At 33.7% G+C, this 1153433-nt stretch overlaps 2 protein-coding genes and 1 long non-coding RNA gene across 6 annotated transcripts; 1 reads left to right on the forward strand and 2 right to left on the reverse strand.

The window, feature by feature from the left end:
* Window positions 1-44198: 44198 nt before the first annotated feature.
* On the forward strand, window positions 44199-877536 carry LOC118180950 (uncharacterized). 4 transcript variants are annotated; one of them, XM_085815557.1, is made up of 8 exons: window positions 44199-44337; window positions 540017-540298; window positions 670750-670819; window positions 788287-788420; window positions 815372-815503; window positions 833086-833204; window positions 865402-865530; window positions 868674-877536. In XM_085815557.1, exons 1-8 carry the CDS (start codon window positions 44295-44297, stop codon window positions 868767-868769), a joined length of 1005 nt encoding a protein of 334 aa, XP_085671683.1. In that variant the 5' UTR covers window positions 44199-44294; the 3' UTR covers window positions 868770-877536. The 4 variants fall into 4 exon arrangements, with proteins under 4 accessions (XP_085671683.1, XP_085671685.1, XP_085671684.1 ...); XM_085815559.1 differs by lacking the exon at window positions 44199-44337 and adding an exon at window positions 198804-198945; XM_085815558.1 differs by lacking the exon at window positions 44199-44337 and adding an exon at window positions 326015-326153.
* On the reverse strand, window positions 221158-236200 carry LOC118180231 (uncharacterized). The gene is made up of 2 exons (XM_085815555.1): window positions 234029-236200; window positions 221158-222553 (listed from the first exon to the last, which is right to left on the reverse strand). Exon 1 carries the CDS (start codon window positions 236181-236183, stop codon window positions 234351-234353), a length of 1833 nt encoding a protein of 610 aa, XP_085671681.1. The 5' UTR covers window positions 236184-236200; the 3' UTR covers window positions 221158-222553; window positions 234029-234350.
* LOC118187486 (uncharacterized) lies at window positions 521272-536600 on the reverse strand. Its single transcript, XR_004757956.2, has 3 exons — window positions 536443-536600; window positions 534596-534700; window positions 521272-521739 (listed from the first exon to the last, which is right to left on the reverse strand). It is a non-coding gene; the product is annotated as an uncharacterized LOC118187486 (long non-coding RNA).
* Window positions 877537-1153433: the final 275897 nt, after the last annotated feature.

Consider the following 1153433-nt stretch of genomic DNA (forward strand, 5'->3'; position numbering starts at 1 on the left):
GGTGAATGGGCAGAATACTAGCGACAGTAACTAATAGTTCTGTAGCCATGAACAAATAGAGGTTTAGAACAGATTTTCAGAATATTTGAGTACTCACAAAGAATATCTTAGAAAAAGAAGTGAGGCTAAACTCTCAACATTTTACCGTGTTCCAAACTTTCCACTTCAGTCGTAACAGACAATAAAACTGAAGCATTTTGCCTGATGGGTTTAAATGTCAAAATTTTCATTAGATAACATTCTTTAATAAATTTCTTCTAGACAACCTCTTAACCCAGACTTCGATGACAAACTTTAATACAATATCTTTCTCAACTCTACCTCTGTCCTTTCACTTTACTGACATCATTCCGATTTTGATTAGAAATTCCCTTAGATACATTATTTCTGAATTTACTTTAGTAGTGCATTTATCATATCATTCTTTCTTTTAAGATACGTTAGTGTTATTTTGAGTTTCATGTACTACTTGGCGTAATTTACTAGACGTTTTCTGCTTTGGAAAATGTTTAAACGTTTTCCTCATGTAAGTTAATTTGTTCTTCGCTCTGCCTATTTCGACCTTCGAAAAATTTCACAAATAAGCTCTACCTCAATATTGGTAAGGAAATCTATATAAAATTAGACAAAAAGTTTAAGCGACATCAAGTCTTCTTATATCCATAAAGAAGCATATTGAGATTAGCTCCAACAATATAGCTTGTAAACAAGGCTGACCATAAAAATTAGTTGATCAAAATTTCAGGTAAATTTGGGGCAGAAAGCATGCAGAAATCAGTATGCCTAGCATTGGCCTTTGGCAAAAATAGCAGCTGTTAAACGTCTTAACAATGGAGATTCGGACAGACTTTGGATGGTAGTCAAGAAAATTGCAATCTCTATAGCTTCGATTCTTTGCTACAGTTTAGATGTCGAAGTGGATGTCAAATATTTCATGCCAGTCTTTTTGCAACCCTTTATCAGAATTTTCCATGGGCGAGAGATTGAAGAACGCGACAGTAAAGTGAGAAGTCGATAACCCATGCACTAAAAAAAACACAGAATAGTTGTGCAACATTCGATCTTGTATTTTTTTATTGAAAGATGGGGTGACGGAGGCCCCGAAGGTATAGAAAAGCGACATGCGCTAAAACGTCACTAATTTAGCAATGGATGGTTAGGTGAACGGAACGTGTAGCCAGTGGCCCTCTGTAACAAGCTAAAGATGAAATCCAAAAGCTAACGATGAAAAATGCAAATTTCCAACGACCATTCCCCTTGGTGCTTCCACATACGGATATGGCCATCAACGATGTTGTAAATAAAAGTAGGATTTATGAGAAATGAAACCATTATATTATTAAAGCGTCCATAGACGTTGCCGACTGCATCATTGTAAATGTTGATTCCTTGCTGTAGTATCAAAGCAAATAGAAGCATCGGTTGTCTTGCTGACAGTTTGTGGTTTTACAAACGCCTTTACAGTATAAGTGCGATTAGTTTTTGTCGTGCCCACGTTTCACAGCCTATGACCCAAAATACGTCATTTGGCTCCATGACCACTAACGAGGCTGAGTGAGCTCATGTGGCTCAGTGACCACTGAGGACGAGAAGTGTGTCGTCTCAGGCATTAGTAAGCAGTGGGCATGGAGGTCTTACCTCTTATTCTATTTTATTCAACTGATTGATTGCAGATTCTCATAACAGTAATTGAAGTTTGACAGACTGACAGACATGAGCAGCAATTATACAATAAAATAACTCGGTAAGCTCTCTCGCCATCGAATTCTGAGACATGCTGAGGTTTTTTTCCTTAAGAGATACACTATTCCTAACACAAGAAGTAAAGCAGAAAAGTAATTTCTGAATGAAATATCGGCATTTTAATCTGCCTTTTTATTTGCTTTGAGGTACTATTACTTTTACCTGTAATGCGCGCAAGCTATGAATTGCTAATGATTTTCATATCCTAGCATATTCTACCTTTCTTAAAAATTTCAGGTTTGCTGTGCGCTCTTTTTATAATCAGCGCGGATCACCAGCGGCCACGTGGTAAAGTCGCTGAACACTGGTAGTTCGGTCCAAGGTTCGAATCCCGCGAACGGACAGGCTGCATGGGCGTTTTCATGGTTTTCCTCAAGTACATCGTGTATACGAGCTAGTTTCCCTTAAAAGTCCTCAAGAAGGCATCTCTTTCCTTAAGCAGAGAGCTCTCGAGTTCTTTTCCGTAATCAAGTAAATTAAACTAAACAAAACCTTAATGGTGCAGCAATTTCAGCGACCAGTACATAAAGTGACCTATAGAGCGTTGCCTGTTGAATAAAAATTGACTTAATTTAACTGTTTTACTTAACACGGAAATGTATGTGTTTCTTCGAAGGGAATTTAAGTATGAGAAAATACTTATTTCATATGAAGAAAGATCAGAGTCAGAATTTTCTCCTAAAATTCAATGAATCCTTTTATTTGAAATCAAAGCTAAATTTACAGCTGTAGTTTATTTTAACACTGGTATGTTTCACTTGCATTCATGAACCAAATTCTTTCTAAACTGATATTAAATCTTTAATTATAGTTAGTAATTTTTCCCAAAATACAATAGATATAAGCATAATCTATAAGCTTATATAAATACTTTTGCTTTTAAATGAATTTTGTTAACTTGCTGAGTTCATTAAACATCAAAAAAGACATGTATTGTTTGTTCTCTGCAAACAAATGCCGCGTTTTGGCAGAATAAAACGTATTTCCATCTGCGGACACTATTATGTTACAAGCCTCGCGATGCAGTGAAATAAATACGCAGTTACGCCTCAAATAATTAACACTTCTCTTTATTAAATAAATGCACAAGTTTCTCTGTAACATTAACTTAGAATGAAATATCACAGGAAAAATGTTTTGATAATTTAAAATTGCTGTTCTTAATATCTTGGTTCAAATGATGATAACTTGATTTTATATTTTATGATAGAATTTCTGAAGATTAACTCTAAAACTGGTAGACTAATCGGCGCTGTTTAGGTTAAAATTGTTTAACGTGTTAAGCTGGAAAATGCATATAAAATTTTTAAGGCAAATTTAAAAAAGATAGCTATTATGAATTAAAATATTCAGTAACGTCAGTTTTTAAAACTTAATGATTTTTCTATTGAATAAATTAAAAGATTTAAAAAAAGGTTTGAAAATTTAGCAGGAAATGTTTCAAAGTATTTGACTGTAATCAGAAAATTTCAGATTACATTTTTTTAAATTAAAATTTTTCTTTTCTTTTGAATATATTGTCTTTTAAAATCAGGATTTACGTACGTTTTGCTATTTATTCAATTACGACAGTTTTTTAAGCTATTTTATTTCATTTATAAGAACTTTTACGTTACTTGTGTATTCTTACAGTATATCGTGTTCTGGGATAATTAAGTATAGCAACAGCTGTTGTTTATTATTAAATGTGAAGAGGTCTAGACGGTGTCTGAGATTTAAAATCTCCTTTTTGATCTCTGATCGTCTTTTGTCTCAAGCACTACTTTAAATCTGTATTAAGAGTTGTTTGAGTATTATGTAAGGTGTTTTTTGAATATATGACGAAAGCTGTTGAAAGTTAGTTTTATCTTACAGGAGATTCTTAAATTTTTCTTAAATATTAACTGCCAAGGGTAATAATTAAATTTCTGGATGAGCTATTCGCGTGTGATAATTTTCAGGTATCGAAAAACTATTATGTTTGCTTCATTTATTTTATTTGCATAACAGAAGGCAAAAAAGAGGTAAAATGCATTTTATAATAATTAAGAAAAACTAAAATAAAGGTATAGAAATTATAAATAATCCAGTCATTATATCGACATTTACCTAACGTGATAGATGTACGCCTGAATACTACTACAGATAAATTTATACCTAGTTTTATACCTGATCGGAGACGGATGGGGGTTGATGTTCTACTAATTAGCGCGCGTAACTTCGGAAAGGTGCCTTCACATCGTTTGCTAAAGCGCTGTGATTCCATGGCATAACAAAAATGTGTGACACCGTTTGTGAATTCAGTGTCGCGAGGGAAGTAACTGTCATCAACGTTGCTGGGATGTGTATGTGAAAATCTTAATCCTAGCAAACAGTCGCGTACGAAGGACGTTTTCAAATTAACACTCGCTCGCCGCCAAGACAGAAGGGTGTCCAATATCAAGCCAGAAATGTGCGGGCACTGTTGTGAAGTTTTGTATCATGAAAAAGGCAGCTTTTATCAAGGCTGCCGGGACATCTATGCGAAGGTGTTAATTTTGGCGAACAATTGCTCAGTTGCATTAAATGTGTCAACATGTTCATAATATTTTATGAAATCATCCGTGTCTTGAAAATTCTTTGCTTTTATGCAATGGAATGAAGAATTAGAACAAACAGTTAGATTGAACAGTTAAGGACGACGGAGTTAAGACTTTGAATTAATATGGTTATCATTAATTAATCTTTCGAATTTTTTAGGGTGTCATTAAATCCTCAGAAAGTTTCACGAATTCGCAGTGATACCATGTGCACATGTACTTGATATTGGATTCTCTGTATGTATTTACGTTTGAAATGAAACAATATGTATGTTTATTTTATTCCAGATAAACAATATCTGTCTTGTAATCAATATAATATTCTATCTTGCACTCTATATAATACGTTGCAATAGTAATGTTAATGCATATTCGCATAAATAATTTGTTAAAAAAAAGCAAGGTGTTTAAAGCATGTCTGAGAAGGAATCATACTGAGTGCAAGAAAAGTTATTTTAGCGTTCTTTATTTTATTAGAAGTAGATTCAGCTATACATCACTATTGTCTTCTACAGTTGTTTCAAAATATTCTAAGATCTATAAATCGACATCAATCACTTTAAAATGTAACATTTAATATGTACAATATTTACAGATCATTAATCAAACATGGTGGTTCAGTTGACAAACAAATCTATGTGCTTTCGCAATCGAAATCTTCCAAAGAGGAACAGAAGTGTTCCTAATCAAATAGTGTGCGAAGCATCAAAACATCGAACTCTCTAGCTGCCGGTGGCGATTCTATTGGAAATTCAGAAGGCACGTCGCGTCGCGTTAACACGCAACGCTAGCGCCATCTGTCAATTAATCAAAATAATTTCCACACGCTCCCCACCTGAACTCTATCAAGAGTTCACATCAATCTAACAACAATCAAATTTATATCAATAAGTATTTTAACATATAATTATAAAACAATTAATAAGTATATTAGATGAATAGAAAATATATTCAAATTATAGTCACTATACTAAATTCTAAAAAAGGTATGTTATCATCAAATATAATTTGACACTACTTCAGTAAAACTAAACTATTCTTAATCTAATCATATGAAATTAAATTAGCAAAATAAACAATTGCACAAAACATATTCAATCTTATTCATATTATTAAACGATAATTTTTTTTTAAGTTCTAAAGGATACAATAATTGAACTGGTCGGTTTATTATTGTTCCATCAGCAGTTTTTAGTTCACAAGAACGAACTTTGTCATCACGACCACGGAAAACGTTTATCACTCTACTACAATTCCACAGAAGTTTGCACTTATTGTTGCCTTCAATTAATACAAGATCATCAACTTTTAGATCATCATAAACGTTAGGATTTTTTAATTGATGAGCTGTCCGAAGATCCATCAAATATTGTTTTTTCCATTTAGTCCACAACTGCCTAACCAATAAATCTTGGTGAATCTTTCTTTTGGTCAGAGAGGACTTGGTAGAGCCATCTTTAACAATGGAATTAAAGTTGATAGGTAATGTAGAATCTTTGTTTCCAAAAATAAAAAAATTGACTGGCTTCAGTGGCAACGGTTCCTTGTGCTCACTGTATACATATTTCAAAGGACGAGAATTCAAAACAGCTTCCACTTGTCCTAAAACTGTTGACAATTCTTCAAACGTTAGTAAAGCTTTACCTAGAATTTTTCTTAAGCACTCTTTCACTGATTTTACTAATATCTTGTAGAAGCCTCCCCACAAAGCCCCTCGTTCTATTATAAACTTCCAACTGATTCTTTCATTCGACAGGAAATCTTGGAATTTCTCATTCGACAATAGTTTAGAGAAATGTTCGAGTTCCTTTTTTCCCCTTTTAAAAGTTTTCGCGTTGTCCGAATAAATAACTCGACAATTGCCTCTCCTAGATGTGAATCTTTTGAATGCCATCAAGAAAGAACCTGTAGAGAGATTCGGTACAAGTTCCAGATGTATGGCTCTAGTGATAGCGCAAGTAAATAATATTATATAAGCTTTTTGACTTCCTTCAACGTTTTTCTACGTAAATCGGCCCAGCAAAATCGATGCCAGACACGTAGAATGGTGGTGTCTCATTGATTCTGTCTTCTGGAAGTTGAGAAGTGGTCTGGTCAGCAGACTTCAATGAATATCTTTTACAAATAAGACACTTGTTTATTGTTTTCTTGATAAATTGACATTTTTTTGGGATCCAAAAGCGACTTCGAATTTCAGCTAAGGTCGTTACTACTCCTCCATGCATCATTTTAACATGTGCACTTTCTACAATCAAATTCGTTAGCCAGGAGTCTCCTGAAAGAATTGCCGGATGTTTTTCATCATGTGACAAACTAGAATGTTCTAATCTTCCACCCACTCTCAGGATCCCGTTCTGGTCTAAAAATGGGTTAAAAGGATATAAAGATGATTTCTTTTCGACTTTATTCTCTCTCTTCAGAGACTCGATTTCTTTGGGATAAAAACGTTCTTTTTCAGATCGAATCCAATAATTTTCGGCATTTACTATTTCTTCAGTTGTTAATGGACCTGTAAAATGGTTAGTTTTCCTAGTTTTACCAATGAATCGCTTCATCCAACCAGTTAATCTCAACAATTTTCTTAAATTACTATATTTTAAGATGTCTATTACCCTTTCTTTAACTGCCGTGCACACAAATTCATAAATATCATTAATGTTCTTGCGGTATTCTAATACATCTTTAGTGACAGGTTTCTCTTCATTCTGTCGAGGCCACAATTCAGATGACATTCTAAGCCATTCTGGTCCTTGAAACCAGATTGGATTGTTTTTCAGCTCATGAAGTTTAGCTCTTCTCGAAGCCAAATCAGCGGGATTACATTTACCGGGGCAATAATGGCAATTTTCTGGGGATGTTAAATTTTGTATTTCCTGAATACGATTTTTAACGAAAAGCTTAAATTTCTTTGCACAGTCTTTTATCCAGAAAAGTGTGATTTTCGAATCAGTCCAGAAAAAACAAGAAAGTTGTAACTTCAAATCTTTAGTGATACTAGTGCCTAATTTGGATGACAAAAGAGCTCCCATTAGTTCCAACCTAGGTAAGGTGAGCGGTTTTAAAGGCGCTTCTCTAGTCTTTGAAGCAACAAAAACCGTAAATATTTGTTCATTGCTAGAAATTATACGTAGATACGCTACTGTACCATACGCCTTTTTGCTAGCGTCAGAAAAACAGTGCAGTTCAATCCTTTTCACATCACTATTACTGATCGCAGAAAAATAATATCATGGAATACCGATTTCGTCTAAATTAGAAACTTCTTTGCACCATGTTTTCCAAAGAGAACATAAATTTTCTGGTAGTTCATCATCCCAATCTAAAGCAAGTGTCCAAATTTGCTGCAATAAGATTTTGACTCTAAGTACAAACGGTGATAATAGACCCACAGGATCAAAAATTCGTCCTATTGCCTGTAGGACAAAATGTTTAGTATTAACTTGTTTTGATAGAAATGTTATCAAATTTTTTACATCAAAGTAAATTATGTCAATTTGATTGTCCCAAGCGACTCCTAACACTTTTAATGGAGGATTTCTATCTTCCGAAACATGACTAGATTCCTCGGATTCAGTACCTTTTTTAAGCCATAATTCGCACAGTTCTTGAGAATTGGTGTGCCATTTATGTAGAATCATACTAGCATCTCTGAAAATGCTGACGCATTCTAAACTAGTATTGAAAGCAAGTTCAACGTTTTGGTGTCCTCCAATGATATCATCTACATAAATGTGATCATTTAGATATTCGCAAGTGGCAGGGTAGGTTTTCTCATATTGTTTCAAATTGTGTTTAATGGTTGCAGCCAGTAAAAACGGACTGCTATTTACGCCAAATAACACACATGTGAACCGATAAGTTATAAAATTTTGTGGATCATCGAATGGGTTTTTAGTAAACAGAAAACGCGTTACATCTCTGTCCTTCTCATCTACTTGTATCTGAAGAAAAGCCTGCTTTATGTCACTTGTAAATGCTACAGGATGAAGCCTGAAGGCCAACAGAAGTTCAAGAATGTCAGGATACAAATTTGGACCAATATGCAAGCAGTCATTTAACGAGATTTCACCAGGTCCATGTGAAGACGCGTCGAATACGATACGTAGTTTACTAGTAGTTCGATCACTACGAACTATTTCTCTGTGAAGCAAATAAAATGTGGTTTGAGATTCACTATCAACAGTGTTTGGAACTACTTCGATGATGTTTTGTTCTAAATAATCTTGTAGAACTGTTTGGTACGAATAAAATTTTAGGGTTATTCTGAAATCGCTTTATAAGTTTCTCAAATCGTTTAAGCGCAATCGCTTTATTATCATGTAATTCATAATTTCTATTAAACTTCTATGGCAGCCTAACCTTGTAACGAGAATTTTTGTATAAAATTTCCGATTCGAATTTTTCCATTATAGTATTGTCTAATGGGTGGGATGATTTATTTTCAGGTTTTATACCTAAACTTTCAAGCTCCCAAAATTTCTTTATCTGATCAGATATTATATTTTCCTCAACTACGGTATTAAAGGCTGTGGAATTATACGTTGTACCTTTAGTGTAACCTAGCAGAGACTAAATAACGCTTCAGCAGCTACTAAATGTTTGTTTATACGCTTAAGTTTCCCAGTCACTATATCATAATAATGATTAGCTCCTATCAAAAGAGTAATTTTTTCTTTGCAATCCCAAGAGTCCGCGAGTTGTAAACCTTCTAACTGTTTGCCTAAAATGTCTCTATCAAGATTAGGAGGTGGTAAATCAGAACTTGAAATTTGTTCAGTCACGAAAGCTTCAATTTCGATTTTCAAATTCGCTGTTTCCTTGTTGTGTAATTTTATCTTAACAACGTCAAATTTTTTCTAATGGGTGTTTTATTTCCAAACGTAAATACCGAAATTAGAAAATACTAACAAATTAGAAAATTTAGTCTTACCTTTTGCTGACTTCGCACACTTGCAAAGTGCTAAATCCAATTCTTTACGGCCTTATGCACCAGCTGTTTCAAAATATTCTAAGATCTATAAATCGACATCAATCCCTTTAAAATGTAACTTTTAATATGTACAATATTTACAGATCACTAATCAAACATGGTGGTTCAGTTGACAAACAAATCTATGCTTTCGCAATCGAAATCTTCCAAAGAGGAACTGAAGTGTTCCTAATCAAATGTTGTGCGAAGCATCAAAACATCGATCTCTCTAGCTGCCGGTGGAGAGTCTATTGGAAATTCAGAAGGCACGTCGCGTCGCGTTAACACGCAACGCTAGCGCCATCTGTAAATTAATCAAAATAATTTTCACAACAGTTGCAAGTAATTAAAAGGCAAGTACTACAAACAGAAAGAAAGATCAACGGATTTTTTAAAAGCTTACTGGTTGCTGATAACGACGTTCTGTTATATGAAGGCCAAAAGAAAAATAAGAAAAAAGGCAAACAAGTGATGCCAACTAAAGATGGTAAATGGAATTAAATAAGGAACCGATCTGTTTATAGATGATCTTGGAAACGGATTAAAATTTAAATCATTGACTAAAACAGAAAGATTTTTTATAGCTATGGAAAGGCTAGAGAAAAACCAGTTCACGAATCGAGAAAAGTTTTGGATGATAATGTTTGAAGCAAATCTGAATTTGTGTTTTGGACACCAATAATACTGTGATATAGATGATTTGATTTCTTTTTTTGAAAATCTGCAAATCTTTATTAAAAACTGTAAAATACAAAAAACCTAAAACACCCCATATAGGTAAAATAGTTAAAAACTTTACAATTAAAATTAGTGTTTTTACGCCAAAACAAGCAATTCGGCCGGCGGGTAGGTAAACAAAAATTTTTGTGTACGAAATTGAAACTTAACTTTTGGTCACACTGGGCAAAAATATACTGAAGTTGGTGCACCAACTTCAGTGTCTCAATTCGCTATTCTACAACTGACTTAATTCACTATTCTACTAAGAGTTTAAAACATAAAGAAATGGCGGCCTCGTTAGGCTTAGCCATTTCAACTTTTGAATTGTTGATAATTCTACAGCTGTTGCATGCAGATCAACTAAAGGCATAAAATTCTTAACTGGAAAATAGGAATAATATAATTCAATTACATTTAAAGCAAAAAATTTGCAATTTACAAATATATAAGACTAAAAAACCCATCTCACAGAGCCGGGTAACAGAGTGGTAATATATTTATATAGGTTTGGTACAGCCTATTGCAACGAGAAAGGGAGGTGCACAGCTACATGTCATAGTAGTTTTATGCACAAAATTTCAACACTCTACGATTCCCCGTTTTTTAGTTATACGCAATAGACGTCACGAAAGAAATCTCTTCTGAATCCATTTTAAATCCATTTTACAATTGGTTTTATAAAAATGAGTCCTTTATTTTGTCGTTATGTACAGATGTTAAGAGAAAGCATCCCTCAAATAGATTCGAGGGCGGTCAAAGTGGATATTTTCGTTGAAATATGATAAAAGAAAATTTTCGCGATTACAATACTTTCTTACTTCGTACAAGAAAGTAAAAAGTGTACAATGAGGCTAACATTTGTTTAGGAGAGAGATAGGATCTGGCATCTGAAGAGAAAACTGAGAAAGAGGCGAAATACAATGTGGTACCAAAACTAGAAAGGCTTCACGTGATTAAGTAAGGAACGAGAATTTGTCGTTTTAAAGTCAAAAGGAAACTGAATGGTAGAATCTATAAATTGCAGCTGAACTGGCCTTCAGATTTGTAGCATTTACTTGTAACCCAAGAGATCTCTTGGCAAAGAGGGGTACGGAGTTATTTATTGAACTGAGTTCCATTCTTTTGGATTCCCTGAGAAGAAGTATTAGGGAGAATCTTATCAGAATTCGAGAGAAGTCATTCGAAAGAAGTCAGCTTATGTCCGAAATATCAACTAAATTGGAAGGGTAAACTCTGGGAGAATATCAGGAATGACTGGAATGAGTTCAGTCGCAGGCCACGTAGAGCGCTGTGGTTAATTTCAGACTAGGTACAGGGCACGACTCCTTAGCCGAACATCTCAGCAGAAGATATTGAATAATAGGCAGTGCCCTATTAGTAAAACAGACAGTAGGAATAAGCAGCACTTTTTCGTCTGTCCGGACCTTGGCCCTAAGTTAAAACATAGTGGTTATGTCCTCCTGCTGTACTAGATGGACAGGGATCTTATGTCCTAAGCACAAGGTTTCTTCTCCTCTAATCACTGAAGATTTTCAAGAATTTAGTTGTGAAATTACTATGTCTTAATTTTTTAAATTTTTTGGTATTATAGACTTGAATTTTAATGCTGTAATATTTAAGTGTTTTTAAGACTTTGGTGACGTAAATTTGAATTTAATGTTTTGTTTTTGACATGTGGCCTGATGTAAATGGATTGATTTGCAAATAAAGCCATAGGAAAGAATAGTATCAACTTGTAACCAAACAGGCAAAAATGTTGAATAGTTGAAAGTGCTTCTGCTAAGATAAAATCTGTGTCAATCAGTTTTGGTTTGTTTGGTATTCGCCAGTTTTATTTGGCGTGCCATTCTTTTTTTATAGCGAAGGATATTTTTTCTTGACTTTTTATCCGACAATTCAGGCGCGCAAACTTCTCACTCAGATGTCGAATCTGACTTCATATCTATTTATTGTTCTTGAAATGTTCTGTGAAATAAGAAAATTGTAGCTTATTTACAAATGAACGCTTTAACTTTGAGATTATTCATTTAACTCGTTATTAGCAATGAGGTGTTATTTTTTAAAGTAAAATCATGCCGGAAGATAAACGCTTCTGAGGTATTTTCCCGATCAAACAATAATTTTACAGAAACCTTCGAATATCTTACTGTTTGGATAGCTTAATTTTCTTAGCTTGTGGAAATGATTTAAAATATGATAAATAAAGAAAATCCGCAATTTGTTTAGCCACTGAGCGAGTAAACGGGTAATCTCATTTAAATGCTTAGAAGTTTCATTTTGATTTCATTTGCCCTGTGTATTGCAGCTGTGTACAATGATTTCTATTATTAAGCGATATTTATGAGCTTTCTGTAACTTTAATCAGCAGAGGGATAAGAAGATGATTTTGCGAAATGCTTTAATTCGTCGTAAATAGGCCTAATCAAGTACATTTGTTAATACGAATTATTAGGACTGGGGTATAATTTGTTGTTGTTAAAGTTTGGAAAGTGAACTATATTTTATTTATTGCACGATATAGAGATTTACGATTATTTATTTACAGGTATTAGGAATTTTTATTGCATTTTGTTGAATTATTTGCGTGAGTAAAAGCTTGTAAACATATTTGTAGCAGCAGATGTAATTTCTATTCTTAGCAAAGGTAAAAAAGTGATTTACTTAATTTTGTTAATGAATAAGGTAAAAGTTGCAACTCAAGATTTTTTATCAGTAAATGGGATTGTTGGTTTTTAAGAAATTGATATAAAAAAGTAAAGTAATATAACGAAATATTTGTTAAAAACATGTCAATGAAGAAGAAAGTCAAGAAGAAAAGATCGCGAAGAGAAACAAAAACGCGTATAAGTTCGAGAAATGGAAAAACGCTGGATAGTTAGAACTTTAAAGAATTAGAAGAATTGAAATTACATAGTTTCGAAGTTGTTAATAAGAATGGAACTCGTTTAAATACTGAAAATAATACAATGGTTAATATGATTTCAAAAATTAATGCATGAATTTAATTTAAATGAATGTGATATTAGCTTTTATTTCATCATGTTTTACTTATCGTTCAGAAAATGACAGTAATTTTCTTGACCATTCTTCTTCCCTACAGAGCAATAAAATTTCCTAACTTTTGCTAACTGTTTTGAAGACGTAATTTTAACATCCTTATTGCCATTTTATTCCTTACTGCCATTTTGTTTCTCTGTTCATTTGAACTTCTCCCGCTGATATTTTCCATTTAATTATTTATTTATATTACAGGTTACGGAACAAATTCAAAAGCAGTAAAAGAGAAAGAATAGTTGAAACTCAAATGATTGCCGTAGAATTAAACGTAATTTTATATTGAAAAAAATAGGGTCTTTCACTAAGCTCAGTGTTTCTCAACATCTTGGAAATTAATAAACGGATCAAAAGATGAGAGAAAATTAATGATAATATAATAATAGCAAAATATTGAATGAGTTCATAATTTTTTTTTTTTTTTGTTTTTTACATTTAAACAGAATTAAAACATTTTTAGTCCAAAGGGGCTTTGTCCCTGAAGGACTATTGTTTATTAATTTTAATTAATAGGTTTTCTGAATGTATTCAAAATAAAACGTAATTAAAAGAAAAGAAAATATTCATAAGTATATATAAAGGAAATACATAAAAAGGTAACAGCTGAGAACAATTCTTTTTAATTTCTATATAAAATGTTGTTTGTTCTTTTTCGGCTTTCTTTTTATGCACCTAAATATGCATATTTTTTAAAAAAGAAATATTAAAATGATACATTTTGTGATGTTGTAACAGATGTTTCACCAAGCGAAGGGAAGGGAGAAAGTAACTCGGTAACTACCAACCGGTTTGGAAGGCTTAGAAGCAAGCTAATTGCTCTTCGTATTATTGTGAAATTTTCGAAAAATAGGTGCTTTTCTTCATGCTGTTTCGATTGCTCCATGCCTTATACCTTTATTAGCAGCTCAAGACGTCTTTTCTCTTTATTTTATGAAAAGTAGCTTCTTAAAATGCTACTCATTTATGAATTTTTTTCAGTGTTTTATACTTATTTCAACTGAATATAATTGTTCAATGTTTCCTTTGCTTTGTTTCTATAGCATAAATTTTCTTTTTTTTTTTTTTTTCAATTTTTCATATAGTGTAGTAATACTACCGAAACTATTCGTAAATATTTGCGTTTGTTTGTAATTTAGGTTACTTATTTTTGTAGTGTTGTACTCTATTATTTTTTTTTGCCTGTTTATTTAATACATTTCGTATGGTGGTTTGCTTTGGTTTATTTGATTATAGTAAAGCACACGAGTACTATCTGTCTAGGAAGGGATGCTTTCGTGGAGGACGTTCAAAGGAAAACTTGCTTCTATCCAAGTTACGCACAGAGTCAGGAAAACGGTCATTCAGCCATTCCGTTCGTTTGGAATCTGAACTCGGCTCGAACTACAAGTATTCGTCCACTTTTACCGCTTAGCTGTTGGTGAGCCGCATTTTGTATGTTGATTTTATGTTTGTTTGCTGTGTATTTAATCTTTATTCTGTGGAGGCTTATTGTGTATTTATTTGCTTATGTGCGGTTACTTAGTGAAGCGGATTGTGCTTAGTTGAGAAAAACTGACAAGCTTAATAGCTCGATTTGTAATATGCAAATTTGAAATGTCGCCAAAGGCTTATGTGGTTTTTACTCTTTAACAATAAAGTAATTGTACTCATCAATATCTCTAAATTCTAAGTGGAGTAATTTGATAACTCATATAAGACCTATGATATGGGCAAACACCTTCTATAAAGATTTAGGTTCAAGTTAGCGATATTTAGCGCTATGGATAAACTTTGAAAATTCTTCAAAAAATACGTTTTTGAAGCAATAGCTTGGGATGTTTCCAAAATTACTTATTCTCCTCTTTGATGCAAACTATAAATTTAAGCTGCATTTGAGTCTTTTTGGTGCATTTGAGTCTTTTTGGTGCATAGTTACTTTTTTCTATTTATTTTTATTCTTCTCTTCCTCCTTTAGCTCAAAACCTTTTAGCAACATTGCATCAAAATTAAAAAAAATATGAAACGGTTTCATGTAAGAATATGAAAATTTCACCGTAGGGCAACAATTGTATGTTTACTTTTGTTTAAAATGGCATGTAATTAGGCTTCCACTTTGTAATGAAATATGGAAGATTGTTATTCTATATGCTTAATAGAAAGTTTGCGACAGCAGCTCATGGTCTGATTCCAAGCTGCTATGAGATGATGTTCACGCGACACTGAAAAAAAAAAAAAAAAAAAAAAGGAAAAAGAAAATTTTTTTTAGTATAGACATCTTTTCAGAGATTTAAAATTCATGGCTAAAATGTAATTCCAAATAACCGTCTACATAGCAGCAGAAGGAGTCCTGCCAATAAATCGTATTCAAAATTCTATTTATAACTTCCTACCTACTGTACGTATTGAGACCTCTTCTGCAAACATTTACAGTGCAATTAGAGAAAAATACTTTTTTAACCGCAGCTCATAAAACACCGAGCTTATAAGACAGCAAGACTTACAAAATATGATCATCTCAAACATTGCCAATGATTTCATTAAAAAATCTACAGTAATAGTATGCGTTCTGAAATTTGAGAAAGCATTTGACAGTCGTTGCGAAAAGGATAGATTAACGAACCGTCTACTTGTTAATCTATCCTGTTCTTTGGTTCCAGTCAACGTTATCAAACTTTTGAATTCCTGCCCAAACAGGATGATCTATCAAGATATCTGGAGATCCTCTGTCACGAAAATGTGTCATAAATGTAGGAATTCCCAAAGGTTCATTGCTGGAAGTAACACGTTTTAATATATATATTAACGATTTGCCTGTGCCTTTGTCACCTCAGGTCATGAAATATAGTGATGACACTGTAAATATAGTAAAATAATTAGTTCATAAACTTCAGCTGCGCATGAATATCGTTACACACTGATGCAAAGTAAAGAAAGTTAAACATAACATCAGGGAATATTGTATAGTTCTATACCGAAGACAGAAAAATAGTATTAAAGTCAACGGACACCGTGGTTGATAATAATATATATTATTCATGTACAGAACTCGTATAAATATCTAGGAACCGCAATCAAGTCAGCTAATTTTGAAGAATATATAACTGAAGGTATGGATAAAATCAGTGCTTCATTCATGTCCATACACCCCACCTACTGGCAGACATAAAACTCAAACTACATTCCAGAGTTAAGTGCATGCTCTATTTAATGTTAATAAGATATGTCCTACTATATGTTATTCCTGTCTGGACAAAAGCTACAAAAACTTGTTGTATAAAATTAAAAATTAGATGTATTCCTCAGTAAAGCTCTCCACACCATTGTGAATGTCCTATAGTACGAGCGAAACACACATATTAATTTAGAATTAAAAGTGATTAACTCAAATGATTACACCTTGATAACTTCAAACAGTTTTAAAAGATGAAAGGATCATCTTACCGGGCAATATGAAAATTTCTGGTTCCCAGCAGTCGAACATTTGGTCAAAAGATCAAAGATTGTTCACCACAATTGTACATAGTAATTCCTATTTCAAAAAGTACAATAATCACCTGAATTCGCTTTCTCATCAAACAAAGGGAAACATATGTTTACCTCACGAACTCATCTATTGAAATTATATTCCTTGACGTTTATCATCTGTCGTCCCTAATTTTCATCATTTTAGACCTAGTGTATAAGCATTTAAATTTCCAGTTACCGTGAATGGCTTCAGGGCAAAATTTCGAGTGATTTTAGTTAAAACTATTAAAAGCTGCATGTCAGCAGCACAGGGAAATTCCAAATTCGAGTATAGATAGAAGAAGTTGGACCGTTATATAGTATTCAGGTTCCATATGCCATAGGCTGTTATGGTAAAATTCTTGACTATAACACATAAGATGTGTATTTATGCCAAATAAAATTTATATGTTTTAACATTGAATAATTGTATGTGAAACCTGCTTAGTAAGACTCACGTAACGCTAGAGGGCGCTAAGAGCGCTTTGAGTGTGTTCAGAGAGTTGATGGAAGGTGTGATGCATTGATGATGCGAGATTTCTGAGATTGTGATAATATTCTAATTAATTAAATCAATTTATATTTTATTGATTTTTGATTTATTCATATTTGATGTGATATTAAACCACCATATATTCGAAAGTTGGATTACCACAGAATCTTCAAACCACTGATGCGCATTTGGTGCATCTCGGTCGAAAACCAGGTAAGAGAATCTTTCTTGAATTATTGAAACTGAATTATACCTGGATAGAAATTAAATACGGCTGAAAATCTGTCAAAGTTGAAGAAGAAACGCACTTCCGTGCGTTCGATGTTGACGAAATTAATTAACAAAATAGAATTCGTTATCAACAACGAAAACGAAACAGTTGATCAGTTCGAAGCATTTTTGAAGCAATTAATCGGAAAAGAAACTGACTTAAATTCTTTAAATGATGAAATTGAAAATATTTTCAGCGTCGAGACAATATATGAAGATATAAAAGTTTCAGAAGAAATCAAAGAAAAAATAATTTTTTGGAAATCGAAACTTCATTCTAAAATAAAGAAAATAAATTCTGATTCTATCCAAGTTGATACAGTTTCACAAAACATTCAGTTGATTAATAATGAAATTGAAAATATAAATATAAAATTGCCTAAATTATACATTAGTAAATATTATGGTAATTATTCTGGTTGGTTAGACTTTTACAATTTATTTGAAAGCTCTGTTCATAATAATCCTAAATTGAGCAAAGTTGATAAATTTAATTATTTGAAGTCCTATCTCGGTGGTACCGCGGCAGCATGTATTAGTGAGTTCGCTTTAAGTGACGAAAATTATGATAGAGCACTTGATTTATTGAAAGAACGGTTCCACACAGTAAAATGTAAAAAATATGAAATGTAAATGCAATTTATCGAGGAAAATAACAGAAATATATCACACGAATGAATAGATCTTTAAAAACTAACGAAACAAAACATTAAATTTATCACAAAAGTCAAAAAGTTAATGTTCCGAAGAATTCTCCTTAAGTTCTTTAAACTACTAGAAACAAAATAGTCTAAATACTACTTTAAATTACTATGTAGAGTACCTCACTTTGGAATTCTAAGTTAATGTTGGAAGTGAGGAATCTAAGAACTGATAAGCGAATAATCGCTTGCGTTCGGGACAAGAAACAACAAGATAGAAGGGTAACTAACCCTTTATTATTTCAATAAGATTTAACAAAACTCCGCCTGGGAGTGTACAGGCAAAGTCCGCACTTGGACTTGAACTTAAAAGACTAAGAATTAAACTAAAACTAAGATTAACTAAAGAAGTATAGCCGAAGCTATCAAGGTTCAATTTGAGTTGGCCCCTTAACTTATTTTACTACGAAGCTTAGCAAGGGCCTGAGTACAGCCGAGCGTAATAACAGCTTTGAGAGAGAGAGAGTGGCCAAATAGGCAGACGCGCACAAATCAGAAACTCTGATTCTCTCTGACTCAGTAAATTTTACAAATCAATATGCAGCGAGCCAGGGCTGCGGTCACTCAGACAGTTCAATTCGCAATTGATAATAAAATAGACTTTATCACAGGTCAAGAGCCATATACCCGCGATGGCGAGGCAGCAGGTTTTCCATTACAATGTAAAGTATTTCAAAGTTCCAATTACGACTATCCACCAAGAGCTTTAATAATAAGCTGTAATCCGGACTGGTCTCTAACATCTACCTCACTCGATCAAGATCATGTAGCAGTGCTCCTAGAAGTACATTCCTTCGCTGTTATCTTAGCGTCGATCTATTCTCCTCCAACAGCGGATATTGGCCCGACGACAAGATTCATCCAAATATCATACATCGATTTAAAATCCCAAATATGATATTCGCAGGCGATTACAATTCAACATAATATGGCCTGGGGATATCGAACTACAGACCCGAAAGGGAGAGAACTAGAGGACTTCATATCCTCGAGTAATCTAATAGTCCAGAATACAGCAGATGCACCGCCATCCTTCGACAGGGTCTTTGCGCAGGGATGGCCAGAACTCCCCCTGACCACTCTGCACGTAGCACCTCTTTTGCAGGACTGGAAAGTCGAAGAGGAAGAGAGCCTCAGTGATCAGAAGTTCATTACCTTCTCTATATCGCAGACCACCTCCGTGTCCAAGAATAAACGCTATAACCTTCCTGGCCGGAAATTAATAACATTTACGAAGAAAATTAAAGTGCAGCTAATGCGCCTAGAACCTTCGCTCCAACTAGCTAACACAGCAGCAGAATTAGAAGACTTCTCCGTAACATTACAAGAAACAATGCAAGCCAAATGTAATGAAATTCTCCCTCTTAGAAAACCTAAGAGACTCCAAGGCATTAACTGGTGGTCGAGTGCGCTCAGAATACAGCAACGAAAGTGCAGAGCACTACGAAGAAAACTCAAAAGCGAAAGACGGTTGGAGATAGAGTCCAACACCCTCACCATATTTGAACGGGAGCGGGCGCGGTACAAAAAGATGATTGTTCAGGCTAAGATTACTTCCTAGAAGGAATTCTTCACCCAAGCAAAAAGACGTATGGTATTCAGCACAAAATAGCTACCGGTAAAATTTTTAAACCTTCGCAGCTACAGATCCCTCTCTCAATCACCAATAGTCAGGAGTACACGGCAGACGCCCTACGTACGCTCCTAAACGCAGTTTTCTGCAAAGACGTTGTACTGCAGGACACAGTAGAACAAGCTCTTCTCAGGACTGTAACAACCACACTGGACACCCCAAAAGAACAGGATATTACAATTAATGAACTTCAAAAAGTTCTTGCAACTCTGCCGCCAAGAAAGCCCCTACGCCCGATGGGATGGACTATGCTATCACCAAAGCAATGATCAAAACTCACCATAAATTCTTTGTTGACTATTTCAACGAGCTTCTGGCAGCAGGTATATTCTCCAAACCCTACAAGATAGGGCAAGTTATTTTATTTCTGAAAAAGAACCGGAACCCAGCCGAGGCGACATCCTTTCGTCCTATCTGTCTCTTATAGGCAATGGGTAAGGTACTAGAAAAGATTATCATGAACAGGCTACGGTACCATTTACACACGCAAGGATTCTTAAGCTCGAGACAATACGGGTTTAGGACCGGCACTTCTACAGTCCACGCACTCTTCGACATTAGAGAAGCAATTTTAGAGAATCGACATAGCGGCCACCATACTGCCATGATAAGCATAGATCTCAAGAACGCTTTTGATACATTATGCTGGCCGGCTATCAAACAGGCTCTGCGGAAGGCAAAATGTCTGAGCAACCTGTATAAGATGCTAAGCAACTATCTACTGGATAGAAGACTACTAGCAGTTCACAACTCAGGCATAATAGAACAGGAGCAGACGAGAGGCTGTCCACAAAGGTCAATGCGCTGGTCCACACCTGTGGAATCTAACTTTCAACGAAGTTTTAACAGCTACATGGCCAGCGCACACCCAGATCTACGTCTACGCAAACGACGCAGCGCTAATAGTGAACCCGAAGAGAATTAGAGACTCACTGTAACGAAGTGTGTCAACAATTCTACGCCCTATGTGACAACCTTAAACTGAAATTTGCAGAGCACAAATCCAAAGTATTATTAATACCTAAAAAGGGAGGGGAAGTTCTCTTTCAAGAAGACCAACCATTAAGATCAACAATCAGAGGATACAAATAGTCAATCAACTAAAATATCTGGGCCTTACGTTCGACCACAAGATGACCTGGATACCACACATCCAGGACATCAAAATTAGAACAGTGACAATAGCGAAGCAAATGCGATTATTTCATGGCCACAAATGGGGTCTCAATCCTATATTCAGAAGGTCCTCTTCACCACAGTGGTGGAAAAGATAGTCACTTATGCAGCAGGAGTATGGGCTCACCCAATGCAAAGCAGGAAAATTAAACTCCTTTCTACCATTCAAAGACCCTTTGCATTGGGTATCACCAGAACCTACCGCAAGACCTCTTCAGACGCGATCAACGTGCTAGCTGGCCTCTTTCCCCTACACATCCGTGTCGAAGAGGAGGCAGCAAGACAAATCGTCCTGCAGCTTAAAAGACCTGTGACCTTTGACGAAGAATATTTTAATCCAGAGGACTATGAAGCTAAATGCTGCCCACATGCATCCAGCGGCCAAAAGCACCGGAATAAGCATAATTACCAATCCAACTACGGCCCACCGTCCAGCACAGATCACCATCTTCACTGACGGGTCGAAGACAGACGAAAACGTGGGAAGTGCCTATGTGGTCATGCTGCAGGATACAGTCATAGATAAATGGAAGGATCAACTAAGGCAATTTAATAGCGTTTTTCAGGGAGAAGCAGTGGCAATTGCTCAAGCAATCCGCTACCTGCAATCCCACCGCTCCCGCAACGTTACAATAAAGACAAATAGTCTTTCTTCACTATACGCAATAGGAAACCCTGACCACCCATCCGATATTATTCAGGGAATACAGGAAGATCTGCAAAAAAGTTCCCAACTCCATACAAGACTTGAATGGATCAAAGCGCATGGCGGCCACCACGGTTATGAGTTGGCTGACCATCTAGCCAAAGAAGCTGCCACATGAGCAACATCTCAACAAATCAACATTCCATGGCCAGTATTTTATCTGAAAAGAAAATTGCGCTTAAAGGCAATCGGGAAATGACAGCAGGCATGGGATAATAGCGATACCGGCCGACGGACTTATTACCCTGTCAGCTACGTGGAAACTACCAAAAATTTTGCAAACATGCAATTGGTAAGATACATTACGGGTCACGGACCATTTTCCGAGTACTTTAACAAACGCGGGATAAGTAACACTAGCCAGTGCGCCTGTGGACAGACTGGCTCTTCGGAGCATTATCCGGAGTATACCTCCTGTCCCCTTACAGAAGGGCTACACATCAACCTTTCTTCGACCAATCGACAAGCTTTCTGGAAGTTTTTGATAAAACAGAGGCACTTGGTTAGAAAAATAGTACTGTTAATGGATAAAATGGCCGACTTTGACACAAACCTGTGCCATAGTTAGCCAGCCATATAGACGAATAGTAATTCAGTGTCTAGCACCAACTACCAACACCACAAAATAACTGTGAATTATCGTAAGGAGTATCCAACACTCCTAGTAATATAGCAAGAATCAACTATTTAATCAGTTTGCATTATGCCAACCAAACGAATTATGTTTATTAGCTGTACCGCAATATGTAAATAAGGACCATCTGTACCTGTTTATAAATGTATCTTAAGTACCATCACCATGTAGTTATGTTTTATGTATATATATGTATAATGCACCCAATGATTCTATACTCAATGTAATTATGCGCCTTGTATTTGTATATATATGTTCTAGTATAAATGTTACTGTATTGATCATTAACTGTATTAATCATTGCTGCATTATTGTATTAATATTTTTAGCATCATAAAATTAATAGCACCAATTGAACCTTATTACGTACTTTCAAGTCTACGAGACTAAGGTACTATGTGCATTAAGATTGTGAGCCCAATGATTACTATGTGCCTAATACTATGTATATATATCCTCGTATGTATGATAATGTAACCATGCATCCGAATATAACATCACGCAACATGACACTTTACCGCATAGTGTTAATCTAAAGCCTTAATTCTAAAAAATCCATTGCATAACTAACTTCTATAGCATTGTTATTATATATATTATATATATATTTGTTTATATATTATGTATCGTCTGTATACGTACCATGTATATAATACTTATAAATCCAATGATTATTGCGTGCCTAATAATTGTGTATACGTGTTTTAGTATGTATATAACTGAATCCATGGCTCAGCGCATATCATACTGTAGCATGGCACTGTACCACACAGCGTTAAACTAGGATCTTACACTAAAACTAGCAGAACCAATGAATTGTTCGAGCATTGTACTAAGTATCTTATGTATTATGTACGTATATGCATATTGCATCTAATAATTATGTATCTTATGTTAATTATGCACCTAAATATTTGTATATTTTTATATATATAGTATTAACAAGTAGAAATATTACTGTATTCATGCGTCAGTATTTAACACTGTGTAACATGAAGCCGTTTCGCATAGTGTTTCGCATATTTTTAAAATTATAAAATAGAATGACATCCAGAAATTAGCTGTTGCCATTTTCTCAATAGATATTATGTCTAATAACAATTAAATAATTTACAATCGTTCTTACATTCGACCATTCTGACTTTTCAATTGTCCTCAATTGAACCAAATCTTATCATACATTAAAACGACAAATAAACAACAACAAAAATATAATAATAGGTAGAAAAAAATAAAATGAAATATAAAAAAAAAATTCTATAAGTCCTATACAAAGTCTCTATAGCGCAATGGTTTGCGCACTGTTCGCTTGGGCCTTTTAAGTACATCATCGTCTTCGTCATTATTGTTATAGTCGTCATTGTCATCATCATCATTTGCTTCTGCATTTTTCCAAGATTTTTGTTGACTTACATGAGCAGTTGATGCATAAAAGCGACCATCGCAGGCTTCTTCTAGTTGTGATATTCTATAAGTGTGGCCCGGATGTACTTCTGTCACAACCATTGGACCACGATACTTAGGTTGAGTTTTGGTTGGTTCTCCTGGTGTAGAGTTTGAATTTCTTTTAACTACTACTATTTCTCCTTGCTCAAATGATAGAAATCCCGATTTCTTCTTGTCATAATTCATTTTTTCTTGTTCTGTAACAATCTTTTCTCTAGCTTCTTTTTGTAGTTTTTCCGGTTCCTTCCAACCTTCTGCTTCTTCCTCAGCAAGTAATCTCAAAACTCCATCTTGAAATCGTGGTACATATCCATGAAGTATTTCAAATGGTGTTTTCCCAATAGTTTTATTGATTGTGTTATTCAAGTTTCTCTCAACTTCTTTAATTCTTTTATCCCAATCCTTTTGATCTTTACTTTTCATTGATGTTACTATCGTTGATAAAATTGTTCTGTTCGATCTCTCGACCATACCATTTCCTTGTGGGTGGGAGGTTGAATTTAATGTAGAAGAATTCCCTTTTCCTTACAAAAATTTTGAAATTCCTTTGAAGTAAATTAAGAACTTCGATCTGATATTATACGATCTGGTAATCCAAATTCGTTTATGAAACTCATCAATGATTTCAGTACGTTTTTCGAAGATGTGTTTTTCACAGCATACAATCGAACGAATCTGGTCATATTATCAATGACGATTAACAATTCTTTGTTTCTTTTAGAACTTGTGATGAACGGTCCAAGATGATCAATGTGTATTGTTGCTAAAGGTCTGCGGCCTGGGGGTATAAGATGCAGAAGACCCTGTCTTTTTCCACCTGGAACTTTGTTGATGAGGCATTAGAAACACATTGATATATGTCGACGAACATATCTCTTCATAGCAGGAAACAAGTACAGTTCTTTGATTTTTGACACAGTCCTATCAACAGCAAAATGTCCCATAAACTCATGAAACTTCACAGCTATGCTTTTTCTCATGCTTTTAGGTACGACGTATAATAACTTCTTCTTTTCTCCATCCTCCACAATACGGAACAGTCTATTCCTTTTCAAAATATAATTCTCCACATTTTGATTTTCGTCTTTGGTTCTTTCACTTGGGTCTTTCTTCAAAATTGTTATTTATTCTCTTAACTTTTCATCTGCATGCTGTATCATAAGAATTTGTTCGTCTAAATTTAAGGTCAGACAAACTGCTAAATTATCTTCTATCAAAGAATGCATGGTGTCTGATGAATTAATAACAGGAGCTCTACTGATTGCATCGATGTGAGACATTTTATTTCCTGGTTTGTGCCGTATTTCAAAATTATATTCTTGAATAAGGATACTCCAACGAGCAATTTGGGGATTGCTAGATTTCTTTGCATTCATGTAAACTAATGCTTGGCAGTCGGTAACTACCGTAAATTCAATTCCGAGTAAGAATTGTCGATATCTATCTAGAGTCCAGACAATTGCCATTAGCTCAAGTTTACTCGAGTGATAATTCTTTTCAGCTTCCGTTGTATTTTTACTCACGCAGTAGACAAGATGCCATTTGCCGTCACTTCCGAGTTGAAGTAACAGCAATACCCTCTGAGCATGCATCAGTATGGACTTCTGTTTGAGCTTTAGGGTTGTACAAAGCTAAAATTGGTTGATTCGTCAGTTCATTTTTCAGCACTGTAAAAGAATTCCGCTGACCTTCTTCCCATCTGAATGTTTGATTTTTCTTAGTTAGTTGAGTCAATGGTCCAGCTTTAATGGCATAATTTGGAATAAACCTTCTAAAAAAACTTGTTAAACCAAGAAATCGTCGAACTTCATGAAGGTTTTTAGGTCCTGGGAATTTTGATATTACTTCAACTTTTCTTGATCCCGGCTTTATTCCGTTTTTATTGATGATAAAGGCCTAAATATTCTATTTCTTGTTTGGCAAATTCACATTTCGGTAACTTCAGGGTTAGGTTAGCTTAGCTGCACGTAGTGCTTCGAATACTTTAATTAATTTCTGAATCATTTCTTCCCAAGTCCTTGCTGGAACAAGTATATCGTCAATGTAGCACAACACTTCCTTATTACATAATGAGGATAATGGATGTTGAAATTCGTTGAAATTCGTTGAAATTCCGCAGGAGCGTTAGTCAAGCCAAAAATCATTCTTTCAAATTGTCCACTTTCATCCGGTGTTACGAAAGCAGTTTTCAATTTTGCACTTTCATCCGGTGTTACGAAAGCAGTTTTCAATTTTTTTCACTTTCAGTTAGTGGAATCTGTAAATATCCGTGTGCTAAATCTAGCGTTGTAAACAGAATACACACATGCAATTGTTCTAATAAATCATCTATTTTAGGCAGGGGAAATTTATCCTTTATAGTTTGACTATTGAGACGTCTGTAATCAACAACTAATCTGTATTCACCGGTCTTTTTCTTTATTAGTATGACAGGACTAGCATATGGGGATCGCGTTTCTGTTATAATTCCATTTTCTTCCCATTCTTGAACTATTTCTTTGATCGCAGCTCTTTCAGAGGCTTCATAAATACTGGCTTTGAACCTTCGATTTCTTTAATGTCCATTTTTAGGAGATCTGTGCACCCTAGTTCTGAAATATTTAGTGCAAAGCAATCTCTGTATTCATTCAGAAGACACAATAACTCTTGTTGGTGATCAACGTCGAGATCCGAGCCAATTTTAACTTGGCTTAAACTTATAGGAACTTTTATGTTGTTAATATTTTACGATTTTGCTAAGTTCGAGCTCAATTCAGAAATTTCAGTATTTAAACATAGTTCAACTTCTTCTGCTCTCCCAACGCATTGATCTTTTTGGAGCCTAACACTTCTATCGCCAACGTTAATCACTGGTATACAAGTTTCGCCATTTTTAATTTCTAATAAACAGCTTATACCTTCGGAAGGATTTTCTATCATAATTAATCCATTATCTACAGAATCTGTTTGAGAACTGACAAAACTGATCGTATTTTTCTCTAATTCATTTTCCTCAAGAGCTTTAAGGCAGACTCGATTTATTTTTTCATCAATTTGGAGGTTACTAAATAGTTCATCTTCCCTATACCCGAAGTGAAATCTGTTTCCTATTCTGACATAAACGATGTGAGGAAGATCAAGCCATGTCCGTCCGATGATTAGATGAACTGGCTGTGCATTATCAGGTACAAGGTATATATTAATGCCTTGGCCTTTTACATTATCAACTTCAATATCGGCTTTAATCATTCCTATACATGACACTGCAGGCACCCTTTGATTTCCAAAACCGTACAATTCATTCATAGCAGGTTCTGTTTCACTTTAAGTTTCTGAGCAACTGAAGTCCTTAAGAGACAACAAGAACTCCCCGTATCAACTAAAGCCTGTACTTCTTCAGAATTATTCAGTTTTGCTTTCTTCAAATATGACTTGCTCTCTTTTAAATTTTCGCCAACTTGCTCAACAGAATAATTTTTATCATTTGAATGATTATTTTCAGCTTTAGTAACATAATTTTTAGCTTTATGACCTGTTTTATTACATTTTCGGCATGTTACTACTGGTTCGGGCAGCGGACAATCCCTTGAGATGTGTCCAAAATTATCACAGCTGAAGCATTTTGGTTCACCTTTTTCATTATGTGTGATACCGTAGAGTTTTTTCTTTTCGTTGAATTTAGCAACTGGACCATCTTTAAAGGAGTTTCTTTTGTCGTAAGACCCTTCTTTACGCGGTTGTTTATTGTTGAAAGTTGACTTCAAGGTATCATAATCATCTAGTTTTTCAACTAAATCAATTGGTGAAATCAACTCAGACAAGATGTCAATAAAATGATCTTTTACTTCTGGGAGACACTTTACGCTTTATCTGATCCGCTACAATAAGATCGCTAAGTTTCTCAAAAGTATCTACTTTAATTCCGCTTATCCATTCATTACAAAAATTTCTTAACTCATACGCAAAATTCTTCCATGTGTTTCCTACACTCTTATTGTGCGTTAAAAATTTTTGGCGAAATTTTTCAGGTGTCATCTTGTACCGTTTTAATAAGATCCCTTTAACTTCTTTATAATCGTTTGCAATCTCATCGGTTTCTCTGGCGATTAACGGAGCAATATCATATGGCAATAAGCCAAACAAATGAGTAACCCGTGTATTTTCTGGTATTTCAACTTGTTTAGCCAAACATTCAAACATGATTAAATATAAACTGATATCATTCTCGTCAGGTTTAAATTTTTGCATCAAACGATGAAGGTCTAACTTTAGATTCATATGCGTACCACTAGCATTTTCATTGGTGCCAGAATTTGTAGATCTACTTTCTGCTTCAATACGCAGTTTTTGCAGTTCAAATTCCATTTCATCCTTTCGTTTTCGTTCCTCATATTCTTCTTTTCGCCTACGTTCTTCAATTTCTTCTTTTTGCCTACGTTCTTCAATTTCTTCTTTCCGCCTACGTTCTTCAATTTCTTCTTTTCGCCTACGTTCTTCAATTTCTTCTTGATGTTTTCGTTCTTCAATTCCTTCTTTTCCTTTTCTTTCATTTATTATAATGTTTAACCATTCTTTGGCGTATTCTTCATCGTACTCTTTGCTAGCCAAAATTATCTTTTTCAAATCGCTCATTTTATGACTCTCATTTACATCTTCTCCCAATTCTTCAGCTAATATTCTTAAATCGCATTTCTTTGCCTTACCGAAAATAGACATTTTCGTACTCATTAAAATGCAAATTATATATATATGCTATTATTATTAACTTCCAATTAGACAACTTAGTAGAACATAGTTATTGGTATTTTATAAGTTTGTTTGACGTTCTAAATATATTTCAAAATTTAAAGAAATGAAAAAAATAAACTCTCTTTCCAAAATGATAAAAAAAAAATAACAAAATTAAATTCTATAATAAATATGTTACATCAATCAATGCACATACCTTGAAATTCAAATTCTTTTCAATTTATTTACGTATAGCAAATTCTTGTAGCTTTAGGCTTAGCTTTCAGAATAATCCCACTTCTGATTTATGTTAAATTCCTTTTGTTAAATTAATCACTTATAAAATGGTTGTAAAAGACAAACAAACATTTATTTAAAGATAAATCTTAATAACCTACACGTAACGTATTCGTAAACGTACATAACATAACAAGCGTACTTACTGCATCGTACCACTAAACATTTTTAAGCGTACATCATTTCAATGAATATTTTTTAAAATTATAAATAGAAGGACATCCAGAAATTAGCTGTTGCCATTTTCTCAATAGATATTTTGTCTAATAACAATTAAATAATTTACAATCGTTCTTACAGGAAACAGTACAAATAATTCAGTAGCAAGACACTGTACCACACAGTACTAATCTAGGGTCTAACTTTTAATTCACTGTACTAATTACTTATTCCAGCATAACATTGCGCACCTAATATTTCAGTATGTGCGTGTCTTCTGTAATCTAATGATAATGCTTCAAAGGATCATAGTGTACTCAAGATATGAGTACAAACGTTATGTATACATGCTACCGTATCCATGCTTTTGCATACACCTTGTAACATGGCAATGTATTATCCAGTGTCTAACATTAATTAGCTTTAACGCCACTGTATTAAGTACCAAATTTGTATGTATGTTTATGTCTTAGTATATTAGCACAATGAACACGTATGGTTATCTAGTAAAGGTGGACGTAGCGCTATACCGAGTAACCGTATTGGTAGAGGGGTGGTGCCCACGTCCTCCGTCGTATGTCGCATGTCTGACTCATTAAGTAAATTCGTGGTTTAAATACCACTCCTCCTCATTAAATATTCAGCAAATTCCAAAACTACGTTCTGGCCGGAAGTAGTAAGTTGAAGTTAAGAAATTTGACAGGAAAGGAACTTAAAATTTAACTGTTAATAAGATTAACATAATCCTTACAACTAAAACTACAAATATAAATGCAAAAAGCAATCAAATATCCTGTAAAAAGGAATAAAGATTAAGTGCAATAGGTAATAATGAGAATATTTACGATATTTTGAATATTACAGGTGAGTCATATGCAAATCTATTGACACCAATTTTAATTAAGTTAACTCCTTCAGAATTCGTGTTAGAATTAAATCGCATTCTATGCGACAAAGAATTTGACTTAAAAACTCTTTTGCAATTCATTAATAAAGAAATTCGAAGCCGCGAGAGATCCTTTCCAATAAATAATTATAAATCATCGAAACACCGAGTGCACTTATTTTCCTCGCAAGAGAAAATAAAAAGTAAAAATTCTACTTGCATTAGACATAACTCTTCAAGACCTCCGCATAAGAGGGAGAATTCTTTCTCTCCCCCACACACGCATGAATTCCCTGCGTCAGTCGAAAATATAATGTGTCTATTTTGTAGCAAAGGTCAGAAATCAGAATCGTGCTCTATATTTAATGCAAATGAAAAGAGAGATATATTAAAGAAACAAGCTCGCTGTTTCCTTTGCTTGACGCCAAATTATCGAGTTAAAGAATGTTTGAAAAAGGAACTGTGTCCTAACTGCAGTAAACCTCACCATGTTTCAATTTGTTTCGAAATCAAAATAATCTACACGTTATTTCTCCAAAAGGAGAAACCGATAATGTCGTATCGGCGAATGTCGTGTCGGCACAAAATAATACTATGTTACAAACATGTTCAGCCTTAATTAATAATGGAAAAGAGCAGGAAATTGTTAGAATTTTCCTGGACAATGGTTCACACCGCTCCTTTGTTTTGTCAGCTATTTCCAAAAAGATTTAACTTTCCAGTTGTTAGAAAGGAAAGCCTTTCCATTTGCCATGTAAAGAAATATCAATACTAATAGGTGCAGATTACTCTTATGATATTGTCACTGGTCGAATTACACGCTTAAACAAAACCCTCGTTGCAGATGAAACAATATTTGGGTGGTGTTTGCAAGGCCGAAACACGAACTTAAATGAAACGTTTGCAATGAGTGTTATGGTAAACGAATCCAATATTTCCTATCAACTCAAGGAATTTTGGGATTTAGAGAATTTGGGTATAGAGGCAGAAGTAACTGACATAGAAACCACTGAGAAAGATATAATGAGTGAATTTGAATTCGGAATTACATATAAAAATAGGCGATACAAAGTGAAATTGCCCTGGTAACCAAATATGAAGACATTATTAGAAAATAACGAGCAGATAGCAATGAAAAGATTTTTGAGATTGAAATCATCTTTTAAAAATAACCCTTCCTTATTTTGTGAATATAACACTGTTCTAAAGAATTATCTTTGGAAGAATATTATTGAACCTGTCCCAGTTGATGAAGTAAATTTACACCAAAATACATTTTATCTACCTCATCGAGCTGTAAGACGTACGGATAAGACTACAAGTAAATTACGCATTGCGTTTGATGCTTCGGCGCATGCGAAAGGTCAGTTATCTTTGAACAATTGCTTATACACGGGACTTAATTTTATGCCTAACCTATTTCTTCTTTTGATCAGATTTAGAACGAATCCGATAGCATTTGTTGCAGATATAAAAATGGTCTTTCTCCAGATTGAAATAGTAGATGAAAGTGAACGAAACTACACCAGATTCTTTTGGGAAGAAGATCCAGGAACTGATGATGAAAACAAGAAATTGGAAATTTTTCGGATGACAAGGGTGTTATTTGGGGTGAGATCTAGCCCGTTCCTCCTTGTAGCAACAATCAAACATCACTTGAAAAGGTACGTAGATATATTTCCTCTGACTTCTAAGCATCTTAATGAGTCATTGTACGTCGACGATTTTATTTGTGGGCAAATCACTGTTCAACAGGTTCTAAAGACTTGTAAAGAGAGTGTAGACATTCTAAAAGAGGCAAGCATGGACTTCGAAAATGGAGAACCAATTGTCCTGAGCTAAGTAAAGAATTAAAGAATTTAAACTTCAATGTAGATCAGGGTGAAAATCATCAGGGTAGAGTCTCTAGATACAAAATTGATAGCTTCAAAAGCATTGGGAATTGGTTGGGATGAACAAACTGACATTTTATTTCGATACCATATTTATATATTTCGATACCTGGAAACATTTCTTTTAAAAAGAACTAACACAAAAATACACTTACTACAAGCGGTAGATCGATTTTTCGATCCAGTAGGTTTTATAGGACCATATACTATTAGAGCTAAGCACTTGATAGAAGAAATTTGGTGTTTAGGATTAGACTGGGATGCAAAATCCAAATAGTTAGAAATTGTTTGGAATAAATGGTGCGATGAGGTCCAAGATGTAAAGGAAATAATTATTCCTCGATATTATTTTCAAAATTCTTTGCCCAGTCATGTAATCACATTTCAATTACACTGTTTTCCAGATGCATCTAAGAAAGCTTATGGTACTGTTGCGTACTTACGCATAGAATTAAAGGGTGGAAATATCATTTCTAGGTTTGTAGCATCAAAGGGCACGGTAGCTCCGTTGAAAACCCTTTCGATTCCTAGATTGGAACTCATGGGTGCACTTTTGTCTTCAAGATTGAGCAATAAAATTTTAACTGCACTAAGCTTTCCTGTTACTCAATATTTTTGGACAGATTCCTCAATAGCTTATTACTGGATCAAAGGTGATCCAAATAGACATAAGGTGTTCGTGAAGAATAGAATAAAAGAAATACAAAAATACAGCAATCCAAAAGAATGGCATCATTGTATGGGAAAGAATAATCCCGCCGATTTGATTTCTAGGAGTTTATCCTTAAGCGAGCTCAAGACTAATCAGCTCTGGTTGCATGGACTCTGTTGGATGAGAATGAATAATTCAGCCTGGCCATCCTCCTTAGAATCGATGGAGGAAACCGAAATAGATGTCGATAAGTTAGATTTTAAGAAGTCAGTTGTTATAAATGCAACTGTTGAAAATAGCCAAACTGAAAACGATTTGATCACAAGATACTCATCATTCATTAAATTAATTAGGATAACTGCTTTATGTTTAAGATTTATAAATAACTGTGAAGTGAACCCAGAGTTAAGAACAGACTTCATATGTGCTTCTGAATTAAAACATGCTACTGAAGTATTAGTACAACTCGTACAACCAACTGAATTTCGAAGGGAAATAAAGTGCTTAAAAAACGGACAATCTATTCCAAAAAATAGTAAAGTATCATCTCTCAACGTATGTCATGATTTACGACGATTTATTGCCAGAAGATCCAAACCAGCCGTAATCTGGAGTGACAACGCCACGAATTTCAAAGGTGCGAGAAATATTCGTTACTCATATAATGAAATTTTGAAATCTAACCCAATTCAAGGATTTAGTGTAGAAGAAGGAATCCAATGGAAATTTATCCCACCAGCTTCTCCACACTTTGGCGGACCGTGGGAAGCAAACATAAAATCAGTGAAACGGATTTTGTTAAGGGTAGCAAAATCAGCTATCATGAATTTTGAAGAGTTAACTACTTTAGTTACTCAGATAGAAGCAGTTCTGAATTCCCGCCCATTATCACCGCTTTCTTCCTATCCGAATGACTTATGGCCTTTAACTCCAGGACATCTTTTGACAGGAAAAGCTATGTTATCCTTTCATGAACCACATACTGCTTCGGATTCTCTTTCTTTTCATTCCAGATGGGAATTAGTCCAGAGGCTTCAAGCTAAATTTTGGAACCGGGGCATTCAGAGTATCTAAATCAACTACAGAATCGTGTTAAATAGAGCATTTCGCAGCCAAACATACAGATTGGTCAACTAGTACTGCTAAAGAACTCCAACTCCAATCCTTTGCATTGGCCATTGGGTCGCATTCAGCAAGTGTATCCTGGTCCTGATGGTCTGGTCAGAGTAGTTGAAGTTAAGACGTGTACAGGTGTTCGGCGAGCCAAAGTCATTCCTCTACCATTTAAAGAGTGAATAATATGAACTTAAAAAAACTTTTATTTTATATATTTTAATAATTTACCAATTTAATGTTTAGTTTAGTGTAATTTTATTGACTTTACACTTATCTGAATATCTGAAAATTGAAATGTAAACTCCATGGGAGTTTAAGCGGGGAGAATGGTAAGACCCGTGTAACGCTAGAGGGCGCTAAGAGCGCCTTGAGTGCGTTCAGGGAGTTGATGGAAGGTGTGACGCAGTGATGATGTAAGATTTCTGGGATTGTGATATTATTCTGTTTAATTAAATCAATTTATATTTTATTGATTTTTGATTTATTCATATTTGATGTGATATTGAACCACCATATATTCGAAAACTGGATTACCACTGAATCTTCAAACCATTGATGCCCACTGCTATTAAATCATAATTTTCATACGACATAGAATTAATGCAAAACACGTTCGTTTACTGTATTTATTTACATGCTATTAAGTAATTACATTAAAAATCTGCTTTAATGTATAATTTTCACACTAATATGAATATTGCTTGCATGCAAATAATTTTAGTGAATTGTATGTAAATTGTAGTAGCTGTTGTAAATCATAACACGGAACGCATCAAAATGCGATGTATCGCCAGGAAAATAGGGTTACAGGGGTAAGTTCATTTAACATTGAGGTAAACGGCTATCTTGCCAAATTGGCGAGATAGTACTAAGCTAGCGATGGTTTTGGCAATTTTTGATGCTAAATTTAATGAGATATTGTCACAAATCGTCAGGCTTGGCGTCAATTAGGCGACATCGTGGTCTGGTCCCTGGGTAACTGTATCCAGATCTATAACTGTAACTGTGTATGCCATCGAGCAATTTTGAGAAATCGAAGATACTGAACATTTCTTGAAGGACGGGCAAAGTTATATAAGACCGGAGAGGGCTTCAGTTTTCAGTGGAGCTTAGATTATTGAAAGCTCAGAGTATAGAAAGTTCAGGATACTGAAAGATCATCGTGTGAATTTACGCTTTCGAGGCTTTTTGTTTTCGATGTTCTTAATAGTTTGAAATGGTAATTATTGATTATGCTCTAACTATTGATTGTCATACTGAAAAGAGCTGTACATAATATTTTGATAACATGAAAGCATTATAAAGAAGAACACTTACATTTGGAAATATAATTTAGCTTTTAAGAAATTTTGTTCTATTTCTGTTTTTCAATCATGGAGCCTTTTGTGATAGTCTAACGCTGTTGCGCTTATAATAAATTTTAGTTGTAATCATTCTTTCTTACCCAGCTTAAACAAATTAAACAGTTTTAAAATATACATTTTTTAACAGTATTAATAATGGAAATTTCTTTTCCTCGTTTATCACTTTTATCGGCTTTCTTGATAAGATTTTTTTCAACCAAGAGTTAACCTGTGAAAGAGATTTTATTCTGGTGTATTTTTTGACGCCAAGCTGGTTAAGTTTGGCTTGGCCTCTTTCCTGGCAATTATTGTCTTTATAATCATTGCTTGTGCAATTAATTTTACATCCATTCATAGTTTTACTTATTTACTTTATTTACCCTATATTGAATTTCATTATTTGGGATTCGGAATATTTCACAATAACTTCTTATTATTTCGTTGATCCGGACACTAGGTGTCAAATCAGATCTGTAAAGCACTTGTAGGGTAAGTACAAAATCTCGAGACAAATTTCAAACATGTACATCCGCCAGCATTTAGACCCTTTTTTAAATTAAATTTATGGGGCACTGCATATATTTCAATAGTCGCTGCTACATTAAAGACAACTTTTAATTTTATGCCTACTATTTATAAGCATTAGTACTATACCAGACTATAATGCTATATGATTCTGTTTTCATGCAGTGTTTATTAATTAATGTCATTTTAAAATTTTATTTAGTCATTTGAAATGTAATAAATATAATTACCATTTTCTGTATTTGTTTTTATTTCATAATTCTCCTTTTACTTCAGAGAAGATTTTCAACTATAAAACTATGATGATTTTCAACCAGGATTTAACTGTGCTTCAACTATGATTTCAGATATGATTTCAACTATGATGCTGAAATTTTTATACTTAATGTTCAAACTATTTTTTATGGATTTTTCTCCATTATCTTTGATATGCGAAACAATTGCTAATCTGTGGTATAAACAGTGGTATAAACAGTGTAATCAGAATTACACTGTTTATACCACTGATTTTAGAACTCATCAGAGCGAAAAAGAATTCTTTTACTTTTAAATGAATTTTTTTCGAATCTTTAACATAATTTGCTGCTTTTAGGAGATTTTTCATAAGCTGCTTGATTTGTTTTCTACTTTGCATTTTAAACATCAAAAAATGCATTGTTAAAAAATTTCGAAATTTTCACGTTTCCTCCTGTTTTATAGAACACACTCTTCGCATTGTTTTACAAGAACAATGGCATTTTCTGATTATTCTCACCACCCTCCAAAAAATCGTCAACTTGCTGGTGACTAATTTTTCGTCACGATAATTCGCAGAAACCAAGAGTTACCTAACTAATTAGCTGACTTACAACTATTTGGTAAATGGTGGCGCAATTAAGAATTCTATAAAGAGCAGTGAACCAATAAAATTAAAAATGCAAGAAATATCTGTAAAAACATTTATTTCTTCTGAGAAATTCTTATGCAACTTTTTTTCGCTGTTTTTGCCGTCATGTACTTTGTTATTGCTCAGAGAATTACACAAATTCGGCACTGCGCACTAACTTCGATCCATAAAATTCGATCATTTTAGAAGCACAGTTTCAGGAAATTGCAAGTTTTTGTCTTCTGTACTGTTAGGCAAAACGTCATATTTGTGAAGGAAAGCACCACTTTCTTGTTCAATAGCCGGAACACTCATTATTCCTTATATATCCAAGTTTCATTATTCCTTATAAGACCAAAAAAAAAAAAAAAAAAAAAAAAAAAAAAAAAAAAAAAAAAACCACTCAAACGCAAAAATTAACATTAATCTGAAAAATAATTATTGCCGAACTTGAAGCTGGAAATCTGCGCATAAGTATATGATTTGGGTTACCACATTTACATATTTTGACGACACTGTCTGTTTTGCACAGGCACTACACTATAATACAATAAACTCATGAACAATGGATTGTATTATATCTCACTTTTATTCTCATTAATTTACATCGTTCATGGCCACTCGAAGCCAGGAATTCTCTCACACGCTCTTCGTTCACAATCTCATGTCACAAACTCCAAGAGCTCAAGGCGCATGCGCCGACGCTAGTAATGAAATGCGCGCGCAGGCGCAACATACCGCCCGCCTTGACATGATGTAATCATTCAAAATTAGATTTTACAATGAAAAATTACAAATTGACAATATGAAATACGAGTAAATAATTGTAAACATCACATAATAACATCAACAAATCAAATTACTATAATAAGAAAATATAATAATTAATTACAAACATACTTTTTGTTTAATTTGGCATAGGTAAAAGACAAATTTTATTAATTGATCTCTTAAAAATACCTCTTTTCGTTTTCACTGAAACTACTCTAACCTTATTGTCTTTACCTAAGAATATCTCTACGATTCTTCCAAGAGGCCAGTTACATACAGGAACATTATCAGGCTTTAAAATTACCATAGTTCCAACCTTAACATTGTCTTTTTCAAAGAACCATTTAGTTCTTCCTTGCATTGCACTCAAATAGTTATTTCTCCAATACTTCCAAATTGTTTGTACAATTTTAGCCAATTTTTGCCAGCTCTTTAATCGATTATCGTTAACGTTTAAAATATTAGGTTCTGCAATAGCCGTGATAGGTCTGCCTATCAGGAAGTGGCCTGGTGTCAAGATATCAAAATCCTCTGGTTCAGATGATAAAGGTTGCAAGGGCCTAGAATTCAAAATGCCTTCAATTTGAGCAATTACTGTAAGAAACACCTCATAGGTTAGTTTTAAATTGCCTACTACACGTTTCAAATGAAACTTAACAGATTTGACACCTGTCTCCCAAAGAACTCCATGATTGGGAGCTCTAGGGGGAATGAACGACCAATCAATACTCTCACTCGATAAATAATTACCTAATTCATCATCTGGTTTACTGACTAGCGTATTCAATTTCTTTAATTCTGCGTTACTACCAATAAAATTGGTTGCGTTATCTGAAAATATGCGTGCACACTTGCCTCTCCTGCTGAAAAAACGCTTTAAGGTTGCAATAAATGCTTGACTAGACAGGTCCGTTACCAACTCAAGATGGCAAGCTTTGGTAACAAAACAAACGAAAATGCACACATACACCTTGTTAAGGCGACCTTTTCTCTGATGTGGGTATTTTATAAAAAAAAAAAAAAAAAAAAATTCAAATCCAACACAATTGAATGGAAAATTCGGGTTGACACTTTCTTGAGGGAGTTGACCCATAAGTTGTTGACAGGGCACTGGTTTTGCTTTGAAACATACGACACACTCATGTACTATTTTTCTACAAGTGTTACACCCGTTTAAGGGCCAAAACCCTTGTCTAACAATAGACAGTAAGCCTTGTGGACCAATATGCATGTATTTCTTATAAAACATCACAATAATTAGATTAGTCAACTTATGATTCTTTGGTAAGATTATAGGAAATTTTCTATCAAAATTCAACTTACAATTAGCTAATCTGCCTCCAACTCGTAAAATTCCATATTGATCTAAAAATGGAAAAACACTTCTCACCTTGCTATCTGGAGGTACCTTACCCTCCTTTTCAAGGCTTGAGATTTCTTTTTTAAATTCACTATCTTGAATTAGCTTAATCAGTTTAAGTTCAGCTAATTTTAATTCTGAGCTCTGAAGAGGACCTGAAACTTTGTCCTTCCTCTTGCAGTTGTTTACAAACCTAAAAATAAAACTTAAAACACGAATTTTAGTGTAATTGTTACTTAAATTTAAGAAATCCTCAATGAAAGGGTTAGAATTCACATTAAGAAAAATATTAAAGTCACTAAGGATTTTGAGTTCGTCTGGAAAATCCTTCACAATGACTTTCACCGGAATTTCTCTATTTGGATAGTCGTCGTATCTCAGGAACAGAGGGCCTTTCCACCACATATCATTTTGTAGAAGTTTACTGGGATCCAAACCTCGGGATATAAGATCACTCGGATTTTCCTTTGATGACACATTACGCCATTGATGACCATTAGTCAACTCTTGAATTGTTGCCACTCGATTTGCAACAAATATCTTCAACTGGTAAGGCTCCATTGGTATCCATGAAAGCACGATCATGGAGTCACTCCACAGATAAACTTTGTTCACAGGAATCTCTAATGCAGATATTACTCTAACCATCTACCTTGCAAGTAGGACTGCCGCACATAGCTCCAGTCTCGGAATAGTAACTCGTTTAATAGGCGAGACTCTGGATTTACTCGTCACTAGACTTGTCTTCACTTCTCCATCTCTCGAACGGCACTTGCAATATATGGTTGCTCCGTATGCTACCTCAGAGTCATCTGCAAATCCATGAAGTTCCACATAGTCTACTTCTGCAATAAGAATAAACCTTTCAATTTCTATTTTACTTAAAACTTCCAGTTCAGTAGAGAACATCTTCCATTCATCAGCTTCCTTTTTTGGTAGTGGTTCATCCCAATTCAGCTTTAACAACCACAACCGTTGGAGGAATATTTTGGAGGAATAAACCAATCGGGTCAAACAATCTTGCAATTGTGGACAATATTTGTCGTTTGGTAACAACTATGTGATTATCGAGTTTCACTCTAAAACAGAAATAGTCTCTTCTAGACCTCCAAGACACTCCAAGTGTTGTAGATTCTGCTTCATTAGGAAAGGAATAGGAGTGATCTTCTTCCGCAAGTTCAGCATGATTAATGCACCACTTGTGCAGTGTCATTCCTGCACTCTTCAGTATTGCAGTTAACTGAGATTTAAGCTCCTTAGCTGTACTCAAAGATTCAGCTCCACTAAGCACATCAACCATATAAAAGTTTTTAAGTAAGACTGGCGCAGCTAAAGGAAATTTTGGACCTTCATCAATCGACAATTGTTTAAGAGTTCTCATAGCTAAGTATGGCGCTATACATTCTTCTAATATCCGCCGTAAATGCGAATGGGTACTTTAATATTGCTATTCTAAATCTAAGCATGATTGAAAAGAGATCATCTTGAATAACCCCTCCATTACGTTGTAAAGAATTTAGCGAAATTCCATTTGATGTTAAACATGATGCATTAAACACTGTTCTCAATTTAGTTGTTGTTTTTTGAGGTCGGTATATCCCATGATGTGGCATATAGTACACTACCCTAGGCTCATTTTGCTCATTAACCTCAGTCAAATGCCCTAGCTCTTCATACTCCTTTAAAAAATCCTGATACAGACTCAAATATTCAGGGTCTTTAACTAATCTTTTCCATAGGGAATTTAATCTCTCAAGGGCAAAATCTTTTGAATTTCCTAAGCAAATAGTTAGTGGCATTGTTACAATGTAACTCCCTTCTTCATTCCACTTATGAGTTTGCACATAATGTTCTTCACATATTGCTGTTTCTTTATTTTTTGGAATGGCTATTTCAACATTCTCTATTTCCCCAAATTTTCTCATTGTTTTTCGAAGTCATTAGATGTTTTCATTAACCCACAATGTACGCGCTCTTTTCTTCTGATGTAACGCTTCCCGACACTATAAACCCAACACGCTGTTTTGTAAAATAAGACTCGAGTTTTCATATCGAATTTGTTCAGATTTTAATATCTCAAAGAAAACCTCAGCTCCTAAAAGCATCTCTATACGTTCTGGAACATTAAAATTCTCATCAGCTAATTTTATGTTACAAAAATCCTGCATTTTAATATCAATTTTCCTTGAAGGAATCAAATCTTGCGTGATTTTTGGTACTACTAATAAGTCTAAATGTCTCATGTAACTTTTATCTTTATTGCTAATGCATGCCGAAACTCTTTTCCGAATTGTAAACAAGGAATCATTTAATCCGGAAATCGCAATGTTTACCTTCTCAGAATCAAAGTTGAATTTATTCGCCCAGTCTCTGCTTATAAACGATGAAGTACTGCCGCCATCAAGTAATGTTTTGACTGGATGTAGCTTACCCATACCATCACTAATAAAGCAAATAACCGTGCTCAGAAGAACACGTTTTCTTGGATCTGTTTACACTAGTCGCTGTAAGTAGAGTATTACCGCTGTTAGGCAGAAAGTCTGGCGCTAGGGGGGAAAGCACACTCGAACTACTCGCTGTTTCGGTTTTATTTTTTCCTTCTCTTTCGATGATTTATTTTCTACTGGAAAATGCAGTGTCACGTGGTGTCTTTTCCCTCAAATGGAACACGAAAACTTTGATTTGCAGTTTTTGACAGAATGATTTAAGGCTAGACAATTAAAGCATAATTTTTGACTTTTGATGATTTCAACCCGATCATTCACAGGTTGTTTCAAGAAATTCGGGCATTTTGCCAAAAAATGATTCTCCTCACAAAGAACACACTTTAAACCTTTTACATCGGCAAGGAATACCTTTGAAACATTTTTCGACGTTTTGTAATTGTTGCGAGATTTTTGAAAATTGTCCACACTTGCGGCAAGGAATTTTCCGCGAGATGTGAAAAATAAATCTGCTTCCTTAGCCATTTGTTGAGGCGGAAATCAACTTTCAGCTTGCCTTACAGAAATATGGGCTGACGTTTCTCGATCTAATGTCTCAAACAATTTGTCTGATACTATTAACTGCTTCAGAGTTTCAAAATCAGACACTTTTCTCAATTTTATGTAATATTCGAAATTTGTGGTTAATCGCGACACGAACTGCACATGGGACTCATTTAGGCGTTGAGTCTTTTTAAAATTTTCTAAAACAATTTAAAATGTGTAGGTTCGAATTCTTTTAGAATAATAGCTTTTACATTTTCATAGTCACTTACTTAGCTCCTCATCTCTAATATACACGATAATGTTCGAAGCCCGTTCCCCTAACAAGTTTAACAATATTTCCGCTTTAGATTTCTCAGGCACATTTTTTGCCGCGAAAGCTCTTTCTAAAGACGAGAAAAAATAACTCCAGTTTTCAGGTTTACTCGGAACCTTCAATGTTACTGTTCTTATACTTTTAATAAGAGAATCTAAGGAGAATTTTATAAGAGAAACTTTCTCTTTTAGTTTCGTTTTGATCGTTATTAACACTTTTGGTTTTAGCTCGCAATCGAGCAATTTCCAGTTCTGTTTTACATCTCTCTAATTTAATTTGTTCTAACTGTAATACTTTAGCTTCTTCAGATTTACGATGCTCTACCCAACTGTACGAATTACCCAACTCTATTACCGAATTTGGATCGGATTTAAAAGCTTTACTACTTTCAATCGCTAAATTTAAATCTGTAACAGTTATCTTTTCACTTAATTCTATATTCAGTTCTAAAGCTAATAGCTTTAAATCCTCTTTAAGTGCACCTTTTATCAACTTTGTACTCTTAATGAAATAACACAAGATAATAAGTAATTCTTCTCAATTACTTAAACACAGTAACACAGTATATAAATTTTCTCAAAACTCTTACACAGTATCTCAAAATAGCAAAATGGCACTTTATTCTTAAATCGAAACTGCTGACTTATTGTTAATAACTCATAATCCATAGATCTCTGGCCCATGACGGACCACGATGTTTTGCACAGGCACTACACTATAATTCAATAAACTCATGAACAATGGACTGTATTATATCTCACTTTTATTCTCATTAATTTACATCGTTCATGGCCACTCGAAGCCAGGAATTCTCTCACACGCTCTTCGCTCACAATCTCATGTCACAAACTCCAAGAGCTCAAGGCGCATGCGCCGACGCTAGTAATGAAATGCGCGCGCAGGCGCAACACTGTCGGTTGCCTATTTCAGCAACATAATGAGTCGTTTCGTAATTTCTTTTCGGGGGGGGGGAAGGTGAGTGCAGATAATCAGAAAGAACCCAAGTACGATAAACGAATTTTAATCAGGATATTTTCTTCGTTGGTTTTTTCGAAAAAGCAGCATTTTGGCTTCAGATAGAAAGCAAATTTCTTTTCTTCATAATCTGTTTGAGAAACCATGAGGTCTCTACTTGGCTCATGAAACTTGAATTTGGTATTCACGCGTCCAAGACGTCATATATTCACTTTCACCTTTTTCACGGACCAATAAACACGAAAGAAATGAAATTATAAGAAACGTAACTCCATTTTTATTCTGAATCCTGTTAAGTGAATGCATGTGATAGCATTCGTTTACTATAATTAATTACAACACAATACCAAGACATCAGGATTTTTTTAAATATGAGATGCATTTGTACTTCTTATGTTTTCTTAAGCCAAATTTAAATAATTTCACTAATATTTAAAACTTAACGGCTTATATGTAAAACAAAAGTATAGAAGGTCCTATAATGCTAAAAATTTCTTCAGGAAACTCTCTTCAATATTTGCGTAGCTGAATGAATTCTTGCGTTGTTAAAAATTATCCTATTATACTGTTTATGTGCTGAAAGTTTTGCAAAGTGAATTTTATTTTTGTAAATTATAATAACAGCCAGACCATGACATTTGGTAGACGATGCTGCATTTAGTGCTTTCTAAGTAAATTGCCAAGTTAGTGCTCCTGCATTTAGTGCTCTCTAAGTAAATTGCCAATGCTGACCGTGAATTACTAACTGACTATTTTTTGTACCTATTCCATTTACAGTATAGCACTTTAAAGGAAAAGTATCACCAGCCCTCAAAATGAAACCTCGCTGAGATATGTCTCTCATGCACATCACATAGATGTGACCCCCAAAGATTTCGAAACTTACATATCTATTGATGTTAAGAACCACTAGTTAGCTCCCGTAATCCGAAGAGAAGGATGGTGATTATAAATCAGGGTCGCTGATTTTTATCATCAGATTTGTGGCTTACTAAGCACAGATTACAAGCAACGTACGGGATGGCCAGTAAATAAAATTGCGGAGCCCTGGTCATTCGACAAAGGTTCGTATCTCAGCTAAAAGACTGCTTTCAAAAGGCGTTCGTATTTTCCCTTTGTGTTACGTGATAAATGATCTAGTTCTTATTAAATATCCCTCCTCGGAGGCTCTTAGGAAAACATCCTTTATGTGATTTTCTTTAATCAATTAACCAGCTAACCAGTTGTGGCATAAATATCCCTCATAAAGTAGAGCCTACAACATCATCGAAAGATTCTTTAAAAAAATATGGTTTAAAATTACTTTATGGACTGGTTAGTACTACTGTACTCATAGTTTCACCTCAGCCGAGAAACTTAGTTTTAAAATGTTCTTTCACACTTTTGGCAATGCAGTCTTTGACTACATCTCAACTCGTCACGATGATGATAGCAACGCGTGTGTGAGGAGAGAGGGAACTTAGAATTGAAAAATCTATTTCCCACCATCATTTTGCTTGGTGTTACATTTTGAATGAGCTTCAGAATGATGGGAACAGGAGTTCATCCGCCGCAGCCATTAATACATCCTTTTGATTTTCGAAGGAATGAAAGAGGAAGTAATGGTATTACGCTGTCCCAGTTATCGTGCGCACCGCACCATGCCTCCTTCTCTCTCTCCCCTTCCAATTTTTCGCTGTCATAAGCCACTACTGGGCCGATTCATGGCCAAAAAAGAAATGCTCGTGTGGGCAGAGATAGCGTAAACATCAGGGCTACTCCCTCCTACCTTCCACACGAGCGCTTCTGTCGCGCTTGTGTATCTAAATAAACACGAAAGCGAAGGTAAATGAGCGTCATTCCGCACCGAGCGACGAAATGGATTTGTACCTGTGCAGGCCCCTCTTGCTACCGGCCAATGGTAAAACAGACTTTTTTTTTGGTTTTTGTTTTTCCCACTTTAGTCATAGCTCTTCTCTGATTTTCTCGGCGTCCACCCCCACTCATGTCACTTCGCAGTTTATGACACTGAGTAACCTGTTCCGGTTGAATAAAAGTGTGCAGGATAAAAATATTAATTTTGCTGTTACCTTTTGACTATTTCTACTCAGATTTTCATGGGAATGTATATAAAGCGTTCTAAGGCTAAATATGTGCGTAAATATTGCTTTGATTGATGTTTCAGTATGCCTCTATGACGTAAAATTTATAATAAATGTAACAGACACGAAAAATTAAAAAATCATAAATTTTGAATATTTAAATCAGGTTAGGTTAAATAAGTTTGCAAACCACTAAAGACTTACCTATTTCAGTACACAGCTCTGAAGTGTTTCTCATAAATTAAATATTTAAACCAGAATATAAAGCTATTTAAAACACATTACTTTAAAAATATTATATCCGCATTGCTATTGTAAAAATTATGGGCATATTAAATATATATTAATAACTTTCGCTTTAGAAAAAATAAAAATAACTTGTTGAGCACTTCAAGGATGTAGCATTAGAAACAGGAAACTTTATGAGTCTGAAGTTTTACAAACACGTACATGTTAAATCTGGTTGCGATGTCAACTACACGAATTTCTTTGCTGTCTAAGAAGCAAAATTTAGATTGGAGCAGTTTTATATGTTTGCATAAAGATTCCAGAATGACTAAACAAATTATATTCTATGTACTTGAAAGAACCATATATTAAATTACCAGTGCTCCGCAACCTTTTCTCACCTGCGACGCACAAAAAATCTTTCTGGAATTTCGTGGCACACCAAAGAGTTCCGAGTTATCAAGAAAGTGCCGAAAAAATTCAAATGCCGACACACTTACAATCACACACACAACCACACAACAGTGAAATATATATAAACATTTAAAATAGACATTATTAAGGAAAAAAATTGTCATTGTGTATTAAATATATGATAAAAAATTGCAAAATGTCAAATACATGTATTTGATTGCGGCACACCTATATCCTACTCATGGCACACCAGTGTGCCGCGGCACACTGGTTGCGGAGCACTGGTCTAAAAGAGATGCATTATTATTTAAACTTAATTATGTTTTATAGTATACAAACATTTTGGAATGAATTCCTTACAAAAGGAATGCTTGAGAGTTCTTTTTTGATGGAACCGCTAATAAAGCAAACATTTTCCGAAATTAGTGAATTTATTTCGTGGAAAGTGATAACGAACAAAATAATTTCCGCAAAGTATCTTAACGAAAGGAATCAACAATTTCACTAAGAACAGCAGAAATTAATTTAATATTAAATGTAACAGAAAAATAATTAAATTACAACTGAAAAATGTTTTGCTGAATAATGTTTTTAAAAACATTCCAGTATTCGTTTAAACTTTTTTCCATTTTAATTCAAAACTCTGCTAAACTGAATAAGATTATATTAGAGCGTTTTAGTTTTAAGATTTTTTAAGAGATAAAGATATAATTTTATGCATGCAAATTGCCATAATTGCTTGTGAAAGAATTTTCATGTTAAATTTTTTTCCCAACCGTTGCAGAAATCGGATATTAATCGGCAAAATTCTTAACGCTCTTCCAAACTCGGATAGGACTGAACTAAATTATAATCGTAAATTATTTTAAAAAATTTTACGCTTGTAGCTGCTTTTGTGTCCGGAATTATTGAAATAGCATGGTATTTAAAATTAGGTATTCCTGGCTGAATTTTTTCAGGATTCATATTATTTGGATATTTAAGTGCTAAGTTATAAGCTGATGCCTTTAAATTACTTAAATCTAATGACATTAATTGTTCACCAGTTAGAAAATGAAAATCGGAAGAGATTTCATTTAACTTTTCGTATCGCCATTTCAATTGTGAAATTAAAACGTCGTACACGTTTTCAATTTCTATAAAAATATATTTTTCTGAAAAACTACAATTTATATCAATTGATTCCTCACAATTTGATTTATTAACTTTTCGTTTTCGTTTCCCTCCAAATTCTGATGATATATTCATTTCTAAAGCTGAAGTTTTACATTTTTCAAATAATGCATTGAGAAATACTTTCTCTCATTTCCTGTAATGAAAGACATTCCTTCTATTAAGGTGCGACTTTATGGACTGTTATGGTTTTTGACTGCAAGGCTTTATTTACTTTTTTCCATTTCTTGCAATATTAAATTCCACACAGATAACAAACATAAAAATTTAAAATTGATTTGTTTCAAAATGCTGCTATTTTCAGCCCATTGCAAAGATTTGTGATTTAATGCCATATCTTTCAGTATTATGTTATTTGTAGTTTCAGTATGTTATTTGTAGATCTAATTCTTTTACAGCATTTGCTCTTAATGACTATCGTGTATCCATAGCATTTTAAAGATCAAAACGGACATCCCATTTTTTCGTTGAAGATACAAAAATATTATAAACCCTCTGTACAATGCCAAAAAATATTAATATACTTGAATTTGTTGAAAAAAAATTCAAAAAAAAAAAAAAATCTGAAATGTTTCAGATTTTAAATTGCGTCCAAAGGGGCGTTTTTTTTAACATTTTGTCTGTTACCTATCTTTATTAAATATCACATTCTTCGCACTTAAACCATAAAATTCAGTTCAAGAGCAATATCACAAAATAATACTGAATTGAGCATATCCTTATAAGTCTCGCGCGCAGGAGATAAAAATGTTTTTTCTGTACAACATTGCTATTGCTCGCTTTGAAATCCTTGAGTTTGATCAAAAATTCGTTAACGTTTTACAAAATATGAAATCGATAATAAAACAAGTCCAACGGGATTTGAGCCCCTGAAGGACTATTACTTTCGTTTTGGCATTTTGCGTCGGAATACTATAAATGTCGGTTCACTTTCCAAACTGTTGCCACAAAATGTTAGAGTCCTGCATTATATTTGAAGAAATTAAATAATGAAAAATCTGCATAAATGTATGTATAGTATAGTTCTAGCATTGTGATAAAATAACGATATCTAGAGTCATATAATTTTGAATGATGTAATCCTACTGCAAATATCGGCATCAGAAATTCCAAGTTTGAAATTTGGAATTTGTTTTATTATTACCTTCATATTTCGTAAAATTTCAACGAATTTTTGATTAACAAACTCAACGATTTAAAAGCGAGCAATGGCAACACTCTACAGTGTCAGAAAAACCTTTTTATCTTTAGCGCGTCGAACTGTGTATCGGATATTTTAAAGATATGCTCATTTTAAAATTATTTTGCGACATTGCTATTGAACAAAATTTTATGGTTTAAGTACAAAGAACAAGATATTTAAAAAATAAAGGTAACACACAAAACGTTAAAAAACGCCGCTTTGGACGTAATTTAAAATCTGAAACATTTCAGATTTAAAAAAAAATTTAAATTTTTTAATTCAGGTTTTTTTCTTGATTTGATGCAATCTTATTTCATTCCTTTAATATCATTTAAAGACTTGCGAAAAACTGCTCTATATCTTTCGAGTTGAGTTTTGATTTACTTCTTGTACATCTCTATCTCTTCTCTACATATAATAAAAGAAAGAGTCTTTCTCTCTGTGTGTGTGTGTGTCTTTTGTTCGCGCTGCGCGTAAGCTAATAGACCCAGGACTACGAAATTTGGTACATAGGGTGTATCTAAACAAGAGCCAGTGCACCTCGAAGCGATTTTTTCGAAATTCGAATTTTTTTTAAATTTTTATTTTATGTTTTGTGACCAAATAGCGTCATTTTGAGACATAATGGGCTATAGGAAAGCGAGATTTTACTCTACACACCCCATTTTCACATCGTCATGAAACGTAGGCACTTAGCTATTTTACGAACTTAAAATAAATTTCGTGTTCCAATAAATCGATTAAATACGAATTTATTTAACAAAGGGAGCTTAACACCTTTTCAACGGGATTTTTTTCTAAAAAAATTTATTTTTAAAAATGCACAGTTTATTTTTCTTTGATTTTTGGACACGTTAAACTTTCATCCTTGCGACTGCTTTTACAAAAAGAATTTTGGAAAAATAATAATATTTTGTATTTTTAAAGAATTTTTTAAATGAAACTTTCGAGTATACTTCTCACATCTTTAAAAATGTGATTTTGGCAACAGTCTTATTGTTATTCAAAGATTTTTGATGAAATCGCATCATTTTGAATAGTTTCATTCTTTTAGAAATATGGGTTTGGCAACAATTTTTCATCGTATTTCTTATGTCACTCTTTTTAAGAGATTGGCATATTTCATTGTCATTCTTTATATATATAATACATTTTTATTGATTTTCTTTTTGATAAAGTTGTTCTGCAAAGTGAAATTCTGCGCGGCATTTTATGTTTTTTGAGTTGCTTTCATGTTATTTTTTGCTTATTTCACTGTTTGTAAGATATTGAAAAGTTTTGCATGATTTTTTTTTCTTCAACGGAAAGTTGGTTAATTTTTTTATTAGGATAATTAATATTTGTATTAAGAGATATAGCTTATTTCATTGTAATTCTTTTCTCTTGAAAATATAAGATAAAATATCATTAAATATACTTTGCTTTTCAGAAGTTTTTGTTTTTTGTATTCTTTTATGTTATTTATTGCTCATTTCACTGTTTTTAAGATATTGAAAAGTTTTGAGTGATTTTTTAAGGAAACAAAGTTCTTAACAACCTTTATACCATTTGAGTTCTTAAGATTTTGCAAAGGGAAGTTGGTTAATTTATTTATTAGGATAATTAATATTTGTATTAAGGGATATTGCTTATTTCATTGTAATTTTGTTATACGTAATAGCTTTTTTTTATGAAGTTGTTCTGCAGAGTAAAATTCTACGCAATTTTTAAATTTAACGTTCGGTGTTTCCTTCAGCCATTTTTCGGGTACATTTAAAAGCCAGACGAAGGCTGGAAGCGAAGCTGCTAGTTATAAATATGAGTCAGTTTCTTATCGAATACCTCCATGAAGACACTGATAACGTTTGCTTGCTTTGACCTAATTGATTGATTTGTGTTTTTGGATAAATTTTGCTATAACTGAAAATGGAAATATCAGTTATCATTGCGATGGTTGAGATTAATGTTTTCTTATATATTTCTCAATGAATTCTTTCATTTAATAAAAAATTTAGAACAAAATATTTTAGAGAGGGTTTTTTTTGTGGGGGGGCATATTTAAACAACGGTCAGAATAAAAATGACAATTATTGGTTCATGACATCGCTTTAAAGCTTAAACGGTGGTAAGCTTGATTCATTTTACTCATTTTTTGATTCATTTGACTCATGCTTTGTTAAAATATTAGATTTTTTCTGTAACATACACTTAAATTTTTCTTTGCTGCAACATGTTTTATCCAATTTCATGCTATCATTATTTCTGCGAAGGTTAATATTTCTATCCATTACGTTGGTTTTTGTTATCGCGTACGTGTTTCCGTGAGGTATTAACGGTCGACATCATAAAGAGAAGTTTAGTTAATAGCTTTGGCAGCATTTCAAGAAACTGATAAAGCACGTCACTTCTTGCCGTGAGTACCATAGTTTAGAAGGTAGAAAAAAACACACACATAATTCACTTATAATCACGACTTATACCTATTAGTTTTCGTAACTTCAGTTGCATGGAGTTTTATCATCGATATTTATTTTAAATTTATATTACAGTTTCTCAATTGTAGCAAAATGTTTGATGGAACTGGGGGATTTATTGTTTGAAGAAAGAAGAGATAAATCACTTAAATTTTTGAATCTTTGGGCTTCAATATGTGAGCCGTTAAGAACGGATTGAAAACTAGTCAAACTTGATATATTATTAATAAAGTTATTATTTAATGGCCACAGTATATGCATTTACGTTTGAAATATGTCTACGTTTGCATTTTTAACGAATTTCAAGGCTTGCTAAATGCGTTTTTTGCAAGCTGTATCTTACTATTTCTTTGAAAGATATGTCGTGATTTTCTTCTTATTTTAATACATGCAAATGATGTTACGTATTTTATATAAATGTGCTTTTAAATCCATACTCCCAATCTAAAGAACACACATTACATGGAAATTCAGGAAGAATCATTCGGTTTTTTTGCAGTTAAAAAATTAGCTAAATATAATGTTGGCTACTATGTAAAAATAAAAGCTCTAGTGATTATTTTTGAGAAAAATTGAAAAGGACCTCGTAGCAAGAGAAAGTACTTATAAGCCACATAAAACAGTAACTTTTATTTCGCGAATAAAAATGCCTAGAGCGATTTCGGACCTAATAGTATCGCATCAGCTAAGAATGGGATTCATGGTTGGTGGCATTTTAAACTCAAAAACGTTTCAAACCCCTAAAATGTTAAAACCCCTAAAATGTTTGAAATAGTATTGAATATAGTTTAACAAAATAAAATTATACTGATCTGATGATCGAGTAATTAATTATGTACATTAGTTTAATAAAAGAACATATTTTAATTTTTAAGCTGAAAATGTATTAATGCTATTTATTACTTTTCCGTGTTTGACCCGAATGACATACTACTGTAATTATGCATAAAATCGGTTGATATTCAAAGTTATTCGTAAATACATGAAGCTTTTTAAAAATTCATAATAAATAAATCTAAGAAATCATATCAAATTTCATTGCACTGTTTTTGAGGAAACATAATTAAGGTTTTAAAAAAATTAATTTGCACAAACGTTTAGTATGTTAATCTTCGCCAGTACGGGAGATAAGATATTTATGCATCACTATGAGGTTTATTTACACAAAACGGAAAGTTTGTCGATCCCAGCTTAATGAAAGCTGGCGGATGTCATTTGAATGAAAACTGGGTGATGCCTTAAAAATAAAAGTTGTAATATCATTTGAATGAAAGTTGGAGGATGGCATTTGAACGAAAACTGCCTGATATCCGTGGAACAGAGGTGTTTTTGCCTTCCAACATGTCAATTGTCTGACTGCCTACCACGAAGACCATTTGTGAGAGTACTTCAGTCAAAACTTTCCATAGCTATATATTTATTCGAGAGAGTATCCGAATAAACAATTTGCTCTTAAATTGGACAAAACACACATGCAAACAAGACTTGAAGATGATGCGTTAATACAGTGGTTACTTCGGATTTAATTTAGCTTATATTTTTCATGTACACTCCCCACTGATCTACAAGAACCTAGCAGGTATCGCCTATGCTGTGGTTATGATATGATGGCACGCCTCTGGGACGAAATGGCTTATCGCATGAATGGCCACTCTATAAACAAAATAGGACACACTGAATATTTGTGAAATATATAAAATTGATTTGGTGAACTCTCCTATATTTCACTATAATAACATTTGGCATTGGTTGCGTAGTATGTTTGCTATTAAATTTTAAATGGCACACAGCACTATAAATGATCATCTATTTAAAAATGTATAAAATGTGCTTAAAATATACTTCTATCAGATCGCACATTTTCATTTGTAAAATATTATGCTTTTATTAACTCCTGAAAAAAAAGTTCAATTACAAAGACCTAGTAGCTTACTCAGATTATTTGTAAATCCAGCCTTGCAATAATACTCAGAATATTTGGGCATTTCGAACTGCTCTTAATAGCAGCTGTCAGTGACCGAGTAAATGAAAATGTATTCACTTCTAGCTTCGATTCCAGGCTACCTTCCTGGGAATATTTGCGATAATCCCAAAGCGCATATCTTTCGGAAAAGCAATCTAGAATTATCTCTAGAATGTCTTCAGCGAAGATAACTGTCGCAAGGTAGATAGCCTTTCATGCTTTGCGGCAATCAAAGTAATTACCTACCTTTGCTGTAATTGCTAGGAATTACGTTTGTACTATCAGTGGTGACTTAACCATCCATAAAATGGTGTTGCGTTCCATATTAAATTATGTTTGCACTGTTTGAGCTTTTGCCAATTATATTAGATGTAAAAGCCTTAGAGTTTATATGGAAGGAAGATTGTTCAAGAGCAACGAGTTTTCATTCATTAGATATACAATTTAATTGATAACTTTCACATTTTTTAATAAACTTTAGTTTGATTCTAAATTTAAACATAATATTTCTAGTCATATGTAACTCTTCACATACTTTTACTTTTTCGGGGCTAATTCTTAAACCTTACCATAAGGTGATGACAACGTCATCACTGCAAGTTGCTGAGATCATTAGTTTCCAAAGCGGTGTTGAGTACGATGTTATCTAGTAAAAAAAATTTGAGCAGAAGAGATAGAGGAATTATGCGTTTTATACTACTGCACGATAACGCACAGCCTTATACTGCTAAAATTTCATGTAGATTCTTTGTTAAGTTCTTCATTACAGGGAAATTTGCCAAACCAAGCACCTTCAAATTATTACATGTTTCATTCATTTCAACATCATATGGTAGACACACGTTTAAAGAAGTTATAATCTAAATATAACATAATGCTATCAAAATCTTGTGGAGCTTTCTACAATTCGGCTTGAAATCATATTATATTGTAAGAACAAATGAGGTCTTCGTGTATTCCAAAGCATAAAATAACTGCTTTCATTTAGTGAAGCAGTATTTTGATTTATAAATAAGTTTCATTTAGTAAATTTAGCTTTTAATCCATTTGTGAAAAATATTTTTCTAACTGTCCCATCTGGATATTTCGAAACCATAAAATTTAATACTACACATATTTATACTTAGTCTACTTAATACTACACATATTACATATTTCTACTTAACAAATATTAACAAATGTTTTTTATATCCTTGACGTCAGTTTCATTTATTTGTCACATTTTCCTTTTCGAATTTGAATATAATCCCCATTTTTAAACAAAGGTTTATGAATAAGACTCACAGACTTTTGATTACTATTGCATTTTCAGCAATTTTCTTACAATTATACCTTTCATATTTAAGAAAGTTTGAACAACTGCAATTTTGAGAGGTTAAAGTTCTTGTTTATTTTCCGTTGAAAAATGAGGAGCAAATAATTAGCAAAACTAATCTACAAAATTTAATTTAAAATTTGCCAAAATAATAATTCCGGAAAGAAAAAATGGATAAAATTAATTTGCAGAAAAATAATCAGAGAGAAAGAAAATTAAACTATAGAAAATAGATTATTATATCCTAGAAGGCCCGCCGGTCATACGAAATGACCGCTGTTTAGATATTATAAATTGTAATTAAAATGATTTGTGCAAAGGTGTTTGCTAATTTAAACTGAATTACCCAGGGTAGGCGGCGAGGACGTCCCTTTGCTAACTGCCCCACGGGGTTTCCCCCTTCTACTTGCTTAATTGTTTAAAGTAGAGTGCAATGAAGGAAACCACTGGCGGTACATTTCTTAACAGCCACCGCTAGCTCAAAAAATAAAGGTGATTTAAATAATAAAATGTTAATTCACATAAAGATCTCTTTGTACACAACATTTCTTGTGTAGATCTTTTCATCATTTTTAAGCTTGCCTTGCAAAGGACCATAAATTATTTTTAATTTTACGTCTGTTCTTTCACGAACTCTTTAACAGGCAACATAAAGTTGGCCATGTCCAAATGCAGGCTCAGGTAAAAAAATGCCAACACGCTTAAGCGTTTGGCCCTGAGACTTATTGAGGGTCAAAGCAAAGGCAAGTTTTACAGGAAATTGTCTACGTCTCAATTGAAACGGCAAAACCTGTGCCGTGGCAACTTCACCCCATTGGCTAGTACAATTACGCAAAAACCAATAAACTATCGGCGACAAACGGACACTTAAGCCGCATATATATATAGGGTGAAGTAACATCATCTCCTCCGAAACGGCTGACTCCCGGACTTAGCGAAGCACACCGTTGGATTCCTCAGGTCGCGTCCCAAGAAGACGCGAATGGTCAAATTGGACCATTCGCGTCTTCTTGGGACTTTAATTAGCCGAAATATTAATTTAAAACTAATTTTCCCCTACGTTTTTCCTACATTTTCCATTTTCTTTCTTGGGTTTACTCTATTAGAGGGATTTGGCTACGTGCCAAATTCTTTTTTCTCGAATACCTACGGAACGGCGCCGAGTTGAAATTCGAGACGCGTATCCTCGGATTCCAAAAAGTTCTCCGAATCCATCGATACCGTTCTCATCTTCATACGACTTTAATCGGTTGAGATATTAATTAAAAACTGCCGAAACGTTAATTTCCGCGCTCATTTTTCTGAGTGGCTACAATAAACTATCGGCGACACACACTTTAGCCGCTTATATATATAAAGAAGATTAAGAATACTTGTGGTGACTTTCAAATATCATATTTAAATGCCAATTAAGAGGTTTCATTATTAGGATAATAAATATAACAAGAATGTACATTTTCAAATGGTTATTGATTAAAACTAAAATAATTTCAATAAAGTTGTTTATAAAGCAATTTTCAGCGAAACTTTTAATGTTTTTGTTTAAGTATGATAATTTGTCCACATATGGACGTGCGTGAGCTTTGTAAGAATATCAACATATGGATTTATTTTTGTCGTGGAAGTTTGTCAATGTTTTCTGAAACCCAAATAGGTATTTGCTTTATCAGTTAATGTGGATTTATTTGGAATTTATAAAATATGTAAAAAAAAGGACTTACTGAATTTACTTCTATTCTGGCATTGGTATTGGTTCCATAGTTTATTTGCTGGAAGATTTTAAAATGCTTCACGAAATTATGATTTACTATGTACTATGCCCCACAATATAGCATCTTGAACGAAACTTTATATATTGTGTACACATAACAATTAATTGATCACATTACGAATCGAACGCATAATAATTAATTAATTAATCACATTGCAATCTTTTCTAAGGAACGTCAAAGAATATTTCTTTCTTTTTTTTTGGCATGGAGAGAAACGCTCAGAAGCAAGCAGTATAGAAAGTACATACAAAAATAAACAGAAAAAAAAAAATGCAAGAAAAAAAGTATTATCGGCACCAACGAAAACGAATGAACGAAATTTTTATTTTGATAAAGACGTATTTAAAGGCGAAAAAAAGTAAGAAATTTGTAGGGAAGGAAAAGAAAGTTAAACATGTTTTTTTATTACAGTTATCTTAATTTTCTCCCATGCATTATGCTGCTTTGTACTTTAGTATAGACAGTAAGAAGACTATGAAATGAAGTTAAAATGGTATTAACTGTCACCGCTGAAATATTCTAGTAAAATGTGTTATATTAGTAAAGAAAGTACATGTAATTAAAATATCATTTTATAATATATTAAACATATCGCATGTTATTAAACGAATTTCATTTTTACATTGGAAAAAAGCGCTAAATGATGCGTAAACTAGAATGAAATGTATTAAAACAATAATTTAAATAATTCATCTTACAACTATATTCCATGGAACCTTGAATCTCCATATAGCTCCTCTAGGTGTTCCACGTAATATTAATGTATTTTCTAAAGTTTATAAAGTTCTTTAATTAAAGACAAGATAAAATTCTCTCTTTGATAGGAATGTAACTGAAGAGGTAACTTTTTTATCATTCATTTTTCTGAGGATAGTAGAAACTAAAACAATTTATGTTTTAAAGGTTTCCCAAATCATTTTAACCTCAGATATATTGCCTGATTCCAAAAAGTTAGAAGATAATTTATAACAAGAAACATCGTTTAAAATGTTTATAAGTGTACATTAAGATAGTGGTCTCAAACTCAAATTTCATGAGGAGCAAATCCACGATCTGAAAGTAGCTAACGAGCCAGATTTTTTAGTAACAAAATGAAAAATATTTAAAACAAATAAACATACATAAGCAAAAAAAATTATATTTATTTTCTATTTGAATTTTAAACTTTGGTTACTGCAAGACAGTTTTGTTGGTTGCACTGTGTAATACAAATGTGCTTACATTTGAATATTAAATTTTCAGATCACATTTATTTCGGACAATTCTAAAATGTTTAAGTAATCAACAAATAACTTGCTAAATTTTCAGTAATAAACAAATTATGAAAAGCATTACGAAAATTTTCAAAGTTTTCAGAGAAAAGTTTTCAAGCGGAACAACACTTGAGAGAGTCAATAATAACAGCCTATAGGCTCTTCCTCTTATTTATTAAAATTTTCTTTGACGCATAAATAAAAATACTTATATTTGTATATAAATAATTATAAATTTCTTTATTTCTCACTACAGCTTTACACTTCTTGGCGATTCGATTCTGATAAAGTTTGTAACATTGAAGAAAGTTACTAGAAATTATCCTCATCAATGTGGACTTTTCGTTTTAATTTCCAACTGCAAAGAAAGGCTGTTTACATATTTTTGCATGCGTATGGTTTCGTAGTGGACTGGATGCACACAGAACCGGTGATATCTTGATGAAATTTAATTTATCAAAAGAAAAACTTTAGAGTTCTGGAAAGTTACGCAAAAATACTCTTACACCTCTTCCCAATATCGCAGAGTACGATCAGTAATTATACTTCAAACTTGTATTTCCAAACAAAGGGATTACTTTCCTTTCAAACATTCGTAACTGAGTATGTTTATTTTTTGACAAGTATGACAGTTAATAAAATCCCTATCTTCAAGCATTTAAATGAGATTTATATCCCACTGTGCCTTAATTAGCTCAATACACAGACTTTTCTGTTTTCTTCTTCGTGTTCGTTTTTAATGATAACGAAAATAATGTAAACTCGGAGTTAAAAAAACTAAAATCTTTGGAATACTGTATTGTATTTCAGCAAATACATAATTGGAATATATTCGCGGGCCGTATGGAATTGCTTTGGCGTCCACATAAGGTCCGCGGGCCATGAATCTGAGACCACCTCACTAAGACACTGTTAGAATATCCTTTATTTTGCATTATTTTATTTAGGAGACAACCCCCACGAAATTCATTTTTCAAATTTATTTTATTACCTTTATAAATAATGTACTATTTCAAGTCATTTTTATAGCATTATGTAACCTGTTTTTTTATTCAAATTAGGTTTTCTTTAATACCTGCTTTCTGACATGGAGTCCACAAATAGCATAAATTCTTGCCGTTTGAAAAATACTACTTAATGCTGTTCTTTCATTTTTTCCTTATTTATTTATACTTTGAAAAATAAAATAAAAGAAATATAAAAGGGATTAGAATTGTTTCTTTCTTCTATTCTTCAGGTAGAAAAAACTTCTGCGAGAATTAGCAATAACAAGACAAATGTTGCATTTTGTAATTAGTGACGCAGCTGCCTGTTCATGAATTCTTACAGCCTATCTTGAACTTTTATCTTGACGATGAGCAGAAATCCAAATCGCTCTGCGTAAATTTGTCAAATTTAGTTTTGTGAAAAGTTTTTGATATCGCAATAAACTTAATGCGAAGATGCCTACTTATATGCAAATTGGAGCGCATATCATTTAATAAAGTATTATCGACGCCAGCGTTTTGAGTACAGCGTCTTTTATGTTTTATTTTAACATGGAATGTCATAAAAGCTTTCTTTCTTTCCCAGTCATTGCATCTAAGCATTCATTTATCTGATTTATTTACAGTATTATCGTCATTTTTCGAAATACATAGCGATTATTCACGTAAAGAGAAGGCTAAAAACTCACTAAAAAGAAAAAAAAAAAAAAAAAAAAAAAAAAACCTAATATTTCTTTAAAAAAGAATTCATTGCGAGACTCCCAAAACATTAGTTAGCTTCTTTATGTACTTAGAAGCAAATATGAAGGGTGCATTTACAGGCAGTTATTCAACAGATAGATTAAATTAGTAAGTTAGTCTTTACTTGGACGATGGTTAAAAAATATTAAAGTTTGTGAGAAAGCCGCCCAGGTGGTACAGTGATTAGGGGAGCCTGACTGCGATACCGAAGGGCTTGTATTCGAATCCCGGAGAAAGCATGGATGCAAAAAATTGTCTATCCCTTCATAGGAGGTAACGGTGGCCGCCTGTTAGATGCCTCTGCAATAAAATGGCCACCACTTGAGGCCTTAGGAGTGGCTAATGCCATTATAGGCAAGTACCTAACATTGGAAAAAAAAGTGTTTGTGGAAATTTTTGCTTCTCACATGCTACCATGTTTCCGTGACTACATTTAATATGGCATAGAAGTATTTTCTCGTTCCAAGAATTTCGCTACATAAACTCAGCAAGGTAAGACCCATAGTCATAAGGAACCGGGCTTTGATGATTTTCATTTCACCATTTAGCCGAGTGCCACAGTCTATTTAACCACTTAGCTGAATGCCACAATCTTTTTAACACTTTGGCCCACTAGTAACCGAGCGGTAAAGTCGCTGAACACTGGTATTTCGGTCCGAGGTTCAAATCCCGCGAACGGGCTGGCTGCATGGGCGTTTTCGTGGTTTTCCCCATGTGTAACGTGTATACGAGTCATTACTCTTAGAAAGTCCTCCCCGAGGCATCCTCCTCTTAGGCACATAGCCCTAGTGTGCTTTGCCATAATTAAATAAACCAAACACCAAACTTTTTAACACTTTATACATGAGCAGCTGTTGTTGGATCAACAAAATGAAATTTATGATTCATTTAAACTAAAGTTTAGGCTAACGAAAGATGTCGCAAATTAACTTTATTTTCTGCAAAGTGAGGGAATATAACACTAACTCCGTTTAAAATTTAGGCATGTAGAATTTAGAAATCCCTCTGATGATGCAGCTCTCTGTTCAGTTAAACTCGTTTATCCGGAAAATATCTTTTAATTGTGAAGAAAAAAGATATTAAAAACGCAACCTTTCTTTACAGATACATAAAAGGAAAATTTATCAAATGCATAGTAAAAGATATTAAATCAAGAAATTTTATGAGTTTTCGCGACTGTGCTTTATGTCTGTGCAAAGTGTCTATGTCTCTGTTTATATGCGACTGTGCAAAGTGTCTTTTTATTGAACTAGAAAGCGCTTTTTCGCGAAGAGATTCTAGATCGTGGAGGAAAAAAGGTAAACTAAATGTAGAGAATCTTCGTATGCAAATGAATATGTATAAATTGAATAATAACTACAGAAATTTATTTAGGCACTTCTTTTATTTAAATTAAATTGCGAGCTATCGCAGGAACGTTTTAATTATTTTACTTAATTTTGGAGAACTTTATCGTATTTAATTTATTAGACCGTGTCATTTGCATTCCAGTGAAAGAGATATTTAAGCAAATTCTCTGGAATTTATTTTGTTTTATGTTTCAGTATGTTGTGATATTTCTTATATGCTTCGAAAAACATTTCTTTTTACATAGTCAGAATTTATTTTCATACATTCTATTTAAAAATTAAAATCATGTCTTTTCATCAAAGTGTCTAATCATAACGGAAAAATTTGAAATTAATTGAATTTCCATAACCGGAATTTCGCAGTAATCTGTTTGTTGAACCATTTTCTTCATCTTTCTGTACCCTTTTTTTGGGAAGGGGGAATGTGACTAATTAAAGATAGTAATTATTCTTCGAAATATAAAGCTAAAATTAATTTTTTTATGAATAAGGAAATGTAATTGCGAAAAATGTTGCTTTGGTTTTATTTTTAAAATGCAAAAAAAAAAAAAAAGGGCTTTTTAGGATAGATTTTCTTCTCTCGCTCCTCTCTATATATGCTCTGATATTTCTTTAACATTTACTTATTCGAAAACACAATTATCTGCGTTCAGCTAAGTAAAATACATGCATTTGAAGTAATAATTAATGTTTCCAATACATAGATGAAATAGGAAAGACAAATATTTAACAAAACGGCTCATTAGAAATCTGATTTTTCTCCACCTAATTAATTTTCCTGTTTTGGTTTAATATTATTTTCTCCTTGATGCTTCTTTCAAAAATTTGTATAACTGATACTTCGAAAGCAAACCTTAAAATTAATTATTAAAAGAACAGTTTCATTGTTATCAGAATATCCATATTTCTACCTCAAATAAATGATATTTCAAAAAAGACAGATATCTCAAAAAAGTAGCGAATATCATTTTCAAATCCTTCTAAGATGCCTCATAGTTCAGACTACTATTGGAAGGCAATAAAGAAACACCACTACAACAGAGTACATATTCATTATTAATTCAGGCAACTTGCAAATAATACTATAATCTACAATTAAGGGAAAATGAAATAAAGTTCACTGTCACAAAAGGTCAATAAAAATTTCTGGTTAGAGTTATATAGAAATTCTATATATTGAACCAAAATTCAGTACTAATTTGAAAGAACTGATATGCAAAACGGCAATTTTACTGTCATCAAAATTTTAACTAAAGTCTTTTTTGACAATTGCAAACATAGGTATTGATTCTTTATTGACCAATGCTAACATAATTATTGAAATATTTATCTACAGGGTAAGTCAGAAATGTGGCTTTGTATTTGATCACAGCATATAACGACAATCTAATGGTTAAAAGAAGTGAGATGGAGTCTCTTGGAAATTCAAGTCTTCAAACTGAAGAGTGGTACACATCAGTAATAACCAGATTCAATTTGTTCCCTCAAATTTCTTGTTATTTCAAATTTGTCTCCATATATCTCATTGTAAATAATTAGTTTTTTTAATTTCCGACTGCTGATGGAAACAATGCTGCATTTAAAACCATTTTTCCATTTTTTCCGGCCTCGCGATCAGTCTAGTACTCAGTTGTCCATGTTTGCAACTGTAACTCGTTGCAGCATGTTAAGTATTATTTTAGCTGATGATGTAAGCTGAGGGATATAAATCTTACTGCGCTACCGAAAAAATGTGAAAAATTATCCTAGTAAATTGTTTTTCTAACAGTGATCAACATAGTATTTAAAAAACATTAATGTAAAAAAGGCGTTAGAAAAAAGTATTTTATTTATCTGAGTCATCAGTAAATTTTGCTTAGAAATTCAATTACTTTGGACAGAAAAATTTAGTTTCTGTTCTATAGTAACAATGTAATACTGGTAGATTAATGATAAAACAAAAGCGGAAGCCCGCAAATCAATGATAAAAGTAACGTTTTGACGTCATTATTGGCAGTCAGATAAAGCAAGATGAAAACTCCAATAATGAAAGCAAGGGGGGAAAAATGTTTTAATATCATCAATTGGCAACACGAATCGACAGCCGAACAAAGAAAGTTTTTTTTTTTTTTTTTTTTTTTTTTTAAAATTTTATTTTTTAGGTAGATTTTTTTCCCCTCAGATACCCAAATCATCAATTCTCGAAACTAAATCCAAACCCTGCTGTTAGCAGCTTCATAAATTCTTTGCAGAAAGAGTGATTTTTTTTAAACCATAAATTGCGTTGTGCAACTTTATTTCATTTTAAGTCCAAAGTTATATTTGGGAAACATTATGTACAGACGTTTAACTTCTGAACTACACTAGCATGCATTGCTATTTTCAACCATTCAGTATTTATTTATAAGAAGATAATTACACATTTCCATTATCTTATTACGGCTTATTTTTAATGGAAATCAATAGAACGAATGCATTAAACTAAGAGATAGCTTTGAATTTATTCCGTCTAAACTATATTTTGTTTAAACACACAGCACTGTTTATAACAGGAGTACATAATATATGAGATTTATTAGTCCAAAAGGACTGTATCCCTGAGGGATTATTGTTTTCGTTTTGCGATTTTGCGTCGATTCACTCTGAATGTCCGTTTCACTTTTCAAACTGCTGCCAACAAATATTATCGCCTTGTATTATATTTGAAGAAATTAAATAATGAGAATCTGCATAAATGTATGTATGTTTCTCGCATTATGATAAAACAACGGTACCTAGAGCCATCAAATTTTGCATGACGTAATCCTACTGCGAATATGGGCATCTGGAAACCCAAGTTTGAAATTTGGAATTTCGTTTACTATCGATTTCATATTTTGTATAACTTGGAACTTTATTTTTATTTGTAACTTGGGTTCGAATTTTTTATTAACAAATTCAAGGATTTCAAAGCGAGCAATGGCAACGTTGTAGAGCAAAAATAGTGAGACTGTGTATCAGACATTCTAAAGATATGCTCAATTTAAAATTATTTTGCGATATTGCTTTTGAGCTGAATTTTATGGTTTAAGTGTGAAGAACATGATGTTTAATAAATAAATGTATAAGGTATTTCTCCCGCCTTCCTAGCGTGCCTTCATGGTGTAGTGGTTCTGCACGCTGGGCCGGTATTCCGAGAGGTCATTGGTTCGATTCTCGGCGAAGGCGTTGCTAATTTTTCATCTTGCCTGCTTCCAAAAAATACCAAATGTCTCTACAGTGGCGCCCGAACTAAAAGAATGTTGAATGATGATTCTCCTCACCCAGGATTTGGCGATTGGGTCCCTTAAAAACCCCAGTCGCTCTTTAAAAGGGAGAGTATATAAGGTATTTCTTCCGCTTTTCTAGCGTGCCTTTGTGGTGTAGTGGTCAGCACACAGAGGTCCGTGGTTCGATTCCCGGCGAAGGCGGTTGCCAATTTTTTATCTCTTCGGCTTTCCCAATTAACCTAATGTTCTAAAAGGGTGTTGGATGATGATTCTCCTCACCCGAGATTTGGCGATAGGGTCCCCTAAAAAACCCCAGTCGCCCTTTAAAAGGGGAAGTACGTAAGGTATTTCTCCCACGTGCCTTCTTGGTGTAGTTGTTCTGCACCCTCGGCCCGTATTCGAGGGGTCCGTGGTTCGATTCCCGTGAGAACATTGCTCATTTTTCAAGTCTCCTGCTTCCAAAAAATACTAAAGTCTCTAAAACGTATATGGATATCATCTATATACGTTTCCCCTTTTGATGAATTATTAAGTTAAAAAGTATATGATACGGAATTTGAGAAACCATCAGAAAAAAAAGCATTTCCAAATACGGAATACCGTATTGGACATTTATCGCCAACATTTTACACTTCAGCCATAGCGTTCAGAGTAACGGTTTTAAAAACAAAAAGAAATTCTAGAAAATAGCGGTTTCAGTTTAAACCACATGCCTTCAAAGACTTGAATTTATTTATTTCTTACAGGATTATATTTACTTATGCTTACTCAGTGCAACATATTTTACTATTTGCTGGCGAAATCAAGAGGAATAAAATAACTGTAAAAGGAGATTCTTGAGATGCAGCGAAGGAAAAGATACCGAAGAGGAACGGAGTGCTATCCCTTGTGAATGCACTCTTACTCGAGTTAATGCTATAAACTTTGGTCTCGAGTGATCTTGAAATAGGATTCTATTTCCATTTACCGTTCATATTCGAGAAACTTCTTGTGTTGAAATGATCATCGACATTATGCCCTTATTTCCTCGTGATAAGAAAAAAAATAGTTATAATGTTAATATCTATATTAAAGTAGATGATTTTGCAACATGTTTTCAATTCAAGAAGAGCCGCCTATTCCAGCTGTGAAATGAACGCTGTGCAGCAGGGATTTCTGTCATAAGTAAAGGCCACTTTTCTTTGCATTAGAAACGTCATCTTTTTTATTCTGAGAATTTTCATATGCATAGCTGGAAGAAGGTGTCTAATGTATATGTAAATGTTGAAATTATTATTCAAAAACAGTAATAAATCAGTTGCTTCACATGAATGAACTTCTGTCGAATAACACTTTGAAAGAGATGTTATTAGAAGCCGAAGAAAAAAAAATGCTTGCGTTCTGAACGCAGTTAGCTGATCTGCGAAAGCAATCATCATTTTATGAATACAGTATTTATATATGGGATGTAAATTGTTTAAAGTATCCGAAGAATTCTTCGGATAACTTTAACAGGAACATATCAAAATGTTTAATTTAATTATTCTTTGTTTTGAAGACTGCCGCAGCATGGCCGGATGCCAAATTCTATTCAAGCCGAAGTACAACTGTAAATGTTTCTTAATGTTTTATTATAAACTAATTATATTAAATGCATTATCTTAAAATATCAACGTTTTAAGTTATATTAAACATTTTTGATATCTAAAAAAGTAGCACAAGAAAGTGATGGAGAAGCAAAAATTTCGCAAAATTGGCGTATACATATATTTTGGTATACATACATAAACGTATTTAGTTATACATAAATGTACATTTAGTATACATACATAAATTTTAGGCGCACATGTTTGTGAAATGTAGTAAATTTGGAAAGGAAAAAAAAAAAAAAATCTGAAATGTTTCAGATTTTAAATTACGTCCAAAGGGGCGTTTTTTAACATTTTGTGTGTTACCTTTCTTTATTAAATATCATGTTCCTCGCACTTAAACCATAAGATCCAGTGCAACAGCAATATCGCAAAATAGTTTTAAAACGAGCATATCTTTAGAATTTCCGATACAGAGACTCACGCGCTGGAGATAAAAATGTTTTTTCTGCACAACGTTGCCATTGCTCGCTTTGAAATCCTTGAGTTTGTTAATCAAAAATTCGTCAAAGTTTTAAAACATAGGAAATCGATCATAAAACAAATTTCAAATTTCAAATTTGGTCTTCCACATGCTCATATTCGTTGGAGGATTACGTTATTCAAAATTCGATGACTCTATGTACCGTTGTTTTATCACAATACGAGAAATATACATACATTTATGCAGATTTTTCATTATTTAATTTCTTCAAATATAATGCAGGACTCTAACATTTTGTGGCAACAGTTTGAAAAGTGAACCGACGTTTATGAGTCCGACGCAAAATGCCAAAACGAAACTAATAGTCCTTCGGGATTCAAATCCCTTTGGACTAAAAAAAACGCGCGATCTGGAAATACTGGCTTAAACTATTAGAATGTCTTCAACATTTCCTTTCCTTTTCATTCAGTTATGCAGTTTGTAAAAACTATTTGTGGTGATCTGCTTTTCCATATAAAAAGCAGTCATCAAAGAATGCAAATAACAAATTTCGGAGAAAAGGTTACCATAGATGTAAAAAAATGCTTATGGAGTCATTAGGTTATTTTGATTCTGGAGACTTAAAAAATGAGCAATACCTTCGGCGGGACTCGAATCTGGACCTCTCGAATACGCACCGAGTGTGCTATCGTTACACCAGAAAGGCATACAGAAAGAAGGGAGAAAATACCTTATACACTCCCCCCTTTTAAAGGATGACTGGGGATCTGGGGACCCAGTCGCCAAATCCTGGTGCTGAATAATTTCTTCCACCTTCTTAGTTCGGGCGTCACTGTAGAATCATTAGAATATTTTGAAGCAGGAGACAGGAAGAATTAGCAATGGCTGGGACACGAACCTGGACCTCTCGAATACGTTCCGAGTGTGCTAATTGTTACACCACGAAGGCACTCAGAAAAGGAACAGAAAATACCTTGTATACTGATAAAGAGGATTTACAAGTTTATCAAATGTTTGGGAACTTAGTGTACTCTATTACTCAGTATGCCTTCGCCTTCATAAAACAATTTATCAGTACGTTCTCCTGGCCATTTAATGTGACACAAATTTAATTACACATTTCCTTAGATTTAATTACTACATAGCATGCCCAGTGTTTGCTATTTTCACAGAAACTCTTCTTTAGCTTAAGAAAAAATAACATATTTACTTCCACTGGCTTACGTCAGCCCTCCAAATGACAATTTACTGGGATAATTCCATTTTGAGACTACGTCTTCTTGTTTGGATTGACAGTCTTCATGATCATTGCACATTTCTTTTGTAGAAATATTTCTTCTACAGAAATGCTGTAGGGAACGTTCTCCATATTATCTTCATATAATACAGAGAAGTAATTTTTCTTTTTTCCCCTCTTTTCTTAGCTGTGTTCTATTATTTACTTTCGATCATTTTATGATTTCTGAGTTTGTACAGCTTGATGTTTCAAAACTGTATAATTATCCAAGACAAAACGCAAGAAAAGAAGTAAACTATGCACGACTTATATAAAATATGTTTTCATCTTGTCGCTTTATATTTTTTGCTAACTCCTGTAGTAAGTAGTTTCATTTTATTTGGAAGGCTAATAGATGAAAATGCATTTAATCGAGGATCGCAGAGAATGAGAGGAATCAAGACGTCCTGAAAGTACTGGCCACATGCAATGAATTTTAATTTCATATGTATCGTAGACCCTTCTCAGTCCGCCTTCATTTGCATTACAGATCTCGTCATTTTGCTAAACAAAACTCGACTTCATTTATTCTTTTTCCGTGTTCTCAAAATTTATTTCTCCAACTGTTAATCAGGAACTCGACTATTTAAGATCGGTTGCAATTGACAGAATTTCTTACATTATTGATTAAATTTTCATCTTGTCACGAGAAAAAACATTCTTTCTTATTGAATGAGTATAAGAATTCCGTACGTGTTCAGTCCTTTCTATTTATTACTAATAAAACTTCATGTTTGTAATATAAGTTTAACTTTTTTGTCACTCCCCCTCCTTCATAATTAAATTCGCATTTCGATACATAAAGACCTCACTCCAAATACGAACTCCTGAGTTGATTGTAATATTCCTCAGTGTGGGTTAAGCACAATTCTACAGTGCATTTATTTTTCATGATATAAAATTGTAAATAAATTTTGTAAAGGTAATTATTTAATCTCTTGTTCCCATTCCTATATGATAAATTATTATTCTCTTTTTGTCTTATTAATTTTATGAGTTTTAATATTTTTATTATGATTTATCTAAAAATTTCTTGCAACTGGTGTTAACGAATTATCTTCTCTCATCTTTTTGTTTGGGTGCGATTTGTAGAGATATTTTAGATTGTTTGAAGCTAAAAAGCTGAAGCAATTCGCAATGCTTTTACCAGGATTCGAACTCTGGACCTCCCGAATATGTGTATGGCGTGTGTTCACTAATACCACGAAGGCATGAAGAGAGAAACTATGTTATAACCGCTTACAATATGACCTCCTTCTCGTGGATCACGCATTGCATTCCGAACACCTCATCCTCGACACCGAACGTAACATATCACCAGGAATGCTCAGCAAAGTCTGTGATATATTGTCGTTTAAGGTCGTCTAAATCAGGACCCCACCAAGCTAGATCTTGACTACAGATAACTCCGCAGGGAAAGTCACATGGGGTTAGATACAGGAATATTAGTGGCGGCCATGCAAGTGGAATAAAGCGACTTATGATCCTTTTTTCGGTAAGCTGATGGCACAACAGCCGCTGTAGCGATAGACAGATATAAGTGGTGCTTTTTGCATAAAAGTTATCTGATACAGCAACTGCCTATTCTGAAGATGTAAAATGACAAAACTAGTCATCATATCACGATAACTGGGATGGTGCGTGGAACGATACAGGTGTGTGGTCTTGTTACAGTGATGTTCTTAGAATGAATGGTCCCATGATGAAATTTGCTGTGATACATCACCAGACAAAGATTTTTCGTGAATGCAATGGAATTACCGGAACTGCATAGAATTCTTCGGATACCCAAATTCGAGAAATGGTAGTGTTAACAGTCCCATTTAGGTAAAAATGAGTCTCATATCACCACAGAATTCTCCACGGCCAAGCGTCTTTGACTTTCACCCTGGCAAGAAACGGCACAGCAAATACCACCTTTAGTCACAATTGCTTTGCGTTAATTTCTGTACATGGCTCACATCTTGAAGAACTTCCCGCAAGGTTTGTCATACCTTTGGAAGAGTTAAGAAACTGAATTTTCGCGCTATTCTCCAAGAATGGACCTATGGATGTCATCAATGACTGCAGTGGCGACATTAGTAACTGTGGGTTCTGACATTGGTTTCCGCCCTTTACTAAACGGAACTTCTAAGGATCCAACTCCTTCAAACTTCTGAATCATAGCTTTCAGTGTAATAATTGATGGAGGGCGGGTCTTGCAAGGATGATACTTTTATTCATAATTCTGCAAATAAATGGATCTTTACGTGCATGCATTTGATCCTGGAGGGAGAGATATACGCAAAATGAATACACTTAAGCAGCGATTCTCAGTATAGGTTTTTCCTCCCATCCTTGTAAGACCGTATTTTGTTTTACGATGTACTTGCATTTACTCAGTACACAGGGAGTTGAACTGCTGCCTTGTCGGTGCGTGGTTCCCTCACTAATTCAAATCATCTGCTCAATGCAGTGCAGAGAGGCTGCATGACAAAAACCTGTCAGTTGTTACGTCAGATGAATGAATTTTGGCAACAGATTAAAGGCGAATAATCTGCAGTACCCACCTTAGTATCCGAAATCTGCTTGACCTGCCAGAAGTGGATGCTCCAACTGATTTCTGCATGTCTTGTGCTTGAGACTTATCCGAAATTTTAATTATCATTTTTTTCTCAGTGCGATGTGTTTGTAAAATAAAAAAAAATAATTCTACAAAGAACTTGCCTTTGTGCTTCAGATATTTAATGACCAGTAGTAGTCTTTCAAACTATTAAATTGTTTTTCAAATGCGTTTTTATGTAAAAATACATGATGTAGAACTTTTAAGACATACAGTTTCGTAATGAAAATGTATTTAAAACAGCTTACACACTTTTTGTACAATAATGATACATTTAATGCTTTTAAAGTTTTGTAACACTGATTTCAGGTGACCTTGTATATATGCGCACATAAAATAAGATTATCTTGTATATATATATATATATATATGTGCACATAAAATAGTATTCTAAGGAATACATACAATAATGGTTTCCATATTATACAAAATTAAACTGTATTGTTTACATGCATAAAAATTGTTTCTAATATTCATGAAAAATAGTTGGTATAATATTGTTGGGTTACCAGTTACCATTCTACGCTTTTATTTCAGAAATATTTGAAAAGTAATAATGGCAACAGAAAATTTTGAAAATCAGAAAATTCAGAAATATTTGAAAAGGAATAATGGCTACAGTTTCTGTCGATTTTTCAAAAGCATTGGAAGACTGCAAGTTTAGCATATTTCTGCTAAGCACGCAACGCCATTCACAAAAGACTAAATAATTTCAAACACTCGTAAGGGAATTTCACACGCTTCAATGTCATCGGCGTTTTCGCTCGTTCTGAAAATTATTCGAGCATTTCTTTACTCTTTTCTGTAGCAAACACCTGGAGACAAGACTTAGATTATGCCTGCCATGGTCGTCCCATTTACGTCCTACATTTAAGACTACCAAACTCCATTCTTTGCAAGAAAAATTATGAATTTTTAATCTTTAATATACTGCCGTGAATTCTTGGATATGTTTCAAGATCCATGTACGAATACGTTTTAAAGACGTCACAAAATATTCCATGCCTCATATATACGGTCTTGCTGGTCCGAGCGTTTAAAACAACAACTCAGTACTAATTCAGAAGTCAAACAATAAAAATCTGATTTTTGTTGTTTGACTTCTGAATTAGTACTATTTGTTCGGCGTGTTATTGTGTCTTAACAACAACTCAGGTTTGAAATGCCGCGTTTCACTTAGAACGTGAATGTTTTTAATAAAAACATAAAAAAATTCGTTCTAAAGAACTTGTAAATTTGTGAAAACACTCGTACAGAAATAGCTAATGCTAGAAGTATAAAATAAAGAATGAAAAGGTTGAATGTATCATGAAAGCATAAATTTTACGCGGTCACTAATCTAGTTGATCATATTTGTAATAAAATATAGACAGATGCCATTTAGAAAACTCTCATTTGTGATATCTGACATATATATACACTGTTTCCACAAAGTCCTTGCCCGGCCTTTATTTTCGCAACCATTGATCGTAGGCAAATATTTCCAGTTATCAAATTTTTCAAATGAAGCAGAAATTCATGCTTTTGCATTTTAAGATTTTAAAGACATCAGTTTTTCGAATTATGAAATCTCAATTTTATACGTTCCTTCGAACCCTGTGCTTATATTTACAAAAACGTGTTATTCGTTATGAAAAATAATACAAAAAAATCTGATGTGTACACCACATGACTTCCTTGTACGGAATATTAAATTATACGCATTTTTTCTTGCATTTCATTTAAACTTATTGGATTGAATTAAATCTACTTCGCCGAAAGCGCATAAACCACAATAGAATAAATGCATTCTTTGAAATTCACTCTAGTATTTGTTTATCATAGCGACAATCTGGCGCTAGATTCACTTAACAGTATTAATAATTATATGACAATTAACTTATATTAATAATTATATAACGAAAACTAAATTAACTGTTACATAATCCAATAATTATATAACAGTTAACGTATATATTTCGTTCATATTATAACTCATAATGCACAAAATTTATATCATTTAAAGAATCTAATCGTTGCCACATGTTCTATTCAAATACTATAATAAAGCTAGAATGATGTATAAAAGAAATTAAGCAAACAAAACAAAAAAGAAACAGTTTTTCACAGACGATTGAGTATTTCTCATTTAATTAATTAATTTCTCACTTCGCGAGAAGGCAAAAATACATAAAAACTCAAAATATCTATATTAAAAATTACGAAGTAAATCTCAAACACTTATTTGCTCGAAAAAATTCCAGAAAGAATTAAGCATGATTTAATTGGCAATAATAAATGAATGCGTTAGCTTTGTTGTTGCGAAGCTAAGTTTCTCTAGATTGGCAACAAATCCACTAGTCTCTGTTTCAAATGTAAACATCAATGGCCGCCATATAAAAAAGGCTTAGTGGCACTTAGACAACTTTAAAATTGTTGATAATTTTCAAAATATTGCATACAGATTTACTAAAGGCATAAAACCTTAACCGGAAGATAAAAACAACATAATACAATCATTTTTAAAGCAAAAAATGTACAATTTACAAACATATAAGAGTAAAGAAACTGAGATTACTGAGCCGGGTAACAGAATGGATATATATATAAATAAATTTATATACGTTTGGTGCGGCCGATTGCAACCAAAATACGAGGTGCACATCTACATGTTATAGCAGTCCTATATACAAAATTTCAACGTTCTGAGTCTACTCGTTTTTGAGTTATGCGAGATACGTACGTTCGTACGTACGTACATACGTTTGTACAGACGCCACGAAAAATTCTCTTCTGAATTTTAAAGCAATTTTATAATTTTTTTGAAGGAAAAGAGTGTTTTATTCTGTCCTTACCTACAGATATCACGCAAAAACATCGTTAAATTGCATTCGATAGCGGTCAAAATGGATATTTTCGTTGAAATATGCTGCCTGAAACTTTTCGCGATGACAATACTTCCTTTTTATTTCGTACAAGGAAGTAAAAACGAAAGGTTAGATTAAAAATTGACCGAGATATTTAATTTTAAAATCAGCGATTTTTACGTCATTTTCAATTTGCATTAATCAAATTAAGTATTCAAATTAAATGCACATTAACGGTGGGCTGTTCCTTTTGCACACCCCTCTCAATTTAGGTAACCCTAACAACAATGTTCTCTTATTTCATTCACCCAGTTTGCTGGGCATTACTATGCTGTTCTTTGCATTTGCAAGCTGTTCACGAGATTTCGCTATCTACTTGTATTGATGAATTATATCCATTTGTAAAAATTAGTAAACACTTTTGATTTTATTTAAAAAAGACTTTTCTAAAGAATTTTTAAAGCAATTAAGAGAATATTAAGTGTTTGCTAGTCATACAAAAATTTTTTTGGTTTATTAACAAACTACTGTTAAGCTATAAAATGATTATCGGAATCTAGATGTAGGGATTATTCTGTAGGAAAGACGGTTTTATCTTGTTCTAAATAGGATTTTTGTAATTTAAGATTTTCTCAGAGAACTAGTTTCTCGCACTAAACATGAAATTATAAAAAAAGTTAATTTAATTTCAAATACTTCTTATGTTATTTATTCTAGAATGAATTGAAAATTTGTTAGAATAGCACAGCCTTAATCAACAATATTACATCTTTCCACAATAATAACTATGGAAGACAGTTACAACAGTTCTAAAAATATATAAGGGAACACGTTATAGAGTCTTTTGGAAGCATACAGCCTGAGCCCTACGTTGAAGACCAAGTAGCGAATTCTCGCTATGTCTTTAAGAATAAATACTGCAGAAGAAAGGTTTAAAGAACTTTTTTATTTAAAACTTAAATTAAAACAGATGCACGCACTTCATGCTCACAAATCACCACCACTTGTGGCTGCGTAACAGAAAAATGGAAATGTAAAAAACTTTAGTACATTAAGAATTATAATGTCTGGCTCCTTAGCTTAAACTAACGCTAAATCGGCTACACACAGCAAAGCCGAGCCGAGAAATATCAGTATAAACCGAATTAGAGAGCTAATTTTAAACTCGCAGCATAAACATCGGAACTAAGTCTGCTACTACTCTTTAGAACTCTTGAAACGCAGCTTAAATACTGCTTCTGAAACACGTTTAGAATTTGCATCTACTTCATACAAAATTTACATTCCAGCAGGAAACTGAAATGTCAGAGAACTAAAGTAATCCTTGATCAGAACTGAAATAAAAAAAAAATACATTAAGAGAAAACTAACATGATCCGATCAAAATCTAAACAAATCCTACAAATTTTTCTGCAAACATCCCCTCCTCATTTATTTCTTTGCCTATTTATTTATTTATTTTTAATCTTTCGAATTTTTAAATTACATGGAAAATAACTGTGATAGTGGAGCAAAATGTTTACTTGGAAAGCCGTACGAATGCCGTAGCCGAACTGAAATGAAGAAAACAAGATTTATATTACTGTGAAATCAAAGAATCAAAAGCAGGTCAGATTTTAAACGAATAAATTTACTTAATATTTAATAATTGTCTCCGTAACTAAACTAAAAGGGAACGTAATACTGCAAATACAAGAGAAATTTAATTATCCGAACTAATTAAATTAGGGGTATTTTGGAAAATTACAAAATTGGAATCATCCAGTTTCCAAAAAGGCTTCTGTGGCAAAAGTTACTTTACTTTTGCAATCTAATTTAAACTAATAATTAAGAATTAAACTAAGTTCAAATCATATTTTGTAGTTATAATTATAAACCCCATACAAATTAACACTCTAAGTTTAAATTAACTGCATTTTTAGAAGGCTTAAAATACGAGGTTATAAGGTATTTCTCCCGCCGTCTTAGCATGCCAAAGAATTCTCCACCACCAATATATACCTAATCCCTACTCGCCCTTTAATAAAAGGTACAGTATATAAAGTATTTATCCTGCCATCTTAGCATGCCTTAGTGGTGTAGTGGTCAGCACGCTCGACGCGTAGTCGAGAGGTCCGTGTTTCGAGTCCCGGCGAGGGTATTGCTCATTTTTCATGTCTCTTGCTCCCAAATAACCTAATAACTCTACAACGTTATAAAAGTTTGTTTGGTTGAGATTTAAGATGCAGAAGCTATCGAATACCGTAAGAATTTTGTAGAATAAGCAAATACTTTGAAATCACATCTTTGTGTTTTGCTTTCCGTAAAATGGTTATCACATTTAGCGGCGCGCTACGCTAGGAAAAACTCTTCAGAGAAAGGAGCTGCTCTTTTTCCTACCATAGGGGGTCCCTAATTGAAATACTTTCACTGGCACCGATATCCCGCCTATATACGTAGGACAGTTTGCAAGTGATATAAAAATGTTTTAAAGTTTGTCCCTCCTAGGTTTTTTTCAAACAATTGGTATCATTTAAGTCAAATTATCAATCAGGTTAAAGTTATTAGGATTTTACTGGAGCAAGAATTTGGAAAAATCAGCCTTGCCTTTACAAACATTCTGATCTAAGATCTAATAATCAGCGAGATGTGGTGATCTCTATATTTCGATACATATAATTCAAAGAGGGTCAATTAAATTAAGTGAGCAGTGACAAAGATGTAAACTACTAATCTGCATATTAACCAGACTGTCTAATAGCACATACTTTATTATAGCTCCGAACTTCAGAGCTATTGTACTGCCGTTCATTGACGCGTAACAATATTTGACTTACAAATGCGTACAAATGCATTGCATTATCTCATTTGCAGTTCGATACCTTGGATAATTGTGGCATTTCTTGTTCAAAACTTTCAACGTTAGGACACACGAGTGAGACCTTGTCTTTTTTTCGTAAGAAGTAGGTAAAGCGTAATTGCGTAAGTCGCAAAGCGGCATTTTGAAAACTGGAAACGTGTCTGCTCGATCCAGGAGTAGATCTTTCCCAAGCTACAATGCTATGAGACGACTACTATGTTTGGCTAATGACTGGTACAGATTAAAGGTGATTTAAGTTCCAAGATAACCTTAAAAATCTCTTTATTGAGTTCTTCTTTGACATCTGAGCTCATTAAGTAGGATTTTAAAGAATACCGACTGGATGATAAAATCATGGCATAGATCAGCTTCCGTGCGACGTGATTGTAAGTCGAGTTACAGAAAGGCAACATTTCGTAAAGTTTGCAACCTCAGAAATCGTGAACACGTGAAACACATTACGTATATATCTCTTATTATGCACATGTATTCATAATCAGTGGTGAGGCGATTATGTCTAATTAATTATGAGTAGTGGCAATTGTGAATGCTTAATAATTGGTGAGGTGATTATGAATGCATATTTGAAGTATGCATTCATAATCATTGGTGAGGCGAAATAAAAGTGGCAGATGGTTTATTCTAAGATGGAATAAGGACTGTCTTAAGGTTCATGATTGTTGTCATCGACTTCGGAAACTGATAACGTTAATCCCATGGGGCATGAGGATGCTCCTGATAAATTTAATGGGCTAGCAGTGCATACGTCAAATCGTATAAGAAATATTCTGCTTCGCGTGCAGCAAGAGATATTCGATGATGTTTTGAGCTGCTGTCACGAATGGTATCAAAACGCTATTAATTCCGATCAGTTGCAATTTGCAAAATGTGCAATATCGGGATGATATTTTAGCACCCACTGTTAAACCCGTTTGTGCACGAACTAACAGCACATTTGTATTTATAGGATATAAATGACACGATCATCAAGCATGTCCTATAAATACTAATATTCAACAGGGCAATGCGTATTGCACTTGTGGACTGGTCAACATATTCTCTAAATGCTACCTCTACAAAAAACGACTTGTTGAATAACCTGGGGGGTGGTATGTCTAGTAAATGCGAACCGGATTTTACTAACAGAGGCAACTTTAAATGACACAGAACGTAAAAAAGTTTGCAGCATATATGCAGTTTATGGACTCTGAATTTTCCGTTTTTTATTTTGTAATTTTTTTGAGTACTTTTCATTACAGCTTTTGTAGAATGATATAGTTGTTCTTCTATTCTTTTCATTCCCAATCATTAACTTCATGTTCAGCAAGTTAGATTTCTGGCTTTATCAGGAATAAAAAAAAATTATGTGTATATCAAAGCAGAGTTCTTTGCGTCATTAATTAGTCAAGACAGTGTACAGTAGTCTTTCCTAGGTTCTTTTGTAATAATACTGACATTAAATGTCTTTTAAATTACCTTAATATTCGTACATTTAAATAATGTTACTTCTATGCAAAAATAGCACAGTTTCAAAATGTAAAGAACCTTTGCTATGATTGAACTTAATAATTGTATAAAAAGTAATAGTAAAATTTATGCCCATTTGACTATTAAGTTAAAAGAGTTATGGGATATTAACAATTAAATTTTATGGAAATATGATTTGCAGAATTAAACATAAATAAAAAATAAACAAAAATACATTAAAAACTTTTCCTGAAACAAATTAAAGTAATGTGTTTGAAAGCATAAGCCAAAAATTAATATCACCGAATTAAAATAATAAATTTAAAGCAAAAATTCATTGAAAAAGTAAAAAAAGACTCGGTGCATGGTACAAAATCAAACAGTATAAGCTTGGTTAAATAGTACACGGCTTGATTAAATGCTTGGTTAAATAATTGTACAGCGTGGTTAAATAAACCAGTCATTAGCATTTCGCTCATTAAAAATAATTTCTTTTGATATAAAATGGTTGAATATATTTCAACTGTTCAAATGAGATAACAATTTTAAAGGAACCAAATATGTAAATAAGTTTTGTGTATTAATTAAGAAAGACATAATTCAAATATTTATTTCATTATATCAAAAGGAACATTTTACGTTTTGTAGAATGGAAGTCTTGTTTTCCTCTTCTTAAACAAAAACAAAAAAAGAAAAAAAATAACAGATTCTTGACGTCTTTTGTAAGAAATTGAGTAAATGTGGTGGTAGGATTAGTTAATTTACTATAGCAATGGGACACTTAAGTAGCTCAATCGACAAAAATGTAAGATAGAGTCTTTAACTAAGAGCTTTTCGGGTTAACCTTCCTGTCGTTGAAAATATTCCAAATTAAATTTATGAATGTGTATATTTACCTGCATACTTTATAAATCAGAGATACAAAATTTGTATCAATTTATAACAAGAATTTCGTGTAAAATTAGTTACGAGTGCGTTTTGTTTAATCATTGGTATCTGTAATAACGTAGGAATAAGTTTTATTCTTGCTATCATGGCTACGTCTTCTTCAGAAAAATTTGCAAAAGCTCGAAAATTGTTGTGAATTACAGAACTTCATCAGTTATCAGATAAATGATGTCGGTTGTTTTGAAAGAATATAAACACTAATTTACGTAGGATGTTGATCCATTAAGTCCCCAGGATATCGTAAATCATAATGGTATTGAAATGTCAAATGATCCCCTGCTTAGTTCATTTGAAAGATATGTTTGTATTAATCAATTCATCATCTGCTTATCCACCATAATTCAAAAGCGTAATAAAAAGTTGGGCATTGTCCAATTTCCAAATCATTGTGCTAGGTGATTGAAACAATGACATTTTCTTTTCACTGTAATCGAAAATAGTTGGTTATTAACATCATGGGATCGTGAGCTATCGCGTGTTCTGAAATATTAATATTACTATCATAATGTTCGTGTCATGCATTAGTATTCTGTTAACGTTTTGAAGAAGAGGGGTTTCAGTTATTGCAGGAAAAGAAATTCTGACTCGAATATTTTTATTTCCTCTTGAGTAAATTTTAGCTCTTTTTTAACAGGTCTGTTTGTTCCAAATAAAAATTTGATTTCTTTGGCTTATGATGAAAGAGTGTCTTCTAAACAGCTGCATAGGATTTTATTTCAAAATTTGAATCTGCCTTTAAAGTAGTATATTCATAAATTTTATTACTTTTTTATTTTGTTCTTATTGATGGAATTGCAGCAACTAAATTTTATTCTGGAATATATAAATATTTTTTAAGTTGGTTATTTTGATGATTTTAAAACCATATGTGTATTACATGCTGTTATCAAAATTATACTCTTTGAAAATATTTGCAAAGGTTTTGCACATAATGCTGTTTCATTCGAAAACGCTGAACAAGTAATTAGGTGATAAGTAGTACGTTTCAATGTCAGTACATAAATTTTGAAGTAATAATTTTCTACCTTTATTTTTAAAGAAATGGTTATCTCAGAATACGTACGGAAAAACTAGTATGTTTCAATCAAGCGAAATTTAAAATTCTTTTATTACCCGTTCTTCACTTTTTGGACATTAAAACGTACGTAACGAAGTCTTTCCAAACTATCTGAAGTATTACTTTCATTACGTTACCATCCATATATAATTTATTTGCCTTGCAAGTGCTATCACTGCTCAAACATGGACCTTATAAGAAATAGACTAATCCAAACGGGTTTTCTTCCTCATCTGAGGCGTTGCCGGCTGTCACCTTGATCACATCCGGAGGAGTAGCGACAACCTGCAGAAATTTAACATTGGTTGCCTATTGCAACGTGTATAATTGTCAAGAAAAGCTGGTTGTAGCGCCTCATTACACAAATTAGAATTTTTACATATTTTTATTTTTGAAATTGAGATTGATTTTTAAAAATTTAGCATATTTATCAAGCATAATTAACGTTCCAAATAATTATAAAGCTATTGCATGCTTTCAGGGCTGGAAATTTTTTTAGCTTTTCCTATGCTGTAAGGAAATTTGTAACTACTTTTAGAAAATAATATTTTAAATCTGAACTAATAGAAAATTTCAAACAAGCAATTTTCTCTTGCAATTTTTATGCTTTTTATTGGTGTAAATAAGTAAAAAGTACTAAAATATTTAAAAACGAATTTTTGAAAGTTTTCTTGAAGTTCTAAATTGTGCTGCTTTTTTAAAATTATAGATTAGTATAATAGCACAATTTCTATAAAGGAATTTTATTTCAATTATATTTCATAATACATCATAGTGATAAACACTTTTGACTCCTTAAAAATTTTTATACATTTAATTCTAATATTAAAATTGTATTTAACCGTAATAATTAATTTTTCTTGTATTTTATAGTGGTTATTTTTTAAATTTATTTTAGTTCTTCATAATTTTTTTAAATTACTGTTAATTTAATTTATTAGCCCAAAGCGGCGGTAGCCTAGAAAGGCTGTTAGTTTCGAAGCGGCATTTTGCGCTGTTTTACTATAAGTGTCCGTGTTTCCTTTCAAATTGTTGTTACCAACTATTATCGCCCTGTATTATATGTAAAGAAATTAAATAATGAAGAATCTGCATGAATACATATATGTTTCTCGTACTGTGTCAAAAGCGACAGTATCTAGAGCCACCAAATTCTGAATAATGTAATCCTCCACCCGAACATGGGCATCTGGACGGTTGAATTTCGAATTTGTTTTAATCTATTTCATATTTTGTAAAACTTTAACGAAATTTTTATTAACAAACTCAACGAGTTCAGAGCGAGCACTGTACGGAAAATAACAGCTTTATCTCCAGTGCGGAAATTCTAAAGATACGCTGTTTTCAAATGTATGTGGTTTACGGGCGAAGAATATGATATTCAATAAATATAGGTAACACACAAAACTTAAAAAAAATTTCTTTTGGGCGTGATATAAAATCTGAGTGCTTCTAGATTTTATTTTTCCTTCTTGGTTTTCCTTCATTACGCTCAGAAAATTTTATTCTCCGAATTTTATGAATTATTAAAATAACTAATCCACTTAAATGTTAATAATTTAATGATCATATTATCAAATAAATATGATAGTTTTGTAATGTTATTATAGCTTGGAAAATCACTGCCTGAAAATGTTCATTAAATAAAAAAAAAAATAAAAAAAAAAAAAATTTATCATATCTTGCTTAATTTTACCTTATTTATTTCAAAGCATCACGTACTATCAATCTGATTTAATTTTACTTTATATTTACGCAAAATTGATTTCATAAATTTTGTGCTTATAGTTTTTACCGTTTTACCAAAGTAAAGATGTTTGTACAAGAATTACGCGTGAAAAAAACGCGCGAAATGCAGTAAAAAGTGCTTTAATGAGATATATTAAATCCTATTTGGAAAAAAAACTGTGGCTTTCATAATCTCATCACTATACAACGTATCACATTTAATAATTAAAAAGAGTTATGTTATACAAACGCCATAGGTTTCAGTGTTAAAGTAAACTAGATCGTCCCTACTCATTCTTGCCGACATGTCGGTGACGCGCGCTCCGCCCACTGGGTTAGTCTATCTCTTATAAAGTCCATATGCTCAAAACGTCTCCCACATAGTGAATTGTCACAGATGTAATACATCAGAACGCTAGGTTTTTATCTGAAATTTTGGAAATCAGTTATAGATAACTGTTAGTGAAATCAAATATCACAACTTAACTAATAAAAAATAAAATTAATTTAATTTTTGTTTTATACAAATGATAAATTTGATTAACATTTGCAAAGTTAGTGTCATTCAAAGATGCTGTTTCTGAGGTCTTATATTACGTACTTGATGTGCAATAGTTTTGTTTTTTTAGTCTTCGTTAAAATGGGATTTTTTTTTTAAATTTTTCATTGAAAACAGCAATTGAATTCCGAAAAGGGATCTTTGAAACAATGCGGAAACAATATTTTTGATTAAAATATGCTTAGAAAACACATTTTGAAATTTGCTGTTTACCGAGAATTGTTTGTTGTTATTATGATTTCAAAGTATTTGTTCTTTCTATACTAATATGAATATGATAAATTTTTCTGGGAACCATTAAGGAAGCAAGAGAGTGCCAGAACAAATTTTTAATTCGCAAAATTTGCAAACTTGAGTTTCTTGATTTTTAAATCCGCTTCTTCATAAAAGACGATTAAACGAGTAGTTGGCTTAAAATGACTATTTTCGAATTTGTTCATAAGTTGCGTTCATGCGGGATGTTTTTATACCCCAATTTAGGCTTATCTGGATTCTAAAAGATTATTATAGCATATGAAGTGGTGTGATTCGGTCCATAGCTTTCCGAGTTGGAAAAAAGCTACTTTCTGAACAATGATCTCCAGTTTGCATTTAACATCAAAGTCATTTCTTTACTGAAAAGCTTTGTTTTTGATAAATAATTTCTTCTTAAAAGCAAAATACGTTGCTAAGCAAAAGTGCGTTATTTTAAATCTGGTTCTTAATTGTATATTCCATCTATTTTAATTTACTCCCTAATGCTCCTGATCTCAGAAACCTCAAAACCTTTCAAAAATCTTAATTTCAAGAATGCGAACTTGATTAAATTTTAAAGCATATTATTCAGTTGCTATTAAGATAATCAATCACATGCGATTTCTTTTTATTCATCTAATTGTATCGTCTATCCTCTGAGTACAGTCAGCACTTACACGGCACCTTGCAATCAACAGAATTTTCCCTTACTACGAGGTCAATAAATAGATTAGAGACTGCAGGGAGATAATAGAAAAGCATACACAAGTAGTTTTAAAAGATGTTATAAGGTAACAACAAAATCATACTTTAGACTTATCTAGTAACATCATTAACGCGTGAGGGCATGTCAGGGTAGTGAGAACGAAAACAAGTTGCTGCATCTTCTTGTATTTTTGTATGAATTTTACTTTTTTTTTTTTTTTTTTTTGAAGTGGCAAACGAAAAAATCTTTTGTGAACCAGCCTTTGCGATATTTGAAATTTTCGCATTACAAATTAGGAGATTATATTCATTAGTCTTAGAGACAGTAGCCGCTTTAACCAGAAAATTCTGTAATTTTTATATACTTAGACTATATGCATCCGATACATTCTATTATAGGATTTCCGACAATCTCGGACAGTTTGAATTAGTTGGTTACGCAGATTCAATTAGAACTTCCAGGAAAGAAGGAAGAAGGCGAAGTTATAAACAGAAAGCACACTGCGGACTAAGTCCGAGACTCGTGTTAAGGAGACGGTGCAGAACTGATTTCCTTTTGAGAAATAAGTTTTGAAATCTGTAAAAGAGTAGCTAACTGTCTATAGCAAGGGTTTCCAACAGTATCGGGAGCCGAAAGAGAACCAAAATAATTACCAGGGGGTCAATGAAATTTTAAAGCAAGTCATACTTATTATTATTAGTATATTATCGACAGGTCGATAGCTGAATTCGCAACGTTAATTCATAGTTATAATCAAGATCCCCACATACTGACGTAATTGATAATTAATTGTTTATTGATATAAAGCTATGTCACTTAAAAATAAAAGAAAATTAAAATATTCGCTTTCAAAGCATTGAAAACGTTAATGTGTCAATATGGCTCAGAGAACCAATGAACTGCTATTCTCTTCTTTCCGGTAATTTATCAAGAACGTAAACGTTTTGAATCAGGCATGATTAGAATGCCAAGTGAATTATGGTCGCAAACGCCAATTGAAAAAAAAAAAAAATGTTTCATCTGCCCCGGCTGCCAAGTTGCTTATCATTATGGATCGACACCTACGCCATCAGCTTATGTACAACATCCTTACATCTAGTCGACAGGATATCATCTGTCCTGGAAGTCACAGCCTGAAAGTTCAGTTCATCTGCACAGAATGAGTCCTGTCTTAAAGTGAAGTTTATCTACGAAATTCAAATGAGAGTGTGAACTACCAAGGTAAAAGCTTTGCTATGGAAACTAATTTTATTTTATTCTGCATCCAAATGAAATATTGCTCTTATCTAGAAAGGGAAAAAAATCAAAGCTTCGAAAATTAATGCAGCATTGTGTTTATATTAAAAGTGATTTAATGATGTTTCTTTTTCAGTGGAACGAAACTTTATCGATTTTAAAATTTTACAAAATTACATTGATGAATAAAGTGAGATTTTAATTTCTGTAGACACTATACCTGTATTATCATACAGAAGTGCTAACAATTAATGGTATTTGAAAATTAAAAAAACCATAATGCTGTTTTCTCATTTTTTCATTAATGAATTTTAAAAAGTGTAAGCTCTTTTATGAAAATGATTAAAATTTTATGGTATCAAAAGAATTAATATTTCATAAGTATTTAGTGAATTTAAAAATTACTGTATTAATAATTATATTTTTGAATTATTGTTTAAAAACACCTGAATTAGTTTAAGAATTTAATTATTATTTTTGGATTGATGTGAGTTTGAAAAACTAATGAAATAATTTTGAAAAATTGGCATAGAATATGGTAGTCAAATAATGTTTCGAAACAGAAAAACTGCTGCTACTTGTCTTCTTTCAGCTTCTTGCTCTTTGCAAGCTTTCAAAAATGTAAGTGTTTTGTATTAGGCACGATTACAGTTCCATGTGAAAATTGTGGCTATAAATATCATTTAAAATAAAAAGGAACATTTAATCTCGTCAGCTGCTTTTATTATTATACAACATTATTAGATCTATCTTTCTACATCTATATGTCTATCTATATATGTGATGTTGTAGTTTAGAGGTTTGCAATCCTGGCACGTTTCACTTTTTAGTCATGGTCGAAGTGGTAATAGATGCGACACAAAATGCAGACGGCGTAATAGATGTCGTGAAGTCTTAGAAAAACTATAAAATTCTAGGATAAGCACAATATATCTTTATTACTTGACGATTACGCGGTTCAAACATCATTTGAGTAGCAGAGCGATCTGCTACTCAAATGATGTTTCTTAAAATACGCACTAACAGTTTAAATACGTTACGTGTCAGTTATAGTGTTAAATACGCACTAACAGTTTTTTAAACAATATAGAAAGAACGCCAAGCGAGAGACGTGGTTTATTCAGGCCGCAGTAGGCGGGGAAAAGAGATGCATACTAACTACTGTCGTATTTACAGCCAAAAAATTTTTGTGTTAATCCTGAGCAGTGGCTGAGCTAGAAGTGCAAAGAAATTGCTCGAAAAGAGTGACGTAACATGCTGCAGAGTGACGAAAAATAGTGCAAAGCGTATCGTTGAAGTGGGATGTGTTTAACTAAAATTTACGATTTTTAAGGTCTATTGACAATTGGTACCAATTAAATTTATTAATTTTATTTCATATTTTATATTCTACATACACTGAAGAGCCAAAACATTATAAGCAACTACTCAATAACGCGTTGCGCGACCTTTGACCTGCAAAAAAGTTGCAACTCACCTTAGCATGGATGCCACGAGTTCTTGGTAGATGACTGGAGACAGGTTGTTCCAAATGTCCAAGCAGCGGTCATGTGAAATCGAGATATGATGGTGGTTGAGCTCTGAGCTGCTCCTCCATGATATCTTAAATAGGCTCTATCGGGTTAAGCTCTGGCGAGTAAGGTGGACAGGACATTAACTGGAATTCATCCTTATGCTCCTCGAACCATCCAACACAATTCGAGTCTTGTGACTATGGGGCCGTTGTTTTCTTGGAAGATTCCATTTCCAGTTATGAAGACAGACGTCATTTAAGGGTGCAACTGATCCGCAGTTATGTTCACATAGTCCGCAAACGTTCATGGTCTGTTCTACCCCAACTAAGGGTCCTGAAGCCGCTCATGAGGACGTTCCCTAAAGCATAATGTTGCCACCACCAGCCTGTGTATGATCTGTCGTACAGGGCGGAGCAACTGTTCGCCTGGAAGATGGCATACTTTCACACGACCATTAACGTGATGAGTGAGGAATCATGATTTATCCGACCAGGCAACTATCTTCCACTTATTCATGGTCCAGTCTCGATGTTTCTGGGCCCACTGTAGGTGTAGTTGGCAATGACGTTTGGTCAACAGAGGCACACGAGAGGGACATCTGCTGTATAATCCCATATCCAACAATGTCCGTTGAACTGTATGTTCCGAAACACTTGCACTTCAACCTGCATTGTATTGGGCTGTCAGTTGAGCCAATGTCTGGCGCCGATTTTGTTGTACCAAGCGGGACAGTCTTTGACATCCAGCACAAATTTTACGTATACACCAACTTATTAATTTTCAACTGCGAAAAAAAACCTGTTCTCATATAGAGATACTCCCTAACAAAGGGATTATTCTTTTTAAAAAATTTCTTAATTGAGGACATTTAATATACGTATTTTGACAATTACGAATAAAAGTTTAAAAAGTATACATCTTCAAATCTTTGAATACGATTTATATCACACTAACTAATTAGCTCCATTTATAGAGTTTCTAGTGCATTATTCACATTCGTTTTGAATGGTGATGAAAATAATGAAAATTAGATTCAAAAGCGTTAAAATCTTTAATCTTTCTTTAAAATGCAGCTATGCAACTTTTCTTGTGCACTCCTGAGAGTTTTAATCTGCAGTAAAAGGTTTGGACTAAGATGTCAGAAACGTGTGAAAGGTATTTCATTCCAGTTGTTTTTCTTATAACTGCGGTTTAAGTTTTAAAGTTTTAATGCAAGCGTACAAGATTTTTTTTTACTTGCAGCCCTTTATTGAGAATATTTTAATAACCACTTAAGTCAACAATAAATGCTATATACAATCACGTGGCCTGACAAAGCCCAACGTATTCATTCCATCTCTTTATTTGCTTCTTATTTTTAACAGTGGCCCAGTTGTCCACATAAGCTCACGCCATATCTCTGTCTCTAAAATAAGTCATGTGGCCTGACATACAAGCATGCAGTGACAAAGCCCAGTCTATTCATCTCACATCTTTTGGCCCTTCCATGGCAGTTTCGCACGTAAGCTCAGTCCATATATTTGTTTCTAAAACAATACGGATTGTATTTACAGTAAATACGTAATTCAAATGGGTATGCGTACCATGTAAAGTTGCTTCGGGGAACAGATGCCGCTCGCAGGCCCGCATTTTTAAACTATGCTTAGAACCACTCTGTAATGTAAGGATGCAGTGTTATAACCGAGGTATTTATATATACATTTCTGGATTGCATTAAGAAAAAGAAGAAATATGCTATACGTAGCAATTAGAATTGGGATCTGGAACTTGGAAAAGGAAATAGCTTAAAGAATTCCGATTTCTGTGTGAAGTTTTACATCTATATTGCTGATAGCATTAGTTTCTGTCATCCAACAAAAATATATTCACTCGAAGCGAAAATTAGAAGCATTAACTCTTAAAATTTGGTCAAATTTTTAAATTTAACTTTTATTTTTTAAATTTAGAAAAATTAATATTTAGAGTTAATACAGTTTACAGTTGTAACTCTTTTGTACATTGTCGGAGACTATCTTTTTTTTTTTTTTTTTTGGCCCAGAATTCAAACTTAAATATTTCGGAAACTACATTTTTAAGGAGAAACATTAGTCGTAATGTTTTCTTAGCATAGAGCTAGGCAATGTTGTATGAAACTACTAAAATTTAATTAAAACTTCAAACAAAAGCATCGCAAATAGTAACTTTAACGTAATCCCTCTGCTCTCCTGGGAAATTGTTGATCCAATTTCTCAGTATTCATGACCTAGAATTGTAGCTTTTTATCTCTAGCGTCACCACCTTCTTTAGACGTCACTGGTATCGATTTTGTTGTTTCGAAGCATTTCGTCCTGTTTGTCTACATTTTCTGTTCTGCTTTTAACTGTATTCTTTGTGGTGCAAGAGCTCTTCTTCCACGCTCGATCAATTCATCTATCCTAAATTCGGCCGCCGCCCCTGGGAACAAGTGGGGCTTAAGAACAGCGATCGATAGAAAGAGGACGCACTTTTCTGATAACAGGCTTCCGAAAGATTCAGATTAAACATCCGCGTCTTTCAAACTTTCTATTGTGTTGTCTGCTATTAATGCCACTTAAAGGTGCTGATGAAACGGACTATTGAAGCATAATCTTTTCCGAAAATTTCAGCGCATCAGTCATTGCAATCATTTTTCATATTAGTATGTGAAACTATTACAGAAAAGTGAAGACTTGATTAGTCTTTTGGGTTAGTTTTATAAAACATAGTAATTACAAATAAAATTATACTCCGCTCAGAGATAAAATCTGATGTCTAGAAAAATAGAAAAACAATGCTAAAGAAACGTTAACATCTAAATTTCTTGTATATGTCAGAAGAAGCATATTTAGTAATTAAAGCATTAAAAAAGAGATGAAAGCCACTGAATATTAGTACCTTTTCGGTGAAAAGGGCCTTATCCAAACCAAATGAAAGCTGCAGACAGGCTAATAGTTGATAGTTTGTCTGAGAAAGGGCATCAACTGTGTTTTCAGGAACAACCATTTCAAAAATCTGACGTAGGTATATCATCGACGGATGTATATGCAACAATTGGCCAAACATTAACTATATGTTCTTCGTTAATGACAAAGACTGGTACATATTGTCCAGGCTGACCCAGAACAACGGATAGAAGGTCAAAAGATGCATTTGAAAGTAGCACAGATTCATCAGGCATTCAAAGCCGGAACTTAATTTTAGATACTAATGATCTATTTATTTGCTACTGCTGAATGCGTTACCGAGCATTATGATTTATCTTGTGGCAAGAACATCTCGGCTTGAGTTGATGATCTTGGATGAGTTGATGAAGGAATACGAGAATAATATCTATAATATCACTATGGATTTGGCCTCCCTTTACAATCAGTTTCAAGATGGTATTATGTATGTGATACTATGGCTAATCGGGCGCAATAAGTTCAGTAGCATGCCTGCGGAGGTCTTCAAAACTACTAGAAAAGTTGCAAGAATATGCCAGATGATTACCTGCACCCTTTTATAGCCTTCAGTCATTCTGAAGGAATTGTTTATTTCAGAAATAATACAAGCATTTTCAGCACCAGCCAAGTATCGCTCAAGAAGCTTATCTCTGAATTCCAGGTCATATCAGTGGCTTCATCAAGTTGTTATGATTAAAGTTAAATCCGATCAAAATGCTATTGAAATTCTCTGAGATACTGGCGAGTTAAACATTGTGTTGGGACACCAGAATGCATGCACGAGGCTTATTGCCACACAAATAAAAGGCGGGGTTTACAATTTTTTAATAGAAGAGAAAATTCAACCAAAAATTTATTTGCTTTTGCCAGGCTATATCGTAAGTAAGGTCATTTTTTAGACAGATTTGTTATAACGTGTTCTAACACGCTTAAAAAAAACTATCACCAAGCATATCTCACCATTAGAGAGTGATGACAGCTTTATTCAGTTAAATTCGAGCATTCGGAATAATTTGTTACTTTGATAGTCCCACATGAAAGTGGTGGTTACAGAAGAAGACACCAGAAACGTTATGCTCTACGTGTACAAAAAAAAAAAAAAAAAAAAAAAAAAAAAAAAAACAGCAATTCTGTAAAAAATGTAGAGAATATGCATAGTAAAGGTGCCCTGAATATTCGCAAAAGCTAACAATGTTCTGCAAATTAATTCATCATCGGTTGTCAATCGCATATAAAGGATTTAGTTTGGGTGGCTGGTTATTTGAATATGGCAAACCACACAAGGGCTACCTGCCTATGGGAAGTGATGCCATTGTGGAGGACTTTCTAAGGGAAACTAGCACCCATACACGTTACACATAAAGAAAATGACGAAAACTAACTATAAAGCTAGCTCGCACCCGACGAAGGGCGACTATAGAGCAATTTTTAACCGTGTGGCCACTGGTAGGGCTTGAAGGGAGCTAGGAAATTTGTCTAAGGTTGGCAGGTAAATTTTACATGAATGACGCTAATGAAAAGCAACGTTTGAAGATCTGCACTATTCTTCAGTCATGGTAAATAATCCTTTTTTTAACGATCTAGTGTTTGGTGATCCTAAGCTTTCTTTGAAAGTTCTTTGAAGGGAAGAAATACTCCAGTGAGTTCTGAAGATTCATTTCAAGAATCTTCATGACATTTTCTCTAATAAATCAGCTGTTTTGTTTAGAAATGATATAAAACAACCTGTTAGAGAATTATAAAACTTAATTTTTCTTTTTCAAAGCTTATTTCAAAAAAATTATAAGCGTTACTTATAGGATGATATGTTGCATGTAAATTTTATAGAAAAAAAAAATTAACACAACTATCGACCGTTGACACACAATATTAATTTAACATAAAGTATTTAAGAAAACATAATCGTAAATGACGTTTATAAAGCTCCAATTCTGCTATAATTCACCACTGCGTACTGCAAAAATACCAGCAGGTAAATTAGATCATTGATTAACATTCAACCGATAATAACTTGCAATGCATGGCTCGGGATAGTTTAGTAGCTAAATATTTAATTTAAAGTCAAACAACAAAAATCAGCATTATATTTACAAATTTTTACAGGACGCATTTCGATGGTTTTACCGAACCATCATCCACAGCTGCCAAAGTGCAAATGGACGAAATAAGATATATTGATAAGATAAGATAAGAATACCTGGTCAGGAGTTAAGCTACTGACGTCATCTCTTGATGAAACGTACCTATTGATGTTGATTTAACAGTTAATTTCTTTAATATTATATGTTTTTAAATGAGCAAACACATTTGCAGGTTTTTTTGCAAACTGCAAAATAACTTCATTTTAACTTGTAGTCAAGCTGAGTGTCAGAATCTAAAAATTAAACAGACAGAGAGCTAAAGCTATTTTTAGAATTGATTATATATTTAATTTTTAGAATACGCAAGTTTATTTGTTCCTTGCACAGTTTCCTGACCTTTAGTGCTGGTAAAGTTTGTTGGAAGGGGATGTAAAAACAAAAATATATTTTACATGTTTCTACGTTATTCAAATTTATTTTCAAGAGATCATAATCGGTGCATTTCAATTCATTTAGCTAAGAGTTCTATTGGAAATAATTCCATGGAGTATTCTTGCATGCGTTACGTGGGTTGACGACGCCGGGATAAAACGGATTACACATAATGTACACTTAAGAGCAAGGGAATTATATGCACGGGTCTAGCTACCGACTGAATATCGGTACCATAGAAAACATATATTCAGGCAAAAGTGAAATCAACTCATTACACCTTATATTGTACCACTAACCGCAGATCCAGCCTTTTAGACGGGCAGTTTACTCCTCATAGACATTGCTGTGATTTCATAGTAGAATATAAAGTTTGGAAAATGAATGAGTACATCGATTAATGCTACTAAAGAAGGTTCCGCAGCTAAATTTTTCTGGTTTTTATTTTTAGCCAAAACCGTAAAATTTTAATTCCACAACAAAAGTCATACCTTATACAATTTGCATTTCTATGGCCAACGCTACGATACGAAATCATTATAGCCGCTCTTTATGTAACTTTTGAACAACTCTTCTTTTCCAAGCACACCAAATGATTTATACTTGCTCTTATCAAGATTTGTACCATCTTTTTTTTATCCTTTGGGGTTTCTTTTTGTTGATATTCTCTTGCATTATAACGCAGCCCCGGCTGGACTGGACTGTAAATACAGATTTACAGTTGCGAGCGCTTCAATCAGTACCGCCTGGTGGCATATCTACAAATTAATGAAGGTAGCTTTTAAACGTACCATGTCTCTTGAGTTCCGAACGACAGACATGCAACAAGTATTTAAAGATGTTAACAGGTTTGCTTTCGTTCTTTTTTTTATTATTTTTTTGGGTGCATAATTCGTTGAATAGAACGAAGTAAAGTAATATATAAGTGGAGAGGCGGTGACCCGTTGTTCACAGTTACAAGTTACACAGCAATTAATTATAGTTAATTATAATTGTTGACGGAAGAAGGATCGATAATAACAGAAGAGAGAAACAGAGACAACTTCTTACTTCGGAGGCTGGAGTAAGAATGATAAGTTATGGCTTCGCTTTATCCGAACAGACTAAGTTCCAGTTCGCGAATTTTAATGTTATGATTGGCTGAAGTGTTACGTAAGTGCCTTCGCCATAAGGGTTATTGCAGTTTTCTTATGACAAGGATTAATTTTGAAATGACACAGTTTAAAAATATTTATTAGTTGCTATTCTTTAGGATACAAAGGCGAAATTATCAAATTAAATAGGGGAGTTAAGGCGCTATTGTAAATTAAAGTTAGAATTTTATCTCCTTTCTTTTAATCTTACATGTGCATATGTTTGTATGCACGAGTGCGAACACATTATTTGAAACTGTTTTGTAGGGATAATTTGCCCAGAAGGACTATTAATTTCGTTTTGGCATTTTGCGTTGTGTTGCCACCAAATATTAGAGCCCTGTATTATATTTTACGAAATTAAATAAAGAAGAATCTGTATAAATGTATGTATGTTTCTCGCATTGTGATAAAACAACGATATCTAGAGCCACCAAATTTTGAATAACGTACGTTTCCACCCGAATATGGGCATCTAGAAGCCCAAATTTGGAATTTGTTTTATTATCTGTTTCATAGTTTGTAAAACTTCAACGAATTTTTAACTAAGAAACTCAACGATTTAAATGCGAGCAATGTCAATACTATACGAAACAAAAAACATTTTTATCTCCAGCGCGTGAGACTGTGTATCGGAAATTTTAGAGATATGCTTATTTTAAAATTATTTTGTGATATTGCTGTTGAACTGAATATTGTCGTTTAAGTGCAAAGAACACGATATTCTGTTAATAAAGGTAACACACAAAACGTTAAAAAAACGCCCCTCTGGGCGTAATGTAAACTGAAATCTGAAAGTAATCTGAAGTAATCTGAAAGCTTTCAGATTTTATAATTTAAAAAAAAAAATTTAAAAGCCAGCTGTGTAAAATAAACATCTGGCTTTATAAAATTCCTTCAAATTTATCGTTTTTTAACGTATTAAAATATCTTATTTTTGAAACACAAAGTTAGAATAATCTTATCCAAACTAAAGAAAGGCAGCATTTTTACATTACGAGTTTAAATTTACTGCTAATATTATTTAAAAAACAATTTATATTACTTAGTCGTTTGGACGGAATTAAAAAACATGTATATTTTGCTTAATTTCTTACAACATTATTGATACATTTTTGACTTAAAGCTTAAGAACACTATATAAGCCCACGCAACGTAGGCTAATATTATGAATGCCCTTAACTGAATCATTAAATAAGTACACATAATATTTAAACAATTTGTTGCAACAGATCGAGTCGATCAGTTAGGTAACCCCGTAAGCGAACGAAAATAACATTGATCATTTAGATATCATGGTACGAGCGCACAGTTTTAGTTCCATACTCAAAATGTCATTACAACCTGTGCTTTTATAATTGAGTTGAACTATTACTTCAAATAAAGCTGCTGGCTGTATTAGCAATGCGTGAATGGTAGTGATTTGATCTATTTCGAAACTTCCGGTAGAATAAGTTAATCAATTTAACACTGCTTCTCATTAAAATATCTTGTTTATTTATATATCGAGTTTCAGAAAATTTTAATTAGAAACGAAAGGGAATAGAGAGTTCCATTTTTACTTTTAGTTTCGGCTTAAGTAGTCGAAAGTGAATATAGCTTGAAAGTTACTCTGTTTTTTCTGGATGGTTATATATGTATATATGTACATGTTAACATATTAACATTTATATAAGTTAAAGTAGATAAAAATTATATTAAAGGTACAATAATGACACCCAAAAGAGATTATTGCATCTTTCTATATCTAAAGGACTAACATAAGTTTTTCCTTTAGATATAGAAAGATGTTTATACATACAATTTTGTATAGTCGTACATATCTATGAATTTGTAACTGATTATGAGATTTACGAAATACTATACCATTTTTCTATAATCTTTCATCTATGATTTTCGTTCACATTCATTTTCACTATTTTGAAAAGTCAGGTAAGATGCGAGAGCACAGTTTTCAAACTTGTATGTATATAATTAATTGATTACATTTTTGTTTTTTCTAAGTAACGTATGATTCAAGCTGTACACTCAGAAACGTCATTCATAATGGTTGGTTGTCTTGTGACCCCCCACCGATAAGACAGCATATGATTGATAATTTCTATTATCAGTGAATTTTTTTCAATAACATTTTATAGTTTTTTCACCCTTTGGCTATTTTTCAATTTACCTGATGGTTGAATTACTGCTGAGACGCGTATCTGTTTTTCCAGTGGCGTAAAAATAACTTTTTAAATTTCAAATATGTGTGTATATGAGAACATTTGGATGTTTCAGATGTATAAAGAAGTAATTGAAGTCTTGCCCAAACTAATATTTCCTTGTTTTCCTTGGCATATGCAGCCGTGAAAACTTGGCGAAAAAGGCGCGTCTGTTCTTGAAGAACTTCGAGGGTGTAACATAGATTTTTGAAAATATAAGTGAATGGTTCGGTTTGATTTATCCCATTATACAAAGCGGAAAAAAAAGCTATCTGCCTACCGGGAGGAATGCCTCCGTGGCGGACTTTCTAAGGGAAACTGGTTCGTATCCTCTTTAAACATGGAGAAAGCCATGAAAAGGGCCGTGCGAAGGGCTCTTAGGAGGAATTTGAACCCGGTTCGAACCAACGTTCCGCATCTTTAACCCACGACTGATACAGCAAATTAGCAAATGGCAGTAGCGAAGCGCTGGCAATTTCTGGCAATAACTGGCAATTTAATTAGGCCAAATATTTCCGTGAATTGAAGGGATCAAGAACCAATGCAGAGCACCAAACAACCCATTCTGATTAAGCTTTCTTGCTAATTGAATTTTGAGTGAAAAGCACTTTATGCAGTAAAATTGATAAATTACTTGGGTAATTGTCCCCCGACACCCTCGTGTTTATGCATTTTAATTCGAAACTATTTGTAAAAATTAAACATTGGAAATTGACATTATGATATAGAACTCAAAGCAATTGAAATAAACTTAAGAAAATTACGAAATATAAGAAATACAATGCAATCCTTGCAAAAACAAATCAAAAAATAAAAATTTAAATTTAAAATATATATAATAAGAAAAGGGAATGAACATGAAGATATAAAAGGTCAGGAAAACCATTAATTAACTTACGTTCTTTCTAGTGGGAAGTGATCAAAGTGTTGTTTTCGCGTCTTACTCAGAAGGGTTGTGTTTCCGAAATTCTTTATCGGCAGCGGTGGCTTTGAATTATTTCAGTCTGCGAAACTTGTGTGAAGTAATTTATGGGAGAGGGAGTGACTAGGAATGCTTGAGGGACGTATGTTGTGTTATTTGAGTGAAACCGTCTGTTAAAATTTTTTAATGTACTAGTGAATGGAAATTAATTAATTTCTGGCTAATTGTCGTGTCGTAACGAGGAAGAAATTAAGAAAAAGAAAAAAGGAATTTTCATTGTCAAAGAGCTATTGGACAGACTAAAGATTATGAAATAGGCCCATTTTTTTAGTAACAGCAAAAGTCTGAAGACAATTAGCTTTCTACATTATATACAGCTTTGTAATTACACTATGTACAAATCCTTCAACTGACAGTCATCCAACTTATACCGCCTTCTCAGGTTTAGGAACAAATTATCATATCCCTATCAGTTAAATGATTTAGAGTGAGTATTTAACGCCTGCTCTTTTAAGGCAATGGTTAATAAATTGATTAAGTATTAGATTATTTTTGAGAATTTTAATAAGGAGCAGGCCCATTAGCGGCCGAGCGGTAAAGTCACTGAACACTGGTAGTTTGGTCAGAGGTTCGAATCCCGCGAACGGGCTGGCTGCATGGGTGTTTTCGTGGTTTTCCCACGTGAAACGAGCCAGTTTCCCTTAGAAAGTCCTCCACGAAGGTATCCCTCCCCTTAGGCGAGATAGCCCTTGAGGCTTTGCCGTAATTAAATAACCTAACCTAACCTTTAATAAGGAGCAAAATTTCGCGTTGTAGATCTATCGTATCTGTGCAGATAATTTTAATACATTGTATTTGATTTATTATTGTATTGTTAATTACTTCTTTGGATATCTTGGAACTCCAATTAAATAACCTAACCTAACCTTTAATAAGGAGCAAAATTTCGCGTTGTAGATCTATCGTATCTGTGCAGATAATTTTAATACATTGTATTTGATTTATTATTGTATTGTTAATTACTTCTTTGGATATCTTGGAACTCCAATTTATTAATTTGTTAGTTTTGAAACTGAAGTTTCTTGTTTTTTCAAAAAGTAAAATTTTTTTGTAGTTAATGATTTGAAGATCGAGATAGTCTATGCTATTTTGTGAATTATTAGTTTTATTAAGTGTAAGGCAATTTGGATAAATATCGGAATATTCAATCTTATTAAAATTATGAATTGTAATAAGATCATCTATATATCTGTAAGTGTGTTTGTAGTAATTTAATTCTTCTTGTAGATTTTTTTGGAAGTTAAATTCTTTGATAAATAAAAAGATTTTACAGAGCGAGGTACTGGAATGGGACCCCATTGGAAGACCTCTGACTTGTTTAAAACGTTGATTTTGAAATTTAATGTAGTTATGTAAAGTGTGCATTTTAGGTAGGTTTTCCATTTATTAAGATTCATAATCGTGAGTATATCAGGGAAGAGTTTAGGCAGATCTAGAAGACTAGTATAAATTTTTTCTAAAGGAAGTGAGGTATATAAGTTTTCAAAGTCATAGCAGTTAATGTTGTGTATGTTAATTGTTTGAATGGCATTAATGACAGGAGTGTTATTATGGATGATCCAGCAATAGTTATGATTAGTGTTACAATCGTTGAAAATAAATTTACTGATTTTTTTAAGTTGAATTGAAAAATAATAGTCTACATTTTTCTTGTAATTATTAGTTTTATTTGCTATAAATCTGAATTTTAATGATGTTTTATGGAATTTAGGAATTGCATAGAGGTTAGTAAATCTGTTGTAGTTTGGATTTAAAGTAATATTTAGTTTTTATATGAAAAGTTTTAATTCTGTTTATAATAGATGTTTCTGTAAGGTTTGCTAATTGATAAGTAGTTGCGTTGAAAAGTTCTTTATGAATAATTTCTGCGTAGAATTGTTTTCATATAAAGCAAAGTTATTATTTGCTTTATCTATTTTTGTAATAGTAAAAAGTTTTTTAAATTTTTAATATCTGATGTAAATTGCGACTTCAATGTACTTTTAAACTTGAGGTGATTGATTTTGGTGGATATGCGTTGAAGAATTTCATCTTTCCATTTTAAAAAGGTATCTATACGTAAATTCAGTTGATAGCTTGCTTTAAAATCGTTGACGTTGTTTTCGAAAGTCTTGCAACAGTAATTTTTAGTTATGTGTCTGACTGTTCTAAATTTTGCACCATAACTCATTAGTGTTTTTAGTTGATGGTTTTGTATGATATTGAGGTTGCCAGTAATTATGTGTTGGTGAGGAGAATCTACGTAAGTACTGTAAACTGGTGACTTGCAATGTCATTCTTGCTGACTCATCTATTTCATGGTGATTCTGATATTTAAATGCAACTATAGGTATGGTGTCTGGGAAGTAAACTTTACAATCGTGGATGATTCTAGAGAATCGAATATTGTCAAACTGCGGATGCAGAAAATTGACTTTAAAATAAATTTTGCGTTGAGCCAGACAATTAGAAAGTCTGAATATACAAAAATCGAGAACTATGTCTTTAATGATTTGTATTTCGTCGTAGCTTTCATGAATGAATTTTTTTAGTTTGATAAGGAATTTATTAGTACAAGAGTGTAACCAGTTGAGAAGTTTCTTGGGGAAGTAGTCTGAGTCAAAAAAACATTTCAATTGTTTTTTTGAATGCAAGTGTATCCAAAGTGGATAAAAATCTCACATTATTTTTTATTTTTATTCCTCTTTTTCCTCTCTGCGTTTTGTTGCTGTAGAGCTTAAATTGGCTGAAAATAGACTTCTTAGAAGTATCTCTATGACTACGTATATAAGTGTTAAGTCCATATGGATAAAGTGAACGTTGTTTTAGTATATAGAGAGATTTCTGAAAAATTCGTGCTTTGTGATTGGGTATTATATCTAAGATCTGAAGTTGAATAGAGTTGAAGTCATGGTGTTTAAAGTGCTTAATTCTACTGTATTGATTTGTGATGGTGTATTTATTTTAGTGCTATTTTTTGTGCGTTGAATTTCTTAATGTGAGCTCTATGGTTATTGATTCGAAAGTTAAGATTGTTTTTAGTCTGTCATATATATTTAATATGTCAGGTTCCGCAGGTAATCATGTAAATACAGTTAAATGTTTTTCATAGAAACTGTTTTTTGGTGTTGCCTGTAGTAGGCATGGCGTTAAATTTGCAAGTTTGTTATCTAGTGAAATGACATTTAACGATTTCAATTTGAGAGATACGAGCAAGATTTAAAAGTAAGGAGGCTGCTAACCTTCAATACAGTAAAGTTTTTGTAGAAAAACTTTTCGGCGGTAGGCTTTTCGTTCTTAACAAGAAACATATCACCAACCTTCAGATCTTCCTGCAACGTGCACCACTTGGGTCTCTGCTGCAACCTAGATAAATACCCCATCTCTTCCAGAAATGTTGAAATAATCTTTGCACGTTCCTCCAACGATCACTGCAGCTGATGGTTTCTTGAATGTGGTTAGATTCTGGAATAGCGCTTAAAGCCACTCCGGTTAAAACGTGTCCTAGTGTTATCGCCTTCAGGTCACTACAATCACTTGAAGCTGGTACCAAAGGCTTAGAATTAAGACAGGATTCAATTTGGGTTATTAATGTCGAAAATTCTTCGTATGTTAAAATAAGTGTTCCTAAACATCTTTTTAAGTGATGTTTCATGGACTTAATACCCGCTTCCAAAGCCCTCCAAAATGAGGTACAGATTGAGGATTAAATAAGCATTTAATATTGTCTGAAGAAATATAACCCTGTAGCTGTTCATCAGGTTGAACAATAGAAATGTTTTTCCTTAATTCTTTATTATCTCCTATAAAGTTCGTTGCACAATCACTGTGAATTTCACACGGTTTGCCTCTACGAGCTATAAATCGCTTAAGTGTCGCAAGGAATGATTTTGTTGAAAGATCTCCAACTGATTCTAAATGTATTGCTCTTGTAGCAAAACAAATAAATAGACATATGTAACACTTAAAGATTTTAACTCCTCTACCAGGACGATATTTAACGTTAAATGGTCCTGCTAAATCAATCCTTACACGAGAAAATGCTCTACTTTGAGTAACTCTTGAAGCTGGTAAATCTGCCATTAGTTGAGTTGCAGTTTGCGCTCTAAATCTATGGCAGATAATACATTGGTTTATACACTTTCTTATAATATTTCTAGCACTGACAATCCAAAATCTATGTCGTATGACAGAAGGATGTTTCTGATTATTTGAAACTGTAGAGTTTCTTAGCCTTCCGCCTACACGCATTGTTCCTGTGGAATCCAAGAAGGGACTTAAAGACTGTAGTTTACTTGATGTCTTCAGGGGTTTACCATATTCTAAACAGAATATTTCTTCTGGAAATTCGGCTCTTTGTACAATCCTAACAATCATAGAAGTAACTTCACAAAATTCTTCAGTAGATAAATAACCCTTTATACGCTCTGTAGGTAACTTAATATAATTATTTCTGAATCTTAAACACCACGCTAACACTCGACATAACTTTAACCATGATGAAAACTTTGAAAACACACTAGGCTCTTCAAATTTGGAAACATTTTAACTGAAACTCTTTTTCAATTCCTTTAACATAACCTCATTTTCTAATTCTACACTTGAATCTTGCTGTACATGAATTAGGGATTCGTTTAACCACTGCGGCCCCTTCATCCATAACTCACATTGTAAGAATTCTGATGGAATAAAACCTCTGGTCCCACAGTCTGCAGGATTTTGTTTCACAGCAACATAATTCCATTGAATACCTGGAAGAGCTTCCTGGATCTTTGCAACTTGATTTGCCACAAAAGGTAGCCAACGGCGAGGTTCGGACGAAACCCATGCCAATGTAATCCCCGAGTCGGTCGATGCGTAAATATTGTTAATAGGCAGTTCTATGCATGATAATACTGCATGTAAGAGGTTGGTTAAAAGTAACGCAGCAAACAACTCTAGTCTCGGAAGAGATTGGGTTTTTAAGGGCGCTACTCTGGTTTTCGATGTCAGAAGGCTGACCTTGACTGACGAATCAAGGCTGATTGTTCTCAGATAGATGACTACACAATAAGCCTTTTCTGAAGCGTCGCAGAAAGCATGGATTTCTATAACTACTGCCTTCGGACTCAAGATATACCTTGGAAATTGTAAGCTTGAAAGTAAGAGCAGTTCTAGATAGAAACGCTTCCATTTTCTACTTATTCTCTTGTCAACGATTTCATCCCAATCAAGCTCTAAACTCCAATTGTAATAATATTTTCGCGTATATCATTGTTGGCGCTAACCATACCATTGGGACAAAGAGTTTGGCTACCTCTGATAAAATAGTCCTCTTGGTAAACTCTTTATCACTTATGCATTCAGAAAAATTAAATGTATCGCTAGAGGTGTTCTAATTAATTCCCAATACCTTTACTTTCTTGTCACTGGTTATTTCCAGAGAAATACTGGATTCTCGTTAGCACTCGGGAATATTCTCTAAAATAGCTGAACTGTTCGAAATCCATTTCCTTAAGCGGAATCCACCCCTTCCCATCATTTTATTTAACCTTTGAACTAAAACATTCGCTTCCTCTTCACTTTATGCCCCTGAAAGCAAATCATCAACATAAAAATCACGAAGGGCAATTTTTGATGCTAAAGGGAATCTCACTTGTTCATTTAATGCAAGTTGTTTCAATACTTTAGTAGACAAATATGTTGCACAGGCAGTCCCATATGTAACTATTACTAATTTGAATGTACTCAAGGGCTCATTAGGACTATCCCTCCAAAGCATTCGTTGACAATTCGTATCTTCTGGGTGGACACGAATTTGTCTGAACATCTTCTCTATATCGGCACATACTGCAATTTTGTAAGTTCTGAACCGTAGAAGAATTGGAAACGGCTCTTGCTGAACTCTTGGCCCAAACATGAAAATATCGTTTAATGAAAGACCAGATGTCGTTTTAGCTGAAGCATCGAAAGCAACTCTCAGTTTAGTCGTAGTACTTGATTCCTTTAACACGGCTTCATGAGGCATGTAATATATAGGGTCAATAAAAATCTCTCCCTCAGGCACTTCCTCCATATGTCTCAGCTCAAAATATTCCCTCATGAAATCCTTATATTGTTTATATACCTGAGGTCTTTTTAAAAGTGAATTTTCTAAAGATTGGAATCTACACATAGCTAATTGTCTCAAATCTCCAAGCTGAGAAGGCGGAGAATGAAACGGTAATTTCAAAGTATATACGCCACTTTCCTCACTCGTAAATGTAGATTTGAAGTAATCTTCACATGCTCTCTCCGATTTGGTAAGCATGTCAAATGTAGGTACAGCATCTAATTTCCAAAAGTCAGACAACATCTGATCAGTTTCCACTTGTATATTATTCACACAGATAGTAGGATTTCTGTTGTATTAATTTCTGTTGAATTATTCACACTACCTGAAATAATCCATCCTAGTTTAGAACGGGAGGCTACTGGTTTACCTTCTTCGCATTTAATTTACCTTCTTCGCATTGTTTGCCCCTTCAAAAGAGGTAAAGTAATATCTACGCCTAAAAGTATATCAACAGGCCCACTCTTGTAGAATGTTGGATCTGCTAACATTAAATCATTATATTCCTCAACGTACTTCTTATCTAATGTACAATGCGGCAAGGTTCCAATAATTCTATTGATGATAAATACTGGTGTTTTAAATGACACTTTCGCTGGAAAATGCGGGACGAAGTTTATTTCCGTAATTACATTAGTTTTCGTATCCAAAGACCATAAACATGAAATAAAATTTTCTTCTTGCTAACCCTAGTCTCTGTACACAATCTTCTGAAATCAGGCTTGCTTGACTGCCAGGGTCAAGGAGGGCTCTACACAATTGGTATTCACCGGAAAATCCCACACTTTAATAACAACCGTACATAATAAAACTTCACGCTGAAAAGTCTGAAACACAAAATTTAATTACTGGACTAGAACTTGTGATATTCTCCCCTGACCCAGCCGACTGAGTACGAGATTCTAGCTTGGGGAAAAATGGCTTAGCCGTCACTGATAATTCTTTAGAACTGTTCTTCACTTCTTTACGTACTTTTGGTTCATTTTGAACTCTTTCGAAATGCAGTAGTGTGTGATGATAGTGTGTGATTCTGCGCCGCTCCTCGGCACTAAGAAAGAAATACAATTTGCATAACATCGAACAGTCTGCAAAAGGAGAATTTTGGATATGTGCGAAAACAAAGATTAGGGATTTGTCGAAATCCAGTTTTGTTATCTTCATCTGTATGCCTTAATCATCCGCCATGACAGATATCGAAAGACCAATGGCGTGTACGCACTCAAAACATTAAAAAAAATAACTTGAAATAAACCTGAAATATGTTCTGAAAGCTGCAGCAATTCAGTTCTTATAAATAAATGAAACCAAAAACAAGCAAATTGGAGTACATATTCAGTTACAACAACGTTAAACAAAATCAATTGGTTGAAAAAAACGTGCAAATGTTCACAGCAAAAATTTGACCTAAGTGGGAAAATTTTAAAGTTAAATAATCCTATGATAAATTCTTAATACCAAAATCGAAACTACGGCAATTCCAAAACTTTATATAAACCGAAGCTAAGCAATATAAAACCTGAGCAGATAATCACTTGTGAAAATACAATTTTAGAAATAAGAACAAATAGATTTTACGTTTCCTGATTTAATTTCTTTAGGTCTTTCAAAAAATTTACAAGAAAATTTTCTTTCGAAATATGCGCCGAGTGTGCTGACCACTACACTACGAAGGCATGGTAAGAAGGCGGAAGAAATACTTTGTATATTCTCCCCCTTTTAAAGGGCGATTGGGGATAAGGGGATCTAGTCGCCAAATCCTTGTGGTGGAGAATCATCATCCACGATCGTTTATAGTTCGGGTGCCACTGTAGAGACATTAGGCTATTTCGAAGCAGGAGAGATGGAAAATATGTAGTGCCCTTGCCGGGAGCTTGAGCCTAGGACCTCTTGTATACGCGTCGAGAGTGCTGTCCACTACATTACGAAGGCATGCTAACAGGAGAAATACCTTAAACGGAGCAGATGAACTAAATCTGAAAATTTATAATAGATTGCCTATTAAGACTGAAATTAACTTTTACAATTTATTTCATTATATTGAGCTACGTAATTAAAAAGTCTTATTTAATTCTGTATTTTTATATTAATCTAAACATTGTTAATTTTATATTTAAACGTGATTTTTATGATTCAGTTTGCAGAGACATTAGCTACTTTTTGAAGCAGGCAAGATGAAAAATGAGCAACGCCTTCGCCGGGAATCGAACCGCGGACCTCTGGAATACGCGCCCAGCGTGCAGAATACTACACCATGAAGGCACTCTAAGAAGGTGGGAAAAATACCTTATAAATTTAAAAAGGTTCAAATCCTTGTCATTTGCTATAAATGCATTCAAAGAGACGTTAAAATTGCTTCTCTTAATATCATATATAAGTTTTATGATAAATTTCGGCATGTCAAAGATATTAAAGTTTACATCACAGGTTTTGAAGAAATTCCGAAAAAGTGAAAAACAATAAATTGTTGACCAAAATATTGTTTATTGATTATGCGAAAGAAAGTCGATACGTACTTTTTAGTTTCACGATGAATCCTACCTAGAATGAATATTTAAGGTCTATTTTTAATCTGATGTCCTCTAGAAGAAATTTGGGAAGTTATCAAATTCAACACTGAAGGTAAAAAACGAAATGGAAGAAAATGTTCTATAAACGAAGGACGGCTGCTTGATCTGATTTCTATGAATTGAAATCTAGTAGAAGTGCAATAATACTGAAGAGATAGGGAGTTTTCTAATAGAAATCGAGTGCAGATTGCATTAATTTGACACAAACACAGCTACAGACGAATTTTTGTTATAGCATAACTCAAGACTTTCTTTTAAAATAATTTGAATATTCGAAAGTCTACACCTGAGCATCGCTGTCTGTGTGATATTTCGCTACCCCTCTCTTTGAAATGCCGACTTATGTTGGAAATAATTACATAAGTTGGATGTGGAGCGAACGGAAAACACTGATCATAAAGCTTAGATGCATTTGGCATGGGTCGGCTCACATAACGTCGCGCCACCAAAGTGCCGGTACCTTTCTGGAAGTTCATCACTGTTCGAAAGACAGAAACTTTCAGAAAAGTGCACCGATGAAAAGATACTCGCACTGTCATCAAGATCTGTTTCTAACTTTAAAAAATAACCTTCATAAAGGTTGAGGCACTTTTATGCCGGGTCATCTCTTTGCAAGCATTCTGATTCGCAAAGCAAAAGCAAACTCTGCATAGCATTGGTTCGGCATAAAGGTGCTCTGTACACTTAATGAGAGCTGCTTTTTACAAATTAGAATTCGATTCTGATGAAAAGTGTGGTACTTCTATGTCGGGACACTCATATGAACGTTTCTGTCCTTTCGAATAATAATTGACTTGTATAAAAGTTTCAGATGCTTTACTAAGAAGCATTCTTATGAATGCGTTCTGTTTGGCATTGTGATTACACTCGCCATGAAGCATTAATATTTTACAATGCTGATCGGAGAAATAACAAGCAATCAGACGCTTCGAGATTGTTTACATATTTCCCAGTGGCATTCGTTAGCAAAAATAGCTAAATAATGCCTTTGGCTTGGTAGACCTATGTGTTTTGGATGTTTCAACGGATGCCGAAAGCCGAAATTTTGTCTAAGAATGTGACTTTCCTGTTGCAAAGGTAAATGCAAAAATGTGGTACAGGCAAGTTCATAAGTATTGCTTAGGGGAATTTTGAACGTTTATAAATGAGATGTAAAAGAAATATGACATAAATTCTCCTATTAAAAGTTTATGTAAAAATGATGCCTTTCTGTAACTGATTTACATTTGATGTCTCATAACTGATAATAATTGCTCGATTCTACATTTTTGAATGCCAGTGAGCGCTAATTTAATTATGCTTCACAATTACATAACTGACCATTTTACTTTGTTTTGAGTTAGGTTTGTAATACCTCTAACGTTAAGCCAGGAAGCATTTATTTTTTTCAGTGGGGCATATTCCCTTTACTACAGATCTAAACTGCACAGTCCGGAGTCGTTCATTTCAAAATTTAAAAAAATGCTAACGAATATGTCTTTGGACCCTGAATATATATATATATATATATATATATATATATATATATATAACAAATATTCTTTAATTCATATAAAGCTAATTTAAATTTTAAATTACGAAAATTCAATTGTATACAAATAAAAGATTAATTATTGCTGCGAACTAACTTGCAATATCATTCAAATTCAGAAAGCATTGCAGCAATGGCGCAAGAGAATTACTTAATTTTAATTTTATTTAATTTTACTATTTGTATATATTGCTTTAAACTATTTAATTTAAAATTTCCGTAACCTGAGGCCATCAGACATTTCGGATCTAGGAAAATGTGATGAATCAACTTTTCCTCCCTAAGACTGGAACCACAAATTTTTCACTTGTTAACTGGTTATCACAAGTATTTACATCATGAAAGTACGCACGGAGGGATACGATAATTCTGTATGTTCTCCTTCGCTAAAACGACGACTGGGAAATAACGACTAAAACGACGACTGGGTTAGTTCGCAGCAATAATTAATCTTTTATTTGTATACAATTGAATTTTCGTAATTTAAAATTTAAATTAGCTTTATATGAATTAAAGAATATTTGTTATATATATATATATATATATATATTCAGGGTCCAAAGACATATTCGTTTGCATTTTTTTTAATTTTGAAATGAACGACTCCGGACTGTGCAGTTTAGATCTGTAGTAAAGGGAATATGCCCACTGAAAAAATCAAGAATAAAGGTCGATTAATTTCATGTGGTGATTAATTATTGTCCAAAACATTTTAGTTCGGACGCTACCACAAAAATCGTTAAATACTTCGGACCCAGGAAACAATTACCCCACTGTGACCTCGCTGGGATACAAATCATGGAATTTTTGCTTGCTAACTGGACCTGCTAGCAACTTACACTACGACAGCACGCACAGGGAAATGAGATAATTTCAGAAGCTAATTCAAAAAGTAATTTCCAGTTTTTCACTGTTTTCCAGGTTATTAACTTACAAAGTAATGAAATTTCTGAGAAAAGCGCTCCAAGTAATTAAAATATCAAAACCAAAATATGCATTCAAATCAGAAGTAATAGCAAAATAATATTTTTGGGTAAATGGCTGTTTACATTTCAAATGACATCACTGCTGTGAACTTCGCAAAGTATTTATATAGACCTGATAATATTTCCCGATGCTTGAGTGTGGCGTATGAGATGGAAGGGTTTTCCTGGACATAAAGAATGATGGCTATCGCTTGAACTCACTCTCGTTAGATGAAAGAATTTCCGCGTTGACAAATATTTGGCAAAAGTCGTCTGTGAGGACTCTAGATCATCTCTTGGCGCAGTTTCTTATTTGGACCACTGCACTTATTTATAGTGCTTCTTTTTTTTTAATATTTTTTACTGCACCATATTAGTTTGATATGTTACGTTCTTGACACAGAATTTTTCTTCTTGATATTTATTTTATTTAAGATACATGAAAACATTTTTCTGCAACACGTAATTTTCTAAAAGAAATACGAAGCACTTCATCGATTTTTTTTTTAAAGCTGGACGCGTGTGTGAAGCTCTGGAATTTGTTTTTAGACGTAAATTCAGTCGCAGAGATTTTGGGGAATGCTTGGAAGAGAAGAAAAAAAGGGTTTTACTCTTGAGGGTTTTAATAGGAATGCCGATTTTGAGTGATTAATTGGTACATTTCTATCCCAGAAAAACAGATTTATTACAATTTATGTTTCTGCAGTCTTATCTATTTGCTTTCCTTCTAAATTTTGGACAGTTGCTTTTCATCTTAATTTTAGGTTTTCATCACGATGGAATGCTCCGTAACGCAGGAGTATATTATCTCATTTAGCGAAAGTTATTAATTATATAGTTAGAATAATATCAGATTTGTAAAATTAATCTAATGGGATTTTATTCTCTGAAGGAAATTCAACTTATAATTGCTTTTACTGTCTAAGGAATGGAAGTTAAACTACTAGGAGCAGCTATATGTAATTAATAAGAAGAATCCAATCTATTTTGTAAATTAAATTAAGATTTTATCTAGATTATCATTTAAACTCTATGTAGAAGTGAAAATTCTCAAATAATGATCGCACCCATGAATGCTACCGTGTGACACTTGCTGTTGTCTTCATTTAGGATATGGAAACATTAAACTTTGTAGAGAACAGCGATCGTGTAAAATAACTGAGCAAAATAGATATAACACTATAAACATCATTTTTGTTTTATGCATTCGACCTCTGTTGTATTCTTAAAAGTTAGGAGTTGAATTTGAATTCTACAAGGTTTTTGTAAAGTCTCGATATCTATTGGTGGAAAAGTAATTATTTTTAATTTTCGTACGTAACTTCTCATTCATCAAGAACGCGTTACAAAATGCCAATAATAAAGGAGAGAATATTTCTTGTTATTTCACTTTTAAGAATATTCAATAGCCACATTCCAGCATAGATTCAAAAACAACCGCATTCATAGCCATTTTGGAGAAACAATTACTCATATTGATAAATATATAAAAACAGACAGTGTATTAGATAAAGATATTCAAGAATACCAACAGCGTCTGTAGATACCATGCAAAATGTTCAGCAAAGTATCGAATGCAGCCTACGGGGCTAAATTTAACACGTAGCATGGTGTGAAAAATGCTACTTTTTACCTCAAATAAAACTTCACCACCGCGAAATGCATTAAATTCGCGGAACGCTCCATCCCATTTAATAAAATTTAATATCTACCAAAATTTTATTCTGTTTAACTAAAAATGAATCAAGACCCTTTTAGACACTCTCTACCTTTTTTTCTGATGGCTTGGACTAGGCATTCGGAGGATTCACAATAATGATGTCCTGGTCAGAGCCCAATAGGATGATCTACCACAGAAGAGGTCAACTTCTTTCCTGTAAATGATCTCAGTTCCTAGAGATAGTTCCAAATAATAGGAACAGTCACTGGAAATGATTGATTGTTTGTTGTTTATTGTTAAATATCTCCCGTAATATACGAGATAAATGCAATCGCATAGCGATTGTTACCGCAGCTATAGGAAGAATGATAGACACAGAGTACCGGCAGGTGAATTCCACGTACAAAAGATCTTCATGGTCGTATAGAAACAGTTCGAGGCTATTTGCTTCATTTCCCTGTAGTGTTGCGTGGCCCCAACTTGTCAGCAAATATGGTAGTGACTGCTATGAACTGTAAATTACACAAACTCGTAAGAAGGGTTAAAAAGCCATTTTTATTCCACTTTAGAAATAACAGCTGCTTTCACTTGACGCTCACAAACAACGCCGACCCGACGGTTTAACAAAAACAGAACTGTGAAACTAAAAAATTAATGACAGGATGAGTAAACAACTAGATCACTACCTACGAGACTCTGAAATCGTAACTAACTTAACCTCGTTCTAAAATACAGCTGAGATTCAGCGAGCTTACTGATTAAGCAGTTAAAAGATTCAACGAACTGCCGAGATAGGCACACAGGCCGAAACGCGCGGTTCTTAAATTTCTACCTAGCAACCTTCACGTTAGCGATTCAAGAAGCACACTTACAAACTCGTTTCCCTTCTATATAAACTCAACTTACTTCTGCTAAAATTTGAATATACTGCGCGTTCTACTGCAATTTACATACTCTGCCATTGGCAATTCTAGGGGAAAGTGAAGGCTTGACAGGAAAGACAGCTTAAAATAAATGTTAGTTAAAATAAATATAAACCTTACATTTGCCGCTGCCAGAATTTGGTAAACTTGGAAGCAGGTCCTAGAAACGACCTGTGGTAAAGTTTCCATATTCTGAACTAAGACTCAAGAGCTCCGTTTACAAAAAACAAACTGTTGCCTAAAGCAATTACAATCGTTTCTGTTGAAGATTTGGATACAATATCTTCTTACCGGATCCTTTCTGCTATTTGGTCTTCATCAATCAAGCCTTTTCTCTTCCTTCCAGCATCTGGAAGGAATAAGTATCAGTATATTCCAAATACATTATGATTTACACTTTCTTAACACTCGATAATGTTTTCGTTTTCGATCCTTTTCTTTGCCTTAATTAACTGCTTACATTCACATTCATTCAAATATTCAAACATTAATTTAACTTTACCCTGGTTCTCCACCATGTGTGGTGTCAAACGGGAATTTTCGTTTTTTTGTATTACAACACTTCCCCTAACCACAAAGATTTGTTAGAATTCAAACGACCAAATATGACACACCTTAATCCAACATACTGAAACTCGATTAGCTATGTTTAACATTCTTAAAATTCAAGTGTATGTGGAGAACCCTAAAAAACACATTCATGCTAAATTCCCCCTCATTCATCTTTAGACATGCAGGCTTTCGCTCTAAAGCATGATTTTAACTACTGTTTAACACTTGGGTTTTAACTCGTTTCTTTTGAGCATTTACTTTTAGCATCTAAAATTTTATGCTTCTGGACTAAATTCTACTTTTACGTAACTTTCAAGTATTTACCTATATTTACAAATTCTAATACATATGATTTTTATAATTTACCATAAAATGAATAAGAGAAAATAAAAATTTACTTCACGCTTTCTTCGCCAAACTGGCGGCACTGAAACTAAATTTTACATTAATACAAGAGTACGAAGTTATTTTACTTTCGGCCAAATTTTGGCTTTAACATAACAGAACCAGTCTTTCGACCAACTCGAACTGCTTGCTCTTAGATTTTACAGTTAAACAAAATAATGCTTTTGCCTTAGCTAAATAAAGTAAAACAAAACTTAAGTCTCAACCGAGACAAATTGACTTCCGTCAATACATAGAACTTCGTATTTACACATAACATTTCAGAACAAAAGACAAATTTATAGAAGATTTTAACTTATCTTTGAGTTTTCGATGCTTGGAACTTCGACATCCTCTTCTGGCAGAATTGATCCCAAGTTACAGAGTTCATGGAAGTTAATCTCCGCTTTTGGTTTCTTCGAATTTCCTCCATGGTGACTTTCCTTTTTCGCCCTCTGTACGCCGGCCTCTTGGGGTGGTAGTCTTCGGGTTCCTGTCTTTTCCGTTTGGCCTCTGGATGGCTGGTCTTGGCGGCCTCCGGTCTGGATTCTTGAATCCTCCGGTCTATCATTGAATTTTTTCTGCTGGTGCCAATCTTTTCTTTCCTCTTGCTATCTTTTTCTTCTCGTGAACGGCGGCCTTGTTTGCTCCTGACTATCTGGCCCTGGAAGTGGTTTTCTCGACGCAGATTTTCTACTGTGGGAAGTTGTACCTGGTCTTTTCCTGTTTACCAAAGATTCTTTACGAGGCGGCGTTGATTTCCTGCACTTCTTGAATGCTGGAGTGTGACCATTTTCCTTCCTTCTTTTCGGGACCCTAAAATGACTTGTAGAAGGGCTAGGTTCCTCTTCTGTTCTCTGCTTCTTGGGTTCTTGGGTAGTGGAGCGGGAGGCGTTAATTCTGGAATTTCCACTTCTTTTGCGCTTGAATCCTGCAAGAAACTTTTAAGGATTTCGAAATCATTCTGATTATAATATTTTTTCACCTGGTCGGGACTTGCTTTACAGGTTTCCCCTCTCTCGTTCTTAAGGTACAATACGACTCCCTTGATTTCCTGTATTACTTAGGGGCCTTCAAACTTTGGAGCCAATTTTGCAGTGAAATTATCTGGGGCACTTGATAAAGAAAATTTCCGCTTTAACACTTTATCCCATACTTTAAAATCTGCTTCACGGCGTTTTCGATCATAGTAAAGTTTCTGTCTATTTCTTGCCGTATCCGAACTTTTAACTGCCTGATGAATAAGTTTCTGTATATCTTTTTGATTAAATTCTTCTTCCCTTTGTTGCACAAAGAATAATTTATCTAGTGGCGTAATTAACTTACGTCCTAAAAATAATTCTGCTGGAGTTTTTTCCAGTAGTAACATGATTTGCTGTTCTTAAAGCATAAGCTAACTCATTTATGTAGCCATCCCAGCGCTTGTGATGTGTGCTAACATAGCTTCGAATTATTTTTACAATATTTTCATTAACTCTTTCTGCGAGGTTTGCCTGTGGCGGAACCATTTTGATATGGCGTATGCCAATTCCAGAGCAAATGTTTTCAAAACTTTGGCTAACGAATTGTTTACCGTTATCGCTAATGACTTTTATCGGCGCACCGTATTTTAAAATGTACCTATGTAAGAATGCATCTGCAACTGTTTTGGCTGACGCGCGTTTAAGTGCAACAATTTCAGTCCACTTTGAAAGATGATCTACAATTACTAAAAGAAAACGATTTTTATTTAACTCTCTCTGGGGAAAAGGACCAAGAAGATCTATGCCTAAAATTTCATTCTGAAATGTAGCGCGAATGCTATTTAAGTACCCGGCCGGGCTGTAATTAATATAATTTATTAATTGACATTGATTGCAGGACCTGACATACACAGTTACTATTTTGTATAATTGCGGGAAATATACCGCCTCGCGTACGCTTTTTATAGTCTTTCTGACCCCTAAATGACCCGATGTTGGCGCGTCGCGTAAGTCCTTCAAAATGCTCAATCGAAGAGAGGCTGGGATGACTGGTCTATACTCAAAATTTTCGTTTGTTGATTTCGTATAAAACAATAAATTATCTATTATTTCATAGTTTTCTGCTCTACTTCTTATTGCGGCGACATCTGTATGTTCAAAGATTTCGGGGTCTTTTAAATAAGCATAAATACTTCCAAATTCAGAATCAGCTTTCAATTCAGCAATAATTGTTTCTCTAGAATCTAAAATTTTAGAAGTCAACACAGCGCATTTGAGTTCATTCACTTCGTCCAGTTTTATTCGGGATAGTGCGTCAGCTACACTATTTTCTTTCCCTGCTTTATATTTAATTATTAGATTATATTCTTGAAGTTTTAAAGCCCATCTTATTAACCTGGGCGTTAGTTTTTTCCCCGAGTAAAGTCTACCAACAGCCGCATGATTCGAATTTCGCTTTGCCGAAATAAACTCGAAATTTCTGTACAGCCATTAATACGGCTAATGTTTCTCTCTCCGTAGCTGTATAATTCCCTTGCGCAGAACTTAAAATTTTACTAAAAAATGACAAAGGATGCCCATTCTGCATGAGAACCGCACCTACGGCATAGTCCGACGCGTCTGCTGCAATTTCCAGGTTTTCGTCCCCTTCCGGGAATTTCAAAACAGGGGCATTGATGAGTGCTTCTTTTAACCTTTCAAATGATGTATTTGCTTCTGCTGTCCACGTAAACCTCCTTTTATTTCTTTTAATTACTAACAACGTTTCAAAAATATTCGCGAAATCTTTTATGAACGACCGATAATAAGAACATAACCCAAGGAAAGAAGTTTCTTGGCGGTATTGGGAGGTGGGAAATTCTTGATGGCTTTAATTTTTGAATCCTGAGTTTCTATAACATTTTGGGAAAATTTTATAACCCAGATATTTAAGTTCTTTAGTCGCGAACTTGCATTTTGATGCGTTAATTATAAGACCGGCCTCTTTTAATATTTTAAAAACCTCTTCCAAGTCTTTAATATGTTGCTCGAACGTACTACTCGTTATAATTATATCATCTAGATAGATTAAAGTCGAATTTCCTAGGACAGGCTTTAGAACAATGTCCATAGCTCTCTGGAATGTTGACGGGGCCCCACACAACCCAAAGGACATGCGTAAAAATGCATAAGTGCCCGATTTTGTGATAAACGCGGTTTTATGTATATCTTCAGGTCTCATAGCTATTTGATAGTAGTCAGACGTTAAGTCTAACGTAGTCATGTATCTCGTAGACTTAATCTTTCTAATAATTTCCTCTATTTCCGGCAAAGGATAAAACGGGAACTTAGTAATACTATTAAGTTTTCTGTAATCGATAGCAAACCTCCAAGCCCTCTTATCCGAAAGAGGGAAATCGTTCTTTTTCCTACATAGTACGACTGGACTCGCGTACTCACTGTTTATGAACGTTATAATCTGGTTCTGCAGCATTTCTGAATGTGTTCCGCAATAATTTGTTCTTTCTGTTTATCATGCCGGTAGGGTTTAGTCCTACAGGGTTTATCGGCAGTTAATTGTATATCATGTGTTACAATTTGACAGCTACCAGGCCGTTCTGAAAACAAGTTTAAAAAAGTACTCACCTCTTGCTGGATGGCTTGGATTTCATGAACACTCAAATGGCTAAGGTCTAGCTGAGGTTCTTCCACTCGCTCCACCACCCTCCGATCCATTTCCAGCATGATCGAATTATCGAGAAAATTCAGCTTGGCTTTCGTAGCCTTTAAGTACTCCATGGGTAAGATGACTGGATTTTGTAAGTTTTTCACTACAAAAATTAATACTTTAAAGCTCTCATCTTTTATCTGTATTTTTAATGATAATTTCCCGATACATTGACAGATTTTTGCTTGGGCCGCTATAATTTCTGTGTTTTTATTTTTAAATAACCGTAATCTATTAAAATCCTTATTGAAAAATTTATCACTCATAAAATTACCTTCTGCCCCTGTATCAATGAGGGCTTCCACTGGTAAATTACCAACCAGGACTTGTATAATTGGTAATTGTGAATTCTTTACCACGACCGTATTTAGGTACCTTCTTGAGGGTTTTCTCGAAACTTCCCGGGTCTGGACCCTCGCTTTTATAGGCCCCTCTAATCGTTTAAAGCTTTCTTTTCAACTTCAGTCTTTTGGGTACGCGGCAGGGATAAATAGAAGGGCTAGGTCATTCCTTTGTTCGACTCCTCGCCGACGCGAGCCTAATGGATGGGGTGAACTGGAAGTAATCTGACGTGTCTGTGTTGCACCTACTCTGATTTCGCGCGTTTAAAACTGTAGTTTCATTCAGTTGCGAGACGATTTTCTGGAGGTTGTATATCCCAAATTAATTTTAATCATACATATTTGTTTTCTAATAATACAAATATTTAAAATAATTTGTGCATATATATATATATATAGTTTTAGTCAGTTTTCCTTTTAAATTCTATATTTAAACTATCCTTTATGTAATATGGTTTCTTGTGCTGTAGTAACATGCGGTAACACTTATAGAAATACGAAAGGAAGAGATATTGTATTTCATGCTTTCCCCAAGAACAATTTGCTTTTGACGAGAGAATGGATACATGAATGTCGAAGACAGGATTCTATTAATGTGAAAAACGCAAGAATTTGCAGCTAACATTTTCTGTGCAGTGATTATGAAGATGACATGAGAAATCGCTTGCTTGGATTGCCGCAAAAGAAACTGTTGAAATGCAATGCTGTGCCGAAAGTAAATTTATTGTGTGCAGTAAACGAAATAACACCAAGAAATCGGAAACATTTGAAAAGAAAACTAATGCAGAGTGCTTTTGAAAGACTACACGAATTAAACCCAAAGAAAATTTATTTTGAGGCCGAGAACGAAATGGAAGCTGACAATAATAAATCAAATGTGAATGATTTTGAAATAAAACTCACAAGTGACAATGCCTATGTGAAATTCAGAAATTAAAATCCCAAACAGCGAAATTTAGGAAAAAAACACAAATCGGAGAATTTGGAAAAACGTCTAAATCATATTTTTACAAAGACGCAGATTAACGCATTGCTAGAAAAGAAGGAAAAAATCAAGTGAACTAGTGAAGATATTTCACGTTGCAATGTCATAAGAGCTCTGTGATCTAAAAGCTATGATTTTTGGAAAGAAAAAATGGGAATTCCTTTATCTAGCACTAGCACATTAAAGAGATGGTGCGCTAAATTTTCATGTCGTCCAGGCATTCAGAGTGATGTTCTTGCTGCAATGAAGGAGAGATGCGAATATTTGAATTCTGTAGAAAAACTATGCGTTCTCAGTTTCGACGAAATGAACATAGATTCTAAACTCTGCTATGACTCTAAACTGGACCAAATTCTCGGTCCTTTTCAAAAAGTGCAGTTTGTTTTAACCGATGGTCTCGTTTCGAAGTGGAAACAACCAATGTTTTTTGATTTTAACACTCCAATGAAGAAAAACTTCTTTTTTCACTCATAAGACATATTCAGTCATCTGAAGTAGAAGTGAAAGCAATAGTGTCTGATTTAGGAGGATCTAGTACTTTGTGGAAAGAGTTACAAATTTCGATTAATAGTTCTCAGTTTCCAAATCCAGTATTGCAAACGAAAAAAATATGGGTTTTTGCAGATTTAGCGCACTGCCTCAAATTACTGAGAAACCCCTTTTTAGATAAAGGATTTGTTTTAGAAGATGGAACTGTTTTAAATGTTGATATTATTAAAGAGGTTTTAAATAAAGATTCAGGAGAAATTAAATTGCGTCACAAACTAAAACCAAATTATTTAATGGTCAAGGGAAACGAGAGACCAAAAGTCGTTCCAGTGAAATCATTATTTTCAAGAACTACCGCAAAAGGTATACTCCACCTCACAGGAAATCAAAAAGCATCCGACTTCTTTGAGTTAATCGACAATTTTGTCGATATTATGAATAGTACCAAGCCATACCCTCCTTCAGATAAAATACTTAAAGCAGCATTTGGATTAAATGAACATCATGAAAAACAAACTCAAGTTTTGGAATTAATGAAGAAAGTCATTGGTGGATTAAGAGTTTAGAGAAAAGCCAACTTACTGCCTTTCCAAAAAGACTTCAAAAAGGAATAATAATTTGAATAAATTCTCTTTTTGGCCTACACCAGGATTTGAAAGCATCGTATGATGCTAAATATATTTTAACCACTAGGTTAACTCAGGATGCACTTAAAAGTCTCTTTAGTCAGATTCTAGGGCTTGGTAGGTTTAATGACCATCCATCACCTAGTGAAGTTATACGCCGCTTAAAGCAATTAATACTCGCTAATAAACTGCCAAATTTATCTTCAAAAGTATGCATGACTAAAGAAAGCAGAAATATGGATTCATATTTAACATCAGAAATACTTGAAAGGGCTTTGAAAACTGAGGAGGAAGATGCTTTTCCATTAAATACTATTGATGATTTGGATTTGGATTTCATAGAGGAACCTTCTCCTATGGCTTGGGAATTAGAATTGAATGCCGACAGACAATTTTCGACCGCCGAAAAAGAAGCATTAACATATGTTGCAGGTTATATTGCCTATCGTGTGCGAGACAAAGACCCATCATTGGGAACAATATCTAAAAATAGTGCTGATGAACCAATATTTAATTCAGAATGGATTAAATTATTGTCCTTAGGAGGTTTGACTACACCTTCTCATTCATGGATAAATACAGTTTATGAATTCGAAAACATATTTTGTGCAGTTCATGGTACAACTTACTATAAAGTGAAGCATGTAATTCGCTCTTTAATTAATAAACTGCAAAAACATTATCCTGAAGTAAACAGAGAAGCAATTTGTTTATTTTGCAGAGTGCAAACTTTTATTAGAATACTTTTCTTAAATAGAAATGCATATGTTTTTCCCAAAGAAAAGCAACCCAAAAGGCAATAAAGTGGATTGCTTCGAATGTGGCAGCCAATAAATAATGTTTCAACAACTTGTAGTTGCATTGCGACTGTACAAGTAAGCATATATAATTTGTTTTGATTTGAAATATTTCTAGATGACATTTTAGAAGTTAATAGCGTAAAGTATATTTCAAATGAGAACAAATTCTGTTAAGTTATTGTTACAGTTATTTTTATTGCATCCTCTGTTATTACTGATTCGATTTTGTGCTAGCTTAGCATTCTAGATAAAATATATGTAAAGTATAATATTAAAGTAATTGGCATAAGAAGACCTGCCCCCTTAACCCCCACTTTTGAAAAATTAAATAATTATTTTAGGTACTGTGAGTAAAGTTGTTTTGTCTAAATTAAGATAACAATCTTACATGTATTTATTTAAATGAAATATTGATATAAGCCTAAGTTACAAAATTCTTTAAAAAAATATATGTTATTATATTGAATCGGGAGAAAAATATGCCAATGTAAAATTTACAATTAGGCTGAAACTCAAACTTACATTAGCAGAAATTTTGCCATATATAACCATACATGTTTAAAATTATTCCAATTTAAGGTTGTTTTTTGATTAATTTTAAATAGCTGTTATTATAGTTATCTTAGAGGCAGTAGTACAGTTCTCTTAGTTAACATGTTGATAAAGAAATGATTAGAAACAAACAGGCATTTAAAGAAAAAAAATCCCTGCAAATAAAAAAAAAGAACTTTATGCTAAGAGTAGCGCATTTTCTCTATTATTTTTAAATTGAGTAAGTACTATTAAATTTTTTAATGTTCAGTGTAAAATGCATACTGCAGTAACATTGTCTCTTCCAAATTATAGCTATCTTTCACACACAGCTCATTTTAAACGCTGGTTCTTCAAATTTAAAACGCTAATTTCTATGTTGTCAATTGCATCTCAGCGTTCAGTGGCATCATTGCTACGTCATCACTCCCCACTGCCTGTTTCAGGGGGAAACGCTCTATGAGCTAGCCCTTCTCTTTTAAGTCCTGGTACGCGGACGGTTTTTTTTTCAAATTTCCTTTTTGCGCCTTGACCTTCTAGCTTCGATGAGTTGGCTTGATAGCTCTTTCCCCCATAACAGCGGTTTATGTTTCCGGTCTGTTGATTTGAGAATTGCCTTCGGGGACCTTGAGAATACGATGCCCCTCTACATTTTCCCGTTATTCTTCGGTTTTGGAACTTGACCGCCAACTCGAAGAGTTCCTGCAAAGTGCTTCGATTTCGGATTTCCAAGTAATCTTGGACAGCAGATAGCAATCTTGGTAAAATTATTTCAATTATCTCTGTGTCGGGTTTCTTTCCATACAGCATGTTTGTCAGCTTAACTTTTCGCAGAATAAAGTCTGTCAAATCTTCCATATTACGTTGATAAAAACTATACAGTCCGGCTTCTAGCTTTGCTCGGACTTTCACTATGGGAAGGCCTTTAATAATGATATTTTTAAATTTTCAAAGGTATATGTTTGGCTTCCGAATTCTCCTAATAAAAATTTCCCTATACTATTCCACCATAGTGAGGCCTGTCCCCTTAGTGCAGACGTGGCCATGGAAACTTTTTGTCTTTCAGACACAGGGTATAACTGGAAGTGATTTTTGAGGCCTTCTAAGAATATCGCCACCGAATGTTTTCCGTCGAAATTGACGTTTGGCCTTGATAGATGCTCTCATCGTTTGGACCAGGTATCCAAACCCTTCTAACTGGTTCGCCATTTCTTGCTGTTAGAGTTGTACAGGAGCTTCCATCCAGTTTTAGGCCATCTAAGTTCGTAAGATGTTCGGGCGTCAATGTAGTGTTGCTTGGCCCCAACTTTTCAGCATTTATGGTAGTGACTGCTATGAACTGTAAATTACACAAACTCGTAAGAAGGGTTAAAAATCCCTTTTTATTCAACTTTAGAAATAACAGCTGCGTTCACTTGACGCTCACAAACTACGCCGACCCGGCGGTTTAACAAAAACAGAACTGTGAAACTAAAAAAATAATGACAGGATGAGTAAACAACTAGATCACTACCTACGAGACTCTGAAATCGTAACTAACTTAACCTCGTTCTAAAATACAGCTGAGATTCAGCGAGCTTACTGATTAAGCAGTTGAAAGATTCAACGAACTGCCGAGATAGGCACACTGGTCGAAACGCGCGGTTCTTAAATTTCTACCTAGCAACCTTCACGTCAGAGATTCAAGAAGCACACTTACAAACTCGTTTCCCTTCTATTTAAACTCAACTTACTTCTGCTAAAATTTGAATATACTGCGCGTTCTACTACAATTTACATACTCTGGCATTAGCAATTCTAGGGGAAAGTAAGAGCTTGACAGGAAAGGTAGCTTAAAATAAATGTTAGTTAAAATAAATATAAACCCTACAACTCAGTTGACTCACTGTTTAATTAAATGAAGCAAAGCGTATATAAACTAAAGGGAGGGAGAAGATATCTTCGGCGAAGTCTTTACAAGGAAATCTGGTTCTTTTTTACACTGCACATAGGATAAACCATGCAAACACCCATGCAATCACTGTTTAGCGGTGTTATAAACAAGGGTACTTTTCAGTCTTCCTCCTACACGTAACACTTTGTTGTCATCTAAAATTGGACACAAGCTAAGGAGGTTGCTGTTTGTAGGTAAGTCCTTTCCCAACTCCAAACATTGAATTTCTTTAAAAAAGTGAAATCGCTGTATTATTCGGACAATACAGAAAGTTGCAGCTCGAATTTCATTACTAGATAAAAAAGACGTATTTCTTTCTAGATATGCTACTTTAGAATTCGATATGAATCTTAACATCCAAGCAAATATGCGTTGTAACTTTGGAAATGAAGATATATTTGATATAATAGCAAGTTCCTGTACAGGTTCAGAAACTACAAATGAGACTGTTTTACGTGCATCTGGTAATGCCTCTTCATCTATAAGAATATTTTTAGATAAGGCAATCTCACTGCACTTTAACCAAGAAGGACCATTCCACCACAATTGCTGGGCGTGCATGGTGAGGGTGGAATGGGCCTCTGTAGTAAGGAGGAGTAATATGTCTTTGGTCAACATTTGACTTATTGACGAATTTGTTCAAACAATTGTTCAAAGTTAGATAATGGTTCAAGTTATTTTCAGACACAATTGTTGAAAGTTATTTTCACAAATGAATCGTAATTTGTCTTAGAATCGGTCAACAAGCAATTTATATCCAGAAGAACACAAGAAATGCGAATCCAGTCTTTTAACATCTTCAAGTACCATATTTTTATTAATGATAATGTAAATACCAGTTGTATTCTTAAACTTAATATGTTTCACAAATAATAATCAATCAACAAATGGACTGTATTCCTACACTTTTATTAAATTACACTTGTCAGCGATGCAAAATAATTGATACAAAATAAGCGAGCCATTCTACATGGCTGTCACAAACACAATTCTATCAATCAATTATCTTGTTGCCACACATAAAGTTCAAAACTAAAAGAAGAAAAACAAAAGGAATTTACGCTGTTTGCAACAATAAAATGAAGCAAACGATACTCACATAAACATCCTGGCCCTCGTTGAAATCCCAGGGGATTTCAACAGTTGGAGCATTTTGAAACTTCTTAGTCTGTAATAAAGATAAACATAAGAAAATATAATACAAAATATTATATGCGAAGCAGTTCATAGTTTTTAGTCTGAATAGGAAGAGGACACAATTTCACGACTGGTCATTTTATGACACCATGACCAGTTTTAATACTAGCAACTCTGACTCTTTGATCTGAGCCCGGATGAACAGCAATTATTCTCCCTAACCTCCATTTAAGAGGCGGAAGGTTGTCTTCTTTGATGAGGACTAAGTCATTGACTTCTAAATTGTTTTGACTTTTTTGCCATTTAGGTCTTTGTTGAAGCTGAGACAGGTATTCTCGACTCCATCCTTTCCAGAAGTGCTGAAAAATAAACTGTCTCACATGCCATCTGTCAGTGTGATTGAAGGAACTATAATTTAGGTCTGGTTCAGGTATGGCAGTTAAAGACGTTCCTATTAGGAAATGACCAGGTGTTAATGCAGTTAAATCATTTGGATCAGCCGATGTTGGACACAATGGCCTAGAGTTGAGACAAGCCTCAACCTGCGCTATCAAGGTCTGAAATTCCGGATAGGTCAGCACAGTATCACCAACAGTCCTTTTTAGATGTAATTTCATTGACTTTACTGCCGATTCCCATAGTCCACCAAAATGGGGAGATGATGGCGGGTTGAATATCCATTTTATTTCCTCTAAAGACAAAAATTTGTGAATTTCTTGATTTTGCTTACATTGCAAAAAACATTTTCTGATTTCTTTGTCTGCACCTTTAAAGTTAGTACCGCAGTCACTATAAATCTCAAATGGTTTCCCTCTTCTTCCAATAAATCGTTTCAATGCACTTAAAAATGCCTTTGTTGACAAATCTTCTAGCACTTCAAGATGTACTGCCTTGATTACAAAACACACAAATAAGCATACGTAATATTTAAATGATTTTTGTCCACGTCCTGCACGATGGTTAATCATGAACGGTCCAGAAAAATCTATTCCAGTTCGATGAAATGGTCGTGATTGTGTTACTCTAGATTCCGGTAGATCAGCCATTATTTGACTTGCAGTTTTAGCTCTAAGTTTGCAACACGTGATACAAGATTTTACTACTTTTCGGATAGCAGATCTAGCAGCTATGATCCAAAATTGCTGTCTAATTAAAGATAGAAGAAGTTCCGGTGCTGCATGCAGATATTTGACATGAAAGTGTCTAATTATGATTTCTGTCAGATTGTGTTTTGAAGGTAATAAGATTGGATGTTTTTCATTTTCTGATAGTTGCGCATTTTTCAGTCTTCCTCCTACACGTAACACTTTGTTGTCATCTAAAATTGGACACAAGCTAAGGAGGTCGCTGTTTGTAGGTAAGTCCTTTCCCAACTCCAAACATTGAATTTCTTTAAAAAAGTGAAATCGCTGTATTATTCGGACAATACAGAAAGTTGCAGCTCGAATTTCATTACTAGATAAAAAAGACGTATTTCTTTCTAGATATGCTACTTTAGAATTCGATATGAATCTTAACATCCAAGCAAATATGCGTTGTAACTTTGGAAATGAAGATATATTTGATATAATAGCAAGTTCCTGTACAGGTTCAGAAACTACAAATGAGACTGTTTTACGTGCATCTGGTAATGCCTCTTCATCTATAAGAATATTTTTAGATAAGGCAATCTCACTGCACTTTAACCAAGGAGGACCATTCCACCACAATTGATGAGATAATAGTTCTGCAGGAAATAATCCACGTGAAGCACAATCAGCTGGATTTTCCTTTCCATCAACATGACTCCAGTTCTCAGGTGGTAAGATGGATTGTATTTCAGAAACTCTATTGGATACGAAGACTTGCCATTTTTTAGGATCTGACCTTAGCCATGACAACACGATTTGTGAATCACTCCAAGCTTGCACTAAATCAAAATTTATAACTAATGCAGCTTTTACAGACTGAATTAAGCGTGCCAATAACACTGCTGCACATAATTCCAGTCTTGGAATCGTAATAGATTTTAATGGTGCTACACGAGTTTTAGCTGTTACGAGTTTAACATTAATGTCAGAGTTATTGTAAGTTTTGATATAAATAACTGCTGCATAACCTCTTTCGGACGCATCACAAAATCCGTGAAGTTCACATCGAAAATAATCAGGTAGCAGAATTTTCCTAGGTATATTTATAGAATTCAAAAGTTTAACTTCTCTACATAGATTTCTCCAATTTCGATCAATCTCTTCTGTTACAGGATCATCCCATGATAACTGTAATTTCCACAATTGCTGAAGGATCATTTTAGCGAGAATTACAAACGGAGCTATCCACCCCAATGGATCGAATAGTTTTGCTACGAATGACAAAATAATTCTTTTAGTCGGAACACTTTGATACTCTATTACACCGACATTACATTTGAATTCATCATTGTCCGGATGCCATTCCAATCCCAGAACTTTCAATGGTTTGTCTTCTATTACACGATGAATATTGTCACTATCTGTGTTTGTTAAGCCAGAGGTTTTTAACAATGACGGTTCACTTGTCGACCATTTGTGAAGCTCAAAGCCACCACTTTTTAGCAGATGTTGCAATTCGTCTATCAATGCAATACCTTCCGAACTATCTTTTACACCAGTTAACATATCATCAACATAAAAATCTCTTAAAACTATATTCTTTGCCTTTGGAAAGTTCAATCCTTCATCAATCGCTAACTGACTCAACACTTTGGTTGCAAGATATGGAGCAGCTGCAGTTCCATATGTAACTGTTTTCAAACGACAAACTTGTATTTGCTTATATGGGCTATCTCTCCATAATATTCTCTGAAAATCTCTATCTTTTTCATGAACCTTTATCTGTCTGTACATCATTTTAATATCAGCGGTTATTGCAATGTTATGAAGTCTAAATCTTAGTAAAATACAAATTAAGTCATCTTGTATTTTTGGGCCTATCATTAGTGTATCATTTAAAGAAACACCTGTGGTTGTTTTAGCGCTCGCATCGAAAACAACTCTCAATTTTGTTGTTAAGCTAGAGTCCTTCAACACGAAGTGATGTGGGATATAATAGTGTTTATTCTCTGATTCATAATCTGTGTCTGGCACTAATTCTACGTGTTCTAGTGAAAAGTACTCTTTCATAAACTGAATATACTGGTTGTAAATTTCTTTCATAGATAACAGCCTCTTCTCCAAGTATTGAAATCTTCTGTACGCCACTTCACGGGAGTCACCTAGAATATCTCTATTATGTTTGAATGGTAATGCAACTGAATAACCACCTGATGTGTCTCTAAAATGCGAGTTTTTAAAATGTTCTTCACAAAGTTTTTCTTCATTTGTTAAAGGTTGTACATTTGGAAACTTTTCTAACTCCCAGAAAGAATTTACTAACTCATCTGTGCTTGTATTCAAATGATTTACATATACTGGCTCAAAATTTGTAGATTCAAAATTTGTAGTACCCGAAATTATCCATCCCAACCTCGAATTTAGAGCAAATGGTAGATCAGGACCACGTTTGACAATTTCTCCCGTCATTAAATGCAGAAATACATTTACTCCAAATAAAATGTCAACTGGTTGTGACTTGTATAATAATGGATCAGCTAATTGTAAATCACTGAAGTTATCGAAGATGATTGATGGCAAAGATACATAGGGAATGTTATCTGTCACCTTGTCCAGTACAAACGCTGATGTTGATACACGAATATCACTTTTAAAATGAGAAGTGAATACTAAATCGACTTCCCCATTACTTATAGTATTAAATTCTCCTAAACATGATACAGAAATGGAATTATCTTTCACTCGTAATCCTAATTTCTTCACACAATCCCTTGAAATAAATGATCTCTGAGATCCAGTGTCACATAAACATCTACACTTCACAAACTGTTGTTCAGAATTTTGAACTTTTATTAAAGCAGTACACAATAAAATGTGACTGGTTTGATTACTTTTTGCATTCGAATCATAATGAGAGGCACAAACTGTGGCTGAAACGTCCTTAGGACTCGTTAATTCATCTCTTTGAATGATAGATTGCGTAGGCGGAGATATACTGTTTAATTGAGTTTTATTCTTTGAATTATTTACAATGTGCAAAATACTGTGATGCTTCTTAAAGCAATGTTGACATGTATTTAAACTCTTGCATTTTTTGAGCAAGTGCATATTAGATAAACAATTAAAACAGTAACGATTAGATTTTACAAAATCTATCCTTTGCTGAACCGATAAATTTAGAAATTTCGAACATTTGGCTAAACTATGATCTTCTTTACAATAACCACAACCCAAAGTAGCAACCAGAACATTATTCTTATTTTGAAACACAGATTTAGGTACTTTATTACTTGTTGATTTGCTATTTTGAAGTGTTCTTGCATAGTTTTTTAGGAATTCAATTAAAGTCGTAAGTTTTGGAATTTCATTAGATTTTAACTGACGTTCCCACCATAATTTTGTAGCAGGGTCTAATTTTTGCAAAATTAAATAAGTCATTAAAGTGTCACCAAAATTATCAATGGTTTGATTCAATACTTCTAAAGAACGAATTATTTCATTAATATTGTCAACTAAATTTAAAATAGCAAATGCTGATTCATTTTGAATAGTTGGTAAACTTAAAAAACGTTTAATATATGCAAAAATTTGTTCTCTCTTATTTGAATATCTTTCGTCTAACAGATTCCATGCTATTTCAAAATTACAATCCGAAATTTGAATGGTTTGAATAATGCGATATGCTTCACCTTTCAACGAAGCCTTCAAATACTGCAATTTTTGAGCATTAGATAAATTTGTATTATTTCTTACACAAGCACTGAAAAGATCTTTAAAAGCTATCCATTCTGTAATATTACCACCAAAAGTCGGTAATGTTAACTTGGGTAATTTAATATTGTCAAGAACCTGTTCTGAAATTACACCATTAGAATTATTTTTATTATTTTGATTTTTTAATATTTTTTCACCTTTAAATTTCCACAAATAAATTTTATCTGTGTACTCCTGAACATTATCTATTTCGTTTTCTAATTCTTTAGTATCTGTAATTAAACTTTCGATTTCAGAATCAAGCTTCCTTAACTCAGTTTCTTTTTGTTTCAATAATTCGACACATTCCTCTAGTTCTATTAAATTAATTTCATCTGCAGTTAAAATAGTTTCAATTTTCTTTACATAATTAGTAACACTCCTGCGTAAGACCGCTCTTTTTGTTTTAAAAGTTATAAGTTCACTCATAATTGATCAATTCAAAAACAGAAATTGTTCTTAAATCACTTAACACTATTATTAAAATGAAATCGAATTCTATGTTGTATTACAACATTGTTCTTAAAATTTAACAACAAATTAAACGAATTTTTGTTCAAAATCCACTTACCTCACAAAGTGGATAATTTTCACAAACCATTTGCATATTTGCGTTGTTAGAATACACTTAGAACAGTCACTATCTTCACTAGCTCTCCGGCTAGACTTTTGACCAACAGTATATGTTCTATTAAACTTAATATGTTTCACAAATAATAATCAATCAACAAATGGACTGTATTCCTACACTTTTATTAAATTACACTTGTCAGCGATGCAAAATAATTGATACAAAATAAGCGAGCCATTCTACATGGGTGTCACAAACACAATTCTATCAATCAATTATCTTGTTGCCACACATAAAGTTCAAAACTAAAAGAAGAAAAACAAAAGGAATTTACGCTGTTTGCAACAATAAAATGAAGCAAACGATACTCACATAAACACCAGTGTTAAATTTTCCTTCGTATTGCGAATTATAGGCATTTTTATAGGCGATACTGTAACACCAGACATATATCGGAATGAAATTCTTGAACACCTTATGCTGCGGTTGTCAAATTATATTTTCCTCTTAAAGAAGTTATTATAAAGCTAAGCTTCTGGAGGTGTACCGTGAATGAAAAACAGAAGTACCTGAGAGTTTGTGCAAGAGTGGCTGTCGTCTTCATGTGACCGGATTCAGGTGGAAGACCTTTGAATGCTCTCAAACGAGCTGCCTTTGCACATATACTTCCTTCGTGACACCAGAAGATGTAAATTTCCTGTTTAATTAAATAACAGACATTTCTCGCAGATGCAATGATTGAATGCATGAACTATGCATGCAAGGTTCTTAGTATTCATTCCCATTTCGACTGATTCGAGCTTCTGACAACTGTCATTCCGATTTAGCTTTTAACTACCATTTTCCTGGATGCATTAAATTGCTGTAAGCATCTGTGTATTTTAAAAGTTATAAGGTGTTTTCTAACGCTAGCACACTCAGCGCGTGTTCCAGAGATCCAGGTCCTAGTCCGGCGAGAACATTGCACATTTTTCACGTTTCCTGCTTCAAAATAATCTAATGACTCTACAAAGGTAACCTCGGGAGGGTAGTATACATGAAATATTTGTGTACACGGTTTTCAATTAATTCCCAGAACACATAATTTATAGCTGGAAGTATTTCTTATATGCAAAATGTACAACCAGTTTAATGCACTGTAAGGCTGTGTAAAATTATTGAACATACAAAATTCTTTAACAAGACGAATGGATGAACAACCAATTGAAATCCTTAAAATCCTAACTACTGGGGGTTCATATATTATGATCAAAGCAGCCGCTATCAGTAGATTCACACAAATAGAGTGAAATGTAAAATTTCTGTCTAAGAGATGACTTTCTGTATCCTGCTTATCAAAAATCAAAGTGGACAAACGGAAATAATCGTTCATAAGTGCTGCGAGTGAAAACTAAAATGAAGATCACTCGCTATTTTAAATAATATGGATCTCAATATATTTAAATAACTTTTGCTTAGTAAATGTTATATAAATTTATTTTTACCATTGACTGCCACACGTAGACCCAGTGAATTATCCGAAAGGTTTCATTTCGGGCTCATTTGTAATGCCCAACGAAGCAGCATTTAAAGGTGTCTGTTGGTTGGCACCAGGGGCATATCTTGAACTTCCATAAAAAGCATCTTGCTTAATAGCAATTAGAATTGTTTGTACTTCAAGTTGGTTGTATTATTTGCATATTGACTTGAATATTGACATGGTATACAAAATAATGAAATACACATGCTTAATTTTGAGGAATGACTTTTTTTTTTTTATAAAGCCGTAAAATTGTTTAAGACTGTGAAGCAGTTTACGTGCTTAAATAGACACAATTCGGTTTTGCTTGTTTTAAAAAGACCGCGTTATGGTATACTTCAAGTTTAATCAATTAATCATTTATATTATTTTGGCGTATCTTGATGGTGAAAAAAAGCGTTTATACGTGGTATACATTCTTGTATAAGCTAATTTTATATGAAAAGCAAATGATAAAGAACAATTAATTCGAATACTTCGTAATATGAACTAGTGTTAAGTTTATTTATTACTTGTTGAAATCCAAGTTTTCTCTAAATTTTATCAAAAACATTTCGGTAAAATTACGTTTGAAAAAGACATTTTTTCACCAATTAGAAAGCTCATGAGGTCAAATTTATGAAAAGAAGCAGACTTTTCGCATTTATGCTTTGATAATTTGTCATTTTCACAATACGTGTACCCGATTTCACGTTTTCCAATGCACATTCTATTATTTTAAAAGAAATCTTTTCACTATTGCAATCTAGTAGCTTACTATGCTTTTCGACTGAAACAAACTAAGAAATTGCTGTTTTGTTTCTGTGGTATTGATACAAATTTGTAAGTTGCAATTTGTACTATCTTGAACAACAGAAAATGTCCACGGATAATTTGCGTACTTGAGTCTCTTACTTAAATTTAGCAGTTTTATGTAATTATACCTGTTTGTGATATCAGCGGACTGATTAAATTCTCTCAAAATCTTGTTTTCGCAGAATATTTATAACTTATCATCCTATTTAAAATTCTATTACCTTTATAAAGCTTTGTATCTTTATAGAGCTTCGAAGTTATTCTCATTTGTTGACTAAACTCACTTCTAGATCTAAAAATCTCTTCTAGATCGCTCATGGCGGAATGTTCTTAATTTGTTCTAATATAATAATGAGATTTTTCGTATTTTAAAAAAGATAGTAATAGCATAAGGTAACTGCTGAATTCATCTTTTTCTAAGCACTTATTTTGTCACTATCAGGCAAATGAAAAGATCAAACTAAAAGTTTTTATTTACATCTAAAGTACTAAATGGCTATTTCTTTTGCAGTATGAAGTTTGGAAAGAGTCTTCTGCTCCTATTTTCCTTCCTTATGCAAGATAAAGGAAGCACTGCAATTGCAAAAAATTTCGGTTATCAGGTTTCAACTGTCCGTTTTGATAGTTTCCGAATCCATTTTGATTATTTTTTGCGTCATATCTGTACATACTAAAAACGGACAGACTCTTTATTGCAAAAAAGATTGTAAAATAGACTCAATAGATTTTGTAACGTTCGTAAGTGCGTATGTATCTCGAATAACTCGGAAACGTTTGGTCACAGAATATTAAAATTTTGTATATGGGACTCTCGTAACATCTAGTTGAGCACCTCCATTTTGCATTGCAATCGACAATACGGCCGTTATTTTTGCAGTCGCTGGTCGTAGTCATCTACGTTCAATTACAGAAGTATTTTAAATGAGAAAAATATTCAAATTTTGACAGTGTCAAATCAAATAAATTAGACAAATAACAAAACCTAACTTTTAATGCGTCTCCAGACTGCGGTAGTTATATTTGGGAAAGTGTTATACTCGTTATGCAAAAATAAAAAATACAAAAAGTTTGAATTCTGTACGAAAAAAATTGATCAGAATATTTAATTTCAGAATTTACAATTTTGGATATCATTTTATTTATATTTGCTTCGAGAGATCGGTTAATTAAGTTAGACTAGTTCGAGGAAATAAATTTAAATGACATTCAGCAAAAAGTGTGTATAATTTAATACGACGTACAAGGAAATCATGTGGTGTCCACATCAGATAGTTGTACTGTTAAAATATCTGATCAAGGATGGTTAGTTGCAAGTTGTGATTAGTTTTCATTCTGCAGGATGACTCTTGCGTTTTATAAATTCTTTTATAACTACACTAAATATTTACATATAGTTTAAGAATATTGGTTACCTCGCTGACATTCTCTCGACTTCCGATATTCGATTACAATCCTGCGTCCTCTATCGGCGGCTTTTATACAATGCCATCTATCGGCTGTTTACAATACTTACTGCCCCTGCAAGTCTATCATTTTTAGTATTTTTTTCCAACAAAAATTTCAGAAGCTAAATATCTGTTAAATTATGTCCTTTAAAAACATTTCCGTTTTATTTTAAGTCATGTTACAAATTTTTAGAAAGGATACTTAGTCCTATACACAGAACGCTTCCAGACGTTCAGAAGTAAGGATTAGCTAACCTTAAATTAAATGTATAATACGATATAAACCTGATCACAGAAAATCGCTTCTAGCGGATTAAGAAATAATAATAAATTGCTCTAAATTTGTCAGTAAACAATGAATAGTATTTCCTTGTAGCTGTAAACCGACCGAATATTATTCACTGATTCTCTTGCTTTATGGGAAATAAGGAGGAAAGGAAAATCATCCTAATCCATGTTTCCTATAACAAATGCGGTAGGGCCATTGGCATGCACTATTCTCTTATATAATGGGGAATGGGCAGAGAGAAACATACCCGGGTAGCGAGCGATTGGCTTCCTTTTTTAAATTTATGTCTTTTGAAACTGAAGTATATAACTGCAGATTAAAAAGAATTACTGAAGATTTTACTATATGAATAAGTTGAAAAGCAATATCCCCCCTTCCGATTTGAAATTTGCACGCATGCGTTGAGACGACGTCTTTGGCTGGCACACGCCTTCAGATAAATATATGCATAGCACGTTATAAATCCACGGTCTAAGTGTAAACAAATGCGAATATAATCACTCTTTAATTTGAACTAAGTTCTGTCGTAATAGCGTTCTCTCCGCTCAGACACCGGCTGCTCTACGAAGGAAAATATTTCACTGCTGGGAGCCAAATTTGAACCTCCCTTTTGGTCCTTTTCCGCTTAGGAAACGGGAAGTTTAATTAAAGCGCACGATTTAAAAGCCAGCAGCGAATCTTCCGGTCCGACGCGCACCGTCTATGTATTCGGCATTTTTGGAACTTTTCATCTGGAGAAATCCATTTCAGCCTACCTCTTCTTCCTGCTGAGCAAGCGACAAACGGTAAAAGCAAGTGTTACAGCTGAAAGGAGCTCGCTAATGTTTCGCTAGCTTTTGCTTTATTTTCTCACTCCCGAAGGATAATTGAAATTCGTTTACCGTCTCGTCTCAGCCACCGGGCTCGCAAATTTCGATCTACGATTCCGGTCGCAGTTTGAGAAAAGGAAGATTAATGGGAGAAGAACACTCAGCAAGACTAAGACACAATTCTTTACATATTTTAAAACAAAACTGATTCAGAAATGTTTAGCATATTCTGCTTTCTCATAAGCATTGCAGTATATTTTAACATTCGGAATTATGTTTAAGTAATTTTTTTTAATAATGTATGAATAGAAAGCACTCACACGCGGGGCACAAAAAGACAAAATATACCCCAGGAATCTGAGAAAAATTAAGTATCTGAATGCAGTTATATCGGAAAGCGGAATTTTTCTGTTAGAATTGGACATGTCATGACAATCAGCTGTTTACTGTAATAAAAAGGATACTAGGTATTTATGTTAATTGAGGTTTTCATATTTTAAGACTCTGACAACCAACTGTTCAATCTTGTATTAAGAAAGAGAAATGATAGTCTTCAGCTTTTTACAGTCGGTAAACATAATGACTGAATCACTTCTAATAATCACAAATCTAACTAATTAAATCTTAAATATACATTACTAGTTTCTGTTGCCCCAAGGAATTGAATTACACAGCAGATCTAGTGAAATTTAAGTTGCCGGTTTTTAGTCGATTAAGATTATCGATGTTGGCCGGTAGATACATCAGGATTTTTTTAAAACAGGAGGAAGTGAAAAATGAGCAACGCTTTCGCCTAAAATCGAACCGCGGACCTCTGGAATACGCGCCCAGCGTGCAGACTACCACACCACGAAGGCACGCTAAGAAGGCGGGAGAAATACCTTATAGACCTAAATAAATATGTCATATATATATATATATATATACATTTGGTGCGGCTGATTGCAACAAAAAAGGGAGGTGCAAAACTAAATGTTATAGCACTTCTATATCTAAAATTTCAACATTCTGAGACTACTCGTTTTTGAGTCATGCGAGATACATACGTACGTACTCACAGCGGCCACGAAAAAAATCTCTTCTGAATCTATTTCAAATCAGTTCTATAATTCGTTTGGAAAAAAAGAGCCCTTTATGGTGACCTTACTTACAGATGTCACGCGAAAACATCGTTAAATTGCATTCGATAGCGGTCAAAATGCATATTTTCGTTGAAATATAGTACCCGGAATTTTTCGGGATATCAATACTTCTTTTACTTCGTACAAGGAAGCAAAAAGTGATCGATTTCTTTTTCTCTAGCCAACTGTCTACTATGTTCTATCGACGTACCAGCAAAAATAAACTTTAGGCTACGCATTCATAAGACCGGCACCTTTTATGAATGGTACTATATAGAAAAAGGCCATTATAGTATATATTTCCTTTGTAAAAAACTCGTTTTTCTCATTACTTATGCAACAAAACTTGTTAAAAAGTTTAGAAATGCATTTTTATTGACGCCTAACAAACATTAAACAAACATTAAACTAAACAAAGATATGTTTTATGGCATAAAACATATCTCTGTTTAGTTATTAAAGATTGAAATTTAAAGATAGTAGTCTCAATTTATTAGCCCAGAAAGGCTCTTAATATCGAAACGGTATTTTGTGTCGAATCACTAAAACAGTTTAATAGCTTTTCAGATTGATGACACCAAATATTATCGCCCTGTATTATATTTAAAGACATTAGATAATGAAGTATCCGCATGAATGTATGTATATTTCTCGCATTGTGAAAAACGACGGTACCTAAAGCAATGAAATTTTGAATAACGTAATTCTCCACCCGCATATGGGCACATGGAAACCCGAATTTTGAATTATTTCTAATTTGTTTTATTATCTATTTCATATTCTGTAAAATTTATGAATTTATGAATAAAAACTCAACGATTTCAAAGAGAGCAGTGGCAACACTGTACGGAATAAAACATTTTTATCTCAGCGCGAGAGACTGTCTATCGGAAATTCTGAAGATATGCTGTTTTTAAATATTTTCGGCGCAGGCGTTAACCCAAATGCTCTCGAAACGTGCATGTGTACGTAAATAAAAGAAAAGTTCCCTTTCGGCGTAATATAAAATCTGGAAGCTTTCCGATTTATTTTATTTTATTTATATTTTTTCCTAATTTAACCTCAAAATTCGATACCATGAGGCACAATAATCGTTTGGTAATAATCATGCATAATTTGTCCGTAAATGTCATTGCGCGGTCTTTATTTTTGCAGTTGGTGGTCATGGACATGTATTTACAAGGATATTTAAAATGAACTGTATTCATGTTATTGCATTTTAAAATTGAACCCCCCCCAAAAAAAATCGTTTAAAGAATTACGAAGTCTTAACTTTTATCCATATAGTTATAAACGGCTTTTTTTGTTTTGTTTTGTTTTGTTTTGTTTTCCGTCAGGCATCCGTTAAACTGTTGGATAAACTGTTTAAATGGTGTGCTCATGAAAACTTTCTGTGTTCCTTCCTTTGAGTAGCTGTTCTGTTTTAGCCGTAGCCCCTTAAATGAAATGCATGTTGGAAAGTTATAATATTGTATAAGCATGCATACTGCTCAAAATTCTCACGAATTTATGCTAGTAGAACATTTTAATTACTACTCAACGACATCCTATGCTGCCTCAACTCATTATTTACTTACGTAAATTTCATTACAAAATCTATTTATTTCGATTCCTTTTTATCCTGTCAATATATATAGTATACTTTCTGAGTTGGTCTGCTTTAATTAAGAACAGTAACAATAAAAAGGACTTTTAGCCATCTTTAATCTTACGTATTAGAAAAATAAAATTGCAGGGTAGCCAGCCGTTTAAGAATTTTCTGATCTTATTGAAAACATTAAAATTCTTCGACATTAATGGAATTTTAATGAACAGTTTATAGTTTAATAGTTTCTCAATGCACATAAAAAATATTATTTGAACTATACATATTGTAGACTATGAATAAATGTTTCTTTCATTTTTTTTCCATTTGTGTGTTTGCTGAAATAACAATTTTGATTTCAACCAAGAACATTGATTTTAGAACTTCATTAACCGTTTCATTTCTGGACTTCCAATTTTTGGCTCAGCTGCTCTTCCGACACGTCTTTCTTTCTAAAATTAATATTGTTTAATTTTTAGTTTAGAATGAGAGACGTTTCATTTTCTTTTCAAATTGAAGGAATTAAGCGACTAGTAATAGCCCAAGTTTCAATATGACGTTGGTGAAAATATAAAGAAATTCAAAATTACCTTCGTAGTTTTGATTGTTTAATTGCCTATAGTAAAAACAGCAATAAAATGCAAGACAACACACACAAGTTAAAAAAAAAAAAAAGAAAGTTCCCTCTAAATTTGTACCCATAATAGACTCTAACAGGTAACTTCAAATTCTAACGCTAGGTGTCAAACTTACGGGTGGTCCAAAATAACTTGAACCTAAAGCAAGTGAATTCTACCATATCCGGTTCGGTTTATCTTAGGCCACCCAATATAAATAATATGGCCTTAATAGTTTATGTTTTCTTCACATGTTTTGGGTTCGGATTTTCTTGGGTATCCTGCACACACTGGTAAACATAAATATCGATGTACAATCAACTCTTGGTAAGGCCATGCAGGATTACGGTTAATTAAAAATCATAATCCTAAGTTAAGTAAAAAAGACAGCAAATGGACGCAACCCATATTATAATTACCATCAAGCAGTTTACTTGGTTATGCAAATTAAATCAATATTCAAAATAAAAAAGAACACACTACAAATAACGAAAACAGAGATCGTTTCAAATGAAAACGTTAAGCTTTATATAGGATTAAAGAAAGAGTATTTACAACAAAAACGGGGAAAATGTCACAGAGTTAAAACTCGCTTGAATAGGCCAATAAGAAGTTGTTGCAATGTGGCTGAGTTCATTTAGCAGATATCATCTCCTATCACTGCTGTTATCTCATCATTTTGATTTTTCCTTTTTGTGCTCACAGAGATCGAGAGGATAAAACCGCCGAAAACCTGTAGATTAAACCGAGTTCATTCTGGAGATCCCTGTGACCATGAGCTAATTTTTCTTGCAAGCCTTTTATGAAGAATTTATTATAGTAGACAGATAACCCTAGTATGCTTGGCCATAATCTAATCTTTTTTGCATTTTTCACAGATAATTTTGTTTTACGTTGATAATTTGCGATAGCAGTTTTTACATTATTTCATAATAAGCAAACGTAACTGTTTTTTTTTAAACAAGAGCTAGTTAACTTCCGTCGCCAAGAGTTGAGTATACTTATGTTGTTGATTAGAATTCGATAAATGTGAGTCAATTATTACACAACTGAGAGTTCGTTCGAAATATTAACAAAAAAACCTACAAACAAGTCAGTCCATGCATGATACAGCGCACTGGAGGTTTGTTTGCTTTAGACTGCTGAAGTGGAGAGCGGCTGCCTTTGTAAAGTGAAGAGACTAGTCAAGACTGTAGACTCGTACTGAACTCTGCCCCATCAGTGTCATACTGGTTGACACCTCTGAATATTGATCGTTCTACTTGTTTTGAGTTCTTACCCAGGTAAATAGGCTAATTTGGATGATGCCTTTTCATGGTTTTTGCCGTAAGTACCCGAATAAGAGTCAGTTTCTCTTAGAAAGCTCCCCACGATAGCATCACTACTCTTGGGCAGATAGCCTTTGCAGCTTTGCCGTATTCAAATAACCTAACGTATATTCCCACACTACCAGAAGTTCACACACTGAGGTATCTGTAAGAAATATGCAGAACCTGGAGAGGATCTATACACATTGATATGAATCTCTTTGCTCCACTTATTATGATACTGTACTATATATTTTCAAAATCTCATAGGGAATTATGCATTATCTTGTATGGAAACTATTATTGTAAAATCGACAGTCTGCGTTTATTGTATGAAATTGACATACATAGTGTAATGCTCGTATAGAAAGTGACACCCACGACAAAAGACAATTGGATAGCAGACAAAATTAAATATTTTTGAAGATTAAAAGAATAAATACAATATTATTCACTAAAATATTAGACGTGATACTGCGATTATTATGTAATCTGATTTCAATTGAACAGAGGAGGAATTTGGGGTACTGGAAGAGCTATGGAATGCAGCGTATAGACAGGAAGCGAGAAAGAATAGTTAGCAAAATTGGTCAAACAACTGAAATATCCAATATCCTGTGATTTTAGTAGTAATTATAAATATTTCAAAAGTATAAACATCATAAAACTTCAAAATCTGCAAAACGCAATAAAAAGAAACATTACCTATCATTAAAAATCAGAAATGGCTGTATTTGCACTATAAATAATAAAAACTTCTCTTAATTTTTTTATCGTTTTCGGTATGCTAGAGAGATTTATTCTCTTACATATTTGACAAGTAGCACTCCACATTCGTGGAAATAAACTGACTCGTGAAACAAAGAAGCAAATAAAAAGGTAATGTGACTGCGAAAACAAGGAAGTGAATAAAACCTAATGGACAGGAAAGGTAATAATGCACAAAATTTTAGATAAAATCTACTAGATGACAATATTTTTTATACTTATACACTGAAAGAACTCGGTTCAAAAGTAAAAGTAACGTTATTCCTTTTTTCAAATCAACTAATGAGCTTCAGCATGGAAGTGAAACTATATTTAAAGAAACTTTTGCATTTGGAAAGAAAAAAAAACGTTCTTTTTAAAAGCACAATAGATTCTTTAATATGATGAAAATAAACCTTAGGATTAAAAAGGATAATTTCTTACAAGAAAAAAAAGAAGGATCAGTAGTAGAGGTCTCAAAGTAATGCTCTGAGACAAACGGGAAAAATGGAATTATGAAAATAAAAGGAAATCATTTGCGTAACGTTTTGGAAAAAAAAGTTAAGCATAAAATAAAATATTTAAAATGCATTTTAGTCTTTTCTTTAGAATAAATGGGAATTTTATTAGGAGAAAAGAGCTTTTTCATGATAGCTGTTACAGCTCTGAAAAGCAACATTATTTTTACTACGGTTTCGGTGTTACGTAACAATGGGTTGTAATCGGGGACGAGTGACTGCATTCTTATTTCGATCCCTAAGAAGAAGAATGAAAGATTCTAAGATTTATACAAATAATTGTCTTCGCGATAGTTATGTGAATATTTAAATATTTAATTATGAATCGTATATCTCACATGTGGCAAGTGGCAGGGTCAGATAATTACTGAATACATATCAAGTATCATTTGTTTACTAAGTTTTAACACTTTTATAAAAATAAGATTAATACAGTGCGATAAATTTCTGAAATCATATTAAGAGATTTTGAAAATACTGAAGATTTAAGATATAAACGTTATATAGCTGCAATATGAATTAACCCTTCGTTAAAATTATGAACATTAACAACTATTTAGAACAGGGATCGCCAATCCAAAACCCGTGAGCACCGTTGCTCTCGTCAACAGTTTTACATGTGCCCGCTGCTGTGCAAACCACGATAAAAAATATTTAAGTTTTCAATAAAATGTTTTGTAAATTTTTTTATAGTTAGTAATTCATTAGAGAAGTTTAATAAGCGTATTTGTTGAAAAACTATCATATGTTTATAATTTTAAATGGGTCGTCAAACGTCCCGGTTTACTCGGGAATGTCCCACTTTGAAGGAATGGTTCCAAAGTCCCGGCCAGGTTGTCATTTTGACCAGTGTATTTTTTAAAAATTAAACAATGCCAGATATCATTGTTTTCAGCAATGAATATCAAAAATCAAAGAACAGATCTCATAATGAAGCAATGAACTACAAAATTCAATGCCAAATATGACAAACGTCTGTACGTACTATTTATAAACTATTTATTTTACATAAGAATACAATCAATAATTTTTACAGCTTGAAATTATAATTTTGGAATGATATTTTTGTATAATGTATGTATATTTTAACTAAGTCAACCTATAAATTTACCTTGAAAAAATAAGTGTGTCCTCCTCCCCGCCGGTATTATAGAATGTGCTCTAAGATACAAAACGGTTGGGGATCCATGACTAGTGTGTAATTAGATATTCCTTTTAAGACCGTTTAATGTTGATTATAACACAGTATTAAACTAGTAATAAAATCAACATAGTGTCATATTGTTATGCGTTTTTTTATCAAGTAAGTCTTAAAAAACTATTTGATAACTATATAACAACTCACACAAAATAAACAACTGTAAATAGTTTAAGGAGAAGACTAGAGATTAGGCAAATTCTCTTTCACACTCGAGGAATACTGCAGTACTCGCACAAAATCTAAAGCTCAGTTCCAGTAACAGATTGGATCAAATGCAGCTGCATATATAGAGTTGTTGAGCACTTCTAGCAGATTTGGAAAAAATAACTTCTCCTGAAATGTATGTGTCAAAAATCTTTAAAATGTCACGATGTTTACGAGAAATCACCATATGTCTCCAGTGTGGCGACATTAATTATCGTCAAGGCCCTTCAGTTGAGTTTTTGCCCGCAGAATAACTTCTGATAGTCTTCACAATTTAGATGCCAATCCATTCATAATTTACAAGATCTGCAGCGTAATGCATGAAATAAATACTTACAATCAAAATAAATGTCAGAAATCTGATTTTAAAATTCAAAATGGGATATTTACGTAAAATGAACAAAATAAACAAACGAATAAATAAAAACTAACTATAACAGTATATCCAAAGTACATCCAAAAAGCACAATTATTTACATAAATTTATAACAGTATTAATAGGAAAATTCCCTGTCAATAGCATTAAAAGTGAAGAATGAAGACAAAGGGGAGCATCATTTTATGGTTCTTGAACTCATCATTCCCCAAACTACCGTTTTAGCAGCATTAATTATTTGTAAACAAAGTTTCCGGTACAACTTCTCCCACTTGGATCGTTTGGGAAAAATTTGAACGAAATACATATTTGGTGTTTGAATCACCTTCGTGGTGGAGAATATATCTGGCAACTCATTAATACGGAAACGTTCCTCATGTTACTTTCAGCTCTTCTTCAGCGTTATTAGTGTCATTTCTGAACGTTAATTTTGTTGCAGATTTCAGTAAGTTTCATTGGTACATTTTGGTTAGTTCTTAAGTGTTTCAGAGTTACTTTTCATTTCTGGTCTACAAGAAGTATGGAAGAAAAGAACAAGAAATGATTTCCAGCTTCACTGAGAGGGAACTTTACGAAAAGTTAAAGCGTTAAATCGTTTATTATGCTCAGAGTGGAAGCGACGCGGGTATTGATGACACTTTCAAATCTAAAAAAAAATTACCAATAGAAGCAAAATTTAGCAAAGAAGCAAGGGACAACGTTAAATATTTTTTAGAAACTTTCCAGCAAACTAATTTTAATATAATATGTTAACGTTTAAAGTAAAAGCTGTTCTTGATTTACAATGTATTATTTATTTAGAACTCAAAATAAGTTTAATTGTTTTCGCATATTCGTTGCTTTATTCCGCCATCTTACTGAAAAGTGATATATCCACGTTCCACTGTGCCAGATTTTCATAATTTTTGTCATTACCTTTTGTGCAGTCTTGTCACCGATATTTATTTGCTTTATTTGAACGGGACTGCTGTGTAGCTGTCTGCTGTGGTATAACTTCAAATAAAAGTAATAAATTTATAACATTAAAAAAATAAACAAACCGTATTATTGAATGACGTAAATCTGAATGGCATGTAAGATTTTATCCTATTTTGCCCCACAAATTAAGATTTTTAAGAGTAACTATTTGTTTCATAATATATATGTAAGGTAAAAAATATGAAAGCAAACTTCTAATTTTAATTGGCTATAACCTCTTTTAGTTTTATTTAATTTGGGAACTTCATCTCTCTGTCTAAAAATAGCTCTCTAAGTCTAAACTGTGTCATTCAAATTAATCCTGCGAACCTATCAGGTTGCCCTGAAAATAATGCAGGTTTTTGAAATTGTTAATCTTTCCTATACATTTTTATCAGCAAAGATATTTTGAATTACATTGGTTTATATATCATTTTGAAGCTCTATTTTCGCTCTATATTTTCTATAATAATCATTTTGTTCCAAAATTATTTTCAAAAATATTTACTAGGTGCTTTCGTTTAGATGTCAGCACAAACGGCTCGAAATGTCAACGAAGTATGGGGTGAGAAAAGTGTTAATGAATCTACATTTCAACGGTGATAACAAAAGTTTCGTCGTGGAGAATTTGACCTGGAAACACAAGAGCATTGTGGACGCTCTTCAGCTGTTGATGACGATGTTTTGAAGACTTTAGTTGAAACAAACCCGTGTATAACTGTTCGAGAGCTTGGCGTAAGCAAAATAACGATTTCTGATCGCTTGAATCGTATAGGAAAGTCAAAGAAGCTCGACAAGTGGGTGCCTCACGAATTGAGCGAAAATAAAAAAATCGCCGTTTTGAAGTGTCGTCTTCTCTTCTCTCCGCAACAAAAACGACCTTTTTCTTGATCGAATTGTCACGTGCGATGAAAAGTGGATTCTCTCCAACAACTGGCGACATTCAGCTCAGTGGTTGGGCCGCGGTCAGGCACTACAACACTTTCCATGACCTCGTCATGGAGAAGAACCAATTTCTGTAAGGTCAGTTGCACACTCTCCCTCTTCCCCCATATTCGCCTGACTTCTCGCCGACCGATTACCACTTTTTCAAACATCTCGATAACATTCTGCAGAAGAAATGCTTCAGAAACAAAGACGAGGTCAAACACGCCTTTCACAACTTTACGCATCCAGAGCTCCAGAATTTTATTCTACCGGTATAAATAAACTTTGTCTCATCGGCAAAAATATATTGATTCGGTGGTGCTTTGATTTTGATTAATAACATTGTTTTTGAGTTGAGTTATGATACTTTAAAGATATAGGTTAAAAACCTGCATTATTTTTCGGACAACCTAATAGGTAACGCATAATGCAGATACCTCTTGCCCAATCATATAACCGTTAACCAAAACCTAAAACTGAAACTTTTGACTCCTACCTTCTCCCTCTGAAATGATGGATCTTTCTTCACTTCAGCTTCTCTCCGTGCATTGCTTGTACGTAATTTCGCTGTACTTGTTTCCTATCACAGCAGTTATCAAAACTGTAAATGCTCTTTAATAGGCGCGAGTAATGCGCCAAGTGAATTGTGGCCACAAATATGAATCTAAATAAAAAAATGGAATTAAAAACCGCCTGGACTGCAAAGTTCTTAGTTTTTACAAATTCTACGTTTTAAGTGTCAAGTATCTACGCCATCAGTATTTCTACACATCTACGTTTCATTTCTCAGTGTTTTACATCAGTGCTTTCAAAATTGTGCTTTTATTACATACATATCAGCATGAAATAAATGACAAAGTAGTGGGTGAAGTTAGACTAAAAGTTGAACTTTGAAGAGATTAATTTGGAAAACTTGGGAAAATCTTTGTGGCATTGAACTGATCGCTTCTGCTGTTAATATGTTCTGCCAATGCAGTGTTATGGTGTTTCAGTGCTATCGTATAACTAGAGGTTGAACTATTTACACTGGAGAATGAACTGTCTAATTTGAAGTTAATGATCACTAAACGGTCACTCAGCCGATTAAACCAAAATTCCCCCAATTAAAATTACCCATGTAAAATATCAGAAATAATTTTTTTAAAATTCAAAATAGTTTAAAGAATGTGAAAGGGTTCGGATTTAATACACTCATTCAAAAAAAGGCTCTTTTAAAATATAATATGGCTTATTAGTAGAGATTATCAATAGAGATGGTCCAAGTGGAATAGAAAAATTTTTCTAGTATACTAGATGAATATACATTCAGATAAACTTGTTGTTAAGTTTAATCATTCATGATTAACTCTTGTTTTGAATGAGTGTATTAAATCCGAACCCTTTTACATTCTTTAACTATTTCGAATTTAAAAAAAAATTATTTCTGATATTTTACATGGGTAATTTTAATTGGGGGAATTTTGGTTTAATCGGCTGAGTGACCATTTAGTGATCATGGGTACGTAATATCTTTTGCATATTTGAAAAGTAAAAAAAAAAGTAAATAAATAAATTTATAATTAAATAAATAAAGTGTAATTCTGAATAATATTAAATGTTTTAATTTGATATATCATGAATGTATTTTTATACAAATTACTAGGATTAAAATGTAAAAGTATTAAGAACTGTATCTATTGATTTTAAATAGATCAGTTTATTAATCAATAACAGAGGATTAAATTTGCAAGATAAACACAGTAGTACCTACTTATACGTCACTGATTCGTTCCAGATCCTTTGGTACTAGACGTATATCAAACAAACATTTACAGAATAAAGAAAGCATAATTAATCCATTCGTAATAAGAAAATCCTACCGTTTTGTTATAACACTGTTTAATACTAGTACAAATGCACTGGGTGAAATATATATTGTACGTAAGTGTATCAGGTTCAGTGTTCCTCCTTACTTGCTTTGGGAACATTAAATGACCTGACTCGGAACAGGGAGCTAGCTTACTAAAGCTATGTTCAGTAAATGTGGGAAGTAGACAATACACACAAGAAGGGTATACGAAACCCTTTATTTTTCTATCTTTACAGCGATTTCCGGAACTTCGGAATACAGAGACCAACCACTTGTGGTCTGAACGTAAGAATATAAAAATATTAACTAAAACTCTAGCTAAACTAACTTTGGATTAATATACAAGTGCCTACTTTAAGATTGGCCGTTAATTAACAAAAAGCCGTATGTAGTACAGAGAGCTGCTAAAACTACGATACGTTTAAAATTATCAAGAGGATTAAACCTCTAGCCTTGAAGGCAACCAGCAAACGAGTAAAACTACTATGGCAAGCGGCCTGCTTCTAATAACTCCTTCCTCTCTCTTACTTGGCAAAAAGCCACAACTTAAGTACTTGGCGTTAGCAAGACAAATTTGCATAAACAAGTAAAAGCTTTTAATTCTGGCCGGAAGTAGAAAATAAGAAGTGATAGTAAAGATTTAAAATAAAATAAACGTTAGTAAAACTTAGTATCCTTACAACGTTAATAATAACATAACAAGGTTCAACGTTATTATTGAAATTCCTAGCTGCTGTAGAATACATGGAAATGATGTAACGAATTATTTAACCGGAGCTGTCTTTTTATCTACTCAAACAGTTGTCCCTCTTCATTTTCGAAGTGCGAAAATCAGGGATTAATTTCTAAATTCGAAATGCCATACCCCTATATAAAGCTGCATAAAGGTGAACAAAAATAAATAAATTAATTAATTAATTACTAAAATTAAACAAAATGCAAAGAGATAAATAAAAAGATGGTACTTCCTTATTATAGCGGTCCTCACGATTGAATCGCTAAGCAACAGAGATATCTCGCCGAAATCTCGCCACGTGTTGTTATACCTCGCTACATGTTTGATTTCGGTTGATAGCGATTACATTTTGGGGCCGCTATAATAAGGAAGTACCCAAAAGATTGACAAATTAAATTAAAAGAATGGCAAATATTTAAATAGTAGGTGAATATCGTATATGTACAGCTCATCTTGTTTGGGATTATTTTTTCAATTGAAACTGACAATTTCCAGGGCTAGGCTCAGGGAAGCTCTGGCTGAACTTGTGCCCTGATCAAAATACTAATAAAAACTATATCATTTGGGGGAAATAAAATAATCGTTCCTTAGAGATTTTTGAATGAATATATTGTCCTAACGTCTGAACAGTTATAAGAGATTTTTCTGTGAGTTACCAAGACACAAATGTGTTGCCTACAACATTGAGAACGGTATGATGAATCTGGAACGGATCTGAATCCCTCTGATTTGACCAACATTTCGATTTGTCGACTTCGAAGAAACAAGACTGAACTGCATCTTGCTGATTGTTTTGAATTCAGCGATGCTGAATTTCTATCCTTTTTAACCCAAAAAGGACTATTAGCCCGGAAAAGGGATTTTGCGTGGAATCACTATAAATGCGTTGTTTCTCTTTTCATTCGAATCTGTTGCCATTTGGTAAAGATATTTTTCTTTCAAACTGGCTTTTGTGGATTAAAGCTGCATTTACACCAACGCAGTGACGCATTCGCGCGTAATGCGTTAACCAATCAGAAACGAGTTCAGAGGTGGCATTTGCCGGATGGCTGGAGACTGCGTGAGTTGCCTTAACTTCAACTTTTTGACGCTTGACGCGTCAGTTTCAGGCATCTCGTTTCAAACGTCCAGTTTAAACCACGGTTTTTAAATGATTGCACTTTAAAAAATTCTTCTTGAAAAAAAAAGTCAAATGGGCTAATCTTAATAAAAATTTCAGATAATAATAAACAAATGCACATGCTAATAGAATAAATAGCTTTATAAGTTATTTAAAGGAAAATTCTCAAGTTTATTAGCAGTAATAAACCTTAATAATCAACCATAAATGATATTTGTTTCATAATTTTTACAGAACAATCTAAAGCAATAGATTGTTGCGAGAAAATAGTGATGGATTTCGAAATTCCAGATTTTGAATTTTTCTTAAAATATATCTACATCAATTTAAGGTTGCTCTTGTTGCCTAGTGAATAAAACGTTGGCTTCTTGAGTTAAAGATTTTGGATTTAAGCGTCACCAGGAGTGGTGTTGTAATGGAGTTGGCATTTAAAAAAAAATATTTACTGAAAATATTATCGCTAGTTTCAGAGTAGCCCAGATACTTCTTCAGTTTCCTCAAGGTGAAATGTGAAAACGATGCCTACCCGTAAGATACCTTAGCCGCGGAGGTAACACGCTCTGTTAGTAAATTCAGCTTTTACACTAGGGACTTGTATTGCGGGTTCTTGTTTTTTCTCCCTTTGACGATGGTACGAATACATCTTTTTTTTTTTTTTTTTTTAAATCTACAGCGATTCTTTTTTTTTTGGGGGGGGGGACACATGAAGATACATTTATTTTTTATTTCATTTATTCTTCTTATCATTCTTTTGACAACAAGCCTTTGGAATAATTCAGAGGAAGATCTGACTACTATGATTTGATTCTGTTTCGGCTGACACGAGACTAGAAAAAGCGATACTGGTATTAGTATAAAGTTGCTGTTTCATCTAAATTAAAAAAAAATAGTGAGTTTTGAATTTTAAACGAGTGGTGATGTGTAAATCATTTGTTTAAAAAAATTAAGAGAACTATATAATACAGAAAAGAAGCTCGCTAGTATGTAGCTGATTTTAGGGAATACTACGCATTTTAATGGCTTCATGATGTCTTTCTTGGCATGCATGACCACTTTTCGACAGGTTTAATTTTGATGATAATTTTTCATTAATTTAAAGAACTTTTGCATGAGCATCAGCAAATTTGCTAATTGTGGAATTCAATTTTTAACGGAAAAAAGAAGTATTATGTAAAATGCAGTTACTTTAATGAGTTTTAGATTTATAAAATAAAAATTTAGATAGTGGCTGTTCATTAATATATGATCATTAATAAATGACTAATTGAAGTAATTACTGTTACATTTAAGGTAAAAAATATGTACATAAGGCAGAAACTAAAATATTTTTTTAAAAAATTGCTGTTGTTTATAAACTTAAAAATAACTGCTTTTTTAAGTGTGATATTTAATTTAGTAATGCTGTAAATCCTACATATATTTAAACAAAATATACTTTTTTATTGCCTTATTTAAACCAATTTTAAGGGAAGTTTATTAAAGGAAGCATTTAGGGCAAGTTCATACATCATGCAAAAACATTTATCCTATTCTACCCCATGAAAAATTTACTCTCCAAAATAGAATCATGCAGTTAGGATTTTTTAATTATCATTCAACAAAATTCATAAATAAATTAAATTAGATATATACAGCGTTTGATATATACAACGATCCTTTTCTGGGATTTCCTATTCCTATCGTCCAAACGATTTTTTTCTGAGATATTCTGACAAAAATTTGTGTTCTGATTTTGAATAAATAGTTCAAGAAATTCATCAAATTTATAAGGAATCATGCCAAAGTTTTTTAAACCAATTTCGTTTTGTTCAAGCGCATTTCTTCAATTAAATTATTTGCATATCCTTGCTGCAATTATTTCTCACATATTGATATAAACAACTGCATTCTGCTTCGCTGACACAAAGTAAGAAGTACAATAAGTTTTAATCGAGCAAAAGTTAAATCCATTTTAATTAAAAAATGTAATCGTAAAAAGTCAAAATACCAGATTAAAATTTCGCGTTTTTCCTCAAGTTTCCGATATGAAGAGCCATCTAGTGCGAACATAATGAGAACTTTTAAAGCGAAAGTTGCCGCGCACTGGAGTGAACTGACGTATGCGAAAAGCGTTTTTTCCCCCGTGGACGTTTTTGGCCCCAACGGACCAGTGTGAACGCAGCTTGACAAACCAAGCTGTTTAAAAGCAATAGATGCAGTTCGTAACAATATTTGTTTTTTTACTTTTGAATCGGATTAATTTAAATAATAAAAACGCATTTAATTCATGATCTATCTAATTAAAATTTTTCAATATTTCCATAGAATGACGTTATATATTGCTTTACTATTTATTTCAGATTTATAAAACTTTAACTAGTTTTTGATTAATCAACTCATCTGAAAGCGAGCAATGGCAACGTCGTACAGAAAAAAATATTTTTATCTTTAGCGCGCGAGACTCTGTATCGGAAATTCTAAAGATATGCTCAATTTAAAACTATTTTGAAATATTGTTCTTGAACTGAATTTTTTGGTTTAAGTGCAAAAAACGTGATATTTAATAAATAAAAGTAACAGGCGCAATGTTAAAAGAACGCCCCTTTGGACGTAATTTAAAATCTGAAACCTTTCAGATTTTTTTAAAATTTTATTATATTTATTTATTTATTGTGTTTTGTTTTTCGATAGATTTCCAGACACAACATATTTGAAAGGCAGCAATGGACGTAAACTTAACAAACTAATTACCTTTATGAATGGATGAAGAATAAAGAAAACGCGGAAATGAGGGATGACATAGAGAAATGTGAAGGTTTCTTATACTAGAGAAAAAGTGCTATAAGGAGTACCAACATCTTAATATCTCAAGAAAAATAATGAAACTCTTTACAAGTGAATCACGGGAAGGGGAAAAAACGAACCCAAATTTTTATAAGTGATATGCTGAAAAATCAATCTGGGTTCAAATTACATTTTACATCACAATAATTTTATATTGATGGCTTTTAGTGATATAAACTGAACATTCCATTCGCAAAGGATTTAACATTCCATTTCAGGGAAAGACATTTAGCAATGATTCTTTCTGAGGAATATGCATCTGAAGAATTTCCCGTCTTTCTTATTCTTTCCGCATTCCTGTGTACAGTACTCGCTTTAACGTGGGATTCGGAAACGAACTTCCGACGATACATAGGATTCCCTCTCTTTTGCTTGCAACCCGCATCACACTTCCGCGATTTCAATCGCCTTTGACTGAAGAATCGTATGCTGGCAGAATAGTTAAATACGCACGGTTCGTTACGAATTCCACATAACTCATTCCAACCGCGTCTTTCTACGCACTCGACTCTATTCTCTTTGCAGCGATGACACTGGATGAGATTGTTCTAGAATACTGAAGGCGGGGGTAGGTCCCATTGTTGAGAATATTTTGAAGAGCAATGTAGGAATCGATGCAAATTAGGTCCTCTCTTGAGTGATAAATATATCAAAATTTCTTTCCATAATAAGATCTCAGAAATCGGCGCCAAGAATCTGAAATGGTGTGTTTAAATATTTTTATTTCCTGGATACGAAACTTGACATAATAACATACAGACAGACTTTCGAAATTTTAGATAAAAGAAAATTTTGTCGAATAGAAATTTTTATTATGTTTTTTATTAGTTTAATAATATATTAACTATCATAAAATAATGCAATTGAAAATTTAAATAGCTTTTATAAATACAGAAACATGGTATTCTTTTCATAAAATTTATGTGAAATAAATGTATAAAACAGAAATATTAAAATTTCTTTCAGGAAATATACATTAAAAATAACATTATTGTTAAAATAATATTAAAATAATTTAGTTATTTATTATTGCATGAAAACAAGTTTGACCATGGGGTTATCACGAGGATGGTTGTTCAAATATCACACAAGTTAGTATTACTATTATCTTTGAGTATATATGATATTATTATTTTATATGAAATTCTGCTGAGGCAAACTTTAAGACAAAATCATAACTTATATGAAAACGAAAGTTAAACTAAATTTATAAACATAGGCTATAAAACATACAATTATTGTGTTTATATAAAACCAGTCTTCTAAAAATATTTATTGAATGCTTGAAATTTTTGTTTTACTATAAAACGACATTCACAGAGACCATATCTACATATTAAGTCATCACTTTGAGCCAAGAAGACTGAATATTCGAATTCAATCTACTATCAAGCAAACAAAAAAATTATTATTTTTTAGAACACTACGTATTTAAATATGTTTTCCTTACTTTTTTGTAGAACGTAAAGGAAGTATTGTAACTGTGAAATATTTCGGGTATTACATTTCAATAGAAATATGTGTTTTGACCGTTCCGAATCCATTTGGACGATTTTTTGCGGGACGTCTATACGTGGGGACAGAATAAAGAATTTATTTTCCCCCAAACCGATTTCAAATGGATTCAAAGGAGAATTTTCTTTCGTGACATATGTATGTATGTGTGTACTTCGCATAACTCAAACACGTAGCCGTAGAATATTGAAATTTTGCATATGGGACTGCTATAACATATAGTTGTGCATTTCCCTTTTTAATTGCAATCCACAATACCATTGTGCATATATATGTATACCTACCCTATTATCCGGCTTAAATGTTCCTTATCCAGCTTTTATTTTTGCAGTCGTTAGTCGTAGTCATATGTTTCCAATTACAGAAGTATTTTAAGTGACGAAAGTAATCTGTTTTGGTAATGTCAAATTAAAAAAATCATTTTTCGAAAAATAGGGAAATCTATTTTTTAATGTGATCTCCTGGTTCCAATACTTATATTTGGGAAAGTTACATACTCATTATGAAAAAAAAAAATGCAAAATGTTTGAATCCCATACGACAAAAATTAATACTGATATTTAATTAAAAAATTTGAAAATTTTGATGTCATTTTCAACTTGCCTTGAGGGATCGGTTAAATAAACTCGGAAAGTTAGAATAACTCGAGGCAATAAATTTAAATGAAGTGCAGCAAAAAATGTATATAAATTAATAGGCTGTGCAAGGAAGTCATATAGTTTCCAAATTCGATATTTTTCTATTGTAGTAAAATTTATTTATCTTAGATGGACCATAAATAAGTACTCGATTCCATTATTAAGGTTACAGTTAATTTGCTTATCATTCATATATACCGGCAGTAATACTTTACGTTTATTCGAGCTGTAGTTGAATAAATCTAGTTCATATAAATTATTACTTTAAATAATAATAAATAACCTAATAATTCAATCAAGTGCTTGCGGAAAGCAATTAATGCATATATCAAGACAATAGCTTTTCGAACTCGCTGTCTTACTGATCTAACCATGAGAAGGGCAATTAATCGATTAAATATGTTTATACTTCATTTTCTAGGCCACAGAATATAATTATATTTAATTTGTACATTAAATAACGAAGCAGAGTCTTCATACTTATTAGTTCGACGGTTTTAATAGTAAAGTTAAATATTTATTTGTTGCAAGTACTTTATTCATCGATTGTATTTGCTTTTATGTAAATCAAAGGAGAAAGAGAAAAGGTAACGTTATAAAGGTAAAATTGCATATTCTGATATATATTATGACTCGAAAGAACATTCGGTTCTTCCATCGAGCAGTTTACCCAACTAAATAATTTATTACGAGTTTTTAAATGTTATTTCAAATATTACGTATTCTGAAGATCTTTCAAGATTTAATAAAATAGTATAAAGGTAATGGAGATAATACATGAAATAACATGCGTAAATGAAGGGAGGAAGAAAAAAGAAAAGTCGGAAAGTATTAAGATTTCAACCCTCCACCAGACGGTTTGTTAAGTTCTTTTTTGCTCCCGCTGAGTTTGCCAATACAACTTTTTTTCCTTTATTAAAAAAGTACTTAAACACAGCTTCTACCCATTTACGCTGCATAAAAGTCAACAACAAACTCGCACAGTTTTCTAAAACAGCATACGCTTAGAATTCCCATTGCTGCGTTTATTACCATAAACTATTTTCAGGGTTTTCATAGTTCATCATATTGATGTTAAATTTTCTTAGTAGGATGACTTACACCACTTTTTGTTGTCTTTTTATTATTAACTTTTGCTTTTCTGCCTTATCAATTTCTTCACACTTATATCATAATGTTCAAGAGCAAAATAACGAAGTAGTTAAAATCAGTATATAAGGTTCTCCCGCCTTCTTTGCCTGCCTTCGCGGCGATTGGGTCAACACGCTGGACGCATATTCGAGATGCCTGTGGTTCAAGTCCCGGTGAGGGCATTACTAATTTTTCATCTCTTCTGCTTCCAAACATATCCTAATGTTTCTATAGTGATGCCCGAATTAAAAAGAAAAGGTTGGTGGATGATGATTCTCCACCACCAGAATTTGGCTATTGGGTCCCCTAATCCCCATTCTCCCTTTACAAGGGGGAGTGTATAAGGTATTTCTCCCGCCTTCTTAGCACGCCTTCGTGGTGTAGTGGTCAGCACGCTCGACGCGACTTCGAGAGGTCCGTAGTTGGAGTCACGGCGAGGGCATTGCTCATCAAAAATGGCTAGCAGCGATCTGAACATACAATGGTAAAACGAAATTACAAATTCCTAAACATAATTTCTGTTGCCAGATTGCTATAGTTGAATAAATAAAGACTCAAGAATAGCATTTCTAAAAATGATGTTATAGATCTGTCACTTAAAATTACATATGAGTTCTTATCCAAACATATGTAACCTAATTTAAAATTGTGAAAAGAAAATGGCACTTGTAATTGTCCATCACTTATAGTTAGAGATTATTCTTGTTTGAGATGTTTATTCCTTAGCAATTTTCTTTTCGCTGTTAGTTTAAACTAAAAAGGTTCAGTGTATTCTGTACTGAATTGTAAAAGTTAAAATAAATGTCGAGTATAGATGATAAATACTTGGTTTAAATTTTCCGTTCATTAAACGATAATGTATTTATATCTGCGGGTAACATTTCGGTATCATTTCCTAAACAAACAATATCAGTCGCAGAAGACTTCCGTTTAACCGGACTTTCTTAAAAAATGTTAAATTCCCTTTAAAGTTTGCTGGAATTATGGAAAAAGTACTATCACAAATAACCTGTGAAACATAATATTTGTTAACGAAAATTAAAAAATAATAATAATACTTATAATAAAAAAGCTGAGAGCTTTCAGATTTTATATTATACCCAAACGGACCATTTTCTTTTCATTTAGAGACATATGTACGTTTCAGGAGCATTTGGGCTAACGCCATATTGGGCTAAAAATATTTAAAAACGGCTTATCTTTAGAATTTCTGATAGAAAGTCTCGCGCTGGAGATAAAAATATTTTATTTCTTACATTGTTGCCACTGCTCGCTTTGAAATTGTTGAGTTTTTTTAATAAAATATTCGTTAAAGTTTTACAAAATATGAAATAGACAATAAACAAATTTTAAATTCAAAATTCGGGCTTCCAGGTGTCCCTGTTTGGGTGGAAGACTATGTTATTCGAAATTTGATGTTTCTGGGTACTGTTATTTTTTTCATATTGCGAAAACACATACATACATTCATGTAGATCCTTCATTATTTATACTTCATTATTTCTTAGAACTTGTGTTAGTTTAACCAATTATAAAAACCTTCACGCTTTATAAATAACTTTTATCAACCACTAGCCATTTTTTACATTAGAATATCATTTATTCGAGATGATGTCGACCACTGCTATCTTGTATAACTGAAAATTTTGTTTGAACGGAAGACCACAGATATTTTGAATTGAATATGGTGTACATGAAAACAAAGACAATTTTTGTGCTATGGCGTCACTGTTAACTCTATTTTCATATTTTAGTGAATTTAATGTTAGCGTCAACCAGATTTATTTTCAACAAAACTTATGACTGTCCCAATAAAATAGCATTAATTTTGTTTCAGATTTAAGTTTACTTATTTCAACTAAACGAATGATTATTTAGGATGTTAAAGACTATATTAAGAAGGATTTTTTTGCTTAAATTTTAACTAATTCTTAATTTTTGGAACAAAATAGTATTCTCGTATTTTGCTTTGTTATAAATAAACCACAATAATATATCATTAGATTGTATGATATTAAAGATAATTTTCTAAATATGAATTTCTTCTTTTGTGGAAAATCACCTTGATAAAAAAAGACAATATTTTATCTAAACATGTCCCCCAAAAAATCATTTAGCTATTGAAAATAAAATTAAAAACGTATTTTTATAAAAAAAAAGTAAAAATTTTCAATATACAGTGTAAGCTATAAATAAAAGAGAAAATTTTTTTTATCATTAACCCTGTAAGGATCTTAAGTTTTACTAAAGTTTATTTTATTTTAAATCTTTACTATCACTTCTTATTTCCTACTTCCGGCCAGAATTAAAAGCGTTAACTTATTTATGCAAAATTTGTCTGGCGAACGCCAAGTATTTAAGTTGTGGCTTTTTGCCAAGCGAGAGAGAGGAAGGAGTTAGTCGAAGCAGGCCGCTTGCCTTAGAAGTTTTATTCAGTTGCTGTTTGCCTTCCAGGCCAGAGGTTTAATCCTCGTGATAATTTTAAACGTATTGTAGTGTTAACAGTTCTCTGTACTACATACGGCTTCCTGTTAATATCCGGCCAATCTTACACGTCGACCCTTGTTTATTTATCCAAAGTTAAGTTAGAGTTTAGTTATATTTTTTATATTCTTACTTTCAGACTACAAGTAGCTGGTCTCTGTATTCTGTCTGGTAAGTACGGAAATTATTGTAAAGAGTGAAAAATAAAGGGTTTTGTATACCCTTCCTGTGTATCTTCTCTACTTCCCACAGTTATTGAACATAGCTTTAGTAAGCTCCCTGTTCCGAGTCAGGTCTGTGCATGTTCCCAAAGAAAGTAAGACGGAACATTGAACCTGATAACCCCTTCCCCAAAAATTATTGATCAGCACTTTTCAACGCATCCTTCATTGATAAGGTCTGTGAAAAAATTATTATCTTCGTCTGTTTCTCAGTACCAAAGAATTCTTATCACAGTACAAACAGAAATATTCAGACAAAAAATAACCACAATTATTTCAAAATGTACTTTACAAACGAAATAATTAAAAGCCTGAAAGCTTCATCAAACAATTTCAGAACTTTATTCTTTAAGTTTTATTTACCGACCTTTATTAGTTGATGTGGTTCAATATCCCTTTTCGTAAAATAATTGAATGCATGGCTTCGGAAATTTCCTTGATTTTTAACATCTTTCCATAAATACAATCATTATTCCAGTTAAAATCTATTTATATTGTTTTTCCTGTGAAAATCACCTCCTTAGTTCAAGGAAGAAGATGTATTTAGTTTCCTCTTTCTTTGTTTTAGCCCAAACTTAAGAATCTCCAGAGCTGGTTTCATTCAGAAAATAAAAATATATTTTCAATATCTATCAAAATGTCTTTAACGAAACAAATAGAGTTTCTGTAGAGAAAATATCTTTATATCAGTTCTATGTGACTCAGTGGTACAAGCTTTTCGTTTCTTTAATTACATTATTAATCTGTTCGCAGACTATTTTCATTTAGTAACTGCTGAGCTTTCCAAAATAATATTTAAAATCTTATAAAGAACGGGTACTACTAATAAAAAGGATAAATAAACCTTTCTTTTTTAGTGTCACGTGTTTTAAAGTTTTGTATGTTCAAAATGACCGCTATTGGCACCTGTATATCATCTTCAAGGCTCTATAAGTAATCGACAAAAAGCGGATTATGATATCAACCTGACGAGAGGACTAGGTAATCTTAATCACATGTTTCATGCCCATCCATTGTCTGCGGTTTTCTGGTGTACACGCTGAATGTTTGTAACACCGCCCCCACACTTCATTCGTTATTGTTGTTTTATTACTACATCTTTTTTCTTCAGATTATATACAATTTCTCCTTCCTAAAGCTTGTTACGTAATCCGTTAACTTTGGCAGAAGCGACATGCGACTGTTGGCATTCATCGTCTTTACACGTTGCACACATTCTCAGATTTCCAACAACGCTTCAGATTTCAGTTACGTGCCTTAAAAGAAACTTGCTAACTTCTGCTATTTAGTGCATATTGATGCCTGTTTTTTGGTAGGCTCCGATGGGACCAAAAGTAAGAGAATTGCTACATTATATATTCGGTATAAACACTGCAACTTCAAATATAAGATGTATAATCAGGCCTTTGATAGTTCCCGTTATTAACGCTCAAGAAGTGTAAAACATTTTTTTAAGCATCGTGTTTTTTAATTTATATTTCTTTTTAAATCTTCAATTGAGATACTTTTGGGGAGTTTAAAAACTGCCCTTATGACCCCAATTTATCTTAAAATTACTTGCATTATTAAAACTAACCGCCAAATAAAAAGAACTTCATTCGTACATTGTATTCATCATTCTAAACAGATGCATGACAGAAAATATGCAATCTAATCTAATTTTCCAGCATTTCTTGAGTTTTACATAAAACTGTTTACAGAAAAAGAATTTACAAAGAAAAGGAATTGTAATGTATATTATCACACAAAACCTATTTTTATCTTTCCACTTACGTCAATTGTTTGTTCCGTCACTAACTAATAAATTTATTTTATTTGGAACTCTTCCAGATGCAAATACATCATAGGTAAAAATTATGCAAAGAAATCCTTTAGTGAGAAAACTATTCCCTGTTAAAAGTATGTAAAAACAAAGAGAAACGTATATTCACATTTGTATTTGTGTCATTGTTATACAGCTAATATGTTTAGAAATCTAAAAATTAAAATATGCAATGTTTTAGTTACATTTGCTATGCAAATAAAGCCTAAATTGTTTTAAAAATAATTTAAGAAAAGTATATTGCACTAACATCTTACTTTCCCAGTGAAGAAGGACTTAATTTAATAAAAAAAATAAATAATTAAAAAAAAACTTTTGCGTGATGATTAATAGCTCCACAGTGTTAACATATTCTAGTAGCATAAAATTTTGTAGTCGTAACTCAGAGTTCTTTAAGTTAAAATAAATAACGAATTTTGAAATGGTCCTTGCTCTTTTAATATTGAACAGATTTAAGTTTTCGGTCATTCGAAAGAGAATGGTATTTCTTTTTGCCACAAATAGATGTTAACTGAGAAAAAGAATATAATTTTTCCTGAAATGAAAAGGGCATGTTGAGTGCCATGTCAAACTTGTGGCACTTTCTAATTGCTTTATTGCTCTTAAAATATTTGGTAACATTTGGTAAACAAGGGACATGAATGAAAAGTTTCAGCGTTTTATACCATGGAATAGAAGTTTCAGTTCTGTATTAAGAATGGTTTCTTCAGAGGTCTTATATATAATTTCGAAATTTGTAGTTTAGAAAAATTACACAATTTGTGAAACTAAATCAATTTGATTACAAAGTTCTACTAAAATTTGAAAACACGAGTATGTACACGGGTTATCCAAAATAACAGAAACAGACAAAATAATGATGTACCTACTTTGCAATAAGGTATAATTTTGGTATCTCAGACTGGTCGAATATTTCTTGAAGTAGGGATATATTATACTTTCGATAAAACAATATTTTATACCATTTTTCTTTCAGAAACTGCTCTGGGTCCTTGAGAGATTACTTGAGCGTTCCTGCTCTAGTTCCGACAAGTGCAGAAAAAGGAATCTCGCTCTTATTTTCTAACACAAACCACAATGTTTTAATAATATTTAAGTCTGATTATTATGCAGGTTGGAAAAGATGTGTAATATCATCTTCATGTTTTCACTCCATGACTGAATCATCTGATTTCAGTGGCTTATCAGCTTGAAACGTGCAATTATTGTTAAGAAACAGTGTCTGAGCCATTCAATGGAAATAGCCTGTTAAGTGGGTAACTTGAAACATGCAGTTATTGGTAAGAAACAGTGTCTGAGCCATTCATTGGATATAGCCTATTAAGTTGTTATTCGGCCAACGATATTTATTTATTTATTTATTGTATAAAGTGAACTTGCAGCAAAGCATGATAATGCTCGACCTAATCCAAACTAACCAACTAAATTACCATCAAACTTTACAGTAGAAAGCACGCAGTTTTAATTTCCTCATTGTGTTTTTGAAATAATGAAGAAAATGTTTACACTTGCTACGATTTTGGCAAAAGTTTGCAGTTTTGCATCAAATTTCATAGACTTGCTAATGTCGATGAAAGTCTGTAAGTTAGTTTTTAACAAGATTATGAGTTTCTAATCATGCTGCTAATAGTGCTTAGCCCAGTGGTTATGTTTACAGATTTCAACATGCGATAATACTTTAAACAACTAAACACAGAAATTATACACAAAACAAAATTAATATATATATATATATAATACCTATCGGTCTCCAGTAACAAGGATAAATAAAAGAACATAAAATTACACAAAATCAATAAAAACAGCTATTCAGCAATGCAAGGTAAATAAAAGCAAATATACAGCAAAGAAAAAAATGCAGAAATTATAAACATATGCTTCAGAAAATAAGGTGCGATCTAAAACTATAAATTTAGAATTGCTCCTTTAGGTTTCAGTTGACCTGTAGCTGTGAATTTCTTTTCAGCTATTTTTCCCACTTTCTTTGTTATAAAGTTGAATGCGATTCACATGTCTCTTTCCTCATGGGTCGTGCATTATTATCTTATGCAAGGGATATAAAGGATATTCGAAGAAAAGGAGACAATTCTCTTTATTTGTTTTAATACTGATCCTGAATAAATATACTTACTATTACAAAGCTTCTTAAAGTAAAACGTAGAAACTTACGAAAATAGTTTCGACGGTGTGGTTGTGAAGCATTCTATAAAAGTAAATAAATAAATTAATTAATAAAAATTTGAATAGAAAATCCTTGTAGAATGAAAATTCTAACAAGGGAAGTGTTTTGATATTTTAATAATCAAAGAGCATAAGTTTTCGTACCTTTTTGTACAAAACTCGCAGAGATTTTAGAAAGAAAGAATTCGTTTTTCTTCCTCTTTGTTAAGGACTGAAATTCAAGATTATCAACAGCAATTTTAAGAAAAGGCTACAATTTTAGTAATCAAATATGTAGCTGTTGCCTTTATTTATTTATTACGAAAATGCTTGTTAAGCTGTTCCCGGCACTTCTGCATGTATAAAAATGTAACATGTCTTTAATTAATTAATCATTATGTATTGGTAGGAATGCTTGGTGGACAAGGACCCTATAATTTGCTTTAAAAATAATTCATGGTACTGCGAATTTTATATAAAACGCTACACCTTCTTCTTCTGCTTTATGTTTCTATATTACGGGTGCTTTTATTAGTTTAAAAGAAATTCTATATTTCTACCAACAATAATGCAGTATTGTTAGAGTAAATATTTGGTATCTGATATTTCTAAATCTATGTCCAGTAAACCTGTTGCAGAAAATGTGCAATAAAGAATTTAATCCTTTAGCTCAGAGACAGCAATGCAATTCTTACGTAAAGCCGACCTATGAGAGTGCGCTAATTAAATTTTCCAATTAGTTTCTCTATCGGTTTGTTTGAATTGTCATGCTTCTAAAGAAAATGATACCTAAAAATATATCAGCTCTGACTGAAGTACCACATGCTTTCATATATGTATTACAGCTTTATTTTATACGATATTATTAAATATCATGCATTGTACTATTTTATATTTTCTTCCCTACACGTAAAATTTAATTCAATTATTTCCCAAGCTACAACGTTTTTATTCTGCAGCAGAGTGTAGAATAAATATTAGAAGTACACTGCCTTTCTAGCTTAACACATTTAGAGTTAATATTTACTGAGCTTTCAGTTAATGCTTTATTTGATTACAATATGAATTTATTCTGCAAACTTAGATATTTTGTTAGAAAAATTCTGCATTTTATGGACGATTTAATTTATTAATACTCAGGAAATAACATATTATAAGGAATCAGGTTTATGAATAGTACTTGCAGATCTAAATAATGTTTAAATATTTGGTTAGAGAAAGATGTGATTTCAGTTAAAACTTGATAAAATAAGGTAGACTTTTAGTATTTCAGAGAGAAGTGATGTTTAGTGGTCACATGACTTTAATAAAGTATACGAAACTTAAAAACGTTATGCAGGTTGCGCAGGTTATTGGAATTACTTAACGAAAATAAATCTGCACTTTTACTGTAAAATTGATTGAGACGTTATTAACTGAAATATTTAAGTACCATATACAGTATTAAGTTTACGAATGCACATTTTAAAAGATATCTTTTACGTTACACAGCAACTAATGCAGAATCGTAGATCTCTAGTGACCAATTGTCTTGATAGTCATTTATGCCCTTCCGAAATACTCTTAATTTATCAATATTCTAAATGTTATAAAAAATATATGGTGAAAGTCGAATCATCTAATTTTTTAAACCCTTCTGTATAATGACCTTTTCTGTATAGTGACTGATGACGATACATATTACGATTATAAATGAAGAGAAGAGTCGGTACAACATCTAAATGCCTGTTTTAAATTAACAGAATACAGTAACCAACTGTATTGTTGGTGACCACTATCTATCGATTTAATTTTGTTTTAGAAATCTGTATAGATTTACTGCTTTAGTGACAAGCGATAAAAGATGTCGCTGGTCAATGGTGACTAATGGCCTTGACTTCTATACATGTTCCTTAATTTTATTTTATTTTAATAATTTATCTCTATTTTCTGTACTGCCCGATATGTAATCGCCAAACTGTATGTCATCGGTGGCCAAAGGTCTTGGCGGCCATCACTGCCGTTCTATTTAATTTTAAGAAATTATTAACTTTATTGTGTAATGAATTTAATGGCAACAAACATCCTAGGAAAGTATCTGAAGTTCAGAATGCATTCGAGTTCATCATTTATTAAATTTATAAATTATTTGCAACTATATCAGCAATGTTATTGAGGGAAAATGGCATAATTTGTGAAATTTCACGGCCCGAGATTCACAGTAACAATTTCACGAAAATCTCTCTCTTGGGTTTACTCTAATATTTAAGGGATGTGCATATTCCAAAAACAAAACAATAAGGTAAATAACTCGAATGTAACTTAAAAATTATTCTTTTATTTTTAAATTTACTTTTATAAACCGATTACACTATGGAAACGTTTATAATACTATTATTTTAAATCAAAACTGGCATTAAACTGAACAGTGTTCTCATTTATTACACTTTACACTCACAGGTTTCCTTCAGTAAATAACACATGCTTTAAAAAAAGAATCATTCGGCACCGAAAGCCAACAAAGATCAATGTTATCTAACTTATTCGGGAAATGATTCAGAAGCCCAGCTAAATTTAATCTTCTTATTCTTATTTTGAAAGAGGATTACTTTATAATGTGTTTTGGGGAAATTTTTAATGTAAATTAACAGAAAACTTACATAAATATGAAAATAATATAACAATTGTAACAGAAATTAAAGCGAAAAGAAGAAAATATGTAATTCGCGAATTTTATTCGATATTTGCAGAAAAATTTGAAATTCGATGCTAGATAATACTGGTTTGTTTGTAATACTGGTTAGATATTTCAAACATTATTTTTTCATTGATTGTTTTAATAGATGATACTGTATGTCATGACGTAGAAAAATTATTCTCACAGATTTTTTTTTAACGTAGTAGAGTAGAAAATTATTATGCATATCTAAAAGAAATGGTACAAGAGTTATTTTGACTTTTTTTGTTTTATTTATTTATCTATTCAGTTTCGGAAAACTTTTCGAATAACTATTATTCATAGACCACAAACAGAAAGCAATAAAAATAAGATAAAGAAAATTGTCTCACCACTATTGATGGAAAAGATGTTAGAAAAGTTTTCATTTCCACAGTGGCGAATATAGCTTAGCCTTACTGCTAATAAATCTGTCGGTTCCGTAAGTATCAAGGAGTCTGCTGAGGACATTTATGCTGCCATTAATTTGACCGTAATCCATTGTACTTTATACGTTGTAGTAAATTTACCTCTGTTTCTTTCGTCTACTGGAATTGCCCGATATTATTTACGACCGTAACCCTAAGTAATTCTCCCTTCAAGAAGAGGGTGTTCCATTTGATAACTTTTTATGTTCTAAGACGTGGGAAACTGCCTTTTTACTTCGCTAACATAAGAATAGCATTTAAATTTAATTTAACAGTTTTTCAAAGTTTGGCATCTTAATTTTCATATACCTCGACTGCTATAATTATGTTAAATTTTACTATGAGTTAAGCTTAATTTAAATATTTTCCCATCATTTCTTTGATTCACGTCACACATATTCACTCAGACCGGAAAGTTATACAAATGCAAAGTTTACCGGCAATTCACGTCTTTCAGAGCTATCTGGTTTACTGGTTGTATGACGTAGCGCAGATCTGTTAGGAAAGAGTTAGTATTTGTTGGAAGTTACATTGATTTCCGTTGCCGCTGAGGCTGGTAATTGCCTTTTCCGTAATGACTAATAGAAAGTAAAAGCCTGTGTCTTGTTTGAAAAGATTTTATTTTTATAATTGTCATTTTTAAGCTAGATCATCGATAGCATTAAAATAAATGTTGATAAATAATCAATTGTTTAGTGTGTAAATACTCACTTTATTTGATACTCATTAATTATTTGGATCATGGCAAAAGACACAACGTCTATCTGACGAAGAGGATTGATATTTTCATAGTGGAGTTTTTAAGGAAACCTGGCTGATGTTCGCATTGCACTTGGGAAAAACGACGAAAATTTCATGCAATCCAGCGGCAATCCATCAGCCGGGATTCGAACCGGGCTGAGCTACCAGTACTCAGCGGTTTACCTGTGTGTGATTATGGCAAAGCCTCGAGGGCTATCTGCCTAAGGGGAGGGATGCCTTCGTGGAGGACGTTCTAAGGGAAACTGGCTCGTATACACGTTACACATGGGGAAAACCACGAAAACGCCCATGCTGCCAGCCCGTTCGCGGGATTCGAACATCGGACCGAACAAACAGTGTTCAGCGATTTTACCGCTCGGCCACTGGTGGGCCCTGCTAGAAGCGGACAAATAAGGTCTGGTGAACTCTAAATCTTCGCTTGTGTAAATTATTGGCGTCAAGTTTAGTAGTCTAATCGATCGTTTAAGAAGTAACTCTTAGTTACGCACTAAATAATATGATATAATATATATATACATATTTAAGAAAAAAGCAGTTAAATCAAAGTCTAATGCAGTAATTTCTTACTCTCCAGTTTCATTTTATTATTTACTCTTTTAATCTTAAAATAGTAATAATAGTAATAAATTACTTAGTTATGTCATTTCAAAATTAACCCATGTCATCATGTGATTCTTGTATAACGCTCATGAAGCAGACAATATGAAGCAGACCTTTAAAATCACGCAATATGGACAAATCTTAACTGGGACTAAATCATTCTGATCCGAGTTTTCATCTTAGAAGCTTTCCATTTTCTCTCTCGCTGCGATCCCGACAACTTTTTAAAGCCTTACTGTTCCTGCTTCAAACATACTTCAGAAGTCTAAAAGGTACCGATGAATTCCTAAAGGAACAGAGGCATTTTTTTTTTTCAATAAGTTATTTGTAGCTGCTTTTTCTCAACAGTAAAATATATACTCAACGAACGTTGATAATTGCTTCTCTCTTTATTCTTATGCATCGTCTTCTAAATTATCACACACACACATACTCATATATATATAGTAAATATATGAAGTAGTATTATCCTCCCTGATTACAGGTAAAATTATAGTTTATGAGTAATACGAGTGAAAGAGAATATGTATATATTGCTTAATTATTTTGGAGGGTGACTCCTTATTTTAGTGATACATTCAGGTTTTTCCTGTTTAGAGTATTTTACTTTATAAAACCTTTCTTAAACCGAAATGGCGTATAGCGAAAACACATTAAGCTAATTTCTACTGAGAAAATTTTTAATCATTTCTGAAAAAATAGCCTATTTAAAAACATCAAATATTGCATAAAATTTGAAATAATATTTAAAGTAAGGAAGATATGATAAATTGACAGCTCAGTATACAAAACTAACACACATAGTAACAATTCACTTTACAGAATTGAAGAAAAGCTATTACAGTGGAACGGTTAGTATTATTATATAGTATTATTAGAGATGGCAACGGCAACGATGGTGCATTGAGTCGACGAAAATCAGACAGTGGAAATTTCAGGAAGTTAATGCTACAAGCGAGAGAGAAGAAACCATCGTTAGTATCCACCATTTCACTATGTCTGGAATTTCTTCATCTGTTTGCCCAATGTCGAAATTTGATATTTATCGTTTGCTATCGTGGCTAATGAGAAAGGGTTCAAATAAGATAGTATGCTTTACTGTTTAAAGAGACACATTTTACTTATCGCACAAGTACCTCATAGGTATACGAGTAGAAATCATTTTATCATGGGACAGAATGCAAAATTCCTTTTATATAGCAAATTTAGTAAGTTGCTCAATGTTGTATAACGTATTTTTAAGTATGTAAAGTAGTTATATTACTAATTTTATAATGGAAAAATGTAAAATTTTTTTATACATATAGAGAGAGTTTAATAAGTTGCGTAGTGTTGCATAACGTATTATAAAGAATAAAAATCAAAGGAAATTCTAGAAAAAAAGCTTAATTCGAAAAACTGAATTTAACATCATCAGTCTTAGAATATAACTTCACCTTTCTTGTTATAGTGGATGATTAATACTGAAATAAATATAATAATAGTATTATATTCCATCTGAAAGCTTTTTCTGTTCGTCCTAAAAGAGATATATTTTGAACACATTCTGTAATGCTAAACGGAAAATGCTAAATTTGTTCTGTATATCCGAAAGTTTGACAGAGGAAACAGAAAATTGTCAATTCTTTATTCCCAGATACATTTTGTGAATTCAGTAAGGAATAGTTTAATGGCGGTGGAAAAGAGAATACTTGTCGTCATCAATCTAAATCTCATAGTGGATAGGTTTCTACAAAAGCCGGGGCTGGGGAACAGCTGCATAATAAATTTTATTTTGGCTTCTCTTTGAAAAAACGCCAGAGAGGAAAGGAGGCAGATCGCCAACATACTCTTCCGTCAACCAGAACGCTACTACGTCTTTTATGAATAGAATGGATACCTTAAATAAACTATTTCTGCCCTTGCCTTTTATTATGACATCAAAACGGAGACGTAATGACTCGAAAAATGATGTGGTAATTTGTAATGTCTGGACGCAGATGGAGTCCCATTCATCTGCCAGACATACGCAAAATGGAGAATGATCCTGAATATGGTCAAATAACGCAGCAGCGTTGGAAAAATTTCTCAGGAAAAGATTTTCTGGCATATTTCTTTAAAGAAGAAAATCTGTAACTAATAATATCTTTAAAATATTTCGGCATAAATAAGTAATCATAACTCAATGACCTTTAACATATTTTAGTTATAAAAGGTTTGAAAAAATATAATGTTCTTTGTGATTTAAACTAAAAATACAGCACATATGAAAATGAAGGGTGAGGTCTCTTAAAAGGATTTATTATTTGAAATGCAATGAAAGTGCTTTTATTTAACTCAGTCTGTCAAAGAGATTATGCGCATACATCTTTATTGTGCATACGAGGTGCTGATGGACGATGAACGCTCGCTTATTCAAACTACTCTTAATTCTTTAAAGTCCATTTTATGCCATTTTTAGTCAACGATTAAATCATTCTAAATGAACTGTATGTAACATCAGAGGTAAAGGACTGAAGTTACATTCCTATAAAATTAAACTGCTGCATTAAATAAAACCGTAGTTTAAACTTCAAAATTAAAAGAACTTTCTTGTGTGATCGACTATCTGGATAGAATTTGACGACGAACTATTGGACAGAGTTTAATAAAATTTGGTATAGTTATAGGTTGATATAATACAAAATATATAATATATAATACACACAAGCTCATCAGCATAGGAAGGTCTAAAAGAGAAGTTACAAGATGAAGACAAAAGGACATTAATAGGGCTATTGTGCCCTTTAAGATTCATACAGCTCTCAAAACGTTACTTCATATCGGAAATGGAAACGTTTAGGAGTCCCAGTGGCAATGGATCCCACTCATGTTGCAAAGCAATGAAGGGTTTAGATCTGTAGATCTGTCTGGATAATCTATTCAATTAATACCATTGTCTTCCAGAAAACCATACGCCATATTAGCTTTATGCCGATGAACACTATTATCCATAAACACGAATTGATTGCTAAATGCACCCCTGAAAAGGAGAACATTGACAAAGGTGCTAGCGCCCATTCAACACGATAACTCTCAAAACGTCAAATCTCTGCTGCCATATTGGTATCCTTCTCGGATAATGGAAAACAGGTAGCGGAAACCTGTTTCGCTCGAAATGAAGGTATTTCGATTGAAAACCATAAGGGGAATCACGAGGTAGCAAGCAAAATACTTTTATCTACTGCTCAGCAGCGTTTTGTACTATCTTTAATGTGACATTTTCGCGCACATATTCCTTTTCAAACTCTGCTTATATCTGTCTCCTTTGTCTGTCTGTCTGTTTTCGAATCACCGTGCATAAGAAGCAAACTAGTTTATTGAGAAAAAGTCACTGTTGAAATGAACAATTTTTTTCTCTTTCCCGCGTGCACAGTAATTAATAAAGATATCCGTAAAGGGTCGGTGAAAAGGCTTACTGGTGACGAACGGTAATATCACTGAACAGGAATATTTCAACTCGGACTCAAATCTGGGCATATAGGTACGAGGAAATTCTTTGAGAAGGAATCACACCCATCGCGAGGCTGAAACATAGAATTTCAAATTGTTTAACATACTTAATAACTCAAAGTAATCCCTTCCAACTGCAATGAGGTTATGCCACACTTCTCACATGCCACGAATCATGTTTTAAGGTCGTTTCCTTGCAATCTCATTAAGACTTGTAGTGAAATTTCTTTTACTATATTAGCAGATTAAAAACGGATGATGACGGCCGTTTTGTGTGGGGAATTTTAATTGTAGAGATATGAAAATATTACCCGGTGCATAACATTAGGTGAATACGGAGGTTGTTGAGTCTTATTTTGTAATTTCCGGATATTGTTTACTACCATAATCCAGGTTATGCCCACAGTTCAGATGCCCACAGTTACGCCCACAGTTCACAAACTGTTTCAATGAAATCCCACGAAACTCATATAGTATTAATATTTGGCGAAATGGTAAAAATGTCATTTACGTTTTCGTCTTGCTTCATCTTTTCGGTTCTATTAAGTTAAATGTTGAACTGTTTTTATAAAAACAAAAAAAAAAAAAGGTAGATTCATATTCCGGCAAATGTAATAAAGCGTTTTATGTAGAATATTATCTTAAAACGTCTCGGCTATTTTCCTAGGCCATTTGGTTATGTTGGTTTTGGAAAAATTCAAAGTTTTTGAAACCATTGGAGAAGTTTGCAAGCACGAATAATATTTCAGAATTATTTGAAAGGAGCCAAATGTATGGGAACTTATTCAGTGCAATGATCATTAAATTCTGAATCTCTGATTTTTATTGAAGTCTTGGTTATTAGCTGAAGTGGATGAGGTTTCGTTGCCTTACTTAAAATTCTTTCTTTTTACTTGCTTGTACGAAGTAAAAAGGAAGTATTGTAATCGCGAAAAGTTTCAGGCAGCATATTTCAACGAAAATATCCATTTTGACCGGTATCGAATGCAATTTAACGATGTTTTTGCGTGATATCTGTACAGGACAGAATAAAATACTCTTTTCCTTCAAAAAAATTATAAAACTGCTTTAAAATTAATTCTGAAGAGAATTTTTCATGGCGTCTGTACGAACGTATGTACGTACGTGCGTACGTACGTATCTCGCATAACTCAAAAACGAGTAGCCTCAGAATGTTGAAATTTTGCATATAGGACTGCTATAACATGTAGATGTGCACCTCGTATTTTGGTTGCAATCGGCCGCACCAAACGTATATAAATATATTTATATATATATCCACTCTGTTACCCGGCTCAGTCATCTCAGTTTCTTTACTCTTATATGTTTGTAAATTGTACATTTTTTGCTTTAAAAATGATTGTATTATGTTCTTTTTATCTTCCGGTTAAGGATTTTATGCCTTTAGTATATATGTGTGCAATATTTTTAGAATTATCAGCAATTTTAAAGTTGTTTAATTGCCGCTAAGTCTTTTTTTAATGGCGGCCATTGATGTTTACATTTGAAACAGGAGACTAGTGGATTTGTTGCCAATCTAGAGAGACTTAGCTTCGTAACAACAAAGATAACGCATTCATTTATTATTGCCAATTAAATCATGCTTAATTCTTTCTGGAATTTTTTCGAGCAAATAAGTGTTTGAGATTTACTTCGTAATTTTTAATATAGATATTTTGAGTTTTTATGTATTTTTGCCTTCTTGCGAAGTGAGAAATTAATTAATTAAATGAGAAATACTCAATCGTCTGTGAAAAACTGTTTTATTTTTGTTTTGTTTGCTTAATTTCTTTTATACATCATTCTAGCTTTATTATAGTATTTGAATAGAACATGTGGCAACGATTAGATTCTTTAAATGATATAAATTTTGTGCATTATGAGTTATAATATGAACGAAATATATACGTTAACTGTTATATAATTATTGGATTATGTAACAGTTAACTTAGTTTCCGTTATATAATTATTATATAAGTTAACTGTTATATAATTATTAATACCGTTAAGTGAATCTAGCGCCAGAGTGTTGCTATGGTAAACAAATACTCGAGTGAATTTTAAAGAATGCATTTATTCTATTGTAGTTTATGCGCTGTCGGCGAAGTAGATTTAATTCAATCCAATAAGTTTAAATGAAATGCAAGAAAAAAATGCGTATAATTTAATATTCCAATTTCATATTCCAGTGCAGTGGTGTCATGTGGTGTACATGACACCACATCAGATTTTTTATTTTTACATTACGTTTGTTTTTTATGTTTGATATCATTTTATTTGATTCAGATTTAAATAAGTATTTAGGTTTGAATGTTTCTTCATATAAATATGTGGTATATTTAATGATAAATTTGGCTTACTCTTTTACACTGTCTCAATGACAAATTCAGTTGACACTTTTTTCTATTTATCAGATGCAAAGGAAGGTCATCTTTTAATAGAAATATATTCTACTTGATTTCTAATCTTCTAAAATCCTCTAAATAGGCATTTTGTCCTACAGGCAGGTTCACCTGGATTTTTGTCATAATTAATAAATCTTTATTAAATTGTTTAATAATGTTCACATTTCACAAAGTGATTGATATCAGGATTTGTTTGAGTGTTTGTGAGGCTTGCCCTCCAAAAAAAATCAAGAAATGCGTTGTTATTAAACCTGCGGTGTTTCACATATGAATATAAAATGGTCAGGATACCTTATAAATTTTCATTTCCAATCTGATGGAAATTATACATTTATTTTAATTGGCTTAAAACAATCAAAACGCAAAGACTGTTGTTTTAAGGATTAATCTAAAAAAGAAAATAAATGATGTTACAGCGCAGTTGCTTGATCTCTTCCTGTTATTTTACAGCCCATGTATTCTGTACAGTTACAGATTAATATAGTGAACAATTTTGACAGGCATTAGCCAAAGCAGAAGCAGTACTGAGCGAGTTAACCAAGGCATGGAAAACAGGTTCACGACATCATGTTTGACAACAAATCCACTTCCTAGTAAAAGGCTAAAATTTATTCCATTCATTTACTGAGTTTTTTAGTCTGGTTTTATATGGTTCCTTGAGAAGCTAAACTGAATTGCACAGCTAGAGTTGGATTGTCAAAAACGTCTGTTCCAAGTGAAACGTTTGACTAGGGAGGCCTAAAGATAAAGTTCAAAATGATTTGACTGCAGTTAAGTACTATTTCTCAATGTAACAGTGAGGCTTTAATTGAGGAAACAAGGTAAATAATACCAGTACTAAAACATGTGTTGTTTCAAAAGTCAAAGAACAAAAATCAGCGTTATAATTTAAAATCTTCACAGGACTAGTTTCGATGGTTTTACCGAACCACCATCTTCAGCTGAACGAGACCACCATCACCATCTTCAGCATCTTCAAATGAGCGAGATAGGATATAATGATAAGATAAGAAACAGTGAACAGAAAATAAGCTAGTGTCGTCATCTGTTGATGAAACCAGAATTAAAACATAATTTCTTTAAAGGCCGAAGGCAAAGATGGATTGGAATTAGGATCGTTAACTAGAACAGAAAGATTTTTTTGAATGTGAAATGCCTCTAGAAAATCCAGTTCTCCAATGGAAGATGTTTTTTGAATAATTTTGGCAGCAGAAAAATTGAAAATGTGATTTTCGAACCAACAATGTTCAGCAACAGAAGACTTCTGTGTTTCCTCTTTTCTAACATATGCTTCATGTTCGTTGACGTGAAATTTTAAGGCTCTCTTAGTTTGGCCAATGTACAGGATTCCATGCCAGTGTGGTTTAATTTACTTTTGGCCAAACTAAGACTCACATGAAAAAAATCTTTCTGTTCTAGTTAACGATCCTAATTCCAATCCATCTTTGCCTTCGGCCTTTAAAGAAATGAAATTTTAGTTCTGGTTTCATCAGCAGATGGCGCCATTAGCTTATATTCTGTCAAGGCTTCCTTATCTTATCTAATCATTATATCCTATCTCGCTCATTTGCGCTTTTGCAGCTGAAGATGGTGGTTCGGTAAAACCATCGAAGCTAGTCCTGTGAAAATTTGAAAATATAATGCTGAGTTTTGTTGTTTGACTTTTGAATTAGTATTTGTTCGGCGTGTTATTGTGTCTTAATTAATGTGTTGTTTATTCAATAGAGTGGATAAAGAACATATTTTATAGACAACGTAGGCAGCCTATCAACATATTGTACCTAGAAGACTTTTTTGGAAGATAAAATAGTACTCTAGATTTGACTGTGGTTTAATGAACTAAATGAGGGAACGAGAAATAAAACCAACAGTTATTTGGAAGCTTAAGCTTTGAAAATGAAGCTAAAACAGATAAATTTCATTCGGAATCCTCTGCAAGGTTTACAATCCATAATTTAGTATCTGAAGTTGACAGTGAAAATGGTAACATCATTTCTGTTTTAATTGTTAACGTGAAAATAGTAAAGAATTTTTTTTTTCAACTGGGAGCAAGAAATATAGCATAAAACAGGTAAATGTTTTGTCTCAATTCAAAGCAAAAACTAATTATGATTTAAAAAATGCTGAACATAGAGAAATTTTTGTGGTCGTTGTTGCATCTCAAAATACTGGTACTTATGAATCAAGAATCCAAAAGTTGTCATGCGTGACAACAAGACTATGACAGCAAAAATTGTGCCTGTTTCAAAAATAATGTTTTATGAAATTGTAAGTGCCATTTTAGAAATCCTTGTCATAACAAATGCTTTCATTACGTTTGCCCATGTTTTTAAATAAAACTATTTATGCTGTATACTAGAGGTGTATTTTTATCTTACAACCTTACTGTTTTATCATTAGTCAATATGTAGAATACTTGTTATTTCAAAGCAACTTCTTTCGTTATTTAATGAAATAACTAGGCATTTTATAAAATAACTCATAAATTTAACCGTAACATGAAAAGAAAAAATACATGACAATGCACATTTAATGATCTATTTTTTCTAGTCTTAATTTTTATTACTCTCTGCTGTGTGATTGTATATATATATCTTTAATGGGTTAAAATTCCATAATCGGGGTGAGCGCCAAGCTTGGCGAGAGTTTTTTATTTGGCGCGATTTTAATTTGGTTGTGGTTTCCGGCTGTATGTTTTCTTGTGGCAAACCTAGAGCTTTATTTCGGTAACTGTGAGTGTGCGAATTTAGTGTAGCTAGATTTTTTTAAAAAATTTAAATTTGAAATACTGTGTTTGTTTTTAAAAGTTTTACTGTTTAATATTATTGTTATATATATGTTTAATATTATATCTATATAAATATTTGCAGAAGGTTAAGCTGTTGTTGGTGGGAGAATGTTGGATTTCATATGACATGAAGTTTATAATTTATGAATGTTTTCGTTTAATTGTATTTAGTTAATTTTTTTAGTCCAAAGGGACTTGAGTCCCGAAGGACTATTACTTTCGTTTTGGCATTTTGCGTCGGACGGATAAATGTCGGTTCACTTTTCAAACTGTTGCCAAAAAATGTTAGAGTCCTGCATTATATTTGAAGAAATTAAATAATGAAAATCTGCGTAAATGTATGTATATTTCTCACATTGTCATAAAATAACGGTACATAGAGTCATCGAATTTTGAATAACGTAATCCTCCAACGAATATGAGCATGTGGAAGACCAAATTTGAAATTTGAAATTTGTTTTATGATCGATTTCCTATTTTTTAAAACTTTGACGAATTTTTGATTAACAAACTCAAGGATTTCAAAGCGAGCAATGGCAACGTTGTGCAGAAAAAACATTTTTATCTCCAGCGCGTGAGTCTCTGTATCGGAAATTCTAAAGATATGCTCGTTTTAAAACTATTTTGCGATATTGCTGTTGCAATGGATCTTATGGTTTAAGTGCGAGGAACATGATATTTAATAAAGAAAGGCAACACACAAAATGTTAAAAAACGCCCCTTTGGACGTAATTTAAAATCTGAAACATTTCAGATTTTGTTTTTTAGTTTTGTTTCTTGTATGTGGCAATTGAAAGATGTGGAATATTTAAAGCTTTGAACGAAAGTTGTTTAGTGTGTTGAATTCCATGACGATAGTAACTTGAATATCTTAGTTAATTTATGATGCTGAATACGCATAATTTGCTATTCTGTTTACGTTTAAAACTGACTTAGCAGTGCTGTGATCTGATAAGTGTATACATTTATTTACTCAATATTTATTTGCAAGAATTGTTCATTCTACTATTTTATGATGAATTACTATATAGGACTATGCTTTTACTTGCAAAGCTGTTGGACTTTGTTTTACTCATCTAGTATTTTATCATCTTATTTTACTATTTTGTGTACATAAAATAACGGCGTTTCACTACTGCAAAACTTAAACGTTACTATTCTGTTTACTTTTAAAAATCACATTTTAGTGCTTTCATTTAGTGCATCTAAAAAATTCGCCAAATTTTGAAGGCCAAAATAGTTTGGCGCCAACTTACCCCGCTTATGGAATTTTAGCCCTTTAATGTATACGTCACTTCGGCACATCTTCAGTATAGCCTATCCAGAATTATAACCAAAAAATATCGATAAGAGCGGCGATAAATGATATGATGTGGTAACCCTTACTATTCGTCAAACGCAATGTAAACAAGAGGATGGAATTACGGTTACGGCTAATATAGTAAGTCAGTTACATTTATTCAATTTCAATAGAAATTACCGAGATATCCATTTACTCATAGTTAAATGCACGTGCCAATGTATTCTTACTTTTCCGTCATAGCTTCTCTTAAAATTTAAGTCGCGCTGCATTGCACGGGGAAAACAATATTTTTAAATTAGAATTGTACTAAAATTAACTATCTACACAAAATTCGTAACACTATTTTCGCCGATTGTTTAAAGCTCAGATATTGTGGAGAATACTGTTTTGGAGATCAGAGTTTTGCATTTAGTTATGGATTGCTCTAAACCTGCTGTTAGTAATGTTGTAATTAAGTATCGAGAGATTTTAAAGGAAAATTTAAGGTGGGAATTTTCAGACAAGCGTAAAAGTTTGGGAAAGCCAGGCATTCCAAACAGATATTTTATGTATGAATTAACAAGAGAGTATGAACTTTTTAGAGGATAGTTTGATGGATTGTGGATTATTGAAGGATAAAACTTGGATGCTACTTTGGTAGACGGTTGCACGGATTTTTGGCGATTTACGTTGGCGCGATTTTTACAATCATCAGCCATTTTGAAAAACGCTGTTTTTACGCATAGTAAATTATTCGAAACTTAAAAAAAAATAAATATCGTTAAAAGTAATGGATTAATTTTTTGTTGAAAATGTCGTTTTTTAAGATGGCAGGCAAGTGTAAATAAATACATTTACTATGAGTATAAAGTACTAAAGTAAGGCTATTATTACTTTCATATAGCAAAAAAGAGAATAAAAGCACCGATATAAAAACATTGTGCCAACGTTTAATTAGATTAAAATATTACTGAAATTGAATATCGAATTAAAAACCATCCTACCAACATTTAAAAGAATTAGAATATTATTAAATTCAAATACTTTAAAATACGTTATATAAAATATAATTAACATTAAAACATATGTGACAATAATTATCTCTGCAATTTTTGAAAATAGTGTATTAATTTTTTAACAAAAATTGAAGTATACAATTATAAAATAAAAGAAAAATATATACTTGCATTTTTTTGAGTAATTTAACCTCTTGTTTATTGATAAGTACCACAAAAAAAATCGAAATCATAATTGAATCAGATCTTTTAACCATCTTCATCTGTTATCCAAATATCTCGCACTTCATTGAAGAAGCAATTAGCGAGGTTTCCTCCAAAATTTCCTCTGAACGCTATTAACAATTTATAAATAAATCTTTGATTAGGAAAGACAGATTGGCCAAAATAAAGTCTCAAAGGGCAATTTTTTTATTCCAATACCAATAATTCTTGGTAATTACCAATAACAACATTCGTCTTCGAAACAGAGATATCCATTCCATTTGAAATCCGAGGAATTCGAAGAGATGAATAATAAAATTTTAAAATGGCGCGGTAATGCACAAATATTCAGTAACCAATCAGGGAGCTGATTACATCACGCATAAAATTAAAATTATTTAAATAATCATTCATAATAAAATCATTTTATTATGAATGCAAAATTATAAACAATAATATAATATAAAACAAATGCAAAATTAAATTTTATTTTAATATTTAACAGCCATAAATAATGTTTAAAACATTAGATTAAATTTATAGATATTAATAAAACCAATTACTTTTTAAGTAAGGTGACGTCATTGATTACATCATCCACAACATAAAATATTATAAACAACAAAATTTTTATTTCAAATAAAAATGTAAAATTAAATTGATTTTAAATGTTTAGAAGCCATAAATAATATTTAAAACACGGAAGTTATGCATAATAAAACGCATTATTTTTTTAATAAAATGACAACAAAGTATCGGTTACCATAAATAACTTATCCAGCAATGGGTTTACCATAAGTTGTATTACTCGCCAAAAGGCAAATCGCCAAAATCCGTGCAACCGTCTACCAAAGTAGCACCAAAACTTGTTGTGAAAAATGTAAGATACCATGCAAAGGTATCTTACATTTAGGAAAGCCAAGCAAAGGTGAGATTTTCAGGCATTGTTTTTAAAATTACATCTTTTTAACCTTAATCATCTTCATTAATCATTCCTTAATATTTCTTTCTTTTAAAATTGCGTATAATAGTAGTAAATTTATTTATATTATCCACGATTTCTAGTGAAATCAAGATGGCCGCCATTTTTGAAACACGGAGTTTCGTCGATAATTTGGATGGCAACCATTTTTCAAAACAACGTATTTCATGTGCTTTGGGGCCAAAACAGTGGGCTATACTGAAGCTGTTCCGTCACTTCTTATTACTATTTTAGTAAAAATTCAATAGACGCGATTCTTATTTTCTTATTAAATAATACGCATTCTTATTTTGGTTAATATTCCATAATCGGGGTGAGCGCCAAACTTGGCGAGAGTTTTCATTTGGCGCGATTTTGATTTGGTTGTGGTTTCCGGCTGTTTGTTTTCTTGTGGCAAAACTAGACTTTTATTTCGGTAATTGTAAGAGTGAAATTTAGTGTAGCCAGAAGATATTTTTAAAAATTTAATGTTGAAATAATGTGTTTATTTTAAAAGTTTTATTCTTTAATATTATATACATATATATATATAATATAAATATAATATTACATATATATATATAATATAAATATAATATTACATATATATATGTTTAATAAGTACTTTTCCGTTTTGCCGGCGCAAGCGATAAAGTCGCCAATAATGGTACAACCGATGCCAAACGGAATATTCTCGCTGTTAACCTTTTACGCCTCATTTTCAAAACAAGGCGCAGCTTTTTCTTATCAGATTGATTGTTTCTTTCAATACGGTATATAATTACATAGAATTTTTATCAGATAGTTCAGTTTTATGTCTAAGGCCATTTTCGGTAATTAAGTCAATTAGAATGCAATCACAGCGCTTACCCGAAGCCGAAAATATAGAAAAGGTAAAGTCAAGGGTTAAATTCATCGATTCTAATGAGAATGCATTAGATTAGCGAAGTAAAGCACTGCAGTTTTACATAATTTCTGAGTAAGCTATTCGTACGAATTGAAATATTTCTTGCATTTAAACTTGTGTTCCACATTAAGATTTAACTTGAAATTAATGTAGATGATTACTGAGAGCATTAGATTTTTGTAGAGTAGTTTACGTGAGATGAGATCGCTTGGGGTCACGTGATATGAACCGGCGAATCAGGATGTTGAACCATGTAACATAGTAAATTCTTAAATTAATGTCTTTTTACAAATTTATTGGCTTTTTATAAAATTTTAAGCGATATTAAAATGTTTATGCCTTCAAAAAAAGAATTCTTAGAACTGACATTTTTTAAATATTTTTTATGTGTATACTGTACGTTGTCGCCAATAAAATCTGCTTGGCGAGATTTGCGCCGGCGAAACGGAAAAGTACCGTTTAATATTATATTTATATAAATAAAATGTTTGCAGAAGGTTAAGCTGTTGTTGGTGGGAAAATGTTGGATTTCAGATGACGTGAAGTTATGAATGTTTTCATTTAATTTTGTTTAGTTTATTACTTTTTTAAAGTTTTGTTTCTTGCATGTGGCGATCGAAAGATGTGGAATATTTAAAGTTTGAAGTTGTTTAGTGTGTTGAATTCCACGGTGTTGTTTTATCATTTAATCAATTTCATTTACTATTCTGTCTGCACATAATAATCGCTGTAAACAAAAATTTGCTATTCTGTTTAGGTTTAAAACTCACTTCGCAGTGTTCTGATCTGATAAGTATATATATATTTATTTACTCAATAATAATTAACAAGAATTGCTCATTCTACTATTGGCTAATTCGCAAAATAGGCTGCATCAGTCGATGCTGTGTTTACTTCTCTTATGCTTGGACATGCCTTTTTATGACGTAATATTGGTTACGCCTCTTCTCAAAAACAAGTTATAAGTATGCTATAGTTTCGTAGTTAAAGAAAACTTAAATTATATTTTAACTGAGTTGAAATGGTAGGTTTATAATGTTCTGCGCGAGATTTTTTTAATTATAAATCTACTGTTGTGTGGTAGTGTTAGCATTTAACGCAACGAATTATCTCACACAAATGTATTATTAAGATACCAAACGATTGAAAACGATCATTAGCAAACGAATGAAAATATTGAATGCATGAATTAAAAATTATAACCGTAACTTCTGAAAATACAGAAAAGAATTCTTTTGCTTAAAGAATGTTTTGATTATTGATGAGTGTGCCTAATTCGGTGCTTACTGCAGAATGGATGAGTATCTGAATGTGGATTTTTTTTATCAGTTATAGCGAAGAGATAAAAAAAAGCGTTATTGAGTGGTGTATGGAGAAAGGTTTGATTGCAATATCGTATGAGTGCCCAATTTGTGGAACAAATATGAAACTAGTAGAGCGAAAAAACCGTATAGACGGTTTTGAGTGGATGTGCAGAGTTACTTGAGGCGAATGTAGGCATCGAATTTCAAGGTCTGTTCGAAAGAACTCCTGGTTTGCGAATAGTAAATTGAGCATGTGTGACGTTTTGCGAGTTACCTATATGTGGTTGGGTAAGTGTGGGAACGATTTTATATGAACGGAATTACGTATTGCTAAAAATACGGTGACAGATTGGAAAAGTTTTTGTAGGGAAGTATGCATGGAGTTATGTTTGAAGGAGAATGTGATGTTGGGTGGGGAAGGTGTCATTGTCGAAATCGACGAAAGCAAATTTGGCAAGCAAAAGTATCATAGAGGGAAAAGAATCGAAGGAAAATGGGTTTTTGGTTTGGTTGAGAAAGGGACAGGTAAATGCATCTTTAGAGTTGTTGAAAACAGAGGTGCCGAAACATTGCTAGAAATCATTAAAGAGAATGTTCTACCAGGATCGATTGTTGGAAAGCGTACGACTGTCTCGAGTTCGAAGGGTATGCGCACCTGAAAGTCAATCATAGCTAGTATAATAATGATGTTGATGTTATTATTTGATGTTTATAATAAATAATTATAAACATCAAATAATAACATCAACAAAATCAAACTACTATAATAAGAAAATACAATAATTAATTACAAACATACTTTTTGTTTAGTTTGGCATAGGTAAAGACAAATTTTATTAATTGATCTCTTAAAAATACTTCCTTTCGTTTTCACTGAAACTACTCTAACCTTATTGTCTTTACCTAAGAATATCTCTACGATTTTGCCAAGAGGCCAGTTACATACAGGAACGTTATCTGAAAATATGCGTGCATACTTGCCTCTCCTGCTGAAAAAACGCTTTAAGGTTGCAATAAATGCTTGACTAGACAGGTCTGTTACCAACTCAAGATGGCAAGCTTTGGTAAGAAAACAAACGAAAATGCACACATACACCTTGTTAAGGCGACCTTTTCTCTGATGTGGGTATTTTATAAAATAAGGACCAACAAAATCAACTCCAACACAATTGAATGGAAAATTCGGGCTGACTCTTTCTTGAGGGAGTTGACCCATAAGTTGTTGACAGGTCACTGGTTTTGCTTTGCAACATACGACACACTCATGTACTATTTTTCTACAAGTGTTGCGCCCGTTTAAGGGCCAAAACCCTTGTCTAACAATAGACAGTAAGCCTTGTGGACCAATATGCATGTATTTCTTATGAAACATCACAATAATTAGATTAGTCAACTTATGATTCTTTGGTAAGATTATAGGAAATTTTCTATCAAAATTCAACTTACAATTAGTTAATCTGCCTCCAACTCGTAAAATTCCATATTGATCTAAAAATGGAAAAACACTTCTTACCATGCTATCTGGAGGTACCTTACCCTCCTTTTCAAGGCTTGAGAGTTCTTTTTTAAATTCACTATCTTGAATTAGCTTAATCAGTTTAAGTTCAGCTAATTTTAATTCTGAGCTCTGAAGAGGACCTGAAACCTTGTCCTTCCCCTTGCAGTTGTTTACAAACCTAAAAATAAAACTTAAAACACGAATAATTTTAGTGTAATTGTTACTTAAATTTAAGAAATTCTCAATGAAAGGGTTAGCTTTCACATTAAGAAAAATATTAGAGTCACTAAGGATTTTAAGTTCGTTTGGAAAGTCCTTCACAATGACTTCCACCGGAATCTCTCTATTTGGATAGTCGTCGTATCTCAGGAACAGAGGGCCTTTCCACCACATATCATTTTGTAGAAATTTACTGGGATCCAAACCTCGGGATATAAGATCACTCGGATTCTCCTTTGATGACACATGTCGCCATTGATGACCATTAGTCAACTCTTGAATTGTTGCCACTCGATTTGCAACAAATATCTTCAACTGGTAAGGTTCCTTTTTTATCCATGAAAGCACGATCATGGAGTCACTCCACAGATAAACTTTGTTCACAGGAATCTCTAATGCAGATATTACTCTAACCATCAACCTTGCAAGTAGGACTGCCGGACATAGCTCCAGTCTCGGAATAGTAACTCGTTTAATAGGCGAGACTCTGGATTTACTCGTCACTAGCCTTCTCTTCACTTCTCCATCTCTCGAACGGCACTTGCAATATATGGTTGCTCCGTATGCTACCTCAGAGGCACCTGCAAATCCATGAAGTTCCACATAGTCTACTTCTGCAATAAGAATAAACCCTTCAATTTCTGTTTTACTTAAAACTTCCAGTTCAGTAGAGAACTTCTTCCATTCATCAGGTTCCTTTTTTGGTAGTGGTTCATACCAATTCAGCTTTAACAACCACAACCGTTGGAGGAATATTTTGGCTTTACTTATGATTGGCCCTAGTAAACCAATCATGTCAAACAATCTTGCAATTGTGGACAATATTTGTCGTTTGGTAACAAATATGTCATTATCGAGTTTCACTCTAAAACAGAAACAGTCTCTTGTAGACCTGAAAGACACTCCAAGTGTTGTAGATTCTGCTTCATTAGGAAAGGAATAGAAGTGATCTTCTTCCGCAAGTTCAGCATGATTACTGCACCACTTGTGCAGTGTCATTCCTGCACTCTTCAGTATTGCAGTTAACTGAGATTTAAGCTTCTTAGCTGTACTCAAAGATTCCGCTCCACTAAGCACATCATCCATATAAATTTTTTTAAGTAAGACTGGACCTTCATCAATCGACAATTGGTTAAAAGTTCTCATAGCTAAATATGGCGCACTAACTGTACCGTAAGTCACAGTATTAAGCTCGTAGATTTTCACAGGTGCATCATTTTCTTTTTTCCACAGCATTCGCTGCAAGCATCTCTGTTTAGGGTTAATTTCAATCATTCTATACATTCTTCTAATATCCGCCGTAAATGCGAATGGGTACTTTCTAAATCTAAGCATGATTGAAAAGAGATCATCTTGAATAACCCCCCCCCCATTACGTTGTAAAGAATTTAGCGAAATTCCATTTGATGTTAAACACGATGCATTAAACACTGTTCTCAATTTAGTTGTTGTTTTTTGAGGTCGGTATATCCCATGATGTGGCATGTAGTACACTACCCTAGGCTCATTTTTCTCTTCAACCTCAGTCATATGCCCAAGCTCTTCATACTCCTTTAAAAAATCCTGATACAGACTCAAATATTCAGGGTTTTTAACTAATCTTTTCCATAGGGAATTTAATCTCTCAAAGGCAACATTTTTTGAATTTCCTAAGCAAATAGGATCTTCCTTTATTGGCATTTTTACAATGTATCTCCCTTCTTCATTCCGCTTATGAGTTTGCTCATAATGTTCTTCACATATTGCTGTTTCTTTATTTTTTGGAATGGCTATTTCAACATTCTCTATTTCCCAAAATTTTCTCATTGTTTGTTTTAAGTCATTAGATGTTTTCATTAACCAAAATGTACGCGGCTCTGTTCTTCTGATGTAACGCTTCCCAACACTATAAACCCGAACACGCTGTTTTGTAAAATAAGACTCGAGTTTTCATAGCGAATTTGTTCAGATTTTAATATCTCAAAGTAAACCACAGCTCCTAAAAGCATCTCTATACGTTCTGGAACATTAAAATTCTCATCAGCTAATTTTACGTTACAAACGTCCTGCATTTTAATATCAATTTTCCTTGAAGGAATCAAATCTTGCGTGATTTTTGGTACTACTAATAAGTCTAAATGTCTCATGTAACTTTTATCTTTATTGCTAATGCATGCCGAAACTATTTTCCGAATTGTAAACAAGGAATCATTTAATCCGGAAATCGCAATGTTTACCTTCTAAGAATCAAAGTTGAATTTATTCGCACAGTCTCTGCTTATAAACGATGAAGTACTGCCGCCATCAAGTAATGTTTTGACTGGATGTAGCTTACCCATACCATCACTAATAAAGCAAATAGCCGTGCTCAGAACACTTTTTTTGGATCTGTTTACACTAGTCGCTGTAAGTAGAGTATCACCGCTGTTAGGCAGAAAGTCTGGCGCTAGGGGGGAAAGCACACTCGAACTACTCGCTGTTTCGTTTTTACTTTTTTCCTTCTCTTTCGATGATTTATTTTCTACTGGAAAATGCAGTGTCACGTGGTGTCTTTTCCCTCAAACGGAACACGAAAACTTTGATTTGCAGTTTTTGACAGAATGATTTAAGGCTAGACAATTAAAGCATAATTTTTGACATTTGATGATTTCAACTCGATCATTCACAGGTTGTTTCAAGAAATTCCGGCATTTTTCAGAAAAATGATTCTCCTCACAAAGAACACACTTTAAACCTTTTACATAGGCAAGGAATACTATTGAAACATTTTTCGACGTTTTGTAATTGTTGCGAGATTTTTGAAAACTGTCCACACTTGCGGCAAGGGACTTTCCGCAAGATGTGAAAAATAAATCTCCTTCCTTAGCCATTTGTTGAGGCGGAAACCAACTTTCAGCTTGGATTACAGAAATATGGGCTGACGTTTCTCGATCTAATGTCTCAAACAATTTGTCTGATATCATTAACTGCTTCAGAGTTTCAAAATCAGACACTTTCCTCAATTTTAAGTAATATTCGAAATTTGTGGTTAATCGCGACACGAACTGCACATGGGACTCATTTAGGCGTTGAGCCTTTTTAAAATTTTCTAAAACAATTTGTGGTGTAGGTTAGAATAATAGCTTTTACTTTTTCATAGTCACTTAGCTCCTCATCTCTAATATACACGATAATGTTCGAAGCCCGTTCCCCTAACAAGTTTAACAATATTTCCGCTTTAGATTTCTCAGGCACATTTTTTGCCGCGAAAGCTCTTTCTAAAGACGAGAAAAAATAACTCCAGTTTTCAGGTTTACTCGGAACCTTCAATGTTAGTGTTCTTATACTTTTAATAAGGGAATCTATGGAATCGGAACTTTCTCCTTTAGTTTCGTTTTGATTATTATTAACACTTTTCAGCTCGCAATCGAGCAATTTCCAGTTCTGTTTTACATCTCTCTAATTTAACTTATTTTAACTGTAATACTTTTGCTTCTTCAGATTTATGATGCTCTAGTATGGAATTACCCAACTCTATTTCCGAATTTGGATCGGATTTAAATGCTTCACTACTTTTAATCGCTAAATCTAAATCTGTAACAGTTATCTTTTCACTTAATTCTATATTCAGTTCTAAAGCCAATAGCTTTAAATCCTCTTTAAGTGCACCTTTTATCAACATTGTACTTTTAATGAAATAACACAAGATAATAAGTAATTCTTCTCAATTACTTAAACACAGTATATAAATACTGTAAATTTTCTCAAAACTCTTACACAGTATATCAAAATAATAAAATGGCACTTTATTCTTAAATCGAAACTTCTGACTTACTTGTTACTTGTAAGTAACTCATAATCCATAGATCTCTGGCCCATGACGGATCACGATGTTTTGCATAGGCACTATACTATAATATGCTTATGTTTTGTACATTTGGATATTGTGCTTTGCTTGTCTGATTTTATGCATTTTGCTTACAATCGTTTTGTTTTCTATTCATTTCAGTGAGGGATTTTTCTGCTGTATTGTGTGTACTTGATTATTGCTCAGTTAATTTAGTTTGATTTTCTGCATTGTTTATCATGCCTTCATCCGTCAATCGTTTCACTAAATTACGCCTGAAACGGCAAAAATTCCTGAATCATCTTGACTTTTTACTTAAATGTAAATGTAAAAAATTGATCCCCAATTTTATTCAAATCAAATCTAATCAAAAACCTTCGAGTCGCGTTTCAAGAATTCTGTTAAATTGCAAGCTTGCCTTACTTCGGTCCGTGATAAGGAATACACGTCAACAATTGTCCAAAATTGAACATGAACTCTATAAGCTTCATCTGGAACTCGCTAAATCATATCCAAAATTCACTGCCCTTGAACAAAAGTCTTGGTCTAGAACGGAGAATGCAGTTATCCGTCATAAAAACACCCTTGCAGTTAAATTCGAAAAACTTCTTTTACAGTTTTCCAGTTCAAGTAGCTCAAAAAATCTTCCCATTGTAAACATCAAGCCAATAGTTAATATTTCTAATGTTAGTCTTTCGGAAGAACAAGAGAGAATTCTAAAATATAATTTTAACTTCTCACAAACCTGTAAACCCTCGATTCCAAAGATTTTGGCTCCTATAGAAAAAGCTTTCAAGTTCAGTAAAGTTTCAGATTCACAGAAAGAAATGATTAGGCATCTTATCGCTCATAATGTGAAATTCAATAATAAACCTTTGAAACCAAATCTAACTGCGAGAGAAAGAGCTACAATGCGCGAAATTCATTCTAACCCGGATATTATCATTTCAAAGTCCGACAAAGGTGGCCAGATAGTCGTCATGGATAAGAACACTTACATCGATGGTGTCACTAAACTCTTAAACGAAGGACCATATAATCCGATCCCTAAAGATCCTTCACCTTCGGACTTATCCAAAATAAAAACTGCGATCAAATCTTCGCAAATCATTTCAAGCAACTTAAAACATTCGCTTATCCCACCTGTTGCGAATTGTGCCAGATTATATGCTCTTCCCAAAATTCATAAAAGTGGTATTCCTTTCCGCCCTATTGTATCAAATTTAGGTACTGCCTCGTATCCATTAGCTAAATATTTAGTTTCTAGATTTTCCACTCTATTAGACAATAACATTTACACCATAAAAAATTCAATAGAGTTTGTAAAAAAGCTTAAAAACATTTCTCCTAGTAATTTACTCATGGTTTCTTTTGATGTAAAATCATTATTCACCAATGTCCCAGTGGAGGGTGCATTAAGATGTCTAGAAACCAGACTTCGTGAATTTCATTTCTCTTGCATCGAAATTGATGAGCTAATTTCTCTCACTCAACTCTGTTTGAAACAAACACATTTTGTTTTCCAAAATAAATATTACAAGCAAACTGAGGGATTAGCCATGGGAAGCCCCCTCAGTCCCATCCTGGCTGATATCTACATGCATTATTATGAATCAAAATTGTTTGAAACTTTAAACTTCCCGGCATGGTTGTTCCGCTACGTAGACGATACTTTTACCCTGTTTGAAGGTAATAAAGATGATTTAAATAAAGTTCTTTCAACAATGAATTCTATTGATCCTGCTATTCAGTTCACTTTTGAACTTGAGACTTGCAATTCTCTTCCGTTTCTCGACATTCTGGTCACACGTAACACATCCAACTTCAGTACTACAGTTTACCGTAAACCTTCATCGGTTTGCCTTCCACCACACTTTAAATCATGTCATCCGACTAAACAAAAGTTAGCTTCATTTTATTCCTATGTTTTCCGTGCTCTTCAAGTTTGCTCCTCCAAACTAGCCCTCGACGAAGAACTAAATTATTTAAAAGCAATAGCTATTGACAGGGGCTTTTCACCCAACATTATTAATCAAGCAGTTAAAAAATTCTCATCTCAGCACACTAAAAGCCACACTCTTACTTTAGGAGATTATAAAAATTCTGTTGTCATTCCCTTCTTTCCATCAATTAGCTATAAAGTTGCACATATTTTGCAGAAATTTAACTTTCGAGTTGTTTATTCTCCCATCAATAAAATTCCAACTTCTATACTCAAGGACCCCATTCCGGATATGAATTCCTGGGGTATTTATAGGATTCCTTGCCAGTGTGGTTTAATTTACATTGGCCAAACTAAGAGAGCCTTAAAATTTCGCGTCAAAGAACATGAGGCATATGTTAGAAAAAAGGAAACACAGAAGTCTTCTATTGCTCAACATTGTTGGTCCGAAAATCACACTTTCAATTTTTCTCCTGCCAAAATTATTCAAAAAACATCTTCCATTGGAGAACTGGATTTTCTAGAGGCATTTCACATTCATAAAAATCTTTCTGTTCTAGTTAACGATCCTAATTCCAATCCAAATTTGCCTTCGGCTTTTAGAGAAATTATGTTTTAGTTCTGGTTTCGCCAACAGATGGCGCCACTTGCTTATTCTTGTCCAGGCTTCCTTATCTTATCTAATCATTATTTCCTATCTTGTTCATTTGCGGTTTTGCAGCTGAAGATGATGGTTCGGTAAAACCATCGAAACTAGTCCTGTGAAAATTTTGTGAATATAACGCTGATTTTTGTTGTTTGACTTCTGAATTACTATACTATAATTCAATAAACTCAGGAACAATGGACTGTATTATATGTCACTTTTATATCATTAATTTACATCGTTCATGGTCACTCGAAGCCAGGAATTCTCTCACACGCTCTTCGCTCACAATCTCATGTCACAAACTCCAAGAGCTCAAGGCGCATGCGCGGACGCTAGTAATGAAATGCGCTCGCAGGCGCAACAACATACCATTGATACGCATACAGGATCTTGCTTACATTACTTATGGCAATGCTAAAATATACATAATATAATACATTCTCAAGATAATTTGCTTATGAGACATATTTATGAGAGTGTCAGTTCATTACTTAATGCTGATTGGGAGTCCACTTACATATATATACGTTGGATTATGTATTTACTACATTCAATTTAAGTGGAAGGCATAAGATTACGATTATAATGATTAAATTAATATATTAGACACATTAAGTTGTTGACAACATATACTGTAGTTACAATATTCAGATTAAAATGAAAGCATATGATATCAATTATAATAATTAAGTTAATACTATAATCACATCGAGGATGATTATTACAGTCAAGTAAAAGTCACATAAGGTGTAGTATTTAAGGTAATACTTTAAATGCATCTAACGAATAGGATAAGAGTATGATGAAAGTAATATGGACATAACAGTAGTAAACAGACATTACTTATCTGTTAGCAGGGTTATGCGCTGGGAGGTATTAGGTGACAAATGAAAAGTGTACCCTGCAGAACTTGATGATCTTGCGCAGCTTAAAGCACGCACCCCTCCGTTCTAGTAGCACTTTTGTCCATTCCCTCCAATATCTGTCTGAAGGGTGACGCATGTAGTGAGCCTCTGTCAATCTGCATGTAAATGCATAATGATCTGGCGTTCCGACTAGTCCACATTCACAGAGATCATAGTCTCTAAGTGAAAATCTGTGTAGGTAATCAGGAAACGGGCCGTGCCCAGAGAGGAACGTATTCAATGAAGATGAGTTGGAGAAGACAAGGTCTGTAACTTTTGGGATAAATTTATACGTCCTTCGACCTGTCCGGGAAGTATCCCATCTCTGCTGCCATTCTTCGTAAAGGTCGCCGCGTGTAATCTTTTTGAAATAAGAGGAAAGCAGAGGTAGGGCATGTTCTGGCAGGAAGATCCCCGAAGCCGCTTGTTTTGCCTGTTCATCCGCCAGCTCGTTGCCGACTACACCTGTGTGCGCTGGTACCCAGCTAATGATGGGATGATAATTGAGTGGGAGTTTGACTAATGCCCTTTGTATGTTGAGTACGAAGGGGTCTCGGCTGGCTGGTCCTTCTATGGCGGCTATGCTCGACAGTGAGTCACTATAGATATAGACAGTTTCTTGGTGACTATATGAGAGATCGATTGCTTTTTTAATAGCTGACAATTCAGCTTGGTAGACTGTGTTGTTCGGATTGAGTCTACGTTTCCAGCGGTATTTGATTTCTCCATCGATCATTGTGCATAAGCCGCATCCAGTACCATCCTTTGTTTTGGAACCATCCGTGTCTGGCTATTGAGTTCTGCCGACAGAGAAGTGTCTGCGTGTATATATTTTCGGCGAGGTTATGCTGGGCTGGGTGGCAGGGATAGTCAAAGATTTTGTGCATATAGTCCGAGGTATGCAAGTTCCTGTTCCAGAGTTTATAGTCTTTCCCAAGTCGGAGAGTATTGGAGATGGCCGCCTCTCGCTCTACCACCAAGTCCAGTGGTGGTACCCTGTTAGGACTTGCAGTGCCGCTGTTGAAGTTGTCCTGAATCCTCTGCTTATTTGCAAAAGGTGTGGGCGCTGGAGCGAGTTAAGTAGGCGCCTCTCTTGTACCGTTAGATGTTTTGCCCAGATGCCGGATCCGTGTAAAACTATGGCCTGAGTAACGGTGAGATACCAATGTTTTAGCAGTGTCGATGAAATGCCCCAGGTTGGAGCCGCTGTTCTCTGCATGTAATTTTTAAGACTGTCTGTTTTTATTTTTAGATACTGAAGATACGGAAGCCAGGATAATCTTAAGTCAATGATTAAGCCCAAGTATTTGAGTTGTTTAACCATCTTGATGGGGTTGCCATAAAGTTTGATGGATGGATTCCTTTTGAGAGGTCTTTTGGCTCCTATGAGCAAAGCTTGGGATTTTGAGGCAGAGATCGTGATCTTGTGGTCCCTTGCCCAGAAGCTAAACTTGTCGAGGTAGAATTGCGCTGTCATTTCTAATTTGGATCTTCCATGGACTATAATCAAGAAGTCGTCCGCTTAGGCCAGTATGTCACAGTCCTGGCAATTGTCATCAAATTCCTTGAAGATTGAGTTGGCAACTATCGACCAAAGTACTGGTCTAAGGCATGAGCCCTGGGGGCATCCTTTCTGTAGGTGATGTCTGACTATACCATCGTTCGCTGTATACTGGAGTGTGCGATCTCTGAGGTAACTATGAATTAGCTCTTGTAGTTCTGCCGGGCAGTTCATCTGAGATAAAGCCTGTATAACGCCTGGCCACCACAGGGAGTCAAATGCTCCCTGGATGTCCAGACTAATGATCAAGGAGTGGTGTCTCCTGCTTCTGTTGCACTCTATCAAGTTCATTAACTTGGAGATAGCGTGTTCTGTAGAAAGTCCTCCTCGGAAGCCAAATTGCCTGGGGTCTATGGAATTGTTTCTTTGTAGGAAAAAATTTAGTCTTCCAAGTACTACCCTTTCTAGCAGCTTGCCAAACTAGGGGATGAGACATATTGGTCTGTAGGATGTCTCATTCCCTTGTTATGCACATGGGCGTTGTGCACATGGGTCTGTAGGATGTCTCGTCCCCTCGTTGTGCACATGGGGAAAGCCAATGTGGTGCGCAATGCCAAGGTTGTGTGCGATGCCGAGATTGTGCAATTATGCGATGTTTTTTAAGTGAAATAGATCGATGTGCACATGACCAAAGCTAATGTGGTGCGCAATGCCGAGGTTGTGCGCGATGCCGAGTTTGTGCAACTCTGGGATGTTTTTTTAAGTGAAAATAGATCGATGTGCACATGGGCAAAGCCAATGTGGTGCGCAATGCCGAGTTTGTGCAATCCTGGGATGTTTTTTAAGTGAAAATAGATCGATGTGTACATGGGCTAAGCGAATGTGGTGCGCAATGCCAAGGTTGTGGGCGATGCCGAGTTTGTGCAGTTCTGGGATGATTTTTTAAGTGAAAATAGATCGATGTGTACATGGGCTAAGCGAATGTGGTGCGCAATGCCAAGGTTGTGGGCGATGCGGAGTTTGTGCAGTTCTGGGATGTTTTTCAAGTGAAAATAGATCGATGTGCACATGGGCAAAGCCAATGTGGTGCACAATGCCGAGGTTGTGAAATTCTGGGATGTTTTTTTAGGTGAAAATAGATCGATGTGCACATGGGCAAAGCCAATGTGGTGCGCAATGCCAAGTTTGTGCAACTCTGGGATGTTTCTTTAAGTGAAAATAGATAAATGAGCACATGGACACCGAGTTTGTGGAATTCTTTGATGTTTTTTGAGCGAATACTGATCGTTGTGTAAAAGGGAAAACGAGGTTGTGTGTGATGACGAGCAGTAATGTAACTTTAAATAAAGTTTTTTTTTGTGTATTTTATATATGTATAGTGCAATGTTTAACGTATCGTTTGTGTATTTTAAATTCATATTGTTGTTTTAATTGTGAATTACATTTAAGACATCATTTTTCATTTAAATTGTATTTTTAATTTTTTGGTTTTGATATGTTTATAACGCTTTCCGACTTACGATATATATCGATAGCCCGACGATCTACTCAACTGTGGCAAAACTGTAAACTTTAATCCTTTAAGTAACGTTTTACCTCATATTTTAATACGTAGTGTTTGGTATCGTAATTCCACTTGATAATATGAGCTCATTGATAATATGTGTGTGTGTGTATGCGTATGGGAAGTATTGCTTAGTGTTCCAAGTTTGTAGTATTTATTTTATTATATTATTTTCTTTCATTCTGAGAAATTAAATTTTTTTATTTATTAATGCGTAGAATTCTAGCATGCCTACACAGAATATGACGTGATTTAGGAATTTTAGAAACTGATATGAAAGCTGTGTAATGCTGTTCATATGCAATAAAAAATATTCTTCTTTTTTTATTAATACAAAGTTTAAAATTTTTAGAAAATAATGAAAATTGTCTAATAATTGGTATTTAAAGAATTATGTCGTTACGTAGCAAGAAGGTAATTTGAAAAATGACAAAATTTAATGTTCCACAATATGAATTTAAATTAAAATGTTTTTTTATTTGTATATGCTTTAATAAAAATCTCTGAAAATATTGAAGCTCTACAAGTATTAGAGACTGCGACGTTGTTTATCGTTTTAATAATTGGTAGAATTCGCTCACTGTATCATGGTAATTTTAAATATAAACAATTTATTATACTTATTATCAGTAACGCCTAAGCTTAAATGTTATAAATGTAAATTAAAAGTAAAGAATTTAATATTAATTTGCAATAATAAACAATTTATTATTATTGTTTTTAAGAGAAAATAGAAAGTAGGTGTAGTGTAAATGCGAGACTTACATCGTGACGTCACAAGCTTAGTCCCACCCATTTATGGACGTCACACAGCTCCTCCTACTGAACTTTGTTGATGCAGCCTATTCTGCGCTTTTATCCTATTTTATGATGAATTACATAGATGCTTTTACTAGCAAAGCTGTTGGACGTTGTGTTACTCATCTAGTATTTTATCATCTCATTTTACTATTCTACATAAAATAGCGGCGTTTCACTACTACGGCGTTCGCTAAGTAGTAAGAAAATCCGGTACTATTCTGTTTTGAGGGCCGTATAAAATTGCAGCGAAAATGTATGCGCAAAAGCGCCAAATCTAGCAAACGCGTCCATTTAACAGCGTGCCAAATCTAGCGTACGCGCTGATTTCAGATTGCGTAAGTTTATATAGTTGTATATTTCTTAAGACGCTATTGAAATACTAGTTTAATTTTTAAATACTTTTTTTGATTTTAAATCCTTTTTTTATATCCTATGGATTTAACAATTGCCCATGACGAAAAGTCGGCAATAGAATTTTGGGTAAAGTGCAGAATCATCCACTGCTTGACGCGTTTTTAAGAACTGCACATATTCGGTATCCATGTGCACATCGACCTATTTTCACTTAAAAAAAAAATCCTAGAATTGCACAAAAATGGCACTGCGCACACCCTTGACATTATCTATGTACACATCGACCTATTTGCACTTAAAAAGTAAAAGAAAATTGACAAAAATCCAATTGTTTTTAACCCTTGTAAAAAGCGGCGAACAAATAAGTGAGAGATTCTGCACTTTACCAAGAATATTTTCAAAGAAAAGGCATCATTCATTATAGAAAATTACGTTTAAAAGCAACGAGAGGAAATTATGCTTTAGCGATAAGTCGGTAGGGAAATAGCTATGCAGGCATCCATTCAGTTATGTTTAGCAATTTTTATATAAATTATAATAATGATCTGAAATAGTTATTTACTCTTATGCTTCCATTCAGTCATGTTTAGCCTTTTTCATATAAATTATAATAATAAAAAAGTATTATATAAAATTAACCTTTCATCTAAATTAAAACATCAATATTAGATAGTTATTTACTATTATACTTCCTTTCTTGCCGCAATTATTAGGGTTGCCGCAATTATTTTTGGCAGCATTGGCGATTTTTTACGACCCTCGAAACCGAATAGTACCGAAAAACCTTTATTCAGAGCTAAAGGAAATTTAAAATATATTCTTTCTGCGTTACACACGAATTTCAGACCGCACATTTTTTTCCAAAATCTTACGCAATAATGGGAAAAAACGAAGACTTAAGAATTACGTGAGAATTCGATCGGAAATGTGCTCATTTCTCTGACACTGTGTCAGAAGAGAGAAGGAAAAATGAGTGGCAAAAGGAGCTGTCATTGTTGATTTTGACTAAGGGCTGATTGATGCCGAGATAACTCGGAGCTTAACACGTTTCTATCTTATGTGTCCGACATTTGTAGTTTTGCTTTCTATCTTGAGTATTATCGGGCCGGTTTGGTGAGTGTAGACGATCCAGAAAAAATAAGTTCAAAAGTATAATCTTTTTGGCAGACTCTAAAAATTGGGGAGTAATGTAGATTTATATTATCCTTTTTTAGATATTGGAAGTGCTACATTTCTTTCATTTATTACCTACTTTAAATTATCTGTTAATACTTGATTTCTAACGGCGAAGAACTGGGCTTTTCAGTGCATGTTAATTTTATTTCAAAGGCCTTATTTCCATTATTCGTTTTCATATGACAGAAAAGCGATCCTTATAAAAAAACGGTTATTTTGAATTTTGAATGACTCGGGAACTTTTAGGACTTTTACTACAGGTTCTTAAATATAAGCGATTAAATATAAGTGTAAGTGATATGCGCAATTTATGTAGATTTTCTCATATCACTACCTCAATGAGTTTAAGAAAAAGCTTATCATTCTTTGCTCTCACTTTTTATAATGTTCCCAAATAATGAAACATTTTTAAGAGTAAAATTGCCCAGTATATAAAATGAAATATGTTGCAAAAATTTACTAAAGCGTTTTGAAAATCCGGATTTACATTTTGTTTAATATAGCAATTTCAAGGAACCTTTAAAAATTGGATAAAATATCTATGCAAACAATTGCAAGGCAAGAAATTAATAAAATATTTCAAGTAAGAATTAAATTTTCCTGTAACTAGACTCATAAATTCTGTTCTGTGTTTAAAATCTCTAAATCCTCACTTTTCTCTTACGCATTTGGAGAAAAATTTCACGTTACCTGAAACAGTTTAAAAATAATTTTTGCTTTATGTATTCTGCTGCTAACCGTGCATAGATTGCACGACGGTTGATGTTTAGGTATCGTTCCCTCTGCTGCATTGTTATTAACATATAAGGAGGCATGTTTCTTTAAAATTATTTCTAAGTTTCTAAGTTTCTAAATTTCTAAGTTTTCAGAAATTTAATATTAGATTATTTCAAAATCCATTTGGATTAAGATTTCGTTTCTAGAAATGATACTTCATTTAGCTAAATGTTGGAAATATTCAATGCTTTTATTTGTTTTTATTTCAACACTTCTTTACTTTATGAATAAATTACAACCAAATTCATATACTAATAATTATTTAAAAAATGCAAGACCTTTTTAACTCTAAAACTTTTTATCATATCCCAAATTCAAGGCCCCATTTTCTGATAATTATAATTATTGAACTTGTACAGTTTGAATTTCGATTACAAATTAAACGGCTTGGGCGTATTCGAATTTTTCAAGATCAAATTCTGTAACTTTAAGATACAGTTTCATTTGGAGCGTCTTAAAACAGCGCTTACTATTGGAAGTCAGATTATTCAGCCGAAAGCATAGATTCAAAAGTATAACTTATTAAAACGTAGCGGAAAAAGGAAATGCCAGGTAAAGGTCATCATACAAAGGATAAAACATCGTAGTTCTAAGGTATTGCTGTGTAAAATTAACGTTGTAAAAAGTAAAGAGCGGGATAAACTTTGCAGTTTCGTGATAAAAAAATGAAGAATATTTCAAATCATCGTATGACGGTACATAACAGAGATATGTTTCAAATGTATGTCCACTATTGCAGTATGTTTTGATTTGTGAGAGCAAGAAGAGAAGAAAAAACTTTTTTATAATTATTTAAAAACCATTTTTTATAATTATTTAAAAACCATTTTTTATAATTATTTAAAAACCATTTTTACCCATTTTCGTTTATATTTCTTTCAAATAATAATACATTTTAGTTGAAAAATTAAAAGAGAGAATTAAGCATTTAAAATAGGTAAAATTAAAAAATTACTTTTAAGTCAGCAAATATTGCAACTACTTGTAGCATATATGCGTTAACAGAAATTTAATTTAGTAGTTATTAAGAGTCCTTATTTAACTAACACTTTTTATTAAGATTTAATAGGAGATTTTTAGACAAATATTAGACAAAGAACAGAATTATGTACGAGTGTTTAAATTAAAATTATTTAATTAATTATCTCCTTTATTTAGCCTTGGCTAATACTGATTTTGTCAGTCTGATATTTGTCATAGTCTTATTTTTAGTCTAATATTATTTCAATAATAGCAGCATTTTTTTCTTGCTTTAGTTTATTTATGTTCTTAAAGTGTAATTTCCTGAAAAGTTCTGTACAGTCAACCGTTTTTGATTACTTCATTATTATCAGACTGGCTTTTGAATACATTAAGATAAACGATACGTATTCATTTTATACATTGAATTACTGAAATTAAAAATTATTTATAGAACTTCAAATTAACTTATTCCAAAAATAAAATTTCATATTTAAATATCTTTTTATTTAAATTCCTTACCAAGTACTATAAATTCGTCGGAAATAGTTTATTTAAAATATTTTAAATCAATTTTTGACCGTATATAATCTAATTTCTTATTGATAAATACTTTATAAATACATGTGTAAAGAGATTAAATGATAATTCTATAAAACTTCAAAATATTGGTAATTCATAGCCGTGGGCAGACAAGACTCGCTGCTTGCATTCGGTTTTACCCACATCTAAAGTGAAGACGAGCTTTTTTTTCCAAACCTCTTTTATAACGTAATATTTCGTCAAAAACAATAAATATACTTTTATGAAAACAATTAATTAATTAATGAACGTTATTTACCTGTTACATAAGTTTAAAATTCTTCACTACAATGTCTATTCATTTTCAGATTTTGAATGCTGAAATTTCCTTCTTGATTCTTCAATTAAAAACTGAAATAATGTTAAAATATTTCTTGTTTTTTTCTTGCGCTCACAGATCATTGCAGATTGCAACAACGAACATATGTTAAGAATTTTTTTAATTTGAAATGTATGTCTGCGACTCTTGATGACTGCTGTGATAATGCTATGATTTGTACGTGTTTTATTGTTTGCCATGATGTTTTGTACCTCAATATTTTAAAACGGCAAAGCTTCTTCCGATGCCGTATTTTACATAACGATGTTATATGCTAAAAAGTTTCAAAAGTGAGCTATTTACACCTTGCTTTCTCTTATACCGTCTAATGTGACGTTTTGTATATCAATGTTTTCCCTTCGGGTTGCTTTCTTTGCAATGTGTCCGTCCGCGATGATTTCACTTTTCACTTTGAACCGGAGGAGTTAAGTGTAAATTACAATTTTGAGATAAAGCCTGTAAGGATAAGAAAATCCATGAAAAAGATAAGAAATCAGTCATATTACGTTTCTATTACGTATTCTTCTTATATTAGTCATATTACGTATTCTTCTTTTTTGAAAATTCTCTATAAAAAGAAAATTTTCCATTTTGTTAAACCTCAGTGATACGTTATTTAATAAAAACATGATGCATGATAGTGAATGCAGATAACATGTATAAATTTATTAAACAAATAAGAAATTCCAGCTTGTTTTGTTATACATTAAACAGAAAAGAAGGCTCCTACGTTCCTTCGCTGTAAAAAGTTTATGTCATTTAGTTAACAGTTTAAAATTATTGTAAAATTGCATAAGCTTTAATTAAGGCTATTTAGAAAAAGGAAGGAGAATTTACGAGATAACGTATTACCCCTTATAACGGATAATACAAACGGCAGTAACGGTCTACACAACGTTTGTTTTGCTTTTGTTTTGTGAAGAACCATTATGTATTTTTAATGCATTATAACATTTAAGTATTATGTACCATGTTTGTATTTTTATACGTCTCCCCTAAAAATCCCGAGCGCAATTTAATAAAAAATAAAATAGTTAATCATCCCCTATGAATAAATAGTTGTTTGAATAGTTTTCCTGAAAGGTATAATTTAGTTATGGCTCCTTAGGACACAAATGTAGCATTTACGAAAACAGTTATCCATTTATGCGCAAATTCTTTTACGCCATATTAAAAAAATCAAGATACAAAGCTGTGATTTTCTTATGACTTATTTCCCATCCGATAGCCTGAACTTTTCCATTAAAAGAGAATGTAACGCATCTCGATTAAAATTTTACAAGTACGGCCGATGAAATATTAACAAATTATGCCTTGAATTAAAAATTCATGAAAGGTTTATATTATATTTACTCGGTTCTTTCCTGAAGTTTAATGTTAAAAGGTCAGATCGCGCTGTCAAAATGAATTCTGATGTTCAAATTAGAACCTTTAAGAATAGCTTACGGTTTCGTAATTTTAACTTAATTTCAAGGAAATTGGATTAATAAATATTAAATGCTGTGTAAAAGAAGCCTAAAGCACTATATATTAATCTAAAAGTTTATTTTTCTATGAATTTTATACGGTGTTGGTGTATTTAATTACGGCAAAGCACACTAGGGCTATCTGCCTAAGAGGAGGGATGCCTTCCGTGGAGGACTTTCTAAGGGAAACTGGCTCGTATACACGTTACACATAGGGAAAACCACGAAAACACCCATGCAGCCAGCCCGTTCGCGGGATTCGAACCTCGGACCGAACTACCAGTGTTCAGCGACTTTACCGCTCGGCCGCTGGTGGGCTCGAATTTTATACGTAACCTTTCAATTATGGAAAAAATATTAGAACAGTTTAATGAATTTCCCGATCAGATACTGTTACTGATTGATGGATTTATTGTATGATAATAAGGTCTTGATCCTTCCATATCTAGAAGGAAATGTCATTAGTAAGGAATTTTACAAAGCTTTTCTTTAAATCCTAAATTTACGCTTTTATTTTCTCATTTGGCCCTCATGCACTTTCATTCATACTACAGTTTTATTTCCCCCATGCTCTCCAGCAAATGTACTGAAATGTACTTAGGGTCTTTTATGTTGTGTTACCGCGAACAAAACTACCGCTACACAACATCTAACTTTGTTAAATTTGACACAGAAGACCTTACAAGACTCCCTACACGAAAATTCTTTCCTAATGTAGAAAGCGAAAGCTTATATTTACTTTTAAACGTGTTAACTGGAGAGCCTAAGATTAAACACACACATATATATATATATATATTAACATTCAATTCTTTCACAATTCAAATACATAGAGGCCAAAATTTATCTTCTGTGCAATTTTAACTTTACGATATTTCAACACAAAGATTAAGCATTTCTACATGAACATTTAAATATTTACACATCAATTTAAATTCACTTTACATCAACAGTCATAGTTGCTTAGTTACAATTTACCAATTTTTACACGAAATCTTAACTTTAAGATAACATATTTTAGTATTCTAAGAGTCTTCCGACTAAACTTATTCACAATTTACTTCTCGCAACTTGCGAGTTCTTAAGAGTATTTAACGCTAGTAGCTTCTCGTCAAATTGCTAACATAAAAATCTATGATTACGAACATTTGCAATCAATCTTTCGCTATCTGCGATTTAACTTTTCTAAACATCTTTAGCAACTAGAACAAGATGATATAATTTGAACTTCAAAGAAAAATAAGCAAAGAAATATTTACTTATCTTTTTCTGTATTCCTGCATTCTGATGTTCCAGAATTGCTCGAACGTCGGGAACCTGATGACCTCCAATCTTCTTCTCGAACTTTGATGTTCCGCGCCGTTTGCTTTCGATCTTTTCCTTTTTTGCTTCGTATCTAGGAATCTGGGAATCTTGCGGGCGGGTTGAGGAATCTGGAATGCCAATGTCCTTTTTAGCTCCGGAGGGGATATCCGTACTTCAGGTTCTTTGAATCTTCTCTTGGCCCTTCTAACTTGTTGATGCGGCACGGTTTTCTCTACAGATCTTTTCTGGCTTTTCGATCTCCATCCTGGTCCTCCTTGGGCCTCCCTTGTAGTTGTTGCTGCTGAAAACTGTGGTTTTCGTATAGTTTCCATTCGTCGTTGAATTTTCTCCTTTACTGGACCTTCTCTTCTGGCCTCCCTCTTCTGGTCAGTGGTACTTGAATTTTCGCAGAATCCTTGGCTCTGACTCGTTCATCTGTCGGTGCTAACTTCCTCCTTTTTTGTGCGCTTGTAGCATTACTGGAATGGATTCCCCTGGTCGAAGTTTGCTGGTTCTGCTTTCTTTTTTGTGTTGGGGGACCCCAACACAAAAAAGTTCTCTCCTCACTTCCAGGATCCTGTAATAAATCCTGAAATATTTTAAAGTCAGTGCGGCTGTAATAAGGTTTTAACTGATCGATATTTGCAACCAGTTGTTGGCCATTTTAGGTCTTTAAATAAAACGTGGCTTCTCTTATTCTTTCCACAATGTACGGCCCTTCAAACCTGGGCTCAAACTTCGCAACTCTGTTTTCAGGTACAGATGATAATATTTCAGCTTAAGAACTTTCTGTCCCATTTGATATTCCAATTCCCTTCTATTTCTATCATAATAGACTTTTTGCTTTTGCCTTGCTTTATCAGAGCTTTTAATTGCTTCGTCCATAATTTTCTGAATGTCTTTTAACTTGAATTCTTCTTGTCTCTGCTGTACAAAGAACAGCTTATCAAAAAGCGTTATTATTTTTCTTCCTAAAAATAATTCCGCGGGGGGGGGGTCTTCTGCGTAGTATCGTGCTTTGCGGTTCTCAAGGCAAAATGTAACTCATTGACACAGCTGTCCCAGGGGTCATGAAAATTTTTCACATATCCCCTGATAATTTTTACAGTATTCTTATTTACGCGTTCTGCAATATTCGAGTGCGGTCTATATGGTACCATTTTTAGATGGTGTATGCCAAGTCCTGTGCACAAATTTTTAAATATACTGCTAACAAACTGTTTTCCGTTATCTGATATTACTTTTAGTGGGGCCCCGTATTTTAAAATATATTTATTTAAGAACGAATATGCGACTATTTTAGCTGGAGCTCGTTTAAGAGGGACTATTTCTAGCCATTTTGAAAAATGGTCAACGATTGTTAAAATATATCTGTTTTTATTTATTTTCGTCCTAGAGTAGGGTCCTAGCAAATCTATGCCAACTATTTCATTTGGAAAAGTGGTCTTTATGTTTTTTAAATACCCGGCCGTGTTGTAATTAACATCGTGGTTTAAATACCGCTCCTCCTCATTAAATATTCAGCAAGATTCCAAAACTACGTTCTGGCAGGAAGTAGTAAGTTGAAGTTAAGAATTTGACAGGAAAGGAACTTTTAAGAATTTGACAGGAAATAAATTTAAACTGTTAATAAAATTAACATAATCCTTACAAAATATCCGTTTCCATCAGGCTAAAAATGCAACATTGCAGGGTGCACTTGATCTGCCAGTATATCTAGGTATCTCATTGCTATTTGTTTACTCTCGGAGAAAACCAGGACACAACTTTCATGCCAGCAGAACATGCCCTACATCATGATACTCCCACCAGACCCTTGACCAGAAAAGTCCATCAGACTCCTTGTACAGTGCGAGTAAGGCAAGTTGGGTTCATGGCTTCATAGAGGATGATTGGCACTGATGGAACGCGCAAATTCGACGCTTTCCATCAGTGCAAAATAAGGTGTAGCGTGATTTATCCGACCACATTACCCGTTCCAATCCTTAGATGTCCAGTGATTTCCCTTCGACACCGCTGCAAACGAATTCTTGTATGTCGGGCAGAAATGAGTGGTTTTCTCACAGGCACCCGACTATACATTCCTATTTTCTGCATATGGTTAGAGCTAAAATCTGTTGAGAAGAACCTTGGTTGATGATCTGTGTAAGTTGAAGAACAGTAGTGTCTCTTTTCGTCAGAGAAAACAATTCGTCGGAGAAGACGCCGATCACTCTCTTTGAAAACTGTGCTCGAAACCGCAGTTATGTCTTTTAGAGAAGAACTGCGGGTTCTGATTCCAATTTTTGAAAACCTTTGATATGGCTGCTTTTGAGAATCCAGTGAGATTTGTAGTCTTCGAAATCGAGGCTCCTGTTAAATGGGCACCAACAATAAAGCCTTTTCAAATGGTGAAAAATCTATCGTTTTTCCCATTTTATTTCATTCATCGTAAAAAATACTCTTACAATTTACTTATGCTAGCATTCTAACCACGCGTAGCCCACGTCATAAAAAAATTACATTCTTCATACTAGTACGCATTCAAATGAAAATCTCAAAGAATTCGAATTCATTGACCAATATGTGTACGCACAACGTTAGATTTTCAAGTTGAGGAGACAACTTACAAAATTTTAATTTATGATCTTCCAATTGAAGATTCAGTTTTAAAACTTAGAAGGAATTATTTTTATGGAGTTCAGCAGAAAAAGACATTGAATTAGTATTTTAAAAATCATTGACAGTTATTTATGTAAAAGATTAATTGTTATAAAGGAAAGCAAAGTTCCGACCTGAGTAAGATGAGCCAAAGTGTAAGATACTGTTGCTCAGGCTAGTATTAAACGAAAAGAAAGTTATTGCTTTCGAAAAGGATTACAGTATTATTCAGAACAATATAGTTTTCTTAATTTAAACTTAATCTTCTCTTATTTTAACTCAACTTTGTTTAAGGATACACTTTATTACCTGTAAGATAAAATAAATAATTGACGATGAGACGTTCATAGAAAAAACATCGCTAGTTACTTAGGAAGACATTACGTTTAAAAAAAAATGCAGTGCAATACTATACAATAACACAGTAACACATAAAAGAGATTTTTTCCACATGTTTAGCTCTTTGCCTAATTTTTACACTTTTTCATGCTATTTTTATACTCTATATTACAAAAGCTCAGGATAACAGTGTATCGAAGGTATCAAAGGTAATGAGAACAGATATTTTGGTTTATCTTCTCAGTATACTATCAACAGGCTATTGTACTTCTGGCCATGTAATCTTTCTTATCTATTCCCACTTCCCACTATACTTGTGAAAATTTTCCGCATGGAATTGTGCAATTGCTCATCTGCCATCACACACTGAATCGTAATATTCACATGATTGGAATGTTGTAGTATCTAACTAAAATTTTGGCAAAAATCTTAAAAGATTCGAAATACCGTTGGGCAGCTATTACAAAGCTAGGGAAATCCTTTTGTCTGAGCAAAACCTTTCAGTGTCAGAAAATCTTGATGAAAATTTTCATCTGATTTAAACCTCCCTTACAAGAATTCTACGATTTACCACATAAATTGAACAGTCACGTGGTGAGATAAAAAGTCTTGAAGCATCAAGATCTAGGAATTTGTAACTTTTTACCTGATTTATGGAAATATAATGTGTTTTGGTATAAAATAATTATTTAATTGAATTTTGAATGATTGTAGGCTTTACTGTAAAATAATAATTTACAACAAATTTTAATTATATTTTTAAGTGCATTTTCGGATTTTTAATATTACATAACATTATGTGAGCATTACGTGAAATACTCATTGCGTGATTTCTCTTATTTTAAATCTCTGAATGCTGAAGGGACTGGTAAGAAAAGGGAGAGAAGTCCACCCGCCTGACATTGCTGCCATATGGTAAGTATTAAAGAAGAGAAGATATTATTCTCTTGAAATTGAGTAGCATGGTCACTTACTAACCAAAACAACACATTTCATAGAAGACGATGATTTATGGTCTAGTAAATGCACCGCATTTATTTGGCTGTACAATTCCATGGATAATGGAACATATCCTTTAATCTCATTTCCACCAAAGGAGAAAAAATAATTTAACAAAAATTAATCTAAAGGCTTTTCTGTTAGCTTGATTCGCACTAAAAAGTATGAAATAAAATAATTATATGACTTCTTGACCACAATAATAAAAGCAAACTAGCATTAATTACTTTTTTTGCAGTTGACACTGAGCATTTTAATGATTTTGCAACTCTCTTTTGACTTGTTGGATTTTTTTAACTTTAAAGATCTTACTTTTGCAGCATTTCGTCTTTTCCTTGGATACGTATTTGGAACATTTATCTAGAAAAACCATGTTTTTCACAATTTTTTAAATAACTAGATACGGATAATTTTCTTCGAGAAGAACACAAACATGGTCTTCCATCCATTGCTTCTTTAAAAGCGACAATATGTATGAAACCAAAATTATCAAGTAGCAGACGATAATTCGTACTTTCAAAAATATAGTTGCAGTCAAAAAAGTTGTTGTTTTTACAGCAAAGCAAAATGTAAAAATGTGACAAGAGACTCTGTACAGTACGGTGTTTGGCTCAGTGGAGCTTGATACATTCATGACTGCAGCATGTGATCTAAGACGTATGATAGCGAATCAAAATGGTCTTGGGAGATCTTGAAGGATGTATTGACGAGTACTGCTCGTCATTGTATTGACGATGTATTGACGAACTTTGCTCAAGCAAAGCCTGGTATTCTGATATGTGTTTGGCCACCAATGGCCACTATTTTGACGTTTTGAGCACTCGAAATATCTGGAGAAGTAGAGGTGCAGGAAGATTTTATTACCCAAACCTAAACATGATTATATTGATTTAATAATTAAATTCGTACTAACATATAATAAAATATTTTGTTTCGTTAAACTTTCCTTGAGGATCTGTTTCTGATGGAAATTATTTGCTTCATAAATTTTTCGTCTATGAAGCAAAAATTTATTTGTTTGCTGCCAATATTTCTTAATGCTTAGAATTCGAAAAATTTATAATTCCTCTTTTATTTGCATATACATATAAATACATATTTCTCAGTGGAAAAACAATATTATATTCCCTTTTTTTGTTGGCGTCATAGATTTGAAATCGCAAATGTGATATTTAGGTGCTAAACTAGATTCTAGTGATCAGGTTCGCAAATTTCCTTATCTATAAAACTGAATTTTATCTTTTTGTTATTATTATCATAGGAAGTTTGCACGAACGCACAGCAAGCTTTCCGTATTCACCGTAGATATTCCGTTTAAATTTTGTGCCGAGCAGTCGCCGAACGAATAAGATTGCTAAAAAGTGGTTGTTCACTATTAGTTCTAATACTGGCAAACGGGATAGATGCATGCTCTTATCTATGTTTTTTTCGCATATGTAACGTGAGTATGATTCAGTTTTTCTTACAAAGTTTTCCACAAAGTCACCTCTTCCCTCGACGAAAGATAATTTACGTGTTTTGACATAACGAAATAAACCAGTTATTTAACTTTTATCTAGCTTTCCTTGATATAAAGTTGTGCATCGAAGGTATACGCCATTTTTATAACAGTTCATGAGCAAGTTACCTGTAAGTCAATTACATATGGAAGTAATTTTATCTTATCTTTTCCTTTTTAGGGCAGTCAAGTGGATAACTTGTTTCGTAAATATGTCTAATGCCTTTATTAAATAAGATATTTTTATAAACAAAGAACTAAAATGAATTTTATTGCAACATTTAATTTTAAAGAAAGAATTATTTTATAAGAGATCGGAACAGTACATTTACTTAAATGGCGGCCAATAAGCAACAATTATATTTTATTCAGATAGATTTTTGTCTTTTTTACAATAGCTTCAGGTGTAAAGGGAATTCTCACAAATAAGAATTTAACAAAACATGATTCCAGCAATATCAGGCTGGCTCAAATAGTTTTTCATGGACATTTTTTGCCCTGTGTTGCTCTGTAAAGGCAAAGATAACTTTCAATATCTAAAGGAATACACTTGCGATGTAACTTTTCAGTTATAGGGTGTTACTTCTAAAAGCTTCGTAATGACGTTATCAACATTTACATACTTTTCAAGGTCTAATTTTCAGCTTAAAACACAGTATTGAAAACTACTAGACTTGAGCATTAAAATAAATATAAAATAAATAAATATTTGGCTTGCTTACCGGAAAACACAACATGGTTATCCAGATATTTTGAATATCTGTAAAAGTTATGGTGGCACTTACGCTGGATATTTAAAAGTGCTAATCATCTTGCCAGCAGGAGTTCGGAATTAATGTTAAGTAATTTAATTTTGCCTTTTATAAGCAGAGAATTAACACAGACCATAAATAATTTTTATATCCACAGCAGGAAATATATTTTATAACACTTACTACAGCGATACCGTTTGCTTGAATATTCATTAAATTCAATTGCTATTCATTAATAGGTTTAATTTTATTTATTATAAAAGAACGATCGAAAACTTTTCGCATTAATCGTCTGGACGAATAAACTTAACTCGAGAACAAGCTTCGTTAATGTGTTCTCAACCTAGATATGGTTATCATTATAATGTTAATCGGCTAATTAAATATTCAAGAATATAATGCTAAAGAATAAAGCGAATGCCGTAAGATCTGTAGTTTATCCGTCAGCTGCTAGATCGACTGAATAGTTAATAAATATTTTGCAAGGTAATAATTAAGTAGCTACTGCCGATACTGTTTAATAGATGGAGCGTTTAATAAATAGAGCGTTTCAGGAACTTATTGTTGGAAATATCGTGTCAACAAATTATGTTCACAAGTAAAGAATCAAAATTCATTTACTAAGATATTCGATGCAGTTTATCAATGATTAATTCGAAATAATTTGAGTTTTTCTGTATGGCTTGATGCTTATCCATGTGGAGCTCATTAGTTCTACTTTTTAATGTGAAGTCGGTTCTCATTTTCAAGCTAACTGCTTCAATCATTTTGACGTCTCTAACTTCTTAATCGCTGTTATGCCATGTTGAAATGATACCGCAGATAGCTTTAATTCATATTTAATCCTTAAATTCTCTGGACTCGGATGCATGAATTTGTCTCTAAATACTGAAAACTACAGCATTTTCTGATGACGCGCTTATTTTTTTCAGATTTGTAAATAACACTGAAAGTGAAATTTGAAGTATTTTGTTTAATATGGAACAAATGCATCAAAATATCTTTAAAAAGACTTTTGAAAGTACAGTGATAATTTATAGATATTTCCTATGTGTTTCTATATATTTTGACTAAGTTTAATTTTATATACATGTATTAGTTAAGACTTTGTATGACGAGAAACATTTTACAAAATCAACAACGTATGCTTGCGAATAAATCTAAGAAACTGTTAACTATTATTCAGGCACGCGCACTAAAACGTTGCTGTCTCTCTTAACATAGTTCAAAACTTTAGTGATGAGGAATGTAAAATATGTTTCAAAGGAATTAATAGGGTTATAAATGGACTGTATTTACCTACTAAAATATTACCTTCCTAATAGATAATAATAAAAATGTTGGTAAAATACGTAGTAAATGTAAGCCGCGGTCAAGTACACTAGAAATAAAAGTTACATAGATGGCGCAAGAAAAGAAAAAATAACAAAATAAGGAAGCAAAATACTGATTATTACAATAATAAACAAATTAGAATTATAAATCTGCATTCTAAATTAAAGTTTTTACGTGTATTATGAAATATCATACAGATCACAATTAAAATAGATTTTCCATAGGAACATCAACCTCGTTTTCATGAATTTGCCTTAAATTAGATAATATGGGATTCTTTTATAGCAAAGTTTTAGAAAGGTAGTTACTTTGAACTTAAATATTTATTAATAATCATTTGAGGATGGAAAAGCTGTTAACACAGACTTGATAGCGTATGATTAACCGCCTACTGAACTACGCAACTAAATTTTATTCAAGCAGCCGAAAATTAACATATTCGAGCAATTTGGAGCATATAGCAAATATATTTAAATCATTATTGATGCTTGAATTCAGTTCAATATGCGTAAGACAAAAAAAAAAAGTGTCGGGAAATTTGCGGGAAATCCTAAAAACCAGAAAATTTCAAATTTGTGAAATCCCAAGCTTTTCCTATACCATCATTACCTGAAACGTTTGAATTTTTGTTTTCTGGTATTTAGAGTACAATTTTATATTCAGATACAGTTATCCTATCTGTAAGATCATTGCCAACATTAGAAAAATTCTTCAAGGATACTTAATATGAAGAATTCTATCCAGATCACTAGTCCATATGCATGCTAAATTACAAAATTCGAATGTGTAAGATTTTCGCACTTTCATGCTGAATACCTTTTGTAAATGTTATTCCATTGCTTTTATGCATATAATTTTTCCATGACAGATTAACTGTTCTGCATTCCATTCAGAAGATTTATTCTGAACTCTGTTTCATGTATGTGAGTAAATGTTGACTATTAATGACTTATAAACCTGGAAAGGACGCGTTGATCTGTAAGTTGAAATATTAGTATCAGGCGGAGGAAATCAAGTTTAAAGTGGCCATACTATTGTATTATATTAATACTGCTAGTAATGAAAACTGAATAATGTGAAGAGTGCAGATGTGACGCGACAACGTTACCATGCTGTGTTTAACTGCCCTCTTTGACAGCCCAAACACTCCCTTTCGAAAAGCTCTCATCACTTGTTAGGTACATTTTAATTTTATAGCAGTTATTTTAATTTCGATGTACTTTCCTATCGATTCTTGTTTCCGCTTACAACTCCCTACCAGAATGAATTTTCAGAATTGCGCAAATGAAAATGAGTTAGAAGTAGTATTTAAGAACATACTTCGAAAGAGACGTTCGTTAAATTAACGAACTGCTAGAAAAATACGCTACTAGGAAAGTACGTAGAAAACGTTCCTAGTAGCGTACGAGAAAGGCACGCTACTAGGAATCCTGAGTAGCGTGCCTTTCTCTTCGTGCTAAGTCTCTCTAGAAGCTGTTATGCTCAGCCGTATATTACGTGCCTTTTTATACTCGCCAGCAAGTTTATATTAAAGGCCAACTACGTTAGATTTCCGTTAGCTTCGGCTAAGTCTCTTTTAGTTAGTTCTAATTTAGTTCTTATTTTGATTTCAAGCCTGAGAGGAGGCTATATTGTAAGCCCGGGAAAGAGGCCATTTCTCCATCTTATTTTGAGTGAAATAAGGGTAGTTAACCCTTCTTGTGTCTATGTCTTACTTGCTTGAACTCAGCGATAAGTCTATAACAAGTTCACTAGCTTCCTCAACGTTCATTTTAGTACAAAAAAAATGAGGAACTCTACACACTCTCGAAAAGTACTTTTTGTCATCATCGACGCGCTTTTATTTTGTATGTGTAATAGAAGAGAATTATCTTAGTTTAAATTCTTAAAATACACATTCTTTGCTGCTTTTCTGTAAGAATAGGTGCATTTATTCCTACTATCCATATTTATTGTGTTTTCTTCTTCACAGCTTCTTCAGAATCCCAAAATTTTTGATAGAAACATTTGATAAAACAGCCCTATTTCATTGCAGTTATAAAATTCCTTTTATGCATATATGCTTACAAGGTTAAATACATTTGTAGAGTCATTAGGTTATATCGATGCTGAGTCGTGAAAGCGCTTATACATTCAGCTAAGTATAAAGTATAAGGAGGGTAATGTACAAGAAGAAAATACCTTACACAATCAGCATCTATTCATTTCAAATAACTGCGTCTTCTGCGTTGCCAGAAACAATTTTGCAAAATCGTTCCATGAACAATTGTAAACTTTTTAATCCTTCTATGTCAGCATAGAAATTTTCTCATTTCTCGAGCGTTGGTTTAAAACACTTGCGCAGTGATAGGTAAATTGTGAGCTCTGGTTACTATAACATGACAATAATGCAAAGTACTTGTAACGTCAAAGTATATAAACTAAGCGGATTATCTGAATTGAATTAGCTCTTTTAACTTTGAAAGCTCCTTAGGCGTTTAATTTTTAATTTTTTTACAATAGTTCATAAAGAACTTCGAAAATCACCCTTTAGCTACTTGTTTGTATTTTGCGTTCTTCATACCTGCATAATTCATGTTTTTGAGCTTGAGTTAAACTCTGAAATTTCCGTCGAATGTTAATGAGTCAAATCTCAAGAAATCTCAAGAAAGATTTAAAGTCTATGAATATATACCCGCTACTCTAACAGACATTTCAGCTCAAGATACCATTTTGGGAAATAAAAAAATTAGTTTTTCCTTTACTGCTTTGAAACGGAAACCCACTCGGAAATTAATTTGATAACGGTCGCAAAATTCATATTTTTTCTTTAATGCGTAATATGCTACTGTTAACGGACAGCTAAAGCAAAATGATTTAAAAGGAATGAAAGTTAGTAAAAAGGATTTTTTTAATTTCGAAGAACGGCAGAAAGAAGAAATTAATATTCGATATTTTTGTCATTCATGAAAAGATTGAAAAATTAAGCTTAAAGGGGAAAGCTTTACATTAAAATGTAAAGTATTCTTCTGTAAGTTAAGTAACATCAAATAATTATATAATTAAAAGTCAGCCAATAGAAGCTATTCAATTTAAGATTTTTAAGTAGACTGATTTCAGTATAAGCTGGATTACCACTGACATTATGTGTCGAGATATAATCCGTTCAAATTGAGAGAAAAGGAAAAGCGCTGGATCTCCTACATTTCAAAATGCTTTAAAGAAAATTTAAGATTAATTTCACTAGCTGTCTTGACAAAAAACTATTTATGAAGAAAGCTATTGTTAAACTGTTCTCAAAGTATAGCTTATTCTTGCTGAAAAAGCAACCCTTCTCAGTATCAAGTCCAGATCGGCGCGATGAATGCACGAGCGTTTAAAACATAAATCTTATCAGGGCTGCACACAAAAAATTAAAAGGGAAGAAGATTACCATAATGTTCGACTCGCTGTATTTTGAGAGGAAAAACACAGTTTCGGTAATTTATTTTACAGAACTGTTTTGAGCAGGGGGATTCCAATGGTCTCGGTATTGGTTACGGGGTTGGTAGTTAAAATTATTTTTGACACCACTGACATTTAAGAATTAAGGAGGAGGACTTTGAAGCTCCATATAGCATTTCAATTTAATTGCGAAAGCAAGGTGTTGCGATATAATGTGAAGGAACTAGATACCCGTCCTCGTTTTAAACATAAACTTATATTAAATAACTGCACAATGCAAGTATAAACAAGAAAATGACATATAAAACTTATAATACGAGAACAGAACAAAAATAGTGAAGAATAGACAGCATTTCAGCTGCCTTGCGAATGCCTTCGTCTGAGTCTGACTGTTCAACTGAATTAAATGTTCTTTGGCATAGTTCCAAATGCGAAAGAGTCAGGTTGAGTTGTTCTGTTCCGGCGCACTGGAAGTTACTCCCACCCTATCAGGCATTAGTCCTGATATATGGGCAAAGGAGCTAATTTATGAATGTTTCTTTTAAAAATAGAGCTTTTAGTTTTAACCGTGGCCACACGAACTAGTCCGTCAGTACCATGGTGAAGTTCGACCACTTGTCCTAGTGGCCAAGAACCTGGAAGATGAGCATCATCTAGTAACAGGACGATGTCTCCAATTTTCATATTCGGCTGAGCGTTCTTCCATTTCTTTCTGGTTTGAAGAGAAGATAGATATGCTTTGGTCCATGATTTGCAGAAGTCCTTCCGCATCTTTTGAAGGAGATCCCACCTATTCCGTATATTAGGAGGACTAGTAAGAGGTAGTTCAGGAGGGGATAGGATCACGTCTCCTGTAAGAAAATGTGAAGGAGTGAGAATATTAATGCAATCAATGTCAGTATTGTTTACACTACATAACGGACGAGAATTTAAAATGGCTTCTATCTGAGCCAATAGAGTTGTCAATTCTTCGAAAGTAAGTAGCGTTTCACCTATTACTCTTTTACAGTGATATTTGGTTGATTTAATTGCGGCCTCCCAAATTCCTCCGAAATGAGGAGATGCTGGAGGTATAAAGTGCCATTCTATTGATGCTTGAGTTAAATGATGAGCAACGGCTTCGTTCTTAGGAAGTGAAGCCCACAATCGTTGTATTTCGCTGAGCTTTCGATTAGCCCCAACGAAGTTTGTTGCATTGTCGCTGTAGATGTGACATGGAGCTCCTCGTCTAGCACTGAAGTGACACAAAGCAGCTAAAAATGCATCAGCGGTTAAATCGCTGACTGCCTCGATGTGTAGTGCCTTAGTAGCGAGACAAATAAATAGAGCAATGTAACCCTTGGTTGATTTTGCTCCACGACCCTTGTTGAATTTGATTGAAATAGGACCGGCATAGTTCACTCCGCAGTTGAAGAAAGGCCTCTCGAGTGTTACACGATGCTTAGGTAGATTACCCATAAGCTGAGATGCGGTGGATGCTTTAAGTTTGAAGCATTTGATGCATTTGTTCATTTGATGCATTTGATGCATGCCCACAATCGTTGTATTTCGCTGAGCTTTCGATTAGCCCCAACGAAGTTTGTTGCATTGTCGCTGTAGATGTGACATGGAGCTCCTCGTCTAGCACTGAAGTGACGCAAAGCAGCTAAAAATGCATCAGCGGTTAAATCGCTGACTGCCTCGATGTGTAGTCCTTAGTAGCGAGACAAATAAATAGAGCAATGTAACCCTTGGTTGATTTTGCTCCACGACCCTTGTTGAATTTGATTGAAATAGGACCGGCATAGTTCACTCCGCAGTTGAAGAAAGGCCTCTCGAGTGTTACATGATGCTTAGGTAGATTACCCATAAGCTGAGATGCGGTGGATGCTTTAAGTTTGAAGCATTTGATGCATTTGTGAACACATTTATTAATTAGTTTTTTTCCTCCTATGATCCAATATGATTGTTTGATAATGTGGGACAGTAATGAAGCACCAGCATGTAAATAAGTCACATGCTTTTCTTTTACGATGAGCTCACTTATCTTGTGTTTAGCAGGTAGAATCACTGGGTGCTTTTGATTAAAAGATAATTCTGAATTTTGTAAACGCCCTCCCACCCGTAAAAGACTGTTTTCATCTATAAACAGATGGAGGGAATGTAGCTGACTTTTTTTAGGCAACGATCTTTGATTTTTAACGCATTTTAGGTCTTCATTAAAATAATCTTTCTGAACCCATCGAATTATGATTATTTCTGCATTTTTAGTTTCCGTGTAAGTGAGTGGAGAAAAGGAATCAATTATAAGTGTTTGACATTTGTTATTGGTTTTGCACTTATTGATGAATCTTAAACAATATGCTAAAATGCGTATAATCTTAGAAAATGATGAATATTTTTCAAATAAATCACTATATAATTCATTTGATGTAGCACTATGAAATGAAAATATAGGATCAGATCTTTGTTCAGCTTTAATTAGATCCTTGATTTCTTTGGAAGCGGATTCCTTTTTCGGCCAGTGAGACGAATCTAAAAAAAGCCAACTTGGGCCATTCCACCACAAGGTGCAATTAGGAAGACATTTGGGATCAATACCACGCGAAGCGATATCTGCTGGGTTCTCTTTGGAAGGGACATGCCTCCAGTATTTTGTTGGAAGTACTTCGATTATTTGAGACCAAATCTTCAGCAAGACTTTGTGGAATAGGAGAATGCCAGTCCCCTTTTGTAAGCCAGAGCTTCTGATAAAAATTTTTCATTACAACAGTACATGGTGAAATTAATCCTAATGGATCGAAAATGCGTGCCGATTGGGACAAAATGCGTCTTTTTGTCAGCGGTGAGGTGAGTGCAAGTGCGGGTTTGAAAATGAATGTGTCTGTTGAAGAGTTCCAAAATAATCCTAAGAATTTCGTGCTTTCCTTATCATTAGGAATTATTTCTAAATTAGTGTCCGTTGAACAATGTTCTTGAAATTCTGCAATTCACTTTCGTAGTTGGAAACCGTGCGTTTGTAAAATATTGGTAATTTCCTTACAAAGTGATATTGCATCACTATCGGTACTTGAAGCCGATAGCAAATCATCCATGTATACATCGTGTAGTAAAGTATGAGAAACAGCACTATTTTGTGAATAATCTAGTGCAATTTGCTTAATGCACCTAGTGGCTAGGAAAGAAGCTGGAGCTAAACCATATGTTACGGTGTTTAACTTGTATGTGCGTATTTCTTCGTTAGGATTGAACCTCCAAAGAATTTGTTGGTAGTTCCGATCCTCATCGGACACTAAAACTTGACGGTACATTTTCTCTATGTCTGCTGAAAAGACTATTTCCAGAAATCGAAAATTAAGTAAAATTTCGAAAATGTCTCGTTGCAATTTAGGACCAACACCCAAGATTGAATTCAATGATTTACCGTTGGAAGTTTTACATGAAGCGTCGAAAACGACTCTTAATTTGGTAGTTGTACTAGACGGCTTGATCACTGCATGATGGGGAAGGAAATATTGCTCATTCTGAAATCTATTTAAACAGATTTGTGTGACCAATTCCATATGACCTAAATTTTCATATTCATGAATAAAATCCTTGTATTGGTTTTCAAATTCCGAGTTTTCCTTAAATTTACGTTCCATAGCATATAATCGAGAAAGTGCAGCTGGTTTTGAATTACCTAATTCAGATTTAGATTTTAAAAATGGCAACTTCACCACACGACCATTTGAATTAATTGAGTAATTTTCCCGAAAATGTGTTCAATAAATTGTTCTTCAGGTGAGAATATAGTGTCAGTTGAATTTGGCACTTCTTAACTCCCAAAACCTTTTCAATTCGCAGTCAATATTTATTTCATAAATATGCATGTTTGAAAGTGAATTTGATTTCGTTTGCGATTCCGGTAGTTTTCCGGATATGAGGAAACCAAAAATTGAGTTTTGAGCAATTAAATCACTTTGAGAACAAGTTATTTGTCCAGGAATTAAAATAGAAAACAAGTAGTCAGATCGTAGAATAATATATATCTTATCCGGAATGTGAAAATATGGATCAGCTAACTTTACATTTTTCAAATGCGAAAAGTCTCTCTCATTTATTTTTTGGCTTGGAAGCGCAGCAGTTAGTTTATCTAATACAAATGCCTTAATTGGCATTCTCACTGACGTATCATGGATTGACATCAACTCGATTTCAACAGAACCTTTTGTAACTGCGACTTCTGACTCAGCTAAACCCTTGACAGGAAAACGCGGATTTTTCCTTTTAAATCCCAATAAATTAATACAAGATTCAGATAATAATGTTGATTCGGAATCACTATCACAAAGCATTCTAATATTACGTTTCTGACCCATCGAATCAATTACATTTACATATGCAGTTGGCAATAAGCCAAAAGTTGTTTGAACGCTATTATTTTGAATTACAGTTCCGTTTTTGTTTTCATTCGTAGACGCAATGTTTGGTATTTAATTCGCGTTTGGATTCTTTCTTTGCTGTTCTGACTGAAAACTGGTCTCAGAAAGAGACGCAGATGTGGAATAACTTTTTAACTGATTTTCACACAGAATACTATGATGCAATAACTGGCAATAATGAAAACGATGTTAGGACATACATTCAGATTTTTTGTGCTGACTAGAAAAACAATCTAAACAAAGATTATTTTTCCTGACAAATTGATTTCTTTCTTTGACAGTTAGTGCTTTAAATTTGGGGCATCTGAAAAGAAATGATCTGACTTACATATAATACATTTGATACTTTTGTTCACAGAAAATCTTTTAACACTAAGTTGAATTTTTTCCCTTTCTTTTTCATGGAAAATTTCTAAAGAGGAACATCTATCATTTATAAATTGAATAAACATTTCAAAAGTAGGAAATTCCACTTTTGCTGAAAACTCAGACCATTGTTTACATGTTTCGTTGTCAACCTTCTGTAATAAAATATAAATTAGCCAAACATCCCTTTCATTAGCTTTTGGATCAATAGATTTTAAACCTCTGATAATTTCATCAGATGTATCGGCAATTTTTCGCAAATTAATTGCATTTGCATTAATTACACAAGACTGATCCATGAAAGTTTTTATTAGTGATGTGACAATTTGTTTTTTCTTATCAAACTAGATAATAATTTTCCTCAGGCTTCCATATAACTATTTTCTGAAATATGTTTAATAATAGAAGCCGGTTCCCCTACTAAAAATGCCCCATAGAAACCAGTAAAACTTTTTATGGGTACCAAAAGATTTTATGGGTTTTTATTGACTTTTACTGGTTTCTGTTGGTCTCTGTGGGTTTTTTTTACTGGTTTCAAAATGACCCATAGAAACCAGTAAAACTTTCTACTGGTACCTATAGAATTTTTGATGGTCTCTATTGACTTTTACTGGTTTCTATTGATCTCTGTGGGTTTTTCTTACTGGTATCAATTGACACCCATACAACCAACATTCAATGGCAGAACTTTGTACTGGTTTGTATAGGTTTATATTGAATTTTGCTGGTTTTCTTACTGGTATCAATATAATAATAAATCTTCTGTTGGTTTATACGGGTTTGTGCTATTTTTTTATCTGACGTTAATATACTTCTTGTAAACAATAAAATTAACAGAATGAAAATATGATCTCTTTAAGACCACCAGAGTAACCTGTAAACGCAGGTGGTCGTTTTAGAGAGGGTTTTTACTAAATATGCTATTTTTTTTATATAAATTTTTTTTCGGAAACAATAACAGTATTCATATACACCACACACAACGAGGTCTCTCCAAGGCGACCAGCCGCAAATAAAAATTCATCTTTGCAAGTGGTCGCCTTAGAGAGGTGATGCTCAATACCAATAGATACTCACGTTCTCAGAGATACGTTTATCTTTTAGAGGTGGTCATCTTAGGGAGATTGCATCTACGGAATGAATCTCTCTAAGGCGACCAGACACACTTGCAGAATTTTCTTTGTGAATGGTTGCCTTCCAGAGGGAATATTCAATACCAAAGTATACTTATGTTTTCAGAAATACTGGTCTCTTTCAGAGGCGGTCGTCTTAGGGAGGTGGTTTTTGCTACGAGTTGGTTCTCTGAATACACACACTTAAGCACTTACATTTCTGATATTACAAATAAACACCAGTATCAACCAACATCTCTTTAACGCGAACAAGTTCATTCACAATCGCAAAACTTTTCTCCCTGTTAACGCTGACGTGAAGAAAAAATTCCCCCTCCCTCCCCCACTCTCAGAAGTTTCCCAAACAAGCAATATGGCGCCGCTTTAGTTGTTGTTGTGTGATGGTGGTGTTATTTTCTTCGTGGTTGTAGTAATGCAATATATTATTTACTAGGATTTCCTGTATTACAAATTTTACTATGTTTACTGTTTAGAAATTAGTAATAAATAATAAAATACCAGCACTGACCATGAATATACCACTAAAGCCATGCACGTGTAATCGTGTCTAATGTTTGAGAGAACGTTGCTGATAACTGACTAGTTGTGAAATGGAGTTTCTGAGCGTGAAATTGATTTTCCATCTTTACTTTTATCCTGAAAAACAATGTGCTTAAAGACTGAAAAGTGATAATTTCAGGCTTGATAATTTATTTCAGTGTGCAGATGCAGGAATGTAGTTTTTCCATTCTACTGAAACTGTATTTTGGAAAATTTATTTTTTTGATTACAGTTTAGAAATACTTTTTTAAAGCTTGTTCATGTAGATGCTTTATCATTTGAATATTATGTACTAATAAATTTGAGCATACCTTACTTAAAAATGATCTTGCATGATTCAATTTTGAATTTTTCGACTAATGTGATGTGGCCGAGCAAAAAGAATGTTTTTTTATGTTTTAAAAAAATGTACTAATTATATTTCGCGAGCAAAAAAGGTAAGTTTTATTAATGAAATAAACATTGAAGTATTTAATGTGTTTATTACTTATTGAATGGGGTAGACAAGACATACAAGCTTAATCTTTTTTCCACTACTAAAATTATGTGAAAATTTAGATGATCATAGTAGCTTACATTGTTTTTCCTTTTTGGTCTATTTTTCTTTACAAGTATGAGACTAGAACCACATTTTTACATTAAATATTTTGTGCTATTTTGTTAAAACACATATAATCATTTTTATGCATACTTTAATTTTCATTATTATTAGTTTGATGAAGAAAATTTCAAATGTGTTTTTCATAAATTGCTTTTGAAATAGAAATAAATTTGTGAATAAGATTTATGTAATATTAAATGTACTAGTCTTGGGAGTATAAAACGTGAATTATTTATTTGAAAAAAATTACATTTAGTTGAAACCTCATATAGTGGTTATTTTCTTAAATGACCACCTCTGATAATGGCACATTTGTCAGGACAATAATTAAATAACAGGACTTAAAAATCATTCATAGTTTTGTCAGGCTACAGGAAACTGGCATTATCTTGAATTGTGGAGTTGATTGTTTTAGGAACGTTTTGCTGTATAATCAATTGACTTCGGTGTAGTAATTTTTACGAGGGTATGAATTTTGCAGAAGTAATTGAAAGTTTTTACGAGACATTTAAAACCAAAGCTTTTCGGATCATGAGTCTTATAAGGGCACTGTTATAGCATTGTTTTCAAATATAGTAATATTTAAACATTATTTTCGGAATCACTTAAACAGGCAATCCGGTTGTTCTCTGCGGATGAAAACTCATATAAATAAATCTTCTGTACAGCCTTATACAAATGCAGTTAAAATTACTGTTATTACAACTAAGTGAATATAGCCACATTTGTTTACAAAAAGTTATTATTGCTAAATACTGCACTACATCAATTTCATTTAGCATTGTAATTTCAGAAAATGCTCAGCATGATGTATTTTTATATTATATAATCTACTGTCAAAAACAATAGCTACCTTTTCAGTACTTTAAATTTTACTATTGAGAATTTTTATGGTTCAAAATAATATTTCTATACATTATTTCGAGTATTCTTTCTACAATAGAAATCTAAATAACTTGCACCTAAAACACTGACTCAAATTTATTCCAATAATGCATCGCTTTAATTAAATTTATGTTCCCTTGAGATGATATATGAAAAACCTTGTGTAATAATAAATTATTAATATATATAGGTAAATAGTATTTATATATATTTTTTCGTGTAAAGTGCAGAATCGCCTACTTATTTATTTGGCACTTTGTACAAAAGTAAAAGGAATTGGTTTTTTGTCAATTTTCTTTTGACTTTTAAAGTGAAAATAGGTTGATGTGTACATGAATAAAGTCAAAGGAGTGCACAATGGCATTTTTGTGCAGTTCTGAGATGTTTTTTTAAGTGAAAATAGGTCGATGTGTACATGGATACCGAGTATGTGCAATTCTTAAAAACACGCCAAGCAGTGGGCGATTCTACACTTTCCCCATTTTTCTATAGGAATTCAGTTTCATTAAATTAGTTATTTAGTATAATTATGTGTATATGAGTATATTCATACTTATTCACATAGATGGAATTTTTACAGTACGAAAGTTTATCTTTTTTACATCAAGAACTACATCTATATAATTATAATATAATAATAAAAGCAAGTGTAATGTGTCTGTCTGTCTGTCTGACCGAGCTCTCCAGCCAAATCTATCGCACGCAGGGACCTGGAATTTTTTATACGGAAGCACAAAGGGGCTGGCCACCAGACCTCGAAGCCCGATTTTCGATTTTTGAATTAGAAAAATTTAAAAAAAATTATTTATAATTAATTAATCACGGTTTTTTTGACTCACTGATATTATTATTCGTTTTCAAATAACGTTCGATTGTAACAATTGATTTCTTTATTCTAGCGTTAGTTTGCTGTTTTGACGATACGTTAAATCGATTAATTACAATTCATTTCTTTTTTGTAGCTTGTGGGGGGGGGAAGAGAGAGAGACAGTCTACATGTCCTACACTACTATTCCTGCGCTATTCACTTATCTGCATTTTCTAAATGCACGGGCAACGCCGGGCGGGTACACCTAGTATACTATAAATACCCATTATGGTATAGATTTTATTTATATAAAATCTGTGGAAGATTATATAGCACTAAAAGTGAGATACGGAATAAAACATTATACGCTATGAGATATTTTCTTAATTCCCGAACTGTGCGTTGAGAATTGGTATTTGTTGAAACTTGTAAATTTTTTAAAATTCATTTTGTTACAATATAATTTATTGTATTTTGGGTACTATTAAGTTTATTATAAGTTATCTTCATGTTTCATTTATCTTTTGAGAGATACAGGTAACATTCAAAGTATTGTAATAAGGGGTCGACACAGTGTTTGTATATTATTATTTCTTCACTACATTATATTCTTGGATTCATCCTTTCTTCCACGCAAAACATCTATGTGTATGTGTGTCATAATAAGCTGCAGGGTGTTACTATCATTGGTAAGCGAGCTTTAAGGGGATAGTAAGTATGCTAAATTTGAACTCTATGTTAAGTTTCTAATTTGCAAGTCCCGTATCCTTTTTGCTTGCTTGTTAATAATGTTTCTCTTCCTGAAAATTTGGGTTTCTTCTAGTTTTGTTTTTTAATTTGGTTTAGTGCATTGTAGGTAACTTAAAATTTAAGCAGATGCTAGAAAGTACCATCCTTTGGCAATACATTTCTCATTAGGTATCAAATTGTTAAACAAGCTGATGTGATTAAATACAATTGTTTAATTTCCCAATTAAAGAACTGAAATACAAATATATGCAGTGAGGTACAGTACTATATGTATATATTTATAATGAAATCAATAATATATATACAGTCAAAGTAATGATCCGCAACCATCAAATAAAATGATATTATATATATATGTAATAGATTCTGTAGTCGAATACAAGCAGCTGAATCCGTAATGAACAGCAAGAATTTTGATGGCTTAGAGATGTTGAAACTCCAATCCACAATGAATAAGAAATTTGGCAGTCGAGGTAGATTTAATTCAACTTTTCTTTCAGCAAATATGTTGCAGCCACAAACAAGTTGGCACATTATTTATGCCTATTCCAAAAATTAACATTTTTGATAAATGTGTAGTAAGAAACAAGGAGCAGACAGACTGCAATCCAGCTAATACAAAGCGTAAAAAGCAAATGCGTTACATTAAGGGTGAAATCTTAATTCAGACCGAGTTAATTTTGGTTCTCGATGCATTTTTACTCGTCTTTGATAGTTAATACTGCTGTAAAATTACTATTGGCTGTTTGAGTTTTAGTTTCTTTTACAACATCAAGTTATGTAAGAGTCATATGACATGAATTAATCTCCAAATGATGCAGTGCAGAAAGATTACTGTTTTTAGAATAGAGAAGGAAAATTAATTTTACGCTGCTAATTTAATCTTTTGCATATTCCTTATTTTTCTTACATATATATATGTACATACATCATTCGATGGTTGTGAATCATGACTTTGGTTATCATCTTTCTATTCATTTTATTTTCAGAATTATATAAAGGTAGTTTAAAATTTTGTAAAGAGAATTTATACAAATATTTTGTAATATGTTTATAGATATTGACGTGCATTAAGAAGGACGGGCTCGTAGGCTTCTAGATATTTTAAAATTTTTATTCATTCGCATTGAGTTTTATTTAAAATTACTTTACATGCTTTCTCCGCAATTTAGTTCTGTACATTTCATCAGTGCTAATTATGTACTTCTGCTGGTTTATGTTTTTATGGAAATTTGATTTACAGTTCTATTTTTGTGTATTGTTTTTTATAGGGATTCTGTATATGGATACCCTCTTCTATGTACGATTCTATGTATGGATACTCCACTATGGTATAATGCTATTGGTTCTGTTTATGGGTTTTGTGCAGCGATTTCTCCAAGAGGTACCTTTATTGGTCTGTGGATTTTTGTGTAGTGGTTTTTACAGGATTTGGTGTATGGGTGCCTGTATAGGTGTACATGCTTTTGCTTACTGGTTTTTACAAGGCATAGACCTACGGAATATCCATTTTTTAATGGAAATTTGGCCAATGGATGGATATGCATATAAAGTTTTGATTTTTGGCTATGGGTTTTTACTGGGATTTTGTTTATAGTGCCTGCAGTTCTACAGAGATTTGGCCTACTCGTAACCGTACAGTCGTACGGGTTTCTTTTTACAGGTTTTCTACGGGTATTTCGCATACAGGTACCTATACAGCCGTGCAGGTTTCTTTCTATGAGTTTTTACGGGTATTCAGCCTATGGGTACCCGTACAAACGTACAGGTTTCTTTTTATGGGTTTTTACGGGTATTTGGCCTACGGGTACCCATACAACCGTACGGGTTTCTTTCTATGGGTTTTTACGGGGATTTGGCCTACGGGTACCCGTACAACCGTACGGGTTTCTTTCTATGGGTTTTTACGGAGATTTGGCCTACGGGTACCCGTACAGTTGTACGGGTTTCTGTCTGTGGGTTTTTACGGGGATTTGGCCTACGGGTACCCACAGAGCTGTACGGGTACCCGTAGGCCAATTCCCCGTAAAAAAAATTTATGGGTTTCTACAGGGCATTTTTAGCAGGGTCATCAGTTAATAAACCCTTTAGATATTGATATTTTTGAATGTTGCTTAAATTTTCATTGTTATGCACTAATGATACATATAAGTCCTTGAAAGACATCCAGTTTCTGTAATTACCGTTGAAAGACTGCATATTTATTCTCAGTAATTTAAAATTATTAGCAGTATTTGTAGTACTGTAAACTGGTATTTGACGTTCATTAACATTAGTAACTTGCATATTAACAGTAACATTTAATTTCTAAAGTTCTTGTTGTAGTTTGGCTTTGGTTTCATAATATTTTTTCTCAAATTCTTCCATTTCAGAACTTTCCAGAGGAAGTTCTGCGTCTGCCTTGTCAAAATCAGAATAAATGCTTTCAATTTTTTGAAGTTTATTTATTAAATCGTATTTTTCGAATAACTGCTTATCATCATTAATGAAATTTGAAATTCTGGTAAGAGCAGCTTTAGCTCTACCTCTACTATTTTTTGCAATCTTAACCTTGTCTTCCATTACGACGTAATGGTGCAATGAGGAAAACCAAAGTCAAACTTGTAAAAAAAGAAAAAAAAATACTTATCTTGCTTGGTCTTTAAATGAAGTTCGATACTAAACGTATCCAGTAGTATCCATTCCTGTACCGAATGCAGCGTTGCAGTGCTGACGAAACCGAAATCAAAAGTCCTTTAGTCTCGCCGGTGCCTCCAAAATTATTTTGTTGCGATATAATGTGAAGGAACTAGATACCCGTCCTCGTTTAAACATAAACTTATATTAAATAACTGCACAATGCAAGTATAAACAAGAAAATGACATATAAAACTTATAATACGAGAACAGAACAAAAATAGTGAAGAATAGACAGCATTTCAGCTGCCTTGCGAATGCGTTCGTCTGAGTCTGACTGTTCAACTGAATTAAATTTTCTTTAGCATAGTTCCAAATGCGAAAGAGTCAGGTTGAGTTGTTCTGTTCCGGCGTACCGGAACACAAGGTATTTGTATTCAGTTGGTGAAAATGTATCAGTGCTAGTAGTTTGAAAAGTAACAACTATAGTTATAAAAATTAATCTGGTTCCAATTTTACTAAGTCTGTCGTTTAGTAACAATACAAATGAAATGACCGAACCTGTTGAATGATAATTGATCTCTGAATTAAGGGCTAATAAATTTGCAATACAGCTGAATGAAGGACCTTTGGAAGAAACAACGTTTAAATGATCTATGCGTGTTATTATAGTGGTTCTAAGCAAGAAATAATAAAGGAGATTTCTTTGCACAGAGCTTCTTAAAACATGCATAGAAACAGAAGATATATTTCATTGTTAAAAAAAAATCAGGAATTATGATATTCTCTTGTCAACATAAGTGCAGCTTCTTGGGACACTACACCAGCAGTGGTTGGAAAATATAGAGGCTTATAGCGTTTCTCAAAAATTAGATGCCTAACGTTTGGTTCGTCCATAGCTTTGTGCACAGGCAACATTTAATTAAGAAAAATATTCAAGAAGAGCTTCATACTGATTTAAAACAATGCATCAACGCAATAAATGATATAAAAGCTTGATAAAATATGAATAATAATAATAAACTCTAATAGTAATATAAAGCCTAAGCAATAACGCTAAAGTTTTGAATGACCGTCTTTTGGAACAATCAGTGTCATTGCAATGGTGAAAGTTACAACAATTTTGGTATTCACACAGGGGTACGGTAGCTGTCCAAGATTAATTATTTGAAGCGTTTTACAGATATTTTTAATATAGCGATAGAATTTTTCCTTGAAGTTGACAACCCCGTGTTGACACAATTAATAAAATTCAGAAAACATAAATTCTATTTGGCTGTTATGTATTTATCAGTCAAGGTCCTGCAAAACAAACTGCAAGGAAGAGACATCAGTATCACTAGAGCTATTATCATATTAAACTAACTTATTGAAGCTGAATAGGAAGGTATTCCCTTCTTTTGATAACTTAATGCGAATTCCCGTTATTTGAAATGATTGTATTTTATCAACCGAATAGGAAATGATTGCATCAACCGTAAATCTTATTCAAAATACATGGGTACCTTAAGTTTTGGAAATTAAAAATCATCCGAGAGAAATATCCCAAAATGAAAGTTATTACCGAATTACTGATTTTTCTATTTCCTTCCTGTGGTATTTGGTTTGATTTAATTGATTATGGCAAAACACATGAGGCTATCTGTGTTATGGGGTGGATGCCTTTGTGGAGGACTTTAAGATTCGGAATTCAAGACACGCTTGAACTACCAGTGTTCAGTGACATTACTGCTTGTCACTGGTGGATCCTTCTAGAGGAAATAGGATTTAATCAAGTCAGTAATTTACAAAGGAAAACAAGAAACAGGTTGAATATTTTTGAATGAGGTGATTTAAGAATTAAGTTAAGAATTAGCATCAATCCATCAAGCGCAGCTAACATTTTTTTTTATATCGAAATTTTGTGCATTTGGAATCTGTGATTTTGTTTATGAAAATTTGTTTATATTTGTAAAATTAAAATAAATAAAAATACAAAAAAATATTAAAACATAAATCTGCTAGACTAATTATTTCAAAATGTTTGTTCGTATCCTTAGTCTAACTGTTAAGTTATTTATAGGAAATTATTTGTATTATGATTATGTTGCGTTCTGTACATTATATAGAAACAAATGCGAGAAGGTCCAAGAATACAACCATTTTTTTAAAGTAGTCGATGCAAGAAGAGAAGAATCTCTTGTTTAGAGTTTAATACGAAAATTCCCCAATCCAAATCTCGCCTAAAATATATGAATAATAGCTTTCCAAGTAAATGAAATAATCATAACATTCAAAAGTAAAATAGAATGTAAATCTGATCAAAAAAATTATAAAAAGGTTTAATGGAGAAAGAAAAGAACCATCATATTAAAGAATTAATTGCTTTTGTTTTTACTTGATAAATATTATACACTTAAATTGTATTTCGATACAAGATAGTTTTAACCAAGATAGATTAACAAAGATACTTTAATCAAGATAAATTTTATGTCTTTTTAATTTTTGATACATTTTACCTTTATTGAAAGTTAGAAAAAAAGAAAAAGGATATCATGAAAGGAGATAGAATTTAAGAAGGAAGAATCTGAGGAATCTTTTTGAGGAAGAACTGAGTTTTATAATAGTTATTTAACGCTTGTTTCAAAAAGTAGTATAATTCTGAAATTAAATGATGTCAAACAAAGAATGTTCTAAATTTCAATTTACATCGTCAACGTGCCCTAAATGCATTAAACATGCAGGTTTTTGTGTGAAGTAACACCAGAAAAAAGGATGGTGTTAAGGATAACATTGTTGCGAGAAAATAAAACTTACACTAATCCAAAAATTAATACATTTTTGAATAAATTGTATTTTAACCGATTTAGTAATTTTTTATGAACATTAATGTAGCAAAGAAATGCGTAATATCAAAGAATTGGCTTATCTTACCAGGTTTTACTTGGCAGATTGGCAGATTTTAATTACAGTTATCCTTTGCCCAAACGAGGTTTCATATATAAACGAAAGCAAAATCTTCATACAAAATATTATATCTGGTAGTCATCATTACTCAGTATTGCTTGAAAACGAGTCAATATTATTGACAGTAGAAGGATAATTTTACTAAAAATCATTGACACGCGTCTTCTCACATAGTGTCTTTTCACATTAGGCTAACCAGTGATTAAGTAAATGAGAATACTGAGCAATGATAAATTCGGATCATGTTCGAATTCCAGCAAATTATATAATTGCATTGGCATTTTTCTAGTTTTCTCCATGGATACTGTAAATATGAATCAATTACTCTGAGAAAGCCTTCCACGAAAGCATCCTTCTTTTGGAAAGAAACTCTGGAGTACTTTGCCTTAATTCAAAACCATCAATTAACAACCCATTCTACATATGAACATCTCCATATATCCGTAACTTTAAGTAAACATATAATCAAAAAGCATAGGTCTGATCTGGAAACCTATAAAGCCATTCGTACTAAAAATAACGTCCTCTTAGTCTATTTAAGTAGCATTCAGAACAAGAGAATAGCAATAATGAGTGCTGTTCCATCATGCATGAATATCACAAAATGCAGTTATTTATTTTTTTTTTTTTCGATTTAGTTATAGTGTTGATTCTCGTTAACAAAATAATGACTCGTTAGCAAAATACTGACTTTTAACTCTGATAGTTCAAAAACAGAGCCAAATATTCAGAATTCTAAATTACAGCGCCATCTGCTGAAAATAATTGCAGTTAAACATCTGCTTAGTAAAATTTCTCAAATCAATATCAGTTTCTCAGTATCGTTTTATGAAATTATACGTAAATTGTTTCACGACATGTTGAAAATTTGCTGAAATATACACTGTAAAAATTTTACTGACTTTTGGATAAATTTGAAAAGAATATGATTGGAAATAAGTATAAATTACAACAAATTTTATTATTATAGCATTTAGTGAAAAAGATATTTTTATATCGTAAACACCTTAATTGAATAAATAACTTAGTTGATTGCCAATGTATAGTTTTAGTTTATTAAAAACTTGGAGCTATCTCACAAAATAGCTAAATTTCGAAACGTTTCCGATCCGAAATTAATTCTGCTTCGTAATTTTATTTAAGCAAAAAGAAAAAAAAAAAAAAACACACACACACACACACAAAAAAAAGGCACTGAAATTTCTGAAAAACAGTTTTCAGAAAATACTCAAATAATTAGGCAAAACTCATCTCTACATTGCTTAAAATGTACGTAGTTTCTTTGGTTATATTTTATTGATTACACTGAAATATACGAAGGCTGTATATTTCAGAAAGTGTGTTCGCGGATGAGTTTATCAATAAAAAATAATTCATTCATTGTGCTGAATGATATTAAAAATGCAGCCTGTCTATTCTGGTAAAGATCAAACCTCAGCCAACCACTTTATCAAGAATCAAACACGTCATAGCGTCACCAAAAATCGATCGAGTGTTTAGTAGCTTAGCCTTTTGTTCACTGGTTGATTAGGTCTTGTAGAAAATAGTGAGTAGTGTGCGTTTTGGCTTTTAAAGCCCAGTTAAAAATTAAAGTGTCTTTGATGCATCATATTTATTTTTTATTCTCTTCTTTAATTTGCTTGCAATTTTCAACAGAGCTTAACTCTACAATATACATAAGTTTGCTTCTTTGCCTTTTGACAACTGGATCTATGTTTCAAAGGAAAAGTTATTTTAATTGCTATAGCGAAATGACTTATTCAATAGATTGATATAGACAGAGAAGGTCAAACAATTTAATTCAAACTCTTTTGTATTGTTTAGAACTGCGAAAAATTGCTGAGAGTTCTACATAATTTATATTGCTTTATTTTCTACAACAAAAACATATGCTTATGATTAGATTGCACAGATATTAAAGGCAATAATTTCATGGCAGCTTATGTGCTTTTTTATGCTAGTATTTTGCCACATGAATAAAATGTGAAAAGTGCCCGTAACGAGAGTTGTGTTCTACGGAATTTTATCGTTTATTTATAAAACGTAGTAAAAACAGGATAAAATGTTTTTTTTCCCTCAGTTCAGTAAATAAAATACAATTTGTAAAGAAGACATTATGATAATATTCGCTAATATTGTTGATACCAAAGTATGATTCGAATATTGAAGTGTATTCAGTTATCGAAAGAGTAGTTTTCAAATGTTTAATTTCACTTCTTCCAAAAATGTACTACAATTATAAAATAACCTGATAATTATTAGCACAAAGCTATGTTAAATCACTGCTGCGAGGTAAAAAAAAAATTATTCAAATAAAGATGATAAAATTAAAAAAAGCTTTTTAGACTATACACAGATTTTAAATAAATAGGCAAAAAAGTAAAAAATTAATTTTTAGAAATCATAATATTCTTGTCATAAACAACTCAAATATCAGCCTGAATTGAAAGCAACATCGGATTTTAAATCGGAATTTTTATGCGAATTTTTAAGCTATTTTACTGAAAACAGTTTCTATACAGTCACCACCATGAAGCTTTATTAATACCCTGATGCATGCGGATTTTTTATGTATACGAGAGTCACAGAATGATTTTTACTCAGTGTATTTAATTAAAAATGCATGATTTATGAAGGTTAAATGCATTTTTTATGCTTTATATCCTGTAGGATATCGGTAAACAACAGGACATAATTGCTTTGAATGTTGAATAAGTATTCAATTTAGTCTGTTTTCGATTAGGCTGCATTCGATTACCGGAAATTTTGATTTGATTAGAATTTAATAGAGTGGCTAAATACAGAGGATGTGATCTTGTTTAATAGCAGGTGGCTGTGTGGTTGATTTTCATAGATTTTTCCATGTGAGGCAGTTTTCCTTAGAAAGTTTCCCACGGCCGCATTTCTCGCTTTAGGCAGATAGTCCTTCTGGGTTCTGCCATACTCAAATGACCGACCAATCTTATCATCACTGAGAACCAGAGCTGTAGGTGCTGCAAATGAAAAATTAAACATTATTCTGACATTAAAAAAAACTATCAAAATAAAATAAACTATGTTACAAATTCCGAAAAAAATTTTGATTATTATTTTTTGTTCTATCTCATAGCGGGATGATCCAAATTCTGCGATGATTGACCGTTATATACGTAGATTTTTTAAAACAATTCAACACTAAAAAAGAATATTTATATCAAATTTTGATTCCTGTGGAATATTGCACTATCGTTACGATTACGTACGAGGAAAACTTAAAAAAATTAAGTCGTTGCAATATATCAAAAATTTTACTCAAGCGTTTGACTCAAAATATAGTTAAATAAAATCATTAAAAGCTTCGAGATACAATAGTTTGGGCGACATTTTATCAGTCTGTCGTATGGTGTAATGATCAAAATTTTGTAATGATAGCTAGACAATTAATTAAGAGTTTGGTAAGTAAACTTCTTCGGTAAGTAAAAATATCAGTATCAAATTTTGGAAACCAAAATCCTGTGGAATACTGCATTGACACTGCAAATATGTATGATGAAAAATTTCAAGGCAATCGGATCAAAAGGAATCAAAAATTAATTTCAATATCATCCAAGCAAACAAAGAAATCAATTTAAATAAAATCATGTAACAATATGGATCATTTTACATTTTGCTGAAATTTACCAACGACTGCTAAATAAATATTAGCCAGTCATTAACGTTTTTACTGTCATTCATTTTCACTTAAAGTCGGTCGCTGAAATTTATTGCTCTTAACATAAAGTACCTTATCCATCGGGGATACCTTTTGTCAAAGAGGCCTAAAAAATATTCAGCACAAATTTAGTGCGATCTCTTGAATGGAATGCAAATAAAAGGCATATCGCCATCTCAACAACGAACATGTCTGAAGCATAAACTTCGCTTTTCAAAAAGAGTAAAGAACAAAAAAAACACGGGGAACACTTTTCAAGCGGATTCTGAAACTGTTTGATTCAGAATTTTGAATAGAACCACTTCTTGAAAATTTTACGATATTCATCCGAATAAAAGTTTCTCTGCGCTGAATTTGAAATGCTTCCCTCTGTTGACTGAATTTCTCCACATACTGCCATCTATTGAGAAGAGTCAAGTGCTTACTAAAAAATAAACTAATTCTAAGCAATATCGATATGACAGAAACGGAAAGCGTCATACGCAAATAAAGTATGTTTATTAAAATGTTAATCAATAGAGAAATTTCACGTAAAACTTAATGTGAGTTTTTGGAAACAAAAGTATTTTTAGGTCAAGCCATTGGCTTATATAAGCAGCTGTGCATACAGCGAACATGCTCTTTCTACGGTTGTGTTTCATATATTAAAAAATGTTTCTGATTTAAGTGATTTAAAAAAAATAAATTTAACTTTTTTTGAATCCTCAATCGAATCCTGCAGACCAAAAAATATAACAACATATAAGTTGTTGACATGGACTATAAGTACGGCACGGCAATTTATGAAAGGCGATTAGGTACATAGTTGCCAGTTTGTTATATTTTTCATCTTCGATCATATTATTTTCTAAACTAGTAAACTATTATTATTGTAATGTAGGTTGACATTTGTGTCAACCTACATTACAATAATAATAAATAATAATTACAATAATAATGTGTTCTATTGTAATATCGGTTGTCGGCCGTTGACACCTTGGGTTTTGGACAGATAGCTGGATATTTCACAGACCAACAAATATTTCTTGCGGACCAGCGGTTGAGAAACACTGATCGAGACGGTAAGGTAACAGTGAAAAGCCAGGAGATTCTTTACATTTTCTATCTGACGATTAACCAGTTCATGATTCAGCATACAAGTGCACTAGTACATTTTTATGTAATGATTACATCATCTGTAATGAAATAATAGCACAACATCAAAAGTAGGAATTAAATATTGGAACTTTAATTTCTACATTTTGATGCTAAAAGTGCTTGAGGGTGGCGAACCTCACGTAAGACAGATATCCTTCGTATATTTTGTCACATTCAAATAAACAAAAAATTGACCCTATTTCTCTTAACAGAGAAATGCAATATATGCCAACTACAAATTTAATGTAACAGATTGAGCGTTTTCCCTTTTTTTCCCTATTCAGATGTACTCATTCAGCTATGCTAAAAACCAAAGGAGAGTACTGAAATAATTGTAACTACCCATTTTACTGGAAAATGCATGCAATATCTAAAATATTTTTACTATCAAATCGTTTTAACTAAGATTTTATAGGGACATATAATTAAAATTTTAATTTTAATTTTAGATCCATTAATTTTGTCCTTAATTTATAAAGAATTCAATATTACATTTACTTTTATCATATACCATGCTTTGGTTTATTTCAGCTAAAATTTTACTGTTCATTGGTAACTTCTATGAAAAATGTTTACCTAAACAAAACATTCTTAACTGTAGCATATCTTTCCTTCGCCCATTGGCCTAATTCATATGACAAAATGTGTGAAAACGTTTGTTTCTATTTAAGATATACTAATCCCATATGCGTTTATATCATTAATAACCAATAAGCTATGATAGCATCTGCTGTAAAAAACATTAAGAACCCAGTAGTCACTTGTTGACTGTCAACTTGATATCTAACGCCTAGATTTTTAATCTAGCAATTGTGAAAATAAACGCAACAAGCGCTTCCGTTTCTTTTGGCAATACTTCTGTATATCAATTGCTATGACTAAAATAAAGAACTGTTTCAAAAGTCCTCAACTGCTTTTTCATTGAAAATGTTTTCCAATGCTATGGAGCAGCCACATCTAAACTAGATATAGTATATATGTAAGATAAAAAATATGTAAATCAAAATTATTATTTAAACTATAATTCTTCCTCTCGGTTCTAAGAATCGTTATAACTGCTCTGAATTGGGTCATTTCTAGATCATTCCATTTTGCATGGACTGCACAACGCTGATGACGTAATAATTGGGAACTGAAACCTTAAACCAAAACTTTTCTCTTCATGTGCTTCCACCTTGCATAACTACGCACTTCAGCTTCGCTCTCTGCCTTTCTACGATGTAATTTCGCTGTCTTGCTTGCTATCGCTATAATATCAAAAATGTAAATGTTTTTAAATGGGCACGATTTGATGTTTTTAAATGTTTTTAAATGGGCACGAATTGTCACGTGAATTGTGGTCACAAATGTCAACCTGGAAAATAAAAATGGAATTAAAACTGCCTCTACTGTCAAGTTTCTTAGATATTACGATCTCAGCACATTAGCATACTACGCAATCAGAATTCTTCAATGTGGATCTAATGCATCGATACTGCCCCGTCTTTTCCTTGCTATTATTTCATATAGAGAGAGAGACTATAATATGTATGAAGCTATGTGTAGTTATTTATGACTTATATATATATATATATATATGTATATATGTATGCGTATATATATATCAGGAGTACAAGTTAAGTCTCCGATATTTTTTATCAAAAATCGGACATTTATTCTGAAAGAACGGTAGGCTATCCACAAATCAGCGAAATTTTTGGTATCTTCATATGATGTGAAGAGCTGCTGAAACAAGGCATGCGTCATCAGTTGAAACAAGTGAAAATCAGAAGGAGCAATGCCTGGTGAATACAGCGGAAGGGGAAAACTTTCATTTGAATGTTTAAAGAGTAAGTTTGACCAGCGCAGCAACATATGGATCAGCATTATCATGGACGAAAATAATTTTATCATGTTTGGAGTAGTCGTGGGTGCATTTTTCTTTGAGTGCTTGGCTTTGTCTCGTTAGTTGTGTTCAGCAGAGAGCCTCAGGAATGTTTCGTTCGGTTTGAACAACTCATAATACGAAGTTGATCCCATTATATACAGAACATAATTTTCGGTCGATGCTGTCGATATTGAACCCTTTTTCATCACCAGTGAATATATAATGCCAAAGACTCTTTCATTTGTACCTGGAAAGCAGCATTTCACGTGTAAAAAATCGGCGTCCAACATGTCTCGACTTTATTTAAAATGGAAACCAAATTTTCTTGCTTTGGAAGCATTCCCAATGATTTTATACGATATCAAAATGTTTAAGACACAATAACACGCCGAATAAATACTAATTCAGAAGTCAAACAACAAAAATCAGCGTTATACCTACAAATTTTCACAGGACTAGTTTCGATGGTTTTACCGAACCATCATCTTCAGCTGCAAAACCGCAAATGAACAAGATAGGAAATAATGATTAGATAAGATAAGAAAGCCTGGACAAGAATAAGCAAGTGGCGCCATCTGTTGGCGAAACCAGAACTAAAACATAATTTCTCTAAAAGCCGAAGGCAAATTTGGATTGGAATTAGGATCGTTAACTAGAACAGAAAGATTTTTATGAATGTGAAATGCCTCTAGAAAATCCAGTTCTCCAATGGAAGATGTTTTTTGAATAATTTTGGCAGCAGAAAAATTGAAAGTGTGATTTTCGGACCAACAATGTTGAGCAATAGAAGACTTCTGTGTTTCCTTTTTTCTAACATATGCCTCATGTTCTTTGACGCGAAATTTTAAGGCTCTCTTAGTTTGGCCAATGTAAATTAAACCACACTGGCAAGGAATCCTATAAATACCCCAGGAATTCATATCCGGAATGGGGTCCTTGAGTATAGAATTTGGAATTTTATTGATGGGAGAATAAACAACCCGAAAGTTAAATTTCTGCAAAATATGTGCAATTTTATAGCTAATTGATGGAAAGAAGGGAATGACAACAGAATTTTTATAATCTCCTAAAATAAGAGTGTGGCTTTTAGTGTGTTGAGATGAGAATTTTTTAATTGCTTGATTAATAATGTTGGGTGAAAAGCCTCTGTCAATAGCTATTGCTTTTAAATAATTTAGTTCTTCATCAAGGGCTAATTTAGAGGAGCAAACTTGAAGAGCACGGAAAACATAGGAATAAAATGAAGCTAACTTTTGTTTAGTCGGATGACATGATTTAAAGTGTGGTGGAAGGCAAACCGATGAAGGTTTACGGTAAACTGTAGTACTGAAGTTGGATGTGTTACGTGTGACCAGAATGTCGAGAAACGGAAGAGAATTGCAAGTCTCAAGTTCAAAAGTGAACTGAATAGCAGGATCAATAGAATTCATTGTTGAAAGAACTTTATTTAAATCATCTTTATTACCTTCAAACAGGGTAAAAGTATCATCTACGTAGCGGAACCATGCCGGGAAGTTTAAAGATTCAAACAATTTTGATTCATAATAATGCATGTAGATATCAGCCAGGATGGGACTCAGGGGGCTTCCCATGGCTAATCCCTCAGTTTGCTTGTAATATTTATTTTGGAAACAACATTTTGGAAACAAAACACATTTTGTTTTCCAAAATAAATGTTACAAGCAAACTGAGGGATTAGCCATGGGAAGCCCCCTCAGTCCCATCCTGGCTGATATCTACATGCATTATTATGAATCAAAATTGTTTGAATCTTTAAACTTCCCGGCATGGTTCCGCTACGTAGATGATACTTTTACCCTGTTTGAAGGTAATAAAGATGATTTAAATAAAGTTCTTTCAACAATGAATTCTATTGATCCTGCTATTCAGTTCACTTTTGAACTTGAGACTTGCAATTCTCTTCCGTTTCTCGACATTCTGGTCACACGTAACACATCCAACTTCAGTACTACAGTTTACCGTAAACCTTCATCGGTTTGCCTTCCACCACACTTTAAATCATGTCATCCGACTAAACAAAAGTTAGCTTCATTTTATTCCTATGTTTTCCGTGCTCTTCAAGTTTGCTCCTCTAAATTAGCCCTTGATGAAGAACTAAATTATTTAAAAGCAATAGCTATTGACAGAGGCTTTTCACCCAACATTATTAATCAAGCAATTAAAAAATTCTCATCTCAACACACTAAAAGCCACACTCTTATTTTAGGAGATTATAAAAATTCTGTTGTCATTCCCTTCTTTCCATCAATTAGCTATAAAATTGCACATATTTTGCAGAAATTTAACTTTCGGGTTGTTTATTCTCCCATCAATAAAATTCCAAATTCTATACTCAAGGACCCCATTCCGGATATGAATTCCTGGGGTATTTATAGGATTCCTTGCCAGTGTGGTTTAATTTACATTGGCCAAACTAAGAGAGCCTTAAAATTTCGCGTCAAAGAACATGAGGCATATGTTAGAAAAAAGGAAACACAGAAGTCTTCTATTGCTCAACATTGTTGGTCCGAAAATCACACTTTCAATTTTTCTGCTGCCAAAATTATTCAAAAAACATTTTCCATTGGAGAACTGGATTTTCTAGAGGCATTTCACATTCATAAAAATCTTTCTGTTCTAGTTAACGATCCTAATTCCAATCCAAATTTGCCTTCGGCTTTTAGAGAAATTATGTTTTAGTTCTGGTTTCGCCAACAGATGGCGCCACTTGCTTATTCTTGTCCAGGCTTTCTTATCTTATCTAATCATTATTTCCTATCTTGTTCATTTGCGGTTTTGCAGCTGAAGATGATGGTTCGGTAAAACCATCGAAACTAGTCCTGTGAAAATTTGTAGGTATAACGCTGATTTTTGTTGTTTGACTTCTAAAACCAAAATGTTTGTTTCCTCACTCCTAATGTAAGTGCAAGTTCTACTTGCGTTTGGCATGAATCTTCATCCAATAATGCTTTCCATTCCACGTCTTCGTAACTTTCATACTTCCGCTCAGTTATTTGCCTTCGACATCAAATTCACCATTCTTAAACTTTTGAAACCACTCACGACTCAACCTTAAGATATGACGTTTTACATTTGACAATTTTAGCCATAACTTACTGATGACGCTATGTTTTTCAAAAGGCGGAGACTTTTTCGTGTTCCAAATACATCTACAAATTTAAATTAATAGCAAATTCAGAAATCATGTTCTTATCCAGCAATATACTCCATGAAAATCATAATGGAACAAAACCATAAGAATTTTATAGAAGTTTTTAAATTCAAAAAATTATTAAGGATAACAAATTAATTAATTTTACCTCGCTCATAACATATTCATCCCGAGATCTTGGTGTCCTGAGAAATGTAAAAAATAAGCTTGTGATTTAAGTATCGCTTTATTTAAACTTCTTGCTTTTTTATTTTAAAATAGTTAGAAGAATGGATGTATTAGTGTAAGTTTACATAAATAATAATATTGACTATGGTTATTTGATACAAAGAAATGCTTGTATATATAGTCTTTTAGCGTTTGAGAACATAAAGCAATGAGTTGCTTAAATATAAGTGTTTTTTAATAAATAATTAAGCTCTTGAGCTTGGGTCAGTCACAGATAAAGTAAGAAAATTTCGCATTGTAATGTGCTAACGAAATGGCAACACTTGAAATCTGTTGATTCGAAAGCACTCCCGGAGTGTTAATTATAAAGCAGGAGGGTAACAACCGTCATTGATTCCTTTCATATCTTAAAGTATTTTTTGCGAAAACTGAGATGTGGCTCAGATGCAGCTATCGTATTCCTAATATAATCCCACTCTTTGAAGTAAATTTATTTTTAAAATCCTGTCTCCTTGGTTCGTTTTTTGGTACTGACATATATCAATAAACTTCAGTTTCGGCTCTAGAAGTATACCATACGCAAACTAGGTTCTTACTACAATCCTTCGGGCTAGCTGATCGGCGAATCAGTTTCTTTAAACATTGGTTTGTACAAATCCAAACCCTGGTGGTGTGTAAAGAGTACAATAGGTTATTAATCCTTCCCTGAAAGGAACTGAGACGACCAGGCTTCAGACGGGAGTAGAAGTTCCCCTTTGGAAGTAACTCCCCTTTGGGGCATCCTACATCTCCTGCACATACATGCATTACATGTAGATATACTATTTATTAGCTAAAAATGAGCTCATTGATATTTTACACCATCAAATAATTTATTCAACTGCATTGTTATTTTGCACATTATTCATTTATCTGATAATAGTATTTTCAGTTCTTACTAGTCCAGATGTTTTAAACGGCTCATTTCATGAATTCTTACGTTTCTTCGCCAGCAAATGACACAAAATATTTGTTAGTAATGTTATGGATTTCAGATTAGTGTGCATGAGCTGAGTTAACTAACAATGAATAGAAGATTATTTCCTGAAATTTTCTGGGTCCTGTCTTAGCAGAAACTCAAAATATTTTATTCCTTGAAATTTTCTGAGTCATACTTTAGTAAAAATTCATTTTAAAAATTTGGTAGTTTAGTTTTATTAAATATATCTTGAATATTAGTCAAAGTAATATTGGCAAGGCAACTGCCCTCGAAGTAATTTTGAAAATCTTTGTTATATGATTTTGATGCGTGCATTTAAAGTCAGAGTGTAACAAGATGATAATTTAAGTCTGAAAATCTTGGATGAATGGCTAAGAAGACAGTGGAAACTAGTTTTACTCTTTAGAAACCATCGAATTAATTTTATGTGAAATTATGACAAACGGAATCTGAGTTAAAAGTCAGAATGCATCTTTTAATGAAATTTTTTAAAAGTCTAAAAATGGACTTTTTTTTAATACTTTTTAAATTGCATTTTATTCTATCTTATGATGAAAAATCATACTGAATACTCAAGTAAGCTCATAAATTCTTATTCTGTAAAATTCTGATGTTTTTCATGTCACGTTTTCATATATTTTATTCATTGATCAATACTAATATTTTATTCGTAAAGCTATCAGGTTCTCGTTAGCCTATTTAACCTTCAACTATTTAGTTTGCTGCTATAAAATTCACGTTTCAACCTCCCACGACGACCCTCTCACGTTTGAATCAAAACGCGTGTCGTCATCACTGCGCAACACTTATTTTCTCTCCGTCATCTGTTCTGTAAAATTCTGATATTTTTCATGGCATGTTTTCATATATTTTAATCATTGAACAATACTAATATTTTATTGGTAAAGCTATCAGGTTCTCGTTAGCCTATTTAACCTTCAACTATTTAGTTTGCTACTTTAAAATTCGCATTTCAACCTCCCACGTTTGCGATTAAAACGCGTGCCGTCATTACTGCGCAACACTTATTTTCTCTCTGTCATCTGCGGCTATAAATCAGAAGATCTCTACTAAGAGATATCTTTGACTGCTTCTGCTGGACTCCCTGCATACTTTTACTTTTACTTTGTATTTATAAAAATGCACACTGTTCTTGAAACTTGGACCAGCATCTCCAGCCTACCAGATGCCGCTATGCCTCACGTGACAAAGCAGTCACGCCCTCTTTCACTTTGCATCCTGTCCTCCGGACACACTCATGCATTTGCTATACCTGCAGTGTAATTATTAATTCATGGCAGCCGGTATACAGCTTGCTATCTGCAAGCTACACACAGCAATAGTGGGAAAAGGAAAGGAAAGAGGCTATAGTTCAAATCGGCGTTCAAACCTGCCCTTTTATCGAAGCGAAACAGTCTAAACGGAAATAAGGAGCAAAAATGAGTTTGTGGACTTTACTCTTCTACACCTGTCGTTAAGCAGATTACGAGAGAAGTCAGGAAAAAAAATTACATTGAAATGTGTGTTATAAAGTAACAGACTATAGTATAGTATGTGTAGTAAAGTTTTAAACAGGATTTCTTCGGAAGTCAGCTTGGAAAGTAACATGCGTATCTTGATACCTTTGTCATCTTGAATTTAAATATTGAGCCTATTTTATTTTAATATAAAATTATTAATATTTTTGGTGAATAAATGATTATTCGAACTGTAGCAATTAAAAAAATACTGCACAGTGAAAGACGTTTAATGCGATTGTGGTTAATGTTATTATTCGGCTATTGCTATCACTTTTTATATGAAATAAAATCGCCAAAATGCATTCTAAAAATAGCCACATTGCAAAATATGGCCAAATAAGTGAATATGTCGCCAAACCTCTTGGTTCCTATTTTAGTCAACCATTTAAAATTAGGCATTAAAACGATCTTAATTTAACTTAACTTTTCAATAACTATCGATTTTGAAAGGATCAGATACAGATCCCTCTTCTTCGGAGGGAAGGAACATCTGAGAAATTTTTCGCTTGCCTTTGGGAAGAAAAAAAACAAAAATCTATGGAAAACATCTCCTAAGGTTGCTTTTTTATTGCCTAATTTTTAATTTAAACTGGCTTGCTATTTTCAACGAGATATAGCAAGTACTAAGATTAGGGATAAATAATTTCTAGGAACGTTAAGAGAAGTTTCTCATTGTGAACAGCTCATAAGCAAATCTTTTAATTTTTATAATTAAAAGCTAGGAAAGTGCTTGTATGTTTCTGGTTATATTAAATTAGTTAAATTCGGTTGCTATTTTCAAAACATTATTATCTTCATTGAATGTCGTCATTCGGTTAATTCCATCAAATAGTCATGGATAAACTTGATCATATTAAGCAACGCCTACTGTATATTTTTATGTAAACATCAAAGAACTTACATTGCTGTATGTTACTTAAAACACAATCCTCATACATTAGTATTAGCAACTGTACAGTCAGTACAGTCAACTTAAGAAATAGAAGGTCTGTTTTCGATATGGCCTTAATTTAATTAGTTCCCTAACATACACTTCTACTAATAATTCAGGTTTCCCAAAACGTTCCTTCAAAGCTAAAACAGCTTTATCATAATTTTCCGAAGTCACCGGATAGCTTTCAATGAATTCTTTAGCACGTGATCCGGGCTTCATACACTGAATCAAATAGGAAAATTTGTCACTTTCATATAAATCAGGGTCAGTGTGAATTTTCTCAAACTGCGACCAAAACGGTAACCAATTTATCAATTCCCCATCAAACTTCTTAAGTTCGATTTTCGGAAGTCTATACTGTTTAATCTTACTACAACAAATACCAGCACCATCATTTGGTCTTGTTTCTAAATTGATTTCATCTGAAAATTGCAATTTTTCATTAATTTGCCGAGTTAGTGTTATGAAATCATCAGAATACACTTCGCGACTTTCGATTTCTTTAGTAACATCATCCTCTAAAGTTTTCCCGTCTTCAGCTAACAAATCAAGAATTTTATCATCTACATTTTTTATATCTGAATATACATTTTGTAGTTTAGTAAGTTTATCTCGTACTAAATCTACAGAAAAATCTTCTTTTACTAATTCCGTTTTTAAAATATTAGCAGTTGTAGCAAAAGAAGTGCGTAAACCTGCCCGTTTAAGTTTCAGAGCCTTTAAAGCTTCCATAGTTAACTTTCCAAATAAAACAAACTGCTTTACAAAAAATAGTTTCGAATTTAAACTTAATTATACTTTAATACATCAAAAACTATCTATAACCATTAAAATATTTTTTTTAAAGTTTATTTCTTAAGAGTCCTGTCACGGACGCCAATTTTTGTTATTACTAAAACATAGTCTTATCATTAAATATCATTAAAATAAAAATACTTCCTTCACTCATCCCAGATACCGAGCAATCCAGAAAAGCTAAAGACAAAACTTGCTCACTTACCTGGGTAGTGTGATGTTGAATCTGTAATAAAAACTCTAATATGTTGATTTATCTAATTCTATTCTCTCTATACTACAAAATATATACATTTTTTAACAATTGTCGGGAAATTTTTCTGGCCCCGAAAGTTATTACACTTAATCAGTTCACGTCACGAGGTCGAAAGGGTAAAACCCTTTTTTTCTTCCTACTTCAATGACAGCCAACGCCATCTGTGTCTCGTACATCAAAATGAAGAGATTTGTTTTGAATATTTGTTAGATACAGCTAATCAGTTTCACAACACTCCCACCTTTTTGATTTTCAGAAGGAAAATCAAAAATCAAATAATGGTATCCTTAGTACAGGAACACACTTCTAGAGGGTACAGTTTACGTACAGGACGAATCAGTATGCCATTTCTAGTTTTCACTTTTACAACTCTTACACGTCCATCTCTGCTTGTACAAAGTTCTTGGACACGAGCAATTGGCCAGTTCACTCTTTTAAGGTTCTCACAACCTATTAGCACGATGTCTCCAACTTTTAATTCACAGTCCGTCTGTCCATGCTTTTGTACTAACTGTCCAAGGTACTCCTTGCGGAAACGGCTACGAAATTGTTCTCGAAGTTCCTGGCAGAAACGCTGACGAGCCAAGAGTTTATTTCGATCTAAAGCATCCAAATCTGCTGTACCTGAAACCTTAATGTCCTGTAAGAACATGGAAGGCGTTAATGGTAGAAGGTCCTCAGAGTCATTTGACACGTAAGTTAGTGGTCGACAGTTTATTACGGCTTCCACATCACAGATGACGGTGAGTAACTCTTCGTAATTGACTGCAGCTTGTCCTAAGACTCTCACAATCAAATTCTTGGCTGTGCGGATTAGACGCTCCCACCATCCGCCCCACGAAGCAGCAGTGGGCGGAATGAACTTCCAAGTGATGGGATGCAAAGTTCCCTGAGCAATTACCTTTACCCAGTCAACCTTTTTCAGCAATGCAGATGTACCGACGAAATTTGTGCCGTTGTCTGAATAAACTGTAGATGGCCGACCTCTTCTGGCTATGAACCGACGAAACGCTTGAATGAAGCATTCGGTACTTACGGATGTCACTAGTTCCAAATGTACACATCTATATACAGCACACGTAAACAGTACTACCCAGGTTTTGTTTTTATTTTTGAGAATCAGAGGGCCACATAAATCTATGCCGGTAACTTCAAATGCGAACGCATCTCGAACTCTGTCTAATGGTAATTGAATGGGTGCAGTAGTTGGAGGTTTTGCTGAAAATCGTTTACAACGGACGCACTGTTTCACCACCGATCTAATTCGGCGTCTTGCACCAATGATCCAGAATTCTTCTCTAATTATAACAGTTAATGCTTGTACGCCGGCATGAGAATGCTTTAAATGGTAATCTCTAATTAAACAGTCAACAATATAATGCTTAGAAGGTAATAAAATCGGGTACCGGAATGCATAAGAATCATCTCGTTCGGTGATTTTTGTTTTTACTCTTCTTAAGCCACTCTGATCTCGTACGGTCAAAAGACCATTGATGGAGTCTCCAGTCTCTGGAAAACTCTCCCCCTGAACAAGTGAAAGAAGTATAATTTTAGATTCCTTTATCTCGGAAGCAGACAGAAAAGGCTCTTTATTTACAATTTTCTTTTGACAATTTTTGATAAATCTCTTTATCCAACCTAAAACTCTTAACATTTTTGAAAATTTAGAGAACTTCTCACACCACTTAACTTTATCCGCTTTTGTAGTTATACTAAGATTTACATTTAAATTTATGCCTTTCCTGCGCTCTGAAAAAACTAAAGTTTCATTTGGCTTAACCTCTAATTTTGGCCAGCTATCTCTAGGGTCTTTGAGCCAAACAGGCCCTCTCCACCAATTTAATTCGAAAAACTGAAGAGGGGAACAACCACGAGAAGGTAAATCAGCTGGGTTAGAATGACCCTGTACATATGACCACTGATTTGCTTTAGTGAAAGCGCAAATATCCTTCACGCGATTGCCCTCAAAAGTCCCCCACGCATCATTTCTTTGAATCCAAGATATGGCCGTGGTGGAATCAGTCCAAAAATATTTCGGGATGTCATCCAATGTAAGAGCTTCTGTCACATATTTGGAAAGACGCACGCCCAAAAGACAGGCCATAAGTTCTAGACGGGGAATAGTAAGTTCTTTTAAAGGTGCGACTCTTGACTTAGCCATTACAAAACTGACTAATGTTTCTTCTTTAGTTTCGCATCTCAAAAATATTACCGTGGCATAAGCATGCTGGCTAGCATCACAAAATACATGAAGTGTCCAGGAACTTCTATCTCCAAAACCTATACGTCGCGGTATTCTCAACTTATTCAAAATTTGTAATTTATTATACCACCTCGAAAATTTACTTTTGATACTATCTGGTAATGGAGTATCCCAGTCTGCTTTTATCGCCCAAATTTCCTGTAGCAGTAACTTTGCAGGCAATAAAACAGGTGTCAAGAAACCCAAAGGATCAAACATTGTCTGCGTTACTGACAAAACCTCTCTTTTAGACAAATTATCCGAAACCAATACAGTCTTAATTTCAATATAAAGGTTATCTTCTATTCTGTCCCACATAATTCCTAAAACTGGTACAGAATTCTCCATTGTGGACTCAGTGCACAAAGTACTTTGGGTTAGTTCCACATCTTTTTCTACTGGGCCATAGGTCCACATACGTAAGTCCATTTTTGCTTCAGCTAATATTTCAGTAGAAGATTTCACAAAATTCACAAGCTCCTTTTCGTTATCAACAGAAGTCACACAATTATCAATATAAAAGGATTTATTTAATTTCTGAGCAATAGAACTTTGTTCCTTTGGTACTTGTGCCAAATGAACTGAAATAACCGCTCCTAATAGAAAAGGGCTAGACTTTACTCCAAAAACTACCCTCGTATGGCGGAAAACCTTCAGTACATTATCTTTCTCCCACCATAAAAATCTTAAAAAGTCCCTATCTTCTTTCCGTAATTCAATCTGTAAAAATGCACGCCGGATATCAGAGGTTACGCCAATGCATTTTTCTCTAAATCTTAACAAAATTGAAGGGATTTCTTCTATTAAATTTGGTCCTTTTACTAAGTAATCATTAAGGGAGGGCGATCTATTAACTTTACATGATGCGTCAAAAACAGGTCTTATCTTAGTTGAGACACTGTCTGGTTTAAATACTGGGTGATGCGGTAAGTAGTGCCCTTTATAATTCAGTTCATTGTCTGGTACTATTTCAATTACACCCTCCTCCATTCATTCATTAAAAATTCTATCATATTCTTCATATTTATGTAAAGACTTGAGTTTTCGGGTGACACTGAACAATCTTTTTTCTGCTACATGACGATTTGATGGCAATTCTGCGTTACATACTAACCAAGGTAATCCGACACAATAACGACCATCTTCGTTTCTGGAAAGAGAGTTTAAAAATTGTTCGTGGGCAATTTCTTCCTCAGCAGCGTTAGTTGAATTCTGGTGAGCATCTAATATTCCGATCGTTTCTAAACTCCAAAGATCGGAGATTTTAAAGTCGTGACCCACTAAACTTGCACACAAAATGGAAGCATCTTTATCTTTGTGATTAACAAATTCCTCCGATACACCACAAACTGTCCAACCAAGTTTTGTACAAACTGCTGTTAGTCCTCCTTTTAATTGTTTTACTGATCCCGTGAGAATTTTTCCATAAATATCACTACCGATGAGCATTTCTATTTTTGGACAATCTGCTCCCAGATCCGACAACCAAATGTTGTTTCGTATTAATTCTTTTAATATTGGACCCTTGGGTACCCGAGGTATATCCCCACATATTATGTCTTGATCTAAAAATTCAAATTCTAGATCTGAATACTTACGCGGACTGGCTGAACATAATTTTACCAAATATTTGTCATGCATCTTTGCCTCTGTTCTGGCACCTCCAAATAAAGTAAGAGCAACATTTTCTTTGGAAATAATTGGTAACCCCAATTCAGTGGCTAAATGACTTCAAAATATACGATTTCTGGGAACCACAATCTAAGAGTACTCTAACATCTTTATGCTTTTTGACACCAGCTACTCTTACGCGTAAAGTCATTAAAGCTACGTCAGCGGTACAAGTTTGCCTGGCTGTAGCCGTATGTATGTTGTCTATTTCTGATTTTTCTGTAGGAAGTTCAGTTTCATTATTAATGTCCGGACACAAAATAACTGAGTGTGATTTACCACAAGCAAAACACCTAACAAACTGTTTACAGAACTTTGCCATATGATTTGGTTCCAATTATTTTAAACAACACTCTTTCTCTTTGACTTTAGAAATCCTTTCATTAAAAGATAATGAACGCGCATCGTAACAATTTTTACTATCATGCATTTTACCACAAAAAGTACATGCATGTTCTCTGGTTGTTAGAAAACCTGTGGCAGTGGGAACATTTCCCTGTTTCTTAAATTTAAATTTACCTTTTGTTTCCCTCTTTGCTTTATCATGATATCCTTCTTTACCACTAACACCATCGACTCCATTACGCGCCAATTTTAATCTCTCCTCACCCTCCACTTCAGACTTTAAAAATTTCATTAAGTTGGTAAGGCGAGAAAGATCAGTTCCTTCAGGCTGGTTAAAGAGCGAACTCCTTTGCCACGCCTTTAAAACATCCTCTGTGAGACACGATTCCACCATCGGAAATAACCACGATGTGTTTTCGCTCGATTTAAGACCTAAAGACTCTAAGGCTCTCAACTGAGCTTCAATTTTATCATACAGTTTATCAAGAGGTAATTTATCCTTTTGATCTGCCTTCACATTAGAAACAATTAATTTAATTAGTTCCCTAACATACACTTCTACTAATAATTCAGGTTTCCCAAAACGTTCCTTCAAAGCTAAAACAGCTTTATCATAATTTTCCGAAGTCACCGGATAGCTTTCAATGAATTCTTTAGCACGTGATCCGGGCTTCATACACTGAATCAAATAGGAAAATTTGTCACTTTCATATAAATCAGGGTCAGTGTGAATTTTCTCAAACTGCGACCAAAACGGTAACCAATTTATCAATTCCCCATCAAACTTCTTAAGTTCGATTTTCGGAAGTCTATACTGTTTAATCTTACTACAACAAATACCAGCACCATCATTTGGTCTTGTTTCTAAATTGATTTCATCTGAAAATTGCAATTTTTCATTAATTTGCCGAGTTAGTGTTATGAAATCATCAGAATACACTTCGCGACTTTCGATTTCTTTAGTAACATCATCCTCTAAAGTTTTCCCGTCTTCAGCTAACAAATCAAGAATTTTATCATCTACATTTTTTATATCTGAATATACATTTTGTAGTTTAGTAAGTTTATCTCGTACTAAATCTACAGAAAAATCTTCTTTTACTAATTCCGTTTTTAAAATATTAGCAGTTGTAGCAAAAGAAGTGCGTAAACCTGCCCGTTTAAGTTTCAGAGCCTTTAAAGCTTCCATAGTTAACTTTCCAAATAAAACAAACTGCTTTACAAAAAATAGTTTCGAATTTAAACTTAATTATACTTTAATACATCAAAAACTATCTATAACCATTAAAATATTTTTTTTAAAGTTTATTTCTTAAGAGTCCTGTCACGGACGCCAATTTTTGTTATTACTAAAACATAGTCTTATCATTAAATATCATTAAAATAAAAATACTTCCTTCACTCATCCCAGATACCGAGCAATCCAGAAAAACTAAAGACAAAACTTGCTCACTTACCTGGGTAGTGTGATGTTGAATCTGTAATAAAAACTCTAATATGTTGATTTATCTAATTCTATTCTCTCTATACTACAAAATATATACATTTTTTAACAATTGTCGGGAAATTTTTCTGGTTATTACACTTAATCAGTTCACGTCACGAGGTCGAAAGGGGAAAACCCTTTTTTTCTTCCTACTTCAATGACAGCCAACGCCATCTGTGTCTCGTACATCAAAATGAAGAGATTTGTTTTGAATATTTGTTAGATACAGCTAATCAGTTTCACAACACAGTCGCAAAGGAGGAACGCCTTTAGAACGGGGGAGGGGGCGATTTTCCGTTCACAAGCCTGTTTTTAGCCAAGGATTATTGCATGCATATTAACTTGTCTGTAGGTTCATCGGCAAGCACACCCATGGAGCGAAATTTTCTACTGAATAATATCTTCATTTTCTGATAGGATTGTACATATATCGTTAAGGCAAACTATTGCTGTACAGTCTACTTACTTCCATCTTGTCCTAATGAAAAATATAGCATTAGACGTCGTTTGCTTGATTCTCAGTGTTAAAAATCATCTACCTAGTCAATAAATGACTTTTCAAAATGCAATATAATCTCAAGTTTTCACAGAATATTTTCTAAAGACAATCTCATTATTGAATAACAACACAATGTATATTTGGAAAATGATCATCTGATCGTATTCATGAAATTTTCTTCATACTTGTTAAAGGTCATTTACATTCGAGTTTCCTTTTTGTTTCATTAGTTCATAGACAAATTGTTGCTTTGTTTGTTTACTTTAACTGTCAAGAGCAGGAAAGGTTTGTTTAAGCACTTGATTTTATTGCAGTTAATTTCAGTCAGCATGCAGTTGTACTTCTTAGATATTTTACATAAAAAAAACTGTAAGCCCTCATGGACTAAGGGAATATGTAGATTGGGCAGGTAATTATTGCGTCAGATAATGGATCGAATACTGAGCTAAAAATAAGATAACTTTTTTTTTCACATTTGCGGTTCAAACAATAAAGACTTGAGACCTTTCTATTGTAATTCATTCCGGGAAGCGATCCAGATTCTTTGGGAGACGACTCATTTGGATACCTAAAGAGGTTGCAGGGCCTTCACGAAGGGCAAAAGAAAGTTGGAGGGGATAGGGAGGAAAAAAACAAAAAATGGCGTTCTGTCATTGTTCCCTATCGACTCGTACAAGATGAAGAACTCTTTGTGCAGTTGACTACCAAATTAATACTTTTGAATGAATTTCAAGCTTGCGTCTGACGGCTTTGTCGTCTGTGGGTGTTCGTTTGATGAAGGAAGCCGGCAGTTTCATTCTTCTCATTTTTTTTTTTATTCTTCGAAGGTGCAGTATTGTTAAATTTCAGATCAATTTTAAACATTTGCTTAATCTTGTTACGTCAAAGTTTCAACCGTAGCAAAACAGAAAAACGTGTCACTAAAGACTACTTTAAATAAATTTAATCCATAGGCAATTTATATCTGAGAATTCATTTGAATATTTGATATAACTACCCTTAACAGAAATAGTCACCTGAATTTATTACAAATAAAAGTCTCATCTTGTGGAGGATTATGGGTGAACTCTCACCTTATAAAAGGAAAGCTCCTAAAATCAAAAATTGAAGTCATGTCTTTGTCAATGATACATGGATTTCATGACAAGCATTTTGAATATTGGCATTTTAAGACAATAAAAAGGATGCTGTTAAATTTATTCACCTGTTTCGTAATAAGTAGAAATAATAATGCCGTCTGTTGCATCATGAAATTTCAACTAATTCCTCATAGATATCACAGACGTATTTTTCATTAAAATTGAAGTTTTACTTGTTAATTACTGAGTCTTAAACTGCTCTAAAGAAAATACTTGTTACACTCATTCTTTATTTTTTGTATTTTATTTTTTACCACTTAAATCTGTAAACGCAACGTATTAATTTTATTTAAAATGTATTTTCCCAATTGGCAACAACAGTTTTTTTTTTTTTTTTTTTTTTTTTTTTTTTTTTTTTCAGAACGATAATATTTTAAACTGTAAGTTTTTTTGAGCAGTAATGTTGACGGTAATGTTTCTGAATAAGGCAAGTATTTAACAATTAATGTTTTGACGAAATTTGTTTTGGTGCTACTTTGGTAGACGGTTGCACGGATTTTGGCGAGTTTTTGGCAATTTTTTTTTTGGCGAGTAATACGACTTATGGTAAACCCTTGCTGGATAAGTTATTTATGGTAACCGATACTTTGTTGACATTTTATTTAAAAAATAATGCGTGTTATTATGCATAAATTCGTGTTTTAAACATTATTTATGGCTTCTAATTTTAAAAATCAATTTAATATTGCATTTTTATTTAAAATAAAAATTTTATTCTTTATCATATTTTATGAAATTTTATGCTGTGGATGATGTAATCAGTGACGTCACCTTACTTTAAAAGTAATTGGTTTTAATATCTATAAATTTAATCTAATGTTTTAAACATTATTTATGGCTGTTAAATATTAAAATACAATTTAATTTTGCATTTATTTTTTAAAATGATTTTATTATGTATGATTATTTAAATAATTTTAATTCTAGGCGTGATGTAATCAGCTCTCTAATTGGTTATAGAATATTTGTGCATTAATGAGCTGTAATCAGCTCCCTGATAGGTTGCTGAAAATTTGTACATTACCGCGCCATTTTAAAATTTAATTCATATCTTCGAATTCCTTCAAAAATGTCTCCTTCAAAGATGAATGTTGTTTTTGATAAGCACCAAGAATTTTTGCTTTCGGAATCAAAAAATTGTCCTTTGAGACCTTATTTTCGCCAGCCTGGCTTTCCTAATCAAAGATTTATTTATAAATTCTTACAAGGGTCAGAGGAAATTTATTTTAAATTTTTGGAGGAAACGTCGCTAATTGTTTCTTCAGTGAAGTGCGAAAATGTAGATCACAGATGAAGACCGTTAGAAAAGCCGATTCTGAGACGGCCGTATATGATATTGTGGTCCTGTTGGAAGAAATAACCGCTGTAACGGTAAGAAAATTATTAGACATTCCTCCTTTTTTACCGACAATAAATTAATTGCTGTTATTTTAGCTCTAGTGTACGAAGCGTTCTTATTTACTTATTTTAAAGTATTTAATTTAAGTAATATTTTAATTCTTTTAAACGTTGGTATGATGGTTTTTAATTCGATATTCAATTTACGTAATATTTTAATCCAATTAAACGTTGGCGCAATGTTTTTATAGTGGTATTTTTATTCTATTTCTATGCTATATGAAAGTAATAATTTAATCTTTCTTTAGTATTTTATACTCGTAGTAAATGTATTTATTCTATAAAGTATTTTAAAGTATTTAAATTTAATAATATTCTAATTCTTTTAAATGTTGGATGATGTTTTTTATTTCGATATTCAATTTCAGTAATATTTTAATCTAATTAAACGTTGGCACAATGTTTTTATAGCGGTGTTTTTATTCTCTTCTTTGCTATATGAAAGTAATAATAACCTTACTTTAGTATTTTATACTCATAGTAAATGTATTTATTTACACTTGCCTGCCATCTTAAAAAACGACATTTTCAACAAAAAAATTAATCCATTATTTCTAACGATATTTTTTTTAAGTTTCGAATACTTTACTATGCGTAAAAACCGCGTTTTTCAAGATGGCTGACGTTTGTAGAAATCGCGCCAACAATTGCGCCAACGTAAATCGCCAAAACTCCGTGCAACCGTCTACCAAAGTAGCACCTGTGTTTTTAATAAAGGAACTAATTAATTGCTAACATTTCAGAAGTGGGATAAACTAGAATTATTATCTAGATTTAACAACGTATTGCCTTAACGTACGCTAAGCCTAAACTGAATGCGGAAGCTCGCCAAAACTGAAAGTAGAAAGGTACGTGAATTTATAAACTGTTTATGTTATGTGTAAGTATTAAACGGAAAGAACTTAAGTATAATTATTGTATTAGTATTTGAAAATTGAAGTCTAAGATGGCTTATTTGGCAAGAGGCAAAAAATGTGATTTAAAAGAACTTGCTTTGGAACTTGATGTAGATGTCCCTTCTGATATTAAAATTGTAGGCTTAAGAGATATGATTTTGAATAGTAAGAATTATAACGAGGACTTTACTAAACAAATGCTAGATAGAATTATAAATGATAGTTTAGACAGGGAAAAGTTAGAAATTTTAGAAAAAGAAAAAGATAAGCAAAGAGCATTTGAAATGGAAATTATAGAAAAAGATAAGCAAAGAACTTTTGAACTTGAAAAATTGAAAATAGAAGCGGAAATCAGAAGTAGTAATGTAAATGATTCTGTTTCTTCTAATGTTAGTAGAAGTAATATTTGTAATATGAGTAAATTAATGCATAAGTATGATTTTGAATGAAGGTGATATAAGTTTTTATTTAGTTTTATTTGAGAGACAGGCACGACGTATTGGGTTAGAAGAACAAAACTGGGTTTCTCAGTTGTTGGGTCTATTGCCTTATGAAATAACTCAATTAATTGCCCGTGAATCAGAAGAGAAAGCTAACGACTATAAGCACGTTAAACAACTGCTACTGAGAAAATTTAAGTTAAGCCCTGAACAGTTTCGGCAAAAGTTCGTTGATCATATTAAAACGTTGCGTAATACGTGGAAGGACTTCACGTTTGAATTAAAAAATTATTTTGAAGAATGGCTTGCTGGATTAAATGGAACAGATTTTGACTCTAAAACAACTTATTATTACTGATCAATTAAAAAAGAGGGTCCCCGCTGCTATCCGAGACCATTTCATTGATGATTGGTCTAAATTCATTAATCCTGAAGAGTTGGCTGAAAAACTAGATGAATATGAAAATATTCGTGCAGGGATAAAAGTACTTCGAGTAGAAAATAAAACTTTTAGGCATAATTTTAAGCCCAAATCTGGTTCTAAATTTTATGAAGGATCCTATAATCAGTATTCAAGACAAAGAAATGTTAAAGATTCCATGCAGACAGATGGTAATTTTAAAGTGGGTTTTAAAAACAGTTTTGATAATAAATACTATCTCAGAGATAAATTTTATAAAACAGACGAAAGGAAAAGGGAATATAATTCTGGCATCCGCAATGAAAAGGGTGAGCCGAAATGCTTCAATTGTAATGATTATGGACATATAGCGACGGATTGTCCTCAGCCTAAAAAAGAAATTATTTGCAGGAAATGTAATGAAAAGGGTCATACTTTTAAAAGGTGTACGTCTAAGAATCCAGACTTGACAAATGTTAAAAATAATTTATCCGTGGACCAGAATTCAGGTGTTTCACCAGCTGTATATTTAAAGTATGCTCGCATCAATAATGGAGAAGAAATTACTGCAATCATAGATACGGGTTCTAGTTCGTGTTTATTGAAACAGTCTGCGGCTAAGAGACTGAATCTTATTGTAAAACCTGATGTGGAGGAATTGTTTGGCTTTGGGAACCAGAATAAACCAGCCGCTAGAACATTGGGAAAAGTAACTGTTAACTTAGAGATTGATAATGTGGAAGGAAACAACATTACAGTTCTCATTGTAGGAGATGAAACGCAACCATGCGACTTATTAGTTGGTCGAACATGGATTGATTTACCGCATATTGCATACGCCAAGATAGGTAATACCTTGCACATACGCTATGCTAATGACTGCCCATTTTCGCAGTTGCAAAATGATAGCAACACTCCGCGAATTAAACTGAAGACTTCCCAAGAAACTCAAATCGAAAGTAATACCGTTAATTTCGTGAAAGTTAAAACTGATGAAATAAATAACCTACAGCGATCGAAAACTAATTTTGAAAGAGAATCAATGTATCGGTAAAGCGGAAATAGCAGAATTAGTTGAACCAAGTTCAGATCAGAAAACTAAAAATTTAAGTAAAAAGGAAATACTGATAATAAATGAAATTAAGAAGTTTAAGAGACCGATTACTTTAGAAGAAATTAACGTTAATAACAATATTACGCCAGAGAGAAAACAGGAAGTTTTACATTTGATAAATGAGTATCGAGATTGTTTTGTATTAAATATGGAGGAATTAGGGTGTACAAACTTAACAAAAATGGATATTAAAGAAATTGAAGGGAGTAAGCCTATTTGCATGAAGTAGTATAAAACTAATGCCGAAGAGCGTGCTTCTATAAAGAAGATAATAAATGAATGGAAGAAATATGGAATTGTTACTGAAACAAGATCTCCGTATGCTAGTCCAGTTTTACTCGTAAAGAAAAAACAGGTGAATTACGATTAGTGATAGATTATAGAAAGTTGAATTCACAAACTGTTAAAGGTAAATTTCCACTCCCTATAATAGATGATCTTCATGGATGTCTTAGTGAGTGTAAAGTTTTCACTACATTGGACTTAGCTCATGGATATTTGCAGATTCCTTTAACTGAAGAAGCGAAACTGAAAACAGCTTTCATCACTCCAGATGATACTGGTCAATTTGAACGTATGATCTTTGGGTTAGCTAATGCACCTGCAGAATTTTAGAGACTTATGAATCAAGTTTTAGGTCCATTGCTTAATAAAGAAGTATTGTGCTATTTCGACGACATATTAATTCCGGCTAAATCTTGGGAAGAAATGATGGAAAAACTTAGGAAAGTGTTTGATAGATTGAGAGAAGCAATGCTGACATTGAAACTGACAAAATGCGAATTCGGAAAAGATGCAGTTGAGTATTTGGGATTTCAAATAAAATCAAATGGTATGCAACCTGGACCAAGAAAAGTACGAGCCATATTAAACTTTCCTAAACCAACCAATGAACATGAAGTTAAACAATTTTTAGGTCTTACAAGTTTCTTTAGAAGGTTTGTACCGAAATACGCAGAGAAAGCTGAGCCGCTAACGAGACTGACGAGGAAGGATGAAACATTTCGTTGGAACGAAGATCAGCAAGAAGCATTCAGTACTTTAAAGGATAATTTAACTAATGAAGCAATACTAGCATTATATAATCCCGAAGCAGAGACTGAAGTGCACACAGACGCGAGCAACAAAGGGATGGCAGGAATGCTGTTGCAAAAAGGTGAAGATAGAAAGTGGCATTTAGTTTATTGTATAAGTAAAGGAACAACAGAAACAGAAAAGAATTATCATTCAAGAAAATTAGAATTAATGGCTGTAGTTTGGACTTTGACACGACTTCGACAATTTTAAATTGGAATCCGATTTACGGTAATTACAGACTGCCAAGCTTTAGTTTATGCGAAGAAAACTTCAAATCCTCAGATAGCAAGGTGGAGTAATCTGATCCAGGAATACAATCTTGAAATAAAGCACAGACAAGGTTAAAAAAATGAGTCACATAGATGCATTGAGCCGATCGCCAGTTGATCAGCCAGAAGAAACTTTAGACTCTATAATTGAAAACAACTTGGAAGTTTGTTTAACGCTAACGATAGATGAACAAATTCTTATGATTCAGCATTCAGATTCAGAATTACGCAAATTAATAGACATTTTAAAGAAAAAAGATAAATGATAGAACGAATGCAGAGAAACATGTAACTGAAAATTACGTCTTGAAGAATAATCGATTGTTTCGTAAAGTGAAAGATCAGGAAAAGGAGAAATTGTTATATATCATAACTAAATCGATGAGAAAAGGTATTGTAGTAAAATTTCACGATCTTTTGGGACATTTTTCAGCAGACAGAACTGTTGCCAAAATCAAGGAATCATACTGGTTTAAAGGAATGAAACGATATGTTATGCGTCACATTTCGATGTGTTTCGAATGCCTAGTAAATAAAATGCCTAGTGGTAAGAAACAAGGAGTACTGCATCCAATTAAACCTGGTAGAAGACCTTTTGCAATTATACATATAGATCATTTAGGACCATTCGTAAAAAGTTCAAGAGGAAATGCAGAATTATTTGTAATAATTGATAATTTTACGAGATTTACACGCTTATATCCTATGAAAAGTACTGCAACCAAGTATGTGTTAGTTGCATTGAATAGTTTTGTAGATGATTTTGGGTTACCAGAAAAAATTATCAGCGATAGAGGAACATGTTTCACAGCGAAGGAATTTCGAGAGTACTGTCAAAATAATGGAATCAGTCATACACTCAATTCAACTCAGCATCCAAGTGGTAACGGAATGGTGGAAAGAGCAAATCGAACAATTTTGGCTACGATTAAAACGAGTATGGAAAATCCGAATCAGAGAGACTGGGACAAAAAGATTAAGGAATGCGAAAGAAATCTAAACAATATGATAAATAAGACTACAAATAAAACTCCTTTCGAAATGCTTCACGGTTATTCACCAAAATTTAACGACGGATTGATGAGGATGATTACAGATGAAGACGCAGATGAATGGGAGAATCCAGTAATCTTACAGAATGAAGCTAGAAAGAGAATTGAAGATATGCAGATGAAAATGAAAGCACATTATTACAAGAAGAAAAGCAATTCTTTAACATTCGAACAAGGAGAAATAGTAGTTATGAGAAGAGTACCTAAATCAACTGGAGAATCAACCAAAACACAACAAAAGTATCGAGGACCTTTGGTAGTTACAGAAGTTTTACCAAGTGATACCTGTAGAGTGACTCAATTAGAAGAGAAGGTGGAAGGACATTTCTTTAGTACGACAGCTCATGTGAGCCAATTAAAGTCATGGCAGTGTCAAGCTGAATCAGAAGAAGACGATGATGATGGTGATGACATTAGTGTTACAGGGGATAACGATAACAACACGCCGCATATTACTAAAACTAGGACACGGAAAAAGAATAGAAAACGACGGTGAATCTAAATGACAGCTAAAGACTTTCGAACTATAAACATTAATATTACAGATTTAATTTTTTTAAATATAAGTTCTTAATGTTCCGAGGTCGTAACTAAGTCAGGATGCCCGAATGTAAACGCAACGTATTGATTTTATTTAAAATGCATTTTCCCGATTGGCAACAACAGTTTTTTTTTTCAGAACGATAATATTTTAAACTGTAAGTTTTTTTGAGCAGTAATGTTGACGGTAATGTTTCTGAATAAAGCAAGTATTTAACAATTAATGTTTTGACGGAATGTGTTTTTAATAAAGGAACTAATTAATTGCTAACAAATCCTTTACCTCATATATGTTAAATTTGTAGATCAAATTCATGCTAATGAAAAAACATCACCTTACTTTCACGTTACTCTTAAAAATCATTATTGTAAATTTTATTTGGAAATTTTTAAAATGTAAACGCTTCTTAAAAATTGTAATAAATAATATGGCGTGCTAAGATAGTAACATGAGTGCACTAATTTTTATTATACGTATCATGGCAACAGGTTCAGATAACGGAGGATTTAAACATAGTCACCACCTTGAGCAATTAAGAAAAGACAAAATCAAAAAAGCATGGCCTGAGCATAGTAACACTGCAACTATTTAATTTGATGCATATGTTTATGAAAGAGGACATAAGATTAAAATGTGGACAATTACTAAACAAAGTTAAAATATACTTAGCAGTTAACATTGCGATAATAATGCTTGGCACAAGACAGAAGATAGAAGAGAAACAAACATACGGAAATATATGCATAGTACAATAAACAAATACACGTAAACAGGATTCCAAAGTTGCATATGAAACAACAGTAGGACTGAACCATTGAGAGTGAACGTGCCACTCTACTGCTATAATAGTGAGAAATTTATGTCATGGAAGTGGTAAATCTATATCTGGAGTATGCTGCATACGGCTTGGCAGAGTTGAGTAAGCAGGGGCATAGTATGGCATGACTAAACCAATTTTGTGACATATATTGAATATCAGCAGCCCACTCTGACCAGCTTATGGAAGCTGGCGTTTTGATATCTGTAAAGTAGACAGATATGAAGAGGACAATAGAAAGAGGGTTCTTCCTATTTCATACACAAAAAACTCTTCCTATTTCATACACAAAAGTCTGTGTCGATGCATAGGGAGCGGTAGAAGTAAGCAAGGAAGAGACTGATCTCCAAAAAGTATTTATTTATTGAGCAACAGGTGCTTCGTAGCTCAGTTGCCACTCTAATTAGACTTACGTACGGCGACAAGTGCTAATTGTGCGCCTTCTCTTTTCTCTTCCGTAAGCCCCTACGTTTAAGTGATACGCTTAAGGTAAGATGTCGGAAGGAATCTGGGTATCGGGTTCGACATATACATAGTTTGACATACATGACGAGGGAGATGTATTCATTTTCACTCCTTCCCGTGTTGTCTGGAACCCAGATTAGTTAAGAATAATAGTACTCAAAATACAGACTACAAATGATTTGTACGCTGCAGTGACCGATATAGCCTAGAAACTAGAGGCTGAGTTCACAGTAAATGTTGGCATCATGTACACTGCGAAAAAAATGGAGGGAACAGTTCTATATATTTCCCGTTCTTCTATTGGGCCGATTGACGAAATTCAACTGGCGTTTTTCATGTCTCGATAGGACGATTTAAGATATGTATTAGATTTATGTATAGATAGGCATTTTTACACAAAATCAAACTTTTTCTGAAATAACATACCAATTGTTTTCCATATTTCAATTCTACGTCTCAAATTACGCCAAACTACCAAGTTTTCTAAAAATCGCACAAGTAGTTTTTAAAAAGTTAAGCTCTCAAAATTTTAGTTCCTCAGTGTTAAATGAGTTTGGTATATATTTATTAATCTCTCTTTTTATTAAACTTATTTGATTCTTCCTTTCATATTTTGCAATTCAGGTTCATTCAAAATAAAATTCTCCCATTTTTTATGATTTATTTAAAAAAATTATATTGAGATAAGATGAAACTGTTGAGGATGTCACGATATCTGAAGACTCTGACAGAGCATATCACAAGCCCATTAATGCAATTTTCTTCGAAGAAAAATGGTACAAAGATAAATTGGGTAAGTGAACCTACACCAGACGGTAACTTAGGGCGAGTGTATTGAGACTATGTGGGAGGCACGGGGATTTTCCATGGTCCAAATTTGACTATTCTGCATGTTCACCGTTCCTTTGAGATAAAAATGTGCCTCGTCGCTCCAAAGGATGTTTCATGGCCAGGAGTCAGCTTCCATTCGAGCAAGTAAATTCAGGGCAAAAGATAAGTGACGATAAGTGTCTGTAACAAGCAGTTGCTGGTTATGGCTGATCTTATATGAAAAAAGGGCACTGTTTTTCTCAGTATCTTTCTTAATGTTCCATAAGATACGCTTAACTGTCGTGATACTACACGTTCACTATTGACTCCATGATCATTCGTTAGTGACTGCTGGATAACGGGCGTTGCTACCTCTGAAACAACTTCTGCACTGACAGACTCTCGCCCTCTGTCACTTTGAATGCATAATGACAAAGTGTTTTCGAATCGAGAAATTATATCTCTCACACTTGTGGAGACACTAGTCTCTTGCGCAACATTTTTCGAGATCGAAATTCATGAATAGATACTACAGCATTTTTTTTCGTTTTCGTAAAAAAATCATGAATAACACGGCGTTCTGTTAAGTTAACAGCCACTGTAACTGAAAGAATGCTACTCACCATTATGCTACTCATTTTATTATTTTTGTTTTGGTACCCAGAGCTCATGCGTAATCCATCTCTTTATGCAAATCGGATTGTTCTCTTCTTCACTTGCAGTACCGCAATTATACTGTTGTAATGCTTCAAAATGTGAAAATTGCGGTTTTAAATGCTTTGCTTGAAAATGTAAAATTAGCCCACAGTTATTTATTGTATGTCTTTTTAAGCATTTAGGCTTTCATTCGCCCGATAACAGAAATTCGTAGAAAGTTTTTCGGGGGGGACTGATGTTTTAAAGCATTCTTTGATTTGTCTGTTTACAAATTTTAGAATCAATCCGCACTTTGGTTGCAGTTTATGAATGTTCTGAAAAAAGCCTTGTTTTATTACTATCACTTTGCATATATTTGCTTCTAATTTTACAGTTCAAATACAAGAATCGATCTGCTGAGGACATTTTCAGCCGAAGACAAAAAAGTATTTTCGAATTCTGAAAAATCACCAAATTGCGCTGCCCTGTGAAATATCATTCTAGTTCACACACTTTTTTAATTGGCTACAGCATTTTAGCATTTAATTCATTTATTGTTATATATTTTTATATAAGTATTCTAACATATAGTTTTCACTGAGATACTGAAAATCCAAGATTAGAAAACCTTCCTTTTAAGGGAAAGCATGTGTTTCAGTGAAGTCAGACTTAAATTACGTTTTTGTTAATTGAAAATTTCGCTTTTTCAGTGGAGGCAGAGAGCAGTTTTCATATGGGGTAGTAGCCCTTGGAAAACCTCGATTTTTCCAAGACTAACACTTAATGCTAATAAATCGCTTCTTTTCTGTTATAGCCTTTAAAGCAATAATTAACTCTTTGAATATGCAAAACTGCAAACGACTTATCAGCTTCCAATCAATGAACCACTTGTTATCATTGCAATTAATTTAGTTAACGTAGGTGAGAAGATGTCGAATGTTGGTTGAGGACGATTTGCATGATGCAAATTTTCTTTAACTACTGAGCACTTGGTAACTAACACTTTCTAAAAGTTCGTATATCCAGCCGTAGCATTGTAGATTATGAATAGAAGATAAATACGTAGTGTACGTATCCTTAAGTCTAGAGACCGAGAGCTGTCTACAAGCCGGAACGCTAAATATCTAAATATGAAACGGTGATTACGAGTATCCGAAGAATTCAAGGAATAGGACTGTAAGATGGCTGATTCACCCTTTAGGACTCGGGTTTCTTCTGTTACGTTTCTGTAACATTCAATATGGTTTCAGAGAATAAAACCACGTTTAATTGAAGCGGCTGCTTTTTCTACGAAGCTAAACGTTAGAACTCAGATGATCTTAAATTTTGCACTTACTTGAAAAGGGCTATAAGTTCCAGCATTGACTGAACGATGTGTCTGAGGCATATTTAGTAACATCTAAGAAATTGCTTATTCATAAACTTTCTTACAGTACGTGTTGCTATGTACTTACATACTAATACGCATTCGGTTTATTTGCATATTTTTTATATTAACAGAGTCACAAGACATGTTTTCAACTTCAGTGGTTTAAAATTAACACAGACTTATTTGTTTTCATGGAATGTTTATTTAGGACTTTTGTCTTAGATTTCAAAATTATATTTTAATTTTGCACGCCATAGCAAATAGAAAGTATCAGACAAGACGGAAGGTAATGCACATTGGCATACACTGGCATATATATTCCAAATGTATGTAAAATATAAAAAATATGATGGCTTTGCTCTTCGCGAACACGCAACCTCCAATTAATTTTCTGCAATTCAGGATCTTCCCCCTAGACCAGTATCCTCTAGAATTTGCTAGCCTATTACGTAACCGCTACTATAAATACTAAATGCGCGCCATTTTGCGTCAGAAGCTCGCCTCTCCTCCTGTGCTATACTCCGCGCTGCTCTGTCCATCCTTCTTTTCTTTGTTAGAATGTTATGACGCAGAAAGTCAAACTTTAATCGTACTTAGTAACTCATTATCGAATATGTAATTTGGAGAACTTCGTCGGAAAAGGAAGTTGATTTGCTATTTGAATTAAATAAATATGTGCAATTAGAAGTAAAATTCCTCTATGTGTCTTCTTTGGATATCGCCTTACCACTCTGTTAAAACCATGCCTGAACTCTGATGCCAAGCTTCACGACAGCCAAAATATCACATATATATGCCAATGTACGTATATTCCTCAATGTATTCCAAATAGGTAGCATAATGCCAGTGACCCAGAATTAATCAAAATTTAGAGAGGAAATATATTTAGAGCATAGTTATCATTATAGACTGCTATTAAGAGTAGTATATATGTAAGTAATTGAATAACATTATTAGATCTCTAAGAATGTTATTAAAAACAAACAAGTCAACATTGGAGAAGTTAAACAACAAGAATCAACATAATATTACGCTGATTCTTGTTGTTTGAATCATTAATCATTATTCATAATCCGATTATAAGCTAAATTGAATAACAGTTGAAATGCTTTATCGTTTACATCGTTACATCATTTTTCTAATTTCATTCGATTGCTAAAGCCGGTATTCAGTGTAGTAAAGATCGATGTCGTACAAAATTTCGCAGTTAATGCAGCACTCATAACCTCATTCGAAGCTGTTAATTTAAAATAATCTGAATACCATACCATCTAGATGCATGTAGACTCATACAAACTCATGAAGACTGAAATATTAGGAAACAAGTTTCTATAGTATTTAATAGAACATTAAGCAGAATATCTCAGACCCGGCATTTATGTTCCGACAATTCTGTTCTGTTATCCCGCTATTTAGATATTTCTTATGTAGCTAATATTTAGCTTATTTCACAAGCATTTTTACTTATGTGAAGGTTTTTACTGTTTTAAAAGCTTGAAAATATTTTCCAAATTGGACCTCGTAGAGATAGCACAGCAACCCCTTTTCAGTCTCTTGTTTGTTTAATAACGTAAGTAATTCAAATGATACAGTTAAATAGTTACAAAAATATTAAAAATATAATAAAGCAAATTGCGTTATGGAAAAAATAATGTCTTTATTATATTTATTCAAGAGAAAATTCCCGCAAGTATTCACTTATTGTATGGCTACTACCATTCTTTCAAAAAACAGTTACTATTTTTAAAATTCTTTCATCATCACTAATATGTTTCTTGCTTTCTTCAGTGATTGATCTTCGGGTGCAAAGTCTTCATTAGTTACTTATGGCCACTTCGAATTTTTCTAAATTTCTTCAATAAATAGTTGGATGATGATCCATACCGAATTCATTTTCCATACTACGATGAGAAGCTTCTGCATAATTGTTATAAACATACATACAAATTTGAAGTACCATCACAGCTGTTCCATCACAGAAGTTCATCACAGCTGTTCAAAACGTGGTAGTGCGTCATGCACGTGGCTTAAGTCCTACCCTCTTACGCGGTTTAATATTCAAAATCAGGGACCAAAATATCAGGACTGACGTATTATGGACCGAATACAAAATGCCTTTTATGGTTCATTAAAAAGTTTGAAGTTAAGTTTTACATATCGTAGTTTTACACATCGTAGTAATTTTATCGTAGTAAATTTCATCGTATTAATTGAAGTTACTTGACAGCAAGTAACTCCTATAATAACAAAAATCACTGTGTTTCGCTATTGCAATGTAAAAATGAATTTTTATTACTACAGTTACTGGATTTATAACTAGATTCATTGGATTTGAATGAGAAAAATATGCCTCAGTCCTTTTTCCGTCAGATCTTTTTTCGGAATTAGCCTATGTCGATCAATCATTGTTTAGCAGATTTATCTACAGCGTCGCTGAATGGTGTGCAACAGCAAATAAACTAGCTAAAGATAGAGGGGAGTATAAAATAAATGCTCAAAATTTCATGATACGCGGATGTAATCAGTCTGCATTTAAAAATAGCATTAAAAGGGACTTTTCCACGTATTACTGTCTAAAGGAAAGTGACTCGTATTCACGTTACACCTGGAAAACCAAGACAGTCACATGCAGGTAATTGGTTCACAGGGAACCACACCTTATACAAATTATTTGTGTTCAACGATCTTCTTTAAGGGGCCTATCAGCAGTTTGTTCGGCTGGTGATAAGTGCATTATGTAAGAAGTATGTTATTGATAAAAGATTTTGGAGCAGCAAGGACGGGTATGCTAAATAAACCACAGTTACGTTTTTTTGTTTGCTTAATTTACTTTACTTAACTACTAACGTTTAAATTATATTTCATATTTATTATAAAATATTCTCGTTTTCTTCCTAAATAACTGAGAATTAGGGATAAAATTTAGTTTGCCAAAAAAAATGTGTATGTTCCATCAGTTTGTGCAATTTTGCAACATGGAGTACTGAAAATATCAATCTTAAAGAATAAAGAAAAATGTCTCTAGGAAGCTTCAAAATATACTTTTTAGTTTTTATTTTAATGTATTCCAAAAAACAAAATGTGAAATTTAATGCCTGAAATTATTCATGAAATATAGAGCTCAGTTTAAAGGACCACCAATGTTAAGAGTTAATTTTATTTAAATTGAAAAGAGACATTTGCTAAGACGACTTTAAATAAAGAAATATAATTTGACAATGTAGTTGAACAACAGTCACTGCACATCAAGTGGGATTTGTGCTGCTTAGGTTCTGAAATATCTGGCTCTGTTTTAGGATTCATTCCCGAGGAGAAATTTCTCCTCTTAGGTATTAGTTTCGAAACACATCTTCTAGTTATTTACTTTGGAAATGATGTGTGAAAAACAGCTGGAGGTGATAGCTTCAGTTTTTACTTACTCCTCTAGCATTAACGTAATCCTTACTTTGAGTGCAAGATCAGATATCATCACGTTTTCATTCGCTTTAAAGCTGCCTTGATGCCCCGTTGCTTACTAGGTATTTATGGCTGAGTCTTGCCATTACTTTAAAAATTAAAGTGCAGTTTTCTCTTCCTTCATTAAGTCTTTTTTTTTTCTGAAATTATTTTGGCGTTGAAAATGCAACACGACAAGAAGATTCTTCCGTCTAAGCCTTCCTTCCTGCCATTAAGAACTTTTTTATGACGTTTCTAATGTTATTTACCTATATTTCTTTATTCGCCGAGTTTATTTATTTTAAGGAGACAGTTAAATATTGGTTTTTAATTAAACACAATTAAATTAGTAATAAGCTCGATTCACGAAATGTAAAACGCAGCTTACATGTAACTGCTTTCAGTTGTTGAAAACAGATTAATCTGTAAATATTACATAGATTTCAACATGACTGTTTAAATAATTTCGCTAATAGTAGAGATATTTTTCTCTCTATTGTTGTCACTCCTTTATATCTGTGAAAAGATTCTGAGATAGCAGCTTTACGGTAAATATTCTGATCATGCGATTCCTTTGAAACTGTGTTGTGCAGACGCATATTAAGCTTAGCAGTAATTTTTATTTTTGGTGCAATAATCCTCTCTTTACCATTCTTCTGGCATTGTCAGAAAGTTCCGTTTTCTTCCTACAGTTGTGTCACAAAGACGATGCTTTGGTATGAATATTGCTTACTGTGATATCGTTAAACACAGTACTTTCGATATTCCCATATACTTTAACGAGTAATTTTACTGATGGGGGCCGAACATTATCAGTATAATTTTTCTGGAACTCAGTTAAATCATTAATTTTCCTTAACTGCGAACTTAGCTTTGCAAACTACATCTGAAATTAGCAATTTTGCGCTTGCTGCGTTATATGTGTATGTATAATAATGATATGAAAAATAATGGTGACGTTTCCGGTTACTGTGTAATCGGTAGACATAAAATGATCATCTTTTTAGTCCACTATTTTAAGCAAACTCTCTATCTATCTATCTATCTATCTATCTATATATCTATATATATATATATAACCAAAAAGGTCTTTTTTAGTTTGATATATACTACATATGCATTCAAACCATGCGTACAAACACACACCGCGATGTACGTTAGGTTTATCACCTGTATAATTTGTAAGCATTCAAATTTTAAATTTGAGTTAATTTCAATCAGCTAGATACATTTATTTGAACGGAAAATTAGAATTAGTGAAGCATGTGACCGCGCAAAATCCGTGAAGTGGCAGGAAAAGTATAATTTGTCCTTTAAGATAAATATATTCACGCAATTAAATTTTCTGACATAACTAACAAACCACTCAGTTTTAATAACAAATGTATTAAACGATCATTAGTATATTTTAAAAGTCGAGTGGTTAAAGATTAACATTTCCTCTTACTATGGAAATTAGAATGAGATATATTATGATATCATTTTTGCCCAAGTTTTGTAAACATTGAAGTGTTCCAAAAAATTTTACCCTACCAGAAAACTGCATGAAATAAAATAACAAAGTGTAATTTATTGTACGTGTAGCATTAAATTGCGAAGTTTTTTTTTCTTTCTTAAAAAAAGTGGCTGCAGGGTAGAACATGTATTAAGTCAGCAAAGGTTTTCCATATGCGAACACACAGTTTTGAGATGTTAGAAAGAGCGTGAAGTTTTGTAGTGCTAGTCATTAAAAGAAATTACAAATAATATTTCTTAAATTTCAATTTGATAATTTCAGATTACAATCTAACATCTGAAAAAAATGATGGTGAAATTTTGAAAGGTTTAAAAACGTTTTTAAGAAGCATGAAGATTAGAAATTATAAACTGCATTCTGATCATGATATACAGATTTAAATTTAACATTCTAAAACAATTTTAAGCTGAAATATTCTGACAGTTCTAGTAATTTAAGAATAAGTCCCTATGAAATTAAACATGTAGAACATAAAATCTTACACTTAAAAATATATTAAATCATCATTAATGTTCGAAACAGCACACTCAAATGTTAAACGAATTGCTATAATATTTACATATGTAAAGATATATGCTCTTATTTCATAAGGAAAATATTTAATCATTCGGGCTGTTAGGTTAGTTCAGGGGTCTCAAATCCCGTGGGCCGTATGCGGCCTCCGACGCGCGACCCGTGAATGCATTTCAATTACGTTTCTTTGAAAATTTAGTGTTGCAAATATTTAAAGATTTTAGATATTTGAATTTTGAGTTTAAATTATTTCATTGCCAATAAAAATGAAGTCAAATAATGCACCCGAATATCTATAAATTGAGCTAATTAATCTGAAATGTGACATAAATATCATTCAACGATTTAAAGTTACAGACTTGATTAAATTTTATTCGTACTTATCAAAACATAAGTTTGCTCATTTATATATTTTTGCATAAGAAAGAATAATTGCATTATTCGGGAACATATTTATAAGTGAGCAACCTTTTTTTCACAGTTAGAAATTAATAAGGAAATAACTCAATTAACAGGTCAGCATTTACAGTCCGTGATGAGAGTAATTTCTAGTAATTTATCTCTAGATCACAGACATTATAAGAAAAAAATTGTATTTACATACAAAATGTGTAATTATTTACATACAAACATATGCATTTTAATTTATCTATCAGAGAAAAATTTAAAAAGAGACTAGGTTGTAATTATTTATTCTTAAGTTTTGTCCAACTTAGATTGTTAGCATAATATGTTTATTTTTAGCTTACATTAAATTAAATTATTTAATAATTAATTAAACACATTAGAACTAATTGAAATGCATGTTATTATGAAATATTAATAAATATATTTAGCTGACAATATGTTTGAATTACAAAGCGTAACCAATAAAAGTGCTTTGCAAGTACCAATCTTCATATTTCAGATAGAAATTAAATATAAATTTTAACTTCTTCCTTTTGTGTAATCATTATTATTACTTTTCTAAGTTTTGATAAATATTTAGGTAGCAAAATTTAAAACTTGGTTAAAATATTTTTTATTTTGTTGATGAAAATTCATTTAAAAAACTAGCCGTTCAGTTGTTTTTATATTGTTCATTTGTCCCACAATTTGAGTTTGAGACCATTGGGTTAGGTTGTTGGGATACGAAAAAGCACACGAAGGTTATGTTCTTAAAGGGAGGGATATCTGCGTGGAGGACTATGTACAGGGATCTGACTTATATTCACGTTATACACGGGGAAACCTGCGAAGCAATTCAGCTTGCTATTTGTCTGCGATCAGGGATCGAATTCAGGTCGAAATTGTAATATTTAGAGATCATTGGTATTTTTCCATTCGGCCATTCGCGACATTCAAGACGTAATTGTGGATTTATTTGTGAATAATTTGCTCAAAATGCGTTGCTGTCTTGCGACACATATTTCTTTCGCGGTGTAAAATTTCGATTTTGCCAGGTTACAGATACAGGTACAAGTTGATGTAACGCTGACATCAGTCCATCCAAATAGGAATAGGCAGGTCTTGCTGAATTTTAAGCTTCCGCTCCGGATCGAATTCTGAAGGAGAGACCCCAGGGAGCGTTCCGAGCGAACTTAATAATAATCTTGCAGCAGATTTCCTTTGAAGTGGTTAATAAAACTGGAGTAAAAAATCCCCGGCCAAATATAAATGAAAAGGATATCGAACGAGTTCTTTAATTTCCAACCCAAACGAAAGAAACTCATTCGTTCAGCCATTAATATTCGCCACCCCAAAGAAGTGCTGCATCTATGATGAACTTGTCCGGCATCCCTTTCATTCTTTATTATTATAATTTTTTCTTTATACTAACACCACGATTAAGCTTGGTAAGATAGTCGAATATTCAGGTTCTAAGAAGTTGGTTTCTTCAATATTTTGAAAAGAACATTTAAAAAAATTTTGCATCGTATTTCATGACGCTTAAACATTTAAGCGGTTGAATGGCTTTCCATTCAATAAAAATTTAATTTTTTTTATTGACGTGTAAGGAGAGACTTAGCGAGCAAATAATGAAGCTCAAGTTTATAAAATAGTTTTGATAATGGGGTTTCTTAATGATAATTCAACTCACTGGGTAGCTACTCCGTTATCAATGTAAAAGTTAAAAAACAAAATCGTGTCTATAAACCATGGTGCACACAAAGTCCCATAATTTATAGCAGCGTTTCATGTAGGACAGACATTAAAAGTTATGAATCCTGTATTAATTCATACCTGAAAGTAAACAAATGTCTTTCGAGTACAAATAAAGCATTATCACACTTTTTAAAAGAGATCTTGTCTATCCTATTTGCTTTAGAATTTCTGGACGAACGAAACTGTTAGCTTCTTAAAGATCACACTGTTCATCTAAAGTTACGAAGTTTCATCAATTTTGTAATATATGTTATCAAAAGACTTAAAAGATATTATATTTTTGGCGTACACTTGGGAAACATCATAGAGGAAAATATTCTGTTAATAGGGTGTTGATGATTTAAATCAAATGATTGGAATAAATATTTAAACCAAGATTTCAATTAATCGTTTTTTAAACAAATACATTATTTAATTCAGATATTCTTCCATTTGTTTAAATAATGGGAAACGTATTATAATCAAAGATAATCTGTAATGTTTTTAAATAGATTACAAATTTAAATTACTGATAGAGATTTTAATTACTGAATACAAAAATAATAAGTTGTTTTTAAGAAGTAAAATTGTTTGAAATATATTAAACGCACCATCTTGCACATTCTTGAATTTATTGTGTTGATAGATATGTGAAATTTTCTGTTGGGAAAAGTATGAGCTTAATTCTATTTATTTCGGAAAAATTGGAATTAATTTAATTCTTTGACGTACTAATTTATTTTATTAATATTTTGCTATATGATTTTTGCCCGTACAAACCAGTTCTTCAAGACTATTTTGGTATATTAAATTTAATCGGGAAAATTTGTAATCTGTATTAAAGAATCAGGAAAAGCAGGCGAGGCGAGATTTCTGCTGCTTCATTCCGTTTTCAAGTAGAAAGTTTCAGAAGGGTTTTGCTTTGTCTTAGATTTGCTGGGGGCGGTCTTAGATGGTGTACGTAAGGAAGGTGAAATATTAATAGGTGTTTGAGAGAAAAGTCAACAAGTCTCGGCGGAGAAGTCTACTTTTCTTTGTCTACTGATTCTGACTGGGTGCGCTTGCGCAGATAGACTGTTTTGTACAGTTTTACGGAAAAGTGGAAACTTAGGCTTTAAGGGAGGTGCGAGATTCTGGATTTTCTGGTAGCTTGTTTTTTGTGCGATCGTGCATAGGAATTTCGATTGTAGGTCACTTTTTGCCTTGCTGTCTTTGGTACTGTTGCTTGTTCTTCGGCTGTTAAGGGGGGATAGCTGCAATTATGCTTCCCAACTGAGCTTTCCTCTGGCAGTTCGGGGAACCTAACATTTTTAGCGATCTTCGGAAATAATGGTTCTTGAATTGTGATAAGAAAGAATATTAAAGACTTTTGCCTTTGCTGTCTTCAATGTAGTTGCTTGTTCTTTGGCTGTTGAGAGGTAGTGCGCTGCAGTTATGCTTCCCGACCTAGCGCTTTCTTCGGAAATTCGTGCAGCCTTATTTGATTTAGCGATCCTTGAAGGTAATGGTTCTTGAATTATGTCAAGAAAGAATCTTAAAACTCATTTTACGTTTAGTTACGTGTCCGAAGAAAAAGTCCAGCCAGAGCCTTTCGTCTTTGTTATGGTGTACATCATTAATGAACTGCCTATTTAGATTTTCTCGTTGTGAACAGCAAGGTGCGTATTCGAGGCTGGACACGTGATCTTATGTCTTCATGTTACTGAAAAGTAAAGTTTGCATTAGAACATGAGAACTTCTTCCCTTCTTGAGGAAGACGCCTTTTACCTCGTCGAGTGTTGCTTATCGTAACGGTTCATCACTTTCCTGAAGATAGACTTCTGCCCATGTGCTCGAGGAAGCCACGTTTTGTGCCGGGTATTGTCAGTCCCAAACCATCGGTAACGCTAATATGAAACCATCTTCAAGAATTGTTTTTAATAGGCGTTTAAACTTCCCTTAAGGAAAATAATTTGGTTTGATGTGAAAAAGATCTTTTTATCTCCATTTTTAGTTGTGAAGTGAGTTTAAGCGTTCTGCTGCTCTGGCGTTGGACAGCGCTATTGGACAAGCAAAATTTTTCCTTTATACTTATATTCATGCTTAGGATTTAAAAGTGTTTTTCTTGGTTTTTCATAACTGTGCAAAAATCAGACAAAGGCTTAGTTTAATTATCTAGAAAAATTGGAAATAGGGATATAGTCAGCAGAAATTGCTCATCGCTTATCACGTCCTGTTTATATTATTTAGAAAAAAAGTGTATGTATTAACTAAGAGTTCAGACATGGCTCAAAAATTGTTAAATGTAATAAATCATATTTAATCTGAATTTTAAGTTGTATTTTAAAGTAAATGTCTTAATAAATCTACTGTTATTCATGAGGTAGTAACTAAAGAAATTTGTGAGTTACATTTGCCTTTATTTTAATAATAGAAATTGTGTTACATATTTGTCAAATTTGGTTCATTGTTTTGATTTATCACTAATGAGCTTATAAGCTGGAGGGCCAAATAGTAATTAAGATAATTAATTAAAGAGGAAATGAAATATCGAAATAATTATTAAGGGATATGTGGATGTCTTGAACATAGGAAATGTTAAACATTGCTCTTACTCCAATAAGATTAATATTTATTTACATTTTTTAGATATAGAATCACACAGACAAAAAATCAGTCATCGTTCTTTTTCTTCTATCTTGCTTCATGTTGCCATTCTGGCAAAAAGAAAATTGCATGAGAAGTTTCACAGATGGCGCTTCATTAACAAGAATGATGTCGCCACACACCCCCTTCCCAGTGATAGCGTTATACTTTGTAATCTTTCAGGTATGCAGGAAATCTCACCCTTCGTCCAGCTTTTGTGTTTATAGGATGAATATCTTGGGAAGAATCATTGTCTCCAGGAAGTGGAGGTGAGATTTTGGAGTTAACAGCTTCATGTGTCGGGAGATTTGTTGTTGTTTCATTCTTGAGGCTGAAACCTGGTTTCAGTCTATCTATCGATATCCTTTTAATTTTACCTGAAACTTCCACATTGAAAAATTTCTCAAAACGTTTTTTAACTAAATATGGTCCGAGATAGGGTGGTTGAAGAGAAGATGAAATTATGTTATTATAGATGAATGCGTGTGAACAATTTGCTAAGTCCTCGTGCACGAAAATTGTTCTTTGTCATGGCTGGTTGTTGGTGTTGGTTTTAGGTTTTGGATGTGACTCTGCAATTTTTGTATAAAATCTGAATGCGTAACAGTGGGGACATAACTGAAAAATTTTTTGCAGGTGGGATTTTAGGCTGTTTTTCAAGGTTCGATGTTGCCGTTCTATTAAACCATTAGATTGTGAATGATAAGCCGTGGTGCTGTTAGCCTTGAAGCCTAGGTATTTGCTCAAGGATATGAAGAGTTGGCTGTCAAATTGTCGACCTTGGTCAGATGTTATCTTCTCTGGGATTCCAAATCTCGAAATCTAAGTCGCGATGGGGACATTTGCGACGGACTCTACAGTTTGGTCTTCCAAAGGTACAGCTTCGATCCACCGAGTGAATCTATCGATGATGGTAAGCAGGTACCTAAAACCTTTGCAAGATGGTAAAGGGCCAACGATATCGATATTAAGGTGCTTGAAACGTTGATTGGGAACTTAGAATTCAGCAGCTGGAGCATGGGTATGTTTGTAAATTTTGGCTCGTTGGCATTGCAAACATGCTCTAGATCACTGCTGACAGTCTTTGTTTATAAGTTATGTATAGAAAGAAATACTTGTTCGCGAAGTTCTTTAGGAATGTATGGCCTGTTAAAATTAGTGGAGGTATCACAGTAAATTTTGTTATTGCTATACGGAATAGGAATTAGTATTATTTTGAAACTGGAATTTGATTTGAGAATCCTGAGGTCTTCATCCTCCTGGCAATCTGCTATAACTGTATAATCAATTGGAGTTGTGATAGCGATGGTGTCGATTCTCGATAACGTGTCAGTTACAATGTTTTCTTCTCCAGAAATGTAGCGTATGTCTGTAGTGAATTCAGCAATATAGTTCATCTGTCGTACCTGTCTTGGAGAGGCTTTATCCCAGAATGTGTTTAAAATGCTTCACTGCTTGGTAGATTGCAAGTAGTTCTCGATCGTATGCGCTGTAATTTCTCTGTGTTGGTGATAGGGATCGGGATAAAAAACTTAGCGGTTGTTTTTCATCATTAGATAGTTGATGAATCACAGCACCCACGGCAGAATCAGATGCATCTGTAGTTAGGGTGATCTGCGCCGTTTGATTCGGGTGAACTAACATTACAGAGTTGCACAGTGCGTTTTTGATATCAGTGAAAGCGTTCTGCGCATCTGCGGTCAAAATTAGAGGTTTTTTGCTGTTTTTCCTTTTTCCTTTAAGCAAGATTGTCAGAGGTTGTTGTAGTTTGGCGCAATTTGGAATGAAACGATGGTAAAAGTTCACCATGCCCAAAAATCTGCGCAAGCTTGTGAAGGATTCTGCTTTAGATATTCTTTAATTGTATCGACTTTGGATGGAAGTGGCTTGATTCCTTCCTTTGATATTTCATATCCTAAAAATTCAACAAATTTGCATTTTACAATGTTTATGCACAGTCCATAGTAACTGGAAGATTAATTCAAGATGTCTTTTGTGTGTTTCAGCATCTGGAGAGGCGATGAGAATGTCGTCGAGATAGCAAAATACAAAGTTTAGGCCGCTAAGCACTGTGTTCATAAACCTTTGGAAGGTTTGTGCAGCCTTTCGTAAGCCAAATGTCATGTAAGGAAATTCAAGAAGTCCGAAAGGTGTTATGATTGCTGTCTTCGGAATATCAGCTTCATGAACAGGAATCTGTTGGTATGCTCTTATTAAATCTATGGTTGAAAAAATCCTTTTTCCGTGCAGAATGTGAGTACAGTCATGTAGAAATGGTAGTGGGTAACGGTCTGGTACAGTATTTGCATTAAGGGCACGGTAATCGCCACATGGTCTCCAGTCACCGGATTTTTAAAGTGAGGTGTAATGGACTTGACCAGCTGCTTTTCGATGGTCTGCAGAGGGTTACAGCCGAAAACATCGCGGCAAAAACATCGCAGACGAAAACGTCGCGGAGAAAACAACGCAAGGCGAAAATGTCGTGCTATAAAACATCGTGGGAGAAAACATCGCAGTTCTAAAACATCGCAAAGAGAAAACATCGCAGTTCTAAAACATCGTGGTACAAAACATCGTCGTCGAAATTAAAGCGGTTCAAAAACTTCGCAGTTTAAAAACATCGTCGTTGAAAATATCGTGGTAAAAAATAAAGTATCTACAAATCATCGCATGACGATAACATCGCAGACATGCATTTTCAGACATGCTTTAATAACTGTAAATGGATATTCCCATAATAACTTGTGAGCGCGAGATGGAAAGAAGGATAACTTTTACTTTCATATTCTTTATTAATTAATAAATTTTTGCTGAGAAAATAGAAAGGAAACTTAAGCATAGAAAATTAATGAAACTTATAGCACTTAATAGAATTTTAAACCGGCATAGTTAACTAACAATTAATAATTTCAGTTAAAGGCCATTAATAAATCATTTTTATGAAGTTTTTACTGGTAATTTTTCATTAAAAGTAAAATCTATAAAACGCATTTAATTTTTTTATGCTTAAGTTTCCTTCTTACTTTTTCAGCAAAAAATTCATTAGTTAATAAAAAATGTGAAAGTAAAAATTATCCTTCTTTATAACTTGCGCTCACAAATCATTATGGGAATATCCATTTACAATTATTAAAACCTGAAAAAAAAAAGCATGTCTGCGATGTTATCGTCATGCGATGATTTGTAGATACTTTATTTTTTACCACGATATTTTCAACGACGATGTTTTCAAACTGCGAAGTCTTTGAACCGCTTTATTTTCGACGACGATGTTTTGTACCACGATGTTTTAGAACTGCCATGTTTTCTCTTTGCGATGTTTTCTCCCACGATGTTTTGTAGCACGACGTTTTCGCCTTGCGTTGCTTTCTCCGCGATCTTTTCGTCCGCGATGTTTTTGCCGCGATGTTATCGGCGGACACCCTGCAGAGACCTTCTTGCAACATATAATCAAATTCCTTTTTCGCGGCAATCAACTTTTCTTGTGAAAGTCTTCTGACTTTAAAGGATACAGGGTTACCTTTGGTATCGATGTAATGTTGCACATCATGTTCTTTAATTTTACTGTTTTTTATGTTGGGTTTAAGGAAGTCAGGAAATTTGTTTAGGATGGCTCTATATGGGTTTTGAAAAGTATTAGCAATGAATTTAGGAGTGACGCTATTGTTACACAAAGTACCTTTAGTCGTTAATGAGGTGGTGCCATCAATTAATTTCCTGTTTTTACTATCGACTAACAAATTAAAATGTGAAAGAAAGTCTATTCCCACAATAGGTTTATTAACGTCCGCAATGATAAAAGGCCATTTGAAAGATCTGCGTAGCCCTAAATCGAGCTCCAATAATTTTTGACCGTATGTTTTGATTGTTGTACCGTTAGCTGCGAATAACTCAAGCTTAGCCGCAGTTCTCTTTTCCGATGGTGATGGTGGGATAACCAACCGATATTTCTGCTCCAGTGTCAATTAAAAAATGGGTTGCTGATGCGTTGTCACGAATATATAGACGACTCAGCTGTACCCCTTGACTATCTATCGTCATCGAAGGCCGGGGAATCAGTTTTCCTGTTTCGAGACCTGGTATTTACATGGTGGGGTGCACTTGCACGCTTTCTCACCAAAGCATTGATGAAAATAACAACTATTTGGGTCATTGTTATTTTTGAAACTATTTCTAGAATTCGACCTGTATCGTCGTCTTTGTGGACTGGAATTTCTATGCGTATTCATTTCTGCTATCTGCAGTGTCAAGTTTGATATCTGCTTCTGTAAATCTTCGGGGGTAATGTTATCAGATGGGGAAGAAACAATGCGAGCTACCTGGATGAATTGGGATTTAATTCCCATATTTTGTGAGCCATTGTAGACAATTTGGACAAATCATCACTGCTTACAGATAAAATGCTCCGTATATCAAGTGGTAGTCGTTGCATCCACAAATTTTTTAAAAATTCATCTGGCACCTTCCCAGCCGCCAAGTTACGCATTTCGCAGAGAAGTTGGGATGGTTTCTTATCACCCAGTTCTAATTCGGTCAGAAGTTTTCGGGTTTTCTGTGTTTCAGAGTCGGTAAAAATTTCAATCAGCCTTTTTTTAATGGCCCGATATTTGGAGTTGTCTGGTGGTTAGGTGAGAATATCAAAGATATGAGACAATGTCCCTGTTTCAATAGAACTGACTACATAATCGTATTTTGTTTGATCAGCCGTAATTCCAGCGTTTCGGAATTGGGCTTCAATCTGAAGAAACCATATTTTGGGGTCAGGTTTCCAAAGAGGAGGAATTTTGATGCTCACCTTGGCGACAGTCGCAGATGTCGCATTCGTTTCGGCTTGTTTACTTTCATCTCCTTCAGCCATAGCAGAATTAGGCTTAACGGAAATATAGCTACCTTTATTTAATTTTATATTTTTATAGCTTTTCCGGCTAAAGTTTGCTTAGTAAAAACTAGTTCATTTATTCTTAACACATTTGATGCATTCTGAAAATTCTAACTGCATTCAATACCGCTGAAGTTATATTGCAATATAGAACAAAATTTCAATTTTTAAAGTTGACTTACCATTTTATAAGTATTTCAGTTCCACGTACGCTCGGAATTTACATTTCACATACGCACTAAAACAATCGATTCATCAATTCTTGATGTAATCCATGCGCACCAGAAGCATCCACTGTCAAACTAAGGAAAAAATTGCGGAACTTTAAAAATGGGTAAGTAGCTTTTTACGACGCTGTTCGTAACATTTATTCGGTAACAGGTGACTATTTATAAAGTGCTTATAATGTCAGTAACATCTCGTAAAATTACAGAAATATCGTACGTTCTTTTTTTATCAGACACTATAAGTTGAAGTCAATCGCATCCGGGTAAACAAGTGTGGATGTCTTGAACATAGAAAATGTTAAACATTGCTCTTACTCCAATAAGATTAATATATATTTGCATTTTTTAGATATAGAATCACACAGACAAAAAATCAGTCATCGTTCTTTTTCTTCTCTCTTGCTTCATGTTGCCATTCTGGCGAAAAGAAAAGTGCATGAAAGTGCATGCGAGAAGTTTCACAGATGGCGCTTCATTAACACGAATGATCTCGCCACAGGATATATTGATACTCTTTATGTTTTAATTGATAAAAGAAGATGTAACTTTTCTTAGTTCTTAATCTGAAATAGATTGATATTTAGTAGAAAAAGATGATTTATGTGCTATTAGTTTTAATTTATAAGAATCATTTCACGAGCACCGTCCCGGAACGATACCAAACACAACGCAACATATATTACTCTAAATTACGATCACAGAAATGTTATCTGTGATTGAACTTGAGTTTAGGTTTAAATTAGGAAAAGGGGAAATATATTAATAAAGCATGTATAAAACTTTTTAAAATGCAATAGAAACACATAACTGTTATCAGTACATATTTTGGGATGTGTTTTATCACCAAAATATAAATTGAAGCATTACAAGCAAGCAATAATGAACATGAATTGGCATTAGTAAAGCAAAAATATCTCAAAAATGCTTGGAATCAAATCGAAATTTCTAGCTTGCGCTTCACTTTCTTACGAAACCTATTCTATAAACCAGTCAGTAGCCACGCTTGAATGATAGAAATCAAGAGCTCTTTCGAAAGAATGCATGGGAGAAAAACTGGATACCATCGAAATGTAAAGCAGATCAAAATCTTCATCAGTAGGGACTGAAATAACATATTTCCCATTGTGGTGTTGCTGGCCGTGATCGTATAAAAGCAATTATACTAAGAGTATCAAATGCGAATTAATTCCGCGTAACAGTTAAACTAAAAATTTAGTGGTTAGTACATTGCATGAATGTTAATAATAAGAATAAAATGATTTACCCAATAAGGCATGCATGAGTCAGTATCTCTCTTTTAAATATACATTTATTAAAACACAAAAACACACATCTCTTGATAAATCACAAGCCTAGATAAATCACAAAAACACACTTTTCTTGATTAGCTTATATAAATCACAAAATACACTTTTCTTGATTAGCCTATATTCGATATGTTATAAGAAAAAAACACATTCATGAATGCCCCTCGGCGTGTCCTACTCGTTAGTCCTACGGGACTATCACAGCGTTCATTTTTACGGTATATTGCAATTCCTAATCTTGCTGCATCAAAGGCACATTACTTATCAGCATCTTGCAAGAAGCTTAATTAATATGCAATGCAATTACTCGTGATAGAAGAGATCAACTTTCTGGCAGATAGGCTTGAAATTGGCGCATATGGTCGTCACTTCGAAACATCCAACTGTCAGGATTATACACGTTGAATCACAGCACAGGAACAATTTTTACCTCGCAGCCTAATCAGTAAAGTTTACCTGAATTCTTATATTCTTCGTACAAGAACATATTTTCTCCTCCGTCCTTGAAAAAATGGACATCAGATCGAGTACTGTGGATGATGGCGAGAGCTGTGTGTGTGTGTGTGTGGCCCGAAGGCCCACACACTCGTTAACACGACGACAGGCAGAAAGAGAAAAACAAAACCAGTCCTTCCAGTTTTTATCCACTGCTATGCACGTGGCAGGGCGCGATAACGATTTAAGAATCGATACAGCCACCGTGTTCACTGTGAGAATACTGTGTTCTCACATTCCCTCCGGCCGAAGAAAAAAAAATTTTGTCCGATTACTGGACAAATGCAATCCCTCTCTGTTGGATACACTTGAACTTTCGTCAGCATCACATACACATTTCACACCAATCTTTATATCACATGCAAAGGCACTGCACTTTATCATTTCGTTGGCAATAAACATTTCACATTAGATGCACACAGTTGAGCTCTCGTATGCACCATACACACATAATTCACATTAATTTTTCACATTGCTTGGGAAAAAAAACACAACACTTTAAACACTTTGTGATACACATTTTTTTTTACATTCTTAAATTAGTATTATTATTTTACGTACTCATGCATGTCTACTCTTACCTAAAATATCACCACAAATGTGATTCCATAAAAGAAATTTTGACATATATAATTTATAACTCACATGTGATAAAATCACGTTATCAATTACTAATGATATTGCATTATCAATTTGATGTTACTCCTCTTAACCATTGTTTACCTTTGTTTACATTATCTCATTTTTACATTTTAGAATCACATTCACTATTTTATTACTTAGCTAATTTTACCATTTGATCATATTCATTTCACATATACATTTCATGCACCAATGTATCATGACATTGTTACAAGCTACATTAGATCCACTACTAAATTACATACCTTCAATTTGATTCAGCAGTAAGACAAGGAGATTAGCACCACACTCTGTGCTTTAATCTGCTACCTAGTAATCAATGAGACCCTGCATAATACAATTCAATTCTTCTGGTATATGGACCAGCCAACTCTACCAAAAGTCGTGCAATTAGCGCTTTATTACACTAAATTGACCCATACCACACATGATCATCATTCATTATCTAGCTTGTACACCTGCTACATTCTTATCATAATCACAACTTCTTTACACTTTTTTTTTTTTTTTTTGATTTCCTGATCTACAATTTACAATTGTGTTACACTCCTAATCCTCATTTTGTGTTGAATCTATTCTTGAAGGCTTTTGTAAAAACACTTTACTTACGTGAACTTTAGTGGTTTTATTATCTAATTGTATTATATAATTATCATTTCGTAGCTTTTTAATGATCTCATATGGCCCCTTGTATTTTGGATGTAACTCCCTTCTATCAGTAAATTCCTGCATAAAAACTTTATCCCCTGATTTCAATTCTGGAATTTTTCTCCCTTTCAAATATTTTTTTGCACAATTAAAGTATTCATCCTCATTTAATTTTACTTGTTGCTTATCTCTACTCAATTGTTCCTTTAGTCTTTTGGAATATGCCTGGAAATCTTCTGCTAATTTAAGAGGATCAGTGCTATCTATGGGAGTATTTAATGTTCTACCAAAAAATAATTCTGCTGGTGAAAATTGAGTTACAGAATGTTTCGCATTATTATAATACAGTTTAAACATCAGTACTTTTTGTGGCCATTCAAATATTTTGTTTGATATTGCTGCAATTGATTCTTTCATTACCCTGTGAACTCTTTCAATCAACCCATTGGACTGTGGATAATAAATTGAACTTTTTCTGTGTTCTATTTTAAGCGATTTTAAAAACTGATTGAATTTTGTGGAACAAAAATAGGAACCGTTGTCTGATAACAAAATTTTTGGAATGCGAAATCTGGCAAAATAATCATTTAAAGATTTTATGATGGATTAAGAAGTGCAGTTGTTTAACGGAACTGTTTCCAAATATCTGGAATAATGATCAATGATAGTGAGTACATAAAACTTATTATCTATGGATCTTGGCAGTTTACCAACTATGTCTATAGCTATCATCTCTCCAGGAGCAAGATCTTTCTTAGGAATTAGACGTGGCAGAGTGTTGTGAGGTCTAGACTTATTTTGTAAGCAATGTGAACAATTTTCTACAAAACGTTTCGTATCGCTGTACATACCTTTTCAATAATACTTTGCCTTTACAAACTCATATGTCTTTTGAATACCAAAGTGAGGCTCATGAACTGTCTGTAATACATCTTTAATTAATGCCTTAGGAATTAGAATTTTATTCTGGATACTTCTGTCTTTCTTTCTAATATTTACAGGTTTTAATTTTATCATTACTACATGTGTATGACTGTCAATAAAATATTGTTCTACACTTTCTTTGTGGTTATCCTGTAATTTTTTTATAATTGATTTTGTGTCTGAATCACTTTGCTGTTTACTAATTATGTTTTGAATAGACAAATTATCATTGGTCTTAAATATATTTACATTGTTTAACACTACATCCTCTGAAACTCTTGACAAGTAGTCTGCTGGGTTTTTTAAACCAGGAATATGCTCCATCGTGTATTGAAATTCCTGTAAATATAACAACCAGCGTGCTACAATATCTGACTGTTTGTCAAGACTAATATGGAAAGTCAGAGATTTAGCATCCGTTAATATTATAAATTTTTTCCCATACAGATGTTCGTGAAATTGCTTTACTGATCTGAACATTGCATAAAGTTCTCTCCTAATTGAAGGATATCTAGCCTCAGCAGGTGTTAAAATTTTTGAGTAAAATTGTACTGGGAAAAACTTATCATCATTTTTTTTGCATTAATATGCCACAAATGGCTGATCTAGAAGCATCGGTTGCTAAATATAAAGGTTTATCATTTTCTAGGTTTTTTATTGTGGGTTTTTCTAAAATTAATTCTTGTATTTTATTTAATGCATTTTGGCATCTCTCGTTCCACACGAATGGTATATTCTTTCTTGTTAAATTTACTATTGGCTTGACAATATCTGCATAATTAAAAATTAAGTGTCGAAAATAATTTACCGTGCCTATGAATGTTTGAACCTCTTTCACATTTCTTGGCCTAGGAAATTTGGCTACTTTCTGAATATTCTCCTCTGAAGGAGCAAAACCATTCTAATTAACCGAAAAACCTAAATACGTAATCTCTTGTTTACATAACTGCAATTTGGCTGGGTCTAACGTTAAATTAAATTTTTTAACTTGTCAAACACCTTTTGCAATATAATTACTAGTTCATTTATACTGTTAGCTGCAACAATTATGTCATCTAGAAAATATTGTAAATTTGGACCCTGCAATTCACCTAAACATTTTGATATTAGAGTATGAAAATAAGCAGATGAATTTTTTGCACCATAAGGTAACCGAGTTGGTTGAAAATTGCCAAGTTCCGTGCAAAAGGCTAATTTTTCTTTATCTTTCTGATCTAACTTTATTTGAAAAAATGCTGACTTAAGATCTAGCACACAATAATAACTTTTACTTGCTATATTATGCAAAATATCTGAAATCTTAGGTAGACATATTTGACATGTTTCAGTTATGCAATTTAGCAATCTATAATCTACTGCCATTCTAAATTTTAATTTGCTAGGATCAGTATTAGGTGGTGCTTTCTTTTTGACAAAAATTACTGGAAAACTGTAACTCGATGTCGATGGCTCTATAATACCTGCTTCTAACAATTTGGCTATCTCCTCTTGGGCATATTTTTTAGCAATGCGAGGAATAGTGTATGGTCTAGTTGGAATTGGAAAGTTATGTAATGAATTAAATTGTGGCACGACAGCATCAGTCTCACCAAGAATGGTGTAAGATTTTGAAAACACAGCTGAATTTTTTATGAGCATTTCAATCATCTTATTTTTTTGTTCTGCTTCTAAATGACTTAAATCAAAATCATCTGGGCTTAATTCCTCCTTTCTTAATTTTTTAATTTCTTTTAAAGTTATATGGTTAATCTGCAAATTTTGTTGCTCTCTAGGTTTTTCAAATTGTTTTTCTTCGACTTTATATACCTTACCAATCTTTTCACCCTTTCTTAGAATAATTGTGGAATTGGAATTGTTTTCAATTATGGTGAATATATATTGCTTGTCACTTATCTCATGAATTGAATCAGTCATACCTATCTTGCCCACTTTTCGCCTGTCTGGTGAGAACAATATTTGCTTTTCTTTCTGCATATTAATTGGAATGCTTAACTTTACTATCTCTGCTGTATTTGGCGCAATTCTGGTATTCAATACTACTCTTACAATACCCGACTCCTCTGGTCTACTATTCTTGTCTACCTTTTTTGCATTAATGTTAGTACAATTTTTTCTTTTGTCCAGAAGATCAAAATATGTGTTATCAATGATTAACTGACTTTTATCTGCATCTATCAGTATCTTATTTTTTTGAATGAAATCATACCCTAAAATCATTTGATAATTTGTGTTCCAATTATGTTGCGTAACAAAAAATTGGTAGGCAAGCCATTTATTTCCTAAACGAAATTTTAAGTTTACAGCAGATAAATACGGGATTGTAGCATTATTTAGCGTATGTATTCTTACAGATCTGTTTAAGTAATGAATCTTTGTATAATTTTTTATTACTTGCAAGGTGTCTGGCTGTATTATGCTTAAATTCGCACCTGTATCGAGTAATGCTTCTACCACAAAGTCGCCAAATTTGATTTCTGTTACTGGTAATTCTGTGATACTATTTAGTCTGGCAAGAAGCTACCAATTTTTGTTCATTACTTTCTTTAATTTTGTGTTGGAATCTTTCATGTGTTTTCGGCCTATTTGAGTTCCTTATTTTCTTAATTTTGTCTTGTTTCCCCCAAATTTTTTTATGGGCACTTGAGTAATACTTTGTGTATCTGGGAGATCTGCAAGTACCCTTGATTAGTTTAAATTATTTGTACGAGTATTGTATCTTCTGTATTGTGGCCTATTACTATTACTGTTTTGTGGTCTATTACCTCTCGTGAAAGCATACTGACTATTATATCTATTCCTTCTATTGATAAAGTTACCCCTATAAAAATTTCTTCTGTGGTTGCTTCTAGCCTGTCTATAATATGGAAAATTATTGTTTGAAGGAAAATAAGGACACTCTGTAGTCCAATGATTCTTTTGGCAAATATGACAAGACTCTCTATTATTACTACTTTGTGTAGCATTATTTTCTAGTCTAGTTACATTGTTTACACTACCATTAGGTAAAATTTCATTAAATTTTTTTGACAAATCCTCAATGGCTCTATTATTTTGCATTTGTTGCATAATTCATGTATTTAATTCAGGTGCAAAATCATGTGTCTGTGAGCTATTACCAGAATCCTCCGATGCTTTTTCTATGTTCTTTGCCCGTTTAACAGCAGTAGCAAAATCAACAGGTCCTAGTTTTTTAACCTCCAGTCTTAAATCTGGTCTGAGAGCTTCTAAGAATTTTGAAAGCATTGCTTTTTGAGTGAGGTTATGTACCTCTTCACTCGAACTAGGATAGCACCCAAAATATTTTGTGGCATAAGTATTCACTTTTTCCGCTAAGTCCTCGACTGACTGATTTGGGGTCTGTCTAATTGAGTTAAAGCTGTTTTGAATTGTGTCAAATGAATGAAATTTTGCAAATTTTTTTACTTAGTAATGCTTTTAAATCATCAAATGACATATCTTTACACGATTCATTATCAATTACAAATTTTAATGCTTTACCCCTCAATTGAATTTTTAACACCAAACTTTTTCTGTTCTCATTCCAGTTCTCTAAATTTGCCATTTGGCATAACTGATCTAAAAAAAAATGTTATATTTTCGTCATGCTCCCCTGAAAAAGTAGGTAGAGCAGTAGCCAGACTCATGTTCATTACATTATTTTTCTTAGCCATTCTAAATCAATTTACCATCCTTTAGTACCACTATAAATTACTTTTATTTTTACTTCTAATATATAGTACATTCATAAATACACTATTGTAACTTATCGAAATTTTTCACATGGATACAAGTTACTCATACTCATTACCACACAATATGATATATATTCAGGAATAATTTCTTAAATACTGACCAATTTTTAATTGATATTACCATTTTCACATATCTATTTTTTATCATTAAATTATTTCACATTAGCAAAAGACATAGTCATATGGAATTCTATTTTTTTTTTACGTATGCAATTTTCAACTTAATTTTTCTTAATGATTCATATCAGATAATCACAAAATTTAAAATTTTATCCAATCATTACTAATATTCACCTATTTGATATCAGACATAATCACAAAATTCAAAATATTTAAGTAATTATCAATAGTATTCATACTGGAATCACATGTGTAGTTATATTTTTAAGCATAAGCATAAAATGGTTCTCTACCTGAAATCAAACAGTTAAAACTTAAATTCATTTTTTTTTATCACGGCACCATAAAGTGGTGCCTTTATTATTATTATCCTGGTCACGGCACCATAAATGTGGAGCCTTTATTATTATTATCCTGGTCACGGCACCATAAATGTGGTGTTGCTGGCCGTGATCGTATAAAAGCAATTATACTAAGAGTATCAAATGCGAATTAATTCCGCGTAACAGTTAAACTAAAAATTTAGTGGTTAGTACATTGCATGAATGTTAATAATAAGAATAAAATGACTTACCCAATAAGGCATGCATGAGTCAGTATCTCTCTTTTAAATATACATTTATTAAAACACAAAAACACACATCTCTTGATAAATCACAAGCCTAGATAAATCACAAAAACACACTTTTCTTGATTAGCCTATATAAATCACAAAATACACTTTTCTTGATTAGCCTATATTCGATATGTTATAAGAAAAAAACACATTCATGAATGCCCCTCGGCGTGTCCTACTCGTTAGTCCTACGGGACTATCACAGCGTTCATTTTTACGGTATATTGCAATTCCTAATCTTGCTGCATCAAAGGCACATTACTTATCAGCATCTTGCAAGAAGCTTAATTAATATGCAGTGCAATTACCCGTGATAGAAGAGATCAACTTTCTGGCAGATAGGCTTGAAATTGGCGCATATGGTCGTCACTTCGAAACATCCAACTGTCAGGATTATACACGTTGAGTCACAGCACAGGAACAATTTTTACCTCGCAGCCTAATCAGTAAAGTTTACCTGAATTCTTATATTCTTCGTACAAGAACATATTTTCTCCTCCGTCCTTGAAAAAATGGACATCAGATCGAGTACTGTGGATGATGGCGAGAGCTGTGTGTGTGTGTGTGTGGCCCGAAGGCCCACACACTCGTGAACACGACGACAGGCAGAAAGAGAAAAAAAAACCAGTCCTTCCAGTTTTTATTCACTGCTATGCACGTGGCAGGGCGCGATAACGATTTAAGAATCGATACAGCCACCGTGTTCACTGTGAGAATTCTGTGTTCTCACATTCCCTCCGGCCGAAGAAAAAAAAAATTTTGTCCGAACACTGGACAAATGCAATCCCTCTCTGTTGGATACACTTGAACTTTCGTCAGCATCGCATACACATTTCACACCAATCTTTATATCACTTGCAAAGGCACTGCACTTTATCATTTCGTTGGCAATAAACATTTCACATTAGATGCACACAGTTGAGCTCTCCTATGCACTATACACACATAATTCACATTAATTTTTCACATTGCTTGGGAAAAAAAACACAACACTTTAAACACTTTGTGATACACATTTTTTTTTACATTCTTAAATTAGTATTATTATTTTACGTACTCATGCATGTCTACTCTTACCTAAAATATCACCACAAATGTGATTCCATAAAAGAAATTTTGACATATATAATTTATAACTCACATGTGATAAAATCACGTTATCAATTACTAATGATATTGCATTATCAATTTGATGTTACTCCTCTTAACCATTGTTTACCTTTGTTTACATTATCTCATTTTTACATTTTAGAATCACATTCACTATTTTATTACTTAGCTAATTTTATCATTTGATCATATTCATTTCACATATACATTTCATGCACCAATGTATCATGACATTGTTACAAGCTACATTAGATCCACTACTAAATTACATACCTTCAATTTGATTCAGCAGTAAGACAAGGAGATTAGCACCACACTCTGTGTTTTAATCTGCTACCTAGTAATCAATGAGACCCTGCATAATACAATTCAATTCTTCTGGTATATGGACCAGCCAACTCTACCAAAAGTCGTGCAATTAGCGCTTTATTACACTAAATTGACCCATACCACACATGATCATCATTCATTATCTAGCTTGTACACCTGCTACATTCTTATCATAATCACAACTTCTTTACACTTTTTTTTTTTTTTTTTTTTTTTGATTTCCTGATCTACAATTTACAATTGTGTTACACTCCTAATCCTCATTTTGTGTTGAATCTATTCTTGAAGGCTTTTGTAAAAACACTTTACTTACGTGAACTTTAGTGGTTTTATTATCTAATTGTATTATATAATTATCATTTCGTAGCTTTTTAATGATCTCATATGGCCCCTTGTATTTTGGATGTAACTCCCTTCTATCAGTAAATTCCTGCATAAAAACTTTATCCCCTGATTTCAATTCTGGAATTTTTCTCCCTTTCAGATATTTTTTTGCACAATTAAAGTATTCATCCTAATTTAATTTTACTTGTTGCTTATCTCTACTCAATTGTTCCTTTAGTCTTTTGGAATATGCCTGGAAATCTTCTGCTAATTTAAGAGGATCAGTGCTATCTATGGGAGTATTTAATGTTCTACCAAAAAATAATTCTGCTGGTGAAAATTGAGTTACAGAATGTTTCGCATTATTATAATACAGTTTAAACATCAGTACTTTTTGTGGCCATTCAAATATTTTGTTTGATATTGCTGCAATTGATTCTTTCATTACCCTGTGAACTCTTTCAATCAACCCATTGGACTGTGGATAATAAATTGAACTTTTTCTGTGTTCTATTTTAAGCGATTTTAAAAACTGATTGAATTTTGTGGAACAAAAATAGGAACCGTTGTCTGATAACAAAATTTTTGGAATGCGAAATCTGGCAAAATAATCATTTAAAGATTTTATGATGGATTAAGAAGTGCAGTTGTTTAACGGAACTGTTTCCAAATATCTGGAATAATGATCAATGATAGTGAGTACATAAAACTTATTATCTATGGATCTTGGCAGTTTACCAACTATGTCTATAGCTATCATCTCTCCAGGAGCAAGATCTTTCTTAGGAATTAGACGTGGCAGAGTGTTGTGAGGTCTAGACTTATTTTGTAAGCAATCTGAATCTCTCTTTTAAATATACATTTATTAAAACACAAAAACACACTTTTCTTGATTAGCCTATATTCGATATGTTATAAGAAAAAAACACATTCATGAATGCCCCTCGGCGTGTCCTACTGGTTAGTCCTACGGGACTGTCACAGCCTTCATTTTTACGGTATATTGCAATTCCTAATCTTCTGCATCAAAGGCACATTACTTATCAGCATCTTATAAGAAGCTTAATTAATATGCAGTGCAATTACTCGTGATAGAAGAGATCAAATTTCTGGCAGATAGGCTTGAAATTGGCGCACATGGTCGTCACTTCGAAACATCCAACTGTCAGGATTATACACGTTGAGTCACAGCACAGGAACAATTTTTATTTCGCAGCCTAATCAGTAAAGTTTACCTGAATTCTTATATTCTTCGTGCAAGAACATATTTTCTCCTCCATCCTTGAAAAAATGGACATCAGATCGAGTACCGTGGATGATGGCGAGAGCTGTGTGTGTGTGTGTGGCCCGAAGGCCCACACACTCGTTAACACGACGACAGGCAGAAAGAGAAAAACAAAACCTGTGCTTCCAGTTTTTATCCACTGCTATGCACGTGGCAGGGCGCGATAACGATTTAAGAATCGATACAGCCACCGTGTTCACTGTGAGAATTCTGTGTTCTCACACCCATTTGGAACTGTACACAACAAACTGAGAAATCAATTAAGCATTCATAAAGGCGCAAAACGTTTTCATTTTTCGTTTTATTTCAAGCTCTGAATGCAAGTAGCAGTAATGCAGGTATAATGCCACAAATTGCTTTGAGAAAGCTATGCAGAGTGCAGATAAGTACCATTTCCACAGTTGTATTTACTTTGATTGTTTATTTGTATTTATATAAAATATATAACTATAGCAATTATTTTTAATTATTTATTGCCATATATGTGTATGTAAGCTAATATTTATGTGATTAAAGGGACTTTGCAAGCTACTTATGCCAAAAAGCTTCAGATATATTTTATTGCTTTTTATGATTTTAATTAATAAAATTATACTATATAATTTTCGCTACCTCTACTTATTAATTATTGCATTAATTCACATGTATTATCTTTAATTATAATTTTAATTGTTTTAAAAACCTTTTTTGTTGTTGCTTATGCTTACTTGTCTAATGTAGTCAGCCCAAGCCCACGAAATTCCTCGTGGCAAGCAGCGCTAGAATACGTCTACCGTTAGCAACAGCCTTGAGCACCATTCAGGTAGCAGTGTGATTTAGCTCAGTTCCGCCTCCAATTTTGATGGAGTGATGATGATGGCATTTCGTCTCCTTCGTATGTTTGAATGAATCTTTTCTAATCGCGAAAAAGTAATATATAAAATTTGGGTTAAAATTAATAATTTTCAAACAGCCGAAATTTATTTCCCGACACGATCAAAAAGGGGATATTTACAAAAAGATTATTATAAAAATTGATGGAGAATATCGAAAAATCAATTAAAAATTGTAAGCGCAAATAAACAAATGTTAGAATATTGTGCAATTTGAACTATTATATAACTAAAATAGCTTAATTACATGCATAAATATAAATATATTACTTTTCTTGAAACATTACGATTTTTTTAAATTTTGCTTGTTACTAATATTACTGAGAAGCATGTTAGAAAGAAGTGTTGAAAGATTTAGCAGAACTGGAAATATTAAGAGACTTGAACTGCCAACATACCTTAAAAATAAAGTTTTGAGAATGTCTCATATGTCTTAAAAGAGCTCTGGGAAAGTCTTAACGTTAATTTACTGTACAAAGTAAGTATTTGGTGAAACTTTAAGCATATTGTGCAATAAAGATATCTTCGAAAGCAATCAATAAGCATATGCATGTCAATGGTTCATAAGTTCTTTTGAGGAAAATTAAGCACCTATTATACCGGGAGCACCTAACATTATGAATATATATGCTTTATAAAGTGAAATTATGTTTGGAAACTTTTCATACTACAGTATGTCTCTAAACGTAAACTATATTTATCTCACAAAGAGTTTATCATATTTAAAGTTTGCATTCATGCTACTTATAAAGTTGCCCTAATACGTATAATAATTTTTAAAATGTTGCTTCAGAACTAAAACAGTCTTTTTCTGTTCTTTAGGTTCTTGATTTTCTGCCGTCTAATACAATCTATTTCATTTTCTAATTTTCTTAATGTCTGCAGCTTGATCACATGTGAAATAGTAAGCTATATCTACAGTTAAGTCATAAAGGTTGTTATTTAACAGAAGTTCATTCACAATATTAAACGTCTGTCTAGTATATGCATGTGTATATGCAAATGTTCCCATAAACGTTTTTCGTCACTTTATTTTTGCAACTGTTATTCGTAGGCACATACTTACAATTGCAAAAATGCTTTTAATTACTCAGAGTTTAATATTTTCGTATTTTTAAATAAAAAAATTCTTCTATACGAAATAACGTTTTATATGTTGCTTTGGTCTCTCTACTTATATTTAAGAAAGTTTTGTACTCGTAATAGAAAATAAAATACAAATAATTTGACTTCCGTAGAACAAATATAACATAGTAATATATATATAGTATATTAATATATATAGTAAGTAATATATGATATAGTAAGGACTATATCATATATTACTTACTAGCCTTTTTTCAGTTTATCATAGTCAAGTATATAAGGTCAGTTAGCATCTATTTTTCTTTCTTACAGAACTAGTATTTCTTTTATTTTACATATATCTTCTTCATCATACTCATTATAGACTTCTTATAAGTTCTTACTTCTTAAAAGATATACGTATAAAAAAGACTTACTCCAGTTTCAATTAGTAGAGTCATTGTTTAGCTTAAGAAGTTTTGATAAAATAAGTAAAAATTTTTTTTCTCTACTTGCTTATATGGTTTGCCTGTTTAGTCTTAATTTCAAAGTAATTAATATTTACATAAATACAGATATACGAAGGATGAGCTCCCTCTTCCATTACCATTATATAATTTCGTACATATAAATGTATTATATAGTACTTACATATAAACGACAACTGTAAATATACTCACCTACATTGTTCACAGATCTTCAATGACTCGACTTACATTTTGAGTTGTGACTAAAGCCGATACTTTAAAGTATTTTTAGAGTTGAATGTGCTCTATTATTTAAAGTCAAGTCCGAGAAATTCTGGAAAACACTGAAAAGGGGATTAAAAATAAGATTGTAATCTGGAGATAAAAAGTCGAAATTTTCAAGTTCGTAATTCCATTTATTGCATTTACATCTATTTTAACTGGCTTTCACAACGATAATTTTCTTTAAGCGAAGTTTTGTGAATGTAGGAAAAAACGTTTGAAGAGAATATTGAATAGGTTTTGTTTTTAGTCAGAAACAACCGTGAGTGCTCTTTCTCTATTCATTTATATTTCTATTTTTCCGCTGCCTTAGAACAAAAGGTGTTATTTTTGCATAGATAAAAACTGCATTCGAAATTATTGCATATGACCTTTTATTATTATTTGGGTGTAGACATGATAGATTTAGAAAGGAAAAGCAGAAAAGGAATTAATTCCTTCATTATTAAATCTTAAGGGTTAGAAACATTCTTTCTTATAAATAAATTTGCCTTATACTCGTATTTATTTTCTTACAATATTCTAATTGCGCACGGTTTTGTGTTGCAGTGGTTAAGAATGTGATTTCAAAACGTACTGAAGTAAATAACTGAAAATGTCGTTTTTGGTAATTAATTCATTTAAACAATATTAACAATCCAGTATTGATATTGTAAGGTGTTTCTCCCACATTATTAGCGTGTCTTTGTGGTGTAGTGGTTCTGCACGCTGGGCAGGTTTTCTAGAGGTCCGTGGTTCGATTCCCGGCGAAGGCGTTGCTAATTTTTTATCTAGCCTACTTCAAAAAAATACCTAACGTCCCTACAATATGAAACTTACTATTGAAGACTTAAATTTAGGAGTAATCGCTTAAAAACTACAATGCAAGGCACAGCAGTTTTCTTGAATGCATATCGTAATAAGCGTTTCAAGAACAGTAGTTGAAACATCCTTCGAATTAAAAGAATTTGACTTAATAATTAGGAACACAACTCACAATGGATTTAGCCGACCTTGCACAAGATATGTTTTCTGTTATGCTAACAGATGAATAGAAAGAGCCTTAGATGTATTCCTTAGCATGTTTTCTACCAGTTGCCGATTTGTACTAGTACGTGAATTATAGCATATTCTAGCATTCTGATCACATATATAGCATCCATGAACGTGCTTTACATAATCTGATTATAATTACTTCCTTTTTTCTTGTAAATTTGACAGCAGATGTTGTATGACATTTCATTGCTATTGAAGCTTTTTGCTGGAGTGTTCATTCAAAAATTTTCAGTCGTTTTAAAAAGTACCCTTAACTATTATGATTCGAAAACTGCCGTTTTACAAGCTTTTTAAATCTTTCCTCGCATTTATATTTGTATATACTTTACTGGTATAATTAAATAAATGAAATGGTATAATGCCCACAATGCATTACAGCTCCATGTCATGTAATTCAAATTATATGAGGTGGAAATGTTAAAATTAAAATTTTTCTCTTCTACTATAAAAGTGAATACGAACCTAGATTACATTACGGGGCATCTTTTCAGGAGTAAATTGCACTAGAATGTTTTGCTGTAATGAATAACTTAAACTTACGCAACAGCAAACCAATACGGTTGTGATATCCGAGTAAGGCATCGTTCTAGTGGATGGCAGAAAAGGTAGCCAAAAAAAAAAAAGGAATTGTTAAAATCAATGAAAGAAACTGAATTTTTGATATCGCCAGAAGTTTCATTATATTAGGCCAATTCTCAAGACGTTATACAAATACCTTCTAAGTTCATCAATAGTTCTTTAATATTTGATTAAATTGAGTAAATCTATTTTTTAATTCTAAAATTTGTTTACTGTGAGCAAATTTATGTAAACAATTTCCTGATTAAAAATAAATATTTAATGTAATAGTTAAATAAATGTGATATTTGCATAAATTATATTAGAATAAAATAAATTCTTTTTCTTGATCTGAATCTAAGATGTTAATTTCCTTAACCTTCGAAGATGAGAAAAGAATTTCTCTCATGCAACTCTGGGGATGATCAACCGCGCAGCCCTCTGCAGGGGGTTCATATCCTTTTGCGACTGTGATATGACTTACTGTTTACGTGTGACATTACTATACCTCTTTATCCGACTGAAACCTTGTTAGAATTTAGCTGATGAAAAACTGAAACTGTTCTTTTCCCGTTTATTTATTGTAAAATAGCTAATATTATTAGTGAGATCGCCGTTCTATGATTGCGAAGTTGTTATTTCACGGTTTCGTTATTTATGAAATAGCAAGAACGTCCATTTTTAATTTTTTAGTACTGGTTAAAATAAGTTTGCTTCAGGTGTTAATAATATTGCTTTCGTAGATCAAGAAAAATCATTGCCATTTGAAATAACGGCTACCTGCGATTATTCTGCAGATGAATACCACAGTCCATTTTTCATCTGGAAGACAAGAATGTGATATTAATCCTCATAAGCTATCAAAGAAGGAAAAAAGAAAGGAAGGTGGAAGCGTATAGCCGTAAGTCGTTAGGGTAACCCTAACCATTCGACCATGGCTAAATTGATTGTAATAAAATGATATGTCTGCGATCACCAAGACTATCATTCCAGATGAACATGTTGCAGTAGTTAATAAAGAAGATATTGTAAGTTGCAAGTGAAACTTACCATATGGATGCAACTGGTTTAGGTGAAATACTGTCTTCATACCGTTTATTCTCGTAAATAATCAGAGAGCCAGCTGATTAAATGCTTAACAATCCGTAAAATGTTATAAGTTGTTTACATCATGTAGATTTACCGACAATGTGTTACGATACTAAACAGTCTCAAGATCGAAAGTGGAAAGACGTCGTCACTGCAACTGCTTTTATCCTTGCTAAAGTTTAGAAAAAGGCATTTTTTATCAATTGTAATTATATGAATAAAACAGAAATGAGTGATAAAATATCGCTAATTTCTTTCAGGGAGTTTACAACATATTACACAACAACAAGCAGAAAATGCTTAAAATTATAGGGCGTTTTCATAAAGGAATTTTATTATAATAATTTTTAGTGACAATTGTATCCAGCAGATGGCTTTGTATTTTGAAATCTTGAATACATGATTATGCTTTTAAATTATCATTATTGCTTGCTATGCTATTATGTAGAAGCATTTTTCAGAATTTAGATTGAATGGAAACAGGATTTTTCGACATTCATCTGAAACACTTCATTTAGCTTCTTCTGTACCCAACCTCTACTTTGAACTTCTAGATAAAACAGTATTTAAATTGCACCGAAACACGGCTCCAGTACTTCTCAGATTTTAAGATGAAGCGCAGTTTCAGCCGAAGTACGTCTTAACCTAACGACATGGGTTTCGGGACTTTCTTTCTCTGAAGCTGAGCAATAATTTCAGCAGAAAATTCTTGACTTGGAGACATTTTATTTTTGTGATAAGTTGAGACTTAAAAATCGATACTAGCTAATAATACCTATCTTTCCCTGAAAGGAAGTTAAGATCTTTTAAAGCAAGAAAAGCCTCCATTAAGACAGTATGTTTTGGGAGCCTTTAAATTCCCGATTATACTAGTGATGGTCATTCTGCTTACAATCTTTCCACTGATTCCGTATCGGCAGTTTCAGCTACTTACGATTTACAACAAGATAATGAAGGAAAACTTTTGTCTAAATTCTTCAATGTACTCCAAGTTGGAATGAGCCTTGAAAAAGAAATACTAAGATTAAGGAAAAAGAATTACTTAAAAAAGAATTACTAATAAGATAAAACGGCTTGAACACACCCAACCGTAGCAATTTCACATCGAAAGAAGTACCAGAGAACCTTTCGGAAAGATGTAATCGAGTGTGGGAGATGAAAATGATTACTTTTATAGAATCTTGATTTGTTCTGAGTTTGAAGATTAATCTCGGATTTCGAAGTATTTTTTTTATCTTTACCACATTTTGCTAGATAGCTATAATTATATCAGTAAGTGCTCATAATTTGAAAATTTAGAAAATATTTATCTTTTTTCTTTCTGTTTTCATACCTAATTTCCCGTTAAAATTATCTTCCATACACTTATACGGTTTCTAGCATTCACATGTTTGACGCTGTATAAACATTTTATTCGATTTTTATTGGTGTGCTAGAAAACGAATGCTCATTATACTATGAATTCAGCCGGAGTCTAAATCTGCTTCTTCTTAATTTTTGAATGAAACTGTAATTCCACTTGGAGTGCACAATAACATGAGGGTCGGCATTTTATTTTATTATTTAATTATTATCTCATAGGTACACTAGCCCAGAAGATCTATTAGTCTCGAAACGGCATTTTGCGACGAATGACTCTAAGGGGCTGTATGACTTTTCAAAATGTTGCCACCAAACATTATCTCCGTGTATTTTATTTAAAGAAGTTAAATAATGAAGAATCTGCATGAATGTATGTATGTTTCTCGTATTATGAAAAAACAACGATACCTTGAGCCACCAAATTTTGAATAACGTAGTCCTCCACCTGAATATGGGCACCTGGAAACCCGAATCTTGAACTTCGAATTTGTTTTATTGTCTATTTCATATTTTCTAAATTCTAAGTTATTTATGATTAAGAAATTCAACGATTTCAAAGTAGTAGTGCCAACAAACTCTAAAATATTTTCATCACCAGCGCGCGTCTATTTAAAAATTCTAAAAATATTCTGTTTTTAAATAATTTTAGACCAAAGGGGCATTAGACCAAATGTTTTCGAAACGTGTATTTACGTGTAAATGAAAGAAGAAACACTTCTTTGGAAGTAAAATAAAATCCGAAAGCTTTCAAAATTTTTTTAATTAATTTATTTTTAGTCCAAAGGGTCTTTGTCCCTGAAGGACTATTGTTTCCGTTTTGCGATTTTGTGTTGAATCACTATAAATGTCCGTTTCATTTTTCAAACTGTTGCCACCCAATTTTAGAGTCCTGCATTATATTTGAAGAAATTAAATAATAAAAAATATGCATAAATGTATATATATTTCTCGCATTGTGATAAAAAGCGGTACATAGAGCCATCGCATTTTGAATGACGTAATCCTCTTATGAATATAGGCATGTGGAGAACAAATTTGAAATTTGGAATTTGTTTCATTATCGATTTCGTATTTCTAAAACTTTAACGAATTTTTGAGTAACAAACTCAACGATTTAAAAGAGAGCATTGACAACACTCTACACGATTTAAAAGCAACTGTTCGTGACAAATGTTCTTTAAACTAAAAAATGTTTATGCTTTCCATTAATTAATATAATTGTTTGTAATACAGAATATGTGCAAAATAATGAATGAAAAATAATCCTACATTTTCTGCTGTAATTCAGGAATCACCTTATATCACATTATTTCTTCCATTATTCATTCAAAGAACAACTTCGTCCACCCTTTTCATAAAATATTTCGTTTGTCGATAATTAATGAAGCAAATCACGAATATTGTAACATATATTTATATTATAAAAGGTAAAAAGATTAAAAGAAATGGCTGGGATAAGATAGTTTAATTAATCGTTAAGTGCAAGGGCTAAGCTACTTCCCCATTCAGCTATTAACTAAGCTTATCCTGAGTTCACCTCTCCCCCATTACAACATGCAACCTTTCATTACTCAGAAAGGTTGAACTCTCTTCCGCTAGAACTAACCTCTGGAGAGGACATTCAGATTATAAGTGCTCCATTCTGATAGACTATTACAGTCACATGCGTCCATGACTTTTCCAGGATTCGAACCTGCTTTTGTGCCCGAAATTCTTTCATCAAGTTTTCGGAAAATACTAGCGGGCAAGCCCGCCAGCTGAGCGGGCTGAAGCCCGCTTATCATTGTTCGTTTTTAAAAGATATCCTATGTTAAATTTGGCCGGTATTGAAAAGTTGAACCGAACTACCATTTTTTAGCGGCATTCCGCGGGCTTCCCCCGCTTTTTTCACCTATGCATCCAGAAGTTACCGCATACACTATACATATGCGGAAAATCACGAAAACACCCATGCTTCCAGCCCTTTCGCGGGTATTCGAAATTTGGACCGAAATACCAGTGTTCAGCGCTTTTGGGCGGGAGCCCGCCCAAAACAGTGTTCACGTGTGCATGCAAAAGATACTGCGTACACCGTACACATGCGTAAAATCACGAAAACACCCCTCCAGCCAGCCCGCTGCCGATTCGAAAGTTGGACCGAAATACAATTTTTTAGCGATTTTGCGCGTGCTGTGCCCGCTTTATTCACGTATGCATGCTGAAGATGGTGCATAAACGATACACATGCGTAAAATCACGTAAACAAACATGGAGCCTGCCTGTTCGCCGGTATTCGAAAGTTGGACCGAATTACCAGTGTTATGTGGCTTTGCGCGGGCTCTGCCCGCTTTATTCACATATACACCCAGAAGATACTCCATATACTATACACATGCGTAAAATCACGAAAACACCCATGGAGCCAGCCAGTTCGTCGGGATTCGAAATTACCGCATTACCAGTATTCTGTGCCCGCTTTATTCACGTATGCATCCATGAGATACTTTATAAACGATACACATGCGAACAATCACGAAAACACCCATGCAGCCAGCCCGCTCGCCGAGATTCGAAAGTTTGAGCGAACTACCAGTGTTCAGCGGTTTTACCCGGTATCCGCGCGTTGTATTCACGTATGCATCCAAATTTTATATACAGTACCCCGGAATTTGAAAGTAGGACCGAAATACCAGTGTTCAGCGATTTTGTGGAGCGGGCTGCGCCCGCTTTATACACATAAGCATGGAGAGGATACTGCATAAACGATACACATGAGTTAAAGCAAGAAAACACCCGGGGAGCCAGCTCGTTCGCCGACACCGAAAGTTGGATAGAACTACCAGCGTTAAGAGGTTTTGAGCAGGCTGCGCCCACTTTTATCACATATGCATCCAGAAATCACTTTATACATTATACACATGCGGAAAATCAGGAAAACACCCATGCAGCCAGCCCGCTCGCAGAGATTCGAATGTTTGACTGAACTACCAGTGTTCAGCGGTTTTACCCGGTATCCGCGCGCTGTATTCACGTATGCGACCAAATTTTATGTACAGTACCCCGGAATTCGAAAGTTGGACCGAACTACCAGTGTTCTGTAGTTTTGCGCGGGCTGCTCCCGCTTTATTCAAGTATGCATGCAGAAGATACCGCATACACGTTACACATGCGAAAAATCCCGAAAACACACATTGAGCCAACACGGTCGCTTGGATTCGAAAGTTGGACCGAACTACCAGTAATCAGAGGTTTTGAGCGAATTTCGGCCGCTTTATTCACTTATGCATCCAGAAGATGCTGCGTACACGAGGCACATGCGTAAAATCACGCAAACACCCATGGACCCAGCCCGTTCGCCGGGATTCGAAATTAGGACCGAACTACCAGAGTTCAGCTTTATTCATTTATGCATCCAGAAGACACTGCATACACAACAGATATGCGTAAAATCACAAAAAACATGAGTGTAGCCTGCCTGCTCACCGGGATTCGAAAGTTACCGTATACCATCTCAAAGGAGCAAAGAAAAATCTTTAATCTAAAAAAAAAAAAAAAAAGTGTGAATTTAATTTTTATTGGTGCGAACTTATTTAAAATATCATTTGCATTAAAAGATAATATCTAAATTAAGTGCACGCATCTAATAACATAAAAAAATATATTATTCCAAAAAATCAAATTTATTATTAAAAAAATAACAACATATTTTTAAAAAATAGCTTTTTCAGATTTTTTAATTAATATCCCAGCTGATTAAAGTTGTACAACTTCAAGAACGTCATCATTTAAATTTAATGTAATATAATAACTTTTATTCAATATCAATAAAAGAATTAACGTGACAATCATCCTAACCTGAAATTTAAAAAAAATTGTGAAAAGCAGCTGTTTATTTAAAATGCCTACATTAACGAAATATTTTTAAAATACAGTTAGGTAACATGCAATCGCGTGCTTTATTCAACTTTAGAATATAACCTTGATTTGTATCTGCGGCGATTCAAGAAACTGTTGCAATCGGAAAAATGAGCCCGAAAATTAGCGTTTTCACAGTTTTTAATTAATATCTCAGCTGATTAACGTCCTACGAAGATGAGAATGGTATCATTGGATTCGTAGAATTTTTTGGAATCCGCAGACACCTGCCTCGAATTCCAACTCAGCGCCGTTCCATAGATATTTAAGAAAAAAGAAATTGACACGTGACCTTTCGCCAGCACAAATCTCGAGAGGAAGCAATTGTCATCCCCCCCCGGCGCTTTCGAAAAAGCAATTTTATCTCAGCTAATTCCGAGACGGTTGCCACTCCGAAAAATGAAATAACGTTTTCGCAGTTTTTAATTAATAACTCCGCCGATTATTGTCGTACGAAGATGGGACCGGTATCGATGGATTCGCTGATTTTTTTCGAATACGGGGATATGCGTTTCGAATCGCAACTCGGAGCCGTTCCGCAGATATTCGAGAAAAACGAATTTGGCACTCGGCCAAATCCCTAAAATAGAGGAAACCCGTGAAAGAAAGTGCAAAACGTAGGGAAATGTAGGGAGAAAATCAGTTTTTAATTAATATCTCGGCTAATTAAAGTCGCACGAAGATGCCGATGGTCAATATGGCGAGCCACGGGAATTCTGAATCCAACGGTACCTTCCGCTAAGCTCTACACCCAGCCGTTCTTCAGAAGATGATGTTACAAACACACAAACAGACAGAGGCACACAGATTTTAATAGTATAGACTAGCGGGCAAGCCCGCTTATCATTGTTCGTTTTTAAAAGATATCCTATGTTAAATTTGGCCGGTATTGAAAAGTTGAACCGAACTACCATTTTTTAGCGTCATTCCGCGGGCTTCCCCCGCTTTTTTCACCTATGCATCCAGAAGTTACCGCATACACTATACATATGCGGAAAATCACGAACACACCCATGCTTCCAGCCCTTTCGCGGGTATTCGAAATTTGGACCGAAATACCAGTGTTCAGCGCTTTTGGGCGGGAGCCCGCCCAAAACAGTGTTCACGTGTGCATGCAAAAGATACTGCGTACACCGTACACATGCGTAAAATCACGAAAACACCCCTCCAGCCAGCCCGCTTCCGATTCGAAAGTTGGACCGAAATACAATTTTTCAGCGATTTTGCGCGTGCTGTGCCCGCTTTATTCACGTATGCATGCTGAAGATGGTGCATAAACGATACACATTCGTAAAATCACGAAAACAAACATGGAGCCTGCCTGTTCGCCGGTATTCGAAAGTTGGACCGAATTACCAGTGTTATGTGGCTTTGCGCGGGCTCTGCCCGCTTTATTCACATATACACCCAGAAGATACTCCATACACTATACACATGCGTAAAATCACGAAAACACCCATGGAGCCAGCCAGTTCGTCGGGATTCGAAATTACCGCATTACCAGAACCGCATTACCAGTATTCTGTGCCCGCTTTATTCACGTATGCATCCATGAGATACTTTATAAACGATACACATGCGAACAATCACGAAAACACCCATGCAGCCAGCCCGCTCGCCGAGATTCGAAAGTTTGAGCGAACTACCAGTGTTCAGCGGTTTTACCCGGTATCCGCGCGCTGTATTCACGTATGCATCCAAATTTTATATACAGTACCCCGGAATTCGAAAGTAGGACCGAAATACCAGTGTTCAGCGATTTTGTGGAGCGGGCTGCGCCCGCTTTATACACATAAGCATGGAGAGGATACTGCATAAACGATACACATGAGTTAAAGCAAGAAAACACCCGTGGAGCCAGCTCGTTCGCCGACACCGAAAGTTGGATCGAACTACCAGCGTTAAGAGGTTTTCAGCAGGCTGCGCCCACTTTTATCACATATGCATCCAGAAATCACTTTATACACTATACACATGCGGAAAATCAGGAAAACACCCATGCAGCCAGCCCGCTCGCAGAGATTCGAATGTTTGACCGAACTACCAGTGTTCAGCGGTTTTACCCGGTATCCGCGCGCTGTATTCACGTATGCGACCAAATTTTATGTACAGTACCCCGGAATTCGAAAGTTGGACCGAACTACCAGTGTTCTGTAGTTTTGCGCGGGCTGCTCCCGCTTTATTCAAGTATGCATGCAGAAGATACCGCATACACGTTACACATGCGAAAAATCCCGAAAACACACATTGAGCCAACACGGTCGCTTGGATTCGAAAGTTGGACCGAACTACCAGTAATCAGAGGTTTTGAGCGAATTTCGGCCGCTTTATTCACTTATGCATCCAGAAGATGCTGCGTACACGAGGCACATGCGTAAAATCACGCAAACACCCATGGACCCAGCCCGTTCGCCGGGATTCGAAATTAGGACCGAACTACCAGAGTTCAGCTTTATTCATTTATGCATCCAGAAGACACTGCATACACAACAGATATGCGTAAAATTACAAAAAACATGAGTGTAGCCTGCCTGCTCACCGGGATTCGAAAGTTACCGTATACCATCTCAAAGGAGCAAAGAAAAATCTTTAATCTAAAAAAAAAAAAAAAAAAAGTGTGAATTTAATTTTTATTGGTGCGAACTTATTTAAAATATCATTTGCATTAAAAGATAATATCTAAATTAAGTGCACGTATCTAATAACATAAAAAAATATATTATTCCAAAAAATCAAATTTATTATTAAAAAAATAACAACATATTTTTAAAAAATAGCTTTTTCAGATTTTTTAATTAATATCCCAGCTGATTAAAGTTGTACAACTTCAAGAACGTCATCATTTAAATTTAATGTAATATAATAACTTTTATTCAATATCAATAAAAGAATTAACGTGACAATCATCCTAACCTGAAATTAAAAAAAAATTGTGAAAAGCAGCTGTTTATTTAAAATGCCTACATTAACGAAATATTTTTAAAATACAGTTAGGTAACATGCAATCGCGTGCTTTATTCAACTTTAGAATATAACCTTGATTTGTATCTGCGGCGATTCAAGAAACTGTTGCAATCGGAAAAATGAGCCCGAAAATTAGCGTTTTCACAGTTTTTAATTAATATCTCAGCTGATTAACGTCCTACGAAGATGAGAATGGTATCATTGGATTCGTAGAATTTTTTGGAATCCGCAGACACCTGCCTCGAATTCCAACTCAGCGCCGTTCCATAGATATTTAAGAAAAAAGAAATTGACACGTGACCTTTCGCCAGCACAAATCTCGAGCGGAAGCAATTGTCATCCCCCCGGCGCTTTCGAAAAAGCAATTTTATCTCAGCTAATTCCGAGACGGTTGCCACTCCGAAAAATGAAATAACGTTTTCGCAGTTTTTAATTAATAACTCCGCCGATTATTGTCGTACGAAGATGGGACCGGTATCGATGGATTCGTTGATTTTTTTCGAATACGGGGATATGCGTTTCGAATCGCAACTCGGAGCCGTTCCGCAGATATTCGAGAAAAACGAATTTGGCACTCGGCCAAATCCCTAAAATAGGGGAAACCCGTGAAAGAAAGTGCAAAACGTAGGGAAACGTAGGGGAAAAAGCAGTTTTTAATTAATATCTCGGCTAATTAAAGTCGCACGAAGATGCCGATGGTCAATCCGGCGAGCCACGGGAATTCTGAATCCAACGGTACCTTCCGCTAAGCTCTACACCCAGCCGTTCTTGAGAAGATGATGTTACAAACACACAAACAGACAGAGGCACACAGATTTTAATAGTATAGACTAGCGGGCAAGCCCGCCAGCTGAGCGGGCTGAAGCCCGCTGTTATTTGCCTTTATTCGAAAGTTGGACAGCCCGTTCGTCGTAATCGAACCGAACTACCAGTGTTCAGCGGTTTTTAGCTGGCTGCTCCCTCTTTGTTCATGTATGCATCCAGAAGATAATAAATATACTATATACATGCGGAAAATCACGAAACCACACATGCGTCTAGCCTGCTCGCCGGGACTCGTAAGTTGGACCGAACTACCAGTGTTCAGCTTTCTTGCGCGGGCTGCGCCCACTTTATTCACTTATGCATGCAGAAGACATTGCATATCCGATACACATGCGTAAAACCACAAAAACACCCGTGTAGCCTGCCTGCTCGCCGGGATTCGAAAGTTGGACCGAACTACCAGTGTTCATCGGTTTTGGGCTGGATGCGCCCGCTTTATGCACATATGTATCCAGAAGACACTGCATACACGACACACATGCGGAAAATCATGAAAACACCCATGCAACAGCCTGTTCGCCGGACTCGTATGTTGGAGCGAACTACCAGTGTTCAGTTTTCTTGCGCCCGCTTTATTCATTTATGCACCTAGAAGACACTGCATACACGATACAGATGTGTAAAATCACAAAAACACCCGTGTAACCTACCTGCTCGCCGTGACTCGAAAGTTGGATCTACTACCAGTGTTCAGCGGTTTTGAGAGGGCTGCGCCCTCTTTACTCATGTATGCATCCAGAAGATACTGAATATACTATATACATCCGGAAAATCACGAAAGCACCCATGCAGCCAGCCCGTTCGTCGGGATTCGAAAGTTGGACCGAACTACCAGTGTTCAGTGACTTTGACGCCCGCTTTTTTCACTTTTGCGTACAGAAGACATTGCATACACGATACACATGCGTAAAATCACAAAAACACCCGTGTAGCCTGCCTGCTCGCTGGGATTCGAAACTGGGACCGAACTACCAGTGTTCATCGGTTTTGGGCGGGCTGCGCCCGCTTTATGCACATATGTAACCAGAAGACACTGCATACACAATACACGTATGGAAAACCATGAAAACACCCATGCAACCAGCCTGCTCGCCGGGACTCGTAAGTTGGAGCGAACTACCAGTGTTCAGCTTTCTTGCTCGGGCTACGCCCGCTTTATTCATTTATGTATCTAGAAGATACTGCATACACGATACAGATGTGTAAAATCACAAAAACACCCGTGTAAACTGCCTGCTGGCTGAGATTTGAAAGTTGGACCGAACTACCAGTGTTCAGCGGTTTTTAGCGGGCTGCGCACTCTTTATTCATGTATGCATCCAGAAGATACTGAATATACTATATACATGCGGAAAATCACGAAATCACGCATGCAGCCAGCCCGTTCGCCGGGGTTCGAAAATTGCACCGAACTACCAGTATTCAGTGACTTTGACGCCCGCTTTATTCACTTATGCATGCAGAAGACATTGCATAAACATTACACATGCGTAAAATCACAAAAACACCCGTGTAGCCTGCCTGCTCGCCGGGATTCAAAAGTTGGACCGAACTACCAGTGTTCATCGGTTTCATCGGTTTTTCATCGAAAACACCCATGGAGCCAGACCGTTTTCCGGGATTTCAAGTCCGTAAGTTAATTAGAAGAAAAGTTATTAATTTTTAAATATGAATAGATCTTTAAAAAATAGGAAGCAAAACATTAAATAATTTTAGCTTTCTTGCTCAGCGACTCAGCCGCTAATGGGCAGTTGTACGAAATATAATCACGAATATTTTCCGGTTTATTATTCCAAGAGTAGATTCGTTATGAAAATTCATTTTTTTTTAAACTGTGAGAGAATCCGCACAAATTTACAACAAAATCGTTTCACAAGAATATACGTAAATTCAATTTAAATAATTCTCTTGCACCATTGCTGCAAGGAGTGACATTTGAGTTTAACAAATATTCTCTATTCGTATAAAGCTAATATTCAATTAAATTTTAATTAAGAAATTTTAATTCTAAAAAAAATAAAAATAATTATTATTGCTGCCAACTAATTTACAATATCATTTAAATTCAAAAAGGATATGTAAATTAAGTCTACGTATCTAAAACCGTGAAAAATATATTATTCGATAAAAATAATTTATTATTCAAAAAATAATAACATATTTAAAAAAACATCGCTTTCAGGTTTATTTAATTAATATCTCAGCAAATTAAAGTTGCACAATTTCAAGAACGTCATCATTTAAATTTAATGTAATATCACGACTTTTACACAATATCAATAAAAGAAATAACGTGGAAATAACCTATCGCGGCAATTATCCCAACCAGACATAAAAAAATTGCAAAAAGCAGCAGTTTATTTAAAATACCTACATTAACGAAATATTTTCAAAATATAGTGAGTTAACATGCTATCGTATGCTTTATTTAACTTCAGAATATTAACCTTGATTTTTATCTCCGATTCAAGAAACTGTTGCAATCGGAAAAATGAGCGCGAAAATTGGCGTTTTCACAGTTTTTAATTAATATCTCAGCTGATTAAAGTCGTACGAAGATGAGAATGGTATCAATGCGTTCCGAGAATTTTTTCGAATCCGGCGATACCTGTCTCGAATTCCAAATCAGTGCCGTTCCATAGATATTTGGAAAAAAAGAAATTGACACGTGACCTTTCGCCAGCACAAATCTGAAACGGAAGCAATTGCCCCCCCCCGGCGCTTTCGAAAAAGCAATTTTATCTCAGCTAATTCCGAGACAGTTGCCACTCCGAAAAATGAAATAACGTTTTCGCAGTTTTTAATTAATAACTCCGCCGATTATTGTCGTACGAAGATGGGACCGGTATCGATGGACTCGTTGATTTTTTTGACATCCGGAGATATGCGTTTCGAATTCCAACTCGGCGCCGTTCCGGAGATATTCGAGAAAAACGAATTTGGCACGTAGCCAAATCCCTAAAACAGGGAAAACTCGAGTAAGAAAGTGAAAAACGTAGGGAAAGTAGGGAGAAAATTAGTTTTTAATTAATATCTCGGCCAAGTATAATCGCACGAAGATGCCAATGGTCAAAATGGCTTCCCACGGACATTCCGAATCCAACGGTACCTTCCGCTAAGCTCTGCACCCAGCCGTTCTGGAGAAGATGATGTTACAAACAAACAAACAAACAAACAAACAAACAGACGCACACAGATTTTAATAGTATAGACTAGCGGGCAAGCCCGCCAGCTGAGCGGGCTGAAGCCCGCTTATCATTGTTCGTTTTTAAAAGATATCCTATGTTAAATTTGGCCGGTATTGAAAAGTTGAACCGAACTACCATTTTTTAGCGGCATTCCGCGGGCTTCCCCCGCTTTTTTCACCTATGCATCCAGAAGTTACCGCATACACTATACATATGCGGAAAATCACGAAAACACCCATGCTTCCAGCCCTTTCGCGGGTATTCCAAATTTGGACCGAAATACCAGTGTTCAGCGCTTTTGGGCGGGAGCCCGCCCAAAACAGTGTTCACGTGTGCATGCAAAAGATACTGCGTACACCGTACACATGCGTAAAATCACGAAAACACCCCTCCAGCCAGCCCGCTGCCGATTCGAAAGTTGGACCGAAATACAATTTTTCAGCGATTTTGCGCGTGCTGTGCCCGCTTTATTCACGTATGCATGCTGAAGATGGTGCATAAACGATACACATGCGTAAAATCACGAAAACAAACATGGAGCCTGCCTGTTCGCCGGTATTCGAAAGTTGGACCGAATTACCAGTGTTATGTGGCTTTGCGCGGGCTCTGCCCGCTTTATTCACATATACACCCAGAAGATACTCCATACACTATACACATGCGTAAAATCATGAAAACACTCATGGATCCAGCCAGTTCGTCGGGATTCGAAATTACCGCATTACCAGAACCGCATTACCAGTATTCTGTGCCCGCTTTATTCACGTATGCATCCATGAGATACTTTCTAAACGATACACATGCGAACAATCACGAAAACACCCATGCAGCCAGCCCGCTCGCCGAGATTCGAAAGTTTGAGCGAACTACCAGTGTTCAGCGGTTTTACCCGGTATCCGCGCGCTGTATTCACGTATGCATCCAAATTTTATATACAGTACCCCGGAATTCGAAAGTAGGACCGAAATACCAGTGTTCAGCGATTTTGTGGAGCGGGCTGCGCCCGCTTTATACACATAAGCATGGAGAGGATACTGCATAAACGATACACATGAGTTAAAGCAAGAAAACACCCGGGGAGCCAGCTGGTTCGCCGACACCGAAAGTTGGATCGAACTACCAGCGTTAAGAGGTTTTGAGCAGGCTGCGCCCACTTTTATCACATATGCATCCAGAAATCACTTTATACACTATACACATGCGGAAAATCAGGAAAACACCCATGCAGCCAGCCCGCTCGCAGAGATTCGAATGTTTGACCGAACTACCAGTGTTCAGCGGTTTTACCCGGTATCCGCGCGCTGTATTCACGTATGCGACCAAATTTTATGTACAGTACCCCGGAATTCGAAAGTTGGACCGAACTACCAGTGTTCTGTAGTTTTGCGCGGGCTGCTCCCGCTTTATTCAAGTATGCATGCAGAAGATACCGCATACACGTTACACATGCGAAAAATTCCGAAAACACACATTGAGCCAACACGGTCGCTTGGATTCGAAAGTTGGACCGAACTACCAGTAATCAGAGGTTTTGAGCGAATTTCGGCCGCTTTATTCACTTATGCATCCAGAAGATGCTGCGTACACGAGGCACATGCGTAAAATCACGCAAACACCCATGGACCCAGCCCGTTCGCCGGGATTCGAAATTAGGACCGAACTACCAGAGTTCAGCTTTATTCATTTATGCATCCAGAAGACACTGCATACACAACAGATATGCGTAAAATCACAAAAAACATGAGTGTAGCCTGCCTGCTCACCGGGATTCGAAAGTTACCGTATACCATCTCAAAGGAGCAAAGAAAAATCTTTAATCTAAAAAAAAAAAAAAAAAAGTGTGAATTTAATTTTTATTGGTGCGAACTTATTTAAAATATCATTTGCATTAAAAGATAATATCTAAATTAAGTGCACGTATCTAATAACATAAAAAAATATATTATTCCAAAAAATCAAATTTATTATTAAAAAAATAACAACATATTTTTAAAAAATAGCTTTTTCAGATTTTTTAATTAATATCCCAGCTGATTAAAGTTGTACAACTTCAAGAACGTCATCATTTAAATTTAATGTAATATAATAACTTTTATTCAATATCAATAAAAGAATTAACGTGACAATCATCCTAACCTGAAATTAAAAAAAAATTGTGAAAAGCAGCTGTTTATTTAAAATGCCTACATTAACGAAATATTTTTAAAATACAGTTAGGTAACATGCAATGGCGTGCTTTATTCAACTTTAGAATATAACCTTGATTTGTATCTGCGGCGATTCAAGAAACTGTTGCAATCGGAAAAATGAGCCCGAAAATTAGCGTTTTCACAGTTTTTAATTAATATCTCAGCTGATTAACGTCCTACGAAGATGAGAATGGTATCGTTGGATTCGTAGAATTTTTTGGAATCCGCAGACACCTGCCTCGAATTCCAACTCAGCGCCGTTCCATAGATATTTAAGAAAAAAGAAATTGACACGTGACCTTTCGCCAGCACAAATCTCGAGCGGAAGCAATTGTCTTCCCCCCCGGCGCTTTCGAAAAAGCAATTTTATCTCAGCTAATTCCGAGACGGTTGCCACTCCGAAAAATGAAATAACGTTTTCGCAGTTTTTAATTAATAACTCCGTCGATAATTGTCGTACGAAGATGGGACCGGTATCGATGGATTCGTTGATTTTTTTTCGAATACGGGGATATGCGTTTCGAATCGCAACTCGGAGCCGTTCCGCAGATATTCGAGAAAAACGAATTTGGCACTCGGCCAAATCCCTAAAATACGGGAAACCCGTGAAAGAAAGTGCAAAACGTAGGGAAATGTAGGGAGAAAATCAGTTTTTAATTAATATCTCGGCTAATTAAAGTCGCACGAAGATGCCGATGGTCAATCCGGCGAGCCACAGGCATTCTGAATCCAACAGTACCTTCCGCTAAGCTCTACACCCAGCCGTTCCCGAGGAGATGATGTTACAAACACACAAACAGACAGAGGCACACAGATTTTAATAGTATAGACTAGCGGGGAAGCCCGCCAGCTGAGCGGGCTGAAGCCCGCTTATCATTGTTCGTTTTTAAAAGATATCCTATGTTAAATTTGGCCGGTATTGAAAAGTTGAACCGAACTACCATTTTTTAGCGGCATTCCGCGGGCTTCCCCCGCTTTTTTCACCTATGCATCCAGAAGTTACCGCATACACTATACACATGCGTTAAATCACGAAAACACCCCTCCAGCCAGCCCGCTGCCGATTCGAAATTTGGACCGAAATACAATTTTTCAGCGATTTTGCGCGTGCTGTGCCCGCTTTATTCACGTATGCATGCTGAAGATGGTGCATAAACGATACACATGCGTAAAATCACGAAAACAAACATGGAGCCTGCCTGTTCGCCGGTATTCGAAAGTTGGACCGAATTACCAGTGTTATGTGGCTTTGCGCGGGCTCTGCCCGCTTTATTCACATATACACCCAGAAGATACTCCATACACTATACACATGCGTAAAATCACGAAAACACCCATGGAGCCAGCCAGTTCGTCGGGATTCGAAATTACCGCATTACCAGAACCGCATTACCAGTATTCTGTGCCCGCTTTATTCACGTATGCATCCATGAGATACTTTATAAACGATACACATGCGAACAATCACGAAAACACCCATGCAGCAAGCCCGCTCGCCGAGATTCGAAAGTTTGAACCAACTACCAGTGTTCAGCGGTTTTACCCGGTATCCGCGCGTTGTATTCACGTATGCATCCAAATTTTATATACAGTACCCCGGAATTCGAAAGTAGGACCGAAATATCAGTGTTCAGCGATTTTGTGGAGCGGGCTGCGCCCGCTTTATACACATAAGCATGGAGAGGATACTGCATAAACGATACACATGAGTTAAAGCAAGAAAACACCCGGGGAGCCAGCTGGTTCGCCGACACCGAAAGTTGGATCGAACTACCAGCGTTAAGAGGTTTTGAGCAGGCTGCGCCCACTTTTATCACATATGCATCCAGAAATCACTTTATACACTATACACATGCGGAAAATCAGGAAAACACCCATGCAGCCAGCCCGCTCGCAGAGATTCGAATGTTTGACCGAACTACCAGTGTTCAGCGGTTTTACCCGGTATCCGCGCGCTGTATTCACGTATGCGACCAAATTTTATGTACAGTACCCCGGAATTCGAAAGTTGGACCGAACTACCAGTGTTCTGTAGTTTTGCGCGGGCTGCTCCCGCTTTATTCAAGTATGCATGCAGAAGATACCGCATACACGTTACACATGCGAAAAATCCCGAAAACACACATTGAGGCAACACGGTCGCTTGGATTCGAAAGTTGGACCGAACTACCAGTAATCAGATGTTTTGAGCGAATTTCGGCCGCTTTATTCACTTATGCATCCAGAAGATGCTGCGTACACGAGGCACATGCGTAAAATCACGCAAACACCCATGGACCCAGCCCGTTCGCCGGGATTCGAAATTAGGACCGAACTACCAGAGTTCAGCTTTATTCATTTATGCATCCAGAAGACACTGCATACACAACAGATATGCGTAAAATCACAAAAAACATGAGTGTAGCCTGCCTGCTCACCGGGATTCGAAAGTTACCGTATACCATCTCAAAGGAGCAAAGAAAAATCTTTAATCTAAAAAAAAAAAAAAAAAGTGTGAATTTAATTTTTATTGGTGCGAACTTATTTAAAATATCATTTGCATTAAAAGATAATATCTAAATTAAGTGCACGTATCTAATAACATAAAAAAATATATTATTCCAAAAAATCAAATTTATTATTAAAAAAATAACAACATATTTTTAAAAAATAGCTTTTTCAGATTTTTTAATTAATATCTCAGCTGATTAAAGTTGTACAACTTCAAGAACGTCATCATTTAAATTTAATGTAATATAATAACTTTTATTCAATATCAATAAAAGAATTAACGTGACAATCATCCTAACCTGAAATTAAAAAAAAATTGTGAAAAGCAGCTGTTTATTTAAAATGCCTACATTAACGAAATATTTTTAAAATACAGTTAGGTAACATGCAATCGCGTGCTTTATTCAACTTTAGAATATAACCTTGATTTGTATCTGCGGCGATTCAAGAAACTGTTGCAATCGGAAAAATGAGCCCGAAAATTAGCGTTTTCACAGTTTTTAATTAATATCTCAGCTGATTAACGTCCTACGAAGATGAGAATGGTATCATTGGATCCGTAGAATTTTTTGGAATCCGCAGACACCTGCCTCGAATTCCAACTCAGCGCCGTTCCATAGATATTTAAGAAAAAAGAAATTGACACGTGACCTTTCGCCAGCACAAATCTCGAGAGGAAGCAATTGTCATCTCCCCGGCGCTTTCGAAAAAGCAATTTTATCTCAGCTAATTCCGAGACGGTTGCCACTCCGAAAAATGAAATAACGTTTTCGCAGTTTTTAATTAATAACTCCGCCGATTATTGTCGTACGAAGATGGGACCGGTATCGATGGATTCGTTGATTTTTTTCGAATACGGGGATATGCGTTTCGAATCGCAACTCGGAGCCGTTCCGCAGATATTCGAGAAAAACGAATTTGGCACTCGGCCAAATCCCTAAAATAGGGGAAACCCGTGAAAGAAAGTGCAAAACGTAGGGAAATGTAGGGAGAAAATCAGTTTTTAATTAATATCTCGGCTAATTAAAGTCGCACGAAGATGCCGATGGTCAATATGGCGAGCCACGGGAATTCTGAATCCAACGGTACCTTCCGCTAAGCTCTACACCCAGCCGTTCTTGAGAAGATGATGTTACAAACACACAAACAGACAGAGGCACACAGATTTTAATAGTATAGACTAGCGGGCAAGCCCGCCAGCTGAGCGGGCTGAAGCCCGCTTATCATTGTTCGTTTTTAAAAGATATCCTATGTTAAATTTGGCCGGTATTGAAAAGTTGAACCGAACTACCATTTTTTAGCGGCATTCCGCGGGCTTCCCCCGCTTTTTTCACCTATGCATCCAGAAGTTACCGCATACACTATACATATGCGGAAAATCACGAAAACACCCATGCTTCCAGCCCTTTCGCGGGTATTCGAAATTTGGACCGAAATACCAGTGTTCAGCGCTTTTGGGCGGGAGCCCGCCCAAAACAGTGTTCACGTGTGCATGCAAAAGATACTGCGTACACCGTACACATGCGTAAAATCACGAAAACACCCCTCCAGCCAGCCCGCTGCCGATTCGAAAGTTGGACCGAAATACAATTTTTCAGCGATTTTGCGCGTGCTGTGCCCGCTTTATTCACGTATGCATGCTGAAGATGGTGCATAAACGATACACATGCGTAAAATCACGAAAACAAACATGGAGCCTGCCTGTTCGCCGGTATTCGAAAGTTGGACCGAATTACCAGTGTTATGTGGCTTTGCGCGGGCTCTGCCCGCTTTATTCACATATACACCCAGAAGATACTCCATACACTATACACATGCGTAAAATCACGAAAACACCCATGAAGCCAGCCAGTTCGTCGGGATTCGAAATTACCGCATTACCAGAACCGCATTACCAGTATTCTGTGCCCGCTTTATTCACGTATGCATCCATGAGATACTTTATAAACGATACACATGCGAACAATCACGAAAACACCCATGCAGCCAGCCCGCTCGCCGAGATTCGAAAGTTTGAGCGAACTACCAGCGTTCAGCGGTTTTACCCGGTATCCGCGCGCTGTATTCACGTATGCATCCAAATTTTATATACAGTACCCCGGAATTCGAAAGTAGGACCGAAATACCAGTGTTCAGCGATTTTGTGGACCGGGCTGCGCCCGCTTTATACACATAAGCATGGAGAGGATACTGCATAAACGATACACATGAGTTAAAGCAAGAAAACACCCGGGGAGCCAGCTCGTTCGCCGACACCGAAAGTTGGATCGAACTACCAGCGTTAAGAGGTTTTGAGCAGGCTGCGCCCACTTTTATCACATATGCATCCAGAAATCACTTTATACACTATACACATGCGGAAAATCCAGGAAAACACCCATGCAGCCAGCCCGCTCGCAGAGATTCGAATGTTTGACCGAACTACCAGTGTTCAGCGGTTTTACCCGGTATCCGCGCGCTGTATTCACGTATGCGACCAAATTTTATGTACAGTACCCCGGAATTCGAAAGTTGGACCGAACTACCAGTGTTCTGTAGTTTTGCGCGGGCTGCTCCCGCTTTATTCAAGTATGCATGCAGAAGATACCGCATACACGTTACACATGCGAAAAATCCCGAAAACACACATTGAGCCAACACGGTCGCTTGGATTCGAAAGTTGAACCGAACTACCAGTAATCAGAGGTTTTGAGCGAATTTCGGCCGCTTTATTCACTTATGCATCCAGAAGATGCTGCGTACACGAGGCACATGCGTAAAATCACGCAAACACCCATGGACCCAGCCCGTTCGCCGGGATTCGAAATTAGGACCGAACTACCAGAGTTCAGCTTTATTCATTTATGCATCCAGAAGACACTGCATACACAACAGATATGCGTAAAATCACAAAAAACATGAATGTAGCCTGCCTGCTCACCGAAATTCGAAAGTTACCGTATACCATCTCAAAGGAGCAAAGAAAAATCTTTAATCTAAAAAAAAAAAAAAAAAAAGTGTGAATTTAATTTTTATTGGTGCGAACTTATTTAAAATATCATTTGCATTAAAAGATAATATCTAAATTAAGTGCACGTATCTAATAACATAAAAAAATATATTATTCCAAAAAATCAAATTTATTATTAAAAAAATAACAACATATTTTTAAAAAATAGATTTTTCAGATTTTTTAATTAATATCCCAGCTGATTAAAGTTGTACAACTTCGAGAACGTCATCATTTAAATTTAATGTAATATAATAACTTTTATTCAATATCAATAAAAGAATTAACGTGACAATCATCCTAACCTGAAATTAAAAAAAAATTGTGAAAAGCAGCTGTTTATTTAAAATGCCTACATTAACGAAATATTTTTAAAATACAGTTAGGTAACATGCAATCGCGTGCTTTATTCAACTTTAGAATATAACCTTGATTTGTATCTGCGGCGATTCAAGAAACTGTTGCAATCGGAAAAATGAGCCCGAAAATTAGCGTTTTCACAGTTTTTAATTAATATCTCAGCTGATTAACGTCCTACGAAGATGAGAATGGTATCATTGGATTCGTAGAATTTTTTGGAATCCGCAGACACCTGCCTCGAATTCCAACTCAGCGCCGTTCCATAGAAATTTAAGAAAAAAGAAATTGACACGTGACCTTTCGCCAGCACAAATCTCGAGCGGAAGCAATTGTCATCCCCCCGGCGCTTTCGAAAAAGCAATTTTATCTCAGCTAATTCCGAGACGGTTGCCACTCCGAAAAATGAAATAACGTTTTCGCAGTTTTTAATTAATAACTCCGCCGATTATTGTCGTACAAAGATGGGACCGGTATCGATGGATTCGTTGATTTTTTTCGAATACGGGGATATGCGTTTCGAATCGCAACTCGGAGCCGTTCCGCAGATATTCGAGAAAAACGAATTTGGCACTCGGCCAAATCCCTAAAATAGGGGAAACCCGTGAAAGAAAGTGCAAAACGTAGGGAAACGAAGGGGAAAAAGCAGTTTTTAATTAATATCTCGGCTAATTAAAGTCGCACGAAGATGCCGATGGTCAATATGGCGAGCCACGGGCATTCTGAATCCAACGGTACCTTCCGCTAAGCTCTACACCCAGCCGTTCCCGAGGAGATGATGTTACAAACACACAAACAGACAGAGACACACAGATTTTAATAGTATAGATTATATCATGCAAAGCGGAGTATTTGAACAGGAATGGTACATGTAGTATGAATTTCGTTGTGAAATATAAGTTTTACATTCAGTTAAATTAAAAATAAAATATTTAAAACGTTCTCTAATCACAGCACAGTAAGTATTAGATATCTTTAACGTGTAACTTATTCATTTAGTCAATTTTATTTCATATTTTTCAATTTTTCATGCACAGAGAAACGTTTCAATCGCAATTCCATGTACTTTGTCTGCTATTTTGAAAGAGAAAATTATTGATAGAAAATATTATATTCCCTAATTAACAAACTTGAAGGCAACTGAATGTAAGATTTTATTGCGTAGTTTTATTTAACAGTTTACAACCGTACTATTTTAAAACAAATTTTCCAAATTTTTATTCCAAATGTGGTGACGAAAGATCATAGTTTATTGCACATTATTGCTTTTTTAACTTACCGTTTTCTCTAGATGCTGTATTTTTCTGTTTGAACGATTAATTAAATTTTTATCACACTATCAGTAGTTGATAAATAACAGATACTGACTGTTAAAGTAGTCACGGGACATTGTGCTTCCACTGTATCATTGAGGACAGCTGGGTCATATAAGTTGGCGAAACATTTAATCAGGATCAAGGCATTTTATTTGGGGAGTACATTTATAATATAATTACAGCTACATACACATAATCGAAATTAAAAAATGAATTAATTAAGATGTAATCAATGGCTAAAGAGCGCGGAGAACACCATTACAGGCTTATAGAGAAGTAGCCCCCTGTGGACAAGAGTGAGCTTTCACAAAAAGGTAATTATCCCTGTGGTGAGGCACGCGAGCATGTTTAGTTCGGTGGTGTGAAAAATTCAAAAAGTGATTATGCTCAAGTCCTACTGAGTTTTTTCCTCAATAAAAAAGTAAGTAATTTCATCCACATTCATTTATCTGACAAAATACTGCGATTATATCCGGTGTGACGTTATTTATCGTATAATGATAAAATGTGACAAAGGATATGTTTATGAAGTATAGCAGAAAAATGAAAGAATAAATTAAGCATCTTAATAGTTTTATGTAGAATGTTAATTAAGAAAGAAAATTGTGTTATTAGATAAAAATATTTTAAATAAATTTTAAACTTCGCTTACTAAATGTTTTTCTAAATATACATATGTGATAATAATAATATTGTCAGAGAAAAAATCTGATGTGTAGACCACATGACTTCCTTGTACGGAATATTAAATTATACGCATTTTTTATTGCATTTCATTAAAACTTATTGGATTGAATTAAATCTAGTTCGCCGACACCGCATAAACCACAATAGAATAAATGCATTCTTTAAAATTCACTGTAGTATGTGTTTACCATAGCGACATTCTGGCGCTAGATTCACTTAACAGTATTATATTTCGTTCATAATGTAACTCATAATGCATAAAATTTATATCATTTAAAGAATAGAATTATCTAATCGTTGCCACATGTTCTATTCAAATACTATAATAAAGCTAGAATGATGTATAAAAGAAATTAAGCAAACAAAACAAAAAAGAAACAGTTTTTCACAGACGATTGAGTATTTCTCATTCAATTAATTCAGTTCTCAGTTCGAGAGAAGGCAAAAATACATAAAAACTCAAAATATCTATATTAAAAATTACGAAGTAAATCTTAAACACTATTTCCTCGAAAAAATTCCAGAAAGGATTAAGCATGATTTAATTGGCAATAATAAATGAAAGTGTTATCTTTGTTGTTGCGAAGCTAAGTTTCTCTAGATTGGCAACAAATCCACTAGTTTGCTGTTTCAAATGTAAACAATCAATGGCCGCGATGAAAAAAAAAGGCTTAGCGGCACTTAAACAATTTTAAAATTGTTGATAATTCTAAAAGTATTGCATACAGATTTACTAAAGGCATAAAAACCTTAACCGGAAGATCAAAACAACATAATTCAATCGTTTTTAAAGCAAAAAATGTGCAATTTACAAACATATAAGAGTAAAGAAACTGAGATCACTGAGCCGGGTAACAGAGTGGACATATATGTATAAATATATTTATAAACGTTTGGTGCGGCCGATTGCAACCAAAATACGAGGTGCACATCTACATGTTATAGCAGTCCTATATACAAAATTTCAACGTTCTGAGGCTATTCGTTTTATATTTATGCGAGATACGTACGTACGCACGTAAGTACATATGTTCGTACAGACGCCATGAAAAATTCTCTTCAGAATTAATTTTAAAGCAGTTTTATAATTTTTTTGGAGGAAACGTGTCTTTTATTCTGTTCTTACGTACAGATATCACGCAAAAACATCGTTAAATTGCGTTGGATAGCGGTCAAAATGGATATTTTCGTTGATATGCTGCCTGAAACTTTTCGCGATTACAATACTTCCTTTTTACTTCGTACAAGGAAGTAAAAATCAAGTTAATATTAAATTTTCAATCTGAAATCTAGAGTTTGATATCTCTAAGGCATTTTTGTTGGTTACACTTCGTATTTTAAGTATATTAAAAGCTAAATATTAAATCCCTAGACATACAGTACTTTCAAATAATTATAACATGTTTAAATTAAAGTAATGATTTAGTTTAAAACATTACTTTAAACTAAAACTAAAAAAATTATAAAAACTTTCAAATCTTTCACAGAAAATTAACTTACCAAGTAAAACAAAATTTGAGAATAAATAATAACAATTTTGTCTAAATTTTTCTTCGACGTATATATAAAAATACACATGTTTATATGTAAATAATTATAAACTTCTTTACTTCTTACTATTGTTTGACTGCGGCTAGATTCTGAATAAGCATGTAGCTCTGGAGAAGTTATTTTCATGACAGGTGTTAGATACTCGTCAGTCAATGGACTTCATTTCATATTAATTTTCAACTCTGCAAAAAAGAGCTGTTCACGTATAAATGTATTTCCAAACAAAGCGATTGTTCTCAGTGTAAAAAATCGTAATTATTATTTGAGTAAATACGAATAAAAGTAATAAAATCTGAAGCTTCAAATCATTGAATAAAATTTATGTTGTAAATCATCTAGCCCCATTTGTAGATTTTCGAGCAAGTTATTTATTTATGTTTGCTTTTAATGGAAATGAAAATAATATAAATCCGGATTCCGAAGATTTAAAATATGTAAATCTTTGTAGTACCGTATTTGCAACAAATACATATATAAAATGTCTTCGTGGGTCGCGTAAAATTATTTTGGGGACTCGTGGGTCGCCAGTTAGGGACCACCATGGCACATTCTATATTGGATTTCGATTAACATCAGGTAAGAACTCTAAATGCTGCATCAATTTTAGTAACAATTTTGAGTAAAATTGAAAAGAAATTGTGCAGCACATTCTACATCGTATTTTGATTACCATCAAATAATGGCTTTTTGTTGCTTTGAGTCAAAAAATCTCTCATATTTCAGATAAGTTTTTGTACTCTCAACACGCTGAATACTACGTTAATTTCACATGGCTTGAGTCTCTGACCAATATGAATATCTAATTTTGCGTTAAATATTTTAGTGAAATATTAATAATAAGTTAATGAACTTATCAAACTCAGTGCCGGTCTCCGCTGACCCAGATGGCATTCATCTTGCTAAAAATCAAACAAGCTGCTCAAACGTTGCTTGGCATACTGTTCATTTGATTCACGTTGATGCCAGTTTGATTCCGACTCAGAGAGTATGCCTCAACCATTTAACCGATAGCCTTGCAAGAAATTGCAGAGGAGAAAATTGGGAATACATTCGCGATTAAATTTTAAAGATTTGTGAAAAATTCTGAACTAATGCTAATTAATAACAGTTGAAAAAAAAATTCAATGTGATTCTATTTCACATAAATTCAAAAAGTGAATTAAACTGAGACAGGGATTTTTGTTGCTGTCAGGTGTTAGTGAATGTCGGCGTGTTCGCCTCGAACCTCCTGACATGTCACCGCTAACACGTGTGTCATATGTTTGTCATCACCGTTTAAATGTTTTCCCAAGAAGCATCAGTTACTTACTACAAGCGTGACAAAATGTTTGCAAGTCAAGAAGAAAACACATCTAAAAGTCATAATCTAACAAATGCAGGGTTTAAAAAAAGGGCATTGCTTGTGAGCATGGAAGCAGGATGTAATATCGGGGAAACTATCGAGAAAAATCCAGATTTTGTTCCCCAAACTTAAAATTGCTCCTGATCAAACAGCAGGTGAATTAAATATTAATAATCTTGTTTAAGCTGAACAATTAACTCCACAAAATTAATATTAATATGCCTATTTCAATGCAAGCAAAAATTACATTTATTAATGTTATCGATAACTTTTCTCGGGTTTAAATAAAAATCCACTATTCTGTTGATTATCTGTCTCAGGGATTCTCACGCATAGGGGAATTACCCTTACACCGGAGGATTTCATAGTTTTAGGTAAGGGGGAATGACGTCAGTTTTTATTTGGCTGTTAATTATTTAGTTTCTTGCTTATGAATATAAAAACTACTTCTATTCGAGTCTTGATGTTCATCATTATTTATACTTTTTTGTTATTTAATTTATAAAAACACGTTAAAGAATAAATTAAATCAAATAAATGTATATGCATTTTTTGGAATTTGAAAAAGAGAGAAGATGACCTTTTAACACTGGCTAAAATGGGTTGCGTGGAGATAAACAGGTTGAGTATCACTGATCTGTTTGCTTCTCTGTTTCCGAAATTCTTGGCTCAAATCTTCTTATTTGTCTTCATAAGTGGAAAAAGATTAAATTGGATTAGATTATTTATGGGATACCGCATGAATGCTATCTATAAGAAAAAAAATTAATGGAATTGTTCTTTCACTACCTAACAAAATGCAGGTCTATATAAGAACATTTTCTTTCATAGCTTCATTTTGAATACCTGCTTTACAAAAAGGCGATTTGAAGAGATTTCGCCGCTAAACTTTCTTGAACATTGATCATGGATCAATGATTACAGCTTAAGATGTAAATCAGATCAGATAAGCATTTACTTTATAATAGTTCTGGTCACTTAGTCACTTAAGTTCTGGTCACTTCATAATAGTTCTGATCTTTAAAAAATACATATTTAAAGAAATTTTCACATTTCTATGTAGCTTAAGTGTGGGCCATACAGATAATATCGAAAGTTCTATGCTTCAAATCCTAGCAAAGGCCCACTAGCGGCTGAGCGGTAAAAGCCGCTGAACACTCGTAGTTCGGTCCGGGTTTCAAGTAACGGCGAACGGACAGGCTGCTTTGGCGTTTTCGTGATGTTCCCCTATGTAACGTGGATGCGAGCCAGTTTCCTTTAAAAGAACCTCCATGGGGCACCCTCCCTTTCCGTGTAACCTCTAATTGCGGAGCTCGTAATAAGTAAAAAAAAAAAAAAAATCCTAGCAAGGTAACACTTTATATCTCACGTTTCATTAACCAAAAGAAATAATAAACAAGTAATATTATAAAAATATAATATAATAATCATATTATAAAATTGGCATTATTAATAATTTACGTTCGTTTATTTATATTAGCAGCAATGTATAGAAACGAAAATGATGATTTCTGAACGGAAGTATATATTTTAGGAAGATTTTAAAATTCTTATTACATTTAATTGGAAGAGAAACACGCTGATGTTAAATTTAAAATCCCCCGCCCCCAAAAAATTATGAAAGAGAGAAAAGAAAATCTGAATTCACAATTTTAATTTTTTTCTCTTTTTATTTTACAAAAGCTGTATTTATTTTCATACGATTTTTTTCTATTTTTTACGAACTTGGTCTTTTTTTTCCTTCCTATATTTTATTTCAAGAAGTAATTTTTAATTTTCTTTTTTTATATGAAAGTTTTTTTTTTCTTAATTCTTTGAAGAATTTTTCTTCTTTTATTTCTTTTATTTTCCTCTTAAGGTTTTTCTTGTTTTAAATATTTATTGAGGATACACCTCCATATCTCGAAGCGTAAAGTTATATATATATATATATATTTCTCTGTCTATGAAATTTAAGCTGGAACTTACCGCATATAATTCCCTTCTAGAGGCTTTCTCATGGATAATATTTTCTGTAAATTTAAACCAATAAGTATGATGTTCATTCCATATAGCTTAATTGGAATATTATATTTCTTATTTTTTACACTACTAATACTTAAGATACGCAAAACGTTCTCTTCTAATGTATTACACCATACTACTAACAGTTAACAGGTGATACTCCGAACTTTCTCTTCTAATGTATTATACTAACGTTTTAAAACACTATACAAAGCGTCGCGGATTCTCTTTTACACATCTCATTTTTATTCAGGGGATTCACGAAACGTATCAAACAAATGTAAATTTTAAACTTTCTATTTTCCATATAGATATTTTTCCTTACATTTAACCTTTATCATGTTTTTAAAACATATCCATGTTAATATTTCTGATTCTTCTTTCCCTAAAAATAAGCACAGACTTATACGGATTTTTTAAAGATCTACTGAGTTTGAATTAAACCTTATAATTCAGAAATAATAAATTTTTATGACATAAAATCTACTTGAACTAATATATGGACATCTCTAGGCAGTTTAGTTCAACTACATACAAAAAAATACGAAATTTCTTATTATTGTTTACCCCAGTCTAATACGTACCAGCAGCATTTCATTTCTTATTATTTTACACTACAGTCATTTACATGAATATATTCAGAACACTCCTTTTTATTGAGCAGGAGGTTTCATATATATTACTAACACAGATTGACTCTTTGAAATATTTTACAAAAATGTCTTGGATTTTCTTGTATATATCGTATTTAAATCACCGAACATACACTAAATCTTGATTTCTATCGTGTGAAAACGTCACTCAGTCTCTTAAAACGTCACTCAGATTCTTAATGTGATCTCACCATTTACCTTCATAAACACTGCTATATTTGAAAGTAACACAGCCTTAATTTTTTAACAAGCTACAGAATTTTTAACAACTGAGAAGAATATTCACATTGTAATGTAATATTTTAAATTCGCCATATAGGCAAATTTATCTAAAACATCTAAAAAGAAGGGATGTCTATAATACACATGGAATTAACATTCAGTCACGGAAGTGAAACTTTATCATCTTTTTCCCAACTTAGAATATAAAAATTTCTCAGTTTGGAATATTTTTTCCTCAAAATAGTATGATCGTTATTTTTACAATTTTAATATATTCCTTCTAACTTAAGATATGCATTTCAAATTGACAAACACTGACCTCTTACAGCATTTTGAGAAGGATTTTTTAAGTTATGATACATAGCAAATAAAATCCTGCACAACAGAAAATATTGTCATGAATTCCAAATAATAATCCAACTTAACTTTAATATAATTTAACTGAAGATACGCATTTCAAACTGGCATTACTTTACTTAGAGTTCTTATAGATCTTTGAGAACTATCTGATAATTAATTTTTCACAGCTATCAAAAACATTTTGCATAAATACCATACAAAACATATAATATTGACATAAACTTCATATCATGGTCCAACATCGGCAACTTAACTTTCATTACATTTTAGTATGAGTTAATTTAAAAAGGAAAAACTCCAAGGCAAGTATTCAAAACAGAAGTGCTTCACAAATTTCAGATAAAATAGGAACGGAATGAACCTAATTGATAATAACGGAAAAACATGCAAAGCACTATAAAAAGATGCATTCTTGAAGGACATTCTAAGATCCTATTTAGCACATGGGCTGTATTTTTTTCTTTTCAGGTTAAGCAAACATTCAAGAGAATACCTATATATCTAGAGATATTTACACTAGTTGGCAATGTAATTTATTAGAACAGCCGCAGACATATGGGAGAGGTATGCAATATCCACGAAAAACCTTCCTCCCAAGCCAAAGAGCAATAGTGAAATGTAACATGTAAGAAGGAAAACAAATGTCAAATTTCCAACAAAATTAGTATCTGAGTATGGAAAACATGAACAAGAAATGAATAATTTTTCTGAAAATGTCCCGAATGAGGTAAGAACCTTAAAAAATTTCAGGAATAGGGCGTGAAAAATAATGAAGTATTTTTAATTTTATTTTTGTCTATAATGCATTTACTTATACTAAAATATTCTGTTTGAAGACTGTATTCTACGCTTAGAAAGGAATCTGATAAAGCAGAGTGATTTCGTTTTCTGAAGATTCAAGTTCAGAAATATTACAATTCAAAACCAATAAAAACCAATAAAAAATATTTTTCTCCCTAAAAAATTAAAGTAAAACTTTTTTTTCCACCTAAAAAAATTTAAATGATTTTTTTTTCTTTTCAAAATCAAAATGTAACTTTTTCTCCATACATTTTGAATTTAACGGGTTTCCCATAGGCAAAATAAAAGTGGATATTTTTCAGGTTTCAGTGGATTGAGACATCAGGTTTAGATGGTGGGGGGGGAAAAAGAAGATCATCTAACCCATCAAGCATTAAAAGCATTTGAATCTTGAATTTTTAATTAGCGTAATTTTCGGAATTCAGTTTCGATATTTACATACAATCTTTAACACTTGACTGTGACATAATTCTTACTTAGCAGTTTCGGAAAGTTTATATGCACAGTTTAAATTTTAGTTTCGGGATTTACGACGATCAGTCTCATAATCAATGAAGAATAAAGATAACAAATTCAGCTTACCTTTTGTGCACTCAGTAGCAGCAGTTGAGTCTCCGAAACTATTGTTGATGATGATATGAGGGATTTATCCATAAATAATACGATGCAGATTTAAATACTAATAACATATTTATTCTAGTGCAACTAAAATAATATGAGCAACAGATACATTACTGTTAATACAAGCACATATAGAAGCTTAATAATAACTAAAGAACAAGAGGATCATTGGATAAATTAATAGCACGTGATTAACATAGTTGACGTGTTTGACGCGTGCGTCTTGGCATTTCTATGGTTACCAGAAGTGAGTTAGGCAAACATTTTATTTATTTATTCTCAAATGCTTAATTAATTTACAACAAAAAAAAATTCAAAATTCGGGCTTCCGGGTGCACATGTTCGGGTGGAGGACAACGTGTTTCAAAATTTAATTGCTCTAGGTAATGTGTTTTTTCACAGTGCGAGAAACATACTCATAATCCTGTAGATTCTTCATTATTTCATTTCTTTAAATATAATACACGGCGATAATATTTGGTAGTAACAATCTGAAAAAATACGCCGTACGTGATTTAATGCAAAATGCAGTTTCGAGATTAAAATCCCATTCGGGACTAATGTCCCTTTTGGACTAAAATGATCTACTTTTCTCTCATTATATTTTAATGGTGTGTCTCATCTTGTGATTTTCTGATTTAAAGTCAGATGGCTAATTACATTAAATCGAGTCAAATATTAATTTCTGAACTATAATGCTCCATATTGAGTTTCCGAGTTGCGTCGCTTGACACCGGTTGCGTATCTTATGAAAGTTATGCTATATGATTTCGCGGAACTCTGCTTAGCTGCATTGATTTTTTTTTTTTATTATTGTTCGAAATGGAAGAACACTTGCAACTTAGCTTTCTGTTATAATTCTACCGGAATACATGGAAGTTTAAAAGAGTAAGATTTCCAAAGAAAGTTCACCAGATTTCATACAAGTTATTTTAAATTTTAGATAGAAATTTGACTTCGAAAGTCATCTTCATAATTTTCTTTTGCAGCTCTAGTTAAGCTTGTACCGTTAGCTTGCGAAGTTTATATTTTATTAAAATTTCCATCCAGGTCAATAAATTATGCCGTATGTATAAGAAAATGGAAGATGCGTCAAAAAATATTGATAAACGATAAAACAATATAGAAATTTCGTGCGATGAACATCTGCTAGTTATTTTATAAACGCCTTCTGGGAACACAGTAAAAAAAGTGAGTTAGGTATTTTATTGCTTTTTCTATCAGCCTGAAGGAAACAGTTTTATTTTTGTCGATATCGTGTAAACGGGGGCTTTCATAGAAAAGCATGCGAATGTAGATAACTGCAGTCATCTGGTAACTTTCTCTTTCAGCTTCTTTTAGTTGGCAAAAGTAATCGTCATCATTATAAGACACGCAATGTTTCACGATGGAGAAATTTAATTCCATGTTATCCTTGGCTTTTTAACTGTAATTTTTTTGCTCAAAATAAGTTGCCTTAGGAAACCATTCCGTTAACGTCGCGTAACGTTTTATAACATTTATGACGCAAACATGTTTTGCTCCAAAATTATATGGAGAAGTTTGAGATCTACGGTTGTAAGGATCTTAAGTTTTACTAACGTTTATTTTATTTTAAATCTTTACTATCACTTCTTATTTTCTACTTCCGGCCAGAATTAAAAGCGTTAACTTATTTATGCAAAATTTCTCTGGCGAACGCCAAGTACTTAAGTTGTGGCTTTTTGTCAAGCGAGAGAGAGGAAGCAGTTAGTCGAAGCAGGCCGCTTACCTTAGAAGTTTTACTCAGTTGCTGGTTGCCTTCCAGGCCAGAGGTTTAATCCTCGTGATAATTTTTAAACGTATTGTAGTGTTCCCAGTTCTCTGTACTACATACGGCTTCCTGTTAATATAAGGCCAATCTTCCACGTTTATTATTTCAAAGTTAAGAGTTTAGTTATATTTTTATATTCTTACGTTTAGACCACAAGTAGTGGGTCTTTGTATTCCGAAGTACGGAAATTATTGTAAAGAGAGAAAAATAAAGGGTTTTGTATACCCTTCTTGTGTATCCTGTCTACTTCCCACAGTTATTGAACATAGCTTTAGTAAGCTCCCTGTTCCGAGTCAGGTCCTTGCATGTTCCCAAAGAAAGTAAGACGGAACATTGAACCTGATAGTGGCGCCCAACGAAGAAGAATAACCATGGCCGAGTTTCAAGAAGAACATGTGCTGCCTGCAGAAGCGGCTCAGAATCCAGAAATGCCAGCTGCCGCCCTGGAAGGATATCGTTACATCGTCCAGACCATGCGCGCTTCGATGAAACCAGAAGCAACATTTAATAGAGACTCACCGGTAACCAGTTTTTTGGAAAAATTGGATGACCACTTCATGCTCTACCCCGTGCAGGAGTTTCAAAAAGTTACCTTAGCTACCAGCGCTTTGAGGGGCCAAGCGCTTAACTGGTTCAAATGTATAGGCAGAAGTCTCTTGGGTCAAGCAGGAAGTCCCACCTATACTTACGAAAATTTCAAGACTGCCCTACTAAAAGCCTTCACTGTTGTAAGGGATCGTGCGAAATTAGAAACGGAACTTTTCAGTATATATCAGCAAAGAATCGAAAATCTCTCAAGCTTTATTTTAAGAAAAATTCACGTCTTCAAACTCTTGTATGGAAACCGTCCGGATCCTGAGATAATTCAAGTGATTTTGCCGAGGTTACTTACCCAAGTGCAAGACTTTATTGAATTAAGAAATCCGACTACACTGGAAAAGTTATTTGAGCTAGCAATCCAGTTTGAAAGTAGAAGAACGGCGGACATTGAAAGAAGACGCCAATATCAACAGCGAAACCAATTTGGTGCGCCAAGACTACAGCAAACTCAAGCACACGGCTACGGAAGCAAAGCGGATCAGTGGGCAAGGAAACCCGAGCATTCAAAAACAGCCGGCGAACGTCGACAGTTCAATAGCAATCCAGGAAAAAAGACTCAAGGCCAGTGGAAAAAGAAGGAAAGCACGGAAATGAAAAATAATTTAAACTAAAACAGATTTCTGCTGATGGGAGGGTGCGGAAATCCGAAGGCCAAGAAAACCCCTCTTCATTCAAGTTAAATACAGTAATGGTGAAAAATTTGACTCTTCCGAAGATTGAAGTGTTGGTGAATAATATCCCAGCCACCGCACTCCTGGATACAGGCGCGCAGTGTTCCTGTGTGGCAGAAGATTTTTTTAGGAAGTATTTTCGTAAATATCGTATATATAATTCGGATAATACGACAGTGTTAGCTGCGCAAGAAGAAAGATGTAAGTGTATAGGTAAATTACCGCTGTATGTCCGTATCAAGGACGAAAAAGTAAAGGTTATGTTTTTCATAGTAAAGAATCTGCAAGCACATATTATCTTAGGAATAGATTTTCTTTCAGAGGCACAAGCAACGCTAGATTTTAATGAAGCGTCCCTTAAGCTGACAATGAAACCAGTTCGAGAAGAAAAGGCTGAACCGCCGATGTTAAACCTTGACCACCTGCCTAATGACGAGCAACGAAGAATCCGACAAGTGGTAAGTGAATCTGCTTCGTTATTTAGTGATATTCCAGGATTTACTCAGGTTACTAACCATAGTATTGACACCGGAGATTCAATGCCAGTTCGCCACAAAGCATACCGGTATGATAAGAATAAGGAAAAAATTATAGAATGGCATATCACCGATATGCTACGTAAAAAATCATAACGCACATCTCAAGTAGTTATGCTAGCCCGGTGGTTTTATGTAAGAAAAATAATGACTATCCTTTGACACATCCAAAAAGGTGGAGATTCGCAATTGACTACCGTAAATTAAACTCCATAACTAAATATCCGGTATATCCGTTACCTATTATTGAAGAAATTCTAAGGAACATAACATCCACCAAATATATGACGACTTTAGACTTAACGACTGGTTATTTTCAAATAGGGGTTAGGCCTGAGGACGTGCCTAAGACAGCTTTTATAACCAAGTCTGGCACTTATGCATTTCTGCGTATGCCGTTTGGCCTTTCAGGGGCACCGGCAACATTTCAGCGATGTATGGACATTGTGTTAAGGCCTGTTCTTGGAAAGTCCACATTTATCTATTTAGACGATATCATTATTACTAGTGATAATCTCGACCAACATGTACAGGATTTAAGACAGGTGTTTTCTTTATTAAATGAGGCCGGTCTAAAAGTTAATGTCGAAAAGTGCAAATTTGCAGCCCCTGAATTAAAATATTTAGGTTACAAAATATCTCAGAAAGGAATCGAGACAGACGAATCAAAAATAATCGCTGTACAAAAGTATCCGACTCCAAACACGGCGAAGAAGCTCTCTTCTTTTCTAGGACTTTGTTCATATTATAGGTCCTTTATTAAAGATTTTGCAGCTATTGCTGAACCATTGTTAAAATTAAAAAGGAAAAAGGCAAGATTCTCGTGGACAGCTGAAGCCAATAGTGCGTTCGAAAAATTAAAGCAAGCATTAACGCAAGCCCCTGTGTTGAAATTTCCTGAAAAGGATGAGAATTTAGAAATTTCAGCGGATTCTACGGATTATGCGGTAGGAGCGGTACTTTCGCAAAATCAGCAGCCCGTGGCATTTTTTAGCCGAACTTTAAATCAAACACAAAGAAACTATTCCGCGACCGAGAGAGAGGCACTTGCAGTTCTGTTAGCAGTGCAAAAGTTCCGAGTCTATTTTGGAAAGGCGCCAATAACAGTGTACTCTGATCATGCGGCGGTAACTAGATTGTACTCAGGGAAAAACTTATCCCCAAGGTTAATAAGATGGGCACTCAAGCTACAAGAATATAATCTGGTAATCAAGCATACCCCCGGAAAGAAAAAAATCGTAGCAGATGCCCTATCCAGAATTAAAATAGATGAAGAAGGTAATACTGTAAAGGTGGCAATGCTCACAGCATGTACAATAAATTCCCGAGAAACTGTAATAACCGAACTGGGTAAGGATCCTGAGTTTGGAGGCATTTATGAGTATTTAAAGCATCCTGAAAATTTTAGCCACCAAGATATTGTGGCGATAAGAAATAGGGCGGCCCATTACGAACTAATAGATGGTCTATTTTTTTATACAAAAACTACGAATTCCAACAACGAATTTCGACCTGTTATCCCAGCTAGTCTTAGATTAAATATCCTGCAGGAACTCCATGACAGCCCGTTAGCTTCTCATGCTGGTATTCGAAAAACTATCCAACGCGTACGCGAGGCAGTCTATTTTCCTGAACTGCAAAAGTTAACAAGGGCGTATGTCCAGTCCTGCCCAACATGTCAAGCAGTTAATTATATTAATTTCCGCCCGGCCGGGTTTCTAAATAGTATTAAATCCGAATTTCCAAATGAAATAATTGGCATCGATTTATTGGGCCCTTTCCCAAAAAGTCAGTTAAATAAAAGTCGCTATCTCCTTGTTATGGTTGATCATTTTAGTAAGTGGACCGAAATTGTTCCCTTAAAACGAGCCTCCGCGAAATTAGTTACTGATTCTATTTTAAATAAATATATTTTAAAATACGGGGCGCGCCTAAAAGTTATATCGGATAATGGTCCTCAATTTGTAAGTAATGTATTTGAAGACATGTGCCAAAAACTGGGTATACGTCATTTAAAAATGGTCCCGTATCGGCCGCAATCAAATATAGCGGAACGGGTCAATAGAAATATAGTGAAAATTATCCGTAGTTATGTTAATAATTTTCATAAAATTTGGGATAACTATGTCAATGAATTTGCTTTCGCCCTTAGGACCGCAAAACATGATACAACGGGCAAAACTCCTGCTGAGTTATTTTTAGGCAGAAAGATTATAACGCCGTTAGATAAATTATTTTATGTGCAACAAAGAGCCCCAGAATTTAAAATGGGTGATATAGAAAAACTAATTAAAGAAGCAAAAAAGAATACTGAAGTAGCACAGAGAAAACAAAAGCTGTATTATGACTTGAAATGACGGGGAGTAACTTATAAAGTAGGGGATGAAGTATTAAAAATTAAGCATTCACTTTCTTCAGCACCAGAAGATAAAACTGCCAAATTTTTTCCACGATTTGAAGGACCATATGTCATAGAAAAAATAACTCACGCTGTAGTAGTGTTAAAAGAGCCAGGAATGTTGAAACCTGCTCCGCAAACACTGATCAAATCAAACCCTACTATGATCGTAATAAAATGCAAATATTTACAGATCTTTTGCAGGATCCGGCACGGCAGACACGGCAGGCACAAGCTCCAGAGGTGGAACAACGACAAGTATAAGGGCAAGCCAATAAGAGGCAGGAGCAAGTGAAAAGAAAGTTTCCCCGCGGGAAAATTGAAGGTAACAAGAAAAGAAGCCGTTCCACCGTCCAGAAAAGAGAGCTCACGAACACCCCCAGAATGAAGAAGGGAGAAAGACGACGTATGCAAAGAGAGCCAGGAGAAATGACGGCAACTATAACCCTTCTCTAAAACGGAAGATCTACTCATCCGACAGGACTCTCCGCAGCAAATGTCGCCGAACTGCGGAAGGGCCACCAGCGGCGGAGGAAAAGTTACAAGGAAAATTTGAACGGCCAGCAACGAGGTCCAAGCAGGAACGCGAAAGAAGTTTCCCGGTTCCGCCAAGACCAGCTGCCATCAAACGGCCAAGACCACAGTCAGAGGCGAAAAAGAAGGTATTCAAGGGTGACCGAACTGCAGAAAAAAGAAAGCTTCTAGAGGAAGGCACTGAAGGGCGAGCCCGCACAAGAAGGAGGATAAATCAAACGAGAATCTGTGCTACCTTCCAGGACTGGGCTCAGAAAAGAATGTCCGAATATCACAAAGATAAGTAAAATTTTATGTTACTTTGCAAACTTAAGTTAATCTTTCATTCTTACTGCAAGTGGCAGATTTCAAGAAGTTTTACCTCATGCGAGGTCTACCTTTATCGCCAAAAAGGCGAGAAATGAGTTGTTACCGATTTTGGTATTATGTTTTTCAATTACTCGCGCGTAAAACTAAAGTTGATGTATAATAGCGATATGTAAAGACTTAAATATTGTAAACGTTATTGTATAAATTTTATTTAAAAGATTCTAGCAAGAAAGAAGTTTTAGTCTGAAAGACTTTTTGAAATGTAGTATTTCAATGTAGAAAGAATTGGCACTTGCTTTGAAAAGAATAGAAGTTAACAATGTACTACTAATGTATGTTTTTAAATGCGTAAAATTAGCGGCATGTTAATATGTTCTTATATACAATGTGAACTGTTATTTTAAATGTTAAGAAATACCGTGATATGGTAAAAGTGAAAGTAATGTTAAATTTTTTTTTTATTCGTGTGACTGTAAAAAGACCAAATCATGGTGAATATGTGTTAAAGGTTGAATGAATGTAGTTAGGCTCTCTGACGCTACACTTCAGAGTTAGCCACTTTCAGAATAGTACCTCAGGGTTTAGAGTTGGAGTTAGGGTGTGTTACGAGGTCTTGGTATGTTGAATTTTAACACGTTAGTGTTTTGATTGTAGGAGGAAGTGTTGAACACGTATACATAAACACATTCGTGTTTGGTGTTCTTTTACAACACATGTCAGAGAGCACGGGGAGAGATAATTAAAATAGTCATGAATGAAATAAGAATGTTAAGAGAAATATAAATATGCATGTTACTTGCCATTTCATTGTGTAACATTTCATTAAACTAGTTTTCCTTCCAGATCTCTGGAAGGAACCAGATTTGAATAAAAAGCTCCTGTTTAGATGCAGTACAGATGAAAAAAATTGCGTGTCCTTGGAGCTGCTATTGTAAAAACAATTTCTTTTTTTAAAATTTCTAGTTTCTAGTGAGAAATGTTTGTAAAAGATTGGCCTCGCGTTAGATTCTAGAGCTAAAAGTTTTCAACAAGGTCGTTTTAGACCCCAGTTTCAAACTAATTAACTCTGGCGGGAAGTATGTAAGGATCGTAAGTTTTACTAACGTTTATTTTATTTTAAATCTTTACTATCACTTCTTATTTTCTACTTCCGGCCAGAATTAAAAGCGTTAACTTATTTATGCATTATGCAAAATTTGTCTGGCGAACGCCAAGTACTTAAGTTGTGGCTTTTTGTCAAGCGAGAGAGAGGAAGGAGTTAGTCGAAGCAGGCCGCTTACCTTAGAAGTTTTACTCAGTTGCTGGTTGCCTTCCAGGCCAGAGGTTTAATCCTCGTGATAATTTTTAAACGTATTGTAGTGTTAACAGTTTTCTGTACTACATACGGCTTCCTGTTAATATAAGGTCAATATTCCACGTTTATTATTTCAAAGTTAAGAGTTTAGTTATATTTTTATATTCTTACGTTTAGACCACAAGTAGTGGGTCTTTGTATTCCGAAGTACGGAAATTATTGTAAAGAGAGAAAAATAAAGGGTTTTGTATACCCTTCTTGTGTATCCTGTCTACTTCCCACAGTTATTGAACATAGCTTTAGTAAGCTCCCTGTTCCGAGTCAGGTCCTTGCATGTTCCCAAAGAAAGTAAGACGGAAGATTAAACCTGATACGGTTATTGCGGGGAATTTTATAAGCTATTTGAAAGTTTAAAATGCTGGAAAGAACTATTTCAAACCATTTAAATAGTGTAAATGCATTCTCTGATATTTATTCATACTCGCTATTAGAAAGCTCATAGAATGACGAAAATTTAAATATAATAATATCTTAAATGATAAGACAGAGGACGATAAAAGAGTTGTTCACGTTTCGAACGTTAGTTTGCAATAACGTAAATGAGCATTGCAGTTATGGAAATGAATTAATTTGTTTTTACGGCCAAGTGGAATGGGTAATTAGTTTGTAGTAGCTTGTCTCGCATCCAGATATCTACCATTTTACATTAGTTATTCCTTCAAGTTTTCTTCATTTGTTCTTAAAATATGCGAAACGCTTTTAAAAACACAGTTCATCAGTCCAGACTCAACTGAGATTTATTTGCACGCAATGTAAAAATTTTCCGTCTTTTCCCCTTCTTTCTAAATTCCACGAACGATTGCTTACGCTTCTAAAAGGACTGCTTACGTGTCTTCTGATATCAGATTTTTATTTATAATTTTAAATTTTGTGAAACAGTTATAAAATGAAAATACTAATGAGGACTAATGTGTAATTCTGAACTAAGTAATGAGGATACTCTGACCGAAATAATGAAATACTTTTACTAAAGAAAATTAAAAAATATAAAAAATTGGTCAGTTTGTGCAAAGCTATTTAGCTATGCGTTTAGATTAAGAAAGACAGCATTTATCACCTAAAATGCATGAATTTGCCATTTAGTGTTTGGAACAATCTATAACCGACTGGAAAACGGGTATTTTAATTATAGAATTGTTGAAATATATTTTAACCACCGTTTTCTTATAGTTGTTTTCAATTATGAAAATTCTATTTCTCAATACTAAAGCATATTTATAAGAAAACATAAGTAAAATGTTTATGAGGAAAACTAGGTTTAATTAGTTGAATAAATAACATCTTTAAGGCTTAGCAACAGTATCAATGGTACATTTGATATTTTCAAGATTTCAAATTGTTCTGCCTTTTTCTTTTCTCTTTTGGTTTATTGTGAGAAGCTTGTATGCATAAAATACTAATTCATCTCTGAATATTAGTGTGATTTTTTCAATATCCTAGAGATCAAATTACCGAAGTACCCGAACCCATCTGTACTGAATTTACAGTGCATAAATAAATGAGATAGAATGATTTTTCTAAAAATTTCTCTTTAATAAACCGCTAGTGATTATTTTCAATGCTAATTGCATTCAGATGCCGTATCTTCTTCTTTGACACCAAGATTCTTTTATAATGAATGTAACAACGCTTTTTCATACTTCTTTTACAGAACTGCTATGGTCTTAGCAAAAGCTTTTGATATCATGCTGATTCATAGTTATATAAACTTTGATTTTCTGAACTTTAGTTTTCACGCATTAACAAATTTTTCGGCATTTTGAGAAATTCCTCAGATGCGTTTGTTTGTAAACTGAAAATAATATAAAATTTGACTAAAAACCATTAACATCTTTTTCTTCAGATTCTTGTCGTAAAATTGCTAAGTAAGTTATAGGAAATGTATTCGCAAGCCGCATAAAATTTCTTCGGAGGACCACATGCGACCCGCCAGTTTGAGACCGCTGCATTATCATATGGAACATTGAAGGAAGCCCAAAATAAAATGCGACCTTTAAACTAAATGTGCAGTACAATGTAAAACTTCGAAGCAGAATATTCGCCTTTGCTCAATAATGATGTCTAAAACATAATAATTGCACCAACACTCATTTCCTTAATCTGAATGCGATAAAAGTATCGCATCATTTGGGGAAAATTTTAATGTGCTTTCATGTTGTGGGAATTAAAAAGAGGAAAAGGTTTTTTCCTTTGTCCTTGTAAAATATACTATTTCCTTAATGATGCTGGTATTCACACAGCATGCAGAGGGAAAATTAGAGAAGACACGACAGAGCGCAGTTCATTTTGTTTTAAATTTCCGATTCTAAATAAAATCGATAATTCAATGCAAAACTATATATTAAAAGCAATTAAAAAGGATTTTATTATTTGAGTTAAAAAGTCCTAATTCCTTTTTTGATGTTTTAAATTAGCAGGCATGGGTCACATGCCCTAAGGCGACGCCTTTGCTAGTGACATATTCATCGTTTGCTCTGCATAAATCAGGCCTTGGTTAACAGTAATATGGCTACGTTTCTCAGACGACTAAATCTCTATTGCGATAATTTTAAAAGCGTTTTTTTTTAAACTCAAAACATTTTACAAGCATAAAGATAAGCATGTAATGTAATAAAGGAAGTGTGCAATGCACATATTATTTCACAAATAAGTGTACTTTTAATGTTTTTTTCTATGCAATACGTTTAATTAGTAAAACTAGTTAATTCATTAAGATTTATTGAGAATACTGTAGAAGGGAAAAAAGAAGAACAAAAGCCATTTATTTAGCGCTTTTTTTTTAACTAAAATAACATGGGTATATGTAATTCAACAACAAAAAGAACGACATGAAAGCTCTATGTTCGGAGCGTCAAATTAGATTAACGCTTTAAAACTTAAAGTTAACAGTCCTCATTTTACGTGATTTACTGTAATGAAGCGTGCTGTTTTGATAACTTTTACGTATCGTGAGAAAACGGAGGCAATCGTGAAACACAAACTGATGTGGCCACACGGATTCTTTCCATTATTCGATACATAATAGTTTCTGCAGTGCTCGGCAGAGAGTGGGCAGAGAAGAGCTGCCAAACAGCGCCACCTAGTGGTGTGGGTAGCTGGATGCCACAGAACGCGTCCGCTAGCCAGAGAGCGGCAGGACTCAGTGTCGACGCTTTTCGGGTAAGACACCTTGCTTTGTTGTTTTCACACTTTCTTATCTTCAGCCACAACTGTGTTATGTAATTGGGAGGGGGTGAAAATTTCATCTGCTATTCCAGTTTTTCTCTTTTCGAAGGCTATCACGGTCTTTTGAAAACATTTTTTTTTTTTTATTTTTTTTATTCAAGATTCAAGGAATTTTGCATTTAAGTTCAACGATTATTGAAAGAATACATCATTATATGGCTGATTAGGTATTGTATCCAACTTTATAACTTCTTCAGATCTTTGCAAGTTTCCAAATTCCAATGAACAAGAAACAAATTTTAGAAACTATATATGGATTTTCTTTTCGGTTCTTATTAATTTAATACATATTGAGGAGTAACATAATTTATAATAGAATGTATTAAACCCTTATTATGCTTGAATATCGTTACTGAATTTCAAGTGCATTTCAAAGGAACATGTTTGAATTTTCTAAACTTAATTTTTTAAACAAAGAAATTTGTATTTGAAAAAAAAATAATTTTGACCAATAAAAATATTAAATTAAAGATTTTGTCGACCAGTTTCAGGTATATTAAACCAATGCACCGACAACACTTTTAACTAACAGTATTTTTCATTTAAAAAGCATTATCGTAGTTTTTATTAGTTTTTATTCAGCATCTCTCTCCTTTCATTCATTTATACTTATGTATTTATTAAAGAGTCAATATTTAATGAATGTACATTTTTAATATTTTTTGTTTGATGTCTTCAGCGGTACATCTTGAAAGGTTTTTAAACAAAACTTAAGTTTACGAATTCATAATTAATTTGTGAAAAGCTAGGTATTATCTTAAAATAATAGAACAAGTTAAAAACAAATTCATGCATTACCAAAAATTTTAGATGAAGAAGTTTTAATTTCTTCATTTAAAATTTTAAAAAAGTGTTAGATTGAAATTGGGATTTGTTTTAGTTACTTTGCATCTACGAGATCAGTTTCAACTGAAAGTGTATGTATAAATACATTTCTCACTATTTATTTGCATTATTTGGTAAATTTAATTTTTTTTAAATTTAGAGATATAAACTCAGTAAAATAAATATAATTTCATGGAATACTTATTTATTTGTTTCATACTCAGTCTGGTTTAATCTGAATAAATTTCTAAATTAGGATTTGAAACCTATCACTCGAATGTTTCAATTTTCATGAAACCGAGCGATTGTAATTAAATTGATGTTACTAGAAGTAATTTGTTCTGAGTTAGGTATTACTTCAGTATTTCTAAAAATAATTGCGAGCAATATAAAATATTATAAATTTCAACTGGTTTTAAAAATCTACATATATTTTTTAATTTAATAAATGTTGTTCATCGACTTTTACTGCATATTTGTTATGTAGTTTTATGTACAAAAACAGACGCTGGTGTAATATTTTTGTGTTTTGGAACGGATTGTGTCTGTAACTTATCGAATTTTTTCTCGTTGTACTAGTTTTTCCTTCAAAATATGTTAAAATGTTTTTTCCGGATTTCAGGTTTGATAAATTCGCTGCTTTTTGCATAGACTTATTTTTTCTCTTAAACTATAAAATTCATTTTGTTTGTGTCATGTTACAAGACAATTTTAAAATAAATTATTGTGAATTTTTCTCGATTTATTTTTTGCATAACAGTTTTTTTTGCTTAAAAACGCGCATTTAATTATGTGCATGCATATGCTTTATATTTTATTCTTGTCTTAATAGTATGTAAGTTATAACGAACCGTCTTTTAATATATATTTCAAACTACTAATTTGTCCTGTAAGTCTGTTTTAGAAAATTTAGCTGCTTGATACATCATTTATGCTATATGGAACAATCACATCGTTTTTCAAGTGCTTTTGTGATGTAACTGATTAGCACATCCAGCTGAAGGCACTTTTGCGTTATCTAGTTTTTCTTTCACAAAAGCCTGTAATATCACCCGAACTAAAATACAGTGAAAGAATAACTTGTGACCACCAATATCTGGTTAATCATGTCGTATCGTCCTTTGCTGCTCCTTAAGTGGGGAAGAATGTAAAAAATAATCGAGTTCTGCCGAGCATGTTCTCGTGGTGTAAATGGTTAGTATATCCTGATAGCTAGTGGAAGAATCATGGTTCGTATCTCGGTGAGGGCAGGGTGGCTTTTTCATGTGTATCACTTACAAAAGGCTATTAGTCCTTATAGCGTGGCTTCAGCAGTTATTAACTAATCAATATTATGTATCGTAAGAAATTTTATACTCATTAAGAACACAGAAAATTATCTTTACTATATTTCAAGTTTCAAATTGAATATACCAGATTATACAAAATTCAAATTCCTTAGACTACTACGTTTATCAATGGAAAATACCTTTAGTAGGAATCATTCTTAATAATAACACACAAAACACAGATTTTTGCAATCTTTTTTTTTCTTTGTTTGCTGCATGAAGAATTTGTTAGGATTTCTTTTGCTGAATTTAAATATGTAACCGAATTTTTTCTGTCACGTCTGATGATTCTGTGATGTAAAGCTAAGATATTTTATGGTGTACATAGGTTCATAGTAGACATAAAAGAAGTACCGTAATTAATTCCTTTTGTTTAAAAATAAACCAGACAATGCAGATTAAGAGGGGAGGGAAGCATTCCTTATCGAATAAAGTCTCTTACACTGCCTCATATTGGAAATTTTGAGAAGTTATCAAACTTCTGCAGTGAAGCGAGGTAGCATTTAATCGCTTGTGTTGTAGTACATCTAATATTTACTATTAATTGAATTCCAAAAATGCTGTACGTTCAGTAATTATCGGTTATATAATAGTGGATATAAGCAGAGTATAGGAAGCAAAGCTTTGCCACAAGTTTGATTACATAAATGGTTACATGTATGTACAAGTATACCAGTATGACTGCATGTAAGTACAAATGAATTTCTCTGTATTTGATGGCATTTATATCATATATGATAAATACAGTATTTGTCCAAAATTTCTCAGCCCCAATTAAATCCATGTGATAATTTTATGATGTCTTGGGATAGAGATTGCATAACTCATAATATTTTATGGCCTACTTAGTCATTTGAACACCTAAAGAACAGTCCATCTAGATCGAAAACTTTGCTCGCCGCCTATACAATAAAACGCAGAACTAAGAGTTTAGAATCAGACGACAACCGGTACTTTCAGCATGGGTATGGCCGTTGAAAGAGTTTAGGGTATATAAATTATCTCAAAGTTTCCGTTTGGATGTTACTTGTTCGATTAGTTCGATTGATAAAACAATGGAATCACTTTAAACCGGACCGATACCGTCTAAGATATTTTTCCAGATACTTCAATATATTTTTCTACATGTTTTGCGATGCCACCTGTAAAAACTGTAGTATGTAATGTCCGTCCGTCGTATGTTTTGATCTATCTACTACAATTAAATAATTGACATAGAAAAAAAGTACAGCTTATTTAAAATCAAAACAACCCATAACCAATTTTATATTTCAAGAAACACATTTAAAGGGCTTACTTACCATACCACATTAAAAGGCACGAATTTCTTAGTGTGATGACATATAACTAGAATGTTTGCCTACTTATGAGATTTTCGCCATAGTTGTAAAAATTCACTAGGTGTACAATGAAGCTTCTTAACTTAACATAGATGAACATTTATCGGCAAATCGGACGAAATATTCTCCTCATCTTTCTGCTTTTTCAAAATTGTCCGATACCAAGAGAATATGCTTTATTCGACTCGTCATCTACGAATATGATCATAGGTATAACGTATACCAACAGTAACATATGGTAATAATCTTTACATCTTTCCAAGTAAGATACAAAGTAAAATGACGTCTTTTAATATAAATTGCTTCTCAGAATCATGGGCGCTACTTTTATCGACGCATAAACAGGGATCGGTAGTCTTTATAATTCTTGATAATTCCTTGATTTATTGGTAGGATATTACTTGCTATACTAAATTTTCAGAGTATGAGCTTATCTCATATTGTTTTTTTATCTCATAGGCTTAAATTTTAGATTAAATTTAGACCTCCAGAAGTGTCATTATTTTGATATTTGCAGTTAATTGTGAGTCACTTACGAGATATTTTACTGTATTTTACAGAGAACGCAATTTTGAAGAGAAAGCGACTTCATGTGTTTTTCTGTGGTCCTCAATCTAATGTCTAAACTGTTTCCAAAATATTTCGCTGTCTCACAAAGATCGGATACGCTGTACCATGCCTTAGATTTAGCAGACCTAAAAATAGGGTAGCTATGTATAGGAATACGAAAGCTAGTAGTTTTGGATATTATAATATAATATTGTTGATTTTAGATTTATCGTCCACATTTAAAATTTAACTTCTTGAAAGTAGGTATTTCCTTGAGGGCTGTTCTTTTTTTGCAGAACACCATACATTCAGTTTTTAACTATAGTAGTACAATTTTACGTAGCATTATCTAATTTTTCCTAATGTAGCTTCTAAATAGTTTTAATTACAACAAATGGTATTGGGAAGACAAAAAAAACTTTTGTTCAGGTATTAGAAATATATAAAACGTTTCCAAAATTCTGAGACCTCAGGTCTGTATTTTAAACTCTGTGCTATTAATATGTCACAGATAGGCATGCTATGATGTATTTGTTTAATGAGGTACTCAATACTCATAATAATGTTCTGTGGTTAAGTGAATGTTAATTTTATTAGGCATCTTAAATATGACTGTGGAAGATCTTAATGAAACTTCGGTGCCTTTACTTACGTTTAATGGAGAGAGAGCGTTAAACTGAGTGCAACATAAAGGCTTTTTTCAACATTAAGTTTTGATATGTTACCCAAAAGGAAGTTCCTTCTTCTGTATTGGTTTCAGAAGCTTTGTAGTGTTCATTGCAACAGAATAAAATTGACTTTTATAACAGTTTGCTGTCTAAATATTTTTATTAAGTCTCGTTTTTTTTCTCGTTAGGAAACTGCGTATAGTTAATTATATGATGACTGGTTTATTTTTAATAGCATAATAGAGTTTAATGCTGAAGTTAGACTTCGATTAATTTTCAATTATAGTTTATTCTTTCCTTTTTGTATTTAGTTCAAAATGCAAGCAACTATTAATATTGTAGCCATTGCATTGCCTTAAAAATATAACAAGGTTTTAAACTTTTTTTTTTTTTTTTTTTTTTTTTCCGCTCCTCCTCCTCCTGGAAAAAGTATGACTATTGTTACTCTTGGCCATATAATGAACATAAGTTGCATTATTATGTCTATGAAATCCATTACATATTACAATACAGCCAGGCATGTATCATATGAAATCATACATAAGTTACTTCTTCATACCGCGTTACTTTAACTTCTGTATCGACATAATAGTTTTCGACTTTTTTTATGTTTGATTTTTATACTATTATATATTAGTCCATGATGCCAAAAAATTAATTTTTGAAATTTAAAATAACCTTAAATAAGATATTGCAAAATACAATATATCGTAAATTAAAAAACAATCGTTTCTAAGAAATTTTAAAGTTTTACAGGACAGAGTTCTAGCTTAAATGTATTTCTGATGCTTAAATGTAATTCAGACATTTGAAAAATGCTAGGCTTTTGTTTAGTTTGAACTCGGTTTAATATGAAAATTAAAGAGAAAATATCTAATCTCCTTCAGCTTGCGCAGTAAATGACGGTTAGTCTCAACTGATTTTGCGCTTCATGTTCAGCAGAAGATGAAGCTCTAATGAGTTGGCTTATCTATAGTTACACATTTCCTGGTAGCCCGAATGAAAATTATACAAGAATATCTGCCTTATGTCAGCAGCCTTAATTGTTTACTGTTGCAGCCCAATGTTTAGAATGGCAAGTAATAACTCCAACTCTTCCATGTAGTTAATGATGTTAGTCGTTAAATTAAATGCTAGATATGTAATTACCCCATTTACACGTTTGTCCCATCTCATCTTATTCGCTAATCTGCTTAAACTGCTGTTTCTCATCGCACGTAAAGTTCCGTTCCTTCACCATTTAACGGATTTCTGAGTAGGAATGCTTTAGAATTCTGAGCAATAGTTTACAATTAAGAATTTTAAATTTTATTTTTATTTGCATTCAGGCAGTTGTTTGCTATTTATTTTCACAACAAATTATTTCGTTTTTGGTGACTGGATGATGAACCAAAATAACAAATGTATTAAAATAATAATCACAGTTATTTGATAGCTATTTTAATTCCAAGCAACAAAAAATCTTCTGTAAGAAAACGCGAACTTTTGTTTGATTAGATTCCATTTTAGTACTCTTTTAACATATGAAATATTCTTTCATGTCTGTATTTTCACTTTACTCAAAACATACAGAATCCTATTCAGTGTAAAGCAGATTGTTGGCAACTTAGGGCAAAATCATTAATTTGACTTTCATATTATGAAATTAACCACTTGACCAAGTGAATCATTTATTCTTTTTAATAACGTTCTTAAATAAATGAACCATTTTGACCCACTAGTCTAATTCATAAAAACATTTTGAACATTATGTTTAATGTTTTTCCATTACAAATCTAACAGGCTTGGTGTGTACATTATGTCTTCCCTTTTTTTTGATGGGAGTCAGAGTGTACATACCGAGTTCTCTATCTCCCAAACTGAGCCGATTGAGACATTTAACTCCCGTTTTTCATGTCTAGAAATCGCGACTTAGGATATATATCTGATTTGTATATAGCATTGTTCTAACGTAAGTATTTTGACAAAAAATCGAGCTTTTTCTGAAATGACACCGATTGTTTTCCACATATCGATTCCATGACTCAGATTAAGCCTAAAGATTAAATTTTGTAAAATTTAGTGGGAAGCTTACCATAAAATTCAAAACATTATTTTGGCGAAATGTTTTCAGTTTGGGCCAAGAAAATTTCACTTGAAGGAATTATTAATTTATAGCAATTATTTTTCCTTCCCTTTCATTGTGCAGTAGCGAAAAAAAGGTGAATCATTCATTCTTTTAAATAACTTTCTTTATATTATATTTTCAATCATAGTTGTTATTTTTAGATAATTTTTGTCCTTTCTATAATTTCATTTTAATTATTTGAATTATAAGTTTCTTCAAAAAATTGTTCTCTTTATTCATTCAAACTGCGTATGTTAAGTAAATTTATCAATATAAATTTTCTGAAGTTTTATTTTATTTATTCGATTTGCATTTCTATCGAAAAAATACTTTTTCGATAGTGACCCAGCATTTGAAAACTGCATATATTTAAAGCGAAAATACAGCAAAGCGCAGTTAGTACGCTTTTACTAGGTAGTTCAGGAAAGCTATATAAACGAGAAAGATGTAAACCGACAATTTAATTTAGAATAATTTGCATACATTGCTTTAAACAGTTTTATCATTGTGAGTACGGTTTACACAATTTAATCATCCTACGTTTAGTTTCTTAAATATTATTCATATTAAAATATATGAATAATATATTTTATTCAATATTATAAAATATTAAATATAAATATTTTATAATATTAAATATAATTATTAATTCAATTATTATAATTATAATAAAATTAATAATTAAAATATTCTTAAAAATTATTAAAATTCTTAAAATATTGTTCATATTTTAGTCAAAATATTTTTATATCGTAAAAAAACAATAGTATAACATTAAAAATGTAAATTACATTATTGCAAAATATAATTTTTTCCTTCTTCATGACTTCAGGCATTCCGCTAATATAATAAAATTCAAGAACCATTTTTTTTGGGGGGGGGTCGCTATATATCAAAAACATTTCGAAACATCTTAGTATTTCTGACATTCCTTCCGTTTCATCAGTTCATCAGTATTTGGTCGTAGTAAAATAAGGAATCGATGTTAGAGACATCTTGAAAGCATGAGATGAAAGGAAAGGTTTGTTACATCAGTAAGGGAAAGGGTTTTAAATGATATCCATATAGTCCTTGGATAAATTCTTTAAACTTCATTTAATTCGACTGAGACATCTTGGGATACTTATGATATGATGTTATAGAATGTAATTTAAACTTACACAGCTATTCAGTCGAAAACCAGTCACCCTTAACTTTCACTTGCGATGATATTTATTGTGTTTTTTCGTTAGCACTGGCCAATTTGCTGGGAAATTTGACGTGCTTGTGCTGTGCGAAAAACATTAGCTATAGATAGTCTGAAACTCTGGGTTACTCTCCTTGAATACGTGGTCGGCCTTTCTTCTAATTTCTTTTTAAATTTGTTTCCACAGTTCTTCTTCTACATTTGCTCGTACTGTTGATAGAAGAATATTAAGATTTTTTGAACTTTACATTAGCATAAATTCTGTATTTTGGTCAAAGTCTTTTAAAATTTCAGTTGCATTTTCAGGAAGACTGCTTTCAATTTTTCAGATATTATAGCTGCAAATAAAGTTTAAAGCAAAGCCTGTAGAGACATTAGGTATTTTTGGAAGCAGGAAAGATGAAAAATAGGCAACGCCTTCGCCGGGAATTGAACCGCGGACCTCTGGAATACGCTCCCAGTGGGCAGACCACCACACCACGAAGGCATGCCAAGAAGGTGGGAGAAATACCTTATGTACTTCCCCTTTTAAAGGGCGACTGGGGATTAGGGGACCCAATAGCCATATCCTGGTGATGGAGAATCATAATCCACCACCGTTTTTAGTTCGGGCGCCACTGTAAAGACATTAGGTTATTTTGAAGCAGGAGATGTGAAAAATGAGCAATGCCATCCCCGGGAATGGAACTACGGACCTCTCGAATACGCGTCGAGCGTGCTGACCACTACACCACGAAAGGCATGCTAAGAAAGCGAGAGAAATACCTTAGGCCCGTATCACACGGCGTTTGTTTCCCACGAACAACTGTTTCGGACAATTTTTCTGCCTGGTTTACTATTGAAAGAAAGACGTGCGACTTTTTCCTTCCTTTCGAAAAAAGTTGCAAGTTGTTCGTTTTCAACCAATCAGCTATCAGCGCCGAATGCGGTTAGCTTGTTTGTAATGGAGAACCAGTTTTCCCTGTGTTAATCCCAAAGCGAGCTGTGGTGATTGGTTGCTGTGACAAAGCAGAAAAATTGTTCCAAACAGTTGTTCTTTCGAAACAAACCGACGTGTGATAGCAGCCTTAGAAGCCCAAAGGAGTTTACTTAAAACGTTTTTACCAAATGACAAGAAGTAAATCATTCTCAAATTCCCAGACTTTCTGGTCAGCAGATGGCAGCGTTTATTCTATGCCACAACTGACCCGATCCTTATATCGGGTGCAAACAGTCAAAATCACATTTTGACCAATAATTTTTATATCAAAAAGCATATTGTTTAACATATCCTATGATAGAATGATGGAAGATGAGCTACTTAAAACATTGTCTGCAAGAGGATTAATTTAAAAATTTATGTTTCATATATTTTTAATAAAAGCTTGGATAGAACATAAATTTCAAACTCTTGAGTCTATGAAATATGTGTAATGACATTAGGTATTTTTGAGAGCAGGAAAGATGAAAAATATGCAACGCCTTCGCCGGGAATCGAACCGCGGACCTCTGGAATACGCGCCCAGTGGGCAGACCACCACACTACGAAGGCATGCCAAGAAGGTGGGAGAAATACCTTATATAGTTCCCCTTTTAAAGGGCGACTGGGGTTACTAGGGGACACAATCGCCAAATCCTGGGTGTGGAGAGTTCTCATCGACCACCCGCTTTAGTTCGGGCGCCACTGTAGAGACATTAGGTTAACTGCAAGCAAGAAAGATGAAAAATTTGCAACGCCTTCGCCGGGAATAGAATCGCGGATCTCTGGAATACGCGCCCAGTGTGCAGATAACCACACCACGAAGGCTCGCTAAGAAGGCGGGAGAAATACCTTATATATGCATATCCTGCAAAAGATTCTATTGAAAATGATTTATTATGCTTTTATGGGAAAAAGCAAAGTATCACTCCAAATATAGCCAATTTTCAATGAGTCAAAAATAAAGCAACAGTCCTTTGCGAAAAAGAAAATTATTGAAAATTCGACCTTGAATTAACGATTTTCAAAATGCATGCTTCGATATTTACTTTGATTTATATTCGAATTCCTAGTTCCGACAGCTATTTCCGAATTCCGAAATTCAGACATACCGAAGCTTAAGTAATCGAAGTTTTAGTGTATATTCATTGTATAACAATTAAGTAATCAGAGTGTAATAAAAAATAGGTTATAGAGCTTACACTGATGAAACTTTGTGGCTTAATTAATGTATGTGCGACAGGTAATGAAAGGGATTGGTTGTTTTTGATATGCTTGTAAGAGTAGATGTCGTATTTATTTTGTCTCTCAAATGTCAAAACAATATTCTTTTGGTTTCGAATAACTTTATTTTCGGGGAATATACCAAACAACTTTAGTTTTTGAAAAAAGGAAGCAATCGCAAAGAGACAAATCATGTGGACAAGCGGTTTCACTAAGTATACATACTTATTTTGAGGACAGAACGGCTGTGCGAAGTGTTAGTTCTCAAGTATTTAAGCCGGCTACTCAGATAAACATTTAAAATTGCAGCATTGTTTTGACACTTTGTAAGATAAAACTAATGTCACTTAACGCGAACACCTGTTTAATCTCCCCAGGTGAAAAACGTAGCGTATACCGTACCCTACGTACTAAAACGTGTTAGCACCTGTGTACTCCCTAGGTGAAAATCGTCGTGTCGTTAACTTATATTTTAAAAACACAAATCGAATACGGTAGTAACGTATGTAACGGAATATTAATTTGTTCTACGGTTTAGTAGTTTAAAAGCTAATGTTTGAATTGTTAACAAAACTTATGCACTGTTTCTTGAGCCTGAGAATAGAGCATTATGGAGAACTTGGCACTTTGGCATAATTTGAATCGTAGAATCGAAATGTGAAAAACATTCGGTATGTCATTTCAGAAAATGCCAAATTTTGTGTTATAATACCTATGTTAGAACAACACTATATATAAATCTAATATATATCCTAAGTCGCACCTTCGAGACATGAAAAACGCAAGTTAAATTTCGTCAATAGGCCCAGCAAAATCGGAGATAAGGAACTGTCCTTTTTCTTTTTTTAGCCCCAAAGAGAAGTTAGTCCCGAATGGGATATTAGTCTCAAAGCGGCATTTTGTGTTGAAACACTTAAATGCATTGCATCACTTTTCAAACTATTGAAGAATCTGTTTGAATGTATAGGGTGGCCCAGAAGTCACTTTATATTTTGAAAATTAAATAACTTTTTCTTAAATGACTGTATTTAATTAATTCTTTTTTATTTTTTGCTTATTCACATGTCCATTCAAATGGAAATGAGCTTCATCTCCCATGATCAACTTGTGAATAAACTCATTGTCATTTCTTGCAGTTCTCTGAAACCTAACAGCATAATTTACTCGTTTCTGAAAGTCTGCTGGTTTTAAAGATTGCGCTAATTGAACCTTGAAAACGCGTCACTAAGTTCCTTATTGCAGGCCTACTAGGGGGATGTCGAACATTAAAATGGCGCATATCTTTGCGTTGCAACAATTGACCGTCCATTTTCAAAGTAAAATTCAATTATCTTCACTCGCTGTTCTGTTGTAAACTTATCCATGCCAAAAATTTCCAGGGATTATATTTTTTAATTCTGAAAAGAGAAAAAGAAATATATTAATAGAAAAAAAGTTATTTCATTTTCAAAATGTAAAGTGACTTCTGGGCCACCCTATATATATGTTTCTCGCAATACCAAAAAACAAAGGTACTTCAAGCCATAAAATTTTAAATAACGCAATCCTCCATGCGAACATGAACATCTGGAAGCCCGAATTTTGAATTTCGAATTTGTTTTATTTTCGATTTTATATTTTGTAAACAAATTTTTGATTAACTGCTAAGTTTCAAAGATTTCAAAGCGAGCAATGGCAACACTGTGCAGAATAAAGCATTTTTATCTCCAGCAAGCGAGGCTGCCTATCGGTAATTCTAAAGATATGCAGTTTTTAAGTAGTTTGGGATTTTACTGTTGAATCGAATTTTATGTAGCGTAAGTGACAAGGAAGAGTTATTTAAAAGTAAAGTAAACACACAAAACGTTAGCATTAGGAAGACAAGAAAGTTTTGTAAAGCCATCTTAGTAGGAAAATTGAACATCGATATGATAAACTGGGAAAAGAGGGGGGGAGAGAAAAATGTGTACCAAACACTTAACGCTGCATCAGGAATTCTAAAACTTATAATGCTACGCTGCTTTTAAAATTTTTGTAATTTTGCAATTGAACTGCACGCAGCGTTAAGTGCGAAGGAAATGATGCTTAATAATAAAGCCAAAAAGAAGAAAATATAGGTTAGAAGGAATGTTACTTGTAATAGTAAGGACTCATAGTCTGCGTGCTCGGCGAGAGCATTAAAAATTTTAATTCTTTTTAGGTGATTGTTAAAATCTCAAACCTTTTAAATATTTTATCGAAATTTAGCCTTTGACTTAGCATAGTAGGAATCGAATATGGTCTTGTGTTTTACCATTTTCAGATTTTTAGGTGATTTATTTTAAATTTTAAATTGTTAAATAAAACGTAGTGCCATCATTGAAGGTGCGCAACGATTGAAGAACTTCCCACGGGTTGCCTAACCTGGGTGTTAGCCATTAATGCAAACAATGACTTGTCAGTTGTTGTCTCCTAGGCGACAGTGTAATTCAAAGGATTAAAAACTGATAACGTAAATATAATTCAACAAATCTACATCTTACGATAATATATGATCCTAAAAACATCTAATGATAATAAGCAATTACAACTATACAAGTATGTTGTCAAATTTCTATAAGCAGAATATAGATGATTTGAAAGTCGCGCACATGAAATTTATGAAAATTATGACAGTTATAAAATTGTGAAAATTATGACAGCAGTTCACGTATGGATGTTAATTTTAAATTATTTCAATGGATGACAGCCTTATGTTGTATCACTTGAAATTAGTTGAAGGTTATGCTGCTAGCATTAATAACTGTTTGTTTGGAGAAGATGGAGATGATGTTTTCTCAGTTATGGGTAAGCATTACTTCGCAACGCATGAATTTGACTCCATGAAAGAGGGCACTCTTTTTACATTTTTAGTGGTGAGTGCACCATTTTATTCAGGACTTTGTCCGTTGTGTCCGGACTCAAATGAGGTAGGTGGTCATTTTATTTCTCACGGTGAAATCATATTGCCAAGCAAAAATCAGTTGGCCTTTACGCTCATGAACATTTGGAAAAGTCGTTTTGAAGGCTTCGATGTGTTTGTTACAAAGTAACGCTTAATTATAAAACAAAGTTATGCTTTGAAAAATTCTCTGTATCTTGAACCAAACAAATGGTTTTTAGAGCTAAAGGCGTAAACTGCAGTTGAAATTTCAAGTTTTCGATTGTTATATTACTTGCAGCAATATAGGAATGCCATCTACTGAAACATTTTGACATTAATTTCATTCCTTAATTTCCACAAATTTTGAAATTGTAACATTTGCCACTTTTGGATCATCCTGTATGACTTTAAATTGTCTACATATGTCCGCTCTTTGTCTTTTTCTACCTTTTCATTTTCTTTTGGAGCATTTTAACTTCCTCTTTACGCACCTGTAACAACACTTTCGCCCTTGATGTACGTATGGATAGGAGCAGCAGTTTCAGCACCTTGATCTCGTAGAGTTCCTTCTTCAAACGTTTCTAGAATCTTGTAGGCTTTTGCATGTGAATTCATATTCCATAAAACTAGCAGGTCAGCATTCAGAGCAACATTTCCAAGTATATTCATTCTCTGCCTGAGGGCTTGATCCGAACTCAGAATATACAGCTGGGCATACTGTACTTGATCAGGATGAGGTGAAGTTGATTTGCTCGATAATATATGGCACTATGAATTCTAAAACAATAGAGACCGGAGCTTGTAGACATTTCTATGTTAGCAAACAAGAAAATAAAACTGAAAATGGTATAACTACATATGTTAGCAAATGAAGTCATGAGAATGTCGGTCTTTTCATTCATTAAATGACGCCAATTTCTTGAATATCTTCTTTCGGCTTCTACAACTTTCCCATTGTGACAGAAGTGTACGAGGGCTGTAAATTAAGTAATGGCAACATAGGTATAAATCAATTTTCAATGAACTTACAAGTATAATTGCATTACATTCCTTCTATATAATCACCAGCAAAGCTTATAACCTTTTGCCAAATGTCGGGAAGCCGTTATAGACCAGTGGCAAGGTGTTGATTGTTGATGTGAGCGACCGAGCGTCCTACTGCGTGGAGTACAGATGAAACGTCATGAAATCGGTGACCTCGGAGAGGTTCCTTCAACTTCGGAAACAGATCGAAGTCACAAGGACTCATGTCGGGTGAGTAGGGAGGGTGTTCCAGGATTTCCCACTGCCACCGTCACAAAAGGAGAGTGACATTGTTTGCGACTTGGCAACGAGCGTTGTCATGCAATACGATAGGGGAATTGTTGTGCAACAAACGTGGACATCTGCTCCGCATAGCCGGACGCAGATGGTGCTGTAGAAATCGGCAACAGTAATCTGCGTTGAGAGTTTGTCCTTCAGGTACAGCATGTGTAAGAATCACACCGTCCCAGTCGTATGCCATAATCAGCATAACCTTCACCCGACTGGGTTCCTGTCGAAATTTCTGTGAACGTGGCGAACCTTGGTGACGCCATTCATTTGATTGACGCTTTAATTCAGGCTTATAGGCTCGTGCCCATGTCTCATCAATGGCGACAATACACTGCAAAAATGCGTCTCCTTCATTGCGGTATCTCTCCAAGTGGGTGCCAGCCAGTGCATACCGGTGCCATTTCTGTACTTCGGTTAGTCGATGTGTAACACAGCGGGAAGCAATTTTCCTCATGTTGAGAGATTTCTTCATTATGCGCCACACCGATTGATGACTCAGAAAAACCTCTAAAGATAATTCTCGGACAGTCCGTCGGTTGTCTATGGTAAGGAGACCGCTCAGGATGTCAATCTGCTCTTGAAGAATGGAGGGCCGACCTGTGCGTTGCAAATCCGCAGTCTCATTTCGACCCGAACGAAATGCTTGAACCCATCGTGCTACTGTCCTATACGGTAAAGCATTTGTGCCACAGGCCTCCACTAATCTTCGATAGCATTGTGTTGCATTTTTGCCACGGGCAACCTCGATTTTAAGCCACGACCACTGATCACCTTTTGAAAACATGCTTTAGAGCGATGAAAACGAAACTCCTCTATTTAACGCCACACAACTGCTCTTCTAAGAAGATCGACTGTTTTTTTTCACTCTACACATCGACAACAGCGCCACCTCACCGCTCCCATATCCTATTTGCGCATGCCCGCCCTTCTGCGAGTTTCAGGGTTAAGTTGCCACTATTTAATTTACACCCCCCCGTACACATCTTCCGTGTTTCTTTCTCCTAAAAGGAAGAGTTCACTGCAGAAATGGCAGCAAGCTTCCATTGAAACGATGCTATGTTGCTCAACGTAAATTTCGAGTCCACATCTTTCTGCATTGTGAAGAGTGCTACGTGAATGTCGTACTGTATTCATGCGAAGTCTGTCTTCTCGTATAGGCTTTGTTTTTTCAGATCGAACTTGTCTGTTATGTGAAGCGTCTTGCGTTAGTCGTTTAGTGGAATCCTGTTTAACTCTTTCATGTGTGCTTTGTCTACTTGTGGCTTCTTGTGTCTCTTCATCGCCCATATTCTGCTGACGTTCCACTTGTCTGATGGGCCTTCTACTCGCTTATACTTTATTTTCTTGATTACGCAAGTTTTCTTGTTTTTATGCTTGTCTTCTGAGCCTCCTACTCGTTTCTGTTTCAATTTTTTGAGCACGCGCAACGCTTCTTGAATTTCTGTTTGTCTGCTGATCCTCCTATTAGTTTTTCTTCAGTTTCTTGAGCGAGTAACTTTTCTTGTCGATGTGTTTGTCTGTTAAGTCTCTTAGCCATTTCTCCTTAAGTATCTCTAGTACGTAAGTTTTCTTGTTGCTTGTCTGGTGAGTCTAGTCGTATGACCATGGAAACTTTCTTCTCGTTTTGCTTGCCTGCTCAGTCTCTTAGTGGTTTCTTCTTCATTTTCTGTAGCTCAACGTTACTTTTATGCTTCAGCTCTTTGCCTTCTTAATGCACTTCTGCATTAATGAAGTTATTATTTGCATTGATGCATCTTCAATGCTCCCTTTACGTTTTGGCATTTTATAAACTGAAACCAAATAAGCAATCTACTACAACAATAACTCAACTAAAATACATTAAATACATACAAAAATTTAAATTTTACTCAAAAAGAAAATATGTAATAAACGAAATTAAATAATTGTAAATAAAATTATTAAAATGCACTGAAAACTGAAAATAAAATGAACTATTAATTTAATGCACTGTACACAATGTTGCAAGCTGTGGCCAAAGGAAAAATTTATAAATTCTATGTACACCTGAAAAGAAATGCATAAAAAATTTCAATGTGAATGAAATAATTTCATTCTTTCGAAGCAACGTAAATTTTTTTTTTGTCAAACTAGGAAACAAAAGCATTTCTGATCACGTATGATGTCATGATTTAAATTTAATGAATTATAACAGCTTTTTAGTAATATCAGTAAAGGAATTAACATGGCAATAACATATCGTGTGAATTATCGGAACCTCCAAACAAAAATTTACCAACAGCAGTAAGTTATCTAAAATGCTGACATTAACGAAAAATATTCGACGTAAAATAACGTCACATGCAATCGAATGCTTTTTTCAGCGTCATAATATGAACTTATAATGTATAAAAAATTCATTAAATAAAAATCTGAAAGGTTTCTGATTTTGAATTACATTCAAAGGGGCGTTTTTTAACTTTTTGTGTGTTACCGTTATTTATTAAATATCATGTTCTTTGCACTTAAACCATAAAATTCAGTTCAACAGCAATGTCGCAAAATAATTTTAAAATGAGCCTATCTTTAGAATTTCTGATATACAATTTCGCGCGCTGGAGATAAAAAAAAAAAAATTTTTTTCCTCGTAGAGTGTTACCATTGCTCGCTTTTAAATCGTTGAGTTTGTTAATCAAAAATTCGTTAAAGATTTGCAAAATTATGAAATCGATAATAAAACAAATTCCAAATTTCGAATTTGGGCTTTCAGTTGACCATATTCGCTGTAGGATTACGTCATTCAAAATTAGATGGCTCTAGGTACCGTTATTTTATCACAATGCGAGATACATTTATACAGATTTTTCATTATTTAATTTACTCAAATATAATACAGGGCGATAGTATTTGTTGGCGACGATTTGAAAAGTGATACAGCCTTTTAAAGTTTTCAACGCAAAATCGCAACACGAAAACAATAGTCCTTCAGGGAGATAGCCCCCTTTGGACAAATAATATACTTAATGTTTGCTAATGCTATTTTTATTTTCACATTTTGCGAAACACGGAAAATATTTTATTAATAAACTCTACACTTTGAAAGCCATCAGTGGCAACACTTTTCGAAATAAAGCAGATTTTTATCTCCAGCGATTCTGGAAACTCTGGCTCCTCGGAAAAATGAGTGCGCAAGTTATCGGTTTTAGACTTTTTACTTAATATGTCGGCTAATTAAAGTCGTACAAAGATGAAAATGGTCGAAATAGCTTTCCACGAATTTTGGAATCCAAAGGTACCTCTCTGGAAAAACAATTCTCCGCCGTTCTGAAGGAGATAATGCCACAAACACACACAATGACGCTCACAGATTTACATAGTATAAATTGTAGAACATATTATATTTATAACTAAGTTTCATTTGGAAAATAGAAATTTTTTACCTTGCGAAAATAAGCATAAAATAAAGTCATGCGGTTTTAATTAAAATGCATCAAAAATTAAAAGATCATACTTCAGATTTGAGATTTAAAACGAAGGCTAATAGTAGCCAAAGGCTAACGTGAAGTTGGGTCAAATTTCTTACCAGCTTAAAAATTTACATGTCGGCAGCTATGATGCAAAATCGAAGAATTTAATTCTTATCAGAACTAGCGAAACCCAGTAACGTAGCCTCGAGAAGCAGAAACACGCTCTATCTCACAATCCCAAAACCTCATGTTACATATTCTCGAACGAATTTTCATTTTGATAGGGAAAACGAAAGAAAGTGTGGTAGTAAAAATATAAATCATAATAAATGTTAAAATAAACATAAAAGAACCTTACAAGGTCTCTAACAGACACACATGATGACGCGCAGACTGAATTTATATTCAACTTCTTTCCGTTTAATTTAGAAATACAATCATGTAGAAAATCATGAGGTCTCTAGCAATGAAGAATTAGATCTTTGATTAGGAAATCCATCATTGTTGAAACCTTCACGATGACTAAAAATTCGATACCGAAAACATTTCCGTCAAAGTTCAGTAAATACTGTAAGAAATTATAAAACACTTATTTTGAAAGATTTTGTTGTGATCTGTCCGATGGTTAAAGGTAAAACGATAATTAATTTCACCGAAGAATTAGCGAGAACAATTCAAATTTTAACGAAAAATTAAAAAAAAGAAGAAAAAATTACTTGAAATTTTGAAATATATTCCGTAGAATTTTGTAATTCAAGATTTGATCTAAACAAAGTAACAAGCAGGAAAACCAAGCTACATAAAATCGTGTAGAAATGCCTGAAGTTTAACCCATGGGTAATATACCTTCATTTACATTTTAATTTAGAGGCATTTTTGGCTAAGTTCAAAACAGTACCACTAGCTATCCATACTATTAAAATCTGTGCGCGTCTATATGTTTGTTTATGACATTATATCCTCCGGAACGGCAGCGAGTTGAGTTTCGAGTGAGGTACCACAGGATTTCAAAAATTCGTGTGAAGCCATTTCAATCATTTTCATCTTTGAGATTTTGTGACACAGATATCGATCGTTTGGAAAGTCCATATTTTTTAAGTGTTTGTCAAAATTTTATAAAACGTTAAAATTTCTCTCCAGGTAAATACTTCTAAATGTATGAGTTCAATATCTTATATTTAATTTAAAAATCAGTGTATTCTTTATCAGGATGATTTCTGGTATAATATGGGATGAAACCTGGTTTGAATCTCGAGTATTTCAACATAACATTTTATATGTTTCTTTTCAATGGGAAATGTTGTTAAATTATGTGTTCTACTAACGACATTCTCATTAATTATTACGACTGAAACTATGACCATTTATATTTTCAAATTTTTAGATCATTAATGTTCTCAAAAATGGTGTTACATGTAACATGTCAAATGACCACATACGAATTTTAGCGCAAATCAAAATATTTTTCTGCATGATATTTAGAAGTTCAAGCTGAAATGCATTTACATAAATCTGTTATCTGCTGAATCAGTTAAACGAAGGCTTAGAAGAACCGTATCCCGCAGACCCAAACATTTCGAGATCTGGTCCAGAATGTCTCTTGGTATATCAACGTCATGGGCTCACATCAATTTTTCAAAAGGATTAAAAAGGTGATAAATAAATTTAATTATTGAATATTTAGTAGCTTCGTCTTTAGAACTGGAATCCAGGTGATGCAAATTATGTTTGTAAACTTTCAGAGGAATTATTAGTCAGTTTTCGTCAGAAATTCTCCTTAGTAGGCAACTTTTCTAAATCAATAGCAAATGCATATTTATCTGAATTGTAATTTCTTTCCCTTCTCATCCAAAAGCACGTGAAAATTTAGAAGTGTAATTGGCTTAATATATAAAGCGGAAAATAAGAGCTATCATATATTAATATTATTGTAACCATTGTATCACTTATTATGAAAAATGAGGGTATGATTTTGAAATGCGTATATCCCTCCAAGTAATATATTAAACAGCCGTTTAACCTTGGAATATTTAATATAAAAGGTTTGCATCTAATTTAACCTTAAAACCCTATATAATAATAGTTTTTCCTAACAGTCGTCCGATTAAGAACTTTCACATTCTAATTGGGTTCATAAAATAAGGTAATCTATAATTACGTTTGTTTGGGCTGAATAACTTATAAAACACTTTCTTCTAGATTGTGTTTTGGATTTTTTCTAAAGGTACTCTTTCATAATTTTTATCATGCAGTTGACTCACATTTAAAGCTTATAATACAGAATTATTCCATAAGAATTTGTTCATGTACAGATATTTCTTGAACAGAAATAACGTTTCTATTCACTTGGAAAGTATTTAGATTTCTGAAATCTTAATTTCATTTCCAAAACAAAACTTATATTTATTCAAATATCAAGTACGGAAAAATAAATAAGATTTTAAACAAAAAGCTAAATTTCACTTACCGTTTATTTGACTCATATATAAGACGAAAATTTTCCACTTAAAATACCCCTATGGAAACCGTATTCATGTTAGACGTATAACCAAATATATGATTATTGATTATCCTATTACTATTTTGTTAAAAGAAAGCATGTCTACTTCAATTCGTTTAGTTTTATCTCAAAATAGAATGTAATTAATATATTTATCTTACATATATCTAATATATATATACTTATCTTCGATATAATCATTCTCATACGCGAATCCTTGTGTAAATCTTTTCTAATCGTGTTAGATGTGTTACATTAGAGCAATTACTGTAAATTTGCTGCTATAAATGCAGATAACATACAGAAATCTGAAATAATAAATCGAGCTTTGAATAAAAGTTTTAAAAATTTAAATATTCTCTATTCTCTTCATTTCAGTATTTAGAAAAAGAATTTCGTAAATAAGTTTCATTTGATGCTCTCTCAGATTTAATTATATTAGATGCACAAAGCGTTTTCATTTCGGTTCCAATTAAAATAAAATCCTTTCGTAATCTTGAAAACATCTCCTCTGTCGCTTTGGAATGAACATTTCAAATCAGGAACGCATATAAAAGTTACACTTTAGTATAATGTTACAGTCAGAAACTAATATATCTTCCAACTACATCGCTTTTATATAAAGGTTTAAGAACAGAAATTCTTGTGGGCGAGTTCTAACCTCAAGTTCCACATTAAACAGAATTAATTATATGAACTAGCCCTTTATTAGCTTCATTTCATTTTTACTTTACCAGAAAAAAACTTTTCTCGTCCTTAATTTTGAGAAAGGAAATATATATATATATATATATATATATATATATATATATATATATATATATATATATATATATATATATTATATATATATATTTTACAAAAGTAAACAATTTTTTATTTGTCCCTTCATGAAGTATTTAAGGAAAAGAGTAAATCTTTCCTAGATCGGGAAAAATACGTTCAATATCTGAATGATGTCTAGTTGTACATTTCCCGTAATAACGTTAATAGATACCTGATGTACCATTTTGTAACTCGATGGTCTTTCCTCGGATAATTTTATTTTGATTAAGGATATATTTTTGACACAAAACAGAGAATTTAAGTTGGGCGTTTATGCAACAAGCTGGCCATTTATGAATGCAGATTCAATAACTGGAAACAAAAGATTTGTGTTCTTAAAAAAATAGAGTTTTGGAAAAAATATACAATACAAAAATTCCTTTTCATTTAAATGGGGCAGGAATTTGTTTAAATGTAATCTATAAAAGAACTGCATATTTATTATGTCAGAAATTTGGCAAACGTGTTATGTGATATATACATACAAATATGCATACATATATATATATATATATATATATATTTGCACAGAAGAGGAACGTTGAAAATAGCTATTGCTTAAAAGTACATTTGATACTGCAGTTCCAGAGTAAAACCGTTACACCAAGTGTAAACAATAGTGTAATACAAAAGCAGTGAAAGTTATCGCGTAAAAACCTACAGTAGTAACTACAAAACGATATAAACTTCAAAAACAAAAAGAGGATTAGAAAAAAACTAAAAAATTTTAAATAAAAAATCTTTAATATGATGCATGCAAACAATCAAAAGATACAAAGAATAATACAAAGAATTGCAATAAATGGTAAATTAGCTCAATTCGAGGTTTAACACGGACTTATCAAGGGAAAAATGTAAAAAACTCGAATCCAGCTAATACCATTAGCACGTTTTGTCAAACAAAAACAATTGAGACAGAAAGCAGAATTTCATTAATAGAATTATCAAACTAAATTATCTTAACATAGCTAAATCTCAATGGTTTCGTTTCTTTTCCCGAAGCGTCTGCAATTAAAAAAATATTTGAAACTTGCTACTGATGCAAGAAAAATCTATACAAGGTAGCCTAGGTTGGTGAATGTACAATTTAAAAATAAATAGCTTAAAAGCTATTAGTTAAAAAAATTACACAATTTTAAGGGAAATCCCAATAAACTCGAAGAATAAAAACTTTGTGAAAAAGAAGATTAAAATAAAAATAAAAATAACGTCTCAAAATTGGTCCTGCTAAAACCAAAGGCAAAGAAGAATAGAAGAAAAAGACAAACATACCTGCGTCCATTGCATTGGCCTGATCAAAAGAAAGTGAGCAAAAATCTCTGAAAAAGGTTGTCGGAATTAGAAGAATTCCAAAGAAATGTTTCCAGAATAGAAAAGTAGTCAAAATTCACCAATTAGGTGAGACAACGTGGAAGGAGGAAACAAACGTATTGAAGCAGTAGCCAATGGTACGCAACGGCCAGTGGGAAAAACACAGGGTCCAAAAGAGAGGTATTTGAAGGTGGAAAACGGATGCAACTCTAACAAAATGGCGTCTTGTTCAAGAATAAGTCGCTTAAAAAAGTGAAAAGACAACAAAATGGCGAAAATCTAAGAAAATGCTAATCTAGCCAAAAGCAGGTTGAAATTCGAAAAAATCAGCAATTTGTTAGTGTATATCATAATTCTTCGCGCTAGAGGGCTGACACGCGAGTTCGAAATGAAATTGGCTCTTAAAATTAATGAAAAGATAGGTTTGGCCAGAAAATGGCCAGTGATATTAAATAATAATTTTAATAAATTAATTGAAGTTCTGTGCCAATTAAAGAGAGAAAAAATGGATGCAGTGTTAAGAAACTATGTTACATTTTTACATTACATCACTTGAATTAGCCATCCATCATCTACCTTCCCTCGAGATTTCGGTAAAAAATTTCACATATCCATCCATATAATCTAAAATAAAAGGTAAATGCCAGCTTTTTTTAAGGAATTTTTAATGATTGTTTTTGGAATAAAATTGCTTTGCAAGATTTTAATGAAGTAGAGTACTTCTTCTTGGAGAAGATCTATGTTATTGCAGATTCTTTTAATTCTAAGAAGTTGTGAATTAATAGTATTAATAATTACCCTTTTTGAAATGTTAGAATTCCAGTTAATAAGTTTGAGTGTATGAAAATTGAAATCTTTGTGTTTGTCAAAAATTTTGATAAGATTGTAATTTAGAATTTGAAGATCTAGGTAAACTATATCATTTTGTATTGCACGAGTAGTATTAAGTTTGAGGCCAGCAGGGTAATTATTTGCATTTTCAAGTTTGTTGAAGTTGTTAAAGGCAATAACATCATCAATATATTGAAAGCTGTGTTGGTAATACTTGTGTTCTTCATCATTATGTGAACGTATAAATTTAAATTCTTGAGTGAAAAGGAAGAACCCACAGATTGCAGTAGAGCAATTTCCACCCATAAGAATATTCTGTAGCTGTTTAAAAATGGTGTAATCAAATTGCAAATAATTGTTAAAAGGTATAGTGTTGAAGAAAAGTTTCCATTCTCCTGGAGTAACTACTGTAAGGATCTGTGGAAAGAAATTGGGGAGATTAAGTAGGCTACTATGAATTTCTTCTAAAGGTAAAGTGGTATAAAGGTTTTCGAAGTCGCAACATTGAATGTGTTTTATTTTAAGCATATTTAATGTCTCGAGAATTTTTTCGTTGTTATTAATCATCCATTTGCAGTGTTGATCTTGAAAATCGAAATTATTAACAATATCCAGCTGGACAATGAGATAATCAATATCTTTTAAAAAACTTTTAGTACCATTAGCAATTTATCTGAATTTGATGTATCCAGTAGCAATGTGTCTGAATATATATATATGTATGTATGTATGTATGTATGTATATGTGTGAGTGTGTAATAAAAATAACTGCAATTATCTTGAAGACTGGGTGATAGCTGTAATAAATTTGGGCAATTGTTTCGCTGCGTATCATAAATGATGCATGACGGGGAGACTTGTAGACAGATGTGGCCGAATTGAGTTTTAGACAGATGTGGACGAATTTTTATTGCTGAGCAAACAAATAATTATCGAAACGTATTCTTCTTCACAAATCATCATGGGCGCAATATGCACCCCACAATTTTATATAGGGTATCACATTTTAGATAACGGTGTAGTTAGCAGCAAGACGAAGCAAAGAGATTGGCAAACCAATGCTAATCTGATTGGCTAAGAACTATGCACAATGCAAAGGTTAAGATGGCATGGTAGAGAATTAGTTTACAGATATGACGCGACTGGAAAAGGTTATTATCATTTTAAAATTTAGAGGGAGGAAAGGGCCGAAATTAAAAGGAATTAAGGGCTATATGTAAACTCTAAATTTTGCTTTAAATTACAATAGGCCCTTAATTCCTCCTTTTATTATTTTGACCAAAATAATCATTTGAACAATAGCAAAATATAAACTTTGATAACATTTTAGAGTTCTATTACAATTTTCAGTTAAAAAGGTCTTTGTGTTTAGAGTTAACTTAATCGTATTTGTTCAGGGAAGGGATTTCAAACAAAGTTTTCTTATTTTAGGCAAACTGGAAAAGTCCACAACTTTTTGCAAATACAAACATATTCATTAATTTGAGCATATCCAGTTTGCCTGACTGGTGTGTTGTGCACCAGTAACTAGGAAGCTCTGGCAATTACTTAAAAAAAGGCTTCCTTTTTTCATAAATTAACTGGTCTTTCTGAAGTGCACTAAAACATTTTATTACATACAGTAAGCCCTATTAATGCAGACTCGATTAAATCGAACATGTGGTTAATATGAACCAAATTTCGGTCCCGGTAATGTATGATGTTATAGGAAGTTTTACTGGTTAACGCAAATCTCGGTTAGGACGAAGTACGAACTATTTCTTATAGTGTTGCATTATTAAATTTGATTTTAGTATTATTCTTATAGTGTTGGATTATTGGATTATTAGATTTAACATGATCATTTAACAACTTTTCTTTTATGCAGTGCTTCAGATGCCGTTTCTCTCTCCTGCGTCTTCTAAATGCGCTGAAATACTAATCATTTGCATATCGCAGCTTCTTCATCCTTTCATGTGATTTTGATGTCGTCAGCTCATTCCTTTCTGGTGTTGCAGTTTTAATGGCCAGCAGTGTATTTGCTACACACATCTATAAATTTTCCACTTTAATTAAACTAAGACTACAAATAAAGTGATACACTGCTTTGCTCTTCAGTATTTTTCTTTAGCAGATTTCGAAAGGCTTGTCTAGAGTAAATTCAGTGGTCAACTATAGGGCGTTAGCGGGGACTTGTGAGATCTCTTTGTAAATTTGTGTCTAATCATCCGAGTCCCTTTTTCTTTTTGTTTGGAGCTAATGTATACATGACTATAAAATTAGTGATTTAGATTTACATGAATTTTCTGAAAAACCATTTAAGAACATTTTGTTCCGACGTAGCCTAGCATAACGTTAGGAAATTGCGATCACAATTTTACAAATGTTCCTTAATATTAGAATTTGACATGGGCGTAGCTCACTGTTTACAATTGATGTTGGAAGGTTTGATTACATCATTAATGAGATAAATCATTTTGAGATATTTCTTGATCAATTACATGCATTTTATCACCAACCCTACCCCAGTCAGTGAAAAATTAAATGAGAATGGTAAAGATCATATATGGAAATACAAAAAATATGCCATCTGTTTGAACGAACGAACGGCTTGAGCTATGAGAAGGAAGAATTGAGCTTCATACTAGAATTTAGCATCGAATAGAATCACAAACTTCAGGTAATGGTTAAAACCAACTTTATTTAACATTTAGAAAAAGCAAAGCCCATCAGCTGACACCAGAACATCGGCTACAAACATGCAGGGGGAAAAAGTGAGAAGTAAGTAGTAAGTAAATCTTGGCGAAAAAGTTCACGTTTTTACCATCGCGCTATAACGAGCACATACCAATATCGCGCAACAAACATGAATGTTGCCACTCACTGCATGAGAATTTCCACCACAATTTTTTTAAATGACTTCTAAATTTGGAATTTTTACAAGATCAATTTTGCAATGATTGATATTCTACAGGAACTATCTTATGCGATATTTCACTACTTTAGTTATAACTTTTTTTTTTTTTTAATTTTAAAATGTTCTCTTGTTTATATACAGTTATTTGTTTTTCTCGTTTTCGTGAAACGTATAAATACTTTTTGTTACTATAAAGTGCGAGCCGTTTGTTAAAATTTTTATAACTCTCTACTGGGCAATAGCCTAGCTAGAGGGGTCGACCCAGGTGACAAATTTTAGGGGTGAATCATAATGTTAAAGATGGTAGTCATATGAAAACAACGATTAGGAATATGTTTGCTTTATGGCAGCCAATACAGAAGACAGAATGTTTCCATGAAGGAAATTAAAGCTTAGACTTGCTCATATTCATGTTACGGAAAGGAAACTTGCTCGTATTTATATTACGCATAGGATAAACTACGAAAACGCGCAAGCACCAGCCCGTTCCTTGGGATTTGAAACCAAGTCTATTTTTCAGGCTGTAGCAATCTGATTAACTTAATTACTAGCGAGCAGAAGAATCACAAGGTGCTGAATTATCATACTCCATTGTATCTTTTGAAGTAAATATACGAATGTTAATTAAATTATGATCACAAGGGTATAAATACAGAAGAATTCCTTACTAAGCGGGACATACGTCAAAGTTTTACCTTTGTTACTGTTTGCAAAGGCTAAACAGGTAGGTAAGAAGGGTGGTCCTTTAAAGTTTTGCAAAAAATTCATGTTACCGAAGAATGCATTTCATTTATTATAATTATTACTAGAAATTTTTCTCCCAGTTATTATGAATACTATATGAATAGAAGTTTCATGAATGCAAGAAATAGGTACACTGCTCAAAAAAAAAAAAAAAAAAAAAAAAAAAAAGGGACAGTGCTATATCTCCCGTTATACTGGGACGATTCACAAAATTCAAATTGCGTTCTTCATGTCTCGAAAACGCGACTTAGGATATATATTAGATTTATATATAGCACTATTCTAACATAGGTATTTTGACACAAAATCGGACTTTTTCTGAAATAACATATCAATATTTTTCCATATTTCCATTCTACGACTCATATTATGCCCGAATACCAATTTTTGTTAAAATCGTACGAGTAGTTTTTAAAATATTAGCTCTCAAAATTTTAGCTCCTCAATGTTAATTAAATTTGGTAAATATTTATTAACATCTCTTTTTTTATTAAACTTTTATTATTTTTACTTTCACATTTCGAAATTTAGGTTCATTCCAAATAAAATTTACCCATTTTTTGTGTTTTATTTTTTAAATTTCTATTTTTAAATAATTTTTATAAATATAAGTGTTTAAATCCAGTGATATTAGGTTTGTCTTACAAGCTCAGGATCAAAACGATTCTGCAATTTCCCGAGCAGTTGACTTGTAAATGGCTGTGAATTAAGCAGATGACTTTTAATCTTACGTTTTCAGTCAGAAAACATATTCCAAATGTTTTGTATTGCATGACAATGCATGTTTTCATTATTCAATAACCAGTCGGAGAACCGCTTGTGTTCCGAAAATAAGAATGTGTATTCAATCGTCCTGCATGTTCTTCAAATTTGTCTTCTTGTGATTTTTTTTTTTCTTTCCCAAAAACTAAAGTTGCCTCTCAAAGGAAAGGTTTTTGACTTTGAAGAGACAAAAGGAGTATGACATCTACTTTTAGAGGCATGTCAAAAACAGATCTCTACAAGCCTTCTCTTCCATTACATGTTGTGCAGTCAGACAAAAAGTTGCATCAGCGTAAATTCTATGATCTATTTTATTACACTCTCATTACTTTATTAACATACAGTGAATATATACTAAATCTTTTACTTCAGCTTAAGTAATCCGGAATTGTTGTCGGAACTAAGAAGATAAGTCAAATTAAATATTTCGATAACCCAATAAATTCGAGGTCGAAGTTTCAATATTTGATTTTCGGAGGGAGAGGAAATTTTTTCCGTTTTGGTCCATTATCCTAAGTATATTTGCTTCGATTCTTTATTTTTCCATAAAAGCGAAAAATTTACGCATGGTATACATATAACGCACAGCTTCAAATTAAAATTTAATAATATACAGAGTGGTTATAATTAAAGTTCCACATTGAAACGGCCATAAAAGGAAAACTACTGGATCAAATGTTATCAAGTTTGCTAATCGTGTAAAGGAGATCATAGGAATTTATTTTCCGGGAAAAAAAGGAAGTTCGAAACCTCACCACCAGGGGGGAAATGGCACTGTATGCAATATTGTTAAACGAAATATGGGTCGGAATCTAACTTAACCTTTTGTTACACGGGTTTAATATATTGTATACCCTTAAGAAACTTTGAAGTACGCAAATTACCATTTAAAGGCTTTAAATTCAATAAAAGTCGAGTGCGCCATCCGTGTAAGTGAGAAATTCGTTCCGTGAAAACCATGAATTAACGATTAGAAAATGTTAGATAGCAAATCCCTCCCACAAGTGCGTACAATCTGGAAATCGTTTCTTACAGATCGCTAATTTGTAATTTTTGAAGCCTGAGTTCGGCCCTAAAATATGAAGATCCTGATTCAAAACGCTTTTAATCGATTTGGGCCAAAGAAATTTCTCATGTTATCTATCTAGTTCCATTGCATTCTCCTACTGCATTCGATTGCATAACAGTCATTTCACACCGTTTACTGTTGAATGACAGCAAGTTTTATAACTGAACCATTTTTTTCTGAAGAGCAGTCGACAGCTGGACTACTGCGATTGCAGCTCACTTAGAGCCAATATTAAAATGTTTCGTGATACATGAACTGCAGTAACGTGGCATTTTAGATACTACGATTTTTAAGCAGGTCTGGGCCCCACCTCACGTGTGTTGCACAGTTACTTAGGCAACACTTCACGAATGAACGTCTTATAGGCCGACACTTCCACTTTTCCCACCAGACCTCAACCTCTGTGACTTTTGGCTATGGGGGTTATGGGGTTGACAAGAATGCAAAATTTATGGAAGTCTAGCAATCGAAAAATTTTAATTTTCTTGTGTGAGCACTGAAAGTAACTGTAGAAGGAAAGAAGAAAATTAGGGAGAAAAGTAAGCAATAATTTGGACGCTTTTGAATATACTTTCTGGATATTTCAAAGAATTTAGGAGTTCAAAGAGAAAACACATGGACGTGTACACCAGCAAATACCATCAATTGAGCTTGTATTAACAGAAAAGACAAAAACGATTTCATTGCACATTAAAGTGAAGAGCGACTGGTTTTAGACTATATGGTTGTATAAATTTAAATTACGTTATAGAACATCATATCGTATCATAAATGGAGAATCCCATGATTTTCTCAGTCGAATTATTTGAAGATTCAGGAGTTTATCCAGTGATGTATGTGGATGTCACCTAAAGATGTTTTTTTCTCCTTCTGATGAAACAGCGGACGAGCGGTAAAGTCGCTGAACACTGGTAGTTCGGTCCGAGGTTCGAATTCCGCGAACGGGCTGGCTGCATGGGCGATTTCCTGGTTTTCCCCATGTGTAACGTGTATGCGAGCCAGTTTTCCTTAGAAAGTCCTCCACGAAGGCATCCCTCCCCTTAAGCAGATATCCCTAGTGTGTTTTGCCCTAATTAAATAAACCAAACCCTCTTGAGGAAACCAGTATTTCCTTTCATCTCATACCTTCAAAACGTTTAGCCTCTAAAGACTGATAAAGGCTCTGAACAAATACTTCGTGAAGAACTTTCTAAGGGAAACCAGCTCGCATACACGGTACACATGAGAAAATTCACGAAAACGTCCATGCAACCAGACCGTTTACTTACTGGGATTCGAACCCCGGAGTGAACTACCAGTGTTCATCTCGGCCGTTTGTGGGCCTTTATGAAATAGAAGGCGATAACTTTATTTAAAGTGATTGTCAGAAATACCTAGATATTTCGAAAAGTTGGATACTTTTTAATATACTTGCAGAATGCCTAAGGAAAAAGAGCAAGAATAAAGTAGAATGCCTGAAGTAAAAATAAATTTTTGCGTAAAATTTAGTATTTGTATTTTTTTTTTTAAATTTAAAACCTTTTAATCTTATGATATTTGATTCTTGGGATTTTAAAAATAAAATATTTGACTAAAATATGAATAACATTTTAAGAAACAAAATGTAGGATAAAATTGCGTAGAGCAATGGGCACAATGATAAAACTGTTTAAAGCAGTGTATGCAAGACATCCTAAGTTAAAATGTCGGTTATACATCTCTCTTATTTATATATATATCTTTTCTGAACGGAACAATTAAAGGCGTGTTAAACTGTGCTTTACTGTATTTTCTCTTTTAATATCTGCAGTTTTCAAACACATCGTAGTCTGGGTTGCTAAGTATTCTTCCAAAACAAACGCAATTCAAATAAATAAAATCACATTCTGGAAAATTTATATTAATAAATATATTTAAAATGCTCAGTTCGAAGGAATAAATAGAAAATTTTAAAACAATTATATGAAGAGACAATGCAACACAAACAATTAAAATAAAAGTATAAAAATTTAAAAATTACCTAAAATAATAACTATGACAAAAATGTATATATAAAGAAAATTATTTGAAAAAAAATAAAATAAACGCTGCACCTTTATTTACGCAGTTGGAATAGGTAAATAGAAATTTTTAAATCAGTTATTCGAAAAAACCATGCAACTTAAACAATTAAAATGGAATTCGAAAAAGAAAAATTTACTTAAATAATAACAGTTATAATTAAAAATATAATATAAAGAATATTATTTGGAAAAAAGGAACGATGGTGACTTTTTTTCCCCTCACGGGAAAGGAAACTAGGTTGCCATATATTAAGTTCGCCAAGTGAACTATTCTTGGCGCAAACTTGAAAAAATGTGGCAACATAAATTTGTGAATTTCTCCGTAAATTTCGCTCCAAATTTTACAAAATTTCATATTTAGGCGTAATTTGAGTTGTAGAATCGAAATATGTAAAAATATTGGTATGTTAATTCAGAAAAAGTCCGATTTTATGTCACAATAACTATGTTAGAATAGTGCTATATATAAATCTAATATATATCCTAAGTCGCGCTTTCGAGACATGAAGAACGCAATTTGAATTTTGTCAATCGGCCCAGTAGAACGGGAGATATAAAACTGTCTCATTTTTCTTTTAAGCAGTGTACTTACAGTACTTAAGACCTTATAACGTTGCGCGCCTCTAACTTGCACGCAACCAAGAGGTGACTGTGAAAGCTTGTATAAACCACAGAGTCTTATAAAGGGTTTAAGTCCCTTTTTATTCAACGTAATAAATTACAATGGCGTCCTCTTGACGCTTACAGACTGTGCCCACTAGGCAGTCAAAATAAAAATAATAACCTGAAAAAGAAAGTAAAGACAATATTCTAACTACGAGGCTCTCTAAAATAACTAACTCACCGCGTTTTACAAATACCGCAGCTAATGCAGCAGACTTGAAGCTCACTGGAACAATTGCAACTACTTCCCGCCAAGCACATAGGCCGCAACGCGGGGTTCTTCAATTCTCGATAACTACCTCCGCGCTCGCTAAGTAAGAATAACTCTCACACCGAACTCGTTTCCTTCTATTTAAATCATACTACTTCCGCTGATAATTTGAATGCTTGCGCGTTCTACTCAAATTTACATATTCTGGCATTGGCAGTTCCAGGGAAAAGTAAGGCTTGACAGGAAAGATAGTTTAAACTTAAAATAAATGTTAGTTAAAATAAATATAAATCCTACATTTGCCGCTGCCAGAATTTGGAAAACTTGGAAGCAGGTCCTACAAACGACCTGTTGAAAAGTTTCTATAATTCTGAACTAACTGGCGAGAACCTCGTTTACACAAAAAAAAAAAAAAATATCTATGTAACCATTTGTATACTAAAATTCTGTTGATCGTTACAAAGCTTTCTTCTTACAGCAACTTTTCCTGGACTTCATCAATCAATCTTGGTCTTTCCTTCCAGCATCTGGAAGGAATAAGTATCAGTATCTTTCTACATACATTATAATTTACACTTTCTTGACACAATAAATTTTTGTTTTTAACGTTTCGTTTTTCTTAGTTATTGCTTACTTCACATTCATTCAATTTTTCAAGCATTAATTTAACTTTACCCTGGCTCTCCACCATGTGTGGTGTCAAACGGGAATATTCGTGTTTTAGTCTTACAACACTTCCCCTAACCACCATGATTTGTTAGAATTCAACGACCAAATAGACACAGCTTACTCGACATTCTATAACTCGATGAGCTATTTTAACATTCTTAAAATTCAAGTGTAGGTGGAGAACCCTACAAAACACATTCATTCTAACTTCCCCATCATTCATCTTTAGACATGCAGGCTTTCGCTCTAAAGCATGATTTTATCTGCTGTTTAATACTTAAACTTTAATTCATTTCTTTCGAGTATTTACTTTTAGCATCTAAAATTTTATGCTTCTAGACTAAATTCTACTTTTACATAACATGCAAGTATTTACATACATTTACAAAAGTTTAATACATATGCTTTTTACAATTTACCATAAAATGAATAAGAGAAAATAAATTTTTACTTTACTCATTCTTCGCCAAACTGGCGGCACTGAAACTAAAATTCTTATTAGTACAAGAATACGAAGTTATTTTTATCTTCGGCCAAATTTTGGCTTTAACATAACAGAATTAGTCTTTCGACCAACAGAAAATGCTTGTTTTTAGCTTTTACACTTAAAGAAAATAATACTTTTGCCTTAGCTAAATAAAGTAAAACAAAACTAAGTCTCAACCGAGACATATTGACTTTCGTCAAAGCATAGAACTTCGTACTTATGCATAACATTTCGGAACAAAAGAGAAAAAAAAAATTATAGAAGGTTTTAACTTATCTTTGAGTTTTCAATGCTTGAAACTCTGTCATCCGTTTTTGACAAAATTGATTCCAAGTTAGAGGTGTCATGGATGTCAATCTTCTCCTTATTGATCTCCGAGTGTCGTCCCCGTTGCTCTTTCTTTTGCGTCCTCTACATGCTGGCCTCTTGACGGAGTAATCGTCTGGTTGTTGGCCTTTGCGTTTCTGCCTGGGACGGCTGGTCGTGACGTCCTCCGGTCTGGAGTCCTTCTTGAATTTCTTCTGTTCGTCGTATTTTTGTGCTTCCTGTTGGCGTTTCAGTTTCCGGAACGGCGGCCTTGCTGGCACCTGACTCTGTGGCCGTGTGCGCGTTCTCCTTGATGTGTAATTTCTCCTGCCATCTTTTGTAGGTGGTGTTTTCGTCTTTACCACGGTTTCTTTACCCGGTTCATCTGTATTTTTGTTTTTCTTAAACGCCGGAGTTTGAAAATCCTTTTTTATTTTTGGTACCGACGTCCGGGTTGTAGAAGTGCTAGGTCTCTCTTCAGTTCTCCGTTTCTTGGGTGGTGGAATAGTTGTTGCAGTCTCTGGCCCTTCTATTTCGTTTAGACTTGAGTCCTGCAAGAAACTTTTAAGGATTTCAAAATCATTTGGATTATAGCATTTTTTCACCTGGTCGGGACTTGCTTTACAGATTTCCCCTCTCTCGTTTTTAAGATATAAGACTACTCCTTTGATTTCCTGAATTACATAGGGGCCTTCAAACTTTGGAGCTAGCTTTGCCATAAAATTGTCTGTGGCACTTGATAAAGAAAATTTCCGTTTCAATACTTTATCCCCAACTTTAAAATCTGCTTCACGGCGTTTTCTATCATAATAAAGTTTCTGCCTATTTCTTGCCGTATCCGAGGTTTTAAGCGCCTGATCAATTAGCTTTTGCACGTCTTTTTGCCTAAATTCCTGCTCTCTTTGTTGCACAAAGAATAATTTATCTAAAGGCGTAATTAACTTTCTGCCTAAAAATAATTCTGCTGGAGTTTTTCCCGTAGTATCATGATGTGCCGTTCTTAAAGCATAAGCTAATTCATTTATGTAGCCATCCCAGCGCTTGTGATGTGTGCTAACGTAACTGCGAATTATTTTTACAATGTTTTTATTAACTCTTTCTGCTATGTTAGCCTGTGGTCTATACGGAACCATTTTGATATGGCGTATGCCAAGTCCATTGCATATGTTTTCAAATATTTGACTAATTGTTTTCCGTTATCGCTAATGACTTTTATCGGTGCACCGTATTTTAAAATGTATCTGTGTAAGAATGCATCTGCGACTGTTTTGGCTGACGCGCGTTTAAGTGGAACAATTTCTATCCATTTTGAAAAATGATCTACTATTACTAAAAGAAAACGATTTTTATTTAACTCGCTCTGGGGGAAGGGACCAAGGAGATCTATGCCTAAAATTTCATTCGGAAATGTAGCGCGAATGCTATTTAAGTACCCGGCCGGGCTGTAATTAATATCATTTATTAACTGACATTGATTGCAGGACCTGACATACGCCGTTACTATTTTGTATAATTGCGGGAAATATACCGCCTCGCGTACCCTTTTTATAGTCTTTCTGACCCCGAGGTGGCCCGCTGTTTTTTTTTCGTGCAACTCCCTCAAAATGCTTAATCGAAGCGAGGCTGGGATGACTGGCTTATACTCAAGATTTTCGTTTGTTGTTTTCGTATAGAATAATAAATTATCTATTATTTCATAGTTTTTTGCTCTATTTCTTATCGCATCGATATCTGTGTGCTCAAAGCTTTCGGGGTCTTTCAAATAAGCATAGATATTTCCAAATTCAGGATCGGCTTTCAGTTCAGTAATAACCGTATCTCTAGAATCTAAAATTTTTGAAGTCAACACAGCGCATTTAAGTTCATTTCCTTCATCGTCCAGTTTTATACGAGAAAGTGCGTCAGCTACATTGTTTTCCTTACCCGGTTTATATTTTATTGTGATATTATATTCTTGGAGTTTTAAAGCCCATCTTATTAACCTGGGCGTTAGGTTTTTTCCCGAGTAAAGTCTACCAACAGCCGCATGATCCGAAAAGACTGTTACTGGCGATTTGCCGAAATAAACTCGAAATTTGTGTACAGCCATTAATACGGCTAATGTTTCTCTTTCTCTAGCTGTATAATTCCTTTGTGTTTGATTCAATGTTTTACTAAAAAATGCCAGCGGATGGTTATTTTGCATAAGAACCGCACCCACCGCATAGTCTGATGCATAGTCTGATTACTCGTTATAATTATATCATCTAGATAAATTAAAGTAGATTTTCCTAGGACAGGTTTTAGAACAATGTCCATAGCTCTCTGGAATGTTGATGGGGCCCCACACAACCCAAAAGGCATGCGTAAAAATGCATAAGTGCCCGATTTTGTTATAAACGCGGTTTTATGTATATCTTCGGGTCTCATAGCTATTTGATAGTAGCCAGACGTTAAGTCCAAAGTAGACATATATCTTGTCGATTTGATCTGTCTAATGATCTCGTCTATAACCGGCAAAGGGTAAACTGGAAATTTAGTTATGCTATTTAGTTTTCTATAATCGATAGCAAACCTCCAAGCCCTTTTATCCGAAGGAGGAAACTCGTTCTTTTTCCTACATAGTACGACTGGACTCGCGTATTCACTATTTATGGGCGTTATTATTTTATTCTTTAACATCTCCTGAATATGTTCTTCGATGATTAAGTCTTTTTGTTTATCATAGCGATACGGTTTAGTCCTACAAGGTTTTTCGGCATTTAATTGAATCTTGTGAGTCACGATCTGACAGTTTCCCGGTTTTTCTGAAAACAAATGAGAAAAATTACTCACCACTTGCTGTATTGCTTTACTTTCCTGGTCATTCAGATGGCTAAGGTCCAATTCAGGTGTCTCCGCCGGTTCCACCACCCTCTGGTCCATCTCCAGCACCACGGAACTATCTTGAAAATTTAATTTGGCCCTCGCGGCCCTTAAAAAGTCCATACCTAAAATAAGAGAGTGTTGCAGGTGTTTCACCACAAAAATTAATACTTTGAGATTTTCCTCTTTTACCTGTACGTTTAATGATACTTTCCCGATGCAGTGACATGTTTTTCCTTGCGCCGCTATAATTTCCGTATTTCTGGTTTTAAAGAGTCGTATCCTATAAAAATTCTTTTTGAAGAACTTTTCACTCATGAAATTTCCTTCTGCTCCTGTATCGATGAGGGCTTCTACTGGTACATCGCCAACCAGGACTTGTATAATTGGTAGCTGTGAGTTTTTTACGATGCCTGTATTTAGATGTCTATTTGAGGGTTTTTCTAAAACTTCCGGGGTCTGGACCCTCCCTTTCACAGGCCCCTCTAGTCGTTTAAAGCTTTCCTTTCAATCTGTGTCTTCTGGGTACGCGGATGCTTATTTTCAAATTTTCTTTTTGGGCCTTGACCTTCGAGTTTCGATGCGTTAGCTTGATAGTTCTTTCCCCCATATGAGCGATTTCCACTTCTGGTTTCCTCCTTCCTTCGGGTACTTTGAGAATATGTTTCCCCTCTCGCTCTTTCCGCGATTCTGCGATTTTGAAATTTCACCGCCAATTCGAAAAGTTCCTGCAATGTGGTTGGGTTTCTAATTTCAAAGTAGTCTTGGACAGCGGGCAACAATCTTGGTAATATTATTTCAATAATCTCCGCATCGGGTTTCTTGCCATACAGCATATCCGTTAGCTTGATTTTTCGTAAAATAAAGTCCGTCAATTGTGCTGTATCCCGTTGATAGAAACTATATAGCTCGGCTTCCAGCCGTGCGCGATCTTTCACTATGGGGAAGGCCTTTACTAACGATTTTTTGAAATTTTCAAATGTATACGTCGGGCTTCCAAATTCACCTAGAAGAAATTTGCCTATATTTTTCCACCATAACGCGGCCTGTCCTCTTAGTGCTGATGTGGCGATGGCGACTTTTTGTCTTTCAGGCACAGGGTAGAGCTGAAAGTGGTTTTCTATACCTTCTAAAAATACGGACACCGAATTTTTTCCGTCGAAATAGACGTTTGGCTTGATTGATGCTCTCAAAGTCTGGACCAGGTATCCAAATCCTTCTAACTGCGTTGTCATTTCTTGGTGTTGTCCAGCGGCTTCCATCCAGTTTTCGGCCATTTCAGTTCGATAAGTGTTCGGGCGCCAATATAACGTTGCGCGCCTCTAACTTGCACGCAACCAAGAGGTGACTGTGAAAGCTTGTATAAACCACAGGGTCTTATAAAGGTTTTAAGTCCCTTTTTATTCAACGTAATAAATTACAATGGCGTCCTCTTGACGCTTACAGACTGTGCCCACTAGGCAGTCAAAATAAAAATAATAACCTGAAAAAGAAAGTAAAGACAAGATTCTAACTACGAGGCTCTCTAAAATAACTAACTCACCGCGTTTTACAAATACCGCAGCTAATGCAGCAGACTTGAAGCTCACTGGAACAATTGCAACTACTTCCCGCCAAGCACATAGGCCGCAACGCGGGGTTCTTCAATTCTCGATAACTACCTCCGCGCTCGCTAAGTAAGAATAACTCTCACACCGAACTCGTTTCCTTCTATTTAAATCATACTACTTCCGCTGATAATTTGAATGCTTGCGCGTTCTACTCAAATTTACATATTCTGGCATTGGCAGTTCCAGGGGAAAGTAAGGCTTGACAGGAAAGATAGTTTAAACTTAAAATAAATGTTAGTTAAAATAAATATAAACCCTACAACCTAAACATGAGTGAGTACTTTGACCTAACAAATGAGTACCTAAACATGAATCTTCAGAACAGCAACTGCAGTAAAGAAAAAATATTTGCAATGCCATCGAATATTTTTCTTATAGAAAAACAAAGAAAAGAACACTTAAGAATATTAAGTTTTTGTTAAAAAAAATAGAAAAAACTTTTTTTTTGCTTCCTTATGACATTTTAGAAATCCTTCGGTGTGCACTCGGAAGGGAGAGGCAAACCGATTGTCGCGGACAGCTAAGGCTTTCGCTGTGCCATTGCCAGTCGGTAAAGCAGGTACCCAGATCGAACATCATCAATCAGTTCGTTGTCGCATTTCTAAGACACCTCCAAAGAAGACCAAAATTATTCGGAACCATGGTGGTTATTTCAGTGAGATAACTGTGTGTGTGCGTGTATATATGTTTCTGAGTATTTACAGGAATTTTATTAAAAATATTGGTATATTTGGAAACATTTTGAATAAAGAGATGGAAACATTCTTGACAGTTAGCGTGAAAAAGAAAAAAGTCTTCCCATCGAGTTGCTTCCAGCTAAACCGAAAACCAGTGACAACAAAATATTTCAATGACAACGTCACCACCCCTTGGCCTTTCTCCAGGTTAACAGTCTAGGGAATGGGAAGATGTAGATAGAGGAGGGACGAATGAAAACACACAAAGAGCTTGATCGAGTCATAATTATGAATCTAAATATAAATGCGGTGTTGGAAAAAAGTATACTATCCTCATTGCAAAGGCTGTTCATTACTACGAAACCACTGGTGCGTCATGCACAATAGAGCAGGTATTGTTAATCCTACTGCCTTATTTTTCATTGAAATGTATTATAGTTTTCCGAATGTGTTCATTCATGAAACCGTGTATTTGAAATGTTCTAAACCCAACAATTCACTTCATAACAGTTTACCGTTTAAGCGTATTGTTTGGTTGCCAATTTAAAATCGAATTCTAGTTTTCAAAATCCACGATTAGCTCTGTAGCCAGTTGTGAGTGTTTTCTTTTTCAGTTTTAAGTTTCCTGATAAATATTCTCGCAACATTTCTATTAATCCCAATATAATTTAAAATAGATCTGATTATTTTAACTTTGTTTTTATTACAAGTAAAACAGTAAAAATGAATAATATTTACATTAGCATTAGGAAAATTATTTAAAGTATTAATTTTTTTTATACAAAGTTTGTTCTCGTTTTAAATCAATTGTGTAAATGCTTAAATGCGATTATTTTGTTGCCACTTGGATCTTTAGAAAAGTAGTCATTGCTGTGTCAATCAGCAGTTAATTATCGCCCACCTTAGCATGTAGTGATGACGCAACTACCTTTTAATTTAGAAAATTTGTAAATGTGTAAGAAACAGTGTCCTAAATTTGTTTTAATTTTTTTAGTTGTTCAGTTTTGGCTTCTGCTGTGCATTAATTTTCGCTTTCATATCATGTATTTCTTTTATGCAATTTAAAATCCGAATTTACTGGTTAATAATAAATGATTAGAAGATATGAATAGAATTTCTTTCTTTGACGTTTAGAAAAGTACGTTTATCTTACCGCACTGCATAGAAATGTTCAAAGTTTTATAAAAGTAATAATCAATGAAAGAATGAGTTATACATATCATTACTGATATCAAGTTTAAAATATCGGAACTTTTGTCTTGAAATTAAAACAAAGGTTAACTTGACGTACTTATTCTTTGCATCTATTATTTCGTTCTATTTCCGAAACACTCCTACTGCATGTTGTCAACAACATAAATAAAGAAGTTTAAAATAGTAAAAATTATCTTTTTCTGATCTAAAATTTAGGTTAGCAGCTTTTAAAATTTGTGTTAGAAAGTTTTAAAATTTCAAAAATGAATCGTTGAATCAGTCCTATTAGAAAATGTTAAAATATTTGAGAAAAGTGCCTCTAATTTAAAAAAAAGGTGGCCACATAATGAACAATAGTGTGTAATTAAAAAGATTTTTAACTCTTATGTAATTAAAAATCATTATTTAAAATGGCAATACGTGTTACGTTTTCTGTTAAAAACTTGATGTGCTTATGTTCATCACTTGTACTGACGTCTTTTTGTAGTAATCTGTATACTTGTATTTTAACACCCTGAAGAACACAATTTCGTGTCTTGGCACAAAAGAAATTGCTGATACTTAATTTGCAGAAGATGTTTATATCAAGCTATATGCGCCAGCGAACTAGTAGAAAAAGTGTACAGCTAAGTCTTGAATAATTAAATCTTTCTTTATGAAACAAATGCAAAAGCCTTTACATGATGTTCATTTATGAATGAATAATATCATAACAATTTCTTTTGTACTTTGTTTACTATTATCTGGAACAGCTGATATTGAATGTGTGATTTTATATTCTATGCCTCAAATTTCTAAGGATTAGTTCTTATATTAATAAAATTGTTTCAGCTGTTAAATTTACATTTGAATAGAAATATCAAATTGAAAGTATATTTACTTTTTGTGATTTATTTATTTTTATTTATTTATTTATTTATTTTTTGCTTAGAGAATATTTCAGAATTTTAAAATCATATAAATTTATGTTTTTAATATTTACTTCAAAAAGTTAAAATTCTTAATAATAAACAAGTTTCAACTACTAAACTCTATAGCTTTCAGACAGTAATTAAAAATTTTATTTTCTTTATTTTAATTATGTTTATAATATTACTTCTGTGAAAATAAAATACTCATCAGTTATGAAAGGAAATTTTATCGAACTAGAAGAAATTGCTCTGTAACATTTTATAACATTCATTACTGAAATTTTATAACATTAAATGGCAGTGATGAACGGACAAAATTTTACTTTCCAGTTATTGGGGAAGTTTTTTAAATGGAGTCGGTCAAATTATTCAAACTGCATCATTTTATTATTGAGCTTTTAACTTCATGTAAATAATACTTTAAACCAGTGGTCGGCAAACTCATTAGTCAATAGAGTTAATTATCAACAGTTCAACGATTCAAATATCTTTTCAGAACCACATTTTTTAAACTTAAATTATATAGGTAGATACATTTTTTTAAACTTAAATTATATAGGTAGATACATTGTTATTCCCCTAATTAGGTTACTCTTACGCTGGCTTTTACTTAGAGCGTCTTCAATCTGATCAACGTACGTTCTCGAGGTCAACCCTCTTCCAAGTCTCCCATCCACACTTGCCTTGTATACCCATTTCGTGTATCTTCTTTCGTTCATCCTCTCTATATGTCCAAACCATCTTAACATACCTCTCTCAATTCTCAATACTACATGATTTTTCACTTTACAACACTCCCTAAAATTCACTTAAAATTTAAATATTTAAGTCTTATCTAAACTATGTAGGTAACTCGAATAAAACTTGATATTACACTTAATAACGATACTGTTTATTTATAAAAGGAAACTGTACGGTATCCAAAATCTTAAATCATGATAATGACGAACAAACACTAACGCGAACAATGGCTCTGCATCTCTTTGGAAAGTTTGTGTAATTCAGGTTTGTATGTTGCTGTTTTTTGATTTTAAGCATGATTCCAAATTCTTATCATTAAGATGACTTATCAGTTTACTTTTGATAAGGTTCATGCTTGAAATTATTATTCTCATAAATATGTAGACCCGAGTAAGGAAGAACAGCAAACGCTAGTTTTCTCAGCTGATTATATGAGTCAGGAGTATTATTCCATGTGGTTAATAAGCAACGTATCTTCCTTTTCCAGGTCTTTCAAAGCAGATCACTTTTGTTGTGAACTAAGCTCACATATGGTTTTCTCCAATTTTTCTATATCAGGCGCTTAACACTTTCAAATTTCGAGCTCCATAATTCTTTGTTTTTAAATTTCAGCAACTGGATTTCAAAGTTACCGGTATCAATATTAAACAGAAAAATATTTAATTCTTTTACAGTAGTATTAAGAGGTTTTTTTAACAAAGGCTAATGTCGCTTTGTTTTTTCTGAATTCCTGAAACCTGCTGAGAAAAACTTCTCTCATAGTTAAAACTGTTGTTTTGAAATAGCAAATGACAATATGAGCATTACTTTCTAGACGATGCTTCAACAGGTTTGGAAAATGAATCAAATTTCCTATTCTGTCAAAATCTTGAGCTAAAAAGGATAATTTGTTTTCAGATGAAATAACGTTTTCTAACTTCGAAGAAATTGTATTTCTTTTCCCCTGTAGTTTTTGTTTAAGCTGATTTAGATAAGACGTAACGTCTACCATGAAATAAAGTTTTTGGCTCCACTAATCGTTCGTTAGTTCTGGATAATAAACATGCTTTTCAAGGAGAAATGCATTAATTTCTGTTAATAAGGACCCGAAACGTTTAAAAACGTTTCCTGTGTATAACCAACGCACTTTGTTATGCAGCAGAAGATCTGCATACTCACTCTCCATTTCAACTAAAAATTCTTTAAACTGGCGAGGATTAAGAGCTTTAGCTATAACGGAGTTGATAGTCTTAATCACCAATTCCATAACATTGCAAATCTTTTCCGGAAATGGTCCCACCAGCGGCCGAGCGGTAAAGTCGCTGAACACTGGTAGTTCGGTCCGAGGTTCGAATCCCGCGAACGGGCTGGCTGCATGGGCGTTTTCGTGGGCGTTCACTTTTTAACGTGTATACGAGCCAGTTTCCCTTAGAATGTCCTCCACGAAGGAATCCCACCCCTTAGGCAGATAGCCCTACTGTGCTTTGCCATAATTAAGTAAACCAAACTAAACCAAACTTTTCTGGAAATGTATGCGCACAAAACGCTTCTTGATGAATGATACAATGGTATGTAAATATCTCTTGACTAATATCAGTACAATGGCCCATTTATCAATACATCAGTAAACATCTTGCTAGAATCAGTACAATGGCAGTTTTAACTTGATGCACCAAATAACATAAAAATGAAATTTCGTTTAAAAATATGCAAGTGTTTTTAGACATTTCCAGTTTGAAGGTTTTTCATATTATATGCAAACCAAACTAGTCTATATATTTTATGTTAGCTAAATTCAGTTAATAGGAAAACTTTTGCTTCAGACACTGGAAGAAACTTCAAATTTAAAAGGGCTAAAAGCTAAAAATCCTGACAGTTTACGTTATTTGGTTTTTCATCCAAGTTAAAATTGTCATTGAAAGGTATATTAATTCAAAACATTTCATTAGTCAAAATTTGGCATATGATAGTTACTACAACAGTACAATTTAATGTTACGTGTTGGTTATAATTAAAGTTCCATTTAGACATGGTCATAAAAGGAACACTACGGACCAAATGCTACCAAACCTTGGTAATCGTGTAAAGGAGGTCGTGGGAATTGTTAGAAATATTACGAACATGTCGGTGTATCGCCTTTTTCAGTTCCGCCAAATTGTTTAGATTATTTGCATAAATCATTTGCTTCTTCCTGCCGTAAGCCAATTACAAGCCATTGCGGTTTTGGATAATTCCACAAACACTTTCGTTTCAGGAACAAGTGAAAACGTTTTAACCGATATCTTCATGTCTTAGAGACAAATTCAAGCTTCAAAAATCACAAATTATCGAACTGTAAGAAAACGATTCTGGAATGCGCACACTTTTGAGAGTGATTTGCAATCTCACATTTTCTAATCGCTAATTTGTGGTTTTCATGGACTTATTTTTCCGTTACATGGATGGCGCACTCGACTTATATCGCCTTTAAATGATAATATTGTTGCGTTTTTCTTTTCTTCTGACACCAGTTGCTACGTTATTTTCTTCCTTCACGTTCTTACGGGGTTTGTGTGGATTTGGAGCGAATAGCGACTTCTTGATGAGGTATCGAAACACACCTTATTTATCAGTATTCTCAGGACAGCTTCAAAACACTTTTACAGTCGTCGAAGATCTACTATAAACACGCTGGAATAATCAGCGACACAGCTTTCACACTGTCAGGCAATAACGGTGAAGACAAGCTTCCTGCAAAGCACCCGACTCTGCTTTCCGGAGTACAGCTCCCGACTCTGCTTTCCGGAGTACAGCTCCCGACTCTGCTTCGTCGTTCTCGGAACTCCACGCACTCTCGAGACTCTCCACGCTACAACTCGCGATGCACTCGACAACACACGAACACGGCTCCCGATTCTTCGGTTCAGTCGTTCCCGGAGCTCAACACGCTCTCTCGACGATGCACAAACCGCGATACACTAAGAGTCTCCTTCGGTTCACTCGGCACTCGTTGCCCGGCTGTCAACTAGATCGACTCCGCACGGCTCGTTAGACGAGGCACACTCTCTGAGACACACTAACTGACTGCGGATCAGCAGGGTTTATATAGCTTTCGGCTTGTGTTCGAGAACATTCTGGGCTAAACCGGTAAGAATTCGATCCAGAAGGTTCTCCATCCGTCCATGGCATATCGCCAATTTTGTAGCCCAATATCGCCAAATGTGGCAATTCAATGTGATTTTATGGCAACCCTAAAACTGCTTTGTGGGGAAGCCATCTTACCGCGCCTCTTCGTAACAATATTATTTTGGTCAGTTTTATTAAGGGTATAAAGCATGTTAAACCTGTGTAAACAAAAAGGTTAAGTTTGATTCCGACCCTTATTCCGTTTAACAATATTGCATACAGCGCTATTTACCCTTGGGCAATGAGTTATGGAACATTTTTTTTCGGAAAATAAATTCCCATAACTTCATTTACACGATTACCAAGTTTAATAAGATTTGGTCGAATAGTTTTCTTTCTACGACCATTGCACAGTGGAACTTTAATTATAAACACTATAATTATAAACACTTAATTAAAACAGCACAATAAAAACGCCGAAATCCGTACAAAAAGGTTCCTAGGAATAACATTCGCGGATATGTTTTCAGTTGTTTACATGCTTGTGTAAAATTCGACGGCCTTTGTGATGTATTTTCAAGGTTTTCTTGCTTTTACGTGTTCCCACCCGCATTTTCTATGTTGTGGAAGAGAGCCAAAGAGCTCAAGGAGCCAGAGAACAACATTTGGCTAACGAGTCACGGTTTGCCGGAACAAAATTTTGCTACAAAAATTTACTTAAAAGTGTTTGAACGAGGTAACTTGACTAAGATAAATATTCTACTCGTATTTTTGTTAACACTCAATTTTTAACAAAATTTGTAAGTAGAGTTAAATAACATTTGTTTTCTATATGAGCTGCATTCTGAAATTTATAAGCAATGTTTAATATTATCGATTGCTTTGGATGAGAATGCTATCATTTGATTTTATACTCTGCTATGGAGTTTGAATTCATTTCGTTTACAAATTGTATATACATTTCTTTTGATATTTTTATGTATAAAAGATTATGTATAAGAGATTTTGTTTCAAAAGAAGTATTATTTCTTTATTACACACTTGATAAAAAAAGAATATTTATATTTAGTGTGTGTTTAAAATCTTGATATATTTATACAAACAAAGTTAACTTTTAGGTATTGCAAATGTGATCTGTTTTTTTTATAGTCATGTAGGAGAACAATAATCCTTCAGTATCTCAGATCTAATTGGTAAACTGTCATTTAATTTTTGTGATGAAATCCAAGTCATTAAAAGTTCATTTATGAGAGAAATTTTTAAATGGCCCTTAAGCCTAACTCAGAATAAGATATAACGAAGTTAATTTATATAACTCATAAACAAGGACACATTTTAACCCAAAGTGAAAAGGGTTTAATTGAATTCATAGAAACGAATGCTTCATTAGTTTAACGTTTAAAATAATTTCCTGAAGATGTACGTAGCTCTGTGTTTAAAATTAATCTAAAACTAAGTCCAGCAGTTGATTATGCTTATTATGCTACATCTGTATAAGCACTAGCTGTTACCTGGCATGCTTTGCAATGCTACTTAAAAGAAAGAAAGTGTTTGTGTTTTAATTCTGTTATGAAATTTTTTCTTTGTGCGTATTTTGCATGTTTCGATTGCCTTGTGTCACATGATACCAAAGTTGGTAAAATCCTAATTTACGGTACAGCCTTGCCGCGATTTTGAAAATTGTAGCCAACATCACAATGATGCGTTTACTGCTCACCTTAATGTCGCCCAAAGTCGCCAAATCGGGTGTGTACCGTATACTAGGATTAAACCACTAGGTTGATAATGGTTTTGGTGGTTAATTTAATTCTGTCAGTTTTCAACCGACGCAGTATATTCCTGGTGCTCCATTCTTAAATTTGAGGGCTCTGCAATACATGAAAAATGTATCCATCTTTCCAACGACAACACTTGAATGAAGACTGTAATCATAATTAGCATCGTAATGGATTTAAATCAGAGTACAGTGTTCGTTTGTATCGAGCAGTGCATACTCGAACGTTTTCCAGTTTTTCTTCACATTGCTTATTTGTTACTTAAGCGCATGATGCCTTTTTATTTTACATTGAAGGTGTAGATCGAGCAGTCGATTTTCGGTTTGGTGGCATAATTAATTTCACAGCCAAAGTAATGCCTTGCGACGACTATTACAAATTCACTTTCAAAAAGCAAAGAAAATGCATGTGATACAAGTGTGAAAAATTAAATATTTTACATTTTGTTGAACGATAACACACAATGAAATATTTAATTTGGTTAGTGACAACATATTACATTTAAATAGTCGAGTTCGTTTATTAAATTCGACACAAATCAATACCACTGTGTTTGAAACCATGGAGGTTAGAATAGATGGGGTAAGTATGATGTCACAAAACTGAAGCCAAGGAAATGTTAGCAACGTGACGTAAGCTCAGAAAAGTGTTTCTATGGCCATAATTTGCATAAAATACCATTGAAAGTTTTACGTGTCTTCCAAGTTTCATCATGTATACATTTGTGTTATAATTACCATTTACACATTTTCATGTAACTAGATTTTAATAAATTTGAAAAAATAATTTGCAGTCCTTGGGATTTTTTATGTACTAAATAGAAAATCTTTTACATTAAGTATTAATATTAGAATGGGAGCCTTATAAACGTTCAGTGGTGAATAGCTGACATACAAATAAAAGTGATTAGAATGTAAAGAAAGTCCGCTTATGGCAGCGGCCATGATAAAACCGTGACATCATACCATTACGTTTCATGGCTTCATTTTCATTGCTAGGGGGATACGTACAAGGCTTTCTCCATCTATTATAACCTTGATGTGTGTAACATATACTATATCTTACCCTTTGCAGAGTGGCAACGCAAAGCTTTCAAATCGCTGAGTTTTCAACCGAAAATTTGTTAAAGTAGCATAATGTGTATTTATATATAAAGTGTGCGGATCCCATAGGGCTGGCTTCTGAGAAATCATCTGTAGACAGTTACCTTCCTTTGGCTTAAAGGTCGAGTGTCAAGTTTCATAAATATTGGAATTAAACTGTAGATTTGTACGAAAGACAAACATACAAACATTCATTTATATAGAGAGGGATATGTGTTTTGGGGTTAGGTCATCTATTCATTTTCTTTATCAACGTATTTTATAACCTCAGATCTTATATTATAGCACATCTTAACATATGTAAAGGTATTACCATTTTTCTTATTGTTTTATTATATTTCTGTAATAATAACGTTTTATAGTGCAACCTTTAATCTCACTCGACATTTAATTTTAATGCATGAATCATCATTTGTATATCTTAAATGATTAACACACTCTGTAATCTGTCATAACAAATAAAAGTTTTCAATATAAAAAGTATCTGCATCGGGCTGCTCTAGATAACAATGCATGTATAAATAAATATTAATGAAGTGAAAGAATTCCCTTGAAAAGATTTGTTGTTTCTTTCCGTTTCTTTTAACGAAATGAATAAATTTAAGAAGTCTTAATTTTAAATTCATTTGCAAAAATTGATTTCTTTATTCATAATTTATTGCTTCTTTTGTTAATGCCGTCATAAGTTTCTGTCCTTCTAGAAGTTTAATTTTTTTAATATTGTATACCTTAACTGTAAGAAGTTTGTTTCACTTTAAATTGGAAGGGGATTTCTCTATTGTTACATTTACAACAAGATGAAATAGAAACCTTAATTGGTATAGATTTTGAATGGAAATAAAACTGTTTGAAAATTTCGCGTCAACGAACAGGAAACTTCGAAAAGGAAGGGAGGGGATCTCCCCATAGTTAATCATAGATGGAACTGATTTTGGTTTTACGAAAATTACCCATAGCTCTTTTTCAAATGGGGAAATGGATTTTCTTGAAGTTTTTCACATTAAAATAATTTATCTGCTTTGGATTATAACATCAATTCTAGCTCATTTCATCCTCTTGCTTTCATACTTTAATCTGTAGTAAATTCAAAAGTTCATGGACAATTATATAAAAATTGTGTACAACAAATTTCTGCCGCAGATTTGTGGTCATACTAATTGAATGAATTGGAAGGTTTTGCTACCACGTGCACGAACTTCTGGGAATAGTAGTTTATACACAAATCGCGATCAGATAGTAATGCATGGTTGGAAACGCAATCGTAATGAGATAAATGAAGCAATAAGCAATAGAAAACAATGATGGGCATTATGAAAACTGTCGATTAAGGAAAACCGTCATTCGACAAACGTCTGCAAAGGTAATAGAATGAAAGGTCTTACAGATGCAGAGTTAGCAGATCTACGCGTCAGTAAATAGGGTTGCTGATTATAATGGCCGAACTTTTGTGCCGCTGTACTGGGAGAGTTAACCAATGCGGGACATTCGAAACTACCATCCGTTTGAATGACTGCAAAGGTTATGTAAATGGCGTCCTTCGAGAGGCGAGTGATAAATCGGGGACTAATGGCACAGACCCTGAAATCGAAGAAATATTGCGTCATCATGCAAAAGACATTCAACATACCAGTTTATATGAGTAAACAGTAGTCTCTTCGGTCTTCTCCATACAATGGTTTAGGGGATCTGAACTCGCACCAATTGAACAAAACAATAGTTGAGATAGTCTTTCGTTCTATTGTGGCTTGGCAGTGCTTTTTCTATTTTAAATTCACTTCAGCATCGTTTCCCAGAAACGACCCGTCTCATTGCAAGTAAATACTTGCTGCAGGAGATATTCTCAGAATTCACAAACTTCTTATTGAAGTTCTCGGCAACTTTTTATGTCCGAGCTTGCTACTTCTCCTTGACTCACAGCGCTGTGGATGGCGGTTCTTCTCTTAAACTTTTTGACCCACCCACGACTTGCTTTAAATGCTTCTTTTTCGCCCCTTGATAATCCTGGAGTCGTTTTAGTAAGATCGGCAAAAATTAGTTTCACCTTCCTATAAATTCTGTTTTTGTTAATAGTGTCGCTTTGTATTTGCTTCTTGTTGATCCATGTAAGAAGAAATCTTTCTACTTCGTTGACGATACGAAGCCATTTCCTAGAAATTAACTTGACACCCCCCAAGTATCAGTTTCCTGAATCCTTGTTTTTGAGGATAGTGCAAATCTTTGATGTAGACCGATTATACTTGTATATGCGTGCTAGGTCAGTCACATGCGGGCTAGGTCGGTCATACTCACAACGCGCTACTCAACGATTTGGCATTAGACCTTCTACGGCGATTTTTCATCTTTTATTCCTATCTACTTGTGATATATTCCTTGGGGATATATTTAAAAGCATGCTTAAGTTTTCCACTAAAAATACGCAATAATGTGTCTGAATACAACTTTCAAAAGGGACAGTAAGATGCTAGCTGAACGATGGCTAAATACGAATTGATAGCTGAGGTGCAGGCAGGAATCTGCATGCGACGCCATGATGTCTCCACGTGACACGTTCTACGAAACTTTGATCATTAAGGAAGCCACTCGTTTACATTTTAATTTGCTCGTTATATGAATTACTCGTTACCGGAGGTACTCGATAAACGAGGTTTGACTGCAAATATATTTATAAAGCATATATGTATATATATAATTTTTTAATATTTCGTAAATCTCGATTTTAATATTTTTTTTATTCTCGATGAAAAAAATTTTTAATCCAATACAGTTACATTTTTTGATTATTATTTGAAGAAGGAACAGTAGCATTAAGTTTTCAATATCGAAGCTAGAGTTGGAATGTGACATGTTTAAGATGAAATCTTTGTTCGCTGTAATTTAGTTTTAGTTTAGCTATATTTTAATATGTGGATTAATTTTGAACTGACGTAGTTTAGAGATATTTATTACAAGCAGCTACAGGTTTTAGGACAGAAGGGCGAAATGCTCAATTTAAAATAGAGAATTAAGGAATTATTATAAATTAAAGTTGAAATATTTATTTACATATTTTTATTAGTACACAGGGTACAATTCACTTATGCTATGCCTATAGATTCTTTCTTTTTCTGCTAATCATCCCTTGTGAAGCATCGTTCGAGAACAAAAGTCTAACTATCAGCAATATATAATGCAATTACTTCTTTATACATTACTCTGTCATATGTGAAATACAATCCTAACATTAATTTATTATGTCACCTTAAGTCCCTTTCTTAATTTGTTTATTTCTCCTTTCTGTCCTAAAATAGTAACACACTAATCTCTCTCTATTACGTCATTTCAGAATTAATACCTATTATATCATTCTTATATAACGCTGATGACTAATATGTATATAATTCGAAATATGTACACGTATATAATGCGATAAATTTTTAGCCAATAATAATTTGAAAACCAAAACCTTAAGAAATCAACAAAAATAAAATGGAATTGTAACTTATTTAGCATCATTTTATAATCTGCGTCCGTTGCTTCTCTTTCTTACTTCAAACTTATCACTTTAATTTTGTGAAATTTGAGTACGTCTATTGCGCCAAATTAGCTGTGTATGTAAAAAATATTTTGTGAAGTTGTAGGGTTTATTTATGTTAATTAACCAGTTATTTTATGTTCTGAATCTGTACTCTCACTTTTAACATACCTCTATGTATTAGTATTGCCCTTGTGTAACATATGTGGAAATGTGTAATGCCTATAGCCCCAGTATGGCACTGTACTATGTCGTTTTATCATTATAAAATAAACTCCCATTGCGGTCCTTGTGAGGCTCAGGGAGGGCTCAACTCAAGACAGTTGCGAGATCCGGGCGTTACCCAAACAGTCTATAAAAGCCGCTTGCGTATCTGAACCCTGCTATCACCTGTTCACCTGTCACATCTTTCTTTCCGTTTTCCTGTCAGAATACAAATTAGCTCGGGGGTATTTAAGTAAGGATTTGAGATGATTTAGACAGGCGTGTCCTACCTGCTGAAGACCACGTTAGTAGTTTGCTAAGTGTGAAGTGCTCCTGCTGTCGGAGTTGCTTTATTCTTGCTGATAGGGCTTCTACGCCGGTGTAAGGTTAAGAGCCAACTTTCGCATTTAAGATTTCTCTGCGTATCCATTGACTAATAGGTACTTAGATTTAGTTTCAAATTTAAAATTTTAATTTGAGTTCTCAACGCAACTGCTGGCTGATTTGTAAGCAACAGGAGTGCCTTCTGTTCAACATACTTGGTTTTAAATAAAACGGTATTTTACACCCTTATGTATCTGATTTCATTTTAAATATAAAGAAAAGCCGCTTACAGTCGTTTTGAGGATTTGCTACAAGTTATATTTAGTAAAAGGAGTATTATTTACGAAGTAAGTAGAAATATTAGAACTGTTATTACTGAAAATGCATCTTTATGCGTTATCATGTCTAAGTCAGCACATTAAACTTTTTGTTACATTGTTTCAAATTGGCTGAGTTTCCATAAGTCATTTCCACTCATATAATTAGAATAAAAAAAATGATGTCAATGTGAATTGGACTTGGAGGACTGGAAACTAAATAGGTTTTAGAAAGAGGTGAAAACTACGCTTTTTGCTATATACATAAAAATTACCCTTTATGTTTATTCTCTTCCAAATATTTGTAGTTCTTGCGAAAGAAAAATTATAAACACTAAATAAATTCCCATAAAAATAGTTAATAAATAAAATTACAAATAAATATTGTTCGGATAATTGATAGCTTAAAGAATTTTCGGAAAGTGTTGAAACGTCTGTGTGGTCGTAGTGGATTAGAGTGAGAATTATGCTTTTGTACCCAAGAGAAAATCACAAACTGCGTATCCCCACTGCCAGGCAACCACGATAAATCGAATAAACAAACAGAAGACTTCAATTTGGACCGGACCCAACTCTCTAACTAGGCTTAAAAAAGAAACATAAAGTAATCGAGATTGGCTTAAAAAGAAAGCGTTAAAGTAAATAAAAATATATTTCCTACGCGCAGGCAGGGGAAAGACCTGAGTCATGGGCTTGGCTCTTCGCTCGCTTCTTTCTTTCATTTCGATCCAGAAAGAGTACCCAATTCTTTAACTAGACTGAAACACGAAATACTTCGTAAGTCAGTCGCTTTCAGAGAAACAACGATGAGACTTTTTCCGTTACTCTTCAGAGCTGAGGGAGCGTGAGATTTGGTTCATTTTTCCACTTCGCGCGACGGAACTCGTAATTAGGGATCTCTAATTTTTTTAACAATTTTTTAGAGAAAAAATCTTAGCGACTCTCGGCGAGTTGTCCATCATTAATATCCGCTTTGATTTAATTGTTTGCCAAATAATTCATGCCATTTTTTGCAACAAGGGTTTCAGGAAAAAAGCATCTTGTTTGTTATCTTGCATGTGACTTTTCCATGAGTGGAAAGAATACTTATATCTAAATTAATTTTACTAAAATGAATCCTGTATAATAGGGGTATCGCTATGGCGGGTGCCCATGTGTGTTGTGCGGTCTCATGCAAATAAAATAAATATATATATGAAATATGATAATGTAAAACTACTCAATGTCTAGAAGAACGTAATTAGTTTATTTCATTTTTTCCTCATTAGTAAACTCACTGATTGGTGAAAACTGATTAGTGTTCAGGTATAGTTATTTAATTATATTTCTTGTTAGTTAGAAACTTATGACGTTATTCAAAAAACATTAAAATACTTTACTGATTTTTGAATCAATATCAATTTATAATAAATCTGATGACAGATGAAAATAAAAGACATATGAAGTTAGAATAAAGAAGTTACCTGTACAAACTTTCTAGAATCCTTGGGGAGAGCATGAGGACAACAGATATACAGTTTACTTGCTGTGAAACGAGCATACCGGAGAATTAACGGATAATTTTGAGTTAGCATAAACACGATTTGAGTCGTTGTGATGCAAATTTAAGAAGCCCAAGTTTCATCAGTATTACAAAGCTGTGATATAGCAATATTTACAAGAAGGTATTGCGGAAGAACCGGAGTATTTAAAAACTGAAAGAGGTTACTTTATAACCACGTCAAAATGTAGTTGGAGAAAATGAAGACACTACAAAACTTCGCACTCTCTTTGACGCATTATTACATGCTGAAAGCAAATTCTGATTGAATGAATCTCTATCAGACGTTTATTTTCATTTGGCACTTGTTTTACTACTTTTAACGTGATATAAATGTAGACTAGTGGCTTTTGGAAAATCTTGTTGCGGCTATCGAACTTTCGTGATTTCTAACATGCTACTCTTATTGAAATGAAGCTTGGTCATTCATGATATATAATAATTCATGCTATACGATACTATAAATACTTAATTATTCTTCCTCAGTCTGTTCTATAAATAAAAATTAGTAAAATTTATTCCAACTTATCAATTATAGTAGGCGTTCTCAGCCCTTCAACCCTAATGCATTTTATGAAATCAATACAGTGACATTCAAACTTTCATTGCCTAAAAATAAAAAAAGAAGTTCCAGTTTGTAATCTTCAAGAAAAAGAAAAATAAAGGGGGGGGGACAACTTCGAATTTTGCTTGTGTCACAAACTTTCACGTCTTCAGGCTATTGTAGCTCGGAGTCCTATCGTTATGAAGGAAGCAGTGCTTACTTTTTTTTACTGCCGAGATTTTTTGCGACGAACAAGCTGTCCTAAAAACACTGTATTAAGTGTCCGGTCTAGTTAGTACGAATTCTCGGCACAAACCCTCCCATACCGAGAACTATTTTTCTGTTATGGTCGTAGAGGATATTTAGAACAGAGCGTGGCTGTGATCACTGGCCGCTCTCATATGCTGTGGTAATGGCAAGTTCTTAATGACCATATGGCTAACTTCTAATGCTACAGTAGGGCTGGAACTTCACCTCTATTTAGCGCCGCCCTATTTATCAACAGGAATCATCAGTGCTAAATACTATTTTGAACGGGCACTTGATTTTGTTGAGTTTCGAATTCAGTTTGCCTCCTTCGGTTTCTTTGTCATTTGCTTAGCACTTTATATATAAATATATATATATATTAAAAAACAAGTATGGTGCTTTCACATGTTTCCGTTTGGTTCCCAGAAGGTTTCAAATAAATTTCGAGATCACTTCATATATTGATGTGATAACGTTGTCTAACATTTACCGTAATGTATTTCTGCATCATATACAAGAGCTCTTTCAACAATCTCCGGGCGCTTTCCGTTAATAATTAATTAATAATTAAAAAATTAATCAGTAATAAATATTAATTAAGTAATTAATAATTAAATAATAAATAGCCCTAGTATTACTCTAATTCCTGCCACGAATAATATTCTAATTAACGTAGGCTAAGTGATATCCTCGCTTTTGGATCTGGGTTGGAGCCTAGAATAAGGTATGGATGTATATGAGTGTAGCTTCTTTGCAGCATGCGGGTATTTAAAATCTGTTGAACTGAAGTCTTATCGGAATGTTGGTGGTAAGAGAATGAAGAGCGCAAGATATTAGGACACTATCATTCCGTGGTCTATCTGTCAAAACTTGATGCTTAGGCATATCTTTGTGTGCTTTACTTAAATTAAATGAATTATTTCCATTCAATTCTATAACTCTATGGTAAAGTACAGGTTCAAACCAAAACAAAATATGAAGGATTCAGGATAAAAATATAAAGTGGTGAAATGAAGAATGTCAAATTCAGACTAAGGTACCGTACAATTAGACGAAAAATCGGCTAGACAGAAAAGCAAGAATCCTTTATCTATTTCTTTGCGGAAACATTTTTGTTGTTATTGCAGTTTCCAAAATATTTAGAATTTTAGCTACTGCATTCTATTTTTAGAAATTCTTTCCGTTAAAGTGAGGCTAATCCTATTTTGATTCATCCAAGCAGTCACTTCAAGAAACACCTCTTAATTTTAAGTTCGACATATTTTTATTTTCTTCGAATGAAAAATTAATGGTTTTAAGAGAAAAGTTTTCATTTTCTGAGACATTTTTTTATGCCTGGTTAGTATAAAAGACTTTTGCGTTTGGGAAGAACAATTTTTGTTGTCTCCAAGATGCATAAAGCAACTTGAAAAATTTTGTTGTCTCTAACATTCATAAAGCAACTTAAAAAATAATTTGCAATCTGATGATATAATCTATTACTTTATAGAGTTAGTATTGGAATTGAAGTCTTGCATAGATTTCTGTTAGAAGTATGTACTAGATTTCCTGTCACAGATACTAGAAATTTTCTGTAAATTCTATTCACTTCTTCTACATTTGTATATTTCAGAGCAGGCTGTTAAAACAATCACTATTTAATGTTCATAATTATGGAAACCCTAAACTAGTTTCTTACACTTTGTTTGGAAAATAGTTTGAAAAGTTTCTGCCCAGTAGTTACTTATATGAAGATCTGAAAGTGAAAAAACAAGAAGAGAATTCATTTTAAATTTTAAACAATTTTCCGAAACATTCTTAAAAATTTCAATTTACCTTTATCCTTAAAAGAGGCATTGTGTGCTTAATGAAAATCAAACAATTGTTATATGAGGAAGAAAACTGTGAGTTTTTCAGATTTCACAACATCTTTTACATTCACATTAGCTTTTTAGAAGCCATTTTGATAAAAATATTCTTAAGGCAGTTCATGCAGGTTAAGCACTCAGCAACTGAAAAGGCTGGCTGTATAAAAGTTTTCTAATTTTCACCATGCATATTGGGATGACGAAGCAATCTCGCGTGGAAATTCCTCCATGAAAGCATCCTTCGAAGTCCAACCTCCAAGCATCCAATGGTAGTCTACCAAATCATTAAGATCTTTGTAGTTGTTAAAGTATCAGGTAAAAAAGCGGATGTTTGATAGCAACAAAAATTCATTGATATTGTAAATTTTTATTATTTTCAAACAATGAAAATTTTATAGTTTATTCTAATCTTGATTCTCAAATTCTTAGAAATTATTTCAAGTAAAAAAGGGAAACACAAATATTAAAATTCTCTATCCGCTTTGAAAAATACGCCAATCCGAAGATTTGAAGCATGTGTATACTTATTATTGCAACTGCCATTAGGTAAAAAATAGTAAAAAATAACTTAATATCTTAGCCACTGTTCGGTGCTGATCAGTAAGTGGCTAAGAAATTAGCGGCTCAGTGGTCTGTCTAAATAAAATATGTGAATATTTGTTGTAGTTCATAATTTTGCATTTACCGATTAGCACTACCAGTCCCCACAGCTTTCACAATACTTTGTGTAAGTATGAGAAAAATATTAATGTATCAGAAGTTTGGATGAGTAGAAATTTATAATTTACGCGCATTATTCATATTAAAAAAAACCTGTAAATGCATAGTATCTGACATTTGGGAGAAATTAGCATAGAAAATAAAAATCTTTTCTGAATATCGTTATGAAGTGCTGGCACATGTTTCAGAAATTATAAATATGCATATTTAGTCTTCAAATATAGTTTATTTGGATTTGTGAAAAAAATCTTTATAATGCATGAAAAGTACCTGATTAAATTGGAGACTACTAGATTCAGTAATCGTATAAATATCCTTCATTAATTTTAAAAATTAATTAAATTAATTTAAACTACATTCAAGGGGATAGGAATTAATTTGAAAAGATAAGGGGTACTTTTTTTTCACTTTATCTTTTGATGCTTCATGAAAATTTCTGTTCGTTGTAAAATCTATATTTTATAAAATATTAATAACAAACATAATAAGGAGTGAAGATCGGTTTTAATAAAAATAGTTAACTAATAAAAATAATAATATTTTAATTTTATCTCACGTATTTCTTCCATCTAATGATTCATTAAAATAACGTCAGCTATCTTCTACTTGAGTAAAAATAAATGTTTGTTTAAATATCCAAAGAATAATGATTAAAATTTTATTAAATTTAAGTAAATAATTTTTATTAATTATCTGTAAAATATGTAATGTGCCTGCAATAAAATACTAGAAAGAACCGACTTTCACTTGAAAAGGTACCCATCACATGACTTTCAGTTAGAAATTAAGGTATAGTTAACTGTGATTTGATAGTTCTGAGGTAGAGTATTCAAGTTTAGTTGAATAAATTTATGATTGGTAATAATTTTGCCTAAAAGGTTTTTGGTGCATGAGTTTTTTATTACTTTAATAATATTCGCAGCTAGTTTCCTTTTATCATTTATAAGAACTCACTACAGAATTCTCACGATTCCTTGCAGAAACCTGATATTCGTGTTTATGTCAGTATCTTTTCTTAATCCCCAAGTTTATAACACATGTTACAACTATTAAAATGTAAATGTGATTTCAGGAGCAAATTAATTGCAATAATTTAATTTTAATCTCTAATATGAGAATATTGATTTAGAATCTAGTTTTAATTTTCATAATATTCATATATGTAAATAAACTATAGCTCTTAATATCTACCTTACTTAAGAAATGGAGCAAACAAATTTTAAGCTTTGTATGGTTAATGCGGTAAACTCCAGTTCGCTCATTTTACGTTGCGAGAGCTCCCATTATTGAGGAAAAACCAGAGATAATACTAATAGTGAATTTCAGTGTATTATTTCTTCCTAAACGTTTCTACAGAAGTCTGAAAGTAAAGAGACATGAGATTTCAACATAATTATCAAAAAAGAATTCCTTCTGTAGGAGCACACAATGAGCAATAAAGCATGAGTTTGAATTGAATAACTTTTCTCATTGTAAGATTACTAGGAAAGGTTGTACAAAGCACATTTGGGCGTACACTTCACCATGTTACGATCCGTTGTTGTTTCAAGTTACGATCCGTTAATTAATTACGGATGTTACGATCCGTTATTTATTAATTATGACAATTTTTTCAAGCTTTATTTATTTATTTATATAGATATTTTAGCTGCTTAAACCGCAGATAACTGAGATCTCAGTAACTGACTCGAGTGCAAGACCGAACTATGTTGAAAAAAATTTCCTGTCATGGAGTTCCCTGTAAAATAATATTTTTGTCACTGCTGCAACTATGGTTACTTTACTTAAGGTTACTTTAATTAAAAAAACCTTTTCCTAATGCTAACGTCAGTTTGAGTTTGAATTTTGCCTAGCTTCTAATTTCAATTTCAGTTGTTTCTTCTTTCAATTTTGTTAATGAGACTGTAATTTACTGTAAATAATATAGTAATTTTATTGGAAGGGGGAGGGAAAATACAAAAGGCCGGCCAAAGAGTAAATAACGAAAATTCGCGAAACATTTGCCGATTATTCGTTAACAATATCAAGGCAAATTTCGCAATCAGTTTGCATAATCATTTCAAGGGCCAACCATATGCACCAGAAACGAAAGAATAAATCGAATAACTAGTATATTACTGAAAACTCATATTATATGCATTTTAAATTGATATTTACAATTTTAAATCAACGAAATGCTGACAAAATATTCAATATCGTATTCTAGAGCAGGAGTTGGCAGCGTTTTTATATAGTAAAGCATTGATCAATACCAAATTGCATATGACTTTAGAAAATGTGTTTATACATCAGAGGAATCATGCATTATGTACGAAAGGTAAAATAATATTTAAATTTCTCAAATTATATGACAGCGTCAGATACGGGTCATCAAGAAACTGATGTTTAAAGCTAAAAGAAAAGACACAAAACTTACATTAATATGGTGCGTGGTCATCCCGGATCTTTACACAAACTTTACAGCGATTGCCCTTGCTTTGAACAAGGTGTTCAATCTTCACAAATATTAGCAATAGCCGTTCCTCCGTTGGGCATTTTCTAGCTCTCTGACACCGCCTAGAACAAGTGAACTTGCAGAGGCAGCAAACCCTAAGAGCAGTCCAAAGATTTTAATGGGATAAGGTTGGAGGAATATGGCGATCACTCTATACGACAAATGCCGAGGTATACGTTAACAATGCTGGTTTAGTGGAAATGGGTATAATCATCCATAAGTAGGAAATCAGGATCAACTGCTGCAGCGTAGAGTCTCATAACGGGATGCGGAGATGCGAATCTTTAACCCCGGTACCATTCAATTGTCACAGGATCGCCTTTAAAGATGTGAAGCTGGGTACCACAGCCCATTGAAAATCCAGCCAATAGCATGATGACGCTGCCTCTGAGTGTACGGTGTTCGATGGTATTCTGAGCCTAATTCCGTGTGCCTCGTTTTCTCCAGACAATTATACGCCTAATTTTCGACTGCAGGTTAAATATGAACTTGTCTGTGAACAGGACGTTGCGATAATCTGAGACAATCGAATTGAGCTGTTGACGACACCATACTAATCTTGATCCTCTGGTCTGGGATGTTAATGGAACACAAACACTCGGTACTCAGGCATACCGTTCTTTCATGAGAAGCCTTCCGCGAGCAGTGCTATTATTTTCTTTAGCAAGTGACTCTACAGCCACGGGTTTAAAAATTGTGGAGATCACTTATCGACTCCGCTTGGCTACTATAAAAATATACCGACTCAGAAAGATTAGTAACCCTTGGTCCGACCGGGCATAGGTTTCCGAACAACTGTGTTTCGAATTGTTTTTACATTTGAGAAATTTTCGAATGCTGAATGCCAAAGAAGTCCTTCAGTCTTGAGACTAATAAGAAATCACGTATTATGAGAAGTTAAAAAATAAAGTTAAAAGAGATTTTTTTTCTAATTAAATGCAAGGAAATGACAAAATATTTATTTACTTACACATCATTTTTATTTTATTTTAAAATAACTGTGCATACACATATTTCTTCTAGAACGCTTTTGAAAATCATAACGTTAATGATTTGTACTTGTTTAAAGCATCGTATTAATGATGCTTCCAACATATCCAGTCCGGTGTGGTAATTCGTTTACTCTTTCCATTTTACATTAAACCTAAAAATGTTTCATTAACAGAAGTAGTGGATTTTAAAGAAGTCATTGGTTCAAAAAAAGCTCTTGAGATTAATGATTACTATTCTTGGACAATACGTATCGTTATTTTTTCTCTTGATGATGGTATTGTTATTTTTTTCTCTTGCTTAAAATCTAAACGCATTTTTTTTGTTTAATTGCTATCCTTATTGGATTCGATAAAGAATTAAAATCTTAACATGCTTAAATGAATAAGTTATTACTTACCTGATTCACGCTGAACAAAGAAATAACCAAATCTTTTAGCTTGTTTGCAAAGACAGGCTTATTTCTAAAATGATCCGTTTTAAATAATTTAACATGTCGCAATAAAATGCTAAAGCTGGAAATTCCAAGAAGGAACAACTCATTGAAAGAGAGTTGTTAATTTTATTCTTTTATATCTCAGCTTGTTATAATTGCATTGCTGTGTGTCATGTCCTGGCATTTTCTCTTAAATTGTGTTGTTTTGACAGATTTTAGAAACTGAAAATGATTGCCATTAAGAAAAGTCAAAGTACTTCATTAGCCTTTTGTAGACGGGATGGCCATTATAGTGGCCATAGAGTCCTCTCTTTGAAAAGACGGGGTTGTCCACTTTAGTGGCCATGTCTTTTTCCCCCATTTTCCAGGCTGAAAAGTGGGGTGAAATGTCAAATTTGACGTCCCTAGGGTTTTAACCACTTATCTCTTTCAAAGGTCTTCCTTTTGCGACATAGATGCACCCCTCTGAGAATCCATTAAACTACACACAAGTATGTTTGTTGCAAATAGGAGGTGATTTCTTAAAGGGGGGAAAGCATTCGGTTCAAGATTCCCCGTCCTTTGGCAGCTTTTACTGCTACCAAAGCCCCGGCCTCAAAAGGTTAAGCGAAATTCGCTCCTACGTAACTACGAAAGAAAGAGTGAATTTATATAAAGAAATAATTAAAATGTTTCGAAAAAGTAATGTGATAAGAGGAGCAAAGTTGTAGCGAAGGGATAGCTGAAAACAGTCCGACTAATGTACTTCTATAGAAATTCGAAAATTACTAATGTAAATAGGGCAGCAAATTATTACTATAAGGGAAACAAGATCATGAGGAAAGCTGTCGGCTAGGATGATGCTCTTATAATGATAATAATAATAAGAAAAGCTGCATTGAAAAAAAAAAAAGAAAAATCAAAATACGAGTACATAAAAAAATCCATTTTCATCTAGCAACGCAATACTTTGTTTCAAAGATCTACATAACTTCAAAAGATACGCAGATAAAAAGACGTAATGAATTTCGGACTTTATCGGTCCATTAAAAGTAAACTCTAATGAGATATGGTGTCTTACTGAAATATCCTCATTTTTTATGACAAACATTGTCTGTAAAAAACCTGAATTATTTAAATAAAGCAAAAAATATCACATATATTCCAGAAAAGTCTTTTACATCAGTGCACTACTAGTCATGTTGAATAGGTATATGTAATTATGATACAATTACACGACGAACAAGTACTAATTTAGAAGTCGCTTTTGCAGCTGAGGATGATGGTTCGGTAAAACCATCGAAACTAGTTCTGTGAAAATTTGAAAATATGACGCTGATTTTTGTTGTTTGACTTCTAAATTAGGTATATGTACGTCCATCTTTAGAGTCACTTCATTACCACAGTTTGTAGAGCTTCTGTATCATCGAAGAGACTTCAGAGTTATCAGTACCTCGTACAGGTTTTGTATATTGTTCCAGTATCGTAACACAATCCTCATCTTGGAAAAGAGAAAGCAGTGGCTTGATAATAAATCTGGTAAATAAGGAGTAGGGGGAGTGTTAATTGACATAAATTCCTCCCTCCCTTTATCCAAAACCTTCCGTAATGAGATGAATTTTAAGTTGGAGTATTAATATTATCGATATCAGCTTTCTGACTGTCGATAGTTCAGCTAAATTCCAAACTTTTTTTTATAAATTCAAAGCAGACAGATGATACTGCCTTGCTGCAGTTTCATCTTCTGACTGACAAATGATATCTTGAGAATATTAAAATCAAACAAACATACAGGCTGGTTAAAATATTTTAAGACTGAGCAAATAAAAAAACATTGAGTATAGTAAAAAAAAGATTTTTTTACTACTTATTCTACATACAACTCTTGAGAAGTTATATATCTGTTGGCACAATCCGCAAGCTGTTCCATAACCAATTCCTCTGCTGATATGCCTCTTAACTCCATCGTGATGTTTTGTTGGATGATCTTGATATCGATCGATGGCCTTAAGCTTTAATTTAAGTTTCGGAAGTAAAAATAAATCTGGTGGTGATAAGTCCGACGAACTAGATTGATGGTGTAGAACAGCTGCATTTTTTTTTTTTTTTGAAAAAATTGCATTGAATAACAGGTGCATTGTGGGATGGCTCGTTATCGCGCAGAAAGAATACATTTTGTTTTGCTTGAAAGTCCGGTACACCGATGTAAAACACTGTATTCACTGTTTTCCCTTCAGGAAGGAATTTATGGTGAATCAGTCCTCTACAATAAAATAAAATGAAAAAAAACCCACTAACATTGTCTTGACCTGGAGGTTTTGAAATACACTTTCTTTGGCGAGTTTTGGCGAACCCACTCTGCACTGTCTCTTTGTTTCTGCACTGTAGGCGAAGCACCACTGTTCATCACCTCTGATGAATTTTTAAACTCCAGATCGCGATTTTACATGTCAAGAAGATCCTGACAGGCTCCAATCGATAATCCTTTCATTCTGTTGTTAATAATGCGGAACAAAACGTGCACATAATTTCTTTTTTCTAAATCCTCATCAGTTATTACATGGACAGTATCTTTATTAATACTTAAAATGTTCTGAAAGCTAATTATAATCGTGCCAGTTAATTCCAGTTGTGTAAGGACGTTCCTTCTTTCGTCATTTCAATCATCTCAAAATTTACCAAACCAAAAAACATGTTAGAATGTGACAAATACTCTTCACCGTAAGCTTTCTGCGTACTTTAAGTTTTGCTATCTGTTTTGTCACTTTTAAAACAGCATTTTATGGTACACCTTTGTTCCAAATACGATTCCATTACAAACATAACTAACATTCAAACACCAAACGATAATTTTCAGCTTAACAACTCAATGTTTTAACCTAATGCGATTAGCAAACTAGAATCAAAATGTTTTTTATTTCATAGTTCCGTTTGTTGCATACAGATAGTGCTATTCAGAGTATTAATATTCAATGTCTTAAAACATTTTGGCCAGACCTTCTATTACTTTCATTCATGGCTCTTAAAATATTTTGGGTGGTAGTGGTAAAATGAAAACTCGAGGCATTTTAAACTGTTTTATGACACTGGCTTGCGAGTCATTATTGAAATTTAGTGTGTTATCAGAAGGGATTTAAGAATTGGATACACCTTTGTACTTTTAATAATGTCTATCCAACATTCAGCGCAAAATGTCTCTTGTCTTTTGCTAGCTTGTGGGAGAAAAATTAACTCTTTTATTGAATATTTACTTAAAAGTGCCCTGAAATGATTCCTTAGATATACCATGTTCTTAAACAAGCATTTGGCTATATCACTTCGCATCGACAGTTTCACGTACTTCTTTGGTTAGTTCAATCGTAGTCGCAGTCTTGGCCTTAATTTCAAACCATCATTTATATTGTTGCGTTTCTTATGGGTTTGCGGATTTGGATTGATTGACGACAACACTTGATGAAGTATCAATTTATTTGCCAGCATAAGTATGATGATTAAATGGAGTATCAATTTATTTACAATACAATTTATTTGCCAGTAATATTCAAGACAGCTCCAAAAACACGTTTAACAGTCGTCGAAAAACTACGATAAACACGCTGAAACAATCAGTAACACAGTCTTCAGGCTATCAGGCTATAACGGTGAAGGCAGCATCACGGCAAAGCGCCAGAGCACAGCTCTCGACTCAGTTCGGTCGTTCTCGGAACTCAACATACCCTCGAGACTTTCCACGCTACAACTCTCGATGCACTCGCTAGACTCGCAATACTTTCAACGACCAACTTAAAACTGGACTGACGATGAATTCGCTAGACGAGGCACTGACTGACTGACTCCGCTTTGAGGCAGGGGTATATAGCTTTTGGGTTGCCTTCTAGAAGTTTCTTGTCCAAACCGGTAAGAATTCGTTCTAGAAGGTTCTCCATCCGTCTACGGCATATCGCTAGTTTTATCGCCAAATAGGCGAGTTCTCTCCAAATATGGCAACATTGCCTTCCTTTGCCTTTTCTGGCAATCCCAAATACGCTTTGCGGGGTAGTTATTTTACCACGGATGGACATTTCGTAACATTATCTTCTGAGCCTTCCCACCGGTTAAGACCTCTGGATACTGGTAGTTCGACCTCGCTTGGGTTCATATCCAAACAAACGGAGTGACTGCATAGTTGGGTTTCATAGATTTTCTGATGTGTAATGTAAATACAAGCCAGTTTTATTCCGAAAGTTGTCCACGACGGCATCGCTCCTGTCGGACAGATGGCCCTCGTGGCTTTGTCATATTCAAATTTTGTTTGCGACGATTAATGCATCTATTTTGAACCGCATATTTAAGAAAATATTTACCGAATGCTTTTTATTACATTTTAACTGAAAGTCAGTAATTTTTCATTAGCTATTATACATTGAATTTTAGACTCCTTTTTGGACAGACCATATAATAAGCAATCTCCAACAGACCTGCTCAGTGTTCAAAGACGTTCAACCAATATCTAATCATTGAATAATGATAAATGGTTTCCAAGTTTGAATTTGGTCCTGATAAGGAAATAGGCATATGTAATATAGCTATATTCCGTTATAATATGTAATATGCCTCAACGGTGTACTAAGAGCTAACTTGGGTAAAAACCAATATTTTCGAAAGCCGTGTTAGAATTTAGTTGATCAGGATTCTGAGTAAATTAGCAATAAAGAACTCACCCATTTATCGAAAACTCATTCTAGGTTAACAGATGGTTGTGGAAATATATTGACAGTTGGGAGGAATAAGCCAGATAGATACTTAAAGTAACATAGTTTGCATCTCTTTTGTAGCGTTTCTAAAAGTAACTGAAAACGAATAATGAACATCATTATTTAGGACTGGGAGATAATCTCACTCAAAACCAGCTCAACTGATGTTCTACGAATTATATTTTTTCTTTGTTGTTAGATTGTAGAACCATGTCTTTCTTCTTTGATGCACAATTTCAATCAATTGTTACCGATGTTCTGTTCTGTTTTTTTGCGGTTGTATCACTATCAATGAAATCGCAATTAATTAACAAAATTTACAAAGGAATTAAGCTTTCGAACTTTGAAATTATTGTTCGCATTATGAAAGATTGCATATTAATATGCCACAGGTTGTACTTGGTATTGTACAGGTTGTCGAGGTTATATCGGTTATCTTTTGGTCCTGCAGTTTGTATGACCCGATACATTTTTAAGTTTCCATCATTAATTTATAGATCTGAACCAAGTGATGCGGAAAGGAACGCTCAGATTAAAATTTTATTTACACTGCACCCGAGTATTTTGCTTTTACAATCCTATTAAATTCTTACCTTCAGCTGTATTATAAGTTTTCAGGATGTCAGCAAAGAAAGGTCCTCAAAAGTGTAAAGATGGTACTAATCCTAATGCAGAATGCAAGCATAAATCATAATTGATACTTCGAAAAAGAGAGTTGTATATAAAGGGAGTTGTTAAAAAGATTAAAAAATCTACCAAACTGCGACGAGTGAAATGAAATGCACTGATTATGAACACATAAAAATTAAATTTTTAAACTGGGAAAAAAACATGTAATTCATTTGAAATTATTTCTGTTTTCCATCTCTTCACAATTAAATTTACTTGCACTGGAGTGTGTCGAAGAACAATAAAACTTGCTGATTTATAAAGATGCATTCAGTTTTCAAAAGTTAGTTGTAATTCACTGTTTGCAGAAAGTAGAATTTGTTCTGCTGTCCGCTTTTGAACAACTTACATATGTAAAAGCATTTTTTCACGTATGAAAGTTCTTTAGTATCCACAGAAAATTTAGTTAAGACTTGTACATTCGGAGGTTTGAATGAACTTTCAAATAACTAGATACAGACCTGCCTTTGAATTATTTACTATAAAGAAGTAAGAACGAAGGTCCATCAACTATTAATTACTCACAAAAGATTATCGATGATTACATACTGATAACGTGTTTTATATTTTTTATTTTTTGACAAGCTAATAAATTTTTTCTCAGTAGCTTTAAATTCTAAAATAAAATTTCAATAAAATGGGCTCAGGAATTAATGTTGCAAAATATGGTTTTAAATTTGTTCGAGTGTATTATAATGAAATATTATATAATCAACAAATAATATATATATTTATTTGTGAACAAGTTAATAACAAGATGCGTTTCAAGCTTTTCAATGATTGTTATGTACAAAAATACGCTAGGCTTATGTTTAGAATGCGGAGTAATTTTCACAATTACCTCAATATAATACTACTGAATGACTACAGGCACTGTTAAGTTTTCGAATCTGCAAAGCATAAGAATTAAGTTCTTGCTGTATCTGCTAAGGCTTACATCACAACACATAAAGGAGGAATACATATGACAGAGAATGATAATTATAAACTTGTTAGATCTTTGTCTACTAAAATCCTCTGTATTAAGAAGTTAATCGTTTTTCTTGGTCTTCTCAGCTTTCTTCGAGAAGCGTACGCCAGGTTTCATTATGTACATAAAAAGAAAAGAGTTTTTTATTACATTATTATTTTTTACAATATGTGACACTTAATGAAAGTTTGCTCTGCTGTCTTCAAAAACAAAACAAAAAATTATTTTATGTATGCTTCACATGCATTAAGATGACAAAGCCTGTAGCTACACAAAAGTTCTCCACAGAAGATTCTCCGAAAAGTGTTCGCTTACGTCTTTTCTTTAGGATAGCTTTTAACTTATGTTGAAGTTATGTTTCAAAGATATTTATGCCATACGTTTTCTTAAGGACTGAATTAATGATCACAGATATTTCGGCGTAGCACTCTCAAACAAAACGGAAAAAAAATCTTTTAAATGAAGTTTGTTCGAAATCTGACTTATTTCGCCAATTGTCAATAAAATCAATTGGATGTTTTTGATAATTATATCTCCGACCTAAATATTAAATTTGTACATACCTATTCTCATATTAACTTTGAAGTATTAAATATTAAACAATAATGTTTTCATATGACATAATTAATATTCGTCAGTAACCAAAACGTTACCTTTCTAACGTGACTTTCATCAGGTTTCGTTATCTAAATAAAGAAAAAAAAAAGAATTTGTACTGCCGAAAGAAATATATCTAATGATTTGGATTATTCTCGAAATGTATTTTATATGTACGTTTTTAGAAAAAGCTGCAAACGATGAATTTGAAAGGAAAACAAAAGAAGAAGAAATATTTGCAGCTAGTATAAAATCCTAAAAATTATCTTGTCTGCGAGATGTGTTCTTAGAATTGGAAAAATAAAATTCTCGGAGACTTACCTAAAGGGGATTTAGATTCATGTATGCATTTTCTTATCACGCCTGCTAAAGATTTTGTATGAAAGTGTAAACTAGTCTGACATCAGTTGCGATATCCCAACCAGAATCCTATTTTTGAACATATTTCCACTCATGTGTGAAGCAAGAATTTGAAATGTATAGTTGAATTTTGAGAATATTTGTAGTGCATCTTTGTTGAAATTCTAGGACACGTTTAAAACTGGCGTATGTAGGTGAAGGAAATAAATACGTTCTCTGGATTTTATAAAAAACTGATAGGAATAGAATATTTAACCCTAGATGTGTATTCTTATGTCGCTGTTCTATAATCCTTTCCGACATATTTAACTGCCATTAATGTATAAAAAGATGTAGTTATTTCTAAATTTACGCACAATCAAATTAGTATGCATGAACACATTCTTAATATAAAGAATTATCTAGTTATGCAAAAACAAGGTCTGTTATGAGCTATGCGACTTCGTGAAGGACTTCTTCAGAAAATTAGCATATAAGTACGTTATATGTATTTAAAGCCAATATATCCTCACACAGTTAGTGTTTGGTCACAAACAATAGAATCTGGAATGAATTACTTGCATTCCGCAACATTTTACCAATTGCTTGCTTGTGAAGCCTTAAAAAAAGCACCGGCAGTGCTGTAAAAGTCCCTCGGAGAGCTACAGGATACGTTTACGGTTGTTCCTCTTCAAGAATACTGAACAGTATCAGGGCGTTTCTAAATTGGATACCGCTATAGTCCTTTGTTTAAATAAGCACTTCAAGACCGTTGTCCTTCGTTCCTCCCTTTGCGACCTTAAATTGTGTCGTGATTACCACATAACATTTATTTTCTCCACGTCATTTGAGACTGTAATTTGATTTAGCGAAGGTACTGACTTTCTAGCTGCCAGATTGGTTTGGTTTGGTTTATTAGATTACGGCAAAGCACTGGAGGGCTATCTTCCGTAAGGGAGGGATGCCTTTGTGTAGGACCTTTTAAGGTAAAGTGGCTCGTATACACGTTACACATGGGGAAAACCACGAAAACACCCATGCAGCCAGCCCGTTCGCGGGATTCGAACCTCGGACCGAGCTACCAGTGTTCAGCGACGTTATCGCTCGGCAGCTGCTGGGCCATCTAGCTGCCAGAAATCAAGATCTATGCATCGCAAATTAGCCACCAAGAATGGCCACTAACATTATGGAAAAAAGTACATAGAGCACTCACAACTATTGCAAGGTGCTATAAGCTTGTTTATCTTTAAAGAACGAATGGCTAGGTGTGTTGAAGACGCAATAATTTCGTACGCAATTAAATGCCATGCCCCATCAGTTCCAAGAGGATAACATATTATTTCAGCAAAAATATAATGCATTCCTGTTATAGCCATTACGTGTGTGTAGTGTTTAATATACGACATCGTAGGCAGCGACGTAAATGCCGCACTTAATCAACATCCTCAGCTGCAAAAGCGCAAATGCTTTATTATTTGCGCGTTTGTAGCTGAGGATGATGGTTCGGTAAAACCATCGAAACTAGTACTGTGAAAATTTGAAAATATAACGCTGATTTTTGTTGTTTGACTTCTGAATTAATATTTGTTCGGCATGTTATTGTATCTTAATTATTCTTAAACTATTTAATACAGTATAATACGTATTATTTATCTGTTTTATAGAATAATGCAATCTATTATTTTACTTCATTACTTTATATTTGTTAGTTGAGAAACGCTTATTTCAGTCTGTCTTTTCTTTGATATTGCTGTTAGTTATTTTATTATTATTCAGAAATACAATAATATTTTTCCTTCTACTTCAAAACTCATTAATGAATTTAAGTTTTAATATTTTAAAGGACTAAACGTTTGCTTTAAGGGGATTTAAAATAAATGGCTTACACTGTGGTACTCTAAGAAGCATTTGTCATCTACGCGGTCTTACAAATTTCCAGATGATATTTTGCAACTTCTAAAAATCTGTAATTTGTCTGCCAAATAACATTTCTTAATTAACTCGTAAAGAATTTTCTTCTTTCTTACTACATGCCTTTGCGGCATAATTCAAAGTATATCGACTAGAAGTCGGAAAGTTTGAAGTTTGAATCAAGGTTATACATGATTTTCTCACATTTCCGACTCCGGAAATAAATCTAGTGGCTCTACAAACTGAGGATTTTAAAGCAATGCTAATGAATACATTCCAATGATTTGCATATAATAATATCGCTGAATGAAGCAGTTTGTACATCTAATTCCTTTAACTGAAAGTTTATCCAACTGATAAATTTTTAATCATTTTCATTATTACTATAACTCGTAGGGTATCTTGTAATAATTAATCAGTCATTATAATTTTCCTCTCTACTATAACTTCTCCTTTCCGCATTCCTCACTAGAATATAAATTAGTTAATGTATGGTTGCGTGCATGCTAAGTTTTTTGGATCTTGAGTAAAAGAGAAAGTGTTCCTAGCATTGTGCGTATTAGTTTCTGCCAGTTCAAATAGTTGTAATTTCTCCCCGCCGAAACTGTAATCTGTGACGCACTGGTAAATTACTGAACCAGCTTCTAGCTTAGTACTTAATTGCGTCATCTTCGACCACTGATCTGAATTCATTTCGACTACTTATCCGAATTGACTTATTAACATTGCCATGAGCTGTGGTCATCGTAGCACAAAGACATGCCTTTATGTTCAATGTTCCGTTTAAATAGAAAGGTTATGTTATAACCTCAGTAAGATTTTGTCGTTACATCTCAGATACAGTGCACATTATAAGAATAAAGTAGCAGTAATATGCTAAGTTTAGCTTTACAAACGTAATGAAACATATTTCCAACAAGATATGTCAGTACAGAATAATCATTTGCTCGCAGATTAAAAATGAAGTTTTTGTCACTTTTTTTACAAACTCAGCAAAGAAAAATCTTGTGTGATTTCTTTATTATTTTAAAAATTTTATGTTGTGAAGACTATTTAACTTTCACTTGTTGAAATGAACTTCATTTAAAAGAACCTACACATCTGTTACGGATATATGATATGAAAAACATTAACAGATTTTTAGCTTATTTATGAAATTTCTATTTAATAATATGGGTGATTTAATGGAAAATGTCAGCTAAGCGAAACTTATAACAAAATTTCCCGTGGTAGGATAGTTAAAGCAAGAAAATTATATCACTGAAAAAAGGAACAAGATAGAAGGATAGCTTTCATGGAGGGTTTCAGTCACCCTTTATTATACAATGAATTAGTAGCGCAATCAACTATTTCGTGCACTCTTCTTCAAGTTTCTCTGAGGCAGAAACTTCTATTTTTCCTCATTAAAAGTCAAACTGCAGATTCGTCTTTATCAACTAACAGGGCATCAAAACTGTATACTTGTATTTGAATAATGTTTTCTTTTATTTAAATAATGATAGTGTCTACAGAACTTGTGAAACAAATGCTTATATTTGTATTTGGTATCTTAGTTGTAACACATAATACAGTGCTCCTTCATTATAAAATTATTCGATATTCTGCAGTTCCAAATATTAAGCCTCTTATACCTAAAATTTACATGAAATAATTGCCTAAAATGATGTAGACATTTTTACTCCAGAACAATTCTTTTAGCAACAAAACAATAATATTCAAGCCGTCAGGTATTTATTTTTTAGTAGAATATCATTTTGAAGCGCTACTCTTTAATAATTTACTGTCTAGCAATTTAAAAGAGTAACTTTTCCTGCGCGAATCTCGGAATTATTTTCTAACACAAGTTTAACTATACCAAATGTATATACATCTATATCTCTAGCTGTCTACCTATCTATCTACATATATAAGAGACGAAAAGGCTTTGATTTAACAGCTGAAAGTTTCAGAACTATTTTAAAATAGAGTAAAACATGTATACTTCTGTCTTCAAAATAAAAAAATAAAATTAAATACATAAAACTTGAAATAACTGAATTTAACTGTCGTTGGATTAGTGTGGTTTCTATAGCAGAAGTGCATAAACTGTGTCATATAGATCAGTGTAGCTCACGTTTTAGTGCAGAGGGAGTTAAAAATCTCTTCTGAATATTTGATCTGATATCTTATTTTTTGCAAAGGGCGTCTGAACAAAGAAATTACTTAGTGATTAGAAAAAAAATTCTTCTGATTCAGAAATTTTGTTATTTGCCATGTTCCTAAACTTAATATTTCGCTGTTCTTTCTTCTGAAGACTATTTGAAAGAACTACAATCGAGAAGATGTACATGTTTCGATGGATGTCATTTTCTAAGAATAGTTTTTAAAATTTTAAATAAAACTGCTCTAGAAGCCTTTTCGGTGAATCTTTTGATTGCAGGAGTATAAATTTCAGACAAATAGCGTAACTAAATAAGTTGCAAAAGTGAATACCAAATTAAGCATTTAGTTCATAAATAAATATAAATTAATAAAATCAGTGCTGGGTTCTGTTGTTGATAAAGGCATTTTCCGTAGTTTAACCCTTTCGCCGTCCTTTCCTGTCCGCGAAAATTCCCCCCCCAGCGGCCGTCTGTCTTTCGTAGCTTGTAACGTTGTTTTCTCTGTACATCATAACTTTCCATACATGGCTTTCGTAGTGGATGAATGTCAATGAATATTAAGTAAAATTATAAGGAAATAAAGCATAATGGAAAAATAATAATATCTCTGCTTATTTCTAACAGCAGGGTAATTTGATAACATCTGATCCAGGCGGTCCACTCCTCCCATTTTGTTGTTGTAATCTTTTACAATTATTGGTTTTTTTACAGTTCGTTTCCGTGTTCCAACATCAATCATCGAGTTATTATGGACCGTACTCATCAAACGTATATCCTTCTTGTCTTTTCATTTCACAACCTCGTTTTTTCTCTTTTTCTGCTGAGTAGTCGTTGAAGTCATCTCTCACTGTCTTGTATCTTATGTAAAATGGCGTGAAGAATATTCATAAAACCCGGGGTAAATTCAATTAGAAATAGAATGCCTGATTAGTACTACCCTCTAGGAGATGTTAGAACAAACAAAAATAAAAACTCAAACAAGTAAACATTTAGAAAGTGTTTTAAACGTTTAAAAGTTTTAAACTACATTTTAAACACGTAGAAGAACGCTTGAGGCGCGTTACGGCCGCCCTGCGGAAGTTTCACTTGAACGCGCTAGACGCGTTACGGAAGACGAAGAGTTTGATGCTCAACGAAACACAAGTTCTTAAAAGTGTTTATAGATTTTTTGGATCACACTTTTTATTCTATGAAGTTAATAAAAAACGATTTTGTAGTTCATTGTTTATTGCATGGATACGTAATGTTTCTTACTCAGTTTTTAGACAGGTCAAATTAGTAGAACCATACATCTGCCTTGCACCTCGTATCGCAATCACTGTGTAACAATCTCGAGGAAAAGCACTGAAGTTTAAATGTTGGTTCCAAATGAAAATGCTTTCAGGTAAATGGTTTAGATTGAAATGATATAATACCAAGCCTGCGAAAATATTATGTAAACAGCCTGCTACGTCTAATAATGGATCCAAAGAAAAGATACTGGTATGACACTCAGACATTATTTTAGCGTTGCGATGTTTTTTAACTTATTTTGAGGAAATCACAACTAGGGTAGATTAAAGATGAAGATAGGCTTCGCATTTTAATTTTGCCTTGAAAATATTTTTCCTTTGCGAATGATTGTGACATTTTAATTATTTTTACATCTATTGATTGAAAAGAAAGTAATTCTCAATATTGCAATTAGTGATGGATTAAACAATGAGACGTAATTATGAGACATAAATGGGAAACCGCTAAATGAAATTTATTTAATATAACTCTAGCCAACTCTTTTCAATTCTTTAACGCGTATAAAATACATGTGAAGGCAAATTTTAAAATAAAGTAATTAAAACAGCTCATCGTATTTTTGGGAGATTTTTATAATTTTCTGAATTAAATAATTATAGCTATACTTGTTACTCATGCCTTAACATTTAATTGTCATCATGTCATTTAGTGTTGAATACTCAACTCGAGTTCATTTCCCAGTGGGTTACCTGTACTATGTATTCGTGGATTTTCTTCATATTCATTCGTAAATATTATGGATTTCGCTTCGAAAGTTCTCCATGAAATCATCCCTTTCTGCGCGATGCAAAGACTGTGAAATCTTTCTGAAGCTAATAGTCTTCCTTCAAGAATATTTTGTTCTTTAAACTGATTACTGATGATGCTGAAAACAGTTACCTAATTATGCTGTCACACTTTATGGTCAGAAATGATCGTCTCAGAGAGGTCATCACCATGATAAGTTTTTATAAAAGATACTGGTATGACACTCAGACATTATTTTAGCGTTGCGATGTTTTTTAACTTATTTTTTTAACTTATTTAACTTATTTTGATGGATTAAACAATGAGACGTAATTATGAGACATAAATGGGAAACCGCTAAATGAAATTTATTTAATATAACTCTAGCCAACTCTTTTCAATTCTTTAACGCGTATAAAATACATGTGAAGGCAAATTTTAAAATAAAGTAATTAAAACAGCTCATCGTATTTTTGGGAGATTTTTATAATTTTCTGAATTAAATAATTATAGCTATACGTAGAAGAACGCTTGAGACTCCTTGTACGTAGAAGACTCCTTGATTTGCACTTTGGTATGTAACTGTTCTATACTTTGCTCTTAAATTTTCTAATTAATGATCCTTTTTAAGTTAAAAGTACCTTTCAAGAATTTGACTTTCTTCTTTGCTTTAAAAAAATTTTAACTTAATGACACCAATAGCTTAAATTAATAAAGCAATAATTACAATAATTAAGGTCACACATACGAAAAGGAGCACGAAACATCTGCTCCGTTAATCCGTTCAATCTTGAAGATTTAGGCTTGGATGTAATGACTAGTGTTCAATTTTGGAGTACATAGTTGACCTCAAATTAAACCAAGTATCATGATGATAGTTAAGAAATCAAATAACATTTAGCTTTGGCTTCTTTTTCAAATTCACCTGAGAATTATGTTAATAAAAATAAATTACCTTAATGACCACAATCAGAAGTCTCTCTCTTTTACCAAAGTCCTGAATAAGGATCCGTTGACATAAATTACATTCCAAATAAGATTTTATAAAATACAAAGAATGTGACATCTGACGATAATAACATGTTTATTGATCAGTTACTGATAGTATGACACCCTGGAGAACATAAAAATATGGATAATACAGTAAAGCAATTCCAAGAATCTTTGTTTAAATAAAATCTGTAAAGAAAGCGAAACGTAGCGGTCTAAAGAGTGCATACGGGGGTTAAGAGCTAATCTTCCTCTAAGGTAAAAAATTACATGCAATCTGTAACGTCGAACTAATACCCATGAAAGGCGTTTTTACAGCCCCGGAAACATGGAAAGTCTACTACATCCTTGGCTAAACTCGAACTTCAGATCTTTCTGTTGCTAGCCGAAGGGGCTACAACTACACCACGAAGACACATAGCTGAAAAGAAGGAAAATTCCTTATATTATGAATAAAATAAATATAGTCTGAGGTAATTTAAATCTGTAATTCGTTCTTAATTTTCTGTTTTGTTTATGCACGTACTTTATTGTTTACTTCGCTAAGAAAATACCTACCGTTGTGTTGCTTAAATTCTGATTATGATTATAATAAAGAATGATATAAAATAATAATATAGACACTATGCAAAAAGGACTCAAAGTAATTTCTTTTTTGACGTTTGATTTGCACCATATAAAATGTGAACAATCTAATATTTACATGTGTATGTTAAAACAACTTGTACAAGTAAACCTTTAAGTAGTATAAACTTTCCAAATTAAAAGAATTAATTTGTTATAAATCCATTTAAAGATATAAAGCAAAAATTAGACGACTGTTTCTTGCAAAAAAAAAAAAAAAAGTTTGCAGTTTCGTATAATTAGTAAACTTAGTATAGTCCGAAAATTAAATAGAAAAAGCTGCATGAATATTCAAGAATTATGTTTGTACCCTTACTACAGAAAGATAAAACTGAAATCACCAGTTACTAACTCACATCGCATAAGGCAGCGGTTCCTAAACTTTTTGACTCGCGGAGCCTTTTTTAGAATCAATTTCTATGGCCTAGCTACTTAGGTTTATCTTAAGTCTTGAAGGTTACAAGTGTTTAGAAGCAACGTTAGGATAAGAGCGATGGTATAGATAATAGAAGAATGTAAAGTAAAAACGTATCTTAACTATTTCACAATATCCATGCAATGAAACTTTTCTTTTTAAACCGTGAAATTAACCATAATATCTGAGTTGATTCCCAACTACTAACAAACAGTACACATGATAGTTTCAAAACTTGCCCACACATAAATGTTTTTCCAAAATTCAGTCGGCCAAACGATTTGTATTATAACATATTTCACATTATTTTTGAGAATAATAGTATGCTATTTAATATAAAACTTTAGTTCCTGAAATTTAATAATTACATCCAACTTCGAATATACATTTATTCATTACTTGTTATTTTCAAATTTTTATTATTCGTTACAGATTCGTTACAGAGCATTTCAGTTCAGTTTTACAAACTAGAGTGCACTGTAGTGCAACAGTAGGTTTAAATAAAAATACAACATAAAAGAGTGTATACACGTTTAATTGTGTATCTGTCGTTGCAGCCCTTATGTAGTTTTCTTATTTTAGGTTCTCATGGTGATAATTATAGTCAGATATCTAGTTCCGCCTTTTTACTGCTTCTGCACTCTGTTTTGGTACCTGTATGGAGCATAATTCCGCTTCACAGATATATATAATAGGGAATATAAATAAACCTTAACAAAATTATATATAAAATACTGAACATAAATATTTATTTACAAAATTATATATATATATATATATATATATATATATATATGAACACTGCTAAAAAAAAAAAAAAAAAAAATGGGACAGTCCTATATCTCCCGATCTACTGGGCCGATTGACAAAATTCAAATTGCGTTCTTCATGTCTCGAAAGCGCGAGTTAGGATATATATTAGATTTATATATAGCACTAATCTAACATAGGTATTTTGACACAAAATCGAACTTTTTCTGAAATAACATACCAATTTTTTTACATATTTCGATTCTACGACTCAAATTACGCCTAAATATGAAATTTTGTAAAATTCGGAGCGAAATTTACGAGAAATTCACAAATTTATGTTGGCACTTTTTTGTCAGTTTGCGCCAAGAATACTTTACTTGGCGAACTTCTTAATATATGGCAACCTAGTTTCCTTTCCCGTGAGAGGGAAAAAAGTCACCATCGTTCCTTTTTTCAAAATAATATTCTTTATATTATATTTTTAATTATAACTTATTATTTTAAGTAATTTTTTCTTTTTCGAATTTCATTTTAATTGTTTAAATTATTAATTGCACGTTTTTTTTTTCGAATAACTGTTTTAAAAATTACTATTTACCTATTCGAACTGCGTAAATAAAGGTGCAGCGTTTATTTATTTATTTTTTTTTCAAATAGTTTTCTTTATATATATTTTTCGTCATAGTTATTATTTTAGGTCATTTTAAAATTTTTATACTTTTATTTTAATTGTTTGTGTTGCATTGTCTCTTCAGATAATTGTTTTAAAATTTTCTATTTATTCCTTCGAACTGAACATTTTAAATATATTTATTAATATCAATTTTCCAGAATTTGATTTTATTTATTTGAACTGCGTTTCTTTCGGAAGAATACTTTGTAACCCAGACTACGATGCGTTTGAAAATTGCATACTATAATAAAAGAGAAAATACAGTAAAGCACAGTTTTACAAGCCTTTCAATATTCCGTTCAGAAAAAATATATATAAATAAGAGAGATGTATAACCGATATTTTAACTTAGGATAACTTGCATACACTGCTTTAAACAGTTTTATCATTGTGCCCATTGCTTTACACAATTTTATCCTACATTTGGTTTCTTAAAATGTTATTCATATTTTAGTCAAATATTTTATTTTTGAAATCGCAAGAATCAAATATCATAAGATTGAAAAGTTTTAAATTTAAAAAAATACGAATACTAAATTTTACGAAAAAATTTATTTTTCTTCTCTTTTTCTTTAAGCATTCTGAAAGTATATTGAAAATTATCCAACTTTTCGAAACATTTTGGTATTTCTGACAATCATTTTAAATAAAGTTATCGCCTTCCATTTCATAAAGGCCCACAAACGGCCGAGCGGTAAAGTTGCTGAACACTGGTAGTTCACTCCGGGGTTCGAACCCCGGTAAACGGGCTGGTTGCATGGGCGTTTTCGTGGATTTTCTCATGTGTACCGCGTATGACAGCTGGTTTCCCTTAGAAAGTTCTTCACAAAGTATTTCGTCAGAGCCTTTATCAGTCTTTAGAGGCTAAACATTTTGAAGGTATGAGATGAAAGGAAAGACTGGTTTCATCAAAAGGTTTTGGTTTATTTTATTATGACAAAGCACACTACGGCTATCTGCCTAAGGGGAGGGATGCCTTCCTGGAGGACTTTCTAAGGGAAACTGGCTCGCATACACGTTACACATGGGGAAAACCACGAAAACGCCCATGCAGCCAGCCTGTTCGCGGGATTCGAACCTCGGACCGAACTACCAGTGTTCAGCGACTTTACCGCTCGGCCGCTGTTTCATCAGGAAGGGAAAAAAACATCTTTAAGTGACATCCACATACATCACTGAATAAACTCCTGAATCTTCAAATAATTCGACTGAGGAAATCATGGGATTCACCATTTATGATACGATATGATGTTCTATAACGTAATTTACACAACCATATAGTTTAAAACCAGTCGCTCTTCACTTTAATCTGCAATGATATCGTTTTGTCTTTTCTGTTAACACAAACTCAATTGATGGTATTTGCTGGTGTACACGTCCAAGTGTTTTCTCTTTGAACACCTAAATTCTTTGAAGTATCCTGAAAGTATATTCGAAAGCGTCCAACATTTTGAACATCTTGGTACGTCTGACAGCCAAATTTCCCTGCAAATTTTTGCTTACTTTTCTCCCTAATTTTCTTCTTTCCTTCTACAGTTATTTTCAGTGCTCAGACAAGAAAATTAAGATTTTTCGACTGCTAGACTTCCATACATTTTGCATTCTTGTCAATTTTTTAAAATATCAATTATATGAATTGCGTTTCAGCTAAAGACAGCTTTTCATTTTCTAGTCATTTTAGCTATAAATAAAGTTTAAAGCGAAGTCCAAAGGATAAATATTTTAATTAAAAGATTTTTGCTAAATGACAAAGAAATAAAACAGTCCAGCAGGGTTTATTCTGTACCACAGAGTGACCCGATTCTTATATCAGCTGAAACAATCTAAATCATACTAAAGATCATGTTTTTTTATACAGTCTATAACGCGAGAGAAAAACTAGCTTCTTAAAACATTATTTCTAAGAGAATTAATATAAAAGATTATATTTATATATATATTTTTAAAACTCTGACTTGAACCAAACTGTCAAACTTTTAAAGTTTAATTTACATGGTGGTTATAATTAAAGTTTCAATTTGAAATGATCATAAAAGGAAAACTACCGGACCAAATGTTATCAAACTTGGGAATCGTGTAAAGGAGGTTATGGAAATTTATTTTCGGCGGAAAAAAAAGTGTTCAAAAACTCACCATCAGGGGGAAAATGGAGCTGTATACAATATTGTTAAATGAAATAAGACACGAAAACATCTGTTTAAAATGTGTTTAATATTTTCCGAAACGTGTTACAAAGCATGTTCAATGTAGCGTCCAGCATTTTCCGAAAGCAAGTTAAATCATGTTACTGCATTCTCAACAGCAGCTCTTAGCATATGAGGTTTGGTTTTGGTTTGGTTTATTAGATTACGGCAAAGCACTCGAGGGCTATCTGCCTTAAGGGAGGGATGCCTTCGTGGAGGACTTTTTAAGGGAAACTGGCTCGTATACACGTTACACATAGCATATCAGGAGGAATGATATCAGTGTATCACATTTTTCATTTCTGCCAAATTGTTTAGATTATCACCATAAACAGTGCTTTTGAAATAACCTCATAGACAAAAGTCACAGAGGTTGAGGTCTGGTGGGAAGAGGGGAAGTGTTGGCCTATAAGACGTTCATTCGTGAAATGTTGCCTAAGTAACTATGCGACACTCTTGAGGTGGTGCCCAGCCCTGCATAAAAATCGTAGTATCTAAAATGCCACGTTACTGCAGTTCATGTATCACGAAACATTTTAATATTGGCTCTAAGTGAGCTGCAATCGCAGTGGTCCAGCTGTCGACTGCTTTTCAGAAAAAAAATGGTTCAGTTATAAAACTTGCTGTCATTCAACAGCAAACGGTGTGAAATGACTGTTATGCAATCGAATGCAGTAGGAGAATGCAATGGAACTAGATAGATAACAGGAGAGATTTCTTTGGCCCAAATCGATTAAAAGCGTTTTGAATCAGTATCTTCATGTTTTAGTGCCGAATTCAGGCTTAAAAAATTACAAATTAGCGATCTGTAAGAAAACGATTTCCAGATTGTACGCACTTGTGAGAGTGATTTGCGATCTCACATTTTCTAATCGCTAATTCGTGGTTTTCACGGACGAAATTCTCACTTACAGGGATGGCGCACTCGACATTTATCGAATTTAACGTCTTTAAATGGTAATTTGCCTACTTCAAAGTTTCTTAAGGGTATACAACATATTAAACCCGTTTAACAAAAGGTTAAGTTAGATTCCGACCCATATTTCGTTTAACAATATTGCATACAGCTCCATTTCCTCCCTGGTGGTGAGGTTTTGAACTTCCATTTTTTCCCGGAAAATAAATTCCCCATGACCTCCTTTACACGATTTCCAAGTTTGATAACATTTGATCCAGTAGTTTTCCTTTTGTGACCGTTTCAATGTGGAACTTTAGTTATAACCACTCTGTATATTATTAAATTTTAATTTGAAGCTATGCGTTATATGTATACCATGAGTAAAATTTTCGCTTTTACAGAAAAATAAAAAATCGAAGCAAATATACTTAGTATAATGGACCAAAACTGAAAACATTTCCCCTCCCTCCGAAAATAAAATATTGAAATTTCGAACTTGAATTTACTGGGTTATCGAAATATTTAATTTGACTTATCTTCTATGTCCTATTTCCGACAGCAATTCCGTCAAAAATTCCGAATTACTTAAGCTAAAGTAAAAGATTTAGTATATATTCACTGTATGTTAATAAAGTAATCAGAGTGTAATAAAAATAGATTATAGAATTTACGCTGATGTAACTTTTTGTCTGACTGCACAACATGTAATGGAAGAGAAGGTTTGTATAGATCTGTTTTTGACATGCCTCTAAAAGTAGATGTCATATTAATTTTGTCTCTTCAATGTCAAAAAACTTTCCTTTGAGAGACAACTTTAGTTTTTGGGAAAGAAAAAAAATCACAAGAAGACAAATTTGAAGAACATGCAGGACGATAAAGTACACATACTTATTTTCGGAACACAAGCGGTTCTCCGACTGGTTATTGAATAATGAAAAGATGCATTGTCATGCAATACAAAACATTTGGAATACGTTTTCTGGCTGAATAACGTAAGATTAAAAATCATCTGCTTAATTCACAGCCATTTACAAGTCAACTACTCGGGCAATTGCAGAATCGTTTTGATTCTGAGCTTGTAAGACAAACGTAATATCACTGGATTTAAACACTTCTTTAATCTTCCGAGAACGTTCCTTCTTTAGCTCATATTCCAAGAATATTAAGTCAATACAATTATTGCCAAAGAAATTGAATATTCATTTGCACTACGGCTTGGTAGTTTACTAACAAGTTAACAAAACTTAAATTCTGCTTTTCGTGTCTAAGAATACAACAATATTTTAAATATTTACAAATAAAATATTAAATTGGAGATTTAATTGAAGCCTTATCAGTTGCCTAGCATTTGAAAAAGAAAAGATTGTTAAATACTAATTGTTTGCTGCTCAGACTAACCCAGGCTGCATGGTTGGTTTTCGTAGTTTTTTAGGTTCTCTTTACAAAGATTCTCTATGAAAGCATCTTAATCAAATAGCTCCCACGTTCTTTCTATGTTCAAATAACTAACTAAACTAGTTTAAACGCAATTTCCAAGTGAAGTTACTAGTAAAATCCGAATACTCATTAAAAATCATGTAGCTAGCCAATCGGGAGTAACATGAAAGATACGGCGCCAATAATTGAAATGTTGTTACGGTACGCTGTTTCTTAACTTAGATGGTCATTCCTTAATTAAATAGCCCATCAACGGCCGAGCGGTAAAGACGCTGAACACTGGTAGTTCAGTCCGAGGTTTGAATCCCGCGAACGGGCTGGCCGCATGGGCGGTTTCGTGATTTTCCCCATGTGTAACATGTATACGAGCCAGTTTCCCTTAGAAAGTCCTCCACGAACGCATCCCTCCCTTTAGGCAGATAGCCCTTGTGTGCTTTGCCATAATAAAATAATCCAATCCAATCCTTAATTAAATATAATTGATTTGTAAATTCTACTAGAACTGTCGGTAAAAATTGAAGTGGAAATAAGTAATATGGTGTGCAATCTTGATTAATATAAAATTAAAAATATTTGCATAGAAAAATGTTTGCATTCAGACAGAAAGTTTTTTGAAATATTTGCGATTACTTTATAAGAAGGATTTATTAATAACCGTAATAATTACTTATTATATTACTGATGATTAGGATTCAGTTCTTGACAATTACATTCTAAATTAGAATTTTAAGGATATAATGAAAATACGCTACGCACAAAAATACATTTTAAGAAAAAAAAATGAGTTGATATTTTATGTTTTAAAACTTCTTAAATTCATTTAGTAAACATCGTATCCTCGTTGTTTATTGAATCCAGAATGTTGGTGTCGTTTATATAATTATTCTTACTTGTCCACAGAATCTGCTGACTTATCCAGCCATTAAGTAGCTGCAGATCATTTCTACATAACCATTGAACTTCCATTAATTCAGTCTCTAGAGGGTTGTATGTTTATATCATAATTTGACTTTTATAAAAAATGATTATTCTAAATATTATGTTTCTATAAAAATATACTCTGCTTTAAAAATATGGATAATAGTATCAGCCGCTCTTTCAGACACTTCAAAAGCAACAGTTTGTTTAGAAATAAATTATGCAGTTAATGTCATAAAATTCAAATAAATATCAAACAAAAGTTCTCAGTTTTAGACAATTCGATTTAAACGAAGTAAAGTAGCAGACGATAAAACGCCGAAGGTAAAAATTTACTCTTACAAAAACTTACTCTTAATTTTTTTAAAAAAAGAAAAGATACGAGAGAAATTTAAAAAAAATAGTTAAAAATTTGAATAATATCATCTATAATTTAAAAAAATAGCCTTTCATATAGTATTAATAAATATTTATTACGCATCATTGAGGGAAAAAATGTCATATAATTAATTCTCCGTAAAATTTTACTTGAAGTTTAAGGTTATAAATAGCTGTGGCAATTCAGTGTAACAAAAATCCATAGACCACATTTGGCGTTATTATCGCTCAAAAAAAAGGTGCCAAATTTCAAAACGCGAAATTATGTAAATTCGTGTATATCTTAAAAAATTTTGAATAAAAGTCTAATTTTTTGCAGATATGCTTAAAAATACACCTACTTTAAGATGATGGTAAAAATTTTATAGGTTATAATTCAAAATTTGTTTCGAAAAATCTATAGAAATTATTTAAAATAGAAATTTAAAAAATAAAACGCAAAAATGGGTAAATTTTATTTGGAATGAACCAAAATTTCGAAATGTGAGAGAAAAAATCAAAAAAGTTTAATAAAAAAAGAGATATTAATAAATATTTGCCAAATTCAATTAACATTGAGGAGCTATAAATTTGAGATTCGTACGATTTCTACAAAACTTGGTATTTTGGCATAATTTGAGTCGTAGAATCGAAATATGTAAAAAAATTGGTATGTTATTTCAGAAAATTCCGATTTTGTGTCAAAATACCTATGCTAGAATAGTGTTATATATAAATCTAATATATATCCTAAGTCGCGCTTTCGAGACATGAAAAACGCAGTTTGAATTTTGTCAATCGGCCGAGTAGAACGGGAGATATAGCACTGTCCCATTTTTTTTTTTTTTTTTTTTTTTTTTTTTTTTTTTTTTTTTTTGAGCAGTGTACATATAACTGAGAAAGGCAGTTGTTATAATTTTGTTTTCTTAGAGGAGGTTATGAGTTAGTCTTTTAAATGCAGCCTAAATGTTGGTAGACTTAATTTTGAACCACAATTTTTAGTTTCTTGTTATATGTCAAATCTATAAGGACCTCTCGTACCTTTCCTCTAGCAGTCGCAGAGCCCTTGGAAACCACGCGTGCAGCACTTTGATCTCCGCAGAGCACACGTTAGGAACTACTTTCATAATGGGTTACAGTGATAATAAATATCTGATATGACATTTTTATAACCGTAGAAAACGGAAAAATGCAGATTCAAATTCGCGAAGTTGATGAATTATCTTTTCTTATCCTCTCCATTAGCGTTTTCAAATGAGGTTAATTATGAAAGTTTAACAATCGAGAACTCTCTTCCTTAGAGCGGATGGTTTTCTGAGATGCTTTCTTAAATAAATGGATTTCTATTCACTTAAAGCATCGTGAACACCTCGAATGTCCTACGCAAGAAAGACGTTTAGCCTCTAAAACTGAATAAAGGAAGTGGAAGAAATTAGAAAGAAATGCCATTGTCAAAATGGTATTGAAATAATGCGTTCGTCAAGGTAATTCCTTAGAATTTTTAAAACGCATTTCTTTGCTTAAGAATTTTCGCCATTATAACTAAAAGATAAATTAAATCAAAATTCAAAATATAATAATTAATTAAATATAAAAGGGCCCACCAGCGGCTAAGCGGTAAAAGTCGCTGAACACTGGTAGTTCGGTTCGAGGTTCGAATACCGCGAACGGGCTGGATGCATGGGTGTTTTCGTGGTAACGTGTGTAACGTGTATACGAGCCTTTTTCCTTAGAACGTCCTCCACGAAAGCATCCCTTCCCTTAAGCAGATAGCCCTCGAGGCTTTGCCGTAATTAAATAACCTAACCTAATTAAATATAAAATAAATCAATTCATGACATTCTTGGTTTAAAGAAAACTTATAATAAAGATTTAATATTATTTTCTAGCATTCCATTCAGTTATTTTACTTTTTAACCTGAAATATCCCGTTTGACGCCTCGTCAGATAAGTACCTGACGATTCCGCTTTGATGTCTCGTACATAGGAAAATCTATCAGCATAAAGCTATCATCTTAAATCCATCAAAATATACTTTAAAACTATATTTAATTATTTTGTTTTTTATGCATTTTTCTAATTATCTTTCATTTTATGGATATTCACCACGAAGAAAAAATAGAAAACTGTTGTTTTCTAAACTTGCTATATTAACTTTGAGAAAAATAAATAACCAAAAAGCACTTTACTTTCGTAGTAATGGCAAATACAAATAACCTGTATCCATTTACTTAATAGATTTCTGAAAAGGATTTTATTTATTGGCTCTTGAAAAGAAGCCAGATAATCAGCGGAAATAACAGGAAACAAAATTTCATTTCGACCGAAAACTAAAATCGATGAAAGCGAATGCGAAAGAAAACAATTTCAACCTATTTAAAGTTTTTCTAAACGCTTTAAGTTTAAATTCATTCTAGTGAAATGAATGTTCTTTATAAAAAGTGAGAGCATTCATTTTCTAGCCTACATTTATTGCAAAATTTTGAATTAAACTGTAATGACTAATTTTGTTACCAAGGTACATGTGATATAATAAAAACGTTCTTTAATAGTTATGTTAAAAGTAGAAAAACTAAGAATACTATTAAGAAACATGTATACTGTTTTTAAATCATTATTTGTGACAAATGCGGCTGAGAAGGACTAGAGGTTTTAGCTTTAGCGATGGATGACCATGAAACTTCAGTTTGGAAATACAGCGTAATGAAAAGCGAAAAATAATAAGAATGGGCCAGTGTTTCTCAGCTGATGTATCTTTAAACCTCAAATGTTGCGTTGAAAAATTCTGTAAATTAAACATACTTTTAAGCTTTTGCTTTCATGTTCTATAGCAAATTTATCTGAATTAGTATTTTTGACAATGAATATAGTAAAGGCTAAACAGAGAGCCGCCCAGACAGTATAGTGGTTAGGGGAGCCTGACTGCGATACCGAAGGGCCCGGGGTAGAATCCCGGAGAAAGCGTGAATGTGTTAGGTGCCTCCATAATCAAGAGGCCGGAAGAGTGGCCGATGCCGAGATAGGCAAGTGCCCGCCATTGGGAAAAAAACGTCTAAGCAGAGAAATAGACTTCTGCAATTTTGGGATGGTATATGTATTCGTATATCAATCAGAATACCATATCTTAACAAACCTTGCAGACACACTAAGTTGAGACTTCAAATAAAGAAGAAAATATGAATATAGTAATATTAATAACATCACAATACCCGAATCACTTTGACGAAAAATCACGGTATTGATTTAAATGTGTCAATAATAAGAATAAGTCGATAATAATTATAGTGGGCTATATACGTTTCTAATGTCAGAAACTTAACAATGCACATACCTCCATCTTTTGTAAATTTCTTAAAATATCTACTTTTTCCAGGATAAAGATTTAAATCGACTAGATGTGCAAAGAATATGTACGAATATGTATTATTTGTTGTATTCTGTGGTTAACCAGAGGATTGATTTCGTAGGTTTATTTTCTCATACCTGATTTTTTTTTTCAAATCCTTTCATATTAGATATAAAGTTTGGCAACTTAGAAAGCCATTTGTGTAGGAAAGCGGTTTTTATTGCTGAAGCCAATTTAAAATTACCGATGCTTGGTAATTTTGGAGCTAGTTTAAAATTAGCAGTGATTAGTAAACTTGGTGAGCTAACTGATTCCTTGCTTATTGTGTGTCAATTCAGTGTAATAACAGCTATACAAATAGTCGCAGAAAATGCATTGTGTGTTAAGTCAATGATATGTACAAAACGGAAACAAGTTACGTTCTTTTTACGTACTTGTTTTTGTGAACATTTGAAAAACAGCGAATTAATGTTTTTCATTCGCTGTTAATTTTTAGAATGTACAAGGCAATCTCCGCAACTACTATCATATCACGAAATCATCCAAACTAGTCCATTTCGAAACTCTCGCAAACCAAGATTTATTTTGAAGTTGCCAGAATATGCATCCTCAATATTTTGCACTGATGTTTACAAGCTGTCTTTGTAGAGATTTAGGTTTCTTGAAGCCAAAAAACTACGAAGAAGCAGCCAGGAAATAGAAACGGCACAAATGTGGAGTTTCCGCGCATCCAAATTCCTCCTCACATTGTTCCTATAGGGGCAAATGTCGAAAACATTTGAAGCTTCATTTCTCAACAATCGATGATAGATTCATACACAATTTCGCACACACAACCAGGAAGTTATTCAAAAATACTGCAGTACCCATGGTGTTCTAATTTTTTAGTCTACAGTGAAATTTGCGGTTTAATGAAAACCAAGAAATAGGATTAGGAACCATATTTTCTCGCCGGGAAATAGATCAAGGATGTTTCCATACTAGTTGGACGGCTTCAGCTTACACCACGACTGCATGCATGGGAGAATGCGATAATTTTTTACATGTTATAATCCAGTCTAATGTATGAATAAAATACACAAATATGACTCTGGCTTCCAATCGTTTCATGTTATCTAATATACTTTTTATCGGTCTTGTAAATAAATATGCCTAATAACTTTTTCTAGAAGTCAAAAATTATGTTATCAGCTGAAGGTTTTTATAAGTTGTGGATCAAAACAGAAAATTTTGATAATAGTGCTATTTCAATGACTGATGTAAGGTAATTACTGTAAGGTAATTTCAATTACTGATGTAAGGTAACTATTTGGTATCAGAACTTTTGAAATAGCATTATATGTTTAAAACAAAACGATATTATTTTGGGGGTGGTTGCTTTATGTTAAGCTGAAATGTTTTGTTAAATATTAAAATTTTCTATTTAAATAAAATTAAACTTAGGGCAAATTAGTGAGTTCTTAGGTAGCTAACTTCTAACATTTCCTCCTAAATTAACTTTTTCTAGATTTTATTTGGAATACTTCCTTAAAATTATTATCCTGATTAAATTTAAATACAGCTGTGAAACAAATACATAAGATCATAATGTTTCTTAAGCGAAGAGAAGTACAGAGGTAAAACAGGCGAAGGGTAAAATATATATATATGCTTTATGAAGAATAAGATAATTATTATAATAATTTTTAGTTTTATTAAACATGTGTTTCTTAAGTCTGATTTTGAATTGAGCAGTAGAATTGCAAGGGTTGAAATTCCGGTAGATCCTTTATGAATTGAATTTCCCTCTGAAAAGCCGCTGATTTTTGTTTTCCTATTTTCCCCCATCTGAATTATTAATAGTCCTTTAAGCTATCCTGCACGAAGTTGTGCTTTCTGAAATGCTTTGTTGTATTCCATACGTTCTAAATAAACAGTAATTATTCTTTAGAAACTGATCGCTAAAGATTGCTGTCCACAGGTGGTAACCCTAGAATACTTTGTTGTAATTCAATTAAGTTGCTCATAAATGCATTTTTAGAGCGTATTATAATGGTTTTAAAACTTTTCGGGTTTTCCTTTTATATGTAATTGTTTTTCACCTTGGGTCAAAACAGTTTTATTCGGCTCTTACTACTTTATTTATTTCTTGGTCGGTTATCGTTTTTCATTTTGCATAGTATTTCTTTAAATATTGATTTTTTCTAAAATTTCTAATGATTAAATGCTGAATTTTATTATATTTTGTACTGATTTCAGATGTGATGTGTCCATTTCTTAATAAACATTGTTTTGAGTGATAAAACATTTCTTTTTTACATAAAGTATTGTTATTACTTTACATTTAAAATAACTGCTGATAATAACTTAAAGAATTCTAGCAGATTTCATTGATGTTTTTGGTATGCTACATGCTTTCTTAAAATCCAGAAGTTTGGGTTTCCAGTTTCCTTTTATAACGTGTTTTCAATATTTTGGTGATTATCATTCTAATGAAATCGTTCTAAAAACAGGTAATTTATTGCTTTAGAGGTTTTTTTGGAAAAAACGAAGACTGGAATTTAGAAATTGAGAGCTAAACGAAATGTTATATTTTAGGATTAATGCTGCACCTGAAGCTTACTAATTAGTTTTTTACTTTTTATTAGATTTTGATTGCCTAATATTTTGTTTTCATCTTTTTAAATTTCTGCTTTTAAGATTCAAATTAAATGCCCCTTTAAATTCGAGATGTTTCATTAGTTTTCCTAAGTTAATAAAATATATGCCATTTTGATGATTTTATTAATTTTGGAGCACTCTGTTTTTAGAAAGCCAACACCTGCTTTTCTATGCCTTGCCTTCGTAAAGATTTTAATAAATTTATTCTGAGATACAGAAAAAGAAGATGAATTTCAGATATTGTTTTAAAATCTCAGAAGTTGCAGAACTTTAGACAACGAGTTTACGTAATTGCAGTGTACAAAATAATCTTTTAAGGATAATAAATATTTTAAAATTAAATATTGTTTTTATTTGCATTGAACTTCAACTTTTGTATCTTTCCGCATTTTTAATCTTGATGCTTTTCTTTTTATTTCTCTTTCTGCCTGTTGTTTTCTGTGTCATTCTTTATACATAAACTGGAAAAAAAATTGCTTGTGGGATCAAAGAAAAAAATCAAACTAATCATTGATATAGAACAGTAGTTTGAATATACAGTTCTATAACAAATAAAAGATCTGCAGTGGGTAAAATCTGATTTCACTATCGAAATCAGCGCTATAAAATACTTCGGAGTCGCGAAAATTCATTTCCGTAGCAAAGACAGAACTTGTTGATCAACATTTACATTTACTGAAGGGAGAGACGAGTTGACTAGTGCAGATACTATAAAATCACTTCATTGAGATGAAAGCTATTATTCGATGTCTTAAAATTAAATGATTAGTAAATACTAGTTAACAATAATCTAAAAGTTTTATAGTTGAAACCATAATGGGCCTTATATTTGGTATCTATTTTTTAGGATAATGCTGAATTAAGCGGTCACCAAGCTAACGACTGTGAATGAAGGAGAAAAACTTTTATATTTTTCCTTTGTACTTATTTCATGGTATAATTGTTTGATAATAATTTGCTATTTTAGAGCACAGAAGTTAAAAAAAAATTCACCTTTGACGTTTTGAAAATAAAATGTGTATACGGTATAATTTAGCTTTGTTCTAGATTATCTCCATGATCGTCGGATTTCGTTCTTTGCTTGCAGAGTTTTGCTTTAAACATCTTTGTATCTATAGCATACTTCGAAATACCGTAAATGAAAATTGCTATGAACCAGAAATGATTTTTCTCTCTCTTAAAACTGGTGCATAACCGAGTTAGGTCTTAAATCCATTGATATTATAATTGACGCTGGTCGTTAGTAAGTTGAAAAGTATGTATAGTGCTCATTAATTGTTACATTTCTCTTCTCGCATCTTTGAAGAAGCAGATTAAGCTTTGTTAAGATATTATGACTTCAGTTACAATTGCGTTAAGCTTTCCATTCTAACAAACAAGAAATAAGTAAATAGAAGTTTGAAGTATATAATGTAAAGTTCTTTGGAACGTCATTTTAACTATAAAATCGTTGTAATTTTCATTAGGATTTTGAGGAAAGGGCCCTCTTGGAATGGAGATGATTTGAAGGCTTTTGTTGAAGGAACTGCCATTTCAATCTGTCTTCATATGTTTGGAGAGCGGGCGTTTTCCGATTTCATGTGCAGGGTCCGACTGTGATAAATCTCACATTCTTTACGGGTTAGTATTTGCTGTTCTGTATATTCGCCGACATGGAATCTTTCCAGAGGACCGGAAAAAGATGAACGACTATCTGTCGCACTATTTGGCTACCCAATTAGTTAATTCTAAATTTGTCAGGAATGTTATTTTTCATCAGACGCCAACTCTCACTTCTCAATAGAGTCCACTTTATTTGCTAGTCTGATTCAGATAGCACCAAAATAGTTAGTCCTGCAAAGCAAAGATCATCCACTGTTGATATACTTCTATCATAGACCATAATTTGAAGAATGAGTCATCTTTGGAACGTGTCGTTTTTGGCAAGGCCATTAAGCCCACTTATGATGATGGATCTTAAAGAACTCATGAAAGAATTTGTAGCAGGCTTCAGAGTGAGAAAAACGATCCAGCTTTTTCTTTTATTATAAATTTTCTAATACTATTTAAATGAAAGGATACGTTTAGGCATTATATGTAAGTTATCGAATTCCTAGATTAAGCAAAAAGTAAAATTATAAGTTTTGAATAAGATGACTTTTCTCTTTAGATTTTTGATTGTGGGAAGCTGTGAATTTAATGGTAAATGATCATAGTAAATATAGCCTTAAATTTCGAGACATTTAAGACATCATTACGCAAGGGGTTTTTCCATGGCCATTTTAAGTAGACTACTTACAGAGGAAGAATTTATGTTACAAATATGTATTCATTGTTCAGAAGTACAATAATGAAACTCCTTATATGATGTTGATAAAATGAAGACAGGCGTTTGCTTGTTACGCACATGGAGACTTTTCGTGTAAATAAGCAACTAATTATACATTGTTCCGTGTAAATTATACGTTACGAGATAAGGGCTTTTGCTTCAATTCAGGTAGTGGCAGTGTTTCGTTAAATACGAAATCGACTGTAGTTAACAATGCGTTAATTACTATTGTACATTACATTCTCTAAAAATGTTTATAATTCAAAGGAATGCGAGTTGTGATACCAGATTTTAATTAATTTATTTAAGATTAAAGCTTGCATATTTATATGTTTAATTTAGACACATTCATAAAACTTTATTAAATTTATATGTAAATCTAGTGATTACGTAGACTTACATTTTAGTTGAGTGGTGATTAGAGTTTTCGTGTGTGTTTATTTACCAGACCTTGAAATGAATGCATTTGGCATCCGAATTAAATCCCGAACCCCGACTGCCGGAGGAGGATGTTTTAGAGGAATAAGCCAAAAATTTATCTCTCGCATATGTGCTTTCATAGAATAATGATAATTTATTGAAGTCAAATACATTATTTTTACACATATGAGATTTATTTAGAAGTTTATTTAGAAGTTACTTTTAATAACTATGCCTGAATTCTGTGAAAATGTTAGTCAGCGTATAGTATTTTGTACTCACTTAATGCAGTCATTTCAAACTCAAATCGCATGCGAGCCGCATGTACGATCTGAAAGCAGCGGGGGTTGTCAGATGTTTTTTAACAAAATTTCAAACTAACTAAATTTTAATTTAATTTCAAATTCCACTTACTACGTATTTATCAAAACATACCTACGAAATAATTATAATAACGGGAAGTAAAAAGTTTTCACATGCTTGTAAACACATCTAATCATGCTTGTAAACACAATCCATATAGCTCTAATGTTGTTTATATTTATATTTTAAAGTCACATTTCCTGAGATGCGATGATTAATGTCCTTTTTTCACTCATAACTTTGAAACAATAGGTTGTAGAGAAGTGGGTAGGACACCAGGTATTCGTCATAAACAAGCAGGTGTAGTCCTCATTTCACTATCTATCTAGAACAATTCTATCCAGGATCATGTGAGACGCGCTTAGGCTAAGGTGACCAGACGTCCCGCTTTTGGAAGGAAAGTCCCGATTTTTAACATTTTGTCCCGCATCGCGCGGCATTTTAAAAAAGTCCCGATTTTTGGAAATTATGCACGACAAGCTAGGGAACGGCGGGAGAATACGGTTTTCGGCTGCTATGTGGCTACTTCGCCAGGATGTGAGTCTTATATTATTTTTGTTAATTTTATGATGTTAAATTTTAATAATAACAAATAATTGTTGACATTGATTATCGAGAACTGCTTATTAAAGTTCGCATTCTTGATCACTTGTTAGAATTCGACCACCATTGTTTGGCATTGGGAATGACGAAAACATTTTGTAACTGTTTCTCAGACAATACACATCGTACTGAGTGTTAATGTTAGTTAAACAAGTGATGTCAACAAATCAGCTATTCAGATAATTTAGGTACGTAATTTACTTATTTATTTCATAAATTTATTTATTAAAACATTTATTTATTTCATTTTCTTGAATTTAGCAGACTGTACTCTTATTATTTATATTTTATAGTGGCGGCAAAAGGTCTAGCGTCGGCCTTGAAAGTGACGCTTACAGTTTACGTTACGGCAAATTCAGAGGAAGAAATATAGGATTAAAATTAAAATAATTTTTAAAATATAGTTACTTTATAAGAAACAAATTAATTTAATTTTGAAACTAATAATAAAATATGCTCATGTAATTACGTACCTACTTACTGTGTTTTTAAGGAATATATATATATATATATATATATAAATTTATAATATAATTTACAAATTTATAATAAATTACTTCTTTAGATTTTTAACAGAATGTGTAAGAACAGAAGATGCAAATTCAAAGATGATCTAAGGTGTGAATTTCCTTTTGTTAAAAAAAAAAAAACCAAAAGCGATTTACATGGTAAAATGTGAGAAATGTAATGGTGTGTTTTCTATTTATCCCGTCTGGAAGAATAATATTTCAAAGCACTCGGGGACACAGAAACATAAAAGATATCTAAATACTACCTGGACAAATAAAAGAAATTAGCCTAAGCAGAAGGACTTAATGTCTTTTCATGCTAATAATCACAATCATTCCTTCAGATCTTGTACATCACAAGTTGCTCAAAAATTATTCAACAAAAAACGACAACAATCTACTAAAAGAATTCACTGAAATGAGAAATATGCCCAAATCCCCAAAGTAAAAAGTCCATAATATTGCAATAGTTGCCAAAAACAAAAGAGAGGAAAATGCAATTAATAAGCAGACGATATTTAGAAAAGTACAGATATCTAGACTGGAAAATGAAATTATCTGAAGTTAACCACACGCGCAGACGATATTTACAAGAGTAAAGATAATCAAACCTGAAAAGGAAAATATATTCTATCAATAAATGCCATAAGTTTGTTTATATCTTCATTATTTTATGAATTATTAAACATAAAAATGGGTCCGGGACTTTATAAACACCCTGTATATTACAATACTATTTTTGCGTTGTATTAAAATTTGTGTTGCTTCATATAGACCAATTTTTTAACCAAGAATTCCCCCCCCCAGGAACAGGTGTCCCGTTTTACCAATGTTAAAATCTGGTCATTTGCTTAGGCTCATTTGCTGACTTGGTTCATGCCACAGCCCCAGATTTTCAACCGCACGCAGCGCATCGTCTATGGGTGTATATTTAAAATATAAAAGAAAAAACATAAAGCATAAATAGGCGTAAAAATACACGGAGCATATATAAAGTTATCATATGGTTGTAATAGACATAGATTTGGTAAGGACTTCTCAGGATAGTGCGCATAATTCTGTACCTCCACTTGCAAAACATTCCATTACCTAGAGAAGACTGCTACGGAGCTGTTTGTGTTTGTAGACGAATTTCATAAACGCAGGGATCTCAATACTGGGTCTTTTGATGTTTCACCAACTTGTCAGGAGACAGTTGAAGATACAATTTGCCGGGTCAACCTTTTCCCCACATTGGCAGCTATCTGATAGGCACATATTCCTTTCATAGAAATGTGTAGGGAAAGGGCCATGGCCTGAAATTAGCCAGTTAATAAGTGCATTCATGTGAATTTTGTATCGGTGAAGCTTGAGTATGAGCTTGAATGCTCTTCTTCCCTGCTCCGCTTCTTGCCAATAAGTTAGTCATTGACTAGGACATGGGATTACAGTGTTGCTTTAAGGTTAGAGGATGACCATTGTATTTCAGTTGTTGCAGTGAGGTTCTTTGCTGCTTCTTTGGCAAGCTGGTCGGCCCTTTCATTTCTTGAGTGGCCAACATGTGATTTTATCCAAGCTATCTTGAATTTTTTTGTTGCTGTTGGCCAAAGATAAGTTTTATATCACCCTTATTATGCTGTTTTTGTGCTGAAGATTGTCTAAGGCTTGTATGGCAGACTTTGAAACAATCGTAGATCAAAAATGCAAGGTGCAAAGTATTTCATAAATAATTTTTAGGCTTACAAACGGCGGAAAGTTTATGAACTCTGAAAACCGGAGCTCGACCGGAATTCAAATTTTGGCGAAAGAACTGGCTGCATAGGTGTTTTCTGGTTTTCCTTATAACAAACTCCTTCTCCTAGGCTTCCCTTCTCACGGGCAGATAGCCTTCGTGCAGTTTGGTGTATGAAAGAACCAAACCCTGTGGCTTATATTGTTTAATACTTCGGTTTTAATGCCATTCGAAAAATTTAAATTTATGAAAAGAAAAAAATAGAGGACACATACAAGTATCTTCTCTAAATATATTCTAAGAAAGAGTACAGCTAAACCTTTCGTTATTTAACAGTATTTGATTATGAGAAACCATTCGAGGGCTGTCTGCCAAAGGGCAGAGATGCCTTCGCAGAAAATTTTGCTATTTCTTCCAAAAACAAATATTAATCACATAGTTTTATCGTAAGATAAGTATTATATATAAGTTCTATTTTTTTCGTTAAAACAGTTAAAAATGAAACGTTAATATTTTTGTTGTATAATTTGTATCTCATATACACTTACTAAATAAATACAAAATAATAAAAATATTCTTAAATATTTTGTATTACATTAACGAGAACCCAATAATAATGAACTGAATAAAAACAATAACTGTTAAATATAGGTAGTTTCATCTCAGGCTCTTTTATTGGGGGTGGAAGGGCTTCTAAACGTCAAATGCGAATGAATTTCCTTTAATAAGTTAATTCCTGTTCCGTTCAAATAAATGTCAATCAATTTTTCCTGCACATATAGACCCACCAGCGACCGAGCGGCAGAGTCGCTGATAACTAATAGTTCGGGGCTCGAACTCTGGATGCTTGAGCGTTTTTTCATTATAGTATAAAGTGGATAAGAGACAGTTTCCATCAGAAAACCCTCTAGGAAAGCATCCCTATCCTTATGTAATTAACTCTCAAGTGCATTCCCATAATCTTATAAATGCTAATGTTTTATTTTTTATGGAAGAAAGCGTATAACCAGAGGGTAGATTTTAATTTATGTCAATAAAAAAATTTCACTTTGTACTTCCGGAGAGGAAGATATAACATTTTCCTAGAGAATGACGAAGAAAATAAGATAGTTTTCTAAACGTGATGTATAGCATTTACTATATCGCCTATTGAAAATAACTGCACTTTAAAAAAGTGGGCACTTTTTTGCCTTACAGCAGTAAATTTTCTTACATAGTTTCCAAACTGCTGCTGCAACAAATTCTTCGCCGGAATACTGATTTCTCTGACTTAAAGCAATTAAATAGTGCTTAAAAATATTATGACCAACAAAAGTTTATACTGCAGTGTACTTTAAGTTTTGCCTCGGAAGGGTTGACATAATGCTAGCACAAATGATATGGGGTAGCGTATAACAACTCAATAATGTAGAAGTATAGATAAACTTGTAACTTTGCTAAATAAATTAAATTTTTCTTTTATTATTTAAAGTATATGTAGATACTCCAAATTAAAAGGGAATAAGGTGTTTAAAACAATAAAATTACGAACTAATTTTAAGTTTACGTACTTTTCTGGTTTTTATAAGGGATTATTAGGATTTATTCATTTCAAATTCTGAATTCTCTTAAATGTCTCAAGTTTCAACATATTTGAGAACATTTTGATTTCAAATTTGAGAAAAATCTGGGATTGATTCCAGCTCTAGATTTTATTGCTTTTTAGCACCTCCATCACTTTTTCTGCTAAATACAATCATATTTTAATTTCAGGTATAAATAATAATTTCAGGTTACTTAGTAATCTCTATTAATGAAACTCTGCTATTGCTGATGAAAGAAGTTAGGTAGAATGAAAATATTAAATATTTAATACAAGATGCTGTTGAAATAATTATAATTTAAATGTAATTATGTTATAATTCAAATGCATATTCACTGAAATACTTGAAACATTATCTTCTTTACAATTTCCTATCTTACTAGGCAGCATGTCTTAACTATTATCTTCTTTGCAATTTTCCGTCTTACTCAGCGGCATATCTTTTTGTATCTGCACATTTTATAAAGGATTTAGTTGGTCAAACTGCGGTATTCTCTCTTGACGACGGATAAAACGATCTCGGCAGTTGATTGTAGATACATGCTCCATAAACTGTACTCCTTGATTAGATCTGGAGACAGCTTCAATCACTTTTCGGGCTTCAAGTCTCTAAGGAATAAATAGGAAGCTTTGTATCCCTTCACTGATCTCTTAGTTCCAGGGATTGGTTTACTGGTGGTGAAGTGAGGGAACCCCCCCCCCGCACGTTGAGTCTTTCTTATCCACGTGATGTTTGAAGATCCCCAGCACATTACTGAAGGCCTTTTTCTCCAATGTACGGTCACTGAAAGGGTGGCTTTCCTCCCCTCATTCAAAATTCAGAACGGGCAAATGTTTCGTAACCGTAGCAATAATCGATAAAGAAACGGATTTTGTTTTCTAAAAGGCAAAGCCTCATTTTTATGGGTTTTCTGTACTTATTATGATTATTTTAGAAATTTTTTACCTTCCAGTACTTTCAACATTATTGATTTGCTAAAAACGATATCTTTCAGGATTTAATTTACATGTACACTGCGCAAAAAATGAAATGCGACAGTTCTATATCTCCCGCTCTGCTAGGCCGATTGACAAAATTCAAATTTCGTTTTTCATATCTCGAAAGCGCGACTTATGATATGTATTAGATTTATATATAGCATTGTTCTAACATAGGTATTGTGATACAAAATCGGACTTTTTTCTGGAATAACATACCAATGTTTTTCCATATTTCGATTCTACGACTCAAATTATGCCTATACATTAAATTTTGTAAAATTGGGTGCGAAATTTACAGAAAAATTCACAAATTTATCTTGGCGTAATGTTTTCAGTTTGCGCCAAGAATAATTCACTTGGCGAACTTTTAATATATGGCAACCTGTTTTCCTTTCTCTTCCATTATTCCAGACGATAAAAAAGGCACCTCTTTCCTATCTTTTTACATTGTGCAGGAGAAGAAAAAAAGTACCATCATTCCTACTTTCAAATAATTTTTAAAAAGTGTTTAAACCACTTATGATGTTTTATCGCTTTCAACAAATATGCCAAATTTCAAAACGCGCCTATATATAAATTCACGTATATCTTCGGAAATTTTGAATAAAAAACTATGATTTTTCGCAGGTATACCTGCCAAAAAAGGTATACCTGCAAAAAATAACTTCTTTAAGATGATGGTAAACATTTTATAGATTATAATTCAAAATTTATTTGAAAAATTTATAAAAATTATTTAAAAATACAAATTTTGAAAATAAATCATAAAACATGGGTGAATTTTATTTGGAATGAACCTGAATTTCAAAATGTGAAAAGAAGGGTCAAATAAGTTTAATAAAAAAAAGAGATATTAATAAATAAATACCAAGCTCAATTTACATTGAGGAGCTAAAATTTTGAGAGCTAATTTTTTAAAAACTACTCTTGCGATGTTTACAAAACTTGGTAGTTTGGTGTAATTTGAGTCTTAGAATCGAAATATGGAAAAAATTGGTATGTTATTTCAGAAAAAGTCCGATTTTGTGTCAAAATACCTATATTAGAACAATGCTATATATAAATTTAATACATATCCTATGTTGCGCTTTCGAAACATGAAAAATGCAAGTTGAATTTCCTCAATCGGTCCATTAGAAGAGATATAGAACTGCCCCCCCCACCTTTTTTTTTTTTTTTTTTTTGCTCAATGTACATACAGTCTATGTCGGCGGCAAGATCTGCATTGTCTTTGCTAGTCTCTCAGGCAATAAATATTTAGAAAGATACGAAAAATTAGTAAAAGATCTTTTGGTTATATTAAGGTAGTTGGTCATTTTGAAAAAATCTGGGACGTTAAATTTTGCTTACCTACTAGGTATTAATGTAATATTTATTGAGATGGGCTAATTTTCATTTTTCGTATTAAGTATTCGTTTAATAAAAATCTATTTTGGAGAAATAAAATTTTGGAATCAGTTTGCAGTCACTGTAAGTTTAAGACTGTAGACTAACTATAGAACGATTCATTGCTCGCTGCGAGAGTTCAAAAATTTACATTAGAATAATTGGTTAATCTTTGGATTATGGTAACTTGGCGATTTTTTGGCGAAAAGTTTGCCACCAACCCTGCTACAGCAACCTGCTAGTTTTTGTTTGGACGCCATTTTGTTTTCACGAAGTAAAGGCATTTTTTTTTTACTCAACATTTTTTTTCCAACAATCTTCTATCCGAATTACGCTTATGCTAGAACTTTTATGGAACAAAATATATGTCAGAAAATGTAGTTGTTGAAATATGTCAGAAAACTCCGGTGGTAATTCTAAATAATCTGCGTTAGGGCTGTCCATAAACAATCAGTTACTTTAAAGGCAAACCTATGTAACAAAAGTTTTTATTACTATTTTGCTAATCCCCTAAACCTGTCCCTTCATCAACCACGGTATTTTTGCCATCTGTTTGGTAAATTTTCAATTCCATTTTTATAAAAATGTTTATGATGTGAAGCTACGATTCGAGGCGAACTTGAATTTTGGAGGAAATATTCTAGATATCTTAACAAAATGATAATCTGATAGTGCAGTATTCGGTAAATTAGTTAATAGATATTTCGCTACACCAATAAAATTGCTTTATTTTTCCATGAGTTGTTTTTCCCGGATGAGGTCTAGCTTTGCATTGTGAATCTTTTTTAGGGCTACTATATCTGGCATATTTAAAAACAGCGCTCTATTTGTTCACAGTGAATATGAGCAATTATTACCTCATATGTGATTAGCAATTCGAAATTCGAAATGAATATATCAGTACAGTTCCACTAACTCATAACATCGCTTTTTGTTAAGCGCAAGCCGAACTTAAAAGCAATGATTATAGCTGGTTGGTTTGAAGAAAGTTATTGGCTGGAGCTCTTCGGATTGCTGCAAAAATCTGATCACTGGTGATAAATGTCTAAAAGTAGAACATTTCATTGTCTAATTATCTTTCATTGTAGTTAATAGAAATATAGAGTCTGTTATTCTTTATTCCTTGTTTTACTCGGCAAATGATGTAGAACCCAAATACTTTCAATATATGTATTTCAATACTCTTTCTTATTTAAAAAAGGTGCCACTGCACTTTTACGAAACCTTCAACATGGCTTAGAGTATATCTAATACGTTTCAATTTGATAAGGAATTATTTAAATTCATATTCAGAAACAATTAAATATGTTATACCTAGATACTTTGTGCTTTTGGAATTTTAACTAAAAACAATATTTTTTGAACCAACAATTCTAGTTGGTTTGGTTTATTTAATTATGGCAAAGCACACTAGGGCTATCTGCCTAAGGGGTGGGATGCCTTCGTGGACAACTTTCTAAGGGAAACTGGCTCGTATACACGTTATACATGGGGAAAACCACGAAAACGCCCATGCAGCCAGCCCGTTCGCGGGATTCGAACCGAACTACCAGTGTTCAGCGACTTTACCTCTCGGCCACTGGTGGGCCTCAAACAATTCTAGAAATTAAATAATATGAAAGCAGGTTAAATGCTTGCTATATGTGCAAATTATATATTATTAGTAATGCAATAAGAGATAGATTTGTTTTAAAGGAACGTCTTTTTCTTTCATCCGGCTGATATCTAAACCTTTTTAGGTTATTCTTCAACTGACTAATTATTAACACTACAAACAGCAGAGAGAGATTGTTGATTTCTTTTAGTTCATTGTATCCATATTGATATATTGTTTGCTTATATATAAAAGATTACATGTGTAATTTTTTCTACTATTAGTTATAAAGTTAATAAGGATAGTTTTTATTAAAGTGTTTAAAATGTTAAAATTTCTGCAGTAAAACTTATTTACAGAACTCACTTATATTTGTGCATGTATTTAATATGTCTACGATCAAAATAAAAATTATAAAGTCTTAAAATTCTTAAAACGTTACTGGATGTCTAAAGGAATTAAAGAGAAATAAATGTATTTTAAATTAGTTATATGTATGCTTACTAGATGATTGATGTATAATAATCAGCAAACACCTAGAAACATTTTCACTGATTTTTGTACCTTCGTTGTATTAACTACGTGAAAATATTTTCTTAAATTTTGAAAATATTACACTATGGTTAAAGACTCGCTTCTCGTTCTAATAGAGTCGAAACGACTTTTATTTCATTCCGCATAAATACGACTCTACACAATTATTATCTGAATTTGAATTTATTGAGAATAGTTATTAACTTGCTAAAAATTCCACACGAAATCTAAAAAGAGTGCTTTAATGTAACCAATTATTATGCTTGAATTTTAGTTGTAAAATTTACCTTCACTGTGAAAAAACAAAAATATTTCTAAAATGAGGAAATGTCAGTTTAGTCGTACATTAGCGAAACATTTTCGTGTTAAACAGATTTTTAATTCCGTATTAAACATACTTCTCTGTGTTTATACGAGTATATGTAGGGATTTGCCTCTTAGTTATTGCTTATTAAATGCAATAATATAAAGTTACCTCCTTTTTAAGAGTTACACTTCTATAACATTGAAAATAAAATACACGTCTGTTGCTGTGTGACTTGGTTGAAATAATAAAGATATTAAAACGGTGCAATTAATTAATAAACTCAAAATATTGTGCGAGGCATTTCTGCACTTTGAACAAAAACTGTTTTCCAAATTCGATCTACGGTTTTCTCATCGATGTTCTAGCTCATCGGCGCCTCTGTATCCGGGACAGCCAAATCAAGCAGCAGGGACGGTTTGTCAAATACAGTGAATGGGCGATTATTGGACGTAGTCGATAATCCAGTTTCCGGCAGCCTCATTCGATTTGGAGAAATGATGAATTAGAAATCTGAAAATAGGCGAATAACCACAGTTTCAACGCTGGTCAGTTCGCCGATCGAACGTAACCGCCCTCTGCAGCTGGCAGGCACGAGCTGTGGTCAGACAGAGCCAGCTGTGGACTGGTACTTTGAGGTACATTATTCAACCCTTTAAATTCTCTCTCTGTCAAAGATGATGATTAAGGATCTGCAAATGTCTAAATGGTGGACCACAGTTCCAGCCGTAAATGTACTTAGAAGACTTGTTTCTTAGTTTCAGGCTTAGCGGTGGAGAACTCTTCATTAATCGTAAATATTATGCGGCCTTTTTAGTTGAAAAGCATATTTGACATTGTTTAAATGAATTAAAATTTATAAAATTAAAAAAAATGCAGATGCAAATTTATGTTGGCATTGTTTTATTTAACTCTTTGCGTGTCACACGTTTTCAGTTCAGCAACATTTGTTAGTTAATTTTAAAATTTATTAATTTAGTATATAATTTTGTTGTGTATTCATTAACATAATATTTACATAAATAAATTAAACAAAAATAAAATACAAGGTAATATAAAACAAATGGCAAAATATGTCATGATCGGATAAAGAAGGCCATGCAGTTTATTTAAAAAAAACTCTACGTATTTTGTCTAGATAATAGAGATAGGTATAGACCTTTCTTCTTCAGTAAGCAAAAATATTCTACACAGTAGGCCTTGGAATACCTCGTTTAAGTAAAGGAAATAAAGTGAATTTTAAAAGAAGGAAGAAATAATATTAGATTTAACTATTGTGGAAATTAAAAGAAATAAATTAAAAGAATAAATAATTTACATAACAAGGCTATTTAACAATCGTGTGTAACAATATAGCGAACAACAGAGTGAAGTTAAAATCATTAATAAAATCTTTATATATATAAGCGCCTTAAAGTGTGTGTCGCCGTTAGTTTATTGTTGCCACTTGGAAAAATGAGCGAGCAAATTAACATTTCCGCAGTTTTTAATTAATATCTCGGCTTATTAAAGTCGTACGAAGATGAGAACGGTATCGATGGATTTGGAGAATTTTTTGGAATCCGAGGATACGCGTCTCGAACTTCAACTCGGCGCCGTACCGTAGATATTCGAGAAAAAAATTGGCACGTATCCAAATCCCTCTGATAGGGAAAACCCAAGAACGAAAGTGAAAAATGTAGAGAAAACGTAGGGGAAAATTAGTTTTTAATCAATATCTCGGCTAATTAAAGTCCTAAGAAGACGCGAATTGTCAAAATGACGTGCCACGAACCTGCGGAATCCAACGGTGTGCTTCGCTAAGCCTGGGAGCCAGCCGTTTCGGAAGAGATGATGTTACTTCACCCCATATATATATGCGACTTAAGTGTCTGTTTGTCGCCAATAGTTTATTGGTTGCTTGCGTAATTGTACTAACCAATGGTGAAGATGCCACGGCACAGGGTTGCCGTTTCAATTGAGACGTAGACAATTTCCTGTAAAACTTGCCTTTGCTATGACCATCCATAAGTCTCAGAGCCAAATGCTTAAGCGTGTTGGCATTTTTTTACCTGAGCATGCATTTGGACACGGTTAACTTTATGGTGCCTGTTCAAGAGTTCGTGAAAGAACGGACGTAAAATTAAAAATAATGAATGGTCCTCTGCAAGGCGAGCTTAGAAATGATGAAAAGATCTACACAAGAAATGTTGTGTACGAAGAGATCTTTGACATGTGAATTAACATTTCATTATTTAAATCACCTTTATTTATTGAGCTAGCGGTGGCTCTTAAGAAATGTACCGCCAGTGGTTTCCTTCATTGCACTCTAAGCAATTAAGAAAATGGAAGGGGGAAACTCCGTGGGGCAGTAAGCAAAGGGGCGTCTTCGCCGCCTGCCCTGGGTAATTCAATTTAAATTAGCAGACACCTTTGCGCAAATCATTTTAATTACAATTTATAATATCTAGAACAGCGGTCATTTCGTATGACGGCCGGGTTTTCTAGTTTGATATATTTTGGTGAATGCGGAAAGCTTTGCGGAAATCTCACAACCTAGCTAATCAGTGGCAGATTACGTAACAAACTGGGAACAAACGCTGGGTAACAAACATAGATTCAAATCCTGGCGAACAAGCTAGCTGAATGATCATTTTCGGAACTTTCTCCATGTTAGCCTGGACACGAACCAGTTTCTTGTTAAAAATATTCTTTCTTTACAAAGATAGTGCTGGTGTCTGAAGACCGTGTTTAAATTATTCTAAAAAGAATTCCGTGTCTAAAGATCATTTTTAAAAACAATTTTGCGTATATAAACTTATTTCCACCGATGATTGATTCGTTTACTTTTATAAAACTTAATAACGTTTAGTTTGCATAATTAAATATTTGATTGAGATTTCTTGAAGTGACAATAGAATTATGAAGAAATAAGAAATGTAAGAATAATAATTCGACGAAGGACAAAAGATTAACAGTAACTATTTATTTTTGGCAAAAGTATTGTGCATACGCGAACAAAGAGATGGAACTAAATATTAAAACATGAAATTATAATAAGCTATTCCCGTTGTAGGAATTGAGACGCCAGAATATTTATTTCATAATGACAGCAGCTTTAGTGCACTTTGCTCATAAATGTTCGTGTTCTGGTCAGAAGCCATCTCAAACAATCGGTTGGGATATTTCAGCCAAAACAAAAGTACTGTCTGCCACGCAACGCCTTCCAGTACAGCTCAAATGATGAAGGTTATAATCCCAGGTAAACGTTAATGATTCGTGACATTCCGGTCGACCTGTAATAATTCTAACACCTCTCAGTGTCAGAACTTATTCGGAATCAATCTTTGAAACTTATTCTAAGGCAACAGCTAGCGCAGAGCTTAACATTTCGTATATGCAACATACAATATTATGCATAAGAAATACATTCTTGCAAAGTCAACACGTATTGAGGGTCCAGGCACCTAAAAGACAAGCATAACAGTCAGAGAATAATGTCAAACTTGGGTATTTGATGCACCATCCTTTTCTTTTTTTTAACGATTAGCTTAACTTCTTGTACCCCCTCCGGGGTTTGGCGTAGAGAACTCTTCGAAGTTACTGGCTGGGATCTGAACGTAGGCAGTCTCGGCCACGGGGGTATTCAAATCATGAACGTACTGGTTCTAGAAGCTCTGGAAAGGTCCCTTATTTGCCGGTCCGGGGTCTGGCAAGTCTAGAGCAGGTGGCTGTAGTAACCCGGGGTGGCGTACCGCGGACGCTGGGTAATTTCCTTCTGCCACAGCCAGCCCGAGCGACTAGCAGGTAGCAAATTATAGTCAACGACCGTTGTCGCAAAAGCGATACGTTCTTCTCTCCAAGATGCGAGGACGGAGGTTAAACCTCTGTGCCTGGTTCTAAGGGTCGAGGGAACTCACAGGGCGGTTAAGTCTCGGGAAGTAAGGAATGCCCAAATTGTTGTTGTTGGTAACATCTTGTACGTTAAATGCTCTTAATATTCCTCACTATCGTTACTTTCACCATCAGCTGGTGTTATATGATCATACAATTCTTCATTTTTCATTTCTTTAATTTCTCCTTCTTCCATATCTGAAACTCCTTCGTCGCCTTTGCAATTTATACGATTTCCTTGGCTTTGTTTTCAATCGATGGAAATCGTTTAAAAATGTTGACAGCTTCTGGCCAAAGCTGATGCCAGCAAGGATGCTTTATGATGAATTCATTTGTTCGCATGTGAGTTTAATAATTTTTATGCAGTGTCATATGTTGAATTGCTTCCAAAATGACATTAGTGTATCGTGCTTTTCTTTGCTTGCGGAGTTTTTCTTTGCTTTTTATTTGTGGAAATGTAAGCATACTTAATAGGCTTTTAATGATTTTATGATTCATTTATTCATTGTCTGGATTAAGGAAGGGGTATTCGGTGGAAGAAATAAAACCTTGCAATGTTGCAATATTTCTTGGATGCAATGTTTTGGGGGGCTTCAGTATCGTATTCTGGAGCATTATCGAGAATTAGGAGAATTTTAAATCTCAGGTTTTGATGTTCTAACAATTTGTGACTTCTTTAATGAATGAAATTTCAAACTACTCATTAAATAGGACTGTGGAAGCACAGCTGTCACTGTAGCGCACCGTGTACAATTGAAATTCTGTGTTTCGACACATTTAAATGGAGACAATTAAGATAAGGCATATATTCAAAATAGCATTTCACAAGTTAACGTTCGGCAAATGTTTACTGTACTTACGCTCAGTGTGACCAATGTTTTTGGTGTAACGAATTTTCTTGCTTTTGAGCTTCTAATAGCAAAGAAAACAGTAGTATTAGACATAGTTGAAATCCCAACAGAAAAGCATCAAGTCATCACAGCCATTTAATTTGTATTTTCTTACTAGGTCTTTTGTATGAGGATTTGCAAATTCTTATATCCTTAGCTCTCATTTTTACTTAAGTAATTAATTCATTGTAAAGAAATATTCTTTGTTATTACATTCAAATTGAAGCTAACTGGTGTATAAACATGAAAATGTAAATTAATTATAAATATGAAAGGAATTTCAGATTATCTGTACTTAGAATTAAAGTTTTAACATAAACACAATCTTAAAAAATATTTATGTAGTTTTAACGCTGTGATTTTTCAGCAAAGTAAAGTCGAGGTATCAGCCATTTCTTCGCCAAAAATCCAACCGCGAATATTCTTCTTTCCATTAAAGAGAGAAATTACCACACAACAAGCGCATACACAGGAGGAGTGTATTAATTCCTTTGTAACATTACCATGTGATTAAAAATAATTATATTATTCAAAATTTGTGGATGACAGCAAAACTTGGAGGAATATTCGAATATTCCTCCAAGCTCACCAATGTTACTGTTTGCTTTAATATGATATTGTTATCTTTGTTTGACATAAAATATAAACATTTGACTCACAAATTTTTATAGCTTCATTTCATAATTCTGATCGAGAGTAACGGCCAAAACATATATCCTCTAAATCAAATATCTCGTGTTCCGACTCCACGCGCAAGTCTTTTTTTCCTTCGACATCTTATTCCAGAGTTTTTCTAAACAAATTTGTACTATATACTTTATTTCTTTTTTGTTACTTTGAAGGCTTACGAAAACAAGTAATTTAGCATTCATAAATTTTACCATAAATAGCTAACTTTACAGTTATGATATTCTATGTTTCAGTTTATATAATTCTATATTTCAGTCTATTCACTAACTAAATATCGATTTCTAAGTCATTAGGTAGTGAAATAGATTATGTAACTCATTTGTGCTTTTCAGATAATGTTGTTTGCACTTGGTAAAACTTTGATATTCAGACTTAATGATTCGCAAAATTCTCATCTCATATCACTGGCATTTTAGTCATCAATGGGAGCGTAGAGCAATATGAAATGCAACTTTTGTAACTGTCAAATACTTTCTGATTCATTAATTGCGTCGTCAAAATTCAGCAATTTATTCCGGTTGCTTAATGCGCTCCAGTTGTATGGCTTGCATCTACCACCGCTATAGTGATGGCTTAGTTACAACCAACATGCCTCATATTATTTAAGGTATCATCAATCATTCTTTGCGTCTAATATTTAACGATGTTTTAGTTAAAAGGCTCTATGGGTCAAGCCACTCAAATCTAAAATAGGTTTGTAGTTTACTAACGCATAATATTTTAGGAAAAGTACTTTTTGAAGTACTCTAGCTCAGGAGTCATTAAACAGGAATGTAAATTTGAGGCTTGGTCAGCTGTAAAAGACTGATTCGGCTTCGATTAAGCTTTTGAGATCACATATTGATAAAATATAAAAAACTGTAACGCAAAAATAAATAATAAATAATTGATAAAATACTAAGACCTGTAATGTATAGTTAAACTCTAAAAACCTGAATCTGCATTTTCTTTCTGTGTTTTCCACTCCTGTCGTTATAGGCAAAAGAGTATATTGAGAATAAGACTTCCAACAAATTATCTGTGTATTTAACTTTACAAGCCATAAAAGGGTTTACATAACCTTCTGATGTCCGCTTAACGGAAAGCTCTTCTCATGGTTGTAAATGGTATTAATTGCGTTAGAGAAGGAAGTTCTATAAGCATTATGTAACAGGTATTAATTAACAAGCACGAAATGACGCACTTTTGGCAAATTTGGTAAATTATCATGGCTAGTTGTTAGTTTGTCGAATTTGTGAGTAAGGTATTTGCTAAAATTTCGTCGAAAATCCTTCAGAACATTTTTCTTTCCTTATTTTTAATTGTTATTAGTCCTAAAACTGAAAGTTTATAAACTTTTATTAAGGTGGTAAGACAGACTAGTTATGAACTTTAATTTCAATGACTATAAAGCCAGGAACATCCCTTTGATAAATGGATAAAACGAACATTGTATATTAGCAGGTTCGTAAACATCTCCGTAAACAGATCCCATGGAGAGTAAAATTTGAATCATTGTTGGTACTCTAAGATGTAGCAGTTTCGTAACAGAGAAAAGGTAACAGCTAAAATACCTCAAAGGGGATTCTGAGGTAATACTGCAAGCCTCTTTTCTGCAAAAACCAGTATAACTAATTCTGGTCTATAAACTCAGTATTATTACTGCTGAAAATCTGTAATTTGTAAACAGGTAACAGAATTCCTAAATCGGTCACAGAACAAGAACTCAAATCACTTGTCGTGAACTCGACAGCATTTCGCATAAAAAAAAAAAAAAAAAAAAAAACAGCGAAATCTCCCATCTAACTCACCAATTATTGGAGGTTCATATTTATGTATCACAGCCAAAGAAGAGTTGACAGAACGACACTATGGATATATTCTAGAAAAGTCGATTATTCGCTCTAGGAAATACACTTTCTGGGAACTCCAAAAATTCCCGAACTGACGAAACAGATTTGTCACCGAAGCCCAGAAAACTTCAGAATATATCTTCGAGTCTTCTTAAAAACTATTTTCACAATTATAGCTTCCGTTTACTCAGAATTACAAGTAATAAAACTATGAAAGATACTAAACACATACAAACGCAATTAATGAATTAAACACTACAGAAACTAGGCAACAAATAAACACCAAATTTAAATAAAAATTTAAAAAAATAGCAATTTAATGGCTTCAGCTTATAATCTAACATCTCCAAAAATTTAGCACTAACATTTCAAAATGTTAAAAAAAATATTTAAAAAACATACTATTCAAAACAAATTTTGCTCTTATTTTAGAAGCCCATTTTATTTTAGCTCTTAATTTTAAACTAACGAGTTATAAGAAGCTATAGTCGAGAGATTAAGTTTAAGAAAACGTTTTCCAGACAACAAAGGATACAGCGCATAAAATCTTATGTTTTAACAAGCTGCACAAAAGGGCAATACCAAATGGTAAGGAAAAAATTTAGTATGGTATTGTATCGTTGTAAATCAACGCCTCCTGTGCCTTCGAATTTATTGTATAAAGAGAGGATTTGATTTTTCTATAGGTAGCTGTGTATTTAATTCACTAGATCACTTGCGCATGAACTTTGCATATATTTATCTTAGTGGCAACATTTTATATTTTGTCAGGACACGAGATCCCCAAAATGGAATTAATAAGCGCCTTGAACGAATGAGAAATTTTAAAATCAGGAAAAAATTTAAATTTCATGATTTAACTCCTGAGAATTTAATGCAATTGTGCGTTTCTCAAATAAGTAGAAAATAAAATTTCATTAGGAATATCATCATTAGGGGAGACATGATAAAATGTAGAGTCGTGGTTAGAGTATTAAGAAAAGATTGTGATTTTTTCTTTTCTTTTTTTTTTTCTTTTTTTTTTTTTTTCCTTTTAATATTTTGGTCTATAATAAGTAAATGTCAGCATTGTCCGAGCAGAAACTTCGGTATGTGCACAATGAAACACATTTGATTCTGTTTATTTTTCTTTTTTTTTTTTTGACTAAAGCGTTTTACTAGAATATCAAATGGTCACATCTCATAATTAATTTCAGTTATCTAGTAAAACTGTAAAGTTCCAATATAAACTATTGGATAAGATAAGTCGTATTTATCTGAATGAATATTTTGACTGGAAAAACCTCATTTTCAGTGATAACGACTATAAATTTGAAAATCTCTTCTCTCCCTACTCCGTTGCCAGAACTGTAAAATATTAAACAGAAAAAGATTTTGCAAACACTGCTAAAATCGTTATTTATTATTTTTATTCTAACTGCATTTTCCTGTCCCATAATTTTACAGATTTTAAATCTCTAGTCAACAGCTGCTGAAGTTTTAAATTTCAAACGAGCTTTTCTCGCTGAATTTGTCCATAAAATGAATCTTCTCCCTTTCCGACGGAAATTTTTCTCAAAATGAAGATATTTTATTAAATGAAGCAAATATTGTGTTTTATGCAAGCCGGATAATATGAGGAATATGCACTGTTTATTTTAATGTATGCAAAGTAAGTTGGGAAAACTGGGAAATTAAGCAATTTTGTTTATGCCAAGGAACTAACTAAAGAAGCCTTAATATATAATACTATAAACTCTTTGTTTGAGAGCTCAAAATTACAGTAATTATAGTAATCTAAAACGCTTTTTCTGCTCCGTTATTTTGAAAAACTTAATATACGAACTCTTTAATCACAATTTCAGCTTTACTTTTCATAAACATTAAAGACACTAGTCTTAAAAGAAAATAATATTATTTTGCAGAAATATTAATCAAGTTCAGAAAGTAAGAAAAATTCTTCAAAATTTTCAAAAATAATGTATTAGTGGTCTCAAACTGGCATCTCGCGTAGCTCCTGCAGCCTTCGAAGCAATTTTATGCCGCCTTCGAAGCAATTTTATGCCGCCGCGAATAGATTTCAATTATATATTTAGTGTAAATACGGTGTTAAGACTCTAGCTAAACTAACTTTACTTGATTGGCTAGATCTTTACTTGAACTATAAAGCGAGCTGTTCGTTAAGTTCAGACTGTATCAATGACAAGACATGCGAAGGGTGAAAAAAACCCTTTTATTTAACTCAAGAAGTAATTTGCAGACGGCACTCTTGGTGCTTACAAACTTAGCCAACACTTTTGGTTGCAATTCAAAAATAGAGATATAAAATTAAAACTAAGTTAAATAATCAGCTGAAGTTGCACAGAGATAGTTAACGAGAGTTGGCTTTTAGCCCTAGGGGTATAGTCCAACTGCGCGAATCAAAATTTCTTCCTCCGTTTCCTGCCGGGGAAATACAGGGTTACAATTTTGCTTTTCGAAGCCAAGAGGAAAAAAAAAAGAAATAGAATCACATATCACAAGAATAAGTAAAGAATATCTAACAAGCAGGCTAATTACTTGAATAACAGTAATGAATGCGAGAGCTAACAAAGAAAATAAAAAGTATTAGTAAAACATACATATTAGCATTAAAAAATCTTTCATTAATTACATTAGAGCAAAGAATATTATAATAATATCATAAATTAAATAATTATAAAGCATACCAATGATATTTTTTATAGATTACATCAATAATAGTCATGATGTCTGAACTAGACTGGAATATTTAATATAGTTCACTGGCATGCAAAAGATTATTCCGTATCAAAGTGTGTTAAAGTGGGCTAGAAATATTTTTTCTTAATATTTATTATATATTAATATTTTTTGTATGCTCAATTTTTATACGTACCTGATATAGCTGATTAACGAAAATAGAGGCTTGTAGTCTCAATAAAATGCCCCATTTATGGCGATAAATGGCACTTTTTGTAGCACCCATCTTGGGAATTCAGGTTCTTAGAAAGAGGGGACAGGAAAACGTTGCGCAATTCGCGGATCTGATAAGAAGGGGGGTCTTCAATTAAATTTCGCGCAGTTCGTATCGTACTAGCACTACCACCGACGTACACAAACCGCCTGTTAATATACACGGTCGTAAAATAGTAAGCTTAAATCAGAGAAACAACGTCGCCCAACGGCAAACATGCTGTGTCTGTAACTCAGACACCAGCTTAAATAATATCTTTCTACCCTACTTTTGCATACCCCGCGAAACTGAAATATCATTCTGGCAGAAAATGAAAATGACAGAAGATAGAAATTAGCTATATTACTGAACGAAACTGGTTAGTTTAAAACTAAAATAACGTTTCTTATAACGGTGTTGCAGAGATTTCAATATTTTGGTTACTTTAAGTCCGAGTTTGTATTATTTTCGTGACTTCTAAAAACGAATATGAATAAAACACACACACACACACACGAAAAAAAAAAAATATAATATAGCTTAGTTAATTTAAGATGCGATAAAACCTTATACAGAGATTTGAAGATACAGATTTTATTAACTTATATTCAAGGTAAAGATTTTATGCGTATTTTTCAAAAAAAAAAAAAAAATTGCTTTCGGTTACGAATTTTTGCTTTAAGAATAATTGCTTTGTTTGAGAATACATTTATATGAGAGCAGCTATTTTTCTCAGTTGAAAATTAATAAGAAAAGAGCTCGATTAATTGATAACATATACAGTCCATGATAAAGATACTTTTTAGTATAATGCCAACAAGTGTCCAGTGTAAGAAATGAGAAAGTGTATAATTATTTAAATAAAAATATATGTGTTTTTATTTATGCGCCAAAGAAATATTTAATAAATAAGAGAAAGGCACAAAACTGTAATTGTTTTGTCTCGCTTGGGAAGTTTCCTCTGAAAACTTAGAAAATTTTCATAATTTGTTTATTTTTAGTTTGAATTAAAGTCAATTATTTAATAGTTAATTAAACATGTTAGGATTTTTTTAAATAAATAATAGTTTAATAATACAATATTTAGCTTTAAATATATCTGAATTACAAAGTGTAACAAAAAAATGTCTTGCGTGTACCAAACTTTAGCTTTCACACAGAAAATGGACATAAAGTTTAATATTTTCCTTTCGATATTATTATTATTATTATTATTATTATTATTATTATTATCTGGATATTTGCTTTAGATATTTTTATTTTCTTTAGGTATAAATGTTGTAATAAACATTAAGTTATCATTAATATATTAATTAGAACATCTTACGTTCAAATAAACATTTAGTAAGAAAAATTCAAAATTCATTTAAAATATTTTTTTTAATATTTTGTAATAAAGAATTTTCATTTCGTTGGAAAAAAGTTCTGGCCCGTCAGCTCTTCTCACATCGAGTGTTTGGCCTGCATGAAATCTGAGTTTGAAACCATTGTATTGCATGAAATCATTAAGACTTACTTGAGAAACAATACCTAGTAAACAGGAAATTACAGTTTCCTTTTTATATCTGTATTATTATTAAAAATATTTTAATACGCAATAATTTTAGAGATGATCAAAGAATACTTATAAACGTTTCGGGTATATTTATCATGTTATAATTACAACAGAACTGAGAACATCGCTAGGAACGTATCCTCATAGCCCAATTTTGGTTATACTTGCAATACAAAGCAGTAGAAAAGACAAAGTAAGCGGAGTTTTATAAAAATGGAGGAAGTGAGAAAATTATGCGCGTAAATCTGTTTTGAGAACGTTCTTTAAGTTCAGTTTTCCTTGGCAATTTTTATCTCAGGTACTAAAGACTCTCGGGTCTTCTAAGCCGTTTTTCTTTGAGACTTTGGCCCACCAGCGGCCGAGCGGTAAAGACGCTGAACACTGGTAGTTCGGTCTGAGGTTCGAATCCCGCGAACGGGCTGGCTGCATGGGCGTTTTCGTGGTTTTCCCCATGTGTAACGTGTATACGAGCCAGTTTCCCTTAGAAAGTCCTCCACGAAAGGCATCCCTCCCTTTAGGCAGATAGCCCTCGTGTGCTTTGCCATAATTAAATACACCACCACCACACCACACCTTTGAGACTTTGAAGAATCCTTTCAACGTGTAAGTACAGTAGGAAGCTTCAAGAACGGCCTAGTAACTCTTCAAACCTCTGTTGAAGTGTGCGACAATAGTTATACCCAGTTCTTCAACAAAATTATCTTTCGGGTTGATCTTTAAAAGAATAGCACAGCTCATGTTTGCGTTCTCTGTTTTCTAATGTAAGTATTTCAGTAATACATTTTGATAAGACAATTTCTTATACACATTTTTAATTATCAATGTTTCGAGATTTGCATTTATTCTAATATTTTTTCATAGTTGTGGCAGTTTGCTTAAATTTGCACTAGCTGCTGTTACTCACAAGGTATTAATTATGCACTGGCTGCTGCAGCAGTTCTTGAAATTCTGCATAGTCTGAAAGCTATTGGCATTTGTTATGAATTGCAATTCTATAGTAATTTTGTAACTTATCAATCAACAAAGCGAGTGTAATTTTTCATGATTCTTACTAAGCCTAAGGTTAACACTTTTGAATTTCTTAATATATTCATATTTGATTATATTTGTTTTCTGAATTATCAGTATTATCTCAAAACTTCTTACTGAAAAAAGTATTACAAAATAATGAAATATTATTATTTTAAAGTAGCAAATATATATTATTATTTTAAAATAGTAGATATTACTGATTAATAGCAAATACTGAAAATATTATTATTTTAAAGTAGCTTCCAACAGATTTTTTAGGTCTTTAAAAAAAAACCTTCCTAGGAATAAAGCAATAAAATTAAAATGTGGTTTTTAGCCATAATTGGGCATATCAGCACATAAGATAATTTTGATTTAAACGTTGCATATTAAAAATATGCTTACAATTATTTACTTATATAACATTATAAATGCAATATAAATTTAGCTCTAAGTATCTGTATACCTAGTACTCGCAACGCTGACTTTAATTCGAATCTGATTTTCTTCCTTGTAAAGTAAAATTAATGCTAATATAAATATTATTACTGACTTAAATGGCACAAAATAATAATATAATATTCATATTTTAGAGATATATATATTATATTGTTAATTTTATTTTTTTATGTATATAAAAATAAATATTTGTCTCATTTTAGTTTAACAGAAATATGTTATACATCTTTGTTTATGAATGTAATTAAAGTATTTGTTTTGATTAAAATTCCATGCGGAAAAGTATTTTAAAATATTTTGGTTTCAAGAACTGCGCAAAAAAATTAATTCATAATATTTTAGTTGAAACAAAAATGAATTGCGCTAGCAGTTAGAAATACAGAGTTATTTCATTTTAAAATACATAAGCTTTGTTTTAATAAAATTAAGGAAGAACAAAGAGAATTTTTTGCTTGGATTAAAATATATACTCAGACCAAATCCTGAAAAGAAAACACCAATAAATCGGATATTTTTAACTACAAAAGAGACAATCCAACTATCTGAATATTTGGAACATCCAAATTGACTGCGGTCTCAATTAATCTGAAATATTTTGAGTTTTAATGTTCTGTATCGTAACATTTAAAGTATTTGTGAAATACTAATACTTTAAATGAATAATAGTAATAATTATAATGAATAATAATAATAATAATGAAGGCTTTTTTGAAAAAATTATACTTTTAGATAGAATATCAATGATAGATTTCTTAGGTGAAGAATGATAGTTTTCGATTTTAGATAATCAGAGATATGATTGTGGTTGATACACCGTTTTAAAGACAATTATGTCTGAAATAGCCTTTATAAATGTATATGGCAAACATAAAATTAAATTAAAGTTTATGGCAGGACACTTGTATCCTGTTCTTGAAATTATTAACGCATGAGATAAATACCCATTACAGAAATGTAAACTACAAATCAAAATAATCAAAATGCGTCTAATAAATATTATATACTAGCGGAAGTACCCGATGCCAATTACGTTAGATTGAGAGTAATGTATCTAACAACAGAGAGAACCATACCGCTGTAATCCTTCCCTAATAACGATGCAAAAAATACGATTCATAGTCATACATTTTTCAGTCTGATGCGATATGGAACCCACATAAACAATTTTGATAGAAAAATAAACTAAATTTCTCTCATTATATCAGCCACAATGGCAACAATTTTTACTGATTTTCGTCTTTCTAATCAATTGGCCGTAAAAGCTCAAGTTCCATCCAATATTTTACCTATATTAGTCGATTAAATGTGGAAAAAATGTATCATAATTGATCAAAAATCAATAACGCAAACAAACAGGCATTCTTCCTTATATATAGAAATATTTTGTAAAAACCTACAAATTTTTTAACAACAAACCCTACGATTTGAAAGTAAGAAGTAGCAATAATTTTCGAAATAAAGCATTTTTATCTCCAACGCGCAATACTGTTGCCACTCGGAAAAATGAGTGAGAAAATTAGTGTTTTCAGAGTTTTTAATTAATATCGCGGCTGATTAAAGTCGTACGAAGATGAGAAAGTCGAAATAGCTTCCCACGGATTTTTGGAATCGGGACTAATTTAATGTTTGACAACACTATTTTTATTTCATTGTAAAACTTAGAAATTGTTTATTAACAAACTCTACGATTTGAAACCCAGCAGTGGCAACAAGTCTAAGTAAAGCAGATTTTTATCTCCAGCGTACGCGACTGTTGCAATTCGGAAAAATGAGGGCGAAAATTAGCGTTTTAAGCGCTTTTGATTAATATCTCTGATTTTTGCTAGTTTTCGTTTTGGAAAAAATTAGACGCCGACCTTATTCAGGACCCAGAAAAGAATTGTAGAATGTTTGGTGACGATAGCTTGTAGTAGTGATTGAGTTATTAGCGAACAAATAAACAGACTTCCTTCTTTATATATATAGACAAAATATATTTAATACTAATATATTTAATATTAATTGAAGAACATGGATGCCACCCACGGCAGTCACTCACATGGTAGCCTCTGAAACCAAAGAACTTTATTCTGGAACCATCATCTCGCAAACCGGAACCAAGGCATTTTATTCACCGGACTGCATGCATCCTTTTGAAGGAGCTGGAAACCGCTCACTCACGTGCCGGGAAAGCAGGAACTAGAAGGGTTGAGCCAGAGCGACGCGAGATACTTATAGCAGAAGTAGGAATGACGTCATCTCACGGCAACCAATCATCCATCGGCACGAATCGGCCTTTCAGATGACGTAACATGTTTCGTTTTTGCATCTCAATTAGGTTGAAACAGTCCGTTCTCAATGCAAACAGTGGCAGCAAGAAAAAGAAGTAGAAGTAACTACTATATTACATTAAAATAAGGACTAAATTAAATAAACATTTCAAGGAGGAGAGATGACGCAGTAAAAGGTTTAAAAATAAGCTATATTTTCCAACAAATGCCCCCCACATCATCATCTCCGACCTGAAATAAAAACCGAATGCCAGTATCTTTACAAAATTCAAAACAAGAATAAATAAATATCACAATTTCATTCAGAAATTTTTAAGAAAATTTTTCTTTGGGAAAATCTTATCCCATTATTCAAAAAATTTACCGTAGCAAGAAAGTCCAACATGTTACAGAACAATAGAAAGACATATATATGATCACACACTCAATACATTTACCCAGGGCCCTGGTCACTCATACAACATTCTACACTATACAATTTTACATTTACCCAATATCCATCATAATATGACTTATAACATATTAGTTTCAAATAAACAAAACCCTTAATTTAAATACACACAAAAACAAATTTCATAGGAAAATTGTTCCACAAAATCTTATCAGATTATGCTTAGTTAGCGGTTTTGTCATGGGATCAGCCAGATTATCTTTACTTGGGACATATTTTAAATCAAAAATTTCCCTGTTCAATAGATCACGAATGAAAAATAGGTTCACATCTATATGTTTTGTCCTCGAGTTTTCAATGGGTGATTTTGTAAAACATATAGCAGCCATGTTATCAGCAAACAATATTGGCCTCGAAACATAGTTACTTGCAATCTTAAACTGAATGCATTCATCCAAAATGTTTTTAAACCAAACTAATTCTTTTGCTGATTCAGTCATGGAGATAAATTCAGCCCCCATAGTAGACAAACTCACTCCCCTTTCTTTAAATGTACGCCAAGATACAGGTGATTCTCCCAACAAAGCTATTTGTCCACCAATAGACACCATATCATCCCTGCTTGAAGCAAAATCCGAATCTGAATATATATTGAGCTTCAGTTCCTTGCATACCAGTTTGAGTTTGTGCTGTCTGGTATTGGAAAAGTACCCTAAGAGTTTAAGTAATCCTTCCCAGTGAAACTTACCAGGATTGCTTTGGAACTGAGAAAATATATTAACAGCATAAGCTATATCCGGACGAGTACGATTCCAAAGAAACGAGAGACATCCCAAAACATTTCTATAAGGATAATTCATCATTTCAGTCGTTTCTTCTTGTGTACTGGGACTTTGAGACTTTGAGTATTTCACACCTTTAACTATTGGAAGGGAAGTAATTTGTATTTTAAAAGACTTGAATCGATCAACTATATTTTCTATATATAATTGCTGATGAATTAAAACACTATTTTTCTCATATTCAAACTCCACACCCAGAAGCTTTCTTGTTTTACCTAAAATTTTCAAATCAAAATGTGAACTCAGGACTTTTAATATCCTTTTGGCCTGAACTTCACTTTTCCCAAATACAACTATATCATCAACATAAACCAACAGAATTACAAAATCTTTAAAACGATAGACACAATTACACCACTCAAACTTGATAAACCCTAGGTTACATAGTGTTCTATCCAACTCGTAGTACCATAATCGGCCACTCTGATGCAAACCATACAAGGCTCTATCTAAGCGACACAAAAGTTTCTTTATCTCGCTCCACAAAACCCTGAGGTTGGGACATGTAAATTTCCTCTGATAAAGGAGCGTAGAGATAGGCACTTTTCACGTCACATTGTATACTTGCCCATCCAAGGTGTGCAACTAAAAGGGAGAAAAAGAGCCTTATTACTGAAAAGTTGACTACAGGAGAGTAGGTTTCATCATAGGTATCGTATTTAATTTGCCGATAACCCTGAGCCACTAAACGAGCTTTAAAACGAACAATGTTTCCAAATTCGTCACGTTTAATGTTGAAAATCCACCTGCAACCTAGTGGAGTCTTGTCTTTAGGAAGTGGAACAAGATGCCATACCTTATGCTTTCGCATGTTGGCCATTTCCTCTTCCATTGCCTCTATCCATTTAAGCTTTTCTGCAGATTTCATTGCCTGGTTATAAGTGTTTTGAATTGAAACATCTAGTCAGCTATCTCGGGTATACGACGTTGAAGGAGTACCAGTTGGGTCGATTTCACCACTATAAGTATTGCTTCCCTTGAAATCAAACAAGGTAGGATCATACTGAATATTATGTTCAGTGCAATACCTTTCTACATCATTTGGTGATCGTAGTCTTTGATTAGACCCCCTCTCAAAGTAATACACATCCGTACGAGTGCCGTCTGGCCTTGGAACAGGTTTACGAAGCCAAGTTACTTGTCTCAATGTAGATTGAGTATCAGTGCCAATTGTAGAAGAAGGTACATTGGTATCGGTTCTTTCCTCTATTTCAGGAAAATAGCCAACTGGAGTGTCAGTAGATTGGAACTCTACCCTTTCTTCAGATTCCAAATCAGGAAGGGTGCCCAGTGCAGCTCCACTGCCACTTTTCTGCATTCCATTTGCAATCGACTCTTTGAAAGTAGCATTTAGGGTTTCTACTACCTTTTGCTCATTTTCCAACCAAATCTTGTACCCTTTTGTTCGTACACTGTACCCAATCAATCGGCCCTTCGTTGCCTTTGGATCAAATTTAGAATTTCTTTTAGCCTTTGGGATTCCCACATAGGCAATCGTTCCAATGACGTACTGATGGTTTCCGCTTAGTGTATAATTCAAATGGGGTCCTATCTTGGCCCTTATGACAGATTCTATTAAATGAATATGCAAAATACATTACTGCATCTGACCAAAATTCGGAACTCATTCCACTATCGTGTAAGATTGCACGTACATTATTGAGAGCTGTCTGGTTAAATCTCTCACAAACTCCATTCTGTTCTGGAGTATAGACATCTGTAAATTCGTGCTTTACACCATTTTTATTATAATATGACCTGAATTGATCATTATCATATTCTCGCCCATTGTCAGTCCTAAAGTATTTCAATCTAAGGTTCACAGATCTTTCCGCACGTGCTATATGCCTTTCAAATACTTCAAACACCTGACTTTTCTCCACAATGGGGTACACTACCACGTAACGAGAATATTCGTCAATAAAGGAAACGAAATAATGTTCACCATTCCTACCTGGAATGATAATAGGTCCCCATACATCAGAAAAAACCCTTTCAAGCGGTCTCTTTACTTGAATACCTTCTAAAGGTCTATAGGAGATTCGTCTTTGCTTATTGATTTGGCAATGTTCACAAAACAAATTAGGTGAGTGCTTTAACACAGGAAGACCTCGAACTGAATGTCTCTTACTAGTCCTGACAATAGTATCATAATTTATATGACCAAACCGACCATGCCATAATTCACTATTATTATGCTGAACTGTGGATGCCTCAAATTTTACAGATTTGCCCCGCTTTTTGACTATTTTCGGGAACACATGATAGTTACTTCCTATCAACTTAGCTTTGTACAAAGTTGAATTCTTATCATCAGTAACTTTAATTTGCCCATTTTTACCATAAAATCTTGCTCCATTGATATCCACCCTAGGTCCAGATATTAAATTTCGTCTCAGTTCAGGTGAATATAACACATCTTTAAGCAAAATAACCGTATCCCCAAATTTCATTTTAACAGTACCCTTCCCATGAATTGGAAAAGTTACCCCATCAATAGCTACTAGCATATTCTCATTTTTCACAAGAGAAAAGGTATCAAACAATTCACGATTTTTACAAAAATGATGAGATGCAGCCGTATCAAAAATCCAACTATCATCATTTTCTTCCAAATTGTTAACATTGGCTTGAGCTATAAAATGGGACTGTGCATGGGAATTATTTTTACTTTTACTCAACTTGGGTTTATTCTTACACTTAGAAGATGTTTTATTACTACTAGATACAGTTGAGGAAACAGAACAAGCAGGTGAGGGTGATCTGGAAACGTTACCTCTCATTCTACAGTATTTTTGAATATGACCTGGACGGCCACATTTATAACACTTGAGCCCTTTAATCTGCTTAAATTTGGGTTCAGTGAGTACTTTGAACTTCTATAGTGTTATTGGAGTTTTCCCTATCTATCTCTCTTAAATTAAGATGTGTTTCCTCTGCTAGAATTTCAAGTTCAACATTTTTAAAAATGAACTTTTCATCTGGCCACCTCAAAATATTCTGAACTACTTGATCAAATTTATCTGGAAGGAACCTAAGAAACTGGAAACATATATATACGTCTCTTACAGCCGTTAATATCAGCTAACTGTTCAGTTACGCGTTTTAATCTAGAAGAAAAGAAACTAATACTTTCATTTGGCTTAATTTTGCAATTTAAGAACTCTGAAAACAGGGACATATGTCTTGACCGATAATCTGGCTGGAAATATTTGACAAGTGTATTCCATGCCACTACCGGGTCATCAATTTCACATATCAAATTTCTATATTCAGGGCTTACATTCATATAAATTAACGATAATGCCAATCGACTTCTATTTTGATAGTCGGCAATAATTTCTTTTGCAATACCCTTAACATCATCTAAATCAGGACATTTTTCAATACCTTTGACCAAAAGCCAAAGAATATTTTGACTGGAAAAACCTCATTTTCAGTGATAACGACTATAAATTTGAAAATCTCTTCTCTCCCTACTCCGTTGCCAGAACTGTAAAATATTAAACAGAAAAAGATTTTGCAAACACTGCTAAAATCGTTATTTATTATTTTTATTCTAACTGCATTTTCCTGTCCCATAATTTTACAGATTTTAAATCTCTAGTCAACAGCTGCTGAAGTTTTAAATTTCAAACGAGCTTTTCTCGCTGAATTTGTCCATAAAATGAATCTTCTCCCTTTCCGACGGAAATTTTTCTCAAAATGAAGATATTTTATTAAATGAAGCAAATATTGTGTTTTATGCAAGCCGGATAATATGAGGAATATGCACTGTTTATTTTAATGTATGCAAAGTAAGTTGGGAAAACTGGGAAATTAAGCAATTTTGTTTATGCCAAGGAACTAACTAAAGAAGCCTTAATATATAATACTATAAACTCTTTGTTTGAGAGCTCAAAATTACAGTAATTATAGTAATCTAAAACGCTTTTTCTGCTCCGTTATTTTGAAAAACTTAATATACGAACTCTTTAATCACAATTTCAGCTTTACTTTTCATAAACATTAAAGACACTAGTCTTAAAAGAAAATAATATTATTTTGCAGAAATATTAATCAAGTTCAGAAAGTAAGAAAAATTCTTCAAAATTTTCAAAAATAATGTATTAGTGGTCTCAAACTGGCATCTCGCGTAGCTCCTGCAGCCTTCGAAGCAATTTTATGCCGCCTTCGAAGCAATTTTATGCCGCCGCGAATAGATTTCAATTATATATTTAGTGTAAATACGGTGTTAAGACTCTAGCTAAACTAACTTTACTTGATTGGCTAGATCTTTACTTGAACTATAAAGCGAGCTGTTCGTTAAGTTCAGACTGTATCAATGACAAGACATGCGAAGGGTGAAAAAAACCCTTTTATTTAACTCAAGAAGTAATTTGCAGACGGCACTCTTGGTGCTTACAAACTTAGCCAACACTTTTGGTTGCAATTCAAAAATAGAGATATAAAATTAAAACTAAGTTAAATAATCAGCTGAAGTTGCACAGAGATAGTTAACGAGAGTTGGCTTTTAGCCCTAGGGGTATAGTCCAACTGCGCGAATCAAAATTTCTTCCTCCGTTTCCTGCCGGGGAAATACAGGGTTACAATTTTGCTTTTCGAAGCCAAGAGGAAAAAAAAAAGAAATAGAATCACATATCACAAGAATAAGTAAAGAATATCTAACAAGCAGGCTAATTACTTGAATAACAGTAATGAATGCGAGAGCTAACAAAGAAAATAAAAAGTATTAGTAAAACATACATATTAGCATTAAAAAATCTTTCATTAATTACATTAGAGCAAAGAATATTATAATAATATCATAAATTAAATAATTATAAAGCATACCAATGATATTTTTTATAGATTACATCAATAATAGTCATGATGTCTGAACTAGACTGGAATATTTAATATAGTTCACTGGCATGCAAAAGATTATTCCGTATCAAAGTGTGTTAAAGTGGGCTAGAAATATTTTTTCTTAATATTTATTATATATTAATATTTTTTGTATGCTCAATTTTTATACGTACCTGATATAGCTGATTAACGAAAATAGAGGCTTGTAGTCTCAATAAAATGCCCCATTTATGGCGATAAATGGCACTTTTTGTAGCACCCATCTTGGGAATTCAGGTTCTTAGAAAGAGGGGACAGGAAAACGTTGCGCAATTCGCGGATCTGATAAGAAGGGGGGTCTTCAATTAAATTTCGCGCAGTTCGTATCGTACTAGCACTACCACCGACGTACACAAACCGCCTGTTAATATACACGGTCGTAAAATAGTAAGCTTAAATCAGAGAAACAACGTCGCCCAACGGCAAACATGCTGTGTCTGTAACTCAGACACCAGCTTAAATAATATCTTTCTACCCTACTTTTGCATACCCCGCGAAACTGAAATATCATTCTGGCAGAAAATGAAAATGACAGAAGATAGAAATTAGCTATATTACTGAACGAAACTGGTTAGTTTAAAACTAAAATAACGTTTCTTATAACGGTGTTGCAGAGATTTCAATATTTTGGTTACTTTAAGTCCGAGTTTGTATTATTTTCGTGACTTCTAAAAACGAATATGAATAAAACACACACACACACACGAAAAAAAAAAATATAATATAGCTTAGTTAATTTAAGATGCGATAAAACCTTATACAGAGATTTGAAGATACAGATTTTATTAACTTATATTCAAGGTAAAGATTTTATGCGTATTTTTCAAAAAAAAAAAAAAAAATTGCTTTCGGTTACGAATTTTTGCTTTAAGAATAATTGCTTTGTTTGAGAATACATTTATATGAGAGCAGCTATTTTTCTCAGTTGAAAATTAATAAGAAAAGAGCTCGATTAATTGATAACATATACAGTCCATGATAAAGATACTTTTTAGTATAATGCCAACAAGTGTCCAGTGTAAGAAATGAGAAAGTGTATAATTATTTAAATAAAAATATATGTGTTTTTATTTATGCGCCAAAGAAATATTTAATAAATAAGAGAAAGGCACAAAACTGTAATTGTTTTGTCTCGCTTGGGAAGTTTCCTCTGAAAACTTAGAAAATTTTCATAATTTGTTTATTTTTAGTTTGAATTAAAGTCAATTATTTAATAGTTAATTAAACATGTTAGGATTTTTTTAAATAAATAATAGTTTAATAATACAATATTTAGCTTTAAATATATCTGAATTACAAAGTGTAACAAAAAAATGTCTTGCGTGTACCAAACTTTAGCTTTCACACAGAAAATGGACATAAAGTTTAATATTTTCCTTTCGATATTATTATTATTATTATTATTATTATTATTATTATTATCTGGATATTTGCTTTAGATATTTTTATTTTCTTTAGGTATAAATGTTGTAATAAACATTAAGTTATCATTAATATATTAATTAGAACATCTTACGTTCAAATAAACATTTAGTAAGAAAAATTCAAAATTCATTTAAAATATTTTTTTTAATATTTTGTAATAAAGAATTTTCATTTCGTTGGAAAAAAGTTCTGGCCCGTCAGCTCTTCTCACATCGAGTGTTTGGCCTGCATGAAATCTGAGTTTGAAACCATTGTATTGCATGAAATCATTAAGACTTACTTGAGAAACAATACCTAGTAAACAGGAAATTACAGTTTCCTTTTTATATCTGTATTATTATTAAAAATATTTTAATACGCAATAATTTTAGAGATGATCAAAGAATACTTATAAACGTTTCGGGTATATTTATCATGTTATAATTACAACAGAACTGAGAACATCGCTAGGAACGTATCCTCATAGCCCAATTTTGGTTATACTTGCAATACAAAGCAGTAGAAAAGACAAAGTAAGCGGAGTTTTATAAAAATGGAGGAAGTGAGAAAATTATGCGCGTAAATCTGTTTTGAGAACGTTCTTTAAGTTCAGTTTTCCTTGGCAATTTTTATCTCAGGTACTAAAGACTCTCGGGTCTTCTAAGCCGTTTTTCTTTGAGACTTTGGCCCACCAGCGGCCGAGCGGTAAAGACGCTGAACACTGGTAGTTCGGTCTGAGGTTCGAATCCCGCGAACGGGCTGGCTGCATGGGCGTTTTCGTGGTTTTCCCCATGTGTAACGTGTATACGAGCCAGTTTCCCTTAGAAAGTCCTCCACGAAAGGCATCCCTCCCTTTAGGCAGATAGCCCTCGTGTGCTTTGCCATAATTAAATACACCACCACCACACCACACCTTTGAGACTTTGAAGAATCCTTTCAACGTGTAAGTACAGTAGGAAGCTTCAAGAACGGCCTAGTAACTCTTCAAACCTCTGTTGAAGTGTGCGACAATAGTTATACCCAGTTCTTCAACAAAATTATCTTTCGGGTTGATCTTTAAAAGAATAGCACAGCTCATGTTTGCGTTCTCTGTTTTCTAATGTAAGTATTTCAGTAATACATTTTGATAAGACAATTTCTTATACACATTTTTAATTATCAATGTTTCGAGATTTGCATTTATTCTAATATTTTTTCATAGTTGTGGCAGTTTGCTTAAATTTGCACTAGCTGCTGTTACTCACAAGGTATTAATTATGCACTGGCTGCTGCAGCAGTTCTTGAAATTCTGCATAGTCTGAAAGCTATTGGCATTTGTTATGAATTGCAATTCTATAGTAATTTTGTAACTTATCAATCAACAAATTGAGTGTAATTTTTCATGATTCTTACTAAGCCTAAGGTTAACACTTTTGAATTTCTTAATATATTCATATTTGATTATATTTGTTTTCTGAATTATCAGTATTATCTCAAAACTTCTTACTGAAAAAAGTATTACAAAATAATGAAATATTATTATTTTAAAGTAGCAAATATATATTATTATTTTAAAATAGTAGATATTACTGATTAATAGCAAATACTGAAAATATTATTATTTTAAAGTAGCTTCCAACAGATTTTTTAGGTCTTTAAAAAAAAACCTTCCTAGGAATAAAGCAATAAAATTAAAATGTGGTTTTTAGCCATAATTGGGCATATCAGCACATAAGATAATTTTGATTTAAACGTTGCATATTAAAAATATGCTTACAATTATTTACTTATATAACATTATAAATGCAATATAAATTTAGCTCTAAGTATCTGTATACCTAGTACTCGCAACGCTGACTTTAATTCGAATCTGATTTTCTTCCTTGTAAAGTAAAATTAATGCTAATATAAATATTATTACTGACTTAAATGGCACAAAATAATAATATAATATTCATATTTTAGAGATATATATATTATATTGTTAATTTTATTTTTTTATGTATATAAAAATAAATATTTGTCTCATTTTAGTTTAACAGAAATATGTTATACATCTTTGTTTATGAATGTAATTAAAGTATTTGTTTTGATTAAAATTCCATGCGGAAAAGTATTTTAAAATATTTTGGTTTCAAGAACTGCGCAAAAAAATTAATTCATAATATTTTAGTTGAAACAAAAATGAATTGCGCTAGCAGTTAGAAATACAGAGTTATTTCATTTTAAAATACATAAGCTTTGTTTTAATAAAATTAAGGAAGAACAAAGAGAATTTTTTGCTTGGATTAAAATATATACTCAGACCAAATCCTGAAAAGAAAACACCAATAAATCGGATATTTTTAACTACAAAAGAGACAATCCAACTATCTGAATATTTGGAACATCCAAATTGACTGCGGTCTCAATTAATCTGAAATATTTTGAGTTTTAATGTTCTGTATCGTAACATTTAAAGTATTTGTGAAATACTAATACTTTAAATGAATAATAGTAATAATTATAATGAATAATAATAATAATAATGAAGGCTTTTTTGAAAAAATTATACTTTTAGATAGAATATCAATGATAGATTTCTTAGGTGAAGAATGATAGTTTTCGATTTTAGATAATCAGAGATATGATTGTGGTTGATACACCGTTTTAAAGACAATTATGTCTGAAATAGCCTTTATAAATGTATATGGCAAACATAAAATTAAATTAAAGTTTATGGCAGGACACTTGTATCCTGTTCTTGAAATTATTAACGCATGAGATAAATACCCATTACAGAAATGTAAACTACAAATCAAAATAATCAAAATGCGTCTAATAAATATTATATACTAGCGGAAGTACCCGATGCCAATTACGTTAGATTGAGAGTAATGTATCTAACAACAGAGAGAACCATACCGCTGTAATCCTTCCCTAATAACGATGCAAAAAATACGATTCATAGTCATACATTTTTCAGTCTGATGCGATATGGAACCCACATAAACAATTTTGATAGAAAAATAAACTAAATTTCTCTCATTATATCAGCCACAATGGCAACAATTTTTACTGATTTTCGTCTTTCTAATCAATTGGCCGTAAAAGCTCAAGTTCCATCCAATATTTTACCTATATTAGTCGATTAAATGTGGAAAAAATGTATCATAATTGATCAAAAATCAATAACGCAAACAAACAGGCATTCTTCCTTATATATAGAAATATTTTGTAAAAACCTACAAATTTTTTAACAACAAACCCTACGATTTGAAAGTAAGAAGTAGCAATAATTTTCGAAATAAAGCATTTTTATCTCCAACGCGCAATACTGTTGCCACTCGGAAAAATGAGTGAGAAAATTAGTGTTTTCAGAGTTTTTAATTAATATCGCGGCTGATTAAAGTCGTACGAAGATGAGAAAGTCGAAATAGCTTCCCACGGATTTTTGGAATCGGGACTAATTTAATGTTTGACAACACTATTTTTATTTCATTGTAAAACTTAGAAATTGTTTATTAACAAACTCTACGATTTGAAACCCAGCAGTGGCAACAAGTCTAAGTAAAGCAGATTTTTATCTCCAGCGTACGCGACTGTTGCAATTCGGAAAAATGAGGGCGAAAATTAGCGTTTTAAGCGCTTTTGATTAATATCTCTGATTTTTGCTAGTTTTCGTTTTGGAAAAAATTAGACGCCGACCTTATTCAGGACCCAGAAAAGAATTGTAGAATGTTTGGTGACGATAGCTTGTAGTAGTGATTGAGTTATTAGCGAACAAATAAACAGACTTCCTTCTTTATATATATAGACAAAATATATTTAATACTAATATATTTAATATTAATTGAAGAACATGGATGCCACCCACGGCAGTCACTCACATGGTAGCCTCTGAAACCAAAGAACTTTATTCTGGAACCATCATCTCGCAAACCGGAACCAAGGCATTTTATTCACCGGACTGCATGCATCCTTTTGAAGGAGCTGGAAACCGCTCACTCACGTGCCGGGAAAGCAGGAACTAGAAGGGTTGAGCCAGAGCGACGCGAGATACTTATAGCAGAAGTAGGAATGACGTCATCTCACGGCAACCAATCATCCATCGGCACGAATCGGCCTTTCAGATGACGTAACATGTTTCGTTTTTGCATCTCAATTAGGTTGAAACAGTCCGTTCTCAATGCAAACAGTGGCAGCAAGAAAAAGAAGTAGAAGTAACTACTATATTACATTAAAATAAGGACTAAATTAAATAAACATTTCAAGGAGGAGAGATGACGCAGTAAAAGGTTTAAAAATAAGCTATATTTTCCAACAAATGCCCCCCACATCATCATCTCCGACCTGAAATAAAAACCGAATGCCAGTATCTTTACAAAATTCAAAACAAGAATAAATAAATATCACAATTTCATTCAGAAATTTTTAAGAAAATTTTTCTTTGGGAAAATCTTATCCCATTATTCAAAAAATTTACCGTAGCAAGAAAGTCCAACATGTTACAGAACAATAGAAAGACATATATATGATCACACACTCAATACATTTACCCAGGGCCCTGGTCACTCATACAACATTCTACACTATACAATTTTACATTTACCCAATATCCATCATAATATGACTTATAACATATTAGTTTCAAATAAACAAAACCCTTAATTTAAATACACACAAAAACAAATTTCATAGGAAAATTGTTCCACAAAATCTTATCAGATTATGCTTAGTTAGCGGTTTTGTCATGGGATCAGCCAGATTATCTTTACTTGGGACATATTTTAAATCAAAAATTTCCCTGTTCAATAGATCACGAATGAAAAATAGGTTCACATCTATATGTTTTGTCCTCGAGTTTTCAATGGGTGATTTTGTAAAACATATAGCAGCCATGTTATCAGCAAACAATATTGGCCTCGAAACATAGTTACTTGCAATCTTAAACTGAATGCATTCATCCAAAATGTTTTTAAACCAAACTAATTCTTTTGCTGATTCAGTCATGGAGATAAATTCAGCCCCCATAGTAGACAAACTCACTCCCCTTTCTTTAAATGTACGCCAAGATACAGGTGATTCTCCCAACAAAGCTATTTGTCCACCAATAGACACCATATCATCCCTGCTTGAAGCAAAATCCGAATCTGAATATATATTGAGCTTCAGTTCCTTGCATACCAGTTTGAGTTTGTGCTGTCTGGTATTGGAAAAGTACCCTAAGAGTTTAAGTAATCCTTCCCAGTGAAACTTACCAGGATTGCTTTGGAACTGAGAAAATATATTAACAGCATAAGCTATATCCGGACGAGTACGATTCCAAAGAAACGAGAGACATCCCAAAACATTTCTATAAGGATAATTCATCATTTCAGTCGTTTCTTCTTGTGTACTGGGACTTTGAGACTTTGAGTATTTCACACCTTTAACTATTGGAAGGGAAGTAATTTGTATTTTAAAAGACTTGAATCGATCAACTATATTTTCTATATATAATTGCTGATGAATTAAAACACTATTTTTCTCATATTCAAACTCCACACCCAGAAGCTTTCTTGTTTTACCTAAAATTTTCAAATCAAAATGTGAACTCAGGACTTTTAATATCCTTTTGGCCTGAACTTCACTTTTCCCAAATACAACTATATCATCAACATAAACCAACAGAATTACAAAATCTTTAAAACGATAGACACAATTACACCACTCAAACTTGATAAACCCTAGGTTACATAGTGTTCTATCCAACTCGTAGTACCATAATCGGCCACTCTGATGCAAACCATACAAGGCTCTATCTAAGCGACACAAAAGTTTCTTTATCTCGCTCCACAAAACCCTGAGGTTGGGACATGTAAATTTCCTCTGATAAAGGAGCGTAGAGATAGGCACTTTTCACGTCACATTGTATACTTGCCCATCCAAGGTGTGCAACTAAAAGGGAGAAAAAGAGCCTTATTACTGAAAAGTTGACTACAGGAGAGTAGGTTTCATCATAGGTATCGTATTTAATTTGCCGATAACCCTGAGCCACTAAACGAGCTTTAAAACGAACAATGTTTCCAAATTCGTCACGTTTAATGTTGAAAATCCACCTGCAACCTAGTGGAGTCTTGTCTTTAGGAAGTGGAACAAGATGCCATACCTTATGCTTTCGCATGTTGGCCATTTCCTCTTCCATTGCCTCTATCCATTTAAGCTTTTCTGCAGATTTCATTGCCTGGTTATAAGTGTTTTGAATTGAAACATCTAGTCAGCTATCTCGGGTATACGACGTTGAAGGAGTACCAGTTGGGTCGATTTCACCACTATAAGTATTGCTTCCCTTGAAATCAAACAAGGTAGGATCATACTGAATATTATGTTCAGTGCAATACCTTTCTACATCATTTGGTGATCGTAGTCTTTGATTAGACCCCCTCTCAAAGTAATACACATCCGTACGAGTGCCGTCTGGCCTTGGAACAGGTTTACGAAGCCAAGTTACTTGTCTCAATGTAGATTGAGTATCAGTGCCAATTGTAGAAGAAGGTACATTGGTATCGGTTCTTTCCTCTATTTCAGGAAAATAGCCAACTGGAGTGTCAGTAGATTGGAACTCTACCCTTTCTTCAGATTCCAAATCAGGAAGGGTGCCCAGTGCAGCTCCACTGCCACTTTTCTGCATTCCATTTGCAATCGACTCTTTGAAAGTAGCATTTAGGGTTTCTACTACCTTTTGCTCATTTTCCAACCAAATCTTGTACCCTTTTGTTCGTACACTGTACCCAATCAATCGGCCCTTCGTTGCCTTTGGATCAAATTTAGAATTTCTTTTAGCCTTTGGGATTCCCACATAGGCAATCGTTCCAATGACGTACTGATGGTTTCCGCTTAGTGTATAATTCAAATGGGGTCCTATCTTGGCCCTTATGACAGATTCTATTAAATGAATATGCAAAATACATTACTGCATCTGACCAAAATTCGGAACTCATTCCACTATCGTGTAAGATTGCACGTACATTATTGAGAGCTGTCTGGTTAAATCTCTCACAAACTCCATTCTGTTCTGGAGTATAGACATCTGTAAATTCGTGCTTTACACCATTTTTATTATAATATGACCTGAATTGATCATTATCATATTCTCGCCCATTGTCAGTCCTAAAGTATTTCAATCTAAGGTTCACAGATCTTTCCGCACGTGCTATATGCCTTTCAAATACTTCAAACACCTGACTTTTCTCCACAATGGGGTACACTACCACGTAACGAGAATATTCGTCAATAAAGGAAACGAAATAATGTTCACCATTCCTACCTGGAATGATAATAGGTCCCCATACATCAGAAAAAACCCTTTCAAGCGGTCTCTTTACTTGAATACCTTCTAAAGGTCTATAGGAGATTCGTCTTTGCTTATTGATTTGGCAATGTTCACAAAACAAATTAGGTGAGTGCTTTAACACAGGAAGACCTCGAACTGAATGTCTCTTACTAGTCCTGACAATAGTATCATAATTTATATGACCAAACCGACCATGCCATAATTCACTATTATTATGCTGAACTGTGGATGCCTCAAATTTTACAGATTTGCCCCGCTTTTTGACTATTTTCGGGAACACATGATAGTTACTTCCTATCAACTTAGCTTTGTACAAAGTTGAATTCTTATCATCAGTAACTTTAATTTGCCCATTTTTACCATAAAATCTTGCTCCATTGATATCCACCCTAGGTCCAGATATTAAATTTCGTCTCAGTTCAGGTGAATATAACACATCTTTAAGCAAAATAACCGTATCCCCAAATTTCATTTTAACAGTACCCTTCCCATGAATTGGAAAAGTTACCCCATCAATAGCTACTAGCATATTCTCATTTTTCACAAGAGAAAAGGTATCAAACAATTCACGATTTTTACAAAAATGATGAGATGCAGCCGTATCAAAAATCCAACTATCATCATTTTCTTCCAAATTGTTAACATTGGCTTGAGCTATAAAATGGGACTGTGCATGGGAATTATTTTTACTTTTACTCAACTTGGGTTTATTCTTACACTTAGAAGATGTTTTATTACTACTAGATACAGTTGAGGAAACAGAACAAGCAGGTGAGGGTGATCTGGAAACGTTACCTCTCATTCTACAGTATTTTTGAATATGACCTGGACGGCCACATTTATAACACTTGAGCCCTTTAATCTGCTTAAATTTGGGTTCAGTGAGTACTTTGAACTTCTATAGTGTTATTGGAGTTTTCCCTATCTATCTCTCTTAAATTAAGATGTGTTTCCTCTGCTAGAATTTCAAGTTCAACATTTTTAAAAATGAACTTTTCATCTGGCCACCTCAAAATATTCTGAACTACTTGATCAAATTTATCTGGAAGGAACCTAAGAAACTGGAAACATATATATACGTCTCTTACAGCCGTTAATATCAGCTAACTGTTCAGTTACGCGTTTTAATCTAGAAGAAAAGAAACTAATACTTTCATTTGGCTTAATTTTGCAATTTAAGAACTCTGAAAACAGGGACATATGTCTTGACCGATAATCTGGCTGGAAATATTTGACAAGTGTATTCCATGCCACTACCGGGTCATCAATTTCACATATCAAATTTCTATATTCAGGGCTTACATTCATATAAATTAACGATAATGCCAATCGACTTCTATTTTGATAGTCGGCAATAATTTCTTTTGCAATACCCTTAACATCATCTAAATCAGGACATTTTTCAATACCTTTGACCAAAAGCCATGCATTTTTTTCATTCAAGACAAACTTTATATCTTTGGACCATGTAAAATAATTACATGCATCAAGTTTAGCAATATTATGCATGACACTAACAGTAGCCATATTTGAATTTTAACAAAAACCGCTCCCCAATCTCTTAAGTCCTAAATTAACTTTAAACTTCAAAAGTCTGCACTAAAAATAACTCAGGGGCTGGTGGCCCATAACCAAAATGATGCTAAAGCAAAGTTTAAAGTTTAAAGAAATTAAACATTTAGCAGTAGTAGCAATAAAAGCTCCCTGAGGTATGTTGTGCAGACATTGAAGACAATAAAAGATTTTGAACTTAACCAATTTATTAACAATCTAATAAAGAATAAAAACACAGAAAATAAATGTCGACAATATCAGAGTCTTAAGAAAAATATAATATAATCATCATTCATCAAACAATATTTTTACCTGGTCTCCAAAACACTGGCATTCTATACAAACAAAAATGTCCTAAACAGTAATTATGCGGCCTAAAAATAAAGCTGGCTACCCATTCAATAAGTCCATAATCAATGGTCAAGAAAAACACCTGAAAATTTAAATGAAGTTCTTGAAAGCACTTAAAACAGGCCTAACCCCGTTTGCACAAGGAGTCGCCGCTCACGTATTTTTAATTCCGCCTTCATTGAAGAACATGGATGCCACCCACGGCAGTCACTCACATGGTAGCCTCTGAAACCAAAGAACTTTATTCTGGAACCATCATCTCGCAAACCGGAACCAAGGCATTTTATTCACCGGACTGCATGCATCCTTTTGAAGGAGCTGGAAACCGTTCACTCACGTGCCGGGAAAGCAGGAACTAGAAGGGTTGAGCCAGAGCGACGCGAGATACTTATAGCAGAAGTAGGAATGACGTCATCTCACGGCAACCAATCAGCTATCGGCACGAATCGGCCTTTCAGATGACGTAACATGTTTCGTTTTTGCATCTCAATTAGGTTGAAACAGTCCGTTCTCAATGCAAACAGTGGCAGCAAGAAAAAGAAGTAGAAGTAAGTACTATATTACATTAAAATAAGAACTAAATTAAATAAACATTTCAAGGAGGAGAGATGATGCAGTAAAAGGTTTAAAAATAAGCTATATTTTCCAACACATTCTAATGCAAGAGCAGACTGGTCTACTGTAAACTCAGTAAGAGGCAAAAAAAAATTAACATGTGAAACTCTGTGATGCGTGTTAAAATCTGAGCCCTTTCAAATTTTCTTTCTTTTTCATATGATATTAGATAGAATAATTTAAGTAATACAAGCAATTTAAATAAGAAAAGATAAAATACTCCCAGAACAGAAAATTGAGTTATCCAGAGAAACAGAATATAATTTAGACTTATACTTTATTATTTTTTATTTATTTTATTTATTTTTTCATTTTTATTAATTTATTTATCTTTTTGCAGTTTTTTTTGCGTAATTTATTTATCTTTTTGTGTTAATAACTGCTGTGATTCACTATCTTTATCAGCAGTGTGAAATGTAAGTAAGTGTCTTCTATTTTCCTGCGAAATATTTCCCAGACCAAGTGCCTCAAAATTTAGTCTGTCTGCAATTCTCTGTAACAGAAGAACTAAGTCGTTATCATAATGCCACGGAATGGAATTCTATCTCGAATTTTCCGGAAATCCGTCTTTTTCCCGGAAACTTGCATTCCCTTTATCTGCCTGGAAGAAGACTGACAGTTTATTAAAGACCGAAACAGTAGAAAAGTGATCTAGCTAGGAATACACAACAAAGATTATTTGAAAAGAAATTGGTTGCTCAAATGTATTTTGATGATCACGAACATTCACCAACTTCTGTATGCTTTTGTAGATCGAAGGATTTAGTTATATCTTCTGCTTCCTTCGCATATCTTTCTCTATATCTCTTTTTTTATTCCTTTGGAAAACGATGGAAATGTTCCTTTTTATATTTCTCTTACACGTTTTTTATGGCATCTGCGGAGAGAGAATTTTTTTCAGTCGCTTCTTCGTTTCCTGTTCAAAAAGTAGGTTGTCGTTAGATCCAGGCCGTTTTTCCAGAACTTGATTGCATCCTATTTCTTTTATGTCACCGCAAGCTCCCGTTCGGAGCCGAATGAGCCATCTTAAAGACTGGCCTTGCGAAATGATTCCGAACGATGTAATATTTCTTCAAATGAATTATTCCGATATTTTTAGAAGACTAGTAAACAATCTTGTATGACAGTAGATTTAAAGTAAATATCCAGACATCGTTATATAAATAAAATTATAGTATAAGCCGTGCATGTATTTTATTAAATAACGCGCAAAGGATAGTATAAGTCTAAATTATAATCTGTTTCTCTTGATAACTCAATTTTCTGTTCTGGGAGTATTTTATCTTTTATTATTTAAATTGCTTGTATTACTTAAATTATTCTACCTAATATCATATCATAATTACTTGTACATACTTTCTCCTGGGCGCCTCAGTGGCTAAAAATCTATATTTTAAGCAATCACAGACAAATTTACAGTGCGGCTCATATTTTATCTACCAATTTTAAATGAAAATAGGAAAACGACAAGTATTTGTACAAACTTCAGCTGATTGTAAAATAACAGTAAAAATTGAATGCAGTATATAACACGGACAATTCAGATATTAGTAAACTCTGAAATTAATGTACTCTAAATCAGATGGAAGAAAAACACGGTTGTCTAAAATTTATGCAAAAACGTCAACTTAGTTTGGCGTGCATTTCAAATAAAATTTTATTAATTGCGACGGCAATTAAGCAAATTTCTCGTTTCTTCAGAAAAAACGATTATGCTTCTGAAGAAGAAGGACTAGTTTCTGATCGCCTTTGGAAGCGATAAAGTTTTATTTATAATCTTCTCCAACTAAAATTGCATTATTGCCTAAATTTAAAGGGTCTCAAAATGTCCTTCTCTTTGAAAGCATTGTTCGAGGTAATGCGGAAGGACTTCCATGCCATGTTCTCAACATGTTCTGTGAAATAGCGCATACTTCACACTGGTAATCAGTCTTTTGTCGTCAAGTTTTAACCGTTCTCAAAAGACGAGCAAAGATTTCAAGTAATGCCAAAGGTAGTATTCAGAGCTTTCAAATTTGGAATGCAAGATTCCCAAATCTGAACATCAAAACTAGAAATAAGATGGTTTGGGAAATTATTATCGAAGTGCAGTCGTATTTGTGCATGTGAGTACTGTCGTGTTGGAACCGAACTGTATCCACCAGCTCGTCCTGCTTATAATTCTGGCGTTCTTCACTCTTCTGCCGCGATACTCTTGATCGTCTCTAACATAAGCTGTTTGATTAAAAGCATCCACCCCGCATTACGCAGCTGTGTAGGCCATTGGTCCGTAGTATACTAATTTCCTGATTTCTAGCTCTCATTAAATATAGGCACGCCATAGATGTGCGCATGTACTTTGGTAGAGCTGTCATCCCAAACTGGCTAATATGCGCCACCGACATTATCAGCGGTTTTGTTGATCCGCACTTTCACAAGATTCAGTTTTGTTTAACTTTTTTGAGCGACACTTTTTCCGTAATGGCATTTGAAATCTTTTGTAATGCTTTGATCTAGTGGCCTGAATGACAGAAGTCGTATTTACATAGAGAAACATCAATTTTATGTTTTCAGAATGATATCAGAAGGTTGTGTAGCACAGTTTTCTAATAGTACAGTTATGTTTTCGTTTTTCAATTCTCTGTCCTATTTCAAAAGGAAAACCAGTAAAAATACTACTTGTCATCCATGAGTTCTTATTGTGATAAGTTTTAAGTAAATTCTTGAATCCTTTTAAACATCGACGCTTTCTATTTTTTCGAATAACCAAATGCGTTTTTTAAGTATTGCATCTATAATGCACGTTAATAACACAGCAACTCAATCTTTTAATCTCTTAAAACCAGCTATTGTTTAACTCTTAAATATTAGCTCCGGGGATGATCTGCGAAACAGACCAGTTTTATAAATTTCGAATGGCTCGTAGTATTTCAGAATTCCAGATAAAATTTCTTTTACCTTATTCTCAGCCGAATGATGATCTGCCTATTGCTTCTCACAACGTAGTTTCCGATAAGCAATGTTATTTCTCTTTTTACATTTTTGGAGCCATGATTAGTTGCCAAAAGGTGTTTCCTAGTAATTTAACGAATTCTATAATTTTTATGATCAAAAGCGCTTAGAAGTTGAAAATGGTTTTAGCGTAATCACTTGAAATCATTCTAGAACAGTGATTTCAACGTCTCTCGATTTTCGATCTCTTTTGCTCTTCCTTGAGATATTTGCATTTTTTACGAGTTTTTTTAATCAACTCGATTTCTTTATTTAAGTAAATTGCACAATGCTACTTGACCAATTTCCATTTTAAATACTGCTTTCCTTTGGCTGCATTTACGAAATGTAATTATCTTTCAGCAATTTATCATTTTCTTTCAAGACTTAATAATTTCGTCTAGGCATGTTTGGTTCGTTTCAAGTCACGCATCAGCAAATAAGTAAAGGTTTCGTCCAGTTATTTGTTCAAATCCAAAATTCCCGTTTCTAGCCAGCAGGAAGATTGCACTTTGTCATTGAGGTCGACCTGTAACTTCATGGTTATTATACGCATAATCAACGAGATCTTTTCGTTTTTCTTCCATCTACAAAGACCATTCATTATTTCCAATCAAAGAGTGATAATGTACGATAATCCAAGGAAGCATTTTATGATGTTTTCTGAAACTACCCTGCAAACTATATATGTATGCAGTCCCATTCTCTAACAGATGGTGCTCAAGAAAAGTTACCAGTGTTCACTTGAACAACACTTTTTCGTTAACTCTGGGAAACACTCACACATTTACATTAAAAGAAGACGTTTCCAATGTCTCTAGTGGACTGCGGTTTTAAACATAAGTTAAATGTATTCTGTCGCTCTCAGCTTTAAGCAAAATAAAGCAATTTACAATGTTTGACAAAGACAAAGAGAAGGGTACCCAGCATCCAGTGTCTTAATTATAACTATATCGGCCGAGATTTCTGCTAAACCCTTTTTATTGAAGTAGTACGTAACTGAAAGATAAATGAATAGCTTATGAAGAATCAGATTTTCGCCAGTGTGAGTTTTTTAAGCGGCAGAGATCAATTTAAAAACGGCGGTTTTTCTATTGGTTAGTACGTATTCATTTTGCTTCCTGGAAATTCGAAATAAAAAGCAACTGAGTTTATTAATCAGAGAGTTTATTATCCGTTGCGCACTGTATATTTATAGAGTCAATATTCTTCCATAAAATAAAATGAAGGTAAAAGGATTATAGTAAATAATTAAAGACAGTAGTCTTAAAGAGAGGAGATATTAATTTTGAATTTTAATAACTCAATGTTTAGGTGCATAAACTTATTAATTCGCTTATCAGAATTTTGAATATTTTGATCTGAACGGCTTAAAAGCCTGATACTGTAGAAAAATGATTAATAAATCATATTACTTCAAATATTCTGTAGCTCATGAAAAGTATCTCGGCATTCATAAATGCACAAAGTAGGAATGTTATTAATTCAACAGGATTTGACGTTTGTATAATATGTTAAAATTCATGTACTTTAGCAAGAATAAAATTGTCTCATATGAAAATATCAGGATTAGTTACAGATAGAACAAATTAGAATAGAAATTCTAAATTTTTGATATTCGAATCCTAAAAGATCCAATCACTCAAATCTTTCAAGTTTCATATCTTTCCATTTATTAATATAAAAAGAAGAAGCAGGAAAAATAAATTTTTACATGATAATCAGAGTCATTTAATTAAGCTAAATTGGAAAACTGCATATAGTACAAATCAGGTTTTAAAATGCATCTATATTTATTAAGGAATACAAATGAAATTTAGGTAAATGAAGTTTTTACTTAAAATACTAGATTCTTGAGTTCATTTTATCCATTTAATTTCATAAATATATGCTTATGTTATTGAGTAAGTGCTTCAGTAGCTGCTTTTACATTTTTTACAGAATGTCTTTTGAAACAAAGCAGGTGTGCGAGGGTTATTTCAAGAGTAACACTATGGTATGCTGAATTCTTCACTGAAAATTATATGTGTAATTCCAGGATCGCCAAGAAATGATACTGGTGATTCAAGTCCATTTAAAGTTCAAATCCCCTTTTCTCTCTTTGCATTGAATTCGTTTGACGTCAATAAAACTAATCTATCCAAACATTTAAAATTTTAGGTTAAAACGTTTACAGTGTTTTACAGTGGGATTCGAAAAATTCTAATGATGACAAAAGCAAAAAAATTTACGTTTTCAACCTCGAATCATTTTGAAGATTCATGGGATTTAAGGATTCGTTTGTCCCATCTCTAATTAATCTATTACTTATCTAAGACGCAAGCAATAAAAAATAATATTTAGCATCTCTTGCTACTACGTGTTATTTCCCTTGTAAGCCAGATTATGTAAAAGTCTTTTCTCAAGTATGTTTGATGGGAATAGCAAATAACAGTTTGAATATTCTCTTACGCAGTGTATCCTCAGCTACTGAAAGAAACAAACCATTTACGCTCTTACACATTCTAATAGTCTGTGTATAAAAAAGCTACTCATTCTGATTATTCTACCCTAAATCCACTCGCAAGCTCTTACCATTCTGATAGCTCCGTATTCAGTGTTAATCTTTTAATCATCCGCAGGTTTATTTAGTCTGCAAACAAGAGCTATTCCCCTGTCATTAGTATAGATTAAATATAAAAGAAATCCCACTAAAAGGAAATAGCCGGTAATATTGTCTTACGCTGAATTATGTCCATAAATTCTTTTTTTTTTTACCATTTGGAGCAACACTTTGGCTGCGACCATCAAAGATCGGCTTTTTTTAATTAATATTATTTGCTCTGAGATTTAAAATGTAAAGAAACACTGCTCTTACATTGCACTAACAGAACATTTGGCAAATATCTAATATATAAATATTAACGCAAAAAAAGAAATCGTGTACAATATATGCGCCTATTAATATTCCTTTACTTTGAGAGTTATTGCTTAGATATAACGTGTTGTTGCTAAAATCAGCGAAGTCGATGACACCGAATTTACAGTGGATGGACAAAAATATGGAAACACCTTGTGAAATGCATGTTTGAAAAGAAAGATTGATTTTAATGAAATATGTAGGTGGCGCTGGCATTTTTGACTACTGACGCCACCTATACAACTTCGTAAATGTGCTAAACAGTTCAGTTGTTGTCGGAGTACTGTTATGTGAGGTTGTCATTGCATTATGTCAGAGTTAACAGACTTCGAACGTGGGCAAATTGTTGGAGCGCGTATGGTAGGTGCTTCCGTAAGCAAGGTAGCCGAGGTGTTTAGTGTTTCAAGAGGTACTGTATCGAAGATTTATTCCGCATATTTGAAAAGCGGAAAAACATCATCTGCTAAATCACAGCGCGGACGAAAGTGAGTCCTGAGTGATCGTGACAGACGATCATTAAGGGCAATTGTGACGAAAAATAAGAAGACCACAGCTGCAAAAGTTATTACTGAAATGAATGTTGTGTTACCGAACCCTGTGAGTACCAAAACAATTAGAAGGGAGCTTCATAAACAGGGAATTGCTGGCCGTGCTGCAATTGAGAAGCCACTCATCAGTGATGCTAATGCCCGTAACGGGGAAAGGTGGTGTTTAAGTCATAAAGCCTGGACTATAGAGCAGTGGAAGCGAGTAATATGGTCTGACGAGTCTTCTTTCACATTGTTTCCCACTTCTGGCCGAGTTTACGTCTGGAGAACGCCATCTCAAGCCTATAATACAGACTGCTTGTTGCCAAAAGTGAAACATGGCGGGGGGTTCTGTTATGGTTTGGGCAGCCATATCGTGGTTCTCTGCTAGCCCCATGATAACTGTGTCAGGGCACATGACTGTCAAGACTTATGTGAACATTTTGGCCGATCAAGTTCATCCCATGGTACAAACTTTGTTCCCCGATGCTGATGGTGTCTTCCAAGACGACAAAGCCCCTGTTCACACAGCTCACATTGTCCAGGACTGGTTTTCTGAGCACGAGGATGAGTTGTCCCATCTCCCCTGGCCACCACAGTCACCAGACCTGAATATTATCGAACCTTTGTGGTCTATATTGGAACGGAAAGTGCGTTCTTGTTATCCACCGCCAACATCGTTATCTGAAGTTGCCGCTGTTTTGCAGGAAGAATGGTATAATATTCCCTTGGCAAACATACAGGAACTGTATTTATCCATTCCGAGAAGACTGCAAACTGTTTTGGATGCCAACGGGTTTCCTACACCATATTAAGCAAAGAAAAATGTTTTTTTAAAGGTGTTTCCATATTTTTGTCCAACCTGTACTATGAAACATATAACCAGCTGCCAAGACGATATAGTGGTTAGGAGAGCTTACTGCGGACCGAAGGACCCGGGTTCTAATCCCGGAGAAGGTACGGATGTTTGTAAATATATGAGTGCGGCATGGGGGCACTCTAAATATCCGGCCAGCCGAAAGTTCTCTAGAGAGGTTGATGGTAGGGAAAGATGGGGAGCAGACCCTCGGATCCGTCCTCCCCGGGGTGCTCTCCATCAAAATTGGGGGCGGAACTGAGGAGTCGTACTGTCACCTGTATGGTGCTCAAGGCTCTTGCCAATAACAACCTGTATGGTGCTCAAGGCTCTTGCCAATAACAGGCGCAATCTTGCTCTCATTGCCATGATGAATTTTGTGGGCTTGTTCTGATGTTACTGTCAGATCAGTGAGATAAATCACAACAACAAACGTATAATAACTAGTCACCGCTAGTCACTAGGTCATTTAAGGTTGATGATCTGTAGAATTTCAGTCAGCAATGAGGGCAGTTCAGTGTTGTTATAGTGACATCACTTAAAAATTTTAAAAAGAATTCAAATCTTGAGTATTTTTAAGCCCAATAATATTAATAAAGAAATTGGGGGGTGGCGGTGCTCTGTATTAATGGCGCCACTTCATGCGGTAGTTGATGTTGGTTGCGTATTATTTATTTCATATAGAACTTAAAAACCTAATATAAATCTATAAGAAATTCCGATCGCAGTACATAACAACACTGAAGGAATGTAAGTAATTGCTTTAGATTATTACCCTCATTAATTCAGGATCTTGCTAGCAGCAAGAGTTTGTCTAATCGAGAATTTAGAAGCATTCTGAGTTCTTCCCTTGTCTAAAGGAATTTTCAGACTGAATTAGTCATACCCACTTAAAGTTTCGATTGTTTTACGTCTTCTGATTCGCTATAGTTAAAACGATATCACAGGTGCATTAGGGTTATTGGTCCACTAGCCTCCCGGAAATCGAAAGGCTTTGGTGACACGCGCATTGCAGGTCGCTAAATTCTCTTGTCACTGACCCTGAAGTTATGATTCATGTAATATCAAGCGGAGCCATAACTAAACGAACTATTGCTTCTACAAGGTAAGACCCTGTTATCTCACAGGTCGTAACAGCTCGAAGAGTGTGACCTGGGGGGATATGGTTTTTCTTACCTTTGTGTGATCCGCCGCATACACCCCCTCCAGTATCATCGTGATAATACGTAAAAATCAGGGAAATGCACATGTCGCTCAGAACGAGTTTGAAGAAAATTTAGTTTGACATGATTTGCAAATCTAGATTCTACAATATCAGGAGAACAAGTATCCATGTTCGCTTTAGAATAAATTCTAGTTTCACACTGTCAGTTGAGACTGAAACTACTTTTCCGTGAATGGAAAATTTTATACGATGTTTGAGCACTTTAAAAAGGCCTCAGTAAGGTGTTTATAGTGTCCTTCGCACTGCATCACGTCGCACAAACATATGTGAACACGTTTTCAAATCTTTGAATAAACACGAATTTTCTTCCATGCTATCCAGTTGGTCTAAGCTGCTGCCTGTAGTTTCAAAGTTGTTCGGTGTTTTCAACATGATCAGTTTCAGCATTCAATGTATAAAAAATCACTCAGAAGTTAAATTGTAGTTCCATACACAAGTTCAGCGGGAATGCAACCGATACTTTCTTGGAGCTGATTTCTTTGAGAGCTGTTTTAATCCTGTGCACATTTGGTACAATTTCTGCCCATGTTTGAGTTTCGTGACACATTAATAAAAATTTAAAGGGCGGTTAAATTCGTCAATTAAAATAAGCCATTGCTTTGAGGATGATGAGGAGTTGTGCCTATTCGCTGTATGCCTAGGAGTTTTGTTTCAGCTCTAAATAAAGAAGATTCGAATTTATCGGTTTCAAAGTACTAACTGGAACACCAACGCGAAAGATCCAGTTGGCGCAGAAAGCCTCCGCTGCTATTGTAGCTTGAATATCGATGATGGATTAGCTTCTGTCCGACTAGTGAGCTGACCAATAGCTGTTAGACAATATGTGAATCCACTTGAAGGAAGTGGGCCTATGATATCTAAATAAATTTCTTCAAATCACTAAATGATTATGAAGGGGCTGAATTGTGTTTGTGTATTTTAGCTTCTTGACATAGAATACAGTCTACACACCCAGTTCTCGATATCTTTGTTGATACTTGGCCACACATATTGGTTACGAACTAATTTTGACATCGTTCGAATGGCTGGATGAAAGAAATAAATTATATTCGCAATTAAAACATAATTTTTGAAATGCCTTGAGGGATATAAGGTCTTGCTATGCCAGTAGCTAATCGATTTCTTAATTTGGAAGCTTAACCTTTCTATATTTGTAAATAATTGTTACGTTTAGAGTTGTTGTTCTGGGAATTAACTCTCCAAAATTTAACAGTATTCCTTTCCAATGCTGTGAAATGAATAAATCCTCCTTAATACCATCTTAGGGTTATATATTTCCTGTCGTAGCTGCGATCAGTTGAAAATTAATACAGCTGCAGGTATGTGACTTAAAACTTGGAAATACACGAATACTTTTTTTTTTAGCAGTACTAAAACATTCGCTTATTTTCGTCTTTAAAATCCATTTTTTTAGCGGTAACAATGCGTTGGTACATTTATGTTACAAAGTTTTATGTAAGATAATGATAAGCACAAATGGAGAGGGAAATAATCTATTCATCTTAGAAATCATTAGGCGTACAATTCATTAGATGTATCGTAGTGCAAGATTTTAAAAATGCTGTTTGGTTGTCTGAGACAAAATTTCCAATAAGATAAGACCTCAGAACGTATAGCAGAACATTTTAAAAACATAGTTAATATTCCATATTCCAGAATAAGTAACAATTACTTAGCCTTGAAATTATTAGCAACGATTATCTGAAACATGAGTGAGGGAAACAGGAGTGAGCCAAAATATCTGAAAGTATATTTCGAAATCTAATGCAGCTGGTAATGACACATTTAGACACTATTTTTAGGGCTGAAGATCATGGAACTAACATTTAGTTTTAGATTATAAGTAAATTCACACAATGATCTAGCATGGGATCCAGGACTGCAGAGATTTTCAGGCTAGCCTTATAACCTTATCTCCTTATAACCATGTTTTTCTCTCATGAGAAAGGGGAAATGAGCGAAAATGTGCCTAGAAATGAGTACTGTTAAAAGAAATTAATAGTGGATTTCTAAAGTCACATATATTTGCAGCTCATTTAATTCCAGGTAGTAACTTTCAGCCGTCTAAATGGTTAGTGGTTAGGAGAGCCTACTGCGGTGCCGAAGGCCCTGGGTTCGAATACCGGAAGAAGGCATGGATGTAAATTGTCAGTCCCTTCTTAAGAGATAACAGCCGGCTGTCCATTAGGTGTTTCCATAATAAAATGACTACCGTTTTTGGTCTTAGTAGTGGCGGAAGCCTAAAATGGCTAGTTGCCTGCCGTAAAAAATAGTAGATATTTTTAACTTTTTGCGCAATTATTGTAATTTGACTTATGTGATACATTACGTCTATGAAATAAAAAATTAATTAAACGTAGTCAGTATTAATTATTTGTTTAAAAACTTTGCTTAGAAAAGAATATTTTCGCATAGCCTAAGTTTTTGGTATTGTGTTAACCAGCATTATGATTTCACATAAATATTCCAAGATATTTTAACTTCACAACAAACAGTTGAAAGGAAAATCATAAACAAGCTCCGCGCGTTTGCAAAAGACTAGGAAGCTCTTGTTTGCTGCTTTTCAACAGCGTTTCTACTGCTGAGTAAAATATTAGTAAAATATTCTAATTAAATAACATTTAAAATCAAGATATATTCAGCTCAACGTAATTCTTTTTGTTCGTTGTGAATAATACAGGGACATAGCCACATACAAGCCTGGAGAATTTTTCAGTTAAACCAACACCGGTACCAGACACATTGCGAGTGAAAATGGAAAAGTGAGATGTTTGCAAGATCTTGTGCCAAAGTAAAATCTTCTCACCCAAAGGAAAGCGAGCTTGACTGATGACTGTTTTAGCACGCCGTGTTACCGTATTTTCTTTTCTTAGCAACATCAGGTAATGAAAATGCAAATAAATGTGCATCAGGAAATGATTCGTGAAACTGAAAGTTAAAACTTCTTTTCTTCTCAGATCCTGGAGATCTGTAACCAAAACTGTTACATTTAAAATTAGTATCTTTTATTGTAATGTTTTACAAATCGAATGCTTTAGTTTCAGTTTGGTTTCATTCTTACTTTTATGCATCTGTTTTTACAGATTGCGGTATATATAACCCTTTGATTCAGTGCGTATTCTTTGATAAGGAACTGATTTATAGCTCTTGCTTTGGTATTCGCCCTGATTTTTGTGAATTTTTCATTGCGAAATGTATATTTGTTTGCCATTTATTAAGCTTAAGATTAAAACTGTTTGTTCATAGGGAATTCTCTCTCAAGCGGGGCTTATCAGCGGCCGAGTGGTACGCTGGATGCTAATAAGCCCCGCTTGAGTAAAGATGCTGGAAACTAGTAGTCCACCATGAAGGCATCCTACCCTTAGGCCGATAGCCCTCGAGGCTTTGCCGTAATTGCATAAACTAAACCAAAACTAATATATCTCAAGCAGATAATTTCAGTCTACTTTCCTTATGAGAAATTTTATGGTTCCAGATTACTCAAAAAATTTACTTGATACTTATAGTGCTATAATATATGATAAAATTTCAGAGAAAATTCTTTTAAACGTTTTAAATGATTGATTTAATTTTATTAATGGCGGGAGAAATCGATTTACAATGAACAAAGTTTTATTAAGTTGTAAGATTCCAACGTACTGCAATGCTTTGAATGTACTGCAATGTGTCTGTAACGTTGAGAACTGATAAGCGAATAATCGCCTAGTTCAAAGAGATAGAAACGTAAACGTACGAAGGGTTAATTACCCTTTATCATTCAAAACAGACGTTAAGTTAACAGACGACAAAAGTTAACAGACGACTCTTTCTTGGAGTTGCAATGAAGCCTCTACTTGGGCTTGAACTCAGGATTAATAATCAATAAAACTTAACTAACTTAACTAAAAAGATATAGCTGAAGCTATAAAGATTCTAACAGAGTTGACCCCTTAACGCTAACTAACGACGGAGCTATCGAGAGCCTAAGTACGGCGAGCGTAATAATAGCGTAAGGGAGACATTAGCCTAAAAGTCGAACGTGCGCTAGTCATAATCTCTGGCTTTCTAACGAAGTCAGTAGAACTTCACAATTAAATACTTCTTCTCCTCATTTGCATTCAACCGCGATTCTGAACTTACGTTCTGGCCGGAAGTTGTAAGCTGAAATTCAGGAAGATAGGAAAGTAACTTTTAACTAAACATTAACTATTAGAAAAATAAAGATAAATCTTACAAAGTGATTAATTTCCTCTTTCTTCAATGTATTTTCTCTCTTTTAAGCACCCTACAATTTAACATATTAGTTAAAAAAAATCAATCAAGAAATAATCACTACATATTAATCGTTGGCACAAGGAAATATCTTCGTAAATAAAACATGAAAAATTCTGTTTTTATGAATAACAGATATAGTAGTCATAGTGTCAGTGAATGAAGAATTTCGTACTGCCTTTTTTTGAAACACTTAAGCATTTCAGTTGCTGCATATCATATGTACGTAGTCATTTCCTTGAATGTTATTAGCACTTAGAAAGATATTTGAATCGGATTTCTGTCATCAAAATGGAAAAACGCTTTTCAATTACAATATCTGAATTAGAAACATCATTAATATTTCATGAACCTGGCAAGAGAGATGATTGCAAAAATTACCAATTTAATTTGCACGTAGAATATTTTAATTGCAATTTCAACTGAAACTGGACATACAGAAGTATAAAATGGATCTAAAATTTCTCATTAAAAGACGAAAAGATACACAAGTTCACTGAAAGCTATGAATTTCATTTTATATTACGAAATATTTTAAATTAATGGTATGGGAATTAGAAGGTAGCTAATAGACAATTTATTTTAGAATTTCTTTTGCTCGCATTTATTTTGATGGTTATCATTCATCATTCTTAATTTACTAACTAACAGAATAAAAGCTTTAACGAACCTATGATGAAATCTGTCTGATCGGTTTGAAGTTTTAAATACATAGCTCTAATATGAATTTGATTTGTAGCAAATTCCAAAGATTAAATATATAAATTTTTGGTGTATGAAGTGTTTAGACTACTCGCAGACTTTAAACGAAACATGTTGTGTATTCATTAAATTGGACACCCGTAAATATCGTATTTTCCCTGCAGTCTATTTTTGAAACTGTTTGATAAGGGGGGGGGGAAAGAATTTGCATCATTTTTGAAGATGTTCTGTGAATGGTCTAAACAGAGGGACTGGAGAATAAATGACGGGATTTTATGACGTAATTTGTGAGAGTATGTTATTGGAAATTGACAGAAAATACATTTACTCATTGGCATTTCACGCATAAAATGCCAATGAGTAAATGTATTTTCTGTCAATAGATTTCTGTCAATTTTATGCAGTCACGCAGAAAGACTGAAAATAAAATTAACGCGTTAACAGCATGGCCTCGAGATATCGATGATTTCGTTTGGCTCATATTTTGGTATGAATGTTTGGTAACAATGCCTTCGAATGATTTCTTTCGTTTAGGTGGTCGAGTTATCATCTCTTTCTTTTAAGCCTCTGGTTAAGCCGTAGAAGAATATGCTCTGGGGGGTGCGTATTATTAGAAATTCTCTGGAGTCATTGGATACTTCTATTTCTGTTATTCCACCGTCCTAAAAAATCGACGTTCAACATCCATTAAATCTTTTTGTACACAATAAATGCACATACAAAAAATAATCTTTTTGGATGACTCAGTTGAATACGAGTACTCTCAAACCATTTCATTTAATACATATTTCATATGGACGTTGTTAAATCTCACCATTCATTCTTGAATAGCCTTGAGATAAAATTGAGTAAATGTATTTTCTATTAGCACACAAATCAAAGGGTGAATTTTGTAAATCAAGGGGTGAATTTTGTTAATATACCGAAAATGTTAATGTATAGGATATGGGTTTTGAGAAAGTATTTTAAGAAAAAAATACCATCACATACTTGTGCGAACACACTCTTTATTTCCTGTGATATCCTTGATTTTGTATTCTGAAGTCTTAGTGAATGCAAGCTGCAGAGTTAAAAGAATATGTAACTGAAATTATGATGTTTTCAGAGGAAGCGCTTTTTGACATTTTCATTAGCCTTACAGTGCTTAGGGGAGAATGCCAATGACCTGATTTGGAGATGATATTAAATCTTTTACTCCATTCATTGCCAAAGACCATCTATTCTTACCTGATAATTAGATTGCAGAATGCCCGCCAGTGTAATAATGACTGCCATTCGAATTTGTATCAGAAATCCGAGTAATCATTTCATACTGAGCTGTATACGTGCCATACGCCTGATTACCAAAATAATGAGTTATGCCGTTTGAAAACTGAAAATAATACTCAAAGATCAATTTGAAACTTGGTTTTCAGTATATATATATAATAAGTATTTTATTATTTATCGTCCATATGGTCACGTTAATATACATAAAAAAAGTAATAATAGACATGTTAAAGCAGAAATTATTTTCAGTTTTCTGTTCCGTTTTTAACGTATAAGTTGCGGCCTAAACTCGGTCATGTCAACATATTTTTTTGTGATCTGTAACTAAACTTGGGCGTAGCTCATATTTAGATAGTAAATTCAAATTTTAAACAAATGCACGCTCTGTCTGGCTTTTCGCTGGGAAAGTCGCAAATAAATATTTAGAGAAACCCGAATAATCCAACTGGTAAAACATTAAAAAAATTTTTAAAAATAAATAAATAAATAAATAAATAAATAACCCTCCCAATGCATATTTGACACGGATAAAAATTACCGCTAGATTTTTAAATTCAGGAACGTGAGGAATCCCAACTCCTAGGGTTACAAAAATATTAAAAGCCTGATAAGTATTTACATACAGGGTGATTCAGAATTCGTCATCAGTATTTAATGGGGAGGTAGGGAATAGGAAAAGAAGGAGATTTCACATAGGAATGCATGGACACATATGCCATGTAGTACCGCAAAAGGACCCCAGTTCAATGATGGAAAAAACACATAAGAAGGAAGTAGTAAGGAAAAAAACATTTATTATCTTACATGTAACATTTCTTTGCATCAGTTTTACAGACTTACAAGAGGTGTTCGAACTGCTGACCATGTGCTAGAATGCATGAGCCACAACTGCGTTGCATGGGCAACCGGACCTTCTGGAACATGCCTGGCATTTACATGCATATCTGCAAGTTCATTCCAAGTATACCCGTTCATATTACTTCTGCTAAGTCACCAGTCGAATGATGACTGGCTGCACACGTCAAACAGCTGTGCTTATGTATGGAAGTTGTGTACACGCAGCGTAACTCTACACCACCATGCTTTCGTCTGCGCTTGTATACTTTTTCCTATGCGAAATCTCCTTCTTTTCCTATTTCCTACCTCCCCACCAAATATTGATGACGATTTCCGAATCCTGTATATTATCAAACACTGTTTGTAAATGTCCATTAGGTTATGGAGTATAATAAAATAATATTATTCATGCCAATTGACAATGATATTTAAATTAATATCTATTCTACAGATCGTAATTATAGCATTTGGAAGTGCAAACAAGGTAACGTTTGAATTTTAAGACGTTAGGTACCTTATGCGGGATACAGCATTAGATTTATAAGTATGTATTGTTCTTCTTCGTTAAATAGTGTAAAGTAATAATGTTATAACAATGCAATGTATAGTATTGCATCTTATTGTACATAGTGAAAATGTATCGTGATGTGTTCTTAAAATGGGTGCTTATTTCGTTAACTTGACAGGAGCTCTGTTTTCTTTTAAACTAGCTCAAAATTATTGACAGATACGAATTATTTCCTAAGTTCAGTCTACAAGGGGCAATACATATCCGAACAAGTGTCTCCCGATATCTGCGGTGCCTACATCAGTCTGTCTACACAGGGAAACAACATATCGCCAGTGTTACCAGGCGCATGTTGTCAGTGCCTGCGCCAGAAGTCGTCACCATTGAACATGACGGGAAAAGATGTTGATGGCGACATACTTAACTGGAGACATTCAATAAGTCACGTGTCCAAAAAACAACAGCGGTTTCTTAGTCAGGGTATTGTTTAGCAAAATACATATGACGCGAATTGCTTCGAATTTTTCTTATTATTTTAACAAACTTAATTTATGATACGCTGTTTATTTTGAATCATAGTTTCCGGCTGATTTCTTTATAATTTTTTCCTTTTGATGATTTGTTGTTGTAAGAGCGATATATAGCATTAACCAGGTCTGCCAGAATATTTGTCTTCCTGTTTAAGGGAATTACAGTATTCTTAGGTTCTGAGAAGTCTGACAAACAAGAAAACCCAACTTTATCCCCAGCTTCCATTTGGATGATATTTCTGATTTCATTGATTTTCCGATGTTACGCTAGCTCGATTGATTACCTCAGTCACCACTATGCTAAATTACTCCTGGAGCTTTAGATATGTGATCACGCCTAGCTGAGTTGTTTTCTGATTTTTTCTCTGAAAACAAATGTTTTATTGTTTTTGTAATTAACAGAATTCTATTATTATAAAAATTATTACATTATTATGCTTAAAATATAATAATTCTGTATTAATTAATTACATAATATTTATTTTATATTATTTATGTAACGTTATAAACAATAAATAACAATATAATACAATTAATAATTAGATTTTGCAAAATTTATAATGTGATAAAATTTCTTTCTCATCTTTCATGTACTTAAAATTTATATTTTATTATAATTCTAGTTATCAACAATGTATATTATTATATCAACAATTATACGCTATTTATGCAATGAAGAATTAAATTATAGTTTACTTACTTACGTAGCGCATTTTGTATGTAACTTTCATGATTTGAATTGTCTTTATCAAATAGGACGGAATGGTACTGGAATTTTGCCTTTGTATCTCAAATTGTTTTATGAGATTTTATTTTTATTTCTTTTTTTTTTAACACAGAACTTTTACACGAATAAAAAGTAGTTTCATTTTATGCATGATTTTAGTTTAAATTTTATTTTATTTCGTTTTTATTTGGATTATTTAATAAATGGATGGAAATGTACATTTTAACAAAGTTCTAATAGATGCCATCTTGTAATGCTGAAGATCATTTTACCAACAGAAACATTTATTTTAAAAATGTGATTATGTCTCTGAATTATGTAAATGTAAAAAGTATCATATAAGTTAGTTTGAATAATGAAAAGATATTTAGTTAAATATACCGTGCAAGTGAGCGGTAGCCTTATTCTTATTCAGTAACTCTAATGTTACATTCATCAGTTGTAATCTAAAAATAGTTGTGTAAAAATAAATTTTATAGCATTATAATCTTAGCTTAAAGTTATAACAAAAGAAATAAAATGAAGTTTCATATTATGCATATTTCAAACTCAACCTTGTGTTTCATTATTAATTTCTTTGCTTTTCCATTTCATTAATTCAGTAATTTTTATAAAATTTGAAATACATATTTATTCTTCACATTTTATATTTTTATTGGTATTTTTAATCAGTGATCCGGTTCTCCCTCCTATTAAACCCTCTATTTATTGTCAGCATTATTACTACTATTATTTATTTTAAAATTCAAACCTGGAATAAATAATATCATTGAAAACTCTGAAAATTATTATGCGAGAGCAATGGAGGTCTTCTAGCTCTCTGATTGGTTTGGTAACTGAACTTTTTACTTTATACCAAAATCGTCCCCTGCTGTCATGCAACGAGTTGACAAAAGAAACTTTATTGCGTCACTGATCAACTTTGTCCCCGCGTGTAAAGAGACCTTTATATGGTCTTTGCTTTTGCCGGCTTCTTTATCCTGTATCCATGTTATTTCTCCCATACATCTGATACTGCCAACCGCGATGTATGTCTGCATGATTGTGCACGTTTGTGTACATGTTTCGCCAAATCCGCAGCTGTTACTGTCAACTACATCTTACGTATCTCTTGTTTCTTTTGGCCTAAGCGACGTCCCAGGATTTTGAAGTTTCATATTTTATGAATGCAGTGGTATTCTCAAACAAAATTAACGGCTTTTGTTTTATCTAACCTACGGAATATTCCACGTAACGTTGTCGGACATTTTCTGGGATATTCTGTTGGTTGATTGCATGGTTCGATTGTGTCATTACATTACCTGTTTATGGTAAAAATGAGCTATGATTCATTAAAAGTATTAGCTTCCTTGCATATCATCAATTAAGCATCTAAACGGAAAATAACTGAAGCAAGATTCGACTACAATATCGGTATGTTAATGATTTAGGTATTTAAAATTACACTGATAGCGAAACAGAATCGCATCTTAAAAATGGTTATGGAAAGTAATATCCAACAGTTTGGTTTTATCTCTGTAGAATATAATGACTCATTCTATTTCTAATAAGAAATTTACATTTTCTGAGAATATTTTGAAAATCGCTGGAAACATGATTCTCATCTAGAGCTCTAAAAACGTTTATTTACATTCATATTGAAGCAATGTTCATGAAAGAGTGGTTTCGATTTTAATTTTGCCGATTTTTGTCCGTATGCATTTCTCTTGCAAATGAATATCGATAATATGACAGAGTGCTCAAGGAAAAAAAAACCTTTTCCTTCTTATACTCGATTAATTAAATCTATGAAAGTATCGTGGAAAATTTCCTTATAACTGAGAGATTAAAAAATGTATTGCTTCAATTCAAATTAGTCGAAATACTTGGAGATAGAAAAAGAATTAATTCCTAACTTTAGATTTATTAGATTCCAGTATGAGCTTTGTATTAAAATAAATTACTTCCGTTCGCCAGTTTAAAAATATTGTGTTCACAGAAGCATGATTCTTCAGATAACTAGCAATCCAAAATGGTTTTCCTCCTTCAAAACCTATGATTGTGGAAACCTAATTATAGGGAGAAAATTAAACTAATCAGATTCTTTCGCAATTACGAAACCTTTCTTCCTTCTTCAAAAAAATTTAGGACGGAACGAATTTGTAATTAAAATAACCTTTGCTGCTGAAGAGGTACTTTTGTCAGATGTTTATTTGTGGAAGAAGAAATAGGCTCGAGGAAAATAAAGACGAATAGAAAAGTATAAACGAAAGGCAAGTCGAAGGTAGCTGGTACTTAAACGAAAGGCACAGTAAAGCGTTCACTAGGATTATGTTTGAAGAGATGCCTTTTTTACATTGGAACGATTACATATGTATAAGCGTTAGAAAGACAACTGTATTTTGCGCTTTAATTTAGTTAAGTATGCTGGCTAAAAATATAAATTATTTATAGAAATTTGATGCATATTGAATTACTGACAGTTAAAATAATGCCATAATGTTTAAGTTAAAGAATTTTTCCTAAAGGAATTTCTAACTTAGAGCAAAAGTCAGTTGTAAAAATGATACTAAACTGCAATTCGCTAATTGCGTATGCTTTACACATAAATTCGAAAGTCTAAAACTTCTCGCTGCTCACAACGTACGAATTAACGATATTTTTCTCACTCTTCTCTACAATAAGAAGAAAAAGGTAAACATGGTTACTCGTATCTCTAAATAAGCAAACTTTACTAATACTGTGGAATTTGTAACTTATGATTTACAATTAAGGAAACCAACCGACTGTGCTTCATATTGATTTAAGTTGAAGTATTGGACCAAAGACGTTAGTTTTCCCAACTTAAATAAACTCGAACAAAGCATGAATTTCGTTAATTACAAATCTAGGCTGCATTTAAGTATTTCTACAAATTTCTAAAATTATTAAAGTTGATTTTCTTGGTAATATACATTAGTAATCTTTAGATTTCTTCTTTAGTTAATGCAGATTAAAACAATTCTTAAAGGAAAATTTACACTCCTCAGAGTCCAGTAAGTATCAAGAGATAAAAGAAACATGCTAAAGTAAAACTTTAAGTTGGACAAAACAGCAATTTTGTGTTTGGCATAAATTTAATTGAAAATCCATCATTTCCCAATTCGACAGAATTTCAATTAAGTCTAGTCTAAGCACGGGGTTGCACAAAGCGACAGCTTCTAATTTCTGAGTTGAAATATGCCATAACCCTCGAGAAAGTGGTAAGTAAAAATAAATACAGGAGATCCCACCCCCGGAAAAAGGTGGTGTGTGTGGTGGTGTATTTAATTATGGCAAAGCACACTAGGGCTATCTGCCTAAGGGGAGGGATGCCTTCGTGGAGGACTTTCTAATAAAAAAAAGGAAAAGGAAAAAAAACGAAAAAGAAAAGATAATAATTGGGATATTTTCAGCCCAGAACGGCATTTTGTGCCGAATCACTTTTTAGATTATTGCCACCAAATATTATCGCCTAGTATTATATTTAAAGAAACTAAATAATGAAGAATCTACATGAATATATATATGTTTCTTGCATTGTGAAAAAACAACGGTTAATACCTAGAGTCATCAAATTTTTTTGTAACATTATTCTCCACCCGAACATGGACATTTCGAAGCCCGAATTTGGATTTTGTAATTTGTTTTACTGTCTGTTTCACATTTTGTAAAACTCTAATAAATGTTTTATTAAATTCAATGTGAGCAGTGGTAATACAGTAAGAAATAAAAGATTTTTATCTCCAGTGAGCGAGACTCTCTGTCGGAAATTCTAAGGACATGCTATTTTTAAATATTTTTAGCCCAATGTGGCGTTAGCATAAATCTCTTAAGGAGTGTATGTGTCCGTTAATGAAAAAAACCCGCCCTTTTGGGCATAATGGGAAATGTGAAGGCTTTCGGATTTTTATTGCATTCTTTATTGCATTGAAAAGAAAATTAACAGTGCAAAAATATACTTAGATTACTTATACGTTCTGCATGGAATATTTATCAATCTAAATAAGAACTACTACTCTAAGAACTACTATAAAACTGTCCTGTAACAAATCAAATTTAAGAATCCAATTAAATTGGATAAAATCCTGTGTCCGAAACATTTGTAATAAAACTGCACACCATTATGTTAAAGAAGCAGCAAACAGTATTCAAACAAATATAATAAATGTTAAAAAAAAAAAAAAAAAAAAATCTGAAAGGTTTCAGATTTTTAATTGCGTCCAAAGGTTTTTTTTTTTAACGTTTTGTGTGTTACCTTTATTTATTAAATATCATGTTCTTTGCACTTAAACCATAAAATTCAGTTCAATAGCAATGTCTCAAATAATTTTAAAATGAGCCTATCTTTAGAATTTCCGATACACAGTTCCGCGCGCAGGAGATAAAAAAAAAGGTTTGTTTTACGCAGAGTGTTGCCATTGCTCGCTTTGAAATCTTTGAGTTTGCTAATCAAACATTCGTCAAAGTTTTACAAAATATGAAATCAATAATAAAGCAAATTCCAAATTTCAAATTTCGTCTTCCACATGCACATATTCGTAGGAGGATTAGGTCATTCAAAATTCGATGGCTCTATGTACCGTTGTTCTATCACAACGCGAGAAATAGGCATACATTTATGCATGTTTTTCATTTTTTTAAATTTCTTCAAATACAATGCAGGAATCTAATATTTGGTGGCAACAGATTGAAAAGTGAAACGGACATTTATAGTGATTCAACGCAAAATCGCAAAATGAAAACAATAGTCCTTCAGGGACAAAGCCCCTTTGGACTAAAAATATAATAAGTGGCTATAAATTAACGATTACCAAAATAAAAAATTATTGAACAGAAAATTAATTCAAAATGTCATAAATAAAGAAATAAACAGCAGAAAACGTACACAAAAATAAAAGCATAAATAAAATCCGAAATTACAAACAAAGGAATAAAAGTGACCGCGTATGTTTTGAATAGTATTGTGCCGTCCCTCCCTATTCCCTAAACCACAGCACGTCTTTATCTATTTGCTACACCCGGAGTAAGCTTGTAAACTAACGAAATTGGCATATAACAATCAAACTATTAGTTAGAAGATACTTTTCTTAAGTACATTTTATTGATTTCAACGCAGTGTACTACTACTACTAATAATAATAACAGTAAAATAATAAGCAAAAGATGCAGTCAGAGGCTTCAAATTCCATTTTAAAACCAGACATTTTTTAAATGGAATTGTTAAAATGTTAAATTCCACTGTGCACCATTAACCAGAAAATATGCAGAATTACGATTAATTTATACCTAATGGTAACACAACTAGTTTTCCAACAGCCGATGGACGTAAAATTCCGTATGAAAAAATGGCTTATGCCAGTTTCTAATGTATCTGATTTTTGGTTGGATATAACTTGGAAGAAAAAAAGGCAAGATACAGAGTGTGAGGCCTATTTTGGAATTATAAGCAAGAAAATACCATTTAATCATGACATGCTTGAAAACTCTGAAATTTCCGTTTCTTGAATGTCAGAATTACAAGGATTATTCAGCATGAATTGTCACAAATTCTATTGCTTCTCCGCAAAGGTTTTTATAAATATTACTGTGTTTGAATTAGTAATGTTATTAAGAAAGTTTTTAATGTTAACATACAAGAAGCTGTGAAACTTTCTGGTATAACACTGTTTCTTCTCAAAGCAGATGAAAGTTACTGAATAAAAAAGCAAATAAAACGCAACTCTAGAGCACTGGTATTACATGAACTTTGAAAGATGGTTTGTTTAATACAGTTCTACATTTGAAACAAAGTACCTTTTATTTCAGTCATAATTAAACGATGAAAATACAGATGTTCATGTTGTAATTAAGTATGGCCTATTGTGCTCTGTGTGGTCTTCCAGAAAAGCGCTTTGAAGGGATTTTTTAACTGTATATTACCATTTAACCGAAGAAATAAAATCAAAGCTTTAGAATATTAACTAGTTATTAATAAATTTTAAGAGATATTTGTCCAGTATTAAAGGTTTTATGCAGAAATTGCTTTTAAATGTCGACGTACCTGTATACTGCTTCCAATAACATTTCGGTAATTCATGATGCGAAATACTCGTAATAAAAGATCACAGCTACCTTATATAAAATATTCCATAAATTTGTACAATAACTTTTCTCTAACCTAAAACAAAACCGCAAATAATTTACCCAAAATGAGACTGAAGCAAATACGACCTTGCTTTTTATAACTCGGCTATCGATATACAAGTAGTTCGGTAATTTCCGAACACAGACCTTGTATTATCTCCCACAGCCGTCGGTGTTCTAAATCTCTGAAAAAACAAATCTTTGCAAAAATAACTTTTTTCGCAACTAGTATCTGTGCCTTTCCCTTTATTTTCATAGAGGCGCTGTTACAACTTTTATCTGCCCTTGCCATCGCAAAATGTCTTTTCGTGGCTTCGGAGTTATGATTTTTCTTTTTAGGTAGAGAATAGATATGTGAAAAAGCAAAGTCTCTGGCAATCGATGCTTAAATAGGGTTTCCATCGGGAGGTGATATCAGCGAAGAGGAAAACGTAAATGGGAACATACTTTAGGGGATACTCTCGCTTTCGGCGATAACTTCTGAAAATTGAAGATAACGCACGAGGTGCACTAAATAGAAACTCTCCAGGATTGGGGACTTCGAACTTCTTGTGTGAGCTGTCTGAGAGAATTTAGAGCCCCCTTTCTGTGTAGTATTCTTAAAAGTAGATAATAAGTATCACATTAGATTCAAACCTTAAATACAATAATATGAGAGGATGTATATTGAAAACTCAATTTTTATGGTTTGAATAGTTGAAATTTTGACAGGGATGTATATCAAAGGTTAGCCTTTGTGCCAAAAATATTAATTTAAGCTGAAACTTTCGGTAGATTGTAAGTACAAAAGCGAGCGGATTTATTAGCTTGTGAGTGAGATGCTTTATAAACGGCCCAGAAATCATTAAATAATTTGAAACCTATAGTACACATACTCAGTGCCTTAAGATGAGAGACTTGAAAAATTTTAAGCGTGATGGGCTGCCACTTCGTAAATCCGTTACTGTGTATAAAATTAAAATCAAATAACAAATTTTACTTCTTACTTATCTTTACTATTATATGCGTTACAAAATGCATATAATATAACTTATATATGACACATTCTCTCTGTTCCATGCAAAGTGTTTGAAGAAAATAGCTACAGGTTTTAGTTTCTTAAGCATTTATTCAAAGATATTTTCTCCCAGCTGAAAATACTTTAAAAATAAAATAAATAATTTCAGCTGTTTCTACATGGTCAGTACGTGAGATGTGTGAAATTAATCTTTTTGTATTGTCTCATCCAAATGAATATTTTAGTTCATAAAATAATCATTATGCTTTAAAAAAGGACAGAAAAATTCTAAATATTTTTATTAAAATGTAGCTCAGATGTCTGAATAGAGACTCTAAAGTCTTTCTAAAACTTCGAAACATTCATTATGAAATTTAAAGTTGGCCCCTTAAACCAATTATTCAACACAGTGTGCAGATTTTGCGCGTAAATATACGGAATTTTTTAACTAGTGAGTCTGTATATACTACTGTTATTTTAACTAATTAAACCCTATTAACTCACATTCTAATAATTAAAAATTTCGCTCTGGAGGGACCTGTGCAAACATTTCGAAGCATTAACGTATACTACTTTCCACATTCATAAGCATATACATAGGTACAGTATTCGATAGATAATTACTTGCTCAAGGAATTGTATAAAACTCTCGGCATGATCACAGTTATTAGCCATTCTTCTTCACCAAGATTACAGATATTTTTGAGTTATTTGCATTCCGCTAATTAGAAAGAATGCATCCAAATGAATGTAGAAATGTCAGACTATAGGTTTTGTTTGGTTTATGTGATTACGGCAAAGCCTCAAAGGCTATCTGCCCTATGGGAAGGGATACCTCTATGGAGACTTTCTGAGGAAAACTGGGTCGTACATGCTACGCGTACGTAATATATACATGTATACATGTTACACATGGAAAAACCACGAAAGCGTCATGGAGACAGCCTGTTCGCGGTATTCAAACCTCGGACCGAAAAGCCAGCGTTCAGGCTCACCAGCGACTGCTCGGCCGCTGGTGGGCCCACACTGTAGGATTACTGTGTGAGTATAAGAAAAATGTGGACCTAGAATAAATTTAAATACAAAATTGAGGATGCTGTAATGTTCATCTGTGTGAATATGGTCCACAAAGCTTGGAATAAACTCTATAACAGTGTAGGGTTTCCCCTTAGTTTTAAAAACCAATTATTCTAATTTTTGTTATCTTTTCTGAACTTCTCAATTTCCGTCGCATATCCTCTCTAGGATGCAAATTAAGTTATAGGGAAGTAGAATTAAAAAGTCAGAGCGTGATTTCGCTAGCATTGCGCACGTAGCTAGTCTGTCCTTTCCTGCTGTTATTCTGAGTTGCTGATACGTCTTCTGGCCGTTAAAGTCTGCAGCCGGTGTAGGTTGCTGAGTCAGCCTGTTAGTTTTCAGTAATCCAGCACTACTCTTTTCTATTTATTGTTAAATTATTTTTAAGTTCCCAACACAAGTAGTCGGTGTTATTGTGAGCAAGAAGTACATGCATATTTGTTAAAGAATTGAACCAAATAAAAGGGCAATTGAAACACTTTCCCTATGTGCTGTTTCTTTACGCCTGTGCAAGAAGTAGCCAGGCTTACTACTAAGGTCGTATCTTTGCATGATAGCTAAAAGAGAAAGATATACAATTATTATTATTATCCTTTTGTTCGACTGCGGCCTAGCATAGGAGAGTTATCTACCTTAGAGAAGGGATGTCTTCGTGAAGGGCTTTCTAAAGAAAAGTATTTTACATTTGCATTACCCACGACGGATATTACAAAAGCACCTATACAGCCAATGCATTCGCTGGGTTAACTATAGATCTGAAACAGTGAATGTTGTAGAACTCTCCAGAATGCTTTTAGAGGGATTAAATACATATAAGAATTTACTGATAAGGGTAAGAATGTGCGTTGTGCGCATGCGAATGATGTTCGAGTGATTGATTGATAGAAGTAGAAATACGGGGGGGTGAATCTAGAATTTATGCGTGGGTCAGTAGTATTACTATCACGCACTAGCCATAGTTTTATTGATTAAAAAAGAACGTATGACAATTCATGTGGTTAACTGTTATTGTCTTACTTTTGTTATTGTAGTATATTCCATGGTAAGTAATATTTCTTTCCCCTTTTTTAAAGTTTTAAGTAACCTATTGTAGCTACTCTATTCATATGCAAATGCAACAATTTTTAACAAATTACTACGCTGCCACATATATGCATTATTTGGAAGAATTTTATCGTTACTGGATATGCAGTAACTATAATAATGAATTTTTAATTTTTCGACAGAATATTGGTAAATTAATGAGACGCATGATTAATTTATATACATCACTAGCAGGTCTTGGAAACATACGTAGATGAGGCGTTGAACGGGATGCATGCGAGAGAAGTTATGTTGACTCGTATTACAAAACGTAAAGAGAAAATGGCATGGACTCACTCAGCTGATCAGTACTTATTAATATTTAATAATTTTAACCGAAATATTGTGTACAGTGAAGTAATTGATTACTAATGAGTTGAATTTTTTTTAACTTTACTGTTGTTTATGTCTCAAAGTTTGAGTTATGTTGTAAAATAGAATGATAAAATAATTGCTTTATCTTCGTTTAATCTTTATTTAATATTATTAACTTATTTAATTTCATTTTCTTTTTCGCCAAGTCTCAAAATATGTATACAGCTTTGAAGATGGATTTATTCTATACATTTTAAATCTTTTATTTTCATTCCATTTAATTCATACCGTAGAGAATTTCAAGCGTTCGCTTATTCGTTAGAGAATGAGAGTGTGCTTACTAGTTGCGTTATGATTCTCTTGATTTGGGTTTTATAGACTTTATAGGCTCTTTAATTTGACCATTTTTAATTGTTAGCGTTTTCACATTTGTAGGTTACTTGCTTATGGTCTGAATTGCCAAGCATATTTTCGCACCTTTTGAGAATAGTTACTTCATGATTCTTATCATTTTATTTCTTATTTATTCTACTTCTATCGTATTTTTCATGTATTAGTTTCAAATGAATGAATGTAACACCCAGACGATTCCTTTTTCTCCGACATGTTTCGCACTAAACATATTTTCATTCATTATCCAGTAGGTGATTTATGGTCACCATATAACTGGTACATGCATGAATATATTATATTCCCTTTCAAAATATTCAGCAATTAAAGCAAAATATTTAACAAAGAAAATTATTTTATATTAAAAAAGTTAAAGAAAAGTTATTTAATGTAAAAAGAAGAAATATTTGTTTTTATATATGGTTATATATATTTATATCTATTTATATATGGTTTTCTGTCTGATATTAAGATACAAGGAAATTCGAAATGATTCATCCATATCAAATATTCTTGCTTTTGATACTGATGAATATTAAACCTAAAATTAACATCCAAAACTGTTGCCTCCGTCGTTATAAATGTTTTTTGAGGCGTAGCACTTCTTTCTTCCTTTGTTAGACAAACAGTGTCGAATTTCGATCAAAATCGTGATGCTTCTTCAGTAGGTAGCTTTCCCATGTTTTACCGAAATTCAATAATTGGATTAAACTCCGACACGAGATTGTAATTCATTTCTCAATCATTCTGGTGAATAGTTTCTACGGTCCATGGCAGTAACTAAGTAATTTGTTACTTCATTCAAGGAAAATATTTGCATATACACATAAGAATACTATGTCAAAATCTTGGATAAAATTATTAATATTGCTGCTATGCATAAAGATATACTTTTTATTAATAGAGTAAAAACCACTTCCTCTAGTTTTTTTCAGTTAAGCCTCTATGGGTACTAATTCTTCTCGTTCTGCCATTAAAGACTATTCAAATCTGAGTAGTTAATTTATATCACTGAAATCTACTCTTCTCCAAAATACTCTAGGCATGTCAAATTCATATCTCAAGTCGGGCAAATAATTATCACTGTGCAATAGTGCGGGCCGCAAGAAAAAATAGGAAGGAATATAAGGAAATACGGGTAGTAGATGGATATCTGTTGTTTTTTTCCTGACACCTGTTATCTTTTTCTTGCAACTAGCCAGTTTCCAGACATGCTGCTCACATTACTGATTTTCAGAGCAGAGGTCAGATGAATGTCTTTTAACTTGGATTTTGCTGGAGATTTCTTCCATTTCGTAATTGATGAAAGTTATTCACATTGACACTATACGAAGTCACATCTTTATGGAAACCACGCAAGTAAGTAAATTTTGGGAATACCCGTTTTAGTTTTGCTGCGTCGCACAGATATTCTTTTAATTACATCGATGAATGGTCTGGAAATTTTTCAAAATGGGTTGAAAAAGGAGCAGAATCCGAGAAGACTTCATCTTAGATAGATTTGATATCGCGAAATGTTTCTTCGAATTCACTCTTTAAACACTGAAGCTGGCCCAACCACCAGCCCGAGCGGTAGAAAGCCGCTCTTTGCGTGGTTCAAGCCCTGACAAACAGGCAGGCTGCATGAACCTATTCGTGGTTTTCCGCATGTATAACTTAAATAAGAGCCAGTTTTCCTTAGAAAGTCCTACCCGCAGTAGCCCTCTCTTTCCGTGTAGTGTCCAAAAGGCGAAGCAGGTAATAAATAAATAAAATACTGATTTTCTTGGAGTGAACCGAGGATCGCAGAAAAATGAATCGAGTGTCGCGAATTTGACTGCTTTGTATAATCTATTATTGTCTACTTGATTTCTATGTTATTTGCACAAAAGTATTGTCATGCTCTTATAAATTTGGAATTCTTTTAGGAATTCAAAGTTTGCATCACGCAGTATTTAGGTGTTATTTTGATCTTGCATTTTTGTTAATTTATATTCAATTCTTAGCCATGATCAATTAAATGAATACCTAAGACAAGATATTATTGTTTTCACTAGGTTAATTTTATGTCTTACGGCCAAGCGAAAAAAGTGGGATATTACGATCTGAATAATAAAGTCTTCAGATAATCCTCTCACTAAAGCTCTTTAAGCTAAGCAAACGAAATCTGAAGCAGACGTAGGCATTAGTTAAGGCACATGATCAGCTAAAAGTCTTGTATGCACAAAGATTAAACATAAAAATACTTTTGAATGAGGCAGATTTGTAAACTATTGATGATACCTGTATGTATGTGATGAAAGGGCAGGTACTAAAACTTCTAACCTAATAATGTTTTTCAATGATGGTGAGAGGATATGGATCTAAAATTAAATGTATGGATTTTGAAAACTTTGAACAAAAAAATTTGCTAATTTACTTGTTTGCAAGAAAGAATAAAAGAAAAATTTGAAATTTATGAAATTTAACTGAAACTTAGCATTCTATTCTTCAAACACTCTTTTTAAATTATTTATGCATTAGTAAATTGCAAAAACTATGAAACAAATAAATGATAACAAATTTCAGTTGGACATTTCAGACTATTCAAGTTTAATTGAATTTTCTGATAAAAAAGCACTGAGAGAATCGAAACATCCACATTCGTTTATCTGCAGGCATTGAATCCAAAAATTGATCTTTTTCAACATAGCCTTAATTCTATCATGTACACTGAAAATGGTGACACCCTTGCATAGTAAAGACATATTTAATTCATTCAGTTTACAAAAAATGTCAGCTAAATACGCAGGCTTTTGCAGCCAAAGAACATCGGATATACAAGAAGACAAATAAAACGGATGATCAATAAAAAATGCTTGAACTTCAGACTTCAATTCAAACAAACACATTAAAACTTTACCACGGGAAAGCCATCTAACTTCTGTGTGAAGTAGTAAGGAAACGTAGAAACTTCCAAAATCCTCACAAAGCATACGGAATAGACGGCAATTTATAGCATGCGATTTTATAAAGTTCAAAATTTTCACAGCATCACTTAAAGTAGTAGATAACTCTGCAGAAATACGCTTAACACCTGGACGAGTAATAACACCTGGACGAGTTTAACATTAAAAGCTAAAAAAATTAGAAAAATTATATGAAAACTTCGAAAATATAAAATCCATAATAAATCACAGTCTGATGTTTCCGTTTACATATCAAATAATTTTAATTTTTAAGTTGTTATGATAGGCCTACAAGGTTAAGTATTATTCCTTCCAAATTAGATACTAGATATAAAATCTTGTATTGAAATTAAAATGCTTAAAATGGTAAAAAATATATAATATTATTTCATCATAAATTAATGCCACATTTAGACTTGAACTCTTGTTTAGTAAAGAAAAGATTTAATTACTGTGGACATTACTGTTATCTTATTTCACTGAATCGCTTCCCCGCAAGGTTTGCAACATTTCGAGAATATTACTTTTGAGGTATTTAACAACTATTTTATTACAGCATAGTCGTTACTTATTCCTATTTATTGTTCAGACAGAAATAAAAACTGGTTCAGACCATTGCTGGTATAAGTGTAAAGATTAATTAAAGATTATACAAATTAAGTACAAAGATTAATTAAAGATTATACAAATTAAGTACAAAGATTAATTAAAGATTATAAAATTAGGTACAAAGACTAATTAAAGATTATACAATACAAAGATTAATTACAGATTATACAAGATTATACAAATAATTCTAGAGCAAAGTTTGGTAACTGCCGATTCCTCTCAGTATTACAGAATAAAATATCGAGAAAGTGTAATACGAATTATTTAAACTTCTGTTTTAAGATAGTAATGTCAGGTTATCATTTACAAAGTAAAAAAATACATCTAAATGAGTAATTCAGTTCATATATTAGTTATTCAAAACATTACATTATATATCTAACTTTTATGACGCCCTGACAAAATAGCAAATTAAATCATATGAAAATTTTCTATTATTAATTTAGCTCTGTATCTCGCAGTGGAGATGAATCCCAGTTTCTGTATTCCATTAGCTTGCAGTTTGCCATAATGGCGTTCCCGGAAGTACTGTGAAATTCAAAGGCATAATTAATTAAGGCTGAAGCCATATTAATCAGATAATCAGTCACATGGACTACACGTTTACTTTCTGGAAGCTGATCAATGATTTTCTGTAGCACGTGGAATCTAAGAAATTAGATTCTGAGATAACTAGAAAGTATATTCTTATATTTTCTGCCTTTCATTTGCATTGCCATAAACTGCCTTCATTATATATATATATATATATATATATATAAGGAGAGAGAAAGAGCTAGATAGGTATATTATATTAATATAGATATTTGAATGTGTCCGTAATAACTTAGATATTGTTGATATGGAGGTAAATAAAGAAACAGCTGCATTCACGATTGATCGAGTAATTCTGGATGCACCATTAACAAAATGTATTTAACGTTTTTTTGCTAACGAATGCGTCGTGTCTAAGATGAAAGCTTAACGCAGAATGATTTAGCTTTATTTTGATTGGTTGATTTTCTCTTTCAATTTGAAAATTTAAATTATTATTGCTAAAGCCTTATGTAACTGAGTTAATAGTGTTCTGCAATAACCTTATGGCATGAATTAATTTTGAAATGAGTCAGTTTAAAGCGATTTATTATAAACAGTTACAGGACAGTTTGCGTTTAGGACAAAAAGGTAAAATAACCGAATTAAATAATTTAAATTAAGGAACTTAGATTATTTTCATTTACATACTTTTCATTATTCATTTAGTAATTCAATTTTGCGGTAGTTATACTCAGGTTAAGGTTTTCATACTTTAGTCAATCCGCATGCAATAGCTGTAGAATTGGCAATCATTTAAAAGTTTAAGTGGAGAGTTAAGCCGAACACACGGCCATTTGTTTACATTTGAAACTCGTTAGAATGGTGAATGAAGTCAGTTTCTGCACCTTTAGTGCCTTTTTGCCTTGTGGGACTAAAGTAAACTTCCAGTTTTGTGCACCAAAAAAAATCTACCTTCTTGTCCTCTGGCCGCATTGCTTGTTTCTCCTTAGAAACTGTAATTTTGTAATAAATGTTTTTAACTGTTTTGAATATATTTCGTGTTTTATATTCTTCTGTAGTTTATAATTTTTAATGAAGATGTGCTAGTTTTTATGTATTTTTGCCTTGCCGCGAAGTGAGCACTGAGTTAGTTGAATGAGAAATATATCTCTGGTGAAATTCTAGGAAATGAGTTTAAATGAAATGCAGCAAAAAATATGTATAACTTAATAGGCCTTACTTCGTACATTCAAACAAATATGCAAAATTTTAGCAGCATATTCTACCTGGTTTAGTCAGTTTTTCGTTGATAACTGACGCCATTTATCTTGAGGGTTATATAAAATGACTGAGTGTCACTTTAAATGTGATAAGAAACGTAAAATTTGGATATGGGTCTTAAAAGTAAATAAATTATGTTTTCGGAAAATAATTAATCTTATAGCTTCGTGAAGGCGGTAAATTGTACAATGAAATTTCAGTTTTAGTCGGAAGACCACGTTCAACTGTGCATGTAAATGCTTCTAAGCTTACAAAAATTGAAAAATTGAAAAACTTGGAAAGAGCAGTATCCGTTAAGTTTAGTTCGAAATGCATGCAGAAAACAAAGTTTCCGTGGCCGTGCTGCGAGATGAAAATTCTTTGTGTGTGAAAATTACGGTTATCCTTTCCCAAAAAATACGTAAATGAAAGCCCAGATCTCTGGAAGAACATTATTTTTCCACATGAAAATAAATTCAATAATTTTGGATCGGACGGGACTCGAATGGTGTGGAGGAAACGAAATACAGAAATGCATCCAAAGTCTATCTTAAGTGACGAAGCCACGTAGTCAGATTCCTGGGACTTATAGCTAGCAGGTGAAACATAGAGATAGGCGTGTTCGTGTGAGTGCTTCCAGGGTCAGTAATTTAGTCATCATTAATGGGATTATGATTAATATGCTAGTGCGATAAAAATGGAGTTGGATAGTGAACATATTTTCGTGAATGATAATGACCCCAAGCATACAGCCCTACATACACGGCTTTGGATATTATATAACACCCCAAAGTATATGAAACTTCCTTCTCAGTCACCCGACTTCACTCCCAATGAGAATTAAGGGAAAACTCTTGATAAAAGTATTAAATCCGAGAACATTTCTAATAAAAATGACTTGATAACTGCAATTAACAAGAATGGGGGTCTATATCTAGTTCAGAACACCCATATTTTTATTGCATCAATGCCAATTAGACGCGAAACCGTTATTCGCGATAAAAGATATCTTATAGGGTATTAATTTAAATATATTTATGGAAATATTCAACATTATGTATAATATACGAATTCATCTGACACCACAAGATGATGCACTGTTTTTGTTTTGTAAATGTTTTATCTATGCATGCATTTATTATCATGTACATTTCACGTGGAAATATTACAGTATATTTTATTACACCTCTTCAATTACTGATTCTTTGAATTTAAGTTTGCAATTTTTATCCACGAGCCATTTTTAGGCCATAACACTTACTGTACGAATACGTCCTACACTCAATGTATATGAATTCTATATTAACTGTTAAGTTTAAATTTGTACTGAAAATGTCATAAAGATTCGTGGTTAATCATACTGATTAATGAATTGGAAATCAATATGACAGTGTTAACTACTGTATTTTTACCCAATATTTATCACTCAATATTGATCAATTTAAACACATACTAAATATTTGATTCGTTATTAATATTTAACTATTTAAAAAAATTCAGTAATCAGTACTATATTGATTTCGATTTTTCACGAAGTTTGTTTTATGAGGCGGTTACATACTTATATTAATTATATTATAACAATTAGTTGATACGATATAACATCAAAGAAAAATCCTTAAGTATTCTTAGAAATAAAAAATAGCTTTCTGAAACAAAAACATTCATACCAGTAGCCTATTGAATTAGAACTGCTGAATACTAGTAGCTCGCTGTGGTTCAGATCCTAGGGAATTGGCTGGTTGCATGTATGTTTTCATAGGTTTCTTATGTGTAGCATGTATAAGAGTTAGTTTCTCTCTGCCTTGAATGCATCTCTTTTCTTAGGCAGATAGTCCTGTTGTGCTTTATTTTAATCAGCTTATTTAACCTAACGGGAAGTGTAAAAGAATATTTCCTTACAATGTTTTGACGAAGGAAAGATATCAGTATATGTGGCTTTTCTAAAATACCTTCAACTTCATCATGGAGAATCTTAGTAACTATCTTCAAAGTGATTTAAATTTCAGGCAATTTGTAAAAAAAGAAAAGGAGAAAAATCAAAAGAGAAGCATTCAAGTGTATAATTGAAAGGAAGTATCTTATCTGATCACTTTTCATGAAAAGAAGTAGATATTCCTTTGGCAAGTAGTAGTTTTCAAGTCAAAGTCAATGTCTGTGAAACGTTTATACTTCCGAAATAGTTTTTGCTAACTTAGGAAAAAAATTATTATTATTTGAAGGAAAATGGCTTAAAACACTTAAAGCAGGATTCTTAACCAATAACGATGGAAGCTAACGAAAACGTTTATAAACACAGTTTAATTCACAAGTTCCTATTTCTCTCTAGCATTATCTTAAATGCAAGAAACCGTAAAAGCTGTAAGTAAACTCGGTCTTTCGTTGTGGAAAGACTGACAAACAAATTAATACAAAATATTCAAACGACAACAAGACAGAACACTACAAAATGTAGTGGATGGTGAAATGTGAACAATGAAGCTCAGCAAATATGAAAAAATTGAGAAAAATAAGAAGAAACGTAGGAAGTAAATGGCATCCGTATCATCTTTCCAAAGACAGAATACCTATTATCTATCTATCTATCTATCTATATATATGTATTAAAATATTAAAATTTATAAAATTTTGTATCATCCTCGTGAAACAATAATATACGAGTATATCTATAACGTTAATTTAAAATTTAAACAAGAGTTTAATTCTAATTTAATTAATTAAATTTTAATTTTAAAATATAACTATTAATTTATAATAACTTTTCTGTTTTCGGACTCATTGCCTGGAGTGGCAGTAGTTTCAGTTGACTGCGATCATAGTAAAGCATTCCATCCATTATCAGTCACATTTCCGTGGGACCAGACCATTTGATTTTAATCCCTGCTCTTAAACCTATTTTCCAAAATGGCGTTTGGGATGGCTAGGGAAATGAATCAATCCTGACTGAAATCTCACTCTATATTGATCGGCCACATAATCCTTCAATTTCAGTAAACCTATTCATCCGGTACTACACACACAGGCAAGCGTAAGCAGTTCTATGGATTCTATCTTGCACAATCATTTTCACCTAAGACCGTACAAATGCTGTTTTAGACAAAATGAATACAGGCAGAATACCTTTACTGTTAAAGTAACTGGAAGGTGGAATTGCTATAACAAAATATCAAAACTATTTCATATAAATATATGTAAAAAGTTCGAATGTTTATTTAAAAAATCATTGGGAATGTCTTTAAGTTTGCCAAAAGATGTTTGTTGTTGCAAGTGTTATTTTATACCAATTATGCAAACAGTTGTTTAAATTATGTATTGATATCAAATTTGCTAGGAATTGCACAAAGTATTGCTGCTCCAATGCACTTTTAGTTTTCATGAATAAAAACTCTGATACAGTACTGGGTTTGAACGAATATTCAGTTTGCCACCAAAAAAGCATATAGTTATGCAAAATGAAACTTGATATGCATTAGACTGTCAGTGGAATCTTTTGAAGAAAGTGCGGAAAACTATTGCAGTGAAATCGAAGCAATGTTATGCTGTCATAGGTTAAAAATTAGATAAAATACAAGTTTAGATTTCGTAAATTTTGAATAAAAGTTTTTCTTTTCAAGAAGAGAATCTGTGTCTTATTGCTCTCGATGTGAATAGATTTTATTTAAAATCTATGCAAAACAAATTCTTTTGGCCTAATTTTTAAATTTACATTGGCATGTTCTCCTCCAGTCGTTAGGTAATTTATGAAGACTCTAAAATTATGGTATTGAAAAAATCTACCGTATTTTTAAAGACTATCGATCCAAAGATCTTCCAGTTTTTAGTTGAATATGCTGACCACTATATTATGAACCCACAAGAGAGGATTGCCTTTTATTTCTCACTTAAGTTTATTTACAGAGCTGCAGAAAGAATGAGATGAGATCCTGTAGTATGGTTGGTATACTAGTAATCATCCTTCAATTTTAGTTTGGATGTCATTGTAGAGTCATTAAATGTTTTTAGTGTTAATCTTAAGCAATCAACTACGCCTTCACTGAGAATCTAATTCTAGACCTTCCTGGATGTACTGTGTACTATATCGCAAGGACACATAAGAAAGATACCTTCAGTTATTTACACTATAAGAGCCAAAGACATAGTATATCAGACAATTGTAGAACTAAAAAAATTATATCGTTAAGAAAAGAATTTTTTATTTCATATTATTTTTGTTTGTCAGTAATATATTGGTATTAAAGGTCATTTTTAAATAAATCCATGTTTTCGAAATAGTGGAACGAGACGGTCTCTATCTTCAGAAGCAGCTTACTGTACACCTGAATTGAAATGAAGTATCATTTCCTGCCTATTTACAATAGATTAGATTTTGAATATAATGCCAAGCACAGATTGCATTTTATCAACTTACTAATTATCTCTAGGAAACACTTCTATTTATTGCAAATGATTGAAACAATTTTAAATCAGCCAGCTTTAGTACAGAATGAATAAATTTGCTATATATTTTTTCGTTAATTTTTAACGCAATAGATATTTCCTTTACTTTCTAAGTATATATATGTATATATTTATAAAGCAAGTAAATGAATTAAAGAATTTTTCACGTATTTTCATGAAAGACCTCGGATAGTTGTGAAGAAATTTATAAAGCTGCTGCTTTTTCATAACCTGCTGATTACACTATTTATGTCTGTAATGTTTCGAATCTTTTGGAGCAGTGCCTTTGCAATGAGGACTGATTAAGCAGATTTTCTTGACAGAACGGAGACATAAACCATGTCCAACGACTACGAGAGCAAAGTTACTGTATCTAATGAGCAGTGAGAATATCAAAGTATTCAGGACGAAATAAAGATAACACTTTCATGAATGCATGCGCACTGTCTGTTCTCTGAACACTGAAATGTGCTACGCAGTCTGGAAGGTAAAGAATTGTTATTGGCCCTGTTCCAGAAAGATATTATTTAATAATTGTGTTATTATTATTTTTTCACTGTCCTTCATTACAGATTCAAAAATAATTTTAAATACAATTTGTTTTACTCTTACAAGTAACTAAAAATACCTATGGCTTCATTCAAAATGAAGAACAAATTCCTTCTTATAAAAATAGTTTTATAATGATTAAGCAAAAAATATCATTCCAGATATCTCTTGCTGTATTATTATGCAGCACTACATTTTTAGCCACGTATGCTTAGTTTTCTAATCTACTTGACAAAACGTTCTCATCATCTGCAAAATTTGTTCCATCATCCCGGATTTCTTTATAGGAGATAATTAAAAAAAAAAGAAAATGGTACCGCAATCAGCTCTCCTTTTTCATAACTGAAGGCACCATCAATGGTGATAGTTACAGAGATGTGGTGCACTTTTAGCAGTCCTTTTTTAATTGTTAACTATGATGTGTTTTACGGAGCATCGGATTGCGTAGTACCAAGACAGGGAAAGTCCCCATAAACATTTCACTAATCTACATTTTCCATCTTCCATAAAAAAAAAGGGAATCGCTTTAAATTCATGGCATTTAGTAACATGAGGTCTTTTACAGATCTTCCCTTTCATAATACACTGTAGAGCAGGTGTTCTCAACCGATGGTACGCAAGAGAAAAATAGGTGGTATGCAAAGAAGCAAAGTATTTTAAATTATTAAATTAAAAAATTAAAACCCCAACATCTTGATTGAGTGTTTTTTCTAACACTCGTAAATTTATGGGATCTGGTCTTTGTTCAAGACCTCAAATAGTTATGAAGAAATTTATATAGATGCTTCTTTTTCATAACCTGCTCATTACACTATGTCTGTAATTCTTCGAACCGTTTGGAGCAGTGCCTTTGCAATGAGGTAACGTCGCTGAACACTGGTAGTTCGGTCCGAGGTTCGAACCCCGCGAACGGGTTCGCTGCATGGGTGTTTTCGTGGGTATCCCCATGTGTAACGCATATACGAGCCAGTTTCTCTTAAAACGTCCTCCACGAAAGCATCCCTCTCTTAAGGCAGATAGCCCTCGAGTGCTTTGCCGTAATATAATTAAAAAAAATTTTTAAAAAATTTAAAAAAAAACCTTTGCAATGAGCACTGATTAAGCAGATTTTCTTGACAGAACGGAGATATAAACCAAGAGAGAGTGGTTTTGGTACTAGAACTTTGTAATAGTGGTACTAAAGGTGTCCAATTTTTGGTTAGATGGTACGCGCTGAACCGCTGCTGTAGAGCAAAATAATATGATAAACGCTCTGCTGCATTACATAAAGTGAAGTACATCAAAAAAAGCTAAAATATGAAATTCTTGTATGCGGGGAATTTAAAACAAAATTATTTCTTTAAAAGTAATTAAATAGATTAAGTAATGTCGGTGTGTTTTAAACGGTTGTGTAGTTTAAATTACGATTACGTGTGCATTTCAAAAAACAGTTACTCTATATAGCCAAATGATTTACCTACAGATAACTGAAAAACATTTTAATGCTAAAGAAAATGTACGTAATCTAAAATCTTCTTGTATTAATTAGTATATTTATAGCTAAGGAACGTCGTTCTCATTTCAAAACTTTGTGCTACAGAATAGTTTTCAGATCATAGCGCAGAAAATTTCAGAATAAAAGGTTTTATTTATAAATATGGGATTAACGAAACTTAAGCACTTTAGTACGCTTTAAATTATGAATGAAATACAGTGTAACTTCAAATATACATTCAACTTGTGTCCAATAACAAAATTAGAGGTAACTGGAATACTTCCTATCAACACAATAAATGGGAAATGTATAACGAAGATTCTTTTTATAGCATTTTACAATATAGAGGAAAATAAGGATTAAAATTGAAAATAATATCATTTTAGCCCTTATCAAGGTTACTAATATGAGAAATAAAAATATAATACATTAAATCCAAATACTTCTGAACTGTAAAATGATAAATAACAAATATATTTTATCTCGAAATCTCTGGCCGAAATTTCGTTTACTAGAACATAAAGGTTTAAAAATTGCATGATAAATTATTCGTAAAGAATAGGATATTACGTGATCATCGAATTTGCATTGTAATTTTTAATGGGTTCTGCATATTATAATTTGATAATCTTGTGCAGTATTCTTGAAAAGGTTATTTTAAATTTTGATTCTACATACGGTGACAAAGCAAACAAATTTCAGGTTGAAAAATTACCTTTTTAAAATCCTTATTGTTAAATTTGTTAAACTGCTTTTGATTTGTTTTTATTCTTTACTGTTAATGAAATCTTTCTGCCCATCAAACTATCTCAGGGGCTGGCGGATAATATAAAATGGAATGAATTTAAAGTTTGGTTTGGTTTGGTTTGTTTGATTATAGTAAAACATGTGAGGGCTAGCTGCTTAAGAGGTGGAATGGCTTCGTAGAGGATTAAATGAAGAAAACTGGCTCGTATTTACGTTATAGACGTTCCACAGGATTTCGATCCAATACACAAGACAATAGCACGTGAAAGAGTAAAGGGTATTAGAATTTTCACTTTATGTAATATTTAAGTATGAAATATCTCTTTCATAAAGTATGTCAGTGCCAGAAACTGTGTAACATGTGTAAGTCAAAAATAAAATTTCAGATTTGCTTTTAAAATTAAATAGAAGAGAAACACACCAGTGAGAAATTTAAAATCTGGAAAAAGACAACATTTGTTAGGCGTACATTTTCAATAAAACTTTTTTGATTACGAAGATAATCAGAGAGTCAATCAGGCAGATGAAGCAAAAATTCTTTAGCTTCTGAAAAAAAAAGGGGGGGGATCTGCATCTGATTGTTCGCGAAATATGTTGGGATTCATTCACAATTTACTCCAAACAAAAGTGTTTTTTTGGTGGGGCAGGGAGCTAATTTATAATTTTTTTAGAACCCAAATAAGATTTCCTGTCACTTTATTTATAGTTCATGTCTATTCTTAGATGGTTATTTTAAAAGCAGCAAAATGTTTTCACACATTCAAATATTTTTCTATTTTACTGAATGAATATTTGTTTACTTAAAGTTAGATTTGACGGAAATACGTATGTTGGTGTAGCTGTTAAAACTAAATGTTTCCTAGAAAATCACCAAGAATGTTGATAATAGAAAAGTGATGTATTTTCTAGTTTGGGGGAGACTTTTAATTCAATATTCGAAATCCATATTATACAGAAATACCATTCTCTAAAACTTATGTACCATTAAAAGTTGGGAAGTAGGGAAGGAAAATAAATATAAGCTTAGAAAGAGTGGAATATTTCAAAATCGTAATAAAAAGGGAAAATGAAACTTGCTGATATTTTAGAAGTTCGAAGAAGGAGGAGTAAAAGTCAGATTTGAGCAAACAATGCTATTAAAAAATTTTTATTTGCATAGTTTCTAACTTTTTTAAGGGTATTTTTTGAGATGAAATAAAAAGCCTTCTTTAGGATTATCAAAATGGTGTAATAGTATCATGCAAGAAATAGTTTAGTGAAATTAAACTCTTTTATGCTTACAAATTTCTCATTAAAATTTCATATTTTTACTGAGAGGGGTTTCTATTATCTTATTTAATACATGCTGCGTATTCTCTGCAACATATTGCTGTATTTATCATTTCGTTATTTGTTTAATCATTGAACTAAACAATAAATGAAATTAACATTTTGAATGATGTAAAAGAGACTTGGTAAATACATGGTTGTATGTATGATTTTATAGCTTTTTATCGTTAGCAGCTTTTAAAAATTCATTTTGTTATTCGTTAATTGTTTCGAAGGGAATTTTTTGCTTTCATCATTTCTTCTGATTCTTAGGTCATACTTTTCGGCCGTATTTTTCTTGCAAAATATTTTTTTCTGACTTCCCCTTTGTGTTTCAGATTTTTATTGTTTTATTTAAGACACTTGAGGCAGAAACTGAGTCCACAAACAATAAGCGAATACTGTTTGTTTATTTTAATTCAATACGAACCCACTAATAGAAGTCTAAACTCCTTAAGGCTCTTGGAACCAATCTTCCATGAACTATGGACTCGACAACTACAACGAAAGCGCAAAACAGGTCAGTCAGCTAAGGGATGTTTTCTGGAGGACTTTATTAGAGAAATTTGTAGGTATTTACTTGTGGAAAAATGTTGTTTGTTAGTTTTACTTTGTATGTTTGTGGAAAAACACAGAAACACCCACCCCTTCCGCAGAACCGTTCTGCGGAATTCGAAGCTACTTGTATCGAACTAGTATTATTCAGCCCTTTTTGATCTACCAGTGAACCAGCGAATAAAACTCGAAAACATTTTTAAAGAAAGATGATGTATGATGAGGCATTTCCGTTTTATGCTTTCAACAAAAAATAATAAATATTAAACAATTTTTTTTCATGTTATCCATTCAGCACAATAGCTTTTCATCCGGTTACATCTGGTTACTTCTTTACCCAACAAATATTTGAAAACTTCTACGTAATAGGGATTTCAACAATAATTAAGTTGCTTTATTTAATAACGGCAAATCACGCGAACGTTTAACAATATTTAGATTTAATTATTTAATAATGGCAAAGCACCCGAGATCTGCTTGCCTAAAGAAGGATGCGATCTTAGGGTAGTCCTTTTTTTCCCTTTGAAACGATTTCTAAAGGAATTTGACTTATTATGAAATACTGTTGAACACCGAGATGAGATTTTTATCTGTGTACAAGTATTTTAGAGCATAACACGTTCGTCCAATGAGTTATAACTGTGTGCTTTGATATAATGATGTTTTTTCCTCAAAATGCCAGCTCTTCTGAAAAGCATATACATTCTTATATGCATAACCTAAGAAATTTCAGTGCTAATAAGTGGCAGTTCCATAGTACTTGCTTCAATCAATTTATAACAGGTACAGTCTGTTTTTTCTCATGTTTCGTTTCAACAAACCTCTGCCTTCAGAGCTATGCAAATAGGAAAAAAGAATTTTGGTCATTATCTAATATTCTATCTTGTTAAAAAAATTTTCATCTCTTGAAGCCAACTGTTTGGAACTTCTACGTGAAATACATAATTAAAATTCCAAAACTTTACAAAAATATTCATATACTTTTATATAGCTATTATTAATTTAAAGAACAGACCTATGACATGTCTAACGACTCTAAAGATTTTTGAAATTATATAAATTAGTATTCACAGAATATTTATTAACTTTCCCAGAGAACTGTTTAATCCTATATAACTGACTTTTAGACTTGTATTATGCAAACTTGTAAAATGTACTAGCTTTACATTACATAACCTATGAAATAGTTAGGAAGTTTTAAAATTATGTTCTATACTTATGTAATTTTTTTATATTCCATTGCTCTCTTGTGTACTATTTAAGTACAACTTTGTATTCTGTTTTCTTATTTCTCTATATTTAAACATATATTTACTAATTCTTCATAGTTACAGGAGTTTTTAAATTCTTTAGAACATATCCTTCAAAATTTCTTTCTAAGATTATGTTAACCTATCGGACATATATGTGCCATATTATGTTTTTCTTTAAATTAATGAATGATTAGCGAGCAGAGACATTTCGTGATGACCGATTGCTGCTGATTGGTGTTTCGGTTACCTAAGACCTCTCTGTGCGACCTAATATTGAAAACTAATAAATAACTAAATAAATTAAAAATTAAAACACTATGACATACTAATAAGGCACATAACAAATAATTCCTGTACGTTAAGTAAGACACATTATATCGTTAATTCGTAAACATTCAAATAAAACCTATTGATTCAATCTTGCATGAAGGAGCAATTAAAACTTCATTTATTATTATTACAGAATATATTCATCATCTCAAAACAGTTATGTGAGGCCTTTTTCTTTACAACTACTCGCATGCAAAATGTCTTAAAAATACACGATTTTCTTTTATTCGGATCAATTGTTTAATTACACATTTTACTTAGCAGCAAAGTTATGTGAGATGTGTAGTTTGATTGCATTGGTATTTCACAGAAAACGTGCATCTTATTAACGCTTGGTTATGATAGAAAACTAAAGGTTTCTCGACGCAAGTAATAAAGCTATTTTCGAAGGGGTATTCATGTTACACCTTCCATGTTACATTCTAATCAGAGTATTCACGTGTCACTTTCTTGTACGTAAAACACTCTTTTTCTGCAAATAATATTCATTGTAGTTGGTATGAAATTCATAAACAAGCTCTCTGAATACGTGTCTTTTAAGACATATCAAATGTTTAAATTTCCATATCATTTAACGTATGATTTACGAGTTCAGTTAAGATAATATTCTTAAAGCATTGTTCCACAAAAATAAAAATAAGTTATTTATGCGAAGCCAAATGTCTCCGCACAGAGAATAATCCCATTCGTAATAGCATAGTAGTCCATCGTTCAGATATTCTGTTCCCAAGAGTTTGGATAAGGAAAGCGAGAGCAGAAATTTTCAATATTCCAAATTAATTCTGCAAGGAAATTTTTAATTTTCTACTTCATAAATTTTAATGCTTCGTCGAGGATGAAAAATATTTTCTTTCTCGGCACCATCTAAGTGCTTTCTGCAGCTGACAATCTAAGTGGCTAACGCACTTGCAGGCGTCAAAGACCTCATTTGAAATTCGTTTTCCACAAAAGAATCGACCGATTTTTTTTAAATCCATTAATAACTTTCCTTCAAATATCTTTGCAAGGAAGCAATTTTCTAGTCATCTCTACTTAAGACATATCGGTGAGTTTTCTTAACAGAAATTAATATAATGTGGTACAATGTCTTGTCTTTTCCATTAATTTTCATGTATAATATTTTATCTAAAGAATATATAGGGATTTTTCAGTTTTTCTAAATTGTGTTGTATTTAGTTGAAAATTAAAACAGGGTATTGAAAATTAAATAACTTTTGGTACTTTTATTCCTGAATAATTAAAAAAAAATCGTTTAGGAAAGTTATTTAGTTGGAGGGAAACAATTCTATTAATAAAATAAATGAATGTTCAAATATTTTGATAAATAATAACTTCTCATGTGATTTCATTTGTGATAAATAAGTTTAATGTAAGAGAGAGATTATGCTTTGTTAGTTTGAGCCAAATTTAATAACATTTTTTATTCAAATTGAATTGTGAAAATTAAGTATTTATTTCTTTAAATTACAAAACCTTTATTGCAACAGCAGCGAATAGTATTAAATGTCGATTCTTAAAAATCAATTCAATGTAAAATTTTCTTTCACTATTTATATGAAATATATTGTTTTTACTATTTTATATGAAATCTTCCTAAAATAAAGTGCTTAGGCTAGGTCAAGGCTTCGTAAACTGAAGCAAAAGAAGAATGGGAAAAATCTAGATAAAACCTTTAGCAACTGTTGCCGCTGTGGGAAAAGTAAGACTTTTGAGTTAGTAAGAAATTAATAAATATTTGCAACCTGGTTTATTCTGGCTAGCCTGTCAAACTGTAAGCAAGCTGGTTCCTCGTGAAAACCGAATAGGCTGAAAATGCTTGCATCTGTGTGTTGTTGTGTTGAAACCCCAAACTCTGCAAAAGATTGTGATTTCATGTTTTTTTTTTTTTTTTTTTTTTTTTTTAAGTCCAAAGGGATTTGAATCCCGAAGGACTAATAGTTTCGTTTCGGCATTTTGCGTCGGACGGATAAATGTCGGTTCACATGTATGTTAGAGTCCTGCATTATATCTGAAGAAATTAAATAATGAAAATCTGCGTAAATGTATGTATATTTCTCACATTGTCATAAAATAACGGTACATAGAGTCATTGAATTTTGAATAACGTAATCCTCCAACGAATATGAGCATGTGGAAGACCAAATTTGAAATTTGAAATTTGTTTTATGATCGATTTCCTATTTTTTAAAACTTTGACGAATTTTTGATTAACAAACTCAAGGATTTCAAAGCGAGCAATGGCAACGTTGTGCAGAAAAAACATTTTTATCTCCAGCGCGTGAGTCTCTGTATCGGAAATTCTAAAGATATGCTCGTTTTAAAACTATTTTGTGATATTGCTGTTGCACTGGATCTTATGGTTTAAGTGCGAGGAACATGATATTTAATAAAGAAAGGTAACACACAAAATGTTAAAAAACGCCCCTTTGGACGTAATTTAAAATGTGAAACATTTCAGATTTTTTTTTTTTTTTTTTTTTTTTTTTGAGTTTTGCATTTTCAAATTATCTATACATTTATCTTTTATCTTTCTAAAAATACCATTCTTTAATCTCTATGAAAATTAGAACTGCAAAAAATCTACTTTTAATTTGTCATCGACTGTTTTGATCAATGAGAATTTTTACATAAAAACGCGTGTTTCTCCAAACGTGATTTTTTTATACTTGATGTACCTTTTCTTAGGAACTAGTGCTCACAGAGATCTAAAATTGTTATGGCTTATTTATTAGGTTTCCTAATATTTACTGAAATGAGCTTTTTGTGATAAACTTAGAAATTTTTTTAAAAAATTTTTTAATTTTTTTTTGTGTGAGAAAAGTGCGAAATTTTACTATGCCTAACAAAATATTCTCTAAAATTTAAAATGATTCAAAAGCTCATTTCGGTATAATCAGATAGGTATACTTTAATTGCACAAAAAATTTCAAGCGTGTATCTAGAGCAGATTTTGAGAAAAGGTACGCCTAAAATAGCCATTTTAACATTGTCGGTATAGGGGTTGCTGATACCCCTTAAGCTATTTACAACATTTATAAACGCATACTTAAATATAGTACAAATTACTAAGGCAATTCAACAAATAATACTTTTGATAATGTAGTACTTACTGTATAAATATTATATTATAGGTATTGAGAATTTCTAGCAAGGTTAGGTTATTTGAATATCACAAAGTCATAAGGGCTATCTGCATAAGAAGAAGGATGCTTTCGTGTAGGACTTTCTAAAGAAAACTGGCTCGTTGTGGTAAAACCATGAAAACCAAACAGACAGCCAGCCCGTCGCCTGGAATCCAACCCGAGCCAGGTCGAACTACCACTATTTAGCGGTCTTAATGGGTGGCAATTCCAGTATGAAATGCACTACGAATAGTTACAGAATCTGAAAATTAAATGAGTTATCCTTTGCAAAAATGTTTTCTGAGTGCTACATCGCAGTAAAATACTGTTCTATGAAATCCACGAATTATCTTACGAAATTTTCCAGTTTAAATTTATATTTTACGCCATACTCTGCACAAAATTATATTGCGTATTCATCTCGAAATTCATTATATTCCTTCATTATATTTTAAGACATACTGTTTCGAATTATCAACAACTGCAACAGGTTTTAGCCGATTCTTCATGCTTACTATACGAATAAAAACAACAAAAAATTTTATATTCTAGCACAAACACTTTTCATTGGCAAATTTGTTGCTTGTAAATTAGATTATGGCAGGCGATTTTGCTGTAAAAACAAAAGTTCCAAAATATTGGTTCTGTATCTTTTTAGCTGCATTCTTTCTTTTAATATATGCACTAAAATGTTACTTGTAAGAATTTTTGATTCAAAAATTCAATTCAAGAATTTTTTATCTCAGTTTTAACCCTAGAATGCTACTCATTCGTCTCCCGGACGAAGCCCATAACAAATAACCTTGCCCGGCCTTCCCTAAAACAGGAATTGGAACGTGCGACTCAGTATATTTATATGATCCTGGCTGCTATAGATTATGACACTCGTTCTTACCGAAATATTTTCTCGTAATAGCATTTTTAGAACAATGTTCGTCTCACAGACGAATGGTTAGCTGTAACGTTTCATTTCAGAATCCGACTTATGTTCATTTCTATGTTGCCTTGAAGATGTCAAAGAGTTTTCGCGGAAAAAAATTTTGTGGTAGGCCTACCCAAGAGTGATGAAGAAAATTCTATTTCTTGGGATGAATCAGAGAAAGAAGATTTTGCTGAGGATGAAAATAACGAATTCACAGATAGCGACAAAGATGGAAATGAGGAATTATCACATGACAATAAAGAAGAAACAATGTTTGAAAAACGAACCCAGGATGATGAAAATTTTCATTTGAAATATGAATCTAAAAAAGAAAATGCTAAGCAAGTTAAAAAATTAAATTTGAAATACAGAGCTTAAGAAAGTGCTTAACAAGTTGAAAAATTCCGAAATTTTTTCAGTCATGAAAAACCTGTTATTTTACCTCGGTAAAATTCAGCTCAGTGCTAAAGATAAGTTATCATCTGTTCCTAAATCAAGCAACACAAGTACAGTATCTCGCAATATTATCAATTTATTAAAGAACCAAAGGACTGAGCCGTAAAAGGGACTGCAGACACATTGGATTAGCATGATAAATAGCAGTTTAATGTATGCACATGGTATATATGTGAATAATATAAAATTCGAAAAGGTCTTATCGAGGAAAAAGTACACAATAAAGCTAAGTGAAGATGTTCTTGCTCCATGGATGAAGAAGAGTTACAACATACCAACTTTGCCTCGATCAATAAGAAAAATTATAAGTAAACTGCTGAAACCTCCTGAACAATCTGACAGTATAAAAAAGAAAAAAAATGTGCTTTTTCCCATACAGCTTGCGCACAATGACTCCCAACTTTTGTCAAACATGTTCCAGACTAATGCGCAGAGAACAACATGCTAGTATGTGTGAAGACTGCTTTGAGAATAAATAAATGATACTTTCTTGCTAACTTGGAGTTCTAGAGTCCTGTTGGCGCATTTTACGCCAACGAATCTCGCCAAATTATCGCCTCCTACGATTGAGGCAGCAGACTTGAAGAAGAAATCTAACCGGTCTGACGTGAGCAATTACTTGTAACCGAAGCTCACAATTAAATTGTATTTTGCTTCACTGTAAATATTTGTATATGATGTTTTTCTAAATAAAATAATTAAAAACGAAGCAGTGAAGCTGGTCCGTCGATAAAAAATAACCTTTAAGAAAAATAAGTTTATTCATCTGGCTCCGTCGACCCTGGAGCCTACTTCAGCGGTATGGATATATTAATGAAAAGCAAAGCATCCCTAAAGGGGAAAATAACTAGATTCGAAACTTTTGTGCAAACTGCAAATAGTGATGTGGACTTAGTTGAACTTAAAGTTAAACTAAAAAACATTCAAGTTCTTCAAAAAAAAGTTGATGAACTACGAAGTGCGTGCTACGCACAAAGTGAAATGAAAGATGATGATCTGACCAAAATTGATGACGACTTAAACCAATGTGATGATCGTCTGGAAAAATTGGAGGTAAGAATTGAAATTCTCATTAATTCTTACAATAAGTTAAATTCTGCAAAAGCAGTAAATGTTACTGAAAGTAATGTAGATGAAAATTTTCAAATCAAAACTAAAATCCCAGCGTTAGTTTTGCCTGAATTTTCAGGAAAATATGAAGAATTTAGTTCATTTAAAACTCAATTTGATGATTTAATTACAAATAATGTTCAGCTGAGTCATTCACAGAAATTGTATTATCTAAGATCTTGTCTTACTAATGATGCTAAGCATTTAAGTAGTAACTTTGATAATTTTGAATCTTTGTACAATGCTTTAGAATCTCGCTATGATAATGAACGTCTGATTGTTGACATTCATGTGCAGAATATTTTAAATTTTGAAAAGATTCAATCCGAAAATGCGAAAGATATCAGAAGTATGATTGATTGTATACAAAAGAATTTACGCGCTTTGAAAGTATTAAAATATGAACAGAACAAGTTATGTGATGTTTTTCTAATAAATATTCTTCTTCAAAAACTAGATAAAGAATCTAGAAAAAATTTTGAATTATCTCACAAATCGAAAGTAGTTCCAACATTTGACGAGTTTATTAGATTTTTGGAACAGCGTGAATCAGTTTTGTTATCTATAAATAGAAATATTACACCCGGAAGTAAGGAATTCCACTCCTTCCCATAAATCGAAGGTTCTTTTGACAAATGAAAATAAAAATAAAAACTGTTTAGTGTGTAGGAGCTTTCATCCTATTTTCCTTTGCGATTCATTCTTAAAGTTAAGTGTTCATGAAAGATTAAAATTAATTCGTTCACATAAACTCTGCGAATTATGTCTAAAGCAAAATCATAAGAAAAGTCAGTGCCTCTCGAAATTTAAATGCGCTTGCGGAAAAAAACACAATAAATTAATATGCATGGATAATGAGGGTCATTCGAAGACTCCTTGTCGCTCGGTGACGCCACTTAGACAAAACAAAAGTGAGCTCGATGCCGCCGCTGGAAAAAGTGACTCAGAATTGAAAGCGTTGAGTGTTTTAAGTAACAAGAATAAACAAAAAAGAAAAAGTGTACTTTTTTCTACTGCAGAGATTTATGTCCGTGACGCCAATAATCGAAGAATAAAAATCCGTGCGATTTTAGACAGCGCATTTAATATATGTGTTCTTACAGATAAAATAAGTGAATGCTTAGGAATAAAAAGGGAGAAAATTAAAATGCCTGTTACATGTCTTAATGGATCAATTCAAAATATTAAATGGAAAGTGAATACATTTATTTCAAATGAAGAATGTACCTTTAATGAACCAGTTGAATTCTTGATTGTAAATAAGATAACAGGACTAACTCCGTGTACTACGTTAGATATTTCGAAAGTAGAAATTCCACAATTTTTAAATTTAGCTGATAAATCATTTTATGAAGCTTCAGAGGTACATGCCCTTATAAGTGCTGATTTATTTTTTAAGGTTTTGAAAAATAATACGTATAAAATAAATGATGATTTATTATTTAAAGAGTCTGAATTCGGATGGATCGCATGCGGGAAGCTTAACGAAATGCAACCTTCTTATCAGGGACATTGTTTTCTTGTGCAAAATGACTCTCTTCAAAATACTTTAAAACTTTTCTTTGATTTAGAGGGACTTGGTATTCGTGATGATCCAGTTTTGCATGAAAAGGATCAGGCAATGGAAATTTTTAATGACACCGTTGAATTTAAAAATGGACGTTATGTAGTACAACTACCTTTTAGGAAACATTATGAAGAATTATCTGATAATTATTCCTTGGCGCGGCAGCGTTTTCAGAATTTGTGGAGAAGATTTAGTCATGATCCTGAGTTACATCAACAATACCGTGAAATTATTTGTGATTATTTAAAAGAAGGCATAATCAGCATCGTAAATCCTGATACAAAAGAAAATGCTTTAAATAAGCCTATATATTATTTGCCTCATCAGGCTGTGCGTAAAGAAAGTAGTTTAACGTCGAAAACTAGGATCGTCTTTGATGCGGGTAGTCATCAAAATAATGAACTTTCTTTAAATGACTGCTTGTGGCCAGGGATTAACTTAAATCCAAATCTTTTGGATTTACTAATTAATTTCAGATTGAACAAAATTGCATTTTGTTCAGATGTTAAACAAGCTTTTCTGCAGATATGCCTCTCTGATGAACATAAGGATGCAGTTCGTTTTCTTTGGAGTAGTGATGATCCAAGTGTTGATAAAAGGCCCAATTTACAGATTTACCGTTTCAATCGAGTAAATTTTGGGGTCAGTTCGAGCCCATTCCTGTTAGCAGCTACTATTAGACATCATATTAAAAAATACAAGGAAGATTTTCCCGAAACAGTTGAAATTTTAGACCAGTGTTTTTATGTAGATGATCTCATTTCTGGAAGTGAAGATTTTGAAGAAGCACTTGAAGTATCTAAAAATGCCAAGAAAATTATGGAAGAGGCTGGAATGGTCCTCAGGAAGTGGATTAGCAATAATGCTGAATTAATGGAGCAATGGAAGAATGAAGAATTCGATACCTATCCTGCAGACGCTACTCTCAGCTTGGGCGCACACCAAACTAAAATCTTGGGACTTTCTTGGAAGACGCACGAAGATTATTTAACTATGGATACTAAAAATCTTTTGGAATTTCTTTCTATGGACAAAAATACGAAACGCTTCTTACTTCAAGCAATAGGTAAGATATTTGATCCTTTAGGATTAATTTCGCCTTTCACCATTCGAGTTAAATGCCTCATCCAAGATCTCTGGAATGAAAAAATTCAGTGGGATGAACCTTTACCAAAGGAAATTGAAAAGGAATGGAAGAAGTGGTGTGCTGAACTTCATCACTTAGAAAATTTGAAAATACCTAGGTTGGTTAATGATTCTGCATCAAAGGAAGATACTGTTGAAATACACAGTTTTTGCGACGCAAGTAAAAAGGCATATGGCGCTGCCATATATTTGAAGGTGAAGACACTCAGTGGAATATCGGTGAAACTCCTAACTTCAAAAAGTCGTGTGGCTCCGTTAAACGGCGTAACCTTACCAAGATTAGAACTATTGGGTGCTCTAGTTGCAGCTCGTCTTAGTTCTAAGGTAAAGAGAATCGTGAATCTGAAAAGATCTTCTGTTGAATACCATTGGACAGATTCCAAGATTGCACTTTTTTGGATAAAGGGTGCAAAAACCCGATGGAAGCAATTTGTGGCAAACCGAGTGAACGAAATCACCAGCTTGACAGATCCCAACTCTTGGCATCACTGCGCAGGTAAAGAAAATCCTGCCGATCTTCTCTCACGTGGAATGAATGCTGATTCCTTGGTGACAGATTCTAGATGGTGGACAGGTCCAGAATTCTTGATGCAGCCTGTCAGTTTCAAGAACTTGCAACCATTTATTCCTGAGATTGAAACCATCGAACAAGTCGAAAAAGAAACTTTGCGGCGAGAAAGGAAAATTCCTTTTGAATTTCCGTTTTTTGATGACAAAGGAATAGTACGTGTAGGAGAAAGGCTGAAGAATGCTTCAGTGCCATATTCTCAAAGACATCCTCCTATTTTACCTAAGGGTTCAAGATTAAGTAAAATTTATTTTGAAAGTTTACACAGGAAATTATTTCATGTTGGACCACAAGGTCTGCTAAATGCAGTGCGCTTGAAATTTTGGCCTTTAGGTGGCCGTAGTCTCGCACGTAAAACAGTACAAGTCCTGAAATCATTTTCGGGTTGTTTACTTTTATTTTAATTAACTTTTAAAATAAGTTTTAAACACGCTTATACACAATTCGTCTCGTAGACGAATGGTTACTATTCCCGTAAGTTTTTCAAAGGGTAGCATTCTAGGGTTAAAGGGAGCGAAATCTCTTTCAGCGGCTCATTTTCTAAGGGGTCCATCTCCCAGAAAATATCAGTATTTCTTTCTTATATTCCTGTACAATTAAACAACGAAGTTGAGTAATTTTGAAGGTCTTTGTTTTCTGAGAAATTCATCCCCCCCCCCACACACAGAAGATAGAAATCGTACAGAATCCTATGTTTGTATTGAGGAAGTTGCACTGTAAATATTGTGGAAACTGACAAAAAATATGTAAATGATCAGTAAATGTCAACAATGCCGAATCTGATTATAGCTTAAATATAACTAATAGGATTTGGCAAAAAAAGCTCAGAACTCTAAAGATGTCGGCTGTGATTTTCCAAAACTACAAATGTATTTTCTTTTGTGTACGCTTTCTCTCATTAAAATGTCTTAAAATGTAACGATGGTATTTAATAAACAGATGGAAGCTAACGTAACTGACATTTCAAATATTTTAATATAAAATGAAGATGCACATGAGTTTTGATTTTGTTTCATGTATTAAATATAAATTATGTAATAAGTTCAGGTATATATGAAAAAATCTTTCTCTTACTTTTTCTGCGTTTACAAAACACCTACCTTTTTACTTTTTAACGCTTTCGTATTATGTATAGTCATAACCTTGCTCGGGTCGGTCTTCGATCTGATCCCTTTGGTGCACTTTGAATCTACTAACCTCAATCTCTAATTTAGAAGTAACCCTGTTCTAAATATTTCTAGCATTTCGATATTTTATACGTGGGGTCAGTATGTTACGCAAATAGTGGGGAAAACGTTCCAGATAACAATGTTCTATGATAAAATTAATGGAATCTAAATAGATCAGTCAATCTGTGTATTTTGAGGATGATTTGCATGTTATTTTGCTAATAAAAGGCCGTTCCTTAAAGGCTCTATAGAGCATTTCACACACAAAATTTCTTTATTTAGGTGACTACTAATATCAATTCGTAATAGACAATAGTTAGAATAAGAAGAATTCAAAATTTATATCCCTGTATCACGAGACTGCTGGTCATGATAGTTAAATACATGCTATTACTTCTTTGTTTGTTTTCTATATTGAGTTTGCATTTTTTAAGTTAAGCAGTTTTAAATTTTTAAATTTTTTTAAAGTTTTTAAGAAAGTTCACTTCCATAGTTTGAAACTCTAATGTGGCAGTTTTAAAGCTGTAAAGAATTATATTTTGCCGCAATTTTCTAGCATATCAATAACAGTTTTTGTTTCGATTAGAAACCGAAATATTAAAACTTATCGTATTGCTGGTGGAATGAGTTATTGGGCTTCCTCCCTGTGTAGTATAAAAAGTATTATAGAAAATCTCATAAAAAAGCTTCAATAACATGCCTTGAGTAATCCAATTCTTAATTGTTCTATTTTTATATTTCAATAGAATAATAAATATTAATAAAGGGTTCATATTTTTAAATTAAATTCTTAACCCTTTGTTGCATCATGTCCACTCTAGTAGACAAAAGTTTAAATTTGTTTATTCTTCTGTAAATGCCTTAACAGATTCCATTCCTGTGTTTATTCGTTCTATATTATTAGAATTTTTAACTGTCAGTCATAGATGGCTGTATAGCATCACTAAGTAACCTATTTGGAAAATGGCTGCTACTTCTGTTTCCATGTTAATACAATTTCTCAAAGTAAACATTATATAATATTGCTTACATTTTCTTATAGTGCCATTTTTTATTCATAATTAGTAATTTTAGACATTATATTTTAAGTGTCAGTTTGAGAAAATTGTGGAGTGGGTAGATAATGATCTACCGAAAAGAGTAAATTTTAACCCAAATGCACTGCTTATCAAGCCAAAACACCACTGGAAATGTTTATATTTGGCAAAGAATTTCTAGAACATTTGACATTAGAATCCAATAGGTACAGGTTACAAAATCTTAGCAAAATGAATTTAATCACAATCGATGAAATGAAGGTATTTTGAAAGACCTATATGTACATGTCAGTTGTAGATTTACCATTTAGAAGATGGTAAGGCAGGAAATGATTTCAAATGCAATGACCGTAAATCGTTGGGAAGAGATTTGTATGCATGTACGTATATGCATGCTGTCCACTGTAGTAAACAAACTGTAGTAATTATTTAAGACGAAATTTGAATAAAATTAATTTTTTTTATTATCACTAAGGTTATTTTTAGTAGAAAAAATACAAACATTTTCGTTTAACATCTCTAGATTATTTGTATGCAACAAAGGGTTAAAACACTCAGAAAATCTTTACCTTAAGTATTATACTTATTCCTGTAGTCACAATTAATGAATATTATATTTTATCTTTCAAATATCATTTTGAGCGATTCCATTTCTGTTATTTGTGAAGTAATATAGTTGCTTATTTGAAAGAAAAGTTGCAGTCACTTATGAATAATATCTAAATTCTGATCATTAGCTTCAAGTGCGTGACAATTTAACCGAAACCATTAGGGAGAAGTAAGTCTGGAAGTAGGAATAATTAAATAGTTACTGTATTCATCTGAGTATGGAACTGAATCCTAAGACATAGAAAATTAATTCTAGTTCCGCATGAATCCCCCGATGAATTAAATTCTAGTTCTAACTTGAAAGTTAAATTAATCATGTTAATTGGCACATCGCGCTCTAATAAACAAAGCAATACCGAACAATTAATGTCTTTAAATTGCAGATAGTTAATTTTAGTCATATACGCGTGAGACCTTCTCATCTTTTATTATAATTTCTAAAATTTAGGCTCGTATTTATAAATAAGCATTTCCTTAATAGAATAATTTGAATATACATTCAGATGTTTCCTCTCTTACTTTATTTATGCTTATTGAAGAAATGTTATTTCATCAAGCTAAGTAGTAACGCTAAAGAAAAATTAATTGCAAATTAAATAGAAGCAGGCTGTGACAATTAAACTCTTAGGAGGTTGTATTACGTTTAATTAAGTATTCTTAAAAGCTTCATGGAGTCTTCATCATGTTAAGCATTCTTACCTTCCTAAAACCTATTTAATCCATGTTTTCTCTAATGTGGGAAGGCAATTAATTCGAATACACGAGGTTTTCTAACAAAATGTTGAGGAAAACAATCATTAGCTTTAGAATTGTATTTCAGAATCTTTAAGCCTTGGGAAGAAAAATAAAACCAGCAACGCTTCTAATTACTTCTAAGACGGTAGTCCTCAGTCTTTTCCACTTCACAATAGCTAATGATGCTGGGGTATGTCATACGCGTCTATTAAACTCAGGTTTTGAGAGAATCCACAACAATTTTAAGGCCAGATAAATGGCACTAGAAATGACTTTGGCGAAAATATTCCAAGTAGCTCTTTAATTGTAAATAATTAGGGCTATAGAAGTGCTTCGTATGTTTTCGCTTTATTTTATTCTTCACTTGCTGTTTATGAAATTAGTTTTGCGAATGGGGAAAGATGATATAAATATTTGGTGGTGATCGACTGTGACCGTCATAAAAATATGCAATTACTTTCATATCTACAGTTTCAGCGTCAATGACTTCGCTTGCCGCTATTTTATCATTATGAAAAAGTATTAGTGTATTTTTTATTTTACTAAGTCTCTCTGTTTGTTGTTTTGTTTGCTTACTTGGATTAAACCTTGAAATTAATTCGATCCTGCGATCGACCAGACTTTTTTTAAACTTTTTGACACTGCTTATTTGTCATCACAATACAATATTTCACATGAATTTTTTATTCAATATATTAATTGAATAAAATATTTTATTATTGATGTATATGAATAATCAATTAATATATATTAATATATTAATTGAATTTTCTGCAAATTTTTCTCATATATCTCAGTTTATTAATCAACAAAATAGTAATCATCATCGCAGAGTTTTGATCTTTCTGTGTTATCATATCTATTCTGTTAAGTAGATCAAACAAGCGATATAGAAATGTATGCTTTCGGAATTTCTAACACGTATTACGGAATTCCGGTGGGTTGAAAATTGCTAGTTGATTTAATGATCGGGCATTGTCAACAACGGTGGATTTTCAAAAGGAAAACTTTAATTCTGCACTGTTAGCAACCGCATTTTTTTAACTTATAAGGTATTTCTCTCGCTTTCCTAGCTTACCTTCGTGGTGTAGTGTGTCTGTACGCTTGGGTCGGTATTCCAGAGGTCCGTGGTACGATTCCCGGCGATGGCGTTTGCTAATTTTTCATCTCTCTGGCTTCGAAAAAAAAATCACCTACTGTCTCTACAGTGTCGGATGAAGTTTCTCCACACCCAGCATTTGGCGACTGGGTCCCCTAAAATCCCCAGTCGCCCTTTAAAAGGGGAGTATATAAGGTATTTCTCTCGCTTTTCTAGCGTGCCTTCGTGGTGTTATGGCTCAGCACGCTGGGCCGGTATTCCAGAGGTCCGTGGTTCAATTCCCGGCGAAGGCGATTGCTAATTTTTCATCGTTCTGGCTTCGAAAAAAATCACTTAATGTCTCTCCAAACTTTAAATAAGATTTGGTTTCTACATAAAAAAGAAAATTTTATGAAATCAATACTGTCTTGTGCTATCGGTTACAGCGAAATATTTTGAATGAATGGTGACGTCACATATTACGTATTACACCGCTAATTAGATGGGATAAATTTCCTGCAAAGAGAAACAGTGATTTACTTACTTTCTTTCTTTTCTAAGACTTCTTCTTTTTAAGATTAACTTCACGCTAAGACTAACCTTTTGGTAACACTTACTTTACTAGACTAAAAGTTGTAAAAGATGTAAAATGAAATTAATTAAAATCACTAAACTTTTAGAATTACAGATTGCAATTAAATGTAGTAAAAACTAAAACTTTTTTTTAAAATTTTTTTTATAATATTTTGGCCGCATGCACCTAAAAATAAGACCGGGGTCCTGCTAATAACGGCAAACTTTCAGTCTGTATCGCTCTCTACAAATCTTAGAGAAGGAATATAATTTATTTTTTATGTGTTATTTCTGTATTATCATATCTATTGTTTCTTAAAATTCTGAATCAGTTCCAATGTGAGCTCCCCACTGTTTCAGTTTTAGTTGTATACGACCAAAAATATTTTGATAATTAAAAATAATATAAATATTTTTCATTTATCAGTCTGAGCAAAGACCGTGTAATTTCAAACATATATGTATTGGAAATTTAGGATTTAAATGGTTTATAAGCTACAAAAAATGTACTAAGAGAAAATGAGTAGAGTGGGGACGGAAAAAAAAAAGTTAGCAAAATTTGAATACAAGAGCTCAGATGTGACCATTATTGTTTCCTACAGGTCCTGCATTCCTGCATTTCATTGCTTATATGATGCTTTGATGAAAAAAGCTAACTTTTATTTCTTTCTTGGCTTTGAAATTTGTCCATGGTACTAAACTTTAGAAGTACAGAGAGAAAAGCTATGCTAATACTTCTGTAGTACCTCAGATAATTCAGGTATTGCTGTACCTATCTAACTGTTAACCCCCGATCAAGAACTCTGAGACTCCAAGGACAGTCCGAAGGTCTTCGACGCTTATTTCCCTACCACCAACGTGTCGAGAGGATTTCAGCTGGCCATGTATGTGCCCTTGCTGCACACACACTATATGCTTACAAGTATACATGCCTTCTTCGTGTTTTGAACCCTGGCCTTTCGCTACGACAATTAGTGTCTCTAACAACTATTCCGTATGGGCGACATCATAATCCATTATTTTCTTCCACGTTTCGGGGTCCACCAGCGACCGATTGGTGAAGTCGCCGAGCACTAGTAGTTCGACCTAACCTGGGTTGACTCCAGGTGAATGGACATTTTCGTAGTTTTCTTCATATGTAACGCTGATATGAGCCCGTTTTCCTTAGAAATTCCTCTACAAAGTTAACCCTGTATATGAAATCAGTTCTTCTGCGTTTTGCCTTAAACAAATAAACCAAAACAAAAAAATCCTTCTGCGCGAAAGAGAAAATGTGAAAGTAAATTTTATATGCACAGTACAGATAACAGCGTTTTTGCTATATTAATGTACTATATTTTGTATTTGTTTACAATTGTTCATGTGTTCTTATAAATTGCTTACAAATTTAACTAACATATTTATGCGTCTATGCTATACGAATATTCCGTTTTGCGCGGAGTGTTCAAAGAAGGTGGACTCAAACTTTGCATTCTGAAATACTGATCTTTGGGATCTATGTCCAAACCAGACTTCGGTCTCTGGCGAGAAAATGTTCAACTGGTAAAACTTTCATAATGCTTTCGTAATTTAATTGCAAAAGTAACATGAATATCAGTTTAATTAATTATGTTAAATTAATAATCTAAAAAAAATTAATACTTTATTTTTCAGTAATTAATTAGTGAGTCATGGATTAAAAATAAAGTCCAGTAATTTAAATACATAACGTGCATATGCTTGCATGAAAAATTCACAAAAAAAAATAGTAATTGTTTTATAGGGCCAATTACAAATAAATATGTTATGTATTTAAGAACTTTTAGTTTCTAAAATAAGAATTTTTTTTTTTTTGTAGTTCTCTCATGAATCTTTTACAAATGTTATCAGAATCTCTGAATTGCTATATTACTAAGGCTCTGAAGAGTGACCTAAGTCATTAAACTTCTTTCCGAATAATTTCGAAAATTTTCTATATAATGGTGAAAAAAAGCGTGTATTTAACTTAAAACGTTCTAGTAAAATAACATTTCGTTCTACTAAAATAACATTTCGTTCGTTTTGAGAGCTAATTTTTATATATACAGAATGCTTCAGTTTACAAGACTATTTTGTTTTCTTCTTTAAATCGAACAGTCGGCCACTTGGTAGGTAAGCACTCGTCGAAAGTAGTCAAGCCCATCGGACACTTATAGCTGGTCTTCAACAAGAACCTTCGGATTTAGACGACCAGTATTATAGCCGCAATATAGGGGCTACCTTTCTTTACATATTCACAAATATTATTGCATTTGACAGGATTCGAACCTGGCTTCAACTACATGGCAGACAACTCTGCTAACCACTACGATGAATAAGGGTGCAGCTTGCTTTTGTAAAACTCTTTTCCTTACCCTGAAAAAGTCTGCAACTGCGAGTTGATAGATAGACACTGGATAGATAGACTCTGAGATAAACACTGGATGAAATAAAACCTGTAGCCGTGTTTCTGGAATATACAGTGTAAAGAAATGTTATTTTTATTTGTTAAAAAAGGCCGGTTTTATTACAAATTATTGTTTTTTGTATCAAGATCCATATTAATGTGTTGCAAGCATAAGTGTCTCTAAAAACAAATCAAACAATGCATTTGAGTTCGATTCAAAAAAGTCGACAATAGAAGGCCATGAACGAAAATCAATCGCCTTAAGCAGTTTTGACCTAGATTTTTCAGGTCAAAAATATTTACGGTTTATTCTCAAACTATAAAAAGAGGTTTTCCGAACGTTTATCTGAAAGAAATATGTTCTTCCTGAAAGTAGGGAGAAAAAAAGCAGTTCTTCCTCAAAATGATATATCTACCATATTTTCTTTAGAAAGGAGAATTGCAGAACATTTTGTCACCTATAATGGATAAAAGCAAATTTTAGGAGATTTAAAAATGGTTACAATCTATCTGTAAAAATCTGAAGTTATTTCATATTTTTAATTACTATTGAGAATTTGATGATCGCAATTATATCACTGCTCCCTCGAAAGAAGCCAACATACGTTTAAAATTTATTGAAGTGCTTCTACATTTTCAGAATTTCTTTTTTTGGGTGTCTCTGATCTCATTTCTTACTTTAATATACGATGGTTAAAACAATTGGCAATAGTTTAGGGAAATGTTTCAAGAAAATTTCAACAAAACAGTTCTACACTTTAGTTATATAACTCTGACCGAGTTTCGCTAGGTTAATGTAACTGTGCTTGGAAACTGGCCAAAGGATTTTCCGGAAAATTGCCAGTGAGATCCTACGCTAACAATAAATACACGTGTTAGCACAGCGTTTTGTTGCATGAGTAAATCTAAACTCATATTTATATCGCTTTTTAAAGTCTAAATTTCAATTGCGTACCTAAATACTGCATGCTTTGTCAACCTATATTATTAAGTCACTCTCAAACAATTTTAGAGGCAAGTTACTTTAGTAACGTATTTAAAGTAGCTTATAACTATGATTTTTGTGATGCCTGTTCGTTTTTTTATCCACTAGATCAGATCAGGTATACGTATCGGTATTTACCCCCCTGACGGTCGTTGAAATTCTAAAGGGGGTCGATAGCCTAATATGTGCTGGTAAATATCGGCAAAATCAAGATCCCATTGATTTCAAAAAGTTATTAATAAAAGCTTATAATGATTTGTTAATTCATATAACGCTGCATCATGTAGTAAGGAAGAAATCATAAAATAAATATAGGGATAAAAACACATTAAGATGATTTCAGATATTTTACTTTTCTTAAGTACATAAATTTTATATGTGATAAGTGCAATATAAAAAAGTTAAAAGCGAGAAAACAAGAAAAATAAAAGAATGCAAAACTAGACTAGGCGACCCAGAAGATGCAGTGGTTAAAGGAGCCTACTGCGGTACCGAAGGGCCCGGGTTTGAACCCTGGAGAAGGCATGGATCTTCGTAAATGTATACCATTTTTGCGGCATGAAGGCACTCTAAATACATGGCGAACCGAAAGTTCTCTCGAGTGGTTGTTAGTAGAGAAACAGGCGTGGAAGACTCTCGGGCTTGTCCCTCCGGGGCTTTTCATCAAAACTGAGGGCGAAACTGAACAAAGTAGTTCTGCCACTTGTATGGTGCTCAAGGCTCTTGCCAACAACAGGCGCAATCTTGATGTCCTTGTGGGCTTGTTCTGATGTTCCTGTCAGACAATTGGGATAACTCCCAACGCAACAACAAAACTAGAATGGAAAACAAGAAACAGATTAATTATTTTGAACCAGGTGACTTCAAAATTAAATTAAGCAATTTAAGATTACAGTTTAGATTAAGTACTTAAGTTTATAGTTTTAAAAGGGGAAAAAAACCCCAAAGATCCGACTTTTTGAAACTCGAATTAGTTCAAGGTCTGTAGGATTCGTGGATTGTAAAGATTGCAGAATTCGCAGCCTTGTATCAACAAAATGTGTTTTAATTACTCTAGAACAATAGAAACAATAAGAATTTATTTTGCAGCTACATCATGAATTAAATCTTGAAATATTTCAAAACTCCACGAAACCTGCCTATAAATGAATATCCTATGCGGGTTATTAAAAAAGTTATATATTATTTTTGCAAAATCCTATGATATCATATGTAAAATCATATCCTGTAATACCGACATAACTTTTTGTTTAGCTTTAATGTTCTGTTTTAGCTTATGAACTTTATGATTAGATGTATATATCTAGAAATAAAACTTCAAGAATGAAACCTCTAGCTACATATTTTGAATGTCAGAACGAATTTTGAATGTCACAGAAACAAAATCATTGTTGATTTTGTCAAAGAGAAACTAGGACATTGCCAATAAAGAAAAAAAAAAAAAAAAAACGTGTATCGTAAAGTTTAGTTTTTGGCTGTAAGAAAATAGCAACAAAAGTTTTCTTCTAGCTTCCCCTTACCGTTGATGATCTGTCAATGCTTATCTGGCTCCGTAGAGAAGAACTTACAAATAAAAGTTATACCCTATCGACAAAAAAAGTTATACCCTATCGGCAAAATTCACTCTCCCAAGTAAACAAACAAACAAACAAAAAAAATCCTTAAAATCCTATATATACTCTTTTTAACCCAGAAATCTGTCGTTTTTCACATGTTCAGTGAAGCCTCTTTAATCTCCCTTCCTCTTCAGCTGTTATAAGATCCTTTCCCCGATCAAATATTACATAGATCTTAATACGCTTTAAAAATTTATCAAATACACTAAGTTACTATACAGTGATAGAGCCGTATAATATGTAGTTTAAAAATATATACCGCATTTTCTTTTCCAGATTTTCTAGAAATAAACATTTGGTAGAAAATAGGCGTGTCAATGTAAATTTTGATAAAAAATAACCTTCGATTGGCATAAATTTTACAATATAGATAACGAAGGTGACTGACATACGTTCCAAGAGGAAGATACGTTCCACGAGGAAGGCGACTGGCATACGTTCCGTGAAGACGATTGGTCCTGAAAGAGCATAAATATTCTGCATTATGTTTTGGCGGATCAAGGAATTTTGAAGAAAAAGCGATCTATGTTCGTTGGCCTCTAAATCGATTTAGTTTGATATAAAATCCATATTAATCTAAAGCGAAGGACAAAGCGAAAAATATGACTTTTGCATTTTTTACTTGCCAGGGTCTGAAGACTGGAGCTCATTATTTATTCTCTCTATATAAAATACGTATATTCATACTCTGCTGGCCTTTAAAATTGCAACACCATGAACGAAAATAAATACAAAAAAGATATTTATTGTACGGAAACAGTATGGCAAGAAGGCAAAATGATTAAATTTGTAAGCTGTTTGGAGGTTTATAGGGCTGCGAAATTAGTAAAAACAGATGCCACCCCTGTCAGTTACCCGTACCTGTCAGTTACCTGTACAGTTTACTTAGAAGGTTTAAGAAAAATCCTGAAATTTATGGCAAGTATTCAAGGGTAATTGAAGATTATCTAAATAAAGGAATAGCTGAAAAGGCTCCGAAGAATTCCGAAGAAAACATCTATTATTTGCCACACCATTGTGTAATCAGAGAAGATCACGATTCTACAAAATTAAGGGTCGTATTTGATGCTTCTTCGCATATTCATGACAGTCTATCTTTAAATGATTGCTTACATTCAGGACCAAATTTAAACCCTGAATTATTAGATTTTCTAATTAAATTTCGTCTACACAAAATACCATTTGCTGCAGATATCGAAGCAGCTTTTCTACAAATTCTGTTGAAGCCTGAGGACAGAAATGCAGTAAGATTTCTTTGGACTTCAAAGGAAAAGGAGCAACCGACGATTTTAAAAATGAAGCGTGTAATATTCGGAGCAACCTGTAGCCCCTTTGTACTAGCAGCAACTATAAAGCATCACGCAAGAAAGTTGAAGGCACAATATTCGAAGATCTGTCAGCTTCTTGAAGAACATTTTTACGTAGATGATTTGATTCATGGTACAGATGATGAAGAAGAAGCTGCAGAAATTTATGAAGATGTGAAAAGGATTATGATGCTTGCTAGTTTCAATATGAGAAAGTGGAGGAGCAATACCGCCCAATTACATGCGATTTGGAATGCAGCTGAAAATACGAAGTTTTATGGAGACAGAATGAATAGCACTTTGTTAGGATATATCTGGAATCATGAAGCAGATAAACTGAAATTTCGAATCAAAGATGAATTACTCAAGGATCCGGCTGAGGAAATAAGAAAAAGGAAGATTCTTCAAGTTGCGGGCGAACTATACGATCCTATCGGTTTCATATCTCCCTTTATTGTTGCAGCTAAAATGATGATGCAAGAATGTTGGCAAAGAGGATACCAATGGGATGCACCACTTGATCAAGAATTGCAGAACCGATTTAAAACCTGGTATAATGAAATTCTTAAATTAAAAAATGTTGAAATTCCAAGACATTGTTTCAACAATCTGTCAAAAGGTAATCTGTCGAATATTCAATTGCACTGTTTTACAGATAGTAGCGAAAAGGGATATGGTGCCGTTGTATATTTGAGATACAATGAAAATGAGTTAACAAAGACATCATTTGTTATGTCCAAAGCAAGAGTTGCTCCCATAAAAAGGGTTACGTTACCTCAACTGGAGCTTTTAGGAGCAGTCATGGGAGCTCGACTCATCACATACATTCGACATTCGTTGAAAAACATAGAAGGGAAGATTTATATATGGACAGATTCAGAAATTGTACTACATTGTGTCAAGGCTCATCCGACAAAATGGAAACAATTTGTACGAAGTAGGTGTTTAGAAATCCAAGAGAAAACTGATCCAGATTGGTGGTATTATTGTCTCAGCCATGAGAATCCTTCGGACTTATTGACGAGAGGGCAGAAGGTAGAAACCCTTTCAAAAAATGAACTGTGGTGGTATGACCCACCTTGGCTTGTCAAAGATAACAACGTTTGGCCCAGATCTTCGAGAAATTGTAATGAAGATGATAAAATAACAAATTCTGAGAAACGAAAAGGAAAGATGCAAGAAATCTTAACAGCAAACTGTATTGTTGAAAGCAGCGAACCTATCATTCCTATCGAGAACTTCAGTGACATAAAGAAAGTATACAGAATAACATCTTATGTTTTCAGATTTATCAATAATGTCAAAAACCCAAAACTAAGAAGAATTGGACCTGTCAAGGCTGAAGAGATGAGTGAAGCAGAGAATTTCTGGATCGAGAAAACTCAGGAAGAAAATTTTAGAGAAGAAATAAGGAAATTAAAGATGAAACAAAGCATACATAGCTCGAAAATATTTACATTAAATCCATTTGTAGACTCAAATGGAATACTCGGAGGTAGGCTTCAAAATGCTGGGTTAAGCTATAATCAAACATACCCAGCAATACTACCTGAGAAGTCTCATTTCACAGATCATAACATTAAAGAATGTCACGAAACGCAAGGACACGCTGGTGTAGCTGAAACCAGAACTCAAATTAGGGAAAAATTTTGGATACTTAAAGGTCGACAGCGTGTAAAGCGTAATATTAACAAGTGTGTGATTTGCTACAGATTTCAAGTTAAGCCACTAAGTTAAGATATCGCTTCTTTACCAACCGAAAGAATAACAGAGGCAAATCCCTTCGAAGTTGTAGGACTTGATTTTTCTGGTCCTATGAGTACAAAGGATGAAACTCGGAAAGCTTGTATTGCTCTGTATACATGCGCTGTAACCAGAGCAGTGCATCTGGAACTAGTGTCTAGCCAAACATCAAACAATTTTCTTCTGTCCTTTAGAATATTTTGTTCAAGAAGAAGAGCATGTCGAATAATATATTCAGACAATGCAAAAACCTTCAAAAGAGCAGACAAGTATTTACAAAAACTATGGAATACCATCAAGGACACAGAAGTTCAAAATTATTTTGGTAATAAAGGTACTGAGTGGAAATTCAATGTAGAGAAACCGGCTTGGTGGGGCTTTTTCTGGGAAAGGCTTGTTAGATCTATCAAGTCATGTTTGAAGAAAATACTCATGAAGGCTTCACTTAAATTTGAAGAGTTGGAAACAGTTTTAATTGAAATTGAGGCGACATTGAATTCACGTCCACTGACGTATGTTAATAGTAAAGTTGGAGAACCAGAACCGCTGACGCCAGCTTATTTTCTAGTTGAACGAAGACAGCCATCCTTACCATCTGGCAAAATTCTTGAACCTAAATCAACTAAAGAAAATTTAACAAGACGATATAAATACCAGCTAAGGTTATTAGAAGAGTTTTGGAAAAGATGGAAAAGAGAATACTTACTTGAAATTAGAAACGTAAAACAAATTCAGAGAGGTAATGCCCTAACAGATCTTTTGAAAGGCTCTGTAGTTCTAGTACATGAAGAAAAATTACCAGATTATTATGGAAGATGGGAGTTGTACATGAGTGTCATCCAGGACAAGATGGGAAAATAAGGGTTTGCACTGTCCGTTTAGCTAATGGAACTCATCTTCGTCGTCCTGTGCAGTTATTGTACCCATTAAAAATGACTTGAACTCTTTGAACTGAATACAATGAACTTAAATTGCGAACACTGCATCTATGAACACTTAAACTTGTAGAACATTAAAAACATTTAGTGTTTAAGATAACTTCATAATCCAATCCTTTGATGAACCAAGAGTTCATCGAGGGGGAGGATGTTACAGTATATGTAGCTGGCTACGAGAGGGCGCAGCGTTTTTTACTTTTAGCTTGTTATATTTTTCTTACCGCATTGCGGATTTTTGAGATAGATGTAGTGGCAACCCGAGAAACATGTTGAACGTTCTAATGTAAGCAGACAATTGTTGTACATAGCTGTAAATAAAGCTTCTGTGTAATAAAAACGAAAAGGAATTCCGAGCGTTCCTGTGGATATTCATCAGGAAAGGTAAGCAAAATTTCACTTATCTATGTTGTTAAATGTAAATAATAAGAATAAGAAAGAAGATCATAAGTTGCAACATACCGTTGCAAAAATTCGAAGAATTCTAAATTGTCATTCTGTTTGTAACTTAATAGTTTCAGCCTTTAATTTTGATACTGAAGTGCAGTAATAAACTGAAATCTATAATTAGTAGACCATGCGTCCACACTACCAGGATTAAGAGATTTATTTCGAAAGCATGTTGCTAACGATATTAAGGGTTGAAATTTAGAAATCAAATAAGTATCATGCACTTTTTAAAATGTTTTCAGTGATACAACTGGAGATCTCTTCATGTCCATCTGATAAATTCTTAAGCCCCTTCACTGAATATTTTTAATACTTCACTGAATACTTTTTTCGATACATTTTCTAATAATTTGCAATAAACACTATCTTTATTGAGAAATTCTTCTCCACAGGATTTGTATCATGAAATTGTATATAAAAGAGTAATACTTCTAGACAGTAATACACTTTAATCCACTGCAGGCCTACATTTTCTTTTTCGTTCTTTCTCTCTCTTTTTAACGCAGCGATTCTTCTTGGAAATATCAGATACCAACCTTAGTTAACCATTAAAGGTACTTTAGCTATTTCTTTTGCAGAATAATTTATTTCATTTCATAATAATGGATGAACAAATGTTTTTCCAAATATATTTTTCAGAGTTCCTCAGTTTCAATAATGTTCAGGTCAAGAGATTGTGCAGGACATGGAAGACGTTCAAGCGCACTTCAAATCATTTTGCCACTACTTTTAGTGTATCAGCTTGTGTACTGTTGTCCTGATACACGGTATACAAAGTATCTGGGTATAACGTTTGAGTAAATATGTGGACTTCGCTCATCCATAAACTTTGACTGCCAAGAATAATAAGTGTTCACAGACCCTTCCACGATATTGCTGTTCAAATTGTCACTAGTCCTCTTCCATGCTTTACTCTGCGGACGAGAGGACACATGTCACACGATTCTGAAAGATCTGTTCTCAGATATTCTCTTTCGAAACTAGGAAAGGCAGTGAAAGTAGGCTCATTTTTAAACAAAGACATTTTGCATTGTGTATTTCCCCCTGTTGTGCGCTTTTGACGCCACTAAAACTGGCTTTTAATATAGAGGATGTTTATCAATGTATTTTTTAGTTGTTTGATTTTGAATGTTTACCGTATCAAGGCCCTCACTGGGTACGTTTTGTAGAAATCAATGGGTTCAGAAGAATGACAAGTTGTACAATAATTTGAGTATTTACTGTTTCATATTTTTAGCCAAAACTTTTTAATGCTTGTAGAGACGTTAGGATTTTTTTGGAAGCAGGCAAGATGAAAAATTAGCAACGCCTTCGCCGGAAATCGAACCACGGACCTCTCAATTACGCGCTGAGCTTGCAGACCACTACACCACAAGGGCTCGCTAAGGGGGCGGGAGAAATACCTGATATACTCCCCCTTTTAAAGGGCGACTGGGGGTTTTAGGGGACCCAATCGTCAAATTCTGGGTGAAGAAAATCATCATCCACCACCCCTTTAGTTCGGGCGCCACTGTAGAGGCATTAGGAATTTTTTGTAAGCAGGCAAGTTGAAAAATTAGCAACGCCCTCGCCGGGAACCGAGCTACGGACCTCTCAATTACGCGCTGAGCGTGCAGACCACTGCACCACGGAGGCTCGTTAAGAAGGCTTGGAGAAATACCTTATATGCTTTTTCGAGTAACTTCTTACCTCACCACGTATTCCTACTGTGAACGTTGTTTTGTTTTCTAGGGGTACATTTATGAACGTGAATAACTGGCTGTCAATGCATCGAGAAGATCTTCTGCATTCAAGCAGTCAGGCAAGCATCAACAATTTGTTCTCCATAGAACTCTGATATGGCCTCAATTTATGTTTTCTAATTTTCAATATTTGAAGTCAGTATCTTTAATACTGCTAAAAATTTAACCTTCAACTTGCTTCTGTTGACAAAATTCAAATCATTTAAGAGTCTTGATCGGAAATGTATTCGTTAGTTTGAAAGAAGTACATTCGGTACCTATGAAGAGCTATTATGTTCATGTATTTCCGTTTAATTGTCGAAGCTTTTTTATTAGCGCCATTTAGATTATTAATTACTTATCGTTTCTGTTACGGATGGCTATTTCTATGATGTTTTATCTGTTTTCTGATCTACATATTCGTTCATCTCTAACTTTATCTTTGAGATTTATTGGCGCTTTTTGAAAATTGTATTATTCATCCCAAAATTTGTGTTGAGAGCAAACCTAATCTCCCATATGTATGCTCATCTGAATGTTATAAGCGCAAGTTAGGAAAACACGCATAGTGAAACACGTGTAAAAGTAACCCAATTGTCTCTGAGGATATTTTTGAATTGCTATTTCCTTGATTAAAATTCTGATGTTTCTTCCCCATTCTCTGATTTTAAAATGCGATTTTGGCGCGATGTAGTATTTGAAAGCAATTTTAAACAATTGGGAATAACGTAATTCATACATCATTGAAAAAGCTAAATTCTTCCCATTTTTCTATCTGCTTTTCTTCTAGCTGCTGTATTAAATTATAATCACAGAGTGCCTTCTTGTTATCCTAGATATTACATATTTTTGACTCTTTTAGTTTTATCGGGAAACTCTCGGTCTTTTATCTTTTTTTCCGACAAATCATCCAATCTATGAATTTTCAGCTTTTACCCTCTCATTTCTTCGTTACCAAAGCAGCATCGTCTTTTCGACCCTAAAACCAGAAAATGCATTCGAATGGTGACATGACCGACCAAGACATTAAGCGAAATAGAACGTGAAAGCAGGTTTCTCATCAAAAATATCGAATCTGCATACATGGTTAAATCGAAACGATGTGAAGGGGATAGTAAACCTAACCGATATGAAGAGAAGAGATTGTTTATTCCATGTATTCCACAGTATTTTAAATATTCATTTTAATTAATTAATTAATTTTATTATTTAGTATTAGCCGTTCATTTTATTTTCATTTTCTTTAAAAGTACTTTGAAAAATAAAAGCTTTGATTTTCCTATTCAGTGTTTTCTCGGTATGAGTGCTTAAGAAAATTACAAAATGAAATTAAATTAGCCAAAAGAACCTAAAATCTAGAACGTCCAAATAAATATTAATATATTTTACTTCAGAATTCCATTGTAAATACTAAAGTAGTATAAATCATGCTTTATAAATTTGGTTAAAGTCAATTTGCTGTTCTCTTAAAATCGCGTCTCCGCAGAGCGTAAGAATCTCTCGAATTCTCCCAGCTTTCCCGCAAAAATCTTCCTATTTTTCAGACTTCAAAGTTGGCAAGTCGTAATAATACGACTTTCATTTCCATTACTCTCAAAATAAGAGTATGTGCCTTAATAAGCGTAATAAAAGTTTTAAGGAATCAACTTTCTGAATATTTTGATGGTTTTGATGAAAGATTACAAAAAAATTTAAAAAGGCACTTTTTCCCTGAAATCCTAAAAGTGCTAAAAACTGAAGCTCAACATCATAACAGAGAATGCTTTTAAGATGAAAAAATAAACCGGTTAAATTCTATATCCCGAGGTGTCTAGAGATACTGATTTCCTTCTGACGAAGGCATATTGTTCTGGTACAATGCAAAATGTTGTATCAGTTTTATTTTTATTCAGTGGTGGTTCCCTTCCAATTTATTTTGATTAAAACGGATAACAGTAATAAGCTCTCGAGTGATGACGCAGTTACACTATGCATATTTCTCTGAAAGGGCTGCTCAAAATAGATTTTGGCAAATATTTCACGAACATAATTCCTACACGTGTTATGTTCGACAAAAAGAAACAGTAAGAAGCCTTGCCAAAATCGGAAAGAAGAATGTAGTGACATAAAAATCATACGAAAATGTGTTTCCGTATTCTTGTCCCTTTTAGGTTTTACTTTAGTCTTAATTATTAATTATTAATTAAGACTGCTATTAATGTTATTTAAGAAAGTTAATTTAAAATTTATTAAATTAAAGCTATGTTTAAGCAGAATGTATTTAGAACGTAAATTTGGAAGAGCATAGGTTTTGTATTCTTTACTGTTTATCTTAAGAATAAACAAAAGATTCTTTGCTGGACACGTAATATGTGGTGTTAGAGATATTTTTACTAATAATATCACTGTAGGCATTTTAGTTTGTATTAGACAAACGCAATATTAAAAAAATAAAGATCTAAATAATTAAGAAGTTCACTGAAAACTTTTAAATTGCTCAGTTTGTTAAGAAAATAAAAATTAATTAAGTTTGAAAGAAAATAAAAAAAAATCTGAAATCTTTCATGTTATATATTACGCTCAAAGGGGCGTTTTTTAAACTTTTCATGTGTTATCTTTATTTATTAAATATCATGCTCTTCGCACTTAAATCATAAAATTAAATTCAACAGCAATATCGCAAAATAATTTTAAAATGAGCATATCTTTTAATTTTCGATTACATAGTCTCGCGCGCTGGAGATAAAAATGTTCTTCTTTTCTGTACAGTGTTGCATTGCTTGGTTTGAAGTCGTCGAGTTTGTTAACTGAAAATTCTTTAAAATTTTACAAAATATAAAATAGTTAATAAAACATATTCCACATTCCAAATTTGGGTTTCCCAGATGCCCACATTGGAGTGTATACTTATACAATGTTTTAATAATTTATTTCCTAAACAGTATTGATTAATTGATTATATTATCTCCTAAGTTTAATTAAAGTAGAATTATTTTAAAAGTGTGAATCCATACTGGTAAGTTATATTTTGAAAGATGTTTTGAAGTAATTTGAAAAAAAAAAAAATGTTAATAATGTTTTAACGGGGACTGGAGTTAAATCTTCATGAAGAATAAAATTTCAATTGTAAAAGGAAAAATTAAAAACATGTAATCATTGTCATTGATCGGAAATTAGTTGACTTTTCAAGGGGAACAAACCAACTCCCGTTCAATGAACAATAATTGATAAAAATACGTAAATACGGAAGTGTTTCGTCTTTACTCGAGTTATAAGTTAAAGCCAAACCGGCAATTCTAGTCAGGCCAAATATTTCCGCGAATAGAAGGAATTATGAACCAATGCTGATACTCAAAGAACTTATTCTTATGAAGCATTTTAGTCAATTCAATTTGGAGTAAAAATCAATTACTGTAGAGAAATCCTAATTAACCCGAGTAACCGTTCCCGACACTTTCATGTTTATGCATTTGAGTACTATATTATTTGTAAAAATTAAACATTGGAAATTGTCATTATGAAATCGAATTCAAAGTAAAGTTGAAATAAACATAGAAGATTACAAAATAAGATAAATAATGCAAACTTTGTAAAAACAAATCAAAGACAATATAAAAATAATATAAAAAATAATATAAATAAGAACAGTGAATGTACATGAAGATATAAAGGCCAGAAAAGGTATTAAGTAACTTACATTCTTTCTAGTGGGGGAGTTGGCAAAGTGTTCTCTTCGTGTCTGACTCATAAGTGTAGGGTGTCCGAAAATTCTTAGCGGCAGTTGGGCTTTGAATAATATCAGTCGGTAAGACTTGGGTGAAGTAATTTATGGTAGTGGGTGGGACTTGGAATTCTTGAGGGATGTATTATGTGGAGTTCTTATCTGAGTGAGACTGTCTGTTAAGATTTTTTTTTTTTTTTGAAAATACTAGTGAATGGAAATTAATTAATTTCTGGCTAATTGTCGTGTCGCAATGATTAAGAATTTAAGAAAGGAAAAAGGAATTTTCACTGTCCAAGAGCTATTAGACAGACTAAAGGCATGAAATAGGCCCATTTTTTTAGTAACAGTATAAGTCTGAAGACAATTATCTTTTTACAATATATATAATTGAGTAATTACACTATATACAAATCCTTCAACTGACAGTCATCCAACTTATACCGCCTTCTCAGGTTTAGGAACAAATTATCATATCCCTATCAGTTAAATGATTTAATACACTTCTACTTCTTACGTTCTACTTATACACTTCTACTTCTTATGTTCTACTTATACACTTCTACTTCTTATGTTCTACTTATACACTTCTACTTCTTATGTTCTACTTATACAATATTTGATGTCTCTAGATAACGTTATTTGTTCATAGTGCGAGAAACATACATACGTACATTAATGCGTATTTCTTCATTATTTCATTTCTTTAAATATAATGCAGGGCTGTATTATTTGGTGGCAACAATTTAGAAAATGAAACGCCGTTTATAATGAAATGCTAAAACGAAATTAATAGCCCCTCTGGGCTAACACCCTTTGGGCTAATAAATTATAAATTTTACTTTTGCGGAACGGCAACACTTTGAGAACTGGTTATGCGAGAGGCTTGTAGACGACAAATACTTCATCATCCACCCAGTGGCAAGATCTGCCAAAAAGAATGAATGATATATTCACATAGTTTTGTTGTAATTGCTCAAATGGTTTGTAAACACTCCGCTAACTTTAATATTTTGAGCTTTGTAGTTTTATACTCATAAAGGAAGAAAGAGAAGTGCATTTAAGGAAAAGATATATTTTAGAATATGGCATAACATTAACTCTACCTCGACTATGTGATGGTTTTTCACTTTTTCAGTACTATTCCTGTTTTATTAGGATTTCTATAAACTTTCCCAGTATTAATAATACAGTATGTTTTACATGGAAGTGATTTTCGTTCCTCTTCTTTACTTCGTGGAAAGAGTAATTATATTTCTAGTCTATCAATATGTAGCAGTTCGAAGCCTTTTTCACATTCTATGCTTCTTTCATACTCTGTGGCAACAGAATGATAAGAAGAGAGTTATAAAACGATATAAAAGCAGTATAAAGCAAATATCGAAAAACCATTTATACGATATTCAGTTTCAGAAATTTATTAATAAATCTTAGGTGGCGTGCATTAGTAAAATTACGTAAAAAATACATGCAATATTCAAATCAAAATTTATATTAAATATGTGCATAAAATACGCAAAAATAAAAAAAAAAAGTGGCTAAAAATAGTAGAAATATAGTAAAATAGCACATAGTTCCTTTATTTTTATTTATTTACAATAGATGTAAATGACATATGAAAACTAGGTTTAGTTTTTGTTTGGAAACTGTGTTTTTATTCATAGTAGATATTATGTATAATTTTCGCATATTTCAAGGCTTTAGGTATATTTCTGCTAAACATTTACATGTATTTTCCATCCACGTGAATTTTTTTAAATGTTTTTACTTCTACTATAAAAACTGCTGTTATATTTTCATATTAACTCTCTGTGATTTCGTAAAATAATTACGTAAATTTTGTAAGGGCGAATTCTCAAGAGCACAGACATGAAATAAAACGTTACTTATTTGGTATCAGAAATTCAAATATTTAAATACCTACAACACAAATTATAATTAATATCCAGTTACTGCGTCTTCTACTCTGCGCATTAAAAAAAACACAAACTACTGTTTTGAAAAATATCGACGCACAGTAGAACGTCTGAGGGATTGACCTTTTTGACGACTGCCGCAAATATTGATAATACTTTATAAATTTTGTTAGTTGGTTAGCATTTAACAGACCATCAGTTTAGCACAATAAAAATTTAACATTTTCTTGTTGAATGGGAGAAAGGATTATTCTTTTAGAGGTTTTGCTGTGATTACAAGTACCTCTCTAAGATTTCTTCGTTAGATGGAGATGAGGCTGTCGGTAATTCGGAAAGATTCCCGAAGCGCCAGCAGTCGTAAGTCCATCCTTCACCTGGATATCGATGCCTTAAAAACGGATGAAGCATTAATCATAATTCTAAAATTTGTGCAACAATAAACAATACAGTCATTTGAAAAAAAATATTTAATTATGCTAAGATATATCTATATATACAAGCCAAGCGCCATTTTTTGAGCTCTTAACACGATTCACGAGGTTTCCGGCCCCCTCCGATAATAGGAGACGAGTTACAGATAACGAAAATCACTTCCCACAACTCTTCGCTCCCCCCTACCTACGTCATCCAAAAATAAGATGCTTAAAGTTAGCAGCCATTTTACTACATGTTTTCAGAGGGACAGCTTTACATCGCCAAGGTCAGTTTTTTGTTTCTTTTGTTACAACTTTTTCTTGGTCTTAGCAAGACCCACTGAGTTGTTCTTTTCTCAATTTTTTTTTTTTTTTTAAATTTTATATTGATTATTAACTACAGGTTTTCTTACAGTTTTATAAAATCTACAATTTAAAAATTAAATTGTTAATCTTCAAGCTTGCAGGCCCAGCCCGAATGTACTTGTATTTTTAGGACTAATAGCTCATCGCTATTTATTTTCGTTTTGATTTTAATTTTAGACTAGATTTAGAAAGTTTGATTTTGATTTACATATTTTAACACCTTAATGTGTCTTTCTAAGCGGACGCGTCGGGAAATTGGAACAGAGAATTGAGACTATTAAAATTTCCAAGACACTTTGTCAAAAAATTTTTAGCGTAAAAGTTTCAATTGTCTGTTTCGGCGAAACGCGTAATGGGGTTAGCTTGATTCGACGTTCAAACAATGAAATTTCCCTTGAAAAGCCTGTATGGATATCGAATTGGGCTAATTTACCATTTTCCGCTTACTTTTTAACTTTTTCTGTTATTTAATTTTATTGTATTTATGTTTTACATGTCTAATGATTTGCTTTTCATGTGTATTGATTTTTGAAAACGTCTTTAACCTTTTGGAGCGGCAGCTCTTGGTAACTTTTAGGCGAGCTTTCTACAATTTTTATTTTTTACTTATTTTGCAGCATATTGCGCAAGATGTTTTCTTGACCAAAATTGTTTTTACTGCTTGCTTGATAAATTATATATATATATATATATATATGTACGAAAAATAAAGAATACGTAAAAGATTAAATTAGCAGCTTCGGTATTCTAAAAATAGCAACCTCTATTTGCACTGCTTCATTTGGAGAAAAATCTATGCCATATGATTCTTGCGTAATTCTGGTGATGTAAATTGAACTAAAACTCAAGCAGCGAATAATAATTTTACAGCAATATTAACTATCCAATCAAAACGTTTTGAGAACCAAAACTAACTCAGTCTGAATAAGATTTCACCCTGAAAATGATGTACTTGTTTTCCACGCTTTGGCCTAGCTAGACTGCTGGTGCTTTCTTGCTACAAAATTATCAAAAATGCAAGCTTTTTGGAACAGGCACATTTAATGTGCTGACTTGTGTGTAGCTGTAACATGTTGTTGAAAATAAAACTGAAGAATTAATCTACCTTTGCCTCCAATTTCCTAGTTATTATGGCTCAACACTTCTACGCCATCAAAATTCCAGCTCCTGAATATATTACATACATACAGATATGTCTTAGTATCATTAAATATTTATGATGTTTATATATAATAAATAAATTTAAAAGATAAGTTAATGGTAAACGTATTAAACTAGGCCAAACATGATGAAATTTCAAATAGTGCCGGAAACTTTGTGCTTGTCGGCGACGGTACATTTAGATCTTTACCTGAGCGTCATGAAGCTTGCATTCTTTATTGTATAAACTGGAATTCAAAGGGGTGCCGGGCACTCCTTTTGCTTTGGGGAGCCAAAAACCGGCTTTCAAAAAGGTACCGGCAACTTGGTGGAAGTTGGCCGCGCACCATTCCTCTCCTGGGTTTTATCACTTCAGGTATCTGAATAATCTAGCGAAGAATAAAAAAAAAATAAAGGTAAATTTTGAGGGAAGGTAATTCTGTATTAAAGCAGCAAATCTCTCGCGGATAGAAAAAGTCTGATTTCATTTTGTAATCAACACATTAAAGTATATTGGAATCGGCATAACTCGCACATTTAACAAAATATTATTAAAGTGACGTGTGATAATATTAACTGCTCAGTAATATACAGGAAACTTGAAACATCAATAAATACCGAGCATAATTTTTAATGTTAATTTTCAGAAAAATGCCATTAGAAACAAAAACTAAATATATATGTAGTGCATTCCGTAAGCTACCATTTTCTTCAAGACATGATCAATATTTCAGCTTGTAGAAATGGGGTAGTGAAGCTAACGCAAGTGATCGTCTTCTCTAATTTGTTCAGTGGGTAGAGGTAGATATTACGTGTGGTGTTTTTTTTTTTTTTTTTTTTCTTTTTTTTTCCTTTGCTTTCCAGTGACTAATCTGAACATTCTAAGCACGCCAATGGTAGGTGTGGCCACTCTATTCCCCTTTTTTTTTTTTACTGTTTTTAATTCTTTGTGATCGATAAATGGATTGAACAGGTAATGGCAGCAGATCACAAAAAAAAAAAAGGAATGTACTTATATTGGATTTCTATTGAAAGCAATTGCTTGATTTATGCTACATGTGCATCACTAAATTAACAACGAAAGTTTTTTTCCCTCTATCTAAAAATCTGCATTTAAGATATTTATTTTTATTATCGTATAAGAAAATCATTATCATATATAATTTGCTTTGTACTTTATATTTTGATATTTATCGTCCATTGTGACGTAATGAAAAAATGTGATGTGTACACCACATGACTTCCTTGTACGGAATATTAAATTATACGCATTCTTTTTCTTGAATTTCATTTAGATTGATTAGATTGAATTAAATCTACTTCGTCGACAGCGCATAAACCACAATAGAATAAATGCACTCATTAAAATTCACTATATTTGTTTACTATAACGAAACTCTGAATGCACAAAATTTATATCATTTGACGAATTATCGTTGCCACATGTTCTATTCAAATACTGTAATAAAGCTAAAACGATGTATGAAAGAAATTAAGCAAACAAAACAGAAAAGAAACAGTTTTTCACAGACGATTTAGTATTTCTCATTCAATTAATTCAGTTCTCACATCGCGACAAGGAAAAAATACATAAAAACTCAAAATATCCGCATTAAAAATTACGAAGTAAATCTTAAACACTTATTTTCTCGAAAAAATTCCAGAAAGGATTAAACATGATTTAATTCGCAATAATAAATGAAGGCGTTGTTTTTGTGTTGCGAAGCTTAGTCTCTCTAGATTGGCAACAAATCCACAATTCTGCTGTTTCAAATGTAAACAAATATGTCCGCCATGTTATTTAAAACTTAACCGCACTTAAACAGCTTTTAAATTGTTGATAATTGTACAAATATTGCTCCCAGAATTACGAAAGGCATGAAAACCTTAATCGGAAGATAAAAACAACATAATTCAATCATTTTTAAAGCAAAAATATACAATTTACAAACATATAAGAGTAAAGAAACTGAGATCACTGAGCCGGGTAACAGAGTGGTTATATATATAAATATATTTATATACGTTTGGTGCGGCCGATTGAAACCAAAATACGAGGTACACATCTGCATGTTATAGCAGTCCTATATACAAAATTTTAATGTTCTGAGGCTACTCGTTTTTAAATTATGCGAGATACGTACGTACGTACGTACAAACGTTCGTACAGACGCCACGAAAAATTCTCTTCAGAATTAATTTTAAAGCAGTTTTATAATTTTTTGGAGGAAAAGAGTCTTTTATTCTGTCCTTACGTACAGATATCACGCAAAAACATCGTTAAATTGCATTCGATAGCGGTCAAAATGGATATTTTCGTTGAAATATGTTGCCTGAAACTTTTCGCGATTACGATACTTCCTTTTTACTTCGTACAAGGAAGTAAAAACGTTGATTGTTTCTGTTGTGATCAATTACGCGGCAATTTTTAAAGTTTAATTAACAGCATAAGACCTAGGCTAAAATCTCTAACTCAATTAATCACCTCTATACAGCTTGAACTTTTAGAATTTTTCTACCTAATTTTTAACAGCTACTAGATATCTGACGTAATAACTTCAATTAAAATCTTGCAGTGAATGCAGAAAAGCAAGAGCAATAAACAGAAATCTATTAAGCTACTTTTTCAGTATTTACAACGAAAGTTAATTTGGCAGTTACAAGGAACGCTATTTTCTTTCTTGCTGGCCTGGTAAGTATAGTGATTAGAGTTCATGGCTGCTGAATCTTTCGTTGGGTGCGGATTCGAATTTTGGAGGAAGCGTGGGTGTTTTGTAAGCGTATAGTGTTTCTACGGCATGGAGACAATCAGAATACACGGCAAGCCGAAAGTTCTCTGGAGTGTTTTATGATAAGAGAAGAGGGGTTGGAGACCCTCCGACCTGTTCGCCTGGGTGTTCTCCATCAACATTAAAACGGATCTGGACAAAGTCGTGCTCTGAACTATAAGGTACTGAAGCCCCACGCCGAGGAAAAACACAATCGTGCGCTTCTTGCCATAAAATTCGTTGATTCCTTATCATTGGCTTATATAAGTGAGATGAGCCACAACAAAGGGAAGATATATTAAGTATTTTGAATTTTTAAGTAAATGTTACATGTCATAACACTAAATGGAAATTAAATTTCGTTTCCTTATATGTTATATTATTTGTATAGGGTATATGAACAAAGTCAAGTTTTTGTCAGAAGTATAAAGGGTAGAACATTCTGTGAATCAGACAACATAGCTGCGAATCTTCGTAAATTCTTTTGTTATATTATTCATTTATGCAATTAATTTTCTCTGTTCATTTACAAAATTTTTATTCTGTTTGTTTACAGTATGAAACTGAAATATTAGAAGTTCAAAAGTGTTAATGAAACCCTATCTATACAATAGTAATTAATATTAAATTGCTATAATTTTGTCTTCTTATGAACTTGAGAAAATGTTTTAAATAAAACTACAGTTAACTTTTCCCGTTACCCTACCCATTAAGTAGAACAAGTATTTCATTCTTCCATATATAACAAATATTTTATTCTAAGTATTCTATAATTCTTTTCTTTTACATATACATCTATCTTTTATGTAGGCCAACAATTATTAGCTACATAATCTAAACAATAGTATATTATAACGTGATTGTAATTTTTCTGAAAAAGAACTTAAATCCGCATGGGATCACTGACAAATATATTGTTGTTGTGGAGACTATCACGGTATTTAGTCATGGTTTTCTTAATTTTTGAAGTTTGTCTTATTAGCCGCAAAACATTAACGATGTGTTTCATTTGTTTAGGCGTGGAGGCAGCAGCAGCAGCACCGGTGCCAGCGATGACGCGTGTCGGGAACCATACTAACAGCAGCGATCCACAATCTGTTAACAGTCGCGTGTTCGTGGGTAACCTCAACACGTATGTGGTCGGCAAAGAAGAGGTGGAGCGTATTTTCAGCCGTTATGGTCGCCTCATCGGCATTTCTATGCACAAGGGCTATGCTTTTGTTCAGTACACTGACACATGGGACGCCCGGAATGCCGTGGTCGGAGAGGATGGACGAACTGTGGCTGGGCAGCTGCTAGGTAAGTGTCAACTGACAGTATGAATAAATAATATTACTATCACAGTCAATGAATAATATTACTATTACAGAACTGTTGCCTGAAAGCTTTGCCTATTTCTAACGAATGCCTTAATGTGAAGTGATTCTGGGAGAATTTAAAAGAAAATGCATCTTCGAAGACAATGGGGGAAAATTCTCTGATCGGACGATATTTTGTGCACCCGGTGAAATAATCAAACAGGTGTTTAAATTCCAGATTGGGTTAAAAACAATTAAATCCTTCTTTTACTTCCTTATAAATCCGGCTTTTTGTAATTATTAAATATTTGTTGTTCCAAATCCATAGCATATTATCAGCAGATTGTTAGGCTTCCTGAAGAAATGTGATATTGAAATAATATGAGGATCAAAATCGTAAAAAACAACCTTATATTTAGCGTAGGTATAATGAAACACTCAATCGATTTCGAGGGCAGCTAAAGGTCCCTCCTCATCAGGAGAAAGAAATACATAGAAAGAAGAAAATAGGAATCACAGAAACACGTGGTGCTTATCAGCACTGCACGTGGTTATAACTAGATTTTTAATCAGAGTTGCACTGGCCGCCTACTTTTACTGAGCCAGGCTGTCTGATCAAGCATAAAGAAATATTAGCGAAGTTAAAATAGGGAGCGAGGGGCAAATGCACATTACGCTCAAAATCTGAACTTCAAATAATGGAAAGCAACCACTGAACGGATTTTTATACCCTCTGGTAGTACCAAGTGCGAGGAGGTAACGCCATCTATCGGCAAAAATAATTGAATTAAGACAGTAGAATTTTAAAGGCATTAGGAAGGACTGGATTGGACTTCAAATCATTAACTACACTTTCTAAATCTTTGTGAATGTGAAAAGCCTCAAGAAAATCCAATTCGCCTATGCAAAAGCTTCTTCCATAGGCGAATTGGATTTTCTTGAGGCTTTTCACATTCACAAAGATTTAGAAAGTGTAGTTAATGATTTGAAGTCCAATCCAGTCCTTCCTAATGCCTTTAAAATTCTACTGTCTTAATTCAATTATGTTTGCCAATAGATGGCGTTACCTCCTCGCACTTGGTACTACCAGAGGGTATAAAAATCCGTTCAGTGGTTGCAAAAATTATGAAACTTAAGTTTTTATTTTCTCATCTCTATCCCTAAACTTTCTCGAGCCTGTGGCTCCCTCTAGTGTGCATCAAGTAAATCACTTCTGCCAAATTTTTCTTATTTCTGCTCGCTTTTATTAATTCTGATGTGGAGGTAGATGGTTTTGAACCATAGGAACTCCGAAATTTTTAAATCATTGGCATTGGCATTTTCCATTATTTGAAGTTCAGATTTTGAGCGTAATGTGCATTTGCCCCTCGCTCCCTATTTTAACTTCGCTAATATTTCTTTATGCTTGATCAGACAGCCTGGCTCAGTAAAAGTAGGCGGCCAGTGCAACTCTGATTAAAAATCTAGTTATAACCACGTGCAGTGCTGATAAGCACCACGTGTTTCTGTGATTCCTATTTTCTTCTTTCTAGGTAATTCTTTCTCCTGATGAGGAGGGACCTTTAGCTGCCCTCGAAATCGATTGAGTGTTTCATTATACCTACGCTAAATATAAGGTTGTTTTTTACGATTTTGATTGTCACATTGGCGTGTTTCTCTTCTAGTCTAATATGAGGATATTTATCATCGGTTTATTTAAAAAAATTATTAGTGGATAAAGTTGTGCTTTGTGTTGGACTATATCAAATATGTACACTGCTCAAAAAAAAAAAAAAAAAAAAAAAATGGGACAGTGCTATATCTCCCGTTCTACTGGGCCGATCGAAAGCGCGACTTAAGATATATATTTGATTTATATATAGCACTAATCTAACATAGGTATTTTGACATAAAATTGGACTTTTTCTGAAATAACATATCATTTTTTTTCCATATTTCGATTCTACTACTCAAATTATGCCAGAATACTAAGTTTTGTAAAAATCGAACTAGTAGTTTTTAAAATATTAGCTCTCAAAATTTTAGCTATTCAATGTTAATTGAATTTGATAAATATTTAATATTTCTTTTTTTATTAAACTTTTTCATCTTAAAGTAGGTGTATTTTTAAGCATATCTGCAAAACATTCGACTTTTTTATTCAAAATTTTTTAAGGTATACATGAATTTACATATTTTCGCGTTTTGAAATTTGGCATCTTTTTTTGGGGCGATAATAACGCCAAATGCGGTTTATGGATTTTTGTTACAGTGAATTGCCACAGCTATTTTTAACCAAAAATTCAAGTAAAATTTTACGGAGAGTTAATTATATAAAATTTGTTCCCTCAATGATGCGTAATAAATATTTATTAATACTATATGAAAGGCTATTTTTTTAAATTATAGATGATATTATTCAAATTTTTAACTATTTTTTTTTTAAATTTCTCTCGTATCTTTTCTTTTTTTAAAAAACTTAAGAGTAAGTTTTTGTAAGAGTAAATTTTTACCTTCGGCGTTTTATCGTCTGCTACTTTACTTCGTTTAAATCGAATTGTCTAAAACTGAGAATTTTTGTTTGATATTTATTTGAATTTTATGACATTAACTGCATAATTTATTTCTAAACAAACTGTTGCTTTTGAAGTGTCTGAAAGAGCGGCTGATACTATTATCCATATTTTTAAAGCAGAGTATATTTTTATAGAAACATAATATTTAGAATAATCATTTTTTATAAACGTCAAATTATGATATAAACATACAACCCTCTAGAGACTGAATTAATGGAAGTTCAATGGTTATGTAGAAATGATCTGCAGCTACTTAATGGCTGGAAAAGTCAGCAGGTTCTGTGGACAAGTAAAAATAATTATATAAACGACACCCAACATTCTGGATTCAATTAACAACGAGGATACGATGTTGATTAAATGAATTTAAGAAGTTTTAAAACATAAAAAATCAACTCATTTTTTATCCTAAAATGTATTTTTGTGCGTAGCGTATTTTCATTATATCCTTAAAATTCTAATTTAGAATGTAATTGTCAAGAACTGAATCATAATCTTCAGTAATATAATAAGTAATTATTACGGTTATTAATAAATCCTTCTTATAATGAAATTGCAAATATTTCATAAAACTTTCTGTCTGAATGCGAATATTTTTCTATGCCAATATCTTAAATTTTATATTAATCAAGATTGCACACGATATTATTTATTTCCACTTCAATTCTTACCGTCAGCTCTAGTAGAAGCTACAAATCAATTATATTTCATTAAGGAATGACCATCTAAGTTTAGAAACAGCGTACCGTAATAGCAATTCAATTATTGGCGCCGTATCTTACTCCCGATTGGCAAGCTACATAATTTTTAATGAGTATTCGCGTTTTGCTAGTAACTTCACTAGAAAATCTCGCTTAAACTAGGTTAGTTGGTTATTTGAACATAGAAAGAACATGGGGGCTATTTGATTAAGATGCTTTCATAGAGAACCTTTGTAAAGAGAACCTTGAAAACTACGAAAACCAACATGCAGGCTGTGTTAGACTTCGCAACAAACAATTAGTATTTAACAATCTTCAAATGCTAGGCAACTGGTGAGGCTCCAATTAAATCTCCAATTTAATATTTTATTTGTAAATATTTAAAATATTGTTGTATTCTTAGACACAAAAAGCAGAATTTAAGTTTTCTTAACTCGTTAGTAAACTACCAAGCCGTAGTGCAAATGAATATTCAATTTATTTTGCAATAATTGTATTCACTTAATATTCTTGGAATATGAGCTAAAGAAGGAACGTTCTCGGAAGATTAAAGAAATGTTTAAATCCAGTGCTATTAGTCCTACAAGCTCAGGATCAAAACGTGTGAACTCAGGATCGAACTTACGTGTTCAGTCAGAAAACGTAATCCAAATGTTTTGTATAGCATGACAATGCATCTTTTCATTATTCAATAACCAGTCGGAGAACCGCTTGTGTTCCGAAAATAAGTATGTGTACTCAATCGTCCTGCATGCTCTTCAAATTTGTCTTCTTGTGATTTTTTTCTTTCCCAAAAACTAATGTTGCCTCTCAAAGGAACGTTTTTTGACATTGAAGAGACAAAAGGAGTATGACATCTATTTTTAGAGGCATGTCAAAAACAGATCTCTACAAGCCTTCTCTTCTATTACATGTTGTGCAGTCAGACAAAAAGTTGCATCAGCGTAATTTCTATAATCATACAGTGAATATTTACTAAATCTTTTACTTCAGCTTATATAATTCGTAATTTTTGACGGAATTGTTGTCGGAACTAGGACTTAGAAGATAAGTTAAATTAAATATTTCGATAACCCAATAAATTCAAGGTCGAAGTTTCAATATTTTATTTTCGGAGGGAGGGGAATTTTTTTCAGTTTGGGTCCATTATCCTAAGTATATTTGCTTCGATTGTTTATTTTTCCATAAAGCGAAAATTTTACGCATGGTATACATAAAACGCATAGCTTCAAATTAAAATTTAATAATATACAGAGTGCTTATAATTAAAGTTCCACATTGAAACGGTCGTAAAAGGAAAACTACTGGATCAAATGTTATCAAACTTGGTAATCGTGTGAAGGAGGTCATGGGAATTTATTTTCCGCGAAAAAAAACGGAAGTTCGAAACCTCACCACAAGGGGGGAAATGGCGCTGTATGCAATATTGTTAAACGAAATATGGGTCGGAATCTAACGTAAGCTTTTGTTACACGGGTTTAATATGTTGTATACCATTAAGAAACTTTGAAGTAAGCAAATTACCATTTAAAGGCGTTAAATTCGATAAAAAATTCGAGTGCGCCATTCGTGTAAGTGAGAAATTCGTCCTTGAAAACCACGAATTAGCGATTAGAAAATGTGAGATCGCAAATAACTTGCACAAATGCATAAAATCTGGAAATCGTTTTCTTACAGATCGCTAATTTGTAATTTTTGAAGTCTGAATTCGGCCCTAAAACATGAAGATACTAATTCAAAATGCTCTTAATCGATTTTCGCCAAAGAAATCCCTCATGTTATCTATCTAGTTTCATTGCATTCTCCTACTGCATTTGATTGCATAGTAGTCATTCCACACCGTTTGGTGTTGAATGACAGCTAGTTTTATAACTGAACCATTTTTCTCTGAAGAGCAGTCGACAGCTCGACCACTGTGATTGCAGCTCACTTAGAGTCAATGTTAAAATGTTTCGTGATACATGAACTGCAGTAACGTGGCATTTTAGATACTACGAATTTTATGCAGGGTTGCGCTCCACCTCACGTGTGTCGCACAGTTATACTTAGGCAACATTTCACGAATGAACGTCTTATAAGCCGACACTTCTCCTCTTCCCACCAGACCTCAACCTCTGTGACTTTTGGCTATGGGGATATCTCAAAAGCACTGTTTATGGTGATAATCTAAACAATTTGGCAGAAATTAAAAGTGTGATACACTGACATGTCCGTAACATTCCTCCTGATATGCTAAGAGCTGCTGTTGAGAATGCAGTAACAGGATTTAACTTGCTTTCGGAAAATGCTGGACGCTACATTGAACATGCTTTGTAACACGTTTCAGAAACTATCAAACACATTTTAAACAGATGTTTTCATGCCTTATTTCATTTAACAATATTGCATACAGCACCATTTTTCCCCTGGTGGTGAGTTTCTGAACTCTTTTTTTCCAGCCGAAAATAAATTCCCGTAACCTCCTTTACACGATTCCCAAGTTTGATAACATTTGGTCCGGTAGATTTCCTTTTATGACCATTTCAAAGTGGAACTTTAATTATAACCACCATGTAAATTAAACAGTTTGGTTCAAGTCCCAGTTTTAAAAATATATATTTAAATATAAATTTTTGTATTAATCCTCTTACAAAGAATGTTTTAAGAAACTAATTTTTCTCTCGCGTTATAGATTGTGGAAAAATAAAATGACTAGAAAATGAAAAGCTGTCTTCCGCTGAAACGCTCTTTATGTAATTGATATTTTAAAAAATTGACAAGAATGCAAAATTTATGGAAGTCTAGCAATCGAAAAATTTTAATTTTCTTGTGTGAGCACTGAAAGTAACTGTAGAAGGAAAGAAGAAAATTAGGGAGAAAAGTAAGCAATAATTTGGACGCTTTTGAATATACTTTCAAGATACTTCAAAAAATGTAGGTACTGAAAGAGAAAACACTTGGACGTGTACACCAGCAAATGACATCAATTGAGCTTGTGTTAACAGAAAAGACAAAAAGGATATCATTGCAGATTAAAGTGAAGAGCGACTGGTTTTAGACTATATGGTTGTATAAATTTAAATTACGTTATAAAACATCGTATCGTATCATTAATGGAGAATCCCGTGATTTTCTCAGTCGAATTATTTGAAGATTCAGGAGTTTATCGAGTGATGTATGTGGGTGTTACCTAAAGATGTTTTTTTTTTCCTCCTGATGAAATAGCTGCCGAGCGGTAAAGTCGCTGAACACTGGTAGTTCGGTCCGAGTTTCGAATTCTGCGAACGGGCTGGTTGCATGGGCTTTTCGTGGTTTTCCCCATGTGTAAAGTGTATGCGAGCCAGTTTCCCTTAGAAAGTCCTCCACGAAGGCATCCCTCCCCTTAGGTAGCTAGCCCTAGTGTGCTTTGTCATACTTAAATAAACCTAAACCTCTTGATGAAACCAGTCTTTCCTTTCATCTGATACCTTCAAAATGTTTATCCTCTAAAGACTGATAAAGGCTATGACCAAATACTGATGAAATGGATTGAATTGGATTATTAAGTTACGGCAAAGCAGGGCTATCTGCCTAAAAGGGAGAATGCCTTCGTGAAGAACTTTCTAAGGGAAACCAGCTGGCATACACGGTACACATGAGAAAATCCACGAAAACGCCCATGCAACCAACCCGTTTATCGGGATTCGAACCCCGAAGTGAACTACCAGCGTTCAGCGACTTTACCGCTCGGCCGTTTGTGGGCCTTTATGAAATGGAAGGCGATAACTTTATTTAAAATGATTGTCAGAAATATCAAGATATTTCGAAAAGTTGGATGCTTTTTAATATACTTGCAGAATGCCTAAATAAAAAGAGCAAGAATAAAGTAGAATGCCTGAAGAAAAATAAATTTTTGCGTGAAATTTAGTATTTGTATTTTTTTTTAAATTTAAAACTTTTTAATCGTATGATATTTGATTCTTGCGATTTCAAAAATAAAATATTACTCATTAAGGCAATGGTGGCTTCCAATATAAAAATAACTGCCCATCTAGAAGTGACATTTTGACTTTTCTCCCCAGATTAGTGCAAACTTGAAAACGCATCCTTTTTTTAAGAATTGAGAATGTCATTTGCATTTAGCCTTTTAAAAACAAATTACCGAGTCTAATATTGTTGTGGATTTTCTTTCTTTCATAAAAATATTCTATTCTTGCTAAAAATGCCTCGAGTTTAAAAAGTCGTACTTTGTCCTGACGATTAACCAATTTGAATTTATTTGAGAATTTCAGTTTCGTTTATCAAAGTTTTTTAATTTTTGCTGTGACGGATTTCAGTAACGTTTACTTGTATTTATTCAGTCTAATATATTTGACCTTTTATCTGATTTCTTTATATTAGGTTCGTTTTGAATTTAACTATTGAAATATTTTATGTATAGTTTAGACTATAATTATTTGGAAAATTGTTTCACATTTATTTTCTGGATATGCAAAGAAACTTTACTTAATATAATAAATAACTGAAAATTAATTTTTACTATGAAAGCAATATTATGAACAGCGGTGATCAGGTTATTAAATCTCTTCCGCGGTTGCATTGTCATGCACAGTAAATAAGTATCTATAAATTGTTCCCTTTCTGAGATTACATCCAGGCAAAGTGGGAGTTGAAGAGCAAGAATATTAATTAAAGCTAGTGCCTTCCGTTCAGTAGATACCTGATACACATTAAAATATACGACATTGTTTCTAATAATCTGGAATCGACTTCGAAGCAATACGTCCTGTATAATTATTTTAGTTTGCAAGGATTGGCCATAAGGTTACGAAATAAACTGTGTATTATTGGAATTTCAGAATTCAGTATTATTGCATAAATTTTTCTTTCAATCTTGTCTCCACAAATTTACCTTGCCAAAGACTTAATAATACTAACTTAAATTTTACTTGTCAAATGTATGTATCAAAATTAAAAAGGCTCACGCAATACACGCACACCTCGAAAGCATTTATTTTAATCGCTTTTCTGCTGCCTTCAAAATTGTTCTTTCTTACTCTTCGTTTAATGGATTTTTGTTTCTGAATTAAATATGATATAAAAAAATTCATTCGAAATGAATTTTATTTTTATTTTTTACAGTACAGCATTAATTATGTTACACACTGTTTTATTACTTTCTGTATCGTGATCGTGGTCTTGGTAATAAAACTTAAAAATTTTAAACATTCTTCATTTCGAAATTTCATATTAATTTTCCAAATGCGTATGGAGGAGAATTTTTTAATTCATAGCATTCTGATGGCTGATGAATAAAATATGGTGGTAATTTAACACGTGCAATATCTACTAAGAACGTACTTCATTGGAGGATCATTTTCAAGAAACTACGTCATATTTTTGCATTAGGTATGGGAAAAGTTACGTAACTCTTCCTCTGCATCGACAGACCCCTTGTTTGAAAACTAAATCGCCGCCTTTCCATGTATTAAACTAATTAATTAATTTTTTATTGATAGTTATTTTTTATTGGTAGTTGGTTATTTTTTATTGTTAGTTTTGTCTGTCTCTAATGATTTAGGCAATACTTAAGGTCGACTTTGGCAGAGTTATTTATCTATGCAAATTTTATTGTGTGTTCCGTAATTCCTTTCACTCTGCTCTACTCCTGACAGCTGCTGTGAAATAAAGTACGTCCGGCATGCAAGAGAAATTCTAGTCATAATCTTCTGTTCAGAAAGATTGTTGCAATCATCCATCCATTGTCAGCTACCTTCTAAACAAAATTCTGAAATCACGTAAAGCGTGTTCATACCCTACGCCTTTCCCGTTCTCTTAATACAACCATGAAAATAAAATCAAAATTATTATTTCGAGATTTTAATTTTATTTATAGTTTTTAAGACGAAAAACAAACCAATAAAACAACTATCTACCATTCGCAAAATATTTCTTTAACTAAGTAAAAGTCGAATGATTGCACATGAAAACGTTCTGTAGTTACATGACTCTATAATCCTTGAAATCGTATGACATAAACTGCTGTTCAGTTTAATATCCCTGAAACTCTGACCTTGTAGATATTTTCGGAAGCATTACTGCCCCATTCTGATTTCATTTATCATTATCTAACAATTATTAAAATTAATTCTATCGCATATATGTTGCTTGTTTAAAACTATGCAAAAGTATTATTTGTATGTTTCAACATGTATGTTACCAGTAATATGATGCATTATTAAAGAGCTCATGTGGAAACGTTTCGCAAAAATTTGGCCTTTATCACAGAACCTGTACTTTCTAACTCAAGAACACTTAAAGCATAACTAATATGTCTTGACATAATTATTACATATGTTAAAACTTTTTTCTTCCTTCAGCTGTGTGCAAAGAATATAAACCTGCAAAATATATATAACCTGTACCGCGATTAATAATTTTACCAACGCTTCTCAGAATTTGCTTCTTATCATTCTTTATATGTTCACCAGAGAATTTCCTCAAATTTTAGACGAAAAGAATCATTTTTGATGCCTTGTTGACAATGCAGTTATTACGAGAATCTCACTGTACTTATTTTTTTTTGGCCCGAATTCTCGGGATAGTATTTTTATGTTATTATAAATATTAATACTAAATTATTTCGTTCGAATTTCCTGCATTTTCGTTATAATGCTTCAGCCTTTATTAATTCGAAAATTACTATAATATGTTGCGGCATTGATTTCAAAATCAAAATTCAGATTACTTTAAAATTAATTATTAATGCTTAATTTCTTTGAATAAATGATTGAAATTTCAGTTATAATATTATTAAATTAAAATGATTAATAATTTAGTTAGCATTTTACCCAAAGTTAAGAAACATATACTCTTTTTCAACGACTGGCATAGTACAAGATCTATTAGAACTTTTTATCAATGCAATTTATTAAAATATGTAAAATGAGCTCAGTTCGTAATGATTTACATTTACCTGATGATTTCAAGTCTTATTATTTATGAATAGTGAAAAATCCACATCCTCTTTATCACTACATGATTTAGCTGCCAAAACCATCATTTGATAATTTTCACTCAAAAGAAATTCTTTAAACGTTAGTATTAAATTAAGTTTCATTTTACTTTGAATAAGCGTTTTTAAACTTCTCAGTTAAAAATACTGTTAATTAATGTGATATAAAATGATAATGCTTATGCAATATATATTCATGAGTTTTGTAATTCAGTATTCTACTTAAAGATACTGTTAGTTACTATGTAAGGTATTCAAAGTTTTTTTTGTTCGACCTACAATTAATATAAATATATGAGAGGCACTTCATATGTTTATATTAAAATTATGTCAGTATTTGAATATATAGGCTCACTAGCGGCCTAGCAGTATAAGCTGCTAAACAACGCTGGTAGTTCGGTCAAGGATTCGAGACCCGGCGAAATGGCCAGCTGCATTGGAGTTTTCGTGATTTTAACCAAGTGTAACCTGGATATGAGCAAGTTTCCCTTAAAAAGTCCTCCATGGGGCCTCTCTCCCTTTTCGAGTAATGCGCTAAGAGCGGAACGCGTAAGGCCCATATCACACGGCGTTTGTTTCTCACGAACAACTGTTTCGGACAATTTTTCTGCTTGGTTTGCTATACCTGTACCTTTACCTTTATTGAAAGAAAGACGTGTGACTTTTTCCTCCCTTTCCAAAAAAATTGCAAGTTGTTCGTTTTCAATCAATTAGCTGTCAGCTTCGAATGCTATCAGATTGTTTGTAATGGGGAACTAGTTTCTCCTGTGTTAATTCCAAAACGATCTATGATGATTGGCTGTTGTGACAAAGCAGGAAAATTGTTCCAAACAGTGGTTCCGAAACAAACCGACGTGTGATAGCAGCCTAATAAATATAAACATATAAGCCTATGTTTTCGACTTTTTTTTTAATTAAAAATAAATAAATTCAATTCCAATCAATTTTTAATGTTTTTTCAGACTTATAGTACCTTAATGTTCCACGTTTCTTTACTGTTTTCCACGATAGGTTCGTGTTCACTTTGCTCCGCCCATTGCTTTCAATATAAATATAGTCGTCACTAGTAGTGCAAAACACTCCCACGCGGATTGAAAGAGAGTCTCTGAGCGTGAAGGTGCTCTGTCCCCTCGCTCTTGCATTTGGATTACTTTGCGTTTTACTATCTGATTTTACTTGTACCAAAAAAAAAAAAAAAAAAAAAGGTTGGCATTCGTTGAACTATGTTCATCAGTTTGCCGTAAAAAGGCCTTGCGACGTACTGTTTAATTTTCACAAATGGATCGATTTTTCGACTTCATAGGTTCGGAAATCACGAACCTGCAGATGATTCAGGAAGACAGAGGCTATCTGACTGAAAGAGAAGCTCGTGACCTGGCCCTGTTCTGAAAATTTAGGGCGCTTGCCAATTATGAATGCAGACCATTAAAAGATGACAAACCATAGGATGGTTCTAATGATTCTACTGCTACTGCTGCGGTTCCCCCATCAGCAAACAGCATGAAAAATGATTTTCCTCCCCGTCCTAATATCAAAGCTAATGTCAGAAGAGCGGAGAACCCAGCAAAGTCTGAAGAAGATTTTACGAAATATAAAGCACTAGATGGCAGTTCGGACTCTGACGACTGCGCTTCCAGAGGAGATACCACCTGGAGATCCTGAAAGCAACCAATCAGAAAGCCGGCACCACTCCAAGCAGCCGCAACGAACTCTAATTCGCCCATAGATGATCCCAGCGCTGCTGAACCATAATCCATGGAAACAGCACCCATTGATGATGGAAAAATAGATAAAATTCCACCGGAATCAGTAAATCCTAACAAGAACGGCGGACGACTTCCGCCCTTCATTGTAAGAGATACCAACCTCAACTGTAATAAAGCTAGAGCGCTCTTAAAGAAGCATGGATTGTACTCTGAAAGTGATTACTTAGGTCAGCAAATCCAGGGCGGATTCAAGATATTGGTAAAAATACCTACTATTTTTAAACAAGTCCAGAAAATTCTGAAACATGAAAAGGTGAGTTTTCACTGTTTTGAACTACCTGCAGCTAAAACTTTAAAAGTAGTAATCCGGCATTTACCGGCTTACATGGACATTAATGAAATTGCTGAAGAATTAGTCGCCAAAAATTATGACGTCATCCGTGTCGACCAATTGAAAAGACGAAGAAATGGTGATGTAATCAACCTCCCCCTCTTTCTCATTACTCTTAAGAGAAATGACAAAAGTAAGAGAATACATCAAGAATCTTTCCTTATGGGAATGAAAATCAAAGTTGAGGATTACAACGGCAGAGCGGGACCCTTGCAGTGTTATCGCTGCCAAGGGTTCCACCACTCGCAAAAGAACTGCAATCACGAGCCGTGTGTTTGTTGCGCTGAGGCGCACGAAACTTTCAATTGTTCAAAGGATAAATCTGAACCTCCGAAATGTGCCAACTGTTTGCAAGTTGGACACACAGCCAACTATAGAGGATGTGAGAAATTTACACAGCAGAAAGTGACTCCCAAAGCTAAAACGTTCAATGAACGTATAGTGACGAATAAATCATATGCTCAGGCATTAACTAACTTCCGGAACTCGCTCCGGAAGCTATGAAAATGATGACAGAGGCCAAACAAATGTTACAACGACTAAGTATGTTGGTCACCTTCATTAAGGAATCTGGAATTCCTTTTCTATGCAAGAAATTAAATGATGAAAACTCAATTACATATCAGGAACGAAATCCGGACTCCCAAACTCATGGATAATTACATCAGACGGCTGACAACTATCCGTTTCGTTTTCTGGAACGCCAATGTCTGACACTGTCTGGAACGCCAACGGCTGACAACTATCCATTTCGTTTTCTGGAACGCCATAATCGAATTGGTGAATTCCAACAATTTTGTATTGATCACGATATTGACATTGGCATGATAACTGAGACTCATGCGAAACCATGCCATCGTCTCAAAGTTCCGAACTATGTTTCATACAAATGTGACCGTACCACCCATAGAGGAGGGGGTGTTATGATTTATGTGAAAAGACAATACCCGTCGTGTCTCATAAATTCATGCACGGATTTTAATTGTGAAACTAACTGTTCAAATTACTTTACCGGTGTATGGTGACATAAATTTCTGTGCAGTGTATAGCCCAACACGAAATCGACTCTCTGAAACTTTCCTAGACTCTATATTGCCTGAAGACTTCCCTACGATTGCTGCTGTGGACTTTAATTCTAAGCATAAAGCATGTAATTGTAGAAGAGGCAATGCCAATGGAAAAATTTTACATGAGTATGTCACAAATCACCCTGTAGTATTGCAATCCCCAAGTGAATACACATATCGACCAGACCAGTTAGAAAAATCAGACATTCTAGATATTGCTCTAGCGACTACAACGGTTCCAATGGCATTAGATGTAATTCACGAGCTCGACTCTGACCATCTACCTGTAATTGCTACCTTAGGAATTCCTAAACCCTCGACTAATGCGACCAAAACTTACACAGACTGGAGGCTTTTTGAAAATTTGTTGAAAGACTGGACTTTCCCTCAAAAAAGCCTGAGTACTGTTATTGATATTGAAAATGAAATTTCGTCATTAACCAGTAAAATTAAAACCGCCACTGTAGAGGCAAGTGATATAATTAATGACAGAGAGAAACTTTATAAATTACCCTCAAATATTCGTTCGCTAATGCAGCAGCGAAATAGGTTAAGAAAACGTTATCACGTGACCTGGCCTCCACCAATAAAGAGGGAAATTAATAAGATCAGTAAAGAAATACAGAAACTTATTAAACAACATAAGGAGGAATTATTTGCCAAAAATTGATTCACACTATCTTATCCGCAATAAACTTTTACACAGAGACTTAAACCTTGAGACGATTCCAGATTACATCAGAAGATCTAATGAAAAAGTCGTCAACAAAGCTGTGTGTGACTTTGTTAATTACTCCCAAGTCTTTAATTATGAAATTCTCTTCGAAGATAGAAGCGTCAGACCACTTGCAGCTCGCACCTTCATGGGAGGAGACGACAACATTTTTAAGTAGCTCCTCAATTGGTAGATGTTTATACTTCCAGTGCATCTGATTTCGATTGAAGTTCTTCTGTAGCTTGAATATTATTCTTGGAGAATTATGAAACTAATGCTGTGAGATTTTTCGCATTTGATGATATAGTAGTGTTGTAAATAGGTTGTTGTTGAGTTGCTGTAGTGTATTGCGAATTAGTCATTTGAACTATTGCTGTAATCGCTCGTCACGTTTTGCGAACTTGTCCGATTGGATTGTCTTGCTCCTTTCGGTACTTCTCTTCCCCTTTTCTCCGTTTTCTCATCTGAGATTTTCTCCACGTCCGGATTTCTTTATATCAAGTGCCCTTGGGCTTTAATTCTGGAACCGGCAACATTGCTCTTCGCAATAGCTCGGTCAATTATAGAGTCTAAGTCCCCTTTCTGCATAATTCATTTTGCTTCGGAAGAAGAAGGACCTGTGTTTGATATCCCTAGAAATCAATACTTTTTGTTCAAAATATAAGCCAACGTAAAGCTATTTTTTTTTTCCTAATTTGAGTTTTACATGGTTTTCAACCAACTTCATAAAATCTTATTTTTTAAAAATGTTGAAAATGACAAAGCAAAATAATACAAAAAAGGAAGATTTTATCGTAACATGAGAACTTATGCCCTTGGTTAACAAAGAAAACATTTAATTGTTAACGAGAGTGCTGTCATTTTATCTCAGTGCATCGCTTGCGCATGATGATTGTAACAAATCTTTACTTCAAGTGGTAAGCCTTTTTAATTTTGTAAGGAAAAATTATCAGCTTATTGTAAACACAAAACACCTCGTCGAAGTCTATAATACTTTACCTGATTACGCAATAATTACATGACAAACGAAATATTGAAAAATATCGTCATGGAATTAAAAATTGGAGAAAGTATTTGTTTTTCGTGGTCCAAGATAGCTTAGTTCTCGGGCAAAATTCTGTTTCATGGCATTTCAAATGCGGAATTTTATTAAATACCTTTCTTTAAGGAAGCATTCCGCAAAATGGATTTCTACTCTTCAAAGAATTTTTCAACATTTTTATCGCTGCAGTTAAAGGCAGTCTTGAAAAGGCGATATGGAGACTATTTTGAAATAAAGGAATGTTGTGAAATGCAACAAATTCTAGTATTGTCACTTGGAAAATTCCGGTATCTTTTGAAACTAAATAAAACATAGGTTTCTTAGTACGTTTTACTCGTATTTTAACCAAACTAATTTAGAGAAAGAATATAAATCTTAAAGGAAGTTAATATATAGGTATTCGTTTCGCATTTCTATTTCCCTGTTTCTAAAATACAAACATGGCTGCAATATGTATATGGTAAATTTATTAATATTTTCGTAATATTCGCAGCAATAACAATTAGTTGTACGTAATAGAAAAAGCAATCATAATTCAGAATTTGCTTATTATCATGTATTGCTACATATTGCTGTCTCCTTAAATAATGGATAAGAAAAACGTGAAACTTTATTTCAGTCCTAAATAAAAACATGTCGTACATTAAAAAAAAATGTTCAAGAACACAGTGAAAAGGAAAAAAAATCGTAAAAACGCAAGTAATATTCAAATCACAAAATCATTAGAATTACTTGAATGTTTACATAAAGTAGAAAACATTGAGTTGTTCGTTAGTAAAAAAAATTACAAAATACTTTGATATGAACTAATTTAATCATAATATTTATATCATTACCCAAGGCGGAAGAAAGGCAGTTATAGGAGCCTTCCAGAAAAATCGCAAAATCGCTCTTAAGGATTAAATTGCGTTTCTTGGAAACATATAGCATGTTCCCAATTCATAATACGAGGGTCCAAATGCCCGGTTTTACGTGAAGTAACCTTACACTTCGTACGTCAGTCGATCCTGAATTAGATATTGTATTTATGAATGAATGCAAAAATGAATACAATCATGATTTAAAGCATAACAAGCTCCCCTCCCCAAAAAAAAATCTGAAAAATTTCAGATTTTAAATTATGTCCAAAGGGTCGTTTTTTTAATGTTTTGTGTGTTACCTTTATTTATTAAATATTATGTTCTTTGCACTTAAAGCATAAAATTCAGTTCAGTAGCAATGTCGCAAAATAATTTTAAAATAAGCATATCTTTAGAATTTCCAATACACAGTTCCGCGCCCCGCTGAAGATAAAAAGGTTCCTCCCCCCCCCATCCGCCGTAGAGTGTTGCCATTGCTAGCTTTTAAATCGTTGAGTTTGTTACTCAAAAATTCGTTAAAGTTTTGAAAAATATGAAATCGATAATAAAACAAATTCCAAATTTCAAATTTGAACTTCCACATGCCCATATTCGTAGGAGGATTACGTTATTCAAAATTCGATGGCTCTATGTACCGATGTTTTATCACAACGCAAGAAATATACACAAAATAACAACAAACAAAGCAGAAAAGTAAGAAATAAATACACCGGCAAAAGTACGTTCGGTAGAACGGTACCTAAATTGTCCGCATTCAAATAGTATCATATCTGATATCTATATTCGGGCGAAATAAATTCTTAAGCGAGTAAAAGTGACCGCGTATGTTTCGAATACTATTGTACCGCCCCCACCCCCTATTCTCTAAACCACAGCGCGTCCTTATCTATTTACTACGCCCGGGTAAGCTTGTAAACTAATGAAATTGGTATATAATGATCAAACTATTAGAAGTACTTTTCATAAGTACATTTTAATTATTTCAACGCAGTAATACTACTACTACTACTAATAATAATAACAGTAAAAATAATAAGCAAATGATGCAGTCAAAGGCTTCAGATTCCATTTTAAAACCAGACATTTTTTAAACGGAATTGTTAAAAATGCTAAATTCCCCTGTGTACCATTAACTAGAAAATATGCAGGATTACGGTTAATTTATACTTAATGGTAACACACTAGTTTTCCAACAGCCAATGGACGTAAAATTCCGTATGAAAGGATGGCTTTCAAAACCTTTTGTCAGTTTATAATGTATCTGATTTTTGATTGGATATAACTTGGAAGAAAAGTAGGCAAAGTACAGAGTGAGAAGATTATTTTGCAATTATAATCAAGAAAATACCATTTAATCATGACATGCTTGAAAACTCTGAAATTTCCGTTTCTTGAATGTCAGAATGACAAGGTTTATTCAGCATGAATTGTCACAAATTCTATCGCTTCTCCGCAAAGGTTTTTCTAAATATTACGAATCAGTAATGTTATTAAGAAAGTATTTAATGTCAACATACAAGAAGCTGTGAAACGTTCCGGTATTCTAACAACGTTTTCTATGGGAGACTATAAACAACCTACCGACACCAGAGAATTATGAGTAATGCCAATACCATGTACAAGATATACAGAAACATCGATGAGTTCCTGTGCATTGTCTTCCCCTGTCGCTACATTTAATGTAGGTCCTTTATTATGGCAAAGCACGCGACTATCTATTTGCTTTGGAAGAGAAAGCTAATATTTCGTGACAACGCCCCGTAGCTCACATCTGACATTACTCATTCGACTTTTAAAAGTTTTCGATGATTATCAAGAGTTTATTATTAACTGAAGATTAAAAAAATCTGATGTGTACACCACATGACTTCCTTGTACGAAATATTAAATTATACGCATTTTTTCTTGCATTTCATTTAAACGTATTGGATTTAATTAAATCTTCTTCGCCGTTAGCTCATAAACCACAGTAGAATAAATGCACTCATTAAAATTCACTCTATATGTTTACTGGCGCTAGGTTCACTTAACAGTATTATATTTCGTTCATATTATCACTCAGAATGCAAAAAATTTATATCATTTAAAGAATTATCTAATCGCTGCCACATGTTCTATTCAAATACTATAATAAAACTAGAACGATGTATAAAAGAAATTAAACAAACAAAACAAAAAAGAAACAGTTTTTCACAGACGATTGAGTATTTTTCATTCAATTAATTCAGTTCTCACTTCGGTAAAAACTCAAAATATCTGTATTAAAAATTACGAAGTAAATCTTAAACACTTATTTCCTCGAAAAAATTCCAGAAAGGATTAAGCAGGATTTAATTCGCAATAATAAATGAAGGCGTTATCTTTGTTGTTGCGAAGCTGAGTTTCTCTAGATTGGCAACAAATCCACTATCCTGCTGTTTCAAATGTAAACAAGCAATGGCTGCCATCAAAAAAATTATTATGCTTAGCGGCACTTAAACAATTTTAAAATTGTTGATAATTCTAAAATTATTTTATATAAATTTACTAAGGGCATAAAAACCTTAACCGGAAGATAAGAACAACATAATTCAATTGTTTTTAAAGCAAAAAATGTTCAATATACAAACATATAAGAGTAAAGAAACTGACATCACTGAGCCGGGTAACAGAGTGGATATATACCACTGAGCCGGGTAACAGAGTGGATACGTTTGGTACGGCCGATTTCAACCAAAATACGAGGTGCACATCTACATGTTATAGCAGTCCTATATACAAAATTTCAACTTTCTGAGGCTACTCGTTTTTGAGTTATGCGAGATACGTACGTATATACGTTCGTAGAGACGCCACGAAAAATTATCTTCAGAATTAATTTTAAAGCATTTTTATAATTTTTTGGGAGGAAAAGAGTATTTTATTCTTTCCTTGCGTACAGATATCATGCAAAAACATCGTTAAATTGCATTCGATAGCGGTCAAAATGGATTTGTTCGTTGAAATATGCTGTCTGAAACTTTTCGCGATTACAATACTTCCTTTTTACTTCGTACAAGGAAGTAAAATCAGAATCATTAGTTAAAGACGTTGAACTATAAAGAAATGGGAAAGTAACTGAATGCAATGAAAAACTCGTTACCCTATATATAACTCTATTAAATCATTTTTATTATATTAAAGAAATCTGAAACACCGAGTGGTATATCTCCAGAGTTGCCAGAAAGGTTCAATTTTTATAACTATCTTAAATTATATAGATGCTTTTGTGAATTCACTGTTCAGTGTTTACATCTCAAATAAGCAAGGAAAATTTTAACTACATGGCAAATTTGATATTAAAACAATTAAAACAATTAATGTACTGTTAAGTTAACGCACAGTATTATTCCAGAAACATAGGGAATGAAGGTAAGAACAGTTGCAATGAACAAATATTATTTTCGTACGTTTTCTTCAAACTATAAGGTAACCACAAACACAAACGTTTGAAAATTCTCACTGAGATTACACAGCATTATTGGACTTAACATAACGTCAAACCACAATACAGAAGCTACAGAATCATTTTCTAAAAATGCTTTCTGAAGACTTTCTGAAACGCATTCTGTTATTACCTACCCTCTTGGTCTTGAGGTAACTACTGGAATCTGAGCTACAAATTAATTATTCTCAAGAAGAAAAAAAATGCCTGTTGACAACACTTAACAACGTATCCAAGCCCTTGGACACGTTGTAAGTGGCAGTACAATTTTATATAAATCGCAATTTTGATGGAGAACACTCCAAAGGATCAAGAACTAAGAGATAAGTGCAAGAGTTGTTCTACGATTCGGGAAGACATTCGAGTAAAAGGAATTCTAAGTCCTCCATGACACAAAGACAGGCCTGCTAGGCGCTGTTTATAGTTTTCTTTTTCAAGCCCTCATAAGAAGGAAACATTCCAACTTTGTATTGTACTTTCTCTTTTTCGTTATAAAACTCTTAATTCAAATACTCTGCATATTTTCTGAATTTGCCTATGCGCCAACCGTTTGTAGTCAAGCCGTAGCAGATTTTAGCAAATGATAATTTAATCATGTTTGAGCTGTTTACAAGATTTCGGTAATAATTATCGCTAATTTTACAAACTGCAACAAGCTAATACTTTCATATGTAAATGCGCAATAATTACAGGAAGCATGAAAGTAATAAAATGAAAAATAAAAATATGTTAACACGAAGTCTAAAACAAATATATGCAAGATAAAAATTATAGACAGTAAATATTTTAAAAATGTACACAATGCAATTAGTTTTACAACAAAATTACCTAACTTTTTTAGAGCATTCACTTTTTTTTTAAATCTACATTTAGTCTTTGAACAAAGAAGATATTTATATTCGTGTTAGCAGGCTTTGGCGAATAAACCGTCGCATTAAATTTTAATTAACATTAAAGCATTCATTGTGCATTGTTTGGCAGTAATGTACGATTTTTTTTCTGACACTTAAAATAAGAACTGTTGATGAATGATCTAAAATTAGATGCCTTGAAACAATTGTGTTATTTTATTAATTGATTTCTTTTGCGTTTCTTTGCCATAAATAAGAAAGGAAAAAAGTGTTCTACGCCGTTTTAATTTTGTGTTGTACCAAATTTAATTATTTTCAGCTGCGGCAGTTCTAATATTACGCATTAGAAGTATAAATAGGATTAGTGTTTTCTAAATCAAAGACTTCTTCCTTAATTTCACTCTTGATATACACAATGTTTTTAAAGCATTATATAAGATTTTAAATTAGAATTAAATATCAAATGTACTTTAAGAGATTTCTTAAAATAAGCACGTATGTTCTTAATTATCCAGCGGGCATTTTTTAATCTTTAATAACATCAAAGTCACATAATATTACTTTAATGCTCATGAATGTGTTATCATGTAAGTTTACAATTTTTATAATTACTGCATGCATAACAATGATAACATTATAGAATTTAGAAAGAGTGTTGTTGTTTTCTTTTCAGAAAAATATAAACAACTAAAATAAATAAGCAGATAAATATAAACGATATTTCATTCTCAAATTATTCTAAATTACGTCTGAGGTCTTTTAGTCAATTACCATTTTTAAGGAATGGAGGATTGTAGGTTCTGTTGTATTTAATTTACAGTTAAGAAAATGTAGATTGTTTTATAAGTGTTAAATAATTAATTTTAATACAAATTTTATGAATATGTTAAAGAAGTTTTTAATTTTATACTAACAAGCAACAACAGTTTCTACGAAAACGTTCCAAGACAAGAACTGTAAAATATTATGATTATAATAATCAAACAACGGTTTTCCAGAACTTTCCAGTTATTTCTTGAGAACATTAGGATATTCGTTACAGTATTTTCACAGAAAAATGGAGTTGCAGATTTTCAAAATTTCAGTAGAAATTTCAGTTTGCATTTATTGTTAAAATGATATATATATATATATATATATATACTAGATTTTGTTATTTAAAAAATATTTAGATCAACTTTTTATGATTTTTCTTTTCAAAATTGTTTCGCTAATGCTTTAACTCTTTCCTCTAAATAGGCTTTTCTGTCACCAAGCATTTTTCTCTTTGAAGAGGGGAATATATAAGATAAAAAATATGTAAAACTCAAAATTATAATTTAAACTAGCAATAGCCCTTAATTCTCCTTCGCTATTCTAAAAATAGTAATACGTTTCTGGACTGCGTCCGTTCTAGATCAGTCAGTGTCACATGGCTTGCATAACGCTGATGACGTAGCTAATTCGGAGCCTGAACTCAAAATTTTGAGAACTGAAACGTTCTCTTAATAAGCAACTGAAACCGAAACCTTCTCTTGGTGAGCTTCCATGTTGGATAATTACGCACTTTAGCTTCTACCTCTCATCCTGTTCAGACGCCACTTCGCTCTGCTCTCTTCCTATCACAACAGTATTAAAAATGTAGGTGTTTTTGAACAGGCACGATTCGAGTGCCAAGTAAATTGTGGCTACAAAGGTTAATTATAAGGAAATTGAATATTTTAATCTTACTCTTCTGCCACGTTTCCTCATCAGTATGGATCTACGTTCTACGCAATCGATATTTCTAAGTTTCAGAGTGCCTACATCAGTACTTCTAAATTTGTTTTTATTACAATGAAGGAAATACCACATTTATCCCGCCATCAAAAGTCTTGCTGTTCATTAACGGACATAAAATCAATGCTTCTAATCTATCGACACTCCTACGTGTTTTTCTGATTCATCAGCCATCATAATAGAAAAATTGGCTTAAAAATTTATACATATCATAGAAGCGTACATTTTTAGCGCAGTGATACAAAATAAAATTTAAATGTACTTCTGAATGTGTTAATAGGATAGATTTTAATAAAATACGTAGCTTTCGAGTAGTATCACAATAAATAGTATTATATTAACCTGATAACTTGGAAAAGTGACTTCATTGAAAAATCAAAGTTCATTTTCTCAACTTATTTAGCGATTTGTGATTACCTGATTCTATGGGAGCTTATTTCTTGCTAACTGCTAATTCCTTGATCATTTTGAGAAATTTTTAATCTACGAAACAGGTAATGCATAGCGAGACTACATTAATTATCAGAAGAAGAAAGTGGCATAATTGCCTGTAAATTTCTAGATCGTATCTGTTTCTTGCTTTTAAAAGCATCCGAATAAATGGAAATCACCATATAATAATAAAGTTTCTCCAATTACTAAGTACATCACTTTTATGTAATGGAATTAATTCTGAAGTTCGCACGAAGCAAGATTGTTTTCTGAGCTGTCTGGCAAAGATGTGGCTACATGGAGGATTAATAAAACGAAGATGAATGGATTGTGAGTTGGTAGCGTAACGTAGCGTGTTGTGAGAAGAAAAATGGAAAGATTAGGAGAATTTAATTTTCTAACATTGAACTAAAGCAATACACACTATTAAAAAGTGGTATTTAAAAAATTTATATTTCTTGCGGTGTAAAATATCTTTATGTTTATGTGTATGCAGTTAAGTATGTACGTATGTAATACATTTTTCGGTCTGATGTAGATGATCATGATAGTAGGATAGTTACAAGATGCAGACTGATAAAAGTTCTCTATTAACAATATCACTTTATCGACTTAAACAGATGTAGTCAGTTCCCTGTTAATCGGGGTAATACTGGAGACGACATCCATGGTTAACTATCACATTTAACCTGAAAGTAATTAAATAAGGGATTCATGGAAAAGGAATAAATAAAAGTAACAATGAGCATTTAACTTTTCTCCCTGCTTTCGCTTCGCAAGCACGTGACTAATCGCTTTGCTACTTTTATGTATTATTTAAAGATTTGATACGCACATTTGTGGGACGTTTATACCATAGTGTGTGTAACTGAAAACAGATGTCTTAGGATATATCTAAGAAATTATTCGCCAAAAAATAACGTGATGTTGTGATTGTCAAGGTGACTATGCTTTTGGAAGAACTACGCAATCTGTGTGTCTGTCATGTTTAACCATATTCCGGGTATGACTAAAACGTTAATGGAGGCTATAATGTCAACCAGAACTAAATTATCGTGTCTATGTGTATATACTTAATTTAATTAAACCTTCTGAAATTTTTCACACTTATAAATATAAGGCAATTTTGTCTTTTCTGCTATTTTAATTTATTCAGCTGTCTTAGCAACTTGTGCATTCTACCTCTTTGGCAATGCAAGTTACTAATTTTTTTATTTGGTCTGTTCCTTGAGAAAAATCAAGGCATTATGAGCAATTATTTATTTAACATTAATTATTTTTAATATTTATTTATCATTGGTATATTTTTGTATTAGTTACTTTTCAGTTTTAGTTTCGTTTTTTATTTTATTTAAGTTTTTGCTTTAATTGTTTTTTAATTTGTGCCTTCCTGTCAGATGGTTTACCTAACTTGCTTGATCTTAATTCTCTATATTTTATCTCTTTCTTAATGAATTAATTTTGCGACATTTATAGGATTTATTACCAACTAAATATTCTTTACTTTTTATTTTCGCATATATACACATAATTTTCACTGTTCATTAAAATGTATTTTTTTTTTTTCTGAAAAGCATACAAAACAATTATTTACCCTCTTTTGACAAGTTTTATATAGTCGTATTAGAATTCTTTATCAGCTGCCCACTGTTTTGCTTGAATAACCAAAGCAATGCGTCAAGTTTCTGTCAAGAATAACCTTCGATGCATCGAAGCATTTTTAATCTACCCCGAATAGCAAAGCAGTGATGCTTGAAATCTCCCCCACCTCTTGCGCGGTGAGAAAAAATGGGCAGCCGGCGTAGCAGAAAATTTGCATTTGGAAACGGATTCAAACTAAAGCAAATACAATGTTCTCGAAGTAATATGACTGCTTTCTTTTCCTTTTCGTTCAAAATATTTTAAAACTGTCAATCACCGCGAACATAAAATTTTCGAAAGAAAATAAGCAGGTCATATAAAAAATAAGTGAACATTTTCAATTCCAGAAGTAATATTTAGTCGGTACCGAAGCTATTTATGTGACAAGCGCCAATTGACTGAATTATGTAGTTCCATTTACAACAAAAGAGTTTATTTCGGAATTTAAACACAGGTATCTGAGGTTCAGCGAAGGAAAGAAACGCATTTTTTTTATTTTTATTCTCAGCTTTCTTTATATAGTACATACTTTTATAAATAAAGAGTGGATTTAGATCCGTTTACTATTGCTTTTATTTATTTTTTTGTGTGTTTTTCCACTTCTGTATGTTTTTAGCTTATTTATGCAAAATCATAATTTATTTAACTGTGAGATTAACAGCAAAACTGAGTGGCATACTTAATATTTGTTTACACACTGCATTTATACGAATGATGTTGATGTCAAACACTATTCAGATTTCTGAGAAATTTTATAATAAAAACCTCTTCGAATATTTTTGGCTCTTACGTTATTCATTTTATAATTCTGATGTCCTGTCATGCATTACAATTGCACGACATACAAACCTTCACATATTTTGCATGCTGGCTAATAGCTAAATTCCAGAATTTTTCCTTTCAGCAAGATAAAATCCTTAATTTCTCTTTCAAATTATAGAAAACAAGATCACAACTGACGGATTTAAGGATAGACTTGCAACTGAGATGAGTAGAGAGAAGATGGCAACTTTAGCAGTGCAAGTATGAGATTGCTAGCATGAATGATTTTTAAGACAATAAACCCACTTCAAAATTATTAAAGCTTTATTTTATTTTTAATACTATAATTCATAAAATTTTAAATAGGTTTAATTAAATATAATCGATGTAATAAAACATTTGTTTTTAAATAACAGGCGATAATTTTAGGATCATATATTCCATATCTTAGTACCTCTGTATGATTTATTTTTTAATTCAAATTCTATTTAAATTAAATTAGTTTTTAGTATTTTCATAAGATATCTTCCTTCATCCAACTATTTTAATCACCACCGTCGATTAAAATAGTTCATCATACCGACCTGTACCTTATAAATGATTTTTTTCTCAGCAATTGTTAACGGTGGTTTCATTCCATAGTTCCTGACTGGATTGTTTTTGTATACGTTGCTCTATAGAAAGGAGAGCTGCGTAGATTCCGATGCGGACAATACAAACAGGCATAAAACTAGAGTCAGAAATATTAGTATAGACACTTACGGTGTTAGAAACCTATTTACTTATTAAACAGTTTATTAACAGTTTTTGCAAAATATTGTTAGGATATACTGCACAATTACTTTTTAAATAAGATTGCTACCTATTTTATTTTTAGCGAAACGAAATTGTCCTTAGAGGCAATAACAACCTTCTAAGATAACTGCAATAAAAATAATAGTTTCAACTAAAATAAATTTGAATGATGTTAAGAAAATCTATAAATATTCGGCCACCAACGCATCAGTTCACAAAGGCTAACAGAGATTGTCAAGTGTTAAAACTGACGACATTAACAACCTGGAAGTTTGAGGCGAAATAAAGCTACATCCAGGCACAATATGAAATACTAATTCAGAAGTCAAACAACAAAAATCAGCGTTATATTTACAAAATTTTCACAGGACTAGTTTCGATGGTTTTACCGAACCACCATCCTCAGCTGCAAAATCGCAAATGAACATAATAGGAAATAATGATTAGATAAGATAAGAAAGTCTGGACAAGAATAAGCAAGTGGTGCCATCTGTTGGTGAAACCAGAACTAAAACATAATTTCTTTAAAGGCCGAAGTCAAATTTGGATTGGAATTAGGATCGTTAACTAGAACAGAGAGATTTTTATGAATGTGAAATGCCTCTAGAAAATTCAGTTCTACAATTGAAGATGTTTTTTGAATAATTTCGGCAGCAGAAAAATTGAAAGTGTGATTTTCGGACCAAGAATATTGAGCAACAGAAAACTTCTGTTTCCTTTTTTCTAACATATTCCTCATATTCCTTGACGCGAAATTTTAAGGCTCTCTTAGTTTGGCCAATGTAAATTAAACCACACTGGCAAAGAATCCTATAAATACCCCAGGAATTCATATCCGGAATGGGGTCCTTGAGTATGGAACTCGGAATTTTATTGATGGGAGAATAAACAACCCGAAAGTTAAATTTATGCAAAATATGTGCAATTTTATAGCAAATTGATGGAAAGAAGGGAATGACAACACAATTTTTATAATCTCCTAAAACAAGAGTGTGCCTTTTAGTTTGTTGAGTGTGTTAGCCTTTAAAGAAATTATGTTTTATTTCTGGTTTCACCAAGAGATGGCGCCACTTGCTTATTCTTGTCCAGACTTTCTTATCTTATCTAATCATTATTTCCTATCTTGTTCATTTGCGGTTTTGCGGCTGAGGATGGTGGTTCGGTAAAACCACCGAAACTAGTCCTGTGAAAATTTTGTAAATATAACACTGATTTTTGTTGTTTTGACTTCTGAATTAGTATTTATTCGGCGTGTTATTGTGTCTTAATGATTTTATATCTTTAGATTTCTAAATTAATCTTGAAACAAATCATTAGTTTAATCAATAGAATTGTGAATATTATATAATTTTTTCTTCTCTATTATCAATAATGCTTTTTCTCTCAAAATGCTCTCCCAACTTTCTTTTGAAGAAGGGGACATGTAAGATATAATAAAATACGATTGCTACGCTAAAAAAAGATTGACAGCCTCAAAATAGACTATTCTAGATTTTTTGTTCTCCCTTTAATTTCATCTTTTATCCCAAATTCGAGATCTTTCCAAGTTACATAACACTGCTTGCAAAAGGGAACTAAAACCTAAAATTAACCAATCGCAGGTTAGCTGTACACATGCACCTACCTAGTATAAATAGCTACTAACTGCGTAGTCTCTCTATCTTTCGCCTCTTCGCCTGCCTGCTGACAGATACGTTGTTAAGTGTTTTGCGGCTGAGGATGGTGTTTCGGTAAAACCACCGAAACTAGTCCTGTGAAAATTTTGTAAATATAACATTGATTTTTGTTGTTTGACTTCTGAATTAGTATTTATTCGGCGTGTTATTGTGTCTTAACAATATGAAATGCTTGTTATGTTATTAAAATTATTATGCTTTAATTAAATCATTTCATAAATATTAAGCAATTCATGTTTTATCAACTTTTGTAATAGGCAACACATAAAATGGAATAAAAGTGAAGGTATAGTTATAAAAAACCATTAACCATTTAGGGCCAGAAAACCTGGAAAATCAAATATGTCGTCACCGGATTTCAACCAAAGATCTTGCCGTTGCTGGAGGCATGTGCTGTTATTTACATTACAAGACCATATGCCCAAAGAATTACTTTAATCCTCTCCTTTTCTTAAAGAGCAAGGGGTAACCTAGTCATTAAATCCAAACGGTAACAAGTTATCGTCCGCCTAATTTTTAGTTCGGGCGCCACTGTAGGGACCGCTATATGTTTCGGATCAGAAGGCATTAAAAGTCAACTGTGTTCTTGTAAGCATTCGAATCACAAATCTTTAAATTGTTATTTGAACATGCTAGCCAGTTACATAACAGAAGCACGCACGGGGGAATGCGATCACTACATATAATCACTAAAGAAATGATTCCAATTATTTCCTTACAAATTCTTTATGTGATGTTCTGTGTATTATAAAACTTCAAAAACAGCACTGTAAAAATAGCTAGCTATAATTTCATTGGTTTGATTATCTAAAGACTTATTATTATACTTGATTATCTTGTATTTTAGAGACACGATTATGAGTATGTAATTTATTATGAAAGTAAATTAACATTTTCATCGGTATTCAGTTTTTTTTTTTTTTTTTTAATAAAAGGAGTTTTTGATGTTAAGGAAATAACTGTAGAAATTTTAAATATGTTTGAAACATTTTCGCATTGCTCAATTTAATATTCAGCTATTAATTTCGATGCTCCCTAAACTGTAGTTGCATGTTTTCGGGTTCATGCAGGTTAAATACATTCAGGTAAACTATTATTACTAAATTCTCAGACTATGTTTTTAAAACAAACGCTTTTGAAGAAAAATTTAATTGACGTTTCTATTCCATTCTAACCTTCGTCACTATCGTATACAGACTTATGTACTGAAATATTAAATGCTAGTTAGCATGATTTAAGTAAATTGTAAAAAAAAAAAAAAAAAAAAAAAAAAAAAACCTAAATAAATAAATTTAAAATCTTTTATTTTTAGAGCATGTTTTTTAAGGAAAACAACAATTTTTTAGTTGTTCAATGCATACCGATATCTGTATGATACTCTATTGAAACCTTATTTTATACATGTATTTCATTTGTGTTATTTAACTTCTTTCCAAACTTCATAAATATTTATAAATTAGGCAATATCAGAAAATGTTTACGAATTTTCAAAGAGTTTGTGAAGTTTCTTTAACAATGAATTAATCTGATTTCTCATAACATATCGGACGTATTTAGAATTTTCGAGCTCCTTTCTCTTTCTCATTAACGCCTAACTTGCCGGAAGATAAGATATTAATTTTTGCTAACTTGCAGTTTGCGTCACAGAATTAGAAATCTCTAGGTTTCTTTCTCGAATTTTGTATTAGGCTGCTTCTATAATTTGGCGAAGGGATGGTTCAAATTGGCAAAGGCATTGATTGCGCATGCTCCTATAAAAGCGGGGGTGGCACAAGGCAAAGCTGCGTGGGAGAGAAATCGATCTTTCTCTCCCTCTTGCTCTACCCCACCAACATCCTATAACGGGAAGGGTAGGGTGGTGTGGAGAGAGAGAAGGAAACAAAAAGCTGCAATCCTAACGACAGTCCAACGACTTCAGAAAAATCTCTTTTCTTTCCAAATTTCGATTTCGTGCTCAAGGTGCTGATGCGGTTTCTTGACATTCCGGAATGACTTAATGGTCCGGATCTCAACCATCCTTCTCCCGCAGACTCAGGTGGCCCGTTCACCAGACGACCGCACGTTCGACGGGGAAATGAATATGTGAGCAACAACATCTCATGGAGAATGGAAAGGAATGAATGATTTCCTTTCGTGTTTCAATACAAAAAAGGTGCGAAATTCTTAAATTTCCTGAAACTATAAAGACCTTACCTACATGCATTTAAAAGTATTCCGTCCAAGTTCTTGACGAGTGGATTCAAAATTAATTTTTATTTCGAAACTCTTCCTTTCTTATGATATGGCATTTTCATTTCCTGTGTCTAGATGCAATTTCTTCTCTTCTTCATTAAGTCATAATGTACAGAATCCACATATGGAAGAGAAAGTATTAACATACCGTACCAAACCTCCGTAAATCCCTTTATAACAAATATCAATTTTGCAATAACCTGTCTTTTTCATTCTATGTTTTAAGTTGATCAATATCTGTTATACTGCTGCTTTATTTTAGGTGAAACAAGAGTAATATTTTTAAAGTTTTAGGTATAAACAGCATACATAAAATATTTAAAAAAAGGAAGAAATTCAGTAAAACAGAACCCATTGAGTGGGTAATATATCAAAGGTGCTTCACTACACAGCCACAGAAGTAATTCAAAGATAATTTATTATTCGATTTACGTATATATAAACACTCGTGTGCAAAATTAAGAGAATTTACAAATTATGTCTATTTTTACGAGACGTATTAAACCAAAGGTTGCAATTACGCCCCAGAAGAATTATATAAATATAGTTGAATACATAAGCAAATACTCACATGTGCGAATACGGAACATGTGAGTATCTGCGGAGTTGTGATTGTGGAGGGACATAAGTACAGAAACGTTTTTAGGCGATTTGTGCGCTTGTACTCCTTCACGCCAATCGCCGTGTTTCTCGCAAGAGATAGGTAAGTTTCATAATGTATCAGGTAACATGAGTAGCCATGAACGATAGTCCTGCGTATCCTACAGTCGTATAGATTACGGAATGAGATGCAGAATTGACGGTATATTGTTGACAGGACACTCACAAGCGCAGCTGATTGCAGAGCTCATTTTAACACCCATTGTCGTATGTCAGATATTTACATTAATATTTACAATTTTTATTTTGTAGTTAAATTAACATTAGTAGCATATTTATACATAGTCAATAATTCTTTTCTGTATAGCTAATTTAACTATTGTATTTTCACACAGTTTTATAAGATTTAATCACAGGTTTAATCACAGTTTCACTCAGTCAAACCTGAAAATTTAATTCCGAGGATATGATATGTCAGTCGAAAACAGCAATGTTTAGTTTAAATAAAACTCGATATATATCCGAGGATATGATATATATCGAATTGTCAGTCGCTAAGAATGTATTCATTAGGCATTTTCATTCCCTTTATTTAATTTATTTCGTGAATAAGAAGACTTATCTGTAACGGATGGCAAGTTCAATGTTTTTATTATAATACAAAAATATTTGAAAGTAGAATCTTATTAACTGAATCCCTAGTATGAAGTAGAAAAAAATTAATGTTGTTAATAGAAATATATTCCTTCATATTATGTCGTGATATTATTTGTATTTGTGATATAGGCCGTGAAATGAGTTATGCAGACATTGTAGCTAATGTTCATCTTTAGCCCTTTTTTTAAGACGTATACTAGCATATATACTCTTGGAAAAGCATCGCATGTACAGTATACGTGAGTTTAAATAAGATTACGTATTTTGCATATAAGCAAGTTCAGACTCACTGCATGAGCGTTTGGATTCACTTACTTTGATAGAAAAGTAGACTCATTCTTTGCTGAAACATAGTTCGAATTCTATGCAGTTTTCATAAAATGATGGATTACATTCCACTTGTGTTTTGGCTCATCCATGCGTAATGTGTACTACATAGAGCTTTCCTAAACGAAAACTGCTATGTTTCTGTTACATAAATACTTAAAGATTTTCTGAAGCATAAAGTGAAGACATTATCTAATCATCTATAGATATCATATGCAATGAAAAAAATAATATAAGCTGAATCAAGTTTCAACTCATTCCGACGTATAATATTCCGACGATAATATGATAAATAAAATTTAAGAAGCTTGATCTTTCGTCCCAGTGTCGGAATCCTTTGGAAACACACGTGAAGTGGTCTTACATCCGTTCATTATGCTTCTTATCTTGGATAATACTTTGCTAGGCTATTTATTTTAACATTCTATGGATCATTAAAACTTTTCCTGAAGCATCTTGCAATACAAGCGACCGTACGACATGGATGACGTTGTCATAAACCCTGCTACGGAAACTTTACGAAAAAAGCTTTTTAATGGCATTTTTATCAAAATTTAAAGAGAAACTAGTATTAAGGGGGAAATTAATAATTCGTTCCTTCATAAGCAGAGGAAGAGTTTAGTAGATAACCTCGAGGCAATTTATGTTAATGGGCATTGACAACATCATATAAAACTTCAGACATGCATTTTGCATCAGAGGGAGACAAAAAATTAATTAGTGAAGCACTTAACTCATCACCTTTGATTTTAGAAAGTAATAAAGATAAAAGGACACCTCTTTACGACTTTCAGTTATCACAGAAATGTTTTATGTTTAGAAATTAAACTCAGTATATGATAATATTTTTTTAAATTTCCGATGTGAAGTTTCAAAGAATAAAATTTAAAAGTAAGCCCCTTTAACAGCAATTTTTAGTTTAAATAAAACAGCAGGTTTTCTTCAAAATAGTAGCAAAATACCTACAGTTAAAATGTAAAATATTTGTATCAATATCATATAACTAATATCGTTATTTTTATTATTTTGCATATTCGATTCACTTCAGGGAAATTAGTAGAATATAAAGAATAAATGCCATTTTTGTATTAAAAAAATGAAAGAAGAGTAATGACATCAATCATTTTATATTGCCAATATAACTGAAATATATAAGTGAAATATATTCAATTAACAGAAAGTATCCAAGCTCACAATTTAGCTATTAACCAATTAGTGTGCTCTGAAAATTTTTGACTTTTTTTACTTGCTAGAAATTTTGAATTATGATGAAACCACAACTTCTCTGATTTTCTGAATAATTAACTTAATCAAACATTGCAGAATATTTAGAATGAATCGGGAATTTCTATAAGTTGTACCTAAACCTGACAACAATCACTGAACTTTGTGTGTTTTATTCCAGTAACAAGATGTTGAGCATATTACTATGACCGCAAAACAGCAGCGACCTTTTAAGATCCTCCTTAGGGTAATATCCAGCAGCGTTGCTTGGCATAAAGAAGCTGTAACTCAAGGTCTGTAGAAGAAAGATTAGCTCACTTGGGTAAACAAAAGAATATCCATGAACTTATTCGACTGTGACGTCACTAAAGTTCCCTGCAGCTGCTCGTAACAGTAGTTTCGAATTTCCTCTCGACATATTTTCTGTTTTCCATTAAGAAAATAAAAATTCTATTATATCGAATCGAAACATATCTGCCTCAAGTATTGCTTGCTATGTAGAATAAAACTTTTAATACGAAAACTTTCCATGGTAATTTGTTATTTCACCAGAAATATCCCAAAGTTCGTTACAGAATATACCGGAGGTAGGGAACGTGCGGCCTCTACTTCTTGTATTAATTAATATTTAATTATATAAATTACGATGATTTGAAAATTAATTGAGCATAACATGAATTAGAATGCTGCAATGTTGCAGCTTTAGTGATACTTCGTAGTCTGAAATTATTGACATTCTGACGCACGTTTCAGTTTTCCAACGTCCAACAATAAAAATTCTTCTGTTTTGTTCTTATTTTTGGCCATAACTCACCCTTACTTGAAATATACTAACCCTTTTACTGTAGCAACCGCCACTCACCAAACACCGTTACGGTGGCTGCTCTAAGAAACAGCCAGTACCTACTTTTCTCCCTCAGGCCTGCACCCCTCAGCATTCCCCTGTATGTTGCGGAGTGGCTGATTTGTAGTTATTTGTTCATGTTTGTAACAGTCCCGTCTCGTATTGCTATCGGCCATTGTGAAAATCTAGTTATTATTTTACTTATTCTAAGGTTTTACAGTATTTGTAAGCTTACTTAAAGCTGCTATTTGATATTCGTTTTTTCTCCATCATGCCAAACTGAAAGAGAAGAAAATTAAATGAAGAAAATGGAACATTTAATGTAGAGTGAGAGTTAGGTTGTAGTATTATGTGGCCCCAACTAGTCAGCAACTGTGGTAGTGTCTGCTATGAACTGTAAATTTACACAAACACGTAAGAAGGGTTTAAAGCCCTTTTTATTCCACTTTAGAAATAACAGCTGCGTTCACTTGACGCTCACAAACTACGCCGACCCGGCGGTTTAACAAAAACAGAAATGTGAAACTAAAAAATAATGACTGGATGAATAAATAACTAGATCACTACCTACGAGGCTCAGAAATCTTAACTAACCTAACCGCGTTCTAAAATACAGCTGAGATTCAGCGAGCTTACTGATTAAGCAGTTGAAGGATTCAGCAAAAACTGCCGAGATAGGCACACAGGCCGAAACGCGCGGTTCTTAAATTTCTACCTAGCAATCTTCCCGTTCGCGATTCAAGAAGCACACTTACAATCTCGTTTCCCTTCTATTTAAAATCAACTTACTTCTGCTAAATTTGAATATACTGCGCGCTCTACTACAATTTACATACTCTAGCATTGGCAATTCTAGGGGAAAGTAAAGGCTTGACAGGAAAGATAGCTTAAAATAAATGTTAGTTAAAATAAATATAAACCCTACAAGGTTATTTCTTTACATCTGTGTAAGATAACTGTGTAAGATTTATTGTACTATACGTGTTTTGGCTACTTTGAAAAATCGAATGCAAGTAAACACTATTTCATTTATAACAAACGTAAATATTTCAAATTAATGTGAATCTCGACAAGCTGCGGTTAAAAAACTGAAAAATGAAAAACATCATCAACAAGTGTCTTTTAATGCTTTCGTAAAGGAACACACTACTGGAATTGCTGTTACTTACAAAGTAGCACATAAACTTGGAAAAAGAGGCAGACTGTTTAGTGACGTAGAAATAATTAAAGAATGTATTGTTGAAGCAGAAGGTATGTTAGATCCAGAAAAAGTTGATAAATGCAAATAATTGTCTCTTTCAAGAACTATAACAGATCAGCAGCACGAATTAACTAAAAATGTAATACAGCAACGTTATACAATTATACAAAATGAAGATATTTATTTTTCAGTTGCTTTATTTAGATGAAAGCATTTAAATTCGTTGCTTAATTTCGATGCAATAATTGATAAAACTGACTCCACGCAAGTTTCATATTGTATTCGTGCTGTAACTTAAGATTTTTTCAGTGTAACGAAGAACTTCTTGCGCTGAGTACGCTAATTGGTAGAACTCGCGGAACTAACATTTCCAAAAACTTCAGAGAAATATGCTATTGATTACAATTAAATGTCAGTAATTTAGTCACTGTCTGCCAAGTCAGTGTCTCTCTGCGGATAGAGTTATTCCATTTGTCAACTATATTCGCGTAAATATAATACATCATCGTGAATTTCAGCAGTTGCTAAATTTAGACGAGGAAACGTACAGTGATGATCTACCATTCGACTGCAAGATTTGCTGACCATCAACAGTACATGTTTTGATACGAGTTTTAAATTTATGGCGACGAATTTAAACTTTTATCAAGAACAGGGAAAACTATGTGATCTATCAGTTGCAGCACTTCGCAGAAACATTGTATTTTTGTTTGACACATGACAAAATAAAACAATTTAAATATTTGCCTTCAAGGTAAAACGAAGCATATATACGAAATGTGGCAAAAGATCCAAGTGTTTGGAAAAAATTTTAATTTTTTCAAAACATTGCTCTTTTGCTCAAGTATATTTGCAGAACCCCGAGATAGCAAAAAATTTTAAATGAGTAAAACTGTAAAACTAAAACATTCTATGATCATGTAGATGTATTGGACCTTTTAATAGAAGAAAATACTGAAAGATTTTCAGATTATGGCGAGCACACTTCTGCTATGAAACTGGTATTTGAACCACATTTAGTGGATATATCCAAAACTCCTAAGGAACTATAAATGGAGTTATACAAGTTCTTAGAAGATAGTATCCTCAAATCTCTTTAGAAATCTGGAAAATGGTGTTGAATATCCATGCCTACAAGAGCATGTACGCCGTTTACTTTCTTACTTTGGAAGTATTTAATGCGGCGAGTCAATATTTTCTCTCATGGCAAATATTAAAACTAGTTTAAGAACGCGAACAACCATCCTATCTTGCCTCGCATTTGTGCTCATTTGCTTTCCAGAGCCTTCATTTCGCCGGCAATTTCCTTGTAGCAAACATTGCTGCCAACTTCTTTGCACAGCAGTGTCTGTACGCTGCAGGTGGCCGCCTATTGCTCGGTAGGACCACCCAACTTCACGCAACTCTACAATGCGACTACGTTCGAAGTCGTTTAGTTGTCTGTAAGGTCTTCGATATCGTCGTAATAGCATCTTTAGTTGCTTCTTTACGGATTACATTGGCAACAACAAAAAAAGATAAATATTCCGCCTCTGTTACTGGTTTAATACTTTACGAATTGCGCACGAGAAATGCGTGCTATGATCGCAATTCCTGTTCATTTGCCTAGAAACTTTGATCATTTGCGTGTACGATCAAAATGTTTTTGCATACCAAATTTCGTCATGATCGCAAAAGTCCTTCTTGGTGCTTCGATGTTTTTGCAAAAGAGTGTGCATTATTCGATTATTTTGCCATCTGTAATACACCTTCAGAAACTCTTTGTTGCCAAATTACAAATCCAGGGAAAATGATACTACAATTTTTGACGGACAACTGTTCGGCTTCACTTTTTGATCGATATTTTGGATTATTCAAAGAGATCGACAAATTATAAGTGCATGTATTCACAATATAAAAGTACACTAGTACAATAAAAGTAAGTAATATATCCAAATGATGAAATACATAAATTTTGAAGGTTGAATAAGATAAAGTTAAACTGCTCTCATTTATTTTCATTTAACGGGATGCACGTTGAGATGTAAAGCATGTAAAATTAAAATAAACAGAATGGGACTAAATATGTTTTTGATATTTTTTATTTACTAGCATATGAACAGCAAATAAACTTTTAAATCATTTAAGAAGTAATACAAAACGCCATGGTTACCAAAGAAACGTCATAAGAAGAAGAGGGTAGAGGAATTACTAATAGAAAGTACGTATTATCCTTATTAGTTTGATTGAAATGTTTAAATCGGAAACCTAATACAAACGTCCAAGAAGCTACATTTAAGGCAGGTATTTCTGACGTGCAGCCTGTGTGCATGTGGAATATATGTGTTGTATTAGTAGGCACGTGCATGAACAACAAAAAGCAATCCGAGCAATCATTCCCCTCAGTGACTTCCAAATTAGATCACTAATTCTATAGTACTATGCTGTAGCAAAATATATTTTCAGCTTTTCACAGGAATTTTCAATAACAGAAATGGAGAAGACTGGACAACAGTGGGAATTTACTTTCGCATTCCGTCTTGGCGATGGAACAGACAGTCACTCTACAATAATTTTATTCATAATTCATACCTGACCGTATGACGTTTCTCAAACTTCCAATGTGTTGTAACGTTTATTGTAAAAATTTTTCTTCCACCAAATGGTTTACATAACTTTTCCCTTATTGTATCTCTCCCTTCTGGCTTCACTTTTATGTCATATGTAATTACAGTAATAATTTTGTCGCGAGAAAAAAAAAGGAGAATTAATTAGAAACATTACCAGAATAGTTGTGGGATCGATCTTGAAAATTTACGAATTTATGCTGCCTCGGATTTATACTAACAATAAATGTAAAAGGTTTCGTGTTTGCCAGGGATTTGCGATAGCATTCTCAGGGAAAAAAAAAGGATGAAAAAGGAAAAGTATACAAATTCCTTTAACTAGATAGCAATTTTAGAATCACCATGAATGAATAAAGAATGCAGTTACAAGTTCCATTTATGTGGACGACGACTGAATACAGATAATGTCTAAAAATAAATAATTAGACGACATGTATTCCACATGTGTAGAATTTCTTCATTAAAATGACACGTTCTTAAATTTGAAGAAAAAAATATTTTTCCTCGAAATTATTTTCCCGTATTGAAAAACAACGGAAGACTACATAATTTTGGAAGACAATCTTTCCTAGCATTCTAAAAGTCTAATAAAACTGAGGAATAATAAGTTAAATTCAAAATTTACGTTTGGCGTATGGAATACAATTACTTTACAGAGAGGTTTTCGCATAAATTTCAGTCGAAGGTAGTATAAAGTTATTTAAAAATGAAAGTAATCGCATAGTTCAAAGAGAAATTTAGGCCCACCAGCGGCCGAGCGGTAAAGTCGCTGAACGCTGGTAGTTCGGTCCGAGGTTCGAATCCCGCGAATGGGCTGGTTGCATGGGTTTTTTCGTGGTTTTCCCCATGTGTAACGTGTATACGAGCCAGTTTCCCTTAGAAAGTCCTCCACGAAGGCATCCCTCTCCTTAGGCAGATAGCCCTAGTGTGCTTTGCCATAATTAAATACACACACACAAAGAGAAATTTAATATTAATAATAGTAATAATAATAATAATAAAGATCTGATATTCGTACGTTCGAAATTCGCATTTTTGAAAAATTGCGATAGTCAGGAAATGACCAAAAATCCTCTAAAATTTGTGTCGTGCAAATAACGCAGCGATAATGGTACAGCTTACACATAGCTATTCAAAATCACACTGTTATTTATCATACATTACCTTTACGATTATTTTAAAGTTATAAGGTACTTTCGCTTTCCTTTCCGCATGCCTTGGTGTGTAACGATAGCACATTTAGAGCGTACTGGAAACGTCCAGGCTCGAATCTCGGCGAGGGCATTGCATATATTTCGTCTTCTACTTATAAAAAAACTAATAACTCTACAATGGCGCCTGAACTAAAAGGTAGTGGATGATGATTCTTCACCATCAGGATTTGGCGACTGGGTCCCCTAATACCCAGTCATCCTTTAAAAGGGGGAGTATGTAAGATATTTTCTCCCTCCTTTCCGCATGCCTTCGTGGTGTAACGGTAGCACACTCGGCGCGTATTCGAGAAGTTCAGTTTCGTGTCCCGGCAAAGGCATTGTATATTTTTCATGTCTCTTATTCCAAAAAAAGCGTAATGACTCCACAAAAGAAATATATTTAGCAATTGCGCTTAATTTAAAGAAGGATTTAATGAATTTTTCCGATCTTTTATTTATCGCAAAACAAATTTCCTTTACAATTAGTTAAACTGATATTATTTGAAACATAAATGACAAAATTATTGTGTATTTCAGTTATTTGGTTCCATAATTGTCACGCATTAACGAGGTAGCTGCATAGACGCTTTCTCGGTTTTCCCCTTATATAATGTGTATACGAACAGGTCTTCCTTAGAAAGTCCTCCACAAAACCAAACCAGATATTCATAGAACAAAAAGGGTAACAGTGAACGATGTTGCCAAATTAAGCTAATCGAAATAATAATTTAAGTCGCGAAACATGAGAAATGACTATTTTTCCTCATTTCTTGTTACAATTTTGACACCACATTAAGATATTTGTCCTTTATGTTTGGATGAAATATTCATTACTCTCCCCTTCTCAGCAAAAATAATTTCTCTTCCCTTCATTAACTTAATTCACTTGGTCGATTGTGGATAATTCATGTGATAGATAATAACATAAAACAATATAATTATTAAGAAACGGGTATTGAACTTTCGAATTAATGGAGCGAAAATTTGATTTACGAGGAAATAAGAAATTTAACGAAAGAAAAGCAAAAATGACTTGTTAAACATAAATGAATGTGGAACATCGTAATTAACGCTTTAAAAAAATAAGCCAGAATCTTTCAACTTAATTGTAATTTTCTAGGAAGGCATAAATCTTTTACGTGATTACACACATGCAGTCATGAGTTAGTAATAAAAATTTGCCAAGTACGTAAAGAGAATTGTTAGTTACAATACATATAGCAAAATTTTGTCCGTGACCCTACCTATGTAGATGTATTTATATACAAGTGCTTAATGAATCCGTAAAATCGGTAGCAGTCTCTCTTCATTTGCAAAAATATCCCATTAAAAGGATCTTCTCTCCAACTTTTAAGTAATCATAAAAATATATCCAGCCAATGTTCATTAAAAAGCGAAAATCTTTATTTGTACAAGAGCTTCGCGTGACTAGTTTGCTGGGAAGGTCGGGGGGAAGGACGAAATTTTCGCTTAATGAGACATGAATGGCGGGAAAGAAAACGAACCTGGCTGCGAGGAATCTTTTGTTGTCGACGAAACAAATATTTAATTGCATTAAACATCGCTAATGACCGAAGGGAATTGAAGGTCCTCTTCTCCCTAATTACTGGAAGCCGATGCTCTCTGTGATCTGATGGCTATCGATTCCGGACGGATTCTTGCAGGATGTTGCTCGTCCTGGGTAAGGTACTTTTCGATAGGTGTTTCGTTTGCATCCATAATGCAGCTTTCTTTACCTTGAGAATGAAGCTTTTTACTGCCTCTTAGAGGAATTGAAAAGCACCTGACAAGGGAAAATCCACTAGGGAAAAGTGAATCATTCAACATCTTTCGACTGTTTATTATTTCAAATTTCCAAGGCATTAATTAATGAATGACAACCATTGATTCGTTTCCAGTCATATAAGTATTTTTAAAGCTATAAATGTATCTGTTTGCAGGATATAAATGCATAAAAATTTATATTTGTTTTTAATAATTTAAAATTAAAGTTATTGAAGTTTGCATTCTATCTTATGAAAAAAAAATAAATGGTAATAATCACATTAATGAGATGGATGAGCTTGCCGATTCTTGCATAGTTGTTCTGCGTTCAGATGTATGCCATTAAGAATAGCTACAACCATAGCGCTTTCAATCCCACTTTTATTGCTATGGTTAGTATGAGAAGTCATACGTAAGTTAATCGGTAATAAATTCGTGAAATTTAGCCTTTAGAGAAAACGTGATGAACGACTGTCATGTGTAACTTCCAAACTGTCATAGTTTCAGTTATAATGTGGTATACATAGTTAATTTGAATTTTTTGTCTTTTATGTAAATCTCGGAGGACCACAAGAGCAGGCTTCGAAGACCACTTGTTTTCCACGGACCACAGATTGAGACGCGCAGGTGTAATAGATTTCGATATTTACGTGATTTGTCACATGGCAGATCTCGAATGTTCCGCAACTTTTCAAATCCGCTGAATTTTAGAGTTACTCTTGGGAGGATGGCAGTCGTTTACCGTAGGCAACGGAGATTGTGAATCTTTCAACATACGGCAAAGTTCTTAACTAATATCAGTAAAATATGCAAAATAAGCAGTGCTGAATAAGATGATGAATTCCCAACAAAGCAGGATCAACTAGTCCAATAATCTGAACTAGACGCTGGGAACTTTTCATTTACGTCCTTTACCACAGAATATTCCCCCTTTTTAATTCTTGATTTATTTTGATTTTTTCAGCAGTTTTAAAAGCATTGTTAATCCCCTGAAGGAATTTTGCAGTTCTGAGATTATTTTCGATAATTCTAATAACCTCTAAGAAAATTGTCGTGGGCAGGTACCTCAAAGAGCATTAGGATTTTGATTCAGAGGAATATGAAAAGTGAGCTCACAAATATATGGTGCAAATAGCAGATAAAAATATTTAATGGTAGGATTGGAAAAACTATCTCCTTCTTTCTTGTGCTGGAGTTACGAACAGAAGTTTCTAATGTCATCTGTATTTTGGAGGATTATAAAATAAATTATCGATCCCGCCGTGTTAGAAAGACCAGCTTACCTTTTTTGATTATGAGCTTACGAATAAGATTTCAGGATTACATTTCTTAGCATGGCTTAGTTAGATCTTTTATCGTACAAGAAGTTTGGTTTCTTGATCTAAACGAACGTATCAGGCATATTAAAGTACTTTTTCAGGCATTTTTTCTATGTGTTCACCAAGAAAAAAATGTATCAAATGCTTATTTACTCACTTTTTTTTCCTATTTTGCATATTTTCATTTCTTTAGTTCCAAACTTTAAAATTTTACGCGTAAAAAGGATGAAAATAAATGCTCTCAATTTTAATCGCAAATGAAAGATGTAAAAATTTTCATTGTCTTAAATTTAAGTTTTTCAAGTAATTCAGAAATACGTTTTTTTTTAAATTAAGAACTGTAAAATCCATTTATCTGAATTATTTGAGGTAGTATAATACATGTATAAGAATTAATTCTTTTGGATATCTTATGCTGACGCTTGTTTGATAAAAATTTAAATGCCTCATTTTTATGTACATCATTTTCGACACTATTATTAGCATAACAAAAGAGAAACTAAAAAATGTTCTTTTAAAACATTTTTATTTAGGCTATATAAAGTAAATCATTAACATCAGTAATTTTCTTCAAACTTTAATTTTTATTTCAAGACAAATTAAACAACTTTGGTTCTGTCTTCTCGAAATGCCAGAAAACGGTTATTCTTCACCGAAATATAAAATTTCTTGTGATACATGCAACAAGATTGTTATTATAATTTGTTGGAATCTTTCATTCTTCCGTTTTTAGTAGTTTCTTTGATTTTCATAAATAAATCACAAATTTCATTTGACATAATCGAACAATGAATTGGAAAGTTCTTCAAGAAGGCATTAATCCTTTTAGGCACATAACTCTTCCATGTTTCGCCAAACATGTGAGAGACCAAACAATCATCTCCTTTCCGCAATCTAGAACTCAGTTGTGGATAATTAATTTCTAAATTTCTATCTAAACCTTCATATTCGGTTAATTTGACCTTGGCTAGCTGACTCGATCGTGATATTTTTGACATTTTGTTTGTTTATGCCAAATATTGGAATGTAAAACGTTATGCTGCAAATAAATTAAAATTTTATGTGAAATCAGTATAGGATTTGAAGAAGAGAATAAATCATTAAAGCAATTAATGTGATTAAAGATTCTTTACTTTTTATATTTTTCATAGCACAACTTACAAATTTCTCTAATTAAAAAATGTGTTATTTGCATACATTGAATATCTGCAACGCTTTAAGTAGCTATATTGTGGTAAGAAAAATTATTCAACTCCTAAAGCACGTTATATACATCATAACATAATTTGAAAAATAAAGATGTCTAGATTTAAAATTTGAGTTATCGTATTTTGCAGAATGAATTTTTTGCCATTTATACCTATTTTTTGATCGAAACCTTAAGAAACAAAGTCAACATATATATTTTCTGTGCTTTATTCCACACTTTTAACCAAATTATAATACACAATGCACTAAATAAAATGAAATAATTTATTTTTAAATAACTTGAAAATTTTTTCTCCGAAGGTATTCGGGTATCTTAAATTGGAAAACTATATATACATAATTTAAAAAACTGCATTACATATTTTTTCATTCTATTTATTGCCCATCAATGGACGAGAGGTTAATACTTCTGGATACTGGTAGTTTGATCAGCTTTGGGTTCGAATCCATGCGAACGACCTGGCTGCATAGTTTTTGTTTTAGTTTTTCCTATATGTAATGCGAATATGAGCCCGTTTTCCTCAGAACGTCCTTCACTAAGGCATCCCTTCTCTTAGGCAGATAGTTCCCATGGTTTTACCATATTTAAATAACATAAACTAACCCCATTTGTTTTATTGCATGTGTTGCTATACCTGTCCTAATCCTAAGTCATTAGGGTTTTGCTGGAGACGTGAAAAGAGTGAAGTGCCCTGGCTACGATTCAAACTCCGGACCTCTCACATACACGTAAAGTGTGCTTCCAGTTGCACCACGAAGGAATGCGCAAAGGACGTAAAAATACCTTATAAAAACTATTTTATAAGGCGACTGGGGATGAGGGAACCCAGTCGCCAAATCCTAGTGGTGATGAATTATCATCCAGCACGTTTTAGTTCAGGCGCCATTGCAGGGTCATTAGGGTTTTGAAAGAGGAGACATGAAAAATGTGCGGTGCCCTCGCCGGGATTATACCTTATGAGTGCATTGTTCAGTTTTGCCATGTCGGAACAGAAATACAATGAATAGATATTTAGTTTGCTTTTTAAAATGTTTCAAACATTTTTAAACCGAAATAATCTATAACTCTGTATATAAAAAACTCCCAAAATAAGCTAACACTTACTCATTTCATGCTATCTATTGCAATAGTCATAATCGTGGCGATTAATTGAACCCATAGCTTTATGACTGCACTCCCGATAAATTCAGCGGAAATCAGTCATTTTCTATACTTGATTTTACTTGTTGTAGTATTTTTAATTGCAATTATGTATGTGCTAGAACGTCTATTAATTTCTACATATATTTATTTTCAATAACTTTCTTTAACACTTATGAGTTAGACAATGATTTGGTATCTATTTGGAAAATGTTTAAAATATATAAACATACTGAAAATTTTGAGTCTGGAGCAGTTGAAAATCTGGAGCAGTTGAGAATAAATAACAAAATTCTTAAGCAAAAGAGAAATTTTAAAAAAAAAATTAAATGTATAGAATTGCTTAGCTGTGTGGTTTTTATTTAAATAAAATAAATATACATTTGCGAAGGTAACTACCGTATATACCCGCGTATAAGTCGATACTGCGTATAAGTCGACCCCCCCCCCACTTCGACATAAAAAATTCGTAGAAAATAAGAAACCCGCGTATAAGTCGACCCCCCACTTCCGAAATCCTTCAACGTCCGATTCATGGTCAGATTCGCTAAACATTTCATAGAACTCTTCTGTCGTCATTGGCTCGTCATCATACATATTTTCAGTCTCGAACTCTGTATTGTTACGATCACTACTAGAGCCTTCGTCGTCATTTTCACTTTCAAAAACAGCATCATCTTCCGTGCCGTCTAGTTCGTTGCTAATACAACATTTTTTAAATGATTTTATAACCATTTCAGAGGGTATTTCGTTCCAAGCATCTTTAACCCACTGAGCAATTTTTAAAATTTTGACGTGTACGCCTGTTAACAAAAGTATTTCATGAATGAACAATAACTATTATAAAGACTTATACGTACGTAAAAACTATCTGCATTTCTCTTTTCTTGGCGGTTGGCGAAACTTTTTTATTGCTCAATATTGATTGGTTGTTCGGGGGATGAAAATTCTTTGGTTTAATCGAAACTTACTCTAGTTAAAGTATGAAACTGTGATTAGTTCGTCACATAATTTAAGTCATGAAATTACTTCAAGTAAGTGACTTATTTGATAAGTCGTCCAATTTGAGTGCGGGAAGAAAACAACTGCATTATGTAAAGAAATTTTTGAACTTCCGATTCTTTTAATTTTTTTATGGCCCCGCGTATAAGTCGACCCCCCACTTTGAAGTCTTTTTTTTTGTCCAAAATATCTCGACTTATACGCGGGTATATACGGTACTTCTTCTTTATTATTATGACCATTAATAAAATAGCATTAACGGTAAGACAAATATGTGAATGTAAAATTAAAAATTAATTAAAAAAAGTCTTAGGTTCTAAGAAATTTTGAATAAAACCTCTGTCGATTTCGAGGGAGATAAGAAACCTATTCTCCTTCTTCAGGAGTTTTTCCCCTTTTCTCGTGAAGAAGTAAGCCATCTATTCTGATCGTCCTTGCAGTTTTATTTGATAGAGATTTATTCAAATTTCCATCAAACTAAAATTCATTTTTTTGTCTAAAACAACATATATTTTTATTATGAAAGAGAGATGTTCTTAATGTTTCATTAATTAAAAAATATTAAGTTAATAGCAAAAGTGTACATTAAACTGTATTTACTGATATAATAATCTGTACACATTTACAGACGGGAACGTTTACAGATGAGAACGATTATCACTGAATCGCAGTTTATTCGAAGTAATGTCAAACGAAAATTCTATTTTGTTCATTATTAAATTTTTTCACACTTGCTAAGTTTTCGTTTTGGTAATGTTCGCTTTCGCCCGTAGGGCTGAACACTTTTACATACATTCCCTCTGAGGAATTTATTTCACTCTTTATTTCATTCAACTTACCCAAATCTAGTTTTTGAAACACCCCCTCATGTTTTCATCTTTACACAAATAGAACTTGCACTAGTGTTCCTTTTTTCCACATCATTTGTATCTGTACTTTTTGAATGCGTATATTTTATTCAACCAATCAAGTATCATTGGCGTCAATTAATTTCACTTTTGTCGGTAACTGAAAGCAAAAATCGATTTTGATAGAGCAACTACTTCCCATGTCTTTGTATAAAGCCTAACAGTGCTAGCGCATTTTTAAAAAGCGAGCGTATGCTTAAAGCGGCTTATTCAAATGGAGTGAGGCAGGAAAAATTTATACTTTTTTTGGCTCGCCAAAAGCGTTAATATTTTTATAAAAAAAAGTTTTATACTATAGATTGGAAAAATTTCAGGAAAAATATTTTTTTTTTACTCTGCGTGAGCTTTAATCATTGATTTCTTGCTGTTGATCTTAAATAGGGATGGTATGTAAATTACTCGAGATCTTTTTTTAGGTTCTACCTATAAGCTGATAAAAATGTCACCAATGCGTTTTGAAGGTTGATGTAATGTAATATATCCATTAGAACAGTGTTTTAAGATTGAAACTTCGTTGAACAGACTTCATTCACCTAAGTGTCATTTGTGTCTATTCACCTATGTGTTTAACTTTTTTTAATACAAAATGGTAAAATATTTCCATTTTAAATAACATATTTGTCATTCAATTTTATTTTTTTTTTTCAGAAGTTTTATTTTAAAAGTATTTCGCACTAATAATAATCTAATGAATTCCTGATTAAATATTCATAAATTATCTTCCTTCTCGTTTTTATTTAAGCATGTTAATGTTTTCGGATGTCAAAATTAACTAACATGAAAAGTTTGGAATTTACATTTTCAACCGAATTGTAGCATCTCTTTCAATCTGTTATGCGCAGAAAATTTTGTCTGCAACATAATTAAAATTCATAAATTTTCATTAAATTAAGAAACAAATTCGTTACTTTTAAAATATTCTAACGTACAATACTGATTTCTTGCAAACTGATATAGTGAATGTGCGTATTTTGTTAATATTTATATTTATTGATGTTCGCTGATAATCTGATAACAGAAAAATGCTAAACATCAGAATAAATCTACGAATTAGAAAGAATTTATTTGAAATCCATGTTGTAAACTAAGGCCCCATAATAATACTTTAAAATTTTTTTTTATAAACTTCCCAAAGAGGCAACACTTTATTCAATAGGCAGCAGTAGAAGGCCCACCAGCCGGCCAAGCGATAAAGTCACTGAAGACTAATAGCTTGCCAGGCTTCGAATCCAGGAGAGTACGAGCCAATTTCCCTGAGAAATTTCTCTATGAAGACATCCTTCCCCTTAGGCAGATAGCGGGCGAATATTTTGCCATAATTAAATAAAGCAATGAGGGTTCAAAAAACGGGCTGGTTTAATGAGCGTTTTCGTAGTTTTTCCGTATATAAGATGTATAGTAGCCAGTTCTCTTAGAAAGTCCTCCACGAAGTCTCCTCTCTACAGTTCTTTAAAAATGCTAGAGACAGAGGTAGTCGTTTGTAACATTCTTAATGCACGCATTGGACAGCAGGAAGATCATCGAAATACGTATGAAATTAACAATTTCCATCCAAAGCACGATAAATTATTCAGACTACGTCTGATAAAGAATTACAATACTATTTTTTCTTGTCTCTGATTAAGCTCACCAGCGGCCGAGCGGTAAAGTCGCTGAACACTGGTAGTTCGGTCCGAGGTTCGAATCCCGCGAACGGGCTGTCTGCATGGGCGTTTTCGTGGTTTTCCCCATGTGTAACGTGTATACGAGCCAGTTTCTCTTTAAAAGACCTCCACGAAGGCATCCCTCCCCTTAGGCAGATAGCCCTAGTGTGCTTTGCCATAATTAAATAAACCAATCTATCTCTGATTAAATATCATACATAATTATCGTACACAGGGCAAAAAAAGATCACTTTATTACGCATGAGGCTCTCATGCATAATGTATCATGTCTCAATGAAAATAATGTTAATGAAGAAAAAATCATTTTACAAGACCCATCATTATAAGAAATAATCACAAAAACTACGTTTGATTACAATAATTATTTAGACGAAAACTTAAAAATTTCGGGAATATGTTTACATTTTCAACGAGAGAATATCATACCAAAGTATAGGAAAGTGAAAAATTCCACAGAAGCTTCACGAAATATCCGATGTTCTAATAGCTTATTAACGAAAAAGAGAGTTAAAAAAGTATACTTATTTTATTAATGCTAGTTTTCTGCTGACAAAATCATTTACCTCTGCTGAACATTTTTTAGTATTCTCATTAAAGGTTTCATTTTAGCTCAACGAGGTGCTATATCTGATGCTTGGATAACGTTTTGTGAGAAGCGTACGCATTGTTCTTTAGCCAATCAAAACAGTCTTCTTTCCGAGAGAACATTAATCTAGTAGTTAGGAGCGCAATACATGGCAGAAAAAGTTTTCTTGTTTTTAGAGCATGAGTACAGTTACTTTGCTTAAGACTGTTTTCACTCGTGATGGAGGTATCAGATATTGTTTAAGAAAAATATTGTTTTAAACAGCTCAGATATATTTGAGCGGATGAGTGTGAAAGATATGTTTGTTAACATCAATCATAGCCATATTATACCAAAAATATGTTTCAATTAATCTTTTTTTAATTATTATTATTATTACGTGCTCCGCCCTCACTACAGGGAAAGGGAGAAATGCACCGTGGAGACCTTTTTACGGGAAATCGGCTCGTATGCACGTTACACATGGGAAAAACCACGAAAACGTCCACGTAGCCAGCTCGTTTGCCGGGCCTCAAATCCCGGATCGAACTACCAGTGTTCAGCGGCTTTTACCACTAGGCCTTTGACTGAAACTTGATGATTATCTTTTGCAAGAGGAACTAATAGCTTATAGAAAGTATTTTGCAGTGAAATACGGCTTGAATTTTAAATTCAAACTATCGCCCAAAAGCGTTTATTAAGGTTCCTTTAAGCTCTCGCTTAACTTGCACTCTACCAGTCTGTTCGCATACTTAGGCTTGCTAATATATTTTTTTTTAATCTTGTTAGCTGCATAACTAAGCATCGTTTCCTTCGCACTTACGCCACAGGCATTTCAACAACAAAATTACAAAATTTTTAAAAACTGCATAACAGCATATTTTTAGATTTCCTGATGCAGTGTTGGCAGACATTTTTATGTTCTTTTCAGTCTTAGTTCATCATATGAATATTCAGTTTTCTTAGTTAATTTATTGGCTTTTCATTATTAACTTGTCACGTGTTAATTTTTTTTAATTAAATATCACGTTCTTCGCACTTGCGCCACATAAATTCAGTTCAGCAGCAGCATTACGAAATATTTAAAAACAGCATACCTTTAGAATGTTTTATTAAAGGTTGGCATACGTATCTTTTATTCGCTGTATTGTTTCTTTAGAAACTACTTGCCTTTTTTACAGCCGCCGACTATTATCACAAAAAAGAAAAAGTATGTAAGGTTTTTTTTCAGTCCAATTAATATAATTAAAATAAGATATTGAATATTTGTAATTAGACATCTCATTTTTATACATGTTTATTTAAATCAATCACATTAAAAAGTAGAGAAACATTAATAAAAACTGTGTTTATTGCTTTTAAATCACGTAGTTTATTACTCAATAACATTTCAGATTAAATGTGAAAAATGGCTTAGGCTTTACTGAATGGCAACATGCTGGCGCGTGGAAGATAACAGTCTTTAATTTTCGGCCATGATAACTTACTGCTTTATAAAAGCAATAAGTTTATCATGTTTGATAATTAAAACTGAAAGATTATATTATTGAAATCTTACATTTTCCGAATGGCAACAGTCTCGAGGACTGGAAATAAAATTATTTTATTTCGAACAGTGTTGCCTTTGCTCACTCTCAAATCGTTGATTTTGTTGACCAAAAATTCATTAAAGTTTTACAAACAATGAAATAAAATATAATAAATAAAATTTTAAATTCGAGGTACTAGGTGCACATGTTCGGGTGGAGAACTAACTGCGTTATCCAAAATTTGATTACTCTAGGTACTGTCATTTCTCACAGTGTGAGGAACATAAATATATGCATGCATATTATTTATTATTTAACTTCTTTAAAAATAACACACATAATATTTGGTGGTAACAATAGGAAAAGTGTTACGCTATTTATAGTGAACCAACACAAAATCCTATTTCGAGACTAATAACCCCTTTCGGTCTTATGAACTAAATAAATGACCTTGCCATTTTCCTAGTTTACATGAAAAAGTTCGAAATTAAAAACTTTTCATGTTAGCATTCTATACACCGAATGTTCCCCTTTCATATAATAGTAAATAAATAATCAACAATGTAATATGTTGAAAAGCCTATATTTTTGCATTTAAATATTTTCTGTTTAGTTATAGCAGATGCTTATTTCCAGTTTTCAAAAACACTAAATGGGATTGAATTGTAATTTATTCACGATTCTATCATTAATTAAATGAATAGATTTGAAAAATCACACGAACAATTGCGTCATAGTTGAATATGCTTCTATCAGCATACTTTTAAGTTGATGAAAGAAATGGTACTTACGTGTTATCCCAGTAAATCCAGTTAATCCATGGCTTTTAAAACCAGAAGGCGGCTTATCAAGAAAAAGTCGGGGTTACATCAAACGAAAATGCAGATGTTATGAGACTGTTAAATTATGTCACGCTGATCCTGCTATTTGGCGACAGTTTATACTTCACTGAGACAAGGTAAGAGTATTACATATAAATAAATTAGATTATTTCTGTGGCACTTACTTATTAACCCGTCGACCGTGAAACTGTCGCCAAATAGCAGGATCAGCGTGACATAATTTAACAGTCTCATATATATATATATATACTTCACTGAGACAAGGTAAGAGTATTACATATAAATAAATTAGATTATTTCTGTGGCACTTACTTATTAACCCGTCGACCGTGAAACTGTCGCCAAATAGCAGGATCAGCGTGACATAATTTAACAGTCTCATATATATATATATATATTCATATATATATATATATATATATATTTACGTGTAGTATTAAATTTAATTTCATGTTTGAAAAGAATTTTCGTCTCAGAAATATGAAAATGAGCCTTGATATATTTCATGTCTTGTGATATTTGTTTCATATATTCTATGTTATGTTTTGGAAACTTTATCTGAAGACATCTACTTAATTTCTTTTATTATTCTTAAATATGCATATGACATTGTTACTAATCTTATTAGCATAGTTTTTCCGAAATAATATTTTTTCTTATTTTCTCCAAATGTTCGACCACAACCTTAATTTGCCATTAGAATATCATTGCAAGGAATGGGAAAGTAAAAACGTGTAAATGAAACGTTCGAGTAAAAATTCTATATTGACTTATAACTTCACGTTTAATTAAAATTTGTAGGAAAATGTAATCCTTTTCACCTTATAATTTATCTGTTGCGAGTAGCTTTAAATACGCCGCGTTCAGTTTATTCAAATCTTAATAATCTCAGTCGAAAAATATTTTACTATTTTGCAGTTTAACTCTGTATACTTTAAGACTACCATCATTATGGAGGCAGCAACCCATTTTATATGCCAATTTCCTATTATGAACATAAAATTCAAAATATGTATGTTAGTTTGTGATTCCCGCATAACTCTTACTATGGCTGACAACTGACGACTGACCACATGGACGATGTTATTTGGTTTCTTTATTTTAACACAGCAACTCGCATTATATCTCTTACTCATAGGAAGAACCACAACAGTATTTACCGAGCCAGTGCGTTCGTCTAGATTCGAATCGAGGTCAAAACATCGATGTTCAACTGTCTTTATTATTTGGCTAGTACTATGGTCCACGTACACAAGAGAAGATGGCATAAGAACCTTTATTATTATGATCTTTAAAAATTGCATGAGAAGTTACAATTTTTTTATTACAGGAAAAGCTATTCTTAAGTGAATATAAAACTGAAATAGAATCATTGCAATTAAGAAAGTTACATCTTAATAAACAGAGATTAGAAATCCACTTAACTGATTCATAAATGCACAATAATTCGACTTTGAAAATATTGGCTACACTGGCAATCTAGGAAACAAAGATTTAAATTAACACACACTGACACTGTCTAATTCGTTCTTAAAAGAACTGAGTTAGAATAAAACAGTTCTTAAATGGTATGATTTATACATAAATTCTTCTACTGCATCTCTGACTAAATTATTTTTTCTATCTATTCCTCAGAAACTTTATAGTAATAAAAAAAAAGTCTGCAAGTTTGAAATTACTAAATTTGTAATTGTACTCTGTAATTTCAACTCATATCTGAAGAGATTTGGCCCATCTGATACAGACTTGTGTTCTCTAACTTCGGGAGAGTGCAAAATGCGGAAAATTTGTTTTTTTCCTCAACGCTTACAGAAGGAAGGAAAGAACTCATTTCTCAGTTAAATCCTTTAACCATTCAGTTTCCTCTTTATCTCTATGACTTTGCTCAAGATGAAATGGCTTCTCAAGATGGGCTGTCAATGGTTTCAAGATAAAATATCTTCTTTTTGTATGTTTATTTCTTACGTTCATCTGGCTCACCAGCGGCCGAGCGGTAAAGTCGCTGAAAACTGGTAGTTCGGTCTGAGGTTCGAATTCCGCGAACGGGCTGGCTGCATGGGCGTTTTCGTGGTTTTCCCCATGTGTAACGTGTATACGAGACAGTTTCCCTTAGAAAGTCCTTCACGAAGGCATTCCTCCCCTTACGCAGATAGCCCTCGAGGCTTTGCCATAATCACACACACACAAACTTACGTTCATCTGTGAACTTGTAACTCTGTTGTTGTATTATATGTTGTGTTGTTGTATTGTTTCCTTTTTTAAATTACCTCTGTAAACTTTATGTACTAATATCGGGTGCACAGACAAGTTAAATATTCTTTTAAAGATGAAAAGTGCTACTAGGCGCCTGAGTAGATAAAACCGCTGATCACTTGTAGCTTGACCCGTGTTAGTGTTCTACCAAGCGAGCAGCTGGCTGAATAAGATTTTCAATTTTCTATTTCTGATATAAATCCAAGCCAATTTATTCTTACACGACATTCATAAAAGTAAAGCAGATAGCCCTTTCGTGTTCTTTTGTGATCACTTAAGCAATCAAAGTACCGATTTTCTTTAACCTGGATAAAATTTGAATAAATGCTTGTAAAGTTTCAAAAGCCTCTTAAATTTCGGATACTGTGAAATATGAATTACATCCTAAGAAATCCGAACATTGTCTAAGAGTTTGTTTATTGTTGCTTTGTGATGTTGCGTGGCCCCAACTTGTCCGCAACACTAGTAGTGACTGCTATGAACTGGAAATTACACAAACTCGTAAGAAGGGTTTAATCCCTTTTTATTTCACTTTAGAAATTACAGTTGCGTTCACTTGACGCTCACAATCTATGCCGACCCGACGGTGTAACAAAAATAGAAAAGTACAACTAAAAATAAATAACAGGATGCATAACTAACGAAGTCACTATCTACGAGGCTCTATAATTGTAACTATCTTAACCGCGTTCTAAGATACAGCTGAGATTCAGCAAACTTTCTGATTAAGAATTTGAAAGATTCAACGAACTGTCGAAATAGGTGCGCAGGCCGAAACGCGCGGTTCTTAAATTTTCTACCAAGCAACCTTCACGCTCGTGATTCAAGAAGCACACTTACAAGTCTCGTTTTCCTTCTATTTAACTCAAATTACTTCTGCCAAAAATTTGAATACTCTGCGCGTTCTACTAAAATTTGCATACTCTGGCATTGGCGATTCCAGGGGAAAGTAAAGGCTTGACAGGAAAGATAGCTTAAACTTAAAATAAATGTTAGTTAAAATAAATATAAACCCTACAACTTAATAACGGAAGCAGTAAGTCAAAAAGTCCATTCAAAATTTTTAGTCTGTAAATACAGATGGAGATCATAAGTTGGGCTATCAAACATAGAATTGAAATTCCGTTTCCAGTAGGAGTTCAAAAAACTATGCAGTTAAAAATGTTTTAAATACCACTAAATTTTAACGTAAGCGTCGCAATTTCCATGGCCTGGCGCCGTATGGAAACACAAGCTTTTTCATTCAGTGAAATTATAGAGACATTAGGTTATTTCGAAGCAAGAGGAATAAAAATGTGCACTGCCCTCGCCGGGACTCGAACCACGGATCTCTCGAATACGGGTCGAGCATGCCTACCACTGCACCACGAAGACATGCTAAGAAGGCGGGAAAAATACCTTATATACTCCCACTTTTAAAGGGCGACTGGAGATTAGGGGACCCAGTCGCCAAATCCTGTTGGTGGAGAATCATCATCCACCACCTATTTTTAGTTCAGCGCCACTGTAGAGACATTAGGTTATTTCGAAGAGAGAGAGAGATTGAAAAATGAGCAGTGCCCTCGCCGGGACTCGAACCATGGACCTCTCGAATACGCGTCGAGCGTGCTGACCACTACACCACGAAGGCATGCTAAGGAGGCGGGAGGAATATCTTATAAAATCACCTGACGCCAGATTCTTGTAGTAGATAAAAATGGACATTTTGTTAACCTCGTAACAAAAACGTATGTGAATAATTTAGGAAGAGACAAATCCAAAATACATTCTGAGATAATGTTACCTATGAATGCTTACGTAAAAGTTAGAAATGTTTATGATGAGTATGAAATAACATTAGAAAAATGGAACTCGTAAAAAAAAAAAAAAAAAAAAAAACGAAATGCATTTTCAAGTAGCTACGATTCCTCGTGTCTAAAGATGGAAGCTGTGGTATTAATGTCTTCTAGCGGTAACAAAATTTGTTTAGTACAAACTTCTATTAATTAAATTCTATTATGTAAGTGAGACACGTTTTGACTGAATTTTCAAAACTAATTTAAAAACACAAAAGAAGATTTCGTAAGCTATTATTAATTTAAATGACTTACTTGACTGTAAATATTTTCGCGGAATTTCATTATTCATAAAGATTGAAATTTTATTTTTACACCTTAATAAAAACGATGACATGAGAGAAAGAAGGTTGTCATTTAAATTAAAGAACATGAAAGCACAAATTTTCTTAATATCAAAATTGGATCGTTCACATTACGTAATTTGTGCATCATGTTGCACTTTAAAAATTTATAAAGCATAATTAACCCAAACAGTTTTTTTTTTTTCCAAAACGCCATTGTTTCCGCCAAAAAAAAATGCTTTAGGAGAGATCCTCAGTGGAAATAGGCATCAAACGACATGCAGATGACGTGGATAAAATAAAAATATCCCAGAGCATCCTTCTTTTTAAATGATTCGATAAATTGCTTAAACTAGAATCCGGGGGGGGGGGAGATGGTCATCTAGCAATCCGGTAAGAACAGCACATTTAGTTGCATTGCAAAATGCGGTTTCCTGCTAAAAGTGTCATAAAAACTAAAATTTTCCTGCCTTATAAAAGTTAAGGTAATTTAAATGGTAGGACAAATGTAATTTCCTCGCTTCTTTTTTATTATTCAAAGAGATTACTTAAATTACTGAAATAGTGAACTCATGTGATCGACGAGAAATGAATTTGATGAGAAAATTTATTATGCTTATGCATTAAAAATGAAGGAAAATGAATTACTTCGATTCTCCATAATAACAGCTCATTTTGAATTTATTCTGTAGTCTCTAAAATTAGATTGTGCCCTTGTACTTGCGTTTTTATTTCTTTCAGATGAACAAGTATTTTATTAAATTCTATTCTCGCTTTTTATTTGCAAGTAATATCAAATTTCAGTTAAATACCAATTCAGGAAGAGACATTTAAAGCGAAGAGAGTAAATTTCTTTTAGTTTGCTGCACAATATTTCAAGTGTTTTAACTCGTATATCATTTTCCGAGTCCAGTTGGATTTGTTCTAATCCTAACGATCTACGCATATAGTTTTTTGAGCCTCTACGCGTCTTTAAAAATTCTTGCCTTCTCAAATTTTTATTCGTTTCTTTAAAAATGTTACTTCAGATTTCTATGTAAAATATGGATGAGGCGTTCAAAAAAGAATTGAACAGCCGAACATCTCGTTAATGCTTGGTCGCAAGATACTGGATCTAATTAAATATTAAATACATTTGTAGAGTCATGAGAGGGTTTTTTTTTTTTTTTTTTTTTTTTTTTAGCAGGAGACGTGAAAAATGAGCGCTGCCCTCGCCGGGATTCGAATCTGGACCTCTCGAATGCACGCCAAGTATGCTACCGTTACACCACGAAAGCATGCTGGAAGGAGGAAGAAAATACTTTATAAATTGCTGAATTTGTGAGGCAAAAAAAATTTCGCTGAATGGATCAGTTGTCGGTTTATTACTGAAGATTTAGTTAATGACCAAGGGGACACCAGAGATGTACCATTGATTCGCTGGTACTGCCTTCCCATGCTAACTAACCCTGGAAAAACTGTATGCTTTATAAGATTTTACAAAGAAAGGTTGAAGAGATGAGCAGTTGAAGTTTTCCAAAGGATCTAGAGTTTATCTCTTATGGTACATTGTGAAATCCCACTGTACATTTCGCATCCAGCATTTATCAAAAAGAATGATTTAAAACATAAAGAAATTACAATATAGTTTCAATACTATTTGACATTCATAATTTAAATCTGGAATATCTTTTTTGATAGAACAAAACTAACAAGTAAACATAATGAGATAAATATACTAATCAGTACTGGGAACACGATGTTACAATGAACTGTACTGATAATACTAAAGAGGTGTTCACAAAGTCAAATCGTTTGAGAATAACATAGAAAAACTATGTGAGTAAGAATCTGAGCGCTCGGAGTTTGAGAATGCAATCATTAGGAGTACAGAAAATAATTTTGACAAGAAACCAACACAATCTTTAAAAAGATACTTAAAATGTTGTGCTGGAGCACGTTATTTGACAGAGATCTAGGGCGTCGTAACAGAGTCGTCGCATAATTTTTTTAAACTTCGGATACTGATGGTTACCTTTAATAAGAAGCCTTTGAAATGCTGAGAGATTATTTTGCGGGGGGATTTTATGGGATTATCCTCAGTAAGGTGGCATGAAAAAGTCTAATCATCAGGAATTTCCCATATTTCTTACGTAGAAATATGTGGGGAAGAGTTCGTAACTTTTATATATAATAATGTAATGAAGGATTCGAGTACAGAGATGCGGAGCTTACATTGGGAATCAAAATATATGTGCATCTTCTCTGTGAAACATTATTCCACAAATCTTACCTATATTCTGAAGCACGTTGTTTTAGTCGGTATTTGAAATTTGAGCCAGGCCGTGGAAGGATGATATCAATAACATCATGAAAAAGATTTTATGATAAAAATCGTTGAAATTTTTGAGAATGTGTATTTCAGTCGTTGCTTTTATGGCTGACAATTCAGTCTGGAAAATACTGTTATTATTGTAGAGATGTCTTTTTCATTTGATGATATTTGAAAGGACAGTTTGAAAATACTGAGCTGAAGCAACTTTTCTTTAAATTTTTGTACCATCAGTATATGCGGCTGGAAATGAACTACTTGAATTTTTGTCAATCGTGAGGAATTTTATTTAGCTGAAACGCAGCGCAGAATAAATGGGATTATTTTTCTTTTCATAGTTAGATGGCAGAAAGGATTGGTTTTTAAATTCTGCAGCTTGGTTAAGCTGAATTACTTTCATGTAGGTGCTTTCCATTTACGCACTGATTGATAGTGGAAGAATATCAGCAAAAACTAGATTTGAAGCTGTGCGATATGCTTAAGTAATGCAAAGAGTAAACGGCCTTTGACTTGAATTTAATCATTTAATCTGTCATCACTGTGACTGGATATGCCGAAGTTTCGGCTCGGTAATTTACCATTTTTGATATAACTGTTTTAGAAGAATTCGTATCATTTTGGGAGTTAAGCCCCAGTTATAACCTTGCATTTATCTACGCAGTTCCGTTCCGCTATTCCGCAGCTATTAATGTGGTAAGAATTTTAATATTTTGTAGATAAGGAATCCAGAAGAATTTCCTGTTGAATATTAACCCAAGGTATTTGATTGCATTCACAGACTTAATCTTTTGATTATCAACATTTAGAGCTTAGGCCCTGGTTATGTTTTGCCCTGGTTTTGGATTACTAAAACACGAGAAATGTGAGATTTACAGTTTTTTAATTTTCCAAAGTTGTTTAAATATCTGAAATGTTTCAATACAATTATCCTGTAAAATATCTCTGGTACAACCGCTTATACTTGTAATAAAAGCAATCATGTCTACGAAAGCGACAATGTTTGTGTGGTTTGGCCATGGACAGGCAAAGATGTTGTTGAAACTGATATTCTAGATGTCTGCTCTCATACAAGATCCCTGGGGACATCCTCTGAATTAAATACGCATAATTTCGGTGTTGTAACAAATCATACTTTTCTCGTTTCAGAAATGATCTTGAATATTTTGGTATAAATTTCAAGGGCAGTTAAAGGAACTCAAATGTTGTAAAACTGCTGACTACCATAAAGAATCAAAAGCTGATTTTAAGTCAGAAAATATTACTGCAGAATGAAGTTGGTTAATTTAATTTTTTTTATTGGTTGAAAACCAGAATTACTTGCATGACTTGTTGGAAGTGAGCTTCAAAATCCAAGCTGGTTACTACTTATTAAATTTTTGTTTTAAACATTTGATTTTAGGCGGCCAGTGAGACATCTTTCAAAACCTTTTCCTAACGCTGGGAGAAGATTTATCGAACGATTCCTTAATTTTTTTCCTGCTGTCGTTTATTAACTTTGATTCGTTCTGGATTTTATCATTTTTTCTTTATCTTCATCTTCAATAAAGTTCAGTGTGCTTAATAAAGTTATAAAAATGTTATCATTACAATTGAAAGTTATCGTTCTTAAATGATTAATTATTTAATTTATATATGCATATATTATTTAAATTAAGAAAATATAAATCTAATTTGGCAGATATTTTTACTTTATTTCCTTTTTCAGTAGCAAGTATTAATAACTATCAAATTTGAGTTTAATAGTACGAAGGTTTATATCTCTAGTATTTTCTCCTGCCTTCCAGCATACCTTCGTGGTGTAACGGTGGCACATTCGGTGCATATTCCAGAGGTTCAGGTTTGAGTTCCGGCGAGGGCATTGCACAGCTTTCACAACTCCTGCTTCAAAATAACCTAATGACTTTACAAAGTGACGTATTAAGTTCAACATTTTAAATTTCTTCATTTCATTCTTTCATTTCAACAACGAAGTCGTAGAGTCATTAGGTTATTTTGAAGCAGAATATGTGCAAAATGAGCAGTGACCTCGCCGGAACTCGAATACGCGTCGAGTGAGCTTCCAGTTTCACCATGAAGGCGTGCGGAAAGGTGGGAAAAATTCCTAGTTTTAAACTCTTTTAAAGGGCGACTGGTGTTTAGAGGACCCAATTGCCAATCCTGCTCGCGAAGAACCAATATTCGCCATCTTTTATTTCGGGCGCTACTGTAGAATCATTAGGAATTTTGAAGTAGGAAACCGGAAAAATGAGCAATGCCCTCGCGAGGACTCAACTTCTGACCTCTAGAACGCGAGTCGAGTGTGCTTCCAGTTACAACATGAAGACAAACAGAAAACAGGGAGAAAGTGCCTTATAATGTGTTCGCATATTATTACAATATACCCGACTGTAATGCTGCCTGGTGTGCTGTTTTTCAGAAATGCTCAGGTATTGACAAAACTACGGGGTCATGTTTTCTTCTGTTAGATTAGATTAAGCTATATGAATATGGCAAAGTTGTGGAAAGCTATCTGCCTAAGGGGAGCAATACTTTTGCGGAGCACTTTCTAGGGGAAACTGGTTCGCATTCAACGTGCACATGGGAAAAACTACGAAAAGCAACCATTCACCTGGGCTCGAAGCTGAGTTGAGCTAAAATAATACTTTTTCACAGAATAATGCGTTTACCAAAAAAAAAAACAACATTTTTTCCTATTTTACTCTTTCACGAGCACCTAACCCAGTGGATCAGATAATCTGCGTATGTAGAAAAGAAAGAAAAACAAAAGAAAACTCTTTGCAAAAGAAAAGGAACACATGTTTTAAAACGAGCATTTTGACATTTCTGCGATTATAGAAATTTTACAGTAAAGTGGAGAGAGCAAAGACAGAGAACGGACATGACTTTATTTAAAATATGGCGCCTTTGGACAGAATCATATTTGAAATATACCGCATTTGTTCCAATAAATGTGCGAATACGTTGACGGATAAGTTTAAAAGTAGGTTCCCATAAAAGCAAGCAGTTATTCACGATCAAAAATTTAATTTTGTAATGAAATATAAAGGTTAAACTACAGATAAAATTTTCGGAAACATTTTTCAAGAAAGTAAATATTTAAAGCATGCCTACATCCGTTTAAGTACTAAGTAAAGGAAATTTGTACAGTAATGCACATCATGCCACTTTTCATTTATATTCATATATTTTTTTATTCATATAGATTTTTAAGTAAGTCTATGCGCTTACTTTGTTTGCATCATTTATTTTATTTTGTACTTTTCTATTTTTTTCTTTTTAATTGTATAATATGTAAAAAAATTCTTTTTTAAAATTCCTTATTAAAAAATATATGAGCGTAGAAATTTTCTTTGAATCAAAATAATATATTAACTGGTATACATTATTTGAGATTTTATATTATTCATAAAAGATCTGCCGCTCTTTTTTGACGAATCAGCGTTCGCTCGCTCAGTAAAGTTCAGTTCGCGAGCAAGTAGTACAATAGTGTTGCAACTGGAAACATCTAGATATTACTCTGCGATAGTTATTTTCGTTTTGAAACCGAATATTCTGTAGATGGAATAAAATAAATGTAATTTGTTATTGATGCTAGTTAAAATACATGCATATTATCAATCATTGGTTAATAAAATGCTTTTTTCTTAAAAATTATATACTTCCAAATTAATTTCAGCATAAGAGAAATATTAATCTTTCCTGATTCAGAATCAATAGATAATATGCAGGAGACTCGCTTATTTACATATCCAAATGAGAAAAGATAACAAATAGTTTGATATAAACGGGCGAATTCCCAATCGAACATTAATCCTGGCGCGTGTATCTGACTTCTGTGGTCTATCCGATATCTTTACATCCTCGGTAATTAATTTCACTAAATCAGTACATTTATGCGATTTAGTTTGCTTTATCTCTGCGAGGCGAATTACCAAAAAAAATGAAAACTATCTCAACAATAGTGTCCCAAATGTGCCTCATTATTTCAACCACATTCTTCTGTTCCATAGATCTAATCTGCGATTGGCAGACAGTTTCAGGCAGAAGAATGTTGCTTCCCTAGCCGAGCTGTTAACGGAACCTGATGAATGTTTTTCCTATACGCAGAGAGTAAAAACAGACAAAAACAATATAGAAGTGTAGGAGAAAGGAAGAACAAGGCAGCTTTACGTCCCAATCGACCGCACGGTTGCTTGCGCCATGCAAATGATTCGCTGTCCTTTCGCGCATTGACATCAGAGCCTTCAATTTCCAGCACCCGTATTATTTGTGCCCCCTCCCCAACATACATTTTGCTGGATGTTAATATTTGGCAGTAAATTTCAAGTGAAATAAAAAAAGTAGTAAATTGAGAATCCTTACAATTTTTATTCATATGTATTTAGTTTCTTTTTGTAAATGAGTTTGATTTTAAGCCTCACTTTCGAGCAAATGTTGCAAAATGTCTTTCACAGGAATGTATCTGAAAAACGCTAAAAAAGATTAAATGCAGTTCTGTTCATTCAGCTATTAAATTAAAAAACTTTCGTGACAATTTTAATAGTAACATTTCCTTGTTTATTTAAAATTTTTAGAGTTAAACAATTAAAAAACAGAATAACATTTTAATTCAAAGGAAAAAAAGGGCCTTTTGTTCAATACAATGATTCTTAAACCTTTCAAAAATCTGCTTTCATATGAAAATGAAAAAAAAATTCGAACTTATTTAAAAAAATTTTTTTTTAAGGAATCGCATTTATTGTAAGATTTTTATGTATTGATCAATAAAATGTGCATACAAAAAGATACATAGCCATTAACTGACAACTGACTGCGTTATTATTTTTTATTCATAATAATACTTTTTCTTGGTTCTTCCAGTTCTCTTTTTTTTTTTAAAGAGCTTTCGAAGTCACAGTTTCCATTTAAGCAATTTTTGGCTTTTATATTTATGCGCAAAAGTGACGAAAATCTATTTCACACAGGAGGGTGGTGACAAATTGTAGAAGTGTCTGCAATGTTGTTTTTGCCAGCTGTGCCATTCTTTATCCAATTTGCACTCTTTACACAGTAAACAACAGAATTCTCTTGCGTGCATCCGGGTTCATTCTGGTCTGAATTCACGCAGAACCGAAAATACTTTGATAAAAATTCATTTTTGGAAAATAAAAACTTCACAGTATTAGAACTTTCCACAAAAGCACTCGGACAGCTCTTCTTAGTACCACAGAGGATAACCAGAAGTTACCACTTCAAACTATTAAATATGTTAAACACAACGCAATGCAAAGCGCATCCAAACAGTGACGCTTGCACAGAAGTCTCTCAATACTCCGAAGTCCACTCTTAACTAAATGCTGAGAAATAATCCTCTTACCGGTCTTAAATAGTTTTTCTCAGGCCGAAATCATACCCTCTGATTGTATAGGTGGCTTAAATTTTCAATCGCCGCGCTTCTTACAGTCTGCTTGAAGCATGTGTGCTCAACAATTACGGGTACTTATGTATTAATACAACCACCTTGGCACAATTGTGGGATTTTTTTATAGATGAAAAGGCAAAGGGTTTTAGAAAGATAACCAAACTACCGATATTTATCGAAAGTGGATAAGAATTATCAACATATGAAAAGAAAACCTACTTTAGTAATTTAAAATACAAATCTGAAGTATTAAATAAAGATTCCGTGGTACACTAAAAAAAAAAAATACTTACATTCTTCTTCAAATCTTTAAGTAATTTTTTTTTCTATTTTTCTCCAGAAGTATATAGTCCATTTTCGTTTAACAAACATCAGAATTACGGAGAATTGGCTTCATGAAATCTTCTAAAGGGTATCTAGGTAACGCATTTACTTGTTGTCCTCTTCAGAAAATTTTCAGCAAAATTTTGTGTTCCTGCCGAAATTTTACCGTAGTTTCTTTCATTACTGGCAAATTTCACATACTTGTAATTTTAAACCAAGTTTACGGCAAAAAATACGATTTTTAAAAAAAAATCGTTGAAACTTGAAATACAACAACCAAAAACGAAAGGGGGGAAATGCATGCTAAAATGGTGGAGTTGTTTGACTGAACGATTGGTTATGACCATGGTTGCCGGAAAAAAGGTTATGATCATGGTTGCCAGAGTCACATTCCCCCCCCCCCGAAAATTTGGCGACTTCTAATAAGGTGGCTGTGTAAGTACCCAGTTGCGTATTTAGGATAAGTACTTGGACTTCTCTTAAATATAAATTTCCAATCTAAATATTTTTTACTTATAAGAAATAGCTTTAAAGAAATTATTTGACTCCTATAAGGAATTACTTGATTCGTACATGAAATTTAGAAAAACCGATGGACAAAAGCTGAAGAAGGAGAATTTCGGAGATTGATCACAGATTTTTTTGCATTACCTTTGTTGACTGTGAAATTTCTGTGAGGGCGTCACGATTTTTTCCTTCTTTCCAGAAAAAGTTCTAGATTGTGCATTTTTACTCAAACAGCAGCGAACTAAAGACCCCGAATGGGGAATGGTCTCTATGTTTGTAATAGAGAACTAGTTTCCTCTTTACATGGTAAGCTCAAACTGATTGACGACGACTAGCCGTTTTATATTACGTGATTAAGCAGAAAAATTGTCCTGAACAGTTTTCTTCTAAAATGTTTTGAATGTGTTGCGTTTTAGAAGATTAAAAATAAAATCATTTACAATATTAAACCTTTGGAGAAAAAAAATCCTTATGTGACCGTAATCATGTAATATCTTTGTTCCACAAAGAGCTAAACATAGGACTCTACTTGCCAGAGCACTCTATCATTTTTAAACTATTAGTAACTGATAATTTACTTTTAATAACCTTTCAACTATATTGGGTTATAGTTTTTATGCAGTCGCTTGTCTAATTTCCTACATGACTGGTATGTGAGCATTAAAATCTTCCAGCTGTTGTAAAAATGCTTCCAGCTGTTCTAAAAAGGGGATTACGATAACAAGTGTTATCGCAATCCCCTTAGCATAAGTTTGCCAAAGTTTCTGAATGTGCCAAACTCTGGAAACCATGCGCATAACAATTCTTCAGGGAAACATGCTTATAACAGTTCTTCAGTCAAGCAACATCGCCATTTTCGCACGCATTCTCCAACGCTTTTATAAACAAATCATGATATTTTTAGCCGTTTGTGTAATTTGCCAGCGATGGAAGAAAATGAGATATAATTTCTTTAGAAAACACAGAATGTTGACGTGAAATTTCTAAAGGCAACAACGAGAAAACGCATTTAGTAGATAGCTGATGTCACCGGAGTTTATACGATCTCGTATGTATTCAGTTCTCTGATATTTTTTTTTTTTTTTTTAATATTAACAGACTGCTGTGTACTTGGGGAGAAGAATAAAAAAAAAACAAATTGCAGAAAGATTTGGAGAAAAATGTGTTTTATTTTTAATGTATCACGTAATAATTAGCTAGTAATTAAAATTTGTATATGAAATTAATAAAGTATGTTTTTTTTTCATATGTTGATAATGTTTACCGACTTACTACAAATATCGAGAGTATGGAAATCGTTCTAAATAAAGTCGCGATAATCATCCACTTGCACTCGACAAGTACTAAATTCTTTTCATGCATAAAATATCGCCAGATTGCGTCAAGGGTTATAGTAGATTGAAGGGTGCCCTTTGTATTATCGCGAAGTTGTTACTTCATTTATCACCAAGCTGTTATTTCATTCATGGTAACCTGAGTAACTGAATGTTTTGGAAACCATATTTTGACGTAATCGGTTGCGTAGTTGCGGTAAATTTTGGATAATGCGGAAGATTTGTAAGAGCTTGTGGTGTGTGTTGGTTAGGAAATGCATTGCTTGTTTTGTGATTTAGACGGTAGAATGGCTGAATGTAGTAAAATTAAGGGAACTACTCTTATATACGCCCTCGCTTGGCGATAAATTTCTCGCCAATATTTTTGGCGAGAAACTCTAAAAAGCCATATTACTATCTAAACTTTTCGTCTACATTTCGAACTTTAAGCATAAATTGTCTCCAAAAACACGGTTTCGCACGTTTTAAACACATAATTTAAGCTAAAAATTCGAAAAAAAAAAAAAAAAAAAAAAAAAAAACCCAAAAACTTTAGATAGCAAACACGTAAAGTTTCTAACCAAAAATATTTGACAAGAATCCATGTACACAGCGATATGTTTTAAATTAAAGAAAATATCACACAATTGCATAATCTATGCAGCGTTCTGTTTAAACTTTAAAAAAAATCTACGAATTGCACAATCTAGGCAGCGAAGATATCTACGAACTACGCACACCTGGCTTTAATAAATTAGCACAACAACAATAAATTTCAAGAATAACCATGTACAAAGCGTTATATTTAAACTTCAAAAAACATCTGCGAATTGCAAAATCTAGGCATTGCGCACTAATCAACAAAATAACCTAAACTAACTAAAATAAATGTCAAACAATTAAAAAAACAATAACGACAGTAATTCATACTAATAAACAATGAACATAACATTCTACAAAATAAAAACAATAAAATAATATGCACTTACCATAATGAATGCTTCTTCGAACAGCAAGTATATCAAGAGCATACAAAATCCAGTATACATTCGTGAATAAAATTTCGCCAGTCACATAACGTCTGTGAACAAATGTGCCACGATTTTGCAATATCACACGTCTTTCTGCGATTCAAAATTTCGAAGGTAACGATAAAAACTTCCTCCAAAGTTAACTTACTACACAAAAACTACGATCCAAATCTTAAACTCCGCTGACAGCCACGTACTTTTCCAGCAACCATTTGCCTGAAACCCACACAAGTCTATCAGAAACGCCAATCTTCGTACGACTTCTCATATCAGCTCCGCATTTCGGACATGCCAAACTCCTCTTCAGAAGTCCTGACTCCCACAGAAATTCTAAAAATACACTTCGATTCGTATAAACACACCCGTGAACAAAAGACTCGTTAACAGCTCCAACATCGTACCTTTTACTACTAAATTTACTTTTCACACAATCTAAAATACATGACTGAAATTTTCCCACCACGTCTTTCATTGCAATATTCTATTTCAAAACGCGTACGACACGAAACAACGAGCAAATAAAACCACTGCAGTAAAAGAGTAAGTTTCAACTTCAAAAGGGTTGCCATGCAACAACATCGTCCCCAAAACCATCGCAGAACACGCAATCGCGCCAAACACCAGCGCATAAAACATATCGTTACATTTGGCGACCTGAGGGCGTATATAAGAGTAGTACCAGATTAATTTGAAGTTTCTCTACTATTTGGAACGAAAGGGGAAAAGGGCATTAAGTGACTGGTGTGTAAATGAAGGTTTACTTAGTAGACATTATAAGTGTCCTGTTTGTAGGAAGGAAATGGGTATGGTTAAATGTCGGAGGATATTTTTGACTCTTATTTTTGTGAATTTATATGGCGGCGCCGATATACGGATTCTAGTTGAGATAATTTTAGGAAGCTTTTGGATGCTGTTAAGAAATTTTGTGTGCCACAGACTGAAGACATAGAAATTTCTAAATAAGGTAAGTGGATATTTGCTTTGTGTAGTGCTTAAGAAGAATTTTCTTTTTTATGTTATTTTATTTTTTAGTTTAAAAAGTAAATTATTGAGATTATGTGTTCTTTGTTTGGCTCTAATATAGATTTGTGTGCTTCTTTGACATTTTAAGAGAAAATAGATCGATGTGTACATGGACAAACGGAATGCGCAATGCGAAGTTTGTGCAAATCTCTGTTTTTCAAGTGAAAATAGGTCGATGTGTACATGGATACGGAGTTTGTGCAATTCTTTGACTTGTTATTTTGTTATTTTTGCGCCAAAAATTGCTGCTACACAATGACAAAATAACAAGTCAAAGAATTGCACAAACTGGGTATCCATGTACCGCTAAAAATAGCCAACTTTCCACCCGTAAATAGTATATTTTTACTCGTCAAGGTGATTGTGATTGCGTTCGTACATAAGTACCCTTAAAAGTCCAAAATTCTCGAAAATACAATGAGAATAAGATATTTTCTTGATTATACTTCCAAAAATCTGATTGCTATTACTTGGACTCTTTCTCGTCAAACAAACATTCTTAATGATTTGGACAAATTTTAAGATGCGTGCACGCATAATTATTTAGAAGTTTCAGTAAAAATGATCTAAGACGTATATATATATATAGCCTGAGGAGTTCGAGGATTTTCCCACTCTGACCACGGGTATAAAATTGGTCAAAGCATTAAAAAAATCGTGCCTTTTTCTTCTTTTAAAATTAAAATTTAATAAAACTTTTTTGAAATTATACCACAGTTGAAATCCTGATTTCTGCCAACGCTATAAGAACATTCGCACCGCATATTGAGGATAAAAAGTGAAAGCGTTATTTCCGGAGGGTTAGCGAAATGCGAAACTTCCATATGGGATTCTACTTTATTTGGCCTCGAAAGCTTTTTTCAGTTTATACTTTAGCCCATATCTTAGATGATGTAATTACTAAGCCGTTGACTGTCTTTTCAGGATTTTTGCAGTTTCCAACAATTTTTTAAGAGTGAGCAAAGAATCCACATTTTGGTACACTACTTTCTCTTTATAGGACATAAAAGTTTACTTCGAAGCGCAACGATGGCAATGAAAAATAACCTTTCTCAGTGAAACTTGCCATTCACTTGTCCTTACAACTACTTCCAGTTTAACAGCCATCGTTACAGTATTCTTCAAAATATCGCTGTATTCAGAGTAAAATAGTATTGTTACCTTGTTATGGCACAATGGTTACGACAGTATCACGTCGAGCTTTCATAACTCCATCCTCGAAGGTAATCATGTTTTGTTGTATGACATTTAAACTACATCTTCTTCGGAAAATTATTCTTTTACCCAGAATGAATCTTGAATTTTATTGTTAGAGTAGTTTGTGGTTTTATACAGTAAGTTAAGCATTAAGTGTAACAAGAATAAAATTTAAAATAATACTGTTGTATAAATCTTGCTATTAAGTGTCCAGTGCTAATGGATGTAATGTTGGTCATTTTGTATTAGAAAGACTCGTGTAAAAAGGCAAGTGAACTTTAATATTAAAAGCTTTGGAATTGTTATATCATGTGTTTGACACTTGCTTTTATTTTGCTACTTGGGTCTCGGGGTTTGATATCCATAACCTGGAGTCTTATCATCTTGTCTTATAATACAGTATACGAAGTGTTTACATACATCATTCGAAATAAAATTAAAAAAGTGTTTATTGGTGGTCCAAAAATGGGAACTTCCTGATTTTTGTTTCAGTTATTGCTTTGGCATGAGATATCTTCAAAAGTGCAACAAGCGAAGTGGCGTGAGCAAAGGATTCTCGCGTGCCACTTTCGGAGAGAGCAAGATAGCAAAAAATGTGTCCAACTGCGATGCATTCCAAAAATGTACGTCGTGAATAAAAAGGATATTTCTTCTTGCGGAAAGTTACTGAAAGTAGACATCAATCAGCGCAGCCGCAGCTGTCTCGTGTGGTCGGGACAACGAGGCGGAGAGGTTTGGAGGCCTTAGCAACACTTATTTTTGTCAGTCTCATCACGAAAGACACCGAGAGGAACGGTCTCAAGGGGATAGGTACAAACCTATTTGTCATGCTTCGCGAACAGCAAATACTAGTGGATCATGGGATTGTTTTTAGCCGTTACTAGTATAGATGGATCTGGTATTTCTTCATGGATGATCAACATGACAGTTTTCCTGAGGACTTGTTTTTCTTGAAAAGTATTTTTTATTACACTTGCTATACTTACATTTACATTTTGAGCAATATGTCTTTGGACGAAAACTGTTCAAGTTTTCATGTCACGAATAATTGAAAGCATAATATATATGTGTAGCAGTATTTTCAAGTTTCGTGTGAACACTACGTTCAGCAAAATAAAAACACTGGCTTCCTTTACCAACGCAGGTTTCGATTGCTTGACTCCATTGATACTTAAAATATCCATCTCCAAACTTTTTCCATCGCATAAGTAATGTATAAGTTTGAAAAGTTTAAAAATATGTTACGAATATTCGGATAAAGTTTTACTATTTTACAATCATAATCTGGTAATTGATAGTAAAAAATTCATTAAAATAAAAATATTTTTAATTAAGGCAAATTATGTTACGAGTTGGCTACATACAATTATTGAAGCCTGCCAGTATTTTCAGGAATGCCTCAAAGATTCGGTTTCACTTTGAAAAACAAAATTATATAGCTTGATATTTTTCATAATAATTTGCATAGAAATGCCCGTCGTATACGCTATTAACATCTGAAATCTTCTTCTAAACGATATTTTATTGTTAGTTATGTAAAAATAGAAACATTTTACTCCTCAGTTTGTGTATAATGATTCCTGATTTTAATATCAAATATCTTGGTCAATTCTTGTCTTATTGGAGTCAAACTTGTATTCTTTTTTTTTTCTAACGAATACAACTTTCCCAAATCTTAAGTATAAGGACCAGAAAAACATATAAAACGTTAGATTTCGTATAAAATTGATTTCTTTAAATTTAGTGCGTCAATTAAAAAAAAAGTTTTTGTAATGCTAAATATATATCCACTATCAGCAGTTACTATAATAGAGCTCTTGTAAGAACTTAAGTGGGCACAGTATGTAGTAAAATTTTTAAGAAGTTCGTTAGACATCTCAAAAAGCCGCGGGATGTTGAAGACATAGGCATATTGAAAAATGTTAAAAGGGAAAATTTAGTTCATATCATGAATGCGTAAATTATATATATATATATATATATATTATTTTTAGTTTACTGTTTAAATTATTCACGTATCTGTTACGAAATACTTCTTTCCTACTTGTCTAGTATTAGTAATGCGGACAATATTATAGTATTTTGCAGATTATAAGACAACAGTGATGTACACTGCGCAAAAAAAAAGGGGAGGACAGTTCTATATCTCTCGTTCTACTGGTCCATTTGAAGAAATTCAGCTTGCGTTTTTCATGTCTCGAAAGCGCGGGTTAGGATATGTATTAGATTTATATAAAGCATTGTTCTAATATAGGTATTTTGACACAAGGTCGGACTTTTTCTGAAATAGTATATCAATTTTTTCCATATTTCGGTTCTACGACTCAAATTACGCCAAACTACTAAGTTTTGTAAAAATCGTACGAGTAGTTTTTAGAAAATTACCTCTAAAATTTTAGCTCCTCAGTGTTAATTGAGTTTGGTAGCGTCGCTGACTGCCGTGCCGAAGGGCCAGGGTTCGAATCCCGGAGAAGGCATGGATCTTTGTAAATGTATAGTGTTGGTGCGGCATGGCGGCGCTCTAAATATGCTGCGAGCCGAAAGTCCTCTCGTGTGGTTTGCTGGAAAGGGAGAGAGGTGACAGAACCTCGGACCCGTCCCCCCCGGGGTGCTCTCCATCAAAATTGAGGGCGGAACTGAGCCAAATGGCAGTGTCATCTGTTAGGTGCTCAAGGCTGTTCAAAATGACTGTTGTAATCTAGCGCTCCTCGCCACGAGGAATTTCGTGGGCTTGAGCTGACAACGTCAGACAAATGAGCATAAGCAACAACAACATATATTTATTAATCTGTCTTGTTTTTTAAAACTTATTTGATTCTTCATTTCACGTTTAGAAATTCACCCATTTTTATGATTTATTTTTAAAATTTGTATTTTTAAATAATTTTTATAAATTTTGCAAAAAAATTTTTGAATTATAATCTAAAAAAGATTTACCATCATCTTAGTAGACATATTTCTAAGCATACCTGCAGAAAATTAAAGATTTTTTATTTAAAATTTCCAAAGATATACGTGATTTTTTTTTTTTTTTTAAATTTGGCATATTTGTTGAAAGCGATAAAACATTAAATGTGGTTTAGACACTTTGCTAAAATTATTGGGAAGTAGAAACACAGTGACTTTTTTTCCACTCATGCACAATGTAAAAAGGTAGGAAGGTGCCTTTTTTTCCCCCTCCAGCATAAGAGAAGGGAAAGGAAAATTGGTTGCTACATATTAAGAGGTTAACCAAGTGAATTATTCTGAAAAAAATTGTGGCAAGATAAATTTTTGAATTTCTCCTTAAATTTCGCACCAAATTTTACAAACTTTAATATCTAGGCTTAATTTGAGTCGTAGAATGGCAAACATTAAAAAAAAAATTGGTATGTTATTTCAGAAAAAGTCCGATATTGTGTCAAAATGCCTATGTTAGAACAATGCTATATATGAATTTAATATATATCCTAAGTCGCGCTTTCAAGACATGAAAACCGCAATTTGAATTTAGTCAATCGGTCCAGTAGAACGGGAGGTATAGAACTGACTTTTTTTTTCCCGCATTGTACATGCTGACAGGATTGTTTTATCATCCAGTACTGATTTGGAGAATTTTCGGATAGCAACTTACAGTGGATATGGTTACCTGAAGAACTGTTATGTGCATTGTTGGCCAGAGTGTGGCGACTTCTAATAAGATGGTTGCGATCATACGTAAGTGCCAATTATATTTTAAAATGCATGTGTAATAGTAGGTAAATGTAATTTTTATTCCTTTTATCTGTAACTTACTTTATTGTAAAAATAAAATATTAATTAGATAAACATATAAAATATGTATTAGCAAATTGTTTATAATAAAATTTTCCATTAATAAAGTAATTTAATAAATTCTTGAAAAGTAAACAAAGATTGAGACCATTCGATAACTGTTTGGATTTCGCTTCTAAATTTGCCGTTCTCTGAGGGTCAAATGTGGTTTAAATAAAATCACCGAATCAAAAATTTGTGTAATTTTCTTTGACAGTTAGTGATAAAAATAAATGCTGGCGGAAAATCTAACTAGATGGCAGTAAAGGTTATTATACGCAAAGCTTCAAGAAAAAATATTAATGCTAATAACAGTATTTTATCATATAACATATATAATGCTTAATGTGGGCATTGTCGAAGCCGTGTGCATTGCCGATTTTGTACAAGTCTCTGATGTTTTAGAGCAGAGCCTTGGCATTGAGTATATATAAACATCGCACTACTCATCGCTGAGCAGCTATTCATAATGCGATATATACAGATTACTACATTTGGCACTTTAGTGCACATTTGATGAGTGGCGTCCTTTTAACAGAAAAATCCGAAATTTGTATAAATAGGATACCCTAATTAAAACACTTATTTTTTAAATACTTAAGAGTTAATTTCTAATGATGAAGATCAGTATATCGAGCGTTAAATGTGAAATGATAAATCAATATTTTGCTTTCAAAATTTTAGATATTTATATAAATTATTATTTGCAGATTTTACATTCATTTCTCAAATTTGTCAGATTACTAAAACAGCCTACAATTACACAAATGGTAACAACCGATGATTTGTATCGTTACGCGTAATGTTGACATTTACTGTGTGCCCCTTCTCAAGCACAAAACTGATGTTCCCAAATAACCGGATAATATCCCGGAACGTTGTCCGTGCATTATCCAAAATCACTGTTAATCCGAGGACAGCTAAAAAGCATTGGAAAGAGGAAATAATAGGTAGTATAATTAACAAAATACTATTAATTTTTTTTAGCAGTTTAATTTGAAAAATACTTTCATTCAATTAAATAAGTATTCAAAACAGAAAGAATGCGTTGAAAATAATGGAACCATAAACATATTTATGAATCAATGTACTGTACTATAAATTGCTTTAACAATATTTGCAAGAGAAATTGAATAATGTCGTTGAGTTCAAACTTGCATGAAAAAGGCCAGTTAGAATTTTATATTCGTTGGCAGAGCTGATCTGACAGATATCATTTGCTGTCATTATTGTTATCTCGCTATCGTGCACATTCTTTTTTATATATTCCGTAGACGGTTTTTTTACCTTAATTTGAGACAGTAATTTTTCTGTCATTCTGCGATAAGCAAATAATAGCGATATTTTTTTTTTCCTCCATATAAAGCCTGGTTAATCCACCCTCGAGTATTTGGGAGTTAATTGTTACCTGATTAGAACTGATTGTAAACTCATTTTACTAATTTGACTAAATCATTGCACAGTTAAAACATTTAAATAAAAGACTAAGGATTCTTATGAGGAACATTATTTTTATTTATATTTTTATAAAAATATACTAGTGAAAAAAGCTATATAACACTTAAAAATACAATAAAGCAAGAGGGGAAAAATAAACGCTCTGTTCTGAATTTGAAACGTTAATTCTATGCATTGCTTACCAAGGAAAACTTACCTCATGAGCAGCCCATCAGTAGCGAAACGGTAAAGTAGCTGAACATTGGTAGTTCGACCCGTATTCGAATCTCGGCGAACACACTAATTATCGTGCTTTTCCCAATGTGTAATGAGATTATCAGCCAGTTTCCCTTAAAAAATCCTCTACGAAGCTATTTCTTGGCATAGGCAGATAGACCTCTCGTTGATTTGACTAAATCAATTAACCTAAACTACAGCTTGAGTTAAAAATAATCATTCTTGTTTGTGAACGGGAGATTAATAAATTACCATGATGCAATTAAACGAACAAGTCTCGAATGCTATAAATTTAAATATACAAATGAAATATAAATATTGCATAAAATATTTAAAATACATTTTTGTTTTCACCCCATGTCGGATAATTGTTTAAAAACATTTGTCGGGAATGGCGAATCTATTCTTCGTTAAGCAGATCTGTCGAATAGAACGTTGCACCGAATTCATCACAGTGGAAAGGCCTGATATTTATCTGCCAAATTTATGTATTTTTCATAACATTTACGAAACATGTTCTAGTTGTATGATTTTAAGCTTAAATTTCATTTTTTACGAATATTACAATTGCTCTGTAAATGTACCAACAATCATTACAGTTTACCGATTTGCAGCCGACTTTCTGTTTTACAGACATATTTTAGCAGACATTCTGCTATTGTCATTTTCATTTACTCCAAAGGAACATTAGCCCAGAATGGCTAATAGTCTCGAAACGGCATCTTGCGTCGAATCAGTATAAACGGCTGTATCCATTTTCAAATTGTTGCCACCAAATATTAGAGCCCTTTATTATAAAAGGAATTTAATAATGAAAAATCTGAATGAATTTATGTATGTTTTTTACATTGTGAAAAGCAACAGTACTTAGACCCATCAAATTTTGAATAACTTAGTCCTCCACCCGAATATAGGGCCCACCAGCGGCCGAGCGGTAAAGTCGCTGAACACTGGTAGTTCGGTCCGAGGTTCGAATCCCGCGAACGGGCTAGCTGCATGGGCGCTTTCGTGGTTTTCCCCATGTGTAACGTGTATACGAGCCAGTTTCCCTTAGAAAGTCCTCCACGAAGGCATTCCTCCCCTTAGGCAGATAGCCCTCGAGGCTTTGCCACAATCAGACACACACACCACCCGAATATAGCTACCTGGAAGCCCGAATTTTGATTTTTCCCCTATCTATTTCATATTTTGTAAAACTTAAACGAATTTTTGATTCAAAAACTCAACGATTTCAAAGTGAGTAGTAGCAAAACTGCACGAAATAAAGCACTTTTATCTCCAGACTGTGTATCGTAAATTCTAAATTTATGTATTTTGTGTATCTTCTATTTTCTTCTCCAAAAAATCGCTAAATTGCGCCAAGGGGGTCGCGATAATACCAAAGTACCCAAAATTTTCATTTGAATGATCTACGAATTTCATAATAATTTTTAAGAAGTCTATAATATTCGTATGATATTATTAAAATATAGATAATAATTTAAAAGGATTTCGGTTTAGAAAAATACTATTAAACTGGAACATTTTTTTTTTTTTATTTCCTTGTGTCATACTGTAAAATGACTTTATACCTCTCTTTGGCGACGTTTGAATATCTTGATTCTTAATTCTTTGTACAAAATATTAAATATTACAAATCACATTTTCGGAATAATAATGTTTTAACAAACCATAAATCTATTGCGTTAAAATTAATTTCATTTATCTAATTTACATTTTTATGATAAGTGATTTTCTTTATGTCATTATTTCGAATTATTCAACTATGTATCAGTTTTATATGTTAAGTTCACTTTATGCTTTTTCGGGAATTTTTTGTATAAATTGTATGAATTTTTACTTTTATAAAGTTGATAGGCTAGCTTCATGTTATAAATAAGCCGTTTGGACAGCATAGTAATTGGGGGGGGGAAGTCGAAAACAGAAGATTTTTTTAAACAAAATCCGAAGAAAAGCGCAAAGGGAACTTTAGGGATAGACTGAATATTTTGAAACAATTATAAGATGAATAACAATTATCACGAAGAACGGAAAGTAAATAAATGAAATTAATTTTAACATAAATATATCAGCTTTTATGCTTTGCGAAAAAGTGAGTAAGAAACAATGATTTGTAAAATTTATTATTTTATGTAAGTTTAAGAATTACTGTATTAAAAAATCGCCAAAATAAAGCGTAAAGATATTTTAAAACAAGACAGAGGGAAATAAAAATATTTCAACCTAACACCATTTTTCTTAAACAAGTAATTTTAAACAGATTATCCTTATTTTAATGATATTGTAAAAATGGTTTTCTATTTGTCAAAAAAACTATTATGGAATTTGCAAAATCACTAAAGAATAGTTTTCGGATGCTAATTTGTCTTAAAATCGCCGAAATGTTGATAAGTTGCCAAACATGTAGTACAGCAAAAGAATTTGCATCCCAATAAGGCAAAAATTAGATTTTAATGCAATAAAAAAACAAATATCAGAATGTCTACTAAGGTATGCTTTTAAAATACAAACTTAAGTCATCTCATCAAACTGGAGCAATTTTGCGAGTAAGGTAGTAAAACTAAAACAATGTACGTAAAAATTATGAAAATTTCGTAAAAGTTGGGAGCTATGGAGCCCTTACAAATCAGTTTAGACAGGAATTATATTATTAATTACTTCATTTTATGAATCGAAATACTTATATACAAAGTTAAAAAAAAAAAGAGTTCTATCCTTTCAATTTTTTTTTCTTTCACTTTTTTTGAGGGGTAGAGAAAATTATTATGGGTTCCGTAGGTGAGGATTGTGGTTATTCAACTTTTTTCAGTATTAGCAGTATTTGAAAAGCTAAAAAATCATACAATTCTGCACAATGACAATGGGGTTAGCTCAGCAAAGTATAGAAAATGAATTGAAGATTGCAGATTGGACATCTTATTTCTGTATTCTGTAGCTCTTTCAAAGCATTCCATAAATCTTGATAGAGAATAGGCGATAGTATTGTTAAATGCGTTGCCTCCGGAGGTTGGGGTTGCTTTTATTACTTTTATGGTTATTGTTATTGCTTTTCTTCTGCTGCCGTGATCATTGAGAAGAGCTGATACTATTTATCTTTTCATTCCTTTAAGAAATGCTACGTCGTATAAAGATATTTTATCTTTTATTTTCTCACGTTCCAAATAAAAGGAAATAAGAACACGATCAAACTCTTTTGAGCGTATTTGAATCAGAGTTTCCCATTTGCTTTGCTAACATTATAATTTTTCACTAACTGCTGAATTTTTACTTTCTCATTACTGCATTACCATCTGCTTGCTTAAAAGAAAGAAATTAATGCAACAGTGTTTTTTCTAGCAGATTTACAATTAGTTTAAAATGTGGATTAACATCTACAAGATAATTCTAACACTTAGACATCTGCCTCAAAGTAATCTAATTACCGCAAAATAATTTCTGTCAAAAAAGGCACCTAGTTGTTGCTATCAAATAATCGCTATAAAGTCACTTAAATGCTGTGGCATTCGAAAAGTGCCCACTCACTTAGTATTATCATTAGCTGGCAATAGTGAGATAACAATTAATTCGCGCATAACACGCAGATTTAAATTCAATAAAACTTTATTAATCCATCCAACTTGTGTTGCAATTAAAGTTTGACTGTCTAGCTTAAAAAGCTGATTAACATCTCGAAGATAATATGAACAGTTAGTCGATCTGCCTCAGAGTAATCCAGTTACTGTAAATAATTTCTATAAAAAAAGGCACTTAGTTGTACTTCGAGTCACTTAAGGCAGATGCTGTGGCATTCGATAAATGCCCATTGGTGGTGCTACATTCGTTTTGGCAGTACGGTGGCTTATACTCCCGAAAGCATAAATTGCGGTTAACTGCTATCTACCTAAGGCATTCTAAGGTAAAGTGACAAGATATTTTACAAACTCCAACAGACAGATCTTAAGCATATTACATTTTAAAAATTAATGTAGTGCCTTCAAGTCAGTTTCCTCAGCTACAAGCATATTACAGTGCAGTCGCTCAGAATGGCAGTGATTAGATATGATTTTGATAATCTGTGACCTTTAAAAGGCTATACCTATCGCTGATGTTTTGTTTCGAGATTAGGTAAGTTGGTTAGACATGGCTGCACACAAGATGGCTATTTCCCTGAGGAGAAGGATGCCATCGTAGCGAACCTTCTAAGAGGATTCTTCTGTCTCATGGTGACTTTGAAGATGCAGAAAATCGCAATAGCAATATGTTTTCTTCGATTCGAACTGTCGGTGTTCGGCTGCCTTTACCATTTTGAGACTGTTGAGGCTGTTCACTTTCGAAGCTCATTTGTAATGTTAATATTGGTGCTTAGAAACGCTGCTTAGATTCACAAGTGATCTTCTGCAAGAGGTGGTGACCGTCAATGGTAGTGCATCATAGCATTTATAAGCGAAATTCTTTTTTTTCCCTGTATTTGTTTCCAAGGGGAAGAAATTCTATTACCAGTGTTATAGATATCTATAAATCATTGCTGTTATTGAACGTGCGAAACATATAAATCTACTTTGTTTAATCTTAGTTTTATATTTGGAAAACTGCTTGATTGAGAAATGTTAAATATTTTTCTAAGCATTAAATTTCATTGAATAACTTGTGATCAAGAAAACTCTATTTCATTAAAATATTGCTAAAATTAGGCTTTTCTTCGAGAATTTTTATTCTATAATATTTTTTAAAAACATTATCTATTTAAAATTTTGCGCATGATTTAGTTTCACTCTCCATTTTTCAAAGTAGGAAAAACAGCTAGAGCAGAAAAAAACTTCTTTTGCGAATTTGTGAAGCACATAGTTAGGACACATATTTATTTGATTACTGAAGCGTTATCTCCATGACCGCATGGAGTGGCGGTAAAAAAAAATCATGTACAGTATTTATAAAATAGGGACTAATTTAAACATTTGAGAATGTTTACAAATTACACAATCTTTTTTGGGATGTAGCTTAAAATAGGACACTATACATTAAAAATCCGGGATTGTCCTGAAATGTCCGGGATATCTGATCCTTTAGTTCCGAGGAAAATAAGTTCTGTTTACGTTACACGTAGGGAAAAACGCATAACACGAACTCTGACTCGCGAGCTAGCAGACTTGAATCCAATTGATCATATTTCTACGGATATTATAGTTCGTCTTCCTAATAGATTTTAATTACCAGCATTACCTGATTTTTTTTTTTCATTTCAGTGCTTAAAAAATATTTTGATTTGTGATATAACGATATTTAAATTATATTTTTGTTTGAAAGCATGTATTATATTAGGTGATTAACTATCTTATAAATTGCGAAAGTTACCCACCTTTAAACGGAGCTTGTTTGAGGCGAGATTGAATTTCGGCCAATGAATTGGTTGTATAAATGTTTCCGTGGTTTTCCCACATATATAGCCCAAAAAGAATGGTTCGGTTTATAAATTATGGCAAAGCACTTGAGGGCTATCAGCCCTTAAGGGGGATGCCTTCGTGGAGGGCTTTCTAAGGGAAACTGGCTCGTATACTGAATAGATATGAAGAAATCAACGAAAATGTCCATTCCATTCCACGGGATGCGAGCCCCGTATCGAAATACCAGTATTCAGCGACTGTCATTCCGTGACCACCGCTCGGCCGCTGGTGGACCTAGCAGGAATTAGTTTCTCTTAAAAAGACTTCAACATGTCATTCTTCTGCTTAGGCAGATAATCCTTGCCATTTCCAAACCAACAAGCGCCTTTAAAAAATTGGTTCCTCAAAGAACTGCTAGTTTTAAGCGAACTTCCTAATTTTGGGGGATTTTATTTCGAAAGCACTAAGCTGGGAAAAAGGAAAAAAATCAATGTTTTTTCCCTTTTCTTTATTTTCTTTTTTCCCTTTTTTTTTGAGGGGGGGTAATACATGCTTGAAAACATTCATCTGGAATGGCTAAACTCGTCAGCAGTATAGCCGACACAAGATCCAGAATCTCTCCTAGTATAGGATGATAATGCTTCCACAAAAAAAGGAAGGAGACACACATATAGCGCGAAATCTCACTTTGGAAGTCGAATTTAAACCCTTGGTTTCGGGCTAGCGTCAGTCTTCGCTAACTCGTGTACGATTCAGAGTAGCCAGAATGAAAATTTTAGATACATTCTTAATTTAAAACATGCTAACGTATTATTTTTACCTATTATTATTTCCTTTATTACGGTTCAAAAAAGAAGATTTTTGGTTTAATTTAAAGTGTTGAATTCAAATTTATAAAGCTTTATTTGTTCAAATACACTATAAATAAATTATTTCCACTTATCGAATTCCGCCAAGAGTATATTAAGCTACAGAAACATGTTATCTAATTTTATAAGCTTGGTTACTTTATAGACGAAGTTTAAGGAATTATGTTTTTAAGTAGGATTAAATATTTCTTACAAAATTAATAAATAATATTTATGACAAAACTGGAATGAATAATATGAACATAATAACAATTAGCGAATGAACTGGTATCATCAAATGTGCCCAAGAACAAATACAACATTCTAATAGATTGTGGGATTAGGATGGGTTCTATCTAGCAGTTCTTTCGAGGCAGATTCTCGCAAATTACTTTAGGGAATTAAGAGACAGGACCTCTCCAAGTAGCTTATCAATTTAACTTTCTACTTAATTAACTACAACTGATATCTAATTTGGAACTCTAGTCGTAAATTAGGTAATAATTATAAATCTAGTCGGCAGGTTATATTCAGTGACAATTAAGTGCATCGTTGCAAGTAAATAAAGGAATAATTAGAACTCTTTGAAACATAATTGATTGATCTGATACTACTTCATTCGCATGGCTGAAGTTGCTCCTCTTCTGAATACACTTTAATCAAATTTAGCCCAATTACTTTTGTTATGCAAATTATAAAAGCTGTATCTTATGCACCCATTCTTACTCATTTTTTAATTTATTCTAATATAATAATGAAATCAGATTTAAGGACTTCATTAAAAATGTAACAAAATCAATTTTGTTTCTAAAAGTTCATTTAGTTTTCCTTTAAATGAACTTTGAGAAAAGAAATACTTAGTATTTGGATATTATACAGCACCCACCAACAGTATTACAACAAATGACGTTGTTTTCCTGTGAACAGTTTAGTATTTGGATATTATGCAGCACCCATCGACAGCATTTTAATAAATGGCTTTGTTTTCCTGTGAACACTGCGGCAACCGTAAAAGCTATATTGGACGTTTCTAGAAAGTTTCCATTCTTTTTCTAAGGAGAAATAAGTAAACAATTCTACTTTTTATTTTAACTTCCCATCAATTAGAATAACTAATAAGTAAACTGTTTAATTTTTTGGTAAATCTTTTCCCATAGATAGTTCTAGGGAAAACGTATGTTTATTTCGTATTAATTTTACTGCCTTATGCATCGTGTATTCACTTTGAGGAGAAATAAAGCAGAAATAATCCATCAGTTTTGGATATGTAGTATCTTTTCAAAGAAATTTAATTATTACTGTTCTAACGCAATAAAACTTTACATAACGGAAGTCGTGATGGAAATGTATGATTGTAATAATGTATATACTGAGTTATTAAACTAACATAACTTAGCAACAAACTTTTAATTCAGATTTCCAATATTTCGATGTCTAAGAAAATGCTTTTGTCAATCATGTTATACTTAATGGGATTAAGCTTCTACACAGAACAATTTTGATCAATCTTGAACGAATGTGGCGATTTCAGTCACAGCACATAATTCTTAAGCTAGCACCTGCAAATGTAGAAACGAAATAAGGCTGATGAGCATTCAGATCGCCCTGGGTAGAAATCTTGGTGAACGGGGTTACTACATGAATGTTTTGATTTTTTTTTTTTTTTTTTTTTACTTTCTTATACGAAGTAAAGAACTATAGTAATCGCGAAATTTTTCGGATAACTCAAAAACGAGTAGCCTGAGAATGTTACAATTTTGTATATAAGACTACTATAACATATCAGTGTGCACCTCCCTTTTTTGGTTGCAATCGGCCGCACCAAAAGTATACATATGTATCTATATCTATCTATATATATAAGATATAAAAAATACTGTGGCAATGTTAAGAAATAACTGGCATCCTCAAAATTAACTATTCTAGATTTGGTGTTCCTCCCATAAATTCATCTGTTCTCCCAAATCCGAGATCATTCAAAATTACATAACACTGCTTGAAAGTGTAACTTAAAATAAAAATTAACCAATCACGGCTTAGATTCACATATGCACCTATGCAGTATAAATTCTGCTTCGCGAGGTACTATGTTTCGCTGAATATGTCACGTAATTATTTTGAATTATGTTTATATATCTTTTTAATTAATGCAGCATTTGCCAAGCCACGCCCCTCATGACGTTAAATTCTCTGCTTTAGGCCATGTGACCAGCTGAACAGCGCCTGACCACAGTTGACACCACCGAGAGTTTAGAATTAATGAGTGTTGTCTCTTAGAAAAGCCCTTCATGAAAATTTTTCCATTGTAAAGGAACTAAGCCTCGCATACTATGTAGCGCTTTATTAATTTAATTTTAGATAGCACAACATTAATAATAAAAAAAGTTTATATAAAATTTTCCTTTTGTTTGATTGCCAAATAAGACTTTTCAAAGTAATTATTAAACATCTCTCATTTCTCATTCTCACATTCTCTCACTTTCTCTCATTTTCTTAAATTTTTGATGGCTTCTTTTCCTGTCAAATAAATCCATTAAAACAGTCTCTTTAATTTACAAAACTCTATATTAAGGATATTTTCGTTGCACAAATTTCAGTTTATGGTATAAAAAAGCTTGGCCTTAAAAACAAATTTTAAATTCTTACTTTTTCATTTACGCAAAAAAGATTATTATTTGTTAAATAATATTTTGAAATGTCATATTTAACGCTTTCAAATTAAAATTGTTAATTATTTTTTAAAGTTGCAACTTCAGGTGATAGGCGGAAAATGCCTAAGAAATTAACCATTAAAGCAGAACAAAATGAGCTAAAATCTCAGTTGCTATATTTTTTAATTACTCATCCTACTTCAGTCGTGTTAAATATTAAAAAAATATTAATATTTTTAACAAATCTTTTACAAAAGGTAATAAATAAATAAATAACAAATATTTTAAGCATCGAATTTTTAAGAACTGTAAGATAAATTTCGTTATATTTTCCATATATTTTTCATACCTTAACAGTACTATATAAAGTAAATTAACGTACAATTTAAATTCAGAATAAAGATTGAAAATTGTCTTATGACGTATGTTTTAAATATTTATCCTTGCTTAAATACTAAAAACAAGTTCACGTTTTAGATATATATTTTGTTGTAGCTAAGCCTGTAGAAATTTATGCATATCTCGGCAGAATATATTAATCCTTGATTATTAAACAACTTCTGTAGAAGGAGGTCTTAACTATTTCTAAAATTCCAAAACTTATATAAAATTAATTACACTATTAAGGTATTTCTCCCGGCTTCTTATTATGCCTTCGTGGTGTAATGGTCAGCGTATTCGAGAGGCCCGAGGTTCGAGTCCCGGCGAGGGCATTGCTCATTGTTTACTACTCCTGCTTCGAAATAACCTAATGACTCTACAACACAGTTTGCTAATCATGGTTATTTTTAGATTAACTGCACAACTAAATCATAATCATTATCAAATTAACTACATAACAAGCTGGGTACGGTGGAATTTTTAACCATAAATTTTATTCTGTTTCTGTGAAAGTATCTAAACGTTGTCCTTCAATTACGAAATGGGTTTTCTTGAAGCCTTTCACATTCACAAACCTTTAATTTCTTTAATAAATGGCATTAAATCCAGTCTGGGCTGCCCAGACGGTATAGTAGTTACGGAAGCCTACCGAAGGGTCCGGTTTCCAATCCTGGAGAAGGCATGGATGTTTGTAAAAGAATAGTGTCTGTGCGGCATGGGGGCACTTTAAATATGCGCTGATCCGAATGTCCTCTCGAGAGGTTGGTAGTAGGGGAAGAGGTGTTGTAGACTCTCAGAACCGTTCCCTCGTGTTGCTCTCCTCCAAAACTGGGGACAGAAATAAGCGAAGTTGTATTGTCGCCTGTATTGTGCTCAAGGCTTTGCCAACGACAGGCGCAGTCTTGCTTGCCCCGACGAATTTCGTGGGCTTGTTTCGATGTCCCTGTCTATGTAAGTGAAATGAGTCATAACAAGACACATATCCAGTCTGTTTTTTCCAATGGTTTAAAATTTCTAACATCATACCTTTTGCCCAATTCATTTCTGTTTTTCTAGATAGATGGTGCTACGTTTGTTTCTGATTTGTTCTGCCTATGGATTTTTGAGTTAGTGTTCTTCAGACTTTTGCAAAACAATTTTTCTTCTAAAAAACAAAGATTACATCTAATTGCTCTCGAAATCAAAATGCAATTTTATTCAAAATCTAAACCAATCTAAGGTTATCAATTTGACTGATATTAAATTTTACAAGATATGTTTGTCTTGCAATTAGTTTTCTAATTAAACTGGAATAACATTTAAAAGTGTTCATAATGTATAGATATTTTGATACATATAGACACTATAAGAAACAGAGAAAGATATGCATGTCAGAGGACAGCAAATTTTGGTAGGCTTGAAAAAATGCAATATTTCAAAATAAATCGGAAGACTGTTTTTCTTTGATCTGAACCACCTCGGTAGCTGCAATCAAAGAGAGATTCGAGATTAAAATTTGCTGATGGGACTTCGAGAGCTGGACTGTCTGCTTTTCTTGTGATTTTAAACATGATTGGATTCCAATGGTGCGCTAAGAAAATTGGAATGCTCCATTACATTATACAATCCATGAATATTTCATATATTGCTGATAGTTTGAAATAGTTGTCGTGCAGTCCTCTGCATTCAAACATTTCGACTTGAGTGGAAAATACTCCTTATGCTAGTTTATTCTTCTGGGACTTGTTGTCAAAGCTTCTCGGTACGACTGTTTTGCTCTAAATATGCCTTTGAAAGATTTCGTATCCCAATATTTTCTGTACAGATTTAAATATTTCAGTCTTTAAAGCTTACACAGAATAACATTTCGTCTTTATATAGAATTTGTTGAGTATTTTAATCTCATTTCAAATGGAACTGATGAGGTTTGAATGTAAAAATATTGTTTTAAGCTATTTCAAGATTTTTACGATATCTAAGACTATTTCAAGAAAATAATAATGCGCATATCCCCAAAAATTTTTATTATTTTTCCTGTATCATATCTGTTGACAAAAGTAATTATAACAGACTTCGTTGCTATTTTACAAAGTAAAACGGGAAAGTGTAAAATACATAACAAATTTACTTATTCCTTGGATAATTTCAATTAAATTTAAGCCTTGGTATCTTTTTAGTGCCAGCTTATTGTACTACAAGCATATAGATCAACAAAGAAGTAACATATATATTAATATATAATAAAAAATAATATATATTGATATTTATTGGAACTACAATATCTGATAGGCAGACTAATTATTTTTGCATACTGATAGAAGTAAACTAGATTGAGGTTCGTAGTTTAATTTAAATTGTACTTAGGGAAAATATTGTGATTAAAAAAAAAATTCCATACAAATTCACAGCAAAAGAAATTGTGTGGAACTGTTTTAGAAGCTATAGAGTGTTTTGATTGGTAATTGAAAGTCCATATAAACAAGTAGTGATGCACTATATTGCTATAAATAACAAAATACCAACTAGAACGTACATATTATCATTTGCACTGCATGTATGCATATTCTGATCCATTAAAAGACCTATAATTAGACGTGTATACCGCCTACCGATAGAGAAGTAAACACCAGACGGACTGATATTAATCTGGTATGATTATTGATGTTCTTCTTTTCAATATTTTCCGCCTTTCTGAGGTGTCTGCCAAGTCCCAAACGCCGCGTACAGAAGTGATGTTGCTTTGTTTGGTATGGTGGTTAATGCTGCTGGCTGCCATATAATTAAACTTGGATTTGAATCCCCCTCTTGAGGGGTTTAATGCTAGAGGAAGAAAGGTGGGAAATTCTTGAATCTTCTCTTCTGGGACTCTCCATGAAATTTGAGATAGAATTTGAGAGAGTCTCACCATCACCTATAAGGGGCCCAAGGCCCATGCCAGCGAAAGGTGAGATCCTGCGCTCCTCGTCACTATAAAATTCATGGTCTGTGTTGCGAAATGAAGTGACTTAGCTGGGGAAAAGTGACGTCAGCTTCTAGAATGTATCACGAATGCATCTGAATGTCTGATTACTAATGTATTTCGTGCGCTTCAATAAAATATTTTTATGTCTTCGGATTGACTTTTGTTTTCCTGGATTTTCAAAATCCCTTGCATCGATTATATGCAAACCCATGAATCAAGTTACAGCTTTTCTTTCTCAGCGTAAGAAAGTGGTACCCACGGCTGGACGGGTGTTCTTTCGAAGTCATAATGCGCCTGTTCATTAAAGTAAAGATCATAACTAAGTGGTTTGCGGAAATGTTTGTAAATGGAAGTACGTAATAAATATTCGCAAATAGATAAAAGAAACTCATTAAAATTTTTTCCACAAATGTTCAGCCCATGGTAGGCTTGAATATCGGACTGTCATTAAACTTCAATCATTTAAGCTTTAGATAAACACAATCGTACGGGTGTCCTGTCATTATTGGTAACATAGTATACTAATTCATGTGTAAGAATGTCAGTTGATGATAATTTATCAATAATTAATTTAAATTAGGTTCGTCATTAAAATAAAGTGCATTTATGTCTTCTAAGAGTAAAGAATAACAGCTTTCCTACGCGACGCTCGAAAAAAAAAAAGAAACGTGATACTTGATTCTTGAATAATATAAACTAAGAGTAAAATATAAAGAGTATAATTAATATATATTTACAATTATTTAAACTGGTAATTTCCAGTATCTGTAAAAACCAGCATAAGAAATTTTCGGGAGCTGAAAATATCAACCTTTATATTCATATTGATAAAAATAACACCACTAACACTTGTTAGCTGTAACTTTTTATTAATGAGATAGTAGTAGAAAAAACAACTTTTGATAGTTTCATTTTGGACTGGATTCTATATGAAATTGTTTAGACATATATTGATTTCTGTGGTATCCATTCACTTGAGCTCAATTCGAAAATATTTCTTTAAAATATCCCATTTGTAAAGTAAGGGATTTTCTTTTCCAAAACGGATAAAACTAGCATGTCATATATATAGTACTTCCCTACTGCCGGTATGAAGATTTTGCCCCATACATCCCTCTCTTCTCTACAGTATGCTATTCATACTCTTAAGCAAGTCATACGTCTGTAGTTCGATCAGTTTTTCTTAGTAGAAAGTTTTGTTTGTTTATAATTTAATGAAAACTTGCTTGAATTTTTTTTCATATTTTTTATGTCCTGTGTGTCATGTTACGAAACACAGTCTAAGGTGGAAATAAAAACTCTGAAGAGTCTTCCAGATTTATGATGGAGATATTTGTAAAAGTTTGTGTAAAATGTTCTCACAAATTTCAACAGTTCATTTTTTAAGACCTAGGAAATTAATCCGTAACTCTATAAAATAGTATATATAATAAAAAACCTCTTACCTGAAGAAAATAAAATCCCTTTTTCTTCAGCTGCTGGAACAAAAAAGAGATTGTGGTAACCGGTGGCAGGTCGCGCTGATGAGTCCATCTATTGTCTATTACATTTATTGAGGTTGCGTAATACCTACTGCATTTTGAAATCAAAACCTATTTATTACAATTATGAGAAGCTCCTATACAATATATAATAACTTGGGAAACATAGAAAAGTAATATGTATGTAAGACTACTGTTCTCGTTATGTGAGGATCTTGTTAACGACGGGTCTTTCTAGCCGAGAGTACCAGAGCATTCTGACGTGTTATTCCAATGAAAATAATCTGCAGGCAGAATTAGTCACGCCTCCTTAATTTTTCAGTTGTATTTTACATCCTCTAATTCGCTATATCTGGAACGATATCAGAGGGAAAACAAGATCATTTATTCGTCAGCCCTCCTGAAATCGAGAGGCCTTTGACGACAGACACAGTCCAGAACGCTAAAATCTCTTGACACTGGTCGTGAAATTATGCCTCTCGTACTGTCAGCTAGAACGAATTATTGTATATATGATGTCAGACCATGTCGTCTGACACATTGTAACAGCTTGAAAACAATGACTTGCGAGCACCGTACACACGATTTTCTCATCTTTGTGTGGTCCCTCGCAAGATAAACAAAAACATGCGCTTGGATGCAAACACAGAAGCATGATCCACAACTTTCTGGCCAAATGCTAGGAAACGAAACCATGGCAACACCATCTACTGATACAAATGTGAATAAGATGTAAACTAAATTTGTTAAGATTGATAGTTAACATAAGAATTTTGTGGATTTCAGAAACATCCAGGAAATCTGAATCCTTAAACTGTTTTTCAAATAATTTGGCAGCATGGAGAAGAAAGTAAAGCGAAAATATGTTTCATGTTAAAAATTAAATTAACCGGATGCTTTATTGAATTTACTCATTCAAGAATTGAGGAAACATTAATTAAATCTTCTGAATTGCTGTTTGATATAGCAAATGTATGATCAATATATTCGATCCAAATTTTAAAAAAAACATAATATTTAAGTAATTCAGAGTTTTAATAAAGCAAATAAATGCCTTTGAGAATAGAAATGAAGGCTAGCTATGGTTAATCCTTTTAGCAACGTTTTAATAATTTCTGGAAAACAAATCATGTATAAGTAAGAGAAATTTGAGGAAAACGTTTATCGATTTTTGCATACGAGAAATACAATACCCAAAATGACCAATCGAAATACCAATCGAATACCCAAAATACCAATCGAAAGATAAAATTGCGCTGAGAGTTTTTTGAAATATGTATTACATACCATTGAATATCTATTTTAGGAAAAAATAAGAGAAACCAATTTGAATGAAGAAATTGTATGCTTAACTATGATTTAATGTTAGTCTAATGATTTAATGTTTCGCTGCATTCATAGATAAACATGTCTTTTCTTCTAAATTGACTGCCATGTAATAAAATTATCTGCCACCTCAGCTCGTCACACCAAGTACTTTGTTAATTAATACCCCTCTGTAAGTTCATGCTGTACAAGGAAATTAGAAAAAGGCACACACTCTATAATTAACATCTTTAATTTGAGATTAATACCATCAAAACTAGGCTCAGTATTTTTTCTTTATTCCGAAAGAAAATTAACCCAAATTTTGACAAAAAGGAATGCAGCATACCTTTTCGAAAGACAAAATTAAAAATCAATATAAATTGCATTGCTATTCTAATTAAACTAAATTACGTATATTGCATATTGTCACTTTAAAACTTCTGCTGTTTCTCGTTGCTGCTTCTAATTTGAATTCAATTTTTTTATTTAAATAATTGAACTTTTCAGAACTAAATTACACTGGCTTCCATTCGAGTAATTGTATTTGTCATAATTCCTCCAAGGGCGAAGATTTGATAAATGTTAGTGGTAACAAAAGGGTTACTAGCAATAATGATTCTATTTTCTTATGTTTCCCATTTCCCCCAAATTGTTCATCCTTGAACCTCTTTTCCCCTTTTTCCCCCCACTTCCCTCGATGTTTTCATCTGTCAGCAAATTTTCATCTGGAGAAAAATAATAAGTGGCTTGTCCGAGAAGAACAAATGCAATGGGGACAATCGGAATTATCAAAATACTTCACAAAAATTCGCCTCAGACAGCTGTGCCGTCGTTTCAATCAGAACATTAGCCTGCAGAAAATTGCATTGTAACATTCATGTTAACCCAAGTGCAAGGGTTGCGCTACTCATCTCAGCTCATTAATCTTTTTCTGCTGTCGAGATTTCTTTTTGGTTTTTATTTTGTCACCATTTCTCTAATTACAAGCTGGTAGAAAAAGAAACGAACTCATCCATTTCATTTGAAGACATTGATTTTAATCTTCTCTTCCTTTTCTAAAATTAACTACTACTTTAGCTGGAAGATACGAACTAAAGAAAATTCAAATAAAAATAAAATATTTTGAATTCAGGCAAAATAAGATCATGGAACCTGTAGCCCATTTATTCTCGTAAAACTGTTACATGTTTGCGATTTGGGTTTGCAGTTAAGTGGTAATGAATATTTGCAAAGTTTATAAGTACATTTTAAAGTGAGCCGCAATATCGACGGAATAAAAGTTACAAATTAGTTATTTTTCAAAATTAACGTCCGTAATATCGACGTATATCCGTAATCCGACGGAACAAAGGTTAAAAATTAGTTATTTTTTAGCACTTTAAATTCAAAATATTCATACTTTTTAAATATTCGAATTTTAGTCGTTATAATTTGAAAAAGCAAATAAGTGAATTTTAAGACAGCGTGAAACGTATTTGTTTTATTCCTTTCTTTCCTGTCTGAATTCTTACTCTGACTTCTTTTTATGCAGATGTTTTTCCTGAATATATTCCCTTGCGGATTATTTACGTTGAATGGCGATGTTGAAATCTGTTCGTGTCTATGACCTATTTGATGAAGAAAACCTAAGCCTTTACTTACACTGTTCTGAGTATTAAAAGGTTGTAAAAGTTAAAATACTGAAACTAAACGTTAACAAATTACTGTTAAATAACTGAAACTGATAAAGATATATCTATCTAATACTAACAGAAACACGCCAATAGAAAATTAAATAAAAGAATAGCATTAGATTGGCGTTGATTTTAAATTAAGCCGTATAGATTTCCATGGCGATCTGGTATAGGTTCCTCTTCTTGCATAACGTAAATATGAACCAATTTTCCTTCAAAACTCCTCTACTGAGACATCCCTTCAGTCAGGCAGATTAATTGTAGTATGCTTTTAAATGTTCGAATAACTTATAAATATACTCCTTGATCAAACAAGGCAAGTCTTGAAATTTAGCATTAGAATTATTAAGAAGCATGAAATTTATTTTAGGGGTAAAGATGTTTATTAATAATCTATTGCGTACCATTTTTAAGTTTAAAATGACACTTTCCAGCTCTGCGCTACCAAACTTCTTCATTTAAAACTTTGGGAACATCTTCATTTAGCGAACAAGATTTTTGGATGTTTTTAACATCTATAAAAGTCTCAGACTCAACTTCTAATCTTTTAAGTAGCGTTAGATCAGCCTTTAAAGAACTGCATTTCGTCGTTCCCTTTCGTCAACAGATTACGTTTAGATGTTCATTTCCCAGAATTTTCAGAATATCTTGGTTAGTTCTTCGATACCTAAGCATATACTTCTGTTTATTTCATATGCGAATTCATAACTAAAAAAACAGAGCGCGGGATTTACCAATGAATCTTGAAACTAAATGCATCTTCGCGAAAAGAAGAACTTACCGGAGAAGTAAATACTAAAGCAAGTAATGATAAACGGTATAAATCTGTGTAATGTAAGTAAAGTAGAACTATATTTTCGAAAGTTAAATAGAAATTTGTGCCTCAGCTGTGAGACTAAAAATGATGAAATAGATACATGTGCCTACGTGAGAAAAAACTGAGAATGATCTAGCCTAAATAGTAGAAACGCCATTTATAGGTCAAAATGTGAGTTTCCCTTCACTGTTCCGTTGTTCCACTGCTAACAATTAATTTTACGTTACTTTTGTTAGCATAGTTATTTATGTTTACTACATGAAAACATTCTTTTGCAACTCAATTTCCCGTTATGAACTATATGTTTCTCTTAGAAGTGAGTGAATTATTTTAAGATTCATATATGTTTCTCTTAGAAGTGAGTGAATTATTTTAAGATACATATACCATCTTATTTCACTATTACTTCTGTTCCACCTTATATATATATATATATATACCCAACCAGTTTAAGGTAATTTAAAATTAAAATCAACTCTGAATCATTGATTCAGAGTTGATTTTATATTATTTATTGTACGTATTCAAGTCACAATAATTAATATTTTAAGGTTATTTCAGATGACCACATAGTCGCTGAAAATTATCGTAATTAATTCATTGAAAATTAGATAAAAAGAAACTGTTATTTTTGTCGAAATTTATATTGAAATATATATATGAAAAGCATAGTTATTCTGTTCCCAGCGCCATCGTGATTGAAATGTGCTTTCCTATTTTCCTAGAAATGATATACGCGACGAGAAAATGAATTGCCAAAATAGGATTTTCCTCAAAATATGATTGAGGGCCGAAGCCTCCTGTTTGTTTGAACCTGAGCTATTGCAAGGCGAGACAGGCCATCAGACAAATTGTATTTCGCCTCTTCTTATGAAATTGTCGCCCAGTGTTATCCTAATGCTTAGTTTCGATGAAAATATATGTGAATGCTCCAATTGGCTGATGCATTATATATTGCGGAAGAACTATTGAAAGACTACCAATTTTACAGCAAAATGGGGAAATGATATTGTATTTGATACTTTATATTCATGCCATTTTCTGAAAATTCATGTGTCTGCAACTATAATGAATTAAGATAAACTTATGAGGATATCTCTTTTAGGTAAACAAAACTATCAATACCAGAAAACATATTGATTAGCAACGGATAGCATTTTAAATTATTTGTAAATGGTTATATTTTCTCTCAATATACTTACATGTGAATGGATGTTGATTCAGATATTTGATCAATAAAATAATTTCGATTTGATACCGATTTATCACTTTGATTTGTAAGAATATTGACTATAGTTCAAGCATGGATAAGAAACTTAGTTCCTTGGTATGGGAAATTTGCCTTACTCAAAATAGTAAAAATCGGTGTTCTGTAATTCTCATCTGTATTAAATTTTAAAAAAATTGAAAATGTTTTGACTGTAATTCATCTATTTAAATTTTATTTTCGAAAGTTATTTTGTGAATTCAGACTTTGTTGTAATTGTTTTCTGATTTCAAAGTACATAAATGCCGGATTGGTTCTGGCATCTATAACTTCTGTTACCTTAACAATGAATTTTGCTTAAAAACAAAATACATGACTCGAAAAGTTTTGAATTTGTAAGATAACATTCTGAATGCTATTTTAAGAAATACTTTGTATGTATTATTTATTTCATAAAAATAGCACATTTTTCTGTCGTTGTGGCAAATAGTTTTATGTCAAAGTAATTTTAAAAAATTATTTCTTACTTTTGAGTGAATTTTAATTCTTAACTCGAAGACGAAATTTGGTTTAAAATCCGTCTTATGATTGTTAAAATTATTATTTGGGTATTGGGAGGTACTTTGTTCCCCGAAAGCATCACTTCGCTTTTATTATTTAGATTGTGGAAACCCATTTGAGGAATATAAATAACTATAATATTGACAGTTTTAATTTTCAATCAGATCATTTTTTTCTTCATTATTTTTTTTCATCTTCTTGTTTTTAATCAGATATTGCAAAATATTGTAAAGATGTTCCGTTTAGTACAGTAACAAATAGTTTATCGATACAGCTTGAAAGATACTCTAAAAATAGAACATGGTTAGTAGTGCTTCATCATATTTCGGTGCCAAAGCTATTTTGCTAATTTTTATTTTATATATGCATTTTATTTTTACTTTTGTTTCTGCTCCTTTTCTCCTTGATGAAAAGGTTTGTGGGAAGTTTTTAGCAAAGCGTTTTATTTATATGTCGTAGACTCATTAGAAAGTCCTTCTATTAACGATTTAAAGTGTCACGAAGTTATATTACCAGGGCAATTAGGAAAATAACCTACATTTTGCTGTAAATAACAAACCCGGATAGTTTCAACAAATGTTGTATTTGCATCTGAAAAATGCAGCAGTCCTCTGTTTTTCAACATAGTCACCCTATTTATTCAAGCATTTCAAATCCCTTAAGCATAAAACTTATCCGCGTGCGACTTCAACCAACTTTTTACAGCGGTTTGAAGTTTCTCATCGTCAGCGAAATGCTTCAAGCCACTTCTTCATTGCAACGAGCAGATGACAATCAGACGGAGCCAAGTCCACGTTGTAGGAGGATGTTGAAACACGCCCCATTTGAACTGGCACAAAATATTTTGTATTCGCTGAACACTGTGAGGGTGAGTGTTATCGTGCAGGAACAGAAGCCCAAATTCAGCAGGCGGTAACGTTTGTTCTGATTGGCTGTTTTTATTTTTCTCAAAGTGTTACAGTACACTTGTATTCTTGTACAACGTTCCATGAATTCGACCAGCAAGATTGCATTAGCATCCCAAAACACGGTGATGATAAACTTACTCGCTGACAAAGTTCAACGGACTTTTCTCATCCCCAGGTCAGAGAACCCCACGCCACTCACTGTTGTTTTGTCTTAGCATTCACATGCATTACCCAATTCTCATCGCCAGTCGCCATTCTGCTCAAAACCTTCTCTCCTTCTATGCGGTACCGGGAAAGAAAGTCTAAGGCAGCGCCTGTTCGATTGGTTTGGTTTATCTGCGTGAGAATTTTTGGTACTCATCGAGCTCAGAGCTTCCTGAAGCCTAATTTTCCGGTGATTGCCTTGTTCAAAACCGTCCGGAAAATGATCGGAAACTGTTATGAAAATTTCGAGTTCGTGAATATACGGATCTGATTGATTTTGTCATTTGTTCCACAAAATCATTACTCACTACAGATGGCCTCCCATTCCTTGATTCATCATGAATATTTGTTTTCCTTCTGTTCGATGTTATGCAAATTGTATTTCTTTCTTTGTACCGAGGAGCGGCGCAGACGCAAATTTGTTAGGTTTTTTAAGCTCGCGGTTAGAGCTTCGAGGTTGCTGTGAATTACTGGAGTTTCAACTAAACGGAGGTTCTTCTGAGTTTGTGTTGGTAAGCCGCCACTGAAGTCGGAGTTTGTGTGGTCTTCGCCGTTCCTCTTCGCCTAACTTACTATTTGAAAGTCAATAAAGAAGTTTCGGTCAACGTTAGGAGTCTGAGGTTTTTTGAGTTCTATACTGTAGTAACATCAAGTTAATTTACAGTCCACTATTTTTAAACAACGGAAGGTACATGTTTTATGGTCCGTCGAGCCGGAGACGAACCAGCGACCTATGGATCTACAGTCCACTATTTTTAAACAACGGAAGGTACATGTTTTATGGTCCGTCGGCTACGGAGTTACAGTAAATTTGGTGAGTCAGTGTGTTTTTTTATCTTTCTTATTAGATAATGGAATTTACAACGCTTAAGACTAAAAAGCGTGTAGCTAAAGCTAAGTTAAGTAAACTGAAAGAGAAAATTGCAGTGACTTACGATTCTGCTGATGTTGATCAGTTGGAACTTTTTAAATCTAGATTAAATGACTTAATGACCGAACTTTCGGATATTTTTAGTAACATATTTGTAGTGTGTGAAGAAAAAGATATTGATGTATTTATAGAAGAACAACAGGTCATACAAGATACTGTGGATGAGTTAATTTTAATGCTAAACAGAGTTAAGAATGTTAAAGACATTAGTGTGGAAACTAAATCTTGTGAAATAGCGAGTATACGCTTACCTAAGCTAACTCTTCCTGTATTAGTGGCAGTACTGAAGAATGGTTATCATTTTTTGATTTGTTTAAAACGGCGATAGTGGATAATGACCGTTTATCAGGTGCACAAAAGCTACAATATTTAAAGGGTTCTTTAAAAGGAGATGCTTTGCGGATTGTTCAAGCTTTAACTATTTGTGACAGGAATTTCGAAATAGCGTGGCATTTATTGTGTCAAAGATTTTCACATAAGAGAGAATTACTTTCATCGTTATTAAAGAAAATCTTGTATTTATCAAATTTACAATCTGAAATTCCTAGTCAGATATTAGCGTTGGTAGACACTGTAAGAGAGTGTGTATGTTCGTTTGAAAATCTAGGATTCAAAGTGGAGCAGTTCGCGGATACTATTTTAATGTTAATAGTACAGTTTAAATTGGATTCTTCGACGAGAGGATGGTGGGAAAGAACATTAAAGAGTGAGGAAATACCAACACTTAATAATCTGCTAGAGTTCTTGAAATCTCATGCCAGAACCTTGCAAGCAGGTAAAACGCAAGGTGTTAAAAAACAAGTTACAAAAGACAAATTAACTTCATTGGCTTCAGAGATTCGCGCGCAGTGTACGTATTGTAAGGCCGGTCATTCAGTTTTTAAATGTAAAAAAATTTTTAAATCTGAATGTTCAGGAACGCGTTAATTTTGTCAAGAGAAATAATGTTTGTTTTAATTGTTTGGTTTCAAACCATAAAGCTTTCGAGTGTAGAAGTACACATAAATGTAAAAAGTGCTTTAAAAGTCATCACACACTACTGCATTTCGAAAGAGTTCAAAATGAACCAAAGGCACGTAAAGGAGTTACAAACAGTTCGAATGAATTATCAGTGACGGCTAAGCCATTTTTCCCTGGGCCAGAACCTCGCGCTCAATCGGCTGGGTCAGGGGAGAATATCGCAAGTTCTAGTCCAGTAATTAAATCTTGTGTTTCAGACTTTAATTTTCAGAGTGAAGTTTTATTATGTACGGCTGTTATTAAAGTGTTAGATTCATCGGGTGAATACCAATTGTGTAGAGCCCTCCTTGACCCTGGCAGTCAAGCAAGCCTGATTTCTGAAGATTGTGTACAAAGGCTAGGGTTAGCAAGAAGAAATGCCAAAGTTTTTATTTCATGTTTAGGGTCTTTGGATACGAAAACTAATGGGATTACGGAAATAAACTTCGTTCCGCATTTTCCGGCGAAAGTGTCATTTAAAACACCAGTATTTATCATCAATAGAATTATTGGAACTTTGCCGCATTTTACATTGGATAAGAAGTATGTTGAGGAATATAATGATTTAATGTTAGCAGATCCAACGTTTTACAAAAGTGGGCCTGTTGATATACTTTTAGGCGTAGATATTGCCTTACCTCTTTTAAAGGGAGAAATAATTAAAAGCGAAGAAGGTAAACCGGTAGCTTCTCGTTCTGAACTAGGATGGATTATTTCAGGTAGTGTGAATAATTCAACAGAAATTAATGCTACTATCTATGTTAATAATATACAAGTGGAGACTGATCAGATGCTGTCTGACTTTTGGAAATTGGATGCTGTACCTACGTTTGACATGCTTACTAAATCGGAGAGAGCATGTGAAGATTATTTCAAATCTACATATACGAGAGAGGAAAGTGGGGTATATACTGTGAAATTACCGTTTCACTCTCCGCCTTCTCAGCTTGGAGATTCCAGACAATTAGCTATGCGTAGATTCCAATCTTTAGAAAATTCACTTCTAAAAAGGCCTCAGATATATGAACAGTATAGGGATTTCATGAGGGAATACCTTGAGCTGAGACATATGGAGGGAGTGCCTGAGGGAGAGATTCTTATTGACTCTACGTATTACATGCCTCATCATGCCGTATTAAAGGAATCAAGTACTACGACTAAACTGAGAGTTGTTTTCGATGCTTCAGCTAAAACGACATCGGGTCTTTCATTGAATGATATTTTGATGGTTGAGCCAAGAGTTCAGCAAGAGCTGTTTCCAATTCTTCTACGGTTTAGAAATCACAAAATTGCAGTATGTGCCGATGTAGAGAAGATGTTCAGACAAATTCGTGTCCACCCAGAAGATACAAATTGGCAACGAATGCTTTGGAGGGATAGTCCTAGTGAGCCCTTGAGTACATTTAGATTAGTGACAGTTACATATGGGACTGCCTGTGCGCCGTATTTGTCTACTAGAGTAATGAAACAACTTGCATTAGATGAACAAGTTAGATTTCCTTTAGCATCAAAAATTGCCCTTCGTGATTTTTATGTTGATGATTTGCTTTCAGGGGCACAAAGTGAAAAGGAAGCGAATGTTCTAGTTCAGCAGTTGTATGAAATGATGAAAAGGGGTGGATTTCGCTTAAGGAAGTGGATTTCAAACAGTTCAGCTATTTTAGAGAATATTCCCGAGTGCTTACGAGAATCCAATATTTCTCTTGAAATAAACAGTGACAAGAAAGTAAAAGTATTGGGAATTAATTGGAACAACTCTAGTGATACGTTTCATTTTTCGGTATGCATAAGTGATAAAGAGTTTACTAAGAGGACTATTTTATCAGAAGTAGCCAAAATCTTTGATCCAATGGGATGGTTAGCGCCAACAATAATATACGCGAAAGTATTATTACAAGAGTTATGGAACTTACAGCTGGGTTGGGATGAACTCGTTGATAAGAGAATAAGTAGGAAATGGAAGCGTTTCTATCTAGAATTGCCCTTACTTTCAAGCTTACAATTTCCGAGGTATGTCTTGAGTCCGAAGGCAGTAGTGATAGATATCCATGCTTTCTGCGACGCTTCAGAAAAGGCTTATTGTGCAGTCATCTATCTCCGTACAATCGACCTTGATTCGTCAGTCAAAGTCAGCCTTCTGACATCGAAAACCAGAGTAGCGCCCTTAAAAACCCAGTCTCTTCCGAGACTAGAGTTGTGTGCTGTGTTACTTTTAGCAAACCTCTTACATGCAGTATTATCATGCATAGAACTGCCTATTAACAATATTTACGCATGGACCGACTCGCGGGTTACATTGGCATGGGTTTCGTCCGAACCTCGCCGTTGGCTACCTTTTGTGGCAAATCGAGTTGCAAAAATCCAGGAAGCTGTTCCAGGTATTCAATGGAATTATGTTGCTGGGAAAGAAAATCCTGCAGACTGTGGGACCAGAGGTTTTATTCCATCAGAATTCCTACAATGTGAGTTATGGATGAAGGGACCGCAGTGGTTAAACGAATCCGTAATTCATGTACAGCAAAATTCAAGTGTAGAATTAGAGGGTGAAGTTATGTTGAAGGAAATGAAAGAGTTTCAGTTCAAATGCTTCCAAATTTGAAGAGCCTAGTGTGTTTTCAAGATTTTCGTCATGGTTAAAGTTATGTCGAGTGTTAGCGTGGTGTTTAAGATTTAGAAATAATTGTAGTAAGTTACCTACAGAGCGTATAAAGGGGTATTTATCTACTGAAGAATTCTGTGAAGTTACTTCTATGATTGTTAGGATTGTGCAAAGAGTCGAATTTCCAGAAGAATTATTCTGTTTAGAATCTGGTAAACCCTTGAAGACATCAAGTAAATTACTGTCTTTAAGTCCTTTCTTGGATTCCGCGGGAGAGTAATGCGTGTAGGCGGAAGGCTCAGAAACTCTGCAGTTTCAAATAATCAGAAACATCCTATGATTTTACCTAAGAATCGCAATATTACGCGTTTAATTATTAAGCATTATCATGACACGTATCTTCACGCAGGTACGCAGCTACTCACTTCTGTCATACGACATAGATTTTGGATTGTGAATGCTAGAGATATTATAAGAAAGTGTATAAACCAATGTGTTATATGCCGTAGAGTTAGAGCGCAAACTGTAACTCAGATAATGGCAGATTTACCCGCTTCAAGAGTTACTCAAAGTAGAGCTTTTTCTCGTGTAGGGATTGATTTAGCAGGACCATTTAACGTTAAATATCGTCCTGGTAGAGGAGTCAAAATCTTTAAGTGTTACGTATGTCTATTTATTTGTTTTACTACAAGAGCAAACTTAGAATTTACACTTAGAATTAGTTGGAGATCTTTCAACAAAATCATTCCTCGCGACACTTAAGCGGTTTATAGCTCGTAGAGGCAAACCGTGTGAAATTCAGTGATTGTGCAACGAATTTTATAGGAGCTAATAAAGAATTAAGGAAAGCCTTTTCTATTGTTCAACGTGATGAACAGCTACAGGGTTATATTTCTTCAGAAAATATTAAATGGTTGTTTAATCCTCCCTCTGCCCCTCATTTTGGAGGGCTTTGGGAAGCGGGTATCAAGTCTATGAAACATCACTTAAAAAGATGTTTAGGAACACTTATTTTAACATACGAGGAATTTTTGACATTAATAACCCAAATTGAATCCTGTCTTAATTCTAGGCCTTTAGTACCAGCTTCAAGTGATTGTAGCGACTTGGAGGCGATAACACCAGGACACTTTTTAACCGGAGCGGCTTTAAGCGCTATTCCAGAATCTAACCAAATTCAAGAAACCATGAGCTGCAGTGACCGTTGAAGGAACGTGCAAAGGTTATTTCAACATTTCTGGAATCGTTGGAGCAGTGAGTATTTATCTAGATTGCAGCAGAGACCCAAGTGGTGCAAGGTACAACAAGACCTGAAGATTGGTGATATGGTTCTTATTAAGAACGAAAATCTACCTCCGCTACGTTGGAAATTAGGTAGAATTATTAAAGTGCATCCCGGTCTGGATGAGAAAGTTCGAGTGGTGAGTTTACGCACGTCTAATGGTGAAATAAAACGACCTATAGCAAAGCTATGCGCTTTGCCATTTAATTCTTGATTTAGAGACTTTAATTTTTTTTTCAGGTTTATGCAGTTCAACAGTTTAAATTTATTGTTTGAACCCCCTTGGGACTTCAAGGCTGGGGGTATGTTCGATGTTATGCAAATTGTATTTCTTTCTTTGTACCGAGGAGCGGCGCAGACGCAAATTTGTTAGGTTTTTTAAGCTCGCGGTTAGAGCTTCGAGGTTGCTGTGAATTACTGGAGTTTCAACTAAGCGGAGGTTCTTCTGAGTTTGTGTTGGTAAGCCGCCACTAAGTCGGAGTTTGTGTGGTCTTCGCCGTTCCTCTTCGCCTAACTTACTATTTGAAAGTCAATAAAGAAGTTTCGGTCAACGTTAGGAGTCTGAGGTTTTTTGAGTTCTATTCTGAAGTAACATCAAGTTAATTTACAGTCCACTATTTTTAAACAACGGAAGGTACACCTTCTTTGAAAAATCTTACCCACTGACGCATTACACCTTCATTTGTAGTGTTTGGGCCGTAATGACACGTAGTTCCCTAGAAATGTCTGCCGCTGACAGATTATTTTTTTTTTTCACAAAGAATGGTATTGCTCCTCTTACCTGCATTTGGTGGGGTTTTCAATAGCAGCGCACATTTTGTGACGTTATAAACAGCACATTCCCGGCACTCTCATTAGGATAGTTGGAAGCTTACTGAATCACAAATAGCTTGATGTAACAGTGGTTATTAGTAGCGCAACGGATATTAGTTTCCTAATTGCCCCCGTATCATTTAACCCTCCTTTAAGCATAGCTATTAAATACAAGTGTATCTTGTACTGAACAACCATCTTTGCAGAAGTATGGACGATTCTGATCTTAAATTAAAACATGTAAACATGATGATTGTTCTTAATATAAAAGCACTTGTCGAATTTCAGTTTAATAAATGCGTTTGATTCACTTTAACGTAAATCACTTATTTTAAAATAAAAAACGAAGAATGCAGTAGGTTTGTGTAAGAAATATAGTGACATGAAAGCATAAGTAACGATATTTGTTTTAACTCCAGTTGTCAAACCTAGTGGTTGTTGCTTAAATAACTGGTACTTTATAGCTATTTTTCTATTGAAATAAATCATAAAATTATTATTATAGTTGATTTCCAAGAATCATTTGTTTAACCTATTCTACGTCAGGCAACCTACAACAAAAGAAATTTAAACTTATTTTTTGTTTTCATTTAAGAGTGTTCCTTTTCAAAGAATAATCAATAAAGTTTTAATATTGCGCAGGCAATTATTATTAAAAATACGCGAAGAAAATCGTTTTCCGTAATTAAAGTTATCGCATCTAAATTGAATATTATAATACTATTCAAGATATTAAATGATTTGTTAGCATTTATTAACAGTTTTACAAAAGAAAAATTTATTCGTTTTTTAAAGAAAACAATAATTCAAATTTCCCATCCATTTGCTTATAAATAGGGCAGTAATTTTATCCTGATAAAAAACGCCATTCTCAGGAGGAGTTCAGAGTTTAGCTCAGAGTATTGGAGTAGTGAGAGACCACGGTGCGAGCTTACGCATTTGAGGCTTCTGTTTTTTGGGTGGTGAGATAGGGGGTGATAATTTTAAACGGTCCTAAAAGTTTGAAGTGGTAACTACTGATTGTGCTCTGTCATACTGAGATAAGCTGTATGAGTAGATTTATGTGAAGGGTTTTAGAACTGTATTTTAATTTTTCGGGGGGGAGATAAATGTTTTTCAAACTATCATCGGTTCTGTGTTCATTCAATCTATTACGAACCCGTTCCCACGTAAAATGCTTTTACATAAACAAACCAATGCAAATACGTAGTTTCTTCTATTTTTCTATTTATTTATATTTTTAAACTAAAGCATTCAACATTCTTATCTGTCCAATATCTTCAACATTACACAACAGAACATAAAATTCCCACCATATTAAAACATGGTATCCCACCATACTAAAACATAAAATTTCTTTTGTTATAATTATTGGTATTATAATGTTTTATTTATCATCACACTTTTAGTGTTAATATTTTTCTTTCATTGTGATACTTAATGCGGCAAGAAAATATTCTGTAGACATTGGTTATTCTTTCCATTTATGAAGATTAAACGTACCAACAATGAGATTTCTGATCTATGTAATCAAACCGCATACGGCACAGAAATCCTGACCGCCATTCCATTAATCCCCTCTTTTTGCTTTAATGTTACTTTTACAATAAGAGCTGTCAGCAAGGTTGGAATAACGAACTAGAAATCCAGAGATATTTTTTTCTACTCCATTGCCTTCTCGGAGTACAACTAACAGTCTGTCTTTCCTTGACGTTTTCTACATCTCCATTTACCTGTCATCCTTGCTCTGTAATGGAAAGGATTATTTGTGTCTCATGCGCATCATCATTCTCAGTAGCGCCCCAGCTATCTATTCTCATTTCGCTTCATTTATCAGTCTGTGGATGTAGATGACTGTTTTCAATAATGGGCATCTTCTAAATTTTCGCTGCATAATCTACATCGTCTTTCACTACTGATGGTTAAAGCTATAACGCTTTCTTTAAATTGGTAATACATAATAAAAATACAGCGCAACGGAGCGCAACTTTTGACTTCAAGTAAGTTGATCCACGATCCTTTGAATATGTGTTCAAAATTAGAAACCAAACCATATAAATAGTTAGCATATTATTTGTAAAAAAATTAAATACTTTTCCGTTTAATCCATTTTACTATATTTTTGTTTAGACATTTACACACCAATGTTCATGATTTAGAACTTTTGCAAAAAGAATTATTTCAGTTGCTTATTTTTCACAGTTGACGTAGTAATGCTTCTATTTCAGTTATTTATGCCTTCAAAAATTATTGGTATTATAATGTTTTACTTCACATTAAGCTTTTAACTGATCGAAGTGAAGATTAGTGGTATTTACTGGAAATATATGTATATTTTTTCCATCATTCTCTACGTTTCCCCGCTGCTGTACAAGCCATTCCTTGTAGCTGCTCGCTACCACATCCAGACAGCTGATTGAAGTTCAATGTTGAGAGAAACTTCTCACCATGCCCCGCCTCTCACTGCATTGAATAGAGCAGAATCACTCGGTGGAAGATTCGACGAATATGGCGCATTCTGCAGCATGATGTACTTAAAAGAATTCAAAAGCGCAGCTGTGTGGTGACAAATGGTTAGCCTCACATGTTTGTGTTGAATTGGTGCATCGTACTACGATTTTTAGTTGGGCGATGTTGAATGCGCGGCAGAATTGTTGCAGCAACTTGCACACTATTTGGTTTGGTTACTTTCACTAAAAAGCACACATACAATGACGAAATCGCTTTTAATCCTGTAATACTGTAGTCATTTATTTCTGATTAACATTCATGGCCTTGCCGTCTTGAGGCGAGGGCTCTTTGCAGGTTTCTACTGCATGTTTACCCGAAATGTCTCATGTTGCAACTAGTATTATATAATAACCGCGTCAGACGCTGAAAGAATGTTTTCGGATCCACACTGCACAACTACTACAATTAGTGGCATGTCTCCACACGTCATTGCACTTTTTCAGTAATGCGGAAATGGTAGATTCATTGCGAAGAGACATTTGTCATGAATATGATTCCGTAGTTTCAATTATCAAGTAGTACACATGGTGGATCATTTCCGGTTGCATATCCGTTCCCTAACGCCCTTTGTTTTATCGTTTGCTGCATTCTCCTTGCCACTTTTGGACTCCGACATTCAGCGAAAGACGGTTCCACAAACTGATGCTGCGTCGTTACATAGAACTAGCAACCGGATTCGGATATCATATGGATTTTAATTCCTTCTTTGCCAAATGTTGCTTGGAATTGTTTATAGTAGTTACGTAGTAGCATATCAAAGGAGAATATAGGATAAACCAAAGAAAAGCAGATAAACATAGATAGCAATGGTAATATTGTTTCTTTGTGTTGGAAAATTTGCATTCCGTCTTGTAATTCGCAGGACTGAAGAGGATGAGAAATGCAACTGCATAAAATGCCCAGTTGAAGCCAGAGCTACATATCGTCCTGATGTAGCTATCCGTGTGATTATCATCCCGATTTCTCTTTGATTGTAGCTGTGATTCTTCTTCATTGTGAAACGTTATTTCAAGGAATGGTATGTTGACTGGATTTAGCTTTCGAAGATAAGAATGGTAATAGGGGAATCCTTAGAGATTCCAGTCTAGGCCGTATCTACTGTGAAACAGTGAAGTAGTGCATAGAACCAGGTATCTGATGACGAGAATTAACAGGATAGATGAACAAATCATGTTAGCCTGTGACATGAAAAACGTAAGACGAAATAACAAACAATAACTTGGCAATGATAACTTAATATATCTATTTGATTTACTTGGCATTATATCCGTCATCAGCCCCTTCTTATGTATATCTGCACCCACACACCTACATCTATACGATTGATTCAATTTTGTTTTTTTCCAATAGCTTCGGGAATGTCATCATGCGTATGGAGTTACCTTGACATAGTATATATTGGGAGCATATCCTTAACTGCCACTTAGGTAGAGTTATAATGGGACTACGAGTAATTATTCAGAAAATTAAATACTATTTGTGAGACAGGATTTTCAGAACAATTCATTTAAGTGAACAAATACAGAAATAAGTTATAATTTATTAAAATTTACAACTATTTTTTGTAAATATTTGTGAATAGACCATTTGAGGCCTTTCTGATTTCTTTAAATTGCGTAATATAAAAAACAGGGAAAAGAAAAATAATCCGTTTACAAATTCATTATACTTGCATGATCATTATTTACTGATATTCTGTTTATGAATATGGAGTAAAAATTCATGTATTTATAAAAGAGTATGCTTGAACTAAATATGGATGCTCTCATATGGAAGCAAGCTAAGAGAGGAGTATAGATATATTTTTCCTTTTATAAAATTGATATTTTTCTCTAAATTGCTGTGAAATATATGCAATGCTAATTTAATCTTATAGAAAGCAAATTCAGTCATTAACTGTTAATATTTTCATCTTCTGAACATTTGACCGGAAACCACAGAAAAAAATAATGCTGTATTAATGTAGTTCTTTATTTAAATTAAAATATGGAATAAAACTAATGCGTGTGAAATTCTGTAAATTTATATAAAATCTACCCCAAAACGTACACTTCATTTCTGAGTGTTGCAAAATCTTTCAGTTTTCTGTAGTTTAATCATGAATATGTTTTAAAGCATCTTTTGATATTTAAAATAGTTATAGAAATAATCGTGATACTATTCGATTATACGAAAACGCATAATAGACTGGTGTGCAAAAATTAAGGACGAAGTCGAAAAATCAGCATATCAGCTGAACGAAGAGGCAGAGCGGACAGAAAGACCAATCAGGAGATTAAGTAAGGTGATGTACGGTAGCACATGCGCAGATATGCAGGTAGACGTAATGGGGGAGTGTCTGAGTAGTATAAAGCATGTTGTCGGTGTAAGATCAGTATTTCTGGCAAAGAGATTGTACGCCGTATAGCAGTTAAAATCACACCGAGCTGCTGCCTCAGCGAGAAATGGCGAATAATCAATCTGTTAGACGACATCTGGATGCTTTTACCCGAGGTCGAATCATTGGGAAGTTGGAGGAAGGCCGCAGTGTGACAAGTGTGGCTGCAGAGTTCGGAATTGCTCACAGTATCGTTTCACGACTTTGGAGACAATTTCAAACTACAGGAACAGCTATCCGGGGGTTTAGTAGTTCTCGTCCACGAGGAACCACACCCGCAGATGACCGGTATATTGCCTTACAGGCCAGAAGAAACAGGCGGCAGACGCGGAAGAAATCGCTAGACACACGACACAAGCGACTGGACGACCGATATCGCGTTTTACCGTGGCCAGAAGACTGCACGGTGGTGGTCTGTTTGCACGACGCCCTGTACGGTGTGTACCTCTAACGCCTGCCCATCGGAGAAGGCGTTCTCTGTGGTGCCGGGAACACCGGAATTGGAGAGACAATGAATGGGGACGAGTACTCTTTACAGATGAGAGCAGATTCAGTCTGAGTAGCGATTCTCACCGCATACTCATCCGGAGAGAGCGGGGAAGCCGCAATTATCCCTCGAACATCATTGAAAGGGACAGGTATGGAGGTGGCGGTGTTCTCGTTTGGGAAGGCATTATGCTTGGTAGTCGTACAGACCTTCACATCTTCGACGCAGGTTCAGTCAACGGGACCCGTTATTTTAACGAGATTCTTCTTCCATATGTGCGTCTTTTTAGAGGAGCTATGGGTCCGCAGTTCCTTTTCATGGACGACAATGCACCATGTCATCGCACAGTAGCTGCCGAACAGCTCTTAGAGAGTGAGGATATTGAACGTATGGATTGGTCGGCACGATCTCCGGATCTCAATCCCATCGAGAATGTATGGGATTTTCTAGGCAGAAGCTTGGCAACTCGTACCTTACCACCAGTAACGATTCCGGAGCTTCAGTTGGCGCTGCAAGAGGAATGGGCAGCAATGCCTCAACAACTCATTGACACCCTCATTCTCAGCATGGACAGACGCTGTGAAACCTGCCTAGCAGTCAGGGGAGATCGTATCCCCTAATAAAGACCGGATGTTTCTTGCTGGACACCCATCACAGGGATGTTTCGGCCTTCAGTCGCATTGCGCTCTAGCTACGTTTTCAATAAAGCTTCTTTTTATCCCTCTGATTTCTCTTTTAGTAAGTGTTGCTTACATTACTCATGTCCTTACGTATTGGGGATCTTACGGTATTAAATGTGTTGATTTGGAAAGCTTTTGTACAAAGTTATATTGAAAAAACCGTCTCGTCCTTAATTTTTGCACACCAGTGTAGTATACTTTTCTATTTTCAATGGAAATACAGCATAAAAATTTATAAATATATAATTCGATTTGTTGTTTCCAACGCACTGATAGAAACACATAGTTTTTTCCTTCGAAAATAATTTTTATGGATTTCAGGAATACTGGGACAGGTGACAAGTGAATGCAGGGCCCGAACACCCGGGCGGCTTAATATGACAAATCGGGTGTCGTCCGGTACCCGCACCTATCTAGAACAACACAACTCTCGTGGTTTCCTGCGAGGTTGCATCAGGAATATATTAATGGAGAATATGAGGTTTTGACGTGGCCAAATAAGGGCGTATGCACATGTGCTTCAGTATACAATTAATAAAAAATTTCATACATAGGTACATTGGCTGGTTTCCTTGCGCAAATCTTACAATCTTCGAATCCAATATTTCAAGAATCAAGGACTCAGATATTAAAGGCCTATCAGCGGCCGAGCGGTAAAGTCGCTGAACACTGGCAGTTCGGTCCGAGGTTCGAATCCCGCGAACGGGCTGGCTGCATGGGCTTTTTCGTGGTTTTCCCCATGTGTAACGTGTATACGAGCCAGTTTCCTTTAGAAAGTCCTCCACGAAGGCATTCCTCCCCTTAGGAAGATAGTCCTCAAGGCTTTGCCATAATCACACACATACAAATATCAAAGTTACCGCTCTGCTATAATGATACGGTTTGAAATACCTTGAAATTTTATGCGCTACATAGAAAGATCGACGACAATTAACTAATTGAAACAGTGGCAGATTAATACAAAAAAGCTCTTTCTTTTAATATTTATATATATAAAACCTTTAATTACAAATTTTGTTACACTATCGACTATTGCATTTACTTTTATCGTTTAATAATTAGATTAAAATAATAACGAAATTTAAACTTAAAAGATATTGAACACAGCGATTTTTTTCTACTTGTTTTATCATTTCTCTCAAATCTTATGCGCGTCATTTAATGTACAAATATTCATTTCGTATTCAGTCAGATGCAGACAAACGTCATACGTACGTTAAGATAAATCATTTTCTCATAATTTTTTATCAGAATTATGTAACTAACTACTGAAAAGTAAATTAAGTAATTTTGTTACAATTAAACGCGTGAATGCGTATATCAGTTTCGTGATTTCAATTTGAGGTATAAATATGGTAGTAAATTATTTTGCTTCGTAGCAAATTATTTTTGGTTTCGCGTAACAGAATTTAGTGATTTCAAGTTTTCTATTAATAGAACCAGCATTATATCTTATGTATCAACATATGTATATACATATTCGATAAAGTTTCAACTTAACTTTATAATAGCTCTCAAGAAATATATTATAATTTGGTTATCTCTTCTTTCTGTACTAAAAAAGTAAATTGCTTATAACAAATTTTTATGAAGTGAGCCGCTCCGAAGTTAAGAGCTATCACATGGTTTCTATGGAAATGCATATGATGCATGTACTTATAGAGCATAAAAAGTGTAGAATCATTTACCTAAAAATACTCAAACATATCTTCTATTAACCAATGATAACAATGCGATACTATGTCCCTCTGAGAAATAAGGCAGCTTCACCTTATCTGAATCTACCATAATAATATAATAATCTTTTCCTAACGTCTTCTTTTATCTATTTGGCATGTAATCTACAAACTCTGTTGTACCTATTGTCAACCGTGTGCTGTAAATTTCTGAAACTTTTTTTTTAATTATTGAACCGTGAGTGCGCTCGTCTTACTGCTTGAATTGGTATGTGAATGTGTGACATTATTATCAAGTTAATCTGAAGTAAAGATGATGTTTAATTACATGGTTACTTATCATTGAAAAAGTTCCCAACATCTTCTGTAATAAATCCAAATTTTCATTACATTCATATTAAATGAAATCTGCTCATATGATTTTGTTTTTCTTGTATTTAGTAAAAGCTATAACAAGTACATTTTATTAGCTTTTTTTGCATCGAACTTAGTGTTTCAAACCCAAGCCGAAAACGAATTGTTAAACTCTCCAATAATAAAGAAACTTACTAAAATAACAACTGAAGATAAATAAAAATCCCACTGAAGACCTTTTTTTTTAATTTTAGAAGTAACACCATTCGTAAAGAGAATGATAGAAAAAGACTGCATCTATGTAAAATAATTGTCAAATTGGAACTCAAGATATATTGCTATGAAAACCATTTTACTGGTCATTGAAACACACTTTCCATCTTGTCACTGAGAATGATTTTATTCGCTCCGTTGCACACAGAGAAAAAAAATCATTTTCATAGGTTCGTGACGAAATAAGAAAGGAATTATTTCTTCCTTATCTAATTGAATTATGTCCGCCACGAGACGTCTGCTGTTCTTAAGGAAAAGCGATACATTTCTGGAGAAGAACATCCCATCTTGAGTGCTTTTCGAGAAGCCATCTTGCAGCAACTAATGAAACGGAAATCGATGCATTATGTGCGAGTGTCAAATAGAGCTTGCACTCTGTTGCCATATTTGAAAAGTTAATATGATTAATTCTCGGAAATGACGGATCGAATTGAAACTTGAACATCCTTTTGCTTGAGTTAAATGCACTTGCTGGATTCTGCTGCTACGCAAATGCACCTGGGAGTTCCCAAGAGGCTTATTTAATGCGCATTATTCTGCAATGCATGCCTTCTTGAAAACGTGTGTCCTTCGATACGAATTTATGATACATAACTGACATCAAATGCTAAGAGACAACTCTCTAGATACAACTTAATTTTAATGTGAAAATTCGTATGGTTACTTATGGGAATAGTTAAACACAACTTTAAACTTGATACTTTAGTCAGGAATATGGCACTCTTAGATAATAAAAATTAGACATACTGGATATAATGTTACCTTCAGTACATTTAACAATGTTGCATTCAATACAGTCATACGAAGATTACAATTTTCAAAACTTAAAAAACAGATGCTTGTCTGTATTTTCAGTTCTCAACAAGATACATTATGCGTTGCTGTTCGAAAACCTTTCTTTCACAAGATGGTATTTTCGAAAACCAATAATACTACAGTTGGTTTTCACGTTACCTTTTATTCGAAAATTAGCCATCATCATTTACGTTACATGTATTGATGGCAGTAGACAAACACTTAATCAATTTTTTCTACATTTTTCATTTTACGTTCTTCAGTTTTTTTAATAAATATATGAGATTGTGCTTCATCTGTACTTAACAAACCCTTGAGGCGGGAAGCAAATTTTCGCTAGATCTGAAGTAACTACAAGTCATGATTAGGTTTTAATAATCGTTTTTTCATTTAACAGAAATTTGAACATAAATGCTTTTTCTTGTGCTAACAATATCAGCCACAACTCGTAGTGGGGCAACTAAACAGAAACAGTCATATTAATGTCAACAAGTGAAATAGTAGCAAAAACAACAAATTTAAATATACTCTAAGCTGACTCGGTAATCCAAACTGAAGCGTCAAAATCAAATTTTCAGTAGTGGAATAATGCAAAGCCGAATAATTACAACTATCAAAGCTGGCAGGAACTCTGCACTCACAGCCAGAAACAGAGTCTGTTCTGAAGTCAAGGAACCTCAGTTTAAATACTAGCTAACTCATTCTGGTGAGGAAATGGAAAGCCGAAATTATAGTAAAGGCTGAAATTTTATATAATTAGTTAATTTAAAAATGACCTTACAGTTTTCCCCACAAGAATTTAAGTAATTGCAACGAAGGTCCTTTGCGACCTTGATAATATTTTAAATTCTGAACCTACAACATTTCCAAACTCCAAAATTCCATTACTCCAAATTTTACAAATAGGAATTTTAAAGCTAAATTTAAATTTTGCAAAAGATTCAATTCCAAGGATAGAACTTCATGTCACTATTACGAGGGCTATCCAGAAAGTAGATTACGTTTTGGAATAAAAAAATAAACAAAGTATAGAAAACAAATTTTATTATATACAGATGAAAGCCACACTCAAATACTACTTTTCTACATAGTCACCATACAAATTAAGGCATTTATCGTAGCGATGTACGAGCTTGGAAATTCCTTCGTCGAAAAATTCGGCCGCCTGCGCCTTCAACCACTTCGTTACCTCTTCTTGCAGCTGTGCGTCGTCATCAAAACGCTGCATAGCCAGCCACTTCTTCATTGCTGGGAATAGGTGGAAGTCGCTCGGTGCCAGGTCGGGACTGTACGGCGGATGAGGAAACAACTCCCACTTAAAAGATTCAAGAACTTTACGAGTGACATTTGCCGTGTGGGGCCGGGCGTTGTCGTGAATCAACAAGATCTTAGAGCTCAACATTCCTCTGCGCTTGTTTTGAATTGCTCTTCTGAGTTTTTGGAGAGTTTGGCAATATCTTTGAGAGTTTATTGTAGTGCCTCTTTCCAGGAAGTCCACCAAAATTACACCTTTTCTGTCCCAAAAAACAGTCGCCATCATCTTCCTTGCCGACATTGTTTGCATGCATTTCTTGGGTTTTTGGGGAGAACTTGTGTGCCCCCACTGCATTGATTGCAATTTCGTTTCACAGTTCACATGTTTCACCCATGTTTCGTCACCAGTAACGATGCGATCGAGTAAAGAGTCACCATCCTTATGGTAAGCGTCCAAAAAGTTCAACGCTGCAGCCATTCGCTGATTTTTGTGGTCCTCTGTCAAGATTTTTGGAATCCATCTTGCACAAAACTTGTGGTAACCAAGCTTTTCGCTGATGATTTCGTGCAACAAACTTCGCAAAATTTGTGGAAAACTCAAAGAAAGTTCCGTTATTGTGAAATTTCGATTTTCACGGACTTTAGCATCGACTTTTTCGAGAAGTTCGGCGGTCACTATGCTGGGTCTCCCACTTCGATCTTCGTCGTGAACATTGGTTCGGCCATTTTGAAATCTTATGACCCACTGACGCACTCCACCTTCAGTGATAATGTTGTCCGCATACACTTCACGAAGCTGCCGATAGATTTCTATCGGTTTACAGTTTTTTGCAGTCAGAAACCTTATTACTGAGCGCACCTCGCAGCTCGCGGGATTTTCAATTAACGCAGACATTTCAAACCGTCACAGTATCTGAACGGAGCACAGCACGAACCTCTCACTAGCACGGCTAGATGCAGACTGAGCTGTGCAACGCTCTAACCCCAAGATGGCCGCGCTAGCCCCACCCCTAGCGGACACAGACGGAAACGTAATCTACTTCCTGGATGGCCCTCGTATTTAGATTTTGAATCTGATGTCCTTCCAGGCCTTTGGAACGAAAAATATTTTAGCAAACGCATCATTAAAATTTATGCATTTCAATCTCATCAAAACCTTTTATATTCTTTGCATTTTCTCCACAATCGGTTTCGCATCCCGGCTCTCCAGCATTATACTATATGTAAGTGCATGTGTAAGTGTACCGTTTTCCACAACTACTTCCTAACCGAAATTCTACATGAGAATAACTTACTTATCCTAGACCTCAACTAACACTTTGTTTCAAAAATGTACCTAATGTACTAAGCTTAAATTTTATCAAAACTTCACTTTTAGTTGGAGAGCCTAACATTTAACTACTTAAATTCATTACACTATCTTTTGCTTTAATTCAGTTTATTATCACTTGCTCGCTTATACTTAAATTTGTCATACACACATTAGAACAGTTAAATTTTACAAAACAGTTAACAGAAAACTTTATTTTTCAAAACAATTAACAAACATCCTTCATGAAATATTTAAAATTCATTTACGTTCAAACGATTACTCAGTTTGCACTTTATATTACAAGGTATAGAATTTGCTTAAATTTATTCTACAAATGCGCCGAATTTTACTCAAAACAGTCTCTTGAACTAACAGTATTATGTTTATACTGGAAACTGCATACCTTCAGATAAATGCATAACTAAAAGAAAAAGGCCTCTTACTACATAAAATCTAAGATGTCATTGCTTGAGGCGAAGCCCAGCATAAAGAGCAACTATTGTACTTAAGACTTGGATTAAAATCGAATATTTATAGAAAAGAAATTCACTTATCTTTTGTTTCGGTGATACTCGTCTATTCTATGCTGGTAGAATTCCTACCAGAAAGAGAAGGTAGTTTTGTGAATAATTCTTCTTCTCTAAATGAGCCATTGATTCCTAGGTTCGTCCCCTGGTATTTTGCGCTCCTGGTCTCTGTTTGTAATTCGTATGGACTTTCTCTGGGACAACAGGAATTCAAACCTCTTTTGGTTCGCTTGGAATACACCGATTGATCTGTTTTTTGATACGCCGTCGGAAGCTTCCTCTAGTTGTTTTGGAATTTCACCGGTTGATCTGGCTCGTAATCCATTGGTCGTTTGTTGCATAAATTCTGTCTTATCTGGCCGACTTCTTCATCAATGTAATGCTTTGTGATACCTGGGTTTTTCGTATGCTGACTTTCCAACAGGCCTTGGCGATTACTCGGTTGGTCGTCGAATCTGCGGATCTTTATAGTTTTCTTTGCGTTTAGGCTACTTTGCTGTTTTATCTTCTTGGTCTCCCGTTTTACGTAACTTTGCATTTTTTAGACTCATGGAACTTCGGTATTTTCTTGTCTTCTTCATGAATTCCATCTTTCTCTTCTATTTCTTTGAGGACATTGTATTCCAGATGTTGTTGGTAATTCCGACGTATTTGTCGTTGGCTCTTTGTTACTCACAGTTGGTGATTCCTGCAAAACATCTCTTAGCAGTAGCAAATCAGCGCGCTCATAATAGCACTTGCTCTCGTCTACATTTGCTTTTGTACACTATATCCACCTTTCAAATATAATTGCTGTTTCCCTTATTCCCTCAATAAAAAATGGGTCTTCGAATGTATTACAAAATTTCCCAATTTTTCTTCTGATGCATACCAAAGAGAATGACTTTATTCTCCACCTTAAAATCAACTTTCTGCCTTTACTTTTCTTAATATAATTCTTGTGTCGCCCTAAGCATAGCTGAATTGCGAATTACCTCGTCCTGTTTCTGGATATCTGCGAAAAATATTAGCGGATCAATTCCTCAGACAAAATTTATCAGACTTTTGAAGTCCTCAGACATCTTTTGAGCATAAAACGTTTATTTAGAGGCGAAATATAACTTATTATTATAAATATAACTAACTTATTAAATTATTCTGCCAAGAAATAATGCAACCGGAGTGTTCCCGGTACTAATATCATGTTTAGTTGTCCGCAAGACAAATGCAAGTTCATTGAAACAGTCATTCCAACGTTAGTGGAAACTATTTTTGCATAGCTTTGTGGATAATTTAACTATTTTTCTTTTCACCCGCTTTGCAATATTCGACAGTCTGGAAGTACCAGCTGACGTCTGGAATTCGATAGCAGATTGAATCAACTCATACCAGAAAATAAGACATCGACCCTCTACTGCATTTCTCAATGTCGATGGGCAGAAGGCTATTGCAGATGCCTTGATGAGACGATCGGTCTTCAAACATAAATCCCTGCATAATTGAAGACATATTTCCGCCAAACTATTGCTCAACATATGAACGATTCAATGCATGAACTTCCTATTCAAGAGTTGTAAAGACATTAGGTAAAAGCCGGAGAGATGAAAAATGAGCAATCGCCTTCGCCGGGAATCGAACCGCGGACCTCTGGATACCGGCCTAGTTTGTAGAACCACAACACCACGAAGGTATGCTAGGAAGGCGGGAGAAATACCTTATATACTCCCCTTTTTAAAGGGCGACTGGGGATTTTAGGGGCCTCAATCGCCAAATCTTTTAGTTCGGGCGCCATTGTAGAGACATTAAGTTAATTGGAAAAGCCGTAGCGATGAAGAATGAGTATTCGCCTTCGCCGGGAATTGAACCGCGGACTTCGGGATACCGGCCCAGTATGCAGAACCACTACACCACGAAAGCACGCTAGGAAGGCGGGAGAAATGCCTTATAGAGTAGAGGCAAAAATTGGCTACCCGTATTAGTGTCAATTTTTTTAGCTGTTACCACTAATGGATCTTCTCCTACAGTTATAAACACGGATTGCATCTGAAGTATCAGTCTTCCCTAGTATTTTATTTTAATAGCATCCTTAGTTGAAAACTACGAAATTATTATTTCTATCTCATAAACTACTGAAATCTGGTTTCATTTGGGTAAAAATAAACTAAATAGGTACTAGCATGTTTTGCCTCTAGCCATATAATAAGTAAAAAGAAATAATTATTTTATATTCTTTAATCTTCTCTTTCTGATCTCATCCATAGGAGTCCTAAACAATTTTCATCTGATCCCACTGTACTTCAGATTCCGCGTAATACATTTCATTCTAAACTGATTCATGACAAGATTACTGTGTCTTGTTTGCCAGCCCTTTTGTTTGAACTTCTATTACAGTCACTCCATTCAAATTAAATATCTAACCAAGGTCAACTTAATGATCAGAGACAAAGTTAACCCATTTAATTCCAATCTAATCATATCGGATGAAATTCTATCCTCCACAATCCACTTTCCCTCTCATTCTCGCCTAATATAACTCCATCATAAAGCATTATTTTCATCCCTAATCGCTCGCTCTCTTCTTCGAAGTCTCTTATATTTTTTGTCATTATTTCTATTTTATTGTTTTTAAATACCAGCTTCTACATTTTGTACGCGATATAACAATAATATAAAAATATTTTTAAAACAAATAATATTGAAAAATATTTACGCAATTGTGTTTCTTGAGACTATAAATCGTAAAATTTAAATTAACTACTTTTTCATTTCAGAAATAAGAAACAAGTACACCTAAAGTGGATAATTTGCACTTATTATTAAATAATTAACAGTAACAAAATGATTTCAGCTATTGTACGTAAAAATAGCTTTCCAAATTCATCGTATTTCCGTTATTTATTTAATACTAGAAAGACTGAAACTTAGTATATACCTATATTGCCCAAAAAGCAGTCAAAATGACTGCATTGTGAAAGAATAACTAATGTGTAGAAGAAATTTGTTTAAAATTAATTTTTAATATTTTTAATATTATTTATAGTTATATAACAAGTTATTAGTAAATATTAACTATAAAAAAGGTATGCAGTTAACCGTCATAAAAACACCCTTGCAGTTAAATTCGAAAAACTTCTTTTACAGTCTTCCAGTTCAAGTAGTTCAAAAAATCTTCCCATTGTAAACATCAAGCCAATAGTTAATATTTCTAATGTTAGTCTTTCAGAAGAACAAGAGAGAATTCTAAAATATAATTTTAACTTCTCACAAACCTGTAAACCCTCGATTCCAAAGATTTTGGCTCCTATCGAAAAAGCTTTCAAGTTCAGCAAAGTTTCAGATTCACAGAAAGAAATGATTAGGCATCTTATTGCTCATAATGTGAAATTCAATAATAAACCTTTGAAACCAAATCTAACTGCGAGAGAAAGAGCTACAATGCACGAGATTCATTCTAACCCGGATATTGTCATTTCAAAGGCCGACAAAGGTGGCCAGATAGTCGTCATGGATAAGAACACTTACATCGATTGTGTCACTAAACTCTTAAACGAAGGACCATATAATCCTATCCCTAAAGATCCTTCACCTTCGGACTTATCCAAAATAAAAACTGCGATCAAATCTTCGCAAATCATTTCAAGCAATTTAAAACATTCACTTATCCCATCTGTTGCGAATTGTGCCAGATTATATGCTCTTCCCAAAATTCATAAAAGTGGTATTCCTTTCCGCCCTATTATATCAAATTTAGGTACTGCCTCGTATCCATTAGCTAAATATTTAGTTTCTAGATTTTCCACTCTATTAGACAATAACATTTACACCATAAAAAATTCAATAGAGTTTGTAAAAAAGGTTAAAAACATTTCTCCTCGTAATTTACTCATGGTTTCTTTTGATGTAAAATCATTATTCACCAATGTCCCAGTGGAGGGTGCATTAAGATGTCTAGAAACCAGACTTCGCGAATTTCATTTCTCTTGCATCGAAATTGATGAGCTAATTTCTCTCACTCAACTCTGTTTGAAACAAACACATTTTGTTTTCCAAAATAAATATTACAAGCAAACTGAGGGATTAGCCATGGGAAGCCCCCTCAGTCCCATCCTGGCTGATATCTACATGCATTATTATGAATCAAAATTGTTTGAAACTTTAAAATTCCCGGCATGGTTCCGCTACGTAGACGATACTTTTACCCTGTTTGAAGGTAATAAAGATGATTTGAATAAAGTTCTTTCAACAATGAATTCTATTGATCCTGCTATTCAGTTCACTTTTGAACTTGAGACTTGCAATTCTCTTCCGTTTCTCGACATTCTGGTCACACGTAACATATCCAACTTCAGTACTACAGTTTACCGTAAACCTTCATCGGTTTGCCTTCCACCACACTTTAAATCATGTCATCCGACTAAACAAAAGTTAGCTTCATTTTATTCCTATGTTTTCCATGCTCTTCAAGTTTGCTCCTCCAAACTAGCCCTTGATGAAGAACTAAATTATTTAAAAGCAATAGCTATTGACAGGGGCTTTTCACCCAACATTATTAATCAAGCAGTTAAAAAATTATCATCTCAACACACTAAAAGCCACACTCTTATTTTAGGAGATTATCAAAATTCTGTTGTCATTCCCTTCTTTCCATCAATTAGCTATAAAGTTGCACATATTTTGCAGAAATTTAACTTTCGGGTTGTTTACTCTCCCATCAATAAAATTCCAACTTCTATACTCAAGGACCCCATTCCGGATATGAATTCCTGGGGTATTTATAGGATTCCTTGCCAGTGTGGTTTAATTTACATTGGCCAAACTAAGAGAGCCTTAAAATTTCGCGTCAAAGAACATGAGGCGTATGTTAGAAAAAAGGAAACACAGAAGTCTTCTGTTGCTCAGCATTGTTGGTCCGAAAATCACACTTTCAATTTTTCTGCTGCCAAAATTATTCAAAAAACATCTTCCATTGGAGAACTAGATTTTCTAGAGGCATTTCACATTCATAAAAATCTTTCTGTTCTAGTTAACGATCCTAATTCCAATCCAAATTTGCCTTCGGCTTTTAGAGAAATTATGTTTTAGTTCTGGTTTCGCCAACAGATGGCGCCACTTGCTTATTCTTGTCCAGGCTTTCTTATCTTATCTAAACATTATTTCCTATCTTGTTCATTTGCGGTTTTGCAGCTGAAGATGATGGTTCGGTAAAACCATCGAAACTAGTCCTGTGAAAATTTTTTAAATATAACGCTGATTTTTGTTGTTTGACTTCTGAATTAGTATTTATTCGGCGTGTTATTGTGTGTTAATTATAAAAAAGGTACTTCACTTGGAAAATAAGTAATTTATGCATTATTATTTGTACATATTTTGCAAATGAAAGTGAAAATCTTTTTACGTGTACATCTTCCGCAAACATACTTTTCACATTTTTCACATATATAATTTGTTTTGATGTTGTGGCAAAGTCTTACTTGACAAATGTTTGTTAGAATGGGTTGCATTTGATGATGTTGCGGTTGATCTTTGTGGGTCTTCATGTTCTGATGACTTTTTCTGTCTTGCTGCTCTGTATTCGGTGGAAAGCCGTTCTGCTAATTGAAACAAGAACTCTTTTCGTTTTATTTGTATTTCTATCGTGTCTTTGTAAAGGATCCAAGCATTTATAGCAACCAAATCTAAAATATTGAAAAATATTTGGAGGGGCCATCTACGAGAACTAGCTTTTACTGCATATTTTTTGGCCATTTGATCCGTCATATTATCAGGGTCAATGTTCCTTCTAACCTTCTTGGGGAACATACAAGGACCTGACTCGGAACAGAGAGCTTACTAAAGCTATGTTCACTAATTGTGGTAAGTAGACAGGATACAGACGAAGGGTATACAAAACCCTTTATTTTTCTCTATATACAATAACTTCCGTACTTCGGAATACAATGACCCGCCACTCGGGGTCTAACGTAAAAGTATAAAAATAAAACTAAACTCTAATTTAACTTTAGAACAATACACGTAGAAGATTGGCCTTATAATAACAGGAAGCGTATGTAGCACAGAGACTGTGAACACTACAATACGTTTAATTTATCAAGAGGATTAAAACCTCTGGACTGGAAGGCAACCAGCAACTGCGTAACTTCTAAGGTAAGCGGCCTGCGTTGACTCACTGCTTCCTCTCTTTCGCTTGGCAAAAAGACCACACTTAAATACTTGGCGTTCGCCAGACAAACTTTGCATAAAAACCTTCACGCTTATAATTCTGGCCGGAAGTAGAAAATAAGAAGTGATAGTAAAGATTTAAAATAAAATAAACGTTAGTAAAACTTAAGATCCTTACAATATTAGCTCCAAATTTTGGGCTGTTATAAAATTGAATAGATTCCGGTAGCATATTTTTATTACTATTATCAATTTTCACAAATTTATGCTTAGAAAAGCTACTCTTTTATTTGGTTTGCTTTTATATACTGTAACATAATTCTCTGATTTATACAACAGAGTGGAAAAACGAGGCATGTTATCCTTCGTTTGTGTGGCTGATTTGGGTAGTTCTCTTTTGTTTCCTCTAATAGTTCCAACTAGAGTTGTTTTTTTTTGGCCAATAATTTTGTCGCGAGTGACATGCTAGTGAAAACCTGATCGGTCGTGATATTTCTTCCACAGCTTGTATATAGCTCAACAAGCTTCAGAACAACGGGTTCACTGAGATTCGAATAACAAATACTGCTTTAGCTTATTGAGAAACTGCAACTTATCAAGTATACGTCCAAATCGACAATTTATCACGTACTTGTATGTTATCATGTGACGGTAATCGAAAAAAAATGAAAACTGTTGTTTCAATGCAGAGCCGAACTGGTCATGCAAGAAATTTACTCAATTCAATAATAAGAGTCATTTGATTATTTAAAATTTCCCAAGCAGTCAAAATGACTGCTTTTGTGCAATATAGGTAGAACACATATATATATATATATACTGGAAATGAAAGAAGGGGTAACTACAATTATTAATAAACGCATTTATGTATTGTACAAAAAGTCACAAAATTCTGAGAAATTGTGTCATTATATACATAATTGTTTTTCTAATTGCAATTAAAATGCAGTCAAAATTACTTCCCTTGGGCAAACTAGTGTTAATCTTTTATTGGGTAACGAAATGCTCCATAAGCAAAATTCGACATTCATTTACGTCTAGTAGGTAAATATATCAACGATTCCAAGGCCCTTGGATAAAACTATCTGGGTTTTCTTTTGTCTTGCGTCATAAAATATAGCAGTTGTTTGTGAAACAAGCATAAACAGTAAATAAACGTCGTCTTCAGAAGTATCTGACAATACGCATCTCCCGCTCTTTCTCTTGGGAATCAATGCTAGAATGCTTGGGGGGGAAATAAGATTAAAAAACATTGCAGCGAAAATTTTATATATTTCGTAAAGTCTTTGTTTTAAGCTGCAGATGTGAAAAATGTGCATTGCCTTTGCCGGGACTCGAACCCTGGACCTCTCGAATACGCGTCGAGTATTCGTGTCCGTCGTTTGTCTGAAATGTGTCTAAGTGTTTGTTGGTTGAGCTTCTGAATGAAAGTGTAAGAGTGAAATAAGAGACGCTTTCTGTTAAATATGCGATTAAATAACAGTTTTAGATTGAACACGCTTCAAAACTGCACTACAGTTCAAAATTTTGCATCACTTTCTGACAAGAAGTCAGTTTTATTTGAATGCGTTGTTTTTACATATTTTGAATCTCAGATCACTTTATTATTCCCAAATTAAGCATCATGTGTAAACGAGTTTTGATATCTAGCAAAAGATTCAATTAATCCAGATATCCAGGATTTTATCATGAATTAATGGTAGAAGATAAATGAGAGTCGTAAATGACAATTACAAAAATTACTTATGGCTTTGCTTTCAAGTAAAATAATTTAAGTAAAAATACAAAATTAATACCAAATCAATTCATGTTTATGAATTTAAGTTGAAAACTGAAAACACAAGCGGCTTTGAATAAATGTTAATTTTTAAATTAAAACTTTCGATAAATTTGCACTGGTAATATATCTCAATAAATTAACATTAATTGCTTAAAATTTAAGAAACCCCATAGTTGACCGCAAATGAATTGCAAAAGAAATTTCGATGTTTAACGTACAGTTTAGCTTCTCAAACCGTCAGTATCTCATTGATAAAATTCCCCTGCTTGCAAAGTTCGTGGAAAACGCTTACAAAACAGTTCTGCCCAAAATATAAGGTCTTATTAATCACTCACTTACAAATAGTATCCCTCTGCATACATGTAATTATTTTAGCTTTCTGTCATTCCTAGATGCATTCGGATAATGCCTCTTTAAATGTATCTCGTAGACAATACGTCGCCTTGGATGACCTGAAGTGTCTGAAAAAGTGAATCTCGTAGAATCTTGTTGCTAGGAGATAACATAATCAAAACATTAGGAGACGGCAAATCTTTCAAATAATCTAATTATCGCATGGCAATGATCTGTTCAAAATAAAAAACTATTTCTTGATTCAAAAGTCCTTTACTCAAAATGTGGCATGACGTAGAAGCATTAGGACAGCGGATTCCAAAGTGTGGGTCGCGACCCGGTACCGGGTCGCAGAAAAATTCAGCTGTGTCGTGGCAAAAATTGTAAAAACACAAAAAATCTATACCATTTTGCTCTAAATTTAATATTTTTCGAAACTTTTTTAAATATTGCACCCTTTACCACCGTTTCCTACCGGACCGTTTAAATTCGGATGCTCTGATTGGCTGATTTCGATTCGTCATTCAGTGCCTTCTCCGGTACAAGCGCCGTAAACTCACGTGTATCAAAACAAGGTTATGTTTGAATTTTTGTTACTTATGTTTTTTACAATAGTTATTATTACCTATTATTAATAGCAACTTCATATTGGCTAGTAACAAAAATACTTTTTCTTATAAATCATTAATAAAGAAATTATTTTTATTAAAGCTTTCAACCTTTCTTAAAATGGATAAATGGTTAATCAAGAAAACCACAGATTTAAATGATGATAATCAACCAAGCGCGAGCGAAGCTGAACATCATGATGGTGTGAAATTGTGTCTGAAGCACTTAAAGCAGATATATAGCGCCAAAATAACAAGCGCAACTTGGACTCGCAACTATTGTGACGAATATTTACGCTTTGGGTTCATTGCCGGCGGCAGTCAAAATAATTTGCCGCTATGTGTTATTTGCAATGAGCAACTTTCAAATGAAAGTATGAAACTGTCAAAGTTGAAACGGCATTTAAACACACTCCATTCTGAGTACTCTGATGAGCCAATTAACTTTTTTTACTGATAAGAAAAATGAATTGTTTGCTGCTCAAAAGAATGAAAAATACATTCTTACCTCACCAATTAAATAAAAAACCTCTCTTTGACATCTTTTGAAATTTCCAAATTAATAGCTGAAACTGGGTATCCTCATAGTTCTGGAGAAAAATTAATACTTCCCGCTGTGAAAATTTTCGCAAATAATTTATGCGGAATAAAGGAAAATGTTTATTTTTGGCGATACCATTATCAAATAATACAGTTAAACGGAGAATTGATGATTGCGCCAAACATTTAGAAGAAGAACTAGTTACTCAAGTAAAAAAGAGCAAGTTTTTTCCTTGCAAATAGATGAAAGCACAAATATCGAGGATTATGGAAATCTAATGTGTTTTACTCATTGAAGAAGACACCATACAAAAAAAAATATTGCTTTGTAAAAGGCTACCGACAAGAAAGATCTCAGATGAAATTTGTAAGGCTACCAATGATTTTGTCACTAGTCACAGTATTGGATAGATGAAGTGTGTTGGGCTAAGTAGCGACGGAGCACATGCAATGGCAGGCTGTTATAAAGGTTTGTTCAAATGAATTCAAGAAATAGGAATTATGTATGGGTGTACTGTAGTATCCATAAACAAGCGTTGGCGTTAAAACGAATGCCTTTCAATTTAAACATGACTTTGGAAGAACGTGTCAAGTTTGTAAACTACATAAAGTCTCGTCCATAGCAGACTTTTTATCGAATTATGCAAGGAAATGGGGAGTGATCATAAACACCTCCTTTTGTATTGTAATTCACGATGGCTTTCAAAAGGAAACGTTTTAAAACGTCTGTTTGAGCTAAAAGACGAAGCATTGGTATTTCTGAATGAACACCCACCATCTAAAAAAGATGCTATTTTTTCATTTAAGGATAGATTCCACGATTTCGAGTGTTTAATAAAAGTAGCTTATTTATGCGACATATTTGCTTTCAATGAATTGAATTTAAATTTGCAAGGCTTTGGTTTAAATATCGGAAGTATCGGAATCAAAGTATTGGAAAAAGTCGCTGCAATAATTAAAAAAATGACTCTGTGTAAACAACGACTTTCAAAAGGAAATTTTAAATCTTTTGAAACATTACATAAATTTATTGAAACCCATTCAAACAACGATGAAGAACATTTACATCTTGAAACACTATGAGTTTCAATTCAAAAACATCTTTCGGAGCTAATAAATAGTTTTAAAGACTACTTTCCGGATATTCCTTCAAATAATATGTGGATTAAAGAGCATTTTTCTGTCGATATTGAAAAGGAAGAAATGCTTAATCTTAGTGAACAAGAAGCTGATAATTTAATTGAAATTTCATGAGATACCGATCTTAAAAAAATGTTTGAAACTGTACCACTAATTAATTTTTGGTTGCGCTGTCAAAAGGAATATCCAAGCGTAAGCGAAAAAGCGATACAATTTTTAATGCCTTTTGTCACCTCTTATATACGAGTGAAACTGCGTTCTCAGCCTTGGTGTACTTAAAAAATAAGTATCGAAATAGATTGGATGTCGAACCTAATTTGAGAATAAAATTAACATCATTAAGTCCTAATTTGAAATTACTATGTGATGAAAAACAACATCATCCTTCGCATTAAGGTCAAAATATGTAAAACAAAATTTACTTTATTTACTTTAAGTTTTAAATGAAGATAATGGATTGTCTATAATTACTTATGTTTTTGCTATATAATTATTTTCCAATTTTTGTGTATGAAATAAACAAGCAAATAACTTAAATTTTGATTTTTATTGAAAAATAAAATTTGTTTTGTAAATAAATACTTTTTTTTATAAGGTGGGTCGCGAAAAAATTTAAAATCTCGTACCGGGCCGCGGTCAAAAAAGTTTCGGAAACGCTGCATTTGGAGAATGCCTCTTTTGGTATAGCCGTGGCCATGGTAGTTTGAAGTGTCTGAAAAACGTAAAGCCTGTAGAATGACGTAGATACGAAATAATACTTGTATAATCAGCAACGTCAAAGGATAATAAATCTGTCAAAGAAAATAAGTATGACATGATAATGATCTCAGATTAAAGGAATCTAGATTCTTTCTTAAATACTGACATCACGTCGAATGATTGAAAGGCGCTTGATGTCTGTTTGCACCTATAAGAAGAACTACGTTGTCCTGAATGTCACTTCATATTGTTCTCTGCAGAGAATATGCTAATGTCCTTTAATAACCAAATTCTTGTGTTGCAAATTTAACGAACATGATATTACTTTTCAATCAGTAAAACAACATACACTTTTTAACTGCGTGAATGACACCTTTTTGTGCTTTTAATTGCCAAAATAAACTACATATAATCTTTTTATTTGGGTTTCACTATCAACTTAATTTGCAACTTGAAATCAAATTTCACCTTGAATGTCTGCTTTCTTGCGTTTTTCTTGCCCATGTGGAAAGGCGAGGCTTACGAGTTTTTTAATCGTGTTAGTTTAAAGAATATACTTCCTCTCATAAACATTTTGGATGGAGGGAGGGGGGAGTAATGAAATAAATTTTAGAACAAGCTGATAGACTCCTAGTAAATAAGACGATAATAATAAATTTCTTTTTCCATTTATGCTCCCATGCTTTACTGCCAACGTCTGCTATAGTTGCGTGCATTTTTATTACAGAAGCTGTAACGTCCAAAAAGTGTTAATCTGCGATGTTAATTTCGTGACATTTTCTTTACATACAAGCTATATTAGACTGAATGAAAAAAGCAGTTAAAATTTCCTTCGTTTGAAACAACGTTTAAATGTCATTATACGAAAGCATTTCTCCACTGCCTCTTGTAAGTTTACGTTCCTTTATTTAGCTAGGTTTCTCTCTTTGTTTGCTTGCGTCAAATCTTGAAATGAAATTAAATTTTGATCCCTTTTTCAGAGCTTACTTTCATAGTAGTTTTCCCACGAAAGTAATTGCGACAATAGTACAGTATTTCGCAGTGTATTTTTGTTATTCAATATGGATCTTTTTCATGTATTGCTAAATTTTTTTTCACATATCCTTCATTAAAAATCAAACTAATCGCAGAAGAATTTCGGAATACTTTGCATCGCCATATAGATCAATTAATCAATAATCTCTCGATAATCGTCATTTTATAAATATTTTACCCCTCCTTCGAGCTTCGTGGTATAACGGTAGCACACTCGGCGCGTATTCGAGAGGTGCAAGTTCGAGTATCGGCGAGGACGCTGCACATTTTTCACGTTTTTTGCTTCGAAATAACGTAATGTCTCTACAGTTTTTGTAATCGCTATCAGAGTTTACTTTATTTTGGTAACTTTTCAAACATTGTTGGATTTTGTTTGCTATAAATAAGCTTAGCAAAGATTGATATCAAAGATTTAAGCCGCGATTCTTAGTGATCTCACCACTCAGTAGATGATTATATAGGAATTTAAAGTAACGTAGAAAGTTATGTGAAATGAATGAAATATTTCGTGGATAGATCAAAAGACCTTGAAAAACAAAAGGTGACATCCGTACGTTTTATTGACAGTGTTCCCTTTTTATGCTAACTAGGTGAAATAGTTTTCTGCATTTAAAAGTAATATTTTCTCTACTTTATTATTTTTGCCTTTTCGTTTAGCTAAAATGATATCAAATAAAATGCATAAACATGTTTCAAGTTACACGCTTTCTGTTAAATGCATAAACAAATGTATCTATCATGATATTCTTGATAATACGGGACTGAAGATGAAATTCTGGGGCTTTGTGCAAGATGTTTTTAAGAAACAATAGCTAAGAAACGAATTCTCTATGAATAGTTGAATTTAAGACAATTTGTTTAGACAAGATTCGTTTTTAGACTATTTTGATTTAAAATCCACACTTTTAACAGTTTTACGGTTTTATTTTTAATCACATATAACTAAAACATCGTGAAGATGATATAATTTTATTCAATACATTTAATTAAAACTAAAACTTCGGAAAGGTTTTTACGTAAAATTTTAAGCCAGACTATGTTTAATATTCCCTTTGGGCATCTTGTAATAAAATGAAAATATGTCATACTTTTCATAGTACTGCATTTTTCTTGTAAAAGATAATGAAATATTTTGAAGGCATTCTACATTAGCCTTCAAAAATATTTCATTATCTTTTACAAATAGATTCAAATAGATTGAAAATATAGATAGATTGAAATACGATTCATAAAAAATTCATCAGTATTTAGGTAGTTACAATTTTTAAATTATGTAAGTTTTTTTTTTTTTCTTTTCCAGATTGCATGTTTCCAGAACGCACTGCTTGCGTGTTGTTCTCATAGCTTACTACACATGTTAGAAAATCAGCCATTTACCTTGACAGATCCCCGAAGATACTTGAATATTAGGTACATTATATCGGAATAAATTAGCTGCTTTGATTCTCAACTTAAGATTATAATTTCATATGTTCTTATACACAGGAATATCCCACTGGGATGAACAATGTGATCTTTCTAAGTTTGATTTCTGGGGGCTAAATAAATTGGTTATATGCAATTTTTTGTTTTTTCTTTCTCTATAGCTAAATAGTGTTCCGTTCATTTTATATTCTCGTGTATAAGCATTTCTTCTAAGGTGTGCTTTCCCACATCACGTTGTTGATCTTTTGGAGGACGTTTTTATTGCTACTTAAATTTCACCCTGAATAACGATATTTTTACTTTTTCATCGATTCCAATCTTTTGTTTTTTGTTATTTACATCTCTGTTCAATATTACTTTTTAATAATTAAATAAGTAAGCACTTTACGTAAAGTAATTGTACTTCGCGTATACACAGTTAATATTACGTAATAATTACGAGAGTTTGTTATTGTTTAGTTATATACTTTTCGTAATTATTACGTAACTACGTAATTGAGTAATTATACACTCTGTGTAATATCTTACATAATTACATATTTTTAATAATTAACATAATTACGTTCGTCATTACATTTTCATAATTTAGGTAATTTAATTTTAAATGATTTATAAAAAAATAACCTTTTATGACTATTTCATAGTCAATTTAGAATTTTTTTCTTGTGTTGAAAATATTATTATATACAAGCTAATGTTAAAGATATATATGTTGTAAAAGACAAACAATACCTTCTTATAGAGCAGAACAAAATAATACTATCAGAAGAGGCACGCTTTCTAACAATCAAACATAAAATTAGGCAAGCCTCCAACCATGGCTTGGCATAAGCTTTATAGTAGAAAGTTGGTAAATATTGATTGCGAGATTTTTCTATTAAAATATTTATACTTGATTTGTTTCATAGTGTGATTAATATGAAAATGCTCTCTAGTTTAAATGCTCTAGTTTTAATGGCCTAATGCTTAGAAAACGATGCCATGACAAACGGTGACAAGATTTGCGTTTCTGTTAATTTCCGACTATCCTTAAACTTTCAAACATAAAAAAAAATAATAAATTCATTTTAAGAGACTCTATTCTCTGCGTTTTAAATCCAAAAATTTTAGAAAAATTATTATGGAAACTTCACATTCCTCTATTTTTTTAATTCAAAAATTCTAATTTTTATTCAGATATTATCATTAGACAGTTTCATTCAGATATTACCAAATGCTTTATGAGCATACATTGAGACTCAAAAGTATGAAGTAATTCTTGCAAAACACGACGGAAGTAACATATTTAACTCTTATCTCGTGGAAAATAAAACGCAATCTGTAGAAGTATACTTCCGAATTTTTAAGTGTTTCCCTTTGATAAACTGCAGAATTTACATTCATTCTATTGGAATTGCGCTTTTTAAAGTAATCTACTGGCAAAACCTCTGTAAAGATTCTGTCCTGTGTACTTTAAGTTATAGTTGAATGTGAAGAATCTTAAGAACTGATAAGCGAATAATCGCTTGAGTTCGTGTGACAGGAAACAACAAGATAGAAGGGTGAAATAACCCTTTATTATTCCAATCAAGTGTAGCAGAACTCCGTCTTGGAGTTGTACAATAAAGCCGCCACTTGGGCTTGAAATTAAGAGACTAATTACTAAACTAAGCTAATCTTAAACTTAAAAAAAAGATATAGCCGAAGCTATCAAGATTCTGACGGAGTTGGCTCCTTAACGATGGAGGCGGATGCATGCTAGCCAGAATCTCTAGTTCTCTCTGACTAAGACAGTAGAATTTCGCGGTTAAATACCGCTCTTCCTCCATTTGCTTCCAAACGCGATTTTAAAACTACGTTCTGGCCGGAAGTGGTAAGTTGAAATTAAGAAGCGATAGAAAAGGAAGTTTAACTCAAAATTTAACTGTTAATAAAATTAACATAACCCTTACACCTCTTTTTATGTAAATAATTGATTCGAACTTTAATGAATAATATACGAAAATCTACCACTGCTCCAAATATTTCAAGGACATTCAAATCTAAAATTTGTTCGTTCATTTAACAATGCCGTATTCATAAATTTAGGTGTGAAAATGTATAAAAGATACCAGAAACTTCTTTTTCTGAAACTGTCACGGTGTTGTAGTTGTTACGTCCCAAATATTTTTGGAGTGTTATTTAGATTTTGTTTTATTTATAAAATATATTTAAGTAATTAACTTCATAAAATAAGTCTAATTTAAAACTGAAAAAGAGCGGACTGGGCCAAGTTCTCTAGATTGAATCCTCTCCATTTTCGGACGCTTAATCGATCGGTTTTACTGAAAATAGTTGTTTAGGTCACTATTAAAGATCAAAAGTCCTTATATTTTATGAATATAAGGAAAAAATGAGCCGTTCACGATATATAGATATAAATATAAGGAAAAAAATTAGTTATCTTATCCTTATATTTTATGAAAACTACACATTTATTAAGAAGAAGCTATATCTACATTCTAAAATGCAGTCAGATATCATAAAGCAATTTACTGAATTTACCAGAATTTATTTAAAAATCACGACTATACTTTCGTTAAATTACAGCATCATGAAAAGAAATAGTTAACGCTAGCGAACAAATGGAAAAGCATTTAAAAAAAACCCGAGTTACCTTTGAAAGAAATCTTTCGTTAAGTAAAAGGAAACGAAAAAAATGCAGCCTGTTAATGACATGGTTTTTCTGGAGACATCCTTTGAGAAAAGTTTTTTTTTTTTTTTTTTTTTTTTTTTTTTTTTTTCTGTAAAGAAGGTAAGAACAATGTTTTCAAGCTTTAGAAAAACAAAGATTTTGAGGAAACCCTGGAAAAACAGGGAAGAGTGAAAGTTAAGAATATTTAATATAGCGTTAGTTCTAAATATTTAAGGTAATATATGAATTATATATTATATTAAATTACGCAATACCATTGAAAAATTGGATGGCATATTTAATGGTAGCCCTGTTAAAAATTTCGTACTTCAAAAAGCATATTTCTAAAACCCACTAAAAACTGTAAAAACTTAGGTAGTTAATTATAACAATCAGAAATTCACGTCCAGTATGATTTTTAATTTTTTTTACAAAATTCTTATAACATTTGTATGCAGAGTGCACCAACTGAATTGATCTCTTTTAAAACGTTAAAAAATACATTGTGAAATATTATAAAATTAATATTTTTCAAAACAACCTGTTATTTCGCGGGCTATACCGTATATAGCTACATATATGTTCTAGATTACTTTTTGTAGCGTCTTTAAGAAATTATATATGTATATATATATGCGTTTTGAAATATGTCCAGAAATTAGAGCAATATATTTCAAGTGAAAATACCAGGAGCATTTTGGCATTAAAATTAAGAAAATATCTCCATCCCTTTTCAGTTTTGAAACATTTAGGGTTTCGAAGCGGAAACTTTGACCGGTTTAAAGGTTTAAAAGAAAATTATTAAGAACAAATATGGTGGTTAATTTTTTTGTAAATAAACAACAACAGTTACAATAGAAAAATATATTTTTATGGTTAATACTATGGAAAAGTTCTTTTTTCTTAGAAAGGAGATATGTAATGTCGTAAAATACCTTTCTTTCATATGTTTCTTTTAACCGTACGTGTAGGTAAAACTTTTTCAACCGATTAACCATACATTCGCAATTTGTGGAACATCCTTCCTAAGAAACGTTAAAAGAAAAAGATGAAAAAAAAATCTTTCAACGCCTGCGGGAAAGTGAACGGCTAATTTTTTTCTCCCTTTTTCACAAATCTGTTTAGATGTTTCACTCTCTCCCTAAATCATCTGCTATAATTAAATGCGCGCGCTTTCGTTTCGATCGAATATTGGAAAAGGCGAGCAACCGGTGTGTGGGGTTGAAGGCGAAGGAAAGCAAGAAGGATTGTTTCATTAGTCCTGTTTTTATTTTAGATGTGTTTTCTGTTTCGTTTTGCAATCTTTCACAGATTTTCAAAAGCAGACGACACCGCGGGTAACATTTCAATTACCTTCTCACTCCTCTCCTTCTCTACACAAACTCCAAGTTTTACACTTTCTCTCCCCTATCCTCCGTTGATGTTACATCCCCTGATAAACGGAGATGCATTGAATGCTTTTGCAACGTATCTATTACAGGAAGGATTTTTAACCCACAGTCGCATGATTCTTTTTTATTTCCGAAGTTATTTATCGCTCGACTCTATTTTCTGCATTTTCTATTTTTTTTAAATTATTATTTTTGTCATTTGTTTTGATAAAGGGGATAAAAGTCAATATTTTGTCTGTTTTTTTTATTATTATTTTGAAAAATTGACATTTTTTTTGTGCACACTTTTTTTGTAATTTTTGGCGTGTGGACTCGATTTTTTTCTCTTTTTGTTGCGCAGACGTGAACATGGTGTCGGAGCCGAAACCTCATCAAGTGAGCAGGAAAAGATCGATGTTTCATCCAGCCACGTAAGTACTATTATTTATTTCGTAGAGAGTTAGCATGTTAAATGAGATTATCTTTAATCTTCGTATACTAACTGTCCTCGTGATTAACATCTTAATGTCCTCTTAAAATATGTAAAGTTTAGGATTAAATACTTCATCTTTTCTTTCTTTATTTTATCAGTTCAAACATTTTCACAAATTTTAAGTACCTTACTTAATAAGTGAAGCAATTCAAATGTATTTTATGAGAAAATAATGTAAATATTTCTGCTGATAATAGTAATAATTATGTGAAAAGAAAATTTCATTGTCCAGTCTTTCGTATTTTATTTGTGCAATTATAAAATTCTTCACTAAGGAATACGCATTTCACAATGGAATTTGTTAAATGCATATTCCTTAATGAAGAATTTGGAATTGAAATATTCATATTAAATAGGAAGGCGGTATTAATCAAGAATTTCTTTATTAAAATGATCCCCGTGATACGGGAAAAAACTATAGCCGCCTTGAAATATCATTATTTCAGGCTACGTTATCACTTTGCTTTTAAAAATAAAATATTTTCTCCTTTTCTACATTTTAAAACTGTTCTTATTTTACTTTTCAGTCCATTGACTACTAAAGAACATAAAATAAGACATTCTGAAATAATTAAACAACACTGAAAAAAAAGAAGGCTCTATAAAGCTCTGCTATTATCCTTAGACTTTCTAAGAATTCCTAATTAGATACACCTGGTCAAATGTGTTATGTTAAAAGCATAGGTATAATACGATACAAGATAAACTAATTAATACCAATTGTAATTTGAATGCAACAATTCATAATAATAAACCGCTTGCATATGTTTAATTGTTTATTAATATAAACTTATAATTCTTCAAACACTTATAGCATACTTTGATTCTCCAGGGAGCCAATTAATATTTCTGCCAGTGCAAGTTTAATCTCTTCTCTAGCTTTCTCGGAATTAATACATAATTGTAAACACTTGAGGTTTTTTTGCATGTCTTAATCCTCTGGTTGGTGCATTTAACCCTTAACTCGAGGCCTTTTTCATTCAGGCGAGCCAGCAACTCGAGAAGAATTTCTGCAAGCTTGATGAATTCCTTACAGCTTAACTTAAACCCCAACTGTCGCTGTTAGCCGCGATTAACCTGCAATATGCAGGTTGTGTTCCGGCTACCCTCAGGTCGGTGCTTCACAGAGAACAAACTTAAAATGATTTCACAGGCCATTTACAGAAATCCAATGGTTCTTTTATGTTCTGAAGATACTTCCGGTCCAGTGGCTCTTTCGCTGGATACAGACAGCGAAAGAAACGTATGTATCATTAAAGATTACCAGTTGTTTTATAGGCATAAATTGTTGAATATTGTGATATTGCCCAAAGCAAATCTAAAGAAAATTGTTACCACTCGAATTATCGCGTCAAACCGGGTGGTGATCAATAGCCACCCCTCAAATGATGACCAAGCTTCACCTCTCGAGTGCAAAGGTTAAACTTTAAGGCTGTTTTTCTTATTCAGGCGAACAGAAGAAAACGTTTCCTAGATAATCGCTTTGATAGAAAGGTGAAGTATCTATATTTACCAATATGTGTCTTCCATGTTTGAAATCAGGTTTTTTTTTACAGGTATCTACTATCATTAGAACATATTTTTGTTAACTTTTCGTTCATCTTTCTTTTGCTATAATTAGTTGATGAATAACATTACAGAAATAAAGTATAACAAACTTAAAAAGCTAATTTTCCATGCAACTAACGCCAGATGGAATACTAGTAAAGGTAATGCGTGTTCTTAGATACTAAATCTAATTTTATCGACAGACTTTGACAACTGTTACGCAAAACCTTATGTAAACTTATAAAGAGTGCTTTCTTACTAAAGCAGCCATCTCGATCATTTTTCGAAATCGGAAGATTAGTCGCCAATTTGGTAAACTTAATAAGCGTGTTTAACGTGCAACATGTTTAATTCTCAGACTAGTTTGGTCCTGAAACTGCCCACGTGATATTATCAATTCAGTATTTTTTTTTTCTTCTAAAATATTAATCATTTTTAATTTATAATCAGTTAGTAAAGAAAGTGTCATTTTTATGATATTTATACCGCACAACGTATTTCGTTTTCAGGCTCACTTTAAACTGTAAGTCTTTCCTTCTACAGTTTGTTTTCTTATTAAATGTTGGATCATTTTTAACCTTCCTTCAAGTGGAAAATTAACAGTATTTTCTTCGACAATCTTCATGGTTTCGTGATTTTTTTTCCGCCTAAAATGTTAACGGTATTTAACCTAACATCAACGGGGAATTAAAAACGCAGTGTTTCCTCCCGTTTAATAAAACGGAATTCCACTCAGTGAGGAAAAGTGCAAAAATAACCACCGATTTATTGGGAAGTAAAATATTTGGAGATTCAAGTGAAAACTTGCGGGGAAAAAGAGGTCTTTGCGCCCCGATAACTTGTTTAATGGTTCCATGGTTTATTGCTGCTTTGCGCTTCATATTTTGTTAGAAAAGAGCTAACTTCCATCAGGTGACGCAATACGCAATAAAATATGGGTGAAAATAAAAAAGCACCAATATTTGATTCTATAATAGCAATTTATGGCCACCATAATGATAAATAAATGTTAATTTTCCTTTGATATTTATGTTTTTATTTTTTTAGGGTTAATATAATGTTTATCTAGCTTTTGACAAATTTATTTTAAATGACGTAAAATTTCTCTAAAACGCTGGCGAGGCCATTATAACAAAAAATAACAAATAAACTAATTTTTGAAAACCAAAACCTTGCCGATTTACTTAAGTACTGCTATATATGAATTCAATTTAGTTTATAAACATAATAGGCTGAATCTTCAATGTCTGACATCAGTTCAATGGCTTTTATGTAGGAGAAAGAGAAGCATTTTCTAAATCTAATCATTTTTATAGCTAAAATAACGGACAGATCATTAAAGATCTGTCCATTATGCCACTCTCTTAATGCCATTCCCTTTCTGCCTCTTGAAGTCAAACTCATGTATTTGTCTTACTCTACTGTTGATGTGTTCAGCTTTTAATGCGACTTTGTATATTATTGCTAATACTTGCTAATTTTTCTGTTATACAGTCCCACAGATATTCAAATTATTCTTAAAGCATGCTTTAAACATACATTTTTACAACGTTATAGACATACGTTTTTGTAATCCTTGTGAAAAAAGAAAGTTCTGGTTACTTTCGGTTAACGAAAATAGGTAAAATTTTACAGAACTTTAGTAAAAGCCAAGTAGTGAAAAATAATTCTTGTAAGATGAAAAATACCCGTATGTCTCTTATTTAAGATTTTTACAATACACTTCTAAAATATATGTAAAATAATAATTTGTTTAGCAAAGAAAACTTTTGCTTTTGATGTTACAAACATCCTTAGCCAAATGTCTCCATAAGTTTTGCTTAAACTGATTTCTTTACTTTAATATCTTGAGATTCTGATGTGCATGACTACGCTTTCGCTGAGAGCACTTGCTAGTGTATTTCAGGATACGCCGTACTGTGGCAGTGATTATCTTTATGATAAAGGAAGCTCATAGGGAGGAGAGAAAGGAGAAATTTAGCCAACTGTCTTCTCCAAGAAGATTCTAAGCTCCAACAGATAGATCTCTTAGCGTTGCAAAGAAAGTGGCAACCATTATAAAGCTATCGAATACATTACATTGCAAACAGATCGCTAGTCCCGAAGGACTAGTAGCTTTCACTGAAACTCATCCCATTACTATTGTATTCTTTTGTCCTATTACATTACCTATTATTCTAAAATAAAGGGAAACAGAATTCTTTGCTCTGATGTTACGAAAATTAATTCTAAATAAGTTGAGAAAATTTTTGTAGTTCCTAAACAATTCTTTCTGAAAATTTAATGAAAGAAACAATCCTTCTGGAGCTGATATCGAGCCTTTGAGCACAATAACTGCAAGTCTGACACTGAGTATTATCCCTCCACACTATTCCTGTATTCAAGCCTGCTAAAATTTTATTCTTCCACTGGAAATCGCATGAACACTTCTGCAGCCCTGAAGCCTTCTGTGAGTTTTTCTGAGGGATTTCTTGCATTTTTTACTTCGTTTACCATTTGTGCTATTTCTTGAAAGAAATTCTTACTGCTTCGATCTTGGAACCATTTTGATTTCTTCAGGATTAATGGAAGGTTCTTTTAGAGTTCTTGACTTATCTGCTTGCTTCTGACTTTTTACTTGTGGGTAGGATTGGAACATTTTCATATTTTAAAACTGGTTTTAGTGGTTAGAGAGTATTACATTCTTTGCTGATAATATATGTACGTTTCGTTTCCGAGAATATATCATTCATTCGCCTTCGTAAGTGTTGCCATTGCACGAAACTTAAAAATGGTTTAATTTTTCCTCTATTCGTCACACGCATTTATCAAGTCTCATATTCATCAAAATGTAAGATTTTAAGTTTTATCTTTCAAATTTAATCACAAACATATTCTTAAAAATCTAAGAAATTTAAAGCAATAAATGTATTTCTTTAGAATTTAATCCTCCTTTTAATAATATATCTATTGAGTATAGATTAGTACAATAAAATATATTGTTGTAATACATACGGGACTTTTTACATTTAGATATCTGGTACAGAATCGTTTGGTGTTATTATAATTGAACAATCACTTGCTGTATCTTTTAGTTTGCCTTTTGGCTTTTTAACTGCTCTTGAAAATTAACCCAGTCGACTACAATCTTATTAACATCCCTAAAATTAGGAGATGCTATTATACCTTTTCACCCGTACAATAAAATACAAAGTTTTCATTCTTTACGCTTTAATTTTACCTTTTATATAATCTGAAGTATATACAAATGTTAATTAGTGGATAAAGTAATTAGTGAAAGGCAACTGAAGAGTAGTCTCCGAATACCTATTAATTCTGGTTTCAATAAAACCCTAAAATCTAAGGTAACTCACTGATGAAAAGTATTCACAGCGCAAATAAGCTCGAGCTAACAATGAAATAATAGAACCAACATCTTTCATTCTACGCTACTGCATATCATAGTTCAATAATATACTCTTAGTGAAAATTCCGAGTTTAAGTGTCGAAAAAAAAGAGTATATTAAAAAAAAAAAGAAATCTGAAAGATTTCAGATCTTATATTACGCCCAAACGGACTTTTGTTTTTCATTTACACACATACGCGTTTCCAGAACATTTGGGCTAATGTTTCTTTAGGCTAAAAATATTTCAAACTAGCATATCTTTAGAATTTCCGATAGAGAGTCTTGATAAAAAAAATAAAAATCTTTTTCTGTACAGTGTTGCCATTGCTCGCTTTAAAAGCGTTGAATTTGTTACTCAAGAATTCTCTAAAGTTTTACAAAATATGAAATAGACAATAAAACAAATTCTAAATTCAAAATTCGGGCTTTCAGTTGTCCATGTTTGAGAGGAGGGTTACGTTATTGAAAATTTGATGGCTCTAAGTACTGTCGTTTTTTCACAATGCGAGAAACATGCATACAATACATTCATGCATCATATTCATTATTTAATTTCTTTAAATATAATATAGGGTCATTTTGGTGGTAACAATTTAAAAAGTAATACACCTTTTATAGTAAATCGACGCAAAATGGCGTTTCGAGACTAATAGCGCTCCTGGGCTAACGCTCCTTTAGGCTAAAAAATCTAATAAAACTTAATTTTGCTTTAAAATTTTTACATGTGAGTGAAAGAACTGGTAGGCAATTTGCGAATTATTAAAGCGTCCCAAATATGGAAATGCCAATATTTAGTTAAAAACAGTTGGAAATTATGTTGGCAGAGTAGTAATTAAATTAAATTTCCCTTCTGGTAACTATTTATTTAGTAAGTATTTTGGAGCTTTTTAATATTGTGATCTGAGATTTTATTTAGCTTAGCAGGAACGTTTCAAATTCTGAGACGAATTTTATTTTGAAATTTTTTTTTTATCTATTCCGTTTACTTTATTAAGCAAGTGTTGTAATTAATGAAGCTCCAGCAAATCTTTCGCTTATTATACGCAAATATAACAGTGATTGACTTAATAATTTGTAACTTAATGTTGAAGTATATAATTTGAATGCAAGGTATAACAGTAAAACTAAAGATTTCTTCGAGTTACAGCAATGAATAATTTGCAAGAATAAAACAATTTTACAAAATTTATCAGTTTCGTAATATTTAACCTTTTCTACTATTTTTAAAAGTAAAAATAATTTTCCTAAATGTGTGACATAAAGAGTTACAGAAGATTTATTTTAAATCTAGATTGAGATTATTGTATTTTGGAATTCATTTTGGATTACTTTTATTTTCTCTATATTTTTAATTAATTTGGTATGCGTATTTTGAGCATTTGTAGAGTTTTATCTTGATTTAAGCTATCACCTCTTCACTGTCTATGGTCTCAGACCCAACAACAGCCTGTGAGTACTGTTAGTTCGACATGCATTCGGCTCAATCGAATGATGGGAATGGAATGATCGGCTGCATGGGAGTCTTTTTATTTATATGTAATATAGATATGAGCTAGTTTGCCTTGGAAATCCTCCACGAAGGCATGCCTCTTCCTTAGGCAGATAACTCTAAGGAGATAGCCCTAAGTGCTTTGCTATAAACAAATAAACCAAACCCAAAACAGTCTATGGTTGTTAGGGGGGTTTCGATATTATTGTAAATTTTTCTAATTCAAGCATGAATGCTAAAATAAAAATGTGTTCTTAATGTTTTTTCTAAGGAAATTCATGTCACATATTTCCTGCACTTTGCAAGGCAAATCTAAGATCAGTAGAGCTGCATTTAAATGAAGACATAAAAGTACAATTCATATACAGCAGTGCTCCGCAACCTTTTCTCACCTGCGACGCACAAAAAATCTTTCTGGAATTTCGTGGCACACCAAAAGCTAATGTATATATGTATTGATTTATACACAAAATTTAAAATAAATTTTTGTTTTTAATTTGAAAAATATACAATTATAAAACCATAACATATTTATTTATATGCAATCATAATAATTATCAATGTGATACCTGCGCTTGCTTCAATGAACACAAAAGTTTTATATTCGGCTCAATATCTGACAACGCAACACGAAGTTCTTGGTCAAGATCTTTTAAGCATGACCGCTTATCATTTTTAATTAATAATGAAGTTGAAAAACTTTGCTCACATAAATATGTCGTAGAAAATGGAAGTAATGTTAAAATTGCTTTTTCGGAAATATGAGGATATTCTTTTTTTAAAAAAATTAAAAAATAAAAATTCTTCAATTTGATTGGTTTATTTCAAATTTTTAAAAAAACAGTTTTAGAGCTATTATTTTTAATCAAAATGGTCTGAAACCAATATATTTCGTTTAAATTTATGTTTAAAAAAAGTTATATATTTTTGAGTTCTGATTTATCAAGGAAGTGCCGAAAAAATTCAAATGCTGACGCACTTACAACCACACAGCAGTGAAATATATAAAAACATTTAAAATAGACATTATTAAGGAAAAAAATTGTCATTGAGTATTAAGTACATGATAAAAAATTGCAAAATGTCAAATACATGTATTTGATTGCGGCACAGCTATAGCCTACTCATGGCACACCGGTTGCGGAGCACTGATATACAGGTTGAAAGTAGACCGCATATTTAAATGGCGCGCAATTTTGTGCGCTTTTGACTGTATAACTCTCTGATTCCTATATTGTTATATTGTGGGTTAGAGATTGGTAAATCAGTTTGGTAGGTAGGTAAGTTGGTAGGTGAGGGCAGACGCGGACACATGATGGCTACCGCTGATATCCCTCGACTCCACTATAGGAACAATGCCTCTCGTTAAGGCTCCCACTGAGAGTTAGTGGAGAAACTGTAATTACATGTATCCTGCCAAACGAGGGCTGCAGAGGTGCTGTTAGTGTACAAAAGATATGCAGGTTCTGCTGGTTACATGATAGAACTCTGTATAGATTACATAGCATGCATAACATTAATTAACATGGGTAGCATAAGAACACATACAAGAACATACACATGAAACATAAACATTGTCTACGACTAATACAAGTATGCAAATACTATATGAGTCGCTGCACATAGTCTACGTGTGTACATTTACTTATGGCTTGTGGGTAGGAGAAATGTTTCAAAGCGGAAAGAGTGTTTTGTGGAAATCAAGTGCTGAACTACGCCACGACTTTGACTATTTTTTAAGGGGAAGAGAGTTAGAACTTTAGGGAAGAGAGAACAAAATTTCCATTTTATATGAAGTTTTCTTTTTCATTGAGATATAATTTCATTGAGGTCGATATATTTCTGGTCAAAATTACCTAACACTGAATTCTGAAAACTTTCATCTACACTCATGTCCATAAATTAAGGATAATTCAAAATCAGGCAAAGGAAGAGGTAGAAGCAAAACAAATTTTACTTATTTGTAAAGCTTATTTATTAAACAAAAGGTAAAGAGCCAAAAAAGATGCTATATGTTTAATATTATTAAAAAAATTAGCGATTTTTCTCCCTGGAGCAAATTACAAAAAAAACCTATTTACAAAAAACCAATATTACATGGTTGGTATGATTGTTAATACATTGTATGTCTCCCAGACGATGCAATACAGTCCGTACAACGCGTAGGCAGGCTGAGTATCAAATTATCGATCTTATTTTGGGGGATATTACACCACTCAAAAAGCAATGCTCTCCGAAGTTCCGGTAGACATGTAGGAGGAGGTTGACGGGCTGAAACTCGTCGACCAAGCATGTCCCACACGTGCTCTACTGGATTCAAGTCCCGTGAGAATGCTGGCCAGTCCTTACGGGTGATATCCTCCGATTGAAAGATTCGCTTACGATGTTTGCACAGTGAACACGGGTGTTGTCATCTATAAACACAAATTATGCGCCCATGGCGCCCCGAAACAAACGTACATGTTGTTCCAGAATGACGTCCGATAGATTTGGCTTGTCATGGTTCCAATTTGAACATGCAGGTCAGTTCTGGAACTCAGAATAATTCCACCCCAAATGAGCCGACAGTGAGTTGCAGTAAGTGGAACGCATCTGACAGGTCTACGAGCATCTAGACCAATCTACACTAAGCGTCTGTACACGGTCTGCTTGAAATTGTCGTACCAGTGGCTGAAGAGAGCTGACGAGACAGGTCTAAGGCTGTGCTCCGCCTGTTTCTTTTGGCAGTAACTGGCAAATACCAGTCCTCTTTCGGCGTTGTAACTCTGGGGCGACCTGTGCCGTAACGTCTACTCACATTACCATCATCTTGGAATCGTTGCTAAAGCCTATGACACTCTGGGCAATTCCAAGTTCGTCTGATACTTCCAGTTGGGTACGCCCACATTTCAGACGGCCGATAATTCTACCACGTAAAAAATCATCCAAATGCGTCCTTTGTGTCACAACTATTCGGTTATTGCACTGAAATGCTTATAAAGCGTCTGCGAACAATTTTACTTCTTTGCCTGTATGTCTTATATATCAATCTCTTACACTCTCGTCATTGTAACGTACCATCGGTGTCATCTGGTTACTTCCTAAAATTTGCATATTATTCTTCAAGATGTGTGTAGTGATTTTACAGGTGAAATATTTATTTTAGAGTTCGATTTCCACGTGACTCCGAATTATCCTTAATTTATGGACATGAGTGTATTTACGAGTATGTCTGCGTTTTGAAAAAAACTTGTTGTTGAATGTGCCATGTTAAATAGACGAATCATTGGACACATGTTCTTTAAAACAATTCTGAAAATTTAAGCTTACGAAAACATTATTATTATCTTATAGCAGCAAAATGAATATCGCTCCTCTGTGTAACTAGATATTGCGAAATTTCATTCAGTGAATTTCACCTTGAAGATGCTAGAAGAATGTTTTGGCTACAAACTCCTTTTGAGATACTATGGACGCGGAGATCACCAACTCTTGACAGTGTAAACTACATTTTGTGCAGATGCTTAAAGCTATTTGTGTTCATAAGCAATACCAACACCCTGGAGTAGTTGAAAATAAAACACCACTGCTGCCATCCAGATAAAAGTACATAATGGTGTGTGTGAGAAACGTTGTAAAACTTGCAGATAAATGTATTTAATTAGAAGGACGTGATTTCCAACATTAAATTGTAGGTTATATATGTCTCATAAGTATGAACACAAACTATTTTTAATAAAGATCCACTTTATGCCTAGCTTACTTTGAGCCTGTCATAAAATTCAAATTCTACTGAGAATAGAAACTGTACCAAATTTGTCTATTGACGTTTACTACCTATTCTTAACTATTCAGTTAATATTCAGCTTATGGACAGGTCTGGCATGAAATATGAATCACACGAAAGAAAAGAAACTTAAACGAACTAATTATTAACAGTAAAAACCATGTAAAGTTACCTAAAGCATAATTTTAACATAAGAAAAAAGTCCACAAGCAGCCATCTTTTTACCTTTATAGTTAACTCGGAAATTAGAAAAAGGATATTGTAATAATATATATTTTGAAACACACTGTGAAAAATAGATACCTAACATGCACTGGTTTCCAAAAATTAAGGAAAAATTACAAAAATAGTGATAACTCGTTCAAAAATAAGTCAATCCATATAAAGTTTGAATATGTTGTCTAATACGAGCTGCTGAGTAAAACTGGAGTGTGCAAATTATGGCGCTGCAATTGGAATAAGTCATCTGCGAGGAGCGTAGGATTGCATATTTGAGAGCCAAGCTGCAAATTTCTCTGTGACACTCAAATAAGATATCTGGGGTAGCCAATTCGTAACAATGACCTCCCGGCATCATTTCCCAAAGAACTGCGATGAAGAGCTATTGGGAGACTAGAGGCAGTACAAAGACAGACAGAAGTAGCCAGATGGTTAATTATGAGTTCTCTGTGGTTTATAGACTTTAGCAACAATTTCTAACCAATGCTTCGGCATCCAGGAGGCTCAGCCAAAGACAGCCAATCGCTACGATGAGCGCCGGTGACCGAAATTTGTTGTTATGCGCATGAAGGACTACAACTGCAACTCCGATTCAACTCAGAACTTCCCTTGCTGCAAAAACCGGAAGGTTGGTACCTGCGTCAGCCATGACTAGAAGGCTTCATGAAGGAGTTCTGTAAGTGAGGCGCCCAGCCACATACATGTCGCTCGTGTCATGTAATAGAAGGGAACGTTTGAGGTGAGTACGTCAACATGTCCACTGGACGGCTGATCAGTGGAGGGTGGCTCACTTTACAGATGAGTTCATGTTTAGACTTCAAAGCGTTATTAGACGTTATTTGATTTAGAGAGAACTTGGAACCTGTTATCATCCATCAAACATCTGTGAAAGAGATGCATACGGTGGAAGTGGTGTCTGTGTTTTGGGGGATATCTCTTTGGGTGAACCCATAAAAGTTGGACCCATTTCATGTCTTGGAACCCATTTCATGCACGTGGAACCATGAATGCCTATAGACATGGCAGTCTTGATTCTTATCTTAAATTGCATTAAAAGAGCAATGGCTCTCATTTCTACGGAACTGAAAAACCGCGTAATTGACAGCAGTACACATCGCTTCATGTGCTCTATAGCTTCTAGAGGAAATCTTACTCCATACTGAAGATAATTTTCCAATCCGAAACTGACACATGCTGTTTGCTCATTTTAAACATATGTTAATTTCTATAACACCATAATTGTCTTTAATTTCTTTTCATGTTATTTTATACCTTACTAGTATGTGTTGTATACTATGATTCAGTTTCATTAAATTCTACGGGTAACTTTTTGAGTAATCGTAATTTTTGTGATTTTAACTTAATTAATGATAACCAGTGCACTGCTGATAAAATTAGTCGAATTAACCTTATTTTTAAGAGAGTCAAAATTCCTTATCCAATACTCTAAGTTCCTCATCTGGGAGCCATTACTAATTTAAGCCCTTCAGATAATCGGTATTGAACGCCCTGAACTTAGACCAGTTTACAAACAACTGAATTATTTCTCCACCGTGAAATAATATTTTTATCCATATTGCGTTTTGAAAGCCGATCATAAACTGTCAAATCATAACACCGAAAAATGAAAATATATGACTTGCCGCTGGAATTTTGAAAAGTCGAGGGCCATAAACACTAAACTTGTTCTCTAGCGTGTTAAAGCTCGGTGATAAATCCGGATTTTCCCTGGCCATCGAACAAAAAATTGAGCGTGTTCCAGTCACTATCTAAACGAGAAATCCACTTTTCTGAGGTCCCCGATATGAGTGATGTTTGGCGGAGAGACAGCTATCAACGCTCCATTCTGGAGCCTTCGATGGTCTTCAAAGTAATCCATCCCACGCATCCCTATCCATTAGGAGAGGTGAGAGCCAAAAAAGTCGAGAGAATCATTGAGAAGGGGAGGTCGAAAAGCGACGCTTTTCCGTAGCTCGATCTCGGAATCGATAGAAGCAATAAGCGGACATCGATCCGTCCAGGGCCGCTTCCAAGCGATGCTTTTCGGGGACGGCCCCTCATCTTCGCGGTTCCTCAATTGATTCTACACTTGCCCAATATCAACAGATTCGCAATTCCTTTCAAACAATGTTTAGATCGCTTCACCACTTCATGATTAAGGGATAGAACAATCGGTGGTTTGCTTTTATCAGTGCCACAGTCTGAATTACACAAGAATACATCGTTTCGAGTCTTTAGAGTGTTTTTGTAAGTGAAGTCAATTGCCATTGATTGCAACAAGCCATTGATTGGAATTTGATAAAAGTTTACTTATAAAAAATTAATTTGAGAAGAAAGCTTTGAATGAAGGGAGCAGATCTTTTAGCACAATGATTCAGTGCAGTTATCTAAGTTAATTAATTTGAAAACAATAACAACTCTTTGTATTTTTATCACACACACAATTTGTGAGTTAAGATCATTTTAGGTATCTTTTAGGAGACTTATTTCACAACGTTTATAAAGTTGAAAGAAATTTGCATTTTCATTTAAACGCTTTAGTTGGAAAAAAAGAAACACTTTCACTAGCTAATCTCTTTTATACTTGCTTAATGTCATCCTTCCAAAAACTAACTGCTGTCATTAAATACTATATTTATTTCTAAAGTAATTAGCATGAAGTTTAATATTCTTATTTTAAAAAAATTAAATTTCTCAGAGAATAATGTTACCAATTTGTTAATGTTATTACTTCAAAAATGACAGAACTAAAAAATTCGGAATACGTAAATTTTCAGGGATTAATTAATATGGTCAATCTGTGCAGAAGAACCGGTGTAAACGGTATAATACTGTGAAATCAAGAAGAAAAGAAGAAAATTGCATGATTAATATTCCAAAAGGCTAACAGGAACTAAATGTTAATGTCTAATCAGGATTGTTGAGTTTGAGCGATAAGAACACAAAACTGATACACGACTAGCAGACTGATACACGAATAGTATATTATAGGTAATTTTAAAATATTTACATTATTTCTACGATATTCCTGTTTTACGCTTTGAAACGCCGATGCTTTTATTACTAAAATGAAGACAGATTTTATTTTATTTACTGATTTTGCATTATGAATTCTGTATGCTTGGCATGCCTATAAATTACTTTTTTGGGAATAATATTACACTGTTTGACCTTAATCATGCAAACGTACTTAAAAATTACTCAGTTAAACCAGAATTATTATAAGTAGACGCCAGAAATGGTACAAATCGCTTACTGAAATGATATCAATTTTGTAACTACACTAAATTTTATTATATAAGAAAATATATTTTAACATATTCCATGTAGAATTTGTAACTTAATTAAACGTTATATGTCATAACGTTGACCGCTGAAGGAGGGACCAAATTTATAGTCAAATTGTTTATCAAAATAATCTTGATCAAATTTCATGTGGATGTCATAATGTGGAAGTGCTTTTAATAAAATATAGCTCTCACTATATTCATGATTAATATCTGAGGTGTTCTATTTGCACTTGTTTTATATAATTTAGAGCTGCTTTACATTTTGTTCTCATTTCACTTTAATTAATTATTTTTTTCTTGTGAGGAAGGAGTGCCAGTCTAGAATTTTCAACATTTCGAAACAAATATTAAATTCGTAATTGCTTTCATCTAATAGCACATTGTCTTCTAGAAGTTTGTAGACAAGCAAATAAAAATAAGTAGAGCGTAATAGTATTTGGCGATGTAGCGCTATTTTGCAATTTTCCTGAATTCTTAAATGGGACTTTCTAGGTTACCAGATGATCAAAATTTGGAATAAAAATACAGGGTGATTCAGAATTCATCATCAATATTTGGAGGGGAGGTAGGGAATAGGAGATAAAGGAGATTTTATATATAGGAAAGTATGGGCGCAGACGAACGCATGGTGATGTAGAAGGCGCTGTGTGTACACAACTTCCATGCATATAAGCACAGCTGTTTCACGTGTGCAGCCAGTCGTCATTCGACTAGGTGACTTTGCAGAAGTAACATGAACCGGTATACGTGGAATGAACTCGCAGATATTCATGTAAATGCCAGGCATATTCCAGAAGGTCCGGTTGTCCATGCAATGAGTCATGCATTCTAGCACATGGTCAGCAGTTCGAGCACCTCTTGCAAGTCTGTAAAACCGATGCAAAGAAATGTTACATATAAGATAATAAATGTTTTTTTCCTTACTACTTCCGCCCACCAGCCGCCGAGCGGTAAAGTCGCTGAACACTGGTAGTTCGGTCCGAGGTTAGAATCCCGCGAACGGGCTGGCTGCGTGGGTGTTTTCGTGGTTTTCCCCATGTGTAACGTGTATACGAGCCAGTTTCCCTTAGAAAGTCCTCCACGAAGGCATCCCTTCCCTTAGGCAGATAGGCCTAGTGTGCTTTGCCATAATTAAATACACCACCACCTTACTACTTCCTTTTATGTGTCCTTTCCATCATTGAACTGGGGTCATTTTGCCCTACTACATGGCATATGCGCCCATGCATTCCTATGTGAAATATCCTTCTTTTCCTATTCCCTACTTTCCCACCAAATATTGATAATGAATTCTGAATCACCCTGTATAACTATGAAACGAATAGGTGTATGGAAATTCTTAATTTGCATGCATTTGTCTAAGTATTAATTTCATTACTTTTCAGACATGTTTCAAGCATTATTTTCAGACATGTTTGTTTACGCTTTGAGAAATGTTCATGGATGAAGGTATTCATTATGAACTAATATATAATACATTTCAAAAGAAAAAAAATTAAAGTTATTAAAAAAATGCAACAAATTCAACTCATCCTATCGCAAAAAGTTGCTTCGCTCTGTGTAATATGCGTTTTATGTGACAGTCACTTATTACAGGTTAAATGTATAATAGATGACAATACAGTAAAGAAATAACCAGACAATGATATACTTTACAACAGTTACATATACTGAGTTAAATAAAACGTAATACTTTGAGAATCGTAAAAACCTTCACTTTGCAATATCAGACGCAAGTTATTGAAGTAACAGTTTTCTGTTGTAGAAGTAACTAATAAACAGTCACTAACTTTCATAAAAGTGAATAGTTGACTTTACTTTAAAGAAAGAAAGCAGATTTAGGGAAACATAACGAAGAAATTTAGATAAAACTGTGAACTTGTTTGTGTTAATAAAATTATTCTAAATTCCGTGAATTTATAAGCGATATACAAAATTTGCAAACAATTCTACGCACCTGGAAGTATACAATGTTAACAAAATTACCAGCAGAATCCCAATAAATTGATACTTAAAATATTCAAATAGCTATATTTGGCGAATATTGCAATATTCCAAAATTTTAAAATACTGCCAAATTAGTTCTCCATTTGGCTATCAGAAAGGAAGTTTGCCTTCATACTTAACCAAGTCAAAAAGCTAGCTGTCAGTATAATGTTTTTAGATTATCCATAGGTTAACCCATAAGCAGATTATCCATACGCAGCTGATTTTGATTCATATTTTCCTTTTGAAGGCACACAAATCAGTTGTAGTTTTTTCAAGCTAATTTGGATTTTAAGACAATCAAGATCTTCCTTTCTAAGCCATTGATGTTAAAGCTAGCTTTCGCAATTTCCTGCATAATACGCTATTTAAACATTGATATTTCTTAGTACTTCATAAAAAAAAAAGACCTAGGAATTCATAAAAACGAGTTCTTTTATAAACTGTCTGGTTATCAAGCTTGCAGTTTATAGCAAATGAGATTTTATAAGTCTTTTGATGTAAAATGCGTTTAGTTAAATACATAAATTATGAAATTTTTCCTTGTGCTTCGATAAAAATGCTTCGTCAAATAAATTATGGATCATCTGCTATGAATTTTGTTTAATAGAGATGGTTCTAGTATAATTCGTATGTTTTAAATGTGTGATAAAATTTGTGCTTCATTAGATGAAATAGTTCATTACTTTTGAAGAAATCCTTCGATTTAAATTTTTAGTACAATGCACGTAACTCCTAGTTTGCCTTGGCCTTTTTTAACGCCACAGGTGCAGTTTAATTTTTCAGTGGTTATTTGAATAGTAGAAGTAACGCTTTGAGAAACGCTCAATTTTCATACCTGTTTATAGTTTGTTTTCTTTAAATCCAAGCTCGTTGCGGTTTTTTAAATTAAAACCGGCAGTAACAAGATATTTAAATTAATATTATTTATTTTAAACCCACATAATACAATAGTCTTTGAAAGAACACGGAGCAGTTAGAATGCAATATTAGTATAAATATCAGTAGTAAATTTCGTATGGCTTTAATAAACGATCAGAATCAATTCTACAACCTTGATGTTTTTATTAATTTGTGAGATCTTCCGTCTATCTTATGTCCTTCATCAGACATACTAAAGAAAGAAAACATCTGCAGTCAAATTCTTGATGTTCCTTTTAGCGTTTCCTTTCCATGTTTAATAGTTTTATTAATAAAATATGGCAAATATTATTGAAAACACTTGTTGTTGTTGTGACTTCTCCCACATGCCTGACAGTAACATCAGAACAACCCCACGAAATTCATCGGGGTAAGTAGTGCAAGATTGTGCCTGTCGTTGATAGAGCACCATACAGGTGACAGTACGACTTTGCTCAGTTTCGGCCCAAACTTTAATGGAGAGCACTCCGGCTCTCCATTAAAGTTGTGGTCGGAGGGTCATCCCCCCTCTTCCCCAACAAGTAATTTCTCGAGAGGACTTTCGGCTCGCCGCATATTTAGAGTGCCCGTATGCCGCACAGACACTATACATTTATAAACATCCTTACTTTCTCCGGGATTGAAACCCGTAATTGCTTTCTCCGGACCCTTAGGTATAACAGTCAGCGTCGTTAACCACTGTCCTGATTAGCCGACTTTAAAGAAACTTTTTTGTTTTTAGTCCATTCTACGCTCAGTGCTTGTATATTAGCACTTCTATAATACCAAGTTTTCCGCATAACGTATTACTGACTACCCATCTAATCACTTAAACATCTAATCACTTTTATTAGTCTGATGCAAAATTTCGTCCAGTTTCTTAAATGAAAAATGAAAGAAAAGAAAAGGTAGCGTACATATGTATTTACGCAATTTGCATCATTTAGTATACCTCATGCCATTTGCCTTGCAGTAAAGTAATTCTTCGTCAGTAATAATCAGTGCAACTAAGTACATTTATGTAATTATTCTAGTTTCTCATCGTTCAATGTTTGAAGAGCCAAGGAATTCTATAAGCACTTTTTTTCGAGTGTTTAAATTAGCATGACGTCTGGCGTCATCATGCTGAAATATAGCGGCGTTACAATTGACAAGCGCCTGCTGCTTGCGTATCCGTTTCTGCCTCACTTTGTCTAACCATTGAGAACAGATGTCAGTATTAGTGGTTTAGTTATCTGAGAGCATATTATTATCTTGATTATTCCCTTTATATCCCCACTATACTCTCCCACACTTAATAAAACCTTTTCAGAATGCAACTTCAGAATGCTATTTTTTTTTTACATGGCTGGAATAGACTCAGCTACTTGACAAGCTATCCTTTAATGTTTGTCATTAAGATAGCAGTACCCATTTCTCAACACCCGATACACTTCATTTTTAAAAAACGTTCATTTCTGGAACACAAAAGTGGGCAAAGACAGGTACTGATTCGCACCTGCCGTTGCTTTTCAGAAAGCTGATGTGAAAAGCATTTATGCAGGTTTGTGATGAATTTAAATACGTGCATTCGCCTTTAAACTATTACTGTATAACCTTTCTGCTAATTCCTCAACAGTTGCATACTAGGCATTCAATAAAGCTTAGTCTAGAATCTGCTCAATAGTTGATGGATGTCTGGAACGTGTTAATCTTTAAAACTTCTGTCTCAACCTGCATTCTTCGTACAATTGACTACCGTTTTCGTTGGATTAATGTTTTTACCAAACTCTTGCCACAAAAAAAGTTTTAAAGTGCTCCCCATCTTTTTCAATTTTTTACAGTTTGATCATTTACTCTTTATACGCTGTCTCCATATACATTTTACTGGCTCAAAATTAACGTTATCACAACGTTGCTGGGTTTTTCGCGTTTAAAATTCAAATATTATTCAAATATTCGGATAACTATCTGTTATTCACTTTTTTTGGTGGATAGTAAATGCGAACCAGCTTTCCTCAAATGTTTAAATTCGCCTTGCTATTAAGCAGGTGGTTTACAAATTTTTGGCTCATGTCACAATAATCGCTAAAACCATTAAGTTATAGAAATTCAATAGCATACGTCATAGTTTAAAAGCAAGAGGTTAATCTTAATCGTAGCTCTATTATAGTATTGTGTATAAGGTACTTAATTGCTTTAATTTTTGTAAGCAAGTAGTAGTAATTTGCCAGAATTTTTTTAATAAATTTTAATTATATTTTAATTTGCTTTTTTGTATGTTTATGGTAAAATAATTTCTAAAGGTGATAGCGCTCTCTTCAATAGGTTAAGATAACTTTGTGGTTAGTCTTTATGTTGAATAGTCTGTTGATATTCTCACCAAGTTTAGAAGCCTACTCCAATCTTCCAATCTGTGATTTTGATTTTTATGGGCATATTTTAAAGCTAGCTAGTGATGCTTCCTTTTATAAATTATTTTATGAAACTAACTACTTGTTACGTCTTTTAACGAATGCAGCTTCGAAACTCTAGTTACTAAATTAATTATGAAAACTCAAGATTTAAATTAAAATGCATGAAATAAAATGCTTAAAGTTTGCCTATAAATATTTTTTCTAGCAATGCTAATATTTTAAATTCAAATTTTAAAATATTGTGGACATTAAATAAAAATATGATCCTTTTCAAATAATGCAGGGATTTCCTAACAATGTGTATCAATTGTTCGAGAACCCCCGCACCTTGGAAATAATATTGTTGGCTTCTTCCTCGTGTATATCAGCAGATATCAGAGGGCTCTTGGGAGAAGCTAATATTTTGTAACGTGTTTATTCGGAGTTCCATATTTCCTGAGTAGGCGTTTATCGGAAAGCGCATCTCTTTTCTTATAAAAGAATCTTCTGCTTCGCTTGTTATCATAAGAGCATCTTCCTTACTTTCTCTAACGGTTGATATCGAAGAGAAATTTTCAAGCAGGTGATTGAATACTAGTACCGTCGACTGCAAAAATTATAAATTTTTAGAGAAAGTTGAATAATGTCTTGTAGACAGATAAGATAACTTCGCAGTTAAGAATCATTGTGTATAGAAGAATAAAAACAATAAAAAAATAAACAGGGTTTGCGCTGGAGTAGAAAACAACGATACAGTAGATTCCATGTAAAATAACTGTATAAACTTCACAATATACATGCTTAGTTTCGAAAGGTTTTAAATCTCTGTCCAAGAGATTAAGCCCACTCCTTCCATATATTAAAATGCGTCCACGGCTAGAGCTTATATAGAATGAAGAAGTCTCAGTTTTCAAGGAATGGAAAATTCAAGCCTCCAAACTTTTAAAGGGTGAAAATTTCATATGACGTCTCAGAGACACTTTCTATGCTTCTTATAAAGTATCCAATGCTCCATCCTCAGATGCTGTTTATAAGAAGCAGAACAGAGAATCACAGATCACAGATCATCATTTGCGTAAAAGGCATGCGGCTTGTTGAGGCCTTTATCCGGTCTATATTTCTTAAGTTCTTAATGACATAAAGATGAGAAAAAAATCCGAACAAGCGAAAAGTCTTAAAGCATTGGATGCGGGTCTCATAAGAAAAAGAAGTACGACGCCATCTGTTGACTTTAGAATCTTCAGTAATGGCATATCGTTGGTGTGACGTTTATGTGGCGCCATCTGATGCCATGGGATAAAGCAATGGCATAACTTTGAAGAAGTAGATTTTCCTTGAGATAGTTTCTTGAGAGAAATTCTATTTGGCATAAAGACTGTGAAGAGCATAAAAATAAGTTTCAAAAGAGAGAAACAATTTTGTACAGGTATAGTACAGATATTCCTAGTTGCTAGTTCCACTGATATGCCGCAATTATCATGCGAACTTGCATGACTCTCTGAAGTAGTGTCGTTCGACTCCTGGCTTACTTTGATACAAACGTGATTATGCAGGGTTTCTACTGCGGCAGCAGTACTTCCCTGCAACCTGAGATGTTTCCACAATGGGCATGGTGATGAGGTTTACATGAGTAGATCCCAAGATGGGATATCACTATTCAAAAAACGTAAATGACCCAAAAACATGGCTTGGGGAAGTGAAGAATCTGCTAGAGATCTTGGATAAGACCAGTACTTCCAAAAGTCGTTACCCACTGAATATCGAACTGACGATCTGCGGATCTGTAGGTCTATGCTCTATCCGTGCGGTACTTTACTGATGCTCGATGCTTGCGAAAACATGAAGTGACTAAGAAGCAGATTAGAAACTTGCGTGGAGAAAGCGTCCAAAGTCCGACATGGGATGAGATAGGTTTAGCTGTTTTGACTTAACATATTAAAGACATGAGCTGTGAAGGGCCGAGCAAAGTAGTCGTCATCGATTATTTCATAGTTTAAGCACGTCGGAAAAATCAGCAAAGTTGTTATGGATGGCTTTTTGATAGAAACTTTCGTTCAATTTGTTGAGGTGGGTCTTTAGGTAGTCGATGTTCAGATCTCTATGAAGATTTTTGTTCCTGATGAAGTAGGGTGCTCCAGTAATTAGTCGTAAAAATTTATTTTGGATCGTTTGCAGTTTTTTAATTTCGTTGCGTTTTGCATTTGCCCAGACAGGCGAGGCATATAAAACGATGGGATGATTGTGGTATAAATACGCTTTTTCCTGGTCATGCTGAGTCCTGAGTTTTCTGAGAGTAGAAAATAAAGTTTCCGCATGACAGCGTAGATGGTAGTATTTCCTTGATAATATTCTATTTTTTTTTTTTTTTTTTTTTTTCAAAATTAACATTAGTTTAAAGTTAATTCCTTAAAGCTGCAATGTTCTTTTCAACTTTCTGACGTTTTATATCTTAATAAATTCTTGTAAAACAAATAGAAACAATTTTAAGTATTTTAGACATTTTCATTAGATGGACCGTTCAGGCAAGAAGCATAAAGTATCCAGATCTCATACTTTAACGTACTTATATCTATAGCTTAAAATGAACAAATGCTCTAAAATAACAATTAGCAGATTTATAAAATTTCAATGTTAGAAGTAATTATTGATTTAGATATGAAAACTAAAAGTACGGACGGAAACTGGAAATTTGATATTTTTACGAAAGCTAAAAACATATTTTGAAATATACTTTTCTTTTTTCTTCTTTCTATACAGACATAATTATCTGTGCACTTTCCCAAACTCATTTAAAATGTAGATATAAGCAATAACGTTTCAGAAAATAACGTCCCCGTATTTTTGCTTTGAATAAATTTAATTTTTAATAACTTTAGTTTTTGAAACAGACTAATAAATAAATAAATAAATAAATAAATATAGTTTAAAAATAATAAATAATTTAATAAAATCTAAGACATTTAATAAGACTTATAAGCAATAACATTTCTATCTTCAAAACTATCAAGACAATTTGAGAATTAGTTTCGAGAACTTTCGCGAGCGCACATATCTATTACCTGATAATTTCGGCAGATGTCGCTAGATGAATGGGAGTGGTAACTCATGTTAGTCTCTAAGTGAAAATATTGATCCAAAACCACCGAAACTGCAACTATTGTGATCTTTGAAAGCGATCTGAAACTGCAACAATCGCGAAATAGCAACAATCGTTACCGTTCAGACTACTCAAATGAAAGAAGCAGGAGGATTGATTCAATGTTTAAAAATCTTTTTCTCACCTTTAGGTTAGGGTATCGGAAAAGCCCATCCCTACTTTAAGCAATTTGAATATTATTCATACCAGAGACACTTTCAGCAATATGATAATGTCCTTTAAAAATACGCTTTCTTAAAGATGACTCCAACAATTTATAACAGAATCAGATATACATAAACAGAACACATGATTCATTGCATTATTAAACGAAAGAAGAGATTGCCAGAAAATGAGCGAGTTCTGAGAAAGCCTTCCATATTGAGACTCGTAATTCTCTCGATAAGATTGAAACCTTTCATCCTTTAAAGAATCAGACTTACATTTTAAACTTTAAAAGGAATTTTAAAAGCAGGTACTTTTACTCGAATTTTTATGCTTATTATTACAGACTGCTTTTCTTCCTCTTCTTCAATTAAATTATTCATAAATTGTATTTGAAATTAGCCCTGCTATATACTTGTGCTTTGATTCGTAATTGTTCTTTCGTTAGTTTTAAAAGTGCAGAATTTGAAGCATTCATCTTTAACCTTTTAACTCATAAAATCTTGTTATGTTATTAACATTCTGAAATTTCCTTTTGCTTTGTGAAAAACTACTCATTCTCTTTACTGCCGAAGGATGCTCAGCCGTTTTGCTATATATATTAAGCCGGCTGGTACATGTGATATCTGAAGTATTTTTTACATGTTTGGAGAAAAATAGCTGTTTTGCATTTATATACTAAAAAGTGTACAAAGCATTTGTCACCTTCTGTTGTATTTTATAGCGAGCAGTTTGTAGTTTAAGTCTCCGAAGACTCGCAGCTTATTTAAGTATCGCTAAAATGAGGCTTCAAAGATGTTTAGATAAATGGGAGTAGCTATATGTCCCACACAGAAAATGTTTTTAAGATAGGTGAAGATGCATGTGTTTATGCATGTTTTTAAGTGTATATGTATATTTAAAAAGGAAATATCAATAAGTGCCTAGAGTTGATAATTTTATGTTGGTATTTAATTCTTACAATTCACAAATTAATACTAGTTTTTATTGGTTTGATTCTGTTTTTATCCCGCTTTATGACCAATGTAATTTTTTTCCATTTAACGTATTATTCGCTAAACACACATCATTGATATTCCCCTGCGTTTATCTACGACGTGTTTTCTTTTTATGGCATCATCTGTGTCGATTTTCGATGATTTGGATGCATAAACATCATCCGGAAATGCTTGGAAGGGATCACAGTTTTCGGTAGCTCTTCCACTGAGTGCATTTGACAATGATATGGAAGGGTAATAATATGAAGAAATCAAACCTGAAGGAAAGTAGAATTAATCTGTAGAAACGAAACTTTGTGACAGGTAAACATCTCAATAGCACATTTTGTCATGTGTTACGCTTGCAGTCTGGTATTATCCATCAAGTCTAAGCGGATGATAATGATGACATGTCATTTGTTTGCCGTTTTTGTTAATGTTTCTGCTGAACACGGTGAAGTATCCTACATTAAATTCGCGAGTGGTTTGATGTAGATCAAGATCGATAACATTGATCAAACGTTTCTCATGAAAGTAGGATAAACGATTAGTTCTGGTCAACATTTTTACCACGAAACCGATCAATATACTCCTTAAAGGCTGTCTTTTCAACAATAGCGTACTCACCACACGCAGTTCAAATTTGTCTGGCGCTGTAACCTTATTGAGCAACATGACGATGATGATACTTACCTTGAAAAAATAAAACTGATTAACGAAAGCAAAATCTTTCGTATTCGTGTGGATACGGGATATAATTAGATCTAATTACGATATAAAACACAATTACCGTGACATCCATAAAAATATTGTGGTCGTACCAAATAAACAGAAGTAGCATGCTTTCTGAAATAATGGGAAAAAATAAAATAACATCCTATTAATCTGAACCCTGAAGTGAAACTTCTTTTAAATTATTAACAGAGCAAAAACCACTGGAGACATTCCATATTAATAACTATTGAGAAGACACAAAATATAAGTACCATATAGTTTTGATTCCCATGCTGTCTATTACGTACTAACGTATTGTTAACATCTTAATGGAATTACTACTTTGTATATGAGCTGAAAACCTTCTCTCAGATTCTAAAAGCATTTATAAATTTACATAATTAAAACAAAATAATTTAAAAATTATGCTGTTATTTATAATTTAACTTATCAGAAAGGCGCTGAAGAAAGTAAAAAGCAAAAGTAAAGAAAAATTGAAAAATCTGATATGTACACCACATGACATCCTTGTACTGAATATTAAATTATACGCAATTTTCCTGCATTTCATTTAAACATATTGAATTAACAGTTAACGAATTTTAAATTAACTTTACTTCGTCGATAGCGCATAAACCACAATAGAATAAATGCACTCTGAAATTTCACTATATTTATTTACCATAGCGACACTTCGGCGCTAAGTTCACTTACTAGCGTTACATCTCATTCATTTTATAATTAAGAATGCGTAAAATTTATATCATTTAAAGAATTATCCAATCGTTGTCACATGTTGTATTCAAATACTATAATAAATCTAAAACGATGTATAAAAGAAGTTAAGCAAACAAATAAAAAACAAGCAAACAAAAAAACAAAACAAAAAAATAGTTTATCGCAGACAAATCAGTATTTCTCGTTCAATTGATTCAATTCTCACTACGCGGCAAGGCAAAAGTACATAAAAACTCAAAATATATATATTAAAAATTAGGAAATAAATCTTAAACACCTATTCCCTCGAATAAATTCCAGAATGGATTAAGCATGATTTAATTTGCAATAATAAAAGAAGGCAATATCTTTTTTGTTGCGAGGCTTAGATTCTCTAGACTGGCAACGAATCGGCTATTCTGCTAAGTTTCAAATGTAAACAAGCGTGGCTGTTACGGTAAATAAATTAGGCTTAGCCGCACTTAAGCAACTTTTAAATTGTTGATAATTCTACAACGATAACATGCAGGTTAACTGAAGGCATAAAAACTTTAATCGGAAGATGAGAAACACATAATGCACTCATTTTTAAAGTAAAAAAATGCACAATTTACAAATATTAAGAATAAAGAAACTGAGCTCACTGAGCCGATTGGCACAGTAGATATATGCACATATGTATATATTTATTTACTTTTGGTGCTGCCGATTGCCACCAAAAAGCAGGATGCACAGCTGCATCCTGTAGCTGTCCTATATACAAAATTTCAACGTTTTGAGGATACTCTTTTTTTTTTTTTGTTTTTTGTTATGCGAGATACATACATACGTACATAGGTACGTAAGTACGTACAGACGCCAGGAAACAAATATCTTCAGAATCCATTTTAAATCAGTTTTATAAACTTCTGGGGGAAAAAGAGTCTTTTATTCTGTCCTTAAATACAGATGTCACGCAAAAACATCGTTAAATTGCATCCGATAGCGTTGAAACAGGATACCCAAAAATTTTAGCGATTACAGTACTTCTCTTCGTGCAAGGAAGTAAAAAAAAAAAAAACTAATATCATAAAACTTACAAATTTCCAACAATTAGCATAAAAATTATAAACTTTTAAAAAAAGTCTGAAAGCTTTCACATTTTATATTACGCCCAAAGGAGCGTTTTTTTAACGTTTTGTGTGTTGCCTTTATTTATAAAATATCATGTTCTTCGCACTTAAACCATCAAATTCAATTCAACAGTAATACTGGGAAATAATTTTAAAATCAGCATATCTTCAGAATTTACGATACACAGTCTCGCGCGCTGATGATTTTTTTTTTTTTTTTTTTTTCATTTAGTGTAGCCACTGCTCTGTTTGGAATCGGGGAGTTTGATAATGATAAATTCGTTAAGGTGTTACAAAATATGAAATCGATAATAAAACACACTCCAAATTCGAAATTACGTCTTTTAGATACCCATATTCGGTGAAGGATTACGTTATTCAATATTTGATGGCTCTCGGTAGCGTTGTTTTATTACAAAGGGAGAAGCATACATACATTTATGCAAATGCTACATTATTTAATTTCTTTAAATATAATACAGGGTTCTAATATTTGGTGGCAACAGTTTAAAAAGTGAACCGACATTTCAACGCAAATGCCTAAACGAAATTAATAGCCCTTCTGGGCTAACGGCCTTTGGGCTAATGCAATAAATAGTATATTTCCAAAAAGGGGCAGTTTAAGTAGGCATGTAAATTTTGTGACAATTTCATGAAATCCTTGAATATAAAGTTAAGTGTTCATATTTAAGATGCCGCAGATTTCTCACATACACTCGCACAGCTGGTTTTGCTTATAGTATTCAAGTTCTAAAAAGCTAACCGAAATTTAGATTAGGTTAACTTTGTTTTTGAGGTAAATTGGTTGATGTGTAAAATGCTTAATTCCTTTTTTTTTTAAATAGGATTATTCTGCATCACTTATTCCTATTTATAAAATTCGAATTGTGTATTACATGAGTGAGAATATATTGAGCATACAGGCTTTATTTCCTTCATCATAGTAATGCACTTCCAGTTAAAATTTAAAAGCTTCACAAGCAAAACGGGGGGAGGAATGTTGTGACTAAAAATAAACCAATGCACATTCCGCAAGACGAAATTAAAGGTAGAGGTCAAAAAGCAAAGGTAAGACATTGAAAATCAGTAAATAAGGTATTAGACCGAAAACCTGGTCACAGACTGAGATTTCAGCAGCAATTCGAGATTATACCTTTCACTGCATTTTCTATATTTTACATAAGAACATCTCTCAAAAAGATTGCTTATCAAAGGAATAACTAAACAAATGATGATAAATATTTCTCACAAACAAAAGTGATCCTATATATTCTTGAAATTAATAAATAAGTAAAACCAAGACATATTTTGTGAAAAGACGGAATATAACAGACTTTTCTAGACTAAGAACTAAAATGTGTACTAACTTTTATTTATTGTTTAATAAAATTTGATTTTTGGTTCTACGTTATGTTTCGTTTCTTTCTGGATATCCATATATACCCGTCTAAAGTAGCAGGAAGCTTGATGTATAGGTTTCATTTTCGTTTATTTGTGCATTTATGTTTACAAGTTAATTAAAATTTATTTAAATATATTGATCAAAAAGCTTCAAATAATTTTGTCATGAGGTTTACTTTACATTTACATCTAACGTACTGTCATATGTTTGTATTTTAATTTACTTTTGTAGTAAATAGTCTATTAGTATGAAATACTTGAATTCCAATCAAATTCCAGAGTAATTACATTGAACTCAAACACAGAAGGTAAATATTGTAGTTACTTTATTGCTAGAGATAGTATTGGGCAATACTCTGTGAATTAGAACAAAATATCAAATCAAAAATAGTCCAAATAACAGGAAAATCGAGGGCAACATAGCACAACATTTCAAAGAAAAAAAAAATAGAATTCAACATACACTACAAAATGCTGACAATATTTCTCTAATATTCTTAAACTGATGCTCCGTAAATCCGACATGTTGAATTCAACTAAAGCTATTTACAAGTTCTAAATAAGTTATTAACACAAGATTTCAACATTCGAACATAATAAATAATATGATTATGAATACGAATCACAGTTTCTCAAATTTACATCAATGCAAAATACAAAGGTAAGCAAATCGATGGCTATGTGAAACAAATACAAATACATATTTGCCCTCCTTTACAATATTAATGAATAATTAAACAACATTTTAACTTCCTTGTGCGAAGTAAAAAGGAAGTATTGTAATCGTGAAAAGTTTCAGCCATCATATTTCAACGAAAATATCCATTTTGTCCGCTAACGAATGCAATTTAACGATGTTTTTGCGTGATATCTGTACTTAAGAACAGAATAAAAAACTCTTTTTCCCAAAAAAAATTATAAAACTGATTTAAAATTAATTCTGAAGAGAATTTTTCGTGGTGTCTGTACGTACGTATATCGCATAACTCAAAAATCAGTAGCCTCAGAAAGTGTAAATTTTGTATAGAACTGCTATAACATGTAGATGTGCACCTCGTATTTTGGTTGCGATCGGCCGCACCAAACGTATATAAATATATGTATATATTATATATTCACTCGGTTATCCGGCTCAGTGATTTCAGTTTCTTTACTCTTATGTGTTTGTAAATTGTGCATTTTTTGCTTTAAAAATGATTAAATTATACTGTTCTTATCTTCCGGTTAAGCCTTTAGCCTTCTGGTTTTTATAGTTTTAGCCTTCCGGTTAAGCCTTCCGGTTTTTATGCCTTTAGGGAATCTGCATGCAATACTTGTAGAATTATCAGAAATTTAATTGCGGCTTTAAAAGTTGTTTAAGTGCGGCTAAGCCTAATAAGTTTGCGACGGCGGCCATGTTTGCTTACAGTTTAAACTTGGCAGAATAGCGGATTTGTTGCCAATCTAGAGAAACTAAGCTTCTCAACAACAAAAATAACCCCTTCTTTTATTATTGCGAATTCAACCATGCTTAATCCCCTCTGGCATTTATTTGACGAAATAAGTGCTTAAGATTTACTTTGTAATTTGAGTGCAAAATGCGTGAATAATAATAATAATAAATAATTAATGTAGATATTTTGAGTTTTTATGTATTTTCCCTTGTCGCGAAGTGAGAACTGAATTAATTGAATGAGAAATACTGAGTTGTCTGTAAAAAACTGTTTCTTTTTTGTTTTGTTTGCTTAATTTCTTTTACACGTCGTTTTAGATTTATTATAGTATTTAAATTGAACATGTGCAACGATTAGATAATTCTTTACATGGTATAAGTTTTGTACATTCTGAGTTATATTATGAACGAAATGTAACGCTGTTAAGTGACAAGCGTCTAGACCCCAAACCTCACTTTTGCTCATCGCCCGGGTTTCGGAATAATTGAGTAGTAAATAAAAAATCCGTTAGCATTTCAAGCGATAGTAACATAAGCTTTTACTTTTTTATTAAATAAAAAAGTAAAAGGGAATTTCGTCCAAGCGCTCACAAATGCTCATGTTGAATTTCATCCATGCGGCTCGGAATTGCTCGTGTTCGAAGACAAGTGCTTATGTTACTATCGCTTGAAATGCTAACGGATATGTGTTAATGGTGCTATATTTATTTCTCTTAGTTTTCTTAAAAATAAAGAGGCTAATTTCAATCAATATACTGTGCAAGATTAATTGTGTGTAAAATTTCCGTTTGTAAATTGTGCAAAAGTTTGTCTGAATGCAAATATTTCGCATATTTATATTATCCAATATGAGCAGGCGATCCCATGCAGCAAGTGACTATTATTTATATTTTGGCTAATTAATTGTTAATTACATTAATGTAAATCTCATCTCCATAATGGGTAAATAAAGGCATTATCGGACTTTTGAATGAGGAAAATAAAGAGTTTTGCTGCTAATAAAGAGTTTTTCATTAGCAGCTTTGATTTATGAATGTAAATACCATTCTTTGTACGAGATTGAAACTTTTTCAAAGCTATTCAGCATTTATTTTATTTAATATTGTTCTTATCTTACGCTTATTATTTTCTAATTCATTCAACTAATTGACGACTTTGTAAATTGTCAAAAATTGTGTGGCTAATTTTATGGCTCAAAGGCAATGTTCTGTTCTTAAATAAACAGGAAATTGAGTGTGAAAAAAGAATAACCTTTATGGCTATTATTTACATTTTAAGAGCAGGTAGGTACTGTTCTGCAAAATCACAGTTAGATGAAGCACGGTATTTAGTTCCTGAAACTCATGTGTGGTGCATGCAAGCACGGATCAGCTGCTGTTGTCTTTATGCACAAAAGAATGATTAAGAAAAAATTGAAACTGATTGTAAATAAGTAGATTTTTTAAAGGAGGAATAATAGGCTATATTTTAAATTATTTTTCCTCTTATCTTTGGTTGGGTTTGGCAAATTTAATATTGACTTTCAGGCATTTTGCAAAAAAATAATTCTCATAAACATTTGCTAGTTCATTTTATAGAATGCTTCATATTTTTTTAACTATTAATTGCATACACATATTCTATGAAAAGAAAGATTTTCAAACAGTTTCCTGTTTGGAGAAATTTATCTGATATTTCTTCCCTGCCCTCAACATCTTTTAACGTTAAATATGTGATGGACTGTATCCCTCCTAAAATCTAAGATTATTTAGTACCCATTCCATGTACATAAACCACATGACTGTTCATTACCAGAAGAAAAAAGAAAAAAAATAGAATAAGAGTAGTGAAATTGGTCTACTGAAAGCATGCGTTATACAAATTGTTATGTTATTTTAATACAAGTACACATCAAAACAAAAATGACAAAAGTATGTTTATATATTGCTACAGCAATACCTAAAGTAAGAATTGAGAAAACATTATAAGAGTTAAACAGTTGCATTAAAAGTAACTAAAGAAATAAATAGCATATGTGTTATAATATTGACGAGGATAGAAAAGGCAACAAAAAGGTATAAAATGTTATCATCAGAAGTATTTGTATTGTAATCTTCCTACTCTTTCTAGCTGTTACATTCCATTAAGCTGCCAGAATCCAAAGCTCACGGCATAATAATACTTGCTGTGAGATCTTTAGTTAGTTTATCATCTATGCTACTTTGGGAAATAACATTCTTAGAGACATTTATTCATTGTAGTGCATCTTAAATTAAAATTATACATTGCTTCGTAAAGACATTAGGATTTTTTGGAAGCCAGAGAGATGAAAAATATTCAACCGCCTTCGCCGGGAATCGAACCACGGACCTCTGGAATACCGACCGAGCGTGCTACCGTTACACCACGAAAGCACACTCGGGAAGTGGAAGAAATACCTTATAGCTTATTTAATTATAATAAAATATATATGAATATATGAATATCATATATGATTAATATGATAATCACACTTCTTGACAATTGATACTGAAGTTGGTCCATGAATTGTGTGTAACATCAATTCCATAGCTATTTATTTTTTATATTATTTTCACTCGTGTTAAAAAAAAAGAAAACTCATGAAAAATTGGACATTTGAGATTTATATATGCATTTTGATAATATCTAATCAATATTATTTATAATCCATATTTTGTAAAAAATACATAGCCTTTATATCGTGTGTAAAAGACCTAGGTGATATACTTTATAAAAATTCCAAGTTCTCTGTGTGCCAGATTTTTCATGTTATGTTTACAATATTCGTTAAATATTGTAAAATACTGTTTAGAATTTCATAGTTTCTGGAAGTTTAATAATATGGAAATAGAACTCGGCTGTAGCTTCTTCCATTTGTAGTCTTCTACTGCAATATGTTTCAGTCATCAAGAATTTTTAAAATACTTAATCAAATTTTGGTGGCATCTTGTGAGAGCACATGTATTATGTAATTTCCTTGTTAATTTAGAAATGAAAATTGTCCCAAGATAAATGGAGCACTCCACCCAGAAAACGATTATGTTATAGATTTTGAAGTTCTATCCATTTTCTCTTTTTTCCTTGTGAACAGCAAATTCCTTTTTACATTAAATATAATTTTTCATTTGTTGTGTAGTTTCTAATACATAAATGTGTATTTGCAACAATTTATATGAATAGACTAAGTGATGCTTTTTATGCGAGAAAATCGCATTTTTTCACCTGCAGAAATGGCTATATGAATATAATATCACGATAATAAGATTTCGAAGACAAACTATTTGGTGCAACTTTTTTGATTTGGCATAATATAAAACAACTACACTAAAACTGTTTTGATTGATGATTACTTCGATACTGATGGTCGACTTTATTTGGTTGGAAAACAAACCATCTGTAACTTCTTGCGGAAAGGAGAAAAATCTTGTGGCAGTGCTAAAACCCATAGAAAAATTAATTTAAAATGTTAATTATCCCAAATAAACTTGTATATAACCTTTAGATGTCCTAAATATCATTCTTCCAAACAATAATTAACGAGAGCCTGTAAACTACTTAAGGGAAATGCGTGCTTGTTAGGATGGCATGGCATTACAAACTTCTAAGATAGGACAATTATATTTTTGATATATTTTGTAAAGCCTAAGCATTTAACAAAACTCTTGAGACCTTGACTATATCAAAGAAGAGTTCATATATAATTGATTAATAGGCAAATTGAGAATTTGGGTCTTAACCTATATTAATGTAAGATTTAGTCATTTTAGAATAGCTTTAACAATCTTTCTCAGGAACGATAATAGACTAAAAAGCTGTGCACATTTATTATATCAAAGCTTGTGAATTATCTCATAAAATAAACATTTTCATTCACTAAGCATGTATTTTGTACAAGATTACCATTTTTATGAAAGTGAAAATATGATAAACAGTGTCTGATGTATCTTTATCAATGAAAATTTGTTTTAGCCCATTGCTTGGTATGATAATGTCTATATTTCAAGACTGTGAGCTTCTGATGCTTGGCACTTTTATTTCCTAGAATAAAATTCCACTGCTAAAAACTGAGCTAAACTGTGTTCCATCTATTTGGATCTATTAGTAAACTTGTATGTATAGTTAAACTTCCAACATGAAAATTGAAACTTTCAGGGGAATTAATGCAGGTAGTGCAACACCAGAGTACCTGATCCATCAAAAAAGTATTTTTTCTGAATGTATATCCTAGAAACAGATCTGTAAGTGACTATAAAAAAGGTTCCAAGAAAATATGTAAATAAGTGAAACACCCTGAGTCAAAGTATCCGCCAAACATGCACCCCAAAAATAAGCACATGGTCGAGCTGGTAGTCCCCATTTAAAAAAACGATTCTCATAAATACTAGTTATTTACAAAGATTGCCTGTGTGGTATGCATGAGAGGATTTTCTGCATATTGCAACATATTCCTCTATATACAAAAATGAAAACTATACACTACTTTATACAAAACAATTTCTATTTAAGATCATAAATCAATCTATTTATATCAGGTATATAACATATAGCAGTTAAATTTATTAATTATAGTAAATTACATAAAAATAAAATAATCAGACATTTATTATTACCAATTTCTTTTTTTATTAATAGTTTGTCAATGATTAAAATGCTGATGTTAGGAAAAACTGTTTTTCCTTTATTTTTACATACCAAAAACTACCACCAAAAGTATGTAAAGATCATAATAAGTTACATTAAAATTACAGAAGAGTAGTAATTTGTAAATTTCTTAGTTTACAATGCATTTAACCATGTAATCTTTTTTTTTTATTATTTTTGTATATCTTAGATATTTTACAATAAAATTAACTGTGAATTATCTTACGTATAGAAAGGAAAGGTATCACTATATTCAGTACATGAACATAGTGTAGATAAATATTACATTGTTATAGGATAAACATCTGAATAAACTACATACAACATCTTAGTAAGTTATGATGGGATGGTATGCTTTACTAAACGAAAATACAAATATTGAAACACTTACATAACATATGCAAATTTGATTATCTACTCAACCATAAAAAGAATTCACCAAACACTGTGCTATATCGCCAAAATAGGCAACCCATAATATCCGCAAAATGTATTTGGCAACGCATACTTTTAAATTTACATTCTTTCTTGCGCTTTAAATCGTGTAATTCTATGGGATGACCACTTGCCATGTCTTTTTCAGTTAAAAAATGTAGCTATCTTTTTTCCGTAATTCATTGAAGAGTCAACAGTTGATTTTGCGTGTCAGGAATATTTGTCTCTAAAAAAAGACCTTTCAATTGTTTCCAAGGGTATCGGCTGATTTTCCGATGCGAAATTACTTGTCCCTGTAAAGGTCGTATTATTATTTCAAAAGATACGTTAATACATTTTCTGAACAGTGATTTCACAGGAACGCAGTATAAACAACACTGTGAACTAAAATTCCTTTTCCTTTCCTCATATCCCAGAAAAGGAAAAAACCGGTTATGAGCAAAAGTCAGGTTTGGGATCTAGACGCTTGTTGTTAGTGAGCCTAGCGCCAGAGTGCCGCTATGGTAAGCAAATATAGTGAATTTTAAAGAGTGCATTTATTCTATTGTGGTTTATGCGCTATCAACGAAGCGCTGGATTAATTCAATCCAATAAGTTTAAATGAAATGCAAGCAAAAATGCATATAATTTAATATTCCGCACAAGGAAGTCATGTGGTGCACACATCAGATTTTTTAATATGTAAACACTGTAAATAAAGAAACATATGCAGTATAAAATTTAAATATCAGTATTCCGCTTGATAATGACATAAAAATCAGAAAATACTCAGCATAATAAAGTTGTTTAGCGTCATTTACCAAGGGTTCGAGCAGTCGCACGTGAAGGTTCTCTTAGCACGGCTCTCGGTTTTACCAAGTCGATTTGATTCTTCTTCTACGATCAGTTGTTAGCACATAAAAGGTTGCTCATAAAAACATAAAAGGTTTTTTAATTGAGTAAAAAGGCCTTAGTAAAAAGGCCTTAGTGCGATATTACTGATTCTTTGCATCCATTTTCCCCTAATGACTGAACTGGTTTAAGGACTTGATCAACATGTCACTGGTCAAACTAATCTTCGCTCGATATGCGGAATTAACTTCCAAAGAGAAGGATTTACCTTTGACTGAGGATGAAAGAATTGATCTGGATTTTCTATTAAAACTTCTCCCTAAACTATCGGATAAAGTACGAGGCAGTCTGAACTCTGCACGTGGCTCTGAACTAGGCTTAGCGCAAGTCGGTTCTAACCGGATAGCGTCTAATGAAATTGATCCCCATCATGCTGATGTCTCCCACCACGATATGCATTGGACTGCTGTTACCAAAAGTACGAAACATACTCTGAGCGATACTGAATCGGACCCTCCTGAGGTGCAAAACAAATTTGATGTTCTTGCGAACATAGCTGATGATGACTCCGCACTCACTGCTGAACAGTACACGCACAGTACCAGACATGAAGGTGATGTTAGATTGAAACGAAATCTCAAACCGAAGGCTCCCAAAAGTTTAAAAATCTCGCCTAGTCAGGACATAGGTAGTAAAATTACACATACATTGAGTTCTAAAGTTTGCGGTCAGCAGCCACGATAATGTGGCGCCATCTCGTGAAGGAACTGAGAAACAGGCTGCAGCGAGTAAGTCTCAAACCGAAAACGCAGCGCGACCAGTCAGTTATCCAGATGAGGTCACGTGCCCGACTGGGCGAACTGACGCTCATATTCCCCAGGCTGGCGCAACTCAAATGAACTCCATGGAGGAGAGACTTAGTGAAAATGCCACTAATGGTGAGGATAACAATATTATGGACACGTACACTAGTACATCTAAACAAAATACAAGCTCAGATGAAAACATAGAAGCGGAATTTGTGAAAAAGTCACGGATACCACCCATAACTGTTAAAGTAGATTACCCTACTTGGAAAAACATAGCTAGGGCACTTAAACAGAGAAACATTGAGTTTAACTCTAATAAGAATAATAATGGGATTAAAATTTTCATCAGAAACCCTGAACATTACAGGCAGACTGTTACTTATTTAAAAGACACGAAAGTGGAACATCACTCACGCTTCCTGAGGATAAAGACATAAAAGTAGTGATAAGAGGTCTCTTAAAAGAGATACAGATACGGTAGAAATACAAGAGGAGTTAGAAGATTTAGGATACAAAGTTGAATCAGTTAAGCAACTTACGCGCAGAAGAAACGGGGAGGTTATTAAACTCCCGCTATTTTTAGTTACTCTGCCTAAGAAACCCAAATCCAAAGATATATACAACAAGATATATAAAAGTATATAAAAAGCAAAGATATATACAAGTCACTTATGTGACCTAGGAATTAAAGTCGAAAATTATAAAGGTAGATCAGGCACGCTACAATGCTATAGGTGCCAAAGATTTCATCATACGCAAACTGGCTGTAACTATGCACCCAAGTGCGTGAGATGAGGAGAGGGACATTTGTTCTTTGAATGCCCTAATAAAAATTCTGACTTGCCACCACGTTGTGCGAACTGTAAACAATCTCACACCTCGAACTTTAGGGGGTGTCAGATGTTCCCTAAAAAGAAACAGGATAAGCCAAAAGTCTATACTAGTAGGGTTATAGAAAATAAATCATTTGCACAAGCCCTGTCTCCTGGTTTGTGTGCAAACACAATCAAGGAAGCAAAAACTGTTTTTGCACACCTGGCCGAGCTTGTATCGGTCATTAAGAGCTCCGGCTTTCTTTTAACGCAGCAAATAGGACAAAATGTACCTACGCATAAGGACAAAACTACCATAAATCAAGATTTTAAGGATAGGTACACCACACAAGGAGATCCTATAAAATTAGCATTCTGGAATGCTCATGCCATTCAGAACAAGTTGAGGGATTTTTTAAACTTCCTTAACAATCACAATATTGATATTGCCCTTGTAACAGAGACTTTTGCCACGCCATGCGTGCGTATAAATTTGCCTAATTACCGCACATATAGGTGTGATCGTTTGAGTCACCGGGGTGGGGGGGCCGCAATTTATGTGCGCAACTCGCTCCAGTCCTGTTTGATTAGCCAAGATAGAAACGACGGACATGAGATGGTCACAGTCTCAGTGTACTTACCGCAATATGGTAATTTAAATTTCATTTCATTTTATAATCCGCCCAGGAAACTATTGACGGAAAGTGTTCTTTCCAAACTTCTCTCTGACACTAATAAGTATATCCTAACGGGTGATCTCAACGCAAAGCACTCCGAGTGGGGGTGCCGTAAAACTAACCAAAACGGTAAGGTCCTCTATGAATTTATAAATAATCACCCAGTTGCCCTGCATGTTACTGAGGAGTATACGTACAGACCACAGAACCCAAGAAATGCAGACCTTCTTGATATTCTTCTGACAAATACTTCAATCCCTATTTATACTGAAGTAAAGCACGAATTGAGCTCTGACCATATACCGGTCATTGCTTACCTAGGCACTACTAAAGAGGCAGAAAATGAAATGATCCGCACGACTGACTGGAGTAAGTTCCAGAAGTTTCTCAGTCAGAATCTGCCCATCTCTGATACTCTGAATTCGCGGAAAGATATAGATGATGCAGTTGATACCCTCACTTATTCAATCAATAATGCTATTGAAAATGCATCTAGACACGTGAGAAGAAATAATAACGCTGGCATTTTGCCACAGGAAATTAGAGAGATGATTAAGGACCGGAATAGGATGAGGAAAGCGTGGCACCTTACATGGAGCCCTCACGTTAAAAGAGATATGAACAAATTAAATAAGTTAATTAAAAAGAAAATAGATGAGCATAAGAGAGATGTATGGGAGGAAAAAATTCAGAATCTTAGTCCGAATAATGGCACTCTCTGGACGTTCATGCGTAACCTGAAAAGGCAGCGTACATGCAATAAGCCGATTTATACTGAAAACTCTGTTGCTCTCAATAATAAAGACGAATCGACGGTCCTTGCGGACCATTTAGAAGAGCAGTTCAGACCTAACATGACGCTCATGGACATTAATTTTGTCAATGAGGCATGCTACATTGTTAGGGATTGGCTTAATGCCCACACTGCTAAGAGATACATGGCCACTGCTATCCCCAGTGAGATCAAAGAAATCACACAGAAGCTTAGAGTCAAAAAGGCCCCTAGCATAGACGGTATTAATAATCACGCACTTAGAAATCTGCCCTGCAATGTTGTGGCAAAATTTGCAAAATTCACGAGTATTATCAATGCGTGTCTTAGTCAATGCTATTTTCCCACAAAATGGAAAATCGCAAAATTTATTTTATTGTCTAAGCCCGGCATAGATAACACTAAGCCAGATAGGTACAGGCCCATTAGCTTGCATCCGGGACTAGGAAAGGTCTTTGAGAGAATAATCTACAGCAGATTAAAAAGCTATATTGAATTACTGCCTCCGGACCAATTTGGTTTCCGGAGAAAGCTTTCAACAACGAAGCAGCTGGTTCGGCTCGTCGAGTCTTGTGGGGATGCGCTCCACAAGAAACAAAATATCGCCTTATTCATGCTAGACGTGACGAAGGCATTCGTCCGCGTCTGGCATGAGGGGCTTATTTATAAACTTATAAATCTCCCTATGGATAGAGAGCTGATTCAGCTAATTATGTCTTTCATCACTAATAGGAAATTCACTGTGGCTACTGGAAAGAACATCTCCAGTTTACGCACCATGAATGCAGGCACCCCACAGGGGTCCATTTTAGGGCTCGTCCTGTATTTATTTTATGTTCATGACTTCCCTAGAGCTCACATTGACAGAAATCACTTTGCGGACGATACGCATTAACCGTAAAGTCCGCAAACGCACACCATGCAATCAAGAAGTTACAGGAGCTTCTACCAGTGGTAGAAAAGTGGTGTACGACTTGGAGGATTGCTATTAATGCCAGCAAGTCGCAATTATTAATGATAAAGAGGAAAAATACACAGTTGACTATTAATAGCAAGCTCTTCTTATCCTCGGAAGAGATTCCTAGAGTTAGTAAGGCGAAATATTTAGGAGTAATGCTAAATGAAAGATTAAAATGGGGAGATCATATAACAAAGGTCAGAAGAAAAATTTTCACTGTTGTAAATAGTCTCATCCCTATATTGGGTAATTATTCTAGCTTAGATCCCAGGAAAAAGAGGCTAGTATATATCACGGCAATTAGGCCATTGATGACTTATGCGTCGTCGGCCTGGTGCACGGCTACCAAGGAGGATATAAAAAGACTTCAAATAATGCAAAACAAAGTCTTAAGGTTTATCACCCATGCTCACATTTTTGTGAGCAATGCTACATTGCACTATGACTTAAAACTGGAAACTCTAGAAGAGCACCTAAATAAGATCAACAGGAAATTCTTCACGAAAGCTCAGAACTGTGACCATATGAGAAATTTCGATATCTTTACCTACGAAATATGAGGACGCCAAACTGCGCCCACTTGCGTCGCACCTTATCAGGGACCCGCACCTTATCAGGGACCGAAACCACCTAGTGCCCACCTGTAAATAATGTACCTAATGTGTTTCTTAGCATTCTTAATTTTGTATCTTACTCATTTATTGTACTGTGTATTTCTTAAATTCACTAGTTTTATTCACATTCTACACTCATTTTATTACTCCCACTTAGTCACGCCTTTGCCGGGCCGGTTACTTGCTAGTGAGCTCTTGCGTTGCTGGTCTTCCTTTTCTTTATCCGTCTTTGCTCCTCCTTACGGCGGACATTATGTGAAGACATTCTATGTTATTGTGCCCATCTGGCATAAATTTGATTGAACCAGATAAACTACTGATCTCAGTGGTATTCTGGCTATAAGTTATCAGTCAGTCATTTACCGAGCTAATTATTTAATAAAGATATTGCTAACTGTAATATTATACTGATTATCTTAAAAAGTAATTAAATCAATAATTTTTAATTTTCTCTTATTGAATATGTATTACTTGAACATTATTTGCAGCTTTTTAAAGAACTCTAAAAACAATGTCGAATAAAAATTTTGCGCAGGCTTGAAAGATTAATAATCTAGGTCAAAGTATAATCTTCAATTAATACTCTGAAAAACACTAATACATGGGGAAACTTTTGTTCTAAAAGACAATTTAAAATAAACAGAATGGGTGCATAATTAATGAAAGTCTTGAAAGAAAAATGCATACATCGTATTTAGTTGTTTTGCTTCAAAGAAAATGAAGACGTTATCTGATTCAAGTCAGCTTATTAATCAGAGAATTCATCACGTGACATCTGTTACTCCTTTCGCTTTAGGAAAGTTTTGCAAAAGAAATCACATTCTGTCAACACTGTAAAATACTTAATGCAGGAATTAACACCTGTTACATAAATTGCGGTTTTCTTTCAGTCGAAGGAAGATAAGCGATAACCGCGACCGTAGGAAGATTAACGGTAATTTATGCGTTATTAATATCCCTTAATGGCTGCTCTCTAAGAAAAACTATTTTTTGTTGCTTTTTGATAAAAGAGCTGACATCTTTCTTTCGCAGTTTGCCTCATAATGAACTGAAATCTGGATAAAGTTAAGTATCAGAAATACTCTGATTGCGAATTTAGGGTCTCAAAGATCAAATACCGTCTTTCATTAAAGTTAATAAATAAATATTATCGTCTATAATAAAAACTATTGCTAAATATTAGGAGGAATCCTAAATTTTCACAATGCGGAATTCGAATCCCATATAGTTCTTGATCCTCTCGAAACTTTCGACTACTTCACTTAAGAAAAAAGGCCGAAAAAGTGTCAGTACTAAAATATTTTGATTAAAGATTGTTTAAAAAAATACCAAATGTACGAGTACGATTTTTTAAAAAAATGCAAATGAGTTTATTAAATGAAGTACGTAATTAAAACGCTTGAATTATGAGGTTCTTGTTTTGAACACCATTGGACAAAAATATATTAACAGTTCTAATTTTTAACATTTTCAGAAACTTTTTAAATTAGAGCAAGATGATGGGATTGTTTAAAGAGTTAACAAAGATAAACACTTGATATGAAATGCTAAAATCTTTCCAGACAACTAAGAATGGGTCTTTAGAGATATGACGAGGTGATACTGGGAAATGAAATTGCAAGAATCGCATTTTTTAATTAACTCTTCTACTGGCTATCAATAAATGTTTTGAAGTTTTGAATTAAAATATTTAAAGGTTCTTTTTAGGTTAGGCCTCAAAAGATAATAATGGCAAAAAAATCTCGAAGATTCGAATTTCGGAGTGTAGAACTTTCGCAAGATTTCTGAGATTTTAAGGTACTAATATTCCATTTCTAATTATTACTCTCAACTGTATATATGTAAGATAAGACTTATGAAAGACTATCAGGTTCAATGTTTCTTCTAACCTTCTTCGGAAACATACAATGACCTGACTAGAACAGAGAGCTTACTAAAGCTATGTTCACTAATTGTAGTAAGTAGACAGGATACAGACGAAGGGTATACAAAACCCTTTATTTTTTTCTTTATATACAATGACTTCCGTACTTCGGAATACAATGACCCTCGACTCGGGGTCTAACTTAAAAGATATCAAAATAAAACTAAACTCTAATTTAACTTTAGAATAAGATTGGCCTTATAATAACAGAAAGCGTATGTAGCACAGAGACTGTGAACACTACAATACGTTTAATTTATCAAGAGGATTAAAACCTCTGGCCTGGAAGGCAAAGTAGCAACTGCGTAACTTCTAAGGTAAGCGGCCTGCTTCGAACTCACGGCTTCCTCTCTTCTGCTTGGCAAAAAGGCCACACTTAAATACTTGGCGTTCGCCAGACAAACTTTGCATGAAAACCTTAACGCTTATAATTCTGGCCGGAAGTAGAAAATAAGAAGTGATAGTAAAGATTTAAAATAAAATAAACGTTAGTAAAACTTAAGATCCTTACATACTTCCCGCCAGAGTTAATTAGTTTGAAACTGAGGTCTAAAACGACCTTGTTGAAAACTTTTAGCTCTAGAAACTAACGCGAGGCCAAACTTTTTACAAACATAACTTAGCTAGAAACTAGAAAATTTTAAAAGAAAGAAATTTGTTACAATAGCAGCTCCCGGAATATACAACAATCTTTTTTCTTTTTCATCTGTACTGCATCAAAACAGGAGCTTTATTCAATTCTGGTTCCTTCCAGAGATCTGGAAGGAAAACTAGTTTAATGAAATGTTACAGAATGACATTGCAAATAACATATAGAATATACTTTTCTTAACATTCTTATTTCATTCATGACTATTTTAATTATCTCTCCCCGTGCTCTCTGACATGTGTTGTAAAAACACCAAACACGAATGTGTTTCTGTCTATGTGTTCAACACTTCCTCCTACAATCAAAACACTAACGTGTTAAAATTCAACATACGAGACCTCTTAACACACCCTAATTTCAACTCTAGACCCTGAGGTACTATTCTGAAAGTGGCTAACTCTAAAGTGTAGCGTCAGAGAGCCTAACTACATCATTCAACCTTTAACACATATTCACCATGATTTAATCTTTACAGTCACACGAATAACAAAATTTTTTAACATTACTTTCACTTTTACGATATCACGTTATTTCTAAACATTCAAAATAACAGTTCACATGTATACAAGAACATATCAAGATGCCGTTAATTTTACACATTTGAAAACATACATTAGTAGTACATTGTTAACTTCTATTCTTTTCAAAGCAAGTGCCAATTCTTTCTACATTGAAATAATACTACATTTCAAAAAGTCTTTCAGACTAAAACTTCTTTCTTGTTAGAATGTTTTAAATAAAATTTATACAATAACTTTTTACAATATTTAAGTCTTTATACAACGCTATTATACATCAACTTTAGTTTTACGCGCGAGTAATTGAAAAACATAATAAGAAAATCGGTCACAACTCATTTCTCGCCCTTTTGGCGATAAAGGTAGACCTCGCATGAGGTAAAACTTCTTGAAATCTGCCACTTGCAGTAAGAATGAAAGATTAACTTAAGTTTGTAAAGTAACATAAAATTTTACTTATCTTTGTAATATTCAGACATCCTTTTCTGGGCCCAGTCTTTAAAGGTGCTGCAGACCGTAGCTTGGTTGATCCTCCTTCTTGTACGGGCTCGCCCTTCAGTGCTTTCCTCTGGAAGCTTCCGTTTTTCACCACTACGGCCACCCTTGAACATCTTCCTTCTGTCCTCTGCTTGTGGTCTTGGCCGTTTGAAGGCAGCTGGTCTTGGTGGAACCGGGAAACTTCTGTCGTGATCCTGCTTGGACCTCGTTGTTGGCCGTTCAAATTTTTCTTGTACTTTTTCCTCCGCCGCTGATGGCCCTTCCGCAGTTCGGCGACTTTTGCTGCGGAGAGTTCTGTCGGATGAGTCAATCTTCCGTTTCACAGCCGGGTTATAGTTGCCGTCCTTTCTCCCGGTCTTTTCCACATACGTCGTCCTTCTCCCTTCTTCATTCTGGGGGTGTTCGTGAACTCTGTTTTTTGGACATGGAACGGCTTCTTTTTCTTTGTACCTTCAATTTTTCCGCGGGGCAATTTTCTTTTCACTTGCTTCTGTCTCTCATTGGCTTGCCCTTGTACTTGTCGTTTTCCCACCTCTGGAACTTGTACCTGCGGTGTCTGCTGTACCGGATCCTGCAAAAGATCTGAAAAGATTTGCATTTTATTACGGTCATAGAATGGTTTTATCTGGTCAATGTTTGCGGAACAGGTTTCACCATTTCTTGCCTTTAACACTACAACAGCGTGAGTTATTTTTTCTATAACATATGGTCCTTCAAAGCGTGGAAAAAATTTGGCAGTTTTATCTTCTGGTGCTGAAGAAAGTGAATGCTTAATTTTTAGTACTTCATCCCCTACTTTATAAGTTACTCCCCGTCGTTTCAAGTCATAATACAATTTTTGTTTTCTTTGTGCTACTTCCGTATTCTTTTTTGCTTCTTTTATTAGTTTTTCTATATCACCCATTTTAAATTCTGGGGCTCTTTGTTGCACATAAAATAGTTTATCTAACGGTGTTATAACCTTTCTGCCTAGAAATAACTCAGCAGGAGTTTTGCCCGTTGTATCATGTTTTGCGGTCCTAAGGGCGAAAGCAAATTCATTGACATAGTTATCCCAGCTTTTATGAAAATTTTTAACATAACTACGGATAATTTTCACTATATTTCTGTTGACCCGTTCCGCTATATTTGATTGCGGCCGATACGGGACCATTTTTAAATGACGTATGCCCAGTTTTTGGCACATGTCTTCAAATATATTACTTACAAATTGAGGACCATTATCCGATATAACTTTTAGGGGCGCCCCGTATTTTAAAATATATTTATTTAAAATAGAATCGGTAACTAATTTCGCGGAGGCTCGTTTTAAGGGAACAATTTCGGTCCATTTACTAAAATGATCAACTATAACAAGGAGATAGCGACTTTTGTTTAACTGACTTTTTGGGAAAGGGCCCAATAAATCGATGCCGATTATTTCATTTGGAAATTCGGATTTAATACTATTTAGAAACCCGGCCGGGCGGAAATTAATATAATTAACGGCTTGACATGTTGGGCAGGACTGGACATACGCCCTTGTTAACTTTTGCAGTTCAGGAAAGTAGACTGCCTCGCGTACGCGTTGAGTAGTTTTTCGAATACCAGCATGAGAAGCTAAAGGGCTGTCATGGAGCTCTTGCAGAATATTTAATCTAAGACTAGCTGGGATAACAGGTCGAAATTCGTTGTTGGAATTCGTAGTTTTTGTATAAAATAATAGACCATCTATTAGTTCGTAATGGGCCGCCCTATTTCTTATCGCCACAATATCTTGGTGGCTAAAATTTTCAGGATCCTTCAAATACTCATAAATACTTCCAAACTCAGGATCCTTACCCAGTTCGGTTATTACAGTTTCTCGGGAATTTATTGTACACGCTGTCAGCATTGCAACTTTTACGGTATTACCCTGTTCGTCTAATTTAATTCGTGACAGGGCATCTGCTACGATATTTTCCTTTCCGGGGGTATGCTTGATTACCAGATTATATTCTTGCAGCTTGAGTGCCCATCTTATTAACCTTGGGGATAAATTTTTCCCTGAGTACAATCTAGTTACCGCCGCACGATCAGAATATACTGTTATCGGCGCCTTTCCAAAATAGACTCGGAACTTTTGCACTGCTAACAGAACTGCAAGTGCCTCTCTCTCGGTCGCGGAATAGTTTCTTTGTGTTTGATTTAAAGTTCGGCTAAAAAATGCTACTGGCTGCTGATTTTGCGAAAGTACCGCTCCTACCGCATAATCCGAAGCATCCGCTGAAATTTCTAAATTTTCATCCTTTTCAGGAAATTTCAACACAGGGGCTTGCGTTAATGCTTGTTTTAATTTTTCGAAAGCACTATTGGCTTCGGCCGTCCACGAGAATCTTGCCTTTTTCCTTTTTAATTTTAACAATGGCTCAGCGATAGCCGCAAAATCTTTTATAAAGGACCTATAATATGAACAAAGTCCTAGAAAAGAAGAGAGCTTCTTTGCCGTGTTTGGAGTCGGATACTTTTGTACAGCGATTATTTTTGATTCATCTGTCTCGATCCCTTTTTGCGATATTTTGTAACCTAAATATTTTAATTCAGGGGCTGCAAATTTGCATTTTTCGACATTAACTTTTAGACCGGCCTCATTTAATAAAGAAAACACCTGTCTTAAATCCTGTACATGTTGGTCTAGATTATCACTAGTAATAATGATATCGTCTAAATAGATAAATGTGGACTTTCCGAGAACAGGTCTTAACACAATGTCCATGCATCGCTGAAATGTTGCTGGGGCGCCTGAAAGGCCAAACGGCATTCGCAAAAATGCATAAGTGCCAGACTTGGTTATAAAAGCAGTCTTAGGCACGTCCTCAGGCCTGATCCCTATTTGAAAATAACCATTCGTTAAGTCTAAAGTTGTCATAAATTTGGTTGATTTTATGTTCCTTAAAATTTCTTCTATAATCGGTAACGGATATACCGGATATTTCGTTATGGAATTTAATTTACGGTAATCAATAGCGAATCTCCACCTTTTTGGATGCTCCAAAGGATAATCATTATTTTTCTTACATAAAACCACCGGACTAGCATAACTACTTGAGATAGGCGTTACGATCTTTTTACGTAGCATATCGGTAATATGCCATTCTATAATTTTTTCCTTATTCTTATCATACCGGTATGGTTTTTGACGAACCGGCAATGCATCTCCGGTGTCAATACTATGGTTAGTAACCTGGGTAAATCCTGGAATATCACTAAATAAGGAAGCAAATTCACTTACCACTTGTCGGATTCTATCTTGCTCGTCATTAGGCAGGTGGTCGAGATTTAACCTTGGCGGTTCAACCTTTTCTACACGCACTGGTTTCATCGTCAGCTTAAGAGACGCTTCATTAAAATCCAGTGTAGCTAGTGCGTCTGAAAGAAAGTCTATTCCTAGTATTAAGTGTGCTTGCAAATTCTTTACTATAAAAAACATCACCTTTACTTGTTCGTCCTTGATACGGATGTACAAAGGTACTTTACCTACGCACTTACATTGTTCTCCTTGCGCCGCTAATACTGTTGTATTATCCGCATTATATATGCGGTATTTGCGAAAATACTTTCTAAAAAAGACTTCTGCCACACAGGAACACTGCGCGCCGGTATCCAGGAGTGCGGTGGCCGGGATATTATTTACCAAGACTTCAATCTTTTTTTTCAAATTTTTCACCATTACTGTATTTAACTTGTAGGAAGAGGGGTTTTCGTGGCCTTCGGATTTCCGCACCCTCTCGTCAGCAGAAATCCGTTTTAGTTTAAATTATTTTTTCTTTCGGTGCTTTCCTTCTTTCTCCACTGGCCTTGAGACTTTTTTCCTGGGTTGCTATTGAACTGTCGACGTTCGCCGGCTGTATTTGAATGCTCGGGTTTCCTTGCCCACTGATTCGCTTTGCTTCCGTAGCCATGTGCTTGAGTTTGCTGTAGTCTTGGCGTACCAAATTGGTTTCGCTGTTGATATTGGCGTCTTCTTTCGACGTCCGCCGTTCTTCTACTTTCAAACTGGATTGCTAGCTCAAATAATTTTTCAAGTGTAGTCGGATTTCTCAATTCAATAAAGTCTTGCACTTGGGGTAGTAACCTCGGCAAAATCACTTGAATTATTTCAGGATCCGGACGGTTTCCATACAAGAGCTTGAAAACGTGAATTTTTCTTAAAATAAAACTCGAGATGTTTTCCATTCTTTGTTGATATATACTGAAAAGTTCTGTTTCTAATTTCGCACGATCCCTTACAACAAGGAAGGCTTTTAGTAGGGCAGTCTTGAAATTTTCGTAGGTATAGGTGGGACTTCCTGCTTGACCCAAGAGACTTCTGCCGATACATTTGAACCAGTTAAGCGCTTGGCCCCTCAAAGCGCTGGTAGCTAAGGTAACTTTTTGAAACTCGTGCACGGGGTAGAGCATGAAGTGGTCATCCAATTTTTCCAAAAAACTGGTTACCTGTGAGTTTCCATTAAACGTTGCTTCTGGTTTCATCGAAGCGCGCATGGTCTGGACAATATACCCAAATCCTTCCAGGGCGGCAGCTGGCATTTCTGGATTCTGAGCTGTTTCTGCAGGCAGCACAGGTTCTTCTTGAAACTCGGCCATGGTTATTCTTCGTCGGGCGCCACTATCAGGTTCAATGTTTCTTCTAACCTTCTTCGGAAACATACAATGACCTGACTAGAACAGAGAGCTTACTAAAGCTATGTTCACTAATTGTAGTAAGTAGACAGGATACAGACGAAGGGTATACAAAACCCTTTATTTTTTTCTTTATATACAATGACTTCCGTACTTCGGAATACAATGACCCTCGACTCGGGGTCTAACTTAAAAGATATCAAAATAAAACTAAACTCTAATTTAACTTTAGAATAAGATTGGCCTTATAATAACAGAAAGCGTATGTAGCACAGAGACTGTGAACACTACAATACGTTTAATTTATCAAGAGGATTAAAACCTCTGGCCTGGAAGGCAAAGTAGCAACTGCGTAACTTCTAAGGTAAGCGGCCTGCTTCGAACTCACGGCTTCCTCTCTTCTGCTTGGCAAAAAGGCCACACTTAAATACTTGGCGTTCGCCAGACAATTTTGCATAAACTCCTTCACGCTTATAATTCTGGCCGGAAGTAGAAAATAAGAAGTGATAGTAAAGATTTAAAATAAAATAAACGTTAGTAAAACTTAAGATCCTTACAAGACAACTTCTAATTTTAATTGGCGATATCCTCTTACATTTTTTATTTAATTTCGGGACTTCCTTCCTCTGTCTTAAAAATAGCGCTATAAGTCTAAGCTGCTTCATTTAAATTAATCATGTGATCTTACGTAACGCTTAATGCAGATACCTCTTGCCCCAATCAGTAAATAATTGTAAACCAAAGCTTTTTTAACTGGAACTGAAACTTTTTGACTCCCTCCTTTCTTCGTTTTCCGCTTCCTCTGCCAAGACGGTTTGCAACTACCTTCTTTGTTCACTGAAAATGTGCTGAGATAACAAAAATATAGGGCTCACTACATTATTATTGTGGGGAATGTTAACTTTTGTTTTCTAAATTTCTTAGGCATAACTTGATCATACAAGTTTTTCATCTAACTTGGATTTTAAATGTTGTGTCTTTAACAATTTTTTTTTTTTTTTTTTTTTTTTTTTTATTTTAAGCCATACGGGCATACGAATGAATAAAAACTTTTGTTTTCCATACAATACTAAAGGCCAGTTACTTTTATAAACAACGGAGGCTTTTAGGTTTCGCTGTATATAAGCATCCCATAGCCATCAGCAAGTTGTCACGCTGATTCGCTTTTTGAGCCCATTTCAATCCAATTTAGTCAAATGACCTGCCCATTTCAATCAAGGTTTATTTTATTATTATATTCTGTTGTATTTGTTTTCTGCCTTAATTCTTACATTGCTCTACGATAATAATGTCTGTGTTTTGTAATAAGTAAACAAATATTGATTTTAATAGATGTCTAAAGGCAGTATTTTGATTACATACACCTTATGACTGTCACAAGAGTAAAGTTTCACATGTGATCTTTAAGCCACCTCAAAAACTTTATAAATTTGTATTTAAAATTGGACTCTAAATTTAATTCACAGATTATGTAATATATTATTATATCTTTGAAATTACTTTTAACATGTTTTTATATTAATTCAGAAGTCAAACAACAAAAATCAGCGTTATATTTACAAAATTTTCACAGGACTAGTTTCGATGGTTTTACCGAACCACCATCCTCAGCTGCAAAACAGCAAATGAACAAGATAGGAAATAATGATTAGATAAGATAAGGAAGCCTGGACAAGAATAAGCAAGTGGCGCCATCTGTTGGGGAAACTAGAACTAAAACATATTTCTTTAAAGGCTGAAGGCAAATTTGGATTGGAATTAGGATCGTTAACTAGAACAGAAAGATTTTTATGAATGTGAAATGCCTCTAGGAAATCCAGTTCTCCAATGGAAGAAGTTTTTTGAATAATTTTGGCAGCAGAAAAATTGGAAGTATGATTTTCGGACCAACAATGTTGAGCAACAGAAGACATCTGTGTTTCCTTTTTTCTAACGTATGCCTCATGTTCCTTGACGCGAAATTTTAAGGCTCTCTTAGTTTGGTCAATGTAAATTAAACCACACTGGCAAGGAATCCTATAAATACCCCAGGAATTCATATCCGGAATGGGGTCCTTGAGTAGGGAACTCGAAATTTTATTGATGTTAGAATAAACGACCCGAAAGTTAAATTTCTGCAAAATATGTGCAACTTTATAGCTAATTTATAGCATCAATAAAATTCCGAGTTCCATACTCAAAGACCCGATTCCGGATATGAATTCCTGGGGTATTTATAAGATTCCTTGCCAGTGTGGTTTAATTTACATTGGCCAAACTAAGAGAGCCTTAAAATTTCGCGTCAAGGAACACAAGGCATATGTTAGAAAAAAGGAAACACAGAAGTCTTCTGTAGCTCAACATTGTTGGTCCGAAAATCACACTTTCAATTTTTCTGCTGCCAAAATTATTCAAAAAACATCTTCCATTGGAGAACTGGATTTTCTAGAGGCATTTCACATTCATAAAAATCTTTCTGTTCTAGTTAACGATCCTAATTCCAATTCAAATTTGCCTTCGGCCTTTAAAGAAATTATGTTTTAGTTCTGGTTTCACCAACAGATGGCGCCACTTGCTTATTCTTGTCCAGGCTTTCTTATCTTATCTAATCATTATTTCCTATCTTGTTCATTTGCGGTTTTGCAGCTGAGGATGGTGGTTCGGTAAAACCATCGGAACTAGTCCTGTGAAAATTTTGTAAATATAACGCTGATTTTTGTTGTTTGACTTCTGAATTAGTATTTATTCGGCGTGTTATTGTGTATTAATGTTTTTATATCTTTAGATTTCTAAATTAATCTTGAAACAAATCATTAGTTTAATCAATAGAATTGTGAATATTATATAATTTTTTCTTCTCTATTATCAATAATGCTTTTTCTCTCAAAATGCTCTCCCAACTTTCTTTTGAAGAAGGGGACATGTAAGATATAATAAAATACTATTGCTACGCTAAAAAAAGATTGACAGCCTCAAAATAGACTATTCTAGATTTTTTGTTCTCCCTTTAATTTCATCTTTTATCCCAAATTCGAGATCTTTTTAAGTTACATAACACTGCTTGCAAAAGGGAACTAAAACCTAAAATTAACCAATCGCAGGTTAGCTGTACACATGCACCTACCTAGTATAAATAGCTACTAACTGCGTAGTCTCTCTATCTTTCGCCTCTTCGCCTGCCTGCTGACAGCGTGTCGCTTAGCCTTTGCTAGCTAATTAGATGTAAAAGCATATCTTAAATTATGGGGCGCATCTTGACATATATATTGTGCCTATTAGAGCAGGTTTTTCAGTCTATGTTTTCCTTTCTTCGTTTCAAATTTCTCTCATATCTTCGTCTCAGTCTTTTACGCTGCAGAACATTATATTCCCAGTTTAAATAAATATGGTAACCGAATTTAAGTGCAATTATGATTTTAAATAATTAGTATTTTCTTTCTTTTTTATCAGCCCATTATTGACCTGAAATTAGCTACTTCGGGTTTTATTAACTAAATGTTGAAGCTGCCCCAGAGTTTTCATTTTCGCACATATATAAATTTTGTTACATTTTGGCTATCTAAGAGATGTCTCGAGCATTTGTATTCCATTTTAATTATACTTTATGATTAATGACTTTAAAAAGCTTGCTCTACCATTCCACCTTTCTTACTTATTTTTTTCTTTGCCTTAATACATTTACTCATGCATGTGCGCAAACTGCCAGCTAAAATCCTTCATTTGTCTTTCAACGTAAAAAAGATTTCCCTCTCGCCAATATAACAACAAAGTGCTTTACCAGTGGTGGCAAAGCATGCGAAAGGAGCCCAAGGCGAGGAATGTCTCCGTAGAGCACTTCCTGGCGGAAAATGGCTTGTATTCACGTTACACACATGCAAAATTACGAAAATGCCTACACAGCAAACGCGTTCATAGGAGTTCAAAGCCTGATCGAATTATCAGTGCTTGGTATAACATTTGTTAGTCTGTGAGGACTTATTTGCTTAGGTCACGTTAGATAGTTAATTTCTTATCGTTAAAATCGAACCCGTTATTGGCTTCGAAACATTAATAGCTTACGTGAGGTAACAGGGGTACATAGAACCTTCTTCACAAAAGCATACTAAGCAGATAACCCTTCTTTATTTTGCCATAACCCGAATGAACAAACTCTTTGTTTAAAGTCTTAGTCTTCCAGTACTTCTTACCAGAGCTTGATCGTACTGGTTAAGTTTACTTGAGTTGATTTAGGAGCCGAATTCAATTTTAATAATTCAGTGGCATGTAAAAGAGAAAAATTATTCCTTGCATAAAATTATACACTTTGCAATAGTGTTATCTGAACAGAACTACGTACAGAAATTAAAGACCTATTACAACAGAGGTATGACATTTTTTGTATAAAGAATTAATTTCAAAGAGATGCAACTTTCCTAAAAATGCGTTATCTCATCTATTATTAAAAACTATCTAGGAGGCAACATTCCAAAGTTTTCCAATCCTTCCTTCCAGTCGCAAATAATCACCACTCTGCGCATTGTAATTTAGGAAGCAAAAGCTTTAACGCATCCATGTTTAAACAAACATTTTCCGAATTTACTTGTTTCACAGGCCTTGTGACTGTTGGCCAGACCCCCTTTTCCACCTCCTTAGTCCTCCCTTGGCTTATCGCAGTCATGTAAGGCTCACATTAAGTGCCATATAGGCAAAAATTTCTGTTATTAAGCCGGACACGTTGCGCTGCCGCGCAATATCTCGGCATAAAATGCTCGGATTGGATCGAATCGTTTAAACAAAAGTATCTAATTTCGGAATTTCAATATGTAGCATTCCAATAATAATGCACTAATTTGTATTTTAAGTTAAGGCGATCTATCTGCATAAAATAATGTTTGAAAGCATTGTCACAGCATAACAAATAATCGTTTTTGTTAACAACCAGTCTTGTAAATGTTCAGTTGATGATACGACGTTCATGATTTTGGGAAAATATTTATTTGTTGGCAGTTATAAAGGCGATAATCAGATACATATGACAGCTTACTTCAATGTTGGGAGAAGAAACATGTCCCCAGTAATCCCAGTTGTCGATAACATTCGCCAGATCCAATTCGTACCTCACACTAAAGATTTTCCGCAATCTTATTGTGTACTGTACTATACTGTAAACAAATACATAGAATAATATTTTAAGCAAATGCAGTCATGAATTTTTTTATTTAAATTATTCTAATTTATTAAATAAAAGAATTAGAAGGTTTATAGAACTAGATCAGCTTATGCAAACGAATTTAATAAATTTAAATGTATCTTTCAAAGACGTCATTTATTAATTTCTTTCTCTCTCATTTTTTAATGTAACCATCGCCGGGATAGTAGTAAAATGCCCAAAAATTAGAACTGGGACTTTTAAAAGTTTCCAGGCTGCTAATATTCGTTTAAGGAAAGATTAAGCGAAATTCGGTATTAATCCTTAAATTTGCAGACATAGCCCAATCTAGCAACTTTTATTCAATAATACGCACTCCTCGAGAGAATCCCGTGTCCCTTTCTGGTTTCATTTTTCCACCTATGATCATATACTTCTTTAAAAGAAAAGGAAACAGAAAATCAAAAAATGAACCACTCGTATGTCGTAAAAAAAATCCTTCCGAGTGAAAAAGTACGCACAGAGAAATAAATGCCTTACGAAACAAAAACCCCTTAGCGGAAACAGGCAGCTCATGGCAAGGGGTGGGGGGAGATTTCGCCTTTGTTTACGGTGGAATTCATTCCTCCTCACAAAATAGCGTTCATTGGCGAGTGAAGAAGACTCTTTCTCTCGGGATCTGAGCAGAAATCCATTCTTCGTAAAATTCCTTTTTTAGGCATTTTCTCCTTTTACTTCTTTTCGCTAGCTTCCTCGAGCCTGTGCAAGCGATATCCTACCTATCCCCCCATGAGTGCCTTGCTTCTCAAGCCCCCCTCCATGCATCCGAAAAATATCTTTCCTGTGTTCTTCCCCGATAAGAAAGTCTACTTAATTTTCATACTCTGCCAAGAGCTGGAGAAGTCGCGTGGAGAGTTGGGGAAAGGGAGATGAAAAATGGAGCTTAAGGTGCGCTTTGCGAAAAATCTCCTCCTAAACAAGGAGCATAAAGCTCTTTGCCCTGAAGAGATGTTAACTAAAACCGCAGTTTTGTATGCGTGGGTTGTAAGTATCCTGTAACCTTGCTAAAATCAAAGTTTCGAGAAACTATTTACGAGTTCGTAAAATATTTAATACGCAAGTGAAATGCGTTTTACTTTAAATTACTACCTTTTTTTTTTCCTTTTTATTCTTCTGTTTAAGAAATAATAAAATATTTGTGTGGTACTAGCTTAAATTTTTATAAAAATGGATACAAAATATGCATGTTATTGCTCAAAGATAAAATACGAAGTTAATTTCATAGACCGTCATCCAACTAACAAATGGTGATTTACATAGCGATTTTACATTTTATAAATCATCATATTTTTTAAACATATATTCCCCATTTTCTTAAATTATCTCATCAGTGAGCATGATAATTAAATTGTTGAACACTCGTTATTTTGCTACACATGTGATTCCCTGTGGAAGCGTCCCGAGTGCGGGAGTTTTAGTAGTTTTTATTCATGTACATTTAAAATCAGGAATTAACAAGACCATTGTGAAACGTGAAAGCAGTATTAGTGAAGATAGACAATTCTTACGCCGTTTTCGTAGTTAATTAACTACTATGTTCGATATGTCTTTTTACAAAATTACTGAAATAGACCAGTGACTACAAATATCAGACTAATATGTTTGATCATAAGATAGTATTAGGAATATATACTCAAGAAATATATAGTCAAGAAAGGAATATATACTCAAGAAAGGAAAAACAAATATCTATGTTGATAAGTGATCTAAGCATGTCATTATTTATTAAGTTTTCTATTCACTTCAAAAGACATTTTCTAATTTTAACAAATAATTGTTTTATTCTTTGCAATTCTTTTTTTTGCAAACTTCTAAAATTTTACGGCAATATTACTCATTTACATTGCAAACGTGCTGAAATTAATATTTATCATTGCCGAAATCTTGCAAAATAGTATCTAACTCCTCTGTTAGCCATAAAACAACTTATATTCTGCTTCGCCTGCACGTCTTCAGTTTGCAAATGGAGACCATGCGAGTCTCCATCCATACTTCTACCATCAGTTACAGAGCAACCAAACTGGAAAAATGGTTCTTTTGGCATTTCATGCAGATATATCTGCAGTTTTATTTTTCATGTTTAAATATCTCAATTCCTGGCATCATTTGAAATATGAGAAAATTCCCAGATGACGACCACGCCAATGCCATGTACGTCCTGCTGTTTTCAGGTTCACTACAGTAGATATTTTGTGTTTAACTCTGAAGATTATATACGAAACTGAACTCATGATAATCCAGAAGCCCAACTTCGTTTTCCTGGCTAAAGAATATCATTACCAAAAGTCCAAGTTGCTTCTAACTAAAACACTACCAAAGATGCATCCAAGGCAAAGCCTACTTTTCCATGAAAATCCTTATATAATTTTCTGTGCTTTCGGTGTGTCCCATTATTCAAGTTTAAACATTAATACGTCTAGTTCCAATAATTAGGAACAACATTAGTTTTGCATCTATCGTCTCCTGTCATAAACCTTAAAATGTTCATACACAATACTAAAAAAATATATTATGTTAGAATGAATATGTTAATATGAGGAAAGAAATGAAGAAATCTTACGAAAGAAATGTGTTAATATATTACAGAAACTGCTGCATTTTTAGTACGTGCAGACCCACGGATGTTACCTGTCTTTCAAATCTTGATTCTAGCAAGATTCTTACTTGTTTCTTTTGAGATGGTAGCATTTGATTTTGATATATGCAACTGCTTGGAAATACATTGGTTATAAACTTTTCTCCATCTGTAAACTGTATCTGCCTGTGTATTACGCCGTTTAGCATATCAAATGCAGCAACGCCTCTTTGTCAATCATTTGCAACTGTAATGCGGCATATTGTGTCTGGAAAAAAACCATTGCCAGTGACGTTCTACTACTTTTTGTCGCTCTGTGAAATACATTGCTGATCTTTCAGGCAGTAGAAAGGCGAATAGCCTGATTTGGCGTATTAAATAATCTCACCTTAAGTTTAGTGAAATAATATTGTTACGAATTCACGCAGTGAAATTGACTTGTGCCTAGTCTGACTGTAGAAATTAACAGTAGGCAGCAAGGAGTCAGTTCTAGCACTGCCTGTAGTGAGAATTGAAATTTCCGAGAAGTGTTCCTATGAAAAAGTAGATTATTTTTTAGAGGTGCTTACATTCGAATCTTGAAACTTCAAAGAAGTTTCGAAATCTTGAATCATCGCGTCTCTTCGTAAATCCTGTTAAGCATAACTGAAACGTTTTAAAAGATTGGTTTTATCGTCATCCATTTGAAACACTCATTACAAAAAGAAGGCGATTGTTGCAATGTTAGAAAACATGAATCACAAATTATTACTTTCTTTAATTTTCTAGAGATAACTTAATGTCTTACCTACATTAATTCTTTAAATGACCCTCTTTTTTCAGCATTTATTTTAACTAGTAATATTGCGGAGAAATGTAAAATTGTATATTTTGCGAAACTCAAACATACTTTCCAGTTTATATTCAAAATGAAATGTTTCAATAATGCAGTCTACATTTACTAAATTTTATTTTTATCGTCTAAATAAATATAGATGTGTTCTGGAAAACTGTATTCTTAAATTTGCTTTTCATTAAATGTGAATATCACGTTTTGCTTTAAATAAAACTTGTAAAATAATTTTAGTAAAAGATTTTTTTCTTTTTTCTTAGTATCAATCTTATATAAAGAATATGAAAAATTCCAGAATCTTTCAACTTCGTGTAATTCTCTTCATTCTTCATACTACTTTATGACAGCTTCATCCCACACGTAATCATTTTAATAAGTATTTAACTTTTTAAATATTTAAAATAGGAGTTAATTATAATTTTAATTTTATTATGCCGTACGCGTAATATAAAAAGCCACATAGAACCACTGCGACCTCAGGTCAAATAAGAACACAATACCGGTCAAATAAGAACCAGTGGCTCATCGTGAAGTTCAAGAATTCGCTTTACGTTATGGAATAAACTATGTTGTCTGTCTTCGTTTCTTCAGTTCCGATAAAGATTCAGCAATTCAATTCAACAAACATTTACAATTCGCACTTGTTTTACTCGTACTGAATGGTATTCAGATTTAAAAATATATGCATCGAGTAGCGCATGTTTACAAAACACTTTTTTGAAATTCACGTATCTAAATAGACTGAAAAATGTTATAGTTATAGTGAATATACGTAGTTCATCTTAAAAAGCTTCCAGCTTAGCTTTTACCAAAGAAACAAATTCATAACAAAATTGTGGAATTTTATCTCAGAATTAAAGAATTTTATTTCAGTCACGACTTAAGTGTACGGCTTGCTTAGTTAAATTCCAGCTTTTGAAATCCCAGAAAATGCATTCTTTCACGTTTCTCTTCTGTAATAATTTCTCCTCTCGTCACACCAGCTATGCCGAGAGAAAAATGGCATTCCAAGAAGAATCGTTCACAGATGATAGCGAAATTCCTAAAATTGCATTCTTTACCTTTGTAATGAGAAACAAAGAGACAATAGTTATAATAATTTATAGCAATTCCAGTGATAGTGCTTTCATTCCAAATTATATGAGAATAGGAAGATTCAAAATAATGCTTCACGTACGTGCTTAAACATCGCTTTGAACTCCGCGTTCAAGGATTAATATTTGTATTATTATAGGCTAAAGTGAAAAACGTTAAATTATTATTTAACAGCAGAAACATTAAAATATCAGAAAGATTTCCAAATGCAACAGAAATTCTTCTATATATATATATGGTGTCAAATTAACGCATTTTGAACTCAACGTACATACCATGATTTACACAATATTATTATTCTATACTTTCACTCTATTTGATTCTTAAACGCCAATTCTCAACAATCAATCAAATAATCAATGCTTCAAATCTAAAAACATACAACGCCTGCACTGCAGTTTGGATTTCTTATGTTACATATGCATAAAATAATATTGTTACGAATTTTGCATAATGTAATATAAACAGCTAATGAGAAAGGGAACCTTAGCCTGAAAATTAAGATAAAAGGGCAAGTCTATTCAACACTGAGATAAATGTCTATCTTGCTACATTGGAGAAACATCGCTAAGGTGGCGATGTTTTGGGTGACTAATTTTTGTCGCCAAACTTGGCAAGAAATCGCCAGAAGTTGCCAAGCTTGGCGATCATTTGGAAATAACTTGGTCTGGTCCCTGTATAACTGCAATTGGTACTAAAACTGAATAACTCTAATTGATCCCTATATGTAGGTAGGTAGGTAGGTAGGTTACGGAGGACTGGAACGCCTGGTGTCTAACAGAGGTAAACAGGCATGTGTTCCAAACCCTCCTCTAACTACGGCAAAAGCTTCCTGGAACCACACGAGGCTGCACCAGGAGATTATTGAGGTTGTCAAAAGGGAAGTACATGGCCTTACAAGGGCATTAGTAGGATTGTATTACAGTTTGAAGAGGCAAGCTGTGGTGTTACAGATAGTAGGTAGTTAAACTAAAAATACTTGGATAATAAGACATACGCATAAAAAGACATAAAAATGCATAGGCAACAATACACAAAGCACAATGCGTAAAATGCATAAACAGAGAGCACAAAAAACAGGTACATACACATAGTCACTTAAGGCACAAAAATATAAATGGAGTACATGAAGTCACATGAAAGCTGGAGCACAATACTCATGTGTGCAGAAGAAGAGTGCGGTTAGATTGCTAAGGCGTTGATTATTGTAGCATCGCTAAGAACATAGATAAAAACACTGATAAAAGGCACGAGGATGTTGTAGCACTAATTATTGGGCAGTGCCCCAGCAATGTGTGCAGCGTGAGGCACACAAGCGTTCACTAACACTGCGTAAGAAGATGTTGTTCACATGCTGTTGAAGGGATTACACACGTATCATTATGGAGGCATAACACATCTCTCTAAGGAGATGCCATATATTTGCGAATTGTTAGTATTGCCACTTTAGATTGTGGGCAGGGGAGCTTAAACACACAGTTGTGGTGAAGCCCAGATATTGTAAAATTCACTGGACTAGTCTTAGAGCTTATCGTCAGTACACCATAGCGTCATTTTAGCACGGTAGGCAAAGGTCTGTGCCCAATGCCGCGATGGTATTCATGATGCTGGAGATTGAATTAACCGCTCCTTTATGCGTTATAAGGAACCGGTGATAGGCGTTCCTATTATTTGTAGGTAGCGGAAGATGCTGTGCAGCCGTCAAAGGACATTCAAATACGTAATGGTCTGGTGACCCTTCTGATCCACAGACACAGATATCTGTATTTGAGATGCCGTGGCGATTGTAATAGCTGGGATACGGGCCGTGACCCGTGATAAAGTAGGTGAGAGGTGCTACGGCAAAGAGTCGATCGGCGGAAACTTTCGGAAGGTAGGTGAAAGTCCGTCTGCCTGTCTCGCATTCGGTCCACTCACGTTGCCATTGGTGCATTCCTTGCTCTCGTAGGAGGCCCTTTAGATAAGAGCAGGGCGCAGGTACGGTGATGGGTTGGGCTGTCGGGTTGGAAATTGCATCTTTGGCCAACGTGTCAGCAGCCTCGTTGCCCTCATTATTCGCATGGGCTTTAGCCCAGACTAGATTGAGATGGTAATGAGGGTGTTGCATAAGGAGATGTTGGAGACTGAGTATGAGAGGTGAGACATGATGATGGTTCTCAAGTGCAAGTAAAGTTGAAAGGCTATCGGTATAGATATTTGCTCGTGGGATCTGGCAATCTATGAGATGTTGCACTGCTGCCGTTATATGTAACTGTATCCGGGCATTATATGTAACTTTAACCGTATATGCCTTCCAGTAACTTCAAGAAATGGAAGGTACTAGAGATTCTTGGTGGCCGGGGACAAACTATATGAGACTATAGAGAGTCAGTTCTCAGTTTTTGAGTTTAGGAGTACTGAGATATTTCTGTGCGAGATTCGCTCTTTAGATGCTTCTCGCATTGCGTTGTGTTTAACGTTTTTAGTAGTTTGAAATGGTAACTACTGATTGTGCTCTGTCGTATTTAGAAAAGCTGTAGGAGTACATTTGTGGAAAGTTCCAAATCTGTCAAGTTCTATCAAGCTATCATCGGTTCTGTGTGCATTCAATCCATCACAAACCCGCAAGCACGCAACAATATGCTAAATGTGTTTTATATCTCCATAAAATGATATTTTTTATTACAGAAACTGAATTTTGAAAACTATGAGTTACTATTATGCCTGATTGTGATGGGAAAAAAAGTGTATTAAAAATACTCTTTGCAATAAAAAATAAATTTTATGTTTATTTTTGCTAGTTTTTAGACTGAATTTCTTTAGATTTACAATCAATGTTATCATTTTCGTATCCGTTATCTTTGCTTGTTTTCCAAATTCAAAAAGTAAATATACACAAATCGTGATATTTTATCCCTTAAACTCATTTTTAAAATATGCATCTATGGGATTTCGCTACAGTGGAAAAACTTGCATTCGCCAAGGTTTTTGTTCCAGTACCTATGTACCGAATTTTTGTTGCGAATTATTTCATACTATAGAACGTTTACTAACTAATCTCCATTCCAATAACGAAAGAATACAAATTGGAAAACTCGAGACGTTACTCAAATTCCTTAGTATGTAATGTGTATTATCATATATTGAGTACGTTTCACCAATTTCACGTAAATTTCGCTGGCATCTTTGGATTTTTCATTCCGAAATAAAACATCTGTATACACTCCGCCCCCCCCCCTCTCAAAAAAAAAGAAAAGAAGGAGAATTTTATACCTCTCAACCTACTGGGCTGACGAAATTTAACACGTGTTTTTCCTGTATCGAAACCGCGACTTAGGATATATATTGCATTTATAAGTAGCATTATTCAAACGTAAGTATTTTGACACAAAATCGAACATTATTTGAAATGACATATCGATATTTTCCGTATTTAGATTTTGTGACTCAAACTATGCCAAAGTGTCAAGTTTTATATAAATCGCTCGAGTAGTTTTTAAAAAAATTAACTTCCACAAATTTAGCTCTTCAGTGTTAATTGAATTTGGCACAAATTTATTCATATATATTTTTATTAAACTTACTTAATTCCTCTTTCATAGTTAGAAATTTAGGTTCAATCTAAATAAAATTCTCAGTTATTTTCTGAATTATTTTTTAAATTTTAGGTTTTAGTAATTTGTATAAATTTTTTGTAAACATTTTTGAATTATAAAATTCTTATCATCACCTTAAAGTAGATGTATTTCTAGGCATACTTGCAAAAAAATTAGAGTATTTTATTCAAAATTTCGGTGATGCGTGATATACGTGATTTATATATATATACAGATAGATAGATAATTGAAAAAGAAAATGTAAAGCTAACTGGTAATTAGACGTAAGACCTATCTGGTCTCAAAAACTTTTGCGCATAATGCTGCAAAAAGATTTGAAAGAATAGTAGTAGGTAGGAACATTGCAGCAACCTTGCTAAAAAGTTACCAGGAGCTGTAGCTCCACGAAATGTTGTAACATAGTACTACATAAACAATAAGAAATTTGTCTGGTAAAACTGGAAAAACTGTATAAGCGCGATAAAACTGCCAAATTTTAGTGCTGGAAGACTTGCTAATGCACGAAAAAAAATTAATGAATCTGACCGTTGTGAAATGTGAAAAGTTAACTCACATGAAAAATAGATGGACGGAAATATATATATATATATATATATATATATATATATATATATATATATATATAGGGAAGTTACAAAAAACATGGATTATAAATGTCAATATATAAAATGCCTATACATAAAAAATTAAAATTAAAAATTGCCAATATATAATATGCCTATACATAAAAAATTAAAATTAAAAATTGCCAATATATAATATGCCTATACATAATTAAAATCAAAATCTTAAAAAAATATAATAAAGACACAAAAAGCATCAAAAACTAGCTACAAAAACAATAATTAAATAGCGGAAAAATGGTAAATTAGGCCACTCGTACTCTCAGTTGGCTTTTCAAGGGAAAAAACTGTTCTACGAAATAGGCTAAATACCATTACGCGTTTCGCCGAAACAGACCATCGAAGCTCTTGTTTAATGCGAAAAATTTTTTTTATAAAAGAATATTAGTATTTTCGAAACAATTTTTACTGGAATAAATCCTTTTTTGTAGCTCCACTGCTCTGTCTCTTTTTCCCGACGCGTCCGCTGAAAAACACATTAAGGTGACAAAGGCTATTATTATTCCGAGCTATGTAAAATAAAAATCAAAATCAAAGTAGAAAAATAATAAAATAAAATAAATAGCGGTCTGCTATTAGTCAAAATACACATCAACGTACGAGCTGGTCCTTTAGACCTTAAAGACTTTGTAACTTTTATTAGAAGAAAGGTGCTGTAAACAGATAAAAATGTAATCAACATTGTAAGTAAAAAAATGTATTCAATTTAGTAAGTAAAAACCGTCGCAGGGTCTTATTAGGACCAAAAACTTATACAAAAGAAACGAAAAAACTGACCTGAGAGGTTCCGTCCTCAGCTTTCGAAAAAATTTTTGGAAAAGGGCGCAAAATCCCTTCTTGTCCAAACCAACCTTCCTTATCGTAAAATGACGTCATCGTGCGAAGCTATTAAAACTGAAGAGGCCAATGGGCTGAGAGAGTAAGTTGGCGGGAAGTCTTGTCCCCCTCTTTTTTACAGAAGGGGGTGACAGATAAGAAAAGACACGGAAAAAACTTAAAATGGCGTCAGTCAAGTTGTAGGAAGAACAAAACTGTTAAAAATAAGTGAAAATGGCTAATTCAGCTAAAATTACTTATTTTTGGCCTCAAAAGAAAGTGTAAATTGGAAAATAATCATTTGTTAATAAAAGTCGTCATTCTTCAAGCTAGAGGGATGTCAAGCTACTACGAAAAATGAAAAGGCCCGATTTTGTTAATAAAAGCAGAGTCTGGCCTTCTAAGTAGTTTAAAACTATTACATAATAGTATTAAAGTAGAGTGCCAAAAAAAAAGAGGAAAGAAAATGTTTGTAGAAGAATTAACTGTACATTTACATTTATACAATTTTTACATTAGATAATCTGAATTAGCCATCCATCATCTGCCGTCCGGTAGGCTTCAAGCAGAAAATTTCATTATCCAAAACAAATTATCTAAAAACTGGTAAGGCTAATGCCAGTTTTTTTTAAGGTATTTTTAATTATTTTCTGAGGAATTTGGTTATTTTTCAAAATTGTGACGAAGTAAAGTATTTCTTCTTGTAAGTGTTCTGTAGTGTTACAGATCCTTTTTATTCTAAGAAGCTGTGAAAAAATTGTGTTAATGATGATTCTTTTGGAAATATTAGAATTCCAGTTTGTTAACTTTAGTGTAGAAAAAGTGAATTCTCTCCTCTTGTCGTAGACTTTAATAAAATTGTAATCAATGATATTAAGGTCAATGTATACTACATTATTTTGCACCGTATTTGTTTTATTTAGCTTTAAGCTAGTTGGGTAGATATTAGCTGCTTCTATTTTGTTATGGTTGTTAAAGGCTATATCATCAATGTAACGATAAATGTGTTGAAAAAATTTTTGTTCTGCTACGTCCAGAGAACGGAAAAATGTCAATTCTCTTGTGAAAAGAAATAATTCCCAGACGAAGCTCGAAAAATTTCCTCCCATTGGGATCCCTTGTATTTGTTTGAAGATACAATTGTTAAAAAGAATATAATTATTGAAAAGCATGCTCGTAAGAAAAAGTTGCCATTTTTCGTTATCAATTATTGTAGAGATCTGAGGAATTATATCTGGTAGAGCAAGTAAGCTGGTATAAATTTCTTCAAGCGGTAAGGTAGTATAAAGGTTTTCGAAATGGTAGCATTGTATATGGTCGATTTTAATTGAATTAATTGTCTTAATTACGAGTTCGTTACTTGAAATCATCCAGTTGCAATGCAGATCTTGAAAATCATAGTTATTAATCAAGTCACGTATTAAACGAAGTTTTTTTGCAAAAAGATAATCTATTTATTTAAGATAACTTTTGGTACTATTGGCAATGAACCTGAATTTAATAGGTGACTTATGAAATTTTGGAAGGGCATAGAGATTTGCAAATCTGTTATTATATTTCTGTGGATGTATCTTAAGTCTTTTATGTAGTGCGTTAAATTTATTGATAAGAATTTTGGTGTTGGTGGTAATTTTTTGGTAAGTGCCATTACTATTTAGTTCTTAGTGCAGAAGGTCGAAATAAAACTTTTTTCAGAGAACACTAAAATTGTTGCTAGCTTTGTCAATTTTTGTAATGATAAAATTATCTTGCAGTTTGTTGATTAGATCAAAGAGTCGTTTCTTATTGTGTAGAAAGTTGAAAGAAGGTGCCTTGAAGAGTGAATGTTGAAATTCTGTAATCAGTGCAGCTTTCCATTCAAGAAAAGTGGTAGTAGGTAAATTGGATTTATTACTAACTAACATGATAAATTTATCAAGATCTTGATTGAATTGTCTGAGGCAAAGATGTTTATTGATTCTAAAAGTAGGACGAAATTTGGTGCCAAGTTGTAAAAAGTCTCGTAATTCTAAGTCTTCAATGATGTTAAGATCTCCTGTTATCACATGTTGGTGGAAAGGATCGACATATTTTTGGTAAAGAGCCTGTTGGCAATGACACATGCTATTTTCTTGAATCTCGTGGTAGTTGATAACTAGTTGACCTAAGTTCTTTTCAAATTTAAAGCAGGGCTTAATTTGGAGTTGTTGTTCAGGAAGCAAGTGTTGATATTTTTTTAAAATGTTAGGTATTTTTAGTTGATCGTAAGAAGGGTGTTTGAATTGTACCGTACAAAACAGTTTTTTGTGAAAAAAATTGCTATTTTTTAGTTTAAAATTGCAGAAGTCAATAATTAAGTCTTTTATGATTTGTAAACAGCTAAAATTTTCATTTACGACTTTAATTAGATTCCACAAAGTAACATTCTTAAATGTATGTAGAAGTTTTATGGCATTCTTAGCAAATTCATTATGTTCAAGGAAGGAATGAAGATTTTTAATTATTAAATTCAGATCTTGAGTAGAAAAAAATTTTTTGTGTTTGGATTCACCTCCTCTGGTACCTCTGGTCGTTATATTGCTAAAAAATCTGAATTGTCCATATATTGAGACTTCTGTCTGTCTGTTTTTGGTATGACTCAGATAAGCATTCAGTCCGTAAGGGTAAAGTGACTTTTTTTGAAGTATGTATATGGATTCCTTAAAAAGTCTAAGTTTCGTATTCGGTACAATATAATTTCTATGTTAACAAAATTATGCATATTATAATGCTCGAGAATAGCTGTATGCTGATTATTTTTTGTGAGATTATTGCTATTATTTTTAAATTTTTTAATATGAGATCTACGGTTATTAATTCTGAGGTTGAGAGGGTTTTTTGTCTGACCTATATATGTGAGAGAACATTCTTTACAGGTGATTTGGTAAATACAATTGAAAGTCTTTCATAGTGATTGTGTCTTATTAGTATTGGTGGGAAGTGGAGTAGCATTAGCCTTACAAGTTTTACAAAGCTTGTTGCTTCATTTAATTATCTCTATATGATTGATCAGAGCCTGTTAAGATAGATAGATAGATATAGTATTTATTCTGTCAAATAGATAGATAGATATAGTATTTTAATTGCGTAGGAGGAATTCGGTACTTTTAACTTATGGCTGTATACAGGACTGAGTGGAAAGGCATACAGAGGATGATAAGAAAACTGGAATTTTACGAATCACCAATCTGTATTTTCGCACATATCAAAGCATTTCTTAATAGATAAGATACTTCTAGATTATAGGGCAATTTTGGCTGCCCTGCCTCGTGAACTCAATCACATTACAGGTCCACTCTTCCTTTGAGCACATCGGGGAGGTTCAACCTCCACTATTACCCTTCCAATGGAGCGGCGCACCACCTGGAAAAATCTCCAGGCAGCACTAGTCGTCAATTGCTACCTGCCAGTCGCAGAGGGCCGTTACCCAGCAAACCGGGGGAATACCCCCCCGTTTACGGATCCACACCGCTCAGAACATGCCAGACCCCGAGGCCGGCCAATAAGTGACCTTTCCCAGGGCCTTCAGAACCACCAAGTTCATAAATTGTATACCCCGTGGCCAAGATGACCCGTGGTACAGATCCTAGCCAGTAGCTTCGCAGAAGTCTCTACCTCGACCCCCGGGGGGACTTCTAGATTATAAGCAATTACAATAATTTTTATATGCACGTTACGTCATCTTAGAATAAGAACAGATGAGGGCATAGCATCATTGAGTTGTTGGCATGGCGGAAGCTAGGAAAAGGAATGACGTAGTTGCTTGTGAAGAGTATTTATACTACATATGATGCATAAGTACAGCTAATCTGCGATTGGTTAATTTTAGGTTGTTATGTAACATGGAAAGATCTCGAATTTGGTGGATCAGATGAAATTAAGGGGGAAAACACCAAATTTAGAATAGTTAATTCTGAGTTCAGCAGTTTTAGCACAGCCATCGCATTTGTTATACCTTACATATATATATTTATATATATATAGAGAGAGAGAGATAAATAGATATAGATATAAGTGAATTTATATATTAACGCATTTTGAAATTTATTATAAGCCATAATAACGCAAAATGTGGTTTACACAGTTTGTTAAAATTATATGAAAGAATGAAGATGCACCTTTTATTCCGCTCCTGCACAATGAAAGGAAACTGAAAATAGGTTACTATAAATTGAAAAATTTCGCCAAGTGAATTATTCTTGACACAAACCGAAATAAGTGCGTGAAGGCAAATTTTTAAATTTCTCGGTAAGTTTCTCACCATTTTTTTAAATTTAATATTTAGTTATAATTTGAGTCGTAGAATCAAAATAAGGAAAAACATCGTTTGTCATTTCGAAAAGAAAGTCCGATGTGTCAAAATACCTATATTAAAAAATGCTATATATAAATGTTATATATAGCCTAAGTCGCGATTTAGGGACATGAAAAACGCAAATTAAATTTCGCCAATCGGCCTAGCAAATTGAGAGATAAAGATTTGTCCCGTACTTTTTTTGTGTGTGTGTCTATGGGTGTGCATGCAGAATGTACATTATGAATTATGCATATTATGTTCTAAATACTTATTAACAGCATACGTTACCATATTACTTTGTACAAATAAACCACGACAAATTCCGTAATTATAGTAAAATAACAATATGCCATTGAACAATATTTAACAGCTCATCTTAATAAAATTTTATGGGTAATATAATTACGTACAGATTAATAGTAAATTAATGATGAATGAAACGAAGCACTTAAGCAGCGCAAAACATTTTTGATGGAATTTTTTGATGACTGCAGTTTCGTTGAATGTTACATTTGAATGCTACAACTTCTATACTTTACCTATTATTGAAGACATTAAAAAAACTTGTTCTGCACTTATTGATATGCTAACATAGAAGTACGTAATTCATCTGCTAGATTTTGTAATATTAATTTTAGGAAGCATAAGTCCATCTGAAACAATTATTGCTGTACAACATTTCGCAAAAACCTTATAAGGTTAAATTTAAGTAGGTATCTAATTTACACTAATTAATTCGTCTTGTTTCAACGAATAATAATCTTTACAAACTGGACAGGGTATTTTTCCATTTTGCCGGCGCAGGCGATAAAGTCACCAAAAATGGTACAACCGATGCCGAACGGAATATCCTCGCTGGTAACATTTTTACACCTTATTTTCAAAACAAGTTGCTGCCATTTCTTATCAGAATGATTGTTTCTTTCAATACTGGTATACAATTACATAGAAGTTTTACCCGATAGTTCAGTTTTATGCCCCAAGGCCATTTGCGGTAATTAAGTCAGTTAGGATGCAATCACACCTCTCACCCGAAGGCGAAAATATAGAAAAGACAAAGTCAAGGATTAAATTCATAAACTCTAATGAAAATGTACTAACGAAGTAAAGCACTGCGGTTTTACATAAATTCTGAGTGAGCTATTCGTACGAATTGAAATAATTCTCGCATTTAAACTTGCATCCCATATTAAGATTTTACTTGAAATTAATGTAGATAATTACTGAGAGAATTAGATTTTTGTAGCCTAGTTTACGTGAGATGAGATCACTTGGGGGCACGTGATATGAATCGGTGAATCAGGATGTTGTATCATGAAAGCATAGCAAATTCTTAAATTAATGTCTTTTTACAAATTTATTGTATTTTTACAAAATTTTAAACGATATTAAAATCTTTATGTCTTTAAAATAAAAAAATTCTTAGTTAGTTCATTTGTTAACATTTTTTATGTGTCTATTGTGTGTTGTCGCCAATAAAGTCTGCTTGGCGAGATTTGCGCCGGCGAAACGGAAACGTACCCTGGACAGAAATCTAGCTAAGCTGCAATAACACAGAGGGAAAACGTAAAGGTTTGATCAAAACAACTTTTTGAAGTTGCACCAAAACTTATAAAATGCTATTCAAATCTATTTTAAGGTTCAAGAACTATATTTAAATTATAAGTATCATGAGTACTATCGTAAGTATTTAAATGAGTAAGCCACGAGATCAACAATAAGCCACGAGAACAACTGAATTCCTGAGCTGCACCATACACTGACGGGAAAAAATCCCAATAATGAAAAAAAAAAAAAAAAAAAAAATTGTATCGTAATGAAATTTCGGCAATATATTTGTCTAATTTAATTGACTATGTTTTCAATATCAGAGGTTAACGCAAGCGCGAGAACAGCCACTTCAGATGTGAAATGATGTTACATTAATAACCGGTGTAACCGCCAGAACTTTGAATGCAAGCATGCCGAATGTCAATTTTCGTCGAGACTCTGTAGAGCGTTCGGGATACAACAGCGATGTGAGGGTGAGCATTATTTCTGTTGGAAAAACCTCCTCTTGAAAGCTATTCATAAATAGCAGCAGAACGGGCTGAACCACCACACTGATGTAATAATTTGTGTGAGATAGCCAAGAGAGTGCTCATGCGGTGATACGAAATTGCTCCCCAGACCATAACGTCAGATGTAGATCCACTCTGTCTAAGCCGCAGATGAGTTGGCGCTCACCTGGCATCCTTTTATCCAACACACGACCATCACTGGCTTTCATCAGAAAACATATCAGATCTCCACTTTTTTCTTCCAATAAGCTTTAGTTTGACACTACTGACATCGCAAACGTTAGTGGTTTGAAGTTGGTAGAATGCACGCTACAGGGCGTCTGGCTTGGAACTGTCCTCCAAGTTACCGTTTTTTAACAGTTTGTTATGGCACTGTGGTGCCAACTTTGGATTTCTGCTGCAGGCGCAGTACGATGAAGCACAGCTATACGCCGAACAGGAGGTCTTCCCTTTCAATACTGACACGTGGTTGTCCGGAATCCTCTTTTTGAGCCAGTACCTTCACTTGACCCTTTGTTGCAACAATCATGCATAATGGATGCATTCCTGCGAAGATCCTTCTGCAATATCGCTGAAAGCAATAGTGCCACACTTATGCGCAGAGCATGAAATTTCAACGGATGCCATTTTTCAGATGTATAAACACGCCCACCAATATCTAGCACAACTCCTTCTTGGTGTTAGGATTTTTTTCCGCCGTTGTATATGAAATTGACTCACCAACACACAAGCTTATAGGTAAGAGGCTCTTTATCTCAGGCAAAATATGCTATATAGCATGTCTTTTTTCAAGAACTAGAAATTTAATCTCGGGCTATACAAGGGGCCAAGTGCTTTTAAAGTCTCAAAATACGCCAAATATAAACAACATTTTACAGCTAAATATATTTTCAGCTAACTTTTTAGGATCGTGAAATTTTACATACATCTTTAGATATCCTTGATAATATATTTCCTGCTCGTACGTTGACACTACTAACGTACGAACATTAAAACATTAAAACATTTTAAATAGAATAAAAATAAACTGCATTTTTCATCATCAACATAAAATTAATGTTTACACAGTTGGTCAAAATTTCTTTAACCTTTAACAGATGGTTTCAAGTAAATCAACCGCATAAAGCAGGAAATTATAATTTTGAGAAATCGTAAGTTAAAACTATAGTTACATTTGAAAATTGTAAATCCACACTTCAATACTAATAATGAAATAAATAAATTTATAAATTAAAGTCTGTAAGTAGGAATAATTATATATTTAAATAGTGTTACATATAAAATCATCATAATAGGAACAATAAAAAATTATGAGTTGAAATTTTCATGTGATTTCAAATTTTAAATTTAATATTTGTATTTGCTCTAATATCAGAAGCACAGCAATTGTCTTTTTTATACGAATAAAATCCTTACACAGTTAATAAAAAATTCTTGAAATGCGAATCAGTTTAGAAAATTACATACGCGAGCAGAATTTTTATGAAATTTTAATTGAAAAATTAAATTACCTTGAAATCTTGTATACATATTTATTGCCTTAAAATTAACAGACCTACAGATAGCTAAAATACTCAGCTATTCTATCATGCGTAAGTAAATGTTTATATACAACTGTATACAGAAGCATTACACAGGGTAATTCAGATTTAGAGGAACAGACCTCTATGAGGGGCAGTGTATATAACTAGGCGACTCGGAATCCTATAACAATATAGAGTTGGAAATGCAAACTTAATGAGATAGGGGGTTGTTAAGGTCTGTCTCAGGAAAACCGTCCACAATTACCCGCAAAGTTATAAGGATAGAAAATATGAATACATCGTGATCGAAAACTAACGTTAGCTTAAAACAATAACAATTTTATACGTTTTCCGACTTCTTGGTCACTACATGATTTGGATCTCAACTGAACAACTCCAAACTCAGGCACGGGGTGAGGAATCCAGTCAAAAGCTACTTTGGAGATGAGTCTCATCTGCCGAGTAATTTGTGGTATCCCTCGAAGATGCGCTATTTCAAAACAAGCAGTGCATTTCAAGACGTTCAAGATTCCAAGAACGGCAGGCTAAAAAATGTCGGGTTTCTTTATCAAAAGTAAAGTCAGGACTTGTTTTGATGGTCTTTAATTGTCAATTTTCAATCACGATATGCTCATATTTTCCATCCTAACACCTCTGCGGATGAATGTTATCGATTTTCCTGCGACAGCCCCTAACATTCCCCCATCGTTAGAATTGTTATCTCCGACCCTGCATTGCTATGGAATTCCGAGTCCTAGAGATGCATCCTACCCGTCCTAGATGTTTGCTCCTCTAATTTTGAATCACCCTGTGTATATGTAGCTCTGATTTGATTAGATGAATTTATTGAAATTCAAATGTAAGTTAGGCATCAGGCTCTTTAAGTGGCAAAAGTTTAGAATTATTTTTTATCAAAATTTTGGTTGAACGAATTTAAATATGGATTTTTTTGAAATGCTTGCAGAAAACCGAATAAAAATACAAAACTACAACAAAATTCAATTTGGAGGTCTTTCTAAAGGTATCTGACCCTTTAAAGCCAATCTAATTTGCACTAAAACAAAAAGTAGAAGCTCAGATAAAAATCTCACACATATATACACAAAAAGAAAGTAAATAAATAAAGGGGGAAAACATATTGATTAAAATCAACCTCATAATTTAGTTCCCAAAGAAGAGAGGGCCCATTATAAGATATTTTCTCTCTCCTTTCTGCATACCTTCATGGTGAAACATAAGCACACTCCGCGCATATTTGAGAGTCCCGACGAAGGCATTGCTCATTTTTCATGTCTCCTGCATTAAAAAATCCTAATGAATGTACAGTGCCGCCTAAAAGGTGGTGGATGATAATGCTTCACCACCAGGATTTGGCCACTGGGTTCCCTAATCGCCGGTTGCCCTTTAAAAGGGGAAGTATATAAGGTATTTTCTCCTTTCTGCAAGGGGCCTTTGTAGTGTAACGGTAGAGCGTATTCGAAAGGTCCAGGCTTCGAGTCCCGGCGAGGACGGTGTACATTTTTCACACCTTTCTTACTTCAAAAATAACCCAATAGCTCTACAGCATCAGTTCACCTGTCGAAACTCATTAAACAATTTTACTGGAAATCAATTCTAAATTAGAAAGGAATTTTTTCGTCTTTTATATACAGCCACCGAAAAGAAATTGGTTTATAAGTAATTTTCAAAATGTACCATTTTTAATATAAATTTAAGAAAAACCTCGTGGGTTTTTAACCGTATGAAAATTTGCCGTTATCCTCTATTTTATTGAACAATAAGAAGATTCTTTAAAACTTAGAACATTGTTTATCTGAATTTCTTACAGCAGTTCTATAAACTCAACCGAGAGAATTTCTTGAAGTCCGTTGGCCAAAAGTAACTATGCTCTTAAACTCTCAAATCCTCAAACGCTACAAAAATAGGGGATAAATAAATAAACAAATAAATAAATGGCAACTAGTAAAATAGCATTGTTCGATTTCCTTCTCAAATATGAATTTGTAAGTTCAGAGAAGTAGATTTTCTCATGCATAACAGAGCATCCTCCTACAAGCTGGCATATACATTCTGGTATTCTCCTGTCATATGGCTTTTAATGGAATGTATCCGGATTTTCTGATGCATTTTCTCTTTCTCTCTCTCTCTCTCTCTCTCTTTTTTTTTTTTTTTTTTTTTTTTTTATTTGAGCTGTCAGGCATTTTAAACAGCTCCATCTAGTATAGCTGCACTTCTATTTTTCTTTTCGGTTTTGCATATGGAGTGCAAAGTTTCTTGTGCTTATTGAAGATATTTTTTTCTGGAAAAACATTTCCGAAATATAAATTCAAATACTGAACGCAAACTTTCTGTTGCTGGATATGTAATACGTAATAACCTAATATATAAAGAAACATATTCTATTAATTAGTATTATGCTGAACCTGCTTTAGTATTATCAGTTGAGTGCGTCATAAATTATATCAATTTGGTACATTGTTAAATTATACGACTAAAAATTGTTCTTTGGAATCAGAAATCGTTAATTATAGGTAATGCAAACTAAAGGTTTTGTTAGGATGATGCGAAATACGTACCATCAGAAAAATCTTTTCTTTTAATTTTGAAAACGTTCACAGTTATCAATTTGATATGTATTTTAATTTTATGACTTATAACATGCTGAATGGGTTTACTAGAATCCGGCTATATCTCTGCCAATGTGAAAGGTAAATTAAAAGTCTTATCGTTCATGCAATGGCAAAATTTATTAAATCGCGTAACGAAGAAAGGGGTGAAAATACTGAATTCGTTATGATTCATACGTTTCAAAAGAGAAATAATTCATCTTCAAATTTTTATTATTAAAATTAACTAGTCAAATTTTTCAATAATCTTTTCCTTGAATCAATTTCTTTTTAAGCAAATAAAATGATAGAGAACCATTAAAAATTTTATCGGGCTTAAATTGTTGAAGATTAAACGGCAATAGTTACTTAACGCTTAAAACCTTGACCACGAAACATTCTCATTTTAAAGATTTTCATTCGTAGGGGATTTAAATAATGTTTTAGTTATGTATTGTAATATAACCATACGTCATTAAACGTTTCATTGTCCCAGTATTAATTCAGTACAAAAAAGGAAAATGCCTTATTTCAGTTGCATTTACTGCATTCGGGTAAAAATGTAAAGAAATGCAATATAGCCTAAGACATACTTGAATTCTGCTTAAAACATTCTACACTGTTCTCTAAAGCTGCGCACTGTTCTAAATAGTAAAGGAGCATGGCACTATCTAAATGTTTCAGTGAGAACCGATAGCGGGACAGAACAATGACGACGTGACCCTAAGATAAGTGATGTGTTTTTAAAATTGAAACAGTACAGAAATATGTATTTTATATTTTATATTTATTTATTATTCATTTTGTAAAAAAGAGCTATAAATTCCTTGCTAAGCATATAAAACTTAATTAGAACGCAACAACGGCGACGTGAACCTAGTGTCAGCAGCACAACGTTCTAATATATACGGCCTAAGTGTGAACCTGCGGGATGATTTTTGGAAATATTACGTACAGAACTATCTTCCTCTTATTTTGAAAATAAACTGAACAAAATTTCAAAGATCCTAATAAAACTGTAGATTTTTATAAATAACACATACAACAAACAAACGGACACTCTTCTTTATATATAATTTTAAAGGATCCGGCTAGTGTCATTTCACTGGTCCAGCAAGTAATACATAATAAACGAAATGAATCTGCACTTTTTGCTTTTAAATTTATTAGTTCGCAAATTAACAACAGAATAAATTTGAAATAAAAATTAAATATCTTACGCATCACTAAACGACAACACATTACTCAGTGGAAAATTAAAAAATTTTAATTCCGACAGTGGCAACACAATCCTTTTAAACCATTGAGTTTGTTAATTAAATTCAAAAAGCAATTATTTTACTTTTTATCGCGTGGCAACATATTTCATTTATCCTTTCGAGATTTCTGATTAAATTTGAAACAGATGCTTTACAGAATGACAACACAAAGCTTTCAAATCGGATGAGTTTTGAATCGAAATTTCATTAAATTTGCGCAAAATTTATATTTATAAAGCGTGGGGTGGTTTTTCGAAAACATATGAAGACAGTGACCTTCCTCTCGTTTTGAAAGTCAAATGTGCCACATTTCTTGAAGATCGGAATAAAACTGTATATCTGTATGAATTACAAACAAACAGGTACTCTTCCTTAAAAGAGATGCTTATGGATATCATACTTATTTCTTGCATGGAGAACGTTCTATGTTTTATTTTGATATTGTTGCCATCCATAAAAATATTAAAATAAATCTATTATTAAACCAATACAAAGTACAGTATTTAAAACAATGTTTGTATTTTTACTTACTTCCTTGTACGAAGTAAAAAGGAAGTATTGTAATCGCGAAAAATTTCAGGCAGCATATTTCAACGAAAATATCCATTTTGACCGCTTTCGAATGCAATTTAACGATGTTTTTGCGTGATATCTGTACGTAAGGACAGAATAAAGGATTCTTTTCCTCCAAAAAAATTATAAAACTGCTTTAAAATGAATTCTGAAGAGAATTTTTCGTGGCGTCTGTACGAACGTATGAACGTATCTCACATAACTCTAAAACGAGTAGCCTCAGAACGTTGAAATTTCGTATATAGTACTACTATAACATGTAGATGTGCACCTCGTATTTTGGTTGCAATCGGCCGCGCCAAACGTATATAAATATATTTATATATATATCCACTCTGTTATCCGGCTCACTGATCTCAGTTTCTTTACTCTTATATGTATGTAAATTGTACATTTTTTGCTTTAAAAATTATTGAATGAATTAAAAATGATTTTTTATGGCGGCCATTGATTGTTTACATTTGAAACAGCAGACTAGTGAATTTGTTGCCAATCTAGAGAAACTTAGCTTCGCAAGAACAAAGATAACGCATTGCGAATTAAATCATGCTTAATCCTTTCTGGAATTTTTTCGAGGAAATAAGTGTTTAAGATTTACTTCGTAATTTTTAATACAGATATTTTGAGTTTTTATGTATTTTTGCCCTGTCGCGAAGTGAGAACTGAATTAATTGAATGTGAAATACTCAATCATCTGTGAAAAACTGTTTCTTTTTTGTTTTGTTTGCTTAATTTCTTTTATACATCGTTCTAGCTTTATTATAGTATTTGAATAGAACATGGGGCCACGATTAGCTAATTCTTTAAATGATATAAATTTTGTGCATTCTGAGTTATAATATGAACGAATTATAATACTGTTAAGTGAACCTAGCGCCAGAGTGTCGCTATGGTAAAAAAATAGAGTGAATTTTAAAGAATGCATTTATTCTATTGTGGTTTATGCGCTGTCGGCGAAGTAGATTTAATTCAATCCAATAAGTTTAAACGAAATGCAAGAAAAATGCGTATAATTTAATACTCCGTACAAGGAAGTCATGTGGTGTACACATCAGATTTTTCATGTTTAAGTTTGCCGAATCAAAAATGTTTTTCTAATGCTTCGAATTATTTTATGAAGCAGTTTCGTACTAAAAAATTAAATTATTCAATTATAAATTCATCCAGCGTTAAGTTAAATAAGCTGATATTTTATAATTGTTTTTATTGAAGCTTTTAAAAGAACGATGAAAAAAAAAATAACCTTCTTTTAGTGGTTTAATTTTTTCTACATTTTTCGAGATGTAGGAGGAGACGCAATCGACTTTTGATTTCTTTCAGTCGGAATAAAATAAATTTAGTTACTTTACGTTATTTCTGGTTGCTCATTTTTCTTCCTGATATCGAATTTCGTTCAAATGAATTCTGTAATTAGTTATTCACCTGATTTAATATTCATTGCGAATATTGTCGCTCAAAATATTCTCTTACTGTTTCCAAAAATTGTTTGCAGGATTGTTTGAATACCAGTGTGTGTTTCTTTTGGGGAAAATAAGAGGAACGTTCAATGCGTTAAGCCTAAGTATGATGTATTACTTTTGGGATAAATGTGATAAAAGGAATGCATCAATCTTTGGAAATGTGAAAAGGAAAAATATGTTAAGCAGTTGTAATTATTTGCATTTCAGGATTATATTTCTGACAAAAGAAACCGATCAAAGTTGACAAATATTCATGAATGCGTAGCTATAATCTATGATGATACAGCATTTCCCTTTATCATCATGCAAATATGCCTTGCGATGTTTAGAGAGAGAAGAGAGTCACTCGAAGATGTTTCCAAATCAGGCCTCAAAGTGGTTGTGATTACTTAGGAAAGGTGCATTAAAGTTGAAGAATATGTTAAGATAAACGAGTTTCATTTTCTTACACTGCTGGGAAAATAGGCATCCGCGATGAATAAGTGGTGAAACTTTTGTATAGAAAGCGAAGCAATAAACGGTTTTCTAGCATGTTCGCCCCGGAAATGAAGAAACATTGGATAGAGTATTCCTGAGAACTGTTTTTCATGATAAACGCCGACAAAACTTTTATGCGCGGCTACACATAGTAAGGTATATTTTAATTTCGAAACATTAAATAAAGATGAAACAGGGCTTCAGTGTAACACGATAACGAAACAAGAAATACAGCGGATCTCCCCCGACGCCGTAATTTCAAAACCCAGAATTCTGCTAGAAAGATTTTGGGCACCCCTTTTTGGAATGAAACGGTACTAGAAACAGTCGAGATAGTGCTATCCACTAGTGAGTTGTAATAAGAACACGGAGGTAAGGAAAGACTCCGATGGATTCATCGGAATATATGTATTAAGATTGTTAATAGTTTATTTTAGTGTAATATTTGTTATTCTGCGTAATTTTAATACTTGTTTTTACATAATATTGTACGTAAATTTGTCGCCTTGTGTAAATCCTTTGTTATGGATTTAGTGTCATCAATAAAGTTTTGTGTCCAAATGACATTTCTAATGAATGCAAACCAGAAGTATGTTAAAGTGACGCTTCAGATACTACAACTTATTTATTATATGCCACATAATACACAATAATGTGTGTTTGTTATTTTATCCTTTTGACTCACATCCAACAAGATATAAAGGTAAAACGACATAGCAAACTCAATACAAAAATGTGGCATTTCACGATAACGCTCCAGCCTATAAGGCTTAAATTTCCCAGATTACTATTCAGAGATGACAGTTTCAGCTTCTTCATTATCCATTCATCTTCTACTCAGCAGACCTGGCTCCAGGTAGTTTTCTGATTTGAAGCAATACATTCAAGAATGTTTGACGGCTGCTATAAAACCGTTTTCTACTAGAATACAACATTTAGCAAATTGCTAAGGCTGAAAAAATAATTTTAGACCTTAATCTTGAACAAGTTCGTTAAGCCTAAAACTTACTGAATGTCCTCCGTGTAACGTATTGGACCAAATAATTTACCTAATGAATCTGCAATGCATTATATATTTCAGACTTTAATATCAGAACCCCTTTAACATGATTTTAATTTTTATGGTGAAATTCTTCTATCGATTGAAATGATAAAGCACAAAAACTGCTAATAAAAATTACAATATTCCAAAACCAGTTTGCTACGTCTTATTTACTGATTTGTTGAAATATTAAATTTATATAATTTTTAATACAGTAAATCCCTACCGAGTGCGGATTTGCACAACTCAATTTCGTATATATGTGATATCGTAATTATTTCACTTTAATTTGCACAATCTTAGAATTTCATTCACACGCAGTTCAACGTTCATTCATTAGTCTTAAATCTTGCTGGCATCATTTCTGGCCAGATGTTATCACTACTTTTAAAGGTTTTACATCAGCTGAGAATGAAGCCAGTGGAGGCCGAGGAAGAAAAGGACACTTTATGACAACCATTCCAAAAACTCTGGTCTTTTTACCACAAAACTTTGAAAAAACTGCGTCCATGTTCCAAGCAAAAATCATCAAGTTTTTAAGAAAATATTTGTGTCAGGTACTTGTTAAGCAGCAATAGAAATCGTTTCCATTAACATTAGTTTAATTTTTTAATTACAACAATACTTAGATTTGTTAAAATTATACATATATTCTTATTCTGACGCATTTTTTCCATAAAATAGTTAATTTTGTGGAACGCGATTTTGCCGTATGCGCAATGCATTAATGACGTAGCCTTCGCGTTTGGAAAGGGTTTGCTGTATCATTAATACACTTATGACGCAAAATGATTATCAGCCTTGTTTTCGCCAGGATTTGAATCACCAATTTTCCAGCTGTTAGATGGATGTGCAGCACGATAGTTTTAAGGGAAAAACGATATTCCCTTAAAACCTGATTTATATGCGTTGTTAACATTTAAAATGATCACAAACGTTACCGTGTAACCATGTAAAATGTATTAAATATACTAGTATTATATATATATATATATATGCATGCTGGGAGTTAAATTTCTTTTCTTTTATTGAGATCATAAGCCGTGTATTTCTCCGTTTCTAGATGCTTAAATTTTATTACCTCACATAAATCAAATTTTAATCTGTCTTTTTAAATGCGAAATAAAAAACATCAAAATTACGAATTTAGTTACAAAATTAATTATGTTAAGTTTGGCAAAAGATACTGTTTGCCTCATTCCTTTAGAGATCCAAGTGTAATCTCTGTTCGGTTATTAGGAGACTTTGGTTTGTCAAAAACGTTTAATAATTACTAATTAGTTATTCTTGCTAAACCGCAAATTTTCTATTTTTGATCGAAATTATTAGAGCACATAATTTTAAAATAATTTTTTTTTAAAGTGTCAATTTGTCAAATGTAATTTTAAAGTATCAGTGACTGTGTGTTTAAGACGGCTGAATGTTGGTTATTTGACCCGGATTCGAGCCCAAGTGAACGGATTGGTTGCTTGGTTGGTTTTCATGAGTGCTATGTAAATATGAGCCAGTATCCTTTAGAAAGGCCTCCAAAGTAGCATCCCTACCCTTAGGCAGATACCCTTTTTGTACTTTGACTTATTCAAATAATCTAAAACTTTTGTATTTAATGTTGCTTTTGATAAAAATTCTCGTTTTTCCTTTCTGTGGTGCCTTCGCGGTGTAGTGGTTCTGCACGCTGGGCCGCTTATCCAGAGGTCCGTGGGTCGATTCCCGGCGAAGTCGATTGCTCATTTTATGCCCACCAACGGCCGAGCGGTAAAGTCGCTGAACACTGCTAGTTCGAATCTCGCGAACGGGCTGGCTGCATGGGCGTTTTCGTGGTTTTCCCTATGTGTAACGTGTATACGAGCCAGTTTTCCTTAAAACGTCCTCCACGAATGCATCCCTCCCTTTAGGCAGCTAGCCCTCGTGTGCTTTGCCTTAACTGAATAATCCAATCCAATCCAATCCTTTCTGTAGCCGAAGAACGTTACTTTTTTCTCTAAATCTTGGAAAGGTGTAATGTTTGTCTGGCGGTTTTTGGCCTAACACAAATATTGTTGCCAGTCAGCGAAGCCTAGTGTCTTTCATCTCTCTCCTGTTATACGAAAAGTACATAGCTAATCATTTTGAAGAAGGTTTAAAAGAAATTTGGCAGATCGAAAATTTAAAAATAACTTCTGTATTTAATAACATTTTGCAATAAATGTTATACTATACCATTAGTATAATAAAAAAGTAACGTATTTTCTTATATCGCCTAATGTTCCCATTACAAAAGCTTAACTTCACTTATGTACAATATTTCTTGTGTTTTCTTCGAAATGTAAAATCTAATGGCAGGAATGAAATTTTAGAAGCATACAAATTACAAATCCTTTATAACGTGTATTTCTTTTCTTTTTTTTCCTAATTTTATTTTATTCGAAGGTAATATTTATTTTCAAACGGTAATTTTTTTTTTTTTTTCAATGCTTTTCAGCTTTCCTGTTTATACCATTTTACATTAAAAAAAGAAAGCATTAATAAAAAGGCAAAACATTCAAAAGTAAAGCTTCCTTTTCATGTCTGAGTTTCATTTTAATTTAACACCAAAAGTTTATTACTGAATGTTACTTTTGTTTAACAGCAAAATCCCATTTAAAATAGAATCTAAGAAAAAAAATTAACGTATTTTGGCGCAAAAGAATGCATTTAATAAATACACTGTTTTTGGCAATCCTAATGCAAGCCAAAATTTAATAGATTTGAGATTAATTTATAATCAGCCAAAGAATAAATGTAATTTGAATTGCCAAAACTTAATTTCTGATTAAATTCATTTAAATCCAAAATCTATTTTTTTTCTAAGTAAAAAAAATGTATTTTGTTTCCCCTCTGCATTTGTTTGGAGTATAATTTTGTTGCCATCTCTTCCGCCGCATTAAACAGCTATAGAACGGCCTTGGAATCTATTCGCTTCCAGTATGAGTTTGCTGCAAGAAATACTTTTCTTTATTGAAACATAAATATTGACCAATTCTTATAGAAAGGCTTCTATAAAGAAAACCCATCCCATAGGCAAATAGTCTTAGTATGTTTCATCATAAATAAATAATCCGTTCCTGAGCTGTGGACTGTTATGTGAAGTTTTCCAAATAGTTCATGAATAATAAAATTTAATGAAATTTTTTATTATTTTTTTTCATTCTTACACTTTTGTAAAGAAACCTCTTTAAGGTGTTTATTGCTTTCGTTTTTGCAAATTTAGTGTCTTTTCAAAACAGGACGTATTGGCACTCTTCAGGGAAATATTTAATGCAAGCTTCATGCTTAAGCGTTTCAAAGAAATAAGTAAATGCGCAGGTAAGCGTTGAATAATTAACCAACTTTTCTTACGTTGTTGGGCAAGACCATGAAATCATATCAAAACAATTTTTCTCAGTCCTTTGGGTTTAATTATTTCTATCAGCTCATTTTAAAATGTAAGAATTTATGTTCTATATCTTTGAGTAATTACCTGCTAATATTTAGTAATAACTTATAATAATTATAATTCTTAAACTGAAATTGTTAAAACTGTTAAACTGTAAACTGTGACTTCAGATTTTGACGTTTACAATTTTATTGTTGTTGGTTTCCCCCCTTTCTTATAAATTTTTGATTTAGTTGTATTATTTCATTTTATTTTAACTTAAATGTGAGGCCTATTATTATTGAAAAATAATTACAGCAATGCACGATTTGTTAAATAAACGAAAGTCTAAGATGTAAAAGACTGTGAAAAACCAAAAACAACTATCTTGTAATCACTTCGCGAGGGAAGCTTGTTCTTTTTAAATTATTATTATTATAAAAAATGAAATAATAAAAATCTTAGTTTGAAGATTTATTTGCTTATTTAATTCTCCCACTGCTTTACATATTGTTACGAATTTGGTATTTAAAAAGCTAATGTTAGTTCAATTATAAATTAAATGGTTTTATTTCTCGCGCAGTGCAGCGCGTGACGAATATTAAAAGAAAGCTAAGGCGGAAAATTCAAAATACAAGAGCGCGTGCATTAAATAAATAAATATCTCTTTTTCATTTCGAGAAAGTACTGGAAAATTCTAGCGCGTGATTTTAAAATGTTATAAAAGGAGGAAAACATCTCAGTTTGTAGTTAGTAGTTGCTTAGTTTGTTGTTGTTTAGAAAACTGCTCTTGTTGATTGTAGCGAATTCGCGGATTAGCGTTCTTTAGCTGTTTTGAATTACGTTCTATTGGACATTTGAGTAGTTAGAAGATAACTACTGTGAGATATTGTTATACTGCATGATAATTTGAGAAAATTTAAACATTTTTGTTGTGATAATAATAAATTTTTGTTCATTTTTCATCGGACTTGTGCATTCATTTCATAACGAACCCGAACGCACGCAACAATTTTTGGTGTCAGAAGTGGGATTTGAATGCCATTTACAAGAGCGATGGAAGAGCAGTTAAGACAGCTGATATCAGCCTTTGCTGCATTTAAAGAAGAAATGAAAGATGAGATGAAATCTGGTCAGGAAAAGATGGAAGCTGGTCAGAAAAAGTTGGAAGCTGGTCAATGAACGTTTAAAGACGAAATAAAAGTTGTTAAGGAATCTGTTAAAGAAGAAATAAAATCCGTACAAGTAAAGATTGAAGAAAGTCAATACGAAATGAAAAGAGAAATTGCCTGCATAATAGAAACCAAGTTCGATGCTATGGAAGGCAGAATAGATGTGGTTGAAAATAAAGTTCGGCATATTGAAGAAAAAGTTTCTTCCGTAAAAGTTCAAATTGAAGAAAGAGTTTCTTCTGTAAAAGAACATATAGAAGAGCGAGTTTCTGCCGTCGATCAACAAATTGATGATAGGGTTTCAGCCGTTGCGAAAGAAGTCGATACTTTAATGAAATTCGTAGCGACGGCAGGGAGCAGGAGTGATGATTTTAAATTCTTACCGATGCCTGCTCGTCCACCTCTGAAGCTATCCACATATGATGGGAAGACATTCTGCCAAGTGTATAAGACCCAATTTTCTATAGTTGCGGATGCGAATGGATGGGATTCCCAAGCTAAGGCCTGTCATCTCGCCGCTTCTCTGCGAGCAGACGCAGCGGATATACTGCAGACGCTTCCCGAAAACCAAAGACTTGACTTCGAAGCTCTATCCGGCGCATTGGAGCTGCGCTTTGGCGAGAAATATTTAAAAGACTACAGCAGGCTTCAATTAAAATCCCGTCAACAGAAGCCCACCGAATCACTCCAGGAACTTGCCACGGATTTTGAAAGGCTGTCCCACCTCGCCTTTACGGAGTGCCCGAGAGAAACGAGGAAAATTCTGTCCCTGCAATATTTCGTCGATGGAGTCCGGGGCACTGAAATACAGAAAGCACTGCGAATGGCGGATGTTAAAGATTTGAAAAGCGCTTTAGTGTACGCCATGAAATTCGAGGCAGCCCAGCAAGCCACTCGTCGAGACCGCCACCCAGTCAGAGCCGCTCAAGTCCAGGAGCCAGGGGATCAAGTCACCGCTCGTCTAGACGATTTAACTAGACAACTGAACGCCTTGAGACGAAATATTGGTGAGAAGAAACCGACCGTTAAGTGCTGGAACTGCGGTGCTGAAGGACACATACGACGAAACAAGACCGCTCCTAACAAACAGCAGGGAAACTAATTAGTGGCCATCTCGCGGGTCGGAGGTTGCCAGATAATGAAAAGCCCCACTTTAAAGCGCTTCAGATTTCTGCAGTGAGAGGCGGCAGTAATGGACTTTTCATAATAGGACATATTAATAGAGTTCCCTGCAGGTGACAGGTGACGGAGGACGGGGATGCCTGAAGCTTAACAGAGGTTAACAGGCATATGTCCCGCGTCCTCCCCTGGAGTTTATTTAATAGTTATAAGTGTGGATACATGGCCATACAGGGGCGACTGTTTAACATCTGGCGTTTGAAGTACATTTGAATTAACATACAGGTACGGTATAAAAAGATAAAAAAATTTAAAAAAACATTTAATAGGTTATAACAATGGTGTTCAATTTTCTTCTGCTCCCTATGCAGTCAGAGATTAGATGGTAGAGCATTAGAGTGCATATGTCAGTGCAAGTAATGCATGTAAGCCCTATTACTCTGGTTGACAGAGGTCCTGGCCATATGCTGCAATGGTGGTTATTATTTTGCAGATTTTATTTATGGCCGCTCTGTTTTTGGCTAGGAACTTGTGAAATGCTGAGATATTGGCTGGTATCGGGAAGTGGAACTGTTCCGTGAGTGGGCACTGAAAGATATAATGGTCCGGTGACCCCTCAACCCCGCAAACACAGCGATCCGTGGTTGAGATGGTGCGGCGGTAGAAGTAATCCGGGAAGGGACCATGACCAGTAATGAAGTTGGTAAGGGGAGCAATTGCCATAAGGCGCTCCGTGGTTACTTTTGGCAAGAAGCTATGCGCTCTCCTTCCCGTGTCGCCCTGATCCCATTCTCTTTGCCACCACTGGATAGCGGCATTTCGCAGTTGACTTTTGAGGAAACATGGTAGTGCTGATACTGATATCGGTCTGGCATTTTGGTTCGAAGCAGCCTCTTTAGCGAGTTCATCCGCTCTCTCATTACCCATGTTACCTGCATGGGCTTTAATCCATACTAGGTCAACATGTGCGTGCCGATTATCTTTTAGGATCAGTCGTATGATCAGCGGGGAGGCGTGACTATGTTTATCAAGAGCAAGAAGTGTCGACATACTGTCTGTATAAAGCTGCACATGTGTGATGTTGTTGAGCGCCACGTATTCAGTGGCAGTTGTTATGGCAACTACTTCTGCTTGAAAAATGCTATTATTTGGATTGAGGTACCCTTTCCAATGGTGTGCAGCATGGCCTTGCCTGTAGTACATAAAGGCACTACCTACACCCTCAGCAGTTTTCGAACCATCTGTGTAGAACGCGTGCATATTAGGGTTTCCTTCTGGTTGACTTCGTGACGGTTTGAGGATAGTGTGAATGCCAAGTCCCTTGTGTGCTGCGTGCGTGTGGAGAGGAGTACAGGGATGTTCGTAATTTGCAAGGCTATGTAAGGTGCCTGCAAAGGTTGCGTCTTTCTGTAGATGTATTATTTTAGTGTATGTGGCCTCTAGCTCCGCTTGGATATGAAGTGGTATGATGCCTGCCAAGGTGAATGCTGCATAAGTTGCAGTGGTGCGGTAGGCTCTGCATAAGCCTATGGCGAATGGGCGCTGTAGTGATAGGAGTTGCTTAACCTTGCGTGCGGTCATGGGTTGTGCCCATATAGCTGCCGCATAGAGTGCCACCTTCTCAGCTACAGTTTTATAAAGTACCTTTTGAATGTGGGGATTCCGTCCTCAGTTCCGGCCTTGGAATTGTCGTGATCTCCTGGCAATTGCAGATGTTTTAATCTTTTGTGCCTGGATATGCGGAAGCCAAGTCAGACCTGTGTCCCATATTACCCCAAGGTATCTTAAAGTTTTTACGACCTTAATATTCCGGCCTTGTAGTTTGATACATGGGCTACGTGTTGGATTTGTACCCTTTCTTGGAAAGACGATAGCAGTGGACTTTGTGGTGGATATTTTGAGTTTTAGCTCTTCGCAGAGGTTGGCAAAGATAGTGCATGACTCACTGCCATGTGAGGCCTATTATTATTGAAAAATAATTACAGCAATGCACGATTTGTTAAATAAACGAAAGTCTAAGATGTAAAAGACTGTGAAAAACCAAAAACAACTATCTTGTAATCACTTCGCGAGGGAAGCTTGTTCTTTTTAAATTATTATTATTATAAAAAATGAAATAATAAAAATCTTAGTTTGAAGATTTATTTGCTTATTTAATTCTCCCACTGCTTTACATATTGTTACGAATTTGGTATTTAAAAAGCTAATGTTAGTTCAATTATAAATTAAATGGTTTTATTTCTCGCGCAGTGCAGCGCGTGACGAATATTAAAAGAAAGCTAAGGCGGAAAATTCAAAATACAAGAGCGCGTGCATTAAATAAATAAATATCTCTTTTTCATTTCGAGAAAGTACTGGAAAATTCTAGCGCGTGATTTTAAAATGTTATAAAAGGAGGAAAACATCTCAGTTTGTAGTTAGTAGTTGCTTAGTTTGTTGTTGTTTAGAAAACTGCTCTTGTTGATTGTAGCGAATTCGCGGATTAGCGTTCTTTAGCTGTTTTGAATTACGTTCTATTGGACATTTGAGTAGTTAGAAGATAACTACTGTGAGATATTGTTATACTGCATGATAATTTGAGAAAATTTAAACATTTTTGTTGTGATAATAATAAATTTTTGTTCATTTTTCATCGGACTTGTGCATTCATTTCATAACGAACCCGAACGCACGCAACAATTTTTGGTGTCAGAAGTGGGATTTGAATGCCATTTACAAGAGCGATGGAAGAGCAGTTAAGACAGCTGATATCAGCCTTTGCTGCATTTAAAGAAGAAATGAAAGATGAGATGAAATCTGGTCAGGAAAAGATGGAAGCTGGTCAGAAAAAGTTGGAAGCTGGTCAATGAACGTTTAAAGACGAAATAAAAGTTGTTAAGGAATCTGTTAAAGAAGAAATAAAATCCGTACAAGTAAAGATTGAAGAAAGTCAATACGAAATGAAAAGAGAAATTGCCTGCATAATAGAAACCAAGTTCGATGCTATGGAAGGCAGAATAGATGTGGTTGAAAATAAAGTTCGGCATATTGAAGAAAAAGTTTCTTCCGTAAAAGTTCAAATTGAAGAAAGAGTTTCTTCTGTAAAAGAACATATAGAAGAGCGAGTTTCTGCCGTCGATCAACAAATTGATGATAGGGTTTCAGCCGTTGCGAAAGAAGTCGATACTTTAATGAAATTCGTAGCGACGGCAGGGAGCAGGAGTGATGATTTTAAATTCTTACCGATGCCTGCTCGTCCACCTCTGAAGCTATCCACATATGATGGGAAGACATTCTGCCAAGTGTATAAGACCCAATTTTCTATAGTTGCGGATGCGAATGGATGGGATTCCCAAGCTAAGGCCTGTCATCTCGCCGCTTCTCTGCGAGCAGACGCAGCGGATATACTGCAGACGCTTCCCGAAAACCAAAGACTTGACTTCGAAGCTCTATCCGGCGCATTGGAGCTGCGCTTTGGCGAGAAATATTTAAAAGACTACAGCAGGCTTCAATTAAAATCCCGTCAACAGAAGCCCACCGAATCACTCCAGGAACTTGCCACGGATTTTGAAAGGCTGTCCCACCTCGCCTTTACGGAGTGCCCGAGAGAAACGAGGAAAATTCTGTCCCTGCAATATTTCGTCGATGGAGTCCGGGGCACTGAAATACAGAAAGCACTGCGAATGGCGGATGTTAAAGATTTGAAAAGCGCTTTAGTGTACGCCATGAAATTCGAGGCAGCCCAGCAAGCCACTCGTCGAGACCGCCACCCAGTCAGAGCCGCTCAAGTCCAGGAGCCAGGGGATCAAGTCACCGCTCGTCTAGACGATTTAACTAGACAACTGAACGCCTTGAGACGAAATATTGGTGAGAAGAAACCGACCGTTAAGTGCTGGAACTGCGGTGCTGAAGGACACATACGACGAAACAAGACCGCTCCTAACAAACAGCAGGGAAACTAATTAGTGGCCATCTCGCGCGTCGGAGGTTGCCAGATAATGAAAAGCCCCACTTTAAAGCGCTTCAGATTTCTGCAGTGAGAGGCGGCAGTAATGGACTTTTCATAATAGGACATATTAATAGAGTTCCCTGCAGGTGACAGGTGACGGAGGACGGGGATGCCTGAAGCTTAACAGAGGTTAACAGGCATATGTCCCGCGTCCTCCCCTGGAGTTTATTTAATAGTTATAAGTGTGGATACATGGCCATACAGGGGCGACTGTTTAACATCTGGCGTTTGAAGTACATTTGAATTAACATACAGGTACGGTATAAAAAGATAAAAAAATTTAAAAAAACATTTAATAGGTTATAACAATGGTGTTCAATTTTCTTCTGCTCCCTATGCAGTCAGAGATTAGATGGTAGAGCATTAGAGTGCATATGTCAGTGCAAGTAATGCATGTAAGCCCTATTACTCTGGTTGACAGAGGTCCTGGCCATATGCTGCAATGGTGGTTATTATTTTGCAGATTTTATTTATGGCCGCTCTGTTTTTGGCTAGGAACTTGTGAAATGCTGAGATATTGGCTGGTATCGGGAAGTGGAACTGTTCCGTGAGTGGGCACTGAAAGATATAATGGTCCGGTGACCCCTCAACCCCGCAAACACAGCGATCCGTGGTTGAGATGGTGCGGCGGTAGAAGTAATCCGGGAAGGGACCATGACCAGTAATGAAGTTGGTAAGGGGAGCAATTGCCATAAGGCGCTCCGTGGTTACTTTTGGCAAGAAGCTATGCGCTCTCCTTCCCGTGTCGCCCTGATCCCATTCTCTTTGCCACCACTGGATAGCGGCATTTCGCAGTTGACTTTTGAGGAAACATGGTAGTGCTGATACTGATATCGGTCTGGCATTTTGGTTCGAAGCAGCCTCTTTAGCGAGTTCATCCGCTCTCTCATTACCCATGTTACCTGCATGGGCTTTAATCCATACTAGGTCAACATGTGCGTGCCGATTATCTTTTAGGATCAGTCGTATGATCAGCGGGGAGGCGTGACTATGTTTATCAAGAGCAAGAAGTGTCGACATACTGTCTGTATAAAGCTGCACATGTGTGATGTTGTTGAGCGCCACGTATTCAGTGGCAGTTGTTATGGCAACTACTTCTGCTTGAAAAATGCTATTATTTGGATTGAGGTACCCTTTCCAATGGTGTGCAGCATGGCCTTGCCTGTAGTACATAAAGGCACTACCTACACCCTCAGCAGTTTTCGAACCATCTGTGTAGAACGCGTGCATATTAGGGTTTCCTTCTGGTTGACTTCGTGACGGTTTGAGGATAGTGTGAATGCCAAGTCCCTTGTGTGCTGCGTGCGTGTGGAGAGGAGTACAGGGATGTTCGTAATTTGCAAGGCTATGTAAGGTGCCTGCAAAGGTTGCGTCTTTCTGTAGATGTATTATTTTAGTGTATGTGGCCTCTAGCTCCGCTTGGATATGAAGTGGTATGATGCCTGCCAAGGTGAATGCTGCATAAGTTGCAGTGGTGCGGTAGGCTCTGCATAAGCCTATGGCGAATGGGCGCTGTAGTGATAGGAGTTGCTTAACCTTGCGTGCGGTCATGGGTTGTGCCCATATAGCTGCCGCATAGAGTGCCACCTTCTCAGCTACAGTTTTATAAAGTACCTTTTGAATGTGGGGATTCCGTCCTCAGTTCCGGCCTTGGAATTGTCGTGATCTCCTGGCAATTGCAGATGTTTTAATCTTTTGTGCCTGGATATGCGGAAGCCAAGTCAGACCTGTGTCCCATATTACCCCAAGGTATCTTAAAGTTTTTACGACCTTAATATTCCGGCCTTGTAGTTTGATACATGGGCTACGTGTTGGATTTGTACCCTTTCTTGGAAAGACGATAGCAGTGGACTTTGTGGTGGATATTTTGAGTTTTAGCTCTTCGCAGAGGTTGGCAAAGATAGTGCATGACTCACTGCCATGTGAGGCCTATTATTATTGAAAAATAATTACAGCAATGCACGATTTGTTAAATAAACGAAAGTCTAAGATGTAAAAGACTGTGAAAAACCAAAAACAACTATCTTGTAATCACTTCGCGAGGGAAGCTTGTTCTTTTTAAATTATTATTATTATAAAAAATGAAATAATAAAAATCTTAGTTTGAAGATTTATTTGCTTATTTAATTCTCCCACTGCTTTACATATTGTTACGAATTTGGTATTTAAAAAGCTAATGTTAGTTCAATTATAAATTAAATGGTTTTATTTCTCGCGCAGTGCAGCGCGTGACGAATATTAAAAGAAAGCTAAGGCGGAAAATTCAAAATACAAGAGCGCGTGCATTAAATAAATAAATATCTCTTTTTCATTTCGAGAAAGTACTGGAAAATTCTAGCGCGTGATTTTAAAATGTTATAAAAGGAGGAAAACATCTCAGTTTGTAGTTAGTAGTTGCTTAGTTTGTTGTTGTTTAGAAAACTGCTCTTGTTGATTGTAGCGAATTCGCGGATTAGCGTTCTTTAGCTGTTTTGAATTACGTTCTATTGGACATTTGAGTAGTTAGAAGATAACTACTGTGAGATATTGTTATACTGCATGATAATTTGAGAAAATTTAAACATTTTTGTTGTGATAATAATAAATTTTTGTTCATTTTTCATCGGACTTGTGCATTCATTTCATAACGAACCCGAACGCACGCAACAATTTTTGGTGTCAGAAGTGGGATTTGAATGCCATTTACAAGAGCGATGGAAGAGCAGTTAAGACAGCTGATATCAGCCTTTGCTGCATTTAAAGAAGAAATGAAAGATGAGATGAAATCTGGTCAGGAAAAGATGGAAGCTGGTCAGAAAAAGTTGGAAGCTGGTCAATGAACGTTTAAAGACGAAATAAAAGTTGTTAAGGAATCTGTTAAAGAAGAAATAAAATCCGTACAAGTAAAGATTGAAGAAAGTCAATACGAAATGAAAAGAGAAATTGCCTGCATAATAGAAACCAAGTTCGATGCTATGGAAGGCAGAATAGATGTGGTTGAAAATAAAGTTCGGCATATTGAAGAAAAAGTTTCTTCCGTAAAAGTTCAAATTGAAGAAAGAGTTTCTTCTGTAAAAGAACATATAGAAGAGCGAGTTTCTGCCGTCGATCAACAAATTGATGATAGGGTTTCAGCCGTTGCGAAAGAAGTCGATACTTTAATGAAATTCGTAGCGACGGCAGGGAGCAGGAGTGATGATTTTAAATTCTTACCGATGCCTGCTCGTCCATCTCTGAAGCTATCCACATATGATGGGAAGACATTCTGCCAAGTGTATAAGACCCAATTTTCTATAGTTGCGGATGCGAATGGATGGGATTCCCAAGCTAAGGCCTGTCATCTCGCCGCTTCTCTGCGAGCAGACGCAGCGGATATACTGCAGACGCTTCCCGAAAACCAAAGACTTGACTTCGAAGCTCTATCCGGCGCATTGGAGCTGCGCTTTGGCGAGAAATATTTAAAAGACTACAGCAGGCTTCAATTAAAATCCCGTCAACAGAAGCCCACCGAATCACTCCAGGAACTTGCCACGGATTTTGAAAGGCTGTCCCACCTCGCCTTTACGGAGTGCCCGAGAGAAACGAGGAAAATTCTGTCCCTGCAATATTTCGTCGATGGAGTCCGGGGCACTGAAATACAGAAAGCACTGCGAATGGCGGATGTTAAAGATTTGAAAAGCGCTTTAGTGTACGCCATGAAATTCGAGGCAGCCCAGCAAGCCACTCGTCGAGACCGCCACCCAGTCAGAGCCGCTCAAGTCCAGGAGCCAGGGGATCAAGTCACCGCTCGTCTAGACGATTTAACTAGACAACTGAACGCCTTGAGACGAAATATTGGTGAGAAGAAACCGACCGTTAAGTGCTGGAACTGCGGTGCTGAAGGACACATACGACGAAACAAGACCGCTCCTAACAAACAGCAGGGAAACTAATTAGTGGCCATCTCGCGGGTCGGAGGTTGCCAGATAATGAAAAGCCCTACTTTAAAGCGCTTCAGATTTCTGCAGTGAGAGGCGGCAGTAATGGACTTTTCATAATAGGACATATTAATAGAGTTCCCTGCAGGTGACAGGTGACGGAGGACGGGGATGCCTGAAGCTTAACAGAGGTTAACAGGCATATGTCCCGCGTCCTCCCCTGGAGTTTATTTAATAGTTATAAGTGTGGATACATGGCCATACAGGGGCGACTGTTTAACATCTGGCGTTTGAAGTACATTTGAATTAACATACAGGTACGGTATAAAAAGATAAAAAAATTTAAAAAAACATTTAATAGGTTATAACAATGGTGTTCAATTTTCTTCTGCTCCCTATGCAGTCAGAGATTAGATGGTAGAGCATTAGAGTGCATATGTCAGTGCAAGTAATGCATGTAAGCCCTATTACTCTGGTTGACAGAGGTCCTGGCCATATGCTGCAATGGTGGTTATTATTTTGCAGATTTTATTTATGGCCGCTCTGTTTTTGGCTAGGAACTTGTGAAATGCTGAGATATTGGCTGGTATCGGGAAGTGGAACTGTTCCGTGAGTGGGCACTGAAAGATATAATGGTCCGGTGACCCCTCAACCCCGCAAACACAGCGATCCGTGGTTGAGATGGTGCGGCGGTAGAAGTAATCCGGGAAGGGACCATGACCAGTAATGAAGTTGGTAAGGGGAGCAATTGCCATAAGGCGCTCCGTGGTTACTTTTGGCAAGAAGCTATGCGCTCTCCTTCCCGTGTCGCCCTGATCCCATTCTCTTTGCCACCACTGGATAGCGGCATTTCGCAGTTGACTTTTGAGGAAACATGGTAGTGCTGATACTGATATCGGTCTGGCATTTTGGTTCGAAGCAGCCTCTTTAGCGAGTTCATCCGCTCTCTCATTACCCATGTTACCTGCATGGGCTTTAATCCATACTAGGTCAACATGTGCGTGCCGATTATCTTTTAGGATCAGTCGTATGATCAGCGGGGAGGCGTGACTATGTTTATCAAGAGCAAGAAGTGTCGACATACTGTCTGTATAAAGCTGCACATGTGTGATGTTGTTGAGCGCCACGTATTCAGTGGCAGTTGTTATGGCAACTACTTCTGCTTGAAAAATGCTATTATTTGGATTGAGGTACCCTTTCCAATGGTGTGCAGCATGGCCTTGCCTGTAGTACATAAAGGCACTACCTACACCCTCAGCAGTTTTCGAACCATCTGTGTAGAACGCGTGCATATTAGGGTTTCCTTCTGGTTGACTTCGTGACGGTTTGAGGATAGTGTGAATGCCAAGTCCCTTGTGTGCTGCGTGCGTGTGGAGAGGAGTACAGGGATGTTCGTAATTTGCAAGGCTATGTAAGGTGCCTGCAAAGGTTGCGTCTTTCTGTAGATGTATTATTTTAGTGTATGTGGCCTCTAGCTCCGCTTGGATATGAAGTGGTATGATGCCTGCCAAGGTGAATGCTGCATAAGTTGCAGTGGTGCGGTAGGCTCTGCATAAGCCTATGGCGAATGGGCGCTGTAGTGATAGGAGTTGCTTAACCTTGCGTGCGGTCATGGGTTGTGCCCATATAGCTGCCGCATAGAGTGCCACCTTCTCAGCTACAGTTTTATAAAGTACCTTTTGAATGTGGGGATTCCGTCCTCAGTTCCGGCCTTGGAATTGTCGTGATCTCCTGGCAATTGCAGATGTTTTAATCTTTTGTGCCTGGATATGCGGAAGCCAAGTCAGACCTGTGTCCCATATTACCCCAAGGTATCTTAAAGTTTTTACGACCTTAATATTCCGGCCTTGTAGTTTGATACATGGGCTACGTGTTGGATTTGTACCCTTTCTTGGAAAGACGATAGCAGTGGACTTTGTGGTGGATATTTTGAGTTTTAGCTCTTCGCAGAGGTTGGCAAAGATAGTGCATGACTCACTGCCATGTGAGGCCTATTATTATTGAAAAATAATTACAGCAATGCACGATTTGTTAAATAAACGAAAGTCTAAGATGTAAAAGACTGTGAAAAACCAAAAACAACTATCTTGTAATCACTTCGCGAGGGAAGCTTGTTCTTTTTAAATTATTATTATTATAAAAAATGAAATAATAAAAATCTTAGTTTGAAGATTTATTTGCTTATTTAATTCTCCCACTGCTTTACATATTGTTACGAATTTGGTATTTAAAAAGCTAATGTTAGTTCAATTATAAATTAAATGGTTTTATTTCTCGCGCAGTGCAGCGCGTGACGAATATTAAAAGAAAGCTAAGGCGGAAAATTCAAAATACAAGAGCGCGTGCATTAAATAAATAAATATCTCTTTTTCATTTCGAGAAAGTACTGGAAAATTCTAGCGCGTGATTTTAAAATGTTATAAAAGGAGGAAAACATCTCAGTTTGTAGTTAGTAGTTGCTTAGTTTGTTGTTGTTTAGAAAACTGCTCTTGTTGATTGTAGCGAATTCGCGGATTAGCGTTCTTTAGCTGTTTTGAATTACGTTCTATTGGACATTTGAGTAGTTAGAAGATAACTACTGTGAGATATTGTTATACTGCATGATAATTTGAGAAAATTTAAACATTTTTGTTGTGATAATAATAAATTTTTGTTCATTTTTCATCGGACTTGTGCATTCATTTCATAACGAACCCGAACGCACGCAACAATTTTTGGTGTCAGAAGTGGGATTTGAATGCCATTTACAAGAGCGATGGAAGAGCAGTTAAGACAGCTGATATCAGCCTTTGCTGCATTTAAAGAAGAAATGAAAGATGAGATGAAATCTGGTCAGGAAAAGATGGAAGCTGGTCAGAAAAAGTTGGAAGCTGGTCAATGAACGTTTAAAGACGAAATAAAAGTTGTTAAGGAATCTGTTAAAGAAGAAATAAAATCCGTACAAGTAAAGATTGAAGAAAGTCAATACGAAATGAAAAGAGAAATTGCCTGCATAATAGAAACCAAGTTCGATGCTATGGAAGGCAGAATAGATGTGGTTGAAAATAAAGTTCGGCATATTGAAGAAAAAGTTTCTTCCGTAAAAGTTCAAATTGAAGAAAGAGTTTCTTCTGTAAAAGAACATATAGAAGAGCGAGTTTCTGCCGTCGATCAACAAATTGATGATAGGGTTTCAGCCGTTGCGAAAGAAGTCGATACTTTAATGAAATTCGTAGCGACGGCAGGGAGCAGGAGTGATGATTTTAAATTCTTACCGATGCCTGCTCGTCCACCTCTGAAGCTATCCACATATGATGGGAAGACATTCTGCCAAGTGTATAAGACCCAATTTTCTATAGTTGCGGATGCGAATGGATGGGATTCCCAAGCTAAGGCCTGTCATCTCGCCGCTTCTCTGCGAGCAGACGCAGCGGATATACTGCAGACGCTTCCCGAAAACCAAAGACTTGACTTCGAAGCTCTATCCGGCGCATTGGAGCTGCGCTTTGGCGAGAAATATTTAAAAGACTACAGCAGGCTTCAATTAAAATCCCGTCAACAGAAGCCCACCGAATCACTCCAGGAACTTGCCACGGATTTTGAAAGGCTGTCCCACCTCGCCTTTACGGAGTGCCCGAGAGAAACGAGGAAAATTCTGTCCCTGCAATATTTCGTCGATGGAGTCCGGGGCACTGAAATACAGAAAGCACTGCGAATGGCGGATGTTAAAGATTTGAAAAGCGCTTTAGTGTACGCCATGAAATTCGAGGCAGCCCAGCAAGCCACTCGTCGAGACCGCCACCCAGTCAGAGCCGCTCAAGTCCAGGAGCCAGGGGATCAAGTCACCGCTCGTCTAGACGATTTAACTAGACAACTGAACGCCTTGAGACGAAATATTGGTGAGAAGAAACCGACCGTTAAGTGCTGGAACTGCGGTGCTGAAGGACACATACGACGAAACAAGACCGCTCCTAACAAACAGCAGGGAAACTAATTAGTGGCCATCTCGCGGGTCGGAGGTTGCCAGATAATGAAAAGCCCTACTTTAAAGCGCTTCAGATTTCTGCAGTGAGAGGCGGCAGTAATGGACTTTTCATAATAGGACATATTAATAGAGTTCCCTGCAGGTGACAGGTGACGGAGGACGGGGATGCCTGAAGCTTAACAGAGGTTAACAGGCATATGTCCCGCGTCCTCCCCTGGAGTTTATTTAATAGTTATAAGTGTGGATACATGGCCATACAGGGGCGACTGTTTAACATCTGGCGTTTGAAGTACATTTGAATTAACATACAGGTACGGTATAAAAAGATAAAAAAATTTAAAAAAACATTTAATAGGTTATAACAATGGTGTTCAATTTTCTTCTGCTCCCTATGCAGTCAGAGATTAGATGGTAGAGCATTAGAGTGCATATGTCAGTGCAAGTAATGCATGTAAGCCCTATTACTCTGGTTGACAGAGGTCCTGGCCATATGCTGCAATGGTGGTTATTATTTTGCAGATTTTATTTATGGCCGCTCTGTTTTTGGCTAGGAACTTGTGAAATGCTGAGATATTGGCTGGTATCGGGAAGTGGAACTGTTCCGTGAGTGGGCACTGAAAGATATAATGGTCCGGTGACCCCTCAACCCCGCAAACACAGCGATCCGTGGTTGAGATGGTGCGGCGGTAGAAGTAATCCGGGAAGGGACCATGACCAGTAATGAAGTTGGTAAGGGGAGCAATTGCCATAAGGCGCTCCGTGGTTACTTTTGGCAAGAAGCTATGCGCTCTCCTTCCCGTGTCGCCCTGATCCCATTCTCTTTGCCACCACTGGATAGCGGCATTTCGCAGTTGACTTTTGAGGAAACATGGTAGTGCTGATACTGATATCGGTCTGGCATTTTGGTTCGAAGCAGCCTCTTTAGCGAGTTCATCCGCTCTCTCATTACCCATGTTACCTGCATGGGCTTTAATCCATACTAGGTCAACATGTGCGTGCCGATTATCTTTTAGGATCAGTCGTATGATCAGCGGGGAGGCGTGACTATGTTTATCAAGAGCAAGAAGTGTCGACATACTGTCTGTATAAAGCTGCACATGTGTGATGTTGTTGAGCGCCACGTATTCAGTGGCAGTTGTTATGGCAACTACTTCTGCTTGAAAAATGCTATTATTTGGATTGAGGTACCCTTTCCAATGGTGTGCAGCATGGCCTTGCCTGTAGTACATAAAGGCACTACCTACACCCTCAGCAGTTTTCGAACCATCTGTGTAGAACGCGTGCATATTAGGGTTTCCTTCTGGTTGACTTCGTGACGGTTTGAGGATAGTGTGAATGCCAAGTCCCTTGTGTGCTGCGTGCGTGTGGAGAGGAGTACAGGGATGTTCGTAATTTGCAAGGCTATGTAAGGTGCCTGCAAAGGTTGCGTCTTTCTGTAGATGTATTATTTTAGTGTATGTGGCCTCTAGCTCCGCTTGGATATGAAGTGGTATGATGCCTGCCAAGGTGAATGCTGCATAAGTTGCAGTGGTGCGGTAGGCTCTGCATAAGCCTATGGCGAATGGGCGCTGTAGTGATAGGAGTTGCTTAACCTTGCGTGCGGTCATGGGTTGTGCCCATATAGCTGCCGCATAGAGTGCCACCTTCTCAGCTACAGTTTTATAAAGTACCTTTTGAATGTGGGGATTCCGTCCTCAGTTCCGGCCTTGGAATTGTCGTGATCTCCTGGCAATTGCAGATGTTTTAATCTTTTGTGCCTGGATATGCGGAAGCCAAGTCAGACCTGTGTCCCATATTACCCCAAGGTATCTTAAAGTTTTTACGACCTTAATATTCCGGCCTTGTAGTTTGATACATGGGCTACGTGTTGGATTTGTACCCTTTCTTGGAAAGACGATAGCAGTGGACTTTGTGGTGGATATTTTGAGTTTTAGCTCTTCGCAGAGGTTGGCAAAGATAGTGCATGACTCACTGCCATGGGCAAAGATAGTGCATGACTCACTGCCTGCTTCAAGCTCAGCGCGTGTGCGGCCTCTGACCAGTAATGCCGCGTCGTCCGCGTATGCAACTAACACAGTATGTTGTGGCCACCTTGCCTCTAAGACTTTATTAAAGGTGAGGTTCCATAGCAGAGGCCCTGCACAGGACCCCTGTGGACATCGTCTCACTTGTGTTATTGAGACAGTACTACTGTTGTTAGAGATCATCAGTTGCCGGTCTGCCAGATAGTTGTCCAGAACTTGATAGATATTTCTTGGGCATCTTGCCTCTCTGAGGGCCTGCCTGATGGCAGGCCACCAGAGGGTATCGAACGCACTTTGCAAATCTATCGATATAAAAGCCGCCTGGTAGCCCTGCGATTTGTTCTGAATTATGACTTCATGGATTCGCTGCAGGGCATGAGTGGTAGAACTGCCTTGTTTGAAGCCAAATTGTCTTGGGCTAATACTTTGGTATTGATGTAGATGAAATTTTAGCCTGTTGACGATGAGCTTCTCGTAAATCTTTCCCATCGCCGACAGAAGGCAAATTGGCCTAAAGGAACTCGATACTAGGGGGTCTTTATCCTTTTTTAAAAATAATACCACATTGCCTTTTTTGAAAGCTGTTGGGAATATTTTCTAATGCAAAAGCTGGTTGTATTATTTATGGAAGTAGGATGGTCGTGCCTGATATGCAACTTTGATAATTGCGTAATCGAGTCCGTCTGGACCCGGAGCCTTTTTTAGTGGCAGATACCGGAAGATATTACGTATCTCCTGTGCAGAAAACTGTATATCGTTCGGTGTGCATGGCGAGCTTGTATCTTCTCTAATTTTCCTCTGTTCTGAAGTATCTGCTTGTGTATCATCTGTAGGAAAGATAGCATTGAAACGTTCCTTGGCGGTGGAGGCCGCTACGTCCATAGTATGTGGTGCTGTTGGTTGAACTGGTACTTGCGCTGGTTGGAAGATCTTCTGCGTTGGCAGTTTGTGTAAAATTCCATATGGATTACTGTTACTGGTGCAGAAAGATCTCCAGCTGTTAATTTTAGCTTCAAGAATTGCTTTCTTGTAGGCGGCCCTTTCTTGCCGAAAGGCCGTACGGATGTTGGAAGCTACAAATTCGTTGGTAGCAGATCTGAGGCGGCGGCGCAGAGCTCTGCACCTCTGTTTCATCTCTCTCAGTCTTCCCATCCACCAGGATATGCCTTGGAGTTTTTTGGCGGTCCTTGTAGGGAGGATCTGCTGACATATTTCTCTGAGTAATGACAGAATGTGGTCTGTGTAATCATCCAGTTCTTGGGGGTTGGTAAGCTCTTCTAGTATGTCTTCTTCTCTGATGAGCAGCTCCTGAAAGGCATTCTTCAGTCGTCGTATCTTTCAGCCCGGTAGTTTGAATCTCTGGAGGATATTAATGCTGTCTTCAAGTGTTAGTGTGAAGTGGATGTATCGATGATCTGAGTTACTCTCATCATCTAGAACATCCCATGAGCTAAAGTTGTTGGCAAAGTTAGTAGTTGAGAGCGTAAGGTCAGGCCATCCTTTATGATAGTATATTCATAGGTTGGTTGTGCCCCTTGACTATTATGTAAATGTAGATCGTGACAGGCCATAAAGTCTTCCATGTCTCGCCCTTTAGGCGTTGTGTCTTGGTAGCCCCATATAATATTATGTGCATTGAAATCTCCTCCAACGACGTGAGGTACTGTTGAACATTTCTGTTTCACTCGTATAAAGTTGCAAGTCACATCCGTAAGACCTTCCGTGGGCGGGGAGTAGACGGAGGTTAGGAGGAATTGCTGCTCTTCAAAGATGACTACAATAGTAACGAAGTTTCTTTCTGTGGTTACTACGTATGGAGACCAGGAGGGGTTGCAGCAGACAATGGCTGCCCGTGGTGCTTGTTCTGCATTGGCTTTCTTCTGAAAAATTTTCCATGCCAGTGGTAGGCTTGCCACTTGGCCCTCGCGACAATAAGGTTCTTGAATGATCAAGAAATCTAAGTTATATTGAATAGCATGCTGGACTACCTGCGTGGTCGCGGCTACCGCCCGTTGTAAGTTAATTTGTGTGCACTTTATCTGTGCTTGATTAGAATTAGCTTCCGCACTTGAAGTTTCTTGGGTTGGCCCGCGTATCGCTTGTTCTGTTGTCGTGCTGTTCGGCTCTTGTTCATTATTCATAGAGAGTGCTCCTTTTGACGCGTTCGATGTATCGTCCATACGTTGGGCAGTTGGTATCATAGGTCGGATGGTTGCATGGCATTGTGCTGCGCGTTTTATAGTTGGCGTCTGAACAGTTGATGCATGTTGGTCTGCTGGCGTGACAGTCCATAACATTGTGACTTCCAGAGCAGAAGGCACAGTAGATTCTATTGGTGCATGTTTGCTGCAGATGGCCAAACTCCTGGCATCGGAAACATCTTTTTGTGTCGAAGTGCTCAGCAATCCTATGTCCTCTCCACCCAATGAAGAGCTTGGATAACTGGAGGAGGCTTCTAAATGCCGCTGGTTGACATTCAAATATCCATTTGACGGTGTTTCCTCTGTCCTTGAGTCGGTACATGACTTTGGCTGTTGTTTTGGTGAGGTGGAGTTCTGAGGCGAGTGCATTTTCTATCTCTTCTGGCTGGACGTCAGGAGAGACGTTGTGGATAGCCACTCGTGGTAGTCTAGTCAGTGGTTGCTTGATCTTGACTATTACTTGTCCCTGCGTGCTTTGTAAAGTAGTAGTGAGCTTGGTCACGTCCTCTTTGGAAACACAGTCTACAGCTAGTCCTCCTTTCTGTAGATTTCTAATGGAGGAGATTTTAACTCCAAGCTTCTGAATAGGGAAATTTTCGTTAAGGACAGCTTTTAGGTCCTTATTACCCTGTGCAGTACCCTCAGAGGGAAAAATTAAAACCGTATGTTTTGGCTTCGGTCTGGTTGCTTGCGCGTATGTTTTGACTCTGACGACGGTATCGCTAAGCGCTGATGAATCGTTGGGAGCTGTGCCGTGCAATGAACCGCAACAGAGTATGGAGGGAGTGTTGGTACAGGCGCCTGCTGCTTCTGGTTTCGGTATGTAATTTGGACCTTCGAGTGCCAAAGTGTGCACTGCGTCTATCAAATCCAGGAGAGATACCTTTACGTCTGAAGGAAGAAGGTATCTGCCTCGTCTTTGTATGGAGGCTGTTTTTCTAAGACTTTCGCAGAGCTTATTGATTTTTGTGTGATAGTCTAATTCTGAGCCAGCAAGAGTTGCCGGATCAGAGTCGCAGTTAGAATTGTCGTACTCAGCCACTGAGGTTGATGGCCGTGTCATAGTAGCAATCACTTGCACTATACAATGCGAGAAACAATTGTGGACTTGAAATGGCGCACTGAATTTGATGCAAAGAGTAAAATCACATAGAGACACACAGAAGTCGCTTCACAGGTATCACTGTTACACTTAAAGATCACTTATACACTTCAATGTAGTAAAAATTTCACTGTGACACTTACTCTGCTCGTAAATTCACTCACTGAACGTAAATGCACTTGTGCTAATCAGCACTAATAACTAATGCACTTTTTGTGTACTAATTACTTGCACACGTATCACTGTAAGCACTTAATAATCACTTATTCACTTTCACTGTAATAAAATTTCACTGTGACACTAACTCTAATCAGTACTAATCACTAATGCACTTTTTGTGCACTAATTACTTGCACACTTATCACTGTAAGCACTTAATAATCACTTATTCACTTTCACTGTAATAAAATTTCACAGTGACACTAACTCTAATCAGCACTAATCACTAATGCACTTTTTGTGCACTAATTACTTGCACACTTATCACTGTAAGCACTTAATAATCACTTATTCACTTTTATTGCAGTAAAATTTCACTGTGACACTAACTCTGCTCGTAATTCACACACACTTGCACTTTAAGTAACGCTAATGCTCTTATTCGAAGAAATATGTAATGATCAACAAATTAATTAATGCTAATTAATAAAATAGAATAATCGAAAGGTGACCAGAATGATGTAATAGTACTATTATACATTCACGGAATAAATAATATGCACAGGGATACACACAAATAATATAGTATTACTATTTGTGTTTAATTACTGCCTAATTAGAACACGTTGGTAAGACAATTACCACACATAAAAATTTAGAATAAAGTACAGGGAAACTTAATCATAATGCTCTGATAAGAAATGCTATTGTTTATGCATTCCGTAAAAACATATTATCAAATACTGATACAAGAGAATTATACTGGAGATTAATATAATTAATGAGCCAGTTTGAACTGCAGTAAATAAAACAGATTTGTAATGGGAGCTAGAGCCTTCTGTGCAGAGTACAAATTAAATGCACACGATCACAGCAAAATTGTAGCGTTAGAAACTGTAATTAAATTAACATAGCAGTAATAGATATTATTAGATAGCACAAAATGACACAAATTGACATAGTTTGATAATTATACAGTATCCGGTGTAATACCTGAAGCCTATTTTATAATATGAAGTTAATGACTAAAATTAGCCGAGTCTAACCATAAGTAATGCGATTCTTAATTAAACTAATTGATTTAATTAGAAATAGGCAATCCTACCTTGGTTGCTAACCTTCTCTGTACTATCTATAAGCAGCCGCGGTAAGCGAATTGACACTTGGCTGCTATTTTCTCTGCTCTTCTTCTGTATAATGAGTTTCTGCAGAAATCGTTCAAATATTGTCACTGTGTAATCCAAGAGATGGACATAAATCAGGTAAACACTGTACGTAAACACAGTCGCGCGAAGGTGAAAATCCTGTCTAAAATAGTCACAAAAAATGAAAACTCGGGTTGTAGTCGTCCAAAAAATTTGAAATTTATATCCCTGTAATCCCTGTCACATGAGGAGTCCAAAACTGAAGGCTCCGAAGAGCTACTTCAGTTAGTTGCCTAATTAGCGAAAAGACGATTTAAAACACAGTCCCCTTTGTTGGTCTTCTTTCCCCTTTGTTGATTGAAAGGAAGTCGCCGACGCCGGGGGGTCGCTGGACTGCAGGTGGTCATTGGATCGCTTGAAAGGTCAAGGGTCACGGACACCTCGTGGCTGCAGAATCACTTAATTTAAAAATTAATTACTAGCGGTATAATTAACCAATTGTCTTGAAACTGGTCTGTAAATACTCCTTGTAAGGTCCTCTTTCCAGCGATATAAAATTCAATATTTTTCGGCTTCCGGCGGTCGCTCAAAAACAATTTAAGGTTCAGCCCCGTTGGATGTTAAACTGAGAAATTAATGAATCCGTAATTAATGAACCGTTGGTCGTAGAACCAAAACATTAGTGTCTGCGAATTCCTACTGATGTGGCCTAAATAATAAAACTTGTTTCAGCACCTGAAAATAAAAACTTCCGCTGCTAAAGACGAAACACGAGAAGCGACGAAAATGCGACCTACTGCTGCAAATATGGACGCTGTGCCATTTTTAGAGTTCCCTGCAATATGACGATAGATACAGGAGCCAACATTACCATCATCCGAAAAGATTTGGCTGAACAACTTGGAAGCAAACTTATCTGGACGCCGCCCTGCGTTACCCTACAGACTGTGTCCGGTGAGAAGATCGACATCGATGGAAAAGTAAATGTTAACATCACGTTTGGAAGTGCCGCTTACCATCACACGGCATATGTAGCAGAGATCACTGATTCTTGCATACTCGGATTGGACTTTCTAAGGAAATACAATTTTTCCTTGGACTTTAAAAATAACGAATTGCATTCTACATCTGAGGACATAGCGTTATTTGGAGTTAATGATGAAGAAGTTAAATCTGTTCATAAAATCATAGCACAAGACAATATCACAATACCGGCAAGAACAGAAATTTTACTTCCTGGATCCATAGCGGAAAACAGAAATTTCCGCTACGGCATCATAGAATATCCCAATAACTGTAATAGCCCAAAAGGAGTACTAGTAGCCTCAACACTCGTCTTCCTATCCAGAACGGTTATCCCGGTGAGAGTCGCCAATGTAACTGAGAAGGGGAGAATTATTAAGAAAGGTGAAGTGGTTGCAGCATGTACTCCAGTAACCAGCGTTGAAAGAAAGAGCAATATCCAAGAATCCGTGTCCTCAGAGAGCATTACATCGGAGTTATTGCAGAATGCGCTATTAAACGATAAAGAGAGGAATGCTGCCGATCGCGTCATTAAAGATCTTCAAGTTGTTTTCTCCCGCTCGTCTTCTGACGTGGGTCGAACTAGTTTGACACAACATAGAATAAATACCGGCGATCATCCCCCGATCAAGCAACATCCAAGACATCTACCGTTTGCTAAACAGGAAGCGGTGCGAACACTGTTAAAAGATATGGAAGAAGGCGATGTCATCGAGCCTTCAGTAAGTCCATGGGCATCTCCCATCGTCCTAGTCAGAAAGAAAGACGGCTCAACAAGATTTTGCGTCGACTATCGCCGGTTGAATGAGGTTACGAAGAAAGACAGTTATCCTCTTCCTAGAATTGACGACATTCTAGACACTCTTTCTGGAAGCAAGTGGTTCTCAACACTTGATTTAAAGAATGGGTATTGTCAGGTAGAAATACAGCCTGAAGACCGAGAAAAGACGGCATTTACTGCGGGACAAGGGCTTTGGCAATTCAAGGTGATGCCGTTTGGACTGTGTAATGCGCCGGCAACATTCGAACGTCTTTTGGAGACTGTTTTGAAAGGCCTTTCCTACAAAGCCTGCCTGATATACCTGGACGACATCATCATCGTCGGAAAGAGTTTTGAAGAATATTTAGAAAATCTTAAGAAGGTGCTTCAGAAACTGAAAGAAGCCAATCTGAAGCTGAGTTCCGCTAAACGCAAATTGTTCCGAAAGGAAGTGACTTACCTGGGACATGTCATCTCTGCAGAAAGTGTGCGCACGGATCCTGAACAGGTATCAGCGGTTAAATCCTGGAAACGTCCCGAAAATGTCCATCAGCTGAGAAGCCTCCTAGGGCTTTGTACCTACTATAGGAGATTCGTGAAGGACTTTTCTTCCATCGCAAGACCCCTTCACAAGCTGACAGAGAGCAACCAAAAGTTCTTGTGGACCACAGATACGAGGATACATTTAACAAGGATGCATTTAACAACTTAAAGGAGGCTTTAACATCTGCTCCAATCCTGACGTATCCTCAGCTCGACCGACCATTTATTCTCGACATCGACGCGAGCAATGAAAGTGTCGGTGCTGTTTTGTCCTAAGAAATAGACGGCAAAGAACGTGTAGTGGAGTACTGGAGCAAGTGCCTGTCTAAACCGGAGAGGAATTATTGTGTCACCAGGAAAGAGTTGCTCGCCATAGTTAAAGCTGTAGAACAGTTCCATCACTATCTATACGGCAGAAAATTCCTGCTCCGCACCGACCAAGCATCATTGACTTGGCTTTTAAATTTCAAGAATCCTGAGGGTCAGATAGCCAGGTGGATACAGAGACTCCAAGAATATGACATCACCATCCGTCATCGTAAGGGATCATCACACGGAAACGCCGACGCCCTGTCTAGAAGACCTTACCAAGAAAGCTGCCGATATTGTTCCAGGGTGGAAGCGAAATACGAGCTGCTGACTCCGGTCGCAAGACAAATTACAACATCAACATCGGCTGATCGAGAACCGTGGAGTGATGATGAAGTCAGGAAAGACCAGCTGGAAGACCGCGACATTAAACCCATAATTGATTTAATGGAGTCATCAACCAGAAAACCTACCTGGCAGGACATTTCTATCTGTAGTCCTACAACCAAACAGTATTGGGCACTCTGGGATTCACTTCACATTCGAAACGGCGTCTTATACCGGAAATTCGAATCGGATGATGGGAAGACGTTCCGATGGCAGCTAATACTTCCAAGATCCCGCATTCCTGATGTCCTTAAAGAACTACATAACAGCCCTACGGGAGGTCACTTTGGAATAATTAAGACCTTACAGAGAGTTCGTGAGCGCTTTTACTGGAATAATGCAGAGGATGACGTGCAAAAAGTGGTGCCGATCTTGCGATGCCTGTGCAGGTCGGAAAGCACCGAGGAGACGCAGCCGAGGCAAGCTGCAACGTTACAACGTAGGGGCGCCTTTTGAACGTATCGCCTTTGACATCCTGGGACCTCTGCCACGAACTGCTGATGGCAACAAATACGTTGTCATTGATTACTTCACCAAGTGGCCTGAAGCGTATTCTATTCCTGATGAAGAGGCTGTCACAGTAGCTGAGGTGATGATACAGCACTGGATTTCCAGGTTCGGAGTGCCTCTTCAGTTACATTCAGATCAGCGAGGGAATTTTACCTCGGCAGTAATTAAAGAACTATGTAAACTACTCTGCATTGACAAAACCCAAACAACGTCATTACATCCCCAGTCGGACGGCATGGTAGAGAGGTTCAATCGAACCATCCTTAATAACCTCTGATTAGTGGTTTCCAGAAACCAACAGGATTGGGACAAGAAATTACCACTGTTTTTACTGGCTTACCGCAGTGCTGTCCACGAGACTACTGGCTATTTCCCATGACAGATGCTCTTCGGTCGTGACCTTCGTCTGCCCTGTGATCTCTTGTTTGGTCGCCCTCCGGATGCTCCTTCATCGCCTGAGGAATATATTCAAGTTCTCCAGGCCCGGTTTGAAGTGATGCACAAATTTGCACGAGAGCGAGTCAACTTGGCGACGGAGAAGATGAAGACCCGATACGACACAAGAGCTACTGAACATCAATTCCACGAAGGAGACAAAGTGTGGTTGTGGAATCTGACTCGACGGAAAGGACTTTGTCCGAAATTACAGTCACCTTGGGATGGACCGTACACAGTCCTAAAAAGGCTGAATTACGTCGTGGTTCGGATTCGTAAGTCTTCGAACTCTAAACCTAAAGTCGTTCATTACGACAGGTTAGCTCATTACTATGGTTAGCCATAGTACGTAATGTAAATAATTGTAAATAGTATAAGACCATGGTCCATTTTGTTTTTAAATGTGTATTTGATTTGATTTGTATTTAGTATTTGATTTGCATTTAGTATTTGAGTTGTATTTGATTTGTATTTGATAGCATTTGATTTGTTTTATTTATTGCATTTATTGTTCATGTTGTTTATTATTGTGATGTAATGGTTATTAATGCATGTATGCCACAGTTGTAAGTTTAGCTTCCTGTCCAGGGATTGTACTGCCCGCGACGTGCAGTCCTTGGGAAGGGGGCAGTGTTACGAATTTGGTATTTAAAATGCTAATGTTAGTTCAATTATAAATTAAATGGTTTTATTTCTCGCGCAGTGCAGCGCGTGACGAATATTAAAAGAAAGCTAAGCCGGAAAATTGAAAATACAACAGCGCGTGCATTAAATAAATATATAACTCTTTTTCATTTCGAGAAAGTACTGGAAAATTCTAGCGCGTGATTTTAAAATGTTATAAAAGGAGGGAAACATCTCAGTTTGTAGTTGCTGCTTAGTTTGTTGTTGTTTAGAAAACTGCTCTTGTTCATTGTAGCGAATTCGCGGATTAGCGTTCTTTAGCTGTTTTGAATTACGTTCTATTGGACATTTGAGTAGTTAGAAGATAACTACTGTGAGATATTGTAATACTGCATGATAATTTGAGAAAATTTAAGCATTTTTGTTGTGATAATAATAAATTTTTGTTCATTTTTCATCGCACTTGTGCATTCATTTCATAACGAATCCGTACGCACGCAACAATATGATGGCATGACTGTTTTTATTATGAAACTGTTTGCGATAATATATACATTACTTGTTTTCTTAAGTATAGTAGGGGGCCCACTAGCGGCCGATCGGTAAAGTCGCTGAACACTGGTAGTTCGGTCCGAGGTTCGAATCCCGCGAACGGGCTGGCTGCATGGGCGTTTTCGTGGTTTTCCCCATGTGTAACGTGTATACGAGCCAGTTTCCCTTAGAAAGTCCTCCACGAAGGCATTCCTCCCCTTAGGCAGATAGCCCTCGAGGCTTTACCATAATCACACACACACACTTAAGTATAGTAGGATGAATTATTAAGTGGTAACCTCATATAAAACAAAATTTGTCTGTAATAACCAAATGCAACAATGTTGCTATTATAATAATGTAAATACTGTACTTAATTAAAGTTTTAATTTAAAAACATAGTAATTAATTATTAATTAATGAAATAAAAAGAGTATCCGTTTCTGTGATTTTTGTTCTGATATCATAAACGTTTATTAATTAAAACGGCTAAGCTGAAACTTATTTTAATTTTTATAAAGTAAAACTAATTAATTTTAGTTAATTATTGAATAGCATAATAACTATCTCATTTTTATTCTACTCTCTTAATAATTGTTAAGCAAAGGAAAACGCAAATTGAGCTAATTAAAAACTCAAATCTTTATAAGCTGCAGTTTCGTAATCTTTTCCCTTGAGAATGTATTATATTGCAGAATTAGTTATCAATAACTGTTAAGAATATATATATTTATCTGTTACTGAATTTAAATTAGTGTTTTTGTAATTCTCGAGCGGATAATCGCACAAATATTATTTTATGACATTTATGTACTTTTTATTTAACATTAAAGAGAAGCTGCTGTTTAATATTTGCCTTTTATGGATTATTAATTTATTACTTTCCTGACTGCATATGAAGTGGGTACTTTTGTTTTAACATTATTTATTTTATCTTCATAATAATACGGGGCGCATATGAGCTCGTTGAGAATGCGTTTCGAAAACTTTATTACTGAACATTTTTAATAGGGATAATAAAACTTATCTATAAGGAATTTATGATGTATTCTAATGAATGGCATATGCTTATATTTGGAGAATTAAAACAGAATATTTACGTAAAATCTTGTAGTATAGCAACGGCAAAAATATCTTTGATGGTTCTTCGAGTACTTTAATATCATTTTCTGATGTCAGAAGTCTATTCTCATGTTTATAACTGGCTAAAATGAATAAGAATTAAATTATTTTAATTTTATATATTTCTGAAGTTATTTTTAAATTTTTCCCTAGGCTTCCAAACTTTCTACACATTAATTTGAAGTAATGATTGGTATTTATAATGTAAATATAAATTAATAAATATTTTACTACGGATTAACGTGTCGGATAAAAAGATCATACCGTAGAATGGTTAAATTAATAATTTTGTAGTTTCTGATATTTTTATTTTAATAAGATTTATTCTGATATATTTAAATCGTGTGTCTATTTCTGCATTATTTTAAAACGGTATTTTGCCGATGTATTTTAACAATTAGCGTTTACAATTAAAAACAAACTGTTTACTTAATTTTGAACAAACATAAACCTTTATTTGCGCGTTAAACCTCCAGTACCTGCCACTAGCTTGGATTTCTTCTCTAATGCAATATGCTGTAAACTTCCCATGAAACCCTCTAGAAATAATTTTCTGCTCATAAACCTCTCGTGAACTACCCTAATCAATAAAACTAGCTACACGTTTTAAGAATTCCTATAAATGTAGTATAAATCCGACACCGGATTTCGATATTCTTCGGATTTGTTCCTTAACTTGAGTCCTAATAAAGAAAATTGAGGACTAGTAAATGCAATCCTTGAATAAAATCAGTATTGTATCTCAAATGAAGCCGCGCCACACGGATCTAAATTCCTTCAATATATCTGATATTTAAAAGCGATTACTGAAACACGTTGATACCGAACTTTCATGATTCTACCATGCGTAGTAAAAACCGACATGCGTTTCTACTATGCATGCGGAAAAGGGATTGCGAAACACTGTTTTTAACTGCAAGAAGGCAGATGGTAAAGAAAGTTTCAAAATGATCATAATTAATAATTAAAAAGAAAAATATTAAATTTTTTTAGTAATTAAAAATTTTAACAATATAAAGTAATTAAAAATTTTATTTAGTAGTAATTAAAAATGCGACGAAACATTCTGTAGCAAATAAAAATATATTACGTAATTTTAGTTCCAAATTCGGAATCTCTAAGGACCCTATCAAATGAAAACTCAGCTTGAAAATGAGCATCATTCGATCTCAAAAAACGGTACTAAAATGGTAAGTTTTTCTTAATAAAGAGCAAATCTGCAGATTGACTACTCTTGTCTATTAACCGTTATTATCTTCACTAACAGCTATTTTACATTTCTTTTACGGAGAAGTGGTGGGGGTGAAGATTTCTGGAATCTTTCTAGAAAACTTCCGTTCTCTTGATGTTACCCACATCTTACAAAAACGTTTCCGAGTCACTGTCAAAATTTTCCTCATTTGGTTTTATTTTTATTTGGGAATGCAGTCAGCCTTTTATTTGCCTGTGAAGTATTTAGCTTTAATTTATGGATATAAAAACTACTTTTGTTCAAGTTTAGATATTTATAAACACTTTTTGTACTTTGTCTTCTTGTTTCATTTATAAAACACATTAAAAAATAATTTACAAAAATGTATATGTTTTTTTTTTTTCGAGTTTTGAAACGAAGGGAAACAACAGAAATGGAGAATCATACACAGATAAAAAGATCTCCCAAAAATACGAAAAAATTAAAGCCGCGTGGAAAACGGTAAGACCGTACATCATATGCTACAGGAATACGAAAAATGTCAGAAACAAAGTATTAGAAATTTCATATATATATATATGTAATATTAAAAGCACAGGAAAAGGAAAAGACGGAGCAGTGTCGATGCGAGTTTAGATCCATATTGAAGAATTTTGATTGCGTAGTATTTAAAGAACTTGGCAGTCGAGGCAGTTTTACTTCCATTTTTATTTCCAATTGATATTTGTGGCCACAATCACTTGGCACTCTAGTCGTGCCTTTCCACAGAAGATTTACATTTTTGATATTGTTGGGATAGAAAGCAAGCCAGCGAAATCACATCTTAGCACAGTAGCGAGCAAAAGCTAAAGTGCGTAGTTATGAAAGATGGAAGCAAGTGAAGAGAAAAGTTTTGGTTTACAACGACAGTTTCAGTTCTTAATTATTACGTCATCGGAGTTGCGCGGGCCATAGAGTGATCTAGAAATGACGCAATGCAGAGAAGTTATTACGATTAAAAGTTTGGTCCTGTAAAGTATAATTTACAAATATCAATTTTTTTTAATAAATTTTTAATTTTTAGAGTCCTATTGAATTTTTCAGCATTTCAGTCTAAAAGTCTTTTTGTTTGAGAATTCACATAATCATAATTCTTCAGGGAAGGTTCTTGTTATTACAGAATATCACAAAATAAACTTTTACACAATCATTACTTATAATAAAATGCAATGCACATAAATATTTATGATACTTATTTCCATTTCCATACTGATAAATTATAATTTAACATGATAAATAATAGGATTAAGATTTTCAGAATTTATGGTTTCACCGTTATCATCTTTCATTTACAATTCCTGATTTTCCCAAACTGGAAGCCTCGCAATACTTCTAAACAAACGTATCCATCAATAGGGCTGTCCTCTTGAGCTAACCAGTGTGTTCTCTGCACTGGTGGCCCAGGGTGCCTAAGCAGTTACTTGAAAAGGCCTCCGTTCCTTGCCTTAAGATAACTGGCCTTTGAGAACTGCACTAATACATTCCATAATAAAAAAATATAATAATAATACAAAAAAATTACAAACACTCATAAAATGAGAGCCTCCAACATTATCTTACTTGAAGAGGGTGAAGGGAACAACTGTACAGAGGTAATTACAGGCCTCTGTTGAAGGAACCAGTACACCCTCATCATACTATAATTAACACACAATAACCCATAAATTTTAACATGCATTTACCATTACTCCATATTACATATCTGTAATAATTTCACTTATTCTAACATCTTTATTTTTAGAATAATTATAAAATTCGTATTCAAAATTCTTCTATAGTACTTAAATAACTTCTATAGTACTTCTGTACTTTCTAATTAAGGCCAAACCGGTTATTGTTAAGATTATTTAAGGAAATCTATGCATTTAGTGGTGTATCTAGTATTGAATATTTCATAGAACTGTGCATTTTTTAGACATTTTTTTGAATTTTGCTTTGAAATGTTTTTCTCCATAAAGTTATTTAATTAGAATTACATAATAATGCAATGCTAGTTACACTACGAAGGCACGCGGAAAGCAAACAACAAATATTTTAACGTTTAAGTTGTAAAGTGCTAGTATTTTAAATTGCCCTCTCTCCTGTTAAATCATTAAATTCTATAAATTACTATTTAATTTTAAAATTCGGAATAAATATAATAGTTTGAACGAGTTATAAAGTTTCATATTTATTCTGTTTGAAGTATCTCCAAATACAGTAACGTCATTAACGTTATTTATTTACTTTGTACTTTATTCATTAGAGAAAACACAACTGCGTTATTACTTATATAATATAATCACATTTCGTAAATTTATAAAAAAATTACGTTACAGACTCAAACAAGTAATGCAAACTACAAAACTATCGATTCAAAATACAAAACTTATCGTGGCAAGGAGTGCAAGATTGCGCCTGTCGTGGGCAAGAGCCCTGAGCACTATATGAATGATAGTTCGATTTAGCTCAGCTCTGCCCTCAATTCTGGTGGAGATTACCCCAATGTAGACGAGTTCGAGGTTCTGGCACCCGCTTTTTATTTACCACCAACCTCTTAAGATGACTTTCGGCTCGCCGCATATTTAGGATGCACCCTTGCCGCACAGATGCTATACATTTAAACATCCACGCCTTCTCCGGGATTCGAACCCGCGTTTTTCGGTACAGCAGTCAGCGTCACTAACCACTATCCCGGTTGGGCATCTAATACAATATGCAACTATATATAGAATGCTGCAATTCACCCAAGTATTTTTGTCAACGCCTTTTGTAATTTCTTCAATCTCTCATACAAAAATAAAAGGGATTACAATTAAACGCACACAAAAATTAGAATTTTTTAGTGTACAAGAAAAATTTAACCTACGCCTTCTTTGTTACATAAAAAGTTATCTGAAATATTTGGAATACGCTTTTATTTTCTTTTTTCTTCATACTTTTCCTTAGAGCAGCTCAGCGCATTTCCAATCGTTTGGTGAATTTAATGCCTGTTTACAAACTTTATCCAAGCTCATATTTTTTTGTTCTCAAATTTTCAAAAATGCGAAACATTTCTGCAACTGCTCGAAGTTCTTTTCACTTCGGAAAGTTTCTTTTTTCCCATCTCTTAGTATTGGGTTCGAATTGCCTTGTTTTTATTCCCATGAAAATATTTTCAGGTATCTTTGCTAAAAATTCCTTTCTTGTGCTATGAGCCCGATTAAACTAGAAGTACAGGTGGCGGAAGACGAGAATATTTGGTCTTTAACGTTGGTAATCAGGTATTTATTATTATAATGATTTACGTGTTCCGCCCTAAGGAACTACATGTAAGGGAGGAATGCCTCCGTGGAAGACATCGTAAGGGAAACTGGCTCGTATTAACACGTTACATATGAAGAAAACACGAAAACGCCCATGCAGCCAAGCCCGTTCGCGGGATTCGAACCTCGGAATGAACTACTAGTGTTCAGGGACTTTACCGATCGGCCGCTGGTGGGCCTAAGGTATTTGCCCTTTACCTCTTCCTACCCAGAAACAACTCGTTACCGGTTCCCCAAATGCCACTTTGTAAATAGAATTTAACCATGATATATTGTGATGCAGCGGCATTTTTGTTTACAGTTGGTAGATATTGTTTACGTATGACAATTAATATGCTGATGCTTTAAACATTACAGTGGCAATACATAGATACACATATACAATGCATCTGCATACAGTGACAATAATAAACAATATGATGGCAATGCATTTGCATACAATATTTATACTATATACATTAATGATAATAATACTAATTTGTATCGTAACTGAAGTATGCACTTATGTTTTCTTTCTAAATTTACTGTTATTTTAAATGCCCGATAATTAACATGCTGACACAGATAAAAAATTATGTTCAGATTAATTATGCTTGGATCTGGTGGCACATGATAGAATTTACAACCATGTATATTAAAATGAAATAATTAGCTTGTACGATAGTTATTACTACTGTTCAGGTTTATACATTTGCACATTGGCAAAGCAAAGGAGGAGCTGGGACTTACTGTGTGGCAATAATTTATTGTCCAAGAAACGTTAAGATAATGATAATTTCGTGAAGTCGTTGCCACAAGATTGGATTCTTGAGAATATTCCTTTTGCAAGTGCTGATGTTCGTTGTTTAAAACGTAAACCACTGAAGTGAGTGGAAGGTTGCTGCGTAGTGGTCTGGTGGACCCTGTTCTGCACAAACGCGTATGTCTGCTTTCGAAATTAACAGGAGTTTGATACGCTATAAGTACATCATACAGGCGATCTCAAATCCTGAATTTTCTTGCATTTTAGGGGCATCAGCAGCATTATGAGGAACTACGTGTTATTTGACAGTCCATTAAAACTTCAAAGAATAAACCTTTAACTCCTGTTTTATATACAGGCTCTACTTGAGCTGTTTGTGATTTATTTCATGACGAAATACTGGTTCTTGTGATACAGGTATAGATCGGTAAATATGTGTTTACTTAGTATTGAAATATTTTTAAAAATACTATTCTCTCCTTGTTAAGTGAAATTCACTGATATTAAATGAAAGCAGGTTTCACTTAATAAACCATATTAATTCCAAAATGTTTCTATCAGAACCATGATTAGTGATTAATAATCTAATAAAAATTACTATAAATATACTTCGCAAAATGAAAACAGTAACATTCAGTTTTAAACTTTTTAAATTCAAAGCGATAACAATTATTCAAAGTTCAGATGAAGGCTGTATAATCATGAATTATTGCTATTTTTCTGATATTTATTAAAAAACACGGTATGCTATTCTTTCAAAATAGGAGACATTTTTCAGGATGCTTTGATTTTTATTATGTTTTATTTCTCTTTTTCCACATATTTCAGACAGCATAAACATTTCAGTTTTTTAACTTAATGATATAAATAAGGTTCTTATTCGTTGTATTTTTTTATTTTATACTGTCATTTAAAGAAACGGGAGACTGTTTTTTTTTCTAATTCTAAATGTAGGACGTTTTATAATTTAATTATGTAAAAGACGTGACTATGTTCATTCCGTGTACAATGCTTTCATTTAAAGAATTCAATTTTTTAAGAAGTACTCTGAATTTACAGTACCCGAACAAAATAATGTTTGATAAGAACTGAATAACGCATTTGAACGCTGTAGAAATAATTAGAATTCTCGAAACGAGGAGACATGAAATATCAGTTGTACCCTCACAGAGATTCGAGCCGTGGATCTTCCGTTTGCCACCTAGATGTGTTGACACTTTACACTATGAAACCAGGGGAGTAGAGGAGTGCTCTTTCTTATAACTACTACATTTGGGAAAGCTGCGATATACAACTAAAGCTCTAAAATATAATTTTAATGTTTATCTTTCAGATTGCAGAAAATGGAAGAAACCCAAGTAAATGATAACATTTCAAGTTTAATACAACAAAGAAGACTGAAAATATAGATTTTAAGCATCTTATTTTATTCGGGCAGTATATTAGGTCATATGTAATTTACTGCCTCAGAATAATCGTTCAGTCTTGCACTTAATATTGAAGTTCTTTCGAAACGGCTTGCTGTAATTGCTGCTACGTCATTGCTCGTTTACTTTAAAAATTTTATTGATGTTTTAGATAGAGTAGCTGGAGTATCGATTAGATAGAGTAGTTGGAGATATCGATATTGAGATACAGAATATACTGTATTAATTTTAATTTTATTTTACTCTTAATTCCCACCATTACTGACATTTAAAAAAAATGAGAAAATTCCTTACAAGAAGTGTTGTTAAAGGTATTATATAACACAGGAAGTATTCAAGAGTTGTTATTACGTGGAGAGTTTTATGTATTTTATTTTTTTATCAAAAACTAATCTTATTCAGTATAATTTGTCTGAGTTTGTTAAAGGTGGAAGATATGTTGAACAACGGTGATGCAATTGTGCGTGCCTGAAATGTCTTAGTTGGATTAGAAGCACTTGAAGCAAACCTTTTAAAACGCATCAAACATCTATGCACAAAATTAAAAATAAAAGAGTGAAACTTTATATTTATTCATAATTTCCAAAAATTATTCAGATTGGCTTCGCCAATAATATTGTTCGTTTAACTTATTTCTAGCCCAGAATGGCTACCAATGATCGAATATTAGGAATGCTGTTAGTTTCATCTGTAATTCTGTTTCAGTTATGACAAAGCAACTAGAGCTGTATCTATATATATATATATATGTCTAAGGGGAGGGATTCCTTCCTGGAGGACTTTAAAAAGTGAATCTGGCTCGTAAAGGAAACATGGAAAAACCACAAAAACGCTTATGCAGCCAGTCCTTTTGCTTAGAGATGAACCCAGGCTGAACTACCAACGTTCAGCAACTTAGTTCTCAACCTTAGGTCAAGCCACCACCCGGAATTCGATTTCCGAACTCAGAATAAACTGCCTATGTAAGAGTTTAGAGGTTTCCTAGTATGTCATGTAAAAACGAAACTTTTTTTTTCATCAGTTCCTATTCCAGACATCTCTTAAAGACGAAACCTTTCGATACTTCTCAACATTTACCTGTCTTTAGAATATTTTGAGTGCCAACATATCTTTAAAATAAAGTGCCATGATAAATATTAAGTTCATAAAATGAATTATGCACTTAATACTTGTTACGTATACCTAGAATGCATTATTCTGTCACATTACAAAACTGATGGTTCTCACTATTTTTCATCATTCTATTATCGAATTTTAGATAGGGCAAAAGAAAAATATTAGATAGAGTAGAGCTATGTCATTTGTTCTAATTTTTCATGTCATAGTGTCACAGCTGCAAACATTGCGTGATATTCTTCGGTTTCCGAGTTTAAGAGTCATGCATTTTACTTGTAAAATTCTGTACTGTGTATTTTTAAGTTACAGTTGAATGTGAAGAATCTTAAGATCTAGTAAGCGAATAATCGCTTGAGTTCGTGGGATAAGAAACAACAAGTAAAAAGGGTGAAATAACCCTTTATTATTCCAATAAGGTGTAACAGAACTCCGTCTTGGAGTTGTACAATAAAGCCGACACTCGCGCTTAAACTTAAGAGACTAAGCTATCAAACTTCTAACGGAGTTGGCCCCTTAACGCTGATCGACTACGAAGCTATTAAGGGCTTAAAGTATTGCCGAGCGTAATAATAGCTTAAGAGATAGTAGCCTAAAATGGCGGACGCGTGCTAGCCAGAATCGCTGGTTCTCTGTAACTAAAACAGTAGAACTTCGCTGTTAAATACGCTCTTACTCATTTGCATTCAAAGATGATTCTAAAACTACGTTCTTAGAGAGTCTTAGAGAGTGTTCACTGTATTCCATGATAAATTTAATTTACTTGTATCCATTTCTGTTTTATCAAAAATATCGCTTTTGTAAAGCAACTTTCCTATGTGTTTTATCTGAATTCTATGGGTATTTCTTGTTGAATATCCCAGAGTTATTAATCGTCAACCAATGTCGGGAAATGAATGCATAACTGTGAGAGTCATTGAGTTTTACATTGTCAATTAATAAACGTTTTTTTTTCGCTCTAATTTTTTGCCTAAATTTATACACAAGTACTCTAAAGAGGAGCACTATTCGTATCTATTCTAGCTATGAAATTCACAATTCCCTCTAAATGGCAACTGAAAATGCTCGCACCTAGTGTTTATTGTAGCATTTCTAATCACATGCATCATGATCATAAACACAAAAAAATGAATAAATAAGTAAATGCATTCCTTATTAGTCTGATTATGAAAGTTAAGTGATATAAGTTTCATTCCGTTAGAGATTAAAGCGAATATATGAGATAATAACTTTTATAATGTTCTAATAACTTAATAATAACTTTTATAATGTTAATAACTTTTATAATGTTCTTCTTTAAACTAGTACTTAATTGCATTTCTTCATAATCAATCTGACCGTAAATTTTGCAATCATATGAAAACATTCCTAATGGAAACATTAGGTACATGGTTTATTAATAATCCCTAAACTTATGTTTCATGAAGTGTTGATGCATTCAATCGCGTTAATTGCTATTCTTTTAATTTCTAATCTTATTCGGAAGACTTTTACGATGTTTTTTAGTTTAAAAGCCTGTAGATTTATTTCGTTATTGAAACAAAGCCCACACTGATAACTTCTTATCCATATCTTGTTTTATAATAATGTGATGTTATTTCCTCATTTATGTGCAAATTATTAAAATCTTCGGGATGCTAAGTAAAAGATATGAAAATCCATGTGTGCTTATCTATTTATTGACCAATACACGAACTTTTGAATAGTGTGTTCAAAAGGTTTCAAATATATTTAAATTACAAATAAATATCACTCTTATCCGAAAATCTGTTTCCTCCAAAATGATGTCTTTTTCTTTTGTTCTTTTCAGGTTCCTCAATGTCCGAAGTGGTGGGCTTGTTCCCCCTCTTAAGAGGGCAAAGACTGACTTGCTGGGGGCCAGACCTTCTTTGCCCCGATTCACGGACAAAGAGCAAGCATCTATCGACTCTCTCTACAACAACGGTGAGACTTTATGTCCTCTATACTGTATAAGAGAAGACCCATAAAAGGGAAGTCTCTCTTACGGCTCTAATTTAATATTCAGTGCACGTCAGTTTAGAAAGATCGCACCTGTTAATATTTCAGAAAGCAAACATTTAACCATGTTTCAGTGGAAATTTACCGAGTTTATCTACCGACTTGATTAAACTTTCAGATTTTATGAAGGAGCATTAAGGTTCGGGACCAGCTGCTTAAAATCCTTTAAATTAAATTCATTTTTACAGATTGATAATATAACTCGGCAGTGACTGGACAGATAAAGCTATAAAATATTAATACTTAAATGAGAATTTGATTATTGTCATAAGAACATTATGATTGCATAAATAGTAGTTTCGTGATTTTTCCTTTATGCTAGGTTTTCTTAGTAAGTTCTCCATAAAGACTTCACACTCTAATTTGAGCCAACGAAAATTTGATATCGAATTGTTGTTTGTTGTCTTGTCCATGAATTTCATGTAAGAATGGTCGCCTCAAGGAGGTTGAACTTCAATTTCTACCCTAATTTTGAGGAAGAACACCGCGCGGGGGGGTAAGCAGGTCCTAGGGTCTTTCATTCCTTTCCGCTGCCACCAATCCACACGAGAGGACTTTCGGCTAGCCACACATTTACAGTGCCCCATGCCGCAAAGGTACTAAACATTTAAAATATCGATGTCTTTTCTAGGATTCGAACGCGGTCTCTTCGTAACCACAGTAGGCTCCCCATACCGTCTGGGCGGCTTGCTATCGAGTATTTGTCATAATTATATACTCCAATGAGAGTGGTTTATTTAACATCGTCATTTCAATCCTAAGGAAAATGACGCTATTCAGATGAGTCAAGACAATGCGTTTAAGCAAGCAAATCTGAATTGCACTATTTATGAATTGTGTTTTATATAGTTTATGCATGGACTCCAAGAGAAATTGACTAACCCAACAACATTTTCTTCCTGACTAGGCGATATTCCGCAGATTATCCCTCTGATTAAAGGCAGCGGATATGGAACGACTCAAGAGAATTTTATTATGGCTTGCTATTGTTCCGCTTATAATTTTCATCTTCTGTAGCTAGTTTTTTTTGCTGAACTCTTTATCTATAAAATGAAATGCAATATTTCTTGCTCAACTTTTATTGCAACAAAGCCATAGAATAATTTGCTGGAGTTTTAAATATGTAAATACTTTAAAATGTATCTTCTCTTTTCGAGAGGTTAAAGAGTTTCGGAACTTGAAGACCTAATTTCCAAACAAACTGAAATTTTTATAACTATTTCAAAAACATATCGATTTGGGATAATACTGAAAATACAGCAACATTGGAAGTTTCTAAAACGTTTAATTATTTTAGATGTTTTCACTAAAAGGTTATATTTTTCCCCTCCCCAATGGCAGATTATGAACAGTTACAGTTTTGTAACAGAGTCCATTAATCTATATTAAGGCCAGATGTGGTGGTCTCTTTATTATGGAGGTATCTAATAGGTGGGTCACTCTTGCCTCCTATGAAGGGACGGACAGTTACAACCACGCCTTCTACGGGACTCGAACCCAGGCCTTTCGGTATCGCAGTCAGGCTCCAACCACTATACCGTCTGGGCGCGGCTCTAAAAGGTTATATTAGTGATAAAAAACCTGAAGAAAACTGTTTAAATAATAAAAATTGTTTAGTTTAAAATAATAATAATAGTAATTATAGTTTTATTATTATTTTAAGGAAATATTCATTGTGGAATAATACTGACAATACCGCAATGTTGGAAGTCATAAGCAACATAGATTACCTGATGTTTTTTAAAAGAAGAATGCCTTCGTAGAGAAAAATTGGACCATTTTCGCATTATATATGGGTAAAATCACGAAACACAACAAAGTAACCCAGCCTATTCGCCTACAATGGAACAGGTAATTGAAATCCTATTATTCAGTGGCCTCGGGCACCGCTAGTATTTATTTAGAGATTAGAATGTAAGTTGCAGCTGTATGCTATTATGATTATAGATAAACTATAATTTAACAGCAAATTGGTTATTTAAATTTTAGTTAAAATCTAAATTTACATTAGCAAACATATAAAAGTTCTTTTTCGAAACATTTCAAAACAAATATATTATACTTGTAGTGTTACTAATTTCATACTAAATACTATTAAATTATTACTGATTATATAAATAGCCTGAACTTTATGTAGGCAAAAGCTGCACACAGCACGGAAGCTAAACAGGTTGTGCATCGAAGAAATTTTAAATTGTACGTGTGATGTGCAATCTCGCATAGTTCATCTGATAGGTGGCTTTATAGAGGCACTGAATATATAGAAGAAGTATCAGGTTGGCAAGAACGTAATTTTCAGTATTTAGTGTAAAATAAAACTAAATATTTTCGATACAAAAAGGGAACTTTAATGAGTAAAATATCTTTCATTCCGTTTGATGATCTTTTGCCATCTTTCTGCGAACTTAATGATTTAGTGCTCATAAGACATCTGGACTTAATCAGCAAATACCTGAAACAAGTGCGATTTGAAAGTCATCATTATTACCGCAATTTTTACCATTTAAGAAATTAAATAAAATTCTAAATAAAAGATAATTCGATAGTTCAAGGTCGGGCTTATGGGGGATGCGACATAACTTCCCAGCTAAGCTCCATTAATTTCGTATGTTAAGATATGTGATGCTTTGCATTGTCGTGGTGTCGATTCCTTTACGATTTTCCAATTCTGGTTTTTTTCCAGTTTTAGAAGTTATTTGGCAGTAAACATCGGAATTGATCGTTTGGTTGCTTGGAAGCAGCTCAAATACACAGCACCTTTGTAATCCCACCAAATTGAAAGCATGATCTTCTGATACAATTTAGCTTGCGACATGATTTTTTCTAATTCATCATACCTGGACTATGATTTTTCCGAGCAATGTTATTGTAGACGATCCAGTTTTTGTCATCAGTGATAACGCATTTCGAAAAAAAGGGCTATTGTATTACCTTTCAAATGCTTATCACAAATATTGATTCGTCGTGTTAAGTGAATTTCTTTCAATTCCTGTCGAATCCAAATATCGAGCTTCTTATCAAGTTCAAGATATCTTATGTGATTTTCAATTGTTGCGTGTCATACACGTAACCCCTCTTTGTAATCTTTCGCTCAGTAATATGACGATTCAATTCAAGTCTGTCTTTAATTTTGTCATCATCAACTTCAGAATCCCGGCCAAAACCATGATCAACTTCAAGTGAAAAATCTCCAGAACGTAATTTTTCAAACCAATTCTGATACATGCGCTTTATTAAGCAATCAGCACTATATGCTTCAAATACCTCTTGGTGAACCTCAGCGTTTTTTTTTCGCCTTTATGAAAATAAAAAAATAAACATGCTGAAAATGTTTATTTTTGCAACCCGCGTTAAAATTGACCATAAACTAACAGTTTTAAACAAAAAATCCTAAAAATGACATCTACCAAATCTCAAAAGAAAAAAAAATATAAGAATAACAAACAGCAAAATGAACATTACGCTATCGATTTGTGGAAACCGAAATTACTTTCCGGCCAACCCGATATATAGAATTTAAACAGTGGCTTTTTAAAGTATATGTTCATTTTAAATGTTAGCGAGCCTCGCATTCAGTAGCAATAACCATATTACACTTGCAGGTGCCGTATTAGTAAAACAGTCTACACTCGTGAAATAAATTAAGAGAATTTGCATATTTTAACGAATTGCATGAAAATAACTGAACTGAAGGAAAAACCACTGTTTCTAGATAAAAACGCAAATCTTGTACGGCAAATATGTAAGCGTACACGTGTGCATAGGGGGAGCCAGCAGAAAAACAGGCTTTATAAGCGCGTGGAGGGTAAGACGAATTGCATGGTGTTATCTTGCAGCAATCGGTTAAATTCATACTGGAACGGTAAAAATGAGTACCCACCAACATTTAGATGATGGAATGAGGTGGCGAATTGTGCGGAGGCTAGAGGCAGGCCAATCGCAAGTACAGATATGCAGAGAGTTTAATTTAACGCTCAGCATCTGTGTATAACCTATGGAAACAGTTCCAGGATACTGGATCCATCGAGAGAAAGCCTGTGCAAGGTCATCCAAAAGCTACGACGGCCAGAGAAAATCGCTGTTTGTCCATTTTAGCGAGGCGTAACAGAGGAGCTATAGCTTCTCAGCTCTCTCGGGACCTGTATGCAGCCACAGAAACCCGTGTAACAAGAGTTACTCTTTCCAAAAGCCTGAATGAGAGAGGGTTGTTTGTCAGAAGACCGGCTTTTTGAATCCCGCTCACGTCTACGGACAGTAGAGTCTGATTAGCGTGGTGCAGGCAGCATAGTGATTGGAGTACGGAGCAATGGGCGACCGTTCTGTTCACTGACGACTCAAGAACATCTTTAGGGTATTTGACAGCTATCTCTCTGATCGAAGCTTAATTTATGTAAGTAACAACTGCGTCGTCAGCAAGCTACATAACAGAGGGTGTCCTCAAGGCTCATGTGCCGGTCTTGACCTATGGAACCTAACATTAAATAGCATTCTGAAGGCAGACTGGCCAGAGCACACTCAAATATTGGCCTACGCAGACGACGCGGCTCTCATTGTTAAAGGGAGAACAAGAGACGATATTCTACGGAAACCTGTGAAAAATTCTATGAACTATGCACATCCATCAAGCTACAAATTGCCGATCAGAAGTCTCAGGTTCTCTTAATTCCCAAAAAGGGTGGCTCACTGGCCAGGCGACCCAGAATCTTTTTAAATGGCAGCAGACTAAAAATCACACCACAGCTTAAATACCTGGGGTTAATTTTCGATGAAAAATTAAACTGGATCCAGCACGTGATAGAGACAAAAAAACGGACTACAATAATAGCTGCCAAACTCAGACAATGCAGGGTTATCGGTGGGGACTGAAGCCACATATACTAAAAACTCTGTACCTAACAGTAATCGACAAAATTGCAACCTATGCAGCAGTAGTCTGGGCTATTCCAATGCAGGGACATAAAATAAAGCACCTGCAAAGCCTGCAACGTCCCTTTACACTGGCCATGACAAGGGCATATCGTACCACCTCAACCAACGCACTCAACGTCCTTGCAGAAATAGTCCCACTACATCTCAAAGCCTTGCAGGAAGTTACCATTCAGAAGGTAAAGCAGCTGCAGTGCGCCGCCTTTCTGGATGAAATAAATTACTCCCCAACGGACTATGAGACACCACTGCAACATCTAGACCTACACCCATCCCAGCAAGGACAAGATGTCAATATCTACCTAAAAGAAGACAAACACCCACCTGCTACTTCTCTCAAGATTTTTACAGACGGTTCCAAATTAGATAACAGCACGGGCTGCGAAGAACTGGTTCTTGTAAGCTATAGCATGAAAAAGCGAGTGATCTGAAAAGACAATATCATGCTATTCATAAGTCATTGTGAGCTCATTATCACAATGTACTTGTTTTTTTAGAGTGTAATAGTGCGTTTGCAAACATTTGCGCTATACAACTAAGAAATCTAAACAATTCTGCTGATTTAAGTTTTGTATTCTTATACAGAGCATATTTAGATCTTCTAGCCAATATCGAATAGAAATGATATTTTAAAAAACTCCGCTCTCTCCTCTCTTTTACGTTGGCTTTCCTAAGCATATTAGGCGCACATGTTCTACACTATTATGCTGAACTATAATGTACGTATCAAAACCATTTCAGTCTGCTGAATGCTTGCTTTAAGGAATGTAAATTTTAATGGCCTAAGCTTATAAGGAAATGAGTTAATACCTAAAAATATATAAAATAATGATTATAAAAATTGCAGCAATATTGCGCTGTGAAAAGAATATATTATTAACGTTTATAAATTTTTTATGAATGTCGGCATTTATAGTGAAAAAAACATGTGATCGTAGCTATTCAGATAGACATGTGTCTTGCCTTTAGGACGTTGTTGTTTTATGATAAAACATAGGGTAAGTATTCCATACTATCATGTTACTAAGACTAATTCTTTTTAGCTGAGGCATAGCCTAGAGGAGATTCGTTTCATTTAATAATAGTAAAAAATTGTACAATTGAAGATATTTTAAATATATTCGATAGCCAAACCAAGTAAAGCATGTTTTATAATCGGAAATCTTATTTTAAGATTGGTGTTATTAAAGCAACATAAATGATTAAAAACATTTATTTTGCTATACAGTAAGTTAATCCTCAAATTTTAGCAAAACATCTTTAAAGATAAAAATAATCAGCATGATATTCTATGATTTCTTGCTGAGTAAATTTCTAAATTGTCTGTGTTCTCAAAGCTTTTTCATTTATATGCTTCAATAAAGAAAGAAAATAGAGGCGAGAACACAAATAAACCTTCTACGAATTTAAGGAATCCAAGGGATAGTTGTGAAAGAACTGAATACGAATAATGCTGCGGAAGATCTGAATATTCAATTAGGGAGTAAGACTGAGTCTGTGATTCTAAATCCTACTAACCGAATGCAAATAAGATATTTATTTAAGACACCGGCTCTATTGTGAAAAGTGACTGATGATAATGAAATAGATTTTATCTCGAACTTGTATTTTACGAATGCATTTTATACGAATGTAGATATTTACAGAGTAAACAGTAAGGAAGAAATATCAACTTAATCTGATTTACAGAAAAGGGCTTTAAATAACTCTTTGAAAGATTTAAATCTTATTTTAAGATTGGTGTTATTAAAGCAAGAGTTCTTGAAGTTATTCTGAGTTACACTAGGTTCTTGATAAAAACTGCAGATGAAGATAAAGAAGGCCGTTCTTATATCTTTTTCAGTTATCTGCAAAGCCGTTGTAAGTTTATATATTGAAAGTGACTGCATTTAGTTCCAATTAAAAAAATATTTTTAAATCATTTGCACTGGTAGCTTATGTGTTTTAGCGGCACTGGTAAACTATGTATTAATAACTAGTAATAGCGCAGACGCATGCCGGAATAACAAGAGGTAATAGATATGTATCAATGAAATTCTAATAACTATTAAATTTCGCTTACATTCAGCGTTAATTTTAAATTAAAAGTGTAAATGCATTTTGAGAAACAAGCAGACATTTTTTTCCTCTGGAACTTCTTGTGAAGAATTTGTTTTGGAAGCTTACTCAAGCTATTCATATGAAATTAGCGCAAATTAGGCATATAGAAATTAGAATTTTATTTAGTTATTTCGCGGAAGATAACTCATTATAGATGACAACAATTATTTTATATGCATGATTAATTTTAGATGTTAATAATTTGCAAGTTTTTTTTTTTTACAAAATTTTCAACGTGTGTAAGTAATTTCAATATGCTGTAAATGATCTTCAAAAACGCTGAAAATGCTATATAGCCTTTTAATGGATTAATTACGATATGTGCGGAAAATGGAAAAACACAGAACTTGTTAAATTTCTCTCGTATATTGAAAATTTATTTACAGTGAGAACAAAAGCAGAAGGAAATTTGGTAATTCTTTATGACAGTAGTACATATAATATCTTGAAATTATCTGTTTCAGGCTAGCTACTTTGTGTTTATGTATCCAAAAATCTTTAGCTACGAGATAAGCAGTTCAAAATTGTATGAACTATAGCAATATTGCATGGAGTGATAATATAAAATTATGAAGATACTAAAATAATTCTAAATATTTGCAAAACCATATAATAAATTTAAATATTAGATTGTCTATCTGGTGTATGCAAATGATGAATAAATTGAAATTTCTTGATCTACAACGATGAAGTTCTTTTGAACTGATTTATGGTATGAAAGAATTGCAATCTATAAACGATAACAAGATTAATGAAATTTAAACTGCAGGCTCGTTAAGAAATCCCGAAGATAACGGTAACAATACAATTTTCTGAAGTTTTTCATCATATTGTCTAAAGTTTTGGTGAAAAGTAGGTTTAGGATATTGAGGCTTTTCTTAGTTCAGAGGGAACGTGAATGCAAATATACATTTGTTTAAGATATACAGTTGAACGGAAAGCAATGCAGAATTTTAGCTTGCCAACTTATACCCTAAAGTGATTTCGTAATTGGAAATGGTGCAGAAGCAATCTCAAGATTTTAGTATCGTATTTACTCGCGTAATAGTCGTCCTTTTTTGCTAATTTTTCATTGTGAAAGTCTTGGTGCGCCTATTATGCAGGGAAATCCAGTACTTAATATTCTACACTTTTGGCGATTTTTTCCGCTCCAAAATGGGGGTGTGGCTATTACGCGAGGGCGACTGTTACGCGAATAAACACGGTATATGTATACGGTATGAGTTAATATCCATACCAAAAGACGTAACGAAGTGGAAAATTTATTCTTCACGAGACGATTCACTTCATGTGATCGGCTAAGGCAGGAGTATTATAACGCCTAAAAATACTGGTATCAAATCCACCTATCGTATATGCAGAAATATGGTAGAACTTTAATGTGAGCAACAGATTATTTGAACAAAGATTTATTGGTCTGGTGTTTTTTTCCATGTAAATTCACAATTGAAAACTGTTAACAACAAGTTTCAGTTCGTTTTTTTCGGGTCATAAGAAATGAAGTAGAGCTTTTATTAAGACATCATGTGATCGAAAATAAAAAATTAATTTTTCGTGCTAATATTACTGAGGTGAGTGAGTCCAAATGAGAACACAAGGCTCATAGTAAAATAGAAATATTTACAATGAGGACGTCACATGTGATGAATTACAGAAATTATTATTAATTTTGAACTGATGGAAAAAAAGCAAATTAATATTAATGCATCACTTATTATCAGTTAGATAATCTGAAGGGGTTCTTAATCTCCAAGCGATCTGCTCTTATTAGCAGACGTGGTGTGATGCTTTAGTTGGATAAAGCTAAACCCCGTGCAGCAAGAATGACGCGACAAAATGTTTTTAGATGAGAAATGTTCCACCACCACTTCATCCACCTAAACGTCCGGTGTTGCCCTCTCGGATTATTACATATTCATGTTACTGCAGGATATTCTTTCTGTCATAAAAAACATGAGATCGAAAATGTAATATAAATATTTTGTTGGAAGACCAAAATAATTCTTTAAACAAGAAATTGAAATGTTACCCGGAACAGTCCTAGAAAATTGTGGACACTATATTAAAGATTACATTTGTGTACCAAATACATATTTTTAGCCCAAAGGGGCGTTAACCCTTTGGCTATTGGTCTAGAGACGGCATCTTGCATCGAATCACTGTAAACATCTGCATCACTTTTCGAACTGTTGCCACCAAATATTATCGCTCTCTGTTATATTTAAAGAAATTAAATAATGAAGAATCTGCATGAATGTACTCGTATGTATGTTTATCGCATTGGAGAAAAAACAATACCTAGAGCCGTCAAATTTTCAATAACGTAATCCTCCACCCGAATATGGGTATCTGGAAGCCCGAATATTGAATTTCGAATTTGTTTTATTATATATTTCATATTTTTTAAACTTTAACGAATTTTTGATTAAGAAACTCAACGATTTCAAAGCGGGCATTGGCAACACACTGTACGGAATAAAATATTTTTATCTCAAGCGCGCGAGAATGTCTATCGGAAATTCTAAAGATATGCTGTTTTTAAATATTTTTAGCCCAAAGGGGCGTGTGCTCTCGATACGTATATGTATACGTAAATGAAAAAAATTGCCACATTGGGCATAGTATAAAATCTGAAAGCTTTCACATTTTTTATTCATATATTAATCATTATTTATTTATTCATTCATTTTTGTCTCGATCCGATTTTTGATTACTTTCTGTTCGACCTGAGAGTTGAAGGATACAGTTGTTTTAAGCACTTGCTTAATGAGAGAACTATAACTGTAAAACCACAATGATACCAAATTTTCGTGATACCTTAATAGCTGCGTATTATTTTTTTTTTTTTTTTTTTTTTTTTTTTTTTACGGAGTGAAGTACCAATGGCGGAAAGATTTAATAAAAAAGCAATATTTTGAATATTTTCCAAAAAATACTATTTTTCTAATTTCGTTTCATTTGGTATTCCTGTCAATTGCCTTTCCTCTTATACTGAAATTTGAAATCAATTTCTAGTTAGTATATATCCTTATATAGTATATCCGTAATAGCTTTATTTGGATCTAATTAATATTCAGAAGTCATTTTAAAATTCGAGAAAAGTTATTTAACACAAAATTTTCAGTAATGTAAAATAGTACATTTAATAATAATTTTAGGGTGAGTTTTATAAAAATAACATCGATTAGAAATATATTTAAAAACATCTGAAAGGTTTCAGATTTTAAATTACGTACAAAAGGGCGTTTATTAACATTTTGTGTGTTTTATGCAGATTCTTAATTATTTAATTTCTTTAAATATAATACAGGGCGATAATATTTCGTGGCAAGAATTTGAAAAGTGAATCAACGCAAAATGCCAAAACGAAATTAATAGTCCTTCTGAGCAAATTGATCAATATTTTCTATGCTAAAATCTCATCTCTTGCTAAAACATTTTGTAAGTCAGTTCGATTATATTCAAAAGCATTCGAAATATTTCATTTGGTGTCTAAATTTCGATGGAAATACTTTCATAATATTCTTCTCAAATATAAAGGAATTTGGATTTCCTCAAATAACTTTTTGACACAACATTCAGTTCTGTGTGCAAAACGAAATACTAAACGCGGTAATCTTTAATTTTCTAATTTTCAATATTAGGAAGCATACTATAGAAGATAAAATATGATATTGGTTTCTTTCTAAGCGATTCTGGTCTGAAATTACTTAAGGGTCTGCTATTATATTATTAGATTCTAAGCAAACTGATAGGTATTTGGATCTTCCTTTATATGGTATAACCATAGTGACCTTCTACTTAATGCTATAAAAAGACGCTTGATAGTAGAACTTTTATGAGTTTAAGCTGAAAGGCGCTTTTACTGTAGAATGTCACTTAACGTAACAAATGTGGAATATATTGGAAACGAAACTTATTCTACATTAAAATTATGTGCTTATTCATAAAACGTATTCTACATTATCGAGATGTTTCCATCTGTAGGGATTAAAAAAAGAGAATGCTTCCGTAAATGCAGAATTTAAGGAATACACAGTTCAAAGGTTAAATGTGTTAAAACTTTTGGTGATATACAAATTGTACATAAAATATGAAATGGTTAAATTCGAAGTTGAGCAGTTATTCTTCCTTAGAAATGGATATCTGTTATTTCACATCTTATAACAGATAATTATACAAAATTGAGCGTTATATGCTATATAAACGATTATTCTGTTATAAGGTGCGCAATATATTGCATACATTCACTTATTTTTAAATGCAATGATGACGGAAATGCTCATAAGCATTACCAGTTGATTATAAAACGGCTGGTTTTAAATTTCGGAAAGCCTGTAATGACTGAAAAAAAAATATTGAATGCGTACAAAAGTTATGTAAGCAAAGATGATGTTTTTCACACAGTGCGCTTGGCTGTCAAGACACTTGCCATAGTGCATCATCAGTTTTTGTACGGCCTTAGTCACACAAAGCTTACCGTCGGGTCCTTGAGCTACCTATATGGTAATTTAAAAGCTTCAAAGACTTATATCTTTCTCATCAGGGAATTCCCTTCGTTCTTTTTGAAAACTTCTGGTGCTATTTACACGAAGAACTATTATATATGCAACTTTCCCATAGATGCCTGCGATAAATTTCAACTACAGTTAGTCCTTCAGTTTAATCTCTCACTTGATGGAACCGTCCACTGCACTGAACAGTTCACACAGATATAATACGAACAGAAGTGGTTGGAATGAGAACACACTAAGATAAATGATGAAAACATATTAGTGGTATTTAGCTTTAATACACATTAATTTTTAACCTTCATTCAAAGGCTCATTGGAACTTCATAAAAATCAGCACTAGTATTCTAATATGAACAGCGCTAGTATTGTGTCAAGTATTGTAAGCTGTATGACACTAGCTCTGTTGAAAGGCAACATTCTGAAAACTATTCCTATTCTCAATTTTATATATCTCCTATAGGTGACCTTCATTATAAATTAATGGCCTTGTGTCTTGAAAAATACTTAATGCTTTTTAAGTCGCGTGATGAAAAATGCACTGTGAGCTTACTAAAGACACAGAATTAGAAAGATTAAACTACGGGTGTTTCTAAAGTAAAACGCAAATGCAAAATATCATTGAAACGAGATGAATTTTAGTTTACAGAAAAGTAAAATGGAGCATAAATTTAGAATGTAAGTGCCGCTGTATATTTTATTTTATTTATTTTTTATTTATTATTATTAATATTATTTTTAGTCCAAAGGGATTTGAATCCCGAAGGACTATTAGTTTCGTTTTGGCATTTTGCGTCGGACGGATAAATTTCGGTTCACTTTTCAAACTGTTGCCACAAAATGTTAGAGTCCTGCATTATATTTGAAGAAATTAAATAATGAAAATCTGCGTAAATGTATGTATATTTCTCACATTGTCATAAAATAACGGTACATAGAGTCATCGAATTTTGAATAACGTAATCCTCCAACGAATATGAGCATGTGGAAGACCAAATTTGAAATTTGAAATTTGTTTTATGATCGATTTCCTATTTTTTAAAACTTTGACGAATTTTTGATTAACAAACTCAAGGATTTCAAAGCGAGCAATGGCAACGTTGTGCAGAAAAAACATTTTTATCTCCAGCGCGTGAGTCTCTGTATCGGAAATTCTAAAGATATGCTCGTTTTAAAACTATTTTGCGATATTGCTGTTGCACTGGATCTTATGGTTTAAGTGCAAGGAACATGATATTTGATAAAGAAAGGTAACACACAAAATGTTAAAAAACGCCCCTTTGGACGTAATTTAAAATCTGAAACATTTCAAATTTTTTTTTTTTTTTTTTTTAATTCCATATTTTATCTTGCTGTATTTTTGGATTTTTTTCTAAGCCCTTAAATCAGATTCCCTTGACATTCTCAGGTTACGAGGAAAAGTTACATTTTCTAAAATGCGTTATTGCTACATGGTATTTGTTCGAATGATTTGGAGGCTAATAGGTCTTCCCGAATGAGATTCTATCGATTTTATAATGTTAAAACGAAATGTATTAATTAACCGATATCATATTTTTTAGATATAATCAATATCTTTTATAATGCATAGGGTTATAATATAATTTAATTTTTCCTATTTAATCACCTAATAATAATTATGTATAATTTAATTTTTTTCCTATTTAATCATCTAATAATAATTATATATATAACTAATGAAATAATGCATGGAGATCGAATGTAAAGTATTTGTTAACTCAAGAATTCACATTTGAACTTTTTGATTATTTACTCTTTACCGAACTCGTTCAGCGAGTACTTAAATTTCTCGTCGAATCGGTTTTCTTTCTCTTTTGGATGGAGGGCAGCAAGGGTGAGGGTGTTTCCGCTCTTCACTTCCCGCTACCTGTGTTTGATCGTGTATCGAAATTCGCTTTAAGCTTGTAATTTTTCATGGAAAAAGTAAGTAAATGAATGGTTTCAAGAAACCTCAATAATTATCTTCGAGCATCTTCATCCTGCAATAAAGAAACGTTATTTACCACAGAAAAGGTGTATTCTGCGACGGCCACGCTTTGCCATTATCTTTCGCCATGTACTGATGTCCGTACTGATGTCCGATCCAGCCAGTTAATAGGGTAAAGTTCTATCGTTCTGCGTAAGAAATAATCGATGTGTTTTCAATGAAATGATCTCTTCACCTGTTTTACCTTATTCAAGATTTGGTAAATACAGTATTTATGAGAATAAGTTACGATTTCTATTTGGCGTCATAATCTTAATGCAGTATGTCAATATGATAGAACTCACAAGAACTGTTAATATGGTGATGGTATTTGCGTTTTCAGCAGTCTTTTCATGGTCATAATGAATAGTTTTAGGCAGCTACTAGCCAATAAATTATCACGCGTGAAACGTAGTTATGTTTCTTATGGGCATCGCACAGTGTAAAGAATAAGTACATGTATTATTCTATGCTATAACAATAGCTTAAAGATGATTTTCATCATTCCTTAGATTTGGATTATTGCTTCAACACAACGGAATGTGTACGTACCTATCTAAATAACATTTGTTCATTACGGACATACATTTTAACTTTCCCCTTTCCAGCATTTTCAGAAGTGAATCATTTTCGTAGTAGCTTTTTGATTTCCGTATTAATATTTGCTGCCGTAACACCACTCAATTTATAATAACATTGAAGAAAACTACTTCAAAACGACAGCAGCAGCATAATTTAAATGTTAAAAAAGCAGCCCTACTTATGTCATTTGCATTTGTGAATTATGCTCCATTTTAAAGTTAAACATTTATATGTTTTTCAAACATGCGTTCATAGAAAACTTTTATAAAAATATTATTCTTCTGTCTCCTTAATTTTTTTCCCATTAAAAGGATTAGATACAAAAAGAATGCAGCAGCAATGAAAGAAGGAATAAAATAAGGCACATATTTTGCTGAAACTTTGAAGAGGCAGGCTTATACTATACATATGCAAAATGTTATAGAGTTTAACTGTGGTAACTTTTAATGGAACCGGAAGGAATGTGCATAGGATGAGTGGTAGGTAAATAAGTGATTGTATCACAGAGAAAGAAGGAAAAATTAATCTGTTCGATGACGCTCTCATGAAGGCGTTCATAAGGAAATTAAACTCGCTACAATTAAAGGATGTACTAGAATTCTCATGTATGCCATTTATCCCGCCACTCGTGTGCTATATATTAATGCAGTGATACAAAGATACTTAAAGAGTTGATCCATTTCTATTAGCACGCAACATGTAAATGATTCATGTAGCTGTTGTAAGTAGGTGATATGCATGTAATTAAAATTAAAAAATGGTAATAAAATATTGCCCCTTCTTTTTTATTATTTAATGTTACTCCACTTCAGAATCACAAAAGTTCATAAATGGTTCATATTTACTCTATATAATAAAATGCGATTAGAGTTGAATATTCTGAAAGGTACATAATATATATAAAGAGGTAATTGACATAATAACGCTTTCAGAGCATACTGGGAAAAATGCACGGGTAAATTAGTATTAACCGGCTAACTAAATGTTTAAATGCAATAAAACGTGCAGGGTGGTCACAAAACAAAACTTCCCCGATATACCCTTAGCCGTTCTATCCACTCAGCTAATCGAAATGAAATTCCAGATATTATTATTTGAAGATATGGGATCGAGACTGTCATGATATAAAAGAATATAGCTCTCACAATTACAGTAACAGTAAAAAAATTTTTAAAATTTTGGAGTGATAATACTCATTTTCAGTGTAAATTCGCCAGCACATTGAAAAACCATTAATGGCGTTGCATTTGCAAAGAAAAAAATTGTAAAGGACCTATAACAACACAAAAGAATAGAGGTGAAAATATTTTTATTGAAATTAAAAGGTTTCAATATGTACAACATTTCGAGATAGAGTGATCTCCCGTAACTTCGCAATGTCATGGCTAGGGCGATCCTCCGACCTCACTCCGTTGGATTTCTCGTTCTGAAGTTCTGAAATCTGCGGTGTACACATCAAATAGACAAGATTTGTCTCCCGCATCAGCTACATTATTGTCTGCGATGGCAAACACTTTGAAAACTTATAATTCCAATATAGGTTCTTTTCCCTCTCCTCTTTCGTATTCTCATTGGCCCTTTACAATACTCTTATTTTCGAATGCTTTACATCGACAATTTTCGCCGTAAGTGTATCGTTCCAACTCTGTGTATGGTTTTTCAATGCGCTTATCAATTTGCGCAGGGAAAACGTGGGTGTTGCCATTCGAAAATTTAATCATCAACATTTAGAAACGGAGAAATACACGTATGCATATCTGCATTTAATACTAGCAATTTAATACGCTGGTCATCAAAATTACAGGATAATGACAAGAAATAAAATGTAAATCATACTTAATGAAAAATTATTAATAGAAATTTGTACAAAAGCATTAGCTAACATAAATTTCAATGTTTGGAAGTTAATTATTTCCAAAATATTAAAATTAAAACAAAATTTATGGAAATCGGAAAATGGTAACAACATTAAATCACTCTTGAGGTAAAAAGTTTTCTGTAATATGGTGTTTAATCACCTCTAATAGATATGTATACCTCACATCTTGATTTCATAGACTCACAAAAATGTTGATGAAGTCTTGTGGAATTATACGACACTCTTCTAAAAGTGCACTTTTTAGCTCCTGGAGTTTCCGGGGAGGAATTTAGCGCGTAGATATTCGATGCCCAAACGCATTCCACACATATTCAATCGAGTTCATGCAACACAGACTTTCTTTGCCTAGGACTAACTCAAGGCCACGGCGCGCAGTTCGATACTTTCGTCCTAACTAACTTTAAGGATGCCTTCTTAAATATCCATTTGGCAGGCTTATAATTAAACTGAACTTAAATTTTCATATTTAATTTCCATCGTTTATAAATCTGAAAAATACTTTCCTTTCATTAAAATGTGAAGAACCGAGATTTTAATTTTTAGAATATATTTGATACGAATAACTAGAATTTTTAATTTTGTTAAAAGTTATTACTGATTTTACCAAATTTAATAGGTGAAAAACTCTTGTTAACAAAAACTTCACACTTAATGAATCGGAAGACGATTTAAGACATGAAGGTAGGATATAGATCCTAAAAAATTAAGCTAAATCCTAACTCATTTAAATTAGGAAGCTATTTTACCTTCAATCATGTAGCAACATAAAATCATTAGTTGAAAACAAATATAATTAAACAGAGCTATTTATTGGTCAAGGCTCTAAGTAATTACCACGATTTATGCCTTGACAAATAAACATCTTTGATAAGTATAAGTAATATATCTTACTTTTGACATATGTTGCCGAATAATAATAATAATAATAATAATAATAATAAATACTCTTGTTTGAAAAAATAACATTAAGCTTGCAACGATTTAAATAAGTTTTCAAAATTATGAGACATTAGTTGCACAGAGAGAATTATATATTATTTTACATTCTATATGCCAAATATCAAACCTCCGATAAAAGTCTGATATAGATCTAAATAGCAAACCTCTGATATCTACAGGGAAATTTTATAACATGATTTAGCAATATTATGTGGACTGCAAATGTAGCAAATCCTATACTGGGATATTGAACACAACAAATGAAAAAGACCATTATCATTGCATTATTGCTGTCGAATAAAACTACTAACATATAATGCCCTCGCGATGCACTAAATTATACATTACAATTTTAAACAATTAATACAGAAATACTTTAGATAATATGTACTTGCTTATTTTCAATTCAGTCAACTCAAAGAGGAAAGATTGTTCCAATAGAGAGAAGAGAAAGAAGAAAATCATCGAAATTGTCTTTGCAGTCAATTCAGAATTATTCAAAACTGTCTATAAACGGCAAACGATAAATATTAATTTTTTCATAATATACTGCATTTCATCAAATAAAAATGTATGGCATGATATTTCATAAAGACTACAATTTAAATTCTTTCTAAAGGCATGTGTAAATTTTAACATATACACATATAAAAGTTGCATTGATATTGCACTATACATGTAAATGAAGCGGGAATACATAATGAATACCTTTGATAAAAAAGAAATGAAACTCAGAATTTCGTAAATTTTGATGCGTGCAGATATATAGAAATGCATGCATTCTTCTGAAGCAGGTAAAAATTCAAATTTTACTTTGAACAGTTTGTATTTTGCGCCTTTTAGCTACAGGCTTAGGCAATTATTGATTTTTTGCAATAATCATTTAATAAAGAATTTCTTGCCGCTATTACTAAATATTTTACTATCATATTATAAAGTATTTCTCCCACTTTCCTAGCGTGCCTTCGTGGTGTAGTGGTTCTGCACGCTGGGCCGGTATTCCATAGGTCTGTGGTTCGATTCCCGGCGAAGGCTATTGCTAATTTTTCAATTCTCCCGCTGCCAAAAAAAAAATCCTAATGTCTCTACAATATCAGCCGAATGACCGACTTCACATGCATCTGTAAATGCATCAAAGTCTTTCAAATCTTGTAAAGTTAATTTCACTGCTATTTGTCTCTGAATTTTGCCTTCTAAAAATTTTTGTTCGTTGTCCACTGACAGAAGTTTTTGAACTGTTACGTAATTATACATAATTACAGTAACAACATCGGCTCGAAGGCATAACAAACCTCCTCGACTCATATGTTTAATGCATATATGTTAATACTAGTAGGAAAGTTTCAGCATTTTCAAAACCCTTTTCTGTAATATTTATGTCAAATTCTGTAAACTCTTCTTCAATTTCATCAACTTTAATTCTGTTGTCAGTGCTGCTAATTTTTATTTTTCCATATGTGCTCGAATTGAGAGTAAGAGGTAGGAAGTTCTGGAGACGTAATTTTGTTTCTGCTTCATAAACTTACAAATGCTAAATATATCTATTATTAATGACAAAAACAATGTGTTACTTTCCTTATCAAATATGATTATCACTTTCATCTGATACTATCGCCTATAATAATTCTCCGCAAGGATTTTTTAAAAAAATACAAGTGAAGAAGGTATGTCTTAAAATTATCACAAGGCATGTCTTAAAATTATAACGCGATAAATATGAAATTTTAAAGAATAGTCCAGGAAATAAAGGAACAAAGGTTTTTGTCTGGCTAAAACATTTGTGAAATATTATACTAATGGGAGGCGTATAGAAACTTATGATTAAAAAGATTTAATAAATAGTATCCCATTCAATTTAATCCCATACATTGCGAATCAACTTTTATAAATTTTAGGTATAAATACATATATCTAACGAGATACCAAAATAATGTTGAACATAAAATTCAAACCAAGCTGTTAATATCCAATAATTATATAAGTTAATACCATCAGCAGAATCTTCTCAGATAACTGTTTGATGATTGGATCTCCGAGATAAAAAAAAAATGTAATATTTTACGGTCTACAACATGGAAAATCACGAGTGCTCAAGGGAATACGATCTGTGAAAATAAGATCCTACACTTCGCATTCGTTATCTAACCTCGAAAGAATGTATTATTGTTTGTGACTATCATTGTCATCTTGTGACAATTCTTTGTGGTTTCGATAAATTTCTTTGTGGTTTCGATAACAAAAAAAAAAAAAAAAAAAAAAAAAAAAAAAAAAAATTACTTTTAACTTTAATGCTACTGAAAGCAGCATACATAATGGATAATCTTAGAAATACACGAATATATACAATATTATATACAATATATATGTGAAATAATATATATATACAGAATGTATATAAATATATATATATATACAATATAATTAAGCAAGGTAAGCTGAAAGACGTGAACAGTTTTATCGACGTAAAATGCAGTAGGCTTTTAACGGAATCATATGGCTTTACAGATTAAAAGGCTAGATGTGTTTGCTCTCTGCTAAACAAATCGTGCGTAGGAGATCCCCAAGGGATATGCCTTGGTTCTGTTAAGAAGATTGCTTTCGTTCATATTGTATTGCGAGAAAATTCTGCGTTGTTCTTTAAAAGGCACGTTTTGCAAACCTCAGAATAAAAGAATGCACTCTTAAATATCATCATGATCACGTGTAACAACAGTGCAGTGTTTGTAAGTGAAGAGTTTGAGAACACACTAGAGAATGGTAACAACTGATGATGCTATCAATCCGTGAGTCGCGTGGCCTAATTTTCTTTTTCTTTAATCTGTTTCTTTCTTCTAAAGATACAAGAATGTACTATATTGAAAGATTTTACGGCCAGATATGGTAATGAAATTTTACAAAGTGCGTTTGGCTGGAAGTTATCGAATTAAGTTTTAATTATCAGTTTAGATTTTAAAAGTTTTAATTTTTAATAGAGCTGGTACGAATGATAAATTTTCGTAAATCGGTATCCGAATCCTTACGTTCTTGAATATCTGGAAACTTTCAAAATCGGAAACCTCTCGCATCCTTCATAAAAAAGAAGGAAAAGTGGAAAAAATTACTTCGCTTAATTTAAAAGTTTTTCAGTTAAAGCAAAATTTTAAATCTGCATTCATTAAAAACAATTTAAGAAATTAATTGTTTAAATTAACGAAAAGCACTCTGCTGCTATCTGACGAAGAGAAGGGATGCCTTCGTAAAGGATATTCTAAACAGAAACTATCTCGTATTCATATTATACTTGGGAAAAAGGACGGAAGCTCTTATGATGCTAGGCCATTCGCCAGCTTCATGAACAGAGGTCAAAACCTTCAGCTGTCCCATCCAGAAGTTTTAGAAACAAGACCAGATCGTTGATTTTTGACTATGTTTCTTAAAGTTCATTAGAGTAATAACAATAAAAGATATAATATATTTACCAAATAATAAAAAAGTATATTTCATAAAATATTTTCATTGATCGTACATTAATTTAGCCTTGTATATAGTACTCACTTTATATAGTTTATGTAATATATTTGTTCTGATCTTATATAATACTGAATTTTGCTGGTATATAAAGTTATTGTGAGAATGATATAAGGTATTTTCTCCCTCCGTTCCCAATGCCTTCGTGGTGTAACTAGAAGCTTATTTAACGTGTATTCGAGACGTTCAGGGTTTCGAGCTCCGGCAAGAGTATTGCGCATTTTTCACATCTCCAGCATCAAAAATCCTAATGACTCTACAAGTGGCGCCCGAACTAAAAAAAAAAAAAAAGATGGTAGCCGATAATTCGTCACCAGTAGGATTTGGACACTAGGTGCCTTAATCTCCAGTCCCCTTTTTAAAAGGGGAAGTATATAAGACATTTTTTCCATCCTTTCCGCGTCCCACCAGCGGCCGAGCGGTAAAGGCGCTGAACACTGGTAGTTCGGTACGAGGTTCGAATCCTGCGAACGGGCTGACTGCATAGGCGTTTTCGTGGTATTTCCTATGTGTAACGTGTATACGAGCCAATTTCCCTTAGAAAGTCCTCCACGAAGGCATCCCTCCCTTTAGGCAGATAGCCCTCGAGGCTTTGCCATAATCACGCACACACCATCCTTTCCGCATGCCTTCGTGGTGTAATTGCAAGAATACTCAACGTATATTCAAGAAGTCCAGCATTCGAATCCCAGAGAGGGCACTGCACATTTTTCTCGTCTACTGCTTCAATATAACCTAATGACTGTACAATGAAAATTACAGGTAGGTAGAAACGATTGATTACAGATAGAAAGTGACATGGAAATTGATTTGATTATGGTACTTAGTTTCTTAGTGTTCCCATTCTTCATTCATTTTACCCCGCAACTGGTCATTTTGCATTTGAGTCCAGGTCAAAAATTCAATGTCTCACTCCAAATTTTAAGAACTAGATTAGGTTCGTTGATTTCGAGTGATGTTTCTTAACGTTTACTGAAGTATTTACCATAAAAGGTTTAGTATTTACTAAATGTAACATTCATGAAATATTTTCATTGATATGAATGACACGTTTAAAATTTCGTAAAACTTCTTTAACCTTATGTATTGTGTTTACTTCACATAGTTTGAGTAATATATATTTTCTAATCATATATATATAATACTGAATTTTGCTGATGTATAACGATATTGTGAGAAAAAAAATTACAAATGGGTAATGGAGACTAATTACAGATAAAAAATGGGTAATGGAGACTAATAATTTGATTGTGTTATACAGAGCTCCCATTTTTCCTTCATTTGGCGGCATTCATATTTCTATCGCTTCTTGTTCATCCTACTTCTGATTTCTCATTTATTATGAAAAAGATGAAATAATAAGTTTACTTTGTACGAATTCAACATATTTCTTACCCTGTCTTCTTCCAGTGAAATACCTTATCGCGTCGGTATGCCAAAGCTCATCTGTTAGATGTCGGGTATAAGAATTTATTCAACTTTCAGATTTCCTAAAATCTTAAAACATTTCTATCATTTTTCTTCTCGTGTGTAGAGTACCTATGTCTTCAGAAAGCAAAGAAAAGAATTTTAGAATAATTTACGACTTCAAAAACTGGCTATTATATATATAGTATTCCGAAAAACTTTGAGAATCCTTGACTTCAAACTGTCGCACCTTTTAGGTTCTAAAACAAGACCATTTCGAAAATATGTTCGATCTGTCTTACTGTATGTTAGTCGTCAAATGAATAGTGGTTCAGTCTACCAAGTTATCAAGTGAATAAAAACATGAAATCATTTCTATCCACCTTTACTTTTAATTTCTGGCAAATAGACATTTCGCTTAGTTATATTGGAAAAGAACAACAGAATTTGGTGAATCAGAAAGATACGCCATTAGTGTTCATGAATTTCCATATTTCATCTCCTTTATGTAATTATTAAATGTGTGAGCGTGCCCAACACCGCAATTTAGCTAGAAATATCTATTGTGATACTGTTATAATACCGATCTATTTTCAGCACATTTGTATAAACACAAATTGAAACGAACATAAAAAGATCAAAAATTCTCATAATGACTGTCATCCGCTGAAGGAATCTCGAATGTGCGGGAGATGTTCTTGAGGGTGCTGTTCGAGTGCGGTACTTCCAAAATCAGTCGATAACTTAGTCGTTTGCTCTAATAAGGCGCCCCGCACAATTGGAGCAGAACAATGGACCTCGTTAGCAGCCTGCAGACACTTATCTCGCTTCACCACCTTGGAGAAAGGTCTTCCGCAGAGAAGGCTTATCTTGCAACCACTGAAAACTATTGTCCTCCCATGTCTCAGAAGTCTTTCATTTTTTTTTTATTATTATTATTTCTTTCTCTCTCTCATGCCATAGAACAAATTTACCACAGAATTTTCTGACCAAAATTATAGAGCACGGCAAATTAATTCTAAGAAGTTTTTGAAATTCCGTTCAAAAGTTTTCCTGTTCAAAGTGTGGATACATCCAGTAACATATTTTTATCACGAATGAGAGCACTTTTCCACAGTAGTCTTCATCAGATTTCCCAACGGAAGTAAAGTTAAAAATAAATATTAAGGAAACTGTACAAAAATAGAATAAAGTAAGTGATTTTAGTGAAATATTAATTAGGGAAGGATAAGGACAGTTTTGTTCCTCGCTTACATTATAAATCTTTTAACCTAAACTAATTGCGAAGCTCTTAGACATTTCTTTAAAAGTTTAAAACACTTTGCATGGAAAATGTGTGTGACTTTAATATGCCTATATGTTGAAGTTCAGGACCAAAAATGAGATACTATTCTTGGTATTTATGTAGTTACAAATAACCAGTTTCTAATTACAAACAGTTATGTGTAAGTAGTATTTTTGGGAATTGCTTTGAAACTGGAATTCAGTTCATGTACCACATTATTGGGGGGGGGGAAGTCACGACAAAAAAAAAATGCGCAAAACCAGTCTTCTTTCAATTGAATTCAGATCATAAGGGCTGCGTAGGTTGGTTACTGTGGCGTCAATTTAAATATCTATCAGTTATAAGAAATAAGCCATCTAGTACACACAACAATATGTATGAAACATGGATTACTTAACACTAAGTGTCATGTAAAGATTAAGAAAAACAATAATAATAATTCCAAGAAGACAAAAGCCAAGCTAGCCCGCCGACCTCCTCGCTGAACACTGTCTATTTACCAAAAGTTTGTTTGCTTGCCCAGAATAATAACGTATCTTATCGACAGGTTTTACTTCAGTTGTGTAGAAAGTTCACACAGTGGTGCAGCGCAGTTTGCAAAGCAGCTGGGTTTACAAATGTTCAGTGTGTCGGCCACAATTTACGAGGATAGTTGTTAGATATGACATGACTCACACACTGTACAACATCTAAGAAGATTCAGCTGTTATTCCTGTCACGTGATACCGTTCAGTAGGGCCAATAAAGCCGGCCGACCTCTGCTTTATTGGTCCTACTGAACACGGCACACTTTTGACAGTAAAACTTGTCCTTTTTGAAAATAATACAATACTCTTTTGAAAATAAAATTTGTCCTTTTTATAAACAATACAAAGATTTTGTTGTATTTCTGTAAAACTTTTATCCTAGTCTAGTTTGTAACTCTTCGAATTATGAAATTTTTAACTTTTCTATTAACTTTGGATCATTCTATATATTTCTTTCATTTTCTCACAACAATAAAAAAGATAAATTAAATTTTCCCAATGCTCTTCTTTATTGTATAGTATTTTGTAATAAATATACAGAATTGTTGAATTAATGATAGTTAGTTTGATAACTACATCTTTGTATCTAGTTAAGGAGATGCAAAATAAGGGATAGTGCGAGGAACTTAAACCTGACTTTCAGCGAAAATCCTGTGATATATAACATTGTCTTAAATCAGGGTGAGAGGTTTATCCATTTATTTTTAACTAACAGTTAATTTTAAGTTTAATGATTTTTTTCCTATCACTCTTTTTTCACCCATGCTTTTCATGCCAGAATGTAAATGAGATAGCGAGCATTTAATCAGATTTAGGGAGAAATAAGTGAAGTATTTAAGTGAAGATTACGCAAGTTACTTTTAGAGCGTGTCTTCCTAGTTCAGGCCACGTTGCGCTGTAATTTATTAGCGATTTGATTCTGTGACGTTGAGTGCTTCTAGCTATTCGGCTTATCTCACTGATGTCTGCAAAGCAGAGCCTTTCCTGCGCGTTAAATTATTCTGTGAGCCGGTAGGCTAATCTACCACATTTGAATTAGTTAAACATTACCTATTTCTGTTGAGCCAGACGTGCTTGGCTTGTGTAAATCCACGTTGGGTCATTGTTAATATTGCGTTCGAATAAAAGGGTTATTTACAATCTTCTTCTGACTTTGTTTCTTTGCAGTTTAAGACAAGAGGATTATTCCTCTGCAGTCTTCCTAGAGTTCACCAGTTTAGGCTACCAAAGAAGGTGAGACTCTACAAGGTAATTGTTGTTGTTGTCTGTGATGAAGCCTATACAAATAATGCTATGGGCGAAGGTGACAGCCCTGGCAATCTGCAAAATGTTATCATCGTAGAGATTCTGTCTTGTAAAGAAGACTCCAGTTTTTTAAAATTCAGCAAAGACGACCGGACAATCAAAAATGTGTACTGCTGTCAGTTACCTGTCCGGGCAGTTATCACAGTTTCTATAGGTTTTTCTATCCTCTCAATTTTAAATCCTCTGTGATGGCCATTTCTAAACCTGATAACACAGTACGTTACGTGCTTACACTGAATAGTACTAAGGTTATATACATAATAACACACAAAGTCGTCGCTAAAGTTAGCAGTTCGCCCTGGGTTCGATTCTTAGTGAACGGGCTAGGGACATGGGCGTTTTTATGGTTTTCCCTCATCTGTAACGTGGATACAAGCCCGTTTCTTTTGGAATATCCTCCAGGAAGGTATCTTTCCTTATAACCTGATAGCCCTAGTGTGTCCTGCCGTAATCAAATAAAGCAAACCAAAAAGCTCAGCTAATTTTTAAGGCTAAACTGGACTACAATAGGACAACTAACAAACTGGACAACTACTATGATATGAGTTTCTAAAGCCAAGAAACGGGAAAATTACAAACAATATTCGGATTCCTTGAACAGATTCATGAACTACAAATACTTCACTACACTACTTTACGAGTGGAAATGAATGAAGAATCATCTTGATGACTATCTTGTTACCAGAGAAAATGCAAGTGCTCATCAGCATGCAACTGTAAAAACTTGAACTTAAAACAGAACATCAAACATTGCGTTCATCCATTTAAGTTTTCTGGCTCAAATCTATTTAATTATGCTTATTCCCATCAGCTTAACAGGACGCATAATAAATGTACCATAGCCCTACTATGTCAATGCTTTAACTTGGCACAGAAATTCGAAATGAAAAACCAAAACTTAGATAGCTACCAATTATAAGTTTGACGGAGAGGTGAAAATGCTCTATAAATGAATATGCAAGAGTTTCTCGAACTTCAGAAAAAAGTTCGTTAAAATTGCTAAATAGTTTTCAGCTATTAATTAAAGCACGCAAACAGGTTTGATCCGAATGACGTTATGCTAAAACACTAATTATCAGGATTTGAAAAGAATTCTCATGTTACAATTAAGAGAATAAATAGTTATATAGAAATTATTTTACCCATGTTAATCGGTCATAAAACTTTAATCGGACTACTCCAAAGCAGCTGCTTGTATCATTTCAATTCAGTATAAAACAGATCATTCAAAATTCTAGATAAGCAAATGAAGAAAGGTTGCTTACCTTTATGATCCGCATTCTTCGATTCTGGTCCGCCGCTTTTGTAGACTCCGATTTGGTTTCAAACTCATCTAAAATTGGCACTATTTTGTATGAATCACTTTATTTGACATTTCACACAAAAGCGAAACAATTTCGAAATCATTACAACATCAAATACACTTCTAACTACTTAGCATCATTCTTATTCATATCTAAAAGCGTCATTATTCTACTGCGTCACTGTTCTAAAAGTATGCACTCATCGTTGCCAGTTCTCAAAAAACAAACTTTCTTTTTCGAATCTCGTCGGTCTGTAGGCTCAATCCGTTTCCCAAGAGCGGAGCGTGCGTCGTTCGCGACAGCTTGTATTTTGATGATCTGCTTTGAAAGAGATGCTATCTATGAAATACTGACTGGTATTTAGTTTATAACTAAGAAAATTAAAATTCGATCTAACTCTCCTGCCAACAAAACTCGTATCCATGCTCAAAATATGTCATCGGTTGCTTTCATCGATCAGTGAAGGTGAGTTAATGATAGATGATATAGTATCCGACAAAACTTATAATGATGTATAGTGCTCGTATATCATTCGCTTTATTAACCTTCGGGGATTAAATTATTATTATACATTTTTCATTCTCACTAATCTCTGAAGGTTTCTTTCTTCTTTGCAGGAGAGCCAGATATTCTTATTTGTGGAAATTGTAAGGAAGTCTTCCCAGGAATCCACAAACTAATCGAGCACAAGAAACAGAGCTGCAAACTGCGATTCACTTGCCGTTGCCAGCATACTTCTAGTCCTCCAGGTGAATACGATTTTTCATGTAAACCGAAATTTAGTGTTGTTCAATATTTACATGTCATAAATACTGTATCTATTTAGAATTTTATCTCTTTCTTGCTGAAGCACGTTTTATTTATTTTTCTGTTATAACAACTCAAATTAACGCAAGTCTACATTGTGACTTTTCTGTGCATAACAGAATCCCTTATATACAACATGTACTCTGTTTCTTGACTTCTTGCATCATATTTCGAGTATAAATATGAAAATATAAATTTAATTTTACTTTACATTTTTTATGTATACCTAAAGGCAGGTTTTGTATGATGCATATTATCTGATTTATTTTTCTTAATAGCCAAAATTCATTTCCTATCTAAAAAATACACTTAAACGTTTTGTATCTCGATTAGTTATATTACGTGATTCTATTTATTGCTTTAATTTCCCGCAGGAAAAGGAAACGTATATGTAGATTATTATATTGCTATATTATTTACTTTGCTGTTCGAAGTATCTAAAGACTGCATTTATATAATATGTTAAATTACTGCAAAAAATTGCCATTGTTCACTGAATGTTCAATGGAAATCACAGTAGCGTGCATGGAGGTAAGAGGAGAGGCTCTAACTATTTTTCCCCATGCACTGCTTTGAAGCAGTGGCGATCCCATCGTAGAGACCAAAACATTCAGTGACTTGCCGTTAAGGGGATCAATGGTTTACGACATGATGAGATGTAAACATTTTGTAATTACGTCATAAATATACCTATAAAATGTATATATTTTCTTTTTCTACAAGTATGTGAAAAGAATACAATTATAAACAGTATTTTATTCTAAACGGAATTAAATGCTACATTTTCCTCAGAACAGTTTACTCCGAACAGCTTAATTTGAATGAAATATTCTCACAATTTTCATTAATTACATTAGAAAAAAAATTTAAGGCACTTCGATTTCATTCGGTTAAGGATTATGCATTACTTCTTTTCTATTTACAGAGCCTCTTCTTGACCTTCTTCCTCCTTCCTTTCCTTTCTGAAATATGAGATGGTGTTTTTAGATTTTGAGGCATATTTTAAATCAAATATTAGAGTCAATTTATAATTAATACTCTGTTTGGTTCATTTCAAGCTAAAGCAACTTTTATTTTAATACTGAAATTTTTTAAATATTGCTGCTGATTTCCATGTATTTAACTTTCTATGAATATTTCTGAAAGGGAATAAAAAAGGACTATTTTTTAATATTATTTAAAACTTGTAACTGTATTATAAAATATAATAAATTAATAATAATTCTTTTAACATTTCTCAGATTTTTTTAACCTTAATTTCAAAAATACATCTTCTAAAATTCTTCTTTACTACTTCCTTAAGTACAATATTCCCAAAGCACATCTCATAGAATTTGATTTACAACACCTTTTAACAGATTGCTTTTCAGTACGAAAAATTCTTGCTTAAATAGTTTTATTGTAACATGTAAGTAATGTAATATGCTCCAGTTAACCATTTTTTGTCTATGAATAAGACCTGCGTAAGTTAACCACTTAACTGTTTCATTTTCCTGTCATATTGTGACCAAAAATAAGTATATTTTGTATAAACAATTTTGTATTCTAATCGATTATATGAATTCAAATCTGCAGGCAAAACTGTTACAAGTATTGCATTTATTAATTTAATATGATTTTTAATTACGGCGAAATTAAAGCATTTTTATTTAAATTTGGCTTTTTTTCTGACGAAACTGCGGAACTGGCAAGAACACTTTACAGGAGGTAAATGTGAAAGAAGTGAATTCGTTGTGAAAGGAAATCGTGGCGGTGGTGGAGGGGGATTACTAGTATCCATTTCACAAAAGTTCCGTACTTGAATTATGCCATCTGAATTTCCGTTTCCCCATTATCACTACAGAATTCCGATAAAGAACTTACATAACTACCAGAATCATTTATAGAAAATTTAGATTTGCTATCTGATAAAATATCAGAATTATATTTTGCTATAAGCCATTTAGTGTTGCCCATTGTTCTTTCATTTCATGACAAAACTGGAAAGAAATACCTATCCGCAAAGCCTAATATACTGAACACGTGCAAACAAACTCGTTAAATTTCGTCGCCTAATGAAAAGCGGGAAAATTTTTCTTTGAAATGATTTCACAATACAATCTCTCCTGGACCAATAGAGACATCTATCAGAAACAATGCAAAGTGAAAAATGTGAAAAAGGCCAGAACAATCAGTGAATTGGTGTAGGAAAATACACTGCCCGAGTGGTACACGGGCAAATCAAAAAAGTCCCTTTTCGCGTCACCCGAACGGTTTTCGGGCAAAACAGTTAAGTGGTTAAGAAAAGAGCATGATCCTCGAATTTCCGGGAAGAAAACCTTTCATGGGAAACATTTAACAATCTGGAATCAATAAGAGGACAATTCACGATCGGACCTTCTTTGGCAGAGTACACAAATATTTTCACCTCCATCGATCACCCTATTTTTCAGATTCTAATAAGTTGTTTTGATGATGTGACACGTTCACATGGTCACGTCATCTTGACTACACATGGTACTTCTGCCGAATTTGCAAATGTTTCTGACTTCTGTTCCATACATCTGTGCAAAACTGTATATAATTTTACCCAAATGTGTGTGTTGCCTCTTACGAGGCAATAAAAGTTATGTACAGCGCATTGTTTCTGCGCAACTTCAAAGTTATGTACAGCGCATTGTTTCTGCGAAACTTCAAAGTTATGTACAGCGCATTGTTTCTGCGCAACTTCAAAGTTATGTACAGCGCATTGTTTCTGCGCAATTTCAGTTAGTTAAGATTCGAACTCCTAACGTAGCACACATGTTTTGATCCTTTAATGGTCGGGAATTTATCATTTTCGATTTAGATTTTAGTAATATTACAGTCCACAAAATAAAATTGGTAGTTGTTGTTGTAAAGTTGTTTTTCGTATACAGTCTAACCAGCAACCTCAAAATAGTGTGGTTACAAATGAAAAAGGAGTTAACTTATTAGTGTATCTGCCTATATATTTATTAATTTTTACGAGGATTACAGCATTTGGTGGTAATTTCATTTTTAGTGAACCCAAAGTGATTATTTTTCAGTGATATAAAAATGAAATGGTGAGTTTAAAATGAGCAACTATAAGCCTTTCCTCTAACAATTTAAAAAAGTATATGCTACAATATTATGTGGAGGACAAAAAATGCATTTTATTTAAAACATTTTGATATCTGGAACATAAAATAAAAGTAGCGAATACTCTCTCAAGGGCATCGAAAGAAGTATACAAATTTCCACGCTTATACCACTTAGCTATAAGGAAATTAAGGTTTAAAATGTGTTATATTTTTGGGACATTTAGACATTTTAAAAGTAGCGTAAGGTATTTTTCATTCTTTACCCATAACATAAAAATTTTTCTAAAATCTATATTTTTGTAGTCCAGTAGCTTAGATTTTATAAAACAAATTCATAATCAAAATCAGTGTTGAAATTTATCGAAAAGTAACCAAGATGTAATTGTTTCGTAAATGCCACTAAACTACACACACTGTTATTGCACATCCAACAATGAATATTTCTGTTATGAAGCTACTACACTAATGTTCTGTTTCTGAGAGAGAAACCTATGTTTTGTTACCATACTTTGCCTAAAAATCATGGGCACCAATGCAGTGTTACTACTTCCTCTTAGGGAGGAAACTAATGCAGAAACAGACAGGTGAAACCGTAATTAACTAAATATCAACTGAGACACTGAACTCTTAAGAGTTTGCTAATTACCACCCTTTTAGTGATCGTATAAGTGAATTTTTAATGCATTGCGTGGTGAAAATGCATCCGGGACCGCGCCGTGAGAGGATCGAATAAACAACATGTAAAATCAATAAATATATAAGAAAACATATAACAGATATAACAGACACATAACACATAACAGAAGAACACATAAGTAATAGGTTTCCAGATTAAATATCAGTTTATTCAAATTCCTCACAATAAAAATTAAATCTTATCCTCATCATCTTATCCATCATTTTTTATTTGTGTTACCTTTTAATTTACTTATTTTAGACACAGGGGAATTCTTCAATTTGTCATTTACTTTTTGTTACATTTAAATTCATGATTTGCAAATCTATTACATGACTTTTTTAATTTAACGGGTACCCGTTCTATAATTTCTAAGAGGTTAAGGAAAACATATTATTTGCAATTCACATCTGTTCTAAGGAAGATTACACAAACAACTTAAATTATTACATCCTAATTCATATAAAAACCTTAAGGTTTGTCTCGGTAATTTAGAAGGGGAAAGGGAAACAATTGAAAGCCTGAGAATTAATTTAAGATTCGACGTTGTTATTTTACATTCCAAGGAAGTCGTTAAAACCTTACTTAAAGTTCAAACACAAAAAAATAGAACTTATCTTGTAAGGACGTCTTGAAGTGGAGGACTCGTATCCTAATAAGCGTTGACGTCGGCGGGGCTGATTTTTACGGTCACAAATGGAAGTTTCAGAAGACATCGTCCTGTCCTGGCACTATTGGCGAAACACACACGCAGGTAACTGGTTTTCATAACGACGAAGCTATTTTTACTCTGGAAAACAGAAACAGGAACACTGCTGCCCAGCACAGCTATCCGCCTGGTCTTGAAAGTCTTAAGTCACTCGCCCGGTTCAATTTCGCCTTTTAACCAGAACGCGGCAGGGGAACATGTTTGCAGCTTCCGGCCGGAAACATCTCTCTAGGCAATTACAATCTCTCTAGGCCTTTTCTCGCTCATCCCAAGAGCAAGCTCGAAGTTAGAATCTTAGCCCAAAAGTAAGCAAGTCCACCCAGTAAGTGATTCCAAGAGTAAGAAGAGTAAGTGAGTAAAGTCTCTCGCCTCTTAGTCAAAACGCGGCCGGGGAGCATCTCTCTTCGTAAATTACATCGTTTCGAAGGCTCAATCCCAGAGCAAGTTCAAGAGTAACGTCCAAAGTAAGTTCCGCAAGCAAGTCTCGCCAAGTCTCGCACGAAAAGTCTCATACGAAAAAGAGATTCAAACTCGAATTTTCTTCCTGTCCTTCACAAACGCGGGCTCCCACTATGGCTTCAATTATCGTCCCCTTAATTTTCGCAAAATTTGCGTTTTCAACCCCTGAATGCAGAAATAAGGGTGATCGCGCATGCGCGCCTTTCTTCACTTAGCCAACAACCGGACCGTCACTCGCCAAAACCTGAATGACTTACATCGAAAGTCAAGTGGCAACCTCTGGCCCTTCTGTCACGTACTTCCTGTCCTAAGGTCAACTGCACAATGAAATTCCTTCTAGAACATTTTAAAGGACAAAGCGCGCGAAATCATGACTTAGAAAAATTGCCTCCGTTTCCCTGCTTCTTTTCACAATGAATCAAAGCTTGTACAAAAATTGCAAATAAAAGAAAAATAAATAATATTCTTTTAAACTAAATAATATTCCCAGAAGCATCTGTTTTTCCCCAAAATTAAAGCATTAAAATAAATAATTCAGAATCAAATAAAATTAAGATTTCCATAAATCAGAAAATCATTCACCTAGTTTTAATAACGCTATCAGACAAATTCTCTACACAACATTTCTTTTATGCGGAAGTGTACCCGATTTTCGATTGGTGTGGAAATACTGCCAAAGAGCTGTCAAGGATATTCTCGACGTAAACAAAAAAAAAAAAAAAAAAACACTCTCTCTGGAGCTTGGGAGCCCTGTGTCAGTCTGAGTGCGGGGTTGGCGCTTCCTTTTAGTTTTACCTCCATGAATGCGTGAGATAACATGACGTTTTCGGATTACATGATCAGTTAAATATTACCGAAACGTAATCACTGAGAATAGGAATTCATGGAAATGCCTTCTATGACGGAGTTTCTCAATGGTACATTGCATTCTAGACGATATGTAAAAGGCACCCATTTTCACTTTTTATTTTTAATCATACACACACACACATACATATGAGATAATTTATTTCATTGTAGATAACTTGATATTAGGTGATAGCCTGATTAGGAAATGCACCAATTCACTTTTTAATCATGGTTTGAGAAAACTGCTGCTTAGTTGGCTGGAAACTGCACTGTAGTGGATGACTGGATGGAATTCTGGAAGAAGCGCGACCAGCTTGTAGTTAAATATCATTTATTTTTCGATGACGAATTTCTTACAACATATTTTCTTAATTGGTAGAATAATTGATGCGATAAATGACGCACATTTATCGCCTTTAATGCGATAAATGTGCGATAAATGGCGCACATTTATCGCCTTTAATGCGATAAATGTGCGATAAATGGCGCACATTTATCGCCTTTAATACGATAAATGTGCGCCAAACTGGTGGACTAAAGAATTAAGGATACAGAGAAACAGAACAAGAGCATTCTATAGGAAAATGAAAAAAGCCTCCCTTCAAGAACTGAAAGATAAATTTTACATTATATACTCACAACAAAAAGCAATGTATAAAAAAATGATACTATCAGCTAAAAATAAATGCTGGAGAGATTATTGTACCAAAAACACAGAAAGATATGGAAATATTTACAAGATCTGTATGAACAAAGTTTTTAAACCAACCCAAATCTCCATTACTTCAAACCTCAATCAATCTCAACATCAAGATCAAGATGCAACTTTAATAACTCTTTCTAATATCATGGAACAAGTTTTTCTACAAGACTCCTCTCAAGAAGATACTCCTGAACAATCGTACATCAGAAATAATAATACAGCTCCAGATACAATGGATGACTTTCCATTTATATTAAAGGAAATCTCTAATATAATAAAAAATTTAGCAAGAAATAAGGCACCAGGACCAGATGGAATACCTAACCAAATAGTCCAACTTATTCATTCTATTGATCGAACTATTTTCTTATATCTCAGTAATAAGTGCCTACAATTAAGCACATTTCCTACTCATTTCAAAACTGGTCAAGTCATTTTGTTTAGCAAACCAAGCGCAGATACAAATACTCTTAAGTCATACAGACCAATCAACTTATTACCGGCAATAGGAAAAGTCTTAGAAAGAATAATCGCCTACGACATCATCTAACAAAAATAGAACTTATCAGCAATAATCAATTTGGATTCATCCCGAATAAATCGACAACGAATGCCATAGATTCAGCTTTAAACCAAATTCATATCAATAACTCCAATAATCTGCATTCTGCTTTTATTTGCCTGGATCTAACCAAAGCTTTTGACTCATTATGGTGGCCATCTGTACTTGAAGCATTAAGAAAAGCAAATTGTCCAAAAAATATATTTAACTTACTTCAAGATTATCTATGTGAAAGAAAAAGTTTTATAATATGCAACAATAAGATAATAGAATATGCCCAACAAAGAGGTTGTCCACAAGGTTCCTGCCTTAGTGCTGACCTTTGGAACCTTACATTTAACTCAATAACATCTTTCAAATGGCCAACCCATACACAAAGTGTTGCTTTTGCTGACGACGCAGCTTTTGTGATCAGTGCTAGAACAAGAAATATTCTGGAAAATAATGTAAATGAAACTCTTCATCTTTTTAAAACTGAAAGCAACAAATTGAAACTGACAATAAGTGAAGAAAAATCAAAAGCTATAATTTTCCATAAAAAATCTCAAAAAATCACTCGACTACCAAAATTTTCAATAGAAAATAATAGAATAAAAATAGTTCCAAAACTTAAATTTCTAGGCATAATCATTGACAAAAACCTCAACTGGATTGAACATCTCAAATATATCAGAACTAAAACACAAAAAATAGCAAACAACTTACGTTATGTCCAAGGACTAAATTGGGGACTAAATCCTCATATTCAAAAAATATTGTTCAATACAGTAATAACAAAAATAGTCTTATATGGTGCAGAAATTTGGGCGCAGCCTATGACTGTTCGGAAACAAAAACAACTGCAAGTAATACAACGTCCATTCCTTCTCCGGATCACAAAATGTTATAAAACAACATCAAATGCTGCCCTATGTGTACTTTCAGGAATAGCACCTCTTCATACTTTAGCACAAACTGAACATGCAAAAGCCACAGTTCTCAAATTAAAAAAATCCTGCATATTACATGATGAAATATTTAATCCAAACAATTTTGAAATTTCAGTCAATCCCTACAGAAGACATCCTGCCTCTAATCCTAAAATATATAGCACAGTAAAACCTCCAACCAATCATATATCTCCACCAATAATATATACAGATGGATCGAAAATGGACTTAGGAGTTGGCTGTGCATGTATAATACAAATTGATCAAACCCAGAAAATAACTCTCCAAAATCGTCTCTCCAAGGAAAATAGTATCTTCCAAGCAGAATTACACGCAATTCGAATGGCAATAGAATACTCTATCGATAACAATTTACAAAAAATCAATATTTTCTCGGATAGTCAATCAGCAATACTAGCTCTACAAAATCTCAAACACACATCTGAAATAATTCAAGATATTTTTAACAAAATTATCCAATATCCTCAAATATCACCAAACATTTATTGGATAAAGGCTCACGTCGGAGTTCTTGGTAACGAAGAAGCCGATTCAGCAGCCAAATCAGCTACTACCAACAATAATATCCCTTCAAGAAAAATCTCCTGGCCGAAATCATACCTCAAGAAATATCTACATAAAATCAGCCTCCAAATGTGGGAAGAAGAATGGACAACAATAAATACAGGAAGACAATTAAATAAAATAGCACCTCATGTAAATGATACATGTACAATGGTCAATGGTTATATAAACCGCTTTTTAACTGGACATGGGCCATTTCCCACATACTTCTTCAGATTCAACATCTCTAACTCTGAGCAATGTGTATGTGGAAATAAAGGTGATCCAATCCATTATATTACTCAATGTCCCTTAACAAAGTCAACTCATATTAAATTGCCTAATTCAAATATCAATGCCTTCCTTAGTTTTGCAATTACCAACAAACATTTAAAAAGTAAAATAGAAAATACAATCAAATATCTATCTTCAATAGGCAAAATTTTATGTGAGCACTAATGTAATTAATGTCAAAATTCATTTTTGAAGCTGCAATTCATCTAAAACTTTTATTATCTAATTATCTTAAAAACAAACCCTTGCAATAATAATGATATAGTAAAAAAGGGAAAAAGAAGAAGAAGATACAGATTCATATAATAAACTTTATCTCAAGGAACTATTAAGAACTATTATAAATTATGACTGTTAGCTTACTCTTATCATAGCTATTATAACTACTATAATTATATTTAATAGATATATCAATCAAAATATCGACATACTATTTATACTGTTATATTATGTTATATTATACTATGTACTATTTTGAATATTACTTTAAAAATAAACCGAAGTGTAGTGGGACTATACCTACATTACTTATAGTAAACATTGGGTGTCCCACTACATTTCCACCTGAACCTGAACCTGATAAATGTGCGCCACAGTTTTAGACACGTAGTGTACGTGTAAAGGAGAACAGTTAGCAGAGGTTAAGTGATACGTTGCCAGTAGGAAGATCAAACGGCGTAACTAGGATGTGTAGTTAGTTGTGGTGCTATTTATAAGCCTTGACAATTTTTGTTTTAATCCTGCGCAGGGTCTGGGCAAAAGATTTCGCATTGCGGTTGCTGCAGAGAAAGCGTGATATAACATGGTGCAATATGGAGCCTTGAAAAGAGGATATGTCAATTAAAATTAAGAGTTTAAAGGACTGTTCCAGTTAAGTTTAATTTGGAAATAAATTCTTCGTGATTTTTTGATATCTTAATATATGTGTGTGTGTGTGTGTGTGCGCGCGATGTTTCTTTGTAGATAACTGGAGGATAGCGTAGATACAAGGATGACATAATCAGACAGACGTGGCCAAATTCAATATAATTTTATTTCTAGATAAAGCGCTTCCAGGGACACAGTATTGATTCCCATATTATTATTATGGGTGCGATATGCACCAGCCCAATTTTGAAAGCTTGAATTCTCCAACAGCTGGACAAAGCAGGACATATAAACAGAAGCCACTGAAGTACAGAATACAAAGTTAAAAATAGCAGCGGTATTTATAGAAAAAAAATTGTCTAATCTTATTTGCTGGGAATTAACCGCATTGCAACATATTTATATAAACACAAAACGGATTAAATTTTCAGATGACACACTTTAGATTCATATATTTGTATTTTTTAAGACAAGAAGGTGACGTAGCCAAATTAGAGTTAGCAATCTTAAGTTTCAGTTTTTTTTTTTTTTTTTTTTTTTTTTTTAATCTGGTAAATCCCCTCTCCCTTTCAAAGAGAAAAAAGGCTTTGGTGGTAGAAAAGCCTTTTTCGAAAAAACATTAGAGAGTTAGCAAAGCAAGAGAAGTATAATTTTGAAAGGAAACCATAAAATTTGTATTTAAATTTTAAATATAACATTTTTGACTAAATTTAACAGTTCTATTGAAATTTGCAGTCCAATTTTGAAACGTTTGCAAGAAATAATTATAAAATTTCGCAGGCCTTGAATATCTTTGCTAGAATATCATAATGAAAATTTTACATTTCTTGTCTTGTAAGTCTTCTGGAAAACTATTTCCGTTAATATAAAACCAAAATATTTCTAGTGCATATTCATGAAATTCTGCTAAAGTTAATAATTGTTAACACATTATAAAACGAAAAAACATTTTTCTTATTGTAAAGCAATTTAAAATAGACTTTAGAAATTAATAAACAGTAAACTAACAGAGTACAATGAAATAATAAACGAAGCTTTGATAGAAAAAGGGCGGGTCCTTTTCAGTCGAATCAGCGTAAGTACTGGGATGCTCATAGACAATGGTACATAAAAACCTCTTTATACTATAAGATAACTGACTTTTAACATTGTATAAAGATATCAAAGTTTCTATTCATGTTTTATGGCCATAAAAATCTCCCAACTGCGTAACTGAAATTTAAAAAATAATGATAATAAATAAATATTCAAACATTAAAATTCACACGCAAACATTAAAATTCAAGGACAAATAACTTATATACTGAAGTTACGTTTACAAATTTAGTAAATAAAATTTTATATTACCCTATAACAATTATATAAAGGAAAACTTTTATATGAAAAGAAGCCAGATTGAGAGAAAATCAAGTTTGACAGCAATTTGTCACAACTGTGGTTTTGAATCTTCAAAATTATGTTTTTTTTTAGGGAAGGCTTTTTAAAACTTCTCACACACTATTAAAATATAAAAATTTTGAATTAATATTATTTATTTTAAAAAGTCACAACAAGTTTCAAAAATGTTTTATTAATTTTCATTATTATTACTTACTTTTTGACATCATTTGAAATAGTATTACTGAAATTATGGTTTTTATTATTATTAAGACATTTCTAATTTTCTTATTTAACACAAAACTGTAGGACCCTACGGTTTTCTTCAAGAACAAACATATACATTTGCTAGGCAAATTCACATTAACTAATTTGATCTAAGATAATTCATCATTTGTTAACCCCTTAACTGCCGCGGGCGTATATATACGCCTTGCTCAGCCGATGCGTTAACTGCCCCAGATGCGCAGCCGATGCGTTAACTTTGCGAATAATTTTAGGTGTAGCAGCGCAAAGCAAATGATAGCAGTTTGGAAGGACGTATATATACGCCTGCGGCAGTTAACGCATCGGCTGAGCAAGGCGTATATATACGCCCGCGGCAGTTAAGGGGTTAAAGGAGTGCTAGACAGTGAACTTATAAAGGCCTCTTGTTCCTTGATTAAAGGCATGTAGCCTTCTTGAACTGCGTTAAAACATTTCATGATGCGAAAAAAAAAAAATTAAAACCTGATTTCATTATATAATACTTTTTTTCCAAGAGGTGGAGCCTTCTAAGTTTATCTTAAAATTTCTATCTCTGCATACAATTATTTATTAATTATAACAATATTCAATATTAAAGTTTTATTATTTTAAGACACAAAAGCAAAATTTTATTACATTTTTCTTTTCCAATGTTTTCAAACTTTATGATTTACTTTTCATTTTCAAATCATTCTCAAAATCATTATTAAATTTTTAAAGAATGATTCAAAATTTTTAAACAGTAATCCAGATCTCTAATTATTATTTCAGTAATTTTTAATAACCTTCTCGAAATAAAATAATTACTGTTCTTTAAATTTGGTACTCAATTTATTAAATATAATTAAAAATTTAAATCTTTTGACACCATAAAGTGTTTCATTATTTCATAAAATAATTAAATATGATTTTATTCTGGATAAAGCAGTTCCAGACGTACAGTACTGATTGACATATTATTATTACGGGTGCGATATGTTACCACACAATTTTGAAAGCCTACATTCTCCGACAATGGAGACAAAGCACTGCGGCAAACAGCCGTTATAAACAACAGCAACGAGCAGAGTAGAGCTAAAAGAGTTACTCAATAGTTGCAATGGTATTTATACGCAAAAATATGTTTAATTTGACTGGCTGAGAGTTCACTGCAATGCAACATATTCGCGGATTAAATTTGCGGATGATGGACTTTAGATTACTGTATTAGTACTTTTAAGGAAGAAAGGGGATGTAGCCAAATTAAAGTCAGTAATTTTGAGTTTAATATTTTATATATGTATTCTTTTTACTTCCTTCTACGAAGTAAAAAGGAAGTATTGCTTTTGTGTCTTAAAATAATAAAACTTTAATATTGAATATTGTTATAATTAATAAATAATTGTATGCAGAGATAGAAATTTTAAGATAAACTTAGAAGGCTCCACCTCTTGGAAAAAAAGTATTATATAATGAAATCAGGTTTTAATTTTTTTTTTTTTCGCATCATGAAATGTTTTAACGCAGTTCAAGAAGGCTACATGCCTTTAATCAAGGAACAAGAGGCCTTTATAAGTTCACTGTCTAGCACTCCTTTAACCCCTTAACTGCCGCGGGCGTATATATACGCCTTGCTCAGCCGATGCGTTAACTGCCGCAGGCGTATATATACGTCCTTCCAAACTGCTATCATTTGCTTTGCGCTGCTACACCTAAAATTATTCGCAAAGTTAACGCATCGGCTAGTTTCAGGCAGCATATTTCAACGAAAATATCCATTTTGACCGCTATCGAATGAAATTTAACGACGTTTTTGCGTGATATCTGTATGTAAGGACAGAATAAAATACTCTTTTCCTTCAAAAAAATTATAAAATTGCTTTAAAATTAATTCTGAAGAGAATTTTTCGTGGCGTCTGTACGAACGTATGCACGTACGCATAACTCAAAAACGAGTAGCATCAGAACTTTGAAATTTTGTATATAGGACTGCTATAACATGTAGATGTTCACATCGTATTTTGGTTGCAATCGGCCGCACCAAACGTATATAAATATATTTATATATATATATATATCCACTCTGTTACCCGGCTCAGTGATCTCAGTTTCTTTACTCTTATATGTTTGTAAATTGTACATTTTTTGCTTTAAAAATGATTGTATTATGTTGTTTTTATCTTCCGGTTAAGATTTTTATGCCTTTAGTAAATCTGTATGCAATATTTTTAGAATTATCAACAATTTTAAAGTTGTCTAAGTTCCGCTAAGCCTTTTTTTATGGCGACCATTGATGTTTACATTTGAAACAGGAGACTAGTGGATTTGTTGCCAATCTAGAGAAACTTATCTTCCCAACAACAAAGATAACGCATTCATTTATTATTGCCAATTAAATCATGCTTAATTCTTTCTGGAATTTTTTCGAGGAAATAAGTGTTTAAGATTTACTTCGTAATTTTTAATATAGATATTTTGAGTTTTTATGTATTTTTGCCTTCTCGCGAAGTGAAAACTGAATTAATTGAATGAGAAATACTCAATCGTCTTTGAAAATCTGTTTCTTTTTTGTTTTGTTTGCTGAATTTCTTTTATACATCATTCTAGTTTTATTATAGTATTTAAATAGAACATGTGGCAACGATTAGATAATTCTATTCTTTAAATGATATAAATTTTGTGCATTATGAGTTATAATATGAACGAAATATATAAGTTAACTGTTATATAATTATTGGATTATATAACAGTTAACTTAGTTTCAGTTATATAATTCTTATATAAGTTAACTGTTATATAATTATTAATACTGTTAAGTGAATCTAGCGCCGGAGTGTCGCTATGGTAAACAAATACTAGAGTGAATTTTAAAGAGTGCATTTATTCTATTGTGGTTTATGCGCTGTCGGCGAAGTAGATTTAATTCAATCCAATAAGTTTAAATGAAATGCAAGAAAAAATGCGTATAATTTAATATTCCATACAAGGAATTCATGTGGTGTACACATCAGATTTTTTTAAATAAGTTAGACTTTAATAATTTATTAATTAAATAATTTATCTTGGTGAGTCGTAGCATATATTTATCTTTTTTTATAATGCAAACGTTTCATTTACGAATAGATATTAAATAATATTAATTTTAAACTTTTTTTTTCTTTGATTTGACACTCCATTTAGAATGCATAATTGGAAAATGCGCTTCTGGGTGTACATATACTTTTATCTTATTTATTTTGCACAGAAATTAAAATATTTGAGAACCTCTATTCTGTTGTGCATCCAACATATGCGTGTCCTTTTTTGAAAGTTATTTGAATAATGTCACGATGAAGTTCTGTATCATTTGGTAGTCAATTGTTAAGATTGTAACAATTGACTGTAGTAAGATTATCCTATATGTTATGATAATTTCGCATTCAAATTTGCCCCTCAAGTCAACAGTGTGAAGTTGTATACGAAAATTATTACTTCTTCGTCATTGTGTGTGTGATTATGGCAAAGCCTCGAGGGCTATCTGCCTAAAGGGAGGGATGCCTTTCGTCTCCGTCATTGTGATAGCCATCTCTAGTTAATAACTATTCACATCATCTTCCGGTTTCCTTTTCATTATAAAAGCACGTCTTTAATGATGATGTTCACGGATAGTTTATAAATTCTTTCCTTTAAGTTCTTAAATTGAGTTAAATTTATTCATGAAGCTTCGGAAAATTTTACAATCCCATATAACATTTGAATTCTGCTTTCTTTCTGAAATTTCAAAATTCTGCAACAGTAATGAATGTTTTAAACCCTGGAATATTGAGTGAATATTATATAAATCATATCTAGTCAGGACTTCAAAATGAAATTAGTTCACATTTTTGCATCTATGCCAATCGTTCTTTGCATACTCCTAAATACATAGAAAAGGAATAATTTCATATATGTTTCCATGTAACAGTCAGTTGCTTGTGTATTTAAAAAAAAATAATTTCTAGAAATGAAAACTTGAATTGTTTTGTATGGTGGATTTTCAGCAATTTTATTTTCTTCGTTGCATGAGGTTTATTTAGCTTTTTATTTTGCAAATAATTTTCTATTTGTTTATACACTGTTTGTTGATAAACTAAAATTAATATTACTTCAGTGTTCCTAATAAAAGTGTTCATTACATATATATGATATTTTAAACACGCTTGTGCTGTTACTGAAATTGAATATCCTCATATATGTGTTCAACAATAATCATCTGAAATCAAAATAATGGACTAGTAAAAATCGATCATACACGGGATCATAAACAATTATTTATGATTTAATAATATATAAAATTATTTTATAGTTAATGGATTGGATAATTTTTTTATAAAAGATTTTTTTATACATAGCATTCGCAACTTGACAAGTTCTCAATGCATAATGTTTTTCGATCACTGGAAAATGGAACTTCAAGAGTGCTGTTATTCTGTGAAAAGCATTTTATTACAAGTACAGGGTGTTCGGGATAAATTTGACAGTTTCGTAAGGGAAAAGAAAATCCGCTTGTATGAGTAGTAGCGAAGGTCTTCATTGAGTGCAAGCTTCATAGTAGAGGCTGCAACATTCATTTCACGTGACAAAGCCCGAATTCCAATGCCAGGGTTCTTCAACACCTGTTCCTGCAGATTTGCGAGGATATTCTGTACGAACGCAATCAGATCATCTGCTATGGATCTTTCTTCTTGCTACATCCTCGTAGTCATCATTGCAAGTCTCTAGTTCATGCCTGATTGTTTTTCCTGTGTTCAGGGAGCATTTTGCAGCAGTCATAATATCATTTTTTTGATGGCCGGCACGAATCATCATGATACAAGTTATTATCTTCCATGATTCAGGTGGGTTCCAGTCATCCATTCTTTCTGACATCTTGTATATGAATGAAGAAGGATCCACAATTTTAAATGACGAGTAGTGTGTGTCAATACTTCCAACCTACGGGAAAATGTAATCAATTATAAATATGTCAAATTTATCCCGAACACCCTGTATAATAATGAGGCTTTTCCTAACTTTTAAAGAAAAGTAATAATTCAAACTTCAAGTGAATGAATATTTGAACAGAAAAATTCTAGTTAAATATTAAATAAGTAAGCAATGATGTTTGCTATAAGAGAGCAAGCACATTTGTTACTTTTCTTTTAACGGGGTTCCAGTCGCAAAATGTGCGGCAAAGCTACAGATGTGGTAACCTGTCTATGTCACATCATGAATAGGTCTGCAATAAATAGCTGTGCATTACAGAAGATCAAAAATAATATTAAAAGGTAATGTTTATTTTTTCTTCCCTATTCAGAATGAGCCGCTCCTGAAGAAATTCTTCATCAGTAGTCCGAAAACAAAAGGCTGTTTTTTAATAAAACAAATGAGTTTTAGATTCCAAGGGAAATTAGTTATAGTATACAGTCAAGAAGTGTTCATTTTTTGTTTTCATTCACTTGTGACTCTGCCGTCTTTCTGGTTTATTTCTGTCTCCAGCTCAATTTGAAGAGCCATTAGATATTTTTTGAAAGCAGGAGAAATGAAAAATGAGCAATGCCCTTGCCGGGACTCGAAACACGGACCTCTCGAATACACGTCGAGCGTGCTGACCATTACACCACGAAGGCATGCTAAGAAGGCGGTAGAAATACCGTATAACTTCAGTTCGTTAACGTTTCGTAATGGACGAAAATTTATTAGAGGTTGGCTCAGTAGCGACAGTTTAATGCAAAGGTTGTCGGCAATGCAGTATTTGTGAAATTCTCTGATTTTTTTACGCGAAAACAGATTATCGCGTAGTCGGAGAGAATAATAGTCTAATAATAATAATAAAATTCTTCTTATGCACACTGCGATACTTTTAACTAAAAAAAAATATCAGAGATTTACTCAAATTCGGCATTGCGCACATGTGCTTTATATGATGCATTATTCTTGTTACAAGCACAATTGTTTTTTCATGAGTCTTTGTATGTCGTTAGGGTTGCTATGTTCTAGTTAAACTTCGAGCCAACGTTAATGTATGGCTCTGAGTGATGCCCTGTTCACAAAAACTACCAGACACTTTATTTCAATTATGATAGTTCAATATAAGTTGTCATTGTGGCACATTTAACAAAAGTGATTTGAGTCTTCCTGAAATCCATTTAGAATATGATTTAATGAAATTTATATTAATTTCCGTTTTTTGTTTCTGTCAAGATATTTATTTATGTTTCTCTTAAAAGGAGCTCCTGCTATGCCGGTATGTGCCCAGTGCCAGTCAAGACAAAACAATTGGTGGGATCTCGTGCAACATATTCAGACAGCGCACAATACAATTCTCTACATAAAAGATGAAGATCTGGTAAGTTTTTTCAAAGAAACACGTTGTTTGCTTTACTTTCTAGGGTTAGTAACTGATTGCATAATTTAGATTTATCGTAACCCTTAACTGAAGGCGTAAATTTTATTTTGTGGGAAGCATTCTCTTGGTTCATCTGCATGGAGATACAGTGATATGGATTTTTAATTCAGTTTTTGATATAGTCATTTCTTGGACAGGACATCTAATTAGACGAAAGCAGCTAAGCCATTTAACAGTCGTCCTTATCGAAAAATTCCATTGCACGTTTCATGAAGTTCAAAAGCTGGTGTAATCGAACTATTCAATTACAATATATCATTATTTTTGTTATTTCTAAGTTACTATTCTAGTATTTCTTAGTTAATCGATATGCCATTATTTCCCTTTCGCGAAGATGTCGCTTTTTAGTATGAGACTAAATTCTCCTTTTCCGTCTCCCTTTGAGAATGAAACTGGAATAATAATTCTCTATTCCGGACACAGTATTGGGACACATATCTTCGAACGTATTCAAAGTCAGGCCACAGTGCTAACTGTTTCATTATTTGATGAGCTTTCTGCCTGTAAAGAACTAAGTCATATGTAAATGCTGTAAAAACATTAGGAGAGAAATAAATACGCTCACAGTACCTAACATGAAATGTAAAACTACTGATAGGCAGCTGCTGCATTCTTTCATTTAAACAACTGAGTTTAAAGAATCGAAGTTTCTCGAAATTAGTACTATAATGTTGTTGTTGCGTACTTACGGATTCGTAACATATTGAATGCATACAGGTTCGATGATAGGTTGATAAAATTTATAATAGCCATTTACTGAATACATTTGCTCCAGTATTCTTATTTTTCCGGACGACCATCGGTTCTTTAGATTTTTAGGTTACGTTATACCGAAAACAGTATAACAATCATAAATATAACTGCACTAAAACCAAGTATTTATGTACAAAATTCATAACACTATATGTAAATCTTCATACGATTACAGTTAAAATAGTATAGGCTCATGTCATGTTAAATACCATTCTTAAAGCGAACGGAAATGAGTTATTAGCGAATAAGCTCTGATTTCAAAATTAAATATCTCTACCACAAAGATCGATAGAATTATGCGGTAAACTGTACGCTCATTAGCAAAACTGTAAAAATGATGTACAAAAGTTTAGAAAATTTAGTTACGAAAATCGATGGCGCTCTGCGCTGAAAACTCTTTTCCTGACAGGAGTAAAAAAAAAACCGTAATGCAGCCTTTGCAATCAAAATACAATTTTTTCAAAATCGTCACCGTTTGTAACAATGAGATAGCCTAAACGAACAATGAAATTTGACATCACGTCTTACAATGTCTCAACGGAAATGGAATCACATGCAATACCAATCAACGATTCAAACTCATCTAGAGTAGCGGGATTGCTTCGATAGACAGTGTCTTTTAATGCAAGGACTCAGAAGTCACAAGGACTCAGATCGGGAAAATATGGAGGTCAAGCTATTCCTGTGTCAGTAAATTGCGGATAACCTAACGCAATTACTCTATTTCCAAAGTATTCATGAAGAAAGCGAAAACCTTTATCTGTTCGATGTGGTCGAGCCCCATCTTGCATGAACCAGTCAATACCTGGTCGATCCTCCAACGCTAGTCGAGTACTGACAAATTGTTTCGAAATTATAACGTAAGGTTCAGTAGTTATTGTTTCTCGCACGAAAAGGAGTCCGATAATGTCTCTGGCGCATACCTCAGCCCATGCAGTAACTTTAGGCGAATGCAGTGCTTTTTCTTAACACAAATAAGGATTTTCGGAACTTCAAAATCTCCAATTTTTTTTTATTAACGATTCCATTCAAATGAAAATGTGCTTCATCCGTGAACCAGATGCAGCTCACATGAAATCTGTCGTTGTCGACCTGTTCACTTCCACGCCTGTCGAATTAATTTCTACCTTTTCGTTGCCCTGAGTTGGCAACACGCTTTTGAGATTTGTCGCTCGTAGGATTCGGTCGCTAAAAGCGTAGCTGGCATGTGACTGTTGTAATTCTTACTTTATGCTTATCTGTACTCCTGAATTATTACTAAATGTTTACGTGTGAATGTTATATTATTAAATGTATTCAGTTTAGTTGAAATAGACCGAGAGTAACTGAATTTATTAAGTATAATCAAAGTCGAAACTGCGTCATCCATGTCGGCGCCATTCTAATACGAGGTACGTAAACATCATTTGGAGGCACGCCGACGAGATCAGATCAAGAATTCGTCAGCAATTCAAGTACAGATAAGTGATATTTTAGTTCGATTTACGTCTAAATTTGATTCTTGAAGTTTTATATCTATTTTGTATTGATTTTGATTTTGAACTTGAATACTTCGATTACTTATTATGAATCAAGCTACTGTCATTAGATTGCGTGGTAGGGCAAAAGCGGCCTTCACAAGGCTTCAGAATACTATTTCTTCCGATTTATCTAAAAATGAAGTAATTTTGCATCTGGAGCGCTTAGAAAGGATTTATTCAGATTTTGATAAATTTGATGCCCAATTACCAGAAGAACAGTCAGAAATTGAAGATTTTGAATCGAAGTATTTTGGTTTGAAACTTCAGTATCAAAATTTATTAGATGTATTAAATGTGGCTAATGTGCGAAATGTTACAGGAAATTCTAATATTAGTAACTTTAAGTTAACTAAGTTAAATATTCCTATTTTTTCGGGTAACTTTAATGACTGGATGAATTTTAAAGATTTGTTTGTTGCAACAGTGCATAATACTTCTTTATCGAATATACAGAAATTTCAGTATTTAATCGGATCACTTGCTGATGAACCAACTTCTATTTATCATATAAACATATTCCGTTATCAAATAATTCTTATGAAGAAGCATGAGCAAAATTGCTCGCTAGGTACGATAAAAAGAAACAAATCGTACAATCGTTAATTAAAACATTTATGGATCAAAAATGTATTTCACAGGTTGATAATGTTAATTTACGGCAATTAGTTGATACTTCCGATGAAGTTATCAGAGGTTTAAAAGCTCTTGGTGACAAAGCAACTTCTAGGGATCCATGGTTAATATTTATGTCGAAAGTTATGGACACAGAAAACAGCGGAAGATGATTTTCCTACATTGGAATCATTTTTTGAATTTTTAAATTTAAGATGTTCTTCTCTCGAAATTCTCATAAATAAAGAAGCGGAAGCTAAAGTTGTTGATAAAAGTAGTAATGTTAGATCTAAAACATTACAGAATTCTAAATTTAGTAATACTAAATGTTCGAAATGTAACGGACTTCATGCGTTATATAAATGCGTTAAATTTAAGAATTTGGATGTTACTGCTAGAAAGAACTTTGTGAAAAAACGAGGATTGTGTTTTTTATGTTTAAATTCACATCTAATCAAAAACTGTAATTCACAGTTAAAGTGTAATTTGTGTAATTCAAAAACACATAGTAGTTTGTTGCATGAAGATATTAAAGCTAACAACGTACAGCTTTTAAAAGCGCCAAATGGAAACGAAAGAACTCCACAGAGAATTTCGAATGAATCATGCGAGGGTCAAGGTCAGGTAGTTGTCAGTAATACGATTCAAAATTGCAGCTCGGCGATTTTGCCTACAGTTCTCGCACTCGCATTTTCATCCAGTGGCGAAACTATCGAAATTAAATTATTATTGGATTCCGGAAGTGAAAGTTCGTTTATTTCTGAACGAGCTGTTCGAAGATTAGGATTAAAAAGAACAAATCAAAGGTTACTTTTGCGTGGAATTGGCGGAGTGCCAGCTTCCAAAACTCGTGGTTCTGTTGATTTTAAAGTTCGGTCAAAATTAAATAATCAAGTAATTGATGTTAACGCATACATTTTGGATAGGTTAACTTTGCCATTGCCGGAACAAGTGATTAATGTAAAGCATATAGAATACATTAAATCGATTCCGTTAGCGGATCCGAATTTTGCTCAACCCAAAGAAATTGATTTGATTTTAGGAGCTGATTATTTTTTCTCCGTTTTAAGATGTGGCCAAATATATGGTTCGAAAAATGAGCCTGTAGCTCAAAATACAATTTTCGGTTGGGTGATTGCTGGGAAGGTCGGAAATAATATGGAAGGCCCAAAAACAGCAAATGCACACTTCATAAAGTTAGAAGATAATATAAATATTGATTACGAACTTAAACGTTTCTGGGAAATGGAGGATATTGTCGATGTTGGGAAGAAGGAATTTCTGACACCTGAGGAACAATTTTGTGAATCACATTTTCAAAACACTCATGCTGTTAATTCAGATGGGCGAATTGTTGTAAAACTTCTATTTTATAAATCGCATTTGAGGTTGGGTGATTCAAAACCGGCAGCAATTTCTAGGTTGCGTTGCATGGAACGAAAATTCAAAGATAACCCGGAATTTGAAAAACAGTATAAAGATTTCATACGTGAATATGAACAGTTAGGACATATGACTGTGATTAATGATGATTTATCTAACAGATCGGATACAGAAAAGTTTTATCTTCCTCATCATGCGGTAATTAAACCTTCTAGCACAACGACAAAATTAAGAGTAGTTTTTGATGCATCCTGCAAATCTGAAAATGGTATATCATTGAATTCTCTTTTAGGGGTAGGTCCGAAATTACAAAGAGATATTTTTGAGATTTTGATTAATTTTCGATTTCCTAAAATTGTTTTCACAGGCGATGTGGAGAAGATGTATGTATCGTCAGGTGATGGTAGCTCCTGAAGATCAGAATTATCAATTGATACTTTGGCGATACAATTCCAGTGATAAAATGCGCACGTACAAGTTGAAAACAGTTACTTATGGTCTTTCCTCTGCTTCATTTTTAGCAACTCGATGTCTGAAGCAGGTAGCTTTAGAGTCTAAAGAGGAATCAGATGTATCTCGTATATTGCAAGAGGATATGTATATGGACGACTTATTGTCGGGTGCAAATACAGTGGATGATGCAGTAATTGTCTGCAAGAAAATATCTTCAATTTTACATGCACGTGGTTTCGATTTGAGGAAGTGGAATTCAAATTCTGTAGAATTCTTAACTGAATTTAAGGAACATTGTTCATTGAATTCTGATTTTGAGATATCTCCTAATTCGAGTTCGAAAGTCTTAGGACTTTTTTGGAATTCAACTACTGATACCTTCAGTTTTAAAGCTACACTGCACATCAACGCACCTATAACAAAAAGACGCATATTAGCAGAATCTGCTCGCATTTTCGATCCTTTAGGTCTCTTATCTCCTTGCACTATATTGATTAAAATATTCTATCAAAAACTGTGGTTAGTTAAAGGCGACTGGGATTCAGTTGTTCCCCAGCATATCTCAGATGATTGGTTTAAATTTCAAGAGACATTCAGTCAAATCAATAATTGTGAAATTCCGAGATGTGTCATACTTACAACGGACAGTGTTATCCAACTACATGGATTTTCTGATGCATCTTCGCAGGCTTATGCAGCAGCCATTTACTGTCGCCAAAGGTGCAATGGTACGGTTAAGGTTAATCTTTTGGTATCAAAGACTGAAGTCACGCCTATAAAGCAAGTATCCATTCCTCGATTAGAACTCTGTGCTGCGTATTTGTTGACCAGATTAATGCGATCTCTATTGAACATTTTAAAGAAGTTTGATTTTGAAATCTTTGCGTGGACGGATTCTAAGGTAGTTCTGTCTTGACTATCAGCTCATCCACGTAAGTGGAAAACGTTTGTGGCAAACAGAACATCTCAAATCATAGAAGTGATACCTATTAAACATTAGAATCATGTTCCCTCTAAACAGAATTCTGCAGACATTGCTTCTCGTGGTATTGAACCTCAACTCCTACCAAATTGTACTTTGTGGTGGAATGATCCACCATGGTTGCGTCAGGAAGAGGAAAAATGGCCTGAATATGAATTAAAATCTGAAGATTATGCTGAAGTAAAGGCCGAACAAAGATCTGATCCTATTTTTATTTCTCATATACGTGAATCGAAGGATTTATTAGCTAATTTGTTCGAGCATTATTCTTCGTGTTGTAAAATTGTTCGTATTCTGGCTTACTGCCAAAGATTTATTACTAATTGCAAGAAGCATCATGTTACTCAGAACATTTCACGTAGTGGCATTAACTCCAGCTGCCTTATGCCGCTAACATTTCTAGAGATTCGAGTAGCAGAAAATTTCATTATTCGTTGGATTCAGAATCATCATTTCAAAGATGATTTACAATGTATTAAAGAAGATAAACCTTTACCCAAGAAGAGCCAACTACGTTCTTTGTATCCATTCGTAGATAAAGATGGTCTCTTACGGGTGGGAGGACGTCTTCGAAATTCATCTTTAGCATTTAACATCAAACATCCTGTCATACTTCCTTCTCGACATAAATTTAGCGAATTACTAGTGAAAGAACTTCATATCACTTACCCTCATGCTGGTCCTTCTTTATTATCACACCTCATCAGACAATCTTACTGGATAATTGGAGGAAAGAAACTGATACGCAGTTGTGTCAACCATTGCTTAATATGTCATCGATTTAAAGATGCTTCAAATCCGCAATTGATGGGTGACTTACCTGAACATCGTGTGACTTTGGAACGACCTTTTTACGCATCTGGTGTGGATTACGCTGGTCCTATTACCATGAAATTTAAGAAGGATCGTGGCTCTAAAACAACGAAAGGCTATATAGCTCTGTTTGTTTGCTTGTCGACTAAAGCTGTGCATATAGAAGCAGTCAGTGACCTGACGGCAGACTCGTTTATCGCTGCACTTAGACGTTTCATTTCACGTCGCGGTGCACCACGGTACATTTACAGTGACAACGGTACCAATTTTGTGGGAGCATGCCGAAAACTACAAGAACTAAATCAGATTTGGTCTTCCTTGTATGCAACGGAATCGGTTTCCCGAGAACTAACTAAGTCATCTATTGAATGGCATTTTATACCGCCTGCTTCGCCCCACTTCGGAGGAATATGGGAAGCCGGCATTCGCTCAGCGAAATTTCATCTGAGAAGAGTATTGAAAGAGACTCTTTTAACCTACGAATAGTTGTCAACGTTACTTACCCAGATCGAGGCTATTTTGAATTTCACGTCCCTTACTTACGTGAACGATACTGATATTGACTGTATTAACGTTTTAACCCCTTCTCATTTCATTACAGGTGATACTTTAACTTCCTTTCCAGAGACCCAGATCATCGAAGATGGATCTCCAACGCTAGCTTGGCCTATTGGACGGATCATCGATGTCCATCCGGGCAAGGACGGCTTAGCTCGCGTAGCCACTGTCAAAACTAAAACTGGTGTTTTCAAAAGAGGAATTAATAAACTTTCACCGTTGCCTGTGTATCAGGACTAAACCTGATAGGGTGGGAGTATGTTCACTTCCACGCCTGTCGAATTAATTTCTACCTTTTCGCTGCCCTGCGTTGGCAACACGCTTTTGAGATTTGTCGCTCGTAGGATTCGGTCGCTAAAAGCGTAGCTGGCCTGTAACTGTTGTAATTCTTATTTTATGCTTATCTGTACTCCTGAAATATTACTAAATGTTTACGTGTGAATGTTATATTATTAAATGTATTCAGTTTGGTTGAAATAGACCGAGAGTGACTGAATTTATTAAGTATTATCAAAGTCGAAACTGCGTCATCCATGTCGGCGCCATTCTAATACGAGGTACGTAAACACGACCATTGTTGGAATCTGATTCGCAAAGTCAACCCTTTGTTGTACAGCTTTCATGGGTATGGCCCGATGACTTTGGATTTTGTATGAAAACAGCCGTAGGCTATTTTTTAATATTTTTTGCGTGCTCGTGTACTTCAAACCTGTTTCTGATGCAATCTGTCGGATGCTTTTCCTAGGATTTTTACTGAACAATTCCAGAAACTTTGGCTGCATTTTCAGGAGTGATTACAGTTTGCCTAGGCCCAACATTTCCCTTTCGATCATCAGCCACGCTGCCAGTCCGTCCGAATTCCGCGAAGAGCATGCGAATGGGTTTCGCATCGGGTTCAACTGGAACATTGAATCGGTTTTGAAATCTGCGACGTGTTGCCGTAGGACTGTGTTTCGTGGGGCTCCAGGCAGTTGATGTTTCTAGATAGTGGAGGGCGCAGGACATACGCCTGTTTACCTATGTTAAACACCAGGCGTCCCCGTCCTCCGTAACCTGTAACCTGTTCTAATTGGTGAAATTCCAGAAACAACAACAAAAAAAAAAAAAAAAAAAAAAACACGTTGTTCAATGGACTACATTATTTTACTTTCTACGCTAGCCTTCGAATTCGAAGCTCATTTTTAAAGGCTATTAATAGTCATTATTATTAGAGCGCCATCTGTTAACGATTTTCGTAACTAAATTTTCTAAACTTTTGTACACCATTTGTACAGTTTTTCTAATAAACGTACAGTTTACCGCATAATTCTATGGATCTTTGTTGTAGAGATATTTAATTTTGAAATCAGGGCTTATTCGCTGATCACCCGTATTAAGATGCGAATTAACATGCATGAGTATATTGATATGCTTACATAAGAAATGATTTATAACTTTCACTGCACCACTGATCCTCTGACATGCGTATAAATATTATGCTTTTTATTGTGGAAGTGTATGCCTTTGAACCTGCAAGTACATTTTTCATATTTGGTCTGGGAATATAATTATTTTGTTTGAAAGCACAAATTCGCAGATTGATTAGAATTTTTAATCAAGATTGCTAACTTTTGAACTTATCAAGTATACCTCAGGTCCTAGATTGGAATTTTTTACTTCTCAAAACGTAAAAATTTGAATTTAAGGCTAGATTTTAAAATACTTCATTTATTCATTCAAAGGTACTGAACTAAACTTATATGAGAAACTGAACTGCATTACGTTTGAATTTAATTTGAGAAAATTAAATCGGAAATTCGCAATAAGCAACGGGCACAAATGCGCCCCTAACCCTGATGCTCAGCGTTATCGCGCGGTGGGGTGCTTCACAGTTGCTACCGAATTGAGCTTGTCTCCACACCGACGCCACACTCGTGCGCGGCCGGGCCACTATGGTGTGTGTCAGCTGAGTATATGGTGTGCTTCAGCTGTGTCCAGGTATGTGTCAGCTGAGATTTGCCGTATGGACCAACATGCCCTTCTCAATTCGATCACCATACCCCTTGTAAAATTGTCTGTCTGCTAGAACTGCCTCCGTTGACGACGGCCTGACATTCTCTGCTATTACACGCGTCCTCTGAGATGAGTAAAAAAATTTTTACGATGATTTCTCTAGCGGAAATAATTGCACGAAATTTGATCGTTCTGTAGGTTCTTTCCTTTATATCTTTTTCAACGTGCGCTGGAGAGTTGCGCATTTCACATCATTCTCATAACTCGGTGACGTGCGTATATCCTGAAATTTGTATAATTTTCGGGCCACACCTTCTTGGTGTTGCATTTTCAATGTCGGGCAGTGTATAAGAATCATACAGGAGAAACTATTGCGTTGATGAACTTATTAATAAAATTTTACTGTACGACAAATGGGTTCAATTTCATTCTGAAGTTTTTAATTATTACCATTAAAGAAAGATAACTTTATTTTCAATTTATATTACATATTTGTATTTCTAGCTACACTTCTGCACTAGGCTAAGTATGAATATATAAATATAAATGATCCTATTACCTTTGGATATCATGCCTCTTCACCTGAATTGTGTATGTACTTTTCACAAATTCGCTATGTTAATAATAATAATTTTAGATGACGAACCCCTGTAATTTACAGAGTTTAAATGACTATTCTCTGTGTAAACCTTCCTTTAAATTATGTATGCGTATTTACGCATTTAGGAAATCCAAAAAAGAAAACGAATGTAAATTCAATAATTCTTAGCCTGTGTTCTGCCTTCGGAATTTAAAAGTATTCTCCCGTTTCCAGTACTCAGCTGAACATTGCATTTTTCATTTTAAGTTTCCCTTATTTGCGCCCTTTCAAATTATTAACTGTATTTAGCAGGTTTCCTTTTGACATATCTGATAAGTTATATCTATAATCCGGCTCTACGCTTTATATATGTGTATGCATCAAATATATGGGAAGTTCTGATTAAATGCATTATAGGCTGAACAGATGTTTATCTGCTCGAGGTAATTTGAATATGTCGGTATAAACCAATAATTGGAATTTGATAATACAAACTCTCTGATATTTGAGACAGACCGATTAATAGAGGTGACTGTGTGCCACGGTTCTAAAGGATGAATGCACTTAATTTAAGCAGATGAATTAACTTATATTCTGCAGATTTTATGACTAACAGATATTTATTTATTAAAATAGTTCTATGCCATAGTTTTAATTTGAATTTGCGTTGACACGCAACTATGTAATATTTTGCGCAGTTTTTTTTAATTTTATAATTAGATGCCTGCTTTGGAATAATGTATAACTCCATAACAGGGTAAGTAAGAGAAGATTCTGAAATTTCTCTTTTCTTTCACTTATGGTAGTAGTTATTTCAAAAGACTGATTTTTTGATGAAGTAGTAAAGTAATGCAGATCGTTCACACTTTGTGGGAGTTTGATAATTAACTTTTAAAGAGCCTGATTTGCTTCTATCTGATTGCCTTGATTTTTGCTCCTAGATCTAGCAGGAAATTTCCATGAAAATAAATGTTTTCTAATATTCCTTTTAGCAAATCGAAAGTGAAGAAGTCGATAGGAGAAGCATGAATTGATTTTATAGGTATTTCATTAAATGGGATACATTTTACTCCTGATTCAGATCCTTTCTTTGCTAGCAGTTGACTAGACGTGTAACTAGAGGCTTTTCCATAGGTATCTCAAATGTATTCAAGTCCTTTCCATATAAGGATTTAAACTCTTCTTCAAAAATTGATTCTAAAATATTCTGACGGTAATACAGTGAATTAAATGTAGCCTTATTTGGAACTTTTTGAGTTTTAATTTCCCGGTGTAACCTAATCCTGAAACTATCATAAATCCTGCGAGGAACTTTTCTGTATACTGACGAAGTCGTTTTTACGGTCAGTTTCGTCAGTTGAACAATAGAAAATTCATCATTTTTTTTTATTACAGCCACACAGCATTTTTCTTACAGTGATGTACAGATGCATCATCGAATGCTGCCACAGATTTCCATTTTTCAGCAACTAGATATACAATTTTCTAGATATTATTTTTCTTTTCGTGATTTGCTTTCTCAAAAGTAGATGAACTTCAAGTTTAAAGCCGTATTAAACTTCAGATCTTTATGAATAATTTTACTTACAGTGCCAGAAGATTTTCCCAGTCCTGATGCAATGCTTCTCTGTGTCAATAGATTTTATTTCAAGATCAGAGACTTCACTTATTTTATGTTTACTTGATTCGACAGTTTTAGGACGCGGTTTTGCGGCCATTATGTCATTCTTACTTTCAGCTAGATGCTTTTTCCCTTTCAAATTTAATATATTCAAAATACATTTCTGTGAACTGCAATAACATAAGTTTTTGCACCGGTTTACAATTTGTTGATTTGAATATTTTTCCTCAGAAGGTGTATTTACGTAACCTTCATTTATCAGTTTTAGGATCTATTTTCAAAATAATGAATGTCGTTTTTTAAGGCTAGTTTTAATAAACCAAAAGCATAGAAGTCCACAGGAGAAGCGTCAAGTCATTTTACAGATATTTCTTTAAATGGGATACATTTTAATCCTGTTTCTGATTCGTTCTTTGCTAAATAGACGGCAGTTGACTTAAACATGTCACTAGAGGCCTTTCTATATGAAGCTCAAAATAAATCTCATATTTGGCATACCAAAATTATACCAAATATTCAGAAAAATTTATACTACTTAATGGCAGGTATAAAATTCGTATAACAAATGTTATTTGGAGTTAAAATATCTATCTGTTCCTGGTTTTCTTTATCTAAAATCTTCTGAAACGTTTACTTATCTATTCATTTCAAACACGATACAAGATTCTTGCATTTTCCAGAACAGAGAATGCGTAATACGCAGAATTAATTACTCAATCCAGTTTTCAAAACTTTGTAACTTTTTAGATGACTTGCTTGATCAATTGATTCATGGAATTAACAGAGAAGATATTCAATCAGAAAGGTCGGCGAAATTAATTTATAAGGTTATTTAAATTAACCATTTTTTATGATTTCAGTCTTTTCTTCGACTTCTCTTTTCCATATTCCTCACCTGACTGCAAATGAGATAGCCAGTATTTAAAATGCGATTTTTGAAGTTTAAGATAGAGCATGTTTCTGGCTGCCCCATGAATGCTACGGTTAGTTCCTGCCAGTTCTGATAGTTGTAATTATTCGTCTTTAAGTTATATCGTTGCTGATACTTTGATTTTGATGCTCAGGTAGAATAATAGATGTAGTTTCGATTATATTTAAACTATGTAGTCTTTAACTACTATTTTAAGTTTAACTTGAATGTAACTGTTCCTTTTGTTGCATCACCACGAGCTGTGGCTGATATTGTTAGCACAAGAGTGTGCGTTGGTGTTCTAAATTCTGTTTTAAATAAAAAGGTTATTTAAACCTTCTCACTACTTTGTAGTTACTCCAGATCTACTGATAATTCCTTTATGTCTGTTACGGTTACTAGACTGTTAGCGCTTAAAGATCAAGTACAACCCTACAAATTAAACCAAAAAACTGCTGCAAATATAACTTCGCTATGCTCATTTTACCTACAATAATAAATGAATAGCTGCTCACCAGCGGCCGAGTGGCACAATCGCTAAACTCTCTTAGTTCAACCTGAGTTCGATTCCAGACAAATGTACTGACTGCATGGGAAGTTTCGTCGTTTTGCTGATGTGTAACGTGGATACTAGTCAGTTTCTCTTAGCAATTCCTCCATGAAGGTATCATCCCTTTCCTCTGGCAATAGCGCTTGCGTGCTTTGTCATAATAAAAGAAACCAAAGTAAACGGAAATGATCAATACAACGGCCACATTGATATGTGTTTGCACTGCGCGTTGTACACTAACGTTTGCTTAAATAGTATTTAGGATTACTTATTAAGCAGTTGAGGCAAAACAGAATTATACCGGTACTTCCATTAAAGTTGCCATTTCGATTAAGTGACAGATTATGTAATATGCAACTTAGTTGATTTTCAGATTCTGTCACCAAAAGTCAATGCGTTGGCCACTGTGATAAGGAAGTTAGACTTACACAAGGGCTATCTACTTCAACAGTGCCTAAGGGAGACTGACTTGTATTCATATTGTACAAGGAAAAAAGTACGAAAAAATAATAATACACTATAATAAAGAAGTATCGCCGTGTTTACTACATATTATCTATGTAAACAATCGTACAGATATAGCAACTACGAGATCAAATATAAGATACGAAGTTCAAAATGCTTTCAAACATGCCTTTTCACTAAAGTGTTTATGTTCTTAAATTTTAATACTTAAAATGTAATATGTGTTAAACAGAAAAATATCGCACTTAACGAACCAGAGCGTTTAAACTCAGTTTTCAGTTTTACAGTATAAGAAATCTCCTCACGCATTTGATATCAGTATGTCTGAGTACTGTGTATTATCAACCAAAAATTATACGAAAATATAAATGCCTCAAAAAATTCTGCGATCAGTAACGGAAACGATAATATATTTTCTTAACTCAACTACAGAGTAAGATTTAACACGCCGCGTAATAGACATCCAGCGGACCATCACGGATATAAATCATGTCATAAGAAGAAGTAAATAAACACTGACAATAAATCAGTACTTTGAAGGGTAAACTTAATGTCAACTTAAAGTAGATGTTTCCTTCTCCGTACAAAAGATTTCAGAATTGCCCAAGATGCATTCATTTGGACTGTCATTTTATAAAAAGGCCATTTAGGTTTCTTAACAAAATAAAGTACAATCAATAACATTCTTCGATTAATGATAGGCTTAGAAGTTCGTTCTCTTCCATTGTGGCAATATAGAAGAATATTTTTCGAGTATGAGTCTAAAAACCACAAGAAGCGTATTACTTTTTCTTTCTATCAGAATACTATTATTTAAAATCTTTACATACTGAATTAGAAATTAGCGAACAAGTACTGCTAATGAAATTCAATGCCGTGAATTTTGCGTCTTTAAGATAAATTTACATTATTTACCCAACTGTCATTAACTTTACCAATGGGGTAAACGTAATTGGGTGCAGGCCGAATGAATGTACGATCTGAAAATTGCTGACCGGCCACGAATTTTTTTTTTTTTTTTTAAATTGCAAATTTTGTTAACAAAATAAAAAAATTTAATAAATTTTAAATTTCGCTCATTAAATATTTTTAAACGTACATAAGCAATAATGATATCTTAAATGAAATTTTAAAAAAATTCAAATTTACGTTTATTTTCTACCTAAAATCGAAAATTTGACAACTGTAAAGGATTTTTGTTAATTATGCTTTGTAATTAAAATACTTGTATATTGGCAGCTAAACATTAAATTCTTAAACTGACATTCCTTTCAAATAATTCTAACATGTTTAATTAATCACAAAAGGACTACTTTAATATGAACTAAAAATAAACAAATTATGAAAACGTTTTAAGTTTTCAGAGAAAAGTTTCCAAGCAGAACTAAACTTGAGAAAAAATAATAAACTCATATAAATTTTTCTTGGACGCATAAAAAAGGTACATATAATATACATATGTACATATGTAAATAATCATAAATTTCTTTATTCCTTACTCTAGCTTGACATTTCATGGCGTTTCGATTATGGTTTTCTGTCCTAAAGAGAAATTAACAGAAATTTTTGTTAAGATGAATTGTAGTTGCTCATCTGTCAATCGGGTTCGTTTCTTATTTATTTTCAACTGTGAAAAATGACTGTTCACATTGTAATGTTCCTCCCTTTTATTCTACAAAACTAAGTGTTGAGGAACCTAATGAACTACTAAGCGAATAATCGCTTAAGTCCAAGAACAGAAAGGTAAACTCAAGAAGGGTTAATTACACTTTATTTGCTCAAACTATATGTATACAGTCGGCTCCTTTCTCAAGGTGTACAACAAAACCTCCACCTAGGCTTAACTTAAAATGTAAGAAATAAGAACTAAATTACTAACAAAAGAGATTTACCGAATCTAACACAATTCTAACCTAGTTGGCCCGTAATATTAAACTAGCCGGCAAAACTATCAAAATGCACGCAATATGGCCGAGCGTAGTAACAGTTAGAGAGACGTAGCCAAGAGGCAAATGCGCGCTATTCAGAATTATTATTTTAACTCTCTCTCTCGAAGTCAGTGGAAATTGTTGCATCAGGTTCTTCTATTTACAATAAAATTAATGTAAAATTCCTTACCTGCTGCATCTTCAGTGTTCTCAACGCCAGGCGTCTAATAACCACGTTTTCCAGTAAGAGTTTCTATTATAATTAACAGGTCATCTTGTCTTTTAATTATTTATTGAAATAAGACACTAACATACATTATTTACAAAGTAGGTGATAATTATTTTTAGAGAGTACATTTTTAATTCTGAGTCTTTACGCTCCTTAGAGCTAGCGGTTCTAATCTCGACTGGTTCTCGGAACTTAATTACAGCAAAAGTAAAGGAAGAGATGCCCGCCATCTAGTGGCAAGAATGTGACATCCTCCCACCTTTTGATTTTACCTCGATAAGATTGGAAAATCAAAACAAAATTTATCAATATTCAAACAAAAATTCAAGTACAACTTTCACAAATATGAAAAGTAACTAATGCTCTAAAAGTAATACTTACAAAGAAGGTTACACATCTAAACATTTGATGCATTACATTCATACCATATCCAGATAACATGTTCCAATTGACTACTGTTAGGACAATTAAATTTCTAAAATACTGAAAAGAAACAAAAATTAGTATAGCAATTTAAAAATATGTAACAGGTTTTACAGTTTTACGTCCATATCTAGTTTGATAGTTCATATCACTGTCACACTTATCGGCAGAGTTTTTTCTGTTCATGGTGAAGAAGTCACTAAACAAGTTAGGTCTAACAAATTCGAGAGGATAAATACGTTTCACAGGTCTTAGGAGTTCACCCGTTGCAGTTTTCACTTTGACAACACGTACTTCGTTGTCTTTCCCAGGATATAGTTCTACAACACGACCTATTGGCCAATCTATTCTCTTCTTGTTGTCGCTGCCGACAAACACCAAGTCATTTTTGTTGATAGTCCGAGTAGATCGTTTAGATGGTTTTTGCACTAGGATAGCCAAATATTCATCACGAAATCTTTTGCGAAAGTGTTCTCTTAAGTTCTGCAAGAACTTGTATCTTTTTGTCAGATTGATGGTATCCAGGTAGTCTAAGTCAGGCACTCCGACGTCATGCACATCTTGTAGAAACATTGAAGGAGTTAGTGCCGTAAGATCATTTGGATCTTCTGAAAGGTACGTAAGGGGTCTTGAGTTGATCACTGATTCGATATCACAAAGTATAGTCAACATTTCCTCGTAAGAGACACAGGACTTTCCGAGAACACTTCTCAACATCTTCACTGTTTGTACCAACCTCTCCTACCAACCGCCCCACCATGAAGCAGTTGGGGGATTAAACTTCCATTGTATTCTCATACTAGTTGAATGACATTCTATTTCTTTCCAATCTATCGATTTTAACAGATTTTCAGTTCCAACGAAATTAGTGCCATTGTCGCTGTAAATAATACTTGGACGACCTCTTCTGGCAATAAATCTTCTTAATCCCAAGATGAACGCATTTGTTGATAAACTTTCTATCAGCTCAAGATGTATCGCGCGATAGACTGCGCAAGTAAAGAGCAAGATCCATGCCTTTTTTTCTTTTCTTAAATAAAGTGGACCGGCTACATCGACTCCGGTCACTTCAAACACCACAGCATTTCGAACTCGATCTTCAAGAAGAGTCTCTATATTCTTTGCGCTATATCTTCTACAGCGAACACACTTCATAAGAACTTTACGTACTGTTTTTCTTCCTCTCAGGACCCAGAATTTCTGTCGAATATTGGCTAGTACGAATTGCACACCAGCGTGGGATAGTCGCAAATGGTAATCTAAAATTAACCTATGAACTAAGTCATGATTTGAGGGCAATACAATTGGACAGAGAAAATTTTATTCTTCCTCTCTTCTAGTAATCTTGGTCTTTAACCGAATAAGGCCGTCTGAGTCAAAAAAAGTACAAAGGTTTCGAACTTTAAATTCTTTGCTAAATGCTTCTATTTGTATTATCTTGCATATTTTCTTTTCTACAGTTTCTATTTCAGGGACCGTGAGTTCTCCTGATTGTTTAGAATCTGGTCTTCTGCAGTTGTTGATAAATCTGCATATCCAAGCAGTTATTCTTAACATTTTATGGTAAGATGAATATTTCTCAAAAAAATGTTCTACCCTTTGCGTATTTAGTGCAGAAATGACTGATTTCCTTTTTTCTGAATTCACTATTTCCATATTCGTTATTTCCCTTTGTCTAGGCCATTCTTCCTGATTTTTCTTCAGCCAGTCGAGGCCCTTCCACCATCTAACTACTAGAAGTTGTTTGGCGATGCAACCTCTTGATGGGAGGTCAGCTGGATTTTTTGTTCCAGCAATATGTTTCCACGTTTTTGGATCCGTCAGTTTCCTAATCTCCCTGACTCTGTTTTCCACAAAGACAGCCCAGACAATCTCTTCCCTTTGAATCCATGTCAAAACTGTTGTAGAATCCGTCCAAAAATGCGTTTCCACATTTTGCCATTGTAAACCATTTAAAACAGAAGAGCATAGTCTGGCACCTATCGTGGCAGCTATCAATTCCAGACGAAGGATCGTAATAGATTTCACGGGAGCTACTCTAGACTTCGATGCCAACAGATGAACTTCAACTCCAGAATTCGTCACAGTTCTGAAGAAAACTGCATCAGCATACGCATTACTACTAGCATCACAGAATGTGTGAATGCTGCAGAATTTCCTATTGTCCTTGCTGGATTGTATCCAACGTAGGAGAGCTATTTCTTTTAAGAGAAAAAGGCTTTTATACCAATTCACAAAATTTTGTTTTGTACTCTCGTCGACTTCAGTATCCCAAGAAATTCCTGTTTTCCATAGGTTCTGCAACAATATTTTAGGATACAAGAGAACAGGACTCACAATTCCAAACAGGATCAAATATTTTGTGTGTTACAGCGAGAATTGTTCTCTTCGTTATTATACCCATTTCAAAATCTTCTAACCAATTCAGATTCAAAGTTAAATTATCTTTCTGATAGTTCCATAACAGACCCAATATGGGTGAAATAGTTTCCTGTTTCAAGTTATCTCCGTTATGTAACCAACCTCGAAGATTAAACTTTCCTTCATTCATTATTTCTCGAGATTTTTCGATGAACTGGATCATCTCGGATTCTTTGTCAAAACTGGCAACAACGTTATCTACGTAGAACCTACGCAAGAGTTTAGCTATCATCTTCGTATCATATGAAGAATTTTTCATGTACTTTTGTAGATGGAATTCTATAACAGCTGCCAAAAGGAAAGGACTACTCTTAACCCCAAATACTACTCTAGTATGACGAAATATTTTCGTTTTCCTTTCTTCCACATCATTCCACCAGAAAAACCGAAGCCAGTCTCTATGTTGAGGCCTTACACTGATCTGTAAGAAAGCCTTCTCAGTGTCTGCTATAGCAGCAAACTTGCCTTCCCGAAATCTCAACAAAAGAGAAGGAATTAGTTCTATCAAATTTGGTCCACACTCCAAACACTGATTTAGAGAAGGAGACGATTGTTTCCTCGCAGACGCATCAAACACCGGTCGAATTGGTGTTGAGCTATTTTCTTTGATCACCGGTCTATGTGGCAAATAATATCCATAGTCAACCGCTATATTTTCTTTAACTTCTTCGATCACTCCTAAGTTACACCAGTCATTAAAAACTGCATTGTATGAAGAAAATAAATTTTGAGATAGAAGTTTCTGGGTGGTAGATTGTAGACGTTTCAACGCTAAATCCTTGTGGGTGGAGAGTGGTACATGATTCTCCGCCCACGAAAGTGCGACTTCATAACGCCCCTCTTCGTTTAGAGATACAGAATTTTCGAACTGCAATTTTGCTTGCAAATCCCTTTCCTCTCTAGCCTTTTTTGTAAATGGATCTGTTATTCCGATAACATCAAGCCTCCACAGTTCTGACAGCGGGGCATAGAGATAACGAAAGCGTGGAAAAGGAATTTTCTATTTCATAATTGTCAGTGTTCGCTTTTCCCATGACTGTCCACCCAAGTCTTGTGCTTACAGCAACTAATCTTCCCCAAGGAAGAACTTCGATTTTACCTGTAAATAAATTTGCAGCAACATCTGCCCCTAACAACAAATGAATCTCTTGGGGGTTCTCCTGGAATAATCTACAATTTCCATTTTCAGAAACATCACTGACGTAAATTCTTCTTCTTCTAAGTTCCCTAATCCAGTGTATATTTTTGATTTTAGGGATCAAAGAACATATTTTTCTTTCATCCAATACATTGATTTCGCAATTATACCGTTTATCTACGCTACCCAATTTTATTTTATAACGTTTATGTTTTTCTGAAACTTCTATGCCACCGAAAAGTCCGTGGGTTACACTTTGTTCACCTAAGCTTCTTAATTGTAACCTTTCTGCTGCATACCTGCTTGTGTATGAGTTTTGACTTCCGGTATCAATTATCGCTCGAACAAATTGGTTATTCCCTCTTCCATATATGCGAACAACTAAAGTTTGCAAATACACTTCTGAACATCCTGCTTGATTTGAAAGTACTTTATTTTCTATCTCTTCGTCTTTTTTAATCTCCGAAACCTCGACAGAAGGATTTCGTTTATTACACATAATAGTTGCATGTTGTTTTTTACAAATAGAACAAGTTATTTTTTTTCTGCAGTTTTGAGCCAAATGGTGTAATTTTAGGCATTTATAGCAAGCACATTTCATTTTTAAAATGTCCCTTTTTTCTTGTAATGATAAGCCGGAAACGAAACTACAGTCATAAGTCTTGTGGAATTAATTACAGAAGACGCAGTTCATATTTTCCTCTCTGCATTCGGATTTTGTAAACAAATCTGTAGCGGTCGGAATCTTTGGTTTATTATGTCTATTTGAGAGACATATGCGCTTTTCGTTGCAGGGGGGGGGGAAGAAGACTGTCGCCGATAGGATACTTTTTGCTGTTGAGAAACCGTTGACCTTGTGCGTTCGCGGGATGAGAGTTCTGCGTGTAAAAATGACATTAAATCTTTTATGTTAATCGGTGTCAACATTTTGTGTTCTATGAAATTCAAGCGTTAATTCTGAAGGCAATAACTTCAAAATCATCGGACACAGCAAAGCGCTGTAAGATTCCGATACAACATCTAACGCTTCGAGACATCTAATCTGTGTTTGTACTTTATCATACAAATTACGAAATGTTTTTATGTCATTCGCATTTTTTAATGATTCAACATTCAGCAAATTATTCATGTGTGCATTAATAAGAATGTCTCTCCTTCCAAAACGGTCGTGTAAGATTTGAATTGCTATATCATAATGTTTTGGCGATAACGGAAGTCCTTGAACGCAACTAGCAGCTGTTCCTCCTAAATATGCTTTCAGGTAATTAAATTTGTCTACTTTGTTCAATGATTCATTATTATGTATTGAGGACTCAAAACTATTCCAAAAAGTAAGCCATTGACTACTGTTCCCATAAAATACGGGAATCGAAAGTTTTGGTAATTTAACATTAAGTGTATCTTTTATATTTTGCTGTGTGTTCGGTGCATTTAAGTCATGATTAAGTTCCTTAATCCGTTTCTTAAGCCTGAATTTCCATAACATTATCTTCTCGCGATATTGTTCTGTAATTTCGAATTCATTTTCGAATTCATCTACACTCAGAATTGGTTCAACTTCCACATCGGCATTAGATAGCGTTTCGGTTTTAGCATTAAGCTGTTCTAACAATTCTTCGAGCTCATTAATACTACCTTCAGATTTATTTAATTCACTTTCGATTTTCTTAAATAGTTTTGTAACGGCAGTTCTTAAGATACTTCTTTTCTTTTTAAATTTATCTACTTCTGCCATTATCTTTCTTAGATTCAAACACTTACACAAAAAATGTACGTTTCATGAAAAACAAATATTTAACTCTTACTTAGAAAACAAAATTATTCTTTTGCTGAATACTTCAAGAACAAGTATTAAAATCTTCAATTTTAATATTCAGCTTTTGAATTCACTTTATTAGAACTTTTCAAAAAACCTGGCGTCCCTGTTCGGGCGCCTTAAAAATGTTGCATCAGGTTCTTCTATTTACAATAAAATTAATGTAAAATTCCTTACCTGCTGCATCTTCAGTGTTCTCAACGCCAGGCGTCTAATAATCACGTTTTCCAGTAAGAGTTTCTATTATAATTAACAGGTCATATTGTCTATTATAATTAATTGGTCATATTATTGAAATAAGACACTAACATACATTATTTACAAAGTAGGTGATAATTATTTTTAGAGAGTACATTTTTAATTCTGATTCTTTACGCTCCTCAGAGCGAGCGGTTCTAATCTCGACTGGTTCTCGGAACTTAATTATAGCAAAAGTAAAGGAAGAGATGCCCGCCATCTAGTGGCAAGAATGTGACAGAAATTTTTATTACATACTTTCTACTTCTCATTTCATTTAACGCGATTTTAAAAACTCATTCTGGTAAGGAATTGTAAGATGAAGCTAGAAGAGATATGAAAGTGTCATAAACTTAAAATTAGGATATACCTTGCAACATATAAATCTATTCCAAAACAAATCGATTATTCTTAGTGGGAAAAATTCATAACTAAGCTTATTTATTTTTAATAAGTGCGAATACAAGTTAATAAAATATCTGTCTTTACATTGTAGAGTCCAGGTGGGTGAACTTCTAACTGAGACTGGAGTAGCAGGAAACTATACAAGAGAAGGGTTAAAATACCCTTTATTAAATCTTTTGAAAATTTACAATGCGTCAACTCGGCGCTAACAAAGTTCGCCTCTGTTTGGCAATAACTGAAAATCACGTAATTAAACAAAAATTTGAAGATATTAACAAACGATAGACCTAGACTACAGGGCTCAGCGAGCTCCCGTAACTTAAACCCCCTTCGAAGCTAGTAGCAGCAGATAAATTCAATTAAGCCACTTGAACCAACAATAAGCAAACGTACCTACGGTAGAGACGGCGGCTAGAGCCCAACTCTCCCTTTCCTTCTACCGAAACTCGGCTTTTAACTACTTCCTTCAAAGTAGAAAATTTGCATTCGGTCACGCGCGCTACAACATTTAACTATTCTGGCACTGACAATTAGGGGAATGAAGGCTTATAGGAAATTTTAAAATAAAACTTTAAATTATTAGTGAAAATAAATATAAATCCCTGCAACATCTACGAATAAAATTTATTTCACCCTGCAAATTAATTATCTTCATTTATAGATTTTGTGATGTATTATTTTTGCTTGTTTTTAAGGGAAATTAAAATAATATAAACTCAGACTTCAGATAACTAAAATGATATTTACGTATTATCCCGTCGATCGTGAAAGTGAGCTTTGGCAGACATCCCGTCAAAGTTGCATAAATCATCCCTCCAGAATTCTGAAGGAACTAAGACCTCTTAATTTATGAAAAACGTTTTGGCGCTTCTTAAAAAGGCTTTCTCCGGTTTCTGCTATTTTGTTAAACTGTCTAATTTTATAGGAAACTCTAACGCTGTGAATACAAATTTTTCGCAGATAATTATTCCAATGTATTTTTGTAGCATGGCTTATAGAGAATCAACCGGGCGTACATCAAACGAAAGCGCATATACAAGGTGCGGCAGGGAAACTTCTTTATTAGAAACGCGCACCATCTAGTGACATTTCTTCCAAGAAGAGTGGGGGTGGCGCTCATTGAAAAGAACGGTGTCTAACGTTTTATGTCATGCAGGTTTAGTACCGATCATGCGGTGGACAAGAGAGAGAAGCCCTCGTTCGACGTGGAATCGTACTTTCAACGTACTGCATTTTCATCCATATAAATTGGCAGTGGGGCAAAAACTTAATCCACGCGATTTTCTTTGACAAAAAAATGCATGCTATACCACTCTTTAAAATATGCCTCATTATTCCCTTGTGTTCTTTAACGATGAGGCGCAATTTCATCTTTTTGGCCGAGAACTTCATGAGAAGCCCCTCCATAGAGAACGTGTGACTGTTTGGTGTGCATTGTCCAGAATAAGCATCAATGGACCATGGTTTTTTGAAGAGCATTTTCCTGGACGCCTTATCTCCTTACGAGGCGATCTTCAGCGGCCAGCGCGCTCGTCTGATTTAGCCCCGTATGATTTCTTTTTGTGAGGCTATCTGAAATCTCTAATGTTCAAAGACCCTGGCTCAACTGAAGAACAATATTAAAACTGCTATCGACAACATACCCGTTGATATGCCGGTAAAAGTGGAAAAAAACATCAAAACTCGACTATCTCAATGCATTGACCAGTACGGATGCCACTTTAATGATATTACTTTTAAACCATAATAAAAAAAACTTTAAGTGTCTCTCTATAACTTGAAAAAAATTAAACTGATATCGCTTATACTGTTTGTGTTATTCATTTTTAAAATAAGGTAGTTTCCCTGCCGCAGCCTGTATTATGAATGTGTTCTTAAGCTAAATTTCGTTGCTTGGTGCCAGTTTCACGACAGACGGGGTGATACCTAAGTACCACTAAAATAATGGAATCTTTGTAATAACATAAAATAAATACATAATTGAAATAGCTTCGCGGGTGGCATCAAATTGTTTCGGGGACGGCATGCGGCCCACGGGCTGCCAGTTTGTGACCCAGAGCTCATTCCTCTTCTCTTCAAAGGCTCTCCAGCATTTGAAAAGGAGCTTCTTGCTTGCTAATTGCTTGATTTACAAACTTCCAAAAACATATTCACACAATAAATAGCGCAAATTCAGAGAGTTCTTAGTTGAGATAACAGGTAATTTCAACGGAATTCGTTTCCTTGAAAAAGCATATGAAGGCGATTTTGTAAAAAGGAGACCATCACACGTTTTCAGAAAATATTAATATTCGTTAGAGGAAAAATAAAATTATATTTGGCATGATCAACTTTTAATGACAAAACTTATCATCCTCATTTCTAGAAAACAAGAAAGATAATCATTAGTCGAAAGCTTGGAAACTGCAACTTAAAGCAAAGTTTGTCATTGGCATATTATATATCGGGCAAATATAGTTTTATGCTACAGAGAGAAATCTTTTCGACACGTCTTTTTAGTTTTAACAAAGATAGTGGTCCTTACAATAGGTCTTTAACAACACTTCATGAAATAAAAATACCAAATTCCTTGTGTAAGATTGAAGTTAAACGCAAATTTTGAAGAATTCCGAATTAATGAGAATTGACTGACGGTATGAGAGGACCGATATTTTAATAGTGCAGTCTATTCCTGTATGAAAGCAAAATATAAATGAAAAATTTTATAAACTGAACTATTTTGAATACATATAAACATGCACACAAACAAAGGAATATATAAATAAACAAATGTATCAGGCTTGCTTTTGCAAAATAAATAGATTTTGAGAGAAAGGGGAGGAGATAAAAAAATCTGAAAGCTTTCAGATTTTACATTACGCCCAAAGGAGCCTTTTTTTCAACGTTTTGCGTGTTACCTTTGATTGTTTTATATAGTTTATTTTAGGTTTATATGCATAATTCGTGTAGGGAAAGTTTCCTGTGGGCAAGAGTTTCTGAATTACTTTGGTTTTGTAAAGAATTTCTAAATTACTTTGGTTATAAAAAAAATTTGGTTTACTACTCTTAATTGACTTCATTAATTTAATTTTATTAATTTAACGTTAACTCCAGTCATTTACTTGCTATTTTCTCAAAATTCCACTGTTTAAAGTTTTTTTTTTTTTTTTTTTTTTTTTTTTTTTCGTAATTCAAAACATTTGATTTTACTTTTGGTTTTGAATTCTATACTTTTACTCTTGCCTATATGGATGACGAAACACGAATTGAATAATTTAAGAGTTAGGTATGGGGGCAACTTCCCCTTGATACGTCTGTCTCCTGTCTGCTCAACGATTATTCAAGTGTGCAATTTTTAGGAATAATAAATTTAATATTTTGGAATAATATATTTTTTCTTGGTTTTAAATAAGTGCAATTAATTTTCATATGCTCTGAGAATTTAAATGATATTGTAAATTAGTTCGCAACATTAATAATTATTTTTATTTTTATTCGTTTGCAATCAAAATTTCTTAATTAAATTTTAAATTTTAATTTTATATTTGCTTTATACGAATAGAGAATATTTGTTAAATTCAAATTTCATTCCTTGCAGCAATAGCGCAAGAGAATTATTTAAATTTAATTTAACTTTACTATTTTCTTATGAAACAATATTTATTAAATATCATGTTCTTCGCACTTAAAATTCGGTTCGATCGCAATATCGCCAAATAATTTTAAAATGAGCATATCTTTAGAATTTCCGATACACAGTCTCGCGAGCTGGAGATAAAAATGTTTTCTTTTCCGTACAGTATTGCCATTCCTCGCTATGAAATCTTTGAGTTTGTTAATAAAAAATTCTTTAATGTCGGACAAAATATGAAATAGATAATGAACCAAATTCTAAACTCCAAATTAGGACTTCCAGATGCCCATATTCGGTGGAGAATTACGTTATTTAAAATTTGATGATTCTAGGTACTTTTGTTTTAATACAAAAAAAGAAAATCTGCATAAACGTATGCTAGAAACATACATACATTTATGTAGATTCTTCATAAATTAATTTCTATAAATATAATAAAAGGCTCTAATATTTGGTGGCAGCAATCTGAAAAGTGAACTCACATTTCAACGCAAAATGCCAAAACGAAATTAATAATCCTTCTGGGCAAATTGCCCCTTTGGACTAAAAATACAGAATATATAAAAACTAAAGAACAATTTTGTAACCGTAAAATCCTGAATCAAAATTCTGAATGAAGTGTTTCGAAACTATTCTTATTACAATCTGTAATTAAATCTTAATTTCTTTACTATACGTTTGAATATCTTTTTTCTTCTATAAATTCAGAAATATATATATATATATATATGACATAAATCTATATCTACAAATAAAATTAATTAATTAAATTTAATTAATTAAATACTTGATTAAATTATTAATTTAATTAATAATCATAAAATATTTCTATAAATTCAGAAATATATATGATATAAATGTAAATTGATATTCATAAAGAAAATAATGTATAATTAATTTGCAGATCCACGATAACGGTGAAGCAAGTAATGCCTCTAGTAAACAATGATACGTAGCCCAAAATTAAAAACTCTACATTAAAATTTAATGTGAGAGCGGTATTTGGAGCACTTATTTCTGAGTTTTGCTTTAAAGGTTAGAACTGTCAATCCAGCTATGCTGATTTAAGAATAAAACGGTTGTACAAAAAATAAATAAATAAAAATGTTTTAGGTATACCTTTATTAATTAAATCATATTTTTACCGCTTTTTTTACTGAAGCATTTTATCTACAGTTTGTCCATAAATTCAGGCGAAGCCATTTTTATCTCATTTTTTCTTTCATTTTCAATTTAAAATCGCTTTCCTAAATGTCTTTAAATTAACCTATTAAAGAACAGTTTCGATAAATAAAGTTGTCATTTTTGTTGTCTTATGGTGTTCGTTATGGTGGTGTTGAATAAAATGGAAAATATTTGAGATCTAATTTTGATGTGTTTTTATTTTGAAGATTTTCGTGTCCAAAATATTCAATAATCGTGTCCAATAAACAAAATTACAAGTTAAAGATTTGCCAGTAAGGGACATCTTTACAATAAATGCAATTCTAAGGTTTTTTTTTCCTTGTTAAGATTATTTCAAATACCAGAGATGTAAGGTATTATTTCAACCATATTACATGAAACCATATTACGTATTTTTCTTTGAGGAGAATGATAAAACATTTTTATTACTGCATTACTAATTTCCTCATTAAACAGCTTATCTGAAATGAAAACCCGTAATGAAGACTGGTGCTCAAAGTGACCCTCCTTGTAAAATATATTACGCCTACTACTTCCGCAGTCTGCAGGTAAAATAAAATTGAAAAGAATATGTAGCATTTCTCTCAAACATATGAGCATATTTCTGAAACGAAAATTATGCATAATGTGAAACTTTTCCTCAAATAGCCTCTCCAAAAAAGTCTTAAAAAAATCTGTGTGCTTTCTGCTTTTTATCCGCAAAGCGATATGCATTACACAGGTGTCAATACCAATGATTGTCCCTATGCATTGGAGGGCCCACCAGCGACTAAGCGGTAAAGTCGTTGAACACTGGTAGTTCGGTCCGAGGTTTCTGCAAACTGGTTGGCTGCATGGGCGTTTTCGTGGTTTTCCCCATGTGTAACGAGGTGTAAACGAGCCAGTTTTTCTTAGAAAGTCCTCTACGAAGACATCCCTCCCCTAGGCACATAGTGCTAGTGTGCTTTACCGTAATCTTAATAAACCAAACCCTATGGGTTTGGTAAATGAATCTGTCTTCTAATAAAAAAATGCACTTTAGGCAGATGACATGCTAATGAGAGCCACTATATCCAATTTCAAAGAAGTTTTAGTGTTTAAAATTTGGAAGAATTAAGTTAATTTCCTTTGAATGTCCAGCAGAGTTGATTCCCTTCTTCTGATACCCTAATTCTGAAAGCTGATTAAAATCCGTAAAAAAAATAAGTAGAGAGAATGCTTTCGCTAAATTATGACATAATATCAATATTCGCTAAATTATGATATAATATTAGTGGTTATCAATTTCACTTACGTATAGCTACAAACGGTAGAAATAAGTCTTCATAAGTACGTGTAACTCCTAATGAAATTGCTGATAATAGTGCACATAGACACGGAATCTCAGCGGAATTAAATATAAACTTACATAAATCCATTTGTAGAGAAACGTTTTTAAGATATTTCAAGGAATAATGGGGCAGTTTCTCCCAGTATTATGTCCATTCCAACCACAATATAAATTCGACTAATTCTTTTATAGTTCCGCTTCGAGTACTCTGCTCTGTGAAAGTCAAAAACTTGCTTCACAGTATTAGTTTCCATTCTGAAGCCATTAAGAAAATACCGCAAAGAATAATGCTGAAGGTTATACACGATATTTCGACGAAGGCTGCATATTTTTGCGACATGTTAGGGAAAAACATGGCAGCATAAAGAATTCTATTGTCACAAGAAGGAATTCGAATTTCAAAGGAACTCATGAGTTTATATTGTCTTCGTTATCGAAGTATTGAATAATTTACTTCACACGTAGTGCCTTTTGATTATTTATTGTAAACTGTAACAAACGTGATTCAAACAAATGATAGTAATCGACACGGCACAGAAACGGATCAATCTACACAACCTCCAATTACAGCATTCTGTTCTGTTCTAATTATATTCCTTCCCCGTTAATCATATAGTACATTCATTTCATTACGACCTAGAGTTCAGCTTCGAAGACACTTCCAGGGATATACGTAGCAGATTGACTCTAATGTTACAAAAATGAACTGCCATTGCCATAAAAATATGCAGTAGACGGCGCTTAATGTCATTCATTAGGATAGTGTAATCGAATTCCCGAATCCACGCTCATTTCTATAGGAAAACATTGAATGGAAAATATCGCTTACTGTGATCAACAAATCGGTTAATGTTTCGAAAGTATTGTAGAATAGATTTTTAATTGGAATCATACCTCAGAAAAGAAATTAAAAATCTATCTTCAGCGCGCTAACTTCTGAATACACCAGCTTCCAAAAATTAAGCACGCGACGGTAAATCAATAAAAATGAAAAGTGCCAAACTGCACATAAAGGTAGCAAAACTGTTTATGCATGACAGAAAACAAACATTATATATAAAGGTGAGAACAATATTTAAATTTGTCAATTATATGATGGCGTCAGTTTGTTAATGACGTTTAGCTTATTAACAAACTGATGTTTAAAGCTAAAAGCAAACATCAAAACTTATTACATTAATAAGGTATATAGTCATCCCCAGACCGTCCCACAAACTTTACAATGGTTTCCCATGCTTTCAGTGAAGTGATTAACCATTTCAGATGCACGCGATAGTCATTCGTTTAATAGGGTAGTTTTCAGCTGTTTTAGACTGGTTGAAGGAAATAAATGTGCAAAGACAACACGCCCAAAATCATGTCGAATGTTTTCAATCGCATTAAGTTCGGCTGTATACAGCAGCGACTCCCAACGAGAAATGCCATCACTCTCTAGGTAATCATTAATAATGTTGGCTCGATATAAACGTGCATTATCCTTCATAAGGAGGAAATCAGAAGTAACTGCAGCGTAGAATCTCACAGTGGTGTGCAGGACTTCATAACGATACCGCACAGCCGTCACAGAACCGTCTAGCTGAATGGGACATTGTTTTGAAATTCTTGCCCGCACCATGATGCTTCCACCTCCGAATGCGGTCTGTTCGATGATGTTCTGAGCTTCATTCAGTATGCCTATTCTCTCCAGACCCTTACATGGTTATCATCTGATTCCAGAGAAAATCTAAATTCGTCCGTTAATTGGACATGGCGCCAGTGTGATGCAATCCAATTGAGATGTCAACAACACCACTTTTAATCTTGCCTCTGAACTGGGCTATTATAAACATAAACACTTGGTACTCGAGTGTTCCTTAATGTGAAGCTTTCGATCCATAATACTGACAGATATTGTCTTAGTAAGTAACGCTGCAATTATTGATGTAACTGTTGTGAAGGTTGCTCCTTGATTCCGCTTAGCTACTATAGCAATATAACAATCTTCGAAAGGAGTGGTAACCGTTGTCGACCGAAAGCAGTCCAAACGTTTTGATTTTTTATAGCTGTTCCACATTCGAGAAATTACCAAAAGATCAACACCAAAGAAAAGAGCGAAATTTTTAATTGACTGCCTTGCTTCAATCTATCCGACAGCGCACCAACGCTTAATGTCTGCTATCCTTCTTCTTTCAGCCACAGAAACCGAATATAATCAAAAGTAATAAAAACTTCGGCAGCTCAAATTCAACTACGCTTTCAAAATTTTCGAATTTACATTACATGCATAACTTTTGGAAGCCATAAAATCGTTAAAATAAAAGAACTTGAAATATTAGAAACGTCTCCAACTAACAGAAACTATGAAGAATTTAACGCGTGTATTAATGAAAATTCACAACTTGCTGCATCAGTGACAGAAAATGTTTGCCTGTCGCTTTCCGAAACAAATCCAAGCACATCATATAATAAGCGTCGTGAAGAAGATTATGAAATCTGTGTATTTCCCTATGTCTATACGTAAGTTGGTTTCCAAAAACTAAGGAAAAATCACAAAAATAGAGATACCTCGTTCAAACATATGCCAATCGGTATAAAATTTGAATATATTATCAAACAAGAGTTATTGAGTACAACTGTAGTATGCAAATTAGTGGCGCTGCAATCGAATGCGTCATCTGCGAGGAGCATAAAATTGCATGTTTGGGAGAAATCCTGTAAATTTCGCTGTGATATTCAGACACAAAATCTGAGATAGCCAATTCATAAGAATAACCTCCAGGCATCCCGTGCCCGAAGAACTGCGATGAAGAGCTGTTGGGAGACTAGAGGCGAGATAAAGTTAGACAAAACTAACCACATGGCTAAATATGAGACTTTCTGTGGTTCATAGACTTTAGTAACAATTTCTAACTACAGATTCGGCATCCAACCGCTACGACGAGCGCCGATGACCAATATTTTTGTTATACACTCGAAGGAATAGAACCGCATCTCCGAGTGAACTCAGATTCTCCCTTCCTGCAGGGTCTGTATTTTGGGGATATATCTTTGGGTGGATGCATAGACCTTCATGTCTTTCCACTTGAAACCGTGATGCTCAGGCCTATAGAGATTACATCCTCGATTCTTATGTTCGCCCTAATGCTGGGGCAAATTTCTGCTACAGGACAACAGCGCTAGACCGCACAGGACTCACATCGTGGATGATTATCTTTAGTGCAAATAATACAGTGCATGGAGTATCCAGATCGATCACTGGACCTGCATCCTTATCAAGCATGTTTGGGATGCTTTAGGAAGACGTATAGCTGCTGTCAATCATCTTCAGATCCTTGTCACGCTTGCAACTTCTCTGCAAGAGCAATGGCTCTCACTTCCTATGGAACTAACAGATTTATAATTCATATCATCACATATCGCTGCATGTACTGTGTTGCTTCTTAGGGAGATCAAACTCCGTGTTGAAGGTAATTTTCATGTACCAAAGTGATACATCTGATTTGTTCACTTTATACGTATACTAATTTTTCTAACACCATAGTTGTCTGGTAATTTTATACCTCACTGTTTGTTATATACTATGTTTCAGTTTCATTAAATTCTATATGTAACTTTTTGAGCAATCGTCATTTTTGTGATTTTTCCTTTGTGATTTTGTGAGTTAACCAGTGTATTAAGTTGAGGGATATAGCAAAGGCCAATTTAATTCTAGAGACATGTACAGTTCATAAATGAACGCACGCATTTTCAGAGAATTAACTATTTCCTTATTAAAATTCTATTAAAGTAAGTATTTTTATGCTTCTGATTATATTTATACTCGTATTAAATTAGTTAATTCCAGTGATATTTTAAAATATATTTTTGTCATCGCTTAATGTTAATATTCGGTAAATGCTTTAAAAATAGTCATCAAGAAACATGATCACATTAAACGGCGCCCACTTTAACTCCTATTATGCTTTTGCCTGCATCAAATAAGATCAAAACTTGCTGAGTATACTATTCATACATTAAAGCGTACTGTTCATTTACCACACACATATCTGCTACGAACTCTAGAAGTCACTAATGTACCGCAGCAACAATTAATAGAACCAATTTCAGTGAACATATGATATTATTAACTCCAAGTACCATTTATCGCATGTCTGAAAATGGTTTAATCTTCTAAGAATAAGCAAAATTAAAGAGGAACTTTTTGTTATCTGTTACTTATCGGTATTTTCTATGTTGGCATAATGCTAGTATCGTTTCGATAGGAAAGCCACCACGGGAAAGGAGAGGAGGAGGATTCTACTTGCTCCAACTGCAGCACTGCCGACTCTAGAAATGGAACCAGCCTCACCCAAGATTGTTGCTGGGAGGAACAAAGAGATGCAGCGACAGAAGTAAGAAATCATTTTTGTATTTACTGTCTCCATAATTACACTGAAAGACTGCTTTCTTTTCTGTATTTCTAATCAGGGCATTATCCGTTTTTCAAATATGGTTACCCCTTTTTATCTCATGCTACTATTTTCAGGCAAATAATTATTGTTGATATTCTGATTTCCCATATATCATTGAAAATTCAATTCGAAAATCTTCATAAAACTTAATTTTGCTTTTGCTGAAATTTAAACTTTCATTAATATTTTAAAACCATTCTAGTCTTTATACTGTAATGCACTCGGTAGGCATGTACATCTAGATGTGCTTATTTCGAAACGGCGAACTGCAATCTGTTAATATCTACCAGTTTCAGTTGCAGGTTACGAATAAAAGATTGAAGGACATATAATTATATTAAAACTGCGGATTGATTCAGTTTTTCCCACTGTGTTTTGAATTGGAATGTGAAACAAAGCAACAACTTTGTCTTTAACATAGATTACAACAACTTCAACTTTTTTGGTGAGAAGTTGAAGTTGTTGCTTTGCCTAATTGTATGTTTTAATTCGGCGTGTTTATCTTCGCTTTTGATTTTGAATGAATTCAGAAGAACTTGCGATTGCTTTGAATTTTATTAAAACCAAAGAATTATTCCTATCTGTAAAAAAAAAAAAAAATTAACAACTTCCAAACTAAAATCCAAATTTAAAAATGTCGAAAAATTATAATAAAAAATGAATAAATAAGAGGAAAAAGTGTTATCAAAATAATTCGTACTTCCATATTTGTCTACATCATTACGCTGTAGAGACATTAGGTTATTTTGAGGCCGGAGAGATGAAAAATTAGCAACGCCAAATCGCCAAATCCTGGATGTGGAGAGTCATCATCCACAACCCTTTTAGTTCGGGCACCATTGTAGAGACATTAGCTTATTTTGAGGCCGGGGAGATGAAAAATTAGCAACGCTTTCGCCGGGAATCGAACCACGGACCTCTGAAATACCGGCTCAGTGTGCTGACCACTACACCACGAAGGCACGCTAGGAAGGCGGAAGAAATACCTTACATACTCCCCTTTTTAAAGGGCGACTGGGGATCTTAGGGGACCCCCAATCGCCAAATCCTAGATGTGGAGAGTCATCATCCACAACCCTTTTAGTTAGGGCACCACTGTAGAGACATTAGCTTATTTTGAGGCCGGAGAGATGAAAAATTAGCAACGCCATCGCCGGGAATCGAACCACGGACCTCTGAAATACCGGCTCAGTGTGATGACCACTAAGCCACGAAGGTGGGAGAAATACCTTACAACATAAAGAACATATACCGATATAGTTAGATTAGCATCAAGTAATTCATTCATAAAGTATTTTTATCTGTAATCTGAGTATGAATTACAACCTACTTATACATAACAATTTTAATTACTGACACAAGAAAAGTAAATAAACTGAATTTCTCTCTGTAGATGATTGTTTGTTTCAACCCTGTGTAAGTAATTCATTCATAAATCAGTCGTACAGCAAACACTATATTAAGACAAATTTTAACTTCAAAATAATTTAAAATAAATTTTAAACAGGTACTTACTTCCTTGTTAAAGAAGGAAAATATCCTTCACATAAACATTGGTACCATCTGAAATTTTCACATGCAAACTGAGGGATGCCTAATTTGGTTACAAAGTGCAGTGATCACTTTAAGAAGGATTATCCATAAAATACCCTTAGATTTCTTTTTAATTGTATTGTCACTCATTGACAGCTTAATTTTTGCATACTTTCTGTTTACCTCTCAGGAAACTGTAGTGCCATTATGTCTTGAGCAAGAAATGTGAAAAAGCAAACTTGGTGTCTCCAGGATTTGAACCACGGATCTTTCCAACAGTTAGCTTGGCTTCTAATCATTGATATCACTGCAGCGCACAGAGGGAGATGCAATAATTCTTTGCATTCGCGCTCATTAATGGTTCAATGGGAAGACCCCAGCCGATCCAGTACAGGTGATGATAAGTTATCATCACCACATTTTTAGTTCAGGTAACACTTCAGCACCATTAGGCTTTCGCAAACGAGAAATGTCCAGTAGAAACTGTGCTGTCACAAGAACTCAAACTACAGATTTTAAAATTACTTGCTGAATTTGGTGATCACTTACATCACAAAAATATGCAAGAAGGGTGCAATAATTTTTTATAAGGCATCATATCTTATGATCTTTATAAAACGTCGTGAGCATCCCGTTTCCCGTTGGCTTAAATGCAAAACCTATGCCATAGATACTAAAATGCAAAAACATTTGCATACAGACATATGCGCTCACATAGCCCGCAAGAAATTTTCAAAATATTACAGATAAAAATTAAAACCTAAGCTATCATCTAATAAGCACTGTAACATGCCTTATAAATTTCTCTTAGACCATAATTTGTTCTTTTTCCCCTTGCTTTTATTATGTTGTTATGAAAGCATAAGAAATTTTCTTGTTAGATGTGAACAACTCAGAAAATTATGTATAAATTTATTGCAAAAATTTTAGCAAATGTCCTTTGATATGTAAATAAACAATAAAAAATGTGTATCAATGATTAATTATGTGTTATTGAAAATCAGTAAACGTTTATTTTCATAGGTGCAGTAAAGATGAGAAATTATTTCTTTCCCTTCTTAAAATACATTTTAAGTTTTATTAAATATGTTGAAAGACATTAAATAAATTCATGAACTTGAAATTGTTTTGTAAAACAACAACTGGAAGAAAATGTTATTTTGAATAAAAATTGTTATTTTTTAAACAGCAGATTGCCAAAGCATGCATCATTAACTTCAATCAAATGACTTAATTATTAATTAATCAATAGCTTTATATATATACAGATAGATAGATAATAAGATAAATATATATATCACTTAGGGTTATGTACTTAATTTATGCTTTCATTTATCTGCATATTCATTTAGAATAATAACGGTTAATAAGGCATCTTAGAAAACTAGGGTTTCTGCTATTTTTTAGCTAGTATAGTATAAGTGGTCGTGATTATTGATTCGTAATAAGTCGTAAAAAATTTATTCTTTTTATTTGTATTTTGAATTGTGTTATAAATTGTTAATTATGAAGTACTATTTGACTTATTTTTAATGCAACTTCTTTTATAGGCTGATATTCGTGATGAAGAGGAAGAAATGCGACAACAGCCCCCAGCTGAAGACAAATCTGTGGATACCACGGACCTTAAAACGTCTCTCGGATGACTGTCCTGAGCGCTGAATGCTCTCGGCGGGCAGCTTCGGAAGCCTCCAAATTCTCTCGGGAACAAAGAACAGCAGAAGCAGCAACAACTACGTCTCAGGAACCCATTTCGAGCGCGCACACTTTTCCACGAACCTTCCGAAAATTCCAACTCTTTGAAGAGTCAGAAAAAAAAATCATCCGCGCCTTTTATCCTGGGGCGCAGCGAGAAAAAGAGGCTTCCCCAGCTGTGGCTTGCCAGTCAATGTTTGCATCCTACACTTCCAATGTGAAAAATCTACATTCAATTTTTTCTATTCTCCTTTCCTTAAACGTATGTGATTGGAGATCATGTTCCTTTCCTCTGTCGACACTCCACCGATGCCAGTGCTACTGATATACTCGATAGATTTAAATCTTTATTGGTTATAAATCTTTTTCATTTGCTTGCATTTAACCAAATATGAATTTTATTCTAACTAGAACATGAAAAGCATTGTTTAATTTTAATATCTTTTGTATAAGTCTAAGCAATAATCCTCCTAAGTATGATTAAGTTTCTAAAGTATATTTTCATAATTTTTGAGTAATCGGATGTAATTTCACGAGTCTAATAAACCCACTTAACAAAAAACACACAAAAAAGTTCTCTGTAATGGAAAGTATGCCTGCTATGGAATATCTATAAAATCCTGCGACGTTTTAAAGTTTATCATTCATATACCATTGTAAAATTTGATTCATTTTCTCTATTTGTTCAAAACACCAATTCAACGAGTTTGTGCTTCTTGCACATCCGAATTTCAGCTTACAAAGGTGCCCCTTTAATGATTTATTCTAAAAATAAACGACGTTTAAGTTCACGCCATGCGTTGGACAACATAAATGGTTAACTTTATCGATTCCATCTTGTTCTAGAATTCGAGGAAAGGTTTTTGAAGTAAAGAATGTCACCCTATTGTGATGAAAAATTCTGGTTTGACACTCCCTGAAGAAACCGTCTGAAATGAATGAAGTAGCAAGTAATTTGCAGTCCATTTGAACGAATACCATATCCATTACAACTCACTAGAATTTAGCATTTGTGCAGGCACACTTCAACTGCTGTCTCTATTTCGAGCTTTTAATGCTCATTCAAGGAATATCATTTGGAATAGATTCTGGCAGATTTATATGGTTTTTCTTCCTGCTCACACACAACACATTGAGTTAGCTGTTTTGTACTATTATATATTTTCTTTGATATAAATTGTGACAAATCAGACATTAAATTACAGCGATAAACCAGTAAGTTTTATAAATTTATTAAGTAGTATTTCAAACGCAACGATCGATAATTCACTATTTTACAGTACCTTTCGGATTTTGAAGTTATCCAGAACTGTAGGAACACAGTTTATGAACGCTATTTTATGCTGGCGCATAGTTTATGTCAAAAATCTAAAAAATCTGATGTGTACACCACATGACTTCCTTGTACGGAATATTAAATTATACGCATTTTTTCTAGCATTTCATTTAAACTTATTGGATTTAATTAAATCTACTTCGTAGATAGCGCATAAACCACAATACAATAAATGCACTCTTTATCATTCACTATCTTTGTTTACCATAGCAACACTCTGTCGCTAGGTTCACTTAACAGCCTTATATTTCGTTCATATTGTAACTCAGAATGCACAAAATTTATATCATTTAAAGAATTATCTAATCGTTGGCACATGTTCTATTCAATTACTATAAAAAATCTAAATTGATGTATAAAAGAAATCAAGCAAAGAACAACAACAACAAAAAAGAAACAGTTTTTCACAAACGATTTAGTATTTTTCATTCAATTAATTCAGCTCTCACTTCGCGACAAGGCAAAAATACAAAACAAAACAAACAAAAAAAAAAAAAAAAAATATCTATATTAAAATTACGAAGTAAATTTTAAACACTTATTTCCTCGGAAAATTCCAGAAATGATTAAGCATGATTTAATTCGCAATATTAAGTGAAGGTGTTGTCTTTGTTGTTGCCAAGCTTAGTCTCTCTAGATTGGCAACAAATCTATTATTCTGCTGTTTCAAATGTAAACAAACATGTCCATCGTATTATTTAAAAATTAAGCTTAATCGCAATTAAACTTCTTTTGAATTGTTGATAATTATACAAATATTGCTTGTAGATTTACTTAAAGGCATAAAAACCTTAACCGCAAGATACGAAAAACATAATTCAATAATTTTTAAATCAAAAAATGCACAATTTACAAACATATAAGAGTAAAGAAACGGAGATCACTGAGCCGGGTAACAGAGTGGATATATTTATATATTTATATACATTTGGTGCGGCCGATCGCAACCAAAATACGAGGTGCACATCTACATGTTATAGCAGTCCTATATACAAAATTTCAACGTTCTTAGGCTACTCGTTTTTGAGTTATGCGAAATACGTACGTACAGACGCCACGAAAAATTCTCTTTAGAATTCATTTTAAAGCAGTTTTATAACTTTTTTGGAGGAAAGGAATCGTTTATTCTGTCCTTACGCACAGATGTCACGCAAAAACATCGTTAAATTGCATTCGATAACGGTCAAAATGGAAATTTTCGTTGAAATATGCAGCCTGAAACTTTTCGCGATTACAATACTTTTTTTTACTTCATACAAGGAAGTAAAAAGACTAATTTTTTCAACTTTATTTTTCCCCCTTTTAAGACAAAATTTAGGAATTATGTTTACATTTTGTTTTAAAAATAATGTTTAGCGAGTGGCAGTTAGCTTCACCTTGAGTTACCTATCGTTTTGTAGGAAAATGTCCCCAACTTTTGTTAGAATTTTCCAGTTTAAAAGCTTTAATCCTTCATTCAATATTAGTTTGAAGCTGCTGTACCGTTCGTTATTTATTTGTAGCAGTAATCCTAGAGAAGTAAATCCATTTTAGGTATTTGTAGACACACAAAATTTGCGACCATTTAATCTAGCGATCTCGGTAGCCAGTTAAAATTCGAAAATCGAGAAATTATGCAATTAACAGAAAATTTCCTCTGGAGCGCAATTATTTGTTTCTGAAAATATTGAACCAGTAATTAAATTGTTGGAACACTAAGGGCTTTCAGACATTAAAGAAGCTGTGTTATGCTGGTTGCGTCAAAATAAGAAAGTGTTAATTTTTAAAGCAAAATTTAAATGTTTACTTCTTTTTCTTGACGGGGAACGTATAAACGCTATTCTATTTTAATAGGTTAGAAAGAAAAAAAAACAACACAAAGGAAAAATAACTTACTATTTAAATCTTAACATCAGTCATGCTTTTATCGATTATTATCACATATATTACCTTAAAACAATTTTTTTCCTTAAATGCATGAAGCATTTTTTACGAAAGTGGCTCTTAAGAAAACTTACCGTTCATTTTTAACTGTTTTTATCGTTTTTCGTATCAGAACGAAAAGACTTGATTACTTTACTGTATAAAAGCATTGTAAATAGTGCATTTGAAGGTATTAGCAGTAATATTCAAGATGTTGTAATTAATTTGAGTCAAACAATAGGTAAAAAGGAATCTTTTAATTTGAAATATATCTTAATAAATAAATCATTATTTATGAAAAATTATCTCCATATTTTAAAAAAGATACTCCTATTTATTTTGTACTGTGTAAATAGCGCATGAAGTGCCTCGTGAGAGAATGCCGGAAAATTTTTGCCAAATAGGCCGCATAACTCAGCTTGTCTGTCACATGCTATCTTTAGTTTTGTTACTTGTGATTAGACGTTTTCTCATCTCTAAGCTTCGACATGTGTGCTAAGTAAATTATGCAAACTATTACGAAGCAAGTATCCCGCTTATACTTGTCATGGCTGTTGTACTGCTTCGTTTAGAAGCTACGGAGGTGACGGAGTGTTTCTTTTTCTTCCACCGCTTCATTACAAAAAATAATAATTTTTCAATTCGGTTCATGTATATTTTTCGCTCACGTTTATATGAAATAGAAATTTTTTACTATAAAAAAGAAGTATATAGATTTATACGTACATATAAAGAGTGTATAAATTTATCAGAGAATGGCGAAGAAATAAAATTTGGTGTAAATACCAGTTCAACTTTAATGATATATAATATCAATAAAAAATTACATTAATTTGATACTTTTATATTATTTATACCAAAACTCTCTAAAGATCGATTTACGTCCCTCATTCATGTGACACAAATATCAGGTCATAATGAAAATACTTAAAATATTAACTTATTAATTGTCAATATAGATTTACAGCTTAAGATGCATATTTGTTTAATTTCCTGATTTCTCTCAGTTAAAAACGTTACTGGCAGGGCGTCATAAATTTCATTATCACTACAAGATTCTACGTGTTAACTACAAAATTATCATAGGGGATTATTAAAATTATGTTGTTTAATAAACTTTTCTAAAGGACCTGATTCATTATTTTTTTTTCTGAGAATTTTGGTATTGGTGGAAACAAACCAAAATTTCTAATGATCATGATTCATTACACCTACTTTTCTTTTTGAACTTCTTTCAATGCATCCAGTTTGTAAGTATTGAAAGTAAATTTAACAAATATTACAAAATTAGGTATTGAAACATATGATTTAAATTTTAAATCCACACAGATATGTTATCAGTTAATTCTCTGATGCTGTGAAAAACATTAGCTGTTAAAATGTCAGATGGCCTACATCGGTGTGAGTGAATAACTTGCTGTTTGTAATAATATGCGCGGGAAATGGGAGTGTTCTTTTAACATTAAATTTTATCATTAAGATCTTCTTTTATGTTGTTGGAAATAATGGAGAACATACACAGAACATTTCAAAGCAGTTGTAGGTAATAAAAGTGGTAAATAATAGGATTGTGAGAACACTCCCAGTACCCAACCATACCTAAAGTTAGGCACATAGTTGTTTTGTTTTTCTTTTAGAAATTAGATGCCGGGAAAATGCTTTTCTCATTTTCATGGATTAGACATTCTTTGCAATGGTGGTATCTTCTGATTCGTCTGTTAAGTCAAACACCGATTTTTCAGAAAATCTGGAAACTAGCGTAATCATTTTCCTTTCAGGAATTAAAATTTTTAAAGGCTAATTATCGAATACCATTGCTCTTCAGTATTCATCTGCATAGTTTTACTTAATATAAGACTCGGTAGCTACATCTTTCAGTATAATCCATAGCTTCAATTTTCAGTATGTGATTTTTACATTTGAAAAGCATTGTATTATATAGCTATTTTATTTATATATTATATGATGCTGGAAACTTCTAGCCAACTTGCATGCGAAGATGAGTCCTCTTTTTTTTATTAATCAGGGCAAAACTTTCCACTTCAGATTCTTTGACAAGACGATATAGACCTTTGTCTAAAGCTCTTTCTTTGCAATACTTATTTTCTACAAGTATCATATGCATGTGCAACTGATATTGCTGAGACGAAATTGCTTGTCTCTGTATGTGTAAAGATAAATCGCAAATTGCTAACTTTAGTTTTAGGTACTTTTTACATAAAACTTGTACTTATAGGAGATGCCTTCACTGCCAAACTCAAGCAAACATTTCTCAGCCACATATTTCTATTTCATCATGATTCACTCTCATATAAAAAGGGCAAATTTTGATTATGTCTGCAGATGCTTTTAAATTTGTTACTAGCAAAAACTTGGAATATATAAGGATTTTCTGGAAGTCATTTAAATAGTAACGCTCCCGTTTTTGTGTATGCATTTAAAGTGTTTTAATTTGTTGAGTTGATATTAACTACTATTTGAGTTGATATTAACTACTATTTGAGTTGATATTAACTACTATTTGAGTTGATATTAACTACTATTTGAGTTGATATTAACTACTATTCTAAAAGATATTTTGCATTTTATGGTTGCTGTATGGACATACTGAACAAACAATGGTATCAATAACTCTCTAGGATGTATGTGATCTATTAACTAGACGCGAAAAATTGTGTTGCATTATTATTGCTCACAAATATTAATGTTATAAAACATTGCTTTAAAAATTTCGAATCTATCGTTTTTTGCAGAAGAAGCCATCATGCAAAGGATTTATGTAGCCCTCGATACGAATTAGAAGCCCTAACATCGCCTTTATTCTTCCTCCACATATCTCTGTGTGTATTTTCAAGCTCCATTCAGGGGCAAGTGTTTCTTTGTGGTTTCCAGCAGCGTTCTTAGCACACTCGAAGAAGGTCACCAAATATTATTTTAATAGTCAGATGAATATTTTGGATGCTGGAAATATTTTTCATTGTTGTTAATCGTCATTGCCTGCATTTCTCATTCTAAGACGATGTTCGTTGCATATAAATATATATATACATATATTATACATACATATATAAATATCTACATTGATAAAGAATGATATTCTGTAAGATTACCTTAAAATTAGATATCGTGGACCACGATTGTCTGTAGTCCCTTCCCTTTTAAAAGTAGACTCATAGAGGTTCCTCATATACCTGAGGGCCGGAACGTGATATTTATCCCCAACCTCAATGAAGAGAGGTGAACCTCAATTGAATCTCAGAACTGCATGCGTAAGGGATAAGCAAGCTGATTTGTTTCTATCTGTTTGTATTAATCTTGTGTCACTAAAATTTAATATTTACACGCAGCATGTACCATTGAATCGTATTTTATACGATGACTGCAATTCAATAATTATATATTTAACATTTAGTCTAACTCAGTTTAATTACCATTAATGTAAGCACGTCAGAAATTCATAAAAAATAGATCTCCTTTATTCTAAATAGGTCAGTGATCCTTGTTCGTTTTGTAAACGAGTTATTTCAGAAACTAGTGAATTCAGATTCCTACACGAATCTTGAAAAGTATGTTCAGAACTCTTAATTGATTACTGAAACAAATATAATTATTTTCTGCATTTATATGATATTGTTAAATGTTTTGAATATATTTAATTTGAGATGTTGAAAATATTGAGATATTTATTCGATAATTTGAACAGTGCATATTAAAATGTATAAAATTTACAATTTTATGAATAGTTTATTTATCAATAAATCAAAACCTCGTTCTGTGTCAAGTATGCAACAGACATAGCGTAGAACATATAAGCATCAAAATGTTGCAAGTTCTTAAATTCAAACTCCTAAGTTCTGTTGGACAAAACTTTAGGATATATCCATTTGATTGCATGCTTGCTATAGTTCTCTCTTCTGTGATCTGTATAAACTGACAAAAATCAGCTTGTTTATAGTAGGTTCATTCCTCTTCCGATGTCTCAACCCTTCATTTGGTGTCTTCTGGACGTGTTCTGTGTCAATGGCACACTTGGTCTATGCAATGAAAGAAATTATTCGAAATGGAAAAAAAATAAATATATAAATTAGCAAATGCGTTATTTTTATTGTCTCCGTTGGGGATGGTTTTTATTTTTTTATACTGTGTGTCTGTTGCCTTATTACGTCTTCTTTCATCTGTTCTTCTTAGCGAATAGGAGGCGAAGATTAGTTTTAGTAGCCGGCCGGAGTTGCAAATTATTTCACGCTTTTCGTGATTCTTCTAATAACATGTCATCTCAATCCAAAGCTTCTCCCTAATGCAATCACAGAGTGGAGCTTATTTCCGTTCAAGTTTTGAGAATGGCGATATCAATAATCTTTCCAACAAATGGGGTGTTTCCTGCTCAATTTCGAATTCGTACAGATTTCTTGAAACTGTGAATCAAGCCCTGGTGAAAATCAAGAGTACTCTTAGCAAAACTATCTTCACTTGTTGGATGCAAAAAAATCCATTTTATCATAATTATTGAACCAAAGCAACTATTTTAGATAAAACAGCAATTTGTATGACTTTTCAATAAAAAATCTAAAACTGACTTTGCCTCAGAAGATTCGAGTTCTAGAATTATCAAGATAATATTTTTTTAGAAGTCAATACAAATTATCCACTGTAATTTTAATATTCTCGCTGAAGTTCCTTAAAAGAATTTTAAAATAAGACGATCGCTCAGTGCTTTTAGTATGAAACTCTTTAATTCACAGTATCGCTAAAAGCAAATTCAAGGCAAAAATTTGCTATGTCTGCTGCTTTTTGAAGTTTGATTTTATACTACGTCTGACAATAAGAACTTTGACACCCAGATGAAATATTCTTCGTGGATTAGGATTGACTTATTGGAATATAATTAGTAAGATCACGTACATGTCTAAAATGTTATTCAAAATTATATTTAAATCTTTGAGCACATATGACTATCTATTGTGAATGCTTTATTAGGTAATTTCATTATTGTTAATCAGTTTTTAGTTTTATTATATTTATACTGCATATAAACAATATTCAAATTGCAAAAATATATTCAAGACTTTTGGCCAGAAGAGAAAAAGAGTTTACCAATTTTACATGATGTTCCGGTTTTTAAATTTCAGTCGATTTTTAGTCTCAGTACCTAGTTACATATCTGATGTAATCTGTTTTTATTTCATTAGTATCAAATGATTTCAGTTAAGAAATATAAAATTTCATCAAAATATTGTAAAAAAAATAAGTATTAAATATGGCTAAAATGTTGACAATGTATTGCACTTCGGCTGGCATTTTTGTTCATATGAGACATTGGAAGTTTTAAGCAATAAGCGTTGCGATGAAGATTCTCTATTTTGCATTGAATTGGAGTATTTTTTGAAGTTTTCTTTTCCTGCACACACAATGATGTCGTCTCTTAGCTGTGTGTCAACAAAACATCTATGTAACGTCTCAATAAATGAATCTCGTCAGTTGCTTTATTTTATTCATTTATAAATGCACAAAATTCACTACTACCGTTTTTTTTCTGAAAATAAGACATCCTCCGAAAATAAGCCCTATCGTGATTTTCGGAACCTTTTGTAAAATAAGACATCCTCCGAAAATAAGCCCTATCGTTTTTTTCGGAACTTTTTGTAAAATAAGACATCCCCCGAAAATAATCCCTAGTTAAAATAATGTGACAAAAAGAATTCGTTAAAAAATGCTGTTGGTTTATTAAGTATAAGTAATAATATGTTTAGCTTTCCTAATACTCGTATTTCAGAGAAATGTTTGAAACAAAATATTCCGAGAAATTAATTGCTTACCTCTACAGTTCATTTCAAATTAATTCTTGGAATTTATCTTAACCAGTTCACTGTTTGCCCCGAGAGAGGTACGTTCACAGGAAAGGCATCGTCATCCGTTAGCGTCGGCAGACTCTCATCGGGGTGAAATTTGGGCTGAACCGTAACCCCCGAGACCCATACGACGCAGCGTCGATAGCTATATCGCAAGACATGAGAGAGTCGGACCAAGGATTCAACAGGAAATGGATTTGGAAGAAAATCAATATAATTCATAATTTTATTTATGACGATGTTCCAGAAGAAGATGACATGTCTGTAATTGAATAAATTTAAATTTCTGTATTCTGTGTAAAATAAATATTAAATAAAAATATATAAATATACTTTTATTTTTGACCTCTCCCGAAAATAAGCCCTAGCGCGTATTTTGGACCAAAAAAAGAAAATAAGACAGTGTCTTATTTTCGGAAAAAGACGGTAGCTTTCAATATATATGTTTCACATTCATAATAATATGTGATTCACATGCTTTACTTGCAATTGCAAATGTAACAAACATAAGATAATTTCATGTTTATCTACCTAATGCATATAACAGAAAAAAATAAGTTCTTATGAACCCTATGAAGTTTAATAATTTTAGTATCATTTTAGTATCATAAGCTTTAGATAAATTGACAGCGAATTATCGCTGAAAACAGAATTAAAAACACAATCGCCTAAAAAGACAACTGAAACTTGAAAATGATATGAAAGATCCTTTGTCTAAATCTAAATAAGATGAGAAGTGCTTGCAACTCAGCCAACCACTTGTGGTGAGATAACTTAAGGCAACAGTCAAATGCAAAATTTAGTTTAAATAAGCTAGTTGCGAAAGGTTATACAGATCAATTAATGCGAAGTTGGTTCAAACCTTAACTGGCGTGGATATTCAACTGACAATAATTATAAGCAAGACTACAAATTTTTCTGATCTAGCATTCTCGTAACGGGGCTCGAGAGGCAGAACATGCTCTGTCTTAGAATCTAAAAACATTAAATACACGCAAACTAATTTGCATTCTGGCGAGAAAACGGAAGTGAGAAGTGATAGTAAAAATCCAAAACATAAAATAACTGGTTAATTAATATAAAGGAACCTTACAATCTTTACAGTGGCTTCAAACTCTAGATCCAGACATAAAAGTAATAATTAAATCTGGCAATATACTACCTGAAATAATTAGAATGAAAGAGGTAAATTGAGTTCATCATACTACAGATCAATTCACTCGTATGAGACCCGAAAGTTGTAGTTTATTGCAGTGTTCATATGCAGTGTAGGCGAATCTAATTTAATAGTTACGTTGAACCAGTCGCATTACTATAAATAATGAAAATAACCACATTTCCATCTGCCGTCAGTCTGTTGCTACAAAATACCTTAGGCTCTTCACTTTCAATTTCTGGGTTATGAGTGTTTCATTGGCTTAAATTGTTCTCGCCAATATTCCCTGTAAGAGTAGGTCTAAAGAAATCGGTATAGGGAAGTCTGCAGCACTGTTCGCTGTGGATAATATAATTTTTGAATAATCCAATTACAGTTATCAAAAGCTTTTGGAAGCGCCTTAAGCGCTACTATTCATAAACGGACATGTACGGCAACGTCATTGAAGTACTGATTAATAAATTGGCTCATATTGAGTACCTTCAAAGAATTATGTCTATCAAGATTGCCAGATCTTATAGCTGTGTAACAATTGGCACAGTGTAAAAACTGGCAGAAATGTCGTTATTGAAATTGAAGATTTTGTCCTAATTCCACTCTTTGAAATATTCGCAAACATGGAACGTCGGATTTCTATGTGCCTACAGAAAAGCAGGCTACCCTTACAGCATTTGTTGAAATGCGATAGGTTGTACATTCCTTTAGTTTATGTATTACCACATTCATACATAACATATAAATATTCATTGCTTATCATTCAGGTCAGAATGTCCTTCAAGACAATACCCTACCATAAAATTCTGATAATAAAAATAAATTCACTAATATTCATAATTAAACATAATTTTAAATAGGGTGTATTTGTTCCAGTCTTTTACTGGAAAGAAAGACATTTAGAATTTAAGCTTTTTTAGGAGAGTAAAAATCTAATCTGCTTAGTTTCCTTTTAATTGCTTTATGCTTTATAAAACTTATACAAGTAAATTCGCTTTACACAATTAAATTACTTTTAGTCTAAAGAGTAATAAATACGCTGATGATAATTATATTTTGGAAACCACTAATCCAAGGAAATTTGACAAAAAGATGCACTCCAATTTGAGCAACAATAATTATATTTTGTACAAAAATATGTAATAACCGATAAACTGTCAGCTTAGTAATGTTATCGGAACAGAAACAAAAAATATGTAAATTAAATTGCATTTTTATAAATTATCAAAACGATTTCGCTGTATGAACTTTTGTTAGTTTTAAATTTTGGGTCAAGAAAATCTGTGACGTATCTTAATATTGGAAGGAGCTATAAACTTCTGACGAGAACTGTGAACTGCCAATAATCTTATTTAGAAAAGAGAAAAAACTGTATCTGCCAGTTTTTAGCCTTATCCCAAAACTTCAATCTGTGCCAGTCTAGCACATTAGTATTAAAATAGTTAGTAATAGTTTTTATAGAATATTGCTTTTTTACGTATTTATTAGCTATTTTTTTTTAAATTTCATTGGTTCCATCTGCGCCAACTGTATGGCACTATTGTGTTAGTTTTACAAAAGAATTTCATGCACATTTGACAATGCTTTATACTATAAACGCTCAGCTCTCAAAGTATTGACAATGCTTTATACTATAAACGCTCAGCTCTCAAAGTAACGCTTAAGTCGCTATTACAACTCTAGATAACACGTGAAGATCGAACTGAGAACCAAAGGAACTGATATTTTTTTATTTGTACCTGCATTTGTAAGTTAATTTATGTATCCTCAGTCCACCTAGAGGTTTTAAAATAGATATCTTAACCAATATGCCTAAAAGAGTAAAGTAAAAATTATAAGGTAAATTCGTGTTATACAACAATAGCTTATGAATGTTTTTTATGTAACCCGAGACTTCTCCAACATAAATTGTGAACGAAATTGGTTACAGTTTCTAAATGTACGAAAACTTTCTTCTTATAATTTAGCCTTAGACATTTCAAGGAGTACTAGTGAAGTTTGTATCACCGAAGTTCCCTCAAATTCTGCATAATTATAAAGGAATATTAAGTGAATGTGTTTGTGAAGAGAGAGAATGCACCTTTTAAACAGAAGCGAAAATACTGAGGCTAAAATTCTAAATAATAGTTACATTATTTGAATTCCTTCTCTTTCCAGCATCCGCCGTTCGGCTAATTATTATCGTACGGACTCACAAACCAATGTTCTAATTTGAAATTCAAATACCGCCTGCGGCTGTATTAATCGGTGTTATTATATCTTTTAATGTCATTTTATTTTAAAATGAAATTTATGTATAAAAATTACTTTTAATAAATTAGTGTAAAAAAGGATGTGCTGCAAAAAATTTCGATAAAAAACAATTTAATTTTGTTGTAACTTATTGCAAAGAAATGTAACTCCGTATTTATTAATAAATTTATTTACGAATGATGTACGATAAAGTCGTTCTGACGTCGATTATACTGAACGAATGATGATTTAATAAATTAAAACTTTCCTTTATAATATAATTTGGGAAATATAATAATAAATGAAGAAAAAAGCGAATCTATTTAACGTTGCGAGGTACACTGCTCAAAAAAAAAAAAAAAAAGAAAGAAAGAAAGAAAGGGGACAGTTCTGTATCTCCCGTTCTACTGGTCCGATTGACAAAATTCAAATTGCGTTCTTCATGTCTCGAAAGCGCGACTTAGAATATATATTAGATTTATATATAGCACTATTCTAACATAGGTATTTTGACACAAAATCGGACTTTTTCTGAAATAGCATACCAATTTTTTTACATATTTCGATTCTACAACTCAAATTACGCCTAAATATGAAATTTTGTAAAATTTGGAGCGAAATTTACGGAGAAATTCACAAATTTATGTTGGCACTTTTTTTTTTCAGTTTGCGCCAAGAATAGTTCACTTGGCGAACTTCTTAATATATGGCAACCTAGTTTCCTTTCCCGTGAGAGGAAAAAAAGTTACCATCGTTCCTTTTTTCCAAATAATATTCTTTATATTATATTTTTAATTATAACTTATTATTTTAAGTCTCTTTTTCTTTTTCGAATTTATTTTAATTGTTTAAGTTGCATGTTTTTTTTTTTTTTTTTTTTTTCTCGAATAACTGTTTTAAAAATTTCTATTTACCTATTCGAACTGCGTAAATAAAGGTGCAGCGTTTATTTTTTATGAAATAGTTTTCTTTATATATATTTTTGTCAAAGTTATTATTTTAGGTAATTTTTAAATTTTTATACTTTTATTTTAATTGTTTGTGTTGCATTGTCTCTTCAGATAATTGTTTTAAAATTTTCTATTTATTCCTTCGAACTGTGCATTTTTAATATAAATTTTCCAGACTTTGATTTTATTTATTTGAATTGTCTTTCTTTCGGAAGAATACTTTGTAACCCAGACTACGATGCGTTTGAAAACTGCATATAATAAAAGAGAAAATACAGTAAAGCACAGTTAACGCGCCTTTCAATGTTCCGTTCAGAAAAGAAATATATAAATAAGAGAGATGTATAAGCGACATTTTAACTTAGGATGACTTGCATAAACTGCTTTAAACAGTTTTATCATTGTGCCCATTGCTTTACACAATTTTATCCTACATTTGGTTTCTTAAAATGTTATTCATATTTTAGTCAAATATTTTATTTCTGAAATCGCAAGAATCAAATATCATAAGATTAAAAGGTTTTAAATTTTAAAAAAATACTAATACTAAATTTTACGCAAAAATTTATTTTTTATTCTCTTTTTCTTCAGGCATTCTACTTTATTCTTGGTTTTTTTCTTTAGGCATTCTGAAAGTATATTAAAAAGCATCCAACTTTTCGAAATATCTTGATATTTCTGACAATAATTTTGAATAAAGTTATCGCCTTCCATTTCATAAAGGCCCACAAACGGCCAAGCGGTAAAGTCGCTGAACACTGGTAATTCACTCCGGGGTTCGAATCCCGGTAAACGGGCTGGTTGTATGTGCGTTTCCGTGGTTTTCTCCATGTGTTATGTGTATACGAGCCAGTTTACCTTATAAAGTCCTCCACGAAGGCATCCTCCTTTTAGGCAGATAGCCCTCGTGTGCTTTGCAATAATTAAATAACCCAATCCAATCCTTACTTAAATATAATTGATTTGTAACTTCTACTAGAACTGACGGTAAGAATTTGAAGTGCAAATAAACAATATCGTGTGCAATCTTGATTAATATAAAATATAAAAATATTAGCATAGAAAAATATTTGCATTCAGACAGAAAGTTTTTTGAAATATTTGCAATTACTTTATATGAAGGATTTATTAATAACCGTAATAATAATATTTTATTATATTACTGATGATTAGGATTCAGTTCTTGACAATTACATTCTAAATTAGAATTTTAAGGATATAATGAAAATACGCTACGCACAAAAATACATTTTAGGATAAAAAATGAGTTGATTTTTTATGTTTTAAAACTTCTTAAATTCATTTAATAAACATCGTATCCTCGTTGTTAATTGAATCCAGAATGTTGGGTGTCGTTTATATAATTATTCTTACTTGTCCACAGAATCTGCTGACTTATCCAGCGATTAAGTAGCTGCAGATCATTTCTACATAACCATTGAACTTCCATTAATTCAGTCTCTAGAGGGTTGTATGTTTATATCATAATTTGACTTTTATAAAAATGATTATTCTAAATCTTATGTTTCTATAAAAATATACTGTGCTTTAAAAATATGGATGATAGTATCAGCCGCTCTTTCAGCCACTTCAAAAGCAACAGTTTGTTTAGAAATAAATTATGCAGTTAATGTCATAAAATTCAAATAAATATCAAACGAAAATTCTCAGTTTTAGACGATTCGATTTAAACGAAGTAAAGTAGCAGACGATAAAACGCCGAAGGTAAAAATTTACTCTTAAAATTTACTCTTATTTTTTTAAAAAAGGAAGATAGAGAGAAATTAAAAAAAATAGTTAAAAATTTCAATAATATCATCTATAATTTAAAAAAATACCTTTTCATATAGTATTTATAAATATTTATTACGCATCATTGAGGGAAAAAATTTTATATAATTAATTCTCCGTAAAATTTTACTTGAAATTTAAGGTTAAAAATAGCTGTGGCAATTCACTGTAACAAAAATCCATAGACTACATTTGACGTTATTATCGCTCAAAAAAAAAAAAAAAAAAAAAAAAAAAAAAAAGGATGGCAAATTTTAAAACTCGAAAATATGTAAATTCGTGTATATCTTAGAAAATTTTGAATAAAAAAGTCTAATTTTTTGCAGGTATGCTTAGAAATACATCTACTTTAAGATGATGGTAAAAATTGTATAGGTTATATTTCAGAATTTTTTTCGAAAAATTTATAACAATTATTTAAAAATAGAAATTTAAAAAATAAAACACAAAAACTGGGTGAATTTTATTTGGAATGAACCTAAATTTCGAAATGTGAGAGAAAAAAATCAAAAACGTTTAATGAAAAAAAGAGATATTAATAAATATTTGCCAAATTCAATTAACTTTGAGGAGCTAAAATTTTGAGAGCTAATATTTTAAAAACTATTCGTACGATTTTTACAAAACTTAGTATTCTTGCATAATTTGAATCGTAGAATCGAAGTATGGGAAAAAATTGGTAAGTTATTTCAGAAAAAGCCCGAAAAAGCGTAATTTGAGTTGTAGAATCGAAATATGTAAAAACATTGGTATGTTATTTCAGAAAAGTCCGATTTTGTGTCAAAATACCTATGTTAGTATAGTGCTATATATAAATCTAATATATATCCTAAGTCGCGCTTTCGAGACATGAAAAACGCAGTTTGAATTTTGTCAATCGGCCTAGTAGAACGGGAAATATAGCACTGTCCCATTTTTTTTTTTTTTTTTTTTTTTTTTTTAAGCAGTGTATACGTGGGAAGGATTATTATTAATATTAATAGAAATGCTTTTATCTGTTAAATTTTTAAGGAAAGTTATTTTGACGAAAATTGAAGATGTGACAAACCATCACTTATTTTATGTTTTCTGATGTTAATATTTTATAGTTTGAGCGTTTTTATGATAAATACCATTTGTCAATCGTATGCAATTTTTTTGAATACTGTATATTAGAACAAAATAAATGAAAAATTAATTTTTATGTCAAAGTTTTGTAATACTTTATTTTTTGCATTAAATTTACTTCTTATAACAAAATGGTTTTTCAGAATAAAATAATATTATGTTGATTCAATTGCACAATATAAATCAGACGACAGCTGAATTTTTGGCTCCATGCAACACTCATCTAGGCTATAGACGATTAAGTAATGCGAAAGTTACTTAGAATTTTATTCTCCATTTTTTGGTTTATTTCTGAAAGGAAGGCTCTCTCTCGCTGTCTGTGTGTGCACAAATACGTTTATTTTAAGAACCTCTCTAAATATGCAGTATTAGGCGGAACTGGTGAGATCTCAATCTTCCTTAGCTACCTGAAACAAAGAACCTACATGTTGAAAATGAATTATAAATTTGCTGAAATATGATTTCAACAGAATACTTATTAAATATGTACTTACAGAAATACATTTTAATTTGTCAGAGTATTTCTGAAAGCTGTAGTGAAGAAGGTAGACAATTCAAAAATAGATTACAACTGTCGCCATGCGCTAGTACGATTAAAGAACAAAACCGGTGCGCTTGCAGAATAAACTTCATACCCTTCGCAAAGGCAACAATTTCATTATAGCTCAAATGCGTTGAACACATTCAAGGCATTATAATGAAAACTTCAAAAATAACTATTTACATGCAAAAAATAAGGGGGTTATGATTCAGGCCTAAATGCTCATATCCAGACGTTAATGGTCATCTCAGTGATAGAGAAAATTATTAATTACAGAGTTGCTACCTGGGCTATCCTTATGATAGCCGAAATAGCAACGTCTTATGATAGAAAGAAAGCAGAAACAGCTCCAAACCATTTAACAACCTTTTGAAGTGAATGAAGTCCAAGCGTAGTGTTCTAAAGAAATTAATATTAACATTTGGCAACAACCCTGGTTAGGAAGAGTGTATATGTGGGTGGAAAACAAATAAAAGCTACTAATTTATTTTAATCAATCATACAATTTATTTTTAAAGACATTTTCAGCGACAAGAAAAAGTATGTCAAACAGAGTGACATTTATAGAAAAGAATAAGAAGGACAATAATACATTGGTTCTCATCATTGGCTTTTTAAAATAGCAGTTTTTTTAAGTGACAATATATTGTGTATAAGACGAAGTGTACGTATATCAGAGGCAGGGTGTGCTTGGAAAGGAAAACAATCTACTGAGTGGAGTGTATCGTATGAATTTAACAAGAAGCAGATTGATGTATCCTTGGCGTCTCGCAAGAATGGTTAGATGATGATAAAAAAGCGAAGACTCCTCAGAAACGGCCACGTGATGGTAAAACAACGAGAACCAGCTTCGTAGTGAGAACATTTTTCTGAAGAATCATAGCAAGGAAGTCGGGTGGATGGTAAAGCCCCAGAAGATAAACAGCCTTCGATGGTACTAAATATGAATTAAGCAGGTAGGGCTCGGAGTCTCTGGATGGTGCAGACGCAGGAAGACATCTTCGGCAGATGAAAAAATGCCTTCGCAGACGAAGAAGGCTACTATATCCTCCATAGCAGGAAAAAGAAAATTTTAAATTTTAAACGTTCTCCATTAAACAACTCCTCTGCTGAGTTTAACCATCGGGTATCAATGCATCGGTCGTTATCAATCTTAGTTTATCATTTTTTTTTCTTTGCAAGCGACCAGGAGAGGGGCGCTGAAAATGCAGTCGAATCAGAGAGCTCTCTAGGAATACGAATATTAATATAATAATTTATTTCTGGTCTATTGCGCGAGGATCAATTTTACCCGTTGAGATAAAATTTGGGCCTTTCGGCGCTTGGCTGTAATGTTCCTGGCGAATCGCCTAAAAGCGGAAGCTTGGTTAGGTAAGAAAGCTCTCTCCAGCGTGTAACCCATTTTGAAAATTGAAGGCTCTACATTCCAGATAATGCCTCAAAAGAAGAATTTTCAGCACCCACGGTGAGAACAAAATCATACAAAAATGTGCACTTTTTTCTATCTTTCATTTCCACCTCTTTTCTTGGATAGCGCCAATCATCCCCCCTCTCCCCCCCCCAAAAAACAGTAATCCTTTTCTCACGCTATCCAATAGCGTAGAAACAGGAAGCAGGGCCTGTAAAAAACCAGAAACATCTGAATTTGATGATCTTGAAACAGCGTTAAAAAGTAGATTTTGAAAGAAAGAAAATTCCTTGCTATTTATAATGAAAATACATACTTATTTGCAAATAATTTCTCAACTAATTAACAAATATAAGCTCCTTAGAACTTCAGAATGTTACTCTACAATGTGCTTAAACTTCTAATTCTTAAATCAATAACTTGCGTCTTCATATTACAATAATATTCAGAAATTACTTATGACGCATGTTTCTTTTAACCGAGTTAAGTAAAACTTAAAGCGGAATATCTGACTTAATAAAATGAAAACTTCCACAATAACTTCCACTAAACTTCCACTAAGCGTAAACAAATTAAATATTACCCCTAATTAAAGGTTACTCTTTAAGTGCGTAACAAAAATATGGAATATGATTTAATGAATTAAATTGACTGCACAACTGTGCGTAATCAATAGCTTATACAGATCAATCAAAAATAGATGAAAACGTAGGATCGGCTTGTGTTTTCTATAAAGCCCGAAATTTAAAATTTCCCTGGAAAGTACGATAGCGCCCCGAAAATATAGTTTGTGAAGCGAAAGTGTTAGCGACTAAAAGGGCAATAGAAACTATTTAGTTCAAGGTATTGTATATTAAATACTTTAAATCATCATTTAAGAATGTAAAATACGAAAAATCTCTATTTTGAGTATAAGCATATCTTAAAATTATACGAGTATTTTATCAGGAAGATGTGAAGTATGATGAAGAGCTAGACTTTTTAACTTAAGATCAATCGGGGATTTGTAGGAACATCATTTTATTTGCATTTTTTATCTCGCTAGTTCCATCCTTCGAAAATCTAGGTTTTTTATGTCAGTTTTGGAGTAATTTATTCAAGGCGAGCAATAAAACTAGCAATTGAGTTAAATCAATACCATCTTTTATTAATAATTCAGTTTCTTCTCTAAATATTTTCGCATTATTTCCTTTCTTTCTACTACGTTGGAAAATGAATTCACTTCATATGCAATAACAAAGGAATTTTGAACTTTGCCATATAGTATGACTTCATTTGACATTAAAAAATCAATCAAAATATTACTTCGGTTGTTTTTAAAAAAAATAGGTACTTCCTATTATTGCAGGGGTACGCAAGACTGAATCGCTAATTAACTGAGATATCTCGTCAGCTCATGAAGCGCAAAGATAAACGACGCAATATGCAATAATAACAATACTCACATGTTGTTTTCTAAGAATATTATTAATAATCGTTATGACATGGTCATATTTCCAAAATCGCTTTGAAGAATTTATTAAAAACATCATTTTTTTCTCTCAACGTAAATTCCGGAAGATATGATTCGAGCTGATGTAGAGCCACGCCCTATTGTTATTTATTAGTCACTTGGCTAAATCCCACGTTCTTTCTACATTTTGAGTGTGAACACCAGTTGTTGGATCTACAAGACTGTACTTATGTTTCGTAGTAAAGTGATTGTAACCAGCTTCTTTGAGTTACTCCGTTTTGTATCCCTTCCAGCAATCTGAATCGATCGTCGTTCTATTTTGAATAATTCATCTTGGTAGTTAATCCATCCTTTTTGTTGCTGTTTTTATTGAATAATTTTCAGTATAAACGAAACAGCATTTTTATTTGAGATCTGAACGCTCGCCGTCTTTCCGGCATGTTCCTCTAAAAATGGACTGTTGTGGAAGTACTCTGCCACTGTTGTTCTTAGGTCGGACGAACAAACTTACATAGATTTCAGCTATTTTATTGGTACCGACTATTCGCCCTTGTTTCAGATGTAAGGAATACATTTCCCGCATGTAATTTTTCCAAAGAAAACTGCAGCATTTTCACATATATTACACTGTTCCTCGCACCATTTGATGGATGTCAGCTCCTTTAGCCAAGGATACATAAATCTAATAACAGTGACGAATGATATTCTTGAACCACTGAACCAATTTCCAGCACCGAAAAGCCCTTTTTCTTTTATTATTTTTAATACTGAACCTCTAAATGGTTTTGAAGTTAACATATAGTTTCATGTTGTTGCTATTTTGGCATACTCGCTTGCCAAGTAAAAGACCTCTTTCATAAAGAAAATAATACGGCATCCACCTCTTTATTTAGCAAATTAAAGATTGCCAACCGCATATTCACAAAAAAAGGCAAGAAATATTTTTTAAAAAGCTAGTGTAAATTCGAAACCCTTACCAAAATTAATACACGACGCTAATACAAAAATACCGAGCAAAACGTAATATGTAGTGAGGTATAAGAACACGTGGCCATATTAGCATTTCAATCTTGGAGGCCGCTATAATGAGGAATTACCGAGAAATAATATGTATAATAAGGTTCCTTTTATTTGCAATTTTCAGCTAGGCTCATCTTTTTATTTAAAAACTTCCAACAGCTTGACATCTTTTGAATTTTGCAAACATGTTTGCATTTATTAAATATCATTTTAAATATTAAGTTAATGTTATTATTTTAGGAGTTTAAAATTAAATCGTAATTTCTAATTGCAAGAATTATAATATTGCTTCTTAAGAAATTTCACATAAATAAAATTTCAAAATCGCGTTTGAAAATGTGTTTACATTCATTGTAAAATCTCTCAACACCAATCACAAAACAGAAGACGAAAGAGCTTGAATATAAAGTCATGTTCAGAACGTTTGCTTAAATCTCACAAAAAGGAGTACTGATGCTGAACCACGATTTCACGCAAACTTCTCATAATTAAAAATGATTTTAAAATGAACCGTCCATTTTCAACCGTCCATTCGACATCCCTCAGAAAAGAAGGAATAAAAACTAGGCTAAAAGTCTACATAACATTCATATTATTTAAAGTAATACATTCGCAGTTGAACTCAGTTACATGAATGTTACTTTATAACGCTTTAGAAAAAGTGTCCCAAATTCTAATCCAGTTGTTCGACAATACTCTTTTTCATCTGTAATATGAAATCTCTTTATGTAATCTTATTTTAAAAGAAATTTTTGCATTAATAATTTTAAGAAATGACACCAAAAGAATTGTATTACAGTTCAAAAAGAACGTTTTTCCATTTATTTTGTATAATTTTTTCCAGGAATTTTTTCTGTATAATTTTTTTGTAGCCAAATATATTTGCAACTGATAAATTGAATTTATGATTAAAATATTCACTGTATAAAAATATTAGGATTAAACACATGAATAAATTGTGCTTTCTGATCTTTCAATAATAGAAGACTTAAATAATATACATATTAATTTAGCATCAAATTTCCCATTTATTTCTCAGAGGTCGCTGCTAGGCGTTTACGATATGCTTATTTTAATTTTTTGGTTAAGATAGTGAGTTTGGGGAAAATGAATGAACGTTCCCTTTCTTTTATATTTTCTGTTAGGTCCAGAAAGCGAATTATTTTAAAGTTTGATAACGAAAAGATCTTGAGGATAACATGAAATTACCAAATACTTTCTCTGGAACGAAAGCAAACTTACTTTTATTTGATTTATATAAAGTGAAAATGTATTCCGACAAATTTAGACAAAGAATAAGAAGCAAAGGGAGTATTAAATTTCTGGTAAATTGAAGAGTTATGGGCAGACTCATTTGATTATTTCGATCACACATTTGAGCAAGCTGATGAACTTTTTCACGATTTAATAACTTCATTATCGCATGTACACTGCGATTGCATGAGCAAAAGCTACACATGACAAAAGTTCTCTAAAATTTCTCCTCTTACCTTCGGAATTAGAATTACGTTGATATTAAAGACTATTGTGTTGTTCTGACTATCTCACTCGTCTGACCTAATCAGAACAAGCCCGCGAATTTCATCATGACAATTAGTATAAGAGATTGCGTCCGTCGCTGGCAAGAGCCTCAAGCATCATACAGATGACAGTGCGAATTTGCAGTTTGCTTAGTTCCGCTCCAGTTTTGAAGGAGAGCACCCCGCGGGACGGGTCCGATCTCGCACTTCTCTTCCTTTATCAGCAGCCTCTCGAGAGGACATGCGGTTCGCCATATATTTTGAGTGCCTCCATACCGCACATACATTATACATTTATAAACATCCGTGCGCTCTCCTGGATTCGGATCCGTGTCCTTCGGTATGCCAGTCAGCGTCATTTTCCCGTCTGGATGACAGAGTCTCGGCGGAAATTTAAAGGATACATATCATTTTTTGAAATGATGAACAAGTATCTTTTGAATAAAAAATAAAAATATGTTTCTTTCGGAAATAAAACAATCCGATACCTTTCGATGCTATCTGTTTTTCGTAAGCTTTGGTTTTTTTGCGATAGGTAGTTTAGAAGTGCTAATAATTCCAAATAAAAATATAACTGCTAGAAGAAAATCAGCTTTCCGTACAAATAAATGATCACAAACCTAAAATCATCAAAACAACGCAAATGGTTTTGAAGTCAAGTTCCGATAACATAACATAAGAGATCATTTGAATATTTTGCATCATTCTTTTTTATGTAAACTCCATTTATGTTTTTTATTTCTGTGGGAAATGACTGTGGTGCATAAATATTATAACTATACTAAATGTTTTAAACTGTATTAATAGTTCAGTGCTCTCAGTTATTTCACAGAAGTATGTATCTCAGTAGGTAGATTAAAATTCGGAATTCTGAAATGGAATTCTGAATATGTGCAGAGACTAATAGGACAACGGGCAAATTTACTGAACAATTTTTTGGCGAATGTCCGGACACTTATTCCCTAAGAATTCGCCCAGATTGTACGAACTCATCAATCATTTACTCATCTCATCACTCGAAGGACTGCCCAGAGTGTGTCGCAGAGGATGGATTTTACACTTATGAGAGAGCGGAAAACACACACTCTAACAACAAGCGTTGCCGAAAGAAAATGTGTCTGAAGCTTGTGTGCATACTTCTGCTAGTAAAGACAATTACGGTGTCGCCCTCTTTTGAGATGTACTTCTTATTGGGCGGACGGACCAGATTCGACAGAAAAAAAATACTTGTTTTATGGATTTCGAATTAAACTCAGGCTCGAGGCCTTTGATGGGCATTACTCGATCCCAGGAAGGTGGATCCTCTCACCTACCTAAGTACTGAAGAAGTAAATTCTGGAACTTTCTAGTCGTTTACCTCAACGCATTTGCATCTTACCTTGAATAGAAAATTCGTTTGGTACTAAATCATCTCCCTGAGTATATATCTGAAAGAGCACTATAAAATTTGTTAAAACTAAATAGCTATAATTAAAGAATAAATACAACAGCTACCATGCGTATGATAAAACAGAAAGTCAGTAATGTTTACATATGTGAAAAATTAGGATGTGGAAAATTAGTAAGAACAAGTGGAAAATACATACGTGGAAAAATAGTAAGATCGTAGTACGCAAGGAAACTAATATGTGATTCAAATATAAAAGGTACTGAAAAATATGAAAACACGTAATACGCTAAATTTTAAAAACGTAAAATGCACATCAATTTTTATGTGTGGACAGAATACTATTAATATAAATATTAGTACTAACAAATGATTTACATTTATCTCACAAAATATTTTGCATATCTAGCAACGATTATTATCTGACAATATATAATCCAGCAACGTAATATAAGACATAAATACGTTTCGTACTAAGACTAAATACCTGATAATAAAACGCTTTTCTTATTAAAACAGAAAAATACAATTAGACGCTAACATGTAATTATATATAACAAGGGGGTATGGACAAAAATGTTTACACTCAGAGCGATATACAGACTAAAACATGATATATAAGTAATTGAAATATAAACAATAAAAAGTTTTTGAGACCTTGAAACGATAAGAATGAAAACGTTAGTAATGCATGTTATAAGGAATAGACAAATCTTAAATCAGTTAAAGCTAAGAGAACTAAGTTAAGCCATTATTTAATGGTATGTTCAGAAGTAAGGGTACTTTTTCCACTGCATTCAGGCAAAATGAAGACGCCTTGCTTTACAATTCGTAACTTTCAGATGAGGCATGAACTCTGTTACAAAAATATCCAATATTCACTATCTTGTAATAATACATCTTTAGATCCTAGTTTCATTTCATGAAATCGCTGTTATATTTTCTTTGATTTCGCAATAGGGAGCGATAAATGGTCATGTTGCCAAACTTTATAATCTGCCTTTCTCAAAATTCCTACTAGTTCAAATTTTGTTTTTAGTAATTCACAACATTTGTTTTTACTTTCGATATTGAATTTTACATTTACCCTTGCCTATATGGATGACGAAACACGAATTGAGTAATTGAAGAATTAGGTTTGGATGCAACTTCCCCTTGATAAGTCTGTCTCCTGTCTGCTATAACGGAATAACCATTCAGCGTTCCTTTTTTGGCTTTACGATTATTTGAATTTTCTTTCAAAGCGCACATTCGTTCGTCAGGAACCCCTTCTGTTCGCTTTTCTTATTAAGGCAACAGCAGGTATTCTGCTTCTCTTTTTCTGCAGTAGACACGGATGTCCAAAAGGATCCTTTATACACAATCTAACTCTTTAACTTCCTACATCTTAACGCTCGTATCCCTATTTTTCAACTCTTCTGTCAAGAAATTCCACTACATTTGGCATTAATCCTGAAGCTTTCTATGAGGATAAACCTAGTGATCATTAATACTGATGGCATCTCACTTGCTTACTTTGCAACCATGGGCCTTCCTGCTATGGCCAAACCGCTATATGCCTCTCCCTCTCAAGATTCCATTATTTCCATAAAATCTACAAGAATGGCGAGACGTAATCTAATTTGCATGGGTGACAGTTACATAGAGGACCTCTATGATTTTTATGACTCGACATGTGGCCGAATGATTAGAAATAGCGGATGCAAGCCACATCCTACTGAAAGTATAACATTCCTGTAATTTCCAAAATAAATATTTGTCATATCACACAAAGTTTTAATCATTTTATTTTGTAGTGTAGGTAAGTGCCTTTTGAATAACATTTCAGTTCGACACTTTCTTGAGTGCGATTTATTTTTTTGCAAAGAACGTGTTTTCTTTATAGAACTAGATATTATTGTTATCCGTGTTTAAATTACTACTGTGATTAAAATAAATCTGGAGAAATGAATCTGAAGACTAGATAATAACACTAGTTTTCTAATAGAATATTAATCCGCAAGGAAGGGAAGGCAAAGTCCTTATGCTTCAGTTTCAAATGAAACGAGTAATGATGATTAATATATATGACTAAATTTTCGAAATACTGATGGCATAATTATTTACCGCGTTTTAGGAAATTGAATGAAAGGTAAACTGAAGATCAGGCCATGATATAAGTACTTTCATGTATAAAAGTATGCTCATTCGGTTTAATCAGATTTATTAAAATAGCAGTATGTATTAGCAGTACCCTCTACCTCAGACAGACTACAGAAGATGTCCTATGAAACCCAAGATTAGAACTCACAGTACCCATAAGACCAAAACCTAATGAAGCCAACACGTTCTGTCAAGTGGAATGACTCTGTGACAAACTACCTGCATTTACTGGTATTATCTAATCACTAAATCACCGGTAGGTGACAAAAGTTCGTACGCTTCGAATCAGCTGCCTTATTTTTCCTCTTGTGATTTTTAACTTGTAGAAAAAAAAATTCTGAATAACTAATTCTTGCTGCACTACTTTTTGCATTATTGCTTTAAACATTTCGGAGTAACTTGTTTCTTCTTTTTTTTTTTTTTTTTTTTTCTTTTTCTGTTATTTTAAGTCTGAACGAAGTCTTCTCAGACAGGATTTTCTTTTTCTCTATCAGTTTTATTGTCTTTATTATCTTTTCTTCTTGGATGCAAAACAGCAATATGGAAGCTTGAAAACAGAGAAATGCCCTATTATTTTTAATACAAAACAAAAATAAACATCTAAACGAATAAATGCTCTATTTTTTTCATTTGCGGCTTTACTGGCACCTGAACTATTTTGTCTGGTCTGTCTGGAACGTGTTACAGCTTTTTTTATTTGAGATTATATTATTTTAGACAAGATTAATCCTTAATGAAACTAAGACGCACTTTTATTGTCCACAACTTTACATTTTGAGAAAATAAATTAATACTAGTTTGTGGAAATGGATTGTTTGCATTTAGTGTAAAAAATATTTTGATATGTCGATACGTCATGGATATGCTCATTTGTCCTTGTGAACCGTAATAAACAAGTTAGTAAATAAGCCACTGTGGGAACTTTAGTTTGAGGGAGCAGAAAGCGAAATTTGAGAGGAAAATATAAAGTAAAAAGGGGAACTTCAAGGAAATACTGCAAATGAAGCGCTAATAGTAGTTGTGTATTCCCACCTTGCCTCTGTGACTTAAATGGAAACATTCGGAGAGAACAAATATAGAAGTTAAAAAATGGAGTAAGAGAAACTAGTTTAAATACAAAATTATGATCGACTACGCAATGTATAATACAAAGCAATTAGACTAATACAACTGCAAAAAGGAAATAAAACTCTTCAGATAAATAGTAAAAGGAGTAGAGCTAGGTCATCAGTGTGTATTTAATTATGGCAAAGCGCACTGGGGCTATCTGCCTAAGGGGAGGGATGCCTTTCGTGGAGGACTTTCTAAGGGAAACTGGCTCGTATACACGTTACGCATGGGGAAAACCACGAAAACGCCCATGCAGCCACCCGTTCGCGGGATTCGAACCTCGGACCCAACTACCACTGTTCAGCGACTTTACCGCTCGGCCGCTGGTGGGCCTTGCTAAGTCATGAAATTGTGATGAAAGGATGTTTTTCCAACACAACGTATTTAAATGTACGAAGGAAAATGAAATTCTTTACCAGACTATAAGCAGACAGTAGTGGGTGGCATGAAATTAATAAAACGTTGTCATCGAAACAATCCGTAATGGAGGCCTTGATATATTTCATGAGTACTGTTTCCGAACTCATTGTAATAAATAGCTCTTGAATTTTGAGAGAATAATTAATGCTGAAATAAATAGCATAAAATGATTGGTACGTTTTTATTAAGATCCGCAACTGTTCACATTTATTTGATGACAAAAATTTTTTTACCCGTGAAGTTTAATAAATCTTAATTTCAATCGAGTAGGCCGTGAATTAATTTTAATCATTAGCGATTTCTCCTAATTAGAGAAATATTCAGGATACCATAAATATCCATTTCAAAAAGACTTTTTGCTGTGATAGAATGAAGTCTATCTTCTAATTACCCTAAAATTTAGGTGCTATTCTAAGAAATGTAATTACATTGAAGAATTCAATTTCGCTTCACTGTCTACTCGTTTGTAGTTGTAGTGACAATTTAAAGTTGGATCTCTTTAAAACATCACGATAACTTTGCATTACAGTAGCAGGGATGTGAGTGTAAATAATGAAAGATTTCCATTTAAATTTTTCTGTAGGCTTAAAAACCTATGAAGGAAACGATTTAATCGTTGAACATTATTTTCAATATTTACATGTTATTATTGTGACTATAATACAAGTGTTGAAATCTAAAGTCAAATGAATGGATAATAGATACTGCATTAGAAAACTTTGCTTAGTAAAAGTCTTTCCAAGAATAAAAATTCACTTTTAATGCTCTAGAAGATATTGTTGTACAACTAAATTATTCAGAAAAAGGAAAAGATTACATACTTAATGATAAAGGAAAGAGAAATATCAAAGTAATATTTAAAGAACTTTCTGAAGCTTATTCTCTCTACATGGCCGCAAGTCGTTCAGTTTCGTTAGCACATCATGGCAGCACGTCGTCAGCAGTTTCGCCTACTCTTCTTGCTTTACTATCACTTCTACTTTTGAAACCAATAATCTCTTACCTTTAAAACTTAGATGTCACTTAAATTTTAATATATGTCACAAAGATATTTCTTCTTTCTCTAAACCTCGGTGTTTGCTTCAGCTTTGTTTAGTCAAAACTATTAAATCATTTTTATGTTACCTACCATTTAAATGTCAATAGATTATTATTTAGCCACACATTAATCTCTGTTTTAGCATAGGTTTAATTTTGGTATTAATATCACAACTACAAAAATTTTTTAAACTCGCATTTAATAATTAACTACCTATTTCTCTGATTTCCTTTTTTTTCCTATTTTTTAATATTTTCTTTTAAGTATTATGTATCTTAATCTCTGTTTTTGTTCTTTCCTTTGACACAGAAATGTGATTCATCTACATTTTAATCGGTTTTTATTTTTTTCCAACAGCTTAAAATATCTACTTTCCTGAATTGTTTTATTCTTCGGCCATTAACAAAACGTGTACTAGAAGCATATAAATAAGATCCCTCTCGTACTCGGCTTACAAACGGTAAAGAGATTCAATAAATATATGGTTTACAAGCTTCTCAAACTTAAACCGATGAAATGATATGACTGATAATCTAAGGAATTTTAAAGCTTTCAGCCACTTGAAATACGAATGACATTTGCCATAAGAGTGCGATGACAATGTTTAGTTTCAAATGAAAAAGAACATCATTTTAATTTCGTAAAAGCCAGAGTGAAGAAAAAAAGGACAACTCAGTGTATTGGAAATAAACTCGTTAGAAGTAGTAGTTAAGTAAATCCAACAAACAATACAGTTGTTTCACTTTGACATTATAGTATATTTTGGTTGAAGACATGAAAGAGCTTTTAGTTTTCTGAAAAGTTTATGTGTAAATGAATTAATAAAATCCAGGACACCATTTCTTCAAATACTTCTTTTTCAGACTGGAAAGTACATTTATTTGAAATATTTATATGCTTATATAAGTTTGCAACTTAATATCAAATGCATTCTACAACATTTTTAAAATGGACATGTTTTTAAATAAAATTCTAAATTAAAGACATCACTGTCATATGGGAAATCTTCTAAAATCTGATATTTTTAATTACATTTGTACATAAAGCTTAAAAAGAATAAAGCTGCAAGTTCGTCTCTATATTTCTTGGAATACGGAATAAACATACATAAACACTAAAAATGGAACGCTAGATTAGCTGCAGAAAATTTAGGCTAAGGAATTCGAAATCGTTATGGGAAAATATTGGTTATCCATGACCATTGAGACTGCAGCAATAGCACTGTCTTTTTATAAGCTCTTACTTAATTCTCTCATGGTGTTACATCCTGAGCGGAATTTTTCCATCGATTTTTAACCTTCTTGATACGCTATCGAGTTCACATTTTGTACACGACAATGCAATGTTATGAAGAGATTTTTTTTTTGAAAATTCCATTTAGATTTTTTTTATTTAATTTTTAAACTGCTCTTCGAGCATAATTTCGTTTAGCTAACAAATTAATAAGCATATCAGAATTTTACTATTTGCCTCACATATTAGAATGAAAAAAAAAAATCTTTTCAATGAAAATTCTAACTTAATTTCTGAAATGTTAGTGAATTTTTGAAAATGCCACGATTTTGTAGACTATTTGACTTTCATGATTTTAGAGTTTCAATATATAAAAATGTATCAGATATAAAGTTTTGAAATTTTCACAGATTATAAAATAAACATTTCTCCCTCTTTTGAAACAAGAATGATAAAAAATATTAATAAAGCTATTTTCTATACTTTTTCAAAAAGTGTTTTGCAGTCCGAAACAGAAGAAAGAAAAAAGCGTTTCTCGCTGAGATATTGCTTTGAATTTAACATCTTAGTAAATTCCATTTTACTTAATGACCATCTTACTGAATTTATCATTTTACTTAATGACGAAGCTTGCCATCTTGTCGCACTTACCATCATGACGAATTTGCGATATTCATTTTTACTTCCCTGTACGAAGTAAAAAGGAAGTGTTGTAATCGCGAAAAGTTTCAGGCAGCATATTTGAACGAAAATATTCATTTTGACCGCTATCGAATGCAATTTAACGATGTTTCTGCGTGACATCTGTACATAAGGACAGAATAAAAGACTCTTTTCCTCCAAAGAAATTATAAAACTGCTTTAAAATGAAATCTGAAGAGAATTTTTCATGGTGTCTGTACGTACGTACGTACGTACGTATCTCGCATAACTCAAAAACGAGTAGCCTCAGAATGTTGAAATTTTGTATATAGGACTACTATAACATGCAGATGTGCACTTCGTATTTTGGTTGCAATCGGCCGCTCCAAACGTATGTAAATATATTTATATATATATCCACTCTGTTACCCGGCTCAGTGATCTCAGTTTCTTTACTCTTATATGTTTGTAAATTGTGCATTTTTTGCTTTCAAAATTATTGAGTTATGTTTTTCGTATTTTCGGTTAAGGTTTTTAAGCCTTTAGTTTAGTTTAGTGACGGAGGACGTGGGCACCATCCCTTTACCGTTATGGTTAATTGGTAATAGCACCACGTCCACCCTTATCTAGAGACTAGTGGGACTACAGGTCATACTTTACAGTACTTACGATATCGTACAATATAAATAAACCATACAATTTCCTACATATGCATGATACAGTATATAATCAAACAGGATTATTAAAGCATAATGCTGGTGCGTATACAGTTAAAATGCAAAAGTTAAGATGTAAAATACTAAGTATCGATTTAAGTTATATGACTAAATAATATTATATTATTCATGCATAAAAACCTTAAAAAAAATAAAATAAAAAAAAAAGAAAGAAAGAAAATTAAAAAAAAAAAGAAAAAAAAAATACAATATCCTACATATGCATGATACAGTATATAATCAAACAGGATTATTAAAACATAATGCTGGTGCGTGTACATTTAAAATGCAAAAGGTTAAAATGCAAAATACTAAGTATCAATTAATTATATGATTAAATATTATTATATTATTCATACATAAAAACATTCAAAAAAAATAAATAAAATAAATAAATAAAATAAATAAACAAATAAATAAAAATAAGTAAATAAATAATGCACTGTATATATATATATATATATATATATACATAGAATATGCCATACAAAATAATACACATACACATTAGGAGCAGAATGTGGAATATAGGATCATACAAATACAGGATCAAGTCGTGAGGATCACTAAAAAGTACATACTAAATGTGCTTCACAAATTCAGCCATAAGTATCATTCATACAAATGTAAGCATTCTGGAACAACAAAAACCAATAATGGTGTACCCTCATATTTGCTACAATACACTACACTGGTACAGTAATTTCTTATGAAATATTTTACTTTTACATTTCAGAGACACAAAATTTGATAGAATTTGTACTGAGTGACTATTTGAAAGGGTACGTTAAGACTGTGGTAACTAATAAGCAAAGTAAACATATTGTTTTTCATAGGGGGTGCATAAGATACAGTACAATGATCATTTCATTAGATCAGTCCGTTATAAGAATATCACTAAAATTTATAAATGTAGCATTAAACCAGAGTTTACCACGAAGATTATGTACTTTGCATCAATGCATTATGCCTATAAATGCTACACCTGGCATAGGTCTATTCCAAGACCTTTCACATTTTCCATAACCTTCTTAATTTTATTAATCAAGTGCCTCTGCTTGATTAGAAATTTGCAAAAGGCTTGACGATTTTGCGAAGGGAATCTGATATGTAAGCCTTCTGTAAGAGGGCATTTCTCAAGGTAATGCTCCGGAGAGCCTAACTCTCCGCAGGTGCAAAAGCTGGAATCGCTTATTTTAAATCTCTCAAAATAAAGAGGAAAAGGGCCATGCCCTGAAATATAACGTGTCAGATGGGGATTTCCACAGCATCTATCTTGTGTAACGTAAGAAATATGGTAATAAGTACGACGACCAGTGGTACTATAATCCCATTCTTCTTGCCACTTACTGATTGCTTTGAGACGTAATGCAGATTTCAAATGTGAATGCGGCCAAGGTATGTGAATTTGTTCAGCAGCAATTCCAAAAGCGGCCTCCTTGGCGAGAGTATCTGTAACTTCGTTTCCATATTCACCCATATGTGCCTTTATCCAAGCTAAGTGGATGTCATGGCGTTGATGTTTTCTAAGGTCTTGTTGAATATCTCTAATGATGTTGGATGGGTGTTCTGGATTACTAATCGCATAAATAGTTGAAAGGCTATCAGACTTTATAGTAGCCTTTAGGATTTGGTGGGTTAGCAAGTAGCGAATAGCTTGCGCTATTGCTACTGCTTCCCCTTGAAAGACACTGTTATTGTTAGCCAAATGGCCCTTCCATTGTGCAATGACACTATTTTTTTGTAAAACAGCAAATGCGCTCCCCACATTTCCTTCAATTTTAGATCCATCCGTATAAATTACTATACTCGAGGGGCTACGGTATTCTGTAGGCGGGACATGTAGTCTAATGCCAACACCATAATCCGCAGAGTGAATGCTGTCAGATGTTAGTTTGGTTTCATATTCATCCGAAGTAAAATTTTCTTCAGCAAATGTTATTGGCTTGTGTAGCTGTATTAACATTTGTCGTGCTGCTTCCTCCTCAGTTCTAATATGCAGTGGGAGCAAACCAGCCAAGACATTTATTGCATCAGTGGAAGTAGTAATATATGCCCGAGTTATTCCTAAGGCAAAAGGGCGCTGAATAGTAGAGAGATGCTTGATTTTTCTCCTCTGCATAGGGAGAGCCCAAATTGCTGCTGCATAAGTTACTAACTTTTCTACAACCGTTGTGTATAAGATCTTTTGAATGTGGTGGTTCAAACCCCACTTGTATCCATAAAATTGTCTTAGTTGTTTGGCGATGGCCAGGGTATGCTTTTTAATAGAGAGAACATGAGGAATCCACGTAAGTTTTTCATCAAAGGTAACACCAAGATATTTTAATTCTTTTACAGTTTTGAGCCTCTGACCATTGAGTACAATACGCGGTCTTCTTGCCAAAGAGCCTCCCTTCTTAGGCACCAGTAAAATTTGACACTTATTTTCTGCTATGACTAATTTCATTTCGTCACAATTTCGCTGGAAAATTTGACAGGCCTCATTGCAGTTCTTTTGCAATTCTTCACGAGAATGTCCCTTGACAACCAAGGCCGCGTCATCGGCATAGGCAAAAATGTTCGTATGCGCAGGCCAGGAAGCATTGAGTAGCTTATTGAAGGTTAAATTCCAGAGTTGAGTACCTGCGCAGGAACCCTGCGGGCATCCTCTCGTCTGTGACTTTTCAATAATTCCCGCTGAATGTATAATCATTATTCTTCGATCCTGTAGATAATGATTTATAGTATTAAAGATATTGCTTGGGCAGCCAGAACTTCTTAGAGCCTGCAAGATCGCTGGCCACCATAAGTTGTCAAATGCGCTCTTCAGGTCTAAGCTGATGAGTGCTGTATGGAGACCGTGATATTTGTTGTCCATGATAGCCTCTTTGATATCATGCAAAGCGTGTAAAGTGGAAGTTCCTGGCCTAAATCCATATTGCCTGGGACTGAGGATATTATTAACGTGTAGATAATAGCGTAGTCTGGTCATAAGGAGTTTTTCAAACAGTTTACCAAGAGCCGGAAGTAAACAGATTGGTCGGAAAGATGTGGGTTCCGCTGGATTGCGATCTTTTTTCAAAAACAACACCACTTGTCCGATTTTAAACGATTTCGGGAATGTACCCGTAGCTAGCAATTTATTGAAAAAGCTAACAAAGATTGTTGGCTTGGCCAAAACGACTGTTTTAACGATTGCATAATCAATGTCATCAGGGCCAGGGGCCTTTTTCTTTGGCAAATGCGCTAATATATGTTTTAGTTCTTTCAATGTAATATCCCTATCCGGTGGCACGTTGGTAGACATTTGTTCTGTACGTGTAGTTGCTTGTTGCTTAGAATCTTCGGTTGGGTCATCCTGACTGAAGACGGAATCCAGGATCTGTATTAATGTTTCCCTTGTGTAGTCCTGAGTAACATTTATTCGTGTAGGGATGTGTAACTGGGCAGGCCTAAACAGCTTTCCAGTCATAATCTTATGATGAATACCATAGATGTTTTGTGACTCTGTACAAAAAGCATGCCATGAATTGATTTTAGCCTGCAAAATTGAACGTTTGTACTTCGCTCTTGCCTGTTGATAAATTGGGAGGGACTTAGCTGGAAGGTTTAGTCTACGCTCAGTCTTTAACCTTCGACGTAATGCGCGACATTGCCTCTGCTGAATACGAAGTTCACTACTCCACCAATTTATCGTAGTCAGTTTTTTAGTACTACGCTGTGGCAATATGTCATCACACGCTTCCTGTATACACTTTTGTAGAGTCACTGTGAAATTCTCCAATTCGTCTCTAGAGTTCGCTTGAGTTAGCTGTTGTTCAATACCTTCAAACAAATTCTTGACTCTAGTAGTAAAAGCACGTTTACGCCTACCAGGTAGGTTGTAACGACGAATAATATTAATTGTCGTCGGTTGCTCTATTGAGAAAGTAATGTAACGATGATCGCTTAAGCTAATTTCATCATTAACCCTCCAGTTTTGTATTAATGGCGCAGCTGAGGCTGAGCTGACCGTCAAATCAGGCCAACCTTGTGCGTAGATTCTGTCATATGTCGGAGGAGCGTCTGCTGTGTTATGTAAAACAAGATGATTAGCAGACAGAAAATCCTCCAGAAGGCTTCCTTTGTCATTCGTAGAAGCATACCCCCAAACCGTGTTGTGGGCATTATAATCGCCTGTAATTATTTTAAGAGGAATTTTAATCTTTTGCAGGGTATCTGTAAGAAACTGTGTAGTAGCCAAAATATCTGCAGAAGGAGGAGAGTATTGTGAGATAAACAGTAAAGATGCTTCTTGTGCTTCTATAATGATTGCAACATTATCGCGTTCAATTGCAACGATAGCCGGAGACCATTTTTTGTTGCAGTTAATAATAATGGCCCTAGGAGGATATTCTACATTTCCTTGTTGATAAATTGTCCATTGCAATGGAAATCCCACTGCAATTCCGTCTCGCGTGTAAGGTTCCTGAGCCATTATCAGGTCAGCACCAAATTCTGCTGCAAATTGTGCTAGTTGAGCAACTGCTGCTTTTGCTCGCTGTAAATTTATTTGTATACATTTGATAGATAATGTACTGCATATTGTATCTTTATTTATGACGTTTGATAAATCAAGATTAGCAGTATTCTGTATTATCTCGGATTGACTGTACCTTGCGCTGATATTGTGGGCATTCTGGAGCATAGGCTGGATGGAAGTAGCTGTATTTGGTGCCATAGCGGGAGTTGACCTCACCACAGTTGATACACTGTGGTTGTTGGGCTGTGCAATCACGGTTCCCATGTTCTTCTGCACAGTAGGAGCAATATTGTTTTCTACTTCTGCAGTCAGCTTGCTTATGCCCATATTGCTGGCATCTAAAACCTCGCTGGAGGCCAATATGCTCTGAGACTCTATGAGCCTGCCAGCCGAGGAAGATTTTTCTGTGCTGCATGATGGCTGCAAAGCCTGTCGGCTCACACTCAAAAACCCACTTAATTTTGCCTTTACGACGTTCTTGTAATCGGAATAGGGGTTTAAAGGTGGTGCTAGGCATTCCAGTGACGCCGCTGAGTTCTGCGAGTACTTCTTCTGATTGTGTGGATACCGGCAAGTCATGGACGGTGCATCTTGGCTTACGTTTCCATGGACGGGTGACTTCCGCTGGGATATCTTGTTGTTGAAGCTCTTGTTCGAGGATTTCCACATCTTCAGTGGATTTACAGACAACCTCGAAACCTCCTTTGTTGAGCTTAGAAATTCTTTCTATACCTGCCTGTAGCTTGGAAAGTGGTACTTTAGCGTTTAGCTGCGCCTTTAGCTCAGTCTCTGTGACGTCCGCTTTGGGACGTATGTATAGACTTGGATTCTTATGTTTCTTTATAATCTCTGCAAAAGTTGGTCGAGAAGCTGTTGGCAAAAGTGGAGGTGCCTGTAAATCAGGTGGTTGTTGTGCTATCGGTAGAGGCTGAGAGCGAGCCAATTCACAGCAAAGCACTGTTGATGTATTAACACCTGTGTCTATCTTTGTTGGCTTGGCTGCTAATTCTGCACCTTGTAAGGCCAGCGTCTGCAACGCAACCAGGGAGTCTAATAGTCTGGTGCGAAGAACTGTAGGTAAAAGATATTTAGTACTTCTGGTGGTGGCCGCTACCTGTCTAATATCCTCATACAAAATAGCTACTTTCTCTGCGTAAGGCAAATCAGAGGTCAATGAATTAGTGGCGTCTACGTCACTTTGTGAATGTGCGGAATCACCGGCAGTTGGAATCACTGATTGACAGGACATGCTGTCCAAGAACTTTCTCAGAGTTGCAAATTATCACACTCGTAGTGTAACTCTTTATCAAATACTTAACGTAAAATAGCTATTGCTTATTGCTGTATAACAACCAATATATGATAAAATTTGGTAACAATAGGTCCCTTTCACACCCAGTAACAAGAAATTACAGTAATTAAAACATGTAGTAGAATAAGTAAGGTACTAAACATAATTAACAGATCAACTATGACTAAAAATTCTCTAAATACAATCAAACTGACTGATTTTTAAGTGCAAGTAGAAACATAAAAATACAAGTAATTAAAATACAGCAATTAATACAGTAATTAAAAGATTAAATAAACATTTCAAGTAATTAAAGGTAAAATACAGAATGCATAAAGATCAGTTCTCATGGAAAACACATCAAAAGCACGCAACTAGAGCTTTAAAACTAAATTTTTAGAGTTTGTCGAATAGTGTTCAAAGTTATCGAAAAGTTATTCGACGACGAGAGCTATAATGTCGAAACTGAAGATGAAAACGATGGAATTAAAAACTATGCAAATCCTGTAAAAATGTTAAACATTTTGAAAAAAAAATAAACATACCAGTTCTTGAAATTCCTGGTTGCAATGGATCCGAAGATATATACATATATTTTAATTAAAAATTAATTTCTGGACATGGAATATTTGGCTGATTTCCTAGGCCTACCAGGGGAACCACGTGGTAGCTAGGCGGGACCCTTCCGTTGCTGTAGTGGCAGAAGTGGTAAACAAAAACACGGTAAATTGCGACTGCCTATTTTCTTTTGTTAGAAGCACTAAAACACAAAAATCTGGAGAAATATCACTCACACACACTTAAAAACAAAGATAACGCCTTTATTTATTATTGCGAATTCAATCATGCTTAATCATTTCTGGAATTTTTCGAGAAAATAAGTGTTTAAGATTTACTTCAAAATTTTTAATATAGATATTTGGAGTTTTTACGTATTTTTGCCTTGTCGCGAAGTGAGAACTGAATTAATTGAATGAGAAATACTGAATCGTCTGTGGAAACTGTTTCTTTTCCTTAATTTCCTTTATACATTGTTCTAGATTTATTATACTATTTTAATAGAACATGTGGCCACGATTAGGTAATTCTTCAAATGATATAAGTTTTGTGCATTCTGAGTTATAATATGAAGCAATAGGCAGTATCTATACACTCACAGGGAGAAATTCTAAACTTAGTTTGGCTACAAAAAGAGTTATTTATCTACAAGCTATCCGCCCAATTTTACTGTATGCTTCCTATCGTGAGGTGCAACTACAAGAACTCATCGCGAAAAAATAGAAAGAATTCAAAACAAGGCCATCCGAATAATTACAAATTCGCCTTGGTTAGTACGAAACAGCACTCTTCACAATGACTTAAAAATTAAACCCACGGATTCTGAAATTCTAAAAGCTTTTCCTTTTTTATGAAATGTGACAGTCATCCTCAGAATATCATCAAAAAACTAGGAAATTATGGTTTCACTGTTGAACAACGCCACAAGAGGCCCCGCACTATTCACCGTAATAGTCGGTGGTAATGTATATATTTTCGTTTTCTTCTTATTTAGCCAAGATTTACTTCATTTTCTTTACATATAGATTTACTTATCAAATTACAATGGACTATGGACTTTGTTCCTGCCAAAGCAAGTAGACTTTATGTAAATACTTTTTACGCTTGTGAAACGTTTCAATGTACTGCAAATTGTGTTTTTCATCATTTCACTTTCAAATTATTGCTTATCAGAAGAATGATTTTTATGAAATTTTAAAAATGCCTTACAATACATCCTGCAAGAGATGGCGCAACCAGAGCTCCATTCAATTAAAATGCTTTTCATCCCTACTAATAGACGGCGCCTCATTTGTTCAAGTTTGTTTATTCAACTGACGGCGGCACAGGAGCCTCCGTCGCTAGTAATCTCTGAGTTCTAGCACAGCATGTGCACAAGTACTTCCATATTATTGAATACAACTTACTCGATTCCCTCAAGCATTTAAAAGTCAAGTCTAATATATTGGTAAAGGCCGTTAATGGTCGATTGCCTCTTACTGAGTGATAAGACATAGACATAGACATAGTTATAATATGAACGAAATGTTGCTGTTAAGTGTTAAGTGAACCTAGCGACAGTGTCGCTATGGTAAACAAATATAGTGAATTTTAAAGAGTGCATTTATTCTATTGTGGTTTATGCACTATGGATGAAGTAGATTTAATTCAATCCAATACGTTTAAATGAAATGAAAGAAAAAATGCGTATAATTTAATATTCCCTACAAGGAAGTCATATAGTGTACACATCAGATTTTTTCATTTTAGCTCTCGCTTTTTCATATATTAATTGTCTTATTCATTTTAAATAAAAGCTTATTGTATAAAAATTTTATTCTGTTTTATTTTTAATAAATGCTTATAATGGCCATTCATAATCTTTTCGAAATTTTGCATTAAAACTCTTAAAGTCTTTTAATGATTCGCATGACGGAAATAGCGCGATGATTTAACGCTTTGAATTTCAAATACTCCGCAACGTCTTACTCCAGCTCATTTTACTTTTTTAAATAAAACTGCAAAAATAAAAATTTGTTTTAAATTATTAAAAATCTTTTTAGCTGTTTAGATACTCCCTGTCTAGATTGACTAAGTCGTTTATCTTGTATTGTTTAGGCTTCTTTATCTGCTTTTAAATTGCTTTCCATTTATTTCTTGCAATTTGAAGATGTTTCTTTTAGCATCGGGTCTCATATTCTCCCCTTCTTGCATTTGCTGATTCAAAGATTCTTCGTTTAACATTTCTTTGATTTATACATCTTCCTTATTTTTCATTTTAGTACCTATATACAGTTCAAATGACATATATTTGGTACTTATAGTAGTTGTATTGTTTACGATTCTGTGTACGTCTGCAACATACTTGAATCATTTAATCAGATTTTAATGAGACATGCATAATCCCATGAATTCCATGAATGCATTCTATTTGTTCATTTCCTCTGGGTATTCCGGTGCTAATCTTTATGCATTCTATTCCTTCTTCAATGCAACAGGTTTCAAACGCTTTCGGCGTAAAAGCTGCATCTCTGTCAGAAATTATTCTGGAAGGGTTTCCAAGCACTGCTGCTGCTTTAACTTGGCAATGACTTCCTGTGTGAATGGAGACTTCACAGGGAAAACCAAGTAAATTTAGTGAATGCGTCAACTATAGTGAAAATATGTAGGTATTGCTTATTCGTCGACGGAAGGGAGTCCAACAAAATCAACATGATAAGCCTTAACGGAGTATTTTCCTTCAGTACAGGATTTAAAAAATACCTTAACATTTTTCGAGTTTCCTGTTATGTATGATACATTCAATGCAATTTTCAATCAGTTTTTCAACTTTATTTCTCAAGTTAGGGATGTAGAGTTCTTGTTCCAATACGTTGATTGTCTTTTCTGCGGTAAAATAATTCTTGTGCACCTTTTATATTATTTCATTTGCAACGTTTCTCGTACGACTAAAAGATCCTTTTTATTCTTGCATTTATATAAAACATCATTTCTTAAAATGTAACCGTTTTCTTCACCCTTATCAACTAAAGCCTTAATTAAATTTAACTGTTCGTTCCAGTTTTCTTGTTGAGCCAGGCGCATTTTTTAAGTTACCTGATCAGTGTATGAAATTTCAACTAAAGCATTTCTGCTCAAAGCATCGGCATGCTTTCCTGACCGGTAAACAATCTTATAATGAAATTTCTAGATAAACATTGCCCATATAAGTGATTTTCAAAGTAACGGCCTTTTTAGCTAAAGCTTTTTTGAATGGATTACAGTCAGTGACAATTTTGAATTTAGAGTCTAACAAGTAAAGCCTAATTTTTTTTAAGAATTTCAATAACTGCAAGAGCTTTGAGTTCATAGCAGCAACGTTTTTCTTGCTGCAGCAGGGTCTTACAACTCATATACTGAATTGGGTGGTACTTGTCATTGTCGGATAACTGGAATAACACAGCGCCGAACCCTTTGCTGCTAACATGTGTATGTTGTTCCAAGGGATAATTTTGTCTAAAATATGTAAAACAGGGGTTTGATAAAGAATTCCCTTTAATATACTAAATACTTCGTGCTTTTCTAAATCCAATTTAAATTCCATACCGTTCCTCAGCAAATCGCTAAGCGGCTTGCTATTTTAGAAAACTACGCCACGAATTTACGAAAATATCCCGTTGAGTCCAAAAAAAAACTCTGTAACTGCTTACAATTTCCAGGCTGGGGAAATTTTTGAACAGCCTTTGTCTTGGATGGGAATATTTGGATACTTCCATTTTCTGAAACGTATCCCTAAGAGTCAAACTTAAGAAGAATTGACATTTCTTAAAACTTACCTGCAATCCGTATTCTGAGGCTGTTTTGAAGTCCCTACGTTAACTTTTTTATACCTTCATCTTCCTCTTTTAAGGGTATAATTAAATCATACATATAAATAATTAAGGTGTAGAGTCCACTAGAGTAACTCTTTTGTGAAAACTGTAAAAGTAGTAACTGTACGGAAAAATTGTTAAAAGTACCCTTTATTTACTAACTCTTTAAAATTTACAATGCGCAAACTCGACGCTAACAAACTACCCTTCTGCTTGGGTGGTAACTGAAATCAAAAAGAATTAACTAAAGATTTAAGATACGTACAAATCGTCGAACCAAACTACAGAGCTCAGAATAATTCCTGTATATTAGACCCCCGTCGAAAACCAGTGGCAGCAAGTAAATGCAATTAAACCACGCGAACCAACAATAACTGCGGGTATGAGAAGCTTGAGCAACAGAGGTGACGGCAATAGTCTAACACTCCCTCTTTCCTACTGAATGTCGATTTTTAAACTCTTTCTTCAACATGGAATTTGCATTCCTTCAAGCGCGCTACCAAATTTATATATTGTACCACTGACAATTAGGGGAATGAAGGCTTATAGTAAAGAATAACAAATTAAATAAAATTGGTTATTTAAAATAAATATAAATACCTACAAAGGAATTGTAGTTCAGTAATTCTCTAAACATAAAAGTTGATATGTCGTGCATTTAACACAGTTAAGGCGTTTAAGAACACTGTCCTCTAATCAGCACATTTTATAAAAGAATCATAAGTTAGAATAACTATAAAATCTTTATTTAACATGTTAAAGAGTTTACTTAATTCAAATAGAACACAAATCAAAGTTAACAGTCTTCATAAACATTTAAATTGATTTGATGAATATAGATCTTACAAGAGGTTCATTTATAAGTTTTAAATATCTTCAGGCTTACCTGTTAGGCAACAATATAAGGAGTATATTCCAAAAAAGAACGTAACAATGCTGAAAAAGAAAGAAGTTCAAGTGCAACGTTAACACAAAAAAAAAATCCTTTTACGACTTCTTCATTTAAAAACCAAAGGTAGAATCCTCTCTCGCCAATGTATATCGTTTGGCGCTATATCTTTGTGTTTTACGTTGCCAAGTTTCATTATGCAAAAGTGTCATTAATTTATTCCAACAACTCTACCTCTGAAATACATTGGAACAGATACACAAAACGAAAGGAGCTTTTAAAAATTCATATATGCCGTTATGCGTTACAAACGCGGTGTATTTGGCGCTTTTTAGTCAATGTCCCACATGGAAAAACCCACTTTAGATCTAAAGTGATGAAACCTTTTGCTTGTTCAAGACAATTTAACACATCTGATATAAAGGGGCAGTGGAAATATATCCTTCATAATCTTTTTACGAGTATTTAATTTCCTATAGTCAACACTTACGTAGTCGGTACGAATTTTCCTTCCTTTTACACAAGACTACCAGAGCAGAATCATTCGAAAACCTGTTTTTGGTTATACAGTTATCTAACAATTCTTTGATTTGTCTATCAACAATCCTCTATTTCGCGAAGCCCATTTTTGAATTGTCCATTCTTCTAGCCGCGAAGCTTCTTGGATTTTGACATACGGCTACGTCCTCTGATAGTATAAATATGCATTTTTAAACTAGAAACTAGGGATATTTTTCTCCAGCTTCTAATCATTAATTAAACAGCAAACAGCATTACGCAATTTTCTATTGACTATGTGAAGTAAATCTATATCATCCCCCTCTACACCTACCGAAATGAAATGCAGAACGTTATCAGAGCTAGGAGTGATGTTATCAGTCTCTTTATGGACAAGCATGGTGCCAAGACTCAGGTGATTGGCAGATATGCAAACGGAAAAATATAAACTAATAAATATAACGCGTCTAAAATATTCCCTGAGTGGACATTTTCTAACATTCAGAAGTTGACTGAAGGTGTTGTGTTTTCGCGGTTTCTCTTTCAAATTTGGTTGTAAATACATCAGAACTCTCTATTAGATTTCGCAGTTCTATTAATTTCGGGTTATTAGGTACGTCTAGGCCTATTTCCTCACTCGCTTTTAATAAATCACCTTTCTGCATTTTTGCAAACAATTTAGGAAAACTGTTAATCACAAAACAAATTTCCTCACGTAGCTCTTTGTCTTCGGGCACCTTAATCCCAGACAAGACCTTGTGGTGTAGTGGCCGAAACCGCTATGCTAACCCTGGGTTGTGACATCAAGTTGAAAACAAAACACAGCATAATAAAATTTATTGAATGCTAAAAAAATGGCTACATACAATTCTGCAGAGAAAACCTATATATATCAAAAATCAAATTCTATACATTTTACGTGCGAGAGCAATTCGTGGCTCTCGAGCTTGCGGTTTTAACATTGCCAACGATTTAATTATTTTAATAAAGACTATTTTAACAACTATTGAAAACGTGTTTGTAAGTTAAAAAAAAAATAATTTTCAGCTTATTCTCACGAGGCATCCTTGTCCATATTAATCTTCAGTCTCTTCTTCTTTTATGTGACCTTATCGCAACTCCTGTCCTCATAAAGAAATTTTTCTTGACTATGGAAGGAAAAATTTTAAATACATTTCACTGCTTTCAAAAAACAAGTGGTAAACATTTAAGTGATAATAGAGAAGCCAGTTACATTACCCTGCAGTTATTTTTAGATAACATAACCGCACAAATACAGCAAAAAAAATTTAAACTACTCCTAATGTGTGCCTTATACAAAGCATATTCCTCAAATTTTACACAATGCTAATACTTAAAATCAAACATTTAATTCTAACATTTTTTTTGAAAATGAAACACACAATGCAAACAATTTTGAATCTACACAAATATAATTCCAAAACTCTACAAAAATCATTTTCACCCATTTCCATTACTTTTTACCTTACTTTGTATCTACTAGTGATATTCAGTCACTGGACTAGGCCACGACTCAAGCCATCTGCATTACCGTGTAATTTGCTTGGCCTATGAACAATTTCAAAGTTGTACTGTTGGAGACACAATGCCCAGCGAGGCAAACGAGAATTTGATCCCATCATTTTGTTTAAAAAAGTCAACAGATTATGATCCGTCTGGATCTTAAATTTCTGTCCGTCTAAATAATGACTTAGTTTCTTCAGTCCATAAATAATGGCCGCTAGTTCTCTTTCAATGGTGCTATAATTTCGCTCCGCTTTAGTAAACTTTTTGCTAAGATACAGTATAGAGTGTTCCTCCCCATCCTGAATTTGAGACAACACAATACCCGCACCATATAAGCTGGCATCTGTCTTCACAATAAATTCTTTAGAATAATCTGGTGCAAATGAAACCGGACTTTTTACTAGTTTGGTCTTCAGTTTATTGAAAGCCTCGTCGCACTCTTTTGTCCAAATCACTTTTTCTTTTTTGTTTTCCCCCTTCAAAGTGTCTGTCAAAGGTGCCGCAATACTAGCGTAGTCTTTTATGTACCTTGCATAGTAGCCCACAGTACCAAGGTAGCTACGTATCTGTGTTTTAGTAGTGGGGATCGGAAAGTCTCTGACTGCTTGAATCTTGGCCTCACTAGGCGACCTTTTCCCACACCCTACTTCATGACCCAGAAATTTCACATGGTCATGTGCGAATTTGCATTTCGAGGGCTTAACAATCAATTTAGCCTCCTGAAGGCGACCTAAAACCACATCCAAATCCTTCATATGCCTGTCCCAAGTCGGCGAAAAGACTACGATGTCGTCAATATACGGTAGAACAAATTTGTCCAGCCCTCCTAAAACTTGAACGATCAATTTACAAAAATAGAAAGGCGCATTTAAAAGCCCAAACATCATTTTCTTCGGGATGAAAGATCCAAAAGGTGTCACAAATGCGGCATACCTCCGTGCACGCTCTGTGAGTGGTATCTGGAAGTATCCTTTGGTTAGATCCATGATTGTGATAAATGGAGCTGCGCTGACTTTTTCTACCACTTCTTCAATATTGGGAAGAGGGAAAAATTCGGTCATAGTTTTTGAATTTAATTTTCTGTAGTCTATACAAGGACGAGGATCTTTACCTGGGACCTCTACTAAGATCATAGGCGAAGCATAATCAGATTGCCCGACTTCTATGACTCCTAACTCAAGCAACCGCCTAATTTCCTCTTTTAGGATGTCGGTTTGTCTCGCCGACATTCTGTAAGTCCTGACTCCAACCGGAGTCTCATCCAACAATTTAATATCCATTTCAACCAAAAACGTACAGCCGGGGTCGGACGAAAACACCGCTCCATACTTCCTTATAACTTCTTGGAATTTTCCTATTTCCTCTGCCGAAGCTCTTTCTTCTAGCTTACTATCTCCAACTATTTTCCAAAAATCTACCTGAGCTGGATCATCCAAGGGATAAGGAATATCCACTTCTCCCTCAATATCTTCCATGACCTCCTCCATCAAAAGATTCACAAACTCGGGGCGCTGATAATAAGGTTTCATCAAATTTACGTGATAAATGGTGTCACTGCTACGCTTACCCGGAATCTCTACCGTATAATGGGTTTCGTAAATCACACTAGTTACTTTACCTGGCTCTATCCAGTTCAGAGCCATTTTGTGTGGTTTAGACGTGGCTAAAACAAGCACGAGATCTCCGACCTTAAACCTTCTCGTAACAGCGTTGCGATCATACCATAGTTTCCTTTTACTCTGACACTCTTTCATCCTCTCTACAGCCAGCTCCTGACACTTCTTTAATCTGTTTATTAAGTCTAGAACATACTCGACCACAGTGGGGTCTAAACTTTCTTCCTCTAGCCAGTTTTCATACACAATCGTTTGAGACATTCTCAATTTTTTTCCATGTACTAACTCGCAGGGACTAAAACCTGTGCTGTCATGGCTAACAGTTCTGAGAGCGAACAAAGCACATGGCAAACATTCTTCCCAGTCCTTCCCGTTTTCCAAGCACAAAGCCTTCAATACCCTTTTCAAGGTGGAATGCAACCTTTCAACAGAATTGCTTTGAGGGTGACACACAGAAGAATGATACACCTTAATTCCGAACTTGCTAAAAAAAACTCAGATGTAAGTTCACTGGTAAACGATCTACCCAAATCACACTGAATTTCCTTAGGGTAACCTGATCTAGAAAAGATTTGTATCAAGGCTTGAATCACACATTTAGAGTTTAAATTCTGTACAGGAATGGCATCTGGATATTTGTAAGCAACACAAATAGACGTAATTAAGTATTTATTTTCTTCAATTTCCTGGTAGCAATTAGGCCAGAAATATTGTGTCAAAACTCTATCCTTGGTTTTTGTTACCCCTAAATGACTAGAGATTTCCTCGTGGCATAACTTCAAGATCCCTTTCCTAAAAACGAGAGGCACACACAGCTGACCCTTATTTTCCCCTTTTTTAGAAACTGCCACTCTGAATAGTCTTTCCTTGACTATTATAAACTCTTTTTCATTTTCACTTTCCCCTTTCTTCCATAGGGTCGCTAAACTAGCGCAAGTTTTTTGTGCTTCCAAGAATTCTGCTGGCGAAACATCCGCAAGGATAGACCTTTCTTCTAAACTGATGTCTGCAATTTTAATTGTCTCCTCCGTATTACTGGTTAAATTCCTTTCTTCCGAATGCTCATTATTGACGGCCTTTCATTTTCTATCTCTTTCTTTTCTTCCGATCTGGAATCTACGTCTTTTGCACTCGCTCTCTCTAAACTCCTGCGCGCATGCGCCTGACTAGGAGTCTCCACAGCATTCACGAGAACCGGTCGTTCCCTATTTTCCTCAATCAACTGTGCAGTTTTATTCCCTAACAAATAGTACTCTTTATCTAACTCTACCGGAGTAACCGCGGCCTTTGTGGTGACCACACCAAAATCACCTTCAATGGTGACTTTCGCCAGAGGTAAACATTTACATTCTGTGTCCAAAGGCTGTTTCACCCATACAGTTTCCCCTAATAAATCATTAGTATTAATCCAAGTACTATTACACAGATCTATACCAGCTCCAGTATCTCTCAGATATTCTTTCTCTATCCCATTAATTACTGCTTTCTTGAAATACGGCTCAAAACATTTTCCTAAACTCTCCGTTCCTAGATTATTCACCAGATTAGCCTTATTCTTTTCCAGCGATGGACAGTTAGGTCGGATATGTCCGTCCTTTCCACATTTATAACACCTTATTTTACGCTGTTTCTCGAAACCTGCTTCATTGAAAACTTGCTTTTTTTAGGAGCTTCCACTTTTCTATGCTCCTCTGATTTAATTCTTTGATGACCACTACTTTTCTGATTATAACTACAGTTAGAATTTATATACCGCTCTCTATCTTTCTCAAATGGTTTCTTTAACCCCGCTCTTTGTTCTAACTTCCTCATATCTCTTCACAAAGCCGGTACTTTTCCGTTTTGCCGGCGCAAACGATAAAGTCGCCAATAATGGTTTAACTGATGCCAGACGGAATATCTTCGCTGGTAACCTTTTACGCCTCAGTTTCAAAACAAGTTGAAGCCATTTCTTATCAGATTGTTTCTTTCAATACTGGCATACAATAATATAGAATTTTTACACGATATTTAAATTTTATCCCCTAAGACAATTCACGGTAATTAAGTCAATTAGAACGCAATTACACCGGTCATCCGAAGGCGAAATCAAGTGTTAAATTCATCAATTCTAATAAGAATGCACTAGCGAAGTAAAGCACTGCGGTTTTGCATAATTTCTGAGTAAGCTATTCGTACGAATTGAAATAATTCTTGCATTTAAACTTGTATTCCAAATTAAGATTTAACTTGAAATTAAAGTAGATAATTACTGAGAGAATTAGATTTTAGTAGCGTAGTTTACTTGAGATGAGATCACTTGGGGTCACGTGATACGAACCGGCGAATCAGGATTTTGAACCATGAAATCATAGTAAATTTTTAAATTAATGTCTTTTTACAAATTTATTGTCTTTATTTATTGGCTTTTTACAAAATTTTAAACCATATTAAAATGTTTATGCCTTCAAAATAAAAATAAAAATTCTTAGAATAACTATTTTTTCTGTGTATACTGTATGTTGTCGCCAACAAAGTCTGCTTGGCGAGATTTGCGCCGGCGAAACGGAAAAGTACCGCAAAGCCTCATACTTGTCGCATTTCTCTGCTAAAATGGAAGCTGTTTTAAATTCTTCCCAATTGTCTAAGTAGTGCTCTCTTATTTCTAGAGGGACTCGCCGCTTAATTTGCTCAGTGAGCATAAGTTCCTTAAGACTTTCAAAATCTTTAACTTCTACTGAATCCAACCAATTCTCTAAATACACTCTCAATTCATACACTAAATCCACCCATAACATTCCGTTTTTTCTAGAATGTTCTTCAAATTTTGTTTTTAGTGCCCAAGAACTAAGCTTGAATCTCTGCATGAGTAATTTCTTAACATGCTGATAATCATCCCCTTTATCCGCTGGTTCTTTCACTATTAACTGGGCTACATCGTAAGGTAATAAAGGAATTAATTGCGAGACCCAATCAATCTCATTAACGTTCTCTTTTTGAGCTAGTTTCTCAAATAGCATAAAGAATAATGAAATATCTATATTACTCGGTTCAAAACGCGGTACTAGATGTTTCAAATTAACCTTTTTTCTCTAGATTGTTCAACTTTTGAAACCGTGGAAGCTAGGCTATTAGTCTTAACCACATTCATCAGTTTAAACCTTTCCAATTCAAAAACTCGCTCTTCTGCTTTTCTCTGCTCAGCCGCAGCCCAAATTCTTGCCGCGTATTCTTTCGCAGCTTCTTCTTCATAGTCCTCGGCATTTAGAAAAGCCTGCCTAATTTCTCTTACTTTATTTGCCTGAGACACATTTGTTTCAAACTCCTCCGCTAACTCCAATAGCAGAGCTTTAGTAAATTTCCTCATAAACTCACCCATTATGGAAAATTAAAGAAAAATAACCTACCCCAAAAAACAATAACACTAAAACAACAGGTCTATCTCTCCAAAACTGAATAATTCCCTAACAATTCTGAACACAAATTGCCTTACAACACTTAATGATAATACCTATGCCTACAAACAAAGCGTATATAAAAAAATGCTAATTAAGAGACAACCTTTTCCTGCTCTATATCCAAAATAAGCCTAGTCTCGAATAACTGGCATAACCTCTCCAAAATCACAAAAATGGTACTCACCAATTTTGAAGACGCCTTCGATTGACTCTCCTGGCACTATTTGGATATTCTTCCGGGAAATTTCACTATTTTACGGCACTAGATCACGCTTCCTCCGGCGTTCCCTTCTGACACACTGTCACTTGTCACTGGAAAGGCTTCACCACGCGAACTGTCCTTGCACGCAAAATTAGATCGTTCTTGAAGAGAAGAAAGTCTTGACTGTTCACAGGCGGAAAAAGTCCGTTCCTAAATTTACTCTCAGGAACAATCCCTAAAAGCTGCCACCAACTTTTAATATTTACTGCTGTGGTGTAGTGGCCGAAACCGCTATGCTAACCCTGGGTTGTGACATCAAGTTGAAAACAAAACACAGCATAATAAAATTTATTGAATGCTAAAAAAATGGCTACATACAATTCTGCAGAGAAAAACCTATATATATCAAAAATCAAATTCTATACATTTTACGTGCGAGAGCAATTCGTGGCTCTCGAGCTTGCGGTTTTAACATTGCCAACGATTTAATTATTTTAATAAAGACTATTTTAACAACTATTGAAAACGTGTTTGTAAGTTAAAAAAAAATAATAATTTTCAGCTTATTCTCACGAGGCATCCTTGTCCATATTAATCTTCAGTCTCTTCTTCTTTTATGTGACCTTATCACAACCCCAAATGTTTCAATTAACATCTTCTAAGATTATTAAGGAAGAAATTCAACTTGTAAACAGATATATTTATTAAATTTTATGTTTGAGAATGTTTGAGACATTACAAGGTAAGGTAATATGATGAATGTTTGAGACATTACAAGGTAGGGTAAACGTAGATACGATCGTAACTGATATCTGTACACCTATTTAGAGTCAATAACTTTTAAAATCTCATGGCACAAATACTGTCACTAATTAATTCAATTGTGAGGGAGATTGAAATATCGAAGTCTATCTACAATGAATATGTACACTGCTTTTTAAAAGTTAAGGAGCAGCATGTTTTTTGTGTCTTATTTGAGAATGAAGGAACATAGAAACAATAAATCTATCGGACATGTTCACTAAACAGTTCTTTAATGAATGCGACATGTAATGTTTCTAAAGTTCAACACAAACAAGAATTACAACAAAACATTGCAATCTTGGCAGAGAAATCCAGGCTTGGAGAAAGAGTATATCACTGTATTTTTGAGGAACAATGGGGTGGTAGCATTACAAGAAAGGGTTCTAATAAGTAATGTGTCCACTCCTAGCTGCAATACATTGGTGGCAGCGACATTCTATGCAGTCAATCGGTCGGTCAGTGAAGTTTGAAGCAACAACCGGAAGTTTAATTAAGACACAATAACACGCCGAATAAATACTAATTCAGAAGTCAAACAACAAAAATCAGCGTTATACCTACAAAATTTTCACAGGACTAGTTTCGATGGTTTTACCGAACCATCATCTTCAGCTGCAAAACCGCAAATGAACAAGATAGGAAATAATGATTAGATAAGATAAGAAAGCCTGGACAAGAATAAGCAAGTGGCGCCATCTGTTGGCGAAACCAGAACTAAAACATAATTTCTCTAAAAGCCGAAGGCAAATTTGGATTGGAATTAGGATCGTTAACTAGAACAGAAGGATTTTTATGAATGTGAAATGCCTCTAGAAAATCCAGTTCTCCAATGGAAGATGTTTTTTGAATAATTTTGGCAGCAGAAAAATTGAAAGTGTGATTTTCGGACCAACAATGTTGAGCAACAGAAGACTTCTGTGTTTCCTTTTTTCTAACATATGCCTCATGTTCTTTGACGCGAAATTTTAAGGCTCTCTTAGTTTGACCAATGTAAATTAAACCACACTGGCAAGGAATCCTATAAATACCCCAGGAATTCATATCCGGAATGGGGTCCTTGAGTATAGAAGTTGGAATTTTATTGATGGGAGAATAAACAACTCGAAAGTTAAACTTCTGCAAAATATGTGCAACTTTATAGCTAATTGATGGAAAGAAGGTAATGACAATAGAATTTTTATAATCTCCTAAAATAAGAGTGTGGCTTTTAGTGTGTTGAGATGAGAATTTTTTAACTGCTTGATTAATAATGTTGGGTGAAAAGCCTCTGTCAATAGCTATTGCTTTTAAATAATTTAGTTCTTCATCAAGAGCTAGTTTGGAGGAGCAAACTTGAAGAGCACGGAAAACATAGGAATAAAATGAAGCTAACTTTTGTTTAGTCGGATGACATGATTTAAAGTGTGGTGGAAGGCAAACCGATGAAGGTTTACGGTAAACTGTAGTACTGAAGTTGGATGTGTTACGTGTGACCAGAATGTCGAGAAACGGAAGAGAATTGCAAGTCTCAAGTTCAAAAGTGAACTGAATAGCAGGATCAATAGAATTCATTGTTGAAAGAACTTTATTTAAATCATCTTTATTACCTTCAAACAGGGTAAAAGTATCGTCTACGTAGCGGAACCATGCCGGGAAGTTTAAAGTTTCAAACAATTTTGATTCATAATAATGCATGTAGATATCAGCCAGGATGGGACAGAGGGGGCTTCCCATGGCTAATCCCTCAGTTTGCTTGTAATATTTATTTTGGAAAACAAAATGTGTTTGTTTGTGTCAAAACAAAATTGTCCAAAATTGAACATGAACTCTATAAGCTTCATCTGGAACTCGCTAAATCATATCCAAAATTCACTGCCCTTGAACAAAAGTCTTGGTCTAGAACGGAGAATGCAGTTAACCTTCATAAAAACACCCTTGCAGTTAAATTCGAAAAACTTCTGTTACGGTCTTCCAGTTCAAGTAGTTCAAAAAATCTTCCCATTGTAAACATCAAGCCAATAGTTAATATTTCTAATGTTAGTCTTTCAGAAGAACAAGAGAGAATTCTAAAATATAATTTTAACTTCTCGCAAACCTGTAAACCCTCGATTCCAAAGATTTTGGCTCCTATCGAAAAAGCTTTCAAGTTCAGTAAAGTTTCAGATTCACAGAAAGAAATGATTAGGCATCTTATCGCTCATAATGTGAAATTCAATAATAAACCTTTGAAACCAAATCTAACTGCGAGAGAAAGAACTACAATGCGCGAAATTCATTCCAGCCCGGATATTATCATTTCAAAGGCCGACAAAGGTGGCCAGATAGTCGTCATGGATAAGAACACTTACATCGATGGTGTCACTAAACTCTTAAACGAAGGACCATATAATCCGATCCCTAAAGATCCTTCACCTTCGGACTTATCCAAAATAAAAACTGCGATCAAATCTTCGCAAATCATTTCAAGCAACTTAAAACATTCGCTTATCCCATCTGTTGCGAATTGTGCCAGATTATATGCTCTTCCCAAAATTCATAAAAGTGGTATTCCTTTCCGCCCTATTGTATCAAATTTAGGTACTGCCTCGTATCCTTTAGCTAAATATTTAGTTTCTAGATTTTCCACTCTCTTAGACAATAACATTTACACCATAAAAAATTCAATAGAGTTTGTAAAAAAGGTTAAAAACATTTCTCCTAATAATTTACTCATGGTTTCTTTTGATGTAAAATCATTATTCACCAATGTCCCAGTGGAGGGTGCATTAAGATGTCTAGAAACCAGACTTCGCGAATTTCATTTCTCTTGCATCGAAATTGATGAGCTAATTTCTCTCACTCAACTCTGTTTGAAACAAACACATTTTGTTTTCCAAAATAAATATTACAAGCAAACTGAGGGATTAGCCATGGGAAGCCCCCTCAGTCCCATCCTGGCTGATATCTACATGCATTATTATGAATCAAAATTGTTTGAAACTTTAAACTTCCCGGCATGGTTCCGCTACGTAGACGATACTTTTACCCTGTTTGAAGGTAATAAAGATGATTTAAATAAAGTTCTTTCAACAATGAATTCTATTGATCCTGCTATTCAGTTCACTTTTGAACTTGAGACTTGCAATTCTCTTCCGTTTCTCGACATTCTGGTCACACGTAACACATCCAACTTCAGTACTACAGTTTACCGTAAACCTTCATCGGTTTGCCTTCCACCACACTTTAAATCATGTCATCCGACTAAACAAAAGTTAGCTTCATTTTATTCCTATGTTTTCCGTGCTCTTCAAGTTTGCTCCTCCAAACTAGCCCTTGATGAAGAACTAAATTATTTAAAAGCAATAGCTATTGACAGAGGCTTTTCACCCAACATTATTAATCAAGCAGTTAAAAAATTCTCATCTCAACACACTAAAAGCCACACTCTTATTTTAGGAGATTATAAAAATTCTATTGTCATTACCTTCTTTCCATCAATTAGCTATAAAGTTGCACATATTTTGCAGAAGTTTAACTTTCGGGTTGTTTATTCTCCCATCAATAAAATTCCAACTTCTATACTCAAGGACCCCATTCCGGATATGAATTCCTGGGGTATTTATAGGATTCCTTGCCAGTGTGGTTTAATTTACATTGGTCAAACTAAGAGAGCCTTAAAATTTCGCGTCAAAGAACATGAGGCATATGTTAGAAAAAAGGAAACACAGAAGTCTTCTGTTGCTCAACATTGTTGGTCCGAAAATCACACTTTCAATTTTTCTGCTGCCAAAATTATTCAAAAATCATCTTCCATTGGAGAACTGGATTTTCCAGAGGCATTTCACATTCATAAAAATCCTTCTGTTCTAGTTAACGATCCTAATTCCAATCCAAATTTGCCTTCGGCTTTTAGAGAAATTATGTTTTAGTTCTGGTTTCGCCAACAGATGGCGCCACTTGCTTATTCTTGTCCAGGCTTTCTTATCTTATCTAATCATTATTTCCTATCTTGTTCATTTGCGGTTTTGCAGCTGAAGATGATGGTTCGGTAAAACCATCGAAACTAGTCCTGTGAAAATTTTGTAGGTATAACGCTGATTTTTGTTGTTTGACTTCTGAATTAGTAACCGGAAGTTTGTCGGTCAGTGAAACAGTAAGCAACCGGACGAAAGGTTGTAGGTCAGTGAAATGGTTGTAGGTCAGTGAAAAGTAACGACCAGACACGGAGTAATCCTTGTTCAAGCCCATCTAACGATATTGGAGAGGACTTAAAGCAACAAATCGTCTCCCAAAGAAGTCTCAAAGATGCTCTATCGGGTTAAGATCTGGGGATTGAGCTGGCCGTTCCGTCCGCTCCATACAATGACCCTCAAGATATTCTTCGGTAGCCCGAACTCTCTGTTGTCGCGCATTGTCGTCCATCATAAGAAATACAGGACCAATAACAGCAGCATATGAGCGGACGTATTGATGAAGGATCTCGTCTCGATAGCTCACACCGTCAAAATTCCTCCATGGAACCCATGCTGGTCAATGTGACCACGGAGAGAGATCCAAAACTATTATTCCTCCACCTCTCTAACTGTGTCTTTCCACATAATGGGATTGATTTTATCTGGTGCGTTGTTCCCTCCAGATCAGCTGATGACCTGAATCACTCTCCAGTGTGAATCTGGACTCGTCTGTGAAGAGAACAAACGCCCATTGTTGACTGGTCCAGACGTGTTCTCTTGCCCAACATAAACAGGCACCTTTACGTCCTCGTGTCAAGGGAACAACTTGTCGTCTTACATACAGACTTGTATTTTGCAGGCGTCTGTGCACCATAGTAGCTGAGATTCTTGTTTCTCTTGCTATTAAATTATCTGCCACGAGCTGAGAAACAGTAATGTTACTCCTCACTCGGGCCGAAAGAGCTAAATAACGGTCTCCCGCAGGTTTTGTAATTCTAGGTCTGCCTGGAACATGTCTTCTTGACCCAGAATCCTCGGATTCAAACTTATTCCTTAATCGGTGGACTACACTACGAGAGACAATGAGACGTCTAGAAGCATCATCTTATCATATCCCCACTTCCATTCATCCGGTCGCCCGCCACCTCAACTAATCGGCAAAACGATTGGGTATTGATAGACTCTCCTGGATATCGTCCACGAAATTGTAATAACAACTGAAGATCAACACTCGTGAACAAAAATTACAATTTCTGCATTTTGTTTCCAACTCCTATGTAGTTATTCATTTCTATAAAATAAAAGCTTAGCTATTGTTTTCGCATTTATTTTCTTAAACTTCGTTACTGCCATGCATATGCACTGTGAATTTAAACGTTACTGAGATTTTTGTAATGGTAAGCTTTGAAAAACATGCTGTTCCTTAACTTTTCGAATTCAATGTACATAAAGAAGGAAAGCTTCCATAGACTTAACATAAACCAATTTGACTACTGCACCACTATATCGAGGAGGGACAAATTCTTGTTGCCAGCTCTCGTCGCCAAACTTCCAGGTGTACAGTAAACTAAGGAATATGATACAAATTCAAAGTATTTATAAGATTCGTTCTTTGACAAAACGTTTCGCAATAATTTAAACTCAGATTTTCGTAGCTTTCTTTTATTCAGAATAAATAATCCCTTAATTAATCAACTGGCGCGGATCACTGATTTTATTTATATGAATGCAAGGGAAAAAAATGTTATAAAAGGTATGACTTCTTGAGAAACGTGACCTGCGACCTTCGACTGAGATTCGACAACTATACCGAGCATGCTCAAAACGGTATGAAGCTTGAAATTTCTTCGACAGCTATTTCGCGTATACGCAACTGTTTCCCTCTACGATATAATGGAGCCACTTCTACTTTGACGAAGCTTTCCTTCTTAACAATACATATTCTTTGGCTACCTACACACGGTCCTGCATCTTGCTCTTTCACGAGCGTCTCTCCTCGGCGGCGACTAAGTGTGTACTCAACGTGTATTTTCCCAGCAAGATTGTCATGTTAACGCTATCTTTTGGTGGAACGGGCGGCATTCTATATAAATACACTATATATTGTTTTGAATGCAGAATAATTGTTTGCCTGTCCTTTACTAACAAGTTTGTTAGGAGGTACAATTCAGTTTGAATAATTTTTTCAATAGTGGCAAAATAGTAAATATACTTTTGCTTTTCTTAAGCACATATTTTTCTAAGTAAATTTTTAAAAGTAAAAATAAATGAGAAAACAGTAAAATTATTAATATAACATTATTTATGGTATAATTAGAAGGATTTCGATTATTTAGCCAAAGTAAATTATACTACCGTTAATCGCTTTTGGACAGGTATGCTTTGATGAAGCACTTCTTAAGGATAATTGACCCACTTTACTTATTTTACACAAGAATACTTCTGCTGTAAGTTAATAGCCATTAGTACTTCATAAAACTATGTATAATAGTAGCTATCAAAACTGGTAAAAAAATGCAGAAAAACGTTCACAAAATATAGAAATACGATGACTAACAATTTTGTTTAAACTGCACTGTTTCTGATTAAGTTAGTATATTCATGAATATACTACTGTATCAGATAAACAAGTTAAGTTAAACAAAAATTAAGATATTTGCGTAGCAAATGTCTTACATATTTGTCTTCTGACACATTACTTCAAAATCAAATTTTAAAAATGTATCTTAGTTTTTATTTCGAACTTAAGCAGAATCAAGAAACTCACGAAATATTTGGTAATTACAAGACTTTCTTCTTTTATGGACAAAAGGAGTAAACACAAAAATCGATTTTAGTTTCAAGGAAATTGAAAACTTTCGTTCTAAACTCTACTCCTTTTCAAAAAGAAAACACGTCGTAGAAACAGCTTCAAACTCAAAATGGGGGAAGTTCCGGTTTAACATTGCCTCAGTATTGCCATTTGAGATAGAAGAAATTTCAAAACAAAATAAGATGGAAATAAGTAAAAAAAAAATGTCCAGCAGAAAATTAAGAAAACGTTTTGATGGGCTTCAAAAATGTTGCACGTAGTGAAAACTGCTAAACTCCTAAGAAGGGATGATTGATAGACTCAAAAAGAGTATTATTATTTCTCTCAGAAATGGGAAATGTATTCTTTCCTGCCATGTACATTAGAAATAAAACGTGAACAAGAAAAAGAAATTTGTTACTGAGCTTCAACAGAATCAGAACAATAACACAAGAAAAATAATTTTCGATGAGAAATATTTCATAGATTGGCGCATTTCTCATATATGAAGAGAAAGGCAAAATGCTTCACTTCCAACATTTATCACTGTAATAAGATGAAAGTTAAAACTTATTCAATTAATAAATAAATATTAGCAGGAAACATCTGAAAATAAAGTTAAAAATGAATGTACTACATTATTATAAGCTCTTTTGCAAGACACTTTTTCAAAATGTAGCAAATAATAAAATCTCTAAAAACCTTATTCGAAAGTTATTTGATATTAAATTTTTACATGTTTTTACAAATTGTTAAATTTATATAAAACAAAATTACCTAAAAGTTCATAGTACCTAAAAGTTCGTAGTACTTAAAGAAGCTCATAGTACCTAAAACCAAAACTGAAAAAAAAATGCTAGTTGAGAAATAGAAATTTGGAATATTTTATGTACATAACACTTTGGTCTTTAAAACTGAAAGAATTCACAAATATTTAAATGCGAGACAGACGCAGATTTCAGCACAAATACGTATTCATGTTCACATATATGTGTGTATGTTTATATATATGTAATAAAACTTTAGATGGTGACGTGGAAAATGCTGAGGAAAATAGATGCATGAAGAAATTTTCATAGATTATCGTTGTTGACTCTGATGTTGTTGAATAAGCAATACAGTTGAATAAATAGCACAATAAAACAATACTGAAGCTCAATTCCCGTGTTCACACACAGAATTCACTATAAGCGCACATCCTATTTACTAACATTATAACTGTTTAAATTAGGTTTCTCGTTTACGGCAACGCACACGAAGACTATCTACCTAAGAAAAGAGATCTTTTCGTCGAGGACTTTCTAAGGGAAACTGGCTCGTATTCATATTAAACACAGAAAAAACAACAAATATAAACAATGCGTACAGCCCTTTCTGCTTGACTGGAGCTCCGGCCCAACTGCCAGTATTTCGCGACCTTTAACACTCAGCCACTGGTTTACGTGATTACTGAAGACAGATTATGATACTAAAAGGAACAATTTAATCTGAAATAGAGCAAAAAAGATTGCAAAAGACATTACAATTAACAATTATAATTGGCTATAGAGATGTTTATAAGAACAGGTATCTGCAAATAATGTTAAAATGTACCTTTAAATTACAGAAAAGTAAATTCAGCTCTTAGAAATAATCTTTTCAGGATTTTTAGATGCAAAATACTTATTAAAAAATTCGTTTTTTCTACATTCAATTTTTCTAAAAATGTAGAAATTACAGGAATTGAACTTCAGGAATAAAGCCAATTAACTTCATCTTCTTATGCTATAGCAGATGCCATTAGATGGTGACTTAAGGGCTGACTGCATGGTTGGTTCTCAAGCTTTCCCCAAGTGTAAGGTGAATACGAGCAAGTTTCCCTCAGAAAGTCTTCCACAAAAGCATCCCTTCTCTTAGGCAGATAGCCATCGTGGCTTTTTCAACTCTACATACAAAATTGTAGGACGAATATTGCACTGTGTGATAATCATATGTGAATCAAGCGTTATGTCTCCAGTTGCTTTATTCAATAATAAAATTATGTTGAATTCGACGCCACGTCTGTCTGCAAGTCTGTCTGTCTTGATTCAAAACGATTTTCACGTTTTCGCTGATTGTTCTGGCTACTAAAGATTTAAGATGAATCGATCAGTAAGTAAATTTAGTTTCAGGTATGACTTTATTTGAGAAATGACACCGGAATGTTTTCCTGTTAAAGTTCGAGCTTCGTCACTGCATAAGCAATACACGCAATACACTTATTCGAAGGAATATCATTCTCAGACATAAAATTGTCAATAACTTTGAAAATTTCATTTGCAATTGCTCTATCAGAAAGAGATTCACAAAATAAATGTTCTTTTGCAAATCGTTTATCTTCTTCGAAATATATGAAAACTAATAATTGAGCAAATAATTTATATCAGTATTTACATCCAACTGCAAAGTGAAATATTCACTGTGTTTTATTTTCTGAATAAGTGTTGCTTTTATGGAATTTGCCATTTCATGAATTTGTGGACTTACTGTATCATTTGATAACAGAATATTATTAAGTTTATTAGCCGATTTTTTTTGTTGAATGGTGTTTAAACGATATCTTTAGCTGCTGGTAAAACAATGTTTTCTCCAATAGTGTGAGCCTGCCCAGTCTTGTCAATTCTTAGGCTTGCTAGGTTGCTTGCTATTCTTAAGCTTCCAAAGCTTTTTCCCTTGAAGTAACAAAAACTTTCATTACTTCTTTACTATTTTTGAATTCCGATAATTTGCTCTTAAAATATTCTTCAAATTTATCCTTTAAATTGGCATGCATTTGAATTGGCACGATAAACAAGAAACGATTCAAGTCTTTTAAGAAACGATGTTTTACATTTCGATTTTATAATAATTCACCGCAAACAACAAACTGAAGTGTAAGGTCCCTTTCATCTCCATTCCAAGTAAATCCAAATGATAAATAACTTTCCTTATATTATTTGTAAACAATTTTACTTTCCTTTCCAATGTTCTTAGTTCTAGTAAATTGTCGTGGATCCATCACCTGTGAATCACCGTTTTCCCGCTTAGTCAATCCTAGTAATTTTTGCATTTTTTGAAAAATCTAGGTTTGTTTTATTTTATTATTTTTCACAAATATTTAAATACACACATTATTAGGAGTTCTTCAAAAACAAATGACAATATTCTCACATCGCGTAGAAAAATAAGGAATACGAAGTAACAAGAAAACAAAATATCTGCTTTTAGAGACAGCAGATCGATGTAAAAAAATCATTCTAATTGAAAATAAAGCAATATGAGCCCAGAAATGGTGGCTACATTAAGTGTAGACATGCTAATAAGTCAGCCAACTTTAAAAAAGAGTTAATAAGATACTCTAAAAGAATTAATGAGATCTTTTTATAGGAACTTATTTTTATATGCTATTTTAAATACAACATCCGTTTCTATTACTCCTTTTAAAAAACATCATTTATGATAAATTTTGTTATGTGTGGGGCTAAAACAATATTTGTGAGAATAAAAATTGATTATTTTTCTAAAGTCTATGAGGTGCTATTTATCTTAAGCATAGCTCATATAGCATAAATTTACGAGGTTTAGAGAAAAACTAGGTTGTCTGCGTATTTAATTTTTGAATTTAATAGTTAAAACTACTTTGTTTCTTTGCGTACCACCTATTTTTTTCTTCCGTACCATCAGTCATATGCGTACCTGCGGTTGAGAATGAAACCTATGCTTACCTCCGGTTTAGAGGAAAGAGCCTTCGTGCAATTGCCATTCTAGGGCTATATTAACCAAAGAGTGAAATAATTTTATGAGCATCTATGACTAAAATAACAATTTTCCGAAACGATTATATCTCCTGAATCAGATACGGTACCATACGTTTTAGCGAGACCCGAGAAAGATATTGTTGCGTGCGTACGCTTTCGAAATAGATTGAACATACACAGGTTCGATGGTCGGTATATAAAATTTATTCTATTCTATCAAAAGAAGACAACAGAGTTCTGTGGAATTTGCACAGAAATAATCATACAGGTGTGTCCACGGTATCACAGAGTACAATCAGCAGTTACACTTCAAACTACTAAGAACGTTAAACACAGCGCAATGCAAAGCGAAACTAAGTTGGAGAGAGTATTTGGAATTCACGCTTAGTTAACAGCTAACAACAATAACTGAGAGCAGATGTTTATCCGACCGCCAAGGCATTTCTAGTACTTTCTGCTTCTCGAAATAACTGGAAGGTAATATGAGGGTCGACGTACGGTTACAACAGAGATCAATTACATTTATTCAATTACAATACGTATTACGGTAATACAGGGACCGGACCAAAATGTCGCCAAGTTTGCGAGTTTTGGCGATTTCTTTCCAAGTTTGGCGATAAAAATGAGTCGCCAAAACCTTTGCTAGCTTGCCAATATTTCGCCTAATTACCGAGATACCCATTTACACAACGTTAAATCGATTTGCTCCTGTATTCTTACTTTTCCGGCACAGCTTGTCTCTCTAAATTTTTCATGTTGCATTACACAAAAAAATACAGTAATTCTAATTTCACAAGTAACTGTACTAAAATCATCTATATACGAAATGTCTAACAATATTTATCTAAGGAAGTTCAATTTAAGAAAAGCTTTTCATACATTAAGTTTTTATTTAAAATGTATATGGCAATTAAGGCTCTAAAAGGACAAAAATAATTTATCATGCAGTTTAATGGGAATCATAGGTTAAATAATTCTATTTACAGAGTTCATCTACAATTTTATACCACGAATAATAAAAGCGTGGGGCGCAAGACTAGCGAAATCTATTAATTAAATTGCATTATTTAATTAATAGATTTCCATTAATTAATAGATAGCCATTATCTCTTTTAATCTTCTATTAGCTTAATTGCGCTTTTATTATTCGCAATATAAAATTGTAGATGAATTCTGTAAATAGAATTAATTAATCTGTTATTCCCATTAAACTATAAATCGGAACAATTTTCAAAAATTTGCTAAAATTTCAGAAACTAACTTACAGTTTTCATACAAGTTTCATGAAAAAGACTTTTTTCCCGCTCTATTCGATGGTGAAAGCAGTAAAATTCCCAGTTTCCTTCTATGTTTAGTTTGTTCGTTAAAAAAAAAGATGCGGGCAAAAAAACGTCTAAGCATCAAATAAAAAGATTTAAATCGAATTTTGAAACTATCTCTTCGCCACATTGCATTCTTACATTGTTATCGACCAATAGTGCGTGTACATAATTTGAATTCCATAGCTTATCAGGAAGCAGGTTAAAAGATCGATGGCAAAATTCCAACCAGAGTGAAATACCATGAGTAAATTGAATAAAAGCTTGTAAAAATAACTTTTAGTCATTTCAAATCTTTCTCATATGTTTAAAAAAAAAATTAAGTATTCACTTATATAGTTTTGCGCACTTCCTAATTTTACAAATATATTCAACAAGTTGTAAGGTTCATTTTAATATTATACAGTTATTTTTAATTTTTCAATTCCCTACCAGAATGATCTTTTAGAATCGCGTTTAATGCAAATGAGTTAGAAGAAGTTGTAGGGTTTATATTTATTTTAACTAACATTTATTTTAAGTTTAAACTATCTTTCCTGTCAAGCCTTACTTTCCCCTGGAATTGCCAATGCCAGAGTATGTAAATTTTAGTAGAACGCGCAAGGATTCAAATTGTCAGCGGAAGTAATCTGAGTTAAATAGAAGGGAAACGAGTTCGAAAGTGTGCTTTCTTGCTTCACGAGCGTGGAAGTGGCTAGTTAGAAATTGAAGAAACACGCGTTTCGGCCTGTGTGCTTGCTTCGGCAAATTGTTGATCTTTCAACGTAATATTCAGAAGTTTGCTGAATTATCAGCGGTATTTTAGAACGCGGTGAGGTTAGTTACGTTTAGAGAGCCTCGTAGTTAGTCACTTGTTACTATTCTTTTCTTAGTTTCTTATTTTTATTTTACCGTCGGGTCGGCGTAGTTTGTGAGCGTCAAGAGCACGCATTTGTAATTTCTAAAGTTGAATAAAAAGGGATTTAAACCCTTCTCAAGACTTTGTCTACTTTCCAGTTCTTAGCAGTCGCCACTATTGTTGCGTGCAGGTTGGAAGCGCGCAACATTACAAAGTATTTAAAGGAAGTTTGACTTACTTAGAACGAGAGTGCTTAGGAGTCCTTGTAGAGACATTACGATTTTTTGGAAGAGATAAAAAATTAGCAACCGCCTTCGCCGGGAATCGAACCACGGACCTCTGGAATACCGGCCCAGCGTGCAGAATCACTACACCACGAAGGCACGCTAGGAAAATAGGAGAAATACCTTATATACTCCCCTTTTTAAAGGGCGACTGGGGCTTCCAAAGGACCCAATCGCCAAGTCTTAAGTGTGGAGAAACCTCATCCAACACCCTTTTAGTTCGGGCGTCACTGTAGAGACACTAGGATTATTTGGAAGCCGGAGAGATGAAAAATTAGCAACCGCCTTCGCCGGGAATCGAAACACGGACCTCTGGAATACCGGCACAGCGTGCAGAGCCACTCCACCCCGAAGGCACGCTAGGAAACTGGGAGAATCCTTAGTGGCGCATGATTGCCTTCTGTCTACTTTATTCTTGAAACTATTACTCTCGGCCGTATTGTACGTGCCTGTTGAGAATCGCCGGCTAGTTTAAGGCCCAACTACGTTCGATATTTGTGTCTAGCTTCGCCTAAGTTCTATTTAGTTTAGCATTACATTAGTTTCTTATTTTCTTATCCTGATTTAAAAGACCAAGTGGAGGCTTTTCCGTAAGCCCGAGAAGGGGCCATCTGTTATTATTTCTTTGAGTGAATAAAAGGGTATTTTAATCCTTCTCACGTCTCTGTAGCAACTATTCGAACTCAGCGATATTTCGCTACTCAGTTCACTAGGTTTCTGGACGTTTTATCTAGAAAAGTTGTAGGGTTTATATTTATTTTAACTAGCTTTTATTTTAAGTTAAGCTATCTTTCCTGTCAAGCCTTTACTTTCCCCTGGAATTGCCAATGCCAGAGTATGTAAATTTTAGTAGAACGCGCAGAGTATTCAAATTTTTAGCAGAAGTAATTTGAGTTAAATAGAAGGGAAACGAGTTTGTAAGTGTTCTTTCTTGATTCACGAGCGTGAAGGTTGCTAGGTAGAAATTTAAGAACCGCGCGTTTCGGCCTGTGTGCCTACTCCGGCAGTTAGTTGAATCTTTCAACTTCTTATTCGGAAAGTTTGCTGAAATCTCGGCTGTATCTTGGAGCGCGGTTAAGTTAGTCACGTTTATAGAGCCTCGTAGGTAGTGATTTGTTATTTATTCATTTTTAGTTGTACTTTCTTATTTTTATTTAACCGCCGGGTCGGCGTAGTTTGTGAGCGTCAAGTGAACGCATTGGTAACTTCTAAAGTGGAATAAAAAGGGAGTTAAACCCTTCTTAAGAGTTTGTGTGATTTCCAGTTCACAGCAGTCACTACTACTGTTGCGGGCAAGTTGGGGCCACGCAACACCACAAAGTATCCGAAGAACATTATAGCTCCGCCTAAGTCTATTTAGTTTAGCATTAGATTAGTTTCTTATTTTCTTATCCTGGTTTAAAAGCTGTGTCTAGCTTCGCCTAAGTTTATTTAGTTAAGCATTAGATTAGTTTCTTATTTTCTTATCCTGGTTTAAAAGCTGTGTCTAGCTTCGCCTAAGTTTATTTAGTTAAGCATTAGATTAGTTTCTTATTTTCTTATCCTGATTTAAAAGCCCAAGTAGATCGCAGATGCAGATTAAGAATGAAAGCCAAAAAGTCATCTTAAAGATCTATTAACATCAGTAAGTTTGGGGGTCGTCGTTTTACGCGCAGGAAGCGTGACCTTGAACTTTTAAGAATTCTACTTTACAGTTACAAATAGATGCTATAGAAGAGGTGATAGCACCACCAAAAGTAGATCTGAATCACCTCCAGAAAGATGATAAGAAGAAAACTGAAGCCCTGGTAAGAAGCTTGTATAAACTTTTTGATACGAAACCAGGCTTCCGTCAGGTGGTTTTGCATGAGATAAACGTTGGCGATGCCTCTCCGGTGAGGTTGAAACCATTTAGATACGACAAAATAAAAGAAAATATAAGAGAACAACATATCAAAAACATGTTAGCAAATAAAATAACCCCGCCAAGTAATAGCCCCTACGTGATTCTGGTAGTCTTATGCAGAAAGATACTCTGTCTCCCGCCCTTATATTCGAAATCTTAGAGATTCGCCGTGGACCACCGCAAATTAAACAGTAAAACGAAATATGCGGTTTATCCCCTGCTGATTATAGAGGAAGCTATTCGGAAAATAAAATCAACAAACTGCATGACAAAGCTTGACCTGACGTCACAATATTTTCAGATAGCTAAACTTAAAACTAAATCTAAACTCTAAAACACGACGATGTAGAAAAACCGTCTACTATTTTGAGAATGCCGTTTGTCTTATGCGGAGCTCCGGCTGCATTTAAAGAGGTTATGGATATCATTTTAAGACCCGTCCTAAGCAAAAGTACTTTTATCTATCTTGATGATGTTATTATTACAAGTGAAACTATCAACAAGCACATAGATAATTTAAAGAAGTTTTTCCACAATTAAATGAAGCCGGCCTCAAGCTGAATCCCACAAGATGCAAACTCGTGGCTAAGGAACTTAGATTCCTTGGATATAAAATTTCGAAAAAAGGGATAGAAGCACATTTTAAAATTTTAGCAATCAAGAGTTATCCGCCTCCTAAACACTGCGAAAACATTAGCATCCTGTTTGGGCATGTGCTTCTATTATCGTTCCTTCCTAAAGGATTTTTCGAAGATAGTTAAATCAATTTTTTGGCGCAAATATTCAACAGAATTCTTTTCTTCGCTTTTATTAGTTTAATGTGCTTAAAAAGCTAAATAAGAATGTTTATATCTTTTGAATTATACACATTTATCAAAATAATTGTAGATTCTTCGGACGTTAGGTTTTGAAATTCTCTAAGTGTTCTTAAATAAATAACAGAACTCTGCTCTTATTTCTGCTAATATCGCAGAGCTGCCATTTTGTAACATGCAGATTATTAATTCCAGCCGGAACATGGTAATAGATGACTCTGGGCGTGCCACCCTTCATTGAGAATTTCTAATTAGAACAACTGATGAGTACTAAAATTTCCGCCCCAAAAATTATTAATATTTTAAAACAACATGCTCCAACTAGCTAGCTGATTGCGTTATTTTCAAATCCCGTGGTTAGCAAATGAAATGCTGGGGTGAGAGCTGTAAATTAACTCGATAAATATAACGAGAACTGTTAAGGGAATACACCCGACAGCGCTGAAAAGCGTAGATATGCTAGACGTCAAATGAACAGAAATAAAATTTATTCGAAAATAGTAGATGGTGAAAACATCTTTCTTGACAAACTCATTTTAGAATTCCAGTCATTCCATGACGCAGACCGTCCGATGTTTTGGAGTAAATTTCAAATAGTTTTAAGCCGCGTGTTTCCGAAATTATTTCCGCCATGGAACACTTTCCGCGTCAGAATAAATTGACGAGCTATTTAATATATGTTCATATGGGGAGATGACGGAATTAAATAGTTTGCATTCTTTAGAATAGGAATTATCAGTAACTAGAAATTCGAGAGTTTAAATTGTGTGCATATAAGGAACTTTTATTTTTAGAGTGAGTGAAATAAAAACAGTTAAATGTATTATTTTTGAAAAATGTTATTCGTGTTCTTGCCATCTCCGCCAAATGTCATCATTAATGATGGATTCGAGTTATGTTAATGCAAAACAATTAGAATAGCCGAGGTTATATTCGAGAACAGAATAATATTTTCTTTCATCAGTAAATTCAAATTCACGTTTGGGTGAGGGATCAGCAAATTCATCTAAAATTTCCGTAAGAAAGGCAGCATATCGTTGATAAAGGTAGCTAAATCTCTTATAAGATAAATTTAAAGCATTTTTTTATTTTATTTATTTGCCCCTTGTTTCACTATCGCAGAATTTATTTCATGGAGAGACATTTCTTCCGGCTGTAGTGTTTCTTTAAAATCACAATTTTAAACATAACTGACACAATTTTATTGAATATTTTCATAAGCACGTAAACATTAGCTGTTTATAAAGCGTAATAATAAAATTAACTGATTACACTTAAAAAAAAATGTGTCTATCATGGTATGTTTCCATTCAGGTGAAGCACGATTTTTTTCTATTACTTGTAAAATGGTGTGGTGTATTTAATTATGGCAAAGCACACTAGGGCTATCTGCCTAAGGGGAGGGATGCCTTCGTGGAGGACTTTCTAAGGGAAACTGGCTCGTATACACGTCACACATGGGGAAAACCACGAAAACGCCCATGCAGCCAGCCCGTTCGCGGGATTTGAACTTCGGACCGAACTACCAGTGTTCAGCGACTTTACCGCTCGGCCGCTGGTGGGCCCACTTGTAAAATGGCTACTCTTGTTGTTATCGTCTGTAATTAAAAATTTACTGAATTGTATAATTACTATTCAGTTAGAAGAGAATATTGCTGATTTTGCCTGTATAGTCTTCATTTTGCGAGAGAGTGGAAAAATTCCCATTTCACATTCACATCTTGTTCGTGCAAAGTTCTTTCACTAATGAAATCGGTTGTAGTATAGGTTCATATATTTATGATTCATAGATCTCTATGATTTCACTAAATAATTGCTAAATAAATATTCTGAATATTTAGCTTAGCTGATTTTAATTTCTATGTTTTTCACTTTGGGAAAATTTCAAGAAATCAGAGCTGCTTTAAAAAGTCTATCTGTAATAAATAAATAAATAATAGTGCATTATTTCTTACTTTAATCAAGATTTTTAACTCAAGATCAATTAAAGCAAATCAGATGTTATATGAAACATAAAAAGTAATAAATTTATATGTTTTATATATGTTATGTATGTTCGTAACTTTGAATATTTCCTGGTAAGTGGCTTGTCAATGTAAATGCAAGTAATGAAATTAAGTGCAGTTTTTCAATATCATTTAATTTCTACTGAATACCTTCAGGGCCTACCAGCGGCCGAGCGGTGAAGTCGTTGAACACTGGTAGTTCGGTCTGAGGTTCGAATCCCGCGAACGGGCTGGCTGCATGGGCGTTTTCGTGGTTTTCCCCCATGTGTAACGTGAATACGAGCCAGTTTCCCTTAGAAAGTCCTCCACGAAGGCATCCCTCCCCATAGGCAGATAGCCCTAGTGTGCTTTGCCATAATTAAATACACCACACCACCTACTGAATACCTCCCAAAAAGCATTGAATTAGACTTGATTAATAATTGGAATAGTTAAAGCAGTAAATGTTATTTTACGGCTTTAGCTATTCCAATTATTAATCAAGTCTAATTCAAGTATTTAAAAATAAAGTTCAAACATTTAATACTTTTTTAAACTAAATGAATGACTTTTTTATTTGGTGACACACTATATATATATATATATATAGCTGAATAGTTTACGCTTAATTTAATAATTTGAAAAATATCGCTTCATGTCCTACATTAGTAAAATTTAAAGATTTCTAAGCAAAATTCGAGCTATGTGTACCATTCAATTAATGGCGAAATGAGTTCTTGATTTCCTATTTCACAAAGTACACACACATGAAAAACATTTTTAAACTGCACTTTTCCTTTAGAGAATTGCCAGAACAAAATACAAATTCTCCAGCACTTTTAAAATTTAACTTAAAAGTAACACACATGCTTTTAGATTCTATTCCCTTTTACACGAATAAAGGAAAGCTTTTGATAAAAACAATTTACTTCTGCACATAGAAGGAAATGGAATCAGTTGAAGGATAAAAATAGCTCTTATTTGATGCAGTTGTCGGCAAAAGAAATAGATTAGAAGGGAAAGAAATTATTATAGTTGCATAATTTTCAGCAATATATGTTATGGTCTATATGATGAGTTCCGTTAGTATCTTTTATTAGAAAAGGCGAATGTATGTGCCATGGACGTAAGTCAGCTGATAATTTTTTTATATTCGCTAATTTATTATATTTATTATATTTAAACAGATGAATGTATCCAATTCATTTGCTTTGGATATCTTCAGCTGTAAAAATTGTTACAGCTAGACTTGTTAAAAAAAAGTTTCAAATTTTTGTTTAATTTTTTTTCTCTTCTGGCATGCTTATTCACAAGGTTTATATGAACTCTTAACACACAAAAATACTTATTCAGTATCAAAAAACACTGAAATATATCAAAATCTTTAATTTAAATAGTTTTTGTTTCGAAACTAAGGATGGCAACAATTTGTACAGCAATTTAAAATGGACTTTCATTTGAAAAACAGATAAAATGTTATTTTTATATTTTTTTAAATTGTGTATTTTAAAATTCCAATAATAGAATCCATAGGGTGTTATATGTTTTATACTGTTATTATGATCCAATTTTATGATTTGCATTATGTGAGCTGTTTTGATGTTAGTTTTAAAATATTATGAGATGAATGAGTTTTAAGGCATGAGTTGACTACTCTTGTTATTACTCCTAGCGTTAGTAGTGACATCAGCATCCTGATGAATATGATTCAGAAAGGCGAAGAAAAAATAATCAGAAAAAGTGTAAGGAAAAGAAGGACGAAGAGAAAACAACGTTCAAAAAAATAAGAATTACATACTTTATTGTTTTGTAAAAAGAAACATTCCAAAATCGAACATTCAATAATACACTTTATTTTAAATGCTTTGTTTCTTCTGTTTTCTTTTGTTGTTGTTGCCGTTCCGAACTAGTAATAAATTGATATTTCGATTTTAAGCCACGACAGAAGCACTCAGCTGACCAATGTTTACGAAATAATATAGTTATAAGTAATGTTTCAAAAATGAGAGTAATCAAAAACTGAATGAAAAATGAGAGTAATAAAAATCAAATCTGAGAGGAATCATTAAGCAATCAAAAAATTTTAGTTCACTCTGTGGGCTGGACAAATCAACATCAATACTGAGTAGATAAAAATGTTTAGTTCTCTCCGTGCGCTCGACGAAAGTTAACACTATTATTAACACATCAAACAAAATATTCGAAACAAATTGGGGATTGAACACAAGAGCTGAGCGTTGTACATTGTACAACACAGCCATGGCTGGTCATTTGAAATTAAAGGATTTTTCATTCGTTAGAGAATTGGGGGCTTAATGGTTGATATTAACCGACTATTCTTAATTATAACAGCACATTTTTATCAGTGTTGTTAAAAATATTAACAATGAAGCTTGGTGAATTTTAAAAAAATTTTTGTCATGACATTTCTTCCTTTTATTTAAAAGATACAATCATTATTCATAATTTAAACAGGTACCTTATGGATAAACGACTTAAAAAATGATTAAAAATAAATTATTTATTAATTTACTTTTATTGTTATTTATCAATTTTATTAATTATTATTTATTTATTATTTTATTAGTTTTATTATTATAATTAAAAAGTCAGGTTTGTAAAAATTATGAAACCTAACATTTTATACTCCCCCCTCCCGATTTGTATACTTACATTTAGGAAAGTTTTATACTCATTACAAAACATAAATTTCAAAACTTGTGCTTCTTATTCTACGCAAACTGCCTGAGATATTTCATTCTAAAGTTGGAGATCATATTCAGGGATCTTACACAAATTGAGAAGAGGGATCTTTGTACCTCACTAAAAATAAAATATCAATTCAGAAAAAAAAAAAAAGGTTCTGTTTTAATCGATTAAGTGAAGAACATTCTTTCGTAGATTGTCGTGAAAGGTATTGATGAATATATATATATATGTAAAAAAAAATTAAAAATATATAAAAGATTAAATTAGCAACGTAAATTTCCCTTCTCTATTGTGATAAGGTCGCATAAAGGAAGAAAAAACTGAAAATTAATATGGCCAAGGATGTCTCGTGAGCATAAGATGAAAATTATTATTATTTAACTTCCGAATACGTTTTCAATAGTTGTTAAAATTGTTATTAAAATAATATTAAATTGTTGTCAATGTTAAGAACGCAGGCTCGAGAACCACGTATTGCTCTCGCACGTAAAATGTATAGAATTTGATTTTTTAAAAGAAAAGATAGGTTTTTCTCTAGTGGATTGTATGTAGCCATTTTTTTTTTTTGAATGCTCAATAAAATTTTCATGCGGTGTTCCATCATTAGAGTTTTCATTGGTGTTCGACACCACACCGTTGAAGCATTAACACTACACCACACTATTCTAAAAATAGTAACCCCTCTCTGCACTGCGTCATTTCGAGACTATTCTATGTCATATGACTCTTACGTAATTCTGGTGATGTAAATTGAACTAAAACTCAACCAGCCAATAGTAATTTTACAGCAATATTAACTATCCAGTCAGAATGCTTTGAGAACCAGAACTAACTCAGTTTGACTTCAGATTTCAACATTACGCACTTGCTTTCCACGCTTTGGCCTGGCCGCACTGCAGTCTGGGTGCTCTTTCTCTCTTATTGCAAATTTATCTAAAATGTAAAATCTCTTGGAATAGGCACAATTAATGTGCCAACTTGATTATCGCCGCAACATGTTAGCTAAAATAAAAAAAATTTAAATCTGCCTTCGCCATCCAAATTCCTCCTTCTGCTCTTCAGTTACTTCTTCCTTTGTTTTTATTACATATATATTTCCAAACAGGAGATCTTATTCCCAGAATCTTAAGGAATTAGCGTTCTACAACAGCTGGGAAGCTTTAGCATTGGCACATAACCAGCTGGTATCATTATGTGCATAAATTAAAAATTAAAAATATTCCTAATTCAATAAAATGTTGTTTGTATGATTATTAGATTATATTTCTAAAGTAATAAGACTTCATGGATAGCATTTGAACACTTATAGATTACATATGTAAAAAATTTTCAGTATACTAGTTGTAACAAAAAATTAAATGTCTCAGTTAATTTTAACCGCACAGGAGTCTAGTTTCTTGTATTTTGCTTTCTTACAATGAGTAAAAATTTTCTAAGCATACAAATGAGCAAACAAGTTACATTTTGTAAGTTTTAGAAAATTTATTTTTTAATTTAAAAAACTGCAGAACATGAATAATTTTGAAAGTGGAAGTATATTTCTACGGCTAACAGCTGCGAAAATTAAATCCGAATGAGGTATTTTGTAAACACGGTTATATAATTTTCCGACGTAACGCATTTAGTATTCTGTTTCGCTTAAACATTGGGTCAAAACGGATGTACTTCGTTTGCGAAAAGGACGGATGTTTTAACTTTTTAATTTTTTTTCATGAATTGGAGCAATCTAAATAGATGCGAAAATTCAGCGGAAGCCAACAATAGGAGATATTTTTTGGATGATATTATCTTAATTTCAATCACAGCGACGGACTGAGGGAGTCTAAGCACGATCAGACAAATTTTGTTTTCATATCACAGTATGTAGACGGATGAGCTTATGTGCCACCTTAACCTAATCCCTCTAGATTCTAGACGGACTAGAATAAATATTGCAGGTTCTTTTAATTTTACTAATATGTTTACTGAAATGAGACCTTTCAACAAGCACTCCATGCCAAGCTGCAATATAAGTTAATGAATGGTTTCCCAGAATCCCTTTTATTTCCATGGCTTTTAGATTCGCCAGAAAGGAATACAGATGAGAATTTACGGTTTGAGGTGGCCAAATACAGGAGGAGGAGTGCTTGAAATGTCATACCTCTTCTCCCGTAGTTGCAATGTTATATACTGAATATTAAAAAGCCCTACTTGGGAATTTTTGTTCATAGAAAATCCGGTATATGTCAAGAGAAATCAGTATCGGACACATGCTGTGAAACACCAGTTTTAAAATGGCGGATAACGGGTGTTTGAGTGCTGAAAAAAAGGTGAAAGTTAGTAATATTTTTTGAAGAAGCAAAGAGTTTGGTGGTGACACAAAAACGTTTTCGTGCATATTTTTGTACAAGATGGGCTGTTTGTAAAGAGGACGTTCGCATACTATTATGAGAAATCTAGGTTTCTATTAGAAAAGAAACGATAGCACCTATCAAGTATATCCACACACCTAAAAAGAGCAAATTCCCTTTACACATTCGGTGGTTCCTTCAGGACGAAGCCCACCCACACACTGCAAACATTGTTCTGGATTTCCTTTGTAATATTTTAATGCGATTAAAATGTCGCAACGGTCTTTTGATCTTTAAAATGTGGAAGTCAGTGGCCCCGCTTAGCCTTAGTATTAATTCATATGTGATTAACATCGGGCTTATGCGGGATGTCAGTTCATTTTATTTGATTTTTTTTTCTTTTTTTGAAGATATTAGCAAGGAAGCCTACAAATATAGCACAACTTAGGGCTCTTATCAATCAGATGTGCAGTACAAGTTAGAAAGACAGATGAGGAAGGTTATAACAAATGTAAAGTTTTACCTGCAAGAAGTTGTGAAACAATAGGGTGGAAACGTTGAACGTAGTCTTCACTAAACTCACTTTCCATGCTCAGACAGCTAAATGTGCACTCATTTCGCAACATTTGGATCATAAATAAATGTGTAATAAACAAAACAAAAGATAGGACATTTCATACCTTATCTGTAGTTATGAGCACTATCACTCCAACACCTGACATTTTGCTTTTCTTCTTTCAGCTATAAAATTAGCAAATGTACCCGTATATCGGTATTTATTTTTAATAAAGAAAAAGTACTTAAGTACAAATGAAAGAATATCTCATGGAACATGTATAAATTTGAGCTCGGAAAATGAAAAATCGCACACGTGTATACACAACGGGAAAATGGTAGGAATGAAAATCACATTTAATTAGAAAGAAAAAGAACATTAATTACTAAAAGACATTTTTAATTGCATAATAACTTGCATTTCAAAGACATTTTACTTTTTTAGAATTTAAATTCTTGATGCTTGCATTATTTCATGCAAACACTATAATTGTGTAAGACTTTCACTGTGTAAATCTCAGTTACTGTAGAAAGTGACGAGTCTTAAGAACTAGATAGCGATTAATAGCTCAAGTTCGGGTGACAAGAAACAACAAGATAGAAGGGTAACTAACCCTTTATTATTCCAATAAGATTTAACAAAACTCCGCCTGGGAGTGTACAAACAAAGCCGACACTTGGGCTTGAACTTAAGAGACTAAGAATTAAACTAAAAGTAAGATTAACTAAAGAAATATAGCCGAAGCTATCAAGATTTAAATCGAGTTGGCCCCTTAACTTATTTGACTACGAAGCTTAGCAAGGGCCTGAGTACGGCCGAGCGTAATAACAGCTTTGAGAGAGAGAGAGAGTGGCCAAAAGGACAGACGCGCGTAAATCAGAAACTCTGATTCTCTCTGACTCTGTAAGTAACTTCGTGGTTTAAATACCGCTCCTCCTCCTTAAATATTCAACAAGATTCCAAAACTACGTTCTGCCCAGGAAGTAGTAAGTTGAAGTTAAGAATTTGACAGGACAGGAACTTAAAATTTAACTGTTAATAAAATTAACATAATCCTTATAACTGTGCAGAAACATTCAGTTATTTGTATGACTCTTTTAAGCAATTTTTAAAGTATGAAATGAATTTCAAGCTATTGAAATTTTTCAAAATTCAAGCTAATATTTCAAGCTAATGAAAATTATCCACATTTGACTAAATCTTTAAAACTTATTGGCATTAAATTGAAGACAAACTTCCTAAAGCTTTCAAGGTCTTATTACCGCTGAAACTGTTCCCTTGTAACTTGCGTCCGAAATCAGATTACTAGATTTCAAGCATATAGTTTAGCCTGAAAGGCGAGGAGTTTAGAAGTAATTTCATATATTCGATTTATTATTCTTAGGCGTCCCTAATACACGAGTTATTCGTCAGCTCTGGTTACAGTGCCTGTTGTTATAAACAACTGATCATTGTCTCCAAGTATACAGAAAATTACACTAAATTCCAACAGTCTGGTTATGGCCACAGTCTGGACAGATTGTTGGACTTTAAGGCTATCACTTAAAGACCTACAGAGATAAATTACTAAATAATTTGGAAAACTCACTTTTAACTTTTTATATTTTGGTTACTTTTATCAGCAAAGATGGAGAGTCGCAAAGATGTATTATGGATAAGATCCGTGGAATGTGAATTATTTACCTCAAAACCTACAGGGAAAAATAGGTATCTAAGGGTAATAATACTCCAGGAAAAATGCAAGGCAAATGTACAATTATTTGTGATGAACCTGAATGATAGGTTGCAAAATATATCATAAGTTTAAAATAAGTAACTTCGAAAAAAGTGAATGAAAAGAAAGAAAATGCACATAAAATTAGATGAAAATATTCAAAATACTGCGGTAATTTCAAAAATTTCAAGATTTGAAAAAGTGCTTGGAAGTGTTCAATTACATCAGAAGATTCAATTAAACAAGTTTTTAATTAGTTGCAATTTCGCACTATGAAGAAATGTATTTAAGCGATGATTTAAAAGTCTGTGTAAACTAATGAAAATCGTCTGTGAAAGATGATTAGTTTAAAAACTGAAAAGATAATAAAAATTTCAACAAAAAGACAAATATTCTGAAAAGTTTCAGATTTTAAATTATGTCCAAAGGAGCGTTTTTTTAACGTTTTGTGTGTTAGCCTTGTAGTACGTAGAAAATGATATTTAATAAATACCCTTATTTATTAAATATCATTTTCTACGTACTCAAACTATAAAATTCAGTTCAACAACAATATCGCAAATTAATTTTTAAACGAGCATATCTTTAGAATTTCCGATACACAGTCTCGCGCGCTGGAATTTTTTTTATAGTGTTGCCATTGCTCGCTTTGAAATCGCTTAATATTTTAATCAAAAATTCGTTGTAGTGTTACAAAATCTGAAAACGATAATAAAACAAATGTCAAATTCAAATTAGTGCTACCGTTATTTTATCACAATGCGAGAAACATACATATATTTATGCAGATTCTTCATGACTTAATTTCTTTAAATATAAGACGGGGTGATAATACATGGTGGCAACGATTCGAAAAGTGATACAGCCTTTTAAAGTTTTCGACACAAAATGCCAAAACGAAATCAATAGTCCTTCAGAGTAAATTGCCCCTTTGGACTGACAAAAAAGATTAGAAATTCCTTTCTTTTGTTAAATTGTTAAGTAACTTATTCAATGATTTAAAAAGCAAACATTCAGAAATCACCTCTGATCTCTAAATTTGCGTAGTAAATGAAAATACAGAGGTTATCAAATGATTAAATATCAGATATTTTGGTCTGTAAATTTTAAGTCATTGAAACAAAGCTCATATTCCTTAGGCTCAAATTTGAAAAACAATTTAGAAGTGGATAGATCATTTTTAACATTAAGATTTTGATTTGCCGTTTACAAATCTTAAAATAAAAAAATCGCTATCAAAAGAACATGATTCTAGTTCTTATTAAGAACTTTTGCAAACCTTACCTTCATTATTTCTTAATCTAAAGCAGTAGACTTCAAACTATGCTTCGCGAAACCTCGGAGTTCTGCGAATCAAACCTCTGGTTTCAGCGAGTCAAAGTAAAAATTCGCCAAAAAAATTATAAAGCGCTCACATTAGTTGACTAGTACTTATTAACTATAATATATAAATATACATTTAGTTATTTTTGAAAATTGATTGTCCGATGACGGTGTCAGCGATGAAGTAAGTACAAGAGCAGATCATTTTTACTTCCTTGTACGAAGTACCATTTGAACGATGTTTTTGCGTGACATCTGTACGTACAGACAGAATAAAGGACTGTTTTTGACAAAAAAAGGATTGTAAAATGGATTTACAATGGAATCAGATGAGACTTTTTGACGTCTATACGTATATATGTATGTATATCACATAACTCAAGAGAGAGTTGCCGCAGAACATTGAAATTTTGTAAATGCGATTTCTATAACACATAATTGTGCACCTCCCTTTTTTCTTGCAATCGGCTTCACCAACAATATATAAATATATATATTATAAGGTATTTATTTCGCTTTCTTGGCATACCTTCGTGGTGTAATGGTCGCACACTCGGCACGTATTCGACAGGTCCGTGGTTCGAGTCCCGGAGAGGGCATTGCTCATTTTTCATGTTTCCTGCTTTCACAAAAATATCCTAATGACTCTACAATATATATTCTCCGTCTGTTTCCTGGCTCGGTGAGATTAGTTTTTTTATTCTCATATGCTGGTAAAGTGTGCATTTTTTGCTTTAAAAGTGATTGAATTATGTGGTTTTTATGTTCCGGTTAAGGTTTTCATACCTTTAGTTAATCTGCAGGCAATGGTTGTAGAATTATCAACAATGTAAATGTTTAATTGGCGAGTTAAGCCTAAAGAACGGCTATTTGTTTGCATTGGAATCTCAGTAAAATAGCGAATTAAGTCACATTCTGCACCTTCAATGTTTTTTTGCCGAGTAGGACGAAAAGTAAACTTTCAGCTTTGTTCACCGAAAAAAATCTGCCTTCATGGCCGCTGGCCGAATTCCTTGTTTTTTCGTAGAAACTCTAATTTTAATAGCAAACATTTTTTAACTGTTTTGATTATATTTGGTGTTTTATATTTTTCTGTATTTTACAATTTTAAGGAAGATGTTTTAGTTTTCATGCATTTTTGCTTTGCCGCGAAGTGAGAACTAAATTAATTGAATGACAACTATATCTCTAATGAAATTCGAGAAAATAAATTTAATTGAAATATAGCAAAAAAATGTGTATAACTTAATAGGCTATACAAGGAAGTGATGTGGTGTCCCCACCAGAATTGTTTTTCATTTGTTCAGTTGATGTGCATGCAAAAATATGGCGTCCGAAATAACGCAATTAACTAAAAATCTTTGCTTACCGTATATGGCAACAAAAACAGAATTTAAAAGCAAGTTAAATACACAATATGAATTAACATTAGTAGAGTTAGCAATTTGCGTAAAAATGTAAGCATTAAATATAATTACTTTATTTTACATTACGCCATCGTGAATTTATTATACTCGCGACTTTGCAAAAGGTGCTACTACGTGAAGATAAGATTTTAACTTATGAAATAGCCTTAACTATCAGGCGGCTTTGTTAAGGAAAAAATGAGTTCTCAGAATGCAGCTGTTAAATAAAGCGTACGAACTTTTATCATTCAAACTTTCAAATTGAAACGATCTTAAGCAATCTAAAAACAATAAACTCACTTCTTAATAATTTAAATCTTTATTTTATTTCAAATAATGTATCCATTTGATAATTTTTATAAAAATGTTCAGCATTATCGGAATTAATAAAGTGTGTTTCAAGCGAAGTGTATTAACCGGAATCATCAGTATTTTTGCTTTTAGTACACTTTGCTATGAAACGTTTGGAACCTCTGTGTTTCTAGTTGCTTCCAAAACGTTTAAATAGCACTGTACACAAACAAGTTCAAACGCACTGTCCTAGATTAAAGATATCCGAAGTGAAAAGGAGATCATGTGCCTAATACCTAGCCCACGCACTCTTTGCCCACCTAAAAAAATGTACCTTTATTTTTCATTGATGTAAGTAAAATACGCTTCAATCCACTTTTCATAAAATTTCTTATAGAATGTATCCCAAAAGCAGATTTTCTCGAAACCCTAAAGTAAATACCTATCCTCTATGGTGAAAACGGTATGCAGTCTTTCGTAACTGTTCTTTTTTGTTGTTTCTTTGTTTATTTTCCTTTGAAAGTTTAATGGCATGCATTGGAACCGTAGTAAGCTCTTGAATAAAGAATCAAAAATACGGCTCTTATGTTTCTTCAGATAGCCCCCTAGTTTAGTATAGACTGGAAATAAGGTATTCATTAATACTAGAAATAAATTATAATTTTGTAGGGTTTATATTTATCTTAACTAACATTTATTTTAAGTTTAAACTATCTTTCCTGTCAAGCCTTACTTTCCCCTGGAATTGCCAATGCCAGAGTATGTAAATTTTAGTAGAACGCGCAAGGATTCAAATTATCAGCGGAAGTATGCTGAGTTAAATAGAAGGGAAACGAGTTCGAAGGTGTGCTTTCTTGCTTCACGAGCGTGGAGGTGGCTAATTAGAAATTGAAGAACCACGCGTTTCGGCCTGTGTGCTTGCCTCGCAGTTTGTTAATCTTTCAACGTAATATTCAGAAGTTTGCTGAAGTATCAGCGGTATCTTAGAACGCGGTTAGGTTAGTTAGGTTTAGAGAGCCTCGTAGTTAGTCACTTATTATTATCTCTTTTCAGTTTCTTATTTTTATTTTACCGCCGGGTCGGCGTAGTTTGTGAGCGTCAAGAGCACGCATTTGTAATTTCTAAAGTTGAATAAAAAGGGGTTTAAACCCTTCTCAAGACTTTGGTCTCCTTTCCAGTTCTCAGCAGCCACCACTATTGTTGCGTGCAGGTTGGAAGCACGCAACTTTACAAGTTATAATATTTTGTAACAAATTTCATGTTCTTCAGCATTGTGATCTCAAATATCTTGCTGCAAATAACTGTTATTTGTAATTATATGTGCATAAATAATTTACTGATGTATTCGTTTACATTAGCAATGTTTAATAAGCTACCTTCTTTTATGTATAATTTATTTGATCATGGCAGTAACCTAGAGCTATCTGCCAAATGAAAGGGATATCTTCGTAGAAGATTTTCTAAGGGAAACTGGCTCGTATCCACCTTACACATGGGAAAAACAACGAAACTTCTGCAGCCAGCACGTTACCCTGAAATTAAACACAGTTCCAATTACCAGTGTTCATTAACTTCACAGCTCTGCCACTGGTGGGCGCTTATTTTGTATATCTTACTTTATTTGAAACTATTGTTACGAATTTGGTATTTAAAAAGCTAATGTTAGTTCAATTATAAATTAAATGGTTTTATTTCTCGCGCAGTGCAGCGCGTGACGAATATTAAAAGAAAGCTAAGCCGGAAAAATTAAAAATACAAGAGCGCGTGCATTAAATAAATAAATATCTCTTTTTGATTTCGAGAAAGTACTGAAAAATTCTAGCGCGTGATTTTAAAATCTTATAAAAGGAATCTCAGTTTGTAGTAGTTGCTTAGTTTGTTGTTGTTTAGAAAAACTGCTCTTGTTGATTGTAGCGAATGCACGGATTAGCGTTCTTTAGCTGTTTTGAATTACGTTCTATTAGACATTTGAGTAGTTAAAAGATAACTACTGTGAGATATTGTAATACTGCATGATAATTTGGGAAAATTTAAGCATTTTTTTTGTTGTGATAATAATAAATTTTTGTTCATTTTTCATCGGACTTGTGCATTCATTTCATAACGAACCCGTACGCAAGCAACAATTTTTGGTGTCAGGAGTGGGGTTCGAATGCCAATAACAAGAGCGATGGAAGAACAATTCAGGCAAATGATGACTGCATTTGCTGCTTTCCAAGAAAAGATGGAAGGGGCCGTCAACTCCGTTAAGGAAAAAATGAAATTGGGCCAGGAATCCGTTAATGACGAAATGAAAGCCGTTCAAGCTGGTCAAAAAAGATTGAAGCACGTCAAGAAGAAATGAAAAGAGAAATTACCTGCATAATAGAAAATAAATTTGAAGCTATAGAAGGCAGAATTGACACAGTTGAAAATAAAGTTGGACAAATTGAAAAAAGAGTTTCTTCCGTAAGAGATCAAATTGAAGAAAGAGTTTCTTCGGTGAAAGAAGAAATAGAAGAAAAAGTTTTTTCTGTAAAAGAACATATAGAAGGGAGAGTTTCTGCTGTGGAGGAACGAATTGAAGGAAGAGTTTGTGCCGTCCAACACCAAATCGAACAACAAATTGATGATAGGGTTTCTGCAGTAGCCAAAGAAGTGGATATTTTAAAGAAATTCGTAGCGACGGCAGGGAATAATAGTGATGGTTTTAAATTCTTACCGATGCCTGCTCGTCCATCTCTGAAGCTATCCACATATGATGGGAAGACATCCTGGCAAGTGTATAAAACACAATTTGCTATAGTGGCGGATGCGAATGGATGGGATTCCCAAACTAAGGCCTGTCATCTTGCCGCTTCTCTGAGAGCAGACGCAGCGGATATCCTTCAGACTCTTCCCGAAAACAAAAGATCAGATTTCGAAGCTCTGTCCGGCGCCTTGGAGCTGCGCTTTGGGGAGAAGTGTTTAAAAGACTACAGCAGGCTCCAATTAAAATCTCGTCAACAGAAGCCTACCGAAACACTTCAGGAGCTCGCCACGAATGTTGAAAGGCTGTCACATCACGCCTTTTCGGAGTGCCCGAGAGAAACGAGGGAAATCCTGTAGCTGCAATATTTCATCGATGGCATCCGGGACCCTGAAATACAGAAAGCTCTTCGAATGGCAGATGTAAAGGACATAAAAAGCACTCTGTTGTACGCCATGAAGTTCGAGGCAGCCCAGCAAGCAACTAGTCGAGATCGCTACCCAGTTAGAGCTGTTCGACTCCATGAGCCAGTGGATCAACTGATGGCTCGTTTAGATGATTTAGCCAGACAAGTCGACGCTTTAATACGGAGTAGGAGCGAGAAGAAAGTGGCTCTAAGGTGTTGGAGATGTGGTAGTGAAGGTCACCTAAGACCGAATTGCAGAACACTCCAGGGTACGGAATATAAAGCAGATGATTTTACCAGACAAGTCAGTGGCTTGAGACGGAACAGAAGTGAAAAGAAACTAGTTCTAAAGTGCTGGAATTGCGGAGTTGAAGGCCACATAAGAAGAAACTGCAGAACACTCCGAGTTACGGAAAATAAGACCATTTCCCAGCAACGACGCAGTAAACAAATTAGTGACCATATCGAGGAACGGAGGTTGCCAGATAATGAAAAACCTTGTTCTAAAGTGCTTAAAATTTATACAGTGAGTGGCAACAGTAACGGACTGTCCATTAATGTGAATATCGATGGCGTTCCTTGCAATATGATCATTGACACAGGAGCTAATGTTACCATCATTAGGAAAGATTTAGCTGAACAGTTTAAAGATAAACTTATTTGGACGCCATCCTGTGTTACCCTTCAGACTGCGTCTGGTGATAAGATCGACATAACTGGGAAGTTAAAGGTAAGCATCACGTTTGGAAGTGCCGCCTACCATCACACGGCATATGTGGCGAATATCACAGATCCATGCATACTCGGATTGGACTTTTTAAGGAAATACAATTTTTCCTTAGACTTGAAAAACAACAAACTGCTTTCAGCATCTGATGGCAAGACTATCCATCCTCAAAAAGGATCCTCGACTGGAAATGCCGACGCCTTGTCCGAAAGATCCAGCTCGGGAAGCTGCCGAAATCATACTAGGGTCGAAAAGAAACGCAAGACTACCAGCTCTTCTCCAGCCCAGATGCTCTTCGGTCGAGACCTTCGTCTGCCTTGTGACCGCCTGTTTTATCGCCGTACGGCTGCGCCTTCATCGCCTGAGGAACACATCCAAGATGTCCAGGCCCGTTTTGAAGTGATGCCCCGTTTCGTACGAAAGCGAGTGAACTTGGCGACGGAGAAAGTGAAGACCAGATACAACACGAGAGCTACTGGACATCGATCCAACAAAGGAGACAAGGTGTGGTTGTGGAACCCGATTCAACGAAAAGGACTCAGGCCTAAATTACAATCACCTTGGGATGGTCACCACACAGTCCTAAACAGGCTGAATGACGTCGTGGTTCGGATCCGTAAGTCGTTCATTACGACAGGTTAGCTCATTACTATGGCCATAGTACATAATGTAAATAATTGTAAATAGTATCAGACCATGGTCCTTTTTGTTTTTAAATGTGTATTTGATTTGATTTGTATTTTGTATTTGATAGCATTTGATTTGTATTTGATAGCATTTGATTTGTTTTATTTATTGCATTTATTGTTCATGTTGTTCATTATTGTAATGTAATGCTTATTAATGCATTTATGCCACAGTTGTAAGTTTAGCTTCCTGTCCAGGGATTGTACTGCCCGGGACGTGCAGTCCTTGGGAAGGGGGCAGTGTTACGAATTTGGTATTTAAAAAGCTAATGTTAGTTCAATTATAAATTAAATGGTTTTATTTCTCGCGCAGTGCAGCGCGTGACGAATATTAAAAGAAAGCTAAGCCGGAAAATTGAAAATACAAGAGCGCGTGCATTAAATAAATAATGATCTCTTTTTGATTTCGAGAAAGTACTGGAAAATTCTAGCGCGTGATTTTAAAATCTTATAAAAGGAGGAAAACATCTCAGTTTGTAGTAGTTGCTTAGTTTGTTGTTGTTTAGAAAAACTGCTCTTGTTGATTGTAGCGAATTCGCGGATTAGCGTTCTTTAGCTGTTTTGAATTACGTTCTATTAGACATTTGAGTAGTTAAAAGATAACTACTGTGAGATATTGTAATACTGCATGATAATTTGGGAAAATTTAAGCATTTTTTTGTTGTGATAATAATAAATTTTTGTTCATTTTTCATCGGACTTGTGCATTCATTTCATAACGAACCCTTACGCACGCAACAGTATGTATTACTTAATATTGGTACTAGAAATGTCATAAAAGTCTTTCCCGAATCATTGGAATTTTATGTTATATCATGTTGTGCTATTAAGTATTTATTGTCCATTGCTTTGACAAATATTCCTAGTGCACCAATATTGCACTGCCCTACAAAGGGAACTGAACATCGGAGGGTTACTATCGCCCAGTTGTCTTGAGGTTCGCCGATGACCAAGTTTTGACGCTTGCTTCCGTTATGATCTATGGCAGAGTTTCTTAAACTGTGGGTCGCGGACCTGCAGCAGGTGGGTTGCCAAAACTTTTATCAGTTTTGATATTTCTTATTAAATTAATTTGACAGTTACGAAATATTTTTACACAATCTATCAGAAAATGGATAAAGATAAGACAATACAGACAAAGAATAAACAAAAACGTTTCGACGCAGTCTTTTTATACGTATAATTTAAACGTTCATTTTTCTTGCTTCGCACGAAATTTTTCACATTGTTCTGTCTTAAAATTACAAATTAAAGTTAATGACCTAAAACTGCAATAGTATATTACAGTACAAAGGAAGAAACTTATAGTTTCACTCACGCGTGCGTCGGATTCGCGCAATGCTTATGGGATCCCATAAAATTTTCGTAAATATTATGGGATCCTGGGTTCGCGAAAAAATCTCAGTGATAAAAACGAGTCGCGAATGAAAAACGTTTAAGAAGCCCTGATCTATGGTATCCTTCGGTTAATTTCAATTTTTGATCTAAATTTCCTATGTTGTGCCACATCAGTGTCATAAATAGACTACCAATAAGCATAAGTCACCGATTAACCAACCTGTAAGCATTAGTTACTAGCTGCTTTCACAGTAAAACCAAAGAAATTTTAAATCTCCAAATTTAAATTTCTAATATTGAAATCTTATATAGCATATATTTTCTCGTCCTATATCTCTTTCATGACCATCTGGGAACCTGCAAATTGAATTTAACTCAAGCATTGTATAAGACAACATTTATTTTCTTACTATTCGTAAATCTACAAGAAGTAAAGACGTGTTATGCATCGTTAATAGTTATCATATAAAAAGAAAACACCCTAGAATCAAAGTAAGCATAAATTTTTACGCCTCTTTTGCAGTTCATTGCAATCAGCATTATACCGCCACCCTTCTCATTTCATTTCATTTTACTTTGGAACTTATCTAAATTTACTACACTGCTTCACGTTGGTGACGTATCCACTGCCCTTCAGTAAATGTCAACCTGCAGGTCACTAATGACCAACGTCTTCTTTAGACATTATTTTCGTCATTTAAACGTTACTTATATAACTGAAATATTCTTTAGATTCATTGTATAAATTTGGTAAATAATATTATATAAGACTTTAGATAATATTATTATACAACATTATTTTTGGCAGTTTTTCTCTGAAGGAAACTCAATAACTAACAGAAGGCATGGATTCCTTAATACAATTCTGAATAGAATCTGCTTGTTGATCTTATTTTTTAAGACTAGCAACTTACTTTTTTATGCAGATCTTATTTCCTACTGAGCAGTATGAACTCATATAAGCTTTAGTTTGGAACATTTTAATCATCCTAAACTTTCTAGTATTCGTTTCTTCAAAAGGACATTATAATCATGCGTGAAGAAAAGAATAAGATCTTCTTACTGTTATTTACATAAAACAAGAAAATTCTATTGCGTAACACTTCTTAAAAGGGTAATAAGTTGTTGAGGGCAATTAAGTTTTTTTAGAATTATTTTCTTTTCCCTTTGTTTAAATTCCAAACACCTTTAAGTCTAGTGAAATAGATTCTATTAAGTATAGGTGTAAACAGGGTTGCCACTCAAACAGGAGAATGAAATTCCCTGACTTTTTCAGGTTTCCCAGGGGTGTTTTAAGAAAATTCCAGTCTATTCGCGTAATGCACGCTGGCTGCGCTAAGAGGTAAGTTAATTATGATATTACTTGAAAACACAAAAATTTGCGAATTACATATGACATGTCCCCAAAGCATTACTATTATAATTATAATAGGAGTTGTTTTCTCCACTGAAGATTGAGATTAGAATCTGCCCAATCTGGAATAAAAGAAGACTTTTCTTGCAGACATTTTACAGCTAAACAAAAGAAAGACATCTATTTAATGATATTTTTAAAATAAATTCAGGTATTTTATATTTATTTCGTAGCATACATAAGCAAAAATTATGTGCATTAAATTTCGTGATGGTATGTCATCATACTGCTAGAATTAATTTCAGGGTTATGCCAGAGAAAATTTCCTGAAATTTAGAAGTATTATTTACAATAGTAAATAAATTTAGAGGGAAGAAGCAATTTTAAATGATACTAATAACATAAAAATAAATTGAATTAGAATAATCAACGATATTTTAGCGAATATAGTTATATTATATCGTTAGCCTAGATGACTGATTAATATTTTTTATTTTACTGCAAAATGCCAAATAAGGCATTTATTAAAAAAAAAAAGTTTAAAAGATTTTGCGGTAAAATCCTAGTATATGTTAAGGCCTTGGCACGATTTTGAAAATTGTCGCCAACACCAAAATGACCCGTTTACTGTTCATCATAATGTCTCCAAATACCGTGTGTACCGTACACGTAGGTTAGAATACATGGAGGTTATTCTAACCAAAAGAACGTCTATGTCAAGAATAAAATGTTCCATAGACGTAATGCTATTACACCGCTAGAAAGCGGAGGGAAAATTTGGAAGGGGATTTTGCGAGGAAACCTGGCGGCCAGAATTTCCCTCTCCGCGATGTGTACAGGAAATTGAGGTGCACGTGTTAAGAAGAAACGTTCTTTGGCAAAACGTTTCTTTTTTTATTTTTTGCAATAGTTTAAAAACGGATTTTCGCAGGTTTTTTTTTTTTTTTTTTTTTTTCAAAATAACTAATCTATTAATTAATTTACTTGCGCAGAAAAATATATTCTTTTCCTTTAAAGTTATTTTCCTTTAAAGAAATTTTAAACAATATTCTTTTATGAACCCTTGATGATGTGACCTTCGAAATTTGACACCGGCTTCGAGCTTTGGCGGCAGATAATCGCGCATGCGCAGCTGTTTCCCTCTACGTTGGAACGGTTCCACGCCTGTTGCAGGGAGGTTTTCCTTCTTTATAATATATATTCTTTGATTCTAATTTCCATGGTTCCGTACACTAAGATTAGACCCATTTTGTTTTATACCAGAAAAAGTACTCTCTTTAGTTCAACATGCATTGCACATGCGATTCTCTAGGCTACTGGAAACCAAAAGCTGCTGGAAACTTGCTTTGCCTTTCTAAAAGACAATGTAATTGGAGCTGTAAAATTTGGCTCTATGCCAGCTGCCCAAATGACGCTCATGCGATAGACAATGCGCCAAGAAAATGATCGCTTCCAACGTCGGCGCAAAACTCGAGAAGTGCTCAAAGTCGTTATCCGAGGTTTACCAACTACGATGAACACTAACTATATCGTCCAAGAATTAAATAACCAAGATTTAAAGTTAGCTATATAATCTTAATGCGTAATAGAAAAGGAAATAAACCAATGCCGCTTTTTTTAATTCACATTCCAAAAACGGACTCTGCCACGAAAATCTTTGAGCTAAAAAACACATCCGACATATGGATATTTCTGCTGAATACTTGAAACGGAAGCCCGGCCCACCCCAGTGCTACCGATGTCAGCAATTTTTTCATAGTTCGCTTCTATGTACTAGAGACTGGGTTTGCGTACGTTGTGGAGATAACCATGAACCCAAAAACTGTCCTGTTGACAGGAATAAACCTGCAACGTAAAACTGCAAAGGACCACATCCGGCAAACTTCTCTAAGTGCCCAGCAAGACCTCAGCAAAATAGATCAAAATTTACTCCCAGCCAACCTCCTATCAGAAATCCATGAAATCTGCATAAAGATTTCCCTCCTCTCAGCACAAATCTAGAAAATAATCAAAATGCGCACATCGCTGAACCCCAAGAAGTAAATAATTCGCTCTCAGAAATTTTCAATCTTGGATCTTTAAAAATTATATGAACTACAATAACCGAAGACCTAAAAGAAATGAAAAAACAAAAATCTGCTATTGTCAAAATCAGCATAGTTAACATCATTGATAAAGTCTGCAGTTACATTTAATATGCCTAAAAACGTCAATATGAGAAGCTTTAAAATAATTTCCTGGAATGCAAATGGCTTAAATAACAAAAAGGATGAATTGGGTGATCTTATTCTTGAATTAGAACCGGATGTTCTGTTAATACAAGAATCTCACTTACAACCTGCAAACAAAGTACTTTATGCAAATTATGCTACTTTCAGATACAGAAACAACAAGAACTACAGGGCGAGGAGGTGGAATTATTACTTTCGTTAAAAGGAGTATACAGCATCAACTTAAACAAAACCAATCTACTTCTTTTGAGAGTAATTCTATTGAAATTGAAATTGAAGCTAACAAATTCATAATCTCCAATATTTATATTCCACCGAATCATAGACCAATTATGGCTGAAATTGAACATCTTTTGGACTCTGTTGTAGGTGGCGATTTTAATGCGAAACATCAATGTTGGAATCCTGGTGCAAGCAATAGAAAAGGTACTGAAATTTTCAATTTGATCCAGGATAAAAATTATGTTATACATGCTCCTGATGAACCAACACATTTTGGTTACCATAGCTCCTCCATCATTGACTTTTTTCTTTCATATAACCTCAGTTACAATAGTCAAACTTCTGTTATTCCTGCTTTATCTTCTGATCATGATCCTATCTTGCTTGAAATTATTATCAACTGTTTCCTTCCTGCATTAGGTCGCAGCACTGGAATTATCAACTGGAATAAATATTCTCAAATTCTGACAGAAACTATACCAGGAAATCCTTGCATTAGCAGTAAAGAACCCTTAGACACGGAAATTCAAAATTTTACCAACAATGTTGAACAAGCTTTAAGTTCTGCTACCAATAAATTCATCAGTAATCATCCTTTTCTTCCTCTTCCGAATAACATCAGGCAAAATATTAAATATAAAAATCGCATCCGGAAATTACGGCAATCTACTAAAAACCCAAGAATTAAAGCTCACTTAAACGCTCTTCAAAGGACCATTAAAAAAGTTATCAGGGAATTTAAATCTCAACGATGGAGCAACTTCTTAAACACTCTTGCTACTGAAGACAATTCCCTCTATGACATTGCTCTTAAATTCAAAAAGCCTTTCCAGCAGATTCTTCCACTTCATGGTTGCAATGGACTTGTTTATTCTGATGAAGCTAAAGCCAATACTTTCGCTGACATTCTTGAAGATACCTTTACTCCCAATGCTTCCCCATATGATAATGATCATATCACCAAACTCAATAACACAGTATATTCTTTCCTTAATAGCTCTGGACCACCTAATTTCACCTTTTTTGCTTCCCCGAGAATTGTTGCGGATTTTATTAGCTCTTTAAAAACTATAAAAGCTGCTGAATGTGATGGCATTTCTTCCAAAGCACTTAAGCATCTTCCAATTAATGCAATTACGTGCTTAACTAAAATAAGTAACTCAGTTATCAAGCTCTCTTACTTCCCAAAAGTATGGAAACATGCAGTTGTTGTTGCCTTCCTTTAGCCTCATCGCCCACCAGCGGCCGAGCGGTAAAGGCGCTGCACTGGTAGTTCGGTCCGAGGTTCGAATCCCGCAAACGGGCTGGCTGCATGGATGTTTTCGTGGTTTTCCCCATGTAACGTGTATACGAGCGAGTTTCCCTTAGAAAGTCCTCCACGAAGGCATCCCTCCCATTAGGCAGATAGCCCTCGTGTGCTTTGCCATAATTTAATAATCTAACCTAACCCAAGCCTCATCAAAGTTCTACTTTTCCTCAAAATTATCAGTTTACTTAATCAAATTTCTAAAATTGCTGAAAAAGTTATTCTGTTTTATATTAATCGAATCATGCCTCCTAGCTCTTATACTACTGATAAACAATTTGGATTCAGACATCCGCACAGCACCAATCATTAGCTTCTCCTCGTTATCAATTATATTACTGATGGATTCAATTGCAAATTTCCTACCGGCGCAATTTTCTTAGAGCCTTTGACAAAAAGCCTTTGACAGAGTAAGTAAACAGTAAAGCCTTTGACAGAGTGTGACACCAAGGACTTATATTCAAACTAATTCAGCTAAATTTTCCGAACCACTTTATTCGACTTATTGCCTCTTACCTCAAAAATCACACTTTTGCTGTCAAAGTTGGAAACACCTTCTCAACTACTAGAAATATTACTGCAGATGCCCCTCAAGGCTTCGTTCTCTCTTCTTTTCTTTACAATATTTATACTCAAGACATTCCAAAAGAATCTCATATTACTATCGCCTTATTTGCCGACGATACCGCTGTCCTATCTCAAGCTTCAACCATCAATACTATACAAATTTTTCTACAAAACTATTTGGAGCTTCTTGAAAACTGGATGACGCTGTGGAGAATTGCCGTTAACACTGACAAAACCAAAGCCATTATTTTCAGAAAAGGACAAATAAACTTCCTTCCGCCTAATCCCATCTTCTTTGACGACGAAATTCAGTGGACGGATCAAGTGATGTATCTCGGAGTCACACTTGACAAAAAACTCATTTTTCGCCAACATTTACACGAAACTGCCAGGAAATTCAATATCTCAATGCGTCCTCTCCTCGGCAGACATAGCAATCTGACTATCAACAATAAGCTTATTTTATATAAGTCCATCCTTAGACCTACTTTACTTTACGCCAGTCCGGTATGGGGACATGCCTCTAAAACCCACATAAAAAAGATCCAAGTTATTCAAAATAAAACTCTTCATGAAATTATTAATGCACCCTGGTTCATCCAAATTCATATATTCACAGAGACCTTCAAATTGATACTATACAAAATTATATCAAAAAACTTGTAACAACTTTTTTCCTTTCTGTACTATTACATCCAAACAGCTGTATCAGCTCTTTGCAATGCTCACTTTTTCCTAGAGCAAAACACAAATATCCTTCGGATACTCTAACCTAGCATTTTGTTAATTATTTGAAGTACCTACTATCTTACTAATCCAACTTTTTTTCACATTGCTGGTCTATTTTCATTCATTTCATCTTTCTTCGCGGACTGATGGCGTCCAAGTGAAATATCCCATTCTACCATCTTGATTCTTCATATTTTCCTTTTGCTGTTCCAGACATTCTTTTATCTAATGCAGAGTAAAAGGGCGCTGTCGCGCGGTGTCACTCTCTTTCCATTCGACACAAGCAAGCAAAACTCGCTTTTTTGGGGGGGAGGGGATCGCCGTATGAAATTCTCTGACTTTTCCAGATTTTGACTTAAATTCGCTGACTTTTCCTTGAATGTTTTAGTCAATTTTCGAATTTCCTGACTTTTTTCGATTTTCATGGTAGCCTTGCAACTCTGTTAAGTATGGTTCGAACCATAGAGACAAGCAATTTTTTAGGAGATAGAAGTGGAAGATTTATAAAGAATTCCCTAATGACATCGAGTGAAACTTTAAAGGTGCCCAGGTTACCATCCAAAATGCATGCAATCGCATGCTCCTTTCGTTGCTTCCCGCTTATTCTTCATCTCATAAAACAAACTACCAATTACACTAAACATAATGTCATATTCAATAATAACAAATGAAGACGTTCGACAGAGAATACAAATGATCAAACACATCAAACTGGAAGAGAAACAAGACAATCTACAATTTGGAATTACGCAAAATTGTAACCTTATTTTGACATAGATTTTAAATAAAACTCTCTTGATTTCGAAGGCAATCAAAGACAGGGCTTCTTCTTCAGAAGGAAAATAATTTTGCCAAATAGGATGAGAGACGACTGTAATTATATCGAAGTACTGGGCGGAGCAAAGTGAGCAAGGAAACAGAGCTACCTGAAGAAGGAAATCATAGTAAAGCTTCAGAAACTAAGATTTTAGAATATTATAAGCATTATGAAGGACAAAATTGGATTTATTGTCATTAACTAAAGAATATAAAATTTTGCGAATGGGAAAAGCTTCAAGGAAATCCACAAATTGACCAGCTGCAGAAGCTTGGTGACAAATCTTAGCAGTCAAAATTTTGATTAGGTTTCTAACTAGAGAAGGTGTGTGCACATTTTTAAAAGGATTTCTGTTCCTTTTGATTTATGTTTAAAACATGAAGAGTATTTCTTAAATGTTTGATCTGATAGCATATTTGCTAAACTATAAGTCGGCATAGCGACTTCCATGATAGAAGGAGCTTTACGTAAAATTTCCAGGGGGCGTGATTTCCATTCCACTTCCTCTACTTACCAGATTCCATCAATCGTGACGGATTTGTGCTTAGAAAGAGTTCTTTTCGAGAGGCCAGAAGCACGGTAGTCTCAGCTGAAACGTCAGGGGATTTTGCAAGAATACGTTAAAAACTTAGTGTCTGCAATACCTGTATCAATCTTCTAATTTTCGAAGAATTGCTTACTGTTTTGTCTTGATAACGTTTCACTCGTTGAAAGTCACTAGAATAAAGAAATTGAATTTCTTCTGTAAAAAACGAAAGTAAAACTTTCACTTGATAATATGTTGATATTTTTTAATATTTTTCTATACTCTTCTTATTTTTAATTCCCCATTGTAAACGAAACTTGCGATAATCATAAACTTCTTATTAAAAATTTCTTTGCAGTAATGGAATCAGGTTTGTACACTTTTTCTCTTTGTTTGAGATGACAAATATGCTTTCTTGTTGGAGTCATTTAGGTAAACCCATGTTTCATCAAAAATCAGAATGTATTTCTATTTATCTCCAGCTAAATTACTTTCATACAGTGTTCTACAAACTGTTCTGCGTTGAGCCACAAGCCTCGGTAAAAGCTGGTGAACATTACTTTTTTAAGTTGTAAATCTTGGTTTAATATTTTATACATTTTCCCTGAAAAAGTATTTAAAGACTTTAAAATGGATTTCTGAATGAGAGCATTTCTTCTTTTAACCAATGACTTAACTTCAGAAACATTAGAATCAGCACATACCTATTTCGGGTATTCATTTGGAGCCTTCTTTTCACATAGAAGTAAAGACTGGTGGTTCTTCCCTTTACAAAAATTTTAAAACCATGCATTTCAGAACGTTTCTTAATTATAGAATAAGAATATTCTTTTTGGAAAGCCCAGAATCACATCTTTCAAACCACAGCTTGTTTATGTGCGACATTCTGAAAGAAGAATAAATTTAAAAATAGCCTGCGATATTTCTTATTTCATATAACAAGGTATTGCCAAAAACTTCTATCCCAAATCATTTGACTTTTAATACTTCATCAATATCGTTCAAAAATGTGTAAGCAACCTCTGTATCATTGGCTGTCAAAGATTTGTTTATTTCTCCTTTTCAGACATAAGATACGCGTTTCTTGACTCAACATTTAAAAAATTTTAATTGTCTTTTAATTTCATCGATATAGTTCAGATCGCACTGACAAGAATTGCTATAAATTCTCCAAGTGTTAGAAATAATAAGTATCAATTCCCCAAGGGACAGAAAACTTAACAATGAATTTTATTCATAGATGAGAAAGGGACCTAAAAATTTAACTTGTGAAGAATCCTTTGTTTTAACTGAAAGAAGTATGCAATTATAATTAATATTATTTCTAAAACCTGATGTTATTTCTAACAGTGGAATGTCTCCAGAAAAACTGCAGTTAGCAAATATTTATGGAGACTACAGTTTTTCTGGACGTTAGTCCAACTTCATCAAAGCCTTGCTGTTATCAATGCAGAATTTAGAGCGCTTGCCGTGGAAGTTGAATGTTTGGTCGAAATTAGACTGCTGGGGCTTAGAACAAGTTTTATTCCTGCCTCTAATCGGAAAAAGTGAAAGTTGCACCGCTCATGAGATTGCTGTACAAGAAAGCTTTACAAGCATCTAAGAAACGAAAACTTCTCAGCAGATTAATGTGAGAAATAATTTTGGATTTTCAAGGTTTCTGTTTCAACAATGGGAAACTATTAGAGACCTTTTTCACTTCCATCTGTTTAACAGACCATATAACTAAGCTTGAGTTCTAAAGACCTGCTTATTGGTCCTACATATATAAAACAGCGTTTAAAAGAAATTTTATAAACATCCAAAGAATGAAGATCTGATATTCTCTCACTTTTCTTCTTTTTATAGATGTTTAAAGAAAATCAGGAAATTCCTGCCTCTAATCGGAAATTGTTTGAAGAATTTAGAGAAAGGGCTGTGTTTTAAATGATAGACAAATAGAAGCAAAGTTGGAAGATTTAAATTTAAAGCTCCGAAAGACTTTTATACCTCGTACTACTAAAGATGTAGAAAGATAACCACAGGAAAGAGAAACACACTTCAGAATCTTTTTATTACTGTTTAACTCCACAAGGTTATTTTCTTTTTACTTAAATATCGTATTGAATATTACTTTAATCTATAATAATGCATTCCTGTTTTCTTTGCAACGCATTCGGTAAAACAATAGCTACAGTTACCTCTTTCGTTTCAGAAGACTAAGCTACTTGTAACATTTAAAAAAGTAAACCATTGCCTGTTATCTACCCGTATAATGTGAAAACAGTAACAAATTAAAATAACTACTTTTACTTGAATTTCGATTTAATGCGGAGACGAAATTTATTTTTAGAGGCAATCGAACAATTCCAATTATTTAAGTACGTTACACTACCATGGATATATTATCCATTGCCCTTAGCAACTGTTTCACTGCGTGAAATAAAATGTGTTTAATTTGTCCTTTGGTTCTAGAAATGCTCCTGTTCTATCAAATCTAAGGTATCTTTCCACTCTAATTAATCTGTAACTGCTGAACAAAGTGAGTGATTTAAAAGCAATAAACGCTTCTCTTTAACAATGTAAAACTTTATTTTATTTTTAAATGATATATTTAATTGATATAAATACAAATATCTGAAAAGACATTGCTATTAATAAAAAATGTTTCTAACGTTATTCATTATGTAGTACGTATGTCTGGCATAGAAACGTTTGGTTTTCTTGTTTCTTCTTCTATCATTAAACCCATTAAGAAATATATTGCTTAACTAATTGATATTTTTAAGTAATTTACGTACTTTTTAATGTTTGTACATTCATTTCATTTTTTTAAACTTCTTAACGATTTACATCCTGATTATATCTATATAAATAAAAAAAGAGTGTCCGTGCGTTTGTCTTATATACACATGTACAGTTGTATTTTAAGTAATTTACGTACTTTTTAATGTTTGTGCATTCATTTCATTTTTTAAAACTTCTTAACGATTTACATCCTAATTATATCTATATAAATAAAAAAGAGCGTCCGTGCGTTTGTCTTATATACACATCTACAGTTGTATTCCGATCTTGATGAAATCTGATACACTTGATCTTCAAACCAGAGGAACGTAGTTGTCTAGATAAGATTTCTCAAAAACCAAACCCACAGGTATATCACTTTATTGCTGGCATACAACTACTAAGAGTTTTAACCAGTGTAATTAAGAATGTGCATTAACATTTGCTTACACAAATAGGATACACTATTTATAAACTGCGTCATCGCACAGAGGCGCAAATACAAAATGAAAAATCATAAGTTTAAATACACTAAGTAATATTAAAAGATAAAATAAAAACACAAAGTCCTTTCAACAGAGATGATGATGAGGGTCAAATACCGTAGTTGAAGTGAATTAAACTAAAAAGTTGCATTTGCTAATTAAAATTAATAGACTAGAAATCAAAACTAATGTTTGAAAAATAGTCTACTGCGGAAATTCCTATTTCAAGTTTATCCATAATAGATTTGGTAGCTTTGAATTTCGCAAAGAATTCTTTGACTTGCTGTAAGTGAATTTTTACCCATTCAAAAAAGAATAATTCATTTTCTTTGGTACCTTGCTGTATTTCCTTTCTAAATCAGGCTGAAGCGTTTTATGAGCAATTTTGTTCTTTGGTGTTTGGTAGAGAAGGGATTTCTTCTTTCGATAATGTGAATTTATTTTGTTTTCCTGATTTTAATGATTCTTTTTTGTTTCTTGCAGCTTCAATAGCTTTTTGAATGTTTCTTGGGTGTCTGGCACAACCTTTGTAGTACGAAATATGTGCTTCGCCACTAATACACAAGTAGAAGGTTTATTGTCTTCTTTCTTTTGTGTATATGTGTACGTTTTGTGAAAATGTGCACATTTTAAGCATCTAGGCTTATAGTGGGAGAGTTTCCGTGAGTGCCCTACCGCTGGCACTTATGGCATTGCTCGGGTCCCGGTCTCGATTTATAAGTTCCAATTGCAACTTCTAAGCCTTTAATGGTTCCCACTCTGTAAATTCGTTTCCCTTCTGCGGATCTTTTAAAGTCAACTTGGAAAACTGGAACATTTATTAAATTGCCATCTCTTACGGAAGTAAGTTGCCTGACTTTTAAAACAGGTATCTTTTTACTGATTAGTTCCTGTTGGATTAGTTCCCGATTAGTGATGTTAGGTAGCTTTTTAATAACAACTTTTATGGGTTTCTATGAATTCAGCTTGAAGCTGTGAAATTGAATTCCTCTAATTTGGAGATATTTAGTGAGAAAACGATAATGATCGTTATCGTAAAACCTTATAGTTAATGATCCGCCTTTCATATTAGTGTGGTAATTTTTGATATTATTATTTTCCATTTCTTCCTTAATTGCATCCCAGTTCCCACTAAAAATCATCCGTGATGGTAGGAAGAATGTTAATTTTGGGTTGAAATGGAGGTTGCTCCGAATTTTATCAACCATATTGTCGTCTTGGTTGAGATTCGCAAATTTATTTGATTGTTTTATCTCACTTTGCGGAGGAGTTGAAAGTGGTCTTTTGACAGAATTACTTGGGGATATAAGTCCCTCACTACCAGGGAAAGCGCGTTTTTTGTGCTGTTGATTAGTCTGAAAAGTGGACAGGCCATTTTCCACAGTGATAGTATTAGCTTTTAAGCTTTTATTTGTTTTAATTTGAATTGAATCATCTTGTGGTTTTTGTAGCTCCGCTATGAGTAATTTCAGGTTGTTGAGTTTAATGTCGTAATCCTAGGCTTTTTTGACACGGATTAGATTGTTTTATTAAGGCTCTTCATCATGAATTTGCGAGTTGTTGAAAAACTTTGCCGTTTTAAGAGAGCTGATTCTGCGTATGACAAATTCAATTGTTGGAATCAGGGTTCCATTAACATCGATCTTCTTTCCTTCCATCGGACGTCAATCGTTGAATCAAGCAAATAATTAAATGGTACAAAGATCAATGTACTTACCGAAGGTCAAATAAAAACTGGTATCCATTTTAACCAACTCACGGGATCCGCACTTTATATATATATACTAGTCGCGACGCGGCCAGCGTTCATCTGGCTTTTAAATGTACCAGAAAAATGCCTAAAGGGAACACCAAACATTAAATTTAAAAACTGCACAGAATTTTACTCTGCAAAACAACTTTATCAAGAAAACAAACAACAACAACAACAAAAAGAAAAAACATTTCAATAAAAATGTATTATATATAAAAATTTACAATGAAATAAGCAATATCCCTTAACACAAATATTAATTATCCTAATAAATAAATTAACCAACTTCCAGTTGCAAAATCATAAAAATTCAAATGGTATAAAGGAAGTTAAGAACTTTGTTTCCAAAAGGAAACATGCAAAACTTTTTATATAATTAAAATTATATATAATTAAAACATAATATAAAAACTTTACAATGAAATAAGCAATAAATCTCATGTTTTCAACAGAAAACAGTCAGCAGTCCAGTATACAAAGCAATGAATGAAAAACTGTTGCCAAAACCATATTTCTAAAAGAATGAAACTATCATTAGAGAGCAATAACCAGGCAAAATTGTGCTTTGTGGATGACATAATTCAAAATATACAAACCTCTTTGCCATTAGCTAATAAAGAGAGGGAGAGAAAATAAAGGAAATTCTTTCTGTTGTGCCTCGCGAGACACATGCGCGTTGGAAGAAGAAGATTGCGATGTGCGTGTTGCGTATCCAAAAATCAAAAGAAAATAAGCAGCATGAAATAAGCAACATCCCTTAATACAAATATTAATTATCCTAATAAATAAATTAACTAACTTCCCGTTGCAAAAACAAATCATGCTTAACTTTTCAGTATCTTAAAAACAGTGAAATAAGCAATAAATAACATGAAAGAAACACAAAACACAAAAAATTCTAAAAAGGAAAATATATTTAATAATATTTTATCTCATATTTTCAACAGTCAGCAGTCCAGTATACAAAGCATTGAATGAAAACCTATTGCCAAAACCACATTTCTAAAAGAATGAAGCTATTCAAAATCACACGATTTCATCAGAAAAGATAAAATAAAAAATAATCTGATTCAAATTTTGAAAACATCGCTTCAAGGTACACTGGCTCTTGTCTAGATGCACCTATGTACCAAATGTTGTAGCCCTGGGTCTATGAGCTTACGCGCAAGCACGAACGAAAGACATACACACACAGACACGCTTTCTTGTATTAGAGATATTAATTTAAAAAACTTTTGATTAAATACTCAGCGATTTAAAAACTTTGTGTTGCCATTGGATTGCCAAAAATTGGATTTTTTAACTCTCTTTCTTCATTTTTCATCTAGAGAATTCTTTTTTAATTAGGCCTCCATGAATACCGAATGTTCCCCTACTATATCATCGCAGATGTATATTCAGAGGAAAAATACTTTTACACAGTTTTATTTAGGATGTTTTCTCTTTTTGTTTGCTTGTATCAAATCTCCAATCTTCTTGACTCACATATGTTGAACAAATTTATTTTTATTATGTGAATTATTAGTGTAGATTTAATAAACTGAAAGGGAGATCATGCGCTTCATCGACGATAATCTAGAGAAAAAAAGTCTCACATATGTTTTGTTGATCCACGTAATTGAAATGGTTCTTTATTTTGCATTTATGTATGTAAGCGAAATACGATTTGATCCACTACTTATAAAACTTAAATATGTTTAAATTACATTATCCTAGCAAGCTAAGTAAATAATCACCTATTGAAAAATTTCCTCCTCCTTAAAAGAATTAACTATCCCTGATTACCCTAGAAATCGATAGCGTTTTGTTCAAAATCTACATTAAATAAGCTATTTCTTCCTAATTATAAGTTATCAAATTATTTGTGGTTTCAGGTTGTAGAGTTCCTCACTTCAGAATTCTAAGTTAATGTTGGAAGTGAAGAATCTAAGAACTGATAAGCGAATAATCGCTTGAGTTCGGTGACAAGAAACAACAAGATAGAAGGGTAACTAACCCTTTATTATTCCAATAAGATTTAACAAAACTCCGCCTAGGAGTGTACAAGCAAAGCCCGCACTTGGACTTGAACTTAAAAGACTAAGAATTAAACTAAAACTAAGATTAACTAAAGAAGTATAGCCGAAGCTATCAAGGTTCAAATCGAGTTGGCCCCTTAACTTATTTGACTACGAAGCTTAGCAAGGGCCTGAGTACGGCCGAGCGTAATAACAGCTTGAGAGAGAGAGTGGCAAAAAAGGCAGACGCGCGTAAATCAGAAACTCTGATTCTCTCTGACTCAGTAAGTAACTTCGTGGTTTAAACACCGCTCCTCCTTATTAAATAGTCAGCAAGATTCCAAAACTACGTTCTGGCCGGAAGTAGTAAGTTGAAGTTAAGAATTTGACAGGAAAGGAACTTAAAATTTAACTGTTAATAAAATTAGCATGATCCTTACAAGGTAATTAAATGGTCAGAAACCTGGGGCTTGAATATGAATAACCAAGTTCAACAATCCATCTTAAACTTAGTACTTTTTAAAGTGCCTAACGATTTAACAGTTTAATCTACACTGCCGGCCACCCAAATTGAACACCAAGAAAGACAAGAGATATCAAAACAAAATTTTTTTAGTAGATAACATGTTGACCAAGTACCAAATGATTAAATTTATAGACTTCTGTAAAGTGTGGTTCCTTCCAGAATCAGTAGGCAGAGTAGCAGCCCATCGTTGGAGATCGCCGCTGCCACACGCCTCGGCATTGATTCAAAGAAACTTTGGATGTGAAGCAGACCAAGCAGCTTCCACCCGTTTCCAAAGTTGATCTGGTGTGGCAGCTTGGAATGTAATCTGGGTCAATCGTTCAGTAACCATGGACCACATGTTTTCTATCGGCGAAAGATCCGGAGAGCGAGCCGGCCAGGGAAGCAATTTAATCTGGCGATTGACGAAGAACCCTTGCACAATGCGTGCCACGTGTGGTCGTGCATTATCCTGTTGAATTATGGCTGTGGGCAAGCCCTGAAGGTAAGAAAGGACAACTAGCTCAAACACCTCGGAGATGTAGCGCTGGCTCTTTAAAGCACCGGCAATGCGTATTAGAGGAGTGCATGTTGTAAATTTCATGTTATTTGCCTGCTTCCTTCAGAGTGTTGCATTTACGGTAGCCAGCAGTGTATGTAAAACTGCAATAATTACAATGGAACTGTAAACACTTCTACATATCAGCATCTATTGATTTAAATTTCTGTTTAAAAATTTTAGTTAAAACATGTCAATATTAACAGTCTTTCACTTTTTAGTGACTTACGATCAAAAATCTTGTAACAGCTACAAAATATATTTTTTTAATTTTTGATGTATCTAATTAATACCATGTAAGTTAAGAACCGTTCAATTTAATTAAACCATGTACACTGCTAAAAAAAAAAAAAAAAAAAAAAAAAAAAAAATGGGACAGTGTTATATCTTCCGTTCTACTGGGGCGATTCACGAAATTCAAATTGCGTTCTTCATGTCTCGAAAGCGCGACTTATGATATATATATATTAGATTTATATATAGCACTATTCTAACATAGTTATTTTGACACAAAATCGGACTTTTTCTGAAATACATACCAAATTTTTTACATATTTCGATTCTACGACTCAAATTATGCCAGAATACCAAGTTTTGTAAAAATCGTACGAGTAGTTTTTAAAATATTAGCTCTCAAAATTTTAGCTCCTCAATGTTAATTGAATTTGGCAAATATTTATTTATATCTCTTTTTTTATTAAACGTTTTTGATTTTTTCTCTCACATTTCGAAATTTAGGTTCATTTCAAATAAAATTTACCAATTTTTTGTGTTTTATTTTTTAAATTTCTATTTTTAAATAATTTCTATAGATTTTTCGAAAAACATTTTGAATTATAATCTATAAAATTTTTACCATCATCTTAAAGTAGGTATATTTTTAAGCATATCTGCAAAAAATTAGACTTTTTTACTCAAAATTTTCTAAGATATACACAAATTTACATATTTTCGCGGTTTGAAATTTGGCATCTTTTTTTTTTGAGCGATAATAACGCCAAATGTGGTCTATGGATTTTTGTTACACTGTATTGCCACAGCTATTTTTAACCTTAAATTTCAAGTAAAATTTTACGGACAATTAATTATATGACATTTTTTCCCACAATAATGCGTAATAAATATTTATTAATACTATATGAAAGGCTATTTTTTAAATTATAGATGATATTATTCAAATTTTTAATTATTTTTTTTTAATTTCTCTCGTATCTTTTCTTTTTTTTAAAAAATTAAGAGTAAGTTTTTGTAAGAGTAAATTTTTACCTTCGGCGTTTTATCGTATGCTATTTTATTTCGTTTAAATCGAATTGTCTAAAACTGAGAATTTTCGTTTGATGTTTATTTGAATTTTATGACATTAACTGCACTATTTATTTCTAAACAAACTGTTGCTTATGAAGTGGCTAAAAGAGCGGCAGATATACTATCACCCATATTTTTAAAGCACAGTATATTTTTATAGAAACATAAGATTTAGAATAATCATTTTTATAAAAGTATGATATAAACATACAACCCTCTAGAGACTGAATTAATGGAAGTTCAATGGTTATGTAGAAATGATCTGCAGCTACTTAATCGCTGGATAAGTCAGCAGATTCTGTGGACAAGTAAGAATAATTATATAAACGACACCCAACATTCTGGATTCAATTAACAACGAGGATACGATGTTTATTAAATGAATTTAAGAAGTTTTAAAACATAAAAAATCAACTCATTTTTTATCCTAAAATGTATTTTTGTGCGTAGCGTATTTTCATTATATCCTTAAAATTCTAATTTAGAATGTAATTGTCAAGAACTGAATCCTAATCATCAGTAATATAATAAAATATTATTATTACGGTTATTAATAAATCCTTCATATAAAGTAATTGCAAATATTTCAAAAAACTTTCTGTCTGAATGCAAATATTTTTCTATGCTAATATTTTTATATTTTATATTAATCAAGATTGCACACGATATTATTTATTTGCACTTCAAATTCTTACCGTCAGTTCTAGTAGAAGTTACAAATCAATTATATTTAAGTAAGGATTGGATTGGGTTATTTAATTATTGCAAAGCACACGAGGGCTATCTGCCTAAAAGGAGGATGCCTTCGTGGAGGACTTTATAAGGTAAACTGGCTCGTATACACATAACACATGGAGAAAACCACGGAAACGCACATACAACCAGCCCGTTTACCGGGATTCGAACCCCGGAGTGAATTACCAGTGTTCAGCGACTTTACCGCTTGGCCGTTTGTGGGCCTTTATGAAATGGAAGGCGATAACTTTATTCAAAATTATTGTCAGAAATATCAAGATATTTCGAAAAGTTGGATGCTTTTTAATATACTTTCAGAATGCCTAAAGAAAAAAACCAAGAATAAAGTAGAATGCCTGAAGAAAAAGAGAATAAAAAATAAATTTTTGCGTAAAATTTAGTATTAGTATTTTTTTAAAATTTAAAACCTTTTAATCTTATGATATTTGATTCTTGCGATTTCAGAAATAAAATATTTGACTAAAATATGAATAACATTTTAAGAAACCAAATGTAGGATAAAATTGTGTAAAGCAATGGGCACAATGATAATTTTTTTTTTTTTTTTTTCTGTATTTTCTCTTTTAATATAGTATGTAGTTTCCAAACGCATCGTAGTCTGGGTTACAAAGTATTCTTCCGAAAGAAACGCAGTTCAAATAAATAAAATCAAATTCTGTAAAATTGATATTAATAAATATATTTAAAATGCTCAGTTCGAAGGAATAAATAGAAAATTTTAAAACAATTATCTGAAGAGACAATGCAACACAAACAATTAAAATAAAAGTATAAAAATTTAAAAATTACCTAAAATAATAACTATGACGAAAAATATATATAAAGAAAACTATTTGAAAAAAAATAAACGCTGCACCTTTATTTACGCAGTTCGAATAGGTAAATAGAAATTTTTAAAACAGTTATTCGGAAAAAAAAAAAACGTGCAACTTAAACAATTAAAATGAAATTCGAAAAAGAAAAAATTACTTAAAATAATAAGTTATAATTAAAAATATAATATAAAGAATATTATTTGGAAAAAAGGAACGATGGTGACTTTTTTTCCTCTCATGGGAAAGGAAACTAGGTTGCCATATATTAAGAAATTCGCCAAGTGAAATATTCTTGGCGCAAACTGACAAAAAAGTGCCAACATAAATTTGTGAATTTCTCCGTAAATTTCGCTCCAAATTTTACAAAATTTCATATTTAGGCGTAATTTCAGTCGTAGAATCGAAATATGTAAAAAGATTGGTATGTTATTTCAGAAAAAGTCCGATTTTGTGTCAAAATACCTATGTTAGAAATTTGCTATACATAAATCTAATATATATCCTAAGTCGCGCTTTCGAGACATGAAGAACGCAATTTGAATTTTTTCAATCGGCCCAGTAGATCGGGAGATATAGGACTGTCCCCTTTTTTTTTTTTTTTTTTTTTTTTTTTTGTTGAGCAGTGTACATAATTTTTATTTAAGGCATTTATTTATTTCCTCAGTAAATTTTCCTTTAAAATAAAATTTTCCTTTATTTTGAACATTTATTTCATGCATTTTTTAAAATTTAATCTGTTATGAAGGAAGGTCTTTCCTTTAAGCCTTCATTCCCCTAATTGCCAATGCCAAAATATGTAAATTTGGTAGCGCACATGCAGATTCTACCTTGAAAAAAAGAGTTTAAAACCGAAGTTTAGTAGGAAAGAGAGAGAGTTAGGCTATTGCCTTCATCTCTGTTGCCTTCATCTCTGCCCAGAGTTATTGCTAGTTCGCGTAGCTTAACTGCATTTACTTTCTGCCACTAGTTTTCGACGGGGGTTTAAAAAATAGCAATTATCTGACTCCTATATGTTAGTTCTACTACTTGTACTACATATCTTCAAAACTTTAGTTAGTTCTTTGATTTCACTTACCGTCCAAGCAGAGGTGTAGTATGTTAGCGTTGAAATGACGCATTGTAAATTTTAAATGGTTAATAAAGGGTACTTTTAAGCCTTCTTTTTTGCAGTTACTACTCTTAAAGTTCTCACACAGGAGTTAATCAAGTTGACTCTATAAATTATTAAACAACATTTATATGCAAATATATTCATTATTCATAACACATTATTAATCATATTCATTATGCATTCGTATGCGTTAATAAGCAATAAAAATTCTTTCCTAACGGTATCTATTTCATTTTATTTCTTTATGTAAATAATCAAAAAAAAAAAAAAAAAAAAAAAAAAAAAAAAAGAAATTTATTGCAACGGTTTTCACAGTTAAGATAATATTTACATTGGATCAATTATTTTCCTGATAGACAGATTTCAATGAAATTTGGTGTAGTCATAGCTCGATGTAATATAAAGGCTATACTATACAACAGTCATGTAGAATCGTGTGTGAGGTTCATCGGCGTAGAAAGGTCTAAAACAGAGGTAGCAAGATCAAACAAAAAAGGTAGCTAATGGTGGCAATAATTCCCTCTAACGATCATACAGTTCTCATAGCGTGACTTCATACCGGAAATGAAGCAGTTTATGAGTCATTGCGGCAGTCGTTCCTATTCCGGCGCAACTCTGATTTCATATCCTGAAGGATTCTGCAAAGTAAGAAAGGCGAGTGACAATTACACTCCCAAGAGCGTCCCAGACGTATCATGTTGCGTTTCTGGCGATCTTCTTGCCAGGCCATCTAGTAATATCCTCTTTTTGCTAAAGGTCTTCCTTAATTTGCATAAAATTTACTTAATTTACATAAAATCCCTAAGAACTGTTCTCCTGGCATTCCAAAGGTTTTTAATTAAAGATAAACATCAATATCCAAAGTTTCAGAAAATTATGCAACGACTCTCTTCCTGCCTAGATCTCTGTCAAGTGTAAGTCCACATACTGCTTAAACTTAGTGAACTTTTACATGCTGTGATTATGGACAAAATGGCTCCGCTCGTGAACTTTATAAATTGCAATAAACCAATATATCTGAAATAACCCATGGACACGCACCTCTTTAGCATTATTATAACAATTCATTTTAACATTGTGTTGGCAGTAATAATTATAATTATCTCATTATGTTTATCTGTTTATTAATTATGTTTATCTCCTATTTTTGTTGCACCAAATCAGATGTTCAATTTATCTTGTGAATCTCAAATTGTATTCCGACTATTTTGTAATCTACTTATGCCCTACACCATTATTTTTAATAAATACTGGATGCGGGGCGTACTGTGGAATTTCACGATGTACCATAATTGGCAGACTTTAATCCTTTAACGGTTTGACCCGGATTATCTCGTTCTTTTATGCAGGTCTCTTAACGGTTCGTTACGGATTATTGTAAGTTTAAATGTACCCTCGAAAACGGATCGTACCGTGTTTTTGTATTAGCGAAAAAATGCGCCAAAAACGACTAGCATGTATTTTTGTACGTCTTCCAACCCCCATTGCCTAAGGGGACAAGGGTCCACGCAACCCCTGACGACAATGGGTAATGGCTGTCATTATCGCTGGGAGAAGTCTTCTTGATGTTTTGAGATAAAGGCCTTACACTGACTCTAAGGAAACAAATTTATTACCAGTTACAAAGTGAATGTATATATAAAAGGAATTAAGAATTTTCGTTTTAGAACAATTATTGAATAAAATAAACAAGTTTTTACAAAATAAACTTTTATTTATGACTCATAAAATTATTAATGAATTGAAATGAGAAAAATAATGTATTATATAATTTACTGGGAACACGTGATTAAATAATTCTCTTTAAAAAAATTTCGACAAATTTATATCACGAATAACAAACGTGCGTCAAAAGTATAAGATTTATAAATTTATCTCTTGATAAATTTATCAATCTTATACTTTTTGACAATGCGATTCGATATTTGATCTCGTTATTTAAGAATCTATTATTCTTCTTATAAAACTGTACAGGCTTCTTATAAAACTGTACATTTTTCTAAAGGGGCTCTTACTCCCATTAATCTGTACGACAAATTATTTTTCTCCTTTTGGTACAGTTTTTTACTTCCAAAATTCCTCTTACCTCATAAAAGTATAAAGTTTTAAAAATTCGCCCAAAATCAGAAATTATATTAATTTTATGCAAATTTTATTTCAAAAACTATTTTACGCTCTGTAAAGTGATGCAAACTTAAAATCTGTGAGATTTTTAGTTTATTTTTTAAATGGAAATATGCGCAAAATTTTTTTCAACATTAAATTTTAAGACCTCTAAATCGAATTTTATAAAACTCGGTTTACCACGCGTATTTCCATCTGTAAACGGTGTGAGTACAAAATTTGAACTCGGTAGGTTATCGAGAAATAGTCTAAATATCGATGACGAGCTTCTGATTATAGCGACAAACACCGTGATTGAAATGCATACAATTTTTTAAACAAACTTGGCGAGTCTTAAATATTATATTTTTAAACATTTTGGAAAGTTCGGTAAATGTTGATATCAGATAATCGTCATTTTTATAACATTCTTGGTATTGTAAAGCATGTATGTGACATTCATACGCGATTCCAGACAGTTATGTTCATTTATTAAAGTGGCTGCTTTTGCGACAAGCACAATTATATAATGTGATGTTCTACATCCTCCACTGTCTATGATACTCATTAGCGATATGTAATTATGTTCTATATCTATACAGAAATATTGGTAAGACCGAGAGAGGTCAACAAAATTTTCGCAAATATTTAATTACTTGAGTTACATAATTACTTATACTAGCTCAGGAAATTTTGAGTCATTTAAAAATTAATCTTTTCTTTAAAATTCCTTTTCGCCCCTCCCTTACGCTTAATGACTTTATTCTGATGAATGGAAGTTATGAAAACGAAAAGCTGAGTGTATAATTACAGATCTCACTAATAAATGCTTTACAAATACAACTTTTCATATTTCAGGAGAAGTTTTTGAAAACGCATTTATATAAGTTGTTGTAGAAATCGACAAAATTTTATGTCAATTTAAAATTTTTTTCTTCCCCTAATTTTCAGTTGCTTATGAGCGTATTAAAAAAACTTTTCCGCTCAAAATTTTAACTGTTTTAAAATATTCGTAATCGCACTCGATTTGATGTTTACAGTTTTTTCCCTGCAATTTCTCTAAAAAGAAAGAATTATAATTGTATTTCATAAAGAAAATTTAATGGATTTGGAATCTGCGCAAGAGGACTGAAACTATCATGGAGAGAATTTCTAATGGGAACTAGATCTCATCCACACTAAACGTAGAAAAACCCCGGAAAACTTTCATAGAACAAGCGCGTTCGTCAGGATTTGAACCCCTGTCGAATTACCAGTATTCAGCGGTTTTAGCGATTGGCCACTGGAACCCCCACAGCCCGATTTAAAAATCTTGTTTAGAAAACTTTCATCTTGATTTAGAGTAATAGGTGCCGTAGTTTGAAGGTTAGGATTACTTGAATACAGCAAAACACACGAGGACTATCTGCTTTTAAGGAGAAAGATGCCTTCATAGAGGACTTTCTAACGAATAGTTCATATTCATGTTATACATAGAAAAATACCTTACAGCCATCGCATTCGTTCATCTGAGTTTGAATCCAAATCGAACAACTAATATTTAGCGGTCTTATCGGCCACTGATATGGCTGTAGTATAACCAGACTTATTATTATGTATTATTAGATATGTATTACCAGACTGTATGGCATCTAAATTAAGAAATTAAAAAAAAGTCTTCTGAGGTAATCTTCAACCCAAGTTAAGTTTTTTTTAATGATAATGAGTAATATAATTATGAAAGAGTTCACGTCATTTTCAGATTGTTAGTTAAAATTAGTGTGGTTTCAATCAACGATTATTTAAACCTGCTACAAGAAATAAAATACATGAAAATTTTCCTTTAAAATATCAGGAATTATTGAAAAAAAAAAAAAACTTCTGTAATTTATAAACGAGGAAACATATTTAACCAGATTTTATATGTGTGAAAAAAATAATGAATTATGATCTCCTCTAGTGGAGATCTTTGTAATTATATTTCTAATTCCAACATCAAAGTGAGAAATCTAGTCGCTGAAGCAACACAACACTATCAATTTTTGTAGGCTTCTATTTTCAGCGACGGAATAGATCAGCTGCATGGAATTTTCATGATTTTTCTCTATATGTAAACCTAAATGCATGTAAGCTTTCCTTAGAAAGTTCGCCGGAAGTGGAATATTTCTATCTTAGAAGTTAGATATCGCGTGCTATCGAGTACAAAATTTGAACTCGGTAGGTTACCGAGAAAGTTAGTAAATCTAAATACAGGGTCGACAGTAATATGTTTGGGGCCCTATTCTAAAAATTAAAAGTAACGAAAAACACCCTACATCGCCCCCTTTTTCTTACTTTTATACTTTTATCTAAGAATTATATATTGCATCCATAAAAAGTTCTCTAAATTAATGTTATTTGGATTTCCAAACCATTTTATGCTAAAATACATCTTCCCAGATGGTCGCTTTTACTCACTGGGAGACGATGCTTCTTGAAGATGCCGATTCATGAGTGAAAAATTATTTTATTTCTTTTCGGGTTTCCCCTAATCGTTTACACAAAGGCTGAACTTTCAGGAGAAAACAGCCTATCTATTGGTGTTAATTCGTCAGTAAAGAGATACAGCACTGAACGGAAGAAAGTACATTCTCTTTTTTTTTTTTTTTTTTTTTTTAATTTGTAGAAATCTGGACTTTCCTTTTCCCTCAAAATTCAAGCAATACGAAATCTACTAGAAAAGATATACTCTCTAAGGTATAATGTTGAATGATCTAAAATTCACTTAGCTCAAAACAAGTTTTTCTAATACTTGCGCAAAGTAAGATAATAATAATTTATTTACTAAAGAAATATTGATTATATTATCTCTTAATATAAATTTACTAGAAGTATCAAAAAAGAGGGAACCCGTATGTAGGAAGTTTAATTCCGAAAATTGTGTTTCAAAGTAACTTGAATGTAAATTATGTAAAAAACGTTTTACGCGGTTGTTTCACCTATCAATATACTGTAATGGAAAAGCGATACCACAAAAAGTAAATTTGAAAAATTTGCGAAAGGCGAAATAATAGGCGGACCTTGGAATTTTTCGAAGCAAGAAATGCGGAAATTCAGCAAGGCTGTCATTATTCTTCTACGAACAAAGTCTTCCAAATTCTAATTGGAAGAACATCCATTTGTAGCAAGATGGGGAGAATGGCATAATTCCTTATTTTTTCCCACTTATGGGGCGAAAGACAAGAAGCACGAGACTCTGTCGGCCTAATTCGTGTGTTCACGAATTATCGTCTATCATGTTTCCATACATTCCGTTTTTCTGAGGAGAAAATACGAAAAATTTTCTATGCTCTCTCACGGATATGAACCGCAGACCTTCCGACTGCTAGTCCGATCTACTATCATTTACATCACAACAGCCCTCAAAATAGAATGAGATACTTTCTTATAATATATACGGATATGCAAACTGATGATTCTAAAATTTTATTATCATAAGACTGGAAAAAATTAAGGATTTAATTCATTTTTATACATTTTAAAAGAAAACCAATTTTTCAGAAACTTAAGATAAAATATTTATTAGAATGTCAAATTTAAGCATTTTAATTATTTATATAATAAAGGATAAACTTTATATTTATAAAGAAGAATTGTTAATAATATCCCTATGAATTTAGAAAGAAATTTATTTCAAGTGATATGTTTAGCTTAAAAGTAACGGGAGCAAAGCTGTGCCAAAGCAAAAGCCACACATATCGTAATTATCTCCTTTAAATTAATGATATCTATACCGCTGACAAATTGTTACTTGACATGCATAATACAATATTTACGCATGATTGATCCTTTCTAGACTAATACAGGCATAGCATATTTCTATGGAATGATTTGCTATAGTTCCTAATTTAAGTTTCACATACTTTCATATTTAGGGAATTAATTACATAGCACTGAAGATTACTCAATATAACATAAAAGATATGCTATCTGATTTATGTTTAAAATGACTAAATTTAAATGTTATATGCTCACATGTACACCTACTCCAGAAACCTGACACATTTCGAAATTTAAGATAAATCAAAATTACTGGAATATTTCGTCAGAAAGCAGTTTTTTAAATTTTTTTGTAGATTTCGTGCGATTTTGACATAAATTAGCCTGATCAACAAAAATGCAGAGCTCATGAGGCCCATTAGAACACAAGTGATTAAGGTCATTGAACCACAGTAGTTAAACCTGACTCCGAATACTGATGAACGAGTTAACTGTACGGATCTTTTCGTGATTTTCCCTCCATGTGTAACATTAATACAAGTAATTTACCCTTATAAAGTACTCCTCCAAAACATTCTTTTCTTAAAATAGAGAGTCCTCGTATGTTTTGAGCTAAATGAAAGAAACGTAAACAAAATTCGGATGCATGCAATTCCCTGATGCATGAAACGAACGCGAACTAGTTTCCTATAAATCCTGCCCAAAGGCATTTTATCTTTCAGGTTGAGAGGCCTCTGTCTGCTTTGCCTTTATTCATTGAAATCAAACAACAGTAAACAACGTCCCCTAATAACGACAAAAAGCTAACATCGGGGAAGGAAAGAGTTGATAAACAGTTCTTAAGCGAAAGGCTCTTTGTAAGTGTAAAGGTCCTACATGTGGCATCCGAATACTGGTAGTTCAACCGGTATTCGAACCCAGGCGAAAATATTGAGCGCATAATTTGTTTTCGTGGTTTTCCACCTGTGGAATGCGAATACGAGTCAGTTTTCCTACAAAAATCCTTCACGAAAGCATTCCTTATCTTATGCAAATAGCCCTCATCTACTCTGTCATATTCCAATAGCATAACCTTTTCTACTAGACGGAAGAATCTCTTTTTTTAATGTATGACTCCTAATGGTATCAAAAACTGCAGTTTTCTTTTTTTTCCCCCTCTTCAATGCAAAAAATACACATCGATCAATCGATGTTACTTTACATAAAATCTACGTGAATTCGTATTTTTTTCCACTATTTATTTATGTATTGGAGAGTTTTCATATCCGTGAACTGCAGCGTGACGCGGACAATAAGCTTTTCTCTATTATAAGCGCAGAATGTTTCATATTAACTTTCTCTGGAACGTTCAAAATTTAATATTTCGTGAATGTGATGAAAAGAAGTCTGCATGTAACATTAAAACATAGTCTCTAGTTTCTAGAAGTTTACTGTCACTAATTTTTCAAACAGAAATATCGTTTATAATGTACATTAAAGTTGTATATTAACTTATAGCAGCAGGGAAAGAAACTCGAAAATCATTTCATTCAAATATTTTGATCATTTCATTCAAATTTATACAGCAACTGACACTGAAATATTTAGACGATGGCATTAAGATTGCTTGCTTATTAAAAGTTGTTAATAATATAACATTTTATTTTGTAATAAAAAAGGTTGCTTTAAACTGAATAATTATAACATTATAGAATATTAAATTTTTAGTTAAAATTTTAAGTTTATGAATTAAAACTGTGATAATTACTAAATTTTCATAGACAAATACCTCAGCAAACCTTGTGAAAGTTAAAATGCAGTTCTAATTTAGAACTAAAAATTTAAAGGTAGTATTAATAAATTTGACATTTGTGAAATTTTTAAGAATTATTCAATCTGAATGACAATACTGTGCATTTCTTTTGAAGCAATTAGGCATGAATCAAAAACTGAACAATTTTAAGATGAAGCTTTATTATTAATAACCAATAAATAAAACAAAAATGCACATAATTTGACGTAATTGTCATCCAATTTGGTAAAAAGTATTTCCTTCTTATAACAAAAATTTTGAGGATACAATATTACTAATCGTGAAAGAAATGGGATATGTTTATATTTCTTGATAAATTAAATAGAACAATAGTAATAAGCATAATAATTTTAGTTGTAACAGAAATAAGTGCATTTATTTTATTTTTGATCCAACTTAATAATACTTTATACAACCAATCAGTTCGCAGGAAACATTTTTTAATATATAGTTTAATTTCCACAAAATTCTCTACAGAATTTAATTTCAAATACTTAATGGAACTATAATCGTATAATAGACTTCTGTATTCATAAATGTGGTTATAAGAAGCATATAATGAAAATTAAATATTATTGTAGGGTTTCCATAGAAACATTTATTGCTTTATATTGTAATATCTAGATTAATAGGAAAGGCTATCTTGCTGAAACGTCGTAGACACTCTAATCCTTAATTTTTGCTTCATACAAACACCTCAGTCATAGAATAAGTCAGGGACACGGGCTAACGTTTTTACAGAACACAAGTTGAAGGCTTTATGGTTCATCCCTGCCAAAATAACCTGAGGGGAATATTAGGAGGATCTAAGCTTTGAGTACGCTTCAGTTTTACAACTCTCTCTTCTTGAATGCCTAACAGACGGACAACGAATAGGGGGAAGAAATGTTTTTGCTCCAGGCAAAACCATTTTGAGACACCCTTATCAGGTTCAATGTTCCTTCTAACCTTCTTCGGGAACATGCAAGGACCTGACTCGGAACAGAGAGCTTACTAAAGCTATGTTCAAAACTGTAGGAAGTAAACAGGATACACAAGAAGGGTATACAAAACCCTTTATTTTTCTCTATTTACAATGACTTCCGTACTTCGGAATACACCGACCCGCTACTTGGGGTCAAATCGTAAAAGTATAAAAATAAAACTAAACTCTAATTTAACTTTAGAATAATAAACGTGGAAGATTGGCCTTATAATAACAGGAAGCGTATGTAGTACAGAGAACTGTGAACACTACAATACGTTTAAATTTATCAAGAAAATTAAAACCTCCGGCCTGGAAGGCAACAAGCAACTGCGTAACTTCTAAGGTAAGCGGCCTGCTTCGACTCACTGCTTCCTCTCTCTCGCTTGGCAAAAAGCCACAACTTAAATACTTGGCGTTCGCCAGACAAACTTTGCATAAAAACCTTAACGCTTATAATTCTGGCCGGAAGTAGAAAATAAGAAGTGATAGTAAAGATTTAAAATAAAATAAACGTTAGTAAAACTTAAGATCCTTACATATACTTCCCGCCAGAGTTAATTAGTTTGAAACTGAGGTCTAAAACGACCTTGTTGAAAACTTTTAGCTCTAGAATCTAACGCGAGGCCAATCTTTTACAAACATAACTTCGCTAGAAACTAGAAATTTAAAAGAAAGAAATTTGTTACAATAGCAGCTCCCAGGATATACAACAATCTTTTTTTCATCTGTACTGCATCTAAACAGGAGCTTTTATTCAATTCTGGTTCCTTCCAGAGATCTGGAAGGAAAACTAGTTTAATGAAATGTTACACAATGACATGGCAAGTAACATATACAATTATACTGCTCTTTAACATTCTTATTTCATTCATGACTATTTTAATTATCTCTCCCTGTGCTCTCTGACATGTGTTGTAAAAGAATACCAAACACGAATGTGTTTCTGTCTACGTGTGCCACACTTCCTCCTACAATCAAAACACTAACGTGTTAAAATTCAACATGCCAGGACCTCGTAACACACCCTAATTCCAACTCTGAACCCTGAGGTACTATTCTGAAAGTGTCTAACTCTGAAGTGTAGCGTCAGAGAGCCTAACTACATCATTCAACCTTTAACACATATTCTCCATGATTTAGTTTTTTTACAGTCACACGAATAAAAAAAAAACTTTTTAACATTCACTTTTACCATATCACGGTATTTCTTAACATTTAAAATAACAGTTCACATGTATATAAGAACATATCAACATGCCGTTAATTTTACACATTTGAAAACATACATTAGTAGTACATTGTTAACGTCTATTCTTTTCAAAGCAAGTGCCAATTCTTTCTACATTGAAATACTACATTTCAAAAAGTCTTTCAGACTAAACTTCCTTCCTGCTAGAATGTTTTAAATAAAATTTATACAATAACTTTTTACAATATTTAAGTCTTTACACAACGCTATTATACACCAACTTTAGTTTTACGCGCGAGTAATTGAAAAACATAATACCAAAATCGGTAATAACTCATTTCTCGCCCTTTTGGCGATAAAGGTAGACCTCGCATGAGGTAAAACTTCTTGAAATCTGCCACTTGCAGTGAGAATGAAAGATTAACTTAAGTTTGCAAAGTAACATAAAATTTTACTTATCTTTGTGATATTCGGACATCCTTTTCTGGACCCAGTCCTTAAAGGTATTGCAGATAGTTGTTTGATTTATCCTCCTTCTTGTACGGGCTCGCCCTTCAGTGCCTTCCTCTGGAAGCTTCCTTTTTTCACCAGTTCGGTCACCCTTGAATACCTTCTTTTTCTCCTCTGCTTGTGGTCTTGGCCGTTTGATGGCAGCTGGTCTTGGCGGAACCAGGAAACTTCTGTCGTGTTCCTGCTTGGACCTCGTTGCTGGCCGTTCAAATTTTCCTTGTAACTTTTCCTCCGCCGCTGATGGCCCTTCCGCAGTTCGGCGACATTTGCTGCGGAGTGTCCTGTCGGATGAGTAGATCTTCCGTTTTAGAGCCGGGTTATAGTTGCCGTCATTTCTCCTGGGTCTCTTCACATACGTCGTCCTTCTCCCTTCTTCATTTTGGGGGTGTTCGTGAACTCTCTTTTCTGGACGGTGGAACGGCTTCTTTTTCTTGCTACCTTCAATTTTTCCGCGGGGAAATTTTCTTTTCACTTGCTCCTGCCTCTTAATGGCTTGCCTTCTAACCTTCTTCGGGAACCTTCTTCTGCCCTTGTACTTGTCGTTTTTCCACCTCTGGAGTTTGTGCTTGCGGTGTCTGCCGTGCCGGATCCTGCAAAAGATCTGAAAATATTTGCATTTTATTACGATCAAAGTAGGGTTTGATATGATCAATGTTTGCGGAGCAGGTTTCACCATTTCTGGCTTTTAACACTACTACAGCGTGAGTTATTTTTTCTATAACATATGGTCCTTCAAATAGTGGAAAAAATTTGGCAGTCCTATCTTCTGGTGCTGAAGAAAGTGAATGCTTAATTTTTAAAACTTCATCCCCTACTTTATAAGTTACTCCCCGTCGTTTCAAATCATAATAGAGCTTCTGTTTTCTTTGTCCTACTTCAGTATTTTTCTTTGCTTCCTTAATTAGTTTTTCTATATCACCCATTTTAAATTCTGGGGCTCTTTGTTGCACATAAAATAATTTATCTAACGGCGTTATAATCTTTCTGCCTAGAAATAACTCAGCAGGAGTTTTGCCCGTTGTATCATGTTTTGCGGTCCTAAGGGCGAAAGCAAATTCATTGACATAGTTATCCCAGCTTTTATGAAAAATTTTAACATAACTACGGATAATTTTCACTATATTTCTATTGACCCGTTCCGCTATATTTGATTGCGGCCGATACGGGACCATTTTTAAATGACGTATGCCCAGTTTTTGGCACATGTCTTCAAATATATTACTTACAAATTGAGGACCATTATCCGATATAACTTTTAGGGGCGCCCCGTATTTTAAAATATATTTATTTAAAATAGAATCAGTAACTAATTTCGCGGAGGCTCGTTTTAAGGGAACAATTTCGGTCCATTTACTAAAATGATCAACCATAACAAGGAGATAGCGACTTTTATTTAACTGACTTTTTGGGAAAGGGCCCAATAAATCGATGCCAATTATTTCATTTGGAAATTCCGATTTAATGCTATTTAGAAACCCGGCCGGGCGGAAATTAATATAATTAACTGCTTGACATGTTGGGCAGGACTGGACATACGCCCTTGTTAACTTTTGCAGTTCAGGAAAGTAGACTGCCTCGCGTACGCGTTGGATAGTTTTTCGAATACCAGCATGAGAAGCTAAAGGGCTGTCATGGAGCTCCTGCAGGATATTTAACCTAAGACTAGCTGGGATAACAGGTCGAAATTCGTTGTTGGAATTCGTAGTTTTTGTATAGAATAATAGACCATCTATTAGTTCGTAATGGGCTGCCCTATTTCTTATCGCCACAATATCTTGGTGGCTAAAATTTTCAGGATCCTTTAAATACTCATAAATGCTTCCAAACTCAGGATCCTTACTCAGTTCGGTTATTACAGTTTCTCGGGAATTTATTGTACATGCTGTGAGCATTGCCACCTTTACGGTATTACCTTGTTCATCTATTTTAATTCTTGATAGGGCATCTGCTACGATATTTTCCTTTCCAGGGGTATGCTTGATTACCAGATTATATTCTTGCAGCTTGAGTGCCCATCTTATTAACCTTGGGGATAAATTTTTCCCTGAGTACAATCTAGTTACCGCCGCATGATCAGAGTACACTGTTATTGGCGCCTTTCCAAAATAGACTCGGAACTTTTGCACTGCTAACAGAACTGCAAGTGCCTCTCTCTCGGTCGCGGAATAGTTTCTTTGTGTTTGATTTAAAGTTCGGCTAAAAAATGCCACGGGCTGCTGATTTTGCGAAAGTACCGCTCCTACTGCATAATCCGAAGCATCCGCTGAAATTGCTAAATTCTCATCCTTTTCAGGAAATTTCAACACAGGGGCTTGCGTTAATGCTTGTTTTAATTTTTCGAAAGCACTATTGGCTTCGGCCGTCCACGAGAATCTTGCCTTTTTCCTTTTTAATTTTAACAATGGCTCAGCGATAGCCGCAAAATCCTTTATAAAGGACCTATAATATGAACAAAGTCCTAGAAAAGAAGAGAGCTTCTTTGCCGTGTTTGGAGTCGGATACTTTTGTACAGCGATTACTTTTGATTCGTCTGTCTCGATTCCTTTTTGATATATTTTGTAACCTAAATATTTTAATTCAGGGGCTGCAAATTTGCACTTTTCGACATTAACTTTTAGACCGGCCTCATTTAATAAAGAAAACACCTGTCTTAAATCCTGTACATGTTGGTCGAGATTATCACTAAAAATAATGATATCGTCTAAATAGATAAATGTGGACTTTCCAAGAACAGGTCTTAACACAATGTCCATGCATCGCTGAAATGTTGCCGGGGCCCCTGAAAGGCCAAACGGCATACGCAAAAATGCATAAGTGCCAGAGTTGGTTATAAAAGCAGTCTTAGGCACGTCTTCAGGCCTCACCCCTATTTGAAAATAACCAGTCGTTAAGTCTAAAGTCGTCATAAATTCGGTTGATTTTATGTTCCTTAGAATTTCTTCAATGATCGGTAACGGATATACCGGATATTTAGTTATGGAGTTTAATTTACGGTAATCAATAGCGAATCTCCACCTTTTTGGATGCGTCAAAGGATAGTCATTATTTTTCTTACATAAAACCACCGGGCTAGCGTAACTACTTGAGATGGGCGTTATGATCTTTTTACGTAGCATATCGGTAATATGCCATTCTATAATTTTTTCCTTATTCTTATCATACCGGTATGGGTTTTGACGAACTGGCATTGCATCTCCGGTGTCAATACTATGGTTAGTAACCTGAGTAAATCCTGGAATATCACTAAATAACGAAGCAAATTCACTTACCACTTGTCGGATTCTTCCTTGCTCGTCATTAGGGAGGTGGTCAAGTTTTAACATCGGCGGTTCAGCCTTTTCTGCACGAATTGGTTTCATTGTCAGCTTAAGGGACGCTTCATTAAAATCCAGTGTTGCTTGTACGTCTGAAAGAAAATCTATTCCTAAGATTATATGTGCTTGCTGATTCTTTACTATAAAAATCATCACCTTTACTTGTTCGTCCTTGATACGGATATACAACGGTACTTTACCTATGCACTTACATTTTTCTCCTTGCGCCGCTAACACTGTCGTATTATCCGAATTATATATGCGGTATTTGCGAAAATACTTCCTAAAAAAATCTTCTGCCACACAGGAACACTGCGCGCCTGTATCCAGGAGTGCGGTGGCTGGGATATTATTCACCAACACTTCAATCTTCGGAAGAGTCAAATTTTTCACCATTACTGTATTTAACTTGAAGGAAGAGGGGTTTTCGTGGCCTTCGGATTTCCGCACCCTCCCGTCAGCAGAAATCCGTTTTAGTTTAAATCCTTTTTTGTTTCCATGCTTTCCTTCTTTTTCCACTGGCCTTGAGACTTTTTTCCTGGGTTGCTATTGAACTGTCGACGTTCGCCGGCTGTTTTTGAATGCTCGGGTTTCCTTGCCCCCTGATTCGCTTTGCCTCCGTAGCCGTGTGCTTGAGTTTGCTGTAGTCTTGGCGTACCAAATTGGTTTCGCTGTTGATATTGGCGTCTTCTTTCAATGTCCGCCGTTCTTCTACTTTCAAACTGGATTGCTAGCTCAAATAACTTTTCCAGTGTAGTCGGATTTCTTAATTCAATAAAGTCTTGCACTTGGGGCAGTAACCTTGGCAAAATCACTTGAATTATCTCAGGATCCGGACGGTTTCCATACAAGAGTTTGAAGACGTGAATTTTTCTTAAAATAAAGCTTGAGAGGTTTTCGACTCTTTGTTGATATATACTAAAAAGTTCCGTTTCTAATTTCGCACGATCCCTTACAACAGGGAAGGCTTTTAGTAGGGCAGTCTTGAAATTTTCGTAAGTATACGTGGGACTTCCTGCTTGACCCAAGAGACTTCTGCCTATACATTTGAACCAGTTAAGCGCTTGGCCCCTCAAAGCGCTGGTAGCTAAGGTAACTTTTTGAAACTCGTGCACGGGGTAGAGCATGAAGTGGTCATCCAATTTTTCCAAAAAACTGGTTACCGGTGAGTTTCCATTAAATGTTGCTTCTGGTTTCATCGAAGCGCGCATGGTCTGGACCATGTAACCAAATCCTTCCAGGGCGGCAGCTGGCATTTCTGGATTCTGAGCCGTTTCTGCAGGCAGCACAGGTTCTTCTTGAAACTCGGCCATGGTTATGCTTCTTCGTTAGGCGCCACTATCAGGTTCAATGTTCCTTCTAACCTTCTTCGGGAACATGCAAGGCCTGACTCGGAACAGAGAGCTTACTAAAGCTATGTTCAAAACTGTAGGAAGTAAACAGGATACACAAGAAGGGTATACAAAACCCTTTATTTTTCTCTCTTTACAATGACTTCCGTACTTCGGAATACACCGACCCGCTACTTGGGGTCAAAACGTAAAATTATAAAAATAAAACTAAACTCTAATTTAACTTTAGAATAATAAACGTGGAAGATTGGCCTTATAATAACAGGAAGCGTATGTAGTACAGAGAACTGTGAACACTACAATACGTTTAAATTTATCAAGAGGATTAAAACCTCCGGCCTGGAAGGCAGCAAGCAACTGCGTAACTTCTAAGGTAAGCGGCCTGCTTCGACTCACTGCTTCCTCTCTCTCGCTTGGCAAAAAGCCACAACTTAAATACTTGGCGTTCGCCAGACAAACTTTGCATAAAACCTTAACGCTTATAATTCTGGCCGGAAGTAGAAAATAAGAAGTGATAGTAAAGATTTAAAATAAAATAAACGTTAGTAAAACTTAAGATCCTTACACCCTGATTCTGGGAGGCAAGCCCGTTTTGAGGACAAAAGTGAAAACTTTTGTGAGACATTTTGGTCTGTTTTTGCCGTCAAAGTGAAAACCGGCAATGGGCTAGAACTTTTGAAAAGCTTCAACCTATGCAAATTCTTATAAAACTTGCAATTAGCCCCCTTTTTTTTTCAAAGAGTTAGTATGGGAAGGCATTACCAGTTGACCTATGGTACATCGCTGGTGTCCCCCGTACTTTTACCTTTACCTTTACCTCTTTTTGCAGAAAATCAGCCACAAAATTAGTCTTTTATGGCTGAGCACTGTCGTCCATAAAAATAAGCTTAGATCATTTGCACTCATTAAAGAGAAAAATATGGCTCTAAAGTATCTTCTTCATACCTTGCAGTCATAGAGCCTCTGACAAGGACATGAAGTTCTGTGAGCCCGTCCAGCATAATATCTGTCCAGACCATCAAACCATTGCAATACTAGTTTCTTTCTCGGATGTTTGGGGGCAGGTAGGAGGTCCCTGGTTCTGTCTCGATGTACCTTCACCTAAAGAGGACCAAGGATCCAATGATCTAATAAAGAGGGATGCAATCAGGGATATACAACCAGGGTCCGGCTCATTACAAAGAATCACTTATTAGAAAGCTTCGCGATTATTGATTCATAGATCTAATGTCTATAAGGATATCTTAAATTAGATATATGTTTATTTTATCATTCTTTTACAATCTGCCATATTTTATCTAAAGAAAATACAGCTGGTGTGTTTGCAGTTGAAAAAAACTGCTTAATTGAGAGATATTGCTCTAATATCTTCATAAAGTTAATTAAACGAATTCATTAAAAAAGACAATTGATGACGTTCCTCAAAGGGTTCTTTTTCTCCCACACGCCAGATTTATCAAAAATAAAAAAACAGTCTAGTACCACTAACTCTCATCTGAGAAGTGAGCACTTAAAGGCTGCATGCAAACTGCTTAATCTCAAAAAATGCTCCCCAAAATACTTAATTTGATAATCTTTTCAGTCATTAAGGGCCGTTAACTGCTTCTTTCTTTTTTTTTCTTCTTTAAAAGCAATTCTGTAGAATAAAAAGATTTCTTAAAATTTCCTTAGCAGTTGAAAAAGACGCTTTTTTTTTTTTTTTTTTTTTAAATTTTATTTTATGACTAAGCGAAGAAGCTAGTAACATTATATATCAGATGTATATAAAGCTCTCTCAATTGGTAAAAACGCAATTAAATCATTATTGGGCATCTACCTTGTAAAACATTAAAAATAATTTTAAAAACAGTGTTGGGATAGATTTTGTTTACGTGTAGCAAAATTTGTGCCTTCGTTTCGCATATCTGAGCAGAAGTTAAGTTGTGTTAATTAACTATGGTCTGTGAAAATAGACGTCTTTATGCGGGTCTTGAGGAAAACTGGCTAGTATTCCCATTACACCCCAAGAAAGCTGGGAAGCTACCATGTAACTACTTCGTTCACCGAGATTTAAATTCGGGTCGAAGTACCAGCATTCAATGATCTTACCGTTCGCCTGCTGATGGGCTGTATCAGCACAGAGAATGAAATTAGAAAATAATGTAACGGTAACATAATGTGTCTCGTAGTTATGGCTCGTAGCAATAGTTATGGCTCAATGAATAATTTTCAAAACTGAGGGTCGATCCATAGCATCCAGCAGTTACATTTCGGCTTAATGTAAGTAATGTTAAGATACAAAATGTTATCCAAATTATAATAACCTACATTTAAGTGAATAATTAATTTCATTTTTAAATAATTAAAGAAGACAAAGGCTACGCGTGCAGTTTCATTTCAGTTCTGATCAGCAGTATCCATGTATATAAGCTAAAGATTATGGTATCCCCTCTTTCCTTACTACCGTCCGCTTAAAATGACTTTCGTATCATTAACATTGTGCCAATTTTGCAATAATCCTATAGTCATAAATGTTCCTCACTTGTCCAAATTTCGAACCGAATCATATCAGCGTACCGAAATTAATATTACTTCCGTTAAAACATGGTTAATTATACCCAAATATTAAAATAATTTTGCATATCATCTATACATATTTTATCTGCCTGTCTATCTACTAAGAATCACAAAGCAGAAATTACTTAAAACAGCCCCCAAATGTAATAAAATGTTTTTTATTAAAAATTTTAAATTGAACAGAAAATAATGCACACAAAAACAGGTACAATGAAACAACACAAAAGCATGCACACAAAACTGTGTTTGTAAATTTTAATTGTACCTGTTTTGTGTGCATGCATGTAATATTAATGTGTAATATATATAGCTATAGGTTATACAATGCGCATTGATACCGCTCTGCAATATCTGTAGAGTTCGGGAAATTTTATTTTTATACGCATTAATTTATCGTCCCTGGGTCCACTATTATAATAGTGCATTATTAATGCAGTATAATGTAATACGATGTATTACTATTGTGGTAATTCAACATAGTAACAGCACTTTTTGATGTAAGTATTTTTATATTGTATAGTAAGCATTATTATTGTAGGAATCTGCAGTACCCCTGTTTTCCACCATCTGCCCCTGTTTGCAATATTCTTTTTCTGGACATTTGCGGGATTCGGACGATACCCGAATAGTCAGTGAAAGCCGCCCGGGTGTCCGGACCCTGCTCTCACCTGTCACCTGTGATCGTGTGTAGGATTTTCGTGTATAGGTCACTTTCTACTTTGCTGTCTTCGGTGTCGTTGCTTGTTCTTCAGTTGTTAAGAGCGAACAGCTGCAATTATGCTTCCCGACCGAGCGATTCACTGGAACTTTGGGGAACCGGACTTGTTTAGCGATCTTTGGAAATAATGGTTCTTACATTGTGATAAGAAAGAATCTTCAAGACTTTTTGCCTTTGCTGTCTTCGAGGTAGTTGCCCGTTCCTTTGACTGCCCGACCTAGCGCTCCCCAAGTGGATACTTTATTACTAAAGGCAGATAATTTCAAAGAGAAAAATTTTAAATGCCAATGTAATAAAATTTAGGAATATATTGTAAAGACCTTATTTTATTTTCCCAATTATTTTTAGTTCAACTTTTCTTTCCCCTCTGATTTCAGTTTCCTTCCGGAATGTAAATTTTAGTATGCAAAATCTAAGTGTGTTCAAAAGCAGTATTTAAGCTGCGTTTCAAGAGCTCATGAGAAGTAGTAGCGGAGTTAGTTCTGCTTGTTTGAAATTAGCTCTCTAGTTGGTATTAGACATCGTTCAGATTATACTGATATTCTAGGCTCGCCTTTGCTGTGTGCAACCGATTTAACGGTTTAGCTAACTAAGGTGCCAGTCGTTAAAAGTCCTAATTTATTGTGATTTTACATTTTATTTTCGGTTCAATTTAATTTAGCCACAAGTGACGGTGAATTGTAAGCGCCGAGTGCGTGCATCTTGTTACTTTATTTCAAAGAAAAAGGTTATTTAAACCTTCTTCTGTAGTATCTGTTCCCCAAAGACATAGCGAGAATTCGCTATTTCGTCTTCTACGTAGGGTCTACAATTTATGCTTCCAAAAAGACAGAGATTACAGCATTACTGTAAATTTGTATATCTCTGTTTGATTCGAAGACAAATTCTCACTGCTCAGAAATTACAAATGACATATAGATGCCTATATGTTCAAATACGTTAGATAGAGAGACATAAGATTTTTACAAAGAAACTACTTAAATAAATTTCATAATCTAAATGAGAGAAAGACTGAATGTTTTTAAAATTTTTTTAATATTTTGGTAGAAAATTTTAAAGGGCAAAGAATCGAAGTTAAGGCTTAAAACACAATTTATTCCGATGCATGGTTTAAATTAAAGTTTTCTATAATATTGCTCCAAAATGCAATATAAATCCAAATGGAGAAAGACCTTGTTTCATTTACGATTCTTGCAACGCAATTAAAAATAAAAGAAGTTCGTTTTACATTCAGTATAAATTTCCCTAATTCCACATTACAATTGCTGTGCCCTTCATAGTTTTTCAGCTTACAATTACGGTAATAATCGAGAGATGGATATTGTGGTAGAGCGGATTATTTGATTTCTCTTAACGTGTAAGTATGATTTTTATTGCTTTTCCATAACAATGATTAACTCTAAAAAAATTAAATGATCATGAAAACATTCTTGATCATATTTTCTCCCAAAATTTCTTATGACGTATACCTTTTTCTTCTGAAGAAACCCTAATTCTTAAATATTTTTAATTACAATCTAATTATCTAGAAATGCACAATTAATTGCATTAATTCTATCTATAAAAATTTTATCAATTATTTAAAATTTGTCATGATGCATAAACATCCCTCCTTTATAACTAATCATATAACAGATTTCTTAGGAAACATAGTTTATTTTATCAAATCTTTATCTCTCGGTGAAGCTTGAAATTTCTATAGAGCACGTCCTCTGTGTTGCGAATGGCGAAATGCCTTCATTGGATTCTTTTGGATCGCAGAAGGAAAACCAAATATCATCCATGAACCATCCATGGATCTATGAGGCTTTGGCAACCATTTCTTCCATGGAGACATCATTGAGATATATGGTTTCGTTTTGTGTACACGTGAACCTTTGTGATAAATTTTGGGTTTCCATCGGTATGACACCCCTACCACCATCAATTCTTTAGTATGAATTTTAGTAGTATTTGGGTAATTTTTATTTATAAAGTAAAGTTTTAATTTATTAGCATGTTTTTATATTTCTTTTGCAAATATCGTTTACTGCAGCTGTAAAATTATTGTTTCTACTTTGATATTTGAAGATCGTTTAAGGAACTGCATGGAAAAGTCTTACCTGAAAGAATATTTACGTTTATCACATGAACGACTTCCTGAATGAATTTCTTGCTTTGGTTTTACTTTTGTGTTTTTATTTTCTCTCATATTCTTGCTACATCCCTTACAGCTAATACAAAGACATAAACAGCGTTATTACATTTTATCTGAGTTTGAGAACAGCCAGACTGAGCACTGAACTTCAGCCATTTTAAAAGCCTTTTACAGATTTATGTTCACATTCTGTATGTTTATTTTTTTAATATTTTATCTGACTATGGTATTTGTTTACGCTTTGCATATTCATGCTACAAAACAAAACAAAAAGAAGAATAAAAGTTGCGTGAATACAGCAGTAGAGATTAATTAAAACAGTTTCACACAATTATCTGATAGAAGCTTCAACTCGTATATACTTGTAAAATAGAACTCTGCCAGCGATAGTAGCTCAAAATGATTTACAAATAATTCCTCCCAAAAGGGATTTTATATATTAAATAACTCAAAAATTATTTTTATTTTACTTAGTATTAATATACATTAATTCAATTTCTTTATATGGAGTGATAATTTTAGCACAATTCTCAAAGGTTTCTCTTTATTAAAGGCATGTCCGGGTGAACGCGGTCTTCCTCCGTTTGTCCATTATAACACCTTTAAAACCCCTTTCATTGGTAATATCATTTTCAGCTCTGCTCATAGCAGCGGTCAGGAAAAGTATTTTTCAGCAAATGCTTAGCTTTAAGCTAACAAAATACGTGTTTCTTTAGTGCCCGAACCTCTCGTACTGTATAATAGAAGAGACTAGATTTCTATTTTACTCTTTAAAACAACAGCACAATCTAGGGATAAAAACAAATCTTGTGCTTGCCTGAGAATGGTCACTATAATTGAGAACAGAGTAATATTGGCAACGCTAGTGCCAAAGCGCCAATGTGCCTTTTTATTGCATAATGCTCTCACTCCTGTTTTTCGAAAAGAAACTAAAACTGAACTGATACTCCTCTTCAGCTCGTTAATAAGTCTCAGAATGATACGTAAGTGATATAATGATTTGAAATTCTCACATACTTTTTATTCGATGCAAAATTAGTGATATTGCTGGGTGATTACGTTTTTTATAAGCAGTGTAGAGTCATTAGGTTAATTGCAAGCAGAAAAGATGAAAAATATGCAACCGCCTTCGCCGGGAATCGAACCACGGACCTCTGTAATACCGGCCCAGCGTGCTGCCGTTACACCACGAAGGCACACTAGGAAAGTGGGAGAAATACCTTATATACTCCTCTTTTTAAAGGGCGACTGGGGTTTTAGGGGACCTAGTTTCCAAATCCTGAGTGTGGAGAATCATCATCCACAACCCTTTTAGTTCGGGCGCCACTTGTAGAATGATTAAGTTAATTGGAAGCAGAAAAGATGAAAAAATATGCAACCGCCTTGGCCGGAAATCGAACCATGGACCTCTGAAATACCGGCCCAGCGTGCTACCGTTACACCACGAAGGCACGCTAGGGAAGTGAAAGAAATACCTTATAGCAGGAGCCCTAAAAACTCAAGTATTGTTTCGAGCAAATTAAATTCGATACTTTCCAGTTGCTACCTGGATGTTCTGATCATTGCGCCATGAGAACACAATGGAGAAGGAACTCCTTATATTAGCCTAACTAAAAGAGAATGGGGCACAGCCTCTCTGCTGAAACTATTGACCCGACAGCTCCAGATCCGGTTTCGATCCTATTTTTGTATCAATCTTACAGCTCGTACTCAAAAAATAATAAATTAATTAAATGCTTTTCCTCTTGATAACGTGCTCCTGCTAAATATAAGATTTGCTAACGTCGCTATTGTCGATTATATGTCGGTGTCGATTGTCGATCCTAAGTTTTACTGATCCTATATCATTGTCAGTTCCATATAATATATTACCCATGCCTGTACTTATTCAAAACCATGTCGTCTACATTCCAATGTCCATCATGTACAGTGACAATCGTATGGCTGTAACTGCGTGTAAGAGTAAATTGTTTCTTTTTAACTAAATTTAGCATCATTAATAATATTTTTGCTTCATAGAGATCATATAAAAAGTTACATTTTATATTTACAGAGTCCTGCCATTCCCAATGTTGACACTGTTCTCATAAAACTGTCTAACTTGGGAAAAACTTCTGTTTAAAAGTATGGAATTAAAGAGAGAAGAAAATGGAACATGTAACCACCTTTCCTGAACACTGCGCGTATTTTAAATTTGTATGAGTGGTTAGAAATGGTTCATCTCATAACAGTAATTTTAAGTCCTAATTTATTCATAATGCACCTTTCTTTACTTCGGATTCGTAATACACCTCTATTTTGGATTTTCGTACAGCACCCCTACTTTGTCTAGCATAAGCCTTTGTAATCTTTTTTGTATGTGTATGTGCGTAATGATTATTTTTTTCCTTTATCGATTAATAATTAATGTTGATTTTCGATTAAGGTAAAAATACTTTTATTCTTTTAACAAATATGTAAGATAATTGAGCATTTGCTGTGGCCTCTACCGAAGGTACTATTAGAGAAGATATGTGAATTACGATAACGTTTTATTGATTTCTGTCTCAACTTTAAAAAAGGTTTCTAGCAGATAGTTGTAGCTCTAATTAAAAACTCCCTATTTACTACTATTCTTTGATCAATAAGTCGTCCTTAAAATATTTGCGTAATTGCACAATAAATAATTGCATAACTCCGATGCTCTTATAAGTATGAAAGTCTTCTAATTTAATAAAAGCTGAAGATAATTTATGATTATAAATGTCCATTCCTCTGCTTCGAAAATGCTTAGGATGGATATCATTCATCTAGATACAGAAGGATATTGCAACGTAGTTGCATCAGATGTCAAAGATGAATAAATGTTTCTTAGAAACTACTTCTAGAAAGTCTTCATGCATTTTATTAGTTGTTAGAGTCCACAATGAAATTAGGAAGCAAAGAATGATCAGAAAATTCTACTTAAGTGATCATAAATATTTTCATTTCAGAAACCCCATAAAACTCCTCTTACCATTCTCTGTTTGGTTTCTTTTTTCCTTCGAGTACTTCGGCTCTAATCCCAGCATTTTAAATTTTAACTTTTCTGCTGCTAATATTAATAAGTGAATTGAATACCACAAAAAGGCAACTGCTAATATGGTTACATGAAATATAAATATTTGGGTGAGCGCTTGACAAAATAACATTATTATTAAATTTATGAAGATTTTTTTACAGGAAAATAATTCTTAAATTTATAATTTAAGGAAAAGATATTGAAACAAACTTTTAATATATTTGCAACACCTAAAAATATCAACTTATTTCTGAATCGGTTACCATAGACACCAGTAGTTAGAATGCTACTTGTAGCGAATAATCAGCAGTCAATTAGCTACCAAATAAATTTCAAAATAAAGGAATACCATAGTTAGATAAAATCAAGTACAACTGCATTCAGCTACAACTTGTAATTGCAATTGAATAATAAGCAACTTACTTCTTATTTAAACATAAATCGGCTCCTGCTTGTGCAATTAAACCTTCTAATAATCTAACTCTTGTGCAATGACAGCACAACTATACCTTCAGGAACCGTGCGCGTCAGGTAACAGCCTCTGATTAATTCCTCTCACCAAGCAGCCAAACAGATCATTAAAACTTTACCACTTTAGAGCTCTCTTCCACTTAAGTTAAATAGTGAACGTTAGCAAGCGGAGACACGAAAATGCCCATCGCTTAACTTGATCTCAGTTCCTCAGTATCAGCCAGCTGAAATAATTATTTTTGGTTGCAGTTAAGCCTTTCCTTTATCCTTGCTTATAACGGTTCTCTCTTTTTTGTTGGTTATTTTGCATAATCATCATTACTGAGAGTATGTGAAATCGCAAGCAATAAAAGAGAATCAAACTAATAAAAACTGATTGAAACGGGAAAGAAAAAAAAACTTCTCTTGCGTTGCCTTCCCTATGTTTTGCATATTTATTCAGTTATTTATTTTTGGTAATTGTAACAAAGGGCGGAGCAAGGGTGAGGTAAGTGAGGCACTTGTCTCAGATGAATGACTAGAAGGGGCGAAATTTTAGAAATGTACTTAAAAAATAAGTTATGTCAGCTAACTTTTAATTTTGAAATGTATCGAGAAACACCGTTTTTAAAATCAATAAAACGATAGCCGTATTCTTGGGCACTTACGCAATTCGAGCGCTTTTTAAATCAAATATATAATTAATTATTAGAGATTTGATATTTGAAATGGGACAAAAAAAATCTTTATGCATTTTATATAATTTTTAATTCCTTATCCTCATTTTATATTTATAGAAGGTTCAAACTTATGTAAGGCGTCATATGATAAAGCTTTACAATAGATTGAACCTAATAGCACCTTTAAGCAAATCAGTTAAAAATTTTATATACATCTTCTTGGAATTTAATACTTCAGAGAGACTAAAAGTAAATAAATCTTCGCAGTCAAATATTTTTAATAAATATTAAAGCTACACGCATAATAAAGAATTTAACCTAATATCGAATGGCGGAAATAAGTTGTTTGCATGGGTGTTTTCATTATTTTCTCCACGAGAAATTAAAAAATGAGCCTGTTTCTCTTAAAATGTTTCCTACAAAAGCCTTCTTTAAGACAGTTGTCTCGAAGTCAAACTGTATGCGAGCCGAATGCATAATCTGAAAACAACCAGTGAGTCAGAATTTTAAAACAGGGATCTTTTATTAACAAAATAAAAAAAAATATTTAGCTAAGTGTTAAATTGAGTGCGATGTATTTTTAATTTGCCATTTACTGTTGTTAGCATTAAAGATGCTTCACAAAATTTAAAACAATAACATAAATCTGATGTGACTTCCTTGTACGGCGTATTAAATAATACACATTTTTGCTACATTGAATTTAAACTTATTTCCTCGAATTTCATTATCGATATATTTCTCATTCAATAAATTTTCTCACTTTGCGGCAAATCAAAAATACGTAAAAACTCAAAAACATCATCATTAAAAATTATAAAATATAGAAAAACACAAAACAATAAAGACAATTAAAAAGATTTAAAAAATGTTTTAGAATTAAAATTAGAGTTTCTACGAAAAAAATAAGCAATTCGACCAGAGGGCAGGAAGACAGATTTTTCTGTGCACAAAACTCAAAGTTTACTTTTGGTCCCACTCGGAAAAAAAGACACCACAAACTGCTTAGTTTCAAATGTAAATAAATTGTGGCTTCGTTAGGCTTAACAAGACTTAAACAACTTTTAAATTGCTGATATTCTACAACTACTGCATCCAGATCAACTAAAGGCATAGAAACCTTAATCGGAACATAAGAATAACATTATGAAAATCCCTTTTAATACAGAAAATGCACAATTTTCCAACATATAAGAATAAAAAAATCTGAGCTCACCGAGCTGGGTAACAGCGTGGATATATATGCATATTTATATACGTTTGGAAAGGTCTACTGCAACCAAAAACACAGGTGTACAGCTACATGTTATGGCAGTTCCCTATGCAAAATTTCAACGTTCTGAGGGTACTCAGTTTTATTATTATGCGAGATGCATACATACTTACGTAGGTACAAACGTCACGAAAAAAATCTTTTCTGAATCCATTTTAAATTCATTTTCCAATCCGTTAAAAAGAGTCCTTTGTTCTGTCCTTACATACAGATGTCACGCAAAAACATTCTTAAATGGTATTCCATAGAGGTCAAAATGGATATTTTCTTTGAAATATTATACCCGAAACTTTTCGCGATTACAATATTTCCTTTACATCTCACAAATAGAAATATGCAACATCTGCGTTTGGTCCAAAACAAATTTCTGATATCTCTATTAGAACTTAAATAGTACAGAAGATTTTGAAATCATTAATGTCGATTTTATTTCCTTAAAAGGAAGAAAAAAATCTGAAAGCTTTCATTTTTATATTACGCCTAAAGGGGCGTTTTTTTTAACAGTGTATTAATATATAAGTTAATTAGAAAGCTTTTAAGACGAATGCGAAGAGGCCAGTTTACTATTTCTCGCAAAACGAAAACAATTTCATAATCACGTAGTTCAACACCATTGGCTCATACGCAAAAACATTAAAATTGATCTGGTGCAAGAAGAAATAAAAGCACATTTTTAACGAAAGCTTTAAGCGTGCTATACGATTAACGAATTAGAATATAGAAAGAGAAAACAAGCTGATCCAGTATACGAGATTAGAATTCCCGAATTAGAGACATATTGGAACAAGGAAGGCGTTGCGAGTTTCATAGGTTGCTGCTGGTAAACCTTTTGATACAGACTGAATCCGAATGACTCTCTTTTCGGTAGGCAGTGAAGTAAATGACGTGCGGACGCATATGTCACGTGCTGTTTTTTCAGTTGCTAGGAATTCAAATGGTAAATCAATGCAAGGCTGGCAAAATTTGAAATCTGCTCATGCACGAAGCAATCATTGATTTCATTTTATATATCAAAGTAAATGATGAAAAAAATCGACGTTTATTTAGATTCAGGTAACTGCTGTAATAGAATGTAATGTCTGCTCAAAAGTTTGCTAGGTTATTTCGAGCAATAAAAATGTTAAAGAAACTGAAGGATCTGAAAGAAAAATAATCATAAGACTCATGCAAGTATAATTTCTCTAAAAACGTAAACAAGCTATTTAAAGAGCTATGATTGATTTGGCATTAACTAAGGCTATGAACGACTTTGTCAATGTCAAAATGGTAATCAATGCAGCCTCTCATTTTCTCATTTTTCTAGCAATTTCCCTCTGTCTCTGTGCAAACTGAAACAAACTGTAAAACCCATGTTACGCTAGAAATATATATGAAATCAACAACCCAATAAGATGTATAAGAATGTTTTTATATAACGAATACCATTGACAAATCCTAGGCATGCTAAATTTCGTACGTAGCTGAGTTATGCAGAACTTCTACTTTTTTTAATCTCCTTGGACCGATACATTCTGTAATAAGGATTGCGAGAATTTTAAATACATATAGCATAAGCACAATATCGTTTGAAAAATCTATATGCTCAATTTGATGGAATATAACCTTAAATTAAATAAATAGTATGATTCTTTGAAATAAGAATAGCTTTAAAATTTACAATAATGCGAAATTTAAAGTGGTTTCGGACAAAATATGATAACGTAATTTGTGCATCTTTTGCTCCTCCTCCGTTCAGGCGCAAGGGATTAATAATAGCTCAGCAAGTTCTATTTTGAATTAAAATAAGAAAGCAAGTATGTGCATATGCCAGATCGCAAAGATGTTAACTGGAAACAGGTTAATTAATTTATTTTAATTATGGTAAAGCCCGCGAGGACTATATGCCTGCCTGGAGGAACGCCTTCATGAAAGACTTTCTAAGGTAAAATGGCTCATATGCAAGTTACACATGGTGAAAAGCACGAAAACGATCATGTACGCCCCGGTTTGTCTACAATCGAGCCCAGGTCGAAGTACCAGTGCTCAGTGATTTTACCCCTCGCCAGCTGGTGGGCGAAAATAAAATTATAACCAGTTATTAAATACCTCCAAAGAAAACTCATCAAGAATCGTATTGTTTTTAATTCGTGGATTTAATTTCCTAGTAAAACAGAAAGTATCGCCACTTGAGGGAAATATTTGTTGAAAGCCTTATGTGCAAATGGAAAACATGCCGATTTATTTCTTAAATGATTAAAGAAATTTTTTTATTATTTTTAAATAAGTAAACAATCGGCGCGACAGATAATTTATGATGAAATAATATCACAGCATTTTTTTTTCTACTGATTAACTTCGCCATTTTGACCAGCACATTTTGATATAAGATTTGTTTCATATCTTAAATTTCTGAGCTAATACCTATCGTAACTGTTTAACATGAAAATGTTTCAGTTGCTAAGATGAATTCGCACTGCAATTTCTTTTTAATCTTATGATTTTGATATTTTTTAACTTCAAATTATTTTTAACATTTTGCAACTTGAATGAAGAAGAAGAAGTGTGAAAATGTTATCGGAAGCTTTCAGATTACAGTTTTTAAAATTGTTTCCTTACTTATTCATATACATTAGAAACATAAAATTCAAAGCAGTTGGATTTGGATTTTGGCAAGAGAACTCGATAACTGCATAACCCTGAAATATACAGTTTTTAAAGACCCGAGAAATCAAATTAAAATTTTTTAAAAATGCCACGAAATGTTACACACTTCGATAGCTGAACCTAAACATTTTACCTGACTTTTACCTAGATCTTTCTCGCATGTTACTGTGAAGAAGTTAGTTTAGTTTATTATTAATGATTTGAATATGGCAAAGCCATTTAGGACTATCTGCTAAGAGTAGTGATATCTTCGTAGACTTTCTGAAGAAAACTGACCCTTATTCACGTTACACGAGGGGAAAACTACTAACATCAACCATGCAGACAGTCCGTTTGCCTGGGCTTGAATCGAAACCAGGACGAACTAAAAGAATTCAGCGGTCTTAACCACTAGATCACTGGTGCAGGCTGAGAAAAAATAATTAAGCACTTCGACAACTAAACTTACATATAAGTTGCTTTCAACTTAAAACTCGATATTTAGAAATATTAGAATATTCTAGAAATGCGAGTTAGTTTAATGTAAATGCATTGTGTTTATGATCATCTGTATTTGTGTGGAATCCAAAGGACATGAAATTTCCTTGAGTCACGTGGTACCAAATAGGATTTTTAGAACATCTGTTGCTATAATGTATACTTTAAGTATTAATTTTTGGTGGCCGGGTTACTCGCTACACTCCAAGATCTTAATTATTCAGCAAATCTCCACAATTTACTGAAGAATTACCTTCATAACAGAAAAGTTATTTATAAAAAAGATGGATTCTCTTCAAAAATCATTACGAAGGCCACCTCAATAATCTAATTTAGGTTTTTATTGATATTGTGGCTAATACTGCATTAAAGTTAGACTTAGGAAATGATATCACTTTCCAAGCTAATGCCGATGATTCCAAGCATATGCTAATTTTTCATCGTCGTTATAAACTTAGTTTTAGTAGCATTACAACAAAAATGATAATATTTCCTAAAGGTTCAAAACTGGCTAAGAATCTACCCAGGTTACGATGGAAGAATGTCTCTATTCAAAATAATGACACATTAAAATAGCTACGGTTCGTACTTGATAAAAAAATTAACTTTGATTAAGATTTGCAACAAATTATTCCCTCTAAAGATTGTTGTTGTTGTTAGTGTGACTTTTATCACTTGTCTGACAATAACATCAGAAGAAGCCCACGAAAGTCATTTTGGCAAGGAGTGCAAGATTACGCCTGTCGTTGGCAAGAGCCTTAGTCACCATAAATGATGGTAGTAGGATTTTGCTCTTCCGCCCCCAATTTTGAAGGAAAGCACCCAAAGAGGACGGGTCCAAGGGTCTCCCACCCCTTTTTCCCTACCCCCAACTTCTCTAGCGGACTTTCTGCTCGCCTCATATTTAGAATGCCCCCATGCCGCACAGACACTACTATGCATTTACAAACATCCATGCCCTCTCCTGGCTCTTCTATACGGCAATCAGAGTCACTGCCACTATCCCGCTTGGGTGGCCGGTAAAAGATTTATTCTACTATACAAAGTGTGTGTTTGCTATTCAACAAATTATTAAATGTATTATTGAAAAAAAAAAAGCACAGTGGTTATAAATAATTATTAATCATATTATATGAGTGAATGAACAAGTATTTAAAAGCAAGTAGAAATTGTGACATGTCCTATATATATTTATGAAAAGCAACAGCAAGAGAAAATTTTGTCGAGTCGTCTTTCCATCTATATGGCTTGCACATGTTTTCCTTTCTTACTCCATTATTGTATTACTTTACATGATTAACAAAGAACCAGTGTGTCTCAGTGACTAAGTTAACAAAATTTCCAGCAGAGTGCGATTAATAAATATGTTCTCAGCCTTATGGCTGCATATATTGAGGGGATGGTCGAACAGTTGTTTCCGGAATTTCGGCACTATTCCAGGCTCATTGTATGAAATTATTTATAATTTAGTGAATGAACAAGAACAAAAAGTTAGGGAAAATTTCTTAATAGTTTTCCTTTTATCAAGCTGTAACGAAAATATTTATTTGCTTAAATTTTATCAGCAGTTTGTTTCTAATTTTACTGTATATTTACAAGAAATAGAAATTTTAGATACATGATAATTTTAGATGCTTTAACGTATTTATCATAGTGGATGGTTGAAGCAGTGTTTCTTAAAACTTTTTCTTTTATTTTCTTCTTTGATGGACCAAGATTTTTTGTGGCTCTGTGTCCTAAATGAACAAATGCCAAACAGCAATAAATTAGCGTTATATAAAAATAAATAAATCATGTATTGAACATACACAAAATTTAATAATCGTGCGAAGGCAACTAAATTATGTACCAAATTCGACAAATTATGATTAACAAGACAGATGATCCTGAAAATCACTTGCACATCTTCTAAAGGTCCTTTGAAACCATACTAGACACTGACTACCTTTATTTCCTTTTTCACGAAGCTTTCCTCTCGCTCTCTTTCTTTATGACAATAACCGCTGAAAGCCAGATTCGCATAAGTACAACGTCGAAAATGGAATAAAATTCCGCTGAGCTTTACCTGTCAGAAAAAGATATCTTTCATTGAAATTCAAAATTCAATCGGGTTTCATGCCATTCAATTTCGCTTTCACCGCATTATTGAAAAGCAATTCAATAATTTTGTCTTCCTCTGCGAAAATAAATTCGGATGGGGCATTGGTTTAAATGGACGTTATATCCATGCATACTTATTTATATTACCATTCTAAAAATATTTTTCAAACTATATGATAAATTATGTCAAATATTCTTCAAAAATACATTTTATATTCTGAGAGAAACTATCACCATTTGAAGTCAAAAACTGTCTCATTTTCATTAAATAATCTTTGTCTCATTTTGTTTCATTTTTCTTCGCTTCAAATTCAATTTTCTGTAAAATCAGGCTTAAAACATTGAGGGGGAAAGAGAGATGTAAGTTTTTTCCCTACAGAGAAAAAATTAAAATTTTCAGTTTTTCATAAACACATAAACATACTAATTTTACTAAAATATATGTAAATTACAAGATTTTCAGCATATTCATGCTATTTTTTAATAAAAATATACATTCCTTGCCACAATTCAAATGCACTTGAGAAAAGCTTTATTATAAGACGTCGATCTTACACTGCTGTAAATGTTGTCCTGAAAAGACACGAACTCGGCTGTCATATCCTCTCACAACTTTCAGAAATCTTGTATTCTAATATTCTAATGCATGAATTTTATATTACCGACTTACTAGGACCTGGTTTCGTCTAGAATTTAGATAGTTTGACAAAAGTACTTCCTTGTGTATAATACAAAGGATCAAAGCATCAAGAACTTAAATGCTTGTAACCATAACAACCGGATGAGGGCATCAGTATACACATTAAAAAATTAATCCAATTTAAATTATTTCCAGCATAAAAGTATTGAGGTTTGTTTTCGGACTAACAATTTCGCAAATCAGAATGTTTTCTACAATGTTATTATTATCTATCAACCGCAAGTACGTTAACCAAGGCCATATCTTACCATCAGATTCATCGATCATAAAGCTTTTCTATCTGCTCAGCATATTGCAGAATTAATTCTGCGATATTCTTTACATTTCAAAACTTTAAATGCTACCTTGTTTAAAAGAGTAATAAAGCATTGCTAAGAAACATACCTTTTTAGTGTTTCAACTCTTCTAGGTTTCTATCAAAAATATCTCAAAATATTTGCTAAATGTAATGCTGTGCCTGGTTTCTAGATGACGTTTCAACTTATTTGGCAGATTACACTTTGATGCCAGAACTTTAGAACATATACCCCATTGCCTCTTTCACCGTTGATTTCTATCGATGTAATACCGAAGTCCAAATAACTGCTCTCATAGTGTGTTTACGTTCCTATATTCAAATGGCGCCGAAATCGAAAGAGGAATTTCGGTTCGAAATAACTTTAATAAATTCCGCCACTCTCAGTTTATTCAAACCAAACTGTAAATACATAATAATGAAACATTCATACGTAAATATACAGTAATAATTCAATAACACTGTTAAGTTTTAAACATTAGAACAGTTATAGGTCAGCTACATTCTAGCGATCCGACGACAAAATCCAAAAGACTGTTGCCAACGCACGGCAACGAAAAGGTATAAACTAATTCAAGAATCATGGAAGTGAACATACTCCCACCCTATCAGTTTGAGTCCTGATACAAAAGGTAAAGGCGAAAGTTTATTTGTTAAGTTTGTCTTTTGAAGACGCTATTCTTAGTTTTGAATGCAGCTGCGCGAACTAATCCCTCCTTGCCAGGATAGACATCGATGATACGTCCTGTAGGCCATGTTAACGGTGGAGATCCATCTTCTACGACAAAAACCACGATGTCAATCTTCGGGTTAGGTTTGATGCGCTGTCAATTGGATCGCTGCTGAAGAGGAGTCAAATGTTCGTTTTTCCAACTAATTTCAAAATCCATATCGAAAGTTCTGAATAAGTTCCCACCTAGAACTCACTGAACGAGCAAGGGTATGCGAGTCTGGAATGGAAGTCAATTGTATTGTGTGTATTGAGAATAGGGCAAAGCACACTAGGGCTATCTGCCTAAGGGGAGGGATGCCTTTCGTGGAGGACTTTCTAAGGGAAACTGGCTCGTATACACGTTACACATGGGGAAAACCACGAAAACGCCCATGCAGCCAGCCCGTTCGCGGGAATCGAACCTCGGACCGAACTACCAGTGTTCAGCGATTTTACCGCTCGGCCGCTGGTGGGCGGAATGGAAGTCAAAGTATCACCTGTAATAAAATGAGATGGAGTTAAAACATTAATAGAGTCAATATCAGATTCGTTCACGTAAGTAAGTGGACGCGAATTCAAATCTGGGTAAGTAGCGTTAATAATTCTTCGTGGGCCAAATGAGTCTCTTTCAATACTCTTCCCAGATAAAATTTCGCTGAGCGAATGCCAGCTTCCCAAATTCCTCCGAAATGTAGTGAAGCAGGAGGTAAAAATATCATTCAATAGATGACTGAATTAGTTCTCTTCTCTGATTCTTCTCTGATTCTGTTGCATACAAAGAAAATTAAATCTGATTCAATTCCTGTATTTTCGGCATGCTGCCACAAAACTGATACTGTTTTCATCGACCGAAATGAAGTGTCTAAGTGCAGCAATAAACGAGTCCGTCGTCAGATCACTGACTGCTTCTATATGCACAGCTTTAGTCGAGAAACAAGCAAACAAAGTTGTATAACCTTTTGTTGTTTTAGAACCACGACCCTTATTGAATTTAATGGTAATAACACCAGCATGGTCCACACCAGAGGCGAAATAAGGTTGTCTCAAAGTTACACGATGTTCAGGTAAGTCACCTATCAGTTACAGAGTCGAAGCAGCTTTAAATCGATGACATATTAAGCAGTTTTTGACACAACTGCGTATTCGTCTTTTCCCTCCAGTTATCCAGTAAGATTACCTAATGAGGTGGGATAAATAAAGACGGGCCAGCATGAAGGTAAGTAATGTGAAGTTCTTTCACTAGTAATTCACTAAATTTATCTTGAGAAGGAAGTATTATAGGATGGTTGACGTTAAATGCTAAAGATGAATTTTGAAGACGTCTTCTCACACGTAAAAGACCATTTTTGTCTATGAATGGGTAAAGAGAACGTAATTAGCTCTTCTTGGGTAAAGGTGTCTTTCCCTTACTACATTGCAAATCATCTTGGAAATAATGCTTCTATATCCAACGAATAATGATCTTTTCTGCTATTCGAATCTCTAGAAATGTTAGCGGCATAAGACAGTTGAAGTTAATACCGCTCCGTGAAATGTTCTGAGTAACAAAATGTTTCTTACAATTAGTAATAAATCTTTGGTAGTAAGCCAGAATGCGAACAATCTAGCAACGTGAAGAATAATATTCGAATAAATTAACAAATAAATCATTTAATTCACGTATATTAAAAGTAAAACTGGGATCAGATCTTTGTCCAGCCTTCACTTCTGTATTTTCTTCAGATCTTAATTCATATTTAAGCCATTTTTCCTCTTCCTGACAGAGTCATGGTGGACCATTTCACTAGAAAGTACATGGGGGTAGGAACTGAGGTTCAATACCATTAGAAGCAATATCTGCAGGATTTTTTTAAAGAAACATGATTCCAATGTTTAATAGGTATCACTTCTATAATTTAAGATGTTCTATTTGCAACAAAAGTTTTCCACTTACATGGATGCGCCGATAGCTAAGACAGAACTACTTTGGAATTCAGCCAAGCATAACTTTCAGAATTAAACTTCTTTACGTGTTCAAAAGAGATCGAATTCAGGAGATGTAAAGGATCAAAAATGCAAGTAGATTTCGCCAATATGCGTCTCTTTCTTATAGATGCGTTGAGTTGCAATGTAGCTTTAAAACTAATGCTATCCGTAATTGAGTTCCAAAAACGCCCTAAGACTTTCGAACTCGAATTAGGAGCTATATCAGAATCCAGTGAACAATGTTCCTTATGATATTTATACGATATACAGGAGATCGCGAGTTCGAATCTTGCAGGGGCTGCAATTTGTTTACGTTCCTATATTCAAATGGCATAGAAATCGAAAGAGTAATTTCAGTTCGAAATAACATTAATACATTCAGCTACTCTCAGTTTATTCAAATCCAAACTGTAAACACATAATAATAAAATATACATATGTAAACATCTACTAATAATCCAATAACACACTTAGGTTTTAAAATAAGTATTAGAACAGTTAATAGATTGGCTACATTCTAGCGACCGAATTCTACCGCCGATGAAATCCAAAAATGTTTTCCCAACACAGGGCAACGAAAACGTATAAATCAATGCGAGAGGTATGAAAGTAAACACTGGTTACGAATAAAGTTTCCTCATTCAGAATCCTATGAAACCTTTCTTAATGAACATACGCCAATCAAACTTAGCATAGGCATATAGGTTGCTTAGAGCAAATGGGAGAAAAATACCAAAACAAATCTGTTTGAAATTGCTTTCAACAGACGGCGCTTTTTAACAAAATTTTATTCAACACAGAAACTTCTGTGGGGTTTTACTTGATCTGGGACTAATAGTTTTGTAATTGAACTGTGTGTGGTGTAATTGCGAAGAAAAGGATGCTTAATTAAACTAAAAATACAGAAAAAAGGGAGAGCGGTGTAGCATAATTTAGTGCAATAGCTGACTAGTACACTGCGAGCACAGCGGGAGTGTAAAAAACCTTAGCAAGCCTTTTGGGCTAACGTTAAAATCTAAAACTTTTCATCATTTCCTTCCCCCCCCCGTATTGTTTTCGCCATATCCAACCTGTTGAAAACCAGTTCACTTTAACTAGAATTAAAAAAATTATTAAATTTTTGTTATTTAGTTACATTTGTAGATGAAACTTACATTATAATAAAATATAAATATACTACATATTATAGTGAATAAGGGAAATTATACCAAATATCAAGATTTATTGTTGATGAAAATTAATACAACAAATCAGTATGTTTTATTGTAACCAATTTCGAATTTTCTGGCTTCATTAATTTCAAGGGTAAGTCAAGTTCAGTTTGCCACCATGCACTCTAATTTCTACACACTAACTCCTTACTAGTAACATTACTAGACCACTAAACAAATTTTCTCCAGTCTTACGTATCTTAAAATACTACAATATAAACTATTAACAATAAACGTATAAAAGAGACTTTGGTATTTCAGCTCGAAGTTGTATTTGGGAAGTTAGCAGAAACTGAACTTCCCCTGCTTGCTGTCTGAGTAGTAGGCCCAATACGTACAGAGAAATACTATTAAAGGCTAAGAGAACCTAACTCCCATATTAATGCGCTTTCTCATGACAACTAATTAGTATTTTCTCAACACCATTCAGCACAACAGTTCAGCCTCCAGGCCTAAATTACCAAAGCACTCTCTGAAAAGTTAGATTCTGTCTCCTTATTATTTTTTTTATTTTTATTTTATTTTTTTATTTTATTTGTTTTATTTTATTTATTTTATTTTATTTTATTTTATTTTATTTTATTTTTTGTAGAACAGACGAAACTATAGATATACAATAGACATTCAACTTAAAAATTAACGTGTTAGTTAAAATAATTCTGAGAAAGTTGACACAAAGCAATAAATTCATATATACTAGAATTTGAACTCAAAAATTGTATCTAAATATTCACAAAATTTTTAGTAACTAAAAGTACCTTCAAAGCACTATAATTCTTTTAGAAGTTTGTTAGAAATATTAACTTTTCGTAGAAGTTCATAAAAAATTTTCTCTCAAACCGGATATTCTTTTTAGCACTTCTCGGTGGAGATATTCATCTCCACTTTTGGATATTATATCCTGACAGGAGTCATTCCTGAAACGGACACTGCTCAATTTATTCATGTCTAGAGATATAAAAACCTCCACATTTTTCTCTTTCCACTTAAAAAGCGATATTTGGCAACGTGTCGTGTTGAGAATAAGTTTAAAAACGTACCTCTGAATTGAGTTCATATACTTTTTGAAGCTAAAGAACGTGATGTTCCAAAACACCATTTTTTTATTTTTATTTTTATTTTAATTTTATTCATTCATTTATTTATTTATTTATTTATTTTTTGGACTCAGCAATATAAGTGCAAATTACTTTTCTTTGCTATTTCACTGATACGCTGAAAAGCGTTTCTTTCTTTCTCAAATTAAAAAAGACTGTTCATTTGTTTAATAAAGTTATATTTCTTTGTGAAATTAGAATACATTTATGAATCACAGTTTTAAGACAAACTATACAATTAGAATCATGAATTTCTTTATTTTATGTACAATGTCTAAATAATCTACTAAATATCTATATAAAAAATATCTTTAAGTTCCTAGACAAACACAATTACGTTCTTAACAAACTTACCGAATAGTTTGAAAGCTTCGGAGTAATGTATTTCATAGTAGGTTTTTAGTAAAAATTCCTATATATAGTTTAAAGGGAAATTAAAGCTGACACATTCATAAATAAAAAGTCACTAATATTTCGTACTTTGCTATGTTTTTCAAGTCATCATAATTTGCGTGAACAAAAATATTTCACTTAATTATTTGGTAGTAAACTGTATTCGGCAATGCTACAATTAATATATTTGAGAAAGAAAAGCTATTTTTAATAAGTCTCACTTGACGAAGAAAATTTAAATTCTGATAATATTAACAGAAAGTTGACGATCATTTTCACAGAAATTAGTTTTTAATCAAATAATGACCATATATTGAAACATGAAAAGTGTTTAAGAAAGGTATTGATCCATGTCATTGCAATATAATCAACCGCGAATAAGTCTACAAAATCATAAGACAAAATATATGAAAATACCATGCAAATTGGTTATAAAACATTTGTGGTCGAAGTCAAATTTCCATCCATTTACTTTAAAGGAAAAAATTGGAATGGTGTTTACTATTGTAAAATATAATAAAAACATAAATAATATAAGATATACGTTTTCGTACAAAGAAGGAAATGACGAAATAAAAATTTAAAACTTCTAAAATTCAGAAGGCAAATATTGGCTACCTTTAAAAGAGAATTTTCGGCTATATTTATAGTTTAAAAATTACATTCCAGTGCCCAACCGCACTTTCTGTTGTACGAGTATATTCTAACCGTTTGGTGATAAAGGTTAAAAGATATACAAGACCCTTGAATTCAGTCTTCTCGTGCGCCCTCTTTCAAAACAGGATTTGAGCTTAGAAAACTAAGTGTCAAGCACTAACTAACTAAAATAATTGAGTCCAATCCACTGTATACACCATATTTTAGTACCAAATACTCACGTAACCCCACTTTTTTATTTACTAAATTTATCATACGAAAGTCGGGATGGAAAAATTGTGTGAATAGTTGAATTTCGAAGGAGCCGGTTACAATACGGATACAACAAATGAAATTTATTCCATTGATGAACTATCAGTAACTATCACAATGTTATTTATCTAAAAGAAACCTACATTCCATAAGAATATATAGTAATATTAACATCACAATATCCAAAAAGATATCTTCATTTCTGTGTTTCCTTGTATCTTGAATCTTGCCTGCTCTTATTATTATCCACTACCGTTCCCTACACCTCAAATTATTTAATGCTGCTGTAGCTGCTGTTAATGTCCTCTGCTACAGCTTGTACGTTGTCGCCATCTTCCCGAATGTCATCTTAAAATCTGTCTTTCTACGTGCAATGAACTTCAGAAACATCAAGAGTAACAGATATCCCCGTTTTCTTGAAACTCTTACTATTATTGATTCATCAATTAGAGCCCCTGTTAGTAAGACAAAAGCTAACACTGCATGAACAAATCCACTTTTAAATTTAGGAAGTTTGCTTTATGAACGCTTGAGAAGAGAAAATTACAAGGATACTTAAAAATTTTCAGAGCCTAATACAAGGTTCGAAAATGTTTCATGTGGGAAAATTATGCACGTAAATACGGTATACATTATTTTACTTTACCGACTTCTGTTTGAAACTTGAATGTTTGAAAAATCTTTAAAAACATTTTATAATAATGTTAATAAACATCGATAAAATTAATCAGATAACGTAAGTAAGCTGTACTATTCAATAAGCGTCTACCGTCGGAATAAGGAAAACATCCATAGCAATTCAGCGTCGCTTTCAAAGAGAATTAAAAATATTTATAGCTTATCTTAACTAATTATATAAAGTAGCCATATAAATTTCAATCAACTGGACTCTAAATAAAAAAAAGTGCTTGTGATTTTTTTACTCAATCCATGTATCAGTGTTAAGTCACTGAAACAGAAAGCAGCAGCTTAGCGATCTAATGCGCGAAATGCAGTGCGCATCCCATTGTAAAGATAAAGCACATTTTTATCATTCTATCATAAATGTCAAAAGAAAGGATATGCTTAAATAAAATTCATCTTTATATTGGTAATGGTTTTATATAAAAACAACTTTACTTAAATTTATTCTATTAAATAGATTTCTCTATCTCAAATTAACAGGCTTCTTTTCAGTATTGTAAGTATATACTTGTCAGCTTTTGAAGTGAAGGGTGAGAATTTAATAAAGTCAGCAAAGTAAAAGGGAAGCTTGGTGTTCCAGCTGAAACTGACTGCTTTAAGATGATGGAAATTAATAAAGAAAGGCCTTGCTTTTAAAGTATTGCAATCATAGATGATATTCCGTTATATGTGATGTTGATATACTGTTTTAAATTAATGGAGATGTGGGTATAGTATTAGCAACTGTTAGATGATAAATTTGGGCTGCGTGTGCTTTTTAAATCAAACTGAATAAAACGCATAAATCTCTCAAGATCGTATTGCCAAAGGATTAAAATGTTCCAAATAAATTTTAGCAGACAAATGTCTGAAGAATGATCATATAAATTAGCCACATAACACTTCACAAACAAAACTGTTGCATTCAAATACCTTGAAATCTATTAATTCAGCAACATTCACTCAATTTAATAAAAGTTAAATTTATTATGCTATCTTTCCACAAAATTCATAGTCTATCAAGTACTGTACATTATAATATGCACTCGTTTAAAGACTCCTGCATTAACAACAAAAATAAAATTATTGGGCCCATTACTTTAGTATTTCATGCACTTTATTACTTTCTATTTTCGTAGTAATTTCTTAAAAAAGAGCCCCTACATTCCGTATTAAGAGAACTTTCTTTAACCCTAACTGCAAATTCAGCTACATAACGCTAATATCTCGTTATTGGCATATCTCTTATATAAATTATAATACATATAAAATTCAGCTTGCTTTAAATTATTTTGATGATATCACAGTATTTTCCCAAAATTTTTAAGAACATTTAGAACATCCGAAAATAATATTTGACATATGTGAAAAAATGTAAACATAAAACATTCAAACTGCCACTTTGCTATAGCAAAATAAATTTTCTAGGGTATGAAGCTCAAGCAGCAAGCTATCAACCTATGCGAATAATGAAGTTATTAAAAAATTACGACCCCTAAAAATGTTGAGGAATTACAACAATTTCTTGGAAGCATAAATATGTATCATAAATTTATATTTTTAACATATTATTTTTACATTCTATTTAACAATCTTTAATCCGAAATATCCCTGTAATGTATTTGTCTATGCGTCTTAAGACAATGTTAGTGTATTTTCAAACCAGGAGCACCTATATGGTAACTTACACCTCATAACTTTCCATTCTCGAAAATTAAGATCTTATTAGAAAAATTATGCAGTTACTGAATTGGAATGTTTAGCCATTGTAGCTGCTATAGATAAATTCTATTACTATTTGCATGGAAATTTGGAAATTATTTTCTCTACATACTGATTACACTGCTTTAATTTGGCTTAAGAATGCAAAACATCCTACAGGTAGATTATTTCAATTGTCTTAAAATTATCTGTGTATCATTTTTATATTAAGAAGAGTTCTTCTAATGTGTAAGCTGATATATTAACTAGAAATCCTACTTGTCAATATTTGTGCGTACAAACTAATTTATTATGATTTAAAGAAATTGATGATTGTCCAAATGTAATAATGTTTAAAACCCTAAGTATAAAAAATTTAATAATGTGTTAACTAGAAAGAAAAAAGAATTGTAAAAAATTTAATAATGTATTAACTATAAAGAAAAAAGAATTCAATTGTAAAAAATTGTAATACCATTATATCTTCTCACTAAATTACTTGAAAACGTTCATATTGAGTTGGATCATATTGGTATATTTTTAGTATTAGTTTATTATCTCCTCAACATTATTGTGCCGGAATAATAGAAGATATTAGAAGTTATTGTAAACACTGTGAAGTATGTCAGTTTATCAGGACTTGTATTCCTCTTTACTTGCCTTAGAAACATGAACTGTCCTGATTCGGAACAGGGAGCTTACTCAAGCTATGTTCAATAAATTGTGAAGGAGACAATACACACAGGAAGGGTATACGAAACCCTTTATTTTTCTATCTTCACAGAGATTTCCGGAACTTCGGAATACAGAGACCAACCACTTGTGGTCTGAACGTAAGAATATAAAACTACTAACTAAACCTCTAACTAAAACTAACTTTGGATTAATATACAAGTGCCTAATTTTAAGATTGGCCGTTATTTAACAAAATCCGTATGTAGTACAGAGAGCTGCTAAAACTACGATACGTTTAAAATTATCAAGAGGATTAAACCTCTGACCCTGAAGGCAACCAGTAACCGAGTAAAACTACTATGGCAAGAGGCCTGCTTCTAATAACTCCTTCCTCTCTCTTGCTTGGCAAAAAGCCACAACTTAAGTACTTGGCGTTAGCAAGACAAATTTGCATAAATAAGTTAAAGCTTTTAATTCTGGCCGGAAGTAGAAAATAAGAAGTGATAGTAAAGATTTAAAATAAAATAAACGTTAGTAAAACTTAGGATCCTTACATACTTCCCGCCAGAGTTAATTAGTTTGAAACTGAGGTCTAAAACGACCTTGTTGAAAACTTTTAGCTCTAGAATCTAACGCGAGGCCAATCTTTTACAAACATTTCTCTCTAGAAAATAGAAATTAAAAAGTCGTTTTTACATTATCAACTCCATGGACAAGTAATTTTCATCTGTACTGCATCTATAAACAGGAGTTTCTTAGTTGAAATCTGGTTCCTTCCAGAGATCTGGAAGGAAAACTAGCTTAATGAAATGTTACACAATCAAATGGCAAGTAACATGAATACTTATTTTTCTCTTTTAAAATTCTTATTTCATTCATGACGTTATTTAATTATCTCCCCGTGCTCTCTGACATGTGTTGTAAAGAAAAACACCAAACACGAGCGTGTCTATGTACAAGTGTTCAACACTACCGCCTGCAATCAAAACACTAACGTGTTAAAATTCAACATAACTAGACCTCAGAACACACCTTATATTCATCTCTAAACCCTGAGGTACTATTCTGAAATGTGGCTAACTCTGAAGTGCAGCGTCAGAAAGCCTAACTACATTCATTCAACCTTTAACACATGTTCACAATAATTTGCTCTTTTTACAGTCACACGAATAAGTTAAAATTTTTAGCATTACTCTAATATTTTCACTTTTAACATATCACAGTATTTCTTAACTTTTAAGATAACAATTCACATTGTATATAAGGACATATTAACATGCCGTTAATTTTACGCATTTTAAAACATACATTAGTAGTACATTGTTAACTTCTATTCTTTTCCAAGCAAGTGCCAATTCTTCTACATTGAAATACTACATTTCAAAAGTCTTTCAGACTAAAACTTCTTTCTTGCCAGAATCTTTTAAATAAAATTTTCCACAATAATTTTTACAATTTTCTTAAGGTACCTTTCTCAAAGATTATCAGTGCTTTTAAAATATTCAAGTATTTACGCATTCCTATTATACATTAATTTTAGTTTTACTCGCGAGTAATTGAAAAACATAATACCAAAATAGGTAACAACTCATTTCTCGCCTTTTTGGCGATAAGGCCTCACATGAGGTAAAACTTCTTGAATTCTGCCACTTGCAGTAAGAATGAAAAATTAACTTAAGGTTTCAAAGTAACATAAGGTTTTACTTATCTTTGTGATATTCAGACATCCTTTTTTCTGCTCAGTCCTGGAAAGTAGCGAAGACTACCGTCTGGTTTACCTTCCTTCTTGTGCGGGTTCGCCCTTCGGTTCCTTCCTCCATGAGCTTTCTTTTTCTTCTAGTGCGGTCACCCTTGAAGACCTTCTTTTTAGCATCTGCTTGTGGTCTCGGCCGTTTGATGGCAGCTGGTCTTGGCGGAACCGGGACAACTCTCTCTCGTTCTTGCCTGGATCTCGTTGCTGGCTGTTCAAATTTTTCTTGCTTCTTTGCATCTGCAGCTGGTCTTCCTTCATCAATTCGTCGACATTTGCTGCGTAGACTCCTATCCGATGGGTAGATCTTCCGTTTTGGAGCCGTGTTATAGTTGCTGCCATTTCTCCTGGCTCTCTTTGCATTAGTCGTACTTCTCCCTTCTTCATTCTGGGGGTGGTCGTGCCCTCTCTTTTCTGGTCGATGGAACGGCTTCTTTTTCTTGTTCCCTTCAGTTTTCCAACGGAGGAACTTTCTTTTCAATTGCTCCTGTCTACTAATGGCTTGCCCTTGTGATTGTCGTTGTTCCACCTCTGGAGCTTGTGCCTGCCGCGCCGGATCCTGCAAAAGATCTGAAAATATTGGCATTTTATTACGATTATAAAATGGTTTTATCTGGTCAACGTTTGCGGTACAGGATTAACCATTCCTGGCTTTTAACACCACTACAGCCTGAGTTACTTTTTTATGACATATGGTCCTTCAAATCGTGGAAAAAATTTGGCAGTTTTATCTTCTGGTGCTGAAGAAAGTGAATGCTTAATTTTTAGTACTTCATCCCCTACTTTATAAGTTACTCCCCGTCGTTTCAAGTCATAATACAATTTTTGTTTTCTTTGTGCTACTTCAGTGTTCTTTTTTTGCTTCTTTAATTAATTTTTCTATATCGTCCATTTTAAATTCCGGGGTTCTTTGTTGAATATAAAATAATTTATCTAACGGCGTTATAATCTTTCTGCCTAAAAATAACTCAGCAGGAGTTTTGCCCGTCGTATTATGTTTTGCGGTCCTAAGGGCGAAAGCTAATTCATTGACATAGTTATCCCAGCTTTTATGAAAAATTTTAACATAACTACGGATAATTTTCACTATATTTCTATTGACCCGTTCCGCTATATTTGATTGCGGCCGATACGGGACCATTTTTAAATTACGTACGCCCAGTTTTTGGCACATGTCTTCAAATATATTACTTACAAATTGAGGACCATTATCCGATATAAATTTTAGGGGCACCCCGTATTTTAAAATATATTTATTTAAAATAGAATTAGTAACTAATTTCGCGGAGGCTTGTTTTAAGGGAACAACTTCGGTCCACTTACTAAAATGATCAACCATAACAAGGAGATACCGACTTTTATTTAACTGACTTTTTGGGAAAGGGCCCAATAAATCGATGCCAATTATTTCATTTGGAAATTCCGATTTAATGCTATTTAGAAACCCGGCCGGGCGGAAATTAATATAATTAACTGCTTGACATGTTGGGCAGGACTGGACATACGCCCTTGTTAACTTTTGCAGCTCAGGAAAATAAACTGCTTCGCGTACGCGTTGGATGGTTTTTCGAATACCAGCATGAGAAGCTAAAGGGGAGTCGTGTAACTCCTGCAGTATATTTAATCTAAGACTAGCTGGGAGAACAGGTCGAAATTCGTTGTTGGAATTCGTAGTTTTTGTATAAAATAATAGACCATCTGTTAGTTCGTAATGGGCCGCCCTATTTCTTATCGCCACAATATCTTGGTGGCTAAAATTTTCAGGATTCCTTAAATACTCATAAATATTTTTAAATTCAGGATCCTTACCCAGTTCGGTTATTACAGTTTCTCGGGAATGTATCGTACATGCTGTGAGCATTGCCACCTTTACAGTATTACCTTCTTCATCTATTTTTATTCTGGATAGGGCATCTGCTACGATATTTTCCTTTCCGGGGGTGTGCTTAATTACCAAATTATATTTTTAAAACTTGAGTGCCATCTTATTAACCTTGGGGATAAGTTTTTCCCTGAGTACAATCTAGTTACAGCCGCATGATCAGAATACACTGTTATTGGCGCGATTCCAAAATAGACTCGGAACTTTTGCACTGCTAACAGAACTGCAAGTGCCTCTCTCTCAGTCACGGAATAATTTCTTTGTGTTTGATTTAAAGTTCTACTAAAAAATGCCACGGGCTGCTGATTTTGCGAAAGTACCGCTCCTACCGCATAATCCGAAGCATCCGCTGAAATTTCTAAATTCTCATCGTTTTCAGGAAATTTCAAAACAGGGGCTTACGTTAATGCTTGCTTTAATTTTTCGAAAGCACTATTGGCTTCGGCCGTCCACGAGAATCTTGCCTTTTTCCTTTTTATTTTAAAAATGATTCAGCAATAACTGCAAAATCTTTTATAAAGGACCTATAATATGAACAAAGTCCTAGAAAAGAAGAGAGCTTCTTCGCCGTATTTGGCGGCGGATACTTTTGCACAGCGATTATTTTTGATTCGTCCGTCTCGATTCCTTTCTGAGATATTTTGTAACCTAAGTATTTTAATTCAGGGGCTGCAAATTTGCACTTTTCGACATTAACTTTTAGACCGGCCTTATTTAATAATGAAAACACCTGTCTTAAATCCTGTACATGTTGGTCCAGATTATCACTAGTAATAATGATATCGTCTAAATAGATAAATGTGGTCGTTCCTAGAACAGGCCTTAGCACAATGTCCATACATCGCTGAAATGTTGCCGGTGCCCCTGAATAACCAAGTGGCATACGCAAGAATGCATAAGTGCCAGACTTGGTTATAAAAGCAGTCTTAGGCACATCTTCTGGTTTAACACCTATTTGAAAATAACCAGTCGTTAAGTCTAACGTAGTCGTATATTTCGTAGAAGTTATGTTCCTTAAAATTTCTTCAATAATAGGTAACCGATATACCGTATATTTAGTCACGGAGTTTAATTTACGATAGTCAATTGCAAAACTCCACCTTTTCGGATGTGTTACTGGATAGTCATTATTTTTCTTACATAACACAACCGGGCTAGCATAACTACTTGAGACGAGCGTTATGATCTTTTTACGTAACATATCTCGAATGTGCCACTCTATAATTTTTCTTTATTCTTATCATACCGATATGGTTTGTGGCGAACTGGCAGTGAATCTCCTGTGTCGATACTATGGTTAGTAACTTGAGTAAATCCGGGAATATCACTAAATAACGAAGGAAATTCACTTACCACTTGTCGAATTTTTTGTTGCTCTCCCTTAGGCAGGTGATTGAGATTTAATGTGGGTGGTTCTCTTTTTTCTTCCCGAACTGGTTGCATGGTCAGCTTAAGGGACGCTTGGTTGCTTCTGCCTCTGAAAGAAAATCTATCCCTAAAATGACATGTGCTTGTAAATTTTTTACGATAAAAAACATGATCTTTACTTGCTCGTCCTTGATGCGAATATATAATGGTATTTTACCTATGCATTTGCATCTTTCTCCCTGCGCAGCTAACACTGTCGTATTATCCGAATTATATATGCGGTATCTACGGAAATACTTCTTAAAAAAATCTTCTGCCACACAGGAACACTGCGTGCCTGTATCCAGGAGTGCGGTGGCTGGGATGTTGTTCACCAAAACTTCAATCTTTGGAAGAGTCAAATTTTTCACATTAACTGTATTTAACTTGAAGGAAGAGGGGTTTTCTTGGCCTTCGTATTTCCGCACCCTCCCATCAGCAGAAATCCGTTTAGTTTAAATTCTTTTTCTTCCTTTCCATGCCTTCCTTCTTTTCCCACTGGCCTTCAGACTTTTTTTCTGGCTTACTATTTAACTGTTGACGTTCGCCGGTTGTTTTTGGATACTCAGGTTTCCTTGCCCACTGATTCGATTTGCTTCCGTAGCCGTGTTCTTGCCTTTGCTGTGGTCTTGGCGCACCAAATTGGCTTCGTTGCTCATACTGGCGTCTTCTTTCAATGTCCGCCGTTCTTCTACTTTCAAACTGGATTGCTAGCTCAAATAACTTTTCCAGTGTAGTCGGATTCCTTAATTCAATAAAGTCTTGTACTTGGGGTAGTAACCTCGGCAAAATCACTTGGATTATCTCAGGATCCGGGCAGCTTCCATACAAGAGTTTAAAGACGTGAATTTTTCTTAAAATAAAGCTTGATAGATTTTCAATTCGTTGCTGGTATATGCTGAAGAGTTCCGCTTCTAATTTTTAACGATTTCTTACGACCGGGAAGGCTTTTACTAAGGCAGTCTTGAAATTTTCGTAAGTATAGGTGGGGCTTCCCACTTGACCCAAAAGTTTTCTGCCTATACATTTGAACCAATTAAGCGCTTGGTCCCTCAAAGCGCTGGTAGCTAAGGTGACTTTCTGGAATTCATGGATTGGATACAGCATGAAGTGGTCATCCAATTTTTCCAAAAAACTGGTTACCGGTGAGTTTCCATTGAAGGTTGCTTCTGGTTTCATCGATGCGCGCATGGTCTGGACGATGTACCCAAATTCTTCCAGGGCGGCATCTGGCATTTCTGGATTCTGAGCCCCTTCTGCAGGCACCACAGGTTCTTCTTGAAACTCGGCCATGGTTATTCTTCTTCGTCGGGCGCCACTGTCAGGACTTGTATTCCTCTTTACTTGCCTTGGAAACATGAACTGTCCTGACTCGGAACAGGGAGCTTACTCAAGCTATGTTCAATAAATTGTGAAGTAGACAATACACACAGGAAGGGTATACGAAACCCTTTATTTTTCCATCTTCACAGAGATTTCCGGAACTTCGGAATACAAAGACCAACCACTTGTGGTCTGAACGTAAGAATATAAAACTACTAACTAAAACTCTAACTAAAACTAACTTTGGATTAATATACAAGTGCTTAACTTTAAGATTGGCCGTTATTTAACAAAATCCGTATGTAGTACAGAGAGCTGCTAAAACTACGATACGTTTAAAATTATCAAGAGGATTAAACCTCTGGCCCTGAAGGCAACCAGCAACCGAGTAAAACTACTATGGCAAGCGGCCTGCTTCTAATAACTCCTTCCTCTCTCTTGCTTGGCAAAAAGCCACAACTTAAGTACTTGGCGTTAGCAAGACAAATTTGCATAAATAAGTTAAAGCTTTTAATTCTGGCCGGAAGTAGAAAATAAGAAGTGATAGTAAAGATTTAAAATAAAATAAACGTTAGTAAAACTTAGGATCCTTACAAGTTTAATAAAAAAGCGCATAAAAGAAATTTGGTTTAATGAAAGCACTATCATCTGTAAGAGAAATTTTTTAATTATTTTCTATTGATATTCTTGGTAATTTAAGTTATTGTAATTCTTCTAAAAAATATGTTCACATTATTATAAATGATTCTACTTGGTATATATGATAATTTGCTTCTAAAAGAGTAACTGCTAATATTTACGTAAACTATTTAAGACAAATTTTTTAGATTAAGGTCCCAAAAAAATTTTTATGTCCTAGAAATACTGTATTTACATCGTCAAAATTTAAGAATTTTTTAAAAACCTATAACGCTACACGATTATTAACTATTGCTAATATACCACAAACTAATTTTGAAGTAGAAATAGCCAACTAAATGCTTATAACTAGATTAAAATATAAATTTAATTCTAATCAAGTTAATACAGCATGAATAAAATTGTGTCCTCAAGATACTGAAGAATATAACAATGCACTATATTCTGTAACAAAATTCGGACCATCTGATTTTAATGTATGGAATATTACCATGTGATCTATTAATCGAAAATCAACTGAAACTCAACAACTGAAAAATCTAGGAAAGGTCTGATGCTTACAATAATGTAAAAAAGCAAAGATATGACACCAATTTTAAAGCAAGTAATTTTAATCTAATGGTTTAGTAATGTATAAGGAATTTCAATATCTTAACAACGGAAAACTTTCTCCTCCTTTTTCAGTCCCTTGTAAAATTTTGAAACAATATGCTGAAGTTACTTTTGAAATGCATAAACCAAATTCTTTTGCTAAAATGAATTCAGATATTGCCCATTTTGCTAGGCTTATAAGGTATTAGTATTAACGGGCGCAGTCCCAGGTCCACCTACCCAGGATAAACGGGCCATATGACTAAAAGTAGAACTGGTTGATCCAACCAAAAACGAGGAAGCCATCAGCCCGGCTTCACGCCTCCCCCAAGAAAAGATCAAATCAACAAAATTAAACTAGCACCAGAGAAACCAGGTCAGGGTGTCGAGTAACAGGGAAAAAAAAAAGAAGTTACATAAAAAAAAAGCATAGCAAACTCAAAATTACTGTTAGCAAAAGCTTGTAAAGCCAATCAATGAAAGCCACACTCACGCATAACGAGCCTAAAAAATTTAAATATAGTAGATTAAAATTAAATAAAACTCGTCACAGACCACAAACACATACATAGCCCACTCCAAATAAAATAAGAATAAAACTAGATCTTGTTCTCTGTTCCAATAGTCTTCTTATTCATTTTAATAACGTTCACTATTTTCCTAACATATCTTCTTGCCTTTGCATTTTCCTCACTCAAATCTTGCATATCCTCCTTTCTACATGCTTTCGTAGTGTAACGATAGCACACTCGGCGCGTATTCGAGAGGTCAAATTTCGGGTTCCGGCGAGGGTATTGCTCATTTTTTCATGTCTCCTGGTTCAAAATAAAGCAAGTAATTTTAACCTGATTGTTTAGTAATGTATGATTAATTTTAATATCCTAACACCGGAAAACTTTCTCCTCCTTTTTCAGTCTCTTGTAAAATTTTGAAACAATAATCTGAAGTTACTTTTGAAATGGATAAACCAAACTCTATAGGCTCAGATGTTTTAATGCAGCAACTGAATTTAAATTAACTGTTAGAAATAGTAAAATGCCTGTTGCTATTAATTTTTTTTTCCAAATTATTCGATAAAATGCTTTAAACTTTTAAAAGTATTGGTAACTTTGGTATGGCTTTTGAACCCGAAATATTACAACAAATTATTTCCGAATCTGACATTTTTTTCAATCTGACTCCTTTCCTGGCTTACCTCTTATCTTCTTTCCAGTGTTTTTTTTCATTCAAAACTTCTTATATTGTTCTCATCTACGGCTTTCCACGTTCTGCAGTCTTGCCAGAATACCAAATTCTTAAAAGAGGTAAGTATATCTTTCTGTACTCCGACCCGAGAACCCATAATTTATATTACTCCTTGCATCCTTTCTTTAGTGAAGATGCAGTGATAGCGCACACCCAATGTTCCCCTAGGTGACCCCGAATATTGAAATTAGTTTTTTTAAGTAAATAAATTTAAAAGATAATTTAAGAGATTTTTAAGATAATTTTAAAGATAATTTTGTAATTTTTAAAATTTTTTCAGCTTTGAACAGGCTGAGTGTTTTACTAGTCCCATTCCTCTAGCCATAGTTTAAGCACAAAATGCTACCACACCTACACACACTACATACATTTGAATTTTTTTATTGTTATTGTAGGGTAATGTAAAATTCTATTCACTACATTTGTGAGACCTAACTTGAAAATATAAGTTATGTTGTGTAGAATTGTTATGTATTATTTTACAGTGCTTAGTTAATATAATAATTGACAGTGAATAGTGAAATTTTAATGTTCATATTTGAGAATTAGATTTTAATATTGTTATTGCTTAAACTCATTTATGCATTTGAATACGGTAAAGCTGTTATTTGGTCAGAGGAAAGTCTTGTACAGCTAAATGCGGGTAATTTTTTTTCTTTTCTCATGAAATGACCACTAGTTAAAGGTCGGCGGCCAGCTGCTTTTTCCTCCTATCTTTCGAGACTGAACATGTGGTTTGCTCGTTTGGTGGTGAATAGCTCTAACGGGCATAGCAACTTAATAGAATTATTGGTTGAAAAATCCCTTGTTCTTTGCGCGCGAAAGGGTATGTCTTTAAAAGGTAGGTCTGCTTTTCTTTGAATTTTGGATGTTAATTATTTTCTTTGTTCTAGCTAGTTAGAGGGAGTTCACGTTTTGTGTTGGATTGGGTAGATTTAATTTTACTGATATTTTGAGCCAATGCTGTAATAAAGGTGATTCGTAATTTGAACGTCACCGAGGTTTTACTTAGTTTCACCGAGGTCACTTAGTTGCACGAGAGGCAGGAGCAGATTTTTTGCAGTTTTTTCATCTTCTAAAAATGTACTGTTAGAAGAGAGGCGTGAGAGAAAAGGTTCGACCGTAACTCGGCTGCCTCTGGGGCCGACCGCAGTCTGCGGGTCTAGTTTACCGCCTCCCCGTGTCTTGAGCCATGGAGGTAGGAAATGGTTACTTCCTACCTTCCATGTCTTGAGCGGCCGCGGGAACTGGGCCGAGTGGGTTACGGGCTCTCATCATGACATTTTTCGGCATCTATGTTAGTATAAATGGGGCTAAGTTCCGCGTTTTCCTTGACAATCAGTTCTGGGAGATTTTTGTTTTAATTTTGTCGCTTACTTTTCTCCTTGTTGGAAAATTATTTTCCCAAGATCCAGATTGCTGAAGATGCAGATTACTGATAAATATTTAGAAGCGGGCATGTTGTCATTTCCAGGTGTCTTTCGCCTGGCGTTACCCTCATTGGAGAACTTCGAAGAGCGAGAGTTTCTCTTCTTGTCGCGGTGTAGTTCCATTGAGTTTGATTCAGCGTTTTACTGAAAAAGGCAATTAGCTGTCTATTTTGGGAGAAGACAGCGCCAATTGCGAAATTAGAGGCGTATGCTGCAATTTCTAAATTCCTGTCCCCTTCCGGGAACTTGAGAACTTGGGCGTTAATTCATGCATGCTTTAATTCTTCGAACCCAGTATTCGCCTCTGCGGTCTACGTGTTTTTTTTTTTTTTTTTTTTTTTTTTTTTTTTTCGTTTGAGAACCAGCAAAGATTCAGCTATTCTTTGCCTTTGATGAATACTCTATAATACAAGCACATGTCCAAAAATGATGATAATTTTTGGCGGTATTAGGAGGTGGATAACTCTTAAGTGCTAATATTTTAGAATTATCGGTCTCAATTCCTTTTTCTGAGATTCTACGACCAAGATATCTAAGTTCCTTGGTCGCAAACTGGCATTTCTTCGGATTCACCTTGAGGCGAGCTTCATCTAATAACGTAAAAACTTCCTCCAGATGTTTAACATGCTCGTCTATCGTTTCGCTCGTCACAATTATACCATCTAAATAGATGACAGTACTTTTGCCTAAAATGGGTCTTTATACGATATCCACGGCTTTCTGGAATGTAGCCGGAGCTCCGCTTAAGCCAAACGGCTTTCTCTAAAAACCATAGAAGCCTGACCTTGTTTATAAAAGCTGTTTTCTCGACATCCCCGGTTTTACTGCAATTTAAAAATAGCCTGACGTCAGATCTAGCAAAGTCATATACGTAGTAGACCGGATTTTTCTTATTATTTCATCAATTTTCGGAAGGGGATACGTTGGATTATTTAGTTATACTACTCAGTTTACGGAAATCAAAGGCGAACCTCCGTGAATTCGGATCTGACGGTGAGCGGTTGTTCTCTTTCTACATAAAACTACCGGTCTTGCGTAGGGGCTGCTACTCGGAACAATTATTTTATTATCTAGAATTTTTAATATGCTGTTACAATATCTCTTCCTTCACTTTGTCATACTGATACGACTTAGACCGGACTGGGAGGAGGACATCTCCTATTTTTATTATTTCCTGCTGCACAAGCCAGGTTTCTCATCGAATAATTTACAGAATTGTCTTACCAATTTTTCCAGTTTCTTTTTCTCCTTTTCCTGGAGATAGTTGAGATCCACGTCTGGCATAGCCCCCTCTTTTTCTTCAACAGTATCCATCTTCAGTAAGGTAGGGATTTTAAAATTTAATTTTGCGCTTGCTGCGCGTAAAAAGTCGACCCCCAAAATAACCGAAGTTTATAGGTCTTTCACTACCAGAAAATTTATACTTTGTGCCCCATTCTTTATCTGAACAAGCATCCCTACTCTTCCAGTGCAGACACACTGTTTTCCTTGGGCTGCAATTACGCTCTGTCCCGTAGTTTTAAACAATTTGTAACGGCAAAACATTTTCTTAAAGAAATCTTGCGCCAAGAAGCTACGCTGCGCTCCTGTGTCCAGTAAAGCGGTAGTAGGTACATTGTTCAATAAAATATGAATTTCTGGCAAGGCCAGATTTTATACAACTACGGTATTTAATTTAATTTCCGAGGAATGTTTCTTCCCAGGGGGGATCGTGCCCTCTTCTCGGCCACCCTGGTCAGTTTAAAGCCTTAGCTTCTGCACCTTGCTTCTGCTGCTTCTTAATGCGATCTCTATATGCTTTGGACTGAACCGTCTTCTTGTTATCTGCTTTTTCAACTTTTCCCGCTTGCCCGATAGGAATTCTGTTTACTTTGTGGTTTCTGTTGAAGCGAAAACCTCGAATACTGGCGTAAATTTTCCTAACACGCGTTTCATCGGTTTGTCTGCGGCCAGCTGAAACAGATTTTCCAAGGTCTGGGGTTTTCTTACCCCAGACCCCAGGAAATCTTGAATCCAGGCACGTAGAAGCGGCAAAATCACTTCAATGATTTCGCCATCCGGCCTCTTTCCATATAATAAATTAAATATTTGAATTTTTCTAAGAATAACGTCTATCAAATCGTCGACGTTCGTCTGATATTTACTAAACAGTTCTGCCTCCAGCTTCGCTCGGCCTTTGAAGCGCTTTCATTAGCGCGGGCCCACCAGCGGCCGAGCGGTAAAGTCGCTGAACACTGGTAGTTCGGTCCGAAGTTCGAATCCCGCGAACGGGCTGGCTGCATGGGTGTTTTCGTGGTTTTCCCCATGTGTAACGTGTATACGAGCCAGTTTCCCTTAGAAAGTCCTCCACGAAGGCATCCCTCCCTTAGGCAGATAGCCCTAGTGTGCTTTGCCATTATTAAATACACCACACCATACACCATTAGCGCGGTTTTAAAGTTTTTCCATGTGCAGGTTTCCATTCCTGTATTCGCCAACAGGAACTTTCCGATACCCTTGAACTAACTCAGAACCTGGCCTTTATTAGCCGCAGCAATTGTCACTTTCTGCAATTGGTTCAAGGTATGTGACGTGAAATGTAGGTTCAGCTGGCTCTAGGAAGATCATCACGGTGATGTTTCAGCTGACTTTATGGCTGCTCGCATGGTTTCTTCAATGAAACACAATCTCTTCATAGGGCTTGATGGTGGCTGAGGGACTTGAAAGATAGGAAGAATTAACGTAAATTTCCTGCTTTCTGTGTGGCATAGTTCATCAAGCTGCTTCGTGCTCCAATGTAGGGATCCTCCGTTTTATCTGTTAACTAAGTGTGGAGGAACCTAGTATACTACTAAGCGAATAATCGCTTAAGTCCAGAAACAGAAACGTAAAACTCAAGCGTTAATTTTCTTTATTACTCACAATAAAAATGTACAGACGGTCTCTTTCTCGAGACGTATAGCAAAGCCTTCACTTAAGCTTAAACTTAATAATGTAAAAAATAAGAACTTAACTAATGACTAACTAAAGGTATTTAGCCGAAGCTAACACAATTTCTAACTAGTTGGCCCCTAATATTAAATTAGTTAGAGAAGCTATCAAGGGCGCATAATACGACCGAGTGTAGTAACAGCTTACAGAGACGTAGCCAAAAGGCAAACGCGCGGTATTCAGGAAATTTAATTGTCTCTCCCGACGTCAGTGGAACTTCGACTTAAATACTACTCCTTCTTATTTGCATTTAACGCAATTCTGAAAACTCATACTAGTAAGGAATTGTAATCTGAAATTAGGAGAGATACGAAAGTGTAACAAACTTAAAATAACTGTTATAAACTTAGGATAAACCTTACAAATTTTAATAAAATTTAATGAATACTTAAAAGAAGTACTTTGCTTTTATATTAACTACAACAGTTTTTACACAAAACCATAACTATGAAAATTACATTGATGACATTGAAGCACAGATTTCAAGAACTGTGAAAATTTACTAATATTTCTTGAAAGAACTGATTTCAAATTTAAAAGAATTTCTATAATATCTGGGGTGAACTTTTCAAGAAATTATATTTTAAAAAAAAAAATTTACAGTCTTTTAAAAATTGAACTGTACATTTAGTTTAGATATTATATAATATTTTTGTAATTCTTCCAAATTCTACTTTTATATGTCATTTTGCATGTTAAGATATGAGAAAGTTCGTAACCAAACTGACGGAGCATAATGGAACCTACAGTCTATGTACTCGAAGACAATAATTTTCTTTCTAATTGAGAAAGCACATATTGTACAAACTTATATTCACTTGGTAAAGCTCTAACTTTTCTTCTAAAATGGCTTTTACATCTCCAAGCCTTTTTCCTTTTAAAGGAATATGTGAGATATAAAATGTGAAGCAAAATTGCTAACTTTAATTTACCAATAGTCCTTTAGTTCCTCATTTTAATTTGGCTGCCTCCTTTTCTTGGAACCTAAAATGCATCATCTGGAAAACTAATCTGCAGCCGCCTTATTTATTCTGCAATGAGGTAAGCTTCTGTCCAGTTACATTTCAAAATTTAAACAAAGGAATGAATTCTATAAATAACCCTTTGATGAAATAGGCTCACCCCTTGCTCTCTCCTTTCGCTCTGTTTGCACGTTTTATTCTGCTTTCCGCTTCATCTACTACCTCGAGATATGATCAGTTATATAGAATTGTGGGGTCCTTGTTGCACCCATAATGATGTGTAGGTGTTCTCAGAACTACTTATCAAAAAATAAAGTTGTCGTGTTATCTACGCTAACATCTGCAACATTTTCCTCGTTGTTGTGCCATCTTAAGTGTATATGCAGTCTTTAAATCCTCAATGTCATCAATGTTATTTTCATGGTCCTGGTCATTGCTCAAGTCATATACAAAACTATCGTATATGAGTGTGTATGTGTACATGTAAGATGAAAAAATGCATGAAACAAACTTCAAATATTAATCGGCACTAGCCCCTTTACTTTAATTTGGGTACTTCTCCTTTCTGTCCGGAAAATAATAACTCTTTATAATACTTCTATCCAAACTGCATCACTTCAAATTAATCTATATCATACGATCTTACATAATGCAGGTACGTTTTACAGCGGATAAGATTTCAACTGAAATTAAAACTTTTTTAGAAACCCTAATCTTATAAGGTATTTCCTCTCTTCTTTCTACATACCTTCGGGGTGTAATGGTAGCACACTTGGTACTTATTCGAGAAGTCTAGGATCAAGTCCCGGCGACATCATTGCCCATTTTTCATGTCTCCTGCTTCAAAATAACCTAACGATTCTACAACCTTTTGACTCTCTTACAGGTTTTCTTCTGAATGCGTTGCACTGTCGTACTTTCCTTGTGTCAAGCTAAAATGCCGTCTCTTTCCTCTGTATTTCATTCATTGCACTTTATATATATATATGTATTATAAACTGAAGATAGCTCTTCTTAATAAAAAATGAAAACCATTAATGTTTAATAATACTCATCACACCCGCTGAGAGATTAAAATCATAATACCCTGAAAATTTTTTAAGACATGAGAATTTAATAATATTCTTTCAGGAGAATTTCTGAAAACTTTTATGTCTTTCATTTTTCTCTTTTTGTCACCATATTTTATTTCATCATTTCCCATAATATTTGCAGTTATTTTTCATAAAATGTACTTACCTGCATTAGCCTCTTTATTTTCAGGTGCTTCTATCCCTAATGATTTCGTCTTTCTTGTGTCTCAAGTGTGCTTTAATCCATTTAAAAATAAGAATTCCCCCCTTTTAATTTAATTAAAACGCTTTCAACTTCACTAGTAATTGAATTCTTGTGTGAATTATTAAGACTTGAAAGACTTTTCAATTATTTTTTCTCATTCAGCTCACATTATGTTCCACAAATGGAAAAGTATTGCTAATCCACTAGGTATAAGATCTTTCATCTCGCGTAATAGAGTGTTACTTAGCTGTGTATTTAAAATGGGACACAAAAAAAAAACGCATCGCATGTTCTTGAATGCTATTTCATATTTTTAAACAGAAAAAGATATTATTAACAGTCAAAACATTTGCTTAAAATACTCTGCAGAATTTCTTTGTAATTGATCAATCTGAAAACCTGCATCAAAATTAAAAGAAGTTATATTTATAAACACTGCTGTAATATATATGTAGATTACAAAGGTCATTACGTTTTTGTTCGCACTTCAATGAAGGTGTATGTTTTAGCTCAACATATAAATCTATCTTGGCAAGATAAATTCCACTGAAATGATTATGTTTCCAAAAATTATGGTGAGTACAATGAAAAAAAATCTAGCAACAGCTCTTGGCAAGTGTTGCCAATGCTTGTCTTTAATGTATTTCCACGGAACGTGTATGCGACTCTCAAAATATTTCCATTCGGTAAAGCATAGGATATTTGATGCTTTAATGCTGTAATTTGATCTGCAAATTTAATGCTTTAATACTGTAATTTGATGCTTTAATACTGTAATTTGATCTGTAAATTTGATGCTTTAATACTGTAATTTGATCTTTCAAAACTTTAATAACTCTGTTATTGATTAACAAAGTGAACGATAGAGTGTTCTTGCGGTTAATGAAAAATATTTTAAACGCCCCACATTACCCAAAAGTAGCAGAATAGTTTGTTTTCTAATTTCTATGTTTTCTTCCGCCCAAAGGGTAATTTGCCTAGAAAGGCTATTAATTTCGTTTTGGCATTTCGCGTTGATTCACTATAAATGGAGAATCACTTTTTAAATTGTTGCCACAAAATATTAGATGTCTGTGTTATATTTAAAGAAATTAAATAATGAAGAATCTGCATAAATGTATGTATGTTTTTCTCTTTGGGATAAAACAGCGGTTTCCAGCGCACGAGATAATGTATCGAAAATTCTAAAGATATGCTCTGTTAAATATTTTGTGATATTGCTGTTGAATTTTCTGGTTTAAGTGCGAAGAACATGAGAAATAGAGGCAACATACAAAACGTTAAAAAACGCCTCTTTGGTTGTAACATAAAATTTGAAAGCTTTCAGTTTTATATATATATATATATTACATATTTTTTAGTTGATTTTCTTTAATTTTTTTAATTATTAAGCGAAAATTCTAGGTATAACCAAAATGTCATAAACGTAAATATTGTTAAAATAAGTTGTAGCGACATTAAGTTTTTTTAAAGCAGGAAAGTTTGAAAAAAAAGCAACGCTCTCACCAGGACTCGAACTTTGACCTCTCTAATACTCGCCGAGTACCGTTACACCACGAAGGCATGCAGAAAGGAGGGAGAAAATGCCTTAATTAAATTCTTAAATATTTTATTCTCCTCCTTTAAAACTAACGTTACACTGAAAGTATGTGTGTTGGTATTGTAAAGCAAAACTTTATTGCTAAAATGCATTCATATTTTATTATTCACATTTATAAAATGAAAGAATTACCTCCATTTCACACCAAAGTTTAAACATAGCAACTCAACCACAAAAAAAAAAGCGCATTTGTCAATAATTCTACACTGTTTGAATTAATCTTCATAAACAAATATTAACAATGCCAATTTTATCAGTCATCCTACTTCCGTCTCTAAAACAAATTAATTGGTACTCTTCAAGAATAATATCGAACAGCCAACAACTGGCATAGGATTCCTGTTAAAAGGATGCGACAGAGAAAAAAGTAGATTGCAGAAAGGAAAATTTGATGAGGAGTGCCTGTAAATTCTTTTCTTCATCGCAATATTGCTCAAACTTTCAATACCTATGGGTAGAAACCAACAACAGCAAAAAGGAACTAATAGTTCTGTATGCCCGGACAATTCTTAAAACATATCTTCTTTGAATTTTTCTTAGAAGCTTGCAGTTCACATTTTTCAATAAAGAATCGCCCCAAACACTCGCATTAAAGCTATATTTTCATGATGCTAAATTGCTTTCGTTATGTTCATATTTTCATGGGTCCGTCTTCAATGGGAACGTGGCCTAGCATGGTAGAACCAGCGCATTTAGGCGAATTGTCCACCATTCACTAAGACCGCATAAATGTGACAGGTGGCGGCACTTTGATGCCAAGATATTACTATGCAATTAGGATTTAAGTTTGCTTTAATCTTAGTAGCATTCAATATATGGTAGTGCCCACCCCCTTTCAGAAGATAAAATGTTCACAGAACTCCTGACTCATCGTTGACACTTACCCTTCAGGGTCTGTCCACTTCAACCTCATTAAAAAGTTGTTTTTCCTTATATATTTTGTCATTAAATGTTATTCTAAAATCTCTTTCTTTTAATTTTTTTCTTACTGTTGCCACTTACCATTTTCTAAACTCTGTCTTGCTGTGATCACGCGCTTGAAAGCAGCTTTGGTCTGCCTCGTTTTCGGACAGGTGTTACATTCCCACTGTCTCGTGAAACGGGCAGTTGATAAGCTCATAAGGCTGAGCTAAGTCCCAAGGACTTTATCTGGCTTTATCTGGGTCAGTAATGTCATACATAGTGGGTTAACGATCAGTGATCTTTAAATAAAGTCCTTCACGTTTGGGCATGAATTTTGAGCTATTTTTATTTTTGAACTGCTAACAGGATGTAGCGTCGCCCATTCTTTATCACCTGGTTTATAGGAAGCCTTTTGTCTTTGACGATCATAATATGTTTTTCTCTTGTCTTGCTTCTGTTCAAAGTGATCTTTAATATCTGCTGTAAAACAAGCAAATCGGTTGAAAATGGGGATCATCGTTGTCAATTACTGTTCACGGGTCATACGTAATATCATCTCTTATTCTTAATTCCCTGCCAAACTACACAGAATCGCGTATATTCTTTTAAACGACATGGAAACCGTATGATTCTTGAAAACTTAAAAGAATTGGAACGATTCATTTAAAATGGCTTAGAATCAGGTTAATTCTGTTCAAACTTCACTAAATCTGAATAATTCATTTAACATGGAATCAGGATGATTCACTGAATCTGGATAAAACTTTAGTGAATTCAGATGATTAATTTAAAAATGCATGGAATCAGGGTGATAAAATTTGAATCAGGGTGATTCTATTCGAACTTTACTGAATCAGGATGATTCTATTTCTTCCAAGAATCACTTCATCGTTTGAGTAGTGGCCGTGGGCTTCGCTTGCGAGGTAAAGGTACGTGTCTGCAATGTCAGTGGCATTTCTTTTGCGACAGCAAAGCCTTATGCTATCGTTTGGTTTAGGTACTAATGCAACAACATTGGCATATGGAATTTAGCAATCTTCATTTATACAATTAGTCAAAAGATAATCTAATTCTTTTTCCAACAATTGTCTTTTTGAATACGTTGTTATGCATTAAAGTGTTTACCTCTGTCACTTTGAATATCCACAAAATAGGGCATTTCAAAAGCTTTAGCTGAATTGGAAATTTCTGCAAAATTTTTCTGAGTCAGAAGTGGATGTAGAATTTCCATTCTTGGAAAACTCTTTGTAGAAGAATTTCACAGAAATGCCAAGTACCATTGAGAATATCCAGCACAATCCTAGCAGACTGGAGAACGTATCTTCTTAAGGGAGTTATTTTTTTTTTGTTTGTTTCCTTTTACTTCAGGCAAAACAATCATTATTACCATTGAGGATATCCAGCACAATTCTAGCAGACTGGAGAAAGTCTATTCTTAAATGAGATTTTTTTGTTTCCTTTTACTTCAGACAAAACAGTTAGTTCTGCTGGTATAACTTTACTTTCAACAATAATATGCACCGTAGTCAAAGCAGCTACGTTGCTCTGTCTTCCACCACCGAGAGTCAAAAAAATGTGTTTGGGTTTTAATTTTACTTTTTCATTTTGCAGCATATGGGGTAACTTTAACATTTGTTATGTGAGTTAAGTCGTTCTGTTATCCATAGGTTTCCTAGGTTTTTGACAGTGAGAGTTGTATTTCCTTGACCCACCATGCTGAAAAATTTGCCGGAAATAAGATCAGAATTGTTTTTGCTCTAAATCATCTCTTATTTGAGAGAATAGAAATTAAATTTTGCAAGAATCAAAATAAAAATCATAAAAATCAGATGTGAATACTTAGAGATTATAAACGAAGTGCGAGAATATTAAAATAAAACGGTGTTTGAAAATACTTTCCTGTTTTATTTTTTACTGAAACAGTAAATGTATCACATTTACACATTTGATTCCTCAATTAAAAATTTTTGATTTATTTGTTCATTAAAAAAAAAGGAATTTGCAATGAAACACATTTAAATTTTTAAGCTGCCCTGTCTTTATAAAACTCATTCTTAAGATGTTCAAATTCAAAAATAGAATAAAAAACTTTACATAGAATGTTTAGTTTATCTATATTATGCAGCTGTCATAAAAGATTTAAGTAATCGGAAATAAAATAATGTATTTATTTTCTGTTAAGTAACGGCTACATCGGTTGTTTACTTGACAGCTCAATTTTTGTTTTAGTAGATTTAAAAAAGATATCACCATAAATTTCACTTTCAATTCTTTCCCAAATGATAGAAATCAATTGATAGTAAAACGATTAAAAAGGCTACGCAAATATTTGCATTTGCACCTTTATTATTTTTGCTAATTTTTTAAAATCATGTTATAGGTATGTCGTCTCATAATGTTAAGAAAATGTAAAAATTCTGTCAACTCTTATAAGCTTCGTGAAATTCGAAAGCAATACCAAGGAATAATGTACAGAATACGAAAAAAATTCGTTTCTACGCATTGCTTTTCTACGAGGTTCGTCAGTCAATACAATATAATTCGGCTTTATTTTACTAGCTGATTTTGATTTGTCACATAAATTATGTTAAAGCTTTTTTATATTTTCTTCCTCTGGAGAAACAATTAGTTCTTGAGCCATCTAAAAACAATAAAACGCTAGTGATTAGTTTACTCTTACATACCATAAGATCGGTTCACTATTTTTGAAGGCAATACATAATACATATGAAAGGTGGTCCCAGATGTTGATTTTTTCAAGCGCTTAATTTCAGACATTTCGAGCCCTCATTATGTTTTGAATTACAAATACTCATCTTTTCAGATCTCATCAGCTGCTAAGATCTTAAAACGATGAACTTTGACCATTCGAACCGTTTTCAAATTCGGTCTCCATTTAAACACCCTCCACAGAAGCATCCTGCTTAAATTAGGTAGCGCTAGTTTGTTTTGATTTTAATTAAATAACCAGGCAGTAACTAAATATTCAGACTATTTAGTATGATATGGCTCCAGGTTTAAATTATAGGCGACCGTGCATTTTAAAAATGTTTGCCATGATTAAAAAATGAGTTGGTATTATAAGGCTTGGTCTAACTTAGCTTCTTTTGAACTGCCTAATTAAACCTTGAACTTGGCATGTATATTCCAAAATAAAGTGCAACACAAAGATAAAATTCATCTAAAACTTTAGTAATATTTATAAAACACAATAAAAGAATCTGAAAGCTTTCAGATTTTACTTTTACGCCCAAAGGGGCGTTTCTTTAACGTTTTTGTGTGTTACCTTTATTTATTAAATATCATGTTCTTTACACTTAAATCATAAATTCAATTCAACAGCAATATCGCAAAAGAATTTTAAAATGAGCAAAGCTTTAGAATTTCCGATACACAGTCTCTCGCGCTGGAACTAAAAATGTGTTGTTTTTACCCGTACAGTATTGCCATGGCTCTCTTTGAAATCGTTGAGCTTGTTAATAAAACATTCGTTAAAGTGTTACAAAATATGAAATCGATAATAAAACAAATTCCAAATTTGGGCTTCTAGATGACCATATTCGGTAGAAGATTACGTTATTCAAAATTGGATGGCTCTAGGTACCGTTGTTTTATCCTAATGCGAGAAACATACATACATTTATGGAGATTCTTCATTATTTAATTTCTTTAAATATAACACAGGGCGATAATATTTGGTGGAAACAATTTGAAAAGTGAACCGACATTTATAGCAAACCAACGCAAAATGCCAAAGCGAAATTAATAGTCCTTCAGAGCAAATTTCCCCTTTGGACTAAAAACTCTACATTATTGTAAAGATCATAAATTATAAAGAAAGGAAACAGAGTTATGCTTTTCCGGAATGGCAACATCAGAATAAAAAGATGTTCTAAGATCTGACTAAAGTTATGCAAAGATCATAAATTATAAAAAAAAAAGGAAACAGAGTTAAGCTTTGCAGCAATGGCAACATCAAAGATAGCATTTTATTGACAAGAATCGAATTTTCACTTCATTGAAATAACGTACAGGAAAATGAAATTTCTCTCAGTATGAAATGAATAGAAACAAGAAAGTTTACTATTATCAAAAACTATTCACTGCCTATTTGCATAGTTTAAATTAATACTTAAGTTATAAAAACACATTTATAGACCTTACGTTGAAACCTTACGTTTTCATAATGACACAAGTGGAACTGGATTTGATACTTAATAATAACTTCATTCCTTTCACTAAAACACTGGAATAAAATTCCCTCAATAATGATTTTAGAACATAACTAAACGGTTAGGCTTTAAAAGAGAACTAAAAAATCTCTGAATAGGTAAAATAAAAAAGAATCTGAGAGAAGAAAATTTCCACATAAGACTTTTTACAGTTGAAAATTAAAGAAAAATGGCTGCAAAATTTCGTAAAAAAAATTAAATTTAAAAAAAAATGTCCCTTCCATAAATATAAATTGAAAGAAGTTATAGTTGTTTTAATGAAACTACCTACATGCATGCTAACTGACGTAACCCTTGAAGAAAATAATATTCTTCTTATTGAAATCAAGCATCTGCCAAGGAAAGAAATTAGTATTCTTGTTATTAAAATCAAATAGTTGCCAACTGCTATGAGAAATTATTGCTTTCTTCTGTGTTCTTGTAAAGTAATTCTTAGTATATCCAGCTGACATTCGGAAAATCCCGGAGTCTGAATCCCGAGGAAGTCAATCTGAAGTTTCGCATTTCTTGTTCTGTAACAATCACTCTTGACAGATTTTGAAACAATCACGCTTGACAGGCTCTGAAACAGTCACGCTTTCTACAATGTCGCCCGACTAAAATATGGCGAATGATAATTCCTCACCCCCTGATTTGACCGACTGGGTCTCGTTCCTGTCTCCATTGTCGCCCTTTAAGTGACCAAGAGTCAAAAAATATCGCCTTCTTCTCTGTCTACTCTCATAGTGTAACTGATAGATCATCTGCTTAACATCGGAAGATACGCGGTTCGAATTCTGGTGACGTCATAGATGATTTTTCGCATTTTCTAACCCCGAAAAAACTTGAATAGCTTTATAATCTCAATGTATACGTATAGAGCTACCATCCAACTCGGCGTCAAATGTAATACTGTAATTACCAGCGCTACGACCGTACCCATGATTCATGTTTCAACACTACAGGATGCATGAAATGTGCCAAACCACACCAAATTTCAATTTGTGCACTTGAAAAAGAAAACGATGATGCTAAATATACCTTTTGCGGAAGAAATTACATTAGCTGTTACAAAAAGATGCTCGTAATATCAGAAAAAAGTATGAAAAATCATGAAAATGAAATAAATGAACAGTTTGAATTATTAGATGCAGCCAAAGCAAACTGCGAATAGTTTGAATTATCAAATTCAGCAGAAGAAAAAAAAGCGAAGGAAAATACCAGATTCAGCCGAAGGAAAATTTAGCGACGTCAAGCTACCTAAAAATACACGTAAGCCAATAACTATTAAGAAACAAAAGCCATGTTGTCAGGCAAACTGCTATTCAAGCATCACGTTTTTCAATGCTAATGTATAAGGTATTTCTCCCACCCTCTTGGCGAGCCTTCGTGGTGTGGTGGTCTGCACGCTAGGCGCGTATTCCAGAGGTCCGCCATTAGATTCCCGGCGAAGGCGATTGCTCATTTTTCATCTTGCCTGCTTGCAAAGTACATAATGTCTCTACAAATAGAGCCCTTCGACAAAAAAGTGATATTCTAAACTAGCTCAGATACTTTAATCGAAACACATTTAAATCTCTCTGATAAATTTAAAATTAGAATTAACAATGAAGTATACTGTGACAGAATGCATAGTGGAGGTGGCGAGGCGGCTATTCTGCTTAAAAATAAAAACAAATAAAATACTCTCATTATACATTAAATCTTAAAATAAAAGTTATTGCAGTCTTAATCTATAATTCAAATAAAAATGTTGATATATTTTTGTCCATTTCAACATATAATCCGCCTCAAAATTGCCTTAATATTGATAACCAGTATTGTTAACTTAATAATGCTTATAAAGCTATAGTTCCGAAGACTTCACCTCCAAACACCGTTCGTGGAACTACACAAATCGCAATAAAACAGAACAAAATCTCAACTTTCTGCACAATTATGTCACCATTTCTCAAACTGTTTTCAAATAGATACCACTTGTATAAATTAAAATGTTCTGCGAACCACCTTATTGTTATCCCCTTCGAAAGCAATATTTTAGAATATGTTACTACCAAAACACACATATTTTTGAAATACAATAATTATAACTCATTTAATATTATATTTGCATTAAGTAATTAAGTTAACATATAAAAATTTATATTTGTTTTTAATAATTCAAACAAATATAATTAATATAATAAATAATTATATTTGTTTTTAATAATTTAATTTTTAATAATCTAAATGTTAATAGATTTTGGTTAATCTGTATCATATTAACTGAAAGTTAAATAAATATTCGTACTCACATTAATTGAGACAATGACCCTGCCGATTCTTGCATAGGTGTTCTATGCTTGGATGTATAGGGGTAAGAAGCACCACAATCGTAGCGCTCTTTTGTTGCTAAGTCCCTCTTTTGTTGCTAAGATTAGAGTGGGAAGTCCTTAGGTCGAATTACCGACGACCACTTTTGGTTCGCTAATCACAGATCGCGAAACACTGGATTACGGTGTAGTTCCGTGTGTAAGCCAAGAATTTTTTTGCTACTGAAATTAATCGATTTTACAAGCTCAAAATGATTTGTAAATAATTCGATCCCCAAAATGATATTATAAGTTAAATCAAGGGTCCCCAATTTTTTTACTCTTCCAAAAATTTGCAGTTTTTTTAGTAACTCCTTCTAATGTAAGTACGTAATTATGATAGAATGTAAAAATGTTAATGTGATTTTAACTTGTTTTTCTTCACAATGTTTGTTATTTTTCAAACTAACGACGCTTGCGCGAAACACCGCCGAGTCCAGCTGGTAATTAACAATAATAGAGATTTAAAAAAATACGTTGATGGCTTTGAAATCTTTTAGTTTGTTAATCCATAATAGACAAATTAAATCTAAAAAAAAATTAAATATTGTTGCGTGCGTACGAGTTCGCAATAGATTGAATGCACAAGTCTGATAAAAAAGTTTATCAAATTTATTCTTATCACAAAAAAGAAATAAAATAAAATTCTGGTATTTTTCCTCACGGATATTCTTACAATATCACAATACCACACAGTAGTTATTTTTTAAACTACTAAAACGTTAAATAGAATACAATTCAAAGCGCATAGAAAGCTAATCCGATCTCAAACTTACAGCAGCTAAGTAAACATTAACAACTTAGTAAAACAACTGAACAACTGAACTGAGATATTTCCCTCCGGCTTTTTAATCAGTCACGAGAATATTCTGGTAATTTCTATTTTCTGGAGATTTCTGGAAAGCAAAAGAGTAGAATTACAATTACAGCTAACACACAATTACATTTATTCGAATTAAATATAAATTACGAGATACCTATTTATTAAATGCGCGTGCGCCTGTATTTTTACTTTTTCGGCGTAGCTTTCTCTTAAAACTCGTCACGTTCTGCATTGCACGGGGATAATAAACGATTTTAATTACAATTCTACTAAAAATAGTAACTAAATACAAATCCGTAACTTATTGCTTTGAAATCGTTTAGTTTGTTAATCTGTAATAGACAGATTAAATCTGAAAGGAAAATTAAACATCTTACGCTTTGCCGAACTGCAACACACTGATCAGTTAAAGATAAAAATATTCTATTTCGAGTAGTTGCAGCATATTTCTTTTAAATCACGAACTTTGTTGACTAAATTTGAAAGATAAATAGCTTACCGAGTGGCAACACATTACTTTTAAATCGCTGTGAAAAAACACAGCGATTTAAAAGTAATGTGTTGTAAAGTAATGTGTTGTAAAAGTAATGTAAAGTTAATCGAAATTTCATCAGGTTCACTCAAAACATAAAATAAATTAAAAACAAATTCAAAATTAGGGTTTTGAGGTTAACGTGTTCGGATGAATGGCTATGTGAGTTCAAAATTTCATGGCTTTATGTACTGCCATCTTTCCGTTGTGCGAGGACATTCCTGTATATTTACATGTTTTCAGATTCTTCATAATTTATTACTAGATATTACATTTATCTCATAATTTTTTTTTGTTTTGTTTTGCTTTACGTTAGTTCAATATGCGCCAAAATTAAGAAAGTAATAAAATTTCTAAATTGGCAGCATCTAATTTTATGGAAATCAAACAAAAAATTCCACTACTAAATTTGGCCCCAGCATTATTATATCAAAATAATGATTTAATAGATTACCTATCTTAAAATTTAGAAAGAAACAAAAAAAAACTGATTCGGGGAGAAATTTTTAATTCCATTTCCATTCTTTTACTTACATGTAAAATAAATAAACAAATTACAATAAATGAAAGTAAAATAAGTAAATCACACCATTATAAATTGTGCCTTGAATGAACTAATTTAGAATCAGAGATTTCAACCTAGTGATCCAACGCTCCAGCGTTTCGCTTGCTTGCACTTTTACAACATATATATTAATCTGAAATAAAGAACACTAGAGCAATGTTTTTGAAACATGACTTTAACCTCAAATAAAAGATTAACGTTCTGGAATAAAGTAAAACGTCTTATGCAGAATACGCAATATGCCACAGCACAAAAAATTTTTAAATATGCACGAAAAATTATAGTTAAAATATTATCTTCTTCAAAAAGTTATTCAAATGTTGATCCATTGAAAATTTTGTTTTCATTTGTAGTAAAAGAAAAGTTAAGCAAAAGAGAAACACTCATATAAAGCCTTATTCAAATAGAGCATCGTTTACATACCTCTGAAGGAATGCTTAAACGTATCAAAATGCTTTTCTGACTAAATGCGATTAAGTCTCTGATTACTGAAAAGGCAATCAAAGAAATAGTTGGAAAAATGTCGAAATATTAGAAAAGGTACAGGGAAAACCAGTAATATTCGATCATTTCATCAGTGATGATGCATTGTTTTCTCTTTTTTATTAGTGATGCGTCATTAGATGACCTTGTTGTACACTACTGTTCAAAATGTCCTATACCATGTGTAAAAAGTAAAAGCAACGCTAAATGACGATAAACTCGAAGACTTTCATGTGATAAAAGGAATGACATTTCGGAATGGATAAATGCAGAAAACCATAATAAAGTTTTCAGGTTTTGAGTGAATAAGGAATCATTCGCGGCTAAAAATTTCTCTGATGATGGGGATGATGAGGAAACGGTAACCGGAAGAATTCTGCTAATAAATTCAGTCGAACAATTTAGTTTTTAAGTTGTTCCAGATTCAATCAACATATTTTACGACTTACACGTAAGCAGTCAACTTAAAATACGACTAATGTCAGTAGTAAAAATTCTTTACGTTTAGCCCAACATTCATAATAGCAGGGTTAACCAGCGCACATTTGATATCGGACAGTTCAATGCACAGTGTATTAAATTTTGAAACCCTAACGCACAGGAACAGGTGACTAATTTTGCTTTCAAGTCAATAATGGGGGATTAGGAAAGGTTTAGTTTTGGGCCTACCATCTCTCGTTGCTAAAATTACGATCGTAGATTTAATATTTAAAATTAAAAACTCATGGGTAAGGAAAAATCTAAAAACTCTAAGTATGAAGCCTTTAATTAGGTTAACTAAATGCCATACCTAAACTGAAGAAAACTCTCTTTGGAGCAGAAATTTCAAAAGATACAATACATAGTGGTAAGTTTCAGAAGGAGATAACTTCCCAGGAAGAAAATAAAAATTATGTGTCATTCTTTGCAACTGGTATGCTATTTTTGAGGAACAGAGAGTAACACATATTATAGATGACATTTCAAATATAGATGCCGTAATATTTTCGTAAATAATCGAAATTGATGCAAGTTATCAAGGATAAGAAGAACCATATTGGAGTAACAAAATTTTCCATTTGCTACACGATTACCAGAATTTCAGTTCGGATTTTATATAACTTAAAAATATTTTTCCTGCACGTAGTTTAAATCGAATTTCCACGTCACTGATAGTGGTTAAATAATTACACTGCAAATAGATCTCATGGGTACTGGCATAGGTATAAGTTAGGCCAACACCTCTGTAGTATAACGGGTAACTGAGGTATCACTGAACCTAGTTAACTCTTAAGATTCCTGCCCAATTTTGACATAGAATACTCCGAGTACAGTACAAAATCTGATCAATATCGTTTTTGAGATGTTTTTTTCTAAACAGTATAGCGAACTGAAAGTTAATCTGAATGGAATAAGAGCAAAGTTCATTGTTGCAACACACATTGGCAACGTTGATCAACACCGACAACATGGCCGAACTTAACATCACTATGATGAGGATGATGAGGAAACGGTAACCGGAAGAATTCTGCTAATAAATTCAGTAAAGTTTGTTTACCCGACATTTTTAGAGAAGTAAAATTTGTTTGCAAACTTAATGTATACTACAAGAAAGTTTTACAGGTGTCATTTCCTTCCGTTTAGAATACTATGCCACGGGATTAAAGAAAAGAAATCCGAACTGACTAGAGAAATTCCTGTAAAATCACCCTTTATTGTTATTTTAATGTATATGTATAGGAAACAGCAATAATTAAATGCATAAAGATTGAGAAATTTTTCAGTATAATTTTCGGGAAAATTCTCTTTCTTTCATCTATATCACGTATGTTGACACCAAAAATGTTTTTAAAAAATCATAAGCAGCTGTAATCTTCAGGGCCGGATTTAGACTTGATAATGCCATAAGCTATTTGAGATATAGGACCTTTTATGTGTCTGTTATACTATATTTATACTGGGGGCCCTAAGCTATCGCTTGTATAGCTTATACGTAAATCCTGCATTAGTAATCTGAGTACCGATGCTTCCTTTAGTTTAAAGATAATAGTGGCGCTTCAATCAATTTTCCATTGCCATGTTTATTATATATTTCTCTGGCTTTATAAATGAGATTTACTAAGCTTGATTCAATTCCCACGGGATTAATTTAAAAACTTTATACTACACCATGCTTTTATTACTTTGTTGCTCTTGAGATTAGATTATTTATCTTCTTTTATTGAAAACAATTTAATAAAATATGCTTTGATTGCATTAAGCCATTTTCATAAGTGTAGGTAAGAAAACTTTCTTTTATAAGTCATCGTACTGATTGCGATAAATTCTCAGACTAATTCTTTAGGCTTATAATTTTGAAAATGGACTCATCAAGGGTAGATTATTTTTCAAGCACATAAAATTTTCTACGATATTTAACTGGTTGTATTCTGTTCGAGTATATAGTACATGACAGATTAAGTTGGTAACTAATTAATTAGTGACACTATTATGGCAGAAATAAATACCTTACCACTTTAACTTGCTTTCGCATATATATATACTTTACCTTCCTTTAGCAAAATTTGCAGTAAATTTCGATGCATAGGAAGAGCAACTCTTTTCAGTGCATTGACTTTCAGAAATAGAAAGTGTAAATTGGAGCTTTATTTATAGGTAATATAAATAGACTTTTAAAACACGGTTTTATCCATCACCTAATGATTTTCCACTAATAATAACAAAGATCTTCGTATATCCGTATTTAGTAGTAATTTCCTGACAAAAATGTTTCGCATTAAGCGACACCTAAAAAGATAATAAACATTTTTTGACTTCGAATTGTTGAATTCAATCAATATGTTAAGCCTAGACTGCGTTTCTCAAACTTTTTTCAGGTAGAGGGCACTTTTGTAACTTAGAATTTTCTACGAACCGCCTTCCTGTTTTCCCCTTAAAGGAATTTTTTTAATGTATTTCTATCATTAAGCTTACATATTTAAAATACAATTAATAAAAATTCATTTAAGTTTATAAATAATTAAGTTAATAGAAGAAAAATTACATTCCTTTTAAAAAATTAAAGGATATGAGAGTTTGAATATTCTTTATTTCATCAACTGAATAATAAAAGAATGCTGGTATGCACATTCCCGATTCTTCCATAACTGTTCTGTGTTTGGATGTACACTAGTAAGAAGCAGTACAGTTACAATGTTTTAAATCCATTTTCTATTGCGAAGACAAGAGTGAGAAACGCTTGTGTAAAGTTAAACAGCAATAAAAAATTGGCCTGACGTTTGTTTTATAGCTGCTGTATATTTGGATGTACAAGGATAAGCTTAAATCTGAGAGCATCACCAGCACATGTATCAAGTAGATTTGAATTTACTTTGCTTTTATTTGATTCAGTGGTGAAATCTCTTTCTCACACAGATATGTAGAAGCAAACGGAATTATAATTTTAAAACATCATTGTACATTTTGCTTTATTTTCACTGGTAATGAGGTCCAGAAATAAGCCGTACATTCTGCTAGGAATTTCAAAATCCGGTGTCATTCTAAGATCAATTAACTATTCTCATCTATTCAATGGCAGTTTGTTATTTTCAAAATCGCAATAGAAAAGATCGTGATCCCATGAAAATTCGTTATATTTACCTTGCGGAAAATAGGTTTCAAATTGTTCTCTCAGAGTTTCAAGATGCGAATGTATGTCACTGCATAATTCTTTCGCGATAAAGGTATCATTTTCTGCTAATAAAGATTATAAGGCTGGAAGAGGTAAAACATTTCTTTTTTAAAAAAACTACCAATTCACAAATCAAGATTCCTCTCAAACTTCTTTATTTTCTCATGTATATTGAGACCTGTCAAGGAATTAAATTGTACACAGAGATTTAGTTCATTAATTTTGTGAATGCATCTGAAAGACATCCAGTGTACTTAATCACATGTCATCAGCAAAAAATGGTGTAAAATCTTCGTCAATGTTTAAAAATAACAGGACTACCTATCTTAATTCTAAGAGTCTTGCGAGTACTTGCCTTTGAAGAAGTCAGTGAACTCCTTTGAAGAAGGCATTTGTGCTCGTTATCAGTGTCAGAGTAATTAAACTATATGGTCATTCAGAGGCTTTGCCTTAAGAAAGTTATCTGAGTGCTATCTGCTGTCTCCTAACATGGTTTTGAGTTTATATGACATAGCTCTGGTCGTTTAGGTTTTTTTATGAATTAAAAAAGATGGGTCTAGGTAACCACAGCTCTAACTTCAGCTACAACGTCACTATGCCTATCGAACCCCATCCAAACAAAAACATACACATTTTCCCATTCAGCTTCAAGCTCCTATGCAAGAGCTTTTAAAAATTTAAACTCATACTTTTAAAAATTTTTTCTCCAGCTGTGCAAATTGGCAGAGTCTTCGAAAATAACATAGCTTCATGAATGTCAGGATTAAATTCACATCTGATATAACAAGTGTACTATGCATAATTTAAACATCTGTTATTTCGTCTACCTGAAGTGAGTAAAATAGATTTTTATTCTACTGATAACTCCAGCTTCTATGTTATTAGCTATGTCATTGATTCCACTTGTAATTGTTTCGTTTGAGGGCAATATTAAATCAATCTCCTTAAATAATTTTTCACTTAACTTTTTTTATCTATATCTTTTGTAACTAGAATTATAAGATATCATCTATAGCATAGAGTCTGCCGCTTTTCGCGATGCGAAGACTGCAACGAGTTGATACAAACCAAAGGGGATAGATTTTCTTTCTTTTGATTTCTTTGAAATTTAGGCTATATTTAAATAATTTACAAAGTTAATTTTTCTTTTTTCTACCTTGAAAAAAATTCACAAATTCTCAATGAAAATTCCTATCCGTTAGTCGGATTAGGGTTTTGTCTTCTGCGGGATGAGGTTCTTGAGTAAGACAGCCTTTTTTTTTTTTTTTTTTTTTGTCTCTCTTGTCCGCAGTTGGCCGTTCTAAGTAAATTGCTCTCAGATTGGTAGCGGATAGCCAGCTACCAGTTACCAGATCTCTTGGCAGAAGTATAGAAAGACGCTCTTGACAGAGCTTACAGAAAATACTCTTGGCTTAGCTGAAATGTCAATAGAAGGAATCCCTCTGTTTCACCATATCTGGACTGTGTTCATTGTGTTTATTCATAATTCTCTGTACGTGTCGGGAAGACTTCCTTTATTCTCATTTGCCCGAAATTTTCAGAGCGTCAGTGGATTGGCGAGTGCACTTTGATTGTTTGCAGGTATAATGTTGGCAGGCCTAAGAAAAATTTCTTGAGAACTCCCAGGCTTTGACTTTTAATGTTATTCGTTAACTAAAGAGACGAACACGTTGCTATACATAATAATTTAATCAACTTCTTGCAGTAATCAATTACGATACTCGCGTTGATGTCATACACATTTAAAGCAACAACATTCTCTCACAAAAATGTTTCGAAGGCAGCTGGCTATTCGAAGCCTTCACAGTCCCGTTAATAGCATGAATACTGAGAGACATCCTAGCATCTAAAATATTGTAGTTAGGGATATAAGACAAAGTCTGAAGAAAGAGAATATTGAAAATATAACAATATTAGCTTTCAGTTACTTTTTCCATAGTATTGCAGTGGTTCATTGCATAGCATGTTCGAAAATTAAAATTTATTTGTATTCCCTCCCTTTTGCAAATAAATGCAAAACTTTCATGTTTGATTTTTTAATTTTGCATTTTTTAAATGTAAAAATTACATTTCGCAAACAATGATATTGAAATTTAAATTTCTCACTGGACAGGAGTTTGGATTCTGGTTTTCTGGTGGCATTTTTACTTAAAACTCTTCATTATTACCGCAGAAGGTAATCAACTATTTCTCATATAATAAAGTTACAGCTATTTTCATTAGCTTGAACAAGTACAGTAGCAATTTCAATTTCGATTCTAATATTATACTTATAAGTTTCGGTTGCAAATCGCTTTCTTCTGCCTAAAACTGGCTCTTAACAGATAAATAAAATAATCTCTGGCCAATTTTCAACAGGACGACAGCTGAGATATGACTTCAAGAGACTGCTGAATCGCTTGGTCAACAGAACACTAGCATTGCGAATTCACGTTTCTTGAAATATGAGTTTCATTCGTGAGCTAAATTTAATCTAGAAAGGATTGAGAAAGAATTAATATCAAAATACGTAATTATATAAATCTTATAGTATATAAAAGCAATATTTCTGAAAAATCAAAAGCTTTTACCGCCTTTAAAAAATGTCAGAATTTTAATTAAATTCAGACTTTTGAAAAAATATAGTAAAAACAGTCGATTTCCATTTAAAAATATATGACAAGTAACAAATTAATCATTAAGGCGATTAAAACTTAAATAATATGAGTATAAATTGAACTTATCTTATGAAACCTTGGGTGCGTGTTTCTGACAAAAGCAATATGGTTATCTGTAGGAAAGCGATAATCAAACGCACGAAAGGTTGCTAAATCCTTGGCCTTGGGATTTCAAAAATGACTATTCATCAGTTTTTTACACTTCTTTTTATTACAAAGATTCAATAATTAAGTCAATATAATATATTTTACTATAATTGGTAAAATTAAAACTTCCCCTCCTAACAAGCTTATAATTCTTGTTTGAAAAACTTCCTGTGCAAGCGATTTTGTTTGGGAATTACAGCCAACAGGTTCTTTATTTTACTGTCACTATTATGCATACTGATAAACAGAAAGTTAAAACAGACTGCGAAGAGAATTTGTTTTACAAGAAGAAAACAGGTATAAATGTTCAATATGTTTCATAAACACAAAAAACTCTAAATCAAGAATTCTCTTTTAACATTTAAAAGAAGAATTGTATTTTAAAAGATAAAAAGCAAGTTAGTTCCTGGGTTTTTTTAGATGATAAAGTACCAAAAAATATCACATAGTAATTTATATATAATTTTGAAAGATTCTGAAATGGTAACAGTTGGTGAATCAAGCAATGTTTAAGATGATGCAAAGAATATGTAAATCTGTAATTTCGTGTTTAATAATTAGATATTGATCTGTATTCTTTTTCTTATGCATAGCTGCATTTTCTTCCATTTTCCAAGTTTCTCAGCACATCTCCTGGTAGATCATCAAATCTCCCGGTTTTTAAGTCTACAAGAAAAACTTGCCGCTTCTTCGTCAAAGATTAATGTGCAAAAGCACATTAATCTTTGACGAAGGAATTTCAAAAAGTCGAAGGAATTTCAAAAGCTTAGTTATTAACTTTGATTTCTTAACTTTACTTTAATTAGTTTATAACGTTTTCTTTTAAAGAAGAAGCCTAATTATGTATTCCAATTTTATATTGTTGGGCGAAATTAAAATTTATCCACCCCTATTAACATTAAACTAAATGTTTAAACAACGCCTAAATATGAATAAGTATTAATCCTCCTAATTCCTAAATAGCTTCCAGCTCTCACCAGTTCAACTGCTAATAAATGATTAAATCACTCTAACGTTGCATCAGCAACTTAGAAGCATAGTTAACATGACGCAAAACAAATTCACGTTAAACACTAGATAAGCAGTTATTAAACGTGGCCAACGCAAACAAATTAAATACCAGTTACACGCGTTATTTAATAATAATTCTGGTGAAAGTTAATAGAAATTTTTTTAATAAATAAAAGAATTAACATAAAGATGATTGATTATTTAAATAAAACAAGATGAAGATTTTCTACTGATTGCAGAACTTGTAACGAGATTCGTTTTCCTCTGGTATTCAAGCTTAATACTTTTACTGACGTGTGTATTTTATTCAACCTCTGTGCTCGCAACAAACCATATGAGTAGTTTAATATTGGTTAAATATGGTAAGTCCTTTCCTCCTCTTCAGAACTTCTTCTTTTACCTCATTATTCACTTCAACATTCCATGTTTTCTTTGTCTTCCAAATAGATAGCAACAGAAGTTTAGGATACAACGCCACACCGCACGATCCTGCAGGATCGAAAACTCGATTTAGAACCGCCAGGATTTTTCTTTTAGTCACCCCTTCATCTTCTTTAAATTCCAAGACTTCTGGGTTAATCTCTAGAGTTTCCATTTTTCTGTCCCATAGCAGTCCCAAAACTTTTGACTTGTTGGTTTCAAGTACGGAAGTTTCTAAAAAACTGCGTTCCCAAGCTCTCAAATCAAATTGTGCCCGTTTCATAACCTCGGTCGCTTATCTTATAAAAACTTTAAGCTCTGATTTGACTTCTACACTGTTAATACAGTTATCAACATAAAAACTGCGTTTCAGTTTTTCTGAAATCGAATGTACCCAGTGTCTTCCACCTTGTTCAATAAGCTTAACTTCCTTTGTTAAGTGATGATTAATAACTGCTCCTAATAGGAAAGGGCTGCAGGTAACGATTGCAGGTAAGACTAATCGATTATGATTCAAAATTTTCAGATTTTCTTCTGTGTCAAATCAAAAAAAAAAAAAAAAAAGGGAGTTAATCCTTATCTCCTTCATTTACACAAGCCTGCATAAATGCTCTTCTTGTGACTGATGTGACTCCTACTTTACGATATCAAAGTCTCACCAGTATTTAGAGGGTATATATTCCATTAGATTTATTCCAGTTTCCAAACAATCATTCAATGCAGGGCTTTTAGGAACCTTCGCTGATGCATCAGAAATTGGTCTGGTTTTAGTTGTACTATTTTCCTCTAAAATGGGATGACGTGAGAGATAAGGTTTAGGTAAAAAACGCTGGGCTTCTGGAACTATTTCAGTTACAGTATCTTCTTTCAACTATTCCTCGAATACTTGTTGATATTCTAAAAGAAAGCCATCTTTTCTCCAGCTTCCGATACGCGGTATCCAGGCTTTTCAAAGCCAACTGGTAATTGTCAGGTAAAGGACGGTGAACTTTTTGCCAGGGCATATGAGCTATGTGTCTTCCATTGCATTTTACAGATACAGTTTCTAGGAAATGTTTCACTGTAGCCTTTTTAATCTTATCTTTATGCTCTACCCTATAGGATCCCTAACATCTATAACTTCTAAATCCCATAAATTTGAAATGTTCATACCGGTTGCAAATAGTGAAGTTACTGTCATATTTATATTTCTTCTATTTTGACTTGCAGCAACTTTTCCCATTTATTTTCAGCCTAATTTAGTTTTCATGGTAACTAAATCTCCTTTAAATTCTTTTCTTTGGCCTATAAGAGTTTTCTTGCAATATCTGATGCAATTAATATTTCAATAAGACTTGGATCCTTTTGCATATCGCTTATAATAATATTAGATTACAAACTATCATACAAAGTGAAAAGGTAAAAAGTGGAATTTTTCGTGGTATTTTGAAGGACTAATGACAAAAGTTCTCTAATATAAATTTGTATTAATAAAACAGTTTTGCTTCTGTTACCTCCGAATAAATAAATATCTGCAGTTGCGGTATAACTATTTACTAATTCTCTAAGCACGAGAATTTATCATAGTTGCACAAATAAAGTGCTAAAATTTATTGGTAGGATCTATATTATCATTTTCATGTATTTTCATTGTATTGTATTTCATGTATTTTATTGTAACTTCATGTATTTTATTGTAACTTCATGTATTTTATTGTAACTTCGTGTATTTTATTGTAATAAGGCACAAAATGACCACCATTCTTTAATATTTTCATCAGATTTCTTTAACTCAAGTCGCGGAAGTTTAAACTTTCATTTTTGCGAATTATTTACATTACCAGAAGAATTTGCTAAACTAGTGTTTCCCAACGTTGGGTAAGCATACCCGCAGGGTTACGGGAAGAGTTTGGTGGGGGTACGCTTCGCACTGGAGTCTGGTGGGGGTATGGACTGCACCGTGTTTAGCTGGGCCTAATTTGACGTTCACATGAGTCAAATTAAGGCCATCTTGTGAGGCGTGAGATGGTCCGGTGTGACACGACGGGAAAATATCACGCTTCGTTAATAGTTAGTGGTTTGTCTAGGAGCCTATGTATTTTTAGCTTTTGTGCAATTTTTCTTACAGGAAATGTTTGTTATGTGCTTTAGTAAGTCTCACTGATTTTGATTATTTTTATACCTAACATAGGTTATGGATCACTGGTTGAAATCTGGAACTACTACAACGAAAGAAACAAATAATTATAGTAGCAATCAACTAACAGGAAATAATGAAATTAACAAAGAATGAATTTCAATTCTGTAGGAACCTGTTATGAAAAAAGCAAGGAAAAATTTCAAGTAAGACAAAGAATATCTTAAATTTGGATTCTCATGGACTGTAGATGAAACTGAGCCTATCCACTTTGCGTCATTTGTTTTGAAAATCTAATAAAGGAAGGCATGAAACAATCCAACTTAAAACGCTATGAGACAAACCATAATCAGAGATAAACCCATACGTTATTTTAAAAATAAACTTAACGATTTAAATGCCTCGAAAAGTAATTCAGGGTTTGACAGGAGGTGACAATCAAAAAGTACTAGAAACTTCGTATCGCATGTCGCTTTTAATTGCGAAATGTAGTGCAGCGGAAACCATTGGCGAAATTTTAATCAAGCCCGCAGCCAAGATCGGTAAAAGTACTGATAGGAGATAGAGCGAAACAAACTTTTGACTGCATTTTCTCCCTTAAATAATACAGATCGACGAATCATTGATATGTCTAATAATGTGAAACAGATGTTATTATTTGATATTTCTTAAAGTCGTTATTATGCATTGCAAGTCGATGAGTCCACTGATATTGCGAATTTTGCAAATCTTATGGCGTTTGTTAGATACGAAAAAAATCAAGAAATTCATGACGACTTTTTATTTTGCCAGCCTTTATTAAGTCACACAACAGGATAATATATCTTTAATATTATGAATAAATTTATGCAAGAGAACAAAATTGATTGGAATAGATGTGTTGGAATAAGCATAGATGGAACAAATAGTATGGTCGGAATTAATAAAGGACTCGTTGCAAGAATTGAAAATGCTGCCCCAAATGTCATACCCACACATTGTTGCACACACAGAGAGGCTTTGGGAACACGTAAGATGTCTGCTGATCTACAGTAAGTTCTGGATGAAAGCGTGAAAATCGTTAACTACATTAAAAGCCATCCTTTGAATGTACGACATTTTTCGCAAATATGTGAAGAAATGGGAAATACTGAGCTTCTTTTTCATACCGATGTTCGTTGGCTATCTCGAGGAAAAATTCTAAATCAATTGTTTGAACATCAACTTCAATGTTTTCTTAATCATAGATTTGAGTTGAGAAATTGTTTACATGACTAGAAATGGCTTTGTAAACTAGCATTCTTAGCAGATATATTTCTCTGTTCTAAATTGACTCAACTTATCGTTACACAGCAAAGAAATTTCATTGTTTCACGATCAAGTTAAAATGAACGTTGCCATAGCAAAACTAAATTTATGGCAAAAGAGAGTTGGTAATGGAGAAGTAAACTCGTTTCCCTCTCTTCATGAGTTTATAACAAGTTCAACTATAAAAATTGATGCTGATATTCTGAAATGCATAACACAGCATTTGGAGAGTTTGCAAGTGGGCTTGAAAAACAATTTTCCTCGTTTAAATAAAAATATTGAATGGATAAGAATATCCGTTTAGCATTAACACAACATCCATGCCTTAAGATTTGATGCATGCGGAAGAAGAGCAATTGTTGGAATTGGCTTTAGACGGAATCTTGAAAAATAAACATAAGGGGTGTACTTTAACATCATTCTGGTTAGAAATGCAACATGTGTATCCCGTTTTAACAGAAAAAGTTTTGAAATTCATCTTGCCTTTTCCAATTTCGTATTTATGTGAAGTTTCTTTTTCAACATTTGTAGATTTTAATACGAAAAAAAGGAACAGACTATTGGACGTGGAACCGCCTCTCAGATTAAAACTAACAACCAGGGAACCAAAATTATGACGATCTATCATGTCAGCACAAACAATGTCATCCTTCTCGTTAATCCAAACAAATGTTATTTATAATATAACTTACTTTTATTTATATTTTATTTTGAATATTTTTTTCTTATTATTTTGTCTAGATCGCGAAAAAATAAATATATTTTGATTGGTATTAAAATACATCCATTTTTTTGACAAGGGGTATTCAGAGTTATACGCAGAGTTAAAGGTACACATATGTCAAAAGTTTGGGAAACACTGTGCTGCACTATTAACGTCAGTTTCTTTATTTTTCTTATCTAAAATTATTTTAATCTCAAAATAATTATTGAAGTAATGTTTAACACACTTACTTTCATTATCTGAGTCTTCTCTCTAACATTCCGTCCATTTGATTGTCCAAACTTTGTAATTCGTCAATTTTTTTCCGGTAAGATATAAACTTACCGGAAACACTTCGATCACATCATCAAGATCTTCTTTGTTGATGTCTTCATATATCTCATTAATAATTCTCGTGAATAAACTTACCACTTCCTCGATTTGATGATCTTTTCCATGTTTACAAATAATATCCTGTCGCTTTGAAGTCATATACTATTATGGAAACCCTGCGATCATTTACTTTGGTTAAAACAACCGCAACTGAGTTAAGTTCTGTGATACGTGGCAAGGAAAAAAATTTATTTAAAGAAAATGTAGGTTCGTTACTAATTATAGTTTTACATACCGCTGTCTTACGAGAGAAGGAAAAACACACTGTTGTCAATCCGCTGCAGCTAAGTATGGACATCAAAGGGTCAAAGGGTATGGCTCATCAAGAGACAACATACATGGTGAAGCAGCTTCTCTCATTTCATGTGACTTCACGTTTTTTTCTCAAATGAAGTTTGGTTTGGTTTATTTAAATTATGGCAAAAGATTCGAAGGCTCTCTGCCTAAGGAGAGGGATTCCTCCGTAGAGGACTTTCTGAGGGAAACTGACTCGTATACTCATTACACATGGGAAAAAACTACGAAAAAAACCATGTAGTCACCTCGTTTGCCGAGATTCGAATCCCGAACCAAACTACCAGTGTTCAGCAACTTTACTGCTCGGCCGCTGGTGGGCTCCTCCTTAAATGAAGAACAGGAAAAAAAATGGAAGTAGTTTTCATAAAATAAGACAATTAAAAGGCATAAAAAGTTGAAAGCACCCAGTTTCCTGAGGGCAAATCGAAGAGTTACAACTGATTTCTAAGCGTACAGAAATGCAGAGAATGTTCTAGAAAGTGTTTTAAATGTTTTCAAACGATGGAAAAATTAAAGTTGTATTCCAAAATATTCTGCGAGTTGTGTGTTTGACTTCAGTGGTCTTGTATAGTTAGAGATCATGATTATTATAAATCTTGATAATGGTAGTAGTTTGAGTGTCTTCTTGTAGTTGCAATTTTTCTGAATTATTTTATAAATCTTTTCTGCATTAGTTGCACTTTTTCAAATAACGAATTCATAATCGCTTTATTATAGCACAAATATCCGTTTCCCACAGTTTTCCAGCTTCTATATTTAAAAGCAAATTGAATTATCATCATTTTATTGGTCTTTTTCATTTTTATTTGTTTATTTATTCCTTCGCTATCTTTGTTCCTTAGAGTGATTTCACGAACTTCTGCATATTATGTTAAAGATTTAATATTCCACTTATAAATCATTTTTTATAGTAAAAATGCATGGAATGTAAGGAGTCGTATCACATTTCCAAATTTCCCTGAAATTCCGAAAATGCAAAAATAAACAGCAATTTGCGTCTGTTCTTGACCCAATACTTTCACAAAGTGTAGTGGCGCCATCTTTTGGGCAAACAATTGCTGAAACGGAAAAATGGATCAAGGCACGTGTTCAGGATTCTGGTTACTGAGTTAGAACAACAGTTCTACAGTCAGAATAGCTTTACAACGAGAGGAGGCATATCCAGTAAGAAAAAATAATTTGGGTCTAATTCCAAAGAATAAGAACGAAGGAGGAAAGCATAGTGCATTGAGAAACCATAATACTCCTTTTATGCTAAGTAATTTGTCGTGTAAAATTGCGGTGAACTGAGGAAAAAAAAGAGGAGAAGAAATAAAAGATCTATAACTTGGCCATAATAATAATTATAACTGACACTTAAATATGATCATTTATATAATATTTTCTTCTGTTGATAGATATGACATATTTATTAATTCTTTTCTTCATAAAATTTAGTCATTAATTACACTTAATCAGTTTTTACAGATTTTGGAAAATAATCCATATCGAAACCACCGATATAGAGAACCAAACCTTTAATCTCTTAAATTCCTGGAACTTTCATTCTCTGAATTTCTTTGAGATATACAGTGTGAGCAACTGGTAACAATTTCTTCATAAAATCTGATAAAATAATTCATAATTTCTTTCTTCTGTTAACCAAAACCCTTTTAAAAAATTAGTTTCACTATAAAGAAATTAAATACCATTTCTATAAACCAACAGAAACATTCATTGGATCATCCCGTCCTCCATCTTCACTTCATTAATAATGTCACTTTCAAGAGTTACGTAATTTTTTTAATAATTTTCATTAATTTAATTCTGATAATTCTAAAAGTGAATACGTAATTCCTCAAAAAGCCCATTAAGCTCTGTTATGATTCTTCCGTTCTTTAATCCCAATTCCGATCCGACGCAGTATGGATTAGAGCCAAAATAAAATATTCCGACCAATTGGAAACGTTCAGCTTTATTCTCCGCTTTCAAAGATTTAGTTACGAAAAGAGAGAGGGAGAGGTGGGAAATGCCAAGAGCAAATTTCAACGCATCCGAAAATTCACTTTTGCCTTCAGGAAGACTTACGTTTGAGTTCGACAACTTTTTTCATCTGTTGAGGTTATTGGTCGCAGATGTGGGAAATTTACATATCGCAGAAAAAGGAAAGAATGTTTGTTTTTCTTTTACGTTCTCTTCCGAGCTTCTCTCAAATCTTTCTTCATGTTCTCCATCCCAAAGCTTTGATTATTGGACTTCCTTTTTTATGTCTTTCTTGTAAATATATCAATAAATGGCTAAGTAATTTTATACTCCCAAATTCTCATTTTAGGTAAATGAAATAATAATTACTTCATCTGCATTTTGATAAAATAAGAGGTTTATCGCGTTACGAAAAGTAGGAGGGAATAAATTCTAAAAATCTACTTTTCCAAAACCTATATCCTTCATGTTTGCGTTCAGTCACGACTTAATTAAGACTCTTGTTGATACACCTAATCATTTATTTAAGATTAGGGAATGTGAAATCATCATAGTCACCAGTAGGTCGCAATACTAATGTAGTGTATTTATGTCTTGAAGAAGAATGAATTAATTTAAGCCTGCAGACAATTTGTTTATTCTGTAAATAAGATACAGGTCACTTTTAATCAGTGCACTGATTTTGTCTTGTCACCTATCCAGTTAAAGTACATTTTCCAAAGAAAAATGGTTTACTTCAGTTTTGTTATTACAGAGAATTAAATCTCAAACGTTCGCATTTATGTTAATTTCAATACAGCTGTTCCTCTACTCAAGTGTTCTTCCGAAAATTACAACTCAATAATGTCAGTGCTTAACCAAAAATAATAAAGTGGGAACAACAGGAATTTGTATGCATTTGTTTTCTATATGTCACAGGTCAAAAACAGTCTTTCATGGCAGAAAGTAAAAAATTTGTTAGAACAAAAATTAAAGATACTTTCTAAAATCATTTTTGATGAAACTTGCAATTCAAAAATACATGTGTTTAGTAGAAAGCAATCAAGCGCTAGCAACAGAAATTAAGTACATTTATATAAAATTTATTTTGCTGCTGAACTTACTTTCAGTAGCACAAGTCTGTGCTTGGAAAAGGTAATAATATGGTAAGAATCTATGTTCTCGCTTAAATTGCAAAAGCACGGCCGTGTACTGATACTTGAGAAAATATATGCTTGTACTCCTCACGCGTGCAATCGACTTCAAAACCTCAGCTTGCAAACCATTTATGAGAATGCAGTTAATACAGTGTGCAGCTACATTTATGGACAAAACATTATGAAAACAAATTGATATAATATTTGTAACAACAAAATTTACTAAAGGATATTCGCTTAAAAGTACTTTTGATAAAAATTACAGTTCAATAAATTGATAATGTTTCAGTAGAAATTAAAATCATCTATTTGTATTACGTTGATGCATTAAGTTTCTATATGTATTAGGTATTAATAATGCAGGATTTGGGCTTGCCAAAATTCGAGGTCATAGAAGAATGTTTAAGTTATTTTGCAGTCGAAATATTTTATTGTTATTATACTGTTATGTTATATTACTTCGTCGTTTTTTCCTCGCCTCTATTGAATTAACGTTTCATTAGTTTTCTTAGACACAAATGATGCCATATAATAAGTTGCACATTCTGCATAACATTTATAACATTTATAAATTTCGCCTGCAAGGAAATGCTGCAAAAGCCAATCTGGAGATTTTTTTCATCATACGCAGGTGCCATCAGGCAATATTAATGCCAAGAGAAATTAAAGGAGTTCGAAAATAAGCCTTTTAAGCTTCAAGTCAAGCCTAAAATCTGGAGACCGAAGAGAGTGAGAAATGATGAGCTGAAGATGATTGCAGAGTCAAATCCATGTATCATAAGTAATGAAACAACGGAGAGGCTTCACTTGGTCACAGCGTACAGCAATAGATCACTTGAAATGAATATAAAAGTGTTTTCATGCTAATGCTTTTTGTTGCACGTGAGCTCACAGCCGAAAACAAGGAGCATAAATTTGCATTTTTCTCTCTTCAAAAGCAATGCGAGAAGCCTTTCTAAAAGTGTGTATTACTGGAATCGTAAAAAAGGATTATTTACGCTAATGTTAGCCAAAATACAACGGTTGAAAACAAAAGTGGAACCAGTTTCTCGGAAAACCTAAAACTGCATCCAAAGTAGGTATGCATGCTGCGGGATATGGGAAGCATAGTTTATTTTGAACTAAGGGAAAATTACCAAATCCATTAAAGCAAACATATACTGTCATCCTACAAACAATGGTGGGGAAAAATAAAGAAACAACTATAAAAAGTTCATGCAACTTGAATGATTTCGCAGCTAAAAACGTGGAAGTTCCACAAGATCTTTCTTTTGTAATAACTGCCATAAGTCCAAAATTAAGATTGCGTATTTCTGCAGAAACTAAATTTAAATAAAGACACGGTAAATGCCATATAAAGTGGGGAGGAGAAAATTTGTGAATTAATAAGAATCGAAAAATTAATATAGTGCCTCCTGACTGAAATGCAAGCCATATAGCGATTGTCCAGGAGTGCCTGAGGTAATCAAATCAATCCATGATGAATAGCGCTTTGGAGTTCTGGTGAGTGCAGTCCGTCCCATAAATATGCTATCGAATTTAAATCTGAAGAATGTGCGTGCCTTTTCATCCGCTAGATTCCTTCGCCCTCAAGATAATCAGTCATCAGTGCAGCGTGATGTGAACCAGCATTATTGACCATTGGAAGAATGTTAATACCGATTGCACCTTCAGCAACTTGACATAAGGATCAAGAGACTCTCGCATCTCTACGTAGTTCAGCATCCGCAGTTACATTGATAAAAATGTTTAAATCAGTGCAGTCATTCAGAATGATGCCCATTTATAGTCATAATCCCCCCACCTTTGTACCAATGATTTTCATAAATGCTTTCAAACTTATTTCGTGTGCTTCGATCCCTCGAGATTGTAGCACATATGGAGTCACTTTCCAAACAAACAGGAAACTCATTAGTAAAGAGAGCTCAGTTGCAATCCGTCGTAGCCTAGTCACGGAGATCTCTGCCCCATTGCAACTGGCCGAATTTCGTAGCCCAAATGAGTAAAACACGAAAATGGATTTTCTTAAGTTCAAGGTTCTTTTATGCAGCCTGTCACTGAAAGTATATCTGGATAATGGAGTTGTTGCAGTTGCAACGATGTCTTTTGTAACGTAGGCTAACATCAGCTGACTGTTTCATTTAGCAGTCGTTGCCAAATAAAGGTTTTTTTAGTCTTTTTTGGGACGTTTTCAACGTTTACTTAGTTGTCTGCATACATCACCAGTGTCTTTAAACTATTTCCATACCCCTAATAGAATGCTTTTAGCTATTTTTAGATCTTTACACACTTGTATCTGTAATCCTTCCGTTCCTCCGAACGCAAGGCATTTCTCACAATCATTCAGATGCTTTCTCAGCAATATGTTCCGCTTTTTGCATGCAAAACTTTTATTCAAATACTCGCACAATCCTTGAAATTAGGGTTTTAACTACCCCTTGCCCTCTTTTCCCCACATGCCGAAACAACGGTTGCAAAATTTTTCAATTTCGGTTCTTTCGGCAAAGATTAATCCCAATGAACTACGTATTAACGTTGGCATAAAGCTACCAACCGACAATCATTACACGAAATTCACATAATAGAATTGACAAAGAGCATCCTTTTATATTTGCTCCTTTAATTTTTCCCACCAGTGTAAAATTATCTCTAAAAACCAAAGGACTCGTATTAATCAATAGATCTGATTTGACTCTTTACCAGATTAAAGCTAAATCACATACTAAAAAAACTGAGTCGACAAGAGCTTAAAATAAGAAATTCTTACTCATTCGCCTAAGAGCTCAAATATTATCCAATATATATATATTCCTATATTACTATTATTATAATAATAATCTCGAAAACAGAAACACCGTTATCAGATAGTTCGCTTTCTTGTGACTGAATCATTTAATTTTATCACAATCTCAAACTGTATTATTTCTTTCTATCTTTTAATCTGCTTGTTCAAATATACCTGCATTTCTCTTGCGATTGTTACTGTTCACTAATAATTTTTAGACCTGAAATAAATAGTAGATAATTATAAATTTCTAGCGTGATTTATATAATTAACAATTTTTTTCTACGACTATGAAAAAAAAATGTAAAACTCTTTAAATAATTTGTTTGTTCTAGTTTTTATATATTTAAATTAAAATTTATTACCTTTCAGACTCATTAGTTTTTCAGAATTCAATCTGATTTTAGTTTTACTGTTATGTGTATTAGGACTAGAATTCTGACATGAACTGTATCATTTGCTGAACAACAAACAGTGCCTAAACTGATTTGGGTGAATACAAAACCTCGTAGCAAATAATTACAAAAAAATGTATCCTAGGGAATAAAGCTGCAGTGCCTCAAAAACGTTATCATGAAATGAATAGAAAATAAATTTACTGAAATAATAAAAAGATCATAAAATACCTAGTTGCTGTATTCAGAAAAAAATAATAAATTACTTTGTTGAAATATTTTACAAATTGATTTCAACTTCTGTACGAGAAAAAAGGATAACAAAATTACATTTTAAAAATTTACAAGTATCTGAGCCATATTTCTAAGCCAAAGATCGTTCTTACTTCCTTGTGAGAAGTAAATGAAGTATTGTATTTACGAAAAATTCCGGGTACCATATTTCAACGAAAATATCCATTTAGAGCGCTATTGAATGCAATTTAACGATGTTTTTGCGTGACATCTGTGCGTAAGGACAGAATAAAAGATTCCTTTCCTCCAAAAAAATTATAAAACTGCTTTAAAATGAATTCCGAAGAGAATTTTTCGTGGTGTCTGTACGAACGTATGAACGTATCTCACATAACTCTAAAACGAGTAGCCTCAGAACGTTGAAATTTTGTATATAGGACTACTATAACATGTAGATGTGCACCTCGTATTTTGGTTGCAATCGGCCGCGCCAAACGTATATAAATATATTTATATATATATATCCACTCTGTTACCCGGCTCAGTGATCTCAGTTTCTTTGCTCTTATATGTTTGTAAATTGTACATTTTTTGCTTTAAAAATGATTGAATTATGTTGTTCTTATCTTCTGGTTAACGTTTTTTATGCCTTTAGTTAACCTGCATGTTATAGTTGTAAACTTATCAACAATTTAAAAGTTGATTAAGTATGGCCAAGCCTAATTTTTTACCATAGCAGCCATATTTGTTTACATTTGAATCTTAGCAGAATTGTTGCCAATCTAGAGAAACTAAGCTTTGCAACAACAAAGTAACGGCTTCTTTTATTATTGCGAATTAAATTATGCTTAATCCGTTCTGGAATTATCATTTAAGTTATTAAATTATCTCATATATTGGCTCAGCATAGCGTCTACAACAAATTAAGTCAGTTTCTACGCCTTCAGTGTCTTTTTGCCGAGTGAGACCAAAAGTAAACTTTCTTTTTTGTGCACCAAAAAATCTGCCTTCTTGCCGGCTCGCCGAATTGCTTGTTTTTGCGTAGAAAGTGTAATTTTAATTGTAAAAAAAATGTTTTAATTGTTTTAACTATATTTGATGTTTCATGTTTTCTATACCTTTCAATTTTTAATATATATATTTTGAGTTTTAATGTATTTTTGGCTTATCGCGAAGTCAGAACTGAATTAAGTGAATGAGGAATATTGTAATCGTCTGTGAAAAACTGTTTCTTTTTCTTTTTTTTTTATTTCTTATATACATTATATTACATATGAATAAACTTATTTTTCTTAAAGGTTATTTTTTATCGACGGACCAGCTTCACTGCTTCGTTTTTAATTATTTTATTTAGAAAAACATCATATACAAATATTTACAGTGAAGCAAAATACAATTTAATTGTGAGCTTCGGTTACAAGTAATTGCTCACGTCAGACCGGTTAGATTTCTTCTTCAAGTCTGCTGCCTAAAAACTTTCAAGATCTTAACAAAGTTCTTTCAGTACATTGTTTATTTATCAAAAACATATTTTTTGCAAGCAACTACTTTTCAATAAATTTATGCGATTATTTAAATTTTAATAATGTAAAAATCCCATTCATGTACACGTCGGAAACTAGAAGGCCTGGAAACAATGGAATTTCCGGTTTTTTTTTTTTTTTTTTAGTCTAAAGGGATTTGAATCCCGAAAGACTATTAGTTTCGTTTTGGCATTTTGCGTCAGACGGATAAATGTCGGTTCACTTTTCAAACTGTTGCCATAAAATGTTAGAGTCCTGCATTATATTTGTTTTTTTTTTTTTTTTTAAGTGAATTTTTAAATACTTACAGGAATCTCTCATAGAACTTTAATTCTTATGCTTAGACTTATTAGCTTTCATTTCATCAGTCCAAAAGTGCCGATCTGAAACGGCGATGATTCTTGAAATCTATGATGAATCATGGAACAGAGAAACGCCTGCACTTGTTATTTTCAAAGACTCTGACATTAGTGAATTAATAACTAATATTTGCTTAGTTCCTCACAATTTTAATGCATTGTGCTCAAGTTATCAGGTTCAATGTTCCGTCTTACTTTCTTTGGGAACATGCACAGACCTGACTCGGAACAGGGAGCTTACTAAAGCTATGTTCAGTAACTGTGGGAAGTAGACAAGATACACAGGAAGGGTATACAAAACCCTTTATTTTTCACTCTTTACAATAATTTCCGTACTTCGGAATACAGAGACCAACTACTTGTGGTCTGAACAGAATATAAAAATATAACTAAACTCTAACTTAAATTTGGAATAATCAACAAGGGCCTACGTGTAAGATTGGCCGGATATTAACAGGAAGCCGTATGTAGTACAGAGAACTGTTAACACTACAATACGTTTAAAAATTATCACGAGGATTAAACCTCTGGCCTGGAAGGCAACCAGCAACCGAGTAAAACTTCTAAGGCAAGCGGCCTGCTTCGACTAACTCCTTCCTCTTTCTCGCTTGGCAAAAAGCCACAACTTAAGTACTTGGCGTTCGCCAGACAAATTTTGCATAAATAAGTTAACGCTTTTAATTCTGGCCGGAAGTAGAAAATAAGAAGTGATAGTAAAGATTTAAAATAAAATAAACGTTAGTAAAACTTAAGATCCTTACAATGTTTACATCGCCATTTGATTTTGAGCTGGTAAAAAACTACAATCCATTTAAAACATGTTCACCAAATAACATAGAAATGAAACGTTTTCCACTCACAAACTCATCTGGTCAACAGATACCAGTGTATATTCCGCCTCGCCAAGTTCTATTCTTTCTATTCACCAGCGGGATTTGAATTTCTATCCAGTTTGAGATATCCCGGCTGTCCCTCTATTGCAATGTGCAATTTCCAAATGCTACCGATAGAAAGAAATGATTTTCGGAAAAATTATGTGATCGGCGAAAAGAAACGTCACTTAATAAGATAGAAGATAAAACGACGCATAACCGAAGTTATGCGTCGCATAAATGAAACATTTCATTACTTACAGGATAGAAGAGAGATGAAACGACTCATAAATGTAAAAGACATATAATAAGAAACGTATAAACAGTATTTCATTGTACTAATTTTTGAATGTCGAAATAAGAATAAGTTCTGAGGCTCAGACAAGGAAAATTACATTCTTTAAAATTAGAACGAAATTCTGTGGCAGAAATGAAAAGATCATAATAGATTTCTCGCATATTATTTAAAACTAGAGCTTTTAACCAGTTTTCTTTGTAAAAGCTTCATAACTAAATTGCAGTCATGTATTTCTCGCTTCAAGAAATACATCTACAGAAAGAAGACAGGCACAATTAAAATAAATATATCCGTAATTCATAAAAAAGAATAGCATACATCCGTAAAAATGGCCATTATCCCTTATGACCATTTTTGCCCGAAGCGACTAGAGAACATCGCTGTTAATGGACCTCAACATTTATCTGAAAGTGGACATTTGTGAACGAGTCCTCTCTGAAAATCTTGATGCCATTAGCCAGATGAAGAGAACGCTCTCGTGAGAGCACTTCGTCCTCCCTCATCTCCACCTCAGAATGAATAACTCCCTAATTGCTGCTAGATAGTGCAGTTTACTTTCATTTCTGCTCTCCTCACCTAAGAGAGGCATCCTTTTGAGGTCAAAGTCTTTCAGACGTATGGAGGGACTAGGAATGTGTTGTGGCGTTCGTTATTAAGATAGCGATTATTCCGGTCCTCTAATCGATATCCATTTCCATCGAATTACTATCAAACACTGACGAGAAGCATAATTAAAACCGAAATTATCAAAAGCGCTGTAATGCGCAGTTACTTATAAAGGAGAGTTGAATCTATATTTGTTCCAAAGGAACAGATATCTGCCTTGCAAATAGCTCGGCAAAAGGGCCGATTAAAAATATCAGTATTTGTAAGAGACACGGATAAATTAATTACATCATAAAATGTGCTGTTTCTTTAATGTTACTATTAGAATCCTGAATACATTTGTAAACCTGACTGCTCCCTTTTAATTAAATACTAGCAGTTAAAAATCGTGAGCTGATATTCTCCTGGTCATAGATTAGACCTGCGAAACACTTCATAGTTATTGAAGCTTTAATATAGCGTAAACAGAATCGTAAGCAGCAGGAAGATAATTCATGTTAGAAATTACATAATGTTTTTCAGTTTGGTTTAATAACTCCTAATTATTTTGCCATTTAGAATTAAAGTTAACCATTTTTTATTACTCAGTTTCCTTTCTAGATAATATATCGATTTAAACGCAAATCCGAATAACACCTCTTTTAAAAATAAAGCAAAGAGGATTTTAATTTTTAACTGTTAGCTTTCTTTTAATTTTTGAAATATTCATCCGTATTCAACAAATTTAGAAATAAGTGTTATTTAGATTTGTTTCAGCATTTCTGTTTTGCCGTCTAGGCGAACTTTACTACATTTTGTAATAGAATAAAAATAAATAACATTTGTTTACCGTAACTGATATCTTGTTGTTAGAAAGAGTCTTAATTTAAAAAAGGGTTTTTATCAGGAATAACTTGACAAAAATGCTACATGTTTAAAAATGCTCATTTTAATCAATCAAAAATAAAATAAAATAAAATGAAAAAAAAATCTGAACGTTTTCAGATTTTATATTATGCCCAAAGGGTTTTGTGCATTACCTTTATTTATTAAATATCATGTTCTTCGCACTTAAATCATAAAATTCAGCTCAACAGCAATGTCGCAAAATAATTTTAAAATGAGCATATCTTTAGAATTTCCGATACACAATCTCGCACGGATAAAAATGCTGGAGATAAAAATTCGTTTTTTTTTTTTTTTCCCGTGCAGTGTTGCCATTGCTCGCTTTGAAATCTTTGAGTTTGTTAATCAAAAAATCGTTAAAGTGTTACAAAATATGAAATCGTTATTAAAAAGAAAATTCAAATTCCAAATTAGGGCTTCCAGATGCCTATATTCTGTGGAAGATTACATTATACAGAATTTGATGGCTCTAGGTACCACCATTTTATCACAATGCGAGAAACATACATGCATTTATGCAGATTCTTCATTATTTAATTTCTTTAAGTATAATACAGGACTCTAATATTTAGTGGCAACAATTTAAAAAGTGATTCGGCTTTTATGTGGCAAAACGATAATAGCTCTTCCGGCAAATTGGCCCTTTGGGATAATATCTTCTCATTAAATTGAGATTATTTTGTTAATTTCTCATCTCTGTCCTTTCTCTTATCAGTCAGCTGGCTCCCCGCCTGGGGACGTTTGCTCATTACGACTGTGAGTTTGAAATCCTATCAGTGAACCGGTATTTTCCCACTCTTCCTCTAAAATCCGCCCGCCTTATACTAGCCTTATTCATTACGTAGTTCTGAATGAATTATTAATTCATTTCTGTGATTACACAAACATTGAACTAAATTCTTCTTATTTTGCTTAGGAATTAATGACTTTGTAAGGATCTTAAGTTTTACTAACGTTTATTTTATTTTAAATCTTTACTATCACTTCTTATTTTCTACTTCCGGCCAGAATTAAAAGCGTTAACTTATTTATGCAAAATTTGTCTAGCGAACGCCAAGTACTTAAGTTGTGGCTTTTTGCCAAGCGAGAGAGAGGAAGGAGTTAGTCGAAGCAGGCCGCTTGCCTTAGAAGTTTTACTCGGTTGCTGGTTGCCTTCCAGGCCAGAGGTTTAATCCTCGTGATAATTTTTAAACGTATTGTAGTGTTAACAGTTCTCTGTACTACATACGGCTTCCTGTTAATATCCGGCCAATCTTACACGTAGGCCCTTGTTGATTATTCCAAATTTAAGTTAGAGTTTAGTTATATTTTTATATTCTTACGTTCAGACCACAAGTAGTTGGTCTCTGTATTCCGAAGTACGGAAATTATTGTAAAGAGTGAAAAATAAAGGGTTTTGTATACCCTTCCTGTGTATCTTGTCTACTTCCCACAGTTATTGAACATAGCTTTAGTATGCTCCCTGTTCCGAGTCAGGTCTGTGCATGTTCCCAAAGAAAGTAAGACGGAACATTGAACCTGATAACATGAAAAAGACGGCCATTGAAAATATTTTCTCCGGAAAAATTCAAATTTGCATCTATATTAATTCAATTTTTAGGGAAAAGATGAGCAACTGAAATAAAAGTAGAGTCATTCAGATTTTTATGTTAAATATTATGCAGTTTGAATTCTTTCAATTTTAAAAATGAAATATTGTTAGTTTTCAAAATGTACAAATAGCATTTTAAAGAAACTTAAAGCAGGGTAATAAAATTAAATTTATGCAATAATAGAAGCATTAAAAATGTACGGATAAAATGTAGTACCATATTCTTAAACTGAGATTTCGATTATATGTCTTTTTCATTAATTTGCTCTTTTTGAACCGGCTTCTTGAACGACATATAAATGGTGTTTTATTTTATACAGGTATAAACTTGTCCTAATATTTTGTTCAGAAGCTGATTAATCTGATATGTTTTCTTACACAAAGAAAAAACATAAGAATAGAAACACCAGTAGGAACTTTTATTAAACTTACCCGAAAGACCACAAATTAAAACTTTGCTTTGTAAAATATTTCCAGTGTATAATAGATAAAATAAAAATGAATACCTCAAAATTTCAATAACTTGAAAAGAAATGCAAATTAATGGTCACATCTCTTGAAAATCGAATTTTCGAGAATAGTTTTCCATTTTAAGCCTATCGAAGATTGACTATATATATTTCGTACTTATGGAACAGTCCTATTGAGCTAAAGCTGCTGCCAGTCGGCTACCCAAAATAATTGCCTTGAGTTAAAAATGAATTCTAATGCTTAAAAAACAGAAACTGAAATGCGTTATAAATTTTTTTACTAAAAAGGTTAGTGCCTAACCAAAACATTTGCAATCTGAAAGCTTCAGATTACGATTTAACACCTAAGCAATAGTCTGCCACTAAAATTTCTCAAGACTTTAGAAGATACTTTTGAAATTTAAACAATAATGAATACTTTTTGAAAACTAATTCTGTACCAGTTATGTAGTAAATAATATAAGTGGTATGGTGATATGATTTTAATTACGACAAAACTGAAGATGCCTATAAATATTCGTTGTATAAATCGTAAATTTCAGATATTTTAATAACAATTAGGTTCATTTAAAAAAAAAGCAACATAAAGATTTAAATTACTCAAAAATGTGTTTATTTCTTTTAAACCACTCAATTTATGAAGCAATTGCAGATTCGTTAAATTAAAAAGATAAATGAAAGATTTTATGTTTTCCTGAATGATAGAAGAATATTTTGAGTAATTTTAGTAATAAGTTTGGTGAATGAATCAACTCCAACTTTCCAATTTAATTTATTGGGATTAAGCACAAGGTTTAATAGCTCTTTGAAACCGTTCCAGTTGGCGTTTTTGAAATTCCAAGACGTTTTTGAAGTTCTTATACCTCGGACTGGGGCAGCAAATGTAGTGTCAGATATAACCTGGCGATGGCCTCTGCCAGCGCCATCTAAAACTTGTCTCTTAGTATATTAGGAGATATATTTGATGATACAAGTAAAAATCTGGATTAAATTATCTTTTCAGACATTGGTAAGGACAATAAGGAGTTGTAATAGGGAACATTCTAGAAAGAAGATATCACTCAAAGTGAGAAAATTTTAAGAAGAATAACGTTCTAGAAAAACTTGAAGAAAGCAGGAGTAGGTGGAGGACGGATTAGATGTGCAGTTGAAGAAGATATTATTTTTCTTGACTTCAGATGAATAAAAGGTACTGATAATTAAAATGTACTTTAAATAAGTTTTAAATTAGTTTTATGTTGATCCTATACTTTTATTTGAAATAAGAGAAACGAGTGGGATTCACATATTCCATTTTTTGTTCTATGTTTTAAACCAGGGGTCGGCAACCTTTTTTGACCGCGTGTCAAAATCAACCAAAATGGGAGTATTAAAGGGACGTTTGGGTCAGAGATATTTTCGTATTAAAACAGCATTTTAGTAAATAATAAGATATATTTTATTAAGAAAATAATTACAAACATAGTTGAATAAACTTTATTTATAAACTTTCTCTACGATATCAATGGCTCCCCTGATGTTGAACTTGTGACGTCAGTTTAGTCAAGTCTGGTTTATAGTTAGTCGTTTTAAGTCGAACACAAGCATCTGAATTTTCAATAGTTAACCTGTTCCTGTTTTTGCTTAAAATAAATTTCATTTGTGAAAATATTTGCTCACATTTATAAGTGGACTCGAATGTGGACAAAATGGCAAACGCAATTTTTTTAAATGATGAAAACCTCGTAGGAAGTGATGCCCAACATGTTGATATCATGAGAAAATGATTATATTCTGTATTTTCCAAATCGTTCCGCAATTTTTTGAATTTATCCGTCCATAATGTTGAACTTTTAAAATCAATCATTTCTAAACTAAAATTGTCAATTCTTAGATATTCAAAATACTGCAAATTTATAATATTTTCTTCTATTTCATCAGGCTTTATTATAAATGTAAACATTTCTCCATGTTTCTTAAGACTTTGAAACCGACTTTCGTATTCACTTTTAATGACCGAAATCCAAGTTTCGAACATATTTAGGTTGCGTTCGTTCCCTTTTTAACAAGGGAATGAAATGAATTTTTTTAGTTTTTATGTCAGTTTCAAATAATATCAATTTTGAAGTAAAACTTTTCTATTCCTCATACATTTTCAAAATTGTGTGGTTATTTCCTTGGAGTCGTACGTTGAAGTCATTATAATGGTTCATTATGTCTGTTAAGAACAAAAGTCTTAAAAACGATTGTTTATCATTGAGTTCGAGATCATTTCCACCGATTTCGTGAAGAAATATTTGTATATCATCAAAAACTCTACAAATCTATTAAGAACTTTGCCCCGACTTAACCATCGTATTTTAGAATGTAATAACAAATCTCCATATTTCGATTCAATTTCCTCCAAAAAAGCTTTAAAGCGCCTGTGTATTGATGCTGATCGCGTTATTATCATGTTTACGATCTTAACAACTTTTTCCATTACATCCTTAAGTTATGTAGATGCCTTTGCAAATTAATTTTCTTCATGTATGATACAATGAAACGATAAAAGTGAACGGCCAAGTTCATTTTCCATTAGTTTTACAAATCCAACAGTTTTTCCTCTCATACTTGGAGCACCGTCAGTTGTTATGGAAAACAATTTACTTTTTAAATCCAATACTTGCCCATTTTTGAAATTTGTAAACTCTTGTACTTGACGAAAAATATCAGTGCCTTTGGTGGTGTCATTCATTGAAGCAAGAACGCATAGTTCTTCATTGACATTCGAGCTATTTATTGATGCAAATCTAATAATTATTGCAAGCCTACCAATACTGTTTATGTCGGTACTTTCGTCAACTGCAATGCTAATTATGTCACAAGATAACAAATCATTTTTGACCTGTTCATCAATATTCTTGGCCATATCTTCAACGCGACACTGGACTCTTCTAGCTGACAATGGCATTTCTTTGATTCTCTCAATTATTTGTTTTTTGTTTGCGAAGTCATTAAATAAGTGTTCGGAACAATTTATGAATGCGTTTTTCAAAAACTCGCCGTCTGTAAATGGTTTTCCGTTGGTACCAATGCTAAGAGCTGCAACAAAGCTGGCAGACGTAGCGTGATTGTTGCTGGTAACAAAACTCTTTAAGAATTTATTTTGTTTTCTAAAATTTAATACACGTTTAGCAATGTATTCATATTTATCTTCATTTGCCATTTCACTCACTTCTTTATGTTTTGAAAAAAAGTGTCGCTCAATATTATAAGTCCTGGCGGTAATTATATCTGTACATAAAGTACATATCAATTTGTCACCATTTTCGATACACCCATATTTTTCTGTCCACACATCTTGAAATAATCTCTTTTTTGCTTTTTGTTTCATGGTAATTTTTTTAAATAATAATATTTATTTCACTAGGTCAATATTATTGTGCTACTGTACTACACGTTCTATAACTATAACTGACATACAATTGAGATAACGACGCGCGCGTCCAGGAATGGTACAATTTGTTCAGACAGTGTTGCTGCATTCCGCATACTATGGGCCGATTCCATATCCAGTCAGGCGGGGGTGGAGCGCGCGTCCAGGAATGGTACAATTTGTTCAGACAATATACGCAGATAGCCCTCGAGGCTTTGCCATAATCACACACACACCCTTGTTCAGACAATGTCGCTGCATTCCGCATACTATCGGCCGATTCCATATCCAGTCAGGCAGGGGTGGGGCTTTAACTGATATTTTTATATGTTATACTGGATTCAAATTTGGTATGTTCATAACTTTGCGACAAAATTTTTTTGGGAAAAAGAAAAAAATGTTTGTATATCTTATACTTTATTTTCGGAACTAAAGTGCGTCACTTGAAATTACCAAATGGGTCACTCGGTGACCCACGGTTCATAGGTTGCCGACCTCTGTTTTAAACTATATAATGTGTTTTTCTTAATCAAAAGGTATCTGTCTAAAACATTGTCCTCAGTTGCACTTTTAAAACAAATATATTTATATTATGTTTTCTATTTTGAAAGGAAGATATATTAACAAATGCCAAATAAAAAATTCGTCAGCTTTCATTATCACAAATATTCATTATCAAACTGATCTATCGTTATAATTTTCTTCATTGTTTCGTCATTTCCTCTTCTATAATATCATAAACAAAATTCATAATATTATTCGGAATTATATTTTCAACTATACCACTTTTTTCCCGGTAACCTCTTTCGAATTTTTTAAGAAAATATTGAGAGGTAAGTTTGCTATGCACTTCTGGAAACTTCTCTGTAAATAGCTCTGAAAGCTTCAAAAAGACATTTTTCGGGAACTTCCAGAATTTCAACAAATTAACTACAAATCTCTAAATATAGCTAATGCCCGTCAAGAAATTTCTTTCTGTACATCATAAGCAATCTTTGTGGTACCTAGTAGCTTTTAAATGAGTTATTTCACAATTCAAACTTCGATCGCTTAAAAATTTCAAAGTCTGCTATATAATATATAAATAAATAGTACTTGCAAATACAGTAAATAGCCATAAATATGGTTTCAAAAATGCACAATTAAATTGCTCCCTAAAATGCATCAAAAAAGCAAATACATAAGAAGAAATTATACACACCACTGGTAAAAATACATAAAGACCAAAATACAATCTAATAATAAGCAGAAATGCTTGCATAAATTTACAGCTATATGGTTGACAAATTTAATAAATAGTTACGGATGCAAGGGCTATTTCCCTTTCAAGGTAGGCTTTTGTAGACGAGTTTTTAAGCGAATTGACGTTCACAGAACATAGAATTAACGGTCACAACTTTAAAAAGATGTTAGAAAATGGTAAAAGTATCTAATAGTTTATTTACACGAAAAGTATGAATAATTAATATTATATTTAAATATCAAAAAGAAACATATCAAAATGTGCATCTGTACAATATCGTAGAAAATATCTGTAGTTAAATTTAAAAAACTGTCATAAGTAGAAACAAAGGAAAGAGTATGATTTTTATGGCAGAATATAATTATATAAGAACAAGAGAATTTAAGGCAATAAGCACACTTCTGAAACGTTCATGAGATTTTTCATAGTTTAAAATATGATAGAACGCATGTAACACACCACAAAACGTAAATAAAAATGTGATCTGATATTTTTAGCTACAGCTATTTTGATATAGTATCCAATCAGCATTAAAAATTTTAGATTGGATTAATTGTTTAACAGAAAGCACACAAGGGCTATCTACCTAAAGAGAAGGATGTCTTTGTTACTGAGGTAAATTGAGTCGTATTCAAGTTACGTATGTGGAAAATTACAAAAGCTCTCGTACACCAGCCCGTTCGACTGGATTTGAACTTTGATCAGCTTGCCAGTGTTCAGTTTCCTTATTCGATCGGCTGTTGGTCAGCTTCATAAATCAAAACGAAGGCAATCAAATTTCCAAATAATTTGGTTTGAAAGTTTGCTATTCGTAATTCATTTCTTTTGACATGATGATGAATAAAAAGGAATCAAATTTGGTTTCCAGTTTTCCTGAAGAACACTGTCTTTGGCAGATTGTATACGAACAATATGTTTAAGGATTATTGGTTTCTTCTTATACATACAAAATCTTCGAAGTCACGAACTGACAAACTTAACTATGGATAAAACATCACATGCTTAGCATTTTCTGTCATTCAGTCATGCTAAGCTCATTCTAGAACTTTACTAAACGACAAATTTTATCAGTTAAACAAAAATTAATGAATCTAAGAGAAAATAAAAGTTTTTTAATCTTTCTTAACTATATGTACTGTTAAAGCTGAAATACAATATACCAGCTTCATTTATAGGAACGGAATTTCATTTGTGTGTCCAAAGAAAGCTTACAGAAGCCTTCCAATGACATCCAAAGGAAAAGACCATAGCTGATCATTATTAATTTCTTGTATTTCTTACGAAGACTTAGTCAGTTGATGAAAACTTAATTAGTTGATGAAAGAAATCTATGAATTGAAAGACTCATTCCAGAAATGTTTCAAACACTTCTGTATTGTACGCCTATCCATAACAAGTTAAGCTATACTAAAGATATTTTATCGTTTTCTTTTTTTTTTTTTTTTTTTTTTCTATGCTCAGGCATGTGGAAGTTTTCTACTTAAAAATATGTTCTTCGCATATGCCACAAAAAAGCTTAAAATGAAATTATATTCTATCTATAATTTACTTATTTCTAAGTAGGAAATCATTAGCATATTTCCGTTAAAAAATTACTTCACCATGCTGAAGAAAAAAATAGTTTTCTATATAATTCCTAATACTTTCTTTCAGTCAACTAACTAAGTTGACATTAATGAGGACTGTGGTGAGCGTAATTATTTTAAATACAAAAATGAGACATAATATATAAACTTCCTCCATAAACTGAAATCGGTAAATATTCTTCAATTACATTATACTTTCGAAAAGCCACAATCTAGAAACTAATTATAAGTTTAAAAAAAATTTTAAATTTAAAAAATTTAAAGTCAGATGCATGATGTGAGCCAGCCCTGTCCAGGCGGCCATTGAAACGAACGTTTCGTTCACGAATGATATTACACACAAAAGAGGAATAGGCAGACTGCAGAGAGTCAAATACAAAATTCGTGTTTGTTTTACGAACATAACGCTAGAAAAGAAAATACAATGCAATAAAAAAATTTGTTCCCATTTAATAATTAAATTAATATAACTAGTAATAAAATCAAAAATAGAAGCATTCATTCTTTTGCGTATTAAAAACTAATTCATTATCCCCAATAAAAAATTGAAATCAAAAGAAATTATCACTAATGTTAGGTATATTTTTTGCATGCTGTCATTTTATCTTGCAAGATAACACTAATATTTGCTTTTCTATCGAAAAATTAAAATTCCAAACACCGTACCTCAGGAACAATCAATCCTAAATGCGGTAATATGTTGCCCATGCTGCCATCTATTGAGTACAGATGAAACTTTAAACGTCAGGGTAATGGGTTCATACAAACGTTCACATTAGAAAATTTTAATTTGAAAGAAACGTAGTTTGAAGCTAGCCTTGAGATTAATTTCTCTATATTCCGTAAACAAAAGCTGCGATAATATTAATATACTGTCAGTGAAATTAGACAGAAACTGGTATTTTATAGCTCACTTGTGTAATGTAATAGCATTGCAAACCCACTAAGACTGTGGTCTCAAACTTAAATTGTACACAGGCTGAATGCCGGTTCTAGAAGCTGGCGAACTGCAATATTTTTAACAAAATGACTGTGAATTTATAAGTATATTTATCTATTATGTTGTGTTGTATGTGCACGTATCTGTCTATCTTACTACATACTATGTATACAGAGATATATACTGTATATATACATATGCATTAAGACGCATATACTCCTAATGTAGTACATATACCATTTTGTAACATGATATTTCGCCTGACGTGTGAGGGGGCGGGTTGCATGTAATTTTACATTATGCTTGGAAGTTTTATTTTTAAAACCTAATTTGTCTCAAACTTGGTTTAACTGAAAATATGTTTCAGTAATATCCATTTGTATTTTCTACAATATTTTCTTTATGCTTTTCTTTCAATTAGAAGCTTCCCTCCCCCCCCCATTTTCTGTAGCTACTTAATTCCTTTTCGATATATATCAAAACATGATCAACAATAATAATAAAAATGCAAAGGAAAAAAATTATTTTCTATGTGAAACTTAAATGTCGATATTTGTAAGAAATTTCTCTTAGTTACACCTCACAATTCAAACGAAGTTCCAGAAAATGTTAAATTTTTAGATTTACATTTATTTCAAATAGTCCTGATATGTTGAATTATCAACTAAATAATTTACTTTAAAATAAATAAATTTTACCAAAATTTTCCAGATATCTAGATAAAACTTTCATACTGGAAGAAAGTTTGAGAATAAATAATGACAGTCGTCTTTCCTTTATTTATTTCTTCGGCATATGCAGAAAATATGTATATATTTGTATGTAAACAATTATATATGTATATATAAGTATAAGTAATTAAGAGTAATTTAAAAAGCCGAATACTTGCACTAAAGCGGGTAAGTAATAAATCAATAATTTATTATTAGATAAGTTTTTTATATATCATCTCCAGAGAACATAAATTTAATTAATGCAATGAATTATTGGAATACATTTCAGTCAGTATTTTAAGTATAAGTAATTTACATTTCTATTGTAGTAAAAATATTTTTATAAGCTGAATAGAAATAGTATTTTTAAATCGAAAAAATTCTAAAAAGTATAATTAAAACAAAGTTTAAAGTACTAAAAACAGTAGCCATTGTTATTGACAGTACATTAATTGACTTATCAAGGGAAACAAACCAATCCGCTATCAAATAACAATAACTAAGAAAGTTTCTTTTTTCCAAGTAAGGATGAAATCAGTTATTTTGCTAGAGTTAAATCATAAGCTACGAACAAAACTCAAAGGAGAGAAAGATAATTATTCTCCTTGAACCAAAATACTTGTCATAAACAAACCGAAAAAGAATAAACAAGATTTTCTTTTTAATTTAAGGTACTTGTTAAGAACTGAATCAAGTGAAATCCTCACTTTAGATAAAACATTCCCCGATATTCTCGTACGTCTAACATTGAATTTATAAATTGTTGATCCACTAGATGACAAGCATGTAAATTTAGAGAGATACCTTCTTCTGATAATTAAAAAAAAAAAAAAAAAAAAAAAAAAAAACAGTTTTTATAAACAAATCTACAAGAATATATTAATTTGCGCATATTTCTATTGTTTTCAAGTATCTTTTGTACATGTTTCAATTACTCAATTAATATTTATTGTTTTTACTACACTGTGAGAGTGTCGGGGAATATTTTTCTAAAGCGAGGATCTCCCTTAATTAAATTCTGAACAAGTACCTTAAATTAAAAAGGATATCTTACTGATTTTTTTGGCTTGTTTATAACAAGTACTTTGGTTCAAGAAAATTATCTTTCTCTTTTTTGAGTTTTCTCCGTAGCTTATGATTTAACTCTAGCAAAATAACTACTTTTATTTTTACTTGGAAAAAAGACGGAACACTCTCATTTAATTTAGTTATTGTTATTTGATAGTGAAGTCGTTTCTTTCCCTTGACAAGTCAATTAATCTACGGTCAATAACATTTCTTAACTTGTGAATACTTTAAACTGTACCTTTCAATTTCCTGTTTAAAATAATATTTCTATACAGCTTATTAAAATATTTTATTACAATAGAAATCTAAGTTATTAATACTTAAAATACTGACTCAAATTTATTCCAATTATTCATCACATTAATTAAATTTATGTTTTGTGCGATGTAGTGAACGTTGTTTAGCGTAGTAAGAAATTAGATGCGTTATTAACAATATAATTTAATCATTTATTCTTAGCGAGAACAGAGACAGCGTTGATTCAGCGGATACCTGTTGCGTGAGCGTTCTACTGCGTAGTAGAATAATGTATCTCAGTTGCCAATTCTCAGAGACTAAACTTTACATTATTTTCTCGTTGCCAGATGTAACAAATTAACATAAATGCACAATAACAAAAATTCGACGGGAAAGTGCTCCGTTAGCCAAACGATAAAGTTACAAGTACGAAATATCCCGCCCGGCGTTGAAATATTACATTATTTAAAATTTAAAGAAAAAAAGTATGAATACAAACATATAATGACACAACATACAGCAAATACACTAATTAATAATTCAATTAAACAAAAAAATTATCCAACACTAGAAATATTGTTATCTAGAATAGGTAAAACACAAATTTTCGAAATTGGTCTTCTGAAAACACCTTTTGGAGTGCGTACGTCTATGACTCTGACATTTCCGTCAGGACCTGAGATCCCCTTAATAATTCGACCCAAAGACCAATTGCAAATGGGAAGTTGAGAGTCTTTTAGTAAAATGAGCATGCCAGGAGTTATATTTGGCTTTTTAAGCACCCACTTAGAGCGTTGTTGCAGATTGCTTAGATAGCTGTTTTGCCAGCATTTCCAAATGTTTTGAACTAATTTTTGAGTTCTGTGCCACCTACTTAGAAGATTATCTCTTTTGTCAATTAAATTTGGTTCTGGTATGGCATTTATCGGTTTCCCTATCAGAAAATGTCCAGGAGTTAATGCTTGAAAATCATCTGTATCAGTAGATAAGGGTGAGAGTGGCCGCGAATTGAGGATGCCCTCGATTTGAACTATTACTGTTAAAAATTCTTCAAAAGTTAACCTAGCGGAGCCTACGACTCTCTTTAGATGGTACTTGAAGGCCTTTACACCCGCCTCCTAAAGGCCGCCAAAATTGGGTGCTCTAGGAGGCAAAAATTTTAACCTGATATCTTCTGAGGCTAACAGGCTCGAAATGTCCTCACTGTTTAACATTAATTTATGAAAACGTTTTAACTCCGCGGAAGCTCCAGTGAAGTTCGTTGCGTTATCGTCAAAAATTATTGAACTCTTGCCGCGTCGTGCAAAAAATCTCTTTAAAGCAGCAATTAGAGCTGCTGAAGTAAGATCTGACACATATTCTATGTGAATAGCTTTAGTCGCCATACGTACAAATATAGCTACATAGATTTTTTGAAAAGTACCCTTTCTCTGGCCTTTGTATTTAATTTCAAAGGGTCCACATAAATCTATTCCTACATTTAAAAATGGGGAACTAGGCGTTACTCGTTCTGAGGGAAGATCTCTCATAATCTGGGTAGCAACAATTGGTTTATTCTTAAAGCATTCCACACACCTCATAAACGACTTTTCGTGCTGTACTTCTGCCACTAAGTGGCTAATATTTAAAACGAACAGTATTTAGTAGGGCTTGAGGGTCTACGTGAAAATCTCGTTTGTGATAGTATTGAAATATTAGAGTTACTAATTTATTTCCAGCTGGCAGAATAAACGGATTTTACGATTGAAATTTAAATCTGAATGTGAAAGTCTAACACCAACTTTTATTAATCCGCTTGATGGATCTAAAAAAGGATTAAAAAATTTAAGCTTACTGGTAGGTGGAACTGAAGATCCTCTTTATAAAGCTGATATCTCCGCAGGAAAATACTTTACCTGTAAATGTTTTATCAAATAATTTTCTGCTCTTTCATATTCTTCGGACGTGAGCTCTCTTGTAGGCGTTTTAGGAGATTTACACCTTCTGCAAAATCTAAAAATAAAGCCTAAAATTCTAATTAGTTTATGAAAGTTGTTACTAATATTAAGTAAGTTATCGAAAAAAGAGTCATTATTTAAACTGAATGTCACTTTAGAAACAGTCTTGAGTTCATCATTATAAAGTTTGTCAGTTGAACTACTGGGAGTTTGCAAAGTCTGAGGAATAGGTAAATTTAATTTCGAAATGTCTGGTCCTTTCCATCAAAGTTCACAAGCGGCAAGTGCTTTAACTTCCAGTCCCTTGGAGATCATGTCTGCTGGATTGAACTCTGAAGGTATATGATGCCGTTTGAAGTCTTTAGATATCTGCTGGATTTGTGATACTCGGTTGCCTACAAACGTCTTAAGCAGATTTGAAGGAGTCTTGATCCATGCTAGTGCTATTGTAGAATCAGAGTACAATTTCACGGAGTCTATTTGAAGGTTAACAGCTGTTAGGACCTTTTCCGTTAGTTTTGCGAGAAGAAGGCATGCACAAAGCTCCAGACGTGGAATTGCAATGCATTTTGTAGAAGCAACACGTGATTTGCTGCAGAGAAGTGTACTGTTTACTTCACCGGTACTGGACACAGTTTGGATGTATATCACTGCACCGTAAGATGCGTCTGAGAAACCTTGGAGTACTACCAAATTGGTATCGGTTTAAAAAACATCTTGGTACATGAATGTGTTCCAAATGCGGTAGTATTTTAATGAAGTTTTCCCACTGTTCGGCAACAACTGGAGGTAGTGTTTCATTCCAGTCTACTAGCTTAAACAACCATAACTATTGCATAAAGATTTTTACTTTAACACTACAGGACCCAAGAGTCCGAGTGGATCATAGATGCGTGCTATTTGGGAAAGTACATCTCTTTTGGTGAAATTAGAATTAGCGCTTATGCTTACTTTATATGTAAAGGAATCGCTTAAACTATTCCAAAACATTCCTAGCGTTTTAACTATTATTTCTTCAGAATTTCGATCAAGCGTGAACTCTTGCAGTTCAGTAGTTGGTGCCTTGTTACAGCACCACTTGTGCAAATTCATTCCTCCCCTCTGGAAAAGCTGCTTTAACATCAGTTTTTCTAGCTCGTTGAAGTCTGAAGAACCAGAAAGGCAATCGTCCATGTAGAAATCTTGAAGGACTGCTCTTGAAGCTAAAGGGAAGTCCTTTCCCTCATCTAGGGCAAGTTGTTGTAAAATCTTAGTGGCTAAATATGGGGCAGACGCGGTTCCATACGTTACAGTTCGTAACTGGTAAACTTTAACTGGTGCGAATTTACTATCTTTACATAAGATTTTTTGAAGCTTAGTTTGCGAAGGATTAACTTCAATCATTCTGAACATCTGTTTGATGTCAGCAGTAAAGGCGAAAATGTGCTTTCTAAATCTAATTAGAATCGAGAAGAGGTCTTCTTGAAGTACTCCTCTTTTGCACAATAAATCATTTAAGGAATGCCCGATAGACGTTTTCGAACTCGTGTTGAAGACCACACGTAGTTTAGTTGCTTTGCTGGTGGGACGCAGTACGCCGTGGTGTGGTAGATAATACCCGTCATCTATAAGTATATCTTCTTTCACCTCCTCCATATGATGCAAATTTTCATATTCATTAAGAAATTCTACGTAAAATGTTTTCAAAGTAGGATCCCGTTCCAAGCGCGTCCACAACTAATCTAGTCGTTTCAATGCGATTTCTTTAGAATTTCCTAACATTTTTTCCGAAGATTCTGGCTTGAGTGGCATTTCAACCACACATCTACCGTCTGGTTTCCTATAATGTGTTTTCGCAAAGTGTTCATTGCAGTAATTTAATTAGTCATTACAAGTTTTGCGTGGTTCTACTTCGATTTCCCAGAAGCTTGTGAGGGTTTTATTGAGAGTTTCTAAATTTTTAGACACTGTTTCATGTTCCTTAGAGATGATATATAAAAAAACTTTTATAATAATATATATATGTGTGTGTGTGTGTATGTATTTCGTACTACAACTTGACACTTGATCACTTTTCAATTCTGATAAAGTTTGCAGCGTTGGAAAAATTATTAGAAACTATACTCACACGAACTGTAGATACTCATTGATAGGGTCATCGGGTTCTTTTCTCCAACTTTATTAATTTTCAACTGTCAAAAAACAACCCAAATGACTCGAATATTCCTACTGAAAATATCATAACTGAGTTTATTTATCTTTTGACAAGTACAAACAAAATTTAATAAAATCTGTATCTTCAGATCCTTGACAAATATTTGTATCACAATTAGTAAATTAATTAGCTCTATTTGTAGTTTTTTTCTAGTACGTTATTCATGTTCGTTTTAATGCTAAGGAAAATGGCGTTAATTGAATTCCAGATCATTAACATCAGTGTATCTATCCTCAAATTCTTATCATAATTATGCTATTCTTCTTAGATATTTTTGAGATTTTAATTTTGCATAATAAGGCAGGATTTAAGATGTAGGAAATATACAAAATATTTTTATGCAAATTGTGTTTTCCCGTAACTGTAATTTAACTTCAAAAGTTTTAATGCAAGCATGCATGCCAACGATAAGTTTATTCTTTACTTAATTAAATCAACCAGAAATGCTAAATCTGTTATCCATACTTTACTTACATATTTTAAATACTTTGTAGAGTCATTAGGTATTTTTTGGAAGCAAGAAGGATGAAAAATTAACAACGCCTTCGCCGGGAATCGAACCGCAGACCTCTGGAATACCGGACCAGTGTGCAAACCACTCACCACGAAGGCACGTAAGGAGGCGGAGAAACACCTTATATACTCCCTCTTTTAAAAGGCGACTGGGGTTTTTAGGGAAACCAATCGCCAAATCCTGGATTTGGAGAATCCTCATCCAACACCCTATTAGTTCGGGCGCCATTCTAGGGTCATTAGGTATTTTTTGGAAGCAGGAAGGATGAAAAATTAACAACGCCTTCGCCGAGAATCAAACCGCGGACCTCTAGAATACCGGCACAATGTGCAAACTACTACATCACGAAGGCATGCTAAGAAGGCGGAGAAACACCTCATAACTTCACTGGTGATATTATCTATTAATTTGAAACTCTGATTTAAATCAGAAAAACTACTTTAATATAGCTTCTTAACAGCACTAACCTCACATCGTTATACCCAGTAATTGCTCTGAACTCACTTTCAATTACTGCAAGCAATGCAGGAAAATCAGTGATTCAGAGCTCATCTGTGGATAAAGTTTATTGTTTTTACTATTGTTCCATAACCTTATTCAACTTCAAACTTTTGGCACCATATTTACAATAGGTACTCGAATAAAATGTGTTCTTGGGCCGCATACTATTGTTTCGGGGGTCGCATGCGGCACGAGGGCTGGTGGTTCCTATACCCCTCCTTTTAATTGGAATATTTTTCAACTAATTGCTTGAAAAAGCATGAACATCTTGCAAAAAATTAACAAAGGCCGGACAGGTATGTTAAAAATTAACAGACACGAAATAAATATGCCATGTATTAGAATTGTTCTTTAAGTAAAGTAGCAGTATAAAAATATATACCAAATAATATTGATTGCAGTGATTTTCTCCACATATTCAAGAGTAAAAAATGTGGCATATATAATTGTTTTCTTCATTTAAATACAACACTGTCACTGCACATCATTGCCACTGTATATCATTGAATTGTTTTCAATTGGAAAATATATAAAATTCCATGTATAATATTGTTTTATCATTGGCGGGGAGGCGCTTTTGGGCATACTTTGGATTTTCTACTCTGTTTATTTAGCCAGTTTTCTTTGTATTTTTTAATCTTTGCTCATCATTTTAAAAATTCATGTATTTCATTTAATTTGAATACATCCCGATGAGTAGTGTTGCTAAATATTTCTTTGAAAGATGAGCAAAAATCTTTCATTAACTCAGAGAAAATATTTTTAATTGTTTATTGGTAAAAATTTTTAATGAATAGTGTTCATCCAAAAGTATTATGTTAGTTTATGCTTTCTCTATGTATAAAGTATATTTTTGTTCAGCTTTTGCGCCTGAGGTTTGTATGATATCAATCACTTTCAATTTATTCACTGTTAAGACAATGTTTCAAATTATGTTTAACTATATGTCTGAATGATCTGTTGTATGAGTACTATGTTATTACGTAAAAAGGAAATAATCATCAATTAGGAAAAGCTCACCAGTTGGATAGTGGATAAGATCATTGAACATGCAATATAGGTTTGGATTCCATCATATGGGTTGGCTGCATGTGTATTTTTGCACTCTATTTTCTTAATGCTTAGTGTGAATACAAGCCACTTTCATTTAAAACGTGCTTCAAAAAGGTATCCCTTTCTTTAAGCAGATAGCCCTCACGATCATTCTCTTAATTAATTAAACAGCTAAACATGCATTAAAAAATATAATTTATAAAGAATTATTCTTAAATTTTCGAATGAAGGGGGTGGTTTAAATACCATTTATTTTAAACTTTAACACTGTATGTTAATGGATAAATGCCCATTTACAATGCTCTCAGAAGCAGGATTTTTAACTTTATTTTCTGTTCCTAGAGCAAACCTTCTAGCAGTGTTTAATATGCTTTTTAACATCTTGGTAGAGTATTTTAACTGAAAATGTGAAATTTGCGTACATGTTCTACATTTGTGAGACTATATAGTTATATAGTTATATATAGAGACTATATAGTTATATAGTTATATATAGAGACTATATAGTTCAAGTTTATACCTCTAAGCATGACTGTACAATCGAGCTGTAAAAATCAATCATACCTTAAATATGGGCATGTAATCGATTCTCACGGTATCAGGTTCAATGTTCCGTCTTACTTTCTTTGGGAACATGCAAGGACCTGACTCGGAACAGAGAGCTTACTAAAGCTATGTTCAATAACTGTGGGAAGTAGACAGGATACACAAGAAGGGTATACAAAACCCTTTATTTTTCTCTCTTTACAATACTTTCCGTACTTCGGAATACAAAGACCCACTACTTGTGGTCTAAACGTAAGAATATAAAAATATAACTAAACTCTAATTTAACTTTGAAATAATAAACGTGGAAGATTGGCCATATATTAACAGGAAGCCGTATGTAGTACAGAAAACTGTTAACACTACAATACGTTTAAAATTATCAAGAGGATTAAACCTCTGGCCTGGAAGGCAACCAGCAACTGAGTAAAACTTCTAAGGTAAGCGGCTTGCTTCGACTAACTCCTTCCTCTTCTTCGCTTGGCAAAAAGCCACAACTTAAGTACTTGGCGTTCGCGAGACAAATTTTACATAAATAAGTTAACGCTTTTAATTCTGGCCGGAAGTAGAAAATAAGAAGTGATAGTAAAGATTTAAAATAAAATAAACGTTAGTAAAACTTAAGATCCTTACATACTTCCCGCCAGAGTTAATTAGTTTGAAACTGAGGTCTAAAACTACCTTGTTGAAAACTTTTAGCTCTAGAATCTAACGCGAGGCCAATCTTTTACAAAAATTTCTCACTAGAAACTAGAAATTAAAAAAAAAAGAAATTTGTTTTTACAATAGCAGCTCCAAGGACACGCAATTTTTCATCTGTACTGCATCTAAACAGGAGCTTTTATTCAAATCTGGTTCCTTCCAGAGCTAGTTTAATGAAATGTTACACAATGAAATGCAAGTAACATGTATAATTATATTTCTCTTAACATTCTTATTTCATTCATGACTATTTTAATTATCTGTTCCCGTGCTCTCTGACATGTGCTGTAAAAGAACACCAAACACGAATGTGTTTATGTATACGTGTTCAACACTTCCTCCCACAATCAAAACACTAACGTGTTAAAAATTCAACATACCAAGACCTCTTAACACACCCTAACTTCAACTCTAAACCCTGAGGTACTATTCTGAAAGTGGCTAACTCTGAAGTGTAGCGTCAGAGAGCCTAACTACATTCATTCAACCTTTAACACATATTCACCATGATTTGGTCTTTTTACAGTCACACGAATAAAAAAAAATTTTAACATTACTTTCACTTTTACCATATCACGGTATTTCTTAACATTTAAAATAACAGTTCACATTGTATATAAGAACATATTAACATGCCGTTAATTTTACGCATTTGAAAACATACATTAGTAGTACATTGTTAACTTCTATTCTTTTCAAAGCAAGTGCCAATTCTTCTACATTGAAATACTACATTTCAAAAAGTCTTTCAAACTAAAACTTCTTTCTTGCCAGAATGTTTTAAATAAAATTTATACAATAACTTTTACAATATTTAAGTCTTTACATATTCCTATTATACATCAACTTTAGTTTTACGCGCGAGTAATTGAAAAACATAATACCAAAATCGGTAATAACTCATTTCTCGCCCTTTTGGCGATAAAGGTAGACCTCGCATGAGGTAAAACTTCTTGAAATCTGCCACTTGCAGTAAGAATGAAAGATTAACTTAAGTTTGCAAAGTAACATAAAATTTTACTTATCTTTGTGATATTCGGACATTCTTTTCTGAGCCCAGTCCTGGAAAGTAGCGTAGATTCTCGTTTGATTTATCCTCCTTCGTGTGCGGGCTCGCCCTTCAGTGCCTTCGTCTAGAAGCTTTCTTTTTTCTCCAGTTCGGTCACCCTTGAATACCTTCTTTTTCGCCTCTGCCTGTGGTCTTGGCCGTTTGATGGCAGCTGGTCTTGGCGGAACCGGGAAACTTCTTTCGCGTTCCTGCTTGGACCTCGTTGCTGGCCGTTTAAATTTTCCTTGTAACTTTTCCTCCGCCGCTAGTGGCCCTTCCGCAGTTCGGCGACATTTGCTGCGGAGAGTCCTGTCGGATGAGTAGATCTTCCGTTTTAGAGCCGGGTTATAGTTGCCGTCATTTCTCCTGGCTCTCTTTGCATACGTCGTCCTTCTCCCTTCTTCATTCTGGGGGTGTTGGTGAGCTCTCTTTTCTGGACGGTGGAACGGCTTCTTTTTCTTGTTACCTTCAATTTTCCCGCGGGGAAACTTTCTTTTCACTTGCTCCTGCGTCTTAATGGCTTGCCCTTGTACTTGTCGTTGTTCCACCTCTGGAGCTTGTGCCTGCCGTGTCTGCCGTGCCGGATCCTGCAAAAGATCTGTAAATATTTGCATTTTATTACGATCATAGTAGGGTTTGATTTGATCAATGTTTGCGGAGCAGGTTTCACCATTCCTGGCTTTTAACACTACTACAGCGTGAGTTATTTTTTCTATGACATATGGTACTTCAAATCGTGGAAAAAATTTGGCAGTTTTATCTTCTGGTGCTGAAGAAAGTGAATGCTTAATTCTTAATACTTCATCCCTTACTTTATAAGTTACTCCCCGTCGTTTCAAGTCATAATACAGCTTTTGTTTTCTCTGTGCTACTTCAGTATTCTTTTTTGCTTCTTTAATTAGTTTTTCTATATCACCCATTTTAAATTCTGGGGCTCTTTGTTGCACATAAAATAATTTATCTAACGGCGTTATAATCTTTCTGCCTAAAAATAACTCAGCAGGAGTTTTGCCCGTTGTATCATGTTTTGCGCTCCTAAGGGCGAAAGCTAATTCATTGACATAGTTATCCCAGCTTTTATGAAAATTGTTAACATAACTACGGATAATTTTCACTATATTTCTATTGACCCGTTCCGCTATATTTGATTGCGGCCGATACGGGACCATTTTTAAATGACGTATGACCAGTTTTTGGCACATGTCTTCAAATACATTACTTACAAATTGAGGACCATTATCCGATATAAATTTTAGGGGCGCCCCGTATTTTAAAATATATTTATTTAAAATAGAATCAGTAACTAATTTCGCGGAGGCTCGTTTTAAGGGAACAATTTCGGTCCACTTACTAAAATGATCAACCATAACAAGGAGATAGCGACTTTTATTTAACTGACTTTTTGGGAAAGGGCCCAATAAATCGATGCCAATTATTTCATTTGGAAATTCGGATTTAATACTATTTAGAAACCCGGCCGGGCGGAAATTAATATAATTAACTGCTTGACATGTTGGGCAGGACTGGACATACGCCCTTGTTAACTTTTGCAGTTCAGGAAAATAGACTGCCTCGCGTACGCGTTGGATAGTTTTTCAAATACCAGCATGAGAAGCTAAAGGGCTGTCATGGAGCTCCTGCAGGATATTTAATCTAAGACTAGCTGGGATAACAGGTCGAAATTCGTTGTTGGAATTCGTAGTTTTTGTATAAAATAATAGACCATCTATTAGTTCGTAATGGGCCGCCCTATTTCTTATCGCCACAATATCTTGGTGGCAAAAATTTTCAGGATCCTTTAAATACTCATAAATGCTTCCAAACTCAGGATCCTTACCCAGTTCGGTTATTACAGTTTCTCGGGAATTTATTGTACATGCTGTGAGCATTGCCACCTTTACAGTATTACCTTCTTCATCTATTTTAATTCTGGATAGGGCATCTGCTACGATATTTTCCTTTCCGGGGGTATGCTTGATTACCAGATTATATTCTTGTAGCTTGAGTGCCCATCTTATTAACCTTGGGGATAAGTTTTTCCCTGAGTACAATCTAGTTACCGCCGCATGATCAGAGTACACTGTTATTGGCGCCTTTCCAAAATAGACTCGGAACTTTTGCAATGCTAACAGAACTGCAAGTGCCTCTCTCTCGGTCGCGGAATAGTTTCTTTGTGTTTGATTTAAAGTTCGGCTAAAAAATGCCACGGGCTGTTGATTTTGCGAAAGTACCGCTCCTACCGCATAATCCGAAGCATCCGCTAAAATTTCTAAATTCTCATCCTTTTCAGGAAATTTCAACACAGGGGCTTGCGTTAATGCTTGTTTTAATTTTTCGAAAGCACTATTGGCTTCGGCCGTCCACGAGAATCTTGCCTTTTTCCTTTTTAATTTTAACAATGGTTCAGCAATAGTTGCAAAATCTTTTATAAAGGACCTATAATATGAGCAAAGTCCTGGAAAAGAAGAGAGCTTCTTCGCCGTGTTTGGAGTCGGATACTTTTGTATAGCGATTATTTTTGATTCGTCTGTCTCGATTCCTTTCTGAGATATTTTGTAACCTAAGTATTTTAATTCAGGGGCTGCAAATTTGCACTTTTCGACATTAACGTTTAGACCGGCCTCATTTAATAATGAAAACACCTGTCTTAAATCCTGTACATGTTGGTCCAGATTATCACTAGTAATAATGATATCGTCTAAATAGATAAATGTGGACTTTCCATGAACAGGCCTTAACACAATGTCCATACATCGCTGAAATGTTGCCGGTGCCCCTGAAAGGCCAAACGGCATACGCAAAAATGCATAAGTGCCAGACTTGGTTATAAAAGCAGTCTTAGGCACGTCCTCAGGCCTCACCCCTATTTGAAAATAACCAGATGTTAAGTCTAAAGTCGTCATATATTTGGTGGATGTTATGTTCCTTGGAATTTCTTCAATAATAGGTAACGGATATAACGGATATTTAGTTATGCAGTTTAATTTACGGTAGTCAATTGCGAATCTCCACCTTTTTGGATGTGTCAAAGGATAGTAATTATTTTTCTTACATAAAACCACCGGGCTAGCATAACTACTTGAGATCTTTTTACGTAGCATATCGGTGATATGCCATTCTATAATTTTTTCCTTATTCTTATCATACCGTTGTGCTTTGTGGCGAACTGGCATTGAATCTCCGGTATCAATACTATGGTTAGTAACCTGAGTAAATCTTGGAATATCACTAAATAACGAAGCAAATTCACTTACCACTTGTCGGATTCTTCGTTGCTCTTCATTAGGCAGGTGGTCAAGGTTTAACATCGGCGGTTCAGCCTTTTCTTCTCGAACTGGTTTCATTGTCAGCTTAAGGGACGCTTCATTAAAATCTAGCGTTGCTTGTGCCTCTGAAAGAAAATCTATTCCTAAGATTATATGTGCTTGCAGATACTTTACTATGAAAAACATAACCTTTACTTGTTCGTCCTTGATACGGACATACAGCAGTAATTTACCTATACACTTACATCTTTCTCCTTGCGCCGCTAACACTGTCGTATTATCCGAATTATATATACGATATTTCCGAAAATACTTCCTAAAAAAATCTTCTGCCACACAGGAACACTGCGCGCCTGTATTCAGGAGTGCGGTGGCTGGGATATTATTCACCAACACTTCAATCTTCGGAAGAGTCAAATTTTTCACCATTACTGTACTTAACTTGAAGGAAGAGGGGTTTTCGTGGCCTTCGAATTTCCGCACCCTCCCGTCAGCAGAAATCCGTTTTAGTTTAAGTTATTTTTCATTTCCGTGCTTTCTTCTTTTTCCACTGGCCTTGAGACTTTTTTCCTGGATTGCTATTGAACTGTCGACGTTCGCCGGCTGTTTTTGAATGCTCGGGTTTCCTTGCCCACTGATTCGCTTTGCTTCCGTAGCCGTGTGCTTGAGTTTGCTGTAGTCTTGGTGCACCAAATTGGTTTCGCTGTTGATATTGGCGTCTTCTTTCAATGTCCGCCGTTCTTCTACTTTCAAACTGGATTGCTAGCTCAAATAACTTTTCCAGAGTAGTCTGATTTCTTAATTCAATAAAGTCTTGCACTTGGGGCAGTAACCTCGGGAAAATCACTTGAATTATCTCAGGATCCGGAAGGTTTCCATACAAGAGTTTGAAGACGTGAATTTTTCTTAAAATAAAGCTTGAGAGATTTTCGATTCTTTGCTGATATATACTGAAAAGTTCCGTTTCTAATTTCGCACGATCCCTTACAACAGGGAAGGCTTTTAGTAGGGCAGTCTTGAAATTTTCGTAAGTATGGGTGGGACTTCCTGCTTGATTCAAGAGACTTCTGCCTATACATTTGAACCAATTAAGCGCTTGGCCCCTCAAAGCGCTGGTAGCTAAGGTAACTTTTTGAAATTCGTGCACGGGGTAGAGCATGAAGTGGTCATCCAATTTTTCCAAAACACTGGTTACCGGTGAGTTTCCATTAAATGTTGCTTCTGGTTTCATCGAAGCGCGCATGGTCTGGACGATGTAACCAAATCCTTCCAGGGCGGCAGCTGGCATTTCTGGATTCTGAGCCGCTTCTGCAGGCAGCACAGGTTCTTCTTGAAACTCGGCCATGGTTATTCTTCTTCGTTGGGCGCCACAATCAGGTTCAATGTTCCGTCTTACTTTCTTTGGGAACATGCAAGGACCTGACTCGGAACAGAGAGCTTACTAAAGCTATGTTCAATAACTGTGGGAAGTAGACAGGATACACAAGAAGGGTATACAAAACCCTTTATTTTTCTCTCTTTACAATAATTTCCGTACTTCGGAATACAAAGACCCACTACTTGTGGTCTAAACGTATATACTACTTGCGGTCTAACGTAAATATAAAAATATAACTAAACTCTAATTTAACTTTGAAATAATAAACGTGGAAGATTGGCCTTATATTAACAGGAAGCCGTATGTAGTACAGAGAACTGTTAACACTACAATACGTTTAAAATTATCAAGAGGATTAAACCTCTGGCCTGGAAGGCAACCAGCCACTGAGTAAAACTTCTAAGGTAAGCGGCCTGCTTCGACTAACTCCTTCCTCTTCTTCGCTTGGCAATTAGCCACAACTTAAGTACTTGGCGGTCGCCAGACAAATTTTACATAAATAAGTTAACGCTTTTAATTGTGGCCGGAAGTAGAAAATAAGAAGTGATAGTAAAGATTTAAAATAAAATAAACGTTATTAAAACTTAAGATCCTTACAACGGACCCAAACAGCAGCAATAGATGCAAGCAAAAGTCTGCCATGAAGAAAAGTATCCAGCGGACGCTGATTTATTTCAAGAAGGCCTTATCAATGGCATCAAAATAATAGGGTGTCGGCATACTTCTGCGTGGATCATTTAGACCGTACCAATAGCATTAGGAATAGTAGATGCATGATGACAAATCAGCTCCATACTGGACAAACACTTATAAAGTAGATTGAAGGAATTTATATATCAGGATATCTTATAGTAGATTTAGAGATCCCATGCTAACCTGCTCCACTCTACAGTACAACATATAGCGGCTTCTATGTGTCTGCGAACCTCTCAGCTCTCACAGCCATTTATATGAGCTGTCTTTAAATAATAAAGCGTTTGTAGTTCTCTTTACAATGGTTTTCAACATAAATCATTACAAAAGGTTCCCGATTGGCGATGTATGGTTTTTACGATGAGTATTACTTCAACTAGGGGACAGATGATCATGAGGTCTGAATTTTGCAGTTCTCTGGTCCAACTTTGCTTGTTAATAACACGTTTCCTCCACTTAAAGGCATTATGATTTTGGGAACCATAGCCTAAGTTATTTGATCAGTTCTACGCTGATATGTAAAAATTAAAAAATAAATGCAGAAATTAACGTAACAGAGAATACGAACAGGAAAAAGCAGCAAAAAGATCAGGCAAGAGATCACCAAAGGTCTCGTACCGTAAAGCATGTGAATGTAAGCAGCATGACGTACTGTAAATGTATAAAATCTATATTAAGCACAAGGACAGTATGTGCTCAATATTTCAGTGGAAACTATTGCACAATACACAAACGTTTGAACAAATCAAGGTATTGTCGTAATGTGCAGTTTAACAGTACCTCATAATGATGCATTTATCTCAAATAGAATCATTGGGAAGTTGAAAGAAAGTCGAAGTGTGACTGGTGGGGCAAAGGAGCACGGGATAGCACATAGTATCATTTTAAGACCTTGGAAAACATTTCGAAAGATGGGAAAAACTATCCGAAGGTTTGCTAATAGTCCTCTACAAGCAGCCACGATAAGATATGAAGACACGTGTAGTGCCCTACAGACGAAGAAAGACAGATAACAAACACTGAGCCAAATCCTAAGTACAGTCGGCCACAAAAGTATTCGAACACCGGTACCCATTCAGAAAATTTACTTTTCCGTTGAGAAACAAAATTGTCTCCAGAGTCTATCTTGGTTCGATAGACAAAAAAAAAAAAAAAAAAGGATGGCTCATGTCCAAAATTGGCTAGGTGCATGAAACAAAATACAACATGACCTATCTGGGTGAGATGGGAAACAAAATGGCTGCTCACGTAATCCATTATTGCGCTCATAGAAAACGCAAAGTGTCGCTGCGGCTCGTCTCGGTTCGCGAAGAGTGAAAACCCAAAACGGTTTGCAATGTCTATCTTTGTTGAATGAGAAAACAAAAGGATGGCTCATGTCCAGTTTATTTAGGTGTGGGAAAACATATAACGTGACCTATCTGGATGAGATGTCTCCAGCGATCCAGTATAGACATTTTCCCCATCTGCAATAGATGACATCTATAAACAATTCCATTGAAATCTCCTCGAAATATAAGAAACAGCTAGCTCGTGAAATTGTAAAGTATTCCCAAAAAATTCCACTTCTTGAAGAAGGAAAAACACCCTACCTGCAGATGAGGTAGAGAGAGAAAAAGCATGTTGCACCATGGAGAGCCCGCACGGTTCTGAACAGAAAACGTGGAATGCTTTTATAGAAAAGAGTTGAAAGTGAAAGTAAAAGCCGATTGGAAATTTTTCAATTGGTTGCCGACTGGGAAAAAATTTTCAGAGCTCAGAAAAAAAAATCTGAGATGTAAAAAAAAAAACTTTTTGTTAATTTTTATCATGTCTTCTAGACATGATAAAAATAAACCCTACCCCCCTTTTGTGTGGGAATGTTGTCTCACTGTTTCTAAAAATAGACCATGACTCATTCTAGGAATTATATGTTTTAAAAAGGATGAGTTTAAAGTTTATAAGATATGATAAGTTTTTAAAAAGGATATGTTTTAAAAAGTCTTTGGGTTTCCCCATTCCAAAGTAAACAAAGTGAAGACATCAAATTAATAGAAAAAAAGGAAGAGTGTTTTTTTTTTTTTTTTTTTTTTTTTTTTTTTTATATATAGCTCTGGAAATATTTTTCCAATTCAACAGCCAAGAAATATTTCCAACCAATACAATTTCATTTTTACTTTCACTTTCAATTCATTTCTTATATCTATAAAAACATTTCATGTTTCTGTTCAGATCAGTGTGGGTTGTTCAAGATGCAGCAACTCTAATCCATCCCACAACCAGGAAAAAAAGATGTTCTTTCATGAGATGTTCTTTTGGCTTTCGAAAACAATGATGACATGATGATTGTAATACATTTCGGTTCTCATGTCCCATGCTTGAACTCAGAATTATTTCCAGAACTCTGAAAATTTTTCCTAGTCAGCTCGATAACCCAGCTTTCGTATATTTATTTTTTAAGCCACTCGAGTTTCGACTTCCCATCCGTGTGTGCTGTGCATTCAACCTGGAGACACATTCCCTGAGCTCTAAGAAAATGTTTCCCAGCCCACTCAATCCCTGAAATGGATTAAAAAAAATTCTTTCATACATTTTTAAAGCTCAAGAGTGTTAGGTGTCAAGGAAAGAACCTTTTTTTTCCCTGAGCTCTAAGAAAATGTTTCCCAGCAGACTCAATCGCTGAAATGGATTAAAAATAAATTCTTTCATACATTTTTAAAGCTCAAGAGTGTTAGCTGTCATGGAAAGAGCCTTTTTTTCCCCTGAGCTCTGAGAAAATGTTTCCCAGCAGACTCAATCGCTGAAATGGATTAAAAATAAATTCTTTCATACATTTTTAAACCTCAAGCGTGTTAGCTGTCATGGAAAGAGCCTTTTTTTCCCCTGAGCTCTGAGAAAATTCCCAGCAGACACAATCGCTGAAATGGATTAAAAATAAATTCATTCATACATTTTTAAAGCTTAAGCGTGTTAGTTCTCATGGAAAGAGCCTTTTTTCCCCTGAGCTCTAAGAAAATGTTTCCCAGCAGACTCAATCGCTGAAATGGATTAAAAATAAATTCATTCATACATTTTTAAAGCTTAAGCGTGTTAGCTGTCATGGAAAGAGCCTTTTTTTCCCCTGAGCTCTGAGAAAATGTTTCCCAGCAGACTCAATCGCTGAAATGGATTAAAAATAAATTCATTCATACATTTTTAAAGCTTAAGCGTGTTAGTTCTCATGAAAAGAGCCTTTTTTTCCCCTGAGCTCTAAGAAAATGTTTCCCAGTCCACTCAATCGCTGAAATGGATTAAAAATAAATTCTTTCATATATTTTTAAAGCTTAAGCGTGTTAGTTCTCATGGAAAGAGCCTTTTTTTCCCCTGAGCTCTAAGAAAATGTTTCCCAGTCCACTCAATCGCTGAAATGGATTAAAAATAAATTCTTTCATATATTTTTAAAGCTTAAGCGTGTTAACTGTCATAGAAAGGGCCTTTTTTTCCCCTGAGCTCTAAGAAAATGTTTCCCAGTCCACTCAATCGCTGAAATGGATTAAAAATAAATTCTTTCATACATTTTTAAAGCTCAAGCGTGTTAACTGTCATGGAAAGGGCCTTTTTTTTTTCCCCAGCCCACTCAATCGCTGAAATGGATTAAAAATAACTTCTTTCATACATTTTTAAAGCTCAAGCCTGTTAGCTGTCATAGAGCTGCAGATGAGGTAGAGAGAGAACAAGCATCTTGCACCATGGAGAGCCCACACGGTTCTGAACAGAAAACGTGGAATACTTTTATAGAAAAGAGTTGAAAGTGAAAGTAAAAGCCGATTGGAAATTTTTCACTTGGTTGCCGACTGGGAAAAAATTTTCAGAGCTCAGAAAAAAAATCTGAGATGTAAAAAAAAAAAGAAAAAAAAAAACTTTTTGTTAATTTTTATCATGTCTTCTAGACATGATAAAAATTACCCCACCCCCCTTGTGTGTGAGAATGTTTTCTCCCTGTTTCTAAAAATAGACGACTCATTCTAGGACATTCCAAAGTAAACAAAGTGAAGACATCAAATTAATAGAAAAAAAGAGAGTTTTTTTTTTTTTATAGCTCTGGAAATATTTTTCCAATTCAACAGCCAAGAAATATTTCCAACCAATTCAATTTCATTTTTACTTTCACTTTCAATTCATTTCTTATATCTATAAAAGCATTTCATGTTTCTGTTCAAATCAGTGTGGGTTGTTCAAGATGCAACATCTCTACTCCATCCCACAACCACGAAAAAAAGATGTTCTTTCATGAGGAATTTTTTTGGCTTTCGAAAACAATGATGACATGATGATTGTAATACATTTCTGTTCTCATGTCCCATGATTGAACTCAGAATTATTTCCAGAACTCTGAAGATTTTTCCTAGTCAGCTCGATGAACCAAATTTCGTATATTTATTTTTTAAGCCACTCGAGTTTCGACTTCCCATCCGTGTGTGCTGTGCATTCAACCTAGACACACATTCCCTGAGCTCTAAGAAAATGTTTCCCAGCCCACTCAATCGCTGAAATGGATTAAAAACAAATTGTTTCATACATTTTTAAAGCTCAAGCGTGTTAGCTGTCATGGAACGAACCTTTTTTTCCCTGAGCTCTAAGAAAATGTTTCCCAACCCACTCAATCGCTGAAATGGATTAAAAACAAATTGTTTCATACATTTTTAAAGGTCAAGCATGTTAGCTCTCATGAAAAGGGCCTTTTTTTTCCCAGCCCACTCAATAGCTGAAATGAATTAAAAAGAAATTCTTTCATACATTTTTAAACCTCAAGAGTGTTAGTTCTCATGGAAAGAGCCTTTTTTCCCCTGAGCTCTAAGAAAATGTTTCCCAGCAGACTCAATCGCTGAAATGGATTAAAAACAAATTCTTTCATACATTTTTAAAGCTCAAGCGTGTTAGCTATCATGGAAAGGGCCTTTTTTTTCCCCAGCCCACTCAATCGCTGAAATGGATTAAAAATAACTTCTTTTATACATTTTTAAAGCTCAAGCGTGTTAGCTGTCATAGAAACTGAAATTTATGTCATGGTTTGTGTCTCACACGTCGTCAACGGTATGGTTTGAGGTGAAAATTGAAAACCCGGTATGAAAAATCTCTTTAAGTTCACTTTAGAAGAAGCTGTGGGATAGAGAGATTTCGTCATGGAAAAATGTCTTTCAATGTCTTTCAATGTCAGTCATGGGAAAATGTCTTTCAATGTCCGTCATGGAAAAATGTCTTTCAATATCATGACATCTCTTTTCAAATAGTATTGAAGGATTTTTCTTAAACTACGTTGAAATCTTGATCCATCCAAATTACAGATGGGAAATTCTGATCCATGGATGGATCATCCAATTTCGCTAGAACCTGATAAACGGTTGCTGATGAAATCCAAACGAAAACCCTAGCTTTTCAAACAGGAAACATTTTCCCCTAAACGTATTAATGATTTCTATTCTGTGAGACATTAAAAAGTGGAAAGAAACTTGTGTTCACAGAAGCTCTTTCTATAAGAGTGGTCCTAGGTCCAGATGAGATAGAGAAAGAGAAAAAGCATGCTGCACCTTGGATAGCCCGCACGGTTCTGAATAGAAAACGTGGAATACTTTTATAGAAAAGCGATGAAAGTGAAAGTAAGAGCCAAATTGTCTTGGCTGTAGAATTTTCACTTGGTTGCCGACTGGGAAAAATTTTTCAAAGCTCAGAAAAAAAAAATTTGAGATGTAAAAAAAAAAAAAAAAAAAAAACAATCTTTTTGTTAATTTTTATCATGTCTTCTAGACATGATAAAAATTAACCCTACCCCCCTTTTGTGTGGGAATGTTGTCTCCCTGTTTCTAAAAATAGACCATGACTCATTCTAGGAATTATATGTTTTAGAAAGGATGAGTCATAGTCTTTGGGTTTCTCCATTCCAAAGTAAACAAAGTGAAGACATCAATTTAATAGAAAAAAAGAGAGTTTTTTTTTTTTTTCAGCTTTGGAAATATTTTTCCCATTCAACAGCCAAGAAATATTTCCAGCCAATACAATTTCATTTTTACTTTCACTTTCAGTTCATTTCTTATATCTATAAAAACATTTCATATTTCTGTTCAGATCAGTGTGGGTTGTTCAAGATGCGGTAACTCTACTCCATCCCACAACCAGGAAAAAAAGATGTTCTTTCATGAGGAATTCTTTTGGCTTTCGAAAACAATGATGACATGATGATTGTAATACATTTCTGTTCTCATGTCCCATGCTTGAACTCAGAATTATTTCCAGAACTTAACGTATATTTATTTAAGCTACTCGAGTTTCGACTACCCATCCGTGTGTGCTGTGCATTCAACCTGGACACACATTCCCTGAGCTCTAAGAAAATTTTCCGAGCCCACTCAATCGCTGAAATGGATTTAAAATAATTTGTTTCATACATTTTTAAAGCTCAAGAGTGTTAGGTGTCATGGAAAGAGCCTTTTTTTTCCCTGAGCTCTAAGAAAACGTTTCCCAGCCCCCTCAATCGCTGAAATGGATTAAAAATAAATTCTTTCATACCTTTTTAAAGCTCAAGAGTGTTAGGTATCATGGAAAGAGCGTTTTCTTTCCACAGCCCACTCAATCGCTGAAATGGATTAAAAACAAATTCTTTGATACATTTTTAAAGCTGAAGCTTGTTAGCTGTCATAGAAAGGGCCTTTTTCATCCCAGCCCACTCAATCGCTGAAATGGATTAAAAATAAATTCTTTCATACATGTTTAAAGCTCAAGCGTGTTAGCTGTCATGGAAACTGAAATTTATGTCACGGTTTGTGTGTCACACGTCGTCAACGGTATGATTTGAGGTGAAAATTGAAAACCCGGTATAAAAATCTCTTTAACTTCACTTTAGAAGAAGGTGTGGGATAGAGAGATTTCGTCATGGCAAAATGTCTTTCAATGTCTTTCAATGTCCGTCATGGGAAAATGTCTTTCAATATCATGTCATCTCCTTTCAAATAGGATTGAAGGATTTTTCCTAAACTATGTTGAAATCTTGATGTATAAAAACCACGGATGGGAAATTCTGATTTATGGATGGATCATCCAATTTCGCTAGACCCTGATAAACGGTTGCTGATGAAATCCAAACGAGGGGTCCTAGCTTTTCAAATGGGAAACATTTTCCCCTAAAAGGAGAAATGATTTCTATTCTGTGAGACGTCAAAAATTGGAAAAAAGCTTGTGTTCACAGAAGCTCTTTCTAGAAGACTGGTCCTGGGTCGAGATGCAGTAGAGAGAGAAAAAGCATGCTGCACCTTGGACAGCCCGCACAGTTCTGAACAGAAAACGTAGAATACTTTTATAGAAAAGTGTTGAAAGTGAAAGTAAAAGGCCAATCGTCTTGGCTGTAGAATTTTCACTTGGTTGCCGACTGGGAAAAATTTTTCAAAGCTCAGAAAAAAAAAATTTGAGATGTAAAGAAAAAAAAAAAAAAAAAAAAACTTTTTGTTAATTTTTATCATGTTTTCTAGACATGATAAAAATTAACCCTACCCCCCTTTTGTGTGGGAATGTTGTCTCACTGTTTCTAAAAATAGACCATGTATACCAATATACTACAAACGGACTTGAACGCCTGTTCTCAGTATGTAGCTATACAAATTTGAAGGTAAAATTAAAAAAAAGACATCTTTTTGGGGAAAAGGGAGTAAATTTGTATAGGAATATACTACGAACGGAATTTAAGGCCTGTTTTCAGTATATAGCTATACAAATTGGAAGGTAAAAAAAATTAAAAAAAAAGACATCTTTTTTTTTCGGGAGGGAAGGCAGTGAATGTGTATAGGAATATACTACAAACGGACTTTAAAGCCTGTTTTCAGCATATAGCTATACAAATTGGAAGGTAAAAAAAATTAAAAAAAGACATCTTTTTTTTTTCGGGGAAATAATTGAATTTGTATAGGAATATACTACAAACGGACTTTAATGCCTGTTTTCAGTATATAGCTATACAAATTGGAAGGTAAAAAAAATAAAAAAAAAGACATCTTTTTTTCTTCGGGAAATTAAGTGAATTTGTATAGGAATATACTACAAACGGACTTTAATGCCTGTTTTCAGTATATAGCTATACAAATTGGAAGGTAAAAAAAAATAAAAAAAAGATATCTTTTTTGGGGAAAAGGAGTGAATTTGTATAGAAATATACTACAAGAACATCAAGAAAAGAACATCATGGGTCCAAGAATTGAAAGTAAAAGTCCAAAAACGAAATGTTAACGACTGGGAAGAAAATTTTCAAAGCTGAAAAAAAAGATTTTTTTTTTTTTTTTTTTTTTTAATGTGTTAAAATTTTTCCAGAGCTCTGAGAATTTTTCCCAGTCGGTTTCTAGAAGCAACTCGTTAATGTATTTAAACCACTCGCGTTTAAGTTTCAGATCAGTGTGTGCTGTGCACTCAATGTGGATACACGCTTCTCACTCTCCTGGGAAGAGCTTCTGTGAAGGTATGTGAACATTTTTTTCTTACTCTTTTGTATTTCATAGACTACAAATATTTATTGAGTCACCCATTTTATAGAAATGTATTCTTATTTCCTTTCAATACTTTGAGGTAGGGTAATATTTTCCCCCGTGCTACTGTTTTTGCTTTTCAAGGCTAGAAATGTTTTACTCAATAGCTGTTTTTATAGAAAACATGCTATTATTTCGTATACTGATATATTTTGTGAAATTTTAACAAATTCCTTTCAAGAAGCCAAGATCATGTGATCCACAGCTGGCTAGACCCGTCAGTGTAATCGGATCACGATTGTTCCATCCTATACTGATATATTTTGTGAAACTTTAACAAATTCCTTTCAAGAAGCCAAGATCTCGTGATCCACAGCTGGCTAGACCCGTCAGTGTAATCGGATCACGATTGTTCCATCCTATACTGATATATTTTGTGAAACTTTAACAAATTTCTTTCAAGAAGCCAAGATCTCGTGATCCACAGCTGACTCCATTAGTCAGGAAAAACGGATCAGGATTTTATCAATCGTATACTGATATATTTTGTGAAACTTTAACAAATCCCTTTCAACAGGGCAAGATCTCGTGATCCATAGCTGGCTAGAGAAGTCAGGATCAATGGATCACGATTGTCCCATCGTATACTGATATATTTTGTGAAACTTTAACAAGGCAAGATCTCGTAATCCACAGCTGGCTAGACTAGTCAGTGTAATCGGATCACGATTGTTCCATCCTATACTGATATATTTTGTGAAACTTTAACAAATTCCTTTCAAGAAGCCAAGATCTCGTGATCCACAGCTGGCTAGACCCGTCAGTGTAATTGGATCACGATTGTTCCATCCTATACTGATATATTTTGTGAAATTTTAACAAATTCCTTTCAAGAAGGCAAGATCTCGTGATCCAGAACTGACTCAATCAGTCAGGATTAACGGATCACGATTGTTCCATTGTATACTGATATATTTTGTGAAACTTCTTTAACAAATGACTTTCAAGAAGGCAAGATCTCGTGATCCACAGCTGACTAGACCCGTCAGAATTAACGGATCACGATAGTTCCATTGTATACTAATCTATTTTGTGGAACTTTAACAAATTGTTTTCAACAAGGCAAGATCTCGTGATCCAGAGCTGACTCAATCAGTCAGGATTAACGGATCACGATTATTCCATTGTATACTGATATATTTTGTGAAACTTCTTTAACAAATGACTTTCAAGAAGGCAAGATCTCATGATCCACAGCTGACTAGACTTGTCAGAATTAACGGATCACGATTGTTCCATTGTATACTGATATATTTTGTGAAACTTCTTTAACAAATGACTTTCAAGAAGGCAAGATCCTGTGATCCACAGCTGACTCCATCAGTCAGGATAATGGATCATGATTTTTTTTCAATCGTATACTGATATATATTTTGTATATTTTGTGAAACTTTAACAAATCCTTTTCAAAAAAGGCAAGGTCTTGTGATCCACAGCTGACTCCATCAGTCAGGATAACGGATCATGATGGTTCCATCTTATACTGATATATATTTTGTGAAACGTTAACAAATGACTTTCAAGAAGGCAAGATCATGTTATTCAATAGAATTGTTCAATCGTATACCTGGCATATTCTGATAAAACAACAGAATGATCCAATTTTGAATACGATCCGAATATGTTTTTATAAAATCCATTTCATATTTTGTTAAACGTGAACGACTGACTTTCAAGCTGGCTGCATGGGTGTTTTTTTTCGTGGTTTTTCCCCATGTGTAACGTGAATACGAGCCAGTTTCCCTTCCAAAGTCCTCCACGAAGGCATTTCTTAAGGCAAATAGCCCTCAAATGCTTTACCGTCCTCCAAATCGACTTGACCTCTCTCCAACTTCCACGGTGTCATTTGAACGATAGAGTCGGCTGTTGGAAAAAAATGTCTGACAGCTGAAAACAATATCTCCACACACCTTCACAAAACCTCTTTCCAGGAGGAAGAAGCGTGTATTCAGCTCCAGTGCACAGTACAGACTGATTTAAAGCAGAAACGCGAGTGGTTTAAATAGATGAGAACCCTCTATAGAAATAATTTGAATATATCTGGTTTTGTGAATCAAGCCGACTGGGAAAAAATTCTCAGAGCTCAGAAAAAAAATTGTGAGATGTTAAAAAAAAAAAAAAATCTTTTTGTTAATTTTTATCATGTCTTCTAGACATGATAAAAATTAACTCCCTTCTCTTTTTGTCTGGGAATGTTATCTCACTCTTTCTAAAAATAGACCATGACTCATTCTTTCTAAAGAATAGAATTCCAAGAAAAGATTGGATGAGTCATGGTCTATTTTTAGAAAGTGGGAGACAACATTCCTATACAAAAGGGGGGGGGTGAGTTAATTTTATCATGTCTAGAAGACATGATAAAAGTTAACAAAAAGATTTTTTTTTTTTTTTACATCTCATAATTTTTTTCTGAGCTCTGAAAATATTTTCCCAGCCGATCTCATTTCGTTTTTCGACTTTCACTTTCAACTCTTCTCTTTTCTATAAAAGTATTTCGAGTTTTTGTTCAGAACACTGTGGGCTGTTGAAAAGGCAACACGTCTCCCTCTCTACCCTAATCGGGAATCCAAGATGTTCTAAAGAAGAATTCTTTGAGAATCTCTTAACCTTTCTGAACTTTAGAAGAGCTAGCTGGATATTTCTTCATTTCTTTTTCAAGTATGGGTTCAAAGGATTCTTTTAAATAGTTGCAAGTAAGACGTTGTATTATTTTCTGTTGATCATGAATCTATTAAAAAAATTTCAATGCCTAATTTTAGGGCAACCTATAGCCAACATGATTCATATGTTTTACTCTACGTTTTAGATGAGACCCTCTCTTAAAAACATGATTTTCCTATTCAAAGTTGAAATGAGTTTCCAAAAGCTTGATCCTTTTAAAAAAACATGTGTGTTTGTGTAGGTGTGGTGGGACGGTTAGCTTTCTTCCTTACGAGATAGTCATCTCCACGAGATGTGTTTTGGATATCTTCTCCAGTCTCTCTCTTTACCCAATCTCATGATATTCTTTAAGAATTTCTTAGCCATTTGTCAAAGAAGGGGACTATAATTGAAGAATTTATGAATTTGGGAACATGTCACCATGGCAAATCTAAAATCTTGGCACTGGATACTGGAAAGCCCCGCTCTGATTATAATTCTGAGTTCTAGCATGGGACATTTTTTAAATCAATAAGTTAAACTATTTTTTCTAGTCTCATATTCTCTCGTGACTATGGTTCCAGATTTGGGTAGAGAGAGACATGTTGCCTCATCAGCAGCCCGCACTGTTCTGAACAGAAACGTGGAATGTTTTTATAGAAAAGTGAAGAGTTGAAAGTGAAAGTCGAAAAATAAAATGGGATCGGCTAGGAAAAATTTCTCACAGCTCAGAAAAAAAAAATTCTGAGATGTAAAAAAAAAAAAAAAAAACAATCTTTTTGTTAATTTTTATCATGCGTTCTAGACATGATAAAAATTAACTCCCTTCTCTTTTTGTATGGGAATGTTGTCTCCCACTTTCTAAAAATAGACCATGACTCATTTTCTCTAAAGAATAGAATTCCAAGAAAAGATTGGATGAGTCATGGTCTATTTTTAGAAAGTGGGAGACAACATTCCTATACAAAAGGGGGGGTGAGTTAATTTTTATCATGTCTAGAAGACATGATAAAAATTAACAAAATTTTTTTTTTTTTTTTTTTTACATCTCATAATTTTTTTCTGAGCTCTGAAAATATTTTCCCAGCCGATCTCATTTCGTTTTTCGACTTTCACTTTCAACTCTTCTCTTTTCTATAAAAGTATTTCGAGTTTCTGTTCAGAACACTGTGTGGGCTGTTGAAAAGGCAACACGTCTCCCTCTCTACATTAATTGGGAATACAAGATGTTCTAAAGAAGAATTCTTTGAGAATCTCTACCTTTCTAAACTTTAGACGAGCTAGCTGGATATTTTTTCATTTCTTTTTCAAGTATGGGTTCAAAGGATTCTTTTAAATAGTTGCAAGTAAGACGTTGTATCATTTTCTGTTGATCATGAATCTATTAAAAAATTTCAATGCCTAATTTTAGGGCTACCTATACCCGGCATGATTCATATGTTTTACTCTACATTTTAGATGAGACCCTCTCTTAAAAACACTATTTTCCTATTCAGAGTTGAAATGAGTTTCTAAAAGCATGATTCTTTTAAAAAAACATGTGTGTTTGTGTAGGTGTGGTGGGACGCTTAGATTTCTTCTCTTACGAGATAGTCATCTCCACCCTCTCGTGGTCGCTGAAATCTCGTGATGGCTCAAATGAAAAGAGTTCATTTATTTTGACTCACAACCACGTTATATTTTTTTGGATATCTCCTCCAACGGCTCGTGGAACTCTTTTCCCTGAAATGAGGTATGTTTAGCAGTGCACGCCCTCTGAAGTGAAGCTCGGAATACTTTGACAAATCCTGTCGAGTGGATTATGAAACCATTTTTAAAGGACCTCAGAGAAACACCCATGAAGACGATACCAACGTGTCGTTTTTCAGGAAGCATGAAGGTGGTTCATGGTGAGAGATGAGATGGTAAAATAGTTTTTTTTTCTTAGAAATTTGAAAAAATGGAGAGTAGTAAGACACAGTCTCTTTTTTTCGAAACTGAGTAGGAGGGTCATTTTGAGATGAGCTGGAAAATATTTTCTGAGAGATTTGAAAAAAAAATTTTAAAAATAAAAAATATATATATTATATAATATATATATTATATAATATATATTATAAATACTTTTTGTTCATTTTTATCATGTCTTCAGACATAATAAAAATGAACGACATCTCTCTTTTTTCTTTGAAACCTCTTTCAACCTATCTTGTCCTGTTTCTCAAGTAACATTTCTTTCCTGAAAAGCTAATTTCTTTAGAAACCTAAGACAACTCTTTTCCTGAAAAGCTAATTTCTTTAGACACGTAAGACAACAGGTAGAGACATCCTTCGAACCAAAAAGAGAGTAGATATCCTTTTGAATAATGTCGAATAGACAAAAGACGGCTAGCCATTTCAGTTCTATGCATTTTTTTTCCTAGGGACGATCCACGAAGGGTCCTCTTTTGTTCACGAAGCGTGGTTCACCCATGAATTAAACACGTAGACTCGAAACTTTCTAACATCTCTACCTCCACGGTGCAGTTTGAAAGGAAGGTGACCCACCCATCACCCCAGCTATGAAATGAAACGTCAAAACAGTGCACACGTTCTAGAATAAGAACCCTTGTAGACATTTGGGGGCTCTACAGCACAGACTCAACAGAAACAAAACGATAAAAACTTTCATAGATCCCAGAGAGTGGATGTGCTTAAAAATAAGGTGATGTCTCGTCGATCAAATCAGCTGTAAATAAATGTCTAAGAGCTGTGAAGAAAGGATGGCCTACCTTCACAAAAGCTCTTTCTAGGAGGGAAAAGTATGTATCCAAGCAGAGTACACAGCACAGACTGATGTTAAGTCGAAACTGGAGTGATTTCAATACACAAGTATGAATTCGTTCTAATAACACTTTAGATAGGTCTTGTTTGACTCATCGAGTCGAGGGGGAAAACATTGACGTGTTGCTTTTCCAACAGCCCACACTGTTCTGAACAGAAACGTAGAATACTTTTATAGATAGAAGAAGAATTGAAAGTGAAAGTAAAAAAACGAAATCGGATCGGCTGGGAAAATTTCTGAGCCGAGAAAAAATTCTGAGTCAGAAAAAAAAAAAAAAAAAAAAAAACTCTTCCTTTTTCTTTATTAATTTGATGTCTTCACTTTTTGACTTTCTACAAGGTCAAAAGAGTGAAGACATCAAATTAATAAACTTTTTGACTTTCTACAAGGTCAAAAGAGTGAAGACATCAAATTAATAAAGAAAAAGGAAGAGTTTTTTTTTTTTTTTTTTTTTTTTTTTTTTTCTGACTCAGAATTTTTTGTCGGCTCAGAAATTTTCCCAGCCGATCTGATTTCGTTTTTTTACTTTCATTTTCAATTCTTCTCTTTTCTATAAAAGTATTCCACGTTTTTGTTCAGAACAGTGTGGGCTGTTGAAAAGCTAACATGTCTCCCTCTCTCTTTACCCAAATCTGGAACCCATGATGATCTTAAGAAGAATTCTTTAAGAATTTCTTACGATTCCTGAATCTTAGACAAGCTGAATGTTTCTTTTTCGTATTTCGAAGCTATTGATGGATCAAAGAAGAAGATTTCAATGGAATGACTTCATCGTTCTAGGATAGAATATTTTTTCGAAATCTCTTCCTACTTTCGTCTACACAGAAATACTTTCAACGAAAGTTAGGTCCTCTTTTACATTTCCTTTTTAAATAATTGTTCAAAGGGATTTTCGTTCTGCTGATTCAGGTTTCCCGCGCTTCACGCTACCCATCCTCACCCATTCCTAAAGGGTCTCAGAGAAAATTGAAAGGGAGATCGCAAAAAAGAAATACCCTCCAGTGAACACAGTTCCAACGACAGTGGATAGATTTTTTCGATCCTTCCAGAGATATCCCCGGTGACCGATAGGTTGTTCAGCCACATGGGTGTCACGAAAAGGCACACCATGCCTGTTTCCCTCCCTAAAATGTTTCTTCGGAAAAGGGAAAGTTTTTTTCCCACCCCTTTGGAGATTCCTTTTCCGAATCGATACCCAAACCCATCGGCCAGAAAAATAAATTTTTTTAAGAACCTTTCTACTCCTGAAACCCAATATAAGATACGTATTCATTGTAATATTTTTAATAAATTATGCATACATGTATTTTACGAGGTTATTTATTGTTTCTTACAATGCTTCGTGAATCTTACGTAAAGTAGCTTGGAAGAACCGTATTATTATTTCTTTCTTCTAACCTCTTACAACTATATTGTTTAAAGTTTCTAAGGAATTTCTAATACATTGTGTATTTAGCTAAAGCCTGTGACAAGATGAGTTTAACTCCCCAAAACAATTAATATATAGGCAGTTTGAGTTAGCTGGATCTGTGGAAATAATTAGATAATATTTATGTCACGTAAATATTTGCTAACACGTGTTTCGTTTCCTTCTTATCATGCTATTTCAACCATTTTGTTTAGCAATGATCCATCTCAAATAAAAAGGATTTGACGAGACACAAATAGTATTTAAAAGATTGATGAAATAACACTAAAGTCTCATGTTGTTGGAATCAGTTAAGAAATTTAGAGTTTACAGACTAGTTCATCCAATTTGTTAACAATATTAGAATGAATACGTATATTTGTAATATATTTCAGAAACGGCAAGTTCTTAAAAAAATTTATTTTTCTGGCCGATGGGTTTGGGTATCGATTCGGAAAAGGAATCTCCAAAGGGGTGGGAAAAAAACTTTCCCTTTTACGAAGAAACATTTTAGGGAGGGAAACAGCCATGGTGTGCCTTTTCGTGACACCCATGTGGCTGAACAACCTATCGGTCACCGGGGATATCTCTGGAAGGATCGAAAAAATCTATCCACTGTCGTTGGAACTGTGTTCACTGGAGGGTATTTCTTTTTCGCGATCTCCCTTTCAATTTTCTCTGAGATCCTTTAGGAATGGGTGAGGATGGGTAGCGAGCGTGAAGCGCGGGAAACCTGAATCAGCAGAACGAAAATCCCTTTGAACAATTATTTAAAAAGGAAATGTAAAAGAGGACCTAACTTTCGTTGAAAGTATTTCTGTGTAGACGAAAGTAGGAAGAGATTTCGAAAAAATATTCTATCCTAGAACGATGAAGTCATTCCATTGAAATCTTCTTCTTTGATCCATCAATAGCTTCGAAATACGAAAAAGAAACATTCAGCTTGTCTAAGATTCAGGAATCGTAAGAAATTCTTAAAGAATTCTTCTTAAGATCATCATGGGTTCCAGATTTGGGTAAAGAGAGAGGGAGACATGTTAGCTTTTCAACAGCCCACACTGTTCTGAACAAAAACGTGGAATACTTTTATAGAAAAGAGAAGAATTGAAAATGAAAGTAAAAAAACGAAATCAGATCGGCTGGGAAAATTTCTGAGCCGAGAAAAAATTCTGAGTCAGAAAAAAAAAAAAAAAAAAAAAAACTCTTCCTTTTTCTTTATTAACTTCATGTCTTCACTCTTTTGACCTTGTAGAAAGTCAAAAAGTGAAGACATCAAATTAATAAAGAAAAAGGAAGAGTTTTTTTTTTTTTTCTGACTCGGAATTTTTTCTCGGCTCGGAAATTTTCCCAGCCGATTCGATTTCGTTTTTTTACTTTCACTTTCAATTCTTCTTCTATCTATAAAAGTATTCTACGTTTCTGTTCAGAACAGTGTGGGCTGTTGGAAAAGCAACACGTCAATGTTTTCCCCCTCGACTCGATGAGTCAAACAAGACCTATCTAAATATTTTCCAGCTCATCTCAAAATGACCCTCCTACTCAGTTTCGAAAAAAAGAGACTGTGTCTTACTACTCTCCATTTTTTCAACTTTCTAAGAAAAAAAAAACTATTTTACCATCTCATCTCTCACCATGAACCACCTTCATGCTTTCTGAAAAACGACACGTTGGCATCGTCTTCATGGGTGTTTCTCTGAGGTCCTTTAAAAATGGTTTCATAATCCACTCGACAGGATTTGTCAAAGTATTCCGAGCTTCACTTCAGAGGGCATGCACTGCTAAACATACCTCATTTCAGGGAAAAGAGTTCCACGAGTCGTTGGAGGAGATATCCAAAAAAATATAACGTGGTTGTGAGTCAAATTAATGAACTCTTTTCATTTGAGCCATCACGAGATTTCAGCGACCACGAGTGGGTGGAGATGACTATCTCGTAAGAGAAGAAATCTAACCGTCCTACCACACCTACACAAACACACATGTTTTTTTAAAAGAATCATGCTTTTAGAAACTCATTTCAACTCTGAATAGGAAAATAGTGTTTTTAAGAGAGGGTCTCATCTAAAATGTAGAGTAAAACATATGAATCATGCCGGGTATAGGTAGCCCTAAAATTAGGCATTGAAATTTTTTAATAGATTCATGATCAACAGAAAATGATACAACGTCTTACTTGCAACTATTTAAAAGAATCCTTTGAACCCATACTTGAAAAAGAAATGAAAAATATCCAGCTAGCTCGTCTAAAGTTAAGAAAGGTTAAGAGATTCTCAAAGAATTCTTCTTTAGAACATCTTGTATTCCCAATTAATGTAGAGAGGGAGACATGTTGCCTTTTCAACAGCCCACACAGTGTTCTGAACAGAAACTCGAAATACTTTTATAGAAAAGAGAAGAGTTGAAAGTGAAAGTCGAAAAACGAAATGAGATCGGCTGGGAAAATATTTTCAGAGCTCAGAAAAAAATTCTGAGATGTAAAAAAAAAAAAAAAAAAAAAATCTTTTTGTTAATTTTTATCATGTTTTCTAGACATGATAAAAATTAACTCACCCCCCCTTTTGTATAGGAATGTTGTCTCCCACTTTCTAAAAATAGACCATGACTCATCCAATCTTTTCTTGGAATTCTATTCTTTAGAAAGAATGAGTCATGGTCTATTTTTAGAAAGTGGGAGACAACATTCCCATACAAAAAGAGAAGGGAGTTAATTTTTATCATGTCTAGAAGACATGATAAAAATTTAACAAAAAGATTGTTTTTTTTTTTTTTTTTTTTACATCTCAGAATTTTTTTTTCTGAGCTCTGAGAAATTTTTCCTAGCCTATCCCATTTCATTTTTCGACTTTCACTTTCAACTCTTGACTTTTCTATAAAAGCATTCCACGTTTCTGTTCAGAACAGTGCGGGCTGTTGATGAGGCAACATGTCTCTCTCTACCCAAATCTGGAACCATAGTCACGAGAGAATATGAGACTAGAAAAAATAGTTTAACTTATTGATTTAAAAAATGTCCCATGCTAGAACTACGAATTATAATCAGAGCGGGGCTTTCCAGTATCCAGTGCCAAGATTTTAGATTTGCCATGGTGACATGTTCCCAAATTCATAAATTCTTCAATTATAGTCCCCTTCTTTGACAAATGGCTAAGAAATTCTTAAAGAATATCATGAGATTGGGTAAAGAGAGAGACTGGAGAAGATATCCAAAACACATCTCGTGGAGATGACTATCTCGTAAGAAAGAAAGCTAACCGTCCCACCACACCTACACAAACACACATGTTTTTTTAAAAGGATCAAGCTTTTGGAAACTCATTTCAACTTTGAATAGGAAAATCATGTTTTTAAGAGAGGGTCTCATCTAAAACGTAGAGTAAAACATATGAATCATGTTGGGTATAGGTAGCCCTAAAATTAGGCATTGAAATTTTTTTAATAGATTCATGATCAACAGAAAATAATACAACGTCTTACTTGCAACTATTTAAAAGAATCCTTTGAACCCATACTTGAAAAAGAAATGAAGAAATATCCAGCTAGCTCTTCTAAAGTTCAGAAAGGTTAAGAGATTCTCAAAGAATTCTTCTTTAGAACATCTTGGATTCCCGATTAGGGTAGAGAGGGAGACGTGTTGCCTTTTCAACAGCCCACACAGTGTTCTGAACAGAAACTCGAAATACTTTTATTGAAAAGAGAAGAGTTGAAAGTGAAAGTCGAAAAACGAAATGAGATCGGCTGGGAAAATATTTTCAGAGCTCAGAAAAAAATTATGAGATGTAAAAAAAAAAAAAAAAAAAAAAAAATCTTTTTGTTAAATTTTATCATGTCTTCTAGACATGATAAAATTAACTCACCCCCCCTTTTGTATAGGAATGTTGTCTCCCACTTTCTAAAAATAGACCATGACTCATCCAATCTTTTCTTGGAATTCTATTCTTTAGAAAGAATGAGTCATTGTCTATTTTTAGAAAGTGGGAAACAACATTCCCATACAAAAAGAGAAGGGAGTTAATTTTTATCATGTCTAGAAGACATGATAAAAATTAACAAAAAGATTTTTTTTTTCTTTTTTTTTTTTTTTTTTTAACATCTCAGAATTTTTTTTCTGAGCTCTGAGAATTTTTTCCCAGTCGGCTTGATTCACAAAACCAGATATATTCAAATTATTTCTATAGAGGGTTCTCATCTATTTAAACCACTCGCGTTTCTGCTTTAAATCAGTCTGTACTGTGCACTGGAGCTGAATACACGCTTCTTCTTCCTGGAAAGAGGTTTTGTGAAGGTGTGTGGAGATATTGTTTTCAGCTGTCAGACATTTTTTTCCTACAGCCGACTCGATCGTTCAAATGACACCGTGGAAGTTGGAGAGAGGTCAAGTCGATTTGGAGGACGGTAAAGCATTTGAGGGCTATTTGCCTTAAGAAATGCCTTCGTGGAGGACTTTGGAAGGGAAACTGGCTCGTATTCACGTTACACATGGGGAAAAACCACGAAAAAAAACACCCATGCAGCCAGCTTGAAAGTCAGTCGTTCACGTTTAACAAAATATGAAATGGATTTTATAAAAACATATTCGGATAGTATTCAAAATTGGATCATTCTGTTGTTTTATCAGATTATGCCAGGTATACGATTGAACAATTCTATTGAATAACATGATCTTGCCTTCTTGAAAGTCATTTGTTAACGTTTCACAAAATATATATCAGTATAAGATGGAACCATCATGATCCGTTATCCTGACTGATGGAGTCAGCTGTGGATCACAAGACCTTGCCTTTTTTGAAAAGGATTTGTTAAAGTTTCACAAAATATACAAAATATATATCAGTATACGATTGAAAAAAATCATGATCCATTATCCTGACTGATGGAGTCAGCTGTGGATCACAGGATCTTGCCTTCTTGAAAGTCATTTGTTAAAGAAGTTTCACAAAATATATCAGTATACATTGGAACAATCGTGATCCGTTAATTCTGACAAGTCTAGTCAGCTGTGGATCATGAGATCTTGCCTTCTTGAAAGTCATTTGTTAAAGAAGTTTCACAAAATATATCAGTATACAATGGAATAATCGTGATCCGTTAATCCTGACTGATTGAGTCAGCTCTGGATCACGAGATCTTGCCTTGTTGAAAACAATTTGTTAAAGTTCCACAAAATATATTAGTATACAATGGAACTATCGTGATCCGTTAATTCTGACGGGTCTAGTCAGCTGTGGATCACGAGATCTTGCCTTCTTGAAAGTCATTTGTTAAAGAAGTTTCACAAAATATATCAGTATACAATGGAACAATCGTGATCCGTTAATCCTGACTGATTGAGTCAGTTCTGGATCACGAGATCTTGCCTTCTTGAAAGGAATTTGTTAAAATTTCACAAAATATATCAGTATAGGATGGAACAATCGTGATCCAATTACACTGACGGGTCTAGCCAGCTGTGGATCACAAGAGCTTGCCTTGTTAAAGTTTCACAAAATATATCAGTATACGATGGGACAATCGTGATCCATTGATCCTGACTGCTCTAGCCAGCTATGGATCACGAGATCTTGCCCTGTTGAAAGGGATTTGTTAAAGTTTCACAAAATATATCAGTATAGGATGGAACAATCGTGATCCGATTACACTGACGGGTCTAGCCAGCTGTGGATCACATGATCTTGGCTTCTTGAAAGGAATTTGTTAAAATTTCACAAAATATATCAGTATACGAAATAATAGCATGTTTTCTATAAAAACAGCTATTGAGTAAAACATTTCTAGCCTTGAAAAGCAAAAACAGTAGCACGGGGGAAAATATTACCCTACCTCAAAGTATTGAAAGGAAATAAGAATACGTTTCTATAAAATGGGTGACTCAATAAATATTTGTAGTCTATGAAATACAAAAGAGTAAGAAAAAAATGTTCACATACCTTCACAGAAGCTCTTCCCAGGAGAGTGAGAAGCGTGTATCCACGTTGAGTGCACAGCACAGACTGATCTGAAACTGAAACGCGAGTGGTTTAAATACATTAACGAGTTGCTTCTAGAAACCGACTGGGAAAAATTCTCAGAGCTCTGGAAAAATTTTAACACATTAAAAAAAAAAAAAAAAATCTTTTTTTTCAGCTTTGAAAATTTTCTTCCCAGTCGTTAACATTTCGTTTTTGGACTTTTACTTTCAATTCTTGGACCCATGATGTTCTTTTCTTGATGTTCTTGTAGTATATTTCTATACAAATTCACTCCTTTTCCCCAAAAAAGATATCTTTTTTTTATTTTTTTTACCTTCCAATTTGTATAGCTATATACTGAAAACAGGCATTAAAGTCCGTTTGTAGTATATTCCTATACAAATTCACTTAATTTCCCGAAAAAAAAAAAAGATGTCTTTTTTTTTATTTTTTTTTACCTTCCAATTTGTATAGCTATATACTGAAAACAGGCATTAAAGTCCGTTTGTAGTATATTCCTATACAAATTCACTTATTTCCCCGAAAAAAAAAAGATGTCTTTTTTTTATTTTTTTTACCTTCCAATTTGTATAGCTATGTGCTGAAAACAGGCTTTAAAGTCCGTTTGTAGTATATTCCTATACAAATTCACTGCCTTCCCCCCCCCGAAAAAAAAAGATGTCTTTTTTTTAATTTTTTTTACCTTCCAATTTGTATAGCTATATACTGAAAACAGGCCTTAAATTCCGTTTGTAGTATATTCCTATACAAATTTACTCCCTTTTCCCCAAAAAGATGTCTTTTTTTTAATTTTACCTTCAAATTTGTATAGCTACATACTGAGAACAGGCGTTCAAGTCCGTTTGTAGTATATTGGTATACATGGTCTATTTTTAGAAACAGTGAGACAACATTCCCACACAAAAGGGGGGTAGGGTTAATTTTTATCATGTCTAGAAGACATGATAAAAATTAACAAAAAGTTTTTTTTTTTTTTTTTTTCTTTACATCTCAAATTTTTTTTTCTGAGCTTTGAAAAATTTTTCCCAGTCGGCAACCAAGTGAAAATTCTACAGCCAAGACGATTGGCCTTTTACTTTCACTTTCAACACTTTTCTATAAAAGTATTCTACGTTTTCTGTTCAGAACTGTGCGGGCTGTCCAAGGTGCAGCATGCTTTTTCTCTCATTACTGCATCTGGACCCAGGACCAGTCTTCTAGAAAGAGCTTCTGTGAACACAAGCTTTCTTCCAATTTTTGACGTCTCACAGAATAGAAATCATTTCTCCTTTTAGGGGAAAATGTTTCCCAATTGAAAAGCTAGGACCCCTCGTTTGGATTTCATCAGCAACCGTTTATCAGGGTCTAGCGAAATTGGATGATCCATCCATAAATCAGAATTTCCCATCCGTGGTTTTTATGCATCAAGATTTCAACATAGTTTAAGAAAAATCCTTCAATCCTATTTGAAAGGAGATGACATGATATTGAAAGACATTTTCCCATGACGGACATTGAAGGACATTGAAAGACATTTTCCCATGACGAAATCTCTCTATCCCACACCTTCTTCTAAAGTGAAGTTAAAGAGATTTTTTATACCGGGTTTTCAATTTTCACCTCAAATCATACCGTTGACGACGTGTGACACACAAACCGTGACATAAATTTCAGTTTCCATGACAGCTAACACGCTTGAGCTTTAAACATGTATGAAAGAAGTTATTTTTAATCCATTTCAGCGATTGAGTGGGCTGGGATGAAAAAGGCCCTTTCTATGACAGCTAACACGCTTGAGCTTTAAAAATGTATGAAAGAATTTATTTTTAATCCATTTCAACGATTGAGTGGGCTGGTGAAAAAAAGGCCCTTTCTATGACAGCTAACACGCTTAAGCTTTAAAAATGTATCAAAGAATTTGTTTTTAATCCATTTCAGCGATTGAGTGGGCTGTGGAAAGAAAAAGCTCTTTCCATGATACCTAACACTCTTGAGCTTTAAAAATGTATGAAAGAATTTATTTTTAATCCATTTCAGCGATTGAGGGGGCAGGGAAACATTTTCTTAGAGCTCAGGGAAAAAAAGGCTCTTTCCATGACACCTAACACTCTTGAGCTTTAAAAATGTATGAAACAAATTATTTTAAATCCATTTCAGCGATTGAGTGGGCTCGGAAAATTTTCTTAGAGCTCAGGGAATGTGTGTCCAGGTTGAATGCACAGCACACACGGATGGGTAGTCGAAACGCGAGTAGCTTAAATAAATATACGTTAAGTTCTGGAAATAATTCTGAGTTCAAGCATGGGACATGAGAACAGAAATGTATTACAATCATCATGTCATCATTGTTTTCGAAAGCCAAAAGAATTCCTCATGAAAGAACATCTTTTTTTCCTGGTTGTGGGATGGAGTAGATTTACTGCATCTTGAACAACCCACACTGATCTGAACAGAAATATGAAATGCTTTTATAGATATAAGAAATGAACTGAAAGTGAAAGTAAAAATGAAATTGTATTGGCTGGAAATATTTCTTGGCTGTTGAATGGGAAAAATATTTCCAAAGCTGAAAAAAAAAAAAAAAAAAAAAACTTTCTTTTTTTCTATTAAATTGATGTCTTCACTTTGTTTACTTTGGAATGGAGAAACCCAAAGACTATGACTCATCCTTTCTAAAACATATAATTCCTAGAATGAGTCATGGTCTATTTTTAGAAACAGGAAGACAACATTCCCACACAAAAGGGGGGTAGGGTTAATTTTTATCATGTCTAGAAGACATGATAAAAATTAACAAAAAGATTTTTTTTTTTTTTACATCTCAAATTTTTTTTTTCTCAGCTTTGAAAAATTTTTCCCAGTCGGCAACCAAGTGAAAAATTTCCAATAGGCTTTTACTTTCACTTTCAACTCTTTTCTATAAAAGTATTCCACGTTTCCTGTTCAGAACCGTGTGGGCTCTCCATGGTGCAACATGCTTGTTCTCTCTCTACCTCATCTGCAGCTCTATGACAGCTAACACGCTTGAGCTTTAAAAATGTATGAAAGAAGTTATTTTTAATCCATTTCAGCGATTGAGTGGGCTGGGGAAAAAAAGGCCCTTTCCATGACAGTTAACACGCTTGAGCTTTAAAAATGTATGAAAGAATTTATTTTTAATCCATTTCAGCGATTGAGTGGACTGGGAAACATTTTCTTAGAGCTCAGGGGAAAAAAAGGCCCTTTCTATGACAGTTAACACGCTTAAGCTTTAAAAATATATGAAAGAATTTATTTTTAATCCATTTCAGCGATTGAGTGGACTGGGAAACATTTTCTTAGAGCTCAGGGGATAAAAAGGCTCTTTCCATGAGAACTAACACGCTTAAGCTTTAAAAATATATGAAAGAATTTATTTTTAATCCATTTCAGCGATTGAGTGGACTGGGAAACATTTTCTTAGAGCTCAGGGGAAAAAAAGGCTCTTTCCATAACAGCTAACACGCTTAAGCTTTAAAAATGTATGAATGAATTTATTTTTAATCCATTTCAACGATTCAGTCTGCTGGGAAACATTTTCTCAGAGCTCAGGGGAAAAAAAGGCTCTTTCCATGACAGCTAACACGCTTAAGCTTTAAAAATGTATGAAAGAATTTATTTTTAATGCATTTCAGCGATTGAGTCTACTGAGAAACATTTTCTCAGAGCTCAGGGGAAAAAAAGGCTCTTTCCATGACAGCTAACACGCTTGAGGTTTAAAAATGTATGAAAGAATTTATTTTTAATCCATTTCAGCGATTGAGTCTGCTGGGAAACATTTTCTCAGAGCTCAGGGGGAAAAAAGGCTCTTTCCATGACAGCTAACACTCTTGAGCTTTAAAAATGTATGAAAGAATTTATTTTTAATCCATTTCAGCGATTGAGTCTGCTGGGAAACATTTTCTTAGAGCTCAGGGAAAAAAAAGGTTCTTTCCTTGACACCTAACACTCTTGAGCTTTAAAAATGTATGAAAGAATTTTTTTTAATCCATTTCAGGGATTGAGTGGGCTGGGAAACATTTTCTTAGAGCTCAGGGAATGTGTCTCCAGGTTGAATGCACAGCACACACGGATGGGAAGTCGAAACTCGAGTGGCTTAAAAAATAAATATACGAAAGCTGGGTTATCGAGCTGACTAGGAAAAATCTTCAGAGTTCTGGAAATAATTCTGAGTTCAAGCATGGGACATGAGAACCGAAATGTATTACAATCATCATGTCATCATTGTTTTCGAAAGCCAAAAGAACATCTCATGAAAGAACATCTTTTTTTCCTGGTTGTGGGATGGATTAGAGTTGCTGCATCTTGAACAACCCACACTGATCTGAACAGAAATATGAAATGTTTTTATAGATATAAGAAATGAATTGAAAGTGAAAGTAAAAATTAAATTGTATTGGTCGGAAATATTTCTTGGCTGTTGAATTGGAAAAATATTTCCAGAGCTATAAAAAAAAAAAAAAAAAAAAAAAAAAACTCTTCCTTTTTTTCTATTACTTTGATGTCTTCACTTTGTTTACTTTGGAATGGAGAAACCAAAAGACTTTTTAAAACATATCCTTTTTAAAAACTTATCTTATCTTATAAACTTTAAACTCATCCTTTTTAAAACATATAATTCCTAGAATGAGTCATGGTCTATTTTTAGAAACAGTGAGACAACATTCCCACACAAAAGGGGGGTAGGGTTAATTTTTATCATGTCTAGAAGACATCTCAGATTTTTTTTTCTGAGCTCTGAAAATTTTTTCCCAGTCGGCAACCAATTGAAAGTTTCCAATCGGCTTTTACTTTCACTTTCAACTCTTTTCTATAAAAGCATTCCACGTTTTCTGTTCAGAACCGTGCGGGCTCTCCATGGTGCAACATGCTTTTTCTCTCTCTACCTCATCTGCAGCTAGGGTGTTTTTCCTTCTTCAAGAAGTGGAATTTTTTGGGAATACTTTAAAATTTCACGAGCTGGCTGTTTCTTATATTTCGTGGAGATTTCAATGGAATTGTTTATAAATGTCATCTATTGCAGATGGGGAAAATGTCTATACTGGATCGCTGGAGACATCGCATCCAGATAAGTCACGTTATATGTTTTCCCACACCTAAATAAACTGGACATGAGCCATCCTTTTATTTTCTCATTCAACAAAGATAGACACTGCAGACCGTTTTGGGTTTTCACTCTTCGCGAACCGAGACGAGCCGCAGCGACACTTTGCGTTTTCTATGAGCGCAATAATGGATTACGTGAGCAGCCATTTTGTTTCCCATCTCACCCAGATAGGTCATGTTGTATTTTGTTTCATGCACCTAGCCAATTTTGGACATGAGCCATCCTTTTGTTTTTTTTTGTCTATCGAATCAAGATAGACTCTGGAGACAATTTTGTTTCTCAACGGAAAAGTAAATTTTCTGAATGGGTACCGGTGTTCGAATACTTTTGTAGCCGACTGTCTGATTATACTATTACAACCACGAAATCTCGAAATGGATGGGTTTTACAGTTGACCACGGTAAGACGCAGGGAGACCTGTCATCCCTAGCTCCTCCTAGGAATTCTGAAGATACTATTACAACCTCCAAATCTCAAAGTGATAGGATTTACAATTGACATCGAGTCCCGAAACCAATCGAGCTGACCCTAGAGAGATTGGAAAGTAAGATGGATTCGATGGGAGGGAGATTATTCTTCTTTCGGGATGGAAACAATATTCGTACTACTTTTCTTTCAAGAGGGAAAGGGGCATCCAATCCCACAACCTGTTGAGTGGACCCTAGAGAGGTTGAAAAGGCAGACAGATTCGACTGGGGTCGGTTTCGGATTAAAAAGAAGAGCCGTTCCGCTTTTCTTCCAACATGGAAAAGGGTATCTAGTCTCACAACTTACAAACGCATCTTCTTTCAAAAAAGTTAGAAAGGATTTTAAAATAGGTTGGGAACTATTTTCTTCTTCAAAATTCGGAAAAAAACAACAACATACGCTTGGGTTCCAAAAAAACAGTTAAAGAAGGCTAAATGAACAGCCCGTCTAAAGTGAAATTCCGAAGAGAATAAATGGGTAAGGACTCATCCATCGAGTTGGCTGGGCAATGGTTTTTTTAGAAATTGAAACGGTCCACAAATAAAAAACGTGGTAAACAATATCAACAAAATGGTAAAGCAAATCTATTGAGCTGGTCTCTCAAATCTCACCCCGCAAAATATTTTAAACGTAAAGAAGTCAACAACATAGTAAATATCATCAATAGAATAGGATAATAACATCGGCTAGAAGGGGAAAAACCTGTCAGAGAAGCAAAAACACAAAAGAGTGGAAGAAAAAACGTTAACATACCTTCACAGAAGCTTTTTCCAGGAGAGAGAGAAGCGTGTATCCACGTTGAGTGCTCCGCACAGACTGATTGGAAGCTGAAACACGAGTGGTTTAAATAGCTAAGTGAGAATTCTTTCTAGAAACAATTTGGAAGTCTTATTTTGATCATCGAGTCGACTGGGAAAAAATTCTCAGAGCTGAAAAAAAATTTCTGAGATGAAAAAAAAAAAAAAACTTTTTGTTAATTTTTATCATGTCTTCTAGACATGATAAAAATTAACTCCCTTCTCTTTTTGTCTGGGAATGTTGTCTCCCACTTTCTAAAAATAGACCATGACTCATCCTTTCTTAAGAATACAATTCCAAGCAAAGAATGGGTTGGGATCTATTTTTAGAAACGGTGAGACAACATTCCCAGACAAAAAGAGAAGGGAGTTAATTTTTATCATGTCTAGAAGACATGATAAAAATTAACAAAAAGTTTTTTTTTTTTTTTTTTTACATCTCAGATTTTTTTTTCAGCTCTGAGAATTGTTTCCCAGTCCACTCGATGATCAAAACAAGACTTCCAAATTGTTTCTAGAAAGAACTCTCACTTAGCTATTTAAACCACTCCAGTTTCAGCTTCAGATCAGTCTGTGCTGGGCAGTTCACCTGGATATAGGCTGTTTCCAGCCGACTCGTTTTTACTTTCCCATTCAACTCGTCTCTGATCTATAAAAACATTCCGAGTTTCAGTTCAGTTCGGAACGGGCTGTTGGACACGCAATACAACAAGATGCTTCTCCTCCAGACCTGGAAAATACTTCCCTATTAGGAAAATAGAGATACGTAAAAGATCTCAAAAGATATTCTTTAAAGTGATATTGGAAAAAGGAGAACGTTATCATCAACAATTTTGTTTTGCTATTGAAATGGGAGAAAGAAAAATCACTTCTAAACATGCAAGGAGTTTATATGGAGAAGGCTAAATGTTTCCAGCCGACGTGTGTCACTGCTAGTTTTTTTCCAAAAAAAAAACAATGGATTCATTGTTATCGATAGAAGTATTTAGATTTCCAATCTACAGTTCAAGGTGAAATATAATAGCCGGAATCTTTTCCACTTAAAGAAGATAACATATTCTATCCTTTTCAAATCTTCAAATTGAAAAGGGGTAAGTTTATGTCTTTCATTCATACTGTCCAGCTTTACTGTTTATTTGTCATTACATTAGTGATTTGTTTGACCATTTACATGATTTATCAAACACAACAAGCTAGATATTAGGAAAAATTATGCTTTTTTTTCCTCCCTTCATGATATTCATTTTTCAAACATATATATTATTGATAAAGTTATTTCTTTTTCAATATCGTCAGATCCTGACACCCATTCAAAAAATCATTAATAATAATTTAATATCATTAATAAAATTTTGAAATCCTTTAGTATAAATCTTTTTTATCAATTTATAGTGAAATAAAAAGGATCCTAAAGTCCTAACCCTTCTATCATTATCCCATTACTTGATCAAGGTGCCTTGAGCGAGGAATGGGTTAATATGAAAGGGGTTAGGTTTTTATTCTCTTTTCTATTTTACGGTTAAAGGATATTCAAAAGGTTTATAGAATCCCTATATTTTTTTAATCAATTTAATTTTTAGGTACCAAAAAAGGACTAGATTAAAAAAAATATAAGACGGAATCAAAAATAACATAGATAATAATGAATAATGAAGGGTTCGAATCAAGATGAATAATGAGGAATCCACAATTTTATCTGAAAGGAAAAGGAAAAAGAAGGCCTACATGAAACATTATTGGTCATTGGAAAGAGTAAAAGAAGCAAATCGATGGAGATTACGAGAAAGGAGAAGAGATCCAAATGTTCGATTCAAAGAGAGGGAATACCAACGAATGAGACGGTGGAAATGTTTGGAAAACTCTCTTCCTAAACATAGACACAAGCATGACAGTACAGTATTCATACCAAATCCGACAATGGAGGAATGTCAAATTATTATTAAACGTATGAATATTTCGGAAGCAACAAGAACTAACTATGAATTTTATTTTAATGAATTCTATGACTGGTATCGAAAACATGGTGATGGCATTAAATATCATTATAAGAGAGCATTAGAGGAATATGAAAAGTATCTAACTGAAGTAAAGAAGAAATCGCGCAATCAAGTGAAGAATAAACTCTGGTTTTTGTATCGCTTGTTAAGTGAGAAATGGGAACATCCAAAACAATCCAATATTAAAAGATGTCAAGGTCCTCTGCTTACATTCGATGACCTCAAAAAACTTAGAAAAATAGTTATAGATTGCTATGAATATGAAGAGATGGCTTTATTTATTCTTGTCATTCTTGAAACTGACTTAAAAGCAACTGAAATTTTAAAACTTCTCAACGAAACAGATCTTCGACGACATTATGCAGAAAAGAAATTGGCTTCGTCCAATATATGGGATCAACGTAATCGATTTTTGTACGAATTTCTTGCTTGGGTTATTGCCGGCCCCCTTTTCCCTCGAAGATTAGATAGTTTCTCGAGAAGGTTAAAACGATTCTTTCGAAAGTATTTCCCGTATCGATCTTTTAATCCTTCCTATACCATCATTAAACGTTCTATGAAAATTACAAAGTATCGTAAACACATACGAGAAGAAGCTAAAAAGGAGATGGAATCAATAATAACGTAACAGCTTATTCTTTTACGTATCTCTATTTTCCTAATACGGAAGTATTTTCCAGGTCTGGAGGAGAAGCATCTTGTTGTATTGCGTGTTCAACAGCCCGTTCCGAACTGAACTGAAACTCGGAATGTTTTTATAGATCAGAGACGAGTTGAATGGGAAAGTTAAAACGAGTCGGCTGGAAACAGCCTATATCCAGGTGAACTGCCCAGCACAGACTGATCTGAAGCTGAAACTGGAGTGGTTTAAATAGCTAAATGAGAGTTCTTTCTAGAAACAATTTGGAAGTCTTGTTTTGATCATCGAGTGGACTGGGAAACAATTCTCAGAGCTGAAAAAAAAAAATTCTGAGATGTAAAAAAAAAAAAAAAAAAAAAAAAAACTTTTTGTTAATTTTTATCATGTCTTCTAGACATGATAAAAATTAACTCCCTTCTCTTTTTGTCTGGGAATGTTGTCTCACCGTTTCTAAAAATAGATCCCAACCCATTCTTTGCTTGGAATTGTATTCTTAAGAAAGGATGAGTCATGGTCTATTTTTAGAAAGTGGGAGACAACATTCCCAGACAAAAAGAGAAGGGAGTTAATTTTTATCATGTCTAGAAGACATGATAAAAATTAACAAAAAGTTTTTTTTTTTTTTTCATCTCAGAATTTTTTTTTCAGCTCTGAGAATTTTTTCCCAGTCGACTCGATGATCAAAATAAGACTTCCAAATTGTTTCTAGAAAGAATTCTCACTTAGCTATTTAAACCACTCGTGTTTCAGCTTCCAATCAGTCTGTGCGGGGCACTCAACGTGGATACACGCTTCTCTCTCTCCTGGAAAAAGCTTCTGTGAAGGTATGTTAACGTTTTTTCTTCCACTCTTTTGTGTTTTTGCTTCTCTGACAGGTTTTTCCCCTTCTAGCCGATGTTATTATCCTATTCTATTGATGATATTTACTATGTTGTTGACTTGTTTACGTTTAAAATATTTTGAGGGGTGAGATTTGAGAGACCAGCTCAATAGATTTGCTTTACCATTTTGTTGATATTGTTTACCACGTTTTTTATTTGTGGACCGTTTCAATTTCTAAAAAAACCATTGCCCAGACAACTCGATGGATGAGTCCTTACCCATTTATTCTCTTCGGAATTTCACTTTAGACGGGCTGTTCATTTAGCCTTCTTTAACTGTTTTTTTGGAACCCAAGCGTATGTTGTTGTTTTTTCCGAATTTTGAAGAAGAAAATAGTTCCCAACCTATTTTAAAATCCTTTCTAACTTTTTTGAAAGAAGATGCGTTTGTAAGTTGTGAGACTAGATACCCTTTTCCATGTTGGAAGAAAAGCGGAACGGCTCTTCTTTTTAATCCGAAACCGACCCCAGTCGAATCTGTCTGCCTTTTCAACCTCTCTAGGGTCCACTCAACAGGTTGTGGGATTGGATGCCCCTTTCCCTCTTGAAAGAAAAGTAGTACGAATATTGTTTCCATCCCGAAAGAAGAATAATCTCCCTCCCATCGAATCCATCTTACTTTCCAATCTCTCTAGGGTCAGCTCGATTGGTTTCGGGACTCGATGTCAATTGTAAATCCTATCATTTTTGAGATTTGGGGGTTGTAATAGTATCTTCAGAATTCCTAGGAGGAGCTAGGGATGACAGGTCTCCCTGCGTCTTACCGTAGTCAACTGTAAAACCCATCCATTTCGAGATTTCGTGGTTGTAATAGTATAATCAGACAGTCGGCCACAAAAGTATTCGAACACCGGTACCCATTCAGAAAATTTACTTTCCCGTTGAGAAACAAAATTGTCTCCAGAGTCTATCTTGGTTCGATAGACAAAAAAAACAAAAGGATGGCTCATGTCCAAAATTCGCTAGGTGCATTTAACAAAATACAACATGACGTATCTGGGTGAGATGGGAAACAAAATGGCTGCTCACGTAATCCATTATTGCGCTCATAGAAAACGCAAAGTGTCGCTGCGGCTCGTCTCTGTTCGCGAAGAGTGAAAACCCAAAACGGTCTGCAGTGTCTATCTTTGTTGAATAAGAAAACAAAAGGATGGCTCATGTCCAGTTTATTTAGGTGTGGGAAAACATATAACGTGACCTATCTGGATGAGATGTCTCCAGCGATCCAGTATAAACTTTTTCCTTATCTGCAATAGATGACATCTATAAACAATTCCATTGAAATCTCCTCGAAATATAAGAAACAGCTAGCTCGTGAAATTGTAAAGTATTCCCAAAAAATTCCACTTCTTGAAGAAGGAAAAACACCCTAGCTGCAGATGAGGTAGAGAGAGAAAAAGCATGTTGCACCATGGAGAGCCCGCACGGTTCTGAACAGAAAACGTGGAATGCTTTTATAGAAAAGAGTTGAAAGTGAAAGTAAACGCCGATTGGAAATTTTTCAATTGGTTGCCGACTGGGAAAAAATTTTCAGAGCTCAGAAAAAAAAATCTGAGATGTAAAAAAAAAAAAAAAAAAAAAAAAAAAAAAAAAAAAAAAACCTTTTTGTTAATTTTTATCATGTCTTCTAGACATGATAAAAATTAACCCCACCCCCCTTTTGTGTGGGAATGTTGTCTCACTGTTTCTAAAAATAGACCATGACTCATTCTAGGAATTATATGTTTTAAAAAGGATGAGATTAAAGTTTATAAGATATGATAAGTTTTTAAAAAGGATATGTTTTAAAAAGTCTTTGGGTTTCTCCATTCCAAAGTAAACAAAGTGAAGACATCAAATTAATAGAAAAAAAGGAAGAGTGTTTTTTTTTTTTTTATATATAGCTCTGGAAATATTTTTCCAATTCAAGAGCCAAGAAATATTTCCAACCAATACAATTTCATTTTTACTTTCACTTTCAATTCATTTCTTATATCTATAAAAACATTTCATGTTTCTGTTCAGATCAGTGTGGGTTGTTCAAGATGCAGCAACTCTAATCCATCCCACAACCAGGAAAAAAAGATGTTCTTTCATGAGATGTTCTTTTGGCTTTCGAAAACAATGATGACATGATGATTGTAATACATTTCGGTTCTCATGTCCCATGCTTGAACTCAGAATTATTTCCAGAACTCTGAAAATTTTTCCTAGTCAGCTCGATAACCCAGCTTTCGTATATTTATTTTTTAAGCCACTCGAGTTTCGACTTCCCATCCGTGTGTGCTGTGCATTCAACCTGGAGACACATTCCCTGAGCTCTAAGAAAATGTTTCCCAGCCCACTCAATCCCTGAAATGGATTAAAAAAAATTCTTTCATACATTTTTAAAGCTCAAGAGTGTTAGGTGTCAAGGAAAGAACCTTTTTTTTCCCTGAGCTCTAAGAAAATATTTCCCAGCAGACTCAATCGCTGAAATGGATTAAAAATAAATTCTTTCATACATTTTTAAAGCTCAAGCGTGTTAGCTGTCATGGAAAGAGCCTTTTTTTCCCCTGAGCTCTGAGAAAATGTTTCCCAGCAGACTCAATCGCTGAAATGGATTAAAAATAAATTCATTCATACATTTTTAAAGCTTAAGCGTGTTAGTTCTCATGGAAAGAGCCTTTTTTTCCCCTGAGCTCTAAGAAAATGTTTCCCAGCAGCCTCAATCGCTGAAATGGATTAAAAATAAATTCATTCATACATTTTTAAAGCTTAAGCGTGTTAGCTGTCATGGAAACAGCCTTTTTTTCCCCTGAGCTCTGAGAAAACGTTTCCCAGCAGACTCAATCGCTGAAATGGATTAAAAATAAATTCATTCATACATTTTTAAGGCTTAAGCGTGTTAGTTCTCATGGAAAGAGCCTTTTTTTTCCCTGAGCTCTAAGAAAATGTTTCCCAGTCCACTCAATCGCTGAAATGGATTAAAAATAAATTCTTTCATATATTTTTAAAGCTTAAGCGCGTTAACTGTCATAGAAAGGGCCTTTTTTTCCCCTGAGCTCTAAGAAAATGTTTCCCAGTCCAATCAATCGCTGAAATGGATTAAAAATAAATTCTTTCATACATTTTTAAAGCTCAAGCGTGTTAACTGTCATGGAAAGGGCCTTTTTTTTCCCCAGCCCACTCAATCGCTGAAATGGATTAAAAATAACTTCTTTCATACATTTTTAAAGCTCAAGCGTGTTAGCTGTCATAGAGCTGCAGATGAGGTAGAGAGAGAACAAGCATGTTGCACCATGGAGAGCCCACACGGTTCTGAACAGAAAACGTGGAATACTTTTATAGAAAAGAGTTGAAAGTGAAAGTAAAAGCCGATTGGAAATTTTTCACTTGGTTGCCGACTGGGAAAAAATTTTCAGAGTTCAGAAAAAAAAATCTGAGATGTAAAAAAAAAAAAGAAAAAAAAAACTTTTTGTTAATTTTTATCATGTCTTCTAGACATGATAAAAATTAACCCTACCCCCCTTGTGTGTGAGAAAGTTTTCTCCCTGTTTCTAAAAATAGACCATGACTCATTCTAGGACATTCCAAAGTAAACAAAGTGAAGACATCAAATTAATAGAAAAAAAGAGAGTTTTTTTTTTTTTTTTTTTTTTTTTTTTTTTCAGCTTTGGAAATATTTTTCCCATTCAACAGCCAATACAATTTCATTTTTACTTTCACTTTCAATTCATTTCTTATATCTATAAAAACATTTCATGTTTCTGTTCAAATCAGTGTGGTTTGTTCAAGATGCAACATCTCTACTCCATCCCACAACCACGAAAAAAAGATGTTCTTTCATGAGGAATTTTTTTGGCTTTCGAAAACAATGATGACATGATGATTGTAATACATTTCTGTTCTCATGTCCCATGATTGAACTCAGAATTATTTCCAGAACTCTGAGAATTTTTCCTAGTCAGCTCGATGAACCAAATTTCGTATATTTATTTTTTAAGCCACTCGAGTTTCGACTTCCCATCCGTGTGTGCTGTGCATTCAACCTAGACACACATTCCCTGAGCTCTAAGAAAATGTTTCCCAGCCCACTCAATCCCTGAAATGGATTAAAAACAAATTGTTTCATACATTTTTAAAGCTCAAGCGTGTTAGCTGTCATGGAAAGAACCTTTTTTTTCCCTGAGCTCTAAGAAAATGTTTCCCAACCCACTCAATCGCTGAAATGGATTAAAAACAAATTGTTTCATACATTTTTAAAGGTCAAGCATGTTAGCTCTCATGAAAAGGGCCTTTTTTTTCCCAGCCCACTCAATAGCTGAAATGAATTAAAAAGAAATTCTTTCATACATTTTTAAACCTCAAGAGTGTTAGTTCTCATGGAAAGAGCCTTTTTTCCCCTGAGCTCTAAGAAAATGTTTCCCAGCAGACTCAATCTCTGAAATGGATTAAAAACAAATTCTTTCATACATTTTTAAAGCTCAAGCGTGTTAGCTGTCATGGAAAGGGCCTTTTTTTCCCCCAGCCCACTCAATCGCTGAAATGGATTAAAAATAACTTCTTTTATACATTTTTAAAGCTCAAGCGTGTTAGCTGTCATAGAAACTGAAATTTATGTCATGGTTTGTGTCTCACACGTCGTCAACGGTATGGTTTGAGGTGAAAATTGAAAACCCGGTATGAAAAATCTCTTTAAGTTCACTTTAGAAGAAGCTGTGGGATAGAGAGATTTCGTCATGGAAAAATGTCTTTCAATGTCAGTCATGGGAAAATGTCTTTCAATGTCCGTCATGGAAAAATGTCTTTCAATATGATGACATCTCTTTTCAAATAGGATTGAAGGATTTTTCTTAAACTATGTTGAAATCTTGATCCATCCAAATTACAGATGGGAAATTCTGATCCATGGATGGATCATCCAATTTCGCTAGACCCTGATAAACGGTTGCTGATGAAATCCAAACGAGGGGTCCTAGCTTTTCAAACAGGAAACATTTTCCCCTAAACGTATTAATGATTTCTATTCTGTGAGACATTAAAAAGTGGAAAGAAACTTGTGTTCACAGAAGCTCTTTCTATAAGAGTGGTCCTAGGTCCAGATGAGATAGAGAAAGAGAAAAAGCATGCTGCACCTTGGATAGCCCGCACGGTTCTGAATAGAAAACGTGGAATACTTTTATAGAAAAGCGATGAAAGTGAAAGTAAAAGCCAAATTGTCTTGGCTGTAGAATTTTCACTTGGTTGCCGACTGGGAAAAATTTTTCAAAGCTCAGAAAAAAAAAATTTGAGATGTAAAAAAAAAAAAAAAAAAAAAAAAAAAAAACAATCTTTTTGTTAATTTTTATCATGTCTTCTAGACATGATAAAAATTAACCCTACCCCCCCTTTTGTGTGGGAATGTTGTCTCCCTGTTGCTAAAAATAGACCATGACTCATTCTAGGAATTATATGTTTTAGAAAGGATGAGTCATAGTCTTTGGGTTTCTCCATTCCAAAGTAAACAAAGTGAAGACATCAATTTAATAGAAAAAAAGAAAGAGTTTTTTTTTTTTTTTTTTTTTTATATAGCTCTGGAAATATTTTTCCAATTCAAGATCCAAGAAATATTTCCAACCAATACAATTTCATTTTTACTTTCACTTTCAATTCATTTCTTATATCTATAAAAACATTTCATGTTTCTGTTCAGATCAGTGTGGGTTGTTCAAGATGCAGCAACTCTAATCCATCCCACAACCAGGAAAAAAAGATGTTCTTTCATGAGATGTTCTTTTGGCTTTCGAAAACAATGATGACATGATGATTGTAATACATTTCGGTTCTCATGTCCCATGCTTGAACTCAGAATTATTTCCAGAACTCTGAAAATTTTTCCTAGTCAGCTCGATAACCCAGCTTTCGTATATTTATTTTTTAAGCCACTCGAGTTTCGACTTCCCATCCGTGTGTGCTGTGCATTCAACCTGGAGACACATTCCCTGAGCTCTAAGAAAATGTTTCCCAGCCCACTCAATCCCTGAAATGGATTAAAAAAAATTCTTTCATACATTTTTAAAGCTCAAGAGTGTTAGGTGTCAAGGAAAGAACCTTTTTTTTCCCTGAGCTCTAAGAAAATATTTCCCAGCAGACTCAATCGCTGAAATGGATTAAAAATAAATTCTTTCATACATTTTTAAAGCTCAAGCGTGTTAGCTGTCATGGAAAGAGCCTTTTTTTCCCCTGAGCTCTGAGAAAATGTTTCCCAGCAGACTCAATCGCTGAAATGGATTAAAAATAAATTCATTCATACATTTTTAAAGCTTAAGCGTGTTAGTTCTCATGGAAAGAGCCTTTTTTTCCCCTGAGCTCTAAGAAAATGTTTCCCAGCAGACTCAATCGCTGAAATGGATTAAAAATAAATTCTTTCATATATTTTTAAAGCTTAAGCACGTTAACTGTCATAGAAAGGGCCTTTTTTTCCCCTGAGCTCTAAGAAAATGTTTCCCAGTCCAATCAATCGCTGAAATGGATTAAAAATAAATTCTTTCATACATTTTTAAAGCTCAAGCGTGTTAACTGTCATGGAAAGGGCCTTTTTTTTCCCCAGCCCACTCAATCGCTGAAATGGATTAAAAATAACTTCTTTCATACATTTTTAAAGCTCAAGCGTGTTAGCTGTCATAGAGCTGCAGATGAGGTAGAGAGAGAACAAGCATGTTGCACCATGGAGAGCCCACACGGTTCTGAACAGAAAACGTGGAATACTTTTATAGAAAAGAGTTGAAAGTGAAAGTAAAAGCCGATTGGAAATTTTTCACTTGGTTGCCGACTGGGAAAAAATTTTCAGAGTTCAGAAAAAAAAATCTGAGATGTAAAAAAAAAAAAGAAAAAAAAAACTTTTTGTTAATTTTTATCATGTCTTCTAGACATGATAAAAATTAACCCTACCCCCCTTTTGTGTGGGAATGTTGTCTCACTGTTTCTAAAAATAGACCATGTATACCAATATACTACAAACGGACTTGAACGCCTGTTCTCAGTATGTAGCTATACAAATTTGAAGGTAAAATTAAAAAAAAGACATCTTTTTGGGGAAAAGGGAGTAAATTTGTATAGGAATATACTACAAACGGAATTTAAGGCCTGTTTTCAGTATATAGCTATACAAATTGGAAGGTAAAAAAAATTAAAAAAAAGACATCTTTTTTTTTCGGGGGGGGAAGGCAGTGAATTTGTATAGGAATATACTACAAACGGACTTTAAAGCCTGTTTTCAGCATATAGCTATACAAATTGGAAGGTAAAAAAAATAAAAAAAGACATCTTTTTTTTTTCGGGGAAATAATTGAATTTGTATAGGAATATACTACAAACGGACTTTAATGCCTGTTTTCAGTATATAGCTATACAAATTGGAAGGTAAAAAAAATAAAAAAAAAGACATCTTTTTTTTTTCGGGAAATTAAGTGAATTTGTATAGGAATATACTACAAACGGACTTTAATGCCTGTTTTCAGTATATAGCTATACAAATTGGAAGGTAAAAAAAAATAAAAAAAAGATATCTTTTTTGGGGAAAAGGAGTGAATTTGTATAGAAATATACTACAAGAACATCAAGAAAAGAACAACATGGGTCCAAGAATTGAAAGTAAGAGTTAAAAAAGGAAATGTTAACGACTGGGAAGAAAATTTTCAAAGCTGAAAAAAAAAAGATTTTTTTTTTTTTTTTTTTTTTAAGTGTTAAAATTTTTCCAGAGCTCTGAGAATTTTTCCCAGTCGGTTTCTAGAAGCAACTCGTTAATGTATTTAAACCACTCGCGTTTCAGTTTCAGATCAGTCTGTGCTGTGCACTCAACGTGGATACACGCTTCTCACTCTCCTGGGAAGAGCTTCTGTGAAGGTATGTGAACATTTTTTTCTTACTCTTTTGTATTTCATAGACTACAAGTATTTATTGAGTCACCCATTTTATAGAAATGTATTCTTATTTCCTTTCAATACTTTGAGGTAGGGTAATATTTTCCCCCGTGCTACTGTTTTTGCTTTTCAAGGCTAGAAATGTTTTACTCAATAGCTGTTTTTATAGAAAACATGCTATTATTTCGTATACTGATATATTTTGTGAAATTTTAACAAATTCCTTTCAAGAAGCCAAGATCATGTGATCCACAGCTGGCTAGACCCGTCAGTGTAATCGGATCACGATTGTTCCATCCTATACTGATATATTTTGTGAAACTTTTAACAAATTCCTCTCAAGAAGCCAAGATCTCGTGATCCACAGCTGGCTAGACTCGTCAGTGTAATCGGATCACGATTGTTCCATCCTATACTGATATATTTTGTGAAACTTTAACAAATTCCTTTCAAGAAGCCAAGATCTCGTGATCCACAGCTGGCTAGACTCGTCAGTGTAATCGGATCACGATTGTTCCATCCTATACTGATATATTTTGTGAAACTTTAACAAATTCCTTTCAAGAAGCCAAGATCTCGTGATCCACAGCTGGCTAGACTCGTCAGTGTAATCGGATCACGATTGTTCCATCCTATACTGATATATTTTGTGAAACTTTAACAAATTCCTTTCAAGAAGCCAAGATCTCGTGATCCACAGCTGGCTAGACTCGTCAGTGTAATCGGATCACGATTGTTCCATCCTATACTGATATATTTTGTGAAACTTTAACAAATTCCTTTCAAGAAGCCAAGATCTCGTGATCCACAGCTGGCTAGACCCGTCAGTGTAATCGGATCACGATTGTTCCATCCTATACTGATATATTTTGCGAAACTTTAAAAAATTTCTTTCAAGAAGCCAAGATCTCGTGATCCACAGCTGACTCCATTAGTCAGGAAAAACGGATCAGGATTTTATCAATCGTATACTGATATATTTTGTGAAACATTAACAAATCCCTTTCAACAGGGCAAGATCTCGTGATCCATAGCTGGCTAGAGCAGTCAGGATCAATGGATCACGATTGTCCCATCGTATACTGATATATTTTGTGAAACTTTAACAAGGCAAGATCTCGTGATCCACAGCTGGCTAGACTAGTCAGTGTAATCGGATCGCGATTGTTCCATCCTATACTGATATATTTTGTGAAACTTTAACAAATTCCTTTCAAGAAGCCAAGATCTCGTGATCCACAGCTGGCTAGACCCGTCAGTGTAATTGGATCACGATTGTTCCATCCTATACTGATATATTTTGTGAAATTTTAACAAATTCCTTTCAAGAAGGCAAGAACTCGTGATCCAGAACTGACTCAATCAGTCAGGATTAACGGATCACGATTGTTCCATTGTATACTGATATATTTTGTGAAACTTCTTTAACAAATGACTTTCAAGAAGGCAAGATCTCGTGATCCACAGCTGACTAGACCCGTCAGAATTAACGGATCACGATAGTTCCATTGTATACTAATATATTTTGTGGAACTTTAACAAATTGTTTTCAACAAGGCAAGATCTCGTGATCCAGACCTGACTCAATCAGTCAGGATTAACGGATCACGATTATTCCATTGTATACTGATATATTTTGTGAAACTTCTTTAACAAATGACTTTCAAGAAGGCAAGATCTCATGATCCACAGCTGACTAGACTTGTCAGAATTAACGGATCACGATTGTTCCATTGTATACTGATATATTTTGTGAAACTTCTTTAACAAATGACTTTCAAGAAGGCAAGATCCTGTGATCCACAGCTGACTCCATCAGTCAGGATAATGGATCATGATTTTTTTTCAATCGTATACTGATATATATTTTGTATATTTTGTGAAACTTTAACAAATCCTTTTCAAAAAAGGCAAGGTCTTGTGATCCACAGCTGACTCCATCAGTCAGGATAACGGATCATGATGGTTCCATCTTATACTGATATATATTTTGTGAAACGTTAACAAATGACTTTCAAGAAGGCAAGATCATGTTATTCAATAGAATTGTTCAATCGTATACCTGGCATATTCTGATAAAACAACAGAATGATCCAATTTTGAATACGATCCGAATATGTTTTTATAAAATCCATTTCATATTTTGTTAAACGTGAACGACTGACTTTCAAGCTGGCTGCATGGGTGTTTTTTTTCGTGGTTTTTCCGGATGTGTAACGTGAATACGAGCCAGTTTCCCTTCCAAAGTCCTCCACGAAGGCATTTCTTAAGGCAAATAGCCCTCAAATGCTTTACCGTCCTCCAAATCGACTTGACCTCTCTCCAACTTCCACGGTGTCATTTGAACGATCGAGTCGGCTGTTGGAAAAAAAAGTCTGACAGCTGAAAACAATATCTCCACACACCTTCACAAAACCTCTTTCCAGGAGGAAGAAGCGTGTATTCAGCTCCAGTGCACAGTACAGACTGATTTAAAGCAGAAACGCAAGTGGTTTAAATAGATGAGAACCCTCTATAGAAATAATTTGAATATATCTGGTTTTGTGAATCAAGCCGACTGGGAAAAAATTCTCAGAGCTCAGAAAAAAAATTCTGAGATGTTAAAAAAAAAAATCCTTTTGTTAATTTTTATCATGTCTTCTAGACATGATAAAAATTAACTCCCTTCTCTTTTTGTCTGGGAATGTTATCTCACTCTTTCTAAAAATAGACAATGACTCATTCTTTCTAAAGAATAGAATTCCAAGAAAAGATTGGATGAGTCATGGTCTATTTTTAGAAAGTGGGAGACAACATTCCCATACAAAAGGGGGTAAGTTAATTTTTATCATGTCTAGAAGACATGATAAAAATTAACAAAAAGATTTTTTTTTTCTTTTACATCTCATAATTTTTTTCTGAGCTCTGAAAATATTTTCCCAGCCGATCTCATTTCGTTTTTCGACTTTCACTTTCAACTCTTCTCTTTTCTATAAAAGTATTTCTATAAAAGTAAAATTTCGAGTTTTTGTTCAGAACACTGTGGGCTGTTGAAAAGGCAACACGTCTCCCTCTCTACCCTAATCGGCAATCCAAGATGTTCTAAAGAAGAATTCTTTGAGAATCTCTTAACCTTTCTGAACTTTAGAAGAGCTAGCTGGATATTTCTTCATTTCTTTTTCAAGTATGGGTTCAAAGGATTCTTTTAAATAGTTGCAAGTAAGACGTTGTATTATTTTCTGTTGATCATGAATCTATTAAAAAAATTTCAATGCCTAATTTTAGGGCTACCTATACCCAACATGATTCATATGTTTTACTCTACGTTTTAGATGAGACCCTCTCTTAAAAACATGATTTTCCTATTCAAAGTTGAAATGAGTTTCCAAAAGCTTGATCCTTTTAAAAAAAACATGTGTGTTTGTGTAGGTGTGGTGGGACGGTTAGCTTTCTTTCTTACAAGATAGTCATCTCCACGAGATGTGTTTTGGATATCTTCTCCAGTCTCTCTCTTTACCCAATCTCATGATATTCTTTAAGAATTTCTTAGCCATTTGTCAAAGAAGGGGACTATAATTGAAGAATTTATGAATTTGGAAACATGTCACCATGGCAAATCTAAAATCTTGGCACTGGATACTGGAAAGCCCCGCTCTGATTATAATTCTGAGTTCTAGCATGGGACATTTTTTAAATCAATAAGTTAAACTATTTTTTTTAGTCTCATATTCTCTCGTGACTATGATGGTTCCAGATTTGGGTAGAGAGAGACATGTTGCCTCATCAACAGCCCGCACTGTTCTGAACAGAAACGAGGAATGCTTTTATAGAAAAGTGAAGAGTTGAAAGTGAAAGTCGAAAAATGAAATGGGATCGGCTAGGAAAAATTTCTCAGAGCTCAGAAAAAAAAATTCTGAGATGTAAAAAAAAAAAAAAAAAACAATCTTTTTGTTAATTTTTATCATGTCTTCTAGGCATGATGAAAATTAACTCCCTTCTCTTTTTGTATGGGAATGTTGTCTCCCACTTTCTAAAAATAGACAATGACTCATTCTTTCTAAAGAATAGAAGTCCAAGAAAAGATTGGATGAGTCATGGTCTATTTTTAGAAAGTGGGAGACAACATTCCTATACAAAAGGGGGGGTGAGTTAATTTTATCATGTCTAGAAGACATGATAAAAATTAACAAAAGATTTTTTTTTTTTTTTTTTTTTTTTTACATCTCATAATTTTTTTCTGAGCTCTGAAAATATTTTCCCAGCCGATCTCATTTCGTTTTTCGACTTTCACTTTCAACTCTTCTCTTTTCTATAAAAGTATTTCGAGTTTCTGTTCAGAACACTGTGTGGGCTGTTGAAAAGGCAACACGTCTCCCTCTCTACATTAATTGGGAATACAAGATGTTCTAAAGAAGAATTCTTTGAGAATCTCTTAACCTTTCTAAACTTTAGACGAGCTAGCTGGATATTTTTTCATTTCTTTTTCAAGTATGGGTTCAAAGGATTCTTTTAAATAGTTGCAAGTAAGACGTTGTATCATTTTCTGTTGATCATGAATCTATTAAAAAATTTCAATGCCTAATTTTAGGGCTACCTATACCCGGCATGATTCATATGTTTTACTCTACATTTTAGATGAGACCCTCTCTTAAAAACACTATTTTCCTATTCAGAGTTGAAATGAGTTTCTAAAAGCATGATTCTTTTAAAAAAACATGTGTGTTTGTGTAGGTGTGGTGGGACGCTTAGATTTCTTCTCTTACGAGATAGTCATCTCCACCCTCTCGTGGTCGCAGAAATCTCGTGATGGCTCAAATGAAAAGAGTTCATTTATTTTGACTCACAACCACGTTATATTTTTTTGGATATCTCCTCCAACGACTCGTGGAACTCTTTTCCCTGAAATGAGGTATGTTTAGCAGTGCACACCCTATGAAGTGAAGCTCGGAATACTTTGACAAATCCTGTCGAGTGGATTATGAAACCATTTTTAAAGGACCTCAGAGAAACACCCATGAAGACGATACCAACGTGTCGTTTTTCAGAAAGCATGAAGCTGGTTCATGGTGAGAGATGAGATGGTAAAATAGTTTTTTTTTCTTAGAAAGTTGAAAAAATGGAGAGTAGTAAGACACAGTCTCTTTTTTTCGAAACTGAGTAGGAGGGTCATTTTGAGATGAGCTGGAAAATATTTTCTGAGAGATTTGAAAAAAAAATTTTAAAAATAAAAAATATATATATTATATAATATATATTATAAATACTTTTTGTTCATTTTTATCATGTCTTCAGACATAATAAAAATGAACGACATCTCTCTTTTTTCTTTGAAACCTCTTTCAACCTATCTTGTCCTGTTTCTCAAGTAACATTTCTTTCCTGAAAAGCTAATTTCTTTAGAAACCTAAGACAACTCTTTTCCTGAAAAGCTAATTTCTTTAGACACGTAAGACAACAGGTAGAGACATCCTTCGAACCAAAAAGAGAGTAGATATCCTTTTGAATAATGTCGAATAGACAAAAGACGGCTAGCCATTTCAGTTCTATGCTTTTTTTTTCCTAGGGACGATCCACGAAGGGTCCTCTTTTGTTCACGAAGCGTGGTTCACCCATGAATTAAACACGTAGACTCGAAACTTTCTAACATCTCTACCTCCACGGTGCAGTTTGAAAGGAAGGTGACCCACCCATCACCCCAGCTATGAAATGAAACGTCAAAACAGTGCACACGTTCTAGAATAAGAACCCTTGTAGACATTTGGGGGCTCTACAGCACAGACTCAACAGAAACAAAACGATAAAAACTTTCATAGATCCCAGAGAGTGGATGTGCTTAAAAATAAGGTGATGTCTCGTCGATCAAATCAGCTGTAAATAAATGTCTAAGAGCTGTGAAGAATGGATGGCCTACCTTCACAAAAGCTCTTTCTAGGAGGGAAAAGTATGTATCCAAGCAGAATACACAGCACAGACTGATGTTAAGTCGAAACTGGAGTGATTTCAATACACAAGTATGAATTCGTTCTAATAACACTTTAGATAGGTCTTGTTTGACTCATCGAGTCGAGGGGGAAAACATTCACGTGTTGCTTTTCCAACAGCCCACGCTGTTCTGAACAGAAACGTAGAATACTTTTATAGATAGAAGAAGAATTGAAAGTGAAAGTAAAAAAACGAAATCGGATCGGCTGGGAAAATTTCTGAGCCGAGAAAAAATTCTGAGTCAGAAAAAAAAAAAAAAAACTCTTCCTTTTTCTTTATTAATTTGATGTCTTCACTTTTTGACTTTCTACAAGGTCAAAAGAGTGAAGACATCAAATTAATAAACTTTTTGACTTTCTACAAGGTCAAAAGAGTGAAGACATCAAATTAATAAAGAAAAAGGAAGAGTTTCTTTTTTTTTTTTTTTTTTCTGACTCAGAATTTTTTCTCTGCTCAGAAATTTTCCCAGCCGATCTGATTTCGTTTTTTTACTTTCATTTTCAATTCTTCTCTTTTCTATAAAAGTATTCCACGTTTTTGTTCAGAACAGTGTGGGCTGTTGAAAAGCTAACATGTCTCCCTCTCTCTTTACCCAAATCTGGAATCCATGATGATCTTAAGAAGAATTCTTTAAGAATTTCTTACGATTCCTGAATCTTAGACAAGCTGTATGTTTCTTTTTCGTATTTCGAAGCTATTGATGGATCAAAGAAGAAGATTTCAATGGAATGACTTCATCGTTCTAGGATAGAATATTTTTTCGAAATCTCTTCCTACTTTCGTCTACACAGAAATACTTTCAACGAAAGTTAGGTCGTCTTTTACATTTCCTTTTTAAATAATTGTTCAAAGGGATTTTCGTTCTGCTGATTCAGGTTTCCCGCGCTTCACGCTACCCATCCTCACCCATTCCTAAAGGATCTCAGAGAAAATTGAAAGGGAGATCGCGAAAAAGAAATACCCTCCAGTGAACACAGTTCCAACGACAGTGGATAGATTTTTTCGATCCTTCCAGAGATATCCCCGGTGACCGATAGGTTGTTCAGCCACATGGGTGTCACGAAAAGGCACACCATGCCTGTTTCCCTCCCTAAAATGTTTCTTCGGAAAAGGGAAAGTTTTATTCCCACCCCTTTGGAGATTCCTTTTCCGAATCGATACCCAAACCCATCGGCCAGAAAAATAAATTTTTTTAAGAACCTTTCTACTCCTGAAACCCAATATAAGATACGTATTCATTGTAATATTTTTAATAAATTATGCATACATGTATTTTACGAGGTTATTTATTGTTTCTTACAATGCTTCGTGAATCTTACGTAAAGTAGCTTGGAAGAACCGTATTATTATTTCTTTCTTCTAACCTCTTACAACTATATTGTTTAAAGTTTCTAAGGAATTTCTAATACATTGTGTATTTAGCTAAAGCCTGTGACAAGATGAGTTTAACTCCCCAAAACAATTAATATATAGGCAGTTTGAGTTAGCTGGATCTGTGGAAATAATTAGATAATATTTATGTCACGTAAATATTTGCTAACACGTGTTTCGTTTCCTTCTTATCATGCTATTTCAACCATTTTGTTTAGCAATGATCCATCTCAAATAAAAAGGATTTGACGAGACACAAATAGTATTTAAAAGATTGATGAAATAACACTAAAGTCTCATGTTGTTGGAATCAGTTAAGAAATTTAGAGTTTACAGACTAGTTCATCCAATTTGTTAACAATATTAGAATGAATACGTATATTTGTAATATATTTCAGAAACGGCAAGTTCTTAAAAAAATTTATTTTTCTGGCCGATGGGTTTGGGTATCGATTCGGAAAAGGAATCTCCAAAGGGGTGGGAATAAAACTTTCCCTTTTCCGAAGAAACATTTTAGGGAGGGAAACAGGCATGGTGTGCCTTTTCGTGACACCCATGTGGCTGAACAACCTATCGGTCACCGGGGATATCTCTGGAAGGATCGAAAAAATCTATCCACTGTCGTTGGAACTGTGTTCACTGGAGGATATTTCTTTTTCGCGATCTCCCTTTCAATTTTCTCTGAGATCCTTTAGGAATGGGTGAGGATGGGTAGCGTGAAGCGCGGGAAACCTGAATCAGCAGAACGAAAATCCCTTTGAACAATTATTTAAAAAGGAAATGTAAAAGAGGACCTAACTTTCGTTGAAAGTATTTCTGTGTAGACGAAAGTAGGAAGAGATTTCGAAAAAATATTCTATCCTAGAACGATGAAGTCATTCCATTGAAATCTTCTTCTTTGATCCATCAATAGCTTCGAAATACGAAAAAGAAACATTCAGCTTGTCTAAGATTCAGGAATCGTAAGAAATTCTTAAAGAATTCTTCTTAAGATCATCATGGGTTCCAGATTTGGGTAAAGAGAGAGGGAGACATGTTAGCTTTTCAACAGCCCACACTGTTCTGAACAAAAACGTGGAATACTTTTATAGAAAAGAGAAGAATTGAAAATGAAAGTAAAAAAACGAAATCAGATCGGCTGGGAAAATTTCTGAGCCGAGAAAAAATTCTGAGTCAGAAAAAAAAAAAAACTCTTCCTTTTTCTTTATTAATTTGATGTCTTCACTCTTTTGACCTTGTAGAAAGTCAAAAAGTGAAGACATCAAATTAATAAAGAAAAAGGAAGAGTTTTTTTTTTTTTTCTGACTCAGAATTTTTTCTCGGCTCAGAAATTTTCCCAGCCGATCTGATTTCGTTTTTTTACTTTCACTTTCAATTCTTGTTCTATCTATAAAAGTATTCTACGTTTCTGTTCAGAACAGCGTGGGCTGTTGGAAAAGCAACACGTGAATGTTTTCCCCCTCGACTCGATGAGTCAAACAAGACCTATCTAAAGTGTTATTAGAACGAATTCATACTTGTGTATTGAAATCACTCCAGTTTCGACTTAACATCAGTCTGTGCTGTGTATTCTGCTTGGATACATACTTTTCCCTCCTAGAAAGAGCTTTTGTGAAGGTAGGCCATCCATTCTTCACAGCTCTTAGACATTTATTTACAGCTGATTTGATCGACGAGACATCACCTTATTTTTAAGCACATCCACTCTCTGGGATCTATGAAAGTTTTTATCGTTTTGTTTCTGTTGAGTCTGTGCTGTAGAGCCCCCAAATGTCTACAAGGGTTCTTATTCTAGAACGTGTGCACTGTTTTGACGTTTCATTTCATAGCTGGGGTGATGGGTGGGTCACCTTCCTTTCAAACTGCACCGTGGAGGTAGAGATGTTAGAAAGTTTCGAGTCTACGTGTTTAATTCATGGGTGAACCACGCTTCGTGAACAAAAGAGGACCCTTCGTGGATCGTCCCTAGGAAAAAAAAAGCATAGAACTGAAATGGCTAGCCGTCTTTTGTCTATTCGACATTATTCAAAAGGATATCTACTCTCTTTTTGGTTCGAAGGATGTCTCTACCTGTTGTCTTACGTGTCTAAAGAAATTAGCTTTTCAGGAAAAGAGTTGTCTTAGGTTTCTAAAGAAATTAGCTTTTCAGGAAAGAAATGTTACTTGAGAAACAGGACAAGATAGGTTGAAAGAGGTTTCAAAGAAAAAAGAGAGATGTCGTTCATTTTTATTATGTCTGAAGACATGATAAAAATGAACAAAAAGTATTTATAATATATATTATATAATATATATATTATATAATATATATATTTTTTATTTTTAAAATTTTTTTTTCAAATCTCTCAGAAAATATTTTCCAGCTCATCTCAAAATGACCCTCCTACTCACTTTCGAAAAAAAGAGACTGTGTCTTACTACTCTCCATTTTTTCAACTTTCTAAGAAAAAAACTATTTTACCATCTCATCTCTCACCATGAACCAACTTCATGCTTTCTGAAAAACGACACGTTGGTATCGTCTTCATGGGTGTTTCTTTGAGGTCCTTTAAAAATGGTTTCATAATCCACTCGACAGGATTTGTCAAAGTATTCCGAGCTTCACTTCAGAGGGCGTGCACTGCTAAACATACCTCATTTCAGGGAAAAGAGTTCCACGAGTCGTTGGAGGAGATATCCAAACAAATATAACGTGGTTGTGAGTCAAAATAAATGAACTCTTTTCATTTGAGCCATCACGAGATTTCAGTGACCACGAGAGGGTGGAGATGACTGTCTCGTAAGAGAAGAAATCTAACCGTCCCACCACACCTACACAAACACACGTGTTTTTTTAAAAGAATCATGCTTTTAGAAACTCATTTCAACTCTGAATAGGAAAATAGTGTTTTTAAGAGAGGGTCTCATCTAAAATGTAGAGTAAAACATATGAATCATGCCGGGTATAGGTAGCCCTAAAATTAGGCATTGAAATTTTTTAATAGATTCATGATCAACAGAAAATGATACAACGTCTTACTTGCAACTATTTAAAAGAATCCTTTGAACCCATACTTGAAAAAGAAATGAAAAAATATCCAGCTAGCTCGTCTAAAGTTTAGAAAGGTTAAGAGATTCTCAAAGAATTCTTCTTTAGAACATCTTGTATTCCCAATTAATGTAGAGAGGGAGACGTGTTGCCTTTTCAACAGCCCACACAGTGTTCTGAACAGAAACTCGAAATACTTTTATAGAAAAGAGAAGAGTTGAAAGTGAAAGTCGAAAAACGAAATGAGATCGGCTGGGAAAATATTTTCAGAGCTCAGAAAAAAATTATGAGATGTAAAAAAAAAAAAAAAAAAAAAAAATCTTTTGTTAATTTTTATCATGTCTTCTAGACATGATAAAATTAACTCACCCCCCCTTTTGTATAGGAATGTTGTCTCCCACTTTCTAAAAATAGACCATGACTCATCCAATCTTTTCTTGGACTTCTATTCTTTAGAAAGAATGAGTCATTGTCTATTTTTAGAAAGTGGGAGACAACATTCCCATACAAAAAGAGAAGGGAGTTAATTTTCATCATGCCTAGAAGACATGATAAAAATTAACAAAAAGATTGTTTTTTTTTTTTTAACATCTCAGAATTTTTTTTCTGAGCTCTGAGAATTTTTTCCCAGTCGGCTTGATTCACAAAACCAGATATATTCAAATTATTTCTATAGAGGGTTCTCATCTATTTAAACCACTCGCGTTTCTGCTTTAAATCAGTCTGTACTGTGCACTGGAGCTGAATACACGCTTCTTCCTCCTGGAAAGAGGTTTTGTGAAGGTGTGTGGAGATATTGTTTTCAGTTGTCAGACATTTTTTTCCAACAGCCGACTCGATCGATCAAATGACACCGTGGAAGTTGGAGAGAGGTCAAGTCGATTTGGAGGACGGTAAAGCATTTGAGGGCTATTTGCCTTAAGAAATGCCTTCGTGGAGGACTTTGGAAGGGAAACTGGCTCGTATTCACGTTACACATGGGGAAAAACCACGAAAAAAAACACCCATGCAGCCAGCTTGAAAGTCAGTCGTTCACGTTTAACAAAATATGAAATGGATTTTATAAAAACATATTCGGATCGTATTCAAAATTGGATCATTCTGTTGTTTTATCAGAATATGCCAGGTATACGATTGAACAATTCTATTGAATAACATGATCTTGCCTTCTTGAAAGTCATTTGTTAACGTTTCACAAAATATATATCAGTATAAGATGGAACCATCATGATCCGTTATCCTGACTGATGGAGTCAGCTGTGGATCACAAGACCTTGCTTTTTTGAAAAGGATTTGTTAAAGTTTCACAAAATATACAAAATATATATCAGTATACGATTGAAAAAAAATCATGCTCCATTATCCTGACTGATGGAGTCAGCTGTGGATCACAGGATCTTGCCTTCTTGAAAGTCATTTGTTAAAGAAGTTTCACAAAATATATCAGTATACAATGGAACAATCGTGATCCGTTAATTCTGACAAGTCTAGTCAGCTGTGGATCATGAGATCTTGCCTTCTTGAAAGTCATTTGTTAAAGAAGTTTCACAAAATATATCAGTATACAATGGAATAATCGTGATCCGTTAATCCTGACTGATTGAGTCAGCTCTGGATCACGAGATCTTGCCTTGTTGAAAACAATTTGTTAAAGTTCCACAAAATATATTAGTATACAATGGAACTATCGTGATCCGTTAATTCTGACGGGTCTAGTCAGCTGTGGATCACGAGATCTTGCCTTCTTGAAAGTCATTTGTTAAAGAAGTTTCACAAAATATATCAGTATACAATGGAACAATCGTGATCCGTTAATCCTGACTGATTGAGTCAGTTCTGGATCACGAGTTCTTGCCTTCTTGAAAGGAATTTGTTAAAATTTCACAAAATATATCAGTATAGGATGGAACAATCGTGATCCAATTACACTGACGGGTCTAGCCAGCTGTGGATCACGAGATCTTGGCTTCTTGAAAGGAATTTGTTAAAGTTTCACAAAATATATCAGTATAGGATGGAACAATCGCGATCCGATTACACTGACTAGTCTAGCCAGCTGTGGATCACGAGATCTTGCCTTGTTAAAGTTTCACAAAATATATCAGTATACGATGGGACAATCGTGATCCATTGATCCTGACTGCTCTAGCCAGCTATGGATCACGAGATCTTGCCCTGTTGAAAGGGATTTGTTAAAGTTTCACAAAATATATCAGTATACGATTGATAAAATCCTGATCCGTTTTTCCTGACTAATGGAGTCAGCTGTGGATCACGAGATCTTGGCTTCTTGAAAGAAATTTTTTAAAGTTTCGCAAAATATATCAGTATAGGATGGAACAATCGTGATCCGATTACACTGACGGGTCTAGCCAGCTGTGGATCACGAGATCTTGGCTTCTTGAAAGGAATTTGTTAAAGTTTCACAAAATATATCAGTATAGGATGGAACAGTCGTGATCCGATTACACTGACGAGTCTAGCCAGCTGTGGATCACGAGATCTTGGCTTCTTGAAAGGAATTTGTTAAAGTTTCACAAAATATATCAGTATAGGATGGAACAATCGTGATCCGATTACACTGACGAGTCTAGCCAGCTGTGGATCACGAGATCTTGGCTTCTTGAAAGGAATTTGTTAAAGTTTCACAAAATATATCAGTATAGGATGGAACAATCGTGATCCGATTACACTGACGAGTCTAGCCAGCTGTGGATCACGAGATCTTGGCTTCTTGAAAGGAATTTGTTAAAGTTTCACAAAATATATCAGTATAGGATGGAACAATCGTGATCCGATTACACTGACGAGTCTAGCCAGCTGTGGATCACGAGATCTTGGCTTCTTGAAAGGAATTTGTTAAAAGTTTCACAAAATATATCAGTATAGGATGGAACAATCGTGATCCGATTACACTGACGGGTCTAGCCAGCTGTGGATCACATGATCTTGGCTTCTTGAAAGGAATTTGTTAAAATTTCACAAAATATATCAGTATACGAAATAATAGCATGTTTTCTATAAAAACAGCTATTGAGTAAAACATTTCTAGCCTTGAAAAGCAAAAACAGTAGCACGGGGGAAAATATTACCCTACCTCAAAGTATTGAAAGGAAATAAGAATACATTTCTATAAAATGGGTGACTCAATAAATATTTGTAGTCTATGAAATACAAAAGAGTAAGAAAAAAATGTTCACATACCTTCACAGAAGCTCTTCCCAGGAGAGTGAGAAGCGTGTATCCACGTTGAGTGCACAGCACAGACTCATCTGAAACTGAAACGCGAGTGGTTTAAATACATTAACGAGTTGCTTCTAGAAACCGACTGGGAAAAATTCTCAGAGCTCTGGAAAAATTTTAACACTTAAAAAAAAAAAAAGAAAAAGAAAAATCTTTTTTTTTCAGCTTTGAAAATTTTCTTCCCAGTCGTTAACATTTCCTTTTTGGACTTTTACTTTCAATTCTTGGACCCATGATGTTCTTTTCTTGATGTTCTTGTAGTATATTTCTATACAAATTCACTCCTTTTCACCAAAAAAGATATCTTTTTTTTATTTTTTTTTACTTTCCAATTTGTATAGCTATATACTGAAAACAGGCATTAAAGTCCGTTTGTAGTATATTCCTATACAAATTCACTTAATTTCCCGAAGAAAAAAAGATGTCTTTTTTTTTATTTTTTTTACCTTCCAATTTGTATAGCTATATACTGAAAACAGGCATTAAAGTCCGTTTGTAGTATATTCCTATACAAATTCAATTATTTCCCCGAAAAAAAAAAGATGTCTTTTTTTTATTTTTTTTACCTTCCAATTTGTATAGCTATATGCTGAAAACAGGCTTTAAAGTCCGTTTGTAGTATATTCCTATACAAATTCACTGCCTTCCCCCCCGAAAAAAAAAGATGTCTTTTTTTTTATTTTTTTTACCTTCCAATTTGTATAGCTATATGCTGAAAACAGGCTTTAAAGTCCGTTTGTAGTATATTCCTATACAAATTCAATTATTTCCCCGAAAAAAAAAAGATGTCTTTTTTTTATTTTTTTTACCTTCCAATTTGTATAGCTATATGCTGAAAACAGGCTTTAAAGTCCGTTTGTAGTATATTCCTATACAAATTCACTGCCTTCCCCCCCCGAAAAAAAAAGATGTCTTTTTTTTTATTTTTTTTACCTTCCAATTTGTATAGCTATATACTGAAAACAGGCCTTAAATTCCGTTTGTAGTATATTCCTATACAAATTTACTCCCTTTTCCCCAAAAAGATGTCTTTTTTTTAATTTTACCTTCAAATTTGTATAGCTACATACTGAGAACAGGCGTTCAAGTCCGTTTGTAGTATATTGGTATACATGGTCTATTTTTAGAAACAGTGAGACAACATTCCCACACAAAAGGGGGGTAGGGTTAATTTTTATCATGTCTAGAAAACATGATAAAAATTAACAAAAAGTTTTTTTTTTTTTTCTTTACATCTCAAATTTTTTTTTTCTGAGCTTTGAAAAATTTTTCCCAGTCGGCAACCAAGTGAAAATTCTACGGCCAAGACGATTGGCCTTTTACTTTCACTTTCAACACTTTTCTATAAATGTATTCTACGTTTTCTGTTCAGAACTGTGCGGGCTGTCCAAGGTGCAGCATGCATTTTCTCTCTCTACTGCATCTGGACCCAGGACCAGTCTTCTAGAAAGAGCTTCTGTGAACACAAGCTTTTTTCCAATTTTTGACGTCTCACAGAATAGAAGTCATTTCTCCTTTTAGGGGAAAATGTTTCCTGTTTGAAAAGCTAGGGTTTTCGTTTGGATTTCATCAGCAACCGTTTATCAGGTTCTTCTAAAGTGAAGTTAAAGAGATTTTTTATACCGGGTTTTCAATTTTCACCTCAAATCATACCGTTGACGACGTGTGACACACAAACCGTGACATAAATTTCAGTTTCCATGACAGCTAACACGCTTGAGCTTTAAACATGTATGAAAGAATTTATTTTTAATCCATTTCAGCGATTTAGTGGGCTGGGATGAAAAAGGCCCCTTCTATGACAGCTAACACGCTTGAGCTTTAAAAATGTATGAAAGAATTTATTTTTAATCCATTTCAACGATTGAGTGGGCTGGGGAAAAAAAGGCCCTTTCTATGACAGCTAACACGCTTGAGCTTTAAAAATGTATCAAAGAATTTGTTTTTAATCCATTTCAGCGATTGAGTGGGCTGTGGAAAGAAAAAGCTCTTTCCATGATACCTAACACTCTTGAGTTTTTAAAAATGTATGAAAGAATTTATTTTTAATCCATTTCAGCGATTGAGTGGACTGGGAAACATTTTCTTAGAGCTCAGGGGAAAAAAAGGCCCTTTCTATGACAGTTAACACGCTTAAGCTTTAAAAATATATAAAAGAATTTATTTTTAATCCATTTCAACGATTGAGTGGACTGGGAAACATTTTCTTAGAGCTCAGGGGAAAAAAAGGCTCTTTCCATGAGAACTAACACGCTTAAGCTTTAAAAATGTATGAATGAATTTATTTTTAATCCATTTCAGCGATTGAGTGGGCTCGGAAAATTTTCTTAGAGCTCAGGGAATGTGTGTCCAGGTTGAATGCACAGCACACACGGATGGGTAGTCGAAACTCGAGTGGCTTAAAAAATAAATATACGAAATTTGGTTCATCGAGCTGACTAGGAAAAATTCTCAGAGTTCTGGAAATTATTCTGAGTTCAAGCATGGGACATGAGAACAGAAATGTATTACAATCATCATGTCATCATTGTTTTCGTAAGCCAAAAGAATTCCTCATGAAAGAACATCTTTTTTTCCTGGTTGTGGGATGGAGTAGAGTTACTGCATCTTGAACAACCCCCACTGATCTGAACAGAAATATGAAATGTTTTTATAGATATAAGAAATGAACTGAAAGTGAAAGTAAAAATGAAATTGTATTGGCTGGAAATATTTCTTGGCTGTTGAATGGGAAAGATATTTCCAAAGCTGGAAAAAAAAAAACTCTTTCTTTTTTTCTATTAAATTGATGTCTTCACTTTGTTTACTTTGCAATGGAGAAACCCAAAGACTATGACTCATCCTTTCTAAACATATAATTCCTAGAATGAGTCATGGTCTATTTTTAGCAACAGGGAGACAACATTCCCACACAAAAGGGGGGTAGGGTTAATTTTTATCATGTCTAGAAGACATGATAAAAATTAACAAAAAGATTGTTTTTTTTTTTTTTTTTTTTTTTTTTACATCTCAAATTTTTTTTTTCTGAGCTTTGAAAAATTTTTCCCAGTCGGCAACCAAGTGAAAATTCTACAGCCAAGACAATTTGGCTTTTACTTTCACTTTCATCGCTTTTCTATAAAAGTATTCCACGTTTTCTATTCAGAACCGTGCGGGCTATCCAAGGTGCAGCATGCTTTTTCTCTTTCTCTATCTCATCTGGACCTAGGACCACTCTTATAGAAAGAGCTTCTGTGAACACAAGTTTCTTTCCACTTTTTAATGTCTCACAGAATAGAAATCATTAATACGTTTAGGGGAAAATATTTCCTGTTTGAAAAGCTAGGACCCCTCGTTTGGATTTCATCAGCAACCGTTTATCAGGGTCTAGCGAAATTGGATGATCCATCCATGGATCAGAATTTCCCATCTGTAATTTGGATGGATCAAGATTTCAACATAGTTTAAGAAAAATCCTTCAATCCTATTTGAAAAGAGATGTCATGATATTGAAAGACATTTTTCCATGACGGACATTGAAAGACATTTTTCCATGACGGACATTGAAAGACATTTTCCCATGACTGACATTGAAAGACATTGAAAGACATTTTTCCAAGACGAAATCTCTCTATCCCACAGCTTCTTCTAAAGTGAACTTAAAGAGATTTTTCATACCGGGTTTTCAATTTTCACCTCAAACCATACCGTTGACGACGTGTGAGACACAAACCATGACATAAATTTCAGTTTCTATGACAGCTAACACGCTTGAGCTTTAAAAATGTATAAAAGAAGTTATTTTTAATCCATTTCAGCGATTGAGTGGGCTGGGGAAAAAAAGGCTCTTTCCATGACAGCTAACACGCTTGAGCTTTAAAAATGTATGAAAGAATTTGTTTTTAATCCATTTCAGAGATTGAGTCTGCTGGGAAACATTTTCTTAGAGCTCAGGGGAAAAAAGGCTCTTTCCATGAGAACTAACACTCTTGAGGTTTAAAAATGTATGAAAGAATTTCTTTTTAATTCATTTCAGCTATTGAGTGGGCTGGGAAAAAAAAGGCCCTTTTCATGAGAGCTAACATGCTTGACCTTTAAAAATGTATGAAACAATTTGTTTTTAATCCATTTCAGCGATTGAGGGGGCTGGGAAACATTTTCTTAGAGCTCAGGGAAAAAAAAGGCTCTTTCCATGACACCTAACACACTTGAGCTTTAAAAATGTATGAAACAAATTATTTTAAATCCATTTCAGCGATTGAGTGGGCTCGGAAAATTTTCTTAGAGCTCAGGGAATGTGTGTCCAGGTTGAATGCACAGCACACACGGATGGGTAGTCGAAACTCGAGTAGCTTAAATAAATATACGTTAAGTTCTGGAAATAATTCTGAGTTCAAGCATGGGACATGAGAACAGAAATGTATTACAATCATCATGTCATCATTGCTTTCGTAAGCCAAAAGAATTCCTCATGAAAGAACATCTTTTTTTCCTGGTTGTGGGATGGAGTAGAGTTACTGCATCTTGAACAACCCACACTGACCTGAACAGAAATATGAAATGTTTTTATAGATATAAGAAATGAACTGAAAGTGAAAGTAAAAATGAAATTGTATTGGCTGGAAATATTTCTTGGCTGTTGAATGGGAAAGATATTTCCAAAGCTGGAAAAAAAAAACTCTTTCTTTTTTTCTATTAAATTGATGTCTTCACTTTGTTTACTTTGCAATGGAGAAACCCAAAGACTATGACTCATCCTTTCTAAACATATAATTCCTAGAATGAGTCATGGTCTATTTTTAGAAACAGGGAGACAACATTCCCACACAAAAGGGGGGTAGGGTTAATTTTTATCATGTCTAGAAGACATGATAAAAATTAACAAAAAGATTGTTTTTTTTTTTTTTTTTTTTTTTTTTTTTTTTTTTTTTTTTTTACATCTCAAATTTTTTTTTTCTGAGCTTTGAAAAATTTTTCCCAGTCGGCAACCAAGTGAAAATTCTACAGCCAAGACAATTTGGCTTTTACTTTCACTTTCATCGCTTTTCTATAAAAGTATTCCACGTTTTCTATTCAGAACCGTGCGGGCTATCCAAGGTGCAGCATGCTTTTTCTCTTTCTCTATCTCATCTGGACCTAGGACCACTCTTATAGAAAGAGCTTCTGTGAACACAAGTTTCTTTCCACTTTTTAATGTCTCACAGAATAGAAATCATTAATACGTTTAGGGGAAAATATTTCCTGTTTGAAAAGCTAGGACCCCTCGTTTGGATTTCATCAGCAACCGTTTATCAGGGTCTAGCGAAATTGGATGATCCATCCATGGATCAGAATTTCCCATCTGTAATTTGGATGGATCAAGATTTCAACATAGTTTAAGAAAAATCCTTCAATCCTATTTGAAAAGAGATGTCATGATATTGAAAGACATTTTTCCATGACGGACATTGAAAGACATTTTCCCATGACTGACATTGAAAGACATTGAAAGACATTTTTCCAAGACGAAATCTCTCTATCCCACAGCTTCTTCTAAAGTGAACTTAAAGAGATTTTTCATACCGGGTTTTCAATTTTCACCTCAAACCATACCGTTGACGACGTGTGAGACACAAACCATGACATAAATTTCAGTTTCTATGACAGCTAACACGCTTGAGCTTTAAAAATGTATAAAAGAAGTTATTTTTAATCCATTTCAGCGATTGAGTGGGCTGGGGAAAAAAAAGGCTCTTTCCATGACAGCTAACACGCTTGAGCTTTAAAAATGTATGAAAGAATTTGTTTTTAATCCATTTCAGAGATTGAGTCTGCTGGGAAACATTTTCTTAGAGCTCAGGGGAAAAAAGGCTCTTTCCATGAGAACTAACACTCTTGAGGTTTAAAAATGTATGAAAGAATTTCTTTTTAATTCATTTCAGCTATTGAGTGGGCTGGGAAAAAAAAGGCCCTTTTCATGAGAGCTAACATGCTTGACCTTTAAAAATGTATGAAACAATTTGTTTTTAATCCATTTCAGCGATTGAGGGGGCTGGGAAACATTTTCTTAGAGCTCAGGGAAAAAAAAGGCTCTTTCCATGACACCTAACACACTTGAGCTTTAAAAATGTATGAAACAAATTATTTTAAATCCATTTCAGCGATTGAGTGGGCTCGGAAAATTTTCTTAGAGCTCAGGGAATGTGTGTCCAGGTTGAATGCACAGCACACACGGATGGGTAGTCGAAACTCGAGTAGCTTAAATAAATATACGTTAAGTTCTGGAAATAATTCTGAGTTCAAGCATGGGACATGAGAACAGAAATGTATTACAATCATCATGTCATCATTGCTTTCGTAAGCCAAAAGAATTCCTCATGAAAGAACATCTTTTTTTCCTGGTTGTGGGATGGAGTAGAGTTACTGCATCTTGAACAACCCACACTGACCTGAACAGAAATATGAAATGTTTTTATAGATATAAGAAATGAACTGAAAGTGAAAGTAAAAATGAAATTGTATTGGCTGGAAATATTTCTTGGCTGTTGAATGGGAAAGATATTTCCAAAGCTGGAAAAAAAAAAAACTCTTTCTTTTTTTCTATTAAATTGATGTCTTCACTTTGTTTACTTTGGAATAGAGAAACCCAAAGACTATGACTCATCCTTTCTAAAACATACAAATCCTAGAATGAGTCATGGTCTATTTTTAGAAACAGGGAGACAACATTCCCACACAAAAGGGGGGTAGGGTTAATTTTTATCATGTCTAGAAGACATGATAAAAATTAACAAAAAGATTGTTTTTTTTTTGTTTGTTTTTTTTTTTAACATCTCAATTTTTTTTTCTGAGCTTTGAAAAATTTTTCCCAGTCGGCAACCAAGTGAAAATTCTACAGCCAAGACAATTTGGCTTTTACTTTCACTTTCATCGCTTTTCTATAAAAGTATTCCACGTTTTCTATTCAGAACCGTGCGGGCTATCCCAGGTGCAGCATGCTTTTTCTCTCTCTACTGCATCTGGACCCAGGACCAGTCTTCTAGAAAGAGCTTCTGTGAACACAAGCTTTTTTCCAATTTTTGACGTCTCACAGAATAGAAATCATTTCTCCTTTTAGGGGAAAATGTTTCCCATTTGAAAAGCTAGGACCCCTCGTTTGGATTTCATCAGCAACCGTTTATCAGGGTCTAGCGAAATTGGATGATCCATCCATAAATCAGAATTTCCCATCCGTGGTTTTTATGCATCAAGATTTCAACATAGTTTAAGAAAAATCCTTCAATCCTATTTGAAAGGAGATGACATGATATTGAAAGACATTTTCCCATGACGGACATTGAAAGACATTTTCCCATGACGAAACCTCTCTATCCCACACCTTCTTCTAAAGTGAAGTTAAAGAGATTTTTTATACCGGGTTTTCAATTTTCACCTCAAATCATACCGTTGACGACGTGTGACACACAAACCGTGACATAAATTTCAGTTTCCATGACAGCTAACACGCTTGAGCTTTAAACATGTATGAAAGAATTTATTTTTAATCCATTCCAGCGATTGAGTGGGCTGGGATGAAAAAGGCCCTTTCTATGACTGCTAACACGCTTGAGCTTTAAAAATGTACGAAAGAATTTATTTTTAATCCATTTCAACGATTGAGTGGGCTGGGGAAAAAAAGGCCCTTTCTATGACAGCTAACACGCTTGAGCTTTAAAAATGTATCAAAGAATTTGTTTTTAATCCATTTCAGCGATTGAGTGGGCTGTGGAAAGAAAAAGCTCTTTCCATGATACCTAACACTCTTGAGCTTTAAAAATGTATGAAAGAATTTATTTTTAATCCATTTCAGCGATTGAGGGGGCTGGGAAACATTTTCTTAGAGCTCAGGGAAAAAAAGGCTCTTTCCATGACACCTAACACTCTTGAGCTTTAAAAATGTATGAAACAAATTATTTTAAATCCATTTCAGCGATTGAGTGGGCTCGGAAAATTTTCTTAGAGCTCAGGGAATGTGTGTCCAGGTTGAATGCACAGCACACACGGATGGGTAGTCGAAACTCAAGTAGCTTAAATAAATATACGTTAAGTTCTGGAAATAATTCTGAGTTCAAGCATGGGACATGAGAACAAAAATATATTACAATCATCATGTCATCATTGTTTTCGAAAGCCAAAAGAATTCCTCATGAAAGAACATCTTTTTTTCCTGGTTGTGGGATGGAGTAGAGTTACTGCATCTTGAACAACCCACACTGATCTGAACAGAAATATGAAATGTTTTTATAGATATAAGAAATGAACTGAAAGTGAAAGTAAAAATGAAATTGTATTGGCTGGAAATATTTCTTGGCTGTTGAATGGGAAAAATATTTCAAAAGCTGAAAAAAAAAAAAAAAACTCTTTCATTTTTTCTACTAAATTGATGTCTTCACTTTGTTTACTTTGGAATGGAGAAACCCAAAGACTATGACTCATCCTTTCTAAAACATACAATTCCTAGAATGAGTCATGGTCTATTTTTAGAAACAGGGAGACAACATTCCCACACAAAAGGGGGGTAGGGTTAATTTTTATCATGTCTAGAAGACATGATAAAAATTAACAAAAAGATTGTTTTTTTTGTTTGTTTTTTTTTTTTAACATCTCAATTTTTTTTTTCTGAGCTTTGAAAAATTTTTCCCAGTCGGCAACCAAGTGAAAATTCTACAGCCAAGACAATTTGGCTTTTACTTTCACTTTCATCGCTTTTCTATAAAAGTATTCCACGTTTTCTATTCAGAACCGTGCGGGCTATCCAAGGTGCAGCATGCTTTTTCTCTTTCTCTATCTCATCTGGACCTAGGACCACTCATATAGAAAGAGCTTCTGTGAACACAAGTTTCTTTCCACTTTTTAATGTCTCACAGAATAGAAATCATTAATACGTTTACGGGAAAATGTTTCCTGTTTGAAAAGCTAGGACCCCTCGTTTGGATTTCATCAGCAACCGTTTATCAGGTTCTAGCGAAATTCGATGATCCATCCATGGATCAGAATTTCCCATCTGTAATTTGGATGGATCAAGATTTCAACATAGTTTAAGAAAAATCCTTCAATCCTATTTGAAAAGAAATGTCATGATATTGAAAGACATTTTTCCATGACGGACATTGAAAGACATTTTCCCATGACTGACATTGAAAGACATTGAAAGACATTTTTCCATGACGAAATCTCTCTATCCCACAACTTCTTCTAAAGTGAACTTAAAGAGATTTTTCATACCGGGTTTTCAATTTTCACCTCAAACCATACCGTTGACGACGTGTGAGACACAAACCATGACATAAATTTCAGTTTCTATGACAGCTAACACGCTTGAGCTTTAAAAATGTATAAAAGAAGTTATTTTTAATCCATTTCAGCGATTGAGTGGGCTGGGAAAAAAAAGGCCCTTTCCGTGACAGCTAACACGCTTGAGCTTTAAAAATGTATGAAAGAATTTGTTTTTAATCCATTTCAGCGATTCAGTCTGCTGGGAAACATTTTCTTAGAGCTCAGGGAAAAAAAGGCTCTTTCCATGAGAACTAACACTCTTGAGGTTTAAAATTGTATGAAAGAATTTCTTTTTAATTCATTTCAGCTATTGAGTGGGCTGGGAAAAAAAAGGCCCTTTTCATGAGAGCTAACATGCTCGACCTTTAAAAATATAGGAACGAATTTATTTTTAATCCATTTCAGCGATTGAGTGGGCTGGGAAACATTTTCTTAGAGCTCAGGGAAAAAAAAGGTTCTTTCCATGACAGCTAACACGCTTGAGCTTTAAAAATGTATGAAACAATTTGTTTTTAATCCATTTCAGCGATTGAGTGGGCTGGGAAACATTTTCTTAGAGCTCAGGGAATGTGTGTCTAGGTTGAATGCACAGCACACACGGATGGGAAGTCGAAACTCGAGTGGCTTAAAAAATAAATATACGAAATTTGGTTCATCGAGCTGACTAGGAAAAATTCTCAGAGTTCTGGAAATAATTCTGAGTTCAATCATGGGACATGAGAACAGAAATGTATTACAATCATCATGTCATCATTGTTTTCGAAAGCCAAAAAAATTCCTCATGAAAGAACATCTTTTTTTCGTGGTTGTGGGATGGAGTAGAGATGTTGCATCTTGAACAACCCACACTGATTTGAACAGAAACATGAAATGTTTTTCTAGATATAAGAAATGAATTGAAAGTGAAAGTAAAAATGAAATTGTATTGGCTCTTGAATGGGAAAAATATTTCCAAAGCTGAAAAAGAAAAAAAAAAAAAAAACTCTTTCTTTTTTTCTATTAATTTGATGTCTTCACTTTGTTTACTTTGGAATGTCCTAGAATGAGTCATGGTCTATTTTTAGAAACAGGGAGAAAACATTCTCACACACAAGGGGGGTAGGGTTAATTTTTATCATGTCTAGAAGACATGATAAAAATTAACAAAAAGGTTTTTTTTTTTTTTTTTTTTTTTTTTTTTTTACATCTCAGATTTTTTTTTCTGAGCTCTGAAAATTTTTTCCCAGTCGGCAACCAAGTGAAAAATTTCCAATCGGCTTTTACTTTCACTTTCAACTCTTTTCTATAAAAGTATTCCACGTTTTCTGTTCAGAACCGTGTGGGCTCTCCATGGTGCAACATGCTTGTTCTCTCTCTACCTCATCTGCAGCTCTATGACAGCTAACACGCTTGAGCTTTAAAAATGTATGAAAGAAGTTATTTTTAATCCATTTCAGCGATTGAGTGGGCTGGGGGAAAAAAAGGCCCTTTCCATGACAGTTAACACGCTTGAGCTTTAAAAATGTATGAAAGAATTTATTTTTAATCCATTTCAGCGATTGAGTGGACTGGGAAACATTTTCTTAGAGCTCAGGGGAAAAAAAGGCCCTTTCTATGACAGTTAACACGCTTAAGCTTTAAAAATATATAAAAGAATTTATTTTTAATCCATTTCAACGATTGAGTGGACTGGGAAACATTTTCTTAGAGCTCAGGGGAAAAAAAGGCTCTTTCCATGAGAACTAACACGCTTAAGCTTTAAAAATGTATGAATGAATTTATTTTTAATCCATTTCAGCGATTGAGTCTGCTGGGAAACATTTTCTCAGAGCTCAGGGGAAAAAAAGGCT

This window comes from Stegodyphus dumicola, chromosome 4 (assembly GCF_044657685.1).
Source record: "Stegodyphus dumicola isolate Sdum_Otavi_A_Nest chromosome 4, ASM4465768v1".
Taxonomy (NCBI): Eukaryota; Metazoa; Arthropoda; class Arachnida; order Araneae; family Eresidae; genus Stegodyphus; species Stegodyphus dumicola.

What these genes read in the sequence shown, in the direction of transcription:
- LOC118180950 (XM_085815556.1), top strand. Translation starts at nt 364,776, where the DNA reads ATGCGGTGTTGGAAAAAAGTATACTATCCTCATTGCAAAGGCTGTTCA. An exon ending in GCATACTTCTAGTCCTCCAG is followed by an intron (nt 815,504 to 833,085) that starts GTGAATACGATT and finishes TTCTCTTAAAAG; the next exon opens with GAGCTCCTGCTATGCCGGTA. An exon ending in ACATAAAAGATGAAGATCTG is followed by an intron (nt 833,205 to 865,401) that starts GTAAGTTTTTTC and finishes TCGTTTCGATAG; the next exon opens with GAAAGCCACCACGGGAAAGG.
- LOC118180231 (XM_085815555.1), bottom strand. Translation starts at nt 236,183, where the DNA reads ATGGCCTGTCTTTTGGGCGTGCGTCTTTCCAAATATGTGACAGAAGCT.